Source organism: Phocoena sinus, chromosome 16 (genome assembly GCF_008692025.1).
Source record: "Phocoena sinus isolate mPhoSin1 chromosome 16, mPhoSin1.pri, whole genome shotgun sequence".
Lineage (NCBI taxonomy): Eukaryota > Metazoa > Chordata > Mammalia > Artiodactyla > Phocoenidae > Phocoena > Phocoena sinus.
The window spans coordinates 25,582,463-26,571,897 of NC_045778.1; the positions used below are offsets into that span (position 1 = coordinate 25,582,463).

General features: G+C 40.0%; 12 protein-coding genes and 2 pseudogenes across 81 annotated transcripts; 8 read left to right on the forward strand and 6 right to left on the reverse strand.

Moving 5' to 3' along the window:
• Positions 1–17,733: 17,733 nt before the first annotated feature.
• Positions 17,734–18,151, forward strand: LOC116741223 (annotated as a pseudogene).
• Positions 18,152–60,750: 42,599 nt separating this feature from the next.
• Positions 60,751–72,082, reverse strand: MYOZ1 (myozenin 1). 6 transcript variants are annotated; one of them, XM_032609276.1, is made up of 7 exons: positions 67,450–67,512; positions 66,502–66,566; positions 66,190–66,280; positions 65,084–65,262; positions 62,868–63,114; positions 62,323–62,488; positions 60,751–61,265 (listed from the first exon to the last, which is right to left on the reverse strand). In XM_032609276.1, the coding sequence occupies exons 3-7, from the start codon at positions 66,260–66,262 to the stop codon at positions 61,034–61,036; spliced, it is 897 nt and encodes a 298-aa protein (XP_032465167.1). In that variant the 5' UTR covers positions 66,263–66,280; positions 66,502–66,566; positions 67,450–67,512; the 3' UTR covers positions 60,751–61,033. The 6 variants fall into 6 exon arrangements, with proteins under 6 accessions (XP_032465167.1, XP_032465165.1, XP_032465164.1 ...); XM_032609274.1 differs by lacking the exons at positions 66,502–66,566; positions 67,450–67,512 and adding an exon at positions 71,945–72,082; XM_032609273.1 differs by lacking the exon at positions 66,502–66,566 and having other exon boundaries at positions 67,450–67,550.
• SYNPO2L (synaptopodin 2 like) lies at positions 69,803–75,688 on the reverse strand. 3 transcript variants are annotated; one of them, XM_032609267.1, is made up of 2 exons: positions 75,460–75,688; positions 69,803–73,487 (listed from the first exon to the last, which is right to left on the reverse strand). In XM_032609267.1, the coding sequence occupies exons 1-2, from the start codon at positions 75,557–75,559 to the stop codon at positions 71,323–71,325; spliced, it is 2,265 nt and encodes a 754-aa protein (XP_032465158.1). In that variant the 5' UTR covers positions 75,560–75,688; the 3' UTR covers positions 69,803–71,322. The 3 variants fall into 3 exon arrangements, with proteins under 3 accessions (XP_032465158.1, XP_032465159.1, XP_032465160.1); XM_032609268.1 differs by lacking the exon at positions 75,460–75,688 and adding an exon at positions 74,405–74,770; XM_032609269.1 differs by lacking the exon at positions 75,460–75,688 and adding an exon at positions 73,595–74,379.
• Positions 75,689–81,081: 5,393 nt separating this feature from the next.
• SEC24C (SEC24 homolog C, COPII coat complex component) lies at positions 81,082–108,786 on the forward strand. Of its 7 annotated transcripts, XM_032609260.1 has the most exons (25): positions 83,037–83,557; positions 83,748–83,998; positions 85,312–85,511; positions 88,185–88,320; positions 96,930–97,105; positions 97,315–97,689; positions 98,000–98,136; positions 99,398–99,466; positions 100,985–101,096; positions 101,326–101,453; positions 102,604–102,742; positions 102,948–103,063; positions 103,242–103,366; positions 103,528–103,719; positions 103,925–104,018; positions 104,234–104,350; positions 104,705–104,875; positions 105,376–105,472; positions 105,562–105,707; positions 105,931–106,069; positions 106,222–106,340; positions 106,438–106,617; positions 106,879–107,070; positions 107,306–107,395; positions 107,540–108,786. In XM_032609260.1, the coding sequence occupies exons 3-25, from the start codon at positions 85,340–85,342 to the stop codon at positions 107,678–107,680; spliced, it is 3,363 nt and encodes a 1,120-aa protein (XP_032465151.1). In that variant the 5' UTR covers positions 83,037–83,557; positions 83,748–83,998; positions 85,312–85,339; the 3' UTR covers positions 107,681–108,786. The 7 variants fall into 7 exon arrangements, with proteins under 7 accessions (XP_032465153.1, XP_032465151.1, XP_032465150.1 ...); XM_032609262.1 differs by having other exon boundaries at positions 81,082–83,998; XM_032609259.1 differs by lacking the exon at positions 83,748–83,998 and having other exon boundaries at positions 83,038–83,557.
• A 114-nt stretch (positions 108,787–108,900) lies between these two features.
• Positions 108,901–116,844, forward strand: FUT11 (fucosyltransferase 11). The gene is made up of 3 exons (XM_032609270.1): positions 108,901–109,691; positions 110,287–110,912; positions 112,317–116,844. Exons 1-3 carry the CDS (start codon positions 108,984–108,986, stop codon positions 112,462–112,464), a joined length of 1,482 nt encoding a protein of 493 aa, XP_032465161.1. The 5' UTR covers positions 108,901–108,983; the 3' UTR covers positions 112,465–116,844.
• Positions 116,845–118,115: 1,271 nt separating this feature from the next.
• On the forward strand, positions 118,116–119,399 carry CHCHD1 (coiled-coil-helix-coiled-coil-helix domain containing 1). 2 transcript variants are annotated; one of them, XM_032608413.1, is made up of 3 exons: positions 118,116–118,266; positions 118,392–118,510; positions 119,101–119,399. In XM_032608413.1, exons 1-3 carry the CDS (start codon positions 118,143–118,145, stop codon positions 119,212–119,214), a joined length of 357 nt encoding a protein of 118 aa, XP_032464304.1. In that variant the 5' UTR covers positions 118,116–118,142; the 3' UTR covers positions 119,215–119,399. The 2 variants fall into 2 exon arrangements, with proteins under 2 accessions (XP_032464304.1, XP_032464303.1); XM_032608412.1 differs by having other exon boundaries at positions 118,392–119,399.
• A 1,612-nt stretch (positions 119,400–121,011) lies between these two features.
• On the forward strand, positions 121,012–135,362 carry ZSWIM8 (zinc finger SWIM-type containing 8). 8 transcript variants are annotated; one of them, XM_032607542.1, is made up of 26 exons: positions 121,012–121,739; positions 123,848–124,001; positions 124,248–124,342; positions 124,516–124,688; positions 124,864–124,971; positions 125,084–125,165; positions 125,286–125,406; positions 125,806–126,007; positions 126,156–126,331; positions 126,706–127,699; positions 128,459–128,590; positions 128,723–128,902; positions 129,005–129,188; positions 129,399–129,497; positions 130,094–130,218; positions 130,667–130,907; positions 131,006–131,164; positions 131,272–131,500; positions 131,678–131,967; positions 132,120–132,343; positions 132,851–133,345; positions 133,590–133,773; positions 133,877–134,053; positions 134,214–134,333; positions 134,655–134,765; positions 134,894–135,361. In XM_032607542.1, exons 1-26 carry the CDS (start codon positions 121,532–121,534, stop codon positions 135,340–135,342), a joined length of 5,712 nt encoding a protein of 1,903 aa, XP_032463433.1. In that variant the 5' UTR covers positions 121,012–121,531; the 3' UTR covers positions 135,343–135,361. The 8 variants fall into 8 exon arrangements, with proteins under 8 accessions (XP_032463433.1, XP_032463435.1, XP_032463438.1 ...); XM_032607544.1 differs by having other exon boundaries at positions 121,013–121,739; positions 133,590–133,749; XM_032607547.1 differs by having other exon boundaries at positions 121,222–121,739; positions 134,587–134,765; positions 134,894–135,362.
• A 115-nt stretch (positions 135,363–135,477) lies between these two features.
• Positions 135,478–143,860, reverse strand: NDST2 (N-deacetylase and N-sulfotransferase 2). Of its 3 annotated transcripts, XM_032607551.1 has the most exons (16): positions 143,482–143,858; positions 142,757–142,854; positions 141,326–141,367; positions 139,897–141,242; positions 139,617–139,704; positions 139,144–139,298; positions 138,773–138,958; positions 138,383–138,511; positions 138,069–138,251; positions 137,886–137,982; positions 137,395–137,518; positions 137,093–137,267; positions 136,724–136,894; positions 136,509–136,618; positions 136,209–136,311; positions 135,478–136,114 (listed from the first exon to the last, which is right to left on the reverse strand). In XM_032607551.1, exons 4-16 carry the CDS (start codon positions 140,899–140,901, stop codon positions 135,989–135,991), a joined length of 2,652 nt encoding a protein of 883 aa, XP_032463442.1. In that variant the 5' UTR covers positions 140,902–141,242; positions 141,326–141,367; positions 142,757–142,854; positions 143,482–143,858; the 3' UTR covers positions 135,478–135,988. The 3 variants fall into 3 exon arrangements, with proteins under 3 accessions (XP_032463442.1, XP_032463443.1, XP_032463444.1); XM_032607552.1 differs by having other exon boundaries at positions 141,326–142,854; XM_032607553.1 differs by lacking the exon at positions 138,773–138,958 and having other exon boundaries at positions 141,326–142,854; positions 143,482–143,860.
• Positions 143,861–144,190: 330 nt separating this feature from the next.
• Positions 144,191–198,745, reverse strand: CAMK2G (calcium/calmodulin dependent protein kinase II gamma). Of its 32 annotated transcripts, none has more exons than XR_004346108.1 (22): positions 198,554–198,739; positions 197,107–197,201; positions 185,991–186,050; positions 178,646–178,700; positions 177,709–177,774; positions 175,414–175,486; positions 175,166–175,268; positions 174,654–174,737; positions 174,124–174,218; positions 173,424–173,546; positions 169,397–169,480; positions 169,132–169,174; positions 166,581–166,643; positions 164,574–164,617; positions 155,159–155,227; positions 153,947–153,991; positions 152,431–152,479; positions 151,084–151,197; positions 148,994–149,069; positions 148,524–148,626; positions 146,808–147,052; positions 144,191–146,195 (listed from the first exon to the last, which is right to left on the reverse strand). XR_004346108.1 is itself a non-coding variant. In XM_032607556.1 (22 exons), exons 1-21 carry the CDS (start codon positions 198,616–198,618, stop codon positions 146,820–146,822), a joined length of 1,692 nt encoding a protein of 563 aa, XP_032463447.1. In that variant the 5' UTR covers positions 198,619–198,742; the 3' UTR covers positions 144,191–146,195; positions 146,808–146,819. The 32 variants fall into 32 exon arrangements, 17 of the variants coding, with proteins under 17 accessions (XP_032463447.1, XP_032463446.1, XP_032463448.1 ...); XM_032607556.1 differs by having other exon boundaries at positions 148,532–148,626; positions 155,201–155,227; positions 198,554–198,742; XM_032607555.1 differs by having other exon boundaries at positions 148,532–148,626; positions 198,554–198,706.
• A 30,045-nt stretch (positions 198,746–228,790) lies between these two features.
• Positions 228,791–255,403, forward strand: PLAU (plasminogen activator, urokinase). 5 transcript variants are annotated; one of them, XR_004346201.1, is made up of 14 exons: positions 228,791–228,924; positions 229,243–229,330; positions 229,803–229,836; positions 229,980–230,087; positions 230,407–230,581; positions 230,770–230,861; positions 231,064–231,277; positions 231,495–231,643; positions 232,267–232,407; positions 232,746–232,894; positions 233,580–233,909; positions 243,165–243,269; positions 254,659–254,767; positions 255,119–255,403. XR_004346201.1 is itself a non-coding variant. In XM_032608305.1 (12 exons), exons 3-12 carry the CDS (start codon positions 229,657–229,659, stop codon positions 233,754–233,756), a joined length of 1,248 nt encoding a protein of 415 aa, XP_032464196.1. In that variant the 5' UTR covers positions 228,833–228,924; positions 229,243–229,330; positions 229,622–229,656; the 3' UTR covers positions 233,757–235,934. The 5 variants fall into 5 exon arrangements, 3 of the variants coding, with proteins under 3 accessions (XP_032464195.1, XP_032464194.1, XP_032464196.1); XR_004346202.1 differs by lacking the exons at positions 243,165–243,269; positions 254,659–254,767; positions 255,119–255,403 and adding an exon at positions 236,082–238,841 and having other exon boundaries at positions 228,808–228,924; XM_032608305.1 differs by lacking the exons at positions 243,165–243,269; positions 254,659–254,767; positions 255,119–255,403 and adding an exon at positions 229,622–229,665 and having other exon boundaries at positions 228,833–228,924; positions 233,580–235,934.
• A 48,915-nt stretch (positions 255,404–304,318) lies between these two features.
• Positions 304,319–404,388, forward strand: VCL (vinculin). Of its 3 annotated transcripts, XM_032608020.1 has the most exons (22): positions 305,003–305,279; positions 338,123–338,193; positions 358,517–358,667; positions 358,848–358,956; positions 361,806–361,928; positions 363,341–363,501; positions 371,228–371,318; positions 372,301–372,448; positions 375,926–376,079; positions 377,144–377,319; positions 379,501–379,691; positions 380,918–381,117; positions 382,989–383,117; positions 386,812–386,961; positions 388,933–389,041; positions 390,172–390,474; positions 392,077–392,201; positions 393,542–393,727; positions 397,163–397,366; positions 399,384–399,587; positions 399,966–400,070; positions 402,318–404,359. In XM_032608020.1, exons 1-22 carry the CDS (start codon positions 305,112–305,114, stop codon positions 402,462–402,464), a joined length of 3,405 nt encoding a protein of 1,134 aa, XP_032463911.1. In that variant the 5' UTR covers positions 305,003–305,111; the 3' UTR covers positions 402,465–404,359. The 3 variants fall into 3 exon arrangements, with proteins under 3 accessions (XP_032463913.1, XP_032463912.1, XP_032463911.1); XM_032608022.1 differs by lacking the exons at positions 305,003–305,279; positions 397,163–397,366 and adding an exon at positions 304,319–304,638 and having other exon boundaries at positions 402,318–404,388; XM_032608021.1 differs by lacking the exon at positions 397,163–397,366 and having other exon boundaries at positions 304,798–305,279.
• On the reverse strand, positions 404,017–429,220 carry AP3M1 (adaptor related protein complex 3 subunit mu 1). 6 transcript variants are annotated; one of them, XM_032608027.1, is made up of 10 exons: positions 428,922–429,218; positions 422,949–423,043; positions 418,823–419,098; positions 417,956–418,127; positions 414,036–414,173; positions 411,907–411,992; positions 410,931–411,064; positions 409,855–410,062; positions 408,248–408,392; positions 404,017–407,776 (listed from the first exon to the last, which is right to left on the reverse strand). In XM_032608027.1, the coding sequence occupies exons 3-10, from the start codon at positions 419,093–419,095 to the stop codon at positions 407,676–407,678; spliced, it is 1,257 nt and encodes a 418-aa protein (XP_032463918.1). In that variant the 5' UTR covers positions 419,096–419,098; positions 422,949–423,043; positions 428,922–429,218; the 3' UTR covers positions 404,017–407,675. The 6 variants fall into 6 exon arrangements, with proteins under 6 accessions (XP_032463918.1, XP_032463919.1, XP_032463916.1 ...); XM_032608028.1 differs by lacking the exons at positions 422,949–423,043; positions 428,922–429,218 and adding an exon at positions 428,510–428,919; XM_032608025.1 differs by lacking the exons at positions 422,949–423,043; positions 428,922–429,218 and adding an exon at positions 428,447–428,754.
• Positions 429,221–429,372: 152 nt separating this feature from the next.
• On the forward strand, positions 429,373–931,891 carry ADK (adenosine kinase). 5 transcript variants are annotated; one of them, XM_032608837.1, is made up of 12 exons: positions 429,422–429,501; positions 471,218–471,292; positions 497,915–497,968; positions 611,166–611,244; positions 688,318–688,490; positions 691,542–691,650; positions 768,811–768,996; positions 783,250–783,420; positions 842,297–842,332; positions 851,859–851,973; positions 899,527–899,613; positions 930,504–931,891. In XM_032608837.1, the coding sequence occupies exons 1-12, from the start codon at positions 429,437–429,439 to the stop codon at positions 930,626–930,628; spliced, it is 1,275 nt and encodes a 424-aa protein (XP_032464728.1). In that variant the 5' UTR covers positions 429,422–429,436; the 3' UTR covers positions 930,629–931,891. The 5 variants fall into 5 exon arrangements, with proteins under 5 accessions (XP_032464731.1, XP_032464730.1, XP_032464728.1 ...); XM_032608840.1 differs by lacking the exon at positions 768,811–768,996 and having other exon boundaries at positions 429,373–429,501; positions 930,504–931,496; XM_032608839.1 differs by lacking the exons at positions 768,811–768,996; positions 930,504–931,891 and adding an exon at positions 904,138–906,389 and having other exon boundaries at positions 429,397–429,501.
• Positions 627,029–627,526, reverse strand: LOC116741784 (annotated as a pseudogene).
• Positions 931,892–989,435: the final 57,544 nt, after the last annotated feature.

Consider the following 989,435-nt stretch of genomic DNA (forward strand, 5'->3'; position numbering starts at 1 on the left):
GGACACACCACAAACTTCATAAAGGCTTAAGAAAAACATTTAGGAGTCTGTTTCCTCCCGGAGCATTCCTGATGACAGAGGTCAGCAGTATAACAATAAGGTTTGCGGAGTGGCAGCTGCTTTCAAATGGAGGGCCAGCACTAAAAAAGTCCTTTGCACTAAGTCAAAAGGAGCACTTGACGACGCTTTCGTAGTGCTTTTGAGAAAACCAAAACAATGTCGTGTTTGAATCCTTAATTCATAATTCCAAGACTGTCTAGACTTAAATTGAATTAAATCATTTTAAGAGGCAAAACTTTCCCAACTATCTTAAACAAGACACACTCTTAAAGAAAATTAATGTGTAAACTGAGAGGTTGGATTCAGGAATCAATTTTTAAAAGCTTGGACTCTCAAAGATTCCCAACCTGAAAGGCGAGGACAGTGAAAAATCTCCCCCCTTCTCTCAGGGAAGAGGCCAAATTATATCACCAAGAACAAACAGCAGGCAGAGTCCTACCCCCAAACATGTGATCATTCCACCCAGAACTCACATTTGCAGGCAGGGCACAAAGGCCCCAGAGGACCAACGCACACCCTTCTATGTACTACTCCCTGTTATAAAACAGCTTTATTGAAAGGAGTTTTTTATAAGCATACTGATGAAAAAACTCATCAGCAGAATCCTTGCCGAATAGGAAGTTCTGTTGTATTTCTATAGGTTGAGAGAAAATGTATGGGTTGATTTTTTTAAAGATTTAATTAAGATTTATTGGCAAAATTAAACAAAAGCAGGCACTACCCAAAACTAATTAAGCTCTTACATTTTAACAATATACTAGTCTAAAGTAGTCCTTTCACAAGAAGGGAAGTGCCCAAATTAAAAAAAAAAAAAAAGAAAAAAAGAAACTATTGCTTTTCTTTTGCTAACCATTAGCATTCTAATTCAGGTCTCCTAGTGCTTGGTGGAGGGGGTGGTGGAGATGTTAGTGTCATTTCAAAATGTGAAACACAGGATTTCTACGATCAGTGCTAAATACAAAAAAAGAGTGTACAAATATCAAGGTCAAGCTCTCCAATCAAGTCCTTAAGAGATGGTTATATATTCCTTGTGGAACTAATCAAATAAAACTAAGAATACTGGGGCAACCCTGGTTACAATGCAACTAGATAACATGACTTATCTCAGCCAGGCAAGGGAGGTGATCCACAGGGAAATCTTACCCTAATGAACTGTAATCTCTTTTGAAGCCCCTCAGAAAATACTTCATGCAAAACTCTCCTACATACTCACATTCTGCCTTGTATAAGTTATTTTTGGACATTTCTTATTTCCTTTTCAAGAGTGCATAGGAGATTCTGTCTCATATAAAGAAAACCCTGTGTCAACCACTAGGCATCTCAACCCAAAATAAATTGAGTAACTACAGCTTTGTGCTAGATGAGTGCCAAATTGCTTGTAGGAGTATTTTTGTGGGCATGATTGCTAGGTCAAGATGTTGCAAGAAGGGGGACCACTTCCAGGGCTCGAGAGTGGGCTCTTGTCTAACACTCGGAAATGAAACCGAGGAGACACACATACTGACAAAAGCAAAAGACTTTACTGGGAAGGGGCGCCCGAGCAGAGAGCAACAGGGTAAGGGAACCTAGGAGAACTCCTCTGCCCCGTGGTTCACAGTCTCAGGTTTTATGGTAAGGGGATCAGTTTCCAGGTGGCCAATCATCTTGCTTGGCCCATATTCGGTCTGACTCAGGGTCCTTCCTGGTGGCACAGGCATGTCTCAGCTAAGATGGATTTCATCGTGAAGGTTTATGGGAGGTTGCCAGGACACATTGTCTCCTCCCTCCTCCTTCTGGCCCCTCCCAAATTTTTCCAGGTTAGTTTTACAAGACATACTATGGGCTGGCCTGTCCTTCCTCCTTTCAGCTCCTCCCAAATTCTCCCGGTTAGTTTTCCACGGCAGAACCATGTTCTTCTTCAGGACCTCCTACTGTGAGACAATGCAGGCAAGCAGTTATCATCCTGCCTAGCCAAGGTGGGGAGTTTCAGTCAAGGGTTCCCAAACAAAGAGGGAGACTAACATATATGGGTTTAGATGTCATTTTTAAATGTTCAGGGATCCTGAAGTTGGACGACACTGGTTACAACAGTGAAGCTGAGCAGGAGCCTGCAGAGCCTTCCCAGGTACAAAAGCCACTCCGTGTCTCAGTTTCTTGGTTGTAGAAAAAAGGCTTTAGTCTCCTAGGCCTTCCCTGAGTTCCAAAGAGCAGCCTCATGCAATTAATGATTAGATTAGTCACAGGACTCCTGGTTCCTCCTAAAGGGCTACTGATAACAATCTGATGCATATCTTCGAGCTGTTCTGCAGAAACTAAGACCCCCGACCTCCCAGGTAGAGAATGGTGACTACATCTAACCACAAGCACTAGACCCCAGACTATCTGAAACCAGAAGATTGATGACTGAGATTCCAGGAACATTACCCTGTTACCTCACCATCAACCAATCAGAAGAATGTCCATGAGTTGATCAGGCACCCTGCAACCCTCACCCATAATGTTGCCTTTAAAAAACCCTTCCCTGGGACTTCCCTGGCGGTCCAGTGGTTAAGACTTCACCTTCCAATACAGGGGGTGCGGGTTCAATCCCTGGTGAGGGAGCTAAGATCCCACATGCCTTGTAGCCAAAAAACCAAAACATAAAATAGAAGCAATATTGTAACAAATTCAATAAAGACTTTAAAAATGGTCCACATCAAAAAAACTTTAGATAAATAAAGCTTCCCTGAAAGTCACTGGGGAGTTCAAGTCTTTTGAGCACAACTGACTGTTCTCTTTGCTTGGCACCCTGCAGTAAATGCTGTGCTTTCCTTCACCACAACCTGGTATCAGCAGATTGGCTTTCCTAGGCTCCAAGCATGTGAACTCAAGTTCGGTTCAATAACAGTACTTTGTAAAACCGTGCTTCAACAAAACTTGTCCTATTTTTCAAGTACTTTGCAGGGAATGTTACACCATAAGAGTCCACCTTTGACTATACAGACAAAGACCTCTGAAAAAATATAAAAAATTTTAGCAGGGAGAAACTACTTCTAAGACTTGAATAAAACAATCAAGAGAAATCCTTGTGCAGGTGGATGGGGTATGTGGGGGGGGGGGTGATATGGAAGAACATAGGCTGAAAACTCCCACTTGGTCACATCCACTACCCAGAGGGGTAGGGTACAGCAGAATGTTCAATTTAATAAGAGAATATTTTGCTTCTCTTAGAGCCATAAAAGAGAAACAGAATTTCTCTAAGAAAAACCAAGGTGACTCCCTCCTGGAGTAACCCCAAAAACCATTTTTGTTGGTTTTTATTTCTGAGATGCTAATGATAATGCTGATATTTGCGGAAAGGAAGGAGTTGAGTGGCTCCAGAGTAGGAGCCAGATTGGAAAATAAAAGTGTCTTGATTCTAGCACTCTAGGGAGCAGTGAGGAAATTTGGAGACTTTTAAATAAATTATGGAGGACTGAGGTGGGGAGGGGCAGGGTAAAGACTGCTTTATATCAAGTGGAAGCCCATGGAACAGTAGCATTTGACTCCTGGCTATATGTTCACATGGGGGAAAAAAAGCTTAAACTGGAGTTTGGAAAATGAAACTAAAATATGGACTTGATCTTAGTTAACAAGGAACCCAGGAGAAAATATTCTAGCCTTTGACTCTAGATTGTAAAGAAGAATATACTGGAAAGTCCATAGAAAACAATAAAAACTATATAGCTAGTTTGTATCTAGTTTATATTCTGAGATTTATTTAGTGTCAGTAAATAGCATATGTATCTTGAATAGCTGATTATTCTACTCAAGTACCCATTACTAAGAAGAGGTATAATGCAAAAAAGGAAGAGAGAAGAAAAAAACAAACAATTATGATCCTAAGGACATACTTTGGATAAACTCTGGCTGTTAACCACAGACCTAAGCAACAAACCATCCAAAAACAGTTCTGTGTATTTCTCATACAAATGGACTCTGAAAAAAGAGGAAAGGCAGTCAGGGGCCACTTATTTGAGTTTCTAATGTCATAATATCATTATCATTTAAATTCATATATTTAATTACATCTTGCATTATCCTAAAAATTATTTGAAATAGCACTATGTCATTATGAATATAGCCAACATATCTCTAGAACAATGGTTTAAAATTTCTTCAAAGAGACTGAAAGCTTCTAGAGAGGAGTAAGGGTGTCAAATATCTCTCAAGCACCACAGAATCACCTAAATGCTAGTGAAACCTAGCAGGACTCTGTGGGGCTCTTGGGCATGGAAGCCTTTCAAACAGTTGCTAATCAGGGAAGGGAGGGGATGCAGAGACAAGGGAGGAGCAGCCAACAAACAATAGTGTAGCCTTGGGGCAGGGTCCTCAAGGGATACTCATAATGATATCCTTGAGCTCTTTTACAGAACTAAAATCCCCAACAAATGGAAGATATTAGCATTCTTTATTCCAGATAACGTCACAGTTCAATAACCTCCAGGGGCTTCCCTGGTGGCGCAGGGGTGGAGAGTCCGCCTGCCGATGCAGGGAACACGGGTTCGTGCCCCGGTCTGGGAAGGTCCCACATGCCGCGGAGCGGCTGGGCCCGTGAGCCATGGCCGCTGAGCCTGCGCGTCCGGAGCCTGCGCTCCGCAACGGGAGAGGCCACAGCAGTGAGAGGCCCGCGTACAGCAAAAAAAAAAAAAAATAACCTCCAGAAGCTCATCAGGAAACCACCTGAGGCCAGATTAAAGGAGTGCAAGCCCTGCACACACCCTGATCCTTATCAGCAATCCGGCCCTTGAAACCACTGCTGTAAAACTCATCAGGAATTCCCTGGCGATTCAGTGGTTAGGACTGTTTGCTTTCATTGCTGAAGGCCCAGGTTCAACCCCTGGTCAGGGAACTAAGATCCCAACAAGCTATGTGGCATGGTCAAAAAAAAAAAAATCCTCACCAAATCCCCCCACATTGGGACACACAGTTTTTCAGGGCACAAGTCTTCTGTGTCCCCCTTTGCCTGACAAAGCAATAAAGCTATTCTTTTCTACTTCACCCAAAACTCTGTCTCCAAGATTCAATTCGGCACCAGAGTGCAACTTCTAGAGCTCTTTCTTCTAGTGCTCTTACTCCAAATCTGTGAAGATTTAGGGCAGGCACATAATGAGAGGACTAAAGGACAGTGGTGACTGTGCCAAAATTTCAGGATGGCCACAAACTAAAATTGGGAATAAACTGAAGAGCAATTTGCTCCCAGTTCTGATAACACCTTGCTATGTCACTGAAATAATTATGCGTGTTAACTCAGAAGATTCTAAAGGCAAAAACTCTCCTTAAGAGGTTTCACAAGAACCAAATTGAGTCTACAGTTGTGCTAAGCTGTCAGCAGAGTAGTTTACATTTTGGGCAATATTTATCCTAAACCGTCTCTGGTCTTCTCTAGCTGTAGTGAAAGCCTCTGAGATTTCTACCACATTTCAGCAAATTATAACTGATTTGGGGTAGAGTTACTAATAATGTATTAAGATATACATGCTAAGGGAAATTCCCTGGTGGTCCAGTGGTTAGGACTCCATGCTTCCACTACCAGGGCCTGGGTTCAATCCCTGGTCAGGGAACTAAGATACTGCAAGCCACGTGGTGCGGCCAAAAAAAAAAAAAAAAAAATATATATATATATATATATATATATATATATATATATATACACATGCTAAATTTTTCCCCATGTTCAACTGAACCTTAATAACCACACCATCATTGGCACAGTGGTTAGGAATCTGCCTGCCAAAGCAGGGGTCACGGGTTCAAGCCCTGGTCCGGGAAAATCTCACATGCCGCAGAGCAACTGAGCCTGTGCACCACAACTACTGAGCCTGCACTCTAGAGCCCGTGAGCCACAACTGCTGAGCCCACATGCCACAACTATTGAAGCCCACATGCCTAGAGCCCGTGCTCCGCAACAAGAAAAGCCACCACAATGAGAAGCCCGTGCGCTGCAACAAAGAGTGGCCCCCACTTGCTGCAACTAGAGAAAGCCACACACAGCAATGAAGACCCAATGCAGCCAAAAATAAATAAATAAAAAAAATTTTTTAAATCCTTTAAAAACACAAAGTCAGGGCTTCCCTGGTGGCGCAGTGGTTGAGAGTCCACCTGCCAATGCAGGGGACACGGGTTCGTGCCCCGGTCCAGGAAGATCCCACATGCCGCGGAGCAGCTGGGCCCGTGAGCCATGGCCGCTGAGCCTGCGCGTCCGGAGCCTGTGCTCCGCAACAGGAGAGGCCACAACAGTGAGAGGCCCGCATACCGCAAAAAAAAAAAAAAAAAAAAAAACACAAAGTCACACCATCATGCCAGGACAATTCAAGGGGGAAAGAACAGTCTCTTTAACAAACAGTACTGGGGACTTCCCTGGTGGCGAAGTGGATAACACTGCGTTTGATCCCTGGTCAGGGAACTAGATCCCACATGCATGCCGCAACTAAGAGTTTGCACGTCACAACTAAGGAGCCCACCTGCCACAATTAAGGAGTCTACCTGCTGCAACTAAGGAGCCAGCGAGCCACAACTAAGGAGCCCATATTGTGCAACTAAAGAGCTGGTGAGCCACAACTAAGGAGCCTGCCTGCCTCAACTAAGACCCAGCACAACCAAATAAATAAATTAAATAAATAAATATTTTTTAAAAAAATAGTGTTGAGGCTGTTACCCGAAAATTGGGTTCGCCTCTTGATGCATGTCCAGCCAAAAGACACAACCAAGCCAAAGACTGGGAGAAGGAAGGATTTATTACTTGCAGCAAGTAAGGAGAACACCAAGGATCTTTCCCAAAGCAGTGTCTCCCCAAATAGCAAAATTGGGAAAGTTTTAAGCTAAGAGTACATGCATATTCATGAAGGGACTTTGGCCAACGACAGAGTCCAAGCTTTAGTTGACTGAAGTCACAAGGGTCAGAAAAGGTCAACATAATCATCCCTCAAGTTCCAGCTTTTCTGGTGGTTGAGCACTTCATGCTAATCTTTACCACTGAAACAGAACTGGGAGTCTTTACAACTGATATATTATCTTTGCTATTGTTACTTCTCTTGTCTGACAACTGGTCTGCTTATTTTTGCATTCTTTTGTTCCCTTAAGATCACTAATTACTGAGACCTGTTCAAGGACTAGCACTGTGACCAGGCTTAGATCATAAAATGGCTTAGGCCAAAAATGGCTACTCCTATATCAAGAAAGCCATGCCTGGTTCTCTTTCTCTGGGGAACCCCAACCCTATCTGCTTACAAGGCAACTGGATATTCATATGCAAAAGAATGCAGCTGGACTCCTATCTCACACCATATGAAAAAAAATTAACTAAAAACGATCAGGGACTTCCCTGGTGGCCCAGTAGGTAAGACTCCATGCTTCACATGCAGGGGCCCAGGTTCGATCCCTGGTCAGGCGGGGAACTAGATCCTGCATGCATGCCACAACTAAGAGTTTGCATACCGCAACTAAGAAGCCCCCATGCTGCAACTAAAGATCTGGCATACCACAATTAAACAGGCCACAACGAAGATCCCACATGCAGCAAATAAGACCCGGCACAGCGAAAATAAATAAATAAATAATTTTAAATAAATAAATAAAAATGGGTCAGATATCTAAATAAATGAGGTAAAACTATTAAAACTTTTAGAAGAAAGTTTAAGCATACAACTTCATGATTTGGGGTTAGGCAAAGTCCTCTTAGATAGGACACAAGCAGCAAAAGGAAAAATAGATAAATTTGACATCCTAACAATTAAAACTTTTATGTTTTAATGGACACCATCAAGAAAGTAATAAGATGGGGCTTCCCTGGTAGCACGGTGGTTAAGAATTCGCCTGCCAATGCAGGGGACACAGGTTCGAGCCCTGCTCCGTGAAGATCCCACATGCCACAGAGCAACTAAGCCCATGCACCACAACTACTGAGCCTGCGCTCTAGAGCCTGCAAGCCACAACTACTGAGCCCGTGTGCCACAACTACTGAAGCCTGCGCCTAGAGCCGTGCTCCACAACAAGGCAAGCCACCGCAGTGAAAAGCCCATGCACCACAACGAAGAGTAGCCCCCGCTTGCCACAACTAGAGAAAGCCCGCACAAAGCAACGAAGACCCAATGCAGCCATAAATAAACAATCAAACAAATAAATAAATAAATAGAACACTTTCATGGTTAAGCAGAATCGTCAGAGTTGGTTTTTAGGCACAGGTCTGCCATCTCCCCAGATTGCCAGCCTCCTGAATAAAGTAACCTTTCCTTTCCAACCAACATGTCTGTCAAGTATCAGCTTTTGAGCAGTGAGCGAGCAGCAGAATCTGAATTTGGTAACACTATTTGCTCAATTTTTCTATAAATCTATAACTGTTCTAAAAAATAAACTGTGCTTTTTATTAGCTTGTTAATAATTAATACTTTTTTAAAAACATGGTTAAATTAAACAATGAAATGAAAATCAAAACTACCTCTTCACACCAAAATGGCTAAAATAATAAGGGTTAACAAGAGTGGAAAGAAATCTGAATCTTCCTGCACTGCTGTTGGAAATGTAAAATGGTACAGCCACTTTAAAAAACAGCCTGGTAGATCCTCAAAAGATTAAACATACAGTTACCATATGACCCAGCAATTCTATTCCTAGAGATAGATAGGTAGGTAGGTAGGTTAGGTAGGTAGGTGGGTAGGTAGAGAGATAATCTCCAAGAGAAATTAAAACATATGTTCACTTAAAAACTTGTACATGGGGCTTCCCTGGTGGCTCAGTTGTTGAGAGTCCGCCTGCCGATGCAGGGGATGCGGGTTCATGTCCCAGCCCGGGAAGATCCCACATGCCGCGGAGCGGCTGGGCCCGTGAGCCATGGCCGCTGAGCCTGTGCATCCGGAGCCTGTGCTCCACAACGGGAGAGGCCACAACAGTGAGAGGCCCGTGTACAGCAAAAAAAAAAAAAAAAAAAAAAAAAAAAAAAAACTTGTACATGGACGTTCATAGCAGCATTATTCATAATAGCCAAAAAGTAGAAACAACCCAAATGTATATCAACTGATAAATGGATAAATCAAATGTGATATATTCATACCATAGAATAGTATTCTGTCATTATAAGAATTAAGTACTAATACATGCTACAACATGAATAAACCTTGAAAATATCATGCTAAGTGAAAAAGGCCAGTCACAAGGACCACCTATTGTACGATTCCAATTATATGAAATATCCAGAATAGGCAAATTACAGAGACAGAAAGTAGATTAATGGTTGCCTAGGACTGAGAGGAGGTGTGAAAGAAATAGAAAGTGACTGCTAATAGATATACCATTAATTTTGGAGGTGATAAAAATATTCTAAAATTAATTGTGGTGATGGTTGTTCAACTCTGTAAAGATATTAAAAACTACTGAATTGTAAAACTTTAAATGGATGAATTGTGTGGTATGTGAATTATGTCTCAATAAAGCTGTTATTTTAAAAAATCACAGTTTTCCTCTTTGCAAAACAAGGACACTGTTCCATGTCTGTGGTTTAAATTAGGTTCCCATAAACAACAGCAGCTGCCACCTGGTAAAACTAGATGGCTTCAAATGCTTGGCAAACAACTTATGTGTGTATGAGATTTTGAATAGCTGTTTTTAAAGAATACATAAGCAAGAAAATCAGGCTGTCAGGGCATTCTTACTGTCTGACATTGTCATTTAGTTCAGGACAGAATGCAATCACCATTTCTCTAATCAAGAAGCCAACAGTACTGATTACATGTATGTCCAAAGTGAATGGACACAGATAATTCACTGTGACAAAAATAAGGCTGAAAATGACACCAACATGTCACAGCAGCGAAAGTCAGAGTACAAGTGGTTACGTCTGGGTGGAAAGACAGAACAGATTGAACAAGGCAGCCTGAAATGATACTTGCTGGCACACCCTTTGCTAAACAATTACAAACATTCCCCTACATGTCTGTAGAAATCCTTCCTGTTGCTTTTTGGGCAAATTTCCCCAGAGTACTCTCAGAAGCTGACTTAATACCGTCTGTTTGAAAAACAATCTGACTGTGCTCAAGGTGCAAAGAAAGCAGAGAACTAATGAACCTTTGGTGAGTGAAAAGGGGAACAAAAGGATAGGGGAAAAAGATGGGCAAGTATTTACCTTCATGAAAGAGACTTAAACACCACTCCCGAGTTGGTGATCTGAACTGGGAACACGGGAAAGGGAGACATGACAGCATGGTATTAATGGTTTGGGAAGGAACTGGTCCTTTGTGCCACTTTATTTTCTTTCCTTAAACAAAGAATTTAAATGTCCAGTTCACAGAGAGAAGAAATAGATGACCAATAAAGGTAAGGAAAAATGTCCTATCTCATTCATATTAAAGAAATGTAAAAGAAAAGTACTATCACCTTTTGTATCTCAGAATGCCAAGTATTTAAAAGTTGGTGAAACCAGAGCAGGTGAGGGTGAGGGGAGGGGTAAATTCTCATTCACTCCTGGTAGAAATAAAATTAATTTGGTGGTATTTCTCAATTTAAAAATGTTTATACCGGGGCTTCCTGGTGGCGCAGTGGTTGAGAGTCCGCCTGCCGATGCAGGGGACACGGTTCATGCCCCGGTCCGGGAAGATCCCACATGCCCTGGAGCGGCTAGGCCCGTGAGCCATGGTCGCTGAGCCTGCGCGTCTGGAGCCTGTGCTCCGCAACGGGAGAGGCCACAACAGTGAGAGGCCCGCGTACCGCAAAAAAAAAAAAAAAAAAAAAAAAAAAAAAATGCTTATACCCTTTATTTCAGCAATTCAACTTCTAGAAATTTACCCTGCAGTTTGCAAAGATAATGTAGAAAGATATTACAGTTGCACCGTTTGTAATAAGTAAAAACTAAATGTCTGTCAATAGGAGATTGGTTAAATTATGGTAAGTCTCATTTGGGAATATTTACAGATGAAATAATATGTAAGAAATTTACTTCAAAATAATTATGGGTTGACTAAGGAGGAGTGGGGGAAGGATAGATGAAACACAACTGACCGTGTATTTAATAGTTCATGAAGCTGATGATGGGTACAGGTGAGTTCAACACACTCTTCTTACATTTGTATATGTTTGAAATTTTCCATAATAAAAACATACAAATGTATAAACAACCTCACTGAAGGGGGTAGTGGATAAAGGTACTCACCTAAGCAACTATGGAAATGACTGGAGTTTTTAAAACTAACGGCAAAGAAACTGAACGTTACCACTGCCATTCTAGCTAGTACAGATGCTTCCCACAGGTGTACAAGTTAACAATTCTGAAAAACACTATACATGTATACTGGAATTGAACAATTAAGTAAATGAATGGGAGATAGTGGAAGGTTTCTCACGTTTGGAATGGGAAGTTACAGATAAGACAGAGGAAAAGGCTAAAATTATCCATGTGGTAACAGATTAGAGTTGGAGTATAAACTTGTGCTTAGCTTAATAAAGATACAGATGGGGGACCTCCCTGGCAGTCCAGTGGTTAAGACTCTGCGCTTCCAATGCAGGGGGTGTGGGTTCGACCTCTGGTTAGGAAACTAAGATCCCACATGCTGCATGGCGTGGCCAAAAAATAAAACACTTTTTAAAAATAAATAAATAAAGATGGTTACATCTAGAAATATTTACAGATGTGTATATGTATACATGCATATATTTACTTGCTGTCAGCTGAGAATGTTTAGAATCAATGACACACCAGTTGCAACAAGCACACCTAGACCTGACATCTTAGTTTCAAATACTATTCTCCAATAAAGGAATCCAAGGTTTCTTGGAGAAATGGCTAATTCTAGGCCTGGGACAGGAAATACATGAGATGAGCCTGGAGCATCTTATAACGTCAAAAAGTAAGGAAATGCTAAAAACAAAACACAACAAATATCCTAAATTGATAGAGGTATATCAAAGGGACACAGGAGACAACCAAAGGAGTGCCCAATGGCCAAATCTGAAACAATTTGAGAAGAAAAAGAAAGTAATATTGGGTTATAGGCTAAAGAATAAGGTAAGTATCTATGAGTCCATACCAAGATAAAGAAATGTATTCCTGGGGAATTCCCTGGTGGTTCAGTGGTTAGGACTCCACGCTTTCACTGCAGGGGGCATGGGTTCAATCCCTGGTTGGGGAACTAAGATCCCGCATGCTGTGCAGTGCAGCCAAAAAAAAAAAAAAAATGTTTTTATTGAAGTATAGTTGATTTACAATGTTGTGTTAGTTTCTGGTGTACAGCAAAGTGACTCCATTTTTTATATATACATATATATATATTCTTTTTCATATTCTTTTCCATTATGGTTTATCCCAGGATATTGAATACAGTTCCCTGTGCTATACAGTAGGACCTTGTTTATCCATTCTAAATGTAATAGTTTGCATCTACCAACCCCATACTCCCAGTCCATCCCTCTCCCTTCCGCTCCCCTTTGGCAACCATAAGTCTGTTCTCTATAAGTCTATTTCTGTTTTATAGATAGGTTCATTTTGCCATATTTTAGATTCCACATATAAGTGATACCATATGGTATTTGTCTTTCTCTTTCTGACTTGCTTCACTTAGTATGATAACCTCTAGTTCCATCCATGTTGCTGCAAATGGCATTATTTCAGTCTTTTTTATGGCTGAGCAGTATTCTATTGTGTATATGTACCATACCTTCTTTATCCATTCAACTGTCAATGGACATTTCAGTTGTTTCCATGTCCTGGCTACTGTGAATAGTGCTGCTACGAACATAGGGTTGCATGTAACTTTTTTTGTTTGTTTTGCAGTACACGGGCCTCTCACTGTTGTGGCCTCTCCCGTTGCGGAGCACAGGCTCCGGACGCGCAGGTTCAGCGGCCATGGCTCACGGGCCCAGCCACTCTGCGGCATGTGGGATCTTCCTGGACCGGGGCACAAACCCGTGTCCCCTGCATCAGCAGGCGGACTCTCAACCACTGCGCCACCAGGGAAGCCCTGCATGTAACTTTTTGAATTATAGCTTTCTCTGGATATATGTCCAGGAGTGGGATTGCTGGATCATATGGTAATTCTATTTTTAGTTTTCTGAGGAACCTCCATACTGTTTTCCATAGTGGCTGCACCAACTTACATTCCCACCAACAATGTAGGAGGGTTCCTTTTTCTCCACACCCTCTCTAGCATTTGCTATTTGTAGATATTTTAAGGATGGCCGGTGTGAGGTGGTACCTCATTGTAGGTTTGAACTGCATTTCTCTAATAATTAGTGACGCTGAGCATCTTTTCATGTGCCTACTGGCCATCTATATGTATTCTTTGGAGAAATGTCTATTAAGGTCTTCTGCCCATTTTTCAATTGGGTTATTTGTTTTTTTTATTGTTGAGCTGTAGGAGCTCTTTGTATATTGTGGAAATTAAGCCCTTGTCTGTTGTATCATTTATAAATATTTTCCCCCATTTTGTAGGTTGTCTTTTCGTAAAAAAAAAATTAAAAATTTTAACAAAAAATTTAAAAACTAAATAAAATTGGCAACTGCCTAGAAAACAAACTTAGGGGAAAGGAGTAGGGGAGGGATAAATTAGGAGCTTGGGATTAATAGCTATACGCCACGATATATAAAATAGATAAACAACAGGGTCCTACTGTATAGCACAGGGAACTATATTCAATATCTTATAATAACCTATAATAGAAAAGAATCTGAAAAAGAAAAAATATATAGATATATATAAAACTGAATCATTTTGCTGTACAACAGAAACTAACACAACATTGTAAATCAACTATACTTCAATAAAAAATAATTAATTAAAATGGCCAGGGCTTCCCTGGTGGCTCAATGGTTAAGAATCCGCCTGCCAATGCAAGGGACACAGGTTCGAGCCCTGGCCCGAGAAGATCCCACATGCCACGGAGCAACTACTGAACACCACAACTACTGAGCCTGTGCTCTAGAACCCGTGAGCCACCACTACTGAAGCCTGTGTACCTAGAGCCCATGCTCTGCAACAAGAGAAGCCACAGCAATGAGCCCGTGCACAGCAATGAAGACCCAACGCAGCCAAAAATAAAATAAGTAAAATAAATAAAATTTTTTTAAAAATGGCCAATTGCGAATAAAGTCAATATTTGTTTACCTAAAAAAAGTATATTAAATTAAGATAATAGGGACTTCCCTGGTGGCACAGTGGTTAAGAATCTGCCTGCCAATGCAGGGAACAAGGGTTCGATCCCTGGTCCAGGAAGATCCCACATGCCTTAGAGCAACTAAGCCCATGTGCCACAACTACTGAGCCCATGCGCCACAACTACTGAAGCCCACACACCTACAGCCTATGCTCCTCAACAAGAGAAGCTACCGCAATGAGAAGCCCACACACCGCAACTACAGAAAGCCCACACACAGCAATGAAGACCCAATGCAGCCAAAAAATAAACTTCTAAAAAAAGAAAAACAAAATTTTTAATTAATATAATAAAATAAAATTACCAACTGCCACATTATCTCCTTACCCTGCCTTAGTTTTTTTAATTGTACTTATCACTACCAGACATTACTCATTATCTACCTTCCCCATTAGAATGTAATGTAAGCTCCATAAGGCAAGGGCTTTGTTTATCTTATTTGCTACTGTATCTCCAGAGTCTAGTATACTATGTGGACACATAGTGGGCATGCCATAAATAACTTGCTGAATGAATAAATGATTAGGGTGTTAGGTGAAAAGAGCAGATTATAACAGTATTTTCAAAAATATTTCATTTTTATAAAATCAAGCAAAATGGAAAACAAAAGCTACTATACACACGCAGAGTCAATCCTCATTACACGGATTCCTCATATGCCAATTTTCCTACTCACTAAAATAATTTGTAACCTCAAAATCAATATTTGCAACACTTCTGTGATCACTCATGGACATGTGAATGCACAGAATGGTGAAAATTTTGAGTTGCCTGAGGTGCACATTCCCAACTAGGTCAAAGCCTGAAGGCAATACTCAGCCTTCTGTTTCAGCTCTCATACTACTAACTAGTGTCCTTTTAGCGGTTTATTTAGTACAACATTTTTCACATTTTTGTGCTTTTGGTTGGTGATTTCACTGTTTAAAATAACCCCCAAGTGTAGTACTGAAGTCTATTGTTTCTAAGTGCAAGAAGGCTGTGATGTGCCTTCTGGAGAAAATATGTGTGTTAGATAAGGTTCATTCAGGCATAAGTCACAGTGCTATTCACCATGAGTTCAATGTTAGTGAATCAATAATATATATTAAATAATGTGCCTTTAAAAAAAACACACATAAAACAAGGTTACATGTTGATTAGTTAACAAAAATGGGACCAGAGACTCATAGGAACCTAATCCTGTATTTCCCCTAGGAGCAATGATTCAGTATTCATTAATTCAGTGTTTGCTGTGATGCTATAGAACATATTAGCACAAATAATAAATCTGTGCGTATTTGTATATGTAAAATTAAATTAAAAGGTCAGAGAGATTATATACCATTATACCATGAGGTTAATATAGTTATTGTTAATATAATCTTTGGGTGGGAAGATTATAAAGTATTCTTATTTTTTCCTTATTTGTATTTTCTATTTTTTCTTTTACAATGAAAATATTTTTCATTAGAAGAAAAAACTGAGTTGCTGCTAATATTTTAAAATAAGAATTATAGTAGTAAACATTCTATGGTAGCCAAAGGAATATAAAAACAGGAAAAGAGGGCTTCTCTGGTGGTGCAGTGGTTGAGTCCGCCTGCCAATGAAGAGGACACGGGTTCGTGCCCCAGTCCGGGAGGATCCCACATGCCGCAGAGCGGCTGGGCCCGTGAGCCATGGCCGCTGAGCCTACATGTCCGGAGCCTGTGCTCCGCAACGGGAGAGGCCACAACAGTGAGAGGCCCACGTACCGCGAAAAAAAAAAAAAAAAGCAGGAAAAGAACAGTGATTTTAAATAATTAAAGTGTAAATTTATAGCTCTCCTTTTAACTTTTTAACCTGGATCTTCTAAATGAAACCTCGTATGTGCAAATACACATGTAAGCCTATACACTTCTCCCTCATTAGTGATTAACAGACTACTCAAATACTAACAGTTTGAAACTCACCCATTTATAATTATAAAATTTTAGAGTAGAAATAATCTTTGGAGAACTTAAAGTTTCTAACCTAATGCAAGAAAATTTTTTGTAATCTTTTTTACAAGAGGTCACCCAGCCCCTAACAGACTATGTTCAAGAACAGAAATCACATCATCTTATAAGGCCATACATTTTAATTTCCACCCACTGCTCTTAGTTCAATCTCTGATCAAAAACAGAGGAGATCTACTATTTCCTCTTTACATATGCCTTTCAAATATATAAGACAAAACTCATGTGTTCCCTTAGTCGCCCTTTCCAGGCTAAATACTCTAGTACAACCAAGACTCGGAGCAGTTCACAACCTTATTCATCCCCTCATGTAATCCCCACTCTTTTGAGTATGCACTGGATCTGCTGACTTGCTTCTAACAAAATATAGCAAACGTGATGGGATGTCATTTGCAAGATTAGATTAGACTCTGGCTTCCATCTTCTTCACTGTCATGGAAGCCAGCTGCCATGTTGTATGGAGAGTCCCACAAGGCAAGGAATTGAAGGATGCCTCAGCCAACAAGCTAGAAAGGAACTAAGGTCCTCCGTCAATTAACCTGTGAGAAGCGGAATCATGCCACATGAGAGGCAGAACTTGGAAGCTGATCCTCCCCCAGTTGAGTCCTCAGATGAAATCAAAGCTCCTGTTAAAAACTTGTTTACAAGGACTTCCCTGGCAGTGCAGTGGTTAAGAATCCACCTGCCAATGCAGGGGACACAGGTTCGATCCCTGGTCCCGGAAGATCCCACATGCCACGGAGCAACTAAGCCCATGCACCACAACTACTAAGTCTGTGCTCTAGAGACCGCAAGCCACAACTACTGAAGCCCACACGCCTAGACTCCATGCTCTGCAACAAGAGAAGCCACCACAATGAGAAGCCGGCCCAACACAACAAAGAGTAGACCCCGCTCTCCGCAACTAGAGAAAGCCTGCACACAGCAATGAAGACCCAAAGCAGCCAAATAAATATATAAATAAATAAATAACTTGATTACAGCCTATGAGAGACACACTCTGATTCCTAACTCACAGAAACACAGATAACAAATATTTGCTGCTTTAAGTTGCAAAATTTTGAGGTAATTTGTTATGCAGCAATAGATGAATAATACACTAGTAATTTCACTTCTCATCATAGCCTAGAAAAATTCTCACACATGTATCTTCCTTAATTAGAGGAAAACTGAAAACAAGTTAAATGTTCATCAAAGGGGAATGAATAAATACAATGTGATACAGTCTTAAGATTTAATGCTATGTATCATTTTAAAAATAGAATATACAAGGTAGATCTCTAAGGGGGAAAAAAAGGACTGATAACTTATCTACTGCATTTGAATGAATGGAGCAGAGTTTTAGGTCCTAGCTAAGAGTCTGGGAATGATTTAATAATGATTAGAACTTTAAAAACCGAGCAAATGAAAAAAGCAAGGCAATTATGCTTAGGAAAATGAAAAGTTGTATAAGAAAAGAATTTTCTGGAAAGGGCGGGCCACAGTGACCCAGGAAGCAGCGAGGCAGCAGGCTCCTGAGCGGGAGTCCATGTGGGTGCTGGCCAGCAGGGAGCAGCGCCAGGTCGCCATGGCAGAGCTGCAGCAACTCCTGGTGCAGGAGGCGGTAGACTCTATGGTGAAGAGTCTGGAGAGACAGAACATCTGGGAAAGATGCAGGGCCTCATGTCCCGCTGCAGCACCGTCTGTTGTGAGGACAGCCAGGCGTCCATGCAGCAAGTGCACCAGTGCATTGCGTGCTGCCATGCACCTCGGCTCAAGCCCAGGCCCTGGTGACCAGCGAGTTGGAGAAGTTCCAGGATGGCCTGGCCCGGTGCACTATGCATTGCAATGACAAAGCCAAAGATTCAATAGATGCAGGGAGTAAAGGGCTTCAGGTGAAGCAGCAGCTGGAGAGTTGCGTGACCAAGTGTGTGGATGACCACATGAACCTCACCCCAACCATGACCAAGAAGATGAAGGAGTGTCTCTCGTCCATTGGGAAATAGATGTCTGCTATTGGCCATTGGGGCTGAAGGCAGGAATCTGTTTAAAAAGAGGAATGGGGATTTGAGTTTTCTAAGGAAAGTTTATGAATGAGGAAATTAAGGATGGCTGCAAGTTTAAGGCCTATGTCACTTGCCTCTGGACACTGGTTCCCTTGTGTTTGAATCCTAGAAAGTGAAAAAAATTGGTGCTAAAATTTGGGTCAGAGATAGCACAGGAGAGTTTTTGTGAGCCTGAATTTCATGTGGCAAGTGCTTATCCTGGCACAGATACTATGAGCTGTTTACCAGAAGGATCACTACAACATTTCCCACAAACTGGAAATAAAACAAAATCCATGAGGTCACTAATTTAGAAGGGGGCTTCTGGGGATCTGTTTTGCTTGGTTTTGTTTTATATACAAGGGCATGAAGTTACTTTAAGATGTAGAGTTGGGGGAGGTAGTTTGGATAAAAACTTTGAAAGGGTCCTTGCAGATATTCATTTCTGGCCGTCAAAATATGGATGTGCATTTCTTAAAATTCTCACACATGACATCTTTCAGCCTGGAGACCCTGTAAAAATATAAGAAGCGCTATCACACTGGTAGGGGAAGCAAACTTTCCCTCTAACTGGCAGCCATGATGAGCTCTGAGGCTGTCTGCAGCAGAGCCAGCCGAATCACAAGACAATCTTGCAGTGACACTCACCCTTGAAGGGAAATGGGATTTTGATTGTGCTATATGCTAGTATTCAGGAATGAACAGCGAAAGACGAATTGTTAGCTGCTTAATTAAGAGAGTTATGAAGTACTGGCTTTAGAAAAATCTGGTCTTCATAAAACAAAATAGAATGAAAGCCTAAACCCAGTATTGCTTACTTTGCCCCCTGTAATAACAAAGCTCTGTTGAAACAATCCCTTGGCAACATGAAGGTCAAAGGAGAAAAAGTAAGCAACTCAGGGGCAAGCTGTGACTCTTTTAGAGCAAAAAATGGGACACAGCCCCCCTGCCCCCGTTACCAAATACCACTTTTGCGACATGGGTTGTTCTTGCCCCAGTTCTGGCACCTTATCGTTTTATTAAGGACCTTGTTGTGTTTTTAGCAACTTATTACTTGATAATATGGCCTGTCTGTTTGCTGTTTCAAGATGGTGATATATTTTCCTAGTGGTTTGGTTTTAAAAATAAATAAGATGTAATTTTTCAAAACAAAACAAAACAAAAAAAGAATTATCATCATTGTACATGATGTAGCTCAGGTTCAATATTGGTATAATATAAATAATAAATAACGACTTTACCCCCCAAATCACATAACTATGGTGAAAATATACCAGAGAACACATATATGTATTTAAAAGCACCAACACTTCATATTCTTTATATTGAACACTTTATATACATTTAACAGTTTTTAAAAGCAATTGATATGATTATATTATTAGAAATATTTAAGACACTTGATTATAGTTGCCTCTGTGGGGGGAATAACTGCTATTTTTCCTTCTACACATATAAACTATTCACATTTTAAAATTTATTTATTTTTATTTATTTTATTTTTGGCTGCGCTGGGTCTTCACTGCTACACGCAGGCTTTCTCCAGCTGCAGCGATGTGGGGGGGCACTCCTCATTGCGGTGGCTCACCGCATGAGGAGCATGGGCTCTAGGCATGGGCTTTAGGCACGCCGGCTTCCGTAGTTGTGGCTCACGGGCTCTAGAGCACTGGCTCAGTAGTTGTGGTGCACGGGCTTAGTTGCTCCGCGGAATGTGGGATCCTCCTGGACCAGGGCTCAAACCTGTGTCCCCTGCACTGGCAGGCGGATTCTTAACCACTGTGCCACCAGAGAAGCGCCACATTTTTAAAACTATGCACATGTATTACTTTGATAAAAATAAGATAAAGTTCCTTGTAGGGAGGTAGAGGGAAGGGGCTTTGGTTTTATCTCTGTTGTTTTATTTCTAAGAGAGAAAGAAAAATTATATAACAAATACCCATGTTTCCATTTTAAATTGCATATAAATTTAAATAAATGTTTTAAATTATTTTAAAATTTCTCAATACTCCCCTCCTCAAATCCCAACAATTTCCTACATAAATGGTTTTCAGACCATTTTTGGTCCAGTCTCCCTTCCTTAGAATGCTCTCAACTTTATCAGTGTCCATTTAAACCAATATGCAAAATGTATTTCCAACCTAGCACAAAAATATATTGGAACCAAAACTTTTATGACCTGCATAAACGTAATATAGCTGAAGGTGTTTTTAGCAGCCACATTGCACAGGCAGTTGCTGCTACATTTGTGATTAACCAAAATTCCCAGATATTTTTCACATGAACTGCTGCCCAACCAGCTCTTCCTCATCCTGTTATTGTGCATTTGAAGTTTTGAATTTAAATATTCGAGGACTTACTCCTGCTAAGTATAATTTCAGTTTGAGCCCATGATTTCACCCTATGGACGTAATTTTTAAGGCTTTATTTATCATCTGTCAAATTAACTACTCCTATATCTTTGCAATACTTACATCTCTGATTAACTTGTTTTTAAAATGTTTTAATGGGACTTCCCTGCTGGCGCAGTGGTTAAGGATCTGCCTGCCAATGCAGGGGACATGGGTTCGAGCCCTGGTCCGGGAAGGTCCCACATGCTGCGGAGGAATTAAGCCCGTGCACCACAACTACTGAGCCCATGTGCCACAATTTCTGAAGCCCATGTGCCTAGAGCCCCATGCTCCACAACAAGAGAAGCCACCGCAACGAGAAGCCCGCTCACCGCAATGAAGAGAAGCCCCCGCTCACCGCAACTAGAGAAAAGCCCACGCGCAGCAATGAATACCCAACGCAGCCAAAAATAAATAAATAAATAAAAATAAAATTGTTTTACTCTATCCAAGGTCCAAAGAAAATCCACCAGAGGCTTTTCCTGGTGACATCAAGAGTCTAAGTGGATACGATTATTCAATCTTCAACACATTCATTTAGTCAATCAAAATCAACCAAACCATATTTTACTATATAACAGCTATAAATGTATCATGAAAGACTGGGAGAAAGAAAAGACAACCCTCAGACTGGGAGAAAATATTTGCAAACGAAGCAACTGACAAAGGATTAATCTCCAAAATATACAAGCAGCTCACGCAGCTCAGTATTAAAAAAACAAACAACCCAATCCAAAAATGGGCAGAAGACCTAAATAGACATTTCTCCAAAGAAGATATACAGATTGCCAACAAACACATGAAAGTATGCTGAACATCACTAATCATTAGAGAAATGCAAATTAAAACTACAATGAGGGGCTTCCCTGGTGGCGCAGTAGTTGAGAGTCCGCCTGCTGATGCAGGGGATATGGGTTCATGCCCCGGTCCGGGAAGATCCCACATGCCGCGGAGCGGCTAGGCTCGTGAGCCATGGCTGCTGAGCCTGCGCGTCCGGAGCCTGTGCTCCGCAACGGGAGAAGCCACAACAGTGAGAGGCCCGCGTACAGCAAAAACAAAAAACAAAAACAAACAAAAAAACTATAATGAGGTGGACTTCCCTGGTGGCGCAGTGGTTAAGAATCCGTCTACCAATTCAGGGGACATGGGTTTGAGCCCCGGTCCAGGAAGATTTCACATGCCGTGGAGCAACCAAGACCATGCACCACAACTACTGAGCTTGTGCTCTAGAGCCCATGAGCCACAACTACTGAGCCTGCGTGCCATAACTACTGAAGCTCACGTGCCTAGAGCCCATGCTCCACAACAAGAGAAGACACCGCAATGAAAAGCCCGCACACCGCAACGAAAGAGTAGTCCCCGCTCTCCGCAACTAGAGAAAGCCTGCACTCAGCAACGAAGACCCAACACGGACAAAAATAAATAAATTAAATTAATTTTTAAAAAAACAACTATAATGAGGTATCACCGCACACAGGCCATCATCAAAAAATCTACAAACAATAAATGCTGGACAGGGTGTGGAGAAAAAAGAAACCTCTTGCATTGTTGGTGGGAACGTAAATTGATACAGTCACTATGGAGAACAGTATGGAACAGTTTTTCCTTAAAAACTAAAAACAGAACTACCATATGACCCAGCAATCCCACTACTGGGCATATACCCTGAGAAAACCATAATTCAAAAAGAATCATGTACCACAATGTTCACTGCAGCACTATTTACAATAGCCAGGACATGGAAGCAACCTTAGTGTCCATGAACAGATGAATGGATAAAGAAGATGTGGCACATATATACAATGGAATATTACTCAGCCATAAAAAGAAACGAAATTGAGTTATTTGTAGTGAGGTGGACAGACCTAGAGTCTGTCATACAGAGTGAAGTAAGCCAGAAAGAGAAAAACAAATACCCTATGCTAATACATATATATATGGAATCTAAAAAAAAAATGGTTCTGATGAACCTAGGGGCAGGACAGGAATAAAGACACAGACGTAGAGAATGTAATTGAGGACACGGGAGCGGGAGAGGGTAAGCTGGGACGAAGTGAGAGAGTGGCATGGACATATATACACTACCAAATGTAAAATAGATAGCTAGCGGGAAGCAGCTGCATAGCACAGGGAGCTCGGTGCTTTGTGACCACCTAGAGGGGTTGGATAGGGAGGGTGGGAGGGAGACGCAAGAGGGAGGGGATATGGAGATATATGTATACATATAGTTGATTCACTTTGTTATACAGCAGAAACTAACACAACATTGTAACACAATTATACTCCAATAAACATGTTTAAATAAATTGCATTAATTTAAACATTAAAAAACATTAATATCGCGATGAAGAGTGGCCCCTGCTTGCCACAATTAGAGAAAGCCCTCCCACAGAAACTAAGACCCAACACAGCAAAAATAAATAAATTAATTAAAAAAACAAAAACAAAAAAACCCTGACAACTGGAGCCCTTGTACAATTCTAGGAGAATGTAATGGTACATCTACTTAAAAAAAAAAAAATGCAATAGACCAAAAGCCATTGAATTGTATACTTTAAATGGGTGAATTATATGGTATGTGAATTATATCTCAATAAAGCTGTTAAAAAAAGAAAGACTGGGGCTTCCCTGGTGGCGCAGTGGTCGAGAGTCTGCCTGCTAATGCAGGGGACATGGGTTCGAGCCCTGGTCTGGGAAGATCCCACATGCCACGGGGCAACTAGGCCCGTGAGCCACAACTACTGAGCCTGCGCGTCTGGAGCCTGTGCTCCGCAACAAGAGAGGCCACGAAAGTGAGAGGCCCGTGCACCGCGATGAAGAGTGGCCCCCACTTGCCGCAACTAGAGAAAGCCCTTGCACAGAAAGGAAGACCCAACACAGCCAAAAATAAAAATTAATTAATTAATTAATTAAAGTACCCTTAATTTAAAAAAAAAAGAAAGAAAGACTGGGAAACTGTGGGATTACGACTATAACAAGAACAATCTCTTGATCTATTAACCTTGTAATTCTAAATAGAAGTAATAGAATTTAAGAATAGAAATAGAAGAAATTTGTTATGATAAATCAGCCTATACTAAATCTTTTGGGTTAATACTCCATATCATCTGTTTGATCACTTATAATTTAATTTTTCTGTATTTAACATTAATTTTACAGGTCTGCACTTTCCAACTACTTTCCTCTTTTTGGATATCAGGACATTTGTCTCTCTCTGGTTTTCATGATTTCTCAAAGATTAACAACAGTGACTCTGAGATCATCAGCCAGTTAATTCAGTACTCTGAAATTCAACTGAGACTTAAAATTTAAATTCACTTTAAAATGATCATTCTTGCCATCTGGGCTAGTTTGTAGTTTACAATTTGCTATATACTTCCTAGTTTGAAAACTATTGTCCTTGCTGCTAGTAATAATCTATAGAGTGCTTATTTTTTAAAGAACTTTAGAATTTCTCAAAAATCCTATAAATAGGTTAAATAGAAATTAATATACCATTATCCTATTTTACAATAGGGAAACCAAAGAACAGAGAAATTTAAATTATTTACCCAAGGTCAAAGAGCTACAATGAACCAAAATCTCCTATTGCAGCCTAGGGCTCTTTTCATAAGGTCATGTAGATCTCTAACACAAAACTACTTAAGACAGCACACAAAGCTTCTTGCTTAAAAACTGATTTTTCAGTTAGTGGTTGACAGGGGTTAAGGAGTGGGTAGATGCAAAGGAAGTGGGTATAGCTGTAAAAGGGTAATATGATGTATCCTGTGGTGATGAAAATATTCTGTGCCCTCACTGTATCAATGTCAATATGCTGGTTGTGATTTGGCACTACAGTTTTACAAGATATTACCACTGGATGAAACTGGGTAAAGAGTATATCAGACCTCTATTTCTGTGTGAATTTTGAGAAGTATCTCAAAAGAAAAAAGTTTACTAAAAAATAATTAATAATTGATATTTCTTTTTTAAGCCAACTTAATTTTAAAGAAGCTTACTTAAAGTGAATAGTTTAGGTAAATTAAAACAAAAAACAAAATACAATCATGCATAGGGCTCTGAAAGCCAGCACAGGGGACTTAAAAAGCGGCTAAGTCCCATTAACTAAAGCTTTAAAAAAGCCATAGAGATCCCTGGAAATTAAAAAGGAACCCCCAGGATTTTTGTTTCCCAAAGAAGCAAAATAAAACAAGACAGTATAGGAAATAAACTATTAAGTCACCTCAAAACGAATCACTAGAATAAAGTTAAAACCACCAAAGCTTTCCTCAACCATCGACACACTTTACTGCAAACCTCAACTTAGAGAAAAAAATGAATGTGCACATGTGTCACCTTCAACTTGATATTCACAACCACACATTTCAAAAGAGTCCCAAAATTGCTTCTGTTTATTTGCTACTCACAAAGTGCCTGAAGCTTCAACCATTTCCTGCTTCTCCCAGCTGCAGGACTTGCAATTAGGAAAACATTCACTCAGCATCTAGAGCAGGTCTGGTTAGAAGGATGAGCTCATCCCTTCAGATGTGCACCTGATCCTCAGGAAGTTGCTCCTCCTCCAGCCAGCAGGTCTTTGTATGTTTAAAGTGACACCCACAACCTGTGTAACCACTTGACCAGAGCCAGAACAAGTCCTTCTCTATACATGCCTACTGCCACGGAATCATTTCCTGCTCTGGCCACCTCACATAGCCACAAAATTCAGGCGGCAGCATAGCAGTAGCAGCTGCTGCTGCTCCCAGTATGGCCTCACTAGAGAAGGATTTCATTTTCAGCTTATGATGGAGGTCAGGTTCTTCACTTCTACCCTGTGAACATCACACTATTTGTTTCAACAGGTCCTTGCCCAGAGTCAGACCTGACGAATCACCCTTTTCAGAACTTACAACTCATTTTCTTAAACCAGGAATGTAATACTTCTCCATTCTCTTATTCTGCTTGTCTTGTCTACAAGTCTCAATTAACAGAGGCAGCTAAATGCACTATATGCATTTACAGCTAAATGCTCCAAACCCAAGTTTGCCCCTCAGTTTCACTACTTCTAAGAAAACATTTACTCTGCCATAGCTGTCCATTTATTGGTAAAACACATAATAATACTAACTCAAAAGATATGTAGAATTCACTTCAAAGTGATGTAATATTGGTACTTTAATTATCTTCAATCAAAAGTACCTGGGTACTGGGCTTCCCTGGTGGTGCAGTGGTTAAGAATCCGCCTGCCAATGCAGGGGACATGGGTTCAAGCCCTGGTCCGGGAAGATCCCACACGCCACGGACCAACTGAGCCCGTGTTCCGCAACAAGAGAAGCCACTGCAATAAGAAGCCCGCGCACCGCAACAAAGACGAGCCCCCACTCACCGCAACTAGAGAAAGCCCGTTCACAGCAACAAAGACCCAACGCAGCCTAAAGTAAATAATAAAATAATTTTTTTTTTTTTTTTTGGCAGTACACGGGCCTCTCACTGTTGTGGCCTCTCCCGTTGCGGAGCATAGGCTCTGGACGCGCAGGCTCGGCAGCCATGGCTCACAGGCCCAGCCGCTCCATGGCATGTGGGATCTTCGCGGACCGGAGCACGAACCCGTGTCCCCTGCATTGGCAGGCGGACTCTCAACCACTGCGCCACCAGGGAAGCCCTAAAATAAATTTTTTTTTAAAAAAGTACCTGGGTACCAAATAGTCATTCAACAAATATTTCTGTGCACCTATTATATAAAACTGTCTGACGGTGCTGAACTGGGCTTTCAACTTAGAAAAAAAAAATCTAATAAATAGCCCTTCCCATCTCAGCCTTCCACAGGACCTTTGCAGTATTTTTACCTCTGTCATGGTAAGCTTCTAATACACTAACAGGCTGAGTTAGGAATATAAACTAGTCGGAATAACATCAAATTCATTAGTGGTTACCTTTGAGAGATGGCAAGGGACTTGTGATCAAGAAGGAGAAAACAAGGAGCCTTCAACTTATTTAGTAATATTTAATTTGCTGGATAGTAGACACAAGGTTCCTTATTGTATTATTCTTCTTAAATGTCTTAAATAATAAATAATAAAAATTTTTAAACAGAGAACTTCTGAGCATCAAAAGACACAGTCAACAGAGTGAAAAGACAACCCACAGAATGGGAGAAAATATTTACAAATCATTTATCTGATATGGAGTTAATATCTAGAATATATAAAGAACTCCTACAAGTTAACGACAAGTGATTGAAAAGTGCACAAAGGACAATAGACATTTCTCCAAAGAAGATATACAGATGGCCAATAAGCATATGAAAAGATGCTCAACATCACGAGTCTTTAGGGAAATGCAAATCAAAACCAAAATGAAAACTGAAAACACCCATTAGGATGGATACTATCAAAAAAAAAAAAAAACAGAAAATAGCAGCTGTGAATGAGGATGTGAAGAAACTGGAACTCCTAGTGGGAATGTAAAATGGTACAGCCACCATAGAAAATGGTAAGGCAATTCCTCAAAAAAATTAAAGACAGAATTATCATACGATCCAGCAATTCCACTTATGGGTATATATCCAAAAGAACTGAGAGGACTGGCCAAGATGGTGAAGTAGGAAGATCCTGAACTCACCTCCTCCCACGGGCACACCAAAATAACAACTATTTACAGAGGAAATACTGATGAGAAAAACTGGAAGACCAGGAGAAAAGATCTTCTACAACTAAAGAAATAAAGAAGGAACCACAAAAGGTTGGGTAGGAGGGGTGGTGACATGGTATGGTCAAAACCCATATCCCCAGGTAGGCAAACCACAGGTGGGAGGACAACTACAGTTGAAGAGGTTCTTCTCAAGGAACAAGGAGTCCAAGGCCCACAACCAGCTCTCCAGGCCTGGGTCTTGCACCGGGACAACAAGCCCCACATTTGGCTTTGAAGGCCAGTGGGGCTTACTTTCAGGAGGGGCAGAGGGCTGTGGGAAATAGAGACTCCACTTTCAAAGGATACACACAAGATCTCGCACACTCCAGGACTCAGCACAGAAGCAGTAATTTGAAAAGAGCCTGGGTCAGAACCCCCTGCTGATCTTGGAGAGCCTCCTGGAGAGGCAGGAGACAACTGGAGCTCATCCTGGGGACAAAGACACTGGCAGCAGCCATTTTGGGGAGCTCATTCTACCATGCGGACATTGGTACTGGCAAGTGCCAATTTGGAATCCACCCTTTAGTTTATTAATGCCGAGACCCAGCCCCACCTACCAGCCTCTCAGCACCAGTACTGGGACACTTCAGTCCAGCAGCTAGCCAAGCAGGAACACAGCCCCACCTACCAGTAGACTGGCCAGAGACACTGGGACACAGCCTCTCCCACCAGTGGGCAGGCACCAGCAAAGGAATCCAATACCAGTAGGCTGATACCACCTTCAAGATACCCAGGACCCCACAGTCAACCATATCAGGAACCTGCCCACCCCCACGCCCCTGGGCCGTGGCCCTACCCACTAGCAAGCTGACAACAGCTCTGCGACACCTTGGACCCCTCAGCTGGCTGCCTCAGGATCCAGCCCCACTCACCAGTGGGCCAATACCAGCTTGGGACACCCCAGAACCCACAGCCAGCTCTGTCAGGAACTAGCCCTACCCACAGGCAGGCCAACACTAGATCCAGGACCCCCAGCCCCACAACCACCCACCCTGGAACATGGCTCTGCCCATCAGTATGCCAGCACTAGCCCCAGGACCCCTGGAGCCCCAGAGCCAGCCTCCTCAGGACCTGGCCCCATATACCAGCAGCCAGTAGCCTCTACACAAGTCAGGACATGGCAACCAACCAGAGAGGGGGCCAGCCACACCTACCAGACTACCCATAGTAGTCAACCCACCACAACAGAAGGACCCACGCACATAGCTCTGGTGACCAGAGGGAAGTGCACTACTGGGATGCATAGGATGTCTCCTACAAAAGGCCACGTCTCCAAGATCAGGAAACATAACCAATCTACCAAATATATAGAAATAAAAACAGCAAATTAGGCAAAATGAGGTGACAGAAGAATATGTTCCAAATGAAAGGACAAGATAAATATCCAGAAGAACTAAGTGAGTGGAGATAAGCAATCTACCCAATAAAGAGTTCAAGGTAATGATTGTAAAAATGTTCAAAGAAAAAAAAAAATGTTCAAAGAACTCAGGAGAAGATTGGATGAAAAGAGTCAGAAGTTAGAAGTTTTTAACAAAGAGTTAGAGAATATAAAGAAGAACCAAATGGAGTTGAAGAATACAATAAATAAAATAAAAAATACACTAGAAGGAATCAACAGTAGATTAGATGATACAGAGGGATGGATCAGCAAGCTGGAAGACAGAGTAGTGAAAATCACTGAAGCTGAACAGAAAAAAGAAAAAGAAATGAGGACAGCTTAAAAGACCTCTAAAAAAAAAAAAAAAAAAAAAAAAAAAGACCTCTCAGACAACATCAAGCATTCTAACATTCACACTGCAGGTGTCCCAGAAGGAAAGGAGAAAGAAAAGGACAGAGAACATATTTCGAGATATAATACCTGAAAACTTCCCTAACCTGGAAAAGAAAACAGACATCCAGGTCCAGGGAGCACAGAGAGTCTCAAGAGGATCAATCCAAAGAGGACAACACACAGACACATTGTAATCAAAATGGCAAAAATTAAATATAAAGACAGAATATTAAAAGCAGCAATGTAAAAGCAACAAGTTACAGATGAACTCCCATAAGGCTATCAGCTGTCTTTTCAGCAGAAACTCTGCAGGCTAGAGGGAGTGGCACAATATATTTAAAGTGATGAAAAGGAAAAACCTACAACCAAGAATACTCTACCTTTCAAGGCTTTCATTCAGATTTGATAGAGAAATCTAAAGTTTACAGACAAGAAAAAGCTAGCTAAAAGAGTTCAGCACCACCAAACCAACTTTACAGAAATGTTCAGCGGACTTCTCTAAGTTAAAAAAAAAAAAGTCCACAACTAGAAATATAAAAACTATAAAAAGAAAAATCTCATTGGTAAAGGTAGTAAACCAACCACATGTAAAGCTAGTAGAAGAGTTAAAAGACAAAAGTACTAAAATCATCTGTATTCACAATAAGTAGTTAAGGGATACACACACATGTAGCATATGATGTCAAAACCAGCAAACATGGGTGGGGAGTCGGGGGGGGGAGTAAAAATGCAGGGCTGTCAAAATGCATCTGAATTTAAGAGATCAGTAATTTAAAATAATCACATACATATAGATATATAGCTATATATAAACATCATGGTAGGGACTTCCCTGGTGGCACAGTGGTTAAGAATCCGCCTGCCAATGCAGGGGGCACAGGTTCGAGCCCTGCTCTGGAAGGATCCCACATGCCGCAGAGCAACCAAGCCCGTGTGCCACAACTACTGAGCCTGCGCTCCAGAACCCACAAGCCACAACGACTGAGCCCCTGTGCCACAACTACTGAAGCCCACGTGCCCAGAGCCCGTGCTCCACAACAAGAGAAGCCACCGAAATGAAAAGCCTGCGCACCACAATGAAGAGGAGCCTCCACCTGCTGCAACTAGAGAAAGCCTACACGCAGCAACAAAGACCCAATGCGGAAAAATAAAATAAATAAATAAATTAAAAAAATTTTTAAGATATTAAAAAATAAATAAACCCCATGGTAACCACAAGCCAAAAATCTATAATAAAACCACACACAAAAAAAGAGAAAGGAATCCAAACAGAACACTAGTCATCAAATTACAATGCAAAAGATCAAAAGAAGAATGATTTCACTTATATGTGGGACCGAAAAAACAAAACAAATGAGTAAACAAAACAAAACAGAATTATAGGTACAGAGAACAAATAAGTGGTTTCCAGAGGGGATGGTGGCTGGGGGGAGAAAAGAAATAGGTGAAGGAAATTAAGAGGTACATACTTCCAGTTGCAAAATAAATGAGTATGGGTATGAAATGTACAGTCTGGGGAATATATTCAATATCTATGTAATATCTTTGGTGACATATCATAACTAGACTTAGCATGGTGATCATTTTGAAATATATAGAAATATCAAATCGCTATGCTGTGTAACAGGAACTAACATAGTGTTGTAGGTCAATTGTACTTCAAAAACAAACAAACAAACTCATAGAAAAAGAGATCAAATTTGTGGTTACCAAGGTGGGGAGGGGGAGGAGGAAGAATTGGATGAATGCAATCAAAAGGTACAAACTTCCAGCTATAAGATAAATAAGTACTAGGGATGTAATGTACAACATGATAAATATAATGAACACTGCTGTATGTTATATATGAAAGTTGTTAAGAGAGTAAATCCTAAGAGTTCTCATCACAAGGAAAAAATTTTTTTCCATTTCTTTAATTTTGTATCTACATGAGATAATGGATGTTCACTAAACTTACTGTGATAATAATTTCATGATGTATTTAAATCAAATCACTATGCTGTACAACTTAAACTTATACAGTGCTGTATGTCAATTATATCTCAATAAGACTGGGGGGAAAAAAAAGAACTGAAAGCAGGTTCATAGCAGCATTATCCACAATAGCCAAAAGATGGAAGAAAGGCAAGTGAACGGGTAAGCAAAATGTAACATACACATACAATGGAATATTATTCAGCCTTAAAAAGGAAGGAAATTCTGACACATGATACAACATATATGAACCTTATGCTAAGTGAAATAAGCCATGCACAAAAGGACAAATACTCTATGATTCCATCTATATTAAGTACTTAGAAGAGTCAAATTCAGAAACAGAAAATAGAATTGTGGTTGCCAAGCACTACAGGGAGGGAGGACTGGGGAGTTGTTTAATGGGTGTTGAGTTTCAATTTTGCAAGATGAGAAGAGTTCTGGAGATTGGTTGCACAACAATGTGAATATGTTTAATACACTGAATTGTACACTTATAAAAGGTTAAGGTGGTAAATTCTACATTGTGTATTTTACCACAGTTTAAAAAAAAAAGAGAGAGAACTAATCAAAATAGGTCTAAACCTGCTAAATATAAATTACTGAGTGAGAAATATTTTAAATCCTAGTTCAAACAGTCTGCTGTTTTTCTCTTCTTTCAAAAATCAATTCAAGCTTGGGACTGCCCTACTGGTCCAGTGGTTGGGACTGTGCACTTCCACTACAGGGGGCACCGGCTTGATCCCTGGTGGGGGAACTAAGATCCCACATGCTGTGCGGCCGAAGAAAAAAACAAAAATCAATTCAAGCTTTATTGGTGATATTTGTTGAAAAAAACTGATGTGCCATAGGCAATAAATGCATTTATTGCTCTGATCAATTTCATAAAACTGAAGAACCTAATATATTGGGGGTAGCTAATGTACACCTATAGAAGGAAGTCGAAAGTACAAACACACCTCACTTTATTGTGTTTCACTTTTTCATTATTATTATATTTGTTATGGTGGTCTGTGATCAGTGATCTTTGATGTTACTACTGTAATTATTTGGGGGCACCACAAACCATGCCCATATAACACAGCAAATTTGATAAATGTTGCTTTCTTCTTACCACTCCACCAACCAGCTGTCCCCTCTTCTCTTTCCCTCTTCAAGGGCTTCCCTATTCTCTGAGACACAACAATATTGAAATTAGGCCAATTAATAACCCTACACTGGCCTCTAAGTGTTCAAGTGAAAGGAAGAGTCACATGTCTCTCACTTTAAATCAGAAGCTAGAAATGATTAAGCTTAGTGAGGAAGGCATGTCAAGAGCCGAGATAAGCCAAAAGCTATGCCTTATGCATGAAACAGTTAGCCAAGTGGTGAATGCAAAGGATAAGTTCTTGAAAGAAATTAAAAGTGCTACTCCAGTGAACACACAAATGATAAGAAAGTGAAACAGCCTTATTGCTGATATGGAGAAAGTTTAAGTGGTCTGGGTAGAAGATCAAACCAGCCACAACATTCTCTTAAGCCAAAGCCTGCACCAGAGCAAGGCCCAAACTCTACTCAATTCTATGAAGGCTAAGAGGAGCAGGGAAGCTGCAGAAGAAAAGTTTGAAGCTACCAGAGGTTGGTTCATGAGGGTTAAGGAAAGAAGTCATTTCCATAACATAAAAGTGCAAGGTGAAGTAGCAAGTGCTGATATAGAAGTTGCAGCAAGTTATCCAGAAGATGTGGCTAAAACAATTAATAAAGGTGGCTACACTAAACAACAGATTTTCAATGTAGACAAAATAGCCTTCTATTAGAAGAAAATGACATCTAGGACTTTCATAGCTAGAGAGAAGTCAAAATTTGGCTTCAAATCTTCAAAGGACAGGCTGACTCTCTTGTTAGGGGCTAATGCTATTACCAAACTGAACTCAGGTCCACTTGTCCAATAGGCAGGAAAGCCAATCTACTGACACTAAGTTGTGGTGAAGGAAAGTACAGCATTTATTGCAGGGTGCCAAGCAAGGCAAACAGGTAACTCATGCTCAAAAGACCTGAATTCCCTGATGGCTTTCAGGGAAGGGTTTTTAAAGGCAACATTAGGGGTGAGGGTTGCAGGGTGCCAAGATCAGCTCATGGACTTTCTTCTGGTTGGTTGAAGATGAGATAACAGGATGACATTTTGGAAATTTTAATCATCAACTTTCTGGTTCTAACCAGTCTGGGGTCTAGCACTTGTGGTCAGCATGCAGTCACCTCCACCTGGGTGGTGGTTTTATTTTCTGCAGAACAACTCAAAGATATGCATCAGATTGTTATGTATATCACTTGAGGAGGAACTAGGAGTCCTGTGATTCTGTTTTTATTTATTTATTTATTTATGGCTAAGTTTGGTCTTTGTTGCTGCATGGGCTTTCTCTAGTTATGGTGAGCAGGGTCTGCTCTTTGCTGAAGTGCGCGGGCTTCTCATTGCAGTGGCTTCTCTTGTTGTGGAGCACGGACTCTAGGCATGCGGGCTTCAGTAGTTGTGGCTCGTGCACTCTAGAGCACTGGCTCCGTAGCTGTGGCACATGGGTTTAGTTGCTCCATGGCATGTGGGATCTTCCTGGACCAGGGCTCGAACCCGTGTCCCCTGCATTGGCAGGCGGATTCTTAACCACTGCGCCACCAGCAAAGCCCATGATTCTGTTTTATAGCTGAACTATTGTTTAAGCTATCATTACTTTTCTTGCTTGACTGCTTTTCCTTTGTTTCTGCATTCCCTCACTTCTCTAATTACTAACTGCTTGAGTCTGCTCTGTGGAACTCAAGGAAGGCCTAGGAGACTAAAACGTTTCTCTACAAACAAGAAACAGGGGACACAGAGGGGCTTTTGTACCCAGGAAGGCCCCACAAGGTCCTGCTCGGTTTCAATGCAACTGGTGACTTTGATAGGGATAGGATAGGATAGTTATACAGGTAGTCGTAGAAGTCCCAGTATGGGATTATAGAGGGGGAAACCTAGGAAACTTTGGGAGACTACTGTAAGTTAATGATCGCTCAAGAAAGCTATCGGAATGTCGTGGAACACAGCAGCCTTGCTTAACTATAAAGTGATAAATAAAAGCAGGAGATATGTCCCAGGTCATTAGGTGAAAGAAAAATGTTACCACCCTTCTACTGATTTGAATAAGCGCAATGACAGTCCTAGTTTGACCCACAGGGTCAGACACTGTCCTGCCCAATATGAAGGAGGAGCTAGTGATGTAAGCCTGAGTTCTACTTGAAGAAGGCTGTCTTTTCCCCTCCCCTACTCTCCTTTTATTATAAAATTGTAGCCCACTTAATCCTTGGGGCAGAGCCTCCTTGCCTGACCACTTACATCTCTCACAAGCGTCCTTTATAAATAAATCTACTTCTTGCCTATTACTTTGCCTCTCACTGAATTCCTTCTGCACTGAGACACAAAGAACCTGAGCCTCAGTAAGTCCAGACACCAGGTGAGAGATTCTAATTAAAGGACCGTGGGTTCAAGTCCCAATCAGTGTTTTGGCCAGGTTCAAGTCCCGGACTCATGGGTTCAAGTCCCAATCTGGGTTTAGGCTGGGTTCAAGTCCCAGCACGTGGATTCAAGTCCCAATCTGAGGTGCACAGTTTCAAGTTTAGGTTAAAACCAATGCTCATTTACCATTTTGAAAATCCTAGAGCCCTTAAGAATTATGCTAAGTCAGGACTTCCCTGGTGGTCCAGTGGTCAAGACTCTGTGCTCCCAATGCAGGGGGCCCGGGTTTGATCCCTGGTTGGGGAACTGGATCCCACACGCCACAACTAAAGAGCCTGCGTGCTGCAACAAAGATCCCGCATGTTGCAACTAAGACCCGGCACAGCCAAATTAATAAATAAATATTTTTAAAAAAAGAATTATGCTAAGTCTACTCTGCAAACGGAACAACAAAGCCTGGATGACAGCACATCTGTTTACAACATGGTTTACTGAATATTTTAAGTCCACTGTTGAGATAAGAAAAGAAGATTCCTCTCAAAATATTGCTGTTCACTGACAATGTACCTGGTCACCCAAGAGTCCTGATGGAGATGTACAACCAGATTAATGTTGTTTTCATGCTTGCTAACACAGCATCCATTCTGCAGCTCATGGATCAAGGAGTAATACTGACTTTCAGGTCTTATTGAAATAGAAGGTAAGGGGGCAGGGAACAACCTCTAAAAGAATGACATAGGGACTGCCCTGGCAGTCTAGTGGTCAAGACTCCACGCTTCCAATGCAGGGGGCGTGGATTCGATCCCTGGTCAGGGCACTATATCCCACATGCCACAAGGCGCGGCCAAAAAAAAAAAGGACATAGCCCTTGAGGATATGACACAAACTGGTTAGAATCAACTACGTCCAAGACAGCAGAAGATTCGACTGCCAGTGCACCTTGAGCCTCATTATATGCTCACTATAATACACTAGCATCTAAGTGCCACACCTACAGTGTCATTGGTGCCATGAGTTTGGAGGCTAACCATAAAAGGTCAAAAAGTGGGCAGTGGTCCAATTCCTGGAACTCTCCACCCCTTCCCCAAAATAGTTGGAATAATCCTCCCACTCGTTAGCCTATGAAATTATTCAGCCCATAAAAACTAACCACCCCATATTTCAGGGCCTCTTGCCTTCTGAGATGGCCCACACTCTGTCTGTGGAGTGTGTTTCTCCCAAAACCATTCTCACCTTTTGAGATGGAGCACATTCTGTCTATGGAATGTGTATCTCTAAATAAATTCACTCCTTATCTATCACTTTGTCTCTCACGGAATTCTTTCTTTGATGAGACATAAAGAACCTGAGCTTCCGGGCTTCCCTGGTGGTGCAGTGGTTGAGAATCCGCCTGGCAATGCAGCGGACAAGGGTTTGATCCCTGGTCCAGGAAGATCCCACATGCCACGGAGCAACTAAGCCCGTGTGCCACAACTACTGACCCTGTGCTCTAGAGCCCGTGAGCCACAACTACTGAGCCCACGTGCTGCAACTACTGAAGCCCACGTGCCTAGAGCCCGTGCTCCACAACGAGAGTAGCCACTGCAATGAGAAGCCCGCGCACTGCAACGAAGAGTAGCCCCTGCTTGCCTCAACTAGAGAAAGCCCATGCGCAGCAACGAAGACCCAACACAGCCAAAAATAAATAAATAAAAATAAATAAATTTATTAAAAAAAAAGAAAAAGAACCTGAGCTTCATTAAGTCCTGAGACCAAGTGTGTGATCACAATTAAAAGACAGTGGGTTCAAGTCCCTATCTGGGTGTGCAGCTTCATTATTATTTAAGAAATACATTTTGTAAGGCTATAGCTGCAATAGATAGTAATTCCTCTGATGGATCTGGGCAAAGTCAATTGAAAACCTTCTGGAAAGGACTCATCATTCTAGATGCCGTTAAGAATATTTGTGGGTAAATCCCTGGCGGTCCAGTGGTTAGGACTCGGCGTTTTCACTGCTGCGGCCCCGGGCTCAATCCCTGGTCAGGGAACTAAGATCCTGCAGCCCTTGGAGCGTGGGGGAAAAAAAAGTACATTTTTTAGACATAATGCTATTGCACACTTAGTAGACTACAGTATAAATATAATTTTTATATGCAGTGGGATATAAAAATTCAGGTGAGTCACTTTATTGCAGTATTCTCTTTATTGTGGTGGTCTGGAACCAAACCTGCAATATCTCCAATGTATGCCTATATATATCACCACTAAGGTTTGCTGAAAAAACAAAGACTTAACCTAAAGTACACAGTCCCCAAATACTAAAATGAGAGCTTAGAAATAAAATAATTATTCTTCTTCATATTCTATACAAAGTTTGAAATCTGCATTAAAGTGTATTAGCCCCATTCCTGAGGCTTACTTAGAAAGGGTGGAAGTATGGAAACTACAATTAAAAAACTAAGAAACAATCCTTCAGAGGAAGTATGTGCTTCATAGGTTATTGTAAAGATTAAATGGATTACTATATGTAAAGTGTTGAGCATAGTGGCTGGCACATTATATTGCTCAACAAAAGTTATTCAAACTTTCTCCATTTCCTCATGTCCCTATTTTTTCCCCTTAAACCAACATAATCAAAATTAGTTTGACTGTTTTTTGTTGTTGTTTTTGTTGTTGTTGTTTTTGGCGGTACGCAGGCCTCTCACTGTTGTGGCCTCTCCCGCTATGGAGCACAGGCTCTGGATGCGCAGGCTCAGCGGCCATGGCTCACGGGCCCAGCCGCTCCGCGGCATGTGGGATCTTCCCAGACCGGGGCACGAACCCGCGTTCCCTACATCGGCAGGCGGACTCTCAACCACTGCGCCACCAGGGAAGACCAGTTTGACTGTTTTTAACACAAACATGAACAGTATTTGAAATAACTTTCTGCGGTTCACAAAGTGATTTTGCGATCACTATCATTAAATACAGTTCAATGAAGAAAAAAAGGAAAGAAAACTAAAATTTGAGTGCCTACAACATGATAGCTACTGCATTGAGAATTAACATTTATTATTTCACTTAATTTGTTCAAGTAGGTTATTATTATACTAATTTCACAGATAAGAGAGCTAAGGTTCAGAAATATTTCATAATTTGACCAACTTTGCACAGTAGTATTAAATTGAAGGGCTGAGATTTGAATTCTGTCTGGCTCCAAAGTTCATACCCTTATCACTAAAAACTATCTTAAGCCCTGTGAGAGAGAGATTTTTATTCTCTTGTTCAATTACTCATTCATTCACTCCCTCACTCAATCAAACAATTCAATGGTGCCAGGCACACTGTTCTAAACTAGCGATATGAAAATTAGTAAAACAGCATCTGCCCTCATAGCCTAGAGGGTGTATGTGTCTGAGGGAGGAATGGAGGAACACAAATCAACCAGAAAACAATTAAGAAAGAGTTCAGTAACAGTAATATAAGCAGAATGCTGTTGAAACATGGAGGGTAAATATTAGCTTGAGAGAATCTGGAGAAGCACTGCAGAAGAAATATTATTTCACCTGAAATTTTTAAAATATGTGCTTATAACTTGATAAAAAAGCATCTAGGGCTTCCCTGGTGGCGCAGTGGTTGAGAGTCCGCCTGCCGATGCAGGGGACACGGGTTCGTGCCCCGGTGTGGGAGGATCCCACATGCCGCGGAGCAGCTGGGCCCGTGAGCCATGGCCGCTGGGCCTGCGCGTCCGGAGCCTGTTGCTCCGCAGCGGGAGGGGCCGCAACGGTGAGAGGCCCGCGTACCGCAAAAAAAAAAAAAAAAAGCATCTACACAAAAACCTACAGGGGCCTTCCCTGGTGGTCCAGTGGTTAAGAATCCACCTTCCAATGCAGGGGACACACGTTTAATCCCTGGTTGGGGAACTAACATCCCACATGCCACAGGGCAACTAAGCCCACAAGCCGCAACTACTGAGCCCGCACACTCTGGAGCCTGCATGCCACAACTAGAGAAGCCCGTGCACTGCAACAAAGAAGAACCCACGAACCAAAACAAAAGACCCAGCACAGCCAAAAAACAAAAACAAAAACCTACAGTTAACATCACACTTAAAGGTGAAATACTAAATACTTTCCCCCTAAGGTTGGGAACAAAGCAAGGATGTCTGCTCTCACTACTCTTAATCAACATAATATTAGAAGTTCTAGGCACTGTAATAGGCAAGAAAGAGAAATAAAAGGCATACAGATTGGAAAGGGAGAAATAAAACTGTATTTGCAAATGACATGATGTCTATATAGTAAATCCCAAGGAATCTACAAAAACACTCCTAGAAGTAATAACAAGGCCACAGGATATAAGATTAACACCAAAAGAATCAATTGCATTTATTTTTTCTGGCTGCGCTGGGTCTTCGCTGCGGGGCGTGGGCTTCTCTAGTTGTGCTGCCTGGGCTTAGTTACCCCACAGCATGTAGGATCTTAGTTCCCCGACCAAGTATCAAACCCGCATCCCCTGCATTGGAAGGCGGGTTCTTAACCACTGGACCACCAGGGAAGTTCCAATTGCATTTCTATATACAGTTGACCCTTGCACAACACAGGGGTCAGGGTGCAGAACCCCCTAAGCAAGAGGAAAATCCACTTATAACTTTACAGTCACCCTCCAGTATGGGCGGTTCCATAACCTCGGATTCAACCAACAGAGGATTATGTAGTACTATAGTATGCATTTATTTTTACAAATCCATTTATAAGTGTACCTGCATAGTTCGAACCTGTACTGTTGGAGGGTCAGCTGTACTAACAATAGACGTGCAGAAAACAAAATAAAAAACACATTACCATTTACAATCACTGTAAAAAAAACTAAATACTTAAGTATATACACTTTCCAAAAACATGTACAGGGTCTGTATGCTAAAAGTTTGATGAAAGAAATCAAAGATGACATAAATAAACAGGCTTGTTCATTGATTGGAAGACTCAACATGATAAAAATGTCAATTCTCCCCAAATTAATCTATAAGTTTAATGCAATCCCTATAAAAATCCCAGAAAGGCCTTCTTTAGACCTAAACAAGCTTATTCTAAAATTTACATGGAGGTCTTCCCTGGTGGCACAGTGGTTAAGAATCCGCCTGCCAATGCAGAGGACATGGGTTTGAGCCCTGGTCCAGGAAGATCCCACATGCTGTGGAGCAACTAAGCCCGTGCACCACAACTACTGAGCCTGCACTCTAGAGCCCGCAAGCCACAACTACTGAGCCCGTGCTCTGCAACAAGAGAAGCCAACGCAATGAGAAGCCTGAACACTGCAACGAAGAGTAGCCCCGCTCGCTGCAACTAGAGAAAGCCTGCGCACAGCAACGAAGACCCAACACAGCCAAAAATTAATTAATTTTTTTAAAAAAAAACACCAATTTTTTATCTTACACTTCTGAGGTTAAAAGTCCAACACACTCTCACTGGGCTAAAATCATGGTGGTAGTAAGGCTACTGTTCTCTTCTGGTTCTATTTCAGAATCTTTCCTTGACTTTTCCAGATGCTTAAGGGATGCCTGCATGCCTCTGCTTATGGTCCTCTTTCCTCCATATTCAAAACCAGCAACAGAGATTGAGTCCTTCTCACATAGCATCTCTTCTGCCTCCCTCTTCCACTTTTAACAATCCTTTTAATTACACTGAACCCATCTGGATAATACAGGATAATCTCCCTATTTTAAAATCAGCTGATTAGCAACCTTAATTCCTTTTTGCCATGAGGGAACATACAGGTTCTGACAATAAGGACACAGATATATTCGAGAGGGCTATTATTCTGCTTACCACAACTAATTTAACCGAAAAAAAAAAAAAGTGGGCTTCCCTGGTGGCGCAGTGGTAGAGAGTCCACCTGCCGATGCAGGGGACACGGGTTCGTGCCCTGGTCCGGGAAGATCCCGCATGCCGTGCAGCGGCTGGGCCCGTGAGCCATGGCCGCTGGGCCTGCGCGTCCAGAGCCTGTGCTCCGCAACGGGAGAAGCCACAACAGTGAGAGGCCCGCGTACTGCAAAAAAAAAAAAAAAAAAGTGCTCTGAAGAACAAGAATCAGGAGTGAGTAAGGAAGAGTAGAGAAGAAGAAAGATGTTTTTCCTTATAAGCCTTAAAGTATCATTTCACTTTTAAACAATGTACATGCATTACTATGACTTGATTTTACTTTTAATGGCCTCAAATTTGCATGGCTTTATTGGCACAGAGATTGGCACAAACAAATCAGTTGCATAATGTTAGTAATCCCCTTGGGCACTGCTCAGCAAGAGCTAAGCAAAGCACTTTGAGGGTACTGTTGGAAATGTAGGAAAAATAACAATTTGGGGACTTCCCTGGTGGGCCAGTGGTTAAGGGGGTACAGGTTCAATCCCTTGTCGAGGAACTAAGAACCCACATGCTGCACTGCGTGGCCAAAATAAAAAAAAGAGAAAAATTTAAACCATAACTATGGAATCTGTCCTGACTAGGGACACACATCTTTCTGCATTCTGAGTAACAAATCTAGTCAGAAAGTTCCTAACTAGTTTCCTGAAAAATATCTGTGATCTAGAGAGGAAGGAGATTATGTCTAATACTTGGGAACTAGAATCCGAACAAGATTAGTTTCATAAGCTCAAATAGTGGTTCACCCTCATCAATGCCACCACAAATAGGTTCTGTTCAATGTATCAGTTCCAGGTGAAAACTGGCACTGGGCAAAGTCAGGATAATAGAAAAGCTTTTGACTTGTTAGGGAATAGAAAGTAGTTTACACTGGCTGAAATAAGACAGTGGAAATCTAACTAGAAATAAAACTAGAATCACAAATCACAGGTTAGTCTTTGATAGTCAATGGCAGATCACTGAACGCTACTGAACAGGAGAGTGACAAAGAATAAAGCATACCTTCTTACTCAGTTTTTTTAGGTGGTTGATATTCAGTGAAGCTCAAGGAAAGCCAATCCACTGCCAAGACTATGGGGGGACACTGGAGGCTCCCAGGTACAAAATTTAAGAAGGCACTCACTCTCAAGGTCAATCAAGTAACCCTGCACTTGCACAACCCTGAGAGTAAGTGACTGCCTCCTTAAATTTTGCACTTGCACAACCCTTAGTATCCTTATTTTGTGGGCTAAGCACCTCATTTGTCTCATTCGTAATAGCTAAAAAGTAGAAACAACCCAAATGTCTCAACTGATGAATGGATAAAAAGAATGTGCTTGGGCTTCCCTGGTGGCGCAGTGGTTGAGAGTCCGCCTGCCGATTCAGCGAACACCGGTTCGTGCCCCGGTCCGGGAAGATCCCACAGGCCGCGGAGCGGCTGGGCCCGTGAGTCATAGACCACTGAACCTGCGCGTCCGGAGCCTGTGCTACGCAACGGGAGAGGCCACAACAGTGAGAGGCCTGCGTCCCGAAAAAAAAAAAAGAATGTGCTTTATTCATATAATGGAATATGGAATATTTTTTTGAGCCATAAAAAGAATAAAACATTGATACACGCCACAACATGGATGAACCTTGAAAATACTATGCTGAATGAAAGAAGTCAGTCACAAAAGACCACATATTGGTATTTTATGATTCCATTTATATGAAATGTCCAGAATAGGTAAATCTATACAGACAGAAATAAATTAGTAGCTGCCAAGGGAGGGAGGGGTTGGGATGGAGAATGACTGCTTATGGATATATAGTTTCCTTCTGGACTGATAAAATGTAATAAAATTGATTGAAGTGACAGTTGCACAACTCTGCACATATAGTAACTTTTGAACTATACACGTTAAATGGGTGAATTGTATGATATGTGAATTATACCTTAATAAAACTTATTTTAAAAGCAGATACTTAGGGCTTCCCTGGTGGTGCAATGGTTAAGAATCCGCCTGTCTATGCAGGGCACACGGGTTCAATCCCTGGTCCAGGAAGATCCCACATGCTGCGGAACACCTAAGCCCGTGCGCCACAACTACTGAGCCTGTACTCTAGAGCCTGCAAGCCACAACTACTGAGCCTTCATGCTGCAACTACTGAAGCCTTCACACCTAGAGCCCATGCTCCGCAACAAGAGAAGCCACCACAATGAGAATCCCGCGCACCGCAACAAAGAGTAGCCCCGGCTCGCCTCAACTAGAGAAAAGCCTGCATGCAGCAACAAAGACCCAATGCAGCCAAAAATACAATAAATAAAATTTTTTAAAAACCAGGGACTTCCCTCATGGCACAGTAGTTAAGAATCCGCCTGCCAATGCAGGGGACACGGGTTCGAGCCCTGGTCTGGGAAGATCCCACATGCCGCGAAGAAACTAAGCCCATGCACCACAACTACTGAGCCTGCACTCTAGAGCCTGCAAGCCACAGCTACTGAGCCCGTGTGCCACAACTATTGAAGCCCATGCACCTAGAGCCCATGCTCCACAACAAGAGAAGCCACTGCAATGAGAAGCCCGCACACCACAATGAAGAGTAGCCCCAGCTCGCCGCAACTAGAGAAAGCCTGCGCACAGCAATGAAGACCCAACACAGCCAAAAATAAAATTAATTAATTTTTTTTAAATTCACTTTATACATTAAAAAAAGCAGATGCTTAGTAACTATCTATTGAAATAAGGCATAAAAAGGATGGGGGCTTCCTTGGTGGCGCAGTGGTTCAGAGTCCACCTGCCGATGCAGGGGACACAGGTTCGTGCCCCGGTCTGGGAAGATCCCACATGCCGCGGAGCGGCTGGGCCCATGAGCCATGGCCGCTGAGCCTGCGCGTCCAGAGCCTGTGCTCCGCAACGGGAGAGGCCCGCGTAATGCAAAAAAAAAAAAAAAAAAAAAAAAAGGATGAATGAAAGTCATTGTGAAATAAGAACAAGTGCAATTTTTAAAGGGAGTTGTTTCTTTTCATGAATTTTTAGAGGAGGCATAGGAAAAGACACCTCTAAATCAGACTTCTATACTTTGCCCAATTAAAATCATTACCAGAGTTTAGTTCATACAGATTTCCTACCCAAAATAACTTGCTATGTGGCAATTTGTGATTTAAACATTGGTGTTGACTGATAAAGCATGAATAATGTAAACGTGTATTCTCAATATCAATAAATACTCTGTAACTCTGAGGTGTCTAAAACCTACCTTTGTAATTACAAAATTTATTTCAATTCTGTTAAATAACTAGAAGTTTCCTTAGACCTGGTGGGCCCGAAGAAGAGGAAAAACCCAAGATTAAAATGATATTGCCTCTCTCTGGTATTCCCCAACACTGTAGGAACACCCATGATGTAATTCTCAATTGTTCACAAACACCTTTCTGGTCTTCAAAGACCACAAGTAAAGATAAATAAGAGGCTGAAATAGCAAAAAAGGATCAAGGAACTTGTTTTCTTTTGGCACCATACAGCTTTGACTGGGGCCAACACCCAGGACAGGATGCACCACCAAAGGAAGTGGATCTGCACAGGGAAACAAGAGCTGAGCCCAGGTCAGAAATGAGACAATGACATACAAAGAGAAAGCTCTGTTTCTATAGTAAGTGAATTTTTCTACAAACCTACTATGAAACTAATGTATTAACTAAAAAGTATTTATCCAGATTTTCTTCTCAGGAGAAAATGAACATTTTTTTCTTCTGGGAAGTCACTGACTTCCCACCAGCTTTATATTAAAAGCCTACTTTTCATGTCTTAGGAAAAAATGAATCTATACACAGGTCAGAATAAGACTGACAAAAAATATTTTGCAAGAGTCCAATACAGTCTTATCCTCAGCTTCTGTTTTTTTTTTTTTTTTTTTTTGCGGTACGCGGGCCTCTCACTGTTGCGGCCTCTCCCATTGTGGAGCACAGGCTCCGGATGCGCAGGCTCAGCGACCACGGCTCACGGGCCCAGCCACTCTGCGGCATGTGGGATCCTCCTGGACCGGGGCACGAACCCGTGTCCCCTGCATTGGCAGGCGGACTCTCAACCACTGCGCCACCAGGGAAGCCCTCAGCTTCTGTTTTCATTTAAAAACTCAAATGTTATTTGAGGGAATTCCCTGGCAGTTCAGTGGTTAGGACTCAGCGCTTTCACTGCCGGGGTCTGGGTTCAATCCCTGGTGGGGGAAGTAAGATCCCGCAAGACCTGCAGTGCAGCCAAAAAAAAAAGAAATGTTATTTGAAAAATGTGCTTTTTGGAACATGTTTCGTCCTTTCAATGTGGTACAGGAAGGTACTGTTAAGGGAAAGTGTTAAAATACTGAAATGTCAATTTCAGAAACTTTATTAGTTGTATACCAACAATGAAAGGACTATATTTTCTATTTGCAAAACAAATGTAATAGGTTTTTCTTAAAAGCCACTGGTCTGGACTTCCCTGGTGGTCCAGTGGTTAAGATTCCGTGCTTTCACTGCAGGGGGCGCAGGTTTGATCCCTGCTCGGGAAGTTCCTCATGCTGCGGGGTGTGGCCAAAGCCACTTGCCTACATAGCCAAACTGAAATAAGGAAAACTCTGAAAGAGTAACAGAAAATTTAAAACATTTTTATACATACAACAATCCTACATTCATGTATGTGTCTGATATAAACCATCAATAAAAAAAGAGAAGTACAGGAATTCACAAATTTACTATATGGCACTGCCCCAAAACAAAAACAAATAGAATTTGGATAGCCTTTTCTACAGATGTATTCCCTGGGTGGAAAGACTGAAAAGTGAACCTCAAAACAAAAATAAATAGAATTTGGATAGCCTTTTCTATAGATGCATTCTCTGGGGGGAAAGACTGAAAAGTGAACCTCAAACTGAATTCTACTTTCCCACTAATTTTCATTAAACATTAAAAAAATGTTCATATTTTTAACATTGATAGACCAACTTAAAAACTTTAGTGAAGATGTGATCAAGTTGGTGACTGGTTCGGCATTAACGTGGACATTAGAATTTATTTTCAGTATTATTTCTTCTAGGAACAATGGTGTTTTACTAGCAGCTAAATTAATTATCTCTTTTAGTACTTCATATGATTTTCCTAACTCCATACCCAGCCATTCCTACTCTTCCCAATGTTCAGCAATTTCTCCAGAACATTTTCCTTGTCAGGAAAATTTTCCTTGTCAGCTTCTGCCCTCTCTTACCTTTTAGTTGATGCTTTCACTTGCAGGCACACCCAGGCCTTAACAGGACAGGGAATTTATCAGCAGCTATCAGCAATGGAAAGGTTCTGGAACGGGATGGGGAGTTATGTGTGTGACCAGCAATTCATGGATTTTTCTCTGCCTTCTATACTTGGCCATTTTGACACAGCCTTTAAGGCAAATACCCACCCTACCTTGGTAGCTCTGCCTATTCCTCTCAAGTGCTATCCAACAGAACTTTCTGCACTAATGGAAATGCTCAATATCTGCACTGCACTGTTCAATATAGTAGACACATGTGACTACTGTGTACTTGAAATGTGGCTGGTATGACTGAGGAACTGAATTTTTATTTAATTTTAATAGCCACATGTGTCTAGTGGCTTCCATATTGAACAGCACAGATAGCCTAGATTCCTGCAGAGACTAAAGCTATTGCTCTAATGCCAAACCCCTTGGCTAGTGACCAGACACCCAACCAGGATCATGCTAGCCCTGTCTTCTAGAAGATGTTCCTTGTATCCCCCGGCTTGGTGAGAGGGTCCTACAGTGAATAAATGAATCATCTGGAACCACAGAGTGACTACCTGCCTAATCTTCTATAGCTCCTACCATCTCAACCCCTACTGCTTTGAGTTGGAGTTACCACCTTCCTTTAGATACTGCACATTAGATCACTGCTTCTCAGACTTTAAGGTGTATATGAATCACCTGGGGATCTTGTTAAAATACAGATTCTAATTCTGCATTTCTAACATGCTTCTAGGTGCTTGGTACCTAACCTACATGGTACTAACCCTAGGTTCTTGGTTCTCCTAACCCCTAATCTGACTGGTGTTACTGACGGTTCAGCAGCAAACATACGAATTCAGACCTCCTAAGTCATAGTATGCTTTTCATTGAACAAATATTTGCACCATGTAATGAAGCTGCACAGCAGTATCAGTTTTGAGCAGTAGATGATGTTATTTGATGTGATATACCATTTTTTAAGCATACTATTTTACAGAGGAGGCTATGACAATGAGCTAAAGATCACAGTTCTAATAAGTGAACAACTGGACTGGGAACCAAGGTTTGTTTGGTTCCAAAGCCCACATTCTTTCTGTTATGCCAACTACCCCCTCAATGCTAAACTCAGGAATGTCCACATGTCAGGATTTCCCTTCAGAAGTGAGCTGTGAAGGAACATTGCTGCTAAAGAGTTATCCTTTTTCCCCAGGTATAACAGTAATCAGAAAAACCAGCTTCTTCCATATGTATGATTAAATATCAGACATGATTATTATTTATATATTCTATTGTGTATTTTCAACCTGATCAATTTTATTCAGCTACTGTCTCCCTAAATTTAAATTCAACTACTTTAACTCAGATGACACATCACTATAAACAAGATTAAAAGAGTTTCTGACTTTTCTAATCAAATCTCACTTGAACCCAGAAGTGAGCTTTTTTCCTCTATTTTTTTTTTATTAATTTATTTTATTTTGTTTTTGGCTGTGTTGGGTCTTCGTTGCTGCACACGGGCTTTCTCTAGTTGCGGCGAGCGTGGGCTACTCTTCGCTGTGGTGCACGGGCTTCTCATTGTGGTGGCTTCTCTTGCTGGGAGCACGGGCCCTAGGTGCACAGGCTTCAGTAGTTGTGGCACATGGGCTCAGTAGTTGTGGCACACGGGCTTAGTTGCTCCATGGCATGTGGGATCTTCGCGGACCAGGGCTCGAATCCATGTCCCCTGCATTGGCAGGCGGATCCTTAACCACTGCACCACCAGGGAAACCCCTTTTCCTCTATTTTTAATTCATAGTTTTATTCACCAGACTTGGTTTGAATAATTCTAACCCTCTTAGAATTTTCCTATTGTCAAGATAACTTCGAACCATTGCAGTAGCCCATTCTAGTGTTTTACCCATTGATGGTCAAAAGGTTTCCATAGGGCTTCCCTGGTGGCGCAGTGGTTGAGAGTCCGCCTGCCGATGCAGGGGACATGGGTTCGTGCCCCGGTCCGGAAGGATCCCACATGCCGTGGAGTGGCTGGGCCCGTGAGCCATGGCCGCTGAGCCTGCGCGTCCGGAGCCTGTGCTCCGCAACGGATGGTGAGAGGCCTGCGTACAAAAAAAAAAAAAAAAAAAAAAAAAAAGGTTTCCCATAAAAACAAAGAGCAAACTAAAAAACATTGCAAGCTATATAATAAATGATTAATACTTTTACCATAAAGAGCTATAAAACATGTCAAAATAAGAAAAAAACTGCATACACCAAAATGAAAATTGGCAAAGACATGAAGAGCTGAAAAAGATAACTATCTTGAAAATCCAAAAGAATCAAATGAAAAACCATTTAAATCATTTTTAAAAAAGATTTACTATGTTATCCAATTCAAGATCAACACAGAAGTATCAATAGCTTTCCTATATGCCAGCAATAACCAAGTTTTTATATGTCATGAGTAGAAGATCCCAATTGCCATATCAACTTTAAATAACCATAAAATAACTAGAAAAGTAGATATGTGCAAGACCACTATCAAGAGAACTATAAACTTTTCTAAAGGATTTTTTTTAAACCTAAATAAAGAGAATACACTGTTTCTAAATGGAAAGTCTCAACATTGTAAATTCATGGGTGTACAAATTCACCCATAAAGTAATGTATTTGTTGCAATCAATCCCAATTACATTCCCAACAGAATCTTTGCTTGTAACAAAACCTGAAAGACTGTTTCTGAAAGAAAAAAAAAAATCTGTTTTTTGTTTTTTTGTTTGTTTTTGTGGTATGCGGGCCTCTCACTGTTGTGGCCTTTCCCGTTGCGCAGCACAGGCTCCGGATGCCCAGGCTCAGTGGCCATGGCTCACGGGCCTAGCCACTCTGTGGCATGTGGGATCTTCCCAGATTGGGGCACGAACCCGTGTCCCCTGCATCGGCAGGTGGACTCTCAACCACTGCGCCACCAGGGAAGCCTAAAAAAATCTGTTCTTATATGTATTCTAAGACTGAGGGGGACCTGACCTTCAGCAATAATTAAAACTGGGTGGTATTGGGAATTCCCTGGTTAGGACTCTGCACTCTCACTGCCAGGGCCCAGGTTCGATCTCTGGTTGGGAAATTAGATCCTGCTAGCCTCTTGGTGCGGCCACAAAAAACCAAACCAAACCAAAAAGCCTGGGTGGGGCTTTCCTGGTGGCACAGTGGTTAAGAATCTGCCTGCCAACGCAAGAGACACGCATTTGAGCCCTGGTCCAGGAAGATCCCACGTGCCGCAGAGCAACGAAGCTCATGCGCCACAACTGCTGAGCCTGCACTCTAGAGCCCGCGAGCTACAACTACTGAGCCCGCGTGCCACACTACTGAAGCCCACATACCTACAGCCCGTGCTCTGCAACAAGAGAAGCCACCGCAATGAGAAGCCCGCGCACCGTAATGAAAAGTAGCCCCCGCCCGCCACAACTAGAGAAAGCCCGCGCGCAGCAACGAAGACCCAACGCAGCCAAAAATAAAGAAATGTTTAGAAAAAAGAAAACAACCCAGTTAAAAAATATGCAAAGAACAGAATAAGAAATTTCACAGAAAGAAATGTAAACAGCCAATAAAAAAACAAAAAGATGCACAAACTCACAAGCAATCTGGAAACTATAAATTAAAATTTTTAAATTTACCCATTATATTAGTAAAACTGTACAAGATTGATATCAAGTATCAGAGGCAATTTCATCAACTGCTGATGGAGTAAAGAATGGTACACAGACTGTAGGGCAAATTGGCTGTATCTTTCAAAATTAGAAACATGTATACCTTTTAAACAATTCTAGGCACCTACTCTAGAGTTATTCTAGGACATTTGCACAAGAGACAAGAATAAAGGATGTTCATTTCAGTGTTGCTGATAACTGCAAAAATCTGAGAAAACTTAAATGTCCATAGATAAAGAAACAAATAAATTACAGACATTCAAACTGAAATACAATCAGCTGTTAAAAAGTGTGTACTGACAGGATGAGATCTCAAAAGCATATTGCTAGGTTTTAAAAAGAACTACAGGAAAAAAATTATCAATCCACAGACTTAAAAAAGATATAAATAGATATAGAAATTGCATATATTGCAGGAAAAAGAACTAGAAGAAAATTCACCAAACAGGATAGTTCTAGAAGAGGAACCTTTGCTTCTTAGCCTCTACATAAAGAATTATTTTTTTAAAGAATGTACTTTTTTCTCTTTCTTCAAATTAAGTATACAATTTAAACATCTGTAAGATTTTTAAATGTTTTTAAAGACAGGGGCTTCCCTGGTGGTGCAGTGGTTAAGAATCCCCCTGCCAATGCAGGCGACACGGGTTCGACCCCTGGCCCAGGAAGATCCCACACGCCACGGAGCAACGAAGCCCGTGCGCCACAACTACTGAGCCCATGTGCCACAACTACTGAAGCCCGCATGCCTAGAGCCCGTGCTCTGCAACAAGCCATGACAATGAGAAGGCTGTACACTGCAACGAAGAGTAGCCCCTGCTCGCCACAACTAGAGAAAGCCCACGCGCAGCAACGAAGACCCAACGCAGCCAAAAATAAAAACAAATTAATTAATTTTAAAAATTAAAAATATTTTTAAATAATAAAAAAGACAGAGAAGTCAACAAAAAATATTGTTTTAATTTGCAGTTTCCAGATTATGTGAGTTTGAGCATCTTTTTCTTTCTTTCATTTTTTAATTGAAGTAGCTATTTTACAACGTTGTGCTAGTTTCAGATATACAGCAAAGTGATTCAGAGATAGATAGATAGATAAACAGGCAGACAGATAGATAGATAGAACAAATTGTTTTTCAGATTCTTTTCCATTATAGGTTATTCCAAGATATTGAATAAAGTTTCCTGTGCTATACAGTAGGTCCTTGTTGGTTATCTGTTTTATGTATGGGGACTTCCCTGGTGGTGCAGTGGTTGAGAGTCCGCCTGCCAATGCAGGGGACACGCGTTAGAGCCCTGGCCTGGGAAGATCCCACATGCTGTGGAGCAACTAAGCCCGTGTGCCACAACTTCTGAGCCTGCGCTCTGGAGCCCGTGAGCCACAACTACGGAAGCCTGCATGCCTGGAGCCCATGCTCTGCAACAAGAGAGGCCACTGCAAGGAGAGGCCCGCCCACCGCAACGAGGAGTGGCCCCCGCTCGCCGCAACTAGAGAAATCCCGTGAGCAGCAACAAAGACCCAACGCAGACAAAAATAAATAAATAAAATAAATGAAAAAGAAAAAAAAATATTAAAAAAAAAAATCCACCTGCCAATGCAGGCGACACGGGTTTGATCCCTGGTTTGGGAAGACCCCACATGCCAAGGAACAACTAAGCCCGTGTGCCACAACTACTGAGCCTGCACTCTACAGCCCATGAGCCACAACTACTGAGCCCACATGACACAACTACTGAAGCCCATGCGCCTAGAGCCTGTGCTCCATAACAAAGAGAAGCCACCGCAATGAGAAGCCTGCACACTGCAACAAAGAGTAGCCCCCACTCACCGCAACTAGAGAAAGCCCGCACACAGCAATGAAGACCCAACGCAGCCAAAATAATAATAATATTTTATATATAGTACTGTGTATCTGTTAATCCCAAACTTCCCCTCCCTCCCCTTTTGGTAACCATAAGTTTGTTTTCTATGCCTGTCAGTCTGTTTTTTATTTCTTTATTGGCTGTTTATATTTCTCTCCGTGAAACTGCTTATTCTATTCTTTGCCTAATAAAAAATAATAAATACGGGAAAATGTTCAACTTCACAGGTAACCAAAGAGATGGAAATCCAAAATGAGATATCACTTTTCAGCTACCATGTAAATTGTTTTTGGTTTGTTCAATGTCTATGTACTATTGCTAATATAAATGCTGAGAAAGTAATACTTTCTCCCAGTGGATGGAATCTTTCCAGAGGCTGTGTGTATCAAAGTAGAAGAAAAAGTCTCCAGGCTCTCCTGTGGTGGGTGGAGTTACAGAAAGCTTTTAGACCATTATTCTCTTTACACATCATCAACTGCTTTCAGTTTTCAACCCTTCTGGAGAAGTTCCCATTCTCACCACTGAAGGCTCTTCCTATCATCTCACTCTCTTGCTCTAAACCTTTCTTGGAAAAATGTCTCAATGCCTCAAAAATAACTCACATTAAAATATGGGCACACAGCCCACTTAGTTAAAAGATGTTAGAAAACATTGGAATCTCATTCACACCCCCGTGCTATTCCAGCTAAAATCTATACTGACGAGGGACTGATGCAGAAAGTCAACTCAATGAAAAAAAATCACTGACTCACTGTCAAATCTGCATGTAATTCTTAAGAATACCTGGGACACTGCATTAAATGACTTTGGGCAAGTCATTTAAAAGTTCTCAGTTTCCTCAATATAAAAGGAAGATATAAAATTTGAATTTCAACCAGAAAATCAGATTTTGGACTTTGGAATATAGAGTTTTAAAAACCTGAAAGTAAATATACAAAAAAATAAAAATTTTTAAAAATGCAGTATACAAAAATTTTTACCTAAATCCCTTAGTCTGCTGTAATAACATTTGCCCTGTATATGAATATAGATAACCATTTCCACTGTTAAAATGATCACTTTCTGGAAGCTTACAGATGTTAACACTTGCTTATTATAACTATTTTCCCAAGCATAGCTCCCAATACAATCATATACAACATGAATATGGTAATGTACTCAATTCTCTGTACAATACAAACCTCATATTCAGCATCATGCTAATATTCAAATTAGTTCCTCATATGTAGTGTCAATATTTTAGGGAGAAAACTCTATGAATAAAGAGCCACAGAGATTGAATTCTGATCTTCTGACCAATTCCACGTTCAATGACTGGCCCCCTACCCCCATTCCAAGGCCCCCTTACTGCAAAAGAAAGGAATCTTGCTTAGATTACCAGTCACATATATTTCCAACTCCAGTCCCTAATCTGCCATTTACTAGCTCTATGATCTTCTGCAACTTCCTTAATTTTTTAAGCTTCAGTTTTCTTATGTTTAAAATTGAAGTATTAGTACCAGCTGACTAGCAGAGTGCTGTGAAGATAAAATGAGATAATTGGGGGTGTGGGAGGATAAATAAATAAAATGAAATAATGTGCCTAGGACATTAATAATCAATCAATGAATGTTAGTATTTATGCTTATTATTATCATTATTATTGACTTAAGAACGTTCAGGGGCTTCCCTGGTGGCGCAGTGGTTAAGAATCCGCCTGCCAATGCAGGGGACACGGGTTCGAGCCCTGGTCCGGGAAGATCCCACATGCCACGGAGCAACTAATCCCATGCGCCAAAACTACTGAGCCTGCGCTCTAGAGCCCGCGAGCCACAACTACTGAAGCCCATGCGCCTACAGCCCGTGCTCCGCAACAAGAGAAGCCACCGCAATGAGAAGCCCCCGCTCACTGCAACTAGAGAAAGCCCGCGCGTAGCAACGAAGACCCAACGCAGCCAAAAATAAATAAATTTTTTAAAAAAATGTTCAGTGATATTTAAGAATACTTCAAAAACACTATTAAATTATGAACTGATCTGTGAATTTTGTCCTCAAGCTTCCATTCTAATTTTATCTCTTCTGAAAAACGTAATGTGTTTTATTGATGCAGCATAGTTTAGAATTTGCTTAATATTTTGTAATTTTTTAAATAATTTCTTCCATTTTAATCTTGTCAACTATTATGTAAACTCCTCAGGGCCAGAGCCTTGTTTCATAAGCCTGTGTTCACATATATATTGTGTTTACTACAATGTAATGATTTGTTACTCTATTTCTCTCCCTTCCTAGGCTCTGAGCAATTCCAAGGCAAAAAGCAAGGCTTACTTATATTTGTATCCTGGAGACTTAGTAATCAGACACAAAATAGGTCTCAATAAACGTTTGTTGAAGGGATAAATGAATGAATTAATCTTTTTCCCCCCTGCAATGCCTTACACAGTACTCTACACATAATAGGAACTCAGTAAAGCTCCTTAATGGATTCATGGAGAAATCTTTTGGACTCAACCACATAAAGCTTTATCTTGCCTCAGAAAAGCATTTCGACTTTAAAGGTTAGCTACTAACATTACAAATTAAAAGTTTTAGTCTAACATATATCAAATAAATAGGTTCAATAACTAACCACATCAAGGCTAGCTCTAGAAGGATTAAAATCCACTATTCTAATTAATGAATTTGTGAACCTCAACATGGAGAAAGCCAGTTACATAATCAAAAGAGAGGTTATCAAGGATGGAACCCACACCTCCTGCAATGGAAGCCTGGAGTCTTAACCACTGGACCACCAGGAAAGTCCCTGTTTTTCTTTAATTAACAATGATCTTTTGATGTTCCTACTACCTGGTTTCTTGCAAAAACTCCTATATATCCTGGCTCCTCCCTTACATCTTCAGAGCAGTCCCTCAGAGTCACCTGAGAGGCTGTCTTCCAGGCTTAAGTCCTCAGCAAGTCCGTCAAATAAAACGTTAATTCTCAAAAAAAAATAAATAAATAAAAAGAGAGGTTATGCCTTTGCAAATTTATACCTACAAAAGAGAGTGAGAAATAATTGTCAGAAAGCTTGTATCTGTATATTGAAATGAACAAATTATTTTTTATGCCTGAATTGATGCCACTGTTTTCACTAGAAATAAGAGTTAACAGCATAGTGATCCAAACCTGTCTCTAGAAAACAGTCCTTGAGACTCAGAGAGTAAATGTTTTGCCTCTCAGTGATTTTTAACTCCCGGAAGACTCCTTTTATTTCCAGATTGACGGATATTCAAAACTCTTTGTCTCCTAAAAATAAAACTGCATCCATTTCTTAAAAGGCAAACAACCTGAAAAGACACACTTTCGGAACACTAGGTTTTTATATTCAAGTAACTAAAACTATCCCTAGTGTTCAGCCTTGTGCTGCTGCAGTAGAAACACTTTTCTTAGTTTTTAAATTACATTCGTGGAGGATTTAAATGTCGTACTGTACATTCTTTCACTGTATGATCTAAACTGATTTTACACCGCATATATAATTTCATAAGTACACCGTAAAGGAATTCTACACTTGAATGAAACTGGAAAGAAACGTGAACTTAGCACACACCCCCTTCTTCCAACTCGATACGCACATCTTAGGTTTTTTTTTCTCAAGAATTTCTCTCTCCCGCCCCCACCCCACACTTTATTTCAGAGCAGCATCATTCATTATCCCACTCACCACTACCGAAAGAACCTTTCCAACTAATACTATTTCACCAGGACCCTCCTTTCACATCTCAGAGTCCGTGGGGGATTTCTTTGGAAGGGGGGTGGGCGGTGAAGTTCCGGGACGCCACCATTCCCGCCATGTCCTATAGGACCCAGGTCCTAGCGCGCAGTCCCCGACCAGCCTCAGGCGGACCCCAGGAAACTGCGAAGGTCTGACACCGCACCCCCCATCTCCGCCAGGGCAAAGCAAACCGGGCCCAACCTCTAGGCTCCCATTCAACGTACCCTCCTCCTCGCTGTACCCCATTTCTTCCCACTTACTTTACCCAATTCTGAGTCCCCATAACCATCTTGCTCCCAACACGAACACCCTTTTTACAGTCCGGGCCCTGCCCCTTGAACCCTTCTACACCCCGGTCCCTCCCCCTGGACCTCCCACCAGCTTCAACCCTCACAGCGTGCCCTAGTGCAGACACGCGCCCTGTCCCTATAGCTACTGGACCCGGGTCCTACCCCACACGTCACACTCGAGCCCGTATCTCCCGCGACCCGACCTTCCCCACCCCCCTCCCCAAGCGCTACCACACACACCCCCCAGCACCCTGTTACCTCCGGCCCCGCCCCCCTGAGTGTCGCACTCACAGCTTCTGCCGCCGCATCATTAACCGCCGCGGCTGCTATAGCTACAGGGAGCCAAGGCAACCAGCTCTCGCGACACTTTCCTCAGCTACGGCGAGAACGGCCGGGAAGAGTCTCTCGCAAGAAAGTAAATGAGTCAGGGTCGAGACGGCTAAGTATATCTCGCGATAGTATTGTGTAAAATGGCGGCCGCAAGGCGCTTAAGGGGTGGCCTGGAAAGGTCTGGAGGTGGGCGAGGGCGGAGAAGGATATGGAACTGGTAGGAGAGTCGGATAAGTATTGTAGGCAGGACGCAGGACGGTCTGGGATGGGGGAAGTTAGTATGATGAACCCTACACTGGAATAACTTGAGGTATGGGGCTGTCTTTTCCCAGTGCCTCAAACTTAAAGCAGTGTCGCCTTGGCTGAAGTTCAGTCTTCCTGGCATTTTCCTTATGCATACAGAGTAGAGACGGAGGGAGCAAGCCAGAAATTGACCTTTCCATCTCCTCCTTAACCTTCCTTCAGGAAACTTTAATTCGTTCTTCCCCTGCTTTGGTTTGTGAATGGTATTTGACTTAACAGAAATATTTATGTTTATACACTGGTGCCCCGCCCCCATCAATTTGCCCAACGAAACTAGGAAATCAAAGTGTTTTGTTGTTGTTGTTTTTAGTCGAACATTATTACAGATGTTTGGCCTTGAATGTGGAAGGGGGCCGCATTGGTTTGTGATTTGAACTTTGCAGTTGTTGCTTGCCACCCTGTGGGCACATCCTTACTTGGTGACTCTCTCAACACTTAGTTGTAAGGGCTTTCTCTCTGCACTCAGAGTAGGATCTGGAACAGACGACAGACATGTTAGGGGAAACACTGACTGAAGCTGCCCACCCTGGCCAGGCAAGATAGTAGCCACTTGCATGAGTCATCTTACAACAGGAGGTCCTGGTAAGGAACGAGGAACTAACAAGCTACCACCAACCGGTAGAATTCAGGAAAGGTCAAAATGAAAGAGGAGACACCAGTCCATATGTCCTACCAACATCCCAGAATCCTCACTGGAATCTGTTTTGTCTGAGCAGTGCGCGCACCACCAGGAAGGACCCTGAGTCAGAATGATTGGCCAGAGACAACCCGGAAAGTAACCCCATTCCCGTAAAACTCGAGACTGCAAGCCACGTGGCAGAGCAGTTCTCCTGGGTTCCCTTACCCTGCTGCTATCTGCCTGGGCACCTCTTCCCAATAGTCTCTTGCTTTGTCAGCACGTGTGTCTCCTCGTACAATTCACTTCTGAGTGTTAGACAGCAGCCCACCCTCAGGCCCTGGAAGGGGTCCCCCTTACTGCAACAGCTATATAAAGAATGTTGTTCAGTGAGAGTAAAACAGAGGAGAACAAATAAGGGAATAAAAATAATAAATGGAGAATTCAGTTTCTTCTCTCCAATCCCCTGAATACCTCTCATAGTCTAGACCAGTGCTGTCCCGTAGAAACATACTGTGAGGCACATCATGCAATTTAAAATTTGTAGAAGCCACATTTTTTTAAAAAGTAAGAAAAAATTTAGTTATTCACTTAACCCAACGTATTCAAAATATTTCAACATAATCAATATTTTGAAATTTTTAAAAATTTTTATTGGGGGTATAGTTGATTTACAATGTGTTAGTTTCTAGAGTACAGCAATTTTTTTAATATTTTGAAATTATTAATGAGATATTTTACATTCTTTTTTTCATACTGAGTCTTCAAAATCCATTGTTTATTTTTACAGAGCATCTTAATTTAGCCTAGGCAAATTTTAAGAGCTTAATAGCCACATGTGGCTAGTGACTGCAGCATTAGACAGCAAAGCTCTAGACCCTATACCAGGGAATGCATTATCTGGATGACTTTAGGGGCATAGTATTATGGGCAGGTGGTTTATGTAAAAGAAAACCTTGAAGTTGCTAACTCAAACGGCTGCAGAGTCTAGGTGGGTAACAATAAAATAGATCTGATGTAAAACAATAGGTGGTAGTGGGGACTTGTGCCCACTGAAGAGTGCAAGTGAAACAGGAGGAAAGGGGACAGGGCACAACCTTTGAAAGAATGACACAGCCTAAGGACGGGACATAAACTGATTAGAACCAAATGGGTCCAAGATGGCGGAGAAGTCAACTTCCACTAGACCTTGAGCCTCAGTATACGCTCACTGTAACACATCAGCAAGTTAAATGACACACCCAAAGGCACCATGACAGTGGCGGTGCCCACTGTCAAAAAGTGGGTGGTGGCCCAATTCCTGGAAATGCCCACCCCTTCCCAAAATAGCTGGAATACTTCTCCCACTCATTGGCCTATGAAATTACCCACCCCTGTAAAAACTAACAACCCCATACCCTGGCGGCCTTTCTTACCTTCTGAGATGGCCCACACTCTGTCTGCAGAGTGTTTCTCTCTAAATAAATCCACTTCTTACCTATCACTTTGTCTCTCACTGAATTCTTTCTGCGATGAGACATCAAGAACCTGAGCTTCATTAAGTCCTGAAACCAGGTGTGTGATCTCATTTGGAAGACTGTGGGCTTCGGTGGGGTTCTGGCACGCATGTTCAAGTCCCAATCTGAAGTGCATGGTTTCACAAGCTTCTATCTAAAAAGAGTTTTCCTGCAGCCATTATGGAAAACAGTATGGAGATTCCTCAAAAAATTAAAAATAGAATTTACGTATGATCTAGCAATTCCAATCCTGAGTATCTGAAGAAAAAAAAATGTTAACTAGAAAAGATATATGATATGCACCACTGTGTTCCTTACAGCGTTATTTACAGTAGCCAAGATGTAGAAGCAACCAAAGTGCCCATCAGTAGATGAATGATGGGTATATATTTACAAGATTTCAGATATTCTGAGGTTGGAAAAATTAAGTTGCTAGGTTTTCAGAGCTGTTAACTATTAGACCCTGAACTTTTTTTTACCCCAACTTTAAGGGTAGGCATTTAATAATTATTTTATAGCTGGGAAATCTCTTTGTCACATGAATGTTGTTATTTGCTTTTGTACATCTGATGCCTGATATATAGTACCTAGTATATAGTAGGCACTCAATAAACATCTGTTGAAGGAATATAGTCCTCAACTTTTGGGGAGGGCTCACAGACTTTTTTTTTTTCAATTTTTATTTATTTATTTTTGGTTGTGTTGGGTTTTCATTGCTGCACGCGGGCTTTCTCTAGTTGCAGCGAGCGGGGTCTACGCTCCGTTGCGGTCGGTGGGCTTCTCATTATGGTGGTTTCTCTTGTTGTGGAGCACGGGTTCTAGGTGCTTGGGCTTCAGTAGTTGTGGCGCGTGGGCTTAGTAGTTGTGGCGCACAGGCTTAGTTGCTCTGCTGCATGTGGGACCTTCCTGGACCAGGGCTCGAACCCGTGTCCCCTGCATTGGCAGGTGGAGTCTTAACCACCGGGGAAGCCCGGGCTCACAGACTTTTAAACATGAGAATCTCATAAAAGCTATGAAATCTTATCCACATCCTGTCTGTGCCCTGCCCATATTCCCTCAGCCTATCCTAGAGTTCACTACAGCTTTGGTAGACAAATCCTGTACAAGCCATAGCTTCCTACCTTAAACACCTGAGTTATCTCCTTGCCTGGAAGTGCCAGCAGAGTTAACATTCCCCTTGGCAATCCGTAACCAATGAGAGATGGGATTTGGTAGCTAAATATTCCAGTTACTACTGGAATAGTAGTAGAATTGCCTCAGTGAGGCAATTCTGAAGTATGTTTTACTATAGTGTTTCTCAAACTTTACTAACACTTAAGAATCACCTGGAAAGATTAACAAGACACAAATTCTTGAATTTGCAAAAATTTTTTTGGCCTTGCTGCGCTGTTTGCAGGATCTTAGTTCCCCCAACCAGGGATCGAACCTGGTCCCTGACAGTGAGGGCGCCAAGTCCTAACCACCGGACTGCCAGGGAATTCCCTTGAATTTGCACTTTTAACCAAGCTCCCAGGAGAAAATGTTGCTGCCAGTGCATGGACCACACTTTGAATAACATTTTTCTCAGAGAGTCTCTAGTGAGATTCAGCCCCAGTTGCTGGAAGCACCTTTTTTTTTTTTTTTTTTTTTTTTTTTTTTTTTTTTGCAGTACGCGGGCCTCTCACTGCTGTGGCCTCTCCCGTTGTGGAGCACAGGCTCCAGACGCGCAGGCTTAGCGGCCATGGCTCACGGGCCCAGCCGCTCCGCGGCATGTGGGATCTTCCCGGACCAGGGCATGAACCCGTGTCCCCTGCATCGGCAGGCGGACTCTCAACCACTGCGCCACCAGGGAAGCCCAGGAAGCACCTTTTTGGCCTTCTTCTCATTCCCTTACACTGCTTGGATTCTGGGACCACCTCCCAAACTTACTACTTGCATCCAAATCTTTGTTTCAGGGTCTGTTGGGGGGGGGAAGCCAAACTATGACAACTCTTCTTAGAAAAATGCACATAGAAATAGAGTTTAGTGTACTAGTTTAGAGGAAGTATGAATTCCCTGAAATTTATTTATGTCATAAAGGAAGGTGACCAGGGTAAATGTCATATGACCCAAGTTCCATGAAAATTGAATCAGTCCAGGCAGTCTAGGAACCTAATATAATCATTAACGGCTCATGGAGTTAGCTGAATTCAGCCAGCTCTCCTCAGAAGTTATTTTTCCAGATCTGCATCAAACTCTGACTTTGTGGGACATAAGAGTAAGTCTGGGACTCTAAAGAAACCCCATGCTTGAAGTTAATAAAAACAGTATTGTTACTCATTCCTATTGGATTCTCATGGTTTCTTCCCAATCATAGTGCTTTCTGGACACAACTGCAGTGCCCCTATGACCCTTAGATCTTTTCTTGATGTGTTCACAGATGAGCCAGGCATACTATAACTGCAGATGGTTTCGCCCACTTCCTTCTGGATTCCAACATGGCTCCCTATTCTATTTCATCCTTTTGGGAACCTGTAACCTTTGACATATATTCCTAAGCTCACTCTCGTGTCATCTGGAAACTTTATGGCATGCTCTCATTCTGTAAAAATTGGGTAATCCTGATTATCCCAGTTTCTAATCAGCTTCTTAAAGAGAGCTAACGCCAGGGTCACCAACGCCTATTTCCTAAACACAGCACACAATTGCTGCTTAGCTTCGCCCACATATGGGCCAGCACATGTGTTTGTCCATGATTATTTGTCTTATGTACTATTCAATAAGTATGTCTTTGTATACACCTATGAATGTGCTTTGGCAGGTGTGGATGTGGGTGTGGGTGTGTAAGTAATCAGGTCAGTCTTGAAGTCTGAATAATGGATGTATGGTATTTTACTTTAATTAGTCTGTGTGCATTGTTAGCCTCAATTTTCGTCTGCCCTCAAATATCAGAGGAAGAATGAGTTCATTTCCTTGAAGTTTATTAACTGTTACCGAAGGCAGAGAAAATTCCATAAGAGAAGGTTCCATACAGAGCAAGTGGAAGGGGAGCTCTGAGTTGGTAAGAAAAGATGCTTGGAGTGGGGACTTGGAGTGAAGGATGGAAAGGCAGATCTCTCCTTTCTGTTTCTCTCCATTCCCACAAGGATACTGGATTTTCAGTGGGGGTATCTTGCTCAGCATTCCCTCTCCAAAATGGAACCAGAGAGGGGAAACTTGATACAAAGTAGAGGTAGAAACACCTCACAGCTCCTCTGTTTCTCCATCCAAGGGGATGCCAATATCCACGTTGTAGTCTACAGGCTCCCCGGAGCTCAGCCAGGGAATAGGGGTTCGATTGAAAGAAGGCCTGTTGGAGAGGTTCTGGTTGTAGAGGACTAGGGGTTCACTCAGCAAGGGCCCCAGGTCAAACTTGGGCATCTGGAAGGTCATGCGTTTGGAGGCCTTCTCATATCCACCATAAGGCATTGCTGTCCTGAAAAGGGGACACATTATTTAATTAAAAACCAGAACAAAAGAAAGAGTTTTGTTAGTGAGATGTTACACTGTTTTGAGGATAGGGAAGTCTGTGAATTCTAGTTGCAGATTGCTTCTGCACTCCTTATTCTTCTTCTCCCTAAGTACTCCATTCCCCCTTCTGGTTTGCTTGTTTCCCCAAAGCTAAAAATGAGAAAAGTAGTCTAGTGTGTACTAGATAGAGAGTCTCATGGATAGTTGTAAGCCAAACCAGTCACATTTTCAGAGAAATTTACCCCAAACACTATAGACTCAAGGGTCTGAGGTCACCTTAAATTATAATGACCCCCCTCAAAACCCCTACCCCACCTTCAGTGGATAGTGCGTGCCCTGGATGAGAGGAATTAACATTTCCTGGAAAATCCAGGCACCTTAGGACCAAATGCAAAAGCACTTCTCTAGGGCTTCCCTGTCCTGTTTTCACACAGTCTAGAGAAGCCCAGTTCCAAAAGGATAGCTACTTGAACCTTACTAAAGTAGGGTATAAAGAAATAGAATCTTCAATAGTATAATAACTTGCTGTGGTGCATAACCTATAAAAATTCTGAATCACTGTGTTGTACACCTGAAACTAATATAATGTTGTAAGTCAACTATACTTCAATTAAAAAAAGAAAAGAAAAGAAAAAGAGAATTATACTATAAGGACAGTAATGGAATTGTAACCTTGAATGAAGGGAGCCTCAAGAAGCCTTTAAATGTGTAATATATTATTCCCATTTCACAGTCAAGGCAACCAAGGCTCAGAAGTAGGGTGACTTTCCCACACAGCTATGAACAGCTATGAACATAACTATGAACGAAAATTCAGATCCTGCCTCCTAGCACATTTTTCCTTCATCATACCATGCTGTTTCTCTGAGCTAGAGTGAAAAGACCAAAAGCCTTCAATTGTGGCCCCCAAATTCCTCCCATGCCTCCTCATCCCCCTGAAACATTTGAACCAGTCTCCATTCCAACTAAGGGCATGTTGCCATACACTGGAATGCATCAGGTTCCTTCCGCATCCTCCTTACCTGTTGAAGGACTTATACTGAGGGAGATCAGCTTTGGCCCCGTGGGCCAGCAGGTTGATGCCAAGTTCCACTGTTTGCTGGGAGTCAACCCCCATGGCTCTCTCCCATGGGGAAATATAGGTCTTGAACACAGTGATATGTTTTCCTTCTCCACCTGCCTGGTTGTCTGGCAGCCATGGGAGAGAAATAATAATAAGTCAAATAATAGCAGTTAGTAGCCAATGGAAGTTAGTCTCAGAGCCCTGCACTAGAGAAGTTGCTGGGGCCAGGGACCAAAGGTAAAACATCTTGGTGATTATATAAGGTTTGTGAAATAATGACAGCCTGGAGTCGGATTTGTGATACAAACTGAAAGGCTAGAAAGGTGACTGAGAGACAAGGCTTCTGGGTGGAATAGACACGTCTCTGTATCCTTATGGACCCAGAAAGTCCATCAGGCTATCTCAACAGGCCTCTCCTGCTTCCTACACCCAGTCTAGGCCTCATTCCTGGGTATTTCTCTGCTTTAGAGACCAGACACATTATTCTTGGGTGAGGATACTTGCCTAGTCCTGTCTCGCCAACCCCTGCAGTGCCAGCAGCTCCTCCTTGGCCAGTCTGGCCCCCAGGACCATCTGTACCCGGATATCCAGACCCAGGGCCCTGATGATGGTGATGCTCGTCAGAGCCATACTGTCCGGCAGAGCCACTTCCTCCTGCCTGGCCTCCACCGCTGCCCTTGCTGTAGGAGAATCCCTGGCCACCTGTACCCAGCTGTCCCCCAATGGTGGGAAGGAACTTCTGGAAGTGATCCTGAAAAGAAAGGACAAAGTAAGGGGAAGGTTAGCAATGGGTATGGGGAATACCATATAGCAAGTAGGAGGTGATCAGAGAGAATGGACAACCAGAAGACACTGAATCATCTGAGACTCCCCTCTCCAATAGATGGTTAGCAGATAGCCTGACTGAGAGAAATTAAACTCTCCTTAAGGGATACAACCCCTATGGCTCAGTTCGAATTACATCTAGGATGGGGGCAACTCATTCTCCAAAATCCCCTTTCCCTCCTTACCAAGGCAAAGAGGACCAAGAGTTCTGCTCAACTTAGGTTTGAGAGATTGGGGCTGGCATGGAGAACCCAGCCTTAAGTTAAAGAACTAGAGAGATCTCTGCTCCTCCCCTGCATCTTGTCTAACAGATAAAAGTCTCTTCTCTCTCTTCCTCTTCCTTTCCCTTTCTCCTCTTGGTGCCTGTTGGACCAGGACTTCCTGACAGTGAAACTGTAGTGGGTAGGGGGAAGGGAAGCCCAAAGGGCAACACTGGATCCATCCCCAAAGCCTAAAAATAACCCTGCCAACTCCTTCAGGAGGCTCTCCTGGCCACCCACCGAACACACCCCCATGCTCCACCCAGTGTAACCAGACACAGGCAGGGGGGAGGGCTTTTGGCCTCCTAAAGTTAGATATGACCGGCTCAGCATTTTTATTCTGCTCCTACATACGGGCAAATGGCAGACACTCCTGCCCCTGGCCCCATGTAGGCATCTATTTTCACTCTCCCCTGGCTGCCCAGGAAAGGTGGAGGGGGAAGAAAGGAAATGGAAACGATCCCCTCCTTCTCAGCTGAAATATCTTGTGCCTGGTCCCTCTCCAATCTCTTCTTCTCTTCGGAGAATGATCCTGACTAGGAGACGTAGGACCTTAAAGCATGGTTTCAGTCCCCACATCTGTGGTCCTTATACTGACCCTTTAGATAAAAGAATGGCTCAAGAAGAGATGGTTATAAAAATTCACTTACCTCTTTCTACGGTTGCCAGATTTTGCAAAAAGAAAAAAATCACAGGACACCAGTTAAATTTGAATTTCAGATACACAATAATACTTTTTTAGTATAAATATGCCTAAGTATTGCATGGGACATATTTAGATATGAGAGTATTCGTCATGTACCTGAAATTCAAATTTAACTCGGTGTCCTGTATTTTTTAATTTAATTTTCATGTCCCAAATATTTCATGGGACATACTTATATTAAAAAATTATTGTGTATCTGAAATTCAAATTTAACTAAGTGTCTTCAATTTTTTTTTTTTTTTTGCCATGCTGCGTGGCTTGCAGGATCTTAGTTCCCCAACCAGGGATTGAACCCAGGCCCCTGGCAGTGAGAGCACCGGACCACTGGACCACCAGGGAATTCCCTAAGTGTCTTCAATTAAAAAAAAAAAACTTATGTCCCAAATATTGCATGGGACATACTTTACTAAAAAATTATCTGTGTATATCTCAACTTTATTTTTTTAATTGAAGTAGCATTGCTTTACAATATTATATTAGTTTCAGGTATACAACATAGTGATGCAATATTCCTATAGACCATACTCCATTTAAAGGTATTATGAAATATGGGCTTTATTTACTGTGCCTACAATATATCCTCAGTAGCTTATTTAGTGTGTATCTCAACTTTAAAATATAGGACTGGGCATCCTGTGTTTTATCTGGTAATCCTATCTTTAATACTTAACCATACTGGGAAGGAGTTTTCTCCTTGAAGGTGTGGACTCCCTACCCTGCCTCACCAGCTCTAAGATACAGATTTAGTTTCAGAGGTGGGCTGTAATTCACCCTGGAGCTATTGGGGGCTCGCTGTATCTGGGGGGTTAATGAGATTATAAATTAGCTGGGAGGGGAGGTTGGTCATATTTTAGAGACTCGGGCGGGGCCTACCAAGAAGCTGTCAAAAGAGGCACGAGGCTTTGAGAGTAGTAAAGTTCTGAACTCACCATTGAGCTGTCAGAGAAGACATCAGGGTGGTTTTCATAGATAAATTTCTCCACCCGCATCTGCCGCAGTTTGAACATCTTGGAGCCCCGGTTAGTGAGTAGCGAGAGCTCCTCCAACATCACATCCCTTGGGACGCTGATCTTCTTGCCCAGGTTCAGGCCCGAGCTCTCCTGTCCACCTTTCAGGGAGGTGGGGAGGCAGAGGCAAGGGAAAGAGGAAAGTAGGGTTTTCTAGCTCCAAATGAAGCCGCCATCCACAACTAATTAAGTGTGTGTGTCCCAGCAGAGATCACTGAGGGAAGCAGACGCTGTCTGTGATGTCTGATCAAATTCTGTCTGGTTTATGAGGGATTTTGATTTCCTGGGTTTGGAGTTGGAGAGAATGCATGGGAAATGGGGTGCAGAGTGAGACAGTGGGGATACTAGAATGGGGTGAAGACGGTGAATGGGGTAAAAGGTATGGGGTACAGGGCAAAAGAGTAAAGAAACATCATAGATGGAGGTCATTGGGGAAACTGTAGCACGGGGGAAAGCCCAAAGCCACCTCTAAATATATACTCCTATCTTAACCCCTTTGCCTTCTCTTCCCCTCAGTAAACTGGCTGCAAACGGCTTCTAGGTATTGATTGGGAGAGCTCTTCACATGCTGTACTCCTACCACCCCCAGGAAAAATGCCTGAGCAATTTTCCATTTTAAGTGCCTATACGAGGCTCCTTAGCTCTGGGGAAAGAAGTAAGGAAATTAACCATTTATTGAGACCTTACTCTGTGCCAGTCTCCATCGTACATATTTTCTTCTCAAACATACCTCACTGACCTGTGGGTCCTGTTGTCTTGGACCTGTGCTGGGTAACATGGCATGGGTGTTATTGTCTCAGATTACAAGGTGAAAAGGGTGGAAGGGTGAGTAGTCAGTGTTGAATTCTTTCTTCCTTTCCCCCCCTTACCCCCACCCCTGCAAACCTCACCCCCACCCCAAATTCCTCTTGTCTCTCCTTATCTCTTCGCCTTAAGACACATATAACCTTATGATACTTCTGGGGCTCATGGGCCAGAGATACTCTCAATAAGAAGTCCCACACTAGGTAGGTGCAAACATGCCATACCTCCAGTGAGTTCCATGATCAGCTTGCTGGATTTCCGCTTCTTGTTGGGGGCGGGGGTCCCTGAGAGTGGCATTGTGGAGGTGGATGGAGCCTGGATAGGGTGGGAAGGAGGAGGTGAAGGATGGACAGGGACTGCGGTGAGTGTCTACAGTAAGGCACTGCTTAAGGACTTCAGGGAGCAAAATTTCATTAGATTTTTTAAAAGAAGTACATATTTCTCTAAAAGGTGAAAAACCATTGCTTTAGGGCTTCTCTTCTTGGGAAGCAGGGCAGAAAGTATAGATGCACCCCTTGCCCCTACCTTCTACCAACCTCTTTTCAGCTGTTTTACATAGAGCTGGTGCAGGGTTTAGGAACACAGTATGTGTTAGGAGGCCCTGGGGGTAAAACAAACACATTACTTACAGGTCAGGTAATGCACCCAGGTTTCATTGGTTTGGCATGACTTGAAGCTTTTATTTGTACGGGGCTCCCAGACTGGGATTATCATTGCAAACTCTGGCCTCTCAGTCTTCCCCAAGCCCCAGAGTGGGGTGGGGGGTGGGGGTGGAGCAGAAAAAATGTTCTGCCAGGGTTGAGGAGATCCAGCCAGAAACATTCTCCATAGGATGGAGAGGTTATTGCCCCTCCACCGGGCCAGCTGGATCATGGCCTGGGAGGTGACAGCAGTGCTCCCACTCCGTTTCAGTCACTCCCCACCCCCCAGACCTGGAGTGGAGAGGGAGGTCAATCTTGATGCATGTCAATTCAGCAATATCATAGCAGTGGGGAATTCAGGGAGGACAGGAACATAATCATAGGATCTGGCAGTGGAGGGGGACAAGCTGGGAAAAGATACAGATTCCAGCCCCTCCTTAACAGAAGTTGGCACTCAGCGAAATGTCTTCTGCTGAGTCCTGTCTCACAGCACATCTGCGATTCTACTAGCTTAGTGGGGTCTGCTGAGGCCAGAGTCCAGGAACTGCTAAATAGATTCTCCCCATACCTCTCTCAGCCCCAACTAGGTTCTTGTTTTCCATCCAGCCTCAGACCCCCTTCTCATTCCTCCAGTGCCTCCCCCAACATCTCCAATACCCCCACCCTCTTGGGCCCTTCTCCTTCCAACTCTCTGTGGCTCCCCTGAACTGGACAACTGGGAACTGAGTACAGATGGAGGAGGGAGGCAGCTCCCCCCAGGATCAAGGGTCACTATTACAGACACAGACACAGCAGTCAGCAGAGTGGGCTCCAGCCCCTCTGACTATAAAGCTGGAGACTTACCGGCTGCTCAAGCGGTGGTCAGCTCTCCCTGGGGTCCAGCAGCTTTGGAGGACTGTGCTGCTGTGACTAGAGAACCCGAGCTGGGCAGGCGTGGGGGCAGCACTGGCAGTGGGGGAGGGAGGGTGGTTATTAATAGACACGATGAGCGCAAGCAGCTCAAATGGCACAGGGGTACTGAGACCCTGGAACCAAGATCCCATCCTCCTTGCCCAGAGGCTCAGGAAGGGGAGGAAAGTCCTTTGGAATTCTCTCACGAAGCTGTCTGAGCCAAGGATCAGTCTGCCCAGGGACTCCTCTTCTTTGGCACCTCGAGGCTGAGATCCAAAGAAGCACTCAGGGAGAAAGTGAAAACTGAGAGGGAGAGAGGAAGCAGGCAGCAAGTGGTGAATAAGAATTCGGAGTGGGAAAGTGAGAACCAGGAGAATGTGTCTGGAGAGCCATTCAGAGACAATCCAGGCTGGAGCTAGAGGGACATGTGGGTGCATTTTGGGGGTGGGAGGGTTTAAGATGCTATGTTTCGGGAAGGGAATTTCTGTTCACAATGGAACTGCCCTTTGAAAGTTCCTGGATAGGCTGGTCTTTCCTTTGGGAGGGCCAGATTTTGGCAGGATAAGGGACCAAATTAACCAAATCCAGTAGTTAGGCTATCAGGGATGATGTGGGGGAAGACTTGACCAGTTTCTGCCTTTTCATCCCCATTTGCTGTTCGGGTGCTCAGTTTAGCCTGCTCTGCTAGATAGATGTCACTTTTTAAAAAAAATTTATTAATTAATTAATTTATTTTTGGCTGCATTGGGTCTTCGTTGCTGCACGCGGGCTTTAGTTGCGGCGAGTGGGGCCTACTTTTTGTTGTGGTGCGCGGGCTTCTCATTGCGGTGGCTTCTCTTGCTGCGGAGCACAGGCTCTAGGTGCGCAGGCTTCAGTGGTTATGGCTCGCGGGCTCTAGAGCGCAGGCTCAGTAGTTGTGGTGCACGGGCTTAGCTGCTCCGTGGTGTGTGGGATCTTCCCGGACCAGGGATCGAACCCGTGTCCCCTGCATTGACAGGCAGATTCTTAACCACTGAGGCCGCCACCAGGGAAGTCCCAGATGTCACTTCTACCTGAAGGGGTACATGTAGGCTTCTGATCTGCCAGGGCTTTATTCTCTGAGGCTCCTACTTGGGATTTTCTTCAAAGGGAGCACACACTCCATAGGATCTGGACTGTCCCATTCACACTGGTCTAGAGAAGCCTCTGGGAAAGGGCACAAACTTGAGAGCCCCCTCCAGGGAAACCTGTCATTTGCTCGGCACCTTCCTCGGTAGCTGCGTGAACATCCTGGATCCTTCTCCATCTTCTGCTCAGGTTTCGTAACCAGCTGCTGTACCTCTGCTGTATTCACCACCCTGTTGTGGCTGCCTTAGGAAGTGTGCTTTTGTAGTCCCCAGAATACCTTTCTGTCCCTCTGTGAGCTACCCACTCTTCCTGACCATGTCCTTTTCCCATCCTGAACTTCATAGGTTCAGGTTAGGGGCTGAAAGTTTGCCCTGCTCCCCTCTACCTGGCCTCTGCCCAGACCAGTTTAGCCTCCAGATTCCTCATCTTTTGTCCTTTTTCTCCATTCTCTCCTAACCCAAAGAAGCAATTAGATGAAAAAACATAAATAGCAAAAGGTGATTTCGTCATCATTACCATCCTCCCCTCAAAAACCAACCAAAGTTTTTGTCTCTTATGATTGAGTACCTAAAACTACCTAGTGAATGAAGACAGAATATTTAGCCTAGGCTCTCTGAGCCCTTCCTTTGAAATTCTGAGAGGCTGCATATTTGGGAGAATCAGGGTCATGGGCCTGGTTATTGGCACAAATCTGCCCCCTGCTGGTAAAACTGGGGCAACAGAACTTCCTCTTCTCAGAAGTCTAATTCTAGCCGCCTTTCAGTGCCTTCTCTTTTTTATTAGTCTCAATCCACGCTGATCCACCCTCTCTCTCCTTCTTCCCTCTCTCACCCCACCTCCAACTTCAGCCATTGCTTTCCCTTCATTTCCTCCAGGGTGTTGGGAAAGCAGGGCCTTTCCAAATTGTCTAGGTTCTGTAAGCTGAGGCCTCATCTGAGAAGTATGGAGCAGGGGACGGAGAAGGGGAGAATCTGGAGAGAGAGAACTGGGGGAGTGATGGAGGTGGCTACACTGGATTAGGACAGAATTGGTAGAGAAGAGCAAAAGACCAGGGGGTGAAGGGCAAAACAGTAAAAAATAGGAGGGTAGGAACTGAGAAAGAGGTCAGGAATCAGGAGATCAGGGGAATGAATTAGAGAAGATGAAGGGGAGACCAGGATTTAGGTATAAAACTAGAAGAGATGACAACAACAGAAGATGTGGGGCATAAGTTTATTCTTGTGCACAAACCAAAGTACTGTGACTCACACTCAATATGCAAAGGAAATTATCAATTTCCAGATCAAGCAGCAAGCGTGACTGGTGGTGGTCATGGTGAGAGGGGAGCCCATATCCCTCTAGGATCAGAGATCAGGACCTAAGCTGGAAAGAAATAAGAACTAGGGTTTGAGGGATGGGGTAGAACTAAAAAGAGGTTTTGGCTCTGGGTGTTTCCCTGCCCTTTCTCAGGCAGTTATGACAAGCTGCAGAAGACAGAGAGACAGATTCAAAGGAGGTAGCACAGATACCTGTCTTTCAACACTCAGCACACACTCTCACATACCTCCACCATCATCCCCCTTCACTCTAACAAATACATTCTTCTCCCTCAAATTTCTCCCCAATTCCCCTTTTGTGTACATGATTGGTTTCTTATTATCCAATTTTACTCTCTACCAACACTGTAGTCTCCCTCACCATGCTTCTCTCTGAGGCTCGATCAATTTCATTCATTTCTGTTCTGCTCCTGGTTTCTACCTCACTTTCCACATCATGGTTCTTTTCTCCTTTCTGTCTTAAATTCATGAGACAATGAAGCCAATGATTTGTTCATTCTCAGAGGACATTTTCTTTCTTTCTTTTCACTTCTTGGATGCTTTGTTGCTCAGCATGGGCCTCTCCAGTTGCTAACTTTCTGAAATCCCAAGGAACAGAATTCTTAGTTCTACTCCTGGTCTAGCTGGTATAACTCAACCCATACAAACTGCCCTGGTCCTTCGAGTCTCCTCATACTCTATGAATTTCACCAGATGCTCTACACCTGCTACAGACGATGATCTTTAACTCTAATGAGTCTCTTTCTCCCCACCAGACATTCTATGTGAAGATAACTGACTCTTCTTTCATTAGTGCGAGGGTAAGACCCAGATTGGGTCTTTATTTAGACGGCTTCTCTTACTCTTGCCTCAGACAGAAGAGCATATCTGTGTGCACGCACACACTTGCACACACACACCTAGGAAAATGCCAGACAAGCTTGGGAAAGAAGAGTGAGGAGCAGCAAATGATTTCGTGCAAATAGGGGTCAGTTCAGTCCCTTTGCGGCCTGTCTGGTGGTGAGCTTCTTGCCTGAGGTCTCAGTGGTAACTTCTCTGTCTTTCTCACTGACTGTTAAAACAAAGCCCACAGAAAAAAGCACAAATGTAGAGAAATGGAGACTAGTGGAGGAGTGTCGGTGAAGAGACAGAGTTAAAGACAGAAATCCAGGCAAGGAGCTACAAAGAGAAGCACAGACACCAAAGCAAAGATAGTATTATAGGTTGGAAAGCAGCAGGGAGGTTAGGAGTCAGGAGGAAGCTGGGAGATGGGACACCAACTCCAAAACTTTCTCTGGCAGGAGGGAATTTAGCCTGCAAAGGAGGGGTGGCGGGGGCGGGGGCTGGGGCGGGCGGGTTGGGTAGAAGCAACTTTAGGAACTAGCTGTTCCACCTCCCCTTGGTCCTGGGAGCTGTGCCCTGTTCAGTGGTGGCCCGTCCCAGGCCTCCACACATGAGCCTGCAATCCTGTTCTAGTAGCTGAGAACCTGGGCCTGGCTACCTGGAAGCCACAGGAGCTGGGGGAGGTCCCAAGACCCCTGGGAGACTCTGGAGGAGGGGCTGGGCTAAGGACAGGGGCTGAGGCCAGCTCTGCCCTCCAGATGGGCTCATCCAATGTAGTGGCTGCTCGGGGGGCAAGCACAGTGGGTGCCAGGGGCTCTGCAGTGGGCTGGGGCGCTGGAGTCGAAAATCGGCGGATCTCCTGGACTCGAGCAGTTTTGGGAGGCACTAAGGAGGTGGGTCCAGGAGTCGGGGGAACCTCATCAAAACAGAACATGGCACTTTTAAGTTGGTAGGGCTGGTGCCGCATGAAATCCAAAGCCTTAATGCCCTGCTTGGGGGCTGCCCGAGGCCCTTGGGATTGGATCTTACTAGGGAGAGTTCGGGCAGCTTGGGGGAAAAAGGGTGAGAGCAGTGGGTTGTAAGCAATTGGAGGTGGGGCACGGATATTGGGTGAATATTTCCAGGAAGGGGGCAGGGAGGGGGTAGGAGAAGGGCTTCTGGGCCGAGGGCCAAGGCCAGGACCAGGTGCTTCCACCACATACCTGTCCGCTCGGCTCTGACGCTTGGCAAACAGCTCCCCACCCCTGCCTTGAAGCCTTGGTGGTTCAGGGATTCCAGCTGAAGGGGCCGCCCCATTCACTAACCCATCGAGGAACCCTCGAGAAGGGGGCTTGGGAGCCACTGGGGGTGGAGTCTTAGGAGTCGTAGGGGGTGGGGTCTTGGGAGCCATTGGAGGCGGGGTTTTAGCTGTCACGTGAGGCAAAGTCTTGTAACTCCTGCCCCCAGGTGGCTGCATGAAGTTGCAGGCTTCAGCCCCGAGGCTCAGGGCATCCTCCTCTGGACAAGATTCCGCACCCCCAGCCCGGGGTTTTTCATCCAGGTTCTGCACCAACGATAGCAGCTCCGGGTTGGGCGAGTTCTTCGTCTCCTCATTTCCCGGCCGGAACATCTGCTTTCGGGTCCCCCGACGCCGGGCCTCCTGGAGGATGCCGGTGCGAGCAGCTGGCACGGAGATGCGCTTCTCCCGAGCGCTGGAGGGCTCAGGGGCTGCGGGGCCATGGGCGGGGGCCTCTGGGCGTGCAGCAGGTCGCAGAGGCGCCGATAGGAAGATAGAAGCGGTGGAGGTCATGGCAGCTCCGCTAGCGGGGGCGGGGGGCTCTGGGGCTCCGCCTGGCGTAACAGGACGATTGGGGGCTGGGATGTATAGGGAGCTGGTGGCCGTCACGGGGCCGGAGGAGCGTGGGGTGCTGGCGGAACCGGGGGTTGACACGTGGCTGGGAACCCCTGAAGAGAAGCTGGGCAGAGGAGTGGTCCCCTGCGGAGAGGACAGGAAAGGCGGTGGGACGGCGCTGAGGCCTCCCAGGCTCTCATTTGCCCTCTTGGGAGCCAGGGGCCGGAAAATAACCGAGGTGGTACCTGGCCGCTGCCCTTGTAAGCCCGGAGTAAACGGCCTGGCTGACCGGTTAAAGATGCTTGGAGCTGGGGTAGAGGCTCCACTGCTAGGGAGGAAAGGTCTGGGGCTGGCTGCAGGGGCCGGCGAAGGGCTGGATGGGAGCACAGCCGCCTCTGGCAGAGCGCTTTGTGCCCGAGGTGGTGACTGCAGGCCCTGCCCGTTGAGCGTGGCGGCTGGACCATCCCCGGCCGGCTCCTGAGTGCTGGAGTCTGCGCGCTGGCGCTGCTGTTCAAAGAGTTGGGCCCCTCGCCCAGAGGCCTCACTCAGCTGCCCTCCCAGCCCCGGGCCCTGGCCCTCTGCTGCGCCTGAGCTCGGCCTGGCCAGCTCCATGTCCAGGTAGGGGCTGTCCCAGTCGGACTGGTTGGTGAGGCTGCGGGCGTCGGAGAAGGCCTCTTCGTCCAGCTCAGACTCACTAGTTGGAGGGACGCCGTCCTCCTCCCCAGCGCCTGTCCCCGCGGCAGCCCCAAAGCTGACTAGGGTGTACTTCTTGGCTCTCTGCCGACGTTTCTTAAACATCAATACCCCCTTCGAGTGGGGGTTAGGGGCTGCGGTTAGCAGGGATGCAATCGTCCGGCATTTGGTCTTGGCCTCCTTCACACTTCTCTCTTGGAGGCTCTCTGTCCTTTGCAGTTCTGGGGAGAGGAGGAGGGAATGGTCAGTGAGCATCTTCTGTTCCCCAAGGCTCTCACCCGCCCCCCACCCCCCACCCCCCACCAGCCAGCTCCCTCAGGCCTCCCACCTCTGGTCTTCTCACTGGCCTGACCCACAAGGTCTCTCCTGCCTTTGGCAAAGTCCTCTAACTTGGGGCCAGAGTGGAGGTGAAAGGTGAAACCAAGGACAGTTGAAGGGAAGGCAGAGGGTAGTTGGCTGCCCTGACACCACTCTGACCACAGCTCTCCTCCTATCCTCTCTTCCCTCCTATCTTTCAGGAGATTGCTCTTACCCACACCACACGCGTGCCTCCCCTGCTTCCCTCCATTCCTGGCTGGCAATGTGAGACTGGGGTAGAAGGGGGTTTACTTCCCATGGCAGGCAAGGACATGAAGCAGGTCCCACCGTAAGAAAAAATAAGAAGGGGCACTTTTCTCCCACCAAAAAGACCCTGTTAGGGGACTTCTCAGAAAGTTTGGGACTTATCCCCTCTTCCTACCCCTTACCCTGTAATAAGGACACAAAGGATCCTTAGCAATGAGGATCTTCATTCATAATTCCACTATCATCATGTGATCCACATCATATACATTCATAGAAATAACTCCCACCACACATCACTTCAACAAGAATATGGCTCTAGGGAGAGGTGGCTATGGGCATATTTTCTCATCTGTACTTTTCTCTCACATCCCCATATACTCTAGCTTATATACATCCTAGTTCATATACACAGGTATAAATACACGTGTCCACACAAAAACATACATGCGTACTCAAGGTGGCCCTTCTTCCCAGAATTCCCCTAGCAGAGACACTGTCACTAACAGTTGGGACAAAATTTAAGTGCCTTCTAAATCCAAGGTGCTCCTCTGTGCCTCAAACCCCTGCTACTCACAGGCAGGGATGGCTTCAGATCTGAGATGCAGGAAAAGCCAGAGTGCTGCTCTCCAAGGAAAGCTTCCAGATCTTTAGGATATCTCAAAGTCACCAGTTGATACAGTCTCCTTTCCCCCAAGCTGAGGGTGGGAGTGGGGTGGGCTTCTTTGACAGAGCTGCCCCCTATTTTCCAAGCCTTCTGGGTAGAGAGCTCAGGTAGACACTACCAGGCAGGCACGCAAGCACTGTGTGCTAAGGGGAGCCAGGACAGGGTTTCCTGTGCCACGTGGGGCCTGGGAGGTGGAGCCAGGAAATGGGAACGCTGCCCTGCTGCTAGGACCCTGACTAGAACACAGATACTCTCCGATCCATGATCCCCAGTTCCTCCTGAAAAATTCTTGAAATTCCATCTACTTTCCACTCAAGATATCAAAGCTCCCTTCTGATTAGGGCTCTCATTCCACCCGTTCCAACGTTCATAGCACGCAATAGTACTGTGGACTAGAGATAGGCACTGGAGTCATAGTTTAGTTCAGATTTTTGGCTCTTGGGAGAGTTACTTCATCTCACTGAAGTTCAGTTTCCTCATCTGTAAAGAAGGATGATAACATAACGTCTACCTCATAGGGTTGCTATGAGGTTTAAGTGAGATAATGTAGGTAAATTTAGCGTTTAACCTAAGCCCCACTGTAAGTAATTATTACTATCAAAGCTTTCTTGACACTAGCTGCACATGTATCCAGACACTTTCTTGTTCACTCATATCTTCTCCCATGGACTCCCACATACATGCTTTCATGTATTCATAGATTACTCACACTTCTCTCTCACACATACACCCTCTCTCCATGAGTTTTCCATAGCTCATGTGGTCACAAACCCCTTTGACATGTGACCATAGCATCAGCCCATTCTGAGAAAAGGGCAGTGAAACTCTTAAGAAAGAAGAGGAAGGAAAAAAGGAGGAGGGGGTAAGGGAGTAAGACCTTTCCCAAAGACCTCCCTTCCCAAACTGTTGACGTAGTCCCCTCCATTCTAGATTCCAGAACTCTCTTGGCTGTGGGAGGGTAGTACCTGCATAGAACGGGTCCTGGAGCTCAGGAACTGGGCTTGGGGCTTTGTCGCAACTGGCTTGGCTGAGAGGCTCTTGGCTGATGGGCTCAAAAGTCTCCATGCCGAGAAAGGCAGTGTTGGCTGGAGCAGAACCAGTTTGAGGCACCCCCCCACACCTTTTAAAGCCCCTTTGTCTTATCCCCAGAGCTGGTAGCTGAATGAGCTCACTGTGCTATTTTTGGAGCCTGGCCCCCTCCCTTCTCTGGGCTGCCCCACAAGCCCTGGTATGATGGACATGGGCACCTGCCTACCCTTCCCCCAATCCCACGACACTGGACAATGAGGTCTGCTTGGCTAAAAATATCCCTGAGCCACTCACTAACTACAGTCTCACCCAGCATGATGGGGAAGGGAGAGGGTGCTAAAATGAGAATTGGGGATAAGCATGAGATCGTGGGTGTGCCTCTGGAATTTCTTTGTGGGACATGGGACACTCTCAGGGATGTCTGATGGTAAACTGTCACGTCCTTAGCCTCTATTCCAGACTTAGAGGCACAAAATTCTATGGATCAGGAATCAGAATAGTGGAGGGGAGGAACGAGAGATGAGAACTAGAGGGGTAACCCTGAGATTTCCAAGGTGACAAGAAAGGTCTCTAGAGGAGGGGTATGGGAGGCATAGGACAGGGAGAAAGTTCACTCTTAGACTTTGTTCTGTAGCTCACATCAAAAATAGTAAAGAGGGCTTCCCTGGTGGTGCAGTGGTGATGCAGGGGACAGGGGTTCATGCCCCGGTCTAGGAAGATCCCACATGCCGCGGAGCGGCTGGGCCCATGAGCCATGGCCGCTGAGCCTGCGCGTCTGGAGCCTGTGCTCCACAACGAGAGAGGCCACAACAGTGAGAGGCCCGCATACCGGGGAGGTGGGGAGGGGGGGAAGTAAAGAGCCTGAGATAAGTGGAACTGGCTTTTTCTGCCAGGGCCTACATTCTCGCCTAAGATAAGAAGCCAAACATCCCTCCCACTACCACTTCCTAGAGATCTCATGACTATTCCATAGCCTCCCCGTCCCCAGGAACCCTAATGGAACTAGCAATGTCAAAGGTAGCTCTGATGCTATGCCTGCAATTAACACTGAAGAGTCCCTGTATCCCTGTCCTGCTTCCAAATACTCCCCTGACCCATGTCTGCACTCTGCCCTCACCCCGTCTGACACCTAGCAGAATCATAGCAACGATAAGCAAACCCTTCATCAATTCATGTCCCCTTCCAACTTTCCTACTTACCCTGTTCCTGGGTTGGGTTGAGCCCCCTGTACTTTTTTGTCACGCTAGTTCAAACAGCACAACTAATGGGGATCGTGAGAATAATTATTTTCCCCTCCTATCCATTACTCTTCTCCACCTGTCTCCAAGACTGTATCCAAGGGGAGCATAAGGTAGGTGGAATGTATGGTTATGGAATGTTAGATTTAGGGCTCAGATTGAAGGATCCTGACTGAGGAAAAGGAGTTCAGGCACTCACTGGCTTGTTTGGCCTTCTGAGTATAGGTGGTAGTCAGATCTTCTGCCACTGGGTGGGGAACAGGCCCCACCATAGGGATGAGATGAGGGCCAGGCCGGAGGGGGCCATGGGGCAACAGCAGGGCCTCAGCCGGGGGTGGCTGAAGGGTTGTCCCGTCCTCCCAAGATGGGGAGCTCACGCGGCTGTCATCCTGGCTGGGAGGGCCAAGGACACCAGGGGCTGGCTCTGCGGGGCTGTCAGACAGGTAGACCTCGTCAGGTGGGGCTCCTGGAGGGGTGGGCCTTGTTGGGCCTCGGCGGCGGGGTCGGCGGGGCTTTTCCTGCGTGGCTGGGCCATCAGCATCACTGTCTGTCTCTCCATAGTAAGCCTCACTGTCAGGAGGAGAGAGGAGGCTCCCAGGCTGGAGAGGCTGGGGAACTGGAGCACCAGGGGGCTCAGGACTCAGCGGAGACAAGGGTGACAGTGCCTGAAGCTCACCAGGGGATGGAGATCGCACAGGCCCCTCGTCCTCTACCCTGGATGGAAAAGATGACAGAACTTGAGAAATGAGCTGGATGACTGAGAGCTAGAGAGATCTGGAGGAGATGGGAGAAGGATGTAAGGAGAGAGAGGGGACTGGCATGTAGGTGAAATGGATGGGCTGGGAAGAGTGGAGATCTGAAAATGAACTGGTAGGCAAATCTGCTTGGCAGGCTTTGACTGGAAGTGGGTTTAAAGAGAGATGTGACGATAAATAGACAGGCAAAGGGCCTAAATAGGCCCACGCACCCACATTCAAGTGCTTTGGGAGGCATACACAAACATCTATACTCCAGCACAGATACACAAGCAGAAATGGGTACTTGTCAGTAGCTGAAGTCAGGCCAGTGAGACATAGAGCTGAGACAGGCAATGGAAGCCCTGGACTAGAGGGATGGGTGTAGGCTGGGGTGGGAGGGGTCCATACCGCCTGACGGTGAGGACAAGCTGATTCCCTGAGTCATCGATGAGGCTCATGGCTCTGGCATGAGAGAGGCTGGTGCAGGAAACCCCATTGACGGCCAAAAGCTGATCCCTTTCCCGGAGTCCTGCTCTGCCAGCCTGGCTCCGTCTTCGGATCTGAGAAGGTGTTGGAGGAGAGACTGTAGGTGAGGGAGGGCTCCAAGGGGGGAATAGAATGAAAGGAGTTAGGACAGGAGGGACCAGTGTGTGGATGGAATTTTACTTTACAGGGTAAGAAAGGATGGGGAGGGACAAGGGGTGACAGTTAAGGGGGGTCAATCTAGAGGGAAGAAGGTACAGATTTGAGAGAATAACACATCCTTTAAAGGGAGGTAGGGTAATCACTGAATGAAAAAGACGGGGAAAACTGCAAGGGGGGACGGGACGTGCTATTGTAGAAACGGTGGTTATCCCCTCAAGATTTTCCTCCAAAGGAAATATCTATACTAGCCAACAGTTCTCTTCTAGTCCTTGGAGTCAAGATTTTAGAACAGTACTCCAGATTGGAGGGAGTCCAGCAGATTCTGAGGGATTGCGATTGTGTATGTATATGTGTGCCGGGTGTGCACACACATGTACATATGTTAAAGTAATAATAGTAATAGTGGCGATACATTTAGTGCTTACTAAATGTTAGGCACAGTGCCAAGCACTCTACGTGTTTTATTGAATTTAATCCTTAGAAGTTAGCACCTATGGAGTAGGCACTATCATTGCCTACATTTTATAGTTGAGAAAATTAAACCTGTGCTATGAAACCAAAATGGTAACAACTTCATCTGACAGGTCATATCTTGCCATAACCCTCCTAGCCTTAAAAAAAGTCTTGCCTAGTGAGAGAAGGGATCTGGCGTAGCGAAAGAGGAGGACTGAAGGCTGGGGCAGGGGCAGGGCAGGGCTGGGCTGGGCTGGGCTGCGTGAGAACCTCAGATCATCACATACCAATTTAGTTAGAGAGAAATGACAACCTTCCCTACATTCCTGGAGTTTGGAGTAGAGGCACAGACCCAGGAGAGCAAAGACTGGATGGCCAGCCCTGAGCCTCTGTTCCTATGTTGCCAGCCCTGGACCTCTGCTTCTATGAAATTGAGGCACAGTCTTCCTTTTTCTCTGCTCCCAGAAACCAGGAATTCCCTTTTCTAATAGCCCCCCACAAGAAGGCTGTGCTCAGACACTGCTCCCCCCGTCAGATCTGAGCATGCTTCCTCGACCATCTACCCACCCCCACTCCATTTCTTCACAGCCTCCCACTTCTCCCCCCACAGGCCACCACATGACTCTTCCCAAGTTCCCTTGGGTTCCCCTTTCCCTGAAACCTCAATATAGGCTCCCTTACCTTGGATACCTGTAAAGGTTTCCTCTGCTCGGCCCCCCCCTGAAGTCGGAAGCCCCAGGGGGCTCCCCCAGACAGTGTGACCAGCACCTCCTCCTCAGCACCCATCTCTCAGCTTGGCCTATGGCCTTCGGAGTTTGGACAGTGTCCCAGGGAGAGAAGTCGAGGTGCTGGTACCCCGTCCGGCCTGTCTGGCTGTCCTGCTTCTGCTGCCCTAGGCCTTCCACCCCACACCACACACCACAGGCAGGCAACTTGGCCCTGAGATCAGTACAGTCCAGCACACATGTCCTGTCAATCGAAGCTGTGCTCAAAATAGTTACCGGCTGTACTCCCCTCCCTCCCCAAGCTGTATTACTCCCAGAGCTAATTATAGTGAAAACTTTTGCCCTCCACTGTCTCCCATTCTCCTGCATGAGCTTTTTACTCAGGACTCAGAGTACTAGCTCTGTGGGCTCTATAACTAATGTACATCCTTTCAGGGACTGTGCCTTCCCTGATAGGGTCATGGACTAATCCCAACTGCTCTCCTCCAAAGCTTATTCCAAAGTGGCAGCAGCAGGGGCTTCAATTCCTGAGCAAGGAATGGCTGGGTTTGTCCCACAAGATTGCAAGATCCCCAGAAAAAAGTACCCCTTTGCTGTATGAATTAACCTATTAATCAAAGTGGAGATCCATATCCCACTGCAGTGCTGGGTGCAATGTAGAGGAACTCTGTTCAGCCTGCTCCAGCTGAAGTGTTGCCTATTCCATAAAGCTTCTCCTGCCCATCTCCTCACTCCCTACCTATAGAATTAATCCTTCCTTCCTCTGGGCAAAATATGTATCTTGTTCGTATTTCTATTATTGTAGTTTTCAGCCAATATTACGGTTTGTTTATATGCCTGTCTCCCTCCTAGATTGTGAGAAACTTGAAGGCAAGGACTGTGTGTAAAAGCCAGTCAACAGCCCCCAGAGCAATGACTGATGTAACAGGTGCTCAATGTTTGGTGAAATAAATTACCTCTTACAACACCTAGTTGGTCATGGAAAGGTGGGTAGAGATAGGTATGCATAAACATGCCAACCCACGTTAATAATAAAATATTTAGTTATTTTTAGGTTTCCATTACATGAATATGCCCTAAGTTAAGAGATCTCTTTCTTTTAAACAACATAATATTATGGTGCTGTAATTATTGAAGGCTACAGAGGTCCCTGGAATAGCTGCTCTGATAGCATGCTAAATGCTGTTTGCCTTGGTGTTTGATGTAGTCATAGAAAGCACTTAGAATTTAGAGTCAGAACTGGACTTGGATTCTTGTTCTATCATTTATTAGCTGTATGACCTTGGGCAGTTACCTGACCTCATCAGTGAAAAGAGTATCTAAATATCCATTCACTCACTATTCAAACATTTATTGAGTGCTAGCTACATGTAAACCATTGTGCTATACCAGTGGCTTTCAATTAACCCTGCATATTGGAATCAATTAAGTGCATGTTGGAATAACCTGGAAAACTTTTAAAGCTACTGGCTCCCTAAAATAGGACTGTGTATATGATTAGATGATGTGTAATGACATTTTACATATTAACATGAATTTATATATTATACAAATATTATACATTATACAACTACTTTATACACACACACTCTCTCTCTCTCTCTCTCTCTCTCAGGCCCCTCAGCCTTAGGGATTCTAATTTTATTGGCCTAATAGCTGGTATGGCCATTTTATTTTTTTTTATTTATTTATTTATTTTGGTATGGCCAGTTTAAAAAGCACTGCAGGTGATTTTTTTTTTTTTTTTTTTTTTTGCGGTACGCGGGCTTCTCACTGTTGTGGCCTCTCCCATTGTGGAGCACAGGCTCTGGACGCGCAGGCTCAGCGGCCATGGCCCACGGGCCCAGCCGCTCCTCGGCACATGGGATCCTCCTGGAGCGGGGCGCGAACCCGTGTCCCCTGCATTGGCAGGCGGACTCCCAACCACTGCGCCACCAGGGAAGCCCCCTGCAGGTGATTCTAATGCGCAGCCAAGATTGAGAACCAGAGTGGGGATACAGAAACCAATACAATGCAACATATCAGCCTCTATTCTCAAGAAACTATGAATTTAAACTCTACTACTTACTAGGAGTGCAACATTAAGCAAGACAGAGGATACCTACTTTCCTATGCTGACGTGTTAAATGGGATAAATTATGCGAAAATACTTTGCAGAGACCCCAGTTTATGGCAATTGCTCAACAAATGTTAGCTGAATTTCACAAATTACTAATCTAGACTAGTGGGTCTCAATCTTCAGTGTGCAATGGAATTGTCTAGAGGGCCATAGCTTGCTGGGCCCCACCTGCAGAATTTCTGATTCAATATGCCTAGGGTGGGTCTGCAATTTGTAACAGGTTTCGCAGGTGAAACTGATACTGTTGATCCCAGGATCACAGTTTGAGAAACACTGACCTCCACTATAAACTCCTGAGGACAGGAAAAATCTGCCTGTTCACTAAAACGTGCTCAATGCCTAATAACAGATTCCAGCAACGACTAGAAGTGCAAGTTTTTCAATGAATGAACCACTTTGTGCCTCAGAATAACTAAAATTTACTGTGCACAATATGAGAGCAAGAACTTTTCCCCGCATTGGTCATAAAATTCTTCATTTAATGTTTTTTTCCCTTTAAATGCTTCCTTTACACCAGTGCTCTTTTTCCCCATTTCTTTTCTTCCTTATTAAAAAAAACTTTTATTTTGAAATGAATTGTACATAATACATATGAACTATTTGAAAATAACAATAATGTAAATATCCATGTGAATATTAAGAAATAGAACACTATTAATATTATTGATGCTCCATTATGTTCCTCCCAATTATACTTTTCTCTTTCCCTCCCCAGAGGTAACCAACAGCCTGAATTTTGTTACTTTGGGGCTTCTTTGTTTGTTTCTTGTTTTTTTGGCCCCAGGCCAGGCAGCTTGCAGGATCTTAGTTGCCAGACAGGGACAGAAACCAAGCCCTTCAGCAGTGAAAGCATGGAGTTCTAACCACTAGACTGCCTGGGACTTCCCACTTTGTTTTTCTTTATAGCTTTATCATACGTGTATGTAATTACAAAACCTTATTTAAATTGATGAAGAACTTTTGTTGGTTCACTACTGTATTCCTGGACCCAAGAACATGGCTTGGAACACAACAATGCTTAAAAAATAATTATTAAATGAAAGGATTATTGAAAGGATTAAATGAGGTTATGTATATTTTAAAAACTCCTACAAATATTAGCTACAATATTGTTATTATTAAATGGCGTAATAATAATTACTCCAGGAACTGTAGCTCTTCCAAAAGGCTGGGGGCATTCTAAGAGTAGAGATTATCAGGCTGTGGCAGTGCTCTGCACCTAAACCAAGGCGCTCTATAAAAACGGTTAACTAATAAAGAGTGACCTTTACTGAGCACTTACTACGGTGCCAGGCAATCTTTGTGGCCTAATCCCATACGCTCAACAAGTTTTTAGAAGGGCATTCATATTCTCTTCATTTTACAAATGAAAGAAACTGAGGCCGAGATTAAGTTGCCCAAGCTAGGGAACTGTAGAGCCAGAACTTGAACACATGACCCCAGAAAGCAGAATTAGTGCCCTTCAACGTTACAGGGTTCTAAGGGAATTCCCTGGTGGTCCAATGGTTAGGGCTCTGCACTTTCACTGCCCGGTGAATGGGTTGGATCCCTGGTCAGGGAACTAAGATCCTGCAAGCCTCATGGGTCAGCCAAAATAAATAAATTTTAAAAAGATATATTACATCAGAATAATTATATTAAAAAAAAATTGTACGTTCCGCTCCGCAAATCTCAAGACCGGCAAAGGTCATGGGTGAGAACCTCCAAGACGGAAATCAATGGGGCCAGGGGTCAGCAGGAAATCGCTACAGGACTCTAAATCAGAGGTTTCTAATATGTCATAGGAAGGAGAGTTACTAAACACAGTTCAATCACATCTCAGCTGGTGGGACCAAAAGGTTACCAGGACATCTGGGCAAAACAAAAACAAAAACAAAAACGGAAATGCATGAAAAACTGCGGAGCCCCTAGGGGGCGGCCATCACAAGAGGAAAAAGTAGCGCATGTGCGGCATCCGGGTTCCTCGGCGCGTGCTTACTGCCGACGTGGCAGAAGGAGTGGCCTTGGAGCGTGGGGGTGGAACTTCCGGGGGCGACGCGCCGGCCCCCCTCGGAACCGGAAGTGGAGCCTGGGAGCCTTGACGTTAGGAACGAAGTCGAACCTGGATCTGGAGCCGGGTGAGGAGTGGCTTCGGGAGGTTGGTGGGTAGGAAAGCAGAGGACAGGCCGGGGTATCACTGGCCAGATCGGGGTCCTGTCTGAGAAGGAAGGGAGGGGCCCGGGGGCGGGGCCCGGGGAGAGACCCTCACCTCATGCATCCACAATCCAGAATCAGTCCTAGACCCTCCCTTCTCTTCTCCCGGCCCAGATTCCGGCTCCCGCTTCCTGCCCTGAGCCTGTTGAAGGGCGCAAGACGCTCGATCTCCTACTTAGTGGAAGTCTCTCTCATCGCGGCCCGAGAAGCTGGCTTGGCTTCTCGGTCTTGATCCCCGGCGCTCCCAGCCTCCACAGCTCGACTACTTTCGGAGTTCTAGGAAGCTTGCCCCGCCTCCTGGGTTGTCACCCTCGACTGTCCACCCAGAGTGGAGTTGAAACTTGAGCCTGACTCCAAACTCTTGGGTGTGTTTGAGGGGATTATTTCCTCGAGAAGAAGCTCCTTTCCTACCATCCCCACCCCCACACTGACTTTAGGAAAATAAGAGGAGGAGGACATCTGTCAAGCTTCATGTAGTGACCTGTGTGAGGTTTAGGATTTGGAAGAACAGCTCCTGAGATGGCTTTGAATTTAAAGAGTTCTAGTCCAAGAGCAGCTCAGCTTTTCTGTAGTCAAGATGGCCCTACCTAGCAAAGGGGAGAGGCCCATTGTTCCATTGCAGTAGCTGTGAGCTCTTATGCTTCCTGGCTCCCTTCTGTCTATAGGATAGTTGGAATGATCAGGCTATGAAGAGTAGATGTGATCAGATAGTCCTGTTCTTGGAAGGACCTTGGAAAGGCTCTCCAATTTATTCCTTTGTTGCTGGGCAAGATTGTAATAATTTTGGTGGTGGCCTAGATTCATTACAAGCATATAAGAGCAGAAACAGGAGAGTTGGAGAAGTGCATTGGGATTTGGAATACTTATAGTCCCCTCTGCTAGAAGGATAAGGTGAATGATCTTTTTCCATGAAATCTAACTGTGCCACTGATCTTTGAACTGTTTCCCTAGGTTATTGTGAGAAGTTTTTGTGCCAGGCCTGCACTCAGTTTTAATCTGATACCTTGCTAGAGTTTTGAGCTGTCCTTTACATTTAGTGATTTTAATACTTCAGTTCTAAGGTCCATACACTTTTTTGGTGGGAAGACTGGGGATGGTGTAGCACTTGATTTACTGCAGTTTAGCCAAAGAATGTCATTTTTCTAACCGGTTACTCTAAAATTTGTCTTTTGAGGGGGAGGGAATTTAGCCAATCTGTTTTAGACATGTAGTCTGGGTGATTAAAAATGACTAGCACACTAGAGGGTATTCAATTTTGTGGAATGAATGGATGCTAGAGTGAATGAATGGAAAGTGGGAGCATTGTTTCATTTACCTGTAATATCACAATAGTTTATCAGTGGCAGGACTTCTTGTATGACTAGACACTAGAAATCATACCACTGGGGAATGGAGGTTGCTGCTCCATTCCAATGGGCCTATCTGAGGTTGAAATTTATACCCTCTTGGCAGTGACAAAGCATAGGGTTCAGAGTAACAAAATCCTTACTTTGAGGAGGCAGTCTGTCTGCTGTCTGGGGAAGAAAATTACAAAGATCCTGTAGTAGTGTGAGAATGATTAGGCTGATCACTGCCTGATAAGGTCAGTCCTTTTCTATTTCTACTTCCTACTGTGAATAGTGCTCTCTCTTTAGAAAACTGATTTTGACTAATTTCTCTCTTCTCTCTCATCTAATAGGTGAAACCAAGTCGGGGATGCTCTCATAATGAACGTTAACCAGTCAGCTCCACCTGTGCCGCCGTTTGGGCAGCCCCAGCCTGTCTACCTAGGGCATCATCAATCCAGCTATGGTGGGCAACCAGGGTCCACAACTGCCCCCACTTCCTATGGAGCCTACAATGGCCCAGTACCAGGCTATCAGCAAACCCCTCCCCCAGGTATGTTTCCAAGCTTCCTTTGAGCTGAGGAGGGGAATTAGTAGTCTTCAGGTTGGGTTGTATTGCCCTACCTAAGCTGCCTAAAAGGTTGTGGTGACTGGGATTGAGCAACATGAATCTGGCTCTTGGTCACTGAGAGTCCTGTGGGCAGTCTGCCCTTCCCTGTTTTTTTTTCCCTTTTGGCCGCATCACGCAGCTTGCAGGATCTTAACTCCCTGACCAGGGATCGAAACAAGGCCACAGCAGTGAAAATGCTGAGTTCTAACCACTGGACTGCCAGGGAATTCCCACCTTTCCCTCTTTTTTTGTAAGGTGACTGTGTCTCTGCCTTAAGACATCTAGTGGGAGCACATCTTCCAGGTTCAATGGCAGTTCACTTGCTGGGAGTGTCACCCTGTGCAGCCTCACCTGGCTGCATTGTTCACAGCTGGATGGAAGGGTTGTGGTCGCAGCTCGTCCAGAGCCTGTGACTAGGATTAATTATTTCTGTTGACCTAAAGTCTCTCTGAAATCACTTGTTTCTCATGTATATTGATAAGGCCTCTCATCGGACTCATAGTTCTATCCATAAATGACTCTGGGACTTGGGGAACTAGTTCATGGATGAAAAGTGTGACATTAGTGTGCCTGATTTTTGGTGCCTCTCATATCTTTCTGCTGATATCATTCCTTTTCCTTTGTTTGAGTTTCTTGGCTTCTTAGATATTGTCTAATATCAGGGAAATAAGAGGAAACCAATCTGGTGCTGCCTTAGGATCAGTGTTTGGCTTTTACGTTACTTTTTCATGAAGAGCAGCTGGTAATCTACAGATTATATTATTCGTAGGAGTTTTTTAGAAAATGGTTGACATTTGATCTTTGGTTAGGCTAGCTAAGGACTTAGGTATACCAAATGCTTTATGCTTTTTAAAACAGTAAATTCCATAAAGGGATATGGGAAAAAGAAGGCACCAAGGAGGCATAGGTAAGATTTGGGAAATGATTGAAGTTATGACCATTTTAATTATGACTTTGGAAAAAAAAATTGCGAAGTGGTGAGATTAGGTCTCAGGGCTTTGGAGAGCCTTACTCTGGGTTGGGACTTTGGCTGGACAGAGTCCACCTCTGATCTATCAAGTCCTGGCTTATCAAGATGGAGTTTGGTATTGCCGCAAGAGGAAGCTCTGTTATTGAGAGGAAAACATATCTGGTTCTTTGATGGCTAGTGAGCAGGTTCAGATTAATCATATTCCTGTAGGCAGGTTCTATAGTGTCTAATCTCTACTGGGGGCAGAGCAAAAGAAAAACAGTAGTTTGAACAGGGATCAGCAATATTTCCAAAGTGATATGCCAAGTAACTAATTGCTTTCTTCCTGCATCTCATGCGGGAAGGATGCTTGGGGGGAGTAGAAGTAGCTTTGATGGCAGCTCTGATGAGCAGAAAGGATGGAGTACAGCTTTTGTGACGACATAGTGACAGCAGTAATTGGAGGGCAGGTGACCTGTCCTGACTGAACAGTTGGGCAGGAACAAATTCTCCAACCCGTGGGAATACTTTCCTGAGCCATGTGCTATTGGGAGTGCCAACACTTAGAAATGGCTGAAAAGAAGATGCGTAGGATGAGTAGAATATATGAAGAAGAGGTTGGCAGAATAGTCTTCCTAATATTTACTTATTTATTTTGGCTGCGCCGTGTCTTAGTTGCGGCATGCAGGATCTTCATTGTGGCATGTTTAGTTGTGGCATGCGGACTCTTAGTTGCGGCATGCATGTGGGGTCTAGTTCCCCGAACAGGGATCAAACCCAGGCCCCCTGCACTGGGAGCACAGAGTCTTACCCACTGGACCACCAGGGATGTCCCGAATAGTCTTTCTAAGAGGTGCCTTTCTTTACAACCTAGTTTAGAATGTTACTTGGTCACCTTCTGTGCCACCTTTCTCAAGTATGCTCTAAGTTTCTGAGTTCTGGAGTGGGACCCTTTCCTTTTTTTAAAAAAAAATTATTTATTTATTTATTCTTTGCTGTGTTGGGTCTTTGTTGCTGCGCTCGGGCTTTCTCTAGTTGCGGTGAGCGGGGGCTACTCATCATTGCAGTGCGCGGGCTTCTCATTGCGGTGGCTTCTTTTGTTGCAGAGCACGGGCTCTAGGCGCATGGGCTTCAGTAGTTGTGGCTTGAGGGCTCTAGAGCGCAGGCTCAGTAGTTGTGGCTCACGGGCTTAGTTGCTCCACGGCATGTGGGATCATCCTGGATCAGGGCTCGAACCTGTGTCCCCTGCATTGGCAGACGGATTCTTAACCACTGTGCCACCAGGGAAGCCCCAGATCTTTTCCTTAAAAGAGTTGACGTTTTGTCTAGGGTAAGAACGTTAGACTGTCCTGGATTGAGTGAGAGTGTATGGTGATAATAGGAAGGCCCTACCTTTTTGTGGCTCTGGCTACAGCTTCACCTGTAGTATACCTGTCTAGGAGAGTAGAGGCTCTCTGGCTGGGCATCCATGTTCAGAATCTCCTGTAGCTGGAGTTGCATGTTGATGGTGTCCTTTTCATTACCAAGCTATGGTATTATGCTTGTGATATTGCAGTAAAGGTCTGAGCTTATTGGTCTGAGCTTATTGATTCTTGCTTTGCATTCCTTGCTCAGGGTGGAGGAGAAAGTTATTTCCCAATTGCTTAGTTTCTCTTCTTTACCCTCAGGTGTTTCAAGAGCCCCACCTTCTTCAGGGGCACCTCCAGCCTCGACAGCACAGGGCCCTTGTGGCCAGACTGCATATGGCCAGTTTGGACAAGGAGATGTACAGAATGGGCCAAGCTCCACTGTTCAGATGCAGAGGTACGTATTTGTTTTTTTTTTTAAACATCTTTATTGGAGTATAATTGCTTTACAGTGGTGTGTTAGTTTCTGCTGTACAACAAAGTGAATCAGCTATACATATACATATATCCCCATTATCTCCTCCCTCTTGCCTCTCCCTCCCACCTTCCCTATCCCATCCCTCTAGGTGGTCACAAAGCACCGAGCTGATCTCCCTGTGCTATGCGGCTGCTTCCCACTAGCTATCTATTTTACATTTGGTAGTGTATATATGTCCATGCCACTCTCTCACTTCGTCCCAGCTTACCCTTCCTCCTCGCCGTGTCCTCAAGTCCATTCAGAGGTACGTATTTGGCTCAACCTAAAATTGGTCTGATGAGATTGGAAGAATTAGGAATGTGTGAGGGCCTGTTTACTTTACTTTTCTTTTTTTTTTCTTTGCTTTTCTCGTACATCCCTTTTCCTCTTCCCTTCATCTTTTTGTATTTTGTTCTCATTTTTGCAGGTTACAGGTGCTGCTAATGTCCACCCTATGGATTATTGACCCATCTAAGTACCTGGGTTTTTTTCATATTCTTTCTATTTTTGTGAACTTGGGTTTTTTCCTTGACTAGACATATCTATAATCATTGTTATGGTCCTTCTGAGCTTACCCTACGGGAAAAACAGGAGAAAAGAACCTCAGGATTATTTATGTCTCTTCTGACTTCCCTTTTCCTTTAGATCAGGCACTTAGTAGGACTTACTGGTTAAGTTTGGGTGTGACCAGTTATGAAAGGAAAGATACTCAAAGGAAAACTACATAAATGATGAAAACTTTGGTGGTGCATGACTCAGTAAACCCTTGTCTTTGCATGGAAGTCCATTAAAGGAGGGCAGTCATCTCTGTTGGAATGCTGTTTGTTTTTTGGTAAACAAAGAATAAAGTATAACTACGCATATGGGTATGTGGTAGTGGAAGAGTCACTTAGTGACATTTTTATTAGGTGTCCAGAATATACATTTTTAACATTGAATGTAAGCGCAGAGAAAGAGCCTAGGAAACTCTCCCTAACCCTCTGTGTTGGAAAACTCTGAGAAGCAGTATAGGGAATTCATTAGTTCATTCATCCACTTAAAAATATTTATTTTGTACTACTATGTGTCAGACGTTGTTCTAGAGGTTGGAGATAAAGCATTATCAAACAGATCAAGTCTCTGCCCTCGTGAGCTTATAGTCTCATGGAGTACACAGAAGATAACAAGTAGTCAAGTGTAAATAAGAAATAAAACAGGGATTCCCTGGTGGCGCAGTGGTTGATAGTCCACCTGCCGATGCAGGGGACACAGATTCGTGCCCCAATCCGGGAAGATCCCACATGCCGCGGAGCGGCTGGGCCTGTGAGCCATGGCCTCTGAGCCTGCACGTCCGGAGACTGTGTTCCGCAACGGGAGAGGCTACAACAGTGAGAGGCCCGCGTACCGCAAAAAAAAAAAAAAAGAAGAAATAAAACAGAATAAGGATATTGAGAATGAGTAGTGAGGAGGTAGGAAGCTGTTTTAAATACATTGGCCAAGGAAAGCCTCTCTGAAGTGATGTTTGAAACCACAGTGAAATGATGACGGGAGGTACCCAGAGATCTGGGGGATGAGTGTCTTAGATAGACAGAACAATGGTGCAAAGGCCCTGGTAGAGAAATTAATTTGGTTGATGTGAAGAAGAGCAAGAATGCCAGTGTGTCTAGAGGAGAGCGGAGGAGATAAAGTAGGTACATAGGCAGGAACCATATCATGTAATGCTTTCTAAGCCATAGTTAGAAGTTTAAATTTGATTTTAGTTGCAGTGGGAAGCCATTGGAGAGTTTTAAGTTGGAGAGTAATATGTTCTCCATTTATTTGTTTGTTCACTTATGTGATGAATCTTTTCATTGTAATGTAAAACACATACACAAAAACCATACAAAACAAAGGTATGGCTTGGTAAATTTTCATAAAGTGATTACAACCCAGATCAAGAAATAGAACTCTGCCACACACCCCTAAAACCCCTTCCATGTGTTCCAGTTCAATCATCGCTCTCTCCCTCCCCCCATAGGTAACCATTATCCTAACTTTTTCTTTTTTGGCCATGCGGGATCCTGGTTCCCCAGCCAGGATTCGAACGCATGCCCCCTGCAGTGGAAGTGTGGAGCCCTAACTACTGGACCACCAGGGAATTCCCTTCCCTATCCTAACTTTTTTTTTTTATTGTGGTATGCAGGCCTCTCACTGTTGTGGCCTCTCCTGTTGCGGAGCACAGGCTCCGGACACGCAGGCTCAGCAGCCATGGCTCACAGGCCTAGCTGCTCTGCGGCATGCGGGATCTTCCTGGACTGGGGCACGAACCTGTGTCCCCTGCGTTGGCAGGCGGACTCTCAACCACTGCGCCACCAAGGAAGCCCTATCCTAACTTTTATAGTAGCGACTTTATTGTGTTTTTTTAAAATAGTTTACATCCAAAGGTACATCCCTAGACACCACAGTTTAGTTTTACCTATTAAGAAAAAACAACTTGATGTGTCTTTTAAGTCCATAGGTTCCCTTTTTATCTCTTTCTTTTTCTTACTGTTTATCTGTTGAGGACTCCAAGCTAATTGACCTGAAGAGTTTCCCACAGCCTGGATTATCTGGGTTGTATATTCATGTTGCAGTTAAGTATTTTCTTTTTTCCTTTGTATTTCCTGCAAATTGGCAGCTGAATCCAAAGACTGGATCCAGATTTGATCCCTGTGGATAGGATGGAGCAAGACTTTGAAGGCACATAATATCTTTTTTTAAATATAAATTTATTTATTTATTTTTAGCTGCATTGGGTCTTCATTGCTGCACATGGGCCTTCTCTAGTTGCGGCGAGAGGGGGCTGCTCTTTGTTGCAGTGTGCGGGCTTCTCATTGCGGTGGCTTCTCTTGTTGTGGAGCACGGGCTCAAGGTGCGCGGGCTTCAGTAGTTGTAGCTCACAGGCTCTAGAGCACAAGCTCATTAGTTTTGGTGCACAGGCTTAGTTGCTCTGCGGCATGTGGGATCTTCCTGGACCAGGGCTCGAACCCATGTCCCCTGCATTGGCAGGCAGATTCTTAACCACTGTGCCACCAGGGAAGCCTGGCACATAGTTTCTTTTTTTTTTTTTTTTTTTTTTTGCGGTATGTGGGCCTCTCACTGTTGTGGCCTCTCCCGTTGTGGAGCATAGGCTCTGGACCGGGGCACAAACCGACGTCCCCTGCATTGGCAGGTGGACTCTGAACCACTGCGCCACCAGGGAAGCCCCACACATAGTATCTTGATATCTTTCTTTTTATGATGTTACTAGTTGTTGATGCATATGTATGTTAATTCACTGGGTTTACAAAATGGTGATACTCTAATTCTTCTGTTTTCCTCATTTATTTGTTTGAATACCATTTTAGACAGTTCTTGTCATCTGTTATTTGGTTACAGGTTGTGCAATTCATGTAGAATAAATGCTTGATTCTTTACCTTTATTTCCTAGTTTATAGGGAAATGAGTTGGTTCTCTGTTATGTACAAGGTGACCAACTCTTATTTTTAATATCATTATGAATTTATAGTTTTAAACATATTTGATGGGTTTCAAATCACTGCAACTATCATCATTGTTGGAGTATAAAGTGTCCTGTCTTTGACCAATGCGAGCCTCTTCAAGTTGATTCCTGAGTCCTTTTGACATGACCCTAGTAATCTTTAGGTCTAATGAGATGTTTCAGGCTTATCTTGTACATTTATATTCTAGACCAGGAATTACCCATTTTTCCAAGAAATCCTTTATATTTTTGGTGAGAAACGTTATTTTGTGACTATAACCTGGGCACTAGGAATGTTCATTGCTGCCTGATTGGTCACTTCCTAGGCCTCTTCAGTGGACATAGCTAAGAAATACATACCTACATATATTAAAGTTACAATACCTCATTAGTTTAAATATGTACTTTCAGTTCAAATTAAAGACTACAGAACCTTTACTTAACCTCTTCATTATATCTGTATCTCTTTTCTTCCATACCAGGAGTCTTGATTCTCAGGACTGTGGGGATGATGGAATTTGAATATTGGAATATCCTACAATTTCTCATTTATTTTATCCCTTATTATACACAACAATCTCAGTATAACAATACTAATACTATCACAAATGTGATTAGTAAAAACATTACTTTTTAAAAATTTTGCTTGTGCTCTCCTCATTCTCTAATAATTAAAACAAATATATTTATTTTTAAAAAGAGGTCACGGGCTTCCCTGGTGGCGCAAGTGGTTGAGAGTCCACCTGCCAATGCAGGGGACACGGGTTCGTGCCCTGGTCTGGGAGGATCCCACGTGCCGCGGAGCGGCTGGGCCCATGAGCCATGGCTGCTGAGCCTGCGCGTCCGGAGCCTGTGCTCCGCAACGGGAGAGGCCACAACAGTGGGAGGCCCGCATACCACAAAAATAAATAAATAAATAAATAAATAAATAAAATAAAAAAGAGGTCACTTTGCTGAATTCAAGAGTAGAAGTAGGGAATCCTATGAGGAGGTTATTGCCGGTAGTTCAGGTAAGGGATGATCTTGGCTTGGTTTAGGATGGTAGTGGTAGAGGTGGTAAGAAGCAGTCAGATTTGGGATATATTTTGAAGGTAGAGTCGGTAGGATTAGATGTGAGTTAAGAGAGAAAGAGGAATTCTGGATGTCTTTTAACCTGTTGACTTAAGCAATTTGGTAAATAGTGCTATTTACTGGGATGAAGAATATTTGAGAAGGAGCAGATTTGGGGGGTGAAATGAAGGGTTTTATTTTGTACATTATAAGTTTAAGAAAGCTACCAGCTACCAAGTAGAGATGCTGAATAGGCAGTTGTATATGGATCTGCAGCTAAGGAATAATGTCAGGACTGGAGATACAAATTTGGGAGTCTTCAGTATAGAGACATTATTTAAAGCCATGGGACTAAATGAAATCACTTAGAAAGTGAGCATTGAGAGTAAATAGTAGAGGTGAGGACTGAACCTTGGAGCTTACCAACATGTAAAAGGCAGTCAGAGGGACTTCCCTGGTGGTGCAGTGGCTAAGAATCTGCCTGCCAATGCAGGGGACACAGGTTCGAGCCCTGGTCCCGGAAGATCCCACATGCCGCAGACCATCTAAGCCCGTGTGCCACAACTACTGAGCCTGCGCTCTAGAACCTCCAAGCCACAACTGCTGAGCCCAGGTGCCGCAACTACTGAAGCACGTGCTCCTAGGGTCCATGCTCCGCAACAAAGAGAAGCCACTACAATGAGAAGCCTGCCACGAAGAGTAGCCCCTGCTCGCCCACGTACAGCAACGAAGACCCAACACAGCCAAAAAGAAATAAATGAATAAATAAATTTATTTTTTAAAAAAAAAGGCAGTCATAGGAGGAGCTATCAAAACACAATGAAGGGGCTTCCCTGGTGGCGCAGTGGTTGAGAGTCCGCCTGCCGATGCAGGGGACATGGGTTTGTGCCCCCGTCCGGGAGGATCCCACGTGCCACGGAGCAGCTGGGCCCGTGAGCCATGGCCACTGAGCCTATGCGTCCGGAGCCTGTGCTCCGCAGCGGGAGAGGCCACAACAGTGAGAGGCCCGCGTACCGCAAAACAAACAAACAAATAAGCAAACAAAAACACAATGAGGAACTTCCCTGGTGGTCCAGCGGTTAAGACTCCATGCTCCCAATGCAGGAGCCTGGGTTTGATCCCTGGTCAGGGAACTAAGAGCCCTCGTGCTGCAGCTACAGATCCCATATGCCACAACTGAAGACCTGGCACAGCCAAATAAAACAAACAAACAAACAAACACACTGAGAAAGAGCAGTAATGAGGTAGGAGATTAGCCATGACAGAGTAGCATCCTGAAACTAGGTGAAGAAAGTATTTTAGGAAGTCAAGAGAATAATCAGCTGTGTCATTTGCTGCTGAAGGGTGAGATGTAGACGAAGAATTGACTGTTGGGTTTGGCAAGGTTCGACATTATTGACAGATGTAGTTTCAGTGGAGACATGAAGGCAGGTGAGAGAATTTCAGCTGGTAAGTAGATTAATGTAACCTAAAACCCTTCTGCCACAAACATCTAGAAAGGGGAGAGGAAATAGAAACAATTCTTTTTTTTCAAATACATAATCAAGCTTAAAAGAAAGAAAGTGAAATCCTCAAGTGCTAGAGACAAAGTGGGAACTGAAAATCAGAGTGGTAAGTTGACACTGTGGCTACCTGTGGAGAGGGTAGAAATTATTATCTTGAGAACCTGCGGGCTTAAGTTTAAGGGCAGAGCAACTAAGCCCGTGTGCCACAACTACTGAGCCTGCGCTCTAGAGCCCACGAGCCACAACTACTGAAGCCTGCGCCTAGAGCCCGTGCTCTGCAACAAGAGAAGCCACCGCAATGGGAAGCCCGCGCACCGCAACGAAGAGTAGTCCCCGCTTGCTGCAACTAGAGAAAGCCCGTGTGCAGCAACGAAGACCCAACACAGCCAAAAATGAATAAATAAATTAATTAATCAATTTATTTAAAAAACACACAACAAGATACGCCTGTGTATCCATCAGATTGGCAAAATTAAAAAGTCTGACAGTACTAATTATTGCTGAGCATACGGAGTATCGGGAACTCTCATCCACTGGTGGTCAGATGCAAATTAGTACAACTACTATGGGAAAATAACTTGGAATTATCTGTTAAAATTAAAGATATGCATATCATATAAACCAGTAATTTCACTCATAGCTATATGCCTTAGAAAAAACTCATGTGTGTATAAACAAGTTGAATATATGATTGAATATAGCAACATTATTGATAATATCCAAAAATTGGAAAACCTCCAATATCCATCTGTAGTAAAATGCTTAAGTAAATCATGGCATATTTATTTAGTGGAATAATATTTAGTGATGAAAGAGAATGCTAAATGCAACAGCATAGATGAATTCATAAACATGGTTGAACAAAAGAAGCAAACTCAGAGTATGTACGATGTGATTCTGTTTACAAAAGTTTAAAAACCTGACATAGCTGAATTATATTGTTTTAAAGATAAGGGAACAATTATCAAGAAGTTGGGAAAGTAGTTATCTTTGGGAGAAAGGAGAGGGCTGTGATGGAGGAGAGGCACACTGGGCCTTTGGTGTATTCTATTTCTTGAATTGCTTTTTGGTTACATGGGTTTCTGTATTATTCAGCAGTACGTATATGTTTTATGTATTTTTTTCTATTTATGTTATATTTCACAATTAAAAAGTAAAGTATTGATACATTGGACTAAGAATTGTGTCTGGGTTCTAGTTCTAGAATAGTCTGCTACTTATACCCTTAGTGTCTTAGTTTTCTATCTGCTCTGTTTCCCTCATTAATTTGCTGTGAGAATTAAATAAAGCACTTAGAGATGCTTTGTAAATTATAAAGCTATGTACAGATAAGGTGTTGGTTTATTGTTATTATGGTATGTGATACAATACCACTGGGTAGTGGAGAGTATTATCCATGTTAATAGAGTAGTACCATGGAATATAATTATTTTGACAAGGATTTATGAGCATCTGCCATGGGGCTAACAGTATGTTTGTTGCTATGGAAGACAAAAAATGCAAAGCCCAACAAAGAGCTTAGGGAGGTAAGTTTCACTAGCATATTGCCCAGAAAATACTAGTTAAATGAACAAATGAAAAGTGTGAAACTGCAGAACTAGTAGAAGCTGACCACACATAATAAAGTTCTAGTTATTTAGTAGAGACAAAATAAGCAGGAAGGATAAATCAGAATTTCAGTTTAACAGGCTATCGTTGTGAAGAATTTGATTCATTCTTGAAATCCCAGAAAGAGCTTGTTATGTATAATAATCTATGTTATAGATTTCTGCAGTAACATTACTGTAAAACACTGTTGCAATTGCTAGTTGGTATACAATGATATTGGAATGATTTTGAATTTATATTTTAATATGCCATCTGATACCATGGGAGTATCCAAGACAGTTATCCAAGTAACGAGGCTTTGCTAGATAGACCCAGCTAGAAGGCTACCTGGTTTATGTCCTGTTTGTCTAGTCCTTAACTCTGGTAGAGTTAGCGTCATCTTTCTGCTTAGCATAGAATGCCAGACTTAGCTGACCTGCTCTTCTAATCTTAAGGATATTTCTAACATCTTTCCCAGGATTAAGTGATACTTTGGTTTAAAAGTTAAACAATCAAACTGCATTTGTTTGAGCCCACATTATTAAGCTCCTGTCGTGTTAATGCTCTGTGCACCTTCCCTTCGACTCCTTCAGTGCTTCAGATTACAGAACTGAGGTGGTCTGTCAACAAAGGATTAAGGCAGAGGAGGTGATAATCTAACGAGCAGAGTAAATAATACTCTGATCTGAGGGTGTTCAACACATGTTTTTGGAGTGAACCTAATGGAAAACAGTTTGCCATGAATAATCAGTGTAGATCATGAGGAATGTAATTCATTCACAAATATATAAAAATGTGAAGCCATATAAGAGCCCAGATGAGAGTAAGATGCTGTAAAACAATATAGTTTCCTATATGATGTGGAGCTCCTGCCAACTTTGAAGGGTATCTCAGCCCACTAGAAACCTCTGCCTTCCTTCTCTTCACAGGCTCCCTGGGTATCAGCCATTTGGGTCAGCCATATTGGCCCCTGTGGTCAGCCAGCCAGCTGTGCTTCAGCCCTATGGCCCTCCCCCAACAAGTGCACAGGTGACGGCTCAGCTGGCCGGAATGCAGATCAGTGGTACTGTGGCCCCAGCCTCTCCACCTTCAGGGCTAGGCTATGGTGAGTAGCTGTGACCACAGGAATACTGTCCCCTTCTTTTTAGAAGCATCAGACTCTGGGGCTATACCTGAATCCCTTTTATTTCTTGTGCTTCTGAGCCCCAGCAGATGGGAGAAGTCATTCCTGCCCCTCATGTGGAAAGGAAAGTGATTTACTGAACAAGGAGGCAGAATGACTGGGGTTCTGACTCTACTTCTTCTACTTCTCAGGCCCACCAACATCGCTGGCCTCAGCCTCAGGAAGTTTCCCTAACTCTGGTCTGTATGGCTCCTATCCTCAGGGCCAAGCTCCTCCCCTTGGCCAGGCCCAGGGTCATCCTGGGACCCAGCCTCCCCAGCGATCTGTCCCACTACAGGCCTCCAGCTTCACACCCCCAGCTTCAGGGGGTCCTCGGATGCCTTCGATGACTGGTCCTCTCTTGCCTGGACAGAGTTTTGGGGGGCCCCCAGTGAGCCAGCCCAACCACGTGTCCTCACCTGCTCCTCAAGCTCTGCCCCCTGGCACCCAAATGACTGGGCCCCCAGGACCACCACTACCACCTATGCACTCCTCCCAGCAGCCAGGCTATCAGCTGCAACAAAATGGTGAGTTTTTCCCAAGGTCTACCTAGGAGCCAAAGGCTTTAGCAGTTCACGTGTTTTTGTTGTTTTTATTTGCTTTTAGTATTGCTTGCTAAGTGGTGAACTAGATAGACAGCTTCAGGGTACTATTACTAGGATCTGGGGTTTATAAGATTTTTTTTTCTCTTAGTTCAGATAGTGTGGGCTTTCTCTGAATGGTCACTACTGTACCTCTCAATTCTGCATTTATAGGAGTCTAGTAATTTCCGTGAGGCCTTAAGAAGAGATAAAGAAGGAATAATTTGTTCATCAACCTTGTGTCCTTGTCTCTTAGGTTCCTTTGGACCAACCCGGGGCCCTCAGTCCAATTATGGAAGTCCCTACCCAGGAGCAGCCGCTTTTGGAAGTCAGCCTGGGCCTCCTCAACCATTGCCTGCTAAGCGCCTGGACCCTGATGCCATCCCGAGCCCTGTAAGTAGATACTTATGTGGTCCTGGGGAAGGTGCTTGTGGCTGCCAGATAAGTGAGTCAACCTAGAAGAGATGTTTGCCTAGCCTTTTCTGATTTTCCTTTTCGTTCATCATCTTGTAGGTGTAGAACGTAGATGTAATTTTTGACTCTTTAACTAGAACTTGAAGTCCCAGAAGTCTTTTGGGGGCACTTTTACTTCATAGCTGGGCAGGAAAGGAAGGGAAACCAGGAGTGATCAGCAGTATCAGTAGAGCTCTGGGTTGAGTGCTGCATTCTGCCACTGCTGGACAGAGCACGGTAACCTCTGCTCTTCTGTGGAGTAGTGGGTGGGTCCAGGTCTTGTCCTCTTAGATCTAGTAGGATAGCAGTCTTCCTAATGGGTAGAGCTGGTGGAAATTCTCTGGTGTTAGGTGGTAAGAAAAGGAAAGCCTCTCTGGATTCTCTCTGCCCTTATTTGGACAGTGTTTTAGGAGGAAGCCTCCAATACTTTTGTTTGTTAGCCTGCTGCTGTGTGGATGGGGAATAGTGATCTACAATTTCAAGGGTGATGTGGGGAAGTTGCTTCTCCCAGGAAGAGGGTGAATCTCACCCTTAGAGCCATCAGAATACTCAGGCCTTCCTCATCATACACAGAATAGAGGCTGGTACTGTATTCCCAAGTGGAGGCCACTTTATAGTTCTGTCTGCAACATTTGCTATGTCAATTACCTCACCATGCTTAGCCATTGTCATATTCCATTCTGTTCTCTTCCCTCTTCCTTTGGGGAACTATCATGGTGAGGGACCCAGTTGGCAAAGGGGGACTCTAGAGGATTAAGCAGTCCCTCTTTCCTTCTCCCTCCTTTAGTAAGAAGGAGAGTCTGGTTGGATGTGAGGCTTCTTTCAGCATAAGAATAGTTCTTACATGGGAGGCTTGGCCTTTTGGAGGGAACATCCCTCTTCTTCCTTCTTAAAATTTCTCCCATTCAGCCCCTCCGTATAACCCCTCTTGCCTCCTATTTGCCCCCTTCCTTATCTTTCTACATCATAGCCTGAGCCATTAAAGGCTCTTTTTTGGCCCAGAAACATTTGGAATTTCTGATCTGGGGGGGGCCTGATTTCAGCAGTATGAGCTGGGCTCCATGGAGTTAGTATGAGCTAACTCCATGAGTTAGCTGTTCATGTCTAACTCATCAGGGCTGAGAGAAGTAACATCTGCTTCTTGTTCTTTTGTCTCCCTCCCTGTATTCCCCTGCTGCCTTTATTATTAAAACACTAAAAGCAACTCAATGAGCTGCCTCCTCAGCAGAAAACCAGACACAGAATAGACCCTGATGCCATTCCTAGTCCAGTAAGTGCAGGGGGTGGGTGTGTGTGTGTCATCCCTGTGTTAATGTCACCCATGCATGCCTGTGACCTCATCTTCACCTCATCCACCATGTCCATCCCTCCGCATCCTCTTCCCTTAGTCCTTCTAGACCCTTGCTTTTACAAGCTAGAAGGATGTGCATGCCTCGAGTCACCATATAATGAAGTAGTAGCAAGCTGTTAGCAGTGCCTTTAAGTATGGGATGGTAGAAGGTCAGGATCGAAGGGTGGGGTCAGATGGCATATTAAGCTTTGGTTTTAGTCCTGCTGGCTCCTCCAGGAGCCTGCATGTGACATAGGATGGAACAGGACAAAACTGAACAGTAGGGGCTTCCCTGGTGGCGCAGTGGTTGAGAGTCCGCCTGCTGATGCAGGGGACACGGGTTCGTGCCCCGGTCCGGGAAGATCCCACATGCCGTGGAGCGGCTAGGCCCGTGAGCCATGGCCGCTGAGCCTGAGCGTCCAGAGCCTGTGCTCTGCAACGGGAAAGTGAGAGGCCCGCGTACCGCAAAAAAAAAAAAAAAAAAAAAAAAAAAAACTGAACAGTAGATCTTTCCCTTTTGGGTTTGATTTGTCTACTGCTTGTTGTAGAGAAACATGTGGGTAGGTGGCTACTAATGTACAAATTTGGAAAACTCATTTCTTACGGGGAGGGGTCAGCTGGTTTGGGAAAGTGTGGGCCACTTTCTCATCTAGAGAGTCTGTTTGATATATTTCTAAGCTTCAACTCTTTCTGCTATGGGATACAGAGTCTTATTCTCCCTTTACTTTTTCTGATTTTACCAAACCCATCTTGAAGTAACTGACCAAAGGTTATCAGCCTGCATGAAGGTCTGATCACCAGCTTTGCAAAATCTTTTTTTTTCCTTTGCTGGGTCTGTCAAAATGTGGGGGACTGAGGATTGGGCTATAATATCCTCTTCTCCCATATTTACACACTGATGCTTACCTGAAAATAAGGCAGCATCTGCTTCCTCACCTTACCTGATCATTTCCTGCTGTGTAATCCTCTCCTCACCCTGTCCCTTTTTCATTGAGTGTAGAGTCATTCCAGGTAGATTTCATTTTTACATGGTTACCGTTGTCTGTTCCCCTGCTCTGATTCAGAATGTGTCTTGGGAAGAGAAGGGGAGGCAGAGGCTTGATGGGGGAGGGAAGTGGAATCTGATCATGTTTGCAGGCTTGTGATAAGAGCTGGAGCTTTCCTGGAGTAGGTATTATAACAGGGTGATCACCATTTATTGGGATCAGGGCGATTCATAAAGAAGCCCTTTCTCAATGTTGCCTGTCCAGCATGTTGCTGCTGACTGTGGAGTGGAAGATTGGTATTACAGCATTTTATATGATCTCCTAAAGGAGAGCAGGCCTGGTGCCTGAGGCGTGTTCCTTGGCAAATTATTAGTTTCTGTGCTGCAGCTCCAGTGTTTCTTTCTCCTGGCTCTCTGCGACCTGCTACTCCCTTTTCATCTGTCACTTCATTCATTTCACCTCTTCCCTACAGATTCAGGTTATTGAGGATGACAGGAACAACCGGGGTTCAGAGCCATTTGTTACTGGAGTGCGGGGCCAGGTGCCACCCTTAGTCACCACCAACTTCCTTGTGAAAGACCAAGGTGAGAAGGGCATTAATTACTCCCTGCGGGGACTCTTTCTCCAGCATTATCAGCTTATGGTTGGGGCTTTGTCAGTCTTTAATCAGAGACCAATCCCTCATTGGTCTCTAGGGGGAAAAAGCCACCATCAGCTCTAGCATTTGTTGGGATGATGGGGTGGATTGGCAATGGAGAGCCAGTGTCTGGAGTGATTCTGTGATCTGACTCAGCTTTTCTACCTCCTCTTCAGGGAATGCAAGTCCCCGATACATCCGATGCACATCCTATAATATCCCTTGCACATCTGACATGGCTAAGCAGGCTCAGGTGCCCCTAGCAGCTGTCATCAAGCCGCTGGCAAGGCTGCCCCCAGAAGAGGTGAGTCAGGGAAGGGACTAGAGTATAATGAAAGGGAGGAAGGGAGGCGGATTGGGGAGTGAGACTTCTTCCTAGATGTGATTCTGGCAGTCACAATGGAAGAAGTCTTGGTTGGGCGGGAGGGGCGAATATCTTCAATAGCTTTCTATCACAGGGCCCATGCCTGAAGGGGTGGTAGGGATGAGAGTAAAAGCCCAAGAAATTGCTGGATGGGAGCAGAGTCCACAGGGGAAACACATTATGGAAAGAGTCAAGGCCAGCTTGTAGGGGATAAGACGGCTGGTTGCAGGAACCTCTCATAGCATGGTCATCTCCAGATGATTAGAAGCACATCATTCTGTTTTTTCTTGTATGCTGTCCTGTCATCCCAGGTGAGTCGAGATGTTAGGACAGCATATTAAGGAAAAAGGTAGATTAGGATCCAGTAGTCCTTCTCTTACCTGGAATCAGCATTGAAAGAGAGAGAGCGTGGCAGCTGCTCTGCCAGGCCTTGGTAGGATACCCTCATATTCATGCCTAGCTTAATGAACTTGGGGTGGATTTCTCTATAACTGGATACTCAAGGCTCACTTTACATCCTGCTTCTCTGTCTTGTTCTGTGTTTTTCTCTTTCTTTTTTCCTGGGTCTCAGTGGGGATGGTTGGACACTTGGCTGCTGGTCTCTTATCTGTAGGGTGACATCTGCCTGGGCATCAGTAGGCTCACAGAAATCCAGGGATTGGAGAGGACAAATGTCATAGATACTTTGTTGGGAAAGGAGGTTGGAGTCAAGATCCTAGAGCAGGAGTGAAGGGGATTGAAGATTGGGCCAGAAATGAGAATCCTGGGTAATCTCTGGTTTTCTCCTCATACATCCATGTCAGCCCCTGGCTTGTTTGGGCCAGTTCCACAGTTGCTCTTCTCTTTCCAGAAGAAGTGAAATTGTAGAGATGAGGAGTAAGGAGAGGGGACTATAGAATTTAGACTCTTAGGGACATTCCTTAGAGACATTTGACATTTGTCCTCGTTCCCCTTCTCTCTGCTCCCTCCCCAGGCAGAGTATCTGAGCCATGCCCTTCTCCCTCCAGGTTGTTCCTCCTCATCTGTTGCCACATATAGCTCCCTGCTGTAGCTTCCCTCTATGTCTGAGCCCCTCCCCTTTGCTCTTTAGGCTTCACCATATGTTGTCGACCACGGGGAATCTGGCCCTTTGCGCTGCAATCGCTGCAAAGCATACATGTGCCCTTTCATGCAGTTCGTTGAGGGAGGGAGGCGCTTCCAGTGCTGCTTTTGCAGCTGTATCAACGATGGTATGTTCACAGAGGCTGGGGTTGGGGGGGATCTGGATTGCATCTTCATTGTTCTCTTTCTAGTTAGATAGATGAGGGTCCGTTGGTTCAGGAGTTGGGGAAATAAGGCGCCTGTGGGGATGTGGGGCAATAGAGTGAGCTCAGCCAGGACCCAACAAAGATTGAGCGTGGACCTTTGAGTAACACTCTGCCCTACTCCCCACAGTTCCCCCCCAGTATTTTCAACATCTGGATCATACCGGCAAACGTGTGGATGCTTATGACCGTCCTGAGCTGTCCCTGGGTTCTTATGAATTCTTGGCCACTGTAGATTACTGCAAGGTGAGGGAAGGTAGCGTGGGGAGCAGCAGTGGGTGGACAATGAGACAGCTAAGACTTGCTGTGGTCATTTCCCTCACCCCGTCATTGTCCCCTTTGGTGTTGACTTCTCTCTAGTCAACTGACCTGCTTACTAATACCCCTCTCCCACCCCCGCCGCCAACATTTCCTTCCTTTGCAGAACAATAAGTTCCCCAGCCCTCCTGCCTTCATCTTCATGATTGACGTCTCCTACAATGCCATCAGGAGTGGTCTTGTTAGGCTCCTCTGTGAGGAGCTCAAGTCATTGTTAGACTTCCTGCCTAGGTGAGAGTTAGGAGCCAAGGTGCTTCCTTTGGATAATGATGCCTGGGGAGGGGGCTTAGGGGTGGGTGGCTGGGTTAACTCAGCACATCATGGATCCTGATGTCATGAAGTTGGGTGGTGGAGAAGGTGCCAACCGTGGGTAACAATGTCACCTTCTACAGGGAGGGCGGGGCAGAAGAATCAGCAATCCGCGTTGGCTTTGTCACCTATAATAAGGTGCTCCACTTCTACAATGTGAAGAGCTCATTGGCCCAGCCACAAATGATGGTTGTATCTGATGTGGGTGACATGTTTGTGCCACTGCTGGATGGCTTCCTGGTCAATGTCAATGAGTCTCAAGCAGTCATCACCAGGTAGGAGTTAGACTGTGGGGGTAAAGCAGGGGTGGGGTGGATACAACCACAGAAAGCCAGAAAGTTGAGCAGAGGGTTCAGCAGATGGACAGAGGCTGTGCCTCAGGAGTTCTCAGAGTCTGGGGGCCAGATGACTCTTCAGGGAATTGAGGGATTTGAAATTTGGATAGCAATTTTGATTGCCTCCTATCACCTATGTCTTCAGCTTATTGGATCAGATTCCAGAAATGTTTGCAGACACAAGGGAGACAGAGACAGTATTTGCCCCAGTTATCCAGGCTGGGATGGAGGCTCTGAAGGTAAGGCTTGAGTCCCTGGCAGCCACCTCTGCAACACTGTCTTCTGACCATCTTACCCCCTAGGATACAACCCCTGTATCTTCAGTGATTGATGGCTGTGCAGTGAGTCAGCTTGTCTGACATAGTTGGCACTGAGTAAATGACGAGGGAAGGGATGAATGAATAATGGATGAATAAAGGAAAGAATGGACAAGTAGATCTCTCTTCTTTTCTAGGCTGCTGAGTGTGCAGGGAAGCTCTTTCTGTTCCACACCTCCCTGCCCATTGCAGAGGCCCCAGGGAAACTGAAGAACAGAGACGACAGGAAGTTGATCAACACAGACAAGGAGAAGGTGTGGGATTGGGAGCTGCGGGGAGGACTTTCTATTACAGAGGAACATGCTGTCTATTCACAATGCAGTACTCTTAACTTTCTTGAGGGGAACTGGGACTGGATCCTCTGCCCTTTCACATGTCACATCTGTGACTGCCAACCTTCTCCACTGCTCCCACACCTCTACCCCATCCCAAAGCCCTTGGTAGACTTTTTTTTTTTTTTAAGAGACTGTTCTGTTACTATTGCAAACTGAGAGGTGGATCTGAAGTCTTACATGTCCTTGAATATCCCACATTACATATACAGCATATACAGTTCTCAAGCAGGGTGGAACTGAGATCTTTGAACATTTTTTTCTGTTCTTCCCCAGACTCTGTTCCAGCCTCAGACAGGTGCCTATCAGACCCTGGCCAAAGAGTGTGTGGCCCAAGGCTGCTGCGTAGACCTCTTCCTCTTCCCTAACCAGTATGTGGATGTGGCCACGCTCTCTGTTGTACCCCAGCTCACTGGTGGCTCTGTCTATAAATACGCTTGCTTTCAGGTACGGCATGGGACTCTGGGTGGCAGGTGGAAGCAGGACTGGGAATGCCAGCCTGCATGTGGAGTGGCCCCTTAGCTGCTGACTCATTAATAGGAATAGCGTTGGAGAAGACTGCACAGTGTACAGAAGAGAGTGTGGCAGTCAGGAGCACGGGGCTTGGAATCAGTCCCGGGTTGATATTCTGGCCCTACTATTTACCAGCTGTATGACCTAGGATAAATTACTTAATTATTCTCTCCTTTGTTTCTTCATCTACAAAATGGGATTTTTATAGCTATTAATTAGGATTTGTCATCAGGATTAAGTAATTATATGTAAGGCACTTAATGGGATACCTGGCATGTAATATGTAATAAGTGCTTAAAAGCTATCATTATCATCAACATCATTATCTTCACTGTTACTGTCATTATGATTCTGCAGGCTTGTAGAGTGGAGGGGGTGCAGGGAGATTGTTTATATGTAGTCAGTGATGTGACTCTGAGCCTGGGGGGATGCAGGTGGAAAATGACCAGGAACGGTTCCTGAGTGACCTGCGTCGGGATGTACAGAAGGTCGTTGGCTTTGATGCTGTGATGCGGGTCCGGACAAGCACTGGTCAGTCCTAGTTGGAGAAGAGCAGGTGGGGGGGCTCAGTCTGGAGGGAGGCACCTGTCATACCTTTAGCCCTGTCCATGTGGCCTCAGGTATCCGTGCTGTAGATTTCTTTGGGGCTTTCTACATGAACAACACAACAGATGTGGAGCTGGCTGGGCTGGATGGGGACAAGACGGTGACTGTGGAGTTCAAGCATGACGATCGGCTCAATGAAGAGAATGGAGCCCTCCTGCAGGTAGGGGACAGGAGGCAGGGGTTGGGGAAGAAGTGTCCGTGGTCATTTCACTGGATATAAATAGGCTGTAGGGAAGCGGGTGAGGGATGGGTAGAGAAGACTAGAAGAGACTGGAGAAGGGATGGCTCCTGTCTGTCTTCTGGTTTAATAATACAGCAGAGGCAGTTTTCCAAGGGCTATGCTGAGGGAGGGGTGTGAATTCCGCCTTTCTCGCTTCCCCTAGTGTGCCCTGCTCTACACCAGCTGTGCAGGGCAGCGACGGCTCCGCATCCACAACCTGGCCCTCAACTGCTGCACTCAGCTGGCTGATCTGTATCGAAACTGTGAGACTGACACGCTCATCAACTACATGGCCAAGTTTGGTGAGGGCAGAGGCAGGGCAGGGTGGGATTGGGGCTAAGAGAAAGGTCCAGGATGGTCAACAGTTCAGCATTCCTGAGTGGGTGTGATGGTGGGAAGGCACATGTGATGGAGGGGCTGACCAGTGACTGTGCTGTCTCCCTTTCCCATCCAGCATACCGGGGGGTCCTGAGCAGCCCTGTGAAGACTGTTCGTGACACTCTTATCACTCAGTGTGCCCAGATCTTGGCCTGTTACAGAAAGAACTGTGCCAGCCCCTCCTCTGCAGGACAGGTAGGGAAAGCATATTGGTGGAGGAGTTGTTGGGATACATTTTTGCATTGGGAAGGATTTCTCATGATTATTGACTTTGTTTTGATAACCCCCTTAGTTGATCCTTCCTGAGTGCATGAAGCTACTCCCAGTTTACCTGAACTGTGTATTGAAGAGTGATGTCCTGCAGCCTGGAGCTGAAGTCACTACTGATGACCGGGCCTACGTCCGACAGCTGGTTACCTCCATGGATGTGGCTGAGACCAATGTCTTCTTCTATCCTCGGCTCCTACCGTTGGTGCGACTGAGTGCTGGAGTGTGAGACATTGTAGTGAGAAAGGGACATCATAGGAGGAGGAAGGGAAGGATTAATATTATCTGTGCCTGACACTCATGAATATTTTACCTATCTTATCTGATGTAATAATTTCATACTGAGAGTTACTCAGGTACTTAGCTTTCTGAAATTTCTTGTGTATGGGGGCGGAGGATGGGGGTGTGGGTGGGCAAACGAGTCTTATGGTCCTTGGTAACCGTTTGCCGCCTTCCTTTTGTCTAGACAAAGTCTCCCATTGAGAATACCACTGAACCACCAGCAGTTCGAGCATCTGAAGAGCGTCTAAGCAACGGGGATATATATTTGCTGGAGAATGGGCTCAACCTCTTCCTCTGGGTGGGAGCAAGTGTCCAACAGGGTGTTGTCCAGAGCCTCTTCGGTGTCTCCTCCTTCAGTCAGATCACCAGTGGCTTGGTGAGGGCAGGGAGTCAAGGAGAATGTGGGTGTGGAAGTAGACTCTGTGATATGAGTTAGGAGCCAAGAAAAGTGTGCTCATTCCCTTAAATAGCAGGGTACACTTAGAGAGGGAGGGTGCTGTCATTCTTCACAGGCTTCCATATTTCAGATAATGCATAAATCTGTGCTGTCCCATCTTCACTTCTGGATTCAGCATACCTTACCATAAGGATAAATGAATTTTGTGTTCCAGAGTGTTCTGCCAGTTCTGGATAATCTACTGTCCAAGAAGGTGCAAGGCCTCATTGACAGTTTGAGGGCACAGAGATCGCGGTACATGAAGGTAACACTGATCCGAACCTGGATTTCTTACCTTGTCAAGTCCTCACTGGGAAGGGGGATGGGGAGTAAGTGACTAGATAATGGGATTTTAGGGCATGTTTAATTCCCTTTAGCCCTGCCTCATGACCCTGTGTTCTGGCCGTAGCTTATTGTGGTGAAACAAGAGGACAAGCTGGAGACACTGTTCAAACACTTCCTGGTGGAAGACAAGAGCCTGAGCGGCGGAGCATCCTACGTGGACTTTCTCTGTCATATGCACAAGGAGATTCGGCAGCTACTGAGCTAGAGCATGTGGTAAACAGCATAGGGTCCAGGCCAGCTTCCAGAAAGTACCCCAGGACAGCAGAGAAATTGGGACAGTTCCATATATTATAAGTCATATAAGCTGACCTCAGTCTCTTTGGGGGGAGGGGGAGGTATAAGGAGACACCTTCTTTCTGGGCTCAAGTATCCTACCACTCTGTCATGTCCTGCTGTTGGAAGGTGCCCCTGTCCCCTCACTTTACCATTTTCCTGCTAATCCTGTCGTAATGAATGTAGTTTCTCAGTTCACTGTATATGATTTGGTGTTGGGGGATTTGGAGCCACCCAGACCCTGATAATATTATGTGTCCCTTTGGACCAGCCTCCAAGAAGAGAAGGGCAGACAGGAAGGAGTGAGGATCCCAGGGTATTACAGGGGGAGGGGCTGCGAAGTCAGCTCATTGTCATCAACAACTTCCTATATTAGGGATAAACATACTTACAGGTGCACAAGAGCTGGGGTATAGACCATAGATGGTAGAGAGAAAAGTGGTCAGTCTTCTTGGGCCTGGAAGTCAACAGCCAACTCAGAGTGACTGAGGGTGGTTGATTAGCTTTCTTGCTCTGCTTCCACTGATCTTTCTCTCTCCTGAAATGATTGGTGATCACTTGGTGAATAGAGGCACGTAATCAGAAATGAATGAGCCTGGGAACAGAGTTGCAAATTATATTAAGACCTGGTAGCGGTATCAGTCTCCTTTCTAGCTGGAGAGGCCCCAACACTGGATGGTTCTGTAGGGAGCCTGGCCATCGACTTGCAATACCTCACAGAGCCAGCCCGCATCCCACTCTGAGCTCCCGCTGGAAGCACTGCTCTCCAAGCTGGAGGTTGTTGGAGAGAGAGGCAGAGGTGGCTAGTCTCTCCTGCTAGGACACCACTCAGGCTTTCGTACTGACAGAGTGGCTGACAGTTCTCTTCCAACCCCACCTAGCTGGGGCAGGACAAGGGCTAGGCTTGATGGTGGCCAGGCTTGCCTGCTCCCAGCCCGGGACGCCCCTGCTCTGGACCTCTCATTTCTCTTCGTTGGTTTATTTTTCAATGCATCTTTAATTTGTAAAGAAATAAAATAAATTAAGATGTAACCAGCAGCCTCCGTTTTATCTGTGACGTATCACTTTCCTTGCAGTACTTCCTGCCAGGATTAGCGGCTCCGGCGAAGTGTCCGGCTGAGGTGGCCACTGAGCTGCGCATGCGCCATGTGCCCCTGTGGCGTAGGACCTCGTCGCGTCGCGACTCACCGCGAGGCGGGGCCTGTTGCTGAGGGGCTTCGGCTGTCAGAGTAGACATGGGGGCCGGCCGCACGGGGGCTGTGCTTGCCGCCCTGGGAGTGCTTAGTGTCTGTGCGGCCAGCGGCTCAAGGCCCTTGGCGGAGGGGGAGACCGGCGGGGAGGTGGAGTGGGCGGAGCCGTGGGACGGCGCAGTTTTCCGGCCTCCCTCCGCGCTGGGCACAGTGGGGGTGGCGCGCGGTCCAGGGACCCCGCGGCCGGGGAGGGGGGAGGCGGTGGACCTGCCGGTGCTGCTTTGGTGGAGCCCAGGGCTGTTCCCTCACTTCCCGGGCGACTCGGAGCGCATCGAGTGCGCGCGCGGCGCGTGCGTGGCGTCCCGGGACCGACGGGTGCGGGGAGACTCGCGGACGCGCGCACTGCTCTTCTACGGCACCGACTTCCGCGCGTCCGAGGCGCCGCTGCCGCGCTTGGCGCACCAGAGCTGGGCGCTCCTGCACGAGGAGTCGCCCCTCAACAACTTCTTGCTGAGCCACAGTCCGGGCATCCGCCTCTTCAATCTTACCGCCACCTTCAGCCGTCACTCGGACTACCCGCTGCCGCTGCAGTGGCTGCCCGGGACCGCCTATCTGCGCCGCGCGGCGCCTCCGCTCCCGGAACGCGCCGACTGGCGCCGCCGGGGCTACGCGCCGCTGCTCTATCTGCAGTCCCACTGCGACGTGCCTGCGGACCGGGACCGCTACGTGCGCGAGCTCATGCGCTACATCCCGGTGGGTGAGGGCGGGGCGGGAAGGGGAGGGTGGCGCGCCGGGCTGAGGCCGCGACCCCTGGTGTCCAGGCCGACGTGCCGTATCTTCTTTTTTTTCACATTTTTTTTTTTTTTGCGGTACGCAGGCTTCTCACTGCCGCGGCCTCTCCCGTCACGGAGCACAGGCTCCGGACGTGCAGGCCCAGCAGCCATGGCTCACGGGCCCAGCAGCTCCGCGGCATGTGGGGTCTTCCCAGACTGGGGCACGAACCCGTGTCCTCTGTATCGGCAGGCGGACTCTCAACCACTGCGCCACCAGGGAAGCCCCTTTTTTCACATTTTTACTGGAGTATAGTTGCTTTACAATGGTGTGTTAGTTTCTGCTTTATAACAAAATGAATCAGTTATACATATACATATATCCCCGTATATCTCTTGCGTCTCCCTCCCTCCCACCCTCCCTATCCCACCCCTCTAGCTGGTCACAAAGCACCGCGCTGATCTCCCTGTGCTATGCGACTGCTTCCCACTAGCTATATATTTTACATTTGGTAGTGTATATATGTCCATATATACGCTACCCATGCCCTCTTGACGGCGTGCTGTACCCCACTCAGGTGGACTCATATGGGAAATGCCTGAAGAATCGGGAGCTGCCCACGCCGCGGCTACAGGACACAGCCACAGCCACCACTGAGGATCCAGAACTCTTGGCCTTCTTGTCCCGCTATAAGTTTCATTTGGCCCTCGAAAATGCCATCTGTGACGACTACATGACGGAAAAACTGTGGCGCCCCATGCACCTCGGTGCTGTGCCTGTGTACCGCGGCTCTCCCTCTGTGAGGGACTGGGTGCCCAACAATCACTCCATCATCCTCATTGACGACTTTGAGTCGCCGCAGAAGCTGGCAGAGTTTATTGACTTTCTGGACAAAAATGATGAGGAATATATGAAATACCTGGCATACAAGCAACCTGGGGGCATCACCAACCAGTTCCTTCTGGATAGTCTGAAGCAGCGGGAGTGGGGAGTGAATGATCCTTTACTGCCTAACTACCTTAACGGCTTCGAGTGTTTCGTCTGTGACCACGAACTGGCTCGGCTGGATGCCGAGAAGGCCCATGCAGCCTCTCCTGGGGACATCCGTGTCCCTGAGCCTCATATTGCCCAGCCCTCACACATGGACTGCCCAGTGCCCACACCTGGCTTTGGCAGTGTGGAAGAGATTCCTGATAATGACAGGTAAGGGTAGCTGGGGTCCCCTGTGGCTGTCAAATCAAATGATTTACTGACTTGCTTCCTGCAGGCAATAAATTAGCACTAGGTGCTGAGGGGATGTTGTATAAGGAAATTATGACATGGGATCACTCTGCCTTTAAGGTAACAAGAGTCTAGTTGTGGGGATAAGACAAACTGCGAAAGCTCAGTAAAAGATGTGAGATATCATTCAGGGCAACAGCATACAAAAATCAGCTTTTGTAAACAATGTTTGCAGTAGTTTAAAAAAAGCTTCAACTAGAGCAGAGGGCCTGTTCAGGGAAGCAATGGGGGAGAGACAAAGCTGGGCCAGGTTGTACATATTCTGAATACTAGGCTCTGGAGCTGGACTGTCCTGAAAATCAACTCAGCTATTTATGGAGCACCTTCAGCATGGTGGGGCTGGGGATGAGAGATACAGAAGAGAGTATTCTGAGGGAGGTTTGTCTGCAACAGTCAGGGTTTATACCTGTTAACCTGGTGTAACTATTAACAGCACCTCCTTTCACTCTTAAAATTACCCTGATTTGGATGATAAATTATATGCTTGTCCTAGACAGAGTAGAAGGGATGCTTTCAAAGGATGATTAACAATGGTGGGCAGTGTGGATTGGAAGGGAAGTGAGGGGGCTACTGCAGTAGGTGGTGACATTGGGAAACAAGGTCAGCATGGGAGGTGGGGTGGGGAAATGTTGAAGCCGCTTGCAGCAAACCACACCTGTTGGGGGAGGGGTGATAAAAGATTATTAGCCGTGAGAAAGAGAGGCTGCTAGAATGTCCTGCAGAGATCACCTTGGACAGTGGATGGCAGCAGAGGGCTGGCACAGTTTGGTCCTGGGAGTGGAGGTAATTTGTATCCAGTAATTTACATCAAGTAATTTGTATCTAGTTTGTGCTGAACATAATATTATGATTTGTCAGAGGAAAAGTGTAACACATTAAAAAAAGAGAAACATTCAGGTTCTGTCTCATCAAGACACTGGATACTATTGCACTTTCATTTTGATTATTGAAATAGGTGTAACATGAAAGGTAACCATCTAAATATGCCCCCTTGCTTTTCTTAAGGAGATTACTGTGTCCATAGTTTGGCCCCTGTCCTGCCTGCCTCTTAATTCCCTCCACATTTAGGGACCAAGAGCAGGCAAGTCAGGAAATTTAACTCATTGGGGGAGGGGGGGTGTTGTGTGATAAATTTGTGTTTGTGGCTTACTGCCCGTCACTTGGACTAGTACTGGGTTTACTTCACATTTCCTTCCCTCAAAGCGGATCCCTCGTCCTAGCCATAAACCACTGTATCTGCTTAAGATTTCTTTGGCCATTCAGAGAAAGGTAGGACCCATAGCTGTGCTGAGGTTCCGTAATCCAACTCCCATTTTGATGTTTCAGCTGGAAGGAGATGTGGCTGCAAGATTACTGGCAAGGCCTGGACCAGGGGGAAGCTCTCACTGCCATGATCCACAACAATGAGACACTGCAGAGGAAATTTTGGGATTACCTAACTGAGATCTTCATGAAAAGGAACCAAAATCTCTAATTACTCTTGCAAGAGTCCTTAACTTGATAGAGCTAAGGAGATGGAAGTCCTTATTCTAGCGTGGGACATGAAGGGTATCTGCTACGCAAGTTCTTAATGAGCACTGTCTTACCATGAGTTCAAAGAATAAGTTATATCTACTGATATTTTATCCTAAAGATGTGTAGCCAGGGTCTCAGCCTATGGTAATAGGGCCTCTCCTCATGGAGAGATGGAGGCATCCAGTTCTTGGTTTAGTGGGAACCAGAAGCCTGAAACACCTATTTGATTAAAGGTGCTGATCAACAAAAATTTTAAAGAACTGCTTATTTCTCTAGCCATATCATCCTCTCAGTCGTGATTGGGACAACACGTTAGTACTTGGCTGTGAATGAGGTAAGATGGGCCAAGTTTAGCATCTTTAGAAAACTACTGTGCTATTCCTCAAACCACTCATTATTCAGTACCTTTCCCAATCTCTTTTCCTCATCTCTTGCTTTATAAACTGTTATGTTGGTGGTGAAGCAAAATTCCTGGGGGGTTGTATTCTGGCTCTCTGGAGTTGTATTTTTTATATCATTTACATTGCTTTTCATGTCAACCTTTTCATTTTGAATGGCTTTTTCTTTCCTGGTTTTCCACAATTTCTGATGGAGACGGAGTAGCCTTGCCACCATTCCCACATTCATTTTCCCCAGCATTAAACTGCCTGTAGATTTGACAGCTTTTCTTACTGCTGGTTTGCTTCTTATCTAGGGCATATCTGAAATTCCTTCTCCACTCATGAGTAGAAAGATTCAGTGGCTAACAAATGTCATGCCAACTTAATGAATTGTCCTGCTCTATTTTAGATTAGAGATGGAGTTTCAGGCTGGAAATGACAGCAGAAAAAGCTATAATGATTTTGAAATGTTGAAATAGGCCAATGTGAATCTAAGTGCAGATTTTTATAAGTCCTTGATCTCTTCTGTCTGCCTAATGAACTCTTCTATTATTTTTATATGCTACAAAAGTCCATTTCCCCCCAAAACTCATGAAAATTATGGCAGAAAAAAACAGCCCAGCAATATAGCTCTAGTAATTCTTTCATATTCTGTGGCACTTTTCACTTTAAGTGGGATAAATATTCCAACTTCATTCACTCTATTACTGTTACAACGCACAACTTTATAGTACTTACTGAGACTACATTTTGATGGAGCCCACCCACCTAAGCTCAAGGGCATGAGAAGCGAAGCAAGACATTTAAGCCATCACAGTGGCTGGCTAAATAAAAAGTTGTTAGTCAGATTTAGGGAGGTAGCCAGACCCTTCTATTCCTGTGGTTTAAACATACAGCTTAATGGACAGGGAGACCATTTACTTTTTCTGGGGCAGTGGAACAAGAAAGAATACCTTGGATCTTAGAACTACCCTGGTTGTAATGTTGTATTAATGAGTTATCACTAGAGAAGTTCCATAGCTTATCAATATGTCTGGTTTAAATTAGTGTGTGTGTATGTATGTATATATACACACATTAATTTACAAACATATATATATAGTTGTAAAGACTGAAGAGGAAGATGATGCTTATGACTTCAGTACAGACTATGTATAATAGAATCTTGTCCTTCTATAAGGTTTTGTTGGGTTTTAATTTTTTTTTTACATCTTTATTGGAGTATAATTACTTTACAATGGTGTGTTAGTTTCTGCTCCATAACAAAGTGAATCAGCCATACATATACACGTTCCCATATCTCTTCCCTCTTGCGTCTCCCTCCCTCCCACCCTCCCTATCCCACCCCTCCAGGCGCTCACAAAGCACCGAGCTGATCTCCCTGTGCTATGTGGCTGCTTCCCACTAGCTATCTACCTTACGTTTGGTAGTGTATATATGTCCATGCCTCTCTCTCCCTTTGTCACAGCTTACCCTTCCCCCTCCCCATATCCTCAAGTCCATTCTCTAGTAGGTCTGTGTCTTTATTCTTGTCTTATCCCTAGGTTCTTCATGACATTTTTTTCCCTTAAATTCCATATATATGTGTTAGCATACGGTATTTGTCTTTCTCTTTCTGACTTACTTCACTCTGTATGACAGACTCTAGGTCCATCCACCTCATTACAAATAGCTCAATTTCGTTTCTTTTTATGGCTGAGTAATATTCCATTGTATATATGTGCCACATCTTCTTTATCCATCCATCCGATGATGGACACTTAGGTTGTTTCCATCTCCGGGCTATTGTAAATAGAGCTGCAATGAACATTTTGGTACATGACTCTTTTTGAATTATGGTTTTCTCAGGGTATATGCCCAGTAGTGAGATTGCTGGGTCATATGGTAGTTCTATTTGTAGTTTTTTAAGGAACCTCCATACTGTTCTCCATAGTGACTGTACCAATTCACATTCCCACCAGCAGTGCAAGAGTGTTCCCTTTTCTCCACACCGTCTCCAGCATTTATTGTTTCTAGATTTTTTGATGATGGCCATCCTGACTGGTGCGAGATGATATCTCATTGTAGTTTTGATTTGCATTTCTCTAATGATTAATGATGTTGAGCGTTTTTAATATTTTGAGCAGACTGCTAAGCTGTTCTGTGTGTGATATACCAGCTTTTTAAAAAATTAATTTGTTTTTATTTTATTTTTTTTGTGGTACACGGACCTCTCACTGTTGTGGCCTCTCCCTTTGCGGAGCACAGGCTCCAGATGCGCAGGCTCAGCGGCCATGGCTCACGGGCCCAGCTGCTCTGCGGCATGTGGGATCTTACCGGACCGGGGCACGAACCCCTGTCGCCTGCATTGGCAGGTGGACTCTCAACCACTTGCGCCACCAGGGAAGCCCATATTTGTTTTTATTTTTGGCTGTGTTGTTTCTTCGTTGCTGTGCGCAGGCTTTCTCCAGTTGCAGCGAGCGGGGGCTACTCTTTGTTGTGATGAGCGGGCTTCTCATTGTGGTGGCTTCTTATTGCGGTGGCTTCTCTTGTTGCAGAGCATGGGCTCTGCTTCAGTAGTTGTAGTTGTGGCACGGGGGCTCTAGAGCGCAGGCTCAGTAGTTGTGGCGCACGGGCTTAGCTGCTCCGCGGCATGTGGGATCTTCCCGGGGCCAGGGATCGAACCCGTGTGCCCTGCATTGGCAGGCAGATTCTTAACCACTGTGCCACCAGAGAAGCCCACCAGCTTGTTTTTAAATTTAGGAAATCTAGCTCTTTAGAGCTAGATCAAAGCTAACATCAAGTGTTTATTTAAAAAAATAATGGCACCTGCTTGGAATGGGGTGAAGATTTACAGAGAATTTACCATTTTTGGCTGACGTGAAACTATATAATATACTGCAAAATGGAAATTCTGCAACAGACCTCGCAATAAACATTTATATATATGGGGTGCTCATATATTGTTTATATATGAGATGCTCCAACAACTAGGGTCCTAAAGATGTGGCCAAGCAAAGCTATAATTTAGTCTGGGTTTCACTGCCAGGGTGGTTCTTTTTTCTTTTCCTTTTTTTTTTTGGCTGTGCTGCATGGCTTGTGGGACCTCAGTTCCCAGACCGGGGACTGAACCCGGGTCCTCGGCAGTGAAAGCACAGAGGCCCAACCACTGGGGAACTCCCCTTTTTTCATTTTATTTAATAAAAAATGCCCTTCATAACAGCATGGAAAGTTTTCTGTTTGGACTTTTGCAGAAAAGAATAAGAGAGAAAGACAGACCTTCGAAAATAATTATGTTAAAATTTGATATAGTAAGGACTCTCACAAAAGAAGCCAAATTCAGGACTCTGATTTCTAAGCTTGCAATCTATTTAAATGCAGATGCTAGTTTATATAGTGCAAAATACATTATTACCCAAGTGCAAAATAAGGTTAGGACTCAAATTTCATTATGTGCAATGAAAAGGGTAGGTGATGGTTATGCAAGGTGTAGAATCATCCCTACCTCTCCTGTCTAATTACAACAGTTCACACTGGCATTACCTTAGCACTTTTATGTACAAAGTAGGCCAGTTTTTTATGAATGATTGTGGCTGGAGACTCATGCCTACTTTGTGGTCAGTGCTTCCCAGACTTTCTCCTTTATTCCTCTTACTATAACAGTATTCAAAACCAGGTGCTACATTTCTACAAGGGAAAGTAGAACCAGGAATAGCCACATGGCTATCTAACTAAAGGCTTCACTTTCTCTGTGGAGAAAGCAAGCAATGTGAATTTTCTCTGGATTGGGGCCCACCCTGCTCTGTATACAGTAGCAGACTTGGGGTTATTGGTGGTAGAAGTTCTGATAGGAATTAGCTTTATTTGTGTTGCTGCAGTGGGGGTGGAGCATGGGGCTGATGCCTTTATTATTCCTGAGTTGCTTCTTCGATTATCACAGGTTTAATTTTGTATAATAAATGGCTTCTTTTTAAACATTGTCTTCTGCTTGGTTTTATTTCTGGGGTGAAGATGGTAAAGCTGGAGACTTGCAAAAATATTTCAAACATTTGTTCATTTAACAAGTATTTATTGGCACTACTCTAGGCCTTGGGGATAGCACTGAACAAGATAGACAAGGTCCCTTCTCTCATGATGCTTACATTTTAAATGGGTGTTGGGGGGTAAGGCTGTAAACAAACAATAAATGAACAAGATAATCCAGACTATGATAGGTATTCTGAAGAAAATAAAACAGGTTGGTGGTGGTTTGGATGGAAGTCAGGGAAGTCCTCTCTGACATGAACTGGGACTCAATAGAAGAAAAAGAACCAGTCATGCAGAGATAAATGGGAAGATTCCAAACATCTGTGATAAGTGATTAGCACACACTAAATATTGCTTCTCCATAGTAGTCATCTTATGAACTACAAGCTTGTCCAAGTTATGCTTCCATTACCAGAGACACTTCTTGGAGCTCATGTGTAAATGCCTTGAGAATGAGTGGTTCATCTTTGGATTGAGTTTTGTAAACAGCTAAAAGTCACTTGGTGGGGAGGAGGGGGCGGGGGGAAGAAAGTAACTTAGAACCAAGTCTGATTAAAGGTAGGCATCATAATTGAAGGGCCAAGTGTATAAATAGGAATGGTACTGCTAAGTACCTTCAGAGGATTGGCGAGAGGATTAACTAAAACGATGAATGCGAGAAAGTGCTTAAACCTCACCCAATCCAGTGAGATCACTACAAATGAACAAACGATATCTAAGCGCAGCAGCTGTTAGAGTAAATGAGCCTATTTTTCTTCGCGGCTTCAGAGTGGCTCTAAAGGTAATCAAAACCAACAGTTCTTAAAGGTTTATTAAAATAAAATCATTCCCAATGTAGCATCTTAAACTCTCATATTTTGGTTCGCTCCTATTCTCTCTGCCCTTGCCTGTGTCAATCACCCTCTAACCCAGACTTTACCACCAGAAACTAGAGTCCATTTATCAGGCCTCTTTCCTGGGTGTTCCCGGCCCAGTACTGCCCCAAGACTTCAGAGCCCGGAGCCTACAAGAGTCAGCGTAGATTCACAAAAGAGTCCCAAAGACTCCCCTCCTAACCTGCACACGGGTCTGCACCAGGCGGGATCCGAACCCGGCATCAAGACGACTCCGCCAAGAAAAGAAAAAGGTGCATGCTGGGGCGGGAGCGGGGGGGTGGGGGGTGGGAGAGGTTGTCGCCGAGTCTCGTCGAGCTCGTAGGGGTCACGCAGGGTCACGCACGGCGCCGCAGAGCCTGCTGGGAGCTCGGTGAGCAATGGCGACGCCCAGCCTCCGGGGTCGGTTAGCAAGGTTTGGAAACCCGCGGAAGCCCATACTGAAGCCCAACAAGCCCCTCATCCTAGCTAACCGTGTCGGGGAACGGCGCCGGGAGAAGGGCGGTGAGCAGTCGGATCCGTGGAGGCCCCAGAGCGGAAGTCGGAGGAGTGCAGAGGGCTGCTGGGTGGGAGGGCCGGAAGGTAAGGGTCTCCTTGTGACTGAGGGTCCCCGCGTTCTGCTCTTCCAGAGGCGACTTGTATCACGGAGATGTCAGTAATGATGGCTTGCTGGAAGCAGAATGAATTCCGCGACGAAGCGTGCAAAAAAGAGATCCAGGACTTCTTCGATTGTGCTTCGAGGGCTGAGGTGACAGGAGACTCCTGGGGTGCCCTTTTGGGAGGAAAATGGGGGGCATACAGTAATGGTTCTTACTGTCTCTTGCTAGGAGATAAGAAAGTCCCTCTCATTCTAAAAGGGCGAGGAAGTTTTTGGAAGCTACCTGAGTCACGCCAAAGTGGGAAAGGTTACCGTTTTGAAGGCATTGTGATCTTGAGCGATTTGTTTCACTGGTTTTATCTTTACTTGGTGCAAGATGAGGTTAATATTAGTATCCACCTTACAGAATTTTGTGAGTGTCAAGTGAAGAGATGAATGGGAAAACCACTTTGTAAAGTTTAAATTGCTGTTCAAATAGACATTATTGTCTGAAGTAGAACTAAAGATAGTAAAGGACAGGTTGTTTGGTTTCCAGCCTAGACTTAATTGCCAGCTGGCATGGTAGTTTCAGACCATACAGTCATTCTTGGGTCCCAAGTCCTTCTGATGAAAGGGGACTGGGAAGATGACACAGATCTCCAGGCTGGTTAATACCTTAGTGTGATTTGGGGTGTTGTGAGAACTATTAGCTTAGGTCAGGGCCAACTTTGGAGCTATCATTTTAATTTTTGTTCTTTCAGGCAGCCCGAAAAGTGAGATCAATCCAGGAGGACCTGGGAGAGTTGGGGAGTTTACCCCCCAAGAAATTGAATAAGTTGTTACATAGGTTTCCTAACAAACCTCATGTCAGCTGAAAATGGAGAAGCATTTTCAATGACTGGACTATAGCTTCTGAGAACTATGCAGAGGCATTTTAGAGATGTTTGCACTGCCATGCTGTCTTTGAAGAGTAGGAGGCAAAACACTTTATTTTACCCTTTGGAATCATTATGTGGGTGGAAATTATGCTTTATGTTGAAATAAAATCCTCTGAAGAGAACTTGGCCTTTTGTTGTGGATTAGGTACTCCCACCATAGTTGAACCTTGTGTCCTCCCCTACACTCTGGAAGGTCTTTGCTCCCTAATTTGCACCAGGTGCAGGACAAAAACCTTTGTCTTGTCCTGCATTTGAAGTCCTGTATACCATTTAATGCCCTTGCCTTTGGATGCATTAAGGATGTTGGAGTCTGTCTATATGCAGAGTTTTTTGCCATCATCTGTAAGTATTTAGCGACTACCTATTTTGTGCATAACCCCTGCAGCGTGCTGCGGGAATAATCAGAAGTTCACAAACTGATGACCCAAAGTTACTGCAGATGAATTTTATTTGGCCCACACAGTTAAAATTTTGTTTTTAAATTAGCTGGCCACATTCAAAAATAGGAAAAATGTCATAAAAAGCCAACTTTTTAGCTTTTCTTAAAAAAAATCAAAAGATCTGGCAACCGTAGTTTCTTATTCCCACATGGAAATAAAGATTAATCAAGCAGAGCTGATTGTCGTTTGTCTCCATTCTCCAGGGATATGGCCACAGGACTCTCCCAAATGATGAGACTGAGACTTAATTGGCAATTATCTTCTTTGTGTATCACCTGTTCACTTCTCGCATTAAGTTATCTGCCTAGCTGCTGAAGGCATTTACTTTTGTGACCTCCTGATATTAGAACAGTTGTATAGCATTTTATGTATACTCTGCCCTTCCAGGCATAACTGAGTTAACCTTTTCTATATACTTTACAGCATATACATCCCTTTAAATGTACAAAGGGATCATTGGGGGTTTTAAAGCTCCTGTGGGATAATTATTAAGATAAAGAAGGGGCCTCCTTGACCCCCCCACAGTTACCTCTTTCTATAGTCCATATACCCCATTGGTGGAGCACTGGGCAGTTGCCTAGTTCTGCAAGCTGTTAGGAAGAAGCTCAGTGCTTAGGCATTTTGGACTAGCCTTGGAAGTTCTTAACCTACAGTCAATAGACTCCCAGTCAGAGGTCTGTGAATATGGATGAGAAAAAAATTTTATCTTTAACCACAACTTAAATTGAGCATTTCAATTAGGGCGGTGGGAAACAAACCACAGTATTACTAGCAATACCTATGTGAAATCACAGTATCTCAATATTTAAATTCATCACTTCAATATTATGGTAGTTATTACACTTGCTGCTGGATCTTATTTAATGTATAAATAAAGAAGTACTATGTTACAAATTTGTTTTACAATTTTGATAATTGTATTTCAACATAAAAGGTTTCCTTTGTAATTCTTTTATTTTGTTTACTTATAAACAATCTGCGAAGGGGGTCTCGGGGCTTCACCAGGCTGTTAAACGGCCCATGGCACAGAAAAAGGCTAGGAACCCCTGGACTCAAAGGCCCCACTGACAAACAGTGCAACCATCTCCTGAAATCAAACGCCGCCTTTTCCTGTTGCTTCGCCAATTAAACCCCATTAAAAAGTCTTCTGGAATGCAGGCTTCTGAACTACAATTCCCAGAAGGTGATGCGGCCCCCGGGACCTATCCGGAGTTAGGACAATAACTCCACCCAATGGTTCCTGTGTTTGTCTCTTGACAGCCTACAACTCCCGATATGCGTGGCGGCTGCTTATTTCTTCGGGACATGATGGACGCCGGGTTATTGCTGGGATCTGTAGTCGTTTCGAATATTTTTGGGGGTTGGCTTCCTCTTACGGTATCTGGGGGTGGGCTCGAGGAAAAAAAGCAGGAAATGTAGCAATTAAACAGGTTCCTTATACCCGCGCGTACCGGCTCGGGTTCCTGGGCGCGCGAGGGCGGAAGTGGTGGTGGCCGGCGCGGCCGGAAGTTCAGATCAGCTGATGGGGGAGGCGGCGCCGCAGCCGCCAAGAGGCCCCGGCTTCCGAGCGCTTCGTCCGGGCCTTGAATCTCGGAGACTGGCCACGATCCCCGTTCACACCTCGCAGTTGGGCAAGGCCCCGTCCCGTGTCTCTCCCAGGCCTGAGATCCTTGCCCGGCACGGCCGCCCTGAGCGCCCCGGCCACCCCCAGCCCCGGCTCGCCCCTCAGGCCCCGGGCCTCCCCACAGCCCCCGGCCGGCGGCCCAGGCCCCGGATCCGCGGGGGGGGACCCGGCCCCGGGGGGTGCGGGCCCCATGGAGCTGATGTTCGCGGAGTGGGAGGACGGAGAGCGCTTCTCTTTCGAGGATTCGGACCGCTTTGAGGAGGATTCGCTCTGTTCTTTCATCTCCGAGGCCGAGAGCCTCTGCCAGAACTGGCGGGGATGGCGCAAACAGTCAGCGGGGCCCAATTCCCCCACTGGCGGCGGTGGCGGAGGTGGCAGTGGCGGTACCAGAATGCGAGGTGAGGATGAGCTGGAAGGAGGGGAGCGGGCAGGCCCTGCTCCGGCCTTGCTCGAGAGCTGTCCTTGCTTGGGAGCTGTCCCAAGCTGTCCCTGCTCGGGAGCTGTTCAGGACTCGCTTTTCCGGTCTTCCTGGGGCTGCCTTCTCCACACCTGCCTGTGTGTGTGTGTGTGTGTGTGTGTGTGTGTGTTGGAGTGATGGCTGGGAAATTCTGGGTTGGATAGGATTAAAGACAGAAAGTAGATCTTCTGTGGTTCATTTGCCGTAAGAGATGGGGTAAAGGAGAAGAATTCCCTCTTTGACTTGGGAGTACTTACCGAGTTCAGCCTGAGGCAGGCCAGAAAATAGAAAAGAATGTGGGTAGGGGGTAGATTGTGAAGAAGTGACCACTTGAGGTGTGTCACCCCATTGCAAAGTGTATTGGGAGCTTCTTGATTCAAGGTGATGATCTCTGATCCCCGATGCACCAAGAAGGAATTCCACCCAGAGCAAAGTGAAGGTGAACTGGCCTACGAGAGGGGTGTCACATAGGTTTAGATCAGAGACTTGGTTCCTGGCCATATTGAACATCTGTCAGAAGCCAAGCCTGGGACCACTGTACTAAAGCCTTAGATTTCCTTCATCTGGGGCCTGGGGAAGAGTGTGCGTACTTGACTCTCGAGTCTCGTGAAACACTCTTCTTGCTTTTCACTTGAGTTTCTTTCATCCTTGGGTCTTTCTGATGAGTGCTGTGAAGAATTTTGCTTTTGTTAAAGAAGATGGAGAAGAGAGTGATAACAGAAGCCCCGCAGACTCATGACTCACCACATTCTTGCCTTCCTCAAGGCACAGTTTGAGCTTCATTGGAAGTGAACATTTTTCACCAGTTGAGGGGTTTAATTTGTGATTCTACTCTGGGCATGCTAAGGTCCTGTTTTCCAAAAGGCCCCGGAGAGATTTCCAGCACCCCTTAGGGACAGAGGGAAATTTACATGTGTCACTGTTTAGGAGTGGTAATATTTACCTTCATTTGGAGAGATAGCATATGCCCTGTACACACACACACATCATAGGTAGTTTCGCTATGGGTCTTCTATGGGCTCTTTGCTTCTTTCATATTTGCATGTGTGGGTAGGCTTAGAGCTCCCTCACTTTGAGGGAAGTAACTGAAGATGGTGGTGAAGATTTTCAGCATATTGGTATCTTTATGAACAGGTTAAAATCTAGGAAAGCATGGCATTCCCCCCCTCCCCTGCCAACCCTACCCTTTTTCAGTTGCTCATTTATAAAATAAGAAGACTGACTTTTTTTTTAGAAAGTTTCCTTTCAGCACCATTATTTTCTATATGTCTTTTAATCTGACTAGCAATTTGGTGAGATATGCAGTCTGTTGCGTTTCACTGCTTTTTGATTAAAACAGTGTGGGAAACTTTGAATGGTAGCTCCATCTTACTCCAGGTGAGTCCAAGAGTGACAGCCAGGTTCCCTCGGGGTAACCTCTCCACCCCCAACCCACACCCCAGGGCATCCACTGTGGGAAGCCAGGGCTCAGGTGTGCCAAAGAAAGTGCAGACTCTCTCTTGCTTCTGGAGGTCCCTCTCAACTCTTCTGGCCTATCTTCCCTCCTTAGATGGAGGCATGGAGTCATTTAGAGGGATAGTTAAAAAAAAAAAAAAAAAAAAAAAAGGGATAGTAAAAACGAAAGGGACAGTAAAAAAAAAAAAAGCACTTAGAGAAGCGAATGCCAGGGGAGATATATACACAATGTAATATGAATCTCAAGTGCTAGGTATATGGGAAATTAGATGCCAAGCCAGGTGAAACTCATTACTTGCTAGGATCCTGGGATACACCTGTTTGGCTAGGAGTTTCTGGGATATCCCTGGTATCTTCTAGCAGGCTGTAGGCTGGGGATTGTTTAGCTCCCCTTCCCCAGATGGAGTCTTAAGGGTTAGTGTATCCTCACAGGAGGGTCCCTTGGTTTTTCATCCAGATGTCCTCTTTCCTTCATAGTGAAGGCGGGGAGGGGGGAGGGCGCATCAAGATGAGGCATTGGCATTGGTGCCAAGTAATCATGGCCCTTTTTGTTTCCCCTCCTCTTTCCCCTTACCTCAACCTTTGTTTCCAAAGATGGACTGGTGATCCCGCTGGTGGAGCTGTCAGCAAAACAGGTGGCGTTTCATATCCCATTTGAAGTGGTGGAGAAAGTTTACCCCCCGGTGCCTGAGCAGCTCCAACTCCGAATTGCTTTTTGGAGCTTCCCTGAGAATGAAGAGGATATTCGGTGAGGCTAAAGGACTGACGGTGGGGAGTGGGGTCCTGATGTTCCACACCGTGCGCTGGGCTTCCTATGGAACAAAGGGCACCGTACTTGGGGCTGCGGTAAGGAGGCAGCCAGGGCAGGGAGTACCTGGGATTTTCCCCAGCACGATGTGACACTGGGGAGAGTGCCTGGGGCGTGGTGGTCTCTGACAGGGTCTGTGGAACGGTATTTGCTGCATTGTGGCCATGTCTTCTTCTTCACTCCCAGACTGTATTCCTGCCTGGCCAACGGCAGTGCAGATGAGTTCCAGCGAGGGGATCAGCTATTCCGCATGAGGGCTGTGAAGGACCCCCTGCAGATTGGTAAGGGCCCCTCACCAATTGGTACTTCCTGCTCCTTCCACCCCCTGTGTTAAGAATTAAGAAACTACTGCAAGAAGCTGGAGCGGGTTGTCTGAAGAACTGCAGGGCCAGGGTCAAGGGCAGAGACCTGTGTCTTGGTGGCTCTCCCTGACCATACCTATGTTTCTCCCCAGGGTTCCACCTGAGTGCTACAGTGGTGCCACCTCAGATGGTCCCCCCCAAAGGGGCCTACAACGTGGCTGTGATGTTTGACCGCTGCCGGGTCACTTCCTGCAGCTGCACCTGTGGGGCTGGGGCCAAATGGTGCACCCACGTCGTGGCACTCTGTCTCTTCCGCATCCACAACGTGAGGCCCTCCCAATTTATCCTGGCCCTATTCTCCGCTCCACCCCCCCTTCTCTGCTGCATGCCTGGCCACAATGTGAGCCCCCTCTCCTCTCCTACTCTGCCTCCCTGTCCCCAGCTCCGATGTCAGCAAGCCTTTTCCCAGATTGTTTCATTTCTCTCGGTGTTCCCTTCAGGCTTCTGCAGTCTGCCTGCGGGCCCCAGTGTCAGAGTCCCTGTCTCGACTGCAGAGGGACCAGCTGCAGAAGTTTGCTCAGTACCTCATCAGTGAGCTCCCTCAGCAGGTGAGGGAGGTTGACACACCCTCTCTGACTAGTCCAGGGCTGCATATTAGCCTTCCTGTTAGGCCCAGGCCTCCTTGGGTCACCTCTGCCTTTGTGTCCCTTTCCCCCTCAGATCCTGCCCACAGCCCAGCGTCTCCTGGATGAACTCCTCTCCTCCCAGTCAACAGCCATCAATACAGTATGTGGAGCCCCAGGTGAGTGTGGTGAGAAAGAAGGGCAGCAGGAAGAAAGCAAGCTTGGGGGTGCAGAGCGCCACTTACTAAAGGCGAATCCAGGCTCCTACCTCTAGGTGACGGACTGCCTGTCACCCCCAGACCCCACAGCAGGGCCGTCTGCCTCCGATCAGAGTACTTGGTATTTGGATGAATCAACACTCACTGACAACATCAAGAAGACACTGCACAAGTTCTGTGGCCCCTCCCCTGTGGTGTTCAGGTAAACAGGATCTCTTCATGCCTGTGTCTATGGTGGGAGGGGCACATCCCTCGGGCCATGGCCAGTTTCTTTGTTTTAGTAATGCATACCTCTCCCACTCCCCCCCCCACTCAGTACACTGCCTGGCGCATACGACATGTTACTAGTGAAATCAGTGGGTGATGATAATTTTATGTAGTCACAGAGTGGTCTGTCCTTAGGTAGAGCAGGAGTTATTTTGCTTCCTTTCAGCGATTGGGAAACTGAGGCAGAGGGCGATTAAGAATTTTTGTCTGGGTCATACTTTTTCCCCTGTACTCTGTATTTTGACCCCTTTTGTGTCAAAGTCCTGTTGCTCTTTCACCTGCTTTATTCAGCCCCATCTTAGGGTCATCATTTTCCACTCTGCGACTTTCACAGTGATGTGAACTCCATGTATCTGTCTTCCACGGAGCCTCCGGCTGCTGCTGAATGGGCATGTCTGCTGCGCCCACTGAGGGGCCGCGAGCCAGAGGGAGTCTGGAACTTGCTTAGCATCGTGCGGGAGATGTTCAAGCGGAGGGACAGCAATGCTGCCCCCTTGTTGGAAATCCTCACCGACCAGTGCCTCACCTACGAACAGGTAATCCCGCAGAGCTGGGGAGGCCCGTGCTGGCTCATCCTCTCCCTCCCTTAACCGCACTCCCCTCTTGCTGACAGGGACACTGCGTGGGGCTCCTCTGTCTTCCTCTAAGTTGTTAGGCTCATCTCAGAGTCCTCTTTGTTTCCAGATAACAGGCTGGTGGTACAGCGTGCGCACCTCAGCCTCACACAGCAGCGCCAGTGGGCACACAGGCCGCAGCAACGGGCAGTCAGAGGTGGCGGCCCACGCATGCGCCAGCATGTGTGACGAGATGGTCACACTGTGGAGGCTGGCTGTGCTGGACCCTGCGCTCAGCCCCCAGCGGTGAGTCTCCCCCAAGGCTCACCACCGCCGGGAGATGGGGCCAGCCCTGGACAGACCGAGCCCTCATCTCCTGTACATAGACACACGTACCATTTTTCTAGTCCTAGGGAAATGGGAGGTGCTGAGCATTAGGGTTTCCAGTGATTTATGAGTTCTTTTCCTGAGAGGCTTTCTTCCATCCCTCCTCTAAATAACCCACTTTCCCAAATCCCTGAGTATTCGAGTGATGTCTATGGGGCTGGCTCAAGAAGCGCTTCCTGGGGTCCTTCCCTGTGCCCCGCTTCCGGGGAATACCATCTCCCCGTTTCCTCCCATCCCTGCTCGGCGCAGTGTAGGCCCCACAAGCCCTCCTGGCCCCCGCTTTGTTCCCACAGGCGCCGGGAGCTGTGTGTGCAGCTGCGCCAGTGGCAGCTGAAGGTGATTGAGAACGTGAAGCGGGGACAGCACAAGAAGACCCTGGAGCGGCTCTTCCCTGGCTTCCGGCCGGCGGTGGAGGCCTGCTACTTCAACTGGGAAGAGGCCTACCCCCTTCCCGGTGTCACCTACAGTGCCACTGACAGGAAGCTGGCCCTGTGCTGGGCCCGAGCCCTGCCCCCTCGGCCAGGTGCCTCCCGATCCGGGGGCCTGGAAGAATCCCGGGAGCGGCCCCGCCCTCTTCCTGCCGAGCCAGCTGTGCGGCCCAAGGAGCCTGGGGCCAAGCGCAAGGGATTGGGTGAGGGGGTCCTCTCATCGCAGCGGGGTCCCCGCCGCCTCTCGGCCGAGGGGGGAGATAAGGCTCTGCATAAGATGGGTCCAGGTGGGGGCAAAGCCAAAGCATTGGGGGGGGCTGGCAGTGGGGGCAAGGGCTCAGCAGGCAGCGGGAGCAAGCGACGGCTGAGCAGTGAAGACAGCTCCCTGGAGCCGGATCTGGCTGAGATGAGCCTGGATGATAGCAGCCTGGCCCTGGGTGCAGAGGCCAGCACCTTTGGTGGATTCCCGGAGAGCCCACCACCCTGCCCTCACCCTGGTGGCTCCCGAGGCCCTTCTACCTTCCTTCCTGAACCTCCAGATACTTATGAAGAAGATGGTGGCGTGTACTTCTCAGAAGGGCCTGAGCCTTCCACAGCCTCTGCTGGCCCCCCTGGCCTACTGCCCAGGGAGCTTTGTACCCGGGACGACCTCGCTTCCACAGATGAGAGTGGCAATGGGCTCCCTAAAACCAAAGAGGCAGCCCCTGCGGTTGGAGAGGAGGAGGATGACTACCAGGCGTATTATCTGAATGCCCAGGATGGTGCTGGGGGCGAGGAAGAGAAGGCTGAGGGCGGGGCTGGGGAGGAACACGACCTGTTTGCCGGACTGAAGCCACTGGAACAGGAGAGCCGCATGGAGGTGAGGGGGCTTGGAGGGGACTCTGAGGGTGCCTCTTAGCCGTAGCTGGGAGAGGGACCACCTGCCTCTGGTTGCGATTGACAGGACTGTTGTGTGACTGTTAGAATCCTGCAGCAGGCTCCTAACTGGCCTCGCTGCCTGCAGTCCATTCTCTTCTCTCCATGTTGATCTTCCTGGAATGTATAATTTTGTCACTCTGCTGCTTAAAACTCTTCAGTGGTTTCCCATTACCCTTAGGGTGAAGATGAAGGTCCTTGGCATGACCTATGAGGCTTCACTTGTTCTGAACTTTGCCTGCTTCTCCAGCCTCATCTAGCTACTATGTCAGTTATACTACACTCAGTTGAGCCGTTCCCGTAGCTTGCCATGCTCTCTCTTACATCCATAGTTTTGTACGGATTGGCCTTTCTGTCTGGAATATTCTTACCTCATCTTACCTGGTTAGCCCCTGTTTCTTCTTCAGGCCTCAGAGATCTTAGAGATCATGTCCTCTAGGAGGTCTTCCCTGAGACTGCCCCTCTGCCCCAAGTCCCATTGAGGTATCCTGCCCATCTGCTCCCCTCTGGACCTTTCCCAGTAGTAGCCAGCTTCACACCTGTTTGTGTGTTTATGTGTCTGTTTCTCTAATGTGCTGTGAGTCTCTGTGGTATACCCAGGACTAGCATAGGGCCCAGTGTATAGCAAGTGCTCATGGGATATTTGCTGCATGAGTGAGTGTGGTGTTCTGCAGCATGTTTGGTGCCCATGTCCTCTTTCCAGATATTATTTGCCTGTGCTGAGGCCTTGCATGCTCACGGCTATAGCAGTGAGGCCTCCCGCCTCACCGTGGAGCTTGCCCAGGACTTGCTAGCCAACCCACCTGACCTCAAGGTAGAGCCGCCCCCTGCCAAGGTGAGAGAGAATCCCCCCTCCCTCCCCAGTTACCCATAACCCTCTCCCACGCCCCACCCCAGGCTAGAGTCTCCTCCCTCCACCAAGGCGAGTCAGACTCATCTGCCTGCCTCCTTGTGCTTCCCTCTTTAGGGCAAGAAGAACAAGGTTTCTACGAGCCGTCAGACCTGGGTGGCTACCAACACCCTGACCAAGGCGGCCTTCCTGTTAACAGTGCTAAGTGAGCGCCCAGAGCACCACAACCTGGCCTTCCGAGTGGGCATGTTTGCCTTGGAGCTACAGCGGCCCCCAGCTTCCACCAAGGCCTTGGAGGTCAGAAGTTCTATCTGAGTCTTGCCCTGCCATCTCCTCAGAGACTCACACCTTGATCTCCATTGGGGTGATTGAGGTCTTAGTTCCTCCCTATGCCCTCAGGTGAAGCTGGCATATCAGGAGTCTGAGGTGGCCGCCCTGCTCAAGAAGATTCCTCTGGGTCCGAGTGAGATGAGTACTGTGCGCTGCCGGGCAGAGGAGCTTCGGGAGGGGACACTCTGTGATTATCGGCCTGTTTTGCCTCTCATGTTGGCCAGTTTCATCTTTGATGTTCTCTGTACTCCAGGTATGATGCCTGACACTACAGAAAGGGGAACTGGGGCAGGGGTAGCTTTCTCTAAAGAGAAACCAAGAGCCCCAAGGCTCTGAATCGCCTGTAAGAAGCATCGGGCAGCTTCATGGAAGGATCTGGAATGATGAGTGTCTTGGGTTTCTTCCCTTTTCATTCTGTCCCATGCTACTTCTGTCTTCTTAACTTACCCCAAATTTTATCCAGTGGTTTCTCCCACGGGTTCCCGGCCCCCAAGTCGCAACTGGAACAACGAGATGCCTGGGGATGAGGAGCTGGGATTTGAAGCAGCAGTTGCTGCCTTGGGTGAGTCTGTCAGTGTCTTGAGCACGTCTGTGAGCTAAGCCTGGCCCAGGCCTTGAAGTGCATGAGACGTGAGCCCTCTTCTGAAGGGGCTCTATGGTAAGGGGAAAGCCAGCATGACATGTATGTGCCATGACACATAGTGCCTACGAGACTGAAGAATTGAGGGCAAAAACGTGGGCTATGAATGTTCGGTGTTATAAGGACAGCAAAACAGGACTCTAGGGAAAGGCCTTAGGAAGGGGATAGAGTATTGAATATGGGTTAAAAGATCAGTTAAGTTCTAGGTAGGGGGACAAAACACTGTGAATAAAGACACAGGGGCAATCAAGTCTTCATGAGAGTGGGGAGCCCAACTTCCCTGAAGTGATGGATATGTTGGGGTGATAGAGAAGGCCAAATTATGAAGGTCTTAAAAAGCAGACCAGAGCTTAGGCCGGATGTATTAGGCAGTGGGCACCTTCCATAGGGAAGGTGGGTTGGACCAGGAGAACTCCTTACTTCACATGCTAGTGGCTGGGGAGCCCTGGCCTGTTTACCCTTGGCTGTCTTGCAAGTTATGGCTACTCACAAACCCCATGAGCGCCTCTTTCTCACAGGCATGAAGACAACAGTGAGTGAGGCGGAGCATCCCCTGCTATGTGAAGGCACACGTCGGGAGAAGGGTGACCTGGCCCTGGCACTAATGATCACTTACAAAGACGACCAGGCCAAACTCAAAAAGGTAAGGGGTTGAGGTACTGGGATTTCGACAGGCAGAGAGAGCAAATTTTATCACCTTTCTCAGGGGTTTCTAGTATAATGGAAGGGCTATTCTACCTACAGGAGATACCGGGGGAATCTTGGGAACACCTCGTAAAGAACGTGAGAGACCAATGGTTCTTATAGGAATGCTTGGGCTTGGGGTGGAAGAAGAGAAACAGGGGGCATAAAGTCGTTCATTCATTCATTTATTTCAATATATATTGAATATCAATATACTTAGTCCTGTGGTAAATGTTATAGGGGATACCAAGATATGTAAGCCAGCCCCTGTCTTCCAGCAGGTTCTCCTGTGGTTAGAACTGGGAAAGTCTTCCTGAGGAGGAAGTATTAAGCTGTTTCAAGGAGAAAGAAAAGTAATAGAAGTCAGGAGATAAAGGGCATCCAGTCACCGCTTCTCTGTCTTTCAGATCTTAGACAAACTCTTGGATCGAGAGAGCCAGACGCATAAACCACAGACACTGAGTTCGTTCTACTCATCTAGCCGCCCGGCCACAGCCAGCCAGAGGTCTCCTTCAAAGCATGGGGGCCCATCTGCTCCAGGGGCCCTGCAACCTCTGACCTCAGGCTCTGCAGGGCCTGCTCAGCCAGGGAGTGTGGCAGGGGCTGGGCCAGGCCCCACTGAGGGCTTCACAGAGAAGAATGTGCCTGGTGAGGTGGGGGCACTGGGCAGGGGGGATGTGTGGTATGGAGCTGTGTTGGGCCCCCCTTTCCCAGGCTCATCCCAATGTCCTGTCTTCCCTACGCAGAGAGTTCCCCACATTCCCCCTGTGAGGGTCTCCCATCTGAGGCAGCTTTGACCCCAAGACCAGAGGGAAAGGTCCCCAGCCGCTTGGCTCTTGGCAGCCGTGGAGGCTACAATGGACGGGGCTGGGGCTCACCAGGGCGGCCTAAGAAGAAGCACACAGGTAACAACCCACGGGATGACATGGAGGGAAGGATATTCCTGAAGGTTGGAGTCTGAATTCTGGAGCTTCTGACTTCTGAGACTGTCTTGTCTTGGGCGGGGGGTTAGGCATGGCCAGCATTGACAGCAGTGCCCCTGAAACGACGTCGGATAGCTCCCCAACCTTAAGCCGGAGGCCACTTCGAGGGGGCTGGGCCCCTACCTCCTGGGGCCGAGGACAGGACAGCGATAGCATTAGCAGCTCTTCCTCAGACTCCCTTGGCTCCTCGTCCTCCAGTGGAAGTCGCCGGGCCAGTGCCAGTGGAGGGGCCCGGGCGAAGACAGTTGAAGTTGGCAGGTCAGTGGGAAAAAACATCCTTGTCTTCTGACCTGGCCCACCCCGAGAGCCACATCCCTAGTGTAATCCAACTGTTGTCTCCGTCAGCATCCTCACTTACCCTGGTCTTTTCCAACCTACCTGGACGCCCACCTCAGAGAAACCCCAATCCCTGTCCCTACCCCATTGCCCCTTCAGGTACAAGGGCCGCCGTCCTGAGAGTCATGCCCCCCATGTACCCAATCAGCCGTCAGAGGCAGCTGCACACTTCTACTTCGAGCTGGCGAAGACGGTGCTGATCAAGGCAGGGGGCAACAGCAGCACTTCCATTTTCACACATCCATCTTCCTCAGGGGGCCACCAGGGTCCTCACCGTAACCTGCACCTTTGCGCCTTCGAGATTGGGCTTTATGCCCTTGGCCTGCACAACTTTGTTTCTCCCAACTGGCTCTCACGTACTTACTCTTCCCACGTTTCCTGGATTACAGGTAAATCCAGCATGTTGATTTGGGTATGGGAAGGGGATTAATTGATGATGATGTCATATCTTTGTGGAGTTACTGACCTGATAGGAGAGATGCCATTCCCATTCCCATTGCCCGTGCTAACCCCACTCTGCTTTTCTCTCCTTTTCCTGAAGGCCAGGCAATGGAGATTGGCAGCGCAGCCCTGACTATACTGGTAGAATGCTGGGATGGGCACCTGACACCCCCTGAGGTTGCATCCCTGGCTGACAGGGCATCACGGGCACGAGACTCCAATATGGTGAGGGCAGCGGCGGAACTAGCCCTAAGCTGCCTGCCTCATGCCCATGCGTTGAACCCCAATGAGATCCAGCGGGCCCTGGTGCAGTGCAAGGAGCAGGTATTTTTACAGGCAATTGCGGACCTGCTTTGGGGCATCTGGGCAGGGAGGTTGGGTCCAGCTCCTGATTCCCATATCCTGGAGTTCACAAACTATCCAGTTGGTCCTCTCATGGTGACACTTGACATAGTAATGTGCTTTCACATCTATTACATCCTTTACCTTACAACTCTGAGAACAGGATTATTCGTGTTTCATAGGTAAGGAAATGTGGCCTATAGTCTAGGGACCAAGATGATCACCAGGATGGAGTCCTTAGGGGAAGCCTCAGGGAGATGATGGGACTTGGCTGGGAGGAGTTAAATTAGTTTGGAACTGGGACTGGTCAACAAGTGTTTGTTCATTGTGTGAAGCATTCACTGCTCTGACACTGACTCTGGGCACTGGCCCTGACCTTAGATGCCTCCCCAGGAACCAGCCAACTCTGAGGGAGACATTGGAATGTCATCTAGAACTGTCCCTGAGTAAAGCCCTTCCCCCTTAACCCTCTTTGCCCCTCCCTTCCAGGATAACCTGATGTTGGAGAAGGCCTGCATGGCAGTGGAAGAGGCGGCTAAGGGTGGGGGCGTATACCCCGAAGTGTTGTTTGAGGTTGCTCACCAGTGGTTCTGGCTATATGAGCAAACAGCAGGTGGCTCATCCACAGCCCGTGAAGGGGCTACAAGCTGTAGTGCCAGTGGGATCAGGGCAGCTGGGGAGGCTGGGCGGGGGCTGCCTGAGGGCAGGGGGGTCCCAGGGACTGAGCCGGTTACAGTGGCGGCGGCGGCGGCAGCAGCAGTGACAGCAGCCACAGTGGTGCCAGTCATCTCGGTGGGGTCCAGTTTATATCCGGGTCCAGGACTGGGGCATGGTCATTCCCCTGGCCTGCACCCCTACACTGCTCTACAGCCCCACCTGCCCTGCAGCCCTCAATACCTCACCCACCCAGCTCACCCCGCCCACCCCATGCCTCATATGCCCCGGCCTGCCGTCTTCCCTGTGCCCAGCTCTGCATACCCACAGGTGAGTATGCAATGTTCTACTGGAGACTGGGCATGTGGGAGCACATTGGGAGTTCACGGGGGGGTTGGAGTGGGGTACTCTGGGAGGATAACAGCGCTGTCCAAGAGTCCTGGTGAGGTGGCGGGAGTCGGGGGACCCAGCCCAACTAAGATAAGAAATGCAGGATACCCAGCTGTGGGATGAACGGGGAAGAGCTACATCCTAATATAATTTGGAATCTTCCTTTTTTTCTTCCCGCCTCGAGGGTGTGCATCCTGCATTCCTGGGGGCTCAGTACCCTTACTCGGTGACTCCCCCCTCACTTGCCGCCACTGCTGTGTCTTTCCCCGTCCCTTCCATGGCACCCATCACAGTACATCCCTACCACACAGAGCCAGGGCTCCCACTGCCCACCAGTGTGGCCTGTGAGTTGTGGGGACAGGGAACAGGTGAATGGAGGGGAGGCACACCGGGCAGGGGACGGGGGGAGGGAATCCTCTCTGTCCCTCTCTGGGCTCTGAGTTCCTCATGTGGCTTTCATCCCACCCTCAGTGAGCAGTGTCCATCCAGCTTCCACGTTTCCGGCCATCCAGGGTGCCTCACTGCCTGCCCTGCCCACACAGCCCAGCCCTCTGGTGAGCGGGGGTTTTCCACCACCCGAGGAGGAGACTCACAGTCAGCCTGTCAACCCGCACAGCCTACACCACCTGCACGCCGCCTACCGTGTCGGTGAGAGGAGGGCCCTTCCTGTGCCCCCACCTGCAGCCAGAGGCTCTTCCGTGACCCCTCCCCACCATACCTCTTAATTGGTTTACTGTGGGGTCAGGTACGAGGCTGAGGTAGAGGGTGGAGGACGCACCCTCACCACGTGCCCACCCTTTTCTCCCAGGGATGCTGGCACTGGAGATGCTGGGTCGCCGGGCACACAATGATCACCCCAACAACTTCTCCCGCTCCCCCCCCTACACTGATGATGTCAAATGGTTGCTGGGGCTGGCAGCAAAGCTGGGTAACACCTCCCCTCCCCAGGACCATTGTCCGCCCTCACCTGCTCCCCCCACCTTCCCATCCCAGACCTCCTTCCTAGCTCTTGCTCAGAGTTGAGGCCTTGGTCGGGTATGTGTGCGTGCGCGAGGGGCGGGGGGCTACCTCAGCTCCTGGGGTGGAGGGAGGCTCTCTGCCAGGCCAGAGCTGAGATTAAAGTTGGGTCCCTAGGGCAGAGGTGGCCACCCCCGTCTCATGCCCCTCCCCCTGCCCCCCAGGAGTGAACTACGTGCACCAGTTCTGTGTGGGGGCAGCCAAGGGGGTGCTGAGCCCGTTTGTGCTGCAGGAGATCGTCATGGAGACGCTGCAGCGGCTGAGCCCCGCTCATGCCCACAACCACCTACGTGCCCCGGCCTTCCACCAACTGGTGCAGCGCTGCCAGCAGGCATACATGCAGGTGATAACCCAGGAAGTATGGAGCAGGGTGGAACACCTCCTGGGCAGGCAGGGAACAGATCACCCAGCACGCCAGGGCGGAGGGGCCTGGTTCTGTGCTTAGTGGCTTATCCTCCCCACGTCTTCCAGTACATCCACCACCGCTTGATTCACCTGACCCCTGCCGACTACGACGACTTTGTGAACGCGATCCGCAGTGCTCGCAGCGCCTTCTGCCTGACACCCATGGGCATGATGCAGTTCAACGACATCCTGCAGAATCTCAAGCGCAGCAAACAGACCAAGGAGCTGTGGCAGCGGGTCTCACTCGAGATGACCACCTTCTCCCCCTGAGTCTGGCCCCCCTAGGGCCCTATACAGGGACACAGGCCTGTGGCTATGGGGACCCCTCACAAAGGGGGAATGAATCTTGGCTGGACAGATCATCCCCACTCAGTTCCCTGGTAGCCCAGACTGGCAGCTGTTCTTGGGGCCAAGATGTCTCAGATCCTAGAAGCCTAGGGTTGGGGGAGACAGCCCTGTCTGGGAGGGGGCGTTGGGTGGCCTCTGGTATTTATTTGGCATTTATAAATATATAAACTTCTTTTTTACTCTCGTCTGCCTGGGCCTTTCCCTTCTTTCCCTCCATGTGTGGATGAACCTTGAACTGGGGCAGAGGAAAATCTTGATACTTGCTTTTATTCTAGGTTTCTCCCACTCCAGTGAGGCAGACAAAACACAAAAATAAGGATGTTTATTAAACTCATTTCTAGCCCACAGCTAGGGCTCATATTCAGCTCTGTGAGCCACCGTCTGACCTCATCCCCATTCAATGTGAATGACATTAGAGAGGCCGGGCCACAGGTAGATCCCATTGATCCCACAGTAAGGGGTCCCTCCCACGGCCACTATAGATAGATACACTGCTGGGGATAAAAGAGGGAAAGCACTGGATTAATACATTCCTCTACACCCTGCCTGGACCCTCTCATTTCCCCCCCTACCTTCCAAGACCATGGGCCAAAGGTGCCTAGTACCATCTCGTGGGGTATCAAGGGAAGCCCCTTTATTAGACCCCAGAGCTATGGGAAAGGGATGCCCTTCCCTTCTTAGCCATCCCAGGCCTCGAGGCCACTGAGGTAGAAGGGGGAGGGGCCAGGCCACTCTAATCCCCCTTGTGGGCCCTGCTCTGGGCTTGCCCCTTAGGGAAGAAGGGGGCTTTTCCTGGTACGGGAGGCTGATACATCAGCCCAGACTGGAATGCTGCAGTTCTTCCCGAAGCCACGAGGGCACTGGCTGTCCAAGCCGGCTCAGCAGCTTCGACAGCTCCAAATTATGGTTCCGGAAAAAATCCATAAGGAAAAGGCGGGACTAACAGGAGAAAAATGAAGTCAGAAATGGTAAGGAGTGGACAAAATCAGATCTTACAGGTGGAAAGGGATACCCTGTCCCTGGCTTTGCTTACCTCAGTGTCCATATCTGGGTACTTCCGGCCTTTGCTCTTGCCTAGACAACGAGTCTTGCCACCTTCAAGTCCCTGGCACCAGAATCCCTTATCTTCATCAAACCTGCTCAACAAGAAGAGGCCATTAGGTGACAGAAAAGAAATCCAAGCCTCATAAATGTACACTACCTCTCCCAGCCCAGAGGGACACATGTCTCTCCTTGCAAGACAGGGTAAATCCATGTCTCTTCCAATCAGACACGGTCGACCTGCTTCCCCATTTCCCCCAGAGTCATCCTCCCCTGGGCCATGCTCTCCCACCTGAGGGTCCGTGTGTAGTTCAGAAAGGGTGTGATACCCAGGAACTTCTGGATGCTCTCCATTGAGGCAGCTGGGTTGGTACGCAGTTCTTGCCCATCCACAATCAGCAACTAAAGGGACAGGGATGTGGTTCCCTCTGTATTCCTTAGAAGCCTCTGGGCTGAAGGGAGAAGGAGGGGAAGGGGACCCCCATGTGGGCTACTGGGGAACTGTACCTGTCCAGAGGGGTAATATGTCAGCCAGCGTTGCAGATGGGTGGAATAGTAGCCAGGGACAAGACAACGGTCCTGTAGGGAGCGAAGTGCCAGAGGGGCATGGGAGGAGGCTGAAATCACCTGGTAGAAGGTATAGTTCAGAGCAACTGGGTCTCCATGTGCTCGCTGATGCTGAAGGACAAGGAACAGGAAGGCAAGGAATTGGTGATTTGACAGCATTGTTCTGCCCTTCCTCTTAGTCTAGTGAACAGACCGCATAGGCACTCCTCCCCAAGGCACTAGCTTAGTTTCCCTACCCTCATTCCTTTCTGTCTCTCTAGCAGTCACCACCTCTCTTAAGTTCTGATGTGTGCCTAGCTTCAGGCTCACCTGGTACCAGGAGTAGGCCCTGTCAGCAGGGTTGGTGAGCACAGTGATGATCTTGGCTCGCGGCAGGAGGGCAGCCCCCCGACGTGGTACAACCTCTGAGTCGAAGTAGGTGGCACTTTTTTCAAACAGGAAATCAGTGCTGGCATTAGAAGGGACAGGGAAGAAATCCATGTACCTAGGAAGTAGTAGAGAGGAGAGGCAGAGAATTTGCAGAGTGAAGGGGCTGGACATCTGTGCTGGGAGAAGCTGGAATGGGGTATTTTAGGGGAAGGGAGTGTCCTGAGAAGCATTCCAGGTCTCACCAGTCAATGCCCTTGTGGTAATTAGGGCCGCTGAAAAACTGAATCTCCTCAAAGGTGCTGGGGCTCGGGAAACTGCTAGTCACAGCTGGGTGCAGGCTCAGGAAGAAGTGAATAGCTGTGGTCCCTAAATGAGAGAGAAAGGTCCAGGCCATTGTGGGAGAGAATCCACCTCAACAACATCAGCTTGAAAGAGGTGAGAAAATAATCACTCTGGGTGATAAAATACCGTTTGGCCAAACTAGAGCGAGAAAAGGAAAGCCTGAGAGAGGCCCAGGGAAGGGTTAAAATGGTAGTTCTCAGCCTTGATTGTGCATCAGAATCACTTGTGGGTCTTTCAAAAAAAACTCAGCAGATGATTCTGATGTATAACCAGGTTAAGAATCACTCAAGGGACTGGATTAATGAGGGGTGGGTATGAGAAGGGAGTTCCTTGGCCAAAGAATTCTTTGGGTTTAAGGCAAGGCAACAGAAGTTGCCTAAGGATGATTCACCTGTCTTCTGGGGTCCCACAATGAGGAACTTGGGGAGCCGATCACAGGTTTTCTCCTTGGACCAGATATCTTTGTGCCTCTTGTCGTCACAGGGATTCTGAAGGTGAGGCCAAGAATCAGATAATCTTTTCCTCAACGGCCACCCCCATCACATCTCTAGGTCAGCCTGAGCTCCACCTATACCTGCCAAAGGGGGCTTCGCTCTTGAGGGAAGAGGTCAAAGTACTTCCGTGCGAGAGAGACAGGAGGAAGGGTCTGTAGGCGCAGCCGTGTCCAGCACTGGAGAAAGCGCACCAGGCTCTCAAAGGTGTACAGGCCCAGCCGATCATTTCCATAATTAGACAGATGAGTCATAAAGATGCTGATCTGAAAGGGGGTGCCTGCATGTCAGATTTGGAGAGCCTACCCCACTTCAGAAGTGGGCTTGGTGAGCAAAAGTCTCAGTATGCAAACACTTTGGCTGTCCAATCTTCTAGCCCTTCCTCTCGGCACCTTACCGGATTAAGCAGCACTGTCAGAAAGAGTTCTCCACCTCGGATGCTCCGGTCTAGTTCGCGAGAGCCTCCGGGATACTCATTATAGAAGATCGTGTGAGTGAAGAGGCCACACGTCTGCCGTGGCAGCACCTGAAGGGAAAAGAACAAACAGGGACAGATGAGATTTGAAAGGTAGAATGAGAAGTAGATTAAGGACAAAAGACCTGAGGCATTAGGATTCCCTGGGTTTGTAGAGGACTCAGTCTGCAGTTACAGCAACAAAGCTCTTGCTATGTGCATTATGACTTTTCATCTCTCTACCCCTTATTATATGGATGAACTTGGACAATGCAGGTTGGAGGCTGTCCAAATGTGGGAGTTTGATTCAAGTCCGTATTGGGAGTCCCTCACCATAACGCCATTGTGAATGAAGCCACGGCGGTAGCGGGCAGGGCGGAGATGGGGATACTCCTCAGTGCTGGTCACCTGGATGCCCCACACGGATTTCCAGGCCTCATAGAGCTGTGTGTGGATGGGATACACGCCGGAGTGGTGGGGGGCCACAGCGTACCCCAGATCCGTGGGAATCCCATGCTCCTGGGAATGGCAGAGACTCTCACCAGGACCTGGTGAGGTTTGGGGAGTAGAGGGTAAAGAGGGTGGGGATGCCTCCACAGAAAGTAAAATGGAAAGGGTGGGGAAAGGGTACCCCATTAGGGTAAGGTTGAGAAGGAAGCATCATCTTTGGGAGAAAGTATGGGGAAGAGATCCAAGGGTCTCACCAGAGCAAACTGTTTGTTGAGCCTCATCTGGTCAGCCAGCACGGAGCGATTGTGGAACAGGTGTGGCTGCATGTGGCTCCACATGTGGGGGAACCACCAGAACTCTTGGCGGTGCTTCAGCAGCATGTCGTCCCCTGCATCCTCCTCCTCTGTCCCTATGACCACACACTGACCACTGACCACAGCCGGTCAGCCCCTGTGCCCTCCTTTGTTCTGTAACAACACTGACCACTTTCCATCCTTGGGACAACATTGCTGACCTCTGCCCACCTAAGACTGTCTATTTTCCCGATTGCCAACCTGCCCTCCAGCCGCCCATGCTAACCTAAATTCATACCCACTGCTAGCTCCTCATAGCATTCTGACCCCAAACCTTGCCCCTTTTCTCCAACCTGTCTGCCCAGGAGGATGGACAGTGAAGAGACAGATCAAACTAAGACTGATACACTGAAGGAGCAGGGGAATAAGCTCACCAGTATGATAGAACTTGCCCGAGAAGCCCAAGTTGAAGGTGAAGTTGGGGACTAAGGTCCTGAGTTTGTTCTGGGTGGTCAACAGAGCCTGGGAAGAGTAGCAGGGACGTGAGAAATCAGGAGACTAAGAAGGAGAAAAATGAGAAGTAGCATTCTTCTTGCCTAGAAAGGGTAGGGAGCGTACCTATGACAAGCTCAGAATCAAGGAAGGGAGTCTGATAGGACAGAGCTTGAAACAGCTTCTAAGGAAAGAAATGAGTCAGGAAAAAGAAAGACTGACCTCAACATCAGCCACCTTCATGCGGGTTCCTTCCTTGCCCACAAAGATGTCATCGATGTCTACCAAGATGTAACGGTCAAGGTCCAAGCAGAGGCGCTTGCCAGTGAGGTACGCAACAGCATCAACAAAAACGAGTTTGTGAAGCCAGAAGGAGAGGCCATGGCCAAAGAGCACCCGCTGGATGCCATCGTGAAGCCCCAAGTCCTGTACCACAGTGGGAAGCCGAGCCCGGCGAGGCAAGGGTCCTGGCACCGGGGGCTCAGCTGGTCGAAGGCTGGCAAGAAGCACTGGTTCATATGTGCTATGATTGGATTGGAAGATGGTCCAGTCATCACCGGGCAGTGGACCCGGCTCCAGGCGGCTGGGGCGTGTGAGATGCAGTAGTGGGGCAGAAGGATTCACTTGGTAGTCCTGGAGCCCCAAGTTTGAATGTAGAAAAAGGGGAAAGCCCTTGAGCTGGGCACTCAGTAAGCTATGCTCATGGGCTCGGAAAAAGCCAATGATGCCCACACCATACTCCACACAGTACCGGTCTAGCAGTTCCCGACTCCAGGCATCCAGGTTGACATACTTGAGCAGGTTCTCATAGATGACCAAGACATACCGGCCATGGGTATGATCAGTCAGTGTGGGCATGTCCCCTCGGCCAGGTGCCAGCTCAGTGCTATAACGAAAACGGCTAGACTCCAAGATGGCCACAATCTCCTGCCCCAGCTGTGAGTATGCGCTCTCCACAAACACAAGGACCACGGGTTCAGTTCGTGCTGTCTCTGGCGGCCTGGGGGGCCGGGGTGGGACTGGCGGCCGTACAGGGCCAGGACCAGCTGCCCCACCACTACTGCAGTCTCCCAAGGGCAGGGGCAATGGTTCCTTGGCCTTGGGGCTGGTGGATACGTAGTAAGCCAAGAAGCCCATGGAGCCCAGACTGAAAGCGATCAGCAGCAGTATGAGGCGGTGCAGTTCCAGCTGCCGAGCTGGGCGTACCACCTTCCACAGCTTGAGCATGGCGGGGGAGGTGAGGCAGGGATGGGGACCACCTCAGGGGATGGGAGGTAGGAGTTCTATAGGCTGAGGCTCTCTTGGGAGGGTAGAAGGATATGAAAAGAGGGGAAAGGGATTCCTGCAGGGTCAGTTCCCTGAAAAGGTGGAAACAAGTCCCCTTAGTATAGGATAGGGGAGGTAGAACGGGCAACAGGGGGCAACTGGACAGAGTCCATTGGTCTCAGGTCACCATGGCCCACTGGCCCATGGCTTCAGGATGCAAATCTAGCCAGGCTCCACCTTTGGTCCTGGCTGAGCTCCTCACATCGGAGGTCAGCAAAGTTCACAATCTCTACCCTCACTATCTGTAAGACAGAAATCAATGGGTTACTTCTCTCCTTGAAACTGTGTCATTAATCCATTCCCCTCTTCACCCCATTTCTCTTACCTCCTGCTCACAGGCTGGTTTGTTCTCCAAAAAAAAAAGCTCCTGTAGAAGAACAACATAATCTGAGTCTCATACTTTAGCTTCACAGCCTGTTCCCTTTCTTAGAATACTGTCTAAATTCTCCCCCCTGAGCTAAGCTCAGAATTGAAGCAGTATATCCAAGGTCTGGAAGGGAACAAACTTCCCATTGACAAGAGGCCAAACAGCCCAGGAGGCTGAAAATGAACCTGCTCTGAAAGGAGTTCCCAACCCGTGACAGAGCAGTTGGTCAGCCAGCAGGAGCTCTGTTCATCCTGTGAAGAAGGGACGGAAAGCCCCAGAAGTCCCGTGCTCCAACCAAATATCAGATAAGAGGAAACTCATGTGTCTGTTAATGTTCCTCATCTATCAAACCCAACACCACAGGTTAACAGCACTAACGAACTTGCAGTCAGGTGGGGAAATTCAAGAGGGAAGAGAAATGGTGCTAGCTAATCATTCTATTACCTTCCAAATCCAGAACCTGGGGATTCTCTTTTCCATTGCTTGTGAAAAATTACCCATCCCTCCCCTTTATTTCACTTGTGCTAGTGTCAAGAGGGGTGATAACAATGTAGCCCCAGAGCAGGCCACATCACTGGCACCTAAGAAAAGCTAGAGAGCTGAGTCCAGAGTTTGTCTCCCTATCCACTCCAGTTCTCTTTCCTAACTTAGCCTAGGTGGTACTACACCCTCACCCCTGAACAGCTCAGAAGGGTCCTGAGCTAGCCTGGAGAGACATGAGGGATTGAGTCCTGTTACAAAAACAGAGCAAACTGAATGGGGCTGCATGACAGAGAGCAACAGGAGCTTAAGTAGTATACAATCAATTATAGAGAAGGAGTAAGAACAGTCGGATCAGAAAATAGTTTTAAGGAGACCTAATTCCGGAGACTTTTTTCCTTAAGTAGATAGACTACTTCTAGAAGCTTTACCGTCACTCTCCCCACCTTAGTCACTCGAAGTAAGTCCAGTGGCTGGAGATCTCTCTCTACCACACATCCCACACACACACATACACATCTCCGGGTGATTAAGCAGAGATGGGGTCCTTCAGAACTGAGAGAGACAACTTAAGAACAGTTCTGCTTTGGCCTGGGTAAAACTAATCGGCGTGAAAAGAGAGCTGGGAAAGGATCAAAATGGTGATGGGAAGGGACGAATCCTAAGAATCAGAGGAAACTTTTTGGGGCAAACACAGTAGTGAGAAGAAGTCACTGTGGGGAAGCAGATACTGGAGGTGTATCACCCACGAGGTTAAGAATAAGTTAACATTCAATGAGGGCTTACACTTTGCCAGACATTCTTCTAAGAGCTTTCCATATATCTAATGCTCACACCGGCCCTAAGAGGTAACTAATATTCCCATTTTACATATGACTAATTTGAGGTCCAGAGAACTTAGCAACTTGCCCAGGATCACACAGCTCAGTCAGTGGAGGAAATGGGATTCAACGTCAGGCCTGTCAGGCTCCAGCCCTGGTCTTAACCACTGCATTTTAGCTTCGAACCTAGAAGAAACAGCAATATTCAGGAAAGCGGTGATGAGGGAGTACTGGGGTGGGATGATAAATGCTGAAGCGGGACCACGGCGGGGAGGGGGCTAAAGGTGCGGGCGCAGCAGGAGGAGAGCAACAGAGGGGGGTCCTGGGGAAGGCGGGGGTGTGGGCCCCGCGCTGGGAGACCAGCACTGCAGATGCCGCGGGAGGCGGGGGACAGAGCAGCGACACGGGCGTGGGGGGCTGGCACACGGGGGTCACGGATGGAGGGCCCTGCTGGTGGGAACATGGGCTTACAGGTGGGTATGGAGAGAGTCGGGCGTGGAGCATTAAAGGGGATGGGGCAAGGGGCGCGTGGAGGAGTCTGCGGGGACATCGGGGCGGGCGTCGGGCTAGGGGGAGCCCCGAGGGGAGGAGGAGCCCCGTGCGGAGGGGACGAGCCGAGGGGAATGAGGCCACTGCCAGGGCGGCCTGCGGAAGGGACGGGGGAGGGGAGCGCAGGCCGCCCCGAGGGGCGGCCGGGGACGCCCCTGCGGGAGGTTTCCGTGGCCACACTGAGGGAAGTCTGTGAGGGGAGAACTGCGGGGACCGTGGCTGGGGGCCACACTCTGAGAGGGGGTCTCCTCAAGGGCGGCTCACCCGGCAGACTGGGCGGCGTCCCCGCTGTCCCCGGGCTCCGCCACGTCCCGGGGCTGCCCGGCTTCCCTGCTCTCGGGGCCTCGGGCTGCGTCGCGGCGGCTCCGCCATCTCCGAGCGAACGCTCTGCCGCAGCCGGGCCCAACCACCGCTCCCAGCGGGGGGAGGCGGCGCGCAGCCGCTCGCGGCCCCACTTCAGGTCCCCCCCGCCTCCGGGCCGGGCCGCCGCGCTGCCGAGGTGCCGGGCCGCCGAACGGTGTTCCGCAGCTCTCGGCCGAGCCGCAGCCTCATAGACGGCGGGCTCCGAGCGCCCCGGCAGAGGCGCCCCCCTCCTTCCCGCGCCGTGGCACGGTCCGGCTAGCGTCGGCGCCGAGGGTCCCGGAGCCGGGGCGGGCCGAGGGTGTGGGCTCTTCCACTCGGCCCGGCGGAGGGGGAGCCGGGCCAGCCCACTGAGGGGCGGGAGAGCTGTCCTGGACGCGGGCGGGGCCCGGGGGCGGGGCGAGACTCAGAGCTCACCCGCTAAGGGCCCGAGTTCTTCCCGCTGCTCCAAACTCGCCTCAGCAGACCGGGGGACTAATTGGAGGCTGATGAGTTTATGAGGAAGTCTTATTCTAAAATGAGCCCAAAAGGGGTGGGAGAAGGTACATCTCTCCACCTGAAGCCTTGTAACCCAGGCTGTTAAATCTAAGCCTCCAACAGCAGTAACACAATGGAGTGTTTAAAGGTTATTTTATTAAATATCTTCAAGGTTTCATTGTAACAAAGCTATGAAGGGTCTACCAACATTCAGAACAAACACTATTTTTAAATTATTTCTATGTCATCATGCAAAAATTCTGCATCAAATGCCTTCTCATTTCCTGTTTAAAAGGTGATTTTTTTTTTTTAATAGTCTATTGTCTATAGATGCTGACATTAGCCCCAGAAGAGGATTAAGAATGCTAAGAAGTGGGGCTGGAGCAGCCATATGAAGCTATGGGTCTTAATGAACTCTAAGACCATTTGTCTTCAAGCCAGCAAAACCAAACCCTGTGGTGAAGGTGTCTGCGTGCTGGTACTGCAGGCTGCAGGGCAGGAAAGGGTTAGGGCCCAGGGGCTGGGGCATGCAGGAGGTGCTCAGAGGAGCCTGGCTAAATCCAAGCACCAGCACCTGTGAGTCTGCTCTCTTCTCACCTGGCTCCAAGGTAAACCTGTAGCTTTGCCTCTTCTCCCAGGTCCTGTGACTCCTTAAGGCAGTCCAGGGAGCTGGGGCCTACCCATCTATCCCCCAGTAGTGCAGACATTTGTGCAGACAGATCTGCACGGTTGTTTTGGGGGAAACCAAGGCCATGACCAATTGCTCCTCCATTATCTTCTCTGCTATCTGCTTATACATTTTTCCCTCCTGGAATGGAACTCCTTGAGCACAGAGAGGGACAATGAATGTAGGAGCCTTGGCTCTGGACATCTCTTTTGGGTACATGCAGGTGAGAGACAGGGTGATGCCCATGCAGATTGTCCAGCAGTTAAGTCTATACTTCAGTTGGTCAGTAAAGAGGTCTCTTTGTGGAGGATACCTCTTCTTGCCCGAGTAGTCAGGTCAATCTCAAAGACAGGAAAAGAGATGGGCGTGCAGCAAGGGAAGAGTAAGAAGGGAGGCAGCCCCGAGGGCAGCCTGAATGCATAGAAACAACCATCACTCAATCCCACTGCCTCACTCTTCCCATCCCACAGGGGCACTTGGCAGAGGGCCCAGGTCCAGATGAGGGTCAGCACAGGGACCACCAGCATGAAAAGGCAAGACAAAGATGATCCAAATCAGCACGGAAACAGAACTGCCAAAGGCAGCAGGGGGAGCCCAGACCAAGGCCTGGCTCTCTCCTTGCTAAGTTATAAGAAAACAAACACAAAGCAAAGCGGCAACCCCTCCCACTTCCCAGCTGCAAGGATTGGGCCTCAATAGCAGGGCCCACGTGCATTGTGCATCCTATAGAAATGGATGAGTCAGTGAGTGCATGTCAGACTAACACGAGGTTTCTCATCAGCTTTGTAGCGGACACACTTCTGCAGCACCAATTCTCTTCCCGTCTATACTAAATGGTACAGTACAGCAATGTCCGGGCCCTGCTTCTCAGTCCTGAGCCCACTGTTTCTCAGCTGCCTCCACGGCAGGCTGGGAGCTCCGCGTTCTCTCCCAAGTAGGTCTGTTGGCCATGATGTTCTTCATCAGCCTCATTCTAGGCGTGTATACAAATTCTGAAGACGTCCATTCCTAGACCTGGGGCAGGTAGGCCACCTCAGGGGCTGTAATCACATCACAGCCCCCAAAGTTCTGTCAGAGTTCTTGCCTGGTCCCCTGAGTCCATGGAGGCCAGAGGCTAAGCTCACCTCTTCAGGGCTGGTAGGTGAGCCCACTGCTTGTGCCAGGATGGGCATCACACAAACTCCTGCCTTCTTGCTAGCCCAAGGGCTATTGGTGGTTTTAAAACGCATCACGGTATGGATCCCATTTTTTTTTAAACGATCTTCTTTTCTTAAATGTAAAAAACACCTCGGTACAGCAGAGACAGACACGAAGGGCGGGCGGGAGGGCTGCATGCAGGGGCGTGCATTGGCTGCTGCCGCTTTGTAATTTAATTGTTTTAAACCTCAAACGAACAGGACTGCCGCTGTCACTCAGGCCCTCCAGAGCCACTGGCTGCGAAGGTTTGACCTCCGGCTGGGATCTCCTTATGCCCCTGTCAAACAGAACAGACGTGGTAACAGAACAGAGGACAATACCCACACAGAGGAGTTCCAGAGACTTATTAAACACACTACATACGTGGTCAAGTCTGCCTGAGAGGGTGGAGGATGGGGGAGAAGCTAGTATTTAAACATAACACTGCCTCACATTTGCTTACTAAGTGCTTTACTTACAAGTATATTATTTAATCCTCACCACAACAAAGGAGGTAGGCACCGCTCCTTTTTTTTTTGGGCTGCACTGCAGCCATGTGGAATCTTAGTTCCCTAACCAGGGATCAAACTCGAGCCCTCTGCAGTGGAAGGGCAGAGTCTTAACCACTGGACCGCCAGGGAAGTCCCTCCTTCTTCCTTACTGACAGCTGAGGAAAATAAGGCTTAGGGAGGGGAAGTAACCTGTCCAAGGTCACCCAATTTGGAGTCAAGGAGCCAGACCCAAGTCTGTCTGACTTCAGAGCATGACTTATTACAACCACCACACTGTCCAGCCTTCATTAGTCTTCTGGGATGGCCCACGTATCCTCCCCCAATGCCACCTCTCAACGTCTTCTTCCTCCTCTGACCCCACTTGTCCCAGCCGCTCCCCAACCCCCCACCAGGTGCACCTGTGGCTGAGCTCACTGCAGCGGTGCGGCAGGGGCCCCTGAACAGTGATAGTGGACATTGAGCCACTTGCCATCCCGGCGGTGCCAGACCCGGGTCTCCTCTGACTGGCTGGTGCGAGGCCGGCCCTGCCCATCGATGTACTGGGTAAGGCGGATGTAGGCGATGCAAGCCGCGTCCTCTCCAATCACGTGGACGTGCGGGTTCAGGATGGTGGTGTGGATGGGCTTGCTGTTCTTGGACAGGACTGTAGGGGGCAGGGAAGGGTGGGGTAGGTAGGAGGGTGTCAGGCCTGGGGACTGGCATTTTCCTCCCAGCCTGCACTTCCCAAGTCTCACCCTCGCTCCAGTAACCATTCTGTGAGTCTCCAAGTCCCCATACACCTTCCAGAGGCTGGGAAGCCCCATCAGATTAGTCTTGATTATTCAAAAGGAAGAGAAAGGTGTGGAACAATGATAATAGCAGCTACTGTTTTAATCAGACATTGTGCTGGGGGGTTTTACACGCATGAGTCATATTCCTTGGTCAATATTATTTTCTTCTTTATAAGAGAAGGAAATAGGCTCAAGGAGGTTAAGTAATTTGTCCAAATCACACAACATTTGAACTCAGGACTATCTTAATGAAAGCCTATGATGATCTTTCTACCCTAATAGGTAGGTTTAGATTTCATAAGGGTTGGCTTGTCCCTAATTAGGGCTATAGAGCAAAATCAAGAACTTAAAATATTCAAAATTGATTTCTGATTTTAAAAAGATCCAAAGTTAAAAAAAAAAAAAAAAAAGTCACCAAAGCACCAAGCTCAGGATATTCCCAGGGTTCTCAGGTCCTCTGGGGGAAAACCAAAAGAAGATGGGTTGCCATTATCAGCAAACACTATGGATTGTGTTGCTTTTATTGAGATTCATATTTTACTTCAATTCAAATATTAGGGGCTACATGAGACCTTTTGGAGAGCTTCTATAAATTCTGGAATTGCTTCTGGCTGACAGAATTACCTAGATAACCTAGGGTTTATAACTGCAGCTAAGACATGGAGAGGATGGCAGTTAGTAGAGAAAATAGTGAGAAAATAAAATCCAGGGCAGGATCCTTTCCCAGGATAAAGTGGGAAAGATGAGAAAAAAATAAGAAGGGGGACGGTCTTAGTGGAAAGAAAGATGGGAGGAGGAGATGAATCAGCTTCTTATCCTCTGGGACTTCCAGGAACTGTCCAGAGCATATACCCTGCCCCCCTGGCTCCCAGCCAGGACTCCTGTCTCCCTCGCCGCTAGGAGGACCCTAGCCACAACTTCCGATCTCACAATCACCAACAGCGCCCTGTTACTTGCTTGCACATTCTTATCCTGGTTTTAATTTCCTCTATTCTGAAACCTGCAGACACAGAGCTGAGATCATTTCAACCTAACCTCGCATGCTTTCCAATCGTCTTGGAACAAGGCAAGGCTTAAAGAAATACAGTGGCCTTGATTATGGCAACTGGCATTGGCACTGCCACGAGGCAGCTGCAGAATGGAGGGGCAGGCGGGGCTGTGGAGGCGGCCCTTTGAAGGTGCCAGTTGAAGACCATCCTCAGGGCCCAAGGGGGCAAGCACATAGACCAGGGTGCGGCAGGCAGGTCCAGTAAGGGAAAAGCGGGCAACTGGGAAGAGGAGAAGGTGAGCGGGGACAGAGGCAAGGGGGTGAGGGGCAGGCAGGAGTATCTCAGCAGCACGAACCCACTCACGATTCTCAAAGTAAAACTTATGGAAATCCATCCCTTCCACGAGGTTACCGAGGGCCTCAGGCTCAAAGGAAGTGAGGCCTGGATCACAAATCTTCCTGCAGGGGGGGGAAAAAAAGCAGCCCATCAGTCTTGTATGAGAGTTACTTGTCTCTCTTCCCCATCAGTGGTGTCTGTCCCACAGCAAGTTATCTGTGGGCTGGGCCTGACAAGACGGCTGAGATCTTAGAGCCCTGCCTGCCAAGCCACTTAGCTCTGCCCTTTCAGCCCACGGCCCAGACACCACAGGCGGGCTCAATCACTGATGTCTACCTGGAAGGGCTCCCAGGCTAGGGGCCTGGTGTTTAACTCAGACACTGTGTGCAAGGCCCAGCCTTCTCTTTACCCCTGGTCCCAGCTGCTTTTTGGGAGGAGGGAAGGCCTCGAGAGATGACTTGGGTCTCAAGGAAATAAGTCTCTACTCACGTGTAGGCCTCAAAGTCCCCATTGTTGATGGCCTCAATTAGTTGTTCTGTGATCTTAATGATCTCCTGTTTTCGCACTGTGGGGGGAAAAATATAGCAATTTACCCGTGTGAGACTGGGAATCTCCCAAGTGACGGAAAGCCCTCCCCAATCCTTCAGAGAATCCCCTGTGATCTCTCTGACAAAGACATCCCTGTCTTCTCTGTCTTTAAGGCCCTTTGCAGGAAGATGAGCCCACCTTTCTCTCCATTTCCCCTCTGTTGTCCATAGAGCTAACGACCCCCCCCCCCCAAAGCCCGCCTTATGATCCTCTGGCCTTTGCCTCCCTCTCCATCAACAACCAGGATGCAGAAAACACTCTTGTCTTTAACAGCTGAGGAGCCTGACACATTGTGAATATTCTGCCCTCAGTCTGTGTATCTGATCCCTAGCAGGTTTAGCTTCTCAAAGAACCATCTCCCGATAGGGCTGTTTCCACCACCCACTTGCTTCTCTCACCTGAAGGGGCTCAGTCAGGTCTCAGTTACCACCTCCCCACCCCCAGCCCTCACTTAGTGGTCCAGAACTTAGCCCTGGGCGACAGCCAGCCTGAGAGCAGAATCTAGCCAGGGATGAGGTCTCCAAAGGATGAACAGAGCCCTGGGATGGATGCTTAATTCTCTTCACCCTGCTCATCTCCTCCACAGGGCTTTTCTGGGATAAAGGATCTTGGAACTACAAACACTCTTTTTTAAATGGAGCCTCTCACCAGTGAGACAGTTCCGTTTACCCTGGACAAGCCTTGGAAAGGCTCTAAATCTCATACCAGCTCTCAAACCAGGACGTGTCCCTCAGGAAAACCAAGACAAGCTTCAGACTGACAGGCAGGCAGAGTTGGTGCCCTCAGAGCGCCCCCAACCCCGATCCCAAGCCAAGGGACTGCTGGTAACATCCTGCTCTCCTAGGCAGCTCACTTACAGGGAGCGCCACTATTAGCAGAGGGTACCGCCAGGGTAAGGGAGGCCTCGTACTGAGCTCGGGCTAACCCTGACTGGAGCCCCAGGCTGGCCCAGGCCACAAGCCTTTCCTCACAGGAGCGAGAGGCTGCAAGACAAATGTGAGCATTAGGACAGCACAGCTAAGGGGCACCACTGGGAGAAGGCAGAGCAGCCAATGGTACAGCCACCAGCATCACCATGGGGGCAGCTCTAGGTGAATAAACAGGAGGTGAGGGGAACCACAGAGCTCTATCCACTTTCTAGAGGCAAGCAGGTAGGCACACGTACACGTACACACACACACACACACACACACACACACACACACACACACACCCTCTACAACCCCACCACACCCATCTGCAGGACCTGACTGGGACCCTATGGGTGAAGAGGATCGTGTTTAGAAACTCTGAAAGGACAGACGGTAGGAGGGAAAGAAGCAGACAAAGGCATCCTCTACAAAAACACAACTAAAAATATAAATACAAGCTACCATTAACCCAGCAAAGCATCATACCCAGACATTCTACTATCCCATTTATTTTTCGTAATGCTATGAGGTAGGTGCCATTTTATCCCCACTTTACAGATAAGTAAACTGTAGCTCTGGGAGGTTAAGTTACTTCACACATCTTTGAAGGTAGTGTAGCTGGATTTAAACTCAGGCCTGTCTCACCCCAAGCTCTTAATATGATATTACGCTTAGCCTCAAGAAGCACCACATCCCGACATGGTTTCTTGACTATGGCAAATTTCACCCCCCCACCCCATGCCCACTACCCTGGACCTGACTTCTGACTCCACCTTTCTTCCCGCTCGGTGCCGAGGCAAGGCCCACTGCACATCCCAGTGGCTTTCTACTCCTTCCCTCCTGCAACGATCTTCCACCCGCTCTTCATGTCTTTGGGCCCCGGTCTCAGGGCCCCTGCCTGGTCTTAACAGCACCTCCAATCAGCTCCCACACCCAGCAGAGGCTGAGCTCCTGAGGCTGACCAAACGGACAGCTGGGCTGGGCTGACAGCTCTGGGGAGGGGCTGGGGGGGGGAATCCCCGAGGGGCTTCAGGACAAGCCAGGGAGACGGAAGCCAGAATGTGCCTCCCTCACACTTACTGGCTGAGGAGCAGAGAGAAGGCTGGGGCTGCATGCCTGCAGAGGGGGCTGTTCTGTCCCGGGAGCTCCGTCCTTCAGGCACCGAGCTGCCATTCCCAGTGCGGAGCGGGGCAGCTAGCCAGCCAGAGCAGGGCAGGGCAGGGCAAGGCAGAGCAGCCAAAACAAACAGAACAAGGCAGGTGAGCGAGCAAGCCGGACAGGACCCGAGCCCGTGGCACTGAGAGCCGGGGCAAGGCGACGCCTCGGGCTGCTGTGGACGCTGGACCACGTCCCACGCCGCCGCCTCTGCCACAGAGGCCTCCCAGCTGAGAGCCCCAGGAAGGGGCACAGACCTGGGTTTGTGGCTTCCAGAGGAGCCTGCGAACAGCCTGTACAAGTCCTGGGGAAGATGTCCTAGGGGGCAAGGCTACAAGGTCAAGAGCCCAGCAGTGAAGGAGGCGCTTACCCTGCCAGCATTGCCAGAAGTGAACTGATCTGACCTCAATCCCAGCAGCCCTGGAAGCACTGTTATTTACTGCCTTATACGTTTATGCTTTCTTTTTTCTTTTCCTTTTCCTTTTTTTTTTTTTTTGGTATTACCAGAGATTTGTTGCTCCCTTATCGCCGCTGGGCATGCTCTCTCAGCTCTGTCCTGTAACGTTCCTCCAACTTTTCTGAGGACCTGGCCTAAGGTCACTTACTGAAGGCAAAGGGAGCAATTCCAGGAGGCCAAACCAAAGAGCAGGACAGAGATTCCCAGCAGCCTGGCCTGCCATGCCTTCCCACACCCCCTGGCACTCTGGCCAGGCCCAAACTTAAGCTGGTGGTCTGCACAGGACCACTGGGACGGGGCCAAATGTGGTTCTGACTCCGTCACTCATACCAAAGCTTTGTGATAAGAGTGACCAACCCACCCCGACGTGTCCAGGACTGTCCTAGTTTTAAAACCGAAAGTTCCACATCCTGGAAATCACTTCAGTCCTGGGGAAATTGGGATGACTGGTCACCCTACTAATGGCTCATGACATCTATAGGCTGCTTCTGCAGGAACTCAAGATGTCCCTGTTCTGGGATATCACATCGCAGCAGCAACAGGAACAGTTCTCTGAGCCCTGGGCCTCAGGAACAGCCCTCGTTTAGCTATCCCAGACTTGGGGTCAAAGAAGAGAAGCCACTTGCCCAGCCCAGCAACAAGAGACAGGGCCTCATATCTTGGCCCATGGAAAGTAGCTTTTATGCCAAACTTTCTCCTGGCATATAAGGAGCCACCAATCTCAGTTCTGGGGACAGACAAGGCAGGTGCCCCACTGGAGCCTAGGTACCTGGGACACTGCTGGGGCCCCTTCCCCACCAAGGGCTAGCACCTACCTTTGAGGTCCTCATCTTCTGTGGTGGTGTTGCAGCTCTCTGTGGAGCCCTGCAGGCCAAAAAGAACAAGTTCCTATAAATGAGGGCCTTGGAAACCAGAGGAGCCAAGCAGAACAAAAGCAAGAGCATGTGCTCCTACGGGAGCTGCAAGGAGGAATCAGAAGGTTCTATTTCCACCCTTGCCATCCGACTCCTATGAAACTCTGGATTCCCAAACACCATCCTGAGTCTTCCCCAAGTCAGTAAATGTACCACTTATCCAGTTGTTCAGGCTAAAACCTAGAGTCATCTTCTAGGTTTGATTTTTATGCTGATTCTTTTCTTTCTCTCTTTCCCTCGTATCTCAATTATCTAAAACCAAATCTGTCAGTTCTACCTCCAAAATAAATTACGTGTCTTACCTCTTCTCCTCAAATGCACAGCTACAACCTCAGCCCAAGATGCCAACATCTGGCACCTGAACTACACAATAGCTGCCTGGTCTCCCTGCTTCCACACTTGCTTCCTCCCTAAAGTTCTTGCCCATAACACAGCCAGAGTGTAAATCAGATGCCATTACTCCCCTGCTAAGAGCCTCCAACAGCTTCTTATTGCTGCTGGAAAAAAAATGCAAACTCCTATCAAGTCCTACAGAGCAGGTCCTGTCTGCTCCTCCAGCTTCACCACCCTCCTGCTACTCTCCCCCTTGCTCACCACACCCTTAGCTCTGATTTCTTCTGTCCCGTATATGTGCCAAGCCCCTGCCCTTGCATTCCCTCTGTCCAGGGCACTCTGCCTCAGAGTCTGCCTGGTTGTCTCCTTCCAGTCTTTTAGTTTTTAGCTTAAATATCACCTCCTGAGGAAGGCCCTTCCCCGACCACTTAATTAAAGGCCCTGTTCGTTATCTATTTACTTTGCATCATTTCTTCATAGCACTTATCACTACTGGGTTTTACCTTATTTATTTGGTTTTTGGTTTATTATCTGCCTCCCCTACACCTGTGGAGAGGGATTTCGTCTCGTCACCTCTGTAAACCAGAGCCGTGGATGGTTTTGGGCTCAATAAGTATTTACTAATGGTAGTGAAAATACGGAGACAAGGTTATTGAGGTCATAAAGGAGTGAGGCAATGGGGAATGACTGCTCTAGGGTCTGACTGCCTCTGTTTTTCTAGCTAATGTTTACTCTCATTTAAACTTCACATGGAAGAAGATTCTAGTTTTATTATCCCCATTTTATAGATAAGGAAACTGAGGTGCAGCCTGGGAGAGTGACTGGTCCAGGCGTCCAGGGCCAGGATGCAAACTCAGGCCTCTCTGGCTCTAGAGCCTGAGCTCAGCATCACTAAGGTATGATGCCCTCCCTGGCAACAGAGTGATAAACAGGCATGTGCTACCCCCAGCCTAGACTCTGCAAATACCTTGGCCTTGAGGTGCAGCCTGTAGGCTGCCATCTGCAGGACGCTTAAACCCTGTGACCCAGCCCACCTGTTTCCTGCTGACCTGGAAAGCAGGAGACTGCTTCAGGAGCCACTTACCTTGATCCCATCTGTAGCGTTGTGGACCACAGTGGTTTGTGGCTCCTGTGAGGGAAGATGAAAATTACCCTCCTGACCTGGAGACAGACCTACAGCTCTTCCCTAAGGGACCCCACCCCTACCCCAGCACCCTCATACATTGACCCTATGATGACCACTGAGGTCTGCTCGCCAGCCATGCTCACAAGACAAAATATCCTGGCTCAACTGGGTCCCAGGCAGCTGGAAGCCCCAGATTTAGGGGACAGCACTGGCTGGTAAGGAGGAGAGGCCTGGCACTTAATGGAAGCAGGAACCGGGGAAGCCGAGGACAAGGGCCCCTGCTCCCGAACCCTGCTGAATCTGAGTGTCCTTTCTCCCATGGGACAAGTACACTGGAGGAGCTGTAGGCTTGAGGGCACAGGCTGGGCCCTGACAACAGTGTTCATCAAGGGGAGTGCAGGAGGCAGGGATGCTGGGAGAGTGGACTAAGGTCTCCCAGAAAGACCCAGGATGGCCCTCAGCAAGCTGAGCCCAGAGAGCCGCCTGCTTCACCCACCCTCTGCCTCTCCCAGAGTTCCTGTCCCTACAGCCCCACAGCAGGCAGCTCCAGAGGCCACAGGAAGTAGGAGGAGGGGCAGCACAATTCCCCCTCCCTCTCTCCCAGACACCCCCTGCTAACTCTAGTTAGTCACCAGCAGAGGGAGCTCTGAGAGCACACAGTGCCCCTGGCTGAGCCCAGAAAGAACTCGGACAGCATGGGGGCTCTCCAGGAACCCAGACACCCCAGCACCATCCAGAGGTGGGGGACCCCAGCCCCCCTTCCTATTCATTGCTTTGCAAAGGAGAGGCTGAGGCAGATTTTACAAGGAGGCCTCTAAGAACTGATGTACAGATCCCAAGAAAGCTCCTACCCTCTCCTTTTATAAGCAACTCACCTTCCCGGCCTCTGCAGCAGACCCACTGAGGGCCCAGCCTGGGGCTGGGAGGCTTAGCTGAGAGCCCTGATCACTCTCCCCCGCCAAGAGCAAAGAAGCAGGAGCAGCAGTTCTGCCATGCAGGAAGGAGCACGGCCAAGCACGACAGTGAGGGGGAAGGGGCCTATGGGGCAGTGCGCAAAGCAGCCTGCTCTACAGGGATGAGAAAGGAAAAGGGCCAAGGAGGCCTGGGAGGAAGCGGGAAGGAGGGGAGGCAGCCAGGGGCAGGGGCGGAGAAGCGGTAGTCAGGAGGTACCATGGCCGTCTGCAAGGGCGCGGGCTCTTGGGCTGGGCTTACGAGACTGTTTTTGTTGTTGCTCTGTGGCTGAGACAAGAAAACAGATGGTTTAGTTCCTCTAGAGTCACCAAAGCCGCCTGACTCCCAGACCTCCCTTGCACCGCCGGCCTGGCTCGGAGGAGCTAGGCCTGAGGTGGCCTCCATAACACTATGGGATGGGAGCAACGGTTGGAGAGATGATCAGAGGAGATTATTTGGAGGGACCCAGAGACCTAGCCCAGGAGGCATCCTCAAGGTGGGATGAGCCCGAAGACTTGTTTTAAAGCATCTCTCCAGAAATCTTTGCTGATGCCAGGTGCTATGTCACTGCACAATTATACTTCACACCCAAAGAAATTCAGGATCTTCTCACTTTATAGGGGGAAAGGAGTGTGGTTTATAAGAAAGCAGAGCAAAATTCAGAAACTCTGGGTCCCCTAACTGTGGGCAGTCCCCTGCTGCCCTTTCAACCTGCCACCTGCATTTCCTTCCCCTTACAACACCAGACTGAAGCCTGATCTGAAAAGAAGAGGAACAAGGAGAAGAAGAAAACCTGGCCTAGGAGATGGTGTCCAGAGAGGAAAGGGGCAGAATTTGGATACAAAATGCATCCACTGACCCTAGGGAGTAGAGACAGGGCTGTGCTGTTGGCCTTTCTGCAGGATCAATCTTCGACCTGGTCAGCTGGGAATGAGGGCAGAGCTCCAAGGAGTAGCAGGTGAATCCAGAACCCAGTCCCCAGGAAAGAGTAGGTTGCCCAGCATGCCAACATTCCCAACAGCAGACCACTGGGATATCTCCTTGCCTTTCAAAATATTACACTGAGTGGCACAGCAAGGGAGGGTGGGGGGAGGATAACGAGGAAGGAAGGAGGACGATCTCCAGGGCAGGGAGTCCTATTGATGCTCTGTGCCTCTTATAATCCCCTAACCAATACACTCAGTCTCACTGGGAGTGCCTGTGGAGTCGGTGGCCACTGATGAGCAGCCTGATGCCTGCAAATTCTTCAACAAGCAGAGAGACAAATGTACAGCTACCATCTCTGTGCAGGGCGCAAATGAGGGCACACTGGCAGCTAGGATGTGCTTCTTCTCTCCTAGAACACATACAGAAAGCCATCCAGACTGTCCTACTTCTTCTTGCCTGGAGGCCTCTTTTATGGCCCCTTGGACCAGACCTGAAGCTGTAACTTGCTATCAATGGTTGAGATGTCCCCAAACCCAGGGCTAGGCATGGAACCTCAAGCCAGGTACCTAAGTGCTATCAGACTCCGCTGAACTCTGCAGGCTGGAGAAGGGGGGCCCCAGGAGTAGAAAGGATGTGGATCTAATTTCACATGAACTCTGCTCTCTTCCATATCCCCCCCAGAAAAGAGCAGACCCCTCCTAGCTCAGCTGCTGATATGGACCTGTTTGGGGCTGATTGGACAAAGCTATTCTATTTGCAAAGCCCAGCTGAGACAAAGACCCTGGCAGGGGGCAAGGACTGCAAGGTGTCTGCAAAAACTGCCATATTTGCAGAGGGCTGGGATGTCACCCAGGTGGCCCCACCTCTGGCTTTAATAGATGGTTTCATAAGGATTCAGGCTGCTGTGTTCCCCTGGGTGTCCTGTGTCCCATGAGAAAGAATATGCGCTCTCTGCAGCCTTTCAGCTGTTGCTCCTGCGGGCAGGGTGGGAAGGACGAAACACCGGACACAGTGTGCTAATGGGCACTTGCACAGGGGAAAAGGCCAGGAGAGTGAGGCTCAGAGCCGAGAGCCTACAGCCGGCTCCTCCGCACACCACACAGAGGTCCGCTGGCTGCCAGTCTGTAGGAAACGGCTGCTTGTGCCCGGTGAGCAGGGCCTCTCCTCCTGAGCGACCGTGAGTGAGGGTCTCCCCCTGTGCTTGCCACCTGGCCCCGAATCCCTACCAGCTTCACATCCTGCCCTGGGCTGCTGGGGGCAGTCCAAGTGCTGCAGCAGGGAATGCCATACCACACATTCCAGTGCCCATTTCTTAGGCCGCTGGGCCACCTTGGGCAATGGCTCCCGCCTGGCAGGACAGGCCACACCTGCCCGCACAGCACAGACATGCAGTGAGGATGAGTGAAGCACACGCACATGGCAGAATGGGTTTGCGTGGCTGGCAGGCGGGCGCAGGCAGCATGGAGCGGGCGGATGGGTGGGCAGGCAAGGCTCACCATTAGGTGCACGCTGGAACTCGACTTCCTTTTCTGGACACACCACAGCAAAAGGGAAAGAGAAGGGGAAAGAGGAGGTAAGAAGAGAAGCACAGAGACGCTGCAGGTTAGTGCACCAGCATGGGCTCTGCCTCAGGAGAAAAGAGCAGAAGGAGGAGACCTGGAGTCCAGCACCAGAAGGGTTAAAACAGCATCTCGACAGACAGGCACACACCCCCCTCCAGACCCTGGGAGAGGAAGAACTCCTCTGCTGTCAGGTTCACAAACACAGATTGAGGATATTCTGAGGTGTCTCAGATTTGCTCAGAGAAACCTCTTAAAAGGAGATTAAATCACAAGTCTATGAGAGTAAGTAACATTTTGCTGCAAATTTATAGGTTTGGGCTTATCTAGCTCACCTACAGGATCATTTATTTTTCTCTCATTACTAGGTCTGCCTGAAATTCGAGTGAGCAGCTATCAGGCAAAGAGCAAAAGCTACTCTAGGTCATCCTGAGCTTTAAAACATTTGACTTCTGAACCTAGACTTTTTTTCACTGGACTCCTAAAACTCCTTTTCAGAGAAAGATGTTGAGCTTTTGAAAATCATCTGACAAATATTACATTTTGGCACTCATTTCTTTGTTGGTATGGTCATGCTCATTTATAAGATTTCAATGTTTTATTGCATTTTGTAATTAGGGGGCAATGGAAAAGCAGGCGTGCTGGTGATTAAAAGTGCAGTGATCTTATGGACACAAAGATGTAAACAACAGGGAATGCTGAAAGCAGGGATGCCTTAGTCTCAATTAGAAGCTCAAACACTTTATGTTCAGACATGAAACAAGAGCATAAAAATAAAGACCACAAGGAACACTAAAAATATATCTTGGAAGACTGTGTCTTAAAGGTGAAAGATAATTGAGGATTTTATCATTAGCTCGCTGGGAGACAGAAGTCCCCTAGGAACATGTCTGTGTGTCGTTTACTCACATATTCATCTAACGATAGCCAACAAATGCTTACTGAGGGCTATTCTAGGCATACTGAACACAGATAAATGTTCCTGCCCTCAAGAAGCTGACACTCTACTTGAGAAGACATTTTTGAGAATGTATTCTATTCAAAAGAAGGGGACTACAAGTATTTAAAAGAATGGTCCACAATTTAGAAATAGGTCTAAAGAAAAAGAAAGCCTAAATATAATAAGGCCTCTTGCTTTAGCCTTTTTTTTTTTTTAAATAAATTTATTTATTTTTGGCTGTGTTGGGCCTTTGTTGCTATGCACGGGCTTTCTCTAGGTGTGTCGAGCGGGGGTTGCTTTATTGTTGCGCTGCGCGGGCTTCTCATTGTGGTGGCTTCTGTTGCTGAGGAGCACAGGCTCTAGGCGTGCAGACTTCAGTAGTTGTGGCGCACGGGCTTAGTTGCTCCGCGGCATGTGGGATCTTCCTGGACCAGGGCTCGAACCCATGTCCCCTGCATTGGCAGGTGGATTCTTAACCACTGTGCCACCAGGGAAGTCCTAGCCTTTCATATATACCCACATATGAGATTTTACTTCCAAATTATCCAAAAAAAGGGAGTTGCTTTACATTCATATATATACTTCTCCCTTTATCCAACCAGAGTGGTAACACTTTGAAGGAAGGTCCTATCTGATTTGTCTTGGTAATCTCCATGGTTTCTAGCAAAATGTCTAAAAGTCAGCATACGATCAACAAATGTTTGCCAAGTTCAACTGGGTTTGTTGACTCTAGTTTTTCCCCAGGCTGAAGCAGAGTACAGGCTTCTAACTTGCCTGGAACTACAGCACTGAAAACTCTGCAGGGGCACAGACCAGGGCCAGTCTTGGAGTCAAAAGGCCATGCAGGTTGCTTTCACCCAGACCTTGCCTTAGGCAGGGTACTTTCTGCTATCTGCTTCAACTAATGGGGAGTAAGTTCCCAACTTGCTCCCAGCTGCCTCTCTTACTTAAACTGTCCTGCATGAAAACTTGAGATAATCCTTTCTACTCATGGGTTAGTTTCTACCAGGTGAGCAGGCTTCTTTCAATTTCTTTCTCCATCCCTTTAGGGTTTTGCCCTCAGCCATGCATAGCTGGCCTCCTCCTCTGGCAGCCTGCAGCACTGTTTAATTACCAGATCATTTTAAACAACCATACTTCACTTATGTTTAAAAATTAAATATTAAAAATTTTAAACCAGAAAAAGGTTCAAGCCTCCTTTCCACACTTAAACAAATATTCAAACGGTACTTAAGGAAAAAAATAGCATCTCTCTCTTCCTTTTCTTTTTCCTCCCTTCCTCCCTCCCTCCCTCCCTTCCTTCTTTCCTTTCTTCCTTCTTTTCCTTATTTCTCTCTCCTTTTCTTTGCTTCCTCGCTCTTTCTTTTAAGATTGGATGGTCATTCTGGCCTGGGACTAGTGGAACGCAGAAGTTGTCCTCAATTAGGGGCCCCTCAAGTCTTGTCCTCTTAAGTGGCTCTCACTCCTCCATAGACCCTGGGTCACTGGCATCTACCTTCATTCTTCATTCTGAAGTCCCCAAATTCAACTGCACAAGGTAGACTCACTGCTCAAACCAATGCTAATACCCGAGCATCTGTGAAAGCTTCTGAACAGCAAGAAAGAAATCTCCCTATGGACTTTAAGCAGAAGAAACTGGGTTGGGGGGCGGGGGCGGTGTGGTGGGCTGGGAAAGGAGGATGGGGTCTAAAAGAAAGATCCAGGATGTGACAGATCAGGATCTTCTGAGCGGCTTCACAGGCCTCCCTCATAACACAGGTTATCACCTTGACTTTCAAGAAGGCCCAGAAAAGCAAAACCCCGCATACCTTGCCTTGTCTTTTCCTTCCCCTTTTGCAGTACTTTCATCCAACCACGCTGTTCATTATTATATACTTGTTCCTGATTATAAAAGGACTGCAGCCACATTACAAGCAATTTGGAAAAGAGGGGAAAAAAACACCCATAATCCTATCACTGTTACCAATCTTTTGTATATGCAATTTGAACATATCATTGTAAGCTCTATACCAGTTTATGCCTTACTTTCTTTTAATGTCTTACTTAAAAAATAAATAGTATCTTAATTTTTATTCTGATTATCAAAGTAATATACGGTCTAGGTGAAAAATGTAGAAAATACAGAAAAATGTATGAAATAAAAGTTTCCCAAATTCCCATCACCCAGTGAAGTTACTATTAACACTTCAGTGGGTTTTCTCCCAGTTCTTTTTTTATTCACATATCATACACTGAATATAATCTAGAAGTACTTTTTTTTTTTTGCGGTACGTGAGCCTCTCACTGTCATGGCCTCTCCCGTTGCTGAGCACAGGCTCTGGACGCGCAGGCTCAGCGGCCATGGCTCACGGGCCCAGCTGCTCCGTGGCATGTGGGATCTTCCCGGACAGCGACATTAACCCGCGTCCCCTGCATAGGCAGGCGGACTCTCAACCACTGTGCCACCAGGGAAGCCCAGTACTTTTTTTTAAACAAAATTTAGACAGTACTGTATGTACTGCTTTATATCCCACTTTTTCCACATGAAACATTTCTGTCATTATATAGTCATAAAAATTAATAACTTTGTAATGGTCGATTAGATTTCCCATAATTATTTAGTCATTATCCTTTGGGCTTTTGATGTTTCCCATCTTCTCATGGTTATAAGTAATGTCATGCTGAACATCTTTCTGCTTTCAGTTTTTCCATATTTTGAGTGATTCCTTTAGGACAAATTCCCAGAAGTAGAACTAAAAGGTAAAACAGGAACATTTTTGTGTATTTTGACACACAGGCTGCTTTAGGAGGGGTCATTCCGACTTACACCACCATCACAAACTTAAGAGTCAAAAAATGGCACCTTGTTTCAACCTGCATCTCTCTGATATGAGGAGGCTAAACATCCACATTTGTTAACTCATTCTACTTCCTCTTTTCAGATTGTCAGTTCATCTTCTTTGACCATTTATCTGCTGGATTTTAGGGGGTATTCTTATTTATTAGAGAAAGCTCTTTTGTGTAAAAATATTAACTCATTCCATCACACCTGCTATGAATATTTTCTCCAACCTGTCTCTTGTTGGCCTTTGAATTTCGGTTGGTCATGCCCTTCTTAAACTCTTGCATCTTAGCTTCTGTTCCCACCTCTATATTCAAAGTCTTTTCTCAAGCATAAAACTCATTTATGGAGTACCTAATCAGGGTCAGAACCTGGGCTAGGTTCCCCACATACGTTCTCATTTAAAGCAATTTAACTACCGATTCTGGTTGCCTAGCCTGTATCCTTCTCAGCATTCCTGTAAGGGCTGGCATTGTTGCACACCTCTGTTCTTCCTCCACCTCTTTCTCCATTTCCTTTGCTAATTCCTCTTCTTCAAGCTCCTTAGTAACAGATAACCCTGAAATTCTGCCTTTCCTGGACTCATCAACATTTGTGTGCTTTGGATTCATATGGAGGAATGGGAGTGTTATTAAAATTCAGATTCTGCCTCCCGCCCAAAGCTTCCTGAATCTGAATTCCAGGCTGGACCCTGGAATCTGTGTATTTTAACTAGCTCCTTAGGCAAGTCTTACGTGGCTGTGCCTGAGGCCAGTATCTACAAAGTTCTGCCAGAAACTTACTCCTTAATGACACCTTTAACCCATCCTCTCACCATCTCAGCTGTCACTGCTTCATTTCAGGTCCTGTTTTGTGCAATCACTCTCTGCTTCCGTCATACAAAAGCTAATGGAGTTCCCAGAATCATTGTGCTGTTTCAAACTTGTGTATTCCCTTTGCCTGGAATGTCCTCTCCTCTCTGCTCCCCTCCTTAACTTGGCAAAATCCAACTAGTCCTTCAAACTCAGTTCCTCAGCCATCTCCTCTGAGAAAATTTGCTGTTCTGGCTCAGGTGCTCATCCCTCTGCTCCTCCAGCGCCTGCCTGGCACGTACCTCCCTCAGTGGACACGAGACTCACTCACGTGAGTGTCCCTCTGCACACCTCCCTGGGCTATCTCCCAGCACCTCTGAAGACCTCTCTGCCCAGATATTCACTTGTCTCTCGGTCTCAGTGTGGTCAAAACAAAACTTCTCTTCTCACCAAAACATTCCTTCACGACTACTCACATTTCTAGCAAAGATACCACCATTTCTTTCAATATTCAAGACACTTTGCCATTACCTTTGATGGACCCTTTTAAAATCTCCCGTATCTAATGGGAACTTCCTTTGCCACACCTCTCATCAGAGCTAATGTCTAATCAGAGCCCAGCACCCATGGGTAGAGTTGGACCAATGACCTACAGGCAGCACCTATTCCAAGTGGTTGGTCTGTGCTCCTCTGGTGGTCATTTTGAATATTAACCCCTTCTATTTCTCATCATCTTTTCTTCACCGTACACCCAGACTATAATAAATCCTAGTTGATACCTGGGTGTCCTGTGTCCCATGAGAAAGAATATGCGCTCCCTGCAGCCTTTCAGCTGTTCCTACCCTCTTCTATTCACCCTTACACACTTAGCCAAGTCTTTCGAAAACATCACTCTTAACCTTCCCTGCTCAGTGGTCTATGGTGTTTTCTGTGGTCTAACACACAAACCTCCAATTCCTCTGCTCAACCAGACCAATCCAGCTGTATTTTTTATATCCCTCTGCCAAACACCCCATGTTCCAGTTGGGCAGAGAACATCAATATGTATAATAGAACCCATAAAAATATTTTTTGTTGTTTTTAAGTTACAGAAAATACATTCTCATCTTAAAGAAAACACATGTGTACAAAGTAAAAAAACAAAATGTGTGTCTCCCCACCCTGCCTTCACCTCCAATCCCATTCTCTAGAGGCAATCACTGACTTGGTTCCAATCTTCCTACCTATTAGCTTTCTCCAATAAGTCTCTTCCCCAGAAGCTTCTTGGACTGAACCATCCCATGTAGGGTCCAGTGCCATATACCATTCAGGGCTTAGCTGATCCCAGATGTGTTCACTTTCCTTTTTAATTGACCCTGCAATTCTTGAGGCTGGATGAAACCTGCATCTCCTCTTATACCTCTTGTGCGCCTTTAGAACTGAATGTAGCACTGAGCCTCTGACAGGTACTTAATAAATACTTTGTAAAGATTGACTCTAGCTTCTCCTCCAGAAAAATATATGCAAAATCTCTCTCTAACTAGCCACCTTTTCCTAACCTGGCTCCACCATCGAGCTCACACCCCTGTAACTGAGGGGCTGCCAGTCAACCCCAGCTCCATGTCAGCAAGTGTGCGTGGAGCCCAAGCTCCCCTCCTTAGGGCAGAAGTACATGGAAGCAGGCATGCAGACAATGAGAGAAAGAGGAAGGGGTGGGGGAAGGGAAAGGGGCACACAGGTATATCTCAGCTGGGGACATAAGATCCTGGGGAAAGGTCTAATTTAAACTTTTGTTGGAACTTAAAGGTTTGCTTAATAATGGTTTGAAATTCTCCATGGTGTAAATTGGCAGGCTTCAAGATAGCATGAACTCCTATCCAATGCCCCAGCCCCAGGGCCCTTTCTGCCCCCAAAGCCTCTAAGAATACCTTGGCTGTGTGAGGACCCCTCTACCTTGGCCAAGCAGCACCCCCCACTAAGGCTTCTTGTTGGTCCCTATGGGCCCCTGTCTTGCCCTCATCCCCCAGGAAAAGTTCCCTCACCAAATGAAAATGAGCTGTGAGGTACCATGTCCCTGGCCTGTGTCTAAGGTGCCTATGCCTTGAGAAAGTTTGACGCTTTCACTCAATGGTATCTGAGCTGGGTTCTGGAAGTGCTTTGGAGATAAGAAAAAAGAACAAAAGGATAGTGGCTTCAGGTGCCAAGTCCTGTACCCTGAGTCAACCAGGCAAACTTTGCTTTCATTTGATTAAATCGGTTTGTGCTTTAAAAAGAAAAAAAGATTAACCAGTGACCTAAAAAACCCAGAGAGTCAAGCCCTGGAGATGAAACCTGTGTCTGGAAGTCACGTTCAGGATTCAGCTCTAGTAAACTATAGTTCGGATCACCTCCCCTGGGTCTTTCCAATCAAGCTAGGGTCAGGTGAAGCACGTATCCCTCTGCCCTCTCAGGCCAGTGGAACCTGCTGTTCTGAGCACAGAGGTTTCTGGTTTAAAGCAGAAAAGCAAGGATAGAAAGGTTCTTGGGGAAAGGGGGAACAAAGTGCCAAGGAGTCCCTTGGGAGTGACTGTTGGAAGAGAAAGGCCAGACCTTGGGCTGGAGGAGTGGAGACACCTACCTTGACACCGCCGTCCGACTTCTTGTTCAATAGGCTTTTGGCAGCTGTGAAAACAGAGAGAAAAATCAAGTCTCCTGTATTGTATCCTCTTCCCATCCTGAAGTCTGGCAGCTGGATCCGCAAGAGACTGATGTGTTTGACAAGGGGGCCAGGAGTCTCCTGAACCCCCTAGAAGAGGCCCTTCCTGATGCCCCAAAGCAAGAAGGGCATCTCAAGCAGCGTCAGACCCTCAGGGTGGCACCCCAGGATCTCCTCTGCCACGGAAGAGGGCTCAGCAGAAACAGGGACATTCCGCATTCAGGAGGAGAAACCACATTCAGTACTGGGGCTGCCTGGGCCATTGGGAACTCTGCCTTCAACAGCTTCCACCTAGGCCTGGAAGCAGAGTGCCAGGGTGAAAGGTGAGGGCTCCGTCCCTAGATGCCATGGAGATTCTCAGGACAGCCAAGCTGCAAGGATGCAAGACATCTCCTGAGTGTTCTCAAGAAACAAGAGTGTCACAGTTCATGAAGGAGACCAGACGTGAGGACAGACAGACACAGACACAGAGACTAGGACCACCTACAGGAAGGTTTTGCCAGGGGGTTGAAGCCTTGACTGGGCATGTCCTCACTGCCACCCTTTCCTCAGTCTACTCTCTGGACCCACTGAGCAGAAAGGACTGGGTAGAATAATGAGGTATTAAACAGATTCTAGCCAGGCACAGGGTGATGCTCAAGGCTGATGAGCTCCACATAGGAAGGCTGGTGATGCCTGTTCGCCACAAAGGTCACAGGAAAGTAGCAGACAGTGGATGGGAGATTCCAGGGAGATTGAATCAGTCCAACTGTCTGATCCACCTAGACTTCGATGGGTTTGCATCTTGGTTCTACTGCTTGCTAGCTGTGTGAGTTACTTAACCTCTCTGAACCTCAGTTTCTTTATCTATAAAATGGGATAATGGCATGAAAAGCACTAAGCAGAGTGCCTGGCACATAGCAAGAACTCAGCAGGTGTTAACTACTGTCACTATTGCTGCCATTCTTCCCTTCAGGTAGCCTTTCCTACCCAAGCTGGGTCTCCAGTGAGAATAAGGGTCCTTGCATCACAAGAATTCTGACCTCCAAAAATGGCCTTTGGTCCTATCTCCAGTTTATGCTGGGGTGATTTGAAACATTTTTAAAATGTGTTTACTACTATGCCTGACCACCGACGGTGTTAAGTGATTTACATACGTCAAACTTCTCTACTCTGACAGCCCATTAGAATCACTTGGGAGTTAGGGAAAAATGCTTATGCCTATCCCATGCCCTAGAGATTCTGATTTTATTTGTCTGGGGTGGGGTCTCAGCATCAGGATTTCTTTCTTAACAAGTTTTCTCATACAGGCAGGGTTGAGGGCCTTAGACATACATGATCTTAATCGTCACCATGTTATTTCTTAGCCCCATTGGAGAGCTGAGGAAACTAAGGTTGGGAGAGCTGATGTGACTTGCTCAGGGTGTGGCAGGGCTAGGATCCAAACTCAGGAGCGACTATCTGCACAGCTTCTGTACTCTACCGCATTTCAGACCCGAAGGCCGGCAAATGCCAGACTTCACAATTGTGAAGGGCGTGGCTTCCCCTTTGGGGTCGCCCACCTGTGCCGCTGAAGCCTAGTCTTCCGCTGTGGGCAGCTCAGCTCCGGACCACGCCAGGGCTGTCTCAGGCCACCTTGGCCGCAGCCCTCACAGGCAGGCCATGCTCTTGGGCGGGTGGCGTCGGGAGGAAAGCCTCCTGCTGCCCAGCTCCACGTCCCAGGCTATTGCCTCCTGAGAGTTGGCAAGCGCCCAGCATGCACGGCTGGTTAGGGGGCTCCGTAACACCGATGCGCTCGCAGATGCCAAGTTAGGTGGTCCGTCCGGCATGCCCATCTCAGCCCGCAAGCATGGGACTCGCCTCCCTGGTGAGCGGGCCTGGCATGCTGGCCCTCCTGGTGGGGTGGCAGGGAGCCGAGGCAGGCGGTCGGGGAGGACTCATGCCACGTACCTTGCCCGGCCAGGCCGGCGGCGCTCGCGGCAGGCGAGGCGGGGGCGGAGCTCTGCCTGCCAACTGAGGGGATACAGTCTCTGAGTGCACAGAGCTGCCGCAAAGCCACGGGGGCCAGTCAGCAGCGAGCATGCCCCAGCGCGAGGCACAGGAACCCGCTGCCGCTGTGCACGGCAGGGTCCGGGCAGCGTGGCCAAGCCGGCCGAGCTGGGGGAGCAGAGGTGCCGGGGGCAGGCTGGTGAGCAGGTGCAGCCAGCCCTGCAGCAGTCTGGGAACCTGAGAGAACCGGGCTCGGACAGGGCGTGGGGGATCCCGCAGCTCCACCTGTCCCACGACCACCTCTGGTGAGGGTCTGCAGGTCAAAGCCTGACTTGGCAAGGGGCGGTGTCCCTTCCGAGGCAGACCAGCCCTAGCGTAAGGCTGTCAGGAAACTGAGCCTCATCTGCAAACCTTCCTCCCCAGGGAACCTAAAGGAGGACATTTTCAGAGGGCAGCCCTTTCCTCTGGCCGCATTCCAAACAGTAGAGAGACTGGCACTCGGGGCCCAGGGAGGGTCCGTGGCCCTTGTGCAGCCAGTTCACTGATGTTCCACGGCCCCCAACTCCTCAGAGACACCCGTCACTTTCCCTCTTCAAGACAGGTGGCCAGGAGAGGCTGCATTTCAGAGTTCCAAAGGTGTAGGTGCCCCAAAAATGAGTGCCCAGAAAGTAAACAAAGGCCGCTTAAGCAATACATTCTAGAAGCCCCGATTGCACCACAAGCCAACCTGCTAGAATCCAGGGATAAGCTGAACCTTCTATTTGGGATCAACTCAGAAAACAGCCTCACTTGTTCCTAAAGAAGCACACAAATGCCCTTCCTTCTTGATTATACTTCTCAACACCTCTTCCTACAGAAGCTTCTGGAGACTGGCTCTGTCTTCACCTGTCCCAGAGTCAGGGCAGAAGAGGTCATCCTGGAATGCTTGCAGCATTCCTTTTTGTTTGTTTGTTTTTTTGCCTCCTGCGCCAGGGCAAAGTGAGTGCCACGGCCAGACAAAGTCTGGGCAGCAAGGACAGGAGGCTCTTTAGGGATCAGTGAAGGTGCTGTGTTGTAACAGAGAGACTGAGTTCCTGAAACCAGGACACCAATTTCATGAAATGGACGGGGAGAGGCTGATGCAGAGGCCGGAGGCCACGGGATGGGGCACATGCTATTGATTTCCTAGCAGCCTGTTTCACATCTCTTCCACTCAGAGAGAGAAGAGATCACCTCATTCTAGGCACATATCTGCCCTTGAGCGTCCTCTAGAAAGGCTTTCTTAAACCCAGAAAGTAGAAGGTGCAAGTAATTAGAGGACCAGAGGCCTGATGTGGGACAACAGCTCCACCTCTGCAGGAGGTGGCCCACTGTGCCCTCCTGTTCCCACTTGTGAGGTGAATCCAGAACACAAGATCGAGCCCCAACTAGGGTCACAGGGGATGGGCCTGAGGGGGACACTCTCCCAGCTTACTCTCCAGTCCTGACCCTCCAGGGCCCTGTGGCTCTCACTCAGGCTAGAGCTCATGAAGTCCCAGAGCCAGGGCTGGAGGTTACCGGGAACCAGTACAGCCAAGCCCGTGGACTCAAGCTCAAGGGAGCAATCTCTGCCCAGGCAGCTGCCCACCTGAGCCTCCCACACAACCCCCCCACCGCCATGGCTGTGTAGAAGGAAAGCAAGGGAGGGAGTCTGGTTATGAGAATGAGAAGGGGGTCTTGAACCAAAACAGTGGGGCTGGGGGTTAGGGGGAGGGAAGATCAGGGGAAAAGGCAAACTGGGAAGAAACCTTTCTGTCTTAAGTCCCGTCATTAATCTTTTCCTCACAGAAAAGCCACTGTGCTTCCCAAGTGAGGGCAAACAATGATGAGGGTGGGGGGAGGGGGAAGGTGGAATGTCTTGCATCTTAAAAAGAAATGTCAAGTGTGATTTACAAATTACTGGTCCCAACTCTCCCAATTCCTCACGCAACATTAAGCAAATTCCTTTCCCTCCATCCTGCTGGTCTCTATTTCTTCACTTTTACAGTTGGTACAAAAGAGAATATTTTAAGCACAGTCCCTGTAAAAGGTTTAAACATCTGGAATAATTTCTATCAGTCATCTCCACTTGGACACAACGATGTAGTGATCGTCCCAGTCAGCCAATTAATGGTGGTGTCTGGGAAGATTCACTACATCTCATCTCCTTCTTTTTCCCAGCACATCCTCCAATGCCCTTGAGACTGGCTAAAATCTTAAAGTGCTGAGAGTCTTCAGAGAATTAAGAATACCCAGGGACAAGGTAAATGGAAGACCGGGCAGACTACTCCTTGGGAGGTTCTAGGGAATACAGTTCATAAACCTGAAGTCAAGTAAAGCCCCCCAGAATTTCAGGTTACAAAACTCAGCTGCAGCAGCCCCTCCAAACAGGATCCTCATCATCTTGGTCAAGGTGTTGCCTGAGACACCCAGTGTCAGGATGGCATGGTATATAGCAACAGCCCATTCTGACCCACTCACCTCGTAGAGTTAAAGTGCACAGCTGAAAACATACCTGAAAAGTTCCTGGAGACAAGCATGGTCGTGAGGATGGCACCCTGGGGAAAGAAGAGGGTCCTGTGAATTCCATCAGGCTCTAGAAAAGCACAGTCTGTTCTCAGGCAGAGGGCAGCTGCTGGCTAGGGGCTCCCAATGAGTACAACCTTCATAGCTCAGCTCCAGCCAGGAGGGGAGCTTCCTTCTGTGATGGGGCAGGGGGTGCACGGCTGAAAGGTATGATTTCAGGATGCTGGCAGCCTGGCTCGGAAGGCTAGACTCACCTTCAGTTTTCTCCGGGCATTGAACTTGCGTAGGCACTCCACGGTCTCTTGACGATGCATCATAGATGCCACTGTGGACCGTTGCTGGAAGCCAAATAGACAGGCCTGTGAGCCCCCCACCGGATCCTAGGCCCCTCACCATAGTCCCAGCACCGGTGGCCATGTGCTCAGCCGCCCCAGAGTTGCTCTGAAGATAAGATGAGGTCACAGATGTGAAAATGCTTTTACAATAAAAGCACTACCCCAAAATCAAGGTTATGTAAGGACAATAATCTGGACATGAAAACACCACCGGTAATTGATGCTGGATGAAGGTGCCCAAGAGAGCATTCTAATCTTCCTTGGGAGATGGAGGCTATGGAACGGGAGAGTATTTTGTGTGTTGTGATCCTCATGCAGTTATTCCTTCAGCAACTATTTAGTGGGCACCTACTGCGCTCCAGATTCTGGGCAGTGAGAGAACAGAAAGGGTTCCTGCTCTCCAGAGAGAACACTCATTCCTTCTAAGAGTTCCTCTCAACAACCATCCCACTCGCCAACAAGGTCTTAAATGAAGCTGTGATCTGAGAAGCTAAGGATCTTTACCTTGAAGCATTAATTCTTTTCACCGTTTTGGATGGGAATTTTTCTTCAATGTATTACTGCTAACTTCCTCCTTAAACAGAGTCCCCTGAACATGATTTACATTTCCCTGATGACTCAGGGTCAGCAAGACAAGCATCAATGATTACATATCCTAATACAGAGATGTTCTCAGGGTCTGCTGAGATATATAGGAGGATGGAGGGTGGGGTCCACAAACACGACCCCAGAACATAATGCTTCTGCAGTTCCTGAGTACCCATTTTAAGTGGCTCATCCCCTCACTCTGCTGTTGTTACCTTGGCTAGCCTGCTAAAAAAATAAATCCTACAACATGCAGCCTGGTGCCCACACCCCCACAGGGCCACCCTGCCTTCCTTCCCCTCTGGCCGCTCCCTTTCCTAGTTCCCGAAGCAACTCTCCCAACCTTATCTACCTTCCCCAGATCTCATATTTCACCTCCTCCTCCAAAGTGTAAACTTCTCCACAAAGTGAAATGAGAGATCATCAAGCAAGAACTTCAACTTCAGCCTTCTAACCACAAGCTGATTTTCACACCCCTGCAACCTAATCCCAGGTCTCAGAAGCATCATCCCTCATGTGCTGACCCCTTGACCTGGGCTCAGGAGTCCCTCTCTCATTGTGCTATCCAAACACTGGTTCCTCAATTAGCCAATATTTTTAACCCCTTATATTCTGGATTATATTCTTCTCTGTAGTCTACACAATACAGTCAAGCGCAAGATTTTAAAAACTCCCCTGACTCATCCATCTTCTCTAACTAGTACCATGTCTTTCTCTCTTCACCCTCATTCCCTCCTCACCTCACTGTAAACAGGCTTCAGTCTCTCTCCCTCCACTGCCTCTATCAGTGAAATAATGAAACAATGCTTCTAATTGGTCAGAGCCAACAGGCTCTCTTCTGTCTTTATCATGGACTCTCTGAAGCATCTGATTACAGAACCTCCCTTCCTGAGACCTCCTGTTTCTTAGGATCTCCTGATCCTCCTTCTCCCATGGAAATTCTCATTCTCAGTCTCCTTTGCCGGCTCCTCCAACTTTCCCTGGCGCTAAATGCTGGTGGCCATCTCTTCTCTTACAACAGCCCACAGTAAGAATTCAATCAGGGGCTTCCCTGGTGGCGCAGTGGTAAAGAATCCACCTGCCAATGCAGGGGATACTGGTTCGAGCCCTGGTCCGGGAAGATCCCACATGCCGCTGAGCAACTAAGCCCGTGCGCCACAACTACTGAGCCTGCGCTCTAGAGCCCGCGTGCTGCAACTACTGAGCCTGTGCGCCTAGAGCCCGTGCTCCACAAGAGAGGCCACTGCAATGAGAAGCCCGCGCACCGCAACAAAGAATAGCCCCCGTTTGCTGCAACTAGAGAAAGCCCGCGCGAAGCAATGAAGACCCAACACAGCCAAAAAAAAAAACCCCCCCAAAACAAAAAAAGGAATTCAATCAGCATAGAAACAATCCCATCTATTTTTATAGCCCCAACACCACCCAAATGACTACAACCTATATTTCCAATTTTTAACTTCTTTTCCATATTTCTAACTACCCACTGGATATCTCCAGCCAGAGGTCCTCAAACACCACACTTAACATGTAGGAAACTAAAATCATCATCTTTTCTCACAAACAGGTTCCTCCTCTGGGTTTCCTCTGGGTCAGTGAATGGTACAACCCTCCACTCAGTTACCAATTCAAAACCTGGCAGTCCTCATAGATCCCACTCTCTCCTTCACTTCCCAAATCCAGCTGGTCACTAAATCCTTTTCATTCTATGTCCCAAACATCTCTCAGATGTGTCCACTCCTTGCCATACCGCCCACTCTCCTATTATTACCCTTAGCCGAGACCTCATCTGGACTTGCTTAGATAGTCACGACAGCTTCCTGAGCTCTCTGCCCCTGCCTCTTTCCTCTTCAATTCCATTTTCTACACAGCTTCCAAACTGATCTTTCTTAATTAACTGCATACTTCATTCCCTCTTTAAAACCCTTAAATGGTTCCCTGTGCTTTCAGAGTAAAATCCAAACTCCTTAGGCAGAAACCTGTATGTCCTGGAATCTTTTTGGCTTCAGTCTCTTGTATTCCTGTAGTCCTACGTTCATCTACAACCAAACGACTTAATATTCCTTAAACTCGCCACAATTTCCCCATGGCCTCTCACCTTGGCCCTTGCTAACCTCTGTCTGCAGGTTATCATCCTGGGGAACTCCCAGTCATCTGCCAAGAACCAGGACAGAGCCCACCTCCTCCATGCCTTTAGCAATCCCACTGCCCACCAGAGACGGCAGGAGCTCCTACATACTCATTAGCTTCTTTTACGTACTTGTCACATTGCAGAGTGGTTGCCTGCTTGAGTGCCTGTCTCCCAAGATAATCTTTGAGATGTGTGAGGGAAGGCACCATGCCTTATTCATCTCTGTATCTACAGCACCCACACAGGGACCAGCATCAAAGAGGCATTCAGTAAACACGGGAAAGAACAAATACATAAATGCATCGTAGCTGTCAGAAGGCCTAACAAGAGGCAGACCCTCTTGTTTGAAAAAAGATATTTCAGCCCGATAGAATTGTACACGAAAACAGAATATGCTGACCCACAATGATAGCCCTGGGGGCTTCTCCTAGGGCGAGATTTATGACTGAACTTCAGGAGGCTCTTTTTCATTGCTCAGAGGCCCCTTCTGTTTATTTGCTGGGTCTTGGTCACATTTCCATTAGAGTTGTCTAAGAGCTGAGATCCGAATAGGCACTCTAGGCATGGCAATTCACTTTGAGTTCTGCCAGCTGCTTTCCCTCATCAACTAGAGTCTGCAAGGGTCAACCTAAGCCCTCATTCAAGATCAAAGCTAGGGACTTCCCTGGTGGCGCAGTGGTTAAGAATCCGCCTGCCAATGCAGGAGACTCGGGTTCAAGCCCTAGTCCGGGAAGATCCCACATGCCGCGGAGCAACTAAGCCCGTGCACCACAACTACTGAGCCTGCGCTCTAGAGCCCGTGCTCTGCAACAAGAGAAGCCACTGCAATGAGAAGCCCGCACACCTCAACGAAGAGTAGCCCCAGCTAGAGAAAGCCCACGCGCAGCAAAGAAGACCCAAAGCAGCCAAAAATAAATAAATAAATAATTTTAAAAAAAATAAATAAAAAAAATAAAAATAAAAATAAAAAAAAAAAAAGATCAAAGCTAAACCACACCTGACAAGTGAGTGGGGGAGAGACAGAGTCCAGTTAGTCCCAATCGCCTCCCCAACTCCTCCTGATGACACTTGCTGCCCCTGGGCCCCATCCAGTGCCCCCTCCCCTCTGCTGGGTCTTAGCTCAGGGCCCAAAATGATTATTCTCTATTCGTAAGAAGGAGGGTAAAGACAGTACTATGGGCACATTGAAAGCTGACATCCCTGATCTCCTTGATCTCGGTGGAAGACACTTACACAGACCCATGGATGCTTGAGAGCCTGGTCAGCTGTGATACGCTTTGCAGGGTTTATGGTCAGCATCTGGTTGATCAAGTTCTTGGCTTCAGGAGTCACCGTGTCCCACTCTGGTGATGGGAACTAAGGAGCGGGAACAAGAGAAGGAGGGATATGAAATTTGTGAGCCTCATACCCCCTATAATTGGGGTACTCTGTGTTACCTAAAGCTGCCCAGCAGGGTGTGGGAAAGCCCTGGGGTATCCCAGGATCAGGGTCAACTTAAAGACCGGGAAAGGAAAACAGAACAATCATGGTTAGAATGCCAGAATATCAGACCGGGAGACTCTGACATCTTCTGGTTCAACTCCATCTCTCTACTAGGAGGAATCAGGTGTTCAGCGCTGTGCCGAAGGCCCCACTGCAGTGGGAGAGCCACCAGACTTCTCATCCCTATGTCCTGCAGCACACCACACAGCCACATCATTCTTTGCAAATAACACACCAAAGGGCTTCCGTGGACTCCGTGACTTTACAGCTACCAAAAATGGCTGTGCAAAAAAGCTGCTCCCTGGGACAGGTGGTGTCAAGAACTGAGGCCTATATGCCATGTGCATCCCTGGGTCTTCGAAGTCCCTGACACTCCCTGTACCCTGTGACACACTCAACACGCCCCTTCCCCTGGTCAGAGCCTGAGGGGCAGGAACAAACAGGTCCTTACATCATAGGCTCCAGCCTTGATCTGCTGGTACAGCTTGTGCTGATCCTCATCCCAGAAGGGAGGGTAGCCCACCAGGAGGATATACAGGATGACCCCTACAAGACAGGACACAGGTCACTGGGGTCAGTCACCTGCTTTGCTGAGGAACCAAGAAAAGCCACACAGGGCTCAGAGCCACCCAGAAAGTCAAGGCCATACCAGAAGGAGAAGTGAATGGCAGCCAATAATGCTGTACCACTATGCTTCACTCCCCACGTCACCAAGCCGCGTCCGGGATTTCTTTAGGCACAACCCACCTGCTAAGGCATGGGCAAATCCCTCTTCAAGAAGGATGCAACGTCATCTAGGAAATACTTGGGGAGAAGGGTGTGATGGAAACAGCCATCCCGGGGACACTAGAGCAAACACCGTGAGCTCACATATACCAGACGCCTGTGGGACCCACAAGGAAGAGCAATGCCTCTTTCTTGCCATCGCTGGAAGTCGAGGGCCCTTAACACCAAAAAGCTGAGTGTGTGGAATGGGCTTACCGCAGGCCCAGATATCCACAGGTTTTCCATAGGGATCTTTCCTCAAGACCTCAGGGGACAAGTAACCTGGGGTGCCAGCAAAACCTGTAGTGGAAGAGACAGCGGAGGCACACTGAACCCACTTTCTCTTTCATTAAACCCACATTAGCAATTTCCCCCAAGTCCCTTCTTACTCCTGTTGCTTTTGCTACATAAGCTCTCAGCACACGGGCAGCAAGAGATGACGGGCTGGGCTTCTTGTAGTGCCCGGAATCTAAATCAGAGGGTAAGTCCATGTGTCTACCAGGAATTCCCATCCTCCCCAGAGGCAGCAAGAACACAGTGCTAACAGCAGCACGTCTCACTGTACTGAGTCATGGAGGGCCAGGGGGAGTTCTGCACCCTCCCCTCCTCCAGTCCCTGAGGAGCCCAGGGCCATTAAGGGTCTGGCTTCTAGTTATGAAAGAGGAAGGCAGATCAGGAAGAGGAGGAAGGGCGGGGGCTGCATTCCAGGAAGACAGGGTCACTCTTACCAAACCAAGCCTGTTGCTCTCCCTGTACTTCGATGGCTAGGCCAAAATCAGCCAGCTTGACTGCGGCACCCTTGCATTTACTCGCCAGCAGGAGGTTCTCAGGCTGTATAAGGAAGACAGAGAACCTCGTGAGGCACCCACCCCACAGCCCAGAGGGAGCCTAGTTTGGGCCTCGCAGTACTACCATCTGGCACCAGGTGGCGCCAATGCTTCACAAGCAAGAGGCAAAGGGGGAACCTGGGTAGTACCTTCAGGTCCCGGTGGACAATGTCATGCTGGTGGATATGGTTAACACTCTCCAGAATCTGATGTATACAGTGGCTGCAAAAGCAGAAGAAAGGTCAGTTCAGGGTTAAACCATCCATGACCACACGCTGTGGACAAAAGCACTTATCTCTGGGTCAGGGATTCACAGAGAATCACTCAATGAGGAGCTAGAACCTTGGACTTTGGACATCATCTGTTCAACCTACTTTATAGAAGAGGAAACTGAGGCCCAAGCAGATTAGGTGGTTTTTCCAGGCTCTCCTGCTAGATAATGGCAGAGGGCAGACTAGAACAGGGTCCACCATGCCTCCTTAGACTGTAAAGGCCCAACATATTCAATTGGTTTCCAAGAAACTGGGGGACATCTCAGACTCCTGAGAAAGAGAGACCATCCAACTCCTTCCTTGTTTCTCTTCCCTGCTATGGTAACTCTGTTCTTAGAGAAGAGGCTTGTGGTAGCAACTCAGGAAGGATAGTCCAACTTATTAGCTTAAGTCGTTTCGGGGGTGGGTACACTCATTCTTTCATTTAAATGTTTATCGAGCACCTACAGGCACTATGCTTGGTACCACATCAGCTGTAAAGATGACCCAGTGCCTGCCCTGAAGTTTATCATCTAGTAGAGGAGATAAAACAAGTACACAGGCACCATCAAGAAACAAGGTACTAAAGAGGGTTCCAAACAGGCACCTGAGGAGCATTTCTGATCATGATTTTTCATAGAAAAAGACAAACTAGAGTCACATTCAGCTGCTGATTCGTGAATCCACCTTCCAAACCATCCTGCCACACTTGCAGTCAAACTCCTGGTGGGGTGTACTGGCAGTCTAGAGCACTGGTGAAAACTGGGGGATGATTATGGCCCCCAGAGGACATCTGGCAATGCCTGGAGACATTGCTGGTTGTCACAACTGAGAGGGACAGTGCTACTGGCATCTAGCAGGTAGATGGTTCTAAACCTACAATGCACAGGAGGGGCCCTAACGACAAAAAATTATCTGGCCCAAATGTCAGTAGCGCTGAGGCTGAGGAACCCTGGCCTAGAGAATGGAGCAGGTACTACCAAGTGTCTGCTGAGCTGGTGACCTGGACTTATTTTTCCTTCCTTTAAAAGCTGATGCTGGGGCTTCCACAAGAGCCAAAGGGTCTTGCTGGGCTCCTGGAGGCTGAGGCTCAGGCCTCCCTATAGGACACAGCCCAAGAGTAGGCCAAAGAGACTTTAAGACTGAGCTGAAGAGGCGAGTCTCCACAGAAATATATAATTAGAACAGAGGCAAGCTAGCAGGGAGAGCCTTCTGGCCAAAAATGGCAAAAGTGCGAACTGTCCCAGCAGAGCCAGGCCAAGCCCACTGGTACAGTCACCCGCCCCGGCCCCCCCCTCCTCCCCGCCAGGCTCCCTGAGCTATCACTGCCTCCTCCCGCCCAGAGCCTGGTCCTCCCCTGCTGGCACTGGAATTCATCTCCCACTTGAGAATTTTTCCTGAGGCTGAAGCATCTGAGGTTGATCAGCAAACAATGGCCTCTCAGGGTTGAGAAATCTGTGAGGAAGCTGTGCTCCCCCACCCTCCAGAGGCAGCCAGAGCTGCCACATAGGCCTGAGAAGCTGCAGGCAGGATGATCAAAATCAGGTTGTAAGGACATCACCCGAGAGAAAACTCAGGGCGGGGGAGGAGCCGAGGAAGGAAAGGCAGGCCAAACAAGCGCCCCAGAGCTGCGGTGTGGGAGGAATTCTGCTGTGTCACACGGAGGAGCTGCCAGGGTTTCCTGGAGGGCTGGGGGCTGAAGGGTATGGCTGAGGAATGGTCCTCTAGCCTGTGGAGCCTCACATGGGGGCTGGTGATGGTGGTCAAGACACAAGGTGATTCAGGTTGAAATCTCCCAGGAAGGGTTCCCCGGTTGGATTATTAACCCAGACATTTACACTCCTTTGGGACACAAACCATGTTTTCTCCATCTCTGGATCATCCCCAGGATGCCTCATTATGCAGTAGGATTTGTCAAAAGAAAGAAGCAGGGATAGGGAGGGTCCTTGGGCCCTTGTGAGTAGGCGGTGGTGCAAAGAAAAGGTATTTCTGGTGTGACGGCGTAAAGGAGATATGTAAGAGCTTTGCAAAAAACTGATCTGGGAGTGCTGAATTATTAACTCCTAACAATACCCACGGAATGTAGCCTGAGTCCAGCTCTACAGAATCCTTGTCCAGATAAGAGCTCTTCTGATCTCCCCCAAAGATGATTCAAATAGGCAGGACGCCTGGCCCCCAGGGCCCTCATCTCACCTGGCATCAGCTTCACTGTAGTATTCTCTGGCCACAATGTCTTCAAACAGCTCCCCACCGGTAACACTGCAACCAACAGAGAGTGTCAGAGGAGGCAGGTCAGGTGTCCAACCCCAGCATCCAACAGGTAACAGGTCACACTGTACAACAGCTTTAGAGAAGTGTCAGCTCTACATGCATTTTGTCTGAGAGCCCAGAGCACGCCAGTCCTTCAATGACATGGAGCTTCTCCTTGGGACAACATGGGCCCTCCCTTCCCCCTGCACATTTCTGTTTCTGTAACCTATAGATTAGCTAATACTCTGGTAAAGATGAATATACAGGCATCTAAGAGAAAATAATCAACCTACTCAAACAGTCATAGCTTTATTTGAGACCAATCTGAATACGAAGATAAAGCTGCCCAAGAATGACAGACCTACCACTGAAGTTGAAGAATAATGAGACCAAGGACACAGAGACCCAACCCGGAAAATACCAAAGAGGCATTTCTAGGAGGTGAAGAGCCACTTTTAAGAAATTAAACCGTAACCAAAGTGGAGGAGAGACCAATGGGAGCCTAGTTTATGACTAATAAAAGGTACCTTCAATTTCCCAGAATTTTTAAGGTCATGCAAAGACCTATGTTCTATTTCTCCACTAAGGACAACACACCAAGAAACAAGAAAAAAGCATCTGCACAAGGTGTGCTGCTGAACAGAAATGCAAGAGCAATGCCATCCCGGGGTTCAGAGCCCGGGGGAGATACTGAGTGAGCAAGGAGACCCTCGGCAACCTGCCCATTACCAGAGGAAGTTCAAAATCAAACCCCTCTCCATGGGCAAAGGAGGGGGACCCTCGGCAGAGGCTGAAGACCCAGTTTAGGCCTTTTTTCCAAGCCTTCCTCTTGAGCCGGCTGGAGGGAAAGGCCCCCACACCCTCAGAAAGCGGCACTTACAGGTCAAACACGAGGTAGTGAAACCCTTCTTCAGAAATACTGTCATGGAGGCGTACTGCAAGAGAGGAGATGGGGACAGAGATTAACAGAGAGAAAACCTGGAAATCCTACTCCTCTCCTCCTTGGCCACCCCAGCCCTGCCCCGTCCTGTCAGCCCCACAGGCTCTCTCCTGAGAATGGGCAGACGCCCAGCAGCCCCAGTCCAAGGCAACATGGCCACAAAGCAGAGACGACCAGACCCCAGGTCCAGCGCTCTGGTTGCCACCTCAGACTGCCTACAATGTAGGCGAGAGACAGAAGCTTTGTGGCTAAGAAGTAAGATAGGACGGAGAAAAGCAAGAACCTTCTTCCCAGAGGGGGCTGGTCCCAGAGAAGGTAGTCCTGGGATATGACACGTGAGGGTGCAACGCAAAGCGAGCAGCACCGAGAGACACAGACTGCAGGGGGACAGAGAATGACAAGATGGGAGAACCTGAGAGCCTGGAGTAGATGGGAGCAGAAGAATTAGAGGGAGGGGAAGAAGTGGGAAAGGCAGAGCCCAGCAGGGAGGCGCGTGTAGGGAGGATGACGGATGGTGAGCACGGGAGGCAACACACAGATTCAGGCGACGACAACAATAACCATTTATTAAGTGCTCACTACGTGCCAGGCCTTGTATTAGGCTCTTTGCGTACATTACTTATGCTACAAGCATTTACTGAGTGACTACTGGGTGTTGGACCCTGTGGTAGATGGCGGGATTTAGGAAGGACACAGTACTGGCCTTCAAGGAGTTTATTATTCCTGATGACCACCCCGAGATAAGTATTACTCCCATTCCACAGATGAGGACACTGGACGCTCAGGGACATACAGTATCTTGCCAAAGGCCAAAGATGTAGTGGGTCCAAATGTGAACCCAGCTCTTTCTGACTCCAAAGACTGGTCCATATCACTGTTTCCTATAAGAAATGTGGAGTAGCCCACATACCCCGGCAACAAAGCAATGGAGCCCGGAGAGAAACCACTCACGAATGTGCCTACAACAGCATCAAAGACGGCTCCGAGAGGCTACTGCATGTAGCTGCAGTGAAGGCTGCAAGAAAAGGCTGATGAGCAGAATCCCTTCCCACTCCCCACCTCCAGAGCTGGTGAGCAAAAGCTCAACCTAATGTCTTCTGAAGTCTCCTCTTCAAGCCTGTGCCCACAAAGCCACCTCGGGGTTAAATGCCAACCCCTGAGCATCATTCTAATGCAAACACAACTTTGTTTTGGCCAACCATCCTAGCTGCTCCTGTCCCTTCCCTCACCTGCACTCTCTTGATGGGGAGCCTATGTTCCAAAGGGCTTCTTCTGTTTGACCTTCACTCCATCCCTCAGCAGTTCCAGGAGCACCTTGCAGAACACTTCAAGAATGGCCTGACACCAAACCAACCAGTGAAGTTCTTGGATACAAAGAAATCACAGTGTCTCTTCCATGTCCGGCCCCAACCAGCTCAAATGACAACTACCGTTTCCAGTGTGAGAGCGTTTCATCAGGGCTGAGGCACTTTCCTACGTACCCTTCCCACCAAAGCAAGATCAGCCGAACGTAAAATATAGGCACTCGGCCATCACTAGAGCCCTGTGGTTTTCCTCACTTGATAAATGAGGACTCGGGCCTGCCAGGGCTAGAACCGGGGCCTGACAATTGTTTATACTTCATATTGCCAACCTTACTAGATCTGATCTGTTTACTCACCCTAAAATTCCCCCAGAACTCAGTATTTCTGCAATTTACCGATGGGATCAAAGGCAGGTGGTACTTCTAAAACCCCTCCTCCTCAAATGATTCTCTCCTATACTCGGGCACATAAGCTCCTACTTCTCTAGGCCTGTGGGGGACATAAGGAAGGAGCCATAGCCAAACCCTGCCTCCCTTCCACCCTAACTGAGCCAGGCACGCTCAAGCGAGCTCCCCCAAAGCCCTGCCACCCTCCCTTCTCACTTGTGGGTCTCTGGCGGGAGTTGGTGTCTCATGCTGAGTCCTGCTGCAGCTGCTGCTCCCTTGCTTCCAAGAGGACTTTCCATTTAATTAAAAATTTGCTACTAAAAAGTATTCAAGTGTGTAATACAAATAATCCCCTGGAAATCAGCTGTCCCAGAAGCTAAAGACCAGCTTCATTAGGGAGGTGACCAACAGCAGCAGGATGATGCACTAACAGGGCAGCAGGTACGATGCTAACAGCCACTCCCAGGGGAGTCCTGCCGCCTGGCCCTGCCTCCCCAGGATCCCTGCCCCCAGACCCACCCCCCGAACCCAGCACAGCAGGGCTGAGAACAGGGCAAAAAGGGCAGGCACCCATGCCTCTGCCCAGACAGGGAGTCACTGGAACTTGCCCTTCTCCAGAAAGGCCACACACGGAGCCCAGGTGGGAGGAAGCTGGGAGGGGAATCAGAAGAGCAGAGCAGCAAAGGAAGACTAATCCTCCCAGGCCACCCAACCCAGAGAATGGCTTTGATGTGTGTCTCAGAGCATGGCAACCACCAAGACGAGGAGGGACAGGTGTGGAAGGCTCCATCGCTGAGCCAGACGGCTATCTTTTTGTTTCCATTTGTAAAGAAAATTAACACAGGACTGAGAACAAGACAAGAAACGTGAATGCACCACTCTAACTGCCAACCTAGCAGATTCTTGATATTAATGATCCAAATTACAATACCTAACTCTTAGTTGAGCTGTTTCAATGTGCTCGGCATTGTGCCAAGTGCTTTTACACACGTTATTTGACTGAACCCTTGCGTTAGCTCTGTTGGGTAGGTACTTCTATCACCTCCATCTAACAGGACAGGAAACGGTGGCTCCAAAAGAAACTCACCCAAAGTTATAATGAGAGGCAGAGCTGAGACTTGAGGACACAGCAAACTGACAGCAAGATCCCTGATTTTGTGGAACTGCCTGCCAGGGAGTCACTTTCTCCATCCTCTTAGGCAAAGGAGCTCCAACCTGTCCCCACTAGCCCTGGCCATTCTGATTCACTCAGCAGTGTCCATTCAGCACCTCCCTGAAGCAGGCGTGACTGTACATGCCACGGACACAGCTGTAAACAAGGGAAACCCAGCTCTGCCACCGTGCAGCCTCTGGGGGATCGGGGAAGACGGGCTTTAAAGAAGCACTTACACAAATGCATAACCAAGCGGTACTGTGCTGAGGGCTGTCAGGGAGAAGTAAAGGATGCTATGGATGTATGGGGAAAAAAACAATCCAACACCCAGGCCATTCCACAGTCATGAGAGGGTACGAAGGCCAAGGAGGACCAGACCAACTCTAGACAGGAAGATCTGGAAAAGGAGTATGAAGCAGTTACTGCACTACAGTGATAAACCTAATTATTGTTCTTTACAAACTGTGGAAGGAAGAACAGGCCAAAAAAAACCCTCGATGTCTCATACCTTCAAGTACTGACAAAGCCACAACCCAAATTTTGTGGCTGTTTCCAATTCTTTAAAAGCCACCAACAGTATGCCACATTTTAACTAACAAACTTTGGTCAAAAAAGCACTGACAAAGTATCACTGTTCATGTCCATGGAAATAACACAGTGGGAAGGAGGTCCTGTCATCCCATGGGCTGGTGAGGGATGAACGCTGTCCTCCAGAAGCGGGTGGGCAGGGATTTGGGAGCTGCTCAGTTATGATCCAATGTTTCCTTCTCTTTCTTTACAACCGCTTTTGCTACACTTACTATTAGCTGTATGGACCCTGGGCCCAAGGTAAAACGCAGCCAGGCTTGAATAACTTGCGAACTGATTTGGGTCTGGGAGTCTAGGAGGGGTCACTTCTGGGAGCTGGAATCTCCATTTTCATCATTTCCATTTATTTCCTAGGCCTCCTTTGCTTGCTGAACCTTTTCAAAACAACTCCACGTAGAGGCACAGGTGACAAAACAGAGGCACAGGTGGGTGAAACCATGTGCCGAGGTCACAGCTAACCAGCAAATCCCAGATTCAAACCTAGAGGACTTGACTCTAAAGCCACAGACCTTTGCTTCTCCACGTGCAGTCCATGGATCAGCAGCGTGAGCATCAGCAGGAGATGTAAGGAAGCTCAGGTCCACCCCAGACCTACTGAATCAGAATCTGAATTTTAACACAATCCCTAAGTGATTCACGAGCACATGAAAGTTTGAGAAGTGCTGCTCTAAACCACAATGCTAGACTGTGATGAAACTGCTGGGGCAGCTCAGCACGAAGGAAGACAGAGTCTATTCATTAGAGGAATTTAGAGCAGAGAGCAAGCAGAGCACAGGTAGAAGACACTTCACTCAGACTTCAGATGATTAGCACTACTGCCGTTTCCTCCTCTCAACTCCACGCCTCCGGCCACTCTCCCAGGGCTGTTTCAGGTCCTGCAGGATGCCTGAGAACCAACAGGCTTCAAAAAAAAAAATAGACTTTACCTTTTAGAGCGATTTTGGGCTCATAGCAAAACTGAGAGTAAAGTACAGAGAGCTCCCACCTACCCCCTGTCCCCACACACGCACAGTGTCCCCCAACATCAACATCCCCACCGGAGCAGTACATTTGCTACAGCTGATAAGCCTACACTGACACATCATTATCGCCCAGAGTCCATGGTTTACATTAGGGTTCACTCTTCCAACAGGCTTTCAACTCCTGGGGCAGAATATCTATCAGGGAAAAAAACTGGGGGTGCCTGGCTCCTTGTACCAAATACCCTTCTGAATTCAAGTGCCTAAGGGTCTGACAATAACCAGAGGTGGACCATATGCTCTCTGCTCTCAGCTTCCTCAGTTCTGCACCACTCTTGGGCTGGTCCACTTGTATCCCTGAGGGACGGAGTTAGAGGCTAGAGCCAAAACAGCCACAGCTCTGAAGGATGGAGCAGTGCAGAGAGGAGATGAATACTGAAGTAAGGGGACCAAACTGCCTCCCCTTCTGCCACAAGCCAGGTCAGGCTCCATGGCAACCCCGCCTCCTGGACCTGCAGCTCCCCCACATCTCCAGGAGTCCTGGTTCCCACTGGACGCCAGATAGCCTGGCTAGCTCGCTCTGCCAGGACACGGTCCTGACTCACCCTTCCCTCCCCCTGCTCTTGACCCCAAAATAGGGCCTCAGACCAACACGCCCAGGATCTGGGAGCAGTCGTGAAACAGAAGCACAGTTCTAGGAGATCAGATGCTGACAAAGGGAGTGTGCCTTGCCTGGCCTTCCCTGGGTCCTGCTCCCTCCCGAACAGAGCAGATGGCTGGGGTACATGGTCACTCCATCTGCCTTAATTCTGAGCTGGGGTCAGGTGGTTAAAAAGAAAAAAAAGCCGGGGGGGGGGGGGGCGGCTACCAAACCAAGTAAAGTCTAAAAGGTCAAAAAGTATATATCTAATTTAAAAGAAAACATAAAAAGAAGGCTCGGGCATTACTCAGCTAGAATCCCAGTTTCATACTTGCCGATTGATTCTCGACTGTCTTCATCCTACCCTAACCCTGCTGTGGTCAACCACGCCCGTGTCGCAGGTAACGCAGACATGGTTCTGCCTCCTGCCTCATCTATCCCACCCCTTGTTCTCCTCCCTCCAGGAGGACAATTCATCATTGCTCTACAAGTTGGTCACCTGGGACATAAGGAAAGGAAGTTGCCGTCCGCAGACCCTGAGACCCGGGGCTGGAACACCAAAATGCTTCTGTGCTCATGGATGGCTTTAGTCACCCACGTTCTTTTTTCCTCCTACTCTGGAACTGCTAGGTCAGAGGTCTCAAGCTCACAAAGCCTAGAGGGACCAGGTAGGCAGTACAAACGTGAGATAACAGCAAAAACAGTGGCCAGCGGGCTGAAGGGGCAGCCACTGCCCAGCACCAGCTGATTCCAGCCACATAATGGATGTGGGCTCAGCAGAGCCAAACCTTCTGATTTGAAAGATTGGGAAACAGAATTTTTTTCAAAGTGTGAAATCTCGTTTTAAAATACTGGCAAACAATAAAAATATTTTTAAACCACTGAGCCGGCCAAACAAAACACGCCTGAGTTTGTGCCTGCTGTTTTAGCTGCTCCTCTCATCATTTCTCTTCTACCTAAGGCAACACTTTTGTCCCCACCGTCCTGTTTGCAGGTGAGGGTCTAACTTCAGAGAGCTCCGGTAGTTCCAAACCCAGGACTTGTGGGCTGAGAAGTGCTGGCTCCTTGGAAGACTGCACCAGGCAGAGCTGAGCACCAGCTATGCCAATCTGCTTCGGGTGTAATCCAAGCTGCTGATTGCCATCTATAAAGCCCTGCATGGTTACAGTTCTGGTTACCTCACAGCTCCTCTCCCCTTGGGCTGGAGTACAACCTCACTCTCCTACGTTAAGAGCTCCCGGTGAGCATTCCAGCCCGAGATCTGGGAAGCCGGAGGCTGAGTAGCTCTGGAGGAAGCATCGAGCTTCGGCAAGTCGCCTTACAGCCCCCAGCTGCCAACCCAGTGGAGTGGGAGGCCTCCAGGGCACTGTGGGAGCCCCGATATTGAGGCCGTGCCTGAGGAGCGCGGAAAACGTGTTGTCCTTTGTGATGATCACAGCTTTCAGGGAAAACCTAGGAGATGCTCCCTGCTCTGCCTCAAGTCAAGCCCGGGGCTTATGCCCAGACACTGCAGCCAGCCCAGTTTCTGTTCCCTCTGCAAGAAGCACCGAATTGGGGCCAGCGTTTTTGGCAAAGACTACTTCAGCTGAACAATGTAAAACGGAGCCGGAGTGGGTTGTGGCAGGCAAACCTCCTCGGCTTTACAACAACCAACAATGTGCTCCTCTCCCCCATGTCAGGGTGGGAGCAGGGAGAAATCCTCTTATTTTTCTCCTTCACCATCCAAGTGGCTCCTGCCATCCCATCTCCAGAGAAGCCAGGCGGGTGGGCAGCTTGCTTTCCCGGCTCCGGGGAATACAAACGGGAGCACCATGGAAACCCCCAGAGTGTGCACGACACCGCCAACAGGAACAAAACTTTTTCAAGTCCAGAAACAAAATCCGGACCCTTTTATGACGGCCATGGAAGGCCCCTGGTGAGGGATGCTGGCAGGCTACTAGCCCAGAGCCTCACACGCCGAGGACCTGGACCTCAGCCCAAAGACGGAAGGAGAGGGGAAGAAAGCGAGTCTGAAACATATTCTGATACCTCACTCCCAGCCCTGAGATGGCACCACAGGGATGGAGACACTTAGGTCTCTGAACTAGAACACCCCAGAATTCTGAGCAATACATGGCTGCTATCCTGCTTGGGCAAAAAAAGACACCAGGCAAAGGCCCAGGGACAGAAGTGGTTCCCTGCACAAAAACAGTGGATTTCTGTTCTCTCCAACTTCCACAAAATGCCCAAGAAATGCTCTATATAAGGGCACTTACCAATGTTTGGATGCTTCAAAAGTCGGCATATCCGGGCCTCACGTTCTAGTTTCTGGTGATCTAAGAGCAGAAGAGAGAAAACAAAAGCCATCAAACACCCATTCTATTTGTGGCCACCTGGCTATTCATATGCTTTCAATTCTTAGGCACCAACTATGCCCTTTTTACAATCTGCTGAATTAATACATCAGGTCACGGCAATTCTGGAGACAGGTATTAATGACAACCTTTTCCTGATGAAGTGCCTTAGGAAAGCTTCCCAAGTTAGCGAGTGGCAGAGCCAGGATATGAAGCCAGGTCTTTAACTAAAACTGTAGTGCTCTTTCCACCACAGCAGGGATTTCACTGGGCCAGTGTGTCCAGAATCCCTTCCTTGTTGGAAATACTAATAATAATGGCTAAGTTTTATTGAACACCTACTACAAGACCAGATATTGTGCTAGGAGTGCTGCATATATTCTCTAATACAGTCTTCATGGCAACCCTGAAACATAATGATGCTGACAATGAAGATGGTGATCATTTGAAAATAATAATAATACTAGCTAACACTTATTGAGAGCTTACTTCTACACCAGGCAGGTACATATTTTAATTTCGTCTCATAACAATGCTATGAGGTTGGTAGTATTATGATGCCTGTTTGGCAGAAATCCTGCTTCTCCCCAGGATCCTCTTGGCTGTCCACTGCTGGGAGCTCTGACCTCTTGGCACTCAGGCTCTGGGGTTACTCTGCTTTGGTGAAATGACCAGAATCCAAGAGCCCACAAATCTAAGCAAGCTGTGTTTGGTCAGTTCCTTCCCCAGGAAGGCAGAGCTCCAGGAAGTAGAAAGAGAGGCTGCTACTACTCAAAGCAAGGTGGCCTAGAAGCCCTGCCCACCCTACCCCCCATCTCTACTTGCTGGAATCCTGCCAAAGTCACCTGCTCACAGAGTCTTCCCTGTTCCTCATGGTAGTCTGTGACTTCTCTCCCCATGACCCACCCCCATCTCCCACAGCACCTCTTATAATTCTCACATCACACATTAAATCACACATTAAATCTTTCGGTCACAAGCTTTTCAAAGGGTGGGATCTCTCTGCGTGATGCTTCCTAGAGTTCCTTCCATATCAGAGGCTTAATAACGGTTTGTCAATAACATTGACAGTAGTAGTAAAAACTATTATTTACGAAGCATTTACTATATGCCAGGCAGAGGCACGGATTATCTTATTTCACCCTCACAGAAACCCCGTGAAGTGGAGGATCTGATTAGTTCCACTACATTGTAAAGGAGGAAACTGAGGCTTAAAAGGTTCAAGTAACCTGGCCAAGGTCCCACAGACAGGCAGTGGATACAGGTGGTCCGAGCCTAGAGCCCTCTTTCTCATTGCTATGATGTGATGACAAGATAAAGAAAAGTGAGAGTATTAAGTAAAGACTCCAGGCTTTGGGGGGCATAGTCCAGTTCACCTCAACTTCCCCAGGTCCAGGCAGGTACCTTCCCATCCATAGCTGCCAAGCAATTCCCACCTCCCTTGGTAGGGGCTTCTGCCCATCCACCTCTACCTAAATAGCAAAGAGCCTCTGTAAAGCCTCCCATGACCCTCACAACCATCTTACCAGGCAGGTGCATTGATTATCCCATTTCACAGATGATAAAACAGGCCCAGAGAAGTTAAATAACTTGCCTGAGATCCTACAGCAGGAAAGGGATAGAACTGTGATTTCAAGCCCAGGCCTGCCTGAGATAATGTACGGATTAGAGATGAGAAGGAATTCATATTTACTGTTTCACCAACCACCCTCAGCTTTGTCCTAAACTTTCCCTCTAGGGACAGCTCTGCTTTGTGGAAGAAGGACGTGGGGACAGGCAGAGATTAGTTCCTGCTGCCCAGCTAATCCATCCCAGCTGTCCAAAGATCTGGGTCAGGCCTTCCTTCCCATCCTCGAGTTCAGTATGACCACTGACCAGGATGCAGCTAGGAGAACTCCAGGTAACCCCACATTGCCTGGGATCCCTCAGGGCCAGGGACCTTCAGAAGGTAGGCAGTTGAGGAAGCAACACTAGCCCTGCCTAGTCCCCCTGCCCCCCCTGCAGGGGGCCTTGCTTCTTCCAGATCTTCCAGATCTGGCCAGAGGATGTCAGGGCAACCCCACCTTCCTTCCCATCCCTGGACGTGGGATGGCAGTACCAAGCTAGTCACCCTAAAGCTGAAGACCTACCAGCCCTCTCTCTGACCACTCACCTCACACCCTCCAACCCACAACTCTCGGGCTTGGCTGCCCGGGCAAGTGCGGGAGAACAGTATCTTGCAATGTGGAGGTGGCAGCTGAGGAGAAGGCCCAGAAGATTAATGTTTATCTCCTCCCTTAAGACTCTTACTGGCTAATAGTTACAGTTCCACAACAGCAACAGCACTAAAAATACGGGTGCTCTGGCACCCGTATTATCAGTGACTCAGAGTAAGAAGAGAAGAGACACAGAGTCACACTTCCAGCTCCTTGAAGGAGCTGCCCAGGGTCCAGAGGGTCCTAGATAGTCACTTAGTTCGACCCTAACTCCAAGGAGCTGAGCCCCATGTTCTGCCCAAGGCCTGTGTCTCCTCTGAACCTCGAGTCCTTGCTCTGATCCTTAGTCATGGAGTCTGGCCATGAACACATCAGCTTTGGAGTCAGAGAGCCCCAGACTGAGTCTCAGGGCCGCCATGTTGGGTGAGTTATTAAACCCATCTGAGACTCATTCATTCACTCAGAAAATATTTACTGAGGCCTACTATGTGACAGGCACTGCTCCAGATGCTGGGGATATGACAGTGAACAAAAGAGATAATAATCCCCACCCTCATCGAGCTGATATCCTAGAGGAGCTGAGGGGGAGGGACAGACAGTAACAACTGGATGGTACGTTAGATGTCGTGGTAAGTGCGATGGAGAAAAATAAAGCAGGGAAGCGGGAGAGTGGACACTTAAAATAGGTGGTCAGGGAACACCTCAGCAAGGAGGTGATGTTTGATTAGAACCCGAAGGAGGTGAGGTGAGAGAGTGAGCCAGGCACACAGCTTGGGAAAAAGTTTCCTCACTTCTAAAATGGAGGCAGCGATATTCGTGGATTAAATGATGTATTTGGGTAAACGCTCAGCACAGTGCCTGGCACACAGGGAGAGCCTCCTTTCCAAGGGCCCAGTGATAAGACAGACGAGACCTCCCAGGCTGGGCTTCTGCCCATGGCCATCACCAGAGACACGAGAGTCAGGCCCACTCTCCCTCAGCCTGGGCAGTCATGGGGTCCACAGCACAGCAACTGAGCCCTCCGACCTGGCTCCATCACAGCCTCCTGTTTGGGGGTGGCCCACTTGTGTCTAGAGCCTACAGGGAAAGGTTAACAACAGGGGCCCATCAGACAGAGGACAGCCCAGGAAACGCTGCTGCCCATGGGATCCCTGGTCTTCCTCGGCCTCAGCCTTGCTGGCTGTGGCACCCTGCCATCCCGAAGCTCTGCTCAATGAGCCGTGTGGTTTCTGCTTACCACGCTCTCCCTGACTCCTTACTCCTCGCACAGCCAGCCAGCACCCCACCTCTCCAGCTGTTGTCTCTTGTCCCTTTCCCCCCTCACTTCCGGTCCTGTTGTCCCCTCCAGGGCTGCTCCATGTCTGGGAAAAAGCAAAGGGCTCCACCCCAGCAGCAGTGGTGTTTGAGGAACAAGTAAGGTTTGAAGAGCATCTTTTCCAGATGCAAGGTCTGTCCTGTAAACTCGCATCCCCAGCCCCAAAAGGGCTAAGGCCACTGAACTGGCCTGGTCCACAGTAGTAGATCCAGTCCTGGCTTGGCATCCCAAGGTGATTAAACATCAGCCGGTGCTCTTGTCACAAAGGCAGCCTTCTCCCTTGAGACGCCCCCTCCTTCCAGTGACCACTGAGTTTGCCGTTCCTAGGGAACAGCCCAGACCTTCCAAGGCTGACCCTCTTCCCACCCACCTTTCAACTGGGCTCATCCCCACCCCCTCACACGGCCCAGCCCCCCCTTCCTGTTTGACAACGGCCACTTCCCGCTTTTGCACAGGGCCACTTCCTGCCTGCCTGTGAGCTACTGCCATGGAGAGACCCACCCCTGCCGGCCTTCAGCCCAGCTCCAACCATAGCCCTCTGCAAGGATTTCCCCTCAAGAGCAGAGGTGGCAACAGGCGCAGAAAGCAGAAGCGGCCGTTATCAAGATCCCGCTTCAGGCTTTCCTAACAGCCCACCCAGGGCAGAGCCAGGCCCTGGGACACAAGGATCCCTGGAGGCCTCACGTCTCCCGCTTTCTGCCCAAGTGCTTCAAGACTTGGTTCAGGTCACCACAAAGGCCGAATACCCTTGACAAGAAGGGCAGCAAGGAGTGACCAGATGCAGAAAAGAGGAAGCAGACAGTGAGGAGACGGTGCGTGGCAAAGGGGGGACAGAGCCCTAGAAACACCTCTCCCTTAGGACCCCAGGGGAGATGCCCACTCCAAATTCACTTCCCTTCCCCAACAGGATCGGGGCCCAGGGAGGGTCGTCCAGATTCTCCACAGCCCTGCAGAGACACGCTGGCTGATTTAGTGACATTTCTCTAAAACCATGAATGCCAGCACCAGCTTCAACTAAGATCCTACTGCCACCTAAACATACAACCCACTGTAAGTGGGAAAGGACACAGAGCCCTGCTCTGGCTATGGGGACTCTCCCCAAGTTCCAACCTCAATGACACCCCTGACTTTTCAAAGGGTATTTCAAAGGTCTGTGCCTGTGGCCCCAACATGGGTTAGGAAAAGCTTCCCAGAGCCTATCGAGTTCAGATGCTCGATGTGGGTCTCTCCTCTTGTTGCTCTTCCAAGTGCCCCCCTCCAGGCCCCCCATAGATATCGCTCCGAGGAGTATAAACAAGGGCAGCATAGGGATTTGGTGTCATAATCCACATTCCCCAGCTGCTTATAAACAGCCCCTGGCCTTGTGCACTGACTGGTGGGAATCCCAAGCCACAGTCTCACTGACCTTACCCTGACATTGTGATGCCACATCCCTTCCTCTGTGAATCTCACTCTAAAGGTGCAAAGTCCCCAGTTAAGAGCAAAGTCCGTGTATCATGTAAGAGCAGGGGCCATAGCTTCTAATTCCTTCACACCCATACACCAGGGAACTAGCTGAGGGCTGTGAATACAGTGAGACGGAGCCTGAAATGTGCCCACGTGAACTCCCGGGGCTCTGTCCTTTAACCTGGTGTCCGCCCCTTCTCTTCAGTCCTAACTCGAGCAGTTTTAACTGGGTGACACAAAGACCTGAGCCCTACTTTGGTCTCTGAATCTTAAGACAAGAGAAGCTTTAACTAAGGAGGAAAAGGAGGGAGGCACCAAGAAGTGCCCCATAGTGAAAGTCTCCCAAACCAGCTTGGACAGGGAAAATCCCCATGGGGTCACTAGCAAGCCCCAAGAAGGCAAAGCTCTGCCTCTGGACACTCTCAAGGGCCAGAACAGGGTCAGCTGCCGAGTTCTCCATGCCCCTGGCAGGGCTCTGGGTGCCTGCAGCCTTTGCCCACTGTTTTGGTGACATTTCCTTCATGGTAACCAGCCCCAAGTAAAACATCCCAGGAAGCAGCCCCTAAAAATAGCTCCTCCCAGGGCAGCAGCAAGCAGGGGGAGGGGAAAGAGAGGGAGGAGAAAAGAGGGGAGCAGATGGGAAGCTGCTGCTGCTGATAGAGCCCAGGAAGTATAGGTGGTGTTGGGGGGAAGTGGCTGGAAATATCCCCATCATAGAGCGGTCTCTACCCACAGAGGTGGTTACAGATGACAGCAAGACCTAGCCAGCCGAAAGGAGGGATTTGCTCCACTGGGCTTAGAGCTCTGGGCCTAGATGGAGAGGTATGGGGGTGATATATCAGGATTTATCACAGGAACAAAATATCCAGAATATGTGTTTTAAAGGGAAGAGTCAAAGGGTAAGTGAAGTCCATACTGCTTAAGGATGCTGGGATTTGAGCACTGGCAAAATCACTGGCATGCCTACATCTCAAAACAAACCAATCTTTTGTGTCTTGGTTTCCCCACTGGCTGTGGGACAGATCTGGCTGGCCAGGGGCAGAAGACAAAGGGCCTCTGCCGAGAGGCACTCAGAAGGTGCAAAGTGCCCATTTCTTCCTGTCACCACCCTTTTGGCACCCATGGGATCAGGCCCATGTCAGCCCGCCAAGGCTGTCCAGAGAGCAGCAAGCACAGAGATGGGGCAGAAGCCTGTCACACCCACTCCTCCCCTTCCCTGTCTCCAGCCTCAGCAGAGAATGGGGTCAGCCACTCACCTCTAGGGTTTCAGCACAGCCTCAAAGCTTGGAGCACAGCTCCTAACAAGGGACCAGAGCAAGCAGCAGGAAGAAGCAAGCAGCAGGGCTTCCCCTACTGCCACCTTGGATGGGACCACCTTCCAACCTCCATCTCCACCCTATGATGCCAGCACCCCAAGTCACTCTGGGAAGGGGTGCGAGGGCAGGGAGGCAGGCCAGTGTTGTGCGAGCTAAGTCACACAGCTCAAAGCATGACTGTGTGATGAAACTGGCCCTTAGCACAAAGAAGGGGCCTCCAGGCTGCTTCCTCATCTACCCAGGGAGAAGGGTCAGAGGAGCTCCTTCACTTATATACAAGTTGCCCATTTCTCTGTCAACAGAAATTGGTTTGTTTTATCCTCAGGAGGAAAGCACGGTTTTGGATCTAATATCTAATCTTCTTAAATGCTTCCTAAAGTCCCAGAGTCCCAGCGTTCCCATGCTGCATAGATTTCTCTTTCTTCTGCCCCTCCCTCATTGCTGTATCACCCTCCTCTCTCTTCATCCTTAACAGGAAAGTCTCACTTGGAGATACCACAGGGGACACAAATGTCATGGGGGCTACTCAGGCCAACACTAAGGGGGTGGAGACTTTTAGCTGGCACCACCCAAGGGGATCCTATTTCACTCCTCAGGGCCAGCTGGACCCAGAAAGGGACAGTCTTTGCCCTTCTGGTGGCCAACATGCGACAACTCCAGCCACTCAGCTTGCCACAGCCTTGGACACGAACTGACACCCCAAATTGGGGGCTCAGAAGCAGGCCTCTAATCACAGAACAGCCCATGAACACAGATGGCCACATACCGGCCAAGACACCACCTGAAGAAGGCTGGACTAAGGTGTGTCTGGTAAATCTCAGAGATCATGGCAACAGCAACTGTCACAGCTGTCGCTGATTTTAGACAGCATTTCTTAAAAGTGTGGCTCAGGGTCTACCTGCATGAAATTCACTAAGGCACTTGTTAAAAATGTAGATTCTGAGGCTACACCCTAGACCTCCTGAAGCAGAATCTCTGTGGATAGAGCCCAGGAATGTGCATTTTTAACCAGTCTTCAAGGTGATCCTCTTGAACACTAAAATTGAAAATTGCTGCTTAGAGGAAGTCCCAGCATTGCCCTATAAGGCTGTTTATGACACGGAAGGAAGATGATAAGCTGCACTGTCTTCCTATATCTCCCACCTGCTTTATTCTCCAAGCACAGGTCTTTAACCTCATCTGTCCTCCCCTACAGCTGTGTCAGGCCTACAGCCTGGCTCCATGGATGAGAAAGGGGGAACCCAAGCCAGCACCAGGGTACAAGGGATCCAGCAACTTGGCTATGAGTTTCCTGAGCGCCAAAGCCAAAAGGCAACCAGGCTGGTTACACAGTCCATTCACTCAACAAGTATAGGAGGCTCAATATGTATCAGGCACTTTGCTGTATCAATATGTATCCGGCCCCGCCCACACCAAAGTGAAAGAAACAGATATGGTTCCTACCGTTACCCTCCCAGGTCCTGGGGAAGGGGAAAGCTTTTGCTTGCATTTAGCTTCAACAGAAATTTCTTCACATGGGGTATACAGATTAAATAAAGAAATAAGCAAAGCAAGTGCTGTAACAGATTTCATAATATTGTTACCAACAGCACCTCTTAGTAAGGCTAAGTATCCCATCATAGTGAAAGCAATTGGAATTCAGATAAATGGTCCAAATAGAGAAGTTTCTTATGACGTGAACTGCTCCAAAGATAAATTCTGAACTATGTAGAGAAAAGAAAGGACCATTTGCCCTTCAACTGTAGCAATATGGGAAATGCTTTGGATATAAGCAAGAGTGGGATATAAAATGTTATGCTCTATGAGGTGAAAATCTATATGCATATGAATAAAGATAAGAAGAGAATATGAAGATTTAAAAATAAAAAAAGACATAAGGGCTCAGGCTTCTGGGGGAGGGGGTGCTCTTAAATCTTAAAATAACGACTTATCATTGCCATCACCTGGCCCACTAGCTCTGCATCCAAGCCTATTTTAAATGCCTCCTGCAGCCTAGCTGAGAGCTAAGCTTGGAACCACCGGCTCCCTTAAGAGCCCCAACTCTACACCTACTGCTGTTCCAAAGCAAATGGAGTGACGTTATGTGACTTCAAGTGACTCTACGTAGACAGGCCCGCAGACAACAACAGCGCTCAAGGCTCAGCCACGTGAACTCATGCCCATGGGATCCCTGGTCTTGTCGCACAGCCACCACCGTGGGCCCCCGAGGCCACCATGACAAGAAACAACAGAGCAAAAGAAGGATTCCCATCCAGAGCTGACCCCCCAGAAGACCAGGTGATCTCTCCCCATGCCTCCTGGGCCACCTTACCATGGATGCCAAGGAGGACCAGCCCGATATGCTCTTTTTCACTCGGCAGCACAGAGGATCACAAACAAGAAAGATAACAGGCAGAGAGACTCAGCAAACACAGCAAGCTCCTTCAGACCCTCATGGATGACCCTGGTGGGCCCACCACATTCCCAGACACAGAAATCCAACACCTGTGGAGCCCCAGACAGACAGACAGCGACGAGTGAAACCCAGCCCCAGCCGCTGCACCTTTATAAAATATACAGCGTAAATTGAGAGGCTTCAGGGAAGCCACGGCCTTCACTCCCTAACCCCATGGGCACCAGCCTAGTGGGCACTGGCCCAACCCTCCCCAGGAGCTCACACCCCCCACGTCCACACCTACAGCACAGCCCCTGGATGGCTCCCTCCATCTCCAAGACAACATCCTCCCACTCTCAACCTCCAAACAGTACGGGCACTTACATGTTCCTGAACTCTCTTGTTGGCATCTGTGCCTATCAACCAGGACCAGACCTCTGTCCCAGAGTTAACCTGGCACACAGGCCACGCAGCAGAGCCCCAGTTTTGGCATAACCATCTCGAGAGAGGGGGAGTTGCTGCCTAAAGCATATGATCTTACACAAGAATCTTCTTGAGGAGAAAAAAAATCAAGGAGAAATGAAACCTCATCCCATTTGGGCAGGGAAAGAAAGATATCAGCTGGGAAAGATGGGACACGGTTGAAAAAAGGTGAGGACTGGAAAGGGACATGATCACATCGGTTAGGGAAGTTCAGGTGGGTAGGGAAGGAGTAGAAAATGATGGCCCAAGGCAGGCAGCTCCACAAAGTCGCCACACCAGCTATCCTCATCCCAGAGTTCAGCTCCCAGCTGTCTCTCTCTCTCCCTCCCTCATCCCTGGGTCAGAGGACAGTGGTGCGATGAGGAAAGCAAAGCACTGCATCATTAACTGGAGACACCAGACACCAGCCCCATTTCTGATGCACCAGGGCTACGCTGTGTGGGCACGGGGAGGTATCCATTCTCAAACCGTCATCCCTGCCTGCGCCCTGCATCCTTGGCCAGAGGATGTCTGCCAAAGGGTCCAGCCCACCACACTGTCCCGCCTCCCCATGGAAGGAGGGCATCTGACTGCCCACATATCTCTATGGCAACCATCGCCTCCGACTCAAGGTACCCAGAGAGAAAGAAAACAAACAAATAAGTCAACTTAATAGCCAATGTAGAGGAACAGCAAGAGACAGGGGCTGGGAGGGAGACAGCAAGACAATCCCTGCTTGTGAGGATGGAGAGAGGCCCTCCCAGCCAGGAGGCAGACACAGCCCTGCTAAACAGGTCCCAGAATAATTGACATGATAGAAGCCCACTGTCATTTTATAGCTTCTCCAATGCTTAGGGACATCTATTACATCTCTTACCCCAGAGACGCCCAGGTCATTACTGGCCATGGCCCACATCTTCTCCAGGGCATCTGTCCTGGCTCCTAATATATTTATCGCATCCTATTGCCTAGTCTTAATTCCTTTCTATGAGTCTCATAACCTTTGTCTTGGTGCTACACCCTGCAGCTCTCGATGACCTGACCCATCCACATACCTCCATAGTCACCACACCTGTTCACAGAGCACTTCACACATTGTTGGGTCTATATACCTATCAGATGAGGTGAGTTTGGCAAGCACCCAATACAAGGTGCAGGGAGTGTAGGTTCAAGGTGTGAGAGACAGGGCCTGACCCTCCTGGCCTCAGGTACTTGGAAGGATCTCACAAGTTAGGCCCTCAGGCCTGGGCCTTCACAATTCTCAGATCCTGAGGCCAAGCTGCTTCCACTCCAACCAGGCCATTGAGATTTCCAGACCATGAGGCATCCGCCTCCACCCAGGACAGACTGCATCTGCTGTTGCTGCACCACCAACTTTGTAATTTGATCAAAAAAGCAATCAAGTTCATCTGGCAGGATTTGTTCCTGAGAAGCCCTCGACAGTAGCAGCCTCCCCTGATGTTTACAGATTCCCTTCCCTTGGGAGTCTGTTCTGCCGCCTGCTGGGCAGGGGGAGGCTGGATTTGTCAGAGCTGTTCACTTACTGCATTTTCATCTTAAGTCCCCACTGGGGCACAGGGATTCGGACAGCCCTGGAGTGGTTACCACTGCCCCAAACACAGACTCCAAATGACCCAAATGAAGAGCTAGCCACCCACCACTCCCCATATCCTCCACCTCCATAAAAACCAAACTCCTTTGAGCCTTCACAGACTACTCCTCCCAGTAGCAACCTACAACTCTTACATCTTCATTCTTTTCTACCTGTTCCCCATACAATTCCTTGCCTGGTTTCAAAGTCCACCCACCCTGAAATTCCAACGCTTCTCCAAGTGCTAAAACGAACAATCCCCAACTCCTGGAGCATCTTCAGAAGAATCCATAGCCCTTGGAGGCACCCTTGGGAGAGACCAAGATGGGGAATACTCACCCCGGGCAGATAATTTCTTGGTATTGATGATTTTTGCTGCATACTCCTGCGTGGAGGTTTTCTTCACACACCTGCGGACCACAGAGAAAGCACCCCTGGAGGGAGAAGGGGGGAAGAACTGGGAAACGGAGCAAACACACTTCAGGTCTGAGGACAGTGATGCTCCCAGCACTAGACCTTTAGTCAAAATCACACACACACACCAGCGTAGTACCCATCACCACCCAACATGGGGCAGAAGGATGTGGCCTCTGCAGGACACTCAACAGATGTGGGTGGAGGACCACCCTACTCCCACACCCACATCTAGTTCTGGGCGAAGCAACAGCCCTAACCTCAGGCTGTGCGTCAAGCTGGTGGCAGATGCGTAAAACACACACCTGCTGCATCTCACAGCCAGCCCTGCAGTCCCGGCCTAGAGGAGAAGGCAAGAGACCCTGCCCTCTTCTCAGCAGGAATAGTTGGGGGTAGGAGGAGAGATTAGAAAGAGGGTATAATCCCCTGAGAGAGAAATCTCCCTCAACCATGGGGGAAGGTGGGGAAAGTGAGGCTCAAATCCCCCTCACCCGGCTTCATCCCACTGCATCCTGGCTCAACTGACAGCAGGGAAAGAGAGGATCCAATTGTGGGTCTCAGACATCAACAGCTCCCCTTCCCCATGATATTTCCCTCTACGTCCGCGCCCCCCCCCCACCTGCCCAGTCCCCCAGGGGAGCTTCCACACTCCAGCTCTGGAAACATCTAGGGGGGCGGGCAGGGCGGGGGCTGCAGTGGCCGGGCTCGCCGCCGCGGGTGGGGGTGGGGGGGCTGGGGCTGCTGCAGCGGCCTGCTCAGTGCGGAGGGGAGGGGGATGCTGCGGCTGCGGCGCGCGGCTCCCGGGACCGCTGCAGGGATGGGGGGAGGGGACGGGGGTGCTGCAGCACTGCCCAGCAGCGGGGCTGGGTTCCTGGAAGCTGCACTAGCCGGGGGCGGGGCCGGGTACCAAACATCCCCCCACACCCGGGCACCGCAGCGGGGTTGGAGCTGCAGGGCCGGGGAGGGTCCTGAGTGCCAGGCGCGTGGGACATAGGACGGGATGCTGAATGAGCTCCTGAACTGAGTGGGAAGGGGGCAGCGAGCAGGTGGGGTCGGGATGGGGGGCGCCTGAAGGCTGCAGGAGGGGCGGGGCTGGGGGCGCCCAGGAGCGCTCCAGGGGCTGCAGTCCCGGCGGCAGCGCGGGGTGCAGCAGCCCGGGCAGCTGCTGCAGGGCTTGGAGGGCGCTGCGGGGCAGGGAGCTGGGGGCGACGGGGCCCCCGGAGGCGGCTGGCGGGAAAGGCTGGGGGTGGGGCGGGCCGAGGGGGCGCTGCAGCGGCTGGTGCAGGGCCGGGGGGCGGGGCGAGGAGCCGCATAGCGCCCAGGCGGCTGGGGCAGGGTGGGGGGGCCCCGGCGGGCGGCGGGCGAGCCGTACTTGCCGAGCTCCTCGAAGAGCTGGTAGTCGTCGGTGAAGCGGGTGCAGGTGGCGGTGGTGGCCATGCTGGCGGGCGGGCGGACGCGGCGGTGCAGCCCGCGCCGACGTCGGTGCACAGTCACCGCCGACCGGCCGAGGGAGCAAGAGGAGGAGACGGGGCTGAGCCCGGCAGCACCGCGAGACTTTACCGGGGAGAGCGAGGGAGGGAGGGACACCCCCGCGCCGCCCGCCCGCCCCGCCCCCAGCCCCGCCCGCCCCGCCCCCAGCCCCGCCAGCCCCCCCCCCCGCCCGGCCCCCGGCCCGCCCCCGGGGAGGGGCCTCCCACCGCCGGCCCCGCCCCGCCCAAGGGAGCCGCCTGGGCTGGGTCGAGCGCGCGGGGGAGCGAAGGGGAGGTGGGGGGTGGTCTCAGACCTGGGCCGCCCGGAGGGAGCTGAAAGGTTCGCGACCTGTGGGCTTGTCTCAGGGCGGACCCTACAAGTGCTCAGAACGTGCGTGCGAGTGTATGTGTGTGTTGGGAGTGTGTAGGGGTCTGGACCACCGAGTTTTCTGGTGAAGCTCCACACTCGAGTCCGGCGCACACGATGTGGAGAGAGGGCCAAGGTCAAAAAGCCCGTGTCACACTGCACACTCGGGAGACGCCCCCAGTCTGTGCAGAGCCAGCTCTCAGCAGCCTTCCCTCGGGAAGCTAACAGTCTAGACTTGTGTAAGCATCAGGGCCATTATTAGATAAAACCCTTCAGGCACGGTTTGTTCAGGGAGACCAGGCCAGGGCGAAGGATGCAGGTGGAGCTCTGCCTTCCTGCACTCCAACCTTAGAGATGAGAGAATGTTCTCTTTCTGGCCAGCTAAGAAAGGGATGAAATGGGAACCATTTAGAAAAGGCTTTGTGCGGTGTGGGCTAGAAGAGCAAGTGGAAGGAAGAAAAAAATAGCCCCATTTTCTTGCAGGCAGCCTTTATTTTATTTTATGGCACTCATCACATTGTGTAATGATATGTTTACTGGTATGAGAAGCAGTAGAGCAAGAGCATGGCTGTCTTAAGAGTGAGTTCGGGGTCAGACTGCCTGACTTGGATTTCTGGGCAACTCACTGACCAGCTGTGTGGCATCCGGCAAGTCACTTAGTTTGTCTGTGCTTCAGTTACCTTATCTGAAAACCGGGAAGAGTAATAGTAAAGTACTTAGAACAGTACCTGGTACCTAAGTAGAAGAGTGTTAGCTATCTGTTTAATATTTGCCTTCCCACTAAATTGTAACGGCAGGGCTTCTGCCTGTTTTGTTCACCACTCTTTACTCAGCCCCAGACACTTACTAAATATTTGTGGAATGAAGGGACTCCTTGGGGCCCTGGCTCCTGTCGCCAATGTCAGACGATGGTAGGACGGAGGCACACAACTGTCTGGCAGAGGAGAAACAGGCCGGGCAGGTTCCTGACCTGCCCGGGCAGCTGTACCCCAAGTCAGAGGCCAGCCCCTACTGGGCAGGGTGGAGCTCAGCCAGCTGCTGCAGCTCAGTCTTGATTATAGCAGGATGCCCACTGGGAGTTGGGCCTCCATTGTCAGCAGGCTGGCTCGCCCGGAGAAGGCAGCTGAGAGGCTGAGAGGGGTCCCAGCCTCCCAGACCACCTCCCTGAGGGGGTGGGTGGAGCAAAGCTCCCAGGGAGGGCTTCTCTCCTTTCCTTAGCCAACAGCCCTTGGAGCTGGTTTGAGAACCAGGCTGCCCAGTGGGGGTGATTAAGGGAATAGGAGAGGAAAAGCATTAATAGATTGCCTGGAAGGAGGGCAGAGGGCAGAAGGGAAGGGTTGAGGTGACAGAATATCATGCCCCACCCCTCCTCAGGGCAACAGGAAGTAAGGCGCTGGGGAGTAAGGCCACTTCCTATCTCGAAGCACCGGGGTAAGAGTCTGGTTCCAAGTCCCAGTGCGGGGCAGGGCAATGAGATTGTATACACGTGGATGACAGTAAATCATCCACCTTAAAGGCAGAAGTGATGGCTAGCCTGCACTCTAGTAACAAGGCTTGCATATTAATCATCAGTGTGCCATTCCGGAGCCCTCAAGGCAACTTGGTTCCTGAACTCCAGATGCTGAAACTTTATATTCATTAATGTAAGGTGGAGTGAGAAGATGGAGAGACGTCAGAACAAGCACAGACCAGGGCTGCCACGGAGGCCCCTAGGGTATCCCAAGGGAAAACAGAAAAACAGGACGACAAACCTGACCTGTTCCCGGCAGAGGGTGAGGGTTCTACTACCTCATTTCTCCCTCCCTCCCTCACTACCCTCAACAGCCTCTCTGACGTGGCCGCAGTGGCCATTGGAGCCTACAGACACCTTTGTGTGCACACACAAACACACCCTGGCACACACACTCCTTGATCCCCATTGCTGTAGCACCCGTACAAGCTCCAGCTACCCCATGGCAATTAGAGAGAAGATACATATAAATAATAACGAGTTTGCCAGCTCCCTGCGCATCAGTGTCTATGGCAACCTCATGGGGTCCAAGAGTGGCTATGTTCCATTGCAGCCGGTCCCCTGGTAAGCACCAGTACTCAGGCCATGCCCACAGAGCGGGGAACAGGGATTTACACAGGAAATGGATTTCCTGATAATCACCAGAGGAGCCCCACTAGGCGGACCCTCTTTCATTCTGCTGATCTTTCTCTTTGGAGTCTCTGAAAATTACACCATGGGACTTCTCCTTGAATGAGAGAAGCTTCCCTCCCTAATTTTGGAATGCAATTTTAGAGTATAAAGTTACTTACTCTTCAGAGTTGAGGAAAATAGGGCAGTTGAAAGTGAGGCTTTCTTTTTATTGAAGTATAGTTGACACAATATTATGTTAGTTTCAGGTGTACAGCAAAGTGATTCAGTTATATATTTGTATATATTTTCAGATTATTTTCCATTATAGGTTATTACAAGATATTGAATATAGTTCCCTGTGCTATGCAGTAAATCCTTGTTGCTTATCTATTTTATGTATCATAGTTTGTATCTGTTAATCCCATACTCCTAATTTACCCCTTCCCCCCTCCTTTTCCCCTTTGGTAACCATAAGTTTGTTTTCTATGTCTGTGAGTCTGTTTCTGTTTTGTCAATAAATTCATTTGTATTATTTTTTAGATTCCCCATATAAATGATATCATATGATATTTGTCTTTGTCTGACTTGCTTCACTTAGTATGATAATCTCTAGGTCCATCCATGTTTCTGCAAATGGCAATATTTCATTCTTTTTTAAGACTGAATAATATTGCATTACATATATATATATATATCACATGTTCTTAAACCAATCCTTTGTTGATGGGCATAAAAGTGAGGTATTTAAATGCAAGAGGGATGACACTCTTGGAAACAAAGAATAAGTACCTGCTTGTTATGGGATGTTGTAAAATAAATTTGAAAAGAATTCAGTCTTGTACTGCAAGGGGTTTTTAAATCCATACTTTAAATCCACAGAACCCTATGGGTTACATGGTCAAGCCCCAGCAACTGCTTAATATACTGGGGTTCCACATAAGATTTTGTTGAAAAAAAAGAGTCCCTGGCTAAAAAAAGTCCCTGAAAGAAGTTTGAAACCCACTGGATAAGTGGCTTCTGAGGTCCCCTCCAACTCTAGGATTCTATGACTAGTTTTGGAGAATTAGGGGTGATGAGGTCAATGGCCTTTCTCCAAGGACTCTGAGAAAAGTTTTTGTTGTGAGGCATTTGAAACTAGTGAGAAGATACGATAATGGGGAATAGAGACAATGAGAAAGACAAATGAAAACATTTAAGTAAGCAATCCCCAAACTAGGAGGGGTTAAGGGATGCCCCTCTCTCCCCTGGATGACGCTTCAAATCACAACCACGCACAGAAAAGCTGATATGCCCCATCCCCAAAGAGAACTACTCCCAACCAAGCCATTGTCTTTGGTGGGAGTGTTTTCCCATCCCTCCTGTGTCTAAGAGCTTGAAAAAAGGGTTAAGAACCACGAATTAAATCAATGACTGCGGTATTTCTTAAAAGAGAAGCTGAGGGCTTCCCTGGTGGTGCAGTGGTTGAGAGTCCGCCTGCCAATGTAGGGGACGCGGGTTCGTGCCCCGGTCCAGGAAGATCCCACATGCCGTGGAGCAGCTAGGCCCGTGAGCCATGGCCGCTGAGCCTGCGCGTCCGGAGCCTGTGCTCAGCAACGGGAGAGGCCACAACGGTGAGAGGCCCACATACCGCAAAAAAAAAAAAAAAAGAGAAGCTGAGGTATTTTAAGTGAGGGGCTCAACTCCCACTGGGCATAGGGGATGAGATTTTGGGGTGACAGGCTGAGAATATTTGGAGTGAGAACTAAAGCATTTGGTGTGAGGAAACGAGGTGTTTGTAATAGGGTCTGAGATGCAGGGAATGAGCTGAGCTCAGAATTTCATGTGTGTTGTAGAATGAGTTTCAGTTGAGTTGTGAGAAGCCAAAATGATTGGAGTGAGAGGCTGAGGGGCTGGAAGGGAGAAACTCCCTTCCATTTTGCAGCTAGAGGGCTGGTTCTGAAGGGCAGACAGATTCCTGCCTTCTGACCCTGAAAATCCAGGTCAGGGCTCCCTCGGCCTCTCGGCCCCTCCACCATTCCCCTATAGACTGTGTGCCCCTTGAAAACAGAGGGTACCAGATCTTTCTTTCTTGTATCCTCAACACCTAACACAAAGCCTGGCATATAGTAGGTGCTCAGTAGGTATTTGTGGAATGCATGAAGTATTGGGGCAAGGGGTTGAGTTATTTGGGATGAAGAGGGAGCACTGGTGGAGAGGTGACAGAGCTGTCATCAGAGGTAAAAGGGAGGAGCTGAGGTGAGGTGCATGTCCTGCACCAGTGGGCATGGCCTGGGCATGAACAGCAGCATGTGGGGCCCCCTGGTGGGCAGACCTGAGGTGCACAGGGTGCTTAGAGGGAGAGACAGGAAAGGCAGAGAAGATAATAAAAATCACAATTGTAGCTAACATTTAGGGAGAGCTTGCTACACGCAGGGTGCAGGCACTGAGCACTCAACATAAGCAATTTCATTTAACTCTCATCACCACCCTGTGCGTGTAGGAGCCATCAGCCCCATCTTACGGAAGAGGAAACTAAGTTTAGAAAGGTAAAGCAGCTTGTCTAAGGGCAAATAGCTACTCTGTGGTAGAGCTGGGATAATGTGATTGAAGGGAAATGAATAGAAAGAGATGTGGGGGAGTAAATGACATGGGGGTTCAATTTGGTTGTGCTCATACCACCAATAGGATCTAGATTGGAATCTTAAACCCAACTCACATTTATCCCAGTGCCCTAGTCCTGAATCCAAGGACTAGCTCAGAGGGGACACTCATCCATTCATTCATTTCTTCATTTTATTAAGCACCTCCTCTGTTTCAGTCACTTGGGAAATAGAAGACAACAATATGACAAAATTCCTGCCCTTGGGGAACTTACATTCTTGCAGGCAGGTGATGAAACTAGAAATCGGTCATTTTAGACTGGAGTACGTTCTATAGAGAAAATAAAATAAGCAATGAGGCAGAGAGTAAGGAATGGGGAGGGAATAGAGAACCACTTTAGCTGAAGTTCTCAGACCTGGCTGCCCTCACAAAGTGACTTTTAAGGGAGACCTAAATGATGGTAAAGAGGTGGTCATTTGAAGATCTGGGACAAGAGCATTCCTCAGAGAAGGAAGAGCAGCAACGACCTGAGATAAAAATATCTGAGGGGTGGAAAGAATGCTGATGTGGTGGGAGCAGAGTGGGCAAGTGGGGAAGCAGGAGGAGGATAGGACCTATAGCCCTAATAAACCCCATTGTCCTGGTATAACCACAAGGGCAGGCTGCCTCTGTCCTCACAGAGGCACACGACTGGAAACCCCAGCTCAATGTGAGAAGATACCTTGATCAAGGGCAGACATAAATCTGGGCCTGAAGCCAGAAATGATGCTGTTCCTTGGGTACCATGAAGAAGGGTGGTGGAGATGGGCACAGGATGAACTCTCAGCACTCTAGGGGCTCTGGGGGTGGTGTGCAGAGGGGTTCTTGCAGAAATAGCCAATGTTGTTTGTTGCTCTGCTTGTTACAAAGCCAATTTACTGACACTGAGTTGTGGTGAAGGATAGTACAGCATTTATTTCAGGGTGCCAAGCAAGGAGATCAGACAACTTGTGCTCAAAAGACCTGAACTCCTCTATGGCTTTCAGGGAAGGGTTTTAAATGCAACATTAGGGGTGAGGGTTGAAGGGTGCATGATCAGCTCAAGGACTTTCTTCTAATTGGTAGGTGGTGATGTTTTGGGAATCTCAATCATCAACCTTCTGGTTCCAACCAGTCTGGGTTCTAGTGCTTGTGGTCAGAATATAGTCACCATCCTCTACCTGGGTTGGGGTGGGACCATCTTAGTTTCTGCAGAACAACTCAAAGATATGCATCAGATTGTTATCTATATCCCTTTAGGAGGAACCAGGAGTCCTGTGATTATTCTAATCATTAACTACTTGAATCTGCTTTTTGGAACTTGGGGAAGGCCTAGGAGACTAAAACGTTTTCTGTAACAAGAAACGGGGGGTGGGGGGAGCTTCCCTGGTGGCACAGTGGTTAAGAATCTGCCTGTCAATGCAGGGGACACAGGTTCCAGCCCTGGTCCAGGAAGATCCCTCATGCCGCAGAGCAACTAAGCCTATGTGCCACAACTACTGAGCCTGTACTCTAGAGCCCGCGAGCCACAACTACTGAGCCCGCGAGTCACAACTACTGAAGTCCGCACGCCTAGAGCCCATGCTCCAAAACAAAGAGAAGCCTTCACAATATGAAGCCTGTGCACCACAACAAAGAGTAGCCTCCGCTCATCGCAACTAGAGAAAGCCCAAACGAACTTTTTGGCCAACCCAATATTAATGATAATAATTATTCCATTGCTACCCTTGACCAGGTTTCTTCAGTTTTTTTCAGCTCTACAGTGATTTGACTATCTTGCTAATGACCTACGTTCAGAATCTTGGAGTCAACTTTGACTCATCCCTCACCTGGCTTAGGGGGCAGAGCTGAGTTTGAATTCTGCCACTTACTAGTTACGTGACATTGGGCAAGTTACTTAAACTCTCTGAGCTCTGTGTTCCTCATCAGGAAAATAAAGATGTCATAACTTTGCTGTAGGGTTGTTATAATAATTTAATAAGAATACATGTTGGTGAATGGCTCAATGTCTGATGCTATATAAATGGTAGTTTTTATTATTATCATCCTGTGTATCATCAGGAACTGACACCAGTAAATTTTTCCCTTTAAATAGCTTTGTATCCATTTCTTCTTTTCCATTTCCCTCCCACCATCCTAAACTAGGTCTACCTCACCCTCCAGAGTTACTGCAGTAGCCGACCTAACTTTACCAACTACATTTTATATTTCTCTTCCTTTCTTTCTTCTTTCTTTTTTTCTTTCTTTCCCCTTTCCTCCCTCCCTCCCTCTCTCCCTTCCTTCCTTCCTTTCATGAAATATTAAACACCTACTCTTTTTAGGGCACTGTCTCAGTGCTGGGGGTGGAGCAGTAGATGAAATACATGCTGTCCCTGCCCTCAGGAAGCCTACTTCTAGTGAACGGGACACACTATAAACAAATGAATATTTAATACATCAGTGAGTGCTAAGTGCTATGAGGAAAGTTAAAGCAGGGAAAGGGTTGGAGGTGCTATTTAATGCAGGGTGGTTAGGGAAGGTCCCTCTGCTAAGCCCAACATATATGCAAAGATCTGCAGGAAATAATATTTTAAGTAGGTCACATCTTTGCTGAAATGTTCTTGTTTCCTTCAGAATTAAGTATGGGACTTCCCTGGTGGTGCAGTGGTTAAGAATCTGTCTGCCAATGCAGGGGACACGGGTTTGATCTCTGGTCTGGGAAGATCCTACATGTCGCAGAGCAACTAAGCCCGTGTGCCACAACTACTGAGCCTGCACTCTAGAGCCCACAAGCCACAACTACTGAGCCTGTGTGCTGCAACTACTGAAGCCCATGTGCTCTAGGGCCCGCGTGCCACAACTACTGAGCCCGCGTGCTGCAAGTACTGAAGCCTGGGCGCCTAGAGCCTGTGCTCTGCAACAAGAGAAGCGCCACAATGAGAAGCCCGCGCTCTGCAATGAAGAGTAGCCCCTGCTCGCCGCTCCTAGAGAAAGCCCGTGCACAGAAACGAAGACCGAAGGCAGCCAAAAAAAAAAAAAAGCCACAAATATTAAAAAAAAAAAGAATTAAGTATGAATGCTAATGTATAACTTTCTAGACCCTCTGTAATTCTATGTTATCTTGTGATTTCGTACCGCTCCCAGAATGCCCCTGCTTCTGCAGACATGCTCAACGTGCTTAAGAATGCACATCATTAGATTAATAGTACTTATCTCTGATAGTGGTATTACTGTGAACATTTTTCCTTAAATGTGCTTTCTAAATTTTTTATGATGAACTTACTTGAGTAACAACAACAATAGTGTCATATTTTCTCTTCCCCATCACCTTATTTTAATCTTCATATAACCCTGCAAGGTGAATTTTATTATCCCCATTTTACAGAGGAGAAAATTTAGGCAAGAGAGTTTGCACTGATCCTCTGCACTCAGCTCTTGAAATGTTTAGCACCTGATGACAGACTCTATGTTTGCTTTTAAAAATTTTTAATTTTGCCTTCGTAGTTAGATCATAGGTTTCTTAAGGGCAGAAGCCTTGTCTTTTTGTTTTATCTCCCTCTCCTCTCTCCTCATGCTTTTATCAGGGTGCTCTGTACTGTACATAATGGGTGTTTTTTAATGAATTGGTCTGTTGCATGGCTGGTCTATGGTTCTGATATGGTCCATTAATTTGCTAGTGGTGCCATCTTGTATGCTCTTGACCCTGGGTCCAAGGATGGAGAACCTGGTGATCCTGGGGGCAAAGAGGTGGGGAAGCTGGACCTCCACCCAGAAAGGGCAGTGATTTTGCTTGTCCACTAGAGGCCGCAGTAGGCCCAGTTTTAGAGAGCCAACAAGGCTGTGGATTACTCAGCCGACCCCACCCCAGGAGTCATTTCCAACACCAAGTCTGTCCTAAAACCCAGGCCACTAGAGATGGCCTATCAGTGACCCTGGCTTCACTTTCTTCCAATAGATCATCAGATTCCCACACTTGGAATGAGTTAGCTCCAGAACAGAAGCTGCTGATGGCAGCTAGATAGAAGAAGAGTACCAGTAATTTCCAGATGCCCCTGAATTAGCCAAATCAAGGACTGTGTATGGAGCACCCTATTGATTACCGTGGAGCCTGCTGTGTACCATGTAGTGTGCCAGACTCTGGGACTAGTTCGGTGAACAAGATGGACTCTGTTCCTGCCCTCCCAGCTCTTATGATCTAAGGAGATATGCAGACAATTAAACCTAAAACCTAAAATAAGCTGCTGACATGATTTCTGTTCCAGGATTAGTTTTCTTTGGGTCTCATTTCACTGTGGATCATCCCATGTGGTATCTCTTGCTCTAAAGAAATTAAATAAAGGCAAGAAGCAGAGAAACAACCTTTGCCCACATTTGGAGAATCACTGCAGGGCCCCCTCCTCTCTCAAGGTGGAAGGATTCCCAGTGGCTCCTGGCAGATCTGAGGGTGTCTGGGGGCAAGGAAGTGCCAGGCCACCTCACTACAGCTTTTCTGCTTTCCTTTCTCCAAGGAGAGCTTTGCTTGGGAAGGGAAGTAGATTCCCCATATTTTGGGATACGACCCAGACTGCTGGCTTTCTCACTGCTTTCTCTTTACTTCTTTCTTTTCTTTCTTCCTTGTCCTCAGGTTATCAGTCAATCAGTATATTTATCAGATGAGTAGTATATTCAGGGCACATTATTTTACCCAGAAGCATGAGTTTAAGGAAGTTACAACAGAGCTGAGGAGATAACTAGAGAGAGGGGTAGAGGTAGACACCCACGCAATGCAGCATTTTGATAAATGCAAATTGGTAGCTGCAGACAGTCATTGGTCGATCCCTGGGGGCTGAGCTGGTCGGGGGAGGTTTCCTTCCTGGACGAAGTGACCAGGGCCTTCTAGGCTGAGCCCTCTGGCCCATGGGGGGTTTCTCTGGACAAGGCATCCTCAGAGGAGAGGGAGAAGGGTGAAACACCCCCCCACGCCCCAGCTGTTCATTCCACTGTGCCTGAACAAGGGCTCAGAGGCCCATGTGCTCAACATTCCTGAGAAGCAGCTTCTGAGTCAGAGCCCCAGAAACAGCTGAGGCAGCTTCAGGCTGGAGTCTTGGCTCTCTTTTCCCCTTTTCTGTCCAAAAGCAACACCCTCCGTAGCTATTTGGATGTGACCAGAAACCCAAGCAGGGATCTGGTTAGGAGCCTGGCGCAGCCAGTCTATAAAATGTATTTGGTCCCTGCATCCCATCCTGGGCTGCAGCCCACAGCTAAAGGCATGTTCCCAATGCCACCTGTGCCAGGAAGTCCAAGGGGTGAGGGAGACTCACCCTATGACTACAAGTTGCAGCTCCCTATGTGGCCATTATTGGGCTGCCGTTTGGAAAGGGGGTCTTAACTGGGAATCGGCTTGAGTTAAGACAGCAGCATTCCCTGAGCAATCTGCCAGTGCCTCCTCACTGCCTGGGCGTGGGGCCCAAGACATGCTAGGGCGATGCCAGACAGCTGATTCAGGGGGCGGCATAAGGGGAAGAGAAAAACCCTTTACACCCACCAGCTAAGAGAAAAGACAAAGCTGCCCTGATGCCTGTTGTGACCACCCTGTAGTGCCAGACCATCCACAGAGTCTGGGGTGGGTCTATTCCTCAGCCACTGGTCCACTAAGGCCCACATTTCCTGGGGCCACCAACAGAAGGCCAAGGCTCCCCTTCTCTCTCTGAACTCCCCTCTTCCTACGAAGACCTCTAGATGTGCCGGTCTAGGTTCCCAAACCCCCTTCTGCAACTGATTCAGGCCCTGCCATTGTCACTTTCCTGAGACTATGACCTTGGGCAGGTCACTTGCTTTGGCAAATCTTAGATTCCTTATATTTAAGGTGGGACAAATCATACCTGCCTGCCTCATAGGACTGCAGTAAGGGTCAAATGAGATCATGTCTATGAAGGTAACATATACTATGAAGCACTTATATAATAAGGTATTTTTATTGTCATGTTTATTCCTATGATGGGAATTATAGACACTGACCCCTGAACCTCAGTCTTCCTCTTTGCCTCTTTTGTCAGACAAGTTACTCTGAGGCCAGTGCTGAATCCTAACCCAGTCCTGGGCCTCAGAAGCATGGAGCTCTTATGCCTGGGGCTGTGATGCCAACTCAGGGAAGCAGCCCCCACACCCCCAGCTCTGTTAAACCGGTTCTTTCCCTTCTAATCAGACTCCCTCTGTCCAGTTTGCTTGCAGTGATGACAAAGGAACTTAAAATAGCACAGGCTCTGCAAACACTGCTGAAGATGGCTTGGGCATAATATGCTGCCTGTCACCCGTGGGCCTGTCTGGGCATCTCAGCCAGGTGCAGCCCTCTACCCTCCAGGGTCTGGCTTGTCTTCCTCTATGCAGCACCAGGATGACAGTGCCTCCAGTCAGCACTTTGGGTGCCTGAATTGGATGACTACCCAGAAAGCTGGCTTGACCAGAGGTGCCAAGGGAGGGGGCTCTCGGCTTCCCCCACCAGCTCCTCACACCCACACTCTTGGGACCTCTCCTTGCACCAAGAGGCCAGGTTAGCTGGGCTAAGATCACACAGGACAGCAGCTGTCTCATGGCTCTGGGGAGGGTTGCTTACTGGGAACGAGGAGAGTCTGATTCTGAGGACCCTGCAGTTAGCAGGTTCTGGCTTGTCACTCTTGCTGCAGAACCAGTTTGGTGTAGGCGACTGCTGGGTCTGCCTCAGCTCTGAAACTTCCCATGGGGCCTCCCTGTGATTTACCCTGGTGGGAGTGGTGGCTGTCACGGCTCATTCAAACAAGGAAGCATGCAGCAGGGAGCCGTGGGTAGGAGCTGCCATTCCAGCAACCGCAGCATTGCTGAGCCCTTCTCTAATTCCCTGTATTTTAAGCAGTCACTGCCACCCGGCATGGGTTTCCACCCTTAGAACTTTCTCATCCAATTCTTTCTTTCTTTTTTTTTTTTTTTTTTTGGCTGCGTTGGGTCTTCGTTGCTGTGCACGGGCTTTCTCTAGCTGTGGTGAGCGGGGGCTACTCTACGTTGGGGTGAGCGGGCTTCTCATTGTGGTGGCTTCTCTTGTTGCAGAGCACGGGCTCTAGGCGCATGGGCTTCAGTAGTTGTAGCACACAGGCTTAGTTGCTCCTTAGCCTGTGGGACCTTCCCGAACCAGGGCTCAAACCTGTGTCCCCTGCATTGGCAGATGGATTCTTATCCACTGTGCCAACAGGGAAGTACCCCAACTCTTTCTTAAAAACCTCTCGGGCTTCCCTGATGGATGGATGATGGATGATGGCTGATAGGTGGATGGATGATGGAGGAGAGATGATCAGAACTGTGAGGACCAGTGCTGTGCAAGATGCACCTGGAGATAGGCTGATACTTAATGCGATGTAGCTACCTGCCAGCTTGGGAGGAGAATGACGAAGGTAATGAGGTGCCTGAACTACTTCAATTGAACTGTCTCCCTAAAGGCCTACACTTCTACAGTAAATCTCACATTCTATTTTCCCCCAAACCAAGATCTCTGGATTAGAGCCTTATCCCCAGACAGTACAGCCACCTCTGAGTCACTGCACGGCACTGCTATAGCCCTTAGGGCTCAGACTATGCACACCATCCGACATGGATTCCTAACCTAAATCAAAAATTCCACTTAACCGCCTACTGTGACCCTGCTCATGACTCCTTCCCTACCCCATCCCAAAACTTTGCTTTGACCCAGTTCCAACAGTGATCTTGATCACAGTTGTTTTTACATCCCTGGTGCCAGTCTTGACCTTGATTCCCATCTTGACCCTAACCTTGGCCCAGACACATCCTTGTTTCTGATCCTGAGTTTATTATAATATTATACATCTGTGCTCTTTTGGTTTTTACCTAGAGCTTTTACACATATTATTTAATTTTATATTTACAACTCTATGTAATCATCCCTATTTTACAAATGAGAAAACTGAGACTCTGAAAAATGCCCAAGGTCACACAGCTAGTAAATCAGGGAACCCAGATGAAATTCAGGTCTTCCTGTTCTAAATCTAGGGCTGCAGATGTCTGGGTTACTGAAGCTCCACATACAGGTCTCCATTGCCTTTGTGGCAAATTGATCCTAGATAATCAAAGATCTCAGGGTTTTAATAGTAGTGCTGATAATTATAATTACGTTAACTTACTGGACAATTTCTCTGTGATAAGCAAAGTGCTAAAAAGCTCTTCATATATTATCTTCCTCAGTACCCACCACAAGGCTATGGAGCTCTGTAGCCCCATTTTACAAGTGAAGAAACCATGGCTTCTGGAGGTTAAGTAACTTGCTCAAGGCCACACAGCTGGTAAGAGGCAAGACAGAATTTAAACCCAAGTCTTTGTGACCTTAAATGCAGTTCAGGGGCTTCCCTGGTGGTCCAGTGGGTAAGACTCTATGCTCCCTTTGCAGGGGACCCAGGTTCAATCCCTGGTCAGGGAACTAGATCCCACATGCCACAACTAAGAGCCCACATGCTGCAACTAAAAAGAGCCCTCATGCTGCAAGGAATATCCCTTACTCGGCAGTGAAGATCCCGTGTGCCACAACTAACACTCGGCACAGCCAAATAAATAAATAAACAAATATTTTTTAAAAAATGCAGTTCACTTCAACCTTTACCAAGAAATGGGATGGCAGCAGGGAGCAGCTAGGAGCCTGGGTCCTGCAACCATGTTCCCACCATACCTTTTGAGCTGTAGTGCCAAATTCCAGAGTATTGTGTTTGATCACCAAAACTGGGTCAAAAATGAGTCAAGCCTTGGTAGGACTGACTCACTGTGGTGTCTGTCAGCTCTATAAGGAGACAGGAAGCCTCAGAGGGCAACTGCCAGCTGACCCCTGCAGAGTGGATGAAGGTCCCACGAGCAACCACCGCAAGGTCTGTGGGGGTTAAATGTGGAAACCCACATGCCTGCCAAAGAAAGACCCAGACTTAAGACTCATTTTAAAAATCAGATCCACTTTGTTATACAGCAGAAACTAACACACCGTTGTAAAGCAATTATACTTCAATAAAGATGCTAAAATAAATTTAAAAATGAAAATTGAAAAAAAAAGGAAAAAAAACAGACCTACCAATCCCCATTTCTTTCTCCATACTCAGCTCTACCCCCTAACAGGGCTCCATTCTGGTCAACTTCTCTGTCTTTCATCTCGGACTCCCACACTTTACCCATTTCCTTCATGGACAGGTTTCTTTGTCTCTGTCCCAGTCCCTATCCCCATCTCAGCTCAAGACTCTGAATATCTGTGCTGCCACCTTTTCATGTCCTGTTTCTCTGAGTCTTATTCTCAGTGCCTTGTCAATCCCTATGTCATGGGGCTCCCCTTTTTTGCAATCATATTTTTGTAAAATACACATATTACAATATAAAATTTACCATTTTAACCATTTTTTAAATTGAAGTATAACTGCTTTATAATGTTGTGTTAGTTTCTGTTGTACAATGAAGTGAATCAGCTATATAGAGACACACGTAGAGAACGGACGTGTTAACCGTTTTTAAGTGTACAATTCAGTGGCATTAAGTACATTCACTTTTTCGTGCAACCATCACCACTGTTCATTTCCAGAACTTTTTCATCATTCCGAACAGAAACTCTGTATCCATTAAACAATAATTCCCCATAACCCCTGGTAACCTCTACTCTACTTTCTATCTGTATGAATTTGCCTATTCTAGGTACCTCATATAAGTAGAGTCATACAATATGTAGCCTTTTGTGTCTGGCTTATTTCACTAAACAGTGTTGTCAAGGTTCATCCATACTGTAGCATGTGCCAGAATTTCATTCATTTTTAAGGTTGAAAAATATTCCATTGTATGTCTATGCTACATTTGGTTCATTCCTTCATCTGTCAATGGACAGCTGTGTTGCTTCACCTTTTGGCTACAGTGAATAATGCCACCACGAACACGGATGTACAAGTAGTTGTTTCAGTCCCTGCTTTCAATTTTTTGGGGTATATAACTAGGAGTAGAATTGCTCGATCATATGGTAGTTCTATGTTTAACTTTTTGAGGACCTGCCAAACGGTTTTCCACAGTGGCTGTACCATTTTACATTCCTACCAGCAATGCGCAAGGGTTCTAATTTCTCCTCATCCTCACCAACACGTGTCGTTTTCCACTTTTTTGATAAAAGCGATCCTAATGGATGTGAAGTGGTATGTGAGATCCCTTTTGAACATAGCACTCCACAGGTCCAAGTGTTCCAGATTCCCAAGGTCTATTCTGCGCCCTGGGGACCCCATGAGCCTGCCTGGCTCTGAGAATTGGTATTTCCAGCCAACACACTTCTTTGTCCCTGTGCCCTTTGACCTCTCTTCCAGGTTCTGACAAGCTGCTGCCCATCTCTCTGCCTTTTGCTCATGGAGAGTTGGACTGAGAAGTAACACAGACTTCAGGAAGAATACAATTTCAATTTCTTTAGGTCCCACAATCATCTGAGCTCTTTTTTCCATGTGGTCTTCTAGATGAGAGACAACTGTGCTGGCTCCGTGGGACCAACTTTATGACTTTGACCTGCCACTGACCTCAAGAACTACAAAAACATCCAGTGCCTTGAGCAAAACTATTTCTTGGTCTTACCAGGACCTAAGGGAACAGCTTATATCTCCCCCGCCCCCAAGCTATCTGAATCAAAACTTCCCTGAGCCCCTTCCTTTGCTGAGGCTCATATTTGGTGGTTTAGGTCTTCAAGACAAATTCTGGGTGTGGTGAGTCACCTCCTCATGAGCCTCATGACTCCTTGAGGGGAACTTGGAGACCTGGAATTTTGGTCATGATTCCCTGTTCATATTCCCAGAACCCAGACTCTCTGGAGCAACATTTGTTTATATTGTTTAATACTAACGTCCTCTCCATAGACTTCTGATGTCAAGGGCATGGTGTGTCAAACCTGGCCCCCGTGTCCTCATACGTCCTGAGCTTTGCGTCAGCCCAGGCCTCACCCCTTTGCTTAAAGCTGCCTGATATAAATTCTTTTTCTTTCAGCTGCTTCTTTCTTCCATGAAAGCAGGTGGAAAGAACATCCTTCTGCATTCCACAAAAGAGAAAACATAGGCCTACAGAGGGTGCAAAGGTGGAGTCAGCGACTAAGCTGGGAATGGAGCTCCATTCTCTGACTCTGAAACCACAGCCCTCCATGGGCAGTCACCCCCTTCCTCAGGAGGAAGCTCTCAGCTCATGCTTGGGGATATGGCCTTTGTTCTTGACAGGTGCCTCTGGGATTGGAAAGTGTGACTCTGCCTTCAGTCTTTTCACTCCAATCCATGAAACTATTGTTTTGGCCTTCAAATATGGATTTCGTGGTACAGCCCTTTAAAGGAACTTTCTAAAGCTCTTTCTAAAGCAAGACATATGACTCTACAAGTTTGGAAAAACAGAAGCTCCTAACCAATAGGAACAAAGACAGCTGTACGAGTCCAAGTCCAAGTTTCTTACTTGTAGTCTCACTTCCCCTCTGGTATCCTCTTATTTCAGTTCTCACTCCCACTCTTCACCCAACCCTGCAGGTTTATCATTTCCCCATTCCTTCCAGCCCAAGCCCAGACAAAATCCAAGTTAATCTCTTTGCTTCATTTATCTTGATTGAGACTGGTGGGAATTTTCAGCTTTACTAAAAATCTTATATACATCCTTGTTAAGAACTTACAGTGCCTTTCTAGAGTCTGTGGTATCAAGTATAGACTTCTATCTGGCTTTTAAGACCTTTTTTAATCTGACTTTACCCTGCCTATCTGTACTTGGTTCTCACTACTCTTCAATGTAAACGCTCCTTAATTGGGCAAGATTTCTCACAGCTTATGTACACGTGCATATACATACACACACAGTTAAACACATACAGTTTACTCTCCACAATATGTACCATGTTTATTCAAGCTCCTGTCTTTTTCCATGACTCTTGCTTAGAACTTCTTTTTTCCTGCTCTCTACCAATCCTAATATGACCCATCTTTTTTTTTTTTTTTACTTTTTAAAAAAAATTTAATTTTATTTATTTTTTTGGTTGCGTTGGGTCTTCGTTGCTGTGTGTGGGCTTTTCTCTAGTTGCAGTGAGTGGGGGCTACTCTTCCTTGAGGTGCGCGGGCTTCTCATTGCGGTGGCTTCTCGTTGCGGAGCACGGGCTCTAGGTGCGTGGGCTCAGCAGTTGTGGCACGTGGGCTCAGTAGTTGTGGCACACGGGCTTAGTTGCTCCGCGGCATGTGGGATCCTCCCAGACCAGGGCTCGAACCCGTGCCCCCGCATTGGCAGGTGGATCCCCAACCACTGTGCCTCCACGGAAGCCCTGACCCATCTTTTAAGATTTGTTCAGGTCCAGGAAATCTCTAATTTCAGTGCCTCTGTTCTCTAAGTTTTTACTGCATTTATGGTCAGTGTTCAGAATGTTTAATGTTAACAGGTTTTTTTTTTAATTGTGGTAAAAAAAAACACATAACCTAGAGTTTACCATCTTAATTCTTTTTAAGTGTACAGTTCAGTAGTGTTAAGTATATTCACTTTGTTGTGCAACAGATCTCCAGAACCTCTTCATCTTGCAAAACTAAAGCTCTAAGACAGAGAGGGCCCAAATAAATAAAATCAGAAATGAAAGAGGAGAAGTTACAATTGACACCCAGAAATACAAAGGATCATAAGAGATTACTATGAACAATTATATGCCAAAAAATTGGACAACCTAGAAGAAATGGATAAATTCCTAGAAACATACAATCTCCCAAGACTGAATCAGGAAGAAATAGAAAATATGAGCAGACTGATTACCAGTAATAGTATTGAATCAGTAATCCAAAAACTCCTAACAAATAAAAGTCCAGGACCAGAGAGCTTCTCAGGTGAATTCTACCAAACATTTACAGAACAGTTAACACCCATCTTTCTCAAACTATTCCAAAAAATTGAAAGGAAAAGCATGGTTCTAAACTCAATCTATGAGACCAGCATCATCCTGATACCAAAACCAGGCAAAGACACCACACAAAAAAGAAAATTGCAGGTCAATATCACTAACTAACACATATGCAAAAATTCTTAACAAAATATTAACAAACTGAATTCAACAATACATTAAAAGGATCATACCCCATGATCATTTGGGATTTATGCCAGGTGTGCAAGTATGGTTCAATATCCATAAATCAAACAATGTGATACACCATATTAACAAAATGAATCAAAATCATATAAACATCTCAGTAGATACAGAAAAAGCTTTTGACAAAATTCAACATCCATTCACGATAAAAACTCTCGAAAAAGTTAGTATAGAGGGAATATACCTTAACATAATAAAGGCCATATATGACAGAACCACAGCCAACATCACACTCAATGGTAAAATGCTGAAAGCATTTCCTCTAAGATAAGGAATAAGACAAGAATGCTTATTCTCATCACTTTTAGTCAACATAGTATTGTAAGTCCTAGCCACAGCAGTCAGACAAGAAAAAGAAATAAAAGGCATCCAAATTGGAAATGAAGAAGTAAAACTGTCACTATTTGCAGATGACATGATACGATTTATAGAAAACCCTAAAGACTCCACCAAAAATCTATTAGAACTAAAAAATGAATTTAGTAAAGTTGCAGGATACAAAATTAATATACAGAAACCTGTTGCACTTCTAGACACTAATAACAAACTACTAGAAAGATAAATTAAGAAAACAATGCCATTTACAATTGCATCAAAAAGAATAGAATACATAGGAACAAATCTAACCAAGAAGTGAAAGACCTGTACTCTGAAAACCATGAGACATGGATGAAAGAAATTGAAGATGACACAAACAAATGGAATGATATACCATGCTTACTGACTGGAAGAATTAATACTGTTAAAATGTCCATACTACCCAAGGCAATCTACAGATTCAATGCAATCCTTACCAAAATACCAAAAACATTTTTCACCAAACTAGAACAATCAATCCTAAAATTTGTATGGAAACACCAAAGACCCCAATTGGCCAAGGCAATCTTAAGAAAGAAGAACAAAGCTGGTGATATCACAGTCCCTGATTTCAAACTACACTACAAAGCTACAGTAATCAAAACAGTATAGGGCTTCCCTGGTGGCACAGTTGTTGAGAGTCCGCTTATTGATGCAGGGGACACAGGTTCGTGCCCCAGTCTGGGAAGATCCCACATGCTGCGGAGTGGCTAGGCCCGTGAGCCATGGCTGCTGAGCCTGCGCGTCTGGAGCCTGTGCTCCACAATGGGAGAGACCACAACAGTGAGAGGCCCATGTACCACAAAACAAACAAACAAACAAACAAACAGTATGACACTGGCACAAAAACAGACACATAAATCAATGGAATAGACAGCCCAGAAATAAACTTATTCTTATATGGCCAATTAATCTACAACAAAGGGGGCAAGAATATACAGCCACTTCAATAAATGGTGCTGGGAAAATTGGACAGCTACGTGCAAAAGAATGAAACTGGACCATTTTCTAAAACCATATACAAAAATATACTCAAAATGGATTAAAGATTTAAATGCAAGACTTGAAACTATAAAGCTTCTAGAGGAAAACATAGGCAGTACACTTTTTTTTTTTTGCAGTACACGGGCCTCTCACTGTTGTGGCCTCTCCCGTTGTGGAGCACAGGCTCCGGACCGCAAGCTCAGCGGCCAAGGCTCATGGGCCCAGCCGCTCCGCGGCATGTGGGATCTTCCCGGACCAGGGCATGAACCCATGTCCCCTGCATCGGCAGGCGGACTCTCAACCACTGTGCCACCAGGGAAGCCCGGCAGTACACTTTTTAAAAAAATAAATTTATTTATTTATGTTTGGCTGCATTAGGTCTTCATTCTCTAGTTGTGGTGAGTGGGGGCTACTTTTCGTTATGGTGCGTGGGTTTCTCATTGCAGTGGCTTCTCTTGTTGTGGAGCATGGGCTCTAGGCACGTGGGCTTCAATAGTTGTGGGGTGTGGGCTCAGTAGTTGTGGCTCACAGGCTGTGGAGCTCAGGCTCAGTCATTGTGGTGCACAGGCTTAGTTGCTCTGTGGCATGTGGGATCTTCCCAGACTAGGGCTCGAACCCGTGCCCCCTGCATTGGCAGGCAGATTATTAACCACTCTGCCACCAGGGAAGTCCTAGGCAGTACACTCTTCAACATCCGTCTTAGCAATAGTTTTTTGGATCTGTCTCCTCAGACAAGAAAGACAAAAGCAAAAATAACAAATGGGAGTACGTCAAACTAAAAAACTTTGTACAGTGAAGGAAACCATCCAAAAAAATGAAAAATCAGCCTACTGAATGGGAGGAGATATTTTCAAATGATATATTTGATAAAGAGTTAATATCCAAGATATATAAAGAACTCATACAACTCAGTATTAAAAAAATGTTTGATTAAAAAATGGGAAAAAAAAAATGGGCAAAGGACCTAAATAGACATTTTTTCAAAGAGGACAGGCAGGTGGTCAACAGACACATGAAAAGATGGACATCACTAATCATCAAGTGATGCTTAGTGATCATCAATCATCACTAAAAATCAAAACCACAATGAGATGCCATCTGATACCCATCAGAATGACTATTAACAAGAAGACAACAAATAACAGGTGTTGGCGAGGATGTGGAAAAAAGGGAACCCTCATGCATTGTTTGTAGGACTGTAAACTGGTTAGCCATTATGGAAAAGAGTATGATGTTCCTCAAAAAAATAAAAATTGGGCTTTCCTGGTGGCACAGTGGTTAAGAATCCTCCTGCCAGTGCCGGGGACACGGGTTCGAGCCCTGGTCTGGGAAGATCCCACATGCCGCGGAGCAACTAAGCCCATGTGCCACAACTACTGAGTGTGTACTCTAGAGCCCATGCTCCACAGCAGGAGAAGCCACTGCAATGAGAAGCCCACGCACCAGAAAGAAGAGTAGCCCCCACTCGCTGCAACTAGAGAAAGCCCGCACGCAGCAATGAAGACCCAATGCAGCCAAAAATAAATAAATTAAATAAAATTTAAAAATAAATAAATAAAAATTGGAACTACTATATAATCCAGGAATTTTACTTCTGGATATTTACCTGAAGAAAACAAAAACACTAATTCAAAAAGGTATTTGCACCCTTATGTTCATTGCAGCATTATTTGCAATAGCCAAGATATGGAAGCAACCTAATTGTCCATCAATTGTCCATCAATGGATAAAGAAGATGTGGTGTACTTATACAATGAAATATTACTCAGTCAAAAAATCTTGCCATTTGCAATAACATGGATGGATCTAGAGGGTATCATGCTAAGTGAAGTAAGTCAGAGAAAGACAAACACCAAATTATTTAACTTATATGTGGAATCTAAAAAACAAAACAAACAAATAAGTAAAACAAAATGAAAACAGACTCACAGATACAGAGAACAAATGGGTGGCTGCCAGAGGGGAAAAGGGTGTGGGGGGGTTGAGCGAAATAGGTGAAGAGAATTAAGGTGTTCGAATTTCCTGTTATAAAATAAATAAGTCACAGAATTGAAATATACAGAATAAGGAGTATGGTCAATAATATTGTAATAACTTTGTATGTGGACAGATGGTTACTAGATTATTATGGTGATCATTTCATAGTATATTTAAATGTTAGATCACTATGTGGTATACCTGAAACTAACATAACATTGTACATCACTATATTTCAATTAAAAACAAACAGAACTTCCCTGGTGGTGCAGTGGATAAGAATCTACTTGCCAATGCAGGGGAAACGGGTTCGATCCCTGGTCTGGAAGGGCCCCACATGCTGAGAAGCAACTAAGCCTGTGCGCCACAACTACTGAGCCTGAGCTCTAGAGCCTGCGTGCCACAATTACTGAAGCCTGCGCCCCTAGAGCCCATGCTCCGCAACAAGCGAAGCCACTGCAATGAGAAGCCCGTGCATTGCAACGAAGAGTAGCCCCTGCTCGCCACGACTAGAGAAAGCCCACACGCAGCAATGAAGAACCAACACAGCCAAACATAAATAAAATTAAATCTAAAAAAAACCAAACCAAAACAAACAAAATACTGAAGCTTTATAGCTATTAAATAACAGCTCCCCAATTCTCCCTCTCACCAGCCCCTGGTAACTACCATTCTTTATCTCTTCAAATTTGATTACTTTGGATACCTCTGTATCTATAGATATGTGTGGAATAATATATATCCATATATGATTTTTGTGACTGGCTTATTTCAATTAGCATAATGTCCTCAAGGTTCACTGATGTTATACAACAAGTGACAAGATTTCCTTCCTTTTAAAGACTGAATAGGGCTTCCCCAGTGGCGCAGTGGTTAAGAATCCGCCTGCTGGTCTGGGAAGATCCCACGTGCTGCGGAGCAACCAAACCTGTGCGCCACAACTACTGAAGGCTGCGCGCCTAGAGCCCGTGCTCCGCGATAAGAGAAGCCACTGCAATGAGAAGCCCGCGCACTGAAACGAAGAGTAGCCCCCGCTTGCCGCAACTAGAAAAAGCCTGCACGCAGCAACCAAGACCCAACGCAGCCAAAAATAAATAAATTTATTTTAAAAATAAGAAAAAAAAAGAAATAAGGAGATGCTTTAAAAAAATGAAGACTGAATAATACTCCATTGAATGTATACACCACCTTTGCTTATCTCTTCATCTGTCAGTGGACACTTGGGCTGCTTCCATTTCTTGGCTATTGTGAGTAGTGCTGCTATGACATGAGTGTACAAATATTTCTTCGAGACTCTGGTTAAGTTCTTTTCAATATATACCCAGAAGGGATTCTCAAGGGATTGAGGGGCTATTTGATAGTCCTAGATTTGATTTTTTGAGGAACTGCCACACCATTTTTCATTGTGGTTTGCAACATCTTACAATCCCACCAGGAGTGCACAAGAGTTTTAATTTCTCTATATCCTTTGCCAACACTTGTTATTTTCTGGCTTTTTTTTTTTTATAGTAGCCATCTTACCTAGTGGCTTTTTAATCATTTCATGTGTATTCATTTTTTCTTCTTTACAAGATTTTAAACTTCTTCAGGGTGGGGATCATGTCTGTTCTGTGTGCCCTCAGAGACTAGCATAGTCCTTGGCACACCTTAGGTATTTGAAAGTAATTTTTAGTTCATTTAATGAAATGAACAGTCTGAGTTGAGCTCAGTTCTTTTATTTTTAGAACTTGGGGTCAAATTTTCTTTACGAATAGAATAGGCTGACTGCCACGATACAGACTGAATAAGTCTTTAGGACACTATGCAATGGAGCAGAGGGTCTGCATAAGGAGAATGACACTGTTACTTCCTTCCTGACTACAAATGCAAACGCTGTGGTCATCCCACAGCTGCTGGGTCCACTGGTGATGGGCATAGTTCCCACACTCCTGCAAAGGGACAATGCTCTGGAATCCCAGTTCTATTCAGGTGGAACCAGAAGAGCCTAGGGGAAAACAAACAAACTGACCCTGAGAGCTCAGAAGTTGGGCCAGCACAGGAAATGTGAGGAAATATCACAGATAGAAAAGTACCAGTAAGTACAAGTATTCTCAGTTCTGCTTTGTTCTCATTTTTACTCAGTTTCTCCCAATTTTCCTAAAGTCTTGGGGAGTCAATTTCTTATCCACTGCCATGACTTTGAGGGTTACTCTAATTCCCCACGTTCTTTCAGCTTCTACATGGAAAAGTCCCTCCATTAGCCATCCATTTGGCATTTTTTAAATGAAACTATCATTAGTATCTGAAAAAAGAACAAGTACAGAGGTGCTGAAGAAATTAACTTTCTGAGAACAGATTCTTTAGAAAAATCACCTCAGGGTGGCTGGGTTGGCACAAGGCTCTCAGGTGTACATCCCCTCCTTGATTCATCTCTGCGAAACTCTGCCCAAAAGTCAGCCTTCCTGCCATGAACCTTTCCCACCTCTGCGGTCTCCTCTGGCCCCCACCTCAAAGGATGGGGTTAAAGTAGAAACCCTAGTCAATAGAAAATTCGTGATTTAGTTGGGCATTCCTAGGTGAAAAAATAAACTAATGTTCCCTAGGTATGCATTGGCTGACATTTTCTCCAAACTTGTTTGGTGGTAAGAATCCTATGGGACGTATATTAAGAATCAGATTCCTGGGCCCCCTCCCAGACTTAATGAATCAGAGAAGGAAGTAACCTGAGATTCTGTATTCTTTAAACCTTTAAGCCAGGTGATTCTTATCATCAGACAAGGTTGGAAAACATAACATTAGTGAATATTATTACAGATTCCCGGGCACCTACATAACAGGGTAACTTTTTTTTTTCCTCAGGAAAGGGTGAAGGGACGACACCATTGATATTGGCTTGGATGTGTATCCTTAACCTCTGAGGGCTTCAGTTCCTTATCCATTAAGTGGGGTTGATATTATATCTCCCTCACTGAGGATTAAATGAGAGAATGCACACAGAATGGTTACCAAATGCCTGCTAAATAAAATGCATGTTCAATATAGAGATGCTATTGTTATTTCCCCATAGAAAACCCCTAGGTATCCCCGTCATATAAATATGGCTGAATAAGGGCTTTGAAAAAGGGAAAACTTACAATTGATGTTTCCAGAGATCTACACAGACATATAAGCACAGGCAGAAAACCCAGTGATCACTTCTCTGACAAGACCCCGCAGATACAACTGTGGCTGGCTTTACTAAGCAAAAGGAGGAACATTTTAATCAAAGTCTGGCTTGAGCTGCGAATAAACAGGAATCAACCCAGACATGACTTGGACAGCTGGGGACACTCTGGGATAGCACCATGGGTTAGAATAGGGAGATTCCCTATTAGGTATAAGGACCAGCACCCCTACCTTCCTGACTGAATGTGATATTGCCTCAGAGGTAGTTCTCCAACCCCTGGAATCAACCAACTCTACGTGTGAGTCCCAACCCTACCATATACCTACAGCACGACCTTGGATAAACTGCTTAAATTCTGGGAGCCTCAGTTTTCTCATCCATAAAATGGTGATATTAATAGTACCTTCCTTAAATGTTGTTGTTAAGATTGAAAAATAAAATGAATGTAGGCAAATAAAAGTTGGCTATGATAATCTATCTTCAACAAGGGATAGATTACAATATTCCCTTAGAGAGAAGAGACTTCTTCTTTAGTTTCTGTCATATTCCCCCCCACCTCTGCTCTCAGAGTAAACAGGAGCCTCCTGGTTAGATTATCCACATACTATTCCTTCTCTTCACTCTGCATACACACCTATATAAGGGGCTCCCTGCCATGCCCCTGCTCCCTCTTCTCATAGACTTCCATACATTTCATCCTCTAGTACCTTCTAAAAGGAGACTGACCTCTCCCCAGGACTTGACTGCCTCATCACACTGTTATCAATCACTGCTTGGAGAAAAGAAGCACCTTCTGCAGGTGGGTAGGAAGACAAAGAGACTGAGGCTGGGAATTGAGGGTGGTCAGGATGGGAGGAGAGAGGATTCAGAATAGGAGGGGGAGGGGGGAAATGTGTCACCAGGTTCCTCAAAATCAGTGAATTCTCAATCTCATCATTTTCAGTGAATGAACGTAGATGATTCACTTCCCTTCATCAGCCCTCTATTTTCCTCTCTGTGTAATGGAAAGGGAAGTGCTTGCACTTGTGTTAAAGGCAGAGAAGCATATAGAATCCAACTTGGGAGAGTCATGAGCCCATGAAATTATACATCATGCGGGCTGTGGATGTTATGTTGGTTTTCTTCTGAACAATATTTTTGAGTATACGAGCTCCTGGCTGAACATATTTCCTTTAATATCATTGACTTTTTGGCAGTTTTTAGCAAAACCACCAGTTTCTGGTTTCCAATTCCAGCCCTTTTTTCCTGGGTATCCCCTTTAGCTTCTGGTTAAGCAGCCATTGCCATCCAGCATGGTAGCCTGGGCTCTAAGCAGAAGTTCTAGGACCAGGGCCTAGCTTTGGTTCTGGTGGGGGCCTCAGAATCCAGAACGTCTGGAAAGCCATGACCAACATTCTTTGAGGTAGTAAGTTCCTGATTTAGGGAGTAACCAGGTTTAGATTAGGGACAAAGGAAAATCTGGCCAAGGCTCTACTCATGCAGAGGTCTGAGCTCACTGGCTTGGGTGGGGCTAGGAACTGGGCCAGAGATGATGAGGCGGAAACGATGAGAAAGGGTAGGGGTCATAGGCTGAAGCTGGAGGGTCCAACTTGGCTCCTCTGTTCACTGACGAAAGAGTATAGCCTCAGGGTGCAGCCCCTGTACTCTTTGCTTTCCATGAGTAAGGAAGCAATTATGTGGCTTCCCCCGCCCTACTCTTGCCAAAGGCCGCTGGGGGCCTAGCAGCTCCAACACCTCCCCTATCATGTTACAGGCCCCAAATGTGGCTTGCAGTGCCTGCTGTGAGACAGTATCCTTTCCCTCAGCATTAAACATGCAGAGAGAAGGAGTCCTCAGACCCAAGGAAACTACATGACCAGCATTCACCACCTCCTTCCCAGGATTGCAGAGAAGTCTGTGGCCCCCATGAGTAGGTGAGAAAGAAGAGCTTCAGGCCACGAACAACTGGAGAGGAGGAGAGAGTGGGAGTCAGGGATGTGGGGGTGAGCAGTGCACACAGCTGGTCAGTTACTGGGAACTGTTGGTTAAGGACACAGCATCCCCACTTGACTGGAATCCTGGGATGGACTCCCAGGAATGGCCTGGACTTCTGGGCCAGGACAGTCATAGACAGGAAGGCAAGGCAGGCACTCAAGGTAGGAATTACAGTTTACAAAGTTCATCTGTGTGTCTCTAGCATCTAGCACTGTGCCTGACACATGTTAGGCCCATGATAAATCCTTGGTGAGTAAATAAAGGGATGAATGAATGATTTCACACACAAATATGATCTCATTCAATCTGCAAAGTGAGGCAGGGGCAGGACAGGCATTGCCTCTTTTTGTAGATGGGGAACCAAGACCAAGAGAATTAAGCATCTTGCCTGAGGTCATTAGACTTGGATGTGGCTGACCTGTGGCTAGACACTGTACTCTCTACACAGTACCAAACTGAACATTCTTGGTATAGCAACCCAGGAAAACATCCTGTGACTCGACATGAACTTCCCTTTGGGTCCTGCTAGTCAGAAAATAGCCCTTCAGTGGTCCTGTTTCCTGGACACAGTCTCAGGGCCAAGTTTGACATCCTGGTCCTCCTGGCACACCTGGCATCTGCCTGCTTTTTTATGAGCCGCTCCAGGAAATGGGGCCTCTGCATTAGTCTCTGTTGCCACATCTAATATGGGAGATCTGGACCACTGAGATGTGGAGGCAGGAGGCTGGTGGTTTTACCCTGAGACTCAGGAACAGAATGAAACCACGTGTATTCAGTTCCTTATTCTCCCACATTTGACAGAAACTTCAGATAGACTAGACCACCAAGTTAGTTTCTGGAACTTAGGCAAGCAACTAACTCATATTATAGCCAGGGTCTCCCAGGAGCTCAGAGCCCATAGTCTTAGGCATGTTTCTGGAAGGAGGTCTCCAAAGCCAGCAAGAAGGCTCCCCTGAGCTGGAACATCTTACAGCATCTGGCCCTTCTCTTCACAGCCTTCTGTTCTGAATCCCTCTCTTTGGAGGCAGTGAGGTATAGAGCACAGGAACAAGGATCAGAAAACCTGGGTTCTAGCGCTGGCTTTGCCACTCATCAACTACGTATCTTCTCTCCACCTCATTTTCCTCATCTGTGAAATGGAAATAACTATTCCCAGCTACGTAAGGCGGTTGTGAGTTTAAAGAGGAATGGTTTGTATCAGGGTGCTTTTTAGCAAAAGACAGAGATGATGTCAGTACTATTTTTTTATGGCAAGGAAAAAAAAAAAAAAAAGACAAGGAGAAGGGAAACTTCCAGGGAGCCCCAAAGTGCTCACTTGTTCACAGATTCATTCATAATAAAGCACCTAGGTGAACATGGCATGCACCAGGTGCTGAGGGGGAGAAAGATATTTAAGATGTAGTCTCTGCCCTAAAAGAATTGAAAGATAGCACAGACTGTGCACCAAAAGACGGACACAGATTTCAGAAAGCGCCAAAGATCACAGAGTGGAAAGGATATTCTGTCTTCACAGAGGCTCTAGGATTGTTCAACCAGGTGAAGAACCCACAAGAGGAAGGAGGGGGAAGAGGGGTGTCATGCTGCATAACGGTCTCCAAGTCTCTTTGTCCGGGAGGAAATGAGGTCATCCTGCTCTCAGAATCAGCATGACAGCCTCCAGCCAAGTAATATGGAGTCATGAGAGCTGCCGGGGAAGCTCAGTGAGTCACAAGTCAGCGGGGAATTTCCTGGTAACTAACCTAAGAGTTTCTGGGTAAGTCCTCAGGTTGCAACTCTGTTTACATTTTTATCATGTTTATTTACAATTAATGTGTTCTAACTCCAAACAAAACATATCACAGTCTTCTATAGGAAGTAGCCTGGCTGGTTCCGAAGCCTCTAGCACCTCTGACTCAGTCCATCCCCTGGGAGGCTTGGCAGCTCAGAGCTGGGCACAGAAAAACTCTCTCCCCGGAGGATGATGGGTCACCTGCCTCCTAAGCTGGATGGTTAACTTGTACTTTCCCAGGCAGAGGCTGGCATCCTGAGACCTCTGTTTGGGGCAGAGCAAAGAGACTTTCCTTCTTCCTGCCCTCCTGGCACTTTCTCTGCCCTCTTCCTGCCCCTCTCAAGTGGACCCAGACCCAAGGTCCAGGTTTGCCAGGCAGCAAAATGCTGTAGGCCTAGGCAGGGAGAGGGACAAGCCTTGGGCCCCTTAGTGGGTTACAGGGATTCAACCTCCTCTCCTTCCATTGAGGGAGACGGTCCTGCAGGGTGGATTCAAGTGACCCCAAGCCCTGGCTCTCAACACTAGGGGAAATGGATGGGGGTGACTGAACTTCAGAGTCCCTGCTGTAGTTCTTCAGCTCTGCCTGAGAGATATGTGTATGTGCATGGACTTGTGCATGTGTACACGACTGTGTGTGCTCACCCTCAAGCAGGAAGCATAGGTGGAGTCCTTTACACATGGTTTGTCTTTCTGGAGGTCAATCTATTTGATGAGCAAATATTTTATCTTATTAGAAACAAGGCTCTATGATGAAGTAGAATACTAAATACACGTGCATTTAAAAATCTGTAATTATCTTTTTGGAACGGGTGATACAAGGATGTGTTTTCAAAAATTTAAACAGTGTAAAAGGCTATACTAAATCTCATTCTTGTCCTCCAGTTCCCAAATTTCTCTCTTCAGAGGTGAAAATAGAACTTTCTGCATTAATAGGGCTTTACTATTCCATTGTCTTTATTAAGTGACAATTCTATGGCCCAGGCAAATAAATGAATAGTTCATTTTAGGAACTTCCTGAAAAACCTATGAACACTTCAATAGAAAGCATCAACAGTTTGTGCCCTAAGACTTTGTTCTCACAATCCTACAATATCATATCACGACTCTTATCCAATCCTTATCAGGCCCTCACTTTCAAAGACCTGCCTTATACCAAACTGCAAATTCTCAATAAAATCGGACCCCCTCCCCTGCCACTACCAAACTACCTTACCGCAGTAAGCAATAAACTAAGCTTTGTCTTATCCACTGGTTGTGTTGATTTTCGGGGAGCTGGCATACTACTTGGAGGCAGTCCCTGTGAACACGTTTTTTGGTGTGTTTCAGCGACGTGTATTTTCACATTGAGAAAGAGACTTCACAGCTGTACAACCTGCAGACTATGCCTCTAAGCCCAAGGGTCCGAATCAGTGTCCTAGGCAGTTGGGGGCCGAGAGTGGAGAAGAGCTTTAGGGGATCTGGGAAGAGGGATCAGAGCTGGAGGCGAGTGTCTCCCTAGCGCCTTTCCATTTGGCAAATCGGGGGGGATGGGGGGGTGCTGCACGGGGGCGGGGCCCAGGCCAGGTGAATGGGAGGAGGGGGCGGAGAATTTAGATGTCTCTCCATACCTCAGTTCAGACCTGGTTCGTCCCCTCCAGTGGGGACCGCGCTGCCTCTCACAGTTTAGGTTGTGGAAGCCTGCTGGGTCCAAGTCGCGGCGGGTCCTCAGGGAAGGGGAGGGAAGGGAGTGGACGGGGCGATACCGGGCTGGGGCGGGGCCAGGGCTAGGGCGAGTCTTAATATAGAGCCAGCACTGCCCGCTAGCAGCACAGCGCGGAGACTGGAGCCCTAGAGCCCGCCCGAGCATCAGAGTGTCCACTTGTCCCCGCTATTCCGGCCCTGCGCCCCTCCGGCCATAGGTGCGGGTGAGTGTGGACCTCCCTAAGAGCGCAGGGTGGATGCGGGCGACCCAGCTCTTGCCGGCTTTACTTCTCCTTACTCGCTGCCCCGGCTCGGCTACGGCTGCACGCTGAGTCACCGCGCTCCGTGCCCATGTGTTCCCCTGCGGGGACCAGTGCAGGCTGCGCCACGACCTCTGAGCCTCCAGAGAGGCTGGGGAGCCTGGTCACCGCAGGCTCTTCCCGCAGGGGACTTAGGGGCTCCAGCCCTGAACTGCAGTAACCCACCCGGTCCGCCTTTGTGCGCTCCTCCGCTTCTTCCCCTGACTTCTCCTTCCCTTGTAGAGCCGCTGTCTAGAGCCCCAGCCTCGCCACCATGAGACTCCTGCTGGCATGCCTGCTCCTCTGCGCCCTGGTCGTGAGAGGCTCCGAGGTGAGTTGGCTTCCCTGCTTTTGACTCTTGGCGGCGGGAGGAGGGGGCTTGCAAGACCCCTGAAAAGCGCTGGGGAAGGAAGGGGCTGCATAGGAAGCTGGAGTCCTCCGAATTCCATCAACAGCAGGGCCAAACCCTCCCCGGGAAATAGGACAGGTGTGGCATTGGGGCCTTGAGAACCAAGGGAGCTTGCACTTTCCGCCAAGGGAGGAAGAAGCCACAGGGACTGCCCCAACCTGCTGGTATCTGATTTGTGAAGCTTGCTTGAGTCAATTCATTTCTCCCTGCTAGAAGCTGATGATCTTCCATTTGAGGGATAGTTAGACATGAACAGGGTAAGGAGAGAGGGAGCTGGAGGGAAGGCTGAGTTTGGGGATTGGGGCCAGTTTATCCTCACCCTGGGGTCCCAGGAACATGGGTCCTTTGGTGAACTTTTCCTTTCAATCTCTCCCCCCGCCTGCATCTCTTCCAGGGCAGCCACAAACTTCATCAAGTGTCTGGTGCATGTGAGTATCCACCCCTTGCACAATATCTGGTTGCACAGATATCTTGGAAAAGCCTCAGGAGGCAGCCCCTCCCTGTCCCTGCTGGCTCCCCCTTTGTCTCCGCCTATGCTCCTTGCTTACCCCCCAATCTTTGTGCTCTCCAGCGAAGTGTGGCTGTCTGAATGGAGGAAAATGTGTGTCCTACAAGTACTTCTCCAACATTCAACGATGCAACTGCCCAAAGAAATTCCAAGGGGAACACTGTGAGATAGGTATGGGGATCCTGACTCCAACTGGGGAGGAAGGGGCACCAGAGACTTGGGGGCAGGGAGACATGGGTGGGATGCAAGAGCAGGCAGGAGTTAGGAGGTAGAGTGGGGGGCATCTTTATCCTCATGTGATTCACAGTCAAACATGAACACACACTATCTCATGAAGCTGAGGCTGCACAAATGTGAGGTGGGGATGGAAGGAGACCCTTTCTAGTATCTTCTGCCTCACTGAAATCATGTGAGGCCTGACAGGATCTCTAAAATGCCTGTCTGAACTTCCTTCTCTTTCTAATATTCTCATCCTCACATCCTCCCATAGATACATCGAAAACCTGCTATCAGGGGAATGGTCACTCTTACCGAGGGAAGGCCAACACTGACACCAGCGGCCGGCCCTGCCTGGCCTGGAACTCTCCCACCATCCTTCTGAAAACGTACCATGCCCACAGACCTGATGCCCTTCAGCTGGGACTGGGGAAACACAATTACTGCAGGTGAGGTGGGGGCAGCAAGGACCCTCCTCATGGCCTCACAGAAACCCTCGTTACCATCTTTTCTGCTTGCCAAGTGCTGGCCATAGCATGAGAAAATCAAGGCCTCTGGTTGAGTCTTCCCTGCAGGGGAGGACACAGAAAAGGCATTCTGGGTTGGAATGGCACCCTTCTCCCCTCTGTGTTGCCAGGAACCCAGACAATCAGAGGAGACCCTGGTGCTATGTGCATGTTGGCCTAATGCAGATTGTCCAGGAGTGCATGGTGCACAGCTGCTCTTCTGGTGAGTGTCACTGGCCTGTTTATGATGGTGGGTGGAAGGGGACAAACTCATTTCTTCCCTTATTCCATCATAGGAGGGATGAGGAGGGAGGCCTGCAGGAGGGAGGCCTGCCTGGCCCTGAAAAACTGGGAGGTCAGAGGACCAGGAGAAGGACACTTTATCCTTCCTCCCTCCCCAAGATATCACTTTCTTTCTCCTCCAGGAAAAACTGCCCTCTCTCCTCCAGAAAAGTTACAGTGCGGCCAGAAGGCTCTGAGGCCCCGCTTTAAGATTGTTGGGGGAGAATTCACCACCATCGAGAACCAGCCTTGGTTTGCAGCCATCTATAGGAGGCACCGTGCAGGCTCTGTCACCTACGTGTGCGGTGGCAGCCTCATCAGTCCCTGCTGGGTGGTCAGCGCCACACACTGCTTCATGTATGTCTCTCTGTCTCTTCTCCCTGACCCTCCTGCCCTACCCCAAACAAATCCCTTCCTCCTTCCCAGCAAAAGATTCCCCTTATTTCTACCCCCTTGGCCTCTCTCTATATGGCCCATGGCCTTGGGGACAAGTGATGCTCTGAGGTCGCTGTGGTGGGGAGGGGGAAGTGACAGGATCTCACAAGATCAGACTGACTGATCTCCCCTCCCACAGTGAATACCAAAAGAAGGAGGACTACATTGTCTACCTGGGTCGGTCAAAGCTTAACTCCATCACACCTGGCGAGATGCAGTTTGAGGTGCAAAAGCTCATCTTACATGAGGACTACAGTGCTGACACCCTTGCTCACCACAATGATATTGGTGAGTGGAAAACCCTCATCTGCCGTGATGATGATAGCTGTGGGAATGGGGGTCTGAGAAGAGACCCAAGTGTGAAGTTGGGGTTGTAGGGGAACTTGAAGACCCTGCTTTACACAACAAAGGAGTGGTGGGGAAGGGTTCAGAGTGGAAAACGTGAGGGGCCTGGTGCTCCTCTGAAGAGTCCCTGAATTTCCAAACAGGTATCCTCTTCTGGGTGGCAATGGCCCTGATGGCATATAGCTTGGGCTGGGATGCTCCTTCCATTGTTGGATGGAGCCTCTGTCTGTCCCAGGATATAGAACTTGGAGAGATTATTGGGCGGGATTTCAGCCCAGCTACCTCAGCCAGGGCTTTATGAGCTGTTTTTTGCAGGAAAAAAACTCATACAGCTGTATGCAGTTGCCCTGGCTGTCCAAGGCTTTGTCAGCAGCTGGAACAAAGCCCTTGAAGCATGGGACAGGGGAGACTTGTTTCAGGTGACAAGCTACCAGCAGACCTCCCAGGATGACCTCTGACTCTGACATAGGGATAGACAGCCATTCCCTCAGGGTTTGGAGGGGAGAGATAGTGACCACCTGACTAGGTGGTGATCTTTCCCCTCTGACCCCTTCATGCTCCCCCAGCCTTGCTGAAGATCCGTTCCAGCACAGGCCAGTGTGCACAGCCATCCCGGTCCATACAGGTCATCTGCCTGCCCCCAGCGAATGGGGATGCCCGTTTTGGCACAAGCTGTGAGATTACTGGCTTTGGAAAAGAGAATCCCTGTAAGTGACATTTGGGTCTGGCTGAGAGGGTCCTGAGGGAGTGTTGTAACCTGGAAGTGAGCTCAGCTTGATCAAGAGGGGACTGTGGATGTAAAGATGGGAACACTGTGGAGGCAGCAGATGGGTCCAGGGATGGAGTGGGGAGCATTGTTTAGGGAATGATGAGCCATAAAGTTAAATGGGTGAGGGATGAGGGACTATAGGTGGGGTAAAGACTTAGATGTGGGTGGAAAAAAATAAGGGCTTTCCCTGGTAGGGACACTTTTTGGTCCCCTCCCTGGCAGAGAGTCCCAACAGACACATTTTAATGTACATTCCCCCCTGTTTCCTCCATCTAGCTGACTATATCTATCCAGAGCAGCTGAAAATGGCTGCTGTGAAGCTGGTTTCCCACGAGGAGTGTCAGCAGCCCCACTACTATGGCACTGAAGTCACCAGCAAAATGCTGTGTGCGGCTGACCCACAGTGGGAAACAGATTCCTGCCAGGTGAGAGTTCCAAGCATCTTTCTCCATCACCCCTAGATCTCCCTGGGCTCCTGGGCCTGTCCCTACCAGCTTTGGGGAGCCTCTCTCTAGTCAAAATCCCAAGAAGCCAGGACCAGGGGTTCAGGTTTTAGAAGGTTTAAACCAGTCCTTATATATTTACCAAACATTTGTCAAGAGCCTGTCTCTATGGTAGGCACTTCAGACTCACGGAGGGAGGGGGACTAAGACCCTAAGAAAGAGAAAACAACAGAAAATAACAATTCAGTGCTCAGAGTGTGGTGTGAATTATAAATGATCAGCTGTTTAGGAGAGGGAGGTGAGAACCAGCTAGATGGTCACTGAGGGGGGCACTTCAGAGAGAATGTGACTCAATAGGAATTTGAGGAGGCAGAGGAAATAAAAGAGAACATTTCAGTTGCAAGATACAAAAATGAGAATGAGCACGGCATATTTGGGGATGGGAAGGAGAAGTAGGGTCTGAAAATGTAGGTGGAACTGTAGATAACAGGACTTCGAAAGCCAAGCAGGGGATTTTTAAACTTGATGTGGTAGGAAATGGGGAGTCACCAAGGACTTTGACTCTAGGAAACTCTCCCTTCTCTCTTGGGCATGATTGGGTGGTAGGATCAGATGGCCCCCTTCTCACTTCTCCCAGGGCTCACCTTTTGTGTTCTTGGCTTTACAGGGAGACTCAGGGGGGCCGCTGGTCTGCTTCACCCAAGGCCGCATGACTCTGACTGGGATTGTGAGCTGGGGCCGTGAATGTGCCATGAAGGAAAAGCCAGGCGTCTACACAAGGGTCTCAAGCTTCCTGCCCTGGATCCACACTCACATTGGGGGAGAGAATGGCCTAGCCCTCTGAGGGCCCCCAGAGAACCAAGGGAAGAGACGGGTACCACCCACTCCCACAGTGACCATCATTTTTGCAGTAGGGCCATCTGCACAGCTATATATAATGAAGAGACTGAGGAAGATGAGCTCTGCAGAGGTGGTTTTGCTTGTGCTGCCCATCAGGGTGAGTGACAGTAGCTTCATCCTCAGATACACGTCTGGGTGCTGGACGCCCAGATCTCCCCTGGCCAGGATGGAAGGGTGGTCCTGAGCCAGAATGGTATTGTCGTTTTCTGGACTAAAGCTTCCTGGAGTTAAAAATGGTATCTCCTGTGCATAGGTGGAAGGAGAGCCAGCTCCCTGGCAGTGGGCCATTCATGAGGCCCACTGTTGGGAAATGAATAATTTCCCAATTAGGAAGTGTAACAGAACTGAGGTCTCCTGAGAGAGCTTGGCCAATGCAGGAACAGTGGTTTGGAGAGTAGGGACACTAAATGACTTGAAGGAAGGGCTCTGACATTCCATGAATGTATCAGGAAATGTTATATACGTGTGTGTATGTTGCCACACTTGTGCACAGGCTGTGTCAGTGTAAGAGCTGGTGTTCTGTGTCTGACTGCAAGTCTAGATACTTCCCCAAATTGTATGGACTGTGACATCACACAGAATGGCCTGTTTGGAGAGGTTGTGGGGCCTCTTGGGTCTCCCAGGTGATGATACGTATAAATGTACCATTCTGGGGCACACACTGTGACCAGCACTAAATTTCCAGTCTCACTTTCACATAGATGTCCATTCTTGGCCAGTTATCCCTTCTGACCTTCCCGCCGAGTTCATCCAATCCTCACTGAGTGAGGTGAGGACCATTCCTGTACACTGAATATTTAATAATTATATTCTGGTATTTTTATTTATATCTATTTTTGTAATTTTGAATAAGTATGGTTGATCAAATGTGATTTTTCTGAAATTTTTGGCTCTTCCCTCATGCTTGTATGGGAGGGAGTTGGGATGATAAAAAGTAGAAAATGACAATGGTGGAATGTACCCCAGAGTTTCCTGTGGGGCTATATCTGGACTTAATGGGGCTTTGGGAGGAGAAGCTAGGAGACTTGTGGAACAGACCCTCCATAGCACATAAGGTACAAAAATGTGCCCCAAGCCAGAAGTCCACAGCTTGGTAAATGGTGTGCAGGCTTTGTCAACTCCTAGTTCCCTCCTCAGCCTCATGCCTCTGTGCAGTGCACATCTTGTACAACTTTACACGGTGATCCTACCATATACTCTTCACTCTGACCCCAACAATCCTTGGGCTGACTTCAACCAAGGGGGACATGTGCATGAGTGAAAATTGCTGATCCCAAACCCAGCCCAGCTTGAGTCTGTGGCATTCAGGAAACAGAAGACATAATTTCCCATCATCTGTGCATGGGGCTGGTGCTGAGTTTCCTCAGTGTGTGTTAATGAAGCTCATGACCAGCCTTTGCTATCCCTCATATCAGGGAGCTCAGAATCTAAAGCTGGGTGATATCCTTATGGGAATGTACATATATTTTGAACCAAACATCAGCTTCTTAAGAACTGGATGTAGAAGGCAGTTCAGGAGTTACAGTTGGATGCCAAAATTTTGGAATTTCCAAGCTATGCTAGTGAGTTCTGGCCATGTTTCTTAACCAAGTCACCTGTGAACTTAAAAAAAAAAAAAAAAAAAAATATATATATTATATATATATATATATGTTTATGCTCTACCCACAGAGATTGTGATTCAGGTCAGGGCTGGTGCAAGGGCTCGTAATTTTAGAAAAATTCCCTAGGTGTTTCTGATATGCAGCCCTGATTGAGATACATTGGTGACAGTTGGCCAGATTATGTGAAGGGCCCAAAAATTCAAGACGTGGTCAGTGTATGTTCTCTGCGTGAACAGTTAGATTTCTGAATGGGGTTTGGGGGCACAAGGTCTCCTGGGCTTCCTGTTCAGAGGATCCCTAGACAATGGACCCCTGGAGGGCAAGGACCCAGAGTATTCAGCTTTTAATCCCCATAATCTAGCATGTTTCATTCAGTATGATGTTCAGAGCATGGATTTTGGAGTCAAGTGGCCTGGACTAGATTCCTGGCTCTAAAATACTGGCTGTATGACTTGGGAAAAACTCTTAACCTTTTGTGTCTCAGTTTCCTCGTCTGTATAAAAGAGATATCTACCTCCCAGGATTGTTATAAGGATTCATGCGTTCATAAATCTCTTAGCCATAATCCTGGCACCTAGTAAAGGCACAAAAACAGTGGCTACTATTACAAAACTCTGTAAATTCTCGTAGAATTGAATGGGAACCCCTTCCCCTCTTTACCCCAGGATTGCATAGGTGTATTTTGTGGAAGATGAAACCTGCTAGGAGAGAAAAGGCAAAGATGTGAAGCTAAGGAGCCCAGCCCAGGCTGAGTTGCTGCTCAGCCTCTGCATACCCCGCAGGGGCCAAGAAAGATCTTGTTCCAACATGAACAGCGCCAGCATCAGGGCTCACAGACACTGAAAACAGGAAGTATGAGCCCTACTGGTGGGTTGAGCAATGCACTGCTAACAATCTTCAGACCATTTCCCAGCCACCTGACCGACCCCCAGCAAGCTGCTACCTCTTCCCAGTCACAGACCTCACTCTGGGGTAGCAGGAATCAGCCACTTCTCCAGCAACCAGTTTCAAGGCTCCAGATACAACCCTGTCACTCACTTTAGGGACTGCCTTTTTCTAGTGCTCCCTAAGTGCTGGACATTGTACTAAGTTCTTCACCTATTATCTGGTTTAATCCTTATAACAATCCTATGGGGAAGGTGCCATCCTTAGCCCCATTTCACAGCAGAGAGAATGGAGATACAGAGAGATTAGGTGACTTGCCCAAGGCAATGTGGCTGGTAAGTAGCAGAGTGCTGGCTCCAGAGTGCACAGGCCCAGCACTCTCAGCAGGGCCCAACCTGAGGGAAGGTTAGCAGCCCTCTTTTCTAGCTCCCTACTTCAGGGATGCTGGGTACAGGGAGGCTAAGTGTATCTGAATTTCAACCCTGGCCTAGATTATAATTCTTTCCTCTTAAAAGATTCCCAGGCCAAGTGAGCAAATCACACTCAGCCACCAGTTTCAAAGTAAAACTTTACCCTTCTCAAGCAAACCTCAGCCTTTTTGGTTGAAACCTGATTTCATTGAAGTGGTTTTTGTTTTCACCAGAACCCCTCCTTCTGAAATAGTCTGTGGCTCATTCTATCATCAGGACTCAACTTGATTTCCACTCATGCTCTGCCTTTCCTAAGCCAACCCTGCACAACAACAACACCCCTGAATACACCCCTCCACCCTCATCCCTGTTTGTCCACCTTCCTCCCCAGCTGCTGACATTTGAGCCCGCCCTTTGAATCACAGTGAGAGGAGTTTGCTGAGGTGTTCTTTAAATAACAGTACTACTGAGGTATACTAAATCACATACCATACAATTCACCCATTTAAAGTGTGCAACTCAATGATTTTTTAGTATATTCACAGAGTTGTGCAACTATCACCACAATCAATTCTAGAACATTTTCACCACCTCAAAAATAAACCCCATACCGGGGAAGAGGGATAAATCAGGAGCTTGGGATTAACATACACACACTACTATATATAAGATAGATAACCAACAAGGACCTACTGTATAGCACAGGGAACTCTACACAATATTCTGTGATAACCTATATGAGAAAAGAATCGGAAAAAGGATGAATATATGTATATGTATAATTGAATCACTTTGCTGTACACCTGAAACTAACACAACATTGTAAATCAACTATAATCCAATAAAATTAAAAAAAAAGAAACCCCATACCTATTAGTAATCACTCCGATTTTCTCCCCAACCCCCTCAGCCCCTAATCTACTTTCTGTCTCTATGAGTTTGCCTATTCTGGACATTTCATATAAATAGAATCATATAACACCTAGTCTTTTGTGACTGACTTCTCTCCCTACCACGTTTTCCAGTTTCATCCATGTTGCAGCATGTATTAGTACTAATGCTGAGTTTTAAGTAGCAAATTGGGAGAAAAGATAGTCTAGGCCCCCTTCCGACCTTGCAGTCCCATTGGGAGTCATTCAACAACCTTAAAAGAAAAATTTTTTTAAGGACCTTGACACCAGGCACTGTTTTAGATGCTGGGGATACAGGAATGAATAGGACATAGTGCTAGTCCTCAAGGAGCTCACAGCTTTGCAAAGGAGACAGAACGATGACCACAATTTAATGTGATAAAAATTGTAATATTTTTACTATAATAAAAGTATGTATAAATATGTGGAACAATGATGAGGAAGTAAGTAATTCTGCCTTGGCAAATCAAGGGAGACTTCCCAGAGGAGGTGATATTTTACCTGGGCCTGCAAAGATGCAAAGAAATTTGCCAAACAAAGAGGAGAAAGGCATTCCAGGGATAAGGAAGATAATGAAGGCATGAAAAGAAAAGCAAGGTGTTCTCAAGAAGTGATGAATAAACTGCTGTGGTAGAGAAAAGAGTTGGAGGGGCAGTGAGCAAGCATGGAGTAGGGGTGGGAGTAAGGAGCTGCTGGGATCCAGCAGGTGAGGACCCTTAGGCAGGGCTGATACTTAGTAGCAGGTGCAAGTACTTCTCAATCTCTAAAACACTGATGTCCCAAGATCCACACACACCCCACCCCTGACATGGTCCCCTGCCACCCAGCCTCTTTCCAGTTCTTCATAATCCAGCAACCACCGGGTTAATGCCTGGCAGAGGGCCCCTAGCAGGGGCCTCTGAGAGTCCTTCCCTCCTGCAGCTGCCTTCCATGTGTTGGTACTCTGAAGTCCTGCTAGTTAAATATTTTGAATATCACTTCTTGCCCTCAGGCAGTAAATCTAGAAGGTTAATTAAGGTCATGGAGGCATAAAAAGTTTTTTTTTCTCTGAACTAAAAATTTCCACCCAATTGTAAAAGTAACTATAAAAGTAAAATGCTTCCATAGCATTCTACCGCCAGTTTTTAAAATTAATTTTTATTGGAGTATAGTTGCTTTACAAGGTTGTGTTAGTTTCTGCTGTGCAGCAAAGTGAATCAGTTATATGTATACATATATCCACTCTTTTTTAGATGTCCTTCCCATTTAGTTCACCACACAGTACTGAGTAGAGTTCCCTGTACTATACAGTAGGCTCTCATTTGTTACCTATTTTATACGTAGTAGTGTATATATGTCAAGCCCAATCTCCCAATTCATCCCCCCTCCACCCACCCAGCCATTGTTAACATCTCTAGCTTCTTGGGTCTCCTTTGCCATCTCAACCTTCTCTACTTGGCCCTGAATATTGGGTTCCCCAAGACCAGACCCTAGACCAGCTCCTCTTCCCACCCTAAACTCTCTCCCACACAGTCTTATTCACACCCAGGCTTAAATGACCATCAATCAACAGTTGATTTACAATGATTATCTCCAGCCAGACCTCTCCTCTGAGATCCAAACCCTTACTTTCCATTGTCCACTTGACGTCCTCTTTTGGTTTTCACATATAGGGCACTTCAAACTCAACCTGCCCCGAACCAGCCCTGTCTTCAGGTCCCAACCCGATGGGCTTTGTCAATTACACTCTGTCTTGGGTGAAGGCACCACTTCCATTCACATCCAGAAACCTAAAAGTCGTCCAGATGCTTCTCTCCTTTCACCATGCACCCCCTACCATCCCATCCATCTCCAAATCCTGGCAATTTGCCTAAGAGTTCTTTAAATTTATTTTATTTATTTATTTTTGGCCCCATTGGGTCTTCGTTGCTGCACGTGGGCTTTTCTCTAGTTGCGGCAAGTGGGGGCCATTCCTCGCAGCGGTGTGCAGCCTCTCATCGTGGTGGCCTCTTCTGTTGTGGAGCATGGGCTCCAGGTGCATGCGCTTCAGCAGTTGTGGCTCACAGGCCTAGTTGCTCCGCGGCAGGTGGGACCTTCCCGGACTAGGGCTCGAACCCGTGTCCCCTGCATTGGCAGGAGGATTCTTAACCACTGCACCACCAGGGAAGCCCTGCTTAAGAGTTCTTGAGGTCATCCATGTCTCTCCGTTTTCACCACCACCATTAGCTGAGCCCATCCCACCATCAACTCTTGCCTAGACCACCACAATAGCTTCCCAACTGGCCTCCCCCATTGACTATCTCTCTTAATAACTCCCACTGCTCCTGGCTGGCTAGCTTGGGCAGGGTCCAGCTCCTACCTCCTCTTTAGCTCCACCTGGCACCAGCCTCTCCCAGGCTTGCCCTATTCAGCCATTCTCTTACTCATCAGTTCCTCTCTCACCACAGGGCCCTTGTTAGTCATGTTCCTTCTGCGTGGGACGTTCTTTGACTGTTTAAGTTCTTCCTCATGCTTCAGAGATCTCTTTGCCAAGGAAGTCTTTCCTGGGTTGCCTCTATCTATAGAAGGTCTCACTATTTTGTCTACAGTCTCATTACACTATGTATCACCTCTCTGATGCACTTGTCACTATTGCAATTTTACTTCTGCTGCATCACTATTTGATTAACGTTTGCTTTTCCCCACCAAAATGTAACTTCCATGAGGGACAGTGTGTGGGTTTTTATGGTTTTTTAAATTAGTTACTTATTTTTGGCTGCATTGGGTCTTTGTTGCTGTACTCCAGCTTTCTCTAGCCGTGGCGAGTGGGGGCTACTCTTCATTGTGGTGCACAGGCTTGCGGTGGCTTCTCTTTGGCTTCTCTTGCTGCAGAGCATGGGCTCTAGGTGTGCTGGCTTCAGTAGTTGTGGCTTGCGGGCCCTAGAGCGCAGGCTCAGTAGTTTGTGGTGCACGGGCTTAGTTGCTCTGCAGCATGTGGGATCTTCCTGGACCAGGAATCGAACCTGTGTCCCATGCATTGGCAGGGAGATTCTTAACCACTGCGCCACCAGGGAAGTCCTGACAGTGTGTTTTGATCACCACTAAATCCCCAGCATCAAGCATGATGTCTAGAATATGGCAGATATTTAATAAATGCTTACTGAATGAATGCATTCTGATGTTTCCATTTTTTCTCTGCTTCTTTTTTACTTAGTTGTGTTCACACTCTATACATAATTTTGTATCTTGTCCTTTGCTTTTGTCATATTTTGTCATAGCCATTTCCTGTGGTATTGCAAATCTCTCCAAGAGAGAGATTATTTACAATGTAGTTAATAACACCCATCCAACCTACCTTTCTGGATTGAGGCATCATAAAGTATGTGAAAGTTACTTGTAATCTATATGTACATATGAGACAGTATTATTTGCATTTAAAAGGAAATGGGGGTGAAATTTCTCTCTGGTGCCCTCCCCACCATTGCCCTTATACCCCTTTTCCTCAGGCATTTTGTTTTTTTTTGGTGCCCTTGTTCTGCCTGACCACCTAGTTAAGGTCTAAAATAACTCATTAACTTTAATATGCTACCAGCCCAAAGAGTTTACATTTTTTAAAAGGACTTCTAAAAGAAGGGCATTACAGCCAGTTTGGTGAGGTTTGGGGGCTGAGAGAGGACTCAAGATATTCACTGATTCATTGGTTTATTCTTCACTCATTTCACTCATTCATTTAACAAACATTTATCGAGAGTTGGTCATGGGCCTGGCACTGTGCTGTGTACTGGGTGTAGAGATGAAAGCCCCAGTCTCAGCTTCAATGGGCAAAAGGTAAAGTGAGGGACAGACAAGCAAGTGAGCAGACTACAGTGAGAGCATAGCTATGAGGAAGATGTGTGAGATGGGCATGGAGGGCTAACAGTGGAGTCTCAAAGGGCAAATATGGAAGGGACAAATGACAATCTGAGTACAGGAAACAGTATGTGCAAAGGTAAAGAGGAAGGAGAGTGCATGGAGCCCTCAAGGAACTGCATGTAGTTCAAGTGGATGAGCTATACAGGGCCAATGTTAGAGAGGCAATTTGGCTGGAGGAATTGCCGAGAGCTGAAACCTGAGGGCCTAGAGGACCCTGCCTGCCACATGAAGGACTTTGGATTTTATTGTTATGGGGAGTCACTAGAAAGTTTGGAGCATGTGACAGCAGTGTGAAAGATTTGAGTAAAAGAAGATCCTTTGGCCTAGATGAGACTATGGGCAGGGAAAACCAGCTCAGAGACTAGTACAATTAGCCAGGTAGGAGCTGAAGAGTGTCTGAACCAGGGCAGTGGCAGTGATGTGGGAGGGGAGGGTACAGATATGGGAGATTTGGGGGGGATAGGATAGACTTGGAGCCTGGATGGGGTGAAAGGAGGAGAAGGACGTATCATTTGGTTTAGCCTCCTGTCTTTGGATAAGTAAGATACTGCATAATTTTACAGGTGAGAAACTGAGGTTTCACTGTAAGTGATTTCCCTAAAGCCATATCTAGTAGGTAGTTGACCGAACTAGAGTTACTACTGGTGCAATTTTGAGGATCAGTATCTACAGGGCAAGCTAGACCTGCTGATGGCCTATGTGACTCTGTCCACTCAATTGGAAAAATCCTCATCACCATAATCACCAAGTGGTGATGTCATCCAAACCTATGGGGGTTGACGCTTGTTTCCTAAACATCCCAGGTCTGTTCAGCCCTGTGACTATGGTTCTGACTTAAGGAATTTCTCCAAAACCTCCCAGTGCACTGTCAGCGCACTGATGCACTGTCAGTGAACTGGTGGACGGGTCTGTGGTATGTATAAGGGGATTAGCAGACGCTGTATCTAGCTGTTTGCCTTATGGCTTCCTAGAACTGAGACATGACTTCTGGTGTTCGGGAAGATCATACACACTTGGCACATAACCAAGTTCAGCATGCAGGGTGTGAAGGTGAAGTCGATTTTGTAAGAACTCTGGCTGTTAGTGTTTTCAACCCAATCCCTCCATCCCCCTTTTCTGTGGTCTGCCAATTGCCTTTACTTTCTCACTCCCTCTGAATATAAAGGAAAGGGAATGACTTTCCTTTCTCACCTGGCTCTTCTCATCCTCCCTCTGCAGTCTCTTTAGCTCTCTCTTTCCAGAGCTGGCGTCAGTGCCATGGGTGAACAGGACTCTAGCTCCAGTTGGGCTTTCCCTCTGAGTAGCCTGGTGACATGGGTCAGCCCCTACCTCAGATTTTCTCTTACTGCTCACTACACCTGTATACCTCTTTCCATCACAGGCTGAGAGGCTCTGCCTAGGGAACTCTAAGCTTTTGAGCCCCAAGGGGAGCTGGATATATATATATATATATATATATATATATATATATATATATATATGGAGTTAACAGCTATCGATCAGATCACTTTTATTCTCCACTGGAATTTGGCCACCATCCCTGGCTATTAGAATTCTGCCAGATGCCCCAATGGTGAGCTTACCAGAAGTCCTGCTCTGACAGCCCCTTCTTGTAGCCCCATCACATCAAGACTCCCTCAGGCACTTACCTCGGCCCTTTCTCTCTCCTTAGCTGGACTACTTCATGGCTGAGAGAACGAGGAGGAAGGATGGACAGAGGCACGGGGTGGGAGAAACACTTTGCTTAGAACATCCATCTAAAGCAGTGGCTCTCCAGGTATGGTCCTTAAATCAGCAACTTCAGATCACCTAGCACATGTTAGAAGTGCAAAATTATCAGGTCCCACTCAAACCTACTGAATCAGCAACTCTAGAGGTGGGGCCCAGCAATCTGTGTTTTTTTTTTTTTTTTTTTTTGCGGTACGCGAGCCTCTCACTGCTGTGGCCTCACCCCTTGCAGAGCACAGGCTCCGTACGCTCAGGCTCAGCGGCCATGGCTCACGGGCCCAGCCGCTCCGCAGCATGTGGGATCTTCCCGGGCCGGGGCACGAACCCGAGTCCTCCGCATTGGCAGGCGGACTCTCAACCACTGCGCCACCAGGGAAGCCCGCAATCTGTGTTTTAACAAGACCTCCAGGTGATTCTTTTACATACTTAAGTTTGAGAACCACCCATCTAATGCATTGATTCTCAGACTTCAGTATGCACACGAACCACCTGGGCAGCTTGTTAACCATAACGTGGTTAAACAAAACTGGATTGGTATCTGGGCAACTGTATTTTTAGCAAGCTCCCTAGGTGATTCTGGTATTCATCAAAGATTGAGAATCACTGATCTAAGGAATTCATTTTATCAGTTAGCTGAGTCTCCTGGGGAGGGAGCAGACAGAAGGCTGTGGAAGTGTCTCTCCAAGTTACAAATGCCACCTGCATCTGCACTTCTGGGGAGCTTGTTAGAAAAGCAGGATCTGAGTATCAGATGTATTGACCCCAAATCTCTGGACCTGAGGACCTGGCAGCCACATTCAGAGTTCTCCAGGTGATTCTTATGCATGTGAAAGTTTGATAACCCCGGAGCAACAGGTCAGCAGGCATTCTCAATGATGGATGCATGTTAGAATCACCTGGGGAGCTTTAACAGTGACCTGATATCTGAACCCCACCTCCAGAGAGTCTGATTTAATTGGTCTGGGATGGGGCTTCAATATTTTATACAAGTCATCCCTCCCACCCCCACCCAAGTGATTTTAATGTATCGTTAGGGTTAAGAACCATCAGGTTAAAGGATGATGCAGATCTGGGAAGAATCAGGAAATAAGAGAAAGCGAAGGAGTGCCAAAGAAACAATTGGTGGAATCCTGTGGGGGAGGTTAGAAATGTCAAGTTGGAAATAGGGAGGAGATAGAAAGGTGGGAAGGGCCTCAGGTGGGAGGGGGAGTAGGTTGGCTTGAGTGGTGCGGAGCTTGGTGTAGGAAAAGGGTTAGTGTATTAGTTTTCTACTGCTGCTGTAACACACTACCACAAATTTAGTGACTTAAAATAACATAAAGGCATTATTTTACAATTCTGGAGGTCAGAAATCCAAAATGCGTCAGCAGGGCTGAATTCCTTCTGGAGATTCTAGGGGAGCGGAATCCATTTCCTTGCCTTTTCTAGCTTCTAGAGGCTACCCACATTCCTTAGCTCATGACTCCACATCACTCTGACCTTTGCTTCTGGCATCACATCTCCCTCTCTCACTCTGACTCTCCTGTTTCCCTCTTATAAAGATCCCCTTATACATTGTGATTATGTCGGTCCTACCCAGATAATCTAGAATAATCTCCCCATCTCAAGATCATAACTTAATCACATCCGCAAAGTCCCTTTTTTCATGTAAGCTAACATAGTCATAGATTCCAGGGATTAGGATGTGGATATTCTTGAGGGTCATTATTTGGCCCACAACAGTCCACTCTCTGGCCCCCAAAGATTCACAATCATCACATATACAAAATACACTCACCCCCATTCCAACATCCTCCCAAATCTCGACCCATTAGAGCATGAACTCAAAGCCTAAAATCTCATCACCTCAAAAGCCCCAACTTTCATCATCTAAATATTCTTAAATAAGGTATGAGTGAGGCACTGGATATAATCCATCCTAAGACCCATGTTCTCTCCATCTGTGAACCTGTGAAACTCAAGAAACAAGTTATCTGCTTCTAGGAATAGGCATAGGATAATAGTTATAGACATTCTAATTCAAAAAGGGAGAAAATGGAAGGAAAAAAGAAGTCACTGGCCCCAAGAAATGTCAAAATACTGCTGGGCAAACTCCTTTCGATTTCAAGGACTGAGAATAATCCTCTGTGGCTCAAGGCTCTGTCCTCTGGGGTTGCCCCTCCTCTCTCAGAGTCATTTTTCCTTTTACCTGAAGGGTAACTTATGTTTGCAGCAAGAACTTTTATCACCCTGTTTCCTGCCTGTGGAATGTTGAGAGTCTGATAATCTTCTTTCATTTTGTTTTCTCTGTCACTTTCAGTCCAAAGTGTTTCTACTGATATAAAATTCTTACGAACCTTGTGGGTCTCTCACATATGTCATAGGCATTCACTCCATTAGATAAAAGTCTTCTCCACAAATTTTTCTTGGACGATCCCATCTCTATCTCTGGATTCTGCTGAGATGGTTGTGGGGATCCATGAGTAACATGCCCAATCCATTGTAAGAGCATTTTGTAGTAATAAATGCTCTGACTTTTTGTATTAGCAGAAGGTCGTCCAGCCACAACTTTGACTTTCTCTCTGGAGTATTGTTTCCTGAGAGTGAATCTGCTAATTATAACGTCTTTTCCAATCTGGATAGAGTGAGAATCTCCCAGACCACTAAGTCCTGGTTCCTTTTTATTCAGAGTTCTTCCCTCAGTTTACTTCTTTCCTCTCACATTTTACTATAAAGATCAGACATAAATCAGATTTCACCTTCAACACTTTGCTTGGAAATCTCCTAAGCTAAATACCCAAGTTCATTCCTCACAAGTTCTGCTTTCCATAAAACTATAGGATACAATTCAGCTAAGTTTCTGCCACTATATAACAAAGACACCCCCCTCTTCAGTTTCCAATAAAATATTCCTCACTTCCAGGCCTTCACCAGCTGTACCTTCAATGTCCATATTTTTACAAATATTCTGTTTATGATTTAGATATTATCTAAAACAATATGTTTTCTCTACTGTGCTCTTCACTTTCTTCTTATCCCTCACCAGTAGAGTTTTTAACATCCATAGTTCTACTAACAGGCTGTTCAAGACAACCTAGGCTTTTTCTATCATGCTTCTAAAAATTCTTCCATTTACTGCCTACTGCCCAATTCCAAAGCCACTTAGTTTTTAGGGTATTTGTTACATCAGTGCCCTACTCTTGGTACCAAAATCTACATTAGTTTCCAATTTCTGCTATAACAAAGGACCACAAATATAGTAGCTTAGAATAATACAAATGTATTATCTTACAGTTCTAGAGGTCAAAAGTCCAAAATGAATCAGCAGGACTGGAGGGTCTAGGTGGAATCTCTTTCCTTGCCTTTTCCAGCTTCTAAAGGCTGCCCACATTCCTTGGCTCATGGTCCCATAGCACTCTGACCTCTGCTTCCTTCATTACCTCCCTTCCTCTCACTCTGGTCCTTCTGTTTCCGTCTAAGGGACCCTTGTGATTATATTGGGTCCACCTGGATAATTCAGGACAATCTCCCCATCTCAAGATCCTTAACTTAATCATATCTGCAAAGTCTCCTTTGCCATATAAGGTAACATATTCATAAGTCCCAGGGATTAGGATGTTGACATCTTTGGGAGGCCACTATTTGCCTACTATAGTTAGCACAGCTTAATGGAAGTGGAAACAGTTGTTTCAGGAACAGTGAAAGTCAAGCAGAGGTGAAGGTCCCCAGTCTGCAGTCCAGCTTTTCCCAGGGTTGGGTTGGTCATGTCTGGCTGGCTCCAGGAAGCCCCTGGCGTGGCTGAGATGTTTGGTCTGCCACATGTTTATTGGTGTTCCTCAGGACCTGGACTTTCTCCTCTACTCAGAGAGAGGAGGAGGGAAATAACATTTACTGAGGGCCCACCAAGTGCCTGGAACACAGACAGGCAAAGAAGCCACAGATTCTTGATTCTCTGTCCTAAGACCTTGCCCCTGGCCTGGGACTCCAAAGTCCCTCAAAGAGCAGGGGTTCTTAGCATCCACAATCAGACTTGTAGTGGTCCCTGCAACCCCCAACCACTAATCTCCTTCCTGGGCAGGCAGTTGTGTCATGTTGGGCAGCACCTTTCCCTCCCTGGCACCTGTGTGTGACTCAGACCCCCAGGTAAAGCCCAACCCAATGGGAAGTGACTAAGCATTGCACTTTGCTTCCTCTTATTGGGGAGAGAGGAGGAAGCCTGAAGCTGGGCCTGGCCCTCTCCCTCACTCAGATTTCTCAAGATAGTAGAGGGTGGGGCTTTGCAGGTGACCGCACCAGGGAAGGCCCCCTAGAGCATCCCCACACTTCTACTTTTACTGTGTGTATGTGTGTGTGTGTGTGTGTGTGTGTGTGTGTGTGTGTGTGTGTGTGTGTGTTTGTACAGTTTAGGAGATTTGAGGGTGGTGGGCATGCTGGGATCTACCAGATTTTCCCAACTTCTACCTTGCTGCCTTTGAGGAGAGTCTAAAGTTTGTTTCCTGCACCCAATGAGACAATTTTCTTGAGTATGGAAAGTGGGATTTGGGGAATCAGGAGGACTGTTGCCTATTGCCCAGGCTGGAGTCCTGACAGTGCTAAATTACAAAGACTCTGTTTAAAATGCATAGTTGGACATCTCTGGAAGGTTGCATGGTACTGTAGTTGTCTCTAGGAAGGGAAAGTGGGTGGTTGGAGGACAGGAAAGGGAGCCTTACTTTTCTCTCTTACTCTTCTTTGATAACTTTTTTTTTTTTTTGCGGTACACGGGCCTCTCACTGTTGTGGCCTCTCCTGTTGCGGAGCACAGGCTCCGGATGCGCAGGCCCAGCGGCCATGGCTCACGGGCCCAGCCGCTCCGCGGTATGTGGGATCTTCCCGGACCGGGGCATGAACCCGTGTCCCCTGCATCGGCAGGCGGACTCTCAACCACTGCGCCACCAGGGAAGCCCCCTGATAACTTTTAAATTTTGTTCCATTTGCAAGTACTCCCTATTCAAACAGAAAGAATAATACATCGTTACCCAAGAAAGAAGAGAAAAAGAGAATCCTTTTCCATATTAGTGCTAAAGTAATTCACAGTGTTAGTCATTGACTGGACAAGCACTATGGCTTCCTGTTGGACATCAGGCACTGTACTAGGTACTGGAGACTCTGCAGAGAGCAATGCAGCATCCCTTGCTTCACAGAGATCCCTGTCGGGAGAGTGACTGAGACAGAGAACCAGGACCACGCAATGTCAGAAGCATGATGATGGGGAAGGTGCAAAGAAGGCTCCTCTGGCCAGACTCGGGGAGAGGAAGCCTTCCTGGACCTGGTGCTGTCCATGCTGAGACTCAAAGGGTACATAGGAGTTAGCCAGGGGAGAAGAGAGAACCAGGCACATGGAACATCACAACAAGTACAAAGAGTGCAAGGGCCATAAAAAAGTCTTGGTTGCTTCCCTGGAATTGCAAGCACTTGATAGCTCTGGAGTGTTGAGTTTGGAGGAGGTGTTGGAGAAATGAAGTTAAAGAGGTAAGGTCAGATTACGAAGTGTTTTATAAACAAGCTTAAGATAAGTTAGTGGTCACTTTGAAGGCAGGTGTGGAGCACCTAGGGACAAGGGTTAATAATAACCCACAGGTATTGGAATGCTCTTTTATGCCAAGCACTATAATCTTTTTACGTAAGTTTCTTCATTTAATCCTCCCAGAAAGCCTGAGATATTTACTATTATTTTTTTTCTATTTTATGAGTGAGGAAACTGAGGCTTAGAGAGGTTAAATTCAGTGGGAAACATTACAGGGTCACACAGGAAATACTATAGATGTCTCAACACACAGCTAGCCCAGGGCAAAGCTGGGGTCTCTCAGAGGCACTCACTCAGTCTGCAGTGCTACTTCCTCATTCAGATAGAGCAGTGGTTCTCAACAGGGAGTGATTTTGCCCCTCAGGAGACATCTGGCAGTGTCTGGAAACATTTTTGGCTGTTACAGCTAGGGGGATGCTACTGGCATCTAGTGGGTAACTAACATCCTACAAAAGACAGTCACACACAGCAAAGAATTATCTGGTCCCAAATGTCAATAGTGCCAAGGTTGAGAAATCCTGAGACAGAGAATGAATTGTAAGGGGCAGACATAGGGAGGTAGCCAGAGGGTGAGCGTGAGAGTTTTAGAAAAAACTATTTTTTTTAAGGACTTGTATATACTGTATTTACAGCAGCAAGAGACAGGGGTCAGTGGCAACAAAGTCCTGGATGGACCGGACACATCCTTTTCCCAGTATGCTCCTGCCGCTCCCAAGCACCAGTTTTAAGAGTTCAGAGAGAGGCTTCCCTGGTGGCGCAGTGGTTGAGAATCCGCCTGCCAATGCAGGGGACACGGGTTCTAAGCCCTGGTCTGGGAAGATCCCACTTGCTGAGGAGCAACTGGGCCCGTGAGCCACAATTACCGAGCCTGAGAGTCTGGAGCCTGTGCTCCATAACGAGAGAGGTTGCGATAGTGAGAGGCCCCGTGCACCGCGATGAAGAGTGGCCCCCGCTTGCCACAACTGGTGAAGGCCCTCGCACAGAAACGAAGACCCAACACAGCCATAAATAAATAAATAAATTTAAATCATTTGGGCTTCTAAGAAGACCTCTGCTTAAAAGACAACAACAACAAAAAAAGAGTTTAGAGAAAACCAATGATGAATTATCCTAGAGTTGCCCAGAGCTAACTCTGAAGAGTTTCCTGCCACCTGATAGACCCAGGACTGTTAAGGGTTACTAGCCAAGATGACTGCCTCCTCACCTATTCTGAATAGATCAGAATAGAACCCTATTCCGATAGGCCAGGACTCCCAGCTCTGATGCTGCTGACACATGGTACTGGAGCCCAACATTTTTGGTCAATGCATAATTTCAACAAATGATAACAAGCAGCAGCCAAGAGACCAGAGACACAAGAAGTATATTGCAAACCTTATTGCCTGAATATGCTATTCTCACAAGTATCCCTTCCACCTGGGTCAAGAGAGGATATTAGGTGGGTTACCTGCCTATTCACTGATTTAACACAGAGCCCTCCCTTGTCTTTCTACCTGTAAACTCCAGACTCCTATAAAGTGGGTCTTTATAGGAAGCATGTAAAAACTCAGAGGATGAGGCAAAACACTGCTTTAGTTTCGAGGATGTTTCATGTTGGGTACTTGTACTCCTGAGTGCTTTAGATCAGCGGTCCCCAGCCTTTTTGGCACCAGGGGCCTGTTTCATGGAAGAAAATTTTTCCACGGACCAGAGGTAGGGGTATGGTTCTGGCAGTAATGCAAGCGACGGTTCAGGCGGTAATGCTAGCGATGGAGAGTGATGGGGAGCGGCAGATGAACTTCGCTGGCTCGCTCTCCCTCCCCTCACCTCCTGCTGTGCGGCCCAGTTTGGTTCCTAACAGGCCAAGGACAGGTGGTTGGGGACCCCTGCTTTAGATCTTGCTTACCTCTAGGTTTCCAATCTTTACCTGAGCTCTTAACTGTTTCCCTCCTGGTTCTTGTCTGGCTCTGCAGTTTGACTCTCAACAGATGTGTCTGTCCTAATTGGGCTTTCCAGCAGACCTTGTCCCTCTTCCAGGCCTACATGAGTCATCAAAGTCTTGCCTCTGTCTTCCCTATTATAGCTTTTCATCTTGTCCACTGTCTTAGCCCTGAGAGTGAGGAAAAGTTGTCCCTAAGGCCTAGGATCTAAGAGTGCTCAGGAAGATCCACCTTTTCCTACATCTGAGAGTCCATTCTTAGACAGTTAAATTCTTCTAAACATCCTGTGTTTCCCAAAGTGTCCACATGGAAATTCCGGGAGGTAGATACTAAGTGGAACAAAGATTTTTGTAGCCAAATAAGTTTGGGGAATGCTCTGTGGACTTAGTTTCTTGTCTACAACAAGGCTTCTCAGAGCCCTTGAAATACTATGTTCAGAATAAAGGTCCAATAAGGGCATTTATACAGTTCACAATCCATTACCCCAAACCCTTGGGATGAGATGTATTTGGAATTCAGAATTTTTCAGATTTCAATAAGGTAATGTGATGAATATGCTATTTATCCCATAGCATCCCCAGCAGAGTGGGACAGGCCCTGTAATCACATATTTCTGCAGAAAAACTTCTGGATAGTCACACTAAGTAAGTTAAATAAAGAATCTGAAAACTTACAGATCAATTTAGGTCAGGTTCTGTCCCTGAGTTATGAAAAAACTTTTGGTTTTCAGGACTTTTTGGACTTCAACATTGTGGATAAAGGATTGTGAACCTGTGTATGAAGCCCCACCAAATATATTTTGGCCACAGAACCTCCCTTTTCCAGGAGCATCCAGTAGGAATAGCATCCCCAGACTCTTGACACCTGAGCTATTGGTCTGCAAGACAACTTTCCCACGGGAGGGAACACACTGTGGCCTCGCCAGGCACTCACATTAGCCTCATCATCTCTGGTGACAACTAGATGAGATGTGGATTCTGATAGCTGAACAAGGAGGTGGAGGTTGAAAGACTGAGCACCCACCAGACACAGCAGATCTGGTTGGGTAGTCATGGTGCTCAGCCTTCAGGTCCTGGGTGGAAAAAAGGGGCATGAGGAAGAGCAGCACTGTGGAAACATGGGCTAGTGTTTTCCTCCTAGCACTCTTCCACATTTTTCAAATTGCTTTAAAAAACTTCACATTTTTCCCTCCCTGATTATTGTTTTCTACTGCAAGGAGTTGCTCTGAGTGTTGCTGAGGGAGAGAGGCAGGCCCAGTGCTGATGTTCACCCTGAGAGCAAGATGCTGGGTCCCTGGGAAGATGGCTTCCTGTTGTTCTGGCATCATTGTTCTAGCCCAGAGTTGAGGTGTGGTTGTGGGGCGCACATGAGGCCAGTGTCCCCTGGGATAGGAGGAGGATGCTGGATTTCTGGAATATTTCCAGGAAGACTTCCTGCTTTGACAAAAACAACACAAACACAGGAAAAGGGTCTGGGGCCTAAGGGGAGGGAATAATGAACCAGAGTGGAGACTTTGGAATGGAGGCTTGTACAGAGAACAGCCAGGTACAGAGAAGCTTTCCCCTCGCCATCCAGCTATGTTCCTCTGGCCAGCAGAGAGCATTTCTCCACTGAGGGTGACAGGTTGGGAGCTGGAAGAGGGGGACCACTAACTCTTGAACCTTCTCCACCTTCCTCTTATCCACTCTGCACTTAGTGTCATATTTCACTGTAGCCTGGTCCATGGATGGTGAGGGTGGAGAGGGGACAGTGGACCAGTGGCCATTTAGCTAGGGTCTCACGTTTATGAAGGGCCTCAAATACAGACCTTAAATGTGTAGGGTTTTATATCCATCAAAGAGCTACACTCAGCCTCACTCACTGGGATTAGCAGAAAACATGCATCCCAAACTTGTCCCATTACCAGATCACCAGCTGTAGTGTGCTGTAAACGATTATTATTTTCATATGGCTTGTGAATTGCACCATTATGCTGCATTACATGTGTGTACGTATGTGTGTATGGGGGGGTCACAAGCTTTAATTTACTAAGTATAAATATTTGAAATAGACCACAATTTAGTAACTATTTTTTGGCAATTAAAAAACATCAGGAGCCAAAAAATATGGTAGTAAACATATTTTAAAAAATAATAAAATGGAAATAGTCTGGCCCTATCTTCACATCTGAGAAGGATAAAGGGAACTCCAAGCAGGAGGCTCAGAGTGCTTGTCCCAGCTGGGTGGTTGGACTCAGAGCTTGTAGAGGACAGGGTATGCTGCCAGCCTCTGGGACCTCCTTTCACTGCTCTGGCCAACTCTGGCTTCATCTGCATCACTCTAGCGGCCTCTGCTGGGTTAGGGGTGAAAGGCGACCAAGGATCAGGTGGCGCTCAGAACTCTGGCTGGGAAGCTGGGTGGAATTGCCTAATGGGCAGTGTGAGGGCCTTGGTATCAGAAGGGACTCAAAGAAGATAAGATCTGGCGACCTCAAGGCTATTTATGCCATGCTCCGGTTTAACAAACTTCTGATAGTGGTGCTGAGGATGGGAGGCCAGTCCAGATCCGAAGGCAAGATGGCTGCACCCAGGAAGAGAAATATTCTATTGCTGGGTGGGGATTCATGACTCAATTTCTTCTCTTCTGACTCATTTCTCCATATAGTGACCACCAAAGGGCTTGGCCTCTCTGAGAAGGGCAGCCATCCTCCTCCATACAGCTGGTCATGACCCCTCCGATTCAGAGAGAGAGACCAGGAAGACTTGCTGAGGCCTCCTGGCCACAGCTGAGTTCTGTGACCCAGCTTTTACTAAGGGACCTTGTTCTGAGGACAAGTGGGAGCCTTACCCAGCCAGTTAATGAAAATCCTTCTTCTTTTGCATGTGACATTTATCCCTGTGAGGTAGATGGTAGCGTTCAGGCCCCCAAACCCTTCTTTGAACATAACGGTGACCAAGTGGGTCCCAGTGAGTATTGGGGATAAAAATAATACATGGGAGCTCACAGCTTAGTGCAGCTGCCGTGGCTAGTGACAGAAGCTGGTATCAGGTTATTGAGAAAATAGAGCCTTTTAGGTCTGGCAAAGGCTCACTTCAAACAGACAGAGGTTGTCGTCATCATGAGTAAAGCAGTTTATACCCCAACAGCTTGCTTTCCCCCTTCACTCTGTTTCTCATTCAACATTGCAGATGGAAACTTTAAACTGTAGAAAAAGCAGCTGAGTTTCATATGGACTAAGAACACTTATGTGTGAACTTTGGGTCTTAAGTCACTAGTGGTAGAAGCCTCTCCCAGTTCTGCCTGTTTCTCTTGCTTTGTATATTACCCAGGGTTTCTGAAATCATGCCATTCCTCTACTCATATGCCCGGGTCAGCCCAGGCTGCTTGATGGTACAGGGCCTTGTCACAGTTGTGGATTTCACAGAACAGAGATGGTGGCTCAACCACAAAACGGTGGTTGGCTTTATCAATGGAAAACCATATTTATAGTAATTGAAAAAACCTATTTCTGGAGCAGTCTGTATCGAGGAATCAGATTTGCTCAGACTCAGGATTACTACCTGCAATGTACAGGAAACTCCCAAAGATCAACAAGAAAAAAGACCAGAAATCCAATGGAAAAGTGAGCAATGGATAAATTAGGAAATCATAGAAGGGAAATTAGAAGAGCTGGCAAGTTTGTAAAGATATGCTTAACCTTAGAAGCATTCTGAGCGATGCAAATTAAAACATGATATCACTTTGCATCCTTAGATTGGCAAAAGTTAGACAAGTCATATATCACTTACCAAGTGTTGGCAAGGATGTGGGGAAAGCGGAATCACTGCTGGTGGGGGTATAAACTTGTAGAACTATTCTAGAAGCCATCTGACTCTATTTCATGAATTTAAATATGTTATACCCAAAGAGCCAATGATCCCACTCTTGGGTATATTGCTCACCCAAAACTCTCAAACAGGCCTATAATGGAACATAAACAAGTATATTTGTCAGCAGATTGTGTGTGGAGGCAAACCTGGGTGTCATCCCTGGAGAAATGGAGCAGTGAAATGTGTGGATGCATGCTTGGAAGTACTGTGTAGCCACCAGACACAATGAACCAGAGGTACTTAAAGCCACACATCAATCTTAAAAACATGTGTCATATAAAGAAGAAATACAATAAGATCTATGGTACAATAACATTTACGTAGACTGAAGTCACGTCTATCCATAAAAGAGCACTATGTATCTTTTAGGAATACCAATATACCTGTGGACATACATTACACATATTATAGTGAGTGCCCTTTATAGGGTGGGGAGAAAAATAAATGATTAGGGGAATGAATGGGAAAAAAATAAAAGAGGGCACCTATCTACTAATGACGAAATGATGTACCATCAACTGAAGAGATTTGTCCAACTCTTTGCGCCAGAGACATAAAATAAATTGCTGTCAAAAATCTTCATACAGGGATTTCCCTGCTGGGGCACTGGTTAAGAATCCGCCTGCCAATGCAGGGGACACAGGTTCGATCACTGGCCCGGGAAGATCCCACATGCTGAGGAGCAACTAAGCCTGTGCACCACAACTACTGAGTCCGCATGCCACAACTACTGAAACCCACGTGCCTAGAGCTGGTGCTCCACAACAAGAGAAGCCACTGCAATGAGAAGCCCGCGCACCACAGCGAAGAGTAGTCCCCACTCGCTACAACTAGAGAAAGCCCATGCACAGCAACAAAGACCCAACGCAGCCAAAAAAAAAAAAAAAAAGTATTAAAAAAATTTTTTTTCATACAGATGGTCAAAAATAAGGGCATCTTGGGCTTCCCTGGTGGTGCAGTGGTCGAGAGTCCGCCTGCCAATGCAGGGGACACGGGTTCGTGCCCCGGTCCGGGAAGATCCCACATGCCGTGGAGCATCTGGGCCTGTGAGCCATGGCCGCTGAGCCTGCGCATCTGGAGCCTGTGCTCCGCAACGGGAGAGGCCACAACAGTGAGAGGCCCGCGTACCGCAAAAAATAAAAATAAAAAATAAGGGCATCTGGAGCTTCCCCTAATGATTTGAAGAGTTGGTGGCTATATAAAGTTTGGATAGACATTTCAAAGGAAGGACCACGAAGATCATCACAAAATGCTTCAGGCATCTTGCAGGCATTTTAAGGTGACGCAGGGATTGTATGAATGAGAAAGCAGGTAAAGTGTTAGGCCCCCAGGTGACATGCCCAGGGAAGTCATGGAGTGAAATTACAGTGGAAAGTATAGGGAAGATGCACACTGAGGGAAGCCAGAACACAGTGGATCCAGTCCTGTCCTGGGTGAGATGTCTCCTGATAGGCAAACCTCTGGCTCCTGGAATCAGTCTATGCAGAGAGGGGGGAGTGAGCAGGATTTGTTTGACTAAAGGAATCTTCATGGAGACCTCATATCTATGGGGTCCTTAAAGGCAGTCTTTGGAGAAGCACATAAGGAAAGCAAATGATTGGCCTGAAAGCAAGGTGATAGAAAAATGAAGGAAGGCACTCTGACCCCAGGTTAGTGCTACATGTGGGGAAAGAAAGGGAGCAATTTAAGAAGCAGGTGAAATTTGTAAAAACTTATTTGTCCCAATGCAATGTGGTAACCTGGACCAGAAAAAGGACGTAAGTACACAAAAATCTGAACAATGTCTGAATTTACGTTTATAGTACAGTACTAATGTTAATTTCTTAGTTTTGACAAGTGGATCATTCTTAGGTGTATGTAAGGTGTTAACATTAGGGCAAGGTGAGTGAAGTCCAGACAGGAACTCTCTCTTTGCAAATTTTCTGTAAATCTAAAATTATTTCAAAATAAAAAAATTTAAAAGGTAAAAGCTCCAGTCCAAAGGCATTTAAAATGAAATGGAAATAAGTAAATATATCAATCAGGTATATATTATATCTAAGATGTATGCATACATATGTGTTTATATGCACATATATATGTGCATATATATGTGTTTATAAAGGTGTGAATTTTAAAGTTCGGGAGAATTTACACCAATATGTTATTAACTCTAGGTCATATTATAACTAGGATGTGGATGCTATAGGTTATTGATTCTTTTCTTTATAGTTTTTTGTATTGTCTGAATATTTTAAAATAAAAATGTGTAAATGTTATAATTATGAGAAAAATACCTCATCTGGGTCTGCCTGAAAGAACAGGGTGCCAGGCGCAGAAACTTCCCTGGATGTCTTGCACAGATTCCAACCCCCACTGGGTCCCAGGCTCCATTTCTCCCAGGGCCAGGTTTGAGCAAATCCCCTGCAGATGAGCAGCCTTCCTCTCCCTCTGCGAGGTCATCGGTGAAAATGCGTGGTCCTGTGGGTGTTCAGGGAGAAGCACTGATACTCTTATTGGTGGTCAGAGAGCTATGAGCATGTTCACATTCTGCCTGTTACTGGGCATGTGTGGGATGCAGAGTGTGGACTGTATGTATAGACCGATAGTGTTTATTCCTCCTTTCTCTCTTTTTTTTTTTTTAACATCTTTATTGGAATATAATTGCTTTGCAATGGTGTGTTAGTTTCTGCTGTATAACAAAGTTAATCAGCTATACATATACATACATCCCCATATCTCCTCCCTCTTGCGTCTTCCTCCCACCCTCCCTATCCCACCCCTCCAGGTGGACACAAAGCACAGAGCTGATCTCCTTGTGCTATGCGGCTGCTTCCCACTAGCTATCTATTTTACATTTGGTAGTATATATATATATATATATCCATGCCACTCTCTTACTTCGTCCCAGCTTACCCTTCCCCCTCCCCAGGCCCTCAAGTCCATTTTCTATGTCTGCGTCTTTATTCCTGTCCTGCCCCTACATTATTCAGAACCTTTCTTTTTTTTTTTTATGATTCCATATATATGTGTTAGCATACGGTATTTGTTTTTCTCTTTCTGACTTACTTCACTCTGTTTGACAGTCTCTAGGTCCACCCACCTTGCTACAAATAACTCAATTTTGTTTCTTTTTATGGCTGAGTAATATTCCATTGTATATATGTGCCACATCTTCTTTATCCATTCATCTGTCGATGGACACTTAGGTTACTTCCATGTCCTGGCTCTTGTAAATAGAGCTGCAATGAACATTGTGGTACATGACTCCTTTTTTTTTTTTTTTTTTTTTTTGTGGTATGCGGGCCTCTCACTGTTGTGACCTCTCCCCTTGCGAAGCACAGGCTCCAGATGCGCAGACTCAGCAGCCATGGCTCACAGGCCCAGCCACTTTGTGGCATGTGGGATCTTCCTGGACTGGGGCACGAACCCGTGTCCCCTGCATCGGCAGGTGAACTCTCAACCACTGTGCCACCAGGGAAGCCCCATGACTCTTTTTGAATTATGGTTTTCTCAGGGGATATGCCCAGTAGCGGGATTGCTGGGTCATATGGTAGTTCTATTTTTAGTTTTTTGAGGAACCTCCATACTGTTCTCCATAGTGGCTGTATCGATTTACATTCCCACCAACAGTGCAAGAGGGTTCCCTTTTCTCCACACCCTCTCCAGAATTTATTGTTTCTAGATTTTTTGATGATGGCCATTGTGACCGGTGTGAAGTGATACCTCATTGTAGTTTTGATTGGCATTTCTCTAATGATTAGTGGTGTTGAGCATCCTTTCATGTGTTTGTTGGCAATCTGTATAGCTTATTTGGAGAAATGTCTATTTAGGTCTTCTGCCCATTTTTGGAGTGGGTTGTTTGTTTTTTTGATATTGAGCTGCATGTATATTTTGCAGATTAATCCTTTGTCCATTGATTTGTTTGCAAATATTTCCTGCCATTCTGAGGGTCGTCTTTTCATCTTGTTTATGGTTTCCTTTGCTGTGCAAAAGCTTTTAAGTTTCATTAGGTCCCATTTGTTTATTTTTGGTTTTATTTCCATTTCTCTAGGAGGTGGGTCAGAAAGGATCTTGCTGTGATGTATGTCATAGAGTGTTTTGCCTATGTTTTTCTCTAAGAGTTTTATAATGTCTGGCCTTACATTTAGGTCTTTAATCCATTTTGAGTTCATTTTTGTGTATGGTGTTAGGAAGTGTTCTAATTTCATCCTTTTACATGTAGCTGTCCAGTTTTCCCAGCACCACTTATTGAAGAAGCTGTCTTTTCTCCATTGTATATTCTTGCCTCCTTTGTCAAAGATAAGTTGACCATATGTGTATGGGTTTACCTCTGGGCTTTGTATCCTGTTCCATTGATCTATATTTCTCTTTTTGTGCCAGTACCATACTGTCTTGATTACTGTATCTTTATAGTATAGTCTGAAGTCATGTAGCCTGATTCCTCCAGCTCTTTTTTCTTTCTCAGGATTGCTTTGGCTATTCGGGGTCTTCTGTATTTCCATACAAATTGTGAAATTTTTTGTTTTAGTTCTGTGAAAAATGCCATTGGTAATTTGATAGGGATTGCATTGAATCTGTAGATTGCTTTGGGTAGTATAGTCATTTTCACAGTGTTGATTCTTCCAATCCAAAAACATGGTATATCTCTCCATCTGTATGTATCATCTTTATTTTCTTTCCTCAGTGTCTTATAGTTTTCTGCATACAGGTCTTTTGTGTCCTTATGTAGGTTTATTCCTAGGTATTTTATTCTTTTAATTGCAGTGTTTCCTTAATTTCTCTTTCAGATGTTTCGTCGTTAGTGTATAGGAATGCAAGAGATTTCTGTGCATTAATTTTGTATCCTGCTACTTTACCAAATTCATTGATTAGCTCTAGTAGTTTTCTGGTAGCATCTTTAGGATTCTCTATGTATAGTATCATGTCATCTGCAAACAGTGACAGTTTTACTTCATGTTTTCTGATTTGGATTCCTTTTATTTTTTTTTCTTCTCTGATTGCTGTGGCTAAAACTTCCAAAACTGTGTTGAATAACAGTGTTAATAGTGGGCAACCTTGCCTTCTTCCTGATCTTAGTGGAAATGCTTTCAGTTTTTTACCATTGAGAATGATGTTGGCTGTGGGTTTGTCATATATGGCCTTTATTATGTTGAGGTAAGTTCCCTCTATGCCTACTTTGTGGAAGGTTTTTATCTTCCTTTCTCTTTTGATGTTTAATATTTCTTAATTACAAAAGTAATTAATAGATGTGCCCTCTAACAAATTTAGAAAACATGAATGTGTAAATAAAAAAGTAGAAATCCCCCATATATGGCTCAAGCATGTTTTCAAAAATAGACTTTTTTAAAGAAAAGTTTTAAATTTACAACAAAATTGAATGGAAGGTACAGAGATTTCCCATATACTCCCTACTCCAGTATCAACATCCCTCACCAGAGTGGTATATTTGTTACAATTGATGAACCTGTGCTGACACATCACAATCACCCAAAGTCCATAGTTGACATTAGGGTTCACTCTTGGTGTTGTACATTCTATGGGTTTTGACAAATGTATAGTGACATATATCCACCATTTTCATATCATACAGCGTAATTTCACTGCCCTAAATATCCTCTGTGCTCCACCGATTCATTTCTCCCTTGACATTTTTCATATCAGTAAATATATATATTTGTCATTCCTTTGAATGGTTACATAGTATTCCATTGAATGATGTACCATAATGTAGGCATTTTCTAAGCCTCTGCTAATACAAATGCATCTATGCACATACTTGCACCTGTGTCTTGGGCAGTCATGCTATTTCTGTGGGAGAGATTCTTTCTATGGGACTATTGAGTCACACGTTTACAATTTTGAAAGAAATCGCCCTCTAAAGCCATTCGTTCATTCAACAAATATTTATTGGGTACTATTTTGCATCAGACATTTATGAGACCCTAGGAATTCAGCTATGAATAAAACAGACAGAGTTCCTAGTAGAGGACGTTATCGCTAAACAAATAATCACACAAACCAATATTATTGCAATTGTAACTTCTCTGAAAGAAAAGAAAAGTTTGTTGGAGAATGTAGAAAGAGGAACCTAATTTATACTGGGGGTTCAGAGACAGCCTCCATCAGGCTGAGAATTCAAGGATGAATAAGAATAGACTAGGAAGAGTGGGGGTCTGGGAGATAACTGGGAGAGAAAGGGCCTTCCAGACAAAGGGAAGGCCTGTTTGGAGGCCCTGAGGTGGACAGTGTGCTGAGTTGGAGGAACATGAGGGCCAGTGTCAGGGAAATAATCCAGAAGCAAGGCTAAGGAGGAAGGCTGCGCCAGGCCGTGCTTGGTCCTCTAGGCTGCCTGATTTACAGTCTCCCTAACAGAGCAGGAAGTGTTCCATTTCCTGTACCTTTGAGACCAGCAATGCTTAGAGGTGTTTTCTTCCCTCCACTCTATTACTGTGTGAACATTCCTTGATTGTGGCCATGCCTTGATTTTCAATACGAGTCTTTTTGAGAAGTGTGTAACAGCTCACGTTGAGATTGCCAGATTCAAAATACGCATCAAATGTACTTCACAAAGTTAACCAAATTCCCCAAATCCCTGTGCATCCCAGCATATTTATTCTATTTTAGGACTTAAAGTATGAGAGAAATTTCCTGTTTCTGTAAAACCAATCTGTTCATCTAAAGCAAATGGTACTTGTTCCATTCAGCTCACGTTCCAGAAGCTCTCTCTGGGGGTCCTGGATCCTGCCTTGCTCCAGCCAATGAAATGCAAGACCTGTGTGGGAGGAAAAGTGCTGGGCAGCTGGCCTTTTCGAGTCACGCTTTCAAGTTCCACTCTTGTTACTGCAGGTGCTGCTGTCAAATACAGGCCTCCCAGTCTGTGTGTCCCCTCTGGGCTCCCACAGCATCCTGGGATAAACCTGTCATTGCAAGGTCCACACTGTTATTTAATCTTTCCTATTGGTGCTCAGTAAGTGTTTATGGAACAGATATATTGCATTAGCCGAAGGTAGAAAACATCTAAATCATGGTATATCATTTAATGGAATACTATGCAAGCATCAAAAAGGACGGGGTAGATATATATTTACTGATGTAGAAAGATGTCCATGAGCTACTAGGTGAAAAAAGCAAGTTACAGAACACAAATAGTACAGCCTTCTTTTTCTTTTTAAAAATTGTACACACACATATATACTTACATATATGGAAGACGTTTATGTTTTTATTTATACATTTCTGTATTGTCTGAATTTGTTACAGTGCACAGATGTGAGTTTTGTAATTAAAATGAATAAAGGAATGGATGAACAAGGGACTTTTTAGGATTTTCTGAGGGGTGAACGGAAAAGAAAACTCACTCTTTAGGTTCCTCTCCCTGACCTATTTACCAAGTCTGAGACTTGTTCTTTCAACTTCTGTTTGAATAGTATTTTTTTTTTTAATTACTAAAAGGGACTTCTCTGGTGGCACAGTGGTTAAAAATCCACCTGCCAATGCAGGGGACATGGGTTCAAGCCCTGGTCTGGGAAGATCCCACATGCCGCGGAGCAACTAAGCCTGTGTGCCACAACTACGGAGCCTGTGTTCTAGAGCCCGTGAGTCACAACTATTAAGCCCGCGTGCTACAACTACTGAAGCTCGCATGCCTAGAGCCCATGCTCTGCAACAAGAGAAGCCACTGCAATGAGAAGCCCACGCACAGCCAAAAAGAGTAGCCGCCGCTCGCCACAACTAGAGAAAGCCCACGTGAAGCAATTAAGACCCAACGCAGGCAAAAATCAATAAATAAAATAAATTTAAAAAAAAAATTTTAGGGCTTCCCTGGTGGCGCGGTGGTTGGGAGTCCGCCTGCCGATGCAGGGGGCGCGGGTTCGTGCCCGGTCCGGGAAGATCCCACATGCCGCGGAGTGGCTGGGCCCGTCAGCCATGGCCGCTGAGCCTGCGCGTGCGGAGCCTGCGCTCTGCAGCGGGAGAGACCACAACAGTGAGAGGCCCGCATACCGCAAAAAAAAAAAAAAAAAAAAATTTTAAATTACTAACGGGTGTTTATAATATAATAAGTAAAAAACAGGCTCAGAAAACCTGAGAAAAAATTTGTATATGTATAGAAAAAGGTCCCAGAGCAAACTGCTTATAGAGCTATCCCTGTGTATAGGGTGGATTAAGGGAAACCTTTATTTCTATTGCTTGAATATTTTGCAATATGTATATATTTCTTTTTCATATATATAATAATAATAATAAAGGGTTAATTTCCTTTTTTTTTTTTACTGTTTCCGTACTTCCTTTTCATTCAAGATTTATTCACTCATCCAGTAAATATTTACTGAGCAACTGCTATCAGCCTGACACAGTGCTAGAAGCTTTTCTTCATTTTTTAAAGTAAAAAAAAAATTTTTTTTTAATTTAGCCATTCTAGTAAGTGGTACCTAACTTTTTTAGTTTTGATTTGCACTTCCCTAATAACTAATGAGGCTGATCATCTTTTCATGTGCTTATTGACCATTTGTATGACTCCTTTAGAGAAATGTCTATTCAAATCCTTTGCCTTATTTTTTTTTTTTTTGGCCACACTGCATGATTTGTGGGATTTTAGTTCCCTGACCAGGGATCAAACCTGGGCCCTCCACAGTGAGAGCGCTGAGTCCCAACCCACTGGACCTCCTGGGAATTCCCCAGAGGATTTTCTTCTTTTTTTTTTTTTGCGGTACACGGGCCTCTCCCGCTGTGGAGCACAGGCTCCGGACGCGCAGGCTCAGTGGCCATGGCTCACGGGCCCAGCCGCTCCGCGGCATGTGGGATCTTCCCAGACCGGGGCACGAACCCGCATCCCCTGCATCGGCAGGCGGACTCTCAACCACTGCGCCACCAGGGAAGCCCAGGATTTTCTTAAGTAGTTCATGGTCTAGTGGAGAAGACTCACAAGAAAACAGTGTGATGTGAGAGGTTGTATAACACTAAGTGTTATGGGGGTCTCCATCTGCCAGGAGAGTCAAAGAATGACCAGGGAGCATTTCTCAGAGGAAATGGTGCTTATGCTGAGTCTTAAAGAATGAGGAGGTGGTTGCCATTTGGACAAGGTGAGGAAGGGTATTCCACAGGAAGAGAATACCTTGTATGAAAACACCTTTTATAAAAATCTAGAGGAGTGGGCTTCCCTGGTGGCGCAGTGGTTGAGAAGCTGCCTGCTAATGCAGGGGACACAGGTTCGAGCCCTGGTCTGGGAAGATCCCACATGTCGCGGAGCAACTGGGCCCGTGAGCCACAACTGAGCCTGCGCATCTGGAGCCTGTGCTCTGCAACAGGAGAGGCCACGGTAGTGAGAGGCCCGCGCACCGCGATGAAGAGTGGCCCCTACTTGCCACAACTAGAGAAAGCCCTCGCACAGAAACGAAGATCCAACACAGCCAAAAATAAATTAATTAATTAATTAAAAAAAAAAATCTAGAGGAGTGAAAGAGGCTATCCTGCTCATGAACATTAAATTGGTCAGTGTGGTGGAGACACAGGGGATGTGGGGAGAAGATGGGCTGGAGAAAGATACCCTAGGAAGAGTAAGAAGCCTCTGAAGAACCTTGGGTGAGCTATAGAGCAGCTATAAAGCTGCCCATTTAATAATTGAATAAACTGAGTCACAGAAAGGCTAAATGACTTGACCAAGTCCACATTACAGGAGGAGGCCAAGCTGCAACATAGTTCTAGGGTTTTTATGCTTCAGGCTACAGTGCTTCCTGGGCCAGGCCCTATCCTTGAGAGCGTTCTGATGTTCTGGCTTGAACCACTCCAAGTTGTTAGCAAAGAAGAACAGGCCAACGTCACAGTAGGCTCTGACCACACTGGCCACACACTTGGCACACCCTTGTACCAGAAGCCACAGGAGAGCTTTCTCTAAGAGAGCTTTTCCTAGAAAATGACATATGCGCACTCAATCTTGAAGTTGGTGGATACCCCTCAGAAATAATGGAGGAGGCAGCTTCCTGGAAACCAGCTGTCCTGGGGAGCCACGTTCCATTCTTGCTGCCAGCATGTAAGTGGTACTTAGGCCACTTGTTCCCACCCAAGCCAGAGACCCATGGATGTAGCAGTTGCTCAGATCCAGAGCTTGATGATGCTGCACAGGCTCTAAAATCAGAAAGAGGTATTTCTCACACTCACTCTAACGGCTAAAATGAAAAGACTGACAATTCCATGTGTTGACAAGGACATGGAGAAACTAAATGATTTGGCAGTATTTAATAATGTTAAATATATTCCTACCTAAGAAAAATGTTTATGATAGTATTATTCAAAATGACCTAATACTGGAAACAACCTAAATATTTATCAACAGGAGAATGGATAAATAAATTAGGTGGTATATTCATAAAATCATATACTATTCAGCAATAAAAAGGAACAAACTCCTGATACATACAACAATGTGGATAAATCTTAGACGTACTGTATTGAGCAAAAGAAGCCAGAAACAAGAATATGATTCCATTCATATGAAGTTCAAGAATAGGAATCAAGAATTTGATTTTGAAGTTCTAATCAAATCTATGAGGATAGAAGTCAGAATATTGGTTACCTTGGAAGTTAGAGGGAGTGGGTATTTGCTGGAAAGGGGCATAAAGGAATGGAAGTGCTCTGATTTTGATCTGGGTGGTGGCCACATGTGTATATGTATATTAAGTATATGTAAGGGACAGTGCAATACAGTACTGTGAGAGAGAGAGAGAGAGAGAGAGAGAGAGAGAGACAGAGAGAGAGAGGGAGAGGCAGAGAGAGAGGGAGAGGCAGAGAAGTCAGTCTTTTTTTTTTTTAATAAAGAATGGAGACTTTTTTAAAAATTAATTAATTAATTAATTAATTTTTGCTGTGTTGGGTCTTCATTTCTGTGGGAGGGCTTTCTCTAATTGTGGCAAGCGTGGGCCACTCTTCATTGTGATGCGCAGGCCTCTCACTATTGCAGCCTCTCTTTTTGCGGAGCACAGGCTCCAGAGGCGCAGGCTCTGTAGTTGTGGCTCACGGGCTCAGTTGCTCCGTGGCATGTGGGATCTTCCCAGACCAGGGCTCAAACCCATGTCCCCTGCATTAGCAGGAAGATTCTCAACCACTGCACCACCAGGGAAGCCCCGAGAAGTAAGTTTTGATTCTAGTTCCCAGTTCTACTACTGTGGCTTCTGGGCAAGTTACTTAACATTTATGATCCCCTTGTCTCATCCATAAAATGGGGATAACAGTATCCCTCTCACAGGGTAGTTCTTAAGTTTTTATTTTTATTTTATTGTGGTAAGAACACTTAACATGAGATCTACTCTCTTCAGAGATTTTTAAGTGTGTAGTACAATATTGTTAATTATAGTCATGATGCTATACAGCAGATCTAGAACTTATTCATTTTGCATTACTGAAGCCTTAAACCTATTGATTAGCAGCTCTTCATTTTCCCCTACAGCCTGCCTCTGGCAAGCACTGTTCTGCTTTCTGCTTCTATGAGTTTCACTATTTAAATTCCTTATATAAGTAGAATCATAGAGTATTTGTCCTTCTGTAACTGACTTATTTCACTTAGTGTAATGTCCTCAAGGCTCCACCATGTTGTCAAATGTTTTTAGGATTTCCTTCTTTTTTTTTTTTTGCTGTACGCGGGCCTCTCACTGTGTGGCCTCTCCCGTTGCGGAGCACAGGCTCCAGACACACAGGCTCAGCGGCCATGGCTCACGGGCCTAGCCGCTCTGCGGCATGTGGGATCTTCCTGGACCGGGGCACGAACCCGTGTCCCCTGCATCGGCAGGCGGACTCTCGACCACTACACCACCAGGGAAACCCAGGATTTCCTTCTTTTTTAAGGTTGAATAATATTCCATTGTATATATGTACCACATATTCTTTATCCATTCATCCTTTAATGGACATTTAGATTGTTTCCACATCTTGACTATTGTGAACAGTGCTGCAGTGAACATGGCAGTGCTAATATCTCTTTGAGATTCTGATTTCAATTCTTTTGGATAGATACCCAGGAGTGGGATTGCTAGATCATATGGCAGTTCTATTTTTAATTTTTGAGGAACCTCCACACTGCTTTCCATAGTGGCTGCACCATTTTGCATTCCCACCAACAATGTACAAGGGGTCTAATTTTACATCCTTGCCAACACATTTTTGCCTCAGGTAATTTTAGGAGTCGAATGAGATAATGCACGAAACTCTCTTAGTCCAAGAGCCTGAAAAAAAAAACTGAGTTTGGCAAAAGTTTTTCTCACTGTTGCTTCTCATCCACCACTTACCCACCAGGAACAGGTCCCTGAAGCCTCACCCCCAACAAAAATAATTCATCACTGGGTTGTGTCAGACCCCCAGGCAGTGCTCCCAAGCCGCACAGCACTAAATGTTGTCACGCTTGCATTATCCATGAAGCTCCAGTGACTAGAAAGAAGTTTCATTGAGTTCTGAACAGGAAGCAGCAGTGGCAGCTGATAATCTGTGACCTGAATATAGCTATCCATTATCTCACTGTGGTTTCTTGTTTCCCTGACAGAGGAAATGCCTACGACTTTCTTGAAGTTATTCTAAACACTTGGTTCCTTGTTTAGCTCTGGCAGGATAATGTTACCCCTGGGCACTCCTATGCTTTGGGCTGTGGCCTCCCTGCCAGCCTGGAGGTCCCAGCTCAGTAGCCAACCTGTGGGGTAACTGTCCCCTTTGCTTGGGAGGGTGCTGACAGGAGCAAAAGGGGAAAGAGGCCAACAGTATCTCTAGCCGTTAGAAGAGAAAAATAGAACAAAACAAGAAAGATTTACCACAATATCCCCTTTTTGTTCCTCTTTAAGAAACCAGCCAGGCAGAACTGGCTGGGAGGGAGGGTGTCACCAGTTTCTTCTCATCACCACTAGTTTCTGAAATGCTCTCCATCTCCAGTTGCTTCTCTCTGGTTCTGTTCTTCTCAGGGAAGTAAATCTGTCCTCCTGGTGAGTCCGCCCTCCAGTGAGGAGCAGAGCCGATGCCAAGCTTCAGACTTGAGCAGGAAAGCCCTGTTGAATCTTATCCTTGTAAAACTCAGAGCCCAGGAGGCTCTGGGACAAATTGCAAATGAGGCAAAGTTTGTCTTTGGCTTCTCATCCCCCTGGCTGCCCCCTGACCAGCCTGTTCTCAACCAAAGCTTTTATGATACCAACTCACTTATCACTGCATCTGAGGGATCATTCATTCTGAAGAGTTAAGGATTTCAGGTGTTACCTCTCTCAGGAGTGTTTGTATTTTAAAAGACGCCTTGAGATAATAATGCTTAAATCAAAGGACTACATCTCTGACATCTGGGGAGCTGTGTTTGGTGGGGAGGGGAAGGCCTTTAGGCTTTTTGCACCATTCCTAGTAGTTCTGCTTCTCTGATAAAACACTGACTGATACAGGCATTAAGAAGAAAACCAGAGACTTCCCTGGCGGTGCAGTTGTTAAGAATCCATCTGTCAATGCAGGGGACATGGGTTCGAGCCCTGGTCTGGGAAGATCTCACATGCCGCGGAGCAACTAAGCCCGTGCGCCACAACTACTGAACCTGCACTCTAGAGTCTGTGAACCACAACTACTGAGCCCATGTGCCACATCTATTGAAGCCTGCACGCCTAGAGCCCGTGCTCCGCAACAAGAGAAGCCACCGCAATGAGGAGCGCGTGCACCGCAACGAAGAGTAGCCCCCACTCACTGCAACTAGAGAAAGCCTGCATGCGGCAACAAAGACCCAACACAGCCAAAAAAGATAAATCAATCAATAAATAAAATAAATTTATAAAAAAAAAGAAGTTTATTATAAAGATTTGACATTTTGCAATTGTGGGAGCTGGTTAAACAGCTTGTATGTGACTGTTGTGTATGCTTCTGGTGCTGGGCCTGAAGTCAGGGGGGCAGGTGGTCAGGAAGAGTAGCTAGACATGAAGTATGGGAGAACAAAGTCAAACTGGAACTTGCAAAAAAAAATGTGGTGCCCACAGGGTGAATTGGAAGCTGTGTTAGTCTCTTACTGGGTCCTTTGTCATGGAGCTAAACATACATTTGGCCCAGGAGTTGAAAAGTCTGAAGGATGAGATTTGGTGGGAACCAAAGGAGTTGTGGGCCTAACTGCTAATCCCAGGGCCAACAAGGTGAGCCAGCAGAACTGAGACAATGTGTGTGAGTTACAACAGTGCCTGATTCTACACCTGAGCATAAACATGGGTGTTTTGCTTCTTCTCTCCAGACATTGTGCAAATGTTCTTGTGGGCAACCCTAGCCCAGAACCAGACAAGGAAAGCAATTCTGAAAAACATAGTTCGAACATTTAGCTAAGTTGACATAGTACAAATCTACCATGATTCCTTTCTATATTTGCCAAACCTTCTTCAATTAGCATGTATTACTTTAATAACCAAGAAATAAAACTTTAAAGAGTCCCTAAAATATTCAAATGTCTAATAAATATATGAAAAGGTACTCAATTCACTAACAAGCAGGAAAATGCAAATGAAAAGCACGATAGGATATCCCTACACACCCACCAAAATGGCCAAAATGAAAAAGACAGACAACACTAAGTGTTAGTGAGAATATGAGCAACTGGAACTCTCATTCATTGCTCATGGGAGTGTAAGTTGGTACAACTACTTTGGAAAACTGCTTGGCAATATCTGCCGTAGTTGAACATATGTGTACCCTATGATTAGCAATTACATTTCTAGAAATACATATGTTCAACAAAAGACACGTATAAGAATATTCACAGCGGCACTATTTGTAATAACTAAAAATGAGGAGCAATTCAAATGTCCACCAACAATAGAATAGATAAATAATCCACTGTGAATTCACATAATCCACTATCCAACAATGAGATAACTACATACAACGATAAGGGTGAATATCACAAATATAACATTAGGTGGAAGAAATCAAACACAAAAGAATACATAGTTATAATTCCATTTATGTCAAGTTCAAAAACAGGAAAAATTAATCTATGCCTTTAATCTATGAATAGGGATTTCCTTTCAGTGATTAGTAGCTACAATGGGGTCAAAAGAGGGCTTCTGAGGTGCTAGTGATGTTCTGTTTCTTCATTTAGGTTTTGGATACATAGCAATGTTTGCCTTTTGAAAATTTATAGAGCTGTATATTTATGATGTGTGTACATTTCTGTATATATGTTATACTTCCACAAAAAGTTTAAAAAATTAGTAATCCCTGGTTTAGGGAACTAAGGATAACTACTCTTATTATATCACAAGTTGAGAGGATCAAATTCCACAATGTATATTACACTGCTTGGGAAAAAAAAGAACCTGACGAATATGCAGGCACAGGAATAAGGAGAGAAAATAGAATATTTAATTTGGGTTGGTACCTTTAAAAAAATTGTGGTAAAATTTCTGCAACATAAAATTCACCACTTTATAATTTTTTAAAGGGAATGTGTGTGGTTGTGTGTGTAGCAGGGGAGGTACTGGTTAGTGGGAGGTGGGAAGGAAAGATAGGTTTCCTGAGTTCTTATTGTGACAAGCATTTGCTCTGCTTGCTAAGCTAAGGTCTTGTGACCAAACAGGGAAATGTCACTGCCCCCTGAAGTCAGTCCTTTTGTTGGCTAGGGGTGACTCTCCAACCCCCTGAAGCCAGGCTGGACCAGATGACAGGAGTGACTGTAAGTTCTAGAAATGCTACTGAATCCAGGTCCCACTCTGCTCCCTCTAGTCCCACAACACACATTCAGCCTCAGCTGTGACTACCTCTGTCCCCAAAGCTTCCTTCATTAAGCAGTCATGAGAAAGATTGGGATTACAAGTTCAGCAAGGGCTTTAAATGGCAGTCCCAGGACAGCAGTGGTAGCATTCATTTTGCTGTCCAGAGTGATGACATGGCTGCACTTCTAGGCTCACTGGGGCAGCTGGTTTTTTATTTGGTTCCAACACTGGCACCAGCACCATTTGGAGAGGGAAGGCACTCACAGCTCCTAAATACCTACACTGGAGCAGAGGCCAAGGATCCCAGAAGAATCTGTCCCTTACAGTACCACTGGAGAGAATTAATTGAGTGCTTACTGTGTGCTTGGCATGACACTCCCAGGAAGACATCTGAGCCTCTCGGACACCAGCAGAGGGCCTGGGACTCAGCCAACGTTCCCTGACCTAGAGCTTTTTAAGGGGAAGAGAAATCTGGATCAATTACAGTGGGTCACTCATTATCCCTCTTCCTAGAAGCCTAACCAACCCCAGACTTTATTCTACTAAAATCAGGTTAAAATGAACACCACACACATGTATGTAAAGAGAAGTCTGGAAGGACAATAGCAGAGGTTACCTTTGAGTCCTGGTGTGGAGTTGATATCTCTCTCTTCTTTGTACTTTTTAAGGTAGCGTATGTAATACTTAAGCACACGGCCTTCAGAGAGCAAACACTTGTGTTCAAATCTCAGCCTTGCTGTGTACTAGCTGCGTGACTTTGGGCAATTTACTTCACCTGTATGAACTTTAATCTTCTTATCTGTAAAAGGGAATGAAAATAAACCTGCTTCATAGGGATATTATGAAGTGTGAATGAAATGATGCACATTAAGTGCTTTAATACTGTGTCTTATGCAGAGAAAACACTCCATAAATGGGAACTGTTATTGTTATATTTCTATACTGTTCGATTTTTTTTCAACAAACACATATTTTTAAAATAAAAACAGTAAAGTTTTTTTTTGTTTTTTGTTTTTGTTTTTAAAGAAAAGAAGAATAAGGATAGCTGTTAGGGGAAGAGAGTTTGTAAGATTGTAAGAGGGCACGTGGAGACTTAGTGGTGTCTGGGCAGACAGAGGGCAGGCTCAGACATGGAGATGGGGGCGTGGTTGAAGGGGACTGTGAGCCTCTTTTTTCTGGCTTCCAGATGAGGAGCCATCTCTTCCCGCTCTGGGATACTGCCCCCTGCACTCTCAGCTCAGACATAAGAGCAATTGCCCCAATTAATTCTACCCTGGCAACATCTCTGATTCTCAGAGAATCCTGGGGCACACCGGCCACCAGAGGGTTTCTTATCATGATCTGGGTCCAGGGTGACCTGGCCAGCTCAGCACAAGGCTGGTATGATTTCATCTCCTGTTCTGACAGGCTGTGTCTGTAAGCACTGCCCTAAAAGGTTAGCCTCTTGAAGATGCTCCTCGTTTGTTCCTGAAGCTCAGGATTCATTTTAATTTTAATAAGAAATTCACTGCCATGACATCATCAAGATAACTCTATACAAGGGACATTCCTTAGGGGTGGCAGCCTCTCTCCCCTTTCCTAAGGTTTTCTGTTTCTGTTAAGTGGATGCTGGCTCTGGCCTTCCACATCTGGCCTGGAGCTCAGCACACACCGTGGGTTTGCCTTTTGTCACACTGAGCATGCCTCTTGCAACTGTGGCTGGGGCACACATTCTCCCATATTTGGGAGTAAGCCGGAGACTTGGCGGCATGTGGGTTTCTGTTTAAAATTCCAAAGCCAGCGGGGCGTATATTATCCATTTCCTCAAATCCAACATGCTGTAAAGCATGAGTCAGAGTTGGATAAGCTTCTTCCCAGGGGAAGTTGTGTCAGTTGGTTATTGAATGTAATTAAACGAGGATAATGTTCACTGGCATTAGTTGCAGATTAATGCACAGAAAAACAAAATCTCCAACTTGAGTTTACAATATTCCTGCCAAGATAAGACAACTTCCCCAAGTGTCACCGATCAGAGAAAGCAATCCAACCTTCATGTAATTTGAGGGGCACAGGACAACCCCACATCAACACTCTCCTTCCACATAAATAAATAATGCAGATAATAGGACCTCTGAGGTGTATATTCTGATTATTTTAAAGATATTTTTGTGAATGGGGCTACATGTCAGTAAATATCAAGGGAGGTTATTTTATCTGATTTGATCCATCATCACCAAGGGCCAGGTGGTTGAAAGCAGACTCTGGGGGAATGGAACATGGGACAGATAAGACTTGATAAGCACTGGGGATAATATCCAGTTTATTATGCTTTGTTTACCAATGGGCCCTTTAGGAGGTCCCTCCAGGAAGCCAGAAAGCAGCACTAAGGCCCTGAACTCCAGAAGGGCTGAGAGGGTAGGGGTACCAAGAGGGAAGTTAGGAAACGAGGGGTGGGTCTAGAGAACATCAGAAACCCATGGTTTTTATAGCATATTTTAGCCTAGACAAGCCCTTTCCTCAATCATGGAAACCATAAATAGAAAGTCAATTCTGGAAAGGCTGTTGGAAGTCATTTAGTCCAACCCCTCTTCAGAAAAGAGCAAACTGAGGTCTACTCAGAGAAGTTAATTAAGTTGCCCAAGTTCACCCAGCAAGTTAGTGGCAGAGTTGAGACTTAAGTCTCCTCTTTTCATTTTTCTACCAAACCGCTCCCAGGCAGTTTCTAGGGATGACAGGAGCCAATACTCAGGCTGACCTCACTGGCCCATATCTGCATATATCTACCCTGCCTTTTCAAATATAACCTCTATTCAGGGTGTGAGAAGCAATGCTAAACCATATCCGAAAAGGTATAGTCTTCTGCCGGCATAAATCAACAATTTCAAAAGGTATTTTTTCTTAACTCCAGTAAAAAGTGTGCTCAATTTCATATAACTGAGATTTAAAGCTTATTGCTAACTAGAAAAGCATCTGGAGTTAAAGAAAAAGGGATGTGTGAATGTTCTTTTACTCTCTGATGAAGCAATCTCATTCCCCGCCCCCCACCTTCCACCTGAGAAAGCATTCAGAAATATACTTGATCTTTTTGGCATATCTCTGTGTTTTAGTGTTTCGAGTGCCCCTTCTGATTCAGGTCAAAGCATTTTGTTTTTTTTAAATGTGAGATTGTATTCTTTCTGCCCAAAGAGGATGGAAAAGACTTTTCCAAATAAGGAAGTTTTGCTGGAGTGTGTGTGGCCCAGGCAGCAGTAGTTGCTGGAGTCTTAACTTAGTCATATACAGTAGCTCCACTAAGCGGGAAGCATTTAGGGACTCATTAGCACTACTGCACAGCAGAACCATTGGGGGTCGGGGGTGCTGCCAGCAAGTGGTTGTGGTAACCAGGGGCATGAGAAAAGTTTGTAGAGAAGGCAAAGTTTGGTTTTGCACAGCACAGCCCTGCTCTCCCCACTCCCTCCTTCCCAGCCCCAGAGTCCCACTAGTGTCTGCTCTCTATTCAGAACAGAAAGAGGATCTCTGATTCTTTGGAATCAAATAGATTCGAATTAAAATCCTACCTCCTTACATAGAACCTTTGTGACCTTCAGTAAATTACTTAACTTTTTGAAACTTTTTCCTTTCTTTTAAACTAAAAATAATAGTGCTTATCTTATGGAGTTGTTATGAGGAGTAATCTAATAAATGTAATGTGTATAGCACGTTCTAAATTCCCCTTTTTAGGTTCTAAAATTACAGTTGACCCTTCAACAACTCAGAGGTTAGGGGCATTGACCCTCAGCACAGTAAAATATCTGGGTATAGGGGCTTCCCTGGTGGCGCAGTGGTTGAGACTCCACCTGCCGGTGCAGGGGACACGGGTTCGTGCCCCGGTCCGGGAAGATCCCACATGCCACGAAGCGGCTGGGCCCGTGAGCCATGGCCGCTGAGTCTGCACATCCGGAGCCTGTGCTCCGCAACGGGAGAGGCCGGAGCGGTAAGAGGCCCACGTACCAAAAAAAAGAAAAGAAAAAAAAAGAGACGAAAAGACAACACTCAGAATGGGAGAAAATATTTGTAAATGAAGCAACAGACAAAGGATTAATCTCCAAAATTTACAAGCAGCTCATGCAGCTCAATATCAAAAAAACAAACCATCCAATCCATAAATGGGCAGAAGACTTAAATAGACATTTCTCCAAAGAAGATATACAGATTGCCAACAAACACATGAAAGGATGCTCAACATCACTAATCATTAGAGAAATGCAAATCAAAACTACAATGAGGTATCACCTCACACCGGTCACAATGGCCATCATCAAAAAATCTACAAACAATAAATGCTGGAGAGGGTGTGGAGAAAAGGGAACCCTCTTGCACTGTTGGTGGGAATGTAAATTGGTACAGCCACTATGGAGAACAGTATGGAGGTTCCTTAAAAAACTACAAATAGAACTACCATATGACCCAGCAATCCCACTACTGGGCATATCCCCTGAGAAAACCATAATTCAAAAAGAGTCATGTACCAAAATGTTCATTGCAGCTCTATTTACAAGAGCCAGGACATGGAAGCAACCTAAGTGTCCATTGACAGATGAATGGATAAAGAAGATATGGCACATATATACAATGGAATATTACTCAGCCATAAAAAGAAACAAAATTGAGTTATTTGTAGTGAGGTGTATGGACCAAGAGTCTGTCATACAGAGCGAAGTAAGTCAGAAAGAGAAAAACAAATACCGTATGCTAACACATATATACGGAACCTAAAAAAAGATTATGAAGAACTTAGGGGCAGGACAGAAATAAAGACGCAGACATAGAGAATGGACTTGAGGACATGGGGAGGGGGAAGGATAAGCTGGGACGAAGTAAGAGAGTGGCATGGAGTTATATATACTACCACATGTAAAATAGATAGCTAGTGGGAAGCCGTTGCATAGCACAGGGAGATCAACTCAGTGCTTTGTGACCCCCTAGAGGGGTGGGATAGGGAGGGTGGGAGGAAGACGCAAGAGGGAGGAGATATGGGGATATATGTAAATGTATAGCTGATTCACTATGTTATAAAGCAGAAACTAACACACCATTGTAAAGCAATTATACTCCAATAAAGATGTTAAGAAAAAAAATGGTCCACATCAAAAAAAAATCTTAGAAATAAAAAAAGAAAACATGTTCACACAAAAACTTTCACATGAATGTTCACAGCAGCATTATTCACAGTAGCTAAGTAGAAACAACCCAAATGTCCATCAACTGATGAATGGATAAACAAAATGTGGTATACGTATACAATGGAATATTATTCAGCCTTAAAAGGAAATGAAGTACTGATATATGGTACAACGTAATGGATGGGCCTCTAAAGCATTATGCTAAGTGGAAGAAGTCTGACGCAAAAGGCCACATATTATATGATGCCATTTATATGAAATTTACAGAATAGGTAAGTTCATAGAGACAGAAAATAGATTAGCAGTTGCCTAGAGCTGGGACGAAAAGGGGAGTATTGTTAATTGGTATGGGGTTTCTACTTGGGGTGATGAAAATGTTCTAAAATTGATTGTGGTGATGGCCGTACAACTCTGTGAATATAGTAAAAACCACTGACTTGTACACTTTAAGTGGGTGAATTGCATAGTATATAAACTATACTTCAGTAAAGCTGTTATACACACACACATAAAGATAGCCTTGAGAACAGTACTTGTTATCTTGTAGGTACTTACAGGTTGTTGGTTAAAAGGCTACAGGTCTCCTAAGGTCTTGAAAATGGTCCTGGTGTCTTGTTTGGAGATCCTAGTGAGTGGTAACTTATGAGTCCAAGCATGAGTGGTGGGAGGAACCAGGGTGAGGACCTCATAAGCTCTTCATTCTGTACTCCTGTTCTTCTGACCAGAAACATGAATAAAACAGTAGAAAATAGGCCAGAAAATGGCTTCTAGAATACATTTTAATAGTTATTTCTAGTATTGCTGCTGTTTTTTCTTAAAAATCTAATTTCTCTTTAAGCCCTATAGATGGAACAAGCCTTATTAGATGGATATTATTATTTAAGATTGGAGTCACTAGAGAAATCATATGATTACTAGCTCCACAGGCAATGAATTAAAATGGGATGCTCAAATCAGCTATAGGGAGTTGAGACAGGATCTTTGGCAAGATGCTAGATTATTAACAGAGTTCTTTTGCACTAAAACGAAAAAGCCTTAGGAGTCAGAAAAAGTAGTTAGAACTGCTTTGCTTCAAAGATCCAAGTGACTGATGGAATAATAAAGGCAATTCTTTGTAGACTAGGAAATTTAATATTATTAGTATTTGTTTCAGGATCAGTTTTGGTAAAAATGGCACCACAGCTTCATGAATTTTTATTATTTTGCCCAGGAAATTCTCCCTCTTTGATTTGTAAAATGGAAAAGAATAACTATAGCACAGTTCAGACCTTAAGCCATTAGTCTCCATTTCCTTAGTGAATCTAAAATGCAGACACAAAGGAAGCTGGATCAAATCTCTATTTTCCAGCTTGAAACATGATTTGGTAATATGAGTGCATTTAAATTAGTAAACAAGCAATATTAAGGTTGACTTCACACATTTTAAAATTGCTTTTAAAATTTCAAATGCAATGCATGGTCATAATAAAAATGTAAAATTGTGGCAGTATATAAGTAATTAATAAAAATTACTAACAATGAATATATATTTACATTGTGCCCAGCACTAGGTTTAGAGGTACCTACTTTAATCCTCACAGTTCTCTTATGAGGTAGTTATTATTATTATATTTTCCTCCATTTTGCGACAAAGAAACTGAAGCTCAGAGAGGTTAAGTAACTTGCCTAAGGTCACACATCTTGCAAGTGGTAGAATCAGGATTTTAAACCAGGCAATTATACTTCAATAGCTAAGCTAAATTCCTTTATACTTTGAGTGAAGTTCTTATCAACTTCTCCAATCCTCTTCCCCCAAATTATTATTTGCAGTTCACTGTATATTAGAAAGATGAAGTTTAATAACTGGAAAATAACCATTAGCTTTCTCATAAAAAAATCAATGGATTCAGGCATATTATACAATATATAAAATGAATTAAACATATAAATGTAATTAAATACAATTAATTATATAATTAATCGTATAAAATTAATTAAATATATAAAAATAATGTATTATAAAATACATCAAAATATTCACAGGCCCAGGACTTCCCTGGTGCCGCAGTGGTTAAGAATCCACCTGCCAATGCAGGGGACACGGGTTCGAGCCCTGGTCCGGGAAGATCCCACATGCTGTGGAGTAACTAAGCCCATGTGCCACAACTACTGAAGCCCGCGCACCTAGAGCCCATGCTCTGCAACAAGAGTAGCCACCGCAATGAGAAGCCCACTCACTACAATGAAGAGTAGCTGCTGCTTGTGGCAACTAGAGAAAGCCGGCGCCCAGCAAAGAAGACCCAATGCAGCCAAAAATAAATAAATAAATTTATTTTAAAATAAATTCATAGGCCCAGATACCAACACCCCAAAATGAAAACCCACATTCACACAAAAATGTGTACATAAATGTTCATAGTGGCATTATTCATAATAGCCCCAAAGTGGAAACAATTCAAATGCCCATGAACTGCTGATTGATATACAAAATGTGGTGTACCCACATAGTGGAATATTATTCAGCAATAAAAAGGAGTGAAGTACTGATACATGCTACAACAGGGATAAAACTTGAAAACATTATGCTAATTGAAAGAAATGAGTCATAAAGGACCATATATTGTATGATTCCATTTATATAAATTGTCCAGAACGGGTAAATCAATAGAGACAGAAAGTAGATTAGTGGTACCTACTAACCTGGGAGTGGGTAAATGGGGAGTTACTAAAAACAGGTAGCAGGTTTCTTTTGAGGGTGATGAAAATATTCTAAAACTGCTTGTGGTGATGGTTACATAACTCTGTAAACATACTAAAAACCACTGAACTGTATATTTTAAATGTATGAATTTTATAGCATTTAAATTATATTTCGATAAAGCTGCTAAAACTTCATTCATGATAGTGAATGTAATAATCAAAATCCATTTGGTTATTTTAACCTGTCCTTGAAACCTAAAGAATAAATAAAAATATAATCAAGAATACCTTCATTGGGGCTTCCCTGGTGGCGCAGTGGTTGAGAGTCCGCCTGCCGATGCAGGGGACGTGGGTTCGTGCCCCGGTCTGGGAAGATCCCACATGCCGCGGAGCGGCTGGGCCCGTGAGCCATGGCCGCTGAACCTGCGCGTCCGGAGCCTGTACTCCACAGCGGGAGAGGCCACAACGGTGAGAGGCCTGAGTACCGCAAAAAAAAAAAAAGAATAACTTCATAAGGACTTCCCTGGTGGTCCAGTGGTTAAGACATCACTTTCCAATGTGGGGGGTGCGGGTTTGATCCCCAGTCAGGGCACTAAGATCCCACATGCCTTGGGGCCAAAAAACCAAAACATAAAACAGAAGCAGTACTGTAACAAATTCAATAAAGACTTTAAAAATGGTCCACATCAAAAAAAATCTTAAAAAAAAAAACGAATACTGTCATAAATCAAGGTAGCTTGCTGTTCAGATATGACAAGGTTATAATGAGAAGACAAAGCAAAATTTTAAAAACCACAAGAAATAACCACAACTTACATACTAGTCACATAGAAGGAAGAAGAGGTAGCTTGTACAAAAATCTAGAGCATGTCTCAGCTTTATATTGCTTTAGTTCACATTTGGCTTTTAAAAGACTACATACTTATTTAACGTGATTTTGAAATATAACACATTTTTGGCAAGGAGACTGGTAAATTAGCTGTGATGCTGTGGTAGCTAAGCCCCAAAGATGGCCCCTGATACGCCTCCTGCTATTCATGCTTTTGTGTAGTCCCCTCCCACATAGAATCTGGATTGACCCTGTGACTCATTTTTTTTTAAGTACTAAAAATTTAAATTTGATTTAAAATGTCATAAAAAAATTTAAAGCTAGGTGATGGGTACGTGAAAGCACATGTACTTTTAATATGTTTGAATATTTCCCCAGTTTTTTTGTTTTGTTTTAACCAATAGAGCACAGTTAAAGTGATGACTAGTTCTAGACCTAAGCCTTAAGAATACGTGGCAATTTCTGCTTTTGCACTTTTGAAAAGAGTCTTGAAATGCCATGTAAGAAGTCTGGCTACCCTCTGGAGAGATCACATGGAGAAGTGACTTAGAAAGGCCATGTATAAAGGGAGAGACCCTGAGACTGAACGGAGAAAGAGGCCCAACCATCTCAGCAGCCCATCTGAGTCCAGCCTTCCAACCGTCCTCACCAAGGCTCCAGACATGTGAATGTGCTGTCTTGGATGTTCCAGCCTCATGCATCCCCCAAATAACTGCAGCCCCATCTGACATCTCATGGAGCAGAACTGCCCAGCTGAGGCCAATCAATCCACAGAATCATGACAGGTTAATATACTGAAGCCACTGAATTTTGGAGTGGTTTATTATGCAGCCATAAATAACTGAAGTGAAAATTTTTGTTTTGCTTTCCCTAAACCTCCACAGGTGTTTGTGGGCTTTGCTCTTCTTAGAGCTATTTGGGGAATAAGTTGCCATAGTTTTTCATTTAAAAAACTTTTTATTTGGAAATAATTTCAAATTTACCAAAACAACAAAAAAAGTTCCACAATAGTACACAGATCTTCCAAATATTCACCCTGATTCCCTACTTATTATTTCTGAATAATTTGGGAATAAGTTGTAGACACGATGTGCCATTACCCTTTAACATCTCAATTTGTGTACCTTGAGTGTAAGGATACAGTACAACAATCAAAATCAGGAAATTAACATCAATCCAATAATATCATCTAATCTACAGACCCAATTTAAATATCACCTAATGTCTCAACAGTGTCCCTTACAGGTCCAGGATCCAATCTAGGGTCTCATGTTGCCTTTAGTTGTCATGTTTCTTTAGTCTTCTTCAATCTGGAAAACTTCTCAGTTATCTTTCATGATCTTAATAGCTTTGAAGAACCCAAGCTAATTGTTTTGAGAATGTTCCTCAATTATGGAGGTTTGCCTGATGTTTATAATTTATTTTTTTTGGCAGGAATGTCACAAAAGTGAGGCTGTGCTAGTCTCTGGGCATCGTTTGAGGAGGCACATGATGTCATTGTTCCATTACTGGGCATGTTAACTGTCATCACTTAGTTAAGATGGTATCTGCCAGGTTTTCCACTATAAAGTAATGAATAATTATTTTGTGGCAAAAATCTTTGAGATCATGTGACTATCTTGTTTCTCATCAAAATTTCCCCAGTTTTAGCATCTATTAATGATTCTAACCTGAATAAATTATTACTCAGGTGATCAACAAATGGGGATTTTCTAATCCTATCATTCCTTCTAGATTTATTAGATAGGATAGGGTTTTCCTTTCTCCCTAATTAAGTAATTAATTAATATCATGATTAATTACTTAATTACATAGGGACTCATGATTTCTCTTTTACTCACAGGGCTACAATCTGTTATCTTTTTTTTTTTTTTTGATACTTAAATTGTCCCAGACTTGGCCAGTGAGAGCCCCTTCAAGCTGGTTACTTATAAACATGTCCCCATCATTCTTCAAGCACTTCTTTACTTTCCGGTGTCATAAAATGTTACTAACACACCTTGTGCTTTCCCTGCTCCAGTCCTGGAGTCAGCCATTTAATTAAGAATCCTGGTTCTTTTTAGTGGATAATGGTATCTAGAAACCAAGATCTAAATATGCTCATTGTTATTGGAATGCCATTGCTTCTAGACCCTCTCAGTAAACAAACAAAACACACACACACACACACACACACACACACACACACACACACACACACACAACTATATTTGTCTGCCTATCTGTCTAATCAGACCACGATACTGGCATCTCCAATTCCTATGCAACACTCCAAGATATATTCTACACTTCTCAGTTTCCATAGTTGTAATTCTTTTCACAGTGAGAAATCTGTATTCATTTATTTGCTTAACCCCAGACATGCCAACCTCCTTACTGGGTACCAATGGAAAGGTTGGCCCCAATGAAGGGGAAGAGGAAGAAAAAAGGCTTTTTTTCCTCAATGTGTCAGAAACTTAAGCAATATATAGCAAACATTTATATATATTCAACTATTTTGACCATGCAGTTCAGAGGCCATTCATTTTCTTAAATAACAAAAAGGACAATTAAGTTTGCTTAAATCTCCATATATTATCATTAAGAAAGATTTTAGCAAACAAGATTTTGTTTTCTTTGTTTCTGTTTTCTTCTTTTTTTTGGCTGCACCGTACGGCTTGTGGGATTTAGTTCCCCGACCAGGGATGGAACCCCGGCCCTCGGCAGTGAGAGGGTGGAGTCCTGACCACTGGACTGACACGGAATTCCCCAAACAAGATTTTTTTTCCTTTTTTAAAAAATTTTGTTTATTTTTATTAATTTATTATTTTTGGCTGTGTTGGGTCTTCGTTGCTGCGTGCAGGCTTTCTCTAGTTGCAGTGAGCAGGGCTACTCTTCATTGCTGTGCACAGGCTTCTCTTGCTGCAGAGCACAGGCTCTAGAGCGCTCAGGCTTCAGTAGATGTGGCGAGTGGGCTCAGTAGTTGTGGCTCGTGGGCTCTAGAGCGCAGGTTCAGTAGTTGTGGTGCATGGGCTTAGTTGCTCTGCGTCATGTGGGATCTTCCCTGAGCAGGGCTTGAACCCGTGTCCCCTGCATTGGCAGGCAGATTCTTAACCACTGTGCAACCAGGAAAGCCCATGCCTTTCTTTTTTTTTTTTTTTTTTTTATACAGCAGGTTCTTACTAGTCATCCATTTTATACACATCAGTATATACATGTCAATCCCAATAGCCCAATTCATCACACACACCCCACGCCCGCTGCCGCTTTCCCCCCTTGGTGTCCATACATTTGTTTTCTATATCTGTGTCTCAATTTCTGCCCTGCAAACCAGTTCATCTGTACCATTTTTCTAGGTTCTACATATGTGTGTTAATATATGATATTTGTTCTTCTCTTTCTGACTTACTTCACTCTGTATGACAGTCTCTAGATCCATCCACGTCTCTACAAATGACCCAATTTCATTCTTTTTTATGGCTGAGTAATAGTCCATCGTATATATGTACCACAACTTCTTTATCCATTCATCTGTCAATGGGCATTTAGGTTGCTTCCATGACCTGGCTATTGTAAATAGTGCTGCAATGAACATTGGGGTGCATGTGTCTTTTTGAATTATGCTTTTCTCCGGGTATATGCCCAGTAGTGGGATTGCTGGATCATATGGTAATTCTATTTTTAGGTTTTTAAGGAACTTCCATACTGTTCTCCATAGTGACTGTATCAATTTACATTCCCACCAACAGTGCAAGAGGGTTCCCTTTTCTCCACACCCTCTCCAGCATTTATTGTTTGTAGATTTTCTGATGATGCCTATTCTAACTGGTGTGAGGTGATACCTCATTGTAGTTTTGATTTGCATTTCTCTAATAATTAGTGATGTTGAGCAGCTTTTCATGTGCTTCTTGGCCATCTGTATGTCTTCTTTGGAGAAATGTCTATTTAGGTCTTCTGCCCATTTTTGGACTGGGTTGTCTGTTTTTTTAATATTGAGCTGCATGTGCTGTTTATATATTTTGGAGATTAATCCTGTCGGTTGATGCGTTTGCAAATATTTTCTCCCATTTTGAGGGTTGTCTTTTTGTCTTGTTATGGTTTCCTTTGCTGTGCAAAGGCTTTGAAGTTTCATTAGGTCCCATTTGTTTATTTTTGTTTTTATTTCCATTACTCTAGGAGGTAGATCAAAAAAGATCTTGCCGTGATTTATGTCAAAGAGTGTTCTTCCTATGTTTTCCTCTAAGAGTTTTATAGTGTCCGGTCTTACATTTAGGTCTCTAATCCATTTTGAGTTTATTTTTATGTATGGTGTTAGGGAATGTTCTAATTTCATTCTTTCATTCTTTCATTCTCTGTCCAGTTTTCCCAGCACCACTTATTGAAGAGACTCTCTTTTCTCCATTGTATACTCTTGCCTCCTTTGTCATAGATTAGTTGACCATAGGTGCGTGGATTTATCTCTGAGCTTTCTGTCTTGTTCCATTGATTTATGTTTCTGTTTTTGTGCCAGTACCATATTGTCTTGATTACTGTAGCTTTATAGTATAGTCTGAAGTCAGGGAGTCTGATTCCTCCAGCTCTGTTTTTTTCTCTCAAGACTGCTTTGGCTATTCGGGGTCTTTTGTGTCTCCATACAAATTTTAAGATTTTTTGTTCTAGTTCTGTAAAAAAGGCCATTGGTAATTTGATAGAGATTGCACTGAATCTGTAGATTGCTTTGGGTAGTATAGTCATTTTCACAATGTCGATTCTTCCAATCCAAGAACATGGTATATCTCTCCATCTGTTTGTATCACCTTTAATTTCTTTCATCAGTGTCTCATAGTTTTCTGCATACAGGTCTTTTGTCTCGCTAGGTAGGTTTATTCCTAGGTATTTTATTCTTTTTGTTGCAGTGGTAAATGGGAGTGTTTCCTTAATTTCTCCTTCAGATTTTTCATCATTAGTGTATAGGAATGCAAGAGATTTCTGTGCATTAATTTTGTATCCTGCTACTTTACCAAATTCATTGATTAGCTCTAGTAGTTTTCTGGTGGAATCTTTAGGATTCTCTATGTATAGTGTCATGTCATCTGCAAAGAGTGACAGTTTCACTTCTTCTTTTCCAATTTGTATTCCTTTATTTCTTTTTCTTCTATGATTGCTGTGGCTAGGACTTCCGAAACTATGTTGAATAATAGTGGCAAGAGTGGACATCCTTGTTTTGTTCCTGATCTTAACTGAACAGTGGCAAGAGTGGACATCCTTGTCTTGTTCCTGATCTTAACTGAAACCGAAATGCTTTTAGTTTTTCACCATTGAGAATGATGTTTGCTGTGGGTTTGTCATATATGGCCTTTATTATGTTGAGGTAGGTTCCCGCAATGCCTACTTTCTGGAGAGTTTTTATCATAAATGGGTGTTGAATTTTGTCAAAAGTTTTTCTGCATCTATTGAGAAGATCATATGGTTTTTATTCTTCAATTTGCTAATATGGTATATCACATTGATTGATTTGCGTATATTGAAGAATCCTTGCATCCCTGGGATAAATCCCACTTGGTCATGGTGTATGATCCTTTTAATGTGTTGTTGGATTCTGTTTGCTAGTATTTTGTTGAGGATTTTTGCATCTATATTCATCAGTGATATTGGTGTGTAATTTTCTTTTTTTGTAGTATCTTTGGTTTTGGTATCAGGGTGATGATGGCCTCATAGAATGAGTTTGGAAGTGTTCCTTCCTCTGCAATTTCTTGGAAGAGTTTGAGAAGGATGGGTGTTAGCTCTTCTCTAAATGTTTGATAGAATTCACCTGTGAAGCCATCTGGTCCTGGACTTTTGTTTGTTGGAAGATTTTTAATCACAGTTTCAATTTTGTTGCTTGTGATTGGTCTGCTCATATTTTCTATTTCTTCCTGGTTCAGTCTTGGAAGGTTACACCTTCGTAAGAATTTGTCCATTTCTTCCAGGTTGTCCATTTTATTGGCATACAGTTGCTTGTAGTAGTCTCTTAGGATGCTTTGTATTTCTGAGGTGTCTGTTGTAACTTCTCCTTTTTCATTCCTAACTTTATTGATTTGAGTCCTTTCCCTCTTTTTTTGATGAGCCTGGCTAATGGTTTATCAATTTTGTTTACCTTCTCAAAGAACCAGCTTTTAGTTGTATTGATCTTTGTTATTGTTCTCTTAGTTTCTATTTCATTTATTTCTGCTCTGATCTTTATGATTTCTTTCCCTCTGCTAACTTTGGGCTTTGTTTGTTCTTCTTTCTCTAGTTCTTTTAGGTGTAAGGTTAAATTGTTTATTTGAGATTTTTGTTTCTTGAGGTAGGCTTGTATAGCTATAAACTTCCCTCTTAGAACTGCTTTTGCTGCATCCCATAGGTCTTGGATTGTCGTGTTTTCATTGTCATTTGTCTCTAGGTATTTTTTTATTTCCTCTTTGATTTCTTGTGTGATCTCTTGGTTATTTAGTAACGTACTGTTTAGCCTCCATGTGTTTGTGTTTTTTACGTTTTTTTCCCTGTAATTGATTCTAATCTCGTAGTGTTGTGGTCAGAAAAGATGCTTGATATGATTTCAATTTTCTTAAATTTACTGAGGCTTGATTTGTGACCCAAGATGTGATCTCTCCTGGAGAATGTTCCGTGTGCACTTGAGAAGAAAGTGTAATCTGCTGTTTTTTGGATGGAATGTCCTATAAATATCAATTAAATCTATCTGGACTATTGTGTCATTTAAAGCTTGTGTTTCCTTATTTATTTTCATTTTGGATGATCTGTCCATTGGTGTAAATGAGGTGTTAAAGTCCCCCACTCTTACTGTGTTACTGTCGATTTCCTCTTTTATAGCTGTTAGCAGTTGCCTTATGTATTGAGGTGCTCTTATGTTGGGTGCATATATATTTATAATTGTTATGTCTTCTTCTTGGATTGATCCTCTGATCATTATGTAGTGTCCTTCGTTGTTTCTTGTAACATTCTTTATTTTAAAGTCTTTTTTTTTTTTTTTTTTTTTTTTTTGTGGTACGCAGGCCTCTCACTGTTGTGGCCTCTCCTGTTGCGGAGCACAGGCTCCGGATGCACGCGCAGGCTCAGCGGCCATGGCTCACAGGCCTAGCCGCTCCGTGGCATGTGGGATCTTCCCGGACCGGGGCACGAACCTGTGTCCCCTGCATCGGCAGGTAGACTCTCAACCACTGTGCCACCAGGGAAGCCCTTAAAGTCTATTTTATCTGATATGAGTATTGCTGCTCCAGCTTTCTTTTGATTTCCATTTGCATGGAATATCTTTTTCCATCCCCTCACTTTCAGTTTGTATGTGTCCCTAGGTCTGAAGTGGGTCTCTTGTAGACAGCATATATATGGGTCTTGTTTTTGTATCCATTCAGCAAGCCTGTGTCTTTTGGTTGGAGCATTTAATCCATTCACGTTTAGGGTAATTATCAATATATATGTCCCTATTACTATTTTCTTAATTGTTTTGGGTTTGTTTTTGTAGGTTCTTTTCTTCTCTTGTGTTTCCCACTTAGAGAAGTTCCTTTAGCATTTTTTGTACAGCTGTTTTGGTGGTGCTGAATTCTCTTAGCTTTTGCTTGTCTGTAAAGCTTTTGATTTCTCCATCAAATCTGAATGAGATCCTTGCCGGGTAGAGTAATCTTGGTTGTAGGTTCTTCCCTTTCATCATTTTACATATATCACACCACTCCCTTCTGGTTTGTAGAGTTTCTGCCAAGAGATCACCTGTTAACCTTATGGGAGTTCCCTTGTATGTTGTCATTTTTTCCCTTGCTGCTATTAATAATTTTTCTTTGTCTTTAATTTTTGCCAATTTGTTTACTGTGTGTCTCGGTGTGTTTCTCCTTGGGTTTATCCTGTATGGGACTCTCTGCACTTCTTGGACTTGGGTGGCTATTTCCTTTCCCATGTTAGGGAAGTTTTCAACTATAATCTCTTGAAATATTTTCTCTGGTCCTTCCTCTCTCTCTTCTCCTTCTGGGACCCCTATAATGTGAATGCTGTTGCATTTAATGTTGTCCCAGAGGTCTCTTAGGTTGTCTTCATTTCTTTTCATTCTTTTTTCTTTATTCTGTTCCACAGCAGTGAATTACACCATTCTGTCTTCCAGGTCACTTATCTGTTCTTCTGCCTCAGTTATTCTGCTATTGATTCCTTCTGGTGTAGTTTTCATTTCAGTTATTGTATTTTTCATCTCTGTTTGTTTGTTCTTTAATTCTTGTAGGTCTTTGTTAAACATTTCTTGCATCTTCTCGATCTTTGCCTCTGTTCTTTTCCCAAGGTCCTGGATCATCTTCACTATCATTATTCTGAATACTTTTTCTGGAAGGTTGCCTACTTCCACTTCATTTCGTTGTTTTTCTGGGGTTTTATCTTGTTCCTTCATCTGGTACATAGCCCTCTGCCTTTTCATCTTGTCTATCTTTCTGTGAATCCAAATAAGATTTTTAATAGCATCTCTGAAAGTAGTGGAAAGACATGAGATTGTGAGCTAGAAGGAGCTGGGTTTAATTTCTTTCTCTAAGACTTAGTGGAGCAATCTTAGGTAAATTTCCTAATTTCTCTGAAATGTAGTTTCGTCTTCTCTAAAATGGAGATGAATGAAAGACATAATTATTTTTAGGATTAAATGAGACCATATATGTGCAGTGATTATCTTGATAGAGACTGGATTTTGAAATTTGTAAAGTAGAATAAAAACAGTAACTTAAGATTTACAAGCAGTTCCTTCCTGATAAGAAGTGAAGATTTGGATACACATTGAGAATCCACTGCCCTCTTTTCTGGAAGAGTTGCCACTTTGTTTTTAAATTATGCAAATGTACACAAAGTATCCACCAATTGTTTTTTGGAGAAAAATTGAATACAGTGACAGAACTCAAATATAGTGGTTTTCCATAAAGAAATTATGTGTTTGATAATGTAAATTGAGTGTATCTTTTAGCTACCTTGAAGGGGAACCTCTCTTTTCCTCCATGAATTTAGGCTGTCCTTTGCCTATAAATTATTGCTCACTCTTGGAGAATAGTGTAATTTTTTCCAGTTGTTTTTTATGAGGGAACCCTGAGAACTGTAGGAGGGACTGCAGGCATGAACTTCATCTCATGTCGGAGGAGAAACTGTACACAGTGACAGCTGTTGGCAATTGCTGACCTTCACACCGTAGTTTTTTTGTTTTTTGGGTTTTTTTGAGTGGCTCAAACAACAGAAATTTATTTTCTCCTGGTTCTGGAGGCCATGAGTCCAAGATCAAGTTGTTGGCAGTCTTGCTTTCTCCCGAGGCTTGTCCTTGGCTTGAGATGGCTGTCTTCTCCATGTCACACAGTAGTTTTTAAGACACAATAATCCAGAATGTACTGATGCTGGATGTGTTAGTCCAGGTCCTCTGAGAAGCAGAATCAAGATGGTATTAAATGTGTAAGAAATGCACTAATGAAAATGTCTATGAGAGAAAATGGGGAGGGAAACAAGCGAGCTGGGGCAGTCATTTTCATACTGTGGATGAAAAAGGAAAGAGAGTCAGTACAGAGGGAGGAGAATGAAGCAGGAGCCCTGAGAAGATACAGATATAGATAGATATCTGCCATTGTACTTGACCACTCCATAATCCTTTTTGTTCTGTCACTGATGAGGCTAGGCTGCACCTCCTAACTTTGATTCTGTGAGATATTCTTCTATCTATGCAACACATGTCTTTTTTGGGTTTGTTTGTTTAAGTGCATTTGACTCCTAAGAACTGCCACGTGTGGGAGAGGTAGCTAAGAGCAGAGCAACACCCCTTTCCTGATGCCAGACCATGGATACCCGTGGGGAGAACTGGGGAAGAGGTGTCCCCTGCCTTGATGGTCTCATCAAGGTCCCAGAGAGAGACCACAAGGTGAGGAAGCCAAAGCAGCAGAATCCTACAGATCTATTCCTGACCCCTCAAGAGATAGCCCTTCTCACCAGGTCATATTGAAAAGGTGACTTTTTGGTATTCGGAGGAATGAGTATTAAGTATTTGTTTTAGTATTAATGGACACATGGCTGAAATTTGTAACCTTAGGCTGATGAAACCCAAGCATTTGGACAACCTAGGTAAAACGAGCGCTTCACAACAGGCCTATAATTAATGCTAGTTATTTTCCACCTCCTTTCCAAGATTCTCTGTCATTCTATAAAATGCCATGCTCCAGGGTCAATTATCTATGAATCCACTCTGATTTCTGGAGAAATCACTTCTGAGTACATAAAGAGTAATGCAAGTCTCCCTTGCTTAGGAGAATGAATTGCATTTTAGGAATTTTGCTAAGTGGCTTACATTCTCTCATTGACTTCCATTAAAAAATTACCAAATCAGGGCTTCCCTGGTGGCGCAGTGGTTGAGAGTCCACCTGCCGATGCAGGGGACACGGGTTTGTACCCCGGTCTGGGAAGATCCCACATGCAGCGGAGCAGCTGGGCCTGTGAGCCATGGCCGCTGAGCCTGCGCGTCTGGAGCCTGTGCTCCGTAACGGGAGGGGCCGCAACAGTGAGAGGCCCGCGTACCCAAAAAAAAAAAAAAAAAAAAAATTACCAAATCAGGGGGCTCTAAAACATGCTGATTATAAGTATTCTTAGAAGACGTTTCAAAATAAAAATAAAACCTCTTTATAAAAAGCAAGGCTTGTATAGGTCACATATTGGAAAGAAAACAAGAGTTCTCTTAGAAAAGATAGTAATTATTCACAATACTCCAAAGTATAATCCTGTGCCTTTCTCAAAATGAGTCCTCAAATAAAAATATTAAATGTGTGCCTGATGCTGTAGGGTGTGTATTGGGGGTGGTAGGAAAAGGGAAGAAATACCTCTCCTGTTTGGGTGATTTGAATACCTTTATCTTCTCAAGCTGGTGCAAACCATTTAGTATACAGTTTCTTCCCTTTTCTCAGGCTAGGGACACAGACAAGACTGCGGAATAGCAATGTGTTTTAACCAGGGCTCTTCTGACTGCTGATGAGATAATCCTAACTTAACTTAGCTAAAGCCAAAGGACATTTATTGGTTCTTACATTTGAGTGGTTCAGGGCAGGCTCTGGCTTTAAGCGTAACTGGATTCAGGGGCTCAAACAATGGGACAAGGTTTTCTTCTTTCCCTGTCTTTGTGCCTTGCTTCTCTCTGTGGTTTGGCCTCATTTTTTTCTACTCTAGATAGGACTCTGGGGAAATTGTCTTCAACAACTCCAGTTTCACATCTTTCAAGTTTAGTATGTCCAATAGAGAATTTCTCTCTGTCTCTCACAATATCCATAAGTCAATTTCAGGGAAGGGTTTAGATTGGCTCTGCTAGGGTTGTGTGTCCTTTCTTGAATGGTTGACTATTACCAAAAAGGTGGGATATTATGATTGGCCAGTCTTGGGTATAGTCACTCTACTTTGGTAATCGTGAGGGGAAGAGGTTAGAGAAAAGGGAAAACTGTAATTTAGAGCCCCACCAGGTCATATGAAGTAGGAGAGGAATTCTCCAAAGCAAAAGGGTATGTACATTAGTAGGAGGATAGAAGAAACATACTGAGTGTTAAATGTTATAGCTCCCAGAGGGTAAGAGGTAGAATCCAATCTAGATTTTTCTACCTTTGGTCTCTCTATGTCTCAGTTTCTTGGGCTAATAACTATAATTTGCTTAAGCTGATGAGATTCTTTTCTTTAGTTCCAAACCACATGATAAAATACTTTTTTGTTTTTTCTTCCTATAGCTTTTGAACTTACTGCTCTTTCCAGACTCCTCTGCTCAGCAATATCCATACAAATTGTTAAGTTACCTTTGGACTTGAAGAGACAGTGGCATCTAAAGTTAAGATGCAAAGTCTGTGAGAAATGAATTGGGTTTTGATTTTATTTTTTGTATTTATTTATTTATATTTATTTTTGGCTGCGTTGGGTCTTTGTTGCTGCACGTGGACTTTCTCTAGTTGTGGAGAGCGGGGGCTACCTTCGTTGCGGTGTGCAGGCTTCTCCTTATGGTGGCTTCTCTTGTTGTGCAGCGTGGGCTTTAGGCATGAGGGCTTCAGTAGTTGTAGCACATGGGCTCAGCAGTTGGGGTGCATGGGCTTAGTTGCTCCATGGCATGTGGGATCTTCCCGGACCAGGGCTCGAACCCATGTCCCCTGCATTGGCAGGCAGATTCTTAAACACTGCGCCACCAGGAAAGTCCCTGGTTTTAAATTTTAAAGCCCTAATCAAGTTTCTTCAACTTTCCTTCTGCTTTGACCAAAGGCTACTTAGAAAAGATGCAAGAACAAAGGCAATGACTGGAAGTACGTGGAGGCAATGACAGGAAGTACGTAAAATGTGTGAACATTTTACCAAATTTATAGATTTCCGGCTTCCTCTTAAGTGAGTTTCTGAAAATCATAGCATTCCTGTACCAGCCAAGAAAGTTTTCTTTATAGAAATCCACGCTGTAGCAAGTACTGTTCTTATAGATGGAGCGGGTAGCTTCTTAGGTTAGTGTTTACCAAATGCCAGAGCTGGGACTGATTGTGTCGGGATCACCAAGGGATCTTATTAACAATACAAATACTTTGGCCCCATTACAGACCTACTGAGCTTCTGGACTTCCCTGGTGGTGCAGTGGTTAAGAATCCACTTGCCAATGCAGGGGAGACGGGTTCGAGCCATGGTCTGGGAAGATCCCGCATGCCGCGGAGCAACTAAGCCCATGCGCTACGACTACTGAGCCTGCGCTCTAGAGCCCAAAAGCCATAACTACTGAGCCCGTGTGCTACAACTACTGAAGCCTGTGTGCCTAAAGCCCGTGCTCTGTAACAAGAGAAGCCACCAAAATGAGAAGCCCGCACACCGCAACGAAGAGTAGCCCCTCTTGGCTGCAACTAGAGGAAGCCCAGGTGCAGCAATGAAGACCCAATGCAGCCAAAAAATAAAATAAAATGAATAAAATTTATTAAAAAAATAATAAGGGAGTTTACTTTTTTAAAAAAATGCCTTCTAAGAAAAATGAGTGTATCTCTCCAACCAAAAGACATATATGGGGCTTCCCTGGTGGCGCAGTGGTTGAGAGTCCGCCTGCCGATGCAGGGGACACGGGTTCATACCCCAGTCTGGGAAGATCCTACATGCCGCGGAGTGGCTGGGCCCGTGAGCCATGGCCGCTGAGCCTGCACGTCCGGAGTCTGTGCTCCGGAACGGGAGAGGCCATGACAGTGAGAGGGCCGCATACACCAAAAAAAAAAAAAAAAAAAAGACATATATGAATGTTCATAAAGTTTTATTCATATATAGCCAAAATTTGGGAGAAAAATCAAATGTCCACCAATAGCAGGAAGGCTAAATTTTGGTATATTCATGAAACGAAATACCATACAACAACAAAGAACAGAATACTGCAGGATGTAAGCATCTGGATGAACCTCACAGCTATAATAATGAGTGGAAGAAGCCAGGCACAAAAGAGTACATACTGTGTGATTCCATTTGTATAAATATCAAGAACAGGCAACACTATCTACGATGATGATAGAAATCAGATTAGTGAATACTTCTGGGGGAAGGGTGTATTAGATATCTATTCCTGTGTATCAAATTACCCAAAATCTTAATGGCATAAAACAAAAAAAACTATTTATTATCTCACATAAATTTCTCTGGGTCAGGGATTTGGGAACAGCTTATCTGGGTGGTTCTGATTCGGAGTCTCTCATGAGATTGTAGTCAAGATGTCAACCAGGCTGCAGTTACCTGAATGTATTATGCTTTAATAACATTTTTTTTTTAAAGCAATGACCTTCCTACACACGCTGCTAGACTGTAAGCTCTGTCTTCGTCACCACTTTTGTGCACCTGGCACAGTCTAGCACACAATAGGTGCCCTGTATCAAGTTAGCCTCTTTTGGTTGCAAGTGAAAGAAAATCAAATCAGGAAGTTCCCTGGTAGTCCAGTGGTTAAGACTCTGAGCTTCCACTGCAGGGTGTGCAGGTTTGATGCCTGGTGGGGGAACTAAGATTCTGCATTTCATGTGGTATGGCGAAAAAAAAAAAAAAAAAAACCCAAATCAAACTGACTTAAACCACAAGATTAATTTGCTCAGTGTGCTGGTTAATTTTGTGCCCTCTAGACTGGGCTATGAGGTGCCCAGATATTTGGTCATTTTCCTAGGTGTTTCTGTGAGGGTGTTTTTGGATGAGATTAACATTTAAATTGGTAGACTGAGTCAAGCAGATTGCCTCCCCTAATGTGAGTGGGTCTCATCCAATCAATTGAAGGCCTGGATAGAACAAAAAGGGTGAACACCGCCCAGGGAACAGAGAATTCTTTCCTGCCTGCCTTCCAACTGGGACAAGGCCTTTTTCCCTGCCTTTGGACTAGAACTGTAACATGAGCTTTTCCTGGGTCTTGAGCCAGCCAGCCCTTGACAGGAATTATACCACTGGCTCTCCTCGTTCTCAGGCCTTCAGACTTGGACTAGAACTAAATCACTCTCTTGGGTCTCCAGATTGCCAATTCACCCTGCAGATCGTGGGACTTGTCCTCCTCCATAATGAGCCAATTCTTTACAATAAATCTCTTTGGTTCCTATTGGTTTTGTTTCTCAGGAGAACCTTGATCAATATACTCAGTAACTGAAAAATCCTCAGGTTAGACTGGCATCAGGTGAGAATTGAGTCCAAAATAAAAATTTCACTGAGGACATATTTCTCTCTTTCTCTCTCCACAGTGTTGCCTTCATAGTCAAGCTCTTTATGGTGTTCCTCAGAGCTCCAGATTGTCCCATCATGGAAGTGAAATGGCTGCATATGCTTCCATTTTTACACCATACCTTGAGGGAAAAGAAAGCATGTCTCTGGTAGCTCCTATACTTGGGAGTCACTCTTTCTCATATTGGAACAAATTGGATTAATTGCTTACTTTTTTTTTTTAACGTCTTTATTGGAGTATAATTGTTTTAAAATGGTGTGTTAGTTTCTGCTATACAACAAAGTGAATTAGCTATAAGTATATATATATCCCCATATCCTCTCCCTCTTGAGCCTCCCTCCAACCCTCCCTATCCCACCCCTCTAGGTCATCACAAAGCATCAAGCTGATCTCCCTGTGCTATGCATCAGCTTCCCACTAGCCATCCATTTTACATTTGGTAATATATATATGTCCATGCCACTCTCTCACTTCGTCCCAGCTTACCCTTCCCCCACTGTGTCCTCAAGTCTGTTCTCTACATCTGTGTTTTTATTCCTGCCTTGACACTAGGTTCATCAGTACCGTTTTTCTGGATTCTATACATATGCGTTAGCATATAGTATTTGTTTTTCTCTTTCTGACTGACTTCACTCCGTATGACAGACTCTAGGTCCATCCACCTCATTACAAATAACTTAATTTTGTTCCTTTTAATGAATGAGTAATATTCCATTACATATATGTGCCACATTTTCTTTATCCATTCATTGGTCATGGGCATTTAGGTTGCTTCCATGTCCTGGCTACTGTAAATAGTGCTGCAATGAACATTGTGGTACATGTATCTTTTTGAATTATGGTTTTCTTAGGGTATATGCCCAGTAGTGGGATTGCTGGGTCATATGGTAGTTCTATTTGTAGTTTTTTAAGGAACCTCCATACTGTTCTCCATAGTGGCTGTATCAATTTACATTCCCACCAACAGTGCAGGATGGTTCCCTTTTCTCCACAGCCTCTCCAGCATTTATTGTTTGTAGATTTTTTGATGATGGTCATTCTGACCAGTGAAGTGATACCTCATTGTGGTTTTGATTTGCATTTCTCTAATGATTAGTGATGTTGAGCATCGGTTCATGTGTTTGTTGGCAGTCTGTATGTCTTCTTTGGAGAAATGTCTGTTTAGGTTTTGGGCCCCTTTTTGGATTGGGTTGTTTGCTTTTTTGATATTGAGCTGCATGGGCTGCTTGTATATTTTGGAGATTAATCCTTTGTCTGTTGCTTCATTTGCAAATATTTTCTCCCATTCTGAGGGCTGTCTTTTCATCTCGTTTATGGTTTCCTTTGCTGTGCAAAAGCTTTTAAGTTACATTAGGTTCCATTTGTTTATTTTTGTTTTCATTTCCATTTCTCTAGGAGGTGAGTCAAAAAGGATCTTGCTGTGACTTATGTCATAGAGTGTTCTGCCTATGTTTTCCTCTAAGAATTTTATAGTGTCTGGCCTTACATTTAGGTATTTAATCCATTTTGAGTTTATTTTTGTGTATGGTGTTAGGAAGTGTTTTAATTTCATTCTTTTATATGTAGCTGTCCAGTTTTCCCAGCACCACTTATTGAAGAAGCTGTCTTTTCTCCATTGTATATTCTTGCCTCCTTTGTCAAAGATAAGTTGACCATATGTGTATGGGTTTACCTCTGGGCTTTGTATCCTGTTCCATTGATCTATATTTCTCTTTTTGTGCCAGTACCATACTGTCTTGATTACTGTATCTTTATAGTATAGTTTGAAGTCATGGAGCCTGATTCCTCCAGCTCTGTTTTTCTTTCTCAGGATTGCTTTTGCTATTCGGGGTCTTTTGTGTTTCCATACAAACTGTAAAATTTCTTGTTCTAGTTCTGTGAAAAATGCCATTGGTATTTTGATAGGGATTGCATTGAATCTGTAGATTGCTTTGGGTAGTACAGTCATTTTCACAATGTTGATTCTTCCAATCCAAGAATATGGTATACCTTTCCATCTGTTTGTATTGTCTTTGATTTCTTTCCTCAGTGTCTTATAGTTTTCTGCATACAGGTCTTTTGTCTCCTTAGGTAGGTTTATTCCTAGGTATTTTATTCTTTTTGTCAACTGCTTACTTTTGAACCAATCACTATGAGCAAGTGGAGAGACTGTATTGATTGACTCATGTCCAACAAGGACTACCCCTGGAGCTGTGTTCTTGTGCATCAGAAAGGGGCAAGTATCTATCTCAGAAAAGCAAAAGGTTTTTTAGATCTCTGAGTTTGGTTTCATTGGGAAGAATTGATCCCTTGGCTATTCTAGCTGCAAGAAAGCCTGGGTAATTTAGTATAGTTAGCTGAGTTCTGATAGGAGGAAGGGGAAATACATTTTGGGTGGACAACTAGTGGTATCTTTTATACCAACAACAAAGAATGGGATTATCATACTTGGTTCAGAGAAAGCATCGTTCATCCTTTAGGTTTGGGGAGGCGCCCACCTTCTCTCAGCATATTTGCCTCCTTTGACAGATAACACTTTTCAAATGTTCTCCTTAAATGTGAGTTGATACTTCTCCATCAAGAAGTGGGTCTATGTTCCCTTCCTGGAATCTGGGAGGACTCATGTATGATTCAGGTGAGAAGTGATATTTGTGACTTTCAAGGCTAGGTTAGAAAAGGCAATACAGCTTCTGCATAGCTCTTGATCTCTTGGGAGATGTGCCTTTGGAATTCTGAGTCCTGTAAAGAAGTCTGGCTACCCTGAAGTCATCATGCTTGAGAGCCCATGGGAGGGACCACATAGAAATAGAAAGAGATACTTGAAGGGCTCCATCACTTAAGCCCCCATGATCTTCGAGTCTTCCTAGTCCAGGTATCAGACATATGATTGAAGAAGCTTTTCCGATGACCCCAGCTGTAGCTACTATCTCACTGCAGCCTCATGAGAGACTCTGAGCTAGAACTTCCCAGCCAGGTTACTTGAAAATTCCTGAACCACAGAAAACATGAGAGAATAAAAGATTATTGTTTTGGAGTAATTTACATGCAGCAATAGATAACTACTATACTTCTCCAAAGTATTAGATTCTACAAGCTAAGGATGAAGGAGAGAATGCCTACTGAGTAGGTAACCAATGGTGTTTGTTCGACTCATAAGTAGTAAAGGTGTTAAAGCAACAATTCAATGCATATAAAAATAAAAACTCAAGGCTATTTTTCAAAGCACTATTTACAATAATAAAAAGTTGGAGACAACCTAAATGTCCAAAACTAGAAAGTTGTTTAAATAAATTATGGTTCTTGCACACTTTAAATGTAATATGTCTATAAACTGACTATAAAAATCAAGGTTTGAAGAATATTCAATGTCATGGGCATATGTTCTTGATATAATAATGTTAAGGTGAAAATAGTAGGAATAAAAATTGAACACTATATTTTAAAAGGGTGAATTTTATAGTATGTAAATTATCTCAGAAAAAAATTGTATGAGAAAAAATTGAACATACACATAAAAATATATATGAATAGAAAGAAAGGCTAAAAGGGAATATATTAAAATGTTATTAGTAGTTATCTTTGGAAGCTGAAATTCTCCATAATATTTAATACCATTATTTGTAGCTTTCTCACACAATGAATAAGGTTGAAGTGCAATAAAAAAGTGAGAAAACTGGAAAAAGGTATATAAAGTTGAAAATGATTTAAATTCACATTGCATTTTTAAAAGCTTGGTCAAGAAAGAGCAGGATCATATGGTAGTTCTATTTTTAATTTTTGAGGATGCTCCATACTGATTTCAATAATGGCTGTACCAATTTACATTCCCCAAAGTGTATAAGGATTCACTTTTCTCCACATCCTCACCAACACTTGTTATTTTCTGACTTTTTCTTTTTCTTTTTTTTTTTTTTTTTGCGGCACGCGGGCCTCTCACTGTTGTGGCTTCTCCCATTGCGGAGCACAGGCTCCGGACGCGCAAGCTCAGCGGTCATGGCTCACGGGCCTAACCGCTCCGCAGCATGTGGGATCCTCCTGGACCGGGACGCGAACCCGTGTCCCCTGCATCGGCAGGCGGACTCTCAACCACTGCGCCACCAGGGCAGCCCTGACTTTTTGATAGGAGCCATTCTAACAGATATGAGGTGATAGGTGATATCTGTGTGGTTTTGATTTGCAGTTCCCTGTTGATTATTGATACTGAGCACCTTTTTGGATGTCTTCTTTAGAAAATACAATTCTACTTCTGGGTATATATCCAAAGGAAACAAAATCGAACTCTTGAAAAGATATCTGCACTCCCATGTTCATTGCAGCATTATTCACAATAGCCAAGACATGGAAAGAACCTATGTGTCCACGCAATGATAAAGAAAATGTGGTATATGTATACAGTGGAACATTATTCAGCATTAAAAAAGAAGGAAATTCTGCCATTTGCAACAACATGGATGAAACTGGAAGACAGTATGCTAAGTGAAATAAGCCAGACACGGAAAGATAAATACTGCATGCTCTCACTTACGTGTAATATCTAAAAAAGTCAAACTCGTAGAAACAAAGAGTAGAAGGGTGGTTACTATGGGATGGGGTGGACGGAGTGGGAGAAATGGGGAGATGTTGATCAAAGTGTACAAACTTTCAGTTATAAGATGAGTAAGTTTTGGAGACCTAATATACAGCCTGGTGACTATAGTTAATAATACTGTATACTGTTAATGTATTGTTAATGTATTGTATACTTGAAATTTTCTGAGTAGATCTTAAGTATTTTCAACATACATGAAAAATGGTAACTATACGCAATGATGGATGTGTTAATTAGCTTGATTATAGTGATCATTTCACAATGTGTCTGTATATCAAAACACCACATTGTACACTATAAATGTATATATACATATATGATACCATATATTTTATACAAATAAATAGTCTTTATTTGCAAATTATACCTTATTAAAGCTAGGGGTAAAAAAAAGAAAAAGAACCACATTGTTTTCAAAGTGAAGGCGGAAGTGGTTGTGGTTTTGGGTGGGGGTGGAGGGTGGGGTGGGGTGTGCATGCAGCATTTGGGGAAGGAAAGGAAGAACTACTGATTGAGCCACTGTGTGGTTCTTATGTGGGGACAGCGTGGGGAAAGGGCTGGTGACGTGTTCTAGAGAGAGAAGGTACATCTGTGGTGAGATAGGGGGATGCAGTGTGTATGTGTATAAGTTGTAGATTGACCCACGTGGGCATAAAGTGCACTGAAGTGTACTGAGTAGGTGTAAGTAAATCCTTAGACACATGACCGACATACAGCAGTCCAAAACCTCACCAGGAGGAGAACACAAACACGGAGCGAAACTGAGCGTCCCAACTAAATATAGAAGAATCTCTATTCTTGACTAAAATTTCCACAAATTGTACTCACACTGACAGTTGCTACTATGTCTCAATTTCCCAGGCTGTGTAATAAAAGAGAACTGTACTTCTTGTTTTCTACCTACCTCAGAGAATTGCTATGGACTTAAAAGAATCTAAAGTTTCCCATGTCATTGGCACTGCGTAAAATAACTGCCAGCATCGAAAGCTCTTCCCCAGTTTCCTCTAATTGGAAAATGCTAAATTTTTACATATCTTACAATGTTCCCTATCATTAGTGGCCTTCAGACTAATTAACACGGCAAAAAGTAATGTTGAGCTAGCCACGACCACGAGCAAATGTCACACAGTCCCTAACCTCTGGAGGTTATAATCTTGTGGAAATTTACCTTTTCATCTTTTTTTTTTTTTTTTTTTTTTTTTTGCGGTACGCGGGCCTCTCACCGCTGTGGCCTCTCCCGTTGCAGAGCACAGGCTCTGGACGCGCAGGCTCAGTGGCCATGGCCCACGGGCCCAGCCGCTCCGCGGCATGTGGGATCTTCCCGGACCGGGGCACGAACCCATGTCCCCTGCATCTGCAGGCGGACTCTCAACCACTGCGCCACCAGGGAAGCCCTCATCTTCATCTTTGAGTTGTATGAACATTCACTTCCGTCTGACTAATTTAATCACTCTCCCGAACATGCTTCCCTCCAGGTCTTGCTCATTCTGGAATGTCGGCCAGCCGTCTTGCCTGCCTAACCAAACATTATTCTTCCTTTGAGGCCAGATTTAATTCCACCATCCCATAAATTCTTTCTTACCCTCAGGCCCATGGTGAGCTCCTCTCGCTTGGAACTTGATCACATGATCTTCACCACATTATTTTTGACTTACTTTCATGATGGTTCTTAGTCTAGTGCAGGTTATGAATTGACCTCTCTCTCTCTGGTAACATTTTTTTTTTTTTTTTTTTTTTTTTATTTTCTTTTTGCGGTACGTGGGCCTCTCACTGCTGTGGCCTCTCCCGTTGCGGAGCACAGGCTCTGGACGCACAGGCTCAGCGGCCACGGCTCACGGGCCCAGCCGCTCAGCGGCACGTGGGATCCTCCCGGACCGGGGCACGAACCCGCGTCCCCTGCATCGGCAGGCGGACTCCCAACCACTGCGCCACCAGGGAAGCCCTCTGGTAACATTTTTTGAGTGCTTATTATGTGCTAATCCTTTGTATTCAATACGATTGAAAACATTATTATCCCCATTTTAGAGATGAGAAAACAGAAGCTTTGTAACTTGCCAAGTATCAATTTGAAACCGTGTGGCTAAGTGCCCAGCTATAAATCTGGGGTTCTGTTATTATAGAGGAAGAGCAGAACAGGTATTGGGGACATCTAGCAGTCTCTGTCATAGAGAGATGTGAGAGAAATATAAAATGGTCATCTAATAAACGGCAGACTGTGATAAGTGCTACGAAGCAGAAAGGATTGTATAAAGAGCTCATGCCAGGGCTTTGCAGTGGGAAGTCATAGAGAAAGAACTAGAAGTGGGCTTTGAAGATAGGTGCATTAGTTATTCTATTGCTATGTAACAAATTACCTCACAACGCCCATTTATGTTTTTATTTTTTATATCAATTTATTTATTTATTTTTGGCTGCGTTGGGTCTTCGTTGCTGCGCGCAGGCTTTCTCTAGCTGTGGTGGGTGGGGGCTACTCTTTGTCGTGGTGCTCAGGCTTCTCATTGCGGTGGCTTCTTTTGTTGCAGAGCACGGGCTCTAGTCGCGCAGGCTTCAGTAGTTGTGGCTTGCGGGCTCTAGAGCGCAGACTCAGTAGTTGTGGCACACGGGCTTAGTTGCTCCGTGGCATGTGGGATCTTCCCGGACCAGGGCTCGAACCCATGTCCCATGAATTGGCAGGCGGATTCTTAACCACTGTGCCACCAGGGAAGCCCACAACTCCCATTTATTATCTCAAAATTGTATATGTCCAAAGTCTTGTGTGGTGTGGCTGGATTCTCTGCTCAGTATCACAAGGCTGTAATCAAGGTGCCAACTGGACTGAGTTCTCATCTGGAAGCTTTGGGGCAAATCTGTTACCAAGATCATTCTTCTTGTTGGCAGAATTCAGTTCCTCGCGGCTGTGGGAATGAGGTCCATGTTTTCCTGCTGTCTGTCAGCCAGGGCTAGGCTTAGCTCCTAGAAGCTGCCTGCATTCCTTGATATGTGGCCTCTTGCATCTTTAATCCAGCAATAGCTTGTCAAATCCTTCTTGTGCTTCTAATTTTTAATTTTCTCTTCTGTGACCAGCTGGAGAAAATTCTCTGCTTTAAGGGGGCTAATGAGATTAGGCGAGGCCTGCCTCGATAACCTCCCTATCTTAAATTCAACTGTACTATATAACGTCATCTAATCATGGGAGTAAAATCTATTATAGTCGTAGTCCTGGGGATTATACCAGGGGCCGTAAATCTAGGGGGACATCTTAGAATTTTACCTACCAGAGTAGATAAGACATAGACAAATAGAGAGAACTTTCTAGGTGGGAAAGAAATGCAGGCAAAACTCAAAAGTGAAACTCCACCACAGATTTTTGGATATTAGAATATGTCTGTTTGTGACTGCTCCAATAATAATAATAGCTTCCTTTTACTGAGGTCTCCTTGGTGTTTACACAAATTCATTCACCAATCCATATATCAGCTCTATGAAGGTGGTATCATTTCACTTTTACAAAGAAAGAAATTCAGGCAGAGAGAAGAAAAGCCACTCACCAGAGTTCTATCCCAATCAAGTTGTGAAGCTGGGATTATGGCTTGAGCTCTGGATGACTGCCGAGTTTGTGCTCTTTGCATTGTGTAACCCACCTGACTGTGGGTCTGGATGGGAAAGCAGAAGGCAGTAATGTTGGTCTGAGCCCAGTCTGTGGAGGTATTGACGTTAAAATGTATTAAAATGTGTTAACAGGTGCCGTGGAAGATTTTTTTTTTTTTTTTTTTTTTTTTGCGGTACGTGGGCCTCTCACTGTTGTGGCCTCTCCCGTTGCGGAGCACAGGCTCCGGACGCGCAGGCTCAGCGGCCATGGCTCACGGGCCCAGCCATTCCGCGGCATGTGGGATCTTCCCGGACCGGGGCACGAACCCATGTCCCCTGCATCAGCAGGCGGACTCTCAACCACTGCGCCACCAGGGAAGCCCTGGAAGATTTTAGAGGGTGCATGTGAATTGTGGGGGAGGAAGGGGACAGAAGTGGATATGGATATGGATGGAGGGGAACACATGGACTGGATATGCAATATGATATTTTAGGGAGGTTAACATGGCCAGTCAGGAGGAGCCTGGATTACAAGATTGTAGGCAGGGATGATATGTTACAATTGACAACTACATGATCCAGCCTCTGAATCTCGCTGCCAACTTGCAGGAAATTCACAGGACAGAAGAACGTGTTAAATTGCACATAAGTATACAATCAGCAAAGTGGAGGCAGTGTGAGGATTATAGAAAACAAATCGTATACAGTTCCATCACCCCAATATTATTATTACTAATGTGAAATAGTGAACAGAGAAAAAAGCTTTGGTAGCTATGGTAGGACTAGAGAAAAATTTTAATAGATTTGATAAGAAACTCCATAAGGAATGGAAGTTCCTAGGGAGTTGTTTAGTAATTAAGGTAGTCATGGTCAGACCTATGTTACCAGCTATGTAACTAGGGTCAGGTTCATGGGTGTACAATCAATGTAGTTACACAGGGCCCTGCACTCAGAACTTCACATTTGGGATCAAATGCTCTGCAATCATTGTCTGTATTCTTAATAATTTTATCTTTGAATTTGTATTTTAGAAGAGAAGTCCAATGGGACAATTGGAACAGGCACTGGGGGCTTGGAACCTCAGCTTCTACATGGTCCTCCCTTCTACCACCTCTCTTGGATGGGTATTCAGTTTGCTTGCTCTCCCAACCTCTGGCCCCCTGACCTCACCCAGCCTCCCCTGCCCTTGTCCAGTGACCACTTTTACCCTCTACTCTACCTTGGGCAGAGCTCTGTGTGTGCCACCGATAGTATCTAGGGGTTAGGCAAGGAGGTGGTCATTCTCAACCCAAGGTATCAATACCACTGCATTTTTTTGCGCTTGACTTGGTGGAGGTGAGTCTCTTGCCTTCCTTTGTCCAGTTATTGAGAGAGTCTCAGTGTGGAGGTTGTAATACCTTTGGAGGTCACCCATTTGCTGTGGGTTGGGGAGGCAGGCCTGTGGTAAGGAGAGATGCCTGGTTTGGCCTCCTGTCCCTTGCTGGGAATAGTATGCCAGTCCAGCGGCTAGCAGGAGGGGGCTTCAGGCAGCCAGTGGGTTGCATGGGCCCCCAATTTCCTATGGGGGGATCTGTATTTATCCCAAAGGTATCTCCCTGCCCAGGAGTGTGACATTAGATAGCAAATAAAAAATACTCTGACAGGTTGAGAGAGAGAACCCAAAAAAGGAGTAAACTTTACATTTTAGTATCTTTAACAGCACTTTTTTTCTGCTTTTTGATCCACATTTTTATTTTGCACTGGGTCCCATAAATTGAGTAGCTCGTCCTATGTGTGATCTTAGAAATTACAAAGTACCAAATTTAAAGTTTCTTAGAATTTAGAAAGTACCAAATAAACGTTAGCTTAAAACAGAGAAAGAAATCCATTGCCTCTAAGGACATGAAAGCAGTAACAAAAAAGTGGAGGTATTTATGAGAAGGAAAAGTACAGGACTTGGTAACACACACAGCAGAAACGGGATATATACCACTAGGCAAAAATAATTTCAAGAATTGCACAGGGCAACACACACTAGCTTAGTCTCTTGCAAAACATGGGTGCTTGAGAAATATTTGCGTTTGACTTGAGCATCTTCAGCTTGGAGGTATCAGCGAAACTTTCCTCTTGGAATGGGGAAGCTTAGGCAAAAGAGATTTTGAGGTGAGGAAGACATTTAGAAGATGTCATCTACAAAGCATGCTGTGAGAGGAATAGGCAATTTGGTCTAATCTATCAAAATGTAAAATGTACATAGTTTTGCATTTTCACTTCATTTCTAGGTCCTCGATAAATACACATGTGTACAATACAGAAGCAAGTACAATGATGTTCATGCAGAATTGTTGAATAGGGGCTTCCCTGGTGGCGCAGTGGTTGAGAGCCCGCCTGCCGATGCAGGGGACACGGGTTTGTGCCCTGGTCCGGGAAGATCCCACATGCCGTGGAGCGGCTGGGCCCGTGAGCCATGGCCGCTGAGCCTGCGCGTCCAGAGCCTCTGCTCCGCAACGGGAGAGGCCACAGCAGTGAGAGGCCCGCGTACCGCAAAAAAAAAAAAAAAAAAAAAAAAAGCAAAAATCAGAAACCAACCTAAATGTCCATAACTAGGAAACCGTTCGATTTCAGGCAATGGCGTACCATGCAGCCATTAAAAAGAATGAGGTAGACCTGGACCTATATTTACCAGGAGTGAGACAACCAGGGGATTTTAATTAAGGGGAAAAAATATCAAGTTCCAGGAGAATGCTTAATCCCATTTACTTAGAAAATATATATGTACAAGATAATTAGTAGATAAAGGTGTAGAAGCCTGAACACCAAACTTTAAACTGTGCTTGGGAGTGGGTGGAGCGTGTGTGTGAATGAATGGGACGCTTATGATTTCTCTGTGCACTTCTGTGTTTGAATGTATTGAGAGGAAGTGGAAAGTGTATTTTGAGGGCATCGTGTGAAGGGAAAAGTTGGGGAGCAGGGTGAAGACTTACAGCTTCCTGGTCTCTTCAGACTCCAGCGCCGTATGAGGTGAGGAGACCCCACCCCGCTGAGGTGATTCTGCAGAGGGGCGGAGCTCTGCAGAGCCAACACTGGAGGCGGCCCCGGGGGGCGGGGCCCCGACTCCAGCCGCACGCTCCGCTCCCACCATGCCCTTATAAGGAGCGCCCGGCGTTAGGGCTCGGGAATCCGGTCGCAAACCCCGCGGCTCAGCCCGAATCCCAGGCCCCTCCCTTGGGAATGGGGGCGGGGCTGGGCCTTGGCAGCGCGGTTGCGTGGGCGGAGCATCTCAAAGAGGGACCAATAGGAGTGGAGGCCCGGGTCTGAGCGGCGTTGCCATTGGGCGCGGCGACGAGAGGGGGCGGGGCGCTCGCGAGACTGGTTACGCCGAGGGAAGCCCGGACTCCGTAGTCGCTGCTCAGAGTCCGTCTCTCCGCGGATTCTCGGCCCCGCCGTTCTCAGATCTCTGTAGCCCGCGGTTCGCCGCCCCGCTCGCCGCCGCGATGCCAGTGTTTCATACGCGCACGATTGAGAGCATTCTGGAGCCGGTGGCGCAGCAGATCTCGCACCTGGTGATCATGCACGAGGAAGGCGAGGTGGACGGCAAAGCCATCCCTGACCTCACCGCGCCTGTGGCCGCCGTGCAGGCGGCCGTCAGTAACCTCGTTCGGGTGAGCGCGCTGGGCCTGGGATGGGGAACGGGGGCGGGAGACGTCCCTGGGGTTCCGGCTTGCCTTGCGGCTCCCCTGCGCTGCCTGTGGCTTTGCCGGTGGGCTCGGGAGCCAGACCGCCTCGGGTTTGAATCCTGACGCCCCCGCGTTGTGACCTTGAGCAAGCCCCCGAGCCTCTCTGGGTTTCAGTTTCCTCACCTATAAAATGGGGGCAATCATAATAATGCCTGCCTTGCGGGTTTGTTGTGAAGATTCAGCCAGGTGGTATTTATAAAGTGGCTAGCGCAGCTTATGACCCATAGTAAGCGCTCAATAAATGACAGGCGTTAGGATGTCTGATACCCCTTTCCCTCAGCAGGCTGTCGCCCCTCCCGTTGACAGCCTTGCTTTCAGCTCCTTTTTAGGCCTCCTCAGCCTGGCCTCTGGGCTGGCGGGCTCCTCTGATGATTCCCTGACTTGCCTTCCAGGGATTCTTATTTGAGCCACGTTCTCCTTTCTAATACTTCTGCCCCTTACCTTGAGACCCGCCTCACCCACCTCTGAGCCCTCCCCAGAGCTCCCCGCGTCCGGCCCTTCTCTCCACTTGTTTTAGTGGCCACTTGTCCCTGTCTCCTCCTTTCCCGGGCATTCTACCTCTGCTCACACCTCTGGCACTCACAAACACCGGGTGATATCTTTATGCAGTAATTCATGACTACGAATCCCTTTTCCCCTTTCGCTTAACCCTGTTGCCTTTCATCCCCCTCCTCCCCCTCCAACTCCCGTGGAGATTTCCACCTGGCTTTACCTGCTGTCAAACGGCTTCCTCCCACTGGGGCCTTTCCAGACTCGGGGGCCCTCTTCATCGTCCCCTCCTCCTGGCAGGAAGCAAGATGGAGAGGCCTGTGGAATCTGTGATCTGCGGCCCCTGCCGGAGAAAAGAACGGGGCGTCTCCTCCCCGAGCCACAACTTTCCTAGATGGCGAAGTGGCTCTGCAGACCACTGTAGCCCACAGCTGTGACTAATAACTGAGGTGATTCCTGGAGGAGGCGGAGTCCACTTCTGAAAGGGGAAAAGAGGTGCTGTGACCAGTCTCCTAACACTCTGCTGGCTAATATCACACTTTTCTGTCCCACCCTGGGTGGGTGACTCAGACTGCTGCTGCCTGTGGGGAACAAATTTGGAAAAATTTTATACGGCTTCCCCACTGAGCTGTGTAACTAGTGTGTGCCAGGGTAGTTAGGAGGCTGGTAGGCAACTGTGGGTCTGGGTGGGGCTTGGGTTCTGTATCTGTTTAGAGCACTTTAGCACACTTCAGCTGCTCAAAGTCTTCCTCAGTCTTCAGGGGCCCAGTTCAGGAGACAGTTCAGGAGACTGGTACTAGGAGAATGCTACTGACCAAATTCCCCATCTGCCTTCTGTGTAGATTTAGTTAGACTGTATTCAGGAAGAATACTGAATTCATTCAAAATGTCTACTTCTACACTGTTCTTGTTCTTTTTATAACTAATTTTAATCTAAGACTCCGGAGTACATTCTTATGTAGTGTTGTCTAACATGGCTGCATTCCAGGCCTCCATTTCTTAACAAGTAGGAAACAATGTAAAGAGACAAGGTAATAGTGTCCCTCCAAGGAGTACTTCAGGAAATGAAATCTTAAAACCACATGTTGCACTTGGAGCAGAGCTAGTGTATAGTCTAGGGGCTGATATCTGGTTAGGCTATTTAGAAAAAAGTTATTTATGAGCTTCAATGCATGAATTAATAAGAACTGAATGTCTGCTATATAGGGAGCATTTTAATAAATCAGTGGTTCTTAGGTTGAGATGTGTATCAGAATCACCAGTGGGTTTTTTTAGAAATAAAGATGTCCAGCTCCCACCCCAGACTTACTGAGGACCTCTTTAGGGGGTCAGGTCAAGGCCTTTGTGTTTTTGAGAAGCTCCATAGGTGACTTTGATACAGTCCCTTAGTTAGGAAACACTAATAGATACTATGAGACAAATACCAAAAAAATGAGGCCATTGATAAGCTGAAAACAAAATTACATGTAATTACAAACTTCCCAATACATTACAAAAGAAGGGACTTGAGATTGGTGGTACATAGGAGTTAGCAGAGAGAAAGTGGGGAGGGTTGTGTTGATAAGCAGTTAATCATGAACAAAGGTACTTGTGAATAAGTGACTTAGAGATTACAGCAAGTAGATTGTCTTGCTTAGCTCAGGAGGCAAGTTGGAGAGAAACTGGAGATGAAATTGGTGCATGCCATATGGCCACTTTAACAGAAGTCCAATAAGACGAACAAAGAGAATGGAAGGGATAGGATGAGGACAGTGTGTGAGGGAGACTGTATAGATTGTGTTCTGGGGAGGCCCGAGGACCTACCCATTGCTTGGAATCCTGGGTCTCAGTTGTGGCCCTGTGTATATGCTGCTGAATATTGTCATGAATCGTGTACATGTATCAAGTTCCCAACTAGATTGTGTCTGGAGAACAGGCCTCGTATGTGCTTCTCAGTTCCTGCCCTCAACATTGGCCCATGGGATGGCTTGATATTGTTGAAGGAAAGAAGGAACTATGGGAAGGAAGATAAATTAGGAGACTTTTAAAATTGGTTGGTCATGAGGAAAATGAGGACCTGGACTTTGGGTGTGGCAGGGAAAATGGAGCAGGAATTAGAACCATATTAGAAATACAGTAGAAGAAGAATTAGTAGAGCTTGATAATAGAACTCTCAGGAAAAAAACACACGGTGCTACTATAAATTAACGAATCTGATTTTTGAACAAATATTCTGGAATTTATACAATTCAGGTTTTTTTCAGTTACCTTGGGAGGCTATATCAGTGCTTCTCTTTGGGAATTTCTTACAGATTATTTACATACATATGTCAAATTAGTTTGTTTTATTTTGGTCAAGAAAATTTTGTCTGAAGTGGGCATTTTTTTTTTTTTTTTTTTTTTTTTTAATGCGTTACGCGGGCCTCTCACTGTTGTGGCCTCTCCCGTTGCGGAGGACAGGCTCCGGACGCGCAGGCTCAGCGGCCATGGCTCACGGGCCCAGCCGCTCCGCGGCATGTGGGATCTTCCCGGACCGGGGCACGAACCCGTGTCCCCTGCATCGGCAGGCGGACTCTCAACCACTGCGCCACCAGGGAAGCCCTGAAGTGGGCATTTTTTAACCCTACTACTTTATATACCATTCTTGAGTCTAAAGTGACTTTTGGATATTTCCAAAATTAAAATTTACCAGGTGATGATGAAATTCTGAATTGTTAAGCTGTAGTCATCCACTTATGAGGTAGGTATTTATTGAGACACATCCCTTCTAACATCAAAGCAATAAGTATGATATTGGGCGGAATAAGTATAATACTGGATTGAAGGTCCTAAGTGGCCCGGAGGAAGTGAAGTATCATGGAAGTTCAGAGGAAGGTAAGGTTACTCTTCTTGAGAGCATGGGGAAGGCTTCATGGAGGAGATAACCTCTGAGTTGGCCTTAAAGAAGGTGGGATTGGAACTTTTAATGACATGGTAAGAAAGGCATTACAAGTGGAAAGAATACCTAAACAAAGGCATAGAATTATTGAGAATCTGAGGACCAAGTTTTGACTTAGGAAATCATTAAGCAAGACTCATTTAGATTTGTAATTTTTCTTGTGTATTTGTTAAACAGAAGTAGCCTGGTCACTTTATATATATATATCATCACAATTGAGTCATCACTTTTACTCCACCCTTAGGGAGAGGGTAGGATGGGATTATTTACATGTCCTTTTTTCAACTGAATAAGACCATTTTAAAATTTTTATTTTAATTTTTTTTGCAGTACGCGGGCCTCTCACTGCTGTAGCCTCTCCCGTTGCGGAGCAACGCGCAGGCTCAGCGGCCATGGCTCACGGGCCCAGCCGCTCCGCGGCATGTGGGATCTTCCTGGACTAGGGCACGAACCCGTGTCCCCTGCATCTGCAGGCGGACTCTCAACCACTGCGCCACCAGGGAAGACCAAGGCCATTTTTTTAAAAACAGCTTTGTTGATATATAATTCACATACCATACAATTCACTCATTTAAACACTCAACTCAGTGTTTTTTTTTTTTTTTTTAGTATATTTACAGAATTGTACAACATCACTACAGTCTAATTTTAGGACAGTTTTGTTCCCTCAAAAAGAAAATTCATACCCATTACAGTCACTGATTCTCTCCCATCCCCCAGCACCCCAGCCCTAGGCAACCACCATTCTGCTTTCTGTCTTTGTGGATTTGCCCTTTCTGGACATTTCATATAAATGGAATCAGAAAATAATGTGGCCTTTTGTGTAGGACTTTTCACTTAGCATAATGTTTTCAAGGTTCATCTGTGGTGTAGTATGTGTCAGAAATTCATTCCTTTTTGTTGCTGAATAATATTCCATTGTATAAAATAAGGCCATTTTAAACACAGGGAATGATTCTAATGCAGTAACAAAACAAGGAGGGGGCCTAGGAGAAAGATGGATGGGAAGGGAAAAATAGAGGAGAGGTACAGGTTCCAAGGATGGGATTCAGTCAGCAGTGTGAAAAATTCAGAAGTCTTAGACTGTCTTGTAGCATGGTATATAAATTTTTCTTTTTTCCCATTGAAGTGGCCCATAGAAATCTGACAGTCTTTGTGACCATATAGTCATGCCAGTTTTATTAATGGGGGTTCATACACTTTGCTTTCTCCATTGCAGCATCTGAGGGCATGTGTTGTAACTACTCCTGGGACTCATGAAATATTTATTTTGGACGTTTTTCTGGCCTTTACTTTTATGAGCCTCACCCATATATCATACCCTGTTGGGACCAGCTCTGGGACAAATAGCAGCATTGTCTTTAAACTGATAGATGGGAAAGACTGTTCTGCTCTTAAAAAGAAATCAATTTTGTCGTTTATAAATTATCTATATTAACATCTGAAATTATTCCTACTTTAATTTCTTTTGGTTGATGTTGGACTTATTTCAGTTAAAGTAAATAACAGTGTTTGGGTGACAGGCCTGTGGGTGATTTTCTTCTTCTTCATATTCTGTATTTTCCAATTTTTAAAATGAACATATAAATTCCTATATTAAGGAAAAAATTAATACGGTAAATAATAAGAATGTATAATTCTTTATCGTTTATAATGCTTTCATATGTATAATCTCATAGCTATTCTTTAAGGTAGGTATTGCTATGGTCTGAATTTTACAGATGAAGATACTGTAGATCAGGGAAGTTAAGTAACCTGCCCACAGTGGCACAGCTAATTAGTGGGGGAGCTTAGACTTGAGCTCTGTTTCACTTACTCTGGACACTCTGCTCTTTTCACTCCACCATTCTGTGTCCACTTAGAACAAAGTTGTTAAATATCACTAGAAGTTTTCTAGCTTGAATCAGAAGCAATGAGAATGTTGTTAGTCAAAGAGTTTCCATTTGTCCTGGGCTTGGCAAGATTATCTGTATAAAGGCTGGTTTTGGCATGGCCTGTGTGAAGGGCCTATATTAAAAAAATGATGTGAAGGTAGTGTTCTGTTTCACAGTGACATTCAATTTTGCAGCGTTAAAAAAAAAAGAATAGATACAGATAACACAAGTATGTCTGCCAAACACGTAAAGGCTTTTCTAGTATTTATGGCTGCTTAGCTTGAAGTCTATGAGAACTAAATAGTATTTAAAGTAGGTTTCTAGGATTTCTGTATTTAAATAGTATTTATAGTAGGTTTGTGGATTCTTTGGGGAATCGTGAAGTTTCATTTGAAACACCTTGTCTCTAGATCAAAAGAGATATACAAATAGGACTTAGCATTTACTCATGATCGAGAGAATGGAAGAGTTTTGGAGATTGTATGTTTCTACAACTATGTTTATAATTTTAATGGAGCCCCAATTTAAATATTTGTTTATATATATTGACACAGTGGAAAGTTGGGCTTTTCTAAAGCTGTTTTGTAAATAGCACTGGTATAACAATGGACAAAATAAAAGTTATTTTATGGACAAAATAAAAGTTAGAGTAAAAGTTTTGTGGTATCAACCACAGTATCATAAGTTGACTCCTTCTGCTATAGTCCGGAGTAAAGGTAGCATTAAGGCAACTGTTTTTATGGAGATGGGACTTATTTGGATTTTAATATTTCTTGTATATTGGTTAAAAAAGGAGTCTGGTTATTTTATATAGTTAATTACCGGTCACTTATATATATGTGTGTGTATGTGTATATGTATATATAAAATACTTACGTTTTGTATGTATCACAACTGAGAGGGTCATTATTTTAAAAGCTTTCTGACAACTTCCTGGTCTTTTACTGGCACACCTAGAAAGAGGGTAGGATGGGAATATCTTAATTATCCACAGTCTAAAGTCCATCATAGCATGTATTTTTTTTCTCTTGTGACAGTCATTATACTTGGTCAGTGTTTGTCTTCATTGGGTTGTACGTTTCTCAGTGGCATAGGCCATGTCTGTTGTGTTTGCTCCTTTCAATGTCAGGCTGGTCATAGGTGCAATATAACTTTTTTTTTTTTTAAATGAACTAACTATATATATATGTGTGTGTGTGTGTATATATATATGGCATTCATTTTTTAAAAAATAAATTTATTTATTTTTGGCTGCATCGGGTCTTCCTTGCTGCGGGCGGGCTTTCTCTAGTTGCGTGAGCAGGGGCTACTCTTCGTTGAGGTGCGCAGGCTTCTCACTGCGGTGGCTTCTGTTGTTGCAGAGCACGGGCTCTAGGTGCACGGGCTTCAGTAGTTGTGGCATGTGAGCTCAGTAGTTGTGGCTCGCAGGCTCAGTAGTTGTGGCGCATGGGCTTAGTTGCTTCACAGTATGTGGGATCTTCCCAGACCAGGGCTCAAACCCGTGTCCCCTGCATTGGCAGGTGGATTCTTAACCACTGCGCCATCAGGGAAGCCCATCATTCATTTTTTTGTGCACAAAATATTGTAATAGGAATTTTTGTGCAGTGACAATTTTCCATCCCCAGCTTTCAGACATCCGGTATAGTTGAATTTGAACAGTCTCTTTGAATTTATAATGGGCCTTGTCTGAAACAAGTAGAATATATACTAGGAGGGAGGAATGAATGGCTAACTGCCCATTGTTTGAGATAACAAAAGTGTTCAGGCTATTTTGAGTTGTGGTTCTCTGTTTCAGAGTCATTTCAACTATGCAGGCCACTTACTAAATTCATAATGTGAGAATATGTTGCCTCCTATCTGAAAGTAGCATTGGGATTTTGCATTCTTTTTGTCTTTTTAAAACATAACAATTTAGACCAGGTGTTGATATATTATTTGGAACTCTGCTGGTTACAGTGTAGTATCATACTGAGTCATGAATTCCTCATTAAGAGATCTTTATTTCCTTGAACCATATGGCAGGAGACAAAAGATATCAGAAAGTTGATCTGCTGCTTTTTTGTTTTTTGGCTGATCCAGGCCCAACCTTTTCATTGAACCTTATGTCATGGTCATGACACTGGGGTATACTTTTTACATAATAAACCAGCTTTAGAGCAGTATCAAAAGAAGTAGCAGTCCTTAAAGGGTGAACATCAGAGATTAGCTGGTATCCCAGCAAGGTTTCTCTCTAGCATAATGCTCTGTGCTCTGGACTGTTGCTGAAAAAGGGCCATTCTATTAGTTTATGTTGCTTTCAGGCCAGTCTGCTCTTAAACCTTCCCATATAGACAGGACTAAAAGAAGAAAACAAATTTCAGCCTTGGCTTTTTTAAGCTCCAACAGCCTTCAGTGCTATGTAGTATAAATACTTCAGAGTGAAATTTAAGGAGTAAAGTTCAAATCTGTAATAAGACTCTGAAACACCCAGAGACAAAAGTTGGTATATGGGAGGAAGGACCTCCCATTGCAGGATTTCATCGGTCGTTCTGTTCCTTGTACATTGGACCTGTAGAATTCTTAACAGTATGCATTTGGGTATATTGGGCCACATAGACAGTTTAGTTTGGATAACGTAAGTTTTGAGTTATCTAGGCTCCTGCTTCTCTGTTTTTTTCTGTCATTTTCGTATTTGTTCAGTTTCCATTGGGAATGATTATGAGAGGAACTCTATCTTACCTGTTTCTTCTTAACAATCTGCAAAAAGGTTTGTTAGGGAAGGAAGCTGAAATAAATATATAAGTAGGGGATTTTTGTTCATTTGTATTTTTATCATCATTAATGTTTTATCTTTAATTTAACACTAAAATATGTATACTATTAATAATCATTTTTTGTCATGCTGAGCTTCGTATAGTCTTTCAGAAAGAACAAAATTTCTCTTGTTACAAAAGTATTGCATTTTTATCGTTGAAATTTTAAAAAATCTATCTTTAGTCACAGTCGTCTCCAGTGTTTCTCAGCCTTTTACAGTCTGTTTGAACTTGATTTGTCTTTTTGTCTTTTCTCTCTACTCCAAACCAATTTGTTTCCCTAGATATAAATACAAACTTAACTATATATAGATGCACCAGCTCTTATCCCTTTTCACCATTAACACCCTTCCCCCCTGCAAACCATTTAATTCACTTTCCTGCTCAAGAATTTGCAAAGAAAAGTGAGGAAACCCAGTCAGTTACAACAACCCATGACTTTCTCTGTCATGTGCTGTTTAGGGAGCCATGCTGTACTTAGCTAACTGCTCTTTCAGTAAGTGTGTAATGAAATAAGTTCAAAATAATGGGCTAGATCTTGAAAGAACTTCTAATCTCAACATCCTTATTAAAGATATGGGGTCTTTACATTGATTAAATCTATTTAAGTATGTGTATTATGTGCAGACAAAGGGATAGAGTATGATAGAGTAATGGATAAAAGGGGACTTGTATAATTAGACATAGGCAGTTGGGGATTCCTCGCCTTCCTTCCAGTCCCTTGGTAAGGCTTTGTAGGTCTTGTGTCCTTGTATACTGGGTCATCAGTCTTTGGATGATTGAGTTGATTGTGGGTTTGTTTTTTTCTCCCCTCCTTCCTTACTCCCCTAAGGTGTCTCCCTTTAAGACTGTTGGTTTCTGGAGGACAAGGACTGGGTTATATTCTTCTTGATATTCCTGGTGCCGTGCTTATCCCAGTCTCTTGCTCATGGTATTCCTTTGATAAGTGTGTTGTGCCTTGATACTCTCTATACCTGCTGGTCATTCTAGGCTCATTCATGATGAAGATAGCTCACTATCTCTTGCCTCCATTGGATGGCTTGGTGACTCTTCTTTTGCACTCAAATGTTGCTATATGCAGATGCCTGCATAATCACAAAAAGAAACAAAGGTTCATAAATATTATATTGTGTTGGTTACATATTGGAACTTTAGATTCCAAAAAATTCCGTCACTTCTATGAGAAGGCAGCTCATTGGATGGGTATGAGTGTGCGATGTGTGTATGTATAGAGGATGAGAGGTAGTGAACCTTAGAACTAAAAATGTTTTACAAATATCGTTAAGTTGCAGAAAATAGAGTCTTTGGCCCTTAGAGAATTTCGCACTGATAAGATTTCCAGTTGGATGACTTTTAAGGGGAAAGTGGCTGAATTTCATTGCAGTTGGCCACAATCCAAGCCAAAGTCATTCCTTCTTTTTGTTATTATTTTTTTTTTTTTGCGGTACGCGGGCCTCTCACTGTTGTGGCCTCTCCCGTTGCGGAGCACAGGCTCCGGACGCGCAGGCTCAGCGGCCACGGCTCACGGGCCCAGCCGCTCCGTGGCATGTGGGATCTTCCCGGACCAGGGCACGAACCCGTGTCCCCTGCATCAGCAGGCGGACACTCAACCACTGCGCCACCAGGGAAGCCCCCATTCCTTCTTTTTGAAATAAGCTTAACTTATTCCCACAAGTAGGCTTTCTGTGAAGAAAGAAAAATGGTATATTTGTTCTTAGAGTTGAAAGTTGAGGGGCCAGCTTTCAACTTATCTAGCTTCTTTATATTTCCAGCCTTCTCTCTGTCCCCACCCCATCCCTGGAGAACTGGCTCATCTTTTATCTGTAAGGTGGACAACATGTTTTTATTCATTTAATTAAAGTAGATAAGGATATATAAATGTGCTAGTAAATCTCAAGTAACACTTAAATTTCTTATTCTGTGGCTTTTCCCCCCAAACCACCAAAATTAGTTATGACTCTAGCTGTGCACATTGCCTGGTGTTCTGAATAATAGTAGGGTATATAAGACATGGTCTGTGGCCTCAGGTTATTAAAATACAGATGAAATTTATGATCTTATAAAAGATTTAGCTTATCTGCATCTTCTCCATCCATGAAATGTTGCAGAATTTAAATTATTTACTTTAAAGAGTTGTACGCTAGTACTGTAACTACAGTTTTGATTCCTTGGAGCCATGGAGAAAATGTGAGTGGGCCAGCAGCAGAATAAGCAGGTGGTGGGCCCCCTAGTTAGGAAAAGACCGCTGAGCATCGGCTTCAGCTGCCCTCTTCTTGATTATTTTTTTCCTTACTGTGCTTTTCACAGTTGTAAGTAATTATTTGTGTGATTATCTCTTCTTGAACATCTTTCCCCCACTAGAGCCCCAGAGGCAAATATTGGCTCTGCCGTGTTTGCCCCTGATTTTCAGCACCCATCAAAGTGCTTGGCACATAGTAGAGTCTTGAGGAATAATTGTTGAACAGACAAGTGGGAAGACCGTTTGCTGCTTCCGTACCCCAAAATGTTTTATGCTTCTTTGGAAAAATGTATATCATGCTGTGGGTGAATCTTGATGAAATTTAACTGCAATTAGGAAAGCAGCAGTAAATCATTGCTTAGCACAGGGTATTGCATGCAGTAGGATCATCCAATTCATGTTTCCTGAATGAATAAATTCCAGGGATAGAGTCCTGGAGTGCAGATGGGGATAATCCTGCCCAACATAGGATTATGCAGGATATGTAAGTTTAAAGAAATACAGAACATGGGTTTGGGATTCTCTATTAGTTTTGATGCTTTGCAAATGAACAGAATAGCCAACTTTGGCAAAGTGCATCTGGTATGAGTCAGCAAATACCAAAGTCAGACTTTAGATATAGATATAAGATAAATCACCTATAGTGTAATGGTTAAGTGTAAAGGCTCTAGAGCTGAACTGCTGAGGTTTAAATCCTACCACTGACTGACACCTGCAAAGTATGTAACATTGAAGAAAGTATTTAATTTCTGGTTCTCATAGTCCTCATCTGTAAAACAAAGCTTATCATAGTATCTGACTTGGAGTGTATTATTGTGAAGATTAATGAGTTTGTAAAAATGTTTAGAACTATGCCTGACACATAGTTAAAGATTTCAGTGAGTGTTAGATATATTAATATATTTTTCCATGATTTTTAAGTCATATTTTAAATGTTAGTCTAATGAAAAAGCAGTGTTGATTTTTTTTTTTTAATGTCTAAGTATAACTTCTAACTTTTACTCAACAAGGCAAAGTGCCAGTGAAAGCTTTCAGTAGAATTCCATATGTTGTGAATATACAGTTTTATCAACTGTGGGGAAAATATTCACAGTTTAGGTGCCTAAGCCTTTGATTGCCAGTTTCCCATGAAAAATTCAGACATCTGAGTTTATGATTGATATCTCCTTTGTTTGGAGCAATAGTGAGAGTAAAATTGTATCTCTCCCCTCTTCCACCCCAGGTTAGAAGCAAAAATTGGGACGTAGGATTTGGGATTTATCCCAAACATTCATTGTCCTATTTTCTAAAAAAAAAACTGAAGGAGTAGTCACTAAAGTAAATGGAATTGGCCCTTCCAGGTAGAGTTAAAAAGTACAATGCATTTGTGAAATAGAATTCATCTTGTTCTGGAACAGCCAAATTAATTTAACAAATATTTAATGACTACATAATATGCTGGATACTGGAAGAGGTTAGTATCTCTAGCCTGAAAGGAAGGATAGAATCTCTTTCAGATGTCCTATTGATATAGGAGTAATAGAGTTGAATGTAAAGGTCAGGGGACCTTAACTACTAATTTGGAAGGTATACCTGTTATTTCTAGTCTTTCAGTGGTTTTCTGGAAAATTTTTAACATGCATATTTAACTTCAAAGTCTTAAATTAATTGGCATCTTTACTTTCTACTTGAAAAAAATGGTAAAATACTTGTAATTCCACTGTCCCCTTATATATGGTTGTCTGAGATTTTGTTTCTCTCTTGATTTTTTTTCACCCCACAAATTAGACACTATTGTATTATACAGTTGCTTTTTTCCCCATTTGCCTATATGTTTACCACTTCTTTTGAGATATAAGAGAAACGATGAACAGACCTTCCTTCCTGAAGTCTGTCCTACACTAATATCTTTAGGTGGGTCTTTGGGCAGTACACACTCTAAGTTTCATTTGTCTGAAAATATCTTTTATTTTGCCATCTTTTCTGAAAGATAATTTCATTGGATATACAAAACTGGGCTAATAGTAATTTTTCCCCAGCATTTTGAAAATATTATTCCAGTGTTTTCTGCATTCAAATCTGCCATCAGTCTAATTGTTATTTTCCTCTAAATAATGATTTTTTTCTCACTGGGGCTTTTAAGATCTTATTTATCTTTCTTGGGATTTTTTGGGCTCCCTGATTTTGAGGGCTGATTTCTTTTATCAGTCGTAGAAAATTCTTAGCCATTATCTCTTGGAATTTTCGCCTCTTCCTTCATTTTATTCTCACCCTTTGGAAGTGTAATTAGAAAAATATTGGACTTTCTCTATCCTCTGTATCTCTGAACAGTTTATATTTTCCATATGGTTATTTTTTCAGGTCTTCCAATTTGCTAATTCTCATGCACCTGGGTCTAATATGCCATTTAATTCAGACACTGAGTTTTTAATTTAAATGGCAGTATTTTTTACTTCTAGAATCGTATCTTTTTCAAAATCTTGTCAGTATTGTAGTCTCTTGCTCTTTTATCATTCTTTTAAAAAAAGATTGCTTTTTATTCTCTCTCTTTTTTTCTTATTTAATGAAAAACATCTTGGAGTGTAAGGAACTACAAGAGCTTAATACTAGGATGAAAGTAGAAAGGCACTTTTTTTTTTAAAGTAAACTTATTTATTTATTTTTGGCTGCATTGGGTCTTCATTGCTGCGCGTGGGCTTTCTCTAGTTGCGGCAAGCGGGGGCTACTCTTCGTTGCGGTGTGTGGGCTTCTCATTCGTTGGCTTCTCTTGTTGCAGAGCACAGGCTCTAGGCGCACAGGCTTCAGTAGTTGTGGCACGCGGGCTCAATAGTTGTGGCTCGCAGGCTCTAGAGCGCAGGCTCAGTAGTTGTGGCGCACAGGCTTAGCTGCTCTGCGGCATGTGGGATCTTCCTGGACCAGGGCTCGAATCCGTGTTCCCTGCATTGGCAGGCGGATTCTTAACCACTGTACCACCAGGGAAGTCCCTAGAAAGGCACTTTTAAAATCTGATGAAATGCCAGGATAACATTACTGTCTTGAGATTGTAGAAGTTGCTGATTCTTTCATTTTTTAAAGTTTTTTATTGCAGTAAAATATATGTAACATAAAATTTACTGTATTAACTTTTTTTAAGTATACAGTTCTGTGGCATTAAGTATATTCACGTTTTTGTATAGCCATCACCACCATCTCAAGAACCTTGTATTTTCTCCATTTGAAACTGTACGCATTAAACCCTAACTCCCTATTTCTCCCTCGTTTGGGTCCTTGGCAACTACTATTCCATTCTCCATCCCTATTAATTTGACTTCTCTAGGTACCTTATATAAGTAGAATCATACAGTATTGTTCTTTTGTGAGTGGCGTGTTTCACTTAGCATAATGTCTTCAGATTTCATCCATGTTGTAGCATGTGTCAGAATTTCCTTCCTTTTTAAGGCTGAATAATATTCCATTGTATGTGTATATCACATTTTGCTTATCCATTCATCTGTTGATAGACACTTGGGTTGCTCCCAGCTTTTGGCTAAGGTGAGTAATGCTGCCATTTCATCATACTTTTAATGCCTTCTGAGGTCTGGACTCTGTCCCTGAAGGGATATAAACTTCTGATGGACTCATGGAGGACTGAGAACCCAGCTCCTAATGCCAGGGAGCAAATGTGTAATCAAAGTCCAAAGGCCCTTTTGAAGAATAAGTTGGGAAGATAGGAGGGGGAGTTCATTCTGTCTTAGAGAGGCAGTGTTTGAAGCATGAGGGAGTTTGCCAGCCGGAGAAAAACTGGAAAGTCTTCTGAGCAGAGAGAATGAAATGATAGAAGGGTGTGAATGTACAATAGGGAGTGGGGAAGCTTTAGTGATGACACTATTAAGGTAGATTGTGCTAGTTTGTAAAGGGACTTACATGCCATATTAATCACTAAACAAACAAACAAAACCTTCAGTTTTTGAATAGTGAAAAATTTATCTGGTTCAAAATTTAAAAGGTACAGCAAGGTATATAGTGAATAGTCTCCCTCCCACCCTTGAACTCCAGCCACCTGGTTTCCCTCCTCATAGGAAACTAATGGACAAAGGAAACCAAATGTTTTGGGTGTGTTTCTAGAGATAGTTATGCATATTTAGGCAATACGTATTCCTCTTTTTTTTTTTTGCGGTACGCAGGCCTCTCACTGTTGTGGCCTCTCCCGTTGCGGAGCACTGGCTCCGGATGCGCAGGCTCAGCGGCCATGGCTCACGGGCCCAGCCGCTCCGCGGCATGTGGGATCCTCCCGGACCGGGGCACGAACCCGCATCCCTTGCATCAGCAGGCGGACTGTCAACCACTGCGCCACCAGGGAAGCCCTATTCCTCTTTTATACAAAAGATGACCTGTTATACTGTCGTGTTCCTTGATTTTTTTTCCCTTAACATATTTGGGAGAACATTTCTTACCAGTTTGTATAGAGCTTTCTCTTCTTTTTTATTTTATTTTATATTTATTTATTTTTAATTTTTGGCTGTGCTGCATGGCATGTGGGATCTTAGTTCCCTGACCAGGGATCAAACCTGCGTCCCCTGCAGTGGAAGTGCAGAGTTCTAACCACTGGACCACCAGGGAAGTCCCATCTTCTTTTATTAAAAATTGAAGTATAGTTGATGTACAATATTATGTTATAGGTGTACAATAGAGTGATTCACAATTTTTAAAGGTTAGGGTCCATTTATAGTTATTATAAAATATTGGCTATATTCCCTGTGCTGTATTACAATATATCCTTGTAGCTTATTATACACAAGCTTTCTCTTCTTTTGATAGTTACATAATATAATCCATTGGTGGTTGTAACAATTTATTTAACTAGACCCTTGTGGAAGGACCTTACGTTACTTATGATCTTTTATTAATTCAGACAGTGTGGCAATGAATGACATAGATATGTCATTTTATGCATGTGCAAGTACATTTATAAGATAATTTCTAGAAGGGGAACATTCTAAGCACTGGATGTCAGGCAATGGAGGGATTTTAAGCTGAGGTATAACGTGGATAGCTTTGGGTTTTGGTAAGATATCCCTGGTAGTGGTGAGGAGATAGATTGGCAAGTGAGACACAGGAGCTGGAGAACCATCCATCTAAGATGGTAAAGGTTGCCTCAAGCAGTGGGAAGAAGGCAGATAAAGAGGGGCCAAATTCTAGAGACAGCCTCTTTATTACTTAATTTACATTTGGAGTCATAGTATTCTCAATGTCAAAAATACATCAGTAAAACAAATTATTTTATTTATCCTCAATTATTTTATTTATACTATGTGGTTATTACTCCCATTTTACAGGTGGGGTAACTAAGGCTCATAGAGCCTTGAGCTAGTAAGTGGCAGGACCAGAGCTTAAGTATTTTAATTATACAAATGAGATCACTTTGAAATGCAGGACAGAAAACCTAGAGTCCTTATCAAATTTAAAAGAAGTCAACAACGATTTTATTGACACAAGTTATACCCATACCTTTTTGTTCTCATGTGGACGCAAGAAAAATCTTGGAAAAAGACAAAGAAAAGATCAAATTGAAATTGGGAGCTCAAAGGAAGGTCTGTAAGGGAAGGGCTATACTTACCCTTGAACTCAGGTATGCCAGTGGTTTTTAATCGTTCCAATGTATATTCTGAGCTGGCATGGAAAGATATCCATGCTAAGATGTTATGCAAAAAACAGGAGGCGGATATGTTTAGAATGATCCCATTTTGTATTATTTTATATGTGAAAGAGCATATACTAAAATGTGGTGGGATTGAGTGGTGGGGTTTCAGGTTAAAATTTTTTGTTTTTCTTACCATAATTCATGTTTGTCTCCTAACAATAAACATGTACCACTTTTGAGGTAAAAAAATAAGTCCAGTGTTTTCCCACGTCTTTTTATTGTTATTATTTGCACTATTCTCACTGCCTGGAATTATTCTTCCTCTCATGTTAAAATGGGCCTAGTGTTGATGTCACTTTCTCTATGAAGCTCTGTCCAGGCTGCTTAGTTGAAATTAATGTCTCCTTTTGCTGTGTTTCCATGAGGCTTGACTATGTTTCCTATCAGACTCTACCATGAGTTAGAGCTACTATGTTCATGTCTGTTTGCACCCCTTCTTCCTCCAGCCCCACTCAGCTTCCAAATTTGAGTTCTAGAAAGCATGTAGTGCTTCCATCGAGTTGGATTACTCACACTTGATAGATACTTGAGTGTTGAATTGGTTGTATTTGCAGCAGTGCAATTTTTTCCTCTGTCAGAACAAGGAAAGATAGATATAAATTCTGAGTCACAGTCAGCAGGGTGATTTTAAAATTCTCAAGGCAATGATATATCTAGGTACACTGGATGAATACTCTTTCCTAATTTGTGAAGGCTGCTGAAAATTCTCTGGAGTAAAAGGAGCCATAAATAAATAAACATCATCTCTAAAACTGCCATCTCTATTGCATCTCTAAAACCAAAACATGAAGGCTACATTTTACCTGATATATACCCAAGAACTCTTATCTTGGAACTGGAAATTCCAACGTAGGCTGTTTGTTTGAAAGCTTCCACAAAAAGGCAAATTCCTCAGTCTGCTGCAGTCATATACTCTACTGAAGGCTGAGGAATGGCAATGCAAAAATCATCTTTTCGGGCTTCCCTGGTGGCGCAGTGGTTGAGAGTCCGCCTGCCGATGCAGGGGGCACGGGTTCGTGCCCCGGTCCGGGAAGATCCCACATGCCGCGGAGCGGCTGGGCCCGTGGGCCATGGCCGCTGAGCCTGCGCGTCCGGAGCCTGTGCTCCACAACGGGAGAGGCCACAACAGTGAAAGGCCCGCGTACTGCAAAAAAAAAAAAAAATCATATTTTCCCCCCTTCTTGTCTGGAAATTGACCTCTTTTATTACGTTCGTGAAATAAACTTTTTCCTCATCTTTTTTTCAAGTAGTATTTTGTTCATTCTTCCATATCTTTTTTTTTTTCTCCTTTCTCAAAGCTACCAGCCTAGATTAGGCTTTAATATTTTCAGTTCTTGATAGTTATCTACTAATCTCTCATTCCCATCCATTATTGCCACATAAAGCTTCTAATACAACTCTGATCTCAACATTTTCTTCCCAGAAATTGGCACCTCCTCCCATTGTTTTCTAAATTAAATTCCTTTTTCTAGCTCTTTTTAAAAATTGAATCTTGCTATAATATTGTTAAAATTTAAGGTATACAATATTTCTTTGATACATTTATGTATTGCAATATGATTGCTGTTGTGATATTTATCACATTGTATAATTATAGTACAATATTGTCTATCTTATTCTAGCTCTTGAGGGCTATCACACGCTAGCCCTTTCTGTTCTTATTTCTCTGTGGAGTGGAGAAACCAGCCTATAGCCTGTGGGCCAAATTTTGTACTGCCCAGGAGCTAAGAATAGTGTTTACATTTTCAAGTATTTGAAAAAAGTCAAGAGAAGAATAATGTTTTGCTGCACATGAAATTATATAAAATTGAATTTTTAATATCCATAAATAAAGTTGTATTGGAACACAGCCATGCCCATTCATTTACATATTTTCTGTGACTTTCACACTACAGTAGTGTTGAGAAGTTGTGGCAGAGACCATATGACCCACAAAGCCTAAAATATTTACTCTCTGGCCCTTTATGGAAAAAATTGCCAACCCTCAACCTAGAGTCATGGAGTTATAAAGTTGGAAATAAGATCTCAGAGATCTTCTGATCCAAGTCTCTCGTTTTAAAAATGAGAAAATGTATTCTCAGATGTAATCAACAGTATGTCTAAGGCAGGTACCTTTGGCAGTGGAAAAGCCAAAATCAGAATTCATTGCTGGTCCTACTCCACCATATTGCCCTTCCCATGAAGCCTGTACTAGCCCAGTAGGACTGCTGGCTCTTTCATGAACAAACTCCAGGTTGTCTCATCTCTGCCTCTATGTACATGCTGCATTTCCTTCCATTTAAGATGCCTTCTTCCCTCCAGAAATTTTATCTATGCCTTAAGGCTCAGCTCAAATACTGAAAACTGCCCTTATCTCAGCAACTGGTTGAGCTCTCTGTCCACATGCCCCCCGTAGTGCTAAGTTCTATCTCCCCGTTAGCACTCACCAGAGTCATTTATGTAGTTCTGATGCTATTCCAGGCCATAAACTTCCCAACTGTGCATCTTTATGTCACCTGAGGAAGTATCACCTGCACATTGCCTTACACACAGAATCTTAGGACATGATTTAAAGAATGAACCAATCTAAAAATGTAAGGATACCAGAGACACCTTCAAGATCTCTGGTTTACTTCTCTTCTATTAAAAAAGAAAGAGAAAGACTATAACACCACTGAGTAATCTTTTTTGATGGGATCAGCTATATAGAAGAATTTGTAGGGAGTTTACTTACACCATGTCCACCTAGCAATTGATGAAGTATATACACCCTGGAGAGAGAACTTGGATTTGTCCTAAGGAGGATTACCTAATTTTGTGATGATTATTTAAGCCTTTAGTATATTTGTTGATTGCTAGGCTTATAGAAACTACCTGCTAAGGTAGGAATTCACACAAATTCAACAATGAAATCCTTCCACATTCTCTGTCAATCTCCAGGGATTCTCTGCTGTTATACCTTCCATATAAACTCTCAGTTTGGGATGGTTTCCATCTATGAACTAAATATAGACTTGTATTGTTCTGTGATGAACCATTAGGAGTGAACTTGATATTAATAAGAACTGAAGATAAAAGGAATGTAATTTAGTGTTTAGGTGCATTGCCACCATTGTCTTTACTTTCCTTAAAACAATAACAACAACAAAACAAAGCCACCCCCCCCAAATAAAAAAATGATGAATGGACTCTTATTATGCTGTAATTCTCTCAGTTCTAATTCTATTTCTTCCTTTTGCCCAACTGGGAGTAAGTTATCTAAGATGGTAGAGCCAGAATTTACTAAAGGTTTAGTTGTCTGTGGCAACTGTTGAACATCTAGGCTGCATCATTGATAGTTTGTATTAGGAAGCAAGTGAAACAAAAGGAAATCAACTTTTAATATTCCTGTAAAAGTCTTTCTGTTGGTTAGACAGAGGGTATGTCTAATTTGTTAATGTTATAGAAGAATGGTGATGAAATGCAATCTGCAAAAGGCACAAACATGACTAGTATTGCTGGGGATGGTTGATAGCTTTTTTCTGTCTGTACATCTTAGTCAGTTTGGTCTGGATGTGCTGTAGCTGTTCTCTTATTTCACTTTTAAGCATGTTTAGAATTAAGTCTGTGTTCAGCGCATATGTAGTCACACTAAATTATATTTGTAGTTGTTGAGAAGAAAAAGTAAAAACATTAAGAAGAAAAGCCTAAAGGTAAAACTTTGGGGATTTTCTAGGTACCGTAAAACAGGAGTTTTTCCTATGAGCATTATAATTGGCAGCCTTAACCATTTGACACATTGTTATTACAAAATATTGAATTTCCAGTTCTGGCTGCTTGTAAGAAGTGTGTTTGTAGCTTGGGCTAAGAAATGGAGTAATTTTACTTATGGCCCTAATTTAATGGGTCAGAGTGTCTATTATAGCCTAGAGCCAAATTCAATTACTGTACTGCAAAAGTGACTCTGAATAATCTCCAATTAACAAGCAGGATGGTTCCCAACAGTAGTAACAATACTTACTTTTGCCATTGGGTTACTATTTCAAGTTTTGACCACACCTATTAAAAAAAAAAAGGTTGCATTGTTAGTCCTGGTTCAATTTTGAAAGCTAACTGCAGCCAGGTTGACTAAGTTGATCATCTCTAAGCAAATAACAGTTAAGGAGCTTAAGCAGCTGAACCCCTAGTGAGCCTGACCCATGTTGTTGTGGAAACCTTCCAGCTTCTGGGAAGGAAAATCAAACAATTGGACATCAGTAGTTTAAACTGCATCTTGATGGTTTATATTTGCCCATTGTGAGCTTGAAGTTTTTATATTTGCCTGGTTGTGAGCTTGAAGTTTTCTTATCCTTCCTGCCATCTGAAAGTTCCAAAGAATTGTAAAATCATGCACTATTACAGCAGAAAACTTTAGCCATCATTAAATTTGTTTTCCTCATTTTTGAAAAACAGTGTAATGGCTTAGGATTAGAGCATGGATATGCTGAAGTCAACACCACTATCTGAGTGATTTTAGGCAAATCAATTAACCTCTCTGTGCCTCTGTTCTTCATCTGTAAAATGAGATAGTAGTGGTACCTCCCTCATAGAGTTGTTAAAAGGATTTAATGAGGTAATAAGGGGGCTCCTGACTTATAGCATGTGCCCAATTAAAAAAATTTTTTTTCCTTTTAAAGGATAAAATGGAAGTCACAAATGAGTACCGCAATGGCCGAGTGAAAGAAAACACGACTAATATTTATTTAGCACTGTTACCTTTCAGGCCGTGGAAGATGCGTATGTATTAGGTGATTTACATGTGTATTACTATATCCCTTAGCCATGAGAGACATTTTACTTTTTCCATTTTACTGATAAGGAGACTGAAGCTTAAAGAGATTGTTGCTTGCCCCAGGACACAGAACTAGTAATAACAGAGCAAGGTAAGATTCATTGCAAAGCCCCAGTTCTTTTCCCGCCACTCTATGTTACCTTCCAGGATGGGCCCTCCGTCTCAATTTTCCAAACATAAAAATGGGCGATGTTTCAAAATTCATTGACAAATTAATTTGGAGTTATTTTTCCATAGGGACAGTGTTACAAACGATATGTTATATACCCAAGCTTATCTGCAAAAGCTGCAATGTAATTGAAATCCTTCACATTTGTGAACTAAATTTGTTAAGAAAAAAATGCATTTGCTAAAAGAAAGTGCATCTAGCTATTAAAGTAGAAAAACAAGAAAAATAGTGTATTTTAAGTTCTGTGGAATGTTTGAGAAAAGCAGATTTGGTTAGAGGGCAGTGAGGAAGATAACAGACTGTTTTGATGCTGATGGGGCCTCTGGGATACTTAAGGGACTAAACATTTATATAGCACAGAGACATCCTGCATTTGATAACACCTTAATAGTGTACAAACACATTCGTATGCATTGTTTCCTTATAATCATGTATGAGACAGGACAGATGGTAGAGTTGACCTAATTTCTCTTAGCAATATTTAGCTTTCTTTTTTTTTTTTAAGTTTTTAATCCATGATTTTTGTTTAATGGCCTTTGGGAGCCCAGCTAGTCACCTTAATAGAGCCATAGAGGATTAGTTTATAGGTATGTTGAAGAAATAATGAAAATAAGAATGGAAGATCTTTCTGAGTTGATTGTGGGAGAAAGTGGGTGATGGGGAGAAGTTTCCTGTGCTGAGGATTTGCTTGCTTGTTAAATTGGTGGCCACCCAGAGCACAGGTGTTTGTGGTTGTGTCTACAGAAGAATCCTGAGTTGAGAGACAGAATAAAGTATTTGCAAATTGGAAGCCTGCCCACAGTATCTTCATAAATAGGGATCTGGTGAGCAGGGCTTCTCTGCTAACATTAATCTAGCCTTAATTGATAACACTCAATCTCCTGTTGCGTTAGAATAAGCAGCTGCTGCCAAGGCAGCTTAACACTAGTTGTAAGGAAAGTATGTTGCATCAAATGAGCTTGCTTGACATTAGAACTTGCCACCCATGTAGTTCACCTGCTCTTTAACCCATTTAATTGTGTTCTTATTGATGCACATTTAAGTTTTTGGCAGTTGGTCAAAATTTGAAGCTTTTAGGCACTGGTGGTGTCTCACTTTATAGATTGTTGTGTACCAAGAATATTGTTAGTACATTTTAGAAATTTAGCATATATTTTTCTGATTATGAAGGCATTGCATACTCAGTTTTTAAAAAATCTGGAAAGTTGGAGAAGGATTAAGAAGGAAATAAAAATCATCTGAAGGTCTACTCTCCATGTTGTAATTCCTTCCAGTCTTTTTTTTTTTTGATGTGGCTATATATTGGGGAGAGAGTGGGATGTTTCATTATTAGTGAAATAGCTGAGGCATAAGTAAAATTTTACATGACACTCATGATATTGCAGAGCTTGCCTCCTGTACTGTGCTAATTAAGAACAGAATCTTTTACTTAAATCAGGTGGCACAAACTCAAATACCTGCAGGGTCAAATAGGTAATGAGTGAATCAGGTGAGTTATAGGGCACCAGGGAGTGGTAGGGACTGTGGTAAATTGAAAAATGCAGGCCTTGATTGAAGAAAACTGCTATCTTCATCTTATTGTTGCCATATGGAAACAGGGCCTAGTGTTACCAGATCTTCCTGATAGTCAATAAAATCTGGAAATCTCTATTTCTTTCAATGTGAAATTTCCCATTTAAAAAGAACACTGAGCAGGTCAAACAAAATAGGTCTGTGGGTTGCACTTGACCCATACACTCCCATTTTGTCATTCCTGACATAAATACTTCTCAGTCTTTCTCATAGTTCTCACAAGAGGAGTACTTTTAGAAAATATTTAGAGAGGAGCTGGATAAGGATTTTCTAAGAGTGGCTTTCCTGGCCTAGATCACCATTTCCCTAAGTATATCCTACAAATTCTAATTCCGCCATAGGTTAGTAGTTGTTAGAAAAGAATTCTTGGTCAAATGAATTTGGAAAATAATGGATTAAACAAAATTAAACTGATTTCTTGTCTGAAGGTTATCTTAGATCCTTAAATATACTAATATGCCTTGTAAATTCCTAAGAAGAGCATATAGCCCATAGACTCTACAGTTACAGTTATCTCCGTATCTCTACTTATTTCTCCCACTACCCCCTTTGCCTCTTGAGGAAGAGTGGCTTTCTTTCTGGTAAAGGCTGATCTCTACCTACTCTTCACATTCTATCCCTGCCTCTTCAGAGACCTTGCTTCATAATCAGGGTCTTGTTTCCTGCCTCCCTTCTCTCACCCTGTCAACATGCTTAATTTTCTCCTATTTAAACAAAATAATAGCCCTTTCCTTACACCATACACAAAAATTAACACCAAATAGATCATGGACCTAAATGTAAGAGCTAAAATTATAGAATTTTTAAAAAACAAAGGAATAAATCTTCGTGACCTTGGTTAGGCAAAACCTAAGATATTGTATCAAAAGCACAAGCAACAAAAGAAAAAAATAGATAAATTGAACTTCATCAAAATTAAAAACTTTTGTGTTGCAAAAGGCACTATCAAGAAAACAAAAAGACAACTCACAGACTGGGAAAAAGTATTTGCAAAAGACACATCACTTAATTAAAATATGAGTAAATGGTTTATTTATTTATTTATTTATTGGCTGCACTGCTTGGCTTGTGGGATCTTAGTTCCCCTCCCTTGGCAGTGAAAGCGCAGAGTCCTAACCACTGGACCTCCAGGGAATTCCCCTGAGTTAAGGGTTTAAATAGACATTTTTCCAAAGAAGATATACATATAGTCAATAAGCACATATAAAGATATTCAACATGATTAGCCATTAGGAACATGCAAATCAAAACCACAGTGAGACACCACTGCACTAGAATCGTTATAGTAATAAGAAAGGCAGATAATAACAAGTATTGCCAAGGATGTGGAGAAATTTGAACCCTCGTACATTGCCTGTGGGAATGTTAAATGGTACAGCCTCTTTGGAAAACAGTCTAGCTATTTGTCAAGTGGTTAAACATAGAGTTACCATATGATCTAGCAATTCTACATCTAGGTATATGCTCAAGAGAAATGAAAACCTATGTCTACACAAAAACATTTACACTAATGTTCATAGTAGCATTATTCAAAATAGCTAAAAAGTGGAAATAATCCAGATGTCCATCAGCTGATGAATGATAAACAAAATGTAGCATAACCGTACAATGGCATATTATTTGGCAATAAAAGGCAATGAAGTACTGATGCATGCTACAACATGAAAGAAACCTTTCATTAGAGACCACATATTGTATGATTTCATTTACATCAAATATCTAGAATAGACAAATCTATAGAGACAAAGTAGATTCGTGGTTGCCTAAGGCTGGATGGAGGTGGGGAAAGGCTGGGGATAAATGAAGGGGGTGGCTGCTAATGAGTTTCTTTTTGGGGTGATGAAAGAGTTCAAAAATTGATTGTGGTGATGGTTGTATAACTCTGTGAATATACTAGAAACCTCTCTAGCAGTTGACACTGTTTTTCACTTTCTTGAAATTCTATTCCTTTGGCTTTCATGACACACAGTTCTACCATTCCCCCTGCCCCGCTCAGACATTCCCTTCTCGGCTCTTTTCATCTGCTGGTTCTTCCAGCAGCCGCAATCTATTCTTCAGCCCAGGCAAGTAAACGGAGGAACCATCTCTATGATTCCTTCTCTAACATTTCCTTATCTCCATCTGAACATCCCATACCTTCTGATTAGTTTCTTTCTCAGAGCTGGCTTTCTTCCTCCATTGCATGTATTACCAAGTCACTTGCGTCAGGAGTCTGGGTGTCTCCATTACCCTCTATGTGGACTGAGTGTCATGTAGATGGATTTCTTACATCTACCCTCTTATCCATCCATACTGCTGCTGCTTTAGTTCATCTTTCACTAAGACTCTAAGCTCCATGAAGTCAGGGGCCATGTATATTTTTTTCATCACTGTCTTAATACTTAGCACTGGTGTGTTATATAAATATTTGATTGAATAAATGAACTAACAAGTGAACTTGTATTCCTAGTTTTCTTCCCTCTGTTCCATTCTTGCTGCTGAGTTTATCTTGTTGAAATGTAAACCTAAGAATGTCTTTTGCTTAGAACCATGAAATAATTTCCCACTGCTTAGAGAGTAAAGTCTAAGCACGCTGCACACAGGGCCCTCCCTGATGTGGCATCTTTCTGCTTCTTCAACTTCCTATTCTCTATACCTCTTCTCCACCCAATACCCTGTGTTCCAGCCAGGTGGGTCTGTGTTCCCTGAACTGGCCATACTTTCACATATGCTTCTCCACTATTGGAAACCTCTCGTTTTTTCCCCAAGTCCCATTATTCCTGGAGAACTCTTATCAGCCTTCTTAGCGTTTCTTTTCCTCTGTGAAACTTGGATATAACTCTTGTTAGAGCATTACCCTGTGTTACAATGATTTATTTAAGCATTTGTCCTGTCTGTGAAGGGCGAGGCCTGAGTCTCACTTATTTTTTGTATTCCCATCACACACAGTTTTGTACATAGTGCCTACCACATGGGAAGTTCTCAATAAGTGTTTGATTAAATGAATGAGTGAGTTGGAAATCAGAATAACTTAGAGAGTCCTGGTTTTTTTGGTATATATGGCTTTTTTAAACACTTGGCTCTGGTGTGTCCTCTGTGAATGATACAAAAGGTACCAGTGAGGGTGTGGATAGATCACAAGTCCATCACCAAGCACTGCAGGAAAACAACCAAAAGTGTTGCTGATGTTGGGTCACATACATTATTATTTTCCTTGTATGACCCACATGTGGTACTGGACACAGCTGCCTATCAGAATGGCTGTTCAGTATAATAGATTGATACTTATGCCATAAGAAACACTGATTTGAGCCAAACTAATAGGCAGATGGATGCACACTCCCTTGTCTGCTCATAATCAGTTGGTCAGTCAGTTGATCTCAGCTTGGCTTGGCCTACTGTAATTTTAAGTTAGGCTTACATTTTCATCATTTGTATCTTCTTGTCTAAATACATTAGCAACTTCTGTTGATTACCATCTCCCTGCCACCTTTTTAACATAATGTTCTATAGTTAACACTTATACTCTACAAATCGCCAACACAAGTCCTCCCTGCTGTGTTTTGTCTTCCTGTTTTCTTATACGTGGTCTAGCTAAGGGAGACACCTACATTAACATATTTTTTAGTCTGGGTAGTGACTTGAACCAGCCAAGCTTTTTTTTTTTTTTGCTGGAAAGAAACCAAGTCTCTCTACTGAACTACTGAACCAAATCGAGTAGATTGTGATAAAAGGAGTAATAGCAACAGCAGAAGACAAAAGGCCTCTCACATAGAATTTTGAACTAAAGTCATGTAGTGAACAAAAGATATTTAAATTAACTACGGAACAAAGTAAGAGCTCTTCAAAAGAAACATCTTCCTGCAAAGCCCCCTAAAAATGCCCCCAGGCCTTTTACTCATTCACTACCATTATTTCAGTTGTATGTCTAAGGATGCTTTATTTCTTATCTCATTCTCTTCCCACCACCTAGCAGACACATAGTTGGCACTTACTGCCTGTTTATTGAATGAATGGAATTGGGCCTCAGGAGTTAGATGCAATTCTCTGAAGAAGAAAATAAAAGATATAATTTTAGCAGTGAATAGAACCAACAAATCTGAGTTTCAGCAATGGAATAAAGTTTGGAAGCAATAAAATGTATTTACTGTAAAGTTAGATTACTTTGAAAGGGTTGTTGTTAAATGCTGACCTGGAAAAGCTGCTGAGAACTTAAGACTATAACTAAGACCTATTTGTCATTCTTTTCTCTGCGTTTTTTTAAGCCCTTTAACATACAGGTCTTTTTTTTCAGAGGGAATAAGACTTATTGTAAGGTTAAAAAAATCAGGCATCAACTTTAGTTTAATCTCATACTCATAAAACATACAGATAAAATGTGTAGGAAGTGAGAGCTTTTAAATTTTGTATTTATTAATCGTTTTATACCTTGTTCTTCAAAAGAATTTGAGGTAGAAAATGAGGACTTAAGGTAGAAAATATAAATTTAAAAGTAAGTTTTCTTCATCAGAGAGCTAAAAGGGAGTTTGGCCAACACACAGTAGACGAGTAAGAAGACCTGCAATGAGATCATGTAGTATAGAAGAAATAAATGAGTAATCAAATGATTTATTTGAGGTTACATAGCTGTTTATTAGCTAAGCTGGAACTAGAAATCAAGTCACCAAATTCCCATACATGTGCTCTTAACATGTATGTAGCAAAAACATTTGGCTTAACTAGCCAAGAATTTTGATGACCTGGTGCTGCACAGGTTCAAGAAGCATTTGTCAAGTTGATCACTTCCCGCTTGTTTGCAAAGTTGTGGCCTGTACTAGGAAATCATATGCTTCCCCATACTAAGGTTGACCTCCAAGAATAATGTTTTTCCACAAGCCGTGAAGATTCCTGCTAGTTAACAAAGAGCATTTTGTGAATTCCTTTCTGAATTGCTCTACTCTTTTTATTTGGAAAAGATGGCTGCTGTAGAAACTTTTTGTTTTGATAGTGTGGGGAGAGTGAAGGAAAGCGCATTTCCTGTCATCTCCTGGTCCAGCTCTCCTCAGTAGGTTTTGCCAGCTAGAAGATGCCTTTCTGGTCCTGCATATCCTTAGAAACTGGCTTCTTTGGAAGTTCTTGACTTGATACTTGATACAGCGATAGAACACTGAATTGAAAAGATCTAGATCTAGAACAAAGGATGACAGCCTTTGAATAAATGGGCAGGTTAAGTTACATAATCCTCTCTGCCTTCCCTTAGCACACAAAGCCCTTCCCAGGCTGACTCCAGCTTTCCTTTCTAGCCTCATTTCCTTTGCTGAAGGCACACCAGCCTGTTTTTCTTGTCTAGTCAACCGTGTGCTCAAACACATTTGAGGCTTGGACTGTGCTCTTCTTTGTGCTTGGGCTGTCTGATCCCTCTCTCCTCCATGTGGCAACTGCTGTCTCTCTAGGACCAGCTCCCTTCTTCTCTGAAGACACCACGTAGCAAAGGTAAAAATCAAGGTTAATCTAGCAGCCATGTGAAGAGTGAATTAGAAGAAGGAAGTTTGGAGGCAGGAAGACCAGTTTTAGGAGACAGTGCAAGTCCCATAGACCTGAGCTGTCCAGTATTGTAGCACGTGTGGAATTTAAATTCAAATTAAATGAAAGAAGACAACCTGAAAAGGCTATATATTGTATGATTCTAACTATATGAGGTTCAGGAAAAGGCAAAACTATGGAGACAGTAAAAAGATCAGTGGTTTTCAGAGGTTTGGGGTGGAGGGATGAATAGGCAGAGCACAGGATTTTTAGGGCAAAACCCTGTGTCATACCATGATCATGGATACCTGTCATTATACATGTGTCCAAACCCATAGAATGTGCAACACCAAGAGTGGAATGTAATGTAAACTATGAATTTGGGAGTGATTATGATGTGTCAATGGTAGGTTCATCAGTTGTAACAAATGTACCACTCTGGTGGGGGGCATTGATAATGGGGGAGGCTATTGGTATGGGGTCAGGGAGTATATGGGAAATCTCTGTATCTTCTCAATTTTGCTGTAAACCTAAAATGGATGTTTAAAAAATAGTGTTAATAAAAAAGATTAAAATTAATTAAAATTAAATAAAAGTAATAATTCAGTTCTTCAGTTGCACTAGCCATATTTCAAGTGCTTAGTAGCCACAAGTGGCTAATGGCTACTGTATTGGATAATACAAATTAAATAGAACATTTCCATCATAACAGAAAGTTCTGTTGGACAGCATTGCCAAAAATCGATTCTCCAAGTAAAAATGGCATTCATTCTACATAGTCACGTTTTATGTGTTATGCCTTAAAAACAGGACCATTCATTGTGTGTAACCTAATTACAGGCTGAGTGTATTGAAGATCAAAGCGACTGTGGATACTATCACTGCAGTTATGAATGCAGCTTAGAATAATAAATCAGATTTAGTTCACATCACTTAAATACTTAAAAATAGTTTTAAAATAAGTAGCCCTTGGGCTTCCCTGGTGGCGCAGTGGTTGAGAGTCCGCCTGCCGATGCAGGGGACATGGGTTCGTGCCCCGGTCCGGGAAGATCCCACATGCCGCGGAGCGGCTGGGCCCATGAGCCATGGCCGCTGAGCCTGCGCATCTAGAGCCTGTGCTCTGCAACGGGAGAGGCCACAACAGTGAGAGGCCCGCGTACCGCAAAAAAAAAAAAAAAAAAAGTAGCCCTTGAGTATGTTTTTATTTTCTATTTCTGTTTCCTCACCAACCCCCTACCTTTACAAAAGAGACCTAAAATAGTTAAATAGAATTCATTCTTTAGTAATTACCTCTACTGGGGTCAGAATAGTTGCTATTGAAAAACTGTTTCAGTGGTTTTGCCTGGTTTACTCATGATTGTTTTATCCTTTCATGTTAAATCTTTGCTATACATCAGCCTTTTTTAGCATTGCTGCTTTTGAAGACATTTTACTTAATTGACCTACGTGTTATTTTAAATTTTTCTTTCTGTCAGTCCACTCCCCAACCCCTACTTCACCCATTTCAAGAGCAAGTCCCATTAGCTCTTCCTCCAAAAGAACTAATTCTCCATGTCCACTTTTGCGTCTTATTTTAAGTCACTACCATCATTCCCCTGGACAACTACAGTAGCTTCCTAACTGGTCACTCTGCTTCTCCTTGCTTGCTAAGATCACTTCTCCTTATAACAGGCAAAATGACCTTTAAAAAAAAAAATTCATGTCAGTCTCTTGTTTAGCACTCCTGCTTCCTGTTGTACTTAGGAAAGATTCCAAACACCTTAACTTGGCCTAAAAGTCTCTTTTGTGATATGACCATTGCCTTCTTACCCAACCTCATCACCACACCTACCCCCCTCACTGAGCTTCAGCCACTCTGACCTCCTTAAGGCTCTTTTAGTACACCCAAACTTTCCTGCCCTTGGGCCTTTATCTTGCTTCTCCCTCTTGATTGTTCTTTCCCAGCTCTTGCATGAGTAGTTCCTTTTCAGCTTCAGAATCTCAGCTCCAATGTTACTTCTTTGTCCACTGTTTTTTTTTTTTTAATTCGATTGTTTGTTTTATCACTATTGAGTTTTTAAAAAAATTATTTATTTTTATCTTTGGCTACATTGCGTCTTCGTTGCTGTGCAACAGGCTTTTCCTAGTTGTGGTGAGCGGGGGCTATTCTTTGTTGCAGTGGGTGGGCTTCTCATTGTGGTGGCTTCTCTTGTTGCGGAGCATGGGCTCTAGGCGTACGGGCTTCAGTAGTTGTGGCACATGGGCTCAGTAGTTGTGGCTCATGGGCTCTAGAGCGCAGGCTCAGTAGTTGTGGCTCACGGGCTTAGTTGCTCCACAGCATGTGGGATCTTCCCGGACCAGGGCTCAAACCCGTGTCCCCTGCACTGACAAGTGGATTCTTAACCATTGCACCACTAGGGAAGCCCTGTCCACACTTTTTAAAGTAGGCCCCCCTCTACTCCTACCCCATACTCTTTATAGCATCATCTTTACTATTACCTGGAATGATTTTGTTTATTTATTTATTTATTTACTTGTGTGCTCTCTCTCTGTCTACTCCCACTGGAATATAACTTCCATGAGGGAAGGAAACTTATTTTTACTCCCGTTCTGTCTAAAGTACCTGGAACAGTGACTGGCACATGTAGTTGCATTCAATAAATGTTTAATAACACTGAATACTTTCTAAAGGAGATATAAAGGGAGGGTTGCACACTCTCTCTCTCTTTCTTGCACACTCTCTCTCTCTTTCTCTCTACCCCTGTCTCTCTTTGGCTCTCTCTATATATGTACATGTGGTGTGTAAAATAAAAGGAATTGCCGTTGCTCTAAGTGTGAATATCTTTGTAGACCCTTTATGCTTAGTATGAACGAGTGACTGTTGCTGCACTTCATCTTTTCCTTCATGAAGTCATGGCCCACAGCTTTTTGAATGGCTGATTTTTGTTAGAAACTATGGTGAACAATACATCTGGAAATATTCTGTCATGTTTTGATCTGAGAAACTCTAGAGAACCAGCTGCTGATTTGAAAGGGTTTTATTATGATACAGACAGTCCATTGTCTACAAAAGCACTGGCTATTACACAGTGGTATATGTGTCTTGCTTTTTTCTGAGCTATTAACTTTAGAGCAAAAACTTGTATTTATTAACTCATGCCTGACTGGTATCCCCTGAGAATAGTTTATTGTGTTATTTGCTTTAGCTGCTTTACTGTGCATTTAGGAATTTTTTAAACTCGTTTTTCTTCTTTAAACTCAATAAAAGTTAAACGGTTAAATAATAGGATTGCGATACTTTCCATTCTGGGTTTTAAAAATTTCACAGATTTCTGCATTAAAATGTGGTTTATATTTATGATTTAATATTCCTAAATAGCTTTATATTGATAAAAGGGTGAATTTCACTATTCCTTATATTAAGGTTTGCTTCTTTTAGAGTGCTTTGTAATACATGATATAGTTAAAGAAAAATTGACATCCAAGCCCTACATAGGAATGATTTTAAAGAAAGTGAGGATGTATACCATTTGTGGTATAATAAATACATGTGCACATGCACACAATCCGGTTAGTGTGGCAGTATTTTGATATGTTTTTAAAATTTTTTGCCATTACTTTTGGGGAAGATTTATATAAAATGATAGATAATTAATAAAATTTTTAGGTAGGAAATAACTACACTTAAGTAACCAAGAGTAACATTTTAATGTTACATTTTAAATTACAAAAATTATTTATACACATTTCAGAAAATTAGAAAACAGGAAATACAGATACAAATTCACTCAAAATTTTGTAAGCATTAATAAATACATTTTGTTTTATATTCTTTCAGTATTTTGCCTTGTACATAATGAGTTTTGGGTTTGTTGTAATCATAGTGTATTTATTATTTTTTATTCCTCCTTTTAAACGAAGTATAATGTCATAAACATTTTCCCATAGTGCTGAGTCTTTACAACCATTGTTTTAATGGCCCTGTAGTACTAAGTCTAAAGATATATCTTAATTTACTTAATTGTTTCTCATTGTTGGTAAGTTATTTTGAAAATGTTTTTGCTTTTTTAACTAACATGATAGTGAATATTTTTGTAAATATTGTGATTACCACACTTGGTATTATTGCTTATAGGGTGTATTCTCATAAGTGGAATTCCTAGATAGGATGTTTTTGTCTGTTAACACATACTAGCAAATGATTTTCCAAAGAGAATATACCAGTTTACATTGCTACCAGCAGGGTGTAAAACTATTCCATTGCAACATTTAGCATTATATATTATTTCTTTTTAAGGTGCTCTATGATTAGGGAAAACATGTTGATTACTAGTTAAGTTGTGTACTTTCATATGTTTGGTTTCTAGTTTCAGAGTTATTGTTTCACATATTTTTCCAGTTCCAGTAATGTCAATTTTTTTCTGAATAGACATTTTAGCTTACCTAACTGGATTCATGTACTTCATGTACTCTTTCAGAGATGTAGCAGTTTGTGATTAAACAGAAATACACACAAACATATATATTCTCAATGATGAATTTTTTTTTTCTCACTGTGCTCAATGATGCCTTCAAATTAATTACTCTGGAACAGGGTTAATACATTATGTTTGCACTCTATATTGTTATCCAAGTGTATTATGGAAGCATATGTGGGAGCAATCTTGATAATTTCAAAAAATCCAGAAATTTTCTTCAAATCTATCATTTTCAATGATAATGTGTAATGTATGTTTCAAATATGTTTAAATAATAGTTTTAAAAGTCTGAGAATTTAAATTTGACTTGTGAATCGTTTTTCCCTGTAGGTTGGAAAAGAGACTGTTCAAACCACTGAGGATCAGATTTTGAAGAGAGATATGCCACCAGCATTTATTAAGTAAGTAATTAAAACATTCTTCTATTGCTAAGCAGAATAATCCTCTTGTTAGGAAAGGAAAAATACTGACTGTAGGAGCAATTTTTTTTTTTTTTTAATATAAAGCTCTGTTTACAGTTGAAATTTTAATTTTTCATTTTTCAGCAGTCAAATTTCCTACTGTTGATTTTATTCATTGGTGTTAGGCATTTTTGACATAATTTTTAATCAAACTATGACTTCTGAATTTTGTTTTTCAGAATGGAAAGGATTCAGAAACATTCTGACCTTAGCATGCATGAGTCTGGATTGTGTACTAAATACCTTTGCTTGGAGATAACAGTGGATACAAACTTAAAAAAAAAATGTGTTTTGTCACATATTTCAGTAGCGTTTTAAATTTAAGTTATATTTACATATCACTTAATACTCCTACAAATAATTGCTGGACATTTTGGCCTATCCTATGTAAAGTAAGCAGAGATACTAACTTTTGATTAGTTAAAGCTTCTCAGGTTCTTGATTATGTTGTCTTTGATTAATGACTTTGTTTTTTATGGCAGTCACGTCCTAAGTAAAAGTAAAGCCTGATGCAGAAGACAAAAAAAAAAAGTAGAACCTCTACAAATCAATAAGAGAAAGAGATAAGTCTATTCAGTTTTAAAAAACAAGGGCAAAGAATTTGAATAGGCACTTCAAAAGAGAGGAAATCCAAATGGCCAGCAAACCTGTGAGAAGGTGCTCTATCTCAGTAGTCATCAGAGAACTGCAAATTGTTCTATTATAAGCTCCTAAATTAAGAAGTCTGATAATATCAGTTGTTGGTGTGGATGTGGAGCAATTGGGGCACTGCTGCTGGGAATGTAAATTGGTGCAGCCACGTTGGGAAACAGTTGGGCATTAGTAAAGTGGAAAATAGGCAATTTCTCTGCCTCCCAGTATGTTCCCTAAAGAAACTTATGCCCATGTACACTAGGATCCATATACAAAAATACTGATATCAACATTGTTCATGATGATACCACTGGTCTATCTACAGTAGAATGGATAAAAATGATCATGCTATAGTCAATCAATTGGAATATTAATCAGTAATAAAAAGGAATGAGTATATTTCGTTTTAAAATGGTTAATTTTATGAATTAAAAAAAGAATGAATGAATATGAAAAATAATTAAGGGAAGTGAATGATAGAGATATAGATATGTAGGTAGGTTCCATTTATTTAAAGTTCAAAAACAAACTGTTGTTTAGGGATGCCTATTTATAAGGTAAAAAGATAAAGACGAATAAGGAAATAATGAACACAGAAGTCTGCATAGTGGTACTCCGGGAGGAAGGAAGAGGGCTGTACTTAGGGAGAGGCATGCAGGGGCTTCTAAAGTGGTAATAATGTTCTATTTCTTGATTTAGCTGTTCAGTTACATGAGTGGTTGTTTTATAATCACTCATTATATTATATATATGTTTTGTGCAATTTTCTGTATGTATGTTATATATCACAATTTAAAATAAAGCAAAAAGTGTTCCTTTATTTTTATCCTCCTTATGGTCTATTATTTTCATTGAACAGATGAGAATTTCACCCATATTGGTATCTTCTTATTTCTAACTTACTTTAGTGGGTGCTTCTACAGAACTGTTTATGTTAATTCTGCAAAATGTTCATGTGTCAGGAAGTAAGGTACCAGAAGCATCTGTTTTCTGCAGAGACTGTTTTGTGGGAGTCTCTTTTTAAACTTGCCCTCTTTGGACTTGGTGGCATCCTGGGTTTCTTCCAGCTCTAACCAGTATGAGCCTACTTTATTTATGTGCCATTTCATCAGCATGGTAATATTAAGAGTCCTATGCTGTCAGTTAAACATAGTGTAATTAAACTTGCATTTAGTGTACATTAAAAACACAGCTCTAGCTTGTACCCGTTTGCCCCTCACCCCCTGGAAGGTACAGAGCATGGGGAGATAGTGTATAGGGAGATTCAATATCAGGGAAGTATGTATATGTATAGCTGATTCACTTTGGTATAAAGCAGAAACTAACACACCATTGTAAAGCAATTATACTCCAATAAAGATGTTAAAAAAAAATATCGGGGAAGTTGGACTTGATGACCCTATAAAAAGTTCCTTTTAACCCTTCACATTCAAGCCTATGAATATCATTTGACTGGTAAATGAATTTCTTCAGGAAACTCATTTCTGCTTATTCCCAGAAATATACCTTTGAAATATGCTATGTGCTCTCTCACAGGCTTCCTTGGGGACTTAGAAAAATTAAGGAGTACCCTAGTTGTGATGATATTTTCAGAAAAGTGGGTAACTTTAAAACAAAACAAAACCTCATTGATCACCCTTGGTGGTAACTAGGACACCAGCCCCTTACTCTGGTAATGGGAAATTTAAAAGAGGCATTTGTCCTATCTTTCCAGAGGTTCCTCAAAAAATTAAAAATAGATATATCACATGATCCAGCAGTTCCACTTCTGGGTATTTATTTAATTTTAAAATTTTATTTATTTTTATTTTTGGCTGTGTTGGGTCTTTGTTGCTGTGCGTGGGTTTTCTCTAGGTGTAGCAAGCGGGGGCTACTCTTTGTTGCGGTGCGTGGGCTTATTGCAGTGGCTTCTCTTGTTGCGGAGCATGGGCTCTAGGTGCGGGGGCTTCAGTATTTGTGGCCCTTGGGCTCCATAGTTGTGGCTTGCGGGCTGTAGAGTGCAGGCTCAGTGGTTGTGGCGCACAGGCTTAGTTGCTCCGTGGCGTGTGGGATCCTCCTGAACCAGGGCTTAAACCTGTGTCCCCTGCATTGGCAGGTGGATTCTTAACCACTGCACCATGAGGGAAATCCCTGGGTATTTATCTTAAGGAAATAAAATCACTTATCTTGAAAAAAATATCTGTACCCCATGTTGATTGCAGCATTATTTACAATAGTCAAGATATGGAAGCAACCTAAGTGTCCATCAATGGGTGAATTGATAAAGGTGTGATATATATATATAATATATTATTCAGCCATAGAAAAGAAGGAAATCCTGCTGTTTGTAACAACATGGATGGACCCTGAGGGCATTATGCTAAGTGAAATAAGTTGGAGAAAGACAAATACTATATGATTTATATGTAGAATATTTAAAAAAATGAATTCATAGGTACAGAGAACAGGTGGGTGGTTGCCAGAGGTGGGGAGGTGGGGGGGTGTGCAAGATGGGGAAGGGAGTCAAAAAGTACAAACTTGCAGTTATAAATAAGTCATGAAGATATAATATACAGCATGGTGAATATAGTTAATAATACTGTATTATATATTTGAAAGTTGCTGAGAGTAGATCTTTTTTGCAGTACGCGGGCCTCTCACTGCTGTGGCCTCTCCCATTGCAGAGCACAGGCTCCGGACGCGCAGGGTCAGTGGCCATGACTCACGGGCCTAGCCGCTCCGAGGCATGTGGGATCTTCCCGGACCGGGGCACGAACCTGTGTCCCCTGCATTGGCAGGCGGACTGTCAACCACTGTGCCACCAGGGAAGCCCTGCTAAGAGTAGATCTTAAAAGTTCTCATCACAAGAAAAAAAAAATTGTAACTATCCTTTCTCTCTTGGGCATACTTTATTTCACAGTAACCTAATAGCTCCAGTTGATGGGGGAAATTCTAACCAATAAAAGTGGAATAAATGACAGAATTAGAAAGTCATGATTATGCAGTGTTTAATGAAACCACTGATTTAGGTAAGGATCATTAATGGATATGAAACCATTCAGCGGTTTTAACCTTTATCATGCCATTCAGGGAGAACCCTGGTCACCTTGAGGAGTCAGGGAAAAACATTGTGTTATGACCAACTGAAATATGTACTGAGCAGTGTTTAAAAAGTACAGGACTTAATATGCCACACTCTGAAATGTTACCTGAAAATAGCCTGGAGTACAAAAACAATATGGCTGTTATTATCAAACAAATTTGGGGGATGAATAAGTATTCTGCAGTTTAAAACATGAGGGCTCTTTATGCTTTTCTTTAGAATGCAAAATGAAGCAAAAAATAACTTTACTAGGATGGGGAAGGGACAGAGAGGGAAACAGATGGAAGCAATTAATGACATCCTTGGAACTGTTGAGTAGTACATTCTTTTGGGCTGTTTGGTTGATGTTTGGAAGTCTCTAGGGCATGACAGACTGATGCTTCTGCTGTCTCTACTTTGACAAGGACTTCTAAATAGTGTCTGCTTTGACAACGCTAAAAAATAAGTTTAAAAATTTATTCTTGGATCAATCTCTACTCCTAGAATGTTAGAATGTCAGGGCTAGAGAAAACAGAAGACTGTTGATCTCTAGATGGATTTATACATAAGCAATCTGATGTAGATTTAGAAATTTTTCAGGGAAGGATATGTCATTTTCAGAATTTTTGATATTTTCAGGATTTGGGGGGGCTCTCAAAATCAAATCATAGTCTATTTGTGTGACTGGCAATTAAGGGCATGTTGGAATGTTGGAGAATGGTTTAATATCAGTTAAAGATCATACATTTGGGTTGTAACTGTTGATGAGGGACTCCAATGCTTGGGCAATTCCTTACTGTAAAAGTGAGGGCCATTTTAATATAGAACAAGATTTGCATTGTCACAGGAAGGCTTTCTCTTGGGTGGAGCAAAAGTTATCTGATCCCTGATTGCACTGGCAAATAGAGTTTACAATTTACTAATTTTACCAGATTGCATTAATAGCCACAGTGTTGCACAAGAGGTGTAGGGTTGCGTGATGATTGCCACAGAAACTGCTGTGATCTTTATAGACTTCAGGAGTGCCACGGTCATGCTGTACTGTTAAAATAGTGGTTAGACTCACCCTATAAGAAGTCATTTGTTCCTTTAGAGACTGTCAGCAGGAGATTCAGCTACTGTTGTTTGTGTTTGTACTTTGCATCATTGTCATCAATCATTATCATCAGGCAGCTGCAGCAGCTGTAATAGTTATGTGCGATTTATTAATGGGCTAGACACACTAATTGGTTAATAGAATATTTATTGATTGCTTTCTATGTGTCTAGTATGCTAAGTGCTACATAGAATAGCAGTTTTTAATCGTCCTTATTATGAATGATCACTTGTAAGATGTATTACAAGTTATTTATTAATAGTAATAAAGTGCCAAAGTTTGCAAATGCTTTATTTAAAAAAAGTAAATTGAGCATATTCAAGATCACATATATAATAACATTCCTCTCATTCCCACTCACTAGGTTTTGTTGTTTTCCTTTTAACTTTTATTGAAATATAATATATTCACTGGCTTTTTATTATGCTTTCTTTAGTGCAGGAGAAATTAGTGGAAATATTGCTGTTGCGGCTGGAAATTGTGCATAATCACAGGTACACCCAAAGGGGTAGGTCATATATTGAGAGTTTTATTCTTCTGTGTATCATGGAGGCACTAAGGTGAACTGCTGCTACAGAGAGATTTTTAAGAAAGTGCTTTAAGAAATTTCAAATTGAAGAGCTGTAAAACAGACTGACTTTATAATAGGAGAGAAGGAGTGCTGTCATTGTAGGTAGGAATAGTAGAAAGAGGCTCATTTAGGAAGTTGGACTTGGGAGGACAGATGTAGGGAAAAAGGAAAGTACTGGAAGTGGGGACAGGTGTGGGAAGAAAGGAAAATACTCCAGGTGGAATGAGCAGCATGAGTCAGTCATGGGGGCTTTGAGGAGAGGAACAGTCATGGTGGGGGTGGTAGGAACTAAGCTTAGGTAGTTGGGTCAGATGATGAAGCCCTTGAAAGCCAGGCAGAGGAATTTGGAATTGGGTGGTAGGGAAGCTTTGCGCTTCTTGAGCAGTAACTCAAATGACAAGATGAAGGTGGTTTTTCAGGAAGAGTCATAGCCAATACAGGATGAATAATAGGTGCTAGTGAAGGAGAGTAAGTTGTGTGTCAAACTGACCAGATTCATTTCCTGTCAGCAGGGATTTGCTTCAAGCTGATTTCTTAATAGGTAAAAAATGTTTGTGGCAAACTATTTTCTTAGCCTCGGAAAAACTGCTATTGCAGTATATGGTGGAATTTCATTCTTATTTCTGCAATGGAGCAGAAATGGATAAGGAAGGCAGTTCTTGGCCCATATCCAGGGGTGTTTAGTATCTGAATGTATCAAAAGGTGTCACTTGTGAGGTGGTCTCGTGGTATGAACTCCTTAAAAAGGGCATAAAGCGCTTTGTCTGTTGGCAGGCAAATAGTTTCATTTTAGAACTGTGAAGTGTCGCCACTCTGTCTCAGTGCTGCTCTGAACAGTCTGCTTGAAATCATCAAAACTTGGATTGATTCACCAGTTTGGACTATTTTTGAAACATATTGTAATGTCTAAGCCTATCAAATAAAAGAATGTTCCTAAAATACTTTGTGAAAGGGTGTATGTAGTGGCAATCTACATGATTGCCATTAATCATATTTCCTAGGAAATTGCCATGTTTTAACCCTTAAACTTTATTAGTTAAGCACAATTATGGTCTGTATTTGTACAATTTTACCTTGACTGATATTCATGTACAAAGAAGAAATTTGAAAAGGATTTAAACATGCTTACACTTAATATAGATTTCTTTTGACTTAAAGTAGTAGTGTCATGTTTTTAGATCATAAGCCCTCACATTTAGCTTTTTTCTTTGCTTTTGATCTTGAACAATCAGAATAATTTGTGATGAAATTTGAATTTTCAAACACGCTTTTTGGTGAAAGTGGCCAGAATATCTTTTTTTTTTTTTTTTTTTTTTTGGCGGTACACGGGTCTTTCACTGTTGTGGCCTCTCCCGTTGCGGAGCACAGGCTCCGGACACGCAGGCTCAGCGGCCATGGCTCACAGGCCCAGCCGCTCCGCGGCATGTGGGATCTTCCCAGACCTGGGCACGAACCCGTGTCCCCTGCATCGGCAGGCGGACTCTCAACCACTGCGCCACCAGGGAAGCCCTATACTGTGTTTTTTAATGCACCTCGTCTTGCAGATGAGGAAGCTGAGAGTCAGAGAAGCTCACAGTAACTTGTTGAAAGTTACCTAGTACATAAATGGCAGAGGTAAGAGTCAAACCCTAAACTATCTGACACCAGGCTTGTACTCAATCCAGTATGCTAAGACTCTTTCTCACCCTTCTTTGTAAGAATCTCTTCTCATAATGTAATAGTTATTGTGAGGCTTAAATGAGTGAGATAATGTATGTGAAAGTACCTGAAAAAAAAAGATATTTGGTGAAAATTAGCTTTCTTCTTGAGCTTCTCAATCTTTTTTTCTCAGTCATTTTCTCAAAATAAACTCAGTTACTTTTTAAGCTTTTTCATAGAAAAATTTCCTCTCATTTATTGTCTCCTGTAGTAAGACCTTGTTAAAAAAAATCTGATTGCTTGTTTTCATTTAATACTTTTTCTGTATCTGTTGAGATAATCATGCAGTTTTTATCCTTTCCTAGTCTATAAGATGGTCTCTGGTCTACTCCATAAGTATCGACTTTTCTGATGGTGAACCGTCTATGCATTTCTTTCTTTTTTTTTTTTTTTTTTTCCAGCCACATTACACAGCTTGCAGGATCTTAGTTCCCCGACCAGGGATCGAACCCCGGGCCCCGGCAGTCAAAGCGTTGAGTTCCCCCATCTGTGCATTTCTAAGATAAACCCTATGTAGTAGTGATTTAGAAAAGAAAATACAATGCTAAATTCAACTTTAATATTTTAAAAAGATTTTGCTTCTTTGTTCATGAGGGGTCTTGATCTATAATTTTCTTATTTTGTTTCTTATTCTGTTATCAAGGTTATTTTAGTTTCATAAAATAAGATTTCTAGTCTTTGAAACATTTTATATAAGAAAAGGGTTGTCTGTCCTTGAAAGTTGGGCAAAACTTGCATCTAAAACTTTCTTGGGTCTGGTGTCCTTTAGAGGAAGAAAGTTGATTACTCTTTCAGATTCCTTTTATTATCTAATTCAGGTTTTAAATTCATTTTGAGTCAACTTTGATAATCTGATACTTTTCTAAGAAATTATGCATTTCCTCTAACCTTTTTTGTTCAGTATTATCTATTTCTGCCTTTTTTTTTTCTTACCACTCTTATGGGAGATTTATGTTTTATTAGTTTTTTCCCCAAAGATCTATTTCATTAAATTCTGTTCTTAGGTTCATTATTTATTTTGTTAAGTTTATTATTTGAATATCTTATTTTCAATATTTCTATCTTTTAGTATTTCTTGTTTTTAAATAAATATAATATTTTGGACTCTCTATTTTGCTCTGATTACAAGTTTAGAAACAGCTGTGTACTTTAATAGTTGTTCAGCCCTAAATATTTTGTAATTTTGGTGTGAATTCCTCTTACCCATGTACATTATTTAGTAGTACATTTAAAGATTCTTTTTACTACAGGCATATTTCAGAGATGTTGTGTGTTTAGTTCCAGATTACCATAATATTCGCAATAAAACAAGTCACATGAATTTTTTGGTTTCCCAGTGCATATAAAAGTTTTTTATACTATACTGTAGTCTGTTAAGTGTGCAATAGCATGTGTCTAAAAAAACAATGTACATACCTTAATTTAAAAATATTTTATTGCTAAAAAATGCCAAAACAATCACAGTAATAACATCACAGATCACCATGACAAATATCATAACAATGAAATATTGTGAGAATTACCAAAATGTGACACAGAGACATGAAGTGAGCAAATGATGTTGGGAAAACGATGCCTGTAGTCTTGCTCAACACAGGGGCCACAAACCTTCTAATTTGTAAAAAACACAGTATCTGCTAAGTGCAGTGGAGTGAAGTGCAATAAAATGAGGTATGCTTATATCTTTTAATTGTTATATTTCTAATTTAATTGCTTTGTGCCCAGAAGTCTTGGTTGGTATGTGATCAATTCTTCGAAATTATTCTGTGACATAATAAGTGGTCAGTGTTGGTAAGTGTACCACTGTGTGTGCTTAAAAAGAAAGTGTATTCTCTTCTGCTTGGGTATAGGGTTCTCTTTTTATCAATTAGGTCAACATATAAGTATTATTGATCAGACTTTTATAGTCTTGCTATAAATCATAAACTGTTTATGATTGAGGTCTGTTGAAATCTATAATAATTGTAGATTTGTCAGTTTTCCTCATAATTGTCAGTTTTAACTTTATATATTTCAAAGCAATATTATAAGTGGTTACAAGCTTATGATTCTCTTGGATCCTAAATTCTGTTAATTATTTTTTTATTATCTTTTTTTAGGATGATTGTTGACTGCTGTTTAGCCTACTGTTGACTTTTATCTCCAGATTTTGTTCTTTTTTTTTTTAAACCACATCCTAGTTTTTGTCAGTTTTCCTCATAAGTAAAAGTATTCTCTCATTGTGTGTCTATTCCACTTCACTTTGTGTTTAGGTATTTACACCTCTAGCTCATTCATTACATTCTGCTGTAGAACAGTGATTATCAACTTTTTTCAGCATAAGGAACTTCAAATAATAATGGTGAGACTCTTTATTATTAGTTGATTAAGAATGTATAAGAATAAAAGTCACAATGAATTTGTAATGTTTTAAAATAGATTCTTATTTTATTCATCACGACAGCATCAACATACATTTGAAAACTACTAGTATCTGTAAGACGCACTTGCTTATATGTTTATCTGTTTCTGCTGTAACCACAGCATGAGTTTGAGGAAGGACCAGAGGAGCTGATAGACCTGTAGGTAGCAGAGTTCTTGATTGAACCTTGCAGGATCAGAATCTCTTCTCCCTTCACAGATGCTAGATTTGAACAGGGGTGAAAGAAGGTGGGGAGAAAGACTAGGACTAGTCATTCAGGCTTTAAAGGATTCAAAGGTTGTGACTCATAAGCTGCCAGCAAGACTTGAGGAGGATGTAGCTTGGGCAGCAGTGACACTTCGAACCTTCCCATCCCCAACATGCTGCTTCCCTTTCAGTTATCTCTGGGCTCTGGCAGAATCCTGTTTTGTTTGAAGGGAAGTTGAAACTGGCTACATACCCTCCTAATCTCATCTGAAATAAAAGAATTTAGTGAGCCTTTGATGTTTATGTGTGTTTTAGCTTTGTTATCTCAATGTACATGTTCTAGCAAAAAGAGTGTGGTGTTGCTGTTAAAGGGTTTTGAATGTTTTCAGTATGACTCATTGTGGTTTTTAATTTTAGTTTTGGGTGTACACATGCAGTGTCTGGTACTGTCACTGAGTTAGGTCAGGGAAAGGAATAATTTGTGGATGAGGCCTGTAGGATCTTTAAATCTAGGAGCACAGGGTTGGAACAGGATGTTATAGTGTTACCACACAGTATACACAGGGGTGAGTTGGTGCTGGGCACTTGCTACTTGAACTAGATTAAAGTTTGTCATTGTACTCAGTGTTCCTAACTTCCTCCTAAAAACTAACTGCTTGTAGCCTTCACTCAGGTTTCTGAATGACTAATGGCCAAGACTTCTTGACCTTTCTCAAAATGGCAGTGCCAGGAGCAAAGCGTATTGGCTGGTACTGGGAAGCCACGGAATGACTCTGCTTTTAAAGTAAGATTAGTGCCAAATGGCTAGTATATAAAAGAATACTTTATTTTCACACATCTCCCTGAGTCTTTTGAAATCTTTACACATATTATTATCAGTTTTAAAATCATATGTATATGCACAAAAATATACGAGGATGGAATGAGTTGTATAGAGGTATACAACTAGAGGCCATATTTCCTATTTGAGGGATACTAGAAAGACTGCATTATCACTTGCTAATACGTGGAATTTCATTAGAGCTCGTTCTTCAGGTTAACAGTTTAAATGCTTGAATACATAGTGAAGGGAGAATCTTTGAGTCATCAGCAGTTATTTTTACTGATCTGCAGTTAGGTTCTAAATATGGGAAAGCAGAGTGTTTGAGGGCCTGCCCCTTACCCACAACCCCTGGCCTCTCACCCAGGCCTTATATTTATGAAGGGCCTGGACTTCAGTATTTTCTTTGAATGGTATATGTGTAGTCATAGAGGAAGAGAGGGATTCTTAAAAGAAAATGTTTATTGTGAAATTAAAATTATTCAATGTAACGACTTAAATATACCACCATGTTTATGACCCTGTTTCAGCATTTCTTCATTTTTAAATATGATAGGCTTCTCAAACTTGGAAGTAATCTGGGCCTTTCTTGATCTCTCAGAGGCCCTGCCCAGTTAGGAAGGGAAGGAGAGTCTCAACATGGGTTAAGAAGACAGCAGGAATAGCCCGGCCAGTCGATTTTGCCTGCCAGATAATTATACCAGGGCAAGCCTGGTTGGAAATGGACATGCTGGGTGCCATGGCCACAGTGGTGGAAAGCCTCACCCACCAGCTGACTGTGTTCTTTCTTCCTCCCACCTGTTTCCTTCCTATCTACCAAGTGTTGTCTGTGCTTTTTGTGATTGGATATGCTTGTGGTCTGACCAGCTCTTTCTCTTGAAAGGACAAGTCCCAAGATGTAAACACCTGCTTCCTTGGATGTGCTCCAGGGTAATCTGACTTCCATGATGTCAGATTTTCAGGTGTTCTGCTCCATAGCACTGCAGTCTTTAGTAAGCAGAATGCATTTTTTGTGATAGTGTTTATAATCTAAATGGCTATACTGTCTAAGGTCAGGTTTTATTAAAACAGTGAATTTGGTATGGGGTAGTTTCCACCCCACCCCCCAACATGTTTTTTGGGGGTGGGGTGAAAGTTTCTTGTTGAATGTTTTAGAGAGCTTTTTGATTTAAAGTTATACAGCGGTATATGTCTAAATAGGCCCATCAGACTCTCTCCTTTAAGGAGGCATACCTTGTTTCATTGCACTTAACTTTATTGTGCTTTGCAGATACTGCATTTTTCACAAATTGAAGGTTTGTAGGAACCCTACACTGTCAGATGATGGTTAGCATTTTTTAGCAATAAAGTATTTTAAAATTAAGGTATATACATTGTTTTTCTTAGGCATAATGCTATTGCATGCTTAATAGACTACAGTGGAGTGTAAACATAACTTTTATATATTTACAGTAGAGTGTAAACATAACTTTTATATGCATAACATTTATAGACTACAGTGGAGTGTAGACATAACTTTTATATGTGTTTATATGCACACAAAACATTTGTGTGTCTCACTTTATTGTGATATTTGCTTTATTTCTGTGGGCTGGAACCAAACCCTCAGTATCTCCAAGGTCTGCCTGTATTATTTTGTCCAAAGCTGTCTCTCTCCCTTCCTCATCTAAATCAGTGAGCTGGGATATGATAACTGATTTTTTTTTTTTTGCGGTATGCGGGCCTCTCACTGTTGTGGCCTCTCCCGTTGCGGAGCACAGGCTCCGGATGCGCAGGCCCAGCGGCCATGGCTCACGGGCCCAGCCGCTCCATGGCATGTGGGATCCTCCCGGACCAGGGCACGAACCCGTGTCCCCTGCATCGGCAGGCGGACTCTCAACCACTGCGCCACTAGGGAAGCCCATGATAGCTGATTTTGACAGAAGCCGATTGAGATTGTTTGGCTTCAGGGTGAGGAAGTTACCTGTCCTTTGTGATAGTGAACTGCCCTCCCTAGTCAAACCAGGTCTATTGCAAATACATGTTATTATTCACAGAAAGAACTCTTGACTGTGTGTGTGCATGCATGTGTTTGTGTGTGTGTGTGTGTGTGAGAGAGAGAGAGAGAGAGAGAGAGGGGAGAGAGGAGAGAGGTGGGGGGAGCGGAGAGAATGTTATTCCATTGGAAAAACAACTCAGAGATGCTGTGAGGAGAATCATCATTATAAGTAGTACTGAACTTCTGAGGGCAGAAGCAGTGTTGTCTTCACCTTCTCTATCACAACTGTCCTAATCTCTTAGGTAAAAATGACTACTTCCACTTTTGTGTCCCCTCAGCATGTGCTGGGCATACTTTTAAATACTAATTTGTATTTGTTTATATGTATGTCTTGTCCTACCAAGGTGGTAACCCCTTAAAAGTAGGGACTTAAAAAAAGTCTAGGGAGTTCCCTGGTGGTCCAGTGGTTAGGACTCGGCACTTTCACTGCTGTGGGCCTGGGTTCAATCCCTCGTCGGGGAACTAAGAGATCCCGCAAGCCGCACAGTGTGCCCACCCCCACCCCCCGCAAATCTAGTTCTAGGACTTGTGTAGCATGTAGTAGGTCTTCAGTATGTTAAATGAACAAATTTATGAAAAAATTAAACTAAAGGAATTTAAGATTCTCACTTCTGGATGCAGTCTAGAAGAACCTTTAAAAATGTCTTGTGGCAGTGAATCTTTATAATCTCTAGATCTGTTTTCCTTTTATTTTTCTTAAATAAAAAATTCAGCATAAGTTAAAGCGTCTTGATTAGTGATAATTGAAATCACATGGAACTGAGTAGATTGGAACCTTTCCATCTCTTAAATTGTGTGGGTTTATATCATGTAGTAATTCTGTGAAGAATGTATTAGAGGGTTATGAGTGGGTCCTGTGAGGCTGTCATTGGTCCATTGATCTAAAGCATAAGAGCTTCCTATTAATTTAGGTTGAAGACTCAGAGGCAGAGAGAAGCCTTAAAATGTGCTAGCTGATTGATTTAAAGTAGCTAAATCAATATTATTAGTATATAGTCAAGATTTATAATTATTTAGGAAATGGACCTTATCCCTACTGTCATCCTCTAAAATGCTTTTTAAAAATTCAGATTTGTATTAAAAAGTAGAAGATCACTTTAAGAAGTCAGGCAGCTTGAATGTTTAAATAAAATCTCATTTTCCACAGACAAGACAGACTCTTTCCTGTTTCTGCCTACTGGTTAGTCATGATGGGATTTGTTTGGCTTTATGAATGCCATTAAATTTTAATGTACAGATCAGATGTCTCATTGTAGGTAAAAGGAAAGGGTGTAGTGTCTGTTTTGGCCCTATCATTTTACCACACAAGGGAACCATTAGTGGAGAATCAAATTGATTCCTGTAAAGCTTTTCCATTTCATCTTTTTTTTTTTCTTCTTTCCTTTCTCCATGATGGTTATTCCTTTCATTTATTTTTTGCTTTTTCCAAATTTGAAACACTTGTGCAGTAACTGTGTCCTTTCAAATAGGTGTAGTGTGATAGTTGCATTCTGTGGTGCTTATGTTTGTTTGCTATAATTTCATCAAGGTTCATGTTACCTGGAAATAAAATTAAGTTTGTGACCTTTTAAAGTTAATGATTTCTATGGCCAGATGGTTTCATGATCTCCTGTACTTGGTGAAAATCCATTCATTCATTCAATAAATGTTTATTGAGCATTTATTATGTGTCAGGGATTCTACTCTGTGAATATAGGATATACAGGGTCCTTGACCTTGCTGAACTTACACTCTTGTGGGAGATAGCAAAAACAAAACTGGGAGGGTTTATGTCTCATGGGAGCACGTAAGAAAGGTACTTATAGGATGGTTTCATGAAGGAACAGTCATTTAAAAATGGTACCTAAAAGAATGAGTAGGGGTTAGTCAAGCAAAAGAGGGGGGAGAGAGAGAGAGAGAGAGAGAGGTTTCAGCTAGAAGGAATGGCTGTAAAAAAATACCTTGAAGGGCTTCCCTGGTGGCGCAGTGGTTGAGAGTCTGCCTGCCGATGCAGGGGACACGGGTTCGTGCCCCGGTCTGGGAGGATCCCACATGCCGCGGAGCGGCTGGGCCCGTGAGCCATGGCCGCTGGGCCTGCGCGTCCGGAGCCTGTCCTCCGCAACGGGAGGGGCCACAGCAGTGAGAGGCCCGCGTAACGCATAAAAAAAAAAAAAAAAAAAAAAAAAAAAATACCTTGAAGCATGAGGCCAGTGCTCTTCAACTAGTGGTCTTCAATAAGTGGCTGACATCACTAAAAGACTTTCGAAACACTTGAATATTTTTGAATACCTTGGATATTTTAAAGTTTTCATTTAAATATTTTTAAATCATAAGTTTAGTTGCAAAGCATGTGTTTTCTGCCCTGTTGTGTGTTATATACACATCTTAAATATGTTTCTCTGTAAATTTAGCTCATTTAATTTGTGGAAAACATCTGCCACAGTCCTTTGCAAAACCAGTTCTCATTGTCTAACTAGTCAGCAGAATCAGATTTACTTTTTATTAACTTTGTGTTTTAAAAAAGGTCTTGCTTTTAGTCAGTCAGTTATCTTTTAAAGATTTAAACAATAAGAAAAAATGTGTTTATATATTGATGCACATATTTACCATTTTGTGCTCTTCATTTGTTTCTGTAAATCCAAACTTCTATCTGGTATACTTTTCTTTCTTCCTGAAGGACTTCCTTTAAACTTTCTTATAGCTCAGATCTGCTGGGTGATGAATTCTTTTAACCCTTACATAGCTGAAAAAGTCTTTATTTTGCCCTAATTTTTGAAATATTTTCTTTGGGTCTACTCAAAGTTCTTCAGTACTTTGCTCTACTATTCTCTGGGTTGCATTGTTTCCAGTGAGAAGTCTGTTGTTACTCTTATCTTTGTTCCTCTGTAATATAAAGTGTCTCATTTTTCTCTGGCTGCTTTTAATATTTTCTCTTCATTATTGGTTTTAAGTACCTTCATTATGATGTACCTTGTTGTAATTCCCTTGATATTTTTTGTGCTTGGGTTTTATTGAGCTTTTTGGACTTGGGGCTTTAATTAAGTTTTAATTAAGTTTATAAAAGTTGTGGCCATTATTTCTTCAAATATTTTTTTCTGTCCCCTTTTCTGTCCTTTGGGGACTTCAACTGCACACATATTAGGCTGCTTGGAGCTGTGCCACAGCTCACTGATGCTCTGTTCATTTTCTTTTAAGTTTTGTTTTCTCCCATTTTAGGTAATTTTCATTGCTAGCACTTCAGTTTCAATAATCTTCTTCATGCAATATCTTATCTGTTAGTAATCTATCCAGTGTATTTTTGTATCTCTAGTTGTTCTATTTCCGTATTTTTTATATCTTTCATTTATCTACTCAGTCTTTCCTTTAGCTTTTGAACACATAGAATACAGTTATAGGAACTATTTTAGTGTTCTTGTCTACTAATTCTGTCCTCTGTGTCATTTCTGGGTTGGTTTTGAATGATTGTTTTTTCCTCTTTGTTATGGGTGGTATTTTCATGCCTTTTTGTATGCCTGGTAAATTTCAGTTGGATGCCAGTGTCATATTACTCTTGTAACAAACACAATATAAATGTTTTATCTTACAATTCTGGAGGTCTGAAGCCCAGAATGAGTTAGCAGAGTTGTGTTCCTTCTGGAGATTCTAGGAATGGATCCATTTCTTTGCCTTTTCTAGCCACTAGAAGCTGTCTGAATTCCTTAAAACCCCCATCACTCCAACCTCTGCTTCTGTTACCTGTCTTTCTGGTTCTGTTGTCAAATTATAGTGAGGTAATACCTTCAATGTGCTGATAAAATAATTGTCAACCAGAATTCTGTACTACTGAAGTAATCTTTGAAGGATGAGGACAAAGTAGGCATTTTCAAACAAACCAAAACGGAGACATTTTGTCACCAGCAGACTCTTACTAGAGGAAATGCTAAAGAATGTCCTTCAGACAATAGTCAGATGATTCCAGGTATAATGCCTGAGATACAAGAGGGAATGATTAGCCAACATATTGGACAGTTTGTTTGTAAATATAAACAAACTTTGACTTATACAATAATGTAATGCCTAACAAGATTTAAAAGTTGAAAGTAAAAGATACAGGGCTTCCCTGGTGGTGCAGTGGTTGGGAGTCCGCCTGCCGATGCAAGGGATGCGGGTTCGTGCCCCGGTCCGGGAAGATCCCACATGCCGCGGAGCGGCTGGGCCCGTGAGCCATGGCCACTGAGCCTGCGCGTCTGGAGCCTGTGCTCCGCAACGGGAGAGGCCACAACAGTGAGAGACCCGCGTACCGCAAAAAAAAAAAAAAAAAAAGATACAGCATTTTGTACCTGAAAACAATAACATAAACATGAAACAAAACTTGAAAACAATAGCATAAAGGTCAGGAAAGGGGTGATTGGGAATTAAGTATGTTAAGATCATTCTGTTGTTTGGGGAGGAAGTACAATTATTGACTCATTTTATTTATTTATTTTTAAAGTTAATTTATTTTTGGCTGCGTTGGGTCTTTGTTGCTGTGCATGGGCTTTCTCTAGTTGTGGCGTGTGGGCTTCTCATTGTGGTGGCTTCTCTTGTTGTGGAGCACAAGAGAAGGCTCTAGGTGTGTGGGATTCAGTAGTTGTGGCATGCGAACTCTAGAGCGTAGGCTCAGTAGTCATGGTGCATGGGCTTAGTTGCTCCACGGCATGTGGAATCTTCCTGGACCAGGGCTCAAACCCGTGTGCCCTGCATTGGCAGGCAGGGTCTTAACCACTGTGCCACCAGCGAAGTCCTTATTGACTCATTTTAGATTGTTACCATGCCAAGTATGCATGCTAAACTATTTAATGAACCACAAAAGTAATAAAACATAAAGTATATGACCTATAAAATAGTAAAGGGAATAAGAAAAATATAGAAAAAGACTCTCAATCCGCCCCCCCAATATATCAATAATAATAAATTTAAATGAGCTAAGTTATTAAGTTAAAAGTTGCTAACCTGGATTAAAACTGTGTACTTATATGTATATATGTAGTTATAAAGACACATCTAAAATATAAGGATACTGAGAGTTAGAAAGTTATATACCAGTCAGGTAAAATAGTCAAAGAAAGCTGGTTTACAATATTAATATCAGCAACAAACTTTATTGGAGATATAAAGAGGTATCACATAATGATAAATAGGTTCAGATTACAAGAAGGATATAATAATTGTAAATTTATATGTACCTAATAAGTTAGCCTCAATATATGAAAAACAAAAACAGCTGCAAGGGGATATGGACAAATCTGTTGTCATGGTGCAAGATTTTATCACTCAGTGATTGATAGATAAAACAGACCAAAAGAATCAGCAAGGATATAGAAGATTTGAACAGCACAATTAACAAGCTTGAGCTGATGGAATATGTGAAATATTTCACCTAAAAATTAGAGCAAACTCATTCTTTTCAAGCACACAGAAAATTATACCCTTTAAAATTACTAATTGTATATTATATAACTTTCACCTCAAACTATATCGAAATCAATTTTGGTCTATCATATTGGTAAAGATACATAAGTCTGATTATACATTGAGTTGTTGAATCTGTGAGGAAACAGACCCACTGTGTCATCCACTGTGGTGGGAGTGTAAATTGATAACTTCTGTGGATGACAATATGGCAACGTTTGTCAAAATTATTAATGTCCATACCTATGACTCAGCAGTTCCATTTCTAGATAGTATCCTACAGATATACACATTTAAAAATGATATTTATTGGGCTTCCCTGGTGGCTCTGTGGTTGGGAGTCTGCCTGCCGATGCAGGGGACACGGGTTCGTGCCCCGGTCCAGGAAGATGCCGCGGAGCGGCTGGGCCCGTGAGCCATGGCCGCTGAGCCTGTGCGTCCGGAGCCTGTGCTCCGCAACGGGAGAGGCCACAACAGTGAGAGGCCCGCGTACCAAAAAAAAAAAAAGGTATTTATTGGGAATTCCCTGGTGGTCCAGTGGTTAGGACTTGGGGATTTCACTGCTGGGGCCCGGGTTCAATCCCTGGTTGGGAAACTAAAATCCCACAAACTATGCAGCACGGCCAAAAAAAAAATGTTTATTCAAGGTGATTCATTGCAGCATGCTAATAAATTAGGGACTAGTTATGTAGCTGTATAAAACAATGAGGAGGCTCTTTGGGTACTTCTACTAGAACATCACCAAGTTAAATTAAGTGAAAAAATCAGAATGCGGAGAGTATGCATAGTATGATCCTATTCGTGTAAAAATGGTGGAAGCCTATGTTTTTGTTTCTTTGTGCATAAAGTGTCTTTATTTTGAAGAATACAGAGGAAACACATAACTTTGGCTGCAAGTAGATGGAATTTGAATGCCTAGGAGATAGTCGAGGGAAGAAAAATTTTCACTGTATGCCTCAGGGTTTTATATATGTGTATATGATTTTGTCATATGTATGGGTATATGTATATATGTTATGTAATTTCAAATTTAATTTTAATTTAAAAATTTAAAAGGAACAGAAAATAACCAGTCATCTAAGACTGATCAAAAGCCACGCCAGTGAGGTCTTGCTCTTTGCTGATATTTATTATGTGCTGCCTTATGGCTCTGAAGTTTGTGAATTACCAAAGTATGCTTTTTGAGAGTTAGAATAGTGTTTTTTGCATCTTTATATACATACCTATAGTGTCCATAGCCCAATGCTTTTTATGTAGTTGAAATTAATATGTTGGTTTAATTCTATTTTTTAACAAGACTGTGTTATACTTGTTGAGTTTTTATATTATTTCATTTGATATAACTCTCTGTGATGTGGGCTTTTATTTGCATGGGACATTTTCTGTATTTCCAAATAAGAATGTGTAATTTTGGCTAAATATTTTAACTTAAAGTAATTTGTTGCATGTAAGTTACTCAGTGATAACATAATGGATTTACTGAATGTGAGGAAATGATCTGTTAGGTCCTTTTCAACTCTGTACAGAAGAATAATTGAATGAATGAATACATTTTAGTAGTACAAGAGGGTCAAGGAGAATACTTGCTTTATGCATTTCGGGTTCCTTTTTTAAATGACCCGCCCCCCCGCCCCCCCCCCCCCCCCCCCCCCCCCCCCCGAAAAAAAGACACCTTTGGCTGATCGGGTCATCTGTGTTATTAAACTATATTATATTAAACTATTACTAACTGATTCAGTTATTAATGCCAGTGACATTTTAATTAACAGCATAGTTTTTATAGGGTTGTTTTCAAACTGTACAGTTTGTCAAACGAATCCATTTGGCTAGATGAAAGAAAAATTTATGCATTACCTCATACTTTTGCTTTGTGTTTCCTCCTATTTCTTTGGTTTGTCTGATTATTAAATTTCCCTTAACACAGTGCTTTGGTATTTTATTTCCGATGTTGAATCTGAAACTGTTGTCAGGGATATCAGTTCTTTGTGTAAGTGTCTTTTAATGGCATATGTATGTAGGGTGAATAGGAAGGAAACAAAGGAGTTACAGAGATATAGCAACTTAAAGTAAAAGGTCCAAAACTTTTTCTCATTATTTTTTGTTGCCAGGAAATAATGAAGAACAAGGGCTTAGTGCAGTGAATGAAAGAATGTACTGCCCTTAATGTAAATTTTAAAAGCTGGAAACTTAGGTTCTATTATAATGGTCTTGGCTATTTTCCATATAGGAAAAAAATGTGAATTTATGTCCATTTACATTCTTTGCATTTGCATGTGATATTCTTCTGCTTGGTTCTGCCAGTGAGTTAACTCCATGTTCCTCCCCACAGGGTGGAGAATGCTTGCACCAAGCTTGTCCAGGCAGCCCAGATGCTTCAGTCAGACCCTTACTCAGTGCCTGCTCGAGATTATCTAATTGATGGATCAAGGGGCATCCTCTCTGGCACATCAGACCTGCTCCTCACCTTCGACGAGGCTGAGGTAGATAACCTGAGGCCCATGCAGACCTCTTCCAGACAAAAAGCCCAGCCTTAAAAGATAATAATGGAGGATTGAGGATTGTTTAGGATGACAAAATGTTGACTAGCTACACATCTGAATGACTGTGTTTTTTACTTATCGTTTACTCAATTGACTGAATACTATGAAATATATTTTCAGGTTCGTAAAATTATTAGAGTTTGCAAAGGAATTTTGGAATATCTTACAGTGGCAGAGGTGGTGGAAACTATGGAAGATTTGGTCACTTACACAAAGAATCTTGGACCAGGTTAGTCATATCCTACTTTTATAACAGAATTTTTTATGGATTGTCCATGTTTGATCAAGAGGAAAGGGGTACTCCTCCCTACTTTTTTTGTGGAAGATAGGTAATGATGCATTGAACTTTTAGTTGTCTCTGCTCTGTTGATGGAGCTGACTCTGTGCTTCTACTGAAGAGATATCATTGTCTCTGAAAGCTGAATCTGCTTTCTACAGATCCTGGCCCTGTCTAGTGAACTAAACTAGACATTGCAAATGTTGCTGGAGAATGTAGGAAATAATTTCCTATTACTGCAGTGCTCAAGGCCACCCTGAATCCTGACCTCTTCATTCCACATTATACAGCGTTCCTTCACTGTCTGCCAGCTGGCCTGTAGCTCTCTGTGACCTCTTAGCTTGCTCATTAGCCTGCCTACTATTATGGATTCATGCCGTTGCCCAAGGCTGCATAATATAATCAGACCTAGAAGGAGAGAAGAACTTCTGTGGCTAAATCTGAGAGTTCAGTATTCAAAATACATGAACAGATACCAGCTTTTGGTGTTATAGACATATAACATGAACTTGAGGCTCCTTAAAGTATGAATTAGACCAATGACAAGACATATCAGATGTTTGATTTGTTAGTATTAAGAATCACATATTATCTTATAAAATTCTTTTGTCTTACATAAAATGTATTTCCTTGAGGTTTCAGTGCAGTCATCCTGTAAACTTAAGGCAGTTTAGAATTTCTCTGAGCTGTCATCGAAAATCGCTGGGAAATGGCTTTAGAGCAGTACCCTTTAAACTTTCTCCTAGCACTGTGAAGAAATTTTATTTCTTCAAATGAAATCTTGTGCAGATGAATTGGGAGATTGGGATTGACATATATATACTACTATGTATAAAGTAGATAACTAATGAGAACCTACTGTATGGCACAGGGAACTCGGTGCTCTCTGGTGACCTAAATGGGAAGAAAATCCAAAAAAGAGGGGATATATGCAGAAACTGACACAGCAGTGTAAAGCAACTATACTCAAATTAAAAAATAAAATAGACAAGCAACAAGGATATATTGTATAGCAGGGAATTACAGCCATTACCTTGTAATAACTTTTAATGGAGTATAATCTGTAAAATACTGAATCACTATGCTGTATACCTGAAACTAATATTGTAAATGAGCTATACTTCAATAAAAAAATCTAATGAAATAATGAAAAAATAAATCTTTGCAGAATCCCAACATATAAAATACAGAAATGGAGCTACTCTGGATGAAGCAGAGGCAGCCCCACCCTTTCCATCTCCCTTTGGGTGCCCCTTGACGATCTGTGAACCTGCTTAAGAAGTTCTAAGAGCAGTTGGAAAACCAAAGTGTTAGAGAATCACATAGTACCCTTGAATAATAACCAAAGTAGCAAAAAGTGCTAGCATGCTAACTCCAAAACACCAGATGCTTTCATATGCTGTCATCACCATAATTATTATTATTATTATTTTTAAAATTTATTGTATTTATTTATTTTTGGCTGCATTGCTGTGCGTGAGCTCTTAGTTGCGGCGAGCGGGGCTACTCTTCGTTGCGGTGGGCAGGCTTCTCACTGCAGTGGTTTCTCTTGTTGCAGAGCACGGGCTCCAGGCGCGCGGGCTTCAGTAGTTGTGGCACACGAGCTCCAGAGCGCAGTCTCAGTAGTTGTGGCACACGGGCTTTGTTGCTCGTGGCATGTGGGATCTTCCCAGACCAGGGATCGAGCCCGTGTCCTCTGCATTGGCAGGCCGATTCTTAACCACTGTGCCACCAGGGAAGCCCCCATAATTATTTTTATTTGTTTCTAATTATAAAAGTGATACATCCTTACTTTGGATAAGTTGGAAAGTACAGAAAAATTTAAAGATGAAAACAATACACATTATTGTAATTCTTAAGATTTTTTTCAGCCGCTAGTTTCTTAGCCCAGGCACACCTTGCTTCACTTTCTTGTGCTTCACACATAACTGCGTTCTTACAAATTGAAGGTTTGTGGCAACCCTGTCTCAAGCAAGTTTATTGGTGCCATTTTTCCAATAGCATTTGTTCACTTCATGTCTCTGTGCCACATTTTGGTAATTCTCACAATATTTCAAATTTTTTCATTATTATATTGTTATGGTGATCTGTGATCACTGATCTTTGATGTTACTACTGAAAAGATTATGATTTATTGAAGGCTTAGATGATAGTTGGCATTTTTTAGCATAAAGTATTTTTAAATTAAGGTATGTACATTGTTTTTTTAGACATAGTGCTATTGCATACTTAATAGACTACAGTATAGTGTAGACATAACTTTTATATGCACTGGGAAACTAGAACATGCCTGTGACTCGTTTTATTATGATATTCACTTCATTGCAGTGGTCTGGAACTGAATCCGCAGTATCTTTGAGGTGTGCCTGTACTAGGCTCACATAAGATTCTTATACACATAGGTTCAGTGGCCAGGTACATGGCATGAAAGCTGGTATGGTAGCCAGGCAAAGTATTTTTCCCCCCACTTGTGAATTTTTTTTCAAATGTATATTTACTAATTGCAACATTTAAAAAATATTTGTTAATGTATTTATGTCAAATGTGTGAAAATTATGTCACATTTAGGATTTATATTTAATAAATTGCTTTTAATGAGAAGAATAAAGTTGCATTAATTTAGAACTGTCCTGAAAAATTCTATGTCATGAATGCTAGAGTTCAGTGATAGTATCTGTTGTTTAAATAAGTGGACAGTCAGTTTGGACTTTCACAGTAATTCATAATGGATTTAGGCTCAGAAAGCCAGACTCTGGATTGTTTCACGGCTCACTCTGCACAATTTATTCCCTGTGCCCTAGGAATGACTAAGATGGCCAAGATGATTGATGAGAGGCAGCAGGAACTGACTCACCAGGAGCACCGAGTGATGTTGGTGAACTCAATGAACACCGTGAAAGAGTTGCTGCCAGTTCTCATTTCAGGTATTTTCTGTCTGTACTTTATCTTACAGAAAAAAAACATGTTAACATGTTTTAAACTCTGGTGTTTATTTTCTTTTGCTGTTTAGTTGCATGTCTTTCAGCCTGAGTAAAAATGCAGCTGATTAGCTAAGAACCAGTATTTATCTTCTCTAATGCTCTCCTTCTCTTGCTCTTTGTTTGAAATTGCTCTCCTGTTGCCTCATACTGTTCTCTTGAAGTTCTAACAGGCCCTTTTCTCCTCTAGAAACTCTAGTTTTGGATGTATGGATTTTGACACCTTTATTTGTACTCAGAAAAAACAATTAGGAGCTGGAATGGATATTATAGAGCACTGTATAGTAAGGAAGTGAACCCACAGCCCTTTCCTAGAAGATATTTAACTCTTCTGTACGTTGAAGAGCAGGTGGTGTACACCAACTAGGACCACGTTCCCGTTGGGCAGAGCCCAGAAATGCAAACATGGTGGCTGCTCTCTCAACTAGCAAAAGGGAGTTGCACTTATTGAGTGTCTAGTATGTACCAGACATCTCATGGTTTATGTAAATTATCCTTGTCAAGTTGTGGTTTAGTTGGTTTAAGTCTCAGAGGGCAGCTTTATCTTCAGAATTTTATAAGGCATGTTACTGTAATCGCCAGCTACTGCCTTCCTCCTTTGTAATTTCAAGTAGTAGCTAAAATAGGGGATGTGAGTGTAAGAGTTCAGAAAGCCCTTACATGAACTAGAAAACAAAAATTTGTAAATAGCGCCTTATAATCTTCTCAAAAATATGTTTTTGAGACCAACTGTTCCATATGGCAGAAAGGTTGTTGGGAAGAATCTTTCTTTCTAATCTGGGTAACTCAATAAAGCATTGATTAATCTTTGTTTTTATAATTTTAGTTAGTTTATAAGAAGATATTCTCTCCTCTAGTGTTTCGTTATTATTTTCTTCTTCACTTTTAGGGTTTAGATAGTCCCTGCTATATGTTAAGATAAATCATGGAAGATAAACTGAACACTTTGGGATCTTCCACTAGGATTGGGTCAAGCGGCGTTCTTTGGTTACAGTTTTACTGACTGTTTTTATCTCGTCACATTAGGTTTGTGTTTGATGGGGCCAGTGTTAGGGCTGGGATGATAATTGATTTAGAAGGATAGTGGATATTTTGTGACTGTGGATCTTCAGTATATGCATGTTAAATTAGTTTTCTGATCATGATGTGGTGAAGTTTTGTACCTTGAGCTTTCTTAACAGTGAAGGTTGCTGATACTGGAACTTTAATGGCAGACTTGCAGTGTTTGTTTTCATATTCTTTTTTAAGACCTTAGAAGCCCAAAACATGTTCACAGTGTGGAACATCTTGTGTGAATATTGTAATACAGCAAGATTAAATTCCAGGCTTAGTTTCTGATCTTTTGTTTATTTTTACAGCTATGAAGATTTTTGTAACAACTAAAAACTCAAAAAACCAAGGAATTGAAGAAGCTTTGAAAAATCGTAATTTTACTGTAGAAAAGATGAGCGCTGAAATTAATGAGATCATTCGTGTATTACAACTCACTTCTTGGGACGAAGATGCCTGGGCCAGCAAGGTAAGTGTTATTGGGGGAGAAATAAGCAAAATCCCCAATTTTCCCTTCCTGGGGATGTGATTGTCTCACATTTTTTCTTGTAATTGTGTGTAGCATAAGACTACTTAGATATTATGAAAGTATTTTCTTCTTTACTTTTGTAAAATAAAGGGTTATGGGTTACTTCCTGCTTTTGCACTTTTCCTTTGCTCTGAGGTAGAACAGACAAATAGGTATGCAGGGTGAATGTTGGTTGAAAGCTAGGATGTAGCTTTTCCTTCAAGCTGGAGTCTCATGGATTGGGCTGGTGGAGGAATTCTGGTGTGGTGTATACTCCCCTGGGTGGGAGCCCTGCCTTTCATGTGGGTGGTTGTTGCTAGGTGACTAAGTAAGATACAGAATATGCCTATGACTGAATTTTATGGAAAACTTTTCATAACCAATTTTTGACCCAGAGAAATCTACAAAGGAAACTCTTGACATTTCTAGGTGTGTCCCTTCATCATTCTGTTTTCCCTAAAGAGAGCTTAACTGAAATATTAGTTTTCACGTTTGTCAGTTAGTTTGAGGGGTCCCTTTACCCTTGGTCTAGAATTTCCTCTTGAATTCCAGAAGGGTTGGTGGATTCCGCCTAGAGCCCAGCAGCGGTGGTTTGAGGTGCTGCTGCTCTGGTCTGCTGCTTGTCTAGTGATTGGGAACAGAGACACTTGGGTTTACACTTCCCTTGTAGGAGCCCAAGATGCAGGCAGTGGGGGGAACACATTGTCTCCAGGATCCAGCTTCCCCCACTGTGTGGACTCAAATGCTATCTCCAGGGCCACCCAGCAGGCTGGTGGCAGACTACAGAGGGGATATTGTAGTATGATTTCCACTGGGTGCCCAGTAGGGCTCTGTTTGTCCTCCAGGACACCTATAAGGTAAGGTCGAAGCTGGGGCTAAAATCAACAGTCTCTCTTTGTTGACCAGAAAGTTAAACTAAGAGTGGAGGAGAAATTAGTCAGATTATCTTAACTATGGATTTGTTTTCAGAGGCATGAAGTTCTTGAACAAGTTCTAAGACTGTATTTTAAATCCATATAGTAAAATCATGTAACGTCTTTGATATTTTACTTAATTTTGCTTTTGCATATTTGATAACTTTCACTTCCCTGTTATGACTTCTTTATGCATCTTTTTTTTTGTTCTCTTGTTTGTTTTATTCTTTTTCTCACGTTTAGAAGGTAAGCTTTCTCTTGCCCTCTAGTTTCTTTTTTGCTTAAAAAGAGAAAAAGCATGTCTGTGAGGTTTTCTTGTGCTGTGTGCCGTGCCTCATTCCGCGTGCCGGTGTGTAACACTGTGCTTGAATATGCGTCAGAATTTGACTTAATACGGGACTCTGGGGCTGTGCTGGGCAGACTGTTTGGCTCATGTGGAGCTGTTTCTTTGGGGGAAGCAAAAGGAAAGACATTACTATGGGATGTCAGGCTTTCTATATTTGGTGGGTGCTTTCCTCTCTTTGAGCAGTCTCCTGGGAACTGTTTTGGTCTGGTCGTTCCCACTGACTTCACTTGAGGGGCAGATTTCCCCAGGTAGCTGGGTGACCCCTAAGTTACCAGTGGACCTTGCTCTTAGGAAAGGAAACTTCCAGCTGTTGCTATCTCTGTATTTGCCTCTCCTACCAGTTTCCTTTGCAGGCTCTGGAATTTGACTTTTGGAGATGCATCATTGAGGTTTTAAGCCATAATGAAAATGGGTAGGCTAGAGAGTCTAGATGGGGCACCTGTCCTTCACAATAATCCTAGCATTAAAAATCAAAAGGAAAAAAGTCAGGTGTACCTAAAGTTTTTCCTAACTTCAGTACCTGGCTCACTGCATGTTCTGCTATCTAAGCTGTGAATCAGCCGTTGTTGTCCATGATCTCATGTTCCTCTAATCTAATCTCTTTCCTTATTCTCTTCCCTTTGCTTCTAGCAGATGAGAAATAGTAAAAAAGAAAAGCAGGCCTTGCAACCTTAATGTTTCTCTATTTTTGGAGGGGAAAAGTCATCCATCAATTAGTAACTAAGTGTGACTGAGCTTTATTTTGTGCAAGTGCTGAGAGCTGCTTCTTTAAAAACCAAAACCAAAACCAAAATCAAAACCAAAACCAAAACCAAAACCGTGGTCAGTTGAGTTTTTCAGGAGGAAGATTACGCATTTGGAGGCATATACAAGGGAAATATAAACCTGGTCCCCACTGTGTACAGTCTAATAGCTCTCTCAGTTTTATGCTGATCTGGAAGGAACCAGACTGTTAGGATGCTGTAAAACTATCAGAATGAAAGGAAATTAAAATTAGTTCAGCTAAAAGAAGCATAAGTACATAATGACATCAGAATGAGCAAGAAATGCTTATTTTTTAACTTCATTTTGCTTTTGTTTTACATTTACCTGATTCAAATATCAAAATGCTATAAAGGGACTTCCCTGGTGGCGCAGTGGTTAAGACTCTGTGCTCCCAATGCAGGAGGCCCTGGTTCAATCCCTGGTCAGGGAACTAGATCCCATATGCATACTGCAACTAAGAGTTCACATGCCACAACTAAGGAGCCGGCGAGCCACAACTAAGACCTGGCACAACCAAATAAATAAATAAATAAACAAATGAATAAATATTGAAAAAATGCTATAAAAGGATATGTGTGACACAGCTCACTCTCATCCCCATCCCTATCTACTCTACCTCCCTTACCCCCTAAGAGTAATTGTTTTTATTAGTTGCAAGAATATTTAGAAAAAATTTTACCCTGAAAATGGAAATTGGTAACTAGGGTTTGGTTATTTTTCAGTTTAGTAGCATTATGCATCTTTCATTGCTCAACTGTAAGCAGTGAATTAATCAGACCTTGTGTCTGTCTGTGACCCCTGGGTTCCCATTCTGTTTAATACATATGATATCTTTTACCTCCTCTCACCCCTACCAATAAAGAATTAACTTTGTCTTACCATACTTGTTTCATGCTTCCCCACTGGTGCAGTTTTCTCCTGGAAAGTGATGGTTCCTCTAGAAAAGTGGGGGAAGAAAGTAAGTGGAAAAAATTCTTGGTAAAAGTACGTCTTGCCGAATAAGTTAAGATTTTAAAGAGGCAATGCAATAGCTGATTATTTTACATTTTATACCTACATTCAAATGGCAGATTTACAAATTTATAAGTACTTTGACTTTAAACACTTCACTTTATTTTGAAAATAAAAAATTTCCCCTCCTAAATCAACAATCATAATGATTATTAAAAACTATTTTAGCATTTTTCCTGGGAATACATTATGAGACAAAAGAATTTGGGGTTTAAACACAGTTCTAATTTTACCCTTTGTAAATTTAGCAATCTATATTTAATCTCTTTTTTTTTGGTATTTATATTACCTGTATCTTGACGCATGCTGAGAATAAAGAGGAAGTGAAAAAAATTTAAAAAGCATTTCATTGCTAAGAATTTTTGAACCCTATGTAGGTGTTCCTGTAACTGCAACTTGAGTCATTAGATACTATTATTCAGAATTCGTCCCTGTGGTGTGTCTTCTCCCACGGTGGGCCTAGGTTGGTGGTGGGTAAATGTAGTGAGTGACTCAGATGTCTTGCACAGATTACTCTAGTCTACCAAAGAAGGAAATACTGGTTAGAACATGCAATCCTATAATAACTTGCCCTTACTGCAGACCATTGAGGATTTAAGGGTTGATTTTTATTTCAGTTTTGAAAAAAATAAGGTTATATATGAGCTTTTTATGAGTCTTTTTGTATTCTATTATGCAGTATTAGTTTTAGTATTCTAGTATGCAGCTAATACAACAAAGGATTTATCTTTTGGAGTTTGAGATAAATAGTTAATTTAGGTATATATAATATTTCATCCTCCCCCCCAGCCAAAGGAGAAAAGCCCAACATGTTACAGGAATTGACATTTCCATTCTGATCCAAGTGATCTTTTAGTTGGTATAACTGATTGTGTGTGCATAGGTGGCACAGAAGCACTGAGAAGGTATTCTTGGAGATGAGGAACTGATGCCTGGGAGGGTAGCTTGCCTGAAGGGTCAGGGCTAGATGACTTTCTCTCCAAGGTTAAATGTAGTTTATAAGATTTTGTTCTACGGCCCAATTTATCTTTCCAAAAACATCTTTGTTTAAAACACGGACTTGAGGGTAGAAATGTGGTCAGGAATGGGCTGGAGTGGGAAGGGTGGGGGTGGGAGGTGTTAGTGGAAAAGGGAGAGTAGCTTGGGCAGTGAATGAGAGGGAGTCCTTAGTCCCAAATTAAAAATTTTCAAGAGCCTGGGAACGGAGAAGCTCACTTTCCCTACCACAGTTCCTCTTGATCGTCTGTGGGAGGAACTCAGTGGTTCTTGGTATTATTCAGTGTTCTTTAGGTCTAACTTTATATTAAATTTCAGAAGTGTTTCACGTCCTGGAAAAGCATGTAAAAAGGAGTCTTTTAGGTTGTCCTTCTGACTTCTGGTATATGTGGCAGAGTGCCAAGGCACTATGGTTTTTCTCATTTAAAACCTGAACTCATCAGAGTTTTACAGTAAAATGGACCAGAGCAGGAGGGTATTGGATCCCTGACAGCTGTCCCCAAAGCTACATGACTAGATCTGGTCTTTTTTATATTCACTCTTTAAAAAAAAGAACAAGAACAACAACAACAACAAAAACAGAGAAGAGATTGGTGGAGACTTTTCTTGTTCCCAAATTTGAGATTTTACAGAGAACAGTACTTATTGAGGGTACAGTTTTTTCTCTTCTATTTCATACCCAGAGTGTATTCTGAGTACTTAGACCTACATAACAAGGTTTAACAAAAAGCTTTATGGTACATAGTGTAGTTGACCCCAGAGTTATGATTATTTTTACCCTTTATAAATATATCTCAAAATTGCTTCTTAGTCCTAGTTGTTCATTGAATTTGTTTATATTATAGCCAGTGTTAGTATACTTCTTTTGTTGCTTATGTCAGAATTCTGTCAATTCCATAACAAACACTGCCCTTCAAAAGAAATTCTTAAGAGATTCTTAAGAGACCAAAATATTTGTTCCCACAGACATTTTTGCTTTTAATAGATATGACATTAAAATGTATTGTGTTTAAATGATTCTTTACAATTTGCTCTATTCCAGAAAGAATTTAAGGTGGCCCTCTCAGTGACTGTTTTAAATCTCCAAAATTGTCTAAAATTCATGCTCTTAAAAACGTTGGTAACTAATTGAAATTCCCAGTGTAAAAATGCAGCTTCATTGCAAATTTGCCATTGATTATTTTTAGGAGAAAATGAGCATCTCTTAATGTTAAATTCTTGATATTCTCACATCTCATACTCAGGACTAAATTAGTCACATCCTGAGAATCAGATTCTTTCCTTGAAGCATGGTGACCACGCTTTATTAGGGAGAAAAAAGCAGTGACTTTTGAGGATACTGAATAGAGCAAAACTAGTTTTTCTATTGTGTTTCAAATCATTTTGGGGCAGTAGAGAATAAAAGCAGTTATTTAGGTTAGTGAGGATTATGAATTTGATTTATAGAGCTAATTTTCTGGGCAGTATTAACCAAGCCAGAATTGGCAAGGCATAAGATTTGCTGACTACTGTAAAAGGTTAGTGGAATCTTTGGCAACTCTCTTTGGTAAAAGGAAAAAATTCTTGAATTTCATCTAATAGAAAAGAATGAGGTTTGAGATCAAACTGTGTTTCTATGATTGAGCCCCTTAATTTATAAAATTAAATTACATTAAAAATTGAAGTTCAATGAAGCAATGAGGGAAAAAAATGCCTAAAATAGAACCTAACATGTAGAAAGTGCTCAATTAAGATTAGTTTCCTAACTGGTAGCCTTTAATGCTAGAATAGACACTGAAAAATTTCTGATCTTTGTTTCCCCTTGAATTGAGATTTTTGAAATGTTATAAGTATCTATTGTTTTTTTTTCACTTAAAATATAAGTGTATTAGAGAAATGGTTATTAATAGATTTTAAATTAAGTATTTTTCCATGGCTGTAATTCCTCTTCTTCAGAATGTGCACAATACTTCCTAGGTGAGAGATCATGAATTTTTTTTAAATCTGTGTCTAGACAAAGACCTATAACTGGTATTAGACCTTAAAGGCTACCCGACTCTCTGAGGTTGGGTGTTGCCTGCGACTCTCTTTAAAAAGATATTGATTTGGGCCTTGCTAATTTGGAATTAAGCTAAAGTTGACTTTTGAAGACAAGGTTTGCTGTACAGATTAATTTGAACTAGATGAAGGAAGAGCAAATATTTAAACCATTTGAGAATCAAAGCACTTAAAAAATGCCACTTGTCTACTTACAGTACTAATGACAGATGGATTTTGAAATAGATCCTCTTATGACTGCCTTTTATTGATAGATAGCTATCATAATTTCATATAACTTGATAATAAAAATATTTTATTTCCATTTTTTCAGTAATTTAGTTCACTTCTTTTCAGTTGCCATGGCTGAGAATTTGTTATTTAGAGCCTTAGATAGCCAAATCTGTATCTGTTTAGATGGGGAAAGAGGGAGTCCAAAGCTGAGAGTCCTGTAATTTGAATAGGTACTTTGGAAAAGCTGGTGTCAGGCTGCTGACCTTAAGCCTAATTATGAGTGCTCCCAATGCTTATTGGTGCTGCTGCTGGGTTTTGTTTGAATTGGAAGTGGGGATGCTCCTAGTGCCCCCATGTGGAAAACTGGTGGCACCACACCTTGAAGAACCCCGGTTTGCAGGACTGGAAATTGAAAAAAGGTAGGGATTTAAGGTGTTGCCTAGAGTTTCAGAGGTTAACTCTGTGCTTTGATGGCTGGGCTCTGTAAGATCCAGTTCCCTAAGCAAAAGGGAGAGAGGCTGTGTTAAATAGACTTAAGAGATGGCCAGTCTGTCAGTTTTGAGGATGGGTACGTGCATATTTGTTATATTGTTTTCTGTATATCTATTTACTTAAAAAACTTTATTAAAATATATGTATATTTTAAAAGTGATTAGTCTGTTGTTTGGACTTCTCATGCTGTATCCTGGGAGATTTTATGCTAGTTTTATGCAAGTCATTATGAATCCTGATTTTAAACAATAAATTGAGACCCACTTATTTTATCCTGCCTCTTCTTCCAGATTAGGGACGGTAAGGGAACTAAGGATGAGGAGTGGCAGGGAAGGCCCGAAAGACACTTCTTTCTTGTATTACATTTGGTGGTTTACTTGTGGAATTAAAACTGAATTGCTGGATTAAAATTTTCAGCTTTCTTCCAGCCAGTAATTCCAGGTTTTTCAGATTAAACATAGTGGAACATCAAGCAGTGTGTGTATATTTCAAAACAAGATGTAGAAGAACTGTGGATTGTGGTGCCACATGCTAATGAGGCTTCCCTGAAGCGGGGAGAGCTTTGGCAGGGCTGCAGTAGATGATTGTTGACTAGCGGAAAGGCTGATAATGAGGCATGTGACAAGAGGGCTTTTTCCAGCTGAAGACATTGAACATCTTTTGGCTTGAGCAGTTTTACCAGTTTTCACAGTTTAGCAATAGGGAGACTAGGAAACAGAATTAACTGAAGATTTGCATGCAAGATGCTGCATTTTGACAGAAATAAGCGTTATGGTGTGATGAGAATATTTTTAAGGCTGTTGTAGGACTACCGTAGATATTGTATGTTAATGGTGTAACTTCTCTGTCTTACTTTGTATCATGGTATCTTAGTTTTTGCAAAGAAAATACTTGTGGTATTTTTCTTCAAAAGGACACTGAAGCCATGAAGAGAGCGTTGGCCTCCATAGACTCCAAACTGAACCAGGCTAAAGGTTGGCTCCGTGACCCCAGTGCCTCCCCAGGTAACCCTCTGGTTCTACTTTTCTGATAGATAACAGCAAAAAGCTAAAAACCAGGCAAACAAAAGAAAAAGAAAATAAAAGAAAAATCATTTCGTAATCTCATAATCCTGAGATAACTACTGCAACATTAGGGGCATACTCCATTCTCTGATAGTTTTGACTAATTGAAGTATTACTGGTCCTTAAAAGGATGAAGGGCATAGACTACTTCTCATCACGGAGGAATAAAGCAAAGTGAACTGGGCATTCTTTGCCAAATTATTGGTTCACCCCTTCCCTGAATCAGAAAGGTAATTATTTTGAATGAAAGCTCTTCTTTTCTAGTTCCCGTTGGGCAGATTTCCATTTACGTCAACAGCGTACTTAATTAAGCAGATGAAATGATGATGCTAACAAGAATTGGGAAGCAAAGTTGACTTGTATAAAGATAAGACCCAAATAGGTTATTGAGCTAGGCATTATGGATTTTCTAATCTAATATTTATTCAGTTTTAGATTAATATTTGAATGAATGTGAAAAGCCTAATGGAGTTTAGAGGCATTGAGTACTATTGAATTGTTAGAGCCTACTTTCATCATTCACATGCTTACCACAAACTGCTTATTATCTCCAGATGGGTATGGTTCCAAGGATCTTTTTGAGCAGTCTCTGTGGTTAAAACCTCACCCTATGGTTGTAAGGGCAGTGCTTGGCTGTTAGCTATCAGATGTATTGCCTTCTATTCACTTGTCATTTAAAATCATCCATTCCTTCATGAATGAAATGACTTGTAAAGCAACCTTTCTAAATAATTAATGGATCAACAATCTAGATATTGAACAGCTCTCTCTCTCTCTCTCTCTCTCTTTTTTTGGCTGCGCCACCTGGCTTGAGGAATCTCAGTTCCCCGACCAGGGATCGAACCCAGGCCATGGTAGTGAAAGCCTGGAATCCTAACCACTAGACCACCAGGGAACTCCCTTGAAAATCTCTTTGTTTTAGGTGATGCTGGTGAACAGGCCATCAGGCAGATCTTAGATGAAGCTGGAAAAGTTGGTGAACTCTGTGCAGGCAAAGAACGCAGGGAGATCCTGGGAACCTGCAAAATGCTAGGGCAGATGACTGATCAAGTGGCTGACCTCCGAGCCAGGTAAAGTTCCTCTGCTCTCATCAGAGCAGTAGTGGTAACAGTTGGGATCTCGCTCCTGATGGAGTGATTCAGAAAGCAAGTTTCTGTGAATTTTACTGAGTTCTCTTTGGCTAATATATAACGTAGATATTATATTCTACTAATTCTTTTGAGATTGGAGTGAATTTTCCTTTTGTTGAACTTTTAAAATATGTAGATGCCTTATCGTAAAGTTGAAATTCAAATAGAAATCTGTTTTTAGTTTCTAGCCATAGGCTTATGAAAAATAAGGTGCATAGATATCTTTTATGAAGGCTGGATAGAAAAAAAACAAAGAGTGAAAACGTTGGAATTATTTCACATGTCATTTTAAAAATCAGTTAAATAGATTATCCTCTACGCTGGTCATTTCTAGGCTCTTTTGAGTTTCTATTTCATCATATTCATTGGTTTTATAATTCTTTTACCTATCTCTTACCCACCTCAAGTCTTGGCTTTTAGGATCCACCCCCATTCCCCAAATTAAATATGTATAGTTTGCTATTAAGAAAACTCATTATAATATAGGTTTGTTTGGAACTCATACATATAGTTAATGAAGTTCTAAAAGATTCTCATCTTTATGGAATTTTATAGTACGGACATTGTGAAAAATTGAGGTATGATGACACACTAGTATAAATGAAATTTAATTTTGCTTCAAGATTGTCATGAAACGTCTTGAGATAATTGGAATACAGTATAACGTCTCCCTACAAACTAAGGCTTCAGGAACACGCCTTGACGTGTTGCACACCATTACACCTAACCTCAAATGTATTAACATAATGGACTTAAGAATATAGTTTTTTTTTTTGCGGTATGCGGGCCTCTCACTGTTGTGGCCTTTCCCGCTGCGGAGCACAGGCTCCCGACGCGCAGGCCCAGCGGCCATGGCTCACGGGCCCAGCCACTCCGCAGCATGTGTGATCCTCCTGGACCGGGGCACGAACCCGTGTCCCCTGCATCGGCAGGCGGACTCCCAACCACTGCGCCACCAGGGAAGCCCAAGAATATAGTTCTTAAAGGAGTGGTTCCTGACCTTTCTTGGACCAAGGTCATTTTTATAATTTGATGAAAGCCATTAATCTCTACTTAAAAAGATACATATAAACATGCCCATACAATATTATATGTAATTTCCAGAGGTTCATGGATTCACTGTAGCCCTGGAAGCTCCATGGGCTTCAGGTTAAGAGCCTTTACCTTAAAGGGAAGAAGAAACAGCATAAATAAATGTGATCTCATTGAGTGCAGTGGGCCTTTTCTCTTGCTGTGAAGCAGTCTCCTCTGCCATGAGCATGCCAAGAACTTTACAGAAAGGACAAAAAAGAAGTTCTTTTCCCATTTGGAGAAATGCCAATGCAGTTTGACAAGATTCTTGGCTCTTCTAATTTCTCACTGCTGGCTCTTTTGTCTGCAGCCTTTTCACAGTGTAGTAGACAGTTTTCAGTTGGAATTCTCAAATACACAGTTGTATGTATTTAGAGAAAGATGAATCTGAGCAAGAGAACGAGGTAGTTGCTGTACAGGACCGACCATAAATCAGTAAAGAGAAAAGGTTGGAACAGTGAGGAGCCTCAATGGGCCTGCTTCACACTGGAGTCTGCGATAGCCTTTCACAATGAAAGATTACAAAGCTGTCTCCTTGTTATCCTTTCTTAAATATGCCTAGCTTTCTAACAGCTTAGTGGCTGAAACTCAGTAACAATTTCCTCTTTGGTATTCTTCTATTCAGTCACCTAGAATTTCTAGGGTTGTAAGTATATACTTTCCCCTCCATGGTACTCAAACTTTTTATTTTGAATGAAAAATTATGCAACCCATAAATATTTTTACTTTTTCACAGTTGGACTGTTATACAAACAACGTTCCTCATATGAATTACTAGATTTGAAGGAAAAAAAGCAAATTAAAACATAAAAAGTGTATTTCCAAAAGTCTTAGACTCCTCTGCCACGTAAAAGGGAGGTGTCAAGTACAAGTAAAAGGTATATATATATACCTGGCAGTAAATATTATTGAGTTCACTACCTCAAATATTGGTATACATGAAAAACATATAAATTTAAAAGAGGACAGGTAGATGAATGACACACCATACTATTATTAAGGGAAGCAAAGATGTTTTGTAGTCTGTCCTAAAATCAGAAACTCAGGGCTTCCCTGGTGGCGCAGTGGTTGAGAGTCCGCCTGCCGATGCAGGGGACACGGGTTCGTGTCCCGGTCCGGGAAGATCCCGCATGCTGCGGAGCGGCTGGGCCCGTGAGCCATGGCCGCTGAGCCTGCGCGTCCGGAGCCTGTGCTCCGCAACGGGAGAGGCCACAACAGGGAGAGGCCCACGTACTAAAAAAAAAAAAAAAAAAAAAAAAAAAAATCAGAAACTCAGGTTATGATGATCAGCCATTCCATTCAACCAAATGATAAAGTTGCCACCCCTATCATTGAGTTTACCAGGCTGGGTGGATTCAAAAATATGAGTATAAAAAGATGGCAAGTCTTACTTTGCTGTGACCTGGGAAGTCTCTAACAAAGGGAAAACAAATTTCTACTAACTCACATCATTTTTTTGTAGTAGCAGCATACTACTTCTGAGAGAGGAAAATAGTGAAATTAGTTCTTTAGGAACATGATGAGAAATAATGGTTTCTTGTCCCTGTGTGCCCTTTTCCCTCAGTACTATCTGGTTTTAATACTTATAGGTTGCATAGGAGTGGAAGGTAGATATTTAAGATTACCATTAGGTTATGATAATGACAACTCTGTAATAACAATAGTCACATATGTGTATTGCTTTATTGCCAAAGTATTTTCAAGTATTTCTTTTTGCTTGATGCCACTCTGTTTGATAAGCAGGGCCAGTATTATTACCTACCCACCCCTCATTTTCTAAGTTAGAAAACCGAAGCCCAAGGAAGTTAAACATTGTACCCAAGGTTCCTCAGGTAGCAGGAGCCAGGATTTGAACAGACATCTACTTGGTCCCAGTGTGGTGTGCTTTCAGTAGCACTATGTGTGCTGCCTCTTGAAACATTTTCAATGTATACTTGCCCATAAATAAGATAATCTAATGGGCTGTTTATTTCTAAAGCATACGTACTATGGTAACAAAACCTTCCATAGCAATAAGATCACAAGCACATTTCCCCCCTGAAGATTAGGTTTGATTATGTAATCACCACCAAGAGGAAAATCATTATCAAAATGTGCAAGTCTGGTCTTTAAAGTGGTTATGCGGTTCCTTGAAGCTACTGTGTATTATTTTTAAGAGCAAAGGAGAAATTAGATGGTTTGGGTGTTTTGCTTTGTCTCTCTCTGTGTTTCCTTGTGTTATCGCAGATTTAGTAGAAAAGGAAAAGGACAGACATGTTAGTAAAAGAACATATACTGTGCTTTTAGTAATATTTTGCCATTAAGAATTTGAGAGAGTACAACAGCAGCATCTATCTGTTTGAGCAGAGGACAAGGAGCCTCACCGGTGGCCATGCAGAAAGCCCAGCAGGTGTCTCAGGGTCTGGATGTGCTCACAGCAAAAGTGGAAAATGCAGCCCGCAAGCTGGAAGCCATGACCAACTCAAAGCAGAGCATTGCGAAGAAGATTGATGCTGCTCAGGTAGCGATGATGATTTTTAGCAAGGGTGGGAAATAAAGGAGAAAGAGAAATGTTCTGTAAATATCCTGTATCCCTCTCCCACTAACTTTCTATGGGTGGATAATGGGTGTTTCTAAGTGATGATTGATACACACTAGTTGCCAATGTTAACACGTCCCCTACCACCACAGGCTTAAGGCTAATGTTTATCTATCTTTTGAAATAGAGATCTTAATTTTGAATACTTCAGTTAGTTAAAAGTAAGCATTCTGAGTACCATTCTCCTAGCTCCTGATGGAGATTACAGTATGTTAAACCTGTTCTTCATCTCAGAATTCACAACTGTGTTTGGTCATAGCAATGTAAAAGGGTTAAAGCTTTCTGATATTACTGTACTGTAAAATGATTTTCAAGCATTTCATGAAGAAACATAAATGTTTAAGAAACTGAAGAATTAATAAGGTGTGATTAATTCAAAGCTAAAGCTCATGAAGATATTTTATCCTAATGAGAAAGAAAAAAATCATTTTTAGAAAGATGAAGGGGGACTTCCCTGGAGGTCCAGTGGTTAAGACTCCGAGCTTCCACTGCAGGGGGCGTGGATTCGATCCCTGGTCTGGGAACTAGGATCCTGCATGCCGCATGTGCAAATATTAATATCTCTATAAATAAATAGCTGAAGGATTGATTTGGTTTTGCCTGAGTAAGAACTGATGTAAAATAATAAGGATCAGCATTATAAAAACAATTGCTGGTATGCCTTATGATTACTTTTTTTTTTTTTTTTTTTTGTGGTATGCGGGCCTCTCACTGTTGTGGCCTCTCCCGTTGCGGAGCACAGGCTCCGGATGTGCAGGCTCAGTGGCCATGGCTCACGGGCCTAGCCGCTCTGCGGCATGTGGGATCCTCCCGGACCAGGGCACGAACCCGTGTCCCCTGCATCGGCAGGCGGACTCTCAACCACTGCGCCACCAGGGAAGCCCTTATGATTACTTTTGAAATATTTCTGATGGCCTTGTTAAGTTTAGTAAAATTGGTTCATGAGTAGATCACAGTGTGCTTCTTTTCTATTTCTGTGTGTGTAGAATTGGCTTGCAGATCCAAATGGTGGACCAGAAGGAGAAGAACAGATTCGAGGGGCTTTGGCTGAAGCTCGGAAAATAGCAGAATTGTGTGATGATCCTAAAGAGAGAGATGACATTCTACGTTCTCTTGGAGAAATATCTGCTCTCACTTCTAAACTAGCAGATCTACGAAGACAGTATGTATTTAATCAATTAAATTGTCCTTTAATCTCTCTCTTTTTCCCCCTAAGCACATATATAGTTGAAATTTATAGGTTAAATGCACATATGATACTCTTCCATTGTCTTCTTATTGATTCTTTGTGACGTGGTGAGGGCAGATATTTTTAAATTAATAATTTTAGGATACTAAGAACTATTTTTTAAACAAATATTTTTAAGAGATCTATTTTTTAAATTAATAATCAATTAATTTATTTGGCTGTGCCGGGTCTTCGTTGCGGCATGTGGGATCTTTAGCTGCAGCATGCGAACTCTTAGTTGCGGCATGTGGGATCTTTAGCTGCAGCATGCGAACTCTTAGTTGCGGCATGAAGGATCTAGTTCCTTGACCAGGGATTGAACCCAGACCCCCTGCATTGGGAGCACAGAGTCTTAGCCACTGGACCACCAGGGAAATCCCTGAGATCCATTTTTTAAAATTTCTAAGCTAGGATGTACTACTACACCATGTTTGTGACTTGTCTGTTTCCCAGGCATATGAGGAAAATAACTTTTGTGGCTAGCTATGAAAAGCTTTGTGTGTGTGTGTGTGTGTGTGTGTGTGTGTGTGTGTGTGTGTGTTGGGGTGGGATGGGGAGGCATAAGAAGATAGTTTCTTCCTTGACCAGCAGTGTTACTTCTTATGTAGCAATTATAAAAGATCCTTAAATATAACATCCTCACTGCAGGTTCTTCTCGTAAGGGGATTTTTTTTTTTTTAAATCGGTGAGACAGATAAGGCTTTCATAGCATCTACTTTGATTGTATAGAAAAGAAGTGTCACTTTCTCCTTTTGAAAGATATTTTTCTGTCTTAAAAAAAAAACAACTGCATCATATACTAAAAGAACATTAAAAAAGTGTACAACGGCAAAAGTAAGAGTTGCTTCTCTCCCACCTCAGTCCTCCAGTCACTTCTCCAGGAATAACCATAGTCAAGTATCTTGTGAGATTCGACTTTTCATTTAACTTGTGTATTTCACTCCCTATTCTTCCACAGGAGAGTGCCTAACCTTTTTCCACAGAGGTACTTTAGAGTCCTTTCAAATCTTATATTGGGTAAGAGACCAACGTTAGCTAAGAAAGCAAACTTCTGCCTCAGACCTTGAAATAGGAATGAGTGGGAGCAGGGTGGGCATACTTTAGGCAGGAGGTTGTGGTGATAGAGAGCAGCTTAAGTAATAGCTCAAGTTTGATTCTATATCAAGCTCAATCATTTGGGGGGTCACTATTTTATACCCCAAATATAAAATTATGTAGGTGGGAAAATGTATAATTGGACAATTGTAAAGTAATATATGTCTACAAATTTTGGTCTCTGTTCATTAATATTAGCTAATTAATATAGTCTTTACATTTTTACTAGATTTAAAAATACTCAGAGGAGGAAACTATGTTCTCAGGATCCTAACACAGGTCCATATACATAGCAGGCACTCATTAATGTTTCTTAATGATGAAGAGAGAATTAATGATAATAGTGATAACAGCAGACCAAGTTTGGTCACATGCCATCATTACTTATTCCTATTATCTATCTATCTATCAATCTGTCTATCTATCTATCTATCCATCTATCTATTTGTCTATCTAAAACTTCCTGGCAGCAGGAGTAGCTATGATCAGAACCATAGTAATTACCTTCTTTGTCCAGCTTTATAATGGAGAAAGTATGAAAGTTTAGAATCATAAAGGAACTTTTAAGATAGTATCTAAATTAGTCATTCTGTCAGGTAGACTAATATTTGCTTTTTTATCAGTGAGCCAGATGTGATTATCCTGAAGTTTACTTTTCTATGACCTAGTGGACTTGAGATATACAATGAGTCAGATTTGAGATGGCAGGCTCAGGGGCCACCTAACCTAGTGATGACTGATCGAGCTCAGCTTACCAAATGGTTGAGCTTGGTTGAGTCAGACTGACCAAACTCATATTTAACTACAACATATTTAACTGTCTTAACGAGGCAAAACAATCAGAATTTATATTATTAATTTCTTATTTAAGGGTCAAATAGATAAATCCCTCTCCTTTCAAACCAAGTTAATAATAATCATTAGCAGTTTGTCATCTCATTAGCATTTGTATTAGCAATTAAGTCATCTCAATGTAAAGAGTGTCTTTGTGTGACAGGATGGCTATTTTTTTCTCTGCAGGGGAAAAGGAGATTCCCCAGAGGCCCGAGCATTGGCCAAACAGGTGGCCACGGCCCTACAGAACTTGCAGACCAAAACCAACAAGGCTGTGGCCAACAGCAGACCTGCCAAAGCAGCTGTCCACCTTGAGGGCAAGATTGAGCAGGCACAGCGGTGGATTGATAATCCCACAGTGGATGACCGGGGAGTTGGTAAGATCATCACTGCACTTATTAATCCTCATTAAACTTATTACAGTGAAGATAAGCAAGTTGTTGATAGAGATCCTGTATCATCTGTAATTAGGTACAGAAGGGGTTCTTTAGCCACTGGTGAGTAAGTCATTCCACAGTGTGACTCCATCTCCAAATGTAGCCAATAAATTTCCTGTGATTTAATCAAGAAGTATTAATAAATTAATGATTTTGCTGCAGGCAAATAGAAAATTCCTCAGGTTGCAGCTGAAACTTTGAGCTAATTATTTCCAGTCTATGTATACTTTCATTCTGTTGTATTTCTGTTATTACAGTTCTTAGTTAAGTTCACAGTTAAATATAATTTTTGAAAATAAGTAAAAGACACTTAATAACCAAGGTTGTTTTCAGTTGTGAGGGCTCCTGTATCACACAATCACCTGTAGAATTGCTAACCTAAAATTTTGATTTTTGAGAGATTTTAGGAATGGATCTATAAGAATTTAGGTCATATTATGATAGCAAGCCTGTTGAAGCTGAAAGATCTATTTATTTCATTTGCTGTATTCATTGGAAACAGATAAAATTTTTAATTGGTGATTCCCAGTGTGGGGGAATCAGGCAGACATATAATTTACTGGTGGAGGAATAAATTGGTACAAATTTTCTGAGTGGCAATTTGGAATTATACGTCAAGAGCTTTAAAAAAGTTCATACCCATTGACTCAGCAATTTGACTTACAGGAATTTATTCTAAAAATAATTAGAGATGTTTCTAAGGAGTTACATATGAGAATATGTAAATAGTGTAAATATTTAATAATATTAACAATTATGGTTCATATGATAAAATGTTGCATAGAGTTTAGATCATGATTTTTGAATAATATTTAATGATGTAGAAAAATGCTCACGTTAAATAAAAAGAAGCAAGGAGTAAAAGTTAATGTATAGTATGATCCCGGTTTTGTAAAAGAGAAATGTATGTATGTATAGGAGCATGTAATGCATTCAAAAAGACTGGAAGGAAATGGTCAAATATATCAGTCTCCAAGTGATGGGATTATGGGTGGTTTATATTTTTTTACGTTTTTTTATATTTCCCCAGTTTTTTGTCTTGATAGGGGAAAAAACCCCACTAACCCCACTAAATGTATTATTAAGAAAAGAAATCCTTACCAGAATGGCACAGTGGTTGGCTTCTCCTGGTCTATGTGAGTTTCAGTGTTTTCCTCTTGGTGCAGGTCAGGCTGCCATCCGAGGGCTTGTGGCCGAAGGTCATCGTCTGGCAAATGTCATGATGGGGCCTTATCGCCAAGATCTTCTTGCAAAGTGTGACCGAGTGGACCAGCTGACGGCCCAGCTGGCTGACCTGGCTGCCAGAGGGGAAGGGGAGAGTCCTCAGGCGAGAGCCCTTGCATCTCAGCTCCAAGACTCTTTAAAGGTAGAACTTGGGAGCACATATCATTACATTTCTTTCTTTCTTTTTTTTAGAAATAAATTTATTTATTTAATTTTTGGCTGCGTTGGGTCTTTGTTGTTGTGCGCGGGCTTTCTCGAGTTGTGGCGAGCGGGGGCTGCTCTTCATTGCAGTGTGCGGGCTTCTCATTGCGGTAGCTTCTCTTGTTGCAGAGCTTGGGCTCTAGGTGCACGGGCTTCAGTAGTTGTGGTGCACAGGCTTCAGTAGTTGTGGCACGTGAGCTCAGTAGTTGTGGCTCGTGGGCTCTAGAGCTCAGGCTCAGTAGTTGTGGTGCATGGGCTTAGTTGCTCCGCAGCATGTGGTTTCTTCCTGGACCAGGGCTCAAACCCATGTCCGCTGCATTGACAGGCGGATTCTTAACCACTGCGCCACCAGGGATGTCCCTCATTACATTTCTTATGCTTACTATTATTCAAAAACTAGGAGGGAGAGTTTTAAAAAAACATAATTTCTTGAGTCTAGGGAAAGTGAAAAAGGTGTGATCAAGAATATAAAGGAGGGGCTTCCCTGGTGGCGCAGTGGTTAAGAATCCGCCTGCCAATGCAGGGGACACGGGTTTGAGCCCTGGTCCAGGAAGATTCCACATGCTGCAGAGCAACTAAGCCCGTGTGCCACAACTACTGAGCCTGTGCTCTAGAGCCTGTGAGCCGCAACTACTGAGCCTGTGTGCCACTACTGAAGCCCACACGTCTAGAGCCCAAGCTCCGCAAGAAAAGAAGCCACTGCAACGAGAAGGCTGCACACCGCAACGAAGAGTAGCCCCTGCTCGCCATGACTGGAGAAAGCCTGTGCACAGCAATGAAGACCCAATGCAGCCAAAAATTAAATAAATAAATAAATAAATTTTTAAAAAAAAGAATATAAGGAAATCCAGAGCTTATTAAGGAAAAGCTTACTAGTGTGTGATAGCAATTAAAATTGTGTTTCTCAAGCTTCACTCAATCAAGGGCTCTTTCATATTTGTTCTACTATGTATCACCTATACTTTTTTATTTAGTCAGTATTTTTCTTAAAATGGATTCCTTTTTTAAACTTTATTTAAAAGAAAAGTTTATAAAAATCAGGAGTTTGAGTTAGTTATATTTTTTCTAATATTCTATAAAAGAAACACACAATTATTAAAATAAAAACATTTGTCTGTGTAACACCTATATTCATTTCAGATACCACCAGCCAGTGCATGCTATCCACCTTGAGAAACAGTGGGGGTGATTGATCCTTCTTCGAGTATTAATCTAGAATAAAACTTAGATTGGACGAAGTGTGATAATTATGAAAAGGAGTTTTTTCATGACTTCTGAGAATCTTCTGCTTTTGACCCATGTTAAAATAAAAAATGGATTCATATATTGGTTATCAAATTTTTCTAGAAACTTATTTGAAATATCCAGAAAAATTCCATTATTGATTTCTTTCATCTAAATATAAGAAATTGCTTAGAAATTTGGCACTGCATCCACCAAACAGTCCTTACAGTTACTGTAATTATGTCAGGCCCCTCCAGCACTGGGATTGTTGAGGAACTCTGTCTCATCTCATGGTCTTCTTTGGGCTCAACCCCATGATTCTTAGTATTATTCTTAGGGGCCATCAAGAAAGGAAGTAAGATTTCTTGTTTGGGTGGAACAGTCTAGGGAAATGTGGGTCATGTGGGCAGGATTCACTTCTTACACCTGTTTCGTGCTAGCTCAGTGCTTTGTACACAGTTGATACTCATAGCTGATAAAGTTGAATGAAACACCGAATGAATGAATGTGTCAGTGAAGGAAGGACAATGGCAGATGTGCTTTTTGGATATTTCTGGAAATTTTCATTTTTAAACAAATGTTTTTAAGGATCTGAAAGCCCGGATGCAGGAGGCCATGACTCAGGAGGTGTCAGATGTTTTCAGTGATACTACAACTCCCATCAAGCTATTGGCAGTGGCAGCCACTGCCCCTCCTGATGCACCCAATAGGGAAGAGGTGGGTATCTGAGGTCTTCCATTTCTTCTGTTGGCCAGTCATATGTATATGTATATGTATGTGTATATGTATATGTATGTGTATGTGTGTGTGTAAAGGTAAAATGTGACTGCAGTGTATGTCAGGAGTGGTTGGGAAATTGTGGATGAAGGGTGGAAAGGTAGAAGAGGGAAGAAAGGCCTTGCCACTTCTTCTTTCAGTCACCAAGTATGTCGCTTAGGAATGTCTTTAGGACATGTCTTCACTTGCAAGCAGTAGAAGACCTGACTATCAGAGATGAAAACAAATGGGCTTTATTTTCATCATATAACAAGAAACATGGAGCTAGGTAGCCTTGGCATTGGTTCAGCAGCTTGATGCCATGAAAGCTGGCATCTCTCTGATTTTCTTGATCTTTTCCTCATGATGTGAGTTGCTGATGCAGCCCTAGGCATTATGTTCAAGGCAGTAAGAAATGAGCAGTGGGGGCATTCCAGTCACAACTAGAATAACTGTCCCTCTAGTTATAACCTTCCCTTTAGTGTCCCCTTAGGACACTTTATTCTCCAGACAGAAGTCAGGGCAATTCTTTTAAATCATTTGATGTCATTCTTTTACTCAAACCCTTCAGATTACTCCTCCCTGTCCCAGAGTGAAGCCAGAGTCCTTACAATGAACAGTAAGGCCAGTGATGTGCTGGTAGACACAGGAAAAAATAAAACAAAAACAAAAACAAAAAGGCCCTGATTTGTAATGTTTGTTAATTTCCATGATGTAAATATTCCCATGATGGCTGTTTCAATGTGAAGTCACTGTAAGCAGAGTCGGGAAGAGATGGGCACATTTGGCTCTTATGAGCTTGTGTGAGTTGGTACCAGCAGCTTCGTCACACCCACTGCATCTGGTCCGCCATCTACTTGTCTGACCTTGTGTGGTGCCTCTCTTCCCCCTCATGCTCCTGTCTCTGCATTGATCTTCTTGCGCTGTATTCCCAGTATTCCTTGTTTATGTTTGTATGTTCTAACCTTGGGGCCCTTGCTGTTGTTCTCTCTGGTCCTTCCACAGATAACTGCAGGTATTGTTCGCTCACTTTCCTCAACTGTCTACTGAAATGTCACTTTGGAGTCACCACCTAAGATCGCAACCCCACCCCAAGCCCATCCCAAGAAATTCCCTAATCTCCATATCCTACATTTCTCCTTTGTGTTTATCAACACTTACATATTTACCTCATTTTCCTCACGTTAGCATGAAAGCTCCACGTGGGCAGGGATTTTGTTTTGTCATTACTTTATTCCCATTTCTTAGAACAATGTCTGACACATCCTTGGTGCTGAATAAATGAAAGTAAATGCTCACCCAGAAATCCTCCAGGAGACTTTTGTGTATGTCTCATTGGCTAGAATGCTGTCACATGGCTGCCTCACTGCAAAGGAATCTAGGAAAGCAAGTATTTGGTTTTCCATCCTCTATAGTATTGGTAGTGAAGGAGAAAGGGTTGGGTCAGGCACCCAAGACAATGTAGAACTGGTGAGCAGACGTTTATGTTATTCTTATTTGCTAATGACCCCCATTTTCTTTCTCTAGCCTAGGTTACTGGGCAGTTCAGCTCATGGTCCCCTTAGGCTGGGGTGATGTGCTGTGTTTTCATTCCAGACATCTGAGTGTCTGATGAGCAGACAAAACTGTCTGCTGGTAATCTCTACCTAGATGCTGCATGGGTACCTCAGCATGTGTTGTCCTCCTGTTTTCTTCCAGCTGGAAATTTGTGAGTCGCCACTGACTCTTCCCTTCATCTTCCCACATCTATAAAGTAAGACAAGCTAATTTGATCTCACAAATAACGTCTTGAATTCTCTCTAATTTCTATTCATGTTGCCACGGCTCTAGTTCTGATCCTTGTTCCCTGCTGCCTTTATAACTACACAGCTGAGACTGGTCTTTGAATCCATCACAAGGGCACAAATAAAATAAAAATACAGATCTGACCCTGATATTTTCCTGCTTAAACCTTTCAGTGGCCCTTCCTTTTCACATAGGAGAAAGCCAGAGCTCTGTGATCTGGCTTCTAATACTCCCTCTACCCCTGTTTCCCACAAACCCCGCCTCTCAGTTCATGCCCCAGCAATACCTCATTGCTTATAGTTTCCTGTGTACTCTGTCCTTTCTTTTCTCCATGTCTTTGTTCTTTCTGTCTCTCTACCTAATTATTGTCCCCTTATCTCTTTTGGCTAATTTCTGTTTATCCTTTATTCTAGTATCCTTTACTTCCTGGATAGTCTAAGTGCCTTACTTTTTCCTCCCAAGTATCAATGCTTAGTTTTATTATTGCACATAGCACACAACTATTGTAGGTATCTGTTTATGGGCCTTTTTAACCCTGCTAGTATGTGAGATCCTTGAGATGCAGAAATTATGTCTTATTCATCTTTGTATCTTCAGCACCTGTTCCAGGGCCTGGCACATAGTAGGTGCTCAGTACAGTTTGGTTGAGCGACAAGAAAAGCAAGCTAAGCAGTTGGGTAAATCAGAGGGAGCAGCAGACATAGACTGGGGTTGAGATGGTGAACCAAAGTTAGCAAAGCCTTATAGATTCAGAGTGGGAGACCAGCCAAGGAAAGAAACAAGGACTGAGGCCAGAAGAAGAGGACCAGGGGGCTAGAGATTTAGGAAGAGATCCTGAGCATTAAATGGCAAGAACCCAGCTGGCTGAATCCAAACAAGAGGTCAGAATGGGGAAGAGACTTGTGTGCATAAACATAGAACCCTGGCAATGAGACTGGAGCCTGCTGTTGGACCAGGAGACCTTCAGAGATTGTCTGCTGGGAGCCAGAACTTGTCTCCAAGTATGGGCAGGTAGACCTCCAGGAGGAGGCAAAGAAGAGGGTAGATTCTGCCAGGCAGTTCCTAATGTGCTCTGTGTATAATATAAAGCTCACCCAGGGCTGTTGGATATACCTTGCCTCAAGCATCAATTCTAATAATGTGATCCAAACAAATGACAGAAGAACTTTTGTCGTCTAAGTTAAATTGTCCCCTTCGTGGTATGTGACCTTGCATAATATCCATGTCGAAGAAGAAGTTAACTTTTTAACAATATGTGAACTGAATGAACAATTCAGTAGATGGTTTTGCGTTTGGGGTGATGGAAGTCAGCCATCCTTACCCTTGTGTCAGGCGTGGGTGTGAGCACCAGCTATCATTTTTCCCATGGAGGTCAGGGGCAGAGCTTTTACAACATTAATGGTAATGGGATATGTGAGGGAAGCTGCCCTGAGGAGGCTGGAGCTCTGGTTAGGACTCTGGATATTCTTGGCCTTTAATGCATCCAGCCACCTGCACTGGAACCTGGAGTAGGTTTTTCTATACTCTTCAAACTAGGGGATAAGCCTTTTGTGAACAGGGATTATTTAAGTCTTTGGATTCTGTGAACTCCTTATTGCAGACTGCACAGTACTGTACGTCCTGTTTGCACCTGGTAAGCATTGACTCATTCAACGGTCTGTGTGCGCTTGCCTGGATGCATGTGATGCTTATGGCCAAACCTCTGAGGAGATAACGGCAAGGCCAAGACTCGATGTGACTGTTGTCTTATTAACTTGTAAAGTCTTTGCTGAAGCAGTTGCTGCCTCTGCTTAAAGAGAGACTTTTTCTTAGGCTGCCTGACCCATTTTATTGCAATAAATTTTCTTAATGTCTTTGTTTGTTCCTCAAGGTATTTGATGAGAGGGCAGCTAACTTTGAAAACCATTCAGGAAGGCTTGGGGCCACGGCAGAGAAGGCGGCTGCTGTTGGAACTGCTAATAAATCAGCGGTGGAAGGCATTCAGGCCTCAGTGAAGACAGCCCGAGAACTCACACCCCAGGTGGGTTTCACTCCCCCTTCATCATGTCAGTACACACCATATTGAGTAAAGGTTAATTACAGAACAGTTTCTATACATTTTTGAACACTTACTATAAAATATCATGAAAGAATCCACACATACCCTTAATGTCTAAATCATTTTTATATTGTTTGAATTTTTTACAGTGATCATGATTAGTTTTGAAAGTAGAAAAAACTAGTAAAGCACCCCCCTCCCACGCATAATTAGGGAAAAATTCAATAATCTTGGGAGGTTAGTGTATTTTGATTTTAGAGCTTATGCCTTTCCCCACATCTCTTTGATGGTATTTTAAAATTTTTAGATGTGGCCATAATTTTTCTTTTTTATTTAATTATATAACCAAGATGTAGCTAATGTACTGTAAACAGAATATTGGAAGAGTGGGAACAAAAGAAAACAACTTGGACAGGAATTAAAGTTCCAGTACATGATACATGTTCTTAAAAGATCTCTTCAACAACGTTTAGTGTGATGTTTGTGCATTTTTTTCTTCCAATAAAATTACAGAAAATTCATTATCTTTTCATTCATTTATTCAGCAGGTATTTCTTGAGTGCCTGTGGTACATTAGGAACTGTCTGGGCTTTAGAAATCTATGATACTAGATTTGGTGGGGAGCTTGTAGGCAGAGACAGGGGAAATAAGCTTGTCTCTTAAGTGTTCAACTTTTGCCAATGTGGCATGTTAACAAGTTAGATTCTCTTGAAAAATCATACTTGTCTAGCTTTTTAGAAAAAATGTCCATAAAATATGAACGTGTCTAACTTTCCTTAAAAATTTCCATAAAACATAGAACATAAAACATAGGATTTCTCTATAAAACTGAGATTTCTAAAAAAACAGAAACAGAGCACTAGGCTTAAGACACTAACTATGGAAAGAGCAAGGACTTTGGAGACAGATCTGGATTCGAATCCTCTGTCACTTTGAGTTTCCTTGTGTAAAATGGAGATAATTCCTTCCTAGTGGATTGTTCTGAGGATTAAGAAGATGCTTGTGCAGCCTATAACTTATCAAATTCTCAGTAAATGTTAGTTCCTTCCCCAAGTGCTGCAACTGACTAGCTGGGAGCTCTTGAGCAAGTCACTTAAATTTTCTGCGTCTTGGTTTTTGCAGCTGTGAAGTGGAGAAATTACTGTCCTTTCTCTCTCACAGGCTTGTTGTGAGGCTTTAGTAAGACAGTGGATGTGAAAGCACTTTGTTAACTGTAGACAGTTATTATTATTTAAAGGAACATTTATTTATTTATTTATTTATTTATTTATTGGCTGCATTGGGTCTTCGTTGCTGCGTGCGGGCTTTCTCTAGTTGTGGTGAGTGGGGGCTACTCTTCGTTGCGGTGCGTGGGCTTCTTGTTGCGGTGGCTTCTCTTGTTGCGGAGTACGGGCTCTAGGCGTGCGGGTTTCAGTAGTTGTGGCACGTGGGCTCAGTAGTTGTGGCTCACGGGCTCTAGAGTGCAGGCTCTGTAGTTGTGGCACATGGGCCTAGTTGTCCTGCGGCATGTGGGATCTTCCCAGACCTGAGATCAAACCCGTGTCCCCTGCATTGGCAGGTGGATTCTTAACCACTGTGCCACCAGGAAAGTCTGACAGTTATTTTTAATAAATATTTATGAATCTGTTTTAAGTAATCTTTAGTATCATGCTTAATGGTGCTTTTTAAGATGAAGCTTAAGTATCTGTCCGTTTTGTATATGTTCAGAAGTATCAAGCAAACACCCGTTTACTTTGTCACTTTATTACCTTCTTAAAATCAGGCTGTAACTGTAAAATCTTTTGTGAGGGCCCATTCTGGGGAGCTTGTTTATGAGACCAAAACTAAAGTGCTTGGTCTGAAAAGAGACTCGCCGATTTTTGGCCTTATAGTGCCACCTGTAGGTAAAGAGGGGGAAGCTTTGCTGAAGGTTTATATTTGAGTGGTGTTTAAAGGTTGTTTTGTCATTGCCAGGTCATCTCAGCGGCTCGCATCTTACTTAGGAATCCCGGAAATCAAGCTGCTTATGAACATTTTGAGACCATGAAGAACCAGTGGATCGATAATGTTGAAAAAATGACAGGTAGAGTTGTGTGCAAAATTCTTCCTGTCTGATCCATGAGACTGAGAAACTCAAACAGGACCAGTTATGTTACTCAGCTGTAATTGGATAAAGGGACCGTCATGTGCTCGACAGTGTACTTGGCCCTGATTAAGGCCGCTGAGCAGCAGCGGCTTCTCATTCAAGCCTTGCAACTTTGTCCGAAGAGAGACTCTTTGAGTCTCTTTGATTTTAATGTGGCCCTCCCGGTGTGATGTTTATTGTTACAGCTCCTATCTTCTCTGAATAGTGTCTTTTCTCTGTCTGAGCCAGAGTTTGGTTTCAGAGGCTGAGAGGCGGTGTTTGTGGATACAGTAAGTGTCCCTGTCATTTTCAGCAGGTTCACATTTCAAGGAACCACAATAGCTACCATTTAATACAACTTGTCTCAGAGTTTCCTCCAACTTATCAACTACGTAGTTTTTTTTTTAAAAAAGGAGAAACCAACAACTGACAAACCTGTGTCTGTGCGATAGAGGTGGCACCTCTGAATCTTCTTCATTCTCTTTGGAGGGAGGGATGGGAGAGGAAGAGATGAGGAATGTAGGCTCTTCGGCTTCCCTGCAGAACCTGCTGGGACAGGGGTCCATAGCAGCCAGAGATGAAAGTGGAGCTCCTGAGGTGTCTGAAGAGAGGTAACAGAAACAAGAAACAGGCTGTTAGGGTTATTGGAATCCTCTGCGTGGCTCATCTTGGGCACTACAAGCTGCCAATAAGCAACAGATGGCTGGGGAGTGAGACGGGAAGGGAGAAAATACTGTTAACAGATAATGTGGTGCTGATGCGGTGAAGGTTTCAGACGCAATTCTTGTTTCCTCCTGATGTCAAAGCGTTTCTGGTTGTCTGTGGTAGATACAAGAAGGCTGGTGACCACGGTTGGTATAAATGCTGTGAGTCTGTATGGCCTCCTGGGCTACATTCTCACTTTTTTTTTTTTTTTTTTTACAATGGTGATCACCTGGAAGCTTTTGATTGTGTAAGAAGGGTTTTGAGCTGAAGGTGAGAATTATGGGTGTTGTACTGTCACATGAGAAATTTGAGTGGACAACAGGGTTTTGGAGTCTCTGTTCTTCTAAAATAGAAACTAAATTCCATTTCTGTTCTCCGGACAGGGCTGGTGGACGAAGCCATTGACACCAAATCTCTGTTGGATGCTTCCGAAGAAGCAATTAAAAAAGACCTGGACAAGTGTAAAGTTGCCATGGCCAATATTCAGCCTCAGATGCTGGTCGCTGGGGCAACCAGCATTGCTCGTCGGGCCAACCGGATCCTGCTGGTTGCTAAGAGGGAGGTGGAGAACTCTGAGGATCCCAAGTTCCGAGAGGCCGTGAAAGCTGCCTCTGACGAATTGAGCAAAACCATCTCCCCAATGGTGGTGGATGCAAAGGCTGTGGCAGGAAACATTTCTGACCCTGGTAAGCAATGCATGGTGTGGTTCACCTCAGCTGAGAGGTTAATTCAGGAAGCTGACAGGGTGGGGAGAGAAGATGCACCCCACAACCATGACACAACCTGGGGGCAAAAACTACAGATACTTAGTTTGAGGATACTATATTAAGCTTTTTCTGTTCAAAATATGTTGGACAGAATATTTTCTGCAATATTGGCAGGGTTATTGTAAGTTAGTTTCTCTGTACCAACTTCCTTGTGCTTTTTTTTAAATTTATTTTTTATTTGTTTCTGGCTGCGTTGGGTCTTCGTTGCTGTGCATGGGCTTTCTCTAGTTGCGGCGACCGGGGGCTACTCTTCATCGCAGTATGTGGGCTTCACATTGCTGTGGCTTCTGTTGTTGTGGAGTATGGGCTCTAGGCACGCGGGCTTCACTAGTTGTGGCTCGCGGGCTCAGTAGTTGTGGCTTGTGGGCTCTAGAGCGCAGGCTCAGTAGTCGTGGCGCACGGGCTTAGTTGCTCTGTGACATGTGGGATCTTCCCGGACCAGGGATTGAACCTGTGTCCCCTGTATTGGCAGGCGGATTCTTAACCACTGCACCACCAGGGAAGTCCCTCTGTGCTTTCTTAATGTCTGATTAAATAACTCCTGGTCTTGTTTAGTCATTATTTTGGAAATTTCTCAAAAGATGCATAATAACCAATTTATCAACCATTTAGCTTATGTAACTGGCATACCTTCTGCTTTTCTTAAAATGCTTTTTCTCTGGACAACATTCTTTATTTCTGTCAAATCTGGAAAGCCTAAGTTAACCTGTGGGTCTCCTAGGTCTTGATCTTGATCCTACACCAAAGAATTTGTGTTTTCTTTAGCTGAATTTTGATATTTTCATTACTGCTAAAGATGTAACCACTCCTTTTTGGTTGGAAACATCTGAATTCCTTCCTCCTGTGAGCCTTTAGTGTTTCTAGCCTCTTCTATGAGTAGAATCCACTCAGTGTGAGAGAGTGGGAAGGAGGGGCTGCCCTGTTCGTCCCTAGCCCAGGTAAAATCTTACTGGTTTTCTCAACCCACCATCACTGAAGATGTGCTCAGTTTCCTAAGTGGAGTTTCTAATAGTTTGAGTAGATTCCTTTAATTCTGGGTGACTGGACACAGTAGCAGCAGCTCAATGTAGGGGTTAATATGCTGAATGCCAAGTGGAGCAAAGGAGTAGGGAGAAAGGTGAGAAGTACTCCAGGGAATGTGTGCCCCATCTGAAACTTGACATCTCCTCTGTTCTGAGTGGGGCAGGCTTATCTCTCGACTGCTTTATCATGAGAGGTGATGAGCACCACCTGAGCCCAAAGTGTTCCTGGCCCGGCAATGTGCTGGCTACTTGTTAGCTGTACAGGCAAGAAGGCACCCTGAGCACTACAGGGATCAGCTGGTTTGTGCCACTTTTGACTCTTTGCAGGCCTCAGGGCATCTGCCTGGCTCTTACCTCCCTTCCCCTTCAGTCACTGCCTGTGCTGCTTACTGGCAGCTTCATATCCAGCTTTTGTTACTGGAAACCAGTTCTTCTGCTGGACAGACAGTGCTCCAGGGCACTGACCTACCCAACTGAAAGTGAGGGCGTCTGTGTTTAGGCCTGCAAAAGAGCTTCCTGGACTCGGGATACCGGATCCTGGGAGCAGTGGCCAAGGTCAGAGAAGCCTTCCAACCTCAGGAGCCTGACTTCCCGCCTCCTCCGCCAGACCTTGAACAGCTCCGAGTAAGTAAATTCAGAGAGTTTGGGAGAATTGAGCAGCAGGGTGTCGGGACTGTAGCAAGAGAGAGGTAGGCTGTTCTGGAGCCTCGGTCACTAGGTAGCTTTGTTTAACTTTTACTTGAAGCTCAGTCAGAGGCACAACTCGACTTTCATTCTTGAATCTGGCGGGGTATTAACCAAGTGCTTATGCATGGCGTGTGCTGGGTAAGTGGGGGTCTTTGGTGTTGGCCTGCTCTGATGGGAAGTGACTGGAGCAGAGGAGCTGGCTGTGGTAAGTGTGGATGTGATGAGTGATGAGTTAGTGGGGCAAGTCAGTGAGGAGTGGGAAAATAATCTGCACAGTTTGTGGTGAGAATTTATGTGTTCCCAGTTGATGATGACAAAACTGAGGTGGTTAGACTCTTGTGTACATTCTTCTTTCCTTCATTTGACTTTTTTTAGTAGCAAAATTAATAAAATCCTTTTTTTTTAAAAAAAAGTTAATTTTTCCCTAACTATATTTTAAATCTTTTGATGCCCCACAAAGTACCATGAATTTTTTCTTCCATAGGTAAATGGTTTAGGGGGAGGAAAGCTGAGCAATAGCTTGCAGATACAAATCCTAGAATCAGAAATAGTCATTATTTTTAGACATTTTCTCTGACAGTATTGGAAATAGCTTGTCCTTGGGAATAGCTTATCAAGGCAATAATTTGATTTACTGTCCCTGATATACTTTCCCATATTTAAGATCCCAAATTTACTTTTCCATATTTAAGTTTCTAAGTTTGTTGAGGACAAAATTGGGTCACTGTGCCCATAGCTAATGAACACTGCTTCCCTAGCCTTCAACGCTTCTTTTTTGATTTGACTTGATTCTTTTCAGCTGGGCTGTTGGTGGGTGGCTAGGGAGGGCTATTCTGGGGCATGGATTCTTATGTGATCAACAGAGTCCTGACATTTGGAATCAAGAACTTAGAGGTCATTTGGTCTAGATATTCCTCATTGATAAACCCTTTGAGAAACCCAAGGCCCAGGGGAGAAGTTGTTGCTTATGCAGCTGCCCGTCAACAGAGTCAGGACCAGAACTTAGATCTCCTTTGAGGATCCTTGGCCCAGTAGGGCTGTGCGTGCCTCCCTGGGATATGTCCAAAACAGTAGGTGCTAACTTTTTGTGGAGAAAAAAGGAAGAAAATATGCTTCTGTTGAGATTGAAACAGGTGGTCCTTATGATCAGTGTTGGATGGTCTTAAATGGAGTGAATGTGGGTGGCTTTCTTGGGGATGCTTTTTAAAGGAAAGGAGAGAATTCTGGTGGGGAGTAGTTCCTAGAGCTTTACTTACAACCTGGTAATTCTTTCTTAGCTGACAGATGAGCTTGCTCCTCCCAAACCACCTCTGCCTGAGGGTGAGGTCCCTCCTCCCAGGCCCCCACCACCAGAGGAGAAGGATGAAGAGTTCCCTGAGCAGAAAGCTGGGGAGGTGATTAACCAGCCAATGATGATGGCTGCCAGGCAGCTCCATGATGAAGCTCGCAAATGGTCCAGCAAGGTAAGTAATGAAGCTCTTCTTGTTGAGAAAGGATGAAGAGCCATGTACACAGCCCAGCAAGTCTATTTGGAAAATCACCCTCTCTCTGCTTTGGTTCCTGTTATTGCCAATAGCACAATCCTCTTCTTTCTTGTGGTTTAGTGAGATGTTTCTGGTACTTGATGGTTTCTCCTAGCAGCTAAAGTGAGAGCTAGGATACCTTAGTTAGAGATGAAAGTTCTTTTCCTTCTGTCCTCTAGTGTCAGCTGCCCTGATGCTGGACATTTGGTCTCTTAGAAATTGCTCTTCTTTCTTGGGGTCACCGAATGTTTTTAGATGCTCTCGTGCTAATTATCTACACTGCAAACATGGCACAGTCTTCTGTAGGCTCTGCTATAGCTACATGAAATATTTGCATTTTCCTTCTCTTTTCTTGTAGAAGCAGGTAGATTGGTGTCTTAGAAGCCATGTGCCTTTTCCCTTTCTCAGAATCATCTTACCCCTCAACTCAAGACAGCTCCAGGCTAACTCCTACTAAACAATCTGGAAGTGTAAATATTAACATGGTTGGTGAAAATTTGGATGCTGCAGCAGTCATGCCTCATGAATGATGAAAAGTGAGTGGTAGCTTTTCTAGACAAGAGCTAAATATTATTGTTAACCCTGCAGTGGAAGGTGGTTCTAAGTCAGTTCTAAACTATTTCTACCATGAACCTACATCTTTATTCCCAACATCTATTGGACTTTGTTCATTTCACACCTTCAGCCACCTCAAGCTCTTGTATTGAATGTAGTTCCCCAGGGACCTCCTGCACATGCAGCTGATCTTGGGTTTTTTCAGGCTGGGAATTTGACCTTGGTTTGTTTGTTTGTTTTCTTTTTGCGGTACGCAGGCCTCTCACTGCTGTGGCCTCTCCCATTGCGGAGCACAGGCTCCGGACGCGCAGGCTCAGCGGCCATGGCTCACGGGCCCAGCCGCTCCGCGGCATGTGGGATCTTCCTGGACCAGGGCACGAACCCATGTCCCCTGCATCGGCAGGCAGACTCTCAACCACTGTGCCACCAGGGAAGCCCTACCTTGGTTTTTTAACTCTGTATTTTTCTGCACTGTTAGCTGTGAGCCCACGTTCCAAGAAGGAATGGTGACCTTGCTGGTGTTGGACCTGACCCGTGGAATCACTTACAATCATATCTCTCTAGCTGGGGCATGCACACCCCTGGGACCATTAGCAGAGTCCCAGTGCACATGGGGAGTGGGGTGGGGGTGATAGTGAAGGTTGGTTTTACTCAAAGATTTTTTTTTTTTTTTTGCGGTACGCGGGCCTCTCACTGCTGTGGCCTCTCCCGCTGCAGAGCACAGGCTCCGGACGCGCAGGCTCAGCGGCCATGGCTCACAGGCCTAGCTGCTCCGCGGCATGTGGGACCCTCCCAGACCGGGGCACGAACCCGCGTCCCCCGCATCGGCAGGCAGACTCTCAACCACTGTGCCACCAGGGAAGCCCTACTCAAAGATTTTAAAGAACATATTTATTTGTTTGTTTGTTTGTTTGGCCGTGCCACGCAGCTTGTGGGATTTTAGTTCCCTGACCAGGGATTGCACCTGGGCACCCGGCATTGAAAGTGCTGAGTCCTAACCACTGGACCGCCAGGGAATTCCCTAAGGAAAATTTAAATTTCTTTATAAACCCAGATACACTCTAAGTTATGGATGTTAAAAATAAAAGTACAAAACATTTCAAATCTTTATTTCTTACACTCTTTTCTTTTATATTGATATCTTGCCCACATTTTAAATAAATATACTTTTGAACTTAAAAAAAATAACACAGATACATTGTGCAGTGGAACACAAAATATACATGAATTTAAAGACAAACATAAAACTTAAGGGGCAGACAGCATTGGCCTACATGTTTATCCCACTCTGCCATTTGTTGCCAAAAATCCGTAGGTCTGACTGTCTCTGGAGGTTTGGAGCATCTGGGGATTGCTGACTTTGAGCTGTGTGAAGTCAGGAGCTATTTGAACCATGTGTGTTTAGGGAGGACGGATGGTGGTGTTTGTGTATCTGTCGGTCTGCTTTGTACTTTGGGACTCTGAACCCCAGCAGAAATGGGTTGGCCTCTCCTCTAAGGAATGGGGGTGAGTTGAGTCCTGGTTGAGACAGTTTAGGTGAAAGGATTTAGAAGGTACCCAAACCCCTTGTTGGCCCTCAATCCTCCAACTTAATAGTCAGTGTTTGGAGGCAGGCTTCCTGTGCGGATTAAGACTTTCAGGAGTTGTAGCAACCTCAAATAAAATTCCACACAAACTCTTACTTCCTCTTGGTTAGAGATGTTTGATATAAAGAACCTGTGTTTGCCATTCTTTATATAAGTGGTTCGGCTTCATTGGGGCAATTCCTTTCATTCTCTTTCCCCCCTTAGCCTATTTTCAGCATCTGATCTCTCTTGCTTCCTTCCTGGCCTTTCAGAATGCCCATCCCTGGTATTAAATTAATTCTCTCCCCCATCATGGGTCCTGTTTTCTCATGGGCACCAGTTTTGAGCTCCTCTGAACTCTGCTTTGGTCAGTTGACAAGTCCATGTGTTATCTTATCTGTGAAATATCAATAAATTGAGTTTGGGGTAAGTGCAATTGGAGAGATTCAGGGTATACCCGAAGAACAGCTTTCTTAGTCGGCTAGTTGTGGATGCAATGTGAAATTGTGAAGTGTTGTCTCTGTAGACCTTAGGGAGAGCTGCTCTGAAGTGTGGGTTTTCCCCTAGGTGGTTGCTGGATGAGATGTCTTCTTGAGGCTCCTTCTAGCTGGGTGATTGTGGGGTATTTGATAAGTCCTCTTCACTCACCATTGTGTTTTTCTTGCCTCTTTCCTGGTTTGATATCTGTTGCCTCAAATTTATCATTTTCAATTCTGGAAGTTTTAACCCCTGAAGGAAATAATCTGTGTCTGGCAGCTGCAGAGCTGACCCAAGACACTTTCTGTTTCCTGGAAGCTGTAGAACAGTGTTCATATGAGCCAGCAGTTGTTCACATTGTTCTGTTCAAAGCAACTTGTGTGGTTCCATTTACTTTTTCCCTCTGGATTCCTTTTAAAGTTAATAAGTTACTATTGTTTGGTCGTTTGGCTTCTCAAAAATGTTCTGACCTGAGAATTACTCTTTGGTAGTAAGTGTATACAAAAGGAATGCCACTTTCTTTCTTTGTATAAATAGTTCTCTGGAAACCGTTTGCTACTGGCATAAGCGTCTTTCCTTTACTGTGAACAGGCCGGTGCCGGAGGCTGAGAATTCCCCCTTCTGTGGAGCTTGGTTCATCTGACTCCTGGAGAGTATCCATTTTCTTTCCCATCCTAGGCAAACTTTGGTTACTAAACCGGCTGAAGCTCAGTTGCCCAAGCCCTACTGCTCTTACTAACACTGTCCCTGTTTCTCACCCTTCCTGCCATCGACAAAGCCGGGTAACCCAGCCGCTAAGGTGGGTGTAAGTGCTGTAGCTGAGGCAGATGCGGCTGATGCTGTTGGGTCCCCTGTCCCCCCTGACATGGAAGACGATTACGAACCTGAGCTGCTGTTAATGCCATCCAGTCAGCCGGTCAACCAGCCCATTCTGGCAGCGGCTCAGTCATTGCATCGGGAAGCTACCAAGTGGTCTAGTAAGGTACTGATTAGCGCCCCCAGCTGGGGCTGCTCCATATGCATCTGGCCATGTGCAGCCTTGACACATTGCATCACTCATGATCTGTGCGGGTCCTGTGAGTCTGAGCCGGGCGGGCGTCTGTCTGTCTGCACCTTGTTGTTAGGACTGGCTTCACAAGTTTGATAGGTCTGCTGATGCCAGATTAACTGGACTGCATTTATGTTTGGGAGTTAGAGAGAGATGGGGTCACTTTTTGAAAGGATTCCTTTTCTTACTGATCTTGTGGCCCATATTGGAACCTTAAACCCCTTGGGAAGCCGTGGATGCCTCTCAGTGACTTTCAGGTCAGGAATCATTGTAGACCATTAAGAGGTCATCTGGCCTGATCACTGGACTTTGCCTGTCCCCCACCTATGCCCCCTTCTCGCTGACCTCTCACTGTTGGCTCAGGCAGAGTTGATCAGCGTGACGAGTGTTTCTGGGGAGGGCTGCTTGCTGTCCTGCACTTGGCTGTGGGGCAGATGCTGTGGGGCAGATGCTCCCTTTATGGGAGCCCACGGGGAAGGGGGCTTCACTGACTGGCTTGTTCAGGGGTTTCAGTGGGAGAGGGGGTGTGAGTGGGGAACAGATAGCGCTCAAGTCTGCAGGACAGGAACCAACGGAGCTTTGGCCTTAGGGAGTGGGGGATGGGGGCAATCACTTTTTTCCCTTTGAAGGTGGCATGTTGCAAGAAGAAAGGGTTTGAAGAGCGATGGGTAATAAATAACTAACCCTGGCACTACACTGTCCTCTAACCAAGGTCATGGAATCCTGGAATGATCCCAGGTCTGCACTGGAAGAGGTGGGCCCAGCCAGCCTTGTCTAACATACCCCTATTCTCATGAGTTCTTCCCATGCCTGTGTTCTCTCTGGCCTCAACTGCTGCCCAAGATGTTATACACCCTCCAGCGTAAAAGATCAGCCACTTCACGGTGCCTGTGGAGGTTTCTCACAGAGCACCCTGCAGTGGCATGGTTTGTGTATGTCTCACTGCATTGTCTAGAAATTGTAAAGCGTGAGGGGAAAAACGCATAGAGCCTGGCCTTGCCTGGCCTTTTAGGTAGTTTTGAACATTGCATTTGATATTTTTTATATCAGCCTTTTGAAGGCATAAAGTAAATTACTTGTACATTTCCTTATTATGACCCATGAGGGTTTTAGTGAACCAAAATGCCCAGTGTAAGATAAACTGCTGTTAGTTGGAGTGAGGGTTGCATTTACGGCTTGACTCACGATTTTTATTTTCCCAACGCCTCCCCCGGCATCCTCTTAGCTGTGAAGGTTTCTTTAATTGAAGCCACTTAGCTGAGAGGACTGAAGAATTGATTCTTGGCCTTTTTAAATGTGAAAAATTAAAATAATATGTTCCTTTAGGCTGAGAGTACAAACAAGAGGCAGTAGAGGGAGGGCAGGAGCAGACTTAGGTCAGAAAAAATTTTTTTTCACCAAGGCTAATAGTTACTTGGTTTAAATTCTAGTTCAGCAGCGACAATCATTGGCTGCTGTTTGTAACAAGGGTAAGGATAAAGAGGATGATTTCAGCATCTGGAAAGGCTCATCTGTATTTTTCCCTTCAGGCCAGCTGTACTGCTTTCCCCCCACAGAAAGGAAAATGCCTGTTTAACCAACTTCTTGGGCCCATCCCCAATTTATTGACATGATTAACCTGGAAATGCTGAAATTGCTTGTTTAGTGCTATGCCTGGGGCTCACATGTTGCCCTTTCAGATTAATATCCAAGTCTTCCTTTTTTGGTCCGGTGATCTCTCTCTCTCTCTCTGCCTCTCACTGAGTGCTAGGGTGAGTACCCTGGTTCACTCTTCTGTTTATTTCTCCTGTGCTGTATCTATATCACTCAAGAATAGTCTGTATCTTCTTCTCACCCCTCCAGAGGGCTGCTAGAGCAGCAGGCTCCCTCCTCTCTTCTCTGTGCTTCTACTTCCTTCCCTAAGTTGGCCAGAGTATGGTCTGAGCTCACACTGTATCTTGCTTCTCTCTAGGGCAATGACATCATTGCAGCAGCCAAGCGCATGGCTCTGCTGATGGCTGAGATGTCTCGGCTGGTCAGAGGGGGCAGCGGTACCAAGCGAGCACTGATTCAGTGTGCCAAGGACATAGCCAAGGCCTCAGATGAGGTGACTCGGTTGGCCAAGGAGGTTGCCAAGCAGTGCACAGATAAGCGGATTAGAACCAACCTCTTACAGGTACTCAGGAAAAGTGTGTGTGTGGTGGGGGGGCAGGGGGTAGGGTGAAAAGCAGGAGAGAGAAAACTGGGTGAGCAAGGAGGAGGTACTTTAGAATGGGAAGAAATAGCAGAAAGGGGAAATACACATGTGTATTTCGGAAAGACAGATACAAGCAAGTTTATTTCTGAATCAAATGAAAGAATTTTAATGCTTCCATGTCTGGACAGAGGGACTATACTGATCCTAGGGGGAAAACAATTGGAATCCTGCTGCTGATTTACTGAATGCTTTCTGCATGCCAGCCACTGAGAATACAGAGGTGAATTAAGTCTCGTCCTCAGGGAGCTTGTGGATAAGAAAAACAAAGAAACATACTAAATTAAATTTTCTTTTTAGGTATGCGAGCGAATCCCAACCATAAGCACCCAGCTCAAAATCCTGTCCACAGTGAAGGCCACCATGCTGGGCCGGACCAACATAAGCGACGAGGAGTCTGAGCAGGTATGTGCTTCTGATTTCTCGCCAGCAGCTTCTATTCCACTTGATAGCAATTCAGTTCAGCCTTGAGGAAATTTTAACTGTGAAATGGGTATTCAGTATGTAGGATGGAGTCTTCAGTTCTCTCGGAAGGGCATCTATGTTGGAGAGATCAGAAATTTGGAAAGGGAAGTAAAAAGCTCTTGTGCAACTCTTGTCATTTTACAGATGAGAAATTGAGGCCTTGGGAGGTTAAGTGAATCAGCAGCAGTTAGGACTCTCTATTCGGTTCTTTTCCTCCCTGGAATAGGTTTGGCTCTCTCGAGGCCTCCAATGCCTGTTCAGTCCTGCTCACTCTATCCTTCTGGCTGGAGAATTTCTGCTTCCTTGTTCTCTGGGTGATAAGTACCTCAGGGAGGATGAATAGTGTAGGCTTTTCAGGGGCATGAGGTGGTTAGGCCTGTGCTGAGGCTGAAATGACATCTCAAACGAGGTGCTTCTCTTTTGATTTCTTTGACAGAGAATGAAATAAAGATGGTGGGAGTGTTTGCTTAAGTGTTTCTTGTATGTATCTTGGCAGTCAGTTTTTTCTCTCCCTGCCTCCTGGGAACGTGGCTCAGGTCTTCTCAGAAAGCCCTCATTTGAGCACCTCTTCCTCTCATTTCCTCTCTAGTAGGCTCTGCTATGAGCCAGACTTAACAATTTCTTCTTATGGAAGGTAGCACATCTTTTGTTGAACTGCTCAGACAAGGCTCATCATGCAATGGGATATGTATGTGGCACTGTATTACATACTATGTAGGGGAGTTAACAAAATACACATAATCCCTCTCCTTGTCCGGGCCAGGAGATAGAGGATAGGAGCACTTTAGAGGAACAGGGAGGCTACTTCTCTTGGTGTCAGTAGTGCTACCTTAACTACCATGGTTTAATTCAACAGCTCTCACCATAACCCTCTCTTCTCCCAAACCATGGGAACTGGATTTTAACCTTTAACTTCCATGTGTTCTAGGCAGGGTTTGGGCACTAGACTATTTCGTGTCATGTGATCTCTCCTGCCCCAAGAAAAGGAAATAGAAAAAACAGGGAAGAAAGGGTAAGACTCAGAGTTTCCAACCTTATCATTTAATCAATTAGCCAACAAAAATGTATCTTGGGAGTATCTACTATGTTCCATTAAATATTCCAGTTAAAAAAAAAGAAACAGTGTGGTAGAATGGAAGAAACACAGGATTGCAAGTCAGAAGTTTTGAGGCTCATCCTGACTGTTGTGTGAGTTGGGCTGGCAAGTCTCCGAATCACGCTGGGCCTCAGCCTCTTTGTTGACCAAGCGAAAAGATTAACTGATTGGGAATTCTAGTCCATAGTTATGCCTCTCAGAGCCCAGGAACCCTCTGAAATTGCATGTACAAATTTTGTGCACGTGAGCAATTTTTTCTGGGGAGAATCCACAGCCTTCATTAAACCCTCAAAGGGTCTGTAGCTCAAAAATATTTAAGAATTAAAAAAAAAATTACTGAGTTAATGGATTGATAAGTTAGTTACTAGTGTGATCTCAGTCCTGTATTTTGTATGTTTACAAGATTTACTTATTTAGATTTTCATGGATTTATAAGGTGGTTGGTTTACTTGGTTAGTTTTTCATGTGTTAATTAAATGTTTATGAAATGCCTCGTGACAGGCACTGACGTAACACTAGGGTACAGCAGAGAACAAAATTGACCAAAATTGCTGCCCTCGTGGAACTTAAATTTTAGATAAAACATCAGATAAACAACCTAGGTAAAACATACAGTACATCAATTAGTGATGATGGTAAGTTCTGTAGAGAAAAGTGAAGAAAGAATTGGAGGATGAGGCATGCTGGGAGTTGGGAAGGTGGTTTGTGATTTAAAATAAGGTGAGCAGGAAAAGCCTCAGAAAGGTGACAACTGGGCAAGGATCTGAAGGAGGTGAGAGGTGAGCCATGGGATACCTGGGGGAAGAGCATTCTAGGTAGAGGGGACTGCAGGAGGCCGAGGTAGGGGCTTGTTTGAACACCAGGAAAGGAGTATACACTAGAAGCCACCTAAGGGTACAGTATAAAATCAGTGATGGTCCAGTTTTGGGTTCTTTTTGGTGATCCAGCTATAAACCACCAGTGATGTGACAAATACAAGGGATACCAGGTACAGGTAGGGTAAACTGCATTGCATTCCTGGCTTAAGCCTGTTTCAGAGGCAGGGCTCCATCAGCGACTGTGAGTAATGGAGAGCTCCTCTTTCCTTACAGGCCACAGAGATGCTGGTTCACAATGCCCAGAACCTCATGCAGTCTGTGAAGGAGACTGTTCGAGAAGCAGAAGCAGCTTCAATCAAAATTCGAACAGATGCTGGATTTACACTGCGCTGGGTTAGAAAGACTCCCTGGTACCAGTAGACACCTGGTTGAGCCTGGCTAACACAGAAGCCCCTGCTGAACAGAATGAAAATGATCGGAGTCCCAGGAGCCACCCAAGATTACTGGGGGGTTGAAAGCCACATCTTGGCCTGACATAACAGAAAGGAATGGGGCCTCTTCACATTAGAAAACATTTATACTCTTGTCATGGACACTCTGAAATGTGTCTCCTTATAAAGCCTATATTCTCGACCACGGCTTTACTTGTGCACACTCTGTCCCAATAGGCAGACGGGGTTTCTAGCCCATGGACTTCACATAAACTCAGAATCCAAGAGTGAACACTAGCCAGACATCCTGTTCTGCGCTTGTTCCCTAAAGGACAGTTCTCTTTCTGTCCCCGTCTCCCCATTCTTTCCGCCAGGCTCCCAAGACCCAGGGCCCAGGCACGTCAGTTAAGGAAATCACTGTGCCTCCAAAATTTTTTGGGCTTTCCATGTTGCTGCTGACCCTGCCTGCCTTCCCTGGCTGTGCTACCTTGGTCCTTTTCAGGAGTGACCTTCGCTGTTGCAGGGGAAGGTGGCCTCTGGGGAGCCCCAGCATGTGGGGCCTGGATTCACTTCCTGCCCTTCCCCAATTTAATCCTTCTAGTTTCCCACAGTACAAAACCAAATTTCACTTTGTCAGGAGGAAATCACCAAATCATGTGATTCTGTCTTTACCTCTTTCCAGAGCAATGTCTGTGCTAGGGAAACCTTCCATCCCATATCCTGCCTCGGCCTGCCAAGGTAGCCATCCCAAGAACACACTGTGTGTCCTGGTGCTCTCTGCCACTGGAGAGGCAGAGTGGCCGGGGCGTGGCCCTGCCCATCCTCCCAGCAGGGCCACTCCCAGGCACTCCACGCTTTGTCACTGCCTGCAGAGATCTATGCTGAGGCCTTATCATTCATTCTTAGCTCTTATTGTTCTTTCTGAGCTGAAATGCTGCATTTAATTTTTAACCAAATCATGGCTCCTGTCCTGGCTTTTGTATTCTTCCCACACCCTTCCTAAACAAGGTTTTAAAGATATATGTTTGTTCTATAATTTTGAAAGATCGTTTTTATCCTTTTGAAATTCAGTCCTAAGAATTGGTGCTTGTCCCCAGGAGTGTCTAATGGAAAGGCAGTCCTGTCTGAAGGACACTGCCTACCTAAGGGAGGTGGTACTTGCAGACTGGAATTCTGGCACTGCTGGGGATGAATCGATGGGAAACAGTCCTCAGTGATTCCTACCTCCCTCAGCCAACAACAGCCAAGCCCCTTGCATCCTACCCTCCCTCCCTAAGTACAGTTGTTCAAAAGAGTAATGGGTATAATATTTAATTATCACCATAGTAAGTTTCCTATTAGCAAAGTGAGAGAAGGCAATTTTTCCTTTCTTGTACTTACCACTGCTAAGCATTCCCCAGCACATGAAACTATATTTCTTCCCAAAGCCAGAACTGGATGAGTAAAGGAGTAAGAACCCTTGCCTGAATGTCCTCCCCACCTCCAGTGTGTGTTAGACCCTAACATCGAATGTGTAAAACTTGTCTTAAGTTGGTACTGTACACTCAGGCTTCCTCTGTTTTCTTTTAACTGATGATTATTTTCAAGGCCCTCAGCATCCTTGTATAGTTGCTTACCTGATATAAATGCAATATTAATGCCTTTAAAGCATGAATCTATGCCAAAGATCACCTTTTGTTTTACTAAAGACTACTTAGAGGAAGTAAGAAAAATCATGTTTGCTCTCCAAGTTCTTCCAGTGTTTTGAGACACTGGTTTACACTTTATGCCAATGTGCTTTTCTCTAATATCAGTGCTCAAGACACAGTGAAGCAAATTAAAAAAAAAAATCCCTGAATGCTGATTAGACACACTAAAAAATTACATTTATAAGCTAGGATTTGTTATATGCAAATATTTTCTGCCTCTTCTGTTTAAAACAATAAAGTACATTTATATAAATAATGCTTTAAATGATGGGTATGTTATTTCAGCAAGAGCTTTTAGATCAGGTTTCTCCTTTGTTTTGAAGAACAGCCAGTGAAGCTAATCCTCAAAATGTGGAAATTAAAGGTTTTTATTTAATCCAAATATTGTACTGGAAGAAGAAGAAACCAGTGGTAATATATTTACTTAACAAGATCTTTGTAATAAAGGACAACATTGGGGATTATAAACTAGAAGGAGCAGAAGTGACAAAAGGTTAACAGAGGAAAGCAGCCAGATGATATAGATCATTCCCTGGTTGAAGCAGTCCACCTTAGAAGATTCTGGCTGTATGTGGAGGCCATCACTATCCCCTAAGCTAAAGCTATTACATGTGCAGGAATATTGCAGGTTGATATTTAATATTCTAAAGCCCAATACAGAACAAAAGGGTTGTCAGGGATCCACCAGAGTTATGAGGCAGAGCTAGCTTTCGGGCACATATTCCTCTTCTTGCTTGAGGAAGCTCTAAGAGGAGGAACAGGTTCTTGAAGTAGAGCTGGGACATCAGTATTTTTGCCTTATTTTCTAGATCTGAAAGTGGTAAATATCACTAAAGGGGGATAGTACTGCTGACTACATTTATCACTGCTTTAACATAGAAAAGTTGCTGACTAGGGAGGCAGATTCCAGCTGTCTGAGTTAAAGGGAACTGTCCAGAGGTACTGAATTAGCTCAGCAATATCTGAAAACAGTATTCGTGGTCTCATTTTTTCTATTTACCGTATGCTCACTGGTGCTGCCTTCCTGCTGCATTATAGTTTTTCTCAAGTCAGATGACTCTAAGGACACCAGGACCAGTATTTTCCAAGGTTCTTCTACAGCAGCACTTAAGGAATGAACCCATCACATGAACTCCCTTTGAATAAAATGATGGTGACTCCTTTATGCAGAAAATGAGCTTTTGGGTTATACTCCTTTAAGAATTTAGAAAATGAGGCTATCCTGGAATTATCTGGAATTCTATGCTTGAAAAATATTTCAATACTACTAAGAATTCATGGATCTTTGTTATTAGTAGGTGGTACGGAGAGTAGCTTTGATCACTTATTATTCAGTCTGTGGCTAAAAGGGTGATGGTTAGAGAAAATATATAAGGCTGAGGTCAAGAGAGGAGCACCTGGAAGTGCTCTGCAGCAACCCTCACACCTTGTGTGATGAGGCAGAGTAAAATGTGACCGTGTTCAGCCTGCCCTAACACTGTGGCATGCCCAGCTGAGAATGCTCAATTAACAGTCAAGCTAAAAAATCAACTTGTTGCTTTCATCTTTTTCTTGACAGTGTAGCCAGAGCTAGAGAAAGGACTTACTGGATTCAATCAAATTAATAAATACAATAATTTAATTGTAAAAGGAAACAGTCTACTTGGAAGTTTTAGCAGAAATTGCTAGAAGAAGGGACTCTTGGAATACAATCTGCTTGTATATGAGAAGACAGCACAGAAAGAAAATTAGTCCATATATGGATGATTGAGATTAGGGATTCTGCAGAAAGAAAAGCAAATGTATTGATTGCTCTTTTGAGGTATAAACTTTGAAGAGGAAGACATTAAAATGAAAAGCAATTGAACTGGGTAACCAATCTTAGGCAAAGGGAATAAATATTTGGCAACATCTTAATTTTAGCTGCCAAGCTGATATTGGTTACCCTAGAAATTACTAAGTTGCAAAAAGTAACCTTTCCTATTAGATGAAAGGCAGGCTGGGTGCCCTAGGCAGGCAAAGGTAAGAATGCTGCTGTACAGTGGGCTCCCTGTACCAGCACCAACCACTAGCCCTGACAGCAGAATGGGATGAGTGTAAGGGCTACGATTAGCATGATAAGGGTAAGGGATAAGTTGACAAGGAAAAGAATGGGGTCACAAAGAAAACTAATAGCAAGAGCAAGCACTTACACCTTAACTTTCTCCATTCTTCATGTCTAATGAAGCAAAATAACTGGGCAAGGACTTCTAAGTCAATCAAGTTAAATGATAACAACTGTGGACTGACTTGCCAACCATGAAGATCAATACAGGTTTATCAATGTTACTGAGGATTTTGTTTCTGCCTCATTATAATGTACTTTGTCAGTACAGTAGAGACATTTAAGTACTCCAGTGACAGTTACAACAATAGTTTCAGGAAGGAATCTACTGACTATAGCCTTGGGAAGCACACAATATGAAAAGGGAGTTCCCCTGAAGACAAGGAGTGTAGACAAGTTGAAACCCTTAAGAACAACAACAGAGATAAAAGATTTAAGAAAAAAAAAAAAAAAAGATTGACAACAGTGAGGCAGGCACATTTTCTTCCTTTAGCTGAACTAGGGCATGAGGCCTTTAGGCTAACTGGTTTTAAGTGGTGTTGGATAAGCTTTATAAAACATGAAGATGGCAAAGGTTCACTTAAGTTTCTCTTTTACTACATTAATTTGCTTAAAATCTCAAATGCTTGTGCTTGCAATAACTTCCTAAAAGCAGAAGTAGTGTTCCCTTTTATTACCTTAAAGCATTCACCCCTTTGATACAAATCATTTTTACTGTGCTAACAGCTGAACCAAGTGGCACAAAACTGAGATGGTACTTACTGCAGCAAGGTCCCTATAAATCAAAATCTGAGCTTTACATAAAAATCTTATTTATAAAAAATACAATACCAAGTACAGTGAGAATGGAGCATGGAGCCGCAGTGCTCCCTGCCAGGGCCATGTGGAGTGGCTTTTGCTACAGTGCTTGCTTAATGGCATAAGTGAAAAGCTGAATAAGGCAAACACTTGAAGAGGCAGTTTTCTGTAAACTTCTTGGGGTGGGAGGAATTTTTCCTCTGTTGGGACAGAAGATTTGGGATGGCTAAGATCAAGTGTGACATTTGGCTGCACTTGATACATGATATTACAGACTAAGACAGCTCCTGCTGAGACCAGCTCACTTGTTTTAGTAGAGAGGTTATCACTGTAGACTTTTGCCTTGACTGTTAAAATATGCAGCCTCCAGCTGGTGTCTCCCTATGGAGGAAATCACCTCTAAAATCTTCCTAGGTGACAAGATACAAATAAGCTAAGTCATTCAGAAGTTTCCTTAGCTTAAAGCTACTTAAGAACCCTACATTGATTACTAAGCAACTCTGTTAGCGGTGTGTGGCTCGACACAAATGCTTTAACTAGAATATGTATTCCCATCCAATTGGTACCTAATGGTAATAAACTGTAATGACACTTGGAAAACAAACATATCTTGAGGAATTCTGGCCTCTTCTCATGTCCTCACTTGGAACTTTCCAGCTTTCGTGACATATTTGACTCCTTTAAATGGCTTATATTTCTCCCCATACATGTCCAAGCGGTTTACTTTTAAGCCTGTGTCAAAAAGAATAGGTAAGGAAAGGAATAAATTACTATCCTGGTCACACCAACCAATACAATATTTGCTTAGCAAATAGAGTTTACTACACAGTAAATCTGACATTAACCAGTGTGCTTGTCATCATTTGGAAGCAATGTTCCTTCTACCATTCACAGATTATAGCACTATGGAAATATGGTTTTAGTTCAGATTCCCATGTGGACAAGCAGTGTCTTTTAAGGATAATTCTACTTTCTGTGAGTATGAATGACTCCTTTCTTTGTGCTTGAATGAGGGTAGGGGTGAAGGGAAGCTGTGTGAAATAAGGTGCTCTCCAAAATCACTGTAACCATAGCACAGAGTGAAAGGCATACTGGAGCTGTTGCTCTTTGTAGAGACGGAATGTCAGTTACCCTTCTAAGATCCTAGTAGCTGACCTCAGCAAAACTCAATTACCCTTAAACACAAGTCAAATTTCTCCTTACCTGAAATGGCAAGCTGCTGGATCTTGAACTGTATGTTGAGGCTTGGATTCTCTTCTGGCTTGGGTGCTCCAGATTGTAAATTTACCAGTCCTTTAAGACTGGGGAGCTTTTGTGGAGTGATTTTTCCCACATCCCACGTTAGTACCTTAAAAAGACATAAAAAACAAAAACATTCTGAACTATTTATTAAAGACATATGTTCAAAGACAAGGTGCAAAGACACCATAAACTTCTGTACAAAATAAAGCACAGTGTCTTGGAAACAGACCTGGGATTTCCACTGAGTTTTATCACTAATTAGTTCTGTGACTCTGAATGGAGAGTGAGGGTAGAGAATCAATGTTTGTTAAGCATCTGCTTTTGGATTTAGCACTGTGCTTAGCACTATTCATATGCTGTCTCATAGACACCTGTAATGTAAATTTTGTCTTCTTTTAACAAATGAGGAAACTAAAGCTCTGAGGTCAAATGACTTGCTCAAGGTCACATGGCTAGTTAGAGGCAAGGCTGGGATTTGAACCTACAGCTCTCTGGTATCAAATGTTCTTTCCACTATACCACCTTTACTGTTTATCTCTGGGCCTAAGTTTATTTCTCCGTAAAATAAGAAGATGGGCCTAAATTGGTGTTTTTAAACTTTTAGTGATGGAACCCTTTGTTCAAATGAAATCTTTAGTGAGGAAGCTCAGTAACAGATGAGAAATTGAAGCTATTATGTTTGAAGCTGGGGTGAAGGGCCAGGGATCTGGAGCTCCCCCTATCACTTCTCATCCCTGTGTGGTCTCTGGGGAGATTCTTCAAATCCTCAGGATTGGATTAGATGATCTTTAACATTCAATGATTTTACTAAAAAAAAAAAGAAAACCCTTTGCATTTACCAGGTAGCTCAATGACTCTACTGAAGAAAAGAATCATTTTTTACCCAAGCAGGAAGCAGAGAGAAAAATCATCTTTTACAATTTCTTTGAAATCCTGCTAGAGGCAAATATATGTAGGGTGAGAAGGCAGCTTTCCTAGCCAACATCCTCTGTGGAAGAGTATGAAACAATGCTTTTAAATTAGAAAGGAAGAGAAAGGTCTTAATTTCTACAGAAAATTTAGCAATTAATAGATTATAATATCTATTAACAATTAATAGATCATTATAACCACATAATGCTTTTCTCTTTTTAAAAAGTTTACCAGATAGCCTTAGGTTCGAATCCCAACCTTGCCTCTAACTAGCTGTGTGACCTTGAGCAAGTCACTTGACCTCAGAGCTTTAGTTTTCTTGTTTGTTAAAGGAAGACAAAATTTGTATCACAGGCTTCTATGAGACATCTTCCTCATTGAAGAGTGAGTGAATCTCTGGATTATCAATGGATAAGTAAAGGCAGACTCTGAAGGAAGAAAGAATGAGTCTCACTTCTGTTTGTCGACTCAGCAGCAGATGCAGGATTCCCTCTCAGGCAGTGGCAGAAGCACAGCACAGTATGCATTCCAGGTTTTGTTAGGAACTTTAATTTTAACCAAGACATTAGACCGTTTCCTCTGTCCCCCCACATCCCCAAAGCACAAAATAAAGATTGCAGAAACACTTGCTCACTCTTGATTTTAGGTGGCTGTACCTTGGTAACTGGATCAAAAGTATAGCTGCCTTGTGTTGGTGTCAGGTTCATATTCAACACAACCTTTGGCATGTGAACTGTCACTGTGATTCCTTCAATAGTTTTCCCCATATTTTGCTTTGGTCCAATTGTAATATCAAATCTACCACAAGAACTGTTCTCCTTAAAACTGATGCTATGTTTCACATACACTGGTATTGCCACTAGACTAAAAAGAGAAAGAAAGACACAACCACAAAAACATACAATTAATAGTGTGAGTTCCAGAGGTGGCCTGAAAACCTCAGTCCAGAGTATCCTATACCCCCAGAACTGCAGATTGAGTATGTGTACCAGGGCAGGTTGAGTATAGCACAGTGTTCTGGAACCACTCTGCTAGGAATTATACAATTTCTGAGCAGTAAGTATACAAATCAAGATAGAAATCTGAAGCTTAATTATAGTATAAGCAATTGGGGCAAATAGCCCTAGTTTAAAGAAATGAAATAAGATCCCATAGAAAGATAATTTAAAATTATACAAACTAAATAAATCAGTTTTTATGTGGTAAGGGCGAAGAAACAATTCCTCTGCTTTTAAGTCCTGTTCTGATGTTACCCAAAATACTTTCTGATATTTTCAAGGGACAAACCAGCTACAACTCACGATGCTATATCATTCATTTAAACTTCAGTGCAGAGAAGAGTAACTTCAAGCCAGTTAGTTGAAGAATGTCCTGGAGAGCTACAGGTAAGTCTGTCTCCTTCTATCAGCCATGACGTCCACAGATCACAGTAAAATTATGGTATGGGTTTACGGTTTTGCCCAGGTTATGCATGGTCCAAAATGCTTGCTCTCAGGTATATATTTTTACTACAGTCTAATTTACTACTACTCTGTACTCTTAAGATTCAAACTATACTGATTATGTTAGACACACATTTTCACCAGTTCTTCCTGGGTCTCCTGGTGAGCAGTGGCTAAAGGGAGCAATGATGAATTCAAGTACCCAACTTGTCAGAATGAAACAGGGAAAAGTGAGTTCTATGCAGTACACTGATATTTGACAGGAGATTCTGATTGATGCATCAACATACTTTTGTGAGCTGACACGATATGATATGAGTCGGAAGTTTCCATCTGGAGGAATAAATGACAAAACTCTTTCAGATTCCCAACGCTTGAACCGGATGCAGGGGTGGAAGCTGACATCATCTAGAAGCCTCGGGTTCTGCCAGGGAAACAGAAGACAACCATATTTATAAAGTATAATGAATATTGTAACTCTAATTCAGATACTATGAGAAATTATATGCTTCATCAAGATATAGCAGTCATGTAAGAGTTTGTTATGATCACATCAACACAACTTTACAGTTTCACAATGCTTTAAAGTCTGCAAATATTTTATATACATTATTTTATTTATTTGAATATTTTACATTTGAATATTTTATATATTCAAATTGAACTGAATCGAATTCAATTAATTATTGAATTAATTATTCAATTAATAATTGAATGTTTGATATTCAAATATAAAATATTTGAATATTTTATATAAATATTTTATATACATTATCTTATTTATTTGAATTTCAATAACTATGAGGTAGAAAATGTGAGTGGTATCATTTCCATTTCATAGATGAAAAAACTGAGGTTCAAAGAGCTCAGGGTCAGGACAAGTTAGAGGCAGAGATAGCATCAGAGCTCAGTTCTCTTTATGGTTCTTATTAGTGTATCATGCTGTATCTAAAATGATGCAAAAGATCAATGCCCTTTCATATCAACAAAGCATGTAATAATTCAGGAAAAGCAGCACTGCACATTTGCAGATGCCAGCCAGCCATTTAAGCTACTTCTAGCATACTCAGAGGCAAAGACCCCTCCTCAGCCTTTCCATAAAGGCAATGCTCATCATGTAAGCTACTGTCTTTGGAAGCTGTGTTAGGAATATTTCTTAGATAATCCTTTGCAATCTAAAACAAATATGTCTCAGTATTTATCATCTCATTTAGTACTTCACATGTATTAGGCTTGCAAGGAGCTACAAAACAGGAGAAAACTTACCATGAAAGAAAGGGAAAGGTCAGGCATTCCAGATAGCTTAATGCAAGCATCAATTACCCCCTGAATTTCTGCAAAGACTGTAGATCCTAAAGAAAGAAATAAAGGTGATAACATCACTGGAATCTGCATCTTTACTAGAGCTATCACTGTATCTGAAGTAATGGACATATCTCCTGGGTGTCAGACATACTGAAGCTTTGCACATCTATTAAAAGGTTAGTGGACAGAGGACCCATTACACTAGTTCAGATAGCTTCTTTACTGAGCGCCATGGCCTATACCTATCTCTGGTTAGAATATGATAATTCTAAGGAAAATCAAACCTGTCCCTATCTTTATAGCGTCTACTTTGTAAGACTGCTGGATATGAAGTTAAAATATTTTTTTCCAGTGATTTTTAAAATTAAAAAAAATTTTATTCAATTTTTAAAGGTTACTTTTCATTTACAGTTATTATAAAACATTAGCTATATTCCCTGCATTGTACAATACATTCTTGAGCTTCTCTTACACCCAACAGTTTGTATCTCCCATTCTCCCACCCCACCCCACAATGGTAACCACTAATTTGTTCTCTATATCTGTGAGTCTTTTTTGTTAAAGTCAATAGTTTGTTGTATTTTTTTAGATTCCACATATAAGTGATATCATACAGTATTTTTCTTTATCTGGCTTATTTCACTTAGCATAATGACCTCCAAGTCCATCCGTATTGCTGCAAATAGCAAAATTTCTTTCTTTTTTATGGCTGAGTAGTATTCCACTGTGTATACATCTTCTTTATCCATTCATCTGTTGATGAACACTTAGGGTGCTTCCATATTTTGGCAATTGTAAATAATGCTATGAACACTGGGGTGCATGTATCTTTTCAAATTAGTGTTTTTGTTTTCAAAATTAAAATATTTTAACGACCATTTTTTTTTTTTAGATTCCATATATATGTGTTAGCATATGGTATTTGTTTTTCTCTTTCTGACTTACTTCACTCTGTGTGACAGACTCTAGGTCCATCCACCTCACTACAAATAGTTCAATTTCGTTCCTTTTTATGGCTGAGTAATATTCCATTGTATATATGTACCACATCTTCTTTATCCATTCATCTGTTGATGGACACTTAGGTTGCTTCCATGTCCTGGCTATTGTAAATAGTGCTGCAATGAACATTGTGGTACATGACTCTTTTTGAATTATGGTTTTCTCAGGGTATATGCCCAGTGGGATTGCTGGGTCATATGGTAGTTCTAGTTTTAGTTTTTTAAGGAACCTCCATACTGTTCTCCATAGTGGCTGTATCAATTTACATTCCCACCAACAGTGTATGAGGGTTCCCTTTTCTCCACACCCTCTCCAGCATTTATTGTTTGTAATGTCTCCTATTTCTTAAAAGTTAACAGCTAGCTTAGTCCATTTCATTAGAAACTTGGCTAATTTTATTTAAAATACTTTAACAATAAATCAAAGTTAAAATATTTAAAATAAAAGTAGCCAAGCTTCTAATGAAATGGACTAAGCTAGCTGTTAACTTTTAAGAAATAAGAGCCATTATTCTTTAATAGTACAGCTATTATTCCATACAATGGAATTTTATAATAAAAAGGGCACTCACTGTAGAGATAGTGTCTATAATTCACAGTAACTCATATTCACACACCAACTAGCTGTGTGACCTTGAACAGATTACTTAACTCTTCTAAGCCTCAGTTTCCCCTTGTATAAAATGTGAGGGTTGGACTAGATGTTTTTAATAAAACGTTATGATTCTAATATAGTACTGTTCTTTAGTTCTGGGGTCTTTACTAGAAGGACTGCAGATAAAGTGGTAGCAAAAAGTATGGTGCATAGTAGATATACAACAAATATTAAACTGAATAAATGGCAAGATGGAAATGAATATAGGGTAATAACTGGCTTAAAGTAAGGTGGCATTAGATCTGATTTACAAAGGTTTGGCATTTCTCAACTAGAGGTTATGAAAATAATATGTAACCTCTGGACAAAATAAACAGATTTGAAAATGAATGCTTTTCCACTGAAATGCATACTGCCAAGGGATTTCGGTTTTCTATTCAGCTTATGTCAGATGAACTGTTTTTTCCCTGATAAGATAATATGCACACAATTACCTGATTTATCTATAATTGCATCTATTTCTTCAACGACATCAAAATAGGCTTCATTGTTTGTGTACTTTACCCCTGCTCGGCGCCATGGGATGTTGGACAGCTGCCCAGTGGGGAGTGTGTCCCCAACATTACTACTGCCTAGAAACCGGAAAAACAGAAAGCAAAGCTAACACATAAGATGCTCATCAGAAAAGCTCTTAACAGAAAAAAAAACTCAAGTACTTTAGCTGCTTCTTTAGTGTTTGGGTATTTCTCCACTGAAGTTGTGGATGGTTTACAGAACTGTCAGAGACATATCCATACCGATGTGATCAAATTTCTAGAAGACAGAAATAGGCCATGTGGTCCTGTGTCTATCTGCCAAACCAGGTTAAATTCATTTACTTATCTTTTGCTTCCTGTGTGTTAACAGTAACCTAACCTAATTCCAGTGGCTCAACAACAGAATCTCATCCTGCTACCACTGATGAAAAAAGAGGCTGGTTGTTTCAAAACCCTCTGCTGATAAAATGTCTGCACCAAGAATACAGAGTGATAAGTAGGCCATTTGGTATTCAGCTTAAATTATACATGAGATGCCGCCAAGCAGAGTTAAGTGGCTGAAGAACATACTCTGGCCGTTTCCCATTTTAAGGTCAGCATACCCATATGGCACACCCACATGCAATATGGCTAATGTTCAAAATCTGGCTAATTTCCTGGTAAACTGACATATGTCTGAAAATAAGTCTGGTTGTCCAAAACATATACGCTTGAGCTGCGACATATTTAACATTCTGGTTAATTTACTTTTCCAACTCAAAAGTAGTACATGCTTAACAATAACAACAACATGTGAAAAGTTCAGAAAAGTAGCTAAAAAAAATCTATCTTCCTATCACCAAACTACAACTACCATTAACATTTTGGTATATTTCTTTAAACATTTCCCTCAAAACAGGTTGCATTTATTATTTTTTTCTATTTTGATAATCTTGCTTTTTTCAGATTTCACTTTAAAATATACAATTGGCCCTTGGGACTTCCCTGGTGGCGCAGTAGTTAAGAATCCACCTGCCAATGCAGCGGACGCGGGTTCGATCCCTGGTCTGGGAAGATCCCAGATGCCTTGGAGCAACTAAGCCCGTGCACCACAACTACTGAAGCCCGCATGCCACAATTCACGAAGGCTGTGTGCCTAGAGCCCGTGCTCCGCAACAAGAGAAGCCACCGTAATGAGAGCCTGCTCGCCGCAACTACAGAAAGCCCACGCGTAACGAAGACCCAACGCAGCCTAAATAAATAAAATAAATAAAAGTTTATTAAAAATAATAAATACACACTTGACCCTTGAACAACGCAGGGTTTAGGGGTGCTGATCCCTGTGCAGTTGAAAATCCATGTGTAATTTTACAGTTGGTGTTCTGTACACATGGTTCTGCATCAACAGATTCAACCAACTGCGGCTTGTGTAGTACTATAATATATATTTACTGAAAAATATCTGACTTTAAGTGGACTTGGGCAGTTCAAACCCGTGTTCGATTGTAGCTGCAGTCTAAGTACACATACAACCTTGTAGTGTAATTATGGTTGGTGTTCCTGTCTCCAATCCTGTTGCCTTCCAGAATTTTCTAAAAACACTGCTTTAATCTTTCAGTTCAAAAACTTCAAATGTTTCCCCACTGGCTTTATGATTAAAGCTAAATATTTAGACTACCATTCCAGGACTTCCTCAACTTAACTTTTTAATTTTATCTCACTACTCAACTGAAAAACAGCTCTACTTCTGTTAAACAGGTTAATACAATTCAAGATTTTTCACTGTGTGTTTTTTCTCATACAGTTCCATCTATGAAGAATGTTCTTATTCCTCCCTCTCTTCCTAAATTCTATTGATTCTCCAGGACCCTGTCCTAGGGCCACCCACTACAGTTCAGGAGAGATTACTTTATCCACTGAACCACTCTCTTGATCTTTATAATGTATTGCCTTAACAATCCATGTTATGGGACTTCCCTGGTGGTCCAGTGGTTAAGACTCAGCGCTCCCAGTTCAGGGGGCCCGAGCTTGATCCCTGGTCTGGGAACTAGATCCTGCATGCATGCTGCAACTAAGAGTCCGCATGCCGCAACTAAAGATCCCGTGTGCTGCAACTAAGATCTGGAGCAGCTAAATAAATAAAAATAAAATAAATATTTTAAAAAATATCAAATTTAAAAAATTTTATATTTCACTAATTTTTTTCTGACTATAAAATACATGTTCATTTTGGAAATCAGAAATTATAATGCAAAAATAAAGATAATATGTAGTTCCTTAGCTGGAGATGGTATTATAAACTTTAGAACATTTTTTGTGGGAATATTTATGTATAATTAAGAGTAACTTTTTATGGTTGTGTGCTTTTTTTTTTTCTTTTTTGGCCACGCTGCACAGCTTGTGCAATCTTAGTTCCCCGACCAGGGACTGAACCGGGGCTCCAGCAGTGAAAGCAAGAAGTCCTAACCACTGGACTGCCAGGGAACTCCCTGTTTTGTTTTTTTTTTCCCATTTAATATTACACCATGTGTACCCTCCAGTGTCACTACACCATCTATAAAGTATGGAATTGCTTTTCAAAATCTTATACTGTTATTTATGTGTTTTAATTTTTTTTTTTTTTCAGTTTCTCATCCAGAGTTTACGTTTTAGGAGCAAAGACACCCCATCTTTTTTTTTTTTTTTTGGCAATTAGTTGATGTCTTTTATTTATTTATTTATTTATTATTTTTTTACATCTTTATTGGAGTATAATTGCTTTACAATGGTGTGTTAGTTTCTGCTTTATAACAAAGTGAATCAGTTATACATATACGTATGTTCCCATATCTCTTCCCTCTTGCGTCTCCCTCCCTCCCCCTCCCTATCCCACCCCTCCAGGTGCTCATAAAGCACCGAGCTGATCTCCCTGTGCTATTCAGCTGCTTCCCACTAGCTATCTACCTTACATTTGGTAGTGTATATATGTCCATGCCTCTCTCTCGCTTTGTCACAGCTTACCCTTCCCTATCTTTCCTTAAATTTCTCCTGACACTCAGTCTTGCCCAGAGGATGAATAAAGGAATGATCACTTTCTTATAGGCCTCTCTTACCCCATTTTTTAGGTCAGTGCACTTGGAAAGGGGTTTGCAATGGTGGACAGTATAGCTGAAGTGGCATATAACATTTCACAGAAATCTTTCTCTAGAAGACTTTGATACTTTCAAAAGTATATTGTCCTCTGGATGTACCTAATTTCTAGCTACACTCAAGAATTAAACCAAAATTAGAAGTTTGTAACACAAATACAAGGCCCACAATGCACAGAATCTCACAAATAGACTAATTTTCTCTTTTTAATATATCTTCTATATGTACAAAATAAAGACTTAGAGGAGATGGCATGTACTCTGTGGTGCAGTCTTAAATTTTCTATTCTCTAGTAGTTGTGGGGTATGCAGCATAATGCCAGATTTATAATGCTATATTTTAATTTTATTTTTTTTCCAGCTTTACTGAGATATAATTGACATATAACATTGTATTAGTTTAAGGTACACAACATAATGATTTATGTATATATTACAAAATGATTACCACAATAGTTAACAGCTGTCACTACATTGGCTTCTTTATGATTAACTGGGATAATTTATTCAGTCTTACTAGTTACTGTTAAACAATAGTAATAATATTTTTGTAGTCTTGTAGCAAAATAACAGAAGAGTAATAACCAAAAGTTCTGTATCATTTAAGATATAGTCTCTTTTCATGAAAAGAAATATATATCCATTTTAACATTATCACTACTATAATTCTGGCCAAAATGGACTACCTTAATAATCTGCCAGATCATAAGCAAAAATGAATTGTTTATGAAGTTTTAATGGCTCAGTTCCTAACAGAGTGTTTCATCTTACCTGTAATAGAGTTGACGACAGAACGCAGAATTGTTGGTGGTTTAATCAATTCTTTCAAAATGTTAGATTCAGTAGCCAGTGGAAATCCATTGTCTAACATTTCTTCCAAGAGCTCATATACTATGACCACATTATCCTTAATTGCAGCCTCCGAACACTCACCAAAGTAGTCCTAACAAAATGTACATAACATTACACAATGGAAGACATGAAGACAGGCTTGCTAAATACTTTTTGTTCTAAAGGGTAAGCTTACAGTAGCATAATTCATTGTTTAAGATGTTGAAAATATGTAAAACAGAGGGAAAAAACCCTCCATAGTTCTATATACTATTTCTCAATATTTCCTTAATATTTTTAAATTGAATTCAATTCCTATTACATATTATGCCAGAAAGTACACTGAAATGTTAAAACAGAATGTGAACTATAAACTTCATTTGCCTTGATTAGGTACTCCAAAAAACAAAGATCAGTTTAAAATTATTGGTATATTCAGCAAGACAAGAAAAAAATAGTGTAAGTATTGGAAGATTTCATAACCAGTCAAAATTGTGGTACTATTCAGAGAACTGTATGTGGAGGGCACTATTATTTCCTGATGACATAATTTATAATACATAAAAAAAAATACAGCTCCCATTACCATGAGATTGTTTTGTTCTTCTAAAACAGTAACTGGAGCACCATGTGTACTACTGTATGCCCTACTAAAAAGGTTTATGTTTATGAACTTATGCTTAGTTGAAAAGAAGAGGGAGAGAGAGACAGAGAGACAGACTACACATCAAAAACTGGGTATTTAAAGAATATAATCATAATATAACTTGGATAATTCAAATTCAAAGTATCTGATGAATAACCAACCTGAAAAGTATCAGCAACTCGATGTAGGAACTCAATTACAAAGAGAGGTGGCACTTCAGTCTGTATGACAGAGACAAAGAAGAGCTTATCCCGATAGATACTGATGAGGTAGTGGTGAGGTGTTGAAATAACAGGTGGTACATTTTCAACATCAGCTGCTTTCTCTTGAGCTTCAAAGAAATAATCACAGACAGACTGGCTCACAACACTCTTCCAGTGCTTCTCTAGAAATATGTCACCGGAACAGTTTATGAGAAATAGACTGTGGATCATTTTCTGGGGGAGGAAAAACGTTTAAATTTAGTATATATCAAAAAAGTATCCTCGTATTATCTGGACACCAAAACCAGATAAAGGCAATACAAGAAACTACAGACCAATATCAGTTAAGACTATAGGTATAAAAATCCTCAACAAAATACTAGCAAACTGAATCCAGCAACATATAAAAAAGATTATAACCCTGACCAAGTGGGATTTATTCAAGAATGCAAGGTTGGTTCAACATATGAAAATCAATCAACACAATATACAATATTCATAAAATAAAAGACAAAAAATATAATCATTTCAAAAGGCGCAGAAAAATAATTTGACAAAATCCAACAACCTTTTGTAATTAAAAATATTTAAACTAGGAATTGAAAGAAACTTCCTCAACCTGATAAAAAGCATCTATGAAATTCCCATAGCTAGGGACTTCCCTGGTGGCGCAGTGGTTAAGAATCCTCCTGCTAATGCAGGGGACATGTGTTCGAGCCATGGTCCAGGAAGATCCCACATGCTGCGGAGCAACTAAGCCTTGTGCCACAACTACTGAGCCTGCACTCTAGAGCCCATGCGCCAAAACTACTGAGCCCGTGCGCCACAGCTACTGAGCCTGCGCTCTAGAACCTATGCTCCACAACAAGAGAAGTCACCACAATGAGAAGCCCGTGCTCCGCAACGAAGATAGCCCCCGCTCTCCGCAACTAGAGAAAGCCCGCGCACAGCAATGAAGACCCAACGCAGCCAAAAATAAATTAATTAATTAATTAAAAAAAAAAAAGAAAATCCCATAGTTAACATTTAATACTTAAAGACCAAAAGCTTTCCACTTAACAAAACGAACAAACAATGATGTCCATTTTCACCACTTCTATTCAACATGGTACTGGAGGTTCCAGCCAGGGCAATTAAGCAACAAAATGAAACAGAAGGCTTCCACATTGGAAAGGAAGAAGCAAAACGATCTCAATTTCCAGATATTATCTTGTATGTAGAAAATTCTAAGGATTACACATACACACGCACACACTAATTACTAGAGTAATAAATGAGTTAAGCAAGGTTGCAGAATATAAAATTAATATAAAATATCAACTGTATTTCTATACATTAGCAATGAATAATCTGAAAATGAAATTGAGAAAGCAATTCAAAAGCATCAAACAGATCAAAACATTTAGGATTAAATTTAACAAAAGAAGTGTAAGACCTGTACATTGAATATTATAGAACATCACTGAAAGAAATTTAAAAGACCTAAAAAGATGGGAAGACCTTTCATGCTTACGGATTGGAAAACTTAATACTGTTAAGATGACATGACTCCCCAAATTGATCTACAGATTCAATGCAATCCCTATTAGTATACCAGCTGCCTTTTTTTAATGGAAACTGAGAGGCTGATCCTGAAATTCATATGGAAATGAAAGAGACCAAGAATAGCCAAAACATTCTTGAAAAAGAAGAACAAATTTGGAGGACTCACACTTCCTGATTTCAGAACTTGATGTAAGGTACAGTGAGGTGCTGGCACAAAGAGAATCATAGAGATCAATGGAATAGAATTGAAGGTTCTTAAGTTAACCCTTACGTATACGGTCAACTGATTTTTGACAAGAGTGCTAAGACCATTCAGTAGGGGAGAGGATAGTCTTTTCAACAAATGGTGCTGGGACAACTGGATTTCCACATGCATAATAAAGAAGTTGGACTGCTATCTCACACCATATACAAAAATTAATACAAAATGTATCAAAGACCTAAATATAAGAGCTAAAACAATAAAACTCTTCGAAAAAATATATGCATAAATCTTCATGACCCTGGATTAGACAACGTTTTTAAGATATGACATCAAAAGCACAAGGAACAAAGGAAAAAAACAGATAACCCAGACTTACATCAGCATTAAAACTTCTGTGCTTCAAAAGGCATTATCAAGAAAGTAAAAAGACAACCTTCAGAATGAGAAAATAACTGCAAACCATACATCTTACAAGGGACTAATATCCAGAATATATAAAGAACTCTTACAAGTCAATAATAAAAGACAAATAACCCAATAAAAAATGTGCAAAGAATTTTAAAAGACATTTCTCCAAAGAAGATATACATACAAATGGCTGATAAGCACTAGAGCTCACTATCTTTTCAAAATATGAACTAAAATCACAATGAGATAACATTTCATATTCTCTAGGCTAGATATAATCAAATCAAAAGGCAGACAATAACAAGGGTAGACAAGTTTGTGGAGAAACTAGAACCCTCATACATTGCTGGTAGGAATGTAAAACAGTGCAGCTGTGCGGAAAACAGTTTTGAGTTCTTCAAAAAGTTAAAGACTGAGTTACCAAATGACCCAACAATTCTACTCCTAGGTATACACCCAAGAGAACTGGAAACATATGTCCATACAAAAACTTGTACACGAATGTTCTTAGCAACATTATTTATAATAGTCAAAAAGTGAAAACAATCCAAATGTCTATCAACTGATGAATGGATTCATCAACCAATGAATGGATAAATAACAGATATCCAAAATGAAATGTTATTCAGCCATAAAAAGAAATGAAGTACCAGTACATGCTACAACAGGATGAACCTTTAAAACATTATGCTAAGTGAAAGAAACCAGATACAAAAGATCACATATTGTATGATTCCATTTGTATGAAATGTCTAGAATTCAGGCAAATGCACAGAGACAGAAAGTAGATTAGTGGTTGCCAGGGGCTGGGTAGAGGGGGAAGAATGGGGAGTTACTGGTTTTTGTATTTCTTTTTGAGGTGATAAAAATCTTCTGGAATTAGAGGGACTTCCCTGGTGGTGCAGTGGTTAAGAATCTGCCTGCCAATGCAGGGGACATGGGTTCGAACCCTGTTCTGGGAGGATCCCACATGCTGTGGTGCAGCTAAGCCCGTGAGCCACAACTCCTGAGCCTGTGATCTAGGGCCCACGAGCCACAACTACTGAAGCCCACGTGCCTAGAGCCCGTGTTCCGCAACGAGAAGCCACTGCAACGAGAAGCCCGTGCACTGCAACGAAAAGTAGCCCCCGCTTGCTGCAACTAGAGGAAGCCCACATGCAGCAACAAAGACCCAACGCAGCCAAAAATAAATAAATAAAATAAATTTATATAAAAATAATCTTCTGGAATTAGAGATTTGTGAATATCCTGAAAACTACTAAACTTCACATCTTTAGAAAACTGCAGTTTAGTAGTTTTCAGTCTAAAAAAGGCTTAGTTTTAATATAATTATTTTTTCAATTAATAAAAAGTATTCTTTAATACTTTGTAACACACAAATCCACTCCCAGGTGGATTAACAGAAATGCGTACAGATATGCACAAAAAACATGTATAAAAATATACTGTAATAGTGAAAACTATTCTTATTTATTAATAGTACAATGGGAAAATAAACTAGTGTATTATTAAAGGGAAATACACAGCAATGAAAATGAATAAACTATTGCTACATGAAACAAATATGGACGAATCTTACAAACACAATATTGAACAAACAAAGCCAGACACAAAAGGATACATACAGTATGATTCTATTTATATGAAGTTCTACAACAGACAAAGCTAATCTATAGTTTGAGAAATCAAATGGTTTCTTTTGGGAAGGAGAGTGGGGGTGATGACTGAGACAGGAACAGGGTTGGTCTCCTAAGGTGCCGGTAATGTTTTATTTCTTGATCTAGGTGATGGTTACAAGTTGTGTTCATTTTGTGATAATTCATTGGGCTTTATGTTATGGCTTGTATACTTTTCTGAGTGTTAGTTATGCTTCAAATAAAAAGTTTATTGTCCTTGTAATATGAGAGACAGTGGACAAATATCTACCTTAACTTGCTCCTTTCTTTTATATAGATAACATCAGTATCAGGTGTTTAGTGGTCCATTCATTCAAAATTACAGTAGTGAATGATAAATGTAGCCTAAGGAGAAAGAATATAAAATCTATGAATATAATAATTTCTATGCATGAAGATAAATTCCAAAGAGGAAAGGAAGAGTTTCCAGAATGAATTCATTCAATTCTATTGACACAGAAAACAATGACATCAACCTGACCAGTTCTTTTTATAGGAGGTCATTTACTTAATGAAAGCAGTCGACATTTAAAGACTATTTGGTGATTTCCTCTTCCCATTTGGTGAATGTTCAATAGTTATTAAGTAAATAATACTAACTACTAAGATGTGCTTTAGCAATTATTGTATTAATAAAGTATGGATGCTGTTAATATTGATAGTTTAGGGTTCCAGTTTAGTAGAAAAATAAAATGTTTCTTTGTTCAAAGGCATCTCTATTTAGCCAAGTTATCAACCTGAGTTGGCAGCAATAAACGCTGATACCTCAGGCTTTGGACCTACTAAATTTTTCTGGATTAATATCTGGAACCTCCTAAATCTTTCCACTTTATCTAGTCAGATGCTTTGTTTAATAGGTTTGCTTTGTGTCAGTTTCTATTTGAGTGTTAAAATAGTGCCACTGGAATATAGAGAACCTACTGACTTTTAACCTCTCTTCTCTGATACACTTTAAAAATATAGAACAGGAGTACCCAGCAATAAGATCTGCAACTAAACTTGCATTGTGATGCCTTTTGTGGAATAAAATTTTCATCTGAAATATAAAGTACGATTTAAAGTGGAACATTGGAATCAACTCAATGAGACCCAGATTTGAGCACTTCAGGTGAGCCCCCTAAGGAATATGGCATCCTTCACAATAATTAATTTTCAGCTTCATTCAAAGTATTTTATTCATTAAAGATAAATGAATTAATAATATCTAAAATTGAGTACTTACTGTGGGCCAGACACTATCCTAGACACTTTTCTTATCTTATTTAATCCTCACAACTCAATGCTATAAATACTGTTTTTATCCCCATTTTACAGATAAGACAATAAAGTCTTGGAAATGATAAGTCAATTATCTAAGATGATACAATAAGTATCAGAGCTAGGATTCAAACCCAGATCCAGTTGAATCTTGAGCTCCTGTTCTTACCTGCCTCTTAGAAACTAATTATCAGGAACACACTCTATTGCATCAGTGTCAGTACAATTTACTGCAATAATGGACATGTCCTCTATCTGTGCTGTCCGATACAGCAGCCACCAGTCACATGTGAGCACTTGAAATATGGCTAATGCAACTGAGGTACTGAAGTTTTAATTTTAATTAATTTAAATTTAAATAACTACATGGAGCTAGCTGTTATCATATTGGACTGGGCAGCAAATGTGCTGTTTGAGCTTATAATTTAAGAGGAAGAGTTGAAGGATATGCCTCTTGTTTAGTTAGAAGCCAAAATGTATCCTAATAAATTATTTAGACCAGAAATTATATTTAAGAGAGCTGACATAGGTTATCTTCTTAAACTATTCATCCTAAAGAAAATGTAGTTCACATGGATCTGTGGTACTCCATTGCCACAATATACCCTAAAAAAGCTGCTTATTCTTGAAGCAAGTGACTTTGTAGTTTCTTTACTTGAGCGGCCAGATTCCTACTCATCCTCTTAAGCTGGTGAAAAATTCTTTCCAGGAAAAGTTTCCACCAAAGTTATTTTCATTGGCAGTAGTTCAGGTCTCAGAAGAATAGAGTAAGTTAAACTGCCATCTGGATTTATTGCTGTTGTCCTCAGTGCTGAGAGGAAAGCACAGCACTTGTAGCTTTCAACAGTGCTTAGCTTCAAAACCCATCTTAACCTTCTATTATAGGAAAAAAAAGTTTATTTCTTCTATCTATATTAAGACCAAGGACCTAATGCAAAAAACAAATACCACATGCAGCAGTGTAAATTTGCTTGTTTCTTTAGCTACTTATCCTTTGAGTAGCTGCAGTTATTTATTTCATTATTTTAATAAACTTTCTGGGAAAGTTACCACCACAACTATCTTTTTGTTCCTAGTGACTTCTGAGTCAGAAAACAGAATTCTCCAAGCTTATTTTAAAGCCACTTAAGAAACTGTGTTCAGAGGCAGTTCCATCAGAGCTTTGACTGCAGCTTAAATACTTCATAAACCCTCTTTACTGAATGTTGAACACACTCACCCTGATGATTCACAAGCAGTGCAATTACAATAGTCAAAATATCCTTGGAAGAGAGTGTCTAAAAAAGAAAATGTATTCCTTCTATATATAACAGAATGGAGGTATAGAAGGGCCTGTATCTAAGGTGAGAGAATGAAACCAGAAAATAATCTAGCTATTCTGATTTTTAACCAATATCTTGATCCTGTTCATTCAACAGTTTTGAATGTTTTATATATTAAGCAATGGGGATACAAGTTGAACAAAATAAGAGTCCCTGAACTCACAGCATTTAGAGTTCAGCAAAGAAGGCAAACAATTTAATACAGTAAGATGATAGGGGAAATACAGTACGCTATAAAAATCCACAAGGCTTCAAGGTGAGAAAGAACATAAGACAAAGAAATGCAGTACAAATTTAGCAACTTCAGAAGGAGGATGGAAGTGATGAGATGAGAATGGAGAAGATAAGCAGAGATTGGTTCACTTTATTCTCAGTGCAATGTAAAATCATTTTTTATGGTTTTATGCAGGGGATTCATGCAACCCAATTTACAGTTTTAAGATCGCACTGTGGAAACTGGATAATTGGGCAACTGAATATTGTGACACTAGTTGAGAGACGAGTTATGTGTGGTCTAGACTAGAGTGTTGATAATAGGGATGGAGTAAAATGAAAAGAGAAACATTTAGGGTTGAGAAAAGTTTGGGGGGTGGGGAACAGGCAGTGGAGACGAGAGGGAAAACAAGGGATTCAGCCCTGGTCCTATACAATCTGACCCAATTCTGGATATATTTGACCCCAATGGATATATTCAAAAGACCATTGTATATATAGGTCTGGTGCTTCAGAGAGAAGCCAAACAAACTGGAGATAGATTTGTGAGTACTGTAATCATGATTTTTTTTTTTTTTTTTTTTTTTTTTTGCGGTACGCGGGCCTCTCACTGTTGTGGCTGCTCCCGTTGCGGAGCACAGGCTCCGGACGCGCAGGCTCAGCGGCCATGGCTCACGGGCCCAGTCGCTCCGCGGCATGTGGGATCTTCCCGGACCGGGGCACGAACCCGTGTCCCCTGCATCGGCAGGCGGACTCTCAACCACTGCGCTACCAGGGAAGCTCCATGATTTTTTATTAATGCAAAATATAACTATAAGGAGACTAAAACTACAAAGAGAGAATGTGTATAGTAGAAAAGAACCTATGGAAGGAACTTCAAAATCTGAGTAGCATGTGGGTCAAGAAAGTGGACCTGGAAAAAGGCTGAGAAGATGTGGCCGAAGAGGGATAAGAAAAAAAAGCGGGGGGGGGGGGGGGGGGGGAGTTTAGTAACCAGAGTTTATTAGTGTGTTTCCAGAAAAAAGGAGTGGTAAACATTTTAAATGGCACTAAGAGGTCAAGCTACAAGGAAAACTGAAAATATCTGTTATTTTACAGTGTTTTTCAACTTTCATTATTGCATCCTAAGGTGCCTTTTCAGATTCCCCTTCACTTACACCCCTCTTCCATAAAATTTTAATACCATGGAATATTTCTGTACACCTCTTTATGTACCATAAATACCTGTGCTTTATACATAAAAGTATGATTTTTTTTTTTTTTTTTTGCCTCAAAGGAAGCAAATTTTCAGCCTGATGAGAACGTACAATTTAACACATAGAGGCCATTTGGAGATCTTTTTTTTTTTTTTGCGGTATGCAGGCCTGTCATTGTTGTGGCCTCTCCCGTTGCAGAGCACAGGCTCCGGACGCGCAGGCCCAGCGGCCATGGCTCACGGGCCCAGCCGCTCTGCGGCATGTGGGATCTTCCCAGACCGGGGCACGAACCCGCGTCGCCTGCATTGGCAGGCGGACTCTCAACCACTGCGCCACCAGGGAAGCCCCATTTGGTGATCTTAGTAAGGGCAGTTTCAGTGGTAGCTCAGTGGAATGGTGGAAACAAAATATACTGCAGTGTGCTGAGAAATAAATAGCAAGAAGTTGGAAAAACAGAGATTAGAGTAAATGATACATTCAAGAACTATAGCTATGAAGGAGAGGAAAAGACAAGAAAATAAATGGGATTAGTTCATAAAGTTAAGGAAGAATATTTTTAAATGCTGAAGGAAAAATGTGAGTAGAAGGGGAAAGGCTGATGAATTGGAGAGAGGAAATAACTTAACCAAAAAAAAAAAAGACCCTGAGAAGGCAGGAGAGGATGGCACTGGGAAACTAGGTAAAAGGATTTGCCTTCCCAAGGAGAAGGGACACTTTTTCCTCTTTAAACAGAAGGGAAGCAGATTTGTACATTTGGTTGCAAGAAGATGATGGCTTCTATTTTCTCTGCGTAACAGGAGAGAAGGTCATTTGTTGAGAGAGAGTGAATTCCTCTTCTCTACAAATGTCACTCATTATGTATGAATTGAAATATTATTGAGCTACTTAAAAATATCTAGTCTGCAGGGAACTCCAATAGTCTATTATGTTGACTGTTTAAAAACATTGTAAAATCCTAAGATTCAGTAAGAAAAGCTAATCTTATTGCCAAGAGAGCATTCCTACTAAAGGTATGTTAAGATTCAGGTAATTTTTCATTCATTTCAATCCTCCACTTTTCCTATGATCTCAAATGAAAGTGTCCTCCGTTCTTTCTAACACTAATTTTTCCACTTGTAATTTTGATCCCATCTCCTTTCCTCTCTTCCCAGGTCTTATCTCCTGTTTCTTGAATGTTTAATCTTAAACATTAGTTACTTGCTTTCTGCTCCCACACAAAACAAACAAACCCCAAACCTTTTATGGACCTTGCCAACCATCTTTCACTTCATGCTCCAAACGAAGAAGCATTAGTCTACACTTGCAGTCTCTCCTCTCAATAACGGACTCTATTAAAGCAGTTCTCTCAAATGATCCAATGACTTCCTAATCATCAAATCCAACAACCTATTCTCAGACTTCTACTTCCTCCTTTGATCCCTGCAGCATTTCATGTCACTGATAAGTTTCCCCAAAACAAAACAAATACTTCTTACCAAATTATACGGAACTTCACCTGTCTTGGTTCTCTCCTGGAAAGTTTCTTTCTGGCTTACTTATCAGGCTTTTTTTTTTTTTTTTTTAATAAACTTTTCTTTCATCTCCACCTAAACTACTGTTTCAAACTCGATATATTCCAAGCTCCACAAAATTCCTCCATCTCATGTGAGGACTCCTAGTTTTATAGAAGTATCAAGTTCTTAATCAAGCTTCAGCTTCGGGTTCAATCCAAATCCACCAAATCCAACCAAGCACATCGTTTATCACGTTTCCATACTCACTGTCACCTCCTCAGTTTACAGTCCTATCAACTCGTTTCTGAAGAACTGCAACACTGTCCTCACCGCATTACCCCAGGCTCATCCAGGCTCCACCCTCTAACAAGACGTCCGCTCAGGACACTTAAGGATTTTGTCCTCCACAGCAGAAGCCTGGGGCTGAGGTCCAAGTCGTCGGTACTTCAGCTCTCCGTGGGTGACAAGACCTTTTTCCCGCGTCAGAGCACGGTGAGGGACCCCAATGAGCCTGAACCTCTTAAGCCTGAGGGCCTGAGAACACTGGGCTGCAGGTGCACCTTTCCCTTCCGGCCCAGCTGGCAAGAAAGACCGGAAGGCCGGGAGGGAGGCGCGGCCCCGGTCCACAGCACCAGAGACGCTCCCGCACCCCAGACTGCAGTCGGGAGCCCGAGCTATTCAGCTTACGTCCCACTTTTCGTGATGCCACCCTGTCCGCAGACCCCTAGCCCCTCACACTCACCCCGACTCCTGGGCCAGTCAGTGATTCGACGCGGGGTCCTCTCCTGACGGAGGCCGAGGCAGCTAAGATCGTGAGGACCCCGGAGTTGGGATGCCGGATAGATTGCCTAACAGCTTCAAAGTAACCAACAGTACTGGAAAGAGTAAATGAGTGAGAAGACGTTGAATGAGGAGAAAGACGTCTTTTGAATTTTAGGATATAATCTACTAGATCATCCAGAGTCTAGAGAAATGGGAGCTCTCACATCTTCTGGACTTAGGCGCTCATCCGCAGCCTAAACCAGTCAGGGTGTCCCTACAACCGGGAGGGCGGGGTTAGGAGGAGCTGTGAACTAGCCAATGGGTGAGGCCGAGAGGTAGAGCCAAATAGCTGTGCCTGGGAGAGGCACGAACTGAGAGGAGCCGAGAGGGGCGGGGTTTCGAGATAAGGAGGAGGTGATGCGAGAGGGGGCGGGGCCTTCGAGAGCCGAAGGGGTGGGGCGAGCTCTGGAGCTTAAGTGAGGTGGGAGCGCGAAAATGGCAGCGGCTGAGGAGGAGCCGAAGCCCAAAAAGCTGAAGGTGGAGGCGCCCCGAGCGTTGAGGTGAGCGCTACCTGACACAGGGTAGAGGGTGACTGTGCCTGCTGCTAACCCGGGACCACATGGGGTTGCGCGACCGAGGCGCCGGGTGGTATCCGCATCGCCGGCATGGGGCCAACACACGGGACCGGTTGCTCGGGTAGCTGCCCTCCTGGCTGCGACCCTTTGACCGGCGCCCGCCCAGTTTGGCCGAGTCACCGCCGGCTCCGGAGACGCTCCGCCGCCCTTGGCCAATCAGAACGCCGGCCGGGGGTGCAGAGCCGTCTTTGGGCAGGCTGTGGGCGCCACGTGGGAGCCCGCCCGAGCTGAGGTGGTGCGACCAGTGAGGACCGGACCCGACCTGAGCCGAGTCTCTTGCGGCGACCTCCTCTTCCCGGCGGGATGTCGAGGAGAATGCCCAGCGACAGCTCTACCCTGGGGCAAAGACAGAATTCTTGGGAGTTTTCGTAAAGGTCGCGGAAGGGCGCCTTGACCTTCCTTTTCGTACGTACATCGAACCGAATGGTGTTATCTTTGGAGACCCTCTACCGGGGACCAAGACTCCCCCTCCGAGGCTTTGCGGAGGTGGCATTTCCCTGAACGGTTAGGAAAGCTTGATTTTTCTTTTTTTCTTTGCACTTTTGGCAGCAGTGGAGATAGTTCTGCACCTAACTTTTGTTTCACATATGATTTGATGTTGCAACTTTTACTTACAAAAAGTTATTGGTTAAAATATTACTCCCTAATAAGTATAAGGTGCAGTATGCGTATTCCTTGATGATTTTGAAATGTTCCTTGGAAGGCAAAGATTTTTGTATCTAAAAATAGACATCAGACTGATTTAAAACTGTTGGGATACTCCTGATCATACAAGGCAAATCTCATTTTTTCTAGCATTACCCTTACCTCTGAAAGAACGAATCTTTCATAATTGAAAAGAAAAGATCACTTAGCGGTTTGGTGGTGTGTTAACGCTGTTTTGAATGGATGGTGACCAAATCCCTGCCAGTGCCTTTAATGTATTCCTATTACTTTCAAAGGGTCAAAGGGTTAGTGTGCCTACCTTATATGAAGAAAATAAACTTTTTTTTTAAACGACTCAGGATGTTCCTTTTTCGTTTTAAGCTTTCAAACTGTAGACTAAAGCAAAGGCTTTTGAATCACACCTACCTGGGTTCAAGGCATGTGCTTTCCCTGGTTGGCCCATTATTAGAGTATTTCCTTAAAAAGTACCTTCTTCACAAAGTTTCCTCTACCAAATTGGAAGACAGCTGCAACTTTCCCCTGCTATCCTACTAAACATACAACCCTTAGATTTTGTCATATGGTAATCTGTTTTCAAAGTGCTTTCCTATTTTACAGATGAGAAAATGGAAGCCCAAATGAAACAGTTAGTTAAGGAACTGAAGTTTGAACATAGAGCATCTGGGTGCATGTTCATTGTTGTTTGACTTTACTGTGCCTACTTTTATACAACCACCCCAAGATACGCTTCTCTTCGCCTATGCAGCCTTAAAAATAACGATAAATAATAATGTTTAATGTGTATTGTTTCAGCATTTTACCTTTTTTAACTCATTCAATCCCACAACAACCCTACAAGGTAGACACTATAATTATATACATTTTAGCAAGGAGGAAACAGGTATAGAGAGGTTAAGTAACTTGATCAAGGTCAGCTTTATTAACCTCACACAGTTTGTCCAAAAGCCCTAGTGAACTGTTCACTCAGCTTTTGTTTCTCTACTTTCCTGTCTGTTTTTTGTTTTGTTTTGTGGTTAGTGTACATAACTTTTTATGTTGTTGCAATATATGGGTATATGATACATAATAATTCTTAAACAGGTGTAATGTTATTTTACATGTTATTAGTGTCTACGTAAAACTTGTAAAAGTCCTTAGGCAATTAAAACTCATAAAATATGTAGTTAGTACCACCTGTAGACATGAAGTCAGGATTAGACACCTGAGTACTGGGATAAATCTCTTCATTTTGTGTGAAGACCTTTTGGGATTGGCTATTCCTACGTTCATTATATTAGTTTGGCTTTAAGGGTCTCAGTGTGGTAATACACTGAGTGGTTAGACTGCATGCATTATCTGTGATGACTTGCTTGACAGTTAAGGGGCTAGCTAGCAGTTTTGGTTAACTTTTCAGAGAACGGCTTATAAAGTCTAAGCATGATTTAATGTGTAGAATCAGTTCCTAGGGAACAAATAAATTTATGATATATATTTGTAGATGTCAAGAAAAGGATTTAGGGCTTTGTGAGAATTTCAGTTAGTTTTAGGGTAGTAGTTCTCAAGCAGGGGAAGTATTGCCCCCTAAGGGACATTTGGCAATGTCTGGAGACATATTTGGCGGGGAGGGCAAATGGCACCAAGTGGGTGGAATTCAAGGATGCTGCTAAACATCCTACAATGCACAGGAATCCCCCTAAACCAAAGAATTATCCACACAAAAGTGAAAATAGTGTGAGGCTGGAAAAAACTGCTTCATAGAGAGCATCTCACAAGTCTAGCTTCCCTTTCTCAAATATCCATTATTTTTCTAGGCCTTTTAGGGTATAGCAGTTACTGAAGTTGCAAAGAAATAAGCTAGCTCTGTCATATTTTCACATTGGGTTGAGGAACATTAATTGAGTGCCATACATTATACTAGGTGCTTTATTTATGCTATCTCATTTAATCTTCCCATCAACATGTGAAGTAGGAATAATGATCCTTGTGTTACAGATGATGTATTTAGGCCTGAAAGAAGTCAAGAAGCATTTTTGGGAACTGCTCCCTAGATGAAAATGTTCCATGATGATTATGTGTATTTAGGACCACTTAACTTTCTTTTCTCTCCTTTGGAAATATCATCCAAGTTAATTTCTTCAGTGGTCACCTCTAAGAGGATAGAGTTCCTTCCAAGGCTTGTTGAGCACATGCCAAGCCTATTCTTTTAGTCAGTCTTTCAAATGCCTGCTATTTTAGGCATGGTGCTAAAAATTAGGTACATGGAGCGAGAGAGCTAAGACCCAGGTACCATCCTCTTGGTGGAAAATGAGTAGGGTTTGGGAAAATGATAACTGAGCATACCGAAGGATGACATACTGAAAGATGATGCTAACCAGATGTGAAGTAGGGTGTCTGGCTTATAGAAAAGTTTGTTTGGAGGTAGAAATGGCAGAGAGCTGCCTCTGTTGGGGAACTACATTTGTTTGGTCTGACTGAAGCAGAAGGTGTAGGAGGGTCCAGGCTTTGTACTGAACACTTTCACTTGTGTCATCTTTCTACCTCTACCTTCAGCTCTCAGACCCTAATTTTAACTGTCTGCTGAATATCTCCTTCTGAGTGTCTTGCTGAGACTTCAAAGTCATATATATCGAACTAAATCCATCTGCTGTCCTAAATCTGCACCTTCTTCCATGGTCCCTACATCTGTTAACGGCACCACTAACTTCTCTTACTCCAAAGTTTGGAACCTAGATACTTGATTCATTTTCCATCTGCGTATGGTTATCAAAGTTGGTCTTTTCTTCTTCAGTTATGTCTGATAATTCCTTTTGTTTTCCATCCCTGCTGCCACAACTCAAGTTGAGACTTTATTTTGCTTAGACTTGGTGTTGGCTTCTTAACCAGTCTCTCCACCTACAGGTTCAAGTTCTGCCTAATCTTCTTCAGGAGTAGCTCTACTTATTCATCATAGCAAATATTCATAAGCTCTGAAGTCAATGTTAGGAAGGGTTGAATCTGAAGAGACCACATTGTAACTCTCTCTGATGTTTTAGCAATTACACATTGTTCCGGATCATGACTTCTAATTTTATATAATTTATATATATATAAATTATATATAATTTTAATCTCTATGAAAAAGGAAACAAACTGCACTTCTCCAATCAGCAAATGTTGAGCTTTTCTCAAATTATTGCTTCTTTTTTTTTTTACAAAAATTATTGCTTCTTAACCATTTCACTTCCAGGGACTCCTTTTAGTCTTTCCTTCTGTCTTTTACCTCTCACTAGGACCCTGTGTTTTAAAATTGTGTATTAAACCTAGGAATAAAAGTCTGTAAGTATTTTAGATGACCAAGCAACAATTTTAGTAACCTCTTCATTTTTTTTTTTGGTCTTTATTTATTTTTTTAAAAAATACATATTTATTGGAGTAAAATTGTTGTGTTAGTTTCTGCCATACAACAAAGTGAACCAGCTATATGTACACACATATCCCCATATCCCCTCCCTCTTGAGCCTCCCTCCCACCCTCCCTATCCCACCCCTCTAGGTGGTCACAGAGCACCTAGCTGATCTCCCTGTGCTATGCAGCAGCTTCCCACCAGCCATCCATTTTACATTTGGTAGTGTATATATGTCAGTGCTACTCTGTACGTCCCAGCCTCCCCTTTCCCTGTGTCCTCCAGTCCGTTCTCAACGTCTAATCTCTTTAAAACACCTTTTTTTTTTTTTCTATTTCAGGAAATTCTCCAGAAGATGATTTTTATAAACTGAGCATACTGTTCCTGGAGTGGCCTGTTGTGAGGATTAAATGAGAAAAATGTATGCATACTAGAAAAGAGAAAGGATGATCAATTGTGCATCCATAGTGTATTGCTCAGTGCTTGGTCCTTAGGAACTATTCAGTTAGTGTTTGTTGGATAAATTATCAGCGCAGCATAGAGTGGAACTGATAATCTTTACTTTTCTAGACCTTATGTTTTTAACAATGAAGCCTAAAATTGAGTTTGGCTCTTTTCGGGTGATATTGCATGTTGTTCACTTATATTTATAAATTTAATCCTTTAAGATTAAAACTTTGGTTATGAAGGAAAATGAAAAACAGAAGTCTCCTGAGGTGCTTTGTATGAATCCCTTAATAAGGTCCTTTCCTAGACATTATATACTAGGGCAGAGAGAGGGTGGTGAAAAGGCAGAGTCAGAGGAAAGCCTGCATGGATTGTCCTGGGTATCTAGAGGTAAACATGAAATGCCTGGAGCCCAGGGAAAGTGAGAAGGGCTTTTGGTAAAAAGACAGGCATTGAAACTATGTTTCTGGTTTTAGGTATAGGCCTAGACTGAATAACACTAAATAAACATTAAGCCAATATGCTACTTTCCACCAGGAATATGGCTCTACTTCCCTTCCATCGATTAAAATCCTGCCTGTATGCAAAATGATCAGAGTTAAGTGGGGAAAAAAAATAAGAGAATCAAAATTCTGAAGAGTGTTCTGGTCAGGATGGAAGCCAATAGAGCAGTGGTTAAGACCTTTGGTTGACTCTTGGTCCTTATTAGCTGGTAATCTTGGAAAGATTGTTTACTGGCCCCATGCCTCTGTTTTCTCATCTTTGAAATGGGTATAATAAAAATACCTACCTCAAAAGATTGTTGAGAGGATTTCATGAAAAAGTAAATATAAAATTGGCATATAGTATGTCTTCAGTAAAAGTTAGCTGTTGTTATTACGGTACTCTTTATCCTGCTTTCAGCTCCCTACCCTGCTCCAAACACTGCAATTACAAATTTAAAAAGAAAAAGAAAAGATATAGGTGTACTCAAGAACAAGATAACCATCTCCAGGGACTGAAATGGAAAGCAAACATGCATTTAGATCCTGGGTTCAGGAGCAAGTGGAAATAACTTTGTGCAGGGGAACTGGAGTCAGGTACCCTGGATGAAACTTGGAGCTGGGCTGGGGCTGGATGAAAAGAAGGCTGAAAGCCTCTGCTCCTGGCTGTTGCTTTAAAAAGCTGTGGCTCTGAAGTGGTGACACAGAAGTGGCTGAGCTGCCACATGGCTTAGAGTTGGGAACTGTAATTTCTCCACTATTACCTGGTACAAGAGCACCGAGCTTGTAGGTCATGGGCTCTGGAAGAGGGGTGGCTTACCTCAAAACCATTGGAAAAAGGAATGGAAAGTCTGAGCCTGCACACAGGTGAGGAAGACTATTACTTAGAAAATAACAAAACCACTAGGAGATAAACTCACTTAAAATCTAATAGAGCAATTTCAAAATGACTTTTAAGTATTTTAAATATGTTTAAAAAGATAAAAGAAGTAATAGTTATAAAAAAAGCATGTTATAAATAAACAGTAGGTAAATGTGAAGTAAATGGCTATATAAAAGAAAAAATGGTGAAAAATTAAATTTTTAAAAAGTTGGTTAAACTCTGGTCCAAACGTATTTAAAGCAAAAATTAGTGAGTTGGAAGATAGTACTGAGTAATTCACCCAGATGTAGCACGGAGAAATCAAGAAAACTCAAGAGAATATTATATATATATATAAACACATACATATATTGAGAGGCACCAACTAACATCTAACTGGGAGTTCCAAAAAGAGGAAAGAGTGTGAATGGTGGAGAGGCCTTGTTAGAAGAGATGATGGCTGAGAATTTTCCAGAATTTAAGAAAGATCAAAGTCCTCAGGTTGAGAGGATATTCCAGGTGCATATAAGTGATATCACACAGTATTTGTCTTTCTCTTTCTGACTTACTTCACTTAGTATGATAATCTCTGGGTCCATCCATGTACCTGAAAATGGCATTATTTCATTCTTTTTTTATGGCTGAGTAATCCATTGTGTGTGTGTGTGTGTGTGTGTGTGTGTGTGTGTGTGTGTGTATCTCACATCTTTATCTGTTCATCTCTAAATGAACATTTAGGTTGTTTCCATGGCTTGGCTGTTGTAAATGGTGCTGCTATGATCATGGGTGTGCATGTATCTTTTCAAATTATAGTTTTCTCTGGGTATATGCCCAGGAGTGGAATTGCTGGATCATATGGTAACTCTATTTTTAGTTTTTGGAGGAACCTCCATACTGTTCTCCATAGTGGCTGCACCAATTTACATTCGGATTGTGGGTTATTTTATTTTCTTTATTCTTTTTTTTTTGTATTTTCCAACTTTTCTACATTGAACATATATATTAGGACTCTTGATTTGAAGCTGGAGGAACTTGATGTGCATTAAATACATATTTTGGCCAAGTGTCTAAATATCATCATTACAGAATGGACCTCTGGGATACTAAGTAAATCTGAAACTTTGTAAAACAAGTATTATGATTTTATTATAGGTTGTAATCTTTTCATCTGTATTTCTGAAATCCCAAAAGCTCTGAAAACTGGAAATTAAAAAAAAGTTTGAGATGAATTAATTTGGCAGCAGAACTTGAACGGGTTTGAGGCTCCCTGTAGTATTTATTTGTCTGACACAAATGTGTATGTTTTGCTGTAGAAATATGTGTTTGTTAATGGCATGCTGAGTGAAACCTTCCTGGGCAGTTTATAAAATATATAGCACATACAGTGCATTACCTTCCTAAAATTGACAAATTTCTAAATCCCATAAAATTCTGGCCTCAGAACATATCTTGCCCCAAGGATTCAATAATAGGATTGAGGGCCTTTCTAAAAATTTAAATATTCAGTTTTTAAAAGCTTGCTATTGTGCAGGAACAACAATTTCTCATCAGAATCACTTGCTAAAATTTTCCTGCAGTCCCCATTCTACATGTTGATGATACTAAATAGATGCTTATTTCAAAGGTCTTGTTTGGCTAGTTCTACCATAATACTGGTGCTGGTTATGTAACTGAGTTATTAGGCTTTTCTTTCTTTCAAATAGTAACTGACTAAGGTAAAGACTTCTCTTCAATTTTTGGACTTCAAGATTTGGAAGGATCATTTCACTGAAGTGGTCTCATGAACTGAAATTTCACATACTGCTTGAAGACGATACTTTTTGAATATTTTCCAAAGCAGATTTAAAGTTGTTGCCCTCACTTACATGTTTTATTTCTTATGTTTTTGTTTGTACTTGTGCCCTCATATGATTTATTTTAAAATGTATTCATCTAGGAAACAATAATTCGCTTTCAACATAAGAACATCTGAGTTTCCATTTGCATTTTGGCTTTCATTGCATACATGCTGATTTCAGCATCTTCTGTAGAATAGAATAAGAAAATATGTACAGCAATTATGTAAGAAACTCTTACCTTCGCAAGACACAGTTTGGTTACTGTATTAACAGGATCTCACAATTTTGTCAGCAAACCACATTTAGTTACTAATAAGCCCCGCTATTTTGCTATGTTAGCTGCAAATACAGGATTATAGGTATGAAGGTAGCTTATGTGATTACTGATCACTCACAAAATTAGGGGTTATCAGAAATGATATTGAAGTGGTTACTTGGCTTTTTGCCTTCTAGAGGCTGAGGCTGGACTTTGGTGTATCCCTAGTAGAACCATTAAGTTTCTAAGAGACTCAGTTGACTAAAAGAGCAGGAAGTCTAGCCAGATATGACTCATTCTAGGAGTGCATCTCTTGCCTCTATTGTCGTCTGTTATTGAATTCATTTCTCACACAGCCCATCTTAATGTAACAAGAAAGATGGCATTTTTCATCCCTAAGCCAAAAATCTCATGAGCCCAAAGGCAGAGACTTTCCACATCTATGTATCAGTTTTGAGAATACTCTGATTAGTCCTGCCTGGGTTACATACCCACCATTGAATCAATTAGTGTATCAGAGGTGGGGATTTTGGCCAGCCTTGGATATACTCTCAGCCATTTTCCTGTGTGCAGTGTGTGTGCTTGCGTGCACACCAATGGTGTTTATATATGTGGGGGAGTGCATGGATGTTGAGGAGGACGCTCTAATCAACAGCTCCACCAGCACCTTGTAGGGTGTAGGAGGTGAGGTGGTATCATTCTCTCAGCAAGAGAAAAGTTCATTATAGCATATATAGAATATATTTATGAAAACCTCATTCCTCAAGGTCCAGCCAAAGTTTATCTTCCCTACAAAACTTTCCTAATCACTGAGCCTGGAAACAGCTCCTTCACTGGTTGGTTGTACTTTATACTTTGCATTATTGCAGTGCACAGTGTATGCATGTTTTATCTCGTCTAGTGCTACTTGAAGTAGGGAAACTAGTTGAATCACTCTTAATGCCTTATAACTAATTACTTCATTGCAACATAGGCTCTAAATTTTTATTCAGTGAATTAATTCTTAAACTCTTTAAAGATGTTTTAAGGTTATGTTTGTAGTACTCAGTGGCACAAAATGGATTCATGTATTGGCTGTAAATTCTTATCTATTCATAAGAGTTGATAGATCTCTTACCTGAAAACATTTCATGGTTCTTGGACCTTTCTTTTTTATTGTTACATGGAATGAGCTTGTGTGTGAAATAAATCCAATACTAGAGGACAGAGGCCAAGAGATGCACTCCTAGATTACATTTCTGTTCTTTCTGGTGACTATAGTGAGCCTTGACTATAATAATCATTTCGTGCATTTGTCCATGGGGAAAATTCCCTCAGAATAAATATATTACTCCTATATAAATAGTAACATTTTATTAAGGCCGTGTGGTCAGTGTTTTCTTTCTTTAAAAAAATGTAGTAGAATTGCTTATTTGGTGGAGAAGTAAATTTTCTGAAAATGAATTTGCAAAGAAGAACGCAGTGACTTATCAGAATGATCAGTCTTTTCCCTATGGGTTAGCAGGTCCTTAATTAGTGAGCTTATTTGCATTTTAATTAGAACTCCAAAAGCACTGAAGGTTAGCAACATTGTTCTTAATTTCATAGCATACTGTGTAACAGTGTACTATGTAACCAATAGGTAATACTGCAAAATGGTCTTTTTAAGAAATTTGTCTGTTGACTCATCCAAGAGGGGTCACTGGAAAACAAAATATAGCAAAAGAATCAAATTCAGATGTCTTAGGGTTCTCAAATTCCTTTAAGCTTGATGTAGCAAAATAGTTTTACTCTTTGAGCCCTTGAGCTGAAGTCTGGAAAGCCATGTTAAGTTTTTGAGTAAACAAATTGAAAAACAAGAAAATTATCTTTAAAAAAAAAACAGTTCAAATGTGTTGTCTTTGAAGTTAACCACATTAGAGATTTGAACATTTTCTTGTTTTAAAGGCATGACTGAGGAAGTCTTGGGTTCCTCCTAAAATAGAGTTTTTTAGAAATTGTTTTTCCTATGCAGAGCTGAGACCTTAGCTATCATTTTTAGTTCTTAGTTTTGGTGAAGATTAGAGCTGTTAAGCTGTAGAAGTGATGCAGATTTACACCCTTGGTTATGTCTCTGTTTTCACATACTCAAGATGAACTGATTATATTACATTTTAGCATGGGATAGCATGTTGATCACATTCAAGTATACTGACAATTCTACTTTGTCTTGTTTGTTTTACATAGCACTTGCTTATCCAAAGGTACAGAGCTGGATTGTTTAGATTTGAAATTAAAACATAGTTATATTATTAAATTAAGTAGTACTAAATGTTTAGTATTAAAAAGTAGTATTTAGTAAAAAATAGCTTGAAAAGTTTTTTTTTTTTGAAGGTGTGGGAGTTAGCTTCTTCTCTACATGGTAGGTTTGACTTCTTTGGGTATATTCATCCCTCAGTTTGAATATTGTAAAGATGCTCTGTAGAGAAATATATAAATTTCTAGACTTACACTCACAAATCCTTAGAAATGGGAGCAATGTTAATTTATCTTTGCCCAGCCTCCTGCATTAGACAGGAATCCCTTCGTTAGTACCCCTCTTCCCCTATTTGTGTAGCATTCCTCCCCTAGATTCAGCACAAATAAGGGAAAGGAGTACATTTTTTCACTAATGGAAAACACACACACACACACACACACACGCACACACACGAGACCTTCGATCTCATTTCTATGTGAAGCTTGAATAAACCACATTCCTTAGAAAACTTGTTAGTATCCTGTAGCTATCAAGTCAGATTCAGAGCTCTTTAAATGTAAATGATTTCTTGTTGGTCAAGGTATTTCTTCTTTATACTCATAAAACAGGTTAAAGCAGGCTTTCCTAGCCTTTCCCTTTTAGAAGCTACTTTGGTATTTCCAAAGACTGCTTGGGAATGCTGGTGGGAGCAGGAATGGGAGGAGATGGCTAGGTGTGCAAATCCTGAGGTAGGGTAGGATCTTCTGTAGCTGAAGTTTCCAATGTGAAAACAACAGCAAATCTCAATATTAGCCAGATGTGGCTTTGAAATGGTAATTTACAATTTCATGTGATTTTTGAAAACTCTTTGAACATGTTTTAGACTCTTGAGATTGTTGGTGCCTGAGGAGGTACTTAAAATCAAAGTCTGATATTTACATGGTTGTGTTGAGAGAATTGAAGCTCAATGAGGTTAAATGTCAGTCAGGTAAAGGCTAGTAAGTATCTGAGGTGAAATTTGATCCGAAGTCATAACTTGTCATTGTCTTACTTTCTAGAACAAGAAATGAAGTTTAATTTTTTTTTTTAAAGATAAAAATAACATATTTAGGACTTCCCTGGTGGTCCAGTGGTTAGGACTCCATGCTCCGAATGCAGGGGGCCCGGGTTCGATCCTTGGTCAGGGAACTAGATCCCACATGCTACAACTAAGACCTGGCACAGCCAAATAAATCAATAAATGTTAAAAACAAACAACATATTAAAGAATATGTCAAGCACTTTTACCTTTTCTTACAGGTCCTCACAAGGCCACCAGGTAACTGCCTTCATCTGAGGAAATAGACCCAGAAAAGTTAAGCATCCCTAAGTACTAAGCTCTCACTCTACACTCAGGACATCTGATTCATGTTTCTTGCTGTTTGTATTACACTATGAAGACACAGATTGAGAACGTGTCAAAGTGAATTCTGTATGTGCTAGATAAGCACACTATTTAAAGAAATTCTGTGGTGATGTGTTTAGTGTTTAGTAACCTTGTTTAGATTTTTGTCTTTCAAGTTCTCTTATTCACACATGTAGGTACCCCCTCCCCCCCCACCAAGAATAAATATTCCCTAGTGGAATATACTTAATTGTATGCTTTGTAATGGATTAACTCATTGAGCTTCAGTTTTGAGCAGGTTGTGTTTTCTGTTAAAAGCCTTGGGCAAACCAATTTTGCTTATGTTTAAGAGTTAAAATGTTCCAGTTAAACAATTTCTGGTAAGTTTTTATTTACTTTAGAGATTTTGCAATTTTCCCTGATATTAATAATTTGAATCTTATGACTTAGCATTATTAATTATTATAATTATATGGGATAACCATTACTGTTCACAGAGTTTAATATGCTCAGATTATACAATAAGTGGCAGAGATAGGATTCAAACCTGAATCTGATTTTTTTAGTGATTAGCTCAAATATTCAGGTATTGTATAAACAATAGAACAGGAGTCAACAGTGATTTGTGTGATCAAAAACAAAAGCAAGCCCTTTGCTTCAAAAAATACTCCTGTGTTATATACGAAACAATTACTAGTAATCTGCTAAAAAGCTGTTAATCTTTTAATATTAATTCAAATGTTATGAAAATGTTCTACCAGATCTGAGATGGCAGTGATGAGAATTCTGTTTCATTAAAAATGACCTACAGCCACAATTAGTCTTGGACCTCATACCAAAAAAAAAAGCAACAGTTTTAAAGAAATGATAATATGTTCAGTTAGCCTACTTTTAAAAATATGACTATAACATTTCATTAAGTTCAACTAATATTTAAAAACCTCAGTTTTATAATGCTTGATAACCAGAGGAAAAAGGAAGTAGGGGTAGGAAAATACAGATCTGTGAAAAGAAGGGGGGAAGTAAAGGGAAGTGATAAAAAAGGAAAAGGCTCATTCCTCTTAGCTATTTCTGATTTCTACATAACTTCCAACATCAGACATCTCTGCTTTTCAACTTTTCACTCAGCTCTGAGGTGTGTATGTGAGTTTGTGAGAAGCTTCTTATTATGAACCTGTGGGCTGTTAGTGTGGGGCAAGGAAAAAGAGCTTTGTATTAGGAATCAAAACACCTGGGTCCTATTAACGTTTCTGTCTAGATTTGTGTATGCACCTGCGAAGTGAGTCGTACAGATTAAAATGCTTTTCAAACTAGATCATGAATCAATTTGGGTATAGAAAAAGTGGTATTTTATAAAAGGAAAATAGGAAAGGTCAATGCATTGAATATGGTAAGGGTAAGTATTGCTTTGTGAAACGTTTCCATTATGTATATTTATGGAGTATTAGTTGCAATGCAAAATATATTTTTCACAATGAGTTTGGTTTTCTGTCCTAAAATTTAGTGGCTTAAAAGAACAGCCATTTTACTAGAGTTCATGGTTTTGTGGGTCAGGAGTAGCTGGTTGATTCTTCTGCTCCATGTGCTATTGACTAGGATCACTTGGAGGTATTTAGCTGATAACAGGTCTGGTGTGGAGGGTACAAGTTGTCTTTACTCAATTGCCTGGTGTTTTGGTAGTGGTGGCTGGCAATCTTGGCTTAGCTGGGTTCCTCTCTTTCTCTGTGTGGCTTGAGGGCCTCTCCATGTGGTTTCCTCAACCTGGTAGTTGGACCTCTTAGATGGCAGCTCAGAGCTCCAAGAGACCAAGGCAGGAGCTGGCAGTCCTTTAAGGCTAGCCTGGAATCTGGTCAAAGGAGTCATAGTTCAGCCCAGATTTAAGGAGAGGGGACATAGACTCTTGTCTCCAAGAAACTTGGCCACTTTTAATCTGCCAAAATTATTGTAAAATAATTTTGAAAACTGTGACTGAATTTATCCAACCTTTTAATTCTGTTATTGCCCTTTGAAAGATGATTAATTTCAATAGTCTACTCTCCTGCACCCCGCCACAGGTACCCCTAACATTGGAAAATGTGTCAATTTTTGATTTCAAAGTGCAGAGTTTAATTTAAATATGTGTAATATTTTTCCATGGAACTGTGAGTTTTAGGTTTTGTAGAAATAATTTAAGGTCTAAAAATTTCTGTGCAGTCTTAAGATAAGTTTGCTACCTAACACTACCTAAAAACTCTATTTGACATTGAGTAAGAATTGCCTTCTTACAATGCCTGAAGATTACATTTGGATTTAATTACTTCTTCCCTTCACATACAGGCAGTCTGAAGCTGTTATTTATTTATTTTTTTTGGCTGCGTTGGGCCCTCGTTGCGGTGCGCGGGCTTCTCATTGCAGTGGCTTCTCTTATTGCGGAGCATGGCGCGTGGGCTTCAGTAGTTGTGGCGCACGGGCTTAGTTGCTCCGCAGCATGTAGGATCTTCCCAGACCAGGGCTCGAACCCGTGTCCCCTGCATTGGCAGGCGGATTCTTAACCACTGCGCCACCAGGGAAGCCTGAAGCTGTTATGTTTTTGTTGAAATCTGAAAGAGTGAGAAATCTGCTCCCACCAACCCCCATTCCACCCCTCAGTAAAGAAAACAAAACCATTAAACGTTTTTGTTAAAAACCTACAAGTTGTTATCACAAGGAAAAATCTTTGTAACTATTTATGGTTATGGATGTTAACTAGACTTACTGTGATGATCATTTTGCAATATATACAAATACTGAATCATTACGTCTTACATCTGAAGCTAATATAATGTTACATGTCAATCATACCTCAAAAGAAAGCATTAATTCTTGTAAAATGCAGGTTTTGTGGTGTACTGTATCTTTAGGTGACAGAGTGGTTTCCAGAAGAGGACTATTCCCTGTGACAGAGCTGTAGGGATTTGTGGAAATGTCCCTGTCAGAATATCTGCCCATATTTGGAATATTAATAGCACTTTCTTAAGATATAAGCAAAAGGATTTATCTTCTCATACCCTTGGCTATTTAGAATCCCAGATGTTGAAGCAGTGTTTGGGTGTAACCCCTGGCTTTTGGGGAATGGGTTGGGCTGGTTGTTTGACCAGTTATGCTGCAGAGTCATTTTTCTTTGCCTCTGTCTGCAGACAAATGTCCTGTTTTTCAGATAAACCACATTCATCTTAAATGCTCCTCCACCCCAGGCTATTTTTTTTCCCACCGAGGAAGACATGATGGTGGTCAAGATTTCCTTCAAAGTAATTAAGGAGGAGAATGTGAAAAATGATAAGAGCTTTAGAATGAAATTCTGTGGGTTTAGATGCCAGTATTTAAAAATAACTATTTAAACCCACCCCCAAATGAAATGGGAATGGGAGAACTTATGTGTATTTTAAACTTATAAACAGGCATATGAGGATAAATGGTTTATAAGTTATAGATGCTTAGTTACACCAAAATATCAATTTTTGGAATAATATTATATATACATACATACCTATGTACATTGTGTATGTGAACATATATCAAACCCTGATATTGGTAGTCCCATCGCATTGCATTTCTTTTTTTTTTTTTTTTTTTGTGGTACGCAGCCTCTCACTGTTGTGGCTTCTCCCCGTTGCGGAGCACAGGCTCCGGATGCGCAGGCTCAGCGGCCATGGCTCACGGGCCTAGCCGCTCCGCTGCATGTGGGATCTTCTCGGACTGGGGCACGAACCTGTGTCCCCTGCATCGGCAGGCGGACTCTCAACCACTGCGCCACCAGGGAAGCCCCACATTGCATTTCTTGATGAACTTATATAACTATTGAGGCAATAGAAAAAAATTGTTCTTAACGTTTCCTGTACCTGATTCTCTCATATATGTAATGAATCATTAGGAAATCTGCACGATGACCCACCCCAAAAGCTAATGATCCTTCCCCTTTAACTTGAGATTACATGATCACATTAAGTAACCACTGGGTCAAGTAATCTCCATTGAAAGCACTCCAAGGAGTGCTATGGTATATATACTATATTTATATCTATAATTTTAATTCTACTTGACTGTTGTGCTGCATAAGGAAAGACACTTCAAAGATTACATTTTTCCCAATACAACAGTTTTGGTGGGCTCTTTGCACTTCTCTCCATCCCAGGTCTCCCAGTAACACTGAGACTACTATCACTACCACCTCCACCACCATCACCACTGTATAAACTTCCAAGTCTTTCAATTTTAAATATCTAGTTATTGCAGAAAAGCAGTCTACCCTATTTCCACAAGGAGGGGTTTCACTCTAAATATTTCACTATTTCTCTCTGCACCCTGAAATCCAATTTCAGGTCAGTCTTTAGGCAGATGAGAGCCAGTGCCAGTCTGTGTCCTGTCCCACAGACTGTGAGAGAAGGTGGCCCTCTGCCCATGCAGTAGGTGGAAGATAGGGCCTTCAAATCTAGGTCAGTCCTCATCAGTGGAGACTATGAAATTGCTGGTTCCTATTATTAGGATACTCTGTTAGAAAAAAAACCCAAAAAAACATTGAATAAAAGAAAACTTTATAAACCAGTTCCATCATTTCTAAAGCAATCCATTAGAAATTTCTATTTCTTAGGACTCTTTTTGGATAAAACTGCATGTTTAATTTGAGACCACATTTATTTTTACTCTTATATAGTAGAACATGATAGGCACTAGGGGTTAGAGGATATACCCAAGGACTAATATAAGTTAAAAAAAATTTTTTTTTTTTTACAGTGGAAACTTTTGTGGACATTTGTGGTTTCAATTTATGAGTCTTGAAAGATCTTGATAAGAAATAATTTGTAATTTTACTAAAGCCTAAATTTGATTTGCACAAAGTGAATGGCTGGGGTGGGAGATTTACTTAGTTTTATAGTAAATTTAACCACTTGCTATTAATTGTGTGCCCCTAAATTCTTGCAGAGTAAAAAAGATGTTTTTCTTTGACAACAATCAGTCTTGTGACTTTGACAGAAATGAAATTGTGGTTGAAATTTTTAAAAATGAAGAGGTCTAAGAAATGATTCTTGGTGGCAATTAGGAGTCTTGGCTAAATTAAAGACAAAAATGGCAGATTCATTGGCTGCTCAGATTTAATCTATGAATAAGCACATATGGAAATAAAGGAAGCAATTTCTGAAAGTATTTCATATGATGCTCCGGCTAGTAAGAAAGCTGTTACTGGACTACTACATCTTATGGGTTGAAGTCATAGTGTGGTGTTCTGAAATTTGGGTGTTTATAAAAGTCTCAGACTTATGTCAATCTGTCTTGGGTTTACTTTGGTAACACTGTACAATGGTAATTAGCCCCAGTTCTGGAGTCAGGCTACCAGAGTTTGGATTTCTGTTCTGTAACGTGTGACTTTCAGCAAATTATTTGACCTCTTTGAGCTTCAATTTCTTCAAATGTAAAATGGTGATAATAAAAAATCTTCTGATAAGGTTTTTGTAAATTCAAATAAGGTAGTACTTGAAACATATATAGCATGGTGTCTGGCACATATTAAACACTCATTAAGTTTTACATGTTATTTTACTTATATACATATTTAGTGGCTGCTGGCAGGTGACTGCTAAGGTAGAATGGTTGCCCTCTTAGGGTGTTGTTCAAATGAAACTGCATATACAATTCTGGACAACTATTTTTAGTCTATTAATAGAAAACAGTAGGCACTACAGAGTAAGGAAGACTAGAAAGAAAAATCTGTTTCCCAAGTCTTTATCTCTATCCCCGACCTCCCCTGGAACTTGTCCTTTGAACTTCTTTCTTGTCTTTCCCTTTTATCTCAGTAACAGCAGCGCCATTTACTCAATTTAGTCCAAATTTACCCAATTTAGTCTAAAATCTAGGAGTTACTCTTGACTCCTTTATTTTCCTTAGTCCCCCATATTCCTGTCATTCTATTGGGTTGGCCAAAAAGTTCCTTCGGTTTTTAAGTAAAAAAAGACACACTTTCCATTTTCACCAAGAACTTTATTGAACAATGTATTCCCCATTTTGTTCCACTACCTTCTGCCATATTTCATGCAACTTCATAATGCCATCTTCCCAAAACTTTTTATCTTTTTGAGCAAAAAACTGTTCCAGGTACCTTTTACAGTCTTCCAGGGAATTGAAATTTTTTCCATTAAGAATTTTGTAAAGACCGAAATAGATGGAAATCTGAAGGTGCAATGTCTGGTGAATACGGCAGATGAATCAGAACTTCCCAGCTAAGCTGTTACGGTTTTTGCCTGGTCATCAAAGAAACATGTGGTCTTGTGTTATCCTGATGGAAGATTATGTGTTTTCTGTGGACTATTTTCATTGAGTGCTGCTTTCAGTTGGTCTAATTGTGGGTGGTACTTGTTGAAATTAATCGCTTGGTTTTCCAGAAGGAGCATATAATAGAGGACTCCCTTCCAATCCCACCATATACACATCGCCTTCTATTGATGAAGACTGGCCTTTGGTGTGGTTGGTGGTGCTTCATTTCGCTTGCCCTGTGATCTCTTCCATTCCACATTATTGTACAGTATCCACTTTTCATCACCTGTCCCAATTTGTTTTAAAAACGGAATGTTTTTGTTATGTTTAGGTAGAGAATCGCATGTGGAAATATGGTCAAGAAGGTTTTTTTTGCTTAACTTATGTAGAACCCAAACATCAAAGCGATTAACAACCAAGCTGGTGCAAATGATTTTCAACACTTGATTTGGATATTTTGAGTATGTCAGCTATCTCCTGTGTGGTATAATGCCGATGGTTCTCAATTAACGTCTTGATTTGATCGCTATCAACTTCAACTGGTCTACCCAACCGTGGAGCATCGTCCATGAGAAATCTCCAGCACGAAACTTCGCAAACCACTTTTGACACATTCGATCAGTCACAGTACCTTCTCCATACACTGCACAAATCTTTCAGTTGTGTTTTTACCTTTCTTGAAATAAAAAAGCATAATATGCTGAAAATGTTGCTTTCTTTCTTCCAACTTCAATATTAAAATGGCTACACAAAAATTCACCAATTTTGATAAGTTTTTTTTTTTTTAAATGTACTCTGATATGACAGCTGTCACAATACAATCTAACAAAATTGTTTCGAATGAAGTTAAAGACAACTAAGGGCTACTAGAGCCATCTTATGGAAAAAACCAAAAGAACCTTTTGGCCAAACCAATACCTCCAAAATGTCCATTTACTTCTTTCTATGTCCACCACTATCTTCATTGTTCAAACCACAATTATTTGTCATCTTTATTACTGTAATAGGCTTTTAATTTAGTCTCTCTGCTTTCATGCTCCTTTGATGCATTCTCTACACTATAACCAGGTTGATCTTTTAAAACAAAATCAGATCACGTCATTCCTCTGTTTAAAACTTAATTACAGTGGCTTCCTGTCTTGCTTATAACAAAGTCTAAACTTCTTAGGCTCATCAAAGCTAAGACGTTCTGCTTCTTTCTCTAACCACAACCTTTTGTCCCTCCCCTTTTTTTCACACTGGGCTTCCAGTTATTTTAGTGCTGTCTGTCTGTCTGGAAACCCTTCCCCCACCTTGCTCTTCCTTGTCATTCAGTTTTCTACTGGAGATCTTCCCTGACTACCCACTCTAAAGGAGCCTTTCTCTGTGTTATCCGCTGGGCTTAATTCTCTGCATAGCACTTAATGATCATTTAATGTTCTTGTTTATTTGATTATTTATATATAGCTCCTCACTAGAATATCAGTTCTATAAGGGCAGTACATGTTCTTGGTCATTGCTGAATCTCCAGTGTATTGAGTAGTAGAGAAGATCTCAATAAATATTTGTTGAGTTAATGAGTGATTGATTCCTTTTTTTTTTTTTTCTTTTGGCTGCACGGCGGCTTGTGGGATCTTAGTTGCCCGACCAGGGACTGAATCCGTGCCCTCAGCAGTCAAAGCGTGGAGTCCTAACCACTGGACTGCTAGGGAATTCCCAAGTGATTGATTCCTAAAAGCTTGTTTGTGAGTACCGGATTTATGGTAAAATAAAAACAAGAAAAATCTTTTATATAGAAAATATATTTCATAAGGTTACCAGCAATACTTCGGGTAGCGCTGTTTATTCTGTGATGTCCTTTTTACATTTTTATGTTAAAATGCCCTTTTGTGAAATGATAGTGATATATTCAATTATATAGTTTCAAAATATATTCTTGGCAGCATAAATAATTGTGAAGCACTGTTGTCCCATACTTCTATTTTTTTATTTTATTTTTTAAAGAATCATTTATTTATTTATTTATTTATTTGGTTGCGTTGGGTCTTCGTTGCTGCATGCCAGCTTCCTCTAGTTGCCGCGAGTGGGGGCTATTCTTCGTTGCGGTGCATGGGCTTCTCACTGCAGTGGCTTCTCTTGTTGTGGAACACGGGCTCTAGGCACGCGGCCTTCAGTTGTTGTGGCACGCGGGCTCAGTAGTTGTGGCTCGCGGGCTCTAGAGCACAGGCTCAGTAGTTGTGGCACATAGGCTTAGTTGCTCCGCAGCATGTGGGATCTTCCCCGACCAGGGCTCGAACCCATTTCCCCTGCATTGGCAGGTGGATTCTTAACCACTGCACCACCAGGGAAGTCCCTGTCCTATACTTTTAGATTGGAAATTTTCTTTGACTTTTAAAGATTTGTGGTTCACTGAAAATATAGAAGCACTGTGTAGGTGTTCTTGGGAGGGAGTTTTGCTAAGAATTCTTAGTAAGTAAAGTTCAGTCAATCAAATGTTATTATATTCTTCAAATTCTCCTGGGAAATAAATTGTCAGGTTCCATTTAAAGATTATATTGTTTGAATATGTCACGTTAAAGTGAAATGTGACATAAGAATCTATCGATAATAATTAAAAGGAAATAAAAATAGTGAACCTCTTTTAATATTTTTTTGGGTAATACATTTAGCAATGTTTCTTTGAATAACTTTGTCCATAATGAAAACTAAGTAAAATTGCGAGTGTTTTATTTTCATTAAAACTGATCAATTCTTAAAAAAGCAACCCAATTTGTATTGTCACAAGTGGACAGTTTTTTTCTTCCACTGTCCATTAAGAACTGAAATGGACCTGAGATGTCACCTGGAACAAACTACCTGGCGTTTCAGATAAGGAAACTGATGGTCAAAGGACACACATTTTTTGGTAGGCCTAGGATTAGAATTCCCATCTCTTTATTCTCTGGCTCCTGAACTTTACTCTGTGGCACTAATTATTTTAGGGAGACAAGTCTTAAGAAATTTCTCTTTTTGGAGTATGGTATAGATTGCTTTAAAATCTTATTTTATCAGTATTTTCTTTTCTTTTTTTAAATATTTATTTATTTCATTGCACCGGATCTTAGTTGTGGCAGGTGGACTCCCCAGTTGCAGCATGTGAACTCTTAGCTGTGGCATGCATGTGACATCTAATTTCCTGACCAGGGCTTGAACCCTGGCCCCCTGCATTGGGAGTCTTAACCACTGTGCCACCAGGAAAGTCCCAGTATTTTCATTCATATGAAATGAGGAGATGTATTTTTAAGTAACATGCAGGGAAGATATTCCACATTCAATCTTGTGACAGCTGGCTTCTTAAAGGCTGTGCAAAGCTCTAAAAGTGGTACTTATGCTTTTAATTTTTGTCAAGTTAAGATTTAAAATTAAACAAGAAAATCATAGACATTTTATTTTTGTTATTCCTGTATTAAAGAATCTTTACACATGAAAAGATGAGACATTTGTAAAGTAAGCCTAATTCCTCTAAAAATAAGGGTAGTTTTGATGGTTGTGATCTAAAAAGACACAGGTTTTAAAAAAAGCAGGAATAAGTTTTGTATTTTTAAATCATTTCAGAAAGACCATTAAAATTTAATAATACAAAAATTTTATGCTAATAAAACCAACATGTAGTAGAAAATTTATAAAGCAGATCAATATAAAGTCAAAATGACACATAATTCTACTTTCCAGAGAATCCAGTAATAACATTTTGGTATGTTTCTTTCCAGTCTTTTTTCTGTGTGTATACGGCATACATATATTTTTTAACATAGTCAAGATTATACTCTACATTCTTTTTGTTGGATTGTTTTGCTTTTTTCACTTAAGATTATATCATGAACATTTTCCTCTGTCCTTAAAAAGTCTATGAAAACATTTTATAGTAGCTTCATAACATTCTTCTGTAATTTATTTAACCATTATTCTATTTTTCCTTATTTAGGGGTATAATACATTTTTGCTATTAATGTGAAAGGAATAACTAGGTATACACATCTTTGTTCATGTTCTATTTTATCTATTATAGTTGCCTATAAAGTGGAATTGGTGACACATTGCCACAAAGCTTTCTAGAAATGTACTAATATATGAAAATACTTGTGTTATTGCACGCTTAACAAACTGGTTGTGTTTGAAGAGAACTTTGCTATTATTTTGGGTTTGGAAGCATTTGTTGAAAAGGTTAGTCTACATGTTTGTTGTGCTATCCATAAACATATTTATTTAACTATTTGGCGTTAGCTATCTAGGTGCTTTTAGTGGCAGACTAACCACATGATTAGATAAAGTAGATAGAATATTTACTTATCTATCTTTCCAAGAGCAAACTATTCTGACCCACTGATCTTGATTCAACTATTTGAATTAGAAGAAAGTTAATGAAGGTTAATAATTCAAATTGACTGCTTTTCCCTAAAGTGAAGAATAGGATTGAAATAAATTGCTTAAAAAATTGATTGAAAGAGTCTTTTAGTGGTTACTCGGTAGCTAACTTTGTGTGTGTGTGTGTGTGTGTGTGTGTGTGTGTGTGTTTGAGAAAAATTGGGTGGAGGAGAAAAAAAGCATGAAAGGCTGAGGAAAGGAACGTGCTGTGAATTAAAAAAGCTGCTGCCTTTATTTGGAAAAACATGTCTTTTATCTCTACCTGATTGACTCTGAAAGAACAATCACACATGAGCCCTGTTTACTGAAATAGCATTTTTGTATCTGTACCTGCTGAAATGAACTGTTACCTAAGTACATTTTAAGTAATACACTTTTTGAAAGTTGTGTTGACTGATTATGAGTAAAAAAACCAAAGTTTTGATTGTTAGATGCAAAGTGTCACTTCTCAAAAATAAGTAGCTTTTAAAAAATCTTTGAAAGTGATATGGCTTTAATTTGATTGAATATTTGAGTATTGCAGGCTTTTATAGTCCCTTAATGACATAGAATATACTGTATTTGTTAAAAAGCAAAGTTTCAAATCTAGCTGTTTTGGTACCACGATTAGTTTTTTGTTAAAAATCAAAAATAGGAGTCAACAAAGTATGTTAGGCATGTGTGAAAGTTCATTTATTTTTCACAAGGCCGAGTGCATGTTAGCTTTCATATCATGCTTCCCAGAGATGTAATTTTAAGAAATGTGGTAACAACGATGTAATAATCATGTCATGTGCTGAGGACTCTATTAGACTTTACTAGAATTAAGTTTTAATCTTCCCATTGCCCTGAAAAGCATGTAATGTGTAAACCGAGGGACACATAGGTTAAGAACCAGCCCAAGGTCATGCAGGAAGTCAAGCAGGGGTTCCAAGTCACTTCTGTCCTGCTACCTTTACAATCTTGCTACTTCCCTTTACAACCTTGCTACTTAGCATGGCCCATGGACCAGAAGCAATTGGCAAAATCTGGGAACATAAAGGAATGCAAAATCTTGACCATAGAGACTTGCTGAATCAAACCTTTATTTTAACAAGATCACTCAAGTGATGTGTATGTATATTAAAGTTTGAAAAGCACCATACTCCATCCCATATTAAAAGTTACATGGAGGTTTTGAAATTTGTTCTAAGGATTATTTCTGGTGTTACTTTAGTTCATGTGGGTTATCTATTAACATTTTCCATGAGAGGAGGAGGCAAACTGTTGAATTAGTCAGTGTCTCCCCTGCTTCAAATTGCTATTCTGCTGCTGCTTTGATTCAGATCTTGTTTAATCCAGAGGAACAATTGACTACTTCTGCTTGTGGACATTTGGTCAAAGTCCCAATCAGCCAAGTATAGCTCTGTTTTTAATAGCCTTTACTCATGGACTGAACACATCAAATTTATAGGACATGGCTTCATTCTAGATAGGATTTTCCAAACTAAAGAGAAAAATGCTAAAAAAAAAAAAAAAGCATTTTCAAAGGAAACTTGAAATCCTTTGGAATACTTGATGTTTCAGATGGTTAGTAAGGAATGAGGGATTTGTATAAATTGGTCTTTACTAATTTCATTTAGTGAGCATAATTATTCTGTCATGGGGCAATGATAGGTAAGAAAAAAGCAAGGCTAACTTAGTAGAACAGCACTGTCAGGTAGAAATATAATGCAAGACATAAAATTAAAAAATTTCTAGTAGCCACATTAAAAAAGTAAAAAGAAACAGTTTAAATTAATCTTAATATATTTTATTTAACCCAGTGTAGCTAAGTATTATTTCAACATGTAATCAATACAAAATTTATTACTGAGATATTCTGTATTTTTTTTGTACTAAGTCTTGAAAAATTCAGTATGCATTTTATATTTACAGTGTCTCAGTTTGGATGCTAAATTTTTCGCAGTTAAAAGGTGAAATGTAGTGCAATGAAAACAAAATTGTGTTTAATGGAAAAATATTTTACCTTTTGGTTTTAAAATTTAAGCTAATTAAAATTAAATAAAAATTCAGTTCCTTCAGTCACAGTATGCAGAATTCAGTATCACATGTTGGATCGTGTTTTTTTTTTTTTTTTATTTATTTACTTTATTATTTATTTATTTTTGGCTCGTTGGGTCTTCGTTGCTGTGCGGGCTTTCTCTGGTTGCCGCGAGCGGGGCTACTCTGTTGTGGTGCACGGGGCTTCCCATTGTGGTAGCTTCTTTTGTTGCAGAGCATGGCTCTAGGTGCGCGGGCTTCAGTAGTTGTGGCACGCAGGCCCAGTAGCTGCGGCTCGCGGGCTCTAGAACACAGGCCCAGTAGTTGTGGCTCACGGGTTTAGCTGCTCTGCAGCATGTTAGATCTTCCCCCATGGGGGCTTGAACCCATGTGTCCTGCAGTGGCAGGTGAATTCTTAACCACTGGGCCACCAGGGAAGCCTTGGATTGTGTTTCTAACGTAAGTGATTTCACACTTATGGACTTGATCACCATCCAGATGGTTAGTAAATGAATGCCACTGGAGGTTGTGGTCTGTTTATATAAATATTTGCACAGAGAATAAAGAGGGAATAAAAAAAGCTATTTAGGTCATAAAGCGTTTACTGATTATCCTCCATTCTACCCTTCCTGCAGCTGGAATTGATTTACCTGTCTTTTTATTTATTTATTTATGTTTGGCTGTGTTGGGTCTTGACACATCGAACTGTGTCCCCTGCATTGGCAGGCGGATTCTTTTTTTTTTTTTAACATCTTTATTGGGGTATAATTGCTTTACAATGGTGTGTTAGTTTCTGATTTATAACAAAGTGAATCAGCTATACATATACATGTGCTCCCATGTGTCTTCCCTCTTGCATCTCCCTCCCTCCCACTCTCCCCCCCACCACCCCTCCAGGCTGTCCCAAAGCCCCGAGCTAATATCCCTGTGCCTTGCGGCTGCTTCCCCCTAGCTATCTACCTTACTACGTTTGTTAGTGTGTATATGTCCATGACTCTCTCTCGCCCTGTCAAAACTCGGCAGGCGGATTCTTAACCGCTGCACAAGGAAAGCCTTTTACCTTTTATTAGTGGTTCAGAATCAGTTTCTTAAATCCTTTAACCCCCACTAAATTGTAAGGCTAGCTCCAAGAGTTAGGGTTCTTCCAATTTTTTCCCCTATGGCATTAGATGCTTACTTCAGAGCGCTTCGTACTTTTCAGAAAAGTGAGGAAGTCTCACAATTAGTGTGTCAAGCAGGATAGTCTGAGTGGGCTAGTTTGGCCCAGAGGTTTTAAAACTTTACACGTGTATCTGGATCACCCGGGAACTTGCTAAAAATACCAATGTATGGGCCTCACCTTTTTAGGTTCTGATTCACAGGTTTATAGTGAGACCGTGGACACTTCTGTATTAAATAACTTGTTTTAAGTGTTTCTGAAGTTCAAAAACGTTTGGGGACCACAAGACTCAGCATTTGACTCTTAAAGGCTGCGAGTTCGAATTAAGACATGTGCTGCTGTTGCCACGCGATCAATTCTACCCGGGCTGAGTTTTCCCAGGCGGCTGCTGCTTTTCTGCAGATGGGTTTTCAGGCTGTTAAACCCCATCCCCTAAGACTGCCCTGACTCCGTCCCTGTCCCAAGTCCTGTTAAGGCGACCTGGGCTGGCCGAGGTAGACAGGGCCATGTGACTGATAAGCCGGTTGCCTTTCGGAGCGGCCATTTTTGAGGCGGGCACCTATCCTCGTGCCCCGTAAGCCAGGAGTGTGTGTGGGGGAACTCCGTTACCAGGACTCAAGATGGCCACCGCGCCCGCTAGCCAGCCCGCTAGCCCGCGCGCCGGCACGAGACGCGCGGGCGGCTTGCAGTTGCCCGAGGCGGGCTGGGCTAGTCTCGGGCCGCGGGCCCGGGGCGGAGCGCCCGCCCCTTCCGGGCTCGGCCAATCAGCGCGTGCGGCCGGCTCAGCGGGGGCCGCCCGCGCGCCGGGTATGTGAGGACGCGCTCCCGGTCGCTGAGTGCCTGAGCCCAGGAGCAGTGGCTGTGGTACCTGCTGCGGCCGCCCGTGCGGACGCAGAGCATCGGACGCGAACGCTGTTGCGTGGGGCAAGAAGGTGAAGCCATGACGGCCATCAGGTAATGAGACAGAGCGGCAGCCTAAACTGCGCGCTTGCTGGGCATTAGCCTCCTGGCTGCCGGAGAACTGTCGCCCCTTCTCTCTTGGGTGTTGTGGAGCCTCCCAATGCCACCGGTCCCCCTCATGTTGGAGGCTCTCTCTGCACTTTTCATATGGTCATTTCTGCCTTCCTCAGAAGTTTTGGGGGCTGAGGCACATGGCGGAGCCCTGCGAGCAGCCGCACCGCTGAGGTGACCCTTACCCAGATTACAAGGTTTGAAGCTTGCAGGTGAGCGTAGTGGGTTTCTCGTGAAAATGTAGCTATTTTCCCTCCCCCGGGATAGCCCGAGGCCTGGGGAAGTGTGACGTGCACAGGGCGTGTCCATGCCCGCGTGTCATGCCCTCTGGCAACTTCGTTGGTGGCCCAGTGCAGACCTGCAAAGTTGGCCCTTTGATTGTAGGTAGATTGCCCCCAGGTTGTGAAATTGTGTGTCCCAAAAATGTTTGCTTATGACTGGAATTAGTACTCTGGTTCCTCAGGTACCATCTGTTTACCTTTATCTGAGAGTCACACGCAATGTGGGTTTCATGAGGTGGTAGGTATACAATGAGAGCAATAAAAGAGAGGCCTCCTTCAATTGCTCTTCCGGAGTTTGGAAGGTTCTTTTTTGGTAATGGCGACAGGATAATGGCCCTGTCCAATGTCTGCGGGTAGCACTGAATGAATGTTTACCTTATGCTGATGAAACTATTTATAAAAAGAGGTAAATTGCCTTATTTACTCAGTGTTCTGAACTGCCTCTTTTAAAGTAGACCTTGGCCTTCATTGTCCCAGAGAAAGGGAGGCCCCAGCACAAATGTGAAGAGAATAAAATTAGTTAAATTTTGGTTTGTGAGCTTCCAGCAGCCTAAATCGTGGTGATTTAACGGTTTCTCAGTGGTGAATTTGACTACACAGTGTTTAAGAAATGACTTGAGAACCTGACCCTCAGGGAAGTTAAAGTAAGACGTAACTGCTGAACTGGGATGCGGTTTCTCTTAACTTGCGTAATTCTATAAACACAAAGAGTATTTACCTCATTATGCAGAAGGAGGAATTGGGGTACTGAAATGTGGAGATCAACATGGAAAGATTTCACAATAAATTGTATTGGGACATATAAGTCTAGCTTTTAATGCTAACAGTATTTTACGATGAATTAGGATTATGCTGTTAAACCTAGTCGGTGCTCCCTCTCCCCACTCCCAACTCCCATCATTGTAGCCGGCTACTAATTAGGAGTGTGGGTCAAATACTGTCTATGTTAAGGGACACTTCTTATGTGGACTCGATATTAATCCATCATCATATTCCTGGCTACTCTTCAGTGGAGAAAAGCCCAAATATAAAGCTTCTGCTGCTCGGCCAGTGACAGTAGGATGTATTTTTTAAGGTAGGGGTTGAATGGTGGTTGTATTAAAATTTAAAGGTTAATACCAGCCTCATTTGACTTGTGGAAGGATAGATAACTACTAATAGTTACATTTATCCTTGTTTCTTAAGATGTTAGTCTACATTTTACATAGACTTCAACTATAGTGACGTGACTCAAAAAAAGATTTTTAGATATTATCTAAACCCAGCTACCACATTTATACCTGAGGAAACTGAGACCAAGAAGACTTGAGTGCCTTGTGCAAAATCAGTTAGTGGCAGAGTTAGGAACTGAATCCAGATATCCATTATACAGTGCTCTGCATGATACCTTTATAAAAACAACATACTACTTAAATTTCCTGGAAAAGCTGCTTCTGTGAACAAAAATTTTAGAGTATTCTGAGAGACACCTATAGTAACTCTCTTGCTTTCCTGTAGTCCTCCAAGGAACTTAATAACTTAGGTTTAGGAGTAGGCAGGGAGACTACTGAAGTTGAAGCAACTCTATATATGTGGTGACAGTTTTAAAATGGTTTGGTAATCCTACAGATACCAGCTGGTTCCCAGTGAGGACTGCATTTAATGCAGTTTTGTCATACCTTTAGTTTTCACGTTTATGATGTTAGGCATATACCCATTTTGTACCCAGTTTAACGGTAGCCGAAAGGATGGGTACTGCTTACTTGCTTTTAATACTGGTGAGGAGAATGATGAAGGTCACCAAGCTATCAAAATCTGACTTCGTGTCCATTGTTGTTTTTTATACCACACTTAAAATAATTGCTGCTAAATATAGTAATATGTGACTCCTCGCAATGACTACCACAGAATACATCAGTAGGATTGGAAACCAGTGAGGGCCAGTGGTCAACACACCTAGGTTCTAATTGAGGGTATTTTTCTGAGTTACTGATCTTCTTTTTCTCTTTTTTCCTTCTCTGGACATTTGTTTAATGAAATACTCAGTGATGGTGATACAAATATGTATTCCACAGCGTTGCTGGTTAGATATGAAAGTGTTCTTATATTTTAAGATGTTTTATAAATGGAGTATTCTCTTCTTGTTGAAAGCAATTTGGTCCCCTTAGAGAATGGTGTCGTCTGAAAATAAATGTTTAAATCTTAGATTTTTTAAACAGGAAGTGAACTGACCTAATTCCCTCATTTTACAGTTGAAGAAACTGAAGCCAAGAGATACTATGATTTGTTAAGGTTCACACAAGTAGTTGCATATCTTGAACTAGAACCCAGCTCTCTAGATACCTAGTTCAGTGCCCTTTCCGGTGTAGCGTTCAGCTATTAGGAATTCCTAAATATGATTTAAATCAAAAGAATTAAAAAAAATTTTAAATCTTTGAATAAGTTTGGCTGGAGAATTTGACTATCTCTTTGACTTTTACTATTATTTGTATTCTACTCTGCTACACCATTACTAATGAAGAGTTTACAGCCTGTAAAACCGATTATCAGATTATGTATATCAGATTCCAGCTTGTCTTCATGTGAGAAATGATAAAACATTTTTAATTGCCCCAACAGGAAAGTTGCCCCTTGAGTTAAAATTCAGGAGACATAGGAAAATGTAGACTGTCAGGACTAGAAGAGAATCTTAGAGAGCATTTTACTTTTTTTTTTTCCTTTTAATTTTTTTTAAAAATTTTATTTATTTTTGGCTGCGTTGGCTCTTAGTTGCTGTGCATGGGCTTTTCTCTAGTTGTGGCGAGCGGGGGCTATTCTTTGTTGTGGTGCAGTGGCTTCTCTTGTTGCGGAACACGGGCTCTAGGTACGTGGGCTTTAGTAGTTGGGGCACGTGGGCTCAGTAGTTGTGGCTTGTGGGCTCTAGAGCACAGGCTCAGTAGTTGTGGCGCACGGGCTTAGTTGCTCGGCGGCGTGTGGGATCTTCCCCGACCAGGGATCGAACCCTTGTCCCTTGCATTGGCAGGTGGATTCTTAACCGCTGCACCACCAGGGAAGTCACCATTTTACTCTTTTTCTTTCTCTATACTGGACCTTGAGGCCCAAAGTGAAGTGATATATCCTAGTTTGGCAATGATAGAGCTTAAGAGAGAATTTAGGTCTCCTAACTCCTACATTATGCACTTTTCACTGGGCCAACAGTATTTCAAAATACTCCTGTGAATATTGCCTTCCTGACATGAATGTCTCATCTGGTTTTGGGCATTGCTTACAGCTTGAGTTTGTGCCAGGGAAGACTGGGAAAATGAGGTAGGGAGACAGAGCGTTCGCTGTAGAGCTGAGGAACCCAATTCTTTGGCTTTCCCAGACAGGTCAGGTTTGGTTTAAGACTATTCTGGGACTTGACATGACTGCCCTACATGATAATTCTGTAACCACTTCTGTGGGTTAAGCCTACATTGGGAAATTAATGTGGGCTGTGGGTGGGGTCCTAGGGTATTTTTCTCCTAACACTCAAGACTTTGAGGTACATCCAGTAGGATCTGCCAAGCCACTCAGATGGAGAACATTCATATCGAGACTAAATTCTGGCTAAGACTGAAACTGCCTTGTTTTGTTGATTTGGTTTCTTTAGAGCCTTTTTTTTTTTTTTTTTTTTGCGGTCCGCACTGTGGCCTCTCCCATTGAGGGGCACAGGCTCCGGACGCGCAGGCTCAGCGGCCATGGCTCACAGGCCCAGCCGCTCCGCGGCATGTGGGATCTTCCCGGACCGGGGCACGAGCGCATGTCCCCTCCATCGGCAGGCGGACTCTCAACCACTGCGCCACCGGGGAAGCCCTCTTTAGAGCCTTTAAACAGAATTTTCAAACTCATTTTCAGGACTTGTGTCTTAAGAATTATAAATTTAATATTACTGTACAAACTTTTTTATGCCATGAGACTTATTAGTGAGGCTAATGAATTTTTTTTTTTTTAATGAATTTTTAAAATAAAATGAAATTGTTTCATTTATGAAATATTTTGAAGAACTAAAGCAGGAATCCTTCCTTTGGAGAACTGCAATGTCAGCTGTTAATACTTATTTATAAATAGGTCATCTTTGTTTGAAAAAGCATGCAAGGTTTTCTAATTCCAAATCTTTCTAGCCACAGTATTGCTATATTAAGCAGAACTGTCAAAGATGAAATGGAACCAAAATGTCTAGACTGTTTAAATGTTAACCCTTTCTTGTAACATTGGTTAACAATCACGCCTATTTACCTCTTCGTACCTACTCGGTTTTATAACGTTATTTAAAAAAATACTCTATTAAAATGTAAGTCTGAATTCTTATTTTCACATAGCATAGCTGGCTTATAAATAGGATGACCATATGTCCCAGTTTGTCCAAGACAGTCCTGGATCATGCCTTTTATCCTGGCATAATTATTAATAGCTCTTCCTTTATTCTCAAAAGTATCCCATTTGGATAATAAATTATCTAGTCACCTACTTACACACTATAATAATTTTGTTGTAGTAGATTTTGGTTGTTGAAATGTTACTTGAAATACGACCATAAGATGATGGAATATTAGCTTATTTTGGCTAGATTTGGATATTTTTCATTGGTTGGACATTTTTATTGTGTTGAGAGTTCTTACTGTCTCAGAGTAGTATATTGAACAAGAAAGCACATGATTTGAAGTTAGGTATCATTTATTTGTTGTCTGACCTTTGGCAGGTTATAGAACTTTGCTGAACCTTTTGTTTCTCTTAAACAGATAATAGCAATACCTACACTACGGAGTTATTGTGAGGATTTAAAGGCAATAACATACATAAAAATGCTTTATAAGCTGCAAATTGCTATGTAAGTGTTAGTCATTAGTATGTCTCACATGTGCTCCTGAAAGTTGAATTTTAAATTAATGATTTTATCTTTTTTAGGGAACCTTGCTATTTAATAGCACAATCTTTTAGAAGTGTTCTTACTGTAATGGGGAGCAGGGAAATAATAGTTGGAGATATATGTGTCTTTGAGGTTTTCTGGGAAGGAGGGGCAGGAGTTTCAGCATATTTGTATGCTGAAAAGAATGATCCAGTAGAAAGTGAAAAAACAGATGATGCTGGACAGAGGGAAGAGATTATTTCCTTGAGTTTGCAAGAAGGCATGCCAGTATGCACAGGCTTAAGCGGAAGGACTGGCCTTACATAGCCTAAGGGACACAAATATTTTCCTAGTTTGTTTACTTTAAAAAAAAAATACCAACAGTATAATTCATATATAGTAAAATCACAGATCCTAAGTTCACTGTATTTTGGGGAAAAAAAAAGTATTTGTGTAAAACACCACCCAGATCAACTTACAAGACATGTTCATCTCCTAGAAAGTTCTTTCCTGTCTCTTTTCTTTTTTAAAAAATATTTATTTATTTATGTATGTATTTATTTATTTTGGCTGCACCCGGTCTTAGTTGCTGCATGTGGGCTTCTTAGTTGCAGCATGCCGACTTCTTAGTTGCTACATGCCGACTTCTTAGTTGCTACATGCGAACTCTTAGTTGCCGGCATGCATGTGGGATCTAGTTCCCTGACCAGGGGTTGAACCCGGGCCCCCTGCATTGGGAACCCAGAGTCTTACCCACTGCACCACCAGGGAAGTCCCTTCTGCCTCTTTTCAATCAGTCTCATTCCCTGCACCATCCAGGCAATCATTTTCTGGCTTCTATTAGTAGAGATTAGTTTTGTATATTGTATAACTTCACATAAATGGAATCATACGGTAAGTACTATTTGTGTCTGATTACTTTTATCTGATTACTGTTGTTCAGTAACAATTTTGATGTTCATCCATTTTGATGTGTGTGTTAATAGTTTGCTCCTTTTCACTGCTGAGTAAGATTCCATTATATGGATATAGCAACAATTCTGTTGATGGACTTTGGCTTGTTTTCAGGGTTTGATTATTGTAAATGAAGCTGCCATGAACATTCGTGTGGACGTGGGTAAATGCCCAGGTGTGGAATTGCTGTGTTCTAGGGTAGATGTATGTTTAACTTCAGAAACCACCAAACTGTTTTCTAAAATAGAAAACAAAATTCTTTAAACATTCAGTGTTATAAGAGTTCCAGTTACTCCACTTTCTTGACAGTGTTTGGCATTTTTGATTTTAACCATTCTGATGGACGTGTAGTTACATTTCATTGCAGTTTTAGTTCATTGATTGCTAATTGATTATAGACCATTTGCTTATCTTTTCTTTAGAACTCCCAGTTCAGGTCTTACCCATATTTGTAAATATGGTATTTGTAAATATAAGTTGTCTTTTGTTGCTGATTTGTAATTCTTTTGATACTTCAGATATAAGTTATTTGTTAGATATTACAAACAAACATACATACCTTCCTATGTAGCAAATATTTTCTCCCTGAGACATGTCTTTTCATTTTCGTAACAGTGTCTTTTGGGAGCAGAAGTTTTAAAATTTGAAATTGAATTCATTGATTGATTTTGTTTATTACCTTTTGGGTTCTTAGAAATCTTTCCTTCTTCCTTATGTTTTCTTCTGGAAGCCTTGTAGTTTCAACCTTCACATTTAGGTCTAAGATCCATCTTAAGCTGATTTTTTGCTATGGTGTAAGGGTTTCCTCAAAAGGATTTTCAGTCAATAGATTAGATAGATGTAGGACTTTTCCTGGACTCACTGTTCTCATCTGTTGACCTATTTGTATATTGTTACACCAATACCACACTTTCTTAATTATTGTAGCTTTGTAAGCTTGGTGCTGTTTCTTTAAATTTTTGATAGAATTTAGCAGTGAAGCCAACTGGGCCTGGAATATTTTTTGGATGAAGGGGTGAAAGGTTTTAAATTACAAATTTCAATTTCTTATTAAAGAAATGATAAATGAGTATTAGATTTAACATTTTTTCCTGTGTCGGTTTTGGTAAGCTGCATTTTTAAAGAAATTTATTCAGAATTGTTGGATTGTTAAAAAGATGTTCATAGTATACTATTATTGCCTGTAGGAACTGTTTTATGTCCCCTTTTTCATTCCTGGTATTAGTACTCCTCCCATGCCTTTTTTTTTTTTTTTTTTTTTTAACTTTTTGGGATCAGTCTTGTTAGGGGTTTATCAAATGTATTAATCTTTTCAAAAGCCCAGATTTGTGTTTTGTTGAACTTCTATTTTGGTAATAGTTTTCTATTTCATTCATTCATTCATTTATTTAATCTATTTGGTTTATTTTTGCTGTCATATTTTTATTTTCTTGCTTCTGCTCTTTGGGATTTAATTTACTCTTTTTCCATTTTGTTTTGAGTTAGAAGTTTAGACCATTGATTTTAAACCTTTCTTGTTTTCTAACATGTGCATTTCATATATAAAATGTTCCCCTCTCAGTACTTTTTTAACTAAGTAGTTGTGGTGCACGGGCTTAGCTGCTTTGTGGCATGTGGGAACTTCCTGGACCAGGGCTTGAACCTGTGCCCCCCTGTGTTGGCAGGTGGATTCTTAACCACTGCACCACCAGGGAAGCCCTACATGTGTTTTTAAAGTCTTTAATTTCACTCAGCAATATTTTGAGGCTTTCAGTGTAGTTGTTTTACACATCGTTTATTCAGTAAATGAATATTGCAGTTGTTGGGTGTATTGTTCTATAAATACCAATTAGTTTGTTTTATTTACTTAATTATTAACTATTATTAAATTGTGATATAATTCACATGCCATAAAATGTACCATTTAAAACTGTACAGCTCAGTGGTTTTTAGGATATTCACAGGGTTTTGCCTCCATCACTATCTAATTTCAGAACTTTTCCATCATCCCCAAATGAAGCCTCATACCTGTTAGTAAACTCTCCATTTCCCCTGCCTATCCCCTGGTAACCACTAATCTACATTGTCTCTTTGAATTTGCCATATTCTGGACATTTCATAAGTGGAATCATATATTTGGGCTTTTGTGCCTGGCTTCCTTCACTGAGTACAATGTTTTCAAAGTTCATCTATGTTGTTAAATATATCAGTATTTCATTCCTTGTTATGGCTGAATAATATTCCATTGTATGTATAGACCACATTTTGTTTATCCATCAGTTGATGGATATTTTTATTTCCACTTTTTGGCTGTTGTGAATAATGCTGCTATAAACATTCATGTCCAAGTTTTTGTGATGTCACACGTTTTGTGGGTTTTTTTTTGCGGTACGCGGGCCTCTCACTGTTGTGGCCTCTCCCATTGCGGAGCACAGGCTCTGGACGCGCAGGCTCAGCGGCCACGGCTCACGGGCCCAGCCGCTCTGCGGCATCTTCCCGGACCGGGGCATGAATCCGTGTACTCTGCATTGGCAGGCGGACTCTCAACCACTGCGCCACCAGGGAAGCCCTGTCACATGTTTCAATTTCTCCTGAGTATATACTTAGGAGTGGAATTGCTGGGTCATATGGTAACTTTATGTTTATTTTTTTGAAGAATTGCCAAACTTTTTTGTCAAGCTGGCAGCATCATTTTATGTCTCCACCAGCAATGTGGATTCCAATTTTTCTGCGTTCTTGCCAATACTTGTTTTTGTCTAGCAGTATCTGCCGAGAGGCTGTATGTGCTTGATGAGGCATACCTTCAGTGCCCAGCCAGGCTTACAATGCTGCCATAGCCTCTATTTCCTGCTTGTGCAGAGCCTCATGCTCAGAGATGATTGCTTAGTACCTTTTCAGGTCTTTCTTGAGCATGCCCACAGGCCAGGGCACATGTATAATACATGGTCTCCTAGATTCTCAGGAATATTCAGAACTTTTCAAAACCCCTTATGGATATCTCATGCCCCACTTTTCCTTTTAAGATTTTTTGGTTAGCTGTTTGTCTCAACTGCTTCAGATGGCTGGGGTGTTAAACAATTGCAGCCGATTGTTTTTGACAAATGCCCCCGGGGGAAAAGGCTGTTAGTACTGGGGAAACTCTTGAGTCAGGTCAAATAATGAGAAATCTTGGAGTAGGAGTTTTTCGGGTAACTGCCAGTAAGCTCAAATAATAGCACTTTTCTGAAAATGGGGCTTTGAAAGAGCTCCAGTTCTGTTCCAGCTCATCCAGTGGCTGGTAGGCCCCTGGTTTCCACTGTGTTTTGGGGCTGTTGCTTTTAAGGCTGCCTTGGAGCTGGTTAGGGGGGATGGGAATGGGGCAAGTTAAAATGCCACAAAGCTTGCTGTTTTTACTGAGATTCAGCCTTTTTTTTCCCCTTGAATAAATGCTCCTCAGGTGTTGCAAGCTTTTGGTTAATATGTGGAGTTCTGAAAGTGTTGATTTTGACTTTTTTTGCTAGTGTTCTTGTTGCTTTTATGGAAGAGAGGATTTTTGGAGGCCTTTATTCTGCCATTCCTGATGTTAACACCCTAATTGTTTCTTAAACATTTAAAAATATTCTTACTTTTTCTTTCTTTTAAAATACTTTACAAGTTTTTTGTTTTTTTTTTTTTGATTTTGAAAGACTCGCAAGAAGTTGCAAAAATAGTACAGAGTTCCTATGCACTCTTCGCCCAACTTCTCCCAATGATAAATCTTATAAAACCACAGTATCTTAGCAAAACCAGGAAATTGATGTTGGTATAGTACTATTAAGTTGACTATAGATGTTATTAGACTATCACCAGTCTTTGCATACACTGTCTTTTATTGACATGGTGGTGGTGTGTAGTTCCTCGAAATTTTATCATGTCCAGATTCCAGATTAACACAATTAGGGTATTAAACTGTTCTGTCACCACAGAGAAACTCCTTTGTGTTATCCCTATATGGTCACACCCTCCCCCCCAGCCTTAACAGTTGGCAACTCTTGATCCGTTCTCAGTCAATGTAATTTTGTCATTTTGAGAGTGGTATATAAATAGAATTTTACAGTAGGTAACACATAGATAAGGCTTTTATTTTCACTCACTACAGTGCCTTTGAGATCCATCCAAGTTGTATCATAGTTCATTCCTTTTTAATGCTGAATATTAGTCCATTGTATGGGTGTACCACAGTTTCTTTACCTAGTTACCTATTTATTGAAGGACATTTGGGTTGTTTCCAGTTGTTTACTATTACCAGTAAAGCTGTTATGAACATTTGTGTACATATTTCTGTGTAAACTTAAGTTTTCATTTCTCTAGGATAAATATCCAGTAGTGTGATTCCCTAACTTATTTTTGTGTTGTCTGTTTTACTACTAAAAGAGGGGTGTTACAATTAACTAAGACTGTGAATTTGTCTATTTCTTGTGTTTCTCTCAGGTTTTTTTTTTTTTTTTTTTTTTAAGTATTTTGAAGGCATTTATTTTGTTTCTTGGTGAATTGACCTGCTTTTTTTTTTGGCGGTATGCAGGCCTCTCACCGTTGTGGCCTCTCCCGCTGTGGAGCACAGGCTCCAGATGCGCAGGCTCAGCGGCCATGGCTCACGGGCCCAGCCACTCCGTGGCATGTGGGATCTTCCCAGACCGGGGCACGAACCCGCGTCCCCAGCATCGGCAGGCGGACTCTCAACCACTGCGCTACCAGGGAAGCCCTGACCTGCTTATTTTTATGAAATCATTTTATATCTGGTGATGTCTGCCTTGTTTGATACTAATATAGCCACTGTAGGTTTTTTATGATTAGTATTTGCATGGTATGTCTTTTTATCCAAGCTTTTTGTTTTTAAACTCTCTCTGTCTTTATATTTAAAGTGTATCTCTAGTAAATGGTATTTTTTTTTAATCCAGTGTGACAGTCTTTATTTTTCAATTGCAGTGTTTATCCATTTATGTTTAGTGTGACTACTAATATGGCTGGGTTTAAGTATACCATCTTTTGTTTTCCATTTATCCTATGTGTTATTATGTCTTTCCTGCTTTTTTTTTCTAAATTGACTATATTTTAATTTTTCATTTTATGTTGTCTGTTGGGTTTTTTAGCTATACCTTGTTGTGTTGTCATTTGGTGATTGCTTTAGGAAGTGCAATATTCATTTTTAACTTACCACAACCTATTTTGTTGTTGTTGTTGTTGTTGTTGCTTTCTTTTTGGCCATGCTGTGCAGCTTGTGGGATCTCAGTTCCCTGATCAGGGATTGAACCCGGGCCACGGCAGTGAAGGCCTGGAATCCTCGCCACTAGGCCATCAGGGAACTCTATTACAACCTATTTTGAATTAGTGCTCTATTATTTGACCTTTGACGTAAGTACCTTTAAAATTTAACCTTACTCTAGACCCAGTCCTGATCTATAGGAGCCTGAGATAAGCAGCAGTCTGTTGATAGAAGTTAGAACCTGGAATCGAAAAATACCTCAAGGCCCTTGTGATTATCATATGCCAGCCATTGAGAATACAAATGTAATTAAGGTTAAAAAAAAAAAACTTTACCTTTTATGTTGAGATAAATTGATTGAGATAAAGTACAAAGCAACCCTTAAAATTGATTAAAAGTTCATCAAGGAACTTAACAGAACCTAGGGAGGAGGAATGAGTAAAACTAAGAGGTGGGCAGCAGTGCCTTAGTTTATAGGAGCTATCATTCGCATTGTGAACTGCACAATGCGAATGAACTTTGGAGTTGTCCAGGGGACAGCCTGTACACTTTTACATGGGAATCCTTAGGTATGAGTTGGGCAGAAAAGATTTTCTAAGAGAGCTGGCGTACGAGAAATTTTAAAAAGGTGAATGGGCGTTTGCTAGGCACAGAAGTATAGGGGAAGGACCTTACAGTCAGTCTTTTTCAGGGCACAGTGAGGTATTATGATTAGAAAACGGATTGTATGTGTTAGAATGGTGAGAGATAAAGTTGGAGAGGCACTGTATTTCAGTGATTGTAATATGCACATTTCTTCACATTTTAACACCTCTCATGCATTTATGCCTTGCAATCTCCATGGGAAGTTGGAATCTTATGATTCATGGCATCTCAGATTTGATGAAATATTGTAGGTTCCAGCTAGACTCAGTGTCTTTTATGTTTAAAAAGGCTTTTATATTTTATCCTCTACATAGTTGTAAGGGGAATAACTTTTAAGTGGAAAAATATCATTATTTGTTTAAATAATATAATTCGGTGATATTGTACAGAATTTATTGTGGCTAAAAAAAACAGCAGCAGTGTAGGAATTTAGGCAAGGTCTGTAGAGGACCTAGTTAAAGGCAGCACCAGTCGGGTGTTGTGGGATTCCTGGTAGATGAACTGTTGGAACAAACCAGGAAGATGCAGTTACTACTAAGAATGGTGCTTATTGATGGAGAGAGAGGAATCACATATAAAGTTGAGTTTTCTGAATTTAAAAAGGGGATGATTGCTGTAACAGTTAGGACACTCATCTATAGTGTTTATTCTGGCACCAGATGTAACTAAATATTTTTGCTGACCAGAGGGCTAATCAATATCAGTATATCAATAAACAAGACAAAGTTTTCTCAGGATCTTTTACGTAATATCTATGTCAGTGTATAGTATTTGTAGGTTGTCTAACAAAATAATAATTATAGTATAGGTTTATGTTGGATGGAGCCTGAATTATGAGACACTTCAAAATTACTGACCATAAAGAAAGAAAGAAGAAGTCATTCAGATTCTTTCATCCTAGCATCCATTCCAGGAAAAAGACATTGCTAACATTTGGAACAAAATAATAATCCTAGTATGGGTTAGTCATAGTTTTTGGCCATAGACCAGCCCCCATCTTGTTCACATCTAATAGGACAAGCTCAAAGTAAATGCTTACTTAAATAGTATCTTCATTGTTTAAGAAGGGTGATACAGTATTTACTGGCGTGGACCCTAGTTTGTATTTAGGAAACTAGCCATTTTGAAGAATTAGTGTTTTTAACAAAGTTAATTTGTCATATTAGAATGAAATCATATAATAGTTTCTCATTTACGTACAGTGATGGAGAGGAAAACGACGTGAGTAGTTTAAACTATTTGCTTTTGGAAATAATTGTATAGTTTTTACTTAACTTACTGTTTGAAGACACCTTTTATCTGCTGTTTTAAATTTTATTGTCCCCACCTCTTACCTTGGCCACTGTTGCTGCAACAGGTTCCACGCAGGCTCCGGACAATTCCAACTTGACAGCATCTCTCATCAAGTACACATGCTGTGTACTTCTTGCAGTGAGGAACAGTAGTCAGTGTATAAGTTCTTCCTCTTTTGTCCTTTACACACGGAGCTCTGAATCACATTTTACATATTCTTGTCCATAAGCAAAGGTTTTGTTGGACAAATAAGTTTAGGAATGAGTTTAAACATGGTTATTGTGATTCAGTGCTCATTTTTCCCCATAATTCTTTGTAGAAACCATAGGTTTTTGTGATTCAGTGCTCATTTTCCCCCATAATTCTTTGTAGAAACCATAGGCCCAGAGAGGTTGAATTAATTTGGTAATATTATTTTTAATAAATTTTCAAATAGAGTGTTATGAACTATTTTGAAAATGCAGGAGATGTGCAAAGGACTGACTTCTTAAAAAGAAGTATCACAGTTACATTCCTTAAAACCAAGATGGGGGCGTCCCTGGTGGCGCAGTCATTGAGAGTCCGCCTGCCGATGCAGGGGACACGGGTTCGTGCCCTGGTCTGGGAGGATCCCACATGCTGTGGAGCGGCTAGGCCCGTGAGCCATGGCTGCTGGGCCTGCACGTCCGGAGCCTGTGCTCTGCAACGGGAGAGGCCACAACAGTGAGAGGCCCGCGTACCGCAAAAAAACCCCCAAAACCTAGAGGGGACCAGTTGGGGGTGGAGAGACTGACACGGGGACAGGAGGATATTTTTTTGTGATGATGGAAATGTTTCATGTTTTGATTTTGGTGGTGGTTACATTACTGTATATATTGAACTGAACACTTAAAAAGTGTGAATAAAAAGAAACAACCAAGCAGCCCCTGTGCTTTTTTAAAGAAAAATAAACAAGTTCTAAGAGTTTTTATTGTTTGACTAATAATACACAAATCAGGCAGAGAAGTCCCTAATGAAATGATGGTCACATTTTACTGTATCTGCCTATTGATCCTTCATTTTCTAAGCACTTATTTTCTTTTTATATTAGACTTTTATTTTGATTACAAATGCCCGTGTGAATAAATAAATGCCTTGTCTTTTATCCCTCCCCCATCATTTTTCTTTAAATAGAAAAAGGGACCAATTTCTGCTAATTGCATATTCAGCCATAGTTGCCCAATCTGTGATTTTAATAAGAGACTGTAATTCAATCTTCTAAATCATTTTACACTATAATTGTAGGCTATACCTTGTTCTCCTAAAGAAACTTTTGGGTATCAGTCCTACTGATATTACTGATAATCTCCAAATGGTGAGGAGGGTAACTGGTATGGAGGCAACTGGAGGAGAGCTTGAGCAAACTAGATACCAATGGGAAATTGCACAGAGGCAAATTTTATTGCATAAACTAGAAGAATGGCCCTCATTGAGGCTGACCCAGCTATGGCCTCTGGTCCATTTCTTGCTGTCAGTTGGTATCAGTTGTGGTGGAGTTCTATCTTTCCCTCAGTTTTGAACCGTATTGTAATCAGTTATGGAAAACAGACTCCCTCAAAGTCTGTTAAATGTAATTGAAAATTACACTATCTATGATACCCATTGTGAAGGTCCCACCCCAGTCATTCAGTTTTTGAAGGGTAAGGCTGTTGCCTGGATTCCTCTAGGACTTGCTGTATGCTCCCTAATAAACTTTGATTAGTTCAGTATTTTACTATCTAGAGAGAGTTAAATATCTATCATGTTTGTTGAGTATAAAACTTTATTGTGATAGACCTTAAAAAAATTGAATTTAATTAGCTTTAGTCATTAGCTGTTAAATATTGTGGAAAAAAATCACATGATCTGGTTTCTTCTTTTGTTATGTTTTATTTCATCCAATTTAAAAGTCATTCTCTTTTCTAAATGGCTTTGTGCTTCCTCTAAAATGTTGTCCTACATGTAATAGGCAAATCAGAGGTTTAATAAACTAGTATGTTAAGTTTATTTCCAAGGTAAAGTGAAGATATTTATTTTTATATTTGTGCATTTTACACATCACCTTACTTTCAGAAGTATTTCTAACTTGTACTGTATTTTGTGTTTTTTTTTAGTGAAAATATTCTCTTTGGAATGGGAAATCCTCTTCTTGACATCACTGCTGTGGTGGATAAGGATTTCCTTGATAAGTAAGTATTAAGCTCTTCATATGTACTATGTGAAACTTAAATCTAAAGAAAAACTGAAAATTTTAGAATTGAATTTACTGTTTAACATCTTCAATTGGAGGAAAATTCAGGAAATTTAAATCTGATAATAGCAAGTGCACCATTATTATTTATTGAGTAATTGACCGCAGTTTTCCCTGGGAAAACTTAGGTACATTTGTTCATTCCTGTTGCTACTTTCACTTGAAATTTATTTTTTTATTCTTTGCAAGGAAGAAGTATGTGAATAACCTAATGATTTAATTTCCACATTTTAAAATTACTGTCAGTGAACTAAATCTATAGTGGTGCCATAACATATGGGAGAAGGAATAGGATTAGAGAGGGCAAGAAGAATATGTAGGACTTAATTCAAACACCGTGAATCTCCACTATTTCCCCCTAATAATAACTTTTGATGTTGTTAATTTAGCTGAGAAATCATTTTGTTTATTTATCTGTCTGTGATGATTTGGTTGCAAGGAAAAAAAAGTACTAAAAAATATTTAATAATGAGAAATTAAGATCCCCTTCCCCTTGAACACCCCAAGTTTTATGCCCAGGGGCAACCATTTTTAAAAAAATATTATTGAGGTAAAATTTACTTAAAATTAAATCATAATTTTAACTATTTTAGAGTGTATGATTCAGTGACTGCTAGGACATTTGCAGTGTTGTACAACCGTCACCACTATCTAACTCCAGGACATTTCATCACCCCCCAAAAGAAACACATAGCCATTAAGTGGTCATTTCAGTATTCCCACCTGCCTTCCCCACCTCTCCCCAATCTCCTGGGAGCTACCAGTCTGTTTTCTGTCTCCATGGATTTGCCTGTTCTGGATATTTTATTTCATATAAGTGGAGACATACAATATGTGGCCTTTTGTGTCTGGCTTATTTTACTTAACATGATGTTTTTCAGTGCTCTTCCGTGTGTCATCAAAACTTATTATTAGGGGAAATAGTGGAGATACATGGTGTTTGAATGGTGGATGGATGTTTGAATGGATACATGGTGTCCTACATATTCTTCCTGCCCTCTCTAATCCATGTTGTAGCATGTATCAGTGCTTCATTCCTTTTAAGGCAGAATAATACTCCATTGTTTGTATATACCACAGTTCGTTTATGCATTCATCAGTTGGTGGAGCCATTGGTTGATGGGCACTTGGATTGTTTCGGTTTTTAGCTATTATGAAGAAAGCTGCTGTGAACGTTCATGTACAAGTTTTTGCATGGGTATATATTTTCATTTCTTTTGGGTATATATATTGGAGTAGAACTGCTAAGTCAGGTGGTAATTCTGTGTTTAGCTTTTTAAAGAAGCATATCCTTGCCAAAACATGGTCTTTTCCCTTTTTAAAATTATAGCCATCCTGGGACTTCCCTGGTGGTCCAGTGGTTAAGACTCTGTGCTTCATGCAGGGGTCATGGGTTCGATCCCTGGTTGGGGAACTAAGATCCCACATGCTGCGTGGCGTGGCCAGAAAAAAAAAAAGGAGAAAAAATAAAATTATAGCCATCCTAGTGGGTGTAAAGTAATATTGTGGTTTTGATTTACATTTTTCTAATTACTAATGATGCTGAGCATCTTTTCATGTGCTTATTGGCCATTTGTATATCTTTGGAAAAATGTGTATTGAAGTTCTTCACACATTTTTTAATTTGTTTTTTTGTGTGGTTGTAAGAATTCTTTATATATTCTTTTTTTTTTTTTTTTTTTGCGGTACGTGGGCCTCTCACTGGTGTGGCCTCTCCTGCTGCGGAGCACAGGCTCTGGACACGCAGGCTTAGCGGCCATGGCTCACGGGCCCAGCCGCTCCGCGGCATATGGGATCTTCCCGGACCAGGGCATGAACCCATGTCCCCTGCATTGGCAGGCAGATTCTCAACCCACTGTGCCACCAGGGAAGCCCTATATATTCTTAATACTAGACCCTTAATAGGTTTATGATTTGCAAACGCTTTCTCCTATTATGTGGGTTATTTTGACTTTCTTGAGAGTATCCTTTAATGTGTAAGTTTTAAATTTTGATGAAGTCCAGTTTATTTTTTCTTTTGTTGCTGTGCTTTTGCTGTCATATCTGAAAATCTGTTGCTAAATCTAAGGTCACAATGATTTATGCCTATGTTTTCTTCTAGGAGGTTTAGTTTTAGCTCTTAAATTTAGAGCTTTGATCCATTTTGAGTTAATTTTTGTATCAGATGTGTGGTAAGGGTTCACTTCATTTTTTTGCATGTGGAAATCTAGTTGTCCCTGCACCATTTGTTGAAGAGAGTTTTCTTTTCCCCATTGAGTGGTCTTGGCCCTCTTAAAAATCCGTTTTGACCATAGGTGTTTGGGTTAATTTCTGGCTTCTCGGTTCTATTCCATAAGTCTGTATGCTTGTCCTTATTCCAGTACCACACTGATTTGATTACTGTAGGTTTGTAGTAAGTTTTGAAGTCAGGAAGTGTGAAGCCCTCCAACTTTGTTGTTGTCTTTCAAGGTTGTTTTGGCTATTCAGAGTCCATGCAATTCCATGTTACTTTAGGATCAACTTGTCCATTACTGTAAAAAAGGCAGTTGGAATTTGGAATGGGATTGCACTGAATCTCTAGATCAGTTTTAGAAGCATTGCCATTTTAACAATATTAAGTCTTCTGATTCATGAACAGGAGATGTCTTTCTTTAAGTTGTTTCAACAGTGTTTAGTAGTTTTAAGTTTAGAAGTCTCGCATTTCATTGGTTAAACTTAATCCTAAGTATTTCATTATTTTTGATGCTACTGTAAATGGAATTGTTTTCTTAATTACATTTTTGGATTGTTCATTGCTAATACATAGAAATACAACTGATTTTGGGGGATAACCATTTTTAACAAATTCTGTTTTTTAATGTCTTAGAGATTATCTTTATAACTCTTCATCTGTATAAATTCGAGTGTCAAAGGATCAGGCAAGAATTTATAAATGTGTAAATTTGCCCTATTGTAATATAATAGGAAATAGGTTGAGGCGCCAAGGACAAACTGGAGAATATCTTATCCTAAGAAATTCAGATACAGATTTTTAAAATATACTTTGCTAATCAGAAACACTCCTGCATACAATTATGTTAATGGTTTTACTTCTGATTGCCTTGTACTTTTAAATGATATACACACATTAAAATATTTTCTTGTATCAACTTTCAATAGAATCCTTAGACTTCTCATTATATAGAATTAGAAGTGCCTCTGTTCTTCCGTCTGCTACTTCGCTCCTTTAAAGTTCTGTTAACCTTCTACTTTAACTCCTGACTCTAACTTCTACTCTAACTTTTAACTTTCTAACTTCTGTTTAACTATATTTTTTATTTTAATAAAGATTGATATGTTTTCATTCTGTTAGCTATCTATAATTGTCTTACCAACTTTGAATACAAAGTGGTAGTGAAGATTGAAAATCATTTAAACATACTTAATACTACTATCACTGTATTTATCCCTTTTTTCAGAATTAAATAGTATACTAAGAATGTAGAGTAGGTGTAACGTTTGGAATGTAATTAGAGCACTTAACTCTATTAACAAACTAAAGAAAGAAAAATCACATTGTAATCTCAATAGATAGAAAAACCATTTGCCAAAACTACTATCTATTCCTGATAAAGTTTCTTATAGCATTCTTAGAATAGAAGGGAACTCCTTTAACCTCATAAAATTTGGGTTAGGGAAAAGCCTACTAATAACATAATTCCTAATGGTGAAAGTCTGCATGCTTTCCCCTAAGATCAGAAACAATTCAAGGATGTCCACTCTCACCACTTCAAAATGTATGCAGTGGTCCTGAAGATTCTGTTCAGGACAATCAGGCAAGAAGTAAAAGACATCCAGGTTGCAAAGGAAGGAATAAACTGTTTTTATTTCCAAAAGGCATGATCATTTATGTAGAATAACTGATGGAATCTACAAAAAAAGCTACTACCTGATTTCTAGAATTATTATAAAGCTACAGTAATCAAAACAGTGATATCAGTGTAAAGTTTGATGGCATAGAATAGAAAGTCCAGAAGTAGACGCATGCAGAAATGGACGACTGTTTTTTTTGTAATTAATTAATTTTTGGCTAGGTTGTGTCTTCGTTGCTGCACACGGGCTTTCTCTAGTCACAGTGAACGGGGGCTACTCTTCGTTGCGGTGCATGGGCTTCTTATTGCCGTGGCTTCTTGTTGCGGAGCACGGGCTTCAGTAGTTGTGGCATGCGGGCTCAGTAGTTGTGGCTTGCAGGCTCTAGAGCACAGGCTCATTAGTTGTGGCGCAAGGGCTTAGTTGCTCAGTGGCATGTGGGATCTTCCTGGACCAGGGCTCCAACCTGTGTCCCGCTTTGGCAGGCGGATTCTTAACCACTGTGCCACTAGACAAGTCCCTGGACGACTGATTTTTGACAAAGGTGCAAGGCAGTTCAGTGGAGAAAGGATTGTCTTTTCAACAAATAGTGCTTGAACAATTGGTTATCCACATGCATAAAAATGAATTTGGATCTGTATTTTGTACCATATACAAAATTAACTGATAGAACTAAATGTCAAGCCTAAAAGTGTAACACTTCTGGATGATAATATAGGAGAAAATCTTTGTGGCTGTGGTTTAAATCAGAATTTCTTAAATGTAGAACACCAGAAGTATGTTCTATAAAAGAAAAATTGATAAGCTGGACCTTTTCAAAATGAAAATTTTTACTATTGGAAAGACACTGTTATAAGAATTAAAGGACAGACCACAGGTTTGGAGAAAATCTTTGCGTATGTCTGATAAAGGACTACCAGTCAGAATACATAATGAGCTCTCAAAACTCAATCAGAAAAGAAACAACCCAATAAAAAAATGGGCAAGGGATTTGAACATTCACCAAAGATATATGGATGGCAAATAACCACATGGAAAGGTACTCAGTCTCTTTCATTATTAGGGAAATGTAAATTAAAGATACAGTGAAGTACTACCACACATTTGTTAGAATGGCTAAAATTTTAAAACAAAGCATACCAAATGTTGGCTAGATAAGGGAGGAACTACAGCTTTCTTCTCATGGGGAGTTAAAATGCTGCACTGAATTTCAGTTTAAAAAGTTAAACATACATCTATTTGATCCAACCATTTCATTCTTAGATATTTACCCAAGAGAAGTGAAAACATGTGTCCATACAAAGATGTGTTCACTAATGTTATGGTGATTTTTGTTTTTAATAGCTAGAACCTGAAAGTTATCTAAATGTCTACCAACAGGTGAATCTTTAAACAGATTGTTTACCCATACATTAGAATTCTAGTCAGAAATAAAAAAGGAATAGTTTGGATGAAACTCAGAATAATTGAGTTCATTGAAAGAAGCCTGACAAAAAAGAATACATACTTTATCATACCATTTATATTGAGATTATAGGGAATTCAATTTATAGTGACAGAAAGCAGATCATTGGTTTCCTGTGCAATATGCCAGGGTGTGGTGGAGGGCAGGAAGGAGAGATTACAAAGCAGGAAGGAGAGATTACAGAGAGACAGGACCGAGCTTTTAGGAGTATGTTCATTACCTTGATTGTATAATGATTTCATGAGCATATACATGTATCAAAACTTATCAAATTGTATACTTTAAATATTTAAGATGTATGTCAGTTACATGTCAGGAAAACTTTATAAATAGAACAAAATAGAATCAATTGACATGAATTTATGTGTTTAAAGTTAGAACTCCTTTGTTTGCTTAGTGTGAGATGTTTTGCCCAGGAAATCAACTAATTGATTGTCACTGTTTTAAAAAAATTCTAATAGCATACAAAAGTACAAAGAGGAAGTAAAAAATCTGAAATTTTATGACGTGTAACCAGTGTTAAACTGTTTTGATGAACATGCCCCAGACATCTATGTATAACCCAGAGAGATATTGTATATGTTTGTGTTTATGGGATAATACTCTGTGTAGTCTTAGGAAATTAGCTTTTTTTTCACTGTACACTATGTTTTTAAAGGTTCATGCAAATATGATCAGAGTGATTATGATGTGGCAGCTGTGTGCTGACACTATTGGGAACTCAAATAGCTTCTTTGTTTCACTAGCAGCTGATCCCAAATGGCCAGCTGAAGTCTTATTTTTTTTATTTTAGGAGGGTTTTAATCAGTAAAACTGACTTTTGAAATCAGTACTTGGAGATAAAAGGCACGTTTTTGAACTCTAATCATAAAAAGTAGAGCATTCTCTTTCTTATATTCCTGACCATTTCTTCCAAAATACACTTGAAAGTGTTCCATATCATTTCAACAGACTGTGTTTAACTTATGTTTTAGACCATGTTTAGATGAGTGTTTTATATTTGCACGGTGTAAAAATAAATTATCCAGGAATAATTTGCTAGGTACTATAACAAATGAATTAAATATATACTTATTAGTATCTTACACTATAAAAATGAATTAACTGTTAAAATTCTTACAAAGTATTTGATTTTGTGATTGATTTTTTTAAAAAAAGTACTTGGCCTTTTCAGTTAAAAAAACAATTATTGTAAAACTAGTACTAGTTAAAAAGTAAGCTAGTACTGAAGGTTTTTAAGGAAAAAATCAGTTCTTTGCTGCATCTTCCATCTTTCCCCTTGCTTTTACCCCATTCTGCATAAGTGCTGTTTTTCCAGAAGATTTTAAATTCTATTAGCTGTTTTTTCCTGGTATCTGCCTATTTCTAAATAATATGCTAGTATTTGTGTGATTTTTCATAAGGGTGATTGATTGGACAGGCAAAGGACAAAAGTTCCTTTAATGTTAGGAAAGGATACAAGAACATGATTCCATTAGGAAGGATTCCAGAATAGAGGATACAATAGAACTGTGTGGAGGGGCACACTTGGTCTTCAAGTCACTGGGAGAATAGATGACCAAATCTTGTTACTGGGTGATGGTGGAGAGGATTCCCTCTGACCTTCTGAGAACTTTGCTTTTGCAATTCTCAACAGGATTTATACACTCTTGATTTTTTTTTTTTTAATTGTTGGAGGGTCTCTGATTACTTTTGTCCTTGCTAAACTTGTCAGAAAGCCTCTGCATTCCTGAATGCTTACTGGGAGAATAGGTGAATTGGCGGTTAATGTCTCATAAATACCCATCCACCTAGCCGTCCTAAGCTTAGGGCTTTCTGAGGTCTATCTCTCTAGCTATTTCCATATTATATATAGTCTCTGTTATGATACCTAAGGATTTAGCTCTCTTTCACTCACACCATTTCCTCTTCTTCATCTTCCCCATTTTGTTATATTACATTAAAACATATAAAAAATGGTACAAATGAACCTATTTACAAAACAGAAATTGAGTCACAGATGTAGAAAGCAAACTACGGTTACCAAGGGGGAAAGGGATGGGGGGAGGGATAAATTGGGAGATTGGGATTGACATATATACACTACTATATATAAAATAGATAACTAGTAAGAACCTACTGTATAGCACAGGGAACTCTACTCAGTACTCTGTAATGACCTATATTGTAATAGAATCTGAAAAAGAGTGTGTGTGTATATATATATATATATATATATATATGTATAACTGACTCACTTTGCTGTACAGCGGAAAATGACACAACATTGTAAATCAACTCTACACCAATAAAAAAATAATTAATAAAATAAATAAAAATTTAAAAACCAGATCAGTAATCATTGTGAACAGAATTGTAGTCTTTGATTACTTATAAAACTTTTTTCTTTCAGTGTATCTTGTGTTCATTTGCACTATTTTCTATACACTTATTCAAATTTTCAATAGCCACTCTATTAAGTCTGTAATGTGCCTAATAAGCATTCTCCCCTCTACCCGTTCTCCTCAAAATCAGTAAGTCTATCAACCTCTTTTCCTCTGGTGACCTCCGTTCTTCAGTTCTCCATCTTTGTGCTCCAAACTGAACTGGTTGTGTTGCTAGACTTGTCTTTTTTTTTCTTTTCTTTTCCTTTTAAACAGCAGTCTTCCTTTATCTCATATCTTCTTTATTGGTTTTCTGTGTGTGTGTGTGTGTGTGTGTGTGTGTGTGTGTGTGTGTGTGTGTGTATAGCATATCCATCAGAGAAGGAGTGCATAAGCATATGTAAGGTAATTTTTTGAATCTTTGTATATGTCTGATGATCTTTAAAAATTTTTTCCCCTCACGTCTTATTGATTGGTTAGTATAGAGTTTTCTTTGAGAATTTTGAAGGCATGTGCCATTGTCTTGCAGTATCTAATAGAACTCTTTATATTACCAGTTTTTTCTCTATGGAAGCTTTTAGAATTTTTTTTTTGACCTTGGTATTAGTAAATTATCATTATTAACATTTTGTTCTTGTGTTATGGATGCATTTTTCCCTGTGTGTCTAAGTGTATTAGAGTTGGTTCTGTTTGGTTTTTGAATGTCTTTTCTTTCCTGCTTTATCTTTGTTCTCTGTGGATTTTTCTTTTCTGGTTGTTTATTGTGGCCTTTCTGCTTCATGGTGGAGCCTTTCCTCCAATATTAGGTGATCTTTGGCTGTCTGTTCTTATTTAAACGTAAGACATTAAAACTTATTTTGTTTATTTGCAAAGGAATAAGAAAAAGTCTGGAAGGATATGTTCTAAACTCCAGCGGTCATGGGAGGGTGGGTTGGCTAAGGTGGGTACTTTTATTTCAAAATTCTATACAATTTAATATTTTTGTAACAATCCTTAATTGCTTTTATGAGTTTTTTTTTCTTAAAGCTTTAATGAAGTTATCTGTTGCTATGTAATAATAGTTATCTATTGCTATGTAATACATAACCACAGAACATGGCTGCTTAAAGTAACAAACATTTAGTCTTTCACAGTTTCTGAGGGTCAAGAATTTGAGAGTGTGGCATCGCTGGGTGGTTCTGGCTTAGGGTCTCTGATGAAGTTGTAGTCAGTCTGTTGGCCAGGGTGGCAATCATTTCAAGGCTCAACTGTGGCTTCCAAGCTCGTTGATACTGTTGGCTGGCCTCAGTTTCTGAAGTGCTGTTGGAGTGAGGGCCTCAGTCCCTCACTTCATAAATCTCAGAGTGTCCTAAAAACATGGCAGCTGTTTGGCCTATTGCGAGTGACTTGAGAGAGAGTAATAGTGTAATTTTCCCTAGATGGAAGCTGCAGTCTTTTTTTTTTTGCGGTACGCGGACCTCTCACTGTTGTGGCCTCTCCCGTTGTGGAGCACAGGCTCCGGACGTGCAGGCTCAGCGGCCGTGGCTCACGGGCCCAGCCGCTCTGCGGCATGTGGGATCCTCCCGGACAGGGGCACGAACCCGTGTCCCCTGCATTGGCAGGCGGGCTCTCAACCACTGCGCCACCAGGGAAGCCCTGCAGTCTTTTTTATAACCTATTCTTGGAAGTAACATGTCATCATTTTCGCCATATGCTTGTTATTGGTCATACAAACCAAACCTGGTATAATGTGGGAGGGCACTACACATGGATTTGAAAAACAGGAGGCAGGGATCCTTGGGGGCCAGAAGGCAGGCTGTGATCGTCAGCCTCCAAGATGGCTCCTGATGATCCCCTCTTCCTGGCATTCTCGTGAGTAGTTCCCTCCCACATTGTACTGTGGCTGATCTGTGTAACCAGTGGCATAGGGCAGAAGTGATGGTATCCTACTTCAGAGATTATGTTGTAAAAGACTGTGTCTTCCATTGTGGCTGCTCTCTTCTTTCTCTCGGACATTCAGACACCTTGTGAGAGGCTCACATGACTGGAGGTAGAGGCCTCAGGCCTATAGCTATTGAGGAACTGAGACTTGCCAACAACCATGTAAGTGAGCTGAGAAGTGGATTCTCCATTCTCTGTTGAGCCCTGAGATGATTGCAGCTCTGGCTGACAGCTTGACTACAACCACGTGAGAGACCTTGAGCCAGAAAAACTCAGCTAAGCTACTCCTGGATTCCTGACCCTCAGAAACTGTATGGGATAAAGACTGTTGTTTTAACCTTCCAAGTTTTGGGTGAATTTGTTACATAGCCAAAGAACACTAATAAATAAAGCCAAAAAGTTTTTTTTTCAAACACACACACACACCCATACCCCACATTCAAAACCTCATTGGCAGGTTGGTATATGTGGGTTTGAAACCGCTAGGTGGCGTTTCAGGGGGCTCTGAGGAGCTCTGGTTCCTTATGTCTCAGCGCAGAAAGAATTCAGTGAGAGGCAAAGTGATAGATAAGAAGTGAGTTATTAGAGTAGGGCGCTTGTGAGGCTTACAAGTGGGCAGATGAGAAGGTGCTGCGCCCCAAGAACTTAGTGGGCTACAGTTTTATAATCAAAGGAAAAGTGGGAGGGGGAGAAGACCACCTTCTTCCTCATTCTTGAGTAGACATCACACTTCCATCATCAGTTCCTCCTCTGTGTCGGGCGGGGGAGTTTTCTTGTCCCTATGTGGTCAAACCGGGACTGTCCTGGCACTATGGAAAAATTATTCCATGTCTCAGTACAATGAGGGTCTTTTCACTTTGAAATGTCACCTTTCTATAAATTATGGTTTTTTATGTGTACAGAGAGCATGTCCAAGGGGTCATTAAGGGGGCAGGATGTGGGTCTCATGCCACCATTGTTTTATTGTTTGGGGGCATGTTTCATACTTCTGTTGCATGGTTTTGTTGCTAAGCAAGCCAGCTTGGTTTTGTGGTTAAGCAAACCTGCTTTCTTGAGTGATCAATAACTTATAGGGGTGTCCCATACTTTTTTCTTTACTTAAAATCCTCTGGTAGGATTAACTGTTTAATTACCTACTTCGTCCCTTTACTCTGTCCCTATCAGGTTGGGCTTGTTGACTGATGGGACTTTATTGTGGCTTGGTTATGCTAAAAACCTATTTTGGGGGGGTGGGGTGTGACCCTTAATGTTAGTATCTGAAAGTCTAAAGAGTCTGTTCAGTTTCTTTACAGAAAAGTCTTCCATTTTCCTTTCTGAAGGTTTAAGCTTGGCTGCTTTATTCTGAGTTGGCCAGGGAAAGGGGGCTAGAGGTACCATAATTAAGTAGGCAGTTTCACCTGTCTCTCCCTATTCCCCCTGGTTTGCCTGTTGTTCCTTAGTTCTGAGATACTTCTCTTTGGTTTCTTGAGGGAATAAACCTCTAATTTATCTCTAATTTATTTTAGGAATTGTAAGTTGTGATGGTGAGATGGTAGTCCATTCCCTTAGTTGTAGCTCCAGGCTTTATCTGTATCCTCTGAGATTTAGGGTTTCTGCAGGTGGACTAAGCTTGCTTATCATAAGTAGTCTCTTTCAGTTGCAAATAAGATTTTAGTTTCTTTAGCGTTGCTGAGTTCCTTATCTGCTTTCCTTTTTCTGAAAATTTGTGGAAACCTTTTGACCATTAATGCTTAATTACATTAGTATTCTTTTTGCTCCTGTAGGTGTTTGCCTTTTTTTGTGCCTTTATTATCATTTTAACAGTCTTGGAAGGAAGAGTAGATAATCTTTCTGCCATACATAAGTGGAAGTCCAAGGGGTGTGAGTGTGTGTATTTCACTATTAGTATATGTACTATAGCAGGAAATGTATAACCGTGGACTCATAGGATTTTTGAGACAAATTGGAATTTGGAGATAATTTAGTCTTCTTTATTCATTTTACAACAGTGGAACAGGCTCAGCAAAGTTAGATGTTTTGCCCTTGATTACAGTTAGCATTGCAAGCCTGAGATGGAATCTGTATCTCCTGACCCTATTTGTTTCTTTTTCTACCATGCCACACTAATTACCTTTATTTTTTAAACAGATGATTAAATTATTAACAGTTTGAACCTATTGTACAAACTAAGAATTAATAACTACATGCCAGATTTTGGGGATTCAAAATGGGTAAGCCTGGTTTCTATGTCAGAGCAGTCTCTGGATAAATAAAAATGATTTTCTTACTTTCCTTTAGTTCATATCTTTTGTTGATTACTGGCTTCATCTTTTGTTTTAACTGTTTAACAGTTTGTGTATTTATGTGATGATCTTAACTTATGATTTGCCAAACAAGCAGTGTTTTGAATAAAAGAGAGGGTTTTTTTCCCTTAAATTTACAATTTCCTTTGACTTTCTTGGCTCTCGTTACTCTCTTCTGCTTTCTAATTTCTTACTTGAGAGGAAGCTCAATATATATATTTTATTGTACTAGGTTTACAATTAAATATCCATAGTATAAGCCTTGCATGCAGTGTTTATAAACATTGCTGGGGAGAGAGGCAATTAAGGAAAGTATCTTACTAAATCTTTTCTATATACAGTAAGCTCTTGGTGCAAAGGAACTGCACTATGCTTTTTTCTTACATGACTCTTGGCATGGTGCTGGATACATGTTAGGCACTTGGTGAATAGTGTTTGGCTGAAAAACATTTTTTTATGAAAGGCTTTTTTTAAAGTGGAGTTTTAAGTGTTCAATGTTAAAAGTTAATGAGAGGGCTTCCCTGGTGGTGCAGTGGTTGAGAGTCTGCCTGCCGATGCAGGGGACACGGGTTCGTGTCCTGGTCTGGGAAGTGAGCCATGGCTGCTGAGCCTGCGCGTCCGGAGCCTGTGCTCCGCAACGGGAGAGGCCACAACAGTGAGAGGCCCAAGTACCGCAAAAAAAAAAAAAAAAAGTTAATGAAAGAATTGATATTTTCTTCACATACATTTTTGTGAAGATATATTTTTCACATGCTATGTTTGTCAAGCTTTTCAGAGCAGTTTTTTAAAGAACAAGAACCGTCATATTCTAATGGTCTTTGCACACTGGACTGGTATACAACAAAGGGTTGAATCTAAAGAAGGGCCATGGAGAATCCATCTGAAAAACTTTCAAGAGTAAGGAGAAAAAACAAGAGTATAATAATTTTTAACAATTATTGTCTGACAATAAAGCATTATTCAACATGATTGGGTACGTTTTTATATGGTATTAGTTTAGTCCTCATGATAACTTTATGAGGTAGTTATCCTCGTAAAGAATAACAGAGCTTAAGTCATTTGTTCATGACCAAAAAATGTATCAGTCATTGTGCAGTAATTTGAAATACATGCTTGTTTTAATTGTAAAACCTGTATTCTTTATTTTCTACTATCTTACTATGGAAATATTAATTCGAAAGTGAAAAACTCAATTATATATCCAGATTTTTTGAGTGTAAATTAAGTAGATACATAAAGGCTCATAAACAATGAAATTCTATTTTCCTTTTAGTATAGAGTGTAGATGAGAAAAATGTGTGTAGTTTGCTCCAAAAATTGTTAACATTTATTTATTTTTTTTTTTTTATAAATTTATTTATTCATTTATTTATTTTTGGCTGTGTTGGGTCTTCGTTTCTGTGCGAGGGCTTTCTCTAGTTGTGGCAAGCGGGGGCCACTCTTCATTGCGGTGCGCGGGCCTCTCACTGTCGCGGCCTCTCACTGCGGAGCACAGGCTCCAGACGCGCAGAGCTCAGTATTTGTAGCTCACGGGCCCAGCTGCTCCGTGGCACGTGGGATCTTCCCAGACCAGGGCTTGAACCCGTGTCCCCTGCATTGGCAGGCAGACTCTCAACCACTGCGCCACCAGGGAAGCCCCAACATTTAGTTTTAATTAGTGCATCAGATTAATAATTTCTTTGTGAGAGATTGAAAGACTCAACAATTCTCTTTTTGACTGAACTTTCAAAACAGTGCACTTCTTATGTTGGGAAGATGGTATGTTGTCTACAATTGACCTGTTTCCCCAATAGAGCAAGCATGGCCATGATTCAGAAATATCAACTAGATAATTATTTGATATTCAAAAGTTAAATTTCTTCTAGAGTATCCTAGTCTTTATTTGAAGATTGTAAAGCTGGTTTTTCCCTTGAATAAGAAAAAATTAGGATCTGAGAAAAGCAGAATTAAGTTAGTTTTGGTGTATCCAATTTGCCAAAATATTACAACTGAAAATAAGTAGGACACTTGTGGTAGGAAGTAGGCTATTGAGAATAATCTTTTCCAGCATATTGAAGAGACACAGTGGGTATGAGGAGAGGAGGAAATATGGAACATATAAATACTTCCAGATGAGTATTGGTGTAATTATGGGGAACAAAGGAAAGGAATGTATTAATAGGGATGGAAAACAAATATGTAAGACAGATTTGCCTTAATTTTTCCTGACACCATATAAATACCACAGAAGTAAGAGGAATGAGAGGATTAATGAAATGGTAATTGGGAAATAAAAGTCATCATTAGAAATAAAAATACTCAGTTTTAAGAAGGGAAGCTAGAGTAGTTCAGGAAATGTGTTTCTCTCACAGACATAAATCCTTAATAATATAATGATATGAACCTTAGGTAAATCTTGATTAATGTAAGCATACATGAAAGATATTACTTAATGTTTACTCTAAAAATACTCAAAGTAAAGTTGGTCATAAATTTCAATGCTGATTATTCAATGCCAGAAATTTACAGGTGAATTATTTGTATAAGCTAAAATGAATTACTTTGATAAATGATGTATATTAGGTGTGAAGGTGAAACAATATTTGGAGTGTCAAGTGAGACTCCTTATATACAGTTAAAAAGCTATCATTGTTTTGTTTAAAACTAATTGTGAGGTGCTCTGACACTTTTGTAGTTAAGTCTCTGTATAGCTATTTTGCAGTATTTTCTTCTACAAGTTATAGCATTATGCTTTGTGTATTTAGATCCTTAATTGATCCTGAATTGATTTTTGTATATGATGTGAGGTAGGGATCTAGTTTTTAAAAAGATTTTCCTTTTAGGGAATCAGCTATTATATTACTATATTGTGAATAGGCCAACTTCTACCCACTGATCTGCAATGACAATTTTTGTTTATCTATAGTCTGGTCTCTGGCTTCTTAACTTTTTTTTTTTTTCCCTTCTAGTCTGCTTGTCTGTCCTTGAACTAATATAGCCCTATTTTTATTTTGTTACTAAAGCTTTACACTAAGTCTTGATGTCTGATAGGGCAAGTCCCTACACTTTGTTTTTATTCAGGAATTTTCTTAGTTGTTCTTGGCTCTTTTCTTTTGTCCACAGATTTTAGAATAAGCTTGTCAGGTTCTACAAAAATTGTTTCTGGGATTTTGTTTGGAATTACATTACCTTTATAGATGAATTTGGGAAAAATGAGATCTTTAACATATGAGTTTTTCTATCTATACATGTATTTCTCCATTTAGTTTATGTATTCTTTTATATATTTCAATAACAGATAGGCTCTAAGTACATTAGATACAGGGTTGCAAAATGAATAGTTTTGATTTTTTAGACTTACACATCTTATGGAGTGGTCATTGCTAAATTTGTTAGCTTCAAAAATTATAAAAATAAATGATTCTTGGAAAAAATTCAAACCACGTAGAAGCGATTAAAAGTAAAAATGAAATCTGGGGTAACTTACTGTCTCTGCAGCAGTGGTCCACTAGTACTTTCTGCAATGCTGGAAATGTTGTATATCTGTGTTTTCCAATATGGTAACCAGTAGTCACATTTAGCTTTGAATGTTTGAAGTGTGGTTAGTGCAACTGATGTGTTTTTTTTTTTTGGGCTGTGCCGCAAGGCCTGTGGGATCTTAGTTCCCCGACCAGGGATCAAACCCGTGCCCCCTGCAGTGGAAGCACAGAGTCTTAACCACTGGACCGCCAGGGAAGTCTGACCACTGATGTATTGAATTTTAAAATTTTATTTTATTTTAATTAATTTAAATTCAAATAGTAATGTGATTAGTGGTTATAGTATTAGACACTGTAGCTTAGGTCTTATTGCAAAATTTAGTTTTCTTCATAAGTGTACATTTTTGTTAGGTTTATTCTAGGTATTTTTAAAATATAGTTGTTGCTATTGTGAGTAGAATTTTTTTTCAATAACTTTTTTAGATTATTTGTGGTATTTGGAAAGGCTACTGAATTTTGAATATTTCCTTTAGCTTAGTTACCTTTGCCCTTCATTAAAAGAAAGATGATCTTCGGCTATTTTGATTTTTTTTTAATGAATTCTAGATTCTTAGAATTTGAAATAAACTGGTATTGAAATTTGCATTTGAAATAAACTCTGAATCTTTATATTATTTCATATTAAGTAATTGGTTTTGAGTTGTTCTGGAGCTTCTTCAAATAAGACCTAAATTATGGACGCTAAATGAACATAGACTCATTTATGAAGATTTCATTTTGCCCCAGATATTATAAGATGGTATTCCTCGTGGCTTCTCTGATTTTCAGACCTGATTTTTTTTTTTTAAACAACCTTGGTCTGTCTGTCTTTTTTCTTTTTTCATATTTATTTATTTATTTGGCTGCACTGGGTCATTAGTTGTGGCATATGGAATCTTTAGTTGAGACATGTGGGATCTAGTTCCCAAACCAGGGATCGAACGCAGGCCCTCTGCATTGGGAGTGCAGAGTCTTAGCCACTGGACCACCAGGGAAGTACCTCCAGACCTGACTTTTGAGGAAATATTGAGGAAAATGGTATTCTTAAGGCTTACCTAAGCATGGATTCATTTTTAACAGTTCATTTGAGCTCAGTATACATTTTTTGGAGCACCTGCTTTGTGGTCAGCATTTTGCCAAATACTGGGACTACAGTGTTAAATAAGTTTCTTGCCTTTAAGCAGCTAGTAGTGTAATTGAGGAGACAAATGTAGAAAGAAATTGATTCATATACTGTGGCATTATAGAATACAGGTTAAGATTGTGCTCTGGAGTGACTTGTAGTTGTGTGACTTTGGTTATATTTCTTAATCTGTGGAAGCTCAGTTTCCTTGTGAATAAAATAGCAATATTATAGTAGGAATATTAAAATAGGAGTATTATAATGTGAGGATTGAATGAGATAATTTATGTATTTGCCATGTGCTAGCTAATATTATTGGCTACCAGAGAGCTTGGAATGTCTCACATCTCTGTTACAGACAGTGGAGACAACTTGAGGGGGGTTAATAAGCAGGCGGATGACATGGTCAGATTCACGTTTAGAATTCTGTAAATCACTGTGTCTGCAGTATGTCAGAGAATTTGAGGAGATAAATTAGAGGAGGCTGTAGTGATAGACGTGTTGCGAGATGGTGACCTAATCATTACAGTTAGGAGACAATGGGAGAAAGTTCAATAATACTTCAGTGTTATAAAGTTAAGACTTGATGATTGATTTAATGAAAAGGGCAAAGGAGTCAGGGATGACATTCCAATGTTTAGTTTTGGTAAATGACTAGATGTTATTTATAACTGAGTTAGGGAGTATGGGAGGGGGAGGACATGTTAGAGGGGATGGAGAGATTGAGTTGTTTTGTTCATGCATGAGATGAATGTGTGATATCTAGGTGGGCATATTTAGGAGAGAGTTTGATTTATGTTTCTGGTGGGTAGAGAATTCATGGTGAGAGAGATGTGTAATAAACATTATATTTAATTGTAATTTGACATAATGCCATTCAATAAATGTTAGCTATTTTTACCATTATCATCATCATCATTATCACCACCATTGCTGCCACCATTATTATATAGGTAGTGTTTAAAGCAACCAATAGATAAGCCTTTCTAGAGGAAGGGCATAAAGTAAAAGGAGAAGTGGGGTGGAAGATAGAACATTTAATGGATGGGTAGATGAAGAAGTATGGTAGGAGATGGAGAAGAAATGGTGAACTTGTAGCAGGAGAACTAAGATAAGGTCTCACAAAGAATAGTGACTTTGTATGGCAGAGTGGTTAATAATATCAGATGTAACAGATTGGTAACATAAAGCCTACAGGAGTCCACTGGACTTGACAATAGGATGTCAGTGGTGACCTCAGCTAAGTAAATCACAGTGGAGTGACATGTAGGGACAGAATCCAGACTAAAATGTACTTAGAAATATATAGGAAATGTGATACAACGTGGGCTAGTTTTGTTCATGTGGCCCAAGAGCCAAGTGGTGACATCTTACAAGTACCAAATTTAAAAAATTTCCTTTAATGAAAATATGTGGCTGGTTGTTATGAATAATTATCAATGATTTTTTTAAAATACAAAGAGTATAGTTCTATGTGCTTAGGTTTAAATCTAGCTTAATTATTATTTCCTCCAGCTTTCTCTAATTGAGTTTTAATCCTCATCTAGTTGTTTTTTTTTTTTTTTTTTTGCGGTACGCGGTCCTCTCACTGTTGTGGTCTCTCCCATTGCGGAGCACAGGCTCCAGATGCGCAGGCTCAGCGGCCATGGCTCACGGGCCTAGCCACTCTGCGGCATGTGGGATCTTCCCAGACTGGGGCACGAACCCATGTCCCCCGCATCGGCAGGCGGACTCTCAACCACTGCGCCACCAGGGAAGCCCCCCCCATCTAGTTTTTTAATGAGAATTTAAAATATTATTTTCGTAAACCTTGTAACTTATTGCTGTTATTTGCATTCAAACCCCATGGTTTATTCTTTTAAAAAAATAATTAATTATTTAATTAATTTTTGGCTGCCTTGGGTCTTTGTTGCTGCCCGAGGGCGTTCTTTAGTTGCGGTGAGCGGGGGCTACTCTTCATTGCGGTGCGTGGGCTTCTCATTGCGGTGGCTTCTCTTGTCGCGGAGCATGGGCTCTAGGTGCACAGGCTTCAGTAATTGTGGCTCGCAGGCTCTAGAGCACAGGCTCAGTAGTCGTGGCACACCGGCCTAGTTGCTCCGCAGCATGTGGGATCTTCCAGGACCAGGGCTCGAACCCACGTCCCCTGCATTGGCAGGCGGATTCTTAACCAGTGTGCCATGAGGGAAGCCCCCCATGGTTTACTCTTAATCTGTTTCTTTATAAGCCTCTTAAATTTCAGCTTTAGTGAAAGCTGAAATATTAGTAGATTAACACTTTTGATCTCCTTTTTCTTCCTTTCTGTTTTTTTTTTTGTATTTTTTTAAATTGAAGTATAGTTGATTTACAATGTTGTGTTAATTACTGTTGTACAGTAAAGTGATTCAGTTATACATATATATACCTTCCTTTTTTAATATTCTTTTCCATTATGGTTTATCGCAAGATATTGAATATAGTTCTCTGTGCTTTCTAATATGGTTTTTTTTTTTTTTAATTTGCTTTTTTTTTTGGCTGCACTGCGCATCTTGCGGGATCTTAGTTCCCTGACCATGGATTGAACCTGGCCCCTGGGCAGTGAAAGCACAGAGTCCTAACCACTGGACTGCCAGGGAATTCCCTCTAATATGTTTTTATAAAAAAATATTTATTTATTTTGGCTGCACTGGGTCTTAGTTGCACCATGCGGGATCTTCATTGCAGCACGTGGGATCTTTAGTTGTGGCATGTGAACTTCTTAGTTGCACCATGCAACCTCTTAGTTGTAGCATGCATGCAGGATCTAGTTCCCTGATCAGGAATCAGACCGGGTCCCCTGCATTGGGAGTGTGGAGTCTTACCCACTGGACCACCAGGGAAGTCCCTCTAATATGTTTGAATCAACTTTTATTTTACAATTGCAAGAGCCATTTAAACATGTTATGTTGTTTAAAATCTCACTATATCCACATTATCTGTATGATTGATTCTGTCAACTTCATAAAACTTAACAGGAACCATTAGGGTTCTTTGGTTTATATGGTAATATTTGTAGATTTCTAGAATTTTACTCATTTAATTCTCACAGGGCAATCTTAGTTGCAAGTATTTATGGAATATTTTATTATCATCCTGCTATATAGCAAGTCTTAGCTTGACGTTACTATCTGTGACATTGGTAGGGCATTTCATTTATGACTGGGCTGTTCTGGACTTCACAGTCTCTTCAAGGACCTTTCTGAGCCTGAAATTCTAAGTTATGCTAATCTTCAGGGAAAGAACACATCTGAATAAATAGTGTCTGTTTCAGTTTCTTACAAAAGGCCCAAACTTTGTTTTATTACTGTTACTTGTACACTACTGTTGTTCTAGCGTATCTCAATAGTTATCTATAATGTATTAATACATTTTATTTATGTGTTCAGATACTTAATTATAAACCTAAATAATAATACCATTTTCCCATTGCCCATGGTAGGAATGCCATTATTGGATTTTATTCTTTCTTTGCTTCAAGAGTGTCTTCCTTAAATAGCTCAGACAGGATTGAGGGAAGTATTTCTCCTCCTTCTCCTCTCCCCTCCTCCTGTGTCCCCTCTACCCCTCCTTCTCCCTCCGTTCCCACTTCCCTTCTTCCTACTTACTTGTCACCTGTTGCTGTCAATATTTATATAATAAAGTATTTAAATTAAGTTTATTTAAATTTTTTTGTACAAGAAAAGTTTTCATGTAATCTTTGGAGGCTTACAAGTTCATTGGTTGAAAAGTTTAAGTGGAAACTGTATCCGGATGAGTATCATAACCACATTCTAAAGTGTTGTATGTAATTGTTTTTAATATAGTTTTTCTAATTTCAAAATAATATCCTTATTATGTACATTTTAAAAACACAAAGAAAAAATAAAAATCATATGCAATGATATATAATATTTTGATATATATGTTTCCAATTCTTTTTGGGAGTATATTGCAAGCTTTTTCTTTTTTTAAAAAAAATTATTCATTCATTCATTTATTCATTCATTCTGGCCGCGCTGGGTCTTAGTTGTGGCATGTGGGATTTTTTTTTTTTGTAAATTTGTTTATTTTATTTATTTATTTTTGGCTGCGTTGGGTCTTTGTTGCTGCCCATGGGCTTTCTCTAGTTTCAGTGAGTGGAGGCTACTCTTCATCGGTGCGCGGGCTTCTCGTTGCAGTGGCTTCTCTTGCTGCGGAGCACGGGCTCTAGGCTGCGGGCTTCAGTAGCTGTGGCACGCAGGCTCAGTAGTTGTGACGCACAGGCTTAGTTGCTCTGTGGCATGTGGGATCTTCCCGGACCAGGGATTGAGCCCGTGTCCCCTGCATTGGCAGGTGGATTCTTGACCACTGTGCCACCAGGCAAGTTCCAGGATTTTTTTTTTTTTCATTTGTGGCATGCGGACTTCTTACTTGCGGCATGCAAACTCTTAGTTGCAGCATGTGTGCAGGATCTAGTTTCCTGACCAGGGATCAAACCTGGGCCCCCTGCCCTGGGAGCACGGAGTCTTACCCACTGGACCACTAGGGAAGTCCCTCTCCTTTTTTTTAAAAAAAACAATATTGAACCATTTCCCCATGGTTGAACTGTAATTTACTGATGCAGTTGGATACGTTTTGGATGGTGTAATAGTTTACAGTTTTACTTTTCCATAAATTATGCTCTAGTTGACATCCTTGTATACAACTGCCTGATGTTTCCTTAATGGAAATTTGTAGTTGTGCAGTTGTTTCAAAACAAGTGAAATACTTTAACAACCCCCCCCCCCCACCAATCTACTTTTGAGCTAATTTAATTATTGATTTGGTAGAGGTGGAGGCATTCCAAGAAAGGGGGGAGGGGTGAGCCTTTATATCTGTTAAATAATATGCTGGGCCCTTTTCAAGTATTATCTTTTTTTTTGTTTTTTTAAAATTTGTTTATTTTATTTATCTTTGGCTGTGTTGGGTCTTCTTGTTGCCCGGGGACTTTCTCTAGTTGTGGTGAGTGGGGGCTGCTCTTCGTTGCGGTGCGTGGGCTTCTCATTGGAGTGGCTTCTCTTGTTGCAGAGCACAGGCTCTAGGGGCGCAGGCTTCAGTAGTTGTGGCACACGGGCTCATTAGTTGTGGCACATGGGCTTAATTGCTCCATGGCATGTGGGATCTTCCCAGACCAGGGATCGAACCCGTGTCCCCTGCATTGGCAGGCAGATTCTTAACCACTGCACCACCACCAGGGAAGCCCCCTGAAGTATTATTTTTTTTGATCCACATAGCAACTCTGTCACATAGGTAGTTTTATCCTCTTTAGAGAAATTAAATGGCTTTTCTACTTAATGGCAGAATCAGGACAATGACACAGGTCTTTGACTTTCAATCTAATGTAGTTTCATTGACTCAGAGGCTCTCTTTGTGGAGACTAGAGGCAGGGTAAAGAGGGCCCTTCCCTGTGCTCTCTCCTGCTTCCTCATTTTCTGCTGATTGGTGTGTATTTCTTTTCCTTCTGGTAAATTCAGGTAGAAAAAAGGTTGAGAACTACCACTATACCATTTTGCTGTCTCTGGCTTTTTTAGGGACTATGTTCATGTTTGAATCAAGAAATGGATATAAAAGTAGAACATCTGTTTAATCATGTTTTTAGGAAACAAAACCCAACTAAAAAATAGTCTGTGCTTTGTATTATTTTGGAAAAGACGTAGTAGAAAGTTGAAATACAGCGCTCTACTTTCTACTTCCTACTAAGTTGAATTTTCCTTTTGACGTTTATTAATTTAAAACTGAATACTCAGAGAATAAGTTAAATGTAATAGATTCAAAAGGCTGTGTATCTTTTTTTTCTGCCAACAGCAGTTAGGTTGGCAGAACAGCATACATTAAATGAAAATAAGAACTACATACAATTATAGCCCCACATTTAAACAAACATTTAACAAACAAACATTAACATTAAATGTTTCAGTGAGAAATAGCTCCATTTCATTAGTAAGAATTAGGGACCTGATGGTGTATTTACTTTTACATTTATAATTCTAATTTATATCTTGCCTACTTCCGAAATAAATTTGAGGCAGTCCTTTTAGTATATAACTGTGTCCTCAAACCTAGCAGTCTGACTGATTCTGGGTAGTATATGTATAGGTCAGGTTCTTAAGAAGAAGGGTGCAAGAGTCAAGGAAGAGATAAGCAAGATAAAATTGTTAAAAAGCAGCAAAGATGAAGAAATGTAAAGGTTATTGAGATCTGATGGAAAATACCCTGGTTTGGGGCAGGGGAAAATCAGATCAGAGACAGAAATACTATGGGAAGACTGAATGAACATTTTGAAGTTTGGGGTTAGAGAACTAATTTGCCTGGAGGATAGTGCAAAATGGATCTTGCAAATTTATTGTTGAGGACCTGAAGATGTACTCTGTGAATCTGGCGAGTAGAATTTCCCTTTGGGTGATTTGATCACAATTAGGCTATCCTAGTCTGCTTCTTGGCTATACTATGGATCTTTTTTACGGGCCACCTTCACTATTCCCTTCAAATTCTTGTCCTCAGACTTTAAAAGGGAAGGTTGTTCATGGGGAAGGAGCAAAGAAGAGATGAAATAGGAGAGGAAGAGAAAGTTGGGCAACAGATAAAAGCTGTCCGTTTTTTGACTCTCTTATGAAGGAGACTTATTACTCCCTCTTTTCTTTATTATAATAAACATTATACTTAACTTTATTGTAATACTTATCACACTATGAGCAGTTACTTTTATTCTGATTTGTCTACTGAATTGTGAGGTCCTTAAGGGCAAGAAATGTTTGTTCTTTCTCTTTTACTAACCAGCTAGAGAAAGAAGGAAAGTAACATTGAGGTCCTATTTTATATGTACCAAGCACTTTGCTAAGACATAGATATCATCAAATCCACTGGTTGAAACTTTTTAGCTTCCGTAAAAAATTTTTTTTTTTTTTTTTGCGGTACGCGGGTCTCTCACTGTTGTGGCCTCTCCCGTTGCGGAGCACAGGCTCCAGACGCACAGGCTCAGCGGCCATGGCTTACGGGCCCAGCTGCTCCGCGGCATGTGGGATCTTCCCAGACTGGGGCACGAACCCGTGTCCCCTGCATCGGCAGGCGGACTCTCAACCACTGCGCCACCAGGGAAGCCCCATAAAAATGTTTCAATGAACAAGTACTTCCTCACTCATTAAATTAATATTTATGATTTTTATATTGTAATGTTAAATAAAACTGATAAATCACTCTTAGTGCATACTAAATACCATTGTGGTTTGATATCTACCATGATTCATTTATAAAAAGACACAAACAGGCTCTTTTTAAACATTTAAAAAATTTATATTCCTTTCTCTGTTTAAATTCGTATCTCTATTACACTTTTCCCCACCAGATTTTATCCTTATGTGGTGTATTTTTATGCATGGATTATGTTTTGCATGTAATATACTATGCATACATTATGAAGGCAATATATTTTTATGCATGAAAGCCTTTCGTGCATATTGATCACCCTATTGTATGTCTCTGCAACATATATATATGTGAAGTCAAGTTTAAAAAAATTTCCTAGATTTTAAATTGTAATTAGCATATAGTAAAACAACATAAATGTATTAAAATGTTAAATCATTATTAAACAAGAAAATAAGTTATTTTGGAAATGCATGTTTGGGTGAAGCATGAGATGGGTGAAGCTGATCTTCAGTGTTTTTCAATTAATTCAACCTTTTGTAGATAAATAATACTCAATGCTGCAATAAGACAATGGTCAGCATCAATTTTATTTCCCCCTTTTTTCTTTAAGAGGTGTAAATTCTGAGCAATTTGTTTACATAATTAATTGAATGGTAATGCACAGTTTTGTTTTAGTAGTTGTCACTCAGTTATTTGAACTCTTCTGTCATCAAATGATTTATCATCAAAATTATTTTTATTTATCTGTCAGCTGGTAATTTGATTAAGTCCTTCTTCAGTTTCGTTGAAAGCAAAGACTAGAAACCACCTGACTTGCCAGGGTCATTAGAGTCATTAGAGATGTGCAGTTCTGGGATGTATACCAAAAAAGGCTTTATTAAGTCTTCTTAATATAATTATATTAGGTAGTAATTATATCTATTAGTGTTTTACTTATAGGCATTGTTCAGGAGCTATTGAGAAAAGCTAAATATTGTTAACTTCAGTATACCTATGTCAAAAGGATATTTTTTTGATAAGATGTTTTTATCAGCTGCCTTAAACTTTTTTTTTGCCTTAAACATGTTTTAACCAAAGCCATTTATTCAGTTTAAAGCCATTGTCTGCCTTGGAACCTTGCTGGCAAAACTGTTCTTTCATTGTCAAAACAATCAGATTGACTTTCATGATCTAAGAAGTCTGACTTTATTTTTCAGTTCAAATAAATGATTTGATTTGTGTTCCTGTGACAGCCATGTTTGATATTTAATCCTTGGTAGATAAATGGAAGGCAAGGAGACTTGTTTTAAAAGTGTGTTGCTTGGGGCTTCCCTGGTGGTGCAGTGGTTGAGAGTCCCCCTGCCGATACAGGGGACGCGGGTTCGTGTCCCGGTCCGGGAAGATCCCACATGCTTCAGAGCAGCTGGGCCCGTGAGCCATGGCCGCTGAGCCTGCGCGTCCGGAGCCTGTGCTCCGCAACGGGAGAAGCCACAACAGTGAGAGGCTCAAGTACCGCAAAAAAAAAAAAAAGTGTGTTGCTTGGAAGAACTGTCTTTCTTGTTCTTTTTAGAAACTCTCTGAGCTTTGCTTCACAGAACTCTCCCTGAAAAGTAATGTAATCTTGGATGATGAACATGGGCTAGAAATGATGAACTTTTTAAATGAAAATTGTAACCAACTTCTGCCCCATTCTATAATATATCTGAAAATAGAACATCCTATCACAATTACTCATTTTTAATTTCTATCTTCATTCTTTACAGTAATTATAGAACAGGAAGCCCTATAGTCACTTTGTAGTACTTTAAGTAAAGAAGGCTTTGCAGACAAAATATTATGAATCATTCCTTGTTTAATACTTCAGAGATTTTTATATCTAGGCAATGCAGTACGGTTTCATTCAGGATGGATGAGAAGTATGCCATTCTTTTTATAAAGTGAGTAAAGACTTGTGGAAGGGGAGTCAAGTAAGGAGAATTTGGATGACCTCTCCGTTTAGACCTCTGATCCATTGTCAGGGAGATTAGTTTTAGGAAAGGAATGAATACAAGTGGAAATTGAAGACCTGTCCATTGTTGTTTATCTATTTCAGTGTACTCCTCAGAGAGTCTGTTTACCTTCAATAGTATAAATATATGATATTGGAAGATCCCTGTTCTAATATTTATGGTAGCCTCTATTTTATAGCCAGGGAAACTTAGACTTAAAGAGGTGAAAGAATTGGCTGTGGTCATTAAGCTAGTAAATGGTTTAGTCAAGAACTCCAAAACTTACTTTTCCTCATATGTCTCACTACCTAGTACATAGTCTGGTACACACAGATGTTTGCTATGTATTTAATAAAAGAATAACTTCATATTGTTTTGTGAACTATTAAATACTTAACATTTTAGTAGTCTCTTGAATTTTGAACTGCTGCGTGAAAGTAACAGATGATTCACTACAGAAGAATATTGAAGATAACTCATATTTTTAAAGTATGATCAAGTTCATCTCCCTTTAGTTCTTGAGGTGGTGTCTGTGGAAGTGACTAATAGACCATCAAAGAACTTAGGCACTTTGGGGGACTTCCCTGGTGGTCCATTGGGTATCCGTGCTCCCAATGCAGGGGGCCTGGGTTCAATCCTTAGTCAGGGAACTAGATCCTGCATGCATGCCGCAACTAAGAAGTCTGCATGCTGCAACTAAAAGATACTGCATGCTGCAATGAAGGTCCCACGTGCCTCAACTAAGACCCGGTGCATCCTAAATAAATAAATAAATACTAAAAAAAAAAGAACTTAGGCAGTTTTAAATGTTTTATCAATTAAGATAGAGACCTGTTAACAGTGTAGTAGTGTTTATTTGATAGGGGTCAACTGGCTGTATGTTGATATCACAGTCAGATGTCCATGAGGCAAACGTATGTTTATATGACCAGTATATTTTTGTTTCTGTGTTAACAGGTATTCTCTTAAACTGAATGACCAAATCTTGGCTGAAGAGAAACACAAGGAACTGTAAGTGCATTAAACCCTAGGCTGTACATAATTTACTCTGTCTATGGAGTAGATACATGTAAACAATCTGATTTTTAAAACTCTGTGGGGTATAAAATATAAAGATGTAATCAATATTATGACCTTAATCCTAGTAGGATTAGGATAATTTATACTACATAAGGTTAACACAGGAAATAATTGTTCCTATGCACACATTAGAATATGGAGTATTGTATCCCATCCTCTAGACTAAGGGCATATTCGGAAATAGGTCGTTTCATCTTCTTTCCCCAGATAAAATGTTAAATTGTCATTGTTAATTTTGGCTCTTGCTCAGTTGACTTCCACCCTTTGCTTAAGGTGGAGAAATATAATTTTGTTCGTTGTCTTATGAAAAAGTAAATGCCTAACTCTGTTTAGCACAAGGTAAAACACTTTAAATATAAATAAAATTTTGTTCCTTTAAAAAATTTTAATGTTTGTAGGATCCTATCTTTCGGGTAGGTTAGCTGTATACATGATTCTGGGATATCTCTGTTGCTATTTTTCTGCCCTGTGGTAGTATCTAAAAAGATTACTACCTCACAGGGACTGTGAGGTTTTTAGTTAAAAATTACAGACTTGGGAGTTTAAAAAATTCATCTTAGGGACTTCCCTGGCAGTCCATTGGTTAAGACTTCGCCTTCCAACGCAGGAGGTGTGGGTTCGATCCTTGGTCAGGGAGCTAAGATCCCACATGCCTCAGGGCTAAAAAATGAAAACATAAAAAACAAAAGCAGTATTGTAACAAATTCATTAAGGACTTAAAAAAAATGGTCCACGTCAAAAAAAAAATCTTAAAAAAAAATTTCATCTCTTTTCAATATCATAGGTTTGTCCAAAGAGGGAAGCTAAAATAAAGTATATGCTTCTGTTTTCTAGTAGGCTACTTTTTTTTTCTCCATTGTGCAGTAAGAAAGTTCTGATAATTGTAATTATTATTGAAACACCTAATGTCAAATAATAATGTAGAATTAAGTTTGAGGAATTTGAGGCTAACTACGTCTACAGGTTGGACCTCACTTATTATTATTATTATTTTTTAATTGAAGTATAGTTGATTTACAGTGTTGTACGGACTGCGCTTATTATTGATGATAGTCAACGTTCTATCTGTCCTTTTTATAAATACATGGGTGAATTTTACAAACTTCCTTGGGAGTTTCCTTAATGTTTGACACTCTCTTATGTTAAAGATATTTTAATATCTAACTCAAGTCCCTCGTGGTTTAGTTTAAATGTAATCTTCATTTGTACTCAAGTGATGGAGAATAACTTTTTCTGTAGATTGAGTGCTTCAAGACTATTATTTTCTTCTCAAGGTTAAGTAATGATTTTTCTGAGTACTTTTTAAGGTTCTATTTACAAACATTGTCCTGAATCTTTTCCAAATTATTTTCTTTCTTCTGTCTTATAGAAGAGATTATAGTAAGTGTTAATTGTAAAATGGTAGGCTCAATGTGTAAGAAAAGGATTTAAGACTTCTTAGAGTTGATATATCCCATTGTTATGCTAGCCTTTCATCAGTATTTTTATATTTGTTATGTCTTCATTTGATTATAATCTCCATCATGGGTTCTCAAATTTATTGTTAAGGAATTTTATATAATTTCTTTCTTTACTGCCTAGTCAATGAGGGTAGGTGATTGTAACTGTACCATTGGTTGGTTGCTTACTTATAGGTTTGGTAACAGAACTTTTTTGTTTTGGGAATTAGGTAGTCAACCTAGAGGTTCCTTTGGCCCTCAGAGACTATGACCAATATTAAAAATACCAGAAAACTGCAATACTGTGAATATTTTCATATTATTTAATATGTAACCCATATGAATGTGTTAATTCATTTACAGTTTCTTTAGCTGTCTGTGATATAGTTCACCCCCATGGATAGACTGATTTTTTTCTTAGATTTTATTATGAAAAATTTTAAATGTATAGTATATAATTACCCATATACTCGCCACCTAGATTTTATCATTAACATTTTACTCTCTTTTTCACCTTATCCATTCTTTTGTCTATCCATTACTTCATCTGCTTTTTGAATGCATTTCAAAAATAAATTGCAGACATCAATATGTTTCCCCATAAATATTTCAACATGCATACCATCACCTAGAATTCAATAGTTTAGAATTTTTTGCCTTTACCTGTAAATATTTTCATACAGTGAAATGCACAGATCTTAAGTGTACATTTGCTGAGTTTTGAAAAGTGCGTAAATGTTCGTAACCCAGTTCTCTATCAAGAAATTCCCTTATGCCTCTTTGTAGTCACTCTCTGCTCCTACCCTCCGAGAGGTAACCCTTATTATGATTTTTTTTCTACTATAGATTAAGTTTTTCCTGTTCTGGAATTTCTTATTAATGGAATCATATGTACGTTATGTTTTATATAATACTTCTTTCACTCAGTATAATATTTTTTAGGTTCTTTCATGTATTAGTTAATTTTTTTATTGCTGATTAACATTCCATGATTTATCTGTTTTCTTATTGGTGGGCGTCTAGGCTGTTTCCTTTCATTTGGATACTGTGAATAAAGTTGCTGTTAATATTTTTGTATAAGTCTTTGTGAACATGTTTTTATTTCTCATGGATAATTACTCAGGAATAGATTTGCTGCTGAGTCACTAGGGTAATAGTATATTTGGTTCTATAAGGAACTACTAGATTTTCTTTTAAAGTGGTACCGTTTTACATTCCTACCAGCAATATAAGAGAGTTCTAGTTCCTCTACATCCTCATCAACATTTGGTATTTGTTGGTCTTGCTAATTTTAGCTATTCTGGTGGATATGTAGTGGTATCTCAGAGTGGTTTAATTTGTATTTCCATGATGACTAATGATATTGAGTACTTTTTCATTAGCTTATTGGCCATGTGTATTTTCTTTGGTGAAGAGTCTGTTCACATCTTTTGCTGATGAAAAAAATTAGATTGTTTTCTCCTTTTATTGATGACTTGTTGGAATTCTTTATATATTCTGGATACCAGTCAATGTCAGATGTATGTTTTACAATTTTTTTCCTCTAATCCCAGGCTTACCATTTTTTCTTAATAGTGCCTTTTGATAAGCAAGTTTAAAATTTTTATAGTCTAATTTATCACTTTTTACCTTTATGATTATTACTTTGTTCATCTAAAAAACCTTTGCCCTCAACTTATGAAGGTACTCTTATTTATATTTTTCTTTAAAAACTGTATGATTTGAGCTGTTTTGTTTAGGTCTATGATCTATTATGCATTAATATTTGTATATGATGTGAGGTAGATTCCAATGTTCATTCTCCTTTATCTATATGGATATCTAGTTATTTCAGCACTATTTGCTGAATAGACTTTATTTGTCCACTGAATTGTTTTGTTGCCTTTGTTGAAAATAAAATAACTGTAGAAATATGGGTTTATCCTGTTCCGTTGATTTACTTGTCACTCTTTATGCTAGTCACACAGTATAGTAAGTATTGAAGTCAGGTGCTGTAAGTCCTCCCACTTTGTTCTTCATTTACAAGATTGCTTTGGATGTACTAGATCCTTTACATTGCCATATATTTTAGAATCAGTATATCAGTTTCCTCAGAAAAACCTTTTGGGATTATCATGGGGATGTTGAATCTATTTGAGAGAGAATTGACATCTTAACAGTATTTAGTCTGTCTTTTAATTTCTCTCAGCAGTGCTTTGTAGTTCTCAGTGAAGAAGTTTTGCTTGTCTTTAGGCCAAATGAATTTTAATACAAGCCTTGCTTTATGACTATGAATTTCGAAACAAAAGATTGAGGGTTTCAAATTATATTTTCACCTAGAATGTGTTAAATTTGGATAGATGATTTTTTTTTTCTCACAGTGCCTGATATGTCTTCTGGATATTCCGTAGCAGACCTTTGGTAGGGCAGTCCTGTCTCGTTAACGGTATCAGGTATAAAACATACTAGCTGAGTGTAAATAATATGTACTTTTCCAGAATTTTCTTTCTTTTATGTTAAGCCACTTGGAATATCTTCTGGATTTGATTGTTATATACTTTTTCTTGTCAGTGTCCTTGCAGATTTTTATTCCTCTTTGAATATATTATAATATATACATATATTCAAGTATGTATATTCAAATATGTATATAATATATAATATACATAGTAATTATTTTATAAGTTAGCATTTATCACTAAAAGTATATTGGAGTTATTATTTTTCTACCATAACTACATACTTAGCTGTGTAGGAAAATTAGTGATGTCCCTAATCTTTGCCAGCTATGGTTAAAATGAATATCATTAGGCCATACCACAGACTGGAAAAGAGAGATAGGTATTTAGCTCAAATCTGTCATAATTCTTAGAGAAACTCTTCAAGGTGTGTAGTGTGATGATGGATTAATAGCTCAAATTTTTAATCTAATGGAAGTGCTCTGGAAAAAAAAATTGTATGGCGTTATGACAGGAAAAATACATTTTATTGATTGAAGCAGATTTTCAGGTTAGACCTTTTCTTTTGTCACTATTTAGCACTAAAAAATCACATCTTTTCTAGGTTACTCTTTGCGTTACTTACTTTATTTCAATTAAAAAAAGATGTTGGAAAGGAGTCTAAATCTTATTAGGAGCCAAATGACCTGTGTGCATACTTAATATATACAAATTTTATAGAAAACACAAAATTTTCAATTCTCTTAAAAAGCAAGTGCCACACTATTGGATTAACCTTAAATGAGCTATTCTCTTTTTCTAGTGCAATTAACTAAATTAACTCTGTGGAATATTATGCAGTTTTTTATTTTATTTTATTTAACATCTTTATTGGAGTGTATTTGCTTTACAATGGTGTGTTAGTTTCTGCTTTATAACAAAGTGAAACAGCTATACATATACATATATCCCCATATCTCTTCCCTCTTGCATCTCCCTCCCTCCTACCCTCCCTATCCCACCTTTCTAGGTGGTCACAAAGCACCGAGCTGATCTCCCTGTGCTATGCGGCTGCTTCCCACTAGCTATCGATTTTACATTTGGTAATGTATATATGTCCATGCCACTCTCTCACTGTGTCCCAGCTTACCCTTCCCCCTCCCCATGTCCTCAAGTCCATTCTCTAGTAGGTCTGTGTCTTTATTCCCGTAGTGCCCCTAGATTCTTCATAACCTTTTTTTTTTTTAGATTCCATATATATGTGTTAGCATACGGTATTTGTTTTTCTCTTTCTATGCAGTTATTAAAATGTTTTTAGGAAAATATTTAATATCGTGATGATTTAAGTAGGTGAAAAAGATTGCTTGTAGATATCATAAAAGAGAATTGTAGTAGAATAGTAGATCTGTGGGTGATTGATAATGGGTGAATTTTATTCTTTGTACTTTTGTGTGTGTTTTATTTATTTATTTATTTATTTATGGCTGCGTTGGGTCTTCATTACTGCACACGGGCTTTTTTCTAGTTGTGGCAAGTGGGGGCTACTCTTCGTTGTGGTGTGTGGGCTTCTCACTGCGGTGGCTTCTCTTGTTGTGGAGCATGGGCTCTAGGTGCACGGGCTTCAGTAGTTGTGGCATGTGGGCTCAGTAGTTGTGACACATGGGTTTAGTTGCTCGGCGGCATGTGGGGTCTTCCCCGACCGGGGCTCGAACCCATGTCCCCTGCATTGGCAGGCGGATTCTTAACTACTGCGCCACCAGGGAAGCCCTATGCTGTTCTAAATATGAAGTATATTTTCCCTTTTGTTACTGAATGAATTCTCCTTATTGACTATTTTTTTACGTCAAAATTGAATTATTTTGTTAGAATTACCCCTTGAATTTAAAAGTTTTATCTTGGAATAAGTATATTTAAGTTTTTATTGGTTTAGGATTATGATGAAAGGGAAGAAAATAAATGAATTATGTAAGAGGTATGAAGCAGGAGTCTTGGAAAGGACACTCTTAGACCTTAATCTTTGGTTCAGTGTAAAAATATTATAATTTCTTAGAGAACAATGCCAATTTCTAAACCAGCAGGGGAGATTTTTAAGTATTTTAAGTGGCATGTTTCAGAACATGTTCAGAGCCCTTAGAGACAATCAGTAACATCTGATATGCTCTTAAATTCATTATTATTGATGGTGTGGCTTAGTAATTCTTTGAAAATATCAAGATTGTCTTGTAAGAGTAGTGTTAGAACTGATTGCCTATAAAGCTGATAGATTTTGTTCATGGCAAATGCCAAAGAGAAAAAAAACGCCTGGGAAGTGAAAAGTCAAAATTGAAATAAAGAACATCTAGGACCAGCAACAAGGTTAAGTGGTTAATATGATTTCAATATTCATAAAAGCTGCAGTATTTTAAATACCATGAACATTTTTATGATCCCTTTCTCAGGGCCCACTTTCTTTTACATATTTTAAGTTATAGAATTTAAGATTCTAGAAATGAACCCTATAACTAATTATTCATATTTTATGATGAATGGGTGAGATCCACATGGTAAAGTGACTTGCTATAGATTAGATTAGTGCTTTGCTCTTTTATTATTATCCATTAAGCAAATAGTTTCTTTAATTAGCTACTTCTCTTTTAGCCTATTCCGTAATCCCTCTGAATATAGTTTTTGAGTTTCAGGCATAAAATTGTTCAGAAAAAAATGGTAATGGTCTTTTTTGCTTTCTACCTCTTTGATTTTTTTAGTGGGGAAGGGTTAGGTGGTTCCTGAAACTTTATCCAGACCTTTTCAGTCCAAGTGTAGTTCATTGATCTTTTGCTACAAATAATTTACTTGACAGTATTTTACTATGTGGTGTCAATAGGGTGAATTTATTCGGGTCAACATGGGTTGAATAGAGTAGAAATTGCTGTGTTGAATTCTTTTTTCTTCTTGGTTACAACAGACAAGAATATTTTGAGAGTGCAGCTATGACAGATACCTACCTGAAAAACAATGTAAGGGTTATGCCGACATGGTCTATATTCCCTTAAGAATTGAGTCAGACTATTTGGGAATGATATGAATTTAGGAGTTTTGGGGAACTTTAGTATCTGTTAGCAGCTAATCTAGTTCTTGAAAACTACTAACTATATATAATTAGTATTTTCTCTACTAACTATAATTAGTGTTTTCTTTTTGGAAAGTATTGAAAAATTGAATAACACTTAAGAGCAAGGAAAGAGGACATTTCTTTAATTACTTTTATGCTCTAATTTAATCCTCACAGCAACCCTATGAGGTAGGTATTCTAATCATTCCCATTTTACAGGAAACTAAGGCTTGGAGAGACTCTATTACTTTTCTTATAGTAGGAAAATTAGGTTCCAATTTGATTTCGGATCTTTTTTATTGCTTTTTATTTTGCTTTAAGTTCAGTGACTTAGGAAAAAGAATATTCTAAATATTCTAAACTAACTAAATATTCGTTAGTTTTAATATGATTTACTAGAAAAATACCATAGTTTGTAGGTAATACTGTGGTTTTTTTGGGGTTGGCTGATGGCTAAGGTGTAAAACCTTAGAGGATAATCTGAGCTTAAGTTGATGACTAGAAATCCAGTATTTCCAACCAAATAGGTCTTCTTCTTGAAGTTCTGTGTATTATAAATTTATTCCTTGTGATGCTAGCTCCCTCTGTAGAACTTCATTAAGATTGCAACTTGGCTTTTTCAATCATTTTGCAAAGTGATTGAAGCATTATCTAGAATAGATTTAAAATTTTTCTTATAAAATTTTACTTTATATTCTGATCACTTCCAAGTGTTTTTTCTTGTGAAGATGTTACCTTTATAAAAATGTCTTACTTTATATATACTAAATTTTAGTAGCATATACAAAGGGAAACCATCTTCCCCAAATATTCCTATTACTTTAATGTTTTTTTGTTTGTGAAGGCCAGAGACACTTGTGATTTCTTCATCTGTAGGGTCTGTGTTGGGTAAGACCAGAGGAGGTAGAAAAAAACCAATGGAAGATTTGAAAAAAAACTTTTTTGGAAGTGTAACTGGTTTCCATATATCATATTTGAAATGATCTTTTTTAAAGAGTTTTTTCATTGTTAAATTGGATGAGAAAATGGTCATTAAGGGAATTTTTTGGGGGGAGAGGGTCTTGCAGAAAGGAGACAAACAAAATTTCTGTGTGCTAGAAAGATTCATTTATTTTCAAATTGAATTCAACAAAGAAAATCAAAGAAATGCAGAAAATATGCTTCACATACACAGTTTCCATAAACTTGTGTTCTTGTAGGAAAATCCTTTATTATCAAATCCTACCACCAGTTCTCCTCTGTGTGAGTGTGCATACTTCTTTCACCACTACTTTTTCTCCTTTCTCTTCCAAATTATTTTCTATTTAAAATATTAAAATTATATGTCTTCAGAGATGTTTTCCCCACTAGAATGAAGGCAGAGGGAATGTGACTAGCTTCCAAGATGGAATTTGGAAAAATAGGCGAACTGATGTCAACTTTAAAGCTAGGGACTAAAACATAATATGAAGATAGGAAAGAACTAAAATAAATGTGCTCTTTCAATTAAAAAAAATATACTCTCTTCTAAATAGGATTGAGGGACATTATTAGGATGATGCATGAATTGGCTTTTAAACAATTTTGTAAGATAATTACCTTTGAACCTTTTGTTAATTCTAAACATTTATTCTTTTAAAGTATAATATAGTTTACACAAACACAGGCGTGCATTATGGTGGCACGAATAACATCAAGGATGATTCTTATTTTTTTTTTTATACTTGTTTAGCTTGATGGAATTCGGTAACAGAATTGTTTGAAAGAATAGAATTGAGCTATTTTATTAATATAACAATATCCTTCATTATCTATAAAAACATTGAGATATAACTGACATGTAATGTTGTATTAGTTTCAGATATACAACATAATGATTTGATATATGTATATATTGTGTTTTTTTTTTTTTTTTTTTTTTTTTTTTTTTGCGGTAAGCAGGCCTCTCACTGTTGTGGCCTCTCCCGTGGCGGAGCGCAGGCTCACCAGCCATGGCTCACGGGCCCAGCCGCTCTGGGGCATGTGGGATCTTCCCGGACTGGGGCACGAACCCGTGTCCCCTGCATCGGCAGGCGGACTCTCAACCACTGCACCACCAGGGAAGCCCTGTTTTTTTATTAAGTATTTTCTTTAACATCTTTATTGGAGTATAATTGCTTTACAGTGGTGTGTTTCTGCTATATAAGAAAGTGAATCAGCTATACGTATACATATATCCCTTTATCCCCTCCCTCTTGCATATTAATTATTGATTTACAATGTTAATTTCTTCTGTACAGTAAAGTGATTCAGTTGTACATATATATACATTCTTTTTTTAATATTCTTTTGCTTTATGGTTTATCGTAGGATATTGAAGATAACATGTGTATATTGTAAAATGATCACCACAATACTCTAGTTAACATCTATCACCACATATAGTTGCAGATTTTTTTCTTGTGACGAGAACTTTTAAGATCTACTCTATTAGCAACTTTCAGATATACAGTTGACCTTTGAACAATAGTGGGGGTTAGGGGTGCCCACCCTTCTTACAGTGGAAATTCCACATATAATTTATAGTCTGTATGCGTGATTCCTCTGTATTTGCAGTTCCACACCTGCGAATGCAGTCAACCTTGGATTGTGTAATACTGTAGTATACAGTGGACCTGAGCGTTTATAAGTGGACCTGCACACTTCAGACCAATGTTGTCCAAGGGACAACTGTACAATACGGTTGTACCATATTATATCCCCATGACCTATGTATTTTATAACTGCACGTTTGTACCTTTTGACCATCTTCATTATGTTTAAAGCATATATTTCACCCTTGAAACCGAACTGTTGTTTTCCTTTATTAGTAAAAAATTGTAGTGCTATATAAGCATTTTGCTAGGGGTTCTAATAGTTTTTATTTTATTTATTTATTCATTCATTCATTCATGCTGCCCTGGGTCTTAGATGCGGCACACAGGATCTCCCTTGTGGCATGTTTAGTTGTGGCATGCATGTGGGATCTAGTTCCCTGACCCTGGATCAAACCCAGGGCCCCTGCATTGGGCGCGGAGTCTTACCCACTGGATCACCAGGGAAGTCCCGAGACTTTTGTTTTTATATCTGTCTTTGAATATAATCAAATTTAACAGCAGGCTTCTTCAAGAAAATCAGATAGACTCCTAAGATACAATTAGGGGCCTATCTTGTTATTCCTTAAATATTACCAATTTAAGTTTTGTTAGCAGAGAACAAAATCCTTCTGTTTTTTCTCCAACAATTGGAATGACTTTGTATATAAGTACCTCTAATTCTAGCAGCCAGCTAGTGTCAGTGATCAAGTTTGGAATAACTTCTATGACTGCCCTTTTAAGTCTGGATTCTGAGAGAATTTTTTTAATGCCAATTTTAGGTTTCTTTAATTGTAATCGTTTTCCTTTAAAATATGTGGTAGGTGAAAGCATAAACTTTTTCAGAACTGGTTTTCTCTAAAGTCAGGAGATTTATATACTACCTATATTATGATGCCTTTGGTCGTGAGTAATGGACACTCAAAACAAAATGACTTTATATATAGAAAAATTTATTATTTAACCCAATTTTATTATTTTATTATTTAACCAACCCTTATATGGAGGTAAGACTTGGTTAATTCGGTGCTTCAGGAACATAATCAGGGAGCCCTGGGCCTTTTTGTTTTTCTGCTCACCATCCCCAATGTTCTTTTAGGCTGTTTACTCCTCATGTTTACAAATGGCTATTTGCAGTTCCAGAGGTCGGATGTAGTTGATGATATCTAGAGACTCTCAGGAAAATCTTGTTCTTTTTCAAGTGCAAGAAGAACTTTCCCAGAATTACCCCAGCAGATTTCTTCTTAATTTATCATTGACTTCCATTGCATTGTATATTCATTCCTAAACCTCTGACTGGCAAAGAAGATAGAATTACCATGATTCTAATCAAGAGTCACTCCATGGGTCAAATCACAGACTCCCTAATAACTGAACAAAATTTGGGGTTCTTCTGGAAAAGGGAAATAGCTGTTGGTTTGAGAATTAACAATGCATTGCTTACAATGTTTAAATAAAATGGCTATGTCACATTTCCCTGGGTACACAGCAACCAGGGTCAAACTTACAAAATGCTGCAGTGAGAGATTTTGTAAAACTGTTTTCTGCTGCAGTCTTTATTCCTTGTTACTGTGCACATTGAAGAAAATTAAAATTTGTAAGAATTGAAAATTTAAACCCATTCCCTGATAGTAGCAAAGATATAAAAGTGTATGAAATTTGAGTGAATGTTTTTTAAAGCATGGGACATTTTTGTTATACTCAGACTTGAAAGGGGATATGCACAATTATGTGACCTCATGGGAACTATTGCTCCCTTTTGTCTGACATAGTTTTCAGCCTTTTCTTTGATTTCATTCTCAGCAATCCAGAAGGACACCTTTAAAAGTAAAGAAACAAAATTATTTACTGTTCTCTAAACCAGGGGAGGTAGAAAAATACATTCAGAAGAATGGTATACAGTGTAAACTGCTGCTTTGGTTAGTGTTCTGTATTTGATATGCTCTATATTTGTTATATATTTATATTGAGATGTGTATTTTTAGAGGATCATAATGGGGAATATTTCTACTGCTTCCTGAAAACATCATTATAATATGTTTTTTTGTGTGTTTTTTTCAAAGTTTTAGTAGTTTGGGGAATTTTATTCCAGACTATTATAAGTTACTATTCAATATCTTATTTCGGAATTATTTTACTGAGTCACCTGACAAAGGTAGGATTATATGTTTTCCATAAAATGAAGAATATTATCTCCTGTTGCAAAGAGGTATAGATTTGCAATGGATGAAAGCAATGACTCTGGCTTCAGTCTACCTTGAAGAAAGAATAAAAGTAGAATTGAATAATCTGTGGAAAAAGGAAGGTGGACTGTCATATTCTAGGACTTACTATATTAAGAATGTTTAATATTAGTAAGTGATTTTATAATTAAAGTTTTCTAATTTAGGGTACCTTTAAATCAGTTTGTAATAACCAAACCACAAAAATTCAGTTTGCTTTAAATATGAAGAACTTTTAAAATATAAAGTCCTCCCTTAATTTTCATAATGTTTCTATATAGTGATGCTTTCCATTTCTCTACAAAATTTGTTTGTTAATATATTAGACTTGGAAAATAATAGTAATAATACTGCAATTCCTTAAAGATTATAGTAGTATCTAATTTTACAGTGTTTACCAGAAGTGGATAATTTTCAGCCTCTCTTCAAGACTTTGATTATTTTTAGCTGTTATTCTTACTTTCTGCATCTTTCTTATTTGTTTCCTTTGTTGGTTCTAATTATGCCCTCAGGACTTAGCATAGTATAAATTTATTATGTTTTCTGTAGGATACCTCATCAGATATTTGAAAATGATTACACATTTTTTAGGAGTAGAAACTGTCATTTGTATCCATAGGCCTTAGTAGGCATTTATGATTGTTGATTGACTTGATTGATAATGTGTAATAATATTTCACAGTCTTCCATTGGTTTGTATAATTGAGGGAATTTTCTGTTGTTCTTATCTTAGATTTGTGATCTGTAAAGCATATTATAAAATTATTTATGTATTTCATAATAGTTTTATCTGGACCTGCATAAAACAAGGGCTTATTTTAAAAACTGTAATAATCTAACCTTGTAAATCCATTGTTAGTTATTTGGAAAAATGAATACTGTATGATATGAAGCACTTCTTTTTATTGCTAATTTCAGGTTTCACTATCTGGGAAACCTCTATGTGAAAGTATAGGTCTGTTAACTATCTTCTCTGTTCTGTCTGGGATGATTTATTGATAATTTAAAATAAAATTTTTCAGTAAGACTGTAGGATTCTGGGGATCATCTCATTGACTTTGTACCTGGTATTGTTGACAGAATTATCACTGTTATTAATCCTTATCCTTTAAACATTTACACTTGTAAGGCAGAGTAAATAAAGCCATTGTACAGGTTGGAATGGTGGATAAAAAATGTTGCCTGCCATTCTGGTAAACAAGCCATCAGTCACCGCAGCTGCCCCTGATGGTGTGCCCTGATGGGAATTCAGGATGGAGAAAAACAGGATAGTGGCCCTAAATTGTTAAGATGCATGTCACAGAACTAATTTCAATGAGCCCAGACTCTTGCATCTTTCCATGCCTAGAAAAGCAGTAAAATCATTAATTTGAAGGTCTGTATTTTGTGATTAGCAGTAATCTTTTGATGTTTGACTACTTATTTTTGTCCCCCTAGCCAAAACTCCTATATATCCAGGCTCCTCCTTTACCTCTTTGGAACAGTTCTACTCCCTTACCTCTTTGGAACAGTTCCTCAGAGCTATCTGAGAGACTGTCTCTCAGGCTGTAGTCCTCAGTAATATCCTCAAATAAAACATAATTCTCAACTTTTAGGTTGTGTGTTTTTTTTTCCAGTTAACAGAAGGATTCTAGGAATGACTTAGCACACTCTTTAGTATAAACTGTAGAAATCTTATTTAAAACCTTTTTTTTTTTTTTTTTTTTTGGCCTTAAGTTGTTACGGTTCTAAGATCCTCTGCTTATGGCCATTTTACGTGCAGAATTTTTGGTGGTAAAAATTGTGTTTTATCAGCTTAAAGTGAATCCATTTCCCATATACAAAGTATTCATAGGGTATTACTTAATGCTTAATTTATGCCTGAATATTTTTGTTACTGAACTCAGGTTTAGCTGCTTGCCACTCAAAAGCCAATAATTCGAGAGGCAGGTGTCAGTAGAAAGGGAAATTGCTTTAATCAGAGGAGAAGGTGGACTCGTGTCCTGAGACCAACTCCAAAGATTCTGCTCAGCCATGACAGTTTTTAAGGGGAAAAGTGGGGGAAGAATCTCTGAATCATCAAGGCAGGAGGTTGGGTTCTGCATCATTCTCCATTGTGGGCAGGCTGGCTGACTCTTCAGATGTTATTTTACCCGAGTGATCTGCCTGCAGGATTGCTAATGGGGTCTGTTGGAGGTAGAGAGCTAGTCATTCTTTAACTACTAAATACTTCATTCTTACTTCTTTTAATCTTGGAAAAGAATCAACAGGTTAGGCAAGGCATGGTGTGCATTCAGGAGAGCATAAGTCAGGAGTTAGTTTAAATTGCCTAGTGATCTCATTTTTTTTTTTTTTTTTTTTTTTTTTTTTTGCGGTACGCAGGCCTCTCACTGTTGTGGCCTCTCTCATTGCGGAGCACAGGCTCCGGACGCACAGGCTCAGGGGCCATGGCTCACGGGCCCAGCCACTCCGCAACATGTGGGATCCTCCCAGACCGGGGCATGAACCCATGTCCCCTGCATCGGCAGGTGGACTCTCAACCACTGCGCCACCAGGGAAGCCCTATTTATTTATTTTTAATTTATTTTTGGCTGTGTTGGGTCTTTGTTGCTGTGGTCAGGCTTTCTCTAGTTGTGGCGAGCTGGGGCTACTCTTCCTTGTGGCGCATGGGCTTCTCACCGTGGTGGCTTCTCTTGTTGCAGAGCATGGACTCTAGGCACGTGGGTTTCAGTAGTTGCAGTACGTGGGCTCAGTAGTTGCGGTGCGTGGGCCCTAGGGCACGTGGGCTTCAGTAGTTGTGGCGTGTGGGCTCAGTAGTTGTGGCGCACGGGCTTAGTTCTGTGGCATGTGGGATCTTCCTGGACCAGGGATCAAACCTGTGTTTCCTGCATTGGCAGACGGATTCTTAACCACTGCGCCACCAGGGAATTTCTCCGTCCCTCAATACATTTTTATTGAATAAATAACATGCTTTAAATGTCTCCAACTCGGACTTCCCTGGTGGTTCAGTGGTGAAGGGTCTGCCTTGCAGTGTGGGGGACACGGGTTTGATCCCTGGTCAGGGAGCTAGGATCCCACATGCTGCGGGGCAACTCAGCCCACGCCCCACAGTGACAGAGCTCCTGCACCTCAGCTACAGAGCCCACGTGCTGCAAACTGCAGAGCCCATGCGCTCTGGAACCCACACACTACAACTACAGAGCCCACGCGCCCTGGAGCCTGCCCACCACAACTAGAGAAGAGAAAACCCACAAGCTACAACTAGAGAGAAGTCCACGTGCTGCAATGAAAGATCCCGTGTGCGTCAACAAAGATCCCGCATGCTGCAACTAAGACCTGACACAGCCAAAAATAAATAAAATAAACAAATAAATAAATCTTAAAAAAAAAAGTCTCCAACTCTATGTATTCTTCTTTTCATAATTCTTGCCCAGAATGTTACAGTAGAACCTTATGTAACTACCCTGCCTCTATTCTCACCCCTTCTCTTTACTTCACATTCACATTCTTTACTTCACATGGTTGCACTTTTGTTTCTGTCCTATTGATTATCCACCTTTCTAAGACACTAGTTTGTCCCATCACTTGACCATGTTGTTAAAACACATTAATAGTTCTCCATTGCCTACTGGATGAATTTCAAGTTATTATGCATGACTTGGAAGCAGTTGATGATCTGAAACTGGCTTTCCCCCTTTATCGCTATCCCCAGCCAACAGCTTTCTTCTTCCTTAAGCTCCCTTAAGATCTGATTGCTTGTTTTTGTATCTGGGTCTTTGAATGTACTCTTCTACCCTTTCCCAATCTTATCTGCCTGATAACTTCAAAATTCAACTGCTTCTGCCAAAAAGCTCCCTCTTCACCCCTAATAAATTTACTTTTGTTATTGTACTAAAACTTGTCTGTTGTCCATATTAGACTGAATTTGAGACCTGTGACTATTTCATATCCAGTTCTGCTTGTGTGTCATACACAGGTCTGCTTATTAAATGCTGTAGAATCAAATTAAATGCCTGTGGGTTAAGGAATAAGTATTAGTTGAATTGGAAGTTAATTTTTTTTTTTTTTTTGGCTGCATGGTGTACAGCCTGTGAGATCTGAGTTCCCTGACTAAGGATGGAACCCATGCCCCCTGCAGTGGGAGCTCAGAGTCTTAACCCCTGGACCGCCAAGGAAGTCCCGGAAGTTAAAGTTTAAGAAAATGATGCTTTAGGAATTTTAGGAAAATGGTGTTAGTTTTTAAAGCATGATGTCCAAAATGATGGTACTTTTAATTTTTATTTATAGAAGGATTTTTAGACAACATAAAATGATTCTGATTTCTTTGTATTGAATGTTCTAGGAAAATATAAAAAAAAAATTGGTCCATAATTTAATCCTTTTAAAAATAGAGGTAATTATCAGAACATTTCTAGAGCATAATTTTATTCCCATGCTGACTTCATCATTCCACCTTATTTGTTGTCAAATAAGGATGAGAAAGAAAGTGGGGAAGGGGGAAGGTGGAAGGTGGAAAGGAAGAGATAGGGAAAGGGAAAGGAAGAGAGGAGGAGGGATGGGTGTGTGGAGGGGTGTGTGTGTGTGTGTGAGAGAGAGAGAGAGAGAGAGAGAGAGACAGAGAGAAGTTTATTTTGCCATTCAATGTGCAGACTTTTATTTAATCTGTTTCCTTTTTAATATGAATGCATATCCCTTTCTCCAGAAATTGAGTCATTTGGTGATGCTGCAAATAAATTGACTTGCTTCTTATTTCTTCTTTCCCTTCTTCCTCCTCAGTCTTTGGTTTTAGATTTTGTCTGGTGTGCTGGTTTAGCCATCAATATTTGTTACTCTAAAGACTTCATCATCTTATGGACATTTTTCACCAAAAATGTTGTTTTTGTAAGCTTCTTGTCACTTTAGTGCAAGGAGCAGAGATGAGCTTTGCTTTAAGTCTTTTGTGTTGAAGTAAAATAATGGTCAGTGTATTTTTAATATGAAAGCTATATAAATTGAAATATTCAATTCCTTTACATTAGGAAACAGCAGCATAATTAAAAGGGAGATGAATTGCTCCATCTGCAAGGTGCTCAGGAAGTGGAGAGAAAGATAGCTACATTGTAAGCTCCAGGAGAGAATGGGTTTACATCTTTGTGTATTTGTCTTTCCTTTCCATTGTATACATAGTGCCTAACTTTGTGTAATGTAGTGTGTGGTTCACCAATAGTTATTGAAAAAATATAATATGTAATTTAAAAAATCATTTTAGATAGAAAGTACATCAAGAAATATGCTACCCTCTTTTGGACTTTTTAGTATTTTGATCATGCTCTCATTCTCCATTTCACCTTTAAAAGCCTGTAATTAGTGTCCTGATTTTTGCCTTTAGTTTGTTTATATTCCTTTTCATAGTTGTTACTGTTAGCTCACAAAATTGTGACCTAATTTATGTTTTCACCATTATCCAGCACAGTTAGTATTCAGAAAGATTTTATTGTTAATCAACCTTGAGATCAGCCTTAACTAATTTCAGTTGATTTGGACACACCTATTTTTTTAAAAAAATCAACCCTGATATAAACACAAGCAACAGAGAACACTGTCTTTCCTGCAGATTATGTTCACATTTCATCCTCTTCATTGAGTAGTGTAGATGTATTATTTCAAAAATAAAAATTATTTTTTGTATTAAAAATTGACATTTCTTTTCTTTTTTTTAAACTAAGACCACAAGGTTCTGAGGAGATTTTATCCCGAATGACCTTAGAATAACGGTTAACTTCTTAGTAATTAAAAAACAAAATAATGCTGCAACCTTGATTCAGTTTTCAAGTATACTTTTGCTTGCTAGTCAAGCCATTTTTTATTATTCATTTGTAGCACTTTAAAATGAGTCCCTATTGTTGTGCAGGTTTTCCAAAATAGTATTAATAATGTAAATGCAGAAATTTATTTTAAAACTAAGGTGATACCCACCAGATGGTGCTATTTCGCCTGTTTTGTCTGTGAAAAAAAAAAAGGTGAATATAGAATTTTTAAAGAGTGTGTGGAATATCTCCTAATATTTTGGGGGACATAGTATTTTGGGGGACATAGTATTTTGGGGATAGAGGAGTTCAATGGAGAGAAGTATTCAAGTATTATAAACTTACAGAATATAGAATAAATTTACATATATGTTATACTAATATGTTTATCTTAATAAAGGTAGAGACCATTGCTAGCATTAACATGGCTGAGAACTTTTTATTTCGTGTAAAAATATTAAGTAGATACTCTTCTTAAGGTTTACATAATGCAAATGCTATCAGCTGTCATAATTCCATAATCATAAAAAATGTAATTATTTCTAAAAGGAGGTATTACCAAAATTTATATTTCAGTTTTCTTTTTATTTTGAAGTAAACAGTATTACAGTCCAGCGGAGTTACATAGTTATTTACAAATAAGAAAACATTTTGATTATTTTTTATGTTCTTGAATATTTCCCAGATCAAGGAGAGAAGATTAGGCTTGAATTCATTATTTTTACAAAGGAAAAATAACTCTTCTAAATTAATTTGTATATTAGGAAGAAGGCAACCACGCGGCACACTAGTCATTTAGATGCTGCAATTGAATGATTGACTATCCATTATAGTTTAATTGGCTAGCTAATATACTTTTCAGTGATGTATGAAAGGTTCAGCCAGTGTTTCTAGGATTTTAATATACTTAACTTTTTCTGGTCTTATTATCACTCTGTATTTGCATCTGGCCATGAGACTGAAGCATAAAGGTGTGTAGGTGCTGTTATAAGTATTTGCCAAAGTCATTGCTGATAATAGCAACAATGATTTTATTTGCATGTGTGAAATTAGAGATTAAACTTGCTTTTATATCTTACATTTGAATTTTTCCCCTGGAAAGGTATGTGTGTTACTTTGTAGGGGAGGAAGATTTTTTCCTCTACTCTTCTTGGTTATTTTGGCTGGTCTGCTAATTCAGTTGACTAAAGACGGATTAACAGGAGAAAAACAAATTTAATTACGTAGGTATGGGAGCCCCATAAAAATATGAAACCCAAGGACAAGTCTGGCAGTTGAGGCCTTCCTGAGCTAAGGAATGGGATAGGGGACTGGGGCTTTAAAGGGGAGGAGGGTAATTCACAGAACAATAAGAAGAGCAGATGTTTGGTAATTAGATGCCATAGGGATAGGTCTTTCAGATAAACTGTTAATCTCTGGTAGCTCTCTCTCTGAGCCAGGCCCCTTATGCAAAATTTTTTAGGTACTTAAGGGAGAGGTAAAAAGGTCTTCCTGAGTCTTTTGGGCCTTGGTTGTCTTCAGTTCAAAGTAATCCAAATGCCAAAGTGTCACATTTTGGGCAGGCTTGTTCTGAACCCCTTCAACTTTGGATTCAGTGAATGGAACTTACTTCTATAGGCTAGGAAATACAGACAGTAGATTTTCTTGTATTTTTAGACTTTGTGAATGAATAGTTTAATCATAACTGTATTAACATTGTTGACATTCTCATAACAACCTGAAGATTGTGAACCACCATATTGCTTTATCTTAACTTGTTTTATAGCATTTTAAAAAAACTTTGGGTTATAGTTTTTGAGTATACCTCAGATCTCTCTTGCAAGAGTATAAAGCTCTTCCTGCTTTATTTCCCTCACTCCGCTTAGCACAGTGCTTTATATATAGTAGATGATCTGTGTATATTTATTACAAAAAAGAGTTAATTTTTTCATGCCTACTATTAGTAGTAGTATTATAATACAAAGGAAGTTATTTAGATAGATTTTCCTCCTTGTACTAATTTCCATAGTAACAGAATATACTATGTTCTATTATTTTTTTTTTTTTATGTTCTATTATTTTTAATCTTAAACATCTTTTCTTATATGACTTTTTTTTTTTTTTTTTTTTTTTTTTTGCGGTATGCGGGCCTCCCACTGCTGTGGCCCCTCCCGCTGCGGAGCACAGGCTCCGGACGCGCAGGCTTAGCGGCCATGGCTCACGGGCCCAGCCGCTCCGCGGCATGTGGGATCCTCCCGGACCGGGGCACGAACCGGTGTCCCCTGCATCGGCAGGCGGACTCTCAACCACTGCGCCACCAGGGAAGCCCTATATGACTTTTTATAGTTGGTTTAAAAGGACCATCTCACTGAAATCTCTTAAAATCGTACTAGTGATGCATTCTATCCTGGTGAAGATAAGTGTATTTTCAGTTTTCTTAAAAATAAAAAATCTTGTCATCAGTCTAGTTTCATGTGGATCTTGCGAATTAGAGATGGTCTTGTCCAGTAGTTGGTTCAGGGCCTCTTGGGGGGGGGTTCCTAAGACCTTTTCAAGGGGGTCCACGAGGGCAGAGCTATTTTCAAAATGATAGTAAGACATTGTTTGCTTTTTCATACTCTATCATGAATGTAAGTAGTTTTCCAGAGGTTACATGACATGCGATATTGATTGAATGCGTAAGCATATGAGAATGTAGCTGTCTTCTATTAAGCCAGACATTAAAGAGAGTTGCAAAAATTATAAAACAATGTAACCCTTGGCACTAAATTTTTTAGTTTGGAAAATTTTTTCTTTTTCCATAAAATGTTACTTGTTTGACATTTAATGCTTCTATTATTAAAAATAATAAATTAGTAAACATTTTAAAATATGTTTTAATTTCTAATATGGTAACCAGGGATAGATATAAAAGCTCTTTGAAGTATTCAATACTTTTTTTTAAAGTATAAAGAGGTCCTGAGATCAAAGCATATAAGAACTTCTGATCCTAATTCTTTATCTTCATTTCACAGATGAGGGTCCTCAGTGGCCCAGAGAGGTGAAGTGGTTTAATCAAGTATACTCAGCCAGTTTTTGGCTTAGCTCATACTTGTATCACTGACTTCTGACTGCTTTGATTTATTTTATTAGCTGTTTTGATATTTAGGTATTTTCCAACCTAATACCAATTCTGAGTTCCTTAAACTGTTTTTTAGTTTGATATTTTGATTGACTTTATTAAGTATATGAATAAATTGGGAATATTGACCTGATTTTTCAGCTACAATAAAAAAGTTTTTTAACACATAAAATTTCTAGTATAACCTTGCTATAAAGTATGAACTTCCTAGCAAGGAAAGTGAATTGATAGATGAAAAAGTGTAGCCTTAGTGTCAAAAAAAAATAAAGTTGAGGGCAAAGAGGTAGCCTCTTGTGTTTTAGAGACTCTTTTACTACTCTTTACTTGTTTTCTTCCCACTCATCCACAACAAAACATTGGTTACAGGCTTCCCTTGACATTTATGGCAGTCCACTCATAGAAGAATGAAGTGTCCTATTCTTAGGTTTCAAAAATTAATAGTATAATAATTCTACATTGCTATTCTGGTGGATATGCATTATTTCTCATGTTGAATTTCATGCTTGGAGGATTGAATTCTAAAACATTCTCCATTTTTTGAAATTGATGAAGGAATTTAAAACCACATCATGAAGATAGATTGAAAACCTGGATAGTTTGAGCTTGAAGAGCGAGAATCAGGAGATCCATATATTAGCCATCTTCATTTGAAGGAATTTCTTTATGCGGAAATAAGATTAGATTTATTGATTTATATGTGAAACCTCAAGGATAGAAGAACCAATGGGTGGGTGACACAGACTGAATCATTTTAGCTCGATAAAGGGAAAGTCTCTAGAAGTAAAGAAATACAAAAATAGAATCAACTTGTATTGGTAATAATTTCCCTGTGTCAGGAGGTGTTAAATTGCAGACCAGATTCCCTGGTAGGAATGTTGGCAAACGAATAAAGGAGTTCTGATTAATTGGGTTAGATGACCTTTCATAAGATTCTTTCTATTATCTGTTTTGGTATACTTGTTGAAAATAACTTGTTTAAATGATAAGAGTTTCTTTTAAAAAGGTAATTGGTTTAGCAGATATATTCTACTTTTATATTAACTAGTCAATAAACTTTATGGATCTGTGGTCTTGGCATGAGCAGTATAATCGATTCTCCTAGAAGGAGTGTGTGTTTTCTTTGTTCCTTTTATTGCAAGCCATTTGAAGAGATGATGGATTGGTAGCAGAAATTTAGAAGTGAAAGGAATGATAAACATTAGAAAGGAAGATGAAAGCCATTTTGAACATGTACATTGAATTGGTGATATTTTGAGATTTATTTTAGTATTTGCTCATTGATCACAAATATTTTCTGCCTTTTGTTACTACTCTTTTCCTGTCTGGTTCTTTTCCAAGTATTCCAACAAAGTAAACTATTCTGTAACTAATATTTTTGTGAAATTCTTTCAGTTGTTGCTGGTTTTACGAGTTATAGGCTCCTTTATAATATAATCAAATGATGACTGCATTAAAACATTCTTAATTTAACAGAGTATGGGTCTGGGGAGGATCTAGACTAATATTTTTAACTGTTTTTTTCTTGGCATACTAGATGAAAAGACATGTTCATACTATTCCTAGAAGTAAATGGATTATAGCAAAATATTTGGCTTTATTTTCATTTGTGAGTGGGTGTCTGTGTTTTTGTGTCTATGCATGTATCTTTCTCTGTATATCATGTATATTCTTAATACTTCCAAAAATAACTTGAGATCTTATAATGTCTTATTGTACACATAAACACACACACACACACAGCGTGATTCATTTTTCATCAGACTTTTATTGAAGGCATGGCATAGGGGTTAAATTAAATTATTACAGGGTTCAGGTAGGAAATGAATGGGGGAAATGAGCCAAGTTGGAGCAATAGATTTTGATTGATAGGTAGATTACAGCCTCTTCAAAATAAGATTTGTCGCACTGTGGAATCTTGCCCTCTGTTATACAATGTAAATAACATTGTTGTATGTGATATTTAAATAGTTAAGAAATTCTACCAGAACTTAATGAAAGGACTTCTTGGTCAACTTGTCATTAGACAAATTAAGTAATATACCCATTCTTCAAGTATGTTGAGGTTTTAAAAAATTTATTAATTCATGTATTTATTCATTTCATTAACATTTATTAATCTCCTACAATGTGTGAAGCCTACTTTAGACATTGGATACAGTATCAGACAGTAATTTTCCTTCACTCATAGTGTTTATAGTCTAATGGGGAAGACATATTTGAGCATTAAATTTCTTATTCAATAAATATTTCTAGTAAAACATAAAGTACAAAAGCAGAGAACTTGGAGTCTAATGATTTGAGTTCTTTCTTTTTTTCTTTTTCTTTTTTATGATTTTATTTATTTTTGGCTGCGTTAGGTCTTCATTGCTGCGTGCAAGCTTTCTCTAGTTGTGGCATGCGGGCTTCTCATTGTGGTGGCTTCTACAGGCTCTAGGCGCGCTGGCTTCAGTAGTTGTGGCTTGTGGGCTCTAGAGTGCAGGCTCAGTAGTTGTGGCACACAGGCTTAGTTGCTCCACGGAATGTGGGATCTTCCCGGAACAGGGCTCAAATCCGTGTCCCCTGCATTGGCAGGCGGATTCTTAACCACTGTGCCACCGGGGAAGTCCCTGATTTGAGTTCTTATTCAGCTACTATTTACCTCTTCATCCAGTTAATGCTTTTTATTAAGTGTTTATTATATATACCTGAAATGTGAAAATTAGTAAGATATAATTCTGCCCTGAACAAGTTCGGTGTCTCCAAGATTATAGACAGGCAATAGCTAGTTATAACTTCTGTGATTGAATTATGTATAAAATCCTACAAGAGTAGTACATTCCTCTAGCTATGAGGGACACAGGAAACTATCTCAAAAAGCTGATATTTGAGCTAGGCCTTGAAGGATGAGTAGAAATTATTTGGGAACAGAGGAATCTGTGTGAACAAAGGAGGAGTTACCCTTGTCGACTGAACAACAATAACAAAAAACATCCCGCAATGTGAGGGCAATGAGTTCAGTTTTATTTGGGACTTACTGAGGAGTATAGCATGGGAGACAGCCCCTCAGCTCTGAGGAGCTGCTTCGAAGAGGTAGTGGGGGAGGTCATTATATATGTGATTTGGTCAAGGGGGTATGTGCAACCAAGCACACGTCTAAGCAGAAGGTTGCTGCTGGTCACAAGAAGGTTGCTTCTAGTCACAAGGAGCAGATGTCTTCATAAATGATTTAAGTGCTTTTCTAGGTATGAGAATATGCAAGAAATTGGATTCATAAAATTTTCTACTGAAACTATCTAACCAACTGAAGGTCTGTTCTGCCAGTTTTTCTCAGCACACAGAGTACCTCATTCCTGATCTCCACCATGAAATCCTTTCATGGTGTGTTAAAGTTCTGGGACTTCAGTGGCTAGTGACTTCATTCTCTCTCTCTTTTTTTCTTTAAATTATATTTTATTTTTGGCTGCGTTGGGTCTTCGTTGCTATGTGCAGGCTTTCTCTAGTTGCGGCGAGTGGGGGCTACTCTTCGTTGTAGTGCGCGGGCTTCTCATTGTGGTGGCTTCTCATTGCGGAGCACGGGCTCTAGGCACGTAGACTTCAGTAGTTGCAGCACACATGCTCAGTAGTTGCGGCATGTGGACCCTAGAGCGTGCAGGCTTCAGTAGTTGTGGCGCGTGGGCTCAGTAGTTGTGGTGCACAGGCTCTAGGGCACACAGGATTCAGTAGTTGTGGCACGCGGGCTCTAGAGGCTACAGGCTCAGTAGTTGGCACACAGGCTTAGTTGCTTCGTGGCATGTGGGGTCTTCCCAGACCAGGGATTGAACCCATGTCCCCTGCACTGGCAGGTGTATTCTTTTTATTTTTTTCTTTTAATTGGAGTAAAATTGCTTTACAGTGTTGTGTTAGTTTCTGCTGTACAATGAACTGAATCAGCTATATGTATACCTATATCCTCTCCCTTTTGGACCTCCCTCCCACCCATCTAGGTCGTCACAGAGCACTGAGCTGAGCTCCCTGTGCTATACAGCAGGTACCCACTAGCTGTGTATTTTACACATGGTAGTGTATTTATGTCAAACCTAATCTCCCAATTCGTCCCACCCTCTCCTTCCCCCGTGTCCACATGTCCGTTCTCTACGTCTGCGTCTCTATTCCTGCCCTGTTTAGGTTCATCTGTACCATTTTTCTAGATTCCACATATATGTGTTAATATATGATAATTTGTTTTTCTCTTTCTGGCTTACTTCACTCTGTATGAGAGACTGACTCTAGGTCCCTTCACATCTCTGCAAATGACCCAATTTCGTTCCTTTTCATGGATGAGTAATATTCCATTGTATATATGTATCACATCTTCTTTATCCATTCATCTGTTGTTGGACATTTAGGTTGTTTCCATGTCCTGGCTATTGTAAATAGTGGTGCAATGAACATTGAGGTACACATGTCCTTTTGAATTATGGTTTTCTCAGGATATATGCCCAGTAGTGGGATTGCTGGATCATATGGTAGTTCTATTTTTAGTTTTTTAAGGAACCTCCGTACTGTTCTCCATAGTAGCTGTATCAATTTACATTCCCACCAGCAGTGCAGAAGCAAGGTTCCCTTTTCTCCATGCCCTCTCCAGCATGTTTTTTTTTTTTTTTTTTTTTTTTTTGCGGTACGCGGGCCTCTCACTGTTGTGGCCTCTCCCGTCGTGGAGCACAGGCTCCGGATGCGCAGGCTCAGCAGCCATGGCTCACGGGCCCAGCCGCTCCGCGGCATGTGGGATCTTCCTGGACCCGGGCACGAACCCGTGTCCCCTGCATCGGCAGGCGGACTCTCAACCACTGCGCCACCAGGGAAACCCCATGTTGTAGTTTTGATTTGCATTTCTCTAATAGTGATGTTGAGCATCTTTTCATGTGCCTCTTGGCCATCTGTAGATCTTCTTCGGTGAAATATGTATTTAGGTCTTCTGCCCACTTTTTATTTGGTTGTTTTTTTTTTTTTGATATTGAGCTCCATGAGCTGTTTGTATATTTTGGAGATTAATCCTTCGTCTGTTGCTTCATTTGAAAATATTTTCTCCCATTCTGAGGGTTGTCTTTTCATCTTGTTTATGGTTTCCTTTGCTGTGCAAAAGCTTTTAAGTTTAATTAGGTCCCATTTGTTTATTTTTGTTTTTATTTTCATTACTCTAGGAGGTGGATCAGAAAAGATCTGGCTGTGGTTTATGTCAAAGCGTGTTTTTCCTATGTTTTCCTCTAAGAGTTTTGTAGTGTCCAGCCGTATATTTAGGTCTTTAATCCATTTGGAGTTAATTTTTGTGTATTGTGTTAGGTTGTGTTCTAATTTCTTCTACATGTAGCTGTCCAGTTTTCCCAGCACCACTTATTGAAGAGGCTGTCTTTTCTCCATTGTATGTTCTTGCTTCCTTTGTCATAAATTAGGTGACAGTATGGGCATGGGTTTATCTCTGGGCTTTCTATCCTGTACCATTGATCTATATTTCTGGTTTTGTGCCAGTACCATACTGTCTTGATTACTGTAGCTTTGTAGTATAGTGTGAAGTCAGGGAGCCTAATTCCTCCAGCTCCATTTTTGTTTCTCAAGATTGCTTTGGCTATTCAGGGTCTTTTGTGTTGCCATACATATTTATTTTATTTATTTATTTTTGGCTGTGTTGAGTCTTCATTGCTGCACACGGGCTTTCTGTACTTGCAGCTAACAGGGGCTACTCTTCATTGCGGTGTGTGGGCTTCTCATTGCAGTGGCTTCTCTTGTTGCGGATCACGGGCTCTAGGTGCGCAGGCTTCAGTAGTTGTGGCATGCAGGCTCAGTAGTTGTGGCGCATGGGCTTAGTTGCTCCCCGGCATGTGGGATGTTCCCGGACCAGGGATTCAGCCTCTGTCCTCTGCATTGGCAGGCGGATTCTTAACCACTATGCCACCAAATAAGTCTCTTGTGTTGACATAGAAATTGTAAAATTTTTTGTTCTAATTCTGTGAAGAATGCCATTGGTAGTTTGATAGGGATTGCATTGAATCCATAGATTGCTTTGGGTAGTATAGTCATTTTCACAATATTGATTCTTCTAATCCAAGAGCATGGTGTATTTCTTCATCTGTTTATGTCATCTTTGATTTATTTCATCAGTGTTTTATAGTTTTCTGAGTACAAGTCTTTTGCCTCCTTAGGTAGGTTTATTCCTAGGTATTGTATTCTTTTCGTTGCTATGGTAAATGGGATTGTTTCCTTAATTTCTCTTTCTGGTCTTCTGTTGTTAGTGTATAGGAATACCAGAGATTTCTGTGCATTAATTTTGTTTCCTGCAGCCTTAACAAATAAATTGGTTAGTTCTAGTAGTTTTCTGGTGGCATCTTTAGGATTTTCTACATATATTATCATGTGTCTGCAAACAGCGACAGTTTTACTTCTTCTTTTCCAATTTGTATTCCTTTTCTTTTTTTTCTCTGATTGCCATGGCTAGGACTTCCAAAGGATTGATAGTGGCTAGAGTGGACATCCTTGTCTTGTTCCTAATCTTAGAGGAAATGCTTTCACTTTTTCACCATTGAGAATGATGTTTGCTGTGCGTTTGTCATATATGGCCTTTATTATGTTGAGGTAGGTTCCCTCTATGCCCACTTTCTAGAGAGTTTTTATCATAAATGGGTGTTGAATTTTGTCAGAAGCTTTTTCTGCATCTATTGAGATGATCGTATGGTTTTTATTCCTTAATTTGTTAATTTGGTGTATCACATTGATTGTGTATATTGAGGAATCCTTGCATTCTGGGATAAATCCCACTTGATTATGGTGTATGATCCTTTTAATGTGTTGTTGGATTCTGTTTGCTAGTATTTTGTTGAGGATTTTTGCATCTATATTCATAAGTGATAGTGGTCTGTAGTTTTCTTTCTTTGTGATATCTTTGGTTTTGGTATCAAAGTGATGGTGGCTTTGTAGAACGAATTTGGGAGTGTTCCTCCCTCTGCAATTTTTTGGAAGAGTTTGAGAAGGATCCGTGTTAGCTCTTCTCTAAATGTTTGATACAATTCGCCTGTGAAGCCATCTGGTCCTGGACTTTTGTTTGTTGGAAGATTTTTGTTTTGTTTTGTTTTTTGTTTTTTGCGGTACGTGGGCCTCTCACTGTTGTGGCCTCTCCCATTGCGGAGCACAGACTCCGGACGCGCAGGCTCAATGGCCATGGCTCACGGGCCCAGCCGCTCTGCGGCATGTGGGATCTTCCCGGACCGGGGCACGAACCCGTGTCCCCTGCATCGGCAGGCAGACTCTCAACCACTGCGCCACCAGGGAAGCCCTGTTGGAAGATTTTTAATTACGGTTTCAATTTCATTACTTGTGATAGTTCTGTTTATATTTTCTAATTCTTCCTGGTTCAATCTTGGAAAGTTGTACCTTTCCAAGAATTTGTCCATTTCTTCGTGGTTGTCCATTTTATTGGCATATAGTTGGTTGTAGTAGTCTCTTATAATCTTTTGTATTTCTGTGGTGTCTGTTGTGATTTCTCCTTTTTCATTTCTAATTTTATTGATTTGTGTCCTCTCCCTTTTTTTCTTGATGAGTCTGGCTAAAGGTTTATCAATTTTGTTTGTCATTTCAACGAACTAATGTTTAGTTTTATTGATCTTTTCTGTTTTCTTCATTTCTATTTCATTTATTTCTGCTCTGATCTTTATGATTTCTTTCCTTCTACTGACTTTGTGTTTTCTTTGTTCTTCTTTCTCTCGTTGCTTTAGGTGTAAGGTTAGCTTGTTTATTTGAGATTTTTCTTGTTTCTTGAGGTGAGATTGAATTGCTATAAACTTCCCTCTTAGAACTGCTTTTGCTGCGTCCCATAGGTTTTGGGTTGTTGTGTTTTCGTTGTCATTTGTTTCTGTGTATTTTTTAAATTTCTTTGATTTCTTCAGTGGTCTCTTGGTTATTTAGTAGTGCACTGTTTAGCCTTTATGGATTTGTGTTTTTTACAGGTTTTTTCCTGTAATTGATCTCCAATCTCATATTGTTGTGGTCCGAAAAGGTGCTTGATACGATCTTAGTTTTATTAAATTTTTCGAGGCTTGATTTGTGACCCAAGATGTGATCTATCCTGGAGAATGTTCCCTGTGCACTTCAGAAGAAAGTGTGTTCTGCCACTTTAGGGTGGAATGTCCTATAAATGTTTCTCCTGTTAAATCTGTCTGGTCTATTGTGTCATTTAAAGCTTGTGTTACCTTATTTTCTTTTTGGATGATCTCTCCATTGGTGTAAGTGCGGTGTTAAAGTCCCCTACTGTTATTGTGTTAATGTCAGTTTCCCCTTTTATGGTTTTTAACATTTGCCTTTTATATTCAGGTGCTCCTATGTTGGGTGCATAAATATTTATAGTTGTTGTGTCTTCTTCTTGGATTGATCCTTTGATCATTATGTAGTGTCCTTCCTTATCTCTTTTAAGAGTTTTTATTTTAAAGTCTATTTTATCTGATACGAGTATTGCTACTCCAGCTTTCTTTTGATTTCCATTTGCATGGAATATCTTTTTCCATCCCTTCACTTTCAGTCTGTATGTGTCCCTAGGTCTGAAGAGGGTCTCTTTTAGACAGTATATATATGGGTCTTGTTTTTATATCCATTCAGCCAGTCTATGTCTTTTGGTTGGAGCATTTAATCCATTTACATTGAAGGTTATTATTGATATGTATGTTCCTTTTACCATTTTCTTAATTGTTTTGGGTTTGGTTTTGTAGGTCCTTTTCTTCTCTTGTGTTTCCCACTTAGAGAAGTTCCTTTAGCATTTGTTGTAGAGCTGGTTTGGTGGTGCTGAATTCTCTTAGCTTTTGCTTGTCTGTAAAGCTTTTGATTTCTCCATCAAATCTGAATGAGATCCTTGCTGGGTAGAGTAATCTTGGTTTTAGGTTCCACTCTTTCATCACTTTAAATATGTCACGCCACTCCCTTCTGGCCTGCAGAGTTTCTGATGAAAAATCAGCTGATAACCTTATGGGGATCCCTTTGTATGTTATGTTTTGCTTTTCCCTTGCTGCTTTTAATATTTTTTCTTTGAATTTAATTTTTGTTAGTTTGATTAATATGTGTCTTGGTGTGTTTCTCCTAGGGTTTATACTGTATGGGACTCTGCCCTTCCTGGACTTGGGTGACTATTTCCTTTCCTGTGTTAGGGAAGTTTTCCACTATAATCTCTTCAGATATTTTCTCAGACCCTTTCTTTTTCTCTTCTTCTCTGTAACCCCTGTAATTCGAATGTGGTGCCTTTAGTGTTGTCCCAGAGGTCTCTGAGATTGTCTTCAATTCCTTTCACTCTTTTGATCTTTATTTTCCTCCTTGGCAGTTATTTCCATCATTCTGTCTTGCAGCTCACTTATTCGTTCTTCTGCCTCAGTTATTCTGTTATTGGTTCCTTCTAGTGTAGTTTTCATTTCAATATTGTGTTGTTCATCTCTCTTCTTTAGTTCTTCTAGATCTTTGTTAAACATTTCTTGTATTTTCTCAATCCGTTCCTCCATTCTGAGAATCTGGATCATCTTTACTGTCGTTACTCTGAATTCTTTTTCAGGTGAGTTGCCTATTTCCTCTTCGTTTATGTGGTCTTGTAGCTTTTTACCTTGCTCCTTCGTCTGTGACATATTTTTTTGTCATCTCATTTTTTGTTTTTTGATGGGTGGGATTGTGTTCCTGTGTTACTGGTTGTTTGGCCTGAGACTTCCAGCACTGGAGTTTGTAGGTTGTTGGGTAGAGCTGGGTCTTGGTGCTGAGATGAGGACCTCCAGAAGACCTCACTCTGGTGAATATTCCCTGGTGTCTGAGGTTCTCTGTTAGTCTGGTGGTTCAGACTCGGAGCTCTCACCGCAGGAGCTCTGGCCTGACCCCCCGGCTGGTGAAGCAAGATCCCGCAAGCCACGTGGGGCAGCAAAAAAAGAAAAAAGAAAAAACAGAGCAGAACAACAACATAGAGTAAAAAAGAAAATAAGATTAGAAAACTGATACCTTAAAAAGAATTAAAAAATTAAAATATAGATGAAACAACAACTAGAAGGTAAAACAACCACAATAGTAAAAAAAGAGGAGGGGGGAAAAATAGAAGCCAGAAAGGGCCTTGTCTGTAGGGGATGGGGTGTAGGTAGGGGTGGGATTTAGGTGTTGGGTGGGGCCTATGCTTAGGACCCACAGGGCTGGAAAAGGCCCTGGGGGTGGGGGTGGGAGGTGGGAGGTAGGGCTTAGGAAGCCCTAGGGGCCCAGGTGTGCCTGTGGCCTGGAGGGCTGGGGACCAGGTCCAGGACCCCAGCAGGCTCAATGGGCCCAAGTGGGTGGGGTAAACACTAGGTGCGTTCCCACATCCTCCAATCCCATAGGGCCCCTCCCCAACCCATGCCCCTAGGACCCATGTGGCCAGAGGGGGGCCCCAGAAGGCAGGGCACCAGACCTGGAAGCCCAGCAGGCTTCCTGGGGCCCAAGTGGGCGGGGGAAACACCCACAGCATCTCCCCTGATCCTCCGGTCCTGGAGGGTCCCTCCCCAACCATCCGCCTCTCCTCTTCTTCCCCCTCCTCCCTCCCTCCCTCCTAGGACCCACGAGTCCGGAGGGGGCCCCGGAGAACAGAGGACTAGGCCCGGGAGCCCAAGAGGTTTCCCAGACACCCTCTGTGCCTCCCCTGATCCTCCGATCCTGGAGCGCCCCCCTCCGTCCACCTCTCCTCTTCTCCCCCCACTACCCTCTGCCTCCCTCCTGTGCCCCTACAACCAACATGGCCCAGAGGGGGCCTCGGAGGACAGAGCTGGGAGTCCCGCAGGCTTCCCGGGCCCGATTGGGCAGGGGAAGTGCTAGGCATGCTCCCCCCCCAATCCTCTGAGCCCTCAGGGTTCCTCCAGGTGTAGGAACCCCTCCCCCTTCTCAGCCACCCCTCAGTGGTGCCAGTCCTATCTGTCCTCCACCACTTCTCCCTCCTCACTCCCCCCACATCCTCCCCGGTCGCTTGGGCGTTCCTCTTGTCTCCTTGGGTGTCGAGGTCCCCCACCAGCGTCTGGCAGGTGCCCTAGTTGTGGGGAGACACACCTGGCAGGCTGATTCTTAGCCACTGTGCCACCAGGGAACTCCTGTGGCTTCATTCTTTAGAACCAGATGGCAAGTAACATTCTTTAGTTTGCACCCCTATGCCCCAGATAGAGGGATCTACATGAACACACAGAAGCATGAATGAGTGACGTGTATGTAGAGAATGATGAGGTATTGTTTAGTTTGGTTTTAACACTAGGTATGCTATGGAAGGAGAGGTAAGAGAAGAAGCTAGCTACACATGTAGGTTGGAGCCAAATTATGAGAGAGGTCTTATATACTAGGCTAAGTTTTTGGGTAAAGTTGAGAGGTATGTGGGACCTGTGAAGGCTTTAAAGCAGGAAAACCTGCTTAGTCTGCATTTTACAAAGATAATTGATAGAATACAGGATGAAGTGGAGAGAAGTTGAGGCTGGAGGCGGGTGTACTAGTTTAAAAACTCTTCCTAATAGATATGAATGAGATACTGAGGATCTCTTGCAGGGTAGTAGTAATGACTTCAGAACATAGGGAATGAATTTGAAATACAATTCAGAGGTTGAATTGACAGGATTTAGTGACTGATGAGGAGAAAGGACATCCAGGAAGGTTTTGAATTTTTGTCTTTGGCATCTGTATAGATAAATGATGGTCCTATTAAATTTGAGAGTAAAAGCAATTTGATTTGGGGGAAGTAATAACTTGGGTTTTGTAATGTTGAGTTTGGAGGAGTGAACCTAAAAGGAATGCTGTAAGGTATTTAAGTTGTTAAGTGGATGAAATGCCTATTATAGAGAAAGGAGAAGAATTAGGAGAGAGATAGCTAGCTGTTAGGTATGTCATTGAATCTCTTAAATTCTCAGTTGAGCAATTCTCGGTTGTTATTTATAAACTATCGGAGGTGGGATCAGTAATCTTTATGGTTTGGAAATAAGCAGTGTTTTAGTTATCACAAGTTCTAAATTAGTGGTGCAGAAATCACAATAATTATGTATGTTATAGACTAATAATATTAGTTAAAATTTATGGAGTGAGTTAAAATTGAGTGCTTCCTATGAAGCTTAGCTGAAATACTAAGCATTTTATGTTCATAATCCTGTTTAATTAAATATTACAACTCTCTGAATTTTCAGAAGAGAGAACAGGAAATAAGTGGCAGGATGGGTATTCAAACCCAGGTTAGTCTAACTTTAAACTCCAGGCTCTTAACCAGTATGCTAATTGCCTGTCTTTTAGAACATGAGAGCTGTAATAGATCTAAAGACATTATCTAGCCATGCCCTATAATCCAGTATATGTCATAGCTAAAATCTGTAACTAATGTCAAGATTAGCTCTCCAATTTACTTAATAAAAAGCTTACCCAGCCATTCATTACTGCTGTTGTCCTTGAGGCAGATCTTTCGTGTGTGTGTGTGTGTGTGTGTGTGTGTGTGTGTGTGTTTACCCCTCTACTGTGTGACTTGAGTAAAATCCTTATCAGTCTAGGCCAGTCATGGTTGTCCCATTTTTTTGCGCTAGTAATTAGTTAAGATGTGGGCATGTGACTCATATCTGGCCAGTGAGAAATGAGGGAGGGGAGGTTTGATGAGGGGCTTCTGGGAAAGTTTTTTCCCCCACATATTTCTGGATGTTACCCATCTCTGTGGGTAGTTGGAATAGTGGGGGTTATCTTGTAACCATTTGAGGGCTAGTTGAGCATAAAAAAAAACAAAAACAGGGGCTTCCCTGGTGGCGCAGTAGTTGAGAGTCTGCCTGCCAATGCAGGGGACACGGGTTTGTGCCCTGGTCTGGGAAGGTCCCACATGCCGCGGAGTGGCTTGGCCCGTGAGCCATGGCCGCTGAGCCTGCGTGTCCGGAGCCTGTGCTCCGCAATGGGAGAGGCCACAACAGTGAGAGGCCTGCGTACCGCAAAACAAAAACAAAAACAAAAACAAAAAAACCCCACTGTATGGCAGAGTGAAAAGTTGGAGAGAACCTGGATCCTTAATGATTTTGTTGAGCTGCTAGATTACCCAACCTTAAAGCTACTCTGCCTCAGGACTACTAAGTCTTACGTGAAATTCGAGGAAATTTCTTACGCTATGTGAAATAAATAAGGAAATTTACTAGGCCATTTTGAATTGGACTTTTCTTTTTTTTTCGTAAGTACTGCTGAAGGAAACCCAATTGGAGTCTAAACTATTTACCCTTGATCTGAAGTACAATAGGAAACATTATAAGGCTTGCATTACTATTAAGGTACAATTAAAACAGGAATAATAGTTTTTAGTGTCAGTGTGCCTAATTTAAATGGGTAGAACCTAGAGATGATTATGTTCTAGAAAAGAGATATTATAGGTTAAAGTAGGAAAGTGTCATTGAGGAAATAAGGCTGCTTTTCTTGACAGTTTCTGTAGTTAAAAGGAATAGAAAATAGGTCTTCAAATTAGCGTAGGGAATAGAGTCGGATTTACTTTGTAGTCAGTTAGCTTAAGTTCCAGGGTTTCTCACTTATACAGGCCTTTCCAAGGCCCTGAGAGGATCCCAAGCAATGTGTTTGCATAGTTTTTGTTTGTTTGGTTTTTGTTCTTTTTTTTTTGTAAAATTTGCAAGTGTTAGATATTTTAACCAGTTAAAACTGTTGTCTCTTTTCACTTTGACTTTCCCTCTATCTAGTACCCTCATTGGAATGGCATTAGAGTGGCCAGAGGCACTTTTGGGATCTAGTTAAGGGGAAGTTTAGTAGCGGACATATTTATATGGAGTATGTGGTTTGCTGTTTTTTCTGTGTATAGTTATTACTAGGTATGACTTATAGGAATATTCTTATTTTCCGCTGATACATAGATGCAGGGCCAAGGGTCTTAGAGCAATGAGTATGTTCTTTGTGTCTGGTACCAGAAGTATCTAGGCTAAGGAAGGGAAACATGATTTAAGTATATGGAGTCAGAAGCTAGTCTGGAAAAAATTTCCAAATCTTCGAAAGATTGAAATATATGAAAGAAACTTCGATAGGGGTTTTCCTAAATCCAACAACATTTCTAACAATGCACATGACCTTATCTGTAGTAAGTTGTAAAACTGATGTAAGCTTTCCTAAATTATTCATTGTAATCATTGATCAAATACGCTAGCAGAAAGAATTCTCTTTCTATTCTCTTGATATTACAAAATTGTTTTATGAAGAGGCAATAGATGTTATATGAAGAGGCAATAGAATATGCAACCAGAAATGTAGGAAATATGGTCACTAGAGAGGTTGGTCAGGTAGTTGATAAGAATATGCCATTCTTTCTGAAATTTATGATGTTTGTGGCCTCTGCCAGCTTTTTAAAGTTTGTAATTTGTTGTAATTTATTTTCACATTCTAATTAAATGTTTACTTCATACCAAATTTTGTATTCTTTTCCTTAAAGAGAATTCCCCAAGTTGTAAAAGATTCTGGCCCACAAAACCTGGATCTATTCCTCATAGGAAACAAAAGCTAAGATTTCTTTCGTAGAAGTGTTGAAATAGCCAAGTCAAATGACAGTTAAGCGAGTCCCATGTTTCATTGTTACGGCAGAATAAGATAGAGGTAAAAAGTTTGAAATGAACACAGAGAATTGGGGGGTTTTAATAGCTATGGTGGGTTTGAATGATAATAGTTTCCCTTAACATTTTGTCAGATTATTTCCGGTACATGGCTGTGGCAGCCTTGATGATATTTTCTTTTTTTTTTGATCTTATAACGTAATTATCTTATTTTGATCATGTCTTATGTTTTCAAGTATAAAGCTAGAGTCTGATTCTTTATTGTTATCCCAAAATACACAGCATATTATCTTGTGCATGGTAAAAATATAATAAATATTTGCTTAAATGAATGACAGTCTCCATTGTTTTGCTTTTTTTTTTAAAAAAAGCAGTCATTTGTAGCTGCTGACAGATTGTTTTAGCCATCTTAGACTTTATCTCAACCACTAAACTATGCCCTTGACTAAGATGTAAAAAGGAATAGTTTAAGGAGATACTTTCTTCACTAATATTCTTCAGGAATTGGAATGGGAGAGATTTGATGAGCGGAAAGAAGGCCTCTATTTTGTGCCAGCTAATGAAGAACAGACAGAATCACTCTTTCTTGTATAACAAAGAATTTGTTTGGTTTTTAGTTGCTGGGTCCTGGGTTCCTGGTACTGAGCAACTAAAACCCTTGGAATTTCCCAAGTGATGGAAGTGTCTTTGTTATTCATGAGCTGCTTGGATCACTGTACTATCACTGTCATGCTAATGAGGTGATGCAGGGTGGGCCCCTAGATAGCTTCAGGTGGGCGTAGCTGGTCCCCTGGGAAGACCAGGCCATGTGATCCCAGGGTTGGGACTTTGAACCACCCCACCTCTGGGAAGGGGGCTTGTAGATTGTGTTCAGTCATGTGGCCAGTGATTTAATCATTCACTGTACATGAAATCCCAACTCTGGGCATTGAAGCTCAGTGGGATTTCCTTGTTAGTAAACAAAGTAGGTGCCAGGAATGTGTCCAGCCCTGATTCCACTGGGGGAGAGGGCATGGAAGCTCCCTGTTTGGGAACCTTCCAGACCTTATCTTATATGTCTGTTCATTTAGGAAAACTGTAAGTATGGTGCTTTCCTGAGTTGTGTGAGTCTTTTTGTGAATTAGTCAACCTGAGAGGGTAATGGAAACCCCTAAATTTGTAGGCTGTCAGTCAGGAGTGTGCGTGGCATCTTATGAGAGGAAATCCTGCTGTGAACAGTGTCCTTTAACTTGTGGGGTCTGCACTAACTCTGGGTGGTTGGTGTCAGAATTGAATTGCAGTACCTAGTTGAAATTGGAGGAGAATACCTCCAGAAAGACAGATTCTAAAATTCTGTGCCAAAATACTGAACACAATTTAGGACTTGGTGGTTTGCAGCACCAAAACAAAAAACCTGAACAGACAACTCACATATGAGAAGATGTTCAACCTCATTCATAAGAGATGGAACTTCTTATTTTTTGTTCTATTATGTGTTTCATTTTCAGGAGAATGTTAATCACCAGTTCATACTGTAACAGAGCAGGACACTATGGGGCCTTCCCAGGACAGGCCTTCCCCCAAATCCTCTGCTTTAGCTCCTCTCTAAAGTACCTAGATAACAATATTTGATGCAAATTTCCTGAGCTGTTTTGCAGATGTGAAAGGAAGAACTACTTGATGATCTTGAGCACATAGCCCCAGGCCTCCTGGAGCCTAAGGATTGATAATGTTAACCCCTGCGACACCACCCTGCTGCCTCACCATCAGCCAATCAGAGAATTGTGCACAACTGACCACTTACCCTGCGACACCCCCTCTCCTGGCCTTTAAAAATGCTTTGCCGAAACCCTTTGGGGAGCTCGAGGCTTTTCAGGGCGTGAGCCACCTCGTCTCCTTGCATGGCCTTGCAATAAACCTTTGTCTGCCCCAAACTCTGACGTTTCAGTCTTTTTGGCCTCACTGTGCGTCAGGCACACGAAATTGTGTTAACAACGTGTTATGTCAGTTAGGGTTGAGTTTGCATATACTTGGAAGTCCAAAATCACAGTGACATAAACAAGATAGAACTTCATTTTTCTTTCATGTAAAAGATATCTAGAGGTTAGCTAGTCCAGGTTGGTGTAATAGCTGTACAGTTATCAGGAGCCCAAGCTCCATTTTCTCTGTGCTGGCTTCCATTTTCAGGTTCACTTCATGGTGACTGTTACTTCAAGAGATGTTAAGTCTTGTGCCTGGTCCTGTTAGAGTAGTCTGTAAAAAGACCCAGTCCCTGACCTCCTGGAGCTTATAATGAGTGAAGAAGCAGCTTGTAAAATTGAAGATGTAGTAGTAGTAGGCATCAAATAGTGGCTTCTCTTGCGGAAGGCAGCTAAGGAGAAGGTGATTTCTGAATAGGGGAGATTAGGAGCAAAAGTATCGATAATTATGATAATATAATCAGAGAACTGTGAGTGAATTTAATTTAAACAAACAACAGTAAGATAATCATATAGTATGCTAAAGGAAGTAATAAAGGAGTTTGTATATGATAGCGAGCCAGCTTTGAGGAAGGAATGATTAACTTTGTTGGGGTAGGATCAGTGATTCAAGATGAACAGGACAGTCTTTCAAATGACTTGAAAACCTCTATCTGGTTTCTTCCTTAGCCTCTTATTTATTCAGGCTTTCATTTTCTGGTTAGCCTCAGGTACACTATTTGCAGTTTCTTTTTTTTTTTAATAATTTTTAATAGATTTATTTATTTTTATTTATTTTTTTGGCTGCGTGGGGTCTTTGTTACCGCGAGCGGGCTTTCTCTAGTTGCGGCGGTGGGGGGGGCTACTCTTTGGTGCGGTGTGCAGGCTTCTCATTGAGGTGGCTTCTCTCGTTGTGGAGCACAGGCTCTAGGCACGCGGGCTTCAGTAGTTGTGGCATGTGGACTCAGTAGTTGTGGCTCACGTGCTGTAGAGCACAGGCTCCGTAATTGTAGTGCATGGGCTTAGTTGCTCCGCGGCATGTGGGATCTTCCCGGACCAGGGCTCAAACCCGTGCCCCCTGCATTGGCAGGTGGATTCTTAACCTCTGCCCCACCAGGGAAGTCCCTATTTGCAGTTTCTTGATTGTGCCCTGACTTCACTGCTTATATATAATTCTCTGCCTGGAAGTTCTCCCCACAAGGCTAATTTCTGTTTATTCTTGAAAATTTAGAATTCCTTAAAAGGTTACCTGAAAGCCTTTCCCCTGTCTTTCTCCCTCCATCGTGCTAACCTCTCCTGCATTCCCATAGCATGTTATTGCTTTTTTGCATTATATTTAAGCTGTTTTCAGTTTGTCGCTTCCTAAAAATTGTTTATTATTTGAACATAGAAACTGTGTTTGAATTATTTCATCTCTACTGGAAATAGTAAAACATTTACATGAAAAAAATTTTTTTAATGTGGTGTACTCACCTGTACATGCTTTCTCACTGTCTCAGTATGTCTAAACATATAAAGAACTACTATAATTTTAAATATCTTAAAGTATAATTTTCTTAAAATATATGGGCCTTTTGGTCACTTTTGTACCACGTAAGTTATATAATTTTATAAAATCTATTTAAATGCATTTGTACTGAACATGTACATAAAAGTTTTGTTGTACATTTGAAAAATACTAGTATAACCAAACTATTAACAGCTTTCTCTGGAGAGTGTGAATGTAGTAAACTCTCATTCTATTTCTTATTTTTTAATTATTTTAAATTACAGTTGAAAAATTCATTTTTCTTTGGTTATAGATACAAGCATATTGCATGTTCCTTGTGAAAGATCAAGATGATTCATAAATATATAGAAAGAAGAAGTTCCCCACAATTCCTTATCCATGAGACAACCAATGCCAATAACTTGGTATATATTTTTCGAACATCTTCCTTAAAAGTATTTGATATAAACAAAATAATAGGTGTAAGTCAGGCAGAGAAAGACAAATACTATGTGCTTTCACTTATATGTGGGATCTAAAACACAAAACAAATGAATAAATATAACAAAACAGAAACAGGCTCACAGATACAGAGAATAAACTAGTGGTTGCCAAAAGTGGAGGGGGGTGAGGGGTTGAGTGAAATAGCTGAAGAGGATCAAGAGGTACATACTACCAGTTATAAAGTAAGTGAGTCACAGGGATGTAATGTACAGCAGAGGGAATATAGTCAATAATATTGTAATAACATTGTATGGTGCATGACTATAAAATAACAAAGCACTCACACAAAAAGAATATGTATAATGTTGTGAAGCATACTAATGAAACTGTCATGGACCCATCACCCAGTTTAAGAAGTAAAATGTTTTTAATAGCTTTGAGACTCCCTGTGTGTTCCCTGTGGGTCATACTCTCTCAAATCCCCCAAAGAGGTAACCATTCTCCAGAATATAGGGTTTTTTTTGAGGGCGGGGTTTGTTTTTACAGTTCCCTTTCTGTGTAGTTTTATTATCAATGTATATTCCTAAGCAATATGTTCTTTAGTTTTGCTTGTTTTGAAACTGTAAAATTAATACATTTTTGTGTTTCTCTGATTTATCGTTGTTAGTACATATAGCTGAAGGTCATTGATTTTCATTGTTGAGTAACTCGTATTCCATTGCATGAACATATATCACTTTATTTTTCTATTCACTGGTTGATGGACATTTATGTCATTTCCAGTTGTGTGATTATGAAAAGTAATTCTGTGAACATTCTTATATGTAACTCCTGTTGTACATATGCAAGAGTTTTATTTAGGGTAGTGCTTATCAAAATACTGTGAACTGCAACTTGGAGCAAGAAACACATTTTACATTTCAGTGCATGCATGCACACACACACCCCTACAATTGGAACTAACTTACTGCTTACTGTTAATAAATATAATAAAATAAAAATATAAAAAGTTAATGACAGGGGCTTCCCTGGTGGCTCAGTGGTTGAGAGTCCACCTGCTGATGCAGGGGACACGGGTTCGTGCCCCGGTCCGGGAAGATCCCACATGCTGCGGAACGGCTGGGCCCGTGAGCCATGGCCGCTGAGCCTGCGCTCCGTAACGGGAGAGGCCACAACAGTGAGAGGCCTGCGTACTGCCCAAAAAAAAAAAAAAAAAAAAGAATGACAAATAAGATTTAAAAATCTCCAGAACGAGCAATAAAGAAATGAATGTTTAGAAATATTTCGTTTTGGAAATATTTATACAATTTTGGAAATTTTTATTATCAATATTCTTGCCTATTCATAAATTCATTTCAATTCACTGCATAGAAAAACAGTGTAGTATGTTTAGTTGGTACACTACTAGTTTGAAATCCTTATTCATTCTAGTAGGTTGTTGTCAGTGGTAATATGCTCTTTCTACTTAGAAATTTCTTTTTGGTCCTAATCTAAAATAATTCATTCTGTTCGGGTATCAAATTTAATGTAATGAGTGATTCAAGGTTTATTATCCAAATGTTTTTAATAGATCCAAATAGATCCATTTGGATCTATTATCCAAATGTTTTTCTTTAAAGTTTCAAATTTCTCATTCAGAAATTAATCATGAAATGTTTTACACAGAGAAGTAAGAATTAACAATACAACTATTTAGTTCAAACCTGTCTTCATTAATGTTCTCTTCAGTAAGCTAGGGAACACTGTCTTTTGGTGTCTTTGGCTATGTCTGTTTTATTAAAATATATCATTACTTGTTCCCTACAGTTTGACATTTATTTCTTTAAGAGTGTTGAAAATAATCAAATATGCCTATTTTGTCCCCCAGGTTTTCAGTAATATTTGCCAGAAAAGATTTTTTTTCACTTGAATAAAAAAAAAAAGGTATCTTATTCCTGCATTTCATACCATCCCCTCTGCTTAATATTTTCTTTCTCAACAACTAATAAATGCACTTCAAATGTAATTCTAAGTGGGTACGGTTAGTTCCAGTCTTTGAACAAAATATTTTAGAAAGTTAGCTATTCAGTTTGCCTCCTTTCATTACATTAACAGCTTTTATTACATTTTACCCATGAGATTTGGTGGAATTTCTGTGCTAAAGCTTTACTACTACATAAAACTGTGATTCCAACCAACTCTTTGTTTTAGTAGCCTCGTAATTTTTAAGAATAACTCTGCTCTTTTCCAGACAGATTTGCTGCTCCATCACTTATAATTCCTGTAAATTATTTTTAGTTTAATTGATCAGCAGTGCACTTTATTTAAAAAAATTTTTTTACATTTTCCGTAAAGTTTTATTGGAAATTATTCTAGTAATTTGTCCTAAATATATTGTCTAGTATATCTGTAGTAGACCTTTGATATTCATGAGGGTTATACCCGTTATCTTTATGAAACCCCAGACTACCAAATGCTTCTCTAGCGTATATTATCACCCATAAAATGAAACCAAGTACAATTGAAAAACATATACGTGACTCTTTTAGGTTCTGTTCTATAAATAAGGAACTAACCGTTAATAAAGCTGTTAAGTGTTGCCAAAGCAATTGGATGAATTGTTCTCTTGTTTGCTTTGGACTTTATCACATCAGAGGGCTGAGCCACCTCTGAATGCTACCTTTTTAATAAACCCAGTCATCTGAAAGTTAACATGTCCAAACCTGTTCCTCCCACCGTCTGCCTCACTTTAATAGATAATTCCACAGCAGAAAACTGGAAGCTATCCATGGCACCACCCTCTCTCTCATTCCCTACCTGCAGTCCAACAGCATGTTTTGTATATTTGTTCTTCTTTCAAAATGCCCAAGTTCACATACGTCTTTGTATCTCCACCTGCACCACTCCAGCCTCTTCTCTTTCAAGAGCCTCCTGTCTCTTGCTAACACTGCACTTTATAATGCAATAAATATATTTAAGCCAGTTGTATGAGAGGTTAAAATTGCTACAGTACAAAATCTTACATTAAATGATCTTCCCACATGTATCTGAGATATATTGAAGGAATTCTTATCAAGTTGGGTCATGAAATTTATGCCATACTAAAACTGAGAAGTAAACACTGTTTCTTGATATTTTGCAGTAGTACAGATTTTATGTAGTTTAGTAGTATATCATCACGAAAAGATATAGCTATTAATTTATCAGCTCTTTCCAAAAAATACATTTTTTGCCTGTACAATGCTAAAAGTAAAAAAATGTTCAGCGGCTGTATGAGTCATTTTCTTTTGCCGTAAGTTAGGCAACTAAATGATGATAATAAGAATGACTAAGAATTGGTCTTAACTGTCTTTTTTCTTTCTCTGAAACTATTTCAGGAATGTAGAGCATGCTATTTTTCCAAGTATCTTTACTTTTAAAGAGTTTAATCTTTTATTTATAAAATATCATTATACTCTTGGGTTTACCATTTTTATTAATTTATTGATTTTTTTGTACAGTACTTTCAGTATTTACCCTTCTGGGTCCAGCAACTGAATTTGAATATGCCTCTTTATTTTTTACTTCATTTTTTCTTCTAAAAATAAAACAATCTATTTTAATGTCAGTGTACTTTTTTATTAATTAATTGTTTTGGCTGCGTTGGGTCTTTGTTGCTGAGTGCGGACTTTCTCTAGTTGCGGCAAGCGTGGGCCACTCTTCGTTGCAGTGCATCGCGGTGGCTTCTCTTTCTGCGGAGCATGAGCTCTAGGTGCACGGGCTGCAGTAGTTGTGGCGCGTGGGCTCAGTAGTTGTGGCTCACGGGCTTAGTTACTCTGCGGCATGTGGGATCTTCCTGGACCTGGTCTCAAACCCGTGTCCCCTGCATTGGCAGGTGGTTTCTTAACCACTGAGCCACCAGGGAAGTCCCAGGGTCAGTGTATTTTTGTTTAAGATGTTTAATGTTAACATTGTTGTGAACTTGAAAAAAGTTATTATAGAATATACTTCAAAAAAGATTTTTAAGCAAAACATGGTTGATACTTTTGTGGCTCATGGATAATAATTGTTCCCAACTTTTTCATAGCTATAGTGAATTTTGTTAATATTAAATTACACTGTACGATATTAACCCTCATTATAGTGATGATAAAAATGAACTATCAAAAAATTAGATGAGACATCAGTGAGCAAAATATTGAACAACTTATTATCGTCTGGTATGTATATTGATTACAACATTTTCACTATATTAATGCCATCCCTAGACCCTCTTACAGCTCTCTCTTGGCATTTAATAGATCTTAGTTGAACAAATAAAAGTGGGGAATAAATGAAGGAAAATGAACTGAATGTCACATAACTTTAAGTTAATTTTTATCAGAATTGCCACTAACAAACTGACTAGCATTTGGTACTAAAAGGAACTAATTGAGCAAACTTAACTTTTGCAGTTATATCTCCATGAACTGTCAGGACAGTTATTCTTCATTTATCAAAACAAAACATCTTTAAGACCATTCATTTGGCACTATAGAATGTTAGTTATTTTTCTAGACATTTATTTGTTTTATTACTCACCTAATATCAAGTGCAAGGGATTCAGAGGTAAATAAGGCAGTGTCTCCTTTTTGAGGAGCTCTTAGTCTAGTGGGTAGCCAATGAACAGTCACAGTGCAGATGTGGAATTAGTGTTTAAGGGAGTACAAAACTGTGGGTGTTGTTATCAGACAGGCAAAGCTTCACAGTGGAGAAGGACTTAGGCTTAGTTGAAAGAAGAGTAAGATTTTTCATCAAGTGGAGGTGGAAGAGATAGCCTTCTGACATAGACAGCATGTGAAAAGGCAGGGAAGCCTGAATGCAGCATTTTTATTAGTTGTGTCTCCCTGGAGCATTTTGTAACTTGTATTGAATATTCTGAGATGACAGAAAAGTGGGCAGGGTTCAGTTCATAGAGGGTGATGCTAAGAAAATTAGAGTATTGTAAGCAGGTGATGTGTTCAAAGTTTTAAAAAAATAATTTATTTATTTTTGGCTGTGTTGGGTCTTTGTTCCTGCGCGTGGGCTTTCTTTAGTTGCAGTGAGCGGGCTTCTCATTGCGGTGGCTTCTCTTTTTGTGGAGCACGGGCTCTAGGTGTGTGGGCTTCGGTAGTTGTGGCACACGGGCTCAGTAGTTGTGACTTGTGGGCTCTAGAGCGCAGGCTCAGTAGTTGTGGCACATGGGCTTAGTTGCTCCGCAGCATGTGGGATCTTCCCGGACCAGGGCTCAAACCCGTGTCCCCTGCATTGGCAGGCAGGGTCTTAATCACTGCACCACCAGGGAAGCCTGATGTATTCAAATTTGCAGCTTTGAAAGGGTGCTTGATATTATCCTGGTTATACTTTTGGCAGTTTGGGCAGGAACTGATTTTTACGATTTGATAGTAAATTAATACAAAAAGGAATTTGGAATTCTCTTTGTCTTCAGACACCATGAACATTATCTAACCTAACTTTATAAACTACTTAGTGAGTTAGATGTCTTTAAGAAAAAAAATTTTTTTTCTGAAACTTTAAAGATTTAAACCTTTTCAAGGTTTATCTTTCTCAGATAATTGGACTAATGAGTTACGAGTAGAAATGTGTTTTTCTGGGCTGGAGCATTTAATTACCAGTGCAGTTCTGTTCAGAGCTCTCTTTCCATCTATCCTGATGACTGGCAAAGTTTGAGATGGTGATTGCTGCATCATCTTGGGTAGTGAGATGAAAAGACATGGAGTGGAGCCTTTAGGAAGACCCATGACCGTCTAGTGTAAGTGAGAAAAGGACCATATCATCTTAAGCCACTGAGATTTTGCAGTTTTTACCTGATAAATGTTACCTGAACCTAGCCTGACCTCTCTTCATTGATGCAACCTGTATATTAAAAGTCTTAGCTTATAATAAAAATATTTTAGAAGGAATCATTGTAATATAAAAATATGTAGAGAAAATTTTCCTATCTGATTTAGAGATATTTAAACCACAATAATTCATGTATGTTGTAATGTAAAAGTTTTCATAATATATGTAGACTATGAGTTATTGCAAGTATCTATAAGAAAAGTCATTTTGAAAGAGATTAAAATGACCTTATCTTTAATTTTTAAGATAAATACAGTAAATGTGATATAAATCCATTACAAAACAGGGTAAAAATTGGAGACAGCTGCAATTTTATAAGTCACTGAATTAATTTTTACACTCGATAATTATTTTCCAGTAAGTTTTTACGTAATCAGGAACTTAAGGGGTTCATATGTACTTTGATATTCAGAGTTCCAAAGTAATCTATAGGTACATTTTAAAATAAGGAGTGTGGTGGTATTAATATTTATTTGAAAACATAAGAGTTACTAAAGCAGTTTACACTTCATTGACATCATGTAATCATTTTGGATAATCATCATTATCCAGTATCATTAGTTTAATCATCTATATAGATATAGGTAACTTAATCTTTATATAAGATACTTTTGTGATATTTTGGTTATTATCCTAATAATAAATAATGAGTAACAATTTTACTACAAAATGTACAAACCAATATATGCTTAGGATTGTTACCATTTACTGATAGTAAATTAGATTTCCACACTAAATGATTTTTGCCTATCTAGGCAATACATTTAAACTATAGAAAAAAAATGCAGTGTAACTTGTACTGTAAATAAAATACTAGTAATGAGCATCACAGTGAGAGCTGGTAGTATATGAATTATTCACTGCAAACTTATTATCTCTATGTCATTAGCATGTAAGATAATGAATCTAATTACCATGGCTTTAAACTCAGAGGAGTTAGCAGTTTATGTGTGGAACTTTCTGGGCTGTAGTCACCCACAAGGGTATTGAGAGAACTACTACTTTTGTGTTTTGTTGCTGAGATACTCTTTCTCCTTACTTGCTTCTTTGTTGGTAAATTAGTTTTCGTTTATTTTTGGGTAAAGATGAGATTTTTCTGTTTGAATACCTTTTAAAGGAGTTACGAGAAATACTTAGTTTAATATGGGTTTTTTTTAGTGTAATTTAAGGTAGTAGGTAGACAAAATAATATTGGTTTGCTTTCATTAACCCACATAGGTTACCATCACCTATTATAGTAGATTACCATAAATAGTGTAATTACTTGAAAAATCTAGGCTAAAAGGTTAATAATCAATTTTTTCCTTTTATAGAACGTGGGGTAAAATGCTTTACTTTCAAAGTACTTGGTATTAGCATATAGCCCTTTCAAATCTATGATATTGTATCTCCGATCTTAATTTAAGGTTTTGATGAACTTCTTGATTTTATTTTCTTATATTATAGTGTAAATTATCTGTAATAAGCCATTTTAATTAAAGTTGGTAAATCTACAACTGCTTCAATTATACACTAATCAATTATACACTAATTTAATTCTACTTAGCAGGGTACGGCACATCATTAATCGGTTTCAGACTTAATACAACAGATTTAGAAGTAAAAAAAAAAATTTTTTTTTTAAGTTTATTTATTGGCTGTGTTGGGTCTTCGTTGCTGCGCGCGGGGGCTACTCTTCGTTGTGGTGCACGGGCTTCTCATTGCAGTGGCTTATCTTGTTGCGGAGCATGGGCTCTAGGCACATGGGCTTCAGTAGTTGTGGCACATGGGCTCAGTAGTTGTGGCTCGCGGGCTTAGTTGCTCTACAGCATGTGGGATCTTCCCGGACCAGGGCTGGAACCTGTGTCCCCTGCATTGGCAGGCAGATTCTTAACCACTGCAGCACCAGGGAAGCCCGAAGTAATCAAAATTTGTGAAGTATTTTTAGCTGGGAGAAAGTGAAGGATCATAATGTCAAGTAATTCACATATTGATTCTGCTAAACTAAGAGGTTCATCACTTTAAAAATGAAAGCATGCAGCTGCGATTTATGTTCATTGTTGAGTGCTGTGGGCTGCAAGAGTGATTATATAATATCTTTAGATATTAATATAGTAGTTTTGTATTCTACCCTTAAAATTTTTGTTACCAACTTAATTTCTATAGCATGGTTTTATCTCTGTATCTTATACATATATTATATATATAAATAATATATGAGTATACCTTAATTCATTGCTTTTCAACCTTCTCCTTGTCATGGCCCACACAGAATATTTATTAGTAGTTGGTTTTGAACATGTAAGCATGTGCTAAAGTGTATTTTTTCCAGAATTATGTTAAAGAAATAAGGTGATTAAATATAACTAACTTAAGTCTTTAGCAAAGTGATCTTTTGTTATGGTTTTATTCTTATTGAGGTGGTGACTTAAGTGTGCCTCAGAAGTCTTAGGAATGAGTTATGAACTCAGTGTAATAACTTTTCTCAATTAACTGCTCATTGAATTAAATGATTAAGATTAAATTTCATTACTCATTTATTCTCTGCATGTTCATATTATTAGGAATACTCCTTGCCCTGCCCAGCTTTCTTCCCAATAAATTCTTTGTTAGAATATTATAGATGGGGATTTTCTAGTTTGTGAAGACTGTGTTAAATGCATTCCACTCTTTTGAAAAAGTTATTTTTGGTAACAAGTTTAAGGGAACCCCATGGGCCTTTGATCTGTTATATCTCAGGGCCACTTTAAAAAAAACTCCAAGTTAATATATGCACATGGTTAGAACTCAGATAGAACAGATGGTCTTATAATGAAAAACAAGAGAAATCCTACCCCACATTTCCTCTTCTCACTCCCCCAAAGGCAGCTACTTTTAACTCAGTCTGTTTTGAGTGTTTGTTGTGGTTATCTCTACCTATATTAGAGACTGTATATTATTTCTTGATATTTCTGCTCTTCTATGTTCTTCGGTGATTAGATGAATCTTTGTCTCATACAATCTCTGCCTTTCCTAGTTTTGATCAGTTTCAGTTCTTAAATTGTTTACTTTGTATTTGAAATAATAATAGGAATGTTACATTTCATGTTTTATTAGCTGTTCCCTGCTTTCTTTCTCTCAGCTTCTTTTAATTTTATCATTATCAAAGTTGATAATATCAATATTAAGAATATTTTTGTATTAAAATAATTCTTGGCCTTCCCTGGTGGCACAGTGGTTAAGAATCCTCCTGCCAATGCAGGGAACACGGGTTCGAACCCTGGTCTGGGAAGATCCCACATGCCACGGAGCAACTAAGTCTGTGCGCCACAACTACTGAGCCTGAACTCTAGAGCCCGTTGAGCCACAACTACTGAGCCCGTGTGCCACAACTACTGAAGCCCGCGTGCTTAGACCCCGTGCTCCGCAACAAGAGAAGCCACCAAAATGAGAAGCCTGGGCACAGCAACAAAGAGTAGCCCCCGCTCGCCACAACTAGAGAAAGCCTGCTCACAGCAATGAAGACCCAATGCAGCCAAAAAATAAATAAAATTAATTAATTTTTTTAAAAAAAGAAAGAAAACTGGATACCCTTAAAAAAAAATAATTCTTTCGTATAGGTAAAAAACTGATTAGTGCCAAAAGGTTTACAATAAAATATAGCAGTTTCCTACCTTCCCCTCAGTTTTCTACAAGCGACCGCTTTTAATGCTATTAATTTCTTCCTTATTATACCACTTTATTTCTAAATAATATGGTTATTCTGCTTTTCTTGATTAACCAATTTTAGATGTAATCTATTGAGCTTTTTATGGCAGTTTGTGATTTGGATCATATTATGCACCTACTCCTCCAGTTTAAAAAATATATATAGGGCTTCCCTGGTGGCGCAGTGGATGAGAGTCCGCTTGCTGATGCAGGGGACACAGGTTCGTGCCCTGGTCCAGGAAGATCCCACATGCCGCGGAGTGGCTGGGCCTGTGAGGCATGGCCGCTGAGCCTGTGCGTCCGGAGCCTGTGCTCCGCGACGGGAGAGGCCACAGCAATGAGAGGCCCGCGTACCGCAAAAAAAAAGAAAAAAAACCCAATAATTTTGGTTAAATCTGTGAGTAATCTGTAGTTAATATTTACATTGTAATGACCTTGTAAGCATTGAATAACTAATGCACTATTATATCCATTAACTTAAGCAAATGTTTGTGTCCTTTCCACCTCCTGTATGGTTTATTGCCTTGCTTATTCATTTGCTTAGTTTCCTGTGGACTAATTTGCTAGTTTTTCCCTCTGTTTCAACAGATCTCTTAGGCACTGCTCAATTTTTTGTGTTTAAGTGTAGTTCTAAAAGCTCAGGTTTTTTTTTCCCTTAGAGCTTTCTCTCCCTCAACCTGATGTTTTGCTTCAATCTTTTTTTCCCAATTTCCACAGCCCTGATCCTGATCCTCTGACTTTCTTTTGTTGGATAATTTGCTTTTTTGGTTGTTTTCTCCCTTATTAGTTTATTCTCTCATTTTACTGAAGCATATCTTTTGAAGATTTCTAAAGAAAGAATGTGTGAGAAAAAATTTTTTTGAGGACTTGGAAGTCTTAAATGTCTTCATTCTTTCTCCACATTAGATTGGTATTTCAACTAGGTATGGAATTGTAGGTTGAAAGCAATTTTTCCTCAGAAATTTGAAGGCCTTGCTTCATTAGTAGCTAGTGTTGCTTGTGAGCTTCTATACATGACCTGCTTTTTCTCTTAGGAAACATTTTGATAGAATCTTTTCTTTCCCTCTGGTATTCTGAAATATCTTTATGTGATTTTTCTTAGGAGCATTTGATAGGCCCTTACTATCCAAAAACTTTAATGTCCTTTCTCCCTTTTTTTTTTTTTGGCTGTGCTGCACAGCATGTGGGATTTTAGTTACCCACCCAGGGATTGAACCCACGCCCCCTGTATTGAAAGGCAGATTGTTAACCACTGGACCACCAGGGAGGTCTCCTTCCTGCCATTTTTGTTAAACATTTTTGGTAATTTCCTCTCTACCATTTTCTGTGTTCTTTCTCTGTAGAACTGTAAATTATCTTTATTAACCAGTTTTCTGTTACTGAACACTGTTTTTTTTTAGTTTTTCATTACCAAAAGTACATTTATTATCTTCTTGCATGTATTTTTACACAATTGTGTCAGTTTTTAAATAAGATATAACTTAAAAGGATACACGTTCTAACTCTTGAGAGATGCCAAATTGTCTTTCATAAAAGTTGTATCACTTATGATAGAATATAATGGTGTTTATTTACACATGCTGCCAATGTGACAGGTGAAAATATGACATTTATCAGTTCTAATAAGCTTTCTTTCCCCTGATTGTTGCTGAGGTTGAGAACATTTTTGTTTTATTGGCCATTTATAATTATATATTTTGCCAATTGTACTCAGTCTGCAGGCAGACCTTTTGGGCCATTTTCTTCTATATTTATAACCTGTTATTGGTATTAACATTCTAATAGGGGGAAACATCATGAGAGAATCTGTTTAAGTGTTAATGGGGCAAGGAAAAGATCTCTTTTCCTTTAGGGTGAGAGTTGCTGGCCTAAACCATCCATTCCAAGCCTTTCTCCTGGCTTTGTCATTTTTCAGACAGAGGGATTGTTCCCAAGTTTAAATGTACCAGCAAAATGGAGCACTGACAGAAGACCTGGCTGTAAAACACGAGATTTTAACCTTAAAATCGGGATTGTGGGCTTCCCTGGTGGCGCAGTGGTTGAGAGTCCGCCTGCCGATGCAGGGGACACGGGTTCGTGCCCCGGTCTGGGAGGATCCCACATGCCGCGGAGCGGCTGGGCCCGTGAGCCATGGCCGCTGGGCCTGCGCGTCCGGAGCCTGTCCTCCGCAACGGGAGAGGCCACAGCGGTGAGAGGCCCGCGTAACGCATAAAAAAAAAAAAAAAAAAAAAAAATCGGGATTGTGCTTTCACCCTGTTTATCAGTGCTTCCTCTGAGAGGTGGAGGGGTGGGGGGCAGAAGGCAGTGAGAAGGAGAAGTTTTGAGATTCTCCTACTCATATTCTGGTGTGAAGCTCCAACATGTAGAATTACTTTTTCAAACATGTTTATTTTCAGTTTTTCATATTATTTTGTCCTACCAAGTCATGAAGCGTAACAAACAAACATGGAACACATTTGATACTGATCATAGATAGTTTCATTCATTGATTATTCATTTATTCATTAAGTCACTTATAGTAACACTATACTTGATCTCATGGAACATACAGTCCTAGGGATTGGTAGGAGTCTAATTGATAAAACATGTAGTTTGTGCTTCTTGACAATAGAAGGATTGAATAATTCAGGAAAACTTGAATCGGACACAGACTTGCTTTAAAGTGGAATGTCATATTTGCTTGTTTGTATTTTCATAAATACATTTCTTAGGTTTTGACTTTTAAAGCTAGGAGAGAGCAGAGTGTCTTGGTAGAAAGACCTAATATGTGATCCTTATGAGTTTCTCAATTGTTGCAAAACATAAAACATTTAATAAGGCATTCAACAAAGTAGATTAAGTGTTATTCAAAACATAGCTTATAGTTGACCTAATGGCTAAATGACCTGGTTTATGAACCTATGAATTATTCCAAGGGTAATTCTTATGTAACAAAGTTTTTTGTTTTGTTTTGTTTTCATGCTGAAATACTTGATTTCTGCAAATACTACACAGGGAATTGAATAAGAAGTCAAAAAGTCATAAGAAAAACAGAAACCTTGCCTTTTTAGTGCTTTAGCTAGGACATAGAGAACATTTTTAGTAACAGGCTACGCTTCATTGTGAAAATACAGTTGGGTGTTTTAGGCCTTCACAAATTTGATTTCATTGTGTTTAGTGATGAATGTTAGTAAGCTGAATGAGATGGGAAGAAATTAAACAGGAACTCTCAGACTGTCATGTGGTTGTGTTCTGCAGTTGGTAGCATGGATTTTCTTGCTTTTAGATTTTCCTTATGAAATATTTTTAGTGTACAGAAGAATTTAACAATACTGAAACATGCACCCATGTACCCAATATCATAACACTGTGCTATGTTTGTTGACGGTTTTGAGTGTGGCAGCGAGGGGGAACAAAACAGATACAGATACAGTTAGGACTTTGTATATACCAGTCTGCAATCCCTTTCTCCCTCTTATCCCAGGTCACTGGTATTTTTAGCTGTTTTACATGTTTTTTGTTGTAATACATTTCTTAATGCTTAAAGTGAATATATATTCATAAACAATATCAGAGGTTGATTTGAAGGTTCTAAAACATTATGTAAATACTGTTTTACTGTGTCTGTCCTTCATGGGTTTTTTTTGTGCAGTATTATATTTTGAGATTTATATATGTTAAAATATTATTTGTATGTTGTATAGTATATTTTATGGATATATATGTTATAAAATATTTATTTTCTATATAGTACTGTATGAATGTGTCACAATTTATACTCTGGTTGAGGACTTTAAAAGTTTTTCAGTTTTAGAAACTGCTGCATTTAAGGTTCTTATATTATGTATGCATATGTGAATGATTCTCTAGGACTGTACTGTCCACTACAGTAGCTACTAGTCACATGTGGATATTTAAATTTAAATTAATTAAAACTTAATAAAATTAAGTTCCTCAGTTGCACTAGACACATTTCAAGTGCTCAGAAGCCATATGTAGCTAGCAGCTAATGTACTGGGTATTGTAGATACAGAATATTTCCATTTTTCCAGAAAGCTCTGTAGGACAGTGCTGCCACAGATTTATACCTGTGTGTAAAATTGTTGGTTGTGCACATCTTGCACTTTACTACATGATGCTGAATTGTTCTTGCCAACAGCATCTGAGCATTCCCTTTCTCAACTGTCGTGCAAAGAATTGCTCTCAATAGAAATTTTAATTTATTTGTATTTTGATAAGTGTGAAATGTGTCTCATTGTGGTTTTCACATGCACTTTAAAAATGTCTGGTGAGGTTGAGCATATTTTCCTACATGTATATTTGCCTAAAGATTCCTGTTTTGTGATTGCCTCTTAGTGTCCTTTGCTCACTTTCTTTTTTCTGCTGTAATATTTAAAATTACTAATTTTTGTATTTTTGTATTTTATGGATGCTCATTCTTTGATTGTATTTGTTACATATATCTATCTGTGCCCTGTGTGTGACTTGTCTTTGTGGTATCTTTTGTTTCATGTAAGTTTTATAATTTGATGTAACTAAATTTACCAGTCTTTTTCTTTTATGCTTTATGTTCTTATGCTTTGTTTAAGAAATTCCTTCCTACCTCCAGGTCAAAGAATTTCCGATATATGCTCTACAGAGTTTGATCTTTCATCCATTTGAATATAATTTTCGTGTATGGTGTAAGGTAGAGTTTGAGACTGAATTTCTTTGTATATGTATAACCATTTGTTCTGGCATAATTTTTTGAACAGTCCACTGTCATATATTGAGTTTATAAATATGTGTGAGTCTGTTTCTGGGTTTTAAGCTGTTTCATTTGTCCACTTATCCCTATACCAATATTTCATTTTAATTTTCTTAAAAGAACAATAGTGGTTAAGTCTAAGTCCTTCAGATCCCAGAGTTGATTTAACTGATGTTAAGATGGAGGATTATAATTCATAATACAAAATATTAGAAAATGATATTAGTATAACCAACAGAAGTGAACAAAAACTTGTGATGGTATTTGAGGAAAGCTTGGCTTAATTTTTGAGGATTGGGGAAAAAAAAGATAACATTTTGAAAGTCAGAACTTCTAGACTTTAAAGTGGTAGATTAAATTTTTTAAAATCTAATTTTCACTTTTAGTGCCTTTTGTTTTCTTCTGATACACAGATGAATCACTTGTTACCAGTTTTATAAATGGAGTTTCTGGTTTGGTCATAGTATGAAAAGGAGAATTAACAAAAAGCAACATGGGTCTTAGGAGTAGTAATTAAGCAAATGGGTTTTGGAGTCTTACTGTCTGTCCAGTGATTTGTGATCTTGGGCATGTGAATGGGATACTCAGAGTAGTGACTTTACAGAGTACTTGTGATGATGACCTACATTAAACACCAAGTGCCTGGCAAAGGTAATGGGCATTCTAAACAGTTGTTCCTAAAGTAACTGGACAATTATTGAGAGAAGGATGAGGGGAGGCTTAGGATAACATGTATGTACATGTGAATAATAAAGCAATGGACTTTGGAATAGTTATTAAATACAGAACAACAATAGGAGACTAGCCTTTGCTTTAGGTGCAAAGGGAAGTAGAAGACAGTGAGTCTCAGATGGTGACCAGTGCAGGACACTAGGTGGTGCCATTAGTCTAAACTGCTTATTTGATCTCTCTGGAGCCTGAATAGCCTCAGGGTAGAAAGATAGAAAGGCAGTCACAAATTAAAAGGTTAGTCAGGAATTGCTTGTATATTAAAGTGTGAATTGTTTTATTGAGTATATTTCAAAGTAATATGATAGTTCTTGATATTTTCTCCTCCAGTGATCATTTTGAAAAATTTTGTTTTAAAGCAGTTTGTTACTTTTTAAATAGTTTATTTGGTGGACAATCATTTGTTTCTAATTTTAAATTAAAGATTATATATAAAAATGTACTTCTATTTAGAATTCATGGTAAACCAACAGGTTTTCATATTGAGATGATGAAGTCAGAAGGAATGTGGTGTTTTAATAAGGTTTAGTGACCTTATTTCGGATTGGTGTACAACTCCATTAAACTTTTTGAAATACTGAAAATAGTTTGTTGATTCCTGTTAATTTCTTTTAAGATTCCAGATTGAGAATAATTAAATGCATTATTTGATTTCTGTTGGTGATTTACACCACTAAGTTTTTATTGAAACATGCATTGAACAAGTGACAGAAACCCCCAATTCAGACTGGCTTAAGCAAATGGAAATTTATTGGGTCATGTAATTTAAAAGATCATATGGCTTTGCTGATTTCAGGTGAAGCTTGACCCAGTGGTTTAAATAATATTTTTGGACACTCTTCAACTGTTAGCTGTGTTTCTCTTGGTATTGGCTCCTTTTGCGAATAGGCTCTCATCTCCTGGAGGTAGGGTAGCTCTCAGCAGCTATAGGTTTATATCCTTCTCATGTTTTTGCATCTAATGGCTCCAAGAAAAGTTGTAGCTTTAGGTCGTGTTAAGTCTGTTTGGCTTGGCTTGGGCTACATATCTGCTCCTGTGATTGGAGATAGAATTAGCACTCTTGGAAATTTAGGAATTAAGAGTGTTGGAGGGATGGTTTCTCAAAAGCAAATTTGAACCTTGTTATGGGAATAAAGAATGGTTGTAAAATGACAGTCATTTCATTAAGAAGGTTGTTTTTAAAACTGTTTTCATTCCTTTGATTTTATTTTGCTAGAGTTTGTTTTTACTTTAATCCCATTTCTGCTATTTATTAGTTGTGCAACTTCTCAGAATCCATTTCCTTATTTCCTCATACCTAGCCGAGTGCCTGGAATATATTAGATATTCCAGAAATGTTTGTTTACCTCTAAGCATGGCTATTAGCCAGACACTTTTAGGTTTAATCAACACTTAATGTGTATCTCATATTAGTCTATAATCAGTAAATATTATAAGTGTAGTAACTTTTAATGATAAATTTCTGAATTCTTAATGTAATCTATTGATTACCACTTTCAGTGATTAAAATGATAGTTGATAGATGCCATCCTGTTCATGACTTACCTGTATTTTTTTTATATGTATAAATTTATTTATTTATTTTTGGCTGCGTTGGGTCTTTGTTGCTGCGTGCAGGCTTTCTCTAGTGAGCGGGGGCTACTCTTCGTGGCGGTGTGCGGGCTTCTCGTTTTGATGGCTTCTTTCGTTGCAGAGATGGGCTCTAGGCATGCAGGCTTCAGTAGTTGTCGCACGTGGGCTCAGTAGTTGTGGCTCACGGGCTCTAGAGTGCAGGCTCAGTAGTTGTGGCACGTGTGGCACACGGGCTTAGTTGCTCTGCGGCATGTGGGATCTTCTTGGACCGGGTCTCGAACCCATGTCCCCTGCGTTGGCAGGCGGATTCTTAACCACTGCGCCACCAGGGAAGCCCCTACTTACCTGTATTTTTATATTTGTATTGAATGTGCAGATTTAGCTCATGAAGATTTTTGTGATTAATCTATGTTGGGAAATATTAATTATCTTTAAAGATAGCAATAAATATAGTGAAATTATGATAAATGTTTTCATTGTTTGGGGAAATAACATAAACCGTTTCATGTGTTTGAAGAATAGAAGGAAGTTGGCAGCAAGAGAGAAAGATGAATGATTATGGTTTAAACTTGTCTTTTTAATTAAGGTGCCTCATTGCTGTGTGCAGTATTCAGAAATGTATTTTAAACGTAACACTAATTTTCAACTACCATTAATCTTTATTAGAAAATATTGCTTATATTTATCATAATATTTTTTCACCAACTGTATGGCTTTTATAATCCATTTAGGTTAACTGGTGTGTAGTCTCAAGAAAAGAACCTCTAATGGTTTTTGAAGTATTTGAACATTAGATATTTGGTAACCTACATTTCTAATAACTAGCAATACACATAAAACTCTTGATAGTGATGGCATAGAACTAATTATTTTCTTTATAGTATAACATAGTGGTAAATGTGGTTAGCAATAAACTGTGTTATACTGAAATCTTTTATTCAGAAGTGACAAATATCAATGTCAAATATATAAATATTTCAGTATATAAAATTTTGCAACAAAAAATAAAGCCACATCAGATCAAAGGATGTTGTAAACTGATGTGGCCCATCATTTTATTGTTGGTTATTGTGTTTATTATTTGTTTGTGTCTTAATTGCAGTTTATTTTTTAAAACACTGTACTAAGTATATATAAAAGCAGTAAGAATATGAAGTGCTAATAAGGAGAGAGGTATCAATCTGATGGTAATTATAAGTAGAGAAAATTTTTTTAATTGAAAATGGTGAGGGCTTCCTCGGTGGCGCAGTGGTTAAGAATCCGCCTGCCAATGCAGAGGCACGGGTTTGAGCCCTGGTCTGGGAAGATCCCACATGCTGCAGAGCAACTAAGCCTGTGTACCACAACTACTGAGCCCGTGTGCCACAACCACTGAGCCTGTGCTCTAGAGTCCGTGAGCCACAACTACTGAGCCCACATGCCACAACTACTGAATCCTGCACGCTTAGAGCCCGTGCTCTGCAACAAGAGAAGCCACCACAATGAGAAGCCCGCACTCTGCAACGAAGAGTAGCCCCCGCTGTCTACAACTAGAGAAAGCCCGCGCATAGCAACAAAGACCCAATGCAGGCAAAAATAAATAAATAAAATAAATAAATTTAAAAAAAAAAAGGAAGGTGAAAAATCAGTTTGTGCAACAACAGGAATTATTTTGAAGACAAAGCCAGTGATTAAATATGTGAAAAGTAGTGTGCCTGTAGTAGTAGAGAGCTCTTGCTTCTTGGTTATATCTCTTGATATTTACCATATCAGAAACTAACATGAAGACATTTAAATTACTTATTAATACATTTAAAGATAGCTGTAATAAACCCATTATACGTTAACATAAGTGACATATTTTTGTGAAAAATGATTATATTTTCCAAACAGAAAATAGTATAAAAAGATTGGTATTGTTTTACTTTTTTTTGTTTTACAATTTTGCTAATCTTTTTAATGTCTGACATAATAATATGTCATAATAGAAGCAGGTGGATTTTCATCTTGTACATTCAGTCTCTTTCAATATATTGTTTTGATTGAAGTATACGGATGAAATAATGGCCTCACACCGAGATTATAGCAGGTATAGCTAGTAAGAGCACCTTATAGAAGTAGCAAGAACAAATTTATTAGTTAATCTTTGAAAATGCACGTATTAACATCCTAGCTGTATTACGTTAAAATCTTCTCAAAACAAAATGGAACACAAATACATAATCATTCATTCCATTAGCCACCCGAGTGATGTCATCACTTATGTAGCCTCTGCAAAACTTTGCTATATAATCATGCAAGAATAAGTTATAAAAGGAAAATAATCTTAACCTGTGGATTCTCTGAAAGAATTGTAGGGACTCCTGTGGTCCATGGACCACACTTGTGAGATCTGCTAGCCTACACAATTTAAAATAATCACTATGAGGCATTGGTAGAAATTCTTTTTAGTTTACAGTAAAGTTTGGGAGTTAATATTAGATGTCTATTGATTTTATGTTAAAAGACTAAGAGTTAGAGAATTTGAAGTCCAACACGGTTTGTGAGTGCTGCTAATCAGATTTGTCACAGCCACGGATAGTCCTTTAGGGTTAAGGTCCTTTAAATTTATGTGATACCCAAGTAAGTGGCGAGGCAGTAATTGTGGATACCATAGCTGCTAAAAAGTTTCATATGACACTTGTGCAGAAATCATCAAGAAGAGAGAAATTATGTCATGACCAATTTTTACTGTGAACAAAACTGGAATATTTTGGAGAAAGAGACCAAATTAGAGTACATGTACCAGCAAGTTAGGAATAGAGGATAACAATGTATTCTTCTGTTTGACAGGGCTCTATATAGGAGCTGGACATGTTTGATTAAGAAACAAATGGGATTTAACCTACTTAACATATACGGGCTTCTGTATTGAGATCTTTTCTTAGTATAACATAGATTCACCCCAATATCAAGTTGTGGGGGATTTTAATACCTCCAGACTGGCAGTTGTTCAGCTGAGGCATGGAGACAAAACAGACCTTGGTTAATATCTTGCAGTAATTGTCATTTCTAATGTTGGAAATTTTAGCTCTTAACACTACTTGTTAAACAATTTAATATTTATGTTTTCATGCTTAGAGATTAAAAGTATTTCTGTTTTACACTTTTATCAGGTATGTTTTAAGGCAGTTTTCTTTTAAGTATATCGTTTGTTTTTCTTTCTTTATAGTGTTTATCAAAACTAATTATTTGGTATGACAAAGCTACTTGGCACTGTCATATTAGCTTAAACTTCCCTTTGTTATGTCCAGCAAATAAATACTTGCTTTTCCTGAGTAGAACTCAACTATACTGTAAATCCATTGATACTAAATTATTTGCGGAGGTTTAACATGTAGGGAAACCTTAATTATGCAGAATATACTTATGAAGAGTAGGTGATTTGTTTACTGTCTTTAACTCAGTCAAAATACATGTAGATATTTGCATAAAAGGGAAGTGTCACTAATATAGTTTGCATTACTTAATGTTACATGTAAAATTAATTTTTCTTGCAAGAGATATGAGATCTGGCAAGATCTGAAAGTGCTGGCTTATCAGCTTTCAGTCTCAAGTATTTACATAATTGTTTAACAATAAACAACAGATTAAGTAGGAGGAAGAATGGTTGATCCTGACAGACACTTTGAGTATAACTCTTACCTCACTTAAGAGCACTCTTGCTCACAATGCTTCAATGATGCTGGTCTTTGTTTTGTTTCTTGAACAGCTGCTGATTCCTACATTGGGACCTTTGCATATGTTTCCTTTTTCTGGAATACTCTTCCTTTTGGTATTTTTGGGCTTCCTTCAGTTGTCAGTTTAAATGACACTTCTCATAGCACTTACGGATATCTGAAGTGACTGTTTCCTTGTTTATTATGTGTCTCGAGTATAAGCTCCTTGAAGGTAGGAGCTCTGCCAATTGACTTCTATATATATTCTGCTTCTAGGAGTGGCTGGCACACAGTAGGACCTTAAATATTGTTGTAAGAAAGAAGGTTATATTTAAGTGTTATAAGATGAAATCATTTAAAAATGCCTTAATTTCTAATTCTCATTATAATTAAAAGATAGTATTATAAATGCTTAATTTTATGCCTCCAAATAGTGATATTTTACTGTTCCTTGTTGTGATGGATAAATTATAAGCCATCCTGTGTTTAATTCTAGTTGGGTTTAGTGGAAAAGTTTTCTGCTTTCAGAAGTTTGCTGTTAGATCATTTTGTCAACTATTCTTATGTAATTACTTATTTCATTTACAGGCTTAGCTAACAATTTACAAATAAACTTAGGTCAGTAGGGCCTCCTGTTGCTCCTTCTACTCATATGCAACTTCAGTTTGCCCACAGTCTGTGGTGTACCTCTTGTGAGGTCTTTACAGTTCAGAGCTTCTCTGCTTGGGCTTTTGCCTTAAGCAAGCACAGGAGTATAATTAGAAGTAGAAAAGAGGAGAAGGGAGTAAAGTGGAAGAAGGAGAGGATTTTCAGAATGGATGAAATGGGTTCCTAAGTGGAAGCATGGTAGACATGGAGCTATGCAGCCCAGATGCTTCTTCAAGGAAGAATTACAGCCCAGATGTTCAGAAGAAGGTAATCAGAAAGGCTTCAGCTGTCAGCTCCTTCAAGGTTAGCTTCTGGTAGAGACAGCCTCCTTGCCTAAGGTCGTGCCTTTCTCAGGGCACCTCTCATCATGCAGCTGAGCAAGGCAGAGGTATAAAGGCCCAACCTTTTTGTTCATACCTGAGACAACTCTGACAAATAATTACCTCCAGAGATCCCTGTCAGGTTTCCTGAGGCTTTGTGAGGTCTATATTGTAATTTGACTTCTCTATCTCTCTGCAATCCTGCTTCTCCCCCTCCCCCCCACCCCCTTCCTTTCACAGGAATGATCCCTAGTAAACATCTTTTACTCCAAACTATTTTCAGTGTCTGATTTTAGAGAATCTTGGTTGCAACAGGGAGATGTATGGGCATCATGTTGTCCTTGAATCTTTAATAAAATTTATGCAAATTTGTGTGTGTGTGTGTGTGTGTGTGTGTGTGTATCATTCTGAGAGGGTCTGCAGCTTTCATGCTATTCTTAAAGCTAGATTGAAAACTACAGGTCTTTTTTATCAAGGAATTAAGGAGGAAAGGCTTTTGATTTTTTTGGATTCAGTGTCAAACTAAATATTGTGAACCTCTGATTTTGGTTAACATGTAAGCCAGAGCTCTGTTAAGAAGGGAGCATTCTCCAATGACGTAGCAATATAAGCACCCTGGCAAAAGCCATTTTAGCTGGTTCTAATATGCTGCCGTAGTGGCTCTTGGAAGCTTGGGAAAAGTGATGGCCCATGTTAATTGAAGTAGATGTGTGGGAGCTGCATGGCAGACAGTGGGGCAAGGGATCAACAGGCTCAGAGAAGTGAGCATGCTAGAATGGACCTACTTTATGAGACTGGAAAAACACTCTGTTTATCAATAATGCACAAGGAAATACAATAATGAGGGGGCACCAGCATCATAGAGAAGCCTCAAGTGGCTGTTTACTGTAGATGGAGGCTGATGGTAGAAGATGCCTTTACAAAACTGGACTCTTTAGTAGCAAGGGAGAAGATGGGATCCCGGAATAGTAAACCCTAGGGAGCAGCAATTAACTGTCAAGCAAGGATGGTATATTAGTTTTCTGTTGCTGCCATACAAATTGCCACTAATTTAGCAGCTTAAAACAACACCCATTTGTTATTTCATAGCTCTATAAGTCAGAAGTAGGTGCAGTGTATCTCACTGAACTGGTTCTCTGCTTCAGGTTTCATCAGACTGAAATCAAAATGTTGGCAGGACAGCATTCCTTTCTGGGGTCTCTAGGGGTGAATGCTTCCACGCTCATTCAAGTTGTTTGCTGAGTTCAGTTACTTGGAGTTGTGGGACTGAGGTCCCATTTGCTTGCTTGCTGTTGACCACAAACTTGTATCTGTTGAATCTCTGTTGTTTCTGTAGTTATACATGTGTGTGTTTTCTAAGTTGATCTCTGTTGTACCTTTGCTTTCTGTTTCCTTGATTTGTGCTCTTATTTCCTTCTTTTTACTTTCTTTGGCTTATCTGTTGTTCTTTTTCTAATATCAGTGAACACTTGGTTTATACATTTACAGATTTATTTTTTTTTCCTTTTCTAAGATTTGCAATTCAGGCTATACTTTTTTCTCAGTACACCTTTAGTGTGGTATCATCTGCATTTTGAGAGATAGTGTTGTAATTATCATTCATTTCTAAATATTTTAAATTTCCCTTAATTTCTTTTTGACTCTTTAATTGGGAATCTTTTAAATTTTGAAAAATGGGCTTTAAAGAAGTTATCTATTTGTTTTTTAATTTAATTCCAAATTGTAGTTACAGAACAAGTTACATGGGATATTTGTTCTTAGAAATTTTTGTAATCTGTCTTATGTCCCAGTATACAATTACTTTTGTAATGTTTTATGTATACTTGATAAGGATATACATTCTCTAATTGTTGGATGAAAAATTCCATATATCATTGTATGATCCACTCATGGTGTTATTATTTCTTTTTTTTTTTTTTTTTTTGTGATACGCGAGCCTCTCACTGTTGTGGCCTCTCCCGTTGTGGAGCACAGGCTCCGGACGCACAGGCTCAGCGGCCATGGCTCACGGGCACAGCCACTCCGTGGCATGTGGGATCCTCCCGGACCGGGGCATGAACCCGTGTCCCCTGCATCGGCAGGCGGACTCTCAACCACGGTGCCACCAGGGAAGCCCGTGGTCTTATTATTTCTCGCATATGTGTGTGTGTGTGTGTATTTGTTTATATGCTTGACTGATCAATAATGGAAAGACGTATGTAGAAATCTACTGTGATGCTAGATTTGCAAATTTCTTTTTCAGATTGTTTTATTTTTGTTTAATATAGTTGACCATTTTATTAGGTGCCATATACTTTTAGAATTACTATTCTTCCTTGTAAACTGAGCTTTTGAAAAACCATTATGTAGTGACCCTTTCTATCCTAATTGATATCTTTATTGTAAAGTTTATCTGATAATAGTTACAGTTAAACTTATTTCTCTTCATTAACATTTGACCAGTATATCCTTTTCCTCTTTTTACATTAGAAAGTTAGATGTCCTTATGCTTTTTTAAAATAAATTTCTTTCTTTATTTTTGGCTACATTGGGTCTTCGTGGCCTTTCTTTTTAGTTGGCGGCAAGCGGGGGCTACTCTTCGTTGCGGTGTGCTGGCTTCTCATTGCGGTGGCTTCTCGTCGCAGAGCATGGGCTGTAGGCGCACGGGCTTCAGTAGTTGTGGTGCGAGGCCTTCAATAGTTGTGGCTCGTGGGCTGTAGAGCACAGGCTCAGTAGCTGTGGTGCGTGGGCTTAGTTGCCCTGTGGAATGTGGGATCCTAGCTCCCCGACCAGGGATCAAACCCGTGTCCCCTGCACTGGAAGGTGGATTCTTTACCACTGGACCACCAGGGAGGTCCCACTACATTCTCTTATTGTTCGTTAAGTTTTCTGTTAGTTCTTTTTGAATTTTTTTTAGCTATGCAATTATTTTAAACTATGCAACAACATATTCCAATATTTATACCTCCAATTTCCTTCATTTTGTTTAATGGTGTTGGCTAGTATTCTAGTATGATGGTAAATGGTGATAATAGACTTTCTTGTTTTATTTCTAACTTAGTAAATTAATGGTATGTTATGCATTTCATGGTACCCCTCCCACCTTCAAAAAGTATATTTTCACAAACTCATTTCAGGGAATTTCCACCAGTGAACTGCCTTGCCACACTTTGTGCTTTCCTTCCTACTGCATGGCAGTTGCTTTTGACAGCTTACAGTGTGTACTTTTAGTTGTTCCATACCATCATTGATTACTCCATCTTTTTCTTATTAATTTGCAGTAGTATTTGTCTCCTACTTTTACTGAAAATAAGGTGCTGTTTTCATTATCCTTAATGTTGCATGATTTCCAGTAGGAGGAACAGAGTGTTCCATGAACGTTAGAAGTTCTAGTCAGAAGTTTCTAATAGACTTGGGAGCATCCTACATTAAACCACAGCTCCACTTTTCTTGTTCTCTGCATGGAATTGAAATATTTAGAGTTGCCGAGATTTGAGTGCTCTTACTGCTTTCTTGGAGTACTGGCTATTGTAAAACCAGCTTACTCGAAGCGAGCATTTTTGGTGCAAAGCTATTCTAAATCTCAGTAAGTGTATATTTTGCTAAAATTGCCTTTGTGTTTTCAAGGCAATGCTCCATTATCTTCTAGTTTTCAGTGTTGCTGTGGTGAAATCCGATGCCATTCTGATTCTTTATCCTTTGTTCAGAACACTTTTTTTTTTTTCTGCAGAAAGCCTTTAGGCTCTTTGTCCTGATAATGTCTTTGTATGAATCTCTTTCATCCATTTTGCTGGACACATTGGTGGTGGATTCTTTTGATGTGGATCATGTCCTGGAGTTCCGAGAAATGTTCTTGAATCATTTATATGATTTATTCCTATTTTCTCTATTCTCTTTTTGGTTGGGGACTCCAGTTATTTGGATATTGGACATCTTGGATTGGTCCTCTAAATTTTCTCTTCTAATTTTGTTTACTTTTTGAGAAATTTTGATTTTTACTGTCATATGTTTGATTTCAAAGTGTTCTTATTTATTCTGATACTTTTCTTTTAGTAGTATCTGTTCTTGTCTCATAGATGCAATATCTTCTCTCTGAGGATTTTAATGATAAGATAGGTTACTTATCAAGGTTTTTTTCTAATGTAGGTCTCCCTTTCCTCCAAGTTGTTATTTAAATTTTTTGTTTGTTTTGGCTTTTGTCTTTCACAGTGGAGAGTTTCAGATGTCTCGCAATATTCACCTCTTTTTTTTTTTTTTTTTTTTTTTTTTTTTTTTGCGGTATGCGGGCCTCTCACTGTTGTGGCCTCTCTCGTTGCAGAGCAGAGGCTCCGGACGCGCAGGCTCAGCGGCCATGGCTCACGGGCCCAGCCGCTCCTCGGCACGTGGGATCCTCCCCGACCGGGGCGCGAACCCGTGCCTGAACCCGTGCCTCCTGCATCAGCAGGCGAACTCTCAACCACTGCGCCACCAGGGAAGCCCTCACCTCTTTATTTTTAAGAGTGGGAAATTGAAAGACAATAACTAACTGTACTTGGGTTGGAGTTGGTCACTGTTAAATGACCTGCTGTGCTGTTTTGTAGCAGAATTCCATGTTGATGTCATTAGACCATTTCTTAGACTAGGTTGATTATAGGAAGGTTCCTTTTCCAACTTCCTGCCTTCTGGAGCCAAGAAGAAGAAAATTGGAGGTCTGAAAGTTTAGTATATCAACTTTTGGTTAATCCTTGTGTTTTCAGTATGTTTCCAGCACCCTCCTGTCTGTTATAGAAAATAGGCCTCTAGTCTTCTGCATGGCTGAGAAAGAGGGCATGTTCCCTGATGTGCAGAGTGCAGCGAGGGATCTTAAGCAAACCTTTATGCCCTACCTTCACTCCCATTCCTAGAAATTCCCAGTGCCACCTAGTGTGGTGCCTTAGGGAGTATGGCAGTGTAAATTTGATTACTCCCAGTTTCCTTCTGCTTTTTCCCACTGTTGTTTGATTTAACTTCCTTGGGTCTGTTAAGTGAATCACTACCCCCCCCACTCTGTTCTCTAGTGTCCAAATTTTTGTCACCATTGTTTCCTTTTCTGTAATTTTTGTCCTTGAGAATAGTTTTAGTGGGGTTCAGGAGGAATCAGAAGTTTATGTAAGTATTCAATTCCTTTTTTATTTCCTGAAAGTATGACACATTATTGCTTTTATCTTATTTTGTCTCTTTTAATTTAGATGGAAAATTATTGCATTATAGTTTTTTGTTTTTTTTTTTTTTTTTTTTTTTTGTTTTTTTAACATCTTTATTGGAGTATAATTGCTTTACAATGGTGTGTTACTTTCTGCTTTATAACAAAGTGAATCAGCTATACATAGACAGATATCCCCATATCTCCTCCCTCTTGCATCTCCCTCCCATCCTCCCTATCCAACCCCTCTAGGTGGTCACAAAGCACTGAGCTGATCTCCCTGTACTATGCAGCTGCTTCCCACTAGCTATCTGTTTTACATTTGGTAGTGTATGTATGTCCATGCCACTCTCACTTCGTCCCAGCTTACCCTTCCCCCTCCTGGTGTCCTCAAGTCCATTCTCTACATCTGCATCTTTATACCTGTCCTGCCCCTAGGTGCTTCAGAACCTTTTTTTTTTTTCCATTATAGTTTTCTAGTGAGTTATTCAATTAATCAGAATTGAGATTTTTAAGAGTTACAAAGAGGGTTTTCCATATTATATATAATGTTCATTTGAAGTATGTAAAGGAAATAATGATTCTTGTATATTATATGCACTGTATGAAAATAGTGTTAATGTGATGCTTTACTTTTTATACAGTTGCTTTGATACTTAGTTTTTATCACTTATCAGATGCCCATGTGCTTTATGGGAAGCTAGGTTTTTCTTTACCTTCAGGGGCTGAATCTGAATTAGTCTAAGCCAATCATTGTTTTTATTTTTAAAATTTTATTATTTATTTTGGTTGTGCCTGGTGTTAGTTGCAGCAGGAGGGCCCCTTAGTTGTGGCATGCAAACTCTTAGTTGCGGAATGCATGTGGGATCTGTTCCCTGACCAGGGATCAACCTGTGTTCCCTGCATTGGAATGCGGATTCTTAACCACTGCGCCTCCAGGGAAGTCCCATAAGCTAATCATTGTTATTTCATTCCTTTTGATTGACTTAGTAACAAGTGGCCAATGACACTTGAAGAAATTTATTGGGAAAGTTTTTCTTCACTTTTTTTTTTCTTTTTTTTAATGTAATGCATAAGGAAGGGACCGTCTCTCTCCTGATCTTTGGATATTAGGTAAAGTGATAACTGTAACTATTGCCGCTATCTTGGACCATTAAAGGACAAAAGTCATCACACTAAGGATGGCACAGAGAACACATAGAAACAACCAAGGTCAATGATGATGATGTTGAGTCATAAATTAACTAATCCTGGAGCTGCTCTAGTTCTGGTGCTTTTTATGTGAGATGGTAACTCCTCTAATTGTCTTAAAATAATAATCAGAATAACCATTACTTGTAGCTAGTTAAAAAAAAGAATCCTTAGTAAATAAACATTCTAAAGTTCAAATTACATAAATGTTAAAGCTTAAAACTGCAGGCTGGGCTTCCCTAGTGGCGCAGTGGTTGAGAGTCCGCCTGCTGATGCATGGGATGCGGGTTCGTGCCCCGGTCCGGGAGGATCCCACATGCCGCGGAGTGGCTGGACCCGTGAGCCATGGCCCCTGAGCCTGTGTGTCCGGAGCCTGTGCTCCGCAACGGGAGAGGCCACAACAGTGGGAGGCCCGCGTACTGCAAAACAAAACAAAATAAAACCCTGCAGGTTTCTGAGAGGTTCGTGGCGCAACCCCCCACCCTCGCAGCCAAATAAGCTGAATTGGGAATTGGGAATTTATATTGTATTCTTTCATTCGTATTGTCTTTGCCCATAACTTGTATGGCTTTGACATTTTAATTGTTTGGTAAAACTGGTAATTTTATTCTTTTGTTGTGGTGTGACTCAGGTTGACCTGACGTTTTAATAAATCTGACTCCTAGGACTGATTAAAGAAACATCTTATTTCTTGAAATATGTACATTTTCTACATGAAATTGGTTGCTTTTTTTTTTGGTGACTTGCCTTGCCAGAGCTTTGGGATCATACGTGTTTCATACTGACGTTACATTTTTTCTTTAAAAAAAAAATTTAATTAATTAATTTTGGCTACATTGGGTCTTCATTGCTGCGCGCAGGCTTTCTCTAGTTGTGGCGAGTGGGGGCTACTCTTCATTGCAGTGCGTGGTCTTCTCATTGCAGCAGGCTTCTCTTGTTGCGGAGCACAGGCTCTAAGCGTGTGGGCTTCAGTAGTTGTGGCACATGGACTCTAGAGCGCAGGCTCAGTAGTTGTAGTGCACGGGCTTAGTTGCTCCGCGACATGTGGGACCTTCCCGGACTACGGATCGAACCCGTGTCCCCTGCATTGGCAGGCGGATTCTTAACCACTGCGCCACCAGGGAAGTCCCTGATGTTACATTTTTAATTAATATTTAAATGCAAAAGGTGACTGTTTAAAAGATTGTCTTGTTTGTGACTTATCCTTAAAAGCAAGTGTCATTTGGTTTTATTTTACAATAGAATTTAATCTTACATGTTTTTTGTTATAGTAATGTTACCAAAAAATCTCTTATTGAACTATTTGTGGTGAGCTTTTTAAGGATGTTTAAGATTTCACATGCAGTTTAACTGATCACAGATGAAGTTGTAAATTAATACCTCATGAGTGCATTTGACTACAGGGCATTGTTTGTGAATCAAAACTCCTTTCTTCCTGTAAACTGTGAAAGAGGTTTAAGCATATGGATTAGAATTGCATGGTGATACCAGTGTACTTATGAAAAGACACTGTAGTTGGGTCATTTAAAATGTACTAAAATATTATGAACAGCCATTAATCGTAGTAATTCCCTTAAGCTTTTAAGAGTTGTAAGGTTTAGTTCTATTCCTTTGTTGGATTTAACCACCTTAATAAGAAATTGTTTTGTTGCTTTTAAAGCTGTACATAGTAGTAAGAATAACCATTGATATAGTATGGAGGTAATAAGAATAGCTGAAGTTTCTTAGAGAACACTTAGAGAACATGTATTTTTACAGAAGTGTTCACAGTTGTATCACATACACACGTGAAGTTTTTTCTTGTTTTCATTTAAGTCATTCTGTTAATAAAACCTGTAGAATGAATAATTGTTCATTGATACCTTCTAGTATAAGATTATTAAATGAGCATTGTTCAGTGTAAAATCAGATTTTTTTTTTTTGCTGTAATTTTTGTTTTACAATATGTGAAAGTCACCCAATGTGGAATGTGCTCTTCTGGTTATGACAGACTGTCACATATTTATTGAAAAAAATATCAAAAAACAGGGACTTCTGGAAGGCGATGATAGGTTAGAGGAAGCAGAAAGAAGCTTTAGTTAACTTCTTTGAGCGAATAAGGCAAACACTAGATCTTACCAGGAGAGGTGGTTGGGAAGCTTTTGGGGTTCTGATATGTGTCACCCCTTTAGGCTCCTTCATTCTTTGAAAACTTTGGTACCTGTTTTACAAATATTCTCTTTTCTGCTGTCTTCTTAGTTCCCATATGGATGACATTTCCAGTCCCAGTCATCACACTTCCTTAAACTCCTCTATTATAATTACCATTTTGTTCATTCCACTTGAGCAACCCTCTTTTCACATTCTGAACTTACTCCCTGCCCAGAACTGCTTTAACAAAAAAGATTCTGTATTTTCCTTATTAGTTCCTGACTATTTTCACCTTATTCTCTTTATCTAGCCTGAGTGGCATGGTTAGTTATTTCAACTACATCTTACCATTATCTTCAATTCTCTCTCCCCTTTGACCAAGCCAATTTCTAAACCTGGGTCAATTTGTGTGCCTTACTTTTTTGACTTATCACAATTAACTTATTTTGTCATAGTAGACATTTTCAGCCATCTTTGATCCTTCCCCTTAAGCCTTCATAAGTAGGTTATTCACCATCTGTTATTACCATCTGAAATGGATCGCAAATCTCACCTCTGTTTGCAACTTTCATGTTTACTGCCCATATTATCTCTTGGATTAAGTACTGTAGCCCTCTCCTCTCTGGTTTTATTTCTCCAGTGGTTCTCTCTTTCCACTTTTTCTCTCCCAACAATACATAAGGGATTAGATCTCTATCTAACCCTTTCCCCCCTAAATTAAGAGAGTCTCCCTTCAGTAGTAATTCTCAATTGAGGTGCCAAATCCTCTAGGTCTCTGTGGGGTATGTATTTGGTTTTGAAAACATCATAAGAGTGATTCTCTTCTTTCTGAAATGTCTGTTGCAGGACTTCCTTAATTGCATCATCTGTAGTGCTACAGAAGTTGTCTTTCTGAAACATGGATTTTTTTTGGGGTGGGGGGCGGCCAGGGATTGACCCCGGGCTCTGGCAGTGAAAGTGACAAGTCCTAACCACTGGACTGTCAGGGAATTCACTTAAACATGGATTTAATTCATTTTACAAATGTACAGCCACTTATTTTTTGCCACATACTGGATTAGCTGCTGGAGTAAGGAAGATGAATGCTAAGGCATTTGTCTTTAAAAAAAATATTAATGTCACAATACATCTGTCATTTAGTGGAACTTTAACAGGTACTTCCTGAACTTGTCTTTGTAATAGTCCTTCAGTGTAGATACTGTTAGTTGCTCTACAGATGAGCAAACTGAGTCTCAGTGAATTCTAAGTAATAAACAAGTGATTAATGTTATGATAAATACTTGAAAAGGTACCTGTAAGAGCATCAAGGAGGGATATCTAGTCTAGGATTAGAAGATTAACAGTTAAGGCTGGCTTCAGAGAGAAGATGGTGTCTTAAGCTGAGTCTTTAAAGACAAGTATGAAGTTAGACAAAGAAAGTGATAGGTAAGAAGGTATGTGTGTAGCATGGTTATACTGTGAACATCCTTTGCAAAAGACATGCAGAGACTTGAGAAAGCATTTTATGGGAACACCTCAGTATGACTGAAGCATAGTACATGAGTTGGGGAACCAAGAATGACTTTAGTAGATAAAAGATGTTAAACCAGGCTGCATTTTATATATATATTAAAATGCAGCCTGTTGTGTGTGTGTGTGTGTGTGAGTGTCAATCCTGCTAAAACGTTTAGATTTGTTTTTAGTAAGTGATGGGAATGATTTTAAATAGGAGAGTTAATTGATTAAACAGTGTGGAGAATGGATTAGACGAAGGCCTTTCTGCAATCATGAAGACATCTTAGACTGTTGGAATACCCCAAATAAGAAATATGGAGGGGGCTTCCCTGGTGGCGCAGTGGTTGAGAGTCTGCCTGCCGATGCCGGGGACACGGGTTCGTGCCCCGGTCTGGGAAGATCCCACATGCCACGGAGTGGCTGGGCCCGTGAGCCATGGCCACTGAGCCTGCGCGTCCGGAGCCTGTGCTCCGCAATGGGAGAGGCCACAACAGTGAGAGGCCCGTGTACTGCAAAAAAAAAAAAAAAAAAAAAAAGTGAGTGAGAGGAATGATTTCTCAGGTTATATTCAGTGTGGGAGAGTGGTTGTGTCAATCTGAGATAAAGCATATTAATATTATATAGTACATAATGTAGATGGCATTAATAGGCTCTGAATAAATATTTGTGGAAGCTGCTTCCTAAATTGTCTCTCAATTTTTATTGGAGTGTGTTCTTAAAACATCTGGACAGCTGTGGCCATTAAAACCTTTTCATTTATCAAGCCTTAACTAAATAAAATACCTAGGGCCCAGTTATACTGAGGTTCCTGGGTGGGGTAAGGGTGTGTGTGGGGCACAATAGAAGTTCTAGGACTTGCCCATCTAATTGAAATTCTTGAGTTTAAGCAGCTTAGGAACTTCCAGTTTTCATTTTCTCCAGTACTGAAAACTAACTTACTGGAGGTCATGTAAGTCACTATTGTGGTTTAAAAAAGAAAAAGAAAAAAAGTGACCATAATATGTAGAAGGAAACTTTTAAAACTTCACTATAAAGGGATTTACCTGAAAGTCTCATTGTTTTTTGCCAGAATTTATATACTATTAAAATATTACAGTGAAGATGAGCTGCATTAAAGTTATCTCTTTAGATACCTCTGGAGTGGAACCTTTGTAACTAATATAGTAGAAAATATGATCTAAAATGGGTAACAGGGTTACTTCACTTTTCTTTTAATATCCATGGAAATTAGTTGGCCTTAAATTATTTGAGAGATTATTTATATGAAAAACAAGTAATGTTTTATAAGCCTCTATTGCAACTGACTAAGGCAGGAAAAGAGGAGAAAATTTTCTCCTCTCTTTTTTACCTTAGTGCAGAGACTAGGATCTCCAAGCATAACATTCAGACTGGGGGACGGTGAGTACTTTGAAAATTATGTCAATAGGTAGGAAATGAAAATATCAGAATGAAGCAGTTTACACGTCATTGTTGAATTGAGCCATAAGGTTGTGGCATAATGCCTGGATTAAACTTTTTTTTTTTTGCGGTACACGGGCCTCTCACTGTTGTGGCCTCTCCCGTTGCGGAGCACAGGCTCCGGACGCGCAGGCTCAGGGGCCATGGTGCTCACGGGCCTAGCCACTCAACGCATGTGGGATCTTCACGGACCGGGGCACGAACCCGTGTCCCCTGCATCGGCAGGCGGACTCTCAACCACTGCGCCACCAGGGAAGCCCTGGATTAAACTTTATTGCAACTCAAACATGCCTCACACATACACACATATACACACATACACACACAGACCACACACACTCTAAATACTATATATTCACTGAGGTCTATGGCTTCTTCCATGAACTATCGCTGCAAGAGACAACTTCAGAGCCAAGTTTTTTGAAAAGCGCCAATGTAAGAAAGTAAATTGATAGCATATCACTTTTTTTAATGACATTCTGCTTTACACATAGTGTTTGATAAACATTTGTTGAATTGAACTAAATAAACACTTCTCAAAGTTATGTGAAGATTAAGCCCAAGTAAGGGTGTCTGTTGAACCACGATGAAGGTTAAAATTATGTAAAATATACTCTTAATTAAAAAGTAATGTTTCTTTCTGATTGTTGAGAATTTGGAAAATACATTAAAATACAACAAAAAATATAAAGATCATCAGTAATTCCACCATGAATAAAGTATTTCTGTTACCATTTGTATTCTCTTCCAACTAATTTTCTTTAAAAATGGTACTACAGACTTGCAGTTACAAAATAAATGAGTCATGGGGGATGAAATGTAGAGTGTGGGAATGTAGCCAATAATAATATAATATCTTTGTATTGTGTAAGATGGTAACTAGACTGTGGTGATCATTTTGTAGTGTATAGAACTGTTGAATCACTATGTTGTGTATCAGGAACTAACATAATGTTGTAGGTCAATTGTACTGTAAAAAACAAATGAACGAAGTTATAGAAAAAGAGATCAGATTTGTTATTACCGAGGTGGAGGTGGGAGGAGGGGTGTTAGGGAGGGGGAATTGGATGAAGGTAGTCAAAAAGTATAAACTTACAGTTATAAGATAAGTAAGTACTGGGGCTCCCCTGGTGGCGCAGTGGTTGGGAGTCCGCCTGCCGATGCAGGGGACATGGGTTCGTGCCCCGGTCCGGGAAGATCCCACATGCCGTGGAGCTGCTGGGCCCGTGAGCCATGGCCACTGAGCCTGTACGTCCGGGAGCCTGTGCTCCGCAACGGAGAGGCCACAACAGTGAGAGGCCCGCATACTGCAAAAAAAAAAAAAAAAAAAAAAGAGAAAAAAAAAAAAAGTAAGTACTAGGGATGTAATGTATAACATTAATATAATTAATACATTAATTTCGCATATGTTAATACCAAAAGTTGTTAAGAGAGTAATCCTAAGGAGTTTTCATCACATGGAAAAAAAATATTTTTTCTTTTTATTTGGTATCTATATGAGATGATGGATAGTCACTAACTTACTGTGATAATCATTTCATGATGTATGTAAGTCAAGTTGTTACGCTGTACACCTTAAACTTATACAGTGCTTTTTGTCAATTATATCTCAGTAAAACTGGAAGAAAAAAAGTGGGACTACAGTTTTGAAAGATGAGTACTTCAGGAAAGTTAATGTCAATTTACTTTCTTACATTGGCGCTTTTCAAAATTTGGCTCTGAAGTTGTCTCCTGTAGTGAATCTTATTTTGATGCTTAAAAAAAAAACTGTCCCCTTCCCCTAAAATAAAGGAAATAGAGTTCTCCTTTGTGGAAAAAAGAGAGAAGATGGAAAGTATGTATGTCATCATATACCTGAAAATTGATACATTTCTATAAATATATGGACAATTGGTAGTTTACTCTTTCTTAAAATAGTATTTTTACATTCTATTAAGATTTTTGGGTACATGTGACAGTAAACTTAACTAGCACTAGCTTAGTCTAAAAAAGGAACTTAGCAACTAGTCACTAAAACTGCATACAGACAAAAAGTATGTGTACAGGTAGGGCCTTAGTTCTTTCCTTTGTCTCTGAGAGTTATGTTCAGTTTGTCAGACTTCTGTGTTTTTACTTTGACTTACTGTGTGTGTGTGTTATGGTCTTCTGTTGGCTTTCCTTCTTGCTTATTTGAAAAGCTGTCAGTACTGTTGATTAGTAATTTCAGATATTATTTTTTATATTTTATTTTATTTTACTTTTTAAAATTAAAAAATATATATTTACTTATTATTTAGTTAGGTGTTTTGGCTGCACCGGATCTTAGTTGCGGCATGTGGGATCTACATTGCGGCACGCGGGATCTTTATTTGCGACATGCAGGATATTTTGGTTGTGGCATTTAGACTTCTTGGTTGCGGCATGCAGAGTCTTAGTTGTGGCATGCATGTGGAATCTAGTTCCCCAACCAGGGATTGAACCCGGGCCCCCTGCATTGGGAGCGTGGAGTCTTACCCACTGGACCACCAGGAAAGTCCCTACATTTTTATTTTATTTTACTTTTAAAATTTATGTATGTATGTATATATGGCTGCGTTGGGTCTTCATTGCTACGTGCAGGCTTTCTTTAGCTGTGGTGAGTGGGGGCTACTCTTCATTGCAGTGTACGGGCTTCTCACTGTGGCGGCTTCTCCTGTTGTGGAGCACAGGCTCTAGGCGCGCGGGCTTCAGTAGGTGTGGCTCGCGGGCTCTAGAGCGCAGGCTCAGTAGTTGTGGTGCACGGGCTTTGTTGCTCCTCGGCATGTGGGATCTTCCCGGACCAGGGCTTGAACCCGTGTCCCCTGCACTGTCAGGCCGATTCTTAACCACTGCGCCACCAGGGAAGTCCTTACATTTTTATTTTATATGCAAGGTAAATACCCAGAAAAAATAATTTGGTTTAATATTTTTGTAAGATTTATGGTGTATTTCATTATTCTTCCTCAGAAGAGTAATTTCAAGTGAAATAACCATGACTGGAGTCTCATTTGTTTAATGGCTGAAAAAGCCTTTCAATTTACACTAGGGACCAGCTGATAAATTTTACTATTTGTGACACCAGTATTCATATTCTGAGGTGTTAAAATGCTTTTATGAAAGAGGTAAGTGTTTTACTTAAAGAATGAGGAAAAAGATTCATTTTTTTTGGTAATTTGCAGTGTTTTTCCATTTTTTGCTGAATGCTTTAAAAAAAAAAAGCTTTGCATTGTTCCAGGTTTTTCTTCTTGCTGATCAACTAATGTGCTAAATGTGTTTTGTTAAGGTGACCCTTTAAGATTGCTCTTATAGACTAAGGAGAGGTGCTGAATTTTCTAATGTTGTAGAAGAGATTATATTTAGTTGTTGGTATTTCAAGTTGGAACACTTTATTCTACTTTGCCTTTAGTTAATGAGTCATCTGGAGAAAATGGGTGACCTCTTGCTTTTAGGAAGAGTCTGTAGCAAATAATAATAAGTTAAACGCTGTGGGAGATATTCTACCAAATAACAAACTTAAAATGGAAACTTTTGTAATACATTTTAATGCCCATATGTAAGATACAAGCTAAAGGATATAGAAGCATTTTGCTCATTATTTTCTTCAGCTGATAAAAACAAACAAAACATAATCTCGATATAATCCTTTTTGTCACATATAACGAAAAGAAAGCTTTTTTTTTTTTTTTTTTTTTTTTTTTTTAAACCAACGCACCTTCTGGATTGTTATCAGTTACAGACAAGTGGGAAGCCAGCTTAGGTCTATGAAATTCTTTGATATACAGGATATACTGCAGTGGTCAAATCTGAATAATTTTCAGTAATTGGGGAAAGTATTGTGATGATAGACGTACTGAATGTTTAAAAAATATTTTTATATTATATCTGCCAAATTTTTCCCCATTTAAAAAAATTGTGCTAAAATACATATAAAATTTGCCATCTTAACCATTTTTAAGTGTACAGTGGCGTTGAATACAGTCATAATGTTGTGCAGTCATCACCACCATCCATCTCATAACTCTTTGCATCTTGTAAAACTGAATCTCTATGCCCATTAAATAACTCCTCTTTTTCCCTTTCCCCAGCCCCTGGCAACCACCATTCTGCTTTCTGTCTCTATGGTTTTGATTACTCTAAGTACCTCATAGAAATGGAATTATACAGTGTATGTCTTTTTCTGACTGTCTTATTTCACTCAGCATAATATTCTTGAAATTCATCCATGCTGTAGTATGTGTCATAACTTTCTTCCTTTTTAAGCCTGAATAATATTCCATTGTCTTTATATACCACATTTTGCTTATCCATTCATCTTTTGATGGACATTTAAGTTGTTTCCATGTTTTAGCTATTCAGTAAATAATGCTGCTATAAATATGGATGTCCAAGTATCTCTTTGATATCAGTTGTTTTGGGTATATACCCAGAAGTGAAATTGCTGAATCATATTGTAATTGTACTTTGAATTTTTTGTGAATCATTATACTGTTTTCCACAGTGGCTATACCATTTACATTCCCACCAACAGTGTACAAGTGCTCCAAATTCTCCCTGTTCTTGTGGAACACTTACTGTTTTCTGATTTTTTGATAGTAGCCATCCTAATAGGTGTGAGGTATTATAATTTCGATTTGCACTTATCTAATGATTAGTGATGTTGAACATCTTTTCCTGTGCTTATTGGCCATTTCTGTAATATGTTTTTTGAAAAATGTTTTATTCAGGTCCTTTGCCTGTTTTGAATCAGGCTGTTTGGTTGTTTCTTGTTGCATTTTAGGAGTTCTCCATAAATTCTGAATCAAAATCCTTTATCAAATATATGACTTATAAATATTTTCTCCCATTCTGTGGGTTTTCTTTTTTACTCTGTGGGTATTATCTTTTTTTGTTTTTTAATTTAATTTAACTTTTGGCTGTGTTGGGTCTTTGTTGCTACACGTGAGCTTTCTCTAGTTGTGGGGAGCGGGAGCTACTCTCTGTTGCAGTGCGTGGGCTTCACATTGCGGTGGCTTCTCTTGTTGTGGAGCACGGGCGCTAGGTGCGCAGGCTTCAGTATTTGTGGCACATGGGCTCAGTAGTTGTGGTTCGTGAGCTCTAGGACGTGTGGGCTTCAGTAGTTGTGGCACGTGGGCTCTAGAGCAAAGGCTCAGTAGTTGTGTCGCATGGGCTTAGTTGCTCCCCAGCATGTGGGATCTTCCCTGACCAGGGATCGAACCTGTGTCCCCTGCATTGGCAGGTGGATTCTCAACCACTGTGCCACCAGGGAAGTCCCACTCCGTTGATATTATTTTTTGATGTACAAAAGGTTTTACTTTTCATGAAGTCTAATTTGTCTATTTTTTGTTGTTGCCTGTTCTTTTGGTGTCATACCCAGGAAGTCATTGCCAAATCCAAAGTCATGAATCCTTTGCTTGTGTTTTCTTCTAAGAGTTCGTAGTTTTAGATCTTAAACTTAGGTCTTTGATCCATTATGAGTTAATTTTATATGTAGTGTTAGGTAGTCCAGCTGCATTCTGTTGCATATAGATATCCAGTTTCCCTAGCACAGTTTTTTGAAAAGACTGTTCTTTCATTAAATGCTCTTGGCACCCTTGTCAAAAATCATTTGACCATATATGCAAGAGTTTATTTCTGGATTCTTTATTGTATTCCATTGGTCTATATCTCTGTCTTTATGCCAGTTCACACTATTTGATTATTGTATCTTTGTAGGAAGTTTTGAAATCAGGAAATGAGTCCTCCATCTTTGTTCTTTTCAAGATTTTTTTGGCTATTTGGGGTCCCTTGAGATCTCATATGGATTTTAAGGTGTGTCTTTTATTTCTGAAAAAAAGGTCATTGGAATTTTGAAAATGTGCTAAATTTTTATAGTTTTCTTCATTTCTTCATATTTGGTTTAGTATGACAGCTTTGCAATATTAGCAGTTCTTTGAGAGAGTAGCAAAGGATGTGGGAGATACTGATTCTAATTTTGGTTACCTTTATGTTATATACGTCACAATATTTGCATACTTCAGTTTTCTCATCTGTGCAATGGGATAAAGAAAATATATCATATTGAAAAACAGGAAGTTTTAAGATCTTAGAGTTCAAAATTTTTTTTTTTTTGCGGTACATGGACCTCTCACTGTTGTGGCCTCTCCCGTTGCGGAGCACAGGCTCCGGACACGCAGGCTTAGCGGCCATGGCTCACGGGCCCAGCCACTCCACGGCATGTGGGATCTTCCCGGACCGGGGCACGAACCTGTGTCCCCTGCATCGGCAGGTGGACTCTCAACCACTGCGCCACCAGGGAAGCCCAGAGTTCAAATTTTTAATACCAGATGTCTTTTTGAAGTAAACTTTCCAGGTCTTCCCTTGGGCACAGAATGACTACATCACTAGCACCATGAACTGTGAGGTTTTTTCCCCGTTTCTCAAATGTATCTATTTAACACGCATCCATCTATCTATCTATCTATCTATCTATGACTATTGTGAGCCTAGTGTTGTCTGCTATACCAAGGATACCGGTCCATTACTCATTCTTTTCATTTACAAAGATCATATGGAATATACTGGAGGGGAATTTGGGTCTTTTGGTTCTGCTGTAGTAAAGCCTGTATTTTGGTTCACCCTGCACATGGCAGTCCAGATATAGGACGGTTTCTGCCATAGAAAGATGGCACCTGCTGTGACAACTCTATCCTTTTTGGTGGATCTCATGGATCATTTCTTTGCAGTGAAGTAGAGTGTCCTATGACATAATTCTGTCCTTAATCATAGCAGTTTTGGAATATTGGAGAATCAGTCATGTTTGAGAGATTTTCTAATTGGTTTGTTCTTTCAGCATTTATTTAATGAACGTGCTTGTATTTTTGATATCCTAAACTCAACATATCCCAAACTGAACTCCTAATCTTTCGCCAAAATCTGTTCCACCTGCAGCCTTCTTTTTTTCACTTCATGACAACTTTATCCTTCAAGTTGTTCAGGCTAAAAAACCTTAGCGTTATTCTCGATTCTTCTCTTTCTCTGATAGTGCATATACAATCCTTCACAAATCCTGCTGGACGACTTTAAAATATATCCTGAGTCTAGTCAGTTGTTTTTTTATTTAAATTTAATTTTATTTATTTTTTTATACAGCAGGTTCTTATTAGTTATCTATTTTATACATATTAGTGTATATATGTCATTCCCAATCTCCCAATTCATCCCACCACCACCACCATCCCCTTGCTGCTTTCCCCCGTTGGTGTCCATATGTTTGTTCTCTATATCTGTTTCTGTATTTCTGCCCTGCAAACTGGTTCATCTGTACCATTTTTCCAGGTTCCACATATGTGCGTTCTGTATGACAGTCTCTACATCCATCCATGTCTCTACAAATGACCCAATTTCATTCCTTTTTATGGCTGAGTAATAATTCGTTGTACATATGTACCACATCTTCTTTATCCATTTGTCTGTCGATGGGCATTTAGGTTGCTTCCATAGCCTGGCTATTGTAAATAGTGCTGCAGTGAACATTGGGGTGTTTGTGTCTTTTTGAATTACGGTTTTCTTTGGGTATATGCCCGGTAGTGGGATTGCTGGGTCATATGGTAGTTCTATTTTTAGTTTTTTAAGGAACCTCCACACTGTTCTCCATAATGGCTGTATCAATTTACATTCCCACCAACAATGCAAGAGGGTTCCCTTTTGGCCACACCCTCTCCAGCATTTGATGTTTGTAGATTGTTTTATGATGCCCATTCTAACTGGCGTGAGGTGATACTTCATTGTAGTTTTGATTCCCATTTCTCTAATAATTAGTGATGTTCACCAGCTTTTCATGTGCTTCTTGACTATCTGTATGTCTTCTTTGGAGAAATGTCTATTTAGGTCTTCTGCCCATTTTTTGATTGGGTTGTTTTTTTTTTTAATATTGAGCTGCATGAGCTGTTTATATATTTTGGAGATTAATCCTCTGTCTGTTGATTTGTTTGCAAATATTTTCTCCCATTCTGAGGGTTGTCTTTTCATCTTGTTTGTAGTTTCCTTTGCTTTGCAAAAGGTTTTAAGTTTCATTATGTCCCATTTGTTTATGTTTGTTTTTATTTCTATTACTCTAGGAGGTGGATCATAAAAGATCTTGCTGTGATTTAGGTCAAAGAGTGTTCTTCCTGTGTTTTCCTCTAGGAGTTTTATGGTGTCTGGTCTTACATTTACATATCTAATCCATTTTGAGTTTATTTTTGTGTATGGTGTTAGGGAGTGATCTAATTTCATTCTTTTACATGTAGCTGTCCAGTTTTCCCAGCACCACTTACTAAAGAGACTGGCTTTTCTCCTTTGTATATCCTTGTCTCCTTTGTCATAGGTTAGTTGACCACAGGTGTGTGGGTTTATCTCTGCACTTTGTATCCTGTTCCACTGATGTATATTTCTGTTTTTGTGCCAGTACCATATTGTCTTGATTACTGTAGCTTTGTAGTATAGTCTGAAGTCAGCGAGTCTGATTCCTCCAGCTCCGTTTGTTTCCCTCAAGACTGCTTTGGCTATTTGGGGTCCTTTGTGTCTCCTTACAAATTTTAAGATTTTTCTGTTCCAGTTCTGTAAAAAATGCCACTGGTAATTGGTTAAGGATTGCATTGGATCTGTAGACTGCTTTGGGTAGTATAGTCATTTTCACAATATTGATTCTTCCAATCCAAGAATGTGGTATATCTCTCCATCGGTTGGTGTCATCCTTGTTTTCTTTCTTCAGTGTCTTATACTTTTCTGTGTACAGTTCTTCTACCTCCTTAGGTAGGTTTATTCCTAGGTATTTTATTCTTTTTGTTGCATTGGTGAATGGGATTGTTGCCTTGATTTCTCTTTCTGGTCTTCCTTGTTAGTGTATAGGAATGCAAGAGATTTCTGTGCATTAATTTTGTATCCTGCAACTTTACCAAATTAACTGATTAGCTCTAGTAGTTTTCTGTTGGCATCTTTAGGATTCTCTATGTATAGTGTCATGTCATCTGCAAACAGTGACAGTTTTACTTCTTCTTTTCCAAATTGTATTCCTTTTATTTCTTTTTCTTCTCTGATTGCCATGGCTAGGACTTCCAAAGCTATGTTGAATTGATAGTGGCTAGAGTGGACATTCTTGTCTTGTTCCTGCTCGTAGAGAAAATGCTTTCAGTTTTTCACCATTGAGAATGATGTTTGCTGTGGGTTTCTCATATATGGCCTTTATTATGTTGAGGTAGGTTCCCTCTATGCCCACTTTCTGGAGAGTTTATATCATAAATGGCTGTTGAATTTTGTCAGAAGCTTTTTCTGTATCCAGTGAGATGATCATATGGTTTTTCTTCTTCAGTCTATTAATATGGTGTATCACATTGATTGATTTGCATATATTGAAGAATCCTTGCATCCCTGGGATAAATCCCACTTGATCATGGTGTATGATCCTTTTAATGTGTTGTTTTATTCTGTTTGCTAGTATTTTGTTGAGGATTTTTGCATCTATATTCATCAGTGATATTGGTCTGTAATTTTCTTTTTTTTGTAGTATCTTTGTCTGGTTTTGGTATCAGGGTGATGGTGGCCTCATAGAATGAGTTTGGGAGTGTTCCTTCCTCTGCAATTTCTTGGAAGAGTTTGAGAAGGATGGGTGTTAGCTCTTCTCTAAATGTTTGATAGAATTCACCTGTGAAGCCATCTGGTCCTGGACTTTTGTTTGCTGGAAGATTTTTAATCACAGTTTCAATTTTATTACTTGTGATTGGTCTGTTCATATTTTCTATTTCTTCCTGGTTCAGTCTTGGAAGGTTATATCTTTCTAAGAGTTTGTCCATTTCTTCGTGGTTGTCCATTTTATTGGCATAGAGTTGCTTGTAGTAGTCTCGTAGGATGCTTTGTGTTTCTGTGGTGTCCTTGATAGCTTCTCCTTTTTCATTTCTAATTTTATTGATACGAGTTCTCTCCCTCTTTTTCTTGATGAGTTATCAATTTTATCTTCTCAAAGAACCAGCTTTTAGTTTTCTTGATATTTGCTGTTATTTTCTTCATTTCTATTTCATTTATTTCTTTGTGTGTGTGTGTGTGTTTGTGTGTGTGTGTGTGTGGTATGCGGGCCTCTCACTGTTGTGGCCTCTCCCGTTGCGGAGCACAGGCTCTGGAGGCACAGACTCAGTGGCCATGGTTCACAGGCCCAGCTGCTCCACGGCATGTGGGATCTTCCTGGATTGGGGCACGAACCCGTGTCCCCTGCATCGGCAGGCAGACTCTCAACCACTGCGCCACCAGGGAAGACCTCTATTTCATTTATTTCTGCTCTGATCTTTATGATTTCTTTTCTTCTACTGACTTTGAGTTTTGTTTGTACTTCTTTCTCTAGTTCCTTTAGGTGTAAGTTTAGATTGTTTATTTGATATGTTTGTTGTTTCTTGAGATAGGATTGTATTGCTATGAACTTTCCTCTTAGAACTGCTTTTGCTGCATCCCATAGGTTTTGGATCATCGTGTGTTTGTTGTAATTTGTCTCTTGGTATTTTCTGATTTCCTCTTTGATTTCTTCAGCGATGTCTTGGTTATTTTGTAACACATTGTTTAGCCTCCATGTGGTTGTGTTTTTTCTCCTGTTATTGATTTCTAATCTTATAGCATTGTTATTGGAAAAGATGCTTGATATGATTTCAGTTTTCTTAAATTTAGCAAGGCTTGGTTTGTGACTCAAGATGTGATCTATTTTTGAGACTGTTCCATGTGCACTTGAGAAGAAAGTGTAATCTGTTTTTGCATGGAATGTCCTATAAATATCAATTAAATCTATCTGGTCTATTGTGTCATTTAAAGCTTGTGTTTCCTTATTAATTTTCTGTCTGGATGATCTGTCCATTGGTGTAAGTGAGGTGTTAAATTTCCCCACTCGTGTTGCTGTCGATTTCCTCTTTTATAGCTGTTAGCAGTTTCCTTATGTATTGATGTGCTCCTATGTTGGGAGCATATATATTTATAATTGTTATATCTTCTTGAAGACATAACTATTATGTCTTCTTGATCATTATGTAGTTTTTTTCCTTGCCTTTTGTAACATTTTTTAATTTAAAGTCTATTTTATTAGATATGAGTATTGCTAGTCCGGCTTTCTTTTGATTTCCATTTGCATGGAATATCTTTTTCCATCTTCTGACTTTCAGTCTGTATGTGTCCCTAGGTCTGAAGTGGGTCTCTTGTAGACAGAATATATATGGATCTTGTTTCTGTATCCATTCAGTGAGCCTGTGTCTTTTGGTTGGAGGATTTAATCCGTTCACGTTTAAGGTAATTATGGATATGCATGTTCCTTTTACTATTTTCTTAATTGTTATGGGTTGTTTTTGGAGTTCCTTTTCTTCTTTTGTGTTTCCTACTTAAAGAAGTTCCTTTAGCATTTGTTTTAGCACTGATTTGGTGGTGCTGAGTTCTCTTAGCTTTTGTTTGTCTGTAAAGCTTTTGAGTTCTCTGTCAAATCTGAATGAGATTCTTGCTGGGTAGAGTAATCTTCGTTGTAGGTTCTTCCATTTCATCACTTTAAATGTATCATGCCACTCCTTTCTGGCTTGTAGAGTTTCTGCTGAGAAATCAGCTATTAACCTTATGGGAGTTCCTTTGTATGTTATTTGTCTTTTTTCACTTGTTGCTTTCAGTAATTTCTCTTTGTCTTTACTTTTTATCAGTTTGATTACTGTGTGTCTTGGTGTGTTTCTTTTTGATTTATCCTGCCTGGAAATCTCTGTGCTTCCTGGCCTTGGGTGGCTATTTCGTTTCCCATGTTAGTGAAGTTTTCTACTACAATCTCTTCAGATATTTTCTCCGGTCCTTTCTGTCTCTCTTCTCCTTTTGGGACCCCTATAATGCGAATGTTGTTGTGTTTAATGTTGTTCCAGAGGTCTCTTAGGCTGTCTTCATTTCTTTTCATTCTTTTTTCTTTATTCTGTTCCATGGCGGTGAATTCCACCATTCTGTCTTCCCAGTCACTCATCCGTTTTTCTGCCTCAGTTATTCTGTTATTGATTCCTTCTAGTGTATTTTTCATTTCAGTTATTGTATTGTTCATCTGTTTGTTTGTTCTTTAATTCTTCTAGGTGTGTGTTCTTTCATTCTTCTACGTCTTTGTTAAACATGTCTTGCATTTTCTCAATCTTTGGCTCCATTGTTTTTCCGAGGTCTTAATGCATCTTCGCTATCGGTATTCTCAATTCTTTTTCAGGAAGATTGCCTATCTCCACTCCATTTAGTTGTTTCTCTGCCTTTTCATTTTTTCTACCTTTCTGTGAATGTGGTTTTCCTTCCACAGGCTGCAGAATTGTAGTTCTTCTTGTTTCCGCTGTCTGCCCTCTGGTCTGTAGTCACTTCTTAACCATCAACAGCACTACAGGCATCTGTCCCTTGCTTTGTGCCACCATCATTCTTTGCTTAGGTTGTTATAGTAGTCTCTGTTAGTCTCTCTTTTTCCATCCTTCCCACCTTCATTATGTTCTTGGCACAGCAGATGTGTTGTTTTTAAAAACAAAGGTTAGATCATGATGGTCTGATAAAAATAAGGTATAGAAATGGTAAAGAAAGGAAATATTATTTGCAGGTGAAATGACTGTGTTTTTGTAAAACTCAAAAAAAGTGAACTGACAAATAATTAGAAACAACATTTACTTGGTGGAGGATTATAGAATTGATACATAAAAAGTATTTTTTATACTTTTCTATATACAAAGAACCATAAATGATAAATTAACAGCAACATAAACAGAGTACAACTAAATATCAAGAGAGTAGTACCAGTGGGGTTTATTCTAAAATGAAATGATCATTCAGAATTAGTGAATCTATGAATATCATTTACCATGCTGTCCCCAGCTGCTTCCCAGAGGTTACTATTGTTCACTCATCAACTCCAGACCAGCTAAACCAATGAACCCTGCTATCTGGTGGCTGAACTACACCTTCTGAAGTGAAGTGTGATCCTTTACACGTTTTTCCTTCCTTAGGCATTTTTCAGTCAGCCCTACAGTACCATATGGAGCTTTCTTGTATCTTATAGTTACTCTTTTATCATAGTTAATCCTTTATGTTAAAATTCCCCCATTTAATTTACTGTGGTTGTAATCTTTTTATTGAATCAAAATAATACACTATATTAGTATGTTTTTGGAGACATTTTATATGATTATTTTCATAGATGCTAAAAGTACATTTTCAAAACTCAAGATTCATTCTTTTATTAACTTTTTATGAATTGAAGTATAACACACATAGAAAATGGTACAAATCATAAGTGTACACCTGAAAGAATTACCGCAGAGTAAACATACTGTTTAACTGCCATCCAGTTCTAGAAATAGAACTTGGCCAGCAGCCCAGAAGCACCCCTGGTCCCCCTCTTTCTTCCCCAAAGGTATCCACTATCCTGACTTAAACACCAGAGAGTAGTTTTGCTGTTTTTGAACTTTAAATAAATGGAATCATATAGTATGTATTTTTTGTCTCTTGCTTCTCTGGCTCATCTTTGTGTGATTTATCCACATCATTTTCGGTAGTAGTGCTTTATTCACTGTCTCTTCTATGTCCTATTCCACTGTAAAAATCCATCTTAGTTTACTTTTGTATTCTACTGTCGATGGATGTTTGGGTTGTTTCTAGTATGGCTCTATTTGAAATAATGCTAGTGATGAACATTATTGTATGTATCTTTTGGTGTTCGTGTGCACACATTTCTATTGGAATTATATGTAGCATTGGAAATACTGGGTCACTGAGTATGCTTGTCTTAAATTTTACTAGATATCATCAAAAAGATTTCCAGAGTTTTGTATTCCCATCATCAGGACTGAGAATTCTAGTTTTCCCACTGGTGTTTTCAGTCTTTAAACTTTTGTTTTAGCCATACAGTTGGGTGGGTTGTGATGTCTCATTACTGTTTAATTGTATTTCCTTGACCATGATCACTGTTGAAGTTAAGCATTTTCTCTTTTGTTTATTTACTGTTTGTATATACTTGTCTGTGCATTGCATGTTTAAGTTCTTTCCTCCAGTTTTCCCTTGGGTGTTTAATAATAATATTTGATTGATTCATAGGAAATTTCTATATATTCAGGTTATGGCCCCTTTTGGTTGGCAGATGCCCTCTGTGGCTTTGATACTTGCCTTTTCACTCTTTTAAAGGTATCTTTTTGTAAGTAAATATTCTTCATTTTAATCTGTATACTCCTTTTGGTGTTCTTCTCTGTATTTACTCTATGATTTTGACTCTCGTTGGTGTTACTTCATTCTAAAATGTTGTGTAGAATTTAGTGATAATGCTATCTCGACCTGGAGTTTTCTTTGTGGGAATATTCCATTAAAAATAGGTAAAGGGGGGCTTCCCTGGTGGCGCAGTGGTTGAGAGTCCGCCTGCCGATGCAGGGGACACGGGTTCGTGCCCCGGTCTGGGAGGATCCCACATGCCGCGGAGCGGCTGGGCCCGTGAGCCATGGCCGCTGAGCCTGCGCGTCCGGAGCCTGTCCTCCGCAACGGGAGAGGCCACAACAGTGAGAGGCCCGCGTAACGCATAAAAAAAAAAAAAAAAAAAAATAGGTAAAGGGGGCGTCCCTGGTGGTTCAGTGATTGAGAATCTGCCTGCTAATGCAGGGGACACGGGTTCGAGCCCTGGTCTGGGAGGATCCCACATGCCGCGGAGCAACTAGGCCCGTGAGCCACAACTACTGAGCCTGCGTGTCTGAAGCCTGTGCTCCGCAACAAGAGAGGCCACGATAGTGAGAGGCCCACGCACCGCGATGAAGAGTGGCCCTCGCTTGCCACAACTAGAGAAAGCCCTCACACAGAAACGAAGACCCAACACAGCAAAAAAAAAATAAGTTAATTAATAAACTCCTACCCCCAACATCTTCTTTAAAAAAAAATAATAATGATAATAATAGGTAAAGGACTTTTTATATTTTTCTATTTATTCTTATGTCACTTTTGGTAAGGTTTGTATTTATAAGTATTAGTACATTTTGTCTAAATATTAAAATGTGTTGGCATACCCTCGTTCATCGTATCTTCCTGTGATTCTCTTAATTTGTATATAATCTATGAAGATATACCCTTTTGCGTTTCTGCTACTGGTTATTTGTTACTCCTAAGGGTTTATCAATTTTATAAACCTTTTCAAAAACCAACTTTGGCTTTGTTGTTCCCCTACAGAGCATGCTTGTTTTCTGTTTCTACTTATTCAGCTCTTTGTTATTTTCTTTTTCTACTTCCTTTAGGTTTAGTTTGCAGTTCTTTTTTTTTTACCTTCTGGAATAGACACTTGACCATTAAAAAAATACATTTTTTTTATACATGGCAAAAAGTTTGCATGAAGTCAGAAGACAATTTACAAACTGATTAAAATAGTTGCCAATTAAATCAGAGTCCAGGTCCTACTTCTTTAATATGTAAAGAGCTTCTAGAAGTCAATATGAAAAGAGCAACAGTTACATATTAAAAATGAGCAATGTCTATGTACAGATAGATGATGGATAGGAAAGTTAATATTAATGGCACTTAAGCATATGAAAGGATGTTCATCCTCTCTCATAAGAGGAATTCAAAATAAACATATTCTGATAATTCTTATATAATATATTGGCAAGGATATAGAGAATAGGCACTTGCATAATATGGTGGGGATATAAACTGCCACAACCTCTTTGAAGGCACAATTTATATTTATCAAAATTTTAAAAGCTGTTTGATCTGTGAATTTTATGTATGCATAAGGATGTTGGTTCCCTTGTTAACTGTAAAAGAAAAAAAAAAAAGCTTAGAAAACACCTATATGTTTATGTAGCTATGCAGTGGGAAGCTATGAAACCACTGAAAAGAGGTAGACTGTAGGTGCTGATTGTTATGGAACAAGCTCTAGGAAAGATTGGTTGCTGAAAAATGTATCTTGTTCAAAGAGTTTATGGGTGAAGTGTATGTGTTTCATGTGTGCATAGTGAATTTCTGAAGTGCCAGTTAGTGTCAGTGCAAGGTAAAGGCTAAGTGTTTGTTTTATGTTTATGGAATTGAATTGACTTCATCTTGTATTTCATACAGGCTATTCAGCATTTCTTTTACTTATGTTGTATTTTCTCACTTATATTATAAACTCAATGAAAATAGAAGATATGGACCATGTTATATGCTCATTATGTGCTCTGCACTGCCTGACATAATACATTGAATGCTGTACAGCCAATATTTTGTGAATGCAAAATAGAATTAGTTGACACTTAGACACTCATTTATTTTATAGTTTCAGAACCTGGTCACATATTTAGCCCCCTGTGGTAGATACAACAGTCATTATTTTATTTTCATGTTTCAGAAGAGTGAACTGAGCCCAAGTGATTAAGTGATTTCTCTAAAGCAGGGATTGGTAAAGCCTGTGGGACAAATCTGTGCCATCACCTGTTTTTGTATGGTCTATAAGCTAAGAATGGTTTTTATATTTTTTAATGACTGGGGGGAAAAAGAATAATATTTTATGACATGAAAGTTATATGAAGTACAAATTTCAGTGTCCATAATTAAAGTTTATTAAACTATATCATAAACATTCATTTATGTATTGTCTGTGGTTGCTTTCCCACCACTGTGGCTGAGTTGAGTAGTTGCAGTAGAGATTTGATGTGGTATTCTCATTGATTGCTTCATTCACACTGCTGCCTGACACACTGCACATCTCAGTGATGCAGTTGTGATTCAGTAGTGTTTCAGGTGTCATGCATATTGCTGTGCCATACACTTTACTTTTCATTACTGTTGCGTATCCCATTACGTCAAAACAAGAAAAGGAGAGAAAAGGGGGCTTTGAATCTTATGGCTTTAAGGGAGCATGGACTGTGGATTATTTTATTAAACTAGATGGTAAAACATTGTGTTTATTATGCTCTATTAAAAGAATATAATATACATTGCCATTACCAGGCTAAGTGCTTACATTCCAAACACAGGAAAGCAACTCTCATAAAAGTTAGAAAATTTTAAATATTTCATCATAGCAGATTTTTTCCACAAGTACAAAAATGGTGAAAATGAGTTGGCAGTCAAAGTAAGGTGAGGAATGGCTCATTTGTTAGCCAAGCAAAGAGAGCCACTTACCAATGGTGAGCTAATTAAACTGTGTTTTTTTGTAGTAGCCAAAGAAATGTGTTCAGAAAAAATAAATTTGTTGAAGACTATTAGCCTTTTGGCGACAATAATTGCTTTAAGGATCTAGGACATTGGTAGCAACATCAGTAGTCAATTAAAGAATAGGATAATGATTTTGACTGGTTTTCCTGACTCTTGATGAGTCAATAGATGTTTACTGAGAGTGTTCAGTTGTGTATTCAAAGAGGTAATGCTAAGTTTCAAATGACTGAAGAATTAATTAGCCTCCATGATAAGTGTTTGTAGAACAACTGCAGGCAAGATTATTTTCAAAGAAGTTGACAACATTATTTCAGTATAGTCTGAAGTAGAATATTAAGATGTGTTACAAGTGATGGCGGTAAAAATAATTGTGGAACAGAGAAAAAGTTATTTGGACAAATTTATAAAGTTTGTGAAAATGTAAAGTTTTTAAAGCCTATGCTTATTCACTGTTATTACTATGATTACAAAATTATGGAAAACATTTGTGTCTGTCATTTATTATTGAACCAGTAATATAAATAGTGAACTTCATTTGATTTCATGAAGAGAGAGTTCCAGTTTTTGTCAGAAATTTGAGCTATTTCACATGGCCTACCCCCGTAAGTTTGATAATTACAGTTTTTTGACCTCACGGTCAAGATTCAAATTTTTCTAGACATGAACACGCTCGTTTTACTACTCTTACGGAACACTGAATGGCTTGAACATTACCTTTTGCTTCAGTCTTTATATTGTTTCTTACCGATATAATTGATAGTGTTTCTTAATTATGAGGCAAACCAGCTCTTATATGTGAAACTTATACCATGGTAGTCATTTGACAGCGACTGAGGTAGTTTGAATTACAAGTAGTATCAATCTGTATACATCACATTCTGTCAGAAGCCAAAGCAAAGAGTGATATCTCCATTCACACACAGATTTGTAGCAGACATATTTTCCAGGCTGAAACTACAGTTCCAACAGTATTTTTCAGACCTTGATGGAAGTGCAAAGAAACTTCCTTATTTCGGAATCTTCCAACCATGCAGTTCAGGAGCCTCTACCTAACCTTGAGTTAGAAGTGATTGATCTAAAATGTGGTGACATGCTAAAAGGCAAATATCAAGAGACCTCTGTAATAGAATTCTGTGAATGCCTTCTAAGTGATTAATATACTCAATTAAAATCATGTGCTTGTGGATTGATATCAGTATTTGGCAGTATATCTGTGTGAAAAGACATGTTCAAAGTTGAAATATGTAAAATCTCATTATAGATCAGTGTTAGTAGATGAACATTTGCAGTGATTTTTGAGGATATCGAGCAGTAACTTTGAACACCCATTAAATGAAATGTTATTCCCCATAAAAGAATTAGTTCTGCTACTAATAGTAGACCTGAATTACCAAAAATTTTTTGGAAATTCTTTTCTCTTATTTTATAACTACCTAAATAATACTGTTATCATTTGTTTTTCTCTTTATGTGGATCCACAAAGCCCAAAATATTTATTACCTGACTTCTTACAGAGAAACTTTTCTGAACCCACTCTCCCCCTGAAGGAATAATAGTATGTCTAATTAGAAACCAGTTATGCATTGAATTGATTGTCTTTTATTCTCATTTTACAGTTCTTGCATTTAGAAAATACTAAAAATATTCAAATTTGGAGAAGTTTGTTGTCTATGTAATGTAATTTAAATCTCTGAAGTGTTGGAAACAAGATTCACTTGTTAATATGTCAGTAGAGTATATCGTATAGGGTTTCTTGCAACAAACACTCTTCTGTAGTAGCTGTCTAACTTTGGAATTCACAGCTTTGCCTTCTTTACCTTTTTTTGTTTGCTTTTGCTTCCAAATTGACTGATGACCGTTGTTCAAAGTTTTTTACTTCTGAAATCCAGTATATACTGAAAAGGATTTTTATTCCACATTATGCTGAGTCTAATGCTGGCGGTTGTTTTAAAAAACAGTACGGGGACTTCCCTGGTGGGGCAGTGGTTAAGAATCTGTCTGCCAATGCAGGGGACACGGGTTTGAGCCCTGGTCCGGGAAGATCCCACATGCCACAGAGCAACCAAGCCCGTGTGCCACAACTACTGAGCCTGTGCTCTAGAGCCCGTGAACCACAACTGCTGAAGCCCACATGCCTAGAGCCCATGCTCTGCAACAAGAGAAGCCACCGCAGTTAGAAGCCTGCGCACTGCAATGAAGAGTAGCCCCCACTCGCCACAATTAGAGAAAGCCCGCACGCAGCAAAGAAGACCCAGATGCAGCCAAAAATAGATTAATTAAGTAAAAAAAAAAAGAGTATGAATACCTTCTGCAAATTACTAAGCTTCATGGGCAGTTTTATTTTAAATTCTGTGAGAAATAAGAGTTTTAGGATCTCATATAACATGCCTTGATACGTTCTATAATATATATATTGGTAAATACTCTTTTATGAAACAAACACATTCATATCTTGATTCAAAAGAACAATACATTTTCAGATTTTTAATATAAATTAATCCATTTTTTCCTTACAGTAGCTTTCTGAGAGCTTATTGCTATCTCTTGAGAGTTTACATCTTTGACAAGAATATTTGTAATTTGAAGTCATCACCCAATATTGTTCAGTTAGCAATTACAAAGGATTATTGACAGTTACCTTCTGGTTGCTGATACTTTTAAAATCATTATATTCTCATGATTATTTTGTAATTAAGTCCTATATATTGAGCCCTAGTGTTTGTTTTTCAAGTTTTCTTTTATGGAGCATTTTTGTCTTTTGGTACTTTACTTCTGAATTATAGTTCCTTTTTTCTTTTTTTAAGTCTGTTTATATTCAATGGGATTAAAAACACACTTCCACTTTTAGAGCAGATTTATCATCTACCCTTCAGGCTGTTCTTTAACATGGAACTCTTAAGAATGAATATCTTAAGCTATTCCCCAGATGTTTTAAACTCCAGCAAACTTGTGGTTTTCTTTATTGGGATCTCTGTTGGTAGTATTCAGAAGATGAAAGAAAACATCTCCTCAGTCTCTAAACACTTTTCATACTGATTTTAGTGTCTTTTGCTGCAAAGACATGCATAAAATAAAACTTCTATACTGATAAATTTTCAGAACCCTTCTTTTAAAATGTAATATCAAAATGAGAATTGCATTAACAATAATGTAAAAAATAATATTGTGTGTTGCATGTGCTTTTGAATCAACTTTGTTATGTGATTCGTTTTTGGTTTTTTATAGCTGTGACATTTGGTCAGTTGTTTAACGGGTCATGCAATAGATTTTATTCTTCATTACTTAGTAGAGATTGAGGATGTTTTGCTTCAAGTGTTTTTCCGAAATGTTGGGAGGCTTAAATTTAAACTTTTAAAGATGTCAGTCATTTAGTTCTTTTTTTAGAGGGCAGCCAAATTGCAAATTCTTTGAAAAATCAGCAACTAAATTATTCCTCAATAGTTATAAAAATAGTTGGTAACATTTATTGAGTGCTTACTATGTTCAAGGCACTGGCATAATACTCACAACAGAGTGATAATGATTCATACTAATTGAAAGAAAGATAATAAAGAGTTAATAAATGAAAGAGTGAAATATTGCACTACAAACACAGGGGCTTTTCTCTTCTTGAGCCTGTTGTAAAGGAAGCAAGTAGGAGCATCTTATCTGATCTCAGTTGTTTAGAAATAATCTGATTTTTTTTCTCACCAGGTAACATCATATCTAAGTGTTAACCTAAGATTTATGTCTTATAGTTAAATTTCTCTCTAATAACAATGTTGTACATTCTTTTTTTTTTTTGCCTTCATAGCCCACCTCGTGTCTAGTAGGTATCTGGGACATAGGCAAAATCACAATCAATGTCAATATTGGGTTCTTTTAAAAAATATTCAAGAAAAACTTAATTTCCTTAAAATGTGTACAGGTTGGTAATCTGTACCTTAAAAATCCAACACCACCAGCAGCAGTAGCAAGAAGACTCTCATTTAATCCTTCCAGAGTTCATCCATCCATTTATTTATCAGACTATTTTTTGGTGTGTATGTGGCATGTCAGGCACTATGCTTAAATATTGTGGAATGCAAAAACAGATATGGTCTTTAATACCATGTTTTATGAATGAGGAAACCTAGTCTTAAAAAATAAATTACTTGCCCCATGTCAGACTACTAGATGAACATGAAGTTAAAGCAAGGTCTGTCTATACCAGAGCCTTTGTTTGAGGAACACTGCCTGTCCTGATGCCTTGCAGTGTAAAATCATATTTTGACCATATTGGTATCAAATTTGTCTTATATGTCCTTAGTAAGGAATTTGACTATGCTGGATGGACCTTCCTTCGTCCCTCCCCTCCCCTCCCCTCCCCTCCCCTCCCCTCCCTTCCCCTCCCCTCTCCTCCCCTCTCCTCCCTCCCTCCCTCCTTTCCTTCCTTCCTTCCTTCCTTCCTCCTGTTCCTCTTAAATACTGATATTCCACCTAGTTCCACGCTCTGGGTTCTTCTCATTTGTCTGGGCATGGATTTCTTTGGCTTTATAATATTTGGGGTTTTTGAGCTTCTTAAGCCTGTAAGAGTGTGTCTTTAATCAAATTTGGGAAGTTTTAATAATAAGATGTTATTTCTTCAAAACTTTTTTCTGCGCTGCATTTTTTCTCTTCTCCTGACACTCTCTGGTAACATAAATGTTAGATCTTTTAGTATTATTTCATAGGTATCTGAGTATTTGTTCATGTTAAAAAATCATTTTTCTCTCTGTTGTTCAGACTGTAACATTTTTATTGATCTGTCTTCAAGCATACTGAGTTTTAGTTCTGTCTTCTCCATTTTGCTTTTGAGTCCATCTAGTGAGTTTTAAATTTTCACTTATTTAATTTTTATTTGGTCTTCTTTACATCTTGTATTTCTTTGCTGAGTCTTTCTTTTTTTCCAGATATTTCAAGAGTTTTAGTAGTTTTGGTTCCTTGGAGTTCTCCTCTTTGGTCCTCTAGCCAGAGAGCCGGGGCTTTATTTTCCCTGTTCTGCCACAAACTTCCATGACTGAGACTTGTCTGGGGCTAAGTAATAGGAAGATATAGAGAGAATATTCTAGATTTAAACTTAATAAATTCTTAAACTCATATCAAATTATTCAGTTCTAGATGTTTACTCTTTTTTATAATTTTAATCCTCTGTTGAAATTCTCCATTTTTTCATCTAGTTTATGCATTCTTTTCTTTACTTCCAGTATCTAAATCATTTTGAAAACGTTTTCTAGTTTTGTTTTATTTTTAATCAAATTATTTTGCCTCTTTCCATAACTATCAGTTGTTATTGTTTGCCAGACACTTTACATAAGAACTGTTGATCCTTCAGATTGTATATTCTACCAGAGTGTTCACCTTTTTGTATACAAGGCTGATGTGGAGTGACAGGAGAGCTGATCACCTTAATAAAGTTAAGGATTAAAGCTAGGTCAAAGTTGATTTTTGGTTTTGATAGATTCAGTCTACACTGTTTGCCTGTTTCTAGAGCTTGACTCTCTAGGACTCTTAGTTTAGACCACTGGGGTCTTTGTCGCATCAGCTGTGTGAAACAGTCCACCAGAGCTGCCTTCAGAGGTTTCTAGCTTAATTCCTCATCCTTCTGTCCAGCACACCTTCAAAATTTGGCAAATAGCTCAAGTGGGAGACTGACATTATAAAATTTGTTTTTTAAAAACTGAAGTGTAGTTGATTTACAATGTCAGGTTAGTTTCACCAGTACAGGACAGTGATTCACTAATACATATATTCTTTTCCAGGCTCTTTTCCCTCATAGGTTATTAAAAAATATTGAGTATAGTTCCCTGTGCTATACAGTATATCTTTGTTAGTTATCTATTTTATTAATAATAGTGTGTATATAATAATCCCAACCTCCTAATTTATCCCTCCACCCCCTTTCCCTTTTGGTAACCAAATGACATTTTGTTTTAGACACTCAGTTTCCAATTTTATCACTTTAGTACTATGTAATAACTAAAATTCCAACTTTTTTTTAACCCCCTTGCCCTCCACCTCCATACCATTGTTATGCTAAACCCAAAGTCTGAATTTTAAGCTTCTAGATATAACCAGGATAGATTCATGTCCTCTCCCAGTCCCCAGCAGAAGAGTGTCTTAGTTTTTATTCTCCACTCTTCCTAGGGATTTCATTTCTTGCCTATCATGTTTTTAGTTCCTTTGCTCTTAGCCTTTGTTTTGTAAGCACTGCCAGACTGGGCAAACTTTCTGGTTTTTAGGTGATTTGGGTTAACCCTCTTAGCTTACATTTGATTTTCAGAATTCAGCAGATGTGTTATGGGACAAACCAGCTGTGTGTTTGAGGTCCCTGAAATGTCAAATTTAGACTTTCTAGCCTCATGCTGCTGAGTACAAATTTGGACAGGTCAGGCAGACAGCTACCAGTGTTGGCCTACCCTTTGAACAGTTCTAACCTCCCTGGAAATTTATTCATTTGATGCTCGTTGCTTCCATAGATCTTTTCTACCTTTAATGATTTATAATTTGCATGACTTTTCTAGTTGTTGTCAGTAGGAGTGCTGCTTATGACCCACTATATGGTAATCAGAATCAAAAGTTCTATATGTTATGTTTGGATAAAAGATTTAAATGTTTGAGTGTTTCTGATGAGTGATATATATATTTTTTTTTTCTGCGGTACGCGGGCCTCTCACTGTTGTGGCCTCTCCCGTTACGGAGCACAGGCTCTGGACACGCAGGCCCAGCAGCCATGGCTCACGGGCTCAGCCTCTCCGCGGCATGTGGGATCTTCCCGGACTGGGGCACGAACCCGCGTCCCCTGCATCGGCAGGCGGACTCTCAACCACCGCGCCACCAGGGAAGCCCATGAATGATATTTTTTATAGTTGTGTAGAGAAAAATGATTAATTATTGCTTGAATACTATCCATATCTGTTACATATGTTTATAGAATTTTTCAATCAGAGTAACTAAGGCCCATTACAAACCATGTATTCTGTGATAGAAATAACAGCCAAAACCAAAGCAGTGAAGGAGGGAAAAAGTATAATTTGTGTTTTGGAACTTCCTGTGGACATATGGATGACATTCTACGTTTATCAAGAGACTATTCATCTCATTTTGAGAAACACTGTCTTACAGTATTTCTCTTTTCCTTATATGTGGCTATTTCTTGTATAGTTTAATAGTAAATATCAAGCAGTTTTACTGTTTAATGAAAATTATACTTTGGTTTAGTGAAATTTTGTTGTGTGTTTTTATAATGAGTAGAAACTTAATACATATGCTGTACATCTGAATTTAGGAATAATTCATTTATTTTAATCATCTATACTTATGTACAAAGTACTTTTCAACAGTATATTTAATTATTTCATGTGCAAAAATCTTCATCTTCAGAGTTATAAATGGGAATAATTAAAAACTAAAACATTTTAGAATTGAATAAGGACTTATCTAAGCAACACATGCTTAAAACTGCTTTCTTATCAAAGAAAATAAAATTAGAGGTTGGAGAAATACCTTTAAATTACAATCCTTATGAACTAATAGCTTAACCCTGGTTTTGAATGACTGTTACTTTTTCCATCTTTTAAAAATATGCTTAAATATAAACACATGTGGGAAATGTTCTTTTGGCTTTTATCAAACTGACATTTAAGTGAATTTTTTTGAACCTCACTAAACATTTGTGGTAAAAGATTTCAAAGCTTTGAATCTTTCTATTTGCCTATGGATTTTTTTCCCCCCGTGTTATTCTATTAACATTTGGTCTTAATAAGTATAACCTGTTTAGAATTACTGATGTTTTTTCATTTATTATTTGTTTAGATGAGAAGTTTAGGAAAGAACTTCATCAAAAACCCTACTTGGCAGTTATGAATGCTTTCTTAAGGAAGTTAAATTTTTTGAGTTTTACTCTAAAGATTTTACTTGTGTCTTATCCCTAATATGTCTTCTTTATGAAGTTTTCAAAATCGTTGATGTTTGGTTTCTGTGCCATGCTGTTAGCACAATGTGAGATCTCCTTTATCTTATGATGTACGATGAGCTCTCTCTCTCTTTTTTCCCTCCAAGACTGGGGTAAAAGAGGCTGTAGTTACTGTGAAAGTGGGAAGCAATTACCCTAAGATAGAACTAGAAGCTATAAATGATGGTTTTATGGACACTTTCCTATTGATATTCTTTCTTATATTTTACTTATAAGAACTTTTATTTTTCTTTTGCTTAAGGATGATTGGTCCTACATTAGGGTAGAATCATGAAATCTTTCTCATTTGTTTAATATCAGTTAACTAGAAAAATTACACATTAAAATTTAAGGAGCTATTTCTTTTCTTTAATTTCTTCTCTCCCATTATTTTTTCCCTTATCATTCTTCCTTTTATTTTTCTGGCTTTTTAGAATGATTTTCTGGATGCATCTTAAAAACAAGCCCCCAGCTGCCTTTTTATTAAAAAGTAATTCATTGGGGCTTCCCTGGTGGCGCAGTGGTTGAGAGTCCGCCTGCCGATGCAGGGGACACGGGTTCGTGCCCCGGTCTGGGAGGATCCCACATGCCGCGGAGCGGCTGGGCCCGTGAGCCATGGCCGCTGAGCCTGCGCGTCCGGAGCCTGTTCTCCGCAACGGGAGAGGCCACAACAGTGAGAGGCCCGCGTAACGCATAAAAAAAAAAAAAAAAAAAAAAAGTAATTCATTTAGTTTTGGGCCACAAGGTGTTTTATTCTAAATACTCTTATTTTTATTTTACATGATTTTAATTTTTTCTTAATTTTTGGATGGATCTCCTAGTCCTGAGTCTGCCACTTACTAATTGTGAGAAATTCATCAAAAATCATTTAACTGGGCTTAGAGGATAAGGAAGGTGAATTTACTCATTCTTCTTAAAACAATGTACACAAATAGAATCACACGTAACCTGCACTTCAGAATTGCTAGGAGACGGATCATACTAAGAACTCAGATTTCTTATAAGTATTGGAAGAAACATCATGTTGCAATAGAGCAAGCTCTTACTTACTCCTGTACATCTTTACCTCTGGAGAGCAGGGGTGGAGGGTGGAGGGCCTTAAGAGCCTATGAAAAAGAAGGGAGAGATGTGGAGAATATAGTTCAAGAACAGACCCAGTCATTCCTGAAAAGGAAAAGTCCAACACATGTTCCAGACCTGTGTTTTAAACATGGAGTAGGATCAGACAGGCCCTCTCACCAGTCAGTGCGCCATCCCCAATCCATTCCAGTTAGATTTCCCTTTTTGCCCTTCAAGTGGCTTGCCTGGGAAAGCCACTGAACCCTGTCCTGATCCTTAGAGCAAGGGATCTCATTGTTGAAGAGAGAGAGTTTTGGGCAATTTCCTTTGGTGCCCCCCTAGATGGTATGTTCTTTTTTTAATTATTATTTAGTTTTAAATTTTATTTATTTATTTGTTTGTTTATTTATGGCTGTGTTGGGTCTTTGTTGCTGTGAGTGGGCTTTCTCTAGTTTTGGCGAGCGGGGGCTACTCTTTGTCGCGGTGCGTGGGCTTCTCATTGCAGTGGCTTCTCTTGTTGCGGAGCACTTGCTCTAGGCATGCAGATTTCAGTAGTTGCAGCACGTGGGCTCAGTAGTTGCAGCATGTGAGCTCAGTAGTTGTAGCCCGTGGGCTCTAGAGCGCAGGCTCAGTCGTTGTGGTGCACAGGCTTAGTTGCTCCACGGCATGTGGGATCTTCCTGGAGCAGGGCTTGAACCTGTGTTCCCTGCATTGGCAGGCGGATTCTTTTTTTTTTTTTTTTTTTTTTTTGGCGGTACGCGGGCCTCTCACTGTTGTGGCCTCTCCCGTTGCGGAGCACAAGCTCTGGACGCGCAGGCTCAGTGGCCATGGCTCACGGGCCTAGCCACTCCGTGGCATGTGGGATCTTCCCGGACCGGGGCACGAACCTGTGTCCCCTGCATCGGCAGGCGGACTCTCAACCACTGCGCCACCAGGGAAGCCCGGCAGGCGGATTCTTAACCAGTGCGCCACCAGGGAAATTTTTTTTTTTTTTTAAATAAGTCAGGTTTATTGAGGTATATTGAGATATACTTGACATAGAGTAAAACTCACTGGTTTTATATTCTATGAGTTTTAACAAATGTATACCGTTGTGTAACTATCACCAAATTAGGACATTTCTGTTGTCCTCCAAACTCATACTTCTTTGTAGTCAATTTATCCTCTCTGATTTCAGTTCCTGATAATCACTACTCTGATTTCTGTCCCTATAAGCCTTGCCTTATCCAGAATGTCAAATAGATAGGATCATATTGTTTTTACGTCTGGCTTCTTTCACATGGCATGATACTTTTGAGATCTACCCATGTTCTTGAATGTGTGGATGTACCACAATTAGTTCATCCATTCACTAACTGATGGACGTTTGGGTTATTTCAAGAGTTTGATGATTATAAATAGGACTGTTATAAACAGTCACGTACTTGAGTCAGCTGGTAAGTATATGTTTAACTTTTTTTAGAAATTGCCGAATTGTTTTCTGAAGAGACTGTAGCCATTTTTCATTTCTGTCAGCAATGTGTGAGTTTCAGTTATGCTGCACCCTTGTCAGCACTTAGTATTGTTATTTTTATTAAAGCCATTCTAATAGCTGTGTCTCCTTATGGTTTTAATTTGGATTTCCCTAATGACTGTGATGTTAGAATCTATGCTTATTTGCTGTCTGTATCCTTTCTTTGGAAATGTTTCTATTAATCTTTTGCCCAATTTTTTATTGGATTGTTTTCTCATTATTGAATTTTGAGAGTTCTTTATGTATTCTGGATAGTATATACTTCTCAAAGTTAATATTTATAATAAATGTTGAAAAGTATTTTTATAACAGTAAGTATATTTTTGAAATGGTAGGTCAGTACTGTTTAAGTCATTATGAATTATGAACGCTGCTTTAGCACCCTTAGTTGCTAGGTTCACTATGACATATTCAGACTGAGCATAGGTTGTCAGACTTGTCAGGAATTAATATTATATAATATGAAAAATATCATTGCTTGGTAAGTCACTTTTTTTAGGAATGTTAGAGAATAAAAAGTTTATATTTCTAAAGTTTTCTTTTAAAATTCTCACATTTATATCTTTGCCATTTGTCATACCAGTTTACATCATTGATTGGGTAATTTATTTAGAGTTAAAAAAGAGGTATATTTGGAAGAAATTTCTTAACTTAAAAACCGAGCAATGATACGAATTAAAAATGCCCTACTTTCTAAAACTTTCTTTAGATCTTACAAATTGAACTAGATGATGTTTGATCCCCAGATTACAGGAATAAGACTTAGTTTTTCATTCATATCCTTATGTGTGGGTCACAGTCAATGGAATTAATAGTACTGTGATTGTTTTTCTAAGGTATAGTGAATATGCATTGTTATAGTATCATCTTCCAACAAGTACTGTTCTTCTTACTCTTCACACTCCTGATTTTCTGTACTTGTGTGTGGCGGGTATTCTTTATTCTTGAGTGCTAAATTTTCTGAGCAGAACATAATATATCACATTGGATATATTATGTTAGACTTTGCTTGTGTTTACTTCTTACAACTCATTGAAAAATCATTCACTGTTTGTTCCTCACTCAAACTTTGTAAAGTAGAAACTAGTTGGAAATTTCATGAAACGAACAGTACACTATGTTAACAAGCAGCAAAATGTAGATGCTGTCTTCAGTATAGCATCATAATTCTCTTCCATTAAATATTTCAGTTATTGACTTTCCCATAACCTATCTGACCATGTTGTAGTTAGTATAATAATTACTGTTTTTAAAAAGGTGAATCTCTTTGTAGTATATACTATCCTGCATTTATTTCCATTAATACTTGTGGCTTGACTTAAATGCCAAAATGGCTTTTATGCTAAAGGATGGATTATGTTAGCTAAGGATGGATTATATTAGCTTGCCTATGTTTACTTTGGTCATTTAGTCACTACCCAGCTGTTCCACAATTAGAAGCTCTTGCTGCTGTGAGTAGCATGCTTGTGATCATCAGTAGTAGTATTATTTTTATCAGAAGTCTGTGCTATCTTTTTTTTCAATTTATTTTATTGAAGTATAGTTGATTTACAATGTTGTGTTAATTTCTACTGTATAGCAAAGTGACTCAGTTTTACATATATATATATATATATACACATTCTTTTAAAAAATTTTGTTTTGGAGCTTAGCTGCTTAACAATGTCCTATTAGTTTCTTCTGCACAGGAACTTGAATCAGCTATACATATACATATATACCCTCTTTTTCTAGTTTTCCTTCGCGTTTAGGTCACTACAGAGCATTGAGTAGAGTTCCCTGTGCTATACAGTTATGTTCTCATTAGTTATCTCTTTATTATACATAGTATCAACAGTGTATATATGTCAATCCTAATATCCCATTTCATCTCACCCCACCCCCGCTTGGTATCCATACGTTTATTTTCTATGTCTGTCTTTATTTCTGCTTTGCAAATAAGATCATCTATACCATTTTTCTAGATTCCACATATATGTGTTAACATATGATATTTGTTTTTCTCTTTCTTTTTTTTTTTTTTTTTTGTGGTACGCGGGCCTCTCACTGTTGTGGCCTCTCCCATTGCGGAGCACAGGCTCCGGACGCGCAGGCTCAGCGGCCATGGATCACGGGCCCAGCCGCTCCGCGGCATGTGGGATATTCCCGGACCGGGGCACGAACCTGTGTCCCCTGCATCGGCAGGCGGACTCTCAACCACTGTGCCACCAGGGAAGCCCTGTTTTTCTCTTTCTTATTTTACTCTGTATGACAGTCTCTAGGTCCATCCACATCTCTGCAAATGACCCAATTTCATTCCTTTTAATGGCTGAGTAATATTCTCCTGTGTTTATGTACCACATCTTCTTTATCCATTCCTCTATTGATGGATATTTAGGTTGTTTCCATGTCCTGGCTATTGTAAATAGTGCTGCAATGAATATTGGGGTGCATGTGTCTTTTTGAATTGTGGTTTTCTCGAGTATATGCCTGGGAGTGGGATTGTTGGGTCATGTGGTAGTTCTATTTTTAGTTTTTTAAGGACCCTCCATACTGTTCTCCATAGTGGCTGTATCAATTTACATTTCCACCAACAGTGCAAAAGGGTTCCCTTTTCTCCACCCTCTCTCCAGCATTTATTGTTGTAGATTTTTTGATGATGGCCATGCTGACTGGTGTGAGGTGATACCTCACTGTTTTGATTTGCATTTCTCTAATATGATGAGCATCTTTTCATGTGTTTGTTGGCCATCTGTATGTCTTCTTTGGAGAAATGTCTATTTAGGTCTTCCACCCATTTTTTGATTGGGTTGTTTTTTTGATATTGTGTGCTATCGTTTAATAGACTTTAAATTTTCATGTTCGATCATTTTCATATGATACCTTTTCTGTGCATACTACCATTCTGAGGTATGGTCTAATACTAAACTAGGATTAAAAGACTAGTATTTAGTCATTGCTTTCCCTACCACATTAGTGTTTGAAATCTTCTCCACTCTCTTGTATTTTACTTTTCTTCTCAGAAACAAAACAGATATATAGATAGCTTTCATATTATTGTCAAGAATTATCAATTGCTTATAAAGTATTTAATAATATGTGATATGAGAGTGGAAAGCATTACTTAGAATTTAAATTCTCCTATATACTATCAGCACAAGTATTAAAACTTCTTTATAAGTATATGGTATATTGCTTTCTGCTTTTTCCATAAGGTTAGTCTTCCAAGAAATTCTGAACTACATTCCAGTGACATTCATCTTTATTTAAAAGTTTTCTTTAATAAAAATACTTCCATTTTAAAATGAATATAAATACATGATCAAATTGTAGAAAATATCGAAAAGGAAAAGGCTTATGTCTAAAATGCTGATGGGCTGTTAATGCAGTTCTTCTGTTCATTTTTGTTAAATTCTAACGAAAAATACTGAACATGTTGAATACCTTTTTATGTTCTGATAATCTCTTTGAACAGTAAATATAAGAACATCCCTTATTATATTTTGGTTTTCATAAACTACAAATGTTCATTTCTTACATTTTGTGTTCTTTCGACTTTATCTTAATTTGCTACCTATATTTTCAATGTCATTTTCATACATTTGTTTATTCATTCACTCTATTTTAATTGTATCATCATAAGCTGCCAGAATTCCTTCCTAGAATAGTACAGCATATAAACAATTATAATATGAACTATATTATATTTTGTCCAATGATAATCATTATAATTTAATCATTCCACTATTTTTGAATATTTTGTTTTAAACTTTATTATATCTTATGGTAATATGTTCAGCTCTTACATATAGCATTATTTATGATTTGGATTACTTCCTTAGGGTAGAGTCCTAGAAATGGATTTTTATGATAATAGTATATAAAAATTTTTGTGATTCTTGATATGTATTGCTAAATTACCTTCCAAAAGAGTTCTGTCACTAACACTGTATGGTTATATCAGCTTTTTCACATCTCTAGTAATGCTGAGTATTAATAGTTTATGCTCAAACCAATTTAATGTGCAGAAATCTGTTTACATGTTTTTGATTACTAGTGAACAGGGCTGATTCTTCTTCAACATTTATCACTTTTCTTTTGTTTATTGTTCATTTTTCCATTTATATGAGCCATAATAGTTTCTTTTTCTCATATGAGAATATTAAAATAGTATTTTAAAAATATTGAATCAATAAATTCATTAAAAGTAAATGTTAAAATATATAAAATGATAATTAAAATATTTTTTAAATCTTTTGGGTAAAGATAACCATTTTTCATATTTGTTAAACAGGTTTTATCCTTTATATTTCTAGTTTTTAATTTGATTTTGCTTTTATTTAGAAATGCTTTAAATATTTTTGTTATCAAATTTGTTGTTCCTATTCTTTGTTTCCTTCTGTCAACTGCAAACTCTCATGCAGAAGTTTGATAAGCACTGAATCCAGTTTTCTCTGGCATTTTATTTAAGTAACGTTGCTCTGGAATTTTTTAGCATCATAAAAGCTGCATACTTTATTAATTTGAGCTTCATAAATCCTACCAGATTGCTGGTAGGAAAATGTATCAGCTACTGTTCTTTCAATTGTGTTTTTGTTTGTTTGTTTTTGGTTGCATTGGGTCTTATTTTCTGAACGCGGGTTTTCTCTAGTTGCGGCGAGCGGGAGCTCTTCTTCGTTGCGGTGCGGGGACTCTTCTTCGTTTCGGTGTATGGGCTTCTCCTTGTGATGGCTTCTCTTGTTGCAGAGCACAGGCTCTAGGCACACGGGCTTAAGTAGTTGCAGCACGTGGGCTCTAGAGTGCAGGCTCATTAGTTGTGGCGCATGGGTTTAGTTGCTCCACGGCATGTGGGATTTTTCTGGACCAGGGAACAAACCTGTGTCCCGTGCATTGGCAGGTAGATTCTTAACCACTGTGCCAACAAGGAAGTCCCAGTTGTGTTTTTTGATTGAGGTGTTTGATATGCCAACTCCATTCCGACAGAGAAGCTCAACCAAATGGAGAAAGTAAGAATGTATCTATAAAGTACTAAAATTGCCACACATCTCTCCCTATAGAAAAAAATCACATACTGGAAATATATAGAAGTTCCCTGCAAATTATAAAGATATCATAAACTCTGTCATCACTAAACAACTTAGAAAATAAGGTTTTTATATAATTGATTATATCCCTGCAAAGCTGTAATCATGGTTTTGAGGCTTATTAATGTTTTAGCCTGAACTTTTTTGTTCTTTCATTAAATATACACAGTCCTTCATCTTTTCCTAGCATTTTCCACTGTGTACACTGATGGTTTTGACACAGATAATGTGGACCATTCATACACAAACCAGAGATTTTGTATCAACTAGAAAAGTGTGTAGAGAAAAAATGTGCCGAATCCATGCAAGAGATTAAAGAAAATAAATTTTTCCTCAATGCAGTTAGTTCTGTTAACAGAAAATTTTCTGGGTTTGATAATCAACTACTTAGGAGTTCCCTTTTTTTTAATATGATTTTTCTTCTCTTCTGTATTTCCTAACACCATCGAACTGATAATCCGAAGTAGAAGTCTCAGAATTGTTTTCCCTCTGCCACATCTTTCACCTCCAGTTATTTATCACATCTGATGTCTTAAACTTCAGAAATGATTCCTTAGCTTGATCACTTCCCGGTAGCCCCTTAACTCAGCATCTGATCTTAGGTATGAACTTTTCCAAAGATTGGCGATCTGCCTCTTTTTATTCTACCCTGTCCTCAGAAGAGTGCTATCATCATTAAAAAAAAAAAAAAATCTGCCTTTCACACTATTAGTAAACAGATGTTAAAAATTCCTAGTTGCCTACTGAAGAATGTCTAAATTGATTAGCCTGGCACAGAGAGTTTTGTCAGTTTTTACTATTTTACCTACATTACCTGTTACTTATTTTCTGAATATGTTTTCGTTTTACCCCTACCATTGAATATTTTTTCTCCCTTATTTGTCAAATTATTGTTCAAATGTTAAACTTTCCCTACCTCTTTCATTCAGAAACACTTATTTCTCTGCTCTGTGTTTTGTTCTGTATATAGTTCTATTTATATAATTGTATGGAAAGTTGCTCTTTTCTTCCATTATAAGATGAAGTAGATTTTAAAATGTTTTTATTAGAAAACAATTTATATGCTTATTACACAATCAAAACAAATGTATATAAGATCCATAATTGCTTGTACTTTGGAGTGAACCACTGTTAACACCTTGGTTGTAGTCTTTCAGGTCCTTTTTACTACACATCTATATTGGATAATTTTGTTTGCAGTATACATATATATATTGCACTTTTCTTGGATTATATTGTGCATATGTTTTGGTTACTTAATATTTCTAAATTGAAATATATGAATATCTATCAGTAGTATAAGTCTACAACATTTAAAAATATTTAACTCTTTAGTAGAAGCAATGCATACACACAGTAAAAATAAATCAAAGTGAAAAATTAAGCATTTTTCTCTAAGACTTCCAGTTTTCTGAAATGGACTTACCCTATCATTCATCAGAATTCATCAGGATTTATTAGGCCAAAATTTGGAATAAGACTGATTTGCCCATTGATTCTCACTGCTATTTATTCTCTGTGCGTATTATGCTGGAGGTTCTAGTGTCTGCACTAAGGCAGGAAAAGAGGAGAAAACATTTTTTCCTTATTCACAAATTATGACTATATATGTATGGCAAAAACAGAAGAATCATTGCTATTAATTAGAGATGTTGGCAACTTGATTGGATAAAAAAAATTGATGTAAAGACTATATATTTCTAAATACCAGCAACAAATAAAAATTAGGTTTAAACAAATATCATTTACAGTACTGTTAAAACGTAGGAAGCATGAAGTCGTGACTATAAGAGATGAGCAGGATTTATGGCACAAATTATGAAACTAATAGGTGTTAAAGACCTAAATAACTATACTGTGGTATATACCATAATCATGGATTGGACAGTTGTTGGGGGCGGGGGCTTGCTTCGTGGATCTTAGTTGTGCACCATGTCGGCTACAAGTGGACAATTTAATATTGGAAAGATATCACTTTTCCGTGTGTGTGTGTGTGTGTGTGTGTGTGTATATATATATAATTGCAATCCTAGTCAAAATTCTGACAAGTTATTTTTTGGAAATGGACATCTAGTTGTGCATTTATGTGGAGGTCCAAGAGGGCCAAGAATAGAGCACTCGTGAAGAACATGAAGAGAGCACTTGTCCTTCCATTAAGACTGATAAAACAATAATATCTAAACAGAAATGGAATTTTTGCAGGGGTAGGCATATGGATCAATGAGTCAGAATAAAGAGCCCCCCCTCTCCTTCTCTCTCTCTCTCTCTCTCTCCACACACACACACACACACACACACACACAGTTGTCTGTCTATTTGTCTGTCAGTCTTTGGTAATGGTGATGGTCATGGTAGTTACACAAGCGCTGAATTTCAAAATACTATTTTAAAATTGTATATTTATTTCAGGTACCTTTAAGAAATTTATAAAAATTAAAGCTGAACTAAAAATGAAGAAAGAATTTTAAAAAACCTTCCCTTCTTCTCCACTCCATACAGGGGCAAACACTAACAGGTTTTTTTTTTTTAATTAAAAAAAAATCAATTAATTTATTTTTGGCTGCGTTTGGGTCTTCGTTGCTGCATGTGGGCTTTCTCTAGTTGCAGCGAGCAGGGGCTACTCTTCATTGGGGTGTGCAGGCTTCTCATTGCAGTGGCTTCTCTTGTTGTGGAACACGGGCTGTAGGCGCGGGGGCTCAGTAGTTGTGGCTCGCGGGCTTAGTTGCTTCGCGGCATGTGGGCTCTTCCCGGAGCAGGGCTCAAACCAGTGTCCCCTGAATTGGCAGGCGGATTCTTAACCACTGCACTACCAGGGGAGTCCCGTGACTTTATGACTTTAAACAGTTTACTTAAAGCCTCTTTTTAAAAAGTTGGTCATTAACACGAGATACTTGTGGACTCTTTTCAAATGAAGGAATAAAAATAAGAAAACTTTTCATCTCTCCATTCTTCCATCTTCAAAATGTCAGTGTTAAAAAAAAAAAAAGTCAGTGTTATAGATGATGTTTTTACATTCTGTTTTATAAGTATAATTAAATGTTACATATTTTATCTCTGCATAGATTCAAAAGTTGAAAACCAAACAAAACATCATTACTGAATAACTAGGTAGATATTTTTCTCTGTAGAACAAAGTAGTGTGATTGAATCAACTCCTAGAAGAGAAAATACAATCCTTTGTTATTAAAATTTGGACTATGTAGGGGAGAATTTTACATGAAAAAAATATAATAGTCCCTCATTTAAGTTTCTTTCAAAATACTTACACTTTTCCAAAGTCATACACAGTTGTCACTTTTTCCGTTTTTTTTTAAACTCCATGCAATTTTTTTTCTTCCTCCCTTTCTCCTTTCCTTTCTTTCTTTCTTGGCCGTGCTGCAGGGCTTGTGGGATGTTAGTTTCTTAGTTCCCCGACCAGAGATTGAACCCGGGCCCTCAGCAGTGAAAGCACCAAGTCATAACCCTTGGACCATCAGGGAATTCCCCCTTATGTTTCTTTCTGATTTATACACCAGCATAGAATATAGTAGTTCTTTGTCTTTTAGCTTCCTGTATTAAGTCTGATGTTATTCTGATTCTTATTCCTTTTTATGTAGTGTGTTGTTTTTCACCCCAGAAGCTTTTAAGGTTTTCTCTTAATATGAGAGTTCTGAAATTTAACAAGGTATGTCCAAGTGTGGATTCCAGTCCCTACTTCCAAGTGTAATTGCTTGGTGTTTAGAGATATCTGAATATTATATATATATATATCTTTTTTTCTCTTTTGACAACTTCTTTTTTTCCTAGTGTTTCTTTCTTACCCTTTATTATCTCTGTTCTCCTTTTCTGTCATTCATGTTAAATGGATCTTGGACCATCTAATTCATTCTCTGTTCCTTTTAAGTTTTCTTTCATACTTTTCATCTCTTACATTTTTGATCCAATTTCTGGGTAGTTTTCTTAATTTCAGTTTCATTCTCTTCATCTTTTTAAAATCTGTGTCCATTTTAATTGCTTAGGTCATTGATTCAACTATTAATTTTAAAAATTCAATGGTGGTAAAGTTAATTTATAGCAACTCTCTTATTCTCTAATTGTTCTTTTGTCATATAACTAGGCAGGTAGGTTTCCCCGAATTGTCTCTGAGAAAAAACTAGGCAGAAAGTGAAAAACAGTGTGAGAGTTCCTCAAAAAGTTAGACTTAGGGTTACCATTTGACCCAGTAGTTCTACTCCTACCTATATACCCAACAGAAATGAAAATGTTATATCTACACAAAACCTTGTACATGAATGTTCATAGCAGCATTATTTCCAATAGCCAAAAGATGAAAGCAACCCAAGTGTCCATTGTTGGATGAAGGGATAAACAAAATATGGTATATCTATAGTGGAATGTTATTCAGCAATAAAGAGGAATAAAGTACTTATATATGCTGTAGCATATATGAATCATGATAACATTATGCTAAGTGAAAGAATCCAGTCAACAATGCCATACACATATGTATTATTCCATTTCTGTAAAATGTCCAGAATAAGTAGAAATACAGAAGATAGAAAGTAAATTAGTGTTTGTTTAGGTCGGGGGAAGATGATGTAAGATTGGGTTTTGATAGCTAAAGGGTATGGAATTTCTTTTTGAGTTAATGAAAATATTCTAAAATTGATAGTGATGATGGTTACAGAAGTATAAATATATTTTAAATGATCAGATTGTAGACTTCATGTGGTTGAATTGTATGATATGTGAATTATATATCAATAAAGCTGTTATCAAAAAAAAAAGAAAAAGGCAGGCGAGGAATCCCCACAGTTGCTAGATGAAAGAGGACTTTTTCATGACAGGTTAGAGCATTTAAACAGATCTGACTCTTGTGGGTAAGGTAGGAGTAGTTGGGCAGCTACCCTCGTGTACCAAATGTAGTATTTAAAGAAATTGCTCTTACTGTTATGTCTCCTGTCACTGCTTTGTCAATTCTGTTACATTAGCTTTCTGTTAAATTAGAATTTGTTATTTCTCAAATTCGTTGTCTGTGTGTGGCATCTTTCCTTGATTTGTGGTGCTGTTATACTTTTGTTCATTTTCATATATAAAAAACATATTTTTTGACATTCAGTCAGATTTGGAAGGGGAAGCAAGCATATGCTTCCTCTACCATCTTGAAATGTGAGGTTCTATAATTTTTACACCCCTTGAATGAATTTTAGAGATAATATTAATAAGCAAAATGTTGGTTTCTGTAGAAAACTCTTAGTTGACTGGAATGAGGAGAAATACACTGATTTCTATGTGTTTGTAATTAACAAGCAATTCTGAGACTGCAGTTCTGAATTTGACTAACCAGTGAGTTGTATATGACCTTTGTTGGACAGTCTGCTCAAATACTTTATGACTCACTTTCCTTGTTTGTTAAATAAAGGCATTCTGTTTATCCCTTTTAGTTTTAAAATTGATCATGTTTACAGTTGACCCTTGAACAACATAGGTTGAACTGTGTTGGATCCACTTAATAAGTGGATTTTTTTTTCAATAAATATAGTTTACAGGTCTTTAAGTGTGGGGAAAATTTGTGTTTGGTTAGAGATCACAGTATGTGGAATCAAAAGAATTAGGGTTTGAGTCCTGACTTTATCCAAACTGCTTTAGCATCCTGCCTTTGGGTGAGTCATTTATCAATTCCTTTATTTTTGAGGCAGAGATAACTGTCCCCGGGTTTTTCCACAGAGGGGTGGGGGATTGGTGTGTTGACACCCTTCTTCCCCTTCTATCCTGCCTGAACAACTCGCAGTGGAAGACCTTCACATAACTTTTACAGTCTGCCTTCAGTGTCCGTGGTTTTACATCCATGGATTCAACTAACTGTGGATTGTGTTGTACTGAAGTATGCAGGTATTTATTGAAAAAAAAATTGAAAAATATAGGAGCTAATAGTACCCACCTCATAAAGTTGTGAGCATTTTAAAAAATGATGATTTGGATAAAATGTTTAAAACAATAACTTTTAGCACACATAATAAATATTATGTAAATGTTAGCTGTGGAACCTCACCCTAAAACATCAGAGGGTTCTGAAATCCTGTAAGTTTTAGAAAAACTGAATAATAGTCAAACAGGTTTCTTTGTTTCAGATATCTCAGTGCCTTTAATATGCTGATATGCACTATGAAAATTCAAGATGGAAATAGAGTACACACATTTCCTACGCTTATTTGGTCACATAATCCTTTTTCTCTAGACCGTCTTGCAAAGCTAGTGTTCTCTTTATTTATTTTTTATTTTTTGTGGTACGTGAGCCTCTCACTGTTGCGGCCTCTCCCGCTGCGGAGCACAGGCTCTGGACACGCAGGCTCAGCAGCCGTGGCTCACGGGCCCAGCCGCTCCATGGCATGTGGGATCTTCCCGGACCTGGGCACGAACCTGCGTCCCCTTCATCGGCAGGCGGACTCTCAACCACTGCGCCGCCAGGGAAGCCCGCTAGTGTTCTTTTTAAACCGTAATAGTCTAGAACCATATTGGTCCAGTAAGGTAGTGGCTAGCCTTGAGGTTATAGATACTCAAATTTAAGTTAATAAAGTTAAATAAAATTTAAAATTTTATTTAAAATAAAACTCATCAGTCATACTAGCCACCTTTCAAGCGTTCAATGGCCACGTGTGGCTAGTGGCTGTCAAACTGGACGCACAGATACAGAACATTCCCACTGGAGTCAGAAAGTTCCGTTGGATGGTGCTGGTAGAATTTGATAACAAAAACTAAGTAAACAATAGAGTATATAGTTGGTTTACTGTAATTTTAGTAGCTATAATAAATTTAGGCCCATCTAGTTCTTCCCGAAATATTATAGTTATTTGATTCTTAGTCACTGGAAGAAATTAATGATGATGGAACGCAGAAGACTATAACTTAAGGAAAGTTCTTGAGAAAGTGAGAAAGGATGGTGTTGCTGTAGCAACAACAAACTGGGTGGCCTACATTAGAAATTTATTCTCTCAGTATTCTTGGGAGGCAGAAGTCTGAAATCAAGGTGATAGCATGGTTGCACTCCTTGTGACCAGCCTAGGGGAGAATCCTTCCTTACCTCTTCCAGCTTTTGGTGGGTGTTGGCATTCCTTGGCTTCCTTGGCATATGGCCATATCACTCCAATCTCTGTCTCCATCTTCACCTGGTCTTTTCCTCTCTGTCTTCTCTTTTGTCCATTGTAAGAAGACCTGGCATTGGATTTAGGATTCACCTGGGTAATTCAGGAGGGAGGATCTTACCTGAAGATCCTGAACTTAATTATGTCTGCAAAGACCCTTTTTTCAAATAAGATTACATTCACAGGTTCTGGGGGGACATATCTTTTTGGAGAAATTGGCTTTTGAAAGTGGAATGGCCTCAAACGGACATGGCAGTTGATCACTGTATGTTTACTTTGTCTATTCATTCTTCCTCTCCTCCAATCTCTCATATCACTCTTAGTTGTTACATAGTTCAGAAAGTAATTAGAAGAGAACATTTCCTAAACTACCGCAACTAGCCACCTATCTGCATCTGGGACTGTGTACTTTGTTTTCTCTCCTGTTAGTATTAGGTGAATATTATTAGTGGTATACAAATACTGCTGTTAACATTTTGGCAGGTTTGCTAATTGTGTTTATTGGCATCTCAGGGTTTTATAGATGGGATCTGAAGGCAATTGGAAGTATGGAAGTGGGTATAATAACTGTGTTTTTCCTACTCCTAATGTAACCATTTCTGTATTTATCTCTTTTTATATTTTGAAGTTTTGTGAAATGTTTAATTTGAGTACAAAGATCTACTTCCATACTTAAAAATTTAAAGTTTTGAAAATACTTTCCAAGACTGGCATCTTTTTTGAATACTCTATTCACATCCCAATCTCTCTCTTCATTGACTGATCTTCTGTAGCACTTGCTGTCTACGTTGCATACATTTTGTTCGCTGATAACTTGGTATTTAAAATTTTTCTTTTTCATGTGTATTCATCCTTTTGTCCCTCCAAGGTCGTAAATTCTTTGAAATTAAAGTGTATACGTATGCCCTTTGGTTATCTCCGACAGCATCTAACATGTTAGAGACATGTAGTAGGGAATATTGACTTATGATCTGGATTATTAAAATGCTATGTAGTTTGAGACTTATTAGAATCAGTATCCATAGCCCGTTGTCTGGGTATGTGTAATTCTAGGGGTTTATATGGTTCATCTTGTATGAAAAGTTTTACGTATAGTTAGTATATGTATTTTCCTGAAGAGAAGTTCTCTAGCTTTTATCAGATGCCAAAGTAATGAAGTATCAAAGGTTTAGTTCATCTCTCTCTGTCCCTATATTTGGCAGATACAGAAATTGTGTCACTAAGCAACTTTCCTAGAATCATACAACCCAATGTAATTTCCCAATTCTTTAAGTTATAAAGTAATAGCCTTTATGATATCTAAAACTTTTAGAACTTATTAGAATATACATTTGTAAGGATTTTAGAGTTCAGTACTTAATATAGGAAAATATGCATTGCTTATAAATAATAATTTATGAAGTTATTTTTACCTTCTGTTTAGTTTAATGGCTAATTATGGTCAGCCTATATATTTTAAATTCTTATAGTTGTACACTGTGGAAAAAATTTCTTAAGTATGGAAATTTAGCAAAGTTGTTTTTTATACAACATTTTAATTCATTTATTCAACATAATTATGTAGTTCAAAAAGTTTCACTAAATGTGATTTAACGAACTTCTAATCAGAAAAATTTGCATTGTGACAACTGACAAATGCTAACTTACTTTTTTCTACTGTGATTTCCTTTTAGGTTTGATGAACTTGTAAAAAAATTCAAAGTTGAATATCATGCTGGTGGCTCTACCCAGAATTCAATTAAAGTGGCCCAGGTTGGTTAATTATTTTAAAGGTGATAAAGAAATGGATTCAGAATGATTCTAGACTTTTGGTCATTGTGCATAATAATTCCAATCTATATTTTGTTGCTATAGAATATTTCTGTTGGTTTTGAATGTTTATTATTCATTTACATTTCTTCTTAATTTCCTGTGGAATCCTTTGATTATTATTTTATATTTCATGTTATTGATTTGTAGAAATTCTGCATATTTTATAGATAGTATTCTTTTTTATTCTATAAATTCGAAGTATTCCTTATTTGTCATTTGTACTTTAACTCTGCTTATCATGTCTTTTACTTTTCCAAAGTTCTTAGTTTTTTTTAATATAGTTAAACTTTATGGCTTCTGCATTTCATATAATACTTAGAATGGAATTCTTACAACAAGATACTATAAGTTTTCTTGTTGTATATATAAATACATATATACCTATATATCTATATAGTTGTATGTATGTATGTGTAAATTTATGTATCTGTGTCTATATCTATATACGTCTTCCAGAAGGTAATTGGATAAACTCATTTTGACGTATACTCTACAAGTTACCAGGGTGACCTAATTTTAAGTGTGAGCGTTAGTGTTCTATTTAAAGTTCCAATTATGAAGGACATGAAAAAGCTTTACAAACTTCTGGTTCTTGCCTCTACGATTTGTAAACTAGCTCAAAATCCCACTAACTGCAGTCAAAGGTCAACTCTGATGGACTCAGGTCATTTTGATTTTTTATTGATTAATGCTTTCCCTTTGAATTGTGATTATGGGCCAGAGAAGTGGAAAATTGACAAACAAAGGTTGAACAATTTCTAGTTTTTTAAACTAACTTTTATTAGATTTAGACTTACACTGTATAATTATCCTGCATACTTCCAAAGCTCAAATTTAATCATAGTATTAAAATATTGTAGGTTGTAAAATATTGTGTGTAGTGGCCTGAGGAGATGAGGTCTTTGTATTTGTCAGCTGATTTTGTTTGTTTGGTCACTTTGTGAGCTCAGGTTAATGGAACAAAGACAGTTTACTTCTGTATTAGTTTCCTCAGGCTGCCGTAACAAAATACCACTGACTGGTTAGCTTCAACAACAGAAATTTATTTTATTACAGTTTTGGAGGCTGATACCATCTAAGAAGAAGGTGCTGTCAGGTTTGGTTTCTCGTGAGGGCTCCTTCCTGGCTTGTAGATGGCTGCCTTCTCACTGTGTCTTCATGTGGAGGTGGGGTAGTAGGGTGAGCGTTCGGTTCTCCAGGAACCAAATCAACTGTATCTTAGTCTTGGATTTTCCAGCCTCCAAAAAAATTTTTTTTGTTGTTCAAGCCATGCAGTCTATAATATTTTGTTATGGCAGCCTGGGCAGACTAAGACAAGTTATATACCCAAAAGAATTGAAAGCAGGGTGTGGAAGACATACATGTAAACCCATGTTCATAGCAGCATTATATTCACAATAGCTAAAATGTGGAAGCAACCCAAATGTCCTTCAGTGAATGAATGGATAAACAAAATGTGATATATGCACACAATGGTATATTTTTCAACCTTAAAAAATAAGGAAATTCTACCACATACTACAATATGGGTGAATCTTGAGCATATATACTAAGTGAAATAACCCAGTCACAGAAGGACTAATGATGATGATTCCAGTTATATGAGGTACCTAGGTTAATCAAATTCATAGAGATGGGAAGTAGAATGGTGGTTGCCAGGAGTTGTGGGAGGGGGAAATGAAGAGTTATTGCTTAATGGGCATAGCGTTTCAGTTTTACAAGATGAAAAGAGTTGTAGAGATAAATAGTGGTGATCGTTGTACAACAATGCAAATGTACTGTATGCTTTAAAATGATTAAAAAGGTAAATTTTGTATATATCTGTTTTACTACATTTAAAAAATAAATCGAAAATAGATTCTAGGAATGCTTCAAAAGGGAGTGATATCAACTTGATTCAAGTTACGGATTTCATTTGTTTATTCAATAATCAAATGAGGCGACATAACAAGTCAAAAGCATGGGCTTGCTCTTGGGGCCATGGGAGTCCATTAGAACTGGGTTTGAGTTCAAGCTTTGTCACTTTATTGGCTATGAAAGCACGAGCAACTTTTATGGGCCTTTCACCTGTAAATGGAGGTTAATGCTTATTGCAGGTGAAAGTTGTAAGGATTTATGAGATAATGAATGTTTTAAAAAATTATGCTTCTTTTTGTTTTAATTAATTTATTTATTTATTAATTTTTTTTGGCGGTGTTGGTCTTCGTTGCTGCGCACAGGCTTTCTCCAGTGGCAGTGCACGGGCTTTCTCTAGTTGCGGTGAGCGGGGGCTACTCTTCATTGCAGTGCGCAGGCTTCTCATTGCAGTGGCTTCTCTTGTTGCAGAGCACGGGCTCTAGGCATACGGGCTTCAGTAGTTGTGGCACGTGGGCTCAGCAATTGTGGCTTGCGGGCTCTAGAGTGCCGGCTCAGCGGTTGTGGCACACGGGCTTAGTTGCTCCATGGCATGTGGGATCTTCCCCGACCGGGGCTCGAACTCGTGTCCCCTGCATTGGCAGGCAAACTCTTAACCACTGCACCACCAGGGAAGTCCGTATCCTACTTTCCAAAAGAAAGTTTGGAAAGTTTTGAAAGGGCCTTTTCCCCCCCCATTTTTATGAATTTTCTTCATCTTAACAGAATGTAAATTTACCCATTCATGGACAGAACAACCAGTTTTTTGGCTCTCATTCACATAAAAATACTTATTTCAATGTAGTCTTCAGTTGAACATCTTGTTTGGGTTTTTAGTTCCCCTACTATTTTGAGAGGGCTTTTCTTTTACATCTGATTGATGATTCAACTACATAATTGCCCAGTTATAATTTATGACTCGGGTAACCACAGAGTTTTGAAGAACATTCCTTTAGAAGTACTTTTCTTTAGAAGGAGAATTCTTCAGATTTTCCTTGGCAGTCATTAACAGGAAGAACTGATTCCTTTGTACATAAAACAGATATTTGTTGGGCATTTGCTATGTGCTAGTCATTGTGCTAGGTAGTAGCTGGTAACATAAGCTATGTCATCTAAATTTTAAGTAAAATGTGATAAAATATTTAGAGCCTTAGAGTGAACAATCTTGATATAATCTTGCTTGAATCTATTGTGGTGAATGAATGAGGTTGAGCTTTACGCTGTTTAAGAAGTCTATCCAGGGACAGCCCATCCGGGAAGGTTCTGGTTTTTGTTTTCTGTTAATGTACTTGATTGCTTGATTTTGGGGTTTTGTCTTCTTTTCTTATTTATTTATGTTCTCCTTCACCTCTGAGAACAACTGGATTACAGTCTTCCATTTTCTCTATCACTCTAGGTTACTGAAGAAGCAAATACTGCACAACAAATACCAGTTCAGTGTAGCTACACTAACTGGATGTATGCTAGGTGCTGTGAACTGTAGATCTAAAATTAGGGCCAAGAATAAGAGTAAGAATTCAGTCATCATCAAAGTATTCATAAACCATTTTTTAAATTTTTTGATGTGGACCATTTTTAAAGTTGTTACTGAATTTGTTAAAATATTGCTTCTGTTTTATGTTTTGGTTTATTGGGTGCAAGGCATGTGGGATCCTAGCTCCCAGACCAGGGATTGAACCTGCACCCCCTGCATTGGAAGGCAAACTCTTTAACTGTTGGACCGCCAGGGAATTCCCCATAAACCATTTAATTCTATATGTTTTTCGTTAGCATATGCCACCTGTAATACGTGATTTTTGTTACAGGTATTTTGAAAATAGTTCAGTTCTTCTGTAAAGACAAGAATAATAACAAGGTAGATGAAATTCATAGATAGTAACCTGGTAGGTTTTAAGACTGAGGCAAAACTCATAGGATATTTTAAGTATAGATAGTAAATAAACAAGTAGCTTGGGAAACAGGCAAAGTTGATACAATTTGTTAAATATAAATAACAAGTAAGTTTGTAACCTGTAAGACTGCTAAAGACAGAATAAAGAAAACCTGTGTTGTAACAAACAAGAGTATTACTGATACATAGAAAGAGATGGAAAGACCGTATTATGATCATATACCACTAGGCTTACTTCTCCAAAGATCACTCATTAGTGAAACTTACTGTGTTCTCATTCTAACCTCCACATACATATAACCCAGGAAAGGCAAATAAAGCCATGGCTGTTCAGGCTCTTTTCCAAAGTGTTCCTGATTTTTAATATCTCCCAGGGACTCCTGTCTGTAAGCCCCCTTGCTCAAACTGTGGCCTTGTTCTCATAATGATACCATCATCATCAGGGAAGGCAGATGAGGTGAAAAGCAGATGATGTTTGAACATTCAGGCAGTGTGGTCCTTATACTTGTTTGCACCCTGTGTGTTAACTTACTCCAACTCTCTCCCTTGCTTCTTGTGTGTTTTAAATGGATACATCTGTGTTAAACATCTTAATTTGGTTGGTAGGCCCTTTCCATTCTGTGTCCTCTGGGATAGTTTGCTTATGTATGTATTGATACTTGGAGTCTACCAGGGCTTTAAGATAATTTCCCCACATCACACCAGGTTTAGATCAATTTTTCCTTGTTCGGTAGTTTAACAACAATAACTGTCATGGTAGCTATGGAAAAATATGCTGAAACATTGAAAGAGAATGTTACTTGGCAAAAATCATCACCTCTATGAAAGAAGAACTGGAAGTCATATGAAGAGTAAAGGTTAACATTGACAATGTAGAGCTCATTCTGTCAGATCTTACCAACAATCATACTTTGATATATCAAGTGATGTGACAAATCATGTCAACAAGAAAATGTTCCCATTAGCTCTTAGATAATTTAATTTGTTAAAACATGTTTTTGAAGATTTTAATGAAACCACAGGCAACATAAAGCAGTATTGTTGATATCATTTCCAAATATAATTTCTAGACTTTTCTCATCTACATACTTGACAGACAGTGCAAATTTAAATTTTGACAAATTCTATTCAGTGTAAACTTATTAATGAAAATATTTTATCTTCTCAATATCCTGCACACCTTGTATACAACACTGCTAAAAAAAAAAGGGATGTGATTTGCTTACCTATGATATTGATGCTTTCATGGTGAACATTTTTGGTCACTTTTCAGTTTTTTAAAAATGTACAGATGCACTTAATGTGATTTTTGATTTAAAAAAAATGGAAAGAGATAGCCTCCTTGGACATGTGCCTAAAAGATGGCTATAATTGTTGCTGGACCTAGAAAATATGTCCTGCAGTATAATATTTTTAGAATGTGAGACAAGAAGAATGTCCTTATCTAATGTGGCAATACATTGAAGATGAGAATGCAGAGAAAGATTACAGTAAAACAAAAATTTATATGCCATTTCTCCAAAAGTGTTTGATGATATTTGAAGAGGCCATAAGGAGGCTAGGAAAAACTCATATAACAAACAAATGATTCATTTTTGTGTAATATGACTGCTTTATATCTCAAGAGGGGAAAAAGTTTACTATAGAAGGGCAGCCAACTTAAATAGGGCTTTCTCAATGTCTTTACTAAAACTGTAAGTTACTTGGACTCCAACTTTGATAACAGAAATTGCAATCACCATTGTGGTTTGGAGTATTTTGAAATAATGTTCATTTTAGGCATGGATAGTATATGTAATGAATCTGTAAATGCAAAGGACATGATTGAATAAGCAGTTGGAATACCAAAACAAGAATTTAGATAGATTCAAGGTAGGTGAATATTTTGTAGAGCTAGAAACTAATTCTTGTATATCTAAATGCCTGCTATTGCTAGTAAATAAAATTCTAAGTATTCCATGCTCAAATGCTTTTGTTGAAAGAATGTTTAGCTTGATGTCATCATGTTGGACTGACACCAAGAATGTGGAGATAACAGCAGAGCCATAAGTCAAAGTGAAATTTACTTTTAACTATATTCAGTTTTACCACACATTAAAGAAGGTATCCTATGGTTTTAATCAGTTCAAAGAAGTATTATTGGAAGGGAAACACACAGAGTTAAAATATTCTTTTATTTCATGGGACAAAAAGGAACACGTCATTGTTATTTTTTTCTAAATTTTGGTAACATCTGTTTAATCCAACTGTACTTACTCTTCTTTTTAAAAATCTTATATTTATGTACGTTAAGAACATACAATATGGCCTATAGAAATTTAAATACGTAAAAAGAGTTTTAAAAAATTAAAATGAGTTGCCATATTTATTTAAACAAAAGAAATGATTGTTAAGTTTTCCCATACATACACTGTTTAGTTAGTCCTTCTTTTAATTATTACTAATTGCCACTTGTTAATTATTCATATTGTTTCATTTAAATAATAGCACTTATGTAACAGTAAAGGAAATAATACAGAATAGTATATAATTTCAGTTAAGTACTGAAATAATAACCATGGACTGGGTGGCTTAAACAAGAGAAATTAATTTTCTCACAGATCAAGGAAGCTTAGAAGTCTAAGATCAAGGTGTTGGCTACTATGGTTTCTTCAGGGTCCTTTCTTCTCTTGCTGCTTCTTCAAATATTTGTTCTTCTGTGCATACCCTTCGTGTCTCTGTGTATGTTCCTATTAATTCTTATAAAGACACCAGTTAGATTGGATTAGGGCCTAACATAAATGCCTCATTTTAACTTAATGACTCCTTTAAAGCCCCAATCTCCAAATATAGTTGCATTCTGAAATCTTGGAGGTTAGGGCTTCAACATATGAGTTTTGGGAGGACACAGTTTGTCCATGACAAGTACTCATTTGTTTATATTTTTAAATTTTTGGTAGTATACCATTTTGATTCCCATCTTATTTACTTTTTTGTATGTGTTTTAGTTATTTTCTTGGTTAATATGGGGATTACAATTAACATTCTAAACTTATAACAACCTAGTTTGAATAGTACCAACTGAGTTTCAGTGGCATAAACACTGTGCCCCTTTATATCTCCATCCTCCCCCTTTATATTGTTGTTGTTCCTGATTATATCTTTCATTGTGTGCTCATTAACACAGATTTATAATTATTGTATAATTCATTTTACCTTTTAAATCCTCTAGGAATAAAAGAGGAGTTGCAGACCAAAAGTGTGGTAATACTGGCTTTTTTTTTTTTTGCCTTAGAATTCTTCATTAATTTTCTTCTTCAGGCACTACTTGGCCATTTTAAAGGCACATCAAGTTTCTTTTTAACGTCTTTATTGGAGTATAATTGCTTTACAATGGTGTGTTAGTTTCTGCTCCATAACAAAGTGAATCAGTTATACATACACATATGTCCCCATATCTCTTCCTTCTTGTGTCTCCCTCCCTCCCACCCTCCCTATCCCACCCCTCTAGGTGGTCACAAAGCACAGAGCTGATCTCCTGTGCTATGCAACTGCTTCCCACTAGCTAGCTATTTTACGTTTGGTAGTGTATATATGTCTATGCCACTCTCTCACTTTGTCACAGCTTACCGTTCCCCCTCCCCATATCCTCAAGTCCATTCTCCAGTAGGTCTGTGTCTTTATTCCCGTTTTGCCCATGGGTTCTTCATGACCTTTTTTATTTTTAGATTCCATATATATGTGTTAGCATACAGTATTTGTTTTTCTCTTTCTGACTTACTTCACTCTGTTCAGCCACTATGGAGAACAGTGTGGAGGTTCCTTAAAGAACTAAAAGTAGAACTACCATACGACCCAGCAATCCCACTACTGGGCATATACCCTGAGAAAACCATAATTCGAAAAGAATCATGTACCAAAATGTTCATTGCAGCTCTGTTTACAATAGCCAGGACAGGAAGCAACCTAAGTGTCCATCAACAGATGAATGGGTAAAGAAGATGTGGCATATATATACAATACTGGCTTTTATATTTTCCTATGTAGTTACCTTCATCACTGTTCTTTATTTTTTGTTATGTTTTTAGGTTACTGTCTAGTGTCCTTTCATTTCAGTCTGTAGGACTCCTTTTAGCATTTCTTGTAGGACAGGTCTACTATTAACAACCTCCTTAAGCTTTTGTGTTTATCTGGGAATGTCTTAATTTTTCCTTTATTCTTATTTATTTATGTATTGGCTGTGCTGCGCAGCTTGTGGGATCTCAGGTCCCCAACCAGGGATTGAACCTGGGCCACAGCAGTGAAAGCCTGGAATGCTAACCACTAGGCCACCAGGGAACTCCTTATCCTTCACTCTTAAAGGATAGTTTTGCCAGATGTAGAATTCTTGGTTGATGGTTCTTTTATTACTTGAAATATGTCATAGCATTGCCTTCTGGCTTCCATGGTTTCTGATGAGAAATCAGCTTGCTTGCTTGCTTATTTATTCATTTATTTGTTTGTTTGTTTGTTTACTTGTTTGTTTATGGCTGCATTGGGTCTTTGTTGCTGCACACGGACTTTCTCTAGTTGCAGCAAGCGGGGGCTTCTCACTGCGGTGGCTTCTCATTGCGGAGCACAGGCTCTAGGCACATGGGCTTCAGTAATTGTGGCACGTGGGCTTCAGTAGTTGTGGCGCACAGGCTTAGTTGCTCCGTGGCACGTGGGATCTTCCTGGACTCGAACCCATGTCCCCTGCATTGGCTGGCGAATTCTTAACCACTGCACCACCAGGGAAGCCCGAGAAATATTATTAATATTATTGAGGACCCCTTACTCTTGACAAATTGCTTCTCTCAGCTTTTAAGATTCTTTCTCTTTCTTTTGATAATTTAGTCAAGTCTTGGTGTGAATCTCTTTGGGTTTATTCTCCTTGTAGTTCATTGAGCTTCTTGGATGTGTAGATTCATATATTTCATCTATTTGGGAATTTTTTGGCCATGTGTCTTCAAATATTTTTTTCTGCTCCTTTCTCTCTTCTGCAATTCCTCCAGTACATATGTTGGTGTACTTGATAGGGTTTTGTTTGTTTATTTTTGTTTTAGTGCTTCTTTGGAAAGAGTTTGGAGCCGCATACCCCATCAAGTTGCTCCATAATTATCATTATTTATGTATTTTTTGGTCTGTTATATTTGTTCCTGTGTTGGGATTCTAAAAAGTTGGTCACTCTGTTTTAAGGCCAGTGACCTATTGTTTTCTATTCTTATGCTGGGCTGTTGGTTTTCATAAACCTTACCTACTTAACTTATTTGTATTACCTCTTTGCAATCTTTATTTTATACTGTTGTATACACTCTCAACCTTTAGAGCCTCATAACAGCCTGTGAGATAGGAAAAAAGATGTGATCTCATTTTAATGAAAAGGATTCTGATTAAATAAGATCGATTAAAATGTCATGGTTGGTAACTAAGCAGATCAGAATTGGAACCCAGGTCTTCTAACTGGAAACTTCTGATTGCTCTCCTTACTGGAGATTTCTCTCTCTTCCTTAGTGGACTTCAGTTTTGACTTGTCCATATATGTTAGATTTGAGTAGCGTTTCACATACTCTCTCCACTTTTTACAGTCTGCTTCAATTTGGGAAGAATTGGAGGTTGTCAGAGAGAATCAAGTAGCCATCATTTTTAATACAGTCCAAATTAAACCAACTCTTTCCTTCATGCTTTTGAGGGACAGCAGCTTTTTTGGTGTTTGGACATCTTTTTGCTCCATTTGCAGTATATGCTTTTTTCTGACTCGTATTTTTCAGAAGCCTCATGACCAGCTACCTGTAGTATTCCTATATTGTTTTAAGTTATATAAGTTCACTATTAAGTTTCCTGCAAATTGATTTACTGATCTTTCTAATGTTCTATACCTGTTAAAAATTAGTCATTTTTGCATATGTTCTGGGCAGCTAATCAAATATTTTAAGTGCCTTCTCAGTCTTTGTTACCTGAAGTATATATAAGTAGATCATCGTTGGACTCAATTGTTTCTTCTTCCTCTCATCCCCCAAAGTGTTGAGGCTATATGGATTTTTATGATTTGCTATTCAATAATAAAAAGTAATCATTTTCTTACTACTTTAATAACTGCCATTTTTTTCTAAATAAAGTATATTTTTCTCATTTAAAGCAAAGATCTTAGGGATAAAATAGTATTCATTCTTTGCTATAATTGAAATCATTTATTAAAAACTACTAAATGTGTATATGTTCCTTGCCAAATAGCCCTCTCTCCTCCATTTTTCTTCAGGAAGTAAAATATGTTCCTAATTACAAATTTTCTTCCTTAATCATTTATATAAATCCATCAGTAATAGATTTGATTCTTTTCTTCATGTAAGTATTAAACGTTTCTCTTGGTCACTTGAATTCTTATATCCTTACTTCTAATTCCTCACTGGTTCTCTCATTATTGACTTTTCAATCTTCCTTTTTGTCACCTCTCTCACAGTTAGATAAGCCTCTATGTTTAACTTCTAGTGAAATTTTAAGCAAGCTTTTGTTTTGTTTTTAATGGAATTTTGAGAAAACTGTCTTGTGCCAGTATTTTTATGTTTTATACAGGATAGCTGCTGGGGTGTGTGGAGGGGGGAGAGGTGCTTTAATTGTTTTTTTCCTACAAACATCATGTAATGAACCAGTTTTCAGAATTGTGTTTTAAAGTTTTCCCAAACTCTTTGTATATTGAATACCTAAAAACATTTTTTATAAAGTTTATACAATTATGTTTGAATGAATAGAAACATGTTCAACGCAGAATTGTAAAGTTGATATTTTAAGAACCATGTAGCATTTCCAATTAAGTCATAGTATTTAGAAATTAAAATTGAGAGCCTCATGTTTTCTTTTGTAGACCTTTTTTTTTAAAAAAAAAAAACCAGTTAATCTATGTGGCTTTCCTGTATGAATAAATATTATTCTGATTATCTCTTTTTATGACCTATTTCACCTGAAAAAACTATATAGAGATTAAAAGGCATTTTAGTAGATATATCTCAGAATCTGGGAACAGTGCAGACTGCTTAGATCTAAAGAGAAGAAACGACATTGGAGTGATCAAAGAGAATTCTCCCTTCTAATGCCTTACACCTGGAGCAGTTGCAGAACTGTCAATAGCACAACTACATTTATAAATATCAGAGCAGGCTGTGGCAGACGGTGGGTGATACAACACAGAGTCTTGTCAAACCTTTATGTCACTAAAAAGGAGGTTCCTTTTAGTGCCAATTTTAAGATTAATGAATAATTTTAAGTAACTTAGGTCTTAAAAAGTAAAATTGACTATTAAAATTGTGAATTTCTCCTTGCAGTTGAAAAATTTAAGTATGAATTAACACCTCCCTTCTTTGGTAATCTTTTTCTTTGTTGAATAAGACTGAGAGATTTTAGTAGCTAAACTAAGGTGAAGAAAGTAGTGTTTTGTTTTCCTGAAGGATATTTTTAATGTGTTTGTGACATCCTTCTATGTTAAATCAGATTCTTTAATGTAAAGCAAAACCTATATTTTCTCTCTTCCTTTCTATCTCCCCCTCTTCTTTTCTCTTTCCGTCGTCTTTTCTTTCTGCTTTTTGTCCTTTAAGCCTTATTTTATGTCTTGTGTTAAGGGATTCTTTTGCCACTGTTAGTAAAACATGCTTTTTGTCTCAGTAGTTAAGGTGTGCTCTGAGGTTGTTTAGTATAAATCTACACCTACACATCATAAACTATCCACTTTATGAAAGAAAGCATACCTTTTACACTTATGAACCTTAATGTGGTACATTGTCTTGCAGTATGACATTAAACATGGGTACAGTTTGGGATTGTGTCTCCTGCCTAAGAGCAAAGCAACAAGTGCTTCAGTAAGGAAAACCACAAGTTGCAGGATCTTCTTTCATTCAGGGGATAAAATTCTTGCCTTGATTCCATTCCTTTTCATTCTATTTTGTAATTAGGTTTCAGGAACTTTAAAAAATAAATGTCTTGTTAATTAATATATTTATCTGAACTGAAAAATAAAGTCAGATCTTTTCTGGGAGAGAAAAATGTCTCATTTGTTTGGTTGGTTGGGCAGTGAATATGGTGTTTGCCATTTAAATTAAATAGTGGTACTGTCAACTGCCATGTTTTTAAAGACAAGCTTTTCTAGAGTACTTCTGTTTTCTTTGGTAGTTTTGGCAACAAGATACTTGAGAGAAAATAAAAAACAAAATAGTCTAAATTTTAGCTTAGCACAGCGTAGTGGCTTAGGGAATGTGCTGTGCAATAAGCAAAGCTGGGCAAGTACAAACTTGGGCAAGTCACCTAACCTTTTTTTTAATATAATATGTTTTATTTATTTATTATTTATATTTTATTTATTTTATTTATTTGTTTTTTAAAATTTATTTTTGGCTACGTTGGGTCTACGTTGCTAAGCTCAGGCTTTCTCTAGTTGTGACGAGCCAGGGCTACTCTTCGTTGTGGTGTGCTTCTCATTGCAGTGGCTTCTCCTGTTGCAGAGCACAGGCTCTAGGCACGCGGGCTTCAGTAGTTGCAGCATGCGGGCTCAGTAGTTGCGGCGCGTGCACCCTAGAGCGTGCGGGCTTTGGTAGTTGTGGTGCATGTGCTCAGTAGTTGTGGCACACAGCCTCAGTAGTTGTGGCGCACGGGTTAGTTGCTCTGCGACATGTGGGATCTTCCCGGACCAGGGGTCAAACTCCTGTCCCCTGAATTGGCAGGCGGATTCTTAACCACTGCACAACCAGGGAAGTCCCAAATCACCTAACCTTTTCAAGTTTCAGTTTCCTCTTCAGTAAAATGGGAATAATGGTAGTACTTTTATAGGCTAACATTCTTAAAAGGGAAAATGGGACTCTCAGACATGCAATGAACACGTCAACAATTTTATTTAACTCTAATTAGTGTACAGGTAAGATGTTGCAATTTATTTAAAGGGGAATTCAAAGACTGGAGGTATGTGTGGTCCATGAAATCAATCTACAAATATTACAAAACTGACTTTGGTGGGGTGGTGGATTTCATTTGTGTCTCTACAGGGCAGATTTTATTTTCTGATTTTTTTTTATAGGCAATAATTATTGCTATAAGTAATACACAATTTACAAACTCATGAAATAGCTCAAAGGTATATGCTTCATGATAGGGAAGAATAATTCTAATCCTTGTATTTTCACAGATTTTATTAAGAATAGTTGTTGAGTTGGTAACATAATTGTTTTCCCTTTTTAGCCTATTGCTATAATTTATTATTTTAATATTTTCCCTTTTATTAGTTTTGTATTCATTAAAATATAAGCATCATGAGGGCAGGCACTTTCTTTTGTTCCCTGCTGTATGTCCTCAACATCTCCAATAATCTCTGTGACTTGGAAGACTTTCAGTGAACATATTTTGAGTGATTGAAGTGATTAATAGATACAACCCTATATGAGAAAGTTGTATTTTTCTTTACTGCTCGATTCTCTGGTTTGTATTAATTTTATTTTGTTTTTTGACAGGGCAAAAGCATAATTTCTGTACAAGCATAGGTATTTATTTTAATCTAATTATTGAATTTTTTCTTTTAATGTCATGCGTTGGTATATTTTGACAGCGATATAAACAAAGTTTATAATGAAGAGTATTACCATTGGAGGCAAAGATCTGGATTCTAGACCTGGTTCTTCTCTGAGTGGCCGTCAACTCTTTGAGCAGTAGTTTCTTCACAAGTAAAATGAGATGATAAAACACTATAACCTTGGAGTTTATTAAGAGAATTAAATGTGATAATACACATAAATTACCTAGGAAGGTTCATGGCACATAGTAAATGATCAAAATAGTTCAGCTGTGCTGTTAAACTATTATTTTAGTTGGGTTTGATTTTTGGTTTATTATTTCATGGAGTTGTAAAAGTTTATATTTATTCTGTAAAAGCAGTCATTTCAATAGTGTCCTAAAAATCTGTGCTTACATATACAGTTAGTTATATAACTATCTCTGATTTGAAGGACTCACACGTGTAATGTAATACAATGGTGATTTGTTACATAAATAATAGATACAATAAAGTAAAATGTGGGACCCTAATGAATACCCTTTTATAAGTTGGTATTCAAGATGTTTACATTCTTTTTAATACATGCTCTCATAAGATATTCACCATACTGAATAAAATAACATCGTGATTGTTACTTGGAACAATGAACAATTTAGCTAACTTCTGAAGCTTAAATCAAAGGTTTGAATTTTGCTTAACAATACATTTTGAGCTATATAAATAAGGAATTTTAAAGCATTTGATAATCATTTAAGTTTCCCCATTAAGCCCTGAATTTAGTTGATAATATCCAAGACAAAGCATATAGGAAAATAATGGGTTTTTTTAAATTTTAAGTTGAGTATTATTGCAAAATGTTCTTGATTCCACTGGAAGAAATTCAGATTATGTAAAAGAAAATGTTTCAGACAGTTTTTATTGTAGCAGTACTTTATGAATAGGCTCTTAAATATAGCAGCTTATTGATAAAAATTTTGAATTTGTAAATGAATCAGGCATCTGTCTTAAATCTTATGAAATTGCTCTTCATTCTTCATAGATATAGTCTGCATATTGTAGTTCACTATCAACTTCTGGAATCTATAATAATGAATTGTCAAGTTGAGAATCTGTGATATTACTTTCCAGGTTCTACTAATTTGCCTGCTAGTCATCTTTAACTGTAAGAAAGTGAGCCAAAAGCTGGCTTCCTAGGTACTATCCTGTTACTCTATCCTGTACATTGCTGCTTATAGGTGACCAAATACTGAGAACCCCCATTCCCCACTTCTTGTCTTTTGTTTTCCCCCTCAGAGGCATTGTTGCCATCCATTAAGAGCGAGTAACTTCCTATTTTCTAAGTTTATTTCTGTACCAGTCAATATTCTTATTCCACCTTTGGCATTTTCAGGAGCATGTATTCACATTGATTTATAAAGTTATTTAAATATATACCTGTTTAATATTTGTATTATTAGGAAATGAAAGACCTGATCTTCTGTTAATGAAATTTGAAATAAGTGCAAGGTAAATAGGATGAGGTATATTTTCTCTTTTTGAAATTAAACTGTGTGTATGTTTGGCCCTGAAGATATATATGTATGCATGTATACACAGAGTTTGTGAGGTAAAATGAAGAATTGACGTAAGGAACCTTATCTCATTCTACTGTCCTACCTGGATCCCTCCCATGTAAAGCGTTTAGAATCCAGTATGCAGTGATACAGTGCTTGGCCTCATTTTCATAGACCTTACTTGATAGTAATTGTGGTCCATCCCATCATGACAGCTATAATTTCCTCCTTTCACAAAGTCTCTACGTGGAAATTAACGGCTATGCAGTGAGCTTTTCAAATAAGGGAGAAGAAGATTGGATGGATGGGTGGAAGTTAGCTGACCATTGAGAAGCTCTGTTCTTGGTAGGCGTAGCAGGTTGATTGCATGTGGTGTCTAGTTAAATTGAAGAACTTTGCCGTTTACTGTTTGTGTATTTAGAAGTGATTTAACAACATGTAACAGAAAACTGAAAATTTTGAGGATTTAAAAATTTGAGATCTGGCAGAATAAGAAACTTAGGTTTGATTTTTTTTCCCCCTAATAATCTGCTTATTATTTATTTATTCCTCCACAGAGCCCCCTTCCCCCACCCCCCCCACACACATACACGGACACTGAGGAGGTTGTTTGGAATGGGTTACAACCTGGGGCCTGGAGTCTTGAAATCTGAGGCACCCTCTTCCGTCATTCTGTGGCTTAGGTGGGGGTATTGTCCAGGCAGAACTGGTGTCTCCGTTTGGATACTGCAGAAGGAAGGGGAACCTAGGCACACCCATAAAGGTGGCCATACCCAGAGGAGTTGATTGGCAGGCTGGAAGACAAATCTTCTCGATAAAGGCACTTTTACCTCAGTTGTGGGCTGGGAGGAATTATTTCGATGGTGGTGTTATTTGCAGGTTGCTGAGAGAAATGAAGGGAGTTCACCTACATTGGGCCATCTGCAGGGTCAGTAGGGGCTGCTGTATGTCTTTGCTGCCGCAAGGGGAAGGTAATGTAGGCATCATAGCCAAAGAGTAATGTAGGGATTAGGCCCAGTACCCCTGCAATGATTTTGGAGTGGTTTCCTCTCTCACCAAGCACAACAATGGAGGTGATCAGGTAGAGGATGACCGCTATGAGGGTTCGGAAGAAATCACTCCAAGGCCAGTTGATCTGTATCTTGGTGTGCAAGTCACACATGTAGACGACAAAGAGAGCAGCACAGATCATCTCTGTCACCGACAAGGATGAGTATCCTGATGTCGAGGCACCGAAGCAGATCAGAATCACCAGGCACAATATAATTTCAGCAAACAGGAGAATTCCCTGTCGGGGGCGTGAGAAGTTGGAGCAGGCGGCCCAGCAGCCGGGGCCGAGAGGCGCTCGGAATCCACCATGGCGTGGACCGGAGTCCTGAGAGGCACGAAGGATCTGCTCTCTTGTGCGTTTGAGGACGGTGCACACCCAGACATCTTGCTCGCTGTCTGACCGGAAAGGGGGCCCTTGGGCGAAGGGAGAGGTTTGATTTTATGAAAGCAATACCAGTTATAGTCCTTTATGAAGATAGTGTACAATTTATGCAAATATAATAATAATTTAAAAATATGTTTCATTAGATAGATCAGATTACTTTCAGTTATGTTCAGAATAGTAATTATTCATATTTATGGACCACTAGGGATTTGTGCTTTATGTAACAGTTGTCACCTTCTCTCTCTCTTTTTTTTAAAATAAATTTATTTTTGGCTGTGTTGGGTCTTTGTTGCTTTGCACAGGCTTTCTCTAGTTGTGGCGCGCAGGTTTCTCATTGCGGTGGCTTTTCGTTGTGGAGCATGGGCTCTAGGCGCACGAGCTTCAATAGTTGTGGCACACGGGCTGAGTACTTGTGGCTTGGGGGTTCTAGAGCGCAGCCTCAGTAGTTGTGGCACACGGGCTTAGTTGCTCCACAGCATGTGGGATCATCCCTGATCAGGGCTCGAACCTGTGTCCTCTGCATTAGCAGGCGGATGCTTAACCACTGCGCCACCAGGGAATTCCCGTCACCTTCTCTTGTATTAAAAATTGAATGAAATGTTCATCAGGTAGACTAATATAACTCACATAGGAAAGTAATATTTGAACCATGTGATTTATCTAAAAATACTGGGGAACTAAAAAGTAATACCTCTGTGAAGCATTCATATAAATGTGTCATTTGTCTGAAATAGTGAAAGTCTAAGTATATAGAGCAGTACTTTAAATTATTTAGAGTAGGTCATTTTCCCTTCCCCAAACTTACAGATTTAATCCTACCCTGAGGAAAATTATACTAAATGTGAAAGATTGTAGTCAGTAATAACGTAGTCAGTGTTGCATTTTTTTTAAAGCAGGGACTATCAATTCTTAACCATCTCCTTTAGGCCCCTGTGGGATGAAGGTTAATTTTATAGCAGCAGTGACTACAAGTAATGTACATTGCTGGGGACATGTACAAAGCTGACTTGATAGGGCTTGTACTTTTGGAGTGACTGTATAGTAGGTGGAAGTAGCAAGCTCAGCCTTTGGGCTCTTCTATGTGTAATCAAACCTTTCATGTAGGAATTTGTGGCAGGTTGGTACTTCCCCCTCATACCCCCTTATTTGTAGGGTTTCTTAACATTTTTTAAATGGTTTTAATTGTTAAACTTAGAACACATTTTAGAAAATAGAAATGTAAAGAAAGAAAAAATGACAGTAACCTCTTTTTTATTTTCCAGTTGTATGTGAGTCAGTGTGTGTTTACATAGTTCTACAATTAGAGAACTTGGGGGAGAAAACAGTTTCCTTTGTTTTTTTTAAGTAAATTCAGTTTGTGTCATGTAGTTTTACAGAGCCACCAAACCACAATCTTAGGGAAAATAATGTAAAAAGATTATTCAAAATGAAGGAAAATGGGCAAAGAACAGTATATTTCTTGAATGTGGTGCTTAGTTCTGGGAACCATATATTTAGGATACATGACAAACTTCTCGTTGTAGATGACGTTGGGCAAGTTTTCCTATAGCTTCCTGTGCCTCCGTTCGCTCATTTGTACACTGTAAAATGCACACTGTACACTTGGGATTGTGAGGGTAAAATGTAAAATAAAAAATGGAAGAGTATGTACTACTAGGTAAGGTGCTGGCACATGAAATCGTTATCACAGTTATTAAACTTCAGTGTCATCATCATTAAAGATTATGTGATTTAATTTCTCAGTGTTTTCACAACATATTTATATGAATAGGTGGTACACATTGATAATATTGCACTGTTGAGAGCCATTTTCAAAATAGTCCTTTAGTTATACATTTATTAAATTGCTGCTCTGCCTACTGTGACTTCTCAGAAGTATAGTGTTATGGGTGGGATGTTACATAGAAATGTAGGGATTGAAGCAAGTGTTGTCACGTAAATCTCCCAGTACTCTCTGTCATCCTTTTGGTTAATGATAAAAGTTTGTTGGGAATTCCCTGGTGGTCCAGTCATTAGGACTCGGTGCTTTCACTGCTGAGGTCCTGGGTTCAATGCCTGGTTGGGGAACTAAGATCCCACAAAGCTGTGTGATGCAGCCAAAAAAAAAAGTTTGTCTTCCACAGAATTAAATGCATCTTTTAATTTAATTTTCTAATGTTACTCTCTTTGTATTTACCAAAATGCAATATGCATGTTTTGGTTTTTAAAGTATCTCTCTCAAGTTCTTTGACATTCTTTCATTTAAAAGGTAGAGCCTAATTTCCCTGTTGTTGAATATGCCCAGACTTAGTAACTTGCTTCTAACAAATAGAATGTGTTAGAGTTGTGTGTGGCATTGATGATGTGCATTGATGTGTGGCATTGATGATGGGCTGTTTCTGAGGCTAGGTATTGTTGCTTCCACATTGTTTTCTTTTGGATGCCCATAATAAGAAAGTCAACTGCTGTGTCATGAGGACACTCAGTCATCCTACGGAGAGGCCCTCATGACAGCGAACTAAAGTTTTTTACCACCAACGAGCACCAACATGCTAGCCATGTGCAGGAGCCAGCCCCAATCACCATAACCTAATGAGATACCCTGAGACACAACTCCTTTGCTAAAACACTCCCAAATTCCTGACGCATAAAAAAAGCTATATAATGTTATGTTTCTTATTTTAACTCACTGTGTTTGGCAGCAACAAATAACTAAGAGGCAAAAAGTCCAAAATTTTAAAAGGTCAAGAGTATGTAGGGAAAAGTAGATTTTCTTCCTGTGCCCATACTCTGCTCACCCAGTTCACATAGTTAGATGTGATTCCTGTAACAAGTTTCTTGTGTTCTTCCAGAAATATTTTATTTCTTTACAGCTATGTGCGTATCTGTTAATGTGTATTTTCTGCATATGTTATACTGTATACACAGTTTTGTATTTTCATTTTTTTTTCTTAATAGTATATTTTGGAGATTGTTCCATACCAGTATGAAATAGATATGGCTGATTCTTTTTAATGGCTATAATGGTCCATTCTATGATAGTATTATAATTTTTTTTTAATAAATTTATTTATTTATTTTTGGCTGCATTGGGTCTTCGTTGCTGTGCGCGGGTTTTCTCTAGTTGTGGTGAGCAAGGGCTACCCTTTGTTGCGGTGCGCAGGCTTCACATTGTGGTGGCTTCTCTTGTTGTGGAGCATGGGCTCTAGGTGCGTGGGCTTCAGTAGTTGTGGCATGCGGGCTCAGTAGTTGTGGCATACAGGCTCTAGAGCGCAGGCTCAGTAGTTGTGGCACACGGGCTTAGTTGCTCCACGGCATGTGGGATTTTCCCGGACCAGAGCTTGAATCCATGCCGCCTGCATTGGCAGGCGGATTCTTAACCACTGCACCACCTGGGAAGTCCCAGTATTATAATTCGTTTAATGAATCTCTTACTGTTTAACATTTAGATGGTTTACAAAGATACTTTAGGAGTACCTTAATATGCATGTTATTTTCCATCTGTATATCTTTTTTTTTGCTATGTGGGAGTCACATAGAAGGTTACATCCGAATAGGTTTTTTTTTTTTTTTTTTTTAATATTTATTTATTTGGCTGCACCAGGTCTTAGTTGTGGCATGCAGGATCTTTAGTTGCAGCATGCAAACTGTTAGTTGCAGCATGTGGGATCTAGTTCCCTGACCAGGGATTGAACCTGGACCCCCTGCATTAGGAGCATGGAGTCTTAGCCACTGGACCACCAGGGAAGTCCCTTCCATCTGTGTATGTTTATAATTTAGTCTTAGAAATAAGAATTGCTGGCTGAAAGAGCATAAGCATGGTAGATTTTTATACAAATTGTCAAATTTGTCCACATAAACATTTTACCAATTTTTATTTCTATCAGAACTGAATGCATATATTTGTTTTAATACATCCTTACCAATTCAGAATATAATCAGGGTCTTCTTTATCAATATGCTGTGTAAAAAGTAAAATCTCATTGAAAGTTTACATTTATATTTCTCTGGATGACATGAATTACTTGGATGGAATGAACTATTTTCTGAGAGAAATAAATTACCAAAATTCATTCTGAAAAGAGAAAAATCTGTGTGGTGTAATGCTCATATAAGAAATAGAGCAGATTATCAAAGAGCCTCCTCTCCACAAGAGTAAAAATCCTAGGTGACTTCACTTGGCAAATATACCAGACTTGTGAACATCAGATTATTCTAAGATAATTAAACCATTGAGCAGCATAGGAGAAAAAAACCCTTCTAGATTCTTTTCTTTCAAGCTGGTCTCCATTGATACTATAACCCAACAAGGATAGCAGAAAGAAAAATAAGCAAGCATAAAACTAAAAGTATAGATTAATACTGTTTTTGACTGTTGTGAAAAAAAGCCTAAATACAATATTTGGAAATAAATTTAGTACCACATTAATAATTGTCAGTGACCAAGGTGAAAAGTTAATTCTGGGAATGCAAGGATGGTTCACTGTTACAAAATCTGTAATTTGTTCTTATAGCAATAAAACAAAAGAGAAATAGGATCTTCTATGGAGATGCTAAAACAACTTCCATTAAAGAAAACAGATATATGTTTTCTTAATAGAATCTGTCTCTCTCAACTCCAATGCCAGTATCATATTTTATAGATAAAATAGGGAAATAAAATTAACACTACCTTTGTTGAGTCTGTTGTGGAAAACCCCAATAGAATGAAGTGAATACTGTTGTAAACAAAGAATTAATAAATTAGGTGGATTTAAAATTTAGGTGCTTAAATTAATAGATGGGATAAACAACTATAAACCTCATTTACAGTAGCAAACAAAAAGATAAATACCTTTTGGACAGGCATTGTTTTTATTCTGGTTTTCTGCAATCTCTCCCCCACCACCCCCCTTTCATATTTCCTGTTTTTATTTAAGTGTACTTTTTCTTTTCTCTTATTTTTATTTCTATTTGTTTTCTGTCTCTATCCTTCCATTGCCATGTGACTTTATATATTCATTGCTTTGAGCTGTAAGAATAATTTAATACCAGAAACATTACAGATAGCTATATTACAATGCATACAGAAAATATAGTTAATATAATTTACTATTGTAGCTTACATCAAAAAGTACAAAAATAGGGCTTCCCTGGTGGCTCAGTGGTTGAGAGTCTGCCTGCCGATGCAGGGGATACCGGTTCGTGCCCCGGTCCGGGAGGATCCCGCATGCCACGGAGCAGCTGGGCCCGTGAACCATGGCCGCTGGGCCTGTGCGTCCGGAGCCTGTGCTCCGCAATGGGAGAGGCCACAACAGTGAGAGGCCCGCATACCGCAAAAAAAAAAAAAAAAAAGTACAAAAATAAGCTAATTCTTGGGCTAATTTTTGTTTTTTACAGATGCAGGGAAATGCCTGAATTTCAATCTTATATACCACAATGTGTTTTGAAAGTTTCGTATCATGCTTCTAGTTTTGAAAGCCATTCTTTATTTTTATTTCTCAGAAATATGATACTCTAAAATAAATATATTGATAAATGATTATTTAAATCATTCTACTTCAATTGAAGTAGGAAAGCCAGAATAATTTAATATCCCAGAAGAATAATAAAATAAAAATCAGTGGTAATTCTGTGTAACATTAGCCTATATTTCTATTTAACTTTGAAGTCGTTTGTTGCCTTTAGCTGGATCATATTTCTCGAGTTTTACTTTAATAGTAATTTTGCTAATGTAAAAAGTTACTATATAATGTCATTAGTAATGTCATGCTTTATCAAGCTGATGCTCTCTTAAAAATTGTTGATGATAACAATATGAAATGAGGGAGGTATATGTAGTTATGAAAGACCTTAACATTACTGTGTATCTTTTTATTTAAGTGCAAAGTATACTCATATTGTTTCTATCACCAGTATTTTTTTTTTAATGGTATAAGCACAAAGAGCTATATTATGATGGTGAGACTATGAAAAGGTAAATTTATGGTTAGCTTCCAAATCTGCTCTAGTGTTTATTACCATCTGGTCTCTTTGGAGACTATTATAACTATTCATGGGAGTGTTTTCAACACAAAAAAAGGATGGTTTGTGTATTGGCAGAAAGCAAAAACTACCAGTGGTTTAAACCATATGTAGTTTTCTTAGAATTAGGCAAGGGAAATGAACTGAAGAACTAATTGAGAATCATTAGTAGTTATATGGTTTATCTCAATTTTGTCAGAATTCATTCATAAAGGACAAAATATTGTACAAGAAAAACTGAAGGTAGTAGAAATAAAACAATAACTCCATTTGGCATATTATTTTCGTTTTAATCAGTGAAATGTTAAGATGGTCTCAAATCTTGATGTAAACCTCAGAAATAAAATGAGGAATATATGTCAAATTTGAGGACTTTTTAAGAATAAAAACAGAAAGATTCATGTTAAAATAATTATAGAGATGAACACTTGAAGAATGCCTTTATTAAAGGTATTTGTCTTGAATTTAATGCAAACATATTATTTTAAATAATTTTATGTGTGTCCTAGACTTATATCACTCTTAAGGAGTAGAAGTAGTTTGCAGTGTTTTAAGCTTAAGTTGATAATAGTAAAAGGATAAAAAGAAATATCTTTTCACTTTTCCATTCTAAGAGTTGGAGAGAGGTCTATAAAAAAAATGAGATGACAAGTCAAAAAATTGAATTCATCTATTTTTATTCAGCAGTTTTAAACAAAAAATGCCTGGTGGGCTGGGAATATACAGGAAATTTAAATTTGTGATCAAGAATAAGAAATGCATTTGTGGTTTAAAAAAGAAATACCAGCATGTCACATTAAAGTTATGGTGTCTACAGTATTGTACAGTTAGCAGGAAAATGTATTACATCAGGGGCTATGTTGCACTTTAGAGAGCTAGTATGGGGATGCGGATGAAGAGAATAACTCCGTAGAAGGCACGACCATTAATAATCCAGTCAGAGAGGAAGAATTTTGCTGTCTCCCATGTAACATAAAACAGATGTTACATTCTATTAAAAACCTTCTTAACTAGAATGAATGTTTAGATCACTGGTCAATAGGAGAAACATGAACAATGGTAATTTAATGATTTTGAAAATTTATTGTTTGTCAGTTAATATTGGTGGTAGGGAGGGTGAAGGGAAGCTTGCTAAATGTTATTGTATTTTGGGTATCTTAATTTAGAAAGCTGAAAGGCAACAGTGAACTATATTTTTAATTTATTTTACAAATTTAAGCTATTTTCTTTCTCAGAAATTGTTGTAAAAACCAAGAAATTTAGAAACTGTGAGTTCTGATTTAATAAATCTGAATAGGTGATTTAAATATATCTAAAGGTATTTAATTTATTAACTTTAAATGAAAGCTGGAAACATTGTTAAGTAGTTGGCAGTCGAAAGAAGACATATGGAGAAAAGGCCACTGGGGATGTTTCCACAAAGTCCTAGGTATCGTTTCCTTTTCTTTTTTTAAAAGATGTACGTTTTTTCCCCCAGTATTGTTTTGCATAAAAAAAATTTTAGGTGTAACGTACATAAAATAAAATTGACCTTTTTAATGTACAGTTGTAAGTTCTGACGTAAGCACACAGTCATGTAGCCACTACCAGGAGCAAGATATGTTTTAGTTCCAGCACCCTAAAACTTCCCCTGTGCTCTTTTGTAGTCAGCGTTTCCCCCACCGCAGCTCCTAGCGATCACTGCTCTGTTTTTGTTGGCAGAGACAGACCTCCTTGCTTGGTGTGCCAAGACTGTAAGGCTCTGACTGCTCTCTTTCCTAGGACATTTCTCAGTATTATTTATATAGCTGGTGGACTTAAAACATGAGGTAACTGTCTCTCCCCAGACAAAGAGCAGACTTAGTTACTGTTTGCTATAAAATTGGTAGATTCCCCAAGCTTTATGTTCCTCACCTGCCAGTGCAAACCCAGTGAGTGCATGCATAGCATCTATCTGAACCATCCTGTTACCTGCATAGGACTTGGGGCAAGGGGAACTGGTGCAAATATGCCCATGTTCATGTGCCTTGACTTGAGTAAAATATAATCTTTTGCCTTTCATCCAGGGGTCTCGTGTCTTCTGCCTTTGTCTGTGAATCAGCATCAGACCTTTTTGTTGTCGTTAGCTTTTAAAACAAGGTAGAATCAAATTCCATACCATAGTTTTCTGTTTCTACAGTTTTGCCTTTTCCAGTGTTTCATATTGATGAATCTAGCTCCTGGCCAAAAACCTGTGTGTGATTTTTTCAGGCCAATCATAGGGATCTACAAAGGTTTTACTTGGTGGGGTTTATGTGGGAAAACTGCCTTCCCCACACCAGACTTGGTGTAAAGCCAATGAATTGCTGTCTCTGAAGGGAGTTGCAGTCAAGGACTCATCTCACCTGGCCAGCTATGCTCTTACACATGTCAGTATTCCTAGCCCAAGCACCTTAATTTGGAGGTCCCTTTATCTGGGGCTTTTGTTGAGGCCTGGCTTAGATGCTTCTGTCAAGACTTTTTTATTAGGGAAGTGACAAAGAACTTTGGAGACACCTTTCTGTACTGTGACTTAGAACTCAATACTATTCTACACCTAGCTCTCCCTCTTCCATCTTACCCCAGACCCAGGGTCTTAAAACTTCAGAACCCTTTATTGGGGGCTCCCTTGGCAGTGAAACAACTCCCGCATCTGTGCAGATTCACCTGATCCTTGACCAGTGTACTGGTCCTTGGGGGAAAGTGGAGCAGTGGGGAGCTGACACTTTCTCCGATTTACCGTCTTTCTTATAGTATCACAGTAAGTGATGAAAGACTTAATTATTACTTTCACTTTGGCTTGTCTTTTTTGTTTGTTTGTTTTGTCACGAGGCTTGTGGGATCTTAGTTCCCCGACCAGGGATTGAACCTCACCCTGAGCAGTGAAAGCACAGTGAAAGCACAACTGGACCACCAGGGAATTCCCTGGCTTATTGTCTTAATTGACTACTCTGAAACCTGGCAGCTCGCCTCTCTCCAACTCACTTGAGTTCCTGACACACATAAATAGAATCATATAGTGCATAGCTTTTGAATCTTGTTTTGTTTAGTTGGCATAAGTGCATCAGAGATTGTCATCCCTTTTGTTGAGTATCCGTAATTTGTTTCTTTTATGGCTGAGTAGTGTTCCGTCATGTTGATGTACTGCAACTTGTATATCCATCCCCAGTGGAGGAATATTTAGATTGTTTCCAGTTTTGGTGATTACTAATAACTCTGCTATAAACATTTCTGTATAAGTTTCTTTATACAGACATACATTTTCATTCCACTAGAAGTAAGATTGCTGGATCACATGCTTCATAAGGAACTGCCTAAGTGGCTATATCATTTTACATTCCCACCAGCAGTGTATGAACAGTTTTATTGGCTTCACATTTTTGCCAGCACTTGGTATTGTTAGCTTTTGTTATTTATTCGCTGTAACAGGGGTAAAGTAGTATCTCATTGTTTTAATTTACACTTCCTAATGATGTTGAATATATTTTTATGTTTTTTTTACTATCTGTGTATCTTCTTCAGAGCAGCGTTCAGCTCTTTTTTAAAAATCGTGTTCATTTTGTTATTGAGTTTTGAGATTTGTTTATATTTTCTGAATATGTCTCTTGTCAGATATATGATTTGCAAGTATTTTCTCCCATTATATTCTTGTCTGTTAATTTTCTTAACAGTATCTTTCAATGAGCAGAAGTTTTTACGAATGTATCAGTCTGTTTTTTACAGATAATGCTTTTATGTGATACTCTGCCTAATTGAGGGTCAGAAAGATTTCTTCTATATTTTCTTCTAGAAATTTTATAGTTTTAGTTTTTACATTTAGGTCTGTGTTCCATTTTGAGTTAATTTTTGTGTTTGTAGGATGAGATATGGAAGTGTTCTTTTTTTAATCCCCACTTTGGCATATGGGTATCCACTTGTTCCAGCCAGTACCCTTTCCTGAAGTCTTTTTAAATCACTTTAATTGCCTTTGTACCTTTTTCAAAAATCAATTATATGGTTGTTTTTCTGTACTGTGTGTTCTGTTCCATTGATCTATATGTCTATCCTGTCTCCAATATGCTGCCCTGATTACTGCAGCTTTCTAATAACCCTTGATATGTTTGTTTTCTGTGGTCTCTATAATCATGTTACATTGCATCTAGAAGTTGAAATTATTACATTTCACAGGTTGAAAATTTCTTACATTTGTAGTCATAAGCATCTATAAATTTTCACTATTGAATTTTGATTTAATGTACATATTAGAAATTGTTTCAATATGCAAAGTGCTGTTAACTTACAGTTGAAGAGTTTTGTAATAGTGACTTTATTTAATAGTAATAAGTAGAAAAATTAAATAGATAAAGGAAAATTTATATGTCTTATTGTCACTGCTTTTTTGTCACTACTTTTTTTAAATGTTTTTATTTTTAATGAGACTTACTTTGTTTTTGTGGGTGGTTTAATTTTTATAGGTTTTCCCAGCAGGAGAACCTAGAACAAGGATTTTAAAACAAATAGCCAATTTGGAAGGTGTAGGTAACTTTGGCAAGGGTGGCAGGAGGTGATTCAGGGAACACAAAGCAGCTAATAAAAAGTCATTAATCGAACTACCACAATAAGTTACTGGGGCTTTATCCTGTGGGGAAATTTTGAGAAAAATCAGTGTTGAAATCGATTTCAGAATTAACTCACTGGAGATGCAAGTATATTTCCTGTTATTGGCTGTGGAGTGCAATTTGGAAGGCTGTGCACCTGCCTAGTGCCCAGGTGGGCATAGCAGCTTTCACCAGTTCAGGAGAAAATCCCCCTGGCACAGAGAGGAAGCTCCTAGCTTTTGGAAGCCTGGAGCCAGGGGAAATTGTTAGGTCCAAAGGATATGAGAGGGGCACTGACAGCATCTGATGCGTGCCCTACGACTTTTAAGTCCCTTTTCTGGGTTATCATAATAAATAGCTTTAATCAAATGATCCCTATAATGATATTTTCTAAATAAATTAGATTATATTTTCTGTACTTATGTGTCTGTCTCCACTTTTTATTCATAAAACTTCATTAACTTTTTGTATATTTATCCTTGTCATACTATGTAAAAGAGCTAATTAACTACACACTTGGAAATATTGTATATTCCCTTTTCAGGTAATGTTAAAATGTTAAATGATAAAAGAGGATACATAAGATGGTAAACAAGCATATAAAACATTTTCAATATCTTTAGCCATCAGAAGAATGCAAATTTAGAAAATGTGATAATTAGCTAAAATTTTTAAATGATAACAGTGACAAGTGCTGATGAGAATGCAGAATGACTGGATCTCTCATACATTGCTAGTGGGAATGTAAAATGGCACAGCCACTCTAGAAACAGCTTGACATTTCTTATAAAATTGAACATACATTTTCATGACTCATCAGTCAGATTCCTGACCATTTGTCATAGAAAAATGAAAACTTACGTACACGCAAAAACTTGCTACACATATAGTCATAGCACTTTATTTGTTATTGCCCCAAACTGGAAACAATACGAATAACCTTCAACAAGTGAATGGATAAACAAACTGTGATACATCTGTACAATGGAGTACTACTCAGCTTTAAAAAGGAATAAAATATTGCTACAGACGACTTGCATGGATTTCAAGGGGGTTACACTGAGTGAAAAAAGCCAATCGCACATATTTACATTCTGTATGATTCCAATTGTATAATGTTCTTGAAATGAAAAAAAATTACAGTCTTAGAAAACATTACAGTGGTTGTCAGAGGTTAAGGATGAAGGTGAAAGGTAGATAGTGTGAATGTAAAGGAGTTGCGCAAGGGACTTTCTTGGTGGTGATGGAAGAGTTCTATATCTTAATTGTGGTAGTGGTTGCACAAACGCATACAGCGTATAAGATCTCATAAACTGTACACATACAGAAATGAGAGTGCATGTAAAAACTAGTGAAATCTGAATGGGGTCTTCAGTTTAGTATTGTACCAGTGTCAAGTTCTTGGATTTGAAAATGGACTATGGTTATGTAATACGTTATCTTTAGGGGAAGCTGGGAGAAGGTAATGTGGGAGCCTTCTATATTATTTTTGCAACTTCTTGTGAATCTAAAATTAGTATTTGGTCATTCAGTATGTTCTATTTATTGACACTCTTTTCATCTTATATTTAAGCTGATTATTTCTTCATGACAGAATAATCTCATGATACGTACTTAAAATTTTTTTTTTAAGTTAGGGCTTAAAAGACTATGAGACTAATTGTATGAAAATTAATTTTGTAAACTATTTGTCCCTTGGGTGTTAATTTTTAACCTTTTCACAGAATTTCAAAATTGCAAATATAATTAGAATAGTTTTATTTTTTAAATGAACTCCTTTATAGACTGTATTACACGACACTCATGTCATCTTCAGAATTCTAGGCTATAAATCGAAACTTTTGGTGGTGACCCATCTCATTGATATAAACATGTAATTTTCTCTTCCTGTAACATTCTTTTCCTTCATTTGACCAGTTTGTGCCCATTTCATATGTCTCAGCTTAAATGTGACTTTCTTGTGGAGGTCTTACTTCTGACACTCCTCTTTTCCCAAAAATCTGTCTTTGGTGCTACTCAGGTATGCTCCTATACCAAGTTGGATTCATTTTACAGATGTACAAAGTGACCAGATAATGGACAAGTTAATCAGCCTACAGAGACGGTGGCATTTGGCATAAAATATCAGAATACACCCTAAATCTTAAATGTGTGAATCAATTATTTAAAACAGGAGACCAGCCAACCTATTCTGGTGATGCTTGACAGAGATGTATTTGTAACTGGTAGAAGAAGAATCACTCCCTGGGTACAAGATCAATTGCTGTTTGTCTTATTCACCTGAAGATAAATTGCTTTCTCAGATTTTGCAGACTTCCTTTTCCTAAAAAAATGATTTATTAAAGTGGAGGTTCCTTTATTATATCACTTACTCTTCGCTTTATAATACTTTTATATTGAAGGAAGCCCAGAGGTCAACAGTAAGTAGTCTTGTCTCTTCTGCTCTTTATTTCACTGTTATTTTTAAACCAGTTGGTGAAATTCCCTTCCATTTTGAAGAGCCGTTTTTCACCTACATATGAGGGAATTTAAACTATTAGAGCTGATATTAACATTCTATTACTATAAATTGTCTTTGGTTTGTTAAAATATATATATATATATATTTATATTTATTAAGTGTAATTTTAGGATTCAGATCTATTGACCAGAAAAAGTAGGTTTTTTTGGTATGAGGGAAAGAAACGGTATAAAATACTGGTTAATAATCTAAGGAAATGTTTTCAATGTTTCATTATGTTATCTGAATTTTGCATTGTTTGTATTATATGAGAAAAACTTGGTTGTTTCCCTATATTCCCATATATTTTTTTGACAGTTTGAGAAGTATGACAGTTTTCATTCTTAAAATATATTTTTTAAAATATTTATTCAAAAAAAATATTTATTCATTTAAATATTTAAATAAAAATATATATATATATAGCTAGCTGCACCAGGTCTTAGTTGTGGGACATGGAATCTTCGTTGCGGCATGCGGAATCTTTAGTTGAGGCATGTGGAATATAGTTCCCTGATCAGGGATCTAATGCAGGCCCCCTGCGTTGAGAGCACGGAGTCTTAGCCACTGGACCACCAGGGAAGGCCCTTAAAATATTTTTTAAACCAGGTTTCAGAAGATGTATTCTGGTTCCTAGTTTGGGAACTCTGAAAGTTACTATTCAAAACTGTAAGCAAATAGATCTTTTATGAAAATGAGGACATATGTCCCATTTGCTTTGATAGAAATGTGAATAGAAATATGGACTGTTCTGGAAAATCTAGGATATATAGTTTCAATGTATATATATAATCTAGGTACATGGATTAACATCGGGGAATCAAAATAGAGTCAAGAAATAAACTCAAATAGAAATGGAAATTCAGGAAGAATATATATAAAACTGGCAACCAGTGGAGGAAAACTAAGGAATTGCTATTTGTGGGAGAATTTTTTTCCACTCAATGTGCTTTCTTACTGTTTTAATCATTTTTATAATATGCCGTGTATTACCAATTTTAAATAAGTACATAATTTTGAAAAATTAAAATGAGTGGCAAATTTTTATAGGAGCAATTTATTTAATCAATATTTAATTGTCCATTTGCAAAATATAATTATACCAGGATTACTATGATCTGTAGAATATTGGACGCTGTCTTTCAAATACTTTTTTAAAAAATTGTCAACCTTCTTCCATAAAAAATATTTCTTAGTAATTAACTGTATTTATTAGACATTTACCGTTATCCTTTATGTCAGAAATTTAGAATGAGAGAAATTTTATGACGACTTGATTGATGAACATTTGTCCTCATTTTCTTGTGCTATAGCCTTTGTGACATCCAAAGTTACAGTTTTCTACTTACAGTTTTTTCCCTTCTCTTTGGTAGTATACTAACACAAGTATATTCAAAGTAATAATGTCTGTCTTACTTTCTTTTCAAAGTAATGTCAAAAATCATTTAAATTTTAATTTTTACTATGCTTTTGCCAAAATTTATTATACTTGCCATAGTATATTTTACACATTGAAATAATTTTTGAAATTATTACTTTTGCTTCTTGCTGTCTCTGGTTTTGTTTGTTCATTTGTTTTGCTATTTATGCCCTTTTCAGAGTTTTATATGTGTTTGGACTTACTTATTGCAAAATCCACCATGTGTTAGCTCTCCTAATAGTTCCCCGTGTCATGCAGTTGCTTACATAATACAGGTAACTATTCTTGGAGTTTTGTATATTTATTTATTTGGCTGTCATTTTATTGAAAATTGTTTGACAGTTGTTTATTTATGAACGTCCTTAGTACAGAAATATGCAGTGCAAGACCAGTGTGCTCAGGTTTATGCTTAATTGTTGCTATATGTGTATTTTCAAATTTTTGAAGACTTAACAGTAAAACATGTACTTAGCATAAATGTTACTGCTGCTTGGTACCTTTAAACTGTCCTTTAACTCTTTAAACCTTTGTTCTCATTCAACTTTAAAAAATAGTTTTGTTGCAATATAATCCACATACCATACATTTCATCATTTAATGGGTACAATTCCATTGTTTTTAGTATATTCATATGTATGTGTAGCTACCACCAGTGTCAATTTTAGTATATTTTCATCACCTCAAAAAGAAACCCCATACTCTTTAGTTATCACTCCCTGGTCCTCCCCCATCCCTATTCCGCATGAATTTTGGAATCAGCTTGTTCATTTCTACAAAAAATACAGCTTGGACTCTAATTAGGATCAATATAGGTATTAGTGACCGTATTAACAGTGTGAAGTCTTCTGATTCATAACATGGGGTGTTTTTCCATTTATTTAGATCTTTAAATTCTTTCAACAGTGTTTTGAATTTTCAGAGTATAAGTTTTGCACGTTAAAGGAAATATTTGGTATTTCCAAATATTTTTTCTTTTTGATGTTATTGTAAGTTGAATTGTTTTCTTAATTTCATTTTTGGACTGTTCATTGCAAGTGTATAGAGACACAGTTCATTACTTAAATATTGATCTTGTTTCCTGTACCTTTCTGAACTCATTTATCAGTTCTAATATTTTTCAGTGAATTCTTCAGAGTTTTCTATGTACTAAATATGTCATCTACAAATAGAGTTTTACTTCTTCCTTTCCGATTTGGAAGACATTTATTTATTTATTTTGCTTAATTGCTTTGACTAACACCTCTAGGCCTCTAGTATAATGTTGAAGAGAAGTGGTGAGAGTAGACATCCTTGTGTTGTTCCTCGTGTGAGGGCAGAGGTATTCTGTCATTCACTATGTTGTTTACTGTGGGTTTTTCTTTTCTTTTCTTTTCTTTTTTTGTTTTTTTGCCGTATATGGGCTTCTCACTGTTGCAGCCCGCCCGCTGCGGAGCACAGGCTCCAGACACGCAGGATCAGCGGCCATGGTTCATGGGCCCAGCCGCTCCGCTGCATGTGGGATCTTCCCGGACTGGGGCACGAACCTGTGTCCCCTGCATCGGCAGGCGGACTCTCTACCACTGCGCCACCAGGGAAGCCCACTGTGGGTTTTTCTTAAATGCCCTTTATTATATGCAGGAAGTTTCCTTCTATTACTAGTTTGCTGAGTCTGTTTAACTTGAAACAGTGTTCGATTTTGCCAGATGCTTTTTCTGCATCTGTTGTCATAATCATGTGAGTTTTGTTTTCTGTGCTATTGATATGATTATTATATTAATTGATTTTGGGATGTTAAGCCAACCTTGCATTCCTTGGATTAAATCTCACATGATGGTGTTATGTAATTCTTTTCATATGTGCCAGATTCATTTTTGCTACATAGAATTTTCAGAAGTGGAACAAAAAGGGTATATTGTCCTTAGAAGGATTTTTAGCATTGCCCAACTTTTTCATTAAGATATTTAGCCCTTCTAACTCAGCACTGTCTCATTTTTTTCTTTTATAATTTAGTCAGTTGTTTTTATCTTCAGTTGAAATTTGGACAGTTGATCCATATCTTTTCTAATTTTCATTATATTTAAAATAGATTTCCTCAGTTTTATTTTCTTAAGCATGTATTTGTTGGTAAACATTAGGTACTATTTATAAATTCCCAATTCTTGGTTATAGTGCTACTTATTAATCTTATGATATTACTAAATGCATATGTTTGTCAATCCGCACTAAGAAATGCAGTTTACATTACTTCCAAGGATGCCTATGTGTGTATATATGACTGAATAGTTCTTACCTTTGGTACCTTGCAGTACATTTTGATTTTTTTATTGTATTCTGTACATGTAAAAATGATGGTTGTGAAAAATTACAGTTAACATCCACTAGCACATCACAGACTATAGCTTGAAAGTTACTATAAAAGAGGTTGATTAATATAAATGGAGGAATCTTTCTCATCTTGTTTGTATAGAAGTTCTTAGGTTATTTCATGGGATACTCACTTCATAGGATGGTTTGTATCTTGTTATACATTGTGGGTTTTTTTCCATTTTTTCCTTTTGTACCAAGTGAATCAAGAGCACTCTTGTTCTGTGCATCTCTAGCAAGCCTAGTGCAACTCCTCCTGTCTCAAATAGTTAATTATTCCATATGCTAGACACTATTAGGCGCCTTACTTCTAAACCTTTTAATACTTCAGTGTAACTTTACTATATCTATTACTCCCATTTACAGATGGCTGAATGTTGGGAGTTAATTCATGGATTTCTCATGTTCCTGCACATTCTGTGTCTTCTAAGCAAAGGCATTTACAGTTCCCATGTTTGTATAAGTATAAATTCCTGGATAGTAAAACTAGTACCATGTCCCTCCTTGGAGACATCCCAAGGAATTAAATATAAAAGACCTCAGCTTTCCATCTCCATAGGAGCTTTGTGTAAACAAATCTTCCTCGATTTACAATGGGGTTACATCCCAGTAAACCCATAGTAAAATACATTTAATACACCTAACCCACTGAACATTATAGCTTAACCTAGTCTACCTAAAACATCAGCCTGCAGTTATGCACAATTATGTAGCGCAAAGCCTATTTTATAATAAAGTGTTGAATGCCTCATGTAAATTATTGAATACTGTACTAAAAGTGAAAAACAGTGTTTGTATGGGTTCAGAATGGTTGTAAGTGTATCTGTTGTTTACCCTTGTGACTGGGTGCCTGATTGGGAGCTGCAGTTGCCCAGTATCAGGAGAGAGTATCATACACCATATAGCTAGCCTGGGAAAAATCAAATTCAAAATACAAAATACAGTTGCTAATGAATGTGTATAGCTTTCACACCATCATAAAGTCAAAAAATCATAAGTCGAACCATCATAAGTCAGGGACTGTCTAGAGAAATGAATAATCTTCTTTCTGGAGCAGAAACCCTGTGAAAATGAGTTTCTAAATTTTGGAATTACTCTCCTGAGATGCTCTTTGCTGGCACTAGTAACATCCAGCCCTCACTGCATTGCCCTATGAGGATTGGTGCTCAGGGAAGCAGCACTAAGATATTGCTCTTGCTGCTGTTTTTGCCATGAGTAATAAATTGTCTTTGTCTCTGATCCAGAGGTCTCATGTCTTTCTGTTTGTGTGTGTGTGTGTGCATGTTCGTGTGTGTGTGCGCGCGTGCATGCACGCGCATGTTCCTGGATATACAAAAGGGGAGAAAGAGACAGATAGGCAAACACTGGCTGACTACTTTGTTAGTGTGTAAGTACAGCTAAATAGCAGACCCTTGATGGTTTTTGAATTAACACTTGTTTATAGAAGAGGTGCAGGGCCTCATGCTTAGTAAGTAGCAGAACTGCAATTTGAACCTATACCTTATGTAGGTGGATAATATAACTAGAAAATATGGTGCTAATGACTAGAGTTTGGTGTAAGCAGACAAAATAAATATTTTATATCACATTTGCATATTTTTGATCTAAGACTCATGAGCAGTGTGAATGTTTTTCTCCTCATCCCCATATGTTAAACTAAAAAAGTGATAGGCTGAGCCTGTAATATAGGGGTGAAATTATTTTTATAAGAATAAAGTTTCCTATATATGTACATACATTTCAGAACATATTGAAAAATAAAAGTGTAATGACCTTGAATAAAAATAGTTTGTTAAAAGAATCTAATCCCCACAGAATAAAAGTACTTCTAGAGTTTTTTAATTTAATATTTTTTTCAGTAGCTAAGATTGTAATGCAAAGTAAAAAACTGGACTTAATTCACCACTTATTTATGATAAAAGTTTTAAAACTAAAATTTTGTCATGATTGTGACAGATGTAAAATCTTTAAGGAATTCCCTGGAGGTCAGTGGTTAGGATTCTGTGCCTCCACTGCATGTGGCACGGATTCAGTCCCTGGTCGGAGACTAAGATCCTGCATGCCGTGAAGCCAAAAAAAAAAAAAATTAGAATATATCTTTATACTTGTTATGGAAGTACCATGAGGTAATATCCACAAATAATTGATTTTAAGTGACCCTCCTATGTGATATTCTACGTATTAATCCTGTGTTTTGAGGAGTAATTTGTAATATGTTATCCTTATAGAACATTTAAGAGAAAGCCTTTAATTTAGTATTAGCATAGGCTTCTCAAACGAAGCGCGATGTGTTAAAATAGTTAATTTAACATTATCTGGGTCTAATACAAACCTATGGGCCATTTATTTCAAATTTCATTGTAGGATATCTATATCTATATCGAGATTAAGTTTGTGGCCAGAAGAATATAGCTCATTCTATTTTGAGAATCTAGAAAATAGTTTACACAAAAGCATATGGATTACTTCTATATGAATATGGTTTTATATTAAAAACCCTTTCACAATGTATAATGTAGAATATAAATTTCACATTATATATAGTTCATAGTAGGAGATAACAAAGAGACTGCTTCCTCAGAGTGAGGAACTCTTTATCCTATGTTTGGCTGCAGGGGGAGGGCAAAGGTGTTTTTGTTTTAACTAAGCTCTCATCAACAAATACTTTTATCTATCTGTACAGATCCATTCAGTATAGCCACATTTTCTGAAGTACAGGAGGAACTGTCTAATGTGGTTAATTATGAAAAAAAATTTAAGCAACAAATGTAATTTGTAAATATTGTCTAGTTATCTGTGGTATTCTGAATCATAGTTATTTGAAATTGCATATCTTGCCAGAGAAATCAGGGTGATAGCAGAATAAGTGACAGGTAGAGACTTGCATAAAACCATGCTGTTTGTACATACGCAAAGTAACTCAGTTTTCCAGACCAAGTTGGGCCTGCTTTTCTTTTCTTTTCTATTCTCTTTTTTCTTTTCTCTTTCTTTCTTTCTTTAATGGAGGTATCATTAATTTACAGTGTTGTGTTAGTTTCAAGCGTACAGCAAAGTGATTCAATTTATGTATATATGTATTATATATGGATACTCTATATATTCATTCTTTTTTAGCTTCTTTTCCATTATAGGTTATTACAAGATACTGAGTATAGTACTCTGTGCTATACAGTAGATCCTTGTTGTTTACCTGTTTTCTATATAGTAGCGTATATATGTTAATCCCAAGCTCCTAATTTATCCCCTTTGGTAACCATAAGCTTATTTTCTATGTTTGTGAGTCTGTTTCTGTTTTGTAAATATGTTCATTTTTATCGTTTTTTAAATTCCACAAATAAGTAATACCATATGATATTTGTCTTTGTCTGACTTACTTCACTTAATATGATAATCTCTAGGTTCATCCATATTGCTGCAAATGGCATTATCTCATTCTTTTTTATGTCTGAGTAATATTCGGTTGTATACATATACCACATCCATTCATCTGTTGATGGACATTTAGGTTGCTTTAATATCTTGGCTATTGTAAATAGTGCTGCTATGAACATTGGGGTATTCAAATTAGAGTTTTCTGCGGGTATATGCCCAGGAGTGGGATTGTATGATCATATGGTAACCCTGTTTTTAGTTTTTTAAGGAAACTCCACAATGTTCTCCGTAGTGGCCGCACCAATTTACATTCCCACAAGCAGTGTAGGACGTGAACCTTCTTTTCAATTCTTTATTTTGCTTTTAGTTAGCTTTCTGTCTTATTTTCTCTAGAATTTATGTTAATAACTATTCCTATCCCCACATCTACCCAGTCTCCTATCTCTCTATCAGGAGACAACTTCTCAACCAAGCAACCATTTTGGCTTCAAGAAGTGTTTTCAGTGTCTTGTGCAGTCACACTTAATTACATCCATACCTTTACTTTATTGTTTCTACCTAATATGTGAGAATTAGTTATTCCCCTTCTTTCATTTTATTTCTGACATCCCTTATTTGTGCTTTTCTTCTCATTTTTGAGTCTACCTTCAAATCTTATACCCTCCTTGACCTTCACAGCTTTGTTGAAAATGTGCTTTAATTCTCTCCCATCCCAGTATAAAATAAGAAAATCTCTCTCCAACATCTGCCTTATGTGTCCTCTTTCCTTTTCAGTTGAATTTCTTGAAAATGTAGTCTACACTTCTGTATCTCTTAATTGCTCTTACCACTGCTCTGAAACGTAGGTAGTAGGAGCCACGTTGTCAAATCCACTGAACACTATTTAGTTCTCATCTCATGTGACTCATCTATGGCATTTATCACTGTTGACCCTACCACCAGTTTGAAACTTTTTTCCTCTCTGGCTTAGCTTCTGAGATACCTCTTCTTCAGACTTTCTTCCTTTTCTGATTCCTCAATCGTTTCCATAGCTGGAACTTCCTATTGTTTTAGCTCCTACAGTGTTTCTTTCCGTCTCCTTTGAATCTTTACTCCACATTTTCTCTTGGGTTCTCATAGCCTCTCTCTTTTTTTTTTTTTTTTTTAACATCTTTACTGGAGTATAATTGCTTTACAATGTTGTGTTAGTTTCTGTTGTATAACAAAGTGAATCAGCTATACATATACATATATACCCATATCCCCTCCCTCTTGTGTCTCCCTCCCCCCTTCCTTTCCCACCCCTCTAGGTGGTCACAAAGCACTGAGCTGATCTCCCTGTGCTATGTGGCTGCTTCCCACTAGTTACCTATTTTACATTTGGTAGTGTATATATGTCCATGCCACTCTCTCACTTCACCCCAGCTTACTTACCCTTCCCACTCCCTGTGTCCTCAAGTCCCTTCTCTACATCTGTGTGTTTATTCCTGTCCTGCCCCTAGCTTCTTCAGAACTTTTTTTAGATTCCACATATATGTGTTAGCATATGGTATTTGTTTTTCTCTTTCTGACTTCACTCTGTATGACAGACTCTAGATCCATCCACCTCACTACAAATAACTCAATTTCGTTTCTTTTTGTGGCTGAGTAATATTCCATTGTATATATGTGCCACATCTTTATCCATTCATCTGTCGATGGACACTTAGGTTGCTTCCATGTCCCGGCTATTGTAAATAGAGCTGCAGTGAACATTTTGGTACATGACTCTTTTTGAATTATGGTTTTCTCAGGGTATATGCCCAGTAGTGGGATTGCTGGGTCGTATGGTAGTTCTGTTTTTAGTTTTTTAAGGAACCTCCATACTGTTCTCCATAGTGACTGTATCAATTTACATTCCCACCAGCAGTGCAGGGGGGTTCCCTTTTCTCCACACTCTCTCCAGAATTTATTGTTTGTAGATTTTTTGATGATGGCCCTTGTGACTGGTGTGAGGTAATACCTCATTGTAGTTTTGATTTGCATTTCTCTAATGATTAGTGATGTTGAGCATCCTTTCATGTGTTTGTTGGCATTCTGTATATCTTCTTTGGAGAAATGTCTATTTAGGTCTTCTGCCTATTTTTAATTGGGTTGTTTGTTTTTTTGATATTCAGCTGCATGAGCTGCTTGTAAATTTTGGAGATTATTCCTTTGTCAGTTGCTTCATTTGCAAATATTTTCTCCCATTCTGAGGGTTGTCTTTTCATCTTGTTTATGTTTACCTTTGCTGTGCAAAAACTTTTAAGTTTCATTAGGTCCCATTTGTTTATTTTTGGTTTTATTTCCATTTCTCTAGGAGGTGGTTCAAAAAGGATCTTGATGAGATTTATGTCATGGAGTGTTCTGCCTATGTTTTCCTCTAAGAATTTTATAGTGTCTGGCCTTACATTTAGGTCTTTAATCCATTTTAAGTTTATTTTTGTGTATGGTGTTAAGGAGTGTTCTAATTTCATTCTTTTACCTGTAGCTGCCCAGTTTTCCCAGCATCACTTATTGAAGAGGCTGTCTTTTCTCCATTTTATGTTCTTGCCTCCTTTATCAAAAATAAGGTGACCATATGTGCGTGAGTGTATCTCTGGGCTTTCTATCCTGTTCCATTGATCTATATTTCTCTTTTTGTGGGGTACTATACTGTCTTGATTATTGTAGCTTTGTAGTATAGTCTGAAGTCCAGAAGCCTGATTCCTCCTGCCCTGTTTTTCTTTCTCAAGATTGCTTTGGCTATTCGGGCTCTTTTGTGTTTCCATACAAATTGTGAATTTTTTTGTTCTAGTTCTATGAAAAATGCCATTGGTAGTTTGATAGGGATTCCATTGAATCTGTAGATTGCTTTGGGTAGTATAGTCATTTTCACAGTGTTTATTCTTCCAGTCCAAGAACATGGTATATCTCTCCATCTGTTTGTATCATCTTTTATTTCTTTCTTCAGTGTCTTATACTTTTCTGCATACAGGTCTTTTGTCTCCTTAGGTAGGTTTATTCTAGGTATTCTTTTTGTTGAAGTGGCAAATGGGAGTGTTTCTTTAATTTCTCTTTCAGATTTTTCATCATTAGTGCATAGGAATGCAAGACATTTCTGTACATTAATTTTGTATCCTGCTACTTTACCAAATTCATTGATTAGCTCTAGTAGTTTTCTCGTAGCATCTTTAGTATTCTCTATGTATAGTATCGTCATCTGCAAACAGTGACAGCTTTACTTCTTCCTTTATGATTTGGATTCCTTTTATTTCTTTTTCTTCTTTGATTGCTGTGGCTAAGACTTCCAAGACTATGTTGAATAATAATAGTGAGAGTGGACAACCTTTTCTTGTTCCTGATCTTAGAGGAAATGATTTCAGTTTTTCACCACTGAGAATGATCTTGGCTGGGGGTTTATCATATATGGCCTTTATTATGTTGAGGTAAGTTCCCTCTGTGCCTACTTTCTGGAGGGTTTTTATCAAAAATGGGTGTTGAATTTTGTTGAAAGCTTTTTCTGCATCCATTTTGCTAATCATATGATTTTTCTCCTTCAATTTTTTAATATGGTTTATCACATTGATTGATTTGCATATATTGAAGAACCCTTGCAATCCTGGGATAAACCCCACTTGATCATAGTGTATGATCCTTCTCATGTTTTGTTGGATTCTGTTTGCTCGTATTTTGTTGAGGATTTTTGCATCTGTGTTCATCAGTGATATTGGCCTGTAGTTTTCTTTCTTTGTGACATGTTTGTCTGGTTTTGGTATCAGGGTGATGGTGGCCTCGTAGAATGAGTTTGGGAGTGTTCTTTCCTCTGCTATGTTTTGGAAGAGTTTGAGAAGGATAGGTGTTAGCTCTTCTCTAGATGTTTGATAGAATTCACCTGTGAAGCCATCTGGTCCTGGGCTTTTGTTTGTTGGAAGATTTTTAATCACAGTCTCAATTTCAGTGCTTGTGATTGGTCTGTTTATATTTTCTATTTCTCCCTTGTTCAGTCTCAGAAAGTTGTGCTTTTCTAAGAATTTGTCCATTTCTTCCAGGTTGTCCATTTTATAGGCATATAGTTGCTTGTACTAATCTCTCATGATCCTTTGTATTTCTGCAGTGTCAGTTGTTACTTCCCTCCCCTCATTTTCGGTCTGTATGTGTCCCTAGGCCTGAAGTGGGTCTCTTATTTTTTTTTTTATTTTTTTTTTTGTGGGTCTCTTATTGACAGCATATATACAGGTCTTGTTTTTATATCCATTCAGCCAGTCTCTGTCTTTTGGTGGGAGCATTTAATCCATTTACATTTAAAGTAGTTATCAATATGTATGTTCCTATTACCATTTTCTTAATTGTTTTGGCTTTGTTATTGTAGGTCTTTTCCTTCTCTGTGTTTCCTGCCTAGAGAAGTTCCTTTAGCATTTGTTGTAAAGCTGGTTTGGTGGTGCTGAATTCTCTTAGCTTTTGCTTGTCTGTAAGGGTTTTAATTTCTCTATCTAATCTGAATGAGATCCTTGCTGGGTAGAGTAATCTTGGTTGTAGGTTTTTCCCTTTCATCACTTTAAATATGTCCTACCACTCCCTTCTGGCTTGCAGAGTTTCTGCTGAAAGATCAGCTCTTCATCTTACGGGGATTCCCTTGTATGTTATTTGTTGTTTTTCCTTGCTGCTTTTAATATTTTTTCTTTGTATTTAATTTTTGATAGTTTGATTAATATGTGTCTTGGCATGTTTCTCCTTGGATTTATCCTGTACGGGACTCGCTGTGCTTCCTGGATTTGATTGACTATTTCCTTTCCCATATTAGGGAAGTTTTCAACTATAATCTCTTCAAATATTTTCTCAGTCCCTTTGTTTTTCTCTTCTTCTTCTGGGACCCCTATAATTCGAATGTTGGTGCATTTAATGTTGTCCCAGAGGTCTCTGAGACTGTCCTCAATTCTTTTCATTCTTTTTTCTATATTCTGCTCTGCAGTAGTTATTTCCACTATTTTTATCTTCCAGGTGTTCATCATTGTTTGTTTGCTCTTTAGTTCTTCTAGGTCCAATCTTCTTGTTTAAACGTTTCTTGTATTTTCTCCATTCTATTTCCAAGATTTTGGATCATCTTTACTATCATTACTCTGAATTCCTTTTCAGGTAGACTGCCTATTTCCTCTTCATTTGTTTGGTCTGATGGGTTTTTACTTTGCTCCTTCATCTGCTGTGTGTTTCTCTGTCTTCTCATTTTGCTTAACCTACCGTGTTTGGGGTCTCCTTTTCGCCGACTGCAGGTTTGTAATTCCCATTGTTTTTGGTATCTGCCTTCAGTGGCTAAGGTTGGTTCAGTGGGTTGTGTAGTCTTCTGTGTGGAGGGGACCGGTGCCTGTGTTCTGGTGGATGAGGCTGGAGCTTGTCTTTCTGGTGGGCAGGACTGCATCCTGTGGTGTGTTTTGGGGTGTATGTGACCTTATTATGATTTTAGGCAGCCTCTCTGCTAATGGGTGGGGTTGTGTTCCAGACTTACTAGTTGTTTGGCATAGGGTGTCCAGCTCTGTAGCTTGCTGGTAATTGAGTGGAGGTGGATCTGAGTGTTGAGATGGAGATCTCTGGGAGAGCTTTGGCCATTTGATATTATATGGAGCCGGGAGGTCTCTGGTGGACCAACGTCCTGAACTCGGCTGTCTCCCCTTTAGAGGCACAGGCCTGACACCTGGCCGGAGCACCAAGAGTCTGTCAGCCACACGGCTCAGAAGAAAAGTGAGAAAAAAGAAAAAAAGAAAATAAAGTTATTAAAATAAAAAACTTAAAAATTATTAAAAATAAAAAAGTTAAAAAGTAATAAAAGAAAAAAAATGGACAGACAGAACCCTGGGACAATTGGTAAAAGCAAAGCTATACAGACAAAATCACACAAAGAAGCATACACATACACACTCACAAAAAGAGAAAAAGGAAAAAAATATATATGTCTTTTGGGAAGTCTGAGGTCTTCTGCCAGCATTCAGTAGGTGTTGTGTAGGAGCTGTTCCACATGTAGATGTATTTCTGATGTATTTGTGGGGAGGAAGGTGATCTCCACGTCTTACTCCTCCGCCATCTTGAAGGTGTCTCATAGCCTCTTATCAAATGAATTCCAACTCTTTTTCTGATATATTCTGTCACTAAGCTGGAGTGTCACAGGCCCTCTTTGTGATTTCCTCTCCTTTATCTGCCTGGCAGTCTTAAAAAGTCTCTCCCCAGGTATCACTGTTCCCTACTTTCTTTCTCTGACACTCCTTCCTCCCTTACCCTAGTTTGTTCTCTTCTCTTCCAGGTTATAGAATGATTTTCCTCTGTTTTCAGCCATTGTGGCTCTCCACCAATTTGTTTTCTAATGGAGCTGCTGAAAACCCTACTAAAAGACAAATTTTGTCATCGTACTCCTTCAGAATGCTTCAGTGGGTAACATTAATAGTTAGGATAAAGAGTCTTATCTTTCTTTTTTATGTTCTTTTTTTTTTACTGAGGTAAAAATTCATATAACATAAAACAAATCACTTAAAGTGCAATTCAGTAGAATTTACTGTGTTCACAGTGTTGTACAATCATACCCACATCTAGTTCCAAGATGTGTTTTTATCTCTCTAAATGGAAACCCCAGAATGAAAGCAGTCATTCCCCTTTCTCCCCTCCTGCCAGCCCGACAGCCACTGGTAGGTTATCTTTCACTATGCATTTACCAATTCTGAGTGTTTCACATAAATGCAATCATTGCTTTATATGACCTTTTCTATTTGGCCTCTTTGACTTATACTATTTTTGAGGTTCATTGAGGTTGTCCTATGTATTAGCACTTCATTCCTTTCTGTAGCTGAATAATTCTCCATCGTATGGATATATTCTGTTACCTATTAGTCGATGGACATTTGGGTTGTTTAGATCGTTTAAATGCCGCTTTTGATTCATATGATTATATACCTAGGAATGTAAATGCTGGATCATATGGTAAATTTGCATTTAACTTTTCAAGGAACCACCAAACTGTTTCCACAGTGGCAGCCGTAGTATACGTTTTCACCAGCAATGTATGAGCGTTCCAATTTGTACACATCCTTGCCAACACTATCCCCCCACCATTTCTTTTTTCTTTTCTTTTAATTATGAACAACCTTATGGTTATGAAGTGGTATCTCATCATCATGTTTTTATTACCCTTAATGACTAATCATATTGAACATCTTTTTATGCACTTGTTGGCCATTTGTATATTTTCTTTGGGGTAATATGTATTCAACTTATTTAACCATTTTTTATTAGATTTGTTTGTGTTTTGTTTTTAACTCAGAAATACCTTTTAACTAATCAGATCCAACATATTTCTAGACTTAATGATTATCAAAGAAGAGTTACATTTTGATCTTTGACCTTCTTTATTATTACAGTCTCATTTTTTAAATTTATTTTTATTTTTATTTTTATTTTTTTTGCGGTACGCGGACCTCTCACTGCTGTGGCCTCTCCCGTTGCGGAGCACAGGCTCCGGACGCGCAGGCCCAGCGGCCATGGCCCACGGGCCCAGCCGCTCCGCGGCGCGTGGGATCCTCCCGGACCGGGGCACGATCCCGCGTCCCCTGCATCGGCAGGTGGACTCTCAACCACTGCGTCACCAGGGAAGCCCTACAGTCTCATTTTTAATAACTATTTGAACATTATCAGCGTGTCTGGACTCTCTGTACTTAAAATGCAGCAAATTATTTTTTAATCTTAGTACTAAAATATCCAGTACCTTTTTTTTTTTTTTTTTTGCGGTACGCGGACCTCTCACTGTTGTGGCCTCTCCCGTTGTGGAGCACAGGCTCCGGACGCGCAGGCTCAGCAGCCATGGCTTACGGGCTCAGCAGCTCCGCGGCATGTGGGATCTTCCCAGACCGGGGCACAAACCCATGTCCCCTGCATCGGCAGGCGGACTCTCAACCACTGTGCGAAGCCCTCCAGTACCTTTTGATAGTTTTAATATAGAACATTTCCACTTAGCAGTTCTTCATACCCTGATGAACAGTTATATGAAGGGTGTAATTTCCCTTGTCGATTAACTAGCAGTCATTGGTTAATGCTCAAGTAATTGGTGATATTTCTCTATTGTTCACATTTTCCTTTTTTTAAAAAATATTACTTGCTTTCTTGTTAGTACTTCAGAAACGTTTACCAGATTAATGTGTCAGTTGTAAATCAGATATAAAGGCGTTTTGGGCAGTCATACTTTTGCGGGGGGGGGCTAAAGGGATAATGGATTACAATCAACAATTTTAGATATTTCATATGGCAAGAACCAAATAAATTATAAAGCTGATGTTAATATTAATGTGCTGTGAAACCTCATAGTTTATGTGTCCATATTACCAGAATTAGAGCGTTTTAAGAGCAAGAAGATCTCTCTAAATTAATATCTATACTGTTTTTCTACTTATGTTCTGTAGATTTTTTTAAAATAATAATTCTGCAAGAAAAATTTGTTCTGGAAAGCATGAAAGCCAGAAATTTGTTTAAATCTCTATGATACTATGTATTTTATCTAATTGGTAAACCCCACTATTGCACTTTCATTCAGAAAATGTAAGCTGATGGTAGGGACAGCAGTGAGTGTTTTGTGAATATGAAGAGTTAAGTAGTAAGTTGTAATCTAAAATGATTATCAAGGGGTGCTTTAAAAATTCTTTTCCTAGAGCCTCTAAAGCTGGCATTTTAGAAACTATGGTTTATGGATTGTCAGTTGTAGTGGAGGTGTGTTTATGGACCTATAGGAAGTCCATAAATCCACTGAAATTATAATTTTTAATGTGATTTTAAAAAGGAAAATATAATACTTGTATCATATTCTCAAATGAATCCAAGATTTTATAATTGGTTACAAACCACTGATTTAAAATGTTGGTAAAGGCCCACTATATATACAATTGATCCTCATTATTTGTAGATTCCGTTTTTGTGGCTTCACCTATGCAGTAAAAATTTATTTGTAGATGCAAAATTAGTACAAGGGGCACATCTGTAGTCACTGATGTGCACAATACTGTGTGAAGTCAAACAAGGTGACACTTTGCCTTTTTGTTTCAGTATCTTCTTCGAGGTGTGTTTAGTGCTTTTTTATTTTTTTTATTTTTTTTCCCGGTACGCGGGCCTCTCACTGTTGTGGCCTTTCCCGTTGCGGAGCACAGGCTCCAGACACGCAGGCTCAGCGGCCATGGCTCACGGGCCCAGCCGCTCTGAGGCATGTGGGACCCTCCCGGACCGGGGCACGAACCCGTGTCCCCTGCATCGGCAGGCGGACTCTCAACCATTGCGCCACCCGGGAAGCCCTGCATTTCTTTTTGTTGATGATTTTGTTGCTTAATATCAGCCCCAGTCATAGTGCTGGAATGCTCTATATTGTTTCTAGGATCTAGAAGGCTGTGATGTGCCTTATAGAGAAAATACTGTTAGGTACACTTTTTTCAGACATGAGTTATAGTGCTGTTGACCACGAAATCAGTGTTAATGAGCCAAATATAAATTTGTGCATATATACAGATAAATATTTTACATGCAGTTATGATTATATATAGATATATTTATATAAGTATAAATATATGTCTAAACCGAAACACACGTAAAACAAAGATATGTATTGATATTGGTTGGAACAGTGGTTCAGTATTCATGAATCCATTGTTCATAATAACTTTGTACAACATAAATACCTTGAATAACAAGAATTAACTGTAATTGGTTAGAGCCAGTGAGGCTTATCTAGTTGACCTTTTGAAGTCTTTTTTTTAACTTAATATTTCTTTATTTTTCTGTGAACATTTATATAAATGAGGCTATGCATCATTCATCTCTTAATATCACACATCAAATGCTTCTGTCATAATCATGATAAATGCTTTTGACATAAGTGGGCTTCATATTTACACTTTCTACCTCTACCAGAATTCACTGGTCTACTTCAAATTTCTATTTGAAATGTTATTACCACTCATCATACAGTATGTTGGAATATAATACATGTACCATATTTTGCTATGGGATATTGGTAACTGTTCCTACTGACATTAGCCATTTTATCTAAGGACCTGTTAATTCATTAACAGTTAAAGAGTTATAAGTGGGTCTTTAGCAAATATTAGCTGTATATTTGCATACTTACTTTGATTCAGTGAATGCACTTATCTTTTTCATTATTCACAGCTAAAGGAATTTGGGGCTCCCTCTTTCTAACAAGATGGAGTAACAAGTACTGGATTTACCCTCTCACCTGAAATAATGATCATGGGAAAACCATATGATCATGTCTTATAGATGCAGAAAAAATAGTTGGCAAAATCCAACATCCATTTCTCTTAAAATCCATGAAGAACCAATGGTAACACTGTACTTATTGTTGAAAGACTAAATGCTTCCCTGTTAAGATTAGGAAGAAGACTAGGATGTCCACCTTCACCACTTTTGTTCAAAACTGTACTGCAGGTTCTAGCTAGAGCCATTAGTCAATAAAAAGAAAAGCATCTAGATTAGAAAAGCTGAAATAAATCTTTCATCGTTTGTCAGTGATACGATCATTTCTGTTCATTATCCTATAGAAACTACAAAAAGATACTAGAACTGATAATTGAGGTTTAGCAGACTTACAGGATTCAAGATCAACATTTTAAAATCAGGTGTATTTTTCTCTATTAGCAACAACAAATTTGAAATTTAGTAAAAGCAATGTTTACCATAATGTCCATAATATAAAATATTTGGGGACAAATCTTTCAAAAGATGTACAAGACCTGTATATATACATAGGTCAGAATCTACACAATTTTATATCTAATATTCATATAAATAAATTTCTATCATTTAAACCTCTGTGAAACGACTTAATCAACAAACAATGCAAAAAAGTAAAGGAATTTGTGTCAACATAACACTAAGTGAGTTGACTAAAGTCAACTCAATTTTTAATCAAAAGATCTCTTAAAAAATGACTAAACATCACTGAACAAAAGTTATGATTGTAGTATAGAGTGTTGGATACCAGTCAACATTATTTCTTTGCAAAGCACAACCAGCTTGAGTATTCGTAACCTTGACCAATTTGTTTTCTTGTTAACCATAATGTTTTGGGTCAGCATTCCAAAATTTGAGTGAGCAACATCTTTTGAACCTTTTTGACTGTTTTCCAGTTTCTTCTGGTATACAGTTGGTTTAACAGATTAGGGTTAGAGGTGAGTTTGAGATATGTGTGTTTAGTGTAGAGGATATTTAAGAATTATTTATTATTAAGAATCTTTGATTAATATTTTTGAAGATTGTATAGAGTAATTTTGAGGTAATTTGAAAATAATAAATTGCAATTTGTTATCATGGAGATCTGTTAAACTGTTGGTTTGGGCGTACCTTTACTGATTGTCTAGTATGTTTTTAATCATGGTGTTTCCTTTTCAAGCAATAGATTGTGATGAAAAGTAAATTCACAATGAAATATATATATTAGCAATTGTAACTTTTGGATTTGGAAAGGAAAAATTATAATCTGAAGTTTTCTTCACCCTCCACCCCAAAGATAGTCAATTACCCTCAACTTTCTGAAGTGTTTTAGATTAGATTTTCTAACATACAGATTTTGAAAGGTCATATATTTATTTTGACTTATGTTCAGGAAAAACTGAAAGCCTTAGCCAGAACGATAAATGCATGAAAGAGATTAGGTTTTGCAAGAGAGAATTCTTATATCCCTTAATATCTTTTATGTTACCTCCAAATTTTTCAAAGATGTAATAAATCTGACATCTACTACTTTCCAAATGAAAAGTTTGTAAATGTAACATTTTTCTGCTTTATCTAAAGGGTTTACTTTACAAACTTAATTTGAATGTCTGCTCTCTGTCATTGCACGTAATTTCTGGAGACTAATTACATCCTTCTTTTTGTTTGTGGCTGTTAAAAATTACATCTTTTAATAAGTTATATGTCTTAGCTATCAGGGAATTTTCACCACGTACCAGTTATTTCTGAGAAATGGGCAATGAATTATTCGGGAACAGAAACATTCTATTTTTTGTCTACTTTTCCAAGTAGCAGTTTCTCTGAATAATAGGCTTTTTGGTGTCTGTTAATTGGTAACTTTTGATATCAGTTGACTCCTGGGAAAGTGTTTGTAGTTGTTAAAAGTTAACTAAATGAAGAGTTATAATCCTTGAAGTAATAGTTGTCTGTTTTATACTCTATTTTTAATCATTGAGTGCCCCTATGATCATTTGTTACTCTTATTTAAATCCTTAACTTATCTAATAAATGGGACATTTATGGTAATCAGTATTTTTTATTTTAGTAAAAATTCCATTCATATTTTCACGTCACTTATACTGTCAGTTATTGTTTTTTCTTGCTCTGCTCAGAACAATGACGATATTCAATCCCAGCATTATTTTGTACATATGTTTCAGATTCTTCTATTCTGAGTCAGTATGCATTTATTGAATGCTTAGTATTTCTTTATAGCATTGGTTTAGAATATATTTCTTGAACTTTCAAATCACTTATCTTACTTTTTTGAAGAAACAAAACTTTTTTATGAATAAATACTTTCAGTTCAAGTTAATAATACTAGACATTATTTGAAAAACAAAGAATATAATGTTGTGAAATGGTGATCTTGATCTAATATCCCTTTTCAAGACAATTTAACATTTCCCTCTTTTGGCAGTCATTTTTAAAAAATTGTATATTATTGGTCCAACAGAAGCAGGGAAAATGCACATTTTAATTATTTCTTTTTATATTTTTGAAGTCTAAAGATCTTTAAGGGAATTTTATTGTGGCTTGTAAAGGTATCTATCTAGAATTTCCCAACAAGAAGATAAGGGATAATTTAACTGTTATGAACCCAGCCATCATCCATTTTCAGAGTTTGTTGAACATGGTTCTTTTTAAATCATTCTCTATCATGTCTACATGCTGTACACTGTCATCCCTTACAGTTCTATGCATGAAATCTAAAAATCTCATATTCTGTGATGACATAGAATTCTCCTAACCCTTGCACCTCTAAGTGTCACTGCCCCCAAATCTGCCATTTCACTGCACTTAGTGCATTTGAGTGCACTTAATATTCTCTCAAACTTATGTAAACAAATTCTCTCAATTTTTGTGTGCTTTCATTTCACAATGCCTAGCCAGCAATTCTAGGTCAGTCTAACTTATCATCTACCACTCTTACTCCTTGGGTATTGAGATTATTAGATGAAAATCATAGTACTATTTTATGGGTGGGTCCTATTTCAAATTCCTGGCCTCCAGACGCGCACTTTGTTCTTCCTGTAACATTTTTTGAAATGGTAGCTTTTCTTTCTAAAAATTATTTTGAAGATTAATATTAAAGTCTTATATAATTTAAGTAAATACTTTGTTATCTATCCACTTGGAGGATACTGACTTCCAAAATAGGAATACATTCTAGACAGTTGAAGAATATACAGTTGACCCTTATACATTGCAGGTGTTAGGGGTGCCGACTCTCCACCTATAACCTTATAGTCTACCCTCCGTATCCCCAATGTGCACCAACCATGGATTGTATAGTACTGTAGTATTTATTACGGGAAAAAAATCTGTGTATAAGTGGACCTGTGCAGTTCAAACCCGTGTTGTTCAAGGGTCCACTGCAATTGATATGTGAAAACACTACTCTTTTTTTACTGTGCTTGCAAATGGAAATGTATCCTTTTATCACTTGAGTTGAATATCAACAAACCATGTCAAAGAAATTTTGCAAAAAAAATGTTATTTCATGACACAGAGAAGATTTTTATGATATGAAGAACAAACACGTCAAAACATGAAAGCAATTTCATGATTTTGATATTTTTATTATTGTCATATAATGTGTTAATTTTATTATAAACATGTTAATATAACATGTAAAAGGTATATGAGAATTCTCTGTATTATTTCTGCAACTTTTCTATAAGTATAAAATATTTCAAAGTAAAATGTTAAAAAAAAACTATTACTTCATTTTTAGTTTTTTAAAATAAACTTACTAAAATTTTATTTTATATTGAACTATAGTTGATTTACAGTGTTAGTTTCAGGTATACTGAAAAGTGATTCAGTTATATATATACATATATCTTTCCTTTTTCAAATTGTTTTCTCATTTAGGTTATTACAGAATATGGAGCAGAGTTCCCTTTGCTATACAGTAGGTCCTTGTTGGTTATCTATTTTAAATATAGACAGTGTGTACATGTCACTCCCAGACTCCCAATCTATTCCTCCCCCTGACTCATTCCCCCGGTAGCCATAGTTTGTTTTCTAAGTCTGTGAGTCTGTTTGTTTTGTAAATAAGTTCGTTTATATCATTTTTTTTTATATTCCGCATATAAGTGATACCAATGATATCTGTTTTTCTATGTCTGACTTACTTCAATTCGTACGATAATCTCCAGGTCCATCCATGTTGCTGCAGATGGCATTATTTCATTCTTTTTAATGGCTGAGTAATATTCCATTGTATATGTGTACCACATCTTCTTTATCCATTCGTCTGTTGATGGACATTTATGTTGCTTCCATGTCTTGGCTGTTGTGAACAGCACTGCAATGAATATTGGGGTTCATGAATCCTTTTGAACCATGGTTTTCTTCAGATATATGCCCAGGAGTAGGATTGCTGGATCACATGGTAGCTCTGTTTTTAGTTTTTTAAGGAACCTCCATACTATTCTCCATAGTGGCTATACCAGTTTACATTCCCACCAACAGTGTAGGAGGGTAGACTTCTTATTTGGAATAATTTTAGATTTACAGAAAAATTTTGAAATAGTACAGAGTTCCTATGTAATCCTCACCTAATTTCTTCTCAGTGTTAGCTTATTAAATAAAAATATCATTTTCAGTGTACATTTAGTAGCTGAATACATTTAGTAAAGTCTTTATTCTGACTCTATTTAGATATAAGCTTTACCATTAATTAGCAATTTTAATACTTTTTACTTTTGCTTCTATTATGGAAATGATTTAATTTTTTTTTAACATCTTTATTGGGATTGGAAATGATTTATTGACAATTATTCCTGGTAATATAGTTTAGATAGTAACTTGACTAATTAAAATTTTTTTCTTATATTATACAATATAATATTTTAAGTTATTATTTCTAGGGTTATATATGTATTAAAATATTATTAAATGCCTTGAGAAGTTAAAGATTCCATTTTTAATGACATTTACAAATTTTAATAGCTGCTGCTCAGCAACTTGCCAAGCCCTTATCTGAAAGTTTTTATCTGATTCTATAGAAATTAAACAAAGTAGAATTATATGTTCTTCTTGGGAAATCATGTCACCATGTAATCATCATATTAGTATACTGCTTTACATAAAACTTATATATTAAAAACTAATATAAAAACTAAGTTTCCTGAAGCATGTATATTTTTTGGTTATCCAAAATTTGGTCATATTTTATACTCATTCATTGAGTCTCTCTATATGTAAGCATTTTCTAGGCATTGTAAGGGACTCACACATGTCTGCATCTACAATAATTTCAGTTTCTACTCCAACTCTCATTTCCTTTCTCTTTGTTCAAATCTTTCTCAGTGTCCTGTACCATATTACCCTACACTCAGCAAGGTACTTCATCCTACTCTATAAATATAACAGAAATCATCAGGTTTCAACTTCTTCACCTTCTCTCCCCATTGCCTTCAAACTTGTTTATATAATTTTGTTTTTTAAATTCTATTCGATTTTCTTTCTCATTCTCTAGAACTGCAAATTGTTATCCTTTCCCCCTTCCCTTCATTGCCAGATGTCTAGACAGAGTAGTTTACATTCATTTTCACTACTGCTTTACTTCCCACTCATTCTTTATTCACTAACTACAGTGTGGGATCTCAACCGTATCTCTCTTTGGAAACATTTTTTTTTTTGGCAAAAGTCACTAATAGTATAATTGCCAAACCCAAAGACCATTTAAAAATCTGAATCCTAATTGACCCACTTGAGGTTATTTCATTTGATGATTACTTCCTCAATTTTAAAACTTTCTTTCTTCCCTTAGCTTTCAGGACAGATAACAGTCTTTCTTTGTTCTTACTAACTCAGTTATCCTGTCTCTTTACCTTTACTGGCTTATCTTCCTTTGTCAATTTCTTACTGTTGTTTCTAATCTATAAGTCATAAAGATTGAAGTTCATAAAAATACAAAAACAAAAGTAGGTGAAAAAAATCATAAAGATGAAATGAAAGAAAATACTTGTAAGATGTATCAGCTAAAGAGTTAATGTCCCTAACATGTGAACTGATTCTTGGGATCTTGGTAGCATTAAGAAAAGAAAAACCCAACTGAAAAAGTAAACAGGGGCTTCCCTGGTGATGCAGTGGCTAAGAATCCTCCTGCCAATGTAGGGGACATGCTTTCGAGCCCTGGTCCAGGAAGATCCCACATGCTGCGGAGCAACTAAGCCCGCGAGCGACAACTGCTTAGCCCGCGTGCCACAACCACTGAAGCCCACACGCCTAGAGCCCGTGCTCTGCAGCAAGAGAAGCCACTGCAATGAGAAGGCCACGCGCCGCAACGAAGAGTAGCCCCCCCGCTCACCGCAACTAGAGAAAGCCCGCGTGCAGCAACGAAGACCCTATGCAGCCATAAATAAATAAATAAACTCTATCTTTAAAAAGAAAAAGTAAACAAAGGATATGATGAGTAATTCAGTTCATATAAGAAAAAATATGAATTGCTAGTAAGTAAATGAAAAGCTCCTCAACCTAACTAACAATAAAAAATGCAAGTTAAAAGTCACCATATTTGCATATTACTTTGTTGAAAATAAACTGATTAGAATTCAGTGTAGAGAGATATAAAATCAAAGGACAGGGGACTTCTCTGGCGGCACAGTGGTTAAGAAACTGCCTGCCAATGCAGGGGACACTGGTTTGAGCCCTGGTCCAGGAAGAACCTACATGCCGTGGAGCAACAAAGCCCGTGCGCCACAACTACTGAGCCTGCACTCTAGAGCCTGCGAGCCATAGCTGCTGAGCCCAAGTGCCACAACTACTGAAGCCCAAAAGCCTAGAGCCAGTGCTCCGCAGCAAGAGAAGCCACCGCAATGAGAAACCCTTGCACCACAATGAAGAGTGCCCCCGCTTTCCACAGCTAGAGAAAGCCCGCACGCAGCAAGGAAGACCCAACACAACCAAAAATAATAACCAAAAATAAATAAATAACAGCAAAGGACACTTTTATACCCTTCTGTATGGGCATGAAAACAAGGTACACCTTATTGTAGAGCAGTTTGGCAGTATTATTACAAATTTTATATGTACATAATCTTTGACTCAGTAATTCCTAGTTTAGGTATCCTATAGTAATAGTTAGATATGTGCATAAGTAATATGTAAATATATTTAGACAGTGTTTATAATAAAGTAAACTGAAGACAGTCTAAACATTTAGCAATAGGGGAAAATTACAGTCGTGATATATTTGTATATGGAATGCTAATTTTCTAATGATAAAAAAATTATAATGCCACTAGCACTTATTGAATGCCAATTTTATATTAAATCTGTATATTTAAAATCTATTGGTAAGACAAAAGTGAACTTTAAGCTCACAGAGATTTTCTCCCATTTTCTTCTGGAAGTTTTATAGTTTTAGGTTTTGCATTTAGATCTATGATCCATTCAGAAGTATTTTTGTTTATGGTATGAGGAACGAAAGGAAATTTTTGTATATGACTATCCAATAAATCTAGCACCATTTGTTGAAAAAGCTGCTTTTTCTCCAGTGAATTACTTTTGTACCTTTGTCAGATTTAGTTGTCATAGATTTGAGGGTACAGAAATAAATTCATCCATTTATGGTTAATTGATTTCTGACAAGAATATCAAGACAATCCAGTAGAGAAAGAATGGCCTTTTTAACAAATGATGCTGTGAAAACTAGATGTCTACATACAGTAGAATGAAGTTGTACCTCTACCTCACACCATATACAAAAATTTTGGTGAGGATGTTGAGAAACTGAGCTGGTGTGATTATAAAATAGTGCAGCTGCTTTGGTATATAGTCTGGCAATTCCTCAAAAGACTAAAGATAGAGTTACCATATGACTCAACAATTCTAGGTATATACCCAAGAGAGATGAAAACATATCTTTACATTAAAAGTTGTACATGAGTATTCATAGCAGTTTTATTCATAATAGCAAAGTGGAAAAAAAACAAGTGTCCATCAACTGAGGAATGAATAAACAAGATGTGAAGTATCTATACCACAGAATATTGGCAATAAGTAGGAATGAAATACTGATTCATGCCACAATATGGATGAATCTTGACAATATTGTGGTAAGTGAAAAAAACCACTCACAAAAATCCACATATTTTATGATTCTATTTCTGTGAAATGTCCTCAGTATGCATATTTATGGTGACAGAAAATACAGTAGTTGTTTCCTGGGGTTTGTGGGAATGGGCCTTTGGGGGTGTGATGGCTAAGTGATGAGGGATTCTTTTGGGGATATTGAAATGTTCTAAAATTGATGTGATCTTTGCACAACTCTGTGAATATACTAAATGCTGTTGAATTGTTCACTTTAAGTATGAATTGTATGTATGTGGACTTTATCTCAACAAAGCTGTCATGTTAAAAAATATATATCCGTCTCTTTAACTCTTTGGATAGAAATTCTGCCCACACATGACTTTTACTATGGTGCATTGGTCGTTTGCAAAGTTTTTGTTCATTAAATTATGCAGATCTTCCAAATGTAAAATGTCTCATTTGTCGATATTACTACCAATTTCAAGAAAAGAGTCTTTTGTGTATTGGGAATCTCACAGTGGTGAATATGTGATTTACACAATTATAATTATCAGTTGAAAGCTCAAATTTTATTATTAGCAATAAATCCTGACAGTTATTTTTTAAATGACAGGCTTAACTTTTTTTCATTTTTAAGAAAATATCTGCCAAATACTCAAGTCTGAATAACTATCATTTGTCTGTCAATCATTATTTCAAACAAAAATAGTTTTCCATAAAGAAAGCAGTTGGTTCATGTACAATAGAAACTCAACAGCCTAAGTGTTTTTCCTCAGGAAACCATTTTACTTCATTCATACTTTCCAATTCGTTACACAGATTATTAAAAAGATGTGTATTTAAAGCTCACTGTTTAATAAAAATCAATGATTTTTGCTGCTTCAAAAAATTCTTAAATTAGTATCTTTAAAAAAATATTCTTTCCTTACAGTTTTATTGAGATGTAATTGACATACAGCACTGTGCAAGTTTAAGGTGTACAGCATAGTATTTAGACTTACATACATCATGAAATGATTACTACAATATTTTTAGTGAACATCAATCATCTCATACAGATACAAAAAGAAAAAGATTGTTTCCTTGTGATGTGAACTCTTAGGATTTATTTTCTTAACTTCTATATATAACATAGCATACAGCAGTGTTAATTATACTAATCATGTTGTACATTACATCCCTAGTACTTATCTTATAACTGCAAGTTTGTACCTTTGACTGCCTTCATCCAATTCCTCCCCCCACTTACCTCCTGCCTCTAGTAATCACAATTCTGATATCTTTTTCTGTGAGTTTGAAGTATAATTGAACTGCAATACTATGTTAGTTCATGGTGCTCAATATAATGATTCTATACATTACAAAATGATCACCATGATAAGTCTAGTTACCATCTGTCACCATACAGAGATACTATATCATTATTGAATATATTCCCCATGCTGTATGTTTCATAAATTGGTATCATTATTTATTTTAATTAATTTATTTTTTGGCTGTGTTGGGTCTTTGTTGCTGTGCGCAGGCTTTCTCTAGTTGTGGCGAGCGGGGGTTACTCTTCATTGCGGTGCGCGGGCTTCTCATTGTGTTGGCTTCTCTTGTTGCGGAGCACAGGCTCTAGGCGTGCGGGCTTCAGTAGTTGTGGCACGTGGGCTCAGTAGTTGTGGCTCGAAAACTCTAGAACGCAGGCTCAGTATTTGTGGCGCACAGGCTTAGTTGCTCCGCGGCTTCCCGGACCCGGGATCAAACCTATGTCCCCTGCATTGGCAGGCAGGTTCTTAACTGTTGCGCCAACAGGGATATCCCTTGCTCATTGTATTTTGTTTCCATGCTGCTTCCTCCACTAGAATGTTAACTCTTCAAGGTCTTAATTTGAGATTGAGATTTCTTCACCGAGTACTTTAGATATAATAAGGGCTTGATAGAAGTTTATTGGATTAATAAGTGTATAATTCCATGGTGGGTGCCCAGTAACATTTTTATTTTGTTGATGGTATAACTGAGCTGCTAATAAGATTCTCCTTGCAATCTCTGAATGTAAATCTTTTCCCTAAAAAACACTATAGATTTTAATTATTTGATGCTACTGTGTAGTTATCTGATGTTACTGTGCAAAAAATACACATATTTATTGTTGATTGATATTGAATATTTCATTGTAAGGATAGATACAGGTGGGCTAAAGCGTAGGCTTGTCAGAGATATGGATATGCCTGAGAGATTATCCTTTGATTCACGTGGCCTCACAGATCTGCACTTGGGACGATGATACAGTCGTTACCACTTATTTACACTCGGTGGATAGACAGGCTGAAAGCTAAAATCTCTTATTAGAGTCAATCAGGAGGGGCCAGAATTGCATAAGCACTTCAGCAGTATGACGAGGATGGCAAGGGTAGCTTCTTGAAAGCCGTATGGCATCCTCCCTCTGAAGGAAGTAGCATCAGCAGTGGTGTCCTTAATGCAGATTTGAAAGCCAGTGAAGTTTTCTTGTTTTTACAATGTTGCTGATTCTTACTGTGTACAGCCTCTTGGTATTTAAAATGCTTGTATTCTTTACTTACATTAAAGGAATATATGTATTATTGCCTAGGTATATGGGCATCACTCTGTCAAGGACCACCATCCTTGTGACAACCTTGAACATTTTTTTCTTACTGATTTTTGAGAGTGCTTTGTACCTTAAGAATACTGACCTCTCCCCACCCCTTACCCTTCTCTTCTCCTGTGTAATGATCTTAAGTTTAAATCTAGTCACAGCTATCAGTATTTTTCTTTATAGTATTTGGCGTTCATGCCATGGTTAAGGAAATCTTTCTCTGTCTAAAGTTATTTTTGAAGTAGCTGAATTTTCTACCTTTCTGGTTTTCTTTTTTACATTTTTTGGTTAAAATATGAGGAGAGGGAATTCCCTGGCGGTCCAGTGGTTAGGACTCCACTCTTCGACTGCTGGGGGCCAGAGTTTACCTAGTCGGGGAACTGAGAATTAGCAAGCTGCGCGGCAGGGCCAAAAAAAAAAAGTAAAATAAAATTATTAGCGGAAAGAATCATACCTCTTCCCCCTGCCACACACCAAAGGCTGTGTGGTTAACCTGGCTCACTGTATTGAATAACTCCCTTTTTCCCCAACTTAGCAAAATGTCATCTGTATCCTATACTGTGTTGCCATCAGTACACGAATCTGTGTTTGAACTCTTTTTTTCTTTTTCCATTGATTTCTTTTGATGTCAGTACCAAATAGTTTCAATTACAGTTGCCAAATCATACATTTTAATACCTGGTAGTAAGGCCTCCCCTTCCCCCATCATTATGTACTTTCCTATTATCCACTCAGGTGAATTTAAGGACCATATTAATATTTTCAGAATATCACATTATTGTTTATAGGGTTCATTGGGGTGAAATAACATTTTTATAATAATTTTTTTAGGGTAAATGTCTTTTTGTCTTACATTAATATTTTCATTTTAATTTCCCATTTTGTATATATATTTATATTTTTAGCATTTTATTTTAGGAAATTTCAGACCTACATAGAAGGATAGAGAATAGTATAATGACCTCCATGTACCCATTATCTAGCTTCAATAATTATCAATATTTTGCCAAACTTGTTTTATATTTCTCCTATGAAGCAAATTCTAGGTATCTTGTCATTTATCTATAAATCCTTCAGTTTGTCTTTCCAAGAATGACACTTTAAAAAACCCAATAACACCATACTATTACCTTAAAATGTTAATTTCTTAATGTTATTAAATACCCAATTCAGAATTCAAATTTTCATAATTGTTAAAAATCCATTTGTGATAGTTTTATTTGAATCAGAATCTAAACAAGAATTCAAACAGTGCGTTTATACCTTATATCTAGTTAGCTGTTATCTTGCTTTCTTCTTGTTAAAGAGTCAGTGACTTTTTTTTTTTTTCTTTAAGAGCAAATGGGTTATTTGTACTGTAGACTGTCTCACTTTCTGGATTTGGTCTATTGCTTCATATTTAATGTTTGCTTGTAGTTAGTGCTAGAGGTTTAGTTAGATACAGATTTGTTTCTTTAGGCAAGAATCTTTTAAAAGTGCTATTCTATCATTTTACTATATCTCCTTTGGAATCCATCATGTCTGGTTTTCCACTTTTAGCAATCTAAGATTAAGCAGTGGGTTCAAGTTTGGTTTCTTCTTGCTGCCATTATATGTAGCATTTGTACCTTTTTTGATTTGTTTGTTTTAACATTTTTTCCAGTTTTATTGGATATAATTGACATACAACACTGTTTGAGTTTCAGGTGTACAGCATAAAAGTTTGACTTACATATTTTGTGAAATGATTACTGCAGTGAGCTTCATTAACATCCACCACGTCAGATAAGCGCAGTAAAAAGAAATGGGAAAAACAGAAAATTCTCCTGTGATAAGAACTCTTAGAATCTACTCTCTTAGCAACTTTCATTTATGTCATATAGCAATCATAACTACAGTCATCATGTTGTACATTACATTTCTTTATTTTTTTCCTAATAAGTTACTATTAGTATTTGAGGAAGTTTTTAAAGCACATGTTTTAGTAACTGAACATATTACCAAACTTTCTTTACTATTTCTAATAATTTTTTGTGGATCCTCTTCGGTGACCATTACAGAAAAGTGGTTAAGACGTGGGTCTTGTTGGTACAGTGTCGAGATTTAAGTCCTAGGGAGCTTATTTGACTCAGTATCTTCATCTGTAAAAGGGAGATTAGTGAGTTATTTCCCATAATATGCAGAAAATAAATTGTGTTTGTTTGTTTATGGGTTTTTTTGTTTTTGACCACACTGTGTGGCTTACGGGATCTCAGCTCCCCGACCAAGGATTGAACAGCACCCTCGGCAGTTAAAGTGCAGTCGTAACCACGGGACCACCAGGGAATTCCCTGAGTGTGTGTGTGTGTGTGTGTGTGTGTGTGTGTCGTGGACCACCAGGGAATTCCCTGAGTGTGTGTGTGTGTGTGTGTGTTTAATGTCCTTTTCTTTTTCAGATTGTGACATTATATTTTCACCTTTCAACCTTTTTAGTGCTTTACTTTATTTTACGATATAATTATACTGGCCATGACAGTGTTAAATAATAGTGTTAACCTGCTATTATTATGCAACCTCCAATAATATTAATAGCTAATATTTATTGAAGTATTATCTTATTCTTGTTTTACTTTTATTCTTGTTGTATAATAAATAAATGTTATTTTAGGAATATGCATTGATATCATCAAAATAAAATTTTGGGTATCTACTGATCCGCTAATAAGATACTATTAATCAAATACCTGTTGAGTATCTAAGTAGTGTGTCACTTGCTGGGGATACATTGATGAGAAAACAAAAATTCCTACCTTCATGTAGCTCATATTTTAGTGGGAGGGAGAAATACAAATAATGTCATATGTAAGTGTTGACCTAAAAAATATTTCTTTTGCAAAAATGGGTTTATTCAGGATCAACAAAGAATTGCAATTGGGCATCTGCAACCATGACAAGCCTTGTGCAAGTCTCTGCACATGAAGGAGGGAAGGACTCTTAAAAGAGGTGAAAAAGAAGTTGGGGGGACTATAGTAAAGGAAGAGTCCATTGAAGGAACTGAGAGGTCAAAGTAAAGTAATTGAGGTTTCTGTTTATTAAATTTTACATAAGCAAAATAATAAAAAGTAGAAGAGTGTGGTATTGGGAATGTTGGAACAAAAAGAGCATTTTACAATATTAAATAGAGTGCGTGGAACAGTTTTGTTGCGATTTGAGTAAAGACTTTCGAGATGAGGCAATAGCTTTCTGGCTTACTGGGGAAGTCCAGTCTAGTAGAGATGTTAGTAGTTGCTAAGGGAGAACATGCTTGGCATGTTTCAAAATCCTGCATGGAGTTCATTGTGGTTGGAGCAGGATATGAAGAGTAGCAGAAGATGAGGCTAGAGAGGCAGCAGGAGGTAAAGAAGAGTGGCTTGAACCTGTAGGGCCTCACAGACTAATGCAAGGAGTTTTGCTTCTCAGTGAGTGATCTGGAGAGCATTGCAGGGTTTTGAGCAAATGAATGACATCTGCTGATTTACGTTTTAAAAGGAAAATGTCAAGAAAGGAGGCAAGGAGATCAGGAAGCTATTGCAATAATCCAGGCAAGAGATTATGGTAACTTGGATGGGTGGTAGCAGAGGAATTAACAAAAAGTGTTTGGAAAAAAAAATAGTTAAAATCTGGAAATATTATGAGGATAGAGCCAATAAACTTTCCCAAAGGACTGGATGCGGGATGTGAGAAACACCCTCCTAACTGATCTCTTTGTTGCCTCTGTTTATGTACAGTATAAAAATCCTTTTATATACAATAGCAGAATTGATCCTCATTTAAATTTGATAATTTGGCTTTGTTATTTAAAACCCTTCAGTGGCATTCTGTTGCACCCTGTATAAAATTTATTCTCCTTACCATAGTCAGTAAAGATGTACATGATCTGGAGCCTATGTATTTGTCAAAACTTAGCTACTATAAAAAAAAATTTTTTTTTCTTCAGTTTTTTGAATATATGCCAACCTCTTCCGTGCCTTAGAAGTTTTGCACTTGCTTCTCTTTCTGTTTGGAAGGATCCCCAACCTCCAAGCTTATATTTTGCCTGTTTAGCTTATTTGCATATTTTATGTCTCAACTTAGTTTCTTAGACGTATTTAAAGTAGATTATTTTCTTGCATCTGTCTTCCACCCCATTGTCCTTTTCAGCCATTTGTTTTTTTTCCTTCATGGCATTTCTTGCAATTATTTTGTTTCTCTAATTTTTTTTGTTTTGTTTGCTTTGCATTTGTTTGTTTGTTTGGGGTCTCCGTGAAGCAGAGACCATGTCTAACTTGTTCAACTTTGTGTTTCAGTGCTAGCCAGGTGTCTGGCTCATAGACTTATTCAATAAATAGCTTTAGATTGGATTGACTGACTATATTAATGAACAAATGAATAAACAAAATGTTTACTTTATATGCCAGAGTAGCAGCCCTGGACATTACACCTAACTTAGATTTTAATTCAGTCTTGTTATTTTGATACTCCTTCCTTAATCAGCCATCGTAAGATGGTCATACATGATTCTTTATCACTAGAAGAAAATTTCTTCCTTGAATTTCATTTAGTTATTAACATGTAGGCAAATCCTCATATTTCAGAAGATAACTATAGTCATATAGTTATACTACCTGTCACGGAGATGTGTCAAAGGAAATGTGAAGTAGCAGCTTTAAAGATGTCCCCTACCCCCACCCCTTTTTTCCGTTGAAGCTATTATCCTAAAGGAAGGAAGGGAAAAAAAAGAAATCTATGGTGTGAGTTCAGGTTTACTACCTAAGTGTTTAAGAAAGGCCCCTGTTACCGTGACAACAAATGCATGTATTTCAAGTGGAAAATTTTCAGCATAGGGGACTGATAAAATTATAGCATCCCTATTCTCTTAGTATAGAATTGCTCTTTGTCAAGTTAAAAAAAAAATCTGAAATCCCCTATTAAAATTAATTTTTAAATGTTCCTATATTGTTTTAAAGTCATTTATTATGACTTAAAATTATACCAAAAGAATATACTTTCATAGATCTGTCATGCAGAAAGTTAAGCATTTGATTTGACATTAAAAATTACTTTTCTAATCTGTACTAGATCTTTGCTTAAATGGTAAATAGTTTACTGTATTGGGAGTTTTTGACAATAGAAAATGACCTGCCACTTTATAGATTCCTTTGCCTTAAATGCTATCTAACTCCAGTGGAGGAAAGCTGTTAAGCTTTAAGTGCTCTGTCATATTTGCAGGCTTTTATAGTTGAAGAGAACAGCAGTGAGCAATGATGATGGAAAACGATGGAAGGTAGACTTAAAACACCATAAAACACAGACGATTGTGTGTAATGCCTTGAATTGAATCCTTTTTGAATGAAATGATCAGCCATATGTGCCACCCTTACGGACCCTGTAAGAAGAGGAGAAGAAATGTGCCCTGATGCTAACTGTGCATGAAATTGCAGTGTTAGGAGGTATTGACCAGATGTTTCAATCTCAACAAATAGCTTGTTATGTGACTGAGTGAAAATATCTTTGCTGCTTTGATCACATACACCTTGAAGGAAGAGGTAATTTAATAGAAGCTGTCATAGTTCATCATTGTCAATAAACTTTGACTTGACCTTTGCCTTATGCTTTTGATGTTGCTTCTGATAAGTGTTGATGGGCAGATGTTTACTGCCTTGAGGGATTTTTCTTTTTATAAGGTGTATGCTAGAAATAGTAAAGGAGAAGGATTTTTCTCAATTCTTCTCTTGCTCTTTGGTTATTAGTTGGCATGTTTTTCTCTGGATTTTGTAGAGTTTCTGGGCAAATGCATCTGAGTGACATTTTTACCTCTAAAGACCCACTGTGGGTTTTTCTGTAAAGGTTTCTTACTCTGCTCAGCTTTCTGTCCCAGTTTTAATTGGCCCCAGTAAGCTTCTGTGGTGATTTTTTTTTTTCTTATTTCATATACCGTACATTCTTCTGTTTTTTTCGTAGCTTGAAATGATGGATCTCTTAGAAAATCACGGTAATTTCCTGACTTTTACACTTGAGAACAATGATAGCTAGAGAGATTAAGCTACTTATCAAGGTCACATGGTTACTCTTTTCGAGGCCAGCTGTATTTCTGAGAACTGATGACACTCTTTCCAGTAAGATTTTCTTTACTTCCCTTTCTTGCCTATATCTAGACTAGTGATTGAGAGTATACCTTCTAAAATCATACAGACTTGAGCATGCCACTGACATACTTTCCTCATCTGTGAAATTGGAATAATAAGTATCTGCATTGTGTTTGGTGGTTCAGATTAGCTGAGATAAGGTAGTAGGTAAAGAATAAGCAAATTGAAGTACTCAAAGTAAGTACTCACTAATTTAGCTCTTAATTATGTTTTTGTTTCTAACTCATCTTTGGTTAATTATAGTGTTTTTTAGCTGAACTTTTGGTTTATATTTGTTTTATAAATTTATTTATTTTTGTCTGCGTTGGGTCTTCGTTGCTGCGCACGGGCTTTCTCTAGTTGTGGCTAGCAGAGGCTACTCTTAGTTGTGCGCGGGCTCCTCATTGTGGTGACTTCTCTAGTTGTGGAGCACGGGCTCTAGGTTCACGGGCTTCAGTAGCTGTGGCGCAGGGGCTTAGTTGCTCTGCGGCATGTGGGATCTTCCCAGACCAGGGCTTGAACCCGTGTCCTCTGCATTGGCAGGAGGATTCTTAACCACTGCACCACCAGGGAAGCCCCTTATATTTGGTTTTTAATGCAGTTTTTCTTAAGTTGTCAGGGGGAAGGAAGTATTTAGACTATATGGGGAAAATGAAAATGATTTTAGAAATTATTTTTGAATTATGGTAGTTATACAGGTAAATAAAATGTCCTTTAAACTAGAGTAGCCGTTGCTACCATCTCCTTTACTTTGAAGTTTCTTGAGGATTGTAGGGAAGGAAAAATTTTCCTTGACCCTCTTTAGGGTCCTGGCTGGGTCTGAAAATTAAACTGATAAAAAATACAAATTTATTTAGTATAAGTTTTATGTGACATGGGAGCCTTCATAAGGAAATGAAGACCCAAAAAAACAGTTTGACCTGAGTAGCTAGGTTCGATGAGGAAAGGGAAATCTTACAGAAATATGACATAGGTCAGAGAGTATGAAGCAAGTGTTAACTGGGGAAAACTTAGCAAGGTCCTTTTGTTAGGATTCTTCTGTGCATCCCTTTGTCTTTGGAGATAAATGTGCTCTTTTCCTGCAGATACTGTGAAGGCACCTCTTGTGTGAGGGTTTTATGACCTATATCAGGAGAGAAGGAGAGCGATGGTCAGAGAGACCTTTCTACTTATGCCATTTTCTCAGATTCCTTTAGCCAGTATGCCATAATTTGGAGTAGTGTGTCCTACACCCCCTCAGCGTTTTGCCATATATATTTACAACATCATTTCACTATGTAAGGGAATTTAACAATTTCAATTAATGTCTTGGAAATGCTATATTAAATTCTGTTTCTGCAGACACTTTCTGGCGGGTTTTTTTTTTTTTTAATTACAGATCTCATTTCTCCTTATGAGATATCTTTATTCCAACCTAAAGGAGAGACTTCATTGTGCATAGCAAGAAACTTAAAAGATAGGCATGATTTTTAAAATCTTGGGAGAATTAGAAATAGAATATATATTATCCATTGGGTAGAAATCTTGTTGCTTAAAGGCTTCTGTTGAAAGGCAGATTGAATAAAAATCTGAAGCCTGTTATGGCACCATATTCAGGTGTTGTGTTATTTTTTATCACCTAATTTTGGATACTTTCGGAAATAAATCTAGGCTACTTATTTTTTAGTTTTATTTTTTAATTTTTTTTTTGCGGTACGCAGGCCTGTCACTGCTGTGGCCTCTCCCATTGCGGAGCACAGGCTCCGGACGCGCAGGCTTAGCGGCCATGGCTCACGGGCCCAGCCGCTCCACGGCATGTGGGATCCTCCCGGACCGGGGCACGAACCCATGTCCCCTGCATCGGCAGGCGGACTCTCAACCACTGCGCCACCAGGGAAGCCCTAGGCTACTTATTTTTGATAGCCAAAGAAATTGAGTAACAATTTAAGATAATATAAGTTGTTTAAAAAACATAACATACAGTATTTTCTAATTTAGATAAATAGCTTTGGATCAATGGTTTTCTTGGTTAATTTGGTGCAGTCCTATTAGAAAGAAAAAGGCGTCCACCCTAGCTATAGCTGTATTCTTCCTATACCATTCCTCCTCCCCCCTCCTTCCTCTCTGGTGTGAGTGGCCTAATTCCTTTTAGGAATCTGATCAAATTCGTGAATCCTCTTCTCTGAAAAATACATAAAAATTTCGTTACATTTCAGGGGGTTAATGGATTCCCTGCTTCCTCTCACATACACCTTGCCCTGATTGGGGCCCACAGACCTCGTACAGGCTACAAATCTCCTTAGAAAATAAAATTCAAACTCCTTCCTAGTATTCTAAATATTTAACAATTTGTCTTAGAAATAATAGTGTTATTGCTACTCATATAATAATTACAATAGTAGTAATTATAAGAATAGTTAAAACTTATTCTGTGCCAACCTTATGCCAGGTCTTCTGCTGAACCTTTAACCTGGACTAATGGTTATATTATTAATGATATCTCCATGTGGACTGTATCCAGTTTGCATTTATCGTGTGCTTTAGAAAATATCATGTCTTTAGAATACAAATTGAAAGAAGAGATTATAAGCACTTTGATTCTAACACCTTATTTATGTTGACTCATTGCATTTATAAGGTATCAAAATCCTTTTTGGAATACTGAATTTATTTTTAGTTCTTTAATTCCAGTACTCTCTTTTTTGCTTCTGAGCCTCTTTGTCATTCTTCTTCCACGGAAAATTCACTATCCCACCCAACACCCACCATGTCCCTTAAGTCCTACAAATTTCAATTTGGAGACAGGTTCTCATATTTCCCTTAGGAGATCTTCTTTGGTCACTCTCCAAAGTCTAATGTACTTGCTACTCCCATGTGCTGCAATAACATTCTCATTCTCTCTCTCTCTGTCTCTCTCGCTCTTGTTACCTATCTATCTATCTAAATAGATAGGGTGTGAAGAGAATCCAGGCTGGGGAACACTCAAGAATGGGGAGAAGAAAACAAGCCTACAAAAGAGATAGAGAAATGTTTCTTTATCTATTATTTCCTACAGTAATGTCCAACAGATGGTAAGTGATCAAAAAATATTTATGGAATGAGTTAAATAATGTTACACTAAAATTTATTTTTATCATATCTCAGTGCCCTGTTATTATCAGCAGCAGTAGCACTCTTTAATAGGCGCTACTTTAGGCACTTTGCTTGCATTATCTTATTCAAGTCTCACAATAATTCTGCAAGAAATATAATTTCTCTTAGAGTATATAATTTATCATCCCATGACTAGATGAACTTACATATATCTGAGTCTAAATTTTTTTTTTTTTCTAGTAGGCCAAAGTTTCCCAAAATCTCTTCTGAGCAATAGATGTTAACAGGTATTTAACAACTAAAATAACTAAAAAAAACTATTGCTGGGATAATAGTAGAATTATTGGGAATCAATTTTACTAATAGGATGCATGCCAGCAGGTGAAAATGGAGCAGTTTTGGCAGGAAAGGAGGCTAACGTTACTAGTTACTGAGGGAGAATGGATTCTTAATAATATTTATGAAAATTTTCTGTTTCACCCTGACTCACTTGGTACCAAAGCTTAGCTGTCATCTGAGAGAATCAGTCCTTTAAGCTTTGTGATATATGCTATTGTCCTAACCAACTACTTCGGTTTTGATTTCCTCATCACCCTTTGCAGTCTGCTTGTTCCTGTTATTTCCCAGTTTTGACATTTAATTTCTTTTAGTTGTGCTTTACAGTTTTCTTGAAATGCCTCATTGGGTTTTCTTGTATAAAATTTCTTAGGCTTATCTTGCAATTATTTTAGTAACTAGGTGTCATTATTTATTATTCTGTTATGGATTGAATTAAAGTACATAGCATTATTTTAGAAGTGTCTGGTTCTTGAGCATCATTGTCATTTATATTGTCCTAAATATTGCATTTAGGTGACAAAGTGGAAATTCATCTGGAAGGTGAAGTTAATATTAATAGAAATCTTTCCATATGTTGTTAAAGACTCTTGATGTGAAACTCAAAATGTGACGCTCATTTTTTCAGCCCCTGTTTAAATTCAGTTGTAAATTTTCTCCTCCTGGTTTCTTACCTTAATGAGGTATCATCTCTTATCACCTAACTTCTTTGCTCAAAAACCCTCCTGTGCACCCTTCTATCTACAGAATGCCACCTAAACTTCTTTAAGTGGCATTTAATGATATGGCATAGATCTTTTCTCCATTAGTCTCTTCCCTCACACATAGTGCTCTGTCATACTCCTAACTGACAAATATTTATTTTCCTTTATTTCTCTTATTATTTTTGTTAACTCTATACTTCTTTTATTTCTCAAACTGTGTGCTAAGGCCTCTTTGCTGCAGACCCACTTTGGTTCCTCAGGATATTTTAAATTTTCTAGGGAAACAGTGACATCTATCAGGTACAGCACAAACCACTAACTTCGGATATTTTCATTTTAAAATTAGGTTGCTACATTCCTTTTGGTGGTATCATATACTCTGTAAAACTGGGTTTCTGTGACTAAAAAAAAATAAGCTGCTCAGAAATTAATGTGAGACAGGAAATGAGGGTGGTGGTGACCAGCCTGATTCCAAGGTTTGAGACTTTTGCAGTGCTAGACAAGTACTAAATTGTTAGGAAATAAATACTTAAGTTGTTTAGAACTAACTACTTAATAAATAGAATTCCTTTTCCCTTAGGGACACCATGATAAAATTCCTAACACAGTAAAGGAGGCATGTGCTCTATGCTTCTACTTTCTTTCCAGTTCATAGCCATTTTTAAAAATTACACCTATCATTCAAAGACTACTCGATAATGTCACCCATCTCTGGAAGCCTTTTCTGATCCCCCCAGCTGCAATTAATCTCCCTCCTGGGTGTTTTCTGATAACATTGTAGCTTTACTATTGCTGTTAAAATTGAATTCAACTAATTCATTTATTTAACTAAAGTTAACAGTAATGGCTTTCTGGTTCTCTAGTTAGGTGTAGTTACTTACAGTATAATGAGAGCCCTCTCATCCTCTGTGTAAAAGTGAAACAGCTATATTATTAGGTATCATTTACTGAACTAGAGTGCATGTTTTGATAAGTCTGTTTCTAATTCTTAACCATCCTTACAAGATCACAGGTTATATTATACACATTTTATATTTGAAGAAATTGGAATTTAGCAATGTTGGTTTCTGTCACACTGACATACCTCCTAACCTTTGGCTATTCTAGTTACTTCTCCTTTTACTGTTGATAGAATCAGCTTTTTGATATCCTCAAAAATCCTATTGAGATTTTGACTGGGGTTTGCAATGACTCTATGAATCTGTTAGGGGAGAATTGCTGTTTTAAGAATATTACGTTTTTGGGAACTCCCTGGCAGTCCAGTGGTTAGGACTCTGCGCTTTCACTGCTGAGGGCCCAGGTTCAGTCTCTGGTTGGGGAACTGAGATCTTGCAAACCGCGTAGGACGGTCCCCCAGAAAAAAACAAAAAAAAAAGAGTGTTGAGTTTTCCAGTTCGTGGACATAGGCTCTCCATTTATATAGGTTGGGGTTTTTTTCCCCCTGCAGCAAACGTATATAGTGTTCTGTGCATAGGTCTTGCCGTATTTTCTTAAATTTTTCCCAATGTGTTTTATTTTTTGATGTTATTGTAGATGACACTGTTTTCTTAATTTTAATTTTCAGCTGTTCCTTGGTAGTATATAGAATCACATTAGATTTTTTTCTTGAATCCTGAGACCTTGATAAACTGACTTTTTAATCCTGGAGCATTTATATAAGCTCCTTTGTGATCTCTTATATTCCTTAAGCATGCACAGATCGGTCCCCAGCCCAAGTCTTAAGAGTTACTCTATATGCATTTCAGCTCATTCCTCTCTGAAACTATTTTTTGCCATTTCAAGTTTCCTGACTCCTTGAACACTTATCTCTGTCTGCTTAATTCAGTGAGAATGCCAGGCTCTGTTTGGCTTCTTCCTTCCTACACCACAGTCTGGAAATGGCCTCCTGGCAGAGAGTCTGCATGATGTCAGGGCTCACCTTCTGTCTTCTCTATCAGAGATTACAGTCCAGTTCTGCCTGTTGGTCAATGTCTGAAAATTCTGTAGTTGTTCCCTTTTGCTTTTCTTTTTAGTTATTCAGAACACAGGGGTAGTTCTGGACCCTGCTACTCCCTCAGGGCTAGACTGGAACTTAAAGGTAGGTGTTTAAGGATGTTCTGTCCTTATATAAACAAAGAAAAGTTGGGCAGTTTGTTTTACCCAAAAAAAGGCAGCATATTCAGGTTATGAACAAAGTTAAATCTCTTTTCTAGAGAATCTGACAATGTAATGATTTTGATTTCATATTAGGGACATGGTCATTTTCATCATTTTATTCTTTAGTATACATGTATTAAATGTTTACTGATTGCATGTCAGAAGGGTAGGAAACAGATTGGTCAGGTGTTGGTCACATTGTGTTTGAGACAAAGTTAGTGGTGTACTAAAGTTTTAACAGAATTTAAATTAGTTATACCTCCTTAGGTAGGTTTATTCCTAGGTATTTTATTCTTTTTGTTGCAGTGGTGAATGGAATTGTTTCCTTAATTTCTCTTTCTGATCTTTCCTTGTTAGTGTATAGGAACGCAAGAGATTTCTGTGCATTAATTTTGTATCCTGCAACTTTACCAAGTTCATTGATTAGCTCTAGTAGTTTTCTGGTGGCATCTTTAGGAATATCTCTGTATAGTATCATGTCATCTGCAAACAGTGACAGTTTTACTTCTTCTTTTCCAATTTGTATTCCTCTATTTCTTTTTCTTCTCTGATTGCGTATACTCAGAAAGCTGTAAGACACTGATGAAAGAAATCAAAGTTAACACAAACAGATGGAGAGATACACCATGTTCTTGGATTGGAAAGATCAATATTGTGACAGTGACTATACTACCCAAAGCAATCTACAGATTCAACACAATCCCTATCAAATTAACCAATGACATTTTTTACAGAACTAGAACAATAAACCTTAAAATTTGTATAGAGACACAAAAGACCCCGAGTAGCCAAAGCAATCTTGAGGGAAAAAAATGGAGCTGGAGGAATCAGACTCCCTGACTTCAGACTGTACTACAAAGTTACAGTAAACATGACAGTATGGTACTAGCACAAAAACAGAAGTATAGTTCACTGGAACAGGATAGAAAGCCCAGAGATAAACCCACGTACCTATGATCAACTAATCTATAACAAAGGAGGCAAGGATATACAATGGAGAAAAGCCAGTCTCTTCAGTAAGTGGTGCTGGGAAAACTGGACAGCTATATGTAAAAGAATGAAATTAGAACACTCCCTAACACCATACACAAAAATAAACTCAAAATGGATTAAAGACCTAAATGTAAGACCAGACACTATAAAACTCTTCAGGGAAAACATAGGAAGACCACTCTTTGACATAAATCACAGCAAGATCCTTCTTGACCCACCTCCTAGAGAAATGGAAAAAAAAAATAAACAAATGGGACCTAATGAAACTTAAAAGCTTTTGCGCAGCAAAGGAAACTATAAACAAGACAAAAAGACAACCCTCAGAATGGGAGAAAATATTTGCAAATGAGTCAATGGACAAAGGTTTAATATCCAAAATACATAAACAGCTCATGCAGCTCAGTATTAAAAAAAACAGACAACCCAATCCAAAAATGGGCAAAAGACCTAAATAGGCATTTCTCCAAAGAAGACATACAGATGGCCAAGAGGCACATGAAAAGCTGCTCAACATCACTAACTTAGAGAAATGCAAATCAAAACTACATGAGGGGGCTTCCCTGGTGGCACACTGCTTGAGAGTCTGCCTGCCAATGCAGGGGACACGGGTTCGTGCACCGGTCCAGGAAGGTCCCACATGCCGCAGAGCAGCTGGGCCTGTGAGCCATGGCCGCTGAGCCTGCTCTTCCGGAGCCTGTACTCCGCAACGGGAGAGGCCCGCGTACCATAAAACAAACAAACAAACAAACAAAAAACTACATGCGGTATCACCTCACACTGATCAGAATGGGCATCATCAGAAAATCTACAAACAACAAATGCTGGAGAGGGTGTGGAGAAAAGGGAACCCTGTTACAAAGTGAGAGAGTGGCATGGACATATGTACACTACCAAATGTAAAATAGCTAGCTAGTGGGAAGCAGCCACATAGCACAGGGAGATCAGCTCGGTGCTCTGTGACCACCTAGAGGGGTGGGATAGGGAGGGTGTGAGGGAGACGCAAGAGGGAGAAGATATGGGGATATATGTATATGTATAGCTGATTCACTTTGTGAAAAAGCAGAAACTAACACAACATTGTAAAGCAATTACACTCCAATAAATATATTAAAAAAAAAAGGGAACCCTCTTGCACTATTGGTGGGGAATATGAATTGATACAGCCACTATGGAGGACAGTATGGAGGTTTCTTAAAAAACTAAAAATAGAATTACCATATGACCCTACTATGGGCATATGGTAATTCAAGTGGGCATATACCCAGAGAAAACCATAATTCAAAAAGACATGCTCCCCAGTGTTCATGGTAGCACTCTTTACAATAGCCAAGTCACGGAAGCAACCTAAATGCCCATCAACAGACAAATGGATAAAGAAGATGTGGTATGTATATGCAATGGCATATTACTCAGCCCTAAAAAGGAATGAAATTGGGTCATTTGTAGAGACGTGGATGGATCTCTAGACTGTAATACAGGGTGAAGTAAGTCAGAAAGAGAAAAACAAATATCGTCTATGAACGCATATATGTGGAACCTAGAAAAATGGTACAGGTGAGCTGGTTTGCAGGGTAGAAATACTGACACAGATGTAGAGAACAAAGGTATGGACCCCAAGAGGGGAAAGTGGTGGGGGGGGATGAATTGGGTGATTGGTTTGATATATATATACACTAATATGTATAAAATAGATAACTAATAAGAGCCTGCTGTATAAAAATAATAATAAAATTAAATTAAAAAAAACTAAAAAACAAATTATTTATAAACTTTTTAAAAATTTGTATTTTTAATCTTTTTCAACTTTCTTGATTATAACATCTTGATTTATTCAGCTAGATTACTGAGTACTTTGAACAGTGAACATTGCTTCTATTTCTTTTGTGTGTCTGCTTTGGCTTACTAAACTTTCATTTTAGATTGACTAACTTTTGAGTGGAAATCACTGATCAAGAGTAAAGGTCTCATATTTTGTTAGTATGCTGATAATCGGATATTTCCAGAATGTTAGCCAGTTTCCTGTGATGAAATACTCAATAGTGGAATTATAACAACCTGCTGAATAGTTCTATTATTTGTCCATTTTTTTGTCTTGCAGGTTCAAGTAGTAGTGATTTGTAAAGGAAACATTTCAATTCATTTAAATCCTGCTTATGGAAGGGTTGGAAGTCATATTTAAGCCCGATAGTGAGTTGATATAGCCCTTTTTTTCACACTAGTTTGAACATGTGAACTTCGATAATAGTTAGGCTGAGTTACATTATAATAACTTCACTTTCACTGATGTTTCCTTTTATTTTGATGGCATTTTAAGTTATTTAAAAAATCATAGTAAAATTTGCTGTTGACTTTGCCTTTTTTATTTTACTACCTAAAGCAGACATGGTTCATAATTTAACCATGCTTCTACACGAATAAAAGTAAATTATAGAACAACATACAGGTATTTTCTGCTGTTAAATGTATTATTTACCTAAGCATGGTTTAAAGGATTTAAAATCTATTAGGTATGGATATTGATGCATTTTAAGATATTAACTGCTTCATTTGATGGACTTATTTTTTAAAAATGGTAATATTAAAGACTGAATAAGCTAATTTTAAATTATTATTTTTAAATGGAATGTTTGATTTTGTTACAATATTTTTAATCCATCTTTTAATTTTGAAAATTTTATAACTTACATAGAAGTATAAAAAACAGTAAAAGGAACTTCTGTATACCTGTCATAGATGTACCAATTTTCATTTTATTTTTTGTTTTTTTTTAATTTTTTAACATCTTTATTGTAGTATAATTGCTTTACAATAGTGTGTTAGTTTCTGCTTTATAACAAAGTGAATCAGCTATACATATCATATATCCCCATATCTCCTCCCTCTTGCGTCTCCCTCCCACCCTCCCTATCCCACCCCTCTAGGTGGTCACAAAGCACTGAGCTGATCTCCAGGTGCTATGCAGCTGCTTCCCACTAGCTATCTATTTTACATTTGGTAGTATACATATGTCCATGCCACTGTCACTTCATCCCAGCTTACCCTTCCCCCTCCCCGTGTCCTCAAGTCTGTTCTCTACGTCTGTGTTTTTATTCCTGTCCTGCCCCTGGGTTCTTCAGAACCATTTTTTGTTGTTGTTGTTTAAAGATTCCATAACACATACCGTATGTGTTAGCATACGGTATTTGTTTTTTTCTTTCTGACTTCACTCTGTATGACAGACTACATCCACCTCACTACAAATAACTCAATTTCGTTTCTTTTTATGGCTGAGTAATATTCCATTGTATATATGTGCCACATCTTTATCCATTCATCTGTCGTTGGACACTTTAGTTGCTTCCATGTCCTGGCTATTGTAAATAGAGCTGCAGTGGACATAGTGGTACATGACTCTTTTTGAATTATGATTTTCTCATGGTATATGCCCAGTAGTGGGCTTGCTGGGTCATATGGTAGTTCTACTTTTAGTTTTTTAAGGAACTTCCATACTGTTCTCCATAGTGGCTGAATCAATTTACATTCCCAACAGTGCAAGAGGGTTCCACACCCTCTCCAGCATTTATTGTTTGTAGATTTTTTGATGATGGCATTCTGACTGGTGTGAGGTGATACCTCATTGTAGTTTTGATTTGCATTTCTCTGATGGTTAGTGATATTGAGCATCCTTTCATGTGTTTGTTGGCAATCTGTATATCTTCTTTGGAGAAATGTCTATTTAGGTCTTCTGCCCATTTATGGATTGGGTGGTTTGTTTTTTTGATATTGAGCTGCATGAGCTGCTTGTATATTTTGGAGATTAATCCTTTGTCAGTTGCTTCATTTGCAAATGTTTTCTCCCATTCTGAGGGTTGTCTTTTCATCTTGTTTATGGTTTCCTTTGCTGTGCAAAAGCTTTTCAGTTTCATTAGGTCCCATTTGTATACTTTTGTTTTTATTTCCATTTCTCTAGGAGGTGGTTCAAAAAGGATCTTGCTGTGATTTATGTCATAGAGTGTCTGCCTATGTTTTCTCTAAGAGTTTTACAGTGTCTGGCCTTACATTCAGGTCTTTAATCCATTTTGAGTTTATTTTTGTGTATGGTGTTAGGGAGTGTTCTAATTTCATTCTTTTATATGTAGCTGTCCCGTTTTCCCAGCACCACTTTGAAGAGGCTGTCTTTTCTCCATTGTATACTCTTGCCTCCTTTATCAAAGGTAAGGTGACCATATGTGCATGGGTTTATCTCTGGGCCTTCTATCCTGTTCCATTGATCTATATTGCTCTTTTTGTGCCAGTACCATATTGTCTTGATTACTGTATCTTTGTAGTATAGTCTGAAGTCAGGGAGCTTGATTCCTCCAGTTCCGTTTTTCTTTCTCAAGATTGCTTTGGTTGTTCGGGGTCTTTTGTGTTTCCGTACAAATTGTGAAATTTTATGTTCTAGTTCTGTGAAAAATGCCATTGGATCTACCAGTTTTTAGCATTTCGACATTTGCTTTCTCTTTCTTTATATAAATAAATATGTATATTTTTCCCCTGAATGATTTTGAAGTATTTATCCTCTATTTGAGAAATTTAGAATTTATACAATCCTGTTTTCCGATATATTATAGATATTCCAATCTCAGTGATTATTCTAATAGTCTTTTATAGCTGTTTGATTTTATTCTCAGTCCAGCATTATAATGATTACATGTTGCATTTATTTGTTGTATTTCAAACGGCTTTTCTTGTTCTTTTATAAATTGTGTTGTATTCCATTGAATGGATTTATCATATTTTATTCAACCAGTCTTCTATGCATGGACATTTTGTTTCCAACATTTTGCCATTACAAATAATGTCTCAAAGAATACTTCTGTATATGTTGTTTTATATTTGTGGACATATATCTTCAGAATAAATCCCTAGAAGTAGAATTGGACTACTAGATCATCAGTTACTGTATCTTTATCTTACAGATTTCTCTTTGTTACCTTTTTTTACTTCCTCATCCCTTTAGCACTAAACATACATGCATTTCTTTTATACTCCAGATATTTGGAAGTAATGTAAGATTTTGGTATCTTTTGACTTTGCATATTGAGTATTTTGCTAAAAAGTCTTAGAAAAAAATAAATGCTGTTTACAATAACTAATACAAGTATTAGAAACCTCAGGAATTTGAGCCTAATTATAAAAGATAACATATCAATGAAAAGTATGCATTTTAAAATAAATACACTGTGATTAATTTATAGCAAAGAAATTAAAGTTTTATGAGACTAATGAATTAGAATTTTTAATACTGTTTATTTCTGAATAAGTTGTTTGTTTAGTTAGTTTTGGCTGCATTGGGTCTTCATTGCTGTGCAAGGGCTTTCTCTAGTTTCAGCAAGCGAGGGCTACTCTTCGTTGCAGTGCGTGGACTTCTCATTGCGGTGGCTTCTCTTGTTGTAGAGCGTGGGCTGAAGGCTCGCGGGCTTCAGTAGTTGTAGAGCGCGGACTCAGTAGTTGTGGCTCGCGTGCTGTAGAACACAGGCTTAGTAGTTGTGGCACTTGGGCTTCGTTGCTCCACAGCATGTGGGATCTTCCCAGACCAGGGCTTGAACCCATGTCCCCTGTATTGGCAGGTGGATTCTTAACCACTGAGCCACTGGAGAAGTCCAATAACTTGTTTTTAAAACAACTTATTAGACATGAACGTAAGTTTAGCATATCTATATGTGTATATATACACACACACATATATATATGAAGTACAATATTAATGACAACCACAGCTAATATACATCATCTGCTTTGTGCCTGGTACCATAATGCATATACATTAACTTAAATTACTTAATTTAATCCCCAGCAGCTTTATAAGGTGTATTTATAATTTTTTTCCTCATTTACATATGAGGACAATGAGGCCTAGAAATGTTAAGTGACATGGTCTTACTTACGCAGCTAATTAGTGGCAGAGGCAAGATTTGAACCCACACAGTATTCAATATAGATTCTGGGCTTTTAATGACAATGCTTCACTATTTCTATTGGACTCAGTATTATTTTTCTGTATCAAGCCAGTATTGACCTAAGGTCTGTATGACTTTGAGTTCTTAACCACTGTGTTCTCTTTCTTTCCCTGAAGGAAGTATAAGATTTTATGTGGTTGTTATATCAAATTTATTATCATAAGTGGTGATACAGGATTGAAATTCCATTCCTAACAGCCACAGCTGCTAACAAAGCAACCCTTTTATGCCACCATCCTTGGCAGAATACTGAACTATGTGTACCATTTTTCTGACCCATTAAAATTATTTATGTTTCTCTTTTTCAGTGGATGATTCAGCAGCCACACAAAGCAGCAACATTCTTTGGATGCATCGGGATAGATAAATTTGGGGAGATCCTGAAGAAAAAAGCTGCCGAAGCCCATGTGGATGCTCATTACTATGAACAGAATGAGCAGCCAACAGGAACTTGTGCTGCGTGCATCACTGGTGGCAACAGGTCAGTGTTATTTCAAGGGAAGCACTGTACTAATTGACTGTTTAACCACTGGTAAAATCTGAATTCAAATTTGAGTTTGGAATTTAGACCTCATGTTTGTAATTTATTTTAATGTTTAATAAACTCTTCTTCCTAGTATCACTTTTCCTTAAAAAATTTTTTTTTACCTTTCTTGAACCTGTTGTTATCTTCATGAAGCGGAATGAAATGAAAATTTTGAGATTATCTAGTCCAGCCTCTACTTTTTATAATTAGGGTCAGAAAAGGAGCGCATTTTATTCAGTGTTTTGTAGCTAGGTTCTTGCCGAACTGGCATTAGGAAGAATGTTCTTTTCAACATATCCTGAGATTGGAATATTAAAATACATATATATTTTTTAAATATATAAAATATTACATTATATCCAGCCTCATATAAATTAGGTCATCTAAAGCATTTCTGGCAAAGTCATCTGCCCATACTAAGCAACTTCCGTCATGGGTAATGCATCACTCAAAAAACAATCTATTACATTTCTATACAACTTCGCTTATCAGAAAGTTTTTCTTTGTGTGAACTTGAACTCTGTCTCTCAGAACCTTCCATGCATTGCTTTTTTTGGTGCCTTTTGCAGCTACGTGGAGGTATATCTTCAGTACATTCATGCTTTGCTAACATCATTATTAACATACTGCTTATCAGCATGGGCTTTTTTCTCCTTCGGAAAGGAAAAAAAATAGTTTTCCTAGTTATTATATTGTTAGAATCACCAAAGATGGTCTCTTTTAAAATGGTGACTCACTAGATACTTTACATCCCTTATAGCTAAAAATATTGTCTGTCCTCCACCATTTCCTATCTCCCTTTCTTCCCCTTCTTTCTTATTTGCCTCTCTGTCTTCTTTTCCTTATTTCCTCCCTTATCTCTCTTCCTCTTGCTCCATTCCTCCTTTTTACCTCATATGTTTTTGCTCACTCTTTGACCTCTCAAATGTATGTTAAAGACCTGACACTATTCTGGGCAGTAGTCATTAAATAAAATATAACTTTCAAAAACAATTAGGGTACCAAAGCCATTTTCAAACTTTCCTGTAACTTTATTTTTTGGGTGTAGGAGAAATTTATGATTTTAAGGTTTTAATAAATAAAACCGTCGGTTCGAACATTGAGATATACTTATTTAGACCTTTCCCCTTTTCAGTTTTTCTAAAAACCAACTTTAATAGGCAGGTGCAGAGTTTTCGCATTAGTGAGAAATGTGTCAACTTTTGCCTCTGATACCACTCCGGCTACGTTAAAATTGCAAAATTGTTTTTGTATGTTAAGTTGTTATTTTAAAGAACAGGTATGATAATATTAGGTCTTCCATCAACAGCTTAATTTATGTACTCATATAATGGTTATGGTGATCAGTATTAATTAGGTGCTATTGGAAGTCAGAAACTGAGGGAAACCCTCGCTGTCTAATTCATTATGCAAATTGTGGAACCTAATAGATTTGGATAGATTGTTTTAAATAGAGCTAGGAACTCTAACTTCCAGTGTCCCAAACTCAGGTTAAGGGAATATTCTTCTTAATCCAGGTTCTTATTCTCCACAAACTCTGAACCAGATAGATACACTTGGATAGTAAGAATACCTGTATTTTCTTTTGGAGGAACTATTTAGTTTCCTATCAAAAGAGTAGTATTTTTTTTATCAAAATAGAGTTTAGTAGCTCATACCAGAAGTATTTGCTTTTATTTAGTAACCATTTTTTGGTCAACATTTTGCAAGAGTCATGATTACTAAAATATTTTTTATGAATTAATTATCCTTAAATTTGTAATATAGTTATTTTGCATATACATGTATTGATGAATATCACTCTTATTTTCATTAATTTAGTTGAGCATAAACAGAATGTATCCTTCAGTTAGTCTGATGGCATATGAGTGAGTACAAATATGTTTTGGAAGAGAATTGATTTATTTTTTTCAAAAGAGAATCTAACCATATTACCAAAATCTTAAGTGATGAGATGATGTATTTGTGGGATGTTTTTAACCACAACTGTTAACTAAAAAAAATTTGAAAAATTGGCAAGTTATTTTTTTTTTAATTTGTGGGTCAGAAGGAGGGGGAAAAGTGTTTTTATTTCTTTGTCTGTAACATAAATAATTATTGTATTAAGTTTAATTGTTGGACAATAATAAAAAGCTCTGTGTGGCACTTGGAACAAGATTTTAAATGTAGTATTCTGCTTAGATTTTCAGCTACAAAACGAACAGTGCAGGGAGTTTTCAACTATGAAAACTAATATTAATTTATTCTAGCCCATAAAATGTAATGGTTTTATGTAATGTAATGTAAAATGTAATATATTAATAAAATTAATCCCTCATAGTAAATATGGTCTACATTTATATGTGTTTTGTAAAATTAATCCCATACCTCGCTTTTAAAGCATTAGATTAAATATCACTGGATAGTATGTTGATATTTCAAAACTGAAGTTTTTAGTTGCATATATATTTTTTTGTGGGTAACTACATAGTAGCTATTTCTTAAGTGCATTTTGAACTACTAAAAATGTAGAAAGTAGATAATTTTATTATTTTAGTATCAAAAGGAAGCTTAAATGCCAGTTCCTCAAAATACCAGATGATATTTAGAGCAAGGATTAATGTCCTTGTTTATCTCAAAGGCAACAGAGAAATCTTGAAAAGTTTTCAGAATAAAAGTAACTTTATGGGCTTCCCTGGTGGTGCAGTGGTTGAGAGTCCACCTGCCAAGTCAGGGAACATGGGTTCGTGCCGCGGAGCGGCTGGGCCCGTGAGCCATGGCTGCTCAGCCTGCGCGTCCAGAGTCTGTGCTCCGCAACAGGAGAGGCCACAACAGTGAGAGGCCCGCGTACCGCAAAAAAAAAAAAAAAAAGTAACTTTATTTACATTTATTAAAATCAGTATACGGCAGTTTGGAGAATTAAGAATAAAATTAAAACAAATTTTACAAAAATGTTTTTAGTTAACTGTATAGTTATATGACAAGTTTGACTGTATGTAAAACTTACTTTTTGTTATTGTTGTTTAGATCCCTTGTAGCTAATCTTGCTGCTGCCAATTGTTATAAAAAGGAAAAACATCTTGATATGGAGAAAAACTGGATATTGGTAGACAAAGCAAGAGTTTATTATATAGCAGTAAGTATTTGCCTAATTCATATTTCTGGTACATATTTACACTATAAATTATAGTTGTTAGCTGAGGTACATTTAAAAATAATTGTCTCTGATTATCCTGTAAATTCTTTACCCATTTCAAAGCATATGCTAGGTTCACTATTACAAATACAGAACAGAAATATGATCTTTCTGTGGTAGCGTGATTTGTATTATTTATCTTCAGATATACCTCTTTTTAGATACATTATACATAGATGTTTTTAAACCAAGTATCAAATTCTGTATTAAATCTTAAGGTCTTTGAAGTAATTCTGGAAATTTATATTTTGTATTTTTAGGCTACTTGTTGTGAATGATGCATGCATTGTGTGTGGAAATATTATTAGCAATATAAATATTCACTGCAAACAGTTTGAGCTTATTTGATGAAAAAACTTAATTACTATTTATTCCATAGTAATTACCATGACATCTTTTAAGTTAATATTTTAGAAACATTGATCATGACAAATCTTTTAAATATCAGAATATGGGCAGCATGTAATTTGAATTATTAAGCCTTCTGGCATAAAAAATAATTGGTTAAGAATTCATTTCTAAAATAAGACTGTACTAAAAATTCTCCTGAATTAATCACCCTATGAATACCTTGTTTTTATTTAATATGAGTTAAATGTGGCTCATCACAAATACTAAGTAGATACCTATGAAAAATTAAAAGTACTTCATTTGCATATACGGTTTTGATATAACAGCTGCTGCCATTTGCTACCTGAGCTGTGAAACAGCTGGTAAGATGCATAAAAAATTGATTATCCAGTAGGAACATGTTTATTGAAAATATAATTATTTCTTTCAGTCTATTGTTAATGTCTCCTACAGCATGTTTACGTGCACTGCTGTAGGCTTTACAAGGTTATTGATTCCTCTGTATAGCAAATCCTACCCCTTTATAGCTGTCAAGTAAATGCTTACATTGAGAGGATTATATAGAGGAAAGTCATGTTACCAACTATTCAGGTACAGTTTTGTATAAAGTGTAGAGTGATCAGTTTTGTTCAAATTAGTAAAATTGAACCACTTTTGAGACTTGTATATTCAGCCAGAAACAAGTATCAAAATGTATTCCAGTTTGATATATCTGATTGTAGCTGTTAGCTCTTAGTTTCTGTTTCAGCTGTTTCATAAAAGAATGCTCTTTCACATTGCCAGGTAAATCTATAGTTTGTTCAGAGTTTGGCTATTTTTAAATAGTTCTGAAAATAGTGGACTCATATTGGATACCTGGGATGCTGTAGATGCTGTATATTCTTGGTGAACATTCAACAAATATTTATTCTGCTAACAACTAAGAACATACTTCTTATTCATCAAAATCTGTGAAATTTCTTCTGAAATTAAAATTATTTCCACAGACTTTCAGCATTTCTTTTAAATCTTTAATTCCCTTTCAGCTCAGAGCATGCAGTCTAGTCTTAATAAGAAAACTGCAAATTTAGATAGAGTAGATATGTATGTCTTTACTTATTTCAAGAAATCAGGTTGGCTTCTCTACACTTTCAGGTTCTGTAGTGTCAGCCCTCGTCTTACATCATCATCATAAACTTCAGAGGTTCAACAACTTGAAATTGTGGGAGCTCTTTATACAAAAGGTTCTTGATCTGAAGAAGCAGCTCAATATATCTAACACATTTCCATAAGTAAGATGTCTATCTGCATTACATAAAATAAACTAGATCTACATACTCAACTCTTCTTCTCACTGTTCCATGAATTAATAATAGTCACAAGCGTTAAGAAAATTCAAAACCTTCCTCATTTTCTCTGTCACATAATGCGTTGAATCTGCAATTCACAGCAAAAACTTTCCTAATAAAAAGTCGAAATGGAATATGCATATACCAGTATTCTCTTTCGGTTTAAATGAAGTGTTGACATCTTTTTTACCTTCATAGCAGGTGTCCCACTTACAGCATATAAACTCAGTTTTTCCATGTTTAAACTGAATTCTTTGTTAGTAGGTTTTTAGGGATTACTGGTTATGCCAATAGCTAATTACATGTGGAAAACTTAAATCTTAGTTGCTTTTTACCTTTATAATCAGATTGGCATATGTCTGTTTATTCTCTTAATATGAAATATTTCTTACACTAGCCCTCTAAGACTGTGATATTTAGGAAAGGTTTATGAAAAAGATGAGGAAATTGGAGCCATTAAATTTCTAGACCATATATTTTCTTTTTTAAGCAATATTAATGTGCTGTGAAAAGTGAGAAAATTAGCACTCTAATTTCATCCTGCCTCTTGATATTTGTAGTTATTTTATTTTTATATTTTCAGTGTTTAAACATTTGGGCCTTTTTTTTTACTCCTGCTCTGTCTGCTTTACATACTTGTGTTGCTGTCTGCCATTTCTAAAGTTATGGGATATAGTTGTAACACCTGTTTCAATGCCCTTGTCTGCAAATTCTATCATATGTTTTTTTTTCTGGTTCTTGCCATGACATTGGGTTGTTTCCTCATGCACATATGCTAAAGACTTGGAAAAGCCCTGCGGATCCTGAGTTCTCATTTTGTACCTCTTTCTTCAAATGGCTCTCTCCTTTCCAGTATGCTGCCCTTGCACGTGCTAGCTACCTTGGCTTTCCTGAATGGAGACTACTGGACTCTGTTTAGGTTCTCTCTGCCCTGATGACTGCAATCTGGAAATTCTCTCTAGGAATTAAGTTTGAATAATTGTAGGGATCACCTTATCTTGTCCCTTATTTGATTACTGTCCAATTTCTCAAAATTGATATTTCCTATATTTTGTCCAATTTTATAGTTGTGTAAGTTGTTTAAATCCATTCCTCATTCTTTTCATCTTGGTTGGAATTAGAAATTTCCTGTTTGGTTTTGTTTTTCCTTTTTTTTTAGATGACTATTTCTGCCAGATTGCCTGACTTTTTCTTTGAATTTGAACAGTCTTAAGGTTGATTCAACCTAAGAAACTCCCTAAATTACTGTTCTAGATTCTATAAAATTATCTAGCTGTCACTTTATCATTTAAAAATAAATTTAAAAGCTCTTAGCTAGTAGATAACTTTTCATCCATGTATAGTAATTTTTCTAATATTATCAGTCAGTCCTTAATAGTGTTTTGGACTACATTGTGAGTACAGTGGGATTTTGCACAGAAATTTATGCATTATTTCTAAAGAGTTTTTAATGAGAAAAAGGTTCCAAGTTTTAAATACATGGTAAAACACTAATCAGCTTGCAAGTTTGGGCTTATATAGGGAGAAATTTTAACTTTAGAGATCAAACAGGTATTTAAGAAATAGGTTAACAAAAGCTTCCAGTGCCGTGTGACTTACTTTGCATAAACTGTCACCCAATGTGTGTTCTTTTTTACTGATTCAAAATTAAGCACTATAATGGAAGAATAGTGAATCATAGTTTGTCAATAATTGTTTGAGAATATGGGACCAGTAGTTTGAATTTTCCTTTGACTCCTATGCATATTTCCTTCTTTCTGTGATTTTTCCAGTTCCGTGGCTTATTACAGATCTTCTTTTACCGTGTCTGTCTTTAATTTATAACTCCATCTGACTGCTTTTATCTCTTTTCAGTCTACAGTCTTACCATTTTGGTTAATACAGTTTTTGTGAGGGTAAAGTTTTAAATGTTACTAATAGTTGCTTCTGGAATAACGGGAGGTATGATCATGGATAATTGGAGGAAACATGGTTTGGAGAAGTGTACAACCTTGGAGGAAAGGAATAGAGTTCCCATATTTGGTAAGAAATAGGAGTTTTTGCATGTAAAGGACAAGCAGTAATCAATAACAACTATTTAGGTCTTACATCTCTCACTTTGTTTGTCCTGATTGGGTTTTCTACTAAAATTCTTAATGACTACATGAGTAATAATTTCTCTTAGTAGAACTGTTACTTAGACTCACAATTAAATATCTTTGTCAGTAATGTGAAAGCAATAACTAAATTCATTAAAATGAGGTGATAAATTATAAGAAATCTAGTCTATGAGATCATTTGGAATTTTACATATTAGAAGTTTTTCAGTGAACGTTGAATAACAAATTAGAATGAATGTATAATGAAATAATATAATTGCTGTTTTTTTAGGATTTGGTTTTCTTCTGATAGCATTTACTAAAAAATATTCTACAGTATAACATGATTAGGAATTTTAAAAGACATTTGATTATGTTCAAAATTGTGTCATTTAGTATTCTAACGTTGTCATGAAAAAATTTGAGAAAGGTTCTAATGAAAGGGAATGAATTTGTCTCGTAATGGTGACCTAATAGAAACTAGAGTAATGTACAAGGAAATGAAAGATACCTATTAATTTAATATACATGTATGAGATTTGTACTACTCCCCCCCCCAAAAAAAAATCTGGATAGGTGAAAATAGAAAAGTTTTGCTCACTTATGGACAGTTACTTAAACTCGTTGCCATAAAACCTTATTACACCATAGAAAAGGCCTCTGTAATATTATCTTGTGAACGCTGTACTATTATAATGAATGTACTTTGGCAAAATAAGTAAACAAATGGATTTTTTTTAAGTTTAAGCTATTTAATTGTGAATGATAATGACTTCATAGGTCACAGTTCTTTATAAAGCATTTAGCTATGAATGAATTCAAGGCATTTTTGGAATTTATTAATCTTCATAATAGTCTTCTGAGATTATTAGTTAAGGAGTTGGATGGTTGAACTACCTCTGACTTTTCATTTTATCAGTGTTCTAAATGCAGTTTTTGAACGCTTATGTATTGGAACTCCCATTGTATTGGTCAAATCAGAGATCATCATTTGGCTTTATTTCTGCGTTTTTTTACTTCAGGTTTTTGACTATACTATTCTGGATTGCTTCACTGACTTCATTAGGGAATAATTGTGAATTCTTAAGCCTTTTTAAAAATTTTTAAAAATATCCTTATAGGTGACATTAACTATTACATTTATAAATTCAAAAAATAAAATAAGAAAAATGTGTTTTTTTCCCTTCTATCTGGAGCATTACATGTTTGTATATAATTCCTGACATTTAGTATAGTAGTACACCCAACCCCCGCCCCTCCTTCCAACACTTATCCGCCGTTCTACTTTTTGTGCTTTCAGTTACCCATGATCAACTTCAACCTGAAAATAGTAAATGGAAAATTCCAGCAATAAACATTTTATAAGTTTAAATTGTGCACCATTCTGAGTAGGCTGATGAAATCTTGTGCCATCCTGCTCTGTCCTTTGTCCAGCGTACTCACACTGTACACTACCTGCCCTTTAGTCACTTAGTAGCTGTCTCAGTTATCAGATCAGTTGTTGCAGTATCACGGTGCTTGTGTTCAAACAACCCTTATCTTACTTCATAATGGCCGCAAAGTGCAAGAATAGTGCTGATGAAGAAAATGTAGTATATAAAGGGTTCAGTACTGTTGGCAGTTGCAGGTGTACACTGGCGTTCTTGGAACGTATTCCCCACAGATAAGGGGGGGGTTGTATATATATGAATCTTTGTCTTGCAGGAATTTAGAGTTTTATGTACCAATTTGATACCCCTTCAAGTAAAGCCCAAAACTATGTGGTAAAAATGTCTATCTTTAGCTTGAATATAATATAGAGAGAAAGAAAAAGACTGTTAGTTGTATTGCTTCTTAAGCATTAGTATTAGAGTTTAATTTTTAACTTAAAAAAATTTTCCTTATGTTATTGATGTCCAGTGAGTTACACAAATGATTACTGTTCTTCTTCCTTATTAGAGACAATCTTTGATTCATACTAGAAAATTTTTCAAACAAGAATGTGATTTTTAGAAATTCTATTTGTACTTATTTTCAGTTTGTCTAGAATTTTTTTCTGGCAAGTTAAACTCTAACAGTATCATTTTTTAGACTAATACTTTGAATTTTTATAGATACATATTTTCCCCAAGTAGAGCAGTTTACTCCTATATTCCTATAATTTTTCTTAAGTCTTACTTTTAGCAGTTGTCAAAAATAAAACTCTACTAGGAGGAGGGAATCTGAAATATTAAAGTAAGGTTATTTTCAGCTAAACAGATAATCTGTTTACTTATAGTAGAAAAGTAAGATAGTGTTGATTAAAGAAGTTTTGGGCTCTAAAGATAAAGATTGGAAGTTTTTGTGTTTTGGATTTGTGGCATTATAATGAAGTCTTGGAATTTTATGTGAGGTTGGAAACCACACTATGTGCTAATTGCCTTAGAAGGTAAGAAAATAAACGTATGTATAGCAATTAGTTATTAAGGCAGTAGGTTCTTATATAGAGCCTCAAATGAATTAACAAACCATCTACTGAAATATTTACACTTCAGTTTACTTTATTTATATATTTCAGACCACTCAGCAATTGCTTGAGAAAATGTTTACTAAATCTCTTTAATAAACATCTTTGAGAGGGAAAATTTATAGACATTGTGATGACAGTATACATTTTTATGTGCTAGTTGTCACATCTTTGAAATTGTATATAAATTGGACATAGTCTAGTATCTGTAGAAGTATATCTGTTTTCTAACATATTTTACTGTTATACAATCTTTATAGCTTAATATGATTTAACCCATATGTTCTGTTGTCTCTATTCTTCTAGATAAATTAAATTGGATTTAATCTCTTTATAGTAGCTTTATTGAGATATTTATATACTGTAAAGTTCACTGGTTTAAAGTATACAATTCATTGATCGTTAGTATATTCATGGAGTTCTGCAACCATCACTGTAATATAATTTTAGAACTTTAACATCACCACAAAAAGAAACTTTGTACCAATTAGCAGTTATTCTCCATGGTCCCTGCATTCAGTCTTGTATCCACATCTCATAATGGTTTCAGTGATATTCAGGTATTATGGCTATAAATTATATAATTGTTCCTAATTAGACAAATAATGAATTTATGTCTTTGTTCTTTGACATATGTAGTGGAAGTCATAATAAGTCTTCTTTGTTTTCTTCCTATTACCTCTTTCTCTTTTGCAGGTACTCTAAAGAGTGTCTTCTGAGCTTTTGTTCTCATTTATTTGTTCTAGATACAGTGTTACCATGTTTTGGGGTCAGTTCTTTAAAATATCACTTAATTTTTTTTTTCTGATTTGGCTGAATGACATGTTGTAGATGAAGATTTTAAAATTATATTTGGTAAAGTGGAATGAGAAAACAGTTTTCTTCCTTTCCAGTACTTAGGCATATTAAATCCATATTTGCTGTTATCCAGCTTCAGACCAATACAGGTTTCTCAGCTATATAACAGGGCTCATTTGACTCTAACCTCTTGTGTCTGTCATGTGTTTTCTCTCTACCACTTGGACATATTCATGTTAACTTTTTCACTGACATTGTCCTGATACAATTAGAAACATTAGCAAATCCTAAATAGTTGAAGATATTCTGAAAGATAGATTGCTGCTTTTCCAAATTGCATTCCTCTTGTACTCTATACAGATTGCTGACACAAGTTTTTCTTTAAATTTTGATAAACCCTTGAACACTTTTCCCTGTAACTCTCTCCCATCTTTCCCTATAATACCCTTAGCCCAAGCATAAATTTTGTGTAACCTCCCACCCCTGTTTAACTCTGCTGTCCTGACTAGTCATTTTGTGTATTCATTTTTCAAAGTATTACTTCTTTCTTCATTCTATAAACAATTTAAGACCAACTTTACTAGTTGTTAAGTTTAAGGGACATGACATAAACTGTCACAATCAAATAAAATGTATAGTAACCCACCAAAAATATTTTGGTTCAGTCTTTTCAGAAAGATGCATATATACAAAATAAAAGAGCACCATATATTCTGTTACTCATCCTACAAAAATAATTATTTTTACAGATATGTAGCTCCTTTAAGGTTAACATTTGACAGCTATTAAACTAAATTGAATCTTAAAAATATTATTTTGCTTAAGAATGTTGACTAGCGTTTCTGAGGTAGATTGATGTGCTTAGTGTAGTAGATTTTAATCTTTTCTGAGTTTTGAACCATTCCAGAAAAATTTATTTACTCATAAAATTTTTATATAATTTTTGGTAGTGTATAGATTCAAAAAGCCTTTCTGCTAATTAATGGAGCCCAGTTCAAGAACCTCTGTTATAGTAAATAGTGAATTAAATGATACATAATCCAGTTATAGTTCCATATTAGAAAACGTCCATTCTGGATTTCTAAAACTTTTCTAGTTGTGACTCTATACTTGTTTCCTTATATCACTCAGGAATTGTTTTTTGTAAAAATATGTTAAAGTGGAGAATCAGACTTAGTGGTGAAATGATGTATTTAGTGCCAGTGATAGAAGAGCAGAATTCTATAAAATTATTCAAATATCTTTGAATCATTTGCTCTCTTTTAAAAATATCTGTATGTTTTCATTACCTGAATATAACCAAAGACCTAATAATGCTAGTGCTTCTTGGTAAATATTCCCTAAAGTCATTTTTATTTCAGTCTGTCAAGGTGGTCATTGTGATGTTTTCAGGTAGACTGTAACATTTTTACTTCCTCAGATGAGCCAAATTGGGACTATACTTCGTGGAAAGTTTTTTTAATATAGTATGTAGACATTGGTAAGAATCGGAATGTCCACTGACTTATTAGTTTCACAGATGCTTCCATAATACTTAGTGTACCCTTGGGTATGTTAAATTATCATATCCTGACCGCAATCCTGAAACATGCCAATCTTATAAAGCCATATTTCTGAGAACTAAAGCAAGCTTTCAGCGAACCATCTCTGACATGCCATGTTAATTTCCGTAACTATCATTACTGGAAGTGGTAATATTTCTAAGGCATGGAGAATCTTGATAAATCTACCAAGTAAAAAAATATGACAAAATATCTACCTTATCACTGGGTTTCCAATTATGAGGTTTGGTTTCTTTCAATCCCAATTGAATCATTTTTGAAAATCATTTTTGAAAATAATGATAAGCATCTTTTTTCTCTTGTCTTGAGTTATAAAATAGTTATTTAGGTGTACAATATATCAAAACACAATAACTTAATCTATTTTCATTGTGTCTAGTGTTCATATTGTGAATGAAAACCTCATTCTGTCATCTCATAGTATATTTACATATACACATGATTTTTGCCTTAAGTAGAAAAGAAACAGCTGACAGATACCTAGGTTAATTTCCTTTTTAAAATTGCAGCAAACTGTTCTGTGATTCTTTTGTGTGTTTGGGGCTATTTTGTGGAGAAAGAATTTGTCAAGCAACATTTGAGGGACATTGGCCTTTTGTACCCTTTCCTAAATAAACTTAAACAGAAACCTGTCAACTCAAGAATAAAATATTTCTTTGTAAATTCTCACCTGCAAATTATTGATAATGGAAGGAGCACCTTTTTAATCCTTATATCCCCCTACTCCTCAACAGCTTTTAGATTGTAGATAAACTTCCCAGCTCAGTAATTAACTGAGCTCAGTCATCGCACCCCATATCATGTGATTTTTTTTTTTCAGTAGAATACATTATTAGAGCACTTACACAGCCAGTCTAGCTGCAGCAGCCCAGGCGGCAACAGCAGTGCCATTTTTCACAAAGGAAATGTTGAACAGGAGCCAAATGTTTGGTGGCAGTCTGTTGCTAGGAAATCAAGGTCCTGAGGCGATTAATGACAAAGCAAGCAATAACAAGAAGGCAGAATTACAGATTTAAAAGAGAAAAAAGTGGTTGGTGTTATAATTACCCAAAGAAATCCGTACTCATTAAATTGGCTGTTTTTATGATTGACTTTAATTGGAGGTTAGCTCAGATATTTAGCTCCTTTCCCACCCCTTTAAACACACACAGGCACATAATCTGTAGAACTGCAGACTTGTTTTTCTAAGCATTGAGAGGAGCTTGCCCTGTAATTTGATCCCCACTGACAGATGCATTTTCTATGCTGCCATTTTGAATTAACCTATTGTAGAACAATTTTCTTCAGCCCTGTTGAATAAAACATCTAGTCTGATTACCTCCGATGGATTTGATAGAGTAAAAGAATGTACTTCTCATTGAAGTAGACTGTTTGCATGGACTCTACTGATTTTGAACTCTGCCAGTAAGCACAATCATTTGTAATTAATTTTCGAAGAAATTTGTGGGGAGGAGGTAATGAGAGTCACCCTTTTATAGTTTAATGTTTGGGCATCTGCATCAAAACAGTATTATTCTTACAAGAAAGTGTTATTTTTCAATAAGATGTTCATATGCATTTAAAAATTTTTTGTGAATCTTCATCTATACTGTTGATAATTTTAGGAATAGAATCTTGTACTTATGTGCTCTAAAATGACCATTCTTCCTCCCTACCAACAGTATTTTAATTATAGGACTCAATATGCTTCAAAGCAACCTATTGTGAAACTGTTTTTAATATATAAAATACTTAATTAAAAAGATTTTAAGATCTGCCTGCTTCAATAAATCTTTGGTGTATGTATCAAAAAGAAAAGAATTCCTTTATTTAAATTTTCTATGGTTTGATAAAATATATTACCAGAAAATCATTGATCAGTCTTTCATGTACAATACCAGATGAAGCATCACAGTTTATTTACCTTTCAGAAGCCTTAAGAATAAAGTTACATGATGCCACTGCTCTCCAGATTTTTAATCAAACCCTGGAACAAAAGAGCCAAGCACATTCTATCTGACAATACACACAGCGCTAATCAGATGCCAATGCCAAGCTGTCTGCTTTGTTAAATACTTAGCTTCCTAGAGGCAGGAAGACAGCTGCTATAAGTATGATGAAATTTGGTAGTTCAATCTATTTTTACTACCCTTGGGCTGCTAAGATACTGTTAATTTAGACCACCCCAATTGGTACACTTTAGGAAGTTTTTTAAAGAGTTTGTAATTAAAATGATAAAACATCGTTATTACATTGAAAACCTTCTGTAAGTTTTACATTTGACAGATACCTACTGAGATAACCCCAGCATGTAATTTACAATGGTATAATGGTTGTAATTGCATTTTGGGGAAAAAAAAAAAAAAAAAAGAGGAACTATAGGAGACAAGTGCTTCCTTTAGAAGAGGCCAAATATTATTTAAAATGTTAACACAGATACTACCACCAGGGGGAGAAAGCTAAACTTAAAGTCTTTAACTGATGATAATACTGCCAGTAAGTGGATTGTGCTGCTTAGACCCATATAGTTAACCATATCTCCAGATGATACTGCCTTTGGGGACATGATTCTCAAATTGTATGTGAAATCTGTACTGATTTAACAGACTACTTAAATGTAAGTAAAATGGAAACTTCCAAACCTCATTTTTTTTTTCTTTTAAGAGAGGGTGCAAATAAGCAAGCTGAATATTTTTATTATATTTTTTTAACTGTCAATCTACTTGAGCTATCCTTCTGAAATTGAATTCTTCAGATCTATGATATTGGGTAGCTGTCAGTGTATCTACTAAGATTAACTAGTCACATAATTGATATACCAAATTGAGTAGTCTGTAAGATAATTTTCTAGTTTATTGTCCCTACACTGTAGTTGTGGGTTTGTTTTTGTTTTTTAAAATGTTTCTAGTAAACCATTTACAATTCAATCCTAAACATTTGCGTGAGCAAAACTTACAGGGTCCTTCCTTGGAGAATATTTTCTAAATATATAAAATAGGTGCTTGGGACTAGAACCCAACTCCCAACCATGAACAATGTGAAAGTTGATCTCATACTCTCACATGTCTTTTCTCCAGTCTAGAACTCTGAAGTGATAGATTATAAGCACTGAACCATAACTTTTTTTTTTTTTGAACCATAACTTTTAAGCATTGACTCTCCTCACAGTTTTAGGTTTTATTTTGTGAAGAATCATGACTTTTAATTTTTATACTCTGATTTTTAATCATTGAGATGTTAAAATTACAAGTGATGGGGAAAGAAAATCATTAACTACAAAGAAGACACAGGTTAATTTTTTGGGTGATAGAACTGTTCTTGTATGGTACTATAGTGGTAGGTACGTGATTCTATGCATTTGTTAAAGCCCATAGAACTGTACATCACAAGGAGTTAACTTGCAAATGCTTTTAATGTTGGGAATCCTAGGATTAGTGCAGACTTTGACAAATGAATCAACCTGTGTTACAAATATATGACATCACCTCACTGAAGGGGTGTAGGAAAAAGGAGCTGACCTAAGTAACTTTGGAAAATGGTGTCTTGACTGGAAAATGTTAAGTTAAATACAGAGGAACACTATAGAAACACTGTATTCTACTGGGCAGATTTGTTTCTTATAGGAGTATGAGTTTTAATAATTCTGAGCCCACTTTGCGTATATACTGGAGTTGGATAAATATCTAAATAAATGATGGATGGTGGGATTCAGGTTTCTCACTGTCAGAGAGGGATGTTACAGATAAACAAGATAAGCCAGGGGGAAAGGCTAAAATAAACCCTGTGGTACTGAGTTAGAGTTGGAGATAATAGTATGAATTTATGTTCAGCTTAATATGTATACATGGGTAGATGGAGAAATAATTACAGGTACATGTGTACACATGGGCTAGTGTACATACATATATTTCCTAGCTCTGTCAACTGAGAAAGCTTAAAATCAGTGATACCTCAATAGCAACAGACACACCCAGCACCCAGATCTGGGTTTGAAAATACTATTCTCCACTAAAAGGATCCAGGGTTCCTTGGAGAAATGGCTGATCCTAGGACAGGGAAAATGAACTTGTAGTATCTTGTATTCTTCCATGAAACCCATAACCCTGATCTAATCATGAGAGCATCAGACAAATCCAAACTGATGGAAATTCTACAAAATACCAAACACTACTCCTCAGAACTCTAAAGGTTATAAAAAATAAGGAAAGACTAAGAATTTGTCACTGATAAGAGGAGACTAAACAGATATGACAACTAAGTACAAAGTGGTTTCCTGGATTGGAACCAGAACAAAAAAGGACATTAGTGTAAAAACTGGTGAAATATGAATTAGGTCTGGACTTTAGTTAATAGTAATACACCAAAGTTGATTACTTAGTTTGGACAAATGGGCCATGGTAATGGAAGATGTTAACATTAGGGCAAACTGAATGAAGGGCATATGCAAACTCTCTTTATTATGTTTGGAGTTTTTCTATAAATATAAAATTATTCCCAAATAAAACTTCATTTAAAAATTTAAAATCTGGGGACTTCCCTGTTGGCGCGGTGGTTTAGAATCCACCTGCCAATGCAGGGGACACAGGTTCGAGCCCTGGTCTGGGAAGATCCCACATGCTGCGGAGCAACTAAGGCCGTGCGCCACAACTACTGAGCCTGTGCTCTAGAGCCCGCGAGCCACAACTACTGAGCCCGTGTGCCACAACTACTAAAGCCTGCGCGCCTAGAGCCTGGGCTCAGCAACAAGAGAGGCCACCACAGTGAGAAGCCCGCACACGGCAACAAAGAGTAGCACCCGCTCTCCACAGCTAGAGAAAGCCTGTGGGCAGCAACTAAGACCCAATGCAGCCAAAAATAAATAAATAATTTAAAAACCTGTGTACCCACCACCCGTCTTAGGAAACAGAACATTACCAGTATCATCTTTTTTTTGTGTGTGTGGTACACGGGCCTCTCACTGCTGTGGCCTCTCCCGTTGCGGAGCACAGGCTCAGCAGCCATGGCTTACGGGCCCAGCCGCTCCGCGGCATGTGGGATCCTCCCAGACCGGGGCACGAACCCGTGTCCCCTGCCTCGGCAGGCGGACTCTCAACCACTACGCCACCAGGGAAGCCCTACCAGTATCTTTGAATCTCTATGTGATCCTTATGATTCCATGTCTCTTTCCACCCTCAATGTAACGATTATCTTGAATTTTATGAATATTATTCCCATGTTTTTCTTTATAGATTAACCACATATGTATCCCTAATCATTCTATCACATCCCTTAACCTTTTTACATAATTTGTCTTCTTTGCTACTTTCTGGATAACTTCTTCAGATTTATATTCTGATGTTTCTAATTGTGTCTTCAGTAGTGTCTAATATTCTTTTATGCCTGTCCATTGAGTTTTAATATCCATTACTTTATTTTTCACTTTCATTTCTTTCAAATGTGCTTCTTGTTTCATCATTTTGATAAACTCTGACTCCTTTCTTCTGTTTCTGATCCTTTCATTTCTTTACATACATTAATCTTATTTTCTATTTTGTGCCTAGCCTAATAGTTAAAACATTTGCAGTTCTGATTTTGTTGTCTATTGGTTCTGCTGGCTCTTATTCAGGCTCCCTTACGTTTTGTTTGTGAGCTGATATTCATTATTTGTAGTAATTTTGAGGCTGAGATGAAGATAAGTTTCCTGAGAGAGGGTTTGCATGGGAATCTGCCAAAAGCCTGGGGATACTGGTGGCCTGGGAACGCATTCACATAAATTTTAGGCTTAAAGTTTTGTGGGCTGCATAGGTAACATGAGTTGTAGACCCATAAACTTTCATGAGGGTGGGCTTGTGGTTAAATTTTCAGGGAAGATATTTTTACCTCCACCTAGCATCAAGTTTGAAACAGGGGAATTTCCTTGTGATTCTTTCCTTAGGAAAGGCATACTTCTGTTTCACTCTTACACTAAGTGTGCCGCTCTTCAGAGTTCCAGCTTTATGTGGAGATCTCTATAGACTCCCTATCTTTGATATACCTAGGATTTCTCTCCTAAACCTTGGGCTTAGTAGTGTGCTGGTAAATACTTTGAAACTTGCTCTCTAGAGGAAAAAAAAAGTCCTGATATTTAATATTTTCTAATTTTATATTACGGCTGATTTCAAGCTACCAGTGTGAAGTCATTGAACATGAATTTGGAAAAGATATGTATAGTTTGCTTTCACAAGCCGTTTTCAGCACACTACTGGCAGCTCTGTACATGGCTGTGAAACCTAAAGCTCAGTTCACGGGATTTGGCATGTCCCCAGAATGAAAGACATTTGAGTATTTGCTTATCTCCCTGCATTTCCATTTTTACTTTGTTTTAGCTTTCTGAGTATTCTGTGTTAACCTAGCAATGCATTTCAAAACAAAAAAAGATTCTTTTTTTTGTTAACTCATCATTTGTTGTTGTTTTCAGCAAAAGGGCTATGTTATGGTAACTGAGTCGGCTTGACTACCAAAAATAGAACTTCTCCTTCTAACAATATAATTTATTTTTTATTTTTCTATTATAAACATAATACACGATGATTACATTAAACTTGAGACATGTAAAAAGTATAGAGAGGAATATTAAAATCCCCCATAATCCCATCACACATTTATTTTTTGTGCATACATTTGTCCCTTTGAGTTTTTATATAATTTACATCATACTGTATCTACTGTTTCATAATATGATTTTTGTTTCTTAATATTTAATGAATGTTTGCTCGTCATTAAATATTCCTCCACAAGACCCCCACACCCCATTACACATGAGAGTAAAGAAAAACATCTGCACAGATAGGAAGTAGTTTAATCCAGGAATCCAATCCTTATGGCATATTAACATAATTTGCTAAGATTATTTATTGCAGCATTTATAATTTAAAAATATTAGAATCTATATAAATGACCAATCATAGGAGATTTGTTGAGTAAACTATGGTACATACACACTATAGAGTACTATGCAGCTTTTTAATAAGCAGATGTGGATTGATTTCCAGGAAATATGACACAAAAAGAAAGCACAAAAGAACGTATATAGTGTTAGCTTTTGTGTAAGAAAAAGGGAAAATAAAACATGCATATATGCAGGAAGGGTAAAGTAGAAAACAATAAAATCAGTAACCTATATGTGGCAGAAAGAGTGATGGAAGAGATGTGGGTGAGCATGACACTTCCTGGAGTTTATTTTTTTGGTATAGTTTCAAATTTTGATAGCATGTTAATACCCTGCCTATTCAAAGGTTAAAGGAAAATGAATGACATCGGTAGGATAGGGGATGTAAAATTGTAAGCATACTAAAACAGATGAACTTAATTGTTTATCAAAAGTCAAATGAATACTGTATACCGAAGGATAAAGAAGAAAGAAGGGAGGACTCAGCCAAGTAATTTATGAGCACAATATTGGATTACATGTCCTCAATTTGGGGCAGAGTGGGAGAGGAGAAAAGTATTGCATACAAATCCTGAACTTTTTTTGTTTATTTTGGTGGTATGGGCAAACTAATGCTGAAACTATTTTGAGCAAATGAGTAATTGACTTAATATTGTTTGGATCCTGCGTTATCACTGTGGAAAAATGGACACACAAATATAGAATGAGAGAAGACAGAAAAGAATGCTGTGAGAATGGATTGGATTAGAGGTATCTGTGTAAATATATACATTCCTGTGTATAAGTGATTGTGTGTGTACTTGTATATGTGTGTGTTTTTATGTGAATATATATGCGTTTATTTCCTAGCTCTCTTGCCAAATGGGCAAAAGAGCAAAGTCGCTCAAGTAGTAATGACACAGCCAGCACTATTTCCCACTCTATTAGTTTCCTAGGGCTGCTGTAACAAATTATTAGAAACTTAAAACAACAGAAATTTATTCTCTCATAATTCAGGAGTCCAGACATTCGAAATCAAGGTGTTGACAGGGTTGGTTAATTCTTGATCTTGGAGAGACAAAGAGGAAATCTGTCCCATGCCTCTCTCCTAACTTCTAGTGGTTGCCTGCAATTCTTGAAGTTCCTTGGCCTGTGGCAACATAACTCTAGTCTCTGCCTCCATTGTCACATGCATTTTACATGTGTCCATGTCCAGATTTCCCTCTTCTAATAAGGACATCAGTCGTTGGATTAGGGCCCACACAGGGTGATCTCATCTTGGTATGTCTGCAAAAACTCTATTTCCAAGTAAGCCTGCAATCACAAGTAATACCAGCAGTTAGGCCTTTAACATATCTTTTTTGTGGGACACAATTCAACCCACAGCACCACTAAAAGGAACCGGGACTCCATGTTGAAATGGCAGGTTCCAGGTCTAGGGCCAAGTACCTACAAGGTGAACATCTTGTAATATCACAAAGGAAGTGCTCAAAACAATGATGGAGGGTTTATCTTAATTATATAGGAGATAGCTTGAAGGTATCCCACTGGCGAAATCTGGGACAGTTTGAGCATCAATATAATTAAATACAGTAATGAATTATAAACCACTGGGAAAAAAAGTTTTATGAGATTATGTCAATCATAGGTGGCATGGAGGAAGAAAAAGGAAGGAAGTAAGGAAAAGGAAGGCATCTTGCCAACAGTAGAATGCTGAAAGTTGAATGGCAAATGTGAAAGGTGTGGTGGAGTTGGAGAAAAACAAGAAAACAAACCTGATATTATTTTTGGGTAAAGATTAGATCAGGCAAAAATCATCAGTAGATACAACATCTAAGAGGACGGGTTGATGAGGAGCAGGATGTTTTCATGGTCTTAAAGTGGCCCCCCAAAGAATGTTTATTAGTTGTAGGGGCAAAAAGAAATAGCAGTAATGCATTGGATATGTGAAGCCCTAGTGATCAAAATTATGATCACCAGTGAGGGTCGGATGGCCATTGTGTGCCTACGGATGAGGTTCTCTGAGGAGGACACAACATCACCTATGCAATATTCTGGCTTAGAATACATAATCTCAATTTAATCACAAGGACATGTTAGAAAAATACACTCAAATCGAGAAGGAATAATAGCAAGTGCAAATAAATAAGGCAAATGAGGTAAAAATGTTAACAGGGGAATCTGGGTAAAAGGCACATGTATATGGTTGTTCCTGTACAATTTTTATTTTTGGAACTTTTTTGCATTTGAAATTATTTCCAATCAAAAATTTAGATAAATTATTCTTTAGTAAAAGAGGAGAAATTGAGGAGAAAAACATTTTAAAGTGGACTCAGATAGTGGAGAGTCCCAAATGACACTTAGCCAACCTTCTAAGTGAATATTATTCAAACTATTCAATTAGGAAACTGATTTTGGTGTAATTGTGAAATGTCTTATTACACTGACTTTATGCTTCTTACAGCATTAAATTATGTTACCTAGAATCACCTTGAGATTTAACATGATAGCAGTTTAATATGTGGTTATATGTATAGTTAATATATATTATATATATAGTTTAGAGTTAACATATAATTACACAGTTGTCTCCCAGTATCTGTGGGGAATCGGTTCAGGAGCCATGTTCCCCCACCAAGGATACCAAAATCCTTGGATGCTAAAATCTCATATAAAATGGTGTGGTACAATCAGCCCTCCATATCAAGGTGTTTCTGCTTCCACAGATACAGAAGACTGGCTATATAGTTAATATATGCTTGTACTGTAACTTGAAACAAAATATCTCAATTCTTTCCATTAATTCTGATCAATTTTTATATGCATAAAAGAGATTGTTAGAATTATTTGAAGAAACCTGCAAATTCTTAAGACAAGTGGCCTTATTAACCACAATTCATATCTGTAGTAGATACAGAGAAGAAAGAGATTAAAAATATACCCATCAGCTCTTCCAATCAAGTTGGATATAATATGAATGGATTTTAAGCCAAGAAAGTTTTCATGAGAAGGGAAGAAGGAGAAACTCTCTGATACAGAGGAAAATTTTTGTGGTCATCCATAATCAGTTATACAAATATAAAAACAAAATTTGACAGGTGATATTCTCAAACTTGGAGATTCAGAAGAGTGGATTTATCAGTGCACTAGAAGCAAATACATTTCTCAGGAGCATTCATTAGTTCAAGTGCTTATCATGTGCTAAACAGTGTTTTAGGCATTTAGAACATAGTTGAGAATAAGGATTGTATTTGTAATAGACATTATAACAGACAATATTCTCTGAAGAATTGTTAATAATAGATCATATTTGTGTAGCACTTAACTCTGTGCCACATACCGTTCTAAGATCTTTACATATATTAATTTACCTCAGATAACCTTATGAGTATAGATACTGTTATCTCCTCCATTTAATAGTTGAAGAAACAGAAGCATGGAGATGTTAATTAACTTGCTCCAGGTCTCACAGCTAGTAAGTGGCTAACCCAGGATTTGAACACATCGTGTAGGCTCCTGTGTCCAAGCCCTTTTTTTAAATAAAACTTTTATTTTGAAATCACTGAAGATTCACGTCATTGTAAGAAGTAATACAGAGAGATCTCATATACCCTTTACACAGTTTCCCAAAGTTAATCTCTTATAAAACTATAATACAATTTCACAACCATCGTAATGGCAGTGATATAATTCAGATACTAAACATATCCATCACAAGAATCTCTCATTAAAAATGCTCAACATCATTAATCATTAGAGAAATGCAAATCAAAACTACAATGAGGGGGCTTCCCTGGTGGCGCAGTGGTTGAGAGTCCGCCTGCCGATGCAGGGGACATGGGTTCGTGCCCCGGTCCGGGAAGATCCCACATACTGCAGAGCAGCTGGGCCTGTGAACCATGGCTGCTGAGCCTGCGCATCCGTGCTCCGCAACGGGAGAGGCCACAACAGTGAGAGGCCCACGTACCGCAAAAAAAAAAAAAAAAAAAAAAAAAGCTACAATGAGATATCATATCACACCGGTCAGAATGGCCATCATCAAAAATTCTAGAAACAATAAATGCTGGAGAGGCTGTGGAGAAAAGGGAACCATCCTGCACTGTTGGTGGGAATGTAAATTGATACAGCCACTATGGAGAACAGTATGGAGGTTCCTTAAAGAACTAAAAGTAGAACTACCATATGACCCAGCAATCCCACTACTAGGCATATACCCTGAGGAAACCATAATTCAAAAAGAGTCATGTACCAGAATTTTCATTGCAGCTCTATTTACAGTAGCCAGGACATGGAAACAACCTAAGTGTCCATCAGCAGATGAATGGATAAAGAAGATGTGGCACATATATACAATGGAATATTACTCAGCCATAAAAAGAAACAAAATTGAGTTATTTGTAGTGAGGTGGATGGACCTAGAGTCTGTTATACAGAGTGAAGTAAGTGAGAAAGAGAAAAACAAATACCGTATGCTAACACATATATATAGAATCTTAAAAAAAAAATGGTCATGAGGAACCTAGGGGCAAGACGGGTATAAAGACACAGACCTACTAGAGAATGGACTTAAGGATATGGGGAGGGGGGAAGGTAAGCTGTGACAAAGTGAGAGAGTGGCATGGACATATATTCACTACCAAACGTAAAATCGCTAGCTAGTGGGAAGCAGCTGCATAGCACAGGGAGATCAGCTTGGTGCTTTGTGACCACCTAGAGGGGTGGGATAGGGAGGGTGGGAGGGAGGGAGATGGAAGAGGGAAGAGATATGGGAACATACGTATATGTATAACTGATTCACTTTGTTATAAAGCAGAAACTAACCATTGTAAAGCAATTATACTCCAATAAAGATGTTAAAAATAATAATGCAATTTAAAAAAAGAATCTCTCATTGTCTTAGTTCAGGCTACTATATTAAAATGCCACAGACTGAGTGGCGTAAACAATAGGAATTTATTTCTCACAATTCTGGAGGCTGGGAAGTCCAGGATCAGGGTGACAGCATAGCATGGTTGAGTTCTGATGAAGACCTTTTTCCTGACGTGCAGATGGCCACCTTCTTGCTGTAGCGTTACATGGTGGAGAGAAAGGATTGTCTCTCTTGTCTATTCTTATAAAGGCACTAATCCTATTCATGAGGCTTCCACCCTCATGATCTAATAACCTTGAAAGGCCTCACCTCAAAAACATCACACTGGGAATTAGGGCTTCAACATACGAATTTGGGGGGGACACAGACATTCAGTACCTAGCACTTACATTGCCCCTTTATAGCTACACCCGCTTACCTTCTGCCCCACCCCTTAACCCTGGCAACCATTAGTCTTTTCTCTATAATTCTGTCATTTCGAGAATGTATAAATGGAATCATACAGTATTTCACTTTTGAGATTGGCTTTTTTCACTCAGCATAATCCTGTGGAGAATCATCCAGATTCTTGCATGTATCAGTAGTTCATTCTCTTCTATTAATAAATAGTATTCCATGGTATGGAAGTGCCACAATTTGTTCACTCATTGAAGGACCTGTAGGTTGTTTCTAGTTTGGGACTATTACAAACAAGTTGTTATAAACATTAGTTTATATTTGTTTTTATTTTTCTGAGCTGCTTTTAAGCTATATCCATCCCATTTTACCATCTCTCAATAAAATGAATAGAGAATGACTTGCTGGTAAGGTGACATTGAAAAGAAGCCTGAGGAATTAAGGGAAAACGCCATGTAGCTCTCTGAGGAAAGCACATTTCAAGCTGGCGGAAGCAGTGCAGAGGCCTTGACGTGGGAATATGCCTTTAGTATTTGCAACACAGCAAAGGAGGACAGTGAGACACACTGCAAGGAGAATGGAAGGAGATGAGCTCTGAAAGGCAGCTGTGAGTTAGATCTCTAAGATACATAAGGTTTAAAATTTTTCCAAAGTGAGACAGGCAACTATTGAAGAGTTTGAGTAAAGGAGTGGCATATTCTGTATTACATTTTTAAATCACTGTAGCTCCTTGAAAGAAAATAGATGGTACTTATGCCAGGGAGAACAATTAGGAGGCTGTTACAATAGTACTTGCAAATACACGATGGTGGCTTACACTAGTGGTGGAGATGTTTAAGATGGGTCAGATTCGGGATATATATATTTTTTTATATAAATTTATATGTATACATATATATATATATTTTTTGGCTGCGTTGGGTCTTCGTTGCTGCGCGTGGGCTTTCTCTAGTTGTGGCAGGAGGGGGCTACTCTTCTTTGCGGTGCTCAGGTTTCTCATTGCAGTGGCTTCTCTTGTTGCGGATCACGGGCTCTCGGTACGCAGGCTTCAATAGTTGTGGCACGTGGGCTCAGTAGTTGTGGCTTGCAGGCTCTAGAGCCCAGTCTCAGTAGTTGTGGCACATGGGCTTAGTTGCTCCACAGCATGTGGGATCTTCCCAGACCAGGGCTCGAACCTGTGTCCCATGCATTATTAGCAGGCGGATTCTTAACAGCTGCACCACCAGGGAAGTCTTGGATATATATATATATATATGTGTGTGTGTATATATATATATATATATATACACACACACACACACACACACACATATATATTTTTGTGTGTGTGTGTGTGATACGCGGGCCTCTCACTGCTGTGGCCTCTTCCGTTGCGGAGCACAGGCTCCAGACACGCAGGCTCAGAGGCCATGGCTCACGGGCCCAGCCGCACTGCGGCACATGGGACCCTCCCAGACCGGGGCACGAACCCACGTCCCCTGCATCGACAGGCGGACTCCCAACCACTGCGCCACCAGGGAAGCCCTGGATATATTTTTGGTAGGCTGATTGTTGGATAAGAGAAAGAGAGGTGACAGGGATGATTCAATTTACCAAGTTCAAAGTGATATGTGAAAACCAATAGATCACCATATTCGTTTACAATAGGAAACATAATTATCACATTGCCCAGATATTTGTGTTTGCTTAATCAGCACATTCTCTAACCATGGATAAGTTTGCACTGGAAGTTAATATTTTGTCTCTGATGACGTAGAGTCAGACGAAGGAGACTGCAATAAATTCATCTTCAGTAGCACATGAATGTGACACATTTATCTCATCAATAGTGACCTAAAAAATTAAAGTTCATTGACCTCAGTTCCTGAGCTCTTAATAGGTAGTATTAACATTTGCCTTTACCTTTCTTTCATAACCTATCAACACTAACATAACTCCTAACTTCAACATAGTCTTTCTCTAGATCTGTTCATATATTTAGATAGGCCATATTGCCTATCTCATCCTACTTTGTTGTTTTATGGTTGACTAAAAGGCAGTATGAATATTTCTTATTTGCATGTTATTGAGGGATGTCTCACACTGCATCGTTGTACTGGCAACAGTGATAAAATGACTAGACTTTTTTTTCATTTGGATAAATTTAGTATTGCAATTAGTATTATTGAAACTTTGTTTAGTGATATATCATTTATCCAGAATTGTCAAGGACAGCAGTGAATCTTAACAAACAAACGAAATATTGAGTGAGACCTTCTCTAGATTTTTTCTTTCAGATAAAGATGTAGCTATATAAATTCATGGTTTTATTTATCAATTCTATGAATATAGTTGTTTTTCTCCATGTCTAAAGGTTGTGATATACGATATCTGTTATTATATTGATCTGTTCTATGGTACATTTATTTGCTTTTAAGTGGCTCCAAACTGCTATGTATTTTGAGTATATATAGATACTTTGCAATAATTCTACCACTTCTGGAGCTGGTAATGTATCATCCTTAACCAAACTCCTTTTAGTATTTATAATTTTTTAGGGTGTAAAAAATCTAATTAGGTAGGTGGCATTTTTAGAGAAGAGTAAATAAATCCAGTACTAAATATTTAAGTATTTAAATACTCTGGGAACTTTTCTGCTTCCTGATTCTCTTTTGTACTCTGCATTTCTGAGGTTTCCTTTCATTAAGTGTAAGGCTTTACAAGGTAACTCAGCAATAGCTCCATGTATCATTTAGTTGGAAGTCCTTTGGTTCAGTGGAAGCAAATACTGCCCATTATAAGCAACCCGACAAAGAATTATTCTGTTGATGAGAAAATTAGCAAATTGTATTATCCATAATTGTTTATACTGCCAACAGTGTATCGGAAATGTCATCTCATTTCATTAAGAAATTTACATACACACAGATTTTAGAGTACTCATTCATGATGAAAGTCTACTTGCACCCTGTTTGTGTTTGGAAACATTCAATAGCCAGGCTTGAATTTAAAAATTTAATTGAATGCTTAAAGAATTACAAGTGTTCCTTTCCTTAGCTCTAATGCTAACCAGAGTGCTTTTCTAAACTGCTGAGAATGGACTGAAGATTCTGCTGAGGGCTGTAGATACTTATCTGCCTAATTGAGCCATCATTTGTTGACATGAGGAAAAAACCACGTGACCTGCTTTAATGCATCTCTCAGTAACAGCAGGAGGGTAGAATGTGGTTCATCCAAGAGTAAAACCAGCAGCAGTGTTACTAGACATGGGAAAATAGCGTTGGTTATGGAGTGGTTTTAGTAAAAGAAGAATAGTAATATAAAAGCATATAATCATAAACAGTATAGAGAGTGATTTTTTAATTTTCAAAGTTATTTTGAATCCAGATATTTTAATCATTTAAGTTAGTTATTCATTCATTAACTATTTACTGATGTTTACACTTGCTAGGTATGTTAAGGGAATTGTTGACTTGTCAGAATGATTTGTATAAGTTAGTGGTAAAATTTGAAATTGGTGCTATATCACAGTATGCTAAACCAGTGAAATAGTATTGAAAGTTTTTGAGTAGATAGGGAAGTATTTGGATCAAAACTTTGCTGGCTACATTAACCTGACCTGGAGTGAGAGACATTGGTTACAAGGACGTTAATTAGCAAAGTGTTACTTTAGTGGAGGTCAGGTCAAGAGAGTATAAGAACCTTAAATAAGATACCGGTAAGAAAGCAGGAGATAATATAAAAGCCTTTGGAAAAGAATGTGTTGTGGTAGACTAAAACAAGTGAGAGATTACCCTCTTGAATGACTTGAGAGAATAGTGGCTCCGTTAGTAAATCCAGAGGGAGAAATGATTTTCTAGGTACACAGTAAGTTTGATTTAGGACATGTTGAATTAGAAATACCAATGAGATACCCATAAGTAATCTAAATGCAACTCTAGTTCTTGAGAAGTGAGTTGGAGCTAAAGGTGCAGCTATGGGAGTCAGCCATAATGATGGATTTGGTAAAGCTTCTAGAGTATTGAGATTATCAAGAGAAGGAATATAGAAGAAGAATACCAAAAGCAGTACTTTGAAAAGTGCTTCCTAATTGGTGAATGAAGAAATTAAAACTAAGAAGGCAGAGAAAAATGGTTCTGAAAGATAAGAGTTCATCACTGAGTAAACCAACTTACAGACTTTGATTATACCACTGGTGACAGTTTAAAATAACAAAATCACTAGAGCAGAGTGTAGTTTGGGAAACATTTGATCCCAGTCTGCAGTGAATTAAATACAGAAATCAAGAGTAATTATTTAGAAACTTTTTAGCAAGTTTATGTTGCTAAATGTCAGTTCAATTCCTCATTGAATAGGGAATGGACAACTTCAAATGTTGGGAAACATTGTGGTGAGTTTCCTGTAGTACAGTCTCTAAACGAGTCATGTACAGTAGTGCTATATATGGGTTCATGCTGCAGTGGGTTAAAAAACCCAACTTGTCTTTCACCACAGAGACTTTGAGATGTACTACACCAAAGAGATGGTGATAGTGGGCAGACTCCATAGAGTTAAAGGGTGTTGGATGAGAAGAAAGGTTTGTTTAAAGACATAAGAGATCTGAGTTTGTATATTGTCTGAAGAAGATATGATAGAAATCTGATGATGCAGTGTGGAAGAGTAATAAATGGAATGAGATGAAAGGCATATAGATGAAGACTTTATTGTTGGGGGAAAAGTTACACTTAATATTTTGTGTGTTGTTTTTATTAGATGTTTATTTTGGTCCTTACAGGAATCCAGTGAGTTAGGTGGAGTATAATTGGTATAATTCATTCCCTTTTTCATGGAAGGAAATTGAGGGAAAAAAAAATTTAAGTGCCTTATCCATGATCACATGGTTAAAGAATGGAAATATTTTGATGCCTAGTTCTATACTAATAACTACTATCATGTCTGAAAGTAAGAACAAAAAAAATATTTGAAGAAATAATGGCTGAAAACTTCTTAAATTTATTGAAAACCATTAATCAACACGTCTTAGAGTCTCACTGAATGCCAAGTAGGATAAATGCAAAGAGTAGATAAATGTAAAGACACACAATAGTCAAAATGTTGAAAAACAATCACAAAAAGGAAATTGTTAAAGGAGCAAGGAAAAAAAAAAATCATCACATAAAAGGGAGCACCAATAAGATTTTAAGCTGGCTGTTCATCAGAGTCAATGGAGACCAGAATGCAGCGAGATGACATATTTAAAGTGCTGAAAGAAAAAAATTATCAACAAATAATCTTCTGTCCAGCAGAAATACCTCAGAAATAAAGGCAAAATAAAGACTTCCCTAGATAAGCAAATCCAAGAGCATTTGTTACTAGCAGCTCTATCTGCCTTACAAGAAATACTAAAGAAAGTTCTTCAAGGTGAAAGTGACAACAGACAGTAATTCAAATTTATACACACTAGAACAAAGAGCACCAATAAAGGTATTATGTAAGTAATTATTATAAAAGACAATGTAATTGCATACTTCTTTTTTCTCTTAACTCATTTAAAAGCAAATGCATACAATATGTATGTAATGTATTGTTAGCCCTATAACATATCAGAATGTAATATATATGATGATAACAGCACAGAGGGGGTGAGTGGCAACAAAGCAGTATTGAAGTAAGAAAATGATACCAGATGGTAACCTAAATCCACAGGAAGAAATGAAGAAAACCAAAATGGTAAATAAGAAGGTTAATATAACAAATGCCATAAATACGTGCTTGCTCTCCTTTCTTCTCTAAGAGACATAAAATTATATAAAGTAATACATATAAAAATGTATTGCTGCGTTTGTCACATACATATAGGCTTAATATGTAATAATAATAACACAAGAGGGAGGAGGGAATAGAGCTATATAGAAATAAAGTTTCTTTATCTTACTAGAATTAAGTTAATATGAATCTGATGTAGATGTAGTTAAGATGTATATTGTAAGCCTTGGGACAACCAATGAGAAAATCACAAAAATTATAGTTAAAAATCATTAAAAGACCCATATAAATATGTTCAACTGATTTTTTTTTTTTTTTTTTGCGGTACGCGGGCCTCTCACTGTTGTGGCCTCTCCCGTTGCCGAGCACAGGCTCCAGACGCGCAGGCTCAGCGGCCATGGCTCACGGGCCCAGCCGCTCCGCGGCATGTGGGATCTTCCTGGACCGGGGCACGAACCTGTGTCCCCTGCATCGGCAGGCAGACTCTCAACCACTGCGCCACCAGGGAAGCCCTGTTCAACTGATTTTTGACAAAAGTACAAAATCAATTCAATGAAGGAAGGAGAGTCTTTTCAAAACATTGCATAAGGAATAGGACATTCATAGGCCAAACAATGAGCCTTATACAGAAATCCTCATACCTTATAGAAAAATCAAATCAAAATGGGTCACAGGGCTTCCCTGGTGGCGCAGTGGTTGAGAGTCCACCTGCTGATGCAGGGGACACGGGTTCGTGCCCCGGTCCGGGAAGATCCCACATGCTGCGGAGTGGCTGGGCCCGTGAGCCATGGCCGCTGAGCCTGTGCGTCCGGAGCCTGTGCTCCGCAATGGGAGAGGCCACAACAGTGAGAGGCCCGTGTAACGCAAAAAAAAAAAAAAAAAAAAAAAGGGGGTCACAGACTTAAATATAAAATGTAAACTATAAAACTTTTAGAAAACAAGTGGTTGACAATCTTCTTGATCTAGGGCTAAGCAAATTTCTGTTCTACATTGTACTAGAAGTTCTAGTCAAAGCAATTAAGGAGGAAAAATAAAGGACATCTAGAACAGAAAGTAAAGCTATCTGCTATAGGTTATTTGTGTCCTTTCAAAATTCATGTGTTGAATGTTAATAATATAACCCCCAATGGTATAGTATTTGGAGGTATGGTTTTTGAGAGGTGATTGGGTCTTGAGGACAGAACCCTCATGAGTGTTACTAGTGCACTTAAAAAAGAGGCCCCAGAGGGATCCCTTGCCCCTTCTGCCCTGTATGTAAGGACACAACAAAAAGATGGCCATCTATGAAACAGGAAACAGGCCCTCACCAAACACTTGATATTGGTCTTCCCAGACTCCAGAAATATGAGAAATAAATTTCTGTTTTTTACAAGCCACTCAGTCTATGGTATTTTTGTTATAGCAGTCTGAATGGACTAAGACATTATACTCGCAGATAATATGATTTTGCATATAGACGATCTTAAAACATCCACTAAAGAAAAGAAAAAAATGAGGGAAGGGATGTGATAAACATAAGTACAGAAAGTAATGAAATAGAAAATTAGATAAATCTAAAACCTGGCTTTTATAAAAAGAGTAATCAAAATAGATAATATTAATTATCTGATAATATTAATCAAGTGAAAAAAAAGAAAGCACATTAGCAATGTTAGAAATGAAAGTAATGTTTAATCAGTAAAAAGAAGAAAAAAATTGGGCCAATATATTTAAAAGTTTGACACATTCTGAAATTTTCTCATTTATTCATATATTATCTTCACTTAATCTTAGCCATACTCATGGCTATAAATACCATTCGTAGAGTGATGATTTCCAAATGTATTTTTTAGTGCATATCTCTTTTCTAATCTGCCACTGGTTACTTGATTATATACAAACAGAAGTCTTGAAGTACACTGTTCTTGTTTCTCCCTCGCATCTATTGATAATGCATCTCTGTACATAGTATCACTGTAGGGTTTTGCTCAAGGCTCTCTGGCCAAACCCTAAGAGTCATCCTTGATTATTCCCTTTCCTTCAGGAAGTATCTATCTTTAAAGTTTATGTGGAATCCAGCTATTTTTATTTATTTATTTTGCGATACGCGGGCCTCTCACTGCTGTGGCCTCTCCCGTTGCGGCGCACAGGCTCTGGACGCGCAGGCTCAGCGGCCATGGCTCACGGGCCCAGCCGCTTTGCGGCATGTGGGATCTTCCTGGACCGGGGCACAAACCCGTGTCCCCTGCATCGGCAGGCAGACTCTCAACCACTGCGCCACCAGGGAAGCCCTGGCTATTTTTATTTTATCTGCAATTACCTTTCTATTATAAGACATCAGTATTTTACTCTAGGCCTACTGCAATAACTGGTCTCCTTACTTTTTCCTGTTAACTCTTTCCAAACCATTCTCCACAGAATAATAGGAATGATCTTTTAAAAATGCAAATCAGCATAAGACACTTTGGTATTTAAATTCCTTACATGGCTGCCAGTTGCTTATAGAATCACGTCCAAACTTCATACAATGATATATAAGACCCTACATGTCTTATGGCTTTCTCTTACCAGTCATACTGTTTTATTCCATTCCTCCCTCACTGACTGTTTCTTAAACATCTAAGCTCTTTTCCTCTTAAAGTTCTTCACTCTTATTCCTTCTTCCTAGAATTCACCTGTCTAAAATTGCTTCTCCTGCTTTTTCTTGCTCCTGTTATTATACATCTCCAACATACTCCCCACCTCCCTATAATCATGTTTGTTACCTTTATTGAGTTATCTCGATTGGTAATTATCTTGTCTTGATTCCTCCTAAGATGCTAACTAGATGAGGAGGTGAAGAAAGTCTTGCCTGTCTTAACCACACTACCTCTAGCAACTAGCATAGTGCTTAGTATTTAATGAATGTTCAGTATGCATTTGTAGAATCTTATTTTTCTTTTTATATACTGCACAGTGCTAACCACATTGTTGGCAGCCAGGTATTGAGAGAGAGAGAGAGATATTGTATTTCTCTTGATTTTCTTTGTTGTTTTATAGTGGATCCATTCCCTCCTTTCTCCCTTCTTTTTTAGATCATGTAATCATTTGTATTATTGATTTGTCTTCAGTTTCATGTGGGCCTGTTCAAATGCATACCTATGACCAGTATTCTTTTCCTCCTAAGTATATGTCTTCTGAATAAAAATTCTTGTCTTTCTATCATGATCACCTTTTAAAGAATTCTTTCATGTGTTCTACAGAATGCCTCCTATTTTTTGTTCTTGTTGTTAGGTTAGATGGCCCAATTCGGTGTCAGATGGATTTGCTGCCTTTGGTACATGTTCTGAACCAATATTTAATTCTAGAGCTTGGGGTCAGCATGTTTCCAAATGTTTTAAACTGTAATCCTTTATAAAATGTTATATGTAAAGTAGTGAGCAATTTTGAATTTACTAAAAACTGAGAAAGTTATTACTTTAGCTTTCACCAAGATGACTTAAAGAAAGTTTATCAAAAAGGATTATAGAAAGAACAGATTTATAGCAATTGTCTGATATATGACCAGAATCCCCATGTTCAACTAAAACAGACTTGCCCTAGGCTTTCTAGAGCATAATGCCCTTAGCAAGTAGCTTTCAACAGCTTTTTCAGGAAGCAATATTTTCCTTCAGTAAAAGGGTCACTGTACTGTTTTTCTTTTTCTTTCCCCTGTCTTATCTTTTGAGTTCAGGAAGTACTTTAAATTTACAGGCAGCTTTGAAGGCATGAAGCAAGTTCAGGCCCAGAAGTATTTCCTGTTATGGCATTAATCTAATTCCATGAAAGTAGAGCTGATTTTTCATCTGTAAAGTAGATAAAGTGCCTAGAGCAGCCGACCATTACTCTGGGTTATCATGATAAAGGGGCTTAGTTTTGACACGAAAGAGTTTATCAGCCTAACCAGTGGAAGATTTCATCCTTTTTGTTGAAAGATATATTAATGGATTATAATCTGTCTTGGCTTCCAAAAGAAAGTTCTTCTTCATATTGAAAATGTTTACTTAATTCAGCAAATATGGTTCTCATGTTTATAAAGTATATAACATATAATAAATCAAGCAGACATATTAAGGGTATCACATAAAATTAAATGTTAAACCTGCTAAACCATTTTTTGTTACTTAGTGTTCAAATTAATGTCCCGATTTGAAATATTCACTTTTTCTTACAAATCCATATGACTAATTTCAGTATATTGACATGCATAGTTTCTTCTAAGCATTTATGTTTGATATTAGTAGCTCATGTTATTAGGTCCTATAAACTCTTCTGTCAGCTTATAAGTATTTTTCTCATAACAGTATATCCTATTTAATAGTCAAGTAATTAAAGTTATTTGTTTATGTTTTTATTGACTGAGTATATAAAACATGCAAATAGTACGTAATTCAAAAAGTACAAGTGGGCTTCCCTGGTGGCACAGTGGTTGAGAGTCCGCCTGCCGATGCAGGGGACACAGGTTCGTGCCCCGGTCCAGGAAGATCCCACATGCCGCGGAGCGGCTTGGCCCGTGAGCCATGGCCGCTGAGCCTGCGCGTCCGGAGCCTGTGCTCCGCAACGGGAGAGGCCACAACAGTGAGAGGCCCGCGTACTGCCAAAAAAAAAAGAGTACAAGTTCATCTTTTTCCCATCTCTGTCACCTAGTTCCCCACCAAGCTAAGACATTTGGATTAATCCTTGTAGCTTGGTATAGGTTAAAGAATTTTTTTGTTTCAAAATTGATTCCATATTGGACATACAACATTTCCTTGAATGATAATAGCTTACTTCAACATATCCTACTACACCCCAGTGCATTACATACTTATTCCCCTTGATAGCCCTCTGAGTTAACTTCTTTTATCTATTTGAAAAATACAGAAACTGAAGTTATGAGAGGTTAAATAGTTTGCTCAAGGTCACCCAACTAGTAAGTGGTAGATTTGGGATTGGAACTCAGGCCCTCATTATAGGTTCATGGAAGTAAACAGTCATTCCACAATTCTGCCTCTTATACTTGATAGGAACAAAGATTCTACTCATCACTTATTTCACAGTTAATGAGAAAATTAATTAAGCTTTACCATATCCTAATGAGATGGTACCTAGTTTTATGTTCATTTTGTTTAAAATAAGTGAACTACCTATTCATCTCATAAACCAAAATAAAAACATTGCTTTGTTACTGAAATGAATATTTTAAAACCTAGATCATCTGAACCAGAAAAATCTCTGGCCTAATCAAAGACATACTGAGCAGTAAACTTGGGATTAGGAAATTTGGAGTTTTGTTTTGGTCTCAGTAATTCAAAGCATAATTGTCTGTGATCATCATTTTTCACATGGAATTTGAATACTATCAGCCCATTATATCTTAGAGGTATTTGTGAAGTTAATATGAGAACACATGTTAAATTTATTAATTTAAACATCATTCATTGAGTCTGCCTACTGTGTGTATTCTATTAAGTAATGGGACAGGTACAAAGGAGTAGAAAACATGGGTGCTGTCTTTATTAAACTACCCATCTTCTAGGAAGGATAAGATCTATTTCAATATAAATTAGAGTGATGAGTGCTTACTTAGCATATGTGAGGGTTTCCTCAGCTAAGCTGTCAAAAGTAACAAGTTAACTGTAATCCTATCACCTTTGTACTAATCTATAGCTCTACAAACTCAAGACCTTACATCCACTTTCTGAAAACACATACATACACATATACCCAAAGTAGAGGTTTTAATAAACACATGAAAAAATGTTCAACATCATTAGGCGTCAGAGAAATGTAAACCAAAACCACAATGAGATTCAATTTCACACTCACTAAGATTGCTGTAATCAAAAAGACAGATGGGACTTACCTGGTGGTCCAGTGTTTAAGACTTCGTGCTGGGCTTCCCTGGTGGCGCAGTGGTTAAGAATCTGCCTGCCAGTGTAGGGGACACGGGTTCGAGCCCTGGTCTGGGAAGATCCCACATGCCGCGGAGCAACTAAACCCGTGAGCCACAACTACTGAGCCTGCGCGTCTGGAGCCTGTGCTCCACAACGGGAGAGGCCGTGACAGTGAGAGGCCTGTGCACCGCGATGAAGAGTGGCCCCCATTCGCCACAACTGGAGAAAGCCCTCGCACAGAAGCGAAGACCCAACACAGCCAAAAATAAATAAATAAAATTTAAAAAAAAAAAAAAAAAAAAAAGACTTCGTGCTTCCACTGCAGGGGGTGCGGGTTCGATCCCTGGCGGGGAACTAAGATCGCACATGCAGAACGGTGTGGCCAAAAAAAATAAATAAATAAGAAGACAAATAGGGGAATTCTCTGGAAGTTCAGTGGTTAGGGCTCCATGCTTTCATTTCCGAGGGCCCAGGTTCGATCCCTTGTCAGGGAACTAAGATCCCACAAGCTGCATGGCATGGCCAAAAAAACAAAAAGATAATAACAAGTGTTGACAAGGATGTGGAGAAAGTGGAACTCATGAACTGCTGGTGGGAATGTGCCAGTTCCTCAAGAGGCTAAACGTAGTGTTACCATATGACCCAGCAATTCCACTCCGGCTGTATACCCAAAAGAAATGAAAGCTTTTGTCTACATGAAAATTTGTACACAAATGTTCATAATAGCATTATTCATAATAGCCAAAATTAGAAACAACTCAAAGGTCCATCACCTGAAGAATGAATACATAAAATATATTATAATCTATGGATTTATACACTGGAATATTATTCAGCAATAAAGAGGATCAAGTACTGACACATGCTACGACATGAATAAACTTGGAAAATATGCTCAGTGAAAGAAGCCATTTACAAAGTGCCACAAATGCATAATCCCACTTATGTGAAAATTCCAGAATAGTTAATTGGTGGAGACAGAAGTTAGGTTGGAAGTTGCCTGGTGGGGTGGGGGGGATGGGGAGTGACTACTAATGGGTGCAGACTTTGTTTTGGGGTTATGGAAGCGTTCTAAAATTGATCATGGTGATGATTGCACATCTCTGTGAATATACTGAAACCACTGAATTGTGTACTTTAAGTGTGTGCATTGTATGGTGTGTGAAGTAGAGCTCAATAAAGCTGGGATTAAAAGTAATAATAAACATAATGTTGCAGAATGTTTAGACTACTTAGACCACTTGGCACACCTAAGAACAAAGCATCTAAGCGATTAGTACTTAGAAGTATATTTATTTGTAGTATTAAAGGCATAGAGTTAGTGAGGGACACCTTGGAGAAATGTATAATGTAAAAGTATTACTGTTGTTTTATTTACTATTTTCATCAAAACCGTGGTGGTGGTAATTTACTCATTCCACTGTAGTCCCTATTGGTTAAATACATGATAGTATTTAGAATGAAACTCAAATGTCGGTGATCCAGTGAGGAAGAATTGATATCAGAATTTTATAGATCATCTGTGACTTGCCTCTCCATCTCAGGTATATTTAGCTGACCTACCTATTAATATGATGATCTCTTTGGCACTTCATCAGTCCTTTGCCAGATGATCCACTGTGAACACATGAGCAACATGCCCAAAGTTTATTTGTAGTTTAGTTGTTTGGAGCTTAAAATGCATTTCCCCACAGAAACTATCCCCCTGTGCAGATGCTGGTTAGTTCCCCACACTTTCATAAATGCTTAATGCTTAATACAGCTAAATTAAAGCATTAATTAAGTAGGAGGCAGTGAAAGAGGAGGAAGAAAAGTCTCTCCTGAGGATAAATCCTGGCCCCAAGGTTTTGCACTTTAAATGGGAAATATTTGTTTTGTGAGGAACACATATTTCGGAGTTAAATAGACTCACTGGTCTTCTGTTTGATCCCAGTCATATAACTGATATGAACCTCTATAGAGTAAACATCTCTAATTTGTTCTCTAGCCTTGCCTGTTAAAATGAAAGGCTTCTTTCTTTCTGGAGTCTTTTGAAGTGAAATGAGTAGACATGGAAAAGTAGCAAGGGATGGTAGGAATGTACTCTAAGGCAGCTTCTCCCTCTGGCAACATCTCTTCTATGACTATAGTAGTATCAACAATTTATAATGTGGTAAAAAGATGATTTGGTCTTTAAAAGAAGCTATTCCTTTTTACATTCAGAGTTAAGGGGGTTTGATCCTTTTTCTTCAGCATCCAGCAGTGAGTTCAGGGGTGGTGGTCATTAATATCTTGATCCATTACTTTTCATAAAAAAATACATTTTTTTCTGGTAATGGTTCATTTGTCTGACTGCTTTATTTCCCACCAGAAATCACAAAATCCATTTCCTATGACAGTATAATAATTTTCATAACATCTGATTATAGTGGCACATACAGAAGATTAAAAATATGGGTTAGAAAAGAAGTAATAAGACATTGAGAATAAATATCCTGATAGAATTAATTTTTTTAAAGTCATAATCACTAACTTAGAAAAACAAATGTAAACAATGGGTGTAAATAGATTTTTCGGTATTTTTCTAAAGAATTAGTTCTTTGCATGCACATTTAGTTTTTACACACTTGCCTAGAAGTTTTTCCAAAAAAGTTTTTTCTCTCCCTATTCTGACATGAAAATTGCAGATGTAATGCACAGCCTCTGTTGAAAAGACCTTCTGTTAAAATCAGCTGCCCCTTGACAAATCTTGAGTACTTAGTGATTAACATGTTAATAACAAGTGTGAATATCATTAATGTATCTACATTTAATTTCATTACTAACACCTCATGTTTCTTATTATTCATTCCTCAGAATGAAGAATTTTCCAGTTTGTAACTAAGTGGTAATTATATTTCTTTAATTTAATAAAGAATAAAGTGCTGCTGATAGTATTAATAATAATTCCTGTATTTGTTTATAACATGCTTTCTGTATTCATTCTTTTATGTATTTCTCCACTATTATGCCATATTTTTAAGTGCCTTTGAGTGAATGAAAGTGGTTGAAATGTAAAAGAAGCTACTTGGAATGTCTGTAATATCACATGCCCCTCATATGTTTACACCTGCTTGAAGGAAAGAGTAAATTATTTCCTGAGAACCCCACAGTTATATAGCTAGTCTTACCACTGATCTGCTCTGAGGCATTTAACCTCTCTTAACCTTGGTTTCCTTATTTAGAGGAAGTGGCTGTTGAGCTTTACCTAAATCATAGAGTGAGTGCAAGTAATTGTTTACTGAGAATTCTAAGAAAGGGTAATGGAAAATGTCAAGGATAAATGAAAGAGTTATAACTGCTCTCCTCTCTTGAAGGAATTACAGTTCACTCATTGAACTATCATTTTTAAAACTTATACCTTTTTAAAAAAAGCTGTTTAAATATAAATACATAAATGAATATATATGGTGTTTTGATTTGTTATCTCAATAGTGATTTTGAATTAATTGAAGCATACAGCATAAATATGTTTTTTATTACATGTAAATAGTAGGTTAGCCAAAACCCAGTAATTTTGGAATAGGTTCTGCCAGGTGAACGATAAATTGGATGGTAGGTATTTAAAGGGCTTTAACTTTTCTTTTATACTGATAATATAAATTTTTCTCCTTACTCATTCTAATTACTTGAAATTGGGGTGGGGAGGGTGGTCTGCCACTAATTGTGTGACCATTGTGTAAGTTACTTTCTCAGAAATCCTTCCAACCTTCCCCCTCCCCTTAATATGTTAACGTTCATTTTGAATTTGCAAGAGGGAGCTATGATATGCAGCTCTTAAAATCTATTTGCCACTCAAGCCTTTTTTCAAAGACAGCTTATTAACCTCTTCTGTGGAACAGATTTTGAAATACTAAGATAGGTTGCATGGTGAAGAATGGTAGGAGGTGGTGGTAGAAAAGTAGATGACAGTAGGAAATACAAAAGTTGGGAGGACCTTATATCCCATGGTTGAAAATATAAACACTATAGTATGAGCATTTGGGAACCGTAACATCTTTTGAAGAAGGAATGTGGTATAAGAATGTAATCTGGAAGAGTACTAGTGAGAGGTTAGATAATTGTACACTTGTATTTAACCCTTAATGCTAGTGGTTCAAAATATGTACAGTGAATGAAATGAAGAAAGGTCTTCAACTATTCCTGTTTCATCAACTATATTTTCTCTATTTTAAAGATTACAATGATTTTAAGCAAACTTTTACATTGATTTTATAAGCCAAAAGTATGTATGGTTAGTCTCAAAGCATCTCATGTTCCTCAATTGATTTTCATTGAGGAAGCTTTGGGTTCTTGTTTTTGTCTTTTTTACTGCTTTACTGAAAGCATTTCACATCTTCTACCCTTCCAGTAATAATTTCTATCAAACATCTCTTATTATGTTTGTGATGACTGTTAACTTAGTAGTTATACTATATATTTATTCATTTATTTGGTTGCACTGAGTCTTAGTTGCAGCATGTGGGTTTCTTTAGTTGCCGCATGCGGGCTCTTAGTTGCTGACTTGCTGATCTAATTCCCTGACCAGGGATTTAACACGGGGCCCCTGCTTTGGGAGCGCGGAGTCTTAACCACTGGACCACCAGGGGAGTCCCAAAAAGTGCTGTAGTTTTCTCCTACTGAGTATAAATATTTGTTTGGATTAAAGGTTTATTAGATAAATGGTTTAAAGGGGTTTTTTTTGTTTTGTTTTTGTTTTTTGGCCACACAGTGTGGCTTGCGGGACCTCAGTTCCCTGACCCAGGCCACGGCGGTGAAAGCCCAGAATCCTAACCACTAGGCAACCAGGAAACTCCCCTAAATGGTTTAAAGATTAACTATCTTTTTACCTTCCTATTTCATTTGTAGGTCAGTCGTCTGTTAATACACAGAAATTGTCTTATTTCCCACTGTGTTCCCACTTATAAGTGTCAAAAATATCAAAGGAAAAACAACTGGATGTTTTTTTCCTTTTTTGTGCTTTAAAAATTTTTAAGAATTATGGCTCTACTGCTTATATTTTTGTAGTTAAATTAATTTTTTCCTGGGATCTTGTGAAAATAAAATATTGGTTCCATTTATTTAATGATTTTTTCAATTTCCTGATTTTATAATATCTAATCAATTGGATATTATAGAGATTTCCTTGTGGGGAGCAGGAGGGAGCAAAGGATATCTTACTCTGATGGCTGTTTAGTGATTTTATTACTAGAAAGAGAGACATTGCTTTATTGTTTATTTTAGCCAGTAAAGTTGTCTGCAAACTAGGTAACAAAATGCAAAGCAGTGTATTTACTTTTCCACCTTTCCCCAGAGAGACAGTAAAAGCAGTGTTCCCGTGGAACAATTCGCTAACTGGGCTTTCTTGGCAAGTACTGGTAGCTTTTATCACATGATTATAGATACAGTAAAAAATGCTAATGATGAAAGATGACTATGATTTCTATTCCTTGAAATACGACTAAAAATTTAGAAATGAAACCTGTTTTTCTGAGGCAACATCTAGATTTGCAGTTCATTTTCAACAGATGACCTGATCCACTTTTTTCAGCAATTCAGAAAAAAGGTGAGAGTGGGAGGGCTAATATATAGCAAAGCTACTAAAGTGACTGTTTGAGTATTTCATTCCATCTGTCAGAGCTTCACTGGTATCAAGAATTTGACAGAAATGGATGTAATTCATTTGCTTTTTACAAAGAAGTAAATGATGGAACAGAACTACCCTAAAATGAAGCAGTAAAATGCCAGAAAGAGTGAAAGTAAAAAGAAAACTAAACATGGTATTCTTTAAAAGAATAACTCTTAATATAAAAATAATGATTATTTTAGTGATTATTTGCTTTTTTCTGTATTTGGTATTTTGGGGAAAGGAACTTGAAAGTACTTAATCAGAACCATTGATTAAACATCTCATTTGACTGTTTTGCTTGTTAGTGGTGGACCAGCTATAATTAATTATTCAGAGTACAGACATGATGTGTTGCACAAAAATTAAGCTATGTATAATCATGCATAATTAAAAGAAAGATACACCTTACCTTGAACAAACAATAGTTATTTTAGTAAATTTGCAACTAAGAAAATAGATTTGGTTGACAAGAAAATATGAAAGATACATTTCAGATAAATGAATTTAAAAATTTCAGATTAAGCTGTAATTTTATCTGCATTTGGATTATGTCATTAGCTAAAATGTGGAGCTAGGCATTCATTCTACTTTTTTCTTAAATTTATTTATTTTATTTATTTATTTTTGGCTGCATTGGGTCTTGGTTGCTGCACGCAGACTTTCTCTAGTTGCAGCGAGCGGGGGCTACTCTTCGTTGCAGTGAGCAGGCTTCTCATTGTGGTGGCCTCTCATTGCGGAGCACAGGCTCTAGGCGTGTGGGTTTCAGTACTTGGGGCGCACGTGGGCTTCACTAGTTGTGGCATGGGGCCTCAGTAGTTGTGGCTCCCGGGCTCGAGAACGCAGGCTCAGTAGTTGTGGTGCACGGGCTTAGTTGCTCCGCGGCATGTGGGATCTTCCCAGACCAGGGCTCGAACCTGTGTCCCCTGCATTAGCAGGCAGATTCTTAACCACCGTGCCACCAGGGAAGTCCCGGCATTCATTCTACTTACTGACAGCTTTTAAAGTACTGAATTTATGGTATAAAGCTTTGTGGTGCTACTTTCTTTTTAGCTGTTAATGATTTGCTGTTTCTTAAACAATTTTAGAAGTCAGTCTGTAATTAATTGATCAACACACTTGAATGTGGTAGGAAGAAATGAGGTTAGGCATGTAACCTTTATTTTTATTTCAACACTATAAAACCATGAATTTATAGTTATAGAAATAAAATCTTTTGGATATATTTCAGGAAATTTACAAATGAGAGCTTCATTTTGCTGTAGAACAGTAATAATAAGAATTCTTTTCAGTTGTTTTCAACAGCACTCTTTCATGGCCAGTTGATTCTGGTTGAACATTTTCATGTTAATTCTAGTTTATCTTATGACTGGCCACAAGTTTTTAATATAGACATTTAATTTTAACTACCACATACACTTAGTGGTTATAATTAGAATAGCTCTTAAATGAAAAAATTCATTTTGAACAAGTAATGGACAAATTTGGTTTGCTTCTTGCTGCAGACTTAAGAATTTTTCCCAAATTTTTTTTAGGTTACTATAACCTCTAAAGTTTACAGCAATGAGAGTGATAAGTATCTAGATTTTACTATAATAAAATTTAGAAAAACTTATATAAGCTTTGTACTTTATAGATGTATATAAATACTTAATCAGATATACTAATTTTTAAATTGTCTTCATTTTGCAATTATTTTACTTTTGTGCAAACCATGGTTTATCATATGGACAAGTGATTAGTTTCATGGTAACAGATATGTTTAACTAAAAATCAAGCAAATTTTATAAATCTTTCTGAAAATCATACAAACGAGATGATTTCTTACAGGTTCGAGAAGTTATTAAATTTTTAAAGCATAAACACCTGGTACCATCCAGATGTTTCATTGAAATTCTTTTTAGCATAAGTCCAACTAGTGAATAGCTTAATTCATTCAACATTTAAGATGCATTTCTGTAGGACTAAGAACCTGCACCCCATCTCCTTGACTATGGTTCTAATTACCTCAGCTTGGACTGATCAATATTTGATCTTTTTCCCACCATGCAAACATGTTACTTTGTCTCTTTCTCTTCCTTTTGGATAATTTGCAGCCATGTGAGAATGGTTCATTTTGTTTGTTCTCTCTGGCTAGAGGCCAGGGGTCTCTTATTAGTATAATGCAGTTCATTGATGTGAATTTGTTGATCTCCTGGGTAGTTTTTCACAAATTTAAGGCAATTAAAAGCTTTTATATGGCATTTCACTTGAAGTTATTAGTAGCCTTTCAATGATTTTGCTTTTAAAAATTACTTCATCATTTTATGATTATTTCCTTTCCTTCTTATTTCTCTCCCATTTCCAACCTATAAAACTCTAGAAAAAAGGTTTGAAACAACCCTTTCATTGATTGATTTCATAAAAAGTAACAACTTACAAACTTGTAATTTAATATTTTAATTAACACAGTTTTTAAAGGACTAATGAAATTTTTTGTTTTGTTTTATAAGACTTGTTTATTTTAAGCTTATGGATGTTCATAATAGAAGCCATAATTAATCTGGAGAACAATAACAGGAATTGGATCTAAAAATTATTTAGTAAGTGCTTTTAAAAAAGCACATGTGTATATATATATTTCAAGCTTTTGAGGCAGTATGCTTTCTAAATTAGAGCTATATTAATACCTTAACATTTTCTTATAGCTAGCAGATGTCCATATTTTTGGTTCCTTAACTTTTGCAGTGAATGGACCTTTCTTTACCACATCAGAAGTAAGAAATGTTGAAGACCACCTAAGTCTTTAGGAGTGCTATAGCATTGATTAAATTAAAATCTTTTGGCTTCATTTGTACATATTGGGAATCATTGCTACCATTTCTCTATTCTTTTCCCATTAAAAAAATTGTTTATTAAGATTTGTTTTCTTGGTGTTTGTAAATTTACAGTACTTGACTCAGTTTGTTTCATTAGTATACTGCATTATCGTAAAGAAACCAAAACTAGAGTGCATCTGAGGTAACTTGGAAAAGTTTTAATTTATAGAAATATTCTTGGTGTTTTACAATTTTTATTTGAAAATATGTATAAAAATAATAGCAAATACTTAATAGGAACTTCCTGCTATATTAAAGCAAGAATGCATTGTATTGGTTGAGAAGGTATGCCTTGGAGTTAAACTATCAGGATATAAATCCAAGTATCACTACTTAACTAGCTGTGTGAGCTTGGGCAAATTAACTTCTGAACCTCATGTTCTTTGTCTCCAAAATAATACGTATCTTATACAGATAAATTGAGATAATATATGTAGGTTGTTAAAACATGGTGTGGACCACAAGAAATACTCAGCAAATGTTTGCTCTGAAGATATTTTTATTATTTGCCAGACTCTATGTTAAATTTTATACAGCTTTAGGGGAATTCCCGGATGGTCCAGTGGTAAGGACTCCGAGCTTCCAAAGCAGGGGGCACAGGGTTCAGTCCCTGGTCAGGGAACTAAGATCCCTGAATGCCACGCAGCATGGCCAAAATAATTAAATGAATAAATAAAACGTCTTTAAAAAAATTTTATGCATGTTTATTCCAAAATTAAGGGTATACCAAAAGAGATAAGTTGAATCCCAATAGAAAGAAAATCAATACATTTAAAAAAAAAAATTTGACAAGTAGCTTATTTGGTATAATAAAAAGAGTTCATTATACTTCACTGAAGTCAAACTGTGTACAAAGGAAGCTCACAATTTAGAAAATATAGTTAACTCTTGGACTTATGGTTGAGTTATAGTGAGTAAATAGCATCTGTCTATTCCTTGGCTGATCAGGAGCACCTCAGAGAGTTGACATCTTTTTTATCCAAAAAGTAAAGTGATTTGTTAATTTGAACAATATGATCAGAAGCTTCAGGTTTGATTTCATGATTCATAAGTGAATTTCATTCATGTAGCATAGGAAATATTTAACTTTCTTTTTCAAAAATATTGCTTCATCTAAATTAAATGAATATTTCTGAAGTGATTGTTATTATCTTACATTGCAATGGCCTGCCTTTAAGATGCATAAAACTATCATCTGCCTCTTCCTCTAAGCAAATCTTTAAGGGAGAATATAATTTAAAAATCTTTTTGACTTCCAAGCAAGGCCTTTCCTTGACTGATTTCTGCCTGTCTTCAGACAGTGTTCTCTGAGCTCCAGCCACACTGGACTTCTTTCAGGTTTTATTCCTCTCTGCTGAAACAACTCTCTCATATTCTCACCTTCCATTACCTAAAGTTAACTCTACAGTTCTATCAGATTTAGTCTCAGTCATCACTTCCTGACTTGGTCAGTTTCATTTAATATACTCTTGTTATCCTATCAACAACATTCACACTTTCAACAACAGATATTAAATGAGTCCATACTGTATGCTAGGTACCATGTATATACTTCAGGAACAGAAATTTTTGCTCCCAGGAATATTTCATTCTAGAGAGGCAGGGGAAGGGGGTAGGGCACAACAATTATATAGTATATAGTATATATATTCAGGTGGTAGTAGTACTTTATGGAAGTCATGTGGCAATAAGTACTTTATAAAAGAATAAATCAGGGAAATTGATTAGCATTTGACAGGGAGGATTATGAATGTTCTCTTTTAAACATGGTATTCTTAGAAGATCTCTTTAAGGAAAGGATTTTTGGCAGAGACAAAAATTTTTTGAGGAGAAAATCATGTATGTATCTGTATGTTCCAGGCAGATAGAACAGAGAATACAGCATGCTTGATGTTTTTGAAGAACAAGAAACCTTTGCGATGAGAAGGGTGGCAATATTTTGTAGCCCTTAAAATAGTGGTTAGCACATAATCAGTAAATATTTGTTGAATGATAGACTGATATTTGAAACACTGGCCCAGATCATTATTTTCCTAGCAAAACAAACAGATTGTTTATTTAATAACTATTCTCTTGATCAACTTAAGCCCCTGCCTTTCAAACTGGCTTGAAAAATATCAGGAATTTATCACATCTTCTTGGATGTAAAATTGGGAGTAAATGATTTCTTAAATGTTGTATGAAAACATTTTAATGCAGAATTCTCATGATTTTTTAAAATGATGACCAAGAATTTTTAACTTATGATTTATCCCTCAGATTCCTCATGTTCCCACCACATCCCAGTTTGAAGTTTCTACTGTTTTCTGTCATTCAGGAGTGAGTACTCTGAGACCTATTCCAGAGGAAAGCTGTATATCATCATTCAGCTTGGCTTTAGAAATGTTTTTTTTTTAGTCTTTTCTCAAAGCTTTTTATTTTATTTTATTTTTAGATTAAAAATCCATTTATTTAAGCTTAGTTTTATAACTAGCATCACAAAATCAGACTGATCACAGATATCTCTGATGTATTCTGAAGGTATGACTTTGGAAATTTTTTGTGCCATACTTTCTAGTAAGGTCCTGTAGATCCAGATTGGTGTAGGCTGTTCCATTTACCACACCTGTACTACTAGCTCCCACTTGTCTCAGCTCCCAAAACAAACAACTTCTTTTTCATACTGCTTTCTGAAATATTCATCTACCCTACCTTTGGGACCAGTGCACAGACCACCTGGTGGTTCTTCCCTAACCACAGAATTCTTTAGATTAGTTAATATTTAACATGAGAAGGATCAAGAAATGATAAAGCAAAACTTGATTAAAAGATTTTTTTTAACATACGTATATATCCTACCTTAACATATGATGAAAAGCAGTTTTTCCTAAATTATATTCCATGAGAAAACAGTTTCATTTCCAAATAGCTGGAAAAATTTAAGGATAGGCAAAAATTGAACAGATTTCTTTACTGTGGAACAAAACCCTTTTTTCACAGAACATCTTTTTACATATCAAGGGACACTAGAGTTCAGCAGGACACTATTTGGAAAATACTAGTACAAAAAAAATAAGCTCTCCATAGTCAAGAGTCAAACATTTTCACTGCTAAAATAAGGCAGATTGTTTTTTTTCTCCTTGCTTAATTGCCATACCAACCTTTATTGGTTCTTTCTTCTCTTACAATGATTTAATAAAGAAAAAATACCTAAATATGTTCCCACCCCATCCCCAACCTCATGATCACTTCTTGTTTTTTAGCTTCCCTCTAAGACTATTTCTCCCATTAATTGCTCTCACTTTAAGAAATGGAAGACAGCCTGTTTTATTTTGAAATTTTAAATTAGAAGGAGATTTGGATTTGGAAGCTGTTTCTCTGGCTACCTAACTGTTCGTCTACCCCAAGGGGAAAATACTGTGAAAGAACACCTGCTATTGAGTGCTCTTTGAACATTATTCTCCCACGCTTAACAAAGATAAAGCAGGGTTTTTTTTTAATGGAAAACAAACAAACAAACAAAAAAAGCCTTGTGATACCTGTGTACCAAAAGGCCCTTTTGACATAAGCTGTGTGATACTAACATAACACACACACACACACACACACACACACACACACACACACACACACACACAAACTCATTTTGGTTTTATGGGTGGGGAGCTTATTTCATTTGTTGTGCTTATGAGTCTGTTATTCTGCAGCTGTGAAATCTCAGTTATTAGTATATCTAATTTGTTGGTTTGATATTTATTTATTTATGGCTGCATTGAGTCTTCATTGCTGTGCACGGGCTTCTCATTGTGGCAGCTTCTCTTGTTGCAGAGCACAGACTCTAGGCACATAGGCTTCAGTAGTTGTGGCATGCGGGCTCAGTAGTTGTAGCACATGGGCTCAGTAGTTGTAGCACATGGGCTCAGTAGTTGTGGCTCACAGGCTCAGTAGTTGTGGCACACAGGCTTAGTTGCTCCGCGGCATGTGGGATCTTCCCGGACCAGGGCTCGAACCCATGTCCCCTGCATTGGCAGGCAGATTCTTAACCACTGTGCCACCTAGGAAGTCCTGTTGGTTTGATTTTTATTTCTTACCTCACACACATGTGTAGTATTGTTGCTTTTTTTTTTACAATAAAGTTGCATGGATGTAAAAAGTTGTAGTTTTTTAGATGTTCATTAACCCCATTAGTTTTTTTGTATAATTCAAATAATGAAGAGATTTCTATTCAAGGATGCTTAGTTTTCCCTAAAACTTCAGTTATGATTTTATATTCAGTGTAATTGGTTCCATCTCAGTGCCAGATTATCCTATTTGCCTTATCAAATAGGCATGTACAATTTAGACACTGTGCAAACAACTGTAGTATAAGCAAAATTGTCCCTAGCAAACATGAAATCTGCAAAGTTTTTGTTTGTTCGCATGTTTTCCTCTGTCAAGTTGTCCCTCCAGGGTAACATGATATGATGTGGATGTTCTAGTGAAGTGTTCCTTTTGTTTTGTCTTGTTTTTTTAAATCTTTATTGGAGTATAATTGCTTCACAATACTGTGTTAGTTTCTCTTGCACAACAAAGCGAATCAGCCATATGCATACATATATCCCCATATCCCTTCCCTCTTGAGCCTCCCTCCTATCCTCCCTATCCCACCCCTCTAGGTCATTGCAAAGCACCGAGCTCATCTCCCTGTGCTATGCTGCTGCTTCCCACCAGCCAACTATTTTACATTCGGTAGTGTATGTATGTCGATGCTTGAAATGTTCCTTTTATTCCATGAATTACAAATAGCTTAAGAAAATATTTAAAGAAAAACTGTAATGATTAGTCCTGGTGGTCTTCATTTTATTGAGAATACCTTTGTCAGAAATTATGTCATCACAGTGGACTGTTAGCCAGGAAGTTCTGTCAAGCAGGTGAATGAATTAGGAGTACTGAGATTCTAATAAAAGATGCTACTGTAATATTGAAAAACTGCTGATGGGGGTTGCCAGTTTTATGTCTTTAAACTTACAGAACATCTTCTGTGATTAAGGTAAGGAATACTTAGAATAAGTCCTTAGAGTAAACCAACTCTAAACTTGAGAAACCAGAAATAGAAAATGATACTTCCTTTTAATAATGCCATTTAAGTTCCCAACTTCTCTTGGTTCAGCTGCCAGACACTTGTTTCTTTGTCTCAAAAACTGCTAGCAAAAAACAATAAATATACTTCTTGTTTTACTCAGCTAACATCTGATTTTATCTGTACATTGATTCCATTTTAAAACTTTTCTCACCTTCCTAGTCTGAATGGCTTACTAGCCCTCTATTGTTAACGATTGTCAGGACAAACACTTTCATTCATTATTTTGGAAAGGAAAAGTATCCTGACAGTACTATTTGCACTTCATTTAATTGTTTCCTTCCAATTTAAAATATGAACAATTTTAGATACATCTCTGATCTGTCCCTATCTGAGTATTAATTCTTTTGGTAATTCCTGTTGCAGTAGCATAACATCTTGCAAACATATATCCCCTTTATGAATGACATAGAGCTTTACATATAGCAGTATTCAACATAATGGAAGGTGATTTGGAACTCATACATTTTCTAGGCTAAATATAACCTGCTGTTTCATCTACTTTCTTAGCTAGATTTATTTTAACAGTTACTAGACTTCATGAGTTTTTACAATTAATGGTAAATTCATTATGCATTATCTTCTGTAGTAAACGTAAAAAATATTTTTGCTATATTGTTCCCCAAATCTTAGCTTCCTGACTAATAGTAAAATATCTTATCTGTACTAGAGTTTTATTGTACAATAATTACAGCATTTTCTTGTTCTATATCATAGCCTGTTAACTAAAAATAAATGAGTACTTAAAATGGAAAATGAAATTATCCTGTTGCTTGAAAATATCTTAACTCGGGCTTTACTACAGGTTGCATATGGTATCTGTTAGAACTTTGAACCTATCTTGGTTGTTGAATTATTATGTGGATTAACTGTTGCATTTGAAAGTTCTTGACTTTAAGAGTATATATCTGTTTTAAATCTTATACAAATGCTTTACAGGGTTTGAGAAGAATCTAATCTCTTTGCTGTATGTCCTTTTTGTTTGTTTGTTTTGTCTTTATACCAGAACTCCAAGTCCTAAGCACCAGCAAATTTAGGACATTGCTTTGTATAATATGGTATTATTAATATATTTTTTAAGTTAGATAAAGTCTATCTACATTATTGATGTATTATAGGAAACATGACTAAAATTTTAACAGTTTGGAAAAAAGAGAAGTTATACAGCATAGTAAGAAAACAGTCTTATCATGGCACTCCCAGGAGAAATAAAACCTCTTTTAAGAGTACATTTGAAGAACTTTTCTAAAATTCTGTAAGTCAATCTACAGAGAAAAAAGCATAGGAAAAAAGTTTTTTAAAAATATGGAGAGACTGCATTTTCTCCTAAAATTAACTACTGAAGTTTCGGAAAGTAATTATTAAATAATGTGTGTTTCATATCTAATTTCAAAAATCCAAGTAATTTTTGTTTTGGCTATCAGGTAGAAATCTTACAGTTTAGTCATGGTTGAGTGGGTCATCCACTTCAAAATGAAAGAACAAGATAGTTCTTGCCATTCACAAATTTAGCTTTCACAGTTTGGCTCACCTTTGCCATGATTTTAGGTGGTAAATGAGTCAAGTCAACTATCTAGCATCCAGTGTGACATATTTTGTTGTTCCCTACGGCTTATCAAATAGCCGTTGCCCTTCTGAAATGATGAGAATTTGAATTCTTTCTGAAAAATTACCTTTCAATGAGAAGAGTAGATTATGGTAGGGTTAAAAACTGATTAGCTTTAAGTTTAGAGATGCACGTTAAAGAAGGATGACTCTCAAAAAAAAAAAAAAAAAAAAAGAAGGATGACTCTCATACAAAATTTAGGATAAAAACAGAATTTTTAATTAACTTTTGCATAGTTCATAGATTTAAGGATTTGTGATGGTTTCAAACTGTCTTCTGGAATTCCAAGAAAGCAATTTCTCAGATTTCATCAATAAACATGGAAAACTACATGTTTCTGAGAAATTCTTGAGAAATTTCTACCTAATGTGATTATTTTATCTTCTCATTTTTAAAACAGAGAACCTCTATACTGTTTACAGTTTGCCGGTCTTTGTACATTTTCGATTGTTTCAATGTATTTTTCCTTTTTCCCATGGTTATTAGAAAACTAAAAGCAAATCTCTCTTGTGCAGCTTATGACATTAAAGGTTTATTCTGTTTTCTTCTTTACCACTAACCTTTAGTCATGGTCTTATCTTTTTTTTTTTGCGGTATGCGGGCCTCTCACTGTTGTGGCCTCTCCCGTTGCGTAGCATAGGCTCCGGACGCGCAGGCTCAGCGGCCATGGCTCATGGGCCCAGCCACTCCGCGGCATGTGGGATCCTCCCGGACCGGGGCACGAACCCGTGTCCCCTGCATCGGCAGGCGGACTCTCAACCACTGCGCCACCAGGGAAGCTCCGATCTTATCTTTTTTACATTCTTACATTCACACTCAAACACCTTAATCCTCAAGGAATTAGGCAAAGTGTAAAGAAAATACTTATAAAACTCAAGGAAATGTTTTTAGATTGTTAATTGCCAACATATAAGATCCTAAATATAAGAGAAAAATCATAAGCAAAACTTATTAAAGCGGTGTTTACTGAGTTAGAAAGTGCTATTACTTTTATGATTACTCTGAATCGGTATATTCTTTTAGACACCCAAAGATTCCTGCATACGTGTGTTCCTTGTGTGCCTCCAAAGTTATACATATAAGGCATTTGTGCTAACAGTGACCAGTAAGAAAATTTTCAGGAATATACCTAGGATATATTTTATATGTGACACCTTTTCCTGTGTCCTTTGTGTTCTAGTTTCTAGAGATTTTCATCTTTTTAAGAATAGTATTTAAGTGTTTTCTTAACTCTATGTAAATAAGAATCTGTAAACAAACAATTCATGGAATGATATTATTTTAGAGTTTTACTTTATATTTGTTTCCATCATACTTTGAAAGAATATTTCATGAACTTTTAATCATTTTTATTCAGGAGGTACATGAAATAAGTTCAAAAGATACCTTACCTTTAGAAATGTACTTAAATTTAAACATTGTTTTATATGTTTAATTCATTCCTGTTACAGGCTTACTATGTACCTGGCATTTTTATAGGTGCTAAAAATATAGTAGTGACCAAAACCAATAAAAATCGCTGCCCCCAAGGAGCTTATGTTGTAGTGTATAAAGACTTCAACCAAAATATATAATGTATTAGATGATAATAAGAACTATGGAGGAAAATAAAATGGAAAAGGAGTGCAAAGGGGTCCTGGGGTCTGGAGAGAGGAATCGCCCCATTAGAGAAAGTCTCATTCAAGAGGGTAACATTTAAATAAAAATTGAATAAGTTAAATGAGCCAGTCATGCACATCTTAGGGAGAAAAACAATCAAGACGCAGGGAATAGATAGCAAGTATAAAGACTCTTTGGGCCTTCCCTGGTGGCACAGTGGTTAAGAATCCACCTGCCAATGCAGGAGACACGGGTTAGAGCCCTGGTCTGGGAAGATCCCACATGCTGCGGAGCAACTAAGCCTATGCGCCACAACTACTGAGCCTGCGCTCTAGAGCTGGCGAGCCACAACTACTGAAGCCCGCGCGCCTAGAGTCCGTGCTCCACATCAACAGAAGGCCACCGCGATGAGAAGCCTGCGTACCGCAACGAAGAGTAGCCCCCTCTCACCACAACTAGAGAAAGCCCACGCACAGCAACGAAGACCCAGCGCAGCCAAAAATAAATAAATAAATAAATTTATTTTTTAAAAAGTGTGCAGGGGGGAGCATAGCATATTTCAGGAACAACAAGGAGGCAAATCTGGCTGGAGTGGAGTAAGAAATGGGCAAAGTAGTAGGAGATGTAGTTATAGAGGGAAAGAGTTGAGAGACATATTGAATATGACTTTACACACCATAGTAAAAACTTTATTTTTTTTTTATTCTCAGTGAAATAAAAAGTTTTTAGAGGGTTTTGTGTGGAGGAACAACATAACCCTACACTAAAATATAAGTCAGGGTATTCTGGCTGCTCTATGGACAAGAAACTGAATGGGGCAAAGATAGAAGACAGGAGATAAATTTGAAGGGCATTGCAGTAATGCAGGGAAGAGATATGGTGGCTTGAACTTGGATATTGGCAGTGGAAGTGGTGAGAAGTGATCCGGTTCTGAATATAGTTTGCAGGTAGACGTAATAGAATTTGCTGTTGGTTTGGAAGTAAGGTATAAGAGAAAGAAAGAAGTAAAAGTTGGAACATCCATTAACTGAGATGGGGGAAATGGGGAAAATTTGGTCCAGTTTTATATAAACTATGGAAAGTTTTAGTCTCATAGCCCAGTGTCCTATGGCTGATACAGTCCCTTGTCCACGGTGAATGAGTGATAAGTCATTTAATATTTCTTTTTGGGGGCTTCCCTGGTGGCGCAGTGGTTGGGAGTCTGCCTGCCGATGCAGGGGACGCGGGTTCGTGCCCCGGTCTGGGAGGATCCCACATACCGCAGAGCGGCTGAGCCTGCGTGTCCGGAGCCTGTGCTCCGCAACTCAACTGTGAGAGGCCCGCGTACCGCAAAAAAAAAAAAAAAAAAAAAAAATATTTCTTTTTGTCTCAGACTTGGTTTAGACTTAGACTTTGATAAACTTCTGTTTATGATGAGGAAACTGGTCTATTTAAGTTCACTGATTCTATTATTTCTATTTTGTAATGGAATTTGAGGCACATTAGTAGAAACACAGCTTGAAGTTCTTTTCTTTCCTTACTAACATTAAAAAAAAGAACAAGTATATATAATGTCTTTTGTCTTACTAACATATTTGTACACCCTCCCCCTTCTTGGCAAACTTGTTTGAAAGTATAGTGTTACACATTATGTCATGGGTATACTGGAGCACATTTGTTCAATACAGTTCATAAATGGAAGCAGCTGGTTTCCTGTGCAGTTAAGAGAAGGCATGCACACAGCTGAGGTCTTCAAACTTCAGAATCCGTTGGATTCATTTTCTGTCTTGTGTAATCATGCTGTGATTTCAATTAGTACAAATGTGTAACAAGTTACCTTAATGGCTTAAAAAATTTTGTTTCAATAGTTGAACTGCTAAACCTGGTTAATGTTCTTTCCCCCTGCCCTGTCCTAACTCACCCATCCTACCTCTTAAAAAAGCACATTACACCTATAGTCTTAGTTTTATATTTGATTCTGAAAAGGCCTGGGCAAGGGGAAAAAAAGTTATCATCTCTAAGGGAAAAGCTGAATTCATACACAGGAACTGCAGGATTACTTTGGCGTTTTACTAGTCCCTTGTAACACTAGCAAGTCCCATAAATACCTAATGGAAAAACAGCAGAAAATGAGATCTGCAGCAGCCTTTAGCGATCGAATTTATGTTGCTGAACATTTTTTTGAGGTTGAGTGTAAAGGTCAAAAGAAAGTGGATAGATTAAAGTTGCTGGTTTTTGCAAACTTAAGGCCATGTTTAAAGGTTCCTCTTTCTGTAGCAAGAAAATTTCAAGATAAATGGCTTTGCTTCATTAGCTGAAATGTCATGTCTTCATTTAATATCTGTTACATGAGACATTTGGTGATTTAGTAGTATTTACATGCAGTAAATAAATCCTTAGTCCAATTTAACAAATGTAGATAAAGAAACTAGTTGTTTAAAATCCCAAGAGGAGTAAGACGATAAGTGAATATATATGATTGTGTTAATGTGTTTGTATATTTTTTAAATGAATGATTTTAGATATTTTTGGTAAATGTAGAAGGAAAAGATAGAAGTGAAGGTTTTCCCTTTTGTTAGTATAGGTTATTGATCCAGCGATAGAATTACCATCCTCCTTTTAAAAGAATTATTTTATCTATTATACTATTTCAGTGAAGGTAAATGACCTCAAAGAAAGGACAGTGGCATCTTTTAGCATTAAAATAAAATTCATAGATGTTTTTACTGGTCCCTTTACCTTTTGAATAACCTTCTATCACTATAACACTGTTGTAAGTCTGTATGAAAGAAAATGTGAGTTACTAGCGTATTTAGACTTGGTACAGTGAAAAACATTGAACTGCCAGTCTGGACGCCTCTATCTTGAATTGATAGTACACAAAGCCACAACAAATATTAACCTAAAATTATGGATTATTTATATCTCCAGGGCTTTCCTTGTGCCTTTGATTCCACAGTCCAGATTGCCAGTCATTGATACTTAGACTCCAAAGGAATATAAAATAAAAATTTTTGACACATTACATTCAGTGCTACATTACAGTAAAAAATTATAGAATAATATATTAAATCTTTTTTTTTAACAGTAGTTGAGAATTACTAGTAAAACTATTCATTTTTGTCTCTAGGAAGTGGGATTATGGACAGCTTTTCACTTTCTATTTTATGTTTTTCTCTATTTGCAGTTTTCATGGTAAACACCTTTTTAAGGACAGTATTAATTTTCATTATTCATTTTTTTTAAACATCAGCTGATCTTATAGTACCCTGGAATCACAATTTATATAAAAAGTTATTTTTGTGTGATGGTTGAGTTTTCAGTCTCAAATGATTTCTATTAAATAAGGTATCTTCTTTTTGCAGCTAGATAGAGGTCACATCTCATGACACTGACAGCTGGTTCTTAAACCCAGGTACCCTATCTTTTTTCCTTTATACCACATTTCCTCATTAGTTCTCACTGCACTGTACAGGCAATTTCCTCCTCTTAACTTTTTGTATTTTATTACGCTGTTAAAGCAGAACTATGCTTCTCTTCTCAAGTTCCCTTTTCCCTTCAGTACTGTTTCTATTCAAGGGTCCCAAGTGGTCAGTGATTCTGATTGGGGAGAGGGGGAAGGGTGATGTTGTAGCTAGTGGGATAAAAGGTCCTCAGGAAAGCAGGTATATGTACACTTATGCCTCTTAAAAAAAGAGCCTCCTCTCACGTTCTCAAGACAAAGGCTGTGCCTTAACTGACTTATTGCCATTCTTATTTATGAAGCCACCCACTAGGGATGTCTTTGGACTGTTATTGAGGTGAGGAACTCAAAGAAAAATGAACCAAAGGTCCTTTACTTTTACAGTTTTAATAAACTTATGTTCTCCAAACTTTCACAAGTCATGTTTAGGGATCCTTTCAAAAAGTATGACATACTGTCATATCAGTTTTTAGTGATAATTGTTAATGGAACAATTTTAAGTATTGTAGTATTAAGTAGTATTTAAGTATTAATCACAGTTTTGTCACTATATTATGTGCAAGTTTAATAAACTTTCTAGGCCTACATTTCTCATAAAATTGAAAGGTGAATAAGGCTATCTTTAAAGTTTCTTTCAGCTCTAGAAATCTATAATTATTTGAACATTTTATTATGGAAAAATTGAAATCATACACAAAAATAAAATAGCATAATGAACTCCTATATTCCCATTACCCACATTCATATGTTATCAACATGAACAGTAACCCCTAGTGTATTCAAATATCTGGTCCATATTAAAATTTTCATATCATCTCAGTAAAAATAATTTTCATTCTACAATTGTTTTGTTCAAATCATAATCCAAATAAGGTGTGTGTATTTATCATCTAGTTTTTTGTTTTGTGTGTGTGTGTATTCAAAAACACCTAACATAAAATTTATCTTCTTATCCATTTTTTCATGTACAGTGCTGTAGTGTTAACTATAAGCACATTGTTGTGAAACAGATCTCTAGAACTTTTTCATCTTTCAAGACTAAAACTCTATATCCATTAAACAACAACTTGTGTTCTTCCCCCAGCCCCTGGCAACTACCATTCTACTTTCTGTTTCTAAGAGTTTGACTGTTTCAGATACCTGGTATGAGTGGAATCATCTGTATTTTTTTTTTTGTCACTGGCTTATTTCACTTAGCATAATGTCCTCAAGGTTTCCCCATGCTGTAGCATATGACAAGACTTCATTCTTTTTTAAGGCTGAATAATATTCCACTGTACATATATATCACGTTTTTATACCACATTTTATCCATTTATCTCTTGATGGACATTTAGATTGGTTCCACCTCTTGGCTATTGTGAATAATGCTTCACTGACACTGGTGTGCAAATATATCTTCAAGATCTTGCTTTTAGTTCTTTTGGATTTATAATCAGAAATGGGATTGATGGATCATTTGGTAATTCTATTTTTATTCCTTTGAGTAGCCTTCATACTGTATTTTCATAGTGGCTACCATTTCACATTCCCACCAACAGCATACAAGTGTTCCAATTTCTCCAAATCTTCATTGACACTTGTTATTTCTTTTCTTCTTTTTTCATAGTAGTTATTCTAACAGATGTGAGGTGATACTTCATTATGATTTTGACTTGCATTTTCCTGATGATTAGCAATGTTGAGCATCTTTTCAGGTGCTTATTGGCCACTTGAGTATCTTCTTTGGAGAAATGTCTATTCAAGTCTTTTGCTCATTTTACAATTGGATTGTTTTTTGTTTGTTGAGTTATAGGAGTTCATTATATATTCTGGATAATAATCCCTTATTAGATATAAGATATGAAGTTTGATGTAGTCCCATTTGTCTATTTTTGCTTTTGTTGTCTGTGCTTTTTGTGTCCTATGCAAGAAATCATTACCAAATTCAATGTCATGAAGCTTTCCCCCATGTTTTCCCATAATAGTTTTGTACTTTCACGTCTTATATTTAGGTCTTCAGTCCATTTTGAGTTACTTTATGTACGGTTTAAGGTAAAAGTCCAACTTGTTCTTTTGCATGTGTCTATCCAGTTTTTCCATTGCCATTTATTGAAGAGACCATCCTTTCCCTGTTGTGTAGACTTGGCACCTTTGTCAAAAATCATTTGACCATATACATGAGTTTGTTTGTGGGTTCTCTATTCTGTTCAGAATAGAGACAGAACAAATCTATCACCCTAAAAATTTTAAAGTATGGCTCCTTTATAAATAATCCCTTCCCCCATTCAACTCCTGGAAAGCATTAATCTGTTTTTCTTTCTCTATAGTTTGGTATTTTCTAGAATGTCACTTAAATGGAATCATAAAATATATAGCGTGTTGGATTTGGCTTCTTCACTTAGCGAAATGCATTTAAGATTCACTCTTGTTGTGTGAATCAGTCATGTTTATTATGTAAAATATATAGTTAAAGCAGATATTTTGGGGATGAGTTCTGTAATTTTATATTGTTTTCTGTTCATGAGGTTTTTTTTGTTTTTACCTTTCATATGGTCTCTTTTCCTTCTCCCTAACCCCAGTATTTCCACCCTGGTTTGGTTTGTTTGTGTGTGTTTTCCATAAATTTTTAAGGCTTGTATTTTTATTCTAATGATTCCCTTGTGATCTGTAACTTCATATAAAATAATTAAGTATTTTTTTTGTATGTTAACTGTTGCTTCTTAGAAATTCCACATTCTCTTTTCTTACACAGTGTTTTTTTTTCTTTCTCCTTTGTATTTTTTAGTTAGACTACAATTACATGGTTTATCAGCTGTTCCCATCTCCTTGACCCCTGACTTTGAAAGAAGAGGAAATCTTAGTTAATATCATTGTTTCTCACCATTCTCTCAGTTACTGAGAGGAAGATAGAGCATGCATGCAGCAGGTTTTATAACATTTACATTCTGATCTATAACCATAACCACTCATCCACCCAAAATATTTGGTCTTATTCTTAACAGTTAAAAAGAATCAACATTCATTGCCAGGCTTTTCATAATAGTAGTCAGGTCATCTCTAGTTTGCTAAAGTTTATTCTCAGTGATTTCTTCAGAAAGTCACTAGACACTATATTCCCCTAGTTCTTTTATGTTCAAAAATTTTGTCATTTCATTTATACTTACCTGGTAATTTAATCAGAAATAAAATTCTTTAACTAAGGAGTTTCTTTCCTTGAGGAGGGAATGGTCATTGCTTCATTATCTTGCAGCTTTAGATAATGCTTTGAAGAGTCTGCACACTCACATATATTTCTTCTCTTCATGGATAACTCTTTTCCTTTACCCAGTTTCATTTTTCTACTCTCTGGTGTTATGTATTTCTTGGTTTATTTGTTGTCTGTCTCCATCCAATAGAATGAAAACATCAATAATAAAGGGATTTGGTATGATTTGTTCACTGCTGAATTCCAAGAACCTCTGTTAGTGTTCACTACTTAGTTTCTATCTAATAAACATTTGTTGAATTAATGAGATCAAACGGATTCTGTCCCATATTCCAATTCTCTAGGTAGCTTGATGTTTTTGCTGGTTCACCAAAGGATTTTTTTTTAAGTTACTGTACCTTTACTAGGGAAGAAAGGAGCTAACTTAAATAAGGTGGCAAACAGTACTTTTTTTAGATACTGTAAGGCTAAAGACATAAAGAACTGTGCATATATACACTGTACTTTCATTGATTAATTTGTTTATCAAAGGTACAATTTAGCAATTTTACAACTACTTTACAGGTACACCAGTAAAGTTAAGTTCTATTACTGTTTATTCTGTGTCCTGGTAATACTGAAGACATGGTCATGTATTTTATTTGCATTGCTTGTTGTTACTGTGGCCTATTGAGAGAATATGAATAGAAGTTCAGTGTAAGGGGAATGCTGTTATCTCAAAATACTTTTTTTTTTTTTTGCGGTACGTAGACCTCTCACTGCCATGGCCCCTCCTGCTGCGGAGCACAGGCTCCGGACGTGCAGGCCCAGCGGCCATGGCCCACGGGCCTAGCTGCTCCGCGGCACGTGGAATCCTCCTGGACCGGGGCATGAACCCGCGTCCCCTGCATCAGCAGGCGGACTCCCAGCCACTGTGCCACCAGGGAAGCCCTCGAAATACATTTTTAACTATTTTTCTGTTCCACTGTTTTATGTTTCTAACTTGCATTCTTACCACTCTCCTCAAGCACTTTATGTTAGATTTCTTTTCTGTTAAGCCTTGATGATATCTAGGGAAAATTTGCCATAGTTTTTTAATCACTTTCAGCTATTATGGAAGTACTCTTACTTTTGGCCATTAAAATTTTAAGTCTAATATCAAATACCTCAGTCTTATACCATTCATAAACTGAAAATTTTAATGTCATTAAAAAGGTCAGTTCTTCCTACAGTGAGCCATAGAGTCAATGCCATTACCATCAAAATTAAAATGTTTTGGGGAACTTTACCGTAAGTTTTATGGAATAGCAAAAGCCAAAAAAATAAAGATACTCCTGAAGAAAGACAGTGAGGGGCGGTGTGACATAGCCTACCATATACCCAAACTATTGGGTATTGGCACAGAGGCAGAACATTGGAATAGGATAGAGAGGACAGAGATAGACCTCCTCATACATAGTAACTCGATTTATGAAAGAGCTGGCATTGCAGCTTGGTGAGGAAATGGTTGATATTCGGTAACTGTTGCTGGGATAATTATTTTTTCATAAAAAACGAAACTGAATTCCTGTTTCTACAACAAACACAGAAAACAACTTCAAGTGGATTGTCGATCTAAATATTTAAGTTAAAACACCAGAGCTTCTGGAAGGTAACATTGAAGACTATCTTTATGACTTTGTGGATAAAGAATGACTTTTTTTTATTTAACATCTTTATGGAGTATAACTGCTTTACAATGGTGTGTTAGTTTCTGCTTTATAACAAAGTGAATCAGCTATACATATACATATATCCCCATATCTCCTCCCTCTTGCATCTCCCTCCCACCCCTCTAGGTGGTCACAAAGCATGGAGCTGATCTTGTGCTATGCTGCTGCTTCCCACTAGCTATCTATTTTGCATTTGGTCGTGTATATATGTCCATGTCAGTCTCTCACTTCGTCCCAACTTACACTTCCCCCTCCCTGTGTCCTCAAGCCCCTCTCTACATCTGCGTCTTTATTCCTGTGCTGCCCCTGGGTTCTTCAGAACCAGTTTTTGTTGTTGTTGTTTTAAAGATTCCATATTTATGTGTTAGCATACTGTATTTGTTTTTCTCTTTCTGACTTGCTTCACTCTGTATGACAGACTCTAGGTCCATCCACCTCACTACAAGTAACCCAATTTCATTTCTTTTTATGGCTGTGTAATATTCCATTGTATATATGTGCCACATCTTTATCCATTCATCTGCTGGTGGACACTTAGGTTGCTTCCATGTCGTGGCTATTGTAAATAGAGCTGCAGTGAACATTGTGGTACATGACTCTTCTTGAATTATGGTTTTCTCAGGGTATATGCCCAGTAGTGGGATTGCTGGGTCGTATGGTAGTTCTATTTTTAATTTTTTAAGGAACCCCCATACTGTTCTCCATAGTGGCTGTATCAGTTTACATTCCCACCAACAGTGCAGGAGGGTTCCCTTTTCTCCACACCCTCTCCAGCATTTATTGTTTGTAGATTTTTTGATGATGGCCATTGTGACCGGTGTGAGGTGACACCTCATTGTAGTTTTGATTTGCATTTCTCTAATGATTAGTGATGTTGAGCATCCTTTCATGTGTTTGTTGGCAACCTGTATATCTTCTTTGGATAAATGTCTATTTAGGTTTTCTGCCCATTTTTGGATTGGGTGGTTCATTTTTTTGATATTGAGCTGCATGAGCTGCTTGTAAATTTTGGAGATTAATCCTTTGTCAGTTGCTTCATTTGCAAATATTTTCTCCCATTCTGAGGGTTGTCTTTTCGTCTTGTTTATGGTTTCCTTTGCTGTGCAAAAGCTTTGAAGTTTCATTAGGTCCCATTTGTTTATTTTTATTTCAATTTCTCTAGGAGGTGGGTCAAAAAGGATCTTGCTGTGATTTATGTCATAGTGTTCTGCCTATGTTTTCCTCTTAGAGTTTTATAGAGGAATGACTTCTTGAGGAAGATACAAAAAACATAAAGGAAAAGATTTTTAAATTTCTAAATGTTGTCAAAATTAGGATTAATAACTCTTACATATTTTTGAAATAATGAAAGTAAGGGAAGTTCCGAAGAGAAAATTGCAAGAAGTAGTAGAACAGTTGAAAGAGTATATTGAAGCTCTAACAGAAAATTGTCTTTCACAGTCAGCATATTTTTTGGCTTATCTAAAAATCATATATTTTTAACCAACCAGGAGTTTTAGTCATTAAATATAATCAGTTAGAAAGGGAACCTTATATAAAGATTAGGGAGTTATCCTAACCACGTGATTCAGTATAACATCTTTAATAATAACTTAATGTGTTTCCCAAGGCATGCAGTGAGAAGTACAAAACATCACCTTGTACATCGCCTAAAACACTGAAGTATCAGACCAGTTTTGACTGGAACATTCCATAAGACAATGGTCTAGAATCTCAAACATGCCACTCTCGTGAAAGACACAGGGGAGAAGGTAGAAGGAGTCTTTCAGAATAAGGGACATTGAAGAGACTTGACAAGCAAATGTAATAGTTGATTCTTGATTGAACCTGCATCAAAAATTTTTCAGTGGAAGAAAGGAACTTGCTGCAAAGAACATTTTTGAGATGGTTGAAAAATGTTAGCTATGGACTGCATGTTAGATAATATTACTGTATCACTGTTATATTTTGTGTTTATATAGGAAAATGTCTTTGGTCTTTAAGGAGATAAATACTAAAGGACTTAAGGGTCATGATGTTTGGAACTTATTTGCCAGCAGTTCAAGAATGAAAAAGAAGCCATGTGTCAAACATGTTGCAGTTGGTAAATACAGATGCTCTAAGAGTGTTCATTGCACTATTCTCTCAACTTTTTCTGTAAGTTTGTTAATTTTTCAAAACTGAAAGTTGAGGAATAACCTACAAGGTAAAAAATACATTTTCAACTATGGTAGCAATAATAATAAATTAATACACTAAATATACTTTTGTAACATTTATGAGTTATATTTTTAGAAATCATGTTTATGTGGCAAAGATTTTTCCCTCTTGGTAACTTTTTAAAAATAAATTTCCAAACTTCCGATACTGGAAATAGAGGAATCCAAAAAATGTTTTTCATTTCACATCTAAATGCTAATGAAAACTGGCCTTTTAAAACATTAAAGGCATTTAATTTATCTAACTGGGATTCAGTGTTTAGCTTTGTTCAGCAGATACTATTGAACATTTAGGTGCTGTGGTAAAGTGGCTAATCTCTATATAACTGTCCAGGTTTATACCCTGATTCACTGTAGCACAGGGTAGTCTTCTGATGTGAGTGGCATCTGTGCCTTAGTCTCCTCAAATATCAAATAGGGTAAGTATAGTACCTATCTCCTAGAGTTTTAGTAATGATTAAATGAGTTAATATATTTGGAGCACTTATAAGTGTTTTAAAAAGTAGAGTTGCTGCTGCTGTTGTTATAACCTGGATCTTTGCTAAGAAAGGGTAAGACTATAAGACTGGACTGCCACTGAGGAGTTCACAGTGTAGTAGTGTGACTCAAAAACAAGGTAATCATACGTTTTATATTAGAAGTTCATATAGAAAGTTCATAGAGAACACTGCTCATATGCTTAGTCATGTTTTCAATCAGATACTGAGTTCTACAATATAAAACGTAGCTTTCAGCTGAAGAAACAGGTAAGGATATACTTAGCAGAGAGTTTGTAAGTGTCAAAAGAATACTACTCAGAAAAATTTAATGAATTAGCATCAGTAAAGGAAGTTCATGAATTTTGGATAAAGATTAGAGAAATGCTGAAAGGAGACATTGCCAGCTGGGATAATGAGTTGGGGAAGGGTACAGATACATGTAGTACATCCAGTGGATTAGAGTGTGTGTGTGTGTGTGTGTGTGTGTGTGTGTGTGTGTAAATGTATATGAAAATAATCTTCAGAATGTTTAGATTTGAATTAAATTCTGATTTTAAGACTTCATTTTCTGTAAGCATCCCATTTTTGATAGCATTCTGTTTCCTAAGTCATACTTTGAAACAGGGATACATCTAGTCCTGAAAATGCTGCTATTATTGTGCCAGAATCAGAACAGGATAGATACTTTTCTGATTGTTCTCCAATTGGATCACAGTATGATGGCTCAACCTAAGTTCTGTGCATAACTACTAAATGCTGACTCACAGAATTAAACCTATTTCCATTTTACTCTTGTCAAAATGGAATTCACAGATTCTACTTTTTTAGACCTTACACACACCTTATATATATAACTTACTGAGACCACCAAAGTTCAGGAAGGAAGAAGTCTTGTGTAAATAGGAATAATATACTGGGGTTTGAAATGCTCTTCTAGGAGATTGTTTAAAAATCATATAAAATGATTTGAGTTTTTATAAGTTTCTTGGATCACAAATGGCCCACATTAATGTTATCTTATTATTATAATATTTTAGCCCATATTTTTGAACATGTTAGAGCATTTAACCAATTATTCTGAAAATGAATCATTTTTCCAATCATAATCTCTATACTTAAGAATTCCTTCCCTTTATTCCTTCTTTTCAAATTCATAGCATCTATATTTGGAAAATATTTCAATAAGGAAGAAAATAAGCATTTTTAATGTATTAGAAAAGATTTTCCAAATTAGATAAAAATGGTTGACAAAATAAAATCTTTATGCATGCATTGCAATACTGATTTTATCAATGTGTTTCTGAAAAGATACTTACATAGTAACTTTGAATAAGTTCAACATATGGTATATGTTATATAATGAATGATAGTATAGAACTATGTTAACCCACAAAATATTGTCAGAGATTTACCAAAGCCACAAATTATATAGAAGAAAATTGCAGTTGAAAATGCAGTCTTTTTGTCTTTTTACATTCTCTCTTTATATCTAGATGGTACCAGAGATATTATATCCCTATGCAGTATGTGATCTCCAGAATATGTTGCCAAAATTAGAACAAAGCTTCAGAGCCTAATAGTTAAAATTATTTTCATAGTGCCAGTAAATAAGAGGAAAAACATCTTTGATCTAGGGTCTCAGCCTAGATCTCCTAATTGAAATGATCCAGAAATCCAAAGATTTCAATACCATTCATCTCTGCCTAATAGCAAAGTTTTTTGTTTTTGTTTTATCCTTGGGCATGTCACTCAGTTCATCTTTGTCTTAGTTTTCTGCTGGTAGGATTGAACAAGATGATCCTCAAAGCTGAACTAGCTTGAGAATTCTGTTGATTTTTCTCTGTTAACTCACAGATAGCTTCCTAGGATAGAAGTAGTATTGTACACACTGAGATATCAGATATTCAATCAGATTTGCACCCGTAGATCTGTGGCTATTTTAATTTTTACTTGTTACTTACAGGAATTGTATACTTCTATGGAATGTAATGTCTTCTTTTATTTCAAAAATACGACACATTGAGTCACCAAAATAATGACCCCATAGGATTCTAATAGTAAGCTTTTATCAGTTAAATATCACTGTGTCAGCTTAAAATGAGCGTAAGGAAAAAACATTTCTTTACTACTTAAGTTATTTATAAAAGTCTTGATAGTTCTAATCTGAGATAAAGATCATACAGTGCGTTTTTTCACAGTGCCTGGTAGACAGAAGATACTCGATGAGTGTTTGTTAAGTAAATAAAATGTCATTTCATTTGGTGCATTCCATTTCCTTAAATTTTCATTTTATTACAAAAGTTTTCAAAGATACACACAAAATTGCAAAAGTTCTATAATGAATCCACATCTACCCATTACTAAGGTTCAACAATTACTAAGATTTTGCCATCTTGCCTTTATAAACATTTTTACATTCAAAGATTGGCTTTAAAATACTTGACCTCTTTCCTTTTTACACTATATACTTCATATTTTAAAGAAGGTAGTAGTAATTTTTTACTTTTTTTTCTTTTTTTCCTGAAGACCTTGCTTCTGAGGCCCTTCATTTCTCTGCTTCAAGCTTTTACTTTTCCTTCACTATCATCCTGAAATTCCTTTCATCTCTGATCTGTTGAATCCTTAGTTTCTAGAATCCCATGAGTTCTTCCCTAGTTAAATTCTTATTTGAAAGGCACACATTCTCTGTTAACTTTCTGAGAAAAATACAAGGGAGATAAATAGTTGGAGACCTAATATTTCAATCTCTACCATTTACTGTCACTCTAGATTAATAGTTTGGCTGCATATGGAATTCTAGAAAGAATATTTCATTTTGAATGTTGAAATAATTGCTGTATTGTATTCTAACCTCAAATGTTGTTTTTGAGAAGTCTCAGTTCATTTGTTTCTTAAGCTATTGTTTGTGATCTGATTTTTCTCTAAAAGCATTTATAATCTATCTTTATCTCTGGTTTTCTAAAATTTCCTGATAAGTAGTAATGGCATAGGTCTCTTTTAATTCATGTGTTAACTTACTGGTTCCTATAAATCTAGACAATAAGAAAGTTCTGGTGAATTTTTCTTTTCTGGTGAATTTTAAAATGTAATTTCTTTTAAAATTTCCTTCCTACAATTTTTCTATTCTTTCTTTTTGCAATTTGTGATAGAAATTTGACTTCCTGGAATGACCCTTTACTGTTCTCATTCTTTTTCTCTTGATTTTTTTCCCCCATTTTTTCTGGGATCCCCTTTTTATATCTTCACTTTTTGTTGGAGACTCTTCTCAAGTATCTGATAATCTTGGTTGTCCATTTATATTTAGTAGTGATGCATTAAATACCTCATTAGACTTTGCACAAGATGGGACGTTTTGACCTTCTTAGAGTATTGGAATAAAAGACAGCTTTTTCATGGTAGAGGTAATTTGTGTCTTTCCAGGGCTATTTAGTTTCTCCAGTGTAGATTGGATCCTCCACTTTTCTGTTTGGGTGAACTTGAGCCTGATTGCTAACCAGGAAAAGTGTCTGAAGGACTGACAATTTAGTATATAGATTTTCACGTAACCACCCTCACCTTGGCCTGATTTCAGCATAGCACTTCATCCTGAATCCTATCTTCCTTTATGCTTGGAGTTCCTGAACTTGAAGCCTTTCCAGTTCTTTCCTAGCGTACCTTCTCTCCATTGTCCTTCAGAGATAATGGAGGAAATCGGGAAAGCCCCTTGAGGTAATTTTTGACAAGAGACTGTAGGAAATGTCTATACTCTGGCATCAGAAATGCTGTCTTAAAACCAGCTCCATGGGCTTCCCTGGTGGTGCAGTGGTTGAGAGTCCGCCTGCCGATGCAGGGGACACGGGTTCGTGCCCCGGTCCGGGAAGATCCCACGTGCCGCGGAGCAACTGGGCCCGTGAGCCATAACTACTGAGCTTGCGTGTCTGGAGCCTGTGCTCCGCAACAGGAGAGGCCACGACAGTGAGTGGCCCGCGCACCTCAATGAGGAGTGGCCCCCGCTCGCCGCAACTAGAGAAAGCCCTCACGCAGAAACAAAGACCCAACACAGCTGAAAATAAAAATAAATAAAATAAATAAATTTTAAAAACAGTTTAATAAAATAAAATATTAACATACTGTTAACATTTTCCAAAAACAATGATCTATCTCATTTCCATATACATTTATGAATCACCTACTATTTGCCAGAAACAGTGGTGTTCGTTGCTCATTGAGTATGTGTAGTCCTGCCTAGAGAGAAGAAATGACTTTTTTGAATGTTATTACTCAGTTCACTTATTAAGTTTGCCTATGAAAAAAAACAAAACTTTGTAAATTAAAAATTAAATGTTTTGTGTGTATTTATTGAGTTTATTTATATTTTGGTTTTAGTGGTTAATGTTATACTTACACATTTTCTAATGTTCTTTTCCAAGTCCTCTTATTTAACCTGTTACTGTCTGTTTTATCTGGTTTTATTGGTATCCTGTAACTCTCATCTATCACCTGTGTTGAGTTTATTCTGTTTCCTTCTCTCTCTTTTCTTCCCTTTGTTAGTTACATTATTTCTACTTTCTCCCAACATATAAAATGTGTACTTTAGTCTTTTATATTTATTCCTGTTTTTGTTTTAGTTATAGATGTACATGTATATATTTTTAATGTTCACCCCCATTTTAAAACTCTTCCTCTAAACAATTTTTCAGAAAGACTCGTGGGTACAGAATTCCCTGAATTCTGTGCGTTGAAACAGTTTTTCTGTAGTCTTAATATATTTAAGGGACAGCTTAGCTGGATATAAAAATCCTTGATTGACTCTTTATTTCATTGAGATTTTAAAAATTTGCTGTTTTAGTGTTGCCTTGCTTTACATGTTAGTTTTGAAAAGTCTCATACCACTCTAATTATCTTGCCTTTAAGTTATTTGACTGGATGTTTGGAAGATTTTGTCTTTATTCTTGAAATCTAATGGTTTTACTCTGATATATCTCTAGGTTGTTCATTGTTGGTTATTAATTTTCCCAGGTTTCCAATGGGCTCTTTGAATGTCTAGAATCAGGTCCTTTCTTATTTTTCAAAAGTTTTCTGGAACTATAGTTTAAATATTAATTCTGTCCACTTGTATTATTTTTTTAGGGACTCACACAATATGAATGTTATTCCTCCTTTTTCTGTCTTCCTTTTCCATTATTTTCCTCTGTCTCTTTTTACTTCCTTATTATTTCATTTTCATTCTCTTACTTTCCTGGTTTTTTTTTTTTTTTGGTGTCCGTTATTACATTTTCATTTGAATTTATTCTTTCTTGAGAAACCTTTGTCTTCCTCTTTCATTCTTGAGTTCAATTCAGTCATTTTTTGTTTATTTCTGTTCTTAAGTTTTTGAATTTCAGATTTATGGTAAGTTTTCATATCTTCAGATGCTTGCTTGAGTATGCTTAATTCCATTTGTGGTACTAAATTGTTATTTTCTTTTGTTTCATGGTTGGTTTTCCTTTGTGGAATTTTCCTTAGTTGAAATGTGTTGGTTTTCACTTCTGATGTTTGCTAGCTATCTGTTACTCTGTCTCTTATTCAGAGAGAGAGAGTGTGTGTGTTATTATGGTGCTTTAAATAACTCCTGGTATAATAGTGTCCTCTTCCATCAGTATATCAAAGTGCAGATTTATTAGTGGATTTGTTTGGGGGTTGGGGGGCAGGAGTTGTTTTCAGTGGGTTTGTTTTGTGAAGGGATTAGGGATTGTGAGTTCTCCTGCTTTGTGATCTCTTTCAAAACCCTAAATTTTGCCCCTTTTGATTCTTATTCTCTTCATGACTCAATTGCCAAAGGGGCTTCTTTTTTGCCTATTTTCTCCCTTAGAAAGTATGCATTTCATAGAGTGCCCCTTCAAATTTTTGTGCTTTTAAATTCCTCTTCTGATCTACCTGGATACCTATTAAATATTTTCATATTTAGGGTGGACATCATCTTTCTGACAGTGGTTTTAGATTGACCTGAGGACCAGTTACCAGCTTTCTTCCTTACCCAATATTTTCTCTCAGACTACCTTTGCTCTCCACAAGACCTCATGGTGGAATGGTGGTGGGGCATGAATATAAGAAAATCTTGCAGTGGAATTTGGTGATTTTTCTCCTTTTACTTGTAGTTATTTTATAGTTTAAGCATTCTTTTTAATAGCCACTTTCGAAAATATTCTCATGTGGTGTTTAACATTGAACACGGATTAATACAGGAGACCATGCTGTCCTCAACAACTCCTCAGTAGCAAGTTCAGTCTATTTATCAGTGCATTCTTCAATGAAAGACTAAGCACCGAGCTGATCTCCCTGTGCTGTGCAGCTGCTTCCCACTAGCTGTCCATTCTACATTTGGTAGTGTATATATGTCCATGCCACTCTCTCACTTCGTCCCAACTTACCCTTCCCCCTCCCCATGTCTTCAAGTCCGTTCTCTACGTCTGCATCTTTATTCCTATCCTGCCCCTAGGTTCTTCAGAACCGTTTTTTTTTTTTTTAGATTCCGTATATATGTGTTAGCATATGGTATTTGTTTTTCTCTTTCTGACTTACTTCACTCTGTATGACGGTCTCTAGGTCCATTCCCACCCAGTCTTTACCTGTTCTGAGTTATATTTTCCCTCATCCTTTTTTTTCAAAGTTGCCTCATTAATTGTGGAACATGAATTGTGTAGTGTATAAACAAGTAAGCAGACATACAAGTCAGTAGACTGGAGTGCAACTACCTCCTCATATCATTAGTTGTATGACCTTCGGCAAATAGAGCAACCTCTCTGGGCTCTAATTTCCATATCTGCAGAATGGGTTTATAGATCAAATATTTTTAACTGCAGAACCCTGTTTTCGTACTCAGATGCCCAATATATAAATCAGAATAGCAGGATGTGTTCAGGCCAATGCCATAGCTGTAGGGAAACTAATTCTGATTTTTTTTAAATCTAGATAATATCAGCGCTACCTCTTGGAACAAAGAAACAGAACCCTTTTTCCTCCACTACAGCCAAGTTTTATATTTTGTGGCGCCCCCCCCTTTTTGCCATTTTCATAAAGATTTTGAGTTGCTCTGTGATGGAATAAAAGTCTTAAGGATAATGAGTAGGCATTTCATTATTCTAAATCAGTGGTTTTCATACTTCAGCATGCATCAAAATCACCTAGAGGGCTTGTGAAAACAGTTTGCTGTGTCCCTCCCACACTTTCTCTTTCAGTAGGTCTGGGGGAGGACCAAGAATTTGCATTTTTAGGAAGTTCCAGGTAATAACTGAAGCTGCTGATTTGAGAATTACACTTTGAGAACTGCTGTCCTATATCAGTGTTAAATATGCATTTTAGTCAGTTTTCTTATTTTAAAAATTATATCAAATCATGTAACAATAACAGCCAGAAGACAAGTAATGTATAAGTGATATATGATATCTATAAAATAAGATAATTAACATCCAAAGCTTCTAATGTCCTGAAGCTTTCATATCTAGCAGTAAGGGCTATCTATACCTTTTTGACTTGTTGAGCTACTGTTATGAGTGGATAGATACTAATCTGGCAGCAATCAAGGTTGGCTTCAGCAATAAAGAAATTATTCAAGTCTAAAAGCAATCCTCTCCTTTCGACATGCTGGAAGCACCTAAGAAGAAAATGTCAGAGTCAATATAAGTGCATTTACTGACAGTTTAGCTCTTTTCTATGTCACAGAAAATGGTTTGAAATTTGGCTTTTATCAAAAACAGAAACACTGACCACTCAGAATGATAAAGCAATAGCTTTCAGCTTAGTCATTTTCCATTTATAAAGTAATACTCTTATAGAAATAAGCAATTGTTTATTTTTGCATAGTTGCATTTTCTCCATTTTTGAGCTCAGATTTAAAACAACTGTGTCCAGTAGTAAGGGAGAGAAATCACTACTTTGCATTACATTAAGTAACAACTGAAAGATCACTTCAAGATAAAATATGACCCAAAAGAACAACCATCTCACTAGTTTCTTACAGATCACTTGTGTTCTCTATTCCTTCTCTTTCAGAGCCTGGTTTGTGTATTTCATAAACTTTTCCATCTTAGATAGAATTTTATATTTTTTAATTTTTCAGTAAATCCTCAGTTAATTTGTTACATGAATCACAAGTTATAAGTTGCATTTGTGGCTCACTAAGAGTTGTCAATTTCTGGATAAAAGAGACTCCCTCCCTCAGAATATCCCTTCAGTTTTTGTTTGTTTTTTTTTTTTTTTTTTGCGGTACGCGGGCCTTTCACTGTTGTGGCCTCTCCCACTGCAGAGCACAGGCTCCAGACGTGCAGGCTCAGCGGCCATGGCTCACAGGCCCAGCCGCTCTGCAGCATGTGGGATCTTCCCGGACCGGGGCAGGAACCCGTGTCCTCTGCATCGGCAGGTGGACTCTCAACCACTGCGCCACCAGGGAAGCCCCCAGATCTTTTTTAAAGTACAACTTCAATATGTACATGTTTTTTATGTTATTTATTGCTTCCAAAATTATTTTAAAAATCATCAAAATGAGACAGTGTTGAAAAGTAGAAATATTTTCTTTAATGAAAATATATTCAAGTTGTTCCATATTCAGATATCTTGTTTAATACTTAAAATTTGTTCTTCACATTTGTTTAAAGCTATTATAAGGGTAAGTGTCCTTTGGATTGTGCCTTTGTGTTTGTATTATGAAAGAGTCAACTGAGAAAAGCAGTCAAACAAATAATGTGGAAGTTGTTACCACCACAGCATGAATGTACAATTGTATTAACTTTAATCCACAGGAAAAAAATCAGATATGGAAACAAAAAAAAATGTCCATAGCCAGATAGATAAACACACTGTGGTATATCCGTGCAATGCAATATTATTTGACCATAAAAAGGAATAAATCTACTATGTACTACAATATGAATGAATTTCAGAAATGTTATGCTAAGTGAAAGAAGCCAGGCATGAAAGATCACATAATGTATGATTCCATTTATTTGAAATATCCAGAATGGGTAAATCCACAGAAACAGAAAACAGATTGGTAGTTGCCAGGAGCTAGGGACAATGTGGAGTAACTTAATAGCTATGGGGTTTCTTTTTGGGGGGTGATGAAAATGCTTTTGAACTAGATAGAGGTGATGGTTGTACAACATTATGAATATGACCACATGAAATTGTTCACCTTAAAATGATTAGTTTTGTTTTATGTAAATTTCATCTCAATTGGGAAAAAAATCAGTTAACTTAAAACCTAACTGAATTCCAGAATTTTTGAGGTAGAGGGGCTTCTCAAGATGATCCACCCATTCTGTCATGAAGAAACTGAAGTTCATCAAGATTAAATATATCACTCAAGTATTTCAAGGTAGCTTGTCCAAAACCTAGACCAGCATTTGAAATCTTGAATTTCTAGTCCAGTCACTTTTTTTTTAAGCTATGACATGCAGCTCTATTATCTGCTACTATTTTAGATATTTTAGGGGAAATACTACTCCAGTTGTCACTTATACATAAAAATAACAACAAAGAAACATAGCTTCATTTGTGCCACTTATTAAAAATGCAGGAACAGCAGGTGTTTGTTTCAATAATTTGCCAAAAAGCAGGCCAGAGCTTGAGTTAAAAGAGGATTCTCTGCAATACATCAAAGAAGGCATATATTTTAATTCTAGTCCACAGTTGTCTGGTTTGTGAACCCTTTGGTTCTACCATGATTATGATTCATTTCTGAAAGTTCAAAAAAGTCTTCAAAGGGACTTCCCTGGTCATCCAGTGGTTAAGACTCAGTGTTTCCAATGCAGGGGATGTGGGTTCAAGCCCTGGTCAGGGAAGTAAGATGTCACATGCCACGTGGGGTGGCCACAAAAAAAAAAAAAAGTCTTCAAACAATTGGTTAGCTTTCTACCACTTGACAATTTTTGTTTCTCCAACAGAGAAGAACGCTTAGGGTATAAAAATTATATAAGTGTTCCTGCCTAGCTTATGGCAGATAGAGGGTCTGTTTTCAACAGTTATCTTCAGAGGCACCTAGGGAGAAGCATTGAGTGGGGTTGAGGGGTGGAGATAGAGAGCAGCAACTACGAAAACAAGATAACTTGTATCCCTTGGAGATTGAGTCTTCTACTCAAGTGTAAGTAACTTGTGTTGATTTAGTGCTAGCCTCAAAATAGTCTGTGTTCTCATTTCAGGGGAGGACATCAGGAAATATAATTACAGTTTACCCTTGAGCAATGTAGGAGTTTAGTGGTGCCAACCCATGTAGTCAAAAACCTGCATATAATCAACTATACTCCAATAAAAATAAAAAAATATACCCTGCATATCACTTTACGGTCGACCCTCCACATGCATGCATATGTATCCATGGATTCAACCAACTGGGGATCATGCAGTACTTTCACATGTATTTATTGGGAAAAAATCCACGTATAAGTTGATCTGTGCTGTTAAAACTCTTGTTGCTCAAGGATCAACTGTATATTGTTTTCTCCTCTCTAAGCCCACTTTGACATTCAATTTCTTCATGCCCTTTATTCTTTTGAAGAAGCTGTCATTATCATACTATATTGGATTTCCTATTAATTTTTCTCTTCAATATTCCTTTTATCTGAGTGGTATTTTTACTTGGTAGTATGTATTTCCTTCTTTTCCTTCAGTTCATGGGTCAGCAGAATATGTCACCTGGGCCAGATTTGGCTCACTGTCCTTGTGAATAAAGTTTTATTGGAACACAGTCATGCTCATGCTTATATGTATTGTATATACCCACTTTAGTACTAAAACAGCAGAGTTGGGTGGTTGCAGTAGAGATCATATGACCCACAAATCTAAAATACGTACTATTGGGCCTTTAACAGAAAACATTTGGCAATCTTTGCTTTTGTTGTCCAAGTGGAAGGTGAAGAACAGATTCTACAGAGTGAATAAATATTGCCAGCAAAGCAGAGGATATAGGGAAATATAGAATTTGTGCTTAAGGTAGCTAGAAGCTCTGTGTGGTCAGTGTAAAAGTTTCTTGAAGGTGGATCATCAGAGAAAATGTAGACAAGATAGATTACTGTCATAATTACAGGGTTTTTGATGCCATGTCAGAAATTTGAGATGTATTGTTTAGGAAATGAGCCATTTAAGGTTTTTCAGCAAAGGAACTTTGCCAAAACAGGAAACTCTTGCAGTAATGTTTATAAGGCAAATGAGGGTTGTATTAATGGAAGATTAATACTAATGTTGTATACATATTAATGGGAAAGAGTATAGTTGTAAGAATTTCTAAAGATGTAATTGATAGGACATTTGATTTGGGGACAAAGAGTTAATAATTCTTAGATTCACACTTCATTGAGCAGAACAGAAAATTGTACATATTTGTTTGGGAAGTGAAGAACTAATTTTTATGGAAGGTTTAAGTTAATGGAGAAAGATTATAACATTATGTAGGATAAGAAACAAATTAAAATTGTTTACTAGGTATCAGCATTACCAAAGTTGTTAGGGCATCCAGCCAAAGGCAGTTTTTCATTGGCCACATTTTACCTTCAGGGTACCCATTGCTATCATCTAATTGGGGTCCATCTCTTCATAAAATCCTCTTGCCTCTGCTCTCCAGAGTGCCACCCTTATACTCCGATTTACTTCTGTTGTCTCATGCAGAGTCAATTACTGACATTTTCTAAATACTATGAATCATGCCCAAGAAGGGCTTTAGCTCTCTCAAATAAAAATGCTTATCACGGTATTTTCTTCAACTAGAGCCACAGTTCCCAGACTGTACACTGAGACATCCTACGGTCCTGCAACAAACTCAAAAGAGTTCCATACAGTATTTTATATATCAGGGTAATGCATATCTTCAATATCAGACTGTGATGCATTCCTTTGGGATGATGTCCTATCTTTGGGAATGGTTGCTGTGATTAAAAAAAAAAATCCTGAAAATCAGTGCAGAACAGGAAATGAGGGTTGCACTATTCAGTTAGAATCCAAGGCTTGAAGAGTTGTGCAGTGCCCATCATCAGCACCGTATCCCATTAGTAAGTGTTGTGGTTTTTGAATGAAGTAAAAAAAATTTTTTTTCAGTTTATATACATTATTTTTTCAAACCAGGTATTAAGTTGTTAAGATTATCAGTACTTACTAAGTTGCTCAGACCTGACTGTTACAAAAAATAGAACTGTTAGGTATTTCTTAGGGCACCATGTAAAAGTTATTCACTAAGGGTGCTGTGAACTGAGAAAGTTGATTCTTTGAGCTAGAGAGTTGTCCAACTCTAAAATAAATATACTCTTCCTTTAAAATGTGAAAATGCAGCAGTCCTTTTCTTTTTTTCCCCCAAAATAGCATTTCATGGAGTCACAGATGTAGAAAACAAACATGGGGTTACTGGGGGGGAAGGGGGGAGGGATAAATTGAGAGATTGGGATTGACATATACACACTACTATATATAAGATAGATAACTAATAAGGACCTACTGTATAGCACAGGGAACTCTACTCAATACTCTGTAATGACCTATATGGGAAAAGAATCTAAAGTGGATATATATGCATGTATAACTGATTCACTTTAGTGTACACCTGAAACTAACAAAACATTGTAAATCAACTATACTCCAATAAAAATTTAAAAAGAAAAGAAAAATAACAAAAACAAAATAGCATTTCAGTTACTTGGGAATTTATGTAGAATCTCAGTAAGAATTTAATCAGATATTTTAAAATTATCTGTACACTGTACACTGTTCTTTGTGCTGTAGCAAACATAAAAATAAAAACTACTCTTGCCCTTAAGGTTACAGTGAAGTTTGGGCGGTAAGACAAATGCAAGATGCTTATATTAATAAAATAAATACCCATGGTTATTTATTTCATAATACATATTATGGAAGTTCAAAGAAGAACGAATATGTGTGTTAGTGGGAATGCAGTAAGACTTTGTGGGATGAAAGTTCGATTTTAAGTGGACCTTGATGGAGGGGTGAAATTCCAACAGGTGGAGGTAGTGGATATTTCAGATAGAAGAAACAACATAAAGACTCAGAAGATTTATTTGGGGGGAAGCAAATCATTCTGTATGACTGAAGCAAGGACATACATTGTAGGGTAATAGAGGTTACAGCTGGTGTGCTCTGTACATTGGAGTACTATTGTGGAGAGCTTTGAATGCTGGGGTGTGAGGCATTTGGATTTAATTTACTAGTAAAATAAGAGTGATTAGGGTGATTAATCTGTCAGCAGGATATAGGATGATTAAATCAAGGAGAGAGAGGAGGCAGGGAGAGCTTTTGGAAAGGGAATGATGGATCTTGTTTTATGTATTTGTATTTCAAAGGAAATACCAAGCTCTATATTCAAGTTAAACATAATTTTGATAAGCATTAGAACTAAGAGCTATAACATAGAACTCAACATTAACGGAAAAACAAAAAGTTCTAATGCTCTTGATATTACTACAGAAATAATGTTAATACAGTGTTAATATGTATGGAGTGCATGCTACATACCAGGCATTGTATTAAGCATTCATTTAATTTTCACACCAACCTTAATAGCCATTACTATTCCCATTTTTTAGATGAGAACAATGAGACATAGGGAAGTTACATAGCACAAGTCATGTATCTAATAAGTACCAAGACTGGAAAAACTGTTAAAAATAAGTATACTAGTTTGTTTAAACTCTGTGGTGCTGAGAATTGAGTGAATCCATCTCAGATCCTGACGGATTATTATTATATGGCTTAGGTATGGCTCCTCTCTTATTATTTTATTTTTTCCTATCATTCCTGATCCCTAATCCTATTCTCCACCCCACCATGGGTACTCCAATGTGTTTGATATGTGTCCTGCATCCTTGAAAAGTGTATCATGATGTTTTAGGTAAGCGCACATGTGTGTACATTATACAGAACACATAAAAGGATGAACTATATACAATATGATGTATATGTTTCTCATATATTACTTTAAATCTTTATATAATAGTGTGCATTCACCACATTTTCTGTATCTTTTCCCCTAGAAATAGACTCCCAGAATGCCTCACACTCCCTTTTACTTTCAGCAAAGCTGTGATAAATATCCTCGTGTTATGTCCCCCTAAAACCCATCTTCTTTCTACTATGTCTTGCTGCCTCCTATTACATGCTTTTTGAGGTGTTTATTTCGGATGGAAGAAAAGCTGACATCTATGTTCATGGTATAGGTAAGATTGCAGGTTTTTTAATCCTGAAAAATATTAAAATATATGTGGAATAGGTGATTTCATTGATGCTTTCAAAACGAGCCACACAGGCAGGAAGATCTAGGTGAATTATCCTCTTCCACTGATGCATTATATTCAGTCAGTGGTAACATAAGCATTACAGCATCACTAGTATATTTGTTCTGGCTTTCTTCTTGTAGTGATTCTTTTGCTGTCATTACTATGAAGTAGTGCATATCATAACATGGTAATAGTAAACAATTTATACATTATCTTAATGTTTGTCAAAGTCGTTTTCCTTACAAGCAAATAGGAAGTATGTTTTATAATAATTTACATTTGGGGCTTCCCTGGTGGCACAGTGGTTAAGAATCGCCTGCCAGTTCAGGAGACACAGGTTCAAGCCCTGGTCTGGGAAGATCCTGCATGCCACGGAGCAATTAAGCCCATGTGCCACAACTGCTGAGCCTGCGCTCTAGAGCCCGTGAGCCACAACTGCTGAAGCCCACATGCCTAGAGCCCGTGTCTGCAACAAGAGAAGCCGCCACAATGAGAAGCCCACAAACCTCAACAAAGAGTAGCCCGTGCTCACCGCAAGTAGAGAAAGCCCACGCACGGCAACAAAGACCCAACGCAGCCAAAAAAAAAAAAAAAATCGTATTTGATCCTCACACTCGTACAAGGAAATAGATTTTATACTCTATGAGAGATTTGCAAAACACGTACGACTCATTAAAGGGAAGAAAACTTGCTATATGGTTTTTGTATTTGTTATTTTTGGCTTCTAATTTATTCTTTCTCTCAACCCATTGTCTTGACTAGTATTACTATGGCATGGAAAACATACTAATTATGTTCTTTAGAATAGACAACTGTGGTACATCTTGAGATACACCATCTGGTACTCTCAGCCATCTCTCATCAGTTATAGTCGAGGTTTAGTGGGGTTCTCTAGTTGTCCAAATATTTTTCTGTTAGTATATATTCTTATTTATTTTCTCTTTTGCTTCTATGAATAGTGGTTTATATTTACTAAAGTCACTTCATATTTAGTTTGTTCCTTTTTAAGCCATGTATCTACTTGAAGAAATAATAGACTTACTCCCAGCTCTTGATCTGTTCTTACTCTTGTTTTTTGAACTAAACTTCTCACTATTTATAAACATCTTTTCTTTGAACAAAGATTAAATTCAAGTGAACAAAATATTTTTATCTTTTAAACAATTTTTATCAGAGAGTAATCAAACCACTGAAATTTGAAAAATAAAAATATTAAAATTATCCATAATTTTTCTACTGAAATTTAAGCATTTTTGCTTTTGGTATATTCTCTTCCAGTTTTCTTTTCCTATTAATATAGTTTATAACCATATTTTGTACATACTACTTGTATATCTTACGTTTCATTTAACATTTGTGTATTATAAACATTTTCCACTTTGCCACTTATTTTCATAATCATCACTTTTATTATCTTCAAAGTATTCTCTAGAATAGCACTATCCAATGGAAATATAAAACAAGCCACATAAACAATTTAAAATTTTCTAGTAGCAACATTAAAAAAGTAAAAAGAAACAAGTTAATGTTAACAATATATTTTATTTAACTTCAGATATCTAAAATAATTCTCATTTCAACATGTAATCACATAAAATTAATTATATTTTAACATTCTTTTTTTATACTGTCTTTGAAATTGGTGTCTGTTTTACATTTATAAAACAGCTCAGTCACTAAATTGTCAACAGTCAAAATGAAATGTAGCCTACCAAAACAATAAAATTGTGTTTAGCAGAAAAATATTTTACATTCCTTCCATTTTGATTTTTTTTTTCAATTCAATTAAATTAAAATTCAGTTCCGCAGTCACACTAACCACATTCCATGTGCTCATTGGCTACATGTGGCTTTTTACATTTAAATTACAATTAAATAAAATTTGAAATTCAGGTCTTCAGTTGCACTAGCCACATTTTAAATGATCAATAGCCAGGGACTTCCCTGGCGGTCCAGTGGTGAAGACTCTGCACTTCCAATGCAGGGGGTGTGGGTTTAATCCCTGGTTGGGAAACTAAGATCCCACATGCCACATGGCGCAGACAAAAAAAAAGAAACAAGAGCTCCCACCTCTTAAAGACCATAGATATGTGAAAAGAAAGATAGGCTGTAAAGTGTTTACCACAGTGCCTGGCATAAGGAAACACCCAATAAATGCAGAGCTATAAATAAAGAATTTATAAATAATAAATATTTTTTAAAAAAATAAATGATCAGTAGCCAGATTTAGAACGGGTATATATGCCAGTTCTTACTTGACTATTTATTCCTCTATTATTGAATATATTGTTCCTAGGTTTTCAGTCAGATAAATAGTATACTGATATATTCCTAAATGAATATTTTCCATATTTTGGATTATTTCCTTAAGGTAGACTCTCAGAAGTAGAATTATTGGGTCAAAGAATATGAATTTGTTTATAGCTCCTCGTGTGTATTTTCAACTTATTTTCTGGAACAAGTGTCAGTTTCACTCCCATCAGCGGTATTAATATATTAATTTCACCAACTTTTCTTCATAATTAAGTTACTACCACGTTTCTTTTTTTTATATTTTATGTATTTTTTTAAATTGAAGTATAGTTGATTTACAATATTACATTAGTTTCAGGTGTACAACATAGTGATTATATATTTTAATAGATTATGCTTCATTTAAAGTTATTACAAAACAATGGCAGTATTTCCCTGTGATGTAAAATATGTACTTGCCTATATACATATATATATATATTTTTTTTTTTTTTTTTTTTTACGGTAGGCTGACATCTCACTGCTGTGGCCTTTCCCGTTGCGGAGCACAGGCTCTGGACGCGCAGGCTCAGCGGCCATGGCTCACGGGCCCAGCCGCTCCACGGCATGTGGGATCTTCCCAGACTGGGGCACGAACCCGTGTCCCCTGCATCGGCAGGCAGACTCTCAACCACTGCGCCACCAGGGAAGCCCAGTAAATTACTGATGTTTGTTTTTTGTTTTTTGTTTTTTGTTTTTTTTTTTTTTTTTTAAACATCTTTATTGGGGTATAATTGCTTTACAATGGTGTGTTAGTTTCTGATCTATAACAAAGTGAATCAGCCACACATATACATGTGCTCCCATGTGTCTTCCCTCTTGCGTCTCCCTCCCTCCCACTCTCCCCCTCCCACCCCTCCAGGCTGTCCCAAAGCCCCGAGCTAATATCCCTGTGCCTTGCGGCTGCTTCCCCCTAGCTATCTACCTTACTACGTTTGTTAGTGTGTATATGTCCATGACTCTCTCTCGCCCTGTCAAAACTCACCCTTCCCCCTCCCCATATCCTCAAGTCCGTTCTCCAGTAGGTCTGCGCCTCTATTCCTGTCTTATCCCTAGGTTCTTCATGACATTTTTTCCCCTTAAATTCCATATATATGTGTTAGCATACGGTATTTGTCTTTGTCTTTCTGACTTACTTCACTCTGTATGACAGACTCTAGGTCTATCCATCTCATTACAAATATCTCAATTTCATTTCTTTTTAAGGCTGAGTAATATTCCATTGTGTATATGTGCCACATCTTCTTTATCCATTCGTCCGATGATGGGCGCTTAGGTTCTTTCCATCTCCGGGCTATTGTAAATAGAGCTGCAATGAACATTTTGGTACATGACTCTTTTTGAATTTTGGTTTTCTCAGGGTATATGCCCAGTAGTGGGATTGCTGGGTCATATGGTAATTCTATTTGTAGTTTTTTAAGGAACCTCCATACTGTTCTCCATAGTGGCTGAACCAATTCACATTCCCACCAGCAGTGCAAGAGTGTCCCCTTTTCTCCACACCCTCTCCAGCATTTATTGTTTCTAGATTTTTTGATGATGGCCATTCTGACTGGTGTGAGATGATATCTCATTGTAGTTTTGATTTGCATTTCTCTAATGATTAATGATGTTGAGCATTCTTTCATGTGTTTGTTGGCATTCTGTATATCTTCTTTGGAGAAATGTCTGTTTAGGTCTTCTGCCCATTTTTGGATGGGGTTGTTTGTTTTTTTGTTATTGAGCTGCATGAGCTGCTTGTAAATTTTGGAGATTAATCCTTTGTCAGTTGCTTCATTTGCAAATGTTTTCTCCCATTCTGAGGGTTGTCTTTTGGTCTTGATTATGGTTTCCTTTGCTGTGCAAAAGCTTTGAAGTTTCATTAGGTCCCATTTGTTTATTTTTGTTTTTATTTCCATTACTCTAGGAGGTGGGTCAGAAAGGATCTTGCTGTGATTTATGTCATAGAGTGTTCTTCCTATGTTTTCCTCTAAGAGTTTGATAGTTTCTGGCCTTACATTTAGGTCTTTAATCCATTTTGAGCTTATTTTTGTGTATGGTGTTAGGGAGTGATCTAATCTCATACTTTTACATGTACCTGTCCAGTTTTCCCAGCACCATTTATTGAAGAGGCTGTCCTTTCTCCACTGTACATTCCTGCCTCCTTTATCAAAGATAAGGTGTCCATATGTGCGTGGGTTTATCTCTGGGCTTTCTATCCTGTTCCACTGATCTATCTTTCTGTTTTTGTGCCAGTACCATACTGTCTTGATTACTGTTGCTTTGGAGTATAGTCTGAAGTCAGGGAGCCTGATTCCTCCAGCTCCTTTTTTCGTTCTCAAGATTGCTTTGGCTATTCGGGGTCTTTTGTGTTTCCATACAAATTGCGAAATTTTTTGTTCTAGTTCTGTGAAAAATGCCAGTGGTAGTTTGATAGGGATTGCATTGAATCTGTAGATTGCTTTGGGTAGTAGAGTCATTTTCACAATGTTGATTCTTCCCATCCAAGAACATGGTATATCTCTCCATCTATGTGTATCATCTTTAATTTCTTTCATCAGTGTCTTATAATTTTCTGCATACAGGTCTTTCGTCTCCTTAGGTAGGTTTATTCCTAGATATTTTATTCTTTTTGTTGCAATGGTAAATGGGAGTGTTTTCTTGATTTCACTTTCAGATTTTTCATCATTAGTATATAGGAATGCCAGAGATTTCTGTGCATTAATTTTGTATCCTGCTACTTTACCAAATTCATTGATTAGCTCTAGTAGTTTTCTGGTAGCATCTTTAGGATTCTCTATGTATAGTATCATGTCATCTGCAAACAGTGACAGCTTTACTTCTTCTTTTCCGATGTGGATTCCTTTTATTTCCTTTTCTTCTCTGATTGCTGTGGCTAAAACTTCCAAAACTATGTTGAATAAGAGTGGTGAGAGTGGGCAACCTTGTCTTGTTCCTGATCTTAGTGGAAATGCTTTCAGTTTTTCACCATTGAGGAGGATGTTTGCTGTGGGCTTGTCATATATGGCCTTTATTATGTTGAGGAAAGTTCCCTCTATGCCCACTTTCTGGAGGGTTTTTATCATAAATGGGTGTTGAATTTTGTCAAAAGCTTTCTCTGCATCTATTGAGATGATCATATGGTTTTTCTCCTTCAATTTGTTAATATGGTTTATCACATTGATAGATTTGCGTATATTGAAGAATCCCTGCATTCCTGGAATAAACCCCACTTGATCATGGTGTATGATCCTTTTAATGTGCTGTTGGATTCTGTTTGCTAGTATTTTGTTGAGGATTTTTGCATCTATGTTCATCAGTGATATTGGCCTGTAGTTTTCTTTCTTTGTGACATCCTTGTCTGGTTTTGGTATCGAGGTGATGGTGGCCTCGTAGAAGGAATTTGGGAGTGTTCCTCCCTCTGCTATATTTTGGAAGAGTTCGAGAAGGATAGGTGTTAGCTCTTCTCTAAACGTTTGATAGAATTCACCTGTGAAGCCATCTGGTCCTGGGCTTTTGTTTGTTGGAAGATTTTTAATCACAGTTTCAATTTCAGTGCTTGTGATTGGTCTGTTCATATTTTCTATTTCTTCCTGATTCAGTCTTGGCAGGTTGTGCATTTCTAAGAATTTGTCCATTTCTTCCAGATTGTCCATTTTATTGGCATAGAGTTGCTTGTAGTAATCTCTCATGATTTTTTTTATTTCTGCAGTGTCAGTTGTTATTTCTCCTTTCTCATTTCTAATTCTATTGATTTGAGTCTTCTCCCTTTTTTTCTTGATGAGTCTGGCTAGTGGTTTATCTATTTTGTTTATCTTCTCAAAGAACCAGCTTTTAGTTTTATTGATCTTTGCTATCGTTTCCTTCATTTCTTTTTCATTTATTTCTGATCTGATTTTTATGATTTCTTTCCTTCTGCTAGCTTTGGGGCTTTTTTGTTCTTCTTTCTCTAATTGCTTGAGGTGCAAGGTTAGGTTGTTTATTCGAGATGTTTCCTGCTTCTTAAGGTGGGCTTGTATTGCTATAAACTTCCCCCTTAGAACTGCTTTTGCTGCATCCCATAGGTTTTGGGTCGTTGTGTCTCCATTGTCATTTGTTTCTAGGTATTTTTTTATTTCCTCTTTGATTTCTTCAGTGATCACTTCATTATTAAGTAGTGTATTGTTTAGCCTCCATGTGTTTGTATATTTTACAGATCTTTTCCTGTAATTGATATCTAGTCTCATGGCGTTGTGGTCAGAAAAGATACTTGATACAATTTCAGTTTTCTTAAATTTACCAAGGCTTGATTTGTGACCCAAGATATGATCTATCCTGGAGAATGTTCCATGAGCACTTGAGAAAAATGTGTATTCTGTTGTTTTTGGATGGAGTGTCCTATAAATATCAATTAAGTCCATCTTGTTTAATGTATCATTTAAAGCTTGTGTTTCCTTATTTATTTTCATTTTGGATGATCTGTCCATGGGTGAAAGTGGGGTGTTAAAGTCCCCTACTATGAATGTGTTACTGTCAATTTCCCCTTTTATGGCTGTTAGTATTTGCCTTACGTATTGAGGTGCTCCTATGTTGGGTGCATAAATATTTACAATTGTTATATCTTCTTCTTGGATCAATCCCTTGATCATTATGTAGTGTCCTTCTTTGTCCCTTTTAATAGTCCTTATTTTAAAGTCTATTTTGTCTGATATGAGAATTGCTACTCCAGCTTTCTTTTGGTTTCCATTTGCATGGAATATCTTTTTCCATCCCCTTACTTTCAGTCTGTATGTGTCTCTAGGTCTGAGGTGGGTCTCTTGTAGACAGCATATATAAGGGTCTTGTTTTTGTATCCATTCAGCCAATCTGTGTCTTTTGGTGGGAGCATTTAGTCCATTTACATTTAAGGTAATTATCGATATGTATGTTCCTATTCCCATTTTCTATATTGTTTTGGGTTCGTTATTATAGGTCGTTTCCTTCTCTTGCATTTCTTATCTAGAGAAGTTCCTTTAGCATTTGTTGTAAAGCTGGTTTGGTGGTGCTGAACTCTCTCAGCTTTTGCTTGTCTGTAAAGGTTTTAATTTCTCCATCAAATCTGAATGAGATCCTTGCTGGGTAGAGTAGTCTTGGTTGCAGGTTTTTCTCCTTCATCACTTTCAGTATGTCCTGCCACTCCCTTCTGGCTTGTAGGGTTTCTGCTGAGAGATCAGCTGTTAACCTTATGGGGATTCCCTTGTGTGTTATTTGTTGTTTTTCCCTTGCTGCTTTTAATATGCTTTCTTTGTATTTAATTTTTGATAGTTTGATTAATATGTGTCTTGGCGTATTTCTCCTTGTATTTATCCTGTATGGGACTCTCTGTGCTTCCTGGACTTGATTAACTATTTCCTTTCCCATATTAGGGAGTTTTCAACTATAATCTCTTCAAATATTTTCTCAGTCCCTTTCTTTTTTTCTTCTTCTTCTGGAACCCCTATAATTCGAATGTTGGTGCGTTTAATGTTGTCCCAGAGCTCTCTGAGACTGTCCTCAGTTCTTTTCATTCTTTTTTCTTTATTCTGCTCTGCAGTAGTTATTTCCACTACTTTATCTTCCAGGTCACTTATCCGTTCTTCTGCCTCAGTTATTCTGCTATTGATCCTATCTAGAGTACTTTTAATTTCATTTATTGCGTTGTTCATCATTGCTTGTTTCATCTTTAGTTCTTGTAGGTCCTTGTTAACTGTTTCTTGCATTTTGTCCATTCTACTTCCAAGATTTCGGATCATCCTTACTATCATTATTCTGAATTCTTTTTCAGGTAGATTGCCTATTTCCTCTTCATTTGTTAGGTCTGGTGGGTTTTTATCTTGCTCCTTCATCTGCTGTGTGTTTTTCTGTCTTCTCATTTTGCTTATCTTACTGTGTTTGGGGTCTCCTTTTTGCAGGCTGCACGTTCGTAGTTCCCGTTGTTTTTGATGTCTGTCTCCAGTGGCTAAGGTTGTTTCAGCGGGTTGTGTAGGCTTCCTGGTGGAGGGGACTAGTGCCTGTGTTGTGCTGGATGAGGCTGGATCTTGTCTCTCTAGTGGGCAGGTTCACGTCTGGTGGTGTGTTTTGGGGTGTCTGTGGCCTTGTTATGATTTTAGGCAGCCTCTCTGCTAATGGGTGGGGTTGTGTTCCTGTTTTGCTAGTTGTTTGGCATAGGTTGTCCAGCACTGTGGCTTGCTGGTCGTTGAGTGAAGCTGGGTGCTGGTGTTAAGATGGAGGTCTCTGGGAGATTTCCACCGTTTAATATTATGTGGAGCTGGGAGGTCTCTTGTTGATCAGTGTCCTGAAGTTGGCTCTCCTACCTCAGAGGCAGAGCCCTGCCTCCTGGGCTGGAGCACCAAGAGCCTTTCATCCACACGGCTCAGAATAAAAGGGAGGAAAAGTAGAGAGAATTATTAGAAGTATGAGGAAAGAAAGAAGGAAAGGAGGAAAGGAAGGAAGGAAGAAAGAAGCAAAGAAGGAAAGAAAGGAGGGAGGGAGGGAGGAAGGAAGGAAGGAAGGAGGGAAAGAAGGAGAAAATGTAGAGAGAATTAGTAGAAGTATGAGGAAAGAAAGAGGGAAAGGAGGAAAGGAAGGAAGGAAGAAAGAAGCAAAGAAAGGAGGGAGGGAGGGAGGGAGGGAGGAAGGAAGGAAAGAAGGAGGGAAAGAAGGAGAAAATGTAGAGAGAATTAGTAGAAGTTTGATGAAAGAGAGAAGGAAAGGAGGAAAGGAAGGAAGGAAGAAAGAAGCAAAGAAGGAAAGAAAGGGAGGGAGGGAGGAAGGAAGGAAGGTAGGAGGGAAAGAAGGAGAAAATGTAGAGAGAATTAGTAGAAGTTTGAGGAAAGAAAGAAGGAAAGGAGGAAAGGAAGGAAGGAAGAAAGAAGCAAAGAAGGAAAGAAAGGAGGGAGGGAGGGAGGGAGGAAGGGAGGAAGGAAGGAGGGAAAGAAGGAAAAAAGACAGAAAGAAAGAAGATACAGTAAAAATAAAATAAAGTATAATATAGTTATTGTACTAAAAAATATTTAGAAAGAAAGAAAAGAAAAAAAAAAAAACAGATAGAACCCTAGGACAAATGTTGGAAACAAAGCTATACAGAGAAAATCTTACACAGAAGCATACACATACGTGTTCACAAAGAGAGGCAAAGGGGGAAAAATCATAAATCCTGCTCCCAGAGACCACCTCCTCAACCTGGGGTGATTCGCTGTCTAAAGGAGGGAAGGAAGGAAGGAAAGAAAGAAAGAACGAAGGTAAAGTACAATAAAGTTATTACAATTAAAATTAATTATTAAGAAAAAAAAATTTTTTTTAAAAAAAAACCATGGACGGATAGAGCCCTAGGACAAATGTTGGAAGCAAAGCTATACAGAGAAAATCTTACACAGAAGCATACACATACACGTTCACAAAGAGAGGCAAAGGGGGAAAAATCATAAATCCTGCTCCCAGAGACCACCTCCTCAACCTGGGGTGATTCACTGTCTAAAGGAGGGATGGAAGGAAGGAAAGAAAGAAAGAAAGAACGAAGGTAAAGTACAATAAAGTTATTACAATTAAAATTAATTATTAAGAAAAAAAAAATTTTTTTTTAAAAAACCATGGACGGATAGAGCCCTAGGACAACTGTTGGGAGCAAAGCTATACAGAGAAAATCTTACACAGAAGCATACACATACACGTTCACAAAGAGAGGCAAAGGGGGAAAAATCATAAATCCTGCTCCCAGAGACCACCCCCTCAACCTGGGGTGATTCGCTGTCTAAAGGAGGGAAGGAGGGAAGGAAAGAAAGAAAGAAAGAACGAAGGTAAAGTTCAATAAAGTTATTACAATTAAAATTAATTATTAAAAAAAAGATTTTTTTTTTTTTTTTTTAAAAAAAACCATGGACGGATAGAGCCCTAGGACAAATGGTGGAAGCAAGAGTATACAGACAAGATCTCACACAGAAGCATACATGCACACATTCACAAAAAGAGGAAAAGGGAAAAAAATCACAGATCTCGCTCCTAAATTCCCCCTCTTCAATTTGGGCTCACTCCCTGTCTATTCAGGTATTCCACACTGCAGGGCACATCAAGTTGATTGTGGAGCTTCAATCCGCCGCCTCCGCGGCTGCCGGGAGAGGCCTCCCCCTCTCCTCCCTGCTCTCACAGCTCACAGGAGCTCAGCTTTGTACCCGGCCCTGTCCCTGCGCGCAGATCGCTGGAGGGCGTCTGTTTTTTTGCTCAGACAGGACGGGGTTAAAAGAGCCGCTGATTCCGGAGCTCCGGCTCACTCAGGCCGGGGGTTGGGGGATGGGGGAAGGAGGGGCACTGCGTGCGGGGCGGGCCTGCGGCGGCAGAGGCCGGCGTGACGCTGCACCAGCCTGAGACCCGCCGTGTGTACTCCCGGGTAAGCTGTCCCCGGATCCCGGGAACCCGGCAGTGGCGGCCTGCACAGGCTCCGCGGAAGAGGGGCGCGGAGAGTGACCTGTGCTCGCACACAGCCCCCCTGGTGGCGGCAGCAGCAGCCCCAGCGTCTCGCGCCCGTCTCTGGGGTCCGCGGTTTCAGCCACGGCTCGCGCCCGTCTCTGGGGCTCGCGCTTCCCGCCGCGGCTCGCGCCCGTCTCGGGGGCTCGCGCCCTCAGCCGCGGCTCGCGCCCGTCTCTGGGGTTCGCGCTTTTAGCCGCGGCTCGCGCCCGTCTCTGGAGTTCCTTTAAGCAGCACTCTTAAACCCCTCTCCTCGCGCACCAGGAAACAAAGAGGGAAGAAAAAGTCTCTTGTCTCTTCGGCCGGTGCAGGCTTTTCCCCGAACTCCCTCCCGGCTAGTCGTGGCGCACCAACCCCTTCAGGCTATGCTCAAGCCGCCAACCCCAGTCCTCTCCCTGCGCTCCGTCCAAAACCGAAACCCGAGCCTCAGCTCGCAGCCCCGCCCGCCCCGGCGGGTGAGCAGACAAGCCTCTCGGGTTGGTGAGTGCCGGTCGGCACCGATCGTCTGTGCAGGAATCTCCCCGCTTTGCCCTCCACACCCGTCGCTGTGCACCTCTCCGCGGTCCCGAAGCTCCCCCCTCCGCCTCCCGCAGTCTCCGCCCGCGGAGGGGCTTCCTAGTGTGTGGAAACTTTTCCTCCTTCACAGCTCCCTCCCACTGGTGCAGGTGCCGTCCTTATTCTTTTGTCTCTGTTTTTTCTTTTGCCCTACCCAGGTACGTGGGGAGTTTCTTGCCTTTTGGGAGCTCTGAGGTCTTCTGCCAGCCTTCAGTAGGTGTTCTGTAGGAGTTGTTCCACGTGTAGATGTATTTCTGGTGTATCCGTGAGGAGGAAGGCGATCTCCACGTCTTACTCTTCCGCCATCTTCCCGCCGACCCTGTTTTTTGTTTTTGTATTTGTTTTTTTGGCGGTACGCGGGCCTCTCACTGTTGTGGCCTCTTCCGTTGCGGAGCACAGGCTCTGGACGCGGAGGCTCAGCGGCCATGGCTCACGGGCCCAGCTGCTTCGCGGCATGTGGGATCTTCCCGGTCAGGGGCACGAACCCGTTTCCCCTGCATTGACAGGCGGACTCTCAACCACTGCACCACCAGGGAAGCCCTCTATATATTTTATACATAGTAGATTGTATCTCTTAATCCCATATCCCTGTCTTGACCCTCCCCGCTTCCATTTACCCACCAGTAATCACTGTTGTGTTTTTATATCTGCAAGTCTGTTTCTGTTTTATTTTTTAGATTCCACATGTAAGTGATAACAGAATATTTGTCTTTCTCTGTCTGACTTATTTCACTAAGTATAATTCTCACTTGGTCTGTCCACATTGTTGCAAATGGCAGAATTTCATTCCTTTTTATGGCTGAGTAATCTTTATCCATTCATCAGTTGATGGACACTTAGGTTGCTTTCATATCTTAGCTATTGTAAATAATGCTGCTGTGAACATTGGGGTGCATTTATCTTTTCAAATTAGTGTTTTTGTTTTCTTCAGATATATATCCAGCTCTGGAATTGCAGGATCATATGGTAATTGTATTTTTAGTTTTTTGAGAAACCTCCATACTGTTTTCCATAGTGGCTGTACTAATTTACATTCCCACCAACAGTATACAAGTCTTCCTTCCCTCCACATCGTTGCCAATATTTGTTCTTTGTAGACTTTTTGATGATAGCCATATTGACAGATGTGAGGTGATATCTCATTGTGGTTTTGACTTGCATTTCTCTAATAATTTGCAGTATTGAGCATCTTTTCACGTGCCTGTAGATCTGCATATCTTCTTTAGAAAAATGTCTATTCACATCTTCTGCCCATTTTTTAAATCGGATTGCTTATTTTTTTGATATTGAGCTGTATGAGGTCTTTATATAACATTTTGGATATTAACGCCATATCAGTAATATCATTTCCAAACTTTTTCCATTCAGTAGGTGTCTTTCCGTTTTGTCAATGGTTTCCTTTGCTGTATTAAAGCTTTTAAGTTTAGTTAATTCCCATTTGTTTACTTCTGCTTTTATTTCCTTTGCTTTAGGAGACAAATCCAAAAAATATTGCAGTGATTTATGTCAAAGAGTATTCTGCCTTTGTTTTTCTCTAGTAGTTTTTTGGTATCCAGTCTTACATTTAGGTTAATCTATTTTGAGTTTATTTTTGTATACAGTGTTAGAGTATGTTCTAATTTCATTCTTTTACATGTAGCTCTCCAGTTTTCCCAGCACCACTCATTGAAGAGACTGTCTTTTCTCCACTGTATATTCTTGCCTCCTTTGTCATAGGTTAATTAACCATAAGTGCATGGGTTTCTTTCTGGACCCTGTATTCTGTTCCATTGATCTATGTGTCTGTTTCTGTGCCGGCACCATACTGTTTTGATGACTGTAGCTTTGTAGTATAGTCTGAAGACAGGGCTCATGATTCCTCCTGCTCTCTTCTTCTTTCTCAAGATTGCTTTGGCAATTTGGGGTCTTTTGTAGTTCCATATAAATTTTAGGATTATTTGTTCTAGTTCTGTGGAAAATGCCTTGCAGGTTGTTTGACAGAGATTGCAATGAATCTATAGATTGCTTTGGGTAGTATGGACATTTTGACGATTTTAATTATTCTAATCCATGAGCACAGACTATCTTTCCATTTTTTTTTGTATTATCTTCAGTTTCCTTCATCAGTGTTTTATAGTTTTCAGAGTGTAGGTCTTTTACCTCCTTGGTTAAGTTTATTCCTGGGTATTTTGTTATTTTGGTTTTTTTTGGTATTTTGTTTTTGATGTGATTTGAAATGAACAGTTTCTTGTCTTTTCTTTTAGTATTTTAAATATTTCAATTACTTACATTCCCCCATGTTTAAACTACCCTGAGAATTCCTCAGCGTGGCTGAATGAGAAATCTACATACTTGAGATTTCCAAGCTTTAAGTCTGGCTGTGATAAAAATGGTTCTTTGGCTCTGTCTTGGTCTTTCCCCTTTCCTCCTATTCCTGCCTTTTTTTTCTGTTTCAGTTTCCATTTTAATGGATAAAATTGTCTCACTTCACCCTCAATTCTGATTAATATTATCCAATCTCTAAGTGTTAGAATCTACTTTGCTTTTCGTTGGTCCTAGGGCCAAAGAGTAGCAGCGCTAACTTGTATCTACTGAAATCCCTATTTTGAAAATTTCAAGATTTCTGTTGATTATATAGAGTATTTTTCTAAACTACAGCTCTATAAATTATTGGCCTGTTTTTATTACAAACCTGTTACTTGAAAAAAAATTTTTTTATAACAGTTTTGTTTTGGTGATGTGATGGTCTGGAACATGTGGCCTAGCAAAGGATATAAATCTAGAAAGAAAAATTATGGTTGGCATCAATTTTAAGTCTGTGCACTCTAAGCACAAATCCTAAATTGTTTAAATTTTAAATATTTACTTAAAGAAAAACAAGAAACCATTCAAAAATGGAATTAATTTAAATTGTGAATTTGCCTCAGTTAAAAGCTGATGGTTTTTTGTGTATTCTTTGTAAAATTAAGAATATGGAAGTTCTACTGTCCACATCACAATTCTCTTGTGTTGCATTTTAAAGTAAAACACACATACAACATACACATTTGGAATGAGGCCAGATTTAGACTCTGGGGCATACTGTTCTGTACCTTAAATTACAATCAGATGTATTTTAGCACAGATCAAATTTTCAGTCTGAAGTTGGTGAGAAGCCTAATTATTTGACCAGGTTACTATTTATGTAAACCATTCTATGGCTGTCTGTGGTTAATCCACAGCTGGCAGAATGCTAGCTCTGGGAGGTTTTTATTTCATGCTGAAACAGTTTGGGGAGAAACAGGGAGAGGGGGGAGCTTTAAACTCTCCTCATTAAATGAAAGACTAAAAAGCAAGTACATACATATTACTATGGAGACAAGATGCTATAGAAACTGTTCATTTTAATTCTCCAAGTGACATAAATAGCAAAGCAGCTTGGATGCTCATAGTTTGCAAGTGACATGGTATTTGGTTTAAAAAGTAAGATGAAAACATTAAATGATGTTACCTAAGACTAAGACTTGTTTCCTTTTAGAACAGTTGAATATTGGTAAAGAATTAATGGCTTAGAATTTTTAAATGATGAGAAAATTTTATGTTACTGTGATAGGAGAACGTTTTTATTAGAATTTCATTAGCAGTACTTTAGTAAGAGACAATTATAGTATAAAATTCTCTTAATATTTCAGAATTTGTAAGCGCAAGAAACCCTTCAAAGGTGGATCCCAGTACACATGACTCCTGCCAGAAAATTAATTTTTTAGTGTTCTTTTAATATTCATTTTGAAGTTTGAAAATAATAGAAAAAAAATCTTGTTTCTCTTTAAACTCTTTGAGTTTGCAAGATAGAAGTGGTTAGTCCCTCAGTTACAAGTGAATATTTCAATAGCTCTTTTGTAACTTTTAAAAGAAGTTTCCTTTACACTTTGATGGTTATTTCTAACATAAGGTAGCTCTTCTCCTCTTCTCGTTCCCATTTCCCTACTTCCTCTGGTTCCTTGCTCTAATTATCCTCCCTCTCTTGCTTTTTCATTCTTCTATTTCTCCAGTAGATCCTTCATTGAAGAGCAGAAATGCTTAAACTTTCCCTGTTCTTAAAAACAACTCTCCTACTCCCCTTCTGCCACTAAAATTATCTTTTTGCTCTTTTCTTCTCTGTTATCTACTAAAACTAGGGTAATTATCTCTGGAGTCACTTGAATTCAAACTCCATCACACATAAGCTGTAGGATCTGGGAAACCTTTCTTAACTTTCCTATCTTGCCTTCTTTATTCATAAAAAGAGAATAATAACAGTATCCACCTCATAGGTTTATGTAAGGAAAAAATGATAACTAAGTTGATATACATAGAGCTTTTAGTATAGTGCCTGGATTGTAAGAATTGCTCAGTGAATTTTAGATGATTCTATTATTATTCACTGATAAAACTCCCCAAATAATTTATCTTTACCCTTACTTTCTCACCATTCCTTTTTAAACAACTATCTGTTTTTACCTTCATACCTTAAGTACTTTCTCCTAACCATCAAATCCTGTGATTTTGGCTCAGTCCTTTCCTCTCTACCCATTGATAGCTTCGGTGCCTTTAAGTATCTTCTTAAAGTTTCCCTTGTTGGGTTTCTCTGTCATGGCTTCTGTTCTTCTTGTGTGCCTTCCTCTTGTACTCTACTTTTTTCCTTTCCTCTGTCCCCTGATTTTGGTTCTCCTCTATTCTGTCCTTTGCCCTCTTCTTTTTCTACCTTTTCTTTCTTGGTAATTACAACTCCTCTTTTACCATCACCTTCTTCCATGGCCTTTCTCCTGAGTCCAGCTTTCTGATATATTTGGAAGTCCCTTAACACCTCAAATGTATTATGACCACAACTAAACACTCTCTTTGACGTCTAAGCCAGGTCTTGTTCTGTATTTTTGTATTTTTTTCTTTGTTTTTTGTTTTTTGGCCATGCCACGCAGCATGTGGCATCTTAGTTCCCTGACCAGGGATCAAACCTGTGCCCCCTGCATTGGAAGCACAGAGTCCTAACCACTGGACCACCAGGGAATTCCTGGATTTTTCTATTTCTATTAATAGTAGAACCAGATTTTAAATCTTAGTAATCTTTTGACTCTTTTTTCTTTGTCTCCCACATCTTAAACAATTGCTAAGTCCAGTATGTAATACTCCCAGTATGATTTCCTTTTACAAAGCCGAAAGCAGGCTTTTATTGACTGTTGCTGTCCAGAGTAACCTTCCCTTGAATTCTCCTATTAAGCTTGTTATTCCTTTCTTTCAAGGAAAACTTCATTACCCTTTACTCATCCCCATTCCACCTAATAGACTCCTGAACTGCCACTCAAGGCCCTTCGTGTTCTTAACTCAGCTGGGCTTTCAAACTTTTATCTTCTTTTGCCCTTTGTGTACTCCTTCATTTCCTTGCACATCATCCAAACCAGATTTCCATATAAGCATCCATGTCTTTGCTTATACTTTCTTGCATCTAGAAAGCGTAAATGTATATTTTAAAAGACTTACTAATGTTCAAGATAAATAGTATTTTTAAATATAGCTTTCCTGACAATAAGAATCCAAACTGTTTGTAAGAAGCTGTAAGGATCTAATCTGCCTTCATTACTATTTGTCTGATTTAAAAGTAATTATTGTCCTGAATGAGACCTTTCAAATATTTTTTCTTATGTAGATTCCTAGAATTCTTTCAGTATTGAATATAGAAATCTAATATGAAATAAATAATGTCTTATTCTCTAATGTAATGGCATATATCAAGCATATAGTACTCATGTGATAAACTTTTCTCCTAATCAAATTCTTTTTTCTGCCTTGCATTTTATAATTGTATTTTTAAGGTTTACATTATATAGGCTTTTGTATTTTGTATAGGTTTCTTTTATTCTTACTGAGAGTGACTCTGTGGAGATAGCATTTCTAATTTCCCTTCCCCTTTTTCTTTATCCAGGGTTTTTTTCTCACAGTTTCCCCAGAGTCAGTTTTAAAAGTGGCTCACCATGCTTCTGAAAACAACAGAATTTTCACTTTGAATCTGTCTGCACCATTTATTAGTCAGTTCTACAAGGAATCATTGATGAAAGTTATGCCTTATGTTGACATACTCTTTGGAAATGAGACGGTGAGTAATTTTTTTTTTAAAGTACCTGGTTGTTTTGGTTTCTCTTTGTGTATATGTTTAGAAATATATAAATAAAAACTGTGTACTTGAGAATTAAGTAAAACTGCCTCAGTTTGGACCACTCTAACTCAGTATTTTTAGTATTTCCTTCAGAATATACTAATTTCTTACACAGTAAAAAATTAGTCTTTTAAAGGATTAGGTTATTCAGGTTTATAATTTACATGTAGTAAAATTCACTCTTCTTATACATTTCTGTGAGCTTTTGCAAATGCGTACCTGTCATATGACTGTGACCACAAGCAGGATAAAAAACATTTTCATCACATTTATCAGTCAACCCTTGCCCTCATCCTTAGCCCTTAACATCAACCTCAAATAACCTTAATTAAAAAGAAAATGAGGAGGAGTCTTAACAAAAATAAAAAGCATTGGAGAGCACACAGAAAACTCTTTAATAAGAGCTCACATTTGTAAAACATATGTAAAAAAGATGGAAAGCATTTATAGAACCAGGGAACAATGCTAAAAGTTTGGCAGAGACATTGAAGAATAGAAAAGAATAGAGGCCCAAGAATAATTAGGTTTGCAGAAAATGCTGATGATATCAAAATGGTCTTCATTGTTTAAAAAAACTCCAAAAGTACAGTCAACAGAAAAAGTAACTGGACTTCATCAAAATTAAAAACTTTTGTGCATCAAAGGACACTATCAGGAAAGTGAAAAGACAACCCATGGATGGTAGAAAATATTTGCAAATAATATATCAGTTCAGGGGTTAGTATCCAGAATATATATCTTAACAACTCAAATACATCTCAACAAGAAGAAAACAACCTAATCTATGGGCTTCCCTGGTGGCACAGTGGCTGAGAGTCTGCCTGCCGATGCAGGGGACGCGGGTTCGTGCCCCGGTCTGGGAGGATCCCACGTGCCGCGGAGCGGCTGGGCCCGTGAGCCATGGCCGCTGGGCCTGCGCGTCCGGAGCCTGTGCTCCGCAACGGGAGAGGCCACAGCAGTGAGAGGCCCGCGTACCAAAAAAAATAAAATAAAATAAAATAAATAATAAAAAAAAAAAAAACCTAATCTAAAAATGGTCAAAGGACTTAAATAAATATTTCTTCAAAGAAGATATATCAATACAAAGGGCCAATAAGCATGTGAAAAGATGCTCACCATCAGTAATCATTAGAGAAATGCTTATGAAACCAAAGTAAGATATTACTTGACACCCAGTAGGATGGCTGTTTTCAAAATTAAAAAATGATAAAAAGTACTGGAAAGGATGTGGAGAAATGGGAACTCTTGTGCATAGCTGCTGGGAATGTAAAATGGTGCAGCTGCTGTGGAAAACAATTTGGTGGTTGTTCATAAAGTTAAAAAGAGAATTATTACCATATGATCCAGCAATTTCACTTCTAGGTATAACCAAAAAACCTTCAAAGCAGGGATTCAAATGCTTTTACACCAATGTTTAGCAGCATTATTCACAGTAGCCGCAAGTTGGAAACAAACCAAATGTTCTTCAACAGATGAATAGATAAATAAAATCTGGTATATACATACAATGGAATATCATTCAGCCTTTAAAAGGAATGAATTCTGTTACATGGTACAATATGAATGAATCTTGAAAACATTATGTTAAGTGAAATAAGGCAGATACAAGCAGACACCTATTGGGTTTTCCTGTAAGGATTCCTCTGAAATGAAGCATCTGGAATAGAAAAACTCATAAAGAAGGACAGCAGAATAGTGGTTACTAGGCACTGGGGGAAAAGGGGAGTTGGGAGTTATTTAATGAGTACAAAGCTTCTATTTGGGATGAAAAAAAGTTCTGGAAATGGATAGTGGTGATGATTGCACAACATTGTGAATATATTTAATGTCAGTGAATTTAACACTTAAAATTGTTAAAGTGGTAAAATTTTACTTTATGTATATTTTACCACAATTTAAAAAATTGATTGATTCTACAAATTGGTAAAGTTTGACTAGAACTTAGTACTGTATAGATTATTAAAGAAATTATTTTTCCCTACCTAGAAGAGGAAGTAGTAAAATTACAAGCTACTACCTGATTACAAGTCATGTCAGGATAACTTTTTACTTTTTTTTGTATGATTGCTATTCATATGAATTCAACAGATATGTAGTACCTATTATGGCAGACCAATAAACAGTAGATGTATAGTATATTTGAGATGATTTGTCATAATATGGATTATAGAATAATAAATATTGGATACAGGGCAATTAGATATATTTGATAGTTTACTGAACCAGTCTCAAAAAGTCCTCCGATAAATTAATAGATTTCTAGTGATATGCTTCAGTGTTTGCTCAAGTAAACTATCAGTGATTCAGATAAAGCTGTATTTGTAGATAAGGCAAACGCACAGAATGTAAATAATGCAACACGTTAATAGATACCAAGTAAATTGAATGTCAAAATGAGACTTTAAACAATTTTAATAGTTTGGAAATACCAATTAAGTGATGAAATTTAATGAGGATAAATAAAATGATACCATATTTGATTATAAAAAAGCAAATATGTTATTATGAGCTTTATCTCTTTAATCTCATATTTCATTGTTCTCCTTGAATACTCAAGTAATAATAAACTATCTTCGGTTCTCTAGGAAAACAAGGGACATTTCATTTCTAAATTGCAATGAAGTATGAAATATATTTCTCAGGGAATACATACAGGATTGCTTTGTCCTTCTCCCCGTTTCTCCCTCAAAAGAAAAAACAAAAAAAAAAAAAAAGAAAAAAACAAATCTACTGTGCTTAATATAAATTCTCAAAATGTCAGCACTTAGCTAAAACCAAACACACTTGACTCTTATTTTCTGCCTAGTGCCACTTTCCTTTTCATAGGATTGTGTACTACTAATGATGTTTTAAAGCTTTTCTGATAACCTCAGAAAGTATATTTTAAAAAAAGAAGAAGAACTTGTCCACCAAGGCTATCTCTTCACAGATAATGAAGGACAGTGATCCTTGTAAGACAAGAAATAAATGAGATGAGCCCTATGATTAACCCAACTTAACACTTGAAGAGAATTTCTAGGCCATTGCACAGAGGAGAACCCATGTAGAGCTTGGCAGTCTCTTTGAATTGAAGAGATGGAGCTGGAAGTTCAGGAAGTCTAACAGCTAGCCAGCTGGAGTTTGCAATTCATAGTACCCAAAAGGAAAGAGCTGCATAGAGAGAGAACACAGGAGATTTGCAGAGTCCCACCCAAGTCTTTCAGCTGAGTACTGATCAGCTGTGAGGAAACTAATGAAGGCTGGGAAAAGAACCACCTGAGAAGATACTAGCAAATAATCTTCAGAGTGCACAGAGAGCCTGTAACCATTCTTATTCTACTAGCTAGAGTAGAGAACCTCATAATTCATGAGCTTCAGAGTACTTAGAGCACCACTGGGGCAGAATTAGTCTAGAGTGAGGCTCCTTTTGTCCCTCCTAACAATATTATCCCAATATGCATACAGTGCCTTGTATTGGATTAAAGAAATTCCCTTCTATTCTTAGTAATCTGAGGGCTTTTTATCTGGAATGGATGTTGGATTTTGACATTTTCCCCCTGTGATTTTAGCAAATTCAATCCAGTAATAGGATAATTCATCATGACCAGGACTGTAGGGTTGGTTTACCAATCAATATAATTCACCTTTGTAAAAATAAAAAACATCCCCATCTTAATAGACACAGAAAAAAACCTATGTCAGAATCCAACATGCATTCCTGATAAAAAGCCCTCAGAGTACTAAGAATAGAATGGAACTTCTTCAACCCAATACAGGACATCCACAAAAAATGTACAGCTAATATCATACTTAATGATTAAAAACTGAATACTTTCCTCTAAGATCAGGGACAAAGCAAGGATGTTCACTCTTTCCACTTTTACTCAGCATTGTACTGGAGGTTCTAGTCAGTGCTAATAAGGTATGAAAATCATTGAGATTAGAAAGGAAGAAGAAAAACTGTCTCTGTTACTAAACACCATGATCATCTTTGTAGAAAAATCTTTTGAAATCTACAAAGAGCTATTACAAATAAAAATGAGTTTAGCAAAGTTGTGGGATACAAGATAAACACACAAAAACCAGTTGCATTTCTATATAGTAGCAGCAAACACGCAGAAATTGAAATTTAAATTTACTATTTCCATTACTATGAAAAGATATAACATACTTTGGGATAAATCTAATAAAAGATATACAAAACCTGTATACTGAACACTGTAAAACATTGTTGAGAATAATTAAAGAACTAAGTAAATGGAGAGAGAGGGCATGTGCATGGATTTTAACTCTATTGTGAAGATGTCAGGTCTCAAATTGGTCTTTGGATTCAACATAATTTAATTTAAAATTCCAACAGGTTTTTTGTTTGTTCATTTTCTAGAAGTCAACAAGCATATTCTGAAATTAATATGGAAAAACACTGGACTAAAATAGTCAAACCAACTTTGAAAAAAAAAATCAGAGGACCTACACTACATGGTGTCAGGACTTATAAAGCTACAGTAGTCAATACAGTGTGGCAGTGCCCTAAAGATAGGCAAATAGATCCATGGAACAGAGGAGATAGTACAGAAATAGACCAACTGTTGATTCTTTAAAAAAATTTCAGTAGCAATTCTGTAAATAATAGTCTTTTTAACAAATTATGGTATAGCAATTGAATATCCATATCCAAAAAAGCAAAACTTCAGCCCATACAACATGCAACAACTATTTAGGTGTCCAACATTAAAAAGTATGACCATACGAGATATTTGCATGAGCTGCTAGAACTGTCATACACTGCTGGTGAGAATGCAAAATGGTACAACTACTTTGAAAAATAGTTTTCCAGTTTCTTACACAGTTATATATAACCCACCATATGACCTAGTTGTCCCCCCACAAGAGAAATGAAAGTATGTGTACATATAAACACATACACAAATGCTTGTAGGAACTCTTATTTGTAATATCCAAAGTCTAGAAGCAACTCAGTGTCCATCAACTGGTGACGGGATAAGCAAACTGTGGTATATCTATACACTAGAATATTAGTCCATAAAAGAAATGAAGTATTTATACATGCACCAACATGGATGAATGTCAGAAGATTTATACTGAGTGAAAGATGAGCTGCCAGACAAAAAGTACATTCTGTGTAACTCCATTTAAATTAAATTCTAGAGAATTCAAACTGTAGTGACAGAAAGCAGATTCATGGTTGCCTGGGAAGGAGTTGTGCTGTGAGGCAGTGATCACAAATGGACATAACAAAACTTTTGAAAGTAATGAATGTGTTCCTTATCTTGATTGTGGCTGTAGTTTCAGGACTTTATGCATGTGTCAAAACTTATCTAATTAGATACTTTAATTTGTGCAGATCATTATATGTGAATTATACCATATAAAGCTTTTTTGAAAGAATATGTACTGTGTGATTCCATTTACATAAGTTTAAAAATGGGGAAAATTAGAGTTGTTCATATAAAAAGCTCTAAAGAACCAATGTTAAATGAAGACACGAGGGACTTCCCTGGTGGTCCATAGAAAGTACTGCTGACCTGTGAAAACCACAGGGGGTTGGGTTTCCACCTCTAAAGGCGATAAAAATTCTGCATATAATTTATAGTCGGCTCCCTGTACTCATGGTTCCACTGCACCTGAGGTTCCAACCAACGGCAGATCCTGTAGTTCTGTAGTATTTACTGTTGAAAAAAATCTGCATATAAGTGGACACGTGCAGTTCAAACTGGTGTTGTTCAAAGGTCAACTGTGCTGAGTTTTTGTTAGGTAGTGTTGAAGGTGTTCTTAGCAGTATTGATATTATTCCTCTCTTAAGTTTCACTTAACTAACTTGCTTGAATAACATGTACTCTCCATTCCCTTGATAAAACATAATAAGTAGTGCCAAGTGAATAAGGAAAAACTATTACGCTATTAGGCTGTTCTCTGATAGACCAACTTCTCTTCCTACAAATTTGCTTTTAATGATTATATAATCTGATAAAATAGAATAGAGTGCAAATAGAGTGAGAATTAGTTTAATGAATTAAGTTTGGGTACAAAACTCAGTAAAGACAAATTGCTTTAAAAAGTTGTTCTTGGGGCTTCCCTGGTGGCGCAGTGGTTGAGAGTCCGCCTGCCGATGCAGGGGACGCGGGTTCGTGCCCCAGTCTGGGAGGATCCCACGTGCCGCGGAGCGGCTGGGCCCGTGAGCCATGGCCGGTGAGCCTGCGTGTCCGGACCCTGTGCTCCGCAACAGGAGAGGCCACAACAGTGAGAGGCCCGCGTACCGCAAAAAAAAAAAAAAAAAAAAAGTTGTTCTTGAATTAGGTGTGGGCATGAAAAGTTTTAAAGATTAAAGGAAGAAGAACCTATAAATAGCTGCACTCAGGAGTACTCCATAGAAGTCTTCAAGTTTTGACTCTCCTTTAAAGAAACTAAAAGTGAAATTCATAAACCATGAATTATGGATCTGATTCTATAAGAAAGGCTCTAGAATATCAGTCAGCATACACACATTAAAAGTCTTGACCCTACTTTAAATATTAGCAAATGATATATCATTATATATTAATAAAATGTTTATAGACTTTTTAAACTAAATTTTTAAAATTTAATCAGTTTGCTGATTTATTAGCTAACTACTGTTCCTTCCATTTCCTTATACGTAAAGTGAAGGATTTGTGTAGAAATACTAGAAGATCTTTTAAATTTTTTGTTAGAGCCTAAAAATGTTTTTTACAAAAACTGTGGATTCATTTTTCTCAGATGTTCTAATAGTCACTAACACTGACCAATTTTACTATAAATCAGCAAGTCCTTGTTCTGAAATCTAGAATAATATAATCCCAAACATTAATTTTAGATAATTATTCTTTTTTTTTTTTTTTAATATCCAGCTCTTTTTTTTTTTTTTTAGATGTTGGGGGTAGGAGTTTAGTAATTTATTTATTTATTTTTGCTGTGTTGGGTCTTCGTTTCATTGCGAGGGCTTTCTCTGTTTGTGGCAAGTGGGGGCCACTCTTCATCACGGTGCGCGGGCCTCTCACTATCGCGGCCTCTCTTGTTGCGGAGCACAGACGCGCAGGCTCAGTAGTTGTGGCTCACGGGCCTAGTCGCTCCGCAGCATGTGGGATCTTCCCAGACCAGGGCTCAAACCCGTGTTCCCTGCATTAGCAGGCAGATTCTCAACCACTGCGCGACCAGGGAAGCCCGATAGTTATTCTTTTCATTGTTAACAGGCTCAACTGTAATGCCTTACAAGCTAGATTTTTTTTTCTCTTCTTTCACCCCTACTGTTTCTTTTCTCTGTTTGATTTGCCCAGGGAAAAGGGTATTCTTCTCTAAGGAATATCTGAAAATATTTGGTTGAGCTCAATCTGAAACAAAATAGAAGTATTCACAGGAATACCGATACTCCATTAATATGATAAAAACAAAGTATAAATTATTAACTGATGTAATTTACTTTTTTCTTTCATCACAGTAAAAAATATATAACAAAATTTACTATTTTTGAGTGTACAATTCATCGGCTTTAAGTACACTGACAGTGTTGTGCAACCATCACCACTGTCTATTCACAGAACTTTTTTATCTTTCCAGAACAGTAGCTTTGTACCCATTCAACAATAACTGCTAATTTCCCTTTCCCCCCAGTGCCTGATAACCACTATTTTACTGGCTTTCTCTATGAATTTGCCTATTCTAGGTACCTCAAAAAGTACCATCACACAATAGTTGTTTGTCTGGCTTATTTCACTGAAGATAATGTTTTCAAGGTTCATCCATGTTGTAGCATGTATCAGAGTTTCCCCTTTGTATATCCATTCATCCATTGATGGATATTCAGTTTGTTTTTACCTTTGACTTTTGTTAATAATGCTGCTGCTGCTGGTATACAAGTATCTGTTCAAGTCCCTGCTTTCAGGTTTTTTGGGTATGTAGAAGTGGAATTGCTGGATCATATGGTAATAATCCTCTTTTTAACTTTTTGAGGAACCACCAAATTGTTTTCCACAGCAGCTGCACCATTTTACAATTCCCACCAGCAATGCACAAGGGTTCCTATTTCTCTACATCCTTGCTAACACTTGCTATTTTCCTTTTTTTTGGCAATAACCATCCTAAGGGGTGTAATATAGCATCTCATTCTGATTTTGATTTGTGTGACTTGCTTTTAACTGAGATTCAGAAACGCATAGTGATAAATTTTCATGTTGGCTCAATTAAAAATTCTTGGTAACCTGTTAAATTGCATTTTATAATTTTAAACTACACATCTGAATTTATTGGTTGTCCTTGTTAAGGTAGTTTTGAAACTACCATAATATATAAATTATTTAAATGTTACATTGTATTTTTAATTTCTTTCTGACATCTTCAAAGTTTAAAGCATTTCCCTTCTGCGACAACCATTTGTTACCTAGACAACCATTTGTTACCTAGACTCAGCTTAAAAAAGGACATTCTACATGCAGGTAATTATATTCATTGATGCCTGCTAATGCAGTCTGCTTTGTAGTCATAATCTAGCAGTACATGACTAAAGAACTTGATTTTTCTTGGTTTTCATTTTTATTAAGAACTTTTTTTGAATAGTGTCATCTTGCAAATGGTTCTTAAGAGTAATACTTTTCAAGGCTCCATAATGGCTAGATAATTAACCTGCCAGGATTAAGTACACTCAACTTTGCTTCAGGATACTTAACTCTCAAACAAGGTCAATTATCTCATGATAATAACTGCTTTGTCAAGAGTTACCACTTAATTCCACAGTGAAACGTCACATTACCAGTACAATGCGCTTTTAAGATAAAGTTTAAACAGTAAAATACAGCTTGAAAATTGGGCAGAAGAATTCGGTTTATTTAATTCATACATATTAAGAATGCTACATTTTAGATAAAACTCTCCCACATAGACCTAGTGTTTGAATCTCACAGACGGTTTCTGTTTATAAAGATTATGTTTATAATCTGTTTCATCCCTCCTTCTACTGGCATTATTCCCACATTGTACATTTTCTTGCAGGGAAATCCATTTTAAACCTATTGATCCTACAGAGGATTCAGTATGTTAAAAACCTCTAGTGCAGACTAGGAAAATTGAAATTACGGTCTCTTTCCTAAGCGATGATTTAACTTTTTAAAAAAATATCTACCGTATCAATGAATGAATTACAAAGCAATATACAAAATTCTGCAATTTTGTTGTTGTTGTTTCTGTTGTGGCTGAGTAGCTCTTAAATCATATTAGTATAGTGATGTATAGCCAAAAACAGGAAAGCTACATGATGCATCGGGACATCCTGAAAGAAACGTATAATTGGCTTTAATTACTTGAATCCATGTTTTCTAAACCTGAGTAATGGCTGTGTCTCCTTATAAGTAAACCCTGATCATCTTTTTACTAAAGCAGATGGATTAGGTTAACTTTTTCTTCTTTTATATAGTTTGCTGGGAGAGGAGGGGGACATTTATTGATATTTATTGTTTACACTCTTAAATCCTTAATCTTTCTAATAGCCGTTGATTCTTTTTAAAATAACAAAAATTAATAATTGGAAAACAGCAATAGTGCTTTAATTGTAAATAACCTTTGGTAAACTCTGTCTTATCTGAAATAGTCTGTCAGTGTCTATACAAAGATGTAATTTGCTGTTTCACTATGAAAATCTGTATAAATCTTTAAATTATGTGCACCAAATATAATAAGTGCTATGAATGCATACATCTTCGTTCAGATAGTCTCTCTTTAGTTAGGAGACTTACTGTTCTTTATAAAGGTATTATTTTTAATTATGGGAAAAACTTCCTTTCTCTCTCAAGTCTGTACATTTTATCCTCAGGGAATTCCTTTTTGAATTGTTACATCTTTTTGCTAAATCTAATTCCTTAGGATACATGATTTCCAAACATTTTCAGAGAGGCAGGCTGTCACCAGATCCATATTCTGACAGTAGAAGAGATGGTCTTTTCTTTCCTCATATCAAGGTGTTTCCAACATGAATGTAGGGAATAGGGCTATACCTAAAATGGTAATTCTACCCTTGTAATTATACAAAAGTGCCTAGTTTCTTCCAAGGAAAGATGGAAGTCACCTTCCTGAGACTCTTCTTATAGATCTTTCCATTCCTCTCTCTTTACTATAAGCAAACAAAGTGAGAGGAGCCTATGTTACAGATAAAAATCTAAGGTTGTTATAAGATCAGTCCAGGAAAGTAGGAAATGATGTTTCAGAGAAGATACGTAACCCCTTCAAAAAAATTCAAACTTATGGTGCTCATATAAAATTCTGATGTATTTTCTGCTAAGGATAATGAAATTTCAATTAAGATAGGGCTGTGGCATTGTAAGATTGCTGCTTATCTCCTGGATTCAACTTTCTCCTTTGGGTCTTTCTGATATATTTTGCTCACCTGGAAAAAAAAAAAAATGAGATTCACTGTAGCACAAGGGAGTCTTCTAATGTCAGTGGCATGTTGTAAAGATGTGCTGTGAGAAGGATTTGGAAAGAGCCAAAGACTATTTAACTATAAGCTTTGTGTGTCTCTTCCTTCCTTTCTACTTAACTGTCTCCTTTTCTCTTTCCTTTCTCTCAGTCCCCACCAACATACCCTTCCTTTCTTATTCCTTCATCTCCCTCCCCTTACCAAGCTACATTGCCTCTAAAGATGAAAGGTTTTCAAATCATTCCCAAACTCATCATTGGTTTTTAAAAAAAAAAAACCCTGTAATTTCAAATGGTTTGAATTGCTATGGAGATAATCATATTTTATGCAGATGTCTTTCTGTGTTATTCAGTATTTCAATTACTTTTTTTATTTGAATGTTTTAGATACTGTACTATAAATTTGTGACTATTTTAGTATTATTTGTCTAGTATGCCATGATATAAAGGTAATGAGTTAATATTTAAACTTCCTATTTAATGAATTTTAAAATTTTCTTATTACTAAAATTATAATGAAATTGACTTATGCTTGTAAATACAAACTAAATTTATATGACAGAAGAAGGATACCAGGACTATATTTAGAAAATCCGTTTTTTGACTCAGCTTGAATTTTTCTGTGCCTTTCTTCTTTGACATTAGGAGGATAATTGGCAAATTTTAAATAGGTTTTATAGATTAGTTAATAGTATTTTATCAACAGTAATTTCCTAGCTTAGATGATTCTAAAATAGTTATGTAAATGTCCACATTTGGAATGCTCCTAACCTCCTTTTTCTGATCCAGATCCAATCCAGGGTCTCAGTTATCATTTACTTACCATGTTTCCTTAGTTTCTTTAATCTGGAGCAATTTCTTAGTATTTCTTTGTCTTTTATGATTATTACACTTTTGAAAAGTACAGGCCAGTTATTTTGTATTGTATGGAAGGTCCTTCGATGTAGGATTAACTGATATGTTTTCATAATTCTTTTTGAGAAGAATACCTCAAAATGCTGTTGTCTTTTTTCATACATTATATCAAGATATCAGCTTGTCTCATTACTGATGATATTGACATTGATCACTTGGTTAAGAAGATGTTGATCCAGTGTACGCACTTTAAAGTTACCATTTTTCCCTTTTAATTTAATTAATAATTATCTTGGGAAATATTTACAAGAGATTATGTACATATTTTGTGTTTTCAATGTACTTTCACCCACTACTTTTAGCCTTCATTGATAATTCTTGCCTCCAGCACTTACTGCGTGTTTACCAAGTGGTGATTTTTCTATTCCCATCATTTCTTCTACATTATAAAAAATATTTATTTTTTATTATTATTTTCTTATTTTTTGGCTGCATTGCATCTTAGTTGTGGCACACGGCCTCTTCGTTGCAGTGCACAGACTTCTCTCTAGTTGTGGTGCTTGGGCTCCAGAGTGTGTGGGCTTTGTAGTTGCAGCACGTGGGCTCTCTAGTTGTGGTGCTGGGCTCAGTAGTTGTGGTGTGTGGGCTTAGTTGCCCCACAGCACGTGGGATCTTAGTTCCCCAACCAGGGATCGAACCGGCGTCCCCTGCATTGCAAGATGGATTCTTAGCCACCAGACCACCAGGCAAGTCCCTCTTACATTTATTAATTGGAATTCTGTGTAAGGAAGAAATGCTCCCTGTCCACTTATTAATTTATTTGTTTATATCAGTATATAGATATTTATTCTATGGGCTATAATCCTTTTAAAATCATTACTTGTTTCTCCATTTATCTCAGTTTTGGCCATTAGGAGCTCCCTCATCTTGGCTCCTCTGTTCTTTTGATACGCCCTGATTAATTTTTTAGCACTTCTTTACTTTCTGGCACCACAAGTTGTTCCAAGTTCATATTGTATTTTTGCCTGTCTCAGCCCTGGAATCATCTGTTTCTTCGTAGAGTTCTGGTTCCTTGAAGACTGGTTTATTAGAAATTGTACTTAGAAACCAAGAGCTGGGAACTAGGTGTGCTCAGTGCTACTGGGTATCTTCTGGGCCCTCTCAGCAAACAGACCTAAGAAATATATGTGTGTGTGTGTGTGTATATATATATATATATATGTATATACACACACACACATGCACACTTTTATATTTGTCTGTCTACCTACCTACCTACCTACCTACCTACCTAACTAGCTATATTTGTATTAAAAATCATGAGGCTGAAAGGAAAACTCAGATTGCAATCCAGCATCACAAGGTTAAATCTAAACTTTCTTCTTTCCTTATTCATATTTCCTTTCCTTGGCAGTAAGACCTGGCTTTCATTATCTGCAATTTAATGACTCATTTGCTCAAATCTAAAATACCTATAGTTTCAGAATTGCAAAAACACCCTTAGGAGAAGGTTGAGTGTATTTTGTATGCGGGAGGGACATGAATTAGGGGCTAGAAGACGGACTATGATAGACATCCTATAAAATATAGGATTTCTATATTTGATCCCTTTGATCCCTTTCTACTGGTATTTATGACCTCATGTAGTGTTCTCTTTTTGACTGTGGGGCTGGAGCTAGTAACTTATAACAAATAGAATATGGCAAAATTGATGACATGTCATTTCCAAAACTAGATTACAAAAGTTCTATGACTTCTGTCTCATTTTCCCTCTCTTGCTCACTTTCTCTTGAAGCCCCCATATTTTTTTTTTTAAGAGTTTTTGATGGTGGACCATTTTTAAAGTCTTTATTGAATTTGTTACAGTGTTGCTTCTGTTTTATGTTTTGGTTTTTTGGCCCCGAGGCATGTGGGATCTTAGCTCCCTGACCAGGGATCAAACCCACACCCCTTGCATTGGAAGGTGAAGTCTTAATCACTGGACCACCAGGGAAGTCCCTGGAGCCTTCACTCTTGGGAAAGCAAGCTGCCATGCTTTGAGTTACCCAAAAGAGAGACTCATATGTCAAGAACTGATGTCCCCAAATCAGTAGCCAATGAGGACCTGAGAGTTACATGAATGAGCATAAATGAACTTGGAAGAAAATGTTCCCTTAGGGCTTCCCTGGTGGCGCAGTGGTTGAGAATCTGCCTGCTAATGCAGGGGACACGGGTTCGAGCCCTGGTCTGGGAGGATCCCACATGCCGCGGAGCAACTAGCTCCGTGAGCCACAACTACTGAGCCTGCGCGTCTGGAGCCTGTGCTCCGCAACAAGAGAGGCCGCCATAGTGAGAGGCCCGCGCACCGCGATGAAGAGTGGCCCCCGCTTGCCACAACTAGAGAAAGCCCTCGCACAGAAACGAAGACCCAACACAGCCAAAAATAAATTAATTAATTAAAACTCCTACCCCCAACAACAAAAAAAAAAAAAAAATGTTCCCTTAATCAAACATAGGATGACTGCAGCCCTGCCCTATACTTTGTTAGCAGCCTTGTGAAAGACCTTGATTAAGAGGCACCTAACAAAACCATGCCTAGATTCCTGATCTCTAGAAACTATGAGATAATAAATGTTTGTTGTTTTAACTCACTAAGTTTTGGAGTAATTTGTCATGCAATAATAGGTAACTAATACTTGCTGAGAAAAACATATTTATGAACTAGAATTCAGTATTTGTGTACAGTTTTTTTTTAAGCCTATGACACATTTACATGGTTCTAAACATAAGAACTATACAAAAAAATTTCCTCAGAAGTGTCCCAGGACCTCTTCTCTCTCTGCTTCTTTCTTCCTTTGTTTCTTCCCACCTACCCTGTAGATAATCTGATTCACATTCCTATATTTCTCTTAGCACAGATTACCAGCAGAATGTATATTTTTTCATATCTCCTTCTTTGTTACATGAAATATAGCACACTGTAGGTTCTCTTTGCACTTACTTTTTGTTTTTTGGGTTTTTTGTTTGTTTTGCTTAAATATATCTTAGAAATGTTTGTTTGTTTGTTTTGCTTAAATATATCTTAGAATTCATTCCATAAAAGCTCATAGAGATCTTTCTCACCTTTTTCATAGCTGTATTTACCCAACTATGTGAATGTACCATAGTTTATTCAATCACCCTCTTGTTATGGACATGTAGGTTATTTACAGTATTTTGCAGTTAAAAACAATCTTTCAATAAATAACCTTGTGCATGCATGTTTTTATGTTGTTAGAGGTATTTCTTCAGAGTAACTTCCTAGAGGAGGGATTGTTGGGTCACAGAATAAGTGCATGTGTAGTTTTGTTAGATACTGCCAAATTCCTCTCCAGGAAAGATACAGCAGCAGTATATGTGAATGCTTTCATTCCCAACAGCAGTATATGTGAATTTTTTTCTAATGGGGTTATTTTAATGTTTGGATATTAACTATTCTTAAGGCACTGCCAACAAATAGAATTCATTAGAAGTGTCAAATTCTAGCCTTATTTCAAAAACTTGATTGCTGCAAGAATTAAACTGAATTAAGACTATAACATGATTCAGCACCTATTAGCCAATTCATTTTAGCACAGGAAAAATAATCTAAAAAATTTAAAAAGTGATCATTTTTTAAGGTATAGACTGTAAAGACTTCCATCTCATTTTTGCTTGTTTGTCTAAAATCATTCAATGAATATGAATGAATCCTCATCATATAGTTTTATTTTCTGATCATATATATATATATTTTTTTTTTTTTTTTTGCGGTACGCGGGCCTCTCACTGTTGTGGCCTCTCCCGTTGTGGAGCACAGGCTACGGATGCGCAGGCTCAGCGGCCATGGCTCACGGGCCCAGCCGCTCCGTGGCATGTGGGATCCTCCCAGACCGGGGCACGAACACGTGTCCCCTGCATTGGCAGGCGGACTCTCAGCCACAGCGCCACCAGGGAAGCCCCTGATCCTATATTTTTATCCAGTGTATTTTTATCCTATTATTTCTCCTACAAATCCCTCTTTCTCCTGCACTACCTAACTACTCATGTTTTCCAGAATGCACCATATTTATTTTTGCCTTCATGTCTTTTCATATTCTAATCCTTCTGTCTTTATCCTTACCCCTCTCCAACTCTGTCTGGCTATCTTCTACTTGTCCATTATATCTCAGTTCATATATTGCTTCCCTCACCTCCTCTCCTTCTCCTCCCCTTCCCCCCCTCATTCACTTAGTCATTTTTTATATTTGATTTTTTGATATTTTGTGTGTAATTATAAGACTTTTTTCTTAACACTTACATTGTTTAGTAATTACTTGTTAATGTATTTTCTCTTACACTAATGTGTTCCTTCACAGCAGACTTCCATGCAGTATTATAGTCCTACTGCCTAACAAATAATATGTATTTATTAAACATTCAATAAATGAATGAATGAGTTTTTTCCTTTGCTGGGAGATTGAACCTTTGCAAATTACAGAGAATAGTTGTCTTTTTAAATATGATTGTCCTGCTTAATTACCACTTTTGATCTTAGAAAGATTTAGGATTTAAAATTTGATCTTAAATCTGAATCCACCAAACTAAACTTTGTAACTATTTTAGACTGTATGTAACACATTTAAAATATTTTTAGATAATATAATATTATCCTTCAGTTTGACCACGATTTATTGAGAGCATATTCTATATCAGGCACTATGTTCTATATCTGTATTCTAAAATCTTTTTAGAATGTTAACACTGCTGTTACACAGTCACTAACTTATCACCATCTTTTTCCTCTCAACTTTTTTCAAAATAAGAATCTGCAATGTGTTTTCACGTATGGAGTTCAGGTCTGGCTTAGAGGTCCCAGTTCATATGAATCGTTTTAAGAGCCTCAATTTTGTGGTAAACTTGTACTAATTTCACAAGCCCGGGGGACCCTGGTTTCCACCAAAAGTATTTTGTCAGCCCTCTTACTCTCTGGTCTCAATCCATACTGTAGAGAAGGGAGACTAGGGAACTGAAACTTCAGCTCCCTCTTTTCACATTTTGCTATCTAGAAAACAGAAGATTTAAACCTGTCATCTTTTCCTATAGTCAAGAGATGATTGGTTCCTCCTATTTTCAATTCCTTTTCCGAGGAAGGGTGTGCTAATGTTCTTTCTAAAATATGAATGCTCATGGGATTGATGTTAGATATTTTTAAGCCAAATAGGTATGCTGTCCCCATGACTGTTGTTATAATGTTAAATTACTATTCCTTTTGAACATTATAATGAATAATACGTTTTGAGAGGTTATGTGTGTTTTTAGTAACTGACCTGAATAAAACTAAATATTAAGCATGGAAATATTAGTTAATAGAGTGGATGTTAGTACTAATTTATTCATGTTACTACTAATTATTCATATTAAATTAGAATTCTTAATTTCACAAATAGAGTTCTTTTTTACACCATCAAGCCAACTAGGGTTCATAGTTTGTACAAAATTAATTTTTTACAACATGGGGAAACACACGTTTTTCTCTCAGCATGGTATTAATTTAAAAATGACCTCTTCAAGCAGAAGCAAGATGAACTACAATCCTGCAGCCTGTGGAACAAAAACCGCATTCACAGAATGATAGACAAGATGAAAAGGCAGAGGGCTATGTACCAGATGAAGGAACAAGATAAAATCTGAGAAAAACAGCTAAATGAAGTGGAGATAGGTAACCTTCCAAAAAAGAATTCAGAATAATGATAGTGAACATGAATCCAGGACCTCGGAAAAAGAATAGAAGCAAAGATCGAGAAGATGTAAGAAATGTTTAACAAAGACCTAGAAGAATTAAAGAACAACAAACAGATGAACAATACAGTAGCTGAAATGAAAACTACACTAGAGGAAATCAGTAGCAGAATAACTGAGGCAGAAGAACGGATAAGTGACCTGGAAGACAGAGTGGTGGAATTCACTGCGGCAGAACAGAATAAAGAAAAAAGAGTGAAAAGAAATGAAGACAGCCTAAGAGACCTCTGGGACAACATTAAATGTAACAACATTCACATTATAGTGGTCTGAGAAGAAGAGAGAGAGAAAGGACGTGAGAAAATATTTGAAGAGATTATAGTCGAAAACTTCCCTAACATGGGAAAGGAAATCGCCACCCAAGTCCAGGAAGTGCAGAGAGCCCCAGGCAGGATAAACCCAAGGAGAAACATGCTGACACAGATAATAATCAAATTGACAAAAAGTAAAGACAAAGAAGAATTATTGAAAGCAGCAATGAAAAAAATGGCAAATAACATACGAGGGAACTCCCATAGCTTAACAGCTGATTTCTCAACAGAAACTCTACAAACCAGAAGGGAGTGGCGTGACATATTTAAAGTGATGAAAGAGTGGAACCTAAAACCAAGATTACTCTACCCAGCAAGGATCTCATTCAGATTTGATGGAGAAATCAAAAGCTTTACAGACAAGCAAAAGCTAAGAGAATTCAGCACCACCAAACCAGCTCTACAACAAATGCTAAAGGAACTTCTCTAAGTGGGAAACACAAGAGAAGAAAAGGACCTACAAAACCAAACCCAAAACAATTAAGAAAATGGTCATAGGAACATACATATCAATAATTACCTTAAACGTGAATGGATTAAATGCTCCAGCCAAAAGACACAGGCTCACTGAATGGATACAAAAACAAGACCCATATATATGCTGTCTACAAGAGACCCACTTCAGACCTAGGGACACATACAGACTGAAAGTGAGGGGATATAAAAAGATATTCCATGCAAACGGAAATCAAAAGAAGCTGGAGTAGCAATACTCATATCAGATAAAATAGACTTTAAAATAAAGAATGTTACAAGAGACAAAGAAGGACATTACATAATGATCAAGGGATCAATCCAAGAAGAAAATATAACAATTATAAATATATATGCACCCAACATAGGAGCACCTCAAACATAAGGCAACTGCTAACAGCTATAAAAGAGGAAATTAACAGTAACACGATAGTAGTGGGGGACTTTAACACCCCACTTAAACCAATGGACAGACCATCCAAACAGAAAATTACTAAGGAAACAAAAGCTTTAAATGACACAGTAGACCAGATAGATTTAATTGATATTTATAGGACATTCCATCCAAAAACAACAGATTACACTTTCTTCTCAAGTGCACACGGAACATTCTCCAGGAGAGATCACATCTTGGGTCACAAATCAAGCCTCAGTAAATTGAAGAAAATTGAATCATATCAACCAACTTTTCTGACCACAGTGCTATGAGATTAGAAATCAGTTACAGGGGGAAAAAAAAGTAAAAAGCACAACCACATGGAGGCTAAAAAATGCGTTACTAAATAACCAAGAGATCACTGAAAAAATCAAAGAGGAAATCAAAAAATACCTAGAGAAAATGACAATGAAAACATGACGATCCAAAACCTATGGGATGCAGCAAAAGCAGTTCTAAGAGGGAAGTTTATAGCTATACAAGCCTACCTCAAGAAACAAGAAAAATCTTAAATAAACAATCTAACCTTACACCTAAAGAAACTAGAGAAAGAAGAACAAACAAAACCCAAAGTTAGCAGGAGAGAAATCATAAAGATCAGAGCAGAAATAAATGAAATAGAAACAAAGAAAACAATAGCAAAGATCAATAAAACTCAAAGCTGGTTCTTTGAGAAGTTAAACAAATTTCATAAACCATTAACCAGACTCATCAAGAAAAAGAGGGAGAGGACCCAAGTCAATAAAATTAGAAATGAAAAGGAAGTTACAACCGACACCACAGAGATACAAAGCATCCTAAGAGACTACTACAGGCAACTCTATGCCAATAAAATGGACAAGCTGGAAGAAACGGACAAATTCTTAGAAAGGTATAACTTTCCAAGACTGAACCAGAAAGAAATAGAAAATATGAAGAGACCAATCACAAGTAATGAAATTGAAACTGTGATTAAACATCTTCCAACAAACAAAAGTCCAGGACCAGATGGCTTCACAGGTGAATTCTATCAAACATTTAGAGAAGAGTTAACCCCCACCCTTCTCAAACTCTTCCAAAAAATTGCAGAGGAAGGAACACTCCCAAACTCATTCTATGAGGCCACCATCACCCTGATACCAAAACCAGACAAAGATACTACAAATAAAGAAAATTACAGACCAATATCACTGATGAATATAGATGCAAAAATCCTCAACAAAATACTAGCAAACAGAATCCAACAGCACACTGAAAGGATCATGCACCATGATCAAACAGGATTTATCCCAGGGATGCAAGGATTCTTCAGTATATGCAAGTCAATCAATGTGATACGCTATATTAACAAATTAAAGGAGAAAAACAATATGATCATCTCAATAGATGCAGAAAAAGCTTTTGACAAAATTCAACACCATTTATGATAAAAACTCTCCAGAAAGTGGGCATAGAGGGAACCTACCTCAACATAACAAAGGCCATATACGACAAATCCACAGCAAACATTCTCAATGGTGAAAAACTGAAAGCATTTCCTCTAAGGTCAGGAACAACACAAGGATGCCCACTCTCATCACTATTATTCAACATAGCTTTGGAAGTCCTATCCATGTCAATCAGAGAAGAAAAAGAAATAAAAGGAATACAAATTGGAAAAGAAGTAAAATTTTCACTGTTTTCAGATGACATGATACTATACATAGAGAATCCTTAAGATGCCACCAGAAAACTACTAGAGCTAATGAATTTGGTAAAGTTGCAGGATACAAAATTAATGCACAGAAATCTCTTGCATTCCTATACACTAATGATGAAAAGTCTGAAAGAGAAATTAAGGAAGGAAACACTCCCATTTTCCATTGCAACAAAAAGAATAAAATGCTTAGGAATAAACCTACCTTTAGAGATCAAAGATCTTTATTCAGAAAACTATAAGACACTGATGAAAGAAAGATGATACCAACAGATGGAGAGATATACCATGTTCTTGGATTGGAAGAATCAATATTGTGAAAATGACTATACTACCCAAAGCAATCTACAGATTCAACACAATCCCTATCAAATTTCCAAAGGCATTTTTTACAGAACTAGAACAAAAAATCTTAAAATTTGTATGCAGACACAAAAGACCCTGAATAGCCAAAGTGGTCTTGAGGGAAAAATACAGAGCTGGAGGAATCAGACTCCCTCACTTCAGACTATACCTGATTACTACAGTAATCAAGACAATATGGTACTGGCACAGAAACAGAAATATAGATCAATGGAACAAGATAGAAAGCCTGGGGATAAACCCACGCCCCTATGGTCAACTAATCTATGACAAATGAGGCAAGGATATACAATGGAGAAAAGACAGTCTCTTCAATAACTGGTGCTGGGAAAACTGGACAGCTACATATAAAACAATGAAATTAGAACACTCCCTAACACCATACACAAAAATAAACTCAAAATGGATTAGAGACCTAAATGTAAGACCGGACACTATTTAGAGGAAAACATCGGAAGAACACTCTTTGACATAAATCACAGTAAGATCTTTTTTGATCCACCTCCTAGAGTAATGGAAATAAAAACAAAAATAAACAAATGGGACCTAATGAAACTTCAAAGCTTTTGCACAGCAAAGGAAACCATAAACAAGATGAAAAGACAACCTTCAGAATGGGAGAAAATATTTGCAAATAAATCAACGGACAAAGGATTAATCTCCAAAATATATAAACAGTTCATGCAGCTCAATATTAAAAACACAAATAACCCAATCCAAAAATGGGCAGAAGACCTAAATAGACATTTCTCCGAAGAGGACATACAGATGGCCGAGAAGCACATGAAAAGCTGCTCAACATCACTAATTATTAGAGAAATGCCAATCAAAACTACAATGAGGTATCACCTGACACCACTTAGAATGGGCATCATCAGAAAATCTGCCAACAACAAATTCTGGAGAGGGTGTTGAAAAGGGAACCCTCTTGCACTGTTGGTGGGAATGTAAATTGATACAGCCACTATGGAGAACAGTGTGGAGGTTCCTTAAAAAACTAAAAATAGGGCTTCCCTCGTGGCACAGTGGTTGAGAGTCCGCCTGCCAATGCAGGGGACACAGGTTTCGTGCCCTGGTCTGGGAAGATCCCACATGCTGCGGAGCGGCTAGGCCCATGAGCCATGGCTGCTGAGCCTGCACGTCCGGAGCCTGTGCTCCACAACGGGAGGGGCCACAACAGTGAGAGGCCCGCATACTGCAAAAACAAAAAAAAAACAAATAAAAAACTAAAAATAGAATCACCATATGACCCAGCAATCCCACTACTGGGCATATACCCAGAGAAAACCATAATTCAAAAAGACACATGCACCCCAATGTTTATGGCAGCACTGTTTACAAAGCCAGGTCATGGAAGCAATCTAAATGCCCATCGACAGACAAATGGATAAAGAAGATGTGGTACATATATACAATGGAATATTACTCAGCCATAAAAAGGGACAAAATTGGGTCATTTTTAGAGACGTGGATGGATCTAGAGACTCATACAGAGTGAAGTAAGTCAGAAAGAGAAAAACAAATATCGTATATTAATGCATATATGTGGAACCTAGAAAAATGGTACAAATGAACCAGTTTGCAGGGCAGGAATTGAGACACTGATGTAGAGAACAAACGTATGGACACCAACAGGACAAAGCGGCAGCAGATGGGGGTGGGGGGATGAATTGGGAGATTGTGATTGACATGTGTATACTGATGTGTATAAAATGGATGACTAATAAGAACCTGCTGTATAAAAAAAAAGAAAGGAAATAAAAATAAAGCAGCATGACTGCTATAAATAAATAAATTAAATTAAATTAAATTAAATTAAAATGACCTCTTCAGTTTTTGCCTCTTCCAGGAGGGAAATTCTGGTTAGGAGGCAAATTCAGTTTACTCCTTCATAAGCAGATTTCATATTTGTTATGCTAAACTGAGAGTTTACATTTGTTGATATGCTGAACCCCAAAATGCACCACAAGAAATACCACAAAATGAATTAGTAGAACTTTTGTTTGTTGCTCAGGACGTTTAGATCAGCTACAAAATGGGTGAAAAGATACAAACCTACCAAGCAGTGTTGTCACAACTGAATGGTACTTGGTACTGTGTTTCAAATAACAAATGGAAGAAGTGGAATATTTAGGAAAGGGGAAGATTTAGGAGGGGTCTTTTAAATTGTGATTTTGTTGTTGTTGTTGTTTTTTGCTGTACGCGGGCCTCTCACTGTTGTGGCCTCTCCCGTTGCGGAGCACAGGCTCCGGACGCGCGGGCTCAGCAGCCATGGCTCACGGGCCCAGCCGCTCCGCGGCATGTGGGATCTTCCCGGACCGGGGCACAAACCCGTGTTCCCTGCATGGGCAGGCAGACTCTCAGCCACTGCGCCACCAGGGAAGCCCTTAAATTGTGATTTTAATGCATTAATTACTGTGTGGCAAAAGCATGGGAAGAGTTAGGCTTTTTGTAGAAATATTTTTATCTCTATTTGTTTAGCTACTCTCAGATTTATACTGAGTTCTGGATTTTGTTTCTTTTTCTTTTATTCTAAGCTATCAGAAAAACACTCCAAGATATCACTGATTTAGTTATCAGATTCCCTTTATCTCTTTGTATAGTAGGTAACATGAGTGCAGGGAATGTTTCTAGAAAGATTGCTCATGCCTAGATCAATTTCAAGGTAGAGCCTTTAAAAATTACCTGTGTTGTGAGAAAAGAGAACATCCTGGATAGTAGAGAGAAGAGCAGAAATTGAAGTGGAAAAGAAGATGGACAAACTTCCAGATGATTTGATACCTTTTGGGACCCCCTCATTCTTAAGACAGTAATTGAGGATGTATTCAGTCTTCTAATTTATTTTATAATGATCTTTAATATAATGTTAATAATAAATTTTTATTCTGGAAACTTATAAATATGACAAATTCACAAGTCAAAATTAGATATTTCATCAAAGTTCCTTTAAGTGATTTTTAACAATTTATATAAAATTATATTATATAATAATAATACATGCTCATTTTAGAGAATGAAAAATATAGAAACATGCAAAGAAAAAAATTAAAATCAATATTCATTATATCATCCAGCATTAATTATTCTAAAACATTTTTGTGTTTCCTTCCTGTGTTTTTTTTCCATACATATATTTAAACTTTTTATTTTGAAATGATTTTCAAATTAATGAAGAGTTGTAAGAAGAGTACAAATTAATTTCTACCATATGCTTTAAGCATTCTCTCTTTCTGCATATGATACACAGCATATATTCACATTTTTCTTGTCTTCCAGGAATGTCCTTTCTAGTAATTTTGTTTTTCTACTTCAAGATCCAATAAAGGAAACCAAAGAGATATGACCTTTATTTGTCATATCTCTTTGGTTTCCTTTAGCCTGGAACAGTTCCTTGGTCTTTCTCTGTCATGACATTGGCATTTTCAAAGAATATAGCCAACTTTTGATATATGCCAAGTTTTAACAAATTGAAATTATTTCCATTATTATAATTTTATTTCTCCTTTTCTACTTAGCATTATATTTTCGTCATTTTCCAACGTCATTAATTGTTCCTTCAAGTATCATTTGGAGTTGCTGTATAATATCATTTATTTTTATTAGTCTTGTATTGTTGAACGTTTTTAATGTTTCTGATTTTTTCAGTATTCAAATACAGTTCGGAAGAACATCTTTGTAAATAAATATTCAATGTAATTTTGATTTCTGAATTCATCTATCAAGTATTTGTTAAGTGCTTACAACATGGAGCAACAAAACAAAAATCCTACAGAAGAATAACAATTTAATGTTAATCTCTATGATTCTGAATATAATTAAAATGGAAATTTGGAAAGAGGGAAAAATACCAGATAATGAGGTTGCCAGATTCAGCATAGAGAAATACAGGATTTCCATTTAAATTTGAATTTCAGATGGGATTCACAATATTTGAGGCATAATTGCACTAAAACATTATTAATTGCATATATGAAATTCACGTTTAACGGAGCATCTAGTATTTTATCTGGCAGCCATACCAGAAGATAGAGTGTTCAGGAAACCTTCATGGTAGAGGTGATGGAAGGGAGTAAAGAAGATGTTTTACACAAAAGGAATGGCTTCAGAAAGCCACTGAATGTAAGAATGGAGTATGCTCCATAAGGATAAAAACTTTGTGTCTCATTCACGTTAGGGATACTTAGGTGAATAATAACAGATATGGTACCTACCCTTATGGATTTTACAGTCAAATGGGAGTGACAGACATTTAATTAAGGTACTTCTTAATTTATAAGTATCAACACAAATATTATGAGGGGAAGGTACTTTGTTCTGAAATTATATAAAATAAGGATGTAGTCTTAAAAACCTGACCAGGTTCAACATGGAGTTATGTTATGTCTTGAGGGATACATACAATTTCTTCTATGAAGTTTTCCTTCATTCATTAATTTTCCCCCTGAGTTTATAGAATTCTCTTTGGTCTGTCACACTTGTTTTTTTATCTTTTTATGTGGGTGATTTCCTTTACATAGTAGATTGAATATTCTTTGAGAAAGGAGAGATTAGGATAGGCAAAAAAGTATTTAGATTTACTTTTATCCCATATAGTTTCATATGTATAATATCAATAGGTATAAATTATTTATATGTTGATTCATTGAAGTTATAATGGAGCTTCTGATAGCTGTAGATATGCCGTGTACATTAGGATTTAGACTATTTCTGGATTCTTTGAACATCTTGAAGAAGGTTATGATGTCTAGTTGTCATTGTTAGTTTGTAGACCTTGAGTGGCAATTTTAGGTCAGAGCATCTATCCAGGGATTTGCAGTCAGAGGAGCTTTGATAACCATTGTCACATTAATCAAAACAGTTGCTTTTGAATCTACCCTCAATATATATTGAAAATCTGACTACTTCATACCACGTCTACTATCTTCCTCCTAGTTCAAGATGGTATTATCACTTCCTGGATTATTTCAAAAGACTCATAATTGCTCCCTCCCCAGATTTTGTCCCCCTTGCAACAATAGGAAGATATTAGAGGTTTTTAGGCAGTGGTGGTAACATTATTAGATCTGTGCTTTGATATGGCTACATTGTGTTTAATAGATTGGAATAGGAATAGAGTAAATGTGGGTTGATTTGGAAAACACTAATAACAATCTTAGTCTTTTTAATTAATTTGCATCTTTGTATTAATATTCATTTGAACCTTAGTTTATAATGTGCTATATTCAAATATAATTGCATTACTTATTAAGTAAACATTTTTTCTTAGTTTACTGAGATATGATTGACATACAGCACAGTACAAGTTTAAGGTGTACAGCATGATAATTTGACTTATATACATCATGAAATGATTATCACAATAAGTTTAGTGAATATCTGTCACAAACTGGGAGATTAGGATTGTCATATAAACACTACCATGCATAAAATAGATAGCTAGCGGGAACACGGTATAAGCACAGGAAGCTCAGCTCGGTGCTCTGTGACGACCTAGATAGGTGGGATGGGGGGATTGAGACGGAGGTCCAAGAGGGAAGGGATATAGGTATACATATAGCTGATTCACTTCACTGTACAGCAGAAACTAACACAACATTGTAAAGCATTTATACTCCAATTTAAAAAAAATAGAAAAAAACTTTTACGATGAGAACTCTTAGGAATTACTCTTTTTTTTTTTTTTTTTTTGCCGTACGCGAGCCTCTCACCATTGTGGCCTCTCCCATTGCGGAGCACAGGCTCCGGACGCGCAGGCTCAGCAGCCATGGCCCACAGGCCCAGCCGCTCTGCGGCATGTGGGACCCTCCCGGACCGGGGCACGAACCTGCGTCCCCTGCATCAGTAGGTGGACTCTCAACCACTGCGCCACCAGGGAAGCCCAGGAATTACTCTCTTAACAACTTTTGTGTATGACATACAGCGGTATTCGTTATATTTATCATGTTGTATTCATATTTATTATTACATCCCTAGTACTTATTTATCTTATAACTGGAACTTTATAGTAAATTTTGACTTCCTTCATCCAATTCCCCCTCTCTCCCCACCCACCCCACCCCCTGCCTCTGTAAATGTAAATCTGGTCTCTTTTTCTATGAGTTTGTCTGTATGTTTGTTTTTGAAGTATAATAGACCTACAAGACTATGTTAGTTCCTGTTACACACGTAGTGATTTTAGGTAAATTTTTTTTATATTAAGACAATCCTATATAACAAGAGTAATTAAGACAGTGTGGGATTGACTTAAGGATAAGCTAATAGATAAAGGATAGAAATAGACCCACACATGTACCGTCACCTAATTTACAACAGAGGTGCCCCTGGGGAATAGAGAGCAAAGGATGGTGCTGGGGGTCACTTGAATGTTCATGTGGAACAAAATTAACTTTGATCCCTACCTTACACCAAAAATCGGTTCTATATGGATTGTACATAAATATAAAACAATAAAGCTTCCAGAAGAACTCAGGAAAATACCATCATGGTCTTGAATGTAAAAGGTAAAAATGTCTTATGAAGGACACAAAATGCTAACAATAAAGAAAAATAAATTAGAATCATTAAAATTAAGGAATTCTTTTCATCAAAAGACATCATTATGAAAGTGAAAAGGTAAAATACAAAGTGGACTTAAGAATTGTGAGAAGTTCAGCGGGGAAGACTAGTGAAAGGAAATATGGTCATGCATGATTTTTTTCCCTATATAAGAAATATGAAACGTAGAGAATCCTACATTTAACTAAAGCCAGAAAACATTTTGAATCCTTATTTGTTTTGATTTTATGCCTTTTACTTGGTAAATATACATACCGTAGGCTTATAAATTCAGGCATATGTTATATACATCTTTTAGGGTCCTTTTAATGGTTAGAAAACTTGGGTTTTCTTTCCCCAACTCTTTTTAATTCCCAGCCAACTATGAAATATGCCACATTTATCCTCATTAAATAGTGAGATAACTTAGCCCTTTCCACTAATTTTTTACATTGATAGAAAGGATTTAGTTAGGTGGTAATGTTAGATAAACCTAATAAAAATTTGTTTTCATAAGCCACTGCTATCAGCTATTATTTGATATTTTAAAACATTTTGTACTTCTTATTTTTACTTCACATTATTACCTTACATTTTTTAAATGGCTCATTAATTCAAAATGTCTTTCATGTCTAAAGCAGTTCAAATAGTAGACTGGGAGTAGAAAGAGATTGACTATTAACGGGCATGGAGATATCTTTTTGGGCTGATGGAAATGTTCTAAAACTGGATTGTGGTGATGTTTGCAAAAATCATTGAATTGAGGGACTTCCCTGGTGGTGCAGTGGTTAAGAATCCACCTTCCAGTCCAGGGGACATGGGTTCAATCCCTGGTCCAGGGAGATCCCACAAACCGTGGAGCAACTAAGCCTGTGCGCCACAACTACTGAGCCTGTGCTCTAGAGCCCACAAGCCACAGCTACTGAACCTGCATGCCACAGTTACTGAAGCCCATGTGCCTAGAGCCAATGCTCTGCCGCAAGAGAAGCCACCGCAATGAGAAGCCTGCGCACTGCAGCAAAGAATAGCCCTCGCTCTCCACAACTAGAGAAAGCCTGTGCAAAGCAACGAAGACCCAACACAGCCAAAAGTTTAATTAATTAATTTTTTTAAAATAAATTTATTTTTGGCTGCGTTGGGTCTTCGTTGCTGCATGCGGGCTTTCTCTAGTTGGGGCGAGCGGGGGCTACTCTTTGTTGTGGTGCATGGGCTTCTCATTGTGGTGGCTTCTCTCATTGCAGAGCACGGGCTCTAGATGCTCGGGGTTCAATAGTTGCGGAACGCAGGCTCAGTAGCTGTGGCCCCCGGGCTCTAGAGCGCAGGCTCAGTAGCTGTGGGGTGCGGGCATAGTTGCTCCGCGGCATGTGGGATCTTCCCGGACCAGGGCTCGAACCCATGTCCCCTGCTTTGGCAGGTGGATTCTTAACCACTGTGCCACCAGGGAAGCCCTAATTAATTAATTTTTAAAAACAAACAAAATATCATTGAATTGTGCACTGAAAACATGTCTTTTATAGTATGTAAATTTATACCCTAGTAAAACTACTTTTTCTTTTTTTTAAGGACACCATTAATATAATGAGTAGGCCAACAGCAAGTTAGGTGAAAACATTTACAATTCATGTATCTGACAAAGATTTGTATATAGTATATATAAAGATATATACTACAAATTAAACAAACAGCACAACAACAAAAAGTGGGCAAAAGACTTGGACACGTCACAAAGAGAAATAATATAATGGCCAATAAGCACATGAAAAGGGGCTTAGTGTCATACATCATTAGGGAAATATAAATCAACACAATGAGATAACATTTCCCACCAACTTTAGTGGTTAAAATTAAAAGAACTACCAAGTGTTGGAAAGGATATGGAACAACTGGAGCTCCCATTCTTTGCTGGTAGGACCACAAATTTAGAAAACTATTTGATAAGGTTTTTTTAAAGTATATGTAAGCTTAATCACGCATCTACCCTATTTAAGTAGTTATGTATTCAGTATTTTATTTATTTATTTTTGGCTGTGTTGGATCTTCGTTCCTGTGCGAGGGCTTTCTCTAGTGGTGGCCGCGGTGCGAGGGCTTTCTCTAGTTGTGGCCGCGGTGCGCAGGCCTCTCAGTATCACGGCCTCTCTTGTTGTGGAGCACAGGCTCCAGACGCGCAGGCTCAGTAGTTGTGGCACACGGGCCTAGTTGCTCCGCGGCATGTGGGATCTTCCTAGACCAGGGCTCGAACCCGTGTCCCCTGCGTTGGCAGGCAGATTCTCAACCACTGCGCCACCAGGGAAGCCCACGCATCTACCCTATTACCCAGAAAGTCATTTATCTAAGAGGAGCAAAAATACATGTCCACAAAAATACTTGTGCACATTCATAGCAGGAAACAGGTGTCTATCAAGAGGATAATTTTTCAAGAAGTTGTGGTATACTCATACAATAATACATTAGTAGACAATAAAAAGAAATCAACTACTGTTACCCGCAACCACGGGGATAAATCTCAAAGAAGTCAGACACAAAATAATATTTGTGTTCTGTATTAATCCATTCAAATAGGCAAAAGCTATCTATGTTGTTAAGCAGGCATAGAAATTGACTGGTAAAGGGCAATAGAGACCTTTCTGGGATTATGGAAATGTTCCACACTTGTTTTGAGTGAACATTTGAGACCTGTGCATCCTGTTGTTTGCAAAGTGTACCTCAATTATAAGAAAATACAAAATGCTATATAAATAGCAACCAATTGCAAGCCAACCAAGCATCTCTCATAATAAATCTCATCAGTTTTTACAAGAAAAATAAATCCTGTTTCTAAAAAAAGGAAACAGTTTTATTTAATGCTATTTTATATACGCTTATATGTGACAGATTATAAAAAGATTATCTAAACAAATGGAATAAAGATCCTTTATGAAGAAGGGTGAGTTTTTTGCCTTATTGTATATGCTCTTATATTTAGTAAAACAAGGTGATTTCCTGTGGTAGCCTCTTGTACTCTGTTCTCTTATGCTTTCTTGTGGTAAAATGTGAACTGTGATGTTCTGCCCAAGAAAGGATAATTATACATCTGTGTACTCTTTTTCTCTTATCTTGTCCTTTTTCTCTTTTCTCTTATTATGAAATTGTTAATATGTATCAAAGAACGTACAGAACATATATGTTACAAAGCAGATGTGTCTGCCTCTCTCCTCATTTGATTCATGTAAAACTCTTCCCAATCCCCTGCAAAGCTAATGCCTATTTTGACTTCTACATTTTTATTTTCTGAAATATATGTGTGTATGTATACATATGTATATATATCTTTATACAGTATATTGTTTTGCTTCTCTTTTAGCTTTATAGAAATGGTATAATAGGGAATGTAGTGTCCTGAGTTTTGCTCTTTTCATTCAATAATAGGGTTCTAAGATTCATCCATGTTGCTATATGTAGCTGAAGTTTATTAATTTATGTTGCTATATGATATTGTTGAAAAAAATTTTGGTCCTTTTTCCTTTGCCCTCTTTCTCATCGTTTGACTACACCTGTAGCAGTAGTTAAATCAGCAAAATCATGAGTGACTTCACATGTATGGAACACTTCTAACATTATGACTTGGAAATATAGATGCCATTAGAAGTCCCTTTTATTTCTACAAGTATAGTAAGCTATATGATTTGCATTTTCATAGTAGGATATGAATTATATAGTTATACTGACAGCTGCAGGGTAGAAAGTTTTAACACACTAGAATGAAGTGTATCTTGGAGACATTTTTTGGTATCTGAAGATCAACATGTTCCATATGGTGCCACTGAACCAATGAGCTTGAAGAAAATATTCCTATTGCTCAAACAGCACAAAGTATGGATTACTCTTTTGTACACAAGTTTTTCTTTCTATATGATAGTTGTATGTATAAAGTATATTGATTATAAATATAACCTGCTTTATTTAACCTGTATGTTTCCTCCGAGTTCTAATAAAATGATACTGTATTTTCTAGGTTAGAAAGTTTATTACAACTTAAAAAAATAACAACCTCCAGGTCAAAGTTAATAGCAAGTTTTTCAATATAGGATATGGTAAAGCTTATAACATTGTTATTTACTATGAATAATAAACATAATTCTGATGGTTTTTTTCAGTAGTCCATCTTGGTATTAGTATTTGTTGTATTTAGCAGCGTTTTATTTCCCACAGAATATGGTTCTTTATAAAAGAACCCCAAAATATTTATTATATAAAAACATAATTTAAGTCATTATGTGAGATCCCTTTAGCTGTCTCATAAGTCAGAATAATGGATTGAAAGAGAGGGAGGGAGGGGTGAGGTGGGAGAGAGAATTGGCAGAGAAACTTGTTAAGATTTATACTCCTAAGCGGTATTATACAGAAAGTTTAAAATTAAATATAGAATATTATAAGCATATTAAAATACAGGACAATCAGAGACTGTTCTAAAAGTAATCAAAGTCCTAGGAGGATCTTGTTTCTAGGTTGCTTTGGCAAGAAAGCACTTAGAAGATTGAAATAACACTGGTGCCAAATCAGAGATTTCTCCCGCTATAATCAACCTAAAAATCTGACTTAGTTGGTCCTAACAGTAGACTCAGACCCCTAGAGAAGATAAGCAGAGCATTTTTCCTATTGACCAAGCCTGAGACTTCATTCATCCTTAAATCACATGGGACATTGCACATACTTTTTTAGAAGCCTAGATCAATAGTAATAATAATAGTAGTAGTAGTAGTAGCAGTAGTAGTAGTAGTAGTAGTTCTTTAGGAAGCAACTAAAATCCTGTGATGAAAGACACTATTCATTTGTTTTCTTGAATGGAGGAGGCATTATAGGGAGTGAAGGCTTATTAAACCTCATTTTTTGAAAAGAAGGTGTAGAATTTTATTCTAATAAGTCATGCAACAAGGAAATTTAAGTTACTGCAGCTCCAGGCCAGCAATTACTTATATATTGACAACTTATACATGTTTTACATGCCCGTTTGCTCTCCTGTTCACTACTGAAATGTAGTTACCATAGCAATGAACACATCACATGGTTCCTGTGCTAGTTCTAAAATAGAGAACAGCAATATGCCATATGAGCCATGCTTATTTTCTACATAAGGACTGCATATACAACTTGAGGATATTCCATGCCCTTCTCAGTGCAGATAGTTTATCATTGATTTAGAAAGCTTTCAAAGTAAAAAGCAATTGGCAGGAGTATATTTCAAGTCTCCAACCTCTCTTGTATTATATAGTGTGTATTCTTTGCCACTGAGCTAAAAGAACAGCTTCACTAGCTTTGACCAGCGGGGACTCTGCTATTGTGTATTCAACCAAATATCTTCTGTTGGAATATCCCTACCACTCAGGAGATTTGGCAGGAGGGGCATATGTAGCATTCATGGAAACATTTTCTTAGTCTTATTGACCAGTCCTTATCCAATCTTAGCTTTTCTCCTACTGCCTTCTTTTATGTATCAAGTTAAAAAAAAATATAGGAGTCTGTTTTAGAATTTGAGAAGAAGAGGATGCCAGGCACAGCTGGAGGCATGCTGTTAGTTCCCTTTTAGGACCACTATTGCTCTGTAAGATTTAAGCGTAGGTTACACAGCAGTGTATCTGTAAAAAAAAAAAGGACTTCAGATTTCTGTGATTGGTGCTGTCAGGTCCTCACTTCTGCCTCTTGCATTCTTTAGAGTAGGTAGTAGGGTGTCAGACCTCAGAAATAAAATACAAGCACACCCCTGTTACTGTGGATCTTATCAGATATCTGTTTGAAACAGTCCAAGAACTGTGACAGATTAGAGAATGGTGCTACTCTGTAACTATTTCTAACGTGTATAAAATAAAAATAAATTTCTACTTGAGCTGCCAGCTACAGTTACACCTATTGTCACTGGAGCTATGAATTAAAAATTTTAAATGTTTTTTATTGAAACTACTAGAAACAACTATACCATAGATAGTAGAGGAATCTGGTGCTTTATTTTCCTCATATTTTACCTTATACTCTGGACTGAAGTTTGTGAGAGGTGAATTGTAGGTCTTCAAACAAATAAGTAAATTTAAGAAGCTAAATAGGTATATATTTGACTGGCTATTACTGATGGGATATATGTTGAGTGTATAATATTTGTGTTTGCCCTTTCATCCCCTTTGTAATTTAAAAACCATGTAACTTAGTATTACATAAATTGTATAGTATCAGATACTTCTGTATCCAAATAGTATAGAACAAATGACTGAAGATGTCATTGTTATATTGTACTTGAACTTTATTTCTTTTTTCGTGGTCATTGTTAAAAATTTGGCCTTCACAAAACCAGATAAAGGAAACTCTTTCATAATCCTACCACATCTCATAGTAAGATAATCTCTGTTACTAGTTTTGGGTATGCCCTTCCAGATTATTTTTTGTCATAAAGGTATTCACTTTAATGAGATTGTACTGTAATTCTGCTTTGAAGCTTTTTACCTAACAAAATACATAGGCCTCTTTCCTTGTTAGTACAGACTTATCTTCCTTACTTTTTATAATAGTTATATTATTGTATGAATATACCATAGTTTGTTCTCCTCTTGTAGGCTGTTGGGGTGTCTTCTGTTTTTTGTTATTATAAATAGCGCTATAGTGAATATATATGTCTATGTACTTTAGTGTAAATTTTTCTATAGCATAAATCTCTAGAAGTAGAGCTGCCAGTTCTGAGGAAATAAATATTTTAAGTTTTGATAAATTTTTCCAGTTGCACTCCTGAGTGTTTCTGCCAATTCGTATTCACAATTTAAGTGTGTTTTTAAAGTTTGCCAAAACGATCAATTTAAAGTGACATCTCATTGTTTTAATTTGCATTTCTAAAGTTATTGTTGAAGTTCATAAGTTGACAAGCCATTTGTATTTTCATCTGTTATCTCCCAAATTCTTTGCTCATCTTGCTTTTGGATGGTTCATTTTTTTTACTACTTTTTTCTCCCCATTCCCCCCCTTTGTTTATAAGGGAAGTAAATCCCAGGTGATTTATAAGTATTTCTTGCAGTTTGTCTTTTGACTTTATTTTTGGTGCTTTTTGTATGTGGAAGTTTTTCATTTATTTGTAGTCGTTTTTGTTAGTGTTGTCCTTTGTAGCTTCTGACCTTTATTAATACCAAATTGTATGTTTCATCTGGGTCTAAGGTATTCATTTTATTCACTTATTTACAGAATCTAATCATTTGAGTCCTATAGTATACCAAGTGTCTGGAGATGATAGGTCAGTACTGCATGTACAGTCTAGGAGTATAATCATATTTGCAACAATGATGTTTTAGCCTAGCAATAGGCCAAATTCTCTGGAATGGCTAGCAGCTGCTTCTGAGTATTGCTGTAAAGCGAAGTAACTTGTAACATGACCAAATTCTCTAGAATTATTAACAATTACTTCTGAATATTGTCATAAAGTAAAGGTAACATGTAACATGTAAAGCCAAAGTAAAAAGCTACATCTAACAAACGATCTGCCCTTTTCTGAAATTTAGTTAATTTAGTCTCTTCGGTGTCTTTATATTTACTATTAGTTTTGTGGCTAATATATGGACATCTTTCCAAGTTAATGGTGTTATTATGAAAGGCATGACTACTGGCATTTCACACAGAACAGAAAAAAATTCCTTTAGATAAAAGCCATACTGCAGTTATCCTCATTTGACACACTATTCTGCAAATTAGCAAATTAATAAACACTTACTGAGTGCCTGTTTTATTGCTAGGTTCTTACAAGAAAAAGCACTGGTGAGTTGTTTTTTTTGTTTTTTAAGGTGCGAGTTGTAAATCTCTCTTCAAAGAGAGTCTCTCTTCTCATGATCTAGTTTGGAATACATGACATAAGTACATCAAAAGTTAAATAATAAAATAAATGATAATTGCCCAATAATATATGAAGACTCCCCCCAAAACCAAAATAAAAAAGTGTCAGTTTCTTCTGTAGCAGTATTACGTGCTAAGGAAATGTTACTGGTGTGGAAGCTTTGGCTGCAGTCATTTCTAGAATGTAAAGTGAATAAATCATTTAAAAAAAAACTGAAAGTAGCCAGTTTACAGGTAGGCAGAATAAGTGGTCATTTAAGAGTTTGTGAATTTAAGTATGCCAGAATATACTTATTTTCTTGCTTATTTCACCATTTGCCAGTTACTCCTTTGTGTTCAGGCTTTCACTTTTATTAAAGTACCTTGGGAAATTTTAGCATACTAAGTATAGTCAAATATTAATACTATAGCGTGAATAACTTTAACATCCTTTCCTCATCTCAGTTTTGGATAGGGAAGAAGAGAGACAATGAGAATACTAGAAGTCTGAGGTAAGGGGAGAGGATGAACAGTATGAATCTGGGGAAAGGTAACCTTTACACACCTCAAAGTTTCATCTGAATATACACTTCATCTGCCCAATATACATGCGTCTACTCCTCATATCCACACATTTTATTGAAATTGATGGGAACAGTTAAAATATTTTAAGGTGTTCACTGTTTATAGCTTATATAGCATCACTATATGATGTCATTATATGAGTCAGAGTTGAAGCAAAGGAGCAGAAACAGTACAACCATACAGATGCAGATATAGGGACTTGTTACAAGGAATTGGCTTATACAGTTCTGGAGGCCGGCTGAGTTCAAAGTCCATTCAGGAAGGGAAGATCAGGAGCAGGTTGAAGCCCTGTGGGTACGGGCTTCCCTGGTGGTCCAGTGGTAAAGAACCCACCTTCCAATGCAGGGGACTCAGGTTCGATCCCTGGTCAGGGAACTAAGATCCCATATGCCTCGGGGCAGCTAAGCCTGCGTGCCTCAACAAGAGAGCCCATGTGCCACAAACTACAAAGCCCATGCTTCCTGGAGTCTGCGTGCCACAACTAGAGAGAGAAAAAACCTGCACACCACAACTAGAGAGAAGCCCACGTGCTGCAACTAGAGAGAAGCCTGCGTGCCACAGCGAAGACCCAATATAGCCAAAAAAGTAAAAAAGAAAATAAATGGTATATAAGAAAAAAAAAAATACCTATGGGTATATGTGTAATAGAGTCTCAGCTCAGGGAAGGCCTAGGCTCTCTTTTATAGTGGTCACCTAATTAAGTCAGGCCCACCTGGGATAATCTCCCTTTGATTAACTTAAAGTCAACTGATTACGGACTCTGATTTCATCTGCAGAATTCCATCCCAGTAGAAGCTAGAATAGGACTTGGTTGAATACCTGGGGAAGATAGCTCAGCCTAACCAAGCTGATATGTCAAAAAAAAAAAAAAAAAAGCCATCTTAATCATTTAGACATGATTTAAACAATAATTCTTATCTCAACTGTAATTCACAAAAAATAGTTTCCCTGCAACTGGTAACCCTAATAATCATTTACAGTAGCTCCATTCACACTCAGAAAATAAGCTTTGTTGCTGGTCATAAAATAGAAGGGTTTCCTCGAGAGGCTATCTGAATCTATCCCTTCGTTTTGCAGGTGTAAAATCTAAAGCCTAGAAAGGCTGTGAATTTTTTTTTTTAATACTTGAAATATCTCATTTAGGGATATAATATTTTAGTTGAGTCAGTCTTTCACCTAAAGCTCTGCAAGGTTTATCTAAGAATATAGGTAGAACACTGAAAGTACTCCATTTTTAGTTCAATTAAACTAATTGCCACTTTGTAATGTTACTATGTATGAGAGATCCTGGTATGTAGAAATATGCTTCTTAGGGTGCACAACTGAAAATCTGGATATTTAACGAACTTTGTAGAGGTGGCTTTTATGAGAATGAATTTTGTCCTCTTTGGAGGATTAAAAACATGTTCTAAGAGATCTCAAAAGGATTAGTGACATAGTTTTACAGTTTCTTCATTGCCTTGCCTCCTACCTTTACCTTGTAATTTTTTATAAAGGAACCCTAGAATTTACCCTTTGATATTATGGTCTATAGCTTAGTTTAACTGAAATTTGGTTGTGAGTTTTTTTTGTGCTTAATTGTTTATATTTGATGTTCTTGAGCATTTCCATAACCTCACCACTAAAGGTCTGTAAAAACCATTTATTAATTCAAAGAAGATTTAAATGTCTGCTGTGTGCCTAACACTTCTCTTGATACAATGGTGAGCAGGATTGACAGTCTAGTAGGAAAGTGAGACAGGGAAACATCAGCATTAATTATGGAAAGTATCAGTACTGGGGAAATACAAGGACATGATTCATGGGGGAGTTTTTTTGTTTGTTTGTTTTTAATGGCCCACTGGCTGATGCATAATAGATGCTTAATAAATGCTTTTTGAATAAATAAGTCCAAATGGCATTTTTAAAGGAATATAGACTTATTTTTTTAAAGTATATGTCTGTAGGGTACTTGACAAAGAACTAGGGTAATTGGAGCAGGTAGAAAAAGAATGAAGGGTTCTGTTTTCGGGATGATTCAAGGACTAGAGTATATTGGAATGCGTATAAATACACTTTCACTGATTAGCAGTTTGTTTCGTTTTCATAGTCTTAGTCTCCTTGTTCCTGACCCATAACCTTTGTTTTGAAATCAGTGCATCGGTTTGAACTAGTTGGAATTGCCAGTGACCAAGTGCATATAACATAACTATAAAATTGAAGTCCTTGTTATGTTGCTGCATCACTAATCCAGGCTTCTAGCTAAATGCCAGAATATAAATTAGATCTCTTATCAAATGTGGCACATAAAATTTTAGGATCCTTTTTAGCGTGGTACATGTGCTTTCAATAAATGCCTGATTTGGCAAGAAATTAAATCAGCATTCTTTGTGTCAAGTACACTTGCATTATATTTTATGCTCTATAACTTTAAAACTGTCCTTACAAACCAGGTCAAGGGCAGAATTCAATTTGGTTTCTGGATTTTTTCTTTGTTTGGTTATGTTGTGTCGTGGGCATTGGCTTTATTCTGTTTTTTCACATCGAAGAAAATTCAGAATTCATAATACCATCTCTCCAAAAACTGATCTCCTGCCTTGCTGGCCCATTTCCAGTTTAAAAACCATTGAACTCTCTCTCCTCGCAGTCTCTTTGCACATGCTTTTACCTCTGTCTTCACCTATTTTTACCCTGTTATTTAGTATTATTCACCTAGCTAACTATTATTCATTCTTTAGGTGTCAACTTAAATATCATTCTCTTTAGAGATTCCTTCCTCATCCACACCACCAAATCTCAGTTAGGTCCCCCTTAATAGTCTCTTCTATATTAATAGTTCCTTAATAGTTCCTGGTACATAGTGAGTCCTTGGTAAGTGAAAGGATGGATTAATATTTTGAGCACTTACTATATACTACTCACTGTATAAAATGCCCTCAAAGGGGACTTCCCTGGTAGTCCAGTGGCTAAGACTCCAAGCTCCCAGTGCAGGGGGCCCAGGTTCAATTCCTGGTCAGGAAACTAGATCCCATATGCTGCAACTAAAAGATCCCACACGGGGCAACGAAGATCCCGTGTGCCTCAACTAAGACTTGGAGCAGCCAAATAAATAATTTTTTTTTTTTTAATGCCCTCAAGAAACTTTCTTAAGTCTGAGTTCCAAAGGGCCATGTTACTTTGTAAATGATATTCTTAGTTTCACTTCAGGGGACAAAATTAGCAATTCTGAATGAAATAAGTATAAAAGGTATAAGAATGTACATTTATATAAATGCATGTATACATATGTCTGTGTATGGCATGTTGCAAAGAAATGTCATGAAGAACCTCGGGGTAAGATGGGAATAAAGACGCAGACCTACTTGAGGATATGGGGAGGGGAAGGGTAAGCTGTGACAAAGTGAGAGAGTGGCATGGACATATATACACTACCAAATGTAAAATAGCTAGCTAGTGGGAAGCAGCCACATAGCACAGGGAGATCAGCTCGGTGCTTTGTGACCACCTAGAAAGGTGGGATAGGGAGGGTGGGAGGGAGGGAGACTGAAGAGGGAAGAGATATGGGAACATATGTATATGTATAACTGATTCACTTTGTTATAAAGCAGAAACTAACACACCATTGTAAAGAAATTATACTCCAATAAAGATGTAAATAAAAAAAAAAAGCAAAGTAAAGTGAGTATTTTACTGTGGTTGCTGTCAAGAAAACTTGAAAGCTCCTACTTTAGTGGATACTGTTGTATAATAATTTCCTAACAATTACTTCTAGAAAAACCACCCATTTCACTTATCAACTTCCCCAAGCATCTCTCTGTTTCTACATCTTTGGCTTCTAACAGTTCTTTGCTTAGAGTCAAAAGCCAGAATCTCAGAAATCTCCCAGAAAAGGCTATTTAAATTAAACAAGCCGATCAAGATTTGGAGGAAAGCCACTTGAAAAAAGAAAACACTATATTACATTTTACCTTTAATTTTCAAAACCTGAAAACCTTCTCAAGCCCAGGAAAACTAATGGTGTTTCATCTATTCTCTTTGATGGCCCATGTGCCCCAGTCCTGTGATTCTCTTAGAATTCTGTAATACTTTATACTTTTATGCTTTTGCTTTGTTTTTCTTCTCAGGATGCTCTTTCAAGGTCCAACACAGAAATCCTTTTTCTCTAACAAACCTTTCCTGACTAACCTTATTCCATTTTTTTATAGCTCTTTGAATTTTCTCACCATTTTGGTATATTATTTCTCAACTTTTATATATTATACTATCATGTACTTGGTTATATGTACATTATTTTGTATTGGAAGTAGGCTTTTGTGTGTGTGTTTGTTTTGTTCTAGATCCCCAACCCTTAGCCCTTAAAGTTCAGTGGCTCTGCTCCTTCCCCGGCGTGAAAGTTTTAGCTAAGCCTGGTGACTTCAGTAGCTTAGATCTAATTTTCTGTGTTGAATATTTTCTGTTGACCCTTCAAGGTTGACTTTTTACTCTCTTCCTTCCCTATTTTGTGCCCAAGGGCCCTTAGAAAATTGCTGAGTATGAATAGTATGGACAGAAAAGGTCCTTGTGAGGCCCTAAATTATTTAAAATATGGTTTTAAAAGGTCAGGTGAAAGTAAACAGGTTCAAAAATGGGGAGTTAGAGCCTGGAAGGTCAAATCATGGGTCTTAGAATTCAGCCTAGCTCCAGTACTGTAGTGCTCCAGGAACATTACTGGATCCTTCATATGGGCTTGTTGAGTTATCTCAACTAACTGAATGAGACAGTTAAAGATTTTAACAATTCAAGATTATGATACTGCTTATGATACAATTTTTAAACAAGTGGTCATATCAACAATAAAGAATAACTCTTATCTTAGGAAGGGGAACAGTGTAATAAGACGCCACTTGCAATTCTATTTTTCAGATAAATGAATATGATTAAAAATAAGATAGAATAAAAATTTTAGAAAACAGTTAAATAAAGTCCAAATTGGATGTGGAATAAAGGCCAAATTGTTATTTTTCATTCATGTGGTGCATATTTCCATATTTCTAAAAATGTGGAAGAAGAACTTGGCATAAAAGTTCTGCTGTAATAATTTCTGCTTCTTAAATGACAGGTGCCTCATCTTTTATTGTAGTATTAATTCAGAATCCTATCAAGTATGAAAATGCGTAGTACAGAAGATAAATTTGCCTCAGAATCATTACTGTACTGCATTCACTTTCAGCCTATTTCTATATCCTTCCTCTCTTTCACCTTCTGGCCTCCTTATGTCTTTATTTTCTCCTTCTTTTCGTTTTAACCACAATCACTTCTCTGTCAGATGGTTCTTGTTTCTACTTCTGAATACATTTAAATGCCATTTATAAAATCATAAATTCTTATTGAATTTATGTTTAAACCTAATGGGATTCAGCAGTAGTTTGAAATTGCAACATAATTATCAAATGTTGGTTTTAATATCAGTGGTGATTCACATTTTCCAACCTCCATGTTTTGCAGTTTGTTTTTCTTGGCAAGAGTTTGTTTTAAGTATACATGAATAACGCAAAAGGTTTCTTGAATTTTGGCTTTTAGCAAGAAGGAATGAATCTTTTACTGTCTTCTGAAAAGTTACTTTACCTTTTACAAAAAGGTATGAGCAGTAAATGACAGATATTTAAATCTCAGTGATTTAGGCCAGTCATTTCTTAATAGAGCCTCTGGACTTCTTGCTTAAGGAACCCTCCCTGTGGTTGTTAGAGACCTTCCAAAAACTCATTTTTATGGTCACTGAATTTTAGACTTAGAAGGACTTTAGGAAGTGTTATAAGCCTCTCATTTGCAAGATGAGGAAACCTGAGAAAGAGAGTTTATGTCTTGCCCAGAGTCACACTAGAGGTAAAGTAAGAGGCAAAGTAAGAACTAGAATCCAAGTTTCTTCATTTTAAGTGCAGGATTCTTTGATTTTATTTTATGGAGCACGGAAGGAAAGCCTAGAAAAGATTGTTTGCCTGAAATTCATTATATTGTGTTTATCTTATAACTTGTCGTTTCTGTACTTTGCTCTTTGAGTTAAAATATTTTGTATTTATCACCTGTTTTCTGATCTGCCATCTAAAAATCTTCACTTGTCTTCCCTTTTACATGCAGTCTGTATATTGCTGCTAGATAAATTAATCTTTCTGAAATGTAGTCCTAATAAGGGTACCTACCCTCTCAGAAACCTTAATATTTCTCACCTTCTCCGTCTACCTACCACATAGTTAAATGAATTAAATCCAGTCTCCGAACTCATTACAGAGTAAATCTATCTTTAAAATCTTAGTGTTTTCCTGTCCTCTATTCATCCCTTATTGGACCGCTCGCTAGTCTCAGGACACACCTCTCATTTTCCATACCTCCCTGTCCTTCCCTATATACACCTTCACCTAAAATTTTACCTATCCTTTTATTGATAGATTTATATCAAATTCTGCTTCCGCCATAATGCCTTTTCTTTTGTTTTCTTTCCTTTTAACTTCCATTACAGCATACTGCACTCTGACTTTAATTTTTGCTTTCATCTTAATTCTTCTTTCCTTATTTTTTTTTTCTTTTCTTTCCTTATTTTTGATTAATCAGATGAGTCTAGCACAGTGCCATGTAACTATGGAAATAAATGGTATCTAATATGTTCATTGGTTGCTAAAATTCTTGAAGCAGTTGGACAATGGTTATTGCTACCGCCTCCCTTTATTCCTACAACAGACAATCAAAAATCTATCCAGGTCATTACAACCAAGAGAAGTCCAACAACTCCCATGCCTATCCAGCACTCAATAGTATCTGACTAACATTATCATGGTGGTTACATTGGGGCTGGAGATATTCATCAATTATGAAATGCCTGTTCTGAACCTATTACAGTTACCAGATTTCACATTTTAGGCAATATCTATAGAATATCCAATGTATATGTTTTGCTTTGGGGACAAAGCAAAACATATACATTGGATATGTTGAGGGCTTATTTTTCTTACACAATTACACAGAAAATTATTTCATGTTCTTTGGCAACTATGTTCTCAGATGCTCTGTACGATAATACACTGAGTTATTTAGGATGCTCCTGAAAAACCTTAAATAGAACTTGAGTATGTTAGTATTTTTTCATATGTGCAATTTATGTAGTTTCTTTCTCAAGAATGTAGTTTTGCTTTTTTGTGACTCTTGACTTCCCTTGCCATCCTTTCAAAAAAAGAGAAATAGATTGCCATCACCTATTAAATAGCAGAGGATAATGTAAAGGTAGCAGAGCAGGAAGAGAAGTTATTGATAACTAAAAATCTCTATAATAACAAAACCATTGTTAAGTGTTGGTTGTCCAGGTGAAGGTTAACCATGGTAGTGATACAGTGAATTATTCTGTTTGAAGTGGAAGTGGGAGATAAAGCAACACACTCCTAAATCCAGGCTCCTTGCCTTCATCCCTGCTACTGCTAATCCAATACTGCCTAATTACCAGACTCTGCTGGGTTGGTGAGCACGTCTCAGGCAGGCCCCTGTTGTGTCTGAACCATCTCTAATCTACTCTGGCTAATGAAGAATTGACTTTCCTTGTTTGTGAGGTGTAGTGCATGTTAATTAGAGATGTAACTCAGATCATTCCTTTCACAACAAGGTTTTTAGGATTGTTACCATTGCTCCAGCTTTGTTTCCAAGGGATTTGCTATCTGACTCAGATCTTGTCCTTCAAACACTTAACACATAAGATCAATTTATATAATCTCTTCTTTTGAAACAAGAAAATTTAGCATTGGGTCTTGAGCTACACATGTATGGAGTGGTTTCTATAAGGATATGTGCACTGGCAGTGAAAAAATGACATATATTACAATGGAGGTATTAGCATTTATTTGCTAAAGAAAACAAAAGTGTCATTTTAAAGTTTTGAAATGTACTGTAATGGGTTGTTGCTGTTTATAAGCTAATTTGACCTGTGTTTCTATCCTACATGCTATAAATTTTCTAATTACCATGTGTGTCAGCAAAATAAAATAGTAGCTTGTCATAAAATTGCTTAGTTGATAACTTACGAAGTCCTCAAACTGAGTTGAGACTTGCTATTTACCCGTTATTTAATCCGTATGTAGGGGGTTGTTTTGTGGGTTTTGTTTAGTTATTTTTGTTGATTTTTCGCAATTCTTGCTACTTCTATCATAAATATTGGTGCTTATCTTTGTTGAGCTATATTATACCCTTTAATATCCAGTATCTGCCAGTGATGTCTAGAATGTATATATCTTTGAAAATATAGTTTAATATTTCAGAGTCAGTTATTCTTCCAGGAAAAACTATTTCCCTGATTATTTGTGTGATCCTTAGAAAAGAGACAAATGCCAAAATCCTTTATGGTAACTTCCCAAAACAGGAGAACTGCAGAAATGGCACGATATACGTATTGCGTGAATACTCTCACGAAACACATGAGGCTAGCAATTTACTAAGTTTTTAGCCAAATCTTAGATCCTGTTCTAGAAAAGCTCAATACACATGAGTAGAAAAATCTTTTACCTTTTAAAATAAGATTCTTTTAAATCAGTATAACTCATTTCAGCGCTCGTGTATTTAATTCATACTATGTGTCAGGCACAATTCTAAGATATGATATAAAACTTAGTTCTTATGAAACTTATAAGCTAGGGGAGAAAATAGACCACGTAAGTAAATTATAATGCAGTGGAAGAAATAAAGTAATAGAAGAATATACAGAGCCCTGAGATCCCTAAAATAAGAGTATGAAGCACAACAAATCAAGTCATTGCTGATCTAATGCAGAGTTATTTCTTCTTTGCTTAATGTAGGTGAGTGCTTTGTCGTTATCATTTGGTAAATCAACAAGGATTTATTATCTGTTCTGGGCAGAGCAATATGTTAGATGTTTTGAGGATACAAAGTGTAAAAGAGTTTCTTCACTAAGAGTTTATAATCTAGTAGGAGAGATAAGCTGTCTCTACAAATAACTATGTTTCCAGTCTGTACCTAACTGCCATAAAAGAAGCCTTTACAGGGCTTCCCTGGTGGCGCAGTGGTTGAGAGTCCACCTGCCAATGCAGGGGACGCGGGTTTGTGCCACGATCCGGGAAGATCCCACATGCCGTGGAGCGGCTGGGCCCGTGAGCCATGGCCGCTGAGCCTGCGCGTCCAGAGCCTGTGCTCCGCAATGGGAGAGGCCACAACAGTGAGAGGCCCGCAAAAAAAAAAAAAAAAAAAGCCTTTACAAATTGAGCAAAACTCTTCTGCAATGCAGAAAGCCACTTCTGGAGGTGGGAAAGGAGAGACCATGAACAATTTAAGAAGGCTTCCATTAAGCAGAAGATGGCTGAACTAACCCTGGAGGGACTGGTAGTATTTTGACAAGGGTGGTTGAAGGGTGTTCTAATTCATTTAGTGCCTACATGTGCAAGGTAGCATGAAGGCAAAAAAGCCTGGGGCATGTTCAGAGAATAGCAAGTATTCTAGTTTGAGTGACATCTGGTACATGTACAAGGGAATAGTAAAAGATCAGGCTAGAAATGAAAAGTAGGGGCACTTTATGGAGGACCTTTGAAAGTCAGGCTATGGAATTGGGACTTTTCTCAGGAAGTAGTAGGTAGCTTTTTGAACAAAGGCTAATCAGAGTTGATATTTAGGAAGGTGGATCTAATGGTTGGAATGTAAGGATACATTCAAACTGAGTGTGATTGGTACTAGAGACTGATTAAAACACTATAGCAATAATCTAGGCAAGAGGTAGTACAGGCCTGACCTAGTATTCTGTCGGTAAGAATGGAAACAAGACTAGATATTATAGGCCTTGTGCTTGTAAAATACACTTGGCAGAATTTGGAAGCTGTCAAGTGCAAAGCGACTCTGGAAGTGAGGCAGGATATCTGAGAATGATACCAAACGAAAGGAATAAAGGAAATTACCCCATAAAACTATAAAGAGAAAAGATTGAAAAGTTGATAGCTGAATTTCTGGATAAGACTATATAGGGCAGGTAATGAATGAGAAAGAAGATAAGCAACAGAAAGGTGAGAGAGAAAGGGAAAGATGATATGCAACAGAAAAGTAGGGAGGAGTGTTTCTAGGAGAGGATGGCAAAATTCAAACCCTAAAGCATCAAAAAAAGTCTCATTTTATCACCTGTTAAATTATCCAGTGGAATTGGAAAAATCCAAACAAAAGGGCTTAAATGTGCAGGAGTAAGTGGGGGAAACTGACCAAGGACCTGAAGGAGGGAAAATATTTACTCAGGAAATGAACAGTAATTTGTGATGCAGAGAAATTTAGAGAGAGATTGAAATTACACCTCTGAAGCGATAGAAGGAAACGAGTACCCATTTTATTCCTTAAAATAATTATTCCTAAATTTTACACTATGCAGACACCCTTCATCCCTCTAGAAAAGTCATCAAGTCCTATTTGAAAAAGTCAAAAAGAAAGGCCAAGATTGGTGGCCAATGGGAAAAGTTTCTAAAATGGATATAGGTAGAAGCCAGTTTGTAATACTATGTGCAATAAGTCAAAATTGCTTTTAACAAAATCCCATCTGTTAGCCCAATCACTTTATAATGTGCAGTACAGTAAAAATGCCGGCACTGACCAGAGAGCAGACAGCAAAAGCAAGAAGAACTACAATCCTGCAGCCTGTGGAACAAAAACCACATTCACAGAAAGACAGACAAGGTGAAAAGGCAGAGGTACATCTATGTACCAGACGAAGGAACGAGATAAAACCCGAGGAAAACAGCTAAATGAAGTGGAGATAGGAAACCTTCCAGAAAAAGAATTCAGAATAACGATAGTGAAGATGATCCAGGACCTCAGAAAAAGAATGGAGGCAGAGATTGAGAAGATGCAAGAAATGTTTAATAAAGACCTAGAAGAATTAGAGAACAAACACCTAGAAGAATAAAAGAACTAACAGAGATGAACAATACAATAACTGAAAGGAAAAATACACTAGAAGGAATCAATAGCAGAATAACTGAGGCAGAAGAACGAATAAGTGACCTGCAAGACAGAATGGTGGAATTCACTGCTGCAGAACAAAATAAATAAAAAAGAATAAAAAGAAATGAAGACAACCTAAGAGACCTCTGGGACAACATTAAACGCAACAACATTCGCATGATAGGAGTCCGAGAAGCAGAAGAGAGAGAGAAAGGACCCAAGAAAATATTTGAAGAGATTATAGTCAAAAAATTCCCTAACATGGGAAAGGAAATAGCCACCCAAGTCCAGGAAGTGCAGAGAGTCCCAGGCAGGATAAACCCAAGGAAAAACACACCGAGACACATAGTAATCAAATTGACAAAAAGTAAAGACAAAGAAAAATTATTGAAAGCAATAAGGGAAAAACGACAAATAACATACAAGGGAACTCCCATAAGGTTAACAGCTGATTTCTCAACAGAAACTCTACAAGCCAGAAGGGAGTGGCAAGATATATTTAAAGTGATGAAAGGGAAGAACCTACAACCAAGATTACTCTAAAGAAAGCTGGTGTAGCAATACTCATATCAGATAAAATAGACTTTAAAATAAAGAATGTTACAAGAGACAAGGAAGGACATTACATAATGATCAAGGGATCAATCCAAGAAGAAAATACAACAATTATAAATATATATGCACCCAACATAGGAGTACCTCAAACATAAGGCAACTGCTAACAGCTATAAAAGAGGAAATCGACAGTAACACAGTAATAGTGGGGGACTTTAACACCTCACTTACACAAATGGACAGATCATCCAAACAGAAAATTAATAAGGAAATACAAACTTTACATGACACAATAGGCCAGATAGATTTAATTGATATTTATAGGACATTCCATCCAAAAACAGCAGAATTACACTTTCTTCTCAACTGCACATGGAACATTCTCCAGGATAGATCACATCTTGGGTCACAAATCAAGCCTCAGTAAATTTAAGAATATTGAAATCATATCAAGCATCTTATCTGACCACAATGCTATGAGATTAGAAATCAGTTACGGGGAAAAAAATGTAAAAAACACAACCACATGGAGGCTAAACAATATGTTACTAAATAACCAAGAGATCACTGAAGAAATCAAAGAGGAAATCAAAAAATACCTAGAGACAAATGACAACAAAAACACAATCCAAAACCTATGGGATGCAACAAAAGCAGTTCTAAGAGGGAAGTTTATGGCAATACAAGCCTACCTCAAGAAACAAGAAAAATGTCAAATAAATAATCTAAACTTACACCTAAAGGAACTAGAGAAAGAAAAACAAATGAAACCCAAAGTTAGTAGAAGGAAAGAAATCATAAAGATCAGAGCAGAATTAAATGAAATAGAAACAAAGAAAACAATAGCAAAGATCAATAAAACTAAAAGCTTGTTCTTTGAGAAGATAAAAAAAAATTGATAAACCATTAGCCAGACTCATCAAGAAAAAGAGGGAGAGGACTCAAATCAATAAAATTAGAAATGAAAAAGGAGAAGTTACAACAGACACCGCAGAAATACAAAGCATCCTAAGAGACTACTACAAGCAACTCTATGCCAATGAAATGGACAAGCTGGAAGAAATGGACAAATTCTTAGAAAGGTATAACCTTCCAAGATTGAACCAGAAAGAAATAGAAAATATGAAGAGACCAATCACAAGTAATGAAATTGAAACTGTGATTATAAATCTTCCAACAAGCAAAAGTCCAGGACCAGATGGCTTCACAGGTGAATTCTATCAAACATTTAGAGAAGAGCTAACACCCATCCTTCTCAAACTCTTCCAAAAAATCGCAGAGGAAGGAACACTCCCAAACTCATTCTGTGAGGCCACCATCACCCTGATACCAAAACCAGACTAAAAAAGATACTACAAAAAAAGGAAATTACAGACCAATATCACTGATGAATATAGATGCAAAAATCCTCAACAAAACACTAGCAAACAGAATCCAACAGCACATTGAAAGGATCATACACCATAATCAAGTGGAGTTCATCCCAGGGATGCAAGGATTCTTCAATATACACAAATCAATCAATGTGATACACCATATTAACAAATTAAAGAAGAAAAACCATATGATCATCTCAATAGATGCAGAAAAAGCTTTTGACAAAATTCAACACCCATTTATGATAAAAACTCTCCAGAAAGTGGGCATAGAGGGAACCTACCTCAACATAATAAAGGCCATATACAACAAACCCACAGTAATCATCATTCTCAATGGTGAAAAACTGAAGGCATTTCCTCTAAGATCAGGAACAAGACAAGGATGTCCACTCTTGCCACTATTATTCAACATAGTTTTGGAAGTCCTAGCCACGGCAATCAGAGAAGAAAAAGAAATTAAAGGAATACAAGGGCTTCCCTGGTGGCGCAATGATTGAGAGTCCGCCTGCCGATGCAGGGGATGTGGGTTCGTGCCCCGGTCTGGGAAGATCCCACATGCCGCGGAGCAGCTGGGCCCGTGAGCCATGGCCGCTGAGCCTGCGCGTCTGGAGCCTGTGCTCTGCAACAGGAGAGTCCACAACAGTGATAGGCCTGCCTACTGGGAAAAAAAAACAACAACAACCCAATCCAAAAATGGGCAGAAGACCTAAATAGACTTTTCTCCTAGGAAAACATACAGATGGCCAGGAAGCACGTGAAAAGCTGCTCAACATCACTAATTATTAGAGAAATGCAAATCAAAACTACAATGAGGTATCACCTCACACCAGTAAGAATGGGCATCATCAGAAAATCTACAAACAACAAATGCTGGAGAGGGTGTGGAGAAAGGAGAACACTCTTGCACTGTTGGTGGGAATGTAAATTGATGCAACCACTATGGAAAACAGCATGGCGGTTCCTTAAAAAACTAAAACTAGAATTACCATATGACCCAGCAATCCCCCACTGGGCATATACCCAGAGAAAACCATAATTCAGAAAGACACATGCACCCCAATGTTCATGGCAGGACTATTTACAATAGCCAGGTCATGGAAGCAACCTAAATGCCCATCGACAGACAAATGGATAAAGAAGATGGGGTACATATATACAATGGAATATTACTCAGCCATAAAAAGGAATGAATTTGGATCATTTGTAGAGACGTGGATGAATCTACAGGCTGTCATACAGAGTGAAGTAAGTCAGAAAGAGAAAAACAAATATCCTATATTAACGCACATATGTGGAACCCAGAAAAATGGTACAGATGAACCAGTTTGCAGGGCAGAAATAGAGAAACAGATGTAGAAAACAAATGTATGGACCCCAAGGGGGGAAATGATGGCGTGGGAGGCTGATGAATTGGGAGATTGGGATTGATATATATACACTAATATGTATAAAATGGATAACTAATAACCTGCTGTATAAAAAAGTGAATAAAATTGAATTTAAAAATTTTTTTTTAAATGTCAGCACTTCATTACTACCTCTGTGCTGAATTACCTTCATTTCCCAGCATTTTGTTAATATGTAATGAAAACTCATACTTTGTTACAGAGACAGCAAAACACACAGGGAAGCACTAGGATTAGAAAATGTGTTATCTCAGATTCTGACAAAAGGTTTGTGAGGAACAAAGGGTGGGGGGCAGTATTCCCTGGCGGTTCAGTTGTTAGGACTCTGTGCTTCCACTACAAAGGGCCTGGGTTTGATCCCTGGTCAGGGAACTAATCCTGCAAGCTGTGTGATATGACCAAAAGAAGAAAAAGAAAACAAATAATGTTTGTGAGGTAGAAAGATAGACATTTCTTGAGTCTAGTTTGTAGACTAATGATTGGCTCCCACTTCATAATCAAATGCAGTACTAGCAATTCAAAAGTATCTTTTTAAACCTATTTATCATAGAGGAAGGATTGGTGAATTATGCCTTCAATTAATCCTTTATGGAGGGCCTGCTACATGCTCTGTTGGGTGTTTTCTATCATCTTTCTGTGATTATTTTTTTAGTAGCCTGACATTTGGCTGATTTGTTTTTCATGCACATTAGATTTTTTTCCCTTTGACTTCTTTGTAGTTTCATTTTTGGTGTAGGTTTTGTTTTTTTTCCTTTCCTTGAGAGACCTGTATTCATTGTTACTGCCATGGCCATCTTTGTTACTTCCCACTGACCATTGTGAAAATTCTAAGTTTATCTGTGTTGGACTTCTTTCTAAGACATAAGTATTACAATACACCCTGTGCATAATTATTGTGAGTCACCTAGTAAGAAGGAAGAAAATAATACTGGTTATTGGTGATACTTGTATGGAATGTGTTATGTACATATCCATAGGTTAAAAATTCTGACCTGAGGAGGAAGAGGAACTGCCTTTCCTGCCCCCAGCCCCCCTTCCCCACTAGAGGTAGGAAACTAGATGCTTCTCTGTTTTTTACTATATTTTGTTATGCTAATAAGTCACAGTGTAGTCCTATAAGTTTCTTTCTTAATTTAATTCAGTAATATTTTGGGTTGTGAATGTTACTGTGATTTCCAATTTTATTTCGTCTTCTCCCTCAAAAGACCAAGAGACTCAAAGAGTAGAGGAGCTTTTATGACAGGTTCTGCCATTAGCGTCATCAGAGTGGCCACAGAAGGTCGGATTGATTTGGCAGTGATTATTACACCTTGACACTTTAGGAAGCTTCGTGCATGGAATATGGAAAATGCAAAAGATACGGGTGCACATTTGAGGGAGAAGAATTATTAAAAAGACACTTAGTAAGAATGCTAGTTTCTCCCCATCATGAGGTCTTCCTTTCCGTTTTTGGTCTAATGTTTAGCACTGATCAGTAATACCTTTCTCATGGCCGCATGTAAACATGTGTCTAAACTTGTAAGAATTGGTTATTTATCTTGTCTTTTACTGTCTTTTTATTAATATGAGTGATTTAGGTTTTAGGGGGTTTTTTGGCCAGTGAATGAAGGAAACAAGACCTGTCTAAAGATATACATTTTACTTAAGGCTAACAAGCTGTGTAGCCTGCTCGCCATAGGGCCTTCAGTTCCTCACTGGTAATTCAGTAAAGAAGAAAAATGTCTGTTTTAAAACTTACAAATATTCTACTAATAGCATAATACAGGGGTTGGCCAACTTCAAGTGACCTAACATACATACTTGGAGTCCTGGAGAGGAGAAACAGAACAATATTTGAAGTAATAAAGAGTGAAAATGTTCCAAATTTGAAGAAAACTATAAACCCACAAATCCAAGAAACTCAACAAACTGCAAAAGAAACAAGGAAAAAACTACACCAAGGAACATCATAATCAAATTGCATAAAATCAGTGATTAAAATAATCTTAAAAGCAGACAGGTTGGTTTTTTTTTAAGACATATTCTGTACAGGGAAACAAAGATAAGAATGCATCTAAAACAAGCTGGACCTTAGCACACTGAGACAAAAAAATTGTCAACCTAGAATTCTATACCCAGTAAAAATATCTTTCAGAAATGAAAACGAGATAAAGACTTTTTCAGACATAAAACAGCTAAAAGAGTTCATCAGTAGCAGACCAGCACAAACCATTTGGAAAGCCTCAAATCCAAATGCCAGCTATTACAATTACTTGTTTTTTGGTCTTGGACATATATTTTAATGTCTCTGAACCTTCAGATTTTCATCTGTGAAAGGAGAAGAATACCTATTTTACGGGATTTTCATGGGGATCAAATGAAATATGGAAAATAATTGACATTTGTTGAGTGCCTTCATTATGCCAAGCACATGTTATCTCATTAAAAATGGAAATAAAATACCCAATAAGAGGCCTGCTACCCTGATGATTTTCTTATGCTAGCACCTCTTTTTTCTTTCTTCAGCAACTGAAAAACTTGGATTATTCTATAAGTTAGCCCAAATAGCTAGTCAGTCAAATTTTGATGAAGCACTTTTCCTAAACTTGTTTTCCTTTAGTTACCACCATTAAATATGCTTAACAGTGGGAATTAACAACTTTTCTTAGTAGAATAGACACATCTATCAAATCATTTTGTGAAAGGGTTAAGTATGTTCTAAACTAAACCTAATTTTTTTTGGCTTGTAATTTGAGTAATTTTTTTTCAGTCATGTTTATGAAAGTATAATTTATATACTGTTTATCTGATTTTTATTATAAACCTAATGGATAGGGGCCATGCGTGTCTTTATAGTTTATACATTGCCCCACAGAGTTTTTGGCACTCGGTAAATGTTAAATAATATTTCTGTTCAGCATTCTGCAGACAGGAAGCATATGGTAATAAATGTCAGAGTACAGGTTGAAAATCTCCCAAAAGTTGTATGTTATATTGTTTGGAAAAACCAGTGCAGATATTTTCGTAAATGAAACATTTTAAAAGGGGTTTCCCAGATTTATATTTTCTTTAACAATTTTCTCTAGGCTTTGTTTACTTTATTTTCAAATTAAAACTTTTCCTCTTCAGAAATAGTTTAATATTAAAAGTAGTATAACATTAATGCAGTTTCATGAGAAAATATATAAATGATTTTGTAGATAGCATAAAGAAAAAGTAATTCATAGTCTGAAGGATAGCATGAAGAAATATTTAGAGGCTCAAGCAACATAAGTCTTTATAATATATTGTAGGAAAAAATAAACAGCAGGTAGTTCTTTATCATTAAATGTCAGCATGAATTAGAGGTATATCACTGCTACAGCTAAGAAATGGTTAATCATAACCAGGTATACAAAACCATTTAGATAGTATGTATCTAAATTATCTTTCCATAATTTGCTCACCTACGATTGATTTGTTAGCCACGCTTGTTTGATTTGATTTTTGTGACCTTTTTTTAAGGATTAGCATAATCTGAATGAGAAAATATCTGAATTGGGCCATGTTAGTTAACCTCTCTAAGGCTTAGGTTCCTCATGTCTAAAATGTGGATAGGGAATCCAGGCACAGCTTAGTTTGGTGCCTCTGAATCAGATTCTCTTACAAGGCTGTAATCAGGATGTCAGCCAGGGCTGTAGTCATATCTCTGCTTGGGGAGTATTCACTACCAAGCTCACTCACATGGCTATTAGCAAGCCCTAGATCTTCTCTGGTTGTTAGTCATGGGCCGCTCCATAGGGGTCCTCACAACATGGCAGCTTATTTCCCCTAGAGCAAGAGCTGAGTGAGAGTGTGTGAGCAAGAGGATGGACAAACAAGACATCCCATCACTTTTGTCAGATATTTGTTAGAAGCAAGTCACTAGGTCCAGCCCGCATTCAAAGGGGAGGGAATTTTACAAGAATTTGAACATCACCAGTTAGGGATCAATGTAGTAGGCAACCAATTCAGAGGCTTCTCTACTACACATATGATCCACAGATAGGACAAATCATTGAATGTACTCTGGATGCTCTGAAATTCATTTGTTTAAATTATCCTAAGATCTTACCAAGATCTTGAATTCAACAGGCAAAATGATTTTACAGTTCACATTAAATATTTTATTTATTTCTAGCAACAATCCAGTAGGTTTTGTTGACCTCAGTTGTGTTGATATAAACTGATGTACTGAGCGACTTGCTCAAGATTACATATCAAATGAGCTGTAAAACAGCAACCTTAGTGTAGGTCTTCTGATTCTAAGCCCTGTACTCTTTCCATTTGGCTGTAACTGCCTCCTGACCAGTACTATCTTGCATTTAAAGCCCTTCGAAAAAAGCATTATACATCTAAATGTATATACAAATTTAAGAATTTTATTTATATAGAGAGATTTTTATACATAGATTTATACAGAGAAAGGCAGACATAGATAACATTCCATCTTAGACTCTCATGTACACCACACCATTAGGATTTACAATATTGTTTCAAATATTATCATGTCAAAGTCTAATACCATTGTAAGATCTGCAACAGCTGTAGCACTGATATACCTCTAGCATAATAGTATCTGTTAGCCTAAAACTATCCTTGCAGGGTAGATTCTATTTGGATGGAGAGATGAACAAGCAAAACAGCAGAACTGTTTTGGTGACTCGGTTCTCCCTTGGCTTCTCCTAAAGCCCTGGACTCCTATGACTTGAGTGAAGACCATGGGAACTCCAGTGAACTTTCTGCTTCCTGTTTGCATAGGGGTAACAGAATAGTTTGTTTTGAATGGATGGGCTGCTTTCGGTGGATAGTCACAGGTTACCTTTCTTTGGTCCTAAGTTGGGTCTTCTCCCTTTTTTGCTTCAGTCGATGAAGTTTCAGCCTATACCCAAAACCCCTCATGTCCACTATCAGAAAGTAGAGTGGTAACATAAGCAAGCAGATAATAGCTCTAACTGGGTTCAGTGCCTTGAAGTGTAGAGCAGGAATGGGAGAGCAAGGGTTATGAGCTATGGTAGTGGTGGTAGTTAGTATTTATACCCTTCAGATCACCCTGGAGAAAAGAGAGGTAATTTTTTTAAGGCATTTGCTAAATTCTTAAAATAACTTTGTAGTATGGTTAGTAGGAACATCTTTCTTTACAGGAGCAAAAGAATAGTTCCTACAGCTAATAAGCAAATTTGGCAAAGTGTCAGGATATAAGGCCAATACACAGAAATCATTTGTATTTCTATATAACTAGTAACAAATAATTGGAATTAGAATAACAATATGGACTAGTTATGGTTTTGGTTTGTGATTAGATAATTCTCTATAAAATCAGGGTATTATCAGACAAAATGCAGAGAAAACAGTTTTCTTCTCAATTGAATATGAAGGAAATTGTTGTCTTTCATACACACAGACACACACTTGAGTTTTTCCTTCCTTTCCTGTATAATCTGAGGATTGTGCTTTTTGGTAGTGGTTTGCTAATCCCTTTAAATAGCTCGTAATGTAAGTATTCCATAGTTTTCATTAACCGCGAATTTCAGCTTTTTTTTAAACCTCTACTCAAAAAACCATACTTGGTTGTTGTTTCATCCTTTTAGCCTGGTTGGTGAAGCAGCAAACCTAATGCAAATCCTAAATAGCGTGATGTAGATGAGAGTCTAAGACTTTAATTATATGTCATTTTATTCACAACACTCAATTCCAGGAAGGAAAAAATGGCTTTGTTGTTGTAAAAGACATATTATGTGAGTATCATTCATTGTAAACCAAAAATGATACTGTACTATAGCATAGACAACAATGGGAACTGATTTTGAAAATGTGACCTGTATGAGAAACTGAATAATAGTGAAAGTTATCAAAATGGAAAGAAGTGTTAATGTGAAATCCAGCCTTCTCAGAAATACTCTTTCCTGGTCTTTTGCTTTTGTTGCTTGTCATGCATGAATGAAAGTGCTGCACTCTCAGGGGAGCAGGAAAGCCTCTGCGTCGGTTGTTTATTTCTTTAATCCCTCCTCCTTTGTGATTTTTGATGTCAGATCTAAAATAGAAAGCCTGTAAATATAATGATTATCACATGGATAATCACCTGCATTAGGAACCGCTCTGCTTCTCTATTCTAACCCTAGCTGTTCTCCACATGTCACATTCACTCTGTGGTTGGATTTTAACTTGACTGCTTCATTAGATTTGTGAAACTCAGTACGTGGCGCCCTGGGGCAGCACAGATGGAGACTTGCTTGTTTTCTTTTCTCACTTTTACTGCGAAGGCACGCTAAAAAGTCCTTTTCAATTTAGTGTGATCAGTTCACTTGGAATTACCCTTGATATTTGGAACCTGTCTTACTATTCTGCCCACCATTTATGCCCCTTTTTTCTTCCCTGATTTCTGACCTAATGCCTTTTCCTTCTGTCCCTCCATGCAGTGAATCTGAAGACGAAAATTCTGCTTAAAATTCTTACTGGGTCAAACTGTTCCCCTGTGTTGTTTTATTTGTTTTGCTGAGAGGGAAAAATAAATGTTGTTCTATCATTGTATCTACAAACACCTTCAGATCAGAGGTTAGCTGTGGGAAAGTCTGCAGTGATGTGAGCCAGCTGCCTTCTCTAATGGAGTGACTGGGGGCACCAGCCCAAGATCAAAAGAAGGTGGGAGGAAGTCAGGAGATAAGATCTTTTTAAGCCATAGAACAAGTGCTTAGCTTTTCAGTGACAGGGCACAGCTCTGCAAACCTGTGTGAGGGGGCGCTAAGATAGAAAATTGAGTTGACTTTTCTTCAGCATGTCCTTCCTCAGTCAGAAATATGTTGGTGCTTGGAATAGTTTACAGATGTGGAAGTGTCCTAGGGCCCAGTTTCCTTAAAGAATAATGATCTGACATTTATAAATGTGCCTTCTTGCAATTAGTCAGTTCTACTATACCATAACAGATCACAGTTGATAGCTTCTTAAATTTGTGGGAGCAGAACTGGACATTAAAAAGGCAACTTAACTACTGTATGTGAATTTTAAGTTTTTATGTCTTAGTGCAACTTCAGTCATACAGATTCTTCATATTAACTTTGTCTTATAGTCCTCTAGGTTTCTTTTGTGCCTCTGATAAAGTTCCATGTAAATAAGTAGTTCTTGCAGGGCTTCTTAGTTGTCTTTTCCATATAAGAATTAGCTTGGTTAGTTCTTGAGTTGGACAGCTTGGAAAAGTTCTACGTTGATATCTTTTGAACTTTATCCTTTTCCTTGACATCCAGGCTAGCAAATATTATTGACTCTGGTATACAAGATTCTAGTGTAAGTAAATTGTCAGAGAGGCTAACCTTGCTTGCAACAATTGTGAAGATCATAATTCCATTTTTTAAAAATCTATATCAAGTAAGGTTAACTCTATCAGCCTTATGCTTCTGTAGTCAACAGCCTAAGGAGTTGTACTTTCAGCTTATCACTTTCTATTAACTTCAGTGTTCAGCTGTAATCGTCTATTTCAACCTTTTCAAACCCTCAAAGTGGTTCTTTAAATTTATATGCTATTAGTATATTGGACCATAAGTGCATACATACTTTTCTTCCCTGTGTTTTCCTTAACATGTAGATAGTACCCAGATTTGTGCTGGAGACATTAACTGTAGTTTCTGCCTTACATGGCTTGGTGCAGCAGTCGTTTTAGTTGGATCTGCTCACTACTCAGGCTCACATCCCATCCTTCTATTAATATCTCTTGGCAAAGATAATTTTGGAGGAATGTAAGTTAAGATGTAGAGGCTCTTGACAGTTGTCTGCAGTTTTTTTTTTTTTTTTTCCATTTTCAAGGGGGAAGTGGAATGGAAAAGTAATATTGCCTCCATTTTCTGTATCAGTACTAAATGAAAATATATATGCAAAGCAGAGTGAAGAAAGGGAAAGGATTTGGTTACACAGATGTGTTTTTTGTCATTTGATAACCTATTATAAGGGCATTAGAGTATATAGTAAGGTTCATCAGATTGTGCCCTTAAGATATATTTAATATCCAGAAAAATATTGTTTTAAAATTTTTAACTGTATTTTTTAAATGATGTTCAACTTCTGTTACCCTGTCATCTTCTATCAAAGAGAAATGGGGGGGTGGGGACTTTTTATTACAAAAATTTTCAAACAGGCCAAAAAAATAGTAATACTGAATACATCTAGATTCAGTCATTAACATTTTACCATTTTTGCTTCACTTTATTTTTTTTAAGTTTTCTAAAATAAATTACATATATCATGCCATTTTATCCCAGAATACTTCAGGATGCACCTCTAAAAATCTAGAACATTTTCCTTATGAAATCGATAATTCTTAATATTATCTAATTCCCATTTCATAATCAGATTTCTCCAGTTGCCCCAAAATGTATTTTATAGCTGGTTTCTTCAAAACAGTTTACAATTAAAATCTGTATATTGCTCCTGGTCATTTTTCCCCTGCCCACTTTATCATAACATTGACTTATTGAAGAAACCAAGCTACTTGTCCTGTATAATGTCCTGCATTATGGATTTGTTCATTTGCTTTCTCAGTGTATCATTTAACTTGTTCTCCTATTCTCTATATTTCCTGTAGACTGCAAGTTATTAAATAAAATTTTTATTAATTCATGTTAAAAACTTTATAGCTGATGCTGTGTACCTTATACTGCATCATTACAGAAGACACAGTGTTTTTGGTGATCCCATTATTAATGATAAGTGATAGGATCGATCGCTGGGTTAAAGTGATGACAGCTTGATCCTTGTATTATAAAGTTATACTTTGCTCCCCATGACCAGCATGTGATCTTTGATACTTTGATTCCATGAAATACCCAGTTCCCCGTCATCCTTTCACCTAATGAATTTAATATCCATTGATGATCCTTGCCTGAGTAAATTTCATCAGGGATTACAAAGTGGTGGGTTTTCTGAATCTGTACATTTTTTAGCAGACGTTTTTCTCTACAGGTATTTTCTCTGCGTTTTTCTGTAAGGTACTGTTTTAATTAAAAACATAACCATCAGCATCTTCCTTAGGTTTCAAATGATTTTCTTTGCTGGGGTCAAAACACCTGAACTCACAGTGACAGCTACAGTAAAAACATGTACTATATCTTATTTCAACTTCTGAAGTGTGTTGACATTATGCTGCCTTTTTTTTTATGCCAAGGTAAAAAGAAATCTTTTTTTTTTTTTTGGTGTAAGAATAAAAATTGAACTATGTGGATATATTGAGATAATTGTGTAAAAAGAAGACTGAATGAGTTTCAAAATGGATTATTTCTTCATTACCTAGCACTTTATAATTAACTGTTCCTTTTTTTTTATTTCAGGAAGCTGCCACTTTTGCTAGAGAGCAAGGCTTTGAGGTGAGTTAACCCACAATTGTACACTAAACAGATCCTAAAGGTTTCTTCTAGCTGATAATGAAGTTCTTTTGGACAGTGATTGATGTGCTATTATACTCTCAGAGCCTCGCAGCAGTTGCCATGGAAACTTGGCAGTCGTCATGGTTTCTTTGTTCTGCCAGCACAGTGTTATGACGCACTCTGCTAGGTCTGCACCCAACATCGCCTACAGATGTTATTTATTGAATTTTGAAAAGCCTCTTGGGAAGCCAAGAGGTTGGGCACGGTTTCAAGCTGCCTCTGCAGATATGGGGCCTGTCAGTTTGTTCAGTTAAAAAGCTACCTCATTAGCTGCATTACATTTCATAAGGATTCACTGCTAAAGCAGTGGTGGAGCAAGACTAAATAGTGAAATATAATGTCATTTAAATAATTTCAACCCTACCACATGTAGATTATCATTATGTAAATTAATTTCCAAAAGTTGTACTTAACAGTTGTTAGGAACTGATTAATTTAAATACTGTTCATATAAACTTCCTGTTTGAATCTCTTTTTTTTCTTCTCTCTTCTTTTTTTTTGATAGCATAAAGCATATACATTTTCTGAAACAAAATATTGATACTTGCTTTACTTTCCAGATAATTGATTCTGTTTTCCTCATAGAAATAGAAATATTATCTTGTCAAGATTCCAAACTCCATGTGGTTGTTGTTGGCAAAATTAAGATAGTAGACAAGACTATGTTTTTACCTACATAATATCTACCTTCCAGTCCATCATTAGGAAATACTGACTAATCTCAGCACAGGTTAATTGATAGAGAATTCACTGAGTTGGTGAGTTTTATGACTATCATATTTATTTAGCTAGAATTACATAGAATACTGTGTTCTATACAGCAACTTGGAATGTTTCATGGTAGTAATTTTTTAACATTTAATCTGACTAGAGCTGGAACATACAGAAACTCTCTCCTTATTTGCATACTCAGTATTGTCTACCATCTACAGAAGCTGTGAGCATTGACTGGATATATTAGTAAGCTCACTTTGAACTCTTTAGAGAAAGGTGTTGTATGAAATTGTGATGGAAATGTTATTTAAATGTACAAAAGACAGATTCATTATCAAGCAACAAAGTGATACATGTGTATGTTATCCATGTCATAGGCCTTGACAACCAGGCATAGGGCTTCCTTTTCTTGGAGGAAGATAGTGAGCATGTGGTATAAGTATTCTACTCTCAAGATCTTATGAAAAAAACTGTATCAGGGTATGAAACTCTGCCTCATAATGCTCAATTAATGGCAACTTTGATAGTTTCTTGGGAGTTTGCTTTTTTTGTTTTAACATATTCTCATGAATATGGGGTTGAGTCACATGAAGAAGAAGGAATAAAGATTTCCAAGTAATTTTTATCTAATTTAAGTTTCACTTTGTCATTTCCCAAACTGGCAATTGATATACAGGACTAAGTGTAACGAAGGGAATATTCAATTTAAAAGTCAAATGTTTTGATCATGAAACTATACGTAAATGTTTTCAGCCATGTTTTAAAGTTTCACTGATGTGAAATTTCAGTATTAACAATTAATACTCTCTGTTGTTACATCAAAATTCTCCAAAGATAAAAGTCTGCTGAGTATAAATTTGTGTCCTATTTTCTGTGCTAACATTTAAAAATGTATTTTGGTTCTAGAAAATAAGCAATTTTGTAGATGTTTAGAAATATAACATGACGTATAACAAATGATCATGATTCAGTAGTACCTTGATAATAATTTTTAATAGTTTATTAAACCTTACTAATTCATAGTTTTATTGCCCTCTTGAGCTGTGTGCTTTGTATATGCCTGGTTTAAATACAGTCTTAGCAACAAACTACTTTTTCTATTTTCTACTAACCAGCACCATATTAACCTTTCCGTTAGTTCTTACTCATTGATTCTAGAGTTGTTTCTTTTTACCATAAATCTGCCATAAATGATTACAGCATATAAACAAAGTGATGATGATTATAGTAGGATACCTTATTACCTCCTGACATAGCAAGATGACTCAGTTGGTGATTTGACAAAGATGTGTTAGATTGGTTAAAGCACACAGTGTCTTGACGTGTCCCTTCATGGGTTCCCTAAAATATTATATGCATCACAGAATCTGTAAGAGCCATGAGTAGAATACCCTGAAGTAAGTATTGTTAATAAAATATAATCCATGTATGGCATGCTATCTAGAGAAACTGAATGATTTTAAAATGTCATGAAAGTTTCCTAAGTCCATTAGATAGGAATATGAAAGCATAGGTTTGAAACTTGGTATTTTTAAAGACTCAAACAAGAATAAATCACTTAACAGTTTAATGTCTATGGAAATGTGTCAGTGCTCTCAAGTGTAGTGTGACAAACTAGACAAAATCTGTCTTATTCTTCCCAACTTTAATTTTACCTCTTAATTTGGAGCATGAATGAGAGGAGAGAAATGAAAAAATTAAAAAAGAAAGGAAAGGTGGGCATTTTTTTCTTCCCACAAATTCACTGTCCTACCCTCATTTTCTGTTATAAATCCCAATCAGTTCCCAAAGCCACTGAGTGTTGCCACTAGTGATCTGTCTGCTAAGAGACCAATCTAAATGCCTCTAAAAATAACCATTGTTTATTCATCAGGAAATATCTTCAGCAGCATTGTTTATGATATTCTGATTAGCTTCTCTGCAAATTTTAGATAATCTTTATTTAAGAAAAAAATCTTGGACTTCCCTGGTGGCGCAGTGGTTGAGAGTCCGCCTGCCGATTCAGGGGACACCGGTTCGTGCCCCGGTCCGGGAAGATCCCACATGCCGCGGAGCGACTAGGCCCGTGAGCCATGGCCGCTGGGCCTGCGTGTCCGGAGCCTGTGCTCCGCAACGGAAGAGGCCACAACAGTGAGAGGCCCGCGTAACGCAAAAAAAAAAAAAAAAAATCTTTAAAATGAATTGGGCAATTTTCAGTAAGAAGAGGCAGCTTAGGAGGGCACTGGAGAATGAGATAAAAACTGGAGCTGGGCAGAGCACAAAGCAGAAGAGAGAGGATTTTTTTATATATATATATATAGGTTGATGGAAAATTGCATAGTGCCCTGTTTTAAATGACAGACCTGCTAAGAATTTAAAATGACAATTCTTTGGGTAAAAATTTTCGTGAGGCCTTTTGGTATTTTGGAAAATCGGTTCAGACTACAGTGTTTTTAAATCCACCTTATCTTGAACTGATTAAAGGTTTGTATTTTTAGAACCTAAATAAAAATAAGGTACTTAGTAACATGTTTCATTATGAAACCTTTTTAAAGCAGTATTGAAAATTGATTTAAATTAAAGTGAAGGGCATACCTCCAAAACCTAAATAAAAAATATTTTTTATATTTTCATTCTCAGTGAAATAGAGTATATGCCAAATGATGAAGATAACTTATACCTTTTCTATTGGATCAGTTATTCAGTTTTACTCCAGGCAACAAATTTTAATTTTCTTATTTTAGATCTCTAAAATACAATACTTCTAACCATAGAGGAAATAAAGCAATCTTTTAACATTTTCCTACTTTCCCTACAGCCCATGACTCTACCCAGAGGCTTCCAGGCTTGTAGTCTTTCTCTGAGCAATGACAACTCTATCATCTTATACCACTGAGAGAGGGAAGTATTGAATTGTGCTATCCAATATGCATCTACTAGCCACGTGTGGCTATTTAAATTAAAATTAAATAAAATTTAAAATTCAGTTCCTCAGTCTCTTGGCACATTGGAAGTGCATGCATATGTAGATAGGGACTACCATATTGGACAGAGCAGATATAAACATATACATCATCACAGAAAGTTCCACTGATCAGCACTGGATAGCAAGTCCAGAGAGTTTCAGGAGGTATTGATTCCCAAAGAATTCTCCAAGATTTTTCTAAGGTTCCTGTGTTCCTTACAAATACAAAGAATGCAGTGAATGATCACCAAGAGTTTCTGGAAATAAGACACTAAGTCAGATCATGCTGGCTAAGAGAGTAAAATGCTGCTTCCTTAGGTGACTGAGTCCCAAATGACAACAGTTTTAAAACACTAGATTAACAGAAAGAGATACGATAGTCTTCAAATTCTCTTCATTTAATCACTTACTCATTCAACAAATATTTGCTGAGCACTGACTTTCTGCCTAACACTTGGAAAGCTTGAAAAATACAAATATCTAGCTATGACAGAAAAAAGCAAAACAAACAAACAATAGGGAAACAAATTTCAAACAGAGGGAACAAGAGTACATAGGCCCACAGACACGAAAGAACATAATGTACTATGTACTCCAGGAACTGACAGGAGGCCAGTGTGACTGGAACGGAGTGAGTGAGGAGGAGGTAGTATGAGACAGGATGGAGGCTGACACATCATATGAACCCCATAATTATTATAGGAGTTCCTATTTCGGAAACAAAGCAGAATATGCTGTGGTTAAGTGAGGCAATGTATGCAGACACCACAATTGGTATTCTATAAGAGTAGGTAGATTGTGACAGTATTGTTTAATATTTGTATCATCAACTTGTTAAAAATGGAATGAAGAGAATATATTCTGTTTTGGTTTTTTTTTTTTTTTTTTTAGTTTTGCTTGTGTTGGGTCTTTGTTGCTGCGCACAGGCTTTGTCTAGTTGCAGCAAGCAGGGGCTACTCTTCGTTGTGGTGTGCAGGCTTCTCATTGCAGTGGCTTCTCTTGTTGCGGAGCATGGGCTCTAGGTGCGAGGGCTTCAGTATTTGTGGCTCGTGGGCTGTAGAGCGCAGGCTCAGTAGTTGTGGCGCATGGGCTTAGTAGCTCTGCGACATGTGGGATCTTCCCAGACCAGGGCTCGAACCCGTGTCCCCTGCATTGGCAGGCGGATTCTCAACCACTGCGCCACCAGGGAAGTCCCGAGAATATATTTTTTAATTTGGAAAACAGTGCTAAATTTAAGGTGTGTGATCACCAGTGACAATAAAAGCATAATTGAACATTTATGAAATGATTCACAGTTTATAAAACCTTTTCTAACATATCATCGATATATTTAATATTCATACAAACCTGGTGGCTCGGGTAGGTAGGGCATGTATTGCCATATCAGTTGAACAGAAAAAATAAGCTGCATGACTTGTTCAAGGTCATATAGCTAAGAGACAATAGAGCCAGAATCAGAGCTCAGCTCTCTGAGTCTGGTACTCTTTACTATATAAACTACGCTTCTTTCGTTCTCACATTCTAACGTACTGGAGGAGGAAATTAGATTCCCAGTGACCTTGGAAAATGAGAAATATCTGGAAATTCAGAAGGTGAAATTCACTACGGTAAAATACAAGCCAGAATAATTAATAAAAAATATCCGACAGTGAGAGGCCCGCGTACCACAAAAAAAAAAAAAAAAAAAATATATATATATATATATATATATATATATCATATTTAAATGCAGGATCAGCAATGACTTACGAATGTGACATAAAATGATTTAGGATAAACATGCTCTAGTTTTTTGGTTACAACAACAGAAGCACATTGCCAGAATTCATAGAAGCAGTATAATCTGTGGATAACATGGAAGAGTATAATCCCTGGAGTTAGACTTTGTGGGTGCTAGTCCTGACTCCACCTCTTAGTATGCTTATGACTTTAGGAAGTTACTTAACCTCTCTGTGACTCAGTTTCCTCATCTATAAAATGGGGATATAGTAATAGTGCCTATTGCCTAGAGTGGTTAATATTCAATGAGTACTTTAGAGCTACATACACGGCTCTTGGTTTCTACATCTATGAAATAGGGATATAGTAATAATACCTACTGCCTAGAGTGGTTAAGATTTAATGAGTACTTCAGAGTGCTCATAGCTGTTTATACATGGCTCATAGCTAAATTATATGAGCTTTCTTCTACTTCTTCTTCCTTTTTTCTCTTTGTCCTCCCTTATTAGATACCATAATTGAATTCTCAATACTCAAAATTCTTGAGGCCCTTTCTAGAGATTTTGAGGCAACTTAGGATTTGACAATTTTGGAAAGTATTAAAATGACGGTAAATAGAAGAAATAAATTAATATTTATGAAGTACTTGGCATATGCTAAATATCGCATTAAGCTCTTTCACTTACCTTATCTTCTTTCATCCTCACAAAAAAACATTTTTATTTTGAAACAATTTTAGATTTAGAACGTTTGTAAAAATAGTACAGAGAATTTCCAGATACCTTCACTCAGCTTCCCCTAATGTTAACATCTTACATAACCAGAATGTAATAATCAAAGTCAGGAAATTAGCATTTGTACAGGGTCAGTAACTGAACTACAGAATTTATTCTGATTTTACCAGTTTTTCCTCTAATTTCCTTTTTCTGTTCCACAATCTAATCCAGGGTTACAGGTTGCATTTATTTGTCATATCGTCTTAGTCTCTTCCTATCAGACAGTTTGTCACTTGTTCCTTGTTTATGAATTTGATACTTTTGAAGAGTACCTGTCAGTCATTTTGTAGAATGTCCCTCAATTTAGGTTTGTCTGATGTTCTCTCATAATTAAATTGAGGTCATGCATTTTGGGCAGAAATACCACAGAGATCACCCTTCTCAGTGCATCACATCAGGGATGTAAATGGTAGCCCAGTGTCTTACTGTTGGCCAAGTTAACTTTGATCACTGGGTTAAGGTGGTACTTAATGTCTGTGAAGTTACTGTTTTCCCACTGTAGTGAATAAATATCTTGGGGGCAATATTTTGAGACTGTGCAAATATCCTATTTTACCCACTAATTTTAGCATCGCTAAATTTGATCACTGGGGTGAAGGGATGTCTGTCAACTTTCTCCACTGTAACATTTCTGTTTTCCCTTTTGTAACGAATAAGTATCTTAGGGGGAGATACTATGAGCCTATGCAAATATCCTGATTCTCTTCAGACTTTTGCCCACTGATTTTAGCATACTTCACTCCCAACATCGTTTAACACAAATATTATTGTCTTAGTTTTGTAGGGAGGTTTATTTACCTGCTTGAGAGGTATATTTACCTCCTTGAGGTCACACAAATAGTAAATCCAGCTGTGTCATACTCCCTTGTAATTTCATCATTCTGTTAAGATATGTTAACCCAGGTATATGGGAGAAGAATCTACCAGGGGATAGGGGAGGAGAGGCTACGGAACTCGAAATATATGTATTGTTAGGAAGACAAAATTGAGATTTTAAGAAAAGTTTTTATACGAGATGGGAATCAGCTGTTGAGGGCAAAGCAATGACTCCTCAAAGCATAGTGAGAAATTTAGATTTGGTGCACACTGACAGTGATCCAAGAGGGACAAAGTGGTTTTGTACGAACGGTGGATATCGATGCAAATATCAATAGAAAATATAGCTTAACCTTTCTGTAAAGATTTATCTTTTGTATTTGAAAAGTTTGTTTCCATCTTGAATTGCCATTTTTATAAGATTTAATCTGACATAAAAAAAATCTCTTTGATTAGGATACCAAAACTACCACAAAAAATACATCTTCTCACAGCGTTGGTATAAGACAACCGAATCTCACTCTTAATTTATTCCTTATACCACCTTAAAGAAGGACCTCTACTTAAAAAATATCCAGTACATGCATAAGATTCCACCCCAAGATGGTAAAGTGAATCTTTCTGGCATTTGCTTCTTACCTTTACTCAAGATAAACTGTACCCAATCATAAGCAAAAATCCTACAGCAGTAAAATATGTGTTTGATAAGGAGACTGAGAGAATATATGTAATTTTTTAGAGTATACATTTATTTGAGAGAGTGAAGACATTATTATCATAAGACATTGGCAATAACTAATAATAAGGACCCATTGTATAGCACAGGGAACTCAACTCAATACTCTGTAATGACCTATATGGGAAAAGAATTTTTAAAAGATATATGTATGTATATATAACTGATTGACTTTGCTGTACACCTGAAACTAACACAACATTGTAAATCAACTATACTCCAGTAAAAATTTAAAAAACAAACAAACAGAAAAAAGACATGCATTTTGTGGGGTCCTTTCAACTGTTGTCAGTCATTTCTAATAGTCTTTCCCCTCAAACTGAGGGAATTTCTTCTCATGTTATCAGAGTTCAGGCTTAGCTCTCTTCTAAAATAAGCAACCAGAAGTGGAATAGTCAGCCTGTTTGAAAGGTCAGCAGCATTATCCAATCACAAGTGGCTATTCTTTTCAGAAACAACAGTCCTCTGGAATCATGATGTTAGGTATGGGAGAAGCTTAGGTTCATATATCATCCAGAATTTCTTAAGTATTTTGTGAATAAACAGCATACAAATATTTCACTGATGACCATCATACTTTAAAAAAATCATGGTTTCTGATGTTGTCTGTAACCAGTGTGTCTTGTCTGCCTTACTTACCTAAATTCTTCTGTCCTGTATCCTAATTAAATTATTTTCTTAGATATATTTCCCCATTGGTATGTGTTTCCCTCTCCATAACTGTTTGAAACTTTACACAGTGATAGAGTAAACTACCAACAAACTGCAAACCATGGGCAATTTTACAGGCCCACTGAATTCAGACATGGGTTTTTAAGTTATTTAAAATTGTTGAAAACATTGATTCTGAATATCTAACCCATAGCTCAAGAGTTAGATTTCAAGACAGACATTTATGATGTAAAACTTTGCAGCCTATGTGATATGCAAAATAGCATGAGGGTTTCTAGAATTAATTTGTAATTTTTAAAACTTTATCTTTAAAAAAAGTAGTTCTTGGGCTTCCCTGGTGGCGCAGTGCTTGAGAGTCCGCCTGCCAATGCAGGGGACGCGGGTTCGTGACCCGGTCTGGGAAGATCCCACGTGCCGCAAAGCGGCTAGGCCCCTGAGTCATGGCCGCTGAGCCTGCACGTCCGGAGCCTGTGCTCCGCAACAGGAGAGGCCACAACAGTGAGAGGCCCGCGTACCGAAAAAAATAAATAAATAAAGTAGTTCTTTCTCTTATTTTAGTTCTTTGAAAAATTTGGCATTATAGTAACCATTATTTCCAGAATCAGCATAATTATGCTCTGTAAACCTCTAAAATAATTTAATATTACTCTTTTTACAATCTCTCATTAATTGGAAATTTGAAAACTGTGTTTTTGTTGATATCAAAGAAATGTTAATTTTTAAAAATATGATAATAGTTATATGGTTATGTTTGAGTCATTACCTTTCAGAAATACATACTAAAGCATTTACACGTGACACTAGTATCTGAGATTTGCTTCAGAATAATATGAAAGGCAGGTGGATAAAGGTATATAGATGAAATAAGCGTCATCATAAATTTAAAATTGTTGCATCTTGATGGTGGGTTCCTTGAAGATTGTTATTCTATTTACTTCTGTATGTGGTTAAAATTTTTAAATAATAACTCTTAATACATCTTCAGGTCTCTCTTACTTTGAACACGAGAAGATAAATCCTTAATCTACTGATAAAATTTTAGTTTATTGTATTGGTTATGAGAATTTTTTTCCTCCTTTCTATTAATAGACTGAAGACATTAAAGAAATAGCCAGAAAGACACAGGCTCTTCCAAAGGTGAACTCAGAGAGGCAGCGAATCGTGATTTTCACCCAAGGGAGAGATGACACCATACTGGCTACAGGTACATGTGGAAACTGTGGGAGAAACCCAGTATTATGGGGATTAATCACTCTAACAAAATTCTATATTTTTTCTATTTTAATTTATTCAAAGCAATGTACTTTTTCTTTTTTTTTTTTTACCACCTTCATGTCTTTTACCCCATCTCACCTCCACCCCCATTCCCACCTCTGGCATCCACCAGTCTATTCTCTGTATCTATGACTTTGGGTTTTGTTGGGGTTTTTTAAATTCTTCATGTAAGAGATATCATACAGTATTTGTCTTTCCATGTCTGACTTATTTTGCTTAGCAAGGTGCCCTGAATGTTCATCCATATTGTTTCAAATGGCAGCATTTCCTTTTTTATGGCTGAATAACATTTCAGCGTGTGTGTTTGTGTGTGTGTGTGTGTACCACATTTTCTTTATCCATTCTGAAGTCTGTCCATCCTGAGTGTCTCTCAGTGGACACTTAGTTTGTTTCCATGTTTTGGCTATTGTAAATAATACTGCAACGAACATAGGGGTGCAGATATCTCTTTGGGTTAGTGTTTTTGTTTCCTTTGGCTAATTGCTCAGAAGTAGAATTGCTGTATCATATGGTAGTTCTACTTATAATATTTTGAGGAGTCTCCATACTGTTTTTCATAGCAGCTCCATCAATTTACATTCCCACCAACAGTGCACAAGGGTACCCTTTTCTCCGTATCCTTGCCAACATTTATTTCCTGTCTTTATGATGACAGCCATTCTAACAGGTATGAGGTGATACCTCAGTGTGGTTTTGATTTGTATTTTCCTGATGATTAGTTATGGTCAACACCTTTTCATGTACCTGTTGGCCATCTGTTGTCCTCTTTTGAAAAAATGTCTATTCAGATCCTCTACCCTTTTTTTTTTTGCTGTACGCAGGCCTCTCACTGTTGTGGCTTCTCCCGTTGCGGAGCACAGGCTCCGGATGCACAGACTCAGTGACCATGGCTCATGGGCCCAGCCGCTCCACGGCATGTGGGATCTTCCCAGACCGGGGCACGAACCCGTGTCCCCTGCATTGGCAGGTGGACTCTCAACCACTGCGCCACCAGGGAAGCCCCTCTACCCATTTTTTAACTGGATTATTTGGTTTTTTGCTATTGAGTTGTATGATTTCTTTATATATTTTGGATGTTTAACCCTCATCAGGTACATGACTTGGAAATATTTTCTCCCATTCCATAGGTTGCCTTTTCATTTTATTGATGGTTTCCTTTGCTGTACAGAAGTTTTTTAGTTTGAACTCCCATTTGTTTATTATTGCTTTTTTGGCCTTTGCTTTTGGTGTGCAATCCAAAAAAATCATTGTTGATCAATGTCAAGGACTTATCCCCTTTGTTTCCTTCTAAGAGTTTTTTGGTTTCAAGTCTTACCTTCAAGTCTTTCATCCATTTTGAGGTGATACTTATGCATGTTGTAAGATAGTGGTTCAGTTTCATTCTTTTGCATATGGCTGTCTGGTTTTTCCAACGCCATCTATTGAAGAGACTGTCCTTTCCCCATTGTATACTCCTGGCTCTTTTGTCATAAATTAATTGACCATACGTGTGTGGGTTTATTTCTGGGCTCTCTGTTTTGTTCCATTGATGTATGTGTTTGTTTTTATGCTGCAGTACCATTCTGTTTTGACTACTCTATCTTTGTAATATCATCTGAAATCAGGAAGTGTGATGCCTCCAGCCTTGTTCTGTTTCTCAAGATTGCTTTGGCTATTCGGGGTATTTTGTGGTTCCCTACAAATTTTAGGACTGTTTGTTATATTTCTGTGAAAATATACCTTTTATTGTTTTTGTTTAATAAATACACCTATCTTCTCTCAGTAGAAAAGATTTCATTTTCAAGAACTTAATTTATTAAAATTCAGTTGAGTAAATCCACATTGATTTAGTTTATTTACTTTGATATTTTGGAGATATTGTCAGTCTAAAAATGTCTTTCTTGAGAAAAAAAAGACATTTTACTTACCAAATACCTGTGCTTGAATAAAATAAATTTATCTGATTAGAAGCAAATAGAATTCAGAAATAAGTTATTTCCTTAGAGCTTCCCTGATGGCTCAGTGATTGAGAGTCCACCTGCCGATGCAGGGGACACAGGTTCGTGCCCCAGTCCGGGAAGATCCCACATGCCGCGGAGCGGCTGGGCCTGTGAGCCATGGCTGCTGAGCCTGCGTGTCCGGACCCTGTGCTCCGCAACGGGAGAGGCCACAACTGTGAGAGGCCTGTGTACCGCCAAAAAAAAAACAGTTACTTACTTAGTTTTAAACTTCAAGAACAAAACCTCACTTTTGTTTTTACTCGGCCATCTATTTTATAGCTCTCACATAAATAGAATAGAGGGAACTTCCCTGGTGGTCCAGTGGGTAAGACTCAGTGTTCCCAATGCAGGGGGCCCAGGTTCGATCCCTGTTCGGGGAACTATATCCTGCATGCATGCCGCAACTAAGAGTTCACATGCCGCAACTAAAAAAAAAAAAAAAGATCCTGCATGCTGCAGTAAAGATCCCATGTGCCTCAACTAAGACCCAGTGCAGCCAAAATAAATAAATAAATAAATATATATATATATAATTTTAATAATAAATAGAATAGGAATTTCATCTAGTAAACAAACATTTATTGATTAAAATGAGTAATATTGTCAATATGATGCTGCCTACTATTAAAGCCAAAATACAGAACTTTAAATACTCTCTGAACCCTTAGGATTAAAACCAGTTAATTTATAATTATTATAAACAATTATTATAGCAATTATTATAATATAGCAATATAGCAATTATAATATAGCAATATAGCAATATAGCAATTATATTATAATATAATTATTATAAACAATTATTATGGCAATTATTACCTTTATGTTTGTTCAGTACTCTGCTGAACACTGAAATTTAAGATAGACTTAAATATCTAACTGGAACATAAAATTGGTACACATCGAAGTATGAATACGACAAAGTATAATTATATTTCTTAATTATTGGTACAGAGTATATGGGTTGTATTGACTCAAAGGAGATCAGTAAAGCTTGAAGAAAGAAGTTATAGTGAATATGGGGTAAATTTTTTATTGAATTAAATATATAAGCCTGAAATGGGTGAAAAAAGAAATTATTGTCAAATTATGGGGAGAAGGAACCCTACAGTTAATTTATTTCAACTTTCTTATTTTAGAATTGTCAAAAGCAAGATTGAGAAATTTACTTAAAAAAATATGTTTCAAAATAATTCAGTGAGTGGTAAATAGTGAAGTGGGGTTATAGATGAAATGAAATTTGTCATGAGTAAATAATTGTGGAAGCCATGTGATGGATATATGGGGGGATGGTCATTATGCTATTACTTCCACTTCTATATATGTTTAAAATTCTCCAAAATTAAAAGTATATAAAACAGAAAGAAATGTAAAAAGTAATTTTTCAGCCAAAATTCAGAGATATTAAGTGTTTTTTCCCAAGACACATTGATATCCTTGCTATGCCTTGAATTTTAGGAAGGATTTAAAGGAAAGAGGGCAGGGCTTCCCTGGTGGCGCAGTGGTTGGGAGTCTGCCTGCCGATGCGGGGGACGTGGGTTCGTGCCCCGGTCTAGGAAGAACCCACATGCCGCGGAGTGGCTGGGCCCGTGAGCCATGGCCGCTGAGCCTGCGCGTCCGGAGCCTGTGCTCCGCATCGGGAGAGGCCACAACACTGAGAGGCCCGCGTACCGCAAAAAAAAAAAAAAAAAAAAAAAAGGAGGGCAGTCCAGTCAAAGAGGATCATGTGAGCAAAGGCACCAGGTAGTATATAATCTTTAATTGTGACAGGAAAAGCCATGTTGTTGTTAATTTGTACAAGAAAGAAAAGAAATAAGTCATGAAAAGATATCCCTTCATTGATAATAACTATCTGGATTGCTGTCTTCCTGTAGTTTGTGGCCTGTTCCTGTCTTAGCAATAAACACTGTTTGGAAAAGTGAAAAACATGCAGATTTCTTATAGGAACTGTTATACTGCTTTCAGATTCATAAAATGCAATTTGTTGCTCTTTATGGAGACATTTATTTTAAGGCTTTATATATTCCAGATCTACATATTGTACAAGTGTCTTCCTCATTGTGAATTTGCACAATTTTCCCAAAATTGAAACCTTTAAAATTAGCTTCCCCTTCCTGTGACTGAATTTCCTTGTCAACTCATTTTGTTCTTTATTAAATCTATTAAACCATTCTTAGGGATGCTTACCAGCAGGAATTTATTTGCGGAAAGACGCTGGCTAATCTTTGCTGTTCCTACTATATGAAAATGAACTTAAATTAGAGGATGCACTATATCTGCAATGCATGATAAATACAAGATGGATAGAGAATCTGTTCAGCGGTGTCAGCTACAAAAGCAAACATGATAAATGTTAATGCAGTTTTGAGCCCTGGGATAAGCTATTCAATGCACAAGCATAGCTGAATCTCTTTGCTATGTTGTTATTCATGGCAGCCAAATAAATGTCAATAATAAAAGAGAATTAAAGATTTTCATTTCCCAGAGGCAATCCTCTAATACGGCTTGATCTTTCATTTCATTTGTAATTCGTTCTCATGTCAGGATGCAATCATTCGCCAGGCTCTGGGTGTCATGTTAAGTCATTTAATAATGATTAAGAACATAAAAATGCTTGGCCTGTGGGGCAATTCACAGAAGAGATGCCAATTTGTTATTGTTTTTCCTCCTTTCCTCTTGAATATGGATCAGCTTTTTCCCACCTCCTAGCATAAAATACTAATGGAAGATGGGGAAGGAATGTGTCCCTTAATTTACCGTAAGTGACATTCCAGAACGGCACAAGGCAGTGCTAGCACACTTAATTAAAACACTAATTAGGAATTAGTGTTTTAGTTCCTTAAACCTCACTCTGTAGAATACTTTTAAATGATCACTGCTAAGTTTGTGACATTTAGCCATAATGTAACAAAATTAGTTTCCTTGGTATTTAATTCTGGAGACCTTTCTCCTTTTGAGATACAGAGTCTGTAAACTACTTTCTCTTATTTTATAAATGTAATTCTTTGAATTTCTCTCCTATGAATTGCTTGTGAATCTAAAGCCTTTTCCACGTACCCTATTTTTTTGGTCACGTCTATTTCATTTGGGTATCCATCCTCTATCCTTGCAGCCCAGAGGTTTTGTCACATACCAGCCCAGAGGTTTTGTCACATCACTGGTTCCTTGCTTACAGGATAATTGAGTTCCGAGCTTTTAGCGGGGTGAGGGGACCTGAGGGGGGACTGGAAAGTAATGAGTAAGAGACTAGGGATGAAGGGCAGGAAGGAAAAGATGATTCTATCCATTTTGATCCTTTTAATGTTGACTAGCCTGTTAGAGGAATGGGAGTCAGGTTAGGGAAATCGTTTCTGTGTCTATAAACTTTAGAAAAACTAATACTACAGATTACCTACTGGAAAGCAGCTGCTAATAAGGTCTTCATATATTAACATCTTACTATGATAAGGACTGTAGTGAAAAAAATACAGATTTTCTACATACACATGTGTAAATATATATACATATACATATATATGTCCTTATAGGAAGTTTAAATTTCTCCAAGTTTCCGTACTAAATTTATCATTAAAAATTGGAGGAAGCAATAGGACTTTTGTTCTAAATTGAAAATAATGCATTTTACACAGTGGCTGTTACGAGACAATAAAATAGGTCCACTGAAGAATAAACTGTAGACTTTTCTGAATACTTTCAGAGTGCTTTCTGGGCTGTTTGAATTGTAATTTTGCTCAGACAGAAAAAACAGACTAGGTCAGAGGTTTTCACCTGGAAGACTGGTGCTGTTATATTAGAATCACCTAATGGGCTTTTGGTAAATAGAGCCCTTCCTTCATAAAAACACCTTCCCCTCAACCTGATACATCCCTGTGAGGAGTTAGAATATACATCCTCAAGAAGATGTCTAAGAATGGGGGTGATAGAGTCTGAGGGAAGGGGAGTGTAGGATTGTGTATTTGTTGAAAAAGCTCCCTGAGGTGATATAGCAATGCTGTCTATCCTCCATCTCTCACGTTGAGAACCATTGGATTAGATGATTTAATAATGTTGCTGCAAGTTCTATGATCCTATGGGATAATGGAAACAAAACCTTTTAGCAGCTAAGCATCTAGTACTTCAATAAGTCACGCCTTGTTGAATGCTTCTCTTTCTCAATAAATCACAAAGTAACGAGGACCCATCCACAATAACAAGCAATCTACATACTACTTTATTTTTTTATTTTTTTATTTTTAATTTATTTATTTTTGACTGCATTGGATCTTTGTTGCTGCACGCCGGTTTTCTCTAGTTGTGGTGAGCGGGGGCTACTCTTCGTTGCAGTGCAGGGGCTTCTCATTGCAGTGGTTTCTCTTGTTGCAGAGCACGGGCTCTAGGCGCACGGGCTTCAGTAGTTGTGGCATGCAAGCTCAGTAGTTGTGGCTCGGGGGCTCTAGAGCACAGGCTCAGTAGTTGTGGCACACGGACTTAGATGATCCGCGGCATGTGGGATCTTCCCAGACCAGGGCTTGAACCCATGTCCCCTGCATTGGCAGGCGGATTCTTTACCACTGCACCACCAGGGAAGCCCTACATACTACTTTAAATTGTCTCCTGCCTCTGGCATGCTTGTAATTTGAGATAGTCACATTGTAGTGTCCTTTGTCATTTCATTATGGGTAAATAGGGTTATTGAAGTTTCTTGCCTTCATGTTCTTGAGTCCTTAAACTTGTCACCCCATTTGCTAGTTAAATTGTCATGTTCTTTGAAAACACTCAGTGCTGTCCATTACTCTCTAAGAAAAGATCAGTGTGATTTGCAATTCTGGAAGGCATAAGGCACAGAAGGTGTGCAAAAGAAAATGCAAACTCTGAAGGAAAACAATCTCAGCAGCTGGAAGAATAATGTCAGCACATCATCACAACTCCTACTGCTACAAAATATTATTATAAATCACTTTGAAAATGTTATCTCTACTGCAGCCAAACCAATTTTAAATCATGTTCTTGTTGGCATAGGTTGGTAATGGCGTGGATGGAACAAATTAAGTAGCATTCTTTCAGAGTGTCTATGTATGGCATTCATAGAAAAAAGTTCTTACCAGATGAGGTTTTACAGAATATATATCAATATTTCTTAACTATGAATATAAACAAGTAAGTTATTAACTCATGTTCCATTTTTAGATTTTTGTAACCATAAAAGACAAAGTCCTTTAATTAGCCAAGAGGTCGAACATAATTTAGAATGACATATGTGGAACTGTCACATTCCTGACAAAGTAATATCTTTGGGGCATGGTATGTGTGGTTTAGTGATCTCATGCCTGTCAAGAAATGAGACTTCTTTCAACTCCCACCTTTCTATCAAAGCTAGAAAGCAAAATGGGAGACAGCCTACACTAGGCAAATGTTAGCCTTATTATAGCATTTATTTTTGGAAGGACCCTTATTCAGATTTATTGAGGTATAGATTACGTATAGTAAAATGCAGATGTATTTTACCAAATAACGTGTAACCACCATAATCAAAATATAGAACATTTTGTATGGTTTATTTTGAAATATAGTATGGATACAAAATTGGTACAAATTTTCACTATGTCAACACACCTGTGCCAGCTACCACCAGATCAAGTAATAGAACACTTCTAGCACTTTAGAAGCCACCTCTTGTGCTCCCCTCCTAATCATTACCCCCACCAAATGTACTTATTATTTTGGCTTCTGCTGCTAACAATTTGTTATGCTTCTTTTTAAAATAGAATCACCCAGTATATAGACTTTTTTATCTTGATCTGTCCCCATAATTTTTTAAGCAGTACCTTACTTTTGACAACATAACATGCTCTAGGCTCTTGTATTTACCTACCTTGGTCCAAGAATTGACTACTACTTCAAATAACCCCGGTTCCTTTTATTAGCAAATGGTATTTAGAAACCCAGATCTGGGTGCTAGATATGTTCATTGCTACTTGAGAGTCATTTCTTCTAGGCCCTCTTACAAATAGATTGGCAATATATGTATGTATAACAACTCATGAATCTATACCGATCTATATTTATTCCTATATCTATCTGTCCATTTATATATTTAAATTCCATGAGTTCAAACTGATACCTTTGATTCCAGTCCAACAAGAGAGTTCATTCTAGCCTTCTCCCTTTCCTTATTTATAACTTCCTCTGACATTGAAGTTCTGGTTTTCATTATGTAAGATACATTTACTATTTGTTCTGTCTTAAAGTAGTTTTGAATTGCTTACCCATACCCTTGTATGAAACATATTTCCTTAATGTACAGTGTTAGATTATAGTCCTTTTTGTCTTTGGCCCTACAGTATCTAGTCAAAATACTGTTATCCAAAAGTAACTTTGTTAGTTCTTTTATTCTATCCACTTCATTGTGGTTACATTATTTATTTGTAATGCAGTTATATTCATTTGTTAGAGTTTGTATTCCATTTTGGTTTCCTTTCATATCTGTGTTGGATTTTTTAATAATTAAAATTCACTCTTTATGGTGTCAAGTTCTCTGTGTTTTGAAAATGCATACGTTTATGTAACCACCACCATAGTTATAATTCAGAAGGGTTCCGTTTTTCAGTTCCAGTTTTCCAAAGTGATGGTACCAGTTTATACTCCCACCAGTAGCATATAGAATGGCTTTTTCCCCCCACAACTTCACCAGCGTTTGCTGCTATCCACCTTTTTAGTTTTGTCATTTTGGTGAGTATGTACTAGTATCTCATTGTGCTTTTAACTGGAATTTTCCTATTGTAATGAGGTGGAACACCTTTTCACCTGCTTCTTAACATCTGTATATCTTCTTTTGTTGAAGTCTTTTTTTTTTTTTTTGGCTGCATTAGGTCTTCATTGCTGCACGTGGGCTTTCTCTAGTTGCAGTGAGCCAGGGCTACTCTTCGTTGCCGTATGCGGACTTCTCATTGCAATGGCTTCTGTTGTTGCCAAGCACGCTCTTTAGGTGCATGGGCTTCAATAGTTTTGGCACGCGGTCTCAGTAGTTGTGGCTCGCGGGCTCTAGGGCGCAGGCTTGGTAGTTGTGGTGCAGGGGCTTAGTTGCTACACAGCATGTGGGATCTTCCCAGACCAGGGCTCAAACCCGTGTCCCCTGCACTAGCAGGTGGATTCTTAACCACTGTGCCACCAGGGAAGCCCTGAAGTCTTTTGCTCTTATTAGATTGTCTTATTGATTATAATTCTTCTTACAGTCAGCATGCAAGTCTTGTTACAAAAGCCTTTAATTTTAATATAGTCCAATTTATAATGTTTTCTCCTGTGGGTAATAACTTTTCATGGTCTTTGAAGAAAATCTTTGCATATGCCAAGCTCATGAAGATATTTTCCTATTCTCTTTTTCTATAATTTTTATTTATGTTTTTATCTAGATCCACAGTCCATCTAGAATTAGAATCAGTTTTTATATACGGTGTGGGCTAGAGGGCATGATTCATTTATTTTGTGCATATGAGTAACCAGTTGACCCATCATCATTTATTAAAAGGAACATCCTTTTCCTAACTGCACTGAATTGGTACCTTTGTCACATTTCAAGTGACCTTATATCTGTGTCCCTTTTTCGAGACTTTATCCCATTGTTCTCTTTATTCTTGTACCAGTTTACACTGTCAGTTTCTGTTTATAATCAGCCTTTTTATCTGGTAATGTGAGCTTTCTAATTCTGTTCTTCAGGATTGTCCTGGTTCTTCTTGGCCCTTTTCATTTCTAGGTAAATTCCAGAATCAACTTGTCACCACCACCCCCAGAGTTTGTTTGTTTTTTTTCCCAAATCCTTAATAGAATTTTTATTGAGATTATATTGAATCTGCATTTCAATTGGAGAGAATTGACATCTTTATAATATTTTAGTCTTATTCTTTGAATAAGAGGTTTATATAATATTTCCATTTTCTCTGACTGCTTTTTGGAATTTCTCTTTGACTTTAACTTTGTATTTGGTTTTTTTGTTTTTGTTTTTTTTTTTTGCGGTACGAGGGCCTCTCACTGTTGTGGCCTCTCCCATTGTGGAGCACAGGCTCCAGACGCGCAGGCTCAGCGGCCATGGCTCACGGGCCCAGCCGCTCCGCGGTATGTGGGATCTTCCCAGACCAGGGCACGAACCCGTGTCCCCTGCATCGGCAGGCGGTCTCTCAACCACTGCGCCACCAGGGAAGCCCTTGTATTTGGTTTTGGTATTCCTTGTATTTATCCTGCTGGGGGTTTTAGTGTTCCTTGAATCTATGGTTGATGACTCTTAACAGTTTTGGAAAATTCTCAGTAATTATCTCTTTAGATACTGCATCCCTGATTTTCCAACTGGAGACCAATTACACATCTCTTAGGCCTTTTTTATTGTGTCCCATATATCTTTTATGCCTTTTTTGTATTTTTTGTATTATTTTTTGTATTTTTTTAGCTTCAGCTTGTGTGTTTTGCGGTGACCTAGCATTTAGTTCACTAATCCTCTCTTTTTTGCTTTGTCCCATCTGTTGAGTTCCTTATTTCAGTAATCACATTCTTCTTTTTCTAAATTATTTGATTCTTTTTTATTGATCCCAGTTTTATAGTGTAATCCTCTACCTTCTCATTAATTTTTCAAACATATTAATCACTGTAATAGTAAATTGCATGTCCAGAAACTATAATGTCTCAGTCATCTGTTGGTCTGTTTCTTTTGTTCCTAATAAATTATAGCATTTCTGTTGGTGATACTGTATTCCTGTAGAAAGCAGCTAGAGTAAAGCTAGATCAAAAACTTAACTAGCTCAAGGTTTTGTTGCAGGTTTTATAAGATTCGATCTACTTCTGTATTTTTTTTCCCACTCCTGAAATGCTGTCTCTCTCCTGAAATCTCACCTGAAATCATGGCATATTTACTAGGGTCCCTACTCATTGGTAGGTTCTCTTTGCACCATATAACTGCCAAAAAATTACTCTGCCTTTTAGAGGTCTTCTGCTTAGTATCTTGGCCTTTTGTCCTGCTGCCTTACAAATTTGGCAAGCACCTCAAAGGAGAAAACCCCTGAGAATAAGGCTTACTCCACTGTGTTCCCCTTCAGGATCACGCGACTTCAATTCTGATTGCCTTGGCAGCCCGAAACTCCAGTTTTTGTCTCACCAGCCCTGGAGACTGCCAAAAGCTCTGTTGGCTTTGCTGCCTCTTAGCAAGAGCCAATTGCCTAGATTCTCAACCTCTCACCCAGCACCAAGAATTTGCAGGTCAACTTTTAGCACGTTAGCCTAGGTCTTTAAGGTTCTCTTTTCTCAGAGATCTTGTCCCATCAAGCCTTGCTTCATTTATTGTTTTAAATTTTTTTTTTAATTTTTGCAACTTTTCTAGCTGTTTATGGTGTAGGAGTTGGTTTATTACAAGCAGTAGCATTAGCGCCTAAATTAAAGTCCTCAGTCAATATTTTTTATTATAAAATAGAAAAATATATGGTCCTGGAAAGTTAAGTGGGCTTAGCTATTTGTTATATAAGGTTGTTAGCTGATTTAGCAATACTACCCTCCATAATTCACTTTGAGAACTGCCAGATTAGGTAGAGACAAAAACAGCTGGATTAGAACCCAGCCTCTTGAATCTCAGTCTAGTCTAATCTGTTCTATACCATGCTGCCTCATTTGTTTACAGCAGTGGTTCTCAACTAGGAACAGTTTTTCTCCTCACTTTTGGTTGTCACAATGGGATAGGTGGTGGAGGGTGGGGGAATTCCACTAGCATCTAATGGATAGAGGCCAGAGATGACACTACACATCCTATAATGCACAGGACAGTCACTCACAACAAAGAATCATCTGACCCAAAATACAAATAGCATCAAGATTGGAAAACCCCTGGCTTACAGTGTACTTCAGAATGTATATTTAAAGGATCACTGTCTACTTCCCCATTACACATTTAACCATAAGATCAATACCAATAGACTTTAGTAGGATAAATCTTCTTGTAGGAATACCTCCAGGGGCCCCTTGATCGAAGAAAGCATCCATGTATGATCTAGTCCATACTTGGTTAATTGTGTTTTTAGAACTTCTTCCAAATAATCTCTAATTCTAAGACTTCTCTTTAAGTAGAATCTCTTAAGAGCTGGAAAACATTATGATGAAGAGGTGAGTATACATATCATAAATTCATTTTGTATATGTGAATGGGTATCTAGATGATAGCTGTGTTTACCTACACATTTATAGTTTGATAGATAGACAAACATTAGCTTAAATAGTTCTTAGAGAATGTATCCATCATGTTTTAAAACTCCATATAATCAATTTCTATAATTGAAAGCTCTTAAAAATATACAAATGGATATTTATCTAAGAGGTATATTACCAAATATTTTTCAGAATAATTATTGTTTGTATCCAGTGAGTGATTTTTCTGAAGTTCAGTTAGACACCAAAATTCATTTTTCAGAGCATTACAACTTGGTGGCAAAATTTTATTTTGGCTGAATCACTGCATGCAAGTTTTTGGCTCAGATAAAAATCTTTGGAGGTGTAGCAGATAAGTTAAAAGGAATAAATTGTTTGTACATTGAATATGAAAAGCTACTTAAATGAAGACTTAAATATTGCCTTTTTCCTTTTATTAGGATAAAGACAGTTTATCCCAATTAAACTTCTTTAGAAGCTCACATCATTTTTGATTTATTCATTTTTAAAGTAGCCCTGTAGAAGCCAGCATTCCTGAGGACTTCCCTCTTTGTTTAATCTTGGTCCATAACGTTTATTTAGATTTTCTCTGCTTCTACTAAACTATTTTTAAGTTCTTATGTCTAGAGCTTTTCTGGCTCAATAAACAATCAAGTCTCAAGAAAATGGCCTAGTTTTTTTGTCAAATTAATTATTTCACACTTAGCCGTCTACTTAATTTACTCATCGTAATAAATTTAGCCTATACTCTTAATGATTTCCTTTAGTCCTAGAATTCCACCCATACTCACCTATAACAAAGGGGAAATTTTTAAAAATGTTTTTTGAATAAGCAATACATTCACATGGTTCAGAATTCAAAAAGTACAATAATTAGGGCTGTTCAGCTGTCCAGTACTTGTGAGGAAATAGGCAGTTTTTCATTATTATGGTAACCATACAGCTTGTCATCAAAACGTAGATACTTTTGGAAGTGAAAGAGGGTGATATTAATTTTAATAGGACTATCCTGGGCAAACCAGTCTGTGTGGTCATGGGAGTCATTATAGATATTTAAACAAAGGTATTTAGTAAAATGAATTATTGCATTGGTTGACATTTTGAACTGTGTTAATTTCTAACATTTCTTCCAACTCACAGATTTTTGATCATGTGCTAAGAATATGCCAGATAATATAGAACTTAAGCCTGCGAATCTGTAAGTGCAGGCAGGAGAAGTTGGAGAAGCAAGACACTGATAGATAAAACATAAAGTAACAGTACAAATGAATTCAAGTCAGTGTGGTTTTATTGAGTGCCTTCTATATGTCGAAAATTGTAGTTATGTAAGACAAGAACTCCTTTTCTTAAAATCTAGGAGAGGGCTTCCCTGGTGGCGCAGTGGTTGAGAGTCCGCCTGCCGATGCAGGGGACACGGGTTCGTGCCCCGGTCCGGGAAGATCCCACATGCCGCGGAGCGGCTGGGCCCGTGAGCCATGGCCGCTGAGCCTGCGCGTCCGGAGCCTGTGCTCCGCAACCGGAGAGGCCACAACAGTGAGAGGCCCGCGTACCGCAAAAAAACAAAAAAAAAACCAAAAAAACAAAAAAAAATCTAGGAGAGACATAACCCACTAATACAGTATGAGAAGTGGTATACAATTTTTATTAAGTAATTTATATAGGATAACAGAAGGAAGAAGAAGTTGGGGAAAGTTTTACAAAGGAAGTGATGTTTGAATTAGGCTTTGAAGAATACTTACAATTTTGGCAAGTTGAGATTACAAAAGAATGTAAGTTAACGGAATAATAAGATCGAAAGGCAAAGAAGCCTGAAAGGATATGATGTATCACAAAGAAAGTCACATACAGGGGAGAGGGGTGTGGGTGAGCATGAAATGGTAAGTTGTAATAGGCCTTTGAATGCTGTGCTGCACAGTAAAGTGCTTCAAGTACATACTGAGAAGGAAGAGATCATTTGGGTTGAGAAACATTTTGTGGTCAATAAAAGAAAGGAGCTATACTTACACTTGTTTATAAAGCTCTTTTTCAGAGGGATCAACAAATAAAGATGAAGTTGTTTGTTTTTTTTATTAAATGCCAAAGAATAAAAGCTGCAATAATCCCTCTAAAAAGTATTAGTGATGAACAATCCCATGAGGTTAGAGTGAGACAAATTTGATAGGGTTAGAAAAATTGTAGAGAAAAGGAGCTATATATAAACTGTGGTGAAAGCACTAGGGAAAAAGCCTTAGAAAATTAATGAAGATTGGTTTGGTTTAAAGATGATAAACAGAGACTAATGCAAAAGGCTAATGAATTCAGTCATGGAGAAAGTTTATACTAAAGTGCTTTCAAATAAAATTGCTGCTGGCCTGGTTTTTATTAAGCATTTTTTTCCCTTAAATTAAGGGGAAAATTTAAGTAACCCATTAATAAAATTTGCAGTTGATACTAAATTAGTAGATACTGTAACTGTTAATAAAATTATGGAAATTCTGATAATAATTATTGGAAGTTGGGTACAGAAGTTCAAAATAGTGTTTAAAATAAGATAAAATATATTCATCCCATTTTTAAACCCACATGGAAGCAGCAGCTAGCATTTGAGAAATGTCTCCATTTCCAGAAGATATTCCTGGTTTAAGGGTTTTAAGAACTGAATGGTAGAGTCACCTAAAATGTAGAGCTGTAGGACTATGTCATCACTAAAGAGTCTACGTTTATAAGATGTATAATGTGGGCTTCCCTGGTGGCGCAGTGGTTGAGAGTCCGCCTGCCGATGCAGGGGACGCGGGTTCGTGCCCCGGTCCGGGAAGATCCCATATGCGGAGCGGCTGGGCCCGTGAGCCATGGCCGCTGAGCCTGCGTGTCCAGAGCCTGTGTTCCGCAACGGGAGAGGCCACAACAGTGAGAGGCCCGCGTACCGCAAGAAAAAAAAAAAAAAACTTAACCCAGATGAGGCAGATGTTGAGATAGGATGTCCTGGTTACAGGGGTTGGTAACAAATCTGGTGTCAAGTCAGTTTAAGTACAGTCTCCACAGGAGTACAACAACCTGAGGAATTCTGGTATAAACACACCAAGATATTATGTGAGCTAGCAGTGGTAGTAGGAAAATGGAAAAAGCTCTTTCTCAGGAGGAAATCAGTGTCATTCAGAAAAGTCTATTTTTATATAAAAGGAGCTGTATTGGTCTTATAAAAAGAAAGGTTGCCAGGAGCCGGCAAGTACTAAAATGCCTAGCAAACACCTTGGAGTGAAAGGAGTCTAGTTTTAGAAGATGGAGACTAAACTGTTAGGAAGGATAATACTCAGGGCTAAGGATAGGGAATCTAGACTGAAGCTCAGTCCAGTTCCCAAGATTGACTGGTACAGAAGACAACTTATTAAGATAGAGCAAAGCTTTGTGGTCACAGTTGGGCCACCACAGCTTACATCTGAATGTCTAAAGTTATTCCATGCCCTACTCTTGGTAAGTATCCTGCCCTTATTAGGATTAGCTTAGAGTTGGTGCCCAACTCTGCAAGTGCAGTCTGAACTATAAAGAACTAGGAAAGATATAAGCAGGGCAAATGAGGAAGGAGCTCATGCAAGTGAAATCAGGACTTAAAATGTCAACAGATAAGGTATCTGAACATGTCATGGCAGAAAGCAAGTTGCAACTTGTTTTAACTACTACAATGCTAAATTGAAGACTGCTATGTGTAACCTACTGTGCTGGGGTAATATTGGAAACAAAGGTGTACGGCCCTCACTTCAGAGCTTGTACTTAAGTAAGGCAGGTGAGATATACACTAGAAAACAGAATAAGAAAAAATTATGTGAATTTTATCCAAAAATGTGCTGTAGAAATAATGCAAGCATGAATTCACTTTACACTAGTGATCAGGGAAATGATATATTCTAAAAGGGACATGTAAACTAGTTTGTGGAATATCAGTAAGATTTTGATGCAAATAAGAACTAGAAATGATCTTAGAGATCATCTGGTACATCTTAGAAATTTGAAAAATAATTGTGACCCACTGCTGGTGGGAGAAATCTTGTACAGCTTTCCTGGAAGACAGCTTGAAAATACATATCAGAGACCTTAAAAAAATGCATAACTTTGACTCAGTAACTTTACTTACAGGAATTAATTCTATGGAATAATTTAGCATATACAACAGAGATTTACACACAAGGATGTTTGTAACAGCATGGGTCTTAATTTTTTAATTTTTTTTAACTTCTCATTTTGCAGCAGCAAAGTTGTAAAAATAGTAGAGATTTTCCATATATCCTTCACCCAGCTTTCCTAAACATTAACATTTTATATAATCAAAGTACAATTATCAAAACCAGGAAATTAATATTAATATACTATTAATAAAGCTACAGGCCTTGTTTATGTTGCCAATTATTACTGATGTTCTTTTTTCTGGCCTAAGATACAATCCAGGATGCCACATTGCATTAGTCATTAGTCAATTCCTCTTATTCTCTTACAGTTTGGCATAGTTTTTCAGTTTTTTTCTTTGTCTTTCATAACTTTGACACTCTTAAAAAAGTACTGCCCAGTTATTTTGTAGAATGTCTCTCAATTTGGGTTTGACTAATGTTTCCTCAAGATAAAATTCAGGTTATGCCTTTTTAGGCAAGAATACCTCACAAATAATATCTTGCTCTTCTCAGTGCATCATATCATGAGGCATACAATATCAATTTGCCTCTTTGGTGGTGACATTAACTTTGATCACTTGGTTAAGGTGGTACCTCTCACGTTTCTCCACTATAAATTAGTGTTTTTCCCTTCTTAATGAAGAAAATATTTTGTGGGGAGACACTTTGATATTGTGTCTTTCATCTTTTTCCCCCCCTCATTATACTTTTGCCTTCAAATTTTAACATCCATTGATTGATCAATAATAATTATTACTCTGGTGTCAGCCAGATAATGATTTTCTGTTGATTCGTTTACTTATTTATATCAGCATGGACTTACAGAGATTTATTTTATTCTATGGATGCACATTCATTACTGTCATTATTTGTTGCTCAGATAGTCCTAGATTTGGCCATTGGAAGTACCTTCAGGTTGACTCTTGTGCCCTTTTGACATGCTCCTATCGTCTTTATTTCCTTATGTTCTGACACAATATGTTCCAAGATCATCTTGTACTTACCCTGCCCTACCCATGGAATCAGCCATTTCTCTAAAAAGCCTTGGATCCTTTTATTGGCACTGGCCATTCTCATTTCTACTGGATTGTCTTTATTTATAGACTTCTGTGGGTGAGATTAGGAAATACATGAATGTATAAACACATCTATCTATATCTATTTCTATATCTGTGTGTATGGATTTGTAAAATATGAGTTCATACTGATGTTGCCTGCCTACTCCAATCCAACACCACAGTTCCCCCCACATCCTGGTTAATGTTAACATTTTTATGGTATATGAAAAGTTACCATGACTACATACATATTCAGTGAAGTGTCACTCTCCACTCATTCCTTCTTTTGCATTCCCATTTTCCCTCTCTTTCATACTTTTCCCACCCACCTCTTGTAGGCAACCGATCTCACTAGTTTCTGACTTATTCTTCCTGTATTTCATCTTTTTTTTTCTAACAGCTTTATTGAGATAGAATTCATATAACATACAGTTTACTCATTTAAAATGTGTAATTCAGTTTTGCGGGTATATTTACAGAGTTGTGCAAGCATCACTACAATCAATTTTAGAACGTTTTCATCACCCCAAAAGATACCGTTTTACCTCAGTTCCTCCAACCTCTCCCAGCCCTAGGCAACTACTAACCTCTCTATATATGCCTTTTGTTTTTTGAATTTTTAATTTATTAATTTATCCATATGGCAGAAATTGACTTAGTCATAAAAGTGTTTTTATTAACATAGAAAGATATACACAATATATTCGTGTATATTTTTCCATAAATTTTTAAATAAATTTATGTTTTCAATATATAATATTTTCACACAATATGCTCTCTTTTGTATCGGTCCTCTTTCATTTAGTATAATATTTTCAAGGTTCATCCATGTTATAGCATCTGTCAGTACTTCATTCTTTTTTATTGCTATGGCATATTAGTTTCCTAGGGCTGCCATAACAAATTACCACAAACTGGATGACTTAAAACAACAGAAATTTATTCTCTCACAGTTCTGAAGCATAGCAGTCTCCATATATCAGCATATAGAGCAATAAAGATATTAGCGGGACCATGTTCCCACTTAAGACTGTAGGGAAAAATCCTTTCTTGCCTCTTCCTAGCTTCAGGTGGCTCCTGGCAATCAATCCTCGGCATTGCTAACATTTCTTGGCTTGTAGCTGAGTCACTCCAGTCTCTGCCTCTGTCTTCACATGGACTTCTTGTATGTATCTATGTCCTCACCTCTTATTATAAGGACACCAGTTATTGCATTTTGGACCTACTCTAATCTAGTATGACCTCATTTTAATTAATTATATCTGCAAAGACCTTATTTCCAGATAAGGTTACAGTCTGAGGTTCCAGGTGAATGTGAATTTTGGGGGGACACTATTCAACCCACTTGTATATGAATTTACCACATTTTATTTATCCATTCACCAGTTGATGGACATTTCATTCTTATGTTTCTTTATGCCCAAAGGAACAGATACATCAATGTTTTCTTTTTTCCCCTTCTTTTTATTTGAAAGGATGCACACTATTAATACTCCTTTGCTCTTTGCTTTTTTCACTGAGTAATATAACCTGGAAGTTGCTCCATATTACTTTACAGAGGTCTTACTCATTATAGTCAGACCCAAAACAGTGGATACTGACTTCCATCTTAGACAGAGTAAGAATAGCTCCTATCAAACCAGTCCTTTCTCAGGTAGCAATTATAACTCTGGGCAAAATATTAGAAAAGCAAATACTGGGAGATACTAGAAAACAATGAAAATCAGGCAGAAACTGAAAGGGAAGACATGTAGTCTTACAGACTTTAAGAGCAGAGAAAGAGTTTGGGGTGACCACATCAGGTAGAAAGTGAGCAAAGAAATTCCTGAAAGGAGAGAACCATAGAAAATGAGCCTGAAACTGCATAAAGACCCTGCCCAAATCTCTGTATGATCCCTGAATTACACATATACAAAGTAGTTTTCTAGCAGCCCAGCTAAGGCTAAAAGAACTGAATGACGATTTCTGTTGTTGTCTATTGCTGGGGCCAGGAGTTCAGAATTTGAGTCTAGCCAAGTTTAACTGCCTACTTTTTAAAAAATTAATTCTCTTCACAGGTACACAATTGACTAGTCTCTACAGCAGAGGTCAGCCAACTTTTTTCTAAAGGGTGCAAGAGTAAATATTTTAGAATTGCATGCCTTGTGGTCTCAGTTGCAACTACTCACCTATGCCATTGTAATGCAAAACCATCCATAGCCAATACATAAACAGATGGACATAGCTGCATTCCACTAAAACTTTACTTACAAAAGCAAATGACTGGCCCTCTGGTTGTAGGTTGCCAACCACTGTTCCACAACATCTCGTTCACAATATTCAGGATATAATCTAAAATTACAAGATTTAAAAAGAAACATGCATACTGGGACTTCCCTGGTGGTCCAGTGGTTAAGGCTCTGTGCTTCCATTATAGAGGACACAGGTTCAATCCCTGGTCGGGGAACTAAGATCTTGCATGCTGCATGGTATGGCCAAAAAAAAAAAAGAATCATGCATATGAAGAACAAAGCAATCAGTGGAGACCAGCTCTGAAATGACCGTGATATATCAATAGAATTAGCAGACAAGAGTTTTTTTTGTTTTTTCTTTGTTTATTTATTTTGGCTATGTTGGGTCTTCAATGCTGCGCATGGGCCTTCTCTAGTTTTGGCTAGTGGTGGCTACTCTTCTCTGTGGTGCGCTGGCTTCTGTCATTGCAGTGGCTTCTCTTGTTGCGGAGCACAGGCTCTAGGCACGTGGGCTTCAGTAGTTGTGGCGTGTGGGCTCAGTAGTTGTGGCTCACAGGCTCTAGAGTGCAGGGTCAGTAGTTGTGACGCATGGGCTTAGTTGCTTGGTGGCATGTGGGATCTTCCTGGACCAGGGCTCAAACCCATGTCCCCTGCATTAGCAGGTGGATTCTTAACCACTGTGCCACCAGGGAAGCCCCCAGACAAGAGATTTAAAGGAAATGTTTTAACTGTGTACTCCAAGATGTAAAGTAAAATATGCTTATATGAATGAACAATTCGAAAATCTGCAGAGATGTAGAAACTTAAAAAAATAGGAATTCTAGAACTGAAAATACAACTTCTGAAATTAAAATTTCACTAGCTGCTCTTTGAGCAGTTTAGAGATGATAAAAGAGCTAGCAACCTTCAATCTAGATCTATAGAAATTATCAAGTCTGGGGAACAAAGAGAAAAAAGATTGAAGCAGAATGAATAGAGCTTCTGTAACCTGTGGGACAATATCAGAGGGCCTAATGTATGTGTAATTGGAGTCCCAGAAGGAAGGGCGAGAGAGAATGGGGCAGGAGAAATATTTGATGAAATAACGGCGGAAAGCTTCCTAATTCTGATCAAAGACATGAAATTATGGATTTGGGAAGCTCAATGTGTACCACGAACAGAATAAATACAAAGAAAACCACAGCTAAACATATTATAATCAAACTACTGAAAACAGAAGGTAAAGAGAAGATATTAAAAGCTGCCAGAGCAAAATAGCACATTACATACAAGGGAGACATTATGTGAATAACTAACTGAAGATTTCTCATCAAAAGCACTGAAGGTCAAAAGAGAGTGGAACATTTTTCAAGAGCTCAAAAAAGCCTGCCAACCCAGAAATTTTCTTCAAGGATGAAGGTGGAATAAAGTCATTTTTATGTAAACAAAAGACTACATACTATGTGAATCCATATATAGAAGAAGAAGATAGAAGTCAGGTTACGTTAAGAGGGAATTATTAATTGCAGGAAGGGAATGTTTCCACCTAACATGCCACCCCACAAATTAGTAGCTTGAAAGAAAAGCAGTTTTATTTTCTCATGATTCTGCAATCAAGGTTATGCTCAAGTGGGCGGTTCTTTTACTGATCGTGACAGTAGTCACTTGAATGACTGCATTCAGCTAGTGTGTTGGCTGCAGGCTGGATTCATTAGGGATAACTAGAACCCTCTCTCTCTTTCCATTTAGTCTTAGAATCAGTATGTCCAGGGTCAGGCTTACAGTTCAAACCCTTTTTATGTATGTGTTATACCTCAGTAAAAAGTTTACTTTCAAATGGGGTACAAACAGTAGAGAAATAATGTTAAAGAATAATGTAGCAAAAATAGAGACTACAGAATATTCCAGAGAATACAAGTACTTTTTATCTGACTAGTGTAAAGTTTTTGTAAGGAAAATTAATAGATGATAAAGAAAAAAACCTTAAGTTTATGTTAGTTAGATTTGAATGGGTCTGAATAGAAAGGATGTGAGAGGCTATTAAAGGGTTTTGAGCAGAGGAATAATGTGATCAGAACAATAGTTTAGTAGATATAATTTCATGCTAGTGTATAAAATCAACTGGAGGAGGGAGAGGTTATAATCATGCAGACTTATTTGGGAGCAGCAATTAAGAGGTGCACCAGTAAGAATTTGAACTAGAATGATGGAAAGTTAATCGGAAAGAAAGTAATAGAATTTATTTGTTCCATATACAGGGATTGAGAACCTACTGTGTTCCAGGCACTGGATAAGGAACTCACAATATATGAAATACAGGTGTAGAGAACTAATCACAGTTTGTTGTAATAAGAGTTTTAATGGATGAATGTTGGGACTTCTCTGTTGGTCCAGTGGCTACGACTCCATGTTCCCAATGCAGGGGGCCCGGGTTCAATCCCTGGTCAGGGAACTAGACCCCACATGCCACAACTAAGAGTTTGCATGCCGCAACTAAAGATCCCACATGCCGCAACAAAGATCCTGCACATAGCAACGAAGATCCCGAGTACTGTACCTAAGACCCAGCATAGCCAAATAAATAAATATATTTTTTTTAAGTAGATGAGTGTATAACGTGTTAAGGACCCAAGAAGAGGGAGCAACTAATTGTATGGAAGAGTCTAAGAAGTGCTTTATGTAAGATTAAACGTTAGATGAGTATTTGAAGTTTGCCAGGCAAAGAAGAGTAGAGCATCATGGCATTGAGGACATGGTTCAGTATGTCTGTGTATGGAACCTAAGCATAGGTACAAGAAGCTAGAAAGATAAAGAAGGATCACATTGCTAAAGGCAAAAGGTATCATGAAAGAAGGTTTAATAGAAATTAGTGACAACATAAGTAAACAAATTACCCTAATGTTTTGAATTTAAGTGACTAGAAAAATGGTATCGATAATACAAATAAATGGGAACTCAGTGTTAAGAATTATATAATCTATAGATATTTTTCATCTGAGTGGACCCTGGAATACCCAGAGGGTATTTTTTAATGTATGTTTGAACACTAAATGTGTTTCATCAGTGAAGTTCTTAATATCGTATGCTCATCATAGGTTATTAAAGCCAATCAACAACCTAGAATTGATTCTTAACCATTGGCACAGTTTTCTTCAAAATTACAATCTGTAAAATAAAAGAAAATTCACCTGAATTTTTCTTAACTCAGAAGAAAAGAAATAGGTTAACTGAATAAGAAACAGAACTGTTAGGAATGTTCCAAAGGTTTGGTTTTAAATTATCAAATTAATTCCTCTTTCATTTGTTTTAAAATACTGTTGTTTCAAGAACCACCGATTATCAGCTAATGCTAGATGTATAATTATGTGTTAATGTATGACAAGGTTGGCAGTCTCCACAGAAGACTGGCATTTAGCTGATGATTGAAACTGCTGTTGGTCCAATGAATCTGTAGCTCAGAAATTTTCCTAGAAGTAACCTCTGTTGTTCAAATTACATATCCATTTTTTGAGACACAACCCACTGACTACAGGCATTATTACCTGAATTATTACAAAGTAATTGATTAGAAATCTAAATCAAACTTTGACACTATAGATCCATATGAGTGGTTGTCTGAGAACTAGGGGACAGGAAAAGGTAGGAGCTTACTAAGAAAAACACAAGGGAATTTTTGGAAGTAATGGATATGTTCATTATCTTGACTGTGGTGATGGCTCCATGGGTGTATACATCCTACAAACTTAAGTTACACACTTTAAGTATGTGCAGTTTGTTGTGTGTCAGTCTGTTACCTACCTAACTCTTGGACTTTTTAATCAATAGAAATTGATAAGAGGCCAGACGAGAAATTCAGGCAAGGCTTTATTGGTAGTCATACTGCAGCACAAGGGAATGAAAACAAGTTGCCTTGCTCACTCCCCTATGTGGGGGTGAGTTGGTCCCTTAAATGGAGTGAGAGTGGGGGCAGGTTGGTGGGTGGGGCCTGAGGGGTGGCTTAGGTGGTCTGCCCACCCCCTTGGTGATGCTGTGTGCAGGGATCATGTACAGTATGCTGCTTTTTCTCTGGCACCTCAAAGTAGCAGTTGGGGCTTTGCCTTTTTGTATCTTGTTCATAATTTGCCCCAACTGCACATTTGTGCAGTTATTTTTAGTCCCTTATAGTTTCTTTGTATTCTTTTGCTCTGGGAGACATTTGTCCAGGTACACACTCCAGTAAAGGGTCCCATGACTCAAGTCCCAGCCTGTCTCAAATCATGCCTCAGTATAGCTGTTATTAAAAGAAATAAATTTAATCTTAGAATAGTCAGATAAAATATTTTGGGTCCTGCACCATTATTCATATAAAAAAGATCTAACCATTTTTAAATGTATATACACAATTTGAACAAATCTAGGTTACCTGAGTTATAATGAATTGAGTGTAGTGATTTTTAACCAGAGTCTTAAGAGTAATACACTTAAATAGATTTGTGTATGTGTATTTGTGAATCTGTGCTGATTCTGGATGATTTTTTTTTCTTTGAGAATTGGTGACTGTGGATTGAATGTTAAACATGTTAAATTAGCTTTTAAGCAGATTTTACAATACATCAGTACCACCTTAGTTTGAGTATTTTTTCCTTGTGAGAGATGCAGAAAGATCAATGTCTCAGGTGCCCCAGATCATAATAAACATTTTTAGTAATACTTTTCTTTACCTTTGTATACTTTTAATAATGAGCTTTTTAAAAAAATCAGACTATTAATGGCTTTCTGACAGTGTCATCCTGGCTGTGGTTGAGACCAATGTGAACTCTAATTTTTAAAGGTTAATTCTATAGGTAGAACACAGATTTGCTAGAAGACATAAGGACTTGGATAAAAGATCGAATTAGGATATGTGATATAAGAGGATCTTTTAAAAGAATTGCTATTTGATGCTTGGAGTGTGTTCAGTCAGATGCCTTTATAATATTGCTAAAGCATAAACAGGTGAACGTATTCATATCCTTTAATACAGTAATTTCAATTCTTGGAATTTAAATAATCAAAATAGGAGCATCTATATGTGAAGATATTTATGTTGTTTTTATGTATAATAGTAGAAATTAAAAGAAACCTTGATGGAACAGATAAAGTACGTTATTTACTGGATACTACTATTAAAAATAATGCAGCAATTTGAGATTATCCTTATGTATTGTGTTAGATAAAAAATGAACCAATGCAAAGCGTTCGTTCATTTTGTGAAACTTTATTAGTTAAAATTTGAGGACTTTTCTATAGTATGCAAAAATCAGAATATAAATTTGCCTGCCACTACAATCAAAACAGCAAGAGTGATTATGGTGGGGGGTAAGATGATACTGTGTGTTTTCCATATCTTGTTTTATATTTTTTTAAATTATCAGTTTTTAAAAGAACACATGCCTTTTAATTAAGTGTACAAATTTAGCTACACTAAAGTAATATAGAGTACTAGTGGCTGAAGCTCTGGGGTTTCATTAGTACAGTAATGACTTAATTAACAAATCCTCTATGAACAAAACCTCTTTCCCCAAGACTGGCCTTGGTGCAGCAGGCACGGGGGAAGGATCAATTTTCTCTGAGTTAGATTGGTGGCAGCAGGGACTAATGAGGCAGGGCCTTGAAAGTGGCTCTCTCTCAGATCTAACTCCTCAGGGGTTGGCTAGAGCTGATGCTAAGGGCACTGCTGTACTCCTGGGACCTACGCAGCCTGGTTACCCAGGTGTTAAGAAAACAATTTCTGTGCCAAGACCATATGTGGCTTTTAAGAGACTCGGCAGGACTCTTGATTTAGGCAGAGCATTCCTAGTGTTGAACGAGTAGGCTAGAAAATAGCAAAGAGGGAATCCCATGTACTAGGAAGCTTCCACCTGTCTTCTGTGTGCTCAGTGTACTGCTTTTTTGATACCCTGGGCTTCATTTTATTCAACTATAAAATGAAAGGGCTGACTAGAAAATCTCTACTGTATCTTTCAGTTCTAATGGTCTTTGTGTCCAGAGTGTTCTAAAGGTCTATGTGTCTAGATCCGGAGTCAGCAATCTTTCTGCAAAGGGCCAAATAGTAAATATTTTCAGCTTTGCAGGACATACGATCTCAGTCGTAGCTGTTCAGCTCTGCCTCTAGTATGAAAGCAGCCATATGTAAGAATACGTAACCAAATAGGTCTGGCTGTGTTCCAGTAAAACTTTATTTACAAAAATAGGCAGCTAGCTAGATTTGGCCCATAAGCCATACATAGTTGGACAACCTCTGGTCTAGATATTAATGTAATGGAGGTATTAGAAGAATTCTTAGGGGGATATGATATAAATCTTATTTCAGAGGGACCATTCTCTCAGACTTTTTACTTTTAAAGGTTAGTCAAACATAAAATGATATTTCAGGGAATTCCCTGGTGGCCTAGTGGTTAGGATTCCGGGCTTTCACTGTAGTGGCCTGGGTTCAATCCCTGGTTGGGAACTGAGATCCTGTAAGCCTCACAGTGTTGCCAAAAAATACATTAATTAAATAAAATAAACTGATATTTCAAAGGGTTTAGCAGCATGGAGAGAAGGATAAAAATACCCTGTCACCAAACTATTATAGTAAATTCTCTGCAGTAGAGGAATCCTGTCACTCCCAATTAAGGAAGAAATGGTGTCTGCAACACTTGTGACTAGATTCTTTCAAGTCTCCAAAACTGTGAGCCTAATAGGAGAGAAGTTCAATGGCCTGTTAATTTTGTTTCTTATAAAATAGGCTAAATCATGCCTTTCCTGGTAGTGTGGGCTTCAGACCGTGTGTGTGTGTGTGTGTGTGTGTGTGTGTGTGTGTGTGTGTGTGTGTGTTTCCAGAAAAGGGCAACTGCCATGCTAGGCAGGCTTCGGGTCTCCATCTGTCTTGGGTTGGGCTTATGTCTTGGTCTTAAGTTACCAGGATTCTAATATGGAGATCAGACTGTCATCACTTTGGAGACCTTTGTTAGTTCTCCCACTTCAGGCCTCATCCAGTGTCCTTTGTCTAGAACATTTATAGCAAACTTTACTTTGTTTGCTATAACAACAAAGCAGTCGTAGTTGGGGTTAATTAATTCAGGCCTATTATTACATAAAGGAATCAGCACAGTGACACTTTACCTGCCTAGGGAAGTCTAAAACATTCTTGTTAGCCAGCTTGCTTTCATCTAAGCACTTTTTGGGATCTTTTACTTTCTATGCTTTAGAGCATTAACTCCTTACTGGCCTATCCCACTAAACAGAGCAGAACTGACATATTCTTTCAGTTACAGCTTGTCCAGAGTGAGCAGTTCTACCATCCCAGCGTGGGGACAACTATAGCCCCTACTTTAATGCAGCAGTTTTCAAAGTGTGGACCAATTGGAGGTCTCCAAGATTCTCCAAATCGTCTCTTCCATGAAATCAAAACTGTTTCACAATAATACTAAGACATAGTTTGCCTTTATGACTCAATTTCAGTGAAGTTTTCCAGAGCATGCATAATATGTAACATAGCAACAGATTGATTACTAAAGCAGATATGAAAATCCTGCTGTCTTTTATTAAACCAGACATTAACGAGATTAGCAGAAATGCAAATGCCACTTTTTTCAATAATATTTTTGTTTTGAATATATTATTATTTTTATAAAAATATGTTAAAATGTAATAGGTCTATTAGTAAATATTTTTCAGTTCTCTTTTTAAATTTCTAATACAGTAAATATAAATATAACTCACATAAAGAAAGGCAATTTGGGGTCCTGAATCTTTAAAAGTATTTCAGGGTCTTAGAACCAAAAAGTGTGAGAACTCCTACCCTAATGTAATACCCTTAGTTGCAGTGCTCTCATCTCATGGTTACTGATAACACCCTCAGCATATTCCCATACGTAAAATATCCACTGAAATTCCCCCATTCAGAGAACAGATGTTAACAATTTAGTGCTTATCCTTCCAGACATCTTTCTACTGAGTGCTTGCATGCCCACAGTATATAATTTTACATATATAGGATTATACTATACTTTTCCAGACTTTTTCTCATGAGACAGTTCAGTTTAAATTTTCTCCCTGTTAGCTCTCTGAATTCTTATAAAATCCTAATGTCTTAAAAAGGGCATAAGGATCATCTTATCTCATTCCCAACTCAATTCAAGAATCCTCTCTAAAACATTCACTGCCTAGCAGATTATTCATTTTGGTTTTATAAACCCTAAATTGTTAGAAAGTTTTTCCTTCTGTTGAACAGATATTTACCTTCTTATAACTTCTCTTCATTGGTCCTAATTTCACTTTCAGAAACTATGTAGAATCCTTCTTATCCATCTTCACCGTGTCTCTTTCTGGATGCTTTCTTCTGACCTATCTTCCAGTTCGCTAATTCTTTTCTAAGCTGCATCTAATTCTCTATTAAACATATTCATTGAATTCTTATTTTCAGTTTCCATTTAAACTTATCAAATTCTTGATTTCAGTTTCTATTTTTTATAGTTTATAGTCCTCTACTAAAATTCTCAGCTCAGTTTTTAACTCATGATCAGTAAGTATAGTTATTTCAGAGTTGCTGTTTGATAAGTTCAATATTTGGAACCACTTCGGGGTACTTTCTGTTGTATGATTTCTGCTGGTTTTAATTTCTTGCTTGCCTCCATATATTACTATTTTTTATTGTGTGTGAGACATTGTAATTGGAAAATTCTTTGTAGGAATAATTTGAGGCATAGGATGATTCATGTTTTCTTTTGGCAGGCACAGGAACACCAGCATACTAGAATCATCTTGATCTAAGTTCAGGAACTTAGAATGATTGGAAGCTAAGCCACAGTTCATTGCCTAGGCTTATCTACCCCCTGTATATCCTTAGGCCTAGCTGACATCCTTTGGGTTCAAAACTTAAGATGAAGAGGTTTTACCAGAGCCATCTCTCTTGACAGGCTCTAGATTCCAAATTTTGTCCTCCCAGCAATATCAAACATCAGACTCACCTCCCTGGTCTCTCTCATCCCTTATGTCCTACCCTGGTAATTCTTCATTCTTTTGTTAGGCCATCACTACCTTCAAGCACATTTTTTGTTTTGTTTTGTTTTGTCTTGTGGGTTTTTTTTGCGGTATGCGGGCCTCTCACTGTTGTGGCCTCTCCTGTTGCGGAGCACAGGCTCCAGAGCGCAGGCTCAGTGGCCGTGGCTCACGGGCCCAGCCACTCCGCGGCATGTGGGATCTTCCCGGACCAGGGCACGAACCCGTGTCCCCTGCATTGGCAGGCGGACTCTCAACCACTGTGCCACCAGGGAAGCCCAAGCACATTTTTTAAAGATACATTTTGTCTAGACGTTCTAATTGTTCTTGATGAGATGGTTGGTACGAATTACTTAGTCTACTGTTGTCAAAGCCCCTAGAACCTACTTAAATTCATATTAATATTTCTCTATCTTTCTGGGTTGCTTAGGAAGCTGTTAGGGAGCAGGCATAACCCTGAAAGGGCATCCTCATAGACACATTTTACCATCTGTACCACATTCATCCAGGAGCTCTTTAAGAGCACATACTGAATGTTTGGTCTGATACTGCATTTCGGTTCAGACAAACTGGAGGTATTATCAGATTCAAATAAGCAGTTATTCGATAGCTTTCATCTCATAATTTTGAATTTTGTTAAGATTAATGATTGCAGTGGTACCCTTTTTCTATATCACCTGGGTTTATTACCCAGGTTAGGCTAAGGCAGCAGCCTAACAAATAACCCTCAAAGTCTTAATGACATTCAGTAATAGATATTTTTTTCTCTTGCATTCTTTTTCTTCACTGTACGTGAGGCCCTGCTCCATGTTTTCTTCTTTCTAGGACCAACACTGAAGGGCAGCCCTAATCAGGAGCATGCTAGTTGTATTCGAGGGGTAAAGACTTAATGAAAGAACTACACAGTAGTTCTTATATCTCTTGTATCACTTCTTCTCACATATCATTAGCTGAAGCAAGTCATGTGGCCAAACCTGATAATAATCAGGTAGGAAGTACAGTCCTTATTAACAGAATGTAGTTCTCCCGAGGGAATGAGCCCAGTAGAGAGGAGCAGTGAATACAGTGTACCTGCGTCCCCATTTTACTTCACAGGTTTATATTCTAGTCTTCTTGAAATAAAACTAATGGTCTCATTATAATTTAGGATTTAAACCACTAAAAACAAAAAAGTCAAAACAAACTATTGCTTAAACCTTGAATTAAGGTAAAGAATTGGGTTTGTTTTAAAAATCACTCAAATTGCCCTTCTTTAAAACATTAATTCCGTGCATGCACAGTTTCTCTCATCTGGTGTTTCTCTAAATTCCTTTATCCCATCTCTTATCCCACTAGTGATAAAGGAATTTGCTCTTTGGGGAGTTAAATCTTTAATATTGACCTCTAGGTATTACTCGCAGCCCAGTTGTTTTCTGTTTTGTATTACACCTTCATTAGCACTAAATTTTTTATACTAGCTTTTCTAAGATTTTTATTTTAACATTTTTTTTAAAAGCTTAACTTACATTCTTCCCATTTATTTGCACTTCTTCTCTCTTCTAATTGTTTCATTGTCCAGCCACCAAAGATACATTTACTATCTCTTATTTTTTCATTCATCATATATGCTCATAAATTCTAAATTCAGAGATTCTCAGTTTTCCCTTACAGTTATGGTGTTTTTCTAGTTGTTCTATTACTGTTCAAAATGTTTTTGGAATGTACTGGGATTTTCTTCATTGTTTGAGGTTCTTTAGCATGTTCTTTTATTTACATGCATCAGAGCAATTCCTACTATATTTGTATGGGCTCTCATATAATTTTTTTAATGAGCAAAGTACAATATTGAGCAACATTAAAGATTTTATTATTCCTTATTCTAAAATGTAATATTTATTTAGCAAAGTACAATATTGAGCAACATTAAAGATTTTATTATTCCTTATTCTAAAATGTAATATTTATTTAACAGTGAGATGAAAATACAGGTTTTATGAAATATAATTCCTGTGTCAAAAAGCTGTTAAGTGCTACCACTGTTTTGTGACCCCCTGAATGATGTCTGCTCTCTTTGTACTAAGTCTAATAGTAATTGATCCCAAATAAAATCATGAAATTCCCTTTTATAGCTTTAGAAATGCATTGATGAGTACCTTGTTTGATGGGATAAAAGCTTCAATCACTGATGCCCCCACCTGAGTGGTTAATTCCAAAATATTATTTGTCTGACGCATTGTTGTCAGTGACAACTGAACAAGAACTTTTAGGAGCAGTTGGCTGTCCAATAATCACAAATTTCAAGGCTATGCAAATGGTGCCAGTTCAGCCCAGCTCTTTTCTCTATTATCATATCAATTGAGTCAGTTCATAGTAGACAAAGCAAGGTTATGGGAACCACCTAGAGCATCATGCACCATTTAACATCAATGCAGCATATAAGAACATCTGCAACTTCAATCTTATTAACAGAGGATAGAATGGAAGGCAATAAACAGCTTTCTTCACCATTTAATTGCAAAATAGTATTTCCTAATGTTTGCATTGTTTATCAACAGGAACTTCATCAATAATTGTATAATTATGGTTGCCTAGATTACATAGGCAACCCTCATGCATCTTGTCATTTATTACAGAGAGGTCTGAATTTAATCTGAATTTGAACACACGATTCAAGACTAATAATATAAGTCCTTTGAAATGTGAGTTGCATAATACAGATATTTTGTGCAGTAAGAGAATGGCAGTTTATGATTCCTCAGTCACTTTGGGGATTAAGTTAACACAGAGAAAAGACTGAAAGGCAGTGAAAAATGAGGGGAAGCCACTAGTTAGATTCAAACATAGATCCATTGAACATGAAAGTAGGTTATGTGCTTTAGAATTAATCACGAGTAATTAGATGTTTGCTTTAGGCCAAAATTGGGCTGAATTAAAACAGAATTGTTATACTGGGGTCTTCCCCTCAGTTTCTATGCTTAAAGGGAGAAAATGGCAGAAAACGACAAATATACTGAAAAAAAACTATGGTGGCCAAAGTTAGATATTGTAAATGCAGAGGAAAGGCTTGACGTATCTGTTCAGTCTTTGCCTTTATTGCTCTTTGAAGCCAGATAACATCACTACTCCTAACCAGCAAAACGTTAGTGTTTGCAGCAAGCGGCCAAGTGCGTTCTTCAGGCTCTGTGGAAGCAGAGTTTCTTTTGACACACAGTGCAAAATAGCCAAGAAAAATGAAAGGAAATAATATAAGTTCAGTAACAGTTATTGGTGTGGTCATTGGGAGTCTCATAATAAAACAGGAGTAGGAAAATGTAAAAAATAAGGGATGCATTTAAAGTAGATGAGGCAAGGGGCTGGTCTGAAAAGTTTGTGTCTTTTAAACATGAAAATCTCATATTTTTACTTAAGTTTATTTTGTATTTAAGGAAAACCTGAGGCCTGTTCATGAAATTGTGTTTGAAACATTTCAATATTTAGAATATTTTCTCCCCCTGATTAGTCTGTATTTATACCTTTAATAATTCTCCATTTTCTAGCAGCAAATTTTTCTTCCCTTCTCAGATTTTTTTTTTAAGATCACGTAAGGAAGAAAAAAAATCTACTATAGTAAGGTATCCACAGATTAGAGGAAGATACAGTGTTTCTGTCCCCTTTTTTGCTGGTTCTGAGTGTAGTGAACATAGCAGAAGCTTTCTTAACATGATAGTTGATCTATCATTGCCTCCATCTGAGGGATACCAAGAACTGGTTTGTTGGAGGTAATTGTTTGACCTGTAATTACTTAACATTATGCCTAAAGACTTTTTAAAAAGTAATTATAGCCTCTACTGTAAACTTGAAAAAGTTCTAGCTCTGCAGAATAAGAGTGGATATTTTGTATACATACATACATACATGCATATATATATATGTGCCTCTCACTTAAATACCTCAGGAAAAACATTTTTCTAGGCTGGGGCTTTGCATAAATGGGCAGTACCAATTCTGACACATGCACACCTTTCCTTTAAAGAACTTATAGGCAAACATTATTCAGGAGCCTTTTCTAGGAGCTGTTTATCAAAACTGCTGTGATAATAACTTTGTCCTAATGAGTCCCAGTCTCTGTTTAGGGAGTAATCGATAAACTGCGAATTAATGTTCCATAATTCACATTACAATGCACATGTAATTATTTGAGATGAGGCAAACCCTATGCATTTAATTTACAACTATAATTAAGTAAACTCATTTGATACTAATTAGGTGAGCCTAAAAGGATCATAGGTTTGTATATTTAATTATCAAAGTACAATCAGCAACCAGTTTCTGAAAAGCTTTCCTAGCTTGAGCCCAACATTGATCTTTGCCCACCCACACTACAATTTTATCTTCTTGGACCTTCAGTAAATTAAAATGCATGGTGAATCGTGGAGAATCTACTTGGTGGGTTAGCTTTTTTGGTAATTAGATTTGTAATTCACCATCTGAAAAAACGGCTTGAATATAAAGACGTTTTATGTCTGATAAATCAGTTCATCAGAAATGAGGGAGAAATTAAGACATTTCCCATTCAACAAAAGCTAAAGGAGTTCATTACTGGTAGACCTGCCCTATAAGAAATCCTTCAGGCTGAAAAGGATGCTGGACAGTAACTCAAAGCCATATAAAGAAATAATGCCAGTAAAGGTAACTACATAGGTAAATGTAATAGCCAGTGTTCTTGTATTTTTTATTTCTAACTCCTCTTTTATTTCATAGATGATTTAAAAGACAAATACATTAAACAATAATTATAAGTATATGTTAATGGACATACCTGCATAAAGATATAATTTATAACAACATAAAGGGGGAAAGGAGCAATATAGAAGCAGAGGTTTTGTATGTTGTTGAAGCCAATTTGGTTTCAATTCAAATTAGATTTGTTATATATGGAAAATGTTAATTGTAATCCCTGTGGTACCCACTAAGAAAATATTTGAGGAATACAGAAGTTTTCTCTGTTTTGTTAAAATAGTATATAAAAATTAGTTTGTCAGAAAATATACCTGTTTGCTAGCTTAGAAGTCTTTTAAATTCCACTGTCAATCACCAAGTATTTACTGCATACCTAATATAATGGGCTTTCTGCTAGGTTTCAATAATTATCTCCATTTCTTCCCACTAAATGTGTAAACATATAATCAAGAAAGAAGCTTTATATGATGTCTCCAGTGACTTCCTAGTCTTGGAATATGCTAGGTAAAATGTTATTTCCTAGCTGCATTTATGCTGTAAAGAATGTGAAAGCTTGTGCCCATGACTTTCCCTAAAGGTGTAAAAGATGTTTCTATCTCCAACCTTTAAAACCAAGGTACCTGAATGTAAGGAGTAGAAGGCACCTGTATGATCCAGTATATGTTCCCTTCACTCTTAAAGTATTTAGGGTATTGCCATTACTATCAGAAATTGTGAACCTTACCCGCAGACACTCAAATTCTAAGCTTTCAGAATGTGCTAACCAGAACGTGAGGGTTTTTCCCTTTCCTTATCAGCAGCCACTATAGTAAAATAGAAAGTAATTGCTGACGCTTATGTTGCTCACATAGAACATTTACTTACATGATCTAAAATAAGATATTAAAATAGATGAGCAAATTGATATCTGGCCTGTGAGGCCGTCGTTGCTTCTTTTATTTCTTTGGGGATACGAGTGCAATTTGTCAGTACGTTAAAACAGAGATTTTTTTTTTTTGAGATTTTTTTTTTTTTAATAGCAAGGCCCAAGTTTCTTCTGTCCAGATGTAACCAATGTCAGGAGTTCACACGCTATACAATTAATGACACCAGCCTTGCTGCACTGACATCTATGCCTGACCAGTTTGTATCTTGTCTCTGGGTCATCTGAGGAAGTATAAATAGTATTGTGGACTATGAACAGGCCAAGTCTAGCAGGTACCATTTACATGGACTAGAGTATAAATAGTATCCTCTGAAGCTGTACAATGTGGTGTTCTTTTTTTTTTTTTTGCGGTACACGGGCCTCTCACTGTTGTGGCCTCTCCAATTGCTCCAGACGCACAGGGTCAGCGGCCATGGCTCATGGGCCCAGACGCTCCGCGGCACGTGGGATACTCCTGGACCAGGGCACAAACCTGTGTCCCCTGCATCGGCAGGCGGACTCTCAACCACTGCGCCACCAGGGAAGCCCTGTGGTGCTCTTAAATTGAATTATCTCTCATCTTCTTCCAGTCTCAGAAACAAAGATACTGATTTTTATATCATTTGAAGAACTATTTGCTAGTTCAACATAACTAGTAAAGATTTGACACCTAATGACTTCTGCTCTATCCCCTCATGGTAACAGTAATTTGGTGGATTCAGAAGAGTAGTAGACATTTAGAATGATACTTTGGAGAGGGGAATGGAAGCACCAAATAGGGATTATTAGTAGGACCAGTTCTGAGAGGAATTAACAGTAATTGGCACAGTATTGGATGACAAACACCAGCCCATTTGGAAACAGGATCTTCATCACTTTTTAATAGGGTTGTGCCATTCTTCTTAATCTACTGATGGGTATAAGTGTGATCCTTAAACTATTCCTGCAACTTTTCAAAAATCTGATGCTGCAAATTCTGTTCATAAAGAACAGTGAGGAGTACAACCAAGCTTTAAAAGCAATGTAAAATATTGTAATTGATGGGGCTTCCCTGGTGGCGCAGTGGTTGAGAATCCGCCTGCCGATGCGGGGGACACAGGTTCATGCCCCAGTCTGGGAAGATCCCACATGCCGCGGAGTGGCTGGGCCCGTGAGCCATGGCCACTGAGCCTGTGCATCCGGAGCCTGTGCTCCGCAACGGGAGAGGCCACAACAGTGAGAGGCCCACGTACCGCAAAAAAAAAAAAAAAAAATATATATATATATATATATATAGTAATTGAGAGGTTTTTTTAAACAGGTAATTAACCATACATTTACACCTTTTAATCTACTTTTAAGTGCAAGGGAGATTGGCAAATGACTCAGTAAAGAAAAGCATCCTGTTTAAATTGGATAAAATGGTTGTTTACTAGTGTTTATCACTGTACTCCTAGTAGTCAACTGATCTGTTATTCCAGTTTAGTTTACTAGACAATAAATAGTACTCATAACTTTTATCAGTGTTTGTCAGGGGTCCCTCTGAAATGACTCCATACTTTGGGGAACTTTAATCTTATTGTATAGTATAGACTGTTTAGAAATTTTTTTTCTTTCCTCATATACCTATGAGATTACCTTGAGGCATTATCATCCCTGCAAACCAGATTGCACTAAACACCAGTGATATTTCAGCAATGCTTTCTTGCTCTAAGACTTCTAATCCATAGTGAGAAAACAGGAGCCATTGGTCCTCTCATATCTGATGCAGCTTTTCATTTGTAAACTAAATAACATTTGCCATTGTCACCATCAACAATTCAAACAGAAATCTTACCAATAGAGAGCCCATGATTAGAAGTAGTGGCATCAATAGCTTAATCTTTAATAATAGAGAACAACTTTGTACATGCATATCCATTTTTAAAATCTTTACTGTTGGGACTTCCCTGGCGGCACAGTGGATAAGAATCTGCCTGCCAGTTCAGGGGACACGGGTTCGAGCCCTGGTCCAGGAAGATTCTGCTTTGCTGCGGAGTAACTAAGCCCGTGTGCCACAACTACTGAGCCTGTGCTCTAGAGCCTGCGAGCCACAACTACTGAGCCCGCATGCTGCAACTACTGAAGCTTGCGCACCTAGAGCCCGTGCTCCACAAGAGAAGCCACCTCAATGAGAAGCCCGTGTACCGCAACGAGTAGCTCCTGCTCGCCGCAACTAGAGAAAGCCCGCACGCAACAATGAAGACTCAACGTAGCCAAAAATAAATAAATAAAATTAATTAATTTTTTAAAAAACAGGCTTCCCTGGTGGGATAGTGGTTAAGAATCCGCCAGCCAATGCAGGAAACATGGGTTCGAGCCCTGGTCCAGGAAGATCCCACATGCCGCGGAGCACCTAAGCCCGTGTGCCACAACTACTGAGCCTGTGCTCTAGAGCCTGTGAGCCACAACTACTGAGCCTGCATGGCCACAAATACTGAAGCCCGCGCACCTAGAGCCTATGCTCCACAACAAGAGAAGCCACCACAATGAGAAGCCCATACACTGCAACAAAGAGTAGCCCCCGCTCACCGCAGCTAGAGAAAGCCCACGCACAGCAACAAAGACCCAACGCAACCAAAAATAAATAAATTCATTTAAAAAAAAAAAAACATGCCTTCAGAAGGAGCAGTTTTAAGTAAGACCTGGTCGCCTATACCCAGAAGTCTTATTTTAAGATTAATAATATTCTTGTCCATTTATTCATTAAATGCTTACTACGTGCCAACCTTTGTCCTAAGTGCTTTACATGTATTAACTGACTTAATGTTTGCAAAAACTCTGTGAGATAATTACAATTTTTGCCCCCATCTTACACATGACAAATTGAGGCATAGAGAGTTTAACTTGTTTATGAGCTAGTAAATCGGAATTTACTAGTAACCGGGAATATGAACCCAAGAGTCTTGTTCATATTCTTAATCACAATGTTATACTGCCTCTGTTCTTTATGGAGTATTAATTTACTTAATTTAGTCAAATCTAGTTAGCAGTACAGGGCTTAAAAGGGGAATTTAAATGTCAGTAAACTGTTACATACTGTTCAATCAAAACCTGTTTTTTTTCCATTATCACCTTTTTTCTGGAAAAAATGGTGGCAACATTGCTCAAATGGCAGCTTTGGAATTATATTTTACTTCTCTGTCATTCTTTTTGTCCCAAAGTCCTACTTTGCTTTGGGACCCTGGGTAGTTGACAGCCTCCGTGAGCTTCAATGTCTTCATTTATAAAATCAGGTCAATAACACCTAACTCATGTGATTGCAGTGAGAATACATGAGATAAAGTATATAGAGCACTTGGTGCAGTACCTGGCTCATAGTAAGTATTTGAATATCGCTTTTTGCTCAGAAACTGCATTTGCATCCCATTTGCCTCATGTATCAAGTCCAAACATTTGTCGGGCTTTCAAGACCTCCCTAGAGATGGCTGGACCCCACCCATCTTGCGTTATTTCTGGCCTTACCTGACATTTAAACATCCTTCTTTCTCTATGCCTCCTGGGATATATATCTTTCTTTTCCTCTCCTTTTCACTATCCACATCAAAACCCAGCTTTAAGTTCAGTCTTCTCCATGAAACCATCACCAGTTAATTAAACTCACATTGTTCCTTTCCTCCTTTGAGCTCCTGTTGCAGCTATAAATATTACATTGTTAATATTTCACAAATTCTTCCACATATGCTAGATTTCTCTTTCCAACTAGATTCTTAAGTTCCTTGAGAAGACAGACCATGTCTTAATAATTCTCCTTTATCTGCTTCCAAAGGATCTAGCAGAAAATTAAGAGCTCATAGTGAATGTTCAACAAGTACTTATTGCCTGATTGAAGATAATAAGCTCCTGGGCTTCCCTGGTGGCGCAGTGGTTAAGAATCCTTCTGCCAGTTCAGGGGACACAGGTTTGAGCCCTGGTCCAGGAAGATCCCACATGCCACGGAGCAACTAAGCCTGTGTGCAACAACTACTGAGCCTGCACTCTAGAGCCCACGAGCCACAACTGCTGAGCCCGTGTGCTGCAACTACTGAAGCCCGCACGCATAGAGCCTGTGCTCTGCAACAAGAGAAGCCATCACAATGAGAAGCCCGCACCCGCAACAAAGAGTAGCCCCTGCTCACCGCAACTAGAGAAAGCCTGCGTGCAGCAGCAAAGACCCAGTGCAGCCAAAAATAAATTAAATTAAATTAAATTAAATTTTAAAAAAGATAATAAGCTCCTAAAAACACCTTATAGAATTGTATAGGGCTTTATATTTGACAGGGTGCTTTTATTCATATTTATGCTTAATCCATATAATAGTCACTGAAAATAGCTAAAGCAAGAATTATCATTTTCTGAGCAGCAAAACAGAGTTTAAGTTACACTGTGACTTGCACAAGGTCTCTTGGTAAGTAGCATCTTAGACTCCGTTCCCAACTCCCACCATTCAGTCCATTCTCTATAAGGCTGCCAGAACAATCTCTTTTGAAAATGGGATCGTGTCACTCCTCTCTTCAAAACCTTCCAGTGGTTTCCCTTTTTATTAAATAGAATGAAATTCTACCAGCTCTTCCCCCTGACACCCCCCCCCCACACACACACACACACACACAAATTTGATCTCTACATACTCACTGTACTCTAGTTACAGTGGCCTTCTTAACCTTGAACAGGCCTAGCTCACAAAGCTTGTTGCTAGCCCAGGTCCTCTGCACTTGAATATTCCACCCCTGGATCTTCACATGGCTGGCTCCTTCTTGCTATTGAAGTCTCAATTCAAACATCACCTCCTCAGTGAGGAAGTAACACCCATCTAAATTAACCCTCCTCCCCAGTCATACTTTATCATCTGTTTTATTTCCTTCATGGCATTTATTGTTATCTCAAATTATCTTCTTCATTTTTGTGTTAGTTATATATTATCTATCCTCACTAGAATGTAGATCCTGTGAGAGCAGGGTTTTTGTTTGTCCTATTCACATCTGTATTCTCCTTCCCTGACAGAGGTCCTGACACATGATAAGCTCTTAATAAGTATTTGTTGAATAAAGTAGCTGAACAAAAACCAGACTCAAGCCGTGGGTCTTTTGAGTCCTAATCCGGTTTACTTGCCATCATTCCATTTATTCTGCCTTTCATGAAAGCACTTATACTTTTGGAACTACAATAAGAACTGATGTTCAGAATAATGACATTAACATGTGCTGTGGGATTCTCTGTTATCAAAGAAAATTTTCATTGAGTTCAATAAACTAATTAAAGCAAGGATGTCATGGTATGTTATTATATTAGTACATTTAGAAAGATTTCCAAGTAAAAAGACTTTCTGCTTTTTCTTTAGTTAACCAGAAAATTAAATTAACCCAGAGCTCTTCATTTCCCCCAAAAGTCCTTGTTAATTAGGATTGTTCTATAAATCTCTATTATTAGCAGAATTTGTCATCTGTTTCATTATCCTGTTTATTAGGGCAGTCTGAGCAGGGTGTCTTTGCTCATATCCTGATATGTGTATCCAATGAAAAGAAAAAGCATTTCCTGGATTCTCTTTTTTTTCCCTATTCTGTGACACAGGCATGTTTCATGCTGTTTGCATAACAACTTAATTTCCTTGTGTCAGTTCCCAGTATAAAGTAGGAATGATATTCTTAACTTGGCTATTAAGTAAAATAATTAAATTTAGAGTCTACTTAAAATAAAAGCATTAGTGCTTTGAAACATTGTTTGTGATAACAGAAGACTGAAAACAACCTAAAAGTTCATCAATAAAGGACTACTTAAGTAAATTATAGTATATCCATACAGCGGACTATTACACAGTCATGAAAAACAATGACATTCTCTGTTTCCCAATATAAAAAGATCTCCAAATGAAAAAACATGGTCCAGAACAGCATGCATATAGTATGATACTTTTTTTGTTGTTTAAAATAAAAAGGAGAAAAATAAGAATGTTTTGCTTATATGTGCATAGAGAAATTGTGAAAGGATATACAGGGAAGCAATAGCAGTAATAACCAGATTGAAAAATAGTGGGGCTAGAAACTGAATGAATGGGAGAGATAAGAGGAGAAGGGTGGTTGTACCATGTATTTCCACATATTTATATTTGTGGACTGTAGTTATGCATTACCTGTAGTAAAAGTTAAAAGGTTAAATTTTTTTAAAAAACAAGCACAACTAAAAGCAGTATGTGGTTCTGGACTGCATCCTGTACTGGATGAAAAAAATTGCTATAAAAGACATTAGGACAATTAACAAAATTGGAATATGGAGTATAGATTAGATGAAATAACAATATTAAGTCTTTAAATTTGTCAACTATACGATGGTTACCTAAACGAATATGTTTGTTCTTAGGAAATACACCAAATTAAATAAATTATTAAGGAGTAAAGGACATGATATATGCAACTTAAGCTCAAATGGCTTGAAAGAATAAATATGTATGTATATACAGGAGGACTGATAAATTATGGCAAAATGAAAAACTGGTAAATCTGGATAAACGTTATATGGGAATTCTCTGTATTTTTCTTTAAACTTTTCTGCTTGTTTAAAATTATCCCCCCAAAAAAAGGTTAATAAAAAACAAGCAGGGCTTCCCTGGTAGCTCAGTGGTTAAGAATCCGCCTGCCAATGTGGGGGATACGGGTTCAAGCCCTGTTCCAGGAAGATCCCTCATGCTGTGGAGCAATTAAGCCCGTGCGCCACAACTACTGAGCCTGTGCTCTAGAGCCTGCGAGCCACAACTCCTGAGCCCGCGTGCGTGGACCCCCTGCTCTGCAACAAGAGAAGCCACTTCAATGAGAAGCTTGTGCACCGCAACGAAGAGTAGCCCCCGCTCGCCACAACTAGAGAAAGCCCACGCACAGCAACAAAGACCCAACGCAGCCGAAAATAAATAAATTAAGAAAAAAAACAAAACAAGCAAACAAAAACATTAATACCCTGGAAATACCTCATTATAAGAAACCAAGGTGCAGGAGCCACTTTTCAGAATCTTAGGAGTTCTGGGGTTTTTTTTTTTGCGATACGCGGACTTCTCACTGTTGTGGCCTCTCCCATTGTGGAGCACAGGCTCTGGACGCACAGGCTCTGGACGCGCAGGCTCAGCGACTATGGCTCATGGGCCCAGCCGCTCCGCGGCATGTGGGATCTTCCCGGACCGGGGCACGAACCCGTGTCCCCTGCATCGGCAGGCGGACTCTCAACCACTGCGCCACCAGGGAAGCCCAGGAGTTCTGGTTTTTAAACAGTCCTACTTGTTATTTTCTGGTGAAGTTTTTGCCGTCAGTTTTTTTTTTTTTCCATGGCTGGTAATGCTCATCAGAGGCAGTGGTAGAGGTGGTGACTACAATCTACCTTGAGGCTGAAAAACACTTAGCTATCTGCTTCTCATCCTGCTTTGTATCTTCTTCAGTTATATCTTCACTACAATTTAGAGGTGACCTCAGTAAGACAGTGACAACACATGGCACTTTAATATACCTTGAACAGAATTTCCTAAGGATATTAATTATCTTGACTCTGTGTGTGTATACAGTACTAAAATATATAGTTAATTTGGTAGCAGTAAAGCTACCGGAACATTTAGTCTAATTGTTTGGCATTGAATGAGTGGATTTTTTATTATTATTTTTCAGTTAGATATTGTGGCATTTGTATGAACTAACCATCTCTACTATAAACGACTTAGCATTATAGTTGATTCTAGCCAGACTGGCCTCTTAAGAGACTGGGTAGTAAGGCTTATGTCACAGTAGAGTGAAGAGTGAATTACCTGTTTGTATAAACTGTCCAGAGACTGTTTGATTTTTATTATTTTGTACTTTAAGTACATTAAATTTCATTGTTCTGAGTGAAGATGCCATGAGGGTCTTATCCAATAAATGACACTAAGCAAATCTGTTATCAGCTGAATTGTTAGTGTTTGTTTCCTGTCTGCTTGGGGAAGCTCATGATTTTGTGCTGTTGTAGAAGTCTGGAAAATAGGAATAATAATTATTCCCAATCCTTTTCCTTCTCACTTTATAAAGAATTTGGGAAGAGACAATGGCACTTACTTATCTTAAGCTCTTGAGTAGAAGTACTTGATCAGAACTAAGTGTCATTTTTCTATAACTAAGGCAAAAAGCTATTTTTGCTACTTGTTCCCACAGCTACTCCAGTCCCATTTCACACCTAAGAAAACAAGATCCCAGTAACAGTGATGTGAGTGTCTTGGGCCTCATTGGCTGAATAATGCCCATGCCTATAAGTGTGTCTTAAGATTTAGTTAGGTACTTTGTATGTTCATACAATAAATTGACTAGAAGGCTATGGAATGGGTCATGCTGGTGAATACCATTTACTTAGTTTGTGGGAGTTTTTTTAATAACTCTGTAAACCAGCTTAGATCATTATATTTCAAAATAAGAATGTACCAAAAATATGAGTGAACTTGAATATTACTGAACGTTGTTTAATCCCTTTTCAATGATTTGGAACACCATTCAAGATCTTGCAAATTTTCAGCGTTATTATTTTGAAAGGAGTTCTCATAATATAACTCTCTAGATGCAGAAGATAATAGAGCCTGGACTGTGTACCAATTTATGACAGCTCTTTTTACATTCTTAATATTCTTACATACTTATTTGAATTAATAAGTACAAAAAGTGGAAAATATTTCTACTTTATGTTTCAGGAAATTGAACTTCATATGACACCTAAGGGTAAAGGATTTCAAGGATCTACACATATATCCAGAAGAAAGTGTAGTAAAGCTGCATTCATTTAGAATTTTTGCTAATTTAAACAAAAAGTCATGATTCTTAAGAACAAAATTCAGATAAACTCTTCCATTGTGAATTAGATTTTATTCATAAATAAAGATTTATCCAATCAAAAGTCAATAACTTTTTTAAACAAAGAACTCAAGGTATTATATCTAATTGCAGCTTACTTATCATTTATATGTGATTATTTTAATCTGTAATCCAGGAATTAATTCTTGCTTTTTTTTTTTTTTGGTATGCGGGCCTCACTGTTGCGGCCTCTCCCGCTGCGGAGCACAGGCTCCGGACGCGCAGGCTCAGCGGCCATGGCTCACGGGCCCAGCCGCTCCGCAGCATGTGGGATCTTCCCGGACCGGGGAACGAGCCCGTGTCCCCTGCATTGGCAGGCGGACTCTCAACCACTGCGCCACCAGGGAAGTCCCCAGGAATTAATTCTTATATTACCTAAAATGTTTTATAGATGTGTTATATTATTACATAATATAACCTTATTATAAATGGTAATGGTGTCATTAACTTAGCTCATTTTACTTGTTTAACGCCTGTTTGTTCTTAGTTTATAGTTGTTAATTCCCTTTATAGTATGACTTGTACTTGGAAGTAATAAAATCAGATTTCTTTATAAATATTTATGGTATAGACCTTTCCCTAAACCAGACTGTAGCCCTTTCCTTTCCTAATTATTTCTAATAAAGTCTGCTTATATCTTTTTTTTTTTTTTTTGACCTGCGTAGCAGTCTGTACTGCATACTCCCTAGAAAATTTAATCCTGGATGTTTATGCCTTAACTTCCAATTAATCAAAATCTTGTCAACTTCATGTAGGTCTGGTGTTACAAAGTGTGGAAAGGTAGTACTTAAAGAGTTTAAACAGGTACTTCTAATATGGAATCTTCTTAGCATCTACAGTCAAAAGACATCACTAAGTGAATGAGTCCTCTTCTTGAATATCAATCTTTCCAGGAGGATCTTTTTTTTCATTATCATCACTTTGTTTATCTCTTGTTGAAAGTATCCATTAGTAGCAGGTAGCAAAAGGCAAACAGAACATGTTTTTTGAGAGTGTTAGTTTCTTTATTAAGACCTTAAAATTTCCAAGATTTCCTTTTCTCTCCTTTTTGATCTTAGATGAGATTGAAGTTTATAGCGCTTTGGCCACATTTGTCCCCATAAAGGATGCAAATTTGTAGTTTCAGAAGTTCCAGACACCAATGAAAAGCACTATTCAGTCTTTTACAAATGTCCTCTAGGCCAAATTTCATCACAGATACAGTAGTCTCCCTTACCTGCAGGGGATATGTTCCAAAGCCCCCATTGGGTTCCTGACACTGTGGATAGTACCAGACCCTGTATGTACTATGTTGTTTTTCTTCTGTACATACAAACCTATGATAAAGTTTAATTTATAAATTAGGCATAGTAAGAGATTAACAACAATGAATAATAATAAAATATAACAATTACAATAATATACTGTAATAAAAATTATGTGATGGGAATTGCCTGGCGGTCCAGTGGTTAGGACTCCACGCTTTCACCACAGGGGACCAGGTTTCCATCCCTGGTTAGGGAAATAAGAACCCGCATACCACGCGGCATGGCCAAAAAAAAAAAAAATTTGTGAATGTGGTCTCTCTCTCTCTCTCAAATTATCTTATTGTACTGTACTCACCGTTATGATGATGATAGGATATGATACAATGCCTGCGTGATGAAATGAGGTGAGGTGAATGACACAGATATTGTGATGTATCATTAGGCTAACACTGACCTTCTGATGATAACGTTAGAAGGAGAATCATCAAGCCATGATGATGTCAATGGTTGGATATCAGCAGCAGATGATGTCCATGGTTGGGCATCCTCAATAGCTGAAGGGTTTTTGTTTGTGTTTGTTTATTTGTTTCACTGAAACCTTTTGGAAGAACATTGTAATTGGAAGTTGTCTCTTTTTAACTCATCAGTGTTTTGCTACAGAGGTTGAATCCTTCAGTGATTATAAGGGTGACTTTAATGCTGCATTCCATCCAAGGATCTTATTCCCTAAATTTGTCCTTTAAAGTCTGTGCAATTTGAAACCCTTCAGCAAATTTTGGTAATGTCCGAGTTGCTGGTTCTGCTCCACTTTCTTCTTCATCATCTTTCTCTTCCTCTGTAAATGACTCAACAAGTTCTTCCACTTTCTCATTTATTAACATTTCTCCATGGTCTTTGATGTGTTCTGCTTCTTCATCAAGCATGTTGGCAAATCCTTCTTACTGTGTGAATGATTTTCCTAACTTCTCCACTGATCCCCAGGAAGCCTTTAAAATCATTCATGACTGCAGGCCTTTACAATTTCTGGTTTTAATTCATCCACTGCAGCTTTGATGAATGTTATTGTATCAGTAATAATGAATGATTTCTAGCACTGCATTGTGTCCAGATTAGAGTCTGCATCAATTGCTGATCAAATACAGGGTGGGTGTATGTGACCTGGACAAACTGAATGATGCCCTTGTAAAAGGGGTGAAGCAGTGAAGTTGTATTTGGAGATAAAATTCCAACCTCAACATTTTCGCGTTTGTAACAATTCAGGATGACCAGGTATGTTATCTGTTACTAATAGGACTTCAAATTCCACCCTTTCTTCTTCCAAATATTTTTTCACTTCTGGGATGAAGCATTGGTGGAAGCATCCCATTAATGAGATAACTGTCACCCATGCTTTCTGATAATTTTTGGTTTTGTTTTTGAGAGCACATGGGTTCTTCACCCTGAACACTACGCACACTACACCTGGCTTTATCATATGCCCTGCAGTGTTGCCACATAGTACCAACGTTCATCTGTCCTTCCATGTTTTATGCCCTGGTGCCTCCTTTGCACTTTTATGAATGTAGCTTCTATTGGACATCTTCTTCCAGAAGAGCCCAGTTTCATCACCACTGAAGACTTGCTTTGGATGGTATGCTATCTCCTTAATCAACTCCTTCAGCACTGCCGGAAATGTGGCAGTAGCTTCTTCATCAGCAGACACAGCCTCTCCAATAATTTTTATATTTTTCAGTCCAGATCTTTTACTGAATCTGTAACCATCCTTTACTCGCAGTAAATGGCTTGGCTGTCACTTGTTTCAGGGGATCCCTGGCTGAAGTGTTCCTATAGGCTCAGTGTTTTCTGGCGCAGCACATTGCCGTCAATAGGAATAAATCTTCTGTTCATGTCCTCCACCCCAAAACTTAATGCCTTTTCCATCTTAGTTAAGCACTTGTCACATACTGTGGCCATAACTTTTGCAGTTTAAGGTGCGACATCAAATCTAACACAAATTTCTTTTTCCTTCTTCACAGTTTCACAGATAGAAGCTTCGTTCTTAACTGTAGATCTGTCTTAGCAACCTCAACATATAATATTTTTTTCTTTCCTCATTAAGTCAGAAACTTTCACCTTTTCACTTAAAGGAAGCACTTTATGGCCTCTCTTTGGCATATCCAAATCTCCAGCATCACTACTCTTGTGCTTTGGGACCATTAGTAAGTAAAATAAAGGTTACTTGAACACAAGCACTGCAGTACAGTGACAGTCAATCTGATAACCGAGGCGGCTACTTGAGTGACTTACAGGCGGCATACGTAGGGATGATTCATATCCAGGGCAGGATGGATTGGGACGGTATTCAGAATGGTGTGGAACTTAAAATTTATGAATTGTTTATTTCTGGAATTTTCCACATAATATTTTCAGACTTTAGCTGACCGCGGGTAACTGAAACCGCAAAAAGCAAAACGGGATAACGGAGACTACTGTAATGCCATTCCACTGTCATGTGCCAAGTTTAAAGTAGTGTATTAGGTTACTCTGTAGTCAAAAGAACCAAGAACCAAGTCCAGACTGCTGTAAGAGAAGAGCTCATTGCACTGTCCATTTTGTTCTGCCCATGCACTCAGTGGTAGCTTTCCCTTTTGTTATTTGACTGATAGTTTGGAGGAAATAGTGACTCCGTTGTAAAAAGTAACCAGATTAAGTTATCCGTAATAAGCCAACTAATATCAGTAATCCTTGACATTGGCATCAAGTATTATTCAGAATAGTAGTTATATTTTTATTGTGCCATTGTGATTTTCTATAGAGAAACACTCAAGACTCATTATTTGTATTTTTTAAATTTACAGCTCTTTAACTGTATCCAAGATTTCATTGCCAGGAATGTAGCCAGGCTTGATGCTTTATTAGAGATCCATGATCTAGTACTTAATACTTCCTTTAGCTCATAGTTTCTGTTCAGGTATTTTTACTGTCCAAAAAGGTACTGCTACCATTTACAGTTGTTCCTGAAAAATGTGAACTACCTAAGTGTAACTCTTAACAAAACACATACAACATCTGTATGCTGAAAATACCAAAAAGCATTGCTTACAGATGGCTTTTCACCTTGGTTCCCAAGTGCTCATGTACAGAATATGGGCTTCATGTTCTCTCTCTCTTTGGCTGATGTAGGAGCTTCAAGCTTTCCTGGGTGAGTTTGTATATTGAGTGTTTACAAAGAGAAGTCAGTCTGCCTTTCTTTGGCTCTAATTGCAGAAAGTGAAGTCACCGCTTTTGCTGTCTTGGATCAAGACCAGAAAGAAATTGTTGATACCAATGGAGCTGGAGATGCATTTGTTGGAGGTAGGGACTCATTTATTTCATACTTACTTACAAGTTAAACATTTCCTTTAACCCTGTCTCTGCCACATAGCCAAGATTTATGAATATAGTAACTTTTAATTTCTGCTTTTAAATAATTAATTCCTGATGTTTTTTCCATATGCTACTATCATTGTGTTATGAGGGTATATTACTACAGGAAAATATGTATTTTGGGCTTAAAGATAATTTACTGTTACGCTATATCCCAGTCATTTTCACAAGATTAATTGTATCTGTCAGAATATTGCATAAACAAGCTGCATCAAGACAGTACATAGTATATTCATAGCCCTTCAGGCTTAAATGTTAACAAATTGTTGTTCTTTAAAACACATTGTGAATATTAATAGTACGCTAATAGCTAAGGATGATGTCTTTGGATTATATCCTTTAGTTAAAACATCTGTTTCTAACACAATAGTTGGATGTTTATTGTACCAGGAAGGGTTAAATTTTTGTCTCATTAAGGTTCAATAAGAACTGGCACAGTTTATAAAAACTAAATCATTCTTGGAGTGAGTAGTCAAAAATAAGATCAAGACAATTGGAAGAGTTTTGGCTTGATAACTTAGATTGATCTAAAATCGGATTCAAAAGTTCTTTTCATATGTCTGAACTCCTTCTAGCCAAGTGTAGTTAAGCTAGGTTAAGATCTCTAGAAAGCTTTAGACTCCTGAGTGATAGCCCAGAAGAGTCCCTCCTGACCTTTATTTCTCATAACATCAAGTGAGACAAGGAAAAAAAGGCGAATGGAGCTGACCCTTGTCTTCCTTTCCTTGGAAGATAAGTTGAATTATGGGAAACTTATTTAAGATTGTATAATGGTTTGAACTTAATGTTACTTAAAATATTTATATTCTTTTAATGTTCACTAGCATAAATTTTTCATGTTTCCTTCTTTGAAACTTTTCATGCCTAGTCTTAAATGAGCTGTTTACCATTAGACTGGTAGCATGCCCCATGCCATCTTTTTTTGGAAAGAGTACATACAACAAATAATGTTCTACTTTACTGTCACGCACGTATCTTATATTCCTTTGCTCTGAAAGGCTTCATCACTGATTATTTTGCAGCTGTTTTTCCTATTCCATACCGCTTCAGAGCTGTAAACCCATGTAGCCTAAAAATACCTTATCCAGAATTGGGCCAAATTCTGTAATACATTAAGGAGACACTATTGATTTCCTGTTTAGAAATTGGTTAAACTAGGAATCTAGTACAGAAACTTTTAAATTTATAACTTGTGTGTGTGTTATTTAAGCACTTTAAAGTACTTAAAACAGTAAGTATTCTCTTTCTTTGCTATTTAGTTGGGTACATCCTGAGGCTGTCGTAGATACGATGGTGACCTAATTAGGCACTGCTCCTGGGCCTGAGGCCTGGGGCTTCCTGGCCTTGCAACAACAGATTCCTTTATAGACCCCTAACTACCTATAATGCTGCCACTACGAGGTAGGAATATATAGACTTTTTGAGGAAGAGGGAAGTCATTCTTAGGATACTAAAATAGGAACAGCTAGCTAGCCATTTGTATTTCAGTTAGAGTGATAAATGAACTATATCATCAAAGCCCTTGGGCCCTTTGTTACAGGATTTTCGGCCTCTTTCTTATCTCACTCTGGTTACCCAGACTCATTTATATACTTATTCTTGGGGTACAGTGAGTTAAGTAAAAAGGAAAGAGTGTGGAACAGCGATTTGCGAACCTTTTTTCCTAAAGGGCCAGACAGTGAATACGTTAGGCTTTGCAAGCCGTATACCGCATATTCTTCTTGTTTTCTTGCTTGCTTTTTGTTTTGTCTTTGGTTTTTTGCAGTACTCTAAAAATGTAAAAACCTTTCTTCGCTCTCCAGCTGTACAGAAACAGAGCATGGGCTGGATTTGGCTCTCAGGCTATGGTTTGCCAACCCCTTTTATAATATGTTGGCAGCCTCCTCACTTTATTCACTTTCATCATACCCTGGATTTCACTACGCACTGTTGAAATCAGTATAGAGAAAGTGGAAGTCAAGCTGAAACTAGGCAGAACTTTACTGGTAAAACCTCAATTAAGTAGCCATTTTTCTCATTTTAACCCTACTGTCATCAGTTCCCAGGATATTCAGATCCTGAAAGACTGAGTCATGCAATGAGATGAATACTCTAATGTCATTTTAACAAGGAATACTTATGCTGGCATGTTCAGCACATTCTGTCTATGTACATCAAGCTATATAGTAATAGCATAGATAACATTTATGCAGCACCTACTAGCCAATTGATATCTTAGACACTTTACGTATATTAACTCGTTTAATGTTCATAAAAGCTCCTTGAAGTAGGTTATTTTTAACCCCATTTTACTGATGAGAAAACTGAGACACAGAGGGGTTAGATAACTTTCCCAAATTCTCGTAGCTAGAAAGTAGCAGAGCCAGGATTCAGACCCAGGCAGTCTGAACTGTACTGCTTCTCTAAACTTTTAGGGAAATCTCATCATTAGGACTCAGAACCACAGACCCGCCTTTCTAACAAAAGCTGGTTTTGCCAGAGAGAATGTTCCTATTGACTGAATAGATGACTTCATTTATTGAACAGGAGGTTTTGTTACACAATAGGATTCTTAGGACTCTGGGGTAAGATTGTTGCAGAAAAGAAAGTGAAAGGGAAGAGAATCGAAGGACTTAATCCCAGGTGAGTTTGAACCAGGAGCTTTCTGCTAAGCAGTAGAATTGATTGCACTACAGAGATACAGAAAGCCAGATCATAAACTCGCTTGGTCAGCATGGAATCCGAATACAGGGAGTTATATGAATCAACTGTTTAATAGCACCAGGCTGATACATCCATCTTACAATAGAGATGTTCTGGTTAGTTGGAAATACTCAAAAATCCATTGGCTAAAATCCCCTACTCCCATCTCTACACCAGGGGAAGGCTTTCTAGTAGGATTGGAAATACTCTATCTTTTGAAGTATACTCCTCTACCTTGATCATGAATGGAGAGGCAATGATGGCAACTTTTGCATTTACTATGTAGTTTCTTTTTCTTTGCTTGATTGCCTGATTAACGTGCCTCCTTTCTGATTGACACATTTTATCTTTAGATGGTTAATATATTCCTCCTATTACTTTCAAGTTTTGCTGGCTTACAAGCACTTCTTTCTTTTGTGACTTTGCATAACTATATTCCAGTCCCAATTTCAAGTTCTTAGATAAACCATGACTTCACCTACCGTGTGCTGATATTACATATCCCAATACCAGAGTGCCATGCGTTCTCATTAGCCACATAAGAGATACATGACTACGTCATAGATTTTCATGTATAATTTTAAAATGAGTAACCCAAAGGAACATAAATTAAATTCATAGTTCCGTCTTGAGAGTTTGGTAACAGTGACAAATCCCTCTAGCCTCCACAAGCATACCTCCTTGTTCTATTTGGAGATCTTAAACACTTTCTAATGTCTGCCCTTTACTTGTCACTAGCCAGCCCTGATGGAACTACCCTTTTTCACATTCTCCCTCAAAAGCCAAAGCGCCACGATTGTACCCTTGGAAATGGAGACGATTCTATAATCTCTAAGTATGATTTCCTAATTTCCCAGGTCAGTTGAAAATTTCTTCCTGTTGTCCTGCTGTGCTTTGTCACAGCAGGTCTGCCTTTTCATTTGGAACCCTCTTTGTCACTGCCATAGTAACAAATGGAAACATTGAGAACATTTTGTGACAGGCACTGTCATTGTTCCCTGTGAAATCTCTTCCCCTGTGTCTTCCCAGTAAATGAAACTGAGAAGAAAAATCATAACAAATAACATGAAAGGGGACCTAATCAATATGTTCCCAGTGGGCTGTCAATACCAGTCTGTGTTAATCTAATATGATTTAGTTGTATGTTTTATGGCAGCTATAGGAATATGAACTAGACCTACAAATCATCTTTAGACTAAAAGTGAGTACACCTTTGACAGATTATACCCAGGCACGTACATCTCTCAGAAAAAAGACTAGAGACCTTACCCAAGGACCAACATTCTTAGGTTTAAAAAAGCTTCATTAAATGTTAAGAGCCATATATAGCTTAGAATAGTTTATTTGAATGATAGTAAAGTAACTGTGCTGCCTTTAATACTTTTATTTTCAAATTTCTCATGACAGCTTTATCAGGGAAAATGTATTATCCTAAACGATATTACCTACAATATGAAAATGACTTTTAAAGCCACTTAGCAATCACAGTATAAATAATTATCCTATTTCCCATCTAATAAAAAGGAGCATTAATTTCACTTTCTAATTCATGTTCAGAAAAGACTTTTTGTTTAAAAAAAAAGATTTAAGTTACCAGAGCAAGGATATTACTTCCTTTTCAAGTAGCACCTGTCTATACTTCAGAGAACCATAGGGAATCTCTAAGTTATGTTTACATTTTCTATTCTCACCTTGCTTTTTTTTTTTTTTTTTTTTTTTTGCTGTACGCGGGCCTCTCACTGTTGCGACCTCTCCCGTTGCGGAGCACAGGCTCTGGACGCGCAGGCTCAGCGGCCATGGCTCACGGGCCCAGCTGCTCCGCGGCATGTGGGATCTTCCCAGACCGGGGCACGAACCCGTGTCCCCTGCATCGGCAGGCGGACTCTCAACCACTGCGCCACCAGGGAAGCCCTCACCTTGCTTTTTATTCCCAAACATTTGTAACTTACTCTCCCGTTCTTCTTAACTGCTGCTTCATTGTGCTGTACAAAGAAGTGGTGTAGAATTCTTCTGATTTTATTTCTGCACCACCCCCTTCCTTTGCTGTCAACTCAGAGGACTAGAAAATAACTTGGTGAGTGTTGAATATATCATTTCTCACACTTCTTCACCCAAAAACGAAACCTTCATATGACCCACTGTGTGCAGAAGATTTACTTGTGGATGGTAACCAAGATGATTGCTGCACACTCCTACCCCATCCCACAGCAACAGCGATCCCTTTCCCTGTCTTTTACCTCTAGCAGGACATCTTTGGTGTTTGATTTCTTAAGCAGTTTCCCTTAAAACCATCAAATGAGGTATGGGATTGACTTGGTCATTAAGAATTTGAAATACACCACAGACAGCAGCTCAAGTTCACACAGGGGGAAAGGGAAGAGAGATTCACACCTTGCACAGTCTTAGGCTGCTTCATGACACGCTACTCTGATGTTTCACATCCAGAGATTTTGATAAGTTGATGTTGGACCAGGACCAAATTTCAGGAGTCTTGCCTAAGATTATTTAAGCCTTTGTGGGTCTAAAGAGGTAAAGATGATCCTTGAGCCATGACAGAAATGAGAAATAACTTTCATTAACACGGGATACAGGATGATTTTAGGATAAAGTCTGGAATTTTTCCCAAATAGTAATGTTCCCTCAAAGATCTTGTATCCTGGATGGCCTCCATCTAGAAGCAATTGTAAATAGATAATGGAATTCAAAGGACTTTGTATTCTGGAGATTTGGAGAATCCAGAAACAGTCTGAGCCATGGAGGCTATCAGACCCTGAAACTTAAATATGAACCTTACATCTCCTATATTTGATGATTATTAAGAAATGCTTATTCTAAGAAAACAATGTTGGTATTTATAAGATTTCATTTAGTAGCAGAGGGCCAGAAGAAATGTCACAAGCAAAATATCTGAAGTTAATTTTGTTAGAATTGTGATATGACAAAATATATGTATATCAGTTTCCTGGCCTATGATATTTGTGAGTCAAATGGAACTCACCTGAATCCAATAGCAGTCCAAGCTGCTCTTACATGGATTTGGTCAATTTTACCTACCTTATCTGTCAGATTCATCCAATCTGTATCAGTTAGGTTTTGCTGCATAACACACCACCCTCAAAACTTAGTGACCTAAAACAACAACCATTTATTTAACTCCACAAATCTGTAAATTGGCAGCTGGGCCTAGGCTCAACTGGACAGTTCCTGTGGTCTCAGAGGTTCAAGAGATTAAGTGATTTGCCCAAGGTCACAGTGAAAACCAGGATTCAAACTCAAAGTTTGACCCCCAAGGTCTTACCTCTGATCATTTTGTTATACTCCATTCCATTAGAATCCTCTTGTCTTCCCCTCCAAGTGAGGAAAAATAGCCTAAGTGCTTTTTCTAAACACTAGTCTGTAGACTGGGGCCAATCTATGACTTAGCAGAGATTTCATCAGTCAGTAGCAAAATAAAAAAAAGGTAGGAGCAATATAGTAAGTTTTCGTAAAGCTGAGTGTATTCAATTTAAAATCTTGTCTCATAGATGTTTGAATTTGTTACAATGTGCCTTTATTGGTTTTGTAATTAATATAATCAAAATAAATGAAATCACATGTCGGTAGTACTGATGCATAGCCTGGCCAACCTTGTGACCTAGCAGAAGTCTTAACCAATGGTGCATAAGTTATTACAAACAACTTCCCAAACTGTATGAAAATTTGTACGAAGTGTAACCTCTGATGTTATATGGCTATTTACTATAAACAGGGGTCTGAATAAAACAAACAAAAATTATCAATGCGATTACTAAATTTACAGCTATTCTCACTTCAGATATGAGTTCCCAAACCTGGGGTATGAGCACAAGATCTTAATTTATTTTTCATTTAATTATCCAGTTTACATTGACATTTTATAAAATTAAGATATGTATGTTTTATTTCTATCCCATGAAATAAACGGAAAATTAAAACCAGTTTCTGTCATCAAGTGCTCTTTGAATTTTAGAACCACCCTGCTGTGAGAAATTGTCAGTTGATCAAATACAGGTTTTTGAATTGAGTTAAATAGTAACAAAATTAGTTATCTTGCTTATGAATTAGGGCATAAATAAGCTTACTGTCATCTCCTTATTCTAACACTCTAGCAGCTATGACTTTGTCCTGGTAAGTCTTTTTGTTTTTAATTATATTGCTTAAAATGTTAATGCTGAAAGGGAGTATTTTTTAAAATCACGTTTCTGGTTTTCAGGTTTTCAAACTTTCAATAGTGAAACTATGTTCAAATGAGGTTTTATCTGAATCAGAATGAAATGAGATTAAACAAATCCCCATTTGACCCTATCCACATTTTATCTGGTTGCTCATAAAAAGCAGCTCTCTTGAATGAATTGATGTTAGGTATGAAAACCTAAGATGGTCTATTAAAAAGCCCCCATTTGATGGATGAGGAAAGGGAGTTAATTGTAAATATGCAATACTAGAAGACAGATCTCCTGGCTCATTAATTCATGATCCAGTGATTACATGTGTTCATAACCCAAATGAAAATTGTCAGTTAAGTAGTCTGTTATATAGGCCTTTTGGAAATACATAGGTCAAGAGTTGATACCCCAAATGGATAGAAGCCTTTGATGTAGTTTTTTTGGTATGTGGGTATCCAAGATGTTTAACTTTAACAATAAACAGAAGCATATGCTAAACTTTTATTTTGGGAACCACATCAAGAGATCACACATTAGGTTTAAAATTCAGATTCTAATATTTTTGTTCCATAAGGAGGAATAATCTTTTTTTTTTTTTTTTTTTTTTTCCTGCGGTACACGGGCCTCTCACCGTTGTGGCCTTTCCCGTTGCGGAGCACAGGCTCCGGACGCACAGGCTCAGCGGCCATGGCTCACGGGCCCAGCCGCTCCGCGGGGGCACGAACCCGTGTCCCCCGCATTGGCAGGTGGACTCTCAACCACTGCGCCACCAGAGAAGCCCCTAGGAATGATCTTTAAAGCAGTATTTTGAAAGGGGTTGGGGTGCAAGGGCACCTTATCCATACAAGTAAAACATACTGCTTAGTACTCTTCAGGAGCTTCTTTCCTGAATTAGGGGCACAGAAAGGTTTTTTTGGTTTGGGATTTTTTTTTTTTTTTTAATTCAAATGCAATATCCCACGCCACGTTAATACAATTTGACAAGTTTCCATTTTCATACACCAGAAAGAGCAGATAAGTTATCCTCGTTGTTATAGCACTGACCACTGCCTATATATTATACCATACTGCTCGGTTGCTCACTTTGTGTGGGAGGATGTATTGTGCTTAGCTGTCGTGAAGGAACCTTTGCTCTGAATTGACTTCCTGTGCATGTCAGTCACTACACCATCTGACACCACTTAGGCTTTGGTTTTCATTATGCAAATACCTGCTAGGTCAGACCTTACCCTGATGGGCACAGTAGCTTTTTAAGTTATTTCAAAATTTAATGTTTGTTGATTTCCTTTTTCCAGAAAAATCTGTGTTTTCTAACATATGAGTCATAAGTTGTTACTTAAGTTTATGACTAGTTGGTAGTCAATATGAAGTCAAAACAAAATAAAATTTTACTAACTAAACTACATAAAAAATGAAAGGAAAAAAGGTTTACATCTGAGCCTTTTTCAGCAGGGGGAAACCATTACTTTGTCACATCTGGGTAGTCTAAGCCAGCCAAACTGAAGTGGGAATTTCCTGCCATATGTTAGTTCTTTGAGCAACCTGTAAACATCTAAAAGAGGGTATGTGAGTTCTTGTTTGGTAGAGCTGTAGCCACTGTGGAGGCTTGCTCCTAATAGGTAGCAGACATTTTTATGTACTACCACTCATCAGGAGGTTAAGTAGCCTGACTATAGCTACTAACACTGTTTGCTCTTGTTAAATGCATTAATTTGGAAGCCTAATTTGGAAGGTACAACATCAGGTCTCACCAGTATTATAGCAAGAGTGAACACTGTGTTGAAATGACCTCCCAAATGTGGATGACAGAAATTTTGTTTCATTAATAAAAAGAAGGTAAGACTAAGCCACCAAGGGTATTCCGGATAACTTGAATAAGGTCATTTTATAAAGTCAGTGAAGACCAAAATAAGCCTCTTTATATAGAGGAAAATAAAGAATCTGAAATGGTAGGAGAAATACCAAGTATTTACATCAGCTTCCTGTTCCAGATGCACATGGGCATTAAGAAGCAAAAATTTCATTCAGAAGAGTTGTACACAAAAAGTAGAAATGCTTTATCCAGTTGAAATAAGAGACATTTTTAAGGGGGAAAAAAAGACTTTCCACATAATCTCACTGTTTTTGTCATCCTCTGTAAGGGAAAATATTGACATTTACCAGACTGTTTGCTCCAGCTTTCTGATCTCCTGCAGTTTATTTTTATAACAGCCTTATCGATGGGCCTCTTACCCAGCTCTCTAGGTTTAACTGAGTTGAGTCGATTTGTTACCACAGCTTCAAGTAGCTGTTACAGAACAAGCAAGACATCCTAATAAAGCTGTAAACGTGTTTACTCAAACAGAGTATTGATTTTACTTGGAGAGGGAGAAGCTGGTGCTTAGCACAGTGTCAGGGTGGATGAATTTCACTGCGGTTTTTCATTGTCGTCTGTCATGGTTGTGAAACACTAAGTAAAGCCATCAGAGGATAATTAGAAGTACCAGAAATTTAGCCCCTAAAATCAGTTAACCATTTGGGAGTTTCATAGCTTAATTAGCTTTTATTAAAAATTTCCTCTAGTAATAATGGTCAAGCACTTTTAATGGCACTTTCAGGTAGAGCAAGATTTCAAGGTTGTAACTTGTTAAACATATGAATTTAATGGCTAAAGGTTTTTCAGACTTTTTCTCATTCTAGTAATTAGGCTAACACTAGAACACAATGTAAAGAGACAGTGATCTATACTCATATCAGCAGAAGTACACGGTTTTTCTGAAAACTCAATTTTAAGGAAGTGATAAAGCAATTATAAAATATTTAAAACACATCCTATAAAGGAAAAAGTACCCAGTTAGCATCTTTATTAAACATTTAGGTTTAAATGTTTAACCTAAATGACCTAGACACATAAAACTGTCAATGCCACCCCTGTTTTCTTAATACCTTCCTTCATTAAAGAAGAATCTAAAATATTCTAGCCCGCTGTAAGTTAGTCATCATCTTAAAGGTAAAAGTTGATTGCACAACTGTGGAAAAGACACAGGTCAGATTGAGAAGTTGCTTACCTTCTAGAGAAACTGTATTAGGTATTAAATTTGATGAAAGGTATTCATATAAACACTCTACCTGCTGTCTTGCAAATGACTAGAAAAACACCACAGTTGAAATACGTCACCTAGGATGATGAACACAAAACTGAAAATTTAATAAAAATAACTTTTACTGTTATATTTAAAATTAGTCTTCTTCCCATATCTACAATCATTTATTCAGTGCCTTACAGTAAACTCATGCTTTCTTGCACTACTGCCCCAGCTTGCCTAAATAACTCATAAAAATGATGATGTCTGAGGGATGAACAATTCAAAAGCCTAGGAGTAACAGACTGTCAGAAAGAACAGTGAAAAGTGATGGGGAGTTTTCTTTGCCTTTGAAATGCTATATAGCTATAAGCCAAATTCTACCCTGAGTTAAGCCTTTAAGCCTTGGAGTAGCAGGTTGTAAAATTTTGTTACCTAAGTGGACACAACCAGAGCTCCTTCTTTTAATTTTTCAGAAGGTAGAGGAAGAAATTGGTTTTTCACAGTGTATTTCGATCTCTATTCTATATTGAAGTATTCAAAGAGAAAGGAAAAAGAAACGATATAGATTTATGATTATAATGTATCATTCTGTTTTATATATGTGCATTTCAAAATCCCCAGAATACAGTACTTAATTTTGTTCTATTCAGTTTTCTTAAGAATGACAACTATGTGAGGGAGCTCACTGTCATGGAAGCAGGGGCAGGGGTGCAGGATCTAGTAGGGCAGCCATACTTTGGCTTTAAGGCACTATTTCATCTGATTCCTTTGGTCAAAGGAACAGAAACCCATTTCATCTGGCTCAGAATAAGGAATTTTTTTTAAGGAAGCACGTAAGCATTAAGGGAGACATTATAACACAGTGGTTAAGACAATGGGTCAAAAGACATGGATTTGAGTCTTTGTTCTGGCATTGTGTGACTATGGACAAGTTATTTGACATCTCTGAGCCTCAGTTTTCTCATCTATAAAAATGAGGATAAAATACCTATCTCATTTGGGTTACAGTAAAAGCTGAATGAAATAATGTTTATAAAGGAACAGTACCCGACACATAGTAAGGGTTCATATGTGTTACCTGTCATAAAAGGAATCTCAAGCAAGAACCAAAACTGGACAAGTTTTTACTGAGAGTGGAGCCAGATGATGATTCTAGATTCCATCAGTTCTAGAGACCTCAACAGCAGATATTCATGGATCTTCACTCCATTGCTTACACATTAATGTCACTCAGCTGCATTGCATGTCTGCTTCTTCCTTCCTGGTCTTTCTGGTCCTTCTTTGCTTTCCATTCTGGCTCCTGAAAGAGAACAGTAGCTTAGCTCAATTCACTTTTTGTGCCATTCATAAATAGGATACTGGAAGAACATCTGGGGTCAGATGCCCTGGCCTTGGTCCAGTTAGCAGTAAGCGTTGATTTACATGCTCCAAATATATCAGCTGACCCCCTCAACAATGCTGGAGGTGAGGCAGTTTTTCTTAAAAGGGTAATGGGTAGGTGGGCTCTGTACACATGTATGTTTGCATCCTTTGTCTTTGCCCTTTTTCTCATACTTAGAGTTCTGAAAATGTTCCCTACAGCATGATCCATCTATCACATAATACAGAGAACATCAAACAGCTTATATCTTAAGCTGGAAACCTAGGAATCATTCTTAATACCTTCCTTTCCTTCTGTCCAAACCTTGAGTGAGTTCTTTTGACTCAATTTTAAGGATATATCTCATATCTTATCTCAAATCCATCCACTTTTCTGCTTTTTCTTTTCTGCCACTTTAACTCAGGGCTGTTTTTTACTTTCTACAGTAGCTTCCTAACTGAGCTCCATACTTTCAGTCTTTTTTGCATTCTATTCCATTTTCCTACAGAGTAGCCAAAGTACTCACTTTAAGGAGAAAGCAAATTATTTCACTCCCCGGCTTACAACCCTTCAGTGGCTTCTAGTTGCACTTAGACTAAAAGTCTAAACTCCTATAGTGGCCTGAAAGGATCTATATGATCTGCTATCTCTGAATCTGTATTTCATGCCACTTACACCTTTGCTTGCGTGCAGTGGCTATGCTGGTCTTCTTTAAGGCCTTAGACACTTTGCACGTGGAGTTCCCTTTGCCTAATATGCTCTTCCCTACTCTACATGGCTATGTCTTTCCCATCCTCAGTCTCAACTTAGAAGTGTTCTCTAACCATCCTATCTAACATGGGTCCCTTCACTATTCTGTACTGCTACACACAGTCATTTTCCTTAATAGGACTTAACATTCTCTGGAATTATCTTATTTACTTTTTTATTATCTTAATTACTAACTTATTACTTCTTTAAAAATCTCCCCCATTAAAATATAAGCTTCAAGAGAGCAGGGGCACTATGTGTCTTATTCACCAATGTATCCTCAGGACCCACCACAGTGCCTGGCATAGAGTAGATAGTAAATTTTTGTTGTATGAATGAATAAGTCAATTAACCACATGCATAGCTACAGACAAACTTACCTCCTACCATCAGATAGAAACCATTCTAGTCAGTATATCTAAGAACTTGGTTATTGAAGGATTTTGTCAGAAAGGGAGTGAGTCAGGAAGTAGCAGGTTAGGCCATACTTTCATATCAGGTTGCCTTGACTTAACATTGAACTATGCTAGAATGTATATGTGAATAATCCAGTGACAGACTGATCACAGCTACCTTTTCTTTACTGTTATTTAACATGGAGGTAGATGTGGAGAGAACACGTGTTAGGAAAGGAAGCCAGCAGCATTTAATATCTATTTCCCTTAATACCTGTAGTATGAATATGAAAACTGATTCTCAAGATCATAATCCTGAACATCAGTTCCTGCTGTTAATAGACAATACCATACAGGTCAGAGGCTCCTGGCAAGATTTCATAGAACGTGTTGAAGTTATCCAGTAGATCTCTAGATTCGATTTGCCCAGTGGAATGTCCAGTGCCTCAAATAACAGCACCCTTGTCATGTCCTACCTAGGATCTTTACTGCTGTTTCTTACTGGGAGTGGGGTGAGATGTAGCTCCTTCACAGGAAAAGCAGTGAGACTCTGGTGAAGAGCACTTGACATTAACTGAGCCTGGGACACACTTGATGTTTCATTTTCCACATAGTTTCCTAAGCTTCAAGCCACAGAATTTTTTTTTTTTTTTTTTTTTTTTTTTTTTTTGCGGTACGCGGGCCTCTCACTGCCGCAGCCTCTCCCGCTGCAGAGCACAGGCTCCGGACGCGCAGCCCCAGCGGCCATGGCTCACAGGCCCAGCAGCTCCGCGGCACGTGGGATCCTCCCAGACCGGGGCACGAACCCGTATCCCCTGCATTGGCAGGCGGACTCTCAACCACTGCGCCACCAGGGAAGCCCCACAGAATTGTTTTTAATTTTTTAAATTTCATCAGCACCCACATCAAATCACTATTTATTCCCCATCCTGTCCTTATTATCTGTCACTCTAGAACAATGGTTCTCAAACTTGAGCATGCATCAGAATCACCTAGAGGACCTGTTAAAAGATAAATTGCTGGGTCCTATCCTCAGAGTTTCTGATTCGATAGGTCTAGGGTGGGGCTTAGGTCACACTAAAGCTGCTAGTGCAGGGACCACACTTTGAGAAATGCTCCTAGAATATTCCAGTACACTCCTACGTGATCTCTCTGCCACCAGTCTCTTTCCTAGTAAATTCATGCTCCACACTTCTGCCAGGATTATTTTTAAAGTATTTATGTGGCTTTTTCTCCTAAAACTATAAAATCCTCAAGGATTAACACTATGTTTTATCCATCTTTGAATCTTTTGGTGCCTAGCACAGTACCTGGTGATGGTAGGCATTTAATAAATGTTGGTTGATTGAATAAATCAAAATACTTTTGATAGCATTCTAGGTTTTTACTTTATTTTCATTTGCTTCTTATACAAGTTTGTATATGTATACAAGTGTCAGAGTGGTAGTGGCATAAGTCTAGTAAATTGAGGATTCAGATTAGTCAGCATTTTAATTTATATCTTATTCTGTCTCTTAAAGTAGGCACAGGTAATAGTAATAAAAATACAGGCTTTAAAAAAAACATACAGGGCTTCCCTGGTGGCGCAGTGGTTGAGAATCTGCCTGCCAATGCAGGGGACATGGGTTCGAGGGCTGGTCTGGGAAGATCCCACATGCCGCGGAGCACCTAAGCCCGTGCACTACAACTACTGAGACTGCACTCCAGGACCTTGAGCCACAACTAATGAGCCTGCGTGCCACAACCACTGAAGCCCGCGCACCTAGAACCTGTGCTCCACAACAAGAGAAGTCACCACGATGAGAAGCCTGCGCACCACAACAGCCCCGTGAGCCACAATTACTGAGCCTGCGCGTCTGGAGCCTGTGCTCTGCAACAAGAGAGGTCGTGATAGTGAGAGGCCTGCGCACCACGATGAGGAGTGGCCCCCACTTGCCGCAACTAGAGAAAGCCCTCGCCAGAAGCGAAGAGCCAACACAGCCATAAACAAACAAACAAATAAAGGCAAAATTCCTTTAAAAAAAAAAAAAGTACCGCCTTTAAATTTACTGTCTCATGTGACGTGTGGCAGCATATATCTGGTAACCATTGGTTTAGGAGGTATAGCAGACCAGTCTAGGAGAGCCCATAAAATCGTCACTAAAGTGTAGATATCTAAGAAAGATGGAGAATGAACAAAGAACTGAAAACTCAAATTGATCCAGAAATGACAGCAAATTTTTTACAGGGAAAAGGACAGGGAGAATATAGAATTCAGCACTCTTAGTTGCTGTAAAATATTATATCAGGTTTGCTTTAATTACATGGTAATGCCTCTGAGAACAAAGGTAATTACATGATAACTTATGTTACTACTCCCACATTATCTCTTAATAACTATGTAATTAACTTGTCACTACTGTACAATGTGTAGTTCGATATTACTCTTGTATAAAGAACATTGATAAATTAAATGAATAAGTTGGGGTGGGGTGAGGGATGAAGACAGTAGGGAAAGCATAGTATTATAGCAATCTGGAATGCAAATGGTTCATTAGGTCATTGACCCAGTCCTCAAGGATCTGAACCAAAACCGTGAAGATTACCAAAAGTGTCTGAAGTGAATCATGTAGCTTTCTGAAGACAACAAACATAAAATATAGTAGGTTCACCAAGCAATGAAATAGATAAGTGAGTATGGGATATAAGGCATATACTTTTATGTTCTGAGCGGTTTTTATTTTTAAGTATTAGGAATTTTTTTTTAACACAAATATAGGTCAATGGAACAGGATAGAAAGCCTAGAGATAAACCCATGCACATATGGTCACCTTATCTTTGATAAAGGAGGCAAGAATATACAATGGAGAAAAGAAAGCCTCTTCAATAAGTGGTGCTGGGAAAACTGGACAGCTACAGGTAAAAGAATGAAATTAGAACACTCTCTAACATCATACACAAAAATAAACTCAAAATGGATTAAAGACCTAAATGTAAGGCCAGACACTATAAAACTCTTAGAGGAAAACATAGGCAGAACACTCTATGACATAAATCACAGCAAGATCCTATTTGACCCACCTCCTAGAGAAATGGAAATAAAAACAAAAATAAACAAATGGGACCTGATGAAACTTAAAAGCTTTTGCACAGCAAAGGAAACCATAAACAAGATGAAAAGACAACTCTCAGAATGGGAGAAAATATTTGCTAATGAAGCAACTGACAAAGAATTAATCTCCAAAATATACAAGCAGCTCATGCAGCTCAGTATCAAAAACACATGCAACCCAATCTGAAAATGGGCAGAAGACCTAAATAGACATTTCTCCAAAGAAGATATACAGGTTGCCAACAAACACATGAAAGGATGCTCAACATCACTAATCATCAGAGAAATGCAAATCCAAACTACAGTGAGGTATCACCTCACACCAGTCACAAGGGCCATCATCAAAAAATCTACAAACAATAAATGCTGGAGAGGGTGTGGAGAAAAGGGAACCCTCTTGCACTGTTGGTGGGAATGTAAATTGATACAGCCACTATGGAGAACAGTATGGAGGTTCCTTAAAAAACTAAAAACAGAACTACCATACGACCCAGCAATCCCACTACTGGGCATATACCCTGAGAAAACCATAATTCAAAAAGAGTCATGTACCACAGTGTTCATTGCAGCTCTATTTACAATAAACAGGACATGGAAGCAACCTAAGTGTCCATCAACAGATGAATGGATAAAGAAGATGTGGCACATATATACAATGGAATATTACTCAGCCATAAAAAGAAATGAAACTGAGTCATTTGTAGTGAGATGGATGGACCTAGATTCTGTCATACAGAGTGAAGTAAGTCAGAAAGAGAAAAACAAATACTGTATGCTAATACATATATATAGAATCTAAAAAATTTTTTAAATGGTTATGATGAACCTAGGGGCAGGACAGGAATAAAGATGCAGATGTAGAGAATGGACTTTAGGACACAGGGAGGGGGAAGGGTAAGCTGGGATGAAGTGAGAGAGTCCATTGATATATATACACTACCAAATGTAAAATAGATAGCTAGTGGGAAGCAGCTGTATAGCACAGGGAGATCAGTTTGGTGCTTTGTGACCACCTAAAGGGGTGGGATAGGGAGAGTGGGAGAGAGATGCAAGAGGGAGGATACATAGGGATATATGTATATGTATAACTGATATAAAGCAGAAACTAACACACCATTGTAAAGCAATTATACTCCAATAAAGATGTTAAAAAATAGAAATTTAAAAATTAAAAAAAAATTTTTACAGAAAGAATTGTTTTTTTAATGGAAAAAGCATTCTTTCACCCATATCGTTTAAGCAGCATCTTGAGTTCGTATGTGTGGCCTATAGGGTGAATATGTGCAACTCCAGGAACTCTTCATTCATTGCTGATAGGAATGCAAAGTGGTACAGCCACTTTGGAAAACAGTTCAACAGTTTCTTACAAAACACAGTCTTACCATATGATCCAGCAGTCATGCTCCTTGGTTGCCCAAATGAGTTGAAGACTTATGTCCACATAAAAACCTGCACACAAATGTTTATAGCACTCTTTTCTTAATTGACAAAACGTAGAAGCAGCCAGGATATCCTTCAATAGGTGACTGGATAAACAAACTGTGGTATATCCATACAATATTATTCAGTCATAAAAAGCAACGAGCTATCAAGCCATGAAAAGACACAGAGGAAACTCAAACAGCATGCTAAATGAAAGAATCCAATTTGAAAGGGCTACAAATTGTACAAATCCAACTATATGACATTCTGAAAAGGCAAAACTATGAAGACAGTAAAAATATGAGTGATTGTCAAGGGCTGAGGGGGGAGTGAGAGGGATGAATAGGTAGAGTACAGGAGTTTTTTGAACAGTAAAGCTATTATGTGTGGTATTGTAATGGTGCATAGCAAATCATTATACAGTTTCAAATCAAATAGAATGAATGACACCGAGTGAACCCTAACATAAACCATGGCCTTTCATGAATCATTATTGGCTCATTAATTGTAGCAAGATACCAAACAAATGCAAGATGTTGATGATAGGGGAAACTGAGGGATGGGAAGATGAGAGGGTATACAGGAACCCTGTACTTTCTGTTAAATTTTTCTGTAAACCTAAAACTTCTCCGAAAAATAGTCTATTAATTTAAAAAACAAAAAAGGCCAAAATGGAAAAACCTTTCTTCCACCCACCTCATTTTACCAATATCTTCAGTTTGTGTGTGTGCCTTTTGTGTCCCAGCTTCATCAATTACAGTGTTCTGAGATGCTAAGGGCAGTGTCCTATGGCCAGTGACCTCACCATTTTTACCAAAAAGCTTGTTTTATTGATATCACATAATGACCACGCTGTCCAAGTACAGTGATCCTTTCTGCTTAATTCTGTGAGGAATTCTCCCAGAATCTCTGCTAAGGAACATTGGTCCTTGAATTTCCATTTCAAATGATGCAGACTGATTTATTTGGCATGTGCCTTCTAAAGATAAAGACTTCATGTGGGGAAGAAAGATTGTGCTAAGGTTCCCTCAAAAACTCTAAGATGCCTCCTCTAACACTGCCTGTGTTTCCCTAAGCCTAAGAGTACAGAAAGTAGTGAAGATCTTTAGTTTTGAGGAATCTTTCTAAGAGTGACCAATTTCATTGTACTTAACACTGATGCTTATACTGATTTACTTTGCAGAAAGCTCTGTTCCCAAGTGGCTACAATTATTAATAAACTCTAAAAGCATGAGTGGAAAACTGTCAGAATAAAATATCACTTAGCTGAAATTCTTGAATGCGTTGTTCTTAACCTTTTATCTGAATAGCTAAATGTCTTCATGTTATTCTTTAAAATAATGTTTATTGGCTTTTTTTCTGATTATAAAAGTAATATTGCTTATTATAGAATATTTAGGAAATAAACAGAAAATAAAAATCGTCTCTGAAATCTGGAAATGATAATAATTTTTCAGACACATAAGAATTTTGCTTTTTTACTGTTTTTAATAAACATGTTTCTAAAATGCATTGCAACGATTTGACCAAAGAGCAAAAATGGAAGAAAACACATGTAGGAATTTAATAAAGTCAGGATGAGTACAGGAGTACTCTGTACTATCTTCTCAACTCTTTTTTAAATCTAAAATTATTTCAAAATAAAATGTTTAAAAATGATAGGAACTGGACGGATTGCTTAAGATATGGTAGTGGAACAAAAATATAACTCTTTGGGAAAAATGGAGGTTGATCACATCCCAATTATCATACTCAATATCTAGATGGTGTAAAAAAGTTAAATGAGCATAAGTGAACTAAAAGAAAATATAAGGTAATATTTATTTGACCTCATGGTATGGAAGACCTTTCTCAGCCTAAATTCAGTGGAAAAAATATTAAAGAAAAGATAAATATATTGATGTAACAATAGAAATAAAAGGCAAATGATGGGAAGTATTCACAACGTATGTAGTAGACAAACTGGGAGAATATCTCTTACAAATCAGTAAAAGAAGAGAAATACCCCGATAGGAAAATATGTAAAAGCTGTCATCAGACAGTTCATAAAAACAAGAAATGCAAATGGTCAGTAGGCATACAAACAAAAAAAGTTTTCAACCTGCCTAATATACAAGTAACTGTAAGTTAAAACAAGATTCTGCCTTTCACTTTTCAAATTATCAAACAGAATTTTTTTATAGCAAGACTGCTGTTGGGTATATATATTAATAAGATTATTTTGAAAAGGAGTTTGGCAATGTGGATATAAAGCCTTAAAATTAATTACCCTTAAAGAAATTTATCCTAAGGAAATTAAAATTTTTAAATGTGTACAATGATAAATGTTATTAAAATGTTATAAAAATATTCACTACAGTGTTAATTATGGTAGAAAACAGAATTGGAAAAAATAGATCCAAAAATAGGATTAAGTAAATTATGCTACATCCACATTTAAAATGCATGGTCTCTAAGAATATTTAAAGGTATGGGAAAATGTTTCTAATCTACTTTTTATTGCAGAAATAACACCTGTAAGCAGTAGAAAATACAACAGCACAAAAAGTAGATACATATATATATCATAGAAGTAGTGTATTTATATATAATGAAAAGTAAACATTGCTCCTACCCCAGTCCACTAATTTCCCTCCATGAGGTAGCTTTGGTTGCTAGTTTCTGTTGAATCCACCTAGAAATATCCTGTGCTTGTGCAAGTTTGTATATGAATACATATCCCAGTTTTCATCGAATGAAAGTATACTGGGCGTACTGTTCAACCTCTTGATTTTTCATTTACTCATATCTTGGAGGTTGTTTCTTAGCAGCACATGAAGATCTAACTCATTCTATCTAGTTAACTGCTTTCTGTTATTCCATTGCCTGGATTTAACTAGTCCTCTCTTCAAATTGTTGGAGTTTTTTAAAACATAAACCATGTAACCATATTTGATGATAATCAGAAAAGCTAACTCTTCCTTTTTACTGTGAATGTTGAATGAACAGTGATGGAGTCTACTGGGTTTTTAGTTCCAGCCACCATGAAAACTATTAGTGGAGGAACTATATGGAAAAGAAAAAAATGATCTATAGAGTTTGTTCATTTCCTTTTAAAATATCCCTAGCTCTTAAATGTCTTCATTAAGGCTTTCATACCTACTGATGATATTTCTCAGTTCTCTGTAAATGACGCTAAGAAAATTCTAAATGTTATATCTTTTCTACAGAAGCAACACGGAAGTTAGGAAATCACATTGCCTTTTGCCCGCACCAGCCATCCCACCTCTATGTGCTTTGAGGAAAAAACTAGCTTAGCACCTCAGCACAGTTTAAATTATGTCTCAGGCCTCGTCTCCAACACTGGATTCAGTTATACTAAAATTGATCACTCTCTTTATTATTTTTTTAACATCTTTATTGGAGTATAATTGCTTTACAATGTTGTGTTAGTTTCTGCTATATAACAAAGTGAATCAGCTGTATGTACACATATATCCCCATATCCCCTCCCTCCACCCATCCCTCTCCCACCCCTCTAGGTGGTCACAAAGCACCAAGTTGATCTCCCTGTGGGATGCAGCTGCTTCCCACTAGCTGTCTATTTTACATTTGGTAGTGTATGTATGTCAGTGCTACTCTCTCATTTCATCCCAGCTTACCCTTCCCCCTCCCCATGTCCTCAAGTCCATTCTCTACATCGGCATCTTTATTCCTGTCCTGCCCTTAGGTTCTTCAGAACCAATTTTTTTTTTTGTAAATTCCATATATATATATGTTAGCATACAGTATTCGTTTTTCTCTTTCTGACTTACTTCACTCTGTATGACAGACTCTAGGTCCATCCACCTCGCTACAAATAACTCAATTTAATTTCTTTTTCTGGTTGAGTAATATTCCATTGTATATATGTGCCATATCTTCTTTATCCATTCATCTGTCGATGGCCACTTAGATGTCCTGGCTATTGTAAATAGAGCTGCAGTGAACATTGTGGTACATGACTCTTCTTGAATTATGGTTTTCTCAGGGTATATGCCTAGTAGTAGGACTGCTGGGCCATATGGTAGTTCTATATTTAGTTTTTTAAGGAACCTCCATACTGTTCTCCATAGTGGCTGTTTCAATTTACATTCCCACCAGCAGTGCAAGAAGGTTCCCTTTTCTCCACACCCTCTCCAGCATTTATTGTTTGTAGATTTTTTGATGATGGTCATTGTGACTGGTGTGAGGTGATACCTCACTGTAGTTTGGATTTGCATTTCTCTAATGATTAGTGATGTTGAGCATCCTTTCATGTGTTTGTTGGCAACCTGTATATCTTCTTTGGAGAAATGTCTATTTAGGTCTTCTGCCCATTTTTGGATTCGGTTGTTTGTTTTTTTGATACTGAGCTGCATGAGCTGCTTGTATATTTTGGAGATTAATTCTTTGTCAGTTGCTTCATTAGCAAATATTTTCTCCCATTCTGAGAGTTGTCTTTTCATCTTGTTTATGGTTTCCTTTGCTGTGCAAAGGCTTTTAAGTTTCATTAGGTCCCATTTGTTTATTTTTGTTTTTATTTCCATTTCTCTAGGAGGTGGGTCAAAAAGGATCTTGCTGTGATTTATGTCATAGAGTGTTCTGCCTATGTTTTCCTCTGAGAGTTTTATAGTGTCTGGCCTTACATTTAGGTCTTTAATCCATTTTGAGTTTATTTTTGTGTATGGTGTTAGGGAGTGTTCTAATTTCATTCTTTTACCTGTAGCTGTCCAGTTTTCCCAGCACCACTTATTGAAGAGGCTGTCTTTTCTCCATTGTATATTCTTGCCTCCTTTATCAAAGATAAGGTGACCATATGTGCGGATCACTCTCTTTAACATCAGTAAAAGAAAATTCCAAATGAAATTTACCAGAAGGTAATAAGCTGTACCAGTTGTTAATGGACAGAGGTTTATTCTGAGAGCTCTGGGTCTGTGATTGTTCTAGGATTCAGAGCCAGCTGTTACTAGCCCTAGGAACCAAATTCAATGTCATTGAAGCCTTCTCCTACCCTGTGCCTCAACAGTTGGAGACCTAAGGTCTGGGACTTGGCCTAAATTTGGGGAAAGTCTGAGAGGCCCTGGGATAAGCCTATCTGTAAAAGGATCAGAGGGGAGTTAGAGGTCACAGAGAGAATGAACCAAAGTAAAAAGGTAACAAAAATCGCCTCAGTATATGAGTTCTTGATTTGGAAAACTACTGATATTTCTTGTTCTCCAGTGTTATGCCTCCTGTTCCTCTTCTCATGGCTGTGCTGAAAGGCATATATGCAGAGCCTTACCCTTCATTTTCAACATGATGTACTGACAAGGACTGTAAGCTAATGGCCCCTAAAAAAGAGCTTCTAAGGTACTTTTTCATATTAAGTACACATGCCAAGTCAGTTATTTAAGATTTTTCTTCTTGACTTCTTGTTAGGCCCAAAATCTTCAGTAAAAGAGTGCAAAATTCTTTTTTAAATTTATCTGCAAGCCATATTTATCTGCTATAGTGTCTGCCAACCACACTTTTTATAATTCACCACATTCAGTGAATGAAATATGAATAAGCACTTTGTTTACTTACTGGCACAGAATTGGTATATATTAATAGCATATTGTCATTATTTGCATTTTTCCTACCTAAAAAATACTTTATTGGAATAATATTCTAAAAATGCAGAGAACTTTTAAAAATTGGTCGGGGGGGGCAGAGGAGACCAAAAATTCTATAGAAAAATAAGCAAAAGATCAGAGTAAACAACTCACAGAAAGAGATTTGTTCTTTACACATATAAAAAGATGTTCAACCTCACCCATAGTAAGAAAAATGCAAATTAAAGTTACATCGAGATATTGTTTCTAACCCATCAGATTGTCAAAAATTCAGAAGCTTGGCAGTATACTCTCTTATTGAGGCTGTGGGGAGGCAGACACCCTCAAACATCACTAGTGGAAATGCAAAACTGTTCAACCCCAAGGAGGGGGAATTTGGAAATATCTAACAAAACTGCTTATATATTTACCCTTCAACCCAGAAAATTCTACTTGTAGAAATTTATCCCAAAGATAACACACACACACCCAACAACACAAAAATATGTATGCAAAATGTTATTCATTACAGAATTATTTATAATTTCAAAGCATTAGAAACTATGTGAACATTCACACATAGGAGATGGAGTGAATAAACTATGGTATATCCATACAATATGGTGCTATGCAGCTGTAAAAAAGAATGAGGAGAATCTCTATGTATAAATATGCAGTGATTTCCAGGTGGTGTTTTAAGTGAAAAAAGCAAAGTGCAAAAGGGCATGTATTCTATGCTACCCTCCTTTTGTGTAAGAAAGAAGAGGAAATTAGAAAATGCACATATATCTGCTTACCTTTACAAAAATAAACACAGGAAGACAAACCAGAAAACAGTGAAATTGGGTACATACATTGGGGACGGGCACAGAGGGGCACAGTGTAAAAGGAAGTGACACTTCTCTGAGTATACCTTTTTTAGAGTTTTTACTTGGAAACATGTTAATATTCTACATATTTTTAAAGACACATTAAATTAACAAGGATGAAAGTGGGGAAAGGAAACTGAAAACAAACTGCCCAACATTTTTTTCAGTCTTAAGTAAAGTGAACCATTCTAAAGTGGAGTAAAAAAGAGAACCAATCTAAAGAGCAAACTGAACACAGTATTTGAGTACATTGGAGAACAGCAAACCAATTCCAAACTCTTTTTAGTAGATTTGGGTTTTCGTAGAATAAGTGGTGAAGCAATTTTGAAGCTGTTTTAAGAGATATTTCAAAACTGAGCCAATTGTGGATCAACTTACATGCCAATTTTTAAAAAAACTAAAAAAAAAAAAAAAAAAACTGAGCCAATAAATAAATGTGTTGATATTGTTGGGAGCTAGGGTTTTCACTATAGAAGAAAGTACAAAATCATGATAATGGAAGGGGGGAAGGTAAGAAAGAGCTCTGTGGGGATGGACTGGAATTGGAAGTATTGGTGTCAACTCAATTTCTAAAATAGTTCTGTGTATATATGTATATACATATGTACACATTTATGTGTGTAAGTATGTATATCTGTGCATGTGTGTACATGCATACTTCCTAGCTCAATTCACTGACAGAGTCCAAAAGCAAAGAATGCACTTACCACCCACACTTTGATCTCTAATACTATTCCACCCTAATAGGAAATAGGTATCCTTGGAAAAATGGCTGATTCCAGGGCTGGGATAGGGTGGGTTTAAGAGCCCAGAACATAATGCCAGAAAGTAAGGAAGTGCTCCAAAATAGTGTGAGGGCAGGTCCAAGGACACCTGAGCCAGCTTGAAGGTGCTCCTACTGGCAAAAAGTGGGACATTTTGAGCACCAAATTAAAGGCTGTAATGAATTATAAACCATTGATTAAAAGACAAAAGTCTGGGCTTCCCTGGTGGCGCAGTGGTTGAGACTCTGCCTGCTGATGCGGGGGACGTGGGTTCGTGCCCTGGTCCAGGGGGATCCCACATGCCGCGGAGCGGCTGGACCCATGAGCTATGGCTGCTGAGCCTGTGCGTCCGGAGCCTGTGCTCTGCAACGGAAGAGGCCACAACAGTAAGAGGCCCACGTACCACAAAAAAAAACCAAAAACAAACAAAAATGTCTGTGCTCCTTATTGATAAATAAATAGATTAAAAATAATAAATGGGAGAAAAGGTAAGCTCTTGCATATAGTAAAATGCCAGAAGCTGACTGGTAAATGTGAAAGGAGTGCTGGAGTTAGAAAATCATCACAGTTTAAGTTGCTTCAGTTAATAATCGTGAGTGAATACTAAATCTGGGAGAAGGGATTGGGATTCTTGATGGGGAGTAGCATATTTGCATGGTATTAAACTGTCTACCAACAGGCTCCCTGTTAGATGCAAGGGAAATAGGACAACACCTTGATCAGGTGATCAAAATTGTCACCAATGAACAGCAGCCAGACATAATATGCTCTTAAATGTGTGATACCCTGAGAAGAATAGCATAATTTTTCTAGTATTCTGGCCAGGAACGCATAGTCTGAATTAATCATGAGGAAATACCAAACAAACCAAAATGAGAATCACTCTATTAAATACAGAGTAGCAGAAGACTGTATTCTTTGAAAATGTCCTTCTCACAAAAGTCAAAGAAAGACTGAGGAAATATTCAAGATAAAGGAGACTAAAAATATGACAAATCCTAGACTAAATTCTATCCTAGAAGGAAGAAAAATGCTATAAAGGACATTATTGGGTCATTGACAAAATGGAGTACGGACAGTCGAGTAGATAACAGTATTCTAACAGTGTTACTGAAGTTGGTGACTATGGTTATGTAAGAGAATAGCATTATTCTCAGGGAAGACACATAGATATATTTAAAGGTAAAGAGAGATGACAGATGCAACTTCCTCTCAGATAGTTAGGGGGAAAATTGTACAAAAAGAGAGCATGTGCACAGAAAGAACAAAATGTTGACAGTAAGTGCATCCGGGTAAAGGATATGTGGGTACTATTTGCATTGTTTTTATTCCTGCAAGTTTTCTCTGAATTTGAAATTATTTCCAAATACAGTTTTTTAAAAGTACATTTTAGGCCAGCTAATAATTGAAATCTAAACTTAAAAAATTATATTGCAAAATATTATGCTAAGTGAAATAAGCCAGACACAAAAGGCCACATATTGCATGATCCTACTCACGTGAAGTACCCAGAGTAGGCAAATTAGAAACAGGAAGAATAGCAGTTACCAGAGGCCAGGAGTAGGGGTAATGGAGAGTTTAATGAGTATAGTTTCTGTTGGTGTGATGAAAAAGTTCTGGAAATCGATAGAGGTGATGGTTACACAACATTGCAAAATGTACTTAATGCCATGAATTGTACACTTAAAAATGGTCAAAATGGTAATTTTTAGGTTATGTATATTTTACACAATAAAAAATGTATCTTGGGAATGTTTAATTCCTATTATAAAAGGATTTCCTATGATTCTTTAATATAATATAATATAAGGGAGCTTTAATATAAGCTCTCTTTATTTAAACTATTTTATACAACTTCTGAAGATTCACACCAGCTACTTTATGAAGGTTCCACTTAAAATTGTTTGTATAACATCTGTAGTTCATCTCAGTTCGTTTTTTAAAATAGATTATTAAAGAACTGATATTCACCTGGGGCAAAGGTCTTAGCTTTTTTCTGCATCCAGGTTTTCCACTTGTCAAAGAAAATGTCTCTTCAGGGGACTTCAATCATCAGCTTGCTCTTCTCTTAGAAAGAGGATGCTGGTATTTAGGCTTCACAAAAATATTTCATAAACATAAGCTTTCTTTTCTCTCAAACATACCAGGAGAAATGAGGAAAACAGATGTTCCTTGTAAGTCTTCTGATAGACGTGTTTCCATTGTAAGCTGATCTGACTAAATTTGGCATCTGTTGCATTCACTGTGTGGGCTGAGCAGTTTAGTCTCACAGTTTGGCTGAAAGTTAATATCGACCTTTGACTGTTACCTGAAAACCCATTGATAAAATACTCTTACTAAACCTCTTGAGAGAGTGATTTCACTTTCTAAGCAAATGTCTTCAAAATATATCACTCCATTAACCAAATTAATTATTCTTTGGTTGGGCGTACTTATTTATTTTATTGGATACAGAGCATTCCCCAAATCTGACAGGGAGAAGCCTGTGTGGTCAGAATGGTAGAAGAGAAAGAACATAAATCTCTTATAATGCTCTCTACAGGTCACTACACCACAGCTTTTAAATTAACCTTCACCCCCCAGCTGCCCAGGGGCTATGGGAGGGCCTAAAAGTCTGGCTACGGAGCAGTTTCTCATTATCATCTGTTCTTCTGAGTATTTGAGTACTGCTACATACAGCAGCTCAGGTTTTTCTAAGAGGGAAGTAGCCCCAGATTCTTCTGTTCTTGACTATCTTATTTATAACTACAACAATTTTTTATATAGTTTTATTGCAGTATAATTGACATACAGTAAACTGCACATGTTTAAAGTTACAGTTTTACAAATGTTGAATGAGGTATACATCTATGAAACCATCACCATGGACATACCTACTGCTTCCATGCTACTTGGATTGTTTTCCAGTTTCGGGCTATTCCAAGTAAAGATGCTCTGAACATTCATTTACAAATCGTGGTATGGAAAAATGCTTTCCTTTACCTTGGGTTAAATACCTAGAAATAGAAAAACTGAGTCATATAGTAGGTGTATGTTTAACTTTTTAAGATGCAGATAAATGGTTTTCAAAGGGGGGCTTATCATTTTATAATCTCACAATCAGTATATGAGAGTTTCAGTTGATCTGTACCCTTGTCAACACTTGGTTTGTCAGTCTTTTTAATTTTAGCCATTCTGGTGTGTGGGCAGTAGTATCTAATGGTGGCTTTCATTTGCATTTCTCTAATGAATAATCATGTTGAACATCTTTTCATGTGCTTATTTGATATCTGTTTATCTTCGCTAAAGTGTTCAACACTGTTGCCCATTTTTTATTGGGTTGTTTCTTGTTATTGAAGTATAAAAGTGTTTAATTTGGCAAAGTCAAAATTATTTTTTCTCTTATAAAAGTTTATACTTTTGGGCTTCCCTGGTGACGCAGTGGTTGAGAGTCCGCCTACCGGGGCATGGGTTCGTGCCCCGGTCTGGGAAGATCCCACATGCCGCGGAGCGGCTGGGCCCGGGAGCCATGGCCGCTGAGCCTGCGCGTCTGGAGCCTGTGCTCCGCAACGGGAGAGGCCACAACAGTGAGAGGCCCACGTACCGCAAAAAAAAAAAAGAAAAGTTTATACTTTTTATGTCTTAAGAAATCTTTGGCAAGTCCAAAATCACTAAGATTTCCTCCTAAGTTTTCTTCTCAGAGTTTTATGGTTTTAGCTCTTACATTTAGACCTATGTTTCATTTCAAGTTAATTTTTGTGGTTGATGTGAGGAAGAGTAGAAGTGGGGGCTTTTGTTTTTGTTTTTTTTCCATATATGGCCATCCAGCTCTTCTAAGAACATTTGTTTAAAAGATTACCCTTTCTTCATTGAATTACTTAATACCTTTGTAAAAATCAATTGTCCATATAGAAGTAGGTTTATTTCTGGACCGTCTATTCAGTTGCATTGATTTGTCTATCTTTATGCCATAATGTCTCAATTATTGTAGTTCTGTAATAAGTTTTTTAATCAAGTAGTCTTCTTTTCAAAGTTGTGTTTTGATTAGTCTAAGTTCTTTGCATTTCCACATAAATTGTAGAATCAGCTTGTCAGTTTCTGTTAGAAAAGTCTGCTAGAATTTTGGTTGATATTACATTGAATCAGTAGAGCTGGTAACAATACTGAATCTTCTGATCTCTGCACACTTTATATCTATTCATTTACTTAGCTTTTTAAAATTTCTCTCAGCATTGTTGTTTTGTTTTCTCAGCACTGTTTTGTCATTTACAGTGTAAATAAATGTCTTACACAGCTTTTGTCATATTTAGCCCTAGGTATTTCACATATTTGATGGCATGGTGAATAGTATTTTAATATCAATTTTGCTGGCATATACAATTGCTATATATACACATTACTAGTACAGAAATCCAATTGATTTTTGCATAGTGATTTTGTATCCTGCAGTTTTACTAAACTCGCTTAGTAGTTCTAGTAACTTTTTTCTAGATTCCATAGGATTTTCTACATAGACCAGGATTTCTCAGTCTCGGCATTATTGACATCATAGTATATTTAACAGCATCCCTGGGCTCTACCCACTAGTTGCCAGTAGCACCCTCTGCTGCAGGTTTGACAACCAAGAACGTCTCCAGACATTGGCAGTTTTGCCCCCCAGAGAACATTTGGCATTGTTGAGAACCGTAGACATAGACAGTCATGCCATCTGCAAATGAAGACAGTTTTACTTCATTTTCAGTTTTGACGCTTTTTCTTCTTTCTTCTGTTTGCCATATTGCACTGGCTAGGGTCTCCAGTACAATGTTTAAGAACAAACTTTCTTTCCTTGTTCTCAATTCTAAGGGAAAAACATTCCATCATCCACCATTAAGAATGATATTAAATGCAAGTTTTTCACAAGTGCCCTTTATGAGGTTGAGGAAGTTCCCTTCTATTCCTAGTTTGCTGAAAGTTTTTTTTTAGAAACTGATCTTGGATTTTGTCAGATGCTTTTTCGGCATCTGTGAAGATGATCTTATGGTTTTCTTAGTTAGTGTGGTAGATTACATTGATTGGTTTTTGAATGTTAAATCAACCTTGTATTTCTGGGATAAATGCTGGCTGATTATGATTTATTATCTTTTTAAAAATATACTACTGGATTGGATTTGTAAAATATTTGCATCTTTTCTGATTTTGGTATCAGTAATGCTGGCCTCAAATAATGAGTTGTGAAGTATTCTCTCCTTTTCAGTTTTCTGAATAGTTTGTATAGCATTGACATTATTTTTCTTCCTTAAATATTTGGTAGAACTCAACCAGTGACACCATCTGAACCTGGAATTTTCTTTATTTATGTGCTTTTAATATGCTTTTTAATTATAAAATCAAATATTTAATAGATAGAAGGCTCTTCAGATTATCTATTTCTTCCTGAGTGAGCTTTGATAGTTTGTGTCTCTCCAGAAGTTTGTCCAATTTAACTGGTCAGATCTATTGGCATAAAGTTGTTAATGTTTCCTTATTATCCTTTTAGCGTGTGTAGATGCTATAGTGATGTCATATTTCTTATTACCAATATTGGCAATTTATAGCTCCCCTCTTTTTTTCCTGATCAGTCTGTGTAGATGTTTAATTTTATCCTACTTTGACTCCCAATTCCATCTTCTCAAGTCAGTGAAACTGTCAGGCTCTGCCTAGGCTGTTCTTCCATGTGTTGTGGCCTGGTAACTTTTGCAGTTTACCTCATTTGTTTCCCTTCTTTCATGGATCTTTTGTGGCTGATGTACAATATTTGAAAAACTTTGTTGCATGTGTTTTGTTTTTATTTTAAAGTTGTTTCTGGGCTTCCCTGGTGGCGCAGTGGTTGAGAGTCTGCCTGCCAATGCAGGGGACACGGGTTCGTGCCCCGGTCTGGGAAGATCCCACATGCCGCGCAGCGGCTGGGCCCGTGAGCCATGGCTGCTGAGCCTGTGCGTCCGGAGCCTGTGCTCCGCAACGGGAGAGGCCACAACAGTGAGAGACCTGCGTACTGCAAAACAATAAATAAATAAAAAAGTTGTTTCAGGAAAAAGGGTAAATCTGGTTCCTTTTATTTCATGTTGGTCAGAAGCAGAAGGCCTGTTTCCTACCTTACCGTATTTATTTTAATGTCAAGCCCGTCCATGGTGCTTGACTATAGAAATTATTTCGCTGTTACTTCTGGGAGTGAAAGAGGTATAAGGTCATTCATAACTTTTCAACTCTCAAATTTGTTCTTGGAGAGATACCCAGATATTTTTTCCAAATAGCAATTTTCTAGGTATGACATCAATACAGAAGGAATCCAGAGAGATAGGCAGAGGCATAACTAATAATTTCTCAGCTGTAAAGACCCAATATAATATTATTTGACCAGTATTTCTTACTTACAACCTTTTAATCTCAGAGTTAAAGTCTCCTTATCAAGGAAAGCATGATAGTTTAGGCTTAGAAAGACTAGGTTGACTTGGTGGTGAGTTGTCACATCCCGACTTGAGCTCTTTAAAAGACCTCTTTAAAAGAAATATTACGAAAGAACTCTCTAACCCTAGAGGTTTGACACTTCACTATCAAGACTGAAGAAAGGCATAGGTATGTAGACCATTTTTCGTTCTGACCCATATGACATTTCTGATGCTGTTACACAATACTCATGTATTTCCCTTTTGTCTGTGTTCCAGGTTTTCTGTCTCAGCTGGTCTCTGACAAGCCCCTGACTGAATGCATCCGTGCTGGCCACTATGCAGCAAGTGTCATCATTAGGCGGACTGGCTGCACCTTTCCTGAGAAGCCAGACTTCCACTGATGAAAAAGCAGGAAACCGCAGCCCAGGAGTACAGACACTGCCCTGATGGCTTCCTGAGAATTCCCATATTAATAAAGAAGAAAATTAAACGCTACCTTTCCTACTATAATAACGTTCATCTTAATTTAGAGGGTACAGTAGTACACACTAGAATCTTTATTCTCTCAGCAACCTAAAATCGGAGGTTTATTTCCATAGTTTGATAGTGCCACTTAAATGTCAATTAAACAGGAATATAACATTTCAATAGAAATTTTGTTTCATTTTTATTACTTTGTAAATTCATGTGTACTTAGTAAAGTGATCATTTTTTTACATTTCTGCTTTGAATGCAGACGCAATTTAATATGATAGATTTTTTAAAGGAATTAAAGATAATATCAGTATATAAATCTTTAGCTTTTATACAAGTATATTTAATTCAGAAGTGTGTGTACAAATATATATACACACATATGTTCATATATGTACCACATATATACATAATAAATGGTTAAATAAGGTACAGAAATATTTATCTTGCCAAGTTATGCCAAGTAATTTCTTCAGTGTGTACTCAAACATGTAATAAACTTTGGATAATTAAATAATTTGCCAAATTATAAGCTATATTACAATATTCAAGTCATAATCTTATATTTACTTATGGTACTCTGTAATTTGATACAAATAAAAACTTGTCATATGGGACTTTTTTTCTGTCTTTGCCCTGTGCTCTGCAAACTAAGGAAGAAAGATCATTGTTTAATCCTGGGTCCTGAAATAATATCTGTTTTGTTGATGGAGACAGAAAGAACAACATAACACATTGAAAAATAACTTAGTATTAGAGACCAGTAAGCCACTGTTTTAAGGAAGACAAAATGGTGTAACAGAACCTCCAGGAAATTCCCTGGCAGTCCAGTGGTTAGAACTCCGTGCTTCCACTGCAGGGGGCACGGGTTCAATCCCTGGTCGGGGAACTAAGATCCCACATGCTGTGCAATGCGGCCAAAAAAAAAAAATCTCTAAAAAAAAAGAACCTCTGGAGTCAGACTTAATTACCTTGATATGACCTTGGGCAAATTACTCAGCCTCTTTGAACTTCAACTTCCTTTCTATAAAATGGGATCATAACCCCTGTACAAGGTCATTGAGATAATTTGAGAGAGAATACTAAGTATAAACTGCTTGTTACAAGTCTAATAAGTACCTACTGTTGTTATCATTATGATTATTGTTGAAGAAAAAAAAGATCATAGTTATAAAACTGAATTCAAAGCATTCAGGTTTCTGTTTTGTTTGTGTTTAAGTAAACTTTTAGGTCTCCTATGCTTGTTTATCTTTATCACTGTTGAGATATAATTCATATACCATAAAATTTTTCATTTTAAAGTATACAATTCAGTGGGCTTTAGTATATTCATAAAGCTGTGCAGCTGTCACCAATATCTAAATCAAGAACACTTGCATCACCCCAAAAGGAAACCCAATTCATTCCCCATTCTCTGGTAACCACTAATCTATTTTCTGACTCTATAGATTTGCCTATTCTTGATATTCATAAAAATGGAGTCATGTGTTCTTTTGTGTCTTGCTTCTTTCACTTAGCATGTTTTCAAAGTTTGCCCACCCTAGGACATTTTCAGTACTCTTTTTATAGTCAAATAATATTTCTTTAGATATACCGTATTTTGTTTATCCATCCATGATGTACATGTCAGTTGTTAACATTTTTGGGCTATTATGAGTCATGCTTCTATTAACAATCACATACAGGTTTTTGATGTGGATGTATGTTTTCAGTTCTTTTAGGTATATACATAGGAGTAGAATTGCTGGATCACATGGTAACCGTACGCTTAACTTTTTGAGAAACTGCCAAACTTTTTTCCAAAGGGACTGCATCATCTTGCCTTCTCACTAACATGGTTTGAGGGTTTCAATTTTTTCACACCCTTGCCAACATTTGCTACTCTCTGTTTGATTATAGCCGTCTTGGAGGGTCTGAAGTGCTATCTCATTGTGGTTTTAAATATATTTATTTTATTTATTTATTTTTGGCTGTGTTGGGTCTTCGTTGTTGTGCACAGGCTTTCTCTAGTTGCGGCGAACGGGAGTCACTCTTCATTGAGGTGCGCAGGCTTCTCATTGCAGTGGCTTCTCCCGTTGCGGAGCACGGGCTCTAGGTGCGCCGGTTTCAGTAGTTGTGGCTCGTAGGCTCTAGAGCACAGGCTCAGTAGTTGTGGCGCCTGGGCTTAGTTGCTCTGCCGCATGTGGGATCTTCCCAGACCAGGGCTCAAACCCGTGTCCCCTGCATTGGCAGGCGGATTCTTAACCACTGCGCCACCAGGGAAGCCCCTCATTGTGGTTTTAATTTGCATTTTCCTGTTTACTAATGATATTATGTTTATTGACCATTTGTATTTTTTTCTTTGGAGACATGTCTATACAGATTGCTTGCCCATTTTTTAATTGAGTGGTTTGTCCTTTTGTTGTTGAGTTGTAAGCATTCTTTATATATTCTGGGTATAAGTTTTAGGCATATGATTTACAAATATTTTCTTCCATTCTGTGGGTTGTGTTTCCACTTTCTTGCAGGTATCCTTTGAAGCACAGATATTTTTGTTTGTTTGTTTCTGTTTTGGCCATGCTGCACAACTTGTGGGATCTTAGTTCCCCAACCAGGAATGGAACCCGCATCCTGGGCAGTGAAAGCTTGGATTCCTAGCAATTAGACCTTCAGGGAATTCCCCAGATGTTTTTAATTTGTATGAAATCCAGTTTATCTTTTTTCTTTTCTTTTTCTTCTTTTTGGTCAATTGTGCTTTTGGCTTCATATCTAAGAAGCCATTGCCTAATCCAAGGTCGTGAAGAATTACATCTATATTCTCTTTTAAGAGTTTTATGGATTTTGCTCCTACATTTAACTCTTTGATCCATTTCGAGTTTATTTTCGCATATATTTGAGTTGGGAGGTCTAAATTATTTTACTTGTGGCTATCCAATTGTCCCTGTACCTTTTTTTTTTTTTTTTTTTTGCGGTACGCGGGCCTCTCACTGTTGTGGCCTCTCCCGTTGCGGAGCACAGGCTCCGACGCGCAGGCCCAGCCGCCATGGCTCACGGGCCCAGCTGCTCCGCGGCATGCGGGATCTTCCCGGACCGGGGCACGAACCCACGTCTCCTGCATCAGCAGGCAGACTCCCAACCACTGTGCCACCAGGGAAGCCCTGTACCTTTTTTTTTTCTTTTTTTTAATTTACTTTTTTTGGCCACCCTTGCGGCGTGTGGGATCTTAGTTCCCTGACCAGGGATCAAACCCGTGCCCCCTGCAGTGGAAGCTCAGTCTTAACCACTGGACCACCAGGGAAGTCCTCCCTGTACCTTATTAAAAAGACTTTTATCCACTAGTGAATTGTCTTGGCACCCTTGTCAAAAATTAATTGACCATAAATGTAAGGTTTTATTTCTGGACTCTGTTCCATTGGTCTGTATGTCTGTATGTTATCCTTATGCCAATCCAGACTGTCTTGATTACTGGAGCTTTGAGTTTTGAAATCAGGAAGTCTGAGTCCTCCAACTTTGACTCTCAAGGACAATTAGTTTAAGTGCTAGAGTATCATATTAAAACTACTGCAGAATATCTTTCTCTTAGATCAGTAGGTGAGACACTAATAAACCTTTCTTATTCTTTTTTTGATAAGAAAACCCCTTATCCCAAGGCTATTGATCAAGTGCCACTCACCAGCTATTTATGACAGTCGCTATTTATAGCAGGTTCTAAAGTATGCCTACTGGTAGTAATTAACATGCACACAGATCATGTAACTTTTTTTTTTTTTGGCTGTGTTGGGTCTTCGTTGCTTTGCGCAGGCTTTCTCTGGTTGCGGCGAGCGGGGGCTACTCTTCTTTGTGGTGCGCGGGCTTCTTCATTGCAGTGGCTTTTCTTGTTGCAGAGCACGGGTTCTAGGCGTGCGGGCTTCAGTAGTTGTGGCGCACAGGCTCAGTAGGTGTGGCTCGCAGGCTCTAGAACGCAGGCTTAGTAGTTGTGGCGCACGGGCTTAGTTGCTCCGCGGCATGTGGGATCTTCCCAGACCAGTGCTTGAACGCGTGTCCCCTGCATTGGCAGGCGGATTCTTAACCACTGCACCACCAGGGAAGTCCCACATAACTTCTTGTGTTAAAAAAAGTCATTAGGTTGTGTATTTTGTTCTTGGGTTTATGGCATACTTTTTTAGTTCTTTGTTTTGGTAAAGGACAAAGGGAAAATAATGGCTAGCCTAGCTGACTGGGTCTGAGGAAAACTGCCTTTAATTGGTTGTTAGGTAATCTCCTCTCTGACCTAAGTTTTTCCATCTTGGAATGAAGAGTAGTTAACCTAGTTCCACTTTATCTCATCCTGGTTTAACAGATAGTTGAGGGAAGACATATAGGATGGGGGAAGAATAATGAAGTTGTCAAGAAGACATGGATTCTGGGCTTCCCTGGTGGTGCAGTGGTTAAGAATCTGCCTGACAATGCAGGGGACATAGGTTTGAGCCCTGGTCCGGGAAGATCCTACATGCCGTGGAGCAACTAAGCCTGTGTGCCACAAGTACTGAGCCTGCACTCTAGATCCCGCAAGCCACAGCTACTGAAGCCTGTGCTCCTAGAGCCCGTGTTCCTCAACAAGAGAAGCCACTGCAATGAGGAGCCTGCACACCACAACGAAGAGTAGCCCCCGCTCACCACAGTTAGAGAAAGCCCACGCACAGCAAAGAAGACCCAATGCAATGCAGCCAAAAATAAATAAATAAATTTATATTTTTTAAAAAAAGACATGGATTCTGACCTCAGGTTCCCTTCAGATAGTTGTGTAACCCTCTTATTCTATGTAATTCACAAAATGTAGATGCTTTGGTTGTGACATCCCTAAAATATGTACTAGTGGTTTTAACAAGGTTGCCTCTCTGAATGTGGGAAAAGAGGGTTCTTACCAGAGGAGTGAGCCACAAAGACTGAGGCCATTCATTTGTGTGTTACAGTTGGGTAAATCAGGTGGGTACAGGAGACTGATACTTCAAGGGTGAGCCTAGGTGGTCTGGAGAGTTAGAACACTGAGGTTGGCCTAGTCTCAGCGAGTGATCAATTTTGCTTGAAAACTGCTTCCATGAGGTTGAAAAGAAGGTGGTACCAAACATTTGGAGACAGGCTGGATGCCCAAGTATTAGTATAGCAGAGTAGGAGAGAAAGAAAAAGAGCAAGAGTGGCTACGGAGTTTCTTTCTAGTGTTTATATCTACATGATATGTACCTTTATGTACTGCTTTATTTCCTCGAATCAGAGAAGAGTAACTTTCTTTTTAGATCAGGGTGAGAGAAATACATTCTTTGTCTTAAACTTATTTAAGACAAGCAACCCTGGCTAAAAACTATTATTCTTACCCATTTTGCAAAGCAAGTATTGTAATTCTTTACCCTTTCAGAAAGAGATGCATAATATAGATTGTCTTAGACATACAAAAGCCTACAGAGAAAGTATATGTTTGGCTTGCAGTCTGATAATACCACCAGTGCTGAAATATAAAAACATGCACTTATTTCTGTTACTCCATTACCTTCAGAAAAAGTGTCCATTTAATAATATTTCCACTGGATAAAGTAGGTTTAAAATGTAAACAATTTCTTTATGATTCAGTAATAGTTCTATGTGCACGTCCTTCGCTTTGTGTCCCCTTGGTCAAGTTCTTGAACTGCCCTGAGCCTTGGTTTTCTCAACTCAAAATGAGGAAAATGTATCCACCCCCAGTGAGACAGTGTTAAGAGAATATGAGAGTAAAAACATTTTCTAAATAGTACAATAAATTTAAATGTGAAGTAGTTTGATATTTTACAAAAACACCAAAGCAACCCAATGGGAAAAGGAAAATCTTTTCAATAGACAATGCTATTACAACTTGATTTTATTTTTACTTTTTATTGGAGTATAGTTGATTTACAATGTTATGTTAGTTTCAGGTGTACAGCAAAGTGAATCAGTTATACACATACATACATCCACTCTTTTTTAGATTCTTTTCCCATATAGGCCATTATAGAGTATTGAGTAGAGTTCCCTGTGTTATACAATAGGTCCTTATTACTTATCTATTTTATATATAGTAATGTTTATATGTCAATCCCAATATCCCATTTTATCCCTACCCCTTTACCCACTAGAAACCATAAATTCGTTTTCTACATCTGTAACTCTATTTCTGTTTTGTAGATAAGTTCATTTGTACCCTTTTTCTTAGATTCCACATATACACGATATCATGATATTTGTCTTTCTCTGTTTGACTTCACTCAGTATGACATCTCTAGGTCTATTCATGTACAACTTGATATCTTTATGGGGAAAAATGAACCTTTGGCCCATTACCTTATACCATACATAAAAAATAAAGATGGATCACGGCCATAACATAAAAGCGAAAATGATTACGCTCCTAGAAGAAAACAGGAGACTATTTTAACATCTTGGGGACAGGCAAAAGTTTCTTAGAGAGGACTTTGAAAGCGCTAACCACGAAAGAAAAAATATTGATAAATCGAATTCCAAAAAAATTTTAACTATTTGTTCATGAAGACAGCATTAAGAGGGAGGGTGGGAGGGAGACACAAGAGGGAGGGGATGTGGGGATATATGTATACATACAGCTGATTCACTTTGTTATACAGCAGAAACTAACACAACATTGTAAAGCAATTATACTCCAGTAAAGATGTTTAAATTAATTGATTAAATTTTTTTTAAAAAAAGACACCATTAAGAATATGAATAAACAAGCCACAGGCCAGGATAAAATAGTTGCAACACATAATAATGTCTAAAAAAGAACTTATATCCAGAATATATTAAAAACTCTAATTCAGGGCTTCCCTGGTGGCTTAGTGGTTGAGAGTCCGCCTGCCGATGCAGGGGACACGGGTTCGTGCTCCGGTCCGGGAAGATCCCACATTCCGCGGAGCGGCTGGGCCCGTGAGCCATGGCCGCTGAGCCTGCGCGTCCAGAGCCTGTGCTCCGCGACGGGAGAGGCCAGAGCAGTGAGAGGCCCGCGTACCGCAAAAAAAACAAACAAACAAAAAAAACTCTAATTCAGTAATGAAAAGACAAAATAGGGCTTCCCTGGTGGCGCAGTGGTTGGGAGTCCGCCTGCCGATGCAGGGGACACGGGTTCGTGCCCCGGTCCGGGAGGATCCCGCATGCCGCGGAGCGGCTGGGCCGGTGAGCCATGGCCGCTGGGCCTGCGCGTCCGGAGCCTGTGCTCCGCGATGGGAGAGGCCACAACAGTGAGAGGCCCGCATACCGCAAAAAAAAAAAAAAGAAAGAAAGACAAAATATATGAATAGCCAATAAGCACATGATAAAGTATTCAACATCATTAGTCATGGGAGAAATGAACATTAAAACCTCAGTGAGATACTGCATTAGAATGACTAAAATTTAAGTGACAACACCAAATGTTGGAGACGATGTGAAGCAGCATTGCCAGTTGGAGTGTAAAATGGAACAACCACTTTGGGAAAAGGCATGGAAGTTTCTTATAAAGTTAAACACACCTATTCTTTGACTCCAGCCATTCCACTCCTGGTATTTATGCAAGAGAAGTGAAAGCATATGTCCACATAAAGACTTGAATTCGAATATTTATAGTCTTTTTATTCATTGTTGCCAAAAGCTGGAAACTGGGTAGTTGTCCAACAGCAGGAGAAAAGATAAAGCGTGGTATATTCAAACGATGGAATAATACTCAGCAAGAGAAGGAAATTACTGCTAATACAACATGAATCAATCTCAAAAACACTTTAACTGGGTGAAAGAAGCCAAATACGAAAGAGTGCATACTGTAAGATTCCCTGTATGTGAAGTTCTAGAACAGGTAAAACCAACCTATAGTGAGAAAGAACAGAACAAGTGCTGCTTTGTGGGAGAGGAGGGAAGGGAAACTGACTGCGAAGGGAAATGAGAGGACTTTCTAAGCTAATGGTGATGTCATCATAGGGGTTACACAGGTATATGCATTTGCCAAAACTCAGAGAATGTCCCACTTAAGTTGCATGATTTTTAAATCTCACACACACACAAACTAAGCTAATGTTGAAGTCTAGTTAATGATACGCATATTGATAGATTATGAAGTGTATTGATGTCTTTAACTTGCAATGAAGTGCATCAAATAATAAGATAAATGGAAAGAGGGATGGTAAGATGGGTAGATAAGTGATAAGGCAAATACAACAAAATGTTAATTGTAGAATCTAGATAGTAAATATATGTAGTAATATAGGTAGTAAATAGTTGGATGTTTGTTGTATAATTTTCAATATTTCTGTATGGTTGAAATCTGTCCTAATGTTCGAAGAATATAAAGTACTTAAGTAGGAAAACCTAATAAAATTTTTTAAACTGAAGTATAGCTGATTTACAATATTGTATTAGTTTCAGGTGTACAGCAAAATGAGTCAGTTTTATTTTTTTAGATTATTTTCCTTTTTAGGTTATTACAAGATATCGAATATAATTCCCAGTGCATACAGTAAATCTTTGTTGCTTATCTATTTTACGTAGTTTGTATCTGTTAATCCCATATTCCTAATTTTCCCTCCCCTACATTTCCCCTTAGATAACCATAAATTTGCTTTGTATCTGTGAGTCTGTTTCTGTTTTGTATATAGATTTCACTTGTATTATTTTTTAGATTCCACATATAAGTGATATCACATAGTATTCATCTTTGTTTCATTTATTTCACTAAGTATAATATTCTCTAGGTTCATCCATGTTGCTACAAATGGCAATATTTCATTCTTTTTATGGCCGAATAATATTCCATTGTGTATGGAATACACAGATGGGGCACTTGGATTGTTTCCATGTCTTGGCTATTGAAAACCTTTTCAATTTGATTGATGGCAGCATCTCATGAAGAAGATAAAAGACCACATGATACAAAACCACATATAAATTTACTTCAAAGTAATTTTTGCATGAATTCCATGACAAAATTAGCCAGTCCTGGGCTGCTGCAGGGTTTCTTGGGGCTACCACAACCTCCAATCTCCTCTTCTGAGTATGGAACACCCTCTCCTCATCCCCTAACCCACCTGGCAATTGGAATATTCACCTCTGCAAACACCAACCAGACCTCTTCCCATCCAGACTCCTAAACCCACTGCAAACTGCTTCTGCCTTCTCTGAAGCATCCCTTCCCCTGATCATCAGAAAATTCCTAATTGTCAAATCTAATGGCCAGTTTTCAATCCTTATCCTATCTCATCTTCTCTCAGCATCTGACGTGGAGAACCACACTCTCTTGAGACCTCTTATTCCCTTGACTTTCACAAAACCACTTTTTCCTCATTATATTGCCTCTTTTACAGCCTCTTTTTTAGTCTGCTTTAGGAACACCTCTGTCCTTGATCTTCAGTGTCAAGGAGCCTCCACCCCCACAAGCTTTTTGTCACTCTATCAGCTCCTCCTAGGTGTCCAATTTGCCACGAATTCACCTACCATCTAATTACTCCCAAATCTCTGTTTCTAACCCTGATCTCCTCTCAAGCTTTAGGCTCAAAACCTACGGGTCAACCCTTTGGGATATTCTGCAGACAAGTTGATTATCAAAACAGAACTCAACTTCTCTTGAACTCCCCAGCCCAGTCTATTCTTTTTTTTTTTTTTTTTTTTTCAGCCCAGTCTATTCTTCCTACTTGTTCTATCTTCATTAATAGAAGTAATTCTTCCCGACTTTTCCCTTCCTCATCCATTTATCTAATTGATCGCCAAGTTCTGTCAGTTCTTCCTCTCCTAAATCTCTTCCTCACCTCCTCATTCTCTCAGGTGTAATTCAGACCTTTATCATGTCTAACTAATTTGCCCAACTCTAGTTCTTCCCCTTCATTAGTCATCCTCCCTCACCATGGGGCATGCCTTGCTAAAGAAGACACACAGTCATATTCCCTGGTCTGTTTAAATTCCTTGACCATCCACCCCTTAACCACTGTAACAGCCTTCCTACTGCCATCCCTCTTCATAACCCTTCACTCCAGCCCAAACGTACCTTATAACTACACTCATGCCTCCATCTGGATTCCTCTTTTCATACTGTAACTACTCGAGTTTAAAGATCCAGTTCAAAAGTCAAATCCTTTTAAAAGTTTTCTCTAAACCTCTCAGGCAATTAGTTGCTGCTCCATCCTTTTTTCTCTCAAAGTACATTGCATATTTTTATTGTAGTTTATACAGTCATAATGTATCATAATTTTTATTGGTATCTATGTCTTCTTCTAAAGCAGGACTATCCACTGCCACATAGTACATGCTCAATAAATGTTTGCTCAGGGAAGGCTTTTCTCACTTCTCCAGATCTCCTCAGTGAGTTACTTAGAGATGGCAGGGTCACCAAGGATTTTAGCTGCTAGAACAACTATAATTGTTACTATGTGGTTATACTTCTGCTCACATTCTCCATACTGGAACTCTTCCTGCCTTTCTGTGTAGCTCCATTCTTAGAAGTCTGTCCCCTAAGCAAGCAAGAGAAAAGAGTACCCAGGTTGCCACAGTTGGACCGTCTTCTCTCCCCCTCCCCAGTCACATAATCTACATGCACATAAATGAAATGTGATCGTGTAATCTGGTGTAAGTTTTTATCCTTTGTAACTTTGATCCTTTTTGAACTCAGAAAAAGCTAAAGTGTAGGAGACCTGGAATTTGAGGACTGAGCTCTAGTCTAATCCCTGCACTGCCTAGCAAGTGAGGGGGAAAATGATTCCACCACTCTGAGCTTCAGTGTCTCTTCTTTAAAATGACTTGGAGTGAGACATTTGTAAAGACCTAGCACAATGTATAAATATGCAGTCATTATTTATTCAACAAATATTCACTGACTGCTTACTAAGTATCAAGTAAAGTGCTAGGTGCAGGTATATAGCCCTCAATAAAAATGTGAGTTTGTTTTCTTGTAAATGTATTTTAGACTTTTTTTTTTTTAATATTCTGTATAGTACTGTTTCCTCCCCACCCTGTCCTCCCTTGGCCAAAATAATTTTTCTCTGAATTCGTCCTTTAAGGTCTACTAAGTAGCATGGAGTGGTGGTTAACAGCATGAGCTTTGAAACAGACTTTCAAGGTTTGAATCCTGGGTCTGCCATTTTTTAGCTGTGAGACTTTGGGTAAGTTGCTTAACTTTTGATGTTTTGCTTTCTGTGTTGTTAAAGTACAATAACACCTATTCCATTAGGTTGTTATAAAGAATAAAAGTGTTAATACATGTAAGTCTTAAAATGTTATCTGGCATTAAGTAAAGTGCTTAAGAAGTGGTAGCTATTATTATTTGCAATCTATGGTTCATAGTGTCCTCACCTTGCCACGAAAATCATTTCATGGCAAGGTATAAGAAAGCAATTAAAGACCTCATTTTTCTTTCATTAAAAAAGTATTTTTTAATTAATTTATTTATTTTGGCTGCACTGGGACTTACTTGTGGCACATGGGATCTTTGTTGCGGCATGTGTGATCTTTTTAGTTGTGGCATGTGGACTTTTAGTTGCTACATGTGAATTCTTTTAGTTGCGGCATGCATGTGGGATCTAGTTCCCCGACCAGGGATCAAACCCGGGCCCCTAATTTGGGAGCATGGAGTCTTACCCACTGGACCACCAGGGAAGTCCCCAAAACCTCATTTTTCATTTATATTCCTTTAAATAACTCTGCTTAGAAATTTTCTTATACACCTGCACTGTCCAACATGGTAGCTACTAGCATTATGTGACTACTGATTGGAAGAGTAGGGTTGCAAGCAAACCAGATTTTAAGAACTTAGAGGAGAGACATCAGTGAAAATAACAGAGTAAGGAACACCTAAATTCTTCTGCGCTATAAGTGCACCTAAAAACTGGCAAAAACTGTCAGAATCAACTTTTTCAGAACTCTGGACAGTAATCAAAAGCTTGAAGCAGCTTGGGGGACTTCCCTGGTGGTACAGTGGTTAAGAATCCACGTGCCAATGCAGGGAACACGTGCCCTGGTCCAGGAAGATCCCACATGCCGCAGAGCAGCAAAGCCCGTGTGCCACAACTACTGAGCCTGTGCTCTAGAGCCCGTGAGCCACAACTACTGAGCCTGTATGCCACAACTACTGAATCCCACGTGCCTGCAGCCCATACTTCGCAACAAGAGAAACCACCTCAATGAGAAGCCCACGTACCGCAACAAAGGGTAGCCCCCACTCGCTGCAACCAGAGAAAGCCCACGCACAGCAATGAAGACCCAACGCAGCCAAAAATAAATAAATGGGACTTCCCTGGTGGCGCAGTGGTTGGGAGTCCGCCTGCCGGTGCAGGGGACACGGGTTCGATCCCTGGTCCGGGAGGATCCCACATGCTGTGGAGCAGCTGGGCCTGTGCGCCGCAACTGCTGAGCCTGAGCTCTGGAGCCCGCGAGCCACAACTGCTGAAGCCTGTGGGCCACGGCTGCTGAGCCCGCGTGCCACAACTGCTGGGGCCTGTGTGCCTGGAGCCTGTGCTCCGCAGCGGGAGGGGCCACCTCGGTGAGGGGCCCGCGCACCGCGGCGAAGAGTAGCCCCCGCTCGCCGCGGCTGGAGGGGGCCCGCGTGCGGCAATGAAGACCCAGCGTAACTGAAAATAGATAAAATAAAATAAAATAAAAAAAAAATTTAAAAAAAAAAATAAAATAAATAAATAAATAAATAAATAAATAAATAAATAAATGAAATAAATTTAAAAACAAACAGACTTCTCATTAGACTTGGAATAGAAAGGAACTTCCTCAACATGAAAAAGAGAATCTACAGAAACCCTAAGTTAGCGTCACATTTAATGGTGAAAAACTGAATAGTTTCCCCCTAAGATCAGGAACAAGATAAGGATATATGCTCTCCCCATTTCTGTTCAACATTATATTAGAGGTACTGGCCACTGCTGTCAGGCAAGAAAAAAAGAAAGAAAGCAGCCAGGTTGGAGAAGTAAAACTTCTATTTGCAGACAATACAATTGCCTATGTAGAAATCCAATGGAATTAGAAAAAAAGCAACTGAAGCTAATAAGTGGGTTTAAAAAAAAAAAAAAAAAAAAAAAAAAATAAGTGGGTTTAGCGAAGTTGAAGGATACAAGATTAATATATAAAAATTGCATTTCTAAAAAAAAAATAGCATTTCTGTATTCTAACAGTGAAAATGAGAATTTAAAATTAATAAAATGTCACTTACTAAAACATAAAATATGTGAAATACTTGGGGATAAATCTGACAAAATATGTGAAAGTCCTTTACACTGGAAACTAGAAAACACTGCTGAGAGAAATTAAAGAAGACCTAAATAAAAATAAATGATAGACCTTCATGGGTTGAAGAAAACACTGTTAAGATATCAGTTGTCCCCAAGTTGATCTATAGAAGCTATTCAATCACAATAAAAAATCCAGTACTCTTTTTTACGCAAACTGACAAGCTGATTCTAAAATTTGTATGGAAATACACAGGACTTAGAATAGGCAAAACAACTTTGAAAAAGAAGAGCAAAGTCAGAGGGTTTACTTTACCTGATTGAAGATGTATTCTAAAGCCACAGTAATCAAGACAGGGTGGCATTGGCATAAAGATTGACAGATAAATGGAGCAGAGTCCAGAAATAGAACCATATGGATACGGACCAGTGATTCTTTAACAGCTTTATAAATATAATTTACAAGCCATACTCTTCACCCATTTAAAATGTACAGTTCATTGTTTTTTAGTAAGTTCACAGGGTTATGCAGTGATCCCCACGATCTATGGAAATTTTTTTTGTTTTTTGTTTTGTTTTGTTTTGGCCACACAGTGCAGCATGCAGGATCTTAGTTCCCTGACCAGGGACTGAACCCGTGCCCCCTGCAGTGGAAGTGCAGAGTCCTAACCATTGGACCACCAGGGAATTCCCATCTATGGAACATTTTTGTCCACTGAAAAAGAAACCCTCTACTTATTAGCAATCACTCCCCATTTCCCCTGCTACCTTCCCCTTAACCCTAAGCAACCACTAATCTACTTTCGTCTCTCCAGGTTTGCTTATTCTGGACATTTGGCATAAACAGAATCATATAATATTTGATCTTCTGTGGCTGTCTTCTTTCACTTTGCATAATTTTTTCAAGGTCCGTCTATATTATACCAGGCATCAGTACTCCATTCTTTATGATTGTACCATAAGGATATATCACATTTTCTTTATTCATTCATCAGTTGATGGACACTGGGTTGTTCCTACTTTTTGGCTACTATGAACAGTGCTGCCATGGACATTTGTGTACAAATTTTTGTGTACATATGTTTTCATTTCTCTTGGATATATATGTAGGGGGTGTAATTATTGAACATATTTCACTTTTTAAAGGACCTGCAAAACTGTTTCCCAAAACAGCCACAAAATCTTACATTCCCACCAGCATTATATTAAGGTTCCAGTTTCTCCACATCCTGCCAACACTTGTTATTGCTTGTCTTTATTATATCCATTGTAATAAAAGTGAAGTGGTATATCTTTTTTTTTAATTATGGTAAAATATATATAACATAAAATATGCCATTTTAAGTATACAATTTAGTGGCATTAATTACATTCACAATGTTTTGCAACCATTACCACTATCTATTTCCAAAACTTTTCCATGACCCCAGTCAGAAACTCTGTACCCATTAGGCAATAAAATCCCATTCCCCTTGCTCCCAGCCCCTGGCAACCTCTAATATACTTTCTCTTAAAATTAATTTGCCCATTTTAGATATTTTATACAAGTGAAATCATACATTTTTTGCCTTTTTATCTCTGGTTTATTTCACTTAGCATAATGTTTTCAAAATTTATCCATGGTATGGCACGCATTAGCTGTCATTCCTTTTTATGACTAAATACTCTTCCACTATACGTCTGTACCACCTCTTGTTTACCCATTCACCTCTTGATGAACACTTGAATTCTTTCTACCTTTTGGATATTGTGAATAATGCTACAGTAATTATTATCATATAAGAATGTGTTTGAGTTCCTGTTTTCAATTGCTTTGGATATATACCTAGGAGTAGAATTACAGGATCATCTGGTAATTGTATTTTTAATTTTTTGAGAAACCCCCAAACTGTTTTCCACAGTGGCTTAGCTATTTTACATTCCCAGCAGCAATGTGCAAGATTTCCAATCTCTCCACATTCTCATCAACATTTTTAATTTTCTGGTTATTGTTGTTTTTCAGTTTTGTTTTTATTATTATAGCCATCCTAGTAGGTGTGATGTGGTATCTCATTGTGGTTTTGATTTACATTTCCCTAATGATTAATGATGTTGAGCATCTTTTCATGTGTTATCAACCATTTATAAATCTTCTTTAGATGAATATATTTTCAAATCATTAGCTCATTTTTTAAAATTAATTTATTTATTTATGGCTGCATTGGGTCTTCGTTTCTGAGTAGGGGTTTTCTCTAGTTGGAGCGAGCAGGGGCTATTCGTTGTTGTGGTGCGCAGGCTTCTCATTGTGGTGGCTTGTCGTTGCAGAGCACGGGCTCTAGGCTCATGGGCTTCAGCAGTTGTGGCATGCGGGCTTCAGTAGTTGTGGCTCATGGGGTCTAGAGCACAGGCTCAGTAGTTGTGGCGCACGGGCTTAATTGCTCTGCAGCACGTAGGATCTTCCCAGACTAGGGCTCGAACCCATGTCCCCTGCATTGGCAGGCAGATTCTTAACCACTATGCTACCAGGGAAGCCCTTTAGCCCATTTTTTAATTGGCTTATGTGTTGTTATTAAGTTGTAAATTTTTTTTATATATTCTAGGTGGAATTCCTTTTCAGAAATATGATCTGCACATTTTTTCTTCCATTCTGTAGATTGTCTTTTCACTTTCTTGTTGGCATTATTTGTAGCACAGAAGATTCTAATTTTGATTTTTTGGGGGGCCAAGTTGCATGGCTTGCCAGATATTAGTTCCCCAACCAGGGGTCAAACCCCATGGCCCCTGCACTGGAAACTTGGAGTCCTAACCACTGGACTGCCAGGGAATTCCCAGAAGATTCTAATTTTGATGTAGCCCGATTTACCTATTTTTTTCTTTTGTCACTTGTGCTTTTGGTGTCATACCTAAGAAATTATTGCCTAACCCAAGGTCACAAATATTTACTTTTCATTTTCTTATAAGCTTTTTATAGTTTTAGCTCTTACATTTAGGTCTATGAGTTATTTTGAGTTAATTTCTGTGTATGGTGTGAGGTAGGGGCTTCAGCTTCATTCTTATTTTTTTTTTAAGAATTTTATTTTTTATTTTTTTTTTGGGACGCAGGCCTCTCACTGTTGTGGCCTCTCCCGTTGCGGAGTACAGGCCCCGGACGCGCAGGCTCAGCGGCCATGGCTCACGGGCCCAGCCACTCCGCGGCATGTGGGATCTTCCCGGACCGGCGCACGAACCTGTGTCCCCTGCATCGGCAGGCGGACTCTCAACCACTGTGCCACCAGGGAAGCCCCCTTCATTCTTTATATATGAATATCCAGTTGTTGCAGCACTATTTGTTGAGAAGATTATTCTCTCAACAAATAGTAAATTATCTTGTAACCCTTGTCAAAAAACAAATGATGATAATTGTACGTGTTTATTTCTGAAATTTTATTTCTATGGCAACAGACTTTTGTTAAAAGTCCAAAAGCAATATGGTAGAGAAAGAATAGTTTTTTTCAACAAATGGGGCTGGAAAAAGTAGCACCATAGATAGTCCTATGCCAAAAAACCAAACAAACAAACCAAAAAAGAAAAATTAAAAAACCTTCAATCCATATCTCACAATCTATATCTTACATATCTCATACACAAAAATTATCTCAAAATTTGCCATTTACCTATATGTAAAGCCTAAAACTATGAAACTTCTACAAAAGAAACAGGAGAAAATCGTTGTGGTCAATTATACAAAGAAAAAAAAATTTAGGTACGACACCATAAGCATAATCCCCAAAAGGAAAATCAATAATTTGGACTTTATCAAAATTAAAAGTTCTGGGAGTTCCCTGGTGGCCTAGTGGTTAAGATTTGGTGCTGTCACTGCCATGGCCCGGATATGATCCCTGGTCGGAGAACTGAAATCCCACAAGCTGCACAGCCAAAATATTAAAAAAAAAAAAAAAAAATTTAAAAAGGTCTGCTCTTCAAAGGACACTGTTAAGAAAATGAAAAGATAAGACCCAGAATGGAAAAATATATTTGCAAAACACATATCTGATAAAGGACTTGCATCAAGAATATATAACAAGCTCTTTGTTATGCTCAATAAAAAAGCCATTTTTATAAACAGAGAAATACCTGAACACGCACTTCATCAAATAAGCACATGAAAAGATGCTCAGCATCTCTTAATTTGCATTAAGAGAATGCAAATTAAAATCAGAAATAGATACCTCTTCACACCTATTAGAATCAATAGAAATTTTTTTTTAATTTATTTATTTTTGGCTGTGTTGGGTCTTCGTTGCTGCACGCAGGCTTTCTCTAGTTGCTGCAAGCGGGAGCTACTCTTTGTTGCGGTGCACAGGCTTCTCATTGTGGTGCCTTCTCTTGTTGCAGACCACAGGCCCTAGACGCACGGACTTCAGTAGCTGTGGCACACGGGCTGAGTAGTTGTGGTTCACGGCCTCTAGAGCACAAGCTCAGTAGTTGTGGCGCATGGGCTTAGTTGCTCTGTGGCATGTGGGATCTTCCCGGACCAGGACTCGGACCCATGTTCCCTGCGTTGGCAGGCGGATTCTTAACCACTGTGCCACCAGGGAAGCCCCTAGAATCAATAGAATTTTTAAAACTGACCATATCAAGTATACGTGAAGATGTGGAGGAACTGGGACTCTCATACACAGCTGGTTGGAATATAAAATGGTGCAACCAGGGCTTCCTTGGTGGCGCTGTGATTGAGAGTCCGCCTGCCGATGCGGGGGACACGGGTTCGTGCCCCGGTCCAGGAAGATCCTACATGCCCTGGAGCGGCTAGGCCCGTGAGCCATGGCCGCTGAGCCTGTGCGTCCGGAGCCTGTGCTCCGCATCGGGAGAGGCCGCAGCGGTGAGAGGCCTGTGTACTGCAAAAAAAAAAAAAATGGTGCAACCACTTTGGAAAGGAGTTTAGAAGTTTCGTAAAATGTAGAATATATACCTACCACATAATCCAGACTCTCCATTCAGATATTTACCCTGCCAAAATGCAAGAGTATGTCCATATAAAGACTTGTACGTGAATGTTCGTAGCAGCTTTATTTGTAATAGCCCTAAACTAGAAAGTTACTTCCTTAGAGCTTCCCTGGTGGCGCAGTGGTTGAGAGTCCGCCTGCCGATGCAGGGGACACGGGTTCGTGCCCCAGTCCGGGAAGATCCCACATGCCGCAGAGTGGCTGGGCCCGTGAGCCGTGGCCACTGAGCCTGTGCGTCCGGAGCCTGTGCTCTGCAACAGGAGAGGCCACAACAGTGAGAGGCCCGCGTACCGCAAAAAAAAAAAAGCTAAACGTGAAGTTTTCATCTAACCCAGCAATTTCACTTCTACATAACTGTCCAAAAGAAATAAAAACACGTTCCACACAAAGAATGCTCCAGAGCAGCATTATTCAAAATAGCCAAAAATCAGAAGCAACTCAGATGTCCATCAACTGATCAATGGATATATATCCATACAATGGAATATTATTCGGCCATAAAAAGGAATCAAGTACTGATAGATGCTACGACATGAATGAACCTCAAAATATTTATGCTAAGTGAAAGAGCCATCACAGAACACCACATATTATATGACCCCATTGATACAGAAAGTCCAGAATAGGAAATTCTATAGAGATTGAAAGTAGATGAGCGGTGGACTAGGCCTAAGTGTAGGGGAGAATGGGAAGTGACTGCTTATGGGTACAAGTTTTCTGTTGGGGATGATGAAAACTTCTAAAATTAGATTACATGATTGCACAACTCTATAAATATACTAAAAAGCATTGAATCATATGCTTTAACATGTGAACTTTATGGTATGTAAGTTATATCTCAAAAAAACTGTGAAAAATTACATATATGGCTGGCATTCTATTTCTGTTGGACAGTGCTGTTTCAGAGAAACACAGCTTGGTGCAAAATATGGGCCAAAGGTAAATAGGAGGACATAGTGGTGCTCATTATGCGCCTTACCTGCATATGTTAAGTGTTCTACAAATATTTGCTCATTGTTAACATAGGACAAATGCTGCAGGCAATAAAAATATATTAGAGGTAATTTTTTGACCCCAGGATTTTTTATAACTATCATGTGTAAAAGATTTTAAATACTCCATTTACATTTGCTAAGCAATAATTAAATTGTCTAAAATCGGCTTGAATATACAAATTACATTCAAGTTTTGGATAGTTTTTAAGGATTTTTCTGTAATCGCTAAGGATGCTATCCCCAACTCTACCCGCCCCACATCTACATCAGAGTTTCCTTTCCATCTTGCAGATTGCTACCTTGGAAAAACTCAGACAGAAGCAAGTTTTCTAATCAAGTGCCACCTAATGGTGTGTCAGTATTTGGCTATATCAAATCTTCAATCCACCAAATGAATTTTACTAAGTTTGATGCCAGAATCAAACAACTTTATAGGTCATAAGCTAAAAGCATGATGTCTTTGTGAGTTTTGGGCATGATGGTGGCTGGTAGTTTATTTTTTCCAAAGGGGTGGAACTGTCTTCCATTTCTTCTTCAAAGGAAATGATGATTCTAAAATATCCCACATAGAAAATAGAGATGAAAGCTTTGATAAACATAATGGTCCCACACACAAAGATGTCTAAGCCCTAATTCCTAAAACCTATGAACATATTATGTAACATGTCAAAAGGGACATTGCCGATGTAATTAAGGTTGCAAACTTTAAAATAGAGATTATTCTATTTGATCTGGTGAGCTCAGTCTAATCACATGAGCCTTTACAAACAGAGAACCTTCTCCAGTAGGAGGCAGGAGAGCTGAGGCAGAAAATGAAGTGAGACAGACTCGAAGCATGAGGACTCAGTGCATCATTGCTGGCTTTGAAGATGTAGAAGCAATGTGACAAGGAAAATTTAAGGAGCTGAGAGGGGCTCCAGGCTGACAGCCAGACAGGAAACTAGCCCTCAGCCATACAACCACAAGGAACTGTATTTCACTAACAACAAAGGTGAACGTATAAGTGGATTCTTTCCCGGAGTCTCCAGAAAGGAATAAAGCCCTGCTCACATCTTGATTTTGACATTTTGAGATCTGAAGGTGAGTACCTTGCCAAGCCCACCAGACATTTTTTTAAAATAAATTTATTTATTTATATTTATTTTAATAAATTTATTTATTTATTTTTATTTTTATTTTTTTCCGGTACGTGGGCCTCTCACTGTCGTGGCCTCTCCCATTGTGGAGCACAGGCTCTGGACGCGCAGGCTCAGTGGCCATGGCTCACAGGCCCAGCTGCTCCACGGCATGTGGGATCTTCCTGGACCGGGGCGCGAACCCGTGTCCCCTGCATGGGCAGGCGGACTCTCAACCACTGCGCCACCAGGGAAGCCCTATTTATTTATTTATTTATTTATTTTTGGCTGCATTGGGTCTTAGTTGCTGCACGCAGGCTTTCTCTAGTTGCAGCAAGCGGGGGCTACTCTTCGTTGCAGTGCACGGGCTTCTCATTGCGGTGGCTTCTCTTGTTGCAGAGCACAGGCTCTAGGCATGCAGGCTTCAGTAATTGTGGCACACGGGCCCAGTAGTTGTGGCTCACGGGCTCTAGAGCGCAGGCTCAGTAGTTGTGGCACACGGGCTTATTTGCTCCACGGCATGTGGGATCTTCCCAGACCAGGGCTCCAACCCATGTCCCCTGCATTGGCAGGTGGATTCTTAACCACTGTGCCGCCAGGGAAGTCCCCCCACCAGACTTCTGACTACTGAACAGTGAGATAATAAGTGGGTGTTGTTTTACGTTTTTGACCATTTGTTACACAGCAATAGAAAACTAATACAAGAGCTGTTGGAAAGGGGTTTAGGAGCCCCATGTGCTTAAAAAGTTCTTAGGGAAGGTAAGGGGGAAGGTGCTTAAACTTAAAAATTGGAAGACACATTCAGGGATATAAATAAAAACATTATGAGAAGGATTATGTTGTATCACAGAACCAGGGTTTGGGGCTCACGGGTTGGCTGTGATATTGAACTCTGCAGCAGGCATGGAACTGGCCTGATAGATTTAGCTACCATTGTACAAATTCAGAAGGACTCATAGAATGAAGACAAGAAGTGGGACCCTTATTTATATCTGATGTTGGGGGATTCTTTGAGAAAGTAACAACAATGGTACTACTGCTTTTTGCCCCCAGCTTGTCATTACTGGAGTTTTCTACTTAACTCATACAAAGCCAGTCGGTCACACCTGCCCCAAAGCATTAGTCCAGTCTTGTACTGGCCAAGAGTATGAACAGCTCTAAGATGAGGACATACTTGGTGTCCTCCCTGGAAAAAAAGCCAGTCCTTTCAGGAAGTGAACATACAAGGCCACTGTTCTCCCATGAGGGGACAGGACCAAAACAAGAAACACATTTTTTTTTCCTATAGTACTTTTCTTTTAATGAGTTCTTTTCTTTTCTTTTTCTTTTTTTTAATTTATTTTATTTATTTATTCTTTTTTGGCTGTGTTGGGTCTTTGTTGCTGCGTGCAGGCTTTCTCTAGTTGCGGTGAGCGGGGGCTACTCTTTGTTGCGGTGCGCGGGCTTCTCACTGCGGTGGCTTCTCTTGTTGTGGAGCACAGGCTCTAGGTGCATGGGCTTCAGTAGTTGTGGCTCGCGGGCTCTAGAGCGCAGGCTCAGTAGCTGTGGCGCACGGACTTAGTTGCTCCACTGCATGAAGAAACACATTTCTTGTCATCTGGCTTATTGTTTTCAAATCTCTGTTCTGTCCCAATTCCATAAATTCTTTCAAAGGTGTAAGATTCAAGAAACCTAGGGCCGTTCCTCAGTTTTAGTCTTCTAGTTTGAACTTTATGATTTAATGTGATTGTCAAGGAATAAGAATGAAACACTTAATTCCAGTGCTATATAAACTATAGAAATAATGGCAAGGTTTTCAGTTTATTTTGAAGCTAAGATACTCACATGCAATCCAAATCAGACTAGTCTCACTTAAGCAACTTATATGGAATTTATAAACATACATCCAAAGTGGAATACTATCAAATCTAATCCATTAGTACAATATATTAAAATAATAACATTCCATTACCAAGCAGGGCTTGGCCCAGAAATGCAAGGGTAATCAAAACTTCACAATTTATAAATACAATACACAGATGATGTCTATTTTGTACTAGCATAGTCCTGCTGTTTAGCACAGTGCCTGGCACACAGTGGACAATAAGTATTTGCTGAATGACTAAATGAATATTCATTGTCAATAATCCATTGGAAAATAAAGTGAAAAGAAGCTCCCATTAAAGTAACAATTGCAGCAATTTTATATAAGTACATAAAAATGTATACAAGTATGCCTTGTTTTATTGCACTTTGATTTATTGTGCTTTGCAGATATGGTATTTTTTTTACAAATTGAAAGTTTATGGCAACCCTGTGTCGAGCAAGTCTGTCGACGCCATTTTTCTAACAGCATTTGCTCACTTTGTGTCTCTGTGCCACGTTTTGGTGATTCTTGCAATATCTCAAAATTTTTCATTATTATTAAGTTTGTTACGGTGATCTGTTATCAGTGATCTTTAATATTACTATTGTAATCGTTTGGGGGTGCTACAAACCACACCCATGTACGATGCTGAACTTCATTAATAAATGTTGTGTGTGTTCTGACTGCTCCACCAATTGGCTGTTCCCCCAACTCTCTCCCTCTCCTTGGGCCTCCCTATTCCCTGAGACACAACAGTATTGAAATTAGGCCAGTACTAACTCTACAATGGCCTCTTAACTGTTCAAGCGAAGGGAAGAGTCATATGTCTCTCACTTTAAATCAAAGGTAGAAATGATTAAGCTTAGTGAGGAAGGCATGTCGAAAGCTGAGACAGGCTGAAAGCTAGGCCTCTTGAGCCAAACAGCCAAGTTGTAAATGCAGAGGAAAAGTTCTTGAAGGAAATTAAAAGTGCTACTCCAGAAAACACACAAATGATAAGAAAGAAAAACAGCCTATTGCTGATATGGAGAACGTTTTAGTGGTCTGCATAGAAGATCAAACCAGCCACAACATTCTCTTAAGTCAAAGCCCAATCCAGAGTGAGACTCTAACTCTCTTCAATTCTCTGGAGGCTGAGAGAGATGAAGAAGCTGCAGAAGAGAAGTTTGAAGTTAGGAGAGGTTGGTTCATGAGGTTTGAGGTAAGAAGCTGTCTCCATCACATAAAAGTGCAAGGTGAAGCAGCAAGTGCTGATGTAGAAGCTGCAGCAAGTTAGCCAGAAGATATAACTAAGATAATTCATGAAGGTGGCTACACCAGATTTTCAATGTAGGTGAAACAGCCTTCTATTGGAAGAAAATGCCATCTAGGACTTTCATAGCTAGAGAGGAGAAGGCAATGCTTGGCTTCAAACTTCAAAGGACAGGCTGACTGTCTTGTTACGAGCTAATGCAGCTGGTGTCTTTAAGTTGAAGCCAATTCTCATTTACCATTCTGAAAATCCTAGGGCCCTTGAGGAATGATGCTAAGTCTACTCTGCCTGTGCTCTGTAAGTGGAAAACAAAGCCTGGATGACAGCACATCTGTATACAACATGGTTTACTGAATATTTTAAGTCCACTGTTGAGACCTACTTCTCAGAAAAAAAAGATTCCTTTCAAAGTATTGCTGCTCACTGACAATGCACCTGGTCACCCAAGAGCTCTAATGGAGATGTACAAAGAGATTAGTGTTGTTTTCATGACTGCTAACACAACATCCATTTTGCAGTCCTTGGATCACGGGGTAATTTTGACTTTCAAGTCTTATTATTTAAGAAATACATTTTGTAAGGCTATAGGTGCCGTAGATTGTGATTCCTCTGATGGATCTGGGCAAATTCAATTGAAAACCTTCTGAAAAGGATTCACCATTTCAGATGCCATTAAGAACATTCATGGTTCATGCGAAGAGGTCAAAATATTAGCATTAACAGGAGTTTCAAAGAAGTTGGTTCCAACCCTTATGGATGACTTTGAAGGGTTCAAGACTTCAGTAAAGGAAGTAACTGCAGATGGAAATAGTAAGAGAACTAGAATTAGAAGTAGAGCCTAAAGATGTGACTGAATGGCTGCAACCTCATGATAAAACTTTAATGGATAAAACTTGAAGTGACAATAAAGGATTTAGAATATTACATAAACTTATTTGATAAAGCCGCAGCAGGGTTTGAGAAGATTGACTTCAATTTTGAAAGAAATTCTGCTGTGGGTAAAATGCTATCAAACAGCATCACATGCTATAGAAAAATTATTCATGAAAGGAAGAGTCCATTGATGTGGCAGACTTCATTTCTGTTTTATTTTAAGAAATTGCCACAGTCACCCCAACCTTGAGCAACCACCACCCTCATTAATCAGCAGCCATCAGCATCAAGGCAAGACCCTCCACCAGCAAAAAGGATCAGATGATCAAGGATCAGATGATTTAGCATTTTTTAACAATAAGGTTTTTAATTAAGGTATGTACATTTTTTATATATGATGCTATTGTACACTTAATAGACTATAGTATGATGTAAACATAACTTTTATATGCACTGGAAAAAACAAAATAGTTCGTGTGAGTCACTTTAGTGTGACTTTATTGCAGTGGTCTGGAACTAAATGTACAGTATCTCCAAGGTATGCCTGTATATATGTGTGTATATATATTTGTGTGTATATATGTATGTATGTGTATATCTATCACCAGAAATGAGTACTTAACGTAAAGTTTAAAAATAAACTTAGAAAAAATAAATAAATAAATAAATAAACTTAGGGCTTCCCTGGTGGCACAGTGGTTAAGAATCCGCCAGCCAATGCAGGAGACACAGGTTTGAGCCCTGGTCTGGGAAGTTCCCACATGCTGCGGAGTAACTTAGCCCGTGCGCCACAACTACTGAGCCTGAGCTCTAGAGCCCGCGAGCTGCAACTAGAGAAAGCCCGCATGCAGCAACGAAGACCCAATGCAGCCAAAGAAAATTATAACTTAAAACATAATAATAATAAAATAAATAAACTTAAAATGTGTAAAGATCTACCTGAAAGAAAGAGGTCGATTTTACCAAGGTACATAAAAGAAGATAAATACAGGTAAAACAATGTGACTGTAGTTAACAATACTGTATTTTATACTTGAAATTGCTAAAAGGGTAGATCTTAAGTATTCTTACCACAAAAAAGAAAAGAAAAAGGAAACAAGAGAAGAGGGCTTCCCTGGTGGCACAGTGGTTAAGAATCTGCCTGCCAACGCAGGGGACCCAGGTTCAATCCCTGGTCTGGGAAGATCCCACATGCCTCGGAGCACCTAAGCCTGTGTGCCACACTACTGAGCGGGCGCTCTAGAGCCCATGAGCCACAACTACTGAGCCCACGTGCCAAAACTACTGAAGCCCACACACCCAGAACACATGCTCTGCAACAAGAGAAACTACCACAATGAGAAGCCTGTGCACCGCAATGAAGAATAGCCCCCACCTGCCACAACTAGAGAAATCCCTCATGCAGCAACGAAGACTCAAGGCAGCCAAAAATAAATAATTAAATTTGTAATAAATAAATACAAACAAACCATTGGGTTAAAAAAAATGTTGGCAGTATGACATGTAGACAAATGCTTAATATCCTTAACTTTTAAAAACACTCTTGCAAAGCAGAAGGAAAAAGACATATATGCCAGTAGAAAAAAATGAACAAAAGGCAATTCACAAAAGTAGAATACAAATGAAAAGAAGAAAGTTTCCCTTACTAACTAACATGGAAATGCAGATCAACATAAGTTATCTTATTTTCATCCCAGATTGGCAATGATTTAAATAATGATAGTATAACTACTGGGAAGCAAGGACTTCATATACTGCAGAGGCAGATAAAAACCTTAAAAGCATGACCTGGAAATATGGTATCTAGAATTTTCTTCTGAAGAAAAGATCAAGTGACACAGGTAAAGATTTATATCCACAATTAGAGACCTAAATGTAAGACCGGACACTATAAAACTCCTAGAGGAAAACATAGGAAGAACATTCTTTGACATAAATCACAGCAAGATCTTTTTTGATCCACCTCCTAGAGTAATGGAAATAAAAACAAAAATAAACAAATGGGACATAATGAAACTCAAAAGCTTTTGCAAAGCAAAGGAAACTACAAACAAGATGAAAAGACAACCCTCAGAATGGGAGAAAATATTTGCAAATGGATCAACGGACAAAGGATTAATCTCCACAATATATAAACAGCTCATGCAGCTCAATATTAAAAAAGCAATCCAATCCAAAAATGGGCAGAAGACCTCAATAGACATTTCTCCGAAGAAGACCTACAGCTGGCTAAGAAGCACATGAAAAGCTGCTCAACATCACTAATTATTAGAGAAATGCAAATCAAAACTACAATGAGGTATTACCTCACACCAGTTAGAATGGGCATCATCAGAAAACCTACAAACAACAAATGCTGGAGAGGGTGTGGAGAAAAGAGAACCATTTTGCACTGTTGGTGGGAATGTAAATTGTTACAGCCACTATGGACAACAGTATGGAGGTTCCTTAAAAAACTAGAAATAGAATTACCATATGACCAGCAATCCCACTACTGGGCATATACCCAGAGAAAACCATAATTCAAAAAGACACATACACCTCAATGTTAATTGCCGCACTATTTACAATAGCCAGGTCATGGAAGCAACCTAAATGCCCATTGACAGATGAATAGATAAAGAAGAAGCGGTACATACATAAAATGGAATATTACTCAGCCATAAAAAGGAAAGAAATTGGGTCATTTGTAGAGACGTGGATGGATCTAGAGACTGTCACACAGAGTGAAGTAAGTCAGAAAGAGAAAAACAAATGTCGTATATTAATGCATATATGTGGAACCTAGAAAAATTGTACAGATGAACTTGTTTGCAGGGCAGAAATTGAGACACAGATGTAGAGAACAAACGTATGGACACCAAGGGGGGGAAGTGGCAGGGGGGTCAGTGGTGTTTTGAATTGGGAGATTGGGATTGACATATACACACTAATATGTATAAAATGGATAACTAATAAGAACCTGCTGTATAAAAATATAAATAAAATTAAAAAATTTTTTTAAAGTATCATCAAATAGAGAAGATGGCAGAGTAGGACGTGCTCTATCTCCCTCTTGTGAGAGCACTGGAATCACAACTAACTGCTGAACAATCATCAACAGGAAGACACTGGAATTCACCAGGAAAGATACCCCACATACAAAGACAAAGGAGAAGCCACAATGAGATGGTAGGAGGGGTGCAATCACAATAAAATCAAATCCCATAACTGCTGGGTGGGTGACTCACAAACTGGAGAACTCTTATACCACAGAAGTCCACCCTGGAGTGAAGGTTCTGAGCCCCATGTCAGGCTTCCCAACCTGGGGGTCCAGCAACAGGAGGAGTGATTCCTAGAGAATCAGACTTTGAAGGCTACTGGGATTTCATTGCAGGACTTTGACAGGACTGGGGAAAACAGAGACTCAACTCTTGGAGGGCACACACAAAGAAGTGTGCGCATCGGGACCCAGGGGAAGGAGCAGTAACCCCATAGGAGACTGAACCAGACCTACTGCTAGTGTTGGAGGGTCTCCTGCAGAGGTGTGGGGTTGCTGTGTCTCACCATGAGGACAAGGAAACTGGCGGCAGAAATTCTGGGAAGTACTCCTTGGCATGAGCCCTCCCAGAGTCCACCATTAGCTCCACCAAAGAGTCCAGGTAGGCTCCAGTGTTGGGTCACCTCAGGCCAAACAACCAACAGGGAGGGAACCCAGCCCCACCCATCAGCAGACAAGTTGATTAAAGTTTTACTGAGCTCTGCCCACCAGAGCAACAGCCAGCTCTACCCACCACCAGTCCCTCCCATCAGTAAACTTGCTCAAGCCTCTTAGATAGCCTCATCCACCAGAGGGCAGACAGCAGAAGCAAGAAGAACTAAAATGCTGCAGCCTGTGGAACAAAAACCACATTCACAGAAAGATAGACAAGATGAAAAGGCAGAGGGCTATGTACCAGATGAAGGAACAAGATAAAACCCCAGAAAAACAACTAAAAGAAGTGGAGATAGGCAACCTTCCAGAAAAAGAATTCAGAATAATGATAGTGAAGATGATCCAGGACCTTGGAAAAAGAATGAAGGCAAAGATAGAGAAGATGCAAGAAATGTTTAACAAAGACCTAGAAGAATTAAAGAACAAGCAAACAGAGATGAACAGTACAATAACTGAAATGAAAACTACACTAGAAGGAATCAATAGCAGAATAACAGAGGCAGAAGAACGGATAAGTGACCTGGAAGACATAATGGTGTAATTCACTGCTGCGGAACAGAATAAAGAAAAAAGAATGGGGGGCTTCCCTGGTGGCGCAGCGGTTGAGAGTCCGCCTGCCGATGCAGGGGACACGGGTTCGTGCCCCGGTCTGGGAGGATCCCACATGCCGCGGAGCGGCTGGGCCCGTGAGCCATGGCCGCTGAGCCTGCGCGTCCGGAGCCTGTCCTCCGCCACGGGAGAGGCCACAACAGCGAGAGGCCCGCGTAACGCATAAAAAAAAAAAAAAAAAAAAAGAATGAAAAGAAATTAAGACAGCCTAAGAGACGTCTGGGACAACATTAAACGTAACAACATTCGCATTATAGGCGTCCCAGAAAGAGAAGAGAGAGAGAAAGGACCAGAGAAAATATTTGAAGAGATTATAGTTGAAAACTTCCCTAACATGGGAAGGAAATAGCCACCCAAGTCCAGGAAGCGTAGCGAGTCCCATACAGGATGAACCCAAGGAGAAACACGCCGAGACACATAGTAATCAAATTGGCAAAAATTAAAGACAAAGAAAAATTATTGAAACCAGCAAGGGAAAAACAACAAGTAACATACAAGGGAACTCCCATAAGGTTAACAGCTGATTCCTCAGCAGAAACTCCACAAGCCAGAAGGGAGTGGCATGATATATTTAAAGTGATGAAAGGGAATAACCTACAACCAAGATTATTCTACCCAGCAAGGATCTCATTCAGATTCGATAGAGAAATCAAAAACTTTACAGATAAGCAAAAGGTAAGAGAATTCGGCACCACCAAACCTGCTCTACAACAAATGCTAAAGGAACTTCTCTAAGTGGGAAACACAAGAGAAGAAAAGGACCTACAAAAACAAACTGAAAACAATTAAGAAAATGGTCATAGGACCATACATATCGATAATTACCTTAAACGTGAATGGATTAAAAGCTCCAACCAAAAGACACAGGCTTGCTGAATGGATACAAAAATAAGACCCATATATATGCTGTTTACAAGAGACCCACTTCAGACCTAGGGACACATACAGACTGAAAGAGAGGGGATGGAAAAAGATATTCCATGCAAATGGAAATCAAAAGAAAGTTGGAGTATCAATACTCATATCAGATAAAATAGACTTTAAAATAAAGAATGTTACAAGAGACAAGGAAGGACACTACATAATGATCAAGGGATCAATCCAAGAAGAAGATATAACAATTATAAATATATATGCACCCAACATAGGAGTACCTCAATACATAAGGCAACTGCTAACAGCTATAAAAGAGGAAATCGACAGTAACACAATAAGAGTGGGGGACTTTAACACTTCACTTACACCAATGGACAGATCAACCGACATGAAAATAAATAAGGAAACAGAAGCTTTAAATGACACAATAGACCAGATAGATTTAATTGATATTTATAGGATATTCCATCCAAAAACAGCAGATTACACTTTCTTTTCAAGTGCATACAGAACATTCTCCAGGAGAGATCACATCTTGGATCAAAAATCAAGCCTCAGTAAATTAAAGAATATTGAAATCATACCAAGCATCTTTTCTGACCACAGAGCTATGAGATTAGAAATGAATTACCGGGAGAAAAACGTGAAAAACATAAACACATGGAGGCTAAACAATACGTTACTAAATAACCAAGAGATCACTGAAGAAATCAAAGAGGAAATCAAAAAATACCTAGAGACAAATGACAATGAAAACACAACGATCCAAAACCTATGGGATGCAGCAAAAGCAGTTTTAAGAGGGAAGTTTATAGCTATACAAGCCTACCTCAAGAAACAAGAAAAGTCTCAAACAATCTAACCTACACCTAAAGCAACTAGAGAAAGAAGAAAAAACAAAACCCAAAGTTAGCAGAAGGAAAGAAATCATAAAGATCAGAGCAGAAATAAATGAAATAGAAACAAAGAAAACAATAGTAAAGATCAATAAAACTAAAAGTTGGTTCTTTGAGAAGATTTAAAAAATTGATAAACCATTAGCCAGACTCATCAAGAAAAAGAGGGAGAGGACTCAAATCAATAAAATTAGAAATGAAAAAGGAAAAGTTACAACAGACATGGCAGAAATGCAAAGCATCCTAAGAGACTACTACAAGCAACTCTATGCCAATAAAATGGACAACCTGGAAGAAATAGACAAATTCTTAGAGAGGTATAACCTTCCAAGATTGAACCAGGAAGAAACAGAAAATATGAACAGACCAATCACAAGTAATGAAATTGAAACTGTGATTAAAAATCTTCCAACAAACAAAAGTCCAGGACCAGATGGCTTCACAGGTGAATTCTATCAAACATTTAGAGAAGAGCTAACACCCATCCTTCTCAAACTCTTCCAAAAAATTGCAGAGGAAGAAACACTCCCAAACTCATTCTATGAGGCCACCATCACCCTGATACCAAAACCAGACAAAGATACTACAAAAAAAGAAAATTACAGACCAATATCACTGATGAATATAGATGCAAAAATCCTCAACAAAATACTAGCAAACAGAATCCAACAATACACTGAAAGGATCATACACCATGATTAAGTGGGATTTATCCCAGGGATGCAAGGATCTGCAAATCAATCAATGTGATACACCATATTAACAGATAAAAGAATAAAAACCATATGATCATCTCAATAGATGCAGAAAAACCTTTTGACAAAATTCAACACCCATTTATGATAAAAACTCTCCAGAAAATGGGGATAGAGGGAACCTACCTCAACATAATAAAGGCCATATACGAGAAACCCACAGCAAACATCATTCTCAATGGTGAAATACTGAAAACATTTCCTCTAGGATCAGGAACAAGACAAGGATGTCCACTCTCGCCACTGTTATTCAACATAGTTTTGGATGTTTTAGCTGCAGCAGTCAGAGAAGAAAAAGAAATAAACGGAATACAAATTGGAAAAGGAGAAGTAAAACTGTCACTGTTTTCAGATGACATGATACTATACATAGAGAATCCTAAAGATACCACCAGAAAACTACTAGAGCTAATCAATGAATTTGGTAAAGTTGCAGGATACAAAATTTATGCACAGAAATCCTCCTCTTTTTTTTTTTTTTGCACAGAAATCTCTTGCATTCCTATACACTAATGATGAAAAATCTGAAGGAAAAATTAAGTAAACATCCCCATTTACCATTGCAACAAAAAGAATAAAATATCTAGGAATAAACTTACCTAGGGAGACAAAGGACCTGTATGCAGAAAACTATAAGACACTGATGAAAGAAATTAAAGATGATACCAACAGATGGAGAGATATACGATGTTCTTGGATTGGAAGAATCAATGTTGTGAAAATGACTACACTACCCAAAGCAATCTACAGATTCAATGCAATCACTTTCAAATTACCAAAGGCATTTTTTACAGAACTAGAACAAAAAGTCTTAAAATTTGTATGGAGATACAAAAGACCCCAAATAGCCAAAGCAGTCTTGCAGGAAAGAAAAGGATCTGGAGGAATCAGAGTCCCTGACATCAGACTATATTGCAAAGCTACAGTAATCAAAACAATATGGTACTGGCAAAAACACAGAAATAGATCAATGGAACAAGATAGAAAGCCCAAAGATAAACCCATGCACCTATGGCCAACTAATCTGTGGCAAAGGAGGCAAGGACATACAATGGAGAAAAGAGAGTCTCTTCAATAAGTGGTGCTGGGAAATCTGGACAGGTACATATAAAAGAATGAAATTAGAACACTCCCTAACACCATACACAAAAATAAACTCAAAATGGATTAGGGACCTAAATGTAAGGCCAGACACTATAAAACTCTTAGAGGAAAACATAGGAAGAACACTCTTTGACATAAATCACAGCAAGATCTTTTTTGACCCACCTCCTAGATTAATGGAAATAAAAACAAAAATAAACGAGACCTAATGAAACTTCAAAGCTTTTGCATAGCAAAGGAAACCATAAACAAGACAACTCTCAGAGTGGGAGAAAATATTTGCAAACAAATCAATGGACAAAGGATTAATCTCCAAAATATATAAACAGTTCATGCAGCTCAATATTAAAAAAACAAACAACCCAATCCAAAAATGGGCCAAACACCTAAATAGACATTTCTCCAAAGAAGACATACAGATAGCCAAGAAGCACATGAAAAGCTGCTCAACATCACTAATTATTAGAGAAATGCAAATCAAAACTACAATGAGGTACCACCTCACACCAGTTAGAATGGGCGTCATCAGAAAATCTACAAACAACAAATGCTGGAGAGGGTGTGGAGAAAAGGGAACCCTGTTGCACTGTTGGTGGGAATGTAAATTGACACAGCCGCTATGGAGAACAGTATGGAGGTTCCTTAAAAAAACTAAAATTAGGGCTTCCCTGGTGGCACAGTGGTTGGGAGTCCACCTGCCGATGCAGGGGACACAGGTTCATGCCCCGGTCTGGGAAGATCCCACATGCCGCGGAGCAGCTGGGCCCATGATCCATGGCCACTGAACCTGCGCATCCGGAGCCTGTGCTCCGCAATGGGAGAGGCCACAACAGTGAGAGGCCCGCGTACCGCAAAAAAAAAAAAAACACTAAAATTAAATTACCATATGATCCAGCAATCACACTACCAGACATTTACCTAGACAAAACCATAATTCAAAAAGACACATGCACCCCAATGTTCATTGCAGCACTATTTACAGTAGCCAGGTCATGGAAGCAACCTAAATGCCCATCGACAGATGAATGGATAAAGAAGATGTGGTACATATATACAATGGAATATTACTCAGTCATAAAAAGGAACGAAATTGGGTCATTTGTAGAGACGTGGATGGATCTAGAGACTGTCACACAGAGTGAAGTAAGTCAGAAAGAGAAAAACAAATATATATTAACGCATATATGTGGAACCTAGAAAAATGGTACAGATGAACTTGTTTGCAGGGCAGAAATTGAGACACAGATGTAGAGAAAAAATGTATGGACACCAAGGGAGGAAAGTGGTGGTGGGGTAGGGAGGGTGTTATGAATTGGGCAATTGGGATTGATGTGTATACACTGAGGTGTATAAAATTGATGACTAATAAGAACCTGTTGTATAAAAATATAAATAAAATAAAATACAAAAATTTAAAAAAATGTTATAATGTACCTGTAGGCACAAGGCAAAAAAAAAAAAAAAAAAAAGACATTTAGCCAACAAATAGCAAAATGACAGGTATAAATCTTACCTTATCAGTAATTCAATATAGATGGACTAGGCCAAGATTTTCAGAAAGGATCAAACAACAACTATATACTGTCTACAACAGGTACATTTTAGATTCAAAGACACAGATAGGTTGAAAGAAAGAGATGGAAAAAGACATACCATGAAAACAGTAAGCAAAAGAGAGCTGAAATGTCCATATAAATGTAAGACAAAGTGGACTTTATACTAAAAATTGTTACTAAAGACAAAGAAGGAGATGATATAAGTATAACATGACCAATATATAAAGAAGACATAATAATTATAAACATAGGTTTACTTTATATATATATATATAATCAGAGCCCCAAAATTCATGAAGCAAAAATAGTCATAACTGAAAGGAGAAATAGACAACTCAATCATAATACTTGAAGGCTTTAATATCCTATTTTCAATAATGGAAAGAATAACTAGGTAGAAAACCAACAAGGAAAAAGAAGAATTGAACAACACTATAAATCAACTTACAGATATCTATAAAATAGGCTAACAATAGCAGAAGACACTTTCTTCTCAAGTGCACATGGAATATTTTCCAGTATTAGATCATACGTTAGGCCATAAAATTTTTTTTCAATAAATTTAAAAGGATTGAAATCATACAAATATGCCTCTGATCACAATGAAATGTAAGTACAAATCTATAACAGAAGGAAATTTAGGAAATTCACAAATGTGTGGAAAACATACAATACACTCTTAAACAACCAGTGGGTCAAAAAAGTCACAGGGGAAATTACAAAGTACTTTGAGATGAATAAAATGAAAACCCAACATACCAAAACTTATGGAATGCAGCTAAAACAGTGCTTAGGAGGAAGTGTATGGCCTTAAGTACTATATTAAAAAGAAGAAAGATCTCAAATTAATAACCTAACCTTTTACCTTAAGAAATGAGAAAAATACCAAAACCAAAGTTACAAGAAAGGAAGATTACAGGCCAACATCTCTGATGAATATAACGGGAAAATTCTCAGCAAAGTATCAGCAAGCCAAATTCAACAATAATTAAGAGGATCAAAATCTATATATTTATTTATTAAAATTTAAAGGGAGGGGGTGCTTCCCTAGTGGTCCAGTGGTTAAGACTCTGTGCTTCCATTGCAGGGGGCACAGGTTCAATCCCTGGTCGGGGAACTAAGATCCCATCCCACATGGCGCAAGGTGTGGCAAAAAAAAAAAAAAGGGGGGGAATTCCCTGGCAGTCCAATGGTTAGGACTCCACACGTCCACTGCTGGGGTGCCGGGTTCGATGCCTGGTCAGGGAACTAAGATCCTGCAAGCCACATGGTAAGACCAAAAATTACAAAATAAAAACTACAGAAACCTGTTGCGTTTCTGTTCACTAATAATGAGCAATCAGAAAGAGAAATTAAGAAAGCAATCCCATCTACAATTGCATCAAAAAGAATAAAATACCTAGGAAAAAATATAAGGAGATGAAAGACCTGTAAGCTATAAACTATAAGACATTGATGAAAGAAATTGAAGAAGACACAAATAAATGGAAAAGACATTCCATAGTCATGGGCTGAAACAATTAGTTTATTTATTTATTTATTTTATTTCACTTATTTTTGGCTAGTTGGGTCTTCATTGCTGTGTGTGAGCTTTTTCTAGTTTCGGTGAGGAGGGGCTACTCTTTGTTGCCGTGCACAGGCTTCTCGTTGCGGTAGCTTCTCTTGTTGCAGAACATGGGTTCTAGGTGCATGGGCTTCAGTAGTTGTGGCACACAGGCTTAGTTGTTCCGCAGCATGTGGGATCTCCCTGGACCAGGGCTTGAACCCATGTCCCCTGCATTGGCAGGCAGATTCTTAACCTCTGCACCACCAGGGAAGCCCAGTTAGTATTGTTAAATTATCTGTACTACCAAAGCAATCTACAGATTCAATACAATCCATATCAAAATTCCAATGGCATTTTTCACAGAGCCAGCACAAACAATTCTAAAATTTGTATGGAACCACGTAAGACCCCCAAAAGCCAGAACAACCTTGAGAAAGAAGAACAAAGCTGGAGGTATCACACTCCCTGATTTCAAACCATGTTCAAAGCTATAGCAAACAAAACAGTATGGTATTGGCATTTAAGTAAAACCCACATAGATCAATGTAACATAGTAGCCCAGAAATAAGCACATACATATTATGGTCAATTAATTTACAAGAAAGGAGCCAAGAATATACAATGGGGAAAGGACAGTCTCTTTCAAGAAATGAAAACCAGACAGCCACATGAAAAGAATGAAACCAGACCACTATCTTACACCATGCACAAGAATTATCTCAAAATGTATTAAAGGTTTGAATATAAGACCAGAAACCATAAAACTACTAGAAGAAAACAGGCAATAAGCTCCTTGACATTGTCTTGGTGCTGATTTTTTTTTTTTTTGGACTTGACACTAAAAGCAAAAGCAACAAAAGTAAAATCAACAAGTGAAAAAAAAAAAAAATCAACAAGTGAGACCACATCAAAATAAAAAGCTTCTGAACAGCAAAGGAAACCACCAGTGAAATGAAAAGGCAACCTACTAAATAGAGGAAAATATTTGCAAATCATATATCTGATAAGGGGTTAATATCCAAAATATATGAAGAACTCATACAACTCAATAGCAAAAAAACAAACAATCTAATTTTTTAAATGGGAAGAGGATCTGAAGAGACATTTTTCCAAAGAAGACATAGCCAATAGGAAAATATGTTCAACATCCCTAATCATCAGGAAAATGCAAATCAAAACCCAATGAGAAAAAAAAAAAAAAAAAAAAAAAACCCAATGAGATATCATTTCATACCTGTTAGAATGTCTATTGCCAAAAAGACAAGAAAAAAAGATGTGTTGGCAAGGATGTGGAGAAAAGGGAACTCTTGTGCACTATTGGTGGGAATGTAACTTGGTGCAGCCACTATAGAAAACAGTATGGAGTTTCCTCAAAAAGTAAAAAAATAGGCTTACCATATTAACCACCTGGGTACTTATCCAGTTGGGAGGTCAGGAAGGGGAGCTCTCACACATGTACCACTCAAGTCAACACACATCCCAACAGGAAGAGATGGACCCTTCATCTCCAGGAGGAAGTGACACTACTCTACTACTGCTGGCATGATGAAGAAAGATTTTCTTCTTGCCTGGCAACAACTCAGCCAATGAGAGACTGTCACAACTCAGCCAATGAAAAGCCACTCTACCTCAAACTTCTTGTTTCCTCCAGTAAACGTTTTGTTTTTAACAGCCCCTCCCAACTTCTCTTTCTCCTCTATAAAAGAGTTTCCTTTCCTTTGCTTTATTGGACTTGCATGTGGTTCCGCGTAGTTGCAGGTTCTGAATTGCAATTCTTTGCTGCTCCTGAATAAACCCATTTCGCTGGTAAAAAAAAATAACTGGCTATTTTCTTGTTTTAGGTTAACATTGAACATTTAAATTGCCTCCTTTTTTATTATACAAAATGTCACAGTAGACATTTTAAAATTTGTACCTTAGAGCACATGTGGGAGAATTTTTCTAGGAAGGAAATTACTAGATTGTGGGGTATTTGCTTCTTAAATATTATGAGCTATTGCCAGACTGCTCTGAAAAGAGCATGTCCCATTTTACACTGGCACCAGTGTATATAGAGGTTTCAGTTGCTGCACAGCCTAGCCAGCTCTTGAAATATCTCTTTGTGGTTTTAATTTGCATTTCCCCATCCCTGATAGTTGAACACCTTTTCACATGTTTATTTGTGGTTTAGGCTTTTCTTCTAATTGCCTGTTCATGTCCTTTGATCACTATTCTACAGAAGTATTTCTCCCTCTTTTTAAATTGATTTTTTAAAGTTTTTTAATATATTCTAGATACTAATCTTTTGTTGATTATACACAATCTGTTGTTGATTATATGTAATGCAAATATATTCTCCCCTTCTCTGGTTTGTCTTTACTTTTTTTTTATGACATCTTTTGTTGTACAGAAGTTTTTAATTTTTATACAGTTGAATATTTGAATCCTTTTCTTTTAAGGCTTGAGATTCTTGTGTCTTGTATAAGAAGTGTTTCTCTATGCCAAGGTCATAACATTTTCTCCTATTCATTATTCCTTTATATTTGTTAATACAATCAATCTGGTTAGTGTTAAGAGGGAAGGGGAAGACTGATCTGTCCCTTTAGAGGTGACTTTGCATATCTTGCCTGGATTCTTTAATGCTGATTTCATGGTTTAACTCTCTGTGGGCAGTTGTATTCTCCTTATTTCCAGGCTGCAGGGAAAGCTTTACTGAAACTTCCAAATCCTAGGCAGATTTTTATTTAATAAGCCTGGGATGGGGCCCAGGAATCTGAATTTTTGATATGCAATTCAGGTGATTTTGATGCAGAATCCTTTTAAACTCCTCGGTAGTGCTTAGCCACCCTTCCAGGTGTCTGGAGACTTTGAAATGAACCCACTTTTTGCTAGCTGACGGCTTAGCCTCACTCTGCCTCCGGTTCCTCTTTGCAAAAGTCCCTTCCTGGAAGAATTCTTCTGTGAATGGTGAGTCCAATGTATGAAGACTTGGCCCGGGCCTGGCATGTGGCAGGGCTCAGTAAATGATGGATGTTCATTAGCCCTGAAGGTGTCAAGTTCTGGGGTGAGCTGGCTCTGCCTCCCTCCTAGACTCATCTCCGCCCATGCTCCCCATCTTGGGCAAGTCACTTAACCCCTCAGAGCCTTAATTTCATCATCTGTAAACTGGTATTAATAATCCCTACTTTACGGGGCTGTTGGAAAAATTAGAAATGGCATATAAAATGCCCAGGACAGTGCCCAGAATGTGGTAGGCAAACTGAGCAGTTGTGTTTTTAATTCTGGAGAAGCTGAAACTTGAAGTTCAGAAGCTCTTCTCACTAGGTAGCCACAGATCCTGAGCAGTCCTGGGGCATCTCCTATTTCCCCTCCCAGTGCCTAGAACAATCCTGGACATACAGGCTCTCAGTAAAGTTTGATCAGTTCATGTTTCTTTCCAGTGTAATAGACAATTCTTACATTTTGTCAGCACCTCCAAAGAAGCCACAAAACTGGACAACTATTTTTATTATTTTATTTAATAGGTGTTTGTACAGAGCTTACAATATGTAAGGCCCTGTTCTAAGTGCTTTATGTTAAGTAACTCATTACATCTTCATAATAACCCCATGAGGTAGATACTATTATTATTCCCATTGTCTATATGGGGAAACTAAGCTAAAGGACAGCCCTATACGGAGTGAATTAAACCCTCCACATGTGTTGCTTTCAGAATAGTGGAATGAGACACCTGGAAAGAAGGTGCTACAGCCTTCTCAAAGCTTTCTGTCTCTGATTGAGGGGCTTAATACGAGAGGAAAATAACCTTTTGAATTGAAAATCGTATTCTTCAACAATATTAGTTGTAAAAATTTTTTATATTTTATTTTTGGCTGCATTGAGTCTTTGTTGCTGTGCACAGGTTTTCTCTAGTTGTGTCAAGTGGGTGCTGTTCTTTGTTGCGGTGCATGGGCTTCTCATTGAGGTGGCTTCTCTTGTTGTGGAGCATGGGCTCTAGGCATGCGGGCTTCAGAAGTTGCGGCGCGTGGGCTCAGTAGTTGTGGCTTGCGGGCTCTAGAGCACAGGCTCGGTAGTTGTGGCCCACAGGCTTAGTTGTTCCACAGCATGTGGGATCTTCCTGGACCAGGGCTCGAACCTGCATCCCCTGCATTGGCAGGTGGATTCTTAACCACTGCACCACCAGTGAAGTCCCAAAAATTCTTATATTTTAAAACCCATCCTACCACATCATAACAATTGAGGTGGCTACTGTAAAAACTAACAAATAAATTGCAAACAACATGAGAATCATTGGTGAGAATGTGGAGAAATTGGAACCCTTGTGGTGCACTGTTGGTGAGAATGGTGTTGTCGCTATGGAAAACAGTATGGCAATTCCTCAAAAAATTAAAAAATAGAATTACCATTTGATCCAGCAATTCCACTTCTGGGGACTTAAAAAATAGTTGTATATCCATATTCATAGCAGCATTATCACTATAGCCAAAAACTAGAAGCAACTCAAGAAAATATAATATATCCCTACAATGGAATGTTAATTCATCCTTTAAAAGGAGGGAAGTTCTGACATATGTTACAAGATGGATGAACCTTGAGGACAGTATGCTAAGTGAAGTAAACCAGACACAAAAAGACAAATACAACATTGTAAATCAACTATACTTCAATAAAAAATTAAATTAAATTAAAAAAAAATTTAAAGACAAATACTGTATAATTCCACTTATATGAGGTACCTTCATAATCAAATTTATCAAGATGGAAAATAGAATGGTGGTTGCTGGGACCTGGGGGGCAGGGTGAAATAGGAAGGTATTATTTAATAGGTATAGAGTTTCAATCTTGCAAGATATGAATGTAATTAATGCCACAGAACAGTACACTCAAAAGTGGTTAGGATGGTAAATTTTGTTATATGTATTTTACCACAATAATAATAATAATAATAAATTTTTAAAAGAGAAAATAAACTACTTATGTGATGGTGGAAGAATGGACCGTAGGCACCAGGAGACCAATGCCTTGTCCATTCTATTCATTATCGTGTGTACTCAAACAGTGCCTGGGCTTGTTGTAACTACTTAAAGATATTGGATGAATAAACGAACATTAGAAAACAAATCCTCCTGCTAACTCCTGTAGCCCATTAGGGAACCCTACAAGATATGGAAAGTAGTGTTGGGAGGAATGGAGAGGAAAAAGTGGAGTCAAGTTCAAGGCCAGTTATTCCAGCCACACTTGAGCCAGGGAAGAGCCAGCTAAAGGGCCCTTGCCAAGGTTGGGAGGTTTCCCTGACTGGGAAGCAGATAGAAGCTGGTGCTCAGGAAACTGATCTCTGTCTGCGTCTGTTGGCCCCACCAGCCTCCCAGGGGCTCTCAAGAGGGACTGAGATGTTACCTGGGACTCCTCTCTCACTTCCCCACTCCTCAACAGTCACCATGACTTTTCCGTGAGGCCTTCATCGCACCTCTAACTGATCCTTCATTTCTACCTTACTGCTACTGGCCTGTAGCAAAGTGGTTTCTAGTCTGTCTCCTCACCTCTAATCCTTCTCTCCTCCAACCCAAATTATACAAAGTAATCTTTCTAAAATCAGTTTTCATACTTTAACAAAATCAATAATGAGCCTCATTCTCTACCTACTAAAATCTAAATTTAGATATTTAGAGGACTCCATGGAACTCCATCCTTTCCCAACTGACAAGCAGGTGATGCTTCCTCTTACCCTACCTATCCTAGGATTTGGGGTGGGTTTTTTTCTTTTACTTTTTATTATGGAATATTCTAACATATGCAAAAGTAGAGAGTACAAAGGAACCCCTGTAGACCCATCCCGTAGCTTCAGCGTTTGTCAACATATGGTCAGTCTTGCTGCATCTGTACCCCAATGACTCCCTGACCCCAGACACTACCATTTTTTTGATTCATGGGCTTTTTAATTCTTTGTTTTCTTCCCTGATTTTCAAATAATATTTCTTATAAAAATGTCAAACATCACAAATGTACAGAACAAAGAATGTGAAAGCCTCCCATAATCCCACATTCCTCAGATAATAATCATTGTTCATAGTTTAGTGTAGGTGTTTTTCAGATTTTTTTTGCTGTGAATATATTAACATATAAACTAGTTAATATTTTTCACAATATTAATAACCATATTTAATCTGGTTTGCAGATTGTTTTTCCATTTTAACAATATATCTTGGACAGGTTCCATATTAGATCATGTAGATCTGAGGCAGGAGACAGATGGGCCCCCAGGACAAATGGTTTGAGTTCATTCCTTGTGGACTGATACTCCAAGACTGGAATAACAGGACAATTAAGAGAGGCGGCTGGGCCCTGCCCAGATAGAAGATAAGAGACCACATATTCCTCATTCTCAAAGTCAGAAGACCTCTCCGACTACACATGTGCAGAAAGGCTCCTTGGAGATCAAAAGGGAAGGGATTCCAGCTAATGCTCACTTACCCATAGGCCTCTTTGGTAGAATCCATCTTGGCTAAGAGATGCACGCGCACACATGGGAAAATCCTGAGTTATACCAAATACCGACTTTGAACCAGGCAAATCAAAATGACTGACCAAAGGAAACCCAGAAGAAATGCCACATAAAAGTGATTCAGACTGCCACTAGGGGGCGACACTGTCTCTCTGAGCCCGCCCGTGTGCCTATCCACACGTACTGTACTCTTTTTTTCTCTTAATAAATACTTTACTTGTTTCACTACTGTGGGAATTCTTTTTCAGCAAAGCCATAGGGCCAGGGCCTTGCCACTGACCACTGGTCTAGTGGCTAGGATTTGGTGCTCTCACCACTGCGACCCAACGTCTATCACTGGCCGGGAACTGAAACCCTGCTTCAAGCTGCTGCAGGCTGAGGCCACCCGAGATCAGATCCACCTTGTTCTTTTTAACAGCCAGATTGTATTATACTATATGCTGTGCCATATTCTATCAGGTTGGCCAAAAAAGTTTATTTCTGTAACATCTTAGGGAAAAACCCAAATGAAATTTTTGGCCAACCCAGTATTTAACCAGCCCCTATAGATGGACAGTTGAGAGAGCAGTTTCCATCTTTTCGTCGTTACAAAAAGGTTACAGTGAACATGCTTTTACATGTTTCTGCACTTGTGTAAGTATTTCTATAGGAAAGAGTCCCAGAAGTGGAATTGCTTGGTCCTCAGATGAAGGCATCTTAAGTTTAAACAGTTGCTGTAAAATGTATGAAAAGTGTATAACAGTACTTATTTTGCCATATTCTTGCATATAATTAATCTTTCTCATCTTTGCCAAGCTAATAAATTTAAACAATTTCATTATGATTTAAATTTTTAAAATTCTGAGTTTAAGCCTCTTTCCTTCTATTAACCAAGTATCAAAATTCCTGTGAGGGGGGGCTTCCCTGGTGGCGCAGTGGTTGAGAGTCCGCCTGCCCATGTGGGGGACGTGGGTTCGTGCCCCGGTCCGGGAGGATCCCACAAGCCGTGGAGCGGCTGGGCCCGTGAGCTGTGGCCGCTGGGCCTGCACGTCCGGAGCCTGTGCTCCTCAGCGGGAGAGGCCACAACAGTGAGAGGCCCGCATACTGCAAAAAAAAAAAATCCTGGGAGGGGGTGGATGGAGAAGGCGCGTTACTGGCAGAGGAAAAAGGGGGAGAGAGAGCCTGAGCCTGGAGAGGTGGGCAGGTTCTAGATGGCAGGTGTGTTGAGCTTCAGGTTGATATAGCTGGACCATACTACAAGTTAGAAAGTTCGAACCAAAGAGTGACTAGGTCCAGTTCTCTGCATTCAGACTTGGTGTCCTTGAGTAGAGCCTGAAAGCCCACAGCCTGCCTCTGCCTTTATTTCTGGGAGGAGACTTTCTCCAGAAAAGCCTGACTTCAGACCACCAACCCCTTCCCCTCAGCCTTCCCCCTTCAAATGCACCAGGGCTCAAGCAGGGTTTCAGCCAGAGATGGTGGACTTTGGGCTCATCTTAAGATTGAGACACTTAAATCATTAGTAGAAGACACTTTTGTAAAACTGTAATACCTGAATTTCTATATTTCTCAATGTGTAAAATAATTAATAGCAACCAAAACTATTTTTTGCATAGGACCTGAATTCAGAAAATTCAGTGTGTAGCCACTAAATTCATTTACTTTGTCAACCAGCGTTTCCCGGAGGTTTCCTGAGTGGTACCAGGTATTGTTGCTAGATCCAGAGATACAAAGGAGAATAAGAGAGATTTGGAACAACTTCTATTTCAAAATAAACTGTCAATATCCAATATTATAAACAGATACAAAAAACAGAACTGACGAAAAGAGAATGAGTCAGCAAGAGAGACTCCCTGATCTGTGTTCAAAGGGATAAACACTAAATGAAAAAAAAAAAAAAAATTTTTACCATGTTTAAAGATTACCAAAAGGAGATAATGCAAAAATACAGAAAATAATGTTTTAGACAGTCAGCTGCAAGTGAATATGAACTATAATGAAAAAAAACTTGTTTCAAAATGCAACTCATCTGATAACTTGGTTGTAATATACAAGAATCATGAGCAATTAAAAATATTTTTATCAAAAATGTATAACCTGAATCTAATCTTAGAGAAACATCAGACAAACCCAAACTGAAGGAAATTCTACAAAACAACTGGCCAGTAATCTTTGAAAACATCAAGATCATAAAGACTAGGTTGATTAAAGATGTTAAAAATAAATAAATACATAAATAAAAATACAAAGAATAATAGTTTACAGTAAAAAAAAAAAAGACTAGGTTGAGGGACTCTTCCAGATTAAAAGAAATTAAGAAGACAAAACAACTAAATGCAACCAAGAATGGATCCTTGTCTGGGAAAGAAAGAGCTATTGAGGGCTTTATTGGGGCAATTAGTGAAATTTGAACATGAACTCCAGATTAGATAACAGTAATTTAACAATGTTAAATTTTCTGAATTTAATAACTGTACTGTGATTATTTAAAAGGATGTCTTTACTGTTAGCAGCAAAGATGAAAATATTTAGGGGTAAAAGTCTACAGTTTGCTCTCAAATAGTTCATTAAAAAGATAATAATAGTATATATTTTATAGATAGTGATAAAGCAAATGTAGCAATAATAAGAACAACTGGTGAAAATAGATGAGGAGCGTTGGGAGTTCAAGGAATTGTTTTTGCAACTTTTCTGTAAATTTGACTTTTTTTCAAAATAAGAAGTGAAAAATAAAAAAGCCTTGGGAATTGCCTGGCTGTCCAGTGGTTAGGGCTCTGGGGATTAAGATTCTGCAAGCCACGCAGAGTGGCCAAAACAATAAATAAAAATTAAAAAGGCTTTAAGATATATAAAGATATAAAGAAATTTCTCTGTCTTTAGAGAGACATCTCTGAAGATGTCTCTGGTATGGGAGGGTTATTGTTTAGACTGGGTCCATCATGCTTTCTGGGAAGAGGGGGCTAACCATTCGAGTAAAGCAGAATTGGATGCCCTAACACAGCCCTCTGATGTCCCTTGTTCATGGAGTGCAGCTGTTAGAAAAGAAACGATACCAATGGCTGAGCTCCAAAATGAAATCAGCTTTGGGGACAAGGTTTATCTTTGTACCTCTGCCCAATTTTGCCCCTTAACAGCAAGCAGTATGTGAGACCCTGGCAGCAATTCCTAACCTGGCCCACCTCTGCCAAAGGCTGAAAGTTGTCTGTACTCTTCCTTTTCCTTTTTTTTAAACTTGAATTTTCTTGATCCTTCCCAGTGAGGCCAGGAATGCTCTGAAGTTTCCATAGATTGGAGTTAATCATTTGCATAACACAATCTGGGCCACCCTGTTCTTTTCTGGTGGAAAGAAACTTTACTTTTCCTTGTAGGTCCCTGAGAAGATAAGTTGTGGGTCTTCTGAAGCTGCCCCAGGCCCTGCTGATGGAGATTTGCTCCCCCAGCTCGCTCAGCAGGGAGCCAGAGCACAGTGAGTCCCCTGCGGGCTGGGAGAGTCTGTCCTGCTTGGGGCTAGACTGGGTGGGACCGGGCCAGGTGGGAGGCTGTGGGTGGACTTGTCAACTCTCAGTGTGACCTTGAATGTTGAGGCTACTCCTCTGAGGCTGGGATAATATCTTGAAAATTCACTACGTTTTCATTACAAGTTGACCATGACTGTTTCATGGAAGAAGCTGATAGGTCAGGAGAATATTTTTCCCTTGTGTACTATGCAGATTTTCCTAGGAGGCATGGGTTCTTGGCACTCACTCACTAAGTGGAACTACAGTCACTAACCAGGTATCTTTTGGGTGCTTGCCAGAGGTTCAAGTGGTCAGGGTCCCTGCCCTTAAGGAGCTCAGAAAGAGGGAGAAGCGTCAATGTGTTAGGACAATACACTGTGTCATAGCAGAGAAAGAGCAATTACCTAGAACCTTGACAATATGTTTTTTTATTTTAAAGCTGACCGGCAAAAGCCACAAAAAAATTAAAAGATAAGTGATAAACTAAAGGAAAAGGATTTGCATATGTGTCAACTGAAGAGCTAAATGAATGAAAAAAAAAAAGACCTATTACTCAATAGAAACTGAGGCCAAAGCAGACAATTCAATGAAAAGGAAACACAAATGGCTGTTAAACATATGAAAAGGTGTTCAACCTCACTCATAATAAGAGAAATGCAAATTGAAATTTCTACAGGATACCACCTTCACCTTGGCCAAAAACAAAGGTTGATAATGCTGTTGTGGAGAGCTGTAGAAACAGGCCCTCTGATATTTCTGTCAGGGTGTGCACTGGAACAACCTCTGTGGGGCAAGTTGGCCATAGCTGCAAATTTTTAAATGCACATCTTTGACCCAACAATTCCAATGTTAGGCACTTATCTTGCAGACACGTGTATCTTGTGAAATGTTACACTGTTAAGTGAAAAAAGCAAGGTACAGAACCGTGCATTATCATATGCTATTGTTACCAAGTCCAAGCTCACTCTGCTCACCTCACGACAGGCCAATAAATTGGAGACGAGGTGTGGAGGCAAGGAATACGACTTTATTTGGAAAGCCGGCAGACCGAGAAGATGGCAGACTAGTGTCTCTGAAAAACCATCTTATTGGGGTTTGGATGCCAGTTTCTTTCATAGCACAGAGAAAGGGAGGAGATGAGGAAGTAAAGTAAAAAGGTCATAAGTTTTCCAAATATCACCTGGAATGGGCAGCCTTGGGGAGGGAATGTGTTAATTTCTTCTTTCTGTAGCCATCCACAGGTGGAACAGGGTCCGGATATTTCCCTGAACAAAGGCACTTTGGTTTAACATTCAGGCGGAGGGGCAGGGTTCCCCAAGGCAGGCCATTATGTATAGACAGTATCCTTTTAGTGAACAAAAGCAGCTGAAAGCAAAGGTTAAAGTAAAAGAAACAGGTCCAACTTGTAATCCAATTTGGCTCTTCCCTGTTATACTATCAATCGAGTTTATATCTAAAACCACGTGGCTGTACCATACTTTCTTAACTTTTCCCCTAATGCTGGGTGCGGTGTTTCCATGTTTTTATGATTATAGGTAATGCTGGATAGACATCTTTTGTACATGAATCTTTGCCTACATTTCAGATTATTTCTTTAGGACAGTCCAGATTACTGCCTCAAAGAGAATTTATGATAACAACCACTACAGCTACCATCCCTGTTTGTTAAGCAGCCTGTATTTTTTCCTTTCATCCTCACAACAGCCCTGTGAGGTAGGGAGAAGCATCCCATTTTTCTCATCCTTGAGGAAAGGGGCTTAAAGGAGGCCAAGTGACTTGTCCTGGGGTACACAACTGGAATGGTGAGGATCAGGACTCACATCTGCTTGACTCCCACGCCCCTGCTTTAGAGTCCGCTCAACTGCGTGGGGCATTTTTAAGGCTCTTGATAAACGTTGTCAAATTACTTTCCAGAAACTTCACCTCAGTTTACGGTCCCAGAGAAAGTGCTAAGCTTGCCACACCCAGGCCAATGTGGGGGGATTCCATATTTTCATTTTGCTAATTCAGAAGGGAAAAAAAATAGGGTCTCACACGTCTTTTTTTTTTTTTTTTAATAAATTTATGTATTTGTTTATTTTTGGCTGCATTGGGTCTTTGTTGCTGTGCGCGGGCTTTCTCTAGTTGTGGCGAGCGGGGGCTACTCTTCATTGCAGTGCGCGGGCTTCTCACTGCGGTGGCTTCTCTTGTTGCGGAGCACAGGCTCTAGGCGCACGGGCTTCAGTAGTTGTGGTACACGGGCTCAGCTGCTCCGCGGCATATGGGATCTTCCCGGACCAGGGATCAAACCCGTGTCCCCTGCATTGGCAGGTGGATTCTTAACCACTGAGCCACTCAGGAAAGCCCCTCACATGTCTTCAATAACTAGTAGATCTGAACATTTTTCATAGGTTTATTAGCTATTTGTACTTTTCCTCTTTTTTTAACTGTTCATGTTGGACTATGTATTATTTAAAATGTATCATGTCAATTCTTATCTAGTCTCAGTCAAAACACTGGCTCATGTGGGCAACAGCGGCAGCCGAGGCAAGGTGATGGGTTGTTCCAGCTCCTGTGTCCTTGGCTTTACATGGGAGGTCCAAATCCAGGAGATTTATGGGACCTCCGTGGGAGAAATCAGGCACATTCAGATTGAGAAAGGTGGCAGCAAGGAGTTGGATGTGATGCTTAAACAAAACCCACACTACAATGTCCCAGCTACGTATTTATTGCTTTCTGCTAGAGCAATAAATGTCTGGGGTCATCCTCACTGAAATGGACCTTTCCTTCTGCATGATGGCTGATGTCAGGCTGGTGATGACGCTCTGGCTGGCACCCCCCAGAGGCAGGCACATTTTCAGCACAGAGCAGAGCTCTTCCAGGTGGGAACCTGCCAGTTTCCAGAACCTTCTGCCTGATTTCCTTTCTTCCTTCTGTGCAGGCCACTGGGGTCATGTCCAGCCGGGAGGAAAAATGCTGGGCGCGGGCTCCCCGATGGCGGAGGCACAGAGGCCACGCCAGGACCAGGTCCTGCCGGGCTGGCCCTTCCCGGGGAGGTGGTGGCGCAGGGCGTGGGGCTCCCCAAGGCAGCCCGGCAGGGAAGGGAGGCCGAGGCACCGGGCACAGGGAGGGCTCCTATCAGCGCCTGCTGCTCGCTGCAAGTTTGGTGCGCCTGACAGCGGCCCTTCAGCAGGGTGAATTCTTTCAGAAAGGGACTCATTCACACGCTGCCAAGACATCCGCGGCCTAGTCTTGAATTCACACAAAAAATTAAAAACGGAACAGCAGCTGGGCTAATTTAGTAACTTGCAGAGATGCCCCTGATGCTCCTTCGCACCGAGAAGGGGCCTTCCGCCTCCGGGAGGTCTCACCGGAGTTATTTTGAGTCCTGCGGCTCTGGGCCTGCCGGTGACAGCTGAGTGACTTAGCTGGCACTGTGGGATGCTGAATGACAAAGGCACAGAACATCGCCCGGTGGCTGGCAGGTGAGGCCGCGGCGGGCGCGACTTTGCGCCCAGGAGCCTCTGCCCCAGCACCCGTCTGCGGAAGCTTCGTGTCCTCGCTTGCGGCGTCGCTCCTTCCTCCTCTCTCTAAAAAAACTCTTGTCGGAATTAAATGAGAGGCTTTGGCACGCCGAAAAGTGGTTGTTCCGAGTCCTCACCGCCTGGAAGTGGTCGGGCCTCTGGCCTCCCTGAGGCCTGGCCTGGGCGGTTCTTCTTTGTCACTGCCAGCAGCACCTTCTCTTTCTCCGTTCCGTCGAGTGCCAGGACTCTGCTTCTGCCTCAGAGGACGCTTTGCCTTCCGGGCCTCCTGCCTTCGTGCCTTCCCTTCCTTGGTGGAGCCAGCCTCCTCTCTGGCCAAGAGCCTCCGGCGTCGGTGCCTGGGTGAGGTCATGGGTGTCGCAGTGTAGCTTCTGGTTTGCGGGAGGGCGCCATGTGGGCAGTGTGAGGAGGGCAGGTTGCTCAGTGCCTGCCTGGACTCCTGAACAGCCCCGCGGGACCACCCTCATGGGGCAGTGGCTGTAGCCCTGGGCTTTGAGTTCAGACCTCACTGACAGGCACGGAAAGGGAATTCTGACCTCCTGCCAACCACTCAATACCTCAGGGCCACAGTTTCCTTGTCTGTAAAATGGGGGATAATAGCAGTATTTAAAAAGGATTTTTGTGAGGGTCAAATGAGCCAATTCAGGGAAATCACTTAGCCCTGTAAGTACTCCATAAGTGGTAGCTATTATTAATAATATTGTTAGGCCAAGCACTCAAAAGCCATGCTCAGCCAACATGCTCCCGCAGTCCACTTCAACATCCCTTATTCCCCCACTGTTTATCCTAAGAGGTTTTGAGTAGAGCCACAGAATTACACAACACCATGCCCAACGATTGAGTCCCCTACTCCTTTAATTGACAGGAACAAAATGCACTTCTCCTAGCCACCCTGCAAATCAGCTCCTAGGTCGTTTGTCATTTCTTAGAGCTCCAAGAGTAGGCCGAGAAGCTGCAAAAAGGGCACTGAATGGACTGGGGCAGAATTTCTTTCCCTTAAGAAGCAGCCATTTTTCCATTTTTGAGTTTCAACAAACTCAGCTTACAGTGGTGACAAAGTTAATTATTTGGAAGCCGACAAAGCTAATCACTAAGGTGATTCCAACTTACTTCTACTGTGTTCAGAAACACAGTAGATTCTAGCCTGAGAATGACACTACTGCCCCAGGCTTTCACAGCTTTTTTGGTTTTTTTTTTTTTTTTTGTGCAGTACGCGGACCTCTCACTGTTGTGGCCTCTCCCGTTGCGGAGCACAGGTTCCAGACGCGCAGGCTCAGCGGCCGTGGCTCGCAGGCTCAGCCTCTCTGCGGCATGTGGGATCTTCCCGGACCGGGTCACGAACCCGTGTCCCCTGCATCGGCAGGCGGACTCTCAACCACTGCGCCACCAGGGAAGCCCCACAGCTTTTATTTAATGAAGAAACTGATGCACTTTTTAATTCTCTTCATCTCACCAACAGTTTTACTAAAGCATTCTGGGGGAAGTCCAACATAATGTGATATATCTGATATACCACGGCCAATGGGCAGTCAGCTGGGGTGCTTGGAGAAAAGGATAATTAGGAGGGAAGTGCTTTTACCTCAAGGACACAGTTACTGAGATTTTAAAAAGGTATTTGTAAAGTACTGCATTTAGGGAATATATTAATTTAGGTTCTCCAACTCTACTACCTGCTGTAGTAGACAAACTTCAACACACATCTCTTCTGCTTAACACAACAAAATTTATTTCTCCTGTTACACATTCAAATCAATTGTGGGATTGGGGGAATCTGCTCCATTCATTCACTCAGGGGTCCAGGCTGATAATGGCTCTGCCGAATTGTACAATAGCTTCTCATCTGTAAACACATGGCTTCTGAGATGCTTCAGCAGAGAACGACCACCCTGGTTCTTAACTTCCTTGACCCAGAAGTAGTACATACCACTTCTGCTAATAGTCCATTGGCTGAAACTAGCCACATGATCTAACCTAACTGAAAAGAAGGCTATGAAATATAGGGGAGGATAGGGAATACTTGGTGAACACTAATCTCTCTGCCATAGGTTGGGATACTACAAACTACAAATAAATTGAACTTGGAGTTGTTATTTTAGGTCATCAGTTATGATTCAGGAAACAAAACAGGAGCCATTATAGACTATTTACTAAAGGTTATCATTCGATGTGTGGCATTGCAATGGAAAGAAAATGGAAGATATCAGTCCCAACCAGTAGATATGCCAAGTCACATCAGCCACTGAAGTGAGCCACATGGAGCAGAATAATAGGTCACAAACTCCAGAAGTGGGTAGCTAAAACAGTTGTGGGAGTAGAGAGAGTGGTTTCAAGTATCTCTCTCTCTCTCTCTCTCTCTGTATATATATATATATATATATATGTGTGTGTCTGTGTGTATATACACACACACACACACACACACACACATACATAGCAGAGAAAAACCAAATGTAAAATATAATAAATGTAGTATATAATAAATAAAACACACCCACTGATCAAATGCTGAAACATTAAATGTTTAAAGACACTCACCAACAAACATACATAGCTTAGAAAAAGTGGTTTTAGATTAGGTAACAGGAAGTACAATTTTACAGTGGTTAGGGAATGTATTCATCCAACCATCATATATTTAATGAATGCCTATGATGTATATCACACTATACAAGAAATATTTAAACTTATGAGGTTTACAGTCTAATTTATGAATTTTATAAGAGGTTTTAGATAAGCAGATAACAGATCCTTAACCTTTTTACTCAACATCATTTTTTTTTTTTAGTTGCGGCATGTGGGCTTCTTAGTTGTGGCATGCAAACTCTTAGTTGCGGCATGCATGTGGGATCGAGTTTCCCGACCAGGGATCAAACCCGGGCTGCCTGCATTGGGAGTGCAGAGTCTTACCCACTGGACCACCAGGGAAGTTCCATCAACATCATTTATTAATACCATGTGCAGCGCAATTTGGGGAATATGAAGATAAACCCAATCCCAACTCTGAAGGAGTTTCTGGCCAAGGTTGTTATGATCAAGCTCAACCATGGTCTCCCACAAGCAGTCTTGTTACTAATACCGGGAAAGATATGGAGCTGGTTAAATGGCTCACCAGGCTGATCCTCTTGGCCGTCTTTGGGATGTTTTTAACTTGCTAACTTGAATGATTGGATGTGGACTGAATTGAGGACCTTATAGATGAAAAGGCTAATTCAGGCACTCTGTCTGCAGTTCTGTTAAAAAATTGGAGTATTTCCAGACATGGAATGATTATCATACATGCAACCTGTCTGAGAAGTCTCAATATCCTAGTAAGTCCTAGTAAGTTACTTTTACTACCTCAGTTTCCCTAGCTGAAAATTTTACCGCAAACTTCAGTCACAACAGAAATATTGACTGAGGTAAAAAATTAGAATACACACCAACATATTATATTTCAGTGTAAGGACCTACAACTAATTCTCCCCCTTTCCCCCCCTCTTTTTCTTTTTTTATTTTAAAGATTTATTTATTTATTTTATTTATTTTTGGCTGCGTCGGGTCTTAGTTGCAGCATGCGGGCTCATTCCTTGTGGTGCGTGGGTTTCTCTCTAGTTGTGGAGTGCAAGCTCCAGGATGCATGGGCTTTGTAGTTTGCGGCACGCGAGCTGTAGCTGAGGTGTGCTAGTTGTGGCCCACGGGCTTAGTTGCCCTGCGGCATAGTGGGATCTTAGTTCCTTGACCAGGGATCGAACCCTCCTCGCCTGCATTGTAAGGCAGATTTTTTGCCACTGGACCACCAGGGAAGTCCCCCTCTTTTTCTTTATTATCCACACTTTCTATGACAAATATGTATAAAAATGTTATAATTTTAAAATGTGGTAGGAAATAAAGAAAGGTATTCAGCAGTTTCACTCTTTCATCAATTCTTTAGACACTTTACATACAAGAATGATGACCTTTTGGGAATCACAGGGTAAGCCAATAATAAATTACTGAGAGCAGAGATTTGTAATTTACTGTTTAAATATGTTGTAGGATTTGGGGCCTGGCCAAGACTTTAGAGATGATGTAAAATAACTCTCTTGATTTAATCTATTCATTAACAAATATTTATTGAGCATCTGCTATGTACCAGGCATTGTACTAGGCTCTGAGGACAAAACTGTCCATACGGGGCTTACTGTCTCATTGAAAACCTGACTTTTAAGACATTGCCACTCTGTGATTTGTCCAAGGACACATATTAGTTGGTGGCAGAGATGGATAAAAATCTGGTACCTACTTTTATTTTGGTGCTCTCTTCCATACTCCTTTGCCACTGCCCTTCTGAGCTATATATTTTCTTTCTGTATTAAAGATAGAATAAGAGAAAACCATCTTCAATTAGTTGAGCACACTGAGTTGGGCATATTGGAGAAAATTGTTAATGATTAGATTGAACATGATCTATATACTTCTTACCCTTGGAAAAGTGTAAAATAGTCCAGTGATTCCTAAATGCATTCTGGTCGGGTAGCCAGACTCAGAGGTAAAGTTTCACTCTCTGCCTTGAAATGGAAAAAAAAAAAAAGAGGAAGAGAGAAAATGTACATGTTGATGTAGAGTTATTCACTTTCATTTCATGGGCGGGACTATGCCTTATTCAGAGAGTTCTTTATGGAATGATGCAGATAGTGGATGGCAATTAGTTCTTTTAAAAGATGTCCTTAAAAAATAAATAAATAAAATAAAAGATGTTCTTATTATCAAAATTAAAAGCTGGCAACTTTGTCATTTTCCCCAATTTCAAAATCCAAAGGACTGGGAATCATTAAATTAAATATTGGGGTAGTTCAATTTTTCTTTGGTATACCCTAGTGCTAAAAACCGCGTCTTTATTAAGACTCCCTTAAGTCTCAAAACAATATCAAAAACATCCCTGAGAACTCTGTCCTCTCAGCAACATTTAGCTAATTTTATGATCTTTTACCACCCTCCTGTCTTCTTCAGAATTTCTCACTTGATGCTGAGGCATCCTCCTGGTAAATATAAACCAGTGGTTCTGTACTGTGATTGCACAAAATGCTTAAAAAAGAATACTGATAATCAGGCCCCACCCCCAAATATTCTTAAGTGTCCTGAGGTGGGACTTGGTGCTAGGCAGATTCAAAAGTTCCTCAGGGCTTCCCTGGTGGCCCAGTGGTTGAGAGTCTGCCTGCTGATGCAGGGGACGCGGGTTCGTGCCCCGGTCCGGGAAGATCCCACATGCCGCGGAGCGGCTGGGCCCGTGAGCCATGGCCGCTGAGCTTGCGCGTCCGGAGCCTGTGCCCCACAATGGGAGAGGCCACAACAGTGAGAAGCTCGCGTACAGCCAAAAACAAACAAACAAACAAACAAAAGTTCCTCAGGTGATTCTAATGTGCAGCCAGGGATGGGGAACCACAGGTGTGGGCATATTGGAGAAATGGTGTTTATTAAGTAGCTTATATGTGTCAGGCTCTAGGGCAGTTGTACAGATGAATAAACCGGGCTAAGCAGTAGAAAAAAGCTCATTAGGAAAACAGACTGGCAAAATGTGACAACAGAGTGTAATAAGTGCTTTCTTTTATTCCGTAATTCAACAAATAATAACAGAGCACTTAACAAGTGCCAGAGCTGGAGTAAAGTTTTGCTTCAAGTCCTGTGGGCTACCTGCAAAGACCAGGGAAACTTAACAGAAGAGCCTGCAGCCAAGCAGGGATTTGGAGGAATCTTTTCCCAAGGTCTTCGTCAGATAAGCTAAAGAGGGCGGGCGGGACTGCAGAGGGAACAGCGTGTGCTGGGCCTGGAGGAGTGTGTGGGGCTGGGAGAAGCCGGAGATGAGATAATGGTTGGGTGCAGATGTGCATAGCCTTAGAGGTAGACTGAGGAGTGTAGACTTGGTTCAGAATGCATTTAAAAGACATTAAAGGTTTTTTAAGCTGGAACAAATGGGGTAAGAGTGCAAAATACTGCTATTTAAAACAATGCAGGCTTCTCATACACATCTATAGCTTGGATTTGCTAGCTTACTTAAAAGAAATGGTTTGACTGATCATCCCCCACCCCCTTTGCCCTTGACTGACAAAACCGCACTGTGACCTTGTTAGGATACAGTTTCCAGTCGTGTGGCAGGTGGAAGGACAGTATAGACCAATGGTTTTTAAGTGACTAATTGAATGTGAATAGAATTCATCATGGGCTGTGGCCTGGACAAATCAGTTCAGGGTCCCTGCTTGCTGCCTCCCTTACCCAATTTCTTTCAGAAGGACTTGTTAGTGAGTCTATGGATGTGATCCCTCTTATCAGAGTATTTGTCTGACTTGCTTCAGAGCAGGTAAGCAAACCCAAAAGATCAAACCCTCCAGGTTCCCTTCAGCTCCTGAAGCTACTCTGCATTCTTTTTTATCCTTCCTCAGGACTCAGGGACAAATAGGTCAGACCATGGAATCATCTCAGTACTAGGGACTATAACCTTCTGGCTAAGAAGCTCACAAAAGAAACATTCCTTTGCAGTTGGGAAAGAAGGGGATTCACCCTAAGCCAGTGGTTATGGTCATAAGCTTCAAGCCAAGTCATGGGCTAAAAATGTAGATTTGGGAGCCTCTCTATAGACCTACTGAATCAGAATCTGGGGTTAGGCCAAGGAACCTGTGTTTTAAGCACTCATTCCCAGATTATTTTGATGCCACTGATCTGTGGACCACACTGAGCAGTTCTGGTCTGTGGTGCCCATTGGCAACTATTTTGGGGGAGGGAGGAGGACTGGTCAGATGGGCCCCTGGATTCGCAATCCTTCAGTACAGTCAGCTTTTAAATTTTGCACTATGCTTGGTTTTCAATTCAAGTTATTTCTAGGTTAACTTCTTAATTGAGCTGTTTAGCTCAGCCAAGGATTTGAGATACCACAGATAAAGAGAGAGGTTTCAGAGGAAGCATTAAGTATCTCCAGCTGTGTCTCTGTTATCCTTTCCAGTCCCACTTATCTGAAGAGCCAGGATTTCTCAAAGGACAAGTAACCTTGGAGGGAAGTATCATTGGGAAAGCAACACAGTACCTTTCCTTGCCATGCCCATTAGAGAACTATGTTTGTTAAGAAAAGAACCTCAAAAGACACATCAAGATGTTGTATAAAGATACTTCCCTCTTCTGTGTTTGCCAGCTCCTGGGATTACAGGAGCACAAGTTTAGACAAATAAGACCCATTTCTATCTAAGGTATCTGTTCAGGTCTTGATGCACTGGAAATCCATGTGGCTAACTCATTAGTGATAACAAGTGTTAGATGCTCATAAATCTTCCACAATTCATTGGCTGAAGACATCTTAAATGTGGACTTATGGGTTTTATTGTCTTTGGTTGCTTCTTTAGCATACTCTGAGTGTACAGATTTGGGGTTTTGAAACTTGTTTTTAATTAAGACATGGTTTATTTTTATTGCTTGAGATAAAATGCAGGCTGGGAGACTCAAATCTAAGTTACAAAATAAAGTGCATCTGGGCAGACCATAGGAAAAAAGATAGAACATAAAGGCTGAAGTGTGTGCCAGGATTCTCAAGTTTACTTAGTAATTTCTTGGGGAATAAAAATCCCAGCACCTGCATTATAAAAAAAAAGCACACCTTATAAATGTCCTTCTCTTTGAAATACCTAAATGAACTAGACTGAATTATAAACTAATGGCTTGTAAAAATTCACCTTGAGTCAGCTACTGAAGATACTAAATAAAAGAGGTAGAGACTCCGAGGAAACCCAACCTGCTGCTTGTTTGTTTTATCAGTAATGTAACTCAAAAGTAGCCAAGCCAATGGCGGGTGGAGGAGCTTTCCCTGTGTTTTGTTTCCCTGAGCTGAGCCCAGTGAATGCCAAGATTTAATCTAAAGAGGTTTGTGTTTTAAAAACTAACAACCAAGTAATAAAACACCTATAAAAGGGATTTATAATGGAACCAGTGACAGTTTTGAGTGTAGTATTACAACTCTTCTGCTCCCCCTCTCCCTTTTTCTATCCTTTCATGCAACTCTGTGCCCTTTGTCTTAGCTCCTTTCTCACCTTGCTGCCAGGAAGCATATCAGTAGGGGCAGCTCACACTCCAGAGAAGCAGACCATCTTTAAAAAGTGAAGTGTGTGCTGAGCTCTGCATTTGATGACTGGGCTGTGCTGCTTGTTTTGTTTGAGATAAGTTGCTCTAACAAAGTACCTACCTAGTGTGTACAGTGGTTTCTAATGGGAAGTTGAAGATGCTGCTGTTGCAGTGTCAGTGCCATGAGGATGCTAGAGTCAACCAGGGGACTCCTCTCCCTGGGACCATGTGTCACCCTGCCAGGGCCCAAGATAGCCCTGGGACAGACTTCAGTCAACAGGTGGTTTTCCACCTAGGCCACCATGCTTGAAACTTGGTTCTTTTACAAAGCCATAGTTCTCCTCCCCCTCACCAAGAAATGGCGCCTCGGAAGGGAAACTTCGTACTCAAACTCTGTAGGAGCCATTTCTCGAGCCTACTTTTTCTGTTTTCAGAGGTTTCCCCTGCCAGCATCCCACCCATCTCCGGGAAGAACGAGGGACTCTCTCTTCACAGTCTGGAGGGCGATGGGAGGCCTGTGGGCAGCGTCAGAGTGGCCTCGCCTGGGCGGCCAGAGGAGTCCCCAGCCTCCCTCTTGTGGGCCTCAGGAACTCGGGGGGCCCAGGGGAAGCCTGGAAAACCGAACATCGCCATCAGCCTTCCTTCAAGCGCTGGCTAGAGGAGAGGGGGAAGGGCCCCCCAGCCGTCTCCCCCCGCCCCCCAGCCCCTCTGCCATCCGGCTACACCGCCCAAGAAAGCACTGAGAACGCAGCTTAGAGCTCTCCAGCTCCTCGCAGGCCGGGAGAGGGCATCTTGAGGGGCAGCTTCCCCCTCTAGCCCGCGTGTGACATCCCCACTCCCACCCAAGGATGCCGCCGCCGTGCCCTGTCCGCAGTCGCTGAATGTCACTGCTCCCTCTTCCTCCTGATCAGGGTAGACACAGCTCCTGAAGCATCCCCCACCCCAAAACTGCCGCGATTGCCCGAGGGTACAAGGCCCGGGCGGAGGACGAAGTTTGGGGCCCACAGCGGCGGGAGGGGGGGCGCGTTGGCGAGGACCGCACCTCTTAGTCCCAGCCCTGGCGGGCACACTCCCCGCCCCAAACGGCCCAGGCGTCCCCATCCTCCCGCGGACACCGGCATCCCCGCCCTCCCCCGAGGGCGGCAAGCGGAGCCCCCCAGGGCGGAGGCAGGTACCCCCGGGGCGGGGACTGGGGCGGGCGGGGTCCAGGCTGCGCCCCCGGCCGGGCCGGGCGGGCTAGCTGGCGGCGCGGGGGGAGCGGGGCTGGGCGGCGCTGCCTCGGGCTCTGTGCGCTGCAGCCCGGAGCCGAGGAGGAGGAGGAGGCGGAGGAGGAGAAGGAGGCGGCGGCGGTGGGTCCCGGGCGGGGGGAGCGCGGCGCTGCGGACCCGGGCGGCTGGCAAAGGACGAGGCGGAGGCTGAGGAAGGCAGCGGGGAGACCCGGGCTGCAGCAACAAAGGGCAGCAAGCGATTGGCCGGGCTGCAGGCGAGGTTAGCCGGGGACCGGGGTGGCTGGAGGCAGCGGCGAACGGTGCACGTGCTTGCAGACACTGGCGAGTGTGCAGCCGGGGGGGTGCACGCCCGGCGGGTAAAGGCTTGCTCCCCCTCGGCATGGGATGGCGAGGAGGGTGCAGCTACATCGTACTGCCCGCACCCGGCCTGAGGCTTGCAGGATAGGGGTGCGTGGGGGGTAAGGATGCGAGCCAGGGGGCGGGCGAGTAGTCGCCCGGGACGGGACGGGAGAGGGTGGAGGAGGGGGCGGGATGGAACGCTCCAGGAGGCGCGCCCGTCCGCGCGCTCCACCGCAGGAGCTGGCGACTGAGAACCTCGAATTTTAACTTCGCGTGCCCGCCCGCGCGCGCCCGCCCGCGCCCACCCCTAAATCCTGCGGCCGCCGCCAGCGATCAGCTCTCACACAAACTTTAGCTGCGGGCTAGGGGCTTTGGGGTTGTGG

Coding starts and splice junctions, on each gene's coding strand:
- MYOZ1 (XM_032609274.1), bottom strand. CDS start 66,262: ATGCCACTCTCAGGGACCCCCGCCCCCAACAAGAAGCGGAAATCCAGC. Junction 62,489..62,867: donor GGTTGGCGAGACAGGACTAG/GCAAGTATCCTC, acceptor CATGGCTGCCAG/ACAACCAGGCAGGTGGAGAA. Junction 61,266..62,322: donor CAGTATAAGTCCTTCAACAG/GTAAGGAGGATG, acceptor TCCCCTTTTCAG/GACAGCAATGCCTTATGGTG.
- SYNPO2L (XM_032609267.1), bottom strand. CDS start 75,559: ATGGAGACTTTTGAGCCCATCAGCCAAGAGCCTCTCAGCCAAGCCAGT. Junction 73,488..75,459: donor CCAGGACCCGTTCTATGCAG/GTACTACCCTCC, acceptor TCCTCTCCCCAG/AACTGCAAAGGACAGAGAGC.
- SEC24C (XM_032609262.1), top strand. CDS start 85,340: ATGAACGTTAACCAGTCAGCTCCACCTGTGCCGCCGTTTGGGCAGCCC. Junction 103,367..103,527: donor TTGTTAGACTTCCTGCCTAG/GTGAGAGTTAGG, acceptor CACCTTCTACAG/GGAGGGCGGGGCAGAAGAAT. Junction 107,396..107,539: donor AGAGATCGCGGTACATGAAG/GTAACACTGATC, acceptor TTCTGGCCGTAG/CTTATTGTGGTGAAACAAGA.
- FUT11 (XM_032609270.1), top strand. CDS start 108,984: ATGGGGGCCGGCCGCACGGGGGCTGTGCTTGCCGCCCTGGGAGTGCTT. Junction 109,692..110,286: donor AGCTCATGCGCTACATCCCG/GTGGGTGAGGGC, acceptor TACCCCACTCAG/GTGGACTCATATGGGAAATG. Junction 110,913..112,316: donor GAGATTCCTGATAATGACAG/GTAAGGGTAGCT, acceptor TTGATGTTTCAG/CTGGAAGGAGATGTGGCTGC.
- CHCHD1 (XM_032608412.1), top strand. CDS start 118,143: ATGGCGACGCCCAGCCTCCGGGGTCGGTTAGCAAGGTTTGGAAACCCG. Junction 118,267..118,391: donor ACGGCGCCGGGAGAAGGGCG/GTGAGCAGTCGG, acceptor CTGCTCTTCCAG/AGGCGACTTGTATCACGGAG.
- ZSWIM8 (XM_032607549.1), top strand. CDS start 121,532: ATGGAGCTGATGTTCGCGGAGTGGGAGGACGGAGAGCGCTTCTCTTTC. Junction 126,332..126,705: donor CCTGCGCTCAGCCCCCAGCG/GTGAGTCTCCCC, acceptor TTGTTCCCACAG/GCGCCGGGAGCTGTGTGTGC. Junction 128,591..128,722: donor TAGAGCCGCCCCCTGCCAAG/GTGAGAGAGAAT, acceptor TTCCCTCTTTAG/GGCAAGAAGAACAAGGTTTC.
- NDST2 (XM_032607551.1), bottom strand. CDS start 140,901: ATGCTCAAGCTGTGGAAGGTGGTACGCCCAGCTCGGCAGCTGGAACTG. Junction 139,705..139,896: donor TGAAGGTGGCTGATGTTGAG/GTCAGTCTTTCT, acceptor TACTCTTCCCAG/GCTCTGTTGACCACCCAGAA. Junction 137,983..138,068: donor AGCGAAGCCCCCTTTGGCAG/GTATAGGTGGAG, acceptor CCTCACCTTCAG/AATCCCTGTGACGACAAGAG.
- CAMK2G (XM_032607555.1), bottom strand. CDS start 198,618: ATGGCCACCACCGCCACCTGCACCCGCTTCACCGACGACTACCAGCTC. Junction 186,051..197,106: donor CAAGAAATTATCTGCCCGGG/GTGAGTATTCCC, acceptor TTCTGCTCTTAG/ATCACCAGAAACTAGAACGT. Junction 151,198..152,430: donor AGAAGATGAGGACCTCAAAG/GTAGGTGCTAGC, acceptor CTGGCTGGCTAG/CTGCCCCGCTCCGCACTGGG.
- PLAU (XM_032608304.1), top strand. CDS start 229,274: ATGAGACTCCTGCTGGCATGCCTGCTCCTCTGCGCCCTGGTCGTGAGA. Junction 230,582..230,769: donor GGGAAACACAATTACTGCAG/GTGAGGTGGGGG, acceptor CTGTGTTGCCAG/GAACCCAGACAATCAGAGGA. Junction 232,895..233,579: donor GGGAAACAGATTCCTGCCAG/GTGAGAGTTCCA, acceptor TTGGCTTTACAG/GGAGACTCAGGGGGGCCGCT.
- VCL (XM_032608020.1), top strand. CDS start 305,112: ATGCCAGTGTTTCATACGCGCACGATTGAGAGCATTCTGGAGCCGGTG. Junction 383,118..386,811: donor ATGCACCCAATAGGGAAGAG/GTGGGTATCTGA, acceptor TTGTTCCTCAAG/GTATTTGATGAGAGGGCAGC. Junction 400,071..402,317: donor GCGACGAGGAGTCTGAGCAG/GTATGTGCTTCT, acceptor CTTTCCTTACAG/GCCACAGAGATGCTGGTTCA.
- AP3M1 (XM_032608027.1), bottom strand. CDS start 419,095: ATGATCCACAGTCTATTTCTCATAAACTGTTCCGGTGACATATTTCTA. Junction 418,128..418,822: donor GAGTTGCTGATACTTTTCAG/GTTGGTTATTCA, acceptor ACATTTTGTTAG/GACTACTTTGGTGAGTGTTC. Junction 414,174..417,955: donor TGTCGTCAACTCTATTACAG/GTAAGATGAAAC, acceptor TCCGGTTTCTAG/GCAGTAGTAATGTTGGGGAC.
- ADK (XM_032608837.1), top strand. CDS start 429,437: ATGGCAGCGGCTGAGGAGGAGCCGAAGCCCAAAAAGCTGAAGGTGGAG. Junction 611,245..688,317: donor ATTCAATTAAAGTGGCCCAG/GTTGGTTAATTA, acceptor TCTCTTTTTCAG/TGGATGATTCAGCAGCCACA. Junction 783,421..842,296: donor TACTCTTTGGAAATGAGACG/GTGAGTAATTTT, acceptor TTTTTATTTCAG/GAAGCTGCCACTTTTGCTAG.